The 1,153,433-nt window shown below is 44.2% G+C and overlaps 4 protein-coding genes across 8 annotated transcripts; 1 reads left to right on the top strand and 3 right to left on the bottom strand.

The window, feature by feature from the left end:
- Positions 1-13,890: 13,890 nt before the first annotated feature.
- On the bottom strand, positions 13,891-75,096 carry MSL2 (MSL complex subunit 2). 3 transcript variants are annotated; one of them, XM_029615562.1, is made up of 3 exons: positions 74,727-75,095; positions 74,489-74,593; positions 13,891-16,952 (listed from the first exon to the last, which is right to left on the bottom strand). In XM_029615562.1, the coding sequence occupies exons 1-3, from the start codon at positions 74,806-74,808 to the stop codon at positions 15,358-15,360; spliced, it is 1,782 nt and encodes a 593-aa protein (XP_029471422.1). In that variant the 5' UTR covers positions 74,809-75,095; the 3' UTR covers positions 13,891-15,357. The 3 variants fall into 3 exon arrangements, with proteins under 3 accessions (XP_029471422.1, XP_029471423.1, XP_029471424.1); XM_029615563.1 differs by having other exon boundaries at positions 74,489-75,096; XM_029615564.1 differs by lacking the exons at positions 74,489-74,593; positions 74,727-75,095 and adding an exon at positions 45,758-45,951.
- Positions 75,097-107,602: 32,506 nt separating this feature from the next.
- On the top strand, positions 107,603-286,920 carry PCCB (propionyl-CoA carboxylase subunit beta). 2 transcript variants are annotated; one of them, XM_029616355.1, is made up of 15 exons: positions 107,604-107,841; positions 128,946-129,065; positions 145,282-145,350; positions 154,913-154,969; positions 162,417-162,530; positions 172,091-172,201; positions 187,636-187,744; positions 205,691-205,811; positions 223,151-223,232; positions 230,649-230,772; positions 239,610-239,717; positions 240,944-241,044; positions 265,676-265,774; positions 283,322-283,421; positions 285,723-286,920. In XM_029616355.1, exons 1-15 carry the CDS (start codon positions 107,644-107,646, stop codon positions 285,842-285,844), a joined length of 1,635 nt encoding a protein of 544 aa, XP_029472215.1. In that variant the 5' UTR covers positions 107,604-107,643; the 3' UTR covers positions 285,845-286,920. The 2 variants fall into 2 exon arrangements, with proteins under 2 accessions (XP_029472216.1, XP_029472215.1); XM_029616356.1 differs by lacking the exons at positions 265,676-265,774; positions 283,322-283,421; positions 285,723-286,920 and adding an exon at positions 257,876-258,712 and having other exon boundaries at positions 107,603-107,841.
- Positions 286,921-314,805: 27,885 nt separating this feature from the next.
- On the bottom strand, positions 314,806-1,130,460 carry STAG1 (stromal antigen 1). Of its 2 annotated transcripts, XM_029617274.1 has the most exons (32): positions 1,130,346-1,130,460; positions 1,077,020-1,077,184; positions 1,027,722-1,027,818; positions 996,292-996,368; positions 977,343-977,547; positions 951,327-951,478; positions 927,434-927,507; positions 880,877-881,000; positions 833,651-833,749; positions 816,127-816,206; positions 787,341-787,448; positions 772,664-772,778; positions 709,825-709,942; positions 669,935-670,038; positions 657,790-657,882; positions 657,586-657,675; positions 620,666-620,869; positions 597,766-597,836; positions 550,984-551,071; positions 522,310-522,399; positions 481,273-481,365; positions 461,042-461,216; positions 440,420-440,559; positions 440,045-440,146; positions 428,448-428,596; positions 393,832-393,960; positions 386,874-387,079; positions 386,062-386,233; positions 385,656-385,766; positions 379,265-379,379; positions 378,581-378,661; positions 314,806-320,605 (listed from the first exon to the last, which is right to left on the bottom strand). In XM_029617274.1, the coding sequence occupies exons 2-32, from the start codon at positions 1,077,038-1,077,040 to the stop codon at positions 320,582-320,584; spliced, it is 3,507 nt and encodes a 1,168-aa protein (XP_029473134.1). In that variant the 5' UTR covers positions 1,077,041-1,077,184; positions 1,130,346-1,130,460; the 3' UTR covers positions 314,806-320,581. The 2 variants fall into 2 exon arrangements, with proteins under 2 accessions (XP_029473134.1, XP_029473133.1); XM_029617273.1 differs by lacking the exons at positions 620,666-620,869; positions 1,130,346-1,130,460 and having other exon boundaries at positions 1,077,020-1,077,171.
- Positions 370,229-372,587, bottom strand: LOC115099545 (t-SNARE domain-containing protein 1-like). The gene is made up of 2 exons (XM_029617275.1): positions 371,142-372,587; positions 370,229-371,019 (listed from the first exon to the last, which is right to left on the bottom strand). The coding sequence occupies exons 1-2, from the start codon at positions 371,515-371,517 to the stop codon at positions 370,979-370,981; spliced, it is 417 nt and encodes a 138-aa protein (XP_029473135.1). The 5' UTR covers positions 371,518-372,587; the 3' UTR covers positions 370,229-370,978.
- Positions 1,130,461-1,153,433: the final 22,973 nt, after the last annotated feature.

Raw genomic sequence — 1,153,433 nt, 5'->3', positions numbered from 1 at the left:
TTTCTACCTTTATTTATTTATGTTATGAAAGTGGACCCCTGTTTCGAGGTAGTCAGCTACCGTCGAAGGGCGAAGCTGCTGGACAGGAGGAAGTTGAATGAAGACTTCACCCTGGAAGCACACAACCCCCCCAGGAGGAGCCTGTAGGGATCCGGCCGCTGGGACTTAGGAGACTCCTCTGAAGACTGACGAAAGGTCTGGATGCAGGCGCCTCCTGCAGGTCGTGGGTTCCAGTCGGCTGGCGCCTCCAGCAGGTCATAGCAGTCTGAGGACGGAGTCGTAGAAGAGTCCAAAGCCGGTCCGGGGGTTCGGTACACAGACGAGGTCAAAATCCAGTCCAGGGTCTAAGCAGGAGAATGGTCCAAAGCCGTACCAGGATCTAGCCAGGAGAAGGGTCCAACGCCGTACCAGGATCAAGCCAGGAGAAGACACTTCCACCAGTCCAGAAGTCAGAAGCCAAGAATCAATCCACGGAGCAGGGAAGCAGAGCAGGACGAAAAACCAGGAACAGAGAACACAGGAGCAAACTCAGGCAGGAACCTCAATACCAAGGCAAGGTCTGAGAACCAGACCTTGCCTTAAATACAAGATGTTGGAGGCAGAGTTTCTGGGAGGACCATGACAGTTTCCTGTCATGGCCCCTTTAAGAACTGTCTTCAGCCACGTGCGCGGCCCTAGAGGAAGTGATGGGGGCAGAGCCAAACCCCGAGGAGCCAGTCGGCCAGAACAGATGCGGCAGTGGCCGCAGGCGAGCGACAGAAGGGCAACCTGCCCCGCAGGAGCCCCGACCGACTCCCAAGCCCCAGGTACTTATTTTCCCTGCACCCGCCGGCCCGGTCTAAGCTGTGGTCCGCCATGACCGGCGGCCATGACACCCGGCCCCGGTCGCGGCTTGCCGCGGCTGGCTGTGCTAACAATTTATTTATTTAAGGCTTTTCTTTACCGACATTCGTCAGGGACATCATGCCGGTTTACATCAAACAAGGGAGAGGCTGAGAGGTAAAAAGCAGTTACATTAAAACAAGGAGCATAAACTGTGACTTGTGGAAGTAATATGCGTACAGGCAAAGCAAATAGGCATAAGTAAGAGGATATCAGATTAAATAAACAAATAACATAACATGAATTAGTATCAGGGAACTTTTTACAAATAATGCAGCATGGTCTTAGAAGACAACGATCAGCGGTATTTGGGTGAAAAGAGAAGGGAGTACGATAATTTTGTGGAACTTGGCTGGAGTGGCGGGGGGAGGGAAGGTGGGCAGGAGGTACTGGCTGGGGAAAGTAGACGGGGGAAGTGATGAGCGGGAGGGTGGTATGGCAGATTAAAACATGCTTCCTTGAATAGCCATGTTTTGAACTTTTTTCTGAATTTCTGTGCACATTGCTCAAGTCTGAGTTCAGGTGGCATGGAGTTCCAGGCGTAAGGACCCGCGATGGATATGACGCAGTTTTGGTGGAGAGGAGGTGCAGTTGTTTTGGAGAGGGGGTGTGGAGAGTGCCTTTATATGATGACCTGGTAGGTCTATTGGATGTGTGGAAGTATATGCGGTCTTTCATCCAGGGCAGGTTCTGGTTGTGAAGTGTTTTATGAATGATGGTGAGTGCTTTGAAAGTTATACGGTGGTGGATGGGGAGCCAATGTAGTTCTTTGAGAATGGGTGTGATGTGGTCGAATTTGTGTGAGTTGGTAAGTAGCCTGGCTGTTGCGTTTTGAAGGAGTTGTAGGGGTTTAATGGAGGCTTTAGGTAGACCAAGTAGGAGTGAGTTACAATAGTCTATTTTGGAAAGAATAGTAGCTTGCAGTACTGTCCGGAAGTCGCTAAGGTGGAGTAGAGGTCTGAGCTTTTTTAATGTGTTGAATTTGAAGTAACAATCTTTCATTGTTGAGCCAATGAATTTTAAGAGGTTGAGGCGATTATCGATTATGTCACCTAGGTCTCGTGCAAGCTGTGAGAAGGAGTAATTTTGGACGGGGAGGGGGATACTGATGTTGTGGTGAGTGGTGATATTATGAGGAGTTCGGTTTTGGAGGAGTTGAGGGCTAGGTTGAGGCTGGTGAGGAGGTTGTTTATAGATGCAGATGCGTTTTACCATCTTTTAAGTGCGGAGTCTAGAGAGTCTGTGATGGGGATGAGTATTTGTAAGTCATCCACATAGAGATAGTGAGGGAGGTCCAGGTTGAAGAGGAGTTGGCATAGGGGAAGAAGGTATATATTGAAGAGGGTCGAGGAAAGGGAGGATCCTTGGGGTACATGTCTGTGGAGGTGGATGGGTTTAGATTCGTGGTCATCAATTTTCACTTTGTAGAGTTTGTTGAGGTATGACTTGAACCAAAGGAGGGGGATGTCAGAGATACCAATTTCCTGGAGGCGTGTTAGGAGTATGCTGTGGTTTACCGTATCAAAAGCTGCAGAGAAGTCTAGTAGAGCCAGTAGGTATGAGTGACCTTTGTCGAATCCTTGGGTCTGTATAGGGGTCAGTATTCTGTACCCAAGTCGGGAGGGGTCTTCAAACAATGGTCCCAAAAAGGGATTTGGCACTATGGGCAACTGGTAGAGAGCACAAAGATATCATCTTTTGCTGATATACAATGCAAAGTTGATCTTCCAAACTCGGAACACTTTCGTTATCTTCAGCTTCATCATTGCCTTACCAGCTCGTCTTTTTGGAAACATGTAGCATGAGAAAGATCAGACTTTAAAGACATGTGCTTTTGCCATACTGTAGTTAAGGGATCGATTTCCAGGATATACAATTGGCTCTTGCCCAAGCAAACATTACGCTACAAGCATCAGTTAAGTTAGGAGGCTGACTGGGAACTAAGTGGTCAGAGAAACAATGGATGATCGGTTATAATGCTATTGCAAAAAGTTCAGTATCAGCTAATATTGTGGAAATAAAATTCTATATCGGTGGTATCTTATCCTGGACAAGTTAAGTAAGATGTATCCTGGCCACTCAAATCAGTGTTGGCGAATGTGCAGCATGATAGGTACATTCTATCATGTATGATGGTCATGCCCGAGGATCGTACCCTTCTGGAGGTAGATAGCTGCAGTAATCCTTAGGTTAACAGGATTAAAACTTGCCTTGGATTCTGAGATATTCCTTCTCTCTATTTCCCAAAGCTTGGGTTCCTGCTATAAAGCTCCTGATTAATCATAGTTTGAATGGGGCATGTCAGGAAATAGCAGCCCACTGGAAACAGAAGAGAGCCCCTATTAAATCACTATTTCTCCGTCGATTATGGAAGGTACATCAGTGGTCCAATATGACAGCTATCCAGAAGGATACGGTAGCTCTCCATATCCAAGTTTAGGAACCTTTCCTACGCTGGTATAAATACCTGTAAAGGGGATTAATCTTTTTTGTGATTAACTTTTTATTGCAAGTAAATCCACAACATAATTAACCAATACAACCACCATTCTTTAAAACCCAAGTCTTATAGGGTTCAACTGGTAACCGTAAAGCAGTTGCTACTCATAACATGCAAACATGAAACATGTACCAGCAGAAAGTGTAGCATGTGCAAACAGATACCTAGACAACGGTGTTCTGAATATGGTACCTCAATGCTTCGAACCCTCATAGTATATCCCACCCTCTATATACCCAGCCCACCCCTCCCCTCTTGTCAAATGTTACTAATCCATAGTTGGAGGCAATCCATTGTTGGTATGCATGCCACGTTTTGTGGAATTTTGCTAAGGTATTTCTTCTTGAAGATGTCAAATATTCCATGTAATAAATCCACTTCAGTCTCTGGAGTACCTCTGATAAAGAAGGCACTCTTGATTCCTTCCATCTTTTAGCAATTTCACCTCAGACTGCATGAGCAAGAGCTTGTAGTAAATGTCTGTGTGCAGTGGATACATTGGCTTCTGGAACATGCAATATAACTTCCTTTGGATTGAAAGGAATAGGTACTTGCAACAAGTCTTGGAGCCACTTTTCTGCTTGTGTCCATAAACATTTTATGGCTGGACAGGTCCACCACATATGGTAAAAGTCACCTTCCTGTCCACATTTCCTCCAGCATAATGCATCCCTTCTAATCCCCATCTTTTTCAGCTTATGTGGTGTGAAGTACCATCAAAATAACATTTTGTAACTGTTCTCTACCATAGATGCCGCTATAGAGCTTCAACTTATCACAGAAAAGCATACACCCCATTCATCTTCCGAAAGCTGCATCCCCAAATCTATTTCCCATGCCCTGACATGTTGCACAGGAGGAGTCACGGCCATGTTAAGTATAGCATAAATTTTGGATATGACCCCCTTTACTAAGTGAGCTTATCACAATAACCTTCCAGAAGTGTCTTTCCTTTAAGCATATCTGAATGCATTGCTTTAGAGCAGATAATGGCACAATTGTAGATATGCAAACTGATCTGAGGTACCTAGCTGATATGCAGTTTGCACCTCTGCAAAGGATTTCACCCCCTGATCAAACCAAAACTGACCAAGTGTCAGTATCCCCTTTTTGGCCCATTCGTGAAAAACTTTCCCATCTCGCCCTACGGGAAAGTTCTCGCAGCCCCGTATCCTGGTGGAATAAAAATATTTATGGTCTCCCACTAATTGCTTCCGCCAGCGCTGCCAAATAGTCAGTGTGGTGGCCGTGCAGGGGGACTTGTATCCTAACTCAATTGGAGGATGACCACTCCCCCAGAACCAATCATCATATGATATAGGGAAGGCAATATCTCTCTCTGAGCCCATTGTTTAACCTCCTTGCGGTTGTGAAAGTCTACAACTGTCCGTAGTTGAGAAGTGACGTAATATTTTAAAAGATTGGGAACCCCTAAGCCACCGCCAATTTTATTTTGACATAACACCGCACGCGCCACCCTTGGGGGTCTCCTCTTCCAAATCAATGAGAAAACTTTAACCTGTAGTCTTTTCAGATATTGAGACAGCACTATGCACAGTAGTGTTTGAAAAAGATAAGCTATCCTTGGGAGGAAAGTCATCTTAATGGCCGCAATTCTGCCTAGCCAGGTGAGTGTCAGCCTATTCCAAGTCTGCAAGTCCCTCTCCAGATTTTTAATCAGCGGGAGATAATTTAAGTTAAATAAATCCTTATTTCACCGTTTGCTTTGCCCAGTGAAAGGGGAATTTCTGTTTTAATTGAGAAATCATGTGGGATGGAAGAAAAATCGGCAAAATCTCGGACTTTTCTTTATTGACCTTGAAGCCAGACACTTTCCCGAAGGCTTCTAGTAACGATATTAACCCTTGCAGAGAGCGTTTGGGGTCCGCTAAAGTAAATAGTACATCATCAGCATATAGTGTTAATTTATAAATGCTATCTTTAATAGTGATCCCTTGTACATTATCATCAGACCTGATTTTCACTGCCAGGGGTTCCAAGAAGAGTGCAAACAGCAAGGGTGAAAGGGGGCACCCTTGTCGCATACCCCACTGTACCTCAAAATTAGCCAAATAACCCCCATTTACTTTTATGCAAGCAGTGGGACTTCTGTATAGTTCTTGGACCCAGGTTAGAAATCCCCCTCCAAGCCCAACTTTCTGTAGTACACAAAACAAAAAAGGCCAATTAACCCGGTCAAATGCCTTCTCGGCGTCTACTCCAAAAAGTATGAATGGGATGGTATTCATTTTAGCATAGTGTATATTTACCACTTTTCTGATATTATCCCCCACCATTCTGCCTGGCATGAAGAACATGCCATGCTGGGTCAGACCAAGGGTCCATCAAGCCCAGCATCCTGTTTCCAACAGAGGCCAAACCAGGCCACAAGAACCTGGCAATTACCCAAACACCTAGAAGATCCCATGCTACTGATGCAATTAATAGCAGTGGCTATTCCCTAAGTAAACTTGATTAATAGCAGTTAATGGACTTCTCTTCCAAGAACTTATCCAAACCTTTTTTGAACCCAGCTACACTAAGTGCACTAACCACATCCTCTGGCAACAAATTCCAGAGCTTTATTGTGCGTTGAGTGAAAAAGAATTTTCTCCGATTAGTCTTAAATGTGCTACTTGCTAACTTCATGGAATGCCCCCTAGTCCTTCTATTATTCGAAAGTGTAAATAACAGAGTCACATCTACTCGTTCAAGACCTCTCATGATCTTAAAGACCTCTATTATATCCCCCCTCAGCCGTCTCTTCTCCAAGCTGAAAAGCCCTAACCTCTTCAGCCTTTCCTTATAGGGGAGCTGTTCCATCCCCTTTATCATTTTGGTTGCCCTTCTCTGTACCTTCTCCATTGCAACTATATCTTTTTTGAGATACGGCGACCAGAATTGTACACAGTATTCAAGGTGTGGTCTCACCATGGAGTGATATAGAGGCATTATGACATTTTCCGTTTTATTAACCATTCCCTTCCTAATAATTCCTAACATTCTATTTGCTTTTTTGACTGCTGCAGCACACTGAGCCGACGATTTCAATGTATTATCTACTATGACGCCTAGATCTCTTTCTTGGGTGGTAGCTCCTAATATGGAACCTAACATCGTGTAACTACAGCAAGGGTTATTTTTCCCTATATGCAACACCTTGTACTTGTCCACATTAAATTTCATCTGCCATTTGGATGCCCAATCTTCCAGTCTTGCAAGGTCCTCCTGTAATGTATCACAGTCTGCTTGTGATTTAACTACTCTGAATAATTTTGTATCATCCGCAAATTTGATAACGTCACTCGTCGTATTCCTTTCCAGATCATTGATATATATATTGAAAAGCACCGGTCCAAGTACAGATCCCTGAGGCACTCCACTGTTTACCCTTTTCCACTGAGAAAATTGACCATTTAGTCCTACTCTCTGTTTTCTGTCTTTTAACCAGTTTGTAATCCACGAAAGGACATCGCCTCCTAGCCCGCTTGATCATCATGAACTAACACTGGAATTACAAATTTCAATCTGTTGGCCAGAATTTTCGCTAGCAATTTCAGATCGATGTTGATAAGTGATATGGGTCTATATGAACTGCATAACAGTGGATCTTTCCCAGGTTTTGGCAGTATAGTAATACCAGCCACATTCACCACTGGTAATATGTGACCCCCTGTATCCAAATGGTTAAACATATTAACAAAGGGACCCACCAATTCTTCCTTGAATTTTTTTTAAAGAAGAGAGGAGTATATTTATCTATTCCCAGCGCTTTTCCCGGCTTCAATTCAGAGATAGCCGCTAAGACCTCCGCTCATGTGATAGGCTGACTAACTCCCTCCAACAAAGATTCCTCTAAACTTGGAAGCTGAATCTCTTCCAAGTACTTCTGGATGTCCGCCTCAGAGGCGCTATCCTCCCTTGAGTACAGGGCAGCGAAGAACTGATTAAACTGGATTCTGATCCCCCCCCCCCCCCCTGTTACTAGTGTCCCATCAGGTGCTTTAATCTTAGTAATTTGAGATTGTGCCGTTCGAGATTTCAAAGTGTGAGCCAGGAGTTTTCCCACTCGATTTTCGTGCTCATAATAAGTTTGTCTGGCTAGATCTAACTGGTGCACCCTCTCATCAGCGTCTACCTTTGTAGCTGATATCTGATTTCCCCCAGTTCCGTCAGAAGACTCCTTGTGGGAGTTTGTTTATGGGCTTTTTCCACTTTTGCCTGTCTGTCTCTCAGGAGGAAAGTTCGTCTAAGTTTTTCTTTCTTTTTGTATGATGCTAAGGCTATAATTTTCCCCGAAGGACAGCTTTAAGGCAATCCCACAATAACACTGGTGTAATCCCTTCAGAATTATTAGTGGTTAGATATTCTCGAATCGCTGTTCGAATTTCCAGTTCTACCCCCCATCCTTAATTAAGGAGTCATTCATCCTCCAGAATCAGCGCCCGTTATCAGATCCAGCACTATGAAAAGACCATCATATAGGTGCATGATCAGACCATGAAATATTTTCGATGCTAGCATCAGAAGTTATCCCCAGAGATTTATCAATAAAGAAATAATCAATTCTGGAGTACATATCATGAGCTTTGGAGTAGTAGGAATAATCCCGCCCTCTAGGTTGCTGCTCCCGCCAAATATCTACTACCTGCCATTTAGTAATAAACAGTTGCAGTGTGCGGCGGTCCACATTAGAATAATGCCCCCTTACTTTTGAACAGTCAACCTGAGGATTACAAACCAAATTAAAATCCCCACCAACTATCAACTTTCCACAATTAAACAGGAGCAATTGATCATCCATTCGCTGTAGCATTTCTCTTTGTAGCGTGTTGGGATTATAAACATTCACCAAAGTATATAAAATCTGATTTATATATATATGGACACTATGATAAATCTGCCCTCTAAGTCTTTGTAAACCGAATCTACTTGGACCATAAGATCCCTGGAAATTAAAATCCCCACTCCAGGGTATTTAGACTTAGGCGTACTAGCTGCCAGAAATGCCAGTGGGAAACAAGCATTGCGCAATAAGCCTTCATGCCACTTACGGAGACGAGTCTCCTGAATAAACAGAATATTAGCCTTTAATGTAAGCGCTTCTTTAAACAGGCTGTGACATTTTGCTGGATGATTAAGGCCCTTAACATTCATAGAAACTATTTTAACAGACATCATTATTGGACTACCCCTCCCGTTTCTGCCCTGATGCATTTATCATACAAGCTCCCCTCTGCTTTCTCCATGAGCCTATCCCAGATACTATATATTATTCAACATAGCATCCAATAACCTGCTCTCCGCAAGTTGCCGTTAACCTCCAAACATTCCCCCTCAACCAACCCTGCCCTTCCCCTTGCAATACCACCCGCCGTACCATCGGCGAGAAATCCCCTGTGGTGAAAATGAGATCCCCCTCCCTCTCCCATCTCTAGTTGCACAAACAAGATAAAACATAGAACAAATAAAACAGCAGGTATAGATATTATGATAGAATTCAACCGGATGTGCAAATGTTAATCCTAGGGTAAAGATACCCCCAAAGTAGCACCAGAGATCCCAGCAAAACCAGACAAAAGTCATAAGTGGTCATGAGTGACTATCAGAGAAAGAAACAATGATCACCAAAGTCCTTCATCCTGTAGCAGGTGGACCCTCCACGCCGTCCTGGTCCCATTGTATCCATTAGATTTACGTTGTAGTCTGGATCCTGTTGTCCCCTTTCGTTGCCATCTTGGACGATCCGCTGCTGTAGGTTTTTGTACACCGCTCTCAGCCTCAGAAGAACCAGGCCCTCGCCTGCCATCACCGTGGCCGCTTCGGACCCATCTTGATGAAGTGCGTGCAGCCCTCCTTGGTAAAAGCTAACCCGGTTGGGTACACCCATCTGTATCGCAAGTTTTCTCGTCGAAGAAGCACTGTCACAGGCTGGAAGTCTTCTTTTTTGCAATGTAGCCACCGCCAAATCATTATATATGGTAACGTTCTGGCCTTCCCAAGAGATGGTGCCCATCTTGCAAGCTTGCTGCATGATGGCCTCTTTCATGCGGTAGCTGTGTATACACGCAATAATGTCTCTTGGTGTGTTCATTCTGGTGGCTCGGAGCGCTCTATGTGCCCGGTCCAAAACAATTTCACCCTCTACAAAGTCATGCTGTTCCGACCATTCATTTAGCACTGACCTGCAGATTTTTTTGCACTACCAGCACAACATCCGCATACTCCTCCGTTTCAAGTATGCCCCGGACTCTGATGTTAGCGCACCGCGATCGGTTCTCAAGGTCTTCCATTTTAATGAGAATCTCTTTGTTGGTCTTTTGTAGTGCTGTGAGGTCTTGACGAGGGCGTGAGGCTTCCACCACCTGCCCCTCAACAATATTTTCCACGTCCTCAACCCTCCGTCCGAAATCACCAAGCTCGGACCGAAACTCTGTCAGTGCCTCTTGCATATCCGTTTTGATGGATTTGATATCTTTTTGGATTTCCATAAACCATTGCTTAAAATCATCTTTGGTGGGTTCCGATATCGCTCCCTGCTGTCTTGTCTCCAGTCTTGCATTTGCGGTGCTTTTTGCCCCTGCATCTGGTTGCAGTGATTCGACCGCCATTTCACAGGGCCGCAAATCGTGAACCTCCTGGTTCGTATGAAAAAGTTTTTAAATCCATTGATTTCTTCCTGGGGTGCATCCTGGAGGTTTCAGCCAGCCCCTGATGCTTTCCAGAAGGTATCAGCTGGCCCCTGATGCTTTCCAGAAGAAAAAATTAGCCCCGGTTATACCGATAAAGCTTACTTTAGGAGGAATGAGAGAGCAGCTATCGCCTCAAGCGACCATGCTGTAGGGATGACGCCACTTTCCCTCCAAAAGGGGATTAATCTTAGTAGGAACTGGGGTGTGACAACATTCTATATTTGTTTATAGTAAACTTACATTAACCATCGTGGTCTTAATCGATGTAATATTATATATCCATCTACACTATCATTCTTAGTATAATTTCTGCTTTGGGTAGGGCTGGAGGGGTAAGTGGGGAAATTCAATTCTGTGTATTATTATTTCGTATAATTTTATTTATTATTTTGGAGAAAAAACAATTGTTGGCAATGCTGATTAATATTTATTTATTTAAAATCTTTTCTATACCGTCGTTAAGCTAGATGCCGTCACAACGGTTAACAATAAGGCACATAAATTAATACTAACTGTATTAAAATTATAACAACTAAACAGGTGCCATTAAGTTACGGTAACAGTTTCGTAAAAATACTAATTTTTGGGTGTGATAAATCATGTCCATTCCTATCTGTATCAGTTTTAAAATATATTAATGAATGTATCTTATCCTTTGTTGGTGAGCAAAAATAAAAATAAAACACACACCTATTGATTAAGGTGATGTGTGTGGGTGTTCTACTAACCGCATCCTACATTTCTCTGGATTCTACTCTCCATTCTCTTTTTGATATGCTTGTTTAAATAGCCATGTTTTTAAACTTTTCCTGAAGGTTTTAATGTCTCTTTGTAATCTGATTTCTAAAGGCATGGTGTTCCATAGTTTAGGTCGATATGTTTGTCGGTATGTTTGTACAGCAGTATTTTGATACTATTTCTATTTTATTGTGCCTTGTTCTGAAAATGAATTGATTCAATAAAAAGTAAATATAAATAGGCAAAAAAAAATACTATCAATGAAGGCAGCAAAACTCTACAGCTCTATAAAAAAGAAAATTCAGAATACAGGCTTTCAGCTAAAAAAAAAAAAAAAATCCTTTTAGAATGAAGTTAACTTCCAAAACAAATATGTGAAAAAAAATCTTTAAAAGGGAAGTTAAAAACTTGGGATCTCCTTTTGATTTTCAACAGAAAGATTATGAATACTTTATATGGATGTTTTTTTTTTTACTTTCACAATTCAATAATTAACTGAAGCCCTTTTTTAATTACAACGGCCCCCTCTTTATAACATACAGAAAGCCAGCAAATTCTTCACAAAGTGAGTTTGTAACAGCAGAGTTTGAAGAAATACTCTGTAAGAATTACTGGAAAAGGGTAAACCTTAGGTGGTCTGATTTTTTTTTTTAATATGACATTAGAAAAGGCTAGTTTAATCTATTTTCAAGCAAACATCTCAGCAGTACTCACTGAAAACAGCAAAGCTGGCCAATTTGACACTTTCCAACAAATACTGCTGAGATGCACAGCCAATAATAGCATAAACAGGCCTCTTAGCTTACCGTGCATCACAGGTCCATTCATCAGATGTCTCAGTTTTTGATTGATAGGACTTTAGTTTGTTGCAGCCAGGACTGAAATAAAAATAATTAAGAGAGACGACTGTATCAGTGGATCAACTACATTTTTTACAGGTAGTGTGGAACAAGAAACATTCACATGTTCAGGTTTAAACAAAACTGCCAGAGTTAAAAACGGTGAAGCCATTTTTTTTGGTCAACAGGCAAAAAATCACATTTGCATATTGAAAGAAAACACAGATAAGATAATCATCATTGAAAAATATAAAAACATTTTTTTAAAAATCAGGTCATTGGGAGTTGCAAATAAAGACAAGAATACTAGGAAGCATTTTCCACCATTTACTCTCATTATCAAAAATATTTGTTAACTCTTCTTGCAAAAAAAAAAAAAAAAAAAGAAAAAAAAAAAGGAATAGAAGTACAGACTGGACGCATACATTACATTTTTTCTTCTTCCTATGGCTTTGACCCCCTTGCTCACTCCCCCCTCCCCCGAACAATAATAAACTATCTGACCATATTCACAGAAAATAACACCAAGGTATACTACAAAACAGAAGGAGGTGTCATCGCATCTGTATCTGCACATTCAATCTGCCCTTTTATTCCTGGAGTGCAATCACTGTACACTTTATTCCAGGTGTGCAATCACTATACATGCTATGTGCCAAATCAAACCATGCAGTCTATCCCAGAGCCATGTGCCAGGGCACTGTTTGCTGCACTGGCTAAATCCACTGACTTGTGGCATAGTGACAATTATGATTTTCCATTTTGACAATTGTCAATTGGTATATGGAACAAATAGGGATAGATTCATATTATGTGCCCAATTCCGTATCTAATTTTGTTTCTTGGCAGCATTCATCAGAAACAGATAAATCGAATAACTTGATCTGTTTCAGGTGAACAAGACCAAAATACAATGCTGACATGTGAACTTGCAAATAGCATGACTCATGACCCATTACTGACAAATGAGGATATTGTTTACTATTTATGCAGAAAACATATGTGCCAAAGTTATCCATACAAGCAAAAAATGGTGCTGGCTGGTAAAAGTGCAGTCCATCAAAAGTTCATGGGCTGATACTGGATAGTAAGGGTACTGTGTTTGCAACATGTGCCTTTTCCTATAGCTCACAACAGTGGCAATTTTTCAGCAACAAAAAAATGGATACTAAAAGAAACTTTAAAAGTTTTAAGTAAAGTTATTCTTTAGATATTTGTTAAAAAAAAAAAGTACTATTCAGAGTTAATTTACCAATGCCAAATTCCAAGACCTTTAAATGAAATGTGGAATACTCAACCAATGCCTTGTACTGTCATGGTCTTTTCCTTATCCTATACCACCCAAAATTACTGAAGAGGTGATGGCCATGCAATTCATCTAATCAGCTTTCTCTTCTTTATTCCCCCAGTGATATCAAGAGACAAAGTATTTTTAGTATCCCAGCTTTTTGCATGCCTTGAATTTTTTTAATTGCAAACAATGAAATTTGATACCACTAGAAGGATCAAGAAGATGAGAGAGCCGATTATACAATAAAGCATTCATCACATATAGAAACCTTCAACATTCTACACTGATAGTAAGAAAAAGCTCAGCAAAAATGTAACCAGTAAATGGAGTTTGGGCAAAATATTTATTTTTCAATGTGCTGAAGTATGACTGGGGTTTTTTTTTAGAGAAGCAAGCATTAACTTGTTTTCTAATTTAACCTCCATTTTTTGTGTACTATGTGTTTTTTTTTTTTATTACTGACAAGTGTTTAAACCAGTGAAAAAAAACCCTCTAAAAAGTCATGTTTACAGAAATACGGCAGTGGTCGGCCTGTATGGGAGATTCATTTGCTGTGCTGCTATCAGTGTCAAGACATGTCATCTCATGTAAAATGTAACGATATAACTGGTACAATAAGCACCATGTCCAATAGGATGTGGTTATAACATTTAGGGAAACTGTTGAAAACTTCCATAGAACATCAAAAACTATACAGTGGCAACCAAACATCTGTGGTATCCAGAAGAAAGGCCAGGACATGAACATAACATTTTATCCATTGCTTCCTTGCAACATTCAATACAAATGCTGCATTTCTAGATAGAAGACATCATGAGTGGCACCTATTCATTTTTGAAGAACCATGCTCACATGTTTAGCTGCACAAACCAGAATGAACTCATTCATAATGTTAATAAATTACTGTAAAACAAAGGCAAAGCTAATGATGGTTCATTCTCTACAAACTCTGGTATACTACAGTTTATTTTATGAGATATTTTACCAAACTCAGTTCTCATCTCTATGAAAGCATTTAAAAGCTGTTAAAAGAGAACTGTACTCATCATAAAATATGCAGTACTTCACAAGAACAATTGGCAAGTAGTAATTTCACTTTATAAAAAAAAATAAATAAAAATAGGACTATTTCCATAATTTGTGAAAGTGTTTGTGCAAGAGGCAGCTACAGTGGGACAAATTACATTACACTAGAATCTAACGGGTCCATATTGACGATATCAAAATAATGCACACCAACAAATTAGATATCATTATGTGCAAGGTAATTTGTGACAAACCAATTTAGCTGCTGCCAGAAAATCTGAGGAGCAAAAGAAGGAAAGGACATTGTATCCAAACCAGCACGGGTTTTACATTTTATGTAGGGTGTACTACTGCTAGTCTTCTGTATTTGCACTTACACATCACAGTTTTCTTTTAGTTTGGGATCATTAAATTACACACACAGGGATAGCACTGTTGCCAGCTTCCTGTGCTTGTACATAATCTGTATAATAAGCACTATTCCTTTTCTAATATCTCAGCTATTTTAATTGTTTGCTTGTTGTCTTATTACCCGTGTTTCAAGGTGAAGGAAGGAGGCATATTGGGACATAAATTAAGACTACAAAATATAAAAACAGATACCAACATTTCAAAACAAAAAAGTCATCACACAACCAAAAAAAAGGAAATTAATGAAGTAAAATGTACACGGGGGACCCCAAGATTTAATTAAAAGATCTTGAGTGATAGCAGCTTTAAATATTAGCATCCAGTAGATAGATTTCTGATCCTTCACTTGAATAAGCAAGTCAGTTTGGATAGATGGGTTGGTTTGTTTGCTTCATACGCTAGATGTTGCTAAATTTTCATGATCAGAAATAGTAATGGGTCAGTATACAGATAATTCTGCAATGGCCTTGACTGGGATGCTACATTTTAAACAAGAAAAAAATATATCTATTTTTTTTTCAGCAATGCTGACTCCAAGTAAACATTTTGATTCTAAAGATGGTATTCGGCACAACCTTCGTGAAATGACAAAGTGGGTACCACTTCTATACAATCAGTGCTGAAACTTTGATTCTACACAAAGCATGACTGGAACAATGAGGTTGACTTTTTTTTCTTGCCAAAGAACATTTTGTATAAATCAGTTGCATCTGTATTTAAATCCCATTCTACCCCCTCCCTCCAAATTATGAGGCCAAAAACTTAAGGACATACAGTTTTAGGGTGACGCCTTGGTAACCAGCAAACTATATTATCCCAATACTAACACATAACTTAGCAGTGAACACACTTGATACAAGTGATCTATATGCAGGAGCTCCGGCAAGTTAAACAAACAAAAACAGAACCATAGCTGCCTTAGAACTGTAGCTACTTTTCCCATTCTTCTTAGGACAAAGAAGAAATTAGGTGACTGAATTAACAGTCATATCTCATGTCTATAGCTTCATCCAGATTTTTATCCTCATGTGTACTGGCAGCTAAAAATGTTGCTACTGGTGACCCTGTTACATTAATTACACTGGCACTCGTGCTGGCATTGCGAACAGCAATGCTGGTCACGTTAATGCCCAAAGTCAGTCTAGTCTGCTCCAAGGCCTTTTCTGGCACAGCAAAAGCCTCCAGCTTCTTCTCCCCATTTGCCATGTATGAGTTTTGGCAACCACGGCATATACAATCCAAGCAAGCTTTCCTGTTGGAGTAGCAAGGGCAGCGCTGGCCACGACACGTAAGAACACTTGGATTTTGGGTTGCGCGTCCACATTTACACCCTTTTTTTTCTTGAGTTTTTTTGTATACAGTTTTCGTTGGGCTTCCTGGCATCACATTATTGCTAGGAATTTTTTCCTTTGTTTTGTCTTTTTTCATTGTGCCCGGTTTGGCTTTAGGGTGAGATTTCTTGGCCCCATGCTCAGGGTTCTTTTTCATGCTTTTACTAGTGAGAAGAACAGTTTTGCTAATTTTGGGAGTGGTGCCACCATTAGATACAGTAGCTATGGGCTGTAAAGAAATTTTGTTTTCCCGTTTCACCATAATGGGAGCAGATGCCCCCAACGTTGGACTACGGATGATACTGGAAATTGGGAGAGGCTGCACCTTTTCACTATCGCTTTCTGAGCGAGACCGCTTACGGTTTAATTTCACCACCTTAGGAGTTACTGCCATACAGGAGATCCCATGAGGCAAAGCATGAGTATTGGTCATAAAAATACTGTGGCTGATTGGCTGCGGACAAAGTTCTGTAAAGGGTCCATTAGATGCATTAGCTTCAAGGCTGGGCTTCAAACCAGAATCGCAGGCTTCTGTATTTGAAACACTTTCTAAACTCCGGAGTACTTCCTCAACACTAAGCAAGAGAGAATCACCAGGTTTGATATCATCACTGAAACTGCAGATATCCAGGCTTGCGGTGCACAAGTCAGCATTAGAATCTGGGTTGCAGACAGGCTGAAGATGGCTAGAAATGACCTCTGTTTTTGTATCATCTCCAGTGCTACATACATCAATTGGATTGGAGCTCCCAGGGGAAGGGATATTTACAGCAAGTTCTTCAACCAAAAGCCCATTACACTTGGGCAATCCATTAATCACAGAACAACCAATATCAATGTTATGTGTGCTTTCGGATATCTGAGATAAGCTCACTTCATATTCAGTATGTTCTGAGGTGGAAGGTAATGGGGAATGTGGCAAACACAATGGTCGGGCTGTATTTGAGGTTTTGTCTGGGTCTTCATCAAGAGGTGATCTATCCGTTAGCAAAGCCAATATGTCTGCAGAACTGTCCACTGCATCCAGGATGTCCTGTGCTAATGGAGTCTGAGTGATGTACTCATATAACTTTTTATGACAGCTCACTAGAATGTTTAACTGCTTATTTTCTTCAAACTGATCATAGTCCTTGCACCAGCTGCAGGATGGTTTCATCATCATCTTTTTACCTTTACAGGTTTTACAAACATAATGTTGACAGGTAGAGTTCGTGGGAGCAATTGGATCTTGTAGTAAATTTCCTAGAGGGGAAAGGAAAAAAAAGTAAAACACAAACAACGTTAATACACAGAACTGAATCCAAAGTACTCTATTTAAATAAGTGTGAAAACATAATACACATTCTAATTAGTGACAAGCTGCATAAGATACTATACCCATAAACAGAAAATTTGACTTAAGAATGGAAAAGAAAATTACTAGAGAAGATAAAGAAAATGATGCTCTTTTTTTTTTATACTTTGGGCACATTATAAGGGTAATTTTAAAAATCAATTCTGTTTTAACTATGGAATTTATTTTTTTTTATGCCCTCCGTGTGTGTGTGTAGATGTGCATGCATAGGGCTTCCATGCTCCTACTTTTACCCAGAGTAAAGGGAGGCATTCCTGGGGGCAGGGCTTGAAACTATGGGCACACTCATGAATTTTCAAAAGTATGGGCATCATTTTTGTCAAGAGACTTGCCCACACAAATTAGCAGGTACAAATGTGCGGGTACATTTCCTGGGGTAATTTTCAAAGTGAAAGTATGCACATACTTCACTTTGAAAATGAGTACAAAGTTCAGAGGTAAAAAGTATCTGAAGACTTTGCACGTGTGCAGTCTTAAAATACACCCATACATTAAAGGAATGCTCAGTTAAGATTTCCAGCAGTCTAACTGAAAAACAGGATTCAAATTCTATGGATACTTATTCTGAGTTAACTGACAATCACAGATTCTTTAAAAATATTACTGTAAATTAACACTAATCATCATAGGAGGCTGTGATTTTGGAAACCAAGCCTTTTAAAATATTAATTTTCATATTTTTATGCAGTATTGCAATAGCAGAAACAAATGGTATATTTAATATGAATGCACGTGCGCCCACATACGCTAGAGTTTTAAATCTGCACAAGTGCGTGCGTTTGAATTAAAATATTTATTTATTTATTTATTGAGTTTTATATACCGTCATTCGGTAAAGCCATCATAACAGTTTACAAAATTTAAATTGTAACTCTTTTAACAGTTGTGCAAAAGTTTTTCCTCCTTCCACTTCCCCTCCTCTTCAGCTTCTTCCCACCCCCCAAGCCTGACTTCCCAACTCCCCTCTCTAACTTACAACATCACCACCTCTTCCCCTCAGCTCTCTCTTCTATGGGGCAGAGAGCAGCCACAGCCAGTGGCTGCTATCTTCTGGCCCTCAGCAGCACAGCGGCTTCTAGTGAGTCAGAAACAGGCACCAGATGCCAATTTTTAGACACATGTGAATTGTTCACAGAGTGCCCTATTGGTGGCAAGTCCAACAGTTTGGTGCATTGGCGAGTGGTGGTGAAGACGAATGGATTAAAGTGACCTTTCAAATATTTTTTGCCATTGGATATCCAACCTCTTCCCTGCAACCCGCCTCCGATAATCGTTCTTGTTCAGAGGGTTTTTTTTCTCTTGTAATGATTCTCCTAGTTTGCCATGCTTGTCCCCAATCCTCCGTTGCTTTTTATTTTCTTCTTCTGTCTGCATTGCCTGGCTTTGGAACTTTGGCCCTCAGTCAGTGCAAGCAAAAAAAAAAGGCAGGGGGGGGGTGGGGTAGGGGCCCTTTTCTTTGGGTTAGAGTCCCATCTGGGCTGCCCTGTATCCTCCTCTTTTGGTTCTTTCACTAAATTGGTATATTGTGTCTCCTGTCAGGGTTCAGGAGTGATCCCACTATTTGGTTTTAGAGTCCCATCTGGAATGTGGACTGGTATCTGAGGAGACCAAGCAGTGTTTCCCAGGCCAGAGACACAAATTCAGACTGTCTCCAGCCTTAAAATGTAAACGAACTTATTTGTACAATCAACACAACAAACTCGAGACTGCCTACCTTAGCAGTATTCAGGAACATACAGTGGTTGTAGACTGCCTTGCTTCTGGACAGTATACACCCACTCCCTTCTGCTTTGGACAGAGCGCTTTACAAGAGTTGCCTTCCTCCTAGAGGCATAGGGGCCTCCTGAACACAGCTGGGCTTACCCTCTTATGCTCCCCAGCTGGTCCCCCTCTCTCAGGACTCTCCCTGCCCCAGTAGGGTCCTGCCCAGAGATCTTGCCCTCTGTGAGATTTAAGATGGACCAGGCCCCATGCCTGTTCCCACACAGGTTTAAAGGGGAAAACAGGATCACCACTTGGACCACACTACACAGCAGTCCAAGTGTCATTATTCCCCCCCAGATCCCATCCAAGAAAGTACCCCAAATCCCATTTTGTTTCATCTGGCTTCCCACCAACGAGACTTGAGGATGGGGACATAGTATCATGCTCACCCCCACACATTAGGATTACTTCAGACAAGTGTTAGTACCACCCACTGCAGTCCTCGCCCAGTGCATGCCCCCAGTCCTTCAACTGAATCCATCTGTAGCTCTGGGTTCCACTTCTACCCTAGTGGGTCTCCTTGGATTGGTTGTGGTAATTGCAGTGAATACTCTTCACTCATCTCTGCATTGACTTGTGCCTCCTCTGCATTGTCATGATCAGCGCCTTCTGGCAACTCCCTTGCAGCTCTCACTGACTCGCCATCACTGCCATGCATTAGCTCCTCTGTAACCCCTCTTGCTGGAATATTTACACTTCCATTCTCCAGACTCTCCAGGGCACTTCTTTCTGGGTTTTCCATGGTAGCACCTCCATCTGGCTTCTCTTTATTCCCTCTCTCTAGGGATTCCATGGCCACTGTGGCTTCTTCACTTGACCCCCTTGGCAGCACCTCTTGCCAGCCACTTGGTACTGCCCCCTTCTGAGCAGTCTATGTTGCCATCTTCAGGGCTCTCTGTGACATCACTCTCAAGGGTCTCCGTCATCCCTTTCTCTGGGTTTCCCACAGGAGCTGTTTCTTGGCTCCCGGCAGTGTCGGGGCACCCCTATGGGGTCTTCCTTGGGACCTCCTGTAGTGCCAATCTCAGGCCTCACTTCAGGCAGGCTCGCAGTTTTTCTCAACTCACTCACCATCATAGAGTTCTCTCTGGCAATTTGCTTTAACTCTGCCTCCCATTGGGACATCTCTCTGGCAATCTCCTTTAATTCAGCAACCAGCTGCTGCCCATGTAATTCTGTCTCTCTTTCTCTGGGCATCTAAGGCATCTGGGAGTGGCTTCGCTGGGCTCAGGTTCTCCCTCTCGCCTAGCTCTTGGGACTGGAGAACCCACCCTACACAGCAGTCCATGGCTACTCTTCTTTTCAGCCCACCGGTTTCTCTTTTTTTTTGCCTACACTGCAGTATACCCACTGGATCCAAATCAAGGTTTTGATAATACTGCCAGGCTTCTAAGCTCTCTGGCTTCTGTACTTGCTGAGTTTCATTTTCACTCTGGGTGATACCCTGGATCCAGCCATAGTGCACAATTGTTTGTCTTGTTTTTTCCTTTAAAAGTAAAAAAAAAAAAAAAAGAATACCCTGCCTTACTGGCGCTAACTACACCATGTAGCACAATGTTTAACTCGAGACAGGGCTTTCTCCCCTTAGTCTGGCAGGCCACACACAAACTTCCACTTCACAGTGGGGATTTTTCTGTGCCAAGCTTTAGAAAAAAAAAATCCCCGACCTGACACCATATATGGGAAACCGAGCTGAGTTTCCCAGGCTGCAGACACAACTTCAGACTGACGACAGCCTTAAAAATGCAAACAAACTTTTATTTGTACAATAAGCACAACATAACTCTTGACTGCCTACCTTAGCAGTATTCAGGAACATTGGAGAAATTACTTACCTGATAATTTCGTTTTCCTTAGTGTAGACAGATGGACTCAGGACCAATGGGCATAGTGTACTCCTGATAGCAGTAGGAGATGGATCAGATTTCAATCTGACATCAGCCCTAGTACATATACCCCTGCAGGAAGTGCAGCTCTTCAGTATTCTCTTCGAAAAGCATTGTGGATATATGTGTGACTGACTAATTTGAATAACTTGTGTAACTTCATAACTTGAATAACTTGATTAACTTTATAACTTGGTTAAATTGATTAACTTGAATCGGTTGAATTGGCTATAGCTGGGGACCGCCAGTGCCCTCAACCGGGAAACGTCGACACCCGGTAGGGTGGGTGCCTTAGATGAAGGAAAGCATGGCTTACCCTTGATTCCCTTGCTCTCGGAGTTGTCCCCCGAGGCTTTCATGAGTAACGGCAGCCATGGGTGGGATGCTGAGTCCATCAGTCTACATTAAGGAAAATGAAATTATCAGGTAAGTAATTTCTCCATTTCCTAGTGTGTAGCAGATGGACTCAGGACCAATGGGATGTATAAAAACTACTCCCGAACTGGGTGGGAGGCTGCCCGTGACCCACTTAGTAGTGCCCTTGCGAATGCTGTGTCCTCCCGAGCCTGAACATTCAGGCGGTAAAACCTGGAAAAGGTGTGGATGGAGGACCATGTCGCCGCCCTGCAGATCTCGAAGGGTGACCGCTTCTTGGTTTCTGCCCAGGACACTGCCTGGGCCCTAGCAGAATGGGCCTTGATTTGTAGAGGCAGCGTCTTGCCTGCTTCTACGTAAGCCGCCTTGATGACTTCCTTGATCCAGCGGGCTACGGTTGCTCGTGAGGCCGCTTCCCCTTGCTTCTTCCCGCTGTGAAGGATGAACAGGTGGTCTGTCTTTCATATTGATTCTGACATTTCCAGATATCTGGCCAGGAGTCTGCCGATGTTGAGGTGGCGTAGACTTTTGGCCTCTTCTGAATTCTTATGTTCATCTGGCGATGGTAGCGAGATGGTTTGGTTAAGGTGGAAGTGAGACACCACTTTGGGGAGGAACGAAGGAACCGTGCACAACTGGATGGTTCCAGGGGTGAGCCTGAGAAACAGCTCACGACAGGACAGTGCTTGTAGCTCGGATATATGACGTGCTGAGCAGACTGCCAGCAGGAAGGCTGTCTTCAATGTTAACAGTCGGAGAGCCAGGCCTCGGAGAGGTCTGAATGAGGCTCCTGCTAAGAAATTCAGGACCCGGTTGAGGTTCCAAAGAGGTACTGGCCACTTTAGGGGTGGACAGATGTGTTTAACCCCTTTCAGGAAGCGGGAGACATCCAGGTGAGAGGCTATGCTGCCGCCCTCGTTCTTGGCGCTGTAGCATGATAATGCGGTCACCTGTACCTTGATGGAGTTGAGGGACAATCCCTTCTGAAGGCCGTTCTGTAGGAATTCCAAACTGCGAGGATTTTGACTGAGCGAGGTATGATGTTGTGGTCCTCGCACCAGGTTTCAAATACTCTCCACACCCTTATGTATGTTAGAGATGTGGAGAACTTGCGTGCTCAGAGTAGGGTGTCAATTACAACTCCCGAGTGTCCGTTCTTTCTCAGGCGAGCCCTCTCAATGGCCAAACTGTAAAAGAGAATCGAGCTGGATCCTCGTGGCGGATCGGTCCCTGTTGGAGCAGGTCTCTGTGTGGAGGTAGTGGCAGGGGAATTCCTGTCAGTAATCTCCGCATGTCTGTGTACCATGGTCTTCTTGGCCAGTCCGGGACCACAAGAAGCACCTGTCCCCTGTGTAGGCTTATCTTGTGAATGACTGCACCTAGTAGGGGCCATGGTGGGAAGGCGTATAGCAGAGTCTCCTGTGGCCGTGTCTGAACCAGGGTATTGATGCCTTGGGACTGAGGTTCCCGTCTGCGGCTGAAGTAACTGGGTACTTGAGCGTTGGACCGGTTTGCCAGAAGGTCCATGGTTGGTGTTCCCCAACGGTTCACTATCAGTTGGAATGCTGTGGTCGACAGCTTCCATTCCCCTGGGTCTAGACTTTCTCTGCTGAGGTAATCCGCCGTGATGTTGTCTTTCCCGGCGATGTGGATGGCAGAGATCTCCTGGAGGTTCCCTTCTGCCCACGACATTAGGGGGGTCTATTTCCAGGGACACCTGTTGGCTGCTGGTTCCTCCCTGACGGTTGATGTATGCCACTGTAGTAGCATTGTCTGACATTACCCTGATCGCTTTGTCTCGGAGTCTGTGATCGAACTGCAGGCAGGCTAGTCTGACTGCTCTAGCTTCTAGGCGATTGATGTTCCACCCTGATTCTTCTGCTTTCCACTGCTCTTGGGCAGTTAGCTCTTCGCAGTGTGCTCCCCATCCTCGTAGGCTGGCATCCGTGGTGAGTAGGATCCAGGTCGATGAGGAGAGTCTTGTTCCCTGGCTCAGGTGGCCGTCTTGTAGCCACCACCGTAGTTGGGTTTGAACTCTGCCCGGGAGCGGTAGACGTACAGTGTAGTTCTGAGACAATGGGCTCCATTGCGATAGGAGTGAGGGCTGTAGGGACCTCATATGAGCTCATGCCCATGGTACTACTTCCAGAGTGGATGCCATGAGACCGAGGACTTGTAGGTAATCCCATGCTGTGGGGCGATGTTCTCCCAGCAGGGTTCGTAACTGGTTCGTCAGTTTTAATTTCCTCGCCGTTGTCAGGATGACCTTGTCTTCCCTGGTGTCGACTCGGACTCCTAAGTATTCGAGGGTCTGTGAGGGTTGCAGACAGCTCTTGTTTGTGTTGACCACCCATCCGAGACTCTCCAGCAGGGTCTGGACTCTGCTGGTTGCCCGGCGACTTTCCTCTGGGGATTTCGCCCTGATCAACCAATCGTCTAGGTAAGGATGTACGAGGATTCCCTCCTTCCTCAGTGCTGCCGCCACCACCACTATTATCTTGGTGAACGACCGGGGTGCTGTGGCTAACCCAAAGGGTAAGGTCCGGAACTGGCAGTGACGGTCCAGGATTTTGAAGCGAAGGAAGCGCTGATGTTCTTGATGGATCGGAATGTGTAGGTAGGCTTCCGACAGATCCAGGGATGTGAGGAATTCTCCCGGTTGTATTGCCCTTATTACAGAGCGTAGGGTTTCCATGTGGAAGCGGGGGATCCTCAGGTGGCGGTTTACTGACTTGAGGTCCAGGATGGGCCTGAACGTTCCCTCTTTCTTGGGGACGATAAAATAGATGGAATAGTGTCCAGTATTTATTTTTTGCATAGGCACTGGGGTTATGGTCTCTAGGGCCAGTAATCTGGTCAGAGTCGCCTCCACTGCCACCCTCTTGTAGTGGTCATGGCAGGGGGATTCCACGAACTTGTCCGCAGGAAGTCCGGGTAGTACCCCTCTCAAATAATGGTTAGTACCCACTTGTCTGAAGTTATCTCGACCCATCTTTGGTAGAAGAGGGCAAGTTCGCCCCCTATGGCTTCTTCCTTTGGACAGGACGGCTGAATCTCATTGTGGGGTGTGGCTGGTGCCGGGGCCTGAGCTGGTTCCCCTTTTGTTGTGCTTGTTCCGAAAGGACTGGTTCCTGCCTGCGGGACGAGGCGCGTGATAAGGGTTTCTGTATGGATTGAAGCGCTGCGAACCTCTACCCCTGGAGGCTCGGGGGAAGGGTCGTTGGTGTTTCTTATTCTTGTCCTCCGGTAGTCACGGCAATGGGGATTCGCCCCATTTGTCAGCCAGTTTCTTTAGTTCGCTGCCGAACAGGAGAGATCCCTTGAAGGGTATCCTTGTGAGTTGCATTTTGGAAGATGCGTCGGCCGACCAGCTTCAGAGCCAGAGTTGCCTCCTGGCTGCCACAGCTGATGACACTGCTCTAGCCGCATGCGCACCAGATCGGAAGCGGCATCCGCAAGGAATGAGACTGCTGGTTCCATGACTTCCCCAGGGGTGTTGCTCCTGGTCTGTAATAGGCAGGCACGTGTCACCACGGTGCAGCAGGCTGCTATTTGTAGGGACATAGCGGCGACATCAAAGGACTGTTTAAGGATGGATTCCAGACGTCGGTCATGAGCATCTTTAAGCGCTGCACCTCCCTCCACTGGGATGGTGGTGCGCTTTGAGACCGCGCAGACCATGGCATCCACTTTTGGGCATGTCAGAAGGTCTTTGGCTGCCGGATCCAGGGGGTACATGGCTACCATAGCCCGTCCCCCTTTGAATGAGGACTCTGGAGCACTCCATTCCAGGTCAATTAGTTGCTGGACGGCTTGTAACAGAGGGAAATGGCGGGAAATCTGACGGAGTCCCTCTAGCAGGGGATTCGTCTTAGGTTCCCCTGAAGCGCTTATGCCCGGGATAGCGAGCTCCTTCAGGCTGTGGGTGACCAGGTCTGGGAGTTCGTCCTTGGTGAAGAAGCGTCTCATGGTCCGATGAGGCTCTGTCCCCGGGAGGAGTTCCTCCTCCTCTAGGGGCTCTGATTCCTCTTCAGAGTTGTCCGTGTGCCCATAGATGGGAATACTGGGCGATGGAAACGTGTATCTGGGCCTAGGGGGGCCTGGGACATGGAGGTCTTCTGGTGGAGGCCGAGGCTGATTTGCCGGAGGCTCCGTCTGCATGTGGACGAAGGTGTGTAGGCCTTTGAAGAATTCCACCCATGAGATGGATGCTTGGTCCAAGCTAGGGGGCCTGAGTCCCTGGGGGTTCCCGTTTGAGGGGGAGTCCCGCTGGAATTTGCTAGGTCCGGGGTACTCATTGAGGAGCTAGTACTCGGCCCTGGGTGGAACTGGCCCTGGGCTGGATCTCCCAGGGCTTCCTCGCACAGGACGCACAGGGCATTGGCCTCTTCGTTTTGGGCGGCTCTGATATGGCATGCTGGGCAGAGGCCTTGATCTCCGTTTCCGGTGGTGCCATGTATATCGGTGCGTAAATCTTTATGTGCTTAAGTGTGAAGACGTGCATGTGGATTGTGTGCGCCTAAGCCATAGATATGCACCCAGCCCAGTGAACGCGTGCTGCACGATTATGTTATGCACCCGGCGCTTGTGCGTGTAACTTTGTGCGTACGGCTCTTGTGCGTGTAACTTGTGCGCACATGTAATTTAGTGCGCCTAGCGAGCCTTGTGCGTCCGGGTCAAATGGGGCCAAAATGGCGACGGCGACCACGCGGGCAATATAGCGACCACTTCGGAGGGTCTCCATGTGGGAGGGACCCTTGATTCTAACCGGGGCCTAGCCCTGCTAGGGCGGATCAACCTGGTGGCACTGGTCCTGGCCAGCGACCTGTGCAGCTCCTCGAACCTTGGAGACCAGAGTCATAGGAGAAGATTTCTACCTTACCTTGTCTTTGGCGTTTCCCGGTTTCGTTCCGGGCGGTCTCCGGCTGCAGGGGGAGCGGGTAAATATCTTCACCGCCGCGCTCAAGGATGCACCCGCTACCTCTCAGCCGCGCCCAAAGTCGGGGGCTAGGTCCCCGCCGAGGATCGGCCGCCGGACCGAGGCTTACCTCCGAGGGACCACGGAAATCACCTCGGGAATTCTCGACTGGGGGAGGGACCCGAGGGTATCAACGCAGGAGAGCGGGGCTTGTCTGTAGAGTAAGTTTTCTTCTGAATTTAGGGGGGGTTTTTCTCCGTTGAATTTGCTCTAACACTGTGAGAGCATGCAGATAGTCCCTAACTGCTATAGAGACGGAAAATACTGAAGAGCTGCACTTCCTGCAGGGGTATATGTACAAGAGCTGATGTCAGATTGAAATTTGATCCGTCTCCAACTGCTATCAGGAGTACACTATACCCATTGGTCCTGAGTCCATCTGCTACATGCTAGGAAAACAGGGGTTGTAGAATGCCTTGCTTCTGGACAGTATACACTCACTCCCTTCTGCTTTGGACAGAGCGCTTTACAGGAGCAGCTTTCCTCCTTGAGGCATAGAGGGCTCCTGAACTCTGCTGGGCTTACCCTTTTATGCTCCCCAGCTAGTCCCTTTCTCAGGACCTAAGGTGGACCAGGCCCCATGCCTGGTCCCACACAGGTTTAAAGGGGGGAAAACAGGGTCACTGTCACAATATCATAGGAGTTTTGCTGCAGCTATGCATGGGCTACAGATTTGTATTAGCTGCCTTCAGTCATTTTTCTCTATCAGCAATGAAGAAAATCAACCCAGCATAAAAGTCAAACCAGCTGAAATGGATTGTTTTAAATCAACACACAAGAAAAAAGAACTTGTCTCAATTTCCACTTGCTGAACAATATTCACCAAAAAGGAAATATCTACTAAAAAAAACATTCAAATAGGAATGCCACTCACCAAAATATTAAATTTTTAAATATATAACCACATCATCAAGCCTGACAGCGTGCTCCCCGTGTTTTCAAAGCGGGGGCCGCACGGTCTTCTAATCACTTGCGGTCAATTTTTCCATTTTTTATCTACTTTTCTTTAAAGACAATTTTTGCATCTATTCTTGCATGTATAGTCACCGTTTGCAATTCTCAAATCAGCTCAATATATATAATCACTGTTTGCAATTCTCAAATCAGCTCGACAACCGGCCGATGTTTTGCAGAAACAACTGCTTCATCAGGAGCTGCAGTTCGTGAAAATCTATTTCCTTAATGATAGAACATTCCAGGCAAAAATAGCACTTTTCCATGTATTCTCATTCAAATTTTTCTGTCAAATCTGTTCCTATATGGAGACAAAACAATGTCAAATACCATATCTTGTAACTATGCTTGTGTTACTTATCTGGGGTTGACATAGAATCAAACCTTCTAGCAGGACGACCATCGTCTCGAAACCTGTTTAGACAGAAGGAACAGAGACCATCTTTGCATCAGACGTCAGCTTATAAACAAGCCACATCCAATCATAGTAAAGGAACGTCATTGCTCACTATGACTAAATCATCAGGTTTTCTTCACAGAAATACATTCAATTCAAGTTCAGTGTTCAGACCTCTGGGAAATAGAGTGTCTAAACAATGTATCCATCTTTGTTCAGCCTGAATCAATTTTTTGTTCATATTTCCTCCACGCCAGTGTGGTAGAACCTGTTCTAAAACACAAAATCGTAATTCAGCAAATGCATGTCCTTTCTCAAGGCAATGAGTGACTATAGGTGCATTTAAACGCTGTGAAACTAAGCTGGAGCGATGTTCAATCACTCTTGTTTGCAATTGTCGTGTAATTTTTCCCACATAGGTCATTTCACACGGACATTGAATGATGTATACTACTCCCTTTGATTTACATTTAGTATGTTGCTTCAGCTTAATTAAAATTTGTGGATTTTTAAATTGAATCTGAGTAGTCACAAGCATGTTTGCACAAACTGAGCAAGCCCCACAAGCTGCATGTGAGCCAACACTATGTTTCAATGGGTAAACTGTCGAGTCTGAATGTACCAGCTGATCCTTTAAACTTGAGCCTTTCATATATGTGAATCTTGGTCTTAGCTCAAATTCATCATACAGCTGCAGCATGTGCCAGTTTCGATGGATCACGTCTTTAAACACTGACGCCATGGGAGAGAAAGGCACTATACATGTCAACATATCTTCTGCTGTTTTTTCTTTCGGTAAAAACAACCAGTCTAAACAGGTTTCGAGACGATGGTCGTCCTGCTAGAAGGTTTGATTCTATGCCAACCCCAGATAAGTAACACAAGCATGGTTACAAGATATGGTATTTGACATTGTTTTGTCTCCATATAGGAACAGATTTGACAGAAAAATTTGAATGAGAATACATGGAAAAGTGCTATTTTTGCCTGGAATGTTCTATCATTAAGGAAATAGATTTTCACGAACTGCAGCTCCTGATGAAGCAGTTGTTTCTGCGAAACATCGGCCGGTTGTCGAGCTGATTTGAGAATTGCAAACAGTGATTATATGTATTGAGCTGATTTGAGAATTGCAAACGGTGACTATACATGCAAGAATATATGCAAAAATTGTCTTTAGAGAAAAGTAGATAAAAAAAGAAAAATTATGACCGCAAGTGATTAGAAGACCCCGCTTTGAAAACACAGGGAGCACGCTGTCAGGCTTGATGATGCGGTTATATATTTAAAAATTTAATATTCTTGGTGAGTGGCATTCCTATTTGAACGTTCTTTTTAGTAGATATTTCCTTTTTGGTGAATATTGTTTTAAATCAACCCAGCATAAAAGTCAATCCAGCTGAAATGGATTGTTTTAGCTGAAAGTATAAGTCTAAACTAACTAGTTACAGAAGAATTATTGGTTCATGATTCAGGTACTCTAACTCTGCATCATACCTCTTTCTAATTGCAGGGACTGTTTGGTTTTTTTTTGTTTTTTTAAATATTTGTTTCTCTACAGTGGAAAAAACCTCAAATCCATTTCAGATTTTCTTTCCAAATCTTTCCCCATCTTCTCTGTGTCATAGTTGTGAGCCCTTGTGCTATGGTGCAGTTGACACTGCATACTAGGCAAACCTACTAGGCCCAAAATGACAACTAGCAGACACGCCCTACTGTACAGGAGCTCGAGCTTCCTTGCAGTTAAGCCTTTGGGTTCCAGGGGCCAGCAGGGCTTAGACATGTGTCCCTTAAGGAACCATCTGAGATAGTCCATATACAGGCAGTAGTCAGAACAGGCAGCAAGCAGACATTATCTAAGTCCAGCCCTAGGGTCAGAGCAAGGAATGAGCAGATGATATCTAGGTCCAGACCAAGGGTCAGGGCAGGTGGCAATCCAGAAGCAAAGTCAGAATCCAAAGTAGAGGTAAGAACCAGAGAATCAGGCCAAAACAAACAAGAGAAGACACCAAGGAGCTAGGCAGGGTAGAATGGATAAGGCAAGACAAAGGAGACAAGGCTAGGGCACAAACAAGGCAAGACAAGACAGCAGAAGAACGGAGCAGCAAGAAAAGGTACAGGAACAGCGAGGCAAGACACAGGGAATCGGAACATGCACTGAAGAGCAGGAGGACTGTTGCTGAGGCAAGTATCCTGGGTTCCTGCGGGGGTTAAATGGCCCAGAGGGCCTGACATCATCAGAAAGTGACAAGAATGTTTTTCTACCAAGGGGCTCTTTAACCTGGTGAAGGTGCATGTGAGTGCATACAGAAGCAGCAACGTTCATGCCACAAAGCATGACATTAGGGTAGACAGGAGGCATCCTGAGGTTTATCTATGAAATCCTTGGCATACTGCTAAGTTCCTTTCCTTCCTTAAAGTAAACATGCTGTATTCTATGGAGGTAGAAAATATTTATGCTTTAGATATATTACTCTCCTTTTGATGATCCTAGCATGTGATGATTTGTTAGTGAACGTTATTTACAGTCAGCAAGTTTGTTTCTGAAGTGATAAAAAGAATAGATTTTGACTTTAGGTTCCAATGGGAAGGTGCTAAAATTACAAAAAATATCTACATGTCTATCTAAGGAAGGTTTTTCTCTGTGGTGAGATATCATGAAATGTAGATTTATGATACAGAAAGAACAATAGTAAGTAATATTCTTCTTGTTAGGGTTTTTTGGGGTTTTTTTGTTTCTTTGTGCTACTGGTAACATTTCTCCAAAGAACGGGCAGTTCTTGCTGATTTTAAGGTATATTTATGAATACTTCTGATTTATTTCTCTGAAATAATAGCTTTTATCTTGCTAAGAAGTTTAAGCAGTCTGAAAATTCTGATACGTGCAGCCATCTGAGGGGTATTTGACATTTGTGCACAAAGTTGATTTTGAAATCTAGACATGATAGCTTCATAATGGATTCTACTTCATGTTAGTAATTTAGATTGTTGCAATATAGGAGTTTTTAACTATGTAATGGGTTAAATAGTTACCTCTCGGATTGTAGTTGATTTAGCATTGTTAATATAAAGCAAAGATTAAGAGCTTAGCTCTCTGCTATATTCTGGCATTTTTCCCAACTAGCTATTCAGTCTTATTTTCAATATTCAATAAGAAACACGATGACAACTTTCTTTCCCAGTAAATCTGAGTTAATTTTTTAAAATTCATTTTGACTGTTTTCTTGTTTAAAAGAAGGTTTTTCTCCTGTGTGAAATGTGTGACATCATATCCGGTACTTTGCAATCTGGAATTTGTGGGGTTTTTTGTTTCAGTAAATCAGTGTTGAGATTTGTTTAAATAGATGCATTATATATTAGCTGGTAGTCTGAATTAGTAATGGCTCTTTTTCTGATTTATATTGAGGATTTATTTTAAACTGTCAAGAAGTTTAATGTTTTTGATGACACACTGTTTAAAACAGATAGGAAGTGATACATCCAGACAGTTTAGCAACAGTAAAAATTTGCTACCAAGATTTTTTTTTAAGCTCATTCCAGATAAATTCAGCCCTTTTAATTCTTGTTAATGAGCTGGATTTGTCTCCTATCTTTGTGCAGTACATATAGTAATAACATCTACTGTTATTTCTGTTAATCCTTCTTAACTCCTAAGTAACTGGATGTTATCAAGTCTTTGTTAAGCCCAGTGAATTAATGAGTATCGATTTGATCTGCTACTGTTATAGTAATTATACTAGAAAACCCCCATATGTGAGTGATTTTCTGTGTTCATCCTAGATTGAGAGCTGTATCTTGCAGCTATGTTTTCTTCTACTCTTAAAGCACTAGCCATTTTTGTTCAGGGAGTCCCCAACTCCTATAATGTTTCTATTTTTATCAGTGCAGTGACATCCAATCCTTCCCTTCCGTTTTCTGAGTTTTCAGGTTGTGAGCATAACTAAGACCATTCTTCTTGCTAAACCAGTCCCAATGATATTAGACTGTCTTGAGATCTTTTATTATTTCCTTCTCTTCTCCTTTTCTCGTAAAACTACTAGGCCATGACTTTCTTTGTAAGTTCGACTGTACTGTACAGCAGATGTGGTCTGTCTTCACCTTCCTGAGTCTAATCCTGATTTGGGAGCCCCTCTGCTGCTAGACGCACCCTGAGCAATACAGACTTTCACAGAATTGGTCCCTCTAGCCATTCCTCTACTGTCCCTGTCCCCCTGAACTTGATCTTTTGACAGGTCTGGGCTAGGCACAACATTGATGTGGACCTCCTTGTTTTTGCCCCAATCAAAATATCTGTAGTCCGGGCCCTGGAAGGTATTAGACCTGGAATTATAGATCTCTTTACTGTGTGTTTGTTCTCCCATTGTACCAGTCCAAGAGACTGGCATAGATAGAGGTTTGATCAAAATCTCAAAGCCATTCCTTTTATTAAGCACATAATTATACCTGGAACAGGTTGCCTTAAGGTTTATACTGACAACTTCTTGCTTTTTTCTTTTCAAGTCTCTGCCACACATAGTGCAGTTTCTGGTACAGATAGCTGCAAAAAGTGTTAGTATTTTCAAAACACAAAATTCCGCTTTCCTTCTGGTTCCTTGAAGCAGAACCTGCCTTTACTACCCTCAAAAAGGCCCTCATCTCATTACTCACGCTGGAGGATAGTATGCAGCATGATTGTGCAGCAGCTGTCCAAATTATTAAATTTCACTCACATTTCTTTGCAATACTTTGACCTCAGTTACTCGTGCCTGATTCCTGTCTTTACAATCCATTCTAGTGGCCTACTCTTTTTGTTCATCCACTGAGATAATTGAGGCGGCCTGCTTTCCTCCTGGTCTCTCTACTTAAGCAGCAGAGTTCTTTTCTCTCGCACATCCCTATTTTTTGTCACGAGGCCAAGCTGTCATGATTTACATAGATTCTTGTTATGCCTTTTGAGCTATACACAATTTTGATGTCCTCCAGCAGAACCGCATATTTTTTACCTGTTTGGACTCATTAGGAACTTTTCTTTTATTAATATTTGTTGCATATTCTTTTCTATTCTTCACAGGTTGCTCTTGTTACCTACCTTAGTGCCACCTTTGAGACCACAAGCCATATTCACCTGCACAAACATCTGTCCTGTTTACAAACTATCTTCTCCCTTTATAGGTACAGGCCAAGTTTCCCTAAACTGATTTGTTTGCCTTACAGAAAGATGCTGTTGACCAATACATAGTGTGCCTGATTTTAAAAGCCCTACACGCGTCAGGCCTATTTTAAAATGGTACGGCGACACACGTAAAGCCCCGGGACGTGTGTAAGTCCCAGGGCTTTACTAAAGGGGCGGTCCGGGGCCGGGGCCAGAGGCCTCCGACACAGCAGCTATTGCTGCTGTGTCGGAGGATTGCGTGCCAGCAGGGTGCTGGTAGGCGCAAAAGGTAAGACAAAGTTTAGGGGAGGTTAGAGGAGGGTGGGAAGGTCAGGCTAGGGGGAAAGGAAAGTTCCCTCCGAAACCGCTCCGATTTCGAAACGGTCTGGGAGGGAATGGTGGAAGGCAGCACAATTCAGCACATGCAAGGTGCACAATTCTGCACCCCCCTTGCGCGCGCAGACCCCAGATTTTATAACATGCGTGCCTGTACATGTACGCCTGTGCGCAACCTTTTAAATCTACCCCAGTGTGAAGACAAGACTGCACACACTCTTGATGTCCTTTGGTTAGGCATCAATGCACTTTTTGTTGTACCCTGTCCCTCTTGCTATAACTGGCTCGATTTACACTCAAGCCAGAGGGAATTATATATGAAGGTTATGTGGTTATGTATGAAATTTTCTACACTGGTGGTGTTGTACAATATGTTACTTAAAGTTGTAATCACTGTTGCCATTTAACATTTGAAAGCCTTTCAGGCCCTTTTGTGAGACTGCAAATGGCCTATATATCCATGCCAGTAAGATTATTACAGTTCCAATGGGTTTTAACAATTCATGCATAATGACAGTAGAAAAAGTAGGAGATTATTCTCAGGTTTGGTATTAATGGGGATTTGACTGCATTTCCACTGTGCACAAACACCCCAAGTCTCAGAATGTATAGAGTGACTAAATAGGATCTTGAATTAAGCTTGGCAAACTCACATATGATACTTTTCTGAAATGGCCGAATCCTCTCCCACTTGCCCTGACAAGTATAAGAAACATGTCAAACTAGAAACATGGACTTACTTCCTATGAAATCATAATGGGATGGTTTATGTCTACAGTTTCAGGATAAAGTGATCTTACATTTTGCTTCTCAGCTACATCAGCAGTTGAAAAAGAATCATCGCTGAACAGCAGGTCCTGCAGGACTAGCCATTCAACCAGATGTCTATTTATCTCAAAGTATTCCAGTGAAAAGACTGTTTACAGCCTCAGTGGAAGGGTCCCTATCATTTACTTTTGATGAGTCATTCAGCTTTAAAACTATAAGGACTTTATCACTGGGTTCACACCAGTCATTATAAAAATAAATTTGATCTGATTAAGGCAGCTACAGATGAGGCCAGCTTGAGCTCCACCGGAACTGGCCTATCAGAGTCTGATGGTGAGTTGGCCATAAACTTTTTGCTTGCAACTTCAGAGCAATCAAATTTGAAAATCTACTGGGAGGGGTCAATCAGGATCTCACAGTGGCAACATGTATTTCTCTTTATTGAAATCATGGTTGGAAGAAATTATGTGGATGCTTTTCCGCCTCTTCTTCTGGGCTTCCATCTCCTCCATGAGTGTGATTCCAGACAGTAATGGATATGTTTGTCTCACTCAAGCTCTGCAAAAAGAACCAACCTCAATCTATATCTTTATGACTGCATCTGCTTTCATTGCAGTGCCAACAAATCTCACTGCTATGAATAGTTCCCTAATATACCATAGCCATGTTAGCTTTCCATCGACTGGGAGCGTCATTGAGGACTCCCACTCTTTGGACCCTGCTGAATGATATCAGCACATTCATGCTGGTCACAGTCTTAACTACTCTCATGAGGACGATTACCCTCTTTGTTGCTACACTGTTAAGACTTACGATAATGGGTCTTATATTCTCCCACTAGGCTGGATGAAGAACAGGTCCTGCACCATGTATTCCATCAGCAGACCTGAGGTTGTGCTAGTGGACATTTATTACAATTCTACTTCTCCTAACATTTTTCATCAGTCCCGTGATTTCAAGAAGCCTGATGTAAAAGCATTTTGAAAACAGCTAAAAGCTTTTCTTTTTAACTTAGCTTTTAATTAAATCATTGTGTGTTTTTAGTGTTTTCTGTAATATAATTTAAGTTATTTTATGTATATTGATTGTATTTTATGAATATTTTGTAATCCCCCGAACTTACATGGAGGTGGGAGAATATAAAACTATGTTAATTAATTAATTAATTAGTCCTCGATTCCCTAATGGACTCTTCACTCAGCCCATCCAATCACCTGTTCCCCTGACCCCTAACATATCTTCCACTCAGCCAAACTACCCACTAAACCCTCACCCCAAAACATCTTCACACAGCCCACCAGAGCCCTCAAATCTACTGACACACCTGATTAATGCTGGGACCCAATGACACACCCTACTAATGTCCGAAGCCTACTAACACACCTCACTTGCAACCCAGTCACATACCTCAATGAAAACCCTTAACCCATTAATACACTCCACTGACCATCTAACACAATGCATTGGCCTCCCCAAACTTGATACCACACCTCACTGACCTCCCAAACATAGCAATACAACTTACTGATTCCATAAACTTAGTAATTCATCTCACTGATGCCGCAAACACAGTAATATACTCCACTGATACCCCACAGTAATGTACACCACTGACCTGCCAAACTCATCAACACAATCCACACTGTACCCTGAAAACATTAAGCCAATTCAATGCACCCCATCCCACTAATAATCCATCATGTGCCCCTTAACCCATCAGTGCATTCTATTGTTCCCCCAACCCACCAATACATCCCACTGTGTGTCTTCCACACACATACTATTCATTCTCTGAGCCTTTAAAAAAAAAAAAAAAAATCTGTACCAGCTGTTTCTAGTATAGCCAGATGCAAGATTCAATAGAGATGGTGAGTTAATCAAGTCCCCCTGCTGGGCTTATGGTCAGTCTAAACAAATCACTAATACTATCTAGAGAATACATCAATTGATTTAACTAATTGAAAATTAGCTGTTATTTTTAACCATGCTGTTTTTCCTATTATGTATTAAACTTAAAATCCCACCTGTAAGTGAATTTATCTAAATAAAAATAAATTCACAATAATGTACATAAAAATCAAGATACTGTATATGAAAGCAGATACAATATATATGATAAAGAAATACAATAAGAAAATTATAACAAACAATAGTGGCACAATTGCAACATATATAGTAGCCCAATAAATGAGCCCTGCCTCGAACTGTCATAAGTTTTCACTGCTTTTAAGAAATTTCATTAAATTAGGTTCTGCATGTATCATATGGAAGGGTGTTCCAGACAACTGGAATATTTATGTGAATGAACTGTCTCTAGTGACTTTCAATCAAATAACTAAAGGAGACAGAAGGTGAAGTAGACCATGTTGGGAGGAGTGTAGCGTATGAGAAGGTGCACAGAGCATCAAAAGCTTTGAGAGATATACAGGGCATCTGGTGTGAAAGACAGAGAATTTTGAATTTGATCCAGCAAATAATAGATAACTAATATAACCTGCAGAATGGGAGTTAAGTGATCCGATTTCTTTAAGACAAATAAGCATCTTTGCCCTGCAGAGTTGTAATCTTTTAAGCTGTGCAAAGGGAAGACCTAGGAGAGAACTGTAACAGTAGATTTGAGAAATGATAAGCGCATGGATTAGCAATTTCAGATCATAAGAATCGAGAAACTGGCATAAATGATGAAAGTATTGCAAAAAATGGAAAGATTTTTTGATAATACAAGAAATGTAAGCAATCAGATAATTTTCAATCTAATTAGACTCCAAGAGAGATAACCACATTTTTCAAAGAAATGGAGGTACAAAGCATAGTTGGAGAATTGAGCTGGTCAGTATCACGATGAGTAATCCAAATCACCTCTAATGTGGTAGCAGTGACTTTTAATTTATGTTTGTGAAGCCAAGTAGCTACAAGATCAAGACAGTTATTAAAATCTATGAAAATGAGAATTTAATTTTAAAGAATGTGGTAATCTGGATATTGTCAGAGAAGAATGATTACCTGAAGCCACAATCTTAGATCAAGGTTGCTAGAGGCAAAAGAAATATATAGAAAAGGAAAGGAGACAAAACAGACATGTGAGGAACCTGGCAGGACAATGGTCTGGGGATTAAAAAATGATGGCTCCATTCTACTTGAAAAGATCAATAGGTCAAATAATAATGAAATCAAGTCAGCATTAGATTACTGAAGTCAATTTCTTTGAGGTGCCAGAGTAAAGGTTCATGGTCAATGATGTCAAAGTGGGGCACCCAAATAACAATATAGACCAATGGGGTAATGCAATATATGTATATAAGTAATAAAAATAGAGAAAATACCCCAAACAATTTTCAAATTTGCTGATGGAAAATCTCTAAAATTGCTATACAGAGAGATAGTGTTGTACTATCAATTATTTATTGGCAAAATATTCAAAACAATGCTCACATACACAACACACTGTGAATTAAAAATTATTATAAACCTGAACAATAAAATCTCACAAGAAAGTTCAATAGCTAGGTACTTTTTACAAAAATTATGGAATCACTTGATTATATATTATATATATATATGATCCTTTACTAAGGATCTCTCTTAATATGATATTACCAAAAACTAAAGCTTAAATAGTCAACATGTTTTGCATAGTTGAATCAGGATCATTTACATGTACCAGGCCACTGATATTTCTTTCACACTTGTAATTTAAAATCTTAACTACTTAAGCTGTGTTAACTATCACAGCAGAATATAATTAATGGAGCTATCATCATTTGTAAGGAATTTTATCGTATTTCTTCCACTTTTATTTTAATTCTCCTCCAAGGACATCATATCAGAGATAAAGTCTTTCACTGGTCAAGGTCTGGAAGTAAATCTCCTCTGAGATTAAATCTTACATAGAAACATAGAAATGACGGCAGAAGAAGACCAAACGGCCCATCCAGTCTGCCCAGCAAGCTTCGCACTTTTTTTCTCTCATACTTATCTGTTACTCTTGGCTCTTAGTAACCTTTTGGTTCTAGTTCCCTTCCATTAATGTAGAGAGCAGTGTTGGAGCTGCATCTAAGTGAAATATCTAGTTTAATTAGTTAGGGGTAATAACCGCCGCAATAAGCAAGCTACGCCCATGCTTATTTGTTTACCCAGACTATGTAATTCAGTCCTTGTTGGTTGTTGTCTGTATATAGATCCACTTTTCTTCATTCCCCCTGTCGTTGAAGCAGAGAGTTATGCTGGATATGCATTGAAAGGGAAGTATCAAACTTTCTCCCCTGCCATTGAAGGAGAGCGCTATGCTGGATATACATTGAAAGTGAAGTATCAGGCCTATTTGGTTTGGGGTAGTAACTGCCGTAACAAGCAAGCTACTCCCCGCTTTTTGTGAATGCAAATCCTTTTTTCCACATTTCCTCTTGCAGTTGAAGCTTAGAGCAATGTTAGAGTCACATTAACCGTGTGTATGTTTATTAAATAAGGGTATTATCTCCAGGTAGTAGTCGTCATTCCCGCGAGCCACCCACTCTTCATTCACGTCCTCTAGTCTTTATGGATCCACAGTGTTTATCCCACGCCCCTTTGAAGTCCTTCACAGTTCTGGTCTTCACCACTTCCTCCGGAAGGGCATTCCAGGCATCCACCACCCTCTCCGTGAAGAAATACTTCCTGACATTGGTTCTGAGTCTTCCTCCCTGGAGCTTCAAATCGTGACCCCTGGTTCTGCTGATTTTTTTCTGAAGGAAAAGGTTTGTCGTTGTCTTTGGATCATTAAAACCTTTCAAGTATCTGAAAGTCTGTATCATATCACCTCTGCTCCACCTTTCATAAGAACATAAGAAAATGCCATACTGGGTCAGACCAAGGGTCCATCAAGCCCAGCATCCTGTTTCCAACAGTGGCCAATCCAGGCCATAAGAACCTGGCAAGTACCCAAAAACTAAGTCTATTCCATGTTACCATTGCTAATGGCAGTGGCTATTCTCTAAGTGAACTTAATAGCAGGTAATGGACTTCTCCTCCAAGAACTTATCCAATCCTTCTTTAAACACAGCTATACTAACTGCACTAACCACATCCTCTGGCAACAAATTCCAGAGTTTAATTGTGCGTTGAGTAAAAAAGAACTTTCTCCGATTAGTTTTAAATGTGCCCCATGCTAACTTCATGGAGTGCCCCCTAGTCTTTCTACTATCCGAAAGAGTAAATAACAGATTCACATCTACCCGTTCTAGACCTCTCATGATTTTAAACATCTCTATCATATCCCCCCTCAGTCGACTCTTCTCCAAGCTGAAAAGTCCTAACCTCTTTAGTCTTTCCTCATAAGGGAGTTGTTCCATTCCCCTTATCATTTTGGTAGCCCTTCTCTATACCTTCTCCATCGCAATTATATCTTTTTTGAGATGCGGCGACCAGAATTGTACACAGTATTCAAGATGCGGTCTCACCATGGAGCGATAGAGGCATTATGACATTTTCCGTTTTATTCACCATTCCCTTTCTAATAATTCCCAACATTCTGTTTGCTTTTTTGACTGCCGCAGCACACTGAACCGACGATTTCAATGTGTTATCCACTATGACACCTAGATCTCTTTCTTGGGTTGTAGCACCTAACATGGAACCCAACATTGTGTAATTATAGCATGGGTTATTTTTCCCTATATGCATCACCTTGCACGTATCCATATTAAATTTCATCTGTCATTTGGACGCCCAATTTTCCAGTCTCACAAGGTCTTCCTGCAATTTATGACAATCTGCTTGTGATTTAACTACTCTGAACAATTTTGTGTCATCTGCAAATTTGATTATCTCACTCGTCGTATTTCTTTCCAGATCATTTATAAATATATTGAAAAGTAAGGGTCCCAATACAGATCCCTGAGGCACTCCACTGTCCAGTCCCTTCCACTGAGAAAATTGCCCATTTAATCCTACTCTCTGTTTCCTGTCTTTTAGCCAGTTTGCAATCCACGAAAGGACATCGCCACCTATCCCATGACTTTTTACTTTTCCTAGAAGCCTCTCATGAGGAACTTTGTCAAATGCCTTCTGAAAATCCAAGTATACAATATCTACCGGTTCACCTTTATCCACATGTTTATTAACTCCTTCAAAAAAGTGAAGCATATTTGTGAGGCAAGACGTGCCCTGGGTAAAGCCATGCTGACTTTGTTCCATTAAACCATGTCTTTCTATATGTTCTGTGATTTTAATGTTTAGAACACTTTCCACTATTTTTCCTGGCACTGAAGTCAGGCTAACTGGTCTGTAGTTTCCCGGATCGCCCCTGGAACCCTTTTTAAATATTGGGGTTACATTTGCTATCCTCCAGTCTTCAGGTACAATGGATGATTTTAATGATAAGTTACAAATTTTTACTAATAGGTCTGAAATTTCATTTTTTAGTTCCTTCAGAACTCTGGGGTGTATACCATCCGGTCCTGGTGATTTACTACTCTTCAGTTTGTCAATCAGGCCTACCACATCTTCTAGGTTCACCGTGATTTGATTCAGTCCATCTGAATCATTATCCATGAAAACCTTCTCCATTACAGGTACCTCCCCAACATCCTCTTCAGTAAACACCGAAGCAAAGAAATCATTTAATCTTTCCGCGATGGCCTTATCTTCTCTAAGTGCCCCTTTAACCCCTCGATCATCTAATGGTCCAACTGACTCCCTCACAGGCTTTCTGCTTCGGATATATTTAAAAAGGTTTTACTGTGAGTTTTTGCCTCTACAGCCAACTTCTTTTCAAATTCTCTCTTAGCCTGTCTTATCAATGTCTTACATTTAACTTGCCAACGTTTATGCTTTCCTCCAGGGTGTACATATTTAGATTCTTCAATCTCTCCTCATAAGTCATTCGATGAAGACCTTCCACCTTTTTGGTCGCCCTTCTCTGGACCGCCTCCATCTTGTCTCTGTCTCTTTGGAGATATGGTCTCCAGAACTGAACACAGTACTCCAGGTGAGGCCTCACCAAGGACCTGAACAAGGGGATAATTACTTCCCTTTTCTTACTCGATATTCCTCTCATTAGACACTATCACCCCAAAGTCTCTCTTCTGCTCCATGCACATCAGCCTTTCTTCCCCCATCGAATACGGTTCATTTGGATTTCCACTCCCCATATGCATGACTCTGCACTTCTTGGCATTGAATCTCAGCTGCCATATCTTCGACCACTCTTCCAGCTTTCTTAAATCCCATCTCATTCTCTCCACTCCTTCTGGCATGTCCACTCTGTTGCAGATCTTACTCTCTTTCCCTTCCTCCCCAAAGTTCAAATACATTACTTTCTTATTTTTCCCTTATAATTTACTTCCTTTTGATACTTGTTTCATCTGTTTCTTTTTCCTTTTTTAAGCTGTTCTTTTCTCTCTCCTCCCTCCAGTGTTCCTTCATAATGAGGCCTGACAGCAGGGGATTGACCCAGGCTATGGTGGTGATTACTCCATGTGGTTGGTGGCAGGTGTCTGCCCTGGGCTGTGGCAGTAAAGACTCCTTTTTGGCCCAGTAACGGGGTTGATAGGGATCATGGCTTCTCCTCTATGTAGTGTGGCAATTCTACTTGGGCCCAGGCTGGCCAAAGTGAGACTGGGTAGTGGCAGACACCAAAGTTTAAACACCTAGGTGACCCAACGCTTATGACTGTTCCAGCCCTGTATATTTACCAATTTGTAGTTCGTTATTTCCAAATATTTGATATGCCACCTTTTACCAAAATGGTCTCAAAGCAGATTACAATCAAACAAGGATAGACAGGTATATAAGTGACTTATTTAAGGCTCATGGGTGGATGTCATTTAATCATTTGATACAGAGACATTACTACCTAATTGAATACCATTCCTCTATCCAGCCATATTTGCTCCTTTATCATAACATGGTCTATGGCAATTATCAATGTCCACATTTTTCTCAGACAAATGCAGGAAAAGGAAGTCAGCCAATTCCTGTCCAGTTGTATTTTTTACATTCTTATATCCAGTAAAGTATTCCTTTATCTGATAACTGCCTGATTTTTCATCTACCTGTTCTTTGTGGCTCGTATCTGATATACAGTTCAAAATTATTGAACAGTATTTTGCATTTCTGCAGCATTGTTTCGCCATTAGATTATTTCAATCTGTAACATTTTCTCGCAGCAGTGATCTGCTGTTTCTTATGAGACAAACTGATGAAGTTGTTTCATCATCATACTGTTATTTTTCCAAATAACTCCTCGAGACCTAGAAAATGTAATTTGTGCAATACAGCAACATTCACTTCTCTAACTTGATTAAAAGTAGACTTCCTAACTTAACTGCACAGCAATCAATAGGCAGTGAGTTTGTTAGATCTAATACATATTTTGTTCTTTAATAACATACAAAAATGTATAATTGTCTAAGAGAGATGCACAAAACTGTCACTTCCTTGCATCTTTTTATAAAAGAAAATTCAACAACAGAGAAGACGCTTGTCTGCTAATAAAGCATTCTGCTTTTGCAGCAAATTGACTTGAGTCCTAGAACCTACCTGGCTTTGGAAGATTCAAATGACTAGACACACGTCAAATACACTAAAATCCCACGAAACTTCAAGGAATCATTTTTTCTCCCTCAGATACATGGGTAGAGATTGAACTTAGATTGAAACCAAACAAACACTATTGATCAAGACCTTCAGAATGCTATAAGTTGTGAAAGGCAACATTAGAAAGGCTTATCAATATTATGCAATATTTAGCTGAACATAATGTGGCCTAAAGAGATCTTCGCATTGTCTGTTTACATCTATTAACGGTAATGTTTCATGAGGAATATTTATTATTTTAGTTACTGACTCTGTCATCAATTGTTTCATTTGCAGATATAGCTTAAGTGAAACCAAGAGATGAGCTGTTTAAAGATAGCCAAGACTGCAAAAATGAACTACACTGAAATGATCCTGTTTCTATTAGGCACAAAATGTACTTAAATCTTTTGAGAAGTAAAACACACTGAGCAAGGTGTGTGCTGATTTGAGATAACTTGGGAGCTATTCTTGGCCAATATGAAGAAATCAGTTTATAGCACTAAAGAATGCACATCAGTTTACAAAGAAGAAAAAGCCAGTGCAGATTAATGCACTCCAGAAAAATCTGTGCACACGTGTTAGACACAAGGGAACAGAGAGATCAGGGCAAATGTAATTATACTTGTTAATTTCCTTTCCTTGCGTCCTACTATATCAGTCCAGATAAGTGGGTTTTACTCTGCTTCTCAACTGATGGACAGGAAAGACATACTTTTTTCTCCATGACATCACTGGTTAAAGGGAGGTGAGGACTGGGCCCTGCTAGTAACCTTCTGTCAAATCATGGAATGAAACCCTAAACCAATTTTACCTTTATCCTTAACAGAAGACAGGTACCTCTAACAGTATACCCTAGGCAGGAGGAGAAAGTGAGGAGGATGCAGACAAACAACACAAAGTGGGTCCAGCAGCCTCCCTAAGGAGAAGACAAGAATCCCCATGCTTCCCAAAAGATAGGCAAGAAGAGAGAAAGATAAATACATATGTGCAGCTGCTGTGTTCTTATGTTGGACCTGGACTGGTATAGCAGGACTCAAGGAAAGGAAATTAATGGGTATGATTAAACTTTTCCTTCCTTATCATCCTGCTAGATCAGTCCAGACAAATGGGAATTACTCAAGCTTAGATTAGTCCAGGTGGGAGGAAGACAGGGCTTTTCTAAGAACACCTGCCCCAAATAAAGCATCTGCCTTGGCTTGTACGTCCAGTCTGTAGTGTTTAACATAAGAATAAAAGGATGACCAGATATCCTCTGGAGCCACTACAAAGGATTCTGCCCATAATGATGCTTGGCCCCTTGTGGAATGAGCATGGAGTACCTTCAGTGACTGTCACCCCTTCAGCAAGTATGCCAATGCAATCATGTCCTTGATCCATCTGGTCAAAGTAGCTTTGAGCTGCTTTGCCCTTATGGGAGCCGCTGAACAGTACAAATAGCCTGTCCTTTTTCCAAAAGGGGTTCGTCAACTTCAGATATCTGAAAAGTATGTGTCGGACATCTAAAAGATGGAACCTGCTCTCTTTACCATGACATTGGCTCCTCTGGAAGACTGGCAGTAAGATAAACAAATTCAAATGAAAGGGCAACATCACTTTTGGAAGAAAGGTTGGAGCTAGCTGAAAGGTAACTGCTTCAGTAGTGAACACCAGGAAGCAAGATAAGGCCTGTAATTCCAAAATACAGCTGGTGGAACAGATGGCCACAAGAAAAAAATGTCTTCATGGAAAGATCCTTTAGAGAAACCTGTTTCACAGGCTCAAAGGGTGAACTTACTAATGCACTGAGGACCAAATTAAGGTCCCTCTGAGGAACAAGGACTGAAATGGAGGATGGATACACTTGACTCCTTGAAAGAAACAGACTACATCTGGATGCGCAGTCAAAGAGCAACCTTTGACTTGACCTTTGCAGTAGGAAATGGCTACAACCTGCAACTTTATAGAACTGAAATCTAGCACCTTGTCTAGGTCTCTCTGAAGGCCAAGACAGCTGAAATGTCTACCTTATATTTATCTATTTATTGCATTTATAGTCCATTAATGCTGAGGCCTGCAGCATGAAAATAAAATCTTAAATTTTGCAGTGTTTTATTACAAGAACAAAGATATTAGACAAGCCTTCTTCCATCCATTTCTCCCAATTTTGTTCTTGTTGTAATAAACACTGATAAATTCCTGGGAAAAATAAAATAAAAACTGAAAACAGATCCCTACCTATAGGAAGAAACTGACAGAATCTCACAAAAACTCAGAGAGGCACAATACCCATATATATGCCAAGGGAAATTGAGTTCTTATGGGCTCCTTGCATAGTTGAAACAACTAAAAGAGGAGTACCCATTCCTACATAAGCAAGCCCTCTCAAGGACTAGGCTGTTAGACAAAATGGAGATAACAGACCATGTTTATTTATTTATTTATTTGGATTTTTTTTATATACCGAAGTATAGCGTTCTGCCTTCACTCCGGTTTACAAGATAACAACATAATACATACATATAACTTAGAACCTTATTTAACATTCAAAACATAGAACCTTATTTAACATATTCATTGAAAATTTATATGAATAAGATATTCCTTAAAAGAGCTAGTAAATCAATTCTTGTTTGAATAGCTAAAGAGGGAGCCCAGCTAGCAGTCTTACTAGGTGCACATACCAAGGTCTTCTTGGTCAATCCGGAGCTACTAGCATCACTATGGATGGTGGTTCTCTATCCTTTTCACAATCCTGCTTATAAGGGGCCAAGGCAAGAAGACAAAGATGCCTTTCCTTTAGCCATGGAAGAATCAAAGAATTTATTCTGCTGGAGCTCCATTCCTTTCAATGATGAGGAAGCCTTCGTGATCCATAAATAGGCTAGAAATGAAGGCTATCAGGGCAGCCTTAGTACAGTTTCACTGACTAAACAAACTGTTAACTTTGAAATTCCTGCAGATTGCCATCAGTTCCATAAAGAGAATACCTCCACTATTCCAGGATAGAGAATATTTCTGCAGAGAAAAGTCAACGCTGACAATTTCAACCCCCTTCCTTCTTCCTTTTTACTGGACAATAACATCTACCTACAAAATTTGTTCGCTAATTGATATTTAAATTTCCCAATGCATCTTCCTAAGAGTTGTTGGCTAAATGTTGTTCAGACATTCTAAATCTAGGCATGAGGTGAGTAAATGTAACACAAAAAATAAGCCCAGCTTCCAAAAACCGTGAGTACGCGTACACAACAATAAGATAAGGTTTTTGGATCAATTTTTCAAACTTTTACACGCCATATATGAAAAACACAATTGTTCTAAGATCAAAATTTTTCAAAATTTTTGTAGGACCGCTACCAAAGGGATCTGTATAGCAATCAGACCCAGCATAGGAGAGGTCACTTTACCTTATTATTAATGTCAAAATTTTCCGAAAATTATATTGCCGTGAAAAATTGATCCAAAAACCTTATCTTATTGTTGTGTGAGTAAATGTAAGACATACTCTCCCCATCTTAGATAGATTTTTTTTTTTTTTTTTTTTAAATGATGGTGAAATTGGGCCATACCTGCTAATTTCCCTTCCTTGAGTCCAGCTAGACCAGTCCAGACATGAGGAAAGGCTTCTCCCACCAGCAGATGGAGGCAAAGAGCAGGAGTTATTCCTGACCATCTCCTTAACTGTCAAATCCAATGGCCCCTGCAGAACACAGACACAGGATGAAGGTAGCAAGGGGGTTTATTAGAAATTTAAATACATATGGTTCCTTTCTTATAGCACTGCATGTAACATAAAAAGGTTTTCACAATAAAGGATAAGGCTTGCATCTAATCCAGTGAAACAATCCATATCATTTCACAGTGATTCCTTCTAGCGACAATGTAAACACAGTTTAAGACAAGAATTCACAATATAGTTCCATATAAATATTTACCAACTCACAAAAGGAAGAACTAATGTGTCTCCTCCGGGATCCCACACTCTGGTTTGGCCACTGTGCTATCTAAATGCTGGGAGCACAAGTGAGGTGTCTCAGCAGTTCTTTTGAGTCCCCTGAGGACCAATCTGGATCCTCAGGGATGGGGCCATGCAGGAGGCTCTCTCTTTCAGCCATCCAGTGGCTCTATAAGCAAAACCCTGACCCCAAACTGGATCCTGGTTCAAAACCAGTAAATAGACTTTCCCCAGATGACCTATATAGTCCGGTGCAGCTAGGGATTCCCCAGTAGCTTCCTGCCCAAGCCAGAACCTGGATCTCACCAACAATGTAAGAGATAAAAGAGAAGAGAAAAAAAAAATATTTTTTTCTTTTTTGTCAACCTCTCAAAACAGTCAACTCAAAAAAGGAAAATAGAATCGAGACTAACAATTCTGCTTTTCCTCCATAAGAACATAAGAAAATGCCATACTGAGTCAGACCAAGGGTCCATCAAGCCCAGCATCCTGTTTCCAACAGTGGCCAATCCAGGCCATAAGAACCTGGCAAGTACCCAAAAACTAAGTCTATTCCATGTTACCATTGCTAATGGCAGTGGCTATTCTCTAAGTGAACTTAATAGCAGGTAATGGACTTCTCCTCCAAGAACTTATCCAATCCTTTTTTAAACACAGCTACACTAACTGCACTAACCACATCCTCTGGCAACAAATTCCAGAGTTTAATTGTGCATTGAGTAAAAAAGAACTTTCTCCGATTAGTTTTAAAGGTGCCCCATGCTAACTTCATGGAGTGCCCCCTAGTCTTTCTATTACTCTTACTCCAGCTCTGTATAATGTTTGCTCTTTTTTTTGGGGGGGGGGGGGGGGGGGGGCGGTCTTCCACTATCTCTCTCAACTTTTTTTGGACTGGTCTGGCTGGACTCAGGGAAAGGAAATTAGCAGGTATGGCCTAATTTCACCTTCCTTATCTTCCCCCAGACCATTGCAGACATTGGAAATGTACCAAAGCAGTACCTATCCCAGCGAGATCTGCTTTAAAAATGCTTGCTCCAAATACTGTGTCTTCCTTTGACTGTAGGCTTAATCTATGTTTGGAAAATGAACGCAGGAAGGACCAAGTTGCTACCCTACAGATATCTGTTGGGGATAACTATTTGTATTTTCCCCATGACACTGCCTGTGCTCATGTGAAACGTGCTTTTAGACCTTTAATCACCTCCTTTGATATGTAAGTTGAGGGTCTCACTCCCTTAATACAGTGAGGTACTGACGCTTTTTGAAAGTACAGAGAAGGGCAACCAAAATGATAAAGGGGATGGAACAGCTCCCCTATGAGGAAAGGCTGAAGAGGTTAGGGCTTTTCAGCTTGGAGAAGAGATGGCTGAGGGGGGATATGATGGAGGTCTTTAAGATCATGAGAGGTCTTGAATGAGTAGATGTGAATCGGTTATTTACACTTTCGAATAACAGAAGGACTAGGGAGCATTCCATGAAGTTAGCAAGTAGCACATTTAAGACTAATCGGAGAAAATTCTTTTTCACTCAACGCACAATTAAGCTCTGGAATTTGTTGCCAGAGGATGTGGTTAGTACATTTAGTGTAGCTGGGTTCAAAAAAGGTTTGGATAAGTTCTTGGAGGAGAAGTCCATTAACTGCTATTAATCAAGTTTACTTAGGGAATAGCCACTGCTATTAATTGCATCAGTAGCATGGGATCTTCTTGGTGTTTGGGTAATTGCCAGGTTCTTGTGGCCTGGTTTGGCCTCTGTTGGAAACAGGATGCTGGGCTTGATGGACCCTTGGTCTGACCCAGCATGGCAATTTTTTATGTTCTTATGTAGCCTACCCTTTGTGGGAGCCCATGAATGGCACAAATAGCTTGTCGGACTTTTGGAATAGATGTGCGACTTTTAGGTACCTGAACTATGCTCTCCAGATGTTGAGTAACTGCAGTCCCTTTCTACTTCTCTCGCCTTCCAGTGCCTAGAAGGCTGGTAAGGAAATTGCCCAATTCAGGTGGAAGCCCACTACAACTTTTGTTCGGAAAGAAGACACTGGCTGGATTGTTACCTTGTCCTTCGAGATTACCAAGTATAGCTCGCTTCAGACAAGTGCCTGTAGTTCTGAAATTTGTTTTGCCGAACAGATGACTACCTAAAGTGCTATTTTCTTGGTGAGATCTTTGAGTGTTGCCCCTTACGTTTGAATGGGGCTGCAGTCATTGCTTTAAGAACTAAGTTCAAGTCCTAAATCAGAATCACCGGTTTCCGCAGAAGGTCCATATGCTTTATTCCTCTGAGATAAATGTGCCACATCTGTGTGTGAGACTATTGAATAGCCTCCAATCCTTTCCCTATAACAGGTTAAAGTCACCACCTGTACACCTTCATTGAGTTAAGGGCCAGGCCCATCTCCAATCCCTCTTGCATGAAATCCAGAACGTTGCACAACTGAACTTTGAGGGGCAACAAACCTCTCTCTTGGCATCAGGCTTTAAACATCCTCCAAACTTTTTTTTAAATTTTTTATTTATGCATTTCAGTATAATAACAAACCATAATCTATAATGAATATAGATAATCTTACAGAATGAAATCAAATAAGATTAATAGTTTAATTGTTGTTATCTAATATTCATAAGCAATATTTAATGAGGAAACATCTCATGAAGTTATTCGTATTAAGAGCAATATCAGAGGAAATTGAACAATTGAAATAATGAGTATTAACAAGTATTTTCCTATTTTGCCTCTAGTTCTACAGTCTCACTCTCTTGGGGACTTGAATCTAAGAATACACGTAATTGTGATACTTCATAGAAAATAAACTTCTGTTGTTGAAAGGTTATTTCGCACTTACACGGGAATTTTAACAGCATTTTACCCCCTTTTGTTTCAACTTCTGATCTTAAACTTAGAAACTTTTTCCTTTTATCTTGAGATTGCCTTGATAAGTCGGGGTATATCCAGATTCTACCTCCATGAAATGGAAGTAATCTATTTCTCATGTACCGGTAGGACTTAAAAACTACATCCCTGTCTGTTGCAAATGAAAAAGACACATGTAGAACAGATCTGTTTGTAATAACTGTATCAACAGTTGATTCAATTACTCCTGTTAGATTTAAAGAGTTCTGCTCTTCACTGTTAACATGTATAGGTGACCCCTTAGGCATTACATAATAAATCTTAGACACTGTTGGAATAATAGACTGGGGAATTTTTAAGATTTCTACAAGATATTCTTTGAACATATCTTACGGTGATACCAAATCGTGTTTTGGAAAATTCATTATGCTAAGATTTAGATATTTAAATGAATTCTCCAAGACTTCTAATTTTTTATCATAAATTATCTCTGCACAGGTGAACTTCTGTTGCCAAACTTCCAAATTATCAAGTCTCTTCTCTATTTGATGAACTTTTACGTCCGTGTTGGACATGGAGGTTTCAATATTCCTAAAATCGATGGTTTGAATCCATTGTTATCTTCATAAGATTTAATACTGATAACTCCAAGGCTTTTATGGCATCCCACAGTGTGTCCATAGTTATTTCAACTGGTTTTACCAAATGTAATAGAGAAGTCTCTTGTATTCCTGATTCCATTTTCCCCAGTGTGACTGACTTTCCTTCTCCTTTCTCTTGAAAATCATTTTGCAATTTTAGGAAATCCGATGTAATTTGAAGAGGTGGAGGAGGAGTACTTGGGGCACCGGGACTCAAGATAGTTTCGGTCAGGGAGGACGGCAGTTGCTCAATGCCTCCCTCCAGCGACCTGTTGCACCAGTTCTAATCCTGTTATAGGGGCAAAGAAGGTTGGGATCCGAGGCTGAGAAGGCTCAAATATAGGGGATGATGTGGATATCTCCCTGACTTTTGCCTTACGTTTAGTGTGGCATTTTTTTTTTTTTTTTAGAAAATTTGTCAATAACGTGATGGTGCCCACCTTACTAACCCTTACTCAATATAATAGAATGATAACTTCATAAGAGGAGGCTTCTGGGAGAAGGATACAACAATCTCGCAAGTACTCACTTTTAATCTTGAGCCCTTCAGAATATCTCGAGAAATTCACTTGTAGCTCTTTCAAAAGCAGTTTCGCTGGAACAAAGCCGCGCGCCCCTTTGGCATGCGCGGCTTCGGCGACGCAACATCGACGCACCGCAGGGCGTCGAATCTTAAAGCTCAGTAAATCCCGCCTCCTTGACGTCAGATTAGCGGACGTCCTGCTCCACAGCTCTTTCTCAAGTCCCAAAAGGCTCTATCAAGCTCCGAGGAAATTAAATTCAAGGTAATGAGCTCCTCCAACAGTGATCCCTCTCACCTCCACCTCTCCAAACTTTTATATAGATGAGGGATACTGATACCTTCCTGGTCTTCAGCAGATTTGATAACACTACCCCCACCCCCCCCCCCCCCCCCGAGTACCCTTGTTTGTGCAATTTATCCTTTAAATAGCCAGGCTGTAATCAAGAATGGCATAGGCTCTTCCATTACTACCTGTCCCTGGTGTAGCAACCCTTGTACGTGAATGAACCCGGATGTTTCCCCTTGTTGGAGCCGTAGCAGATTTGCTTAACATGCTCTCCCAGTCCAATCCTGGATGGCCCACAATTCTCCTTAGGACCTATCCTACCATGGGTCAGGGCAGGAAGATGTACAGTAGGCAGTCTCATGGTCATGACTGCACTAGTGCATCCACTCCCTTGGACAGTAAACTCCCTCCTGCAACTGTATAAGTTTTTTACCTTTGTATTTTTCTTGGTTACCATCAAAATCCCATTGGAGACATCCCTATCTGCTCATGATTTGATCAAACGCCTCCCTGGCCAGTTCCCATTCTCCAGGGTCTATGGTTTGCCTGCATGTTATCACTTCCGGTATGAGCGCTGCTAAGATACTCTTGAGATGAGCTTCTGCCCATCTCATTAAATACTCTGTTTCTTTTGCTGCCTGCTGCTCTTGGTGCCTTGTCTATTCACATAGGCCACTATCATGGCATTAGCTAAACATTCTCTGATTGCATTTCCTTTTACCCAGGGCTTCAGATATATTAAAGCCAGCCTGATCGCACTGGTTTCCAGTAGGTTTATCAGTTACATAGATTTCCAGGCTGACCATTGACCATGGGCTGCTCGCCCAGCTCCATATGTCCCCCCTAGCCTGTCAGGCTCATTTTTACTGATATCCACTCAAGGGGTTCCAAGCTGACCCCTACTTCTAAGTTGTTCTGTACCAATCACCAAGCCAGGCTCCTTCTGACATCCTTTGTCAATGGGATCCATCTTATTTATTTATTTGTATATACCAACATTCGATCTGAGATATCACATCGGTTTACATTCAGGTACTGTAGGTATTTCCCTATTCCCAGAGGGCTTACAATCTAAGTTTTTGTACCTGAGGCAATGGAGGGTAAAGTGACTTGCCCAAGATCACAAGGAGCGACAGCGGGACTCCTGGTCATAGCCCACTGCTCTAACCACTAGGCTATACCTCCTCCCTCCCCTGGGATGCCTATCTTTGAGAGAAGCACCCTCTGCAAGTGCCACATATGTACTCTTGTCCAAGGCACTGGATCTATGATCACTGCCATTGACCCCCAGCACCCATAGGCTCTCCCACATCTGAGGTGCCCAGGACTTCCTCCACCTTCTTACTTGCTCCTATAAATTGGCAATACTCTCCTTTGGTCATTAAAACTTTCCACAAACCTCACTCCAAGATAGACTAAGGACTGTGTGAGATGAAGGTAGCTTTTGGCCCAGTTTATCACCCAGCTAGGACTTCCAGTGTCTGCACCACCCTTTGTGCTGCTCAATAGCCCTCCTATAACAACTTATACCTGATTAGCCAATCATCCAAATAGGGGTGAAATGCAATTCCCCACTACCATTATTTTGGTGAAGGTCCTTGGTGCCATGTTGAGGCTGAAAGGTAAGAACATGGACTAGTAATGCTCTCCCAGCACTGTGAACCTTAGGAGCTTCTGATGCTGCTCCCTAATGGGAATATGTAAATATGCTTCTGCTAGATGTACGAAGGTTAGAAATTCTCCTTGCCTCACTACCAACATAACAGACTTCAATGTTTCCATCCGCAAGTGTGGTATTCTTAAAGATCTGTTGATGTATTTAAAATTCAAGCACCAGCCAAAAGGTCCCCTTCTTCAGGACCACAAAATAGATTGAATATCTTACCTTATCTGCTTCTAATAGGGGAACTGATTTTATTGCTCACAGCTGCAATAAGTGGTTTATCGTTTCTCTAATGGTTCCCTTCTTGTCCAGGAATTTGCAGGGAGAGACAACGAAGGCTTTTTGGCTCTGGATGGCCAACTTGAGGGCATAACCCTTTTGAACAATGTCTAAGACCCATTGGTCCTGTGTGATATGTATCCACTCCTTGTAAAACAGCTTTAACCACCCCTGTTCCTACTGGTGGAAAGAGGGAAAGGACCCCTAAAGTGCCACTGAGTGTTCCTAGATCCCATAGGACCCCCTGAAGCTTCCTTCACATCCACATCTTTTGCTGCTCTAAAATGGCTGTGCCTTCACAGGCGGTCTCTGCTTCTGGGGCTTATACCCTCTCCCTGGTCTATATTGTCTTACCTCCTTAAACTTGCTCCAGGGAAAGCTTCCTCTAATGGCTCTTTTGGAATTCAAGTCTCCCAGTTCTTTGACTAACTTTTGCAGCTCTTCTCTAAGCGGTAGGCGCTTCTTACAAGAGTTTATTCAATCTCGCTTGGAAGCAGTCTGCTGACCAACTTCTCAGCCTTAGTAGGCACCTGGCCATCATGTTAGTTGCCACCTGATTGGTCGACATTCTGATTAAGTAATATAATTTATGCAATAGTAAGCCGCTCCCAATTTCAACCATACTATTTCTATGGCCCTAGTCTGAGGGTGCTCGGTCTCCTCTTCCAGCTGATCATTGTCCTAGCCACAACACGTGCAGATGGCTGCCTGTAGTAACAGACTTGCCAATTCAAATGACCTCTTTAATAAGGTCTTCACTTTCCTGTCCTGGGGGTCCTTTAATGCTGGCCCCCTTTCTATTGGGATAGTTGTCGTCCTCAAAAACGTTACCATGGGCATGTCCAACCAGAAGAGACTTGCTTTCTTCACTCCATGAAGTAAGCAAGTAGCTCATTTAAAACAAATCGAAGAAAATTAATTTTCACTCAACGCATAGCTAAGCTTTTGATCTGTCTTGTAAACCGAAGTTAACTCAAATGTCGGTATATAAAAGTGAGTGAGTGAATAAATAAATAAATAAATAAATAAATAAATAAATAAATAAGCAAGCTCTAATTCATTGCCAGAGGATGTGGTTACAGCAGTTAATGTAACTGAGTTTAAAAAAGGTTTGGATAAGTTCCTAGAGGAAAAATCCATAAACAATTAATAAGCAATTGTAGCTTGAGATTTATTTAATGTTTGGGTACTTGCCAGGTACTTATGACTTAGATTGGCCACTGCTGGAAACAGGATGCTGGGCTTGATGGATCTTTAGCCTAACCCAGTATGGCAAATCTTATGTTCTTGAAACAGGGATACAGGAGGCTGAAGGGTACAAAAGGTGCCCACAAGACAAGGAACAAGGAGTGCACCAAAGGGAAAGACCAAATAGACAACACCAGAACAAAACTGCACAAAGCATAGGATTTAAGATGGACTGTTGGTAACAAGGATGCTGGGCTTGATGGACCATTGGTCTGCCCCAGTATGGCAACTTATGTTCTTAGCTGTCTCCTCTCCAGGCTGAAGTATCCTAACCTCTTTAATCTTTCCTCTTAGGGGAATTATTCCATCCCCTTTATTGCTTTAGTTGCTCTTCTTTATACCTTTTCTAATTCTGCTTTGTCTGTTTTGAGATGTGATGACTAGAACTGCACACAATACTCAAGATGAGGTTGTATCATGGAGCGATAGAGGCATTATGATATTCTCTGTTTCATTCTCCATTCCTTTCCTAATAATTTCTAGTATTCTATTTGCTTTCTTGACTGCTGCTGCAGACTAAGCAGAAGATTTTAATATGTTAACAATGACACCTAGATCCCTTTCCTGAATGGTGACTCCTAATGTGGAATCTTGCATTGTGTAACTATAATTTGGGTTTCTCTTCCCTAAGTGCATCACTTTGCACTTGTCCATAGTAAAATTTAATTTTCCATTTGCATGGCCTGTCTCCCCAGTTTTGCAAGGTCATCTTGCAATTTTTCACAATCCTCATGTGATTTAGTAATCTTAAATAATTTTTGTGTCATGAGCAAATTTGATCACCTCACTCACTGTTCCCATTTCCAGTGATCCCAGAACAGATCCCTGGGGCACTCTACTATTCACCTTTCTCCACTGGGAAAACTTACCATTTAGCCCTATTCTCTGTTTTCTGTCTTTTCACCAGTTCACAATCCACAATAGGGTACTGCCCCTATCCTATGACTTTTTAATTTCCTAAAACCTCTCTTATGAAGGATTTTGTCAAATGTTTTCTGGAAATCCAGATATACTATATCAGCTGGATCACCTTAATCCACATATTTATCTATTCCCTCAAAAAAATGTAGCAGATTGGTGAGGCAAAACTTCCCTTGGAGAAATCCATGTTTGCTTTGTCCCATTAAACTATGCCTATTTATATGTTCAGCAATTTTGTTTTTTATGATAGAAACTATCATTTTGCATGGCACAGATGTCAGCTGTCTCCATCAAGCTGTGGAAGAGGGAAATCCCTAGCGTAAAGGACTGGTCTAGCAGACAAAAAGGAATATTTCTTCACAGAAAGGTTGGTGAATGCAAGGAACAGCCTCTCAGTGGAGGTTGTGGAGACAAGAACAATATCTGAATTCAAGAAATCATGGGATAAGCACAGATGTCCTCTGACAGAGTGGCAAGGAATGTAAAGCTGAGTAGTTGGTGTCAATGGGTAGGCTAGATAAGCCATGTGGTCTTTTCCTGTCATGTTTTTGTGTTTCTACAAACGAGAAAGATTGATCCTAAACATTCCATCAACAGCTATTTCCTGAGAATATAACTGGAAGACTTTTGACTCAATCAAAACAACAAATAGAAAGAGCAACATTCTATACCCAATGCCTTGCAAAAAAAAAAAGGTCTTCACACCTTTGTAAATTTTTCATATTTTGTCTATAGTAGGAGTTTGTTTCACTGATCTATACAGCATACTCTACTCTTTCATCGTGAAAGAACACATATACAAATATTCCAAAAGTAAATGAGCATAAAAACCAAAAATGTGTCTTGCTTGCCTGTCTTCATATCCCTTGACTCAGAACTTGGTGAAAGCCTCTTTTGCAGCAATAATAGCCATGAGTCATTTAAAATAGGATTCTACCAATTTTGCACAGTAGACTGGTACAGGATTTGTCCATTGTTCTTGGTAAAATAATTCAAGCTCTCATCTGTGGATTGTAGCCTTCCAGTCTTGCCATAGAGTTTTGTGGGTTTTTTGTGAATAATTTTTATTCCAATGAATAACCATGGAATACATAAATTCACTATGTAGCCAATTATGCATGCTGTCATGGATTTTCTATTGAATTCAGGCCTGGGGTTTGACTAGGCCACTCAAGGATGTTCACTTTTCTTCTTGCTGGAAAACATGTATTTGCAAGAAACTGGCTGAACCAAGGTGTTTTTATGCCATTATCTATTACATTAAGAACATAAGAAATGCCATGCTGAGTCAGACCAAAGTCTATTGAGCCCAGCATCCTATCTCCCAAAATGGCAGGTCCAGATCACAAGTACCCAGCAGTTCCCAATAGATGATTTCTTTTTATTATAACTCACTTCCAGGGATAAGTACTGGATTTCCCAAATCTACCTGCCTAATAACTCTTTATGAACATTTCCTTCAGGAACCTGCCCAATCCTCTTTTGAACCCCACTACATTAGTTGCCTTGACGACATCCTGTCAACAGATTCTATAACTTTACTATGCACTGTGTAAAAAAAAAAACACTTCCTATGATTTGTTTTAAATCTACCGGTTGCAAGATTCATGGAGTGTCCCTGTGACAGAGTATATAGACAGAGTCTCCTGCTTGCCTTAAAGGACTGGTTGCAGCTGTCTGGACTGTCCTTCTTAAGAAACATCCTAGTAAGGGATTACGGGCTGAGGGAATTTCCCTTCAAGGGAATAAGGCAGGTCCCAGGGTGTCCACAGAAGCAAAGTCCAGCCTAGGACACATTATCTTTGAATGCTGTATGAACCCTGTCTGTTATTTGGTTAAATAATTAAAGTGGTTTAGAAAGCCAGCCAGAGTCCTGGCTCCCTTTTCTTGTGAGACAAGTATCGAGCCTTGACTGTTCGACAGGCCACACATATGGTGCCAGTTCAGGGATTTCCAAACTGAGAACAGGCTGGAGACCTAAACCCTTAGGGGGGGGGAAAGAAGAGTGAAATTTTTCTTTCCTTTATTTCTGGGGTCTGGCTGTAGGAACAGCCAGAATTTTGTACATCTGGCCAAGGGGGCTAGCCCTGCCTGCATAGTCAGGGCCTAACAAGTTAGTAAGTGCCGAACAGGCAGGATTTCTTTTCTTTCCTTTCTCTGCTCTAGGATGGAGGCCCATTTTCCCCTCCCCGACTCCAGGAAAGTAAACCGGAAATTTTTTTGCTTCTCTCTCTCTCTTTTCTTATTGCTATACCTTTTGAATTGAAATTAAACAAATACTCAAAGCCCTGGTCGCAAGGCAACTACAAACAGTGGCAGAGAACCTAACCACCCAGCAGCAGGCATTGCTAGAACAATTTAGCCAGCAAAAGCAGGCAATGACCCAAATAGCACAGATGGTAATACTGGTCATAACCAAGCCGTCTTCACTGCCACCAATGATGCTCAAAATGACCAAAGGAAAAGACCTGGATTCTTTCTTGAGAAATAAAAAAATGTTCGACTGGTGGCTTGACCAGAAAATACCTCAACTATTTATCTAGGTAACCTGCTTATATCAGCAGTCAAGCTGCCTTCCAAGCCATCAACCTGGATGGTAGAGCCAGCTATGAGGTAGTTAAAGTGGCAATCCTCAAAAGAGTGGGAGTTACCCCAGAGGCAACGATTCAGGAGCAGGAGCCTCTGACCCAGTGAGACTCTTCGGAACCTCCTCCACAGATTAAAGGATCTCAAGTGGAGATGGCTGCAACTGGAAGGAAAATCTGGCGCAGAAGTAGCCTATGTTCTCCTCCAGGAACAATTCATAAAGGCCTTATACCCACCTATGCAATGGCGGATATGCCAACACTCCAAAATCACTTTGGAGTCTGCCATAAAAATTGCTGACGCTTATTACCAAGCACAGTTAGTAGTGGACCATTCTACTTGTCAGGGGCTGAGGTTTCGAACTCCTAAAGTCAAAACTCAGTGGCAGAACTCAGATTGAGACCACATTAAACTTTGTTTGAGAACCTGAATCTTAACAAGATTTCCCCATGAACAATTAAACTCACTACCTCCCATAGCAGAATGCTCACCATCGCTGCCCCGAGCCTGTGGAATGACTTGCCTAATGCGATTAGGGCAGAAACTGATTTCCTTTGTTTCAGGAAAAATGTTGAAAACCCATTTGTTTTCCATAGCATTTATCAGATAGTCTTTTTTTTTTAACTGCTGTTATATTTTAATGATATGTTGTGATGATCTTATTTGATGCATTGTTGATTTTTCTTGAATGTTGTGTTAATGCTGTTCTGTCATTGTTTTGTTTTAATTATGAATGTACTGATATAATCTGCTGAAAACTGCAGATCAGCGGAATGCAAGCGTATTAAATAAGTAAATAAACAATAGGATGCCAACACTTTCAAAACAACAATGTGCAAAAACCACTGATATTTGAAAACACTCAAGACAGGTTTGCCAACCAACTTAAGATTGCAGACAGATATTAAGAAATTTAAAACAGACTTAAAGACGTGGCTTTTTACATGTGCATATACAGAGGCATGACAAATAAACCAGCAAGTTCTATATTGTAAACTTTTAGCTTATTGATCTTATTATTTTATGATTTTATATTTTACTTTAAGGATGTAATAATGTTTTATTGTTTTAGAATAATTCAATGTTACCAACATTTTATGGTATTAATTTGTTATTAATTGTATTCATGACACTATTGTATTTTCATTTTAATTGTACACCGTTGTGATGGTCTTATGACTGATGTAACGGTATAGAAAACCTAAATAAACTATAAACAGGTCTGCAGAAAATATAGAGGTGGGACTCTGAACTGATCTGTAGGACTCAAGAAAAGAAAATAAGCAGGTAAGAATCAATTTTTCCTCTTATTGTCCCCCAAATCTAACCAGATGCATGGGAAGAACCCAAGTCTCCCTACAATAGGTGGGACCCTAACAGACCCACTCACAGCACACTTGCCCTAAACTGTTCCAAATCTGAAGCCTGAAAATCAAGACGATAATGCTTAGTAAAAGTGTGCAACAAAGACCAGTCACTCTACAAGTCTCTCGAGGGGACACCAAATGACACTCAACCCAAGATACTGTCTGAGCTCTAGTCAAATGAACTCAAAGACAACGAGTACCTCCATGCCCTTGGAAATGTACGGCAAGGTAATCGCCTCCTTAATCCATCTAGCAATATAAGCCTTCAAGGCCTTCTGTCCCTTATTCGGCCTGCTAAATACAAAAAGATGATCCAGCCATCGAAAGGGATTAGTCACTTTCAAATATCTTAACAGAGCCCTACGTATGTCCAATACATGCAAGTCCTCATCCAGAACCCCTGAGCTTGAGGAGGATCTCCTAATAGCAGGCAATTCAACTGACTGACCACTATGAAAAGATGAAAACACTTTCAGTAGAAAAAATGGAATTGTACAGACGGAAATCCCCATTATCATGCAGAAAAGGCTCCCTGCATGATAATGTGGCAATTCTGAAGTCTGTCTAGTCAAACATATCGCCACCAAAAATATCATTTCAACGAAGGGCCTTCAGAGATGCTCTTCTGGTCAGTTCAAATGGCGATTTGCACAACACTTTCAATACCATGTTGAGATTCCAGGCGGACATCGACATGCACACTGGAAGCCGTAAATGCTTTACCCCTTTCAGGAAGCTATGTCCAGATGGGAGGCTATAGCCGCACCATGTACCTTATCTTCTGTAGCAAGACAAAGCTGCCACCTGAACCTTCAAGGTGTTCAAGGCCAACACCTTTTGTAATCCCTTTTGCAAAAATAAGAGTATCACAGCCACAGAAGCCAGAAATGTGGGAACCCTAGCCTCCTTGTACCAATTCTCAAAGACCTTCCATGCTCAAGCATACGCCAAAGAAGTAGATCTTCTAGCCTGCAACAAGGTAATAATGACTTCATCTGAATAACCTTTGAGTCTCAACCTCCTCCATTGAAGAACAGGCTATAAGAAAAAAGTGATTCGCCTGATCCAAGACAATTGGACCCTGATTGAACAGCTCGGGAATGTGCCCCTGATGAACTGTCCGATGCCAGACACACCAGACCTGCAAAACACAGATGCCTGGGTCACTACAGCGCCACCAGCATCAGACCTCAATGTTTCTCTATCCATCTGATTATCCTGCTTATCAATGGCCAGAGAGTAAAAACAAATAGGTGAATCCTTAAGAGGCCACGGCCGAGCTAATATATCCAGGCCTTCGGGAGCCTGACTTCCTTCTTCAACTGAAGAATATCGGAATCTTTGCTTTGCAAGAAGTGGACATCAAGTCCACCTGAGGGAACTGCCACCTGAACTGGATACAGGAAAAAGCATCTTCGACTAGTTCCCATTCCCTGGAGTCCAGTCTGTGCCAGCTTAGATAATCTGCCTGCACATTCTCTACCTTAGCCAAATGGGACGCCGACAAAGCTTCTAGATACTGCTCAGCTCCCTAAAGCAACAAGCTTGCCTCCAAGGCCACCGCTGTGCTTCTGGTTCCCCTCTTACTTGTTGATATACACAACCACCGTCACATTGTCCAACATCACTCTCACCACCTTGTTCCTGGGCAAGGGGAGAAAACAGTATAACACCCATCTACTCGCCCAATCTCCAAGCAACTGATGGACCAGAAGGCCTCCACCCCGGACCATGGCCATGTGCCATTTGACTATAACAAATCACCCCCTATCCCTGCAGACTGACATCTGTCGTCATAATAATACAATCCGGAATCTCCAAACGAACACCCTGAGACAGACTGCTCTGAGAAAGCCACCACGATAAACTTAACCTGGCCTTGCTCCGCAGTGGAAGGGACACACTATACTCCTGAGACTGAGGAATCCAACAGGAAAGTTGGGCCCTCTGAAGTGGTCTCATATGCACCATCATCTAGGGAACAAGATCCAAAGTAGAGGGCATGAGCCTAAAACCTGCAGATAATCCCAAGCCTTGGGAACACTCATGTTCAATAATCTCTGAACCTACTCCTGAAGCTTCAGGCGCCTCTCCCCCTTTAGGAAAACTTTACCTACACCAGTCTCGAAATGGGCCCCCAGATAATGCAGAGTTTGAGAGGGGATCAACTTGCTCTTGGCAAAACTGATCACCCAACCTAAGCTCTGTAGTCAGTCAATCACTTGAGAACAGCTCGATGACAATTCTCTGTGGACTGCGCCCAGATCAACCAGTTGTCCAAGTATGAGTACACCAAAATTCCTTCTACACAATGCTGCCACCATCACCACCATTACTTTCGTTAATGTGTGTGGGGCATTAGCCAAACCAAAGGAAAGCACCTGAAATTGGAAATCCTTGCCTAACACCGCAAACTTGAGATAGCTGTAGTGATCCGCATGGATTGGGACATGCAGGTAAGTCTCTGAAAGATCAAACAAGGCCAGAAACTCCCCTCACCTGACCACTGTGATCATAGACCAAAGAGTTTCCTTACGCAAGTGTGACATCGTCAAACAGGCGTTCACCCTTTTTAAATCCAATATGAGCCGGAATGGCCCCCTCCTTCTTAGGGCCATAAAATAGATAGAATAGCGAGGGTAGACTGAACTGCCTCTTCCTTGGATCGAAACGTACAAGAAAGACCAGAAAGACCTTGTATACTGGCTGAGCTAATTCTAATGTGTACCTTTCTCTTATTGCTGACAGCTCCTACTTGTTTGTCGTTTCTTTGGTTCACTCTTTGAAAAAAAGCAGACAGGTGCCCCTAGGTGGGTACCACCAAAGAATGGACCAATCAGATCTCATTGTGCATTCTTGGGACTATCAGCCCTTGAGCCAGAAGTATCCAGCGAATTTCTCCTACCCCTCAAAAAGCGAGACTTGCCCAAGAACCAGTGCTGCATCAATGAACACTTTCCGGTCTGAAAACGCCTGGCCTCTCGAAACTTCTTCCTATTAGGAAATTTTCTTCAGAAAATCTTAAAAAACAGTTGCTCAAACAGAAAGGAAAGATATACTTCCCTGACAGGAGTTCTGCAGCAAAATCCAAAGGGAGAAGAGCATATCTGAGGGAAGCAGCCCTCTCTGGTTACCAGAATCCTTTGACTGCCGGGCACAAGCTACCAGAAAGGGACCAATGACCCCACCTCCCCTTCGCTCTACACCACCAGGGGATAGCTCTCCTGGGCCTAACATACCGGGAGCAATTTCCTCTTTTAAGATGTCTGACCACAAGTCAGACACCCTTACCATCTGCTGAAGACAGCAAATAATGGGAGACTGCAAGTAGCATACTAACTTATATACCGAGTACTGCAGTCAACCATTTGTTTTCTGCCTCCATCTTCCAGTAGGGGAAAATAACCAATGTGTCTCGACTGATCTGAAAACACTATAAGGAAACATTTATTAGGAAGGAACTATCCCCAAGAAATTTGAAGAACTATAAGAAAAAGTACAACATATGCCTGGAAACATGGGGATTGACATTGACAACACTATCCAATTGGACAAGTCATTTTGACAACACTAGCTGGACAAGCCAACATAGAAGTAGAAATACTTCCACATCTTCAATACCCCATGGTTCTGGGATGGGACTCTCCCCACTTCGAGACTCTTTGAGGTTAGCTCATGACCCGTTGCTCTAGATCAGACTCTACACATCCTTACAACCAGGAATGAACAGACCAAGGAGACAACAAAGAAAGAAACTCCCAGTGTTTAGAGAATGGTATAAAGAATACCTCGGCAGAAGGATAACACAAGATTAACTCAGTCAGATCTTTTAATGGAGGAAGATTTCTCAAGGTGACCCAGCATACAAAAGGAGGAAGTCCAGGGAACAGAAATCTTCAGTATATTATTCAAATAAACTTGAATTGTATTTCAAAAGAACTGAAGGACATAGAAAAATTAAATGAATAATTTGCCTATTTCCATGTCTTCCTTGGCACTGTGAATGGGAGGAATATGTAGAGGAGGATGAAAAAACAACAATATTTAAATACTTCTGTTCAGTGTTCACTGTGGAAGGGCCTGAGCAGGACCACATAAACACAAATAAGATTAGAAACAATCTATAACTCAATCGATTTTCAGAACATTGTGTTCGTGCGGAGCTAACTAAACAAAGTATATAAGGTGAAGAGGCCGGATGGGATACATTCGAGGGTATTGAGGGAACTTAAGAGAGGTTCTGGCAGCTCCACTGACTTTTTCAATGCTTTTTTAGCATTGGAAGTGGTTTCAGAAGTTTGAAGAGAGGCAGATGTAGTGCCTATTCATAAAAGTAGAAGGAGGCGGGCTGGAGAACTATAGGCCATTTCGTCTGACCTCTGTGATGAGCAAATTAATGCAATCACTGCTAAAAAAGGATAGCACAGCTTATGGAATGCAATGGATTGCAAGATCCAAAGCAGCATGGATTTACTAAAGATAGATCTTGTCAAACAAATCTGATCAATGTCTTTATGTGACCAGAGAGTTGGCTCAAGGGAAAGCACTAGATGTAGTGTACTTAGATTTCAGTAAGGCCTTTGACATGATTTCACACAGGAGGACTTAAATAAATTGAGTACCCTTAATATTGAACCTAAAACAACCAACTGGGTTAGAAAATGGGTGCGTGGAAGGTGACAAAGGGTGGTAATAAATGGAATTTACTCTGAGAAGGGGGACATTACTAATGGTATGTTTCACTCCTGAAACCAGTTCTTTTCAACATTTTTGTGAGTGACATAGTGGAAGGATTGTTGGGAAAGGTTTGTCTTTTTGTCAATGATACCAAAATCTGCAACAGGGCAGACAGCCAGGAAGATGTGGAAAACATGAGTAGGGATCTAGAGAAGCTCAAGGAATGGTCTAGAGACTGACAGCTAAGATTTAATGCTAAAAAATGCAGAGTAATACATCTGGGCTGCAAAAGCACAAGGGAGAGGTACAGTATTGGAGGCAACATGCTTCTAAGCACAAAAGAGGTGTGGGATTTGGGTGTGATTGTATTTGATGATCTTAAAGTGGCTAAATAGGTGGTTAAAGCATCAGCAAAAACCAGAAAGATGCTTGGCTGCGTACGGAGAGGAATGGTCAGCAGAAAAGGGGAGGTGATAATGCCCTGTATAGGCCCTTGGTGAGACCTCATTTGGAAGTGTACAGTTCTAAAGACCGTACCTTTAAAAAGAGTCGGTCCAGAGGGTGCCTACTAAATGAATTGGGGTAGATCCAAAGATCTAAAAATGTACACCCTAGAGGAAAGGCGAGATAGGGGAGATATGATAGAGACATTTAAATATCTCAAAGGTTTCTGTGGAAAGAAGGCTCTAGCAGAATGGGTCATGGGATGAGGGTGTAATCTTAGGAAACATTTCTTTACAGAGGGTAATGGATGCATGGAAAGGCTTCCCAGTAGAGGTTGTGGAGGCAAAAACAGTATCTGATTTCAAAAAAATGCAGGGGATTTCTGAGGGAGTGATGGGAATTGTAAGGCTAGATAAATTAGACAGATGGGCAAACGAGATGGGCCATATGTTCTTTTTCTGCCATCATATTTCCATGTTTTTATGAGCAATTATTTTATCCCTCATTCATTTAGCAGCCCAACTGGATCCCTCACAGGCTTTTTGCTTCAAATGTTGTTTTTACTTCTATTGCAAGCTTCTTTTCAAATTCTCTCATAGCCTACTTACTTTCTTTACACTTAACTTACATCTTACTACCCTTAACAGGAGGCAAGGGTAGTTTGCACAGAGTGGCAACTACTACCATGAGAAACTTTCTGGGCAGACTGCATGGGCCATTTGGTCTTTATCTGCTGTCATTACTATGTTGCCATCTTTTGCCAGGGCTTACGCTCTTCCCTATTTTCCTCATTTGGGTTGGCTTTCCATTTTTTTAATAATGCAGTTTTAGCTTTAATTTGCTCTTTCACTTCACTATTAAACCATGCTGGCAGGTTTTTTTCCTTCAAGCTTTTTTAAGCTTAAATAAATTTCATCATTTTATCTCATTCTCCCTTTTTATTGTTAAATGCTATCATAGTAGTTTTCCTTAGTATTTGCCCTCCAGGATTACGTCAAATTTAAATTACATTATGATCACTGTTGCCATGCAAATGCAGCACCTTTATCTAATATAGTTTTCCCTCTCGTTGATTCCATGTCCATCTGCTGCAGGAAGAGGTTACTGATTGCATTTAGGAAGTTTCCCTCCTTTACATGTCCTGATATGACATTTACCCAATGAATACTTGGGTAATTGGCGTCTCCCTTTATTACTGTATTGCCCATTTTACTAGTCAATCCAATCTGGCCAGGTGGGTGGTAATAAATCCACACCACAATACTCTTCCCTTTTAAACTTGGAATTTCTATCAAGAAGGATTCCAGAGTGGTCTGTTTCTCGGAAAACTTTTACCATGCTTGGCTCTTTGCCATCCTTAAAATTGGTGGAGGGGTGACACTATATTTTATCTGCCTTGTCATTTCAATATAATTTGTACACTGGTATCACAGTGTCCCACTGTTTATCCTCCTTCCACCAGTCTCCGAGATGTCTATTATGTCTATAACTTCCTTCAGTGCCATACATACTATCTACCCAGTCTTATTTTTCATACTTCTGCCATTCGCATACAGACATTTTAAAGTAGGTTTATTTGTATCTCTATTTTTATACATAACCACAATCTGTTTATTATCAGATGATACAAACAGCTTGGAGTCATTTTTATCTGTATGCTCTGTATTTAAATACACCTGAGCTTTAATAGCTTCTATGACCACCTCTCTCTATCAGGAGATTCTAACTTACTTGGTTTGCCAAAATCCTTTGAAGATAGCTCCTTGCAAACCATACACTGCTGAGCAACTGTCAAGCTTCTCCCCATGTTTAAGTTTAAAAGCTATTCTATCTTCTTTTTAAAAGTTAACTCCAGCAGCCAAGTTGCACTCTGATTAAGGTGCAGAGGATCCCATTGTAATAGGCTCCCCTTCCTCAAAATTTTCCCCAGTTCCTAACAAATTTAAAACCCTCCTCCTTGCACAATCGTCTTATCCAAGCATTGAGATTTTGGAGCTCAGCCTGCCTCTGGGGTCTTGCACATGGAACAGGGAGTATTTCTGAGAATGCAACCCTGGAGGTTCTGGATTTCAGTTTCCTACCATATAGGGTCATTCATCAAAATGATTTAGGCCCTAACGCCCACAATAATGCCATAACACATGCATTATCGCATCACGCATGCAAATTAGGAAAATGTATTCAAAGGGGAGGAGTTAAGGGAGTTGGAGCAGGATCTCTGAAAAAGAGGGTCATTAACGCAGCATGTGATAGCGTAACACATGTTATTGCATGGTTTTAACGCTGGAAATAACTACACGTATTTTCCTGGTATTAAGCTGCGTGATATGCTCGAAATGGAATTCATGATATATATCGTGAATTCCATTTCGGGCATTTTCAGGGGAAGAGGGGAGGCGCAGAGAGAGAGAGAGACTCTAGGGTGGCACACATAATTGTCATCTCTATATACCATTATAGGAGCGTATTCTACTAACTCGAGGTGAAGTTTTGGTGGTAGCCTAGCGTTTTGGGGCCAGTTTTACATGCACAGTCAGATGCCACGAACAGCACAGTACACATCAGTGAAGATTTGATGTGATTTTGAGTGAGGAAAGTCACACAAAGATGAGATTTCTACAATGTTCTCTTGCCCTAGCTTGATGTACTCTCTACCAGGGTATTATCAAGCCGAGAGAACAGTGTAGAAATCTCATCTTTGTCAGCTATCTACTTTCCTAATGATTCAATCACCCAATCCTAACCCTTACTTCCTGTTCACAGACCCCTAGAAACACATCCTCGGTGCAAGAGTATAAAGCATCACTTGGAGGGCAGGTCCTAGCTACAGGATCACTTCCTGACACATCAAGGTGATGGTTTCTGCCAGATGAACTTTCTCCTCCAAAGCAGCACAAGGGCTGCTAGACTGAAGTTGGGACAGCTCTATTATGTCCCTAAAGGTATCGTCGATATACCTCTGTCTGCTTCAGCTCTTCCAGGTCTCCTACTCTGGCCCTCAGAGATCGGAGTCGTTCTTGAACAGCTCTTTGCACCCAGTGCTCACATACAACCTCTCACCAACAGGAAGATAATCATTTATGTGACACTTGGTGCAAAGACTGGCTAGCCCTCATCTCACTGTATTTGTGTTGCTAAAAACCAAAAAAATAAAACCACACAGATTGAGGAATAAGAATATTTCAACTTAAGAGCTGTTAAATGTGACAATGGTTTTATAAATTTATCAAACATTTTTTAAATCTATGCTTTTAAATTTGATTACTGTTAGTTGGTGAATAACCAGTAATGGGACTAAAATTAGTTAATCACTAAAATCAGGGTTTGCAAACTGTTATTCTAAATCCCTGACTTTTATTTTACAAATTTTCCTCCTAGTGAGGTTAATAATTTATATAACAAAAAAAATTATACTCGAATGGGTGGGAGGGTAGGAATCAAACCAGTAACAAATCACCCAGGATCCAATACTCTCATCTTCTCAGATGAAGTAAGTGACCTTTGCAAACTCACAATTCTAATGATGGCAAAAAAATAAAAAATACTAACCTTTATTAGCTCACGGAATTAATCAAGTTTATTTCCGTAGTACACATATAATACTTACACTGGCAAACAAATACTAACTAGAATGCAACAAAATATACACATAGTTCAGCAACTGCCATTTAACACCTTACAAATCTAACTGACATCTTTGGCCTAATAAAATGTTTTCATATATCACCATGAAAAAGTTCCATAATGATTTCCCAGTTGCCCCAAGAGTGCTAATATAGGTATAGTAGTTATGAGAACAAGAGGCAACTCTTAGATACAAAAATTACATTTTGTTAATTTTCCTAGAAGCAAATACATAACACCTCATGAGATGGTAAAAAAAAAAATGTCACTGAGATTTTGAAGATATTGACTCAAAATATGCCTCCTGTATATAAAGTATATTACGTAAATTCTAAAAAGAAAAAAAAAAAAAAAAAAAGATTAACTGTCTCTCAAGAGGGAGACTGACATATTGGTTTCATCCGAAAGGTTAGATGCTTCTGCTCTATTGGAAAATTCCCAAGATGATATTACTGCTAGGGAAACTCTGACAGTTACTTTCGCCTGGAAATGGACTGTGATTTGTGTTGAAACTTTTCTTCAGACATAGATTATCCTCCTTTTTAGAAGGAAAAGTGATTTTTCCAAGTATACACAGCTGCAGAGAAAATCCTTTTTACAATTAAAATCCCAGATTTTAGGCCTGAGTGCTGCTTCTTTTCTAAAATTTCCCTGCAAGTACGTAATAGTATATCAAGGCAAGAAGCTTATTTTTTATGATTCTGTGCAATTAAAAAGGTTCCTTCATGATAAAGGCAATGCAGTATAGAAATCTGAGTTCTGTTTGTTAATTTTGAAGGACTAGCTGAACTTAGAAGGTATGTTTGCCTTATCATCTGTCTCTCCAATTATGGACCTTTGTTTTCTCTTATGTAATTAGTCCCTCATATTGGTTTCCTTGTTTGTTTTGCTTCTCATAAGAAAAGTTTGTATGAACTGCAATATTTTGTTGTACTTTTGTTAAAATTCAATAAATACATAGTTGAAAAAAGAACATGAGGCGTCTCATCCAAATCATAATAATAATTAAAACATAGGAAATGCATACCTTATGACCTAGAGTTTAAGAAGTAATCTTAATCGCCCCTGTCAGATGATGATTATCCGCTGACCAAGTTTCTACTTCACAGAATTCTTGCACAGTCAAGATGATTATTCTTCAATTGTAAAACATTCCAGTTTGAATTTTAACAGTCTTTGGTGCTTATGAGCACTTAAATGTTTACTGCTCCATACATGTGCTAATAGCGAGTTATTAGTAAAAAGCTAGCAGCTGAATGCTATCATTGCTGGTAACAAGACAGGAGAAACTGTTGAGTTTTCTAACACCAACCATCAAGGATCCCACTTCTAGTCAGTGGTGGTAGGGATGTTTGCTGGTTTTGCCGCCTGACTCTTAGCCCTGTCTTGGTGATTCTTTCTGACAATGAGAATATAACTCTCTTGAAGTGAATAAGTAAGCATATTTTGGCAGTCCCTGAAGAAAGGAATGAGGGTCATGCATATTCTAATACAACTGCTTAAGGATCTTTAAAAAAAACCAAAAACACACACATACAGGATTTTTATGCAATGTTACTCAAATAGAAAGGGCTTCAAAATTCAAAATTATTAATTGGTGAATAAAATTGATTACATTCCCAGTCAACAATTAACTTTCTGCTGGAAACTATGCTAAGATGTGAATTTAGGTGCTTTGGCCTTTTATGCACATTGTAGAGGGAAGGAAATGCTAGAAAAACACATTCAGGCCGATACAGAAAAACATGTGGGAGAGCGGGCGACAGGCCACTCTCCTGGGCGCGCGATTCAGGAGGGTGATCTATGCAAATTAGGGCCCGCGGTAAAAGGAGGCACTAGGGACACTAGCGCGTCCCTAGCGCCTCCTTTTTGACAGGAGGCGGGCTGTCAGCGGGTTTGACAGCCGACGCTCAAGTCTATTCCGGCGTCTGTTCTCAAACCTGCTGACAGCCACGGGTTCGGAAAACGGACACCGCATAACTGAGCATCTGTCTTCCGACCCGCAGGTCGATTTTAAATTTTTTTTTTTTTTTTTACTTTTGGGCCTCCACTTAATATCGCTATGATGTTAAGTCGGAGGGTGTACAGAAAAGAAGTTTTTTCTGCTTTTCTGTACACTTCCCCAGTGCCGGACGAAATTAACGCCAGCCTTTGGGCAGGTGTTAATTTCTGAAAGTAAAATCTGCGGCTTGGCTGCACGTTTTACTTTCTGTATCGCGCGGGAATAACTAATAGGGCTATCAACATGCATTTGCATGTTGCAGGCGCTATTAGTTTCGGGGGGGGGGGGGGGGGGGTGGACGCGCATTTGACGCGCTATTACTTTTTCGAAGCGCTATTACCTCTTTTTCAATGCGCTATTACAGTAAAGCTAGCGCGTCGAAAACATGCGTCCAAACGTGGGCTAACAGTGCACTCCACCGGAGCACACTGTACTGTATCGGCCTGAAAGTTAGCAAAACTTTTTTTTTGTTGGTGTTGTCAAGGTTACTGAGAATGCTGTTTACATGCACGGGTGGGTTGCTGCATTCAAAATACCACCCCTGTCACCTTGACAACTTCAGAAAGGAATCACTTCAACAGCTACTGCATCCCTACAATGGCTCTCCATTCACCATGCAGTGTATCAAGATTTTTCAAAGCGATACTGCGGTTCCTTCTCTGTAACAAAGCTATACGTTCTTATACAGAATTAATATATAATCAAACATTTTATGTAGATTTAATTTGGAGGAAATGACTGTCAAATACAGTGAACAGATGGCATCAGTGAGCACAATAAATTTAAAGAGTTTTTCACTAAAGCAAGGTAAGTGGCACTTTGTTAAGATGGGTTTCGTTATTTGCTGGAAGTCCTATTATTTCAACTAAATACATAGTAACCCATATTAACGATAGTGCAGGTTATCGTGCTTTAGTCAATCAGCTCCTTAATGAGGGCAAGACTTAAAATCTGTAAGAATGGTCAATAGTTTGGAAGCTGTGCTTCACTGAAAAATAAAGTGTTAAGTCATGATACTGAGACATAAAAACGTATTAGCCACTTATCAATTAGGAAGACAAGAAACAGCACCTACAAAATAGGAAATAAACTTAGGGGTAATCATCCTGAATGACCTGCATCAATGTAATAAAGCATCAGAGAATGATCATACTAGACTTATTTTCTCATCATGTAAAAAGACATTTTGCAAGGGATTATGGTCCCAATTTACTACAACTTTGTTTCTGTCTGTCTCTATGGGGAAACAGTTTAGTAAATCCAACCCCAAGCATTAAGCTAAGTGTAAGACTACAGGAATAGAACATATTGGAGCAGGGCTTCCCAAACGTTTAGCCAATGTGACCCCATTTTACCACTTGAAAATTCACATGACCCCCAGAGGCCAACCAAAACAAATTGGCAGGGGTGCAGTCCCCCTCCAAACAAACAATCATGCTTCCTCACTTTCTCCTGCACTTCATTTGATCCCCTCTCAACCTCTACTCCGTCCATCAGCTTCAGCAGGCCTCCTCTCTCAACCCATGCCCTCCAGCCCTTTTCTCATTCCCTCAGCTGATCCTCTCTTACCCCAAGCCCAAGTTATAACTCCCAAAGGATCCTTCTCATCTCAAACCCCAGGGGCAACATTTTCTCCTGGGTAAATTCAGTGGTGAATGAGAAGAGAGGAGCAGTGGCAATCTCCACTGACCCATGCACACTGAGCCTTCCCCTCGTGGTTGGTCCAGAGACCAACAGTGATCTGCAAGCGGCAGCAGCATTACTAATGGAAGTCAACATGGGGCCTTTGGGCTATCCGCAAGTTTTTGGGCCCTGCAGCAGCTCTGATCCTTCCTTTTGCAGGTTGTCCTGTTACCACAGAAACTCATGCAAAGAATAGTGCACTGCAGGGCCTGTGAGCACATGCTAGCTCACAAGTTCCATGCTGATTTCCACTAATAATGCTGCTGCTGGCATCTGAAGAGGACTGCTATTTGAGGCACTTGTGATCCCAGCTGAACGTTGTATGACCCCCATCTAGGGAAATCCTGTACTACAATCCAGTTCCCATTATCATTAAAAAGTGAGTGTAACCTTTTCACCAAATAAGTTAGCATTAGAAGAGAGGCATAGAAATGTAAACATCTCTCTCTTTTTTTTCTACATAGAAATCTTTGAAATTGTATATAAAAATTGTAAATTAAACCATATTTGTACCTGAACTTTAAAAATGTATGGAAAAGCAGATGGCTGGAACACTAGAGGACCATAAAGAGCAGTTCAGAAAGCAAATTCAAAGAGCAGTGATCTGCTCTTTGAATTTGCAGCACTGACAGGGCTTTCATACATTCACAGAAACAATCAGGGTGGGGAAATGGTACATTTCTTAGAATGTGCCACAGGCTGATTTGGCTACACTTTCCAGACAGGGACAAAAGTAGATGAACGATACCTTACTTATACTATGTTAACTGAGGATAACTGGGTAGTCCCAAATGGTCCACCATCTGCCAACATCTACTAGCTAGCTACATAAAAATTCGACAAAAACTGTACATTGAAGTCTGTTTGTATTTTTTTTAAAACTAGCAATACTTCATTTTTTTTAGAATTTAGAAATTTTAGCATTTGAGAGATAATTTCCCTTTATCAAGTTTAATGATTTAAAAAAGATTTTAAAAAATGTTATTTCAAGGATAAAATTCTCAAATCACACTTGTAAGCAGGGGTGGAATTTTATGTATTTATTTATTTTTTTTAGAAAAATAAACTTTAGACATGAGAGAACATAGGTTTAAAAAAATGTATCTAATATTTTTTGCTTATTTTTCTTTGGCTTTCCCCTTCCCCTCCCTTCTGCAATCCAGTGGCTGCTTACTCCCAGCCCAGCCACTACTCTCTCCCAGCTTAGGCCATCAATGTTATTTCCAGCTTCGCCTCATCTTAACTTGTGATGCTTTCTGCAGCAGATAGCCATTGCTATCTTTTCCAGTCCGGGGGGCCTCCACTGCTTTTCCTAGCCTGACTTGTACTTCAGTTGTGATTTTCACTGTTTCTTTCCACCCCAGCAGTCCATGCTTTTTTTTTTTTTTTCCCAGCCCAGGAATGCCACTGCTCTTTCTGGCCGGAAAAGCACTGCTCTCCTTTCCCCAGCCCTGGCTCTTCCTGCAGACAAGTCACAAACTTTTAGGTGCCCAGGCGCCTGTTTTTTCTATTCAGCCCTGCTTGTAAAAACATATTTGTCCAGAATCATGAAGAATTTCTCATATACTGTGACTACGGTAAAACATCTCACAGAAGAATGCCCCAGTATATAAAGTCTATCAGGGAAACCATACACACACATACAAGCCTTAATCAAGACCTATAAGTTTTTAAATATGCATGCAGGTGACATGTGGCTAGCAGGTTATTGTTAACTCTACAATTGAAAATGACAAAGGCAGGTGGCACCTTATAGGACTAAACAATGTATTGAGGCATGAGCTTCTTGCCACCCATCTCTGTCATTTTTGCTATACCAAACTAACACAGGTACACCTCTTAAGATTTCTATGATTAAAGTTGTTGGGCACACACATTAGATTTATGTCTTAGTCTTAAAGGACCAGAGCCCTGTTCTGAAACAAAAGCAGATACCTAACAATCTTACAGCTGAAACAGAATATACCTAATTACAGAGTCTTACTAATTTATCAATTAAACATAAGAAAGTCATACAGATGGTTGAAGGATACCATTGTAAATAAATAGCTCACCTTCTCTAGCCTTTTCATCATATTTTCTTGCCTGTCAATGCTCACACAAACTGTTACTAGATGGAGATGGGTCTCAAATCTATTTCACATTCATATCTTTAGAGTACACATTTTTTTTACTATCAAGTAAAACATATGACTTTAAAAAAAAAATAAGGATATGGAAATGCCACAAAATATTTAACACCCAAACAGAATAAAAATATCTCTCTTAATAATCAAAGCATAAAGTCCAGCTCATAGACAAGTTAAATGAAGGATTAGGTCCCTACTTTTTAGAAAAAAATAATGTCAACAACAAGGATTTCTGCTTCTTTGCCAGTGTTGAATTTTATTTTTAACCAGCGGAGATACATTAATAAATAAATAATCCAGTCACCTAAATCCAGCTAGGGATCTTTTATCCTATTTTTGCACTTCAATTACCTTCCTGGGAAAAAAATTATTAAGTTTCATGCTGGTGTTATGTAAAAATGTGAAAAAAGTATTAATTAGGACTGGTAATGCATTATACAACTATGAGACAAAATCTAAACTCACAGAATTTAGCAAAAACAGATCTTCAAATTTCTTACCCATTACAAAAGTGGGTTTTCAGAAAAACACTTAAGTTTATATTTATTTTATCTGCTTTTAGTTTTATGTTTCCTGCTTTGTCCTGGAATCAAGAAAGTTGCTTTTGGACTTGGTTAGGTATCTTACTAAATCTGCAGTTCAAACAACTGTAGTATCAATTAAGAAGCTCATTTAAAAGTTAATTACAGAGCTAGGTAGAAGGGTAACTGTAAATATCAAACAAGCTGGGTGATCTAAAGTAATATTAATTTCTGTATTTCAAGATTTCACTCCAATGTGGAAAACATTGCCCATACACATTCCTACAATTTTTAAAAATATACAGAAGCTACCCTTAAGAAAAAAGTACAAATCAAAAATTCCAATTATTCTAAATCTTGTATAAAGACTAAAGTCACAAATATATAGTTTGACAACTCCCCAACACTTTCCAGAATGGTGAACGGACTTAGAATGTTGGTCTGATCACTTCAAGTCTTCTTGCAGGGAAAAGAAATGAAAACCCCAGAGATATTTATTTTTGCCCATGGCTATAGGAATCAATAAGCTTCCCCAGCAAAACAGTACAAAAAAAACAGAGGTGTCAACATAAGCTTCAAAATCAGAGAAACACTTGAATAAAACAAAATTAATTTAGGACCTGTTGTACGAAAGGGTGTTCCTGATTTTGTATCTGTAGCTAAAAATGCTTAGTTCAGAACAGAAGACCCTGAGGATGCCATCAACAATCTGCCAAAATATACGTAGTTGAAGAGTGGGATGGTTAAGTCTAAGGAGGCGTATAAAGGGTGACAGGCCAACAGTATTTTGGGCTTTATAACGGATGAGAACCATTATTAACCATTTCACAAGAACTATTAACTAAATAGATATCAATATCCACATAAATGCGAGAGAATAAAAACTAAACAATCTCACCGCAAACACAGCACGAGAGTGATTGTCTGAAGTAAGGCAAGAGCTTGTTGATTTCTGTGAAAGACTGCGGGTCCCCAGAATCGTAGTTCAGCACCAGGCGGCTCGCTGAAATGTAAAGAGCGGTGGCATTCACCGGGTTCATTGCAGACACTCAGAAATCGATAACTCCAGGTTAAAAACAAAGTTAGTTTACTAATTTTTTAAACCACGGAAAAGGCGTTGAAAGGAACTTCCTTACAATAACATAAACTGCAAATGCATAGGTTAGGCCTGGCCCGAAGGCCAAGTGTAAACCAACCGGATGTTGTACTCCAACACATGGATCAGCAGGCAATTAGTCCAAGACCAGGGTTGCCAAGTAGGCGGCTTTCCCGCCAAATTGGGCTGCCTTTTAACTGTATAGGCGGTTTGTATTTCTGCAGCAGATTTTCCACTGTACTGTCGCCGACAATAAACCACGACTCTTCCCCTGTTTGCTTCCACATTCAGCTCCGGCCGACACCGTGGAAAGGCGGAGGGGGTGGTGCTCCACGCATGCGCACCGACACGGAGACGTCACAAGCTGCCTGCCGGCGAGAGCCTGCTGGAACCCAACCACTACTTCCGGTCCCGCAGTGACTAATAATTTGCGCATGAGCTTTGGGGGCTTTTGCTGCTCCTATCTTAGGCTCAGCAGGTCGTAGTTATTCCTGGCTCTAGAGAGCGAGGAAGGCTTATGTTGGAACTACGATGTGCTTAGACAACATAACTTGAATGTGAGAAGAAATATATAACCATCTGTATTGCAGATAGTATTGTTTTTTATTGTATGACTATACTGTCTCATGTTGTGAATGGACACACCGCGCTGCTGAAACGCTGTAGAGGAGGGAAGGGAAGGGGTGAGGCGACTAGGCAGTTCGAGCATGGACGGCCCGAGGTGTAAGTGAAAGGCTGGGGACGTATACGTAGCTGAGAGAGTAGGGTGGATCGGGTGCTGCTCCTGAGTGGCGGGTCCTGGAGTGAACCGGTGCTCGGTTCTCGTGTTTACAGCGATGCCAAGAACAAATCTCTGTAAGCGATGGGCTGTTGGCCTGTGGTTGCCATGGAAACGTGAAGTCCAGGCATGCATTTTTATGGCTCTTGAGTCCAGAGGCACTGAAGCACAGGTGTAATGGGGGCAGGGGATTGCTCCCAAAATGCCTCGATCAGGGATGGTCAACCTGTGGCTTTTTAGTTCTCAATATAGGGCGCTTGCCGTCTTGGCTCTATCAACGGCAGCATTTCAGAGGACAGGAGAGAAGAGGCTGCAGAAGGGAGCACAGTATTACATAGCTGAGAAGTGCATTTTATGTATATAATCATGTAAACTGCTCTGAACACAAAGTTGTGTGAAAGTTGTATACAAGTTTTTTTAAAATAAAATAAATAAAACTTCCCCTCCCCCCCCACACACACACCCTAGTGCCGTTTCCTTCATACCTGCTGCAGAATTCATAGCATATAACCTGGGGGGGGGGGGGGCCCAGAAATTTATTTATTTATTTATTTATTTAAATTCTTTTAATATACCGATGCTCAAGACCAGGTCTTATTGTACCGTTTTACAGTAAACAAGGGGTAACCAGTTAACAGAGCAAACAACAACAAAACAAAAGTTACATTATAACAGGGAATGTAGAACTAGGCTGTTAGAGAGAAAATAGGTTAAACAAATTCTAACAAATTTTAAAAGTTAAGTTAAACAAATTCTAACTGGAGGGAAGGGCAAAAGGAGGAGAGGGTGCTTACAGGATAAGAATTATGTACGATTTTATCTAGTATATATGCAAAATTAAGCATATTTACAAATTTACATAGAGAATATGAAATTAAGCAAATTATAAGATAGTGCAATTGGTTGGGCAACAGTTCCTTTGAGTTGCGGTAATGGATGCATCCGTGAGGTAAGAGACTGTGTGGGTGACCCAGAGGCTTTTTTTTTTAGGGGTAGGCTTGGGCGAACAGCCCAAGTTTTTTAATTTTTTTCTGAACATGATATGGCAATGTTCCTGGCGGAGATCTGGCGGGAGGGAGTTCCAGTGAAGCGGTCCAGCAGTTGATAGTGCCCGTTTTTCTATAGAGTTGTGACAAATGGATTTTTTGGGGGGAACTTGGAGGGAATCTCTATATGCAGAAATAAGGTGTCAGACACCAATTAATATTGCTAACTTCAGGGAGATTAGGAGGAGATAACATTTCCCCCCTCCTCACATCCTCCCAGCATTCATCCCCTTCTTTAACTCTCCCCCATTCACCTTACTCCCCCCATTAGTATTCACACGCTCTTGCATGGTCCCCTCCCCCAAGTATTCACATTCGATATTCAGCACTTCTCACTGTCCTCTCACAAGCATTTACCACCACTCCACCCTTCACTCCTTTTCAGTATTAACTCCCTTTCCCTTGCCATAAATTATTCTGACCTGAACTCCAGGTTATTCCATCCCCCTCCCCCCCCAGCGGAATTCAAAGTCCTGGTAGTGATCTGCTGGGCTTGGGGCACTGTCCAGCTCCTCCCCTCGGGAAAGCAAAACAGAACTCTATACTCCAGACAGCAGATAGAGTGGGGAGACTGGAGCAGGGAGCTAACTGGCTCATATATAACAATAAAAATCATAAAACAATATAAATTCATTTTCATACATTATCCTGTCCAAATGCCTCCTGGAAAAGCAATGCCTGCAATCCTTTTCTAAACATCTTAACATCTACCTCGTTAAGCAATTGAAGCGATAATGCATTCCAACCACTAGAAGCCACATAAGAAAAAGCTCTAGCTCTTGTGAGTTGTAATTTATACTCTTTATAAAGTTGTGAGAGAAGGCCAGGATAAAGGGTTGCATGACCACCATGCGAAGGGGGATTGTGGGGCATAAAGGAAGGGGCATAAAAGGAAGAACAAGAGAGCTAGGGATGAGGGGAAAAGAGGTTGGAAAGAACTGGGGGAAAGGAAGTAGAAGAGATGCAAGAACGCCAGAGTTGGATGGTGAGTGTGTGTGTGAGAGAAAGAAAGTCAGAGATAGTGATGGAGTGAAAGTCAGAGTGGTGTTTGGGATTGGGTGGAGCAGAGGTGGTGATAAAGGTGTGTGTGAAACAGAGCCAGAGGTGATGAAATGTGTGTATTAGTGTGTGGTGGGAGGATGGCTGACAGAGTCCTAGGTGATGAAGGGAGAGGTGGAGGGTTACAGAGCCAGAAATATAGATGGGTGGGAGAGAAGAGAATGAGAACCAAAGGTGCGATGGGGATGGAGTGACAAAAGTGTTAGAAAAGGTGATTGCAGAGAGTGGGAGTGTGAGAGCCAGAAGGAGTGATGGCAAAGGGTTTTTAGACAGATCCAGAGAGGGTACTGTATGGGGAAGAGTCAGAGAGGAGAATAGGAATAGAGGGAAAATTAGAGCAGGATGAGAAAGAGGTGTGGGGACTTAGAGATTCTGGTGCTAGGCAGAGAGTATGGGAGGAGACTGTGGAAGGAAGATAGAAGACAAAGGGGTGTGGCATCTTGGGACGTAAAAGGAGTCAAAAGGATACTGCTTGGGCAGAGTATGGGATGGGGTAAAATAACAAGGGGTGGAAGGTATTATGTTGGACTGCTATCCTCTCTCATTGTTCTTGTGTAGGGTGAGGAATGAGAGGTGGGAAAAGGTTGGACTGAGAGGTAGGCTGGTGGGAACAGGCTGGGAGAATTAAGGAGAGAGACTGGTGGGAGAACAGAGAGATTGGTAGAGACATGATGGGATTTGGAGAGATTATAGGGACAGGATGGAAGGGATACTGGTAGGGACAGATTAGGGGATGGACAGAAAGAGGGACTAGTGGTAGAATTGAAATGGGGTGAAAGGATTTGAGGATTGAAAGAGACTATTGAATTGGATTGAGAGAAATTTGATAGAGATTGGTAGAGATAAGATGGGATTTGGAAGGGAGCAAGATTGGTGAGAATAGGGTGAGGGAATTGAGAGACTGATGGGAGGACTGGTAGGATAGGATGGAAGTGAGAGACTGATTGGAGTATTGAGAGGGACTGGTAGGGACAGGATGGGATTGAGAGAGACTGGTGGGGACAGTGTGGGGGAATTGAGAGAGAGACACTACTGAGACTGGATTGAGTGAGACTGATGGGAGAGACTGAGAGCAGCTGGTGGAACAGGGTGAGATTGAGAGAGAATGGTGAGAGGAATGAGATTGCTAGACACGGTATGGGATTGAGGGAGGGAAGGGTGGGAAACTAAGACAAAGAGAGAGACCAGTGGGAAATCTGAGAGATGATGGTTTGGAACAGGAAAGGAGCTGGAGAGAGAGTAAGAACATAAAAAGTTGCCATATTGGCTCAGACCAAGGGTCTATCAAGACCAGCATCCTATTTCCAACAATGGACAATCCAGGTTGCAAGGACCTTGCAAGGACCCAAACATTAAGTAGATCCCATGCTACTAATGCCAGTAACAGCAGTGGCTATTCCCTAAATCAAATTTGATTAATAGCAGTTAATGGACTTCTCCAGGAACTTATCCAAACCTTTTTTAAACCCAGCTACACTAACTGCCCTAACCACATATTCTGGCAACAAATTTGAGAACTTAATTGTGCATTGAGTGAAAAAAATTTTTCTACGATTTGTTTTAAATGTGCTACTTGCTAACTTCATGGAGTGCCCCCTAGTTCTTCTATTATCCGAAAGAGTAAAAACCAATTTACATTTACCCATTCTAATCCTCTCATGATTTATGAACCTCTATCATATCCTCAGCCATCTCTTCTCCAAGCTGAATAGCCCTAACCTCTTTAGCCTTTCTTCATAGGGAAGCTGTTCCATCCCCTTTATCATTTTGGTCCCCCTTTCTCTGTACCTTCTCCAGTACAACTATATCTTTTTGAGATACGGTGACCAGAAGGTGCGGTCTCACCATGGAGCAATACAGAAACATTATGACATTTTCCATTTTATTCACCTTTCCCCTCCTAATAATTCCTAACATTCTGTTTGCTTTTTTGACCACTGCAACACACTGAGCAGAAGATTTCAATGTATTATCCACTATGATGCCTAGATCTTTTACCTGGAACTTTTACCTGGTGGAAGCTTCTAATATGGACCTTGACATTGCAGAATGAAAATACAAACAAAAAACAAACTTTGAAATGTTTGTATGCTAATGCCAGAAGTCTAAGAAGTAAGATGGGAGAATTAGAATGTATAGCAGTGAATGATGACATAGACTTAATTGGTATCTCAGAGACATGGTGGAAAGAGGATAACCAATGGGACAGTGCTATACCAGGGTACAAATTATATCGCAATGACAGAGAGGAGCACTCGGGCGGAGGTGTGGCGCTTTATGTCCGGGATGGCATAGAGTCCAACAGGATAAACATCCTGCATGAGACTAAATACAAAATTGAATCTTTATGGGTAGAAATCCCTTGTGTGTCAGGGAAGACTATAGTGATAGGGGTATACTACCGTCCACCTGGTCAAGATGGTGAGACGGACAGTGAAATGCTAAGAGAAATTAGGGAAGCTAACCAAATTGGTAGTGCAGTAATAATGGGAGACTTCAATTACCCCAATATAGACTGGGTAAATGTATCATCGGGTCACGCTAAAGAGATAATGTTCCTGGATGGAATAAATGATAGCTTTATGGAGGCAATTGGTTCAGGAACCGACGAGAGAGGGAGCAATTTTAGATCTAATTCTCAGTGGGCGCACAGAGACTTGGTGAGAGAGGTAACGGTGGTGGGGCCTCTTGGCAATAGTGATCATAATATGATCAAATTTGATTAATGACTGGAAAAGGAACAGTGTGCAAATCCAAGGCTCTTGTGCTAAACTTTCAAAAGGGAAACTTTGATAAAATGAGAAAAATTGTTAGAAAAAAACTGAAAGGAGGCAGCTACAAAAGTAAAAAATGTCCAAGAGGCGTGGTCATTGTTAAAAAATACCATTCTAGAAGCACAGTCCAGATGTATTCCACACATTAAGAAAGGTGGAAAGAGGCAAAACGATTACCGGCATGCTTAAAAGGGGAGGTGAAAGAAGCTATTTTAGCCAAAGATCTTCATTCAAACGTTGGAAGAAGGATCCAACAGAAGAAAATAGGATCAAGCATAAACATTGGGCAAGTTAAATGTAAGACATTGATAAGACAGGCTAAGAGAGAATTTGAAAAGAAGTTGGCTGTAGAGGCAAAAACTCACAGTAAAAACTTTTAAAATATATCCGAAGCAGAAAGCCTGTGAGGGAGTCAGTTGGACCGTTAGATGATCGAGGGGGTTAAAGGGCACTTAGAGAAGATAAGGCCATCGCGGAAAGATTAAATGATTTCTTTGCTTTGGTGTTACTGAAGGGGATGTTGGGGAGGTACCCGTAATGGAGAAGGTTTTCATGGGTAATGATTCAGATGGACTGAATCAAATCACGGTGAACCTAGAAGATGTGGTAGGCCTGATTGACAAACTGAAGAGTAGTAAATCACCAGGACCGGATGGTATACACCCCAGAGTTCTGAAGGAACTAAAAAATGAAATTTCAGACCTATTAGTAAAAAATTTGTAACTTATCATTAAAATCATCCATTGTACCTGAAGACTGGAGGATAGCAAATGTAACCCCAATATTTAAAAAGGGTTCCAGGGGCGATCCGGGAAACTACAGACCAGTTAGCCTGACTTCAGTGCCAGGAAAAATAGTGGAAAGTGTTCTAAACATTAAAATCACAGAACATATAGAAAGACATGGTTTAATGGAACAAAGTCAGCATGGCTTTACCCAGGGCAAGTCTTGCCTCACAAATATGCTTCACTTTTTTGAAGGAGTTAATAAACATGTGGATAAAGATGAACCAGTAGATATAGTATACTTGGATTTTCAGAAGGCGTTTGACAAAGTTCCTCATGAGAGGCTTCTAGGAAAAGTAAAAAGTCATGGGATAGGTGGCGATGTCCTTTCGTGGATTGCAAACTGGCTAAAAGACAGGAAACAGAGAGTAGGATTAAATGGGCAATTTTCTCAGTGAAGGGAGTGGGACAGTGGAGTGCCTCAGGGATACTGTATTGGGACCCTTACTTTTCAATATATTTATAAATCATCTGGAAAGAAATACGATGAGTGAGATAATCAAATTTGCAGATGACACAAAATTGTTCAGAGTAGTTAAATCACAAGCAGATTGTGATAAATTGCAGGAAGACCTTGTGAGACTGGAAAATTGGGCATCCAAATGGCAGATGAAATTTAATGTGTATAAGTGCAAGGTGATGCATATAGGGAAAAATAACCCATGCTATAATTACACAATGTTGGGTTCCATATTAGGTGCTACAACCCAAGAAAGAGATCTAGGTGTCCTAGTGGATAACACATTGAAATCATCGGTACAGTGTGCTGCGGCAGTCAAAAAAGCAAACAGAATGTTGGGAATTATTAGAAAGGGAATGGTGAATAAAACAGAAAATGTCATAATGCCTCTGTATCGCTCCATGGTGAGACCGCACCTTGAATACTGTGTACAATTATGGTCGCCACATCTCAAAAAAGATATAATTGCGATGGAGAAGGTACAGAGAAAGGCTACCAAAATGATAAGGGGAATGGAACAACTCCCCTATGAGTAAAGACTAAAGAGGTTAGGACTTTTCAGCTTGGAGAAGAGACGACTGAGGGGGGATATGATAGAGGTGTTTAAAATCATGAGAGGTCTAGATCGGGTAGATGTGAATCGGTTATTTACTCTTTCGGAAAGTAGAAAGACTAGGGGGCACTCCATGAAGTTAGCATGGAGCACATTTAAAACTAATCGGAGAAAGTTCTTTTTTACTCAACGCACAATTAAACTCTGGAATTTGTTGCCAGAGGATGTGGTTAGTGCAGTTAGTATAGCTGTGTTTAAAAAAGGATTGGATAAGTTCTTGGAGGAGAAGTCCATTACCTGCTATTAAGTTCACTTAGAGAATAGCCACTGCCATTAGCAATGGTAACATGGACTATACTTTTTTTGGGTACTTGCCAGGTTCTTATGGCCTGGATTGGCCACTGTTGGAAACAGGATGCTGGGCTTGATGGACCCTTGGTCTGACCCAGTATGGCATTTTCTTATGTTCTTATGTTCTTATTGTGTAACTACAGCATGGGTTATTTTTCCCAATATACATCACCTTGCACTTGTCCACATTAAATTTCATCTGCCATTTGGATGCCCAACCTTCCAGTCTCGCAAGATCCTCCTGCAATTTATCATAATTCGCATGTGATTTAAATACTCTGAATAATTTTCTGTCATCTGCAGATTTAATCACCTCACTCGTCATATCCCTTTCCAGATCATTTATAAATATATTGAAAACCATTGGTCCAAGTACAGATCCCTGAGGCACTCCAGTATTTACTTTTTTCCACTGAGAAAACTGACCATTTAATTCTACTCTCTGTTTCTGTCTTTTAACCAGTTTATAATCCACAAAAGGACATCGCCTCCTATCCCATGACTTTTAGTTTTCTTAGAAGCCTCTCATGAGGGACTTTGTCAAACACCTTCTGAAAATCCAAATACACTACATCTACAGGTTCACCTTTATGCACATGTTTATTAAACCCTTCTAATAATTGTTGCATATTTATGAGGCAAGACTTCCCTTGGGTAAATCCATGCTGGCTGTGTTCCATTAGGCCATGTCTTTCTATAAAGTTCTGTGATTTTGATCTTTAGAATAGATTACACTATTTTTCCTGGCACTGAAGTCAGGCTCACGGGTCTCTAGTTTCCCAGATCATTCCTGGAATCCTTTTTAAATATTGGGCTTACATTGGCCACCCTCCAGTCTTCAGGTACAGTGGATGATTTTAATGATATGTTACAAATTTTAAATAAGAGATCTGAAATTTCATTTTCTAGTTCTTTTAGAACCCTGGGTTTCATACCATCCAGTCCAGGTAATTTTCTACTCTTTTATCAGTCTGGCCTACTATATCTTCCAGGTTCACTGTGATTTGGTTCAATTCATCTGAAACATTACCCTTGAAAACCATCTCTGGAATCAGTATCTCCCTAACATCCTCATTAGTAAACACAGAAGAAAATAATTCATTTAGCCTTTCTGTGATGGCCTTATCTTCCCTAAGAGCCCCTTTAACCCCTTGATGTTCTAATAGTTCAACCAAAGCCCTTGCAGGTTTCCTTCTTTGGATATATTTTAAAAAGTTTTAATATGAGTTTTTGCCTCTACGGCCAACTTCTTTTCAAATTCTCTCTTAGCCTTTATTATCAATGTTTTACACTTAACTTGAAAATGTTTATGCGTTTTCCTGTTTTCTTCAGATAGAGCCTTCTTCCAATTTTTTTAATGATCTTTTTTTGACTAAAATCTCTTCTTTCACCTCACCTTTTAACCATGCAGGTAATCGTTTGGCCTTTCTTCCGCCTTTCTTAATGTGTGGCATACATCTGGACTGCACTTCTAAGATGGTATTTTTAAACAATGGCCAGGCCTGTTGTACATTTTTAACCTTTGCAGCTACACCTTTCAGTTTTTTCTATTTTCCTCATTTTATCAAAGTTTCCCTTTTGAAAATTAGTGTTAGATCTGTAGATTTACATATTGCCCCCTTTCCATTCATTAGTTCAAATTGGATCTTGTTATGATCACTATTGCCAGGTGACCCCCTCCACTGTTATCTCTCTCACCAAATCTTGTGTTCCACTAAGAATTAGATCTAAAATAGCTCCCTCTCTCATCGGTTCCTGAACCAATTGCTCCATAAAGCAATCATTTATTCCATCCAGGAACTTTACGTCACTAGCATGTCCTGATGTTACATTTACCCAGGTCAATATTGGGGTAATTGAAATCTCCCACTATTACTGCACTGCCAAATTGGTTAGGTTCCCTGATTTCTCTTAGTATTTCATCATCCATCTCATCATTTTGGCCAGGTGGGCGGCAGTATACGTCTATCACTACACTCTTACCCATGTAGATTCTACTGTGCATTTAGTCTCTTGTATGATCTTTATCCTGTTGGACTCTATGCCCTCCCGAACATAAAGCACCACTCCCCACCAAGTTGATCCTCTCGATCATTGTGGTATAATTTCTACTTTGATATAGCACTGTTCCATCGGCTATCCTCCTTCCACCAAGTCTCTGAGATGCCAATTATGTCTATCTCATCATTCACTGCTATACACTCTAACTCTCCCATCTAACTTCTTAGACTTCTGGCATTGGCATACAGACATTTCAAAGTGTGTTTTTTATTTATATTAATAACCTGCTTTTCAGTTGATAGGGATAATTTGGAATCCTTTAGTTGAGGTGATTCTTTTAGACACATGGACTACTTTTACTTTAATTGGAACCTCTCTGTTGGGATGCCCTAACTCCCCTGTTTCATTAGTATTCTTTGAAGACACCTCCTCTGAACCATGCACTGCTGAGCAACTGTCGGCTTTCCCCCTTGTTCTAGTTTAAAAGCTGCTCTATCTCCTTTTTTAAAGTTAGTTCCAGAAGCCTGGTTCCACTCTAATTAAGTTGGAGTCCGTCCTTTTGGAAAATACTCCCCCTTCCCCAAAAGGTTGTCTAGTTCCTTACAAAACTGAATCCCTGCACCATCGTCTCATCCATGCATTGAGACTCTGGAGCTCTGTCTGCCTCTGGGGACCTGCAAGTGGAACAGGGAGCATTTCAGAAAATACCACCCTGGAGGTTCTGGATTTCAGTTTTCCACTTAAAATCTTACATTTGGCTTCCAAAACCTCCCTCCCACATTTTTCTATGTTGTTGTTGCCATATGTACCACGATAGCCAGCTCTTCCCCAGCACTGTCTAAAATCCTAAGTGATTCGTGAGGTCCTTCACCTTCGCACCAGGCAGGTAAGTTACCAGGCGGTCCTCTCATCCACCAGCCACCCACCTATCTACATTTCTAATAATCGAAATACCAACTATGATGGCCAACCTAACCCTTCCCTCCTGGGCAGTAGCCCTGGGAGATTCGTCCTCAGTGCAAGAAGGCAATGCATCACCTGGAGAGTAGGTCCTTGCTACAAGATCACTTCCTGCTACACCAAGGTGATGCTATCTGACCAGGAGACCTTCCTGATCCAAGGCAGCACCAGGGCTGCCAGGCTAGAGTTAGGACTTTGCTATTGTGTTCCTGAAGGTCTCATCTATATACCTCTCTGTCTGCCTTAGCTCCTCCAGGTCTGCCTCTCTAGCCTCTAGAGATCAGACTCATTCTCTGAGAGTCAGGAGCTCTTTGCACAGGTGCACACATACAACCTCTTACCAGCAAGTAAAAAATCATACATGTGACACTCGATGCAAAAGACTGGAAGGCCCCCCTCTTGCTGCTGGACTGCTGCCTTCATCTTAATGTTATTGAGTTCCTAGTTAAGTTTAGGTTGCTATGGGAATAGGAAAGTGTACAATTAGAGTCCTTTAAATTTATAGGTGTATTCACTATTAATCTGGTTGTGACTTACAAGGGGATGAATAAAGTTTCAATAAGAGCTGTTGCAATATTGTGATATAGATAAAAGCCTGATTGATTTTTAATGAGAAAGTGTCTCTTGTCTATAAATTAAAGGATGAACTAGGGGTGGGTTGGAGGGAAGGATGGAAAGAAGAAGCTAGAATTAACTCCCTCTGGCTTGCTTATTATCTCAGATGCACACAAAGTCTAAAGAATGTACCCCACTATTTCACCTCTCTCCAAACTTTTTAATTCCTAAGATTTCCCAAAGCAATACTTATCAATCCTCTTTAGACACCAGCAAGATGATCCTCTCTCAATGCTCCCACTGGATTGAGAGGTTTGAGTTAAGTGCATGCTTCCAGTCCTCTTCTACTGCAAGTGGTGCGCGGCCTCTGGAAGCTAGTGCTGTGGAGTTTGAAGCCTGGATCACTCGCTCTGACCTCTGGAGTCCACTCCTGGGGGCTGCTGGGAACAGTCTGCAGATGAGCCTTCCAGTCCTCTTCTAATGCAAGGGGTGCAGGGCCTCTGGAAGCTGGGGGCCTTGGAGTTCAAAAGCCTGGCTTGCTCGTTCTGACCTCTGGAGTCCTCTCCTGGAAGCTGCTGGGAACAGTATGCAGATGAAACTTCCAGGAACAGGATGGGATGGACTGAATGACAGAGAAACTGGTGGGGACAGGATGGGGATACTGACAGAGAAATTACTGGACATGAGGGGAAAGGGGGTCTCCTTGTTGGTACAAACTCCCAGTCTCTTGAAAATGCGAAGCTGTTTGGTACTGTGCCATTCTGGTTTCTTCGTTCTTGGTGCATAAAAGTTTGGTCACCTGTGAAACAGAGAAAAAAATTACATTTATCTCTCTGGTTATTTGAGAAGTTTTGTGAATTCTGATAAACGTCCTTTTCCCCTCCTTAAATCCTGGAATTTTTACAGCTTATACTAATTTTTCCCTTCCTTAAACCACTACTGGTGGTATTGTGTCTGCATTTCTGTTTGTTCTATCTGGAATGAAAATATTGAAAACACTGGTCCTGCACGCTTTTGAGGCTTTAATTAGGTTTTATTTTTCCTCTTTTCTGATTCTGAGGCAACATTGCTTTCTATTGCCAGTCAATAGATCAAGGAATAAAGACACAAACTCTGCCTTTTAACTTCCACCTTACTGTATCTCTTCTCTTTGGCCAGTTTTCTTAATAAATAAAATTCTTAATCTCTTTTGTGCTATTTCTTTTGATTCACTGTAAGCTCTACAGAGAAGGGACTGTCTCGTGTTTTTTTTGTAAGTCTTTGCATCAAGTAGCACTATAGAAGTGAAAAGTAGTAGGAGGAGGATCAACCAGTAAAAATGCAAACTCTGCTTCTACAGTGCTTACCACTATCCTTGACTTTACAATTTCCACCTGCTCTAACTGAAAGTTAATACAAAAAAATCCACAATCCGTGGACAAAGGTAGGGGGGAGGGGTTTAGATAGGGCCGGGGGGGGGGGGGGGGGGGTTAGGTAGAGGAAGGGAGGGGAAGGTGAGGGGAGGGCGAAAGAGAGTTCCCTCCGAGGCCGCTCCGAAATCGGAGCGGCCTCGGAGGGAATGGAGGCAGGCTGCATGGCTCGGCGCGCGCCGGCTGCCCAAAATCGGCAGCCTTGCGCGCGCCGATCCTAGATTTTAGAAGATACACGCGGCTACGCGAGTATCTACTAAAATCCAGCGTACTTTTGTTGGCGACTGGTGCGCCAACAAAAGTACGCGAACGCGCATTTTTTAAAAATCTACCCCAGAATCTACATTCTAGTTAGCAGAATCCCTCACCTCTGTCAAACATGCAGAATGGAAACGGACTTATCTCATATAGAATAAAAGGCCATAAATTATAAACAAGCATGGGGAAAAAAACTGAAACTCCAAGAAGCAGGGAGGAGGAGGAGGTGCGGCAGGAAGGCGGGGCAGGATACAGCATGCCTGCAACATTTATGTCTTGGAATGGTAGTGGCAGTGATTGCCAGGGTTGACGGAAAAGCATCAACAGGAAGTGATGATGAGGAATTTTAAGTACCAGCTCTTACTCTGCATTCTCCTCAAGCACATGAGGCTGTTATAGAAAGCATAGGCTTGGTGACACACTGGTTGAGAACCACTGCATTAGTGAATGCAGCTTAGCTGCCCTGTATACCAACAGTGAAGAGCCCCCTGAAGTGAGACTGGCCTGTCAGCTGACAGTGAAGGGACAATAAGTAAAGAACTGAATACATTAAATGTAAATCCCTGGAGCTGTCAAAGCTCCCTCTATGTATATATTACAGGAGAGGGAGGAGGTAAGAGACTCTTTCTCCTGCTCTGCATTTAGAAGTTTTTAGGGGATCCCAGGTGAGGTGTGGTAATTTAGGGCAGTGCTAGCTTTTTTGCTGCCCTGTGCGAGAAATTACTGTGCATCTCCCCCGATTCATTCAGTATCTGTCCTGGGCCCATGAAATAAAGCCCAGCTCCGACCTGCAATCTATATTTAAAAAACACCCATGGATGGGGAAGGGTATTAGGTACCCTAGGCAAACCTTACAGCCTTACAAACACACCACCACCCCCAACACACACACACTCCCCACCCTTTACGGACACAAACAAATTATGCATTTATAATAAATTTTACATGAAAAAGAACATTCAAAAGTACAGTCTGCTGAGACAAAAATAATACTTACAACATGCATATTATATTTACATGTACTCCTGTGGTGCCAACCAGAAAACTCTGCAAAAAAGACACTTGCAACTCCTATGGAATTAGACTTTTTGTGATGCATACTGGATGTCAGCTTGGCCCTCAGAAAGCCATGAACAAACAGAATTACCATTACAATATAGTAAACCTCCCTACCAAAACAACCCTAACAACTTTATCTATGAAAAAGCAACACTGCACATATTACACCAGGCCCTAGAACACCAATAAAACTCTTATTAGGAAACTAGGCTGCTATAGATCCCTTCACAGAAATTACATGCCAACAAAATACACAGACAAACCCTTACTAAATACGGAATAAAGAGATCAGAAAGTATAAACAAAAACATGATATGAAGAACTGAACTGGAACCCACAACAAGCCAGTCTCTACATGCAGAGCAACAATGGAAAAACATAAACATTACCATTCTTCATAAAAACATTAAATAAAATGAAGACATATAAAACAATCATAACAGTAAAATCATATTCATAAAAGAATACATATTTCAAACAGTTAATGAATAGAACATACAAAATTTCCCAAACACCAATAAAATATTTCAAAACATTTGTTGAGTAAAAAATCCAATAATTAAAAAATGTTCTATTCCCTCCAAAAAAAATGTAATATTTCAAAAGAGCAGAATTATCAAATTACAGCCAATAATTAAAACTAATAAGGATTAAAAATAAATCTCCTGCTCTCCATACCTGTGATCTTCTGATTTCCACTCACCCTGAGATTGTCGTGAATTGGGGAGGTAGAGACACCCAAATTTTAACTTCTCTCTCACACACACACACAATAGCACATTCATTCTCTCACACACATGGCCTCTCACAGGCATATAGGCTCACACAAAGGGTCTCACACAGACATTCACAGGCACATAGACTCTCACACAGACACATATACACACATGCGCAAACACACAGGCTCTCAGACACATACACACACACACACACACACACACTCTCCCCCACACATAAACACTCTCTCACACACACTAGCTCCCACACATAACGCACTCACTCACATGCTCTGTCTCAGGCTCACCTACACATGCATGCTCTCTCTCATGCACAGACATGCACACTTGCTCACACGCTTTCTCAAGTTCACACACATGCACAGTCACTCACATGCTCTCTCTAATTCACACACACATGCAAGCACATTGACTAACTCACTAGCATTCTCTCTCATTTTTTACTCCCTTGGCTGCTGAATAAATAAAAAACAAACGCTTTTACTCGGGCCGATACAGAAATATCCACGGGAGAACCGGCGAGCGGCCGCTCTCCCAGCGTGCGCCCAGGCCACTCTCCTAGGCACGCAATACAGAAAAAAAAATGTAAATGAGGGCCCGCGGTAAAAGAAGGCACTAGTGACACTAGCACGTCCCTAGCACCTCCTTTTTGATAGAAGCTACGGCTGTCAGCGGGTTTGACAGCTGATGCTCATTTTTACCGGCGTTGGTTCTCGAATCCGCTGACAGCCACGGGTTCGGAAAACAGACGCTGGCATAATTGAGCATCCGTCTTCCAACCCGCAGGCCGCGGGCAGATTTTTAAATTTTTTTAATTTTTGGGGCCTCCGACTAAATATCGCTATGATATTAAGTCGGAGGGGGTACAGAAAAGCCGTTTTTTCTGCTTTTCTGTACACTTTCCTGGTGCCGGCCGAAATTAGCACCTGCCTTTGGGCAGGCGTTAATTTCTGAAAGTAAAATGTGCGGCTTGGCTGCACATTTTACTTTCTGAATCGCGCAGGAATAACTAATAGGCCCATCAACATGCATTTGCATGTTGCGGGCGCTATTAGTTTCGGGGAGGGGGGGGGGGTGGCCACGTGTTTTCGACTCGCTATTAACCCTTACTGTATAAGGGGTAAAAATAACGCGTCGAAAACGCGCGGCCAAATGCGGACTAACAGTGCGCTCCATCGGAGCGCACTTTACTGTATCGGCCTGACTGATCTTGAGGGATAAAGGCAGGGCTGCTGTTGATAATCCTGGCGGTGCCCCATAGTATGGGAAGAGGATGGCTGAAACGCCCAGATGCTGTATGTGTGTGTGTGTGTGTGGGGGGGGGGGGGGGGGGGGGGGGGGGTATGGGACCTAATTTTTTTGCTATGGCCGAGCATTAGGAGGGACTGACAGAAGACAGCAGTGCAAGAGATTGGCTGGCTGCCTCCCGCCAGCATAGGCAGAGACAGGCAGAGAGGAAGCTGTAAAAGTGCATCCCGCCGCCGTGGTGCTTTAGAAGGAGAAGCATCTGAGGTGAACAGGCCCAGGTCCTTGCTACCATGATCTTGGTTGGGGAAGAGAGTGGACAAGCAGTCCATGTTGCCATGGTGTTGGTTGGGGAGGGGGAAGGAGAGCGGGAAGCCAGCCCATGCTGCCGATGCTGTTGCTGATGTCTTTGAGCTGTGGCGGGATGAGTTCCACCATGGCCCCGAGGGCCTTCCTGATTTGGGAGGGGAGAGTAGAACTGTGCGCGCGTATGCACACGCAAAAGGCACATGGCCTCTCCGACAGCCAGTGGCGGCTTGCAACCTCTCTCCATGTTCAGCTGCCAGCGGCCCCACAGCCTCTCCTGCTGCCGCCAGCTTACCACCTCTACCAGGTGTGCCACCCCGTGCAAATACACGGTATGCACACCCGGTTGCGCCGGGCCTGGTTAATTTAATCAGATACTATTTTCAAGGTAGGGAAAGAGTGTGGGATCAATCCTGTTTAACCCAATAATATTTTTAAAGATATTTTAAAGATGAGAGGCCCTTGTGCAGTAGCCAACTCTTAATTTTGAAATTTGGGAGAGGTAATTTGGCTGTGACCCAGCTTTTTTTTTTTTTTTTTACTTATCTGACTATATACTTAATATATCCAGTTAACTTTAAAGCTAACTGAGTAACTTTAGACCTGCTCTGCATCACAACCAGACTTACCCAGTTAAACCTTTTAAAATTTAGTATTATATTGGCCAGTCTTCAGTTACTGTAGCTGTTTTTAATGATATATTATAGATTAGTAACCAGCCTACAATTTCCTATTTGATTTCTTTCAGAATTCTGGGGTGAATACCAGCCAGGCCTGGTGATTTGTTATGCTCTTTTTAGTTTGTCAGTTTGCTCTATTAGAACTAGTGATTTTATATTTATTAGTGAACTTAATATACTGTTTTTTCATAAAAATTTGTACCAGAGTATATTCAATTACTCTAAATCATCACCATCAAAGAACATTTCTAGTGCAAATATGCTCCCAACATCCTCATCAGTAAAACCCAAAGCAAAGAATTCATTCAGTTTGTCTGCTATGGTTTTGTCATCCCTAAGTGTCCCTTTTATCCTTTGGTCAGCTAACGGTACAGCTATTTCCTTTACAGGTAATATTGCCAAGTCTGTGGGGCTGTTTTTTTTTAAAACTAAATTAGTATAGCAGTTGTGAATTCTTTGACTGAGGTGAGATTGATGTCACCTGCAAGGAAGAGCTGTTAGCGCTCACCCCGCCAGGAGGGCGAAGTGAGCAATCTGATAGGCTTGGCTCCTGGTGAGGAGAGGTTAGCAATCTGTTAGTGCTCTGCTCCCCCAGAAGGGAGGAGTTGGCAAAGTATTATGCTTTGTTCCTGTAGAAAGAGGAGCCAGCAATCTGTATGATCCTCATGGGGAGTAGGCTATCTGATATGGTCTGATGTGGGTTGGCTCCCACAGAGTGGCAGATGATGATACCGCTCTATTAGTGTAAGGAGTAACACTTAGTAGAAATAGTGAATCCCTGGGCCAATGGCAGATGACAGCGCCCTCAAGTGGAGATCCTGAGAGGGACCACCGGCTAGGCTGGAGTATTGAGACAAACACAGATAGTTCTTTATTAGACTGGAAGTAGAAACACCAGAGGTGGCAGTAGTGAGCTGATGTGCCCGGCAGGGCTGAAGTCCCTCAGATACTGGAATCACGATCTCTGAGTTGCTGAGCTGTAAGGAGAGACTACAGGTAGTGAGTAGACAGGGTATGCTGGGCATATAACCAGTGGTAGATGATACACTCACACTTGTAGATATCTGTAATGTCTTCTTAAGCAACAGAGAGTCTTCAGTATTTAGGAACAGGAGCCGCAGACGAATACTGGTTCCTGTAGGCAGTCTGAAATAGAACTCACAATAACTGTGTATAGGATGGTTTCTGGAATAGAAGAGAGGCTAGGAGAGATTTAGGAACATAGGCCCTCGTGAAGCGACTGCCGGTTTCAATCTGTAAATCTGTAATAGTAATCCATAGGATATAGGTATGCGATATCTTCTGAGGAAGAAGAGAGTCTGAGAAAGGTATTAGGAACATAGGCCCTTGTGGAGCGAGTACCTGGTTCCTATCTGCAATCTGCAATGGTAACTCACGATCTCCGTACCTGCGATAATGTCTTACAGTGAAGGGAGTCTTAGAGATTAGGAACATGGGCCCTCGTGGAGCGAGTACCGGTTCCTGTCTGTAATAGGACTCACTGTGTTCACGTCTGCGATCGCCTCCAGGCAACAGGAGTCTTCTGAGTATTCGGGAACGTAGGCCCTCGAGGGGCGAGTACCGGATCCCGTCCAACAATTTGAAATCAAGAAGAGAGAGAGCGGAACCCCCGAGGAGCGGGTACCCCTAGGTGAGTCTGTAGAGGCAGAGCAGAGGAGAAAGGATTCCCCAAGAGTTGCAAGGAAGGGGTTCCTACCCTTGTCCTTGCTAACTCGAATTGAATTAGCAATCAAAGACCTTTTATGTTGGAAGCGGATGACGTCACTATGGGGGGACGCCCCTGAGGTTTGCGCCCTTGCTGGTACAAAGTCTGGAGCGCGCGTGCACGCGCGCCCTTACGCCATCAGGAACATGGCGGATCCATAGCATCATGCCAGCCCGGGGATTCCAGGAAGAAAATGGCGAAGAGAAGCCGCGGCCACATCTGTCCGTCAGAGCCGAAGGGAGTCGCCACAAGGTAGAGAGGGTGGAGCGAGGGCGAGAATAGGCACGAACGCAACAGAAGCCCTACAGGTTCCCTCCATCAGCGCAACTGGATCTTCGCCTTTATCAGCCCTCATTCCCCTCGGCTTGAGCCTTTGGATGATGGGGCCAGCAGGTCTTAGGAGGGGGATGGTGAGGATTCTTCGATGTAGCAGGGTAGGAGTGGACTGAGGCTAGGCATATCCTGAGACAGGGTGGGACAAATGGCAGACAGCGTTCAGAGAAATCCAGGAGCTAAGCAAATGTCAGTGGAAGGTGAAGTTCAGGAATGTCAGTAAGTAGGCTGTGGTCAGTGGTAGGCAGCATTCAAGGAGGTCCTGGAAGCAAACTGAAGTCAAATACCAGGTATCTGTCCAAAGGGAAGGTGGGACAGATAGGCAGGGCAGAAAGGTGAGAGGCAGAACAGGCAGGCAGACATGGAGATAAGGAACACTGAAGAACTGAAGACGCTGGAACAGGAAAATGAAGACACCAAAGAACTGAAGACACTGGAACAAGAGAACGAAGACACTGAAGAACAAAGACAGGAATGCTGAAGACACAGGAACCGAAGATAGGACACTTAGGCAACACACTACTATAAGGCAGGCAGAGCTGTTGCCGAGGTATGCACATCTGATGTCATCCAGGGATGCTGCGGGGCTTTTCCCAAAGTGGGCCTTTTAAATTAAAATGTGTCACGCACACCTGGGCGGGACCTATCTTTGTATGGATCCTATAGAGCAATATTGTTAATTTAGATCTCAAGATATTGGCCAGGGTGCTAGCTGAAAGGCTGAACACCGTCATCTTCCACTTGGTTCATACGGATCAAGTTGGGTTCATACCAAATCGTATGGCTGCCGGCAATGTCGGCAAGATTCTTGATCTTATATGGTGGGTCAATAGAGAGCATGTTCCTTCTCTGTTGCTATCTATAGATGCTGAAAAAGTGTTCAACAAGGTGCATTGGCCATTTTTATTCAAGATCCTGGAAAAGATGTGCTTTGGGCCTTTCTTTTTGCGATGGCTTGGAAAACTTAATGTGCCCCTATTGCATGTGTGAAGGTCAATGGAAGTTATGGAGGTGGGGAGAGGAACGAGGCAGGGTTGCCCACTGTCTCCATTGTTATTTGCCTTGTTCTTGGAACCCTTTGCTAAAGTGCGATTCTCTTCACAGATTTTTGGGGTGCAAGTGAGGGATTTGCAATACAAATTAACCTTATTCGCCGATGACATTATGTTCACTCTGACTAATTCTAGTGAATCGTTAATTGGTATAGTAGACGAACTGAATAAATTTAGTGCAGTTTCAGGCTTTAAAATCAACTTTGATAAATCTGAAATTTTGAATGTTAATTTATCAGCTTTTGAGGTTCACTCCTTGCAATTGTATTTTCCATTTAAGTGGGCCAAAGCAGCTACCCAATATCTGGGGGTCCATATTAGCCCCTATGTCACAGACTCATATTCCCTGAATTATGAGCCACTACTGAAAGATATCACCAGGGATTTAGAGAGATGGAATAGGGATAGATTTTCATGGTTGGGTCATATAACCATTATTAAAATGAATATTTTGCCACGATTTTTGTCTTTTTTTATCACCTTACCAATTCATTTAACTGCTGCCCTTTTACGTTCCTGGAAGAAAAAGGTGTTTGATTTTATTTGGGTTTGGAGCTGTAAAGAACAATGTTGCATTTCTTTCATAGAGTTGCCAGCTCTGATCTCCCAGACACTGAAGATGCTGGGGGTGCCAGGTGCTGATTCCATATCTCAGCCAAAGAATTCCATTTTAGTTTTTTTGTGAAAAGCATCATGTTGTTTCCCTATTATGAATGCTATTCAAGAATTGATTGCTTTTGAATGGGGCGCCCGGAAGCTAATTTTAAAAGGGGGGATGAGTCTTGGAAGTGCTGTACTCCCTGGATCCAGCGGCGAGAGAGCAGTTGTGCCTTCTGAAAGTGGATGTGCTAGTATGTATTTTCACCAAGCAGATGACTATCCCTGTAGCATTGAAGGATGTGCAGGATAGGAGAATTGAAGCAATCCTTAAGCAGGCCTTTGAGGTGGTCGCAATGAATTTGCAGATACCCTCTTGCTGCTCCCTGGTGGCTCGTTCTTGCTTGCTTCTCTCTCAGGAACTTGATGATTCTGTTTTGAATTCCAGGGCAGTGATGGAACCAGCAGCCGCCTTTTTTTTGCTGTTTGCGGCCTGCAAGCTGGTCCGCAGTTCTGCCAGAGGGGTGGCTTTGGTGATAGTGGCCAGGCATCAGCTATGGCTAAGGAACTGGTCAGCCGATACAATTTCAAAGTCTAATCTTACGAAATTGCCTTTTAAATGATCACTTTTGTTTGGGAGTGAATTGGAAAAAATGGCCAATAAGTGAGGTGAGTCCCAGGTTCCACAATTACCAGAGGATAAAAAGCAGGCACCATGCTCGTTTGGTATGAGAGGTCCTGCTAGGAGTTTCAAACATTTTCGACCCTACAGAGGAGCGGCTTCTCAGAGGGTCAACCTTTGGGTAGGTCTCAGTCCTTCTTTCCAGGCAGCCTAGATGAGGTGCAGAATTGAGCGGTGGTGCCCCCTTGACCCCCTCAATGAGATGTGCCAATCCACACCCAGGAACAAGCGATAGGGGGGGGTCTCCTACCTCTCTTTTTTATCGGAGGTGAGTTAAGATCATGACAAATATTCCATTTATTTCATTGTACCCAAGAAAGAGGGTTCCTTCGCCCCATTCTGGATCTCAAGATAGTCAATCATCATTTACGAGTGACTTGTTTCTGCATGGAAACCTTACGCTCAATGATAATGGCAGTACAGTTGGGGGAGTGTTTTACGTATCTGGAATTGTCAGAGGCGAATCTGCATTTTCCCATCTAGCTGGGCATTAATGATTTTCTGCGTTTCGCTGGTTTGGGGTGACATTATCAGTTTTGCGTGCAACCCTTTGGTTTGGCCACTATGCCCAAAACCTTCTCCAAGGTCATGGTAGTGACGGTAGCGGCAGTGCTGAGAAAGGATGGCATTCTAGTCCACCTGTTCTTCGACAATTGGCTAATTTGGGCCAAGAGCATGAAAGAGAATCTTTAGGCCTCATGCAAGGTGATCTCCTGCTACAGGAACTAAGTTGGGTGGTGAACTTGGCCAAGAGCAATCTGCAGCCAACCCAGACACTGGAGTACCTCAGAGTTCATTTCGATGCAAAGCAACGCAGGGTGTTCCTGCTGGAGATCCACATTCAGAAACTGATGGCACAAGTGCGACTATTGACAGAAACAATACGCGTGATGGTGTGGTCTTATCCTCAGGTGCTCGGGTTGATGGCAGCCAACCTAGAAGTGGTTACATTGGCAAGGGTGCATATGTGTCCTCTTCAGCTTACACTGCTTGCATGTTGGAACCCACAGTCTAAGGACTACTTAATATAGTTTCATTACAGGTGGAGATCAGCATCCAATTGCAGTGGTGGTTGCAAGCGGATCATCCAAGGAAGGGCGTTCCCCTATGAACATCGGACTGGCTAGTACTCATGACGGATGTGAGCCTCCAAGTTCTGGAGCATCAATTGGTTGGAAGCCCCTGCCCTTCGGTTGGCATGCTTGCAATTTGTCGACTGCTTGCAGGGTCAAGCGTCTGAATGATGTCAGACAATGTGACAACAGTGGCTTACATCTATCGCCAGGGAGGAACCAAGAGCCAGCAAGTGTCGCAGGAAATAGCCCAACTCATGGAATGGGTGGAAGTACATCTTCAGGAGATCTCAGCCTCACACATAGCAGGAAAAGACAATGTATGAGCCGACTTTCTCAGCAGACAGAGTCTGGATCCTGGAGAATGGGAATTGTCAAACGAAGCATTCCAGCTCATAGTGGGCCGCTGGGGCCTCCCGTTTTTAGGCTTGCTAGCGACATCACACAAGGCAAAGGTTCCTCACTTCTTCAGTCACAGGAGAGATCTGAAGTCTTGGGCATCGATGCCTTTGTACAAGAGTGGCCAGAAGGCAAGCTTCTATATGCCTTTTCCCTGTGGCCCATGTTGGGCAGAATGAATCGGAGGACTGAGAGATACATGGAATTGGTGCTTCTGGAGGCAGAGCTGTGGAGGCTCCTGGTGGAATCTCCACTCCAATTACCTGCTATGGCAGGGGCTTATTCTTCACGAATATCCAACTCAATTTTGTCTTACAGTATGGCCCTTGAGAACACTTGGTTGCTGAAGCTTGGAAATTCCACTGCTGTGATTCCACCTTGCTACGAATGCAAAAGTTTTCCACTTCCTTAACTTATGTTCGGGTTTGACAAGTAGTTGAGGCTTGGTGTGAGGAACGAGGGGTTATGGATCTCAGATGTCAAGCGGCGTATCATGGGGTATTTGGAGATTTCTAAATCTCTCAGGAAGACAGACCAGCTATTATACTCCACGGTCGGGGTAAACAGGGTGAGCCGGTGTTGCAGACTATAACAGCCCGCTGGATTAAGGAGGTTATCATGACTGTAAATGTGGATGCTGAGCAGCCGTTGCCCAGTCAGGTTAGGGCTCATTCCACTAGGGCTCAGACAGTTTCATGGGCAGAGTTTAGATTGTTGTCTCCTGTTGAGATTTGCCGAGCTGCGACATGGTCCTCCTTTCATTCCTTTTCCAGGCATTACTACCTGGAAGTGCAGACGTGAGAATATGCAGCCTTCGCGCTTGCAGTGTTGATAGGACCACGGGCAGCCTCCCGCCCTGTTCGGGAGTAGATTTGGTACATCCCATTGGTCGTGGATTAACTTGTATTAATGCTAAGAAAGGAGAAATTACTACTTACCTGATAATTTCCTTTTCTTTAATGAAGACAGTTTAAGCCACCTTCCAGCCCTTGGCTGTCAGATGGTGGTGTTATTGTCCTCCTGAGTGGCTGGTTTTCTGGGGATTACTAGTAGGTGTCAGATGCAGTCCCTAGATTAGTGATATTACACTTCTTGTTGAGCTCAGTGTTTTCTTAACTGAGTGCTTGAATGGTTTTGTTAATAGTTATGATCATGTATTGTTTAGTTGTCCACAGCTAGCGTTTGCAGAGAATACTGGTGGGCTGATGTCAGTGCAGGGGTATATATACTGTGATGTCAGCTCTGCTACATCTCCATCTGCTGGTACAGGTTCATAACCCACTGGTCGTAGATTAACTTGTCTTCATTAAAGAAAAGGGAATTATCAGGTAAGTAGTAATTTCTCCTTTGTAATTCCTGATTTTGCCCTTTGAGCACTAACATGAACATACCTGGGAACTCTTCAGATTTGGCCCGGAGACTCCGGAATTCTGAACGAATTGCCTCATCTCAGGACCAACACCTGCAAATTCTGGGTGCCCTGCTGCAGAAGGCCAGAATTAAAAATGGCTGGAGCAGTGCATACCTGAAGGAGGAGGAGTGTTAGCACCATGCTGCAGGAGGACAAGAAGTTTGGGACCGTGCAACAAGATACGAGGAGCATAGCCCCTCACCCATGGGGAACAAGAAAATGCAGACACAGGATGAGCAGCAAACAGCAGTGTCGGGCCGCACACGGAAAATGAAACAAGGACAGAGCGGGCCCAGAAGCTGCAGGAGGAGGAGGAAGTGAAGTGCTAATCCCGCAGGTGTGGGGAAATGAGTATCAAGGTAAGAGAGATTGTGAGTGCATGTATGTGTGGAAGAGGGTGAGAAGTGAATGTGCATATGTGTGTGGAAAAGGGAGAGAAATGAATGCATGAATGTGTGTGGAAAGTGAGGTGTGATTGCATGTGTGTGTGTGGAAAAAGGAGTGAGAGTGCATGTGTGTGGAAGAGGGAGAGAAGTGAATGCATGAATGTGTGCAGAGAGATGTGATTGTGAAGAGGTTCAATTTCGGGACCCCCCCTGAAGTACGAAAGAGCAACTGAACATCTTCCGACTAATCATGCCAGCAGTGAAACGCACAGCCATCTTGAACATACTAATATTTGCAACGCAAATGATACGTAATGCGTAGTGACGCAGTGACATACTAATTTTTAGCGTAACATAACGTAACTCCATTTTGGAATAATACTTTGTATTGTATTAATACGAATGACAATGTAAAATGTCTAACACGTCAATTAAATGACGAAACAATAGTCTGATCTTAAGCTACACCTACTAGAGGACCACGCTAGCTAATGCTTGTTCAGCAATTTGTGAAATGTTTGTTCAGCAAAAACCAGAACGCATGTGTGAAAGATAAGAGTTGTAAAGTGCATAAAAGTTTGCTCCGGAGGGGGCGTGGCATGCAGTTGTACTGAGCCTTTGTCTTAGCTGCATCTTGCTGGCAATAAAAGTCTATCTTTACGGATCAGTTGTCTGGACCTCCTTACTGACTAAAAAGAGACGGTTACATTTGGCGAGCCTCAGCCAGGAGGTGCCGGGGACGCTATTTTAGCCCCCCAGTTGGTCCGGTAGTTTGGTGGCGGAGCGATCCCCCAGACGCACCTGGTGAGTGGCCACCGCTGAGTTCAGCGATCGGGTTTCTGAGGGGACCGTTCCACAGAAATTCTTCTGAGACCTCTGGGCTGGTGATCTGGAAAGAAGGCTTTCGTGACGATCGGAAGAATCCTGCAGGCGAGTATTATGGGAATGATGGAAAAAAAGAAGAATAGCTAAAAGAGTAGCAAATAACCGGTCCATCCGTGAGGGGACCGAGGGGGCTTTGATCACACCCCAAGCGGTGGTTTGGTAGGAATTGCATTCCGAAAACCACGCGCATAAAAAGAGGAAAAAGAAGTAACGCGTACGATAGTGGGAATAGGTTTCTTGTTGTGTGAAAGAGAGTGAATGGCCTCGCAGTTCTAGGCCGGGCTGACCGCGTCCTAGTCGGGGCGATTGTGACCCTTTTGTGTCTGACGGGTACGGACCCCTTACCTATCCGACTTCCCTTCCCTCCTTTGTCTGTGAATTCTATCCTAATGGGAGGGGGCTATTCAACTCCACTAAAAGTTATGACGGAACACTATAGTGAAGTGTTCGATAAACGTAAATGTACTAAGCCCGGAATGGTTCAGCGATGCACCCATAGGTGGCCCGGTTTGTGTGTAAATTGGCCTCCGGAAGGAACTTTCAATTTCCAAACGGCCACAAGGGTCTTGAAAATAGTTGAGAAAGAAGAAAATCCGGGTTGCCCTGAGGATAAGCCATACATAACTGCTTGGATTGCAGTTATCGAGAATCCTCCGAAGTGGGCAAAGAAGTTAGTGGAGGGAGCCGCCCTCGTAATGGTGGCGCAAGTAAACAAAATGGGTGACCGGAAGTCCTCAAACCGGAAAAGAAAGGGAAGGGCGGCCATCTTAGGAATAAAGGACCATGCGTCATCTGCGGCGGCCATGTTTGTAGTGCAAGGGAACACACGGACTCAAGAAAAAAAAGTTAAACCCCTGCCGCCTGCAGTACTGCCTGACGCAGAAGATCTTCTGCCGCCACCCTATGCCCCTAGCTGCCCTCAATCGTATAATGCGCCACCAGATCCCCCAGCTCCCGCCGCTGCCCAAGTTGATCATGAAATAATGCCGATTCCCGAAGTACGGCTTGAAGTGGAAGCGGCGGCGGCAAAAGTTGAGGACGGCGGCGAGTCGTCCGTATCCGGCGGCACTCGCAGTAAAACCCAAGCCGCAAGTTTACAACTACCAATTAGAGAAACAACCACCGTAGTTCCCGTGGTTCCTACTGAAGAAAACGAGTATAATACTACGCAAACTATAAAGTTGTTTACTTACATACCTTTCACTTCCAGCGATCTTTTTAACTGGAAACAGCTCGGCCCCTCTTACGCTGATAATCCAGATCAGATGCTAGATTTTTTACGAGGAATTTTTGCAGCCCATAACCCCAACTGGGCTGACATTCGGCACCTCGCCTCCATCCTTTTTACCACCGAAGAACGCCGACAAATACAATTAAACATGGGAAGGAAACGAACTGGCAAGCTTACGACAACTAAAAGAAGCCTTAATTGAACCACCTGCCTTGGGGTTGCCAGATGTGATGAAACCATTCCATCTATTCGTCGACGAGAAAAAAGGCATGGCCATAGGGGTATTGACTCAAACCTTAGGCTCATGGGAACGACCTGTTGCATATCTGTCAAAAGGAATGGACAATGTGTCAAAAGGATGGCCGGGATGCCTCCGAAGCATTGCTGCTGCATGTCTACTGATACCCGAAGCAGTTAAGCTAACATTTGGACAGATTTTACAAGTAACAACTCCTCATACTATCCAAGGACTGCTAGAGACCCATGGGCCAAAATGGATGACAAATTCACGTCTTGTAAAGTACCAAGCGTTATTATGTGAAACTCCAGAGATTCAAATACAGGACAGTAAAAACTTGAATCCTGCAACTCTACTCCCAACCCCCACTCCAGTTTCTCATGAATGTGGGGAAATTATGGCAACAGTACATTCCAGCCGACCCGACTTACGCGACCAACCCTGGCAAGGAGCATGGACTTTATTCACTGATGGAAGCAGCCAGGTTATAAATGGAGTCAGGGTCGCTGGGTATGCTGTAGTCTCCGAAGACGACATTGTTGAAGCTGAACCCCTGCCCCCAGGGACATCAGCGCAAAAAGCTGAACTAATTGCGCTCACAAGGGCTCTGCAGTTGGCAGAAGGAGAAACTGTAAATATTTATACTGATTCAAAATACGCTTTCCTTACAATCCAAGTGCATGGAGCTTTATACAAGGAACGAGGATTCCTAACTGCGGAAGGGAAACAAATAGCTAATGCATCAGAGATACATCAATTGCTAGACTCTGTATGGGCACCAAAGAAGGTAGCTGTCATGCATTGTAAAGCCCATACAGGGAGAACTGATCCCATCGCCAAAGGAAACCAATGGGCAGATAAGACTGCGAAAGAAGCAGCACGTGTGCAATCACCACATACATCAACTCCCACTTGCCCACTTCTACAGTTCACGAATGAAACCCCCATTTATTCAGCGGAAGAAAATGATTGGGCACAAACCGAACAATTTCATCAGCAGGATGGGTGGTGGATTGTACAAGAAGATAGGGTATGGATACCCGACGCCCTGGCATGGACTGTTGTCAGGGAAGCCCATAATAAAACCCATCTCGGCCGAGATGCATTAGCAACACTGTTGGCAAAAACTTACTACATTAATAGACTCTTTCAACTAACTAAATATGCTGTTAATCAATGTGTTACCTGTGCAAGGAACAATCCCAGAAATGGACCTGGTCCAGCCCCTGGACATATATTGCGAGGAACAACTCCGTTTCAAGTTTGCCAAATCGACTTCACCCACATGACTGCTTCAAAAAGATACAAAGCAATGCTGGTAGCTGTCTGTACTTATACCGGATGGATCGAAGCCATACCCACTCGAACTGAGACTGCCAAGGAAGTAGTAACATTGCTTCTCCACAAAATTTTACCACGATACGGATTACCTCGACAGATAAATTCAGATAATGGACCAGCCTTCACCAGTGAAGTCACGCGACGTCTAAGTCAAATTCTGGGCATCCAATGGCACCTGCACTGCGCCTGGAGACCTCAAAGTAGTGGAGCAGTTGAACGAGCTAACAGGACACTAAAAAATCAGCTCGCTAAATTGTGTCAGGAAACAAAGACTAAATGGCCAGACATCCTGCCATTAGCTCTACTACACGTCCGATGTACCCCACGGAAGTCGGGGTTAACTCCGTATGAAATGATGTACGCAAGGCCTCCACCTCTTCCATCTTTTCCTGAATCGCTGCAAATACAAGGGGAAATGTCTCTCAGTAACCAACTCAAAGGACTATATAACACAGTTATTGCGATTCAAAAATACACCTGTGACACTGAACCATTGGTCCTGCTAAACCCGATTCATCCATACCAGATAGGAAATTCGGTGTGGATAAAAGACTGGGATGAGTCTGATTCCCTCCAGCCCCGATGGAAAGGGCCGTACACTGTATTGCTAACTACTCCAACAGCTGTCAAAGTTTTTGGATGTTCTTCATGGATTCATTGGACACGTCTCAAACCAGCTTCAGCCAACTGGCAGGTTTCCAGGATTGGAGACCACAAATTAAGATTCACCCAAGGCAGGCCCAGTGCTAGTCCTGAGTAAAAAAGTATCAGTAACTACAACTGAATATTAATGTGTCCATTTCTTTCCTTCCTTTCAGAATCCATTACTTATGAATGCAACCATCTATGTCATAAAGCAATGTCACAGATTCCGACTTCCAAGATCTACGTTGCATCCATCTTCTGCATTCACTTAATATTCTTCTGTAACCCGACTACCTCTGTTTTCCTGACCTTGAGCAAGAATTGCACTGAATGTATCAAGCTAATTCGTACTACCACTCAAACTGGATTTCAAGTTGTCTCAACAATCATCCACCAATCTCAACCACCAACTTCCTGTGCCACACTACCTGCTTGCGCCCTGAATACTACTCAAGGCTATCAGTCCTTCCATCGATGTTTAGAAACTGGCAAAGTCATATGTCATACCCCAACCACTCCTAAGTACTACAACATCACCCTCACTGTAGGTCTACCAAAGAGCTACACATCAAGTATTGTCCCAGAAGGAAAAGGCATCTTGTACTACATCAACTCCACTAAGGTTCTTATGGGAAGTGAAACGATTGTCACAATAACGTTCGATGCCTGCGAAGCCATTGATAAACACCCAAATGCACTTCACTGTGGGTCTCAAGCCTGGAGAAATTCCTATGTCTACAATCACAAATACCTCTGCCCATACAACCGGGCAGCTAATCCATCCAGATGGCTGCCATGCGGAGGGGACCTGACATTGTCAGGATGGGCTCTAGTTTGTGATTACACCGGTGGAGGTTACCATGGCTGCCACGGGATAGGACGATTAACTGCAGTAAATGGTAATACAGTATCGATACAATGGCCTCTAAGAAGCGAAGGAATCCCTTGGCAAGATACTTGGGGATTTGGTATCGACGGAACTGGAAAAGACCCCATGACCTACATTACCATCACTCAGCGAAAAGACAAACCTCGTCCAATTATTCACCAGACTACTGTGGTGGGTTATCAATCCTTCTTCGATGAAATATCTCATGCCACTGAGGGATTAAAGAAACATACAATTTCTCAACAAGTAAAAAACCTGTTTGTCAATTTGGCGGAAAACATAGCTCTCTCTCTCGAAGTCAAGAACTGTTTTGTATGTGGAGGAACAGATACAGGAGAGCAATGGCCATGGGAAGCCAAGGAAACCTTCCAATCCGATCTTAACACCTTGAATACCACTGTAACCTATAACCGTAAATCTCATCCATATGAGTGGGCACTACAGACTGATGTTATTGGCAGACTATGTATCTCTCGACAACATTCACGCATCTATACCGTGCCTGTTGGAAATTCTCCATGCACAGGAGTTCTTACTGCCAACCTTACCACCCAGACATGGTGGCAGACTGAAAATTCTACCATGCCAACTCCCATCTGGACTGACTCGACTTTGAACAAGACATGGACAGCTGCAGGTGTTGCTACTACCGTTTTCAATGCTCCAGATGGTTATTATTATGTATGTGGACGAAGAGCTTATGAACAGTTACCAACAAACTGGTATGGAACTTGCTTCTTGGCTACAATTCGGCCAAGCTTCTTCCTACTTCCCATTACTGCTGGAGAAACCTTAGGAGTTCCAGTATACAGTCCCATGAGACCCAACAAACGTCGCAGCACTCCTAAAGTATCCATAGGAGATTGGAAAGATCAAGAGTGGCCTCCTGAACGAATTGTACAATACTATGGTCCGGCCACCTGGGCTGAGGATGGTTCTTATGGATATAGAACACCTATCTATATGCTCAATCGAATTATAAGACTCCAAGCAGTACTGGAACTCCTGACAAATGATTCTGCCTTGGCTCTCAACATCTTAGCCAAGCAAAACACTAAAATTCTAACAGCTGTCTACCAAAACCGATTGGCTTTAGACTACCTCCTAGCCCAGGAAGGTGGTGTATGTGGCAAATTTAATCTTTCTAACTGTTGTTTACAGGTAGATGACAAGAGTAAAATCATTGAGGAGATCACTGATCGAATGATTCGCCTGGCCCATGTACCAGTGCAGACGTGGACTGGAATCCTTGACTGGACAGGGTCTTTGCCCAACTGGCTCACTTCCATTCCTGGCCTTAAAGAACTCCTCTTTCCTCTGATACTTCTTGTTTTTACATGCATTCTGTTTCCTATTTGTCTCCCTCTTATTTTTAGGCATCTCCGATCCATGATTGAACATATTGCTGATCGGCGAGCAGCTGCTCACGTCATGATGATTAATAAGTATGTGTCTGTCTCCACATTTCCTTCATCTGATTCTTCTGACTACGACACTACCAATGATTCAGATACTGATTCTGATAAAGAGTACTTAACTACTAACTTATAAGTCTGAAAAACTCTAACCACTAAGCATTCCCATAATGGAGCCAACGTGTTGTTGGGGTAAGTCGGGCTACAAAGGGGGGTGACACCAATATGGTCCACCCGTCTCAAACCCGTGAAGAAACCAACGACCTAACAACATATTAGGGCTCACATTCAATGTCACTGGTATTAACTCTCATTGTCGTTTCAGTTCCTCTTCAGATATAAAGTGATACTTCTGCCTTCTCTTCAAAGTTGAAGTATCAAAGGGGGGAATGAAGAGGTTCAATTTCGGGACCCCCCCTGAAGTACGAAAGAGCAACTGAACATCTTCCGACTAATCATGCCAGCAGTGAAACGCACAGCCATCTTGAACATACTAATATTTGCAACGCAAATGATACGTAATGCGTAGTGACGCAGTGACATACTAATTTTTAGCGTAACATAACGTAACTCCATTTTGGAATAATACTTTGTATTGTATTAATACGAATGACAATGTAAAATGTCTAACACGTCAATTAAATGACGAAACAATAGTCTGATCTTAAGCTACACCTACTAGAGGACCACGCTAGCTAATGCTTGTTCAGCAATTTGTGAAATGTTTGTTCAGCAAAAACCAGAACGCATGTGTGAAAGATAAGAGTTGTAAAGTGCATAAAAGTTTGCTCCGGAGGGGGCGTGGCATGCAGTTGTACTGAGCCTTTGTCTTAGCTGCATCTTGCTGGCAATAAAAGTCTATCTTTACGGATCAGTTGTCTGGACCTCCTTACTGACTAAAAAGAGACGGTTACAATTGCATGTGTGTGAAGAGTGAGTGTGTGAAAAAGGGAGGAGTGTGCATGTTTGTGGAAAAGGCAGAGGAGTGTGTGTGTGCGAGTGCATGTATGTGTACGTGGATGTGAGTGCATGTATGTGTGTGGATGAGAGAGGTGTGTGAGCATGAGCATGCATGTATGAGTGAACATGTGATTGTGCTAGTGAGTTTGCTGCTATCACCTCCCCCCCCCCCCCCCCCCCCCCCATGCTCAACAGTTTCAGAGTGACATGAAATCAAAAGTTCCCAAGTATGAACACGAAAACTTCCTCCTGGAATAGGGTAATTCCACATCTCTGTAGAGTGGTGGGGCAGAGGGGGAAGAGGCAGAGTGATCTTAAATCTTTCCAGATTTATAACCTAGTCCTTGATACACCTACTGAAAAATCTTTCTTTGGCCTTCAAATTCACTCACTGGTGTGGTAAATCTCATCCTTTGGATGGACCACCCCAGATGTTTCTATATTATGTATGGATGATGCATATGTGAACTGACTTTAATAATAAGAAAAAGTAAAGTATCAAAGAGGATCTGACCACAGGATAGCCTTGTTAAAAACATGCAGACGCCCGCAGATTCTAAACACTACAATTCCCAGCATGCTCTTCCACTTCCGGGAAATTTAAACTCGCTGCGTGCAGCAAGCGTAGATATAATATTTGGCACAAACTTTGTATTTGCCTCGGTCAGAGGCAGGAAAATGATGGCGGCGGTGCGGACTGGTGTTAGGCTGTGGTGGGTTGCGAAGGACAATAGGTCTTTCCGGAAACTGTATTTGCGGCCTGCCCTGCGTTTTTATTCTCTCAGCTCGTTGACTGTGCAAGAACGCATAGAGAGAAAGCGGAAAGCAGCGCTGGTTGGCGGCGGCCAGGCGCGAATAGATGCACAGCACAAGCGGGTGAGTGCGGTTCAGCGTACATTGTGACGTTGCCACCTCCCTCATAATGATGGAGGTGAACTCTGATTGGTGGATACTTTCCTTATGTTCCCGTTCTTGTTTCATTGGTAATAATGGAGAGTTGCACGGAATAGGATTAGAGTTAGGAAACGGCTGTGTGTGGGATCAGAGTTCTGGTATGATTGGGGAAGATTTGTGACGAGTTGGATTAGAGCTGGGGTAGGAGGAAGGCTCTGAGTGCAGGCACGGAACTGTGTTGGGAGCTGGGACGGCCTCTTGGTAGGGCGAACTAAGCGATCGTCTAGGGCACCTCTGGCATGGTCCATTGGAAAAGTCAGCCAGTGGGCCAGGCAGCCGCAGCAGCGCTGGCTGAGTGTGAACCAGGTGCAGGAAAGGCAACTCGGGCAATGCTACTTATAGCGTCAACCCCTTTAAAGCAGCAGATGTTGTAAGGTCATTAACATTAAAATTGCTGCCTGGTTGTGTGCATTTGGGTAAGAATATAGTGATAGGAGTATACTACCGTCCACCTGGACAAAATGGTCAGACAGATGATGAAATCAGGGTGTACCTCATCCATCCCCATGGACTTGCCCACATTCAGTTTTCCTAGCTCTTCTCATACAGTCTCTTCTGTACGAGCTAGGGTGTCTAGCCCATTTCCTTCTACGATCTTATCAACCAGCAATGGTCCTTCTTCAGGGACAACTTTAGTGAACACAGAACTGAAGTATTTGTTTAATATTTCTGCCATTTCCTTGTCTCTCTCTGCACATTGCTCCTAGTCTCCTTTTAATTTCATTATACCATTTCAGGCTTTCCTTCTTTCTCTTATATATATGAAAAATGTTTTGCCATCTCTTGGCCAATCCTTTCTTCTGCTTGACCCTTTTGCTTTTCTGATTTCTTTCTTTGTCTCCCTCAGTTTCACCAGGTATTGATCCCTGTGTTCCTCTTTTTGGGAACCTTATACTTCTTGAACACTGATCTTTTTGCCTTTATTTTTTCAGCCACCTCCTTTGAGAATCAAATCGGTTTCTCTTTCCTTGAGCTTTTGTTTACTTTTCTAACATATAGATTTGTTGCCTTTGTAATAGCTCCTTTTAATTTAGCCCACTGTTATTCCATCCCTCTCACCCATTTTGTCAAAGTCCGTACGTTTGAAATTAAAAACTCGGGTCTTCGTGTGATGACTTTAAGGTCAATAATATTCAGCTAGCCATATCCAGGTGAAATTTATCTGGCAACCTCATCTGCCTGAATGTCTGGTCTAAAGTTACCTGGACAAAGTTGTATAAATAATCTCAGGACTGACATTTACCTGGACAGAGTTTATTTCTCGTTTCTTATATACCGCTCATCACATACGAGACCTGGCCAGAGCGGTTTGCAATAAAATCCAATAAGAACACAATGAATGTATACAAATTCCAAAACAGATAAAAACAAAATACATAACATTCAAATGAAATAAAAAATATACTTTGATCCCAACTATGTATAGTGTACTCAATTTAAGTTTGCCCCAGGCTAAGATGGAAAGAGCCAGGTTTTTACCTAAAGCTAAGGAAATTCTGCTCTACTCACCTCCAATGGAGACGAATTCCACAACTCTGGACCACTAACTGAGAGCATCCTTTTCCTATTTGAGGCTTTACATACATCTCATCTTGATGGAACTCGGGTACTGTTGTCCAGGCAGCACTGCCTAGACCAGTGGTTCTCAGCCAGTGTGTCATCAAGGGGTGTCACCAAAAATTTGACATAGCAAGCCTATGCTTTCTATAATAGCCACATGTGCTTGGTGCTTGAGGAGAATGCAGAGTAAGAGCTGGTACTTAAAATTCCTCATCATCACTTCCTGTTGATGCTTTCCCCTCAACCCTGGCAATCACTGCCACTACCACTCCAAGACATAAATGTTGCAGGCGTGCTGTATCCTGCCCCGCCTTCCCGTCCTACCTCCTCCTCGCCCCCGCTTCTTGGAGTTTCAGTTTTTCTCCGTATGCTTGCTTATAATTTATGGCCTTTTATTCTGTATGAGATAAGAGTCAGTTTCCGTTCTGTATGTTTGACAGAGGTGAGGGATTCTGCTAACTAGAATGTAGATTCTGTGTAGGAACGTAGAGCAGTCTGGCTAGTTTTGTTTTTTCATTAACAGCTTTAGGAAGCAGATAAAAGCAGATAAAAACCTGGCTATTCGAACAGGCTTTTAGCCTGAATAGTTGACCCCGTTTTCCATAGTAGTACAGAGACACTAGGAGAGGAGGGAGAGGAGAGTCTAAGAGGGAAGGAGGGGAGATGGGTGGGTAGATGGATGGGTGGAGGGAAGGGGGGGTACCTGGGAAGATGTGGCAGAATTGTTGGGATTTGAAAGGGTTTAGTTTAATATATTTTTAGTCAGCTAGCTTTTGGTTTTAATGTATTTTAGTCATGTACCATGTTTTGTTTTTAGTATATATGTGTTTGAAGGTTGCTACTGCAACTTCAATCAATGTAAACCGCCTTGAAATGAACTTGAAAGCCGGTATATAAGATTGAATGAATGAATAAATAAATAAATAAATAAATATTTGCAGTCTTGCTTTTTCATAGGTGAGGTAGTTGCTGTTCAAGTCCTGGGTGTTAGTGTTATTGTGGTATGGTTGGTATGCTATATAATTTCTAAATTCCCTTTTAGAGAGTCTTCATGTTATTTTACAAAGTGGCTGGCAGGGAAGGGATTTTGAAGTACTATTACTGAGGGGCTATCAGAATTTGAATATATATTTTTGTATAGTGAGTTGAAGGGGGAATTTTCTAACTCTGTATAAACTCCAGAAGAGGTCAGAACTTTGAGGTTGATAGTGAAATGTATGAGGGTTTATCTGTATTGAAAAACTGTGTGCTGCATATGCATATCAGTCCCAGATTTCTCACTGATGCAGTAAGCAAAAATGAAAATTTTAGTGAAAAAAATATTTAATGATAATTTATAAGCAGTTATTGAAATTAAAGAATGTTATCTTTCTTTTGCATCATTCAATAATAAAATATCAGCAATTTGTGCCCAGGGCATCATTTGCCCTAGAGCTATCCCTGGAAGGGAGTAGGGCTTTAAGTGCAGAGATATAAAAACAGCATTAAAAATTATAAGGGATCTTAGAAGGAGGAGCCTAGGGAAGAATATCAGAAAGAAGCACAGAAAATAGGTTGGCAAGTGAAAGAAAAGATAGCTAAGGAGATAAAGCAAAATGAGGATTTTTTTTTAGGTGTGTCTATGAAAGGAAGGGGAAAGGTGGAATTACAAGACTGAGATGAGCCAGGAAAAATACATGGAAGGGGACAAGGAACCTGATTCTTCCTGTCACTATATACTGAAGAAGGGGTTGTAGGACTACTGGTTTTGTAAAGGGACATTTGGTAGTGGAAAGGAGGCCACATCGTTTACAGAGGTGAATGGAACTAGAAAAACTGAAAATGCACAAAGTTATGGGACCAGATGGGATATATTTTAATACCATGGAAGAGAGGTTCTGGGAGGTCTTTTTAAAGACTTGTTCAATAGGACCCTTAGGACTGGAGAAGGACAGATGTAAATGTGGGAGGAAGTTGGAAATTGCAGGTTGCTTTGGCTGTCTTTGGTGCTAGGAAAATTAATGGAGACACTTCTGAAGGAAAGTCTAGGAAGCATCTTAAATCCAGTGGCTTGCAGGGTAGATGAAGTGTCATGGTAAATGGAGCTTATCCTGAAGAGAGAGAGGTGAATGGTGCAGTGCCTCTTGGATCAGTTCTGGGCCAGTTCTGGTCAATATCTTTGTGTGGGAATTTTATTTTTCCTGTGGATGATATGTGCATCAGAGTGGGAACATGAGGGAATAGATGTTAGGACCAGTGATAGAGAAAAAGCTCAATTCATGGTTGACTACTTGGCAACTAAGTTTCAGTATTAAAAAAAAAAAAATGTAGAGTTATTTATTTGGGATGCAGAGGGATGAGTTAATAATATCCACAGAACAGGAAAGAGACCTTGGGGTAATTTTGTTGGATGACTTTTTTTCTTTGTTATATTGATAAACAAAAGTAATGTCATTCAATAAATGAGTAATGGGGATTTTAAAAAGGAAAAGTGAAAAGTAAAAAGTCATGGGATAGGTGGCGATGTCCTTTCGTGGATTGCAAACTGGCTAAAAGATAGGAAACAGAGAGTAGGATTAAATGGACAATTTTCTCAGTGGAAGAGAGTGGACAGTGGAGTACCTCAGGGATCTGTATTGGGACCCTTACTTTTCAATATATTTATAAATGATCTGGAAAGAAATAAGACGAGTGAGATAATCAAATTTGCAGATGACACAAAATTGTTCAGAGTAGCTAAATCACAAGCAGATTGTGATAAATTGCAGGAAGACCTTGTGAGACTGGAAAATTGGGCATCCAAATGGCAGATGAAATTTAATGTGGATAAGTGCAAGGTGATGCATATAGGGAAAAATAACCCATGCTATAATTACACAATGTTGGGTTCCATATTAGGTGCTACAACCCAAGAAAGAGATATAGGCGTCATAGTGGATAACACATTGAAATCGTCGGTTCAGTGTGCTGCGGCAGTCAAAAAAGCAAACAGAATGTTGGGAATTATTAGAAAGGGAATGGTGAATAAAACGGAAAATGTCATAATGCCTCTGTATTGCTCCATGGTGAGACCGCACCTTGAATGTACAATTCTGGTCGCCGCATCTTAAAAAAGATATAATTGCGATAGAGAAGGTACAGAGAAGGGCTACCAAAATGATAAGGGGAATGGAACAGCTCCCCTATGAGGAAAGACTAAAGAGGTTAGGACTTTTCAGCTTGGAGAAGAGACTACTGAGGGGGGATATGATAGAGGTGTTTAAAATCATGAGAGGTCTAGAACAGGTAGATGTGAATCGGTTATTTACTCTTTCGGATAGTAGAAAGACTAGGGGGCACTCCATGAAGTTAGCATGGGGCACTTTTAAAACTAATCGGAGAAAGTTCTTTTTTTACTCAACGCACAATTAAACTCTGGAATTCGTTGCCAGAGGATGTGGTTAGTGCAGTTAGTATAGCTGTGTTTAAAAAAGGATTGGATAAGTTCTTGGAGGAGAAGTCCATTACCTGCTATTTAGTTCACCTAGAGAATAGCCACTGCCATTAGCAATGGTAACATGGAATAGACTTAGTTTTTGGGTACTTGCCAGGTTCTTGTGGCCTGGATTGGCCACTGTTGGAAACAGGATGCTGGGTTTGATGGACCCTTGGTCTGACCCAGTATGGCATTTTCTTATTTTCTTAAATGAAAAAAGGGCTCATCAAATGGGCTCATCATTTTTCCTTTTTTTAATTTTTTTAAATATGGTACTATTAAGTTATACCATCTCCCCCTTTTTTCCTTAACTGAAGTCTTCCTGTGTTCAGGGCTTAGGAAACTTTTTTTTTGTATGCTTTGCAACCTTATACAAGTTAGTTTGAAGAAGTACAATTATAAGTGCAATTAAAATATATATATATATGCTCATTGGAAAACGCATATCCAGTTCAGGTCAAAGGTAACAAGTGTTACATGTGTAATTATCTCCTCCCAAGTTGTTTCTAGAAGGGCAGAGAGATTCAGATTTTCTGAAGAAATTGCTGTCCTGTGACGCTTTCCCCCTCGTGTCTGTTTAAAGGGAGGAAGGTGAATAAATAGAACCTGGAGATAGGTGGCATAATCTCATGGGGGGGGGGGGAGGGAACAGAATTTGCAGCAAATATTTTTTAACATATCCAATAATGATTTAGAAAATATAGAAAATGTAAGTTCCTTCTATGGATGACATTGTCAAAATTCTCCAATTTATTGTGCAGCAAAAGGTTGTCCCTTTTTGCCTGTTATAAAGATAATCCTAGTTGCACAACTCTGAAGGTGCACTTTTACTTTTCTCAAAATTTTCTTTTCTGAGAAGGTACATAATTTGGTGACCATTCCTAACCAAGAGGACTCAATGTGAGAGACTAGACCAAATCTTAAGAAAAACTATCTCGGGAGTGGCAGAAAGTTTTCAAACCACCAGGTTCCCTGGAACAGGTTTCGCACTTTCAGCGGAATTTCTGGGACCTCGAAGGCTGTATCCTTTGAAGTGCCCCCCCATCTGCAGAGCCAACATCTGGTCATACGATAGCATGGGCAATCCATGTCTCTCCAGAGAGGCTCTCTGCTTCAGTGGAGAGTGATAGAGCTTGTCCTTGGCCTCTTCTCTCTATTCTGTCTGTTTATTCCACCACACTCACCTGGAGCATGTGCCATAGTTGCCTCTTCAGTCTCCATTCTGTGTGAGTGGCTGTGATCAGGTGAGGGGGGGAGGTGCAATCTTTCCACGGATGTTAAGGCTCTGGGATGCTGAAGAATAAGTTGTAGGTTCTTCCCAATCTGCTCACCCATTCCAAAAGTCTCATCCCCACTACTTGTCAGATGAAGAAATTTGTAGGACTTGATGTAGACTGAAGATACCATCAAGCAATCTTTTTTTTTGGCTTTCTATTTGCCCATAGCCTCCTCAATAAAGTAACTGTTAGAAGAAGGAGTGAAAAGAACCTTTCAAAATTTGGGGGGAGCTCTAGTGCTAGTTAGTGTCTGTCTGCCATCTTGACTCCCTTGCCCCAAAACCAATGATATCTAGCAAAACTGTGTGGCAAGGCAGTGGTCAGAGCCAGAGGGATGCTATGATGCTTAGGGAAAGGCATTCATAGTAGAAAAAGAAAAGATTTCATTGTACAGGTTGTTGGTAAGATCTCACCGGAAGCATTGTCCTAATTTGGAGATTGTATCTCTTGAAGGATATAGATAAGAGTAGAGCACTTCAAAGAAAGGTTGCCAGAATGGTCCAGAATCTGCATCAGAAGCCCTATGAAATGAGGCTTAAGAACATAACTATACTATAGAGGAGAGGAGAGACAGAGGAGACATGGTAGAGGAATTCAGGTAGTTAAAAGGGATCAATAGTGCACAAGAAGCAAACCTTTTTCAATGGAAAGAAAGTTCTAGAACAAGAGGATCATTATATGAGGCTCTGATGGGATAGTCTCAAAACAATATCAGGAGACATTTTTACAGAAAGAGTGGCAAATGTGTGCAAGACCCTACTGGAGGGTGGCGTACAGAAATTATGTACAGTGGTGAAGGCTAAAATGGTAACAGACTTAGAAGACAGAGGGGGATCCTTAGTTGCAAAAAGTGATGAGAGAGTGCAAGAATTAGCAGCTGGATCTGTCTGGCAGGTTGCCATTGTAAAACCTCTTGTTTTTACACCTGAACCCTTATTGGGATGCAGAGGCATTTAAAACTTTCTCTACCTTATGGTCTCACAGATTGATTATTTTAAGCTCTTTTTATTGGACTTCCAACTAGGCTTATTAGCAAGTTTCAGTGGTTCTAAAACATGGCAGCAGAAGCTGTTCTGGGGAGCCCACTGTGGAAGAGGGCAATTCCTATGTTCTTTCATTTACACTGGCTGCCTGTTTCACTAAGAATCAAGTTTAAAGTCCTGATCATGACCTTTTGCTGTCTGAGGGATCAAGGCTCAGCTTCTCTTTCAAAGATTTTGAATTAAATATGTTCCAAGTCCAAAATCTGAGGTCCTCCCAAGCGGCTTTCTTTTAAACATGTTGTCCAAAACTTTGTTTAACCTAGTGTAAAGCAAGAGCTTTTTCCACGGCTGCTCCAACTTTATGGACCAGCCTTCCCTGAGAGCACAGATTGGAGACTATCTAATTTTTCAAAAGAAACTAAAACTGTTTTTGTTTCTAGCATGCTGAGGCATGATGACCCTTACCTAAACAATTCAGAATATGTGGGTTGTAAAGACTGATTTGGATTCTGACCATCTAGTCTTAGTTGGAGATTTTCAGATTTTGTTTTTTTTTTCCATTGACGAGCAGGGCTGTGGATGATGTCATCTGACCATGCGCTCAATGCAAAAATACAACAGTATCAATTTTACATCACGCAGTACCTGCATCAGTGCTTGAAGTCCCTGAAGCCCTACCTGGCCTCCACCTCCGGATGCAGGCCCACTGCTGCTGTATTATGACCTGGAGGAGGGGTTGAGGCATCTTTTTTACATACCATCTATGAGGCTTCAAGACATCCGCCCATACTTTGGCAGGGGTGATGGCATGGTTGCGTGCCAGTGCCATTCAGGAGAGTGTACTGGAAAAGCTAGCGGACCTCCCATGCGAGGGCGATAACTTGTTCGGGGACAAAGCTGTGGGAGATGGTCTCCCAGTTAAAGGAGCAAAACGTGGCTGTCCTATTGCTGGCATCTCCAGACCAGCAATCCTTGGGTAGGAAATTCTACCCCAGCTTTTGAAGGAGTTATTACCAATGGTGCCTTTACAGACCATACCCAGTCTAGTGTCCATCAACCTTCCAGCAGCAGCAGCCCTGTCACAGGCCGAGGGGCCAGCGACAACAGAGCCGCTGCAGAACAACCACCCAAAGCCTCAGTCTACCGTGAATAACTACAGTATGTTTTGGATTATTCTTCCCTATATGCATCATTTTATACTTGTCCACATTAAATTTCATTTGCCATTTAGATGTCCAGTCTCCCAGATTTGCAAGGTTGTTTTACAATTCCTCAGAATCATCTTGTAATTGAAGTAGTTAGAACAATTTTATGTCCTCTTCAAATTTGATAACCTCCCTCATCACTCTCTTTTCCAGATAATTTATAAATATAATAAAAGGCACTGGTTTCAGTACAGATCAGCACGCCATCATTTACCTTTATCCATTGAGAGAAATGACCATTCAGTCTGCCTGTTTCCTATCTATTAACCAATTACCAAGCCACAATAGAGGATTGCCTCCTATCCCATGACTTTTTAATTTCCTGTTGAGCCGCTCATGAAGGACTTTGTCAAACACCTTTTGAAAATCCAAATATACTAATATCAACTGGCCCTTCCCTTGCTCACATGTTTTATTAACTGCTTAAAAAAAAAATCCAACAGATTTGAAAGACTATTTCTTTTTCCTAAATTCATGTTGGCTTTGCCCCATTAATCTTAGTCTTTCTAGATGGCAAATGATTTATTTCTTCAGAATAGCTTCTATTATTTTGCCTGGTACTGATATTAAGCTCACTGGTCTGTAGTTTTCCACATCACACCTAGAAAGCTTTTTAAAAATAGGCATTACTTTGGCCACCCTCCAGTCCTCAGGTACCGTGGCTGATTTGAATGAAAAGTTAGATATTAGTAGTAATACTTCTACAGTTTCATTTCTTTAGTACTTTCAGAATTCTGGGATGTATGCCATCTGAACCTGGTGAGTTTTTACTCTTTAGTTGTCAGTTTGCTCTATTACATCTTCCTGCTTCACCATGATTTGCTTCAATTCCCCTGAATAATCGCCCAGATGTGTTTGTGGTACTCCTCTAGTACTGGAGTTGACTACCCCTGATATAGAATGTATTTCTCTCTTTTCTAAAGCTTTTCCAAGCTCTGTTTGCCAACCACTTGCTCTAATTGAGTAAAATTATAGAAAAATATGATCACTCCTAAAAAGTGTTGTACCTGTTTTTAACTTTCTGAAAATTGCTCTTGTGGAACAGAATCAGAGATTACCTTTATTCTGACAGTGTTATCCTACTGGCCTAGCAATACGGTGCTGTACACTGCTAAGGGTTAACTTAGAAACAAATTACGGTAAAATTAGTTCACAAATGAACCTTATGATAGTCAGTGTCTCCTAGGCAGAGACACAGCTACTGACACAGATGTGATTATAGGTAAGATATATTTTTTCTAGTAATACCTCAGAACTTAAAAGGGAGCTATGAAGATGCCTTTGCTATCAAAGGCAAGAGATGGAAAGTCTCTCCCTAGGAGCTCTTAGAAGAGCACCTGGGTCTGCAGTTATGGGACCTTCCCACTTTTCATCTGTGCCAAAACCTGTGTGCTGTTTATGAGCTAGAGTCGGGTCCTGCACCTGCACAGCAGGGAAAATTCCAGCAACTAAGGTCCCTCTGCGGTTTCTGCTTTGCTCAGAACTTAGGGCTGACCTTGGGTCATGAGGTCAGCCCTTCTGAGCCTAGGCACACACACCTGGAAAGTCCCCAGTAACCATGTGATCGCCATGTACCACCATTGTATTGTTGTTCTATATAAGCATTGTGCTAAGTAACATGTCAGACAAACTTGTGTTGTCTCCACATATACATACGTCTGTCCAGCAAATAAAGCCTTACCCTCAGGCTGGGGGAAAATCTCAAAGGGGCCCTCCACACCCTCAATGTGGGTAAAGATTTGTGGTGGTCTGCATTGTAGTACTTTTACCTGAATTAAGAAGCGTTATATCCAGGATTGTGTTTAGGTTGGGGAGGAAAGGTATGCATGGAGATGGCCTGATTTCCCTATAGAATTCTACCTGCATAAAAAGCAGGTGCAAGTGACAGCAAGTTTACTTACTATGAACGGGGTTCCTCTGTCGACAGCAGGATGAATTAGCGATAATATGTGAGGGGACAGTATCAGATGACACTGAATAGACCATTCTCTACTGAGCATGTAGGGGAATCCTCATGCGAGTGCTGCCTTGTGAGAGCCCCCTTGAGTCCATTTCCAGAGCTGAGCTTTCGCTGATTAGTCTACTCTGCAGGAAAAAGTGTGGCTACTAAGCATGGCTAATTCATCCTGCTGTCTATGGAGAACCCAGTTTACGGTAAACAAACTTACTTTCTCCATCAACAAGAAGGGCTGCATTAGCTATGGTTTAAGGGGAGCCCCGATCTGAGGGTTGCCTAGTGGAGCACTTACTGAAACAACACGATGACAACCCTTGCCCCTGTGGAGAGCCGACTACTAATAAAACAGGTACTACAGGACTGCTTGTCCAAATTTGCTGTTATTTCTTGAACAGTTGTTGAGAGGATAGTGGGATGTGAAAGTGTGCATAGATGACAGTCACAGCCTTGCAGATGTCTCTGATAGGGATTGCTTTTAGATGGGTACAGAAGCTGCTGTTGCTTGCACTTGATGAGCTTTGATTTTGCCTGTAATCTGAAGCCCAGCCAGAACATAATCATGTTCCATGTACTCCGTTAGCCAGTTGGACAGAGTCTGCTTCGCTACTGTTTTCCCCCAGTCTGTTTATCCTAAGAGATATCCGATCGAACCCGGTCACAAAATAGAGGTGAAACAACAAAAGTATAATAAAGAATATGCCTCCATAGATTTGTTTTTATTATATGAGTGTTTGACTATGTCCTGCCCCTATCAAGAGGGGAGGGTTATAAATACTTTTAAATAAATACATTATAAATTTATAGACCAGGGGTAGCCAACTCCAGTCCTCGAGAGTCACAAACAGACCAGGTTTTCAAGATATCCACAATCAATAGGCATGAGAGATGTTTGCATACAATGGAGGCAGTGCATGCCAATCTAGCTTGTGCATATTCATTTGGACATCCTGAAAACTAGACCTGTTTGTAGCTCCTGAGGGTTGGTGTTGGCCACCCCTATTATAGACAATCATAATAGGCACTACTGGCCTAATCAGCCTTCAGATTGCCTTATATATAATCATATGGGCATGACTTAGTCCATTTTTTTTTTTTTTTTAAGGATTTTCGATTAAAATATTTGAGTACTTATGCATCACCCTTTCCAGATTAAAAAAAAATCACAAAGAGTGATGTACAAAACTTAACATATAATACAATAACATATTATAAATATATTACATAGAATCCAACATAAAAACCTCACATGAAATCATCACAAAACAAAATTAAAACACTCTTGCCATAGCTTACTATAAACCGCTAGATCTCTTATCTCTTTTCTGACAACTCAGTAATGTCCACAGCTGTTATTCACTGACATGGATCCATGTTTTATTTAGGATCTGCATCAGGGGGGCAAGTGCATTGTTCAGCTCAAAGGTCTGAAAGAGCTAACAGCTCCATAATCTTTTACCATCACTTGACAATGACCACATTTGGGTCTTAGTAACTGGTGTTTCTATATAAAAGAAAATGTAGTATGATTTGACATGACTAATCCAAAATATTAAAAACAATTTGTAAATCTGCATTTTGTCTCACTTAGTCTGTCAGCATCTTTGTTATAAACCTGAACACCATAAGGTGATCTTTACTGTTTATTTATCTATTTTGTTAAATTTATTTTATATTCCACTTTTCAGCACTTCAAAGTGGATTGCATTCAGGGCTCACATTCTAAGTTGGTACCTGAGGCAACAGAAGATAAAGTGACTTGCCCAAGGTCACAAAAAGTGGCAGTGGGATCTGAACCTTGGTATGCGTAGTTCAAAGCTTGCTGCTCTAACTACTAGGCTACTCCTCCACGCCACTGGAAGGAAACGCTGGATGTCTTCAATTTAAAACTAAAGCTAAATAATAGAGTACAATCCTACCTCAAGATTAAGTCCATGTAGGACTATCGTATTTAAATAAAAAATCCAAAATTATCTCTCATGCAGCTGATGCTGGTGCTTATTATTCCTTGGGGGAAGGGGAATATGGTCAATAATGCCCCACTTCAGGCTCTTAAACTCATGTCCTTTATCTAGGCAATATTGCACAATTGGCACAGTTTTTTGTTGTCATGCAACTTCTGTGTTTAACCAATTGTGTTTTAATTTGCCTTTTTGTCCTTCCAATATATATTTTTTGACATGAACAAATTATAAAGTAGATCACAAAGGAGGACATGCAGTTGGTAAAATGATGAAATTGAATAGTCTTATCAGAGCGAGGATCCCACCAACTAACACTAGTGATGGTTTGTGCACAAAACCGCCACATTTTGCTTGACCTTTTAGGTGCTACACTATCAGTAACCAAAATTGCAGGTTAGGAGAATACGACACCAGGGCTTGCAGTTTGCTAACCTTTCTTGTCTACGTGATAGCCACTAGGAATATAACTTTTCATCTCCAGGTACTTCAGCAACACCCAATCTAAAGGCTCAAAAGAATGTTTAATCAGCTGCGCAAGAACTACATTGAGATCCCATGGAAATGCCTGTTTAGTTAGTAGAGTTTTGTGTGCCATAATCTTTGCCTACATTTAGTGACCAGTGGATGAATGGCTGTTCATAGACTTGGAGAAGTCTATGAACTTGAAGAGAGAAGAGGTATCGAAATAGGTCCCTAGCAGGGCAATCTGACATTCACAGATGAGGTTTGGCACCAGATAAAAAGCCTCTAAATGAGTATGATCTCTGGGATGATGGTTTCCTTAAGGAAATCACAACATAACCTCTTTGGGCATGCCTACAAATAAATCACCAAGCACTCAAATTCTATGTTGTTAGGTTGAGATAAAGAAGCTTCATGTGCTGCACCTCCCTCTCTTCCTGGATCAGCAAAGGTGGCCAGGTCCCTTGCAGGACTGTTGAGTTGGATGTTGAACTAGATTTATTTATTTTTATTTATTTATTTAAATGCTTTTAAAATATACCGACATTCATAGGACATATCATGCCGGTTTACAATCAACATTGAAAAAGCGTGAAGAAGAAATTACAAATAACAGGGAGGGGGAAGGGGAGCAGGATTGGAAAAAGGAGAGGATGGGGGCCAGGTGACAGCAAGCGCAGAAGTTGCGGGAAGAAAAAAAAGGTAGTAAAGTGTAAAGAGAGAGAGAAAAAATAGGAACTGTGTTAACAACTGAGATAGTATTTACAAATTTACAAAATTAACATTTCCATACGAGGCATTCACGGGTTTGCAGGTGGGGGGGATAGGGAGGCGGCAGGAGGGGGGTTTAGGTCTGATTGGAGACAGGGTATGCTTGTAAGAACAGCCAGGTTTTGATGCCTTTTTTGAAGTTGGGTAAGGAAGGTTCAAGGCGAAGAGACATGGGTAATGATAAGGGAACCATGATAAGGTTCCCTTATCATGGTTATCATGATAATGATAAGGGAACCTTATCATTATCATGATAACCATGATAAGGTTATGATAATCATTATCATTATCATAACCTTATTATCATGATAATTATCATGATAATGATTATCTTGATAATCATGATAATCATTATCATTATCATAACCTTATTATCATGATAATTATCATGATAATGATTATCTTGATAATCATGATAATCATTATCATTATCATGGTTACCATGATAATGATAAGGGAAGAGACATGGGTAATAGATAAGGGAACCATGCCCATCTTGAAATGTCAGGTTATACTATAAATCTAAACACTCTCTCCATGCCATGTCCTGCCTAATTGAATGCCTTCTCTTTGTACTGTATTTATTTTACCCATTTCCTGTACATTAGTTCATGCATCTGATGAAGAGGACTCTGTCCTTGAAAGCTCATGCTTTAATAAATTGAAAGTGCCACCTGACTCCTGTCATTTTTGCTACACTAGACTAACATGGCTGTCCTTCTGAAGAACGTTCAGTACAGGATTGGAATTTTCTCATCCTACTTTAAAAGGGGTGAAGTTACTACTAGCAGAAGAGGTAAAATTCTTGGGTGTAAAATTGGAGTAAACTTTGCCTTTGGAGAAACAGGTGCCATCTGTAGCAAGTACAGCATTAAAATGAATCATACAGTTGCGGCCTTTTTTGGCTTTGGACTACTGTGTTTTAAAAAATCTTTTGCTGGCTTTTAAAACATGGGGTGGGATCACCGCAATAAAAAAGCCGAATTCAGTGGTGTATGAGTGGGAGGGAACAAAGATTGAATCAAAAATCAGAGCTGCAGTTAACACAAGTAAAAACTTTTAGAAAAATTTGGTTACAAAAAAGATCTTTTACTACAACATTCTGAAGTTGTAGAACGAGCTTCCTGGGGCGCTAAGAGAAGAATGAGATCTTGTGAAATTTCGAAGAGGGCTGAAAACGTGCTGATGAGCAGCAGCAATAATTAAAGTGTATGAAAAGGGCTATACAGCTTGGTCAATAGAAGTAAATAAAGTATATTGAAGGGGCTAAGCTAGGTTGTTAGGTGAGATACACAGCAAATACACTGAATATTTTAAGTATTTTGTGTGCAGATTTTGTTTTGTTATGTTTGTTTCAGATGATGTATATTATAATATTGATATTGCTTTGAACTATTTTTAATTGGGAAGAGTGATTCATAAATGTCTTTAAATAAAGGTGAGCTCTGTGACCCAGAGCCCACTCCCATATCTCCTGCACCTCTTGACAGAGGATCCAGGACCCTGTTCTGCCCTGCTTATTGATGCAAGACATCACTACTTGATTGTTTGAATTGGAATTAATTTTCCTTGTAACAGATGAGCAATCTTTAGGTGTGCTCTGCATAGACTTTGATAAATACACATGTAAAAGTTAAATCCCTGAGCAATGAAATAGTAGAGAGGTAGTATAAAAGTAGGCTACAATATAGATCATTAGTCTTAATATTGTATTATATTCTTTGCAAGACAAAAGCAGTATGAAAAAATTATATAGGAAAATCCCAATATAGACAGAAATATATTAAAGATATATTTGCCTGAATTCTGTCTTAGCATATCACACTAACTAGACTTGTAGGAATACCCAGGGCTGATGAAATTCTAGAATGGATGCCAAAAGTCAAAAAGTATGTCAAAGTTCAACTTAAAGTTTCATTTCTTCCTTCTGGGCTCATAGAAGCTTAGAAACAGAAATGACAGCAGAAAAGGACCAAATGATCACCCAGTCTGCCCAGCAAGCTTATGCCAGTATCTGCTGCACTGTGCATGTTACCCTTATGCTTATCAGTTTCCCAGACTGTAAAAGTCAGGGCCCTCAGATGCTGATTGAATCCAGTTTCCCTTAACCCTTACTGTGAAAGCAGAGAGCAATGTTGGAGCTGCATCAAAAGTATCAGGCTTAGTGATTAAGGGTAGTAAAGGTCACATCATCAAGTTACCTCCATGTTTATTTGTTCCCCAAACTGTAAAAGTGGGGGCCCTTGGTTGCCCTCTGAATCCAAAATCAAATGATTTACAAGAATTCAATTCTATTAACATATATAAGATAAAATTACAATGCAGCCAATTAGGAAAATGTTATGCAAACAAACTAGCTCATTGGTGTGTAAATTGGAGATGTGACCTATTTAATCTACTGTGTCAACAATGCTCTTTGAGACTGCTTCTGAATTGCCTTCCTGGTAATCCTGCACTCGCCTGGGCTATCCCATACTTTAAATAAAGATCTTTCTTTAAGTTGCCAGTATTTACTTTGTAGCCAACAGTAGAACACTGAAAGAGCCTAATGGATTGCTTCAGCTCCAAGAAGTTTATCGAGCAGTTGTTCTCCCTCTTAAGACCACGTATCTACAGTTCACTGTGGATCTGTGTATGCTCTCCATCCCACAGTAGAGGAATCTGTTACCAGGATCATTTGATGCGGAAGAGTCTTCAAAGAGAAGCCTGCTGTGAGGACTGTTGGTTTTAGCCGCCATTGGAGGGACACTTAACATCCATAGTATCCTGATCGGCGATGACAAAGGTTGTTGAAGTTAGTTCCACTGTGATCGAAGTGCCCACTGGAGAGGTCTCGTGTGAAGGAGTGAGAATTGCACCACATGGACCATGGCAATCATGTAACCTAGTATGATGAGCCACGTGGGGTGTGGATTGGTCGCTTAGAATGTACTTTTTCACCAGCTTTAGTAGTTTGGCCTCTGTCTTCCAGCAGGGAGGCCTTCTCCGTAATTGAGTGTTCAAGCCTCAATGAACTGAATTCTCTGAATGGGGATGAAGTTTTATTTGCTGAAGTTGATGACAAATCCTAGTGATTGGAGAAGTTGAATTGGCTGCTCCAGTGAACTTAGCTGATCTGGAAGGACTGGTCACAACCAGTCAACTAGGTAGTAGAATACAGATAATCCCTGATTACAAAGGTGAGCTGCTACTACTGATAAGCACTTTTTGGATACACTTAATGCCGCTGAGAAGCCAAAAGGAAGAACCTTGTACTGATAGTGAACATTGCTGACCCTGAATCTGAGATGCTGCCAATAGGAGGGATGAATGGGGATGTGGGTATAAGCTTCCTTCAGGTCCAATATGCACATCTAGGTTCTTGTCTGTATGAAGGGGAGTATAGTGTGAAGGGAGTTCATCTTGAATTACTCCCTTTTTCAGGTGTCTGAAAACCTCCTGTTCTCTTTGGTATAAGGAAATATCAGGAATAGAATCCCCTGCCCTGCTTAGAGAGTGGAATCAAATCAATCACCCATTGAAATACCAGTTTGTCCACCTTGGATTGAAGTTGACTCGTAGTGTGGGACAATGATGATTATCTGAATGATGGGAGTAAAACAAGCAATATCCAAACTTCACAATTTATTTTTTTTTTTAAATCATTTTTATTGCGGTAACATTTTATATAACATTGACAACAGTAACAATAATTATCCACACTGAATGATATAAATCATAACATAAGTACAATGACACTTGTGTCACTGAAGCATATATGCCAGGAAAAGTTACTTGTATTTTTCCCCTATACCCATCCCACCCATCCCAACACCAGGTCCATGCAGTCGAAAAGGAGATAGAGAAAGAAGAGAGAAGACAAAACAAGGAGAAGAAGTGCAGTTGATAACATAACTCATGTTATAATGGAAGGTATTCTAATACAATGATGGATAAACATAGATATAGTTTTATAGAGAGATAGGAAGGGATATTGCGTGCATAACTAAAGAATATTAATAGAATAATCAACCATATGAAAGGGCTTTATGCTGATGGACACACTCCTACGATGCTCCCCCACCTCAAACTTCACAATTTTGAGGACCCAACAATCTGTGGTTATGTTCCTCCACCTCTGAAGGAATTGCTGAATTCTCCCACTGGGGGAAATAAGGGGAGACCCTTCTTGGTTGTCAAAAACTCAGCCCTGCCTGAGTTGTGCAGCTTTCTGTTTAATGTTTTCTAGGTTACCTCCTGGGTGTGATGAGCTGCTGCTGCTGTTGCTGTTCTTCAAAAGGGGCAATGCTGATAAGATGTCTGTTTATATTGAAAATACGGTTTACACTGCATCGAGGGTTGGTCCATAGGAGATGATAAAGATTGGAGGACCAATTGCTGCTGCTGTTTAATCTTTGAGATGGTCTCCCTGATCTTTTCACTGAACAGGTTGTCCTCTAAATGAGGGATGTCTGCTAGTTTATCATGGACATCTTCTCTTAGCCCACGAGCTCTGAGCCACACCATCCTTCATGCTCCAATAGCAGCAGCTGAACCTCTCGCTGCCATGGCAAAGAACTCATATACAGAGCGAATAAAGTGACATATGCTGCTGCTTCATGGAATGCTTGACAAATTGCCTCATGTTCTTTGCTAAGGGAATCCATTGCTGGTCTTGTCCTAGTAATGCAATCATGCAGACATTGGACCAGAAACAGCTGCTGATTAGCTGTTCAAGGGTTCAGCATAGCACTTTGGAAAAATGTATTTCCAAATGTATCCAGAATGTTTAAGTCCTTCCCAGGAGGAGTATTTGAATAAAATCTAGACTTCTTGGCCTTTTTTAAAGCTAGATTCTGCCTCCACCTTTTGAGGCAGTTGAACCCCCCAAACCCCAGGGACTGCTACATCCTGTACTTCAGGTCCAGTTTTTGTGCTACCAGTGCACATGAAGTAGGGCACTCGCACATTCTCATCTGAAACTCCAAGAGGATTTTGTGATTTGGCAGAGCCACTGCTTTGATGGTGTTTCCAAAACATGCAGGATGTCAAAAACATCTGTTTTGGGGGATACTTGCCTCTCTGTACAGGAATGTTGAGAACATTCCCCAGCTTGTCAAGAAACTCTGAATAAGACAAATCTTCAGTGGGGGTGGGGGATATGAATACTCTGGAAGATCAGGTAGGCAGTTGGAAGATACACCTGTCAATCCATCTGGATACTCAGAATATTGCAAGAACCTTCTCCATGATCCCTGTGGACATCTTGAGAGTGACTGAACAACTTGAGATCCGGTTCCTTTGCTTTCAACTTCTTCAGGCCTCTGGTGAACCTCCTCCTGAAGTTCCTGATACAGCCAACCCTTGCGGGCTAGTGCCCAGGACAGGGAGATTAGATGCTGGAATTCCCACCTGAGCATGGCGCTGAGGCAATGGCGGTTGCAGGGCTTCCTGATTGCCAGTGGATAGAGATGTAAAGAAAGCCTTGAATAATTCCATGATGTGTCTGTTCCAATGTTTTTTTTTCAAGAAGCCACATCTTCCTTGGATACCATAATGAGGTCATCACTTTTGAGAGGTGTGCTCCGAGATCCACGGAGGGGCTCCAGATCGAACTTCCTGAACTTGATCCAATCCCTCTACTCCTGTCAATACCGTAGGGACAGGATCCTGATGTATCAGTGTTGCAGAGTGGTGGTCTCTCCTCTGTGTCACTGAAGCAGATCATGTCTTCATCACATCGGGACAGAAAAGATGGTAGGGTGGCACTGGGATAGTTTTGCTCGAAATGAAGATGGGACCTGCATTCAGTTGTTTCTTGAAGTGGGTGAGCCCTATTTTCGGGTGCTTTTTTTTTTTTTTTTTTTTAGTGATCCTAATGGCTGGTGCTGCTGCATCTACTGCACTGAAATTGACAGTGCTGCATGCTTCATCTTTGCAGATTATACAGATGGTGTTTGTCTCCTTTTTTTTGGAGTCAGCACTGACCATGGCAGCATGTGCATTAACTGTGCTGACAGCTCAGAGGTCTGGTGTCCCAATAGTGCTGAGTGCACAGATTCTGGATGTGTCAATGGCATGCTCGCACCGATAACAGCTGCATCAGTGATGCTTCTAGTGCAAAAGGGCTTTTAGCCTGTGCGGATATTGTTGAGGGAGTCCTGGGAGTGCTTGGTGTATGTTGACTTTTCCATGTTGGCAGAAGCTCAATGCTTTTTGGAGATGCTCGACCCAAAGCCCAATTTGGACAGCTGGGGAGCATCACTCGACTTGCCTCTCCAAGAGCTTGCAGAAGAAGAACTCTGTTGGCCTGGGAGTTTGGCTGTCTTGTATGCCTAGGTTCTTTTGAAAGCTCGGTGACTTTCTTCCACAGTGATAACAATTAGTGGCAATGTGGTAAAACCCAGGCATTGATGATAAAGCTCATGGCATCTGTGATGGACATTCTGCGTCTGCAGATGCAATTTTTGAGTCCAATTATAATGGGCTTTTTGGGCCCTGGCATTCTTCAGTAGATTTTTCCTTAATTTAAATTTTTTGGTAACATTGAAAAGTTCTGTTGTGGGGTTGCCGAGGCAGTGAGGCAAAAGAAAAGGGATAAAATTCCAACACCGAAAAACGTACAAGAAAATGAGAGAGGGGTTAGACGTTCAGACAGCAGTATGAACAAAAAATGACTGAGGGACTCACGAGGCAGCGCCTGCATGGAAAATCCCACACATGCTCAGAGGGCAAAGCTGTACTGAGCTCAGGGAGTGTGGTCTGTTCGGTACCATCAGCTGACATCACCCATTGTGTTTTATGGCAAATTCAGTTCTGCTCGTTGACAGAGAATATGTGTACTTGGTAGCCACAGCACACTGTGTACTTTTTCTTTGAGATTTGGCACAAAGCCTGCAGGTAAAAACATGTGCATGACATTTGTCCCAGTGTGAAGTGTTTGAGAACTATCCCCTCTATATTATAAAAGCAGCGGTAGAGAGGACTAAAAAGAAAACCTGATTTGCTAAGCCAAAACCAATACCAACCAGTTCTAAGCACATTTTTACTATACAAACCACCTATTGGAGACCATTTGTAAAAGGTTAAGCTAGGTGATTACAAATCTAAATAAAATAATACTCTTAGCTTCCAAACTCATGGTGCCATATTCAGTCAGTCATGGCCAGTTCTGCTCGGACTGGAAGCTCAAATAAGCAAAAGAAAATTGATGGGGTTAAGTAAAACAAAAGAACAAGGTGGAAGCAGTGACACTTTATGATGCATAAACGATAATCCACAGAAACTGGATTAATCTCTAAAAAGCAGCTTATCTTTTTTTCTGGGAGGAGGATTTTCACAAATGAGACATCACTGCTAATGTTGGACACTTGCTTTGTAAGCGCTGCCTGATGGCCTCTTTCTGCCTTTGATTCAGGGGAAGCTGACAGCCAGGGAACGTGCGCTGCTGCTGCTGGATCCTGACAGCTTTATGGAATATGACATGTTTGTGGAGCATCGATGTGCAGATTTTGGGATGAATGCTGACCGCAATAAGGTATGTGTATTTCTAGATCCCTAACATTGAATAACATTCTCTGGGAGGCCTTGCCCAAAGGATTTTTGTAATTTCTCACTTTCTGCTCTCTGATTGATTGGTAAACTATACTGCCTGCCAGTCTCTGGGCTGACACTCGCTGCCTCCCACCTGGGACTGGCCGCGTTGCCTCTTATCCTTACTCTAGCCTTAGCCTTTTTCTGCAAGTGAGGAAAGATTTAACAGTATGATGGGGTGTGGAATCTTAATAGCTCAGCTTGCTGAGCCCTGACACTGCTCTGAGAGCTCCATCCATTTCCAAAAAGTATCCGATTATTTTTTGATCTTCTTACAGATACTTCTGACTGTTTTATGTATCACAGAATCCTGGCTCTCTAACTGAGATGTAATTACTGTTAACCAGCTTTATCTTAGTAATTCTTCAGTCATTTCTAAGCCTCATTTAAAACGCCGGGGGGGGGAGGCTTTTGATCCTCTTTAAAGGACCTTCACCCTTCTGCTGATACTTTCTCTGAGGTAATAGCAGCATTAGGCTGACATCTTGTAATAAATACCTCTACCCATAGGTTAGGATGCTATGTTTTCCTTACTTTTATTTGTAATTCATCCCCTATTGCAAGAGTGAAGGAAGTACTCAACCCTGGTCTGATCATGGCCTTCTTTCGTGCACTTTATGCATCCGTTCCAATGCGTCCACTGTGAAACAAGGTAATATGCCGTTTGTTACACGGAAACTATTGTCTGTCACTTTTAAAAAGCAATTAAAATAGTAATGATGGCAGAAAAGGATGAAATGGTCCATCCAGTCTGCCCAACAAGCTTCTTATTGTTGTATCTCCTGCAGTGAGCAGGTTACCCCATATTCAGCCAGATTTTAAATCCCCCCCCCCCCAACCGCACGTAAAAATCCAGCCTTTACGCATTCTGAGCCTATTTTCAAAAAGGGTCGGGCCCGGGGGCGTGTTCGGGGGGATTTAGGGGTTGGGGAGGAGAGGGGGAAGGAAGATTAGGGTAGAGGGTAGGGAAATTTGCTCCCAGTCGCCGTAAGAAACTATCAAAAATCTAACCCCCCCCCCTTGCGAGCGTGCATTACAAAATCCAGCACACATGTGCGCACGGCTCACCAATTTTATAACATGCACGCGCATATTATAAAATCGGCGCATCCATGTGTGCGTGCCAGGTAGTGAGCGCCCATGCACGCGCACCTATTAAAATCTACCTCATTTCTCTTAAGGGTAGCAACTGCTGCTTAGCGCAGTTATCCCCAAGCCTAATGATAATTCATAAAACATTTACTACTAGCAACATTTTTACTGGGTAATGAGCCTTCTTGAAAATTCAGACAGTGATGCTTTGACGTGCTTTGCTTAAGGATTTGTCTGTAGAAGCTGACCTATGTTTTTTCCCTTATGTTTGTGTCTCAGTACCCCAGACCATAAAAGTCAGGGCCTGGGTTGGTTGTCACCTGAATCCAATTCCTCTTTCCCCACCGTCAAAGCAAAGAATTATTGGTTAAGAGTAGTAAGCCCATGCCTTCTGCTAAGGGTAGTAACTGCTACTCCTCGCAGATTACCACCTTGCTTATCAGTTCCCCAAACCATAAAAGTTGGCGCTATCATTGGTTGTTGTCTAAATCCAATTCCCCCTTTCCCCCTGCCATTGAAAAGGAGAGCAGTCTTGTAGTTGCATCAAAAGCATCAAGGTTTTTTGGTTAAGGGTACTAACCACTGCACCAGCAAGTTACCCCCATTCACCCTTTTCTTTATTTCCATCTCTAGCCTTTAGGGATTCATAGTGTTTCACATGCCCCTTTGAATTCTTTGACTGTTTTCTTCTTCACCAACTCCTCCAGAAGGGCATTCCAGGCATCCACCACCCTCTCCGTGAAGAAATATTTCCCAATGTTGATTCAGAGTTGTCCTCCCGGAGTTTCGTTTTGTGACCTCTAGGTCTGCTGTTGCCATCTGAAAAAGTTTGAAGTTCATATATCATTAAAATATTTCAGATCTGTATCTTAATTTTTATTATTTTACATTATATGTATGTAAAGTTGTAAACTGTTGTGAGCTGTTTGGAGGACAGAATGCCAATGGAGCAGGTCCAAATCAGATTTTAATTTAGAATCTTATCGCAACTGCTTAAATTCTTATAGATCTGCCTGCGATTTGGCTAAAAAAAAGCTATTTTTCTACAAAAATCAATTCTGTGGGTAGCAATTGCAGAAAATGATTTTATATTGTTAAGATCACTTCTAACCATTCCGCCGTTAACACCAATGACACTTTCCTGATTTCTTTAGTAAGAGAATTTTGCCATCTTTTTTGAAAAAAAAGTTTTAGACATTAGAAGTAATTTTTGCAGTACTGATCCTCCTCCCATTTCACTTATTGCTCACACTTTTGGGATAATTTTACAGAGATTACCTTGTTAGAAGTTGAAAATATTGTGGCAAAACTTAATCCCATAAACATATTCGTCTGGTTTGTGAAGGTTCTATGTACAGATTTATTGCCATATATAAGCAAGATTATTAATCTTTCTCTAACTGAAGGAGTTTTGCCTATGGAATTTAAAAAAAAACAAAAAAACACCTTGGATTTCTTACTGCAGAAGAATTACTGCTCAATCCTGTTACCAATTTATCCAAGATCATTGAATCTGCAGTATTACGTTCGGACCCGTAACTAGCAGCACTCATCCCTCAGATGTAGCCTGGAAGCCACCAGACAACTTCTTCATGGCACGATGCCACGAGTAAGTTGCCATCTTCCCTCTGCGGGCTGCCTCTAGGCACGTGTACTGCACCACCTCTTAAAGGGCCTGCGGCAGGAACCCGAGCCTTAGGCGTCACCCAATGACTTCATGTAGCTGGGTACTTAAGGCCAAGCCGTGCACTATAGCATCGCCTCAGCAAAGGGTCTCCTGAATCAGATGCGTGTAGTGTGTATTGCTGCTCCTGGTTCATGCGTGCCTTCCTCGTCTCTCCAGCCCTGCCTTTCCTCAGACTGACTTCTGGATCTGACCCCTGCCTGGACCTTTACCGTTCTTGTTTGATGACTGCCCCTGACCATGCTGAGACATTGATCGTTCTTGCTTGCTACCTGCCTCTGACCCTAGCTGGGCCCTGGATCTATACCTCCGCCATGCCACAGTCACTCTCACCTAAGACCTGCCAGCCCCAGAACCCGAAGTCTCAACCCAAGGGGAAAGGGGGTTGGTATAGGTGAAGCTCTGGTTCGGTCTGTCTCCTGTGAAACTCTGCTAGCTGTCGGTGAGGGCCTATGGGGTCTACACCATAGGCTGAGCCAATCTCACCACAGCAGCAAGGGTCCACAGATCTTACAGATTGCCGAGGCCATGGACACAGTGGACCTGACCTTGCTCCAGGCTATACTTGCAAAACTTGAGAAACGGCTCTTTGAGCAAGAGCAGCTTCCATTCCTAGGTTACGTCGTTTCTTGGACCGGCTTCCTTATGGATCCTGCAAAGCAGAAAGCAATCCTAGACTGGGCCCAGCCAGTTGGCCTCCGGGTGCTACGGTGTTTTCTAGGATTCACTATCACCAGTTCATTCCTGGATATTCAACTCTCACAGTGCCACTCGCCTCCTTGACCAGAAAAGATGCAGATATCTGGAATTAGTCCACAGAAGTCATCAGTGCTGTGCAGGCTTTCAAGCAAACCTTCTCTCAAGGATCTTGTTTATGACACCCAGATCCTGATCGCCCCTTAGTCCTGGAGGTAGCTGCCTTTACCCTTGGGGTAAGGGGTATTTTTGGCCAACACAACAACCATGGGAGCCTCCTGCAATGTTCTTTCTTCTCCAGAAAATTCATTTTTTTTCCTTTTTTTTTTTCATTTTATTAAAATTTATTAATCGCTTATCACATACAGGTGTAGGCGATTTACAATAAAAACATGCACAATATAACAAATCAAAAAAACATTCCTCTCTGGCAGAGAGGAATTTGATTGGGGATCGCAAACTCCTTGTGAAATTGGCATTGGAAGATTGGTGGCACCTTCTAGTGGGTGCCAAACATCTGACCATGATCTACACTGACCACTGCTGGAGCGTTATAGAGGCTGAACGGCATCACCAGATATTCGAAGTAGCCGTCACCCGTGTTAAACGCGGTTTTTCATTTATCGCCCTGGCAAATTTGGACCAAGTTGTAGGCTCCTCTAAGGTCCAATTTGGTGAAGATTTTAGCATCCTGAAGTCTGTCGAAGAGTTCAGAAATTAAGGGTAGAGGGTAGCAATCCTTCAGAGTGATCTCGTTCAAGCCACAGCGGGAGACTTGGAGGGTCGGATGAAGCCCTTGGCTAAATTTTCACGAATATATTCCGACATGGCTTGTGTCTCAGTCAAGGACAATGGGTAAATCCTACCCCGAGGCGGCTCTGTGTTGGGTAGCAAATTTATTGTGCGGTCAAAGGAGTGATGTGGGAGTAGGGTGTCCACTGCCTTTTTGGAGAAGACATCCGCATATGAGGAATACTGCGGCGGAAGGCCTGGAAGAGAAACAGGAGTCGTTAGGCAAGGTACAGGTGATACGATCTTCAAGCATTTGATGTAGCAGGAGCTGCCCCATTGAGATAGCTGAAATGTGACCCAGTCAAACTGCGGAGTATAAAGCTTAAGCCACGGCAGTTCCAGCACCACAGGGTGAATAGCTGTATCCAGAATTAGAAATGATATGGTCTCCACGTATAGAGAACCGGTACAGAGTTGGATAGGAGCCGTGGAGCGAGTAACCTCGTCTGGTAAAGGTTCGCCATGAATGGAAGAGAGTGGGGTGCGGATGGTTGGAATATGGAGATGTTCTACAAGTTGCCTCAGAATTAAATTCCCGCCGGCCCCAGAGTCCACTAAAGCCAAAGTGTGAAACTCTTGTGCATCTAGTTTGATGGAGACTGGCAAGCTTAGTGGAGGAGAGGTTGAGGTCAGGCTTAGGAGTAGTCCTCCAGCTGAACTTAGGCCTGGGAGTTTCCTGGACAGACAGGGCATGAGGAAATGGCATGTCTGGATTGGCCACAGTACAAGCAGAGGCCTGATTGTTGACGGCGACGTCTTTCTTTTGGAGATAGCCTACTTCGACCCATCTGCATTCGTTATTCCACATCTTTATTTGGAGTGATGTTGGGCTTGGGAGACTGAGTACATCGAACTCTGGGTGAGCTCGGTGCCATCTTCCTGGATGCTCTTGCCTCTTGAGAACATTCTCGAAGGTGGAGGTCTATGCGACCAGCAAGGTCTATCAAGGAATTCAGAGATTCCGGCAGTTCCCTGGCCGCCAACTCATCCTTGATCTGTGGGCTGAGACCTTCAATGAAGATAGTACATAGGCAGTCTGAATTCCAGTGAAGTTCAGATGAGAGGGTCCTGAACTCAATGACGTAATCGGTCAGAGACCTAGCTCCTTGTTGGAGGTGAAGGAGGGAAGACCCGGATATGTTTTTTCGACCAGGATCGTCAAAGACTGAGTGAAATAAGGTGAGGAAGCCAGGCAAATCTCGAGGAACAGGGTCCGCGCACTCCCAAAGTGGTGACGCCAAGGCCTTACCGCCCAGGAGTGACGGGATATACGTTGTTTTGGTAATCACATCTGGGAAGTATGCTGGTTGTAGGCAAAAGTGCATATTACACTGATTCAGGAAACTCCTGCATATAAGAGGGTCTCCTGAGAAACGTGGAGGTTCCGGCAAGGGCACAGTAGGCCGGTGACTCGGCATGTATGTAGCAGGAGTAGGTTTGGCAGATGTCGAGGCGGAGTCCAATCTAGTACTCAGGTTATCTATGGCTGCTGCCAGTATTTCCAAGAACTTTTGTTCAGAAATTTGTTGTGCCAGGCCAGGAATGGCCTGGAGCGCCAGGACCTCTGCCGGGTCCATGGACTTGACAATTTGTTAGTACTCGTGGGTTAGTGGACCCTTGGCCCAAGGTGAGAGCTGGTACCGCCCACGAGGAGGATCCCCACTGGGCCTCACCGTCGGGAGGCGAGATCAGCAGCAATAGGAGACACAGCCCAGAGAGTACAGAGAGGGATGTGGATACAATTGCCAGGATAGTTCCCCCTAGTGGTGAGGAGCTGGGCAGACCCCTGAGGCATGGGGATGCAAGCTGAGTAAGGAGGAGTGTGGGGAGAGAGCATCTCCAGGGGTGGAGCCACAGAGAGTGTCAGCACGGGAGGTATGACGTAGGCTTACCCGAGGAGCAGGGAAGCCCATGGGTCTCTGGCGATGAAAGAGAGAGAGCTGTCCCGAGGAATGGGGAGCGAGATGAAGTCACAAGGGAACTCAAGGCACTACCCCAAGGAGCGGGGAAGTGCAGCACAGTCACAATATACACTACACGCTGCTCCGAGGAGCGGAGGGCGTGACACAGTCATAAAGAAAGGCAATAGCCCGCAGAGCGGAGTACACCTCCATAGATCTCCTCGAAGCAGAGTAGTGAGGCAATGGCCCGCAGGACAGGGTACACCTCTGGTGGTTTCCACAAAGCAGAGTAATGAGGCAATGGCCCGCAGGATGGGGTACACCTCTGGTGGTTTCCACAAAGCAGAGTAGTGAGGCAGTGGCCCGCAGAGCGGGGTACAACTCCGTAGGTCTCCACGAAGCAAGGTAGGACGGCAGTGGCCCGCAGGGCAGGGTACACTTACGTAGAATCTTCTCATGGAGGGAAGATTCCAGGAGCGATCCCGAAGAGCGGGAAAGCTAGTAGCAAAGTCCAAGGCGCAGGGCCCTCTGAGGAGTGGATAGCCGGAGACAGGAGCAGGGCTCCCGAGGAGCGGGTATCCAAGAGTGTCTTACGCCAGAAGGAACCCAGAAGGAACAGGAACCGATGTCCTTAAAGAGAGCAGCAGGATTCAGCAAGGAAGGAACTTGTTGCTAAGTCGATTATGGCCAGGCCCCGATGGAGCTTAAGAGTCCAGGGCTAGTGATATCATCAAGGGGGAGATGCCCCTGAGGTCCCCGCCCTAGCATCTATAAGAGGGGTCATGTAGCGCGCACATGCACCAAGGGAGGCCCGGAGGAGACATGGCGGTCGGTGGCATCCGCGCTGCCCCGGGAAGTCCAGGAACAGAGCAATGAGCGACGGAAGCGGCTGGCCACGGCCGCGAGTTTTCACATGGGAGAGAGAGAGGCAGAACACACAGTAAGTAATAGCGGTCGCAGCCATCTGCGACTGACCGTCATAACATTAGCTACTTGCTAACTTCATGGAATGCTCCCTAGTCTTATTATCTGAGAGAGTAAATAACCGATTTACATTAACTTGTTCATGTCCTTTCATGATTTTGTAGATTTCTATTGTATCCCCCCTCAGTTGTCTCTTCTTTAAACTGAAGATGCCTAACTTCTTTAGCCTTTCCTCATATGGCAGCCATTCCATGCCCCTTATTTTGCTTGCCCTTCTCTGCACTTCTCTAGTGCAGCTATATCCTTTTTGAGATGCAGTGACCAGAATTGCACACAGTATTCAAGGTGTGGTCTCACCATGGAGAGGCATTATGACATCCTCCGTTTTTTTTATTTGCGATTCCCTTCCTAATAATTCCTAACATTGTTTGCTTTTTTGATCGCCACAGCACACTGAGCCAACAATTTAAATGTATTATCCACTAAGTCGCATAGATCTCTTTCCTGGGTGGTAACTCCTAAGATAGAACCTAACATCGTGTAACTACAGAAGGATTATTTTTCCCTATATGCATCACTTTGCACTTGTTCATGTTAAATTTCATCTGCCATTTGGAAGCCCAATCTTCCAGTCTCGCAAGTTCTCCTGCAATTCATCACAATCTGCTTTAGATTTAACTACTCAGCATAATTTTGTGCCATCCACAAATTTGATCCTCACTTGTCATACCCCTTTCCAGATCATTTATAAATTTATTAAGAAGCATTAGTCCAAGTACAGATCCCTGAAGCACTCTTTACCTTTTTCCAGTGTGAAAACTGACCAAGAAGACTGCGTCTGTGTCCACAAGATATCCATCACTGATGTCTGCTAAAAGTGCCTAAGACCAGATCACTACTTTGATTGCTATGACTGTGGTTGGATGTCACTTAGATCCCAGCAGAACTAGGCTTGGAAGCTAGAGGAGCTCCACAGGTCTATGAAGAGATGGTGCCATTCTTCATGTCAGAACAGGGCCTCCTCGGGCTTCTTCTGTGCTGAGCAAAGGCTCCTCTGGCAGGGTTCCTCCACATATGGTGCCACAGTCTCTGGATCTGCTGTAGCTCCAGTGTCAAGCAAGATGCAGAAGCTCTGGGTGCAAGTGCTGGTTCACTCCCGAGCCTTGCCTTTCTCTCGTGGCTCATTGGCGCCAAAGAAGAAGCACCATTCAGCTCAGCCAGACACTGCAAAAACCATCTGCATTGTGAATGCACTGGTCCTCTGCGCTGTCTATACAGAAACACCATTAATGCCAGTTTTGACCCTTGCCTCAGTGGGCCCTGGAGGCTATTTTTTGCAGGTACCCTCCTCTTTTTTTTTTTTGGTGCCTTTATCACCATTTCATCTCCTCTTTCTGTATTCTAGGCCTTCTAAGGCCCCATCAGTGTCTGCCCAGAGCACCCAGCTCAGGTCCCTCCCAATGAGTCTGGAAAATCCAGAACATATCTACTCTACTGTGCCCTTGATCTCCATGTGACCATTAACATGGGTAGCCCAGGAAGAGGTCTGTACCTGGAATTTGATGTATGCTTCTCAGGCAATGATCTTATATTGGTCTCAGAAGAGGATGTTTTTTTCTCCAAATCCAGTTCATGGACCAGTCCCAGAACTGGTGAAAACTTTTTTTCTTTACCTCTTTGGTGGCCAGTGACAAGGAGAGCACACTTCAGCTTCTCCTGTCCAAGATAACAGATTTGTTCCCTCAAGGGGGAATTCCTCCCTCTTCCACACCATGGGAATTTCCATGAGAAATTCCAGCAATGGAAGCTAGCCACCTCTGTTGGGCAGGCAGTCCCTTTTTGCAGAGGAGTCCAGCCAGCGTTCAGAGGATGAAGCAAGGGGTGTTGGGTTTGTGGCATAGTGTGGACCCTTAGTCGCAGTGGTGATGACTCCTCCCACGGGGAGAGGCCCCGTGGGGAACCACAGCGATAGGCTAGACTCAGAGAGCAGACACTGGAGATGAAAAGCTTTATTGTACTGCTGTAGATAGATGGTAAGTGTGCAGGAAGAAATGGCACTGAAGTCCAGCAAGGTGCCAATACGCTCAGACAGTCTCAGATGTAGAAGTCTCACCCAGATATACAAGGTTGGTGGTGTTCTGCAGAGCGGGATAAGCCGAACCTGGTGGGTGGAAATGGAGAGCTGGATCATAGAGGTACTCACTGAAGAGTAGTGCAGGAATCCTCCTGGTAGATGATGAAGGTGGGACCCGAGGTGCAGGATACTCTGAGCTGGTAGGCCCTCGAGGAGCGAGTACCTGGGAGCGCAGATAATCCTGAAAGAGAAGAGAGACCCCTGAGGAGCGGTTGTCTGAGTTAGTAGAAACCCTGAAGGATAGTTGTTTTGTTTATTTATTTATTTAACATGTTTTGTATACCGTCATTCGGTTTTGCCATCACAACGGTTTATAGGAAAAATATATAAGGAATATATATATATATATATGTGAGAGACCCCCTGAGGAGCAGGTGTCCAGAGCTTCTTCAGGAGCTAGATAACCCGGAGGGTAGCGAGGAGTCTAAGCGTGCAGCTTAGAAGCGATCAGAGTAGCTAAACCGAAGTCCTTGCTCACTCGTTCGTTAGGAGCGGAGAGGAGGCTTAAATTCCTGGAGGTATTGACATCATGTGTTGGGGGGGTGCCCTCGAGGTTCCCGCCATGACCTGTAGATAAGCGAAGGTAGCGCGCATGCCCTAGGAGGCCACGGGAAGGAGCATGGTGGATGGGGATGCCCATGCTGAGTTGGAGACGCCGAGGGTTTCGGCACTCGGCACCAGAGGCAGCCATCGTACCCATGGAAGAGGAGAAGGGCAAAAAAGAGGTGAGACGCAACATGGGGCAAGGCTGACTGGAATATTCCCCGGGAGTTTTCCTTTCTGAGATGACACAGGTCTCACCATCTTCTTCACTGGGGTCATGGATTAGCATCCCGCCACCATTAAGTTTAGAGGAGGAGTCTACAGGAGTCTACAGGAATTTCTTTAGACCCCAATAGAAAACCTCTCATATTCCAGATTCTGGGAAAAATTGTATAAGACCATAGAAGTCAATGTCCAGAGGAACAAGGATTCCTACACAGAAGTCCTTGGCCTATTTTGAATTCTGGAAACCTGAACCAGCAGCGATCTCAGTTCATCATATTCTGTGGTTCAGCCTCTTGCCCCACTGTTGCCAGGAAGCTGGATCTCAAATACAGAGTGAACAGACTTCTCGTTTTGATGTAGCTCAATTGCTCACTAGTCTTGGTAGTAGTCTGCTTTGAAGAGTAAGAAGACCCAGATATTTTCCAACACATCCCCAGGTACAGACCCCACATTGCTGGACAACTTCAGGAAGGAACTGTCCAGAGCTCACTGCTAAGATGCCCTCATTGCAGCTCACAAACTCTATATGGTTCAGTAATTATACAACTGCATTGACAAGCCGAAGCCTCTTGTAGATTCTCTAGACAGAGAGAAGAGGGATATCTCCAGGTTCTCCTGGATACAGAGGTGTGTGAGCGTTGCCATATTCAAACAGTGTATGAATCCTTTGACACGGCAGCAAAATCTTCTACAGGTGCAATTGGGGTGCATTGACGGCCTGATTGAACAAGCAGTCTGCGAGAAGATGTTCATGACAAATTGGGTGCCCCGTATTCTGGGGACAAAATCAGAGAAACTATTGCCCAGATTAAGGAGCAATATGAGGCCATCCAGTGTCTGTCAACAGGGACTAACCATCCTTCTACCTCCAAGTAGAAGGATGGTTACTTCACTTTTTATATAGTCTTTCATTCAGAGATGCCCCTTATACTAATTTCAGTGATATTGCACTACACCTGCTCTGCCACAGCAGCAACTTTCAGCTCAAGAAAGCCCACATGAGAGATGCCAACCTAAGACACCTTAGGAGTCTCAACCTAAACTGGGACTTAATTTTTGATGAGCCCAAATCCTCAGGCCTCCACCCCTCCAGTAAGGGGAAGGATCCAACTGTTTCTTGACAAGTAGAGGAAGATTACCAAGGAACATTGGGTCTTCAAATTTGTGGCGTATGGTTACCATTTGTACTTTTCCTGGCCCCCAGCACTTTACCAACATTTGGCCTTCAATCCAGATCTATCTCAAGGTGGAGTCGCTTCTCAGCCAGCAGACAATATAGTTTGTTCCTCAGGAAGAATGTGGCAGGGGTTTCCATTCTTGCTATTTTCTTATCCCCAAGAAGTCAAGGTAATTGAGACCCATTCTGGATTTATGAAGATTGAACAAGGGCTTGTTATGGGAGAAATTAAAGTTGAATGCTTTCTACACCATCCTATCTTTCATCCAAGCAGGAAACTGGATGTGCGCTCTGGATCTGAAGGATACCTATGCTCACATCCTCATCCATCTGTCTCACTGGAAATACATAGATTTACAGTGGAGAAACACACTACTATTACAAGGTTCTGCTCTTTGACCTCTCAGCAGCCCCGAGGGTCTTCACAAAATTATTGGCAGTGCATCGTTGTCATCAGAGGATATGTTTTCCCTTACCTGCATAACTGGCTGGTGATGAGACTTTCTCAAGTGAGGGTGCTAAACTCCTTGGAGACAATTCAGTGCCTTCAGTCCCTAGGTTTTATAGTCAATTTTGCCAAGTTAAACCTCATTCTGACCCAGAGAATCAAGTTCATCAGGGCTTGGATAGACTCATTAAAGGAGAAAGCATTCCTTCCATTAGAAAGTGTACTCTGCTTACAAACACTAGTTCAGAAGTTGCAGCGAGATCAAGTCCTGGCCCATATAATTTGGTTGTCCTTTGTCACATGGCATTGCATGTAGTCCCCATGACTCACCTGATCATGTGGGCTTTTCAGTGGGGCCCCTGCTCTCAATGGAATCATCTGATTCAGCCCCTGTCTCACTCCATAATAGGTAACCCAGGAGATGAAAGTATCCCTGTATAGATAGCTGGACCTTTTAGTCTTGGAAAGGTAGTATCAGCATCTTTCCTCCTCAAGTGATATTAGTAACAGAAGTGTCTATCAGAGAATGAGGGGATACATGCATGTTCTTCCTGAACTCAGGGAACATGATTGGCAATGGAACTTCTGTTTCAGATCAACCTCTTAGAGCTTCAAGACATCAGACATCTTCTTCAGGGTAAGAGAGTTCTGATCCAAACCGGCAATCAAGTTGCAATGTACTGATTAAATAAGCAAAGTTCACAGGATCCTTGGTCTTCTGTCGGAAATCGCAGCAAAGTTTGGAGTGGCTTCTGTCACAGGTTCTCCCTTCAGGCAACTCACCTTCCTGGAGTCTTCTGGATTGTCTCAGCAGGGTCTTCTGGCCACACAAGTGGTTTCTGGTTTAAGGTGTGGCAAAGAGGTTGTTTGACCTTTAGGGTTGACAATCAATTGATCTTTTTGTAACAGAAAGCAATGGGAAAGTAGAAAACTTGTTCCATTCTTCAAAGCGAATCCAGGTTTACGCCAAACACTTTTCTGCTACAGTGGAATATGCAGGTCTGCTGGATGCATTTCCACCATTTCTGCTGATGGCAAAGATGGTGCAGAAGGTACTCGAGGACTGGGTGCATCTTATCCTCCTTGCCTCAGCTTGGCCCAGGCAGGTGTGGTTCTCCTGTCTCAGAATATCAGTCCACCTGCCAAATCTGCTAGGAACCAATTCAGCACTGTTAACACAGGAGGAGGGCCATCTGTGTCACCCGACCCTTCCCTCCCTCAACTTGACAGTATGGAGGTTGAGCACTCGATAGTTTCCTTGCTGGTGCTCTCCAAGGAAGTCGAGAATATCATCATTTTGGCCAGGAAGCCATCCACTATAAGCGTACAGTTTTAAGTGGAAGTGTTTCTCCTCTTGGTGCCAGATGGGCTCTCTGAACCCTTTTACCTGCACTTCCAAGGATATGCTTCAGTGCATGCGCACTCTCTCTATATCGGGTCTCACTGTGTCATCAGTAAAAGTGCACCTGATTGCTGTAGCCATATACAACCCACATGTGGAAGGTAACTCAATTTCTTTTCATCTTTTAACTTCAACATTTATGAAGGGTTTGTGGCATATAAAACCCTCAGTGTCAAAACCTCTTATGCCATGGGATCTCATTGTCATTTTAGCACAACTGGTAAAGCCTCCGTACGAGCTGTTAGTCTGCCTATTTGAACTTACTTATTGGAAGTTGGTGATCTTAGTCATTATCTCTTTACTTTGAGTTCTTCCACAGCAGAGTGGTGCTCCATACACATTCTAAGTTTCTACCCAAGGTGGTTTCTGCATGCCGCTTGAACCAAGCCATTGTTTGCCTACATTCTTTCCAACACCACATGTGTATAAAGAGAGAAAGTCCTGTTCACTGGACCTGAAAAGGATTCAATGACATCATCTGGCTTATCACTTATTTCTATCCTATGATTCCAAAAGAATGGGTGTGACAATCGCCAAATGTACTCTGTCCAGCTGGGTAGCAGAGTATTATGCATTGTTATGCATTGGCCAGCCTTCAGATTAGACTTTTATCAAGGCTCATCAAGTGACAGCCATGGTTCTTTTAGTTGCTCACCTAAGAGCTATTTCTATTGAGTCAGCTGTATCTTGGTCATCAATACACACCTTTATATTCCACTAGTATGTAAACCAGGGATGGCCAACTCAGGTCCTCAATAGCCATAAACAGGCCTGGTTTTCAGGATAGCCACAATGACTATGCATAGATAAATTTGCATGCACTGCCTTCATTGTATGCAAATCTATCTCGTGCATATTCATTGTGGATATCTTGAAAACCTGACCTGTTTGTGGGTCTCGTGGACCGGAGTTGGCCACCCTGGTCTAGACAGTCTCTAAAGAATTGGCGGTGACTGCGGGCAAGCAGTTTTGCACAGCCTGTTCACAGTAGTCCACTCTCTACGAAGGAGCCATCAAAACAGGCACTGAACTAGTACTTGTTTATCAAATGCTGTGCTACACAACTCTCAACTTGAAACTTCCCCACATGTCATGACTAATTCAGATTTGCTTGCCAACAGAGAAAGCAAGTTTGCTTACCATCAATGGGATTCTCCATAGATCGCAGGATGAATTAGCCATGCTTCATACCTGCCTACCTAGGAAAGCTAATCTCTACGATGGACTGAGGGGCTTATGAGGTATTGCATGTGGTGGAACTCGTGCACATGCTTGGTGATAAAACTTTACTGAGCTAGAGTAATGCTTCTGTTCAGTGCTGTCAAATGATGTCACCCACATGTCATGGCTATTTCATCTTGCTGTCTATGGAAAACCCTGCTTATGGTAAGCAAACTAGCTTTTTTTTTTGTGATTTTTGCTAAATTTGCTTGAACACCTTTTAGACCAATATTCAAAAGATCTTGGTGCCTAGGTTTTCATAAATCAAATTCCCTACCTCTCCCTGAACTTCTAAATTTAGGAGACTTAGAAGTGGGCTTGGCTCGGGGCAGAGCCAGTTTGAGAGACTGAAGTTAGGTACTTTGTACTGATTTTTTGTGCTAGGTTCCTAACTTGGGAAAAGCTACAGCTGTCTTAAGTTTAGGAACCTTAGTTTTAGACACCTAAAGCTAGGCACCTATTTTCTGCCCAAACGTTAGGCATCTAACATCAGTAGAAAATAGGTGCCTAACTAAGTCACTTGGCAATCTTTCAATATCGGGCTCAAATCGTCTTAGGTTTTTGGAAATTCTGTAAGCTTTTTCTTTGTTTCTTAATGTAACTCGCCTTGAGTTACCGATGAAAAGGCATGAGTAAAATAAATAAAATATTGTATATTTTTCATCATCCATAGCATATAGGATGTGTTTAGTCTTCCTTGTTGCAGGCACAGTAGTAATCTGATTTTTTTTTCCCATGTTCTTCAGTTGTCTTAAGAGAAAGTGTTGTCTTTGATTTCATTGTTCTCTTTTCCTCACCATATCAGCACCTTGTTTGGATGATAGACCCAGGAACTAAAATGTCTTGCTCACCAGCTATAGTCAATGCAAGGGTTCCTCTGGACTATTGAGAACAAAGTCAGAGAGAGCCAGAATTGAGCATCGAGTGGAAGCATTAGCACATCCCTTTAGCTCATTTCTCTAAAAAGCATGGAGGTGCAGGGAACACCAAATCATCCAAAGTGGCCAAGCCCAATCTCTTGAAGCCAGAGTGGCAGACCTAGAGTCTGATCTCTGGAGGCCTTCAGGGACATAGCAGTCAAGCAGTCCTTGTGCTGCTTTAGAGGAGCAAGGTCATTTGACGGGAGACCATCACCTTGGTGTGGCAGGAAATGATCCCCATTTTTGTGACTCTGTGAACCTGCTTGTTTTCAATGACAGTTATGTTGTTTACCTATAACAGATATTCTCTGAAGACAGCAGTTTACTAGTTATGCAAAGCTTCCCACCACCTTTTCTGGAGATTTTTTTCCTCCTGTCAAAGTTGTATTATTAGAACTGAGGGGGGCCATGGTACTGCAGCAGTGCAGGAACTGTCACGCACACACAGAAAAGGCCTAATTCTTTCCAGAAAGCCCTGCAATATGTCTTTCTTGGCACTGAATGCTGCCATGTAAGAAAATCAATTACAGGTAAGCAATTTTGTTATTCTAAGGTTGCAGTATTATTTACTAAACTAATATGAGTAATCTAGAGAGCGAGGCTGCTTATCCTTTTGAGTAGTTCCATTTTGCTGTCTTAGCGGTTTAGCTTGTTCACCCCCTATTAAGTTTCTGCTTATATGGCAGTAGTCACCAGAGAGAGAACATTGATTGCCTCATCCAGGACTGTCAGATTGGAAAAGGGTGGGCAAAGTAACCCTTCAGGGGTGTAAATTTTATGTATAATGAATGAAAACCATAATACTGTTAGATAAGAAAAGAAATCTGCCTATTCTCCAGAAAGAAGAAATGGTGATGGTGCCAGGGTGATTCTGTGGAGAGTGCGGCCTGAGCTGAAGTCAAGCCAGACGCACCACAGTGCGGCTTTACACACAGTAACACTTTGATCCCTTTGATCTCTCTTCCGTGTTTCTCACCTCTGACCTTTTCCCTTTTCTGCAGTATCCTGGGGACAGTGTGGTGACCGGTCAGGGGCGAATAAATGGCAGATTGGTCTACATCTTCAGCCAGGTATCTCAATGCACGCTGTGCGCATCTTCAAACTAACCCTATGTTTGTGGGCATATATCTTTTCTTGAAGCAGCCATATCAGGTGATAATTTTTATCCTGGTTTCTTATAGGCAAATCGGCCTTATAAGACCCATCATGCCTGTTCCTCTCCCACCTAATAATAAGTTTTGAACCTCATCTAATGACTCCTCCCACGCCCCCCCTCAACTCACACTATTCTTATGCCCTCAACACCTGACGTGCTTAATCCCTTTTTCTTTCCCTTTCCTACAGGGAAAAATACTGATTCATTTGAACTTTCAGGGAGGACAGAGCACATTGTGGTGTCAACAAGGAATATTTTATGCTAAAAATTTTGCATAGCACTGAATGCTTCACAACGACAATTTTGTGTATCATTGATTAAAAAATGTAGCAATTTATTTTTGGTAAGAATAATTGCTTAAACTTGTTTATTTCCTTTCAGTATTAGGTCCTTTATTCCCTCTCCATCTCAGTTCTGGCTCCTTTTCTTTTATTTGTCTATATTTTTATTCGGTTTTTTTCCCCTGATTATTATTTCCTTTCTTAGGAGACACTTTTCAAAAAGCTACTGAGTGGCAAAGTTGTGCAAGTATCTTTATCCATTTAATTTTAGGCAAATATTGAGCTACAGCTGAGCTAACCCAGATAGACTGTGGCAGAAAATTATCCTAAAAGGCATCTTAACCACAAATAAAATTGCCACTGAGTGGTTCTTTGAAAATTTTCCCCATGTGAGATGAAGAAAAATCTGCCACCCTCAAACTATTGAGTGCTGGGGAGGAGCCAAGATGGCCGACCTGACGGTTAGCAGTTGATGTGGCTCAGTCGAATGTTCCCCCAGAAATCCTACTATGCCGCATTTGGTGAGAAAGCGCCGAGCTAGGGAACGTGATTCAACCTCTGCGTTCCCCATTACTTCAGTTTTGGACCGATGGTGCCCACCTGCTTCGGAGTGATTTTAATCCGGGAGGAAGTTCGCAGCAGGGTGAGCGAGAGCAAGCAGAACTCGCTGCCCTGCAGGAACTGCAGACATCTCTGTCCCCGCCTGTTCTATGGACCCCGGAGAATCCGGCTGAGGCAAGGTTGGTGGAACACTTAGTGGGAAGGAGCAGGATGACAATTTTGGAAAATGTCACCCTGAGCTTAGTGCCACCGAAGAATGGTGGCTTGGAAGCAAACCCCACTGAGATGCTCGCTGGCCCCAGGGAGACTGCAGTCTACGGAGCTACTCATTGACGGGGAAAGTGAACAAGTTGTTATAATGGATCCTCAGGAACGTCTCCTGGTAAGGCCAGAATGTATTACCTTAGAGTTAATATGGGAATCAATTCAGTCTTTAAATAAGAATTTATTACTTTAGATCAACCCATTGGTTAATTCCTATAAGAAAATGGAACGGTGCTTGGATATGGTTGAAAAGAGTGTGGAGGATAACAAAGTTTTATGCCAGTCTATGAAGAAGGAACTACAGGGTCATTCTGGTTTACAACAGAATTTTATTAAAGAAAATCAAGTATTTTCCAACAAATTAGAGTTTCTGGAGAATCAATTACATAGGAGAAATCTTTGTATATTAAATTTTCCTAAAGACCCTTTGGTGGCATCTAAGGATATGTGGAGGAAATATATGGTTCAAGTTCTGAAAATTTCTGAACCGGCTTTACCTATTATTTCTAGGGCCTATTATATTCCTCCTTTTAAGAAGGGTTCTTTAAATCAAGATGGTCTACAAGTTATTTCTCCAGTGTCTCCGGTTATGGAGTAGACACAGGAGGAACTCCTGACACCTTCTACATTGGTTGTTACCTTCTTAATAGAATCAGATAAAGAATGGATAATGAGGCTATATTTTCACCATCGTCATGAGACTTTCCTGGGGCTCAAGATCAGTATTTATCCGGACTTGTCTAGATCGACACAGTTAAAGAGAAGGCAGTTTTGACTTTGAGACCTAAAGTGCTTGAGATAGGAGCGTTCTATTTGCTTAAATTTCCATGCAAATGTGTCATCAGATTTCAAAACAATACTTATGTGTTTTTTACACCTGAGCAGTTATCCACTTTTTTGGTAGACAAAATTCCATCTTTCTGTTCCTAACCCATGAATAGGTGAGTAACCGTATAATGACTGTAAGCTTCTATGACATAACTGTATTTGTCACTGTGTAGTCAGATCGATTTCCTTTAACTCTGGTAATGAGGTTGTGTTTGGTATCCTCCCCTGGTAATGTGGACTTGAATGCAGGAATAATATTTACTGTAAAATTGGTGATTTATTTTTTCCTATTGTTAATTTCATATTCACTGCTGACACGTATTCAAATTATATTTTCTTGAATGTAAAGTGTATAATGCATAAATAAAAAATTAAAAAAAAGAAGTGTATTGAGTGCTCCTCCCTTCCATCTTCACAATACACCTTCCTTGTGGCCTGGGTCACCTACCCCAACATTTCACTGAGGCCTTCTTCAACCTTCTCCTCATCAAACCCAGTCCATACTTTTTTTTCTTAGGCAATGGGCAGGAGGGAGAGTATTTTTTTTTTCTACCGCAGCTATTCCAAATTCAAAATAGGACGTGCCAGCCTACTACCATTTTGAATTGCAGAAGGGTCGGTGGTACCAGAAGACCTCAGGAAGGTCTGGAAGTGGGGAGCTCCTAGGCCACCAAATAGCTGCAAAATGGGGATGGGTAGTGGGGACAGGCCTGGGGAGGAACCAAATTTTCAATTGATGGGTGGTGGTGGTGGGGGTTCTTTTTGGAGGGGTATCAATTTCCTCTTCCTTCTCTGGGTCTCCAGCTGAATCGAAACCAGGGCTTGGCATCCAGGTGTCATTTTAATCTGTCCAGGGATTTTTCCCCAATATATTTTTTCTCCTTCCTGCCATATTCAGCCTGGTCATTGCAATGATGGTCCTTGGCCATGGACCCTGCACCAGGGATCCTTCTGGAATCCAGTAATCATGAGCTCTAAATCCAGCTACTAAGTGTCTCCTGTGAGTGATAACCATAATGGGCTGTTCTCTCCTGCCCTCCCTCATTCTCTTGGGACTGTGATCACTGCCTCCGCAGCATCCCCCACCTGATCCAGGGAGTGGAAGGCCCAACTCTGAATTCAAACTGGGGACCTTCTACATGGTAGCATGCAGCACTGCTACTGAGTCACCAGGCTGGCCTGATGTGGATTTTTATTAGTTGGCTGTGGGGTGTGAGATTTGGAGAACATACCTAGTATAGCACCACCTGATAGAATGATGCTAATCTATCCATGAAGATTATGCACATGAATTTTGGAAATATATTGTATATTACAGATGTGCATAGAAAAAAAATTTTGGTTCAGTTTGTTCATTATTTGTTTGGCTCAGTGATTTATTTCATTTAGTTTGGGCCCAAAAAATTCTTTTTTTTTTCCATGTTATTCATTTTCCATTAAAATCAGTGAGGGAAGCAAGGCATCCTGGTTTGGATTTAAAACTGGGATTTTCTATCCAAGTTTAGTGAAGAAGGACAACATCAACAATAGCAGAAAGAACACTTCAAGAAACCAAGAGTGGCATGAATAGCCCAAGGCACTATAACAGGGCCAAGCAGCCCAAACAGATACATCAGTAACCCAAGGCACTGTGAGAGGAGCAAAGCAACACTAGGAGTGGCAATGACACCCAAAGACTTCAAAAGAGGGGCAAAAGGCACCAACAACAATGGCATGAACAGCCCAAGGCACCAAAAGGCCAACAAAGTAGCACAAACAATGGCCGGATCACCCCAAGGTGACATGAACACCCCAAAACACCATGAGAGGGGCAAAATAGCACTTACAGTGACATACGAGGCAAATGGCACCAATAACGGTGGCATGAAGACCCCAAGGCATCATGGGAAGAATGCAAGGGTGATCTGGCTATGACATCTTTCACCCCATTGATTGCTAAAGTCAATTTGCCTCGGTAGGTGGATGTCCCTTTCCTCCCTCACTACTCCATGCTTATCCTCCTGAAGCTGTGCATGTGGTCAAAATGTATGATCTTCCCTGATAAAAATGTACCTGGTTTTTTTTGGTGGTTTTATGTTGCTCCATGGCAAAGCATCATGATCAATGACCTAAAATCTGAGTAAACATTGAAGAAGTTTCATAGCAACTGTAATGACATGCAAATTGGTTTTCAGTTCTTGGTATATAGGACAAAAGACTGCTTGAACCATCTAGAAGCTGGAAAATGGTGTATGTATTATACCTGGTAAGGGAGAAGGCAGAGCAAATCTCTGGGGGAGTTTTTTGTAGCAGTCCTGCTGCCGTTTCCGTATGGCATCAATGGGGGGGGGGGGGGAGTGACTGGGGAGTGGGTTAGGTTTGAAGATCGGTTTCCCCTTGGCTGTGCCTGTGCTGAAGTGAAAACACTCGCGTACAAGATAGCCCAGCACCAATTCCCCTTCCATGTGGTGGGAGGAAGAAATGTGACATAGAGAAGACTGCTTCCTTGATGCCACTTGAATTCCCAGACCTTGGCTAGTGCAATAGAGGCCCATGGATCATAGGGCTCAGACCTTTTCTTAGATGGCTTGCTTGGGAATGCAGCCCAAAATGAGTAGTATAATCCATTGAAACCTAAATACCAGATAAAGCCGATGGTCAGTAAGTATCATAAGGGAATTTAAAAAGATCTTTGAAGACAACAGAAGCAGAGGCGAAAACACCCCAAGCCATCGAGAGGAGCACAGAGCAGCAGGAGACCTGGTATTAAAACCACAAACAACTGGTGCAGAGCAATGTAGCTAGAAGAATGGGATCTACACTGCCAGGCATAGTATAAGGAGTATAGCCGAAAAAAGAGTGGTATCAAAATTCCAATGTACCAAAAGAAGGGCAAAGGGCACCAACAGTAGTATTAAAACTCCCTAGTATCATGAGGGGCAAAACAGGTGAAACAATGGCATGAACACCCCCAAGGTACTGTAAGAGAGGGGTAAAGCAGTACAAACAGTGGCAGAAGTTTCCCAGGGTACCATAAAAGGGGAAGGAACAGATTTGACAATAACAGTGGCAGAACAACACAGCAGGGCATTGAACCAAGAGAAAGAAAGGTTGGGAGGAAAAGGGTTTTCACCAGCAGCAAGCAGGCATGAATTAGCCATTATGTGTAGGTGCTATCATCTGACAGTGCCAACACAGACCTAGCTCTCAGAGCGTGCATATGCTGCCTCATGAACCCCTTACTCTTTCTAATGCTGAGCTACTGCATGGACATTTCTAGTCTCTCCTGGAAGTTTTCTACTTTTTGGGGCCTACTACTACTATATGGCTTGTTGCTTTAAAATTTTTCTGCCACTACCTTGACAGCCCCTCAAACAATTGAGAATTTAAGGAATAAGTTGTCAAAGAGCATAGAGAAGGCAAAGGTCAAGAAGCCTTTTTTTAAGCGATTTTAAAGCTAGCATCTGTGAACACCAGATGTCCATCACAGATGCACACACTGTCTGCTTTTGCTGTTTTGGCTGTCATCACAACTTCATCTGCTACATAAGAACATAAGAAATTGCCATGCTGGGTCAGACCAAAGGTCCGTCAAGCCCAGCATCCTGTTTCCAACAGAGGCCAAACCAGGCCACAAGAACCTGGCAATTACCCAAACACCAAGAAGATCCCATGCTACTGATGCAATTAATAGCAGTGGCTATTCTTTAAGTCAACTTGATTAATAGCCATTAATGGACTTCTCCTCCAAGAACTTATCCAAACCTTTTTTGAACCCAGCTACACTAACTGCACTAACCACATCCTCTGGCAACAAATTCCAGAGCTTTATTGTGCGTTGAGTGAAAAAGAATTTTCTCCGATTAGTCTTAAATGTGCTACTTGCTAACTTCATGGAATGCCCCCTAGTCCTATTATTCGAAATTGTAAATAACCGATTCACATCTACTCATTCAAGACCTCTCATGGTCTTAAAGACCTCTATCATATCCCCCCTCAGCCGTCTCTTCTCCAAGCTGAACAGCCCTAACCTCTTCAGCCTTTTCTCATAGGGGAGCTGTTCCATCCCCTTTATCATTTTGGTTGTAATCAGATGTTCCCTACAGTGCAGCAGTGCCGTGCATGAAAAGATGGAGGTCCTGAGGGCTCCCAGAGCAATAAATCAAGGTGGGAAGACTTCTCTAAATTCCACAAGCCCTGGAAGGCTCTCCCCCCCACATAGCGCTGGCCTCCAGATCTGCCTCAAATCAGGAGTTGAATGTGGTGCAGAAATCTATGGCACTGAGTGCCAAAGCAGCATGGAAAATATAAAAAGAGCCTTAAATCCCAATAATAGTACAAATGTAATCAGGGAAACAGAATGTCAATATTTCTATAACACAGTCTTTTATTGACTTGTTTCCACATCAGCAAGCCGGACAATGTGCCCTGCATTGCACAGGCCACTCGGACAGCTCATTCATACGAGGAAAACAATGGCAAAGTTTCTGCTCAACATAATTTAAAAAAATTTTTTGGATTGCAATATAAAATCTAATCTGATCCTTGAAGGACAATAGTCCTGCAACATTAAATATCCAAGCCCAACAACGGCCGGTGTTTTGCAATGAGCTTCATCAGGAGCTATGTGTGACTTAATATGAATCATCACGTCATTAGAGTGGACTAATGTCTGTAAAAACATAAACATTACTTGATCAGTATAAATTGAAAACGATAAAGATTAATACTCATCTTATGGTAGACTGATACTGTTCACGCGGACGAGTACGTCTCTCAGCCGAATCACAGCAGAAAACCACAGGGAAAGACGCCGGTTATAAAACGCCAACAAGTCAATCAGCAAGCTGACACTGAGAACACCATGACAAATCAGAGCAGGAAGCTTCAAACGATGTAAGAATGCTGACCTGTCCATCATCCCGCTGACGTAGATAATGATGTAATCCAGAGAATTAAATAGATTCAAAAGGCATACAGCATGATAATTCCATCATCTTTAGAAAAATAGTCTGTAGTGCCATATCAGATGCCTAATTGTCTTGAAAGTCCTCATTTTTAATGGGAGATCTATCCTATAGGCTCCAGAACCTTCACAATAAAACTGGAAAAGGAGAAAAGAAAATAATTATAAATTAAATCTCTACCTCTACTGAAATCAACTTCGAGATTTAAACAAAATGGTGCTTTAGTATTCAATCTATAAATCCATTTTTGTTCTAAATATAACTTGTGGTTAAAATCACCTCCTCACCAACTTGGGTAGTTTGTTGTAAAACACAGAAACAAAGATCATTGAATGTCTGTGCAAACTCGAGACAATGAAGGAACTAAGGTGCATTCAAACGCTGAGTAGAGAGATTAAAACAATGTTCAATAATGCGTGTTTATCTTGCCCCTATCACAAAGTTGTTATCTGTCATCACGGACGGATATAAACTCTATGCTGATGATATACAGTTTTATATCAAGGTGCAAAAGTCTTGGCAGGAAACTGTAGATCTGCTTCAATGCTGTAATGTAAATAGCCTTAATTTTTACAAAATTCCTATCTGCTTTGTAATTCTGTATTTATTTTTATATTATAATGTTATATTAAATGCTATCATCCTAATATTATAAATGTTAAAATCCTATTAATGTTAAAATATATACTATTCTCTTCAGTTCTATGACAAGTTACCATGGTACATTGTAAAATAAGGCATACCTTGCCCTATTCACCCAGTTTTATGCAAACCGATGTGATATCTCGATCGAATGTTAGTATATAAAAGCAAATAAATAAATAAAATAAATAAATCATTGGTTAAAACAAAACAAATTGTCTTTAAATACTAAGAAAACTGAAATACTGTTAATTCATTCTCCCCATACTAAATCCTATCAAGAGGCTATTGTGATTGATAACATCTCATTTCCCATTACTGAGCCCTTGAAGAGTCTGGGAATCTTGCTCGATGCGTCCCTGTCTTTCAAACCACAGGTTAGGGCGGTCATTAAAACTGTTTTTTTCAAGCTTCGATTGATGGCTGGTTTAAGGCACCTTCTTTATGATCACAATTTTTTGACTGTAGTTCATGCTGTAATGTTTCCACATCTAGATTATTGCAACAGTCTATTTGTAAGGTTACCTATGACCACGTTGCAACCTTTGCAACTTCTATTAAATGCTGCTGCCCGGCTGGTTTCTCATACGAAACGGACCGAACATATCTCACCAATTCTTTGTAGATTAAATTGGTTACTGGTGCGTGAACGCATTGAATTTAAAATTGTAATGACTGTGTTTAAGCTTCTTAATTCAGATGGTTCTGATTGGGCAAATGCATTGTTATGCATTTATAAACCAATTAAGCATTTAAGATCCTTTCAATTAAATCTGCTTGATATTCCCTCTGTGTGGCAAGCTCATTTAATATATACAAGAGAGCTATCATTTTCAATTGTTGTCCAGTTTTATGGAATCGTATTCCATGTGACTTGTGCTCCCTGGATAATGTAAAGAAATTCAAGAGGCTGTTGAAAGAGTTTCTGCTCCAGCGTGTCTTTAGTATATTTTAGAATGCATGACCTTGACATATGCTTAGACCTTTTTGTAAGGGCTATTTGAGTCATTTTTTTGTCTGCTTACTCTTCTATAATGTGTTGGCATAATAATGTTGAGATTATGGTTTCTATGAAACTTGATGACTTTTGTTTTTGTTTTGTTTGTCATGTTATTGTTTTAATGATGATATGTATGTACGTTGTAAATCGCCTAGACCTTTGTGGTAGGCGTTTAATAAATTTTAATAAATTAAATAAATGAAATGAAAATTAAATGAAATGTTTACGCTTAGTTTTGCTGATGTAAAATTTGTCACATGGACACCTTATGGCATAGATAACTCCCGAAGACAGACAAGAAGTCTGTTGATGGAGCAACACCGTGATATTCACAGAAACCACATATAAAGTGGTGATATTCATGGACACTTAAACAGAACAATTGCCACACGGTTGATGTTACCCTGTGGCAACTTGTGTACAGTGGAACTGGGAAGAATCAGAATGTACCAACAGATCGTGAAGATTAGCTCCCCATGTGTAATCCAGGGTGGATCTTTAAAGATGTTATGAAGTTGTAAAATGCGCCAGTTGTGCAGAATTTCTGTTTTCACTTTTCAAGCCATTATTGGAATTCTCTGCAGAATTAAAAAAAAAAATTCTATTGTATTTTAACACTGCAATTCTACTTTGCTGCTATAAAATATACATTTAAACAGCCTTCCATTCCTATGCAGAAGCCTCCAAGGTCTCGAGCTGCTGACCCTCCTCACTTCCAATTCACTGCACCTTCATCAGGTTTTTTTCCTTCTCAGCTCCAACAGAATCCATCACACAGCTTAATGATGGCTGCCTGAGACCACGGGATGCTCAACATTTATGTGGGCATTTTTCTTCTGCCTATCTCACTTTGAACAGAAGATATCTTGTCTTTTAATGCATAGTGTTTTAAAGTGGTGAATTATGTATGTGGTCTAAATTTATGGTAATACTCCATTTGTTTTTTATTTTTAGGATTTTACTGTGTTTGGAGGAAGTTTGTCTGGTGCTCATGCTCAGAAGATCTGTAAGGTATCGCTTTCATTGCTCATGTGGACCCTTCCACTTCACTATCTTAATGATGCATATTAAGGCAGTACAGGAACCTCAGGCTTTATCCAGGCAGAATGTAAAGCCCTTACCTCATCCATACTAGATAACAGAACATGTCTGTGAGGCTGTGTATTGGAGGTCTTGCTTCCTGTTATCTTCATTGTCTTAGGAGTCCTGAAAGCTTCATCTTTCAATAGCCTTATACAGATATCATCTCCATCCAGTGACCATGTGTTTCTTTGAATTAATTTTGCTTTCTCTTCTGTTTTCATTCTTATATCTTTTCAGTTTTGCCCTTATATATTTTATTCTTATACTGCTACTGACTGGCAGTACATTTGAGGTAATTATGGAAGCACCTCAGAACTTAGAAAGCATGTTGCCGCTGGCACTCTTGCTTATATATTTGCTTCTTTTCCTCTCTCTCATGTTTGTTTTGATTTGTAATAGATTGGGCTAGGAGAGAGAGAAAATTGTGGTGGGATTACTCGTTAAACAATGCACCACATATATTGCATCTTGTACCCTGTATTTGTGTAGTTTATTGCTGAAAGGCAACATTTGTGTATAACTGATGGTTTTGTGAAATGCAATAAGGACTTTGCTGTATTAATTGCATGTACAATAGAGTCTCTGGGGTATAATATCTCCATAAGGTGCTATGGTTAACTGTATGTAAGGCACTTTAAATATAGACTATACAAAAGGCATTGTGTATCTAGATCTGTAAATCGTGTTAGGTGCAGATTGTATAAAAGGTGTTTCTGGGTCTATAAAGTGATTTCAGATGCAGATGGTAGGAAAATTGTTAAAATCTAATTCCTCTGCATCAACCACAAAAACTAAAGGGGCGGATTTTCAGAGCCCTGCTCGCCTAAATCCGGGCGGATTTAGGCGAGCAGGGCCCTGCGCGCCGGTGCGCCTATGTTCAATAGGCCTACTGGCGTGCACAGACCCCGGGACTCGCGTAAGTCCCGGGGTTTGGCGAGGGGGGCGTGTCGGGGGCGGGCCCGGTCGGCAGCATTTTGGGGGCGGGCCCGGGGGCATGGCCGCACCCTCCGTACCCGCCCCCAGGTCGCGTCCCGGCGCGCGGGGATTTACGTCTCCCTCCGGGAGGTGTAAATCCCCCGACAAAGGTAAGGGGGGGTTTAGACAGGGCCGGGCGGGTGGGTTAGGTAGGGGAAGGGAGGGGAAGGTGAGGGGAGGGCAAAAGAAAGTTCCCTCCGAGGCCGCTCCGATTTCGGAGCGGCCTCGGAGGGAACGGGGGTAGGCTGCGCGGCTCGGCGCGCGCCGGCTATACAGAATCGATAGCCTTGCGCGCGCCGATCCAGGATTTTAGCGGCTACGCGCATATCTACTAAAATCCCGCGTACCTTTGCTTGCGCCTGATGCGCCAGCAAAAGTACACCAATTCGCGCGGTTTGAAAATCTACCCCAAAGTGTATCAACTTGGATCTGAATTTTTCCTAGCACATAGACAGATGGGTTCAGGACCAATGGGTCATACACCTTTACCAGGAGATGGAGACGGAGCAAACTGACGTCACAGTACATATACTCTTGCAGTGACATCAGCCTGCCAGTATTCTCCATCTCTAGCAGATGGTGGATGTGCATTTCCCTACTGGGAATTGCTTTAGATTTTGGAAGAAAAATTAATTCGCCCTGCTCTTCTGAGGTGATTATAAATGGTCCGTTCCCCAGGTGAGAATTCCTGAGGTGATTCCATGGTCCCTCAGATGAGTGACTTGGTCTGGTAGCTGGTTTTTCAGCCGGCATAGACTTAGCTGCTTGGACAGCTGAAAGGCAACAGGTGCAGAAAGCCGAGTGCAGTGGTGACAGCATATGCCCTCTCTCTTCGCACCCGGAGACCATTTCTGTACTCAGCCAGAAAAGGCTGAGCTCAGGTAAGATTAAAAAAATAAAATAAAATATAAATATATATAATATAAATACAGGCGCATAAGAAGGATTTTTATGTAGGGCTTCCTCCTTACCGGTCTGCATGCTCGGCTCGCTATTCTGACGTTCGTCCCAATCCAAGGGAGGTTTAAGGGACATGGGCAGCCTGTGGGTTGAGCAGTCTTTATCGGTTAGGCCCTGCTCTAAGGCTTTCCTCCCATGTGCCGCGTGGTAGGCCGCGGCGGTGTTTTGCACGCTTTTGCCTGTGCGTTTGGCTGCCCGCTTCAGGAGTGTCTGTTCAGGCAGTACATCTGTTTGTACATCTAGGTTGTGCGTCCAGTTTTTGGACACTTAACCTGGACGCCCGCACTGACGCCTGCCTAAGCGGCATCCAGGCTAGATATGTGCTTAAGCCATGTGCTTGGCTTGGGCACGTTACTTGGATGCTTATCTTTGGGACTCCTAGGTTGTGGATGCCTAAACTTTTGCACGCTTAATTTTTAGATGCACATTTAAAAAAAAAAAAAAAAAAAAAGAATGGCACCTGTAGCTAAGAAATCTAAGCACATTTCCCTATGCGCTGCCTGTCATATTCGGGCATCTCAGCCTGGCGTGCCCTCTAGCTTGTGCCAGCACTGTTTGGAGGCTCAGGGAGATTTATCTTCCTCTGATTTTACTAAACCTGATTCTTCCCAGCCTGCTGAGTGCCTGGGAGAAGATGTCAGGAGAAACACCTGATCTTGGAACTCCCTTAACTGGTTTGTCAGCGGGGGAAGGTAGCTCAGTGGACATAGCACAGGTGCCTCCTGGTTTGGATCCTTCTGCCTTTTCTTGGGTAGAATTTTTTTCCAAAGGTTGCAATCCTTTCTTCAGGCGCAGTCCTCAACCCAGCTCAGTCTTGCCAGAGCAGAGCCGCAGCCTGTTACTGCTAAGCGCCAGAACACACCTAGATCAGCAATAGGACTTCCAGATGGGGATCCGGATGCCACGAATGACAAGGCTGATCCGGACTCCCTGGATGATGGGGAAATTCCTCCGGGACTAGAACCGTATAGGACTGTGTTGCAGTTCTTTCATAGAGATGAGATGCTGGCTCTGATTTCCCCGCTCTGAAAATGCTGGAGTGCCTGGGATGGATTCCAATTCTGAACAAAAGAAAAATCCCATTTTGGTCTCCTTGCGTAAAGCCTCTTGTTTTTTCCCTGTCATGGAAGCAATTCAAGAATTGATTGATCTTGAGTGGGGTGTCGCAGAGGCTAATTTCAAAGGGGGCCGGATTTTGGAAGGCCTAAACCCCTTGGATCCAGTGGTGAGAGAGCATTTACAATTTCCAAAGTTGGATGCACTTGTTTGTGCATTCTCCAAATGGGTGACTATCCTCTTAGAGGGAGGAGCGGCCTTGAAGGATGTTCATGATATAAGGATTGAGATCATTCTTAAACGAGCATTTGAATCAGTGGCAATGACGTTGCAGATTGCTTCTTGTTGTTCCCTGGTGGTTTGTTCTTGTTTACTTCTCTCTCAGGAGGTTGATGACTGGAGTGAATTCCAAGGCAGTTATGGAGCCAGCAGCCGCCTTTCTGGCAGAAACGGGCTATGATATGTTCCACACTTTGGCCAGAGGGGTGGCTTTAATAATAGCGGCCCGGAGTCAGTTATCGCTGAGAAATTGGTCGGCTGATGCAACCTCTAAGGCAAACCTTACAAAATTGCCCTTTGAAGGCTTGCTCTTATTTGGAAGCATGTTGGAGAAAATGGTCAGTAAGTGAGGCGAATCTTTGGTTGCCAGAGAATAAGAAGCAGATACCAGCTCTTTTACCATGAGAGGTCGTGCTTGGGGATCCAGGTGTTTTCGATCCTATAGAGGAGCAACCTTCCAGAGGGCTCATCCTTTTGGTAGGCCTCAGTCCTTTCAGCCCAGATTGGGCATGGACTCGGGCGGTGGAGCCTTCCAGTGAAGGTTTGCCGATCCACCCCCGAGAGCAGGAGCTAGGGGGACGTCTTCCTCTCTTTTTTTTTTTTTTTTTTTTAATCAGAGGTGGGTCAAGATCACATCAGATCAGTGGGTCCTGGAGGTGATACGAGAAGGATATGCACTGGAGTTTCGCAGTGTTCCTCAGGACCTGCTCATGGTGTCTCCCTGCCACTCCTTGCAAAAGAAGCAGGCAGTGGGGTCTACTCTGCCAAGGCTCCTCAGTTAGAGGACTGTGGTTTTAGTACCCACATCTCAAGAAAATAAGGGGTGATATTCCATTTATTTCATTGTGCCCAAGAAGGAGGGCTCCTTTCATCCCATCCTGGATCTCAAAAGGGATCAACCATTTGCTGGTGACTCATTTTTCGCATGGAAACTTTGTGCTCAGTGATAATGGCCATGCAGTCGGGGGAATTTCTGACCTCCTTGAATCTGTCTGAGGCGTACCTCCAAATTCCCATCCGATTGGAGCACCAACATTTTCAGTGTTTTGCGGTGTTGGGATACCATTATCAGTTTTAGGCGTTGCCTTTTGGTCTGGCCACCACACTCAGAACTTTTTCCAAGGTTATGGTAGTGGTGGTGGTAGAGTTGAGAGGATGGGATTCTAGATCATCCATATTTGAACAACTGGCTGATTCGGGCCAAGTCTAAGGAAGTGAGCTGCCTGGTGACCCACAAGGTGATCTCCCTGTTGCAAGAGCTCGGTTGGGTGGTGAACCTAGTGAAGAGCAGTCTTCAGCTATCTCAGAAATTGGAGTATCTGGGTGTTCGGTTCGACATGAGGCAGGGCACGGTCTTCTTGCCAGAAGCTTGTATTCAGAAGTTGATGATGCAAGTGTGTTTCTTGATGAACACTATGTGACCAACAGTGTGGGCCTATCTATAGGTACTTGGTTTGATGGTGGCATCCCTGGAAGAGGTGCCGTGAGCGAGGGAACACATGCATCCTCTTCAGCACTCCCTGCTGTCTCATTGGAATCCGCAGTCCTAAGGACTACTCGATTCGGCTCCACCTGCTCATGGTAGTCTGCTCTCACCTCCAGTGGTGGTTGCAAGCGGATCATCTGAGAAAGGGAGTTTCCCTGACATCGCAGGACTGGCTGATACTCATGACAGCTGCAAGTCTCCAGGGTTGGGGAGCTCACTGTCAGGAACTATCTGTGCAAGGGTACTGGAATTTGGAAGTCTCTCTCTGGAATATCAATAGGATGGAAGCCCAGGCGGTCCAGTGGTCAGTGGCAGGCTGCAGCGTCGAGCTGTCTGGGTAATGTTGGACAATGCAATAACAGTGGCTTACATCAATCTGCAGGGAGGAACCAAGAGCCAGCAAGTGTCACAGGAAACAGACTAACTTATGGAATGAGCAGAAGTGCATCTTCAGGAGATCTCGGCCTTGCACATTGCAGGAAAATACAATGTAAGAGCAGACACTCTAGCAGGGAGAGTCTGGACTCAGGAGAATGGGTATTGTTGGACAAGGCGTTTCAGCTGATAGTGGATCTCTGGGGCCTTCCATTCCTAAACTTGCTGGAGGTTTCTCACAGTGCAAAGGTTCCTTGATTCTTTAGTCGCAGGAGAGATCCAAAGGCCTTGAGTATCAATGCTCTCATGCAGGTCTGGCCGGAGGTCAAGCTGCAGTATGCCTTTTCTCCATGGTCTATGTTGGGCAGAATAATTTAGAGAGTTGAAGGCCACAGGGGGATGGTGCTTTTGGTGGCACTGGATTTGCCCAGGAGTCCATGGTATACACATCTACAAAGACTCCTGTAGATTCCCCCCATTGTTTTCTGGCACACAGGAATCTTTTGCAGCAGGGACCTGTCCTTCACAAAGATTTGATTCGGTTTTGTCTTACACTATGGCCTTTAAGAGGGCTCACTTGTTGAAGCGTGGATATTCTACTGCGGTGATTTCCACCTTGCTTCAAGCAAGAAAGTTCTCTACTTCCTTAGCTTATGTATGGGTTTGGTGAGTGTTTGAGGCTTGGTGTGAGGATAAAGAAGTGCTTCCTTGTTCAGTTAGGATCCTGCTCATTTTGCAATTTTTGCAAGATGGATTGAATAAAGGGTTGGCCCTTAATTCCTTGAAGGTGCAGGTAGCAGCTCTTGCCTGTTTCAGGGGCCAGGTGAATGGTGAATCCTTATCGGCTCAACCATATGTGGCTCGTTTCTTGAGGGGAGTGAAACATCTTTGTTCTCCATTGCGGTTACTGGTACCCTTGTGGACTCTTAATCTGATGTTTGATTTCTTGGCAAGCCCTATATTTCAACTGTTGCATAGCCTTTCATTGTGGTTACTGACCTTGAAAACGGTGTTTCTGGTGGCGATATGTTCTGTGCATCAAACTTCTGAGTTGCAGGCCTTGTCTTATTTTACTTTATTTATTTATCTATTTATTTATTTATTTAGATTTTTATGTTCTTCTTTTCACACTTTTTGTTTTCAGCACTTCAAAGCTTGTCGGGAACTGTTCCTTCAGGTGACTCCAGGAGCGATTCAACTGCATACTGTTCCTTCTTTCTTGCCTAAAAAGGTCTCAGATTTTCATTTGAGTCAGTCCATTTCCTTGCCATCTCTGGATAAGAAAAGAGATGCGTAAAAATATTGCCTGTTGTGTCCTTTGGGTATCAAGAGATCTGCCTTGAGGTATCTAGAGATTTTTAAGCCTTTCCGAAAGACGGAGCACCTCTTTGTCCTCCTTGGTGGAGGTAAACAGGGCAAGCCGGCTTCGCGGGCTACAATAGCTCACTGGATTAAGGAGGTAGTCACGGCTGCTTATGTGGCCACTGAAAAGCCATTGCCTACTCAGGTTAGAGCTCAGGCACTGTCATGGGTGGAGGTTAGTTTGTCTCCCATCGACATTTGCCGAGCTGCGACATGGTCCTCCTTTACACACCTTTTCCAGGTATTATCGTCTGGATGTGCAGGCCCGGGAGGACGCAGTCTTTGCACAGGCAGTTTTGACTGGACCGTGGGCAACCTCTCACCCTATTTGGGAGTAGCTTTGGAACATCCCACTGGTCCTGAACCCATCTGTCTATGTGCTGGAAAATGAGAATTTACTACTTACCTGATAATTTCCTTTTCCTTAATATAGACAGATGGGTTCAGCTTTTATGCCGTTGGCTGCCGAATATTTGCGTTATAGTCCTCCTGGGTTCCAGGGGTTACTGATAAGTGTTACTCCAGTCCCTAGTCTACTGTTAATGTATTTCTTGTCTGAACTCGGTGTTTCATATTGGTTGAGTATTGAAATAGTTATCTGTTTTAAATCAAGTTTTTTTGCTAGTCTGTCCACATTTGCTTTTGAAGAGAATACTGGCAGGCTCATGTCACTACAGGAGTATATATATTGTGACAACAGTTTGCTCTGACTCCATCTGCTGGTAGAATTGCATAACCCACTGGTCCTGAACCCAACTGTCTATATTAAGGAAATTATCAGGTAAGTAGTAATTTCTCAGTTCACAAAAAACCTAGCAGAGTGATCACTGGTATCCTCAGTGTCTTTACTCAACTTTTAGTAAGGACTGTGTTTGTTTTCAGATCATGGATCAGGCTGTGATGGTAGGAGCCCCTATAATTGGGCTGAATGACTCAGGAGGGGCCCGGATCCAGGAAGGGGTAGAATCTTTGGCTGGTTATGCTGACATCTTCTTGGTAAGAAGCCTATAAATCCTTTAACAAACTGTCTTCAGTAATCATCAAGTCCATTTTAGACACATGGGAAATCTGAATCTGTAAATTGTGGGTAATGAACACTGTGACCCTGTTGCACTCAGGTCTTGGCTACATATGACGTAGCTGCAAACATCTTCAATATATTTGTGTGGATTTATTGCATACTTTTTATTTCATATACAGTCTTTTCTTTTGAACTCAGAATTACATCTGTGTAGCAGTCACTAAGAAATAATGCACCATTTCTGCATCCTTCCAAAATGGTGTGGAGTCTGCATCAAAAGCCAAGGGGCCGGATTTTATAAATTAGCGCGGGCGCGTACTTTTGTTCGCGCACCAGGCGCGAACAAGAGTACGCGGGATTTTAATAGATACGCGTGCATCCATTAAAATCCGGGGTCGGCGCGCGCAAGGCTGCCCAAAATCGGCAGCCTGCACGCGCCAAGCTGCGCAGCCTGCCTCCGTTCCCTCCGAGGCCGCTCCGAAATCGGAGCGGCCTCGGAGGGAACTTTCCTTCCACACCCCCCCTACCTTTGTTGGCAAAGTTACGCCTGCTGGAAGCAGGCGTAACTTTGCGTGCGCCGGCCGGCTGCCCCGCTCCATGTTCCGGTCCCGGGGGCTGGTCCGGAGGCTGCGGCCACACCCCTGGAATGCCCCTGGGCCGAAACCACGCCCACGGCACCGCCCCCAAAACGCCGCGTCACTCCGGGCACGCCCCCGACACGCCCCTCCATGCAAGCCCAGGGACTTGCGTGCGCTGCCGAGCCTATGCAAAATAGGCTCGGCGCGCGCAGGGGGGGTTTGGGGTAGGTTTTCGGGGGGTACGTGCGTATCTTACGCGTGTACCCCTTTGAAAATCTACCCGCATATGAACAGGACTTAAGGGCCTAAGTATATGTACTCGAGAGGAGAATAGAGATGAGAGTTGTAATAGAGATATTAAAAAACAATCAAAGCTATAAATCAGAAGAGTGAACACTTTATAACAAGCGGTCATGTTATGAGACTCCAAGGGGCTACAACTCTCCAGAAACCAATTGGGTTCGTGGTGGCCTGGTACTGACAGCAAAACCATAAGAGATCTAAGAGGCCAGATATTCAGTCAGCAGTTTTGGTAGGTGTTTGTATTGTTGCAGTGCTTGGTGATGTGACTGGATATTCATATATCCGGGGTGGTACAGAATCACTGAAGAAACAAACAAAAACTGACTTGGATAAGGAGTGATATCCTGCAAGCAGTCAAGCTTTTCTACAGCTGGCAGCTGGGATATTTCCTTGTAGTGTTAACAGGAATAACTGGGCAGATGTATTGGTCTTTTTTTGCAGTCATCAATGATGTCACTGTGTAACCACTGCTTTATCCCTTATTGTCTGAGATAGATGCCACTGCATCAGAAGGACAGGAACCTGCTCTTCATAGTAGGACTACTGAAGTAAATACTATTGCCATATATTTTCTAGTATAATACTGGCTAACATGTTTACAATTTAGTGAAAAACAAATCTTTAATTTTATCTATTTATTTTTTACCAAAATGTGATTGCTAATACTTAGTGGAATTGGTATTGATAGTTTTAGTAGTTTTCTTTCCAGTCTTTTGATCAGTAAAGTCATAAAGAAACTATTTCTCCACTGATGTAATAGTGAGATTTTACCAATAATTGGGAGCTGACAACTCCTCTAGGCTATATGAAGGGCCTGGGATAATGGCACTGGTTGGGCTTTCAAGCTTATACAGCATTCTCTGTTAATGAGCAAAGCTGAATTAGCCATGATATATAAATCGAAATGGACCCGTCTCTCTGAGCTCAGTAAAAGTTTACTGAGCATGCAGAGTGGTTCCTGCACGCACGCTACCATGTGAGCTCCTCAGTTTCATTTTGTCTGAGCTTCTACATGGATATGTGACCAACTCTTGTCATACCTATTGATGAGAGCTTTAAACTAGGATCATCTAGGATGGGTGAAGAAAGGTCTATGGTAAGTCCTCAGATATGTAAAACAAACATTCATACAGAAATTGGGGAAAAAAGGGCAACAAGTGGAAAGCTATGTGCACAAATGCTCATAGCATGGGAAAGAAAGTCCTGGATCTAGAGACAGTCATGGAAGAAACTGTACTGGCTGTCACAGAGTCATGATACACGGAAAATCATGATTGGGATATAGCTCTACTGGGCAGCAATCTATTCAGAAAGGACTGGGAGAAGCAACAGAATTACAAACCTTAAGAGGTAAGGAGGAGTAACTGTGGGTTAATCTGGAAAGAAGGAATGGGACATCTGTTTATTTTGTTGTGATAATGCTATTTGCACTGGAGGTTTATTTAACAGAGATTTAATGGAGGAAATTCAAAAAATTGATAGGGGATTTTACTCTACTGGATGTTGATTGTGACATTCCAACTGTAGCATCTTCTAGAAGCAAGGCGATCCTAGATTCTCTGCAAGGAGACTTGTTTGTCAACTGGTATCAGAACCCAGATGAGAGGGGGCGATGCTGGACCTGGTGCTTATCAGTAAGGACAGTGGTTCTAATCTTGTACTGGATAATCATCTGGGATCCAGTGATCACCAGATGGTGTGATTTAATATTAGAATGCAGGTAGTGAAGATTCATTCAAAGGTGAGGGTCCTAGACTTCAGGAAAACAAACTTTTGTTAAATGAGGGAGTACCTCAAGAAGTAGTTAGCTGAATGAGAAAATCTATGGGAAATAGAAGAGCAGTGGGAAAAACAAAAGATATTATATAAAATGTCTAAATAAAGGCAATTATACTTTTTGTTAGGAAAGTAAATAAAGGAAAGAGAAAAAGAGGCTGCTCGTTGGAATCGTGGACCCTTGGATCAATGTAGAGTTGGCGCAGCCTGCAAAGAGGAGGCCTGCAGGTCCCTACCATTGGCAGGCAGAGTTGGATGAGGCAGAGGCCCAACTGGAGCTTTGCCTATACCAGCCCACGTTCCCCCTGGGTTAAGCCTTTGGGTGCCTGATTTGGCAGGTCTAGGGTGGGGTCATCTGCTGATGGTTGGGAGATCCGTAGAGGTCACTGGGTAGTATAGGTGAATCCAGAAGCAGACTGGGATCAGAGACAGGCGGTGTGCAAGGATTCTCAGGAGTCAGGCAGTGGTCAGTGGCAGGTGGCATTCAAGGAAGTCCAGAAGTCAGGCATAAGTCAATACTGGATATCTGTCCATTGTCTCTGTTATTTTTTGCTGGTTGTAATGTAAACCGAAGTGATAATTAATCTTGTTAATTGAACCTCGGTATATAAAAAGTTATAAATAAATAAATAAATAGGGAAGGCGAGATGGAGAGGCAGGACAGGAGGGCAAGGAGCAGCACAGGCGGCAAGGCACACTGAAGAGATGACCACAGAGACTGACTGACAAGATGAGGGCCACAGGAACTGGAGAACGAAGGTACTGGAAGGCTGGAAACGAAGAGAGGGAACACTGACATGTACTACTCGCAAGTAGGAGGACCTGTGGTTGAAGCACTGGAGGAGCATCCGGAGGGGCCTTTTATAAGACTGAAGAATGTCATCAAAAGGCACCTCTCAGGTCTTTCCTGCCACAGGCCCTTTAAATCTAATGCTGTCAGGCATGCGTATGCCTTAAGAGAAGCCAAGGCCAAGCGGAGCCAGAGATGTCTTGCTGCACTGAGATGTGGCATCCTGTCGCTCTGTAGGGAGAGGCGGCCTGGCAGGGTTGGGAAGCCTTGCAGGGGATTTGGCCCATGGGGTAAGTGCAGCGGTTCATGATAAGAGCCCAAGAACTGCCAGATTTCAGCACTGCTATGGTTTTCCATTTTTTCCCCCTTATTTATTTAAGAGCACTTATTACTTGCCCTTCCTTCATTCAGAGCAGGGTACAAAAATGAACAAATAGATGTTCAGGGTGGGGTACAATATAAAACATATACAGCCAATGGAAAAAGGGGAAGGGCAATGCAGAATCTTAGGGGGGGGGTAAAGAAAGGTAAGCATCAAGGGCATGAGATTGGATGAGTTAAGGGGTTGGGGGGGGGGGGAAGACTGTGCAGCTAGATGCGAAATGGTAGTGCACTGGAAGCGGATGGAGTTTCCTACTTTGTGGATGGTTTTGCAAAGATTGTGGTTCATTCACTGTATGAGCTACCTCACTGCCATCAGAAATGACATGGTGTTAAAGCATATAAGAGTGTGGGAACAATTCTTGAAATGGTCAAAACATCAGCAGTGACTTTTTTTTCTATTAGCCTTAATAATTGCCTACGCCAGTGATTGTTAGTTGTTATCAGTTATGGGGATAAGGGTGGTTCACAGGAGGAAAACATATCATGGTAGGTTGTATTTATGGCTGAATAAGATGGTGATTTTGCCTGTTTTATGTGATGTACCGTGTTTAATAAAAATTCTAATGGAAAAACAAAAAAGGTATCTACAAAAACAAAGGTTCGAGTATCGAGCCAATTGATGCTATGATAGGTAGATTGTGTAATTTGTGAATTTTGGGAACCTTGTAAAATGCAAGTATTTTTAGATAGCTGGGAGTCAAAAATATAATCTACCATCGGGTAAGAAAACCACTTTTTTTCTGCTTGCTTAAGTTATGGGTATTATTTTTCACAGTATGATTGACGTCTCAGTATATATAAAAAATGCAGTATTACTGCCCTCAGATCCGGCAAGGTCTTGGTGCCAAAATGAAGAAGCTGACAGAGTGAGTGTTCATGCCACTTTGTAGTAGATGCTTATACTGTATATATGTTTTTTATCTTTGCTTTTTGTGTAGTGCCCTTACTCTAATAGATATTTACTTTTTTATAGTATACAAAACAATTCCCCTGTCCAGTTTGAGATATTTGAGAGTTTGATTCAGCGATATCAGAGACATAAAGATCCCCTTAATTGAGAAACATTGACCTGTGTTGGGGAATTTTGTTTGAAGAAGTAGTGCATGTCTTTCATTGTATACTAGCTTCTGTGGTTAGATAAATTCATTATTTGCATAAGAAAAAAATAATATAAAAATGGAAATGATGTCTGTCACAATTATAATTCATGGTCCTATGATTATTGATAAGACAAATGAAGGCTTTGTAGTCGGTATGGTCTATTAAGTCACCATTAATATAGTTTTTTGGATAATTAAAGAAACATAGCTAAATGGTGATTGAAGGATTCTATTGTTAACAGATTAAGGAGCACCAGGCTGCTATCCAATCTCTTATCAATGGGAGGAGGTGACCAACTTGCGGCTCCCAGACACAACTACTTATAAGCATACATTCTTTCAGAGATGCCTCTTCTGGTCTTACTAGCATCCTCAATTCACCCCTCCTCTGCAGCAGCAACAGCTTCTTGCCAGAGGACATCCAAGGAGATGACGTCAATCTAAAACCCTGCACCAGCTGTAGGGAAACCTGGGACCAGTTTTTGATGCATCTCAAACCTGACTCCCTGCTGCCTCTGGGGGATGGGAGAAGGTCCCATTACTTCCTCATTCCCAAGAAGTCTGAGAGGTTGAGGCCTATTCTGGATTTACAAAAACTGAACAAACTCCTGATGTGGGGAAGTTCAAGATGAACTCCCTTCACACAATTCTTCCATTCATTCAATCAGGCAATTGGATATGCACCCTGGAGCTCAAGGACATTTATGTACATATCCCAATTCATTATGGAGCAGATTTTCAAAGGGTTACGCGCGTAACCCCGAAAACCTGCTCCTGCGCGCACCGAGCCTATTTTGCATAGGCTCGGCGGCACACCCAAGCCCCGGGACGCGCATATGTTCTGGGGCTTTGAAAAAGGGGTGGGGGGCGTGGTGCCGGTCCGGGGGTGGGACCAAGGCCTCCGGCACAGCGGCTGTGCCGGGGGATGGTGCGCTGATAGCTGGCCGGTGCGCACAAGATACGCCTGCCAGAGGCAGGTATAAATAATTGAAGCAAGGTAGGGGGGAGGATTTAGGTAGGGCTGGGGGATGGGTTAGATAAGGGAAGGTAGGGAGGAGCGGAAGAAAAGTTCCCTCCGAGGCTGCTCCGATTTCAGAGCGGCCTTGGAGGGAACAGGGAAAGCCATCGAGGCTCCCCTAGGGCTCGGCGCGCGCAAGATGCAAAAGTGTGCATTCCCTTGCGCGTGCCGACCCTGGATTTTATAACATGCGCGCGGCAGCGCGTGCATGTTATAAAATCGGGTGTACATTTGTGTGCGCCGGGTAGCGTGCACAAATGTACCCCCCGCGCAGATTTTTTAAATCTGCCCCTATTTACATTGGAGATATATCAGATTCATAGAGGAGGGAACTCATTACCAGTATAAAGTCCTTTTGTTTGGTCTCTGCAGCCCAGAGGATATCCACCAGTTGTCTAGTGGTTACTGCAGTGAGATCAAGTTCTAGCAAGATTAGTCCTTGTCGTCTTGGGACCCATGACAGCAGCGCTTCATGTCATCCCATTTACCCAAATATATATGAGACATACAGTGGGTTCTCCAGCACCAGTGAGATCAGCTGCGATAACCTTTGGCCTACTATGTCAGAGTATCAGCTGGAATGAAGTCAGATTTTTGGTGATGGTTGGGCTCCCCCTGCCGATGCCACCTTATGAAGTGACTCTCTCCACCAATTGCTCCACCAGGGTGTAGGGAGCTCATACAGATATAGTTCAAACCCAAGGAACATAGTATTTAGTAGAGAGTCACCTTCAACCTCTTTGGAGATGCATGCCATTCAGTTCATGTTGAAAACTTTTTCTCAACTTCTAGCAGGAAGGAAAATCTTGATTCAAAATGACAATCATGGTGCCATTTTCTGCATAAAAAACCAGGGGGAACAGGATCTTTTAACTTTGTCAAGAAGCTCTCAAGATCCAAATGTGGGCTATCCACAACATAGCACATCTACATGCCACGTAATGTCCAGGATCCCAAAACACTCTGGTGGACCACTGCAATAGAGTCCTACTTCCTCATGGGTGTTCACTGCATTTGAGGTCAGCCAACAATCAACCTATTTGCTATAGAAAGCAACAAAACATTCAGCTTTGTTCTGTTCTTCCAAGCTGATTCAGCTCAGCTCCTGGCACTTTTTTGTTACACTGGGTTGTGGATCTTCTATATGCCTATCCATTGATCCCGTTAATTGCACAGACAATTCAGAAAGTACTATGGAATCCTGCAATAATGATACTCATCACTCCAGCATGGCCAGGACAAGTATGCTTCCCCTATCTCCTGAGATTGTCCAAACTATGAGGGATTGGGCATGTGCCCGTCCCTCATCACTCAGGAGAATGATAGTCTCTTTCATCTGAATCTGTCTTTTCTAATGCTTATGACATGGATGCTGAACACATGATAGTTTCCTCATTACTTCTTCCTAAAGAAATTGAAGATATCTGATCTCAGCTAGGAAGCCTTCGACAAGGAAGGCTTTCAGCTTTTAAATGTAAGAGATTTTCAATCTAGTGCTGATCTGCATCTCTAGACATATTTACCTGCAGCCCACAAGATCTGCTTTGCTACTTATTTCCCCTTTCTTTGTCTTCCAGTAAAAGTGTACCTTAATGCTATGCAGCATACCATCAACAGTTAGTTAGAAGATGCCCCAATTTCTACTCATCCTTTGGTATCCAAATTTATGAAAGGATTGTGACACTCTAAGACCCAACTTATGAAGCCTCCATTTGAACCTTTGCAGTTATCTTCTTTGAAGTTCTTCATGTGGAATATGGTATTTCCAGTGTCCATCACATCTGCTAGCAAGCCAGTGAACTACAAGCTTTGATGCACTTTATCTCCATCCCTTCTACAGTAGGGTGGCCCTTCGCATTCATCTTTTCCTTCCTAAAGTGGTGTTGGCTTTTCACATAAACCAAGCCATTATTCTTTTTACTTTCTTTCCAAATTCAAATGCTCATGAAGGTGAGAAGGCTCTTCATTCGCTGGATTGTAAGAGGGTCTTGGCCAACTATTTGAAAAGGACTATGCCTCGTTGACAGGCTTCTTAGTTAAGAACATAAGAACATGCCATACTGGGTCAGACCAAGAGTCCATCAAGCCCAGCATCCTGTTTCCAACAGTGGCCAATCCAGGCTGTAAGTACCTGGCAAATACCCAAAAACTAAGTCTATCCCATGCTACCGATGCTAATAGCAGTGTAATAGACTTCTCCAAGAATTTATCCAAATCTTTTTTTAAACCCAGCACTGCACTAACCACATCCCCTGGCAACAAATTTCAGAGTTTGTGCGTTGAGTGAAAAAGAACTTTCTCTGATTAGTTTTAAATGTGCTACTTGCTAACTTCATGGAGTGCCCCCTAGTCCTTCTATTATCCGAAATGGTAAATAACCGATTCACATTTACCCGTTCTAGATCTCTCATGATTTTAAACACCTCTGTCATATCCCCCCTCAGCCGACTCTTCTCCAAGCTGAACAGTCCTAACCTCTTTTGTCTTTCCTCATAGGGGAGCTGTTCCATCCCCTTTATCATTTTGGTCACCCTTCTCTGTACCTTCTCCATCGCAGCTATATCTTTTTTTGAGATGCAATGACCAAAATTGTATGTTGCCTGTGATCCTAATAGACTGGGAGTGGCAGCTGCCAAAAGAACTTTGTTAAATTGGCTAACACTGTATTATATACTGTTATGTGCTAGCTGGTCTACAAATTGTACTATCAAGTGAGAGCCATGGTGACTTCAATGGCACACCTACAGGCTGCCTTGACTAGTGGGATTGAGTTGCTTCTTCAGTAAGTGCTTCATTGTGCAACCCTCAGGTTGGGACTACCTGCATGTTATGGCAAGAGAAAGCAAGTTTGCTTACCTGTAAACAGGGTCCTCTGTAGACAGCAGGATTAATTAGCCATGCTTAATTCCCACTCTCCTCCCTGAGAAACAACTACCTTGCTAAAGCTTGCCAAGTTCTGAAATTGACTAAGAGGCTCACGAGGCAGTGTATACATGGGAACTGCTGTGAATGTTCAATAAACCTTTACTGAGCTTGGAAAGAGAGTTCTATTCAGTGCTGTTGGATGACATCACCTATGTCATATCTTTTTTTCATTCTGCTGTCTATGGAGAACCCTGTTTACAGGTAAGAAAACGTGTCTTTCCTAACATACACTTGTAAATGTTGATCATATACCATAGGACTCCAGTCCCAGAGAAGAGGTGCAGTTAATCTGTTTTTCTGCACTGGAATGGCCAACCTTATATGTGATTATATCCCATTAGCTCCATTGGGTAGTTGAAAAAAGAAACGTCCAAAGTGAAAATCTGGGTAGATAGACTGAACTTATGTAGGAGTGGTCGGACAGTATTTTTCTGAGCTTACTGGGAGGAAACTACATGGAAAGTCACAAAACCTGCTGAAAATTCTTCTAACATTTACTAACTATTGCATTTCAGGAAATCTAATGTTGACTTTTCTGCTTACCGGATACTTGCCCTGCATCTATACGGTTATCAAATTTGGGAGGGTAATTCCTTGTCTGCACTGTGACTAGTTTCTAAATTGAGAAAATGTTTGTTAATATGCTGCTTCTTCTCCATAGCGCAATGTTCTGGCTTCAGGAGTTGTTCCCCAGATCTCACTCATCATGGGCCCTTGTGCAGGTGGAGCTGTCTACTCTCCAGCCCTGACGGATTTCACCTTTATGGTCAAGGTGAGGCTATGGGATCATTTACACCAGTCTCTGTTTACCTGGTTGCTCAGCAGATCATGTTGTGATGCTATTTTGGCGTCGTTCAACCATAAGTACATCTACTAGAGTTACTGTGATATAACCTGTTATTTGCCTTGTCACTCAAGTTCTAGAATTAGAGCCACTGGAACCAATTGGCCTAAGTTCTACATTGCTGCTGTTGTAGAAAGGTTCACTCTTTGGAATATTAAAGCAAGAGAAATGCTGGGGGTATGGGGAAAGGGGTGCTGTGGATTGCTTTGGAACTCAGACATCCAGAAGAGAGTTGGATAGAGATCTAATCAAATATATGCACAAAATTGTAATGAAGGGGGAAGTGCTGTCAATAGGAGATTTTAATTTCCCGAATGTTAATTGGAACATCCCATGTGCAAAATTAGTTAGAGGTAGAGATACTGGACTCCCTTCAAAGGGCTCTCTTCAGCCAAATATTCATGGAACATACAAGGGGGGAGCTCAGTTCTGGATCTGGTGTTTACAAATGTCCAGGTCGGGGGGTAGGTGGCAGTGTCACTTCAGCTCCAATGAGAATCAAATAGTATGGTTTAATATAAGAGCCAAAAGAGGGGATGAATTATACAAAAGTCAAGTTCTGGACTTCAGGTACACCAACTTTGTTAAAATGGTGGTATACCTTAATGAAGGGTTGGCACAGTGTGTTCTTTGTGAATTAGAACAGTAGGCTAAACTAAAAGGAGATATAGTAAGGCCGACCAAACTATAGAAGTGGGTTATGTACACAAATCAGACAGAAAGCAACAGGCTCACTGATGTCACTCCTTATATGCCTCTGTGCTGACACCAGCCTGCCAGTATTGTGTCTCCAGCACTTGGTGGATAAGCTTCCAGCTGGAAGCAAAGGCCTGGTTAAGTCAGGTGAACAGAAATATTCTGGTGCTCAGCTCCTGAGGTGACAGACAAATTCTCCCTCTTCTGATCTGAGCCTGGCTCTAAACCAAAGAGGATGCCTGTGTGGTTGGCAGCTCCTGAGGTGACAGTTTCATGCTCCCTCCCTCAGTGGAGCACTGCCGGAGACCAAAGGGCTACCGATGTGAGTACTTGATTTCCTGTCTCTCCTCCTCCCTCCTCCCTCCCCTTTCCCCAAACCCCTTCTGCTCTACTCTGCTTGAGAATTCAGAGCCAATTCTGGTCTAAAGCCTTGTGCTTCCTCATTCAGTGATATACTCCAGGACCAAGGGGGTTCCAGGGGGATTGATAAAGCTTTTCCACTCTTCCTCTCCTTCCTGCCTTCCTTGCTCTCAGGATATGCTTGCTATTTCCCCTTTAAAGTCCTGAGTCTGTTTCTGGCTGCAGCAATAAAATTAAAAACAATCCCCAGACAAACGGGAATGCTTGGCTATTCAGCAGCCAGAGGTTCATGGAAACTGAAGAGCGGGGTTGCCTTCTGTTTGGGCAGTAGACGAACCCCGATGCTGTTCCTGATTTGGGCAGTGCTTGAGGGGGAGTGATGGCATGGGGGCACTGCAAAGCTCACACTCTGGACCGCATGCAGTCTTAGAACAGAGCCTTTGAAGGTGGGCTCTGAATGCTGCTGGCTGGGGGATGGTACATTGCGGGTAAGTCTTCCCAGCCGTCCAGCAGGGCCTCCGTGACCAGCAGCACTGTTATTTTTTTTCGCCAGACTTCCGGTAGCTGTTGGGGGCACAGGTGACTATTTTGAAATTGCGCAAAAACAGGTGCTGGTCAGCGATTTGGTGCAGTCTGAGGTGTATCCCTTTATTAATTTGTTGGGGATTGCATGTCATTCAATGGCAAGCATGATGGAGGCCCAAGCAGGGACAGATTTAAGATTTTGCCACTACTAGACGCTTTTGGTTCTTTCTCCCCCACCACCTCCTGTAAGGGGCTGTTACAGGGTAATAGAGGACTGTTCTTTGCTGAAAGATTCAGCAGTACTGGAAGGCAGCAAATCTTAGCCAGCTTGCTGCCTCTAAATATTTGCTGCCCTAGGCACAGACATAATGAGTGCTCTGCTTAGTATAAAGTTTGAGGAAAGTAGTAGATATTACCAGGATTGCTGTGACGCTCAGGACCACCGTTGCAGAACGTGTCTGCAGGGTGATCATCGACTGAGGCCATGTTCAGGTGATACTTTCCCGCTGGAGCCCAGGTTTCAGAGTAGGCTCTGGTGTCCAGTTGATGGTGGCGGAGCACCGATGAGGGGTATGGCCCTCCTGCCCTGAGCCCAGAAGGGGGGGGGGGTGGGTTTTAAATACTGAAGTGGTTCCTAAATCCACCATGGTTGCCTGAGCCCAGAGAGGCGCATTTTCAGATTTTGCGGTAGCTTCTACATCCATAAGTGGCCGCCGTTATAACAGGGCAGCTTCATTCCGTATTGGATGCTTCTTCCTGGGTCTGGGCAACAATTTTGCAGGAAATTGCCAAAGTCTGCAAGCCTTTATAAGAGCAAGGTGCAGTTGTTAGATCTGCCTCTGATCCTTAATACTCCTGGATTTGAATGGAGCCCAGGGTAAGGTACGGCCCAGCATGGGGGAGGAAAGGAGGTTACAGCTTCAGAGACTTCTCTATCCCTTAGCTCTGAAGAGCGTGTTGTGGATTCTGTGGTTGCTTTGCAGCGTTCTTGGCTGCTGCAATGCTCCTCCCATAGTCCTGAGGGGCTAAGTTTTTGTTTTCTGCAGTTGCCTTTTGGCCACCATGGCTGCCATAGTACTGGGGTGTGCATTCCTCCATTCCTTGACCCTGAGGGACATGTTTTGGATTCCTCAGTCCCTCTTAGGCTGCCGCAAAAGCAGCGACAGTAGTATAGGATTCTTCTGTGAAGGATAATTCTTCTGGCTCTATGCTGTATTTCAAAGGTTTCTTTTTGCTAAAGGTCTAGGACTATTTTATAAGGGGCAGGGTCCAATTTTAGGTACTACCTGCAATTTTCAGTATTATCGCTCTCTGTTTGATCCCAGAATGTCAAATAATAAGCACAGCGGCACAGGTATTTTTAGGGGATTCCTTTGAGGGCCTTAACAGACTGACACAAGGAATTGGTGAAGAGAGCCCAGAGGAGGGTCAGTGCCCTCCTGAGAATGAGTGTTATGTCTCTTCCATAGAAGAGAGCTGGTCTTCTGCTCTTCCAGTCTCTGCTTTATTTCAGTGTTACTGAGGAATGCAAGGAAAGAATCTCTAGCACCACAGATGTCTGTGTCACGACTGTTCCAATTGCCGAAAGGGTCAAGAACAGGGATCCCTGATGTGCCTGTCTGCACAGAATGCCACCCAATAATGTGCAATCCCTAATTCTGGGTCATCTGCATCCCTGGCTTAGGCTTTTCTGGCTGGTTTTAGAAGATTCCCGGAAAGGGGTGGATATTGCTACCATGGTCTCCTCCTTGGAAAAGGCTAGGCATCTGTAATTTTCAGCTGTTGCACGCTTGTTTAGGTCTGCTAGCAGGTATTGGAACCTCTCTTTTTCCTGGTAGACTCCATTAAGTTTTTTTTTTTAATTTAATAGGTAGATGTTCTCTTGAATGTTTTTATTTGCAAAATCAAAAACAAAAAAATAATTCATATCTACATTGACCAATAAACATCTATGACCTATGAATATAAATATGACACACTCTTGTTATGACATAAGTTGCTCTGAAATAGAATGCAGTCAGCATCCGTGGCAATATGAAGCTTATAGTAAATATTTCTAAAGTAATGTGGTAATATAGCAGATAGGTGAATTTAAGTCTGGTTCCCATTCCAGGAGGCCAGGAAGGGTGAGGTTGCTATTCCATTTACTCCATTTACTTTATTTCCATGATGGTCCTAAAGCAGTGGGGTTCTTCTGTCCCACTTTGGTTTTGATGTGATCAACTTCTTGAAGGTAGCCTGCTTCAAGATGAAAACCTTAAGATCAGTTCTCAGGGTGGTTCACAAAGGGGAGTGCCTGACCACTTTGCATCTAACAGATGTTTGTTTTCATTTTCCAATCTGGAAGGATCACCGGCGTTTTTTCAGATTTGCGGTGTTAGATCACCATTTTCAGTTTCAGGCACAATTCTTTGGGTTAGCGAAAGAACCGAGAATCTTCTCCAAGGTGATGGTGACATTGGCTGCAATAATGCACAAAGAAGGGTTTTGCTGAATACTTCTTTGGATGATTGGCTGATGAGAGCAAAGTCCTTTCAGAATTTCTTTCCACTTCTCAGCAAGTGGTCCGGTTGTTTCTGAGTTTGGAACGGATTGCCATTTTCTTTCCAAAACAAATTTTCAGTTCTCTCATGCACTGGTTTTCTAGGGAGCTGTGTGGCAGTCTTCTGGGCTTACATTCACAAGGTGTTCCTGTGCCAGGGTCTGATTTTTGCTAGTATCCGGATCAATTTGTCTTACAGTTTGGCCCTTTAAAGGGCATGTTTGGTGAGAAATGACTATTCTCAGGCTGGTGAAGCTATACTCCTGATGACTAGAACATTTTCCACTTCCTTGGCCTCTGTGTGTATTGAGATTTTTTGAGTATTGATGTTCTGTATGTTGTGATGCCCCTGGAAAAGCATCAGTCTCTTGATTCTGGATATTTGCAAGAAGGACTTTCTAAGGGATTGGCTCTGAAGGCACTCCTGGAGCAGGGGGTAGACCTCTGTTGCTAGAGAGCATATGCAAGACAGGCTACTGTCTTCTCATCTGGATGTCTCTTGAATTTTGAAAGGTGCTAAGCATGTTAGACTTCACTGTGGATTCCATTTCTTCCTTGGACTGGAAATTAGTTTTGTCTGTCTTGGTGGGATCACAGTTTGCTCCTTTTAAGGATACTTTTTTCTAAACTAATAACTCTGAAGATGTTCTTCCTACTAATTCACATTTTCTTATGGTTTTCAAAGATTGGACCCAACTTTGTATGATTCCTTCCTTTTAACTGAAAGCAGTTTCAGAATCAGTTGTAACCAGCCAAGTTCCTGCTCTTCGTATAGCAGGTCGACAATTCTGGAAGAATGAGCACTGCTTTGATCCCTTGAATATAAGGGTATAAGATTTATGGTCCCTTGTTGCTGTGGTGAGGTTGACTCAACCTATGGAGATAGCCCCATCGGCCTTCACCAAAAGCTGGCAAAGCAACGCAAGGAAGAGACAAGTCAGGAGTTTCACCACCCCTTTTCCCCTTTGGTTGAGCCTTTGGGTTCTGGGGGCCAGCAGGTCTTAGGTTTCAGTCTCTATGGTAGTGGCATAGGCGAAGGGCCAGACTAGGGTCAGAGGCAGACAGCAAAGTAGAAGGGTCAGTGTCCGGGCAAGAGTCAGTAACCAGGTAAGGGTCAAGGGCAGGCAGTGAACAAGAGTGCTCAAAGTCCAGGCTAAGGTCAGATCCAGAAGTCAGTCTGAGGGCATGCTGGAGACAAGGAGAAGGACTGACACAGCAGGACAGGCAGGGAGGCAAGGCTGGACAAGATGAGGCAGGCACAGGATCAGGAACGCAGGAATCAGAAAGCAGCAACTCGCACTACACACTGGATGCAGGCGACCTGTTGCTGAGGCAAGGAAGGAGCGTCCCAGGGGCCCTTAAGTAGGATAGTGACTGGTGACATTATCTAAGAGCACCGTAGCCTTTCTTCATCGCAAGCCCTTGAAATGGAGCCAAGTTGGATGTGCGCACACCTCTGGAAGAGCGGCAGCAGTCCTGGCAGCATCCTACCATACATGAGAACATACGAAATTGCCATACTAGGTCAGACCAAGGGTCTATCAAGCCCAGCATCCTTTTTCCAACAGTGGCCAATCCAGGCCACAAGAACCTGGCAAGTACCCAAAAACTAAGTCTATTCCATGTTACCATTGCTAATGGCAGTGGCTATTCTGTAGGTGAACTTAATAGCAGGTAATGGACTTCTCCTCCAAGAACTTATCCAAACCTTTTTAAACCCAGCTACACTAACTGCACTAATCACATCCCCTGGCAGCAAATTCCAGAGTTTTATTGTGCATTGAGTGAAAAAGAATTTTCTCTGATTAGTTTTAAATGTGCTACTTGCTAACTTCATGGAGTGCCCCCTAGTCTTTCTATTATCCGAAAGAGTAAATAACTGATTCGCATTTACCTGTACTAGACCTCTCGTGATTTTAAAGACCTCAATCATATCCCCCCCTCAGCCATCTCTTCTCCAAGCTGAACAGCCCTAACCTTTTTAGTCTTTCCTCATAGGGGAGCTGTTCCATCTCCTTTATCATTTTGGTCACCCTTCTCTGTACCTTCTCCATCGCAACTAAATCTTTTTTGAGATGTGGCAACCAGAATTGTACACAGTATTCAAGGTGTGGTCTCACCATGGAGCAATACAGAGGCATTATGACATTTTCCATTTTATTCACCGTTCCCTTCCTAATAATTCCTAATATTCTGTTTGCTTTTTTCACTGCCACAGCACACTGAGATGACGATTTCAATGTATTATCCACCATGACGCCTAGATCTCTTTCCTGGGTGGTAGCTCCTAATATGGAACCTAACATTGTATAACTACAACATGGGTTATTTTTCCCTATATGCATCACATTGCAATTATCCACATTAAATTTCATTTGTCATTTGGATGCCCAATTTTCCAGTCTCACAAGGTCCTGAGCTCCAATCAGGATGCACCATTGAGGGGAGGCCCAGCTGTCTGCGGCATCGGGGGTGAGTGCAGTGGCCTGCGGGGACTTCTTGCAGGCCAGCAAACATAACAAAGAGGACATCTTTTACAAAATGTCAAGATCTTTAGCTTTTTTCGGGAGATTTGATCTAATTTTTGTTCTATATAGATGAATGTAGAGAAGTGGGCAGTGGTGCACTGATTTAAAGAGGTACTTACAGAAGTTTATGTGGAGTCTGGTACTCCATTACCGAACTAGATTAGAGGTCATTCCACAAGGGTTCAGTTTTCTTCATGGGCAGAGTTGTAGTTGGTCTGTTCTTGGAGATTTATAGAGCATCATCTTGGTCTATATTGTATCTCTTTCCGGACGTTGCATTCAAGTTGTGAGGTTTCAGAGTCAGTCCTTGCAGCCCCTCAAGTGGTCTTTCAGTACACCAGTCTAGGATGCCTTTACCCTGGATTAGAGCAGAGGACTGCTGTACGCGTATCCTCCAGTTCCACTAGTAGCACAAACTTAAAGCTCAAAGACATGAGGACCATGAGTTTCATAGCCTGCTTATGGCCAAGTTATCTGGTTCCCATTCCTCCAGCAAATGTTCATCAGGGAACCAGTCAGAGGCGAGGACTTCTCATATCTCTTCACTCAGGATCAGGGCAGGTTACACCATCCCAATGTCAAGACCCTGTTGCTCACTGGTTGGATGTTGAGAGGTTGATTTTGCAACCGTGAATTATCTGTTGATGCGTCTTGAATTCTTCTAGCTTCAAGAGAGGATTCCGCTAGAAAATCATATGGATTTAAGTGGGTGATGTTTGCTGTATATTGTGAACAAAAGACCCTAGATCCCTTCTCCTGCTCCACATGAAAACTGCTTAATTACCTTCTACATTTGTCCAAGTCTGGTCTGAGAGCCAACTTTGTAAGAGCTCACCTTAGTGCAATTTGCGCCTAATATCACCATATAGAAGGTAAGCCCATCTCTGTTCAGCCTTTAATTGTCCTGTTTATGCAGAGTCTGCTTCATGTGAATCTGTTGATCAGGCCTTCTGCTGTGTTTTGTGATCTCAGCATGGTTCTGTCACAGTTGATGGAAATTCTCTTTCAACTACTGCACTCCTGTGACCTGAAATACCTGACCTGGAATGTCATGTTTGGTGGTCACTTTGGTGAGTGGGGGACAGTGTCCAGACTCTAGTAACTTATCCCTCTTATACCAAATTTTATCATGATAGAGAGGTCCTACACACCCATCCTATGTTTCTGCCTAAGGTGGTGTTGGATTTCCATTTAACCAGTCAATCATCCTTCCAAATTTTTTCCCAGGTCATATTTTCACTAAGATGAACAAATATTGAACAGTTTGGACTGCAAAAGAGCCTTGACCTTCTATCTGGAGTGGACTGAAGTTTCTTTTGACATAGACTGGGGATTGTCATTGTCAGACTTTATCTAATTGGCTAGCAGATTGCATCTCCTGCTATGACCAGGTGGGACTGAATCTGATGGACCATGTCAAAGCTCTCTATGTCTGAGACATGGCTGTGTTAGTGGCTCACCTGTGATCAGTCCTCATATAGGAGATCTGCAATGCTGTGATGTGGAGTTCTTGCCATTCATTCACATCTCACTTTTGTTTGAACAAGATTGCCGACATGACAATAGTTTTGGCCATTTTGTCCTGTGGAATTTTTTTGAGGTATAAAACCCAACTTTCTCTTTCTCCTAGGGCCCGTTGCTTTTGTTCCAGGCTGCCCTTCATATGTTAAGTATAAAATGGTAGAAAGTCGTCTTGCCAGCAAAATATGTATGTATATAATGTAGTGCCCACTGGCGCTTATTTGTTGTCTCCCATTTTTTACTTTAGGGGCCAGCCTGTAGCTAGGGATTCCCCACACCTGAGGACTGCCATCCTGTTTGTACTTTGAGAAAGCAATTGCTTAAACTGTAACAGCTGTACTCTGAGGACAGCAGGATGTCAGTCCTGCTGTCCCCTGCCCATCTCCCCTTGGAGTGGGTTTCTCTGTTTTTAATGCTAGAATATGAGACTGAAGGGACCCCGCATAGACATATAGCATAGTGGCAAGTGTGGGCATGCTTAGTGAGGCACAGTCAAAGTTTTAGAAACTTTCATATAAGTTTTCTGATTCAGGCTCCATGGGATGATGTCACCCATGCATAAGGACTGACATCCTGCTGCCCTCAAAGAGCACCTGTTGCAGGTAAGCAACTCTACTTTATTGGATTGTAACTGTATCCGAGTACTGATTGATTTATTGTAACTCGCTTGAACTCTTGTTGTTGAAAAGCACGTCCTAAATAAATGATGATGATGAGACCTGACAAAGACCCATAAGACTAGGAGTACAGAATTCTTGGTTTTATTCAAAGGAGTGAGTTTTCCAAGGATTTATCTGGCTAACTTTGGGAGTTAGCTCGATAAATGTATCCTGTCAAAAATCCCTCCTCTTTCCTCTAACTGGTTAAATTTATACAGATAACACCACATAATATACACTAATAGGGATAGAACCAAAAGTGTTACCAGGGCAGAGTTTTCATCTTGACAATTAGAATGGATTTTCAATATTAACCAGCTAAATTTAATATGTTGTCCTTGGCTGCTCAATTGTCAGGCCTAAATCTAGCTGGGCTAAAGTTTTTTGTTGCCACATTGAGAGAGGATGAGTTATTGCTTTCAATCACCAAACAACAATGGCCACTGAAATCTCAACTAGGATTTTTAACATTGCTTTTATCCTTCACCAAACCATCATTCAAAAGCACTGTAAATATGAACATTCATAGATCATGTAGACTAAAGATCCAACAATCCAGTCATAAAACCAACATGTTAGAATCCTTTCTTTTTATCTTAAAAGCTTCATCTGGCATCCAAACTGCTCTGTGTATCAGAAAGAAAATAAGGATTGAGAATGGCAGATGAAATTTAATGTGGACAAGTGCAATGTGATGCATATAGGGAAAAATAACCCATGCTATAGTTACACAATGTTAGGTTCCATATTAGGTGCTGCTACCCAAGAAAGAGATCTTGGCGTCATAGTGGATAACACATTGAAATCGTCGGTTCGGTGTGCTGCGGCAGTCAAAAAAGCAAACAGAATGTTGAGAATTATTAGAAAGGGAATGGTGAATAAAACAGAAATTGTGGCTGCAGCTGATATTACCTACCGGGGCTGCAGCTGATATTACCTACCGGGACCTTTGGAACCTGTTTGCCTCCACTTGCCTTGCGGGACCTGGAAGCCGGGGGAGGAGCCGGGTGAGACGCTTTAAAATCGGCGTTCCCGCTCCTCTACACTCGCTGCAGCTGATATTACCTACCGGGACCTTTGGAACCTGTTTGCCTCCACTTGCCTTGCGGGACCTGGAAGCCGGGGGAGGAGCCGGGTGAGACGCTTTAAAATCGGCGTTCCCGCTCCTCTACACTCGCTGCAGCTGATATTACCTACCGGGACCTTTGGAACCTGTTTGCCTCCACTTGCCTTGCGGGACCTGGAAGCCGGGGGAGGAGCCGGGTGAGACGCTTTAAAATCGGCGTTCCCGCTCCTCTACACTCGCTGCAGCTGATATTACCTACCGGGACCTTTGGAACCTGTTTGCCTCCACTTGCCTTGCGGGACCTGGAAGCCGGGGGAGGGAGCCGGGTGAGACGATATAAAATCTCCGTCTAACCGGCGCACCGCAGCCGCCGGCGCACTGCCAAAGCCGCGCGCGCCTAAGGGGCGCGCGTGGCTTTGCCTGGCTTAGCCTGGCGAACCTGGCCCTGGCAAGGAATCCTTTTTTCATTCCAGCTGCAGCCACAAGAAGCGCTGAAAAGGAACGGTCTCAATTCTTAAGTGTTCATTCACAAAACTCCTGGTAAGACTCTTATTGAATATATATATTTCCTTCATATTGGGTAATTTTGCTATCTCTTTGTAAATGCCACATACAAAGAGAAAAGCAAAACTGAGAGATTATTCGTCTACCCCAGAGAGCTTGACTCAACCCAAAATAGAGGACTGTTTTGCGAGAACTCCTATAATTACCCCAGAAGGGGGTGCCGCTGGAGGGGTTGACAAAGAGCAGGGTCTCCCCACCCAGGCACATGAAATATCACTGACCCCGGGGGCGCCAACAACTCCTGAGCCACCAGCTGGTCCTCGAGTGGGGATTTCACTTGGAGGAGATCCCATACTCAAAATGGATTCTTTATCAACAAGTGATCAGAGAGGAGCAGTTGGTTCAACTAGCTTCTCAGAAAGTTCACAGCTGGGCTCTATGGAACAAAGTGGAATTACATCTCCATTGGAGGGAGGGACTGGTAATATCCAGGAAGGACTCTTGGCTGGAATTTCTGTTATTACTCCTAAAAATTTTACTCTTGGAGAAATAGGAAATATGCTGGTTTCCATGCAGAAATCAATAAACAACATTGTTAATACATTGCAGGAAGTGCTAAATAAGAATGTGGTCCTTCAATCTAAGATTGAAAAAGTTGAAGAATCTGTAAATTCTGTACAACTTAAGGTAGATAAAATGGATAAAATTCAATTGAATTTAATAAAATCTGAAAAATCCCATTTTGAGAGATTAGAAGTATTGGAAAATCAGGTGAAGAAAAACAACTTGAGGATATTGAATTTTCCTAAGACTGCTTTAATAAATCCAACAGATTTATTTAAAAGTTACCTAGTTAATATCCTGAAATACACAAAGGAAGCAATACCAGCTATTGCAAGAATATACTACATCTCTCAAAATGAGGAAATGAAAAAACAAGATAAAGATAACCAACCTGAATTAGATTTGTCAGAACTGCTAGAAAAATCTTTTGAAACCTGTATAAATACTAGAGCTACTCTCATAGTACAATTCTCTTTTACATCTGAGAGAGATTCTTTGATGAGAATATATTTTGGGCACCAAAATGATAAGTTTTACGGACAGGTTATTAGGATCTTTCCGGACATATCATATACAACAAGGGTTAAAAGAAAAGAATTTTTGGCGTTGAGAAGTGAAGCTCAGAATAAGGGAATAAAATTCCTATTAAGGTACCCATGTCAATGTATTGTCATTAGTCAAGGGAACAAGTATATTTTTTCACAGGCAAGCCAGCTAAGACAATACCTGGATACCCAGTCCCTAAGTGCTACCAATGAGTTGGTTTAAAAAATGATATATAGGAGGAAATGAAAATTCTTTGTGTCTTATTTCCTTTTACTATCTGCTCTAAGACTGTTTAAATTTCCAGCTCTTCTTTTGCTTGATTTTAATTTCCTGGATGGATATTCACAGTTTGATTTAAGATTAAGTTGTTAAGTAATTCCTAGATGAATATTTCTTAAGAACTGTGTAATGTATTAATGAGACATGAAATAATAAATAATAAATTAAAAAAAAAAAAAAAAAAAAAAAAAAACGGAAATTGTCATAATGCCTCTGTATCGCTCCATGGTAAGGACCGCACCTTGAATACTGTGTACAATTCTGGTCGCCGCATCTCAAAAATTATATAATTGCGATGGAGAAAGGTACCGAGAAGGGCGACCAAAATGATAAAGGGAATGGAACAGCTCCCCTATGAGGAAAGACTAAAGAGGTTAGGACTGTTCAGCTTGGAGAAGAGACGGTTGAGGAGGGATATGTTGGAGGTGTTTAAAATCATGAGAGGTCTAGAACGGGTAGATGTGAATCGGTTATTTACTCTTTCGGATAATAGACTAGGGGGCACTCCATGAAGTTAGCATGTGGCACATTTAAAACTAATCGGAAAAAGTTCTTTTTCACTCAATGCACAATTAAACTCTGGAATTTGTTGCCAGAGGATGTGGTTAGTGCAGTTAGTATAGCTGTGTTTAAAAAAGGATTGGATAAGTTTTTGGAGGAGAAGTCCATTATCTGCTATTAATTAAGTTGACTTAGATAATAACCATCGCTATTACTAGCAACGGTAACATGGAATAGACTTAGGTTTTGGGTACTTGCCAGGTTCTTATGGCCTGGATTGGCCACTGTTGGAAACAGGATGCTGGGCTTGATGGACCCTTGGTCTGACCCAGTACGGCATGTTCTTATGTTCTAATGTGAAGCTGGTAAAGACATTCTTAAGGATTTGTCCCAAAAATTACCCAGTCATCTTACCTGTTTGGTGGCTTTTTGAATATTGCCCCTTTAGTCTTCATTTTTTTCAGTGAATGGTGCCTTTATCATGTCCATACCACCCTATTTCTATAACAATCTTTCCTTTATGTATCTTTTCTGGTGTTCACGCTATAGTCCTAATTTAAGTGTTGGGTTGCTGCTCTCTTGTGGTGTTTGTGATTTTGGAGTCTGTAGGTGGCAGTATATTGCTTCAAAAATGACGTTTGCTTCTTGAAAGCAGTGGTTCTCAGCCTTTTTTCATTCTGACATGCCTGACAGACAGTGCTCAAAAGTGGGACACACTGCACACTGCATGCTGCAGCTGAACTAAAAAAAATTACTGTTAAAATTGGCACAAAAGAGAGAAGATTCTTCATTTATTTTTACAAGCTGTTATTGAAATTAGTTATTTAAAATTTGTGAAAAAATTAAATTTATCTTTGACTTCATCAAGGAGAAGTGTGGGACTGATATCAGGGTTGCATGGTAGAAAATCTCTTGTGCATCTCACCATTAATCAACATCAAAATATTTTGATCCACCCTGGAGTTTATTTAGAGCAGAATTAGGATGTTTTCCCTTTCAAGCTCACTATACGAAAAATATATATTCAAATTCTGGTATCACCTCTGTATCAGCAACTCAGAATTCCTCCACTGCCAAACCCTTTCTGAAGTAACTCAAAATCCTGCAAAAAAAAGACACTCACTCAGAAGCTATAGAGAGAGATATAAGAAATGTACATTCCCAAAGTTGACATATTCCAATCACTTAGATAGAAAAGGATTTTATGTGGTATGGATATTTTATTTTTCTAATGGGGTGGTCCAGGTCTCTCTCTCTCTCCTTTCCTTTTGTTGGTCTTATCCTAAGTCTATTCATAGCATGAAAGAGTAAAGTAGTGATTAGAGCAATGGGCTATAATCCAGGGTTCAAATCCCATTTTTTTGATCTATATTCCGCTTTTCTTTAACTTCTCTCACATGTGCTCCTTGTGATTTACAGTCTGTTGCATAAAGTGAAAACTCAGAGGCCTATTTCCTAAAGTTTTCTCTCTTTCTGAGTCTATGGGGGAAAAATGCTTAGCAAATATGATCCTTAGATTGTAAGCCATCTGAGGCAGAGACATCCCTCTTGTACCTGGTTATAACTTGCCATATCTTCTGCATGCCTTCTCTGCATCCATCTCTTCATTGATCTTTTAACTCTTTTTTCCTTATTCTATTTCTTCTCTATACACTCATAGGTTGATTTTTTTTTACCTTCTCTTCCTCCCACTCACCCTCCCAGTTTTCAAACGCTCTCTCTTTTTTACCTCTCAGCTTCCTACCAACTTTTTTTTTTTACATTTTTTTATTTATCAACTTTAATAATACATACAAGTAACACTTGCTTTGAAATATAAAGTACAAAAAGAAATAAAATAATTGTTATAACATTGGTAATCATTAGTTTGTACTTTAACTAAATAAAAGAAATACGGGAGAGCCTTTCATCTCCCACACTCACTCCTCTCAGTTAGCCTATTCCCCCTCTATCTCTCACTGCTGCCTCAGCTGCTTCTGTCTTTCAGCCACTTCGTTGTTCCCCATTTCTACGCTCTGTACTCAATCTACCTTCCTCTGACTTGCATTTCCTCTCCGACCCCATCTCCTTTAACTGTCGCTCATCCCGTCTTAGTATCCAGTTTTTTTTTCTTTTACCCTCTCCCCAGCTTCCCAGTCCCCTCTTTCACCTCCTCTCCAGCCCATTTCCTCTCACTTGCGCCACCCTCCCTAACCCTCATCTACCTTCCACTGCCTCTCTCATCTTCTCACCAGCCCTAGCTCCTTTTTGCCACTTATCCCCTCTCTGGCCTCCAGCCCTTTCTTCTGTCTCTTAACCCTTTTTTTCCCCTCCCCATCTCTCCCATTTTCACTTTCTCACCTGTTCCCAGCCCCTGCAGGACCTTTGCAGTTTCACACCATCTCTTCTTTACCTCATCCCACTTTTCTATACTCTCACACCCCCTAGCCCATCTCACATAGCCTTACACAAATTGCCCACTCAAGCATTTAGTGCCCCCTGTCCCCCCTAATCCCCGAGTCCCCATTCCTTCAGCTCCATCCAATCCCGCGTTCCTCTTTCAATACCCCTCCAAAAACCAGCCCCCATTTTAAAACTCATCCTCTCCACATGACAATCGAAGCCATTAGAAAGAGGAAAATGGGGAGTGCCTTGAGCCATCCCCTCTTCATTGCAGCTAGCAATGGTGGTGATTGTGGCCTAGAGAAGGGAAGGGGGGGACCCCTTATTTCCCAGCCAGCTGTTGGGGAGAGAGCAGGATGTAGCATTTTCAGCTTAGGCTTGTGGTGGCACAGGATATGCCAGCAGTGATTGCTGCGGGGATGATGGGGTGGGAAGAGAAGACCAACCTAACTACAACATTTCTAGCTTAGACTGTGATAGTGGACGTTATTGCCAGGGTAGGAGAAAAACAGCAACAGGGGAGCAGTGATCGGCATTTCAAGGACCTGGCTCCCTGTTCTGCCCTCTCCTCAATCCGCAGGCACATGTGGCTGTAATAGAAAACTTAGGATTGCTGTCTGTTTCAAATTTTGGTGACACACCGGTGTTGAGAACTGTTGCTTTAAAGTATTGTCCCCCTGTGATTTCAGGATACTTCGTATTTATTCATCACTGGCCCAGATGTTGTTAAATCTGTCACTAATGAGGATGTTACCCAGGAAGACCTTGGAGGTGCAAAAACTCACACAGCACTGTCAGGTAAGTATTTGTCTGAAATGTGGAAAATAGGTAATACACATAGGAGCCGATGTAATAAGACCTGCAGCAAAACAGGCACTAGTTATGAGTTTGGGTTTTGAATACCACACAAGCTAAAGCTGGCACCTCTGCAGGATTAAAAAAAATTTTTTTCCTAGCATATTCACAGATTTACTCAGGACCGCTGGGTTATGCTTCCCTACCAGCAAATGGAGATGGAGCAAGCTGATGTCACAGTATATACACTCCTGCAGTGACCCCAGCCTGCCGGTATTCTCCGTCTCCAGCAGATGGTGGACGTGCATCTCCCTATGGGGATTGCTTTAGATTTTGGAAGGAGAATTTTTAATTAAGAAGGAAAAGCCCCGCTCTCCTGCAATGATACCAGATGATCCCTCCCTCAGTTGAGAATTTCTGAGGTGATTTCCGTGGTCCCTCAGATGTGTGTTTTGGTCCAGTAGCTGGGTTTCCCGGCTTGGACTTAGCTGATTATACATTTTAAAGGCAGCGGGTGCAGGAGGCCGAGCATGGTAGTGACGGCAGGTGCCCTCTCCCCCACAGCCGGAGATGCTCTGTACTCAGCCGGTAAGTTTAAAAAAAAAAAGAGGATTTTTACCTTAAGAAACAGACAGTTAGAGGGGTTGTTATAATTAGGGGTAGATCTTAAAAACATACGCGCGCATACTTTTGTTCGTGCACCAGGCGCGAACAAAAGTAGACTGGATTTTATAAGATACGCGCGTAGCCGCGTGTATCTTATAAAATCCGGGGTTGGTGCACATTTGTGCAACCTGTGCGCGCCGAGCCCCGCGCGCACTGCCTGTTCCCTCCGAGGCCGCTCCGATTTCGGAGCGGCCTCGGAGGGAACTTTCCTTCGCCCTCCCCCCGGCCCTATCTAAACCCCCCCCTTACCTTTGTTGGCAGATTTACGCCTGCTGAAAGCAGACGTAAATCTGCGCGCGCCAGCAGACTGCTGGCGCGCCATCACCTGACCCAGGGGCTGGTCCGGAGGCCTCGACCACGCCCCCGGGCCAACACCACGCCCCCGACACGCCCCTTTTACGAAGCCCTGGGACTTATGCGCATCCTGGGGCTCTGCGCGCGCCGGTGGCCTATGCAAAATAGGCGCACCGGCGCGCGAGGGCCCTGCGCGCGTAAATCCGGCCGGATTTACGCACGCAGGGCATTTAAAATCCGCCCCTTAGTGAGGTTTGGGTGGACCCTTGGTCACTGGCAGCTGACCACGCCCATGGGGGCAGTCCTGTGAGGGGTCCCAGGTCAGGCTCAATTGAGGACACACAAACACAGAGATTAAATAAAGATCAAACCATGTTGTGTAGCCACCAGAGGTGGCAGTGATGAGTAGTTGAAGTAGCCCGGCTGGGCTAGTATCCCTCAGGCGCTGGAACAGCGACTCCTCCGGTAGTAGTGTTGTAGTGGAAAGAACTGAGAATAATGAGTACAGTGGAATATGAACAAGCCCCAGTATGGAGAACCCCAGGATAGGAAGAGCAGGCCCTCAAGGAGCGAGTACCTGGTCCCTGAGAGCTGAGAGGCTTGTAGGAGATGTACTCACACAGCGGTTCCACGTAGGAGATGGCACCAGGGCTGGAACGGAGGCAGGCCCTCTAGGAGCGAGTACCTGGTTCCAGGGAAAGCTCTGACATGGAGATGGTAGTACTCACTGGTGTTGAAGATAGCGAATCCTTCCAGGTAGAAGAGAAGGTAGGAGCAAGCAGCGAGTCAGGGAACATGGGCCCTCGAGGAGCGAGTACCAGTTTCCTTATAGCGACCTGAAAAGCAAGTGAGGCCCCCGAGGAGCGGATACCCTGTTAGCATTAAGAGTCCAATGAAGATTGGAGGCAGAGTAGCTGGGTACAGAGAGTGAATCCCATCCTTAGAATTCCCCTTGCTAACTCAAAGGCTAGCAAACAGTGTAGGCTTTAAATATCCGGGCAGCGTGACGTCATCACAGGGGGATGCCCCTGAGATTCACGCCAAGTAGGAAATAAGAGCGAGGGCCGTGCGGCGTGCGCGCCCTAAGGAACAAACGGAGCATGGCGGGAGGCAGCGTCCAAGCCAATCCGGGGACGCCGGAAAGGACGGCAGACAGATGCCGCGGTAGCCAGGTGTCTATTAACAGCAAGAGGAGGAGCAAAAGGAGAGAGGTAGGAGGAGTGCAGCCATCGGGAAGGGACGGTTGCAACAGGGGTTTGTAGGACTTCTTCTGGTCTCCATGCTCGGTGCGCTGTTCCGACGTTGTTCCCGCTCCCATGGGTGTTAAGGGAACTGGGCAGTCTGGTAGGTTGAGAACCCTAGTGGGCTAGGCCCCGAAGCTATGCCTTTTGGCTGCGTGCCGCATGGTAGGCTGTGGTGGCCCGTTCACACACTTTTGTGCATCCCTTACTGCCCTCTGCAGGACATCGGTGTTCGCAGTGTGTCACATCTGGGCATTCATTGTGTGCCTGGATCCTTCCATCCTGATGATGGTCTGGTTTTCGCTCTGTCTGGAGGTACACCAGACCTTGGTATTCCCTTGACTGGCTTTTCCACTGGCAATGGCAGTTTAGTGGGCCCCACTCCAGTTCCTTCTGGGTTTGGCCTGGATCCGGCTGCTTTTTCTTGGGTGGAGTTTTTTCAGGATTTGCAAGCCTTTATTTATTTATTTTATTTTATTTAAAAACTTTTCTATACCGTCGTTAAGTTAGATAACCATCACAACCATCCTCAGCTTCACCCAATCCTGTCAGGTCGGACGCTCAGCCGGTAGTCCCTCCCTCTTCCAGTCCTATGGTTAAATGCTGGGGCACACTTTGGTTCACTGTGGGTATTCCCAACAGGAATCCAGATAGCATTGATGATGAGGCAGATCCTGATTCCCTTAAAGATGGGGAAATTTCTCTGGGACTGGAACCTTATTGGTCCATGTTAATGTTCTTTCATAAAAATGAACTGCCGGTCCTGATTTCCTAGACCTTGAAGATTCTGGGTGTTGGTATGGATTCTTTGTCTGAGCTGAAGAAGAATCCCATTTTGGTTTCCTTGCGCAAAACCTCTTTTCTTTTATTTTCCCCCCTGTGATGGATACCATCACAGGGGGGAAAGATCATCAAGTGATTGATCTTGAATGGGAAGTCCCAGAGACAAATTTCAAAGGGGGTCGGATACTGGAAGGCCTGTACCCACTGGATCCAGCTGTGAGAGAGCGTTTGCATTTTCCAAAAGTGGATGCACTGGTCTATGCCATCTGTAGGTGGAAGACTATCCCTGTAGAGAGAGGAATGGCCTTGAGAAATGTGTATGATAGGAGGATTGAGGATATCCTTAAGCAAGCCTTTGAGGCAGTGGCAATAATTTTACAGATAGCTTCCTGTTGCGCCCTTGTGGCACGATCTTGCCTGTGTCTCTCTCAGGAAGTTGATTCTGGAGTGAATTCCAGAGCGGTTATGGAACTCGCTGCTGCCTTTTTAGCAGAGGCGGGCTGCGATTTGTTCCAAACCTTTGCCGGAACCAGGCTTGGAACCATACCGGACCATGTTATGGTTTTTCCACAGATGAATTGCCAGCACTGGTTTCCCAGACCCTGAAGACTCTGGGAGTTCCCAGGACGGACCCTATGTCAGAGCCAAAGAAGAACCCCATTCTGGTGTATCTACGGAAAGCCTCTTTCTATTTCCCAATGCTGGAAGCCATCCAGGAGTGGGACTTGGAATTGGACACCCCAAAAGCCAGCTTTAAAGGAGGCTGGGCATTGGAGGCCCTCTGACCCAAAGGCCAAAGAAAGCCTGTGTTTCCTGAAAGTAGATGCCCTGGTCTGCACCGTTGTGAAGCAAACAACTATCCCAATAGAGGGAGGAGCAGCCTTGAAGGACGATCATGATAGGCGGCTGGAGTCCTTCCTTAAGTAAGCTTTTGATGCAACAGCAATGTGCTGCAGATCATTTCCTGTTGAGTCCTGGTGGCTTGCTCATGTCTACTTCTCTCTCTCTCTAGAGAGGCAGTTAGCTCAGGGCGCATTCCAGAGAGGCGATGGAGCCCGCCCAGCATTTCTAGCGGATGCAAGCTCTTACTTAGTACATACCTCGGCCAGAGGGGTAGCCTCAGTGGTGGCAGCCAGAAGGCACTATGGATGCAAAATTGGTCAGCGGACATGACCTCCAAGGCAAACCTCACAAAGATCCTACTCCCCTTAAAAGAAACCTCACAAAGATCCTTCTCCCCATAAAAGAAACCGTCACAGACACACTAAAAACTTGGAACAAATACCTTCAGAAGATAACACAAACACTATCTCACCTATCCCTCAACCTCAGCCAAAACAAAACCGAAATACTTCACATAAATAACAAGACCATCTCAACTATCAAAGACGACAACTCAGCGACTGCCTCCGCTGACAGAATAACCTCCTCAGCCAGATATCTCGGCGTAATCATAGACAATGAACTCAACATGAAGAAATATATCAACTCAATAAGAGATGGTTTCTTCAAACTACAGATACTCAAAAAAATCAAACCACTTCTCCACACCCCAGACTACAGAACAGTTCTCCAAGCACTACTATTCTCCAAACTCGACTATTGTAACGCACTATTTCTAGGCCTCCCATCCAGTGCTCTCAGGCCACTACAACTCCTCCAAAATGCAGCAGCAAGATCACTCTCAAACACCCAAAGATCTGATCACATCACACCAATCCTCAAAAACCTGCACTGGCTACCCATCCCACACACGATTCAATAAAGAGTGCTAACTCTCATACACAAAGCACTATACACCGAAAAATTCGACTGGCCAAGCCCGGCCCTACACTTTCAAACCACCCAGAGAACACTCCGCTCTACCAACACCGGACTCATCTCAACGCCATCACCAAAAACAGCCCACCTGACCTCAACAAGGAACCGAACACTAACTATAGCAGGTCCAACTCTCTGGAACAGCCTACCACCCCAACTCAGACTCAACCCCACAACCCAATCATTCAAAAAGAACCTGAAAACATGGCTCTTCAAAAAAGCATACCCAACCACCCCCCCACTCAACACCCAACATGCACAGCTAAATTCCCCCCCACCCTCACACACATCTTCCCCCCCTCTTCCCACCCCTTTCTCATAACACCCTCCACAGACCCGCAAAATCGCCTATTGCGTTCAACCCCAACCATATAAGCTTTCTTATTATACCACATACTGAGCTCCAACGCTCTCTATCCACCCCTACTATTTCAGAGAATGACTCGCCACAGACCAATCACGAGGCAGCCACAAAAGTCACCGTATAAAAGTTGTGAATCTCTTTGTAAATAATTACTTATCTCATTGTAAAAAGCTACTATTCACATTGTAAAAAGTTACTAATCTCACTGTAAAAAGCTAAGTTCACTGTACAATGTATAATGATACATAATGTCACAAAGCACAATGAGCTAGCAAAGCTTCAATGCAAATCAGGAAGTCTACACTGATAGACCCCTCAGTTACTCTGCAGACTGTTGTGATATGTACAATGAACATCGCTATAGAAAAATAAATAAATAAAATAAATAAATAAATACAGATGCCCTTTAAGGGATCCAGAAGCGAATTGGAAAAGTTGGCCAGTAAATGGGGTGAATCTCCAATGCTGCAGCTACCAGAAGATAAGAAAAAGATGTCGCAGCACCACTCACCTATGAGGGGTCAGACCAGGGGCTCCCAGAGTTTTTGGCCCATAGAAACTCGCCATTTCAGACGTCTCTAATACTAACAAAAGTTGACTACTGTAACTTCCTCCTCCTTGGCCTACCCAAAGCAACCATCCTCCCAATACAAATGCTGAAAAAATGCAGCCGCACGCATACTCACCAATACACGCAGATCCGAACACATCACAACAATCCTGAAAGAATTACATTGGCTCACCATTGCTGAACGAATTAAATACAAAACATTATCCATTATACATAAAACCTTACATACTGAAAACATGCACTGGCTTAATAATGCCTTAAGTTTGTGGAAATATATCAGACTACCTAGACCACAACATGCTGCCACCTTACACATGCCATCCCACAAAACTGCACTCCTAGCATAGACAAGAGACAGAGCTCTCTCCATTGCAGGACCAGCAATCTGGAACACCATGCCACCTGATCTACGACAGGAATTATGCACAAGAAAATTCAAGCAAAAATTAAAAACATGGCTGTTCATACAAGCCTTCTCTTGAATAACCACCACCTACTTTGATCACTCTCTATGGCTATCTAATTACCCACATTTTTCCAATTTTCTTACCAGATGCTATCCTCCTCAAATGTTATACTATTATTACAATTAAGCAACATAATTGCCAACTAGTTTTGTTCTACAATTTTTCTCCTCTCCTCCTCTCTCTCCATTTGTATGTTATCTAAATGCTACTTCAATTATGCCTTCTCTACCTAGTTTTCCCTTAGCTTTATTTAGTGAACGCTTTGTACCTGCCTCGCTATTTCTCCCTTTTCTCAATTCCCTGTATTTATACACCTTTCCTACCATCTCTAAGTTATTCCCAAATTGTTGTACATATGTTACATTTAACCAACCTAGTTTTCTTCCAGCTGTGTTATCAATCTCTTTGTTCTTTAATTTTTGTCAATTGTAAAGCTCTGTTGCTAAGTTATGTTAAATGGAAACCAATGTGATGTTTTTCGAAATGAATGTCGGTATACAAAACTACTAAATAAAATAAATAAATCTAGACCTTCAGGAAGGTCTCAGTTCTTTCGGAACCATCAACTAAAAAGAGGAACTGGTTCGGGCTCAGGTTCGACCTGAACTCCCCAATGAAGTTTGACTGACCCATCCATGGGACGAAGAGATAGGGAGACAACTATCCCTCTTCTAAAGGTGGTGAGTCGAGATAACGTCTGACAAATGGGTACTGGACATCATATGCGAAGGATACACTCTGGAATTTTGCAGCATCCCTCGGAACATGTTCATGATGTCGTCTTGCCACACCCAGTACAAGAAACTGGCAGTTGAATCTACATTGATAAGTGTTATAAAACCGCTATCTGATGGGAGGAGCAATCAGATAGGAGTTAGCAATCTGTAATATCTCAGATATCGTCTTGCTAAGGAGTTAGCAATATGTAATAAATCTGCTGTTAGACTGCGGAGTTAGCAATTTATTGTGAAAGTTCTGTGTTAGAGCTGGTGTTTAGCAATCTGTTATATCTGTTAAGAATCTGAGATAGTAGAGGAGAATCCCTGGGCTGGTGGCAGATGACCATGCCCCCGGTAGGATATCCCGAGAGGGACCACCGGCTAGGCTTGAGTATGGAGACAGACACACATAGTTCTTTTATTAAACAGTTTTTGGAAACCACCAGAGGTGGCAGTAGTGAGTTGATATGCCCAGCAGGGCTGTAGCCCCTCAGGCACTGGAATCGCGATCCAGGATGACTGAGCTGTTGAGAAACTGTAAAAAGTGAGTAGGTAGTGTAGACAGGATTCATGAACAGAACTAGATGACAAAACTCACATAAGGTCTCAAGGAAGCTCAGGAGCTGGAAAGGTTTAGGCCCTCGAGGAGCGAGTACCTGTTTCCAGGGAAAGCGCTGAGAGAGCGATGGTAACTCACAATTGTTTGTAGCAGCGATAGCTTCCAGGCAGTAGAGAATCTTCAGAATGTCCAGGAACATGGGCGCTCGAGTAGTGAGTACCGGTTCCTATCTGTAATCTGAAAGTAAAGAAAAGAGTGAGGCCCCCGAGGAGCGGGTACCTCTGGTAAGTCCGAGGAGGCAGAGTAGCTTGGAGGAAATGTAGCTGAAGCAATCCCCTTGCTAACTCAGATAGGGAATTAGAGACCTTTAAATATTGGAAGCGGATGACTTCATCTCAGGGGGACGCCCCTGAGGTTCGCGCCATTGCTGGTACTTCAATCAGAGCGTGCGCCCTAGGTCATCAGGCAACATGGCAGATCTGCAACGCTGAGCCTGTCCGGGGAAGCCAGAGGGAGACGGCATGGAGATGCCGCAGCAGCCAGCTGTGCATCAGACCCGGAGGGAGTCTCCGCAGAGGTAAAAAGGGCGGAGTGAGGGTGTCGAGCAGCGACGGACGCAACAATAAGGCTCCTCAGTTTGAGGGCTATAACTCCGGTACCTACACCCCAGGAAAATACAGGGCGTTATTCCATCCATTTTATCGTACCCAATGAGGGGTCCTTTCGCCCCATTCTGGACTTCAAGAGCGGCAATCATCATCTGTGGATGATTCACTTCCGCATGGAAATTCTTTGCTCAGTCATAATGGCCGTACAGCCAGGAGAGTTCTTAACCTCCCTAGACCTCTTGGAGGCCTACCTTCATATTCCAATCCACCAGGACCACCAGCGTGTCCTACGCTTTGCGTACTGGGCCGCCATTACCAGTTCTGGGTGTTGCCCTTCGGCCTGGCAACCTCCCCCAGAACATTCTCCAAAATTATGGTGGTGGTGGCGGCAGCTCTGAGGAAAGAACGGATCCTAGTACACCTTTACCTAGACAACTGGCTGATTCGGGCAAAGTCTTTAGAAGAGAGCCTCCAGGTGACCAGCAAGGTCATCTCCCTGCGTCAGGAACTTGTGAACATGGACAAAAGCAGCCTCAAGCCCTCCCAGTCCTTAGAGTACCTGAGAGTCTGGTTTGACACCAAGCAAGACAGTCTTCCTCCCCGCCTCGAGGATAAAGAAGCTGATGGGCCAAGTGCGCCAGTTGATGCAGACAATGCACCCCAGGGTGTGGAGCTATCTCCAAGTCCCTCTGCCTGATAGCGTCAACCCTAGAGGTAGTGTTGTGGGCGAGGGCACACATGTAGCCACTCCAACGCTCCCTGCTGTCATGTTGGAACCCACTGTCGCAAGACTGCTTGATTCACTTCCACCTACCGATGGAAGTATGTTCTCGGCTCCAGTGGTGGCTACAGGACGTTTACCTAAGCAAGGGTGTAAGCCTGTCCCCACCGAACTGACTAGTTCTCACGATGCCTCTGAGGGTGGGGAGCTCACCGTCAGGAATTGACAACCCAGGGGCGATAGACCAAGGAAGAGGCATGCTGGAACATAAACCACCCGGAAGCCTGAGCTGTTAGATTAGCATGCCTACACAGTCTGCGTGATGTCGGACAATGCAACAACTGTAGCCTACATCAACCACCAGGAAGGAACCAAAAGCCACCAAGTGTCTCTGGTAATAGACCCTCTTATGGAATGAGCAGAGTTAAATCTACAAGGGATCTCTGCCTCCCACATCGCGGGAAAAGACAACAGAGCAGACTTTCTCAGCAGGGAGAGTCTGGATCCAGGAAAATGGGCATTGTCGACCAGAGCCTTCCAGCTCTTGGTAGATCGTTGGGGCTGCCCATTCATCGACCTACTGGCCACATCCACAATGCGAAGGCTCCCGGATTCTTCAGTCGCAGAAGAGATCAGCTCTCCCAAGGAATCGACGCCCTGGTCCAGACCTGGCCAGAGGAGGACTTACTGAATGCCTTCCCTCCGTGGCCTTTGCTGGGCAAGATCATTTGCAAGATCGAGTGCCACAGAGGATTACTCCTGGTGGCCCCGGATTGGCCCAGATGCCCGTGGTTTGCAGGCATGCGGAGGCTTCTGGTGGAAAACCCCCTATACCTCCCTCCGCAGAGGGACCTTCTCCAACAAGATGCGATCCTTCATGAGTATCCAATTCAGTTTTGTCTTATGGTCTGGCCCTTGAGAGGGCTTACCTGACAAAGCATGGATATTTGGTGGCAATAATTGCCAACTTGCTCTTCTCACAGAAGTTCTCAACATCCTTGGCTTATGTGCGGATCTGGAGAATATTTGAGGCCTGGTGCGAGGTACGCGAGCTCTCTCCTCAGTCGATCAAGATCCCCATGATTCTGGAATTCCTTCAGAATGGCCTGAACAAAGGACTGTCCCTCATCCCTCTCTCTCATCCACAAAGCCTTATACAATCCTGAAATGAACTGGTTCAATGAATCCTTCCGTTTACACCAGTCTAATAAGCCCACCAGACTAGCACATCTCGCAACCATGCCTATCCCCTCTCCTAAACTCTATAAACTTACTTCCACAAGAGCCCGTGCACTATCGATAGCCGGGCCGACCCTCTGGAACAAAATGCCTGATGAACTACGGCAAGAAGAATGCCTCAAATCTTTCAAGCGGAAGCTCAAGACCTGGCTCTTTGCTAAAGCATACACTTAACTTATCACTCTACCTCCCCACCTCCCCACTGTCCCCACTCTCCACTCTCCTCCTCTTTTTCCCAATCTACTGTCCCTCTCTCCCCTCCCCTTTTCTCCGCCACCTTCTTTTTCTTTCTCATTGCCCCCCATCTTCCTTCGCTCTCCTCTCTCCTCTTCCCCTCCTCACTTCCTAGCCTGATTAAAATTAACACCGCATAGTTTTTTTCCTTTGTACATATGTATATAATTGCACACTTTGTTTATAATTTTAGTGCAAATCCCCCCATGTTATTTCTCCCCCCTCTCGTTAATGCCTTGTTATCATGTTTTATTGTTCAATGTAAAGCGCCATGCCTTGCGTTTGTTTTGCGTTACAATGTGAACCGATATGATATCCTGGATGAATGTCGGTATATAAAAATTTTAAATAAATAAATAAACTCCTTGAAGGTCCAGGTGGCGGCTCTCTCCTGTTTCAGAGGCGAGGTGAAAGGAGCCCGCCTGTCGACACATCTGGACTTAGCCTGTTTCCTAAAAGGAGTTAAACACCTCCGATCACCCTTAAAGTGGCTGGTCCCCCTATGGAACCTCAATCTAGTATTGCACTTCTTAGCAGGGCCTTTTCCTTTTGGCCGCTGCGTGCCTGTTAACGCTCAAGACTGTATTCTTGGTGGCGATATGCTGGGCTCGTCACATCTCTGAACTACAGGTGCTATCAGGTCGGGAGCTGTTTCTCCGGTTGACTCCAGGAATGTTGCAGCTTCACACCATCCCTTCCTTCTTGCCAAAGGTAGTCTCGGAGTTTCACCTGAACCAGTCCATTTCCTTACCATGCCCAGATGGATGCAAGGGCCCGGAAGACTACCACTTCCAAAGCCACTTAAACGTCAGTAGGCTGTTAGTATGGTATCTAGAACATACAGAACTGGTGTGCAAGTTGGACCGCTTGTTCTTCACTGTGGAAGGAAACAAGGCGAAGCAGCTTCGCGAGCTACCATAGCTCACTGGATCAAGGAAGTGTTCACAGGAGCTTATGTAGAGGCAGGGAAGCCTTTACCCCTTCAGGTTAAAGCTCATTCCACTAGGGCTCAGGCAGTATCCTGGGCGGAAGCTAAGCTACTGTCTCCTGTCAACATCTGCCAAGCAGCAAGGTGGTCTTCCTTGCACACCTTCTCCAGGTTCTATCGCCTGGACGTCCAAACCGGAGAAGATGCAGCCCTTGCAAGGGCGGTGCTAACTAGGCCATGGGCAGCCTCCTGCCCTGTTCAGGAGTAGCTTTTGTACATTCCAGTGGTCCTGAGTCCATCTGGCTACACGCTAGGAAATGGAGAAATTACTTGCCTTATAATTTTGTTTTCTTTAGGGTAGACAGAAGGTCTCAGCATCCCGCCCACGGCTGCCCTTGAACAGTGCCAAGGAATCGCACATGAATCTCGATCCCAAAGAGGTTACAGGTAAGCCATCATCCTATCCCTAGATCTGGGCATCTATAGTATTGCTGGAATTCAGCACTTATGTTTGGTTGAGTATAGTTACGGTCACCAGCTTTAATCAAGTTTTTAATCAAGCTCTTAAATTGTATTCAAATTTTTCAATAGTATGTCCACAATGGCTTTTCAAAAGAATACTGAATGGCTAAAGCCACTGCAAGGGTATAGCTAGGATGACGTCAGCTTTGAAACCTGACTCCTTCATCATCTGCTAGCAGGGGAGCAAATAACCCATTAGTCCTGAGTCCATCTGTCTACACTAAGGAAAATGAAATTATCAGGTAAGTAATTTCTCCAATATATAATAATCTAGGACTAATAAAAATTACAATGCACATAAGAATAAGGTATAATGTAAACAAGGGAAAAATACAATTGTAATAAAAGATAAGATACAAGAAAGTATATGCATAGAGCAAGTAAATCAAAACCAGAAATTATATATATATTTACAATGTAAAACCAAATCTGCCTACTTCTCTGAGGTAGTTCCCATGAATCACAGCAGTTGAACAGGCGGTAACCCATAGAAATCGGAGTACTGGAGTATGGCACATCATTGGATGTCTTGAGTTACTGCCAATACTAAGGCATTAGTCTTGTGAGGTAGTTATATAAGAGCATAAATTGCCATAATGAGACAGACCAAGGGTCCATTAAGCCCAGCATCTTGTTCCAACAGTGGCCAATCCAAGCTACAAGTACTTGGCAAGTACCCAAACACTAAGTAGATCCCATGCTAAGAGCAGTGGCTATTCCCCAAGTCAATTTGATTAATAGCAGTTAATGGACTTCTCTTCAAAGAACTTATCCAAACCTTTTTTATACCCAGCTACACTAATTGCACTAACGACATCCTCTGGCAACAAATTCCAAAGCTTAATTGTGCATTGAGTGAGATAGCATTTTCTCTGATTAGTTTAAATGCGCTACTTGTTAACTTCATGGAGTGCCCCCTAGTCCTTCTATTATCTGAAAGAGTGAATAACCGATTCGCATTTACCCGTACTAGACCTCTCATGATTTTAAAGCCCTCTATCATATCCCCATTCAACAGTCTCTTCTCCAAGCTGAACAGTCCTAACCTCTTTAGCCTTTCCTTATAGAGGGGAGCTGTTCCATCCCCTTTATCATTTTGGTCACCCTTCTCTGTATCTTCTCCAGTGCAGCTATATCTTTTTTGAGATGCAGCGAAAACATGGTAGTCTCACCATGGAGCGATAGAGGCATTATGGCATTTTCTGTTTCATTCACCATTCCATTTATAATAATTCCTAACATTCTGTTTACTTTTTTGACTACAGCAGCACACTGAGCCGATGTTTTCAATGTATTATCCACTATGTTGCTTAGATCTTTTTCCTGGGTGGGAGCTCCTAATATGGAATCTAACATCGGGTAACTACAGCATGGGTTATTTTTCCCTGTATGCCTCACCTTGTACGTGTCCACATTTAAATGTCATCTGCCATTTGGATGCCCAGTCTTACAAGGTTCTCCTACAATTTATCACAATCCACTTGTGATTTAATTACTCTGAATAATTTTATATCATCTGCAAATTTGATTACCTCATTTGTCGTATTCCTTTCCAGATCATTTATAAATATATTGAAAAGCACTGGTCCAAGTACAGATCCCTGAGGCACTCCACTGTTTACCCTTTTCCACTGAGAAAATTGACCATTTAATCCTACTGTCTGTTTCCTGCCTTTTAATCCACAAAAGGACATCTCCTCCTATTCCATGACTTTTTAAAATTTTCTTAGAAGCCTCTCATGAGGGACTTTGTCAGACGCATTCTGAAAATCCAAATATATTACATCTACCTGTTCAACTTTATCCACATGTTTATTAACCCCTTCAAAAAATGAAGCAGGTTGTTGCGTCCATCGGTCTCAGACGGCTTCGACCTCTGTGCCTCACCTTTCTTCCTGAAGATGGCTGCTGCCGCATCTTCATGCTGCTCTCTCCAGCATCCCCGGAACGGCAACGGCAATAACGATGGTGTTCGCCATGATTTTCCTGAGTGCCTCCCAGGGTACACGCGCACACGCCACCCACGTCTTTATCCACGTCATGGCGGGAACCTTGGGGGTGTCCCCTCCGAGTGACGTCATCACATCCTGGTATTTAGCCTGCCCTTAGTTTGCTAACAAACTGAGTTAGAAAGGACTGGACTGCCTCCGGTCTAAGCTGCTCTGCCACTTCCTAGCTGCCGCAGGAAGCTCGCTCTCTGCCCTTTGGGGTAATTCATCACTAACCTGGGTACCCGCTCCTTGGGGGCCCTTATGCTGTCTTTCAGGTACCTATCTGGGATATCGGGTACTCGCTCCTCGAGGGCTTGCTCTCCCTACTCTAGGTGCCTACTACTGAACTACTTCTGCCTGCCAGGATCTTCATCAATACAGCTATCTACTTCAGCGAGTACTAACCCTGTCAGTCTGTCTCACCTTCAGCTTCAGTGCTTGGAGTCTTCATCCGGGACCTTCCTCGGCTACCCTGCGTTGCCTATCATCTACTCGAGTGTGGGACTGGTCTCCTCTGCTGAGGACCCCTGGACTACTTCTACTGGGTTACCTCATTGCTGTCCGCTCCCCGGACAGTACCAGCAAGCTGTATAATAAATACAAATTCTCTTTGTCTGCGTGTATAGAGTCTAGCCTAGTACTGCGGTTCCTCACGGGGCTCCTCCCCGTGTGAGTGGCCATCACCGCAGTTTCCAAGAATCCACTCCAACACCTCAAAACCATAACACAGGTTTGTGAGGCAAGGCTTCCCTTGGGAAAATCTATGTTATGTTCCAGTAAACCATGTTTTTCTATATGCTCTATATGTTCTTTAGAATAGTTTCCACTATTTTTCCTGGCCCTGAAGTCAGGCTCACTGGTCTAGAGTTTCCTGGATCACCCCTGGAGCCCTTTTTAAATATTGGGGTTACAGGCCACCCTCCAATCTTTAGGTACAATGGATGATTTTAATGATAGGTTATAAATTTTAATTAATAGATCTAAAATTTCATTTTTGAGTTTCTTCAGTACCCTGAGATGCATACCATCCGGTCCCGGTGATTTGCTACTCTTTCGTTTGTTAATCTAGCCTACATCTTCCAGATTTAGTTCAGTTCATCTGACTCATCACTCTTGAAATCCATCTCAGGAACCAGTACCTCCCCAACATTAATAAACACAGAAGCAAAGAATTAATGTAATCTTTCTGCAATGGCCTTATCTTCCCTAAGAGCCCCTTTAACCCCTCGGTCATCTGATGGTCCAGCCAACTCCCTTACAGGTTTCTTGCTTCAGATATACTTTAAAAGGTTTTATTATGAGTTTTTGCCTCTTTGGCCAACTTAATTTCAAATTCTCTCTTAACCAACCTTATCAATGTTTTACACTTAACTTGACAATGCTTATGCTTTTTCCTATTTTCTTCAGGTGGATCTTTCTTCCAGTTTTTGAAGGATTTTTTTTGGCTAAAATAGTCTTTTTCAACTCACTTTTAACCATGTCAGTAATCATTTTGCCTTCATTCCACCTTTCTTAATGCATGGAAAACATCTGAACTGCATTTCTAAGATTATATTTTTAAACAATGTCCATGCTTGTTGTATACTTTTAGCCTTTGAAGCTGCACTTTTCAGTTTTTTTCTAATTATTTTCCTTATTTTGAAAATTTAGTATTTAAAGCTGTAGATTTACATATTGTCCCCATTCCAGTCATTAGTTCAAATTTGATCATATGAGCGCTTTTGCCAAGTGGTCCCACCACTGTTACTCCTCTCACCAAATCCTGCATTCCACTAAAAATTAAATCTAAAATATCTCCCTTGTTGGTTCCTGAACAAATTGCTCCATGAAGCAGTCCATCCAGGAACTTAATGTCTCTAGCATGTCCTGATGTTACATTTACCCAGTCAATATTGGGGTAACTGAAATCTAACAAGAAAAGTGCAGACAAACTGAGTTCAAGTCCCAATCGAGAAATTTCAAACACACGGTGTATATAAATCAAATGTGTAGCTTTATTGCGGCAAATCCACTGCGTTCAATTCCAAAAGGTAAAGCTACACATTTGATTTATATACACCGTGTGTTTGAAATTTCTCGATTGGGACTTGAACTCAGTTTGTCTGCACCTTTCTTGTTGGATATTCTTTGGAGTGCAGTGGTTGCTCTCCTTTTTGGTTGGTAACTGAAATCTCCCATTAATACTGCACTGCCAAATTGGTTACCTTCCCTGATTTCTCTTAGCATTTTATCATCTGTCTGATCATTTTGGCCAGGTGGACGGTAGTATAGTCCTGTCACTATACTCTTACCCAACACACATAGGATTTATATGCATTTAGATTCTATTGAGCATTTAGTCTCTTATATGATCTTTATCCTGTTGGACTTTACCCTTCTGGACATAAAGTGCCATACCCCTACCAAGTTGATCCTCCCTATCATTGCAATTTAATTTGTACCCTGATATAGCACTGACCCATGGGTTATCCTCCTTCCACAGGTCTCTGAGGTACCAGTTATGTCAATCTCATCATTCACTGCTATATACTCTAACTCTCCCATCTTACTTCTTAGACTTCTGGCATTGACATACAGACATTTGAAAGTGTGTTTTTTTTGTGTGAATTAACAACCTGCTTTTTAGATGATAGGGATAATTTGGAATTCTTTAACTCAGGTAATTCTTTACTTATAGGCACATGAACTACTTGCTTTTATTGGCACCTCTTGGTTGAGATGCCCTAACTCTACTGTTTCGTTAGTATCTTTCAAAGAGTCATTCCTCCGAACCATGCAATGCTGAGTGACTGTTGGCTTTCCCCCTTGTTCTAGTTTAAAGGCTGTTCTATCTCCTTTTTAAAAGTTAGCATCAGCAGCGTGGTTCCATTCTAGTTAAGATGGAGCCCGTCCTTTCGGACAGAACAGTGAATATCTGTAATTCTAAGTATTTAATATTGTTATCTACTCATTGCAATGGAAAATGAGCACCCTCATCTCTCTTTAATAGATTCTGGAAAAGCCAGTGCTTCAGATTTGTCCTTGTTTAATCTGAGTCCAGAGAAAACCCCAGAATTCCCAAAAATTTCTAACAAATAATCCAGCGACTTAATAGGGTCTGTAAGGAAAACCAATATGCCATCAGCAAAAGCTGCATATTTGAACATTTGTTTTCCCAATCATTTCTCTTTCATCCCATTGGATAATTGAATATAATTTAACAGTGGCTCTAGGCAGGAGAAAAAGCAGGGGCAATGGACAGCCTTGTCTAGTGCCTCAAGCAATTGAAAAGAAGACTGGTTGCAAACAATTAGTTATAAATGAGGTTTGCTGTTGATGATATAAGAGCTTAACAGCATCGAAAGAGAGACCATCCAACCCCATACGGCCTGTTTTGGCCTCTGTTGGAAACAGGATGCTGGGCTTGATGGACCCTTGGTCTGACCCAGTATGGCATGTTCTTATGTACTACTGGTACTGGATACTATTGACACAAAAATTTGGAAAGCATGCTATTGCCCTACATGTTGCTGCCGAAGATCATGCTGCGTCGAGATGGGACCTCTATGGGACGTCTCGCTGCAATGCCCCCGATGCAAAAGGACGTGTGCTGGGAGGGGGTAGTGGGTTTAAAAGGCCGACAATGGCGTCATTGCCCTTTGTCTACGCCCTCCCTCATGTGCCAACATCACTAGGTTGCTGGACCTGAGGAGAAGGAGGGGGAGAACAGGAAACCCTGAAGTGAGTCACTGATGAGGGGGAGAAGGGCCGAGGCCGTGTTAAAGGAGGGCTACTGGGCATTTTGGGCACATACCCTTGTATCACTCACTGCAAAACAAAATTATTTTAATCTTGTGTTGCAATTATAGTGTATGTGTTGCAGCACTATGGTGGATGCAGAATTTTCACAACATCTTATTATTTGTGTGTGTGTTTTTGTATTTTTGCATATTAATGTGAGAAATGAATAGGGAGTAAGTGGCATGAGGTGTTTGGTTCCGGAAGTATTCTTTATTGATTGGAATGATATTAGCATTATTACATTGTTGTAATGTGTTAAACTATCTGCATATGTTTCTAAGAATGTTCAAATACAATATATACATCATTTTCTTTTTTTTGGCAAATAATTCCCTGAGATGTAACATCCAGGGAGTGTTTGTAGCTCTGGTCTGGGTAGCTGGGATAACATATGTCAGTGTCCTGGGATTACCTGTCTGAGATCTTTCTCTCTCCTTCCAGGGGTGGCACATCGAGCCTTTGAGAATGACATCGATGCTTTGCTGAATCTCAGGGAGTTCTTCAATTATCTTCCTCTTAGTAACCAAGATCCGGCACCCATCCGTGAGTGCCATGATCCAAGGTCAGTCAATTGGGGGCTTTAAAGAGCACTTTGAAATCAGATATGAGAAAGGTAACAATGCTAGAAACAATGCTTTAAAGTCAGGAATTGTAAACCGCACTCAGGCAGAGGCTGCAAGCAATGCTCTGAAGTCAGAAACTGTAAATAGAAAGATAGAATGGCTGGCAATTATAGACCGTTGGCTGTACCTAGTTTGTCCAATTTACTTCCTGTTGCAGTGCCATAGATTCCAGTTGATCCTTGGCTTTCCCTTCTTTATAAGTAAGGGGTCCTCTCTTCTTCTCCCAGGTGTTCTTGAATTCTTTTACTAGATCATGAGGGAATGCCAGCAGTTCCTCAGACGCTTATGGCTTAGAGTGAATTATTGTCAAAAGATACTGGCTTAACAGTGAAGTTAGAACATCCAAATAGAAAGGCTGTGATAAAGGCAGAAGTAGCCTAGGTGCATTTAAAAATGAAGCCTACAGAGATAAATGATTCCAAACTGTCCACTTCAACTGTTAGGTAGGTTGTTAATATAATTTTTAAAAAAATGCTTTGAATTGTGTGTATGCAAATGCCAGAAGTCTAAAAAAATAAGATTGAAGAGTTGAAATGTATGGCAGTGAACGAAGATGTAGACATAGAAACATAGAAATGACAGCAGAAAAGGACAAAAGGTCCATCAGTCTGCCCAGCAAGCTTCCCATGGTAGTATCTGCCACGCTGTGCAGGTTACCTCCATGCATCAGTCAGTGCTGCTTGATGTGCTTTGCTTATCGACTTGGCCATAAAAGCAGTCCTGTGTTTTTTTTCCTTAATGTCTGTGCATCAGTACCCCAGACTGTAAAAAAAAAACCAAAAGTCATAGCTCGAGTTGGTTGTCTCTGAATCCGAATTCCTTTTTCACTCCACCCCGACCCACCCCCCCCCCCACTTCAAAGCAGAGAGTGATGTTGCAGTTGTATCAAAAGCCTCAAGGCTCATTGGTGAAGGGTAGTAATCCCATGCCTTCTGTTAAGGGTAGTAACTGCTGCTCTGTGCAGATTACCCCAGTGCTTATCAGTTCCCCACACCGTAAAATTCGGGGCCGTCATTGGTTGCTGTCTGAATCCAAATCCCCTTCCCCCCCACCCCCCTGACCCTTTGAAGCAGAGAGCACTGTTGGAGTTGCATCCAAAGTATCAAGGCTTATTGATTAAAGGTAGTAACTGCCGCACCAGCAAATTACCCCCATGCACGCTTTTTTGTTTCCTTTAGGACTTGGCTGTATAAGCAGTCCTACGCTTTTTACCTTATGTCTGCGAATCAGTCTCCCAGATCATGAAAATCAGGGCCCTCTGTTGTCATCTGAATCCAGTTCCTCTTTTCCCCCTGCCGTCTAAGTGGGGAGCAATGTTGCAGTTGCATTAAATCTCCAAAAAAAATCCCCGCTCTTCGTGAGGTCAAAAATATGTCATAAACACCTTTATTAACCCCACTGATATGACAAATTAATGAAGTAGGATAAGGAAGGTTTCATACTTTTTCTGTGATATGCCTCCTCGGCCTTGTACACAGAGTCTTGTAATTTGTAATCATAAACCAACCTCCATCCTGCCTTAAACATTTTTTAGAAATTTTATGTGAAAAATGTGTGAAAAACAAACGATAAACATTTGCTGAGAGTATTATAAGTGGATAACTACATCAGAGACGCCGAGAGTGTCAGAAGTGATTAACTGTTATTTAGACTCGGCAAGCATCGAAGATCATAAAAATATAACAAAAAATAGAAGAAGATTAAGCTGTCTAGCCAATTTTAAGTGCACATAACACAAAGTTTGTTTTTCACGAATTTTCCACATAAAAATTCTAAAAAATTTTAAGGTAGGATGGAGGTTGGTTTATGATTACAAATTACAAGACTCTGTGTACAAGGCCGAGGAGGCATGTCACAGAAAAAGTATGAAACCTTCCTTATCCTACTTCATTAATTTGTCATATCAGTGGGGTTAATAAAGGTGTTTATGGCAGTTACATTAAAAGCATCAAAGCTTATTGGTTAAGGGGCAGATTTTTAAAATTACGCGCGGGGGGTACATTTGTGCGCACTACCCAGTACGCACAAATGTACACCCGATTTTATAACATGCGCGCGCATGTTATAAAATCCAGGGTCGGCGCACACAAGGGGGTGCACCTTGCACGCCCCGAGCCCTAGGGGAGACCCAATGGCTTTCCCCGTTCCCTCCAAGGCCGCTCCGAAATCGGAGCGGCCTTGGAGGGAACTTTTTTTTTGTCCCACCCCACCTTTCCCTCCCTTCCCCTATCTAACCCACCCCACAGCCCTACCTAAATCCCCCCCTACCTTATTTTGTTGAGTTACGCCTGCCAGCTGTCTGCCGGGCCCCAACACAGGCCGCTCTGTCGGGGCACTCGGCCATGCCCCCGGACCATTGCCACGCCCTGGACACACCCCCAGACCGCGCCCCCACGGCCCCGCCCACACCCCACCCATTTTTGCAAGCCCCAGGACATACGCACGTCCCGGGGCTTGCCTGCACCGCCGAGCCTATGCAAATAGACTCGGCACGCGCAGGGGGGGGGTTTAAGGGTTACACGTGTAACCCTTTTAAAATCCGCCCCTAAGGGTAATAATCTCCATGCCTTCTGCTAAGGGTAATAACCGCTGTACCAGCAAGTTACCCCCCTGCATGCTTATCTGATTTCCGTCCTCTAGCCTTTAGAAATCCACAGTGTTTATCCCATGCAGCTTTGGCTTCCTTGGCTGTTTTCTTTTTCACCATCTCCTCTGGAAGGGCATTCCAGGCCTTCACCACCCTCTCCATGAAGAAATATTTCCTGATGATGGTTCTGATTGTCCCATCTGGAGTTTCATTTCGTGACCCCTAGTTCTATTTTCTTTGCAATGAAAATGTATGAAGTCCATACATCATTGAAACCTTTTAGGTATCTGAAGGTCTGTATCATATCTCCCCTGCACCTCCTCTCTTTCAAGTTATACATATTTAGATACTTCAGCCTCTCCTCACAGGTCTTCTGATATTGACCCCACACCATTTTGGTTGTCCTTCTCTGGACCGCCTCTATCCAGTCTCTATCCTTTTTGAGATAAGGGTTCCAGAACTAAATGCAATACTCCAGGTGAGGCCTCACCAAGGACCTGTACAATGACATAAGAACATAAGAAAATGCCATACTGGGTCAGACCAAGGGTCCATCAAGCCCAGCATCCTGTTTCCAACAGTGGCCAATCCAGGCCATAAGAACCTGGCAAGTACCCAAAAACTAAGTCTATTCCATGTTACCATTGCTAATGGCAGTGGCTATTCTCTAAGTGAATTTAATAGCAGGTAATGGACTTCTCCTCCAAGAACTTATCCAATCCTTTTTTAAACACAGCTATACTAACTGCACTAACCACATCCTCTGGCAACAAATTCCAGAGTTTAATTGTGCATTGAGTAAAAAAGAACTTTCTCCGATTCGTTTTAAATGTGCCCCATGCTAACTTCATGGAGTGCCCCCTAGTCTTTCTACTATCCGAAAGAGTAAATAACCGATTCACATCTACCCGTTCTAGACCTCTCATGATTTTAAACATCTCTATCATATCCCCCCTCAGCCGTCTCTTCTCCAAGCTGAAAAGTCCTAACCTCTTTAGTTTTTCCTCATAGGGGAGCTGTTCCATTCCCCTTATCATTTTGGTCGCCCTTCTCTGTACCTTCTCCATCGCAATTATATCTTTTTTGAGATGCGGCGACCAGAATTGTACATAGTATTCAAGGTGCGGTCTCACCATGGAGCGATACAAAGGCATTATGACATTTTCCGTTTTATTCACCATTTCCTTTCTAATAATTCCCAACATTCTGTTTGCTTTTTTGACTGCCGCAGCACACTGAACCGACAATTTCAATGTGTTATCCACTATGACACCTAGATCTTTTTCTTGGGTTGTAGCACCTAATATGGAACCCAACATTGTGTAATTATAGCATGGGTTATTTTTCCCTATATGTATCACCTTGCACTTATCCACATTAAATTTCATCTGCCATTTGGATGCCCAATTTTCCAGTCTCACAAGGTCTTCCTGGAATTTATCACAATCTGCTTGTGATTTAACTACTCTGAACAATTTTGTGTCATCTGCAAATTTGATTATCTCACTCGTCGTATTCTTTCCAGATCATTTATAAATATATTGAAAAGTAAGGGTCCCAATACAGATCCCTGAGGCACTCTACTGTCCACTCTCTTCCACTGAGAAAATTGTCCATTTAATCCTACTCTCTGTTTCCTGTCTTTTAGCCAGTTTGCAATCCACGAAAGGACATCGCCACCTATCCCATGACTTTTTACTTTTCCTAGAAGCCTCTCATGAGGAACTTTGTCAAACGCCTTCTGAAAATCCAAGTATACTAATCTACCAGTTCACCGGTAGATGTAGTATTCTGGTGGGTAAAAATTCATATGTGTGACACTCTATGCATCACCACCTCTTTTTTTCCTACTGGTTATTCCTCTCTCTATGCTGCCCAGTATTCTTCTGGTTTTAACTATCGCCTTGTCACATTCCTTTGCCTTCTTCACATCCCCAGACACTATCATCCCAAGATCCCTCTCTTGATCCGTGCACATTAGTCTTTTGCCCTCCATCAACATACAGCTCTTTTGGATTACCGCATCCCAGATGTATGACTCTGCACTTCTTGGCATTGATTCCCAGCTGCCAAATCTTCAACTGCTCTTCAAGCTTTCTTAAATCACTTTTCATTCTCTCTACTCCTTTAGACATGTCCATTCTGCTGTAGATCTTACTATCTTCCACAAATAGACAAACTTTACCTTCTGTCTCTTCTGCAATGTTGGCATTTCAGAGACCTGGTAAAAGAAGGATAAACTGTGGTACGAGGGTACTAATTATATTAGAATGATAGGCCAGGTGAAATTGGTGGAGGAGTGGCGCTGTATGTTAAGGATGAAATAGTCAAACAGGATAAAAGTCCTGCAAGATACAAAATGCAGCATGTAATGTCTATGGATAGAAATGCCATAAGCGATGAGGAAGAGTATAGTAATTGAGATATGCTAACATCCGCTAGGCCAAGATGAAGAGAAATAATGAAATGCTAACAGAAATTAGAAAAGCTAACAAATTAGGAAACACATTAATAATGGGAGATTTTAGTTATCCCAATATTGACTGGGTAAATGTCTCATCGAGACATGCTAGAGAGCTTACGTTTCTTGATGTCATAAATGACTGCTTCATGCAGCAGCTGGTCCTGGAACCAGCAAGAGGAAGGGTGCTAATCTAGAATTAATCCTAACTGTGATGCAGTGGTGGTAACAGTGGTGGGGCCGATTGGCAATGCGGATCATAATATTATAAAATTTCATGTAATCTCTGAAAGGAGGACATTAAGGAATACTACAGCAGTAGCATTTAACTTTAAAAAGGGAGACTATGATAAATTGAGAAAACTAGGAAAAAAAAAAGTAAAAGGTGTGGTTACAAAAGTTAAGTTTCCATGTGGCGTGGACACTATTTAAAAACACCAGCTTGGAAGCCCAGACTAGATGTATTCCATGCATTGGAAAGAAGATCAAATGACTGCCAGCATAGTTAAATAGTGAGGTGTGAGCCAAAAGGATGTTCTTCAAAAACTGGACGTTGGATCCAAATGAAAAAAAAAAAAAGTTTAATTACTGGTAAATTAGATGTAAAGCATTAATAAGGCAGGCCAAAAGAGAATTTGAAAAGTAACTTACCAGAGAGGCAAAAACTTGAAATAAAAACATTTTTGTTGCACTTGGCGACCCGCAGTCTTCCATGAGTCGCCGCACTCACCTTGGCGCTCCCTGACGCCAGGGAGGGCTGTTCACGGAGCAGGAGCTCCAAGTGCTGGATTCCTTCAGCTAGCATGACTGCCACTGCAATCTCACCACTTGTAACACGCCGCTTCTCTAGGTGCGTGCGTGCGCTGCCCCTGCCCTTCTTAAAGGACCAGCAGCGTAAAACGGGGCCTGACGCCCTTTGATGACATCATCAGCTCTAGGCCTGTTTAGGCCAGCTCCTGCCTCTAACCCACACCATGAGAGACTCGTCAGGAAATTAAAAAGTCATGGGATAGGATACAATATTCTGTTGTAACTGACTGAAGGACAGGGCCTGTGCAGTCCACTGTGAAAGCTCTTGCACAAGGCAGTAGCTTGGAAGGGACTGTGGCCTGGAGCCAACAGCAGCCGAAGTGGAAAGGAGACCACGGGCTGTGCAGTGAACTCCATCCCACTGGCAGCCAAAGTGGAGAGGAGGCAACCTGATGGAAGACTAAGTGAAGAGGCGGGTCCAGGGCTGCCAGCGGAAGAAGGGAGAGTGAAGTGTGAGATAAGAGCATGTGAGAGAAGGAGCATGAGTGTATGAGAGAGAGGGAACGTGTGTGTAAGCACATGCGAGAGAGGGAGCATTCGTGTGAGCATGAGTATGTATGAGAGAGAGGAGAAAGTTTGTGTAGCCTCCCACATTCACTAATCCACAACATTCTCAGGGTGACTGGGAATCAAAATTTCCCAGGTATGGTGAGTGGTAGTTTTCTTTTTAATCATTATTATTTTTAATTATTGGGTGTTTAATGTGTGTTATGGTTTGAAATATTTTACTGGTATTTGGGGACATTTAAAAAATAATTTGAGTTTTTAATTATTCAATATTTTGTCAGCTGTATTTTTTTTTTTTGTTAATGACAATCATAATAGTAAAACCATATTAATACTGAAAAGAATTACATAGTAATTTCAGCGCAGTGATCTGCCTGTGAATCCACCATATATTAAGGTAGAAAATGAAGAGTTGAAAATTTCCACATATGCTAGGAGTCTAGGGGTTTTGATTGACTCCTAACTATCCTGTATCCAGCAAGTGAAGGCCATGATTAAATTAGGCTTCCATAAACTTTGGACATTGTGGGCTAAAACTGTTGCTGCGACATGACTATTTTCGTGCAGTAGTGCAGGTAATTATACTGGACTATTGCAACTCACTTTATGTTGATTTACCAATGACAACTTTGAAAGCATTACAATTGTTGCAAAACACTGCTGTTAGTTTAATTTTAAGTCGCAGCATCAGAGATTACATCTCACTAGTGTTATTCAACCTCCACTGGCTTCCAGTCAAGTGGAAGACCAATATAAGGTCGCAGTGCTTTTGCAGAAATTACTCTTTCTAGTCACTCTCTCATGGATTTAACTCTGTGCTGAGAGTATACAACCCTATATGATCACTATGATCAGCACAGCGAGGGCAGTTATTCTAACCATATGATAGGCCCAGCCGGTTGACATTAAAGAGCGTGCATTTTCCATAGCTGTGCCAAAAATACCTTATCCCAGGAATTAAAACTGATAGACTGTACTTAAACATTTAAAGGCTTATTGAAAACGTTTCTTTTGAAGCAGGCTGTTATGTGAATTTGCAGTTGGTTCTTCTCTTTGAAGTATATAGGTTATTTTTGGGAACTTTGTTTAATTTTATTTGTGTTATGATGTGATTTACATGATTGTTTGGTTGTTTGCCACCTAAGGCCAAGGTGCAGGTGGGTTATAAATATAAATAAATGATTGAAGTTTTATATTTCTTGATTTTATTATTTTATGAAGAATGGTAGTATTTCTGGTTTTGTGCATACAAAGTCTGGCCTGTGGCAGTTTTCAGTTCATTTTTTGTCTGCCCATTTATATTTATATTTTATGGTCTCTTTATACTGTATTTAGTGATGTTGTGTCTGTGTTCAGTATGTATGACTGAGGTGATGTAGTCTGCTAGCATGTAAGTTCTGTGTAGGCATCTCTAGAAGTCTGGCTTGTTCTGTTTTCCTAATAGGTGTATTGGTATTTTAGGACCTGGTGCAATATTTGCAGTGTTACTTTTTCATAGATAGGATTGTTATTGCTTGAGTGCTGGCTGTTAGTGCTGATTTCGTATGATTTGGAATGGGATTACTGTATTGTAATTATTTACTCTTGGCTTTCTGAGGGTCAAACCCAACACGTGTTATAATTAGCTTAATACTACATGGATATTTTTGCTGGATTTTCTGGTAAATATAATATAGGTTGTAGGTGATATTTTTACTTCAGAAGACTGCATTCTGAATGTTCTTTTTCATGCAAAATCTGTTATTATAAATGCATAACTTTTAATTTTGTGTGTGTTAAGGGCCGGTGGTGGGCAGGGTTGCAGGACTTTAAAGTTTGCCTAGGGCACCTTATACCCTTGCACTGGTCATGGGTTCCAGGAGAGAGGGTATGAAGGCCCGGTGGGAGGGGCAGGGAGTGGAATGTTAGATTTTAAAGTTTAGATCACTGGACTAAGCTGGGCTTTTTTGTAGGTCTGGGCCAGAGATTGAATGAATGGGGAGGAGGGGCTGCAGCACAGTAATTATTTGCACAGGGCTTCAAAAAAGCTAGCACTGGCCTTACTGAAGGTTAGGAGACGAGAGTAGGACTGAATAGTCATTATTTTCAATGGAGAAAGTTAAATAATGGAGTGCCCCAGGCATCTGTATTAGGACTACTGGTTTTTAATATCTTTATAAATGATCTGGAAAAGGGAACGATGAGTGAGGTAATCAAATTCACTAGTGATACAAATTATTCAAAGTTGTCAGATCACTAGTTGATTGTGAGGACCTTGCAAAATTGGGGGATTGGATGTCTAACTGGGAGATGAAATTTAATGTGGACAAGTGCAAAGTGATACATATAGGGAAGAATAATCCAAACTAGGTACATAATGCTGGGTTCTATATTAGGCATCACAAGCCAGGAAAAGGATCTTGGAATAACTGTCTCTCCTTTCCCCCCCCCCCCCCCCTTTTCTGGCCTGCTCCCATCCCCCGGCCCCCTGTTCATTGTAATTTCCTCCTTTAACTGAGTTACTTGTAAACCGGCGTGATGTGCCCCACGAACGTCGGTATATTAAAAGTTGTTAAATAAAATAAATAAATCCTTAGCCCAGTGCACAACAGCAGTCAAAAAAGCATACAGAATGGTATATTACGAAAAGAATGGAAAATAGAGAATATCATAACACGCCATTTTGATCCATGGTACAACTGCTCCTTGAGTATTGTGTGCAGTTTGAGTTGCCCATCTCAAAAAAGATATAGCAGGACTAGAAAAGGTTCAGAGAAGGCTGATCAAAATGATAAAGAGGATGGAACAGCTCCCCTTTTGAAGTGAGGCTAACAGGTTAGGGCTCTTCAGCCATGAGAAGAGATGGCGGAGAGGAGGGGTATGATAGAGGTGTATAAAATCTTGAGTGACTTGGAATGGATAAACAAGGAACAGTTAGTTACCTTTTCAAATAGTACTAGGACTAGGGGACAATCCATGAAGCTAATAGATAGCACATTTAAAAGAAAGCTGAGAAAATATTTTTTCACTCAGCGCACAATTAAATTGTGGAATTTATTGCCAGGAGGATATGGTGAAAACTTAGCTGGGTTTAAAAAGGGTTTGTACAAGTTCCTGTAGGAAAAGTCCATAAACCATTATTAGCCATGTAGATTTGGGAAGGCCACGATACTCCATTTGTGGTCTCACCAATGACTACAACAGAAATATTCACTGAAGACAAGCAGTTTACCAGTCACTCATTTGGGTGACAACATCCTGACATGTCAACATGAACAAGTTTTTCAAATTTTTCCAGGAAATTCCATGGTGAGTGTCAGACACGTTTCTTTCCAGCAACAGTTGTTTTTGCTGTGATTAACCTTCCAGAGATTTTATTTTTTTTGATACATTTGATTTTTTGGTTTAGTGTGACTTTATATTTTCTACCATTTCCCTACAGTCTGTCTTGTTTCTAAGCTTTATTTTTTACATTTTTTTTGCTTCCTTGTCAGCAGGCCTGCTTTTTTCATGGTTTCTGTCAGGCCTCCCATGATGCTCCCCTTTTTATCTTTGGTTGTCTTTACTTTAGGAGGAAAATTGTAATTTTGCTTTTGCATTATCATTTTGATGATGGCAGAGAAGAAGACTGATGGCTTTAACAAATATCCAGTGTCTGGGTATGGATCATGTCTCCCAATGCAGATCTTGAAGAAATCAGTCTGGGTCCACTTAACTGGTGGTGAAGATTTAAAAATGCATAAGGATCATGGAGCTTTGCCAACTGCTGGAAGCAGGGAGTAGCCAAAGGAAATATAGACCCCCCCCCCCTTTGTTGCTGAAGCCGAACGAATAGACCCAGAAATCAAGAAAGATTTTGATCTCCCAGTCTATGTCAAGCATCAGACTTCAAGCATAGAGCTTAGGCAAAATGGCAGCAAGGCCTGTTGAAGAACATACATTGACACTGATCTCTTGTGCATGGTTCCAAGAGGAGAGGAATAAAGGAGCCTCTTCTCTAACCTCTTCAGTGACTGCACATGGGGAAAGTTGTATCTTCCATCCTAGGCACTTTCTTTATTAGGCTGCAGAGATCTAGCTTTTGAATTTTCAGCATCCCTAAAAATAATTGAAGGTCAGCCCTACTGTTGAGTCCCATTGACTCTTCAGATCTGCAATCTTCAAGCAGGAACTTTGAGGCATATAGAGGCAGTTGCTCAGCACATGAAGCGTGCTGAGCAGTTGGAGTCAACAAATTCAACTCAGAGCCTCATATGATCTGCCTACTGTTGCCTCCCCTGTGGTGTTGAGCTTATTAGCACTGACATTTTAGTTTTGAATGTTGAGGACTGGTATTGGTGTTGAGTGCCCGAATTGAAACCGAATGGCCTCTGAGAAGGAAACCTTCCCGGAATTTCTGTGACGTTCAGCTTTGAGGCCTAGTTTTGACCTTCAGCAGTAGAAGGTGATTGACTTGAGAATCAGCGCAGACTGAGATGTCATCACCAGTATACATTGAAAGTGATTCTGAGTAGTTATGGGTCAGAGTTAGGTACCAAACAGGAGTTTTCACCTAACCTCTCTTCAGACACTTCTTCCCCACAGGCAATGAGTAGATTTCCACCTGAAGACCTCTTTTCAGGTTTTGTTCAGGTAATGATCAAGGCTAATCCAAATGAGTTGCAGGTTAAGGGAGAGGCCAGGATGCCCCATTTGGTCTTCTCAGGTACCTGGGTGTCCAAAGATTTATTGGCAGTGCTCATCCATGCTTTCAACCTGTAAGGGCAAAAATGCTCTGGTTTGCCTCGAACCAATGGACTTACCTGGACAAGAGTATGGAGCTTTGCCTATGAGTCATTGGGGTAACACAAATAAATTGAAGCTTTGTTCTCTAGGATCACAAAAGGGATGGCTGGGAGCAAGACTTTGTTCCCAGCAATTTGAGAGCTGTTGAATCGTGTGCGGAGAAGCTGGTGGGAGATTCCATGAAGACTTGGTTAAATGAGTTGTTTGAATATTGGATTGGTTACCAGAAGATTTTGGAACCTGGAATGGACTGGGCTGGAATGGAATGATAGGACTAATGAAAATGGGACTTGTGTATTATTCAAATGTCCTTGGAGTTAAAGGAGGAAGAGTGGCCTATTGGTTAGAATAGTGGGTTGAGAACCAGCGAAGCCAAGGTTCAAATCTCACTTCTCCCACTGACACTCCTTGTGACCTTGGGTGAGTCGCTTTATCTCCTAATGTCTCAGGTACCCACTTAAATTGTAAGTTCTTTGAGGCAGGGATTTATTGTACCTGAATACTTGTTACCGTTACACAGCATACATCAAGTAACGCTCTATATTTACAGATGGTATACAGTTTTATGTCTCTATTAAAGGATCATTCACACAAGCTCTCAGTAAAACTAATTGCCTAGTCACTTTTAAAAAGTGGCTTGACTCTTACAAATCGTTACTGAATTAAGCAAAGAATGAGATTTTATACTTGGCTAGATAGCCATTTTACACTGTTCCTGACAAAATTTCTATTGATAATGTTCAAATCCCAATAGTTAATAAGATTCATAACTTAAGAGTTGTCAAGGACTCTTCTCTGTCTCTTCGTCTGCACATCAATCAGATCATTAGAAATGCTTTCCCTAAACTTCATTTGGTCTGCAGAGTTTGTATCTGAATGAAAAAGACTTAGACTACTATTCATTCACTGGTAATGTCCTCTCTCGACTACTGTAACATCCTCTACTTAGGCTTGCCACAGACAACACTATGTACATTTCAATATGTACAAAATGCCAATGCACGTGGGTGTCTGAGACCTTGATTCGGCAACACATTTCCCCCATTCGGGCCGATACAGTAAGGAGCGGTAGGAAGAGCTGCGTTAGTGCCGGGTGCACCCGCGGTTGCCGCACGCACAGTCCGGCTCACCTACCGCTCGATACCGTATTGAAATGTCATGCAAATGCAAGCTGCGTCCAAGAAGCATCCGTGAAGCGTTAGGCCCGCGCAATCCATTTTACTGTATAGAGCGCTATACAGCACCTATACAGTAACCTGGGTGCGCTGGTACCTGTCATTTCAAATGTCATTTGAAATGACAGGTACCAGGAAGTGGACGGTTCTCCTACGTTCGGGATTGCCAGTCCTCTCTACCCTCCTCCCGAAGCAACGAAAAGCGAAAAAGGAGAAAAGCGAAATGACATGTGAAGTGTAACTTACTTTTCTTGCAGCCCTCCTCCGGAGACGCACCGCGGCTCCCCTGCCTCCCGGGGGCTGCCCCCTGCCTCCCGGGGGCTGCTGGCGGCGAAAGCGGCCCCGCCGGCGAAGATGGATGCCTGCTCGGGCCCTCTGACACGATCGCTCCCGGGAGAATCCTTTACTGAGCTGCGGCCACTTCTCCTGTGTGCATTCAGCCAGGCGGAGGGGAGCCAGTGGCGAAGATGAATGAATGTGCGCCTGTGCGTGCAATTTGGCCGCTCAAGGCGTGACGTTACTACATTTGGCGTCATGCCGTGTGACGTCGGCGTTCGCTAATGCACTGCCTTGAGCGCCGGCGAAGGTGAATGAATGCAATTTGGGCGCCTGGCTGAATGCACGCAGGAGAAGTGGCCGCAGCTCAGTAAAGGATTCTCCCGGGAGCGATCGTGTCAGAGGGCCCGAGCAGGCATCCATCTTCGCCGGCGGGGCCGCTTTCGCCGCCGGCAGCCCCCGGGAGGCAGGGGGCAGCCCCCGGGAGGCAGGGGAGCCGCGGTGCGTCTCCGGAGGAGGGCTGCAAGAAAAGTAAGTTACACTTCACATGTCATTTCGCTTTTCTCCTTTTTCGCTTTTCGTTGCTTAGGGAGGAGGGGAGAGGACTGGGGCTGCCCCGGAGACCAGCACCCATGGACGTGGCCAGGGCAGGTGAGCGAGGGCTGGGGGAAAGTTTGCCGCCTACCCTTACCCCTGCCTCTAACGCAGGGATAAGGGTAGGCGGTAAGTTAGCAGGTTAAACGCGCGGCAAAACTGCAGGTTTAAAAAGCGATAATCGGGGAGCGCGTTACTGTATGGGTGGGAATAGCTAATCCGATCGTTTACATCTCATATACATGCCGCGGGCGGAAAGGGTTACTTGTTGATTTAAAGAGGCGGTAAGGATGGGTTAAAAGGGTTAGTGAATCACGGGTTGGACTAACGCGGCCAAATTGTGAGTAGAAAGCGGGTTAGAAGCAGGGTAACCGCGGCCGCACTTTACTGTATTGACCTGAAAGTTTGGTGGATTAAGTTTAAAATTCTTTTCTTGGTTTTTAAGAGTTTTAATGGCCTAGCACCTTCTTGTTTTAATGCTGCCCTAAAATGATATCAGCTGACGTGCAATTAAGATCATCCTCCTAGTGCATTTTAAATGTACCATCTTTCAGATATATTAGATTAGACGAATCCAGAGAATGTTTGTTTTGTGTGCAGGGAATCCTCTCTCTGGAATGCCCTACTCCTTTTAGTCAAGCTGGAGAGCTCTGTTCTGAAGTTTAGAAAGATGATAAAATCTTATCTTTCTAACCAGGCATACAATCTAAATGGAACAGGAGTAATGTTGCAATTAAGGACCTGAAATGAGGCTGTTAGGAATCAAGGACCTGATTATGAGGTTTAATTTTTATTATATAGACCTTTAATGTGCATTTTAATTTGAGTAAGGCTTGAGGTTCATATTTTCCTTTTGCTATATTGTCAAACATGCAGAATGCAGAGAAAAACTGAAATTCCAAGAAGGGGGGAGGGGAGGAGGAGGAGGAGGTGCGGCAGGAAGGCGGGGCAGGATACAGCATGCCTGCAACATTTCTGGTTTGGATTGGTGGTGGCAGTGATTGCCAGGGTTGAGGGAAAAGCATCAACTGGAAGTAGTGATGAGGAATTTTAAGTATCAGCTCTTACTCTGCATTCTCCTCAAGCAGCAAGCACATGTGGCTGTTATAGAAAGCATAGACTTGCTGGTGACAACCTTTCACCCCTTGGTGACACATTGGCTGAGAACCACTGCCCTAAGGAACAAGAAAAAAAAAACTGCTGAGAGCTACAAATAACTGTAAGGCATCAATAAAATTATACAAAAAAATTAGGGTAGCAAGAACCTTGTTTTCAAAAATATATTTTTTCATCTTTACAACTTGATAATGTCTTTTTAATTACAAGAGTACTGTAATGTACAAATCTGAGGTTGATGTACAAAGCTGTGAATGGTTTTGCAAATACCATTTCATACATTAAAACAGATAGCTCATATAATCACATTTAAAAATTTGTGTGTCCCATTTGCCATCTTAATGTATCTGGTTTTGCAAAAGCAACATTTTTTTACTAAATTGATGCAAAATCTCCTAATTACCACATAAATCACATGAGGTAATTAGCAATTCTGCAGTTGCAAAATTGTATCTGTTGAAGCAGAATTTTGTGTGAAATTTACTACACTTACGGGAATTGTAGTTAATTCTTTTGCAAAAATATCTGTAAATATTTTGTATTTTTTTTCACAAACATTCATGCCATAAAGCATTTCAGTACTAGAAAATGAGCTAGTCCTGCAAGAGAAACTTCCTGTAGTGCAGACTTAAAAAAAAGTTCCCTCACATCTTGGTACATGGGGGCCAGTGTTATTTCAATATATTTATTTATTTGATTTACATTCCACCTTCCAGGCACTTCAAAGCAGATTGCATTCAGGCACAGTAGGTATTTCCCTGACATCCGAGTGCTGATAATCTAAAGGGTATATTTACTAAGCTGCCATAAATGTTTAACACGGCAATATTTTGTGATATTTTCTCTGAAAACCGTGTGCATTTAAATGAGCTGCTTTGCATGCATAAACTTTGCAAAGGCATGCAAAGCAGCTCATTCATAACTCATAATTAATTTTATGTAAATAAAATACCTCGGCTCGCCTCAAACAATGCATACTGTGTTGTTTGCTGAAAAGTTAGCTATAACTCAGAAATTGAAGCTAACTTTTCCCGGAGTTATCAGAATGCTGACACACATGCCGATTTCTCTGGGCTGCTTCTTAAAGGACCAGCGGCGGTGCTGAAGTTCCCCTCTCCGACCATGTCAAAGATTCCCCTACCCCCAGGAGTCGGGGGGAGAACCTCTTCTCTAGAGCAGCCCACCATTAAAGTAAAAAAAAAATTTCTAAGTCGTGCAACGATGCTGCCCCCTGCCCCTTACTCATAGCTCTTCCTTTTCACAGGTCACCATCGCCCCCTTCCGGATCCAAAGACCCCCAGTAGAAAGCAGCCACACACCCCAATCCCCCCAAACTTCCCTAGCCCACTTCTCCCCCCTTGTCATACATGGTGGTCTAGTGGCTCTTGGTGGCCTAGTGGATCTCTGGTTAGTATAGTAGGGCCCAGAGTTTAGGGTGAATTCTGGCTCCCCTAGACCAGTGGTTCCTCAACCCTGTCCGGGAGGGCCCACCAGCCAGTCGGGTTTTCAGGATATCCTCAATGAATATGCATGAGAGAAAATTTGCATGCACTGCCTCCACAACTTGCAAACTTTCTCTCATGCATATTCATTGTGGATATCCTGAAAACCCGACTGGCTGGTGGGCCCCCCAGGACAGGGTTGGGGACCACTGCCCTAGACTATCAGGGACCTACTAGGATACCAGAGAGCTACTAGACTACCAGATGTGGCTGGGAGGAGGGGGAGGGTCAGGGTTTGGGGGGGTGGTTTGCTGCCTTCTGGGGAAATGGGAGGGTGTTTGACCTGTTGTGAAAAGAGAGGGGATTGGGTAGGAGTGAGGTGTGTTACCGATGACTTAGAAATTTTTTTTTTAACAGTTGGACTGCCTCTCGAGTTGGTGGGGGTTCCACCAGATCTCCAGGAGTGCCTTGACACAGCGGGAGGGTGGGTGTGCTTCAGGGCCACTGCTGGCCTTTCCAGAAGATGGCAGCTCCAGGTGAAGGGGGGCCGCCATTGTGTGATTTTTAATTTTTATTGCCCTCCCTCCCCCCCTTTTCCCATAATATTTGTTTTCCTCAGAAGGGGAAAACTGCCACGGGCAGTGGAAAAACACCGCAGGGAGGCCCAGATGGTATTTTTATACAGCCCGTGGTATTTCTTCCCTCCAGAGAAAAATACCACCGCATTGTACCTGATGCAGTGGAAAATGACATCACTTGCCCAAGGTCACAAGCAGAGGCAGTGGGATTTGAATCCTGGCCTCCAAAGTTCACAGCCTGCCGCTTTAACCACCAGGCCATGTGATTGGTCTGTGGAAGCTGAGGATAGAAGTTATCCTCCCTCTACAGCAGAGCCTTGTGAAAGGCTTTGCAAAGCCTCAAAGCTGTGGGCAGGGCACTTAGGGGAGTGTTCTGGAGTGCGGGAGCGAGGTGTCTGAGGTCAGGAACGAGTGGTGGGACTGAACTGGGGGGGATTCTGTTCTCTGTGCTAGGAATGGTTTGATTGTGGGCTGCTTCCTTCTCTTTCCGTTTTGAATGATTAGTGTGGTGTTTTCCTCTCTCTGTGTTTTATGAGTGGTCTCATCATTGTGTGTTATTTTTTTCTGTGCATTTAAGTTCTCATTGTGTCCTATTTAGAAATTATCTTGTGCATTTAATTCCTATTATTTAAAAAATTAGAAAAAAATGTGGTGTTCTGTCACACCCGCAAGATAAGTATACATTCATTGTGTATGAACTTACTGTTTGGAGCTCAGTCTGCTGTGGCAAAGCTGGGTAGGAAGTAAGGCACAAGGGGATAAAGGGACCTGCACAAGGTGACACAGCATCACTGGCAGAGTATAGACAGGAACCCAAATGCTCCTGATTCCCGACAGCCCTCAGCTTTCATAACTATACTTCACGTTTTTAGTGTCCCTTGTTCTTTCCCTCTAAGGTCCTGGCGACTCACTGGCAAATTTAAAATTCTCAGCTTTTACTGTAATTTTTGTTTTTGTTCTGTGGGCAGTGACCGCATGGTTCCAGGGCTGGACACAGTTGTGCCAGTGGAGTCTACAAAAGCCTATGACATGCTGGATATAGTTCATTCGGTAAGTCCCTTGCAGAACCCTCTCAGTTTTCACTTTGTCTACCTTTAAATCGCATAACTTGAATTTACTCTGCATTCTTTTAGAAGTCCACTGGCATGAATTATACTCTGAATGCAAGGAATAAAACAGAAATATTGAACTTCAAGTTGAAGACTTTTAAATTTATAATTTTCAAGAATGGAAAAATCATCTTGGTTAATAGACTTACGACTTTGGAAGTAGATTTTAAGACCTGCGCTCAGGCGCATGTGTGCGCGTTTGCCAGCCCACGCACATGGATGCGGCGATTTTATAACAAACGAGCATGTGTTATAAATCGGCTATATGCGTGTACATATGCGCATTTATGCGCAAATGGTGACTCGAGCACGTAAGTGGGGGGGAGGTTTAGTAGATACGCATGCAGACGCAATTACCTGTTTTCCTAGTTTGTTCCCAGTTCGCCCCAGTAAAGGAGAGGACTTCCTACATCCCCTAGCTAACTTGCCTCCCTTTTACTCTGTTAGCCCGAGTCTTAAAATGCCGCTGACTAGCCTAGTTTTTTTTGTTACATGACTTACACGCCGTCCATAGCAGAAATAAAGTTACGTGGTATGGGAACCTGGTGCGCAATTGTGCACATAAATGCTTACGTGCAGACTTCATGGTGCAGTTCCGGCCCACCCATGCCTTGCCTCTTTGGAGGAAAAAAACTTTTACGGGCTGTCGTGGTCTGTGTCTGAAGTCACTCCCCAAATTGAACATCCGGCCCTGAGCGGTCTTCCACTATGACTCTTTTCCTTCCTGGTAACCTCCGCTGCTATTCCTAGCAGCTCCTTTGGTTCAGCAAGGCCTGGCCTCAGGCCTACTGGTCTCGGTACCAACGGTCCTTAAACCCTGGGACAGCTTGGCTCCCAGTCCCACCAAGTTTCCCCCAGGTAAAACAGAAAGCAACAGTGCAGAATCAGTACGTATCAGTTTCTCTTACCAAGTTCTTTTACCAACAGTCTGTAGTAGGACTGAAAAACTCCCTTTTAGTACAAAGCTACAAACTCAAGCTTTCCCAGCTAGATAACCGCCTTGCTTGGGAGTAGCACAACTCGCCCCAACTCCCCTCAGTTGTGCTGCAAGTTGTGACCTTCCCAAACCAACCAAACATACAGTTTTTAACTTAAGAAAAAAAACATTCCTCTTAACATTTTAAATCCACCCTTCCCAAACTATGTCACTCACTCTGTTTCCATGGCTGATTCTGAGGACTCCTCTGTCAGAGGGTCTATATCCATGTCCTCTTCCTGCTCTGAAGAGCTGGTTTTTTTAGGCCACCTTCACCATTCGGGCACGCCCTCCTCCTCTATTGCCATGGGTTCTGGTGGGTCTGATTCGTTACTGCTTTGCACAGCTGGCTGCTCTGCCTCTTCCCTGGCCCATAGGTCAAGCTATGCCTCCGAAAAGCTGGGAGTTGTAGTTCTTTTTACCCTCTCTAGCACCCTCTGCTGTCTGACTTGGATGTTGGTTCTCCTTTTCTTATCACCATTCCAGTTCTCCTGCTTCAATCAGGGTTGTGCTTCATTACAGCGCGTACCCGCATGGGTTTTAAAATCTGCTGTGCGTGCCGCACCAAGTCATACACATATCTCCCAGCTTTTGTGCATGATGGGGTTTTAAAATCTACCAGTTGGTGAGGAGGGTTTTAAACAAGGTTCATCAGGAAATGTTGACAAAACAGTTGAGGGCTAGACTAGTGTTCTTAAATTTAGCTAAATTTTCAGCCAAAGTTAGGTGGATCAGTTTGTGGCAGAAAATCCCTAACTTTAGGTTCCTAAATTGACCCTTTCTGTTTATTCTCCTATCCTGACGTTCCTACGTTAGATCCCTAGTGTGAAAATCACTGCTAAGTGCCTAACTTGACCTATTTTTTAGGTCCCTAAATTTAGGTGCTTGGGGGGAGGACATTTTCATTTAGGAAGATGAACATGTTTATATCTTTTGAATATCAGTAACTGTAAAGAAGTTTAAGAACCGGGGAGGTATACAGAGGGGCTTGTATTAACAAGTAGATATGCTGAAGCAATAATAAATTGGAAGGCATTTAAAATACCAGATGAAAATTGGAAAACACTGAACTGGTCAAATGACAGTGGGAGGACTGGTGCAGTTCCTAGAAAGGAGCAGATAAGACACACGAAGAAGAAAGAACTTGTAAAGTCCTAGCCTTATCTAATAAAAAGAAAACTATTCTTACCCGATTTTCCTTTTCTTGAGTCCGGCCAAACCAGTTCAGATGCACAGGTTATGCCCACCTACCAGAGAACAACAGAGTTGTTGTCACTCCGTATAGATGCCTATACTGGCCTCAGCCAGCTAGTATCCAATAATAAGAAAAACAAACCCCTATCCCCAAATCAGGGAACTTCTGAGGAAAATAGTAACTGAAAATGAAAATCCTACATTAGATACACCATTACAGTCTAACATATTCTTACCTTATTCTCCTGAAGTAAAGTAGAACTTTTTTTTTTTTTAAATTTGTGTGTTTTTCTATACCGAGATTTGGTACAAGCCTTCACACCGATTTACAGATATAACAACTCTTACATTGAAAGTCATAACAACGTTGTGCATTAACAGATATATTAAGTTAACTTTTAACTTTGCTACTGGTAGCATGGTAACATTTAAGTTTACTAATGGTGGCAAGGTCACATTTAACATTACTGACTATAGGTTAATGATTGAGATTGGTAAAATTTATTATCCAAGTCATTTGGTAAAAAAAGGTTTCTTATCTTGACGTGGAGACCAATGACCTCAACAGAAATGGTATCCATGAAGTACAGAAAGATTTCCAAAATCTAGGAAAGATAAGGCAAACTGCAAAGACTATTGCCTTTTCAGAAGTATTACCTAAGAACATAAGAACATGCCATACTGGGTCAGACCAAGAGTCCATCAAGCCCAGCATCCTGTTTCCAACAGTGGCCAATCCAGGCCATAAGAACCTGGCAAGTACCCGAAGCCTAAGTCTATTCCATGTTACCGTTGCTAGTAATAGCGGTGGTTATTATCTAAGTCAACTTAATTAATAGTAGGTAATGGACTCCTCCTCCAAGAACTTATTCAATCCTTTTTTAAACACAGCTATACTAACTGCACTAACCACATCCTCTGGCAACAAATTCCAGAGTTTAATTGTGCATTGAGTGAAAAAGAACTTTTTCCGATTAGTTTTAAATGTGCCACATGCTAACTTCATGGAGTGCCCCCTAGTCTATTATCCGAAAGAGTAAATAACCGATTCACATCTACCCGTTTTAGACCTCTCATGATTTCAAACACCTCTATCATATCCCCCCCTCAGCCATCTCTTCTCCAAGCTGAAAAGTCCTAACCTCTTTAGTCTTTCCTCATAGGGGAGCTGTTCCATTCCCTTTATCATTTTGGTCGCCCTTCTCTGCACCTTCTCCATCGCAATTATATCTTTTTTGAGATGCAGCGACCAGAATTGTACACAGTATTCAAGGTGCGGTCTCACCATGGAGCGATACAGAGGCAGTATGACATTTTCCGTTTTATTCACCATTCCCTTTCTAATAATTCCCAACATTCTGTTTGCTTTTTTGACTGCCACAGCACACTGAACAGACTATTTCAATGTGTTATCCACTGACGCCTAGATCTCTTTCTTGGGTTGTAGCACCTAATATGGAACCTAACATTGTGTAACTATAGCATGGGTTATTTTTCCCTATATGCATCACTTTGCACTTATCCACATTAAATTTCATCTGCATTTTGATGCCCAATTTTCCAGTCTCGCAAGGTCTTCCTGCAATTTATCACAATCTGCTTGTGATTTAACTACTCTGAACAATTTTGTATCATCTGCAAATTTGATTCTCACTCGTATTTCTTTCCAGATCATTTATAAATATATTGAAAAGTATATGGGTCCCAATACAGATCCCTGAGGCACTCCACTGTCCACTCCCTTCCACTGAGAAAATTGCCCATTTAATCCTACTCTTAGTTTCCTGTCTTTTAGCCAGTTTGCAGTCCACGAAAGGACATTGCCACCTATCCCATGACTTTTTACTTTTCCTAGAAGCTCTCATGAGGAACTTTGTCAAACGCCTTCTGAAAATCCAAGTATACTACATCTACCAGTTCACCTTTATCTACATGTTTATTAACTCCTTCAAAAAAGTGAAGCAGATTTGTGAGGCAAGACTTGCCTTGGGTAAAGCCATGCTGACTTTGTTCCATTAAACCATGTCTTTCTGGAGGAGAGGGGAGCTTGCTCGGACCCCTGAGGCAGAAGGATTGTTCTTACCTTGCTGATAATTTCCTTATCTGCCTTAACTGGCAGACCACTTTTGTGAATTCTGCCCAGGAGGGGTAGGCAGGAGCCTGCCCCGACGAAGCCGAGGGAACCCAGTCAGCTGTTGCCACGTCATCGGAGGAGCCGGAAGGGAGCATAAAAAGCTTTTCTACGGCACGTAGCTGCTGAGGCGCACCTACCAGCCGCGCCATCTAAGCCGCGCATCCAAGGGGCGCGTGGCTTTGGCCGGCTTCAGCTGGATTCGCCTGGGAGCCTCTAGGAACTTTAAAATTTTGCTGATATATCCATAGAAGATGGACTTCTCTTAAAAGATCTGCTGCCTGGCCAAGGTAGGCTAAAATATTCTAATATTATACTCTCCCACTCCTTCACGAGAGAAGTGTAATTGTATTTGTAAGGTCCTCTCTGCTATTTCAGCTCTTAGCTCTATACTCCATATTTATTGAAGCTGAGATGCCTCATACTAAAAGAAAGGCCAAGGTAAGGCCTCCTTCTTCAAGTACACCAAATATGGAGTATGGGCAAAGGACTGTTGCAGAGTGGCTTAATTCCCCCCAGATCACTCCTGTTGAGGGGGCCGCTATAGGAATAGATTTGGAGCAAAATCGAAACCTATTGGCCGAGGACATCTCGTTAAGTCCAGGAGCGCCAGAAATACCAACACCACCTGGTAAAGAAGTGGATTCGCCCCACAGTTTACCAGATACCAACCAGAGTGACTCAGAGAGGAGGGAACGAATTAGTATAGTAATGGAAGGAACAGAAAAAACACCTAATGATGGATTATCTACACCTGAGAATCTTGAGCAATTAAGAGAGCGGAAGGACATTTCCTCCTCTGTGCAGGATAATATTCAAAAAACAGAAAAGATCATTCAAGAAGTGATTGTAAGACCACCAAATATCACCTTGGAAACTGTTTGGAATTTTCTGATAAAAATGGACTCCTCTATTAAAAAACTAACTGAGGTAGTAAAAGAAACTAATAAAGTAGCTAAAGGCAATTCGGATATATTGATGGCTCAGCAAAAACAAATTAAGGAAGTAGAACAACGTTTACTGAAAGTTGAAAAGATACAAGTGTTGCAGATAAAAAGTGAGAATGAGATACAGAGAAAAATGGAGAACTTAGAGAATTACTCACGCATATTAAATCTACGAGTAATTAACTTCCCTATTATTGGAAAGATGAATGCATTAGAATTATTTAGATCTTATATTACTCAAATATTAAATATGCCGGATCAGATTATGCCTACTATAGTAAGGCTTTCTATATTAATTCTTCTTTAAAAAGTAAAGAACTAACGAAAGAAGGGAAAGTTCAGATAATTGAATCTGGGTCATCAATAGATCTAACTGCCCTTATAGAAAAATCCCAAGATGAGCTAGTGATAGAGAAAAGGGGGAATATATTGGTTACATTAGCATTTGTATCAGATAGGGATAACATATTGAAATATTTCTTCAGGAATATGTCAAAAACATTCTATGGATACAAGGTTTGGATTTACCCAGACCTGGTGAAGGCTACTCAGACTAGGAGGAAGAGTTTTTTAGCTCTCAGAAAATATGTTCTTGAAAAAGGTGGACAATTCACACTCCGGTATCCTTGCAAATGTGCTATAAAATTAAATGGTCAAAAATATCAATTTACTGATCCGGAACACCTCAGAGCACTTATGGGGGTTGAGAAGGATGGCAATAAATAATAAATAAGGGGAATTATTCTACAAATTTTCCTTGAGTTAATGTATGTAAAATGATCCTAATTGGATACACTTCTTTCTTTTTACTTGTTTATAATACAGAATATGTTTAAAAGTAAAATTGCAAAATAACTGTATTTCCTATATTATTTTTCTTACATATATCTGTAATTTCAATTGCAAGTTACTGCTTGTATAGTTTGCAAAACTTAATAAACAAAGAATTAAAAAAAAACAAAAAAAACATGTCTTTCTAAATGTTCTGTGATTTTGATGTTTAGAACACTTTCCACTATTTTTCCTGGCACTGAAGTCAGGCTAACTGGTCTGTAGTTTCCCAGATCGCCCCTGGAGCCCTTTTTAAATATTGAGGTTACATTTGCTATCTTCCAGTCTTCAGGTACAATGGATGATTTAATGATAGGTTACAAATTTTTACTAATAGGTCTGAAATTTCATTTTTTAGTTCCTTCAGAACTCTGGGGTGTATACCATCTGGTCCAGGTGATTTACTACTCTTCAGTTTGTCAATCAGGCCTACCACATCTTCTAGGTTCACCGTGATTTGATTCAGTCCATCTGAATCATTACCCATGAAAACCTTCTCCAGTACGGGTACCTCCCCAACATCCTCTTCAGCAAACACCGAAGCAAAGAAATCATTTAATCTTTCTGCCATGGCCTTATCTTCTCTAAGTGCCCCTTTAACCCCTCGATCATCTAAACAAATGCTTAAAGCAAGCAGCTGGTAAAAACTCCTTTTATTAAATACAAACCTATTATATAGTAAGATATATCTTATGAAGAGAACAAGTCACCATACAGTAGAACAGCATCAGTTCTTTCAGAGATAAATTTCTGATACCAGACTTTAAAAAGGGTCCACCCCTCTAATTTCTAAATCATTGACTATTTGTTTTCATTACTTTTTCCAATTGGTTAACATTACTACAACATCCTTTTGAGAGTTTAACATTATAATTCTACCTCATGTATATTTTAATGAAGTTAGGGTTCTAGTAAATCATGTGATTTCTTGTAAAATGAGCCCAGAATGAGAAATGCAACTTAAGAGAAATTAAACTTAAAACTAAGCTCATATCTTTTTGGCCTACATGCTAGCATTTCAGCATATTTGTCATGAGGTGTATATTCACAGGACAGTAATAGCTTCATAGAGACAAACCTTTTCGAAGTACCCCAACAGAGGTATCTTTATTTCTGTGGGTACTGTGGTGATTCATGAAGATGTCTGTATTTCCGTTGGCATGGTTGTATTTCATGGAGGTGCCTGAATTTCTGTAGACATTGCAGTGGTGTATCGATAACTGTATGATTTTGTTTTGGGTTCCTTAGAAGTTTCTGAAAACACTTGTTGTTTTCCAGATCGTGGATGAGAGGGAATTTTTTGAGATTATGCCCAACTATGCTAAGAATATTATTGTTGGCTTTGCCAGGATGAATGGAAGAACCATTGGAATAGTGGGAAACCAACCCAGAGTGGCCTCAGGTATGAATTGAATCTTTTACTTTCTCTTTTTCACTATGAAGCTGTTATTAATGAGATGGGCACTACCGTGATCATAGTGAAACATGGCTTGGAAATGGAAATTGTAAGGTGAGAGTGGTTAACAGACTGCATTCTGGGGGAAAACCAAGTCTTTAGGGAATGCATAGTTTAAAATAAGGTGTCTCTCTAGACACACTATTAAAACAGGGATATTGAAGTATTCAGTTAAAGAGAACGTGGAGGTTGCTCAGGTGGATTTGAATGAGAAGACAGATAATATGCCAATCTTAATCCTATGCAACGTCAGTAGCCTTCCACACCATTGACTGACAATCCTAATAAACAGATTGAGTAATAAGTAAAATATTCCATATTTACCAAAGCAACTGCTGTATATGAATGAGTTGTGAGTGGGATTCAAAGAAATATCTTTAGGATTGGAGAATTGGAGTGTATGGCAGTAGATGAGGATGTGGACATGTGAGCATCTCTGAGACCTGGTGGTGGGAGGATGAACACTGGGATACTGATACCCAGTAGCAAGGTATGTTGTGATGAAAGAGTAGATGGTACTATTGATGAGTGTCATTGTATTTGAAGGACAGCATGGAGTCAAGGTCTGCAAGGACTTGACTTAAAGCATATGGGGTAGACTTAAAGATCTAAACGTATACCCTAGAAGAAAAGGGAGATATGATAGAGACATTTAAATATCTCAAAGGTTTTGTGGAGATTAAGATTTCCCTCTTAATTTGCTCTAGACCCTGGTAATTCTTTTCACAATTTTAAAATAGACAAAGATGAATCTGTTACAATACAAATCCACCAAATTTATTAGGATTGAAATATTTTCATAGAAAAAATATTACATTGGAGAAGACCACACTTCAAACAAGCTTTCAGTGGGCATTCTGAAAATCCAATACATATAATCAGACTTATATAGTTTGTTTCTGCAAAACATGTCAGATTGACCAATCACAGTTTCACTTCTACATTTTACTTCAACAACATATATCTTACTGTTTTTCAAAGGCTGATTTTAACATAGGAACATAATATTTGCTATACTCTGGAAGACCAAAGATCCATCAAGTCCATTATCCTGTTTCCAGTAATGACCAATCTAGGTCATGAGTACCTGGCAGAACATCCAAAGATAATGTGTTCCGCCTAGTATTTGTTTTTTTTTTTTTTTTTTAAATAAGTGGAGCATAAGAATTTTAATTAAATAAAATGGATTCCATGCTGCTTATCCCAGAAATAAGCAGTGGATTTCCCCAAGTCCACCTTAATGGTTTATGGACTTTTCTTCCAGGAACTCAGCTACACTAACAGTTTTTACCACATTCCAGAGCTTAATTAGTTTTGAGTAAAAAATTATTTTCTCCTATTTTCTTTTAATATACTACCTAATTTTGTACTTTTTGAAATCATAAACAACCAATTTGTGATCAACCATTCCACTTTTCATTATTTTACAGACCTTTATTATATGTCCCTTCAGTCGCCTCTTCTTCAAGCTAAAGAGCTCTAACCTCTTTAGCCTTCCCTTATAGGGGAATTGTTCTATTCTCTTTTGTCATGGAGTGTGAGTCCATGGTTGGTATAGCCCAGCATTTGGGAACAGCTAGGCCCACACTGACAGCAGGCAGACAAGCTCAGGCTGGGGTGGAATGAAGTCTTCACCTATACCAGCCTCTTCCCCCACAGGTTGATCTCTTGGCTTCTGAGGCCAGCAAGACTTAGTTGACTACTCAGCAGGAGAGCAGTCAGGGAGAGTTAAAGCACAGCGGAGGTCAGGGCAGGTGGCAATCAGGCAGTGTCTATATCCGGGCTGAGGTCAAGGCAGGCAGCAAGCAACCAGTGTTGGTATCTGGTCTAATATCAGGCAACAGGGAATCAGATCAAGAAGACAGAGGAAGGGCCAGAGAAGAACAGGACCAAGGTGAGGCAAAGGCAAGGAATAGAATAAGGCAAGGTAATAACAAGGATTGGAAAGAGGCAAGGCAAAGACAAATGCAAGGACACATGAACTGAGCAATGAGTACTGTGAAGGCAGGGAGGACCCGTTGCTGAGGTGCTGACAAGATGCAGGGCTGAGGCTTTCAGTGACATCATCATGAGACACCATGAATGCTTTCTTGTTAGGGGGTCCTTTAAGGGACAACGAGTTGCACATGCCAAAGAGATCTGGGACTGAGATCAGATGGTGGCGTCCCACTGCACAGCATCAGCAGCATCCAGAGGCAATAAGTCAGGGCAAGTATTGATTGGTTGTGGCATAGTGACAGCAGTCGGCCCCTTGGCTTAGGCTTATGGGGAAAATGATGGAATTCCTTGGTGAGGCAGGGGGGATTGGATGTTGATGGCTGGTTCCCAGGTGTTCTTCTCTGGCCCAAATCCTTTCCAAAATATTAAATAGTGAGCTTGTCTCTTAATGTTCTTTGCATCCAAAATGGCTTGGACCTCATATTCCATGTCTACTTTAGTGACTAAGTTTGCAGGCTTGGGGACTCGCCGCTAACCCCACAATAGTATCAAAGGCTTCAACAAGGAGACAAACGTGTTATGAGCCCTCAAAGTAGGGGGTAAGCGGAGCTGATAGTTAACTGACCTCACTTGGTGGAGGACTGGGAAGAGACCAATGAAATGTGGAGAGAATTTTACTGCGGGAATTCTTAGGCAGAGATTCTTGATGCTAAGTCAGACCTTTTCTCCTGACTTAAAGTGGGGTGCAGGACATTTTCTTGTCAGCATCCTTTTTATACCTATCAGTTTCTCTAAGGAGAAGATGACAAGTTCTCTTCCAAAGTTCTTCATGTATGAGCAATGTCTGCCACAGGGCAAGGGACAATCAGAGGGACTGGAACGAGGAGCTGTGGTTGCTAACCATACACAATGGTGAAGGGTGAGGACCTGGCTGATTGTCCCACATGATTGTTGTGGCAGAATTCTGCCCATGGTAGCAGGGAGGCCCAGTCATCCTGCCTGTCATTGAGATAGGTCCTCGGGCCTTTAGAATCTGATTGGCCCATTTAGTTTAGCCACTGGATTGAGGACAATAAGCCAATAAGAAATTGAGAATGACACTGAATTTCTGACAGAGATTATTCCAAAATCTAGCCGTGAATCGAACCCCTTTATCGCTGACTGTGTATTCTGGTAGCTCATGAAAGCAAAACAAATTCAGGAAGAAGTGAAGAGCAAGTTCTGGCTCCGTTGTGTTGTGTCCGTCAGTTCTCGACGCCCCCTTTCTGCCCTTCTCACCTCTTTGGCGCCTCTCTTTTCGCCCGCGGGAAGATTGGCTGCCACGGCGTTCCTCTGCTGAGGTCCTCCGGCGTCCCCGGACCAGCTCCACGCTGCTAACCGCCATGTTTCCTGGAGGCCTAGGGGCGCACGCGCAGCATGGCCCCGACTGAAGTACCGGCGATGGCGTGAACCTCGGGGGCATCCCCCGAAGATGAAGTCACCCGCGACGGATATTTAAGGTCTTAGAATTTGCTAACACATCGAGTTAGCAAGGATAAGGAATGACAACAGATTTGGATTCGTTCTATCAAAGGTACTCTGCCTCCTCGGACTAACCAGGGGTATCCGCTCCTCGGGGACCTTGCTCTCTCTCTTACTTTGTAGATTGCAGTCTGGAACCGGTACTCGCTCCTTGAGGGCCCTTGTTCCCGGACTTCTTCGAATTCACTTCTGCCTAGAAGTCAGCATTGCCTACTACATCTGTGAGTTACCATCGCTCTCTCAGAGCTTTCCCTGGAACCAGGTACTCGCTCCTCGAGGGCCTATACATTCCAGCTCCTGGGCTTCTATGAGACATTGTGTGAGTCTTACCATCAGGTTCAGTACATGAACTCTGCTTACCCTGCCTACTCACTATATTTCAGTTTCTCTACAGCTCAGCCTCCAGGGATCGCTGTTCCAGCTTCTGAGGGACTACAGCCCAGCCAGGCATTCCAGCTCACTACTGCCACCTCTGGTGGTTCAGTATACTGTCTAATAAAAGAACTAGTTTGTGTCTGTCTCCATACTCTGAGTCTGACCGGTGGTCCCTCTCGGGGTCTTCCCTGGGGGCGTGGTCATCTGCCACTGGTCCAAGGATCCACTCACAACTCTCCTAAATACTACAGATTGCTAACGCCTCACGGAGAACACATCAGATTGCTAACGCCTATCTGATTGCTCCTCCCATCAGATAGCGGTTTCATTACACGTTGGTAGTCCTGGAATGAGAACAAAGTGGGCCATTTTAGAAAAACTCTACCATGACCCAGATTACTGTACACCATTGGAAGGAGGAAGCTCTGTTATAAAATCCATTGCAATGTGGGACTATGCCTTTCTGAGACCAGTAATGATTATAGGAGCACCCAGGATTGGGAATGGGATGGTTTGTTAGCAGCCAGTTAGGGCAGGACTCTACATATCAATGAATGTCCCTGGTGACTTGAAGCCACCAATAATGCCGGGATAAAAACTCTTTCTTTCGGATGCCTGGATGTCTGGCTAGCCTGGAGTCATAGGCCCAACGAAGAACCATCTGCAGGTGTTTGGGTACCACTGTTTTTCCCAGGCATGCTGTGATAGTGGTAACAGTGAGGATCTTGGCTGGGTCAGTGATGTCTTGTGGACCTTCTTGTGTGTCCAGTACCTCAGAAGAGCACAAGAGGGCATCCGTCTGTTAAAATCTTTCTCAGCTGGGCAATACTTCAACTGAAAGTCAAAGTGATTGAAGACTAGTGACCAATATAGCATGTCTGGAATTCAATCTCTGGACCTGTTGCAGATACTGGAGGTTTTTGAGGTGCATGTTGACTGCGATGGCATGAACAGCTCTTTCCAAGAGGTGTTCCACTCCTCAAGAGCAAGTTTTATGACCAGCATTTTCCGGTCTCCAATAGTGTAATTTCTCAGGGGTTAAATTTCCTTGAGAAGAAAAAGCATGGAGTCAATTTTCCAGTGTCACTTGGTTAATAAACTAAAGCCCAACCACAGTGGATGAAGCATTTAACTCCAAGAAGAAGGACTTCTGGGATTCAGATGCTGTAGCCAGGAAGCATTAAGGAAGGCAGTCTTAAGGTGATTGAAAGCTTGAACCTCTGCTTCAAGCCAGTTCCAGTGTCCGACCCCTTTTTATTAAGAGAGATAAGAGGTGCTGCTATGGTGGAGTAGTTGTGTATAAACTGCTGGTAATAATTAGTGAGTCTCAGAAATCATTTGAGGGTCTTTGGGGCCCACTGATCTAGGCCAGTTCTGAATAGCGGTTAATTTGTCAGGATCCATCTGAAGCCCATGGTTGGGAGACAATGTAGCCTAGGAATGGGAATTCTGTTTGCTCAAATGAGCATTTTTCTAGTTTGGCATATAGCCAATTTTCTCTTAGTCGCTGCAGCACGGTTTTAACATGTTCTTGATGTTGGGGTAGAGAACGGCAGAAAACAAGGATGTCATCTACAAAAAAGAACCCAGCCCTGGCCGGTGAAGTGGATGGTGAATGAAGGCATGTTTAAGATTCTTCTTTACATAATTGGACATAGCCTGAATCTCAGGAACAAACAGGGGATAAACCCAGCCTCAGGGTGGAATTATGCCAGGCAGGAGGTTAATGGCGCAATCATAAGGCCTATGAAGTGGAAGCATCTCCACTTGTTTGCTGAAGATGTCCATATAGGCCACATAGGCTCAAGGAAGCCCCAGCGGAATTGGGATTGTAGCCAGAGCAGCAATTAACAGTGGTAACACTGGTGGAGAAACGTCTGACATCTGGGACCCCATTGTGAAATCTTAAGCTAGTCCCAATCAATAATAGAATTGCACTTTGTTAGCCAGGGTAAATTCCAGAATGATGGAGTTCACTGCTTTGGGCAAGATAAGGAAAATGATCTGTTCCTGGTGCAAAGCTCCAGTCTTCAGCGTCAAGGATATAGTGGTTGTGGTCAAGTTGCCTGGTAGCAGTTCTCCATATACCGGGGAAATTTTTTACTGGGGACACCAGTGGAACCAGCAGATTGTATTTCCACATCAAGGCTTCTTCAATGAAGTTCCTGGCTGCTTCAGAGACCAGGAAGGGCCTCTGTGGCAATCGCTTTGGTTTCAAACTTCAAGAGGACTGGCACCAACATTTGTGGAGATGGAGATGAATGAGGGAGTTTCCCAACTTTTTTGGGTAATGAGTAGCATAGTGTCTGTTACCCGCACAATACAGATATAGATTCAGGCGTCTGCATCTGTTTTTCCTCATCAGAGGGTTTAGTTCCTCTACAGTTGGGACCAAAACAGATTCCCTGGGAGAGGGCACTGGATGTCTTTGAAATTGTGGAACCAATCTCAGCTGCCACAAAGATTAATCTGTCTCAGACTTACTCCTGGAACCTTACGTCAACTTTAATACATAGTGACAAGGTCATCCAGTCCTAGTGGTACTTCCCTTCTGGCCAGCTCATCTTCAATATGGTCATTGAGGCACTGTCAAAAAATAGCCACCAGGCTTTTCCGGTTCCTCCTGAGCTTGGATGTGAGTGTCCTAAACTGGATGGCGTATTCCCCTATGGTCTTGCTTCCCTGCCGCAGGCGAAACAACTCTGCTACTATAGAAGAGGAGCATCCAGGCTCATTGAATACACTGTGGAACTGCGTCAGGAATTCATCCAGATTCCCCATGAGGGGTTTGTTCCTCACCCAGAGAGAGGATGCCCATGCTAAAGCAGGACCAGCTAGTAGTGACAGAATGAAGGTTACCTTGGTATGGTCATACGGGAAGCTTGTTGATTGCAGCTCAAAGTGCATCAGGCACTAGTTTTATAAAGTCTTGACAGGCCTTAGGATCCCCATCATATCTAGGTGGCAGCGCTAGATGCGGCATGGGCACTGGTGTGTGTATCAATGCTGGTGGAAGTAGTGTCAGTGATGTAGGTGCTAGAATCTGGGACTGCAGGGCATCCATGTGTATACCCAAACCTTGAAGCAAGCCTGCTATCTGGTTCAGTTGCTTCTGCTTCCTCTGCGCCTGGTGGTACAAACCAGGGATGGCCTGCGATGAGGGCATGTACACTGAACTCATGGCCTCAGCAATCTGTCATGGAATGTGAGTCCTTGGACTATGGCGAGGTTGATATGGCCCAACACATGGGAACAACTGGGCCCACACTGAAGGCAAGCAGACACATTCGGCTAGAGAGACCTGAAGGCTTCACCTATGCCAGTCTCTTCCCTTGCAGGTTGAGCCCTAGGGTTCTGAGGCAGGCAGGGCTTAAGAGACTACCCAGCAGGAGAGCATCGAAGCATAGCAGAGGTCAGGGCAGGCGGCAGTCAGGCAGTGTTGGTATCCAGGCTGAGGTTGAGGCAGGTGGCAAACAGGCAGTATTAGTAACTAGGCTAAGATCAAGCAACAGAGAATCAGGCCAAGTGGACAGAGGACAAGGAAAGGCCAGAGGAGGACAGGACAAAAGTGAGGCAAAGGCAATGAATAGAATAAGATACATAATGACAAGGACTGGAAAGAGACTGGGCACGGGCAAAGTAAAAGACAAAGGCAATGACTCGGGAACTGACTAATGAGAATGGCAGAGGCAGGAGGACCTATTGCTGAGGTGCTGACAAGCTGCAGGGCTTAGGCTTAAGTACCTGGCTTACAGTAATGTCATCAGGAGGCACTGCAAATGCTTTCCTGCCACAGGACATATAAATGAATGACGAGTTGCACATGTACGCACCTAAAGAGATTGGACCCAAGAAACAATGAGGAAGGCGATCTATGAAAGCCGGGAGGGTAAACAAGAAGAAATAGATGCCAGATGTCCTTAAAACCTTTATTATAGTGGAGATGTTACAAATGCCCGACTGTGGCCGAGTTTCGCCACTTACTAAGTGGCTGCCTCAGGGGCTAAACTAAAGTAAAATAAATTATATAATACATAATTAAAACATGTATAAAATTATTGGTGCAACTTACACAAATATCATACAAAAATTAAAAATTAATAAAACATAACCATTTATGCTCATGATAAACTCCTTATGTCTTCATTTTAGATGTAATCATTTTAAATTTCATCATTTTATATGTTGGTGCATTATGTTTTATTATCATTGATTTTTAACTATTGATGTTTTAATGTGTGTATGATACTCCCTTTTTAAATTTCTTTTTATTGCTTAAGATTACCTTTATATGTCACTATTCTTTATGCTATGTTTGTTGATGTCATCAATTTGTGTGTTGGTGAAGTTATGTTTTATTAATTTTTAATTTTTGTATGATTTTTTTTTTTGTAAGTTGCACCAATAATTTTATACATGTTTTAATTATGTATTATATAATTTATGTTTTACTTTAGTTTAGCCCCTGAGGCAGCCACTTAATAAGTGGCGAAACTCGGCCAGAGTCGGGCATTTGTAACACGTCTCCACTACAATAAAGGTTTTAAGGACATCTGGCATCTATTTCTTCTTCTAAAGAAGAGCCAGGATTGAGATCAGATAGCGGTGTTTGGTGACAGTGAGTCAGGATGAGTGTTGACCAGCCATGACGTAGTAACTGTGGTCAGCTCCATGTTACATCTTTATCCTTTTGGTTGCCCATCTCTGTACCTTTTCTAATTCTGCTATATCTTTTCTGACATGCAATGACAATAATACTCAATGTGGTCGCAACATGAAGTGATACAGAGGCTTTATGATATTCTCTTCATTATTCTCTAATCCTTTTGTAATAATTCCTAGCATTCTATTGCTTTCTTGGCTGCCGCCACAACACACTGAGCAGAGGATTTCAACATTTCATTTGTATCCAGATGGTTGGGTAATTGCTTCATCTTCCTCTATTCTAGGATGCCTGGACATTAACTCTTCTGTAAAGGGAGCACGTTTTGTTCGCTTCTGTGATGCCTTCAACATCCCAATTATTACCTTTGTGGATGTGCCAGGATTTTTGCCAGGTGAGAATAAACATGTCATGATCCTCAAAAAGCTTATTACTGTAAATGTATGCCTACAGCATTTGTCCAGATGGATGTGCAACAGCCTAGAGGTACTTTCTTCCCATATTATTCCAGTTCTAGACTTCTACCAAACTTGATGAGCTGCTTTCCCTAAGCAGCTGAACATTTCCCATGTGATGTGTCTTCAGAGCTTCTGTAATCTAGCCTACAAAATGGTCTCTGTTGATATCATGTCTGCTGAGCAGTTGTAACTTAGGCAGCAAAACAGCACCCACTTATGGTATAATACACAACACTGATAAAACACCTTTTTATGATTTTCTGAGACGTACATGAAAAAATGGTGGAAAGTAATTTAAATGAGGAAAGATATTCAGTGCTACTTAGCTGGATAGTGGCTGAATATGGACCCCAGTACTATTAACATGTGAGATCATCATCATCACCTGTTACAGATTAAGTATTTGTTCTGGCTTCAGTATAGATCAGGGATGGCCAACTCCGGTCCTCAAGAGCCACAAACAGGCCACAATGAATATGCATGAGCTAAATGAAAATCTAGCTCATGCATATTCATTGTGGATATCCTGAAAACCAGAACTATTTGTGGCTCTCGAGGACTGAAGTTGGCCACTCTTGTTATAGATCATCATCTGTCCATTTTTCCTAGGTCTGATTGGATCTCTTTTTTCTATAAGTCAATATGGAAGAGTTTCTTTTGGAAAGCTGTTCAATATTGACATGTTTACATTGTTGTGCTCCAGAATGGTAATTTTTTCATTTAAAAATTCATTTATTCATAAACTTTAAAATAATATTCCAGTTAAGGGCTATATATATTGTTGTGTTTTGCATTAGAAAGGACCTAGTAGTCCTGTTTTAACCAGAAACTAAGCTGGCATAGAGGCTTTTCCCTCCTGGAGTTTCCTCTTGCTACTTTGAGTTTCCAGTCAAATGGAACTGGCCTCTAATAGAGTTGTGTTGACAAGAGCCTTCATTTGCAACTATGTGGAGCTTTTCTGTATTTAATCGTTTTTCTTACTCCCAACTAATCCAGCCATCATGGCAGCAGTCCTCAGCCAGGTGCCATAGACTACCTGTTCTTTCAGAACCAGATAACGTGCATCCCGAGTATATTCATTAGGTTTTGCTGTGGTGGGGTAGCTGGGCATTCTGTGTTCCTGTTTGAAGCTGGGATTCTGACTTGTGCACATGAATTTCAGGCACAGCACAGGAGTATGGTGGAATCATCCGGCATGGAGCAAAACTCTTATTTGCCTTTGCAGAGGCCACGGTGCCAAAGATCACCATCATCACTAGGAAGGTGAGGAGGGAGGTGGCAGGATTTTTAATTGCTATTGACCGAGTCAGCTTGTTTTCCTTCCTTCTAGTAGGATCAGAACCTTCCTCTGCCTCCTGCTCTTGAAAATGTAGAGATAGAATGTAGCCATGACAACCCAAGACAAAGACCCAGTTAAGCAGAGCACAGAGAATAAGCCAATAGACAAGGACAAACACCTTTTGCATAATACATGCAGATCTATCTCATGCATATTCATTATAGATAAACTACAAACCCAACTGGCTGGGTATCCTGGGTTGAGAACCACTGGTTTACAAGGGTTCCAGAAAAAAATCACCAAAGAAGCTTCCATTAGTGCTGCATTTAGCAGCTAGACTTCTTCCAGGACTTGAGCTTTATGGTCATGTCATGCCTGCTACTCTATATAAATTGCATTAAATTACATTATGAAATTGCCAGTTATGGAGGTTAAAACCACTGCTTGATTTCTCTGATTTTCATAGCACACTTTCACTCACAGGGATTATTGTAATTGTCTTTTCTTTTGTCTTTTAGCCAAGTCCTTGAGAGCTCTGCAAACAGTGCAGTGCTGTGTGACATGGATCCTAACTGACACCCCAGTTAGGGGTGCCAGTTAGGATCCATGTACTCTTTGCCTTGCATTGGTTGCTTGTCCTATGGCAGAACACATTTAAAACTTTGATGTTAATCCATCAATTGATTTATAACACTGCCCTTTATGGATTAACTCTATTTTGCAAATTTACAAGCCACCTAGATCATGTAGGGGGCCAATGTAATAAAATGTGTTCAAAAAGCAGAGTAAAATTTTTGCCACAATTTTTCTTAAAAATACATGGTCCCACTTGATGCAATAAACTAATGGTATGCAAATCGAACCAGTGTTAAAAATCCACAGTAAGTCCAAAAAGCACATCAAAACCAAAATTTAACCAAAATGCAGAAAATGGCAGTAAAAAAACAGCACCTACGGGCCGATACAGTACAGTACGCTCCATCGGAGCGCACTGTTAACCTGCCATTGGACCCGCGATTTCCCTTACCCCTTATTCAGTAAGGGGCGGAAAACGCGCGTCCAACCCGCCTAACCTAATAGCGCCCTCAACATGTAAATGCATGTTGATGGCCCTATTAGGTATTCGCGCGCGATTCAGAAAGTAAAATGTGCAGCCAAGCCGCACATTTTACTTTCAGAAATTAGCGCCTACCCAAAGGTAGGCGCTAATTTCTTCCGGCAACGGGAAAGTGCACAGAAAAGCAGTAAAAACTGCTTTTCTGTGCACCCTCCGACTTAATATCATGGCGATATTTAGTCGGAGGTCCCGAAGAGTAAAAAAAAGTTTAAAAAAAAAGAAAAAAAATTTGAAGTAGGCCGGCAGCTGTCGGGTCGAAAACCGGAAGCTCAATTTTGCCGGCATCCGGTTTCCAAGCCCGTGGTTGTCAGCGGGCTCGAGAACCGACGCCTGGAAAATTGAGCGTCTGCTGTCAAACTCGCTGACAGCCGCCGCTCCTGTCAAAAAGGAGGCACTAGGGACGCGCTAGTGTCCCTAGCGCCTCCTTTTGCCCGTTTCTACCGCCGGGCCTCATTTGAATACTGTATCGCGCGCACAGGCGAGCGGGCATGCTCCCGCTCTCCCGTAGACTTTACTGAATCGGCCTGTAAGTTTGAAAAATGCTGCAGCATTCCCTACTGGTTGATAGAAATGACCTAGGTAGACCTGTGGTGCACAGATATCAATTAATTTTCTTGGGCATTCATCCTTTCTGGAAAATAAAAGGCAGCTTCTTCCAGGGCTGTTTTTTCAATGCTATGAGGTATTAGGTGAGCTCTGGACTAGGTGTTGGATTTTTTATTGGTGTAGGAGTTGGTGACTTGTTCAATTGCAGTTGCTGATTGGCATCTTCTTGCCCCTTGTTTTGCTTTTATTGTCTGTTTGTGTTCTTGAGTGAATCTTTAGAATGCATCTGATTATTAGTCTGTGATTGTCTGCCTTTGGTATTGTCCACATTTGTGTTTAGGTTTCTGAAAGAGCAGTGTGAGTGTTTGACTGGGAACGGAATGGAGCGTGACAAGAAGTTGTGAGAGTGAGGGAATAGATGAGTAGGCTAGGTGGTTGAATGGTGACAGAGATAAGTGTGGTGCATGGTTCAGTGGCAGTAGCCAGGGCGAGGAGAGGGAGTGGGAAGAGATTGGCATGCTTGAGGAGGAAAGGGGAGACAGGGAGTAAGAGTTGGTTGGGGAGCATGGGAGCTGGCAGGTGGGCAGAGAAAGGAGCATGTAAAGGATACAGTTAAAAGGGGAAAAAAGAAGACAGGTGGAGGTGCCAGAGTAGGAGGTAGGGAGGGGAGCAAGGCATGGGAGTAGAGATAAGGGATGTAGGGACCCACACCACTCATCCGGGAGTGTCAAGCAGGCGGGAACCAATGGCCAGCAGATGGAGGAGAAGTGGCATCAGTGTGATGTGCGTTTTATTAAGGAAGAGAAAGACCTTTTAGTGTGGCGGGTCTGTGAGAAGCACAGTGCGCTGTTTGGTCAGAAGACATTCTCAGATATCAACAGGAAGATCTGAGAGGGCATTGCCAAGGATGTCAGTAGCCTGTCAGTGATGACAAGAACAGTGGATCAGCTGAAGCATTGCTGACGGGACACCAAGACTACTGTCAAGACAAAGCTGGCACTAATAGTGAGATCCAAGCTCCAGATGAGAAGAGGCCCAGCATGAGATGAACAGCTAATGCAGATGGAGAAGCTGGTCTGGAGACTCTTCAGCTGGATTCTGTATTTTGTGTCCATTCTGGCACTGATACGGATGATGCGCCTGCTGCAGGGTATATATCTTTGGTGGGAAGAGAACTGACGGGACCTGTAGCATGTAATAATTTATCAATACTTGGCACGATATCTATGTTTATTTTTTTTCAGGTGCCCATCAGCCTATGAAGGCAGGGAGGTCTCCCAATGAGGGGCCTGCCACAGCTAGCAAAGCATTCATGTTCCTGGTGGTGCACAGTGATCTGAGAAGAGACAAATGGAGTTAGAAATAATCTCTTTCACACAGCTCTCTTTGCCCCTATCAACTCTACCCCCACTCTGGGTAAAAACCTACCTTCCAAATAGTGTGCTATGACCTTGCAGTGGAACTCATTCCCCCTTGCTGTACTAATCTCCATCTACAGCTAGAGCACAGATATTCTGCTCAGAACCCAGGTCAGGATCCATGTTGTGATCCATGCCGTAGAGCAATATTGTGGAGTGTACAGCACACCATGATATTGGCAACATTCTCTAGTGAATACTGTAGAACACCTTCAGAGGCAGACAAGGCAGCAGAAATGGCTTTTCAAAATGCCAAATGTATGCTCTATGATTGCCCTGGTACTCATGTGTGCCAATGTAACCCCAATATTTAAAAAAGGCTCCAGGGGTGATCCGGGTAACTATAGCCCAGTGAGCCTGACTTCAGTGCCGGGAAAAATAGTGGAAACTATTCTCAGGATCAAAATTGTAGAGCATATAGAAAGACATGGTTTAATGGAACACAGTCAACATGGATTTACCCAAGGGAAGTCTTGCCTAACAAATCTGCTTCATTTTTTTGAAGGGGTTAATAAACATGTGGATAAAGGTGAACCAGTAGATGTAGTGTATTTGGATTTTCAGAAGGCATTTGACAAAGTCCCTCATGAGAGGCTTCTACGAAAACTAAAAAGTCATGGGATAGGAGGCAATGTCCTTTCGTGGATTACAAACTGGTTAAAAGACAGGAAACAGAGAGTAGGATTAAATGATCAATTTTCTCAGTGGAAAAGGGTAAACAGTGGAGTGCCTCAGGGATCTGTACTTGGACCGGTACTTTTCAATATATATATAAATGATCTGGAAAGGAATACGACGAGTGAAGTTATCAAATTTGCGGATGATACAAAATTATTCAGCGTAGTTAAATCACAAGCAGACTGTAATACATTACAGGAGGACCTTGCAAGACTGGAAGATTGGGCATCCAAATGGCAGATGAAATTTAATGTGGACAAGTGCAAGGTGTTGCATATAGGGAAAAATAACCCTTGCTGTAGTTACACGATGTTAGCTTCCATATTAGGAGCTACCACCCAGGAAAAAGATCTAGGCATCACAGTGGATAATACTTTAAAATCCTCAGCTAAGTGTGCTGCAGCAGTCAAAAAAGCAAACAGAATGTTAGGAATTATTAGGAAGGGAATGGTTAACAAAACAGAAAATGTCATAATGTGTCTATATCGCTCCATGGTGAGACCACACCTTGAATACTGTGTACAGTTCTGGTCGCCGCATCTCAAAAAATATATAGTTGCGATGGAGGAAGGTACAGAGAAGGCCAACCAAAATGATAAAGGAGATGGAATAGCTCCCCTATGAAGAAAGGCTGAAGAGGTTAGGGCTGTTCAGCTTGGAGAAGAGATGGCTGAGATAGAGGTCTTTAAGATCATGAGAGATCTTGAACGAGTAGATGTGACTCGGTTATTTACACTTTCGAATAATAGAAGGACTAGGGGGCATTCCATGAAGTTAGCAAGTAGCACATTTAAGATTAATCGGAGAAAATTCTTTTTCACTCAACGCACAATAAAGCTCTGGAATTTGTTGCCAGAGGATGTGGTTAGTGCAGTTAGTGTAGCTGGGTTCAAGAGGGGTTTGGATAAGTTCTTGGAAGAGAAGTCCATTAATGGCTATTAATCAATTATACTTAGGGAATAGATACTGCTATTAATTGCATCAGTAGCATGGGATCTTCTTAGTATTTGGGTACTTGCCAGGTTCTTGTGGCCTGGTTTGGCCTCTGTTGGAAACAGGATACTGGGCTTGATGGACCCTTGGTCTGACCCAGCATGACAATTTCTTATGTTATGTTGTTGTAGCAGACTTCTGCTGCTATAAGTAGAGCAGACAGGGACAGGAGCATCCATGATTTTCAGCCGTAACAAACATCTCCTGCAAGAAATTGGCAATACAACAATCCATTAAGTCGCTGTGTGCCATGCCATGACACCTAATAACAAAATGTTGCTGAATCAAAAAGGGATGTGTGACTTGCTGGTACCCATAGTGGGATAGTACGCACTTTGACACCATGCATCAGAAAGGTGTGTACTCTTACGCTTTTGATATCCACTCCAGAGAAGTTACATTTTAATTTTTTACCTTATGCTTTTGGTTCCCATCCAAGAGAGCTTACGTGTCTAGCAGGACAATATGCACTTTTGAAATTTTGCACAAGACAATGTGTACTATTCCGCTTTTGGTATCCACCCTTGAGAGCCTACATTTTGATTTTTTAGCTTATACTTTGGTTTGACTTCTATTTCAAACTGACCATGCAGCCAGCCTTTTCCATATTTCCCTTTTATGAAATTTCAAGCCAGTGCCAACTGTGCAAGGACAAAGTTATGACTGCATCTGGAAAACTTGGAAACACCACTGAAGATCTTCATATGAGTATTGCACACAATGCAAGGGCATGGAGATGCTTCCTGTTGTGATATGCCATTTCTCTCCCATGTTGGGGTGGGGAGGGGGTGAGAGCAACATGGGTGCAAGCGATTGCAACTATTACATTCAGGGTGCCAGCTATATTGAAAAAAGTGCCCTTCAACTCCTGCCACTCTGTAAACTACTGTGGGTGCTTAATGTACTCCCTAACTAATTCCATCATAGCCCTCAGTACCTGGCTGAAATGCCTTGAAAAAGAACTGATCCTTACTAGCCACCATTATATTCTGGAATGAGCCAGTGGCAAGAAAATGCAACATAGTGAGAAGCTTGACAAAGCTGGAATGGTATATCCATGATCAGTTAGAGGGTCACTGTAATCTCTGATTTCTTCATAGAGCGAAAGGAATTACCCTGGAGAGTAGTTTCTACATCCAGAGCACATCTCTCTCTGCTAACTCTAGCAGGGTTATCTTCAAGCAAAATATCCACTGTCTACATGCCCTTCTGCAAGCAGCTTGAGCTCCTCTCAGAGCTTCCTTTCTTCGTCAGCAATAAAGCATCTTCTTTCTCTCACTTCCCTCTCTCATCTTTATTCTTCGGCATCTGGTGCTCTAATTCTTAGGCTTACCCACAAAATGTGCCAAGTTATTAAAAAAAAAAAAAAGGTATGTAATCCATATTTGCAACAGAGAAGCACCTATGGACAACACCACAGGGACATACAATAGACTAAAATGGCCACCAGTCTTGACTTTTACTCCTGCCATGACACTAGCATTACATTTGCTGCATTAGAAAACGTGCTAAAATGTCTCCCTGCTAATATGGATCTCTGCATTGCCCTGTAATAGCTAAGGCCTTCATTTGCATGCATCTGCGCTAATCATGTGGCAGGATTTTTAGTACAGTTTTTTCGATGCTAAACCCATATTACATACCAGAGTAAAGTTAGCACCAAAAAGCCTGCACTAAAACCTGAGTTAAAACCCATAGACTCAGGGTGGAATATTACATTGGCCCCATAGATCTGCTAACTGAGGCCTGTTGTAAGTACCTTCTCCAAAGCTTGTACATTTAGTTGAACCCCGCAAACAAGCCTTCTTAGATGCAGGCTCAATAGTATGGAACTCTCTCCCAGAATACTTTTGTATGATGTCAGATATATTGCTGTTTAAAAAAAACATTCAAGAGTTACCTTTTCTGGGAGGCATTTGACCTATCAAAACAATTTTCTTCTCCAAGAATATATATTTATTTTAAATATTTGTCAGGCTCCTTCCAAATATTGCTGCTATTTTCTCCTTCTATTCCTTCTGTGCTTCTGGCTGACAGGGAACCTAGAGACAGAGAAGGTCAATTCCAGTATCATATTTTGCCATTCGGTCTAGCATCTGTCCCACATGTCTTAACATTTGGTGGTAGCGCACTTAAGCAAACTGGGGATGCACATATTTTCTTATCTGGATGATTAGCTGGTCAAGAGCGCACTTCTGGTAGGAGCCAAGGAATTAATACAAATGACAATCCAGGTTTTGGAGTTACTGGGATTTGTCAACTGCCCCTAGTTACCTCAGTTGGAGTTTATCAGAACTGTGCTAGAAATGACTCAGGCAAAAGCTATCCTTCCACAGCAAAGGGCTGCCACCTTGATGTCTGCAGCAGAAGAGATACAAATGAGTCAGCAGATGTCAGCATGGGACATGTTGAGGCTGTTGGATCTCATGGTGTCAACTGTATGTCACTTCCATGGCATGCCTCCATATGAGGAGAGCCCATTGGACCCTAAGGTCTTAGTGGCTGCAAGCCACTCAGGACCTATGAGATAGTATTCATGTCACATGGCTGCCCCCTGTCCTGGTGGTGGGACAATTCCTATCTGGTCAAAGGCATCCCTTTCCAAATTTCCATGATCCAAATTGTCCTCACCATGGATGCATCCATCCTAGGCTTCAGAACTCTTGTAGAGGGTCTCTGCACCTAGGGCCTTTGATCCACTTAAGAAACTTTCTATTAGATACATTTTTTGGAGCTCAGTGCAATCCTGTTTGCTTTAAAAGTTTTCAGGGATTGTTTATCCAACAAAAGTTATCCTTGTCCAAACGGACAACCAGATTGCGATGTACCATATCAGCAAGCAGGGGTATGGGCTTGGAACTCCTGTGCCAGGAGGTCATCCAGCAGTGGACTGGACCATCCCTCAGGGGATGGTTCTCGGGGCCACGCACCTAGCAGGCATGGAGAATGTCCTCACTGATAGATTGTCAGTCTTTGGATCTCCACAAGTGGTCCTTGAACCAGGTGATAACAAATCAGATTTTCTGCCACTGTGGCACACCTGCAGTGGATCTGTTTGTTTCCCCTCAGAACAGGAAGGCCCCCACTCTTCCAGAAAGAGAGGACACAGCTAACTAGCCTCAGATGTCTTTGCCCTAGATTGGGGTAGAGGTCTGCTGAAGGCCTATCCTCCAAGTCTGCTAGTTGCAAAAACTATTGAAACTCAAAAGAAGACAGGGAGACTATGATATATTGACTCCTTTTCGCTCGAGACAGATCTAGTTCCTACTTCTCCAGGAGATATCTAATCAGACTGGGAACATCTCAGATCTCATCATAAATGATCAGAGCAGGTTGCACCATCCCAACATTAAGTCCCTATTGCTCACCACTTAGATATTGAGAGGTTGACTTTGCAATCCCTTGAGTTATCAAACAACGTGTTTTGAGTTCTTTTGGCTTCAAGAAAGGATTTCACTATAAAATTGTATTGAAGTGGAGGAGGTTTGCTGTGTGATGTGAACAAAAGACCTTAAATTCTTTCTCCTGCACAATACAAAAACTGCTTGATTACCTCCTGCATTTATCCAAGTCTGGTCTCAAGACCAGCTCCATAAGAGTTCACCTTAGTGCAATTGGTGCCTACCGTCACCATGAAGAAGGTAATCTCATCTTTATACAGACTTTAGTTGTCTAGTTTATGCAGAACCTGCTTCAATTTAAGCCTCCCATCAGGCATCCCATTGTTCTGTCCCAGCTGATGAAAACTCCCTTTAAGCTACTGTGCTCCTGTGACCTGAAGTACCTGACCTTGGAAGGTCATGTTTTTGGTGGCAGTCTGTGAGGCAGGGTCAGTGAGCTCCAGGCTTTAGTAATTGTCCATCTTATACCAGATTTCATCATGATAAGGTGGTCTTAAACACCCATCTTACGTTTCTGCCTAAGGTGGAGTCAGTATCCATTTTAACCAGTCAATCGTCCTTCTGACATTCTTTCCCAGGCCACATTTCTACTAAGGTGAACAAGCATTGTACATTTTTGACTGCAATAGAGCCTTTGCCTTCTACGTGGAGCAGACTGAAGACCATAGAAACTCCACCCAACTCTTTCTTTTGATACAAACAGATTGGGGGTTACTGCTGTCATACAGACTTTATCTAATTGGCTAGCAGATTGCATCTCCTTCTGTTATACTCAAGCGGGAATGAATCCGGGGGCTATTTCAGAGCTCACTTCATCCAAGCCATGGCAGCATCAGTAGCTAAATGGCAATCAGTCCCCATAGAGGAGATCTGCAAGGCTGTGATGTGGAGTCCGCTCCACAAGTTCACATCTAACTACTGTTTGGATAGGGATGGTCGAAGTGACAGTAGGTGTGGCCAGTCTGTTCTGTGGAATTTGTTTGAGGTGTAGAACCCAACTCCTTTCCCTCCTAGTGCCTATTGTTTTAGTTTCAGGCTGCCTCTCATAGGTTAAGTGTACAATGGAAAAAAGGCTTGTTGCCACCAAAAATAATGTTATGCCCTTTGGCACATGTTGTTTCCCCTTTTTTCAATGAAAGCTAGGGATTCTCATTTATGTGAGGCTGCCATCCTGCTTGTTCTTGGAGAAAGTAGAATGTCTTACCTGTAACAGGTTTTCTCTCAGGACAGTAGGATGTCTTGTCTTCACAAAACCCACCCATCTCCCCTTGGAGTTGATTTCTCTGTCTTGTGCTAAAATACAAGATTGAAGAGACTCGTGCGGATGTGTGGCAGCTTGGAGAAGAGACGACTGAGGGGGAGATATGATAGAGGTGTTTAAAATCATGAGAGGTCTAGAATGGGTAAATGTGAATTGGTTATTTACTCTTTCAGATAATTGAAGGACTAGGGGGCACTCCATGAAGTTAGCATGTGGCAAATTTAAAACTAATCGGAGAAAGTTCTTTTTCACTCAACGCACAATTAAACAGTGTGTGCCAGGCTGCATTGGATGATATCACCTATGTGTTAGGACTGACATCCTGCTGTCCTCAGAGAACACCTTTTACATGTAAGCAGCTCTTCTTTACCTGTCACTGAGGTGGGCAGTGAAAACCTAGATTTTTAAAAAGGCATATGGCTGGTTTTTTGGTGGTGTTGATTTCAGCTATTTTAGTTTTGTTTTTGTGTTTTGATGTTAATTATGTTTGCCTATGCTTAGCAATAATGGCTTCCATGATTTTTTTTTTATCATGTTATGTTATATTTTAATTTTGCTTTGTCTATTTGGTTTTGTATTTTATTATATAGTGTTATTTGTTTCTGTTATACTTCATATTGTATTTGGTGTGTGTTAATGCTTTCAGAATTATTTTTTGAATGGATGAGAAAAAAAATTTGAATAAATAAGATAAGGGCTTTCTTGCAATCCAGACTGTGTAAAGCTTGTTTACCATTGTGAACATGCAGCCTGGAAAAAATATTTTAGAATGACTAAACTAAAAATTCAACAGCAACTTAGGTGGAAGAGAGGTCACATGATGCTGTGAATAGAGAGATACATGTTTCTTGCTCTGCTTCCGGGGCCTTCCTGCAATCTACCCCTAAACGGAGTCATCCTTAACCCATAAGACCTGCGATCACCTGTAATAACTACTGTAGGTCAGTGCACCCTACCCGGTAGAAGTTTCTGGGCAGGTCATGTCCACTAGACTTACTAGAAAAGAAAAAGACAAACCAAAGACAGTGGACTCTAAAATGTCGAATGGCGGCAAACAGGGCTGTATCGGGTGCAGTCAATATAGGAGCACTTTTAGAAGCAAATACTGTAGCAGTCGAGAAATCCCTGGACGCGAAACTGGACAGCAAATTTGAGGCAATTTTTGCTAAATTTGATGCTTAGTCGGGCATGATGGAAAATTATATGCAACGCATTAACATATTGGAACAGTGAGTATCGACGTCGAAGATGGTGCCCGTAATCTGGAGGGGTAGGAAGAGAAGTTAAGCAGCTGGAGGTGCTGGAAGCTAAGGTCAAGGACCTTGAGACTCGCTTGTGCCAGAACAATTTGAGATTCATTGGCCTCCCTGAGACTGTGAACAATTCTGAATTAGGTGAGTTTCTGGAAAGATGATTTCCAACCATGCTGTAGCTCCCGGCAAAACTGAGGCTGCTGCAGATAGAATGGGTGTACCGGGTAGGGCCCCAGCAAGAATATCATGAGACACCTCATGTGTGGTCATTGCCTGTCCTTATTTTTGCACAGAAAACAGGGAATACAGCTGATGATAGAGGAACAGAAAGTACTTATATTTCTACTTGGCTAAGCTCACAAGGCTTTGTTGTTGCTATTGTATGCTTGCTAGGCTGCTCAATCTAAATCTGTCTCTTCAGCTTTCAGCACATGGACTGGAAAGTGGCCTAACTATCCTTGTATAGCACTAGCAGGACATTGCATGCTGTGCCCAGAAATTAAACTATGTAACTACATTATAGAGGAGTCTGTGCACCCAGAGCAGTTGCAGTAATCTGGGGGAGAAGATCAGAGTGGGGTAGGTCTTGGTTATGATCCTTTTCAGGACTGTTTTTATATGGGACTTCTGTAAGTGATCAGCTATTATTAATGTTTGTTTATGGTTCGGCTTTAAGACTCATTGAGGATTTGCGTATTTGCTTAGTTAAGTGGGTGGTAATATGCAGGGTGTTTCTTTGACCTATACTATGTGGAGTATAGAATTGGTAGGGAGAAGGGATTTCTGGGGAATAAGAGAAGGGAGGAAGAATTTGGGAGTCTTAAGGAAGGAGAGGAATAGGGGTGCAGGGAGTAATGTCAATCGATGGGACATGGCTGATGGGTTGACAATAGAGGGCTTAATGGCACAATGGGATGTGGGTTTATGAGCAGAGGTTGTCAAACTATTGATGCTTGAAAAATGGGTTATCCTGGGCTTGGGGGGAGGGGGTATCAGACCATGCACCCATATGGATGGAAATCTGCTGGTCTGAAGAACATAGGAGGTGGAGGCAGTGGATGTTTCCAGTATATTTGGCTGGGGACATGGGGTTCCACACTTATTTGGATTGAAAAATGGAAGGTATTTCAAGAACATAATGGGGCGCATTCAGTGGAGCCCTCTCTGTATTGGGAGATGGCCCAAATGGTTTTGTGTGGGGACATCATCATGTTTGTTGATAAATGTCATAGGGATATCAATAGCCGATTATTGAGACTGGAAAAGCGTGTGTGCCGAGATAGACAAATCATGGCTGAAAGGCTCACATCTTGGACTAAAGCTAATTGCATATCTTCATTATCAACTTTCAATTCACTAATTCATCAATGAGTTAAAAAATCATTATTTTACTGTAAGTATCAATTGTTCCTGTGTGGAAGTAAAACCAGCAAGTTACTGGTGTCCATGGTGAAAAGAAAATTTGGTGCTAAGTATATTCCTGCTATATTAGGGGTGACAATAATGTGATATTTAAATCCCGTGAAGGTTTACAAAACGTTTTCTCTGACTATTGCAACCTCTGCTCCAGACAACCAGGAGAAATTAATGCCAGGGATCGGTTCTTTCAAAAAATAGCGCTTCTCAAACTGACAGCTGCTCAATTGGGGGGTCCTTAAATCACCCACTACAACTTCTAGAGATCCAACTAGGCATAGAAAAAGCCTCTTTATATAAGACACCAGACCCAGATGGGTATGGGGATAAGTTTTTCAAAATTCTAATAGATCGGATAGCCAAATTGCTCCAAATTCCCGCCTTACAGAAATACAGCAATTTTCCTTTCATTCTAATAAAGCATTGATAACTATTTTGCCCAAGAAGGATAAAAACACTCTGCAGTCAGAATCTTATAGGCCGATATCCTTGTTAAACTTTGATCTCAAATTATTAGCTCAGGGCTGGATTTTAAGAGGTACGCGCAACCCAGCGCGCACAAATGTACGCCTTATTTTATAACATGCGTGCGCAGCCGCGCGCATGTTATAAAATCCAGGGTCCGCACGTGCAAGGGGGTGCACAATTGTGCAACTTGCGCGCGCCAAGCCGCACGGTCTTCCTCCATTCCCTCCGAGGCCGCACCGAAATCCAAAATGTCCTTCCGCCCTCCCACCTTCCCCTCCCTAACTCGCCCCCCAGCTCTACCTAAACCCCCCTTACCTTTATTTTATAAGTTGCGCCTGCCTCCGGGCAGGAGCAGGTTGCGCGCGCGACAGATGGCCAGCCCGCGATCCCAGGCACAGTGGCAAATGGCCGCTGTGCCTGGAGGCTCCGGCCCCACCCCCGCCCCTTTTTTCAAGCCTGGGAAATACACACGTCCCGGGGCTTGTGCGCGTCTCCGGGCCTATGCAAAATAGGCTTGGCGCGCGCAGGACCAGTTACGCGCATAAATCCACCTGGATTTACGCGCATAAACTTTGAAAACCTGCCCAAAAGATTATTAGCAAAGATCTTTGCAGACTATTTAGCTATTTTTTATTTTTTTTTTTTACCAAAATTGGTTTTAGAATATCAGGTTGGCTTTGTTAGAGGTCGCCACCCAGTTTTAAATGTATGCAAAGTTCTGCTTTCCTTGATGCGGAATAAGTTTCGATGCCGAAAAGGTTTTTGACCGGAAGGCGTGGGACTATTTATTTTTTGTTTTAGATCGCTTTGGTTTCCAGACCCCTGGTTGGATGTAATTCGACTCCTTTATACTGAGCCCAGAGCACAGGTTTGGTGAATGGAATCGTACTAGTGAATTCCTGTTGCAAAGCGAACTGTAGAACCTTTGCTATGAGCTATACAAATCAGTGACCAAATTCATGGTCCTTGATGGGTAAACTTGAATTTAAAATCTCAGTCAGCCTTGCACTTCTCTTAAAGATCTGCTGTCTATAGTTCAATGTTTTGGGTCATTTACAGGTTTCAATTAAATGTCCAGAAATCAGAGGCCTTGGCAGATTTCCCCAAGACATAGGCTTTATGGGGAGCGGACTTTCTGCTTAGGTGGGCCGAGGGCTCTTTTCGTTATTTGGGGATGGAGCTTTCTTATGATCTTTCTATGATCTCAATGTCCTCCTTTTAATGAGAAAGATGAAGGATAACTTTTTGGAATGGAAAGGGCTTCTGCTTTCGATGCTGAGGAGAGTTAATTTATTTGATGATGTAATGGCTGCAATGGTTGTACGTGCTCCAAGTGACCCCTATTTGGTTGTGAAAGCATGATATCGCCGTTTATTTGGTGGGGCAAGTGGGCCCGTATACCAACAATTAGTGGGTAGTTGGCAAGAAGGAGGATTGGGCATCCCCAATATAGAGGGAATATAATGTAGCGTGTGTGTTAAGTACTGGGTGTTTAATTCCTTTCAATTTACTTCTTTGGAGTGGGAAAAGGCTATTATAGCCCCCTTTGAACTGAGCTATGTATTACAAGCTAAGCCATCTGGCTATCAAAAGACATATTTATTTTAAAAAAAATTTTATACCACACAAATTATCCAACGCCACCAAGGTATGCAATGGGGGTGAATGGCTAATATGCACGGACTGGGAAAGCAACCTGGGGGTAATAGTTTCTGGTGAGTAACACCTTCAAAAAAATGAATCAGATTTGTTAGGCAAGACTTCCCTTGGGTAAATCTGAATGCACAGTATCAGAGAGCCTCACCTTTGAGGAAAGTGGGACTGGGGTAGGGGAAGGGCCTCCTTTCCCATAAGAACATAAGAAATTGCCATACTGGGTCAGACCAAGAGTCCATCAAGCCCAGCATCCTGTTTCCCACAGTGGCCAATCCATAGCATTCCTAAAGAACCATCTTTCTCAAACCCCCACCTGGCCCCATCATGTCTCTTTCTCAATCCCCTTAACCTGGTCCCACCAATCTTTCTGCAACTTTTTTCTTCAGCTGCTCAGGCCACAGACACACTGCCTACACTTCTCTCTTTCAAACATTCCCCCATCCTCAGCAGTCTTCTCCCCTTATGTGGACTACCTGCTATTTAATTCTTTATGTCCACCTCTGTGGCCCATGCTGCTCCCACAGCCATAGCCCCCTTAGCATGACTTTCAGGGGAACTGATGCTTGATACAGCTCAGCGTTTACAGCTTTGGGCCCTGCTGCTGCTTCTGCTGCTGCTGTTGTGGTACGTCTGACCATGCTTCTGATGCTACTACACCTGTGGTTGACAACATATCATATTGTTCTCCCCAGCACAGGAAGCACTGTTTCCCACCTGTTTCCTTCACCTGCCACACTGCAGGCTGAAGACCAGGACCCCACAGCCTCACTTGTTGCTTTCTCTGCCTCTGCTCAATGCTGACAGCACAGCTCCTGCACTGCTGCAGATGTGGTTACCTCTGGACCATTTTTGATCTGATCAGGGGTTCTTGCTCAGTGGGCCAGAGGGTTGCTTGTGTAGAATTCAGGCCCACTACACCTTGCACCTCTTCTTTCATGTGGACTCTGGATATGCTGTTGCCTCTCATTGGTCCGTGTAGGCTTTATTCTGACTTCTGTTCTTCTGTTTGCCATGAGGGCTGCAGACCATATCTCCTTTTCTTCTCTTCTGCTGTGGACACGCCTTGTCATCTTCCCTTTAACCATGTGGGCCCCAGACATGCTGCCGCCTCCCTCCTTTGGCTCACACTGGTCACTGATAACAACCTCTTCTCTTCTGCCATGAGCATGGTTCCCTACCTGATGACTCCATTGACAGTGCTGGTGGCTTTTAATGAGGCACATTTTTGTGCTGAAGGAGCCACCAGTTGGCCACCACTCACTATACTGACTGGCTCACCCTTATTCACATGCTTATTTACATCTTCATTTAATTCAAAAAGATTACTAAGATATCACTTCCCTTTGCTAAATCCATGCTTGCTTTTTCTCCTAAAGCCATGTTTATTCATGTGCTCCATAAGTCTGTTCTTTACCACAGCTTCCACCATTTTTACACAACAGTAAATTCTGCCTACCTGATCTCTAGTTTCTGAGTTACCTTATAGCCCTATTTAGAAATAGTTTTTACCTTGGCTACCATCCATCCCTCAAGTGCAGTAAAAGAGTTAAATGATAGATAGATTACCAGCAGCAGGTATGTAAATTACTATGTGAATTCCTTGAGAACTCTGGGGTGAATATCATCTGGTCCCTGTGTTTACCTATTTAGTTTGTCAGTTTTCTCTAATGTCTTCTAGATTCATAATGAGTTACTTTAGTTGCTCTGAATTATCTTTAGATTTGTAACGAGATGATGAGGAGAGATATGTCAGAGGTCTATAAAATCATGAAGAAAGTATGTAGAGAACTACTGTTCACTTCCCAAAGAAAGTATGAGAAGGCAGGTTAAAGCAAACACAAGGCAAGACTTCTTCTCACAGTGCAGAGTTAACCTCTGGAACTCATTGTCACAGGATATTGTAGAGGGAAATATTGTAACTGAGTTCATAAAGGGATAAGTCAAATTTGAGAGATCCATTGTTGAAAATTGATCTTTGGGTTCAAGGCACCTCCAGACACTAAAATGGTTTGGATGCTTGGACAATTGTATTTGCTGCTTGCATCTGCCAGAGATAAGATGTTGATGGTAGATAGACCTTTAGTTTGATCCAGTATTGAATTTCTTCCTTTTTATTTATTTTAATTTGTGACACTCAACTTCAGTAAAACTCTAAGCGACTTAAAACATATTGCATAATACATTCAAAGGGCACTATCAAGAGAGGAGCATGGTGCTCGGTGAGCCAAGAAGAACCATGGCCTGTGCGCATCCTTTAATATCAGTGAACTCTGAAAATGAGAAGGCATTGAGCAAAAATGTTACTCTGCCATCGGTGTTCTAGGCTCTCATTCACCTGGATATTGTAAATTTTGTACATACAAACTTACGCAAAAATAATAGACAGCTCTATGCTGTGAGCAAACTAGCAGGACACCAAACTAGTGCTGAATCATGGGATACTGGGTGAGATGTTGCCCTTTATTCCCCATGGGGTGGTGGTGGTGGTGGTGCTTTTGGACGTGTGTGTCATGGAGGTTGCATATTTGCCCAACCAAGACTTGGAGGTGTTGGCACCATTGTGTGAACGCAACTCAGAAACATTATGCCATCTGCTCTACCTTGGCAGCTTCTACCCTCCCAGCTCTGGTCATGTCCAAGGGTCACTGCATTGAGGAGATCCCAGAAGTTCATCTAGTTTTTGAAGACAAAGTTGAGAATTACAAGAAGACCAAGGAAACAGTACTACTTCTGAAAAAGCTGAAAGCACAGTGTGACATAAAAAAGATCTATTCCTCTCAGCGTATGCTTGCTGGTAAGGGTAAAATGAGGAACTGCTTTGCATTCAGCAGAGTATTGTGCATCATATACAGTGAGGACAGTGGTATCCTCAAGATTTTCAGGAATATTCCAAGCATCACTCTTCTCAGTGTAAACAAACTGAATCTCCTGAGACTGGCTCCTGAAGGACCTGTTGGGCATTTCTTCATCAGGCAGAAAGTGCCTTCCTCAAGTTGGATGACCTATATGACACCTGGCGCAAAGCAGCCACCCAGAAAACTGGCTATAATCTTCCAATGCACAAGATGACAAACACCGACCTTAGAATCCTGAAGAGCCAGGAGATCCAGAAAACTTTGCATGCTCCAAACATGAAGATCAAAGTAACAAACATCCCACTTAAGAACTTATCCGTCATGCTGAAACTGAACTGAGAGCCAAAGCTCTCAGATGCCATGCTATCTTGCATCAAGCTCGGAATCTGAAACTTGTAGCTGTTATTGGAGACAATATAATCTGCGTCAGTCTATTGATACTTTACTTGTAATGTGTGTTATGTATTATTGTCCCAATTGTCTGTATTGCTTTTATTGTTTAAATTTACTAATGGCTTATGAGTGTTTTTTAATGGAAACCGCCTAGAAATGTTGATAGGTGGTTTTATAAATTTTTAATAAATAAATCATATACAACATACCATTAGCTTATCATATAAAATTATTCAACCCCAGTACAACAAAGCAGAATAAAACATAAACAATTGATATAATAAAATCAACACAAAAGAGGTTTTCAATAATAATACTCTATTGAAAGTCTGTAGTCTAAACCAGTGGTTCTCTACCTTTTTCCCATCATGACACCCCTGACAGACCATGCTCACGTGTGACACATTGCTCATTACAATTCACAGCGGACATAAAAAATAAAGGTCCCGTATTATTTTTATTGTTAAGAATGACACAAGGAAAAGATAAGTACTCTGTCTGAACAGAAATTGCATAAATAGTAAACATCTCATACCAAAACACCAATTTCCAGCACTCAAAAACAGTAACCACCTTACCTAAGAAAAGGCAATACTAAAAATATTACACCAGGCCTTAAGACACCAATACATCTCCTATTAGGAAAGTGGAACAAGCCAGGCTATTTTTCAGCCCTACACAGAAACTACACGCCAGCAGTAAACCTCACCTCAGTCACATGTGCAGACTCTCACCTAACAAAGAATAAAGAGATCCTAAAGCGTAACTAAAAACATGCAGGCAAAAACTGAACTGGAAACTGCAACAAGCCAGAGAGACTGTATGCAATGTAACACAGGAAAAAGAGAAACTTCCCCAGTCCGCAAAACAAATCAAGAAATATAAAATTAATAGCAGTAAAACCATAATAAAAAGAACAGATTTCAAAATAGTTGATAAATGGAATATCCAATAATTAAAAACTCATCAAAAATTTCTAGATACCAGTAAAACATTTCAAAATAATAGACACAAAGACCCAATAATGAAAAGTAAGGATAAAATAATGCTTTGCTTTGCATACTTGGGAATGTTTGATATCCAGGTGCACTGAGATTGTTTTGAATTTGCAGGAGGAGGGATGGTTTGCTTGCAACTTTCTCCTCTCTCTCTCACTCTGGCTCTCAGTCACACACATATACAGATGCTCTCTCTCTCACTTACATAGGCTCTCAATCATGCACATATACACATGCTTTTTCTCTCTCATTTATATAGGCTCTTAATCACACTTTTACACACATGATGTCTGTCCTTTCACACACAAGCTTTCAATCACACACATACATGCTGTCTCTTTCTCTCACTTACATACAGACTCTCAATTATATACTCGCATTCCCTCTCACCTACACCGGCTCTCAATCACACACAGACACATATGCTCTCTCTCTTACTTATACACACTGGCTCACATGATCTCTCTCTCACACATACAGGTTCTCAATCATACACTTATAAAATTCATGCTGTCTCTTTCACACACAAAAGATCTCAATCACACAGGCTATCAATCACACACACATACTGTCTTTCACACAAACAGGTTTTCAATCACTCACATACAAGCTGTCTCACACACACACACACACACACACACACACACACACACAATCTCAAATACATATGCTTGCTCACTAACTCACTCTCCCCCACCGAAGTAGTGACAGCAGTAGCCTCCTCCACTTCCAGCCCTTGCAACTTCGAGAAAGGATTCCCATCCACCGCGGGGGCTGATGTTGCTCCTCTTTTGCTCCACGCTGCACTGCTCTTCTTCAGGCCATGCCTCTCTTATTTGGCCCGATGATGCACGCACTAGCATGGTCTCTTCTTCCTGCATGTGCGCGGCCACTGCATACCACTTCCTCTTCCAGGCTGCTGATGCCATTGACTCCAGCTCTTCTGCCACACTCCGCTTTGGCTGTCAGCATTTTAAGCCCGGGCAAGGATGAGTTCCTATTTCGTTGGGGTAGGGGGAGCAGCTGGGTCAGCAGGGAACCGGGAAGTGTGGCAACACACCTGCATGTGCTTGGCAACACACTAGTGTGTTACGACACACCGATTTGAGAACCGCTGATCTAAACAGCACTTTCACAAACATACACTAATTACACAAAATGCCATATTGGAAAAAAAAAACAGGTCTTGCACATTTTTCTTTACATTTTACAAGAGAGGGGAAGGGGATTCATAGTCTAGGACCTACGAATAGCAAGCTTTTTTTCTGTATAAATATCAATCTAGTTTTTGTTAAATTGTGGAATTTTTAAGCATAAACCCTGTGCAGATTGTAAAGCTCTAGAAAGATGGTAAATTTCTAACTTATGTAAATATTAGGGTTCTGTTCCATAAATCACTTTTAGAGATTTATAGTAATATCAGAGTTTTCCCCCTGCCTCCAACATGTAGTGCTGTGATGTGCTGAAGGTGATTGTGGTAGCTCTGAGGTGCTCTGGACTAGCATCAGCTGCTTGCTGGATATTTCTATCCTCTAACTTCCAACTGTGATTTTGTAACATATCCTTATTATCCCAGAAAGCACTGGGTCAGAGATCATGCCAGAAAATAAAATTGGTACCAAAAATCCACTGCTAGAAATTACTTGGCTCTAGATTTTGTTGATTTCATCCTGTTTAAATTCTTTTGTAAGACTTGGGAATGGAGGCTGTTGGTGAAAGGTGACCTGGCTCATGTAAAGTCAGTAAACACAAAGAGAAGGATCGGTAAACTGGGACTTTTATTCAATCTTTGCCCGACTCTGGCCGAGTTTTGCTCCTCTAGGAGCTGCCTCAGGGGCTACTGTATACAAGAAATCCAAGTAGAATGATTCCAATCAATGAAATAACAGGTAATGCATACGGTAGTTTCTTAACAAACACATCTGTTGACTCATCCACGTGCACACTACTTTTGAAATATATTATGGGATATTGATTGTTGAAACTTTTACTGTATTGTAAACTAAGTATAAAAGATATACCGTACTTATTGCATGAATCCACACTGCAGCATGCCGTGGAGTAGAATAATGAATCATTATTCAACAATCAATATCCCATAATATATTTCAAAAGTAGTGTGCACGTGGATGAGTCAACAGATGTGTTTGTTAAGAAACTACCGTATGCATTACCTGTTATTTCATTGATTGGAATCATTCTACTTGGATTTCTTGTATACAGTAGCCCCTGAGGCAACGCCTAGAGGAGCGAAACTCAGCCAGAGTCGGGCAAAGATTGAATAAAAGTCCCAGTTTATCGATCCTTCTCTTTGTGTTTATCGCCGCTAGCCATCTTGGATTGGCTTCTGCTTTTTTTTTGGGGATCATGCAAAGTCAGTCCAGGGGCAGGATAGTTTGGTCTCACCTGTTCAGTCAATCCATGTGTAGGGTAAAGAATGGATCTCAGCACAGTCTGTTTCTCTTATGCAGAGTACTGAGGAGAAGCAATTTCTTCTGAATTTCATTATCTAAATTAGAAGTCATTTTATTGAAAACGCTTTTAGCCTGCGTATATCCAAGGATTCAAAGTGAGTAAAATGTATACATAGACACATTTGAACAATAAAACAAAATTAATGTAAAAACAGAGACTGAAATATTACAACAGCCAACTGCATATCTGATAAAGTACCCCATGAGAGGCTTCTAAGAAAATTAAAAAGTCATGGGATAGGAGGCAATGTACTTTTGTGGTTGGAAACTGGTTAAAATACAGGAAACAGAGATAAGGATTAAATGGTCAGTTTTCTCAGTGGAGAGAGGCAAACAGTGGAGTCCCTCAGGGATCTGTATTTGGACTGGTGCTTTTTAATATATTTATTCACCTGTGAGAGAAGATGTCACCTGAAAGGCACCTTCAAGGAAGAAGATTGTGGCTGGTTGAAAGTGAAATGGGACTTAAAGTGGCTTTATATTACCAGTTAAATTATGCCCTAGTTAGGGTTCTTTCTAAGAAGTTGTTATTTATCTAGATATGGAGTGCTATTTTGATTTAAGGAGGGTCGTTTATATCATGATTTTCTTATATGGAGGAGGTGGGAAGGGTGAACTGTGTACAGCGGTGATGAGATCCAATGACATCATTCCTCAGGGTATTGGCTGAAGAGGTATGGGGAGGAAGGGGAAGAAGTAGGGAAAAGGGTTGGAAGAATAATTCTGTTGCTTATTTTGGATGGGCGGGAAAGTAAAGTTGGGAGCAGTGTTGGGCGAATGGATGCCAGTAGGGAATTGAACTATGGGTTACTTAAAAGGAAGAGATGGTGGTTTTATTCAATGTGTTTTGTTAGGCCAGAAGTATTGGAGAATATCACAATGTTTTGCAAGATGGTAGAATTCAAGGTTTTATCCTGCAATGTCAAGGGACTAAACACTGGTGCTAAGAGGAAACTACTTTTAAAAGATGCAATCCTCATGAAGGTAGATATACTATTTTGTCAGGAAACTCACTTAAAGAAAAAATATGAGAGGTTGATGATTGCAAATCATTTCCCTCAATATTTTGCAGCAGTAACAGCTGCTAAAAAATACAGTAGGGTGGGAATTATTTTCTCTAAAAATGTGATAGTGGATCTATTATCAACTATTAGAGATCAAGAGGGAAAGGTTCTTAACTGTAGAATTCAGAATGCAGAAGGATATATTTACATTGGTGAATGTTTATTGTCCTAATATGGGGCAGGGAGCTTTTTTGGAGACTCTCTCACAATCCTTCAACAGTGGGCAGAGGGAAATATCATAATTGGATGAGATTTTAATCTCACTAAGTAGTTGTATCTAGATAACAGTGGTGGTCATGTAGGTGCCTCTAAATTTAATAGGGCAACGCTGAAAGAGTTTATAGCTGATTGGGGATTGATCGACATATGGCGTCTGCACCCTACAGAACGAAATTATACTTTTTCTCTAAAGCACATCACGTGTACACCAGAATAGATTATTTCTTGATAGATAAATAATTCTGGTAAATAAAGTAGGAGAAGCGGGAATAGAACCAATCACGTGGTCAGATCATTCCTCAATATGACTCTTATTGAATAGGGTAGGGGGGTCAGTGGGTAAGAAATTTTGGAGATTAAACAACTATTTTAGAGGATTCTGAGTTCTGTGATCACTTATGCTTGGAGATTCAGGATTAAGGAAAATGACAATAAGGACATGATCCCAGGGATAGTGTGGGATTGTTGAAGGCTGTAGTGTAGGGGAAGTTACTTTCCAGGGCGTTCTTTCTGAAAAAAGAAAAGAATAGGAGGAGACTGGAACTTATGCAAAAAATTGGCAAATTGGAACTAAAACATAAAAGATTGGCCACTCAGAATATGGCTTTGGAACTTGAAGCATTAAGGTTGGAATTAAGGAATTTAGATATGAGGGAGTCATTTTCTTTCTCTCTCTCTCATCCACTCTCCTTCTCTCCAATCCCAAAAATGGCCAAAATACAATTTGCGACCTTTATCGCAAATTGTGTTACAGCCGTTTTGTGCATATCCCACAGCTCAATGCCAGGAAAAAAGGTGTAGTTATTTCCGGCATTAAAAAATGCTATAGCTTAATGTATGCTGTGAGGCGATAATGCCCCTCATTTTCATTAATCCTGCCCAAACTCTTTTCCGATCCCACCCCTTTCAAAAATTTCATTCGCGCCATGCGGTCCCGCGATTATCACGTGCATTATGGTGTTATCACATGTGTTATGCCGTTATTGGATTTAACGCCATAAACGTATTTTGATTAATGACCCTGTCACGTAGATAAGACTAGAACCAGTCAAACACCTGTCCAGATATCCCAAACTGCTCCAGATCGGACAAAATAATTTGTTGGTCTAAGGTGTCAAATGTAGCTATGATGTAATATATCTGGTCTCCTCATCAAATCCATGATAGATGGTATCTAATATGGACAATAATAAAGTTTTGGTATGTGATGTCTTCTAAAGCTGAATTGCTGAGGATCCAAAATAGTAAATATTTCCAAAAGGTCAATTAGTTGAACATGTGTTACTGTCTCGATGACTTCAGCCAGGAAGGACAATGAGTTTCACAGATGCTTCCTTCAGCACAGAGGGCATTATCCTTCGGTCAAAGACATGGACAATCTAGGTGATACAGGTGCGGATATCATTCTGCAAGATCTTTAACACTGCAGTAGGACATGGATTTCATGGACTGGAAGAGATGTTCATTTTATCTCTGATCTGCATGGTTTCTATGCTTGAAACATAGGAAGACAGCCCACCTATTTTAATATTGTAAGGGATTTAGAATGAGACTAGGAGAATCTTTAGAAAACTTTTGATTATAGATCTGAAACTTTGGTTGTAAAAAATTCAGGTACCTCCTCTCGTGCGGGATCAGCTCAGTAATAAAAACAGTAATAAAAACAGGCTGCTTAGTTAAATACTTAACAGTAGAGAAAAGCACATAGGGACTGAAGCCAGCAATCTGAACTTTTATGTGAATAATCTCTTTGCTGACTCAGCTAGTTTCCTATAGTGCTCTAGCTCAGTTCTATATTTCTGGCAGTCAGATATAAACAGGTCTTGCGCCAGTGACGTTCCAGTCGACGAAGCGCTGACTTTTTTTTATCCTTAAAAGTTAAAGTGAACCAGGGAGCATAATTGGTTTGTTTGAATATAGAGTGTTTTTAAAAAAGCTGATTCTCATCAGCAATACTTAGTAACATCTGAGACAAGTCATTAGTTGCAACAGTTACAATAGTACAACAAAGATCTGGGATCTTGGATTATAAGCATTCATGAAGTTGCTCTTGGTGTAAATGAGCGTGCTTAACATTGACAGGCAAATTCTGCTTAATGTTAGCTGGTTGAGGAGCAGAAAACTTGCATGGGGTTAAATAATGGGCAGACCACAGTAAAGGCTCAACAGAAACTAATGAAGATATACTAGAAAAAAAAAAAGGATCTAGAAAAGTAAGGTCAAGGATATGATCATATTTATGGGCAGAAGTATGACCTGATTGCTGCCATCCAGTCACAAGTAATCTATCTAAAAATGCTTCCCAGTAATTATTCCCTGGTAGCTTTTTAGAGCCCTGCAGCAGTTCCAGTGATTCTGATGTGGATGCACTGCTAACAGCCCCTCATGAATTTTGCTTCTTACAGGCCTATGGAGGCGCCTATGATGTCATGAGCTCCAAGCACTTACGTGGAGATGTTAACTATGCGTGGCCCACAGCTGAGGTCGCCGTCATGGGAGCTAAGGTAATACCATAATGTGGTGTGTGTTATTGGCCTCTTTGAAAAGCCTGGGGTCATGCCTGTGTGCTTCTCTTCACTGTCGCAGTCCAGTGAAATTAGGAGGAAAATCCGCACTCCTTCCCACTGTCAGGCCGATTCAGTAAGCTGCGCGGGAGAGCCGGCGCTCCAAGGCGAGTGCCCGCTCTCCCAACGCGCGCAGTTTATTCTGCTTTTCTGAACACTTTCCCGGTGCCGGCCGAAATTAACTCCTGCCTTTGCCAGGAGTTAATTTCTGAGAGTAAAATGTGTAGCTTGGCTGCACATTTTACTTTCTGTATCGAGCGTGACTAACTAATAGGCTCATCAACATGCATTTGCATGTTGAGCGCGCTATTAGTTTCGGGGGGGGGGGGGGGGGGTTGGCTGCGCGTTTTCCACGCGCTATTACCCCTTACTGTATAAGGGGTAATAATAGCACGTGGAAAACGTGCATCCAAACGGGGGCTAACGGGCATACTGAATTGGCCTGTGTGTTAGCTACTGCTCCAGGTAGTTTACTTGCAATAAACCTTATCTGTGTGCTGCTGTGTCCCATTGGCAGCCACTTGCTGTGAGAGGCATCATGTGCTGGAAGCAATGGCCCTATTCATCTTCTTTGCTCCACACGCATGGGGACTCGAGTCACATTCAGTAACCGTTCCGAATTAATGTTCTAGTGTGCACAGCACAAAAAGCCACAGAAAAAGATACCTCTAGCTGCTAACCATTAGTGGCGAATATACAAATCCTGATGTATCATTTGTTCATCTATTTAAGGTATCAGTAGTATAACCCTCCACCCAAACTAAATTGTTTTACCTCATCCCATGCATGGAGATGTCCTTTATTGATTTATTACCTATCTTTTTGAATAAGTCACCCAAAGCAGGGTACAATCAGATCTGTATCAGCTTAACAATAGAATAAGGTGCACCCTGACGACTGAGATAGTATATAAATCAGCAGTAATGGAAAACTGTAATCCCATCTTTGGGTGGCTGCCTACCAGCAATGGGCCCATAAAAGAATGTATTGTTTTTTTCTGAGCTGGAGCCACTCCCAACTAGCTCTTTCATAGTCTTTCCTTCCCCAGGGCCTGGATTCTTTGTTGGTGAGGGGAAAGATTTATCTTTCGGGGCCCGGAGTGACAGGCTGCTTTTTTGTAACTTCCTTTCTCTGGGTAACTCCTTTACTGATGGGTAATCAGGTGGAATGATAGCACAATTATCAGAATCCTTAGCGCTATAACAGTGTTCAGATTACAATCCTTTTACAATCTGTGCAGGGATCTCTATTACCTGGACTGAGAGACACTCACTTTCCAGGGAGTGGAGGTAGTGAGGCTCCCAGGTGGGCAGGGCATCCTTTGATGGGACAGGAAAACCCCTACAATTTGTCAAAAAATGGCAAAAACGCAGTCTCTGCACAGAGTCCAAATCCTGTCTCCCCAGTAGGAGTTGAAGACTCCACGTGAGTGGTCTGAAAGTGCAGCTGCCCAACTCTGCTTGGGCTCCCCAGGAAGGGTTTGCCTGGATCCTCCAAGCAGGCCTGCAAAAAAACAAGGCAGAAAGAATCCTCCTACACGGCCACCTATACCGAAAACCAAAATCAGTGCCTCCAGACTCTCAGTAGAGAGTAGTAAATAACCTGAGGGGACTGAGCATCCCTGCTCCCTCAAAGGTAGGGACTATATAAGAATGGCGCCTCTCCTAAAATACTAAGTGCCTATCCCTAGTTACAAAGGCGTTCACTAAGGACCATAATGGTAATGATCCGGGGGGGGAGGGGGGTAGCATGACATAACAGTTATGCCTGAAGTTAAAATAACAACTAACTTTCAAATACATACATTTAAACAATAGGAAAAAGGTGCAAGCAGTAAGGAACTGACTAGAGCTAAATCAAGTGACTTTCTTAAGATCATCAAAAAATGCATAAACGTCAAATACATGCACAATCATCTCTGCAAAACCATAGGTTGTAGCAGCATGTTCAAGGCACCCAGAAATTGGTGCCAGGCAGTGTATTGCAGTCAGTTTAGTTTAATGCCTGCTTTCTGGGGTGGAGAAAGTTATGGGTTTAGCATTAAAAACATGGAAGAACTGCCAGCCTTTTACTAGCTTCCTAAAAGTAGGCGTGGTCATTTACCAGATTTTGGGTTAATATACAGTCCTGCTGCTATGTGTCCTTAATGGTGAGTCACTGATTCGTTAGGTTAACTGTCCTACATACAGAATTGGTTATACTGAAAGAGACCTGTTGTCAACCAAGTCTAACCTTATGGTTGCCAAACAGTTACATGACAAGCCAGAGGGTTGGTGAAAAAACACTGCAGCTGTATCCAGTTCTGCAGCAGTGAAAAAAATGTCCTTCTGTATTCTGAAATTTTCCAATTGAATCTGACTCACTGGATTTTCCCTAGAATGTTGCTATAGCATTATACTCACCAGTATCTTTTTCCTGTGAAACTTGGACACTTCAGTTTCGAATTAATATAATTTAAGTACTTCTCTTGGGAAAATCTTCCCACAATTTCACCTCAGATGACAAAAAAATCCATTATAATGGAGGTAGTGAAGTCTGGTGTCCCTTAATATCACAGGATGTTCTCTTGTTTTGTTTTTTTTTATTATTGACAATTTTTCTTAAAGCATACTTAACAGTGTCAACTGATAATATTATAACATGGAGAAATGCTAATTCCAGATACCGTAAATAATAAATCTAATGAAAAGATACAGACAATAGGTACTATACATCCGAAATCTACCTCCCCGATGACTCAGCCCCCCCCCCCCCCACAGTAACCTATCCCCATCTCCCCCTCCTTTCCCACTTTACCCTGCCCTCTCCTCTCCCTGCCCTAACCCCCCCCCCCCCCACCCCTATACATTCCTGGATCCTATTTCAGCAAGGCCTGCCGAGGTGGGAATGACTTTCCATAACCAGCTTATTCCTGAAGGAGCAGCTTTAGTCGAGACCAAATCCTGTGAAATTTAGGAAGTGTATCTCGCCGGACTGCCGTCAGGTTTTCCATTAGGTAGATATGTTTCAATTTTGCGAAGAGCTGCGGACAGGCCGGAATCGTGGAGGACTTCCAGTGAACCGCTACCAACAAACGAGCGGCAGTGATCACATACGTGAACTGTGTCTGCTGCTTCTTCGTAAACGCTTCATACTGGATCCCCAGTAACCAGAGTTCTGCCGATAATGGGACCCGTACCTCTATAACTCTCTCTAGTAGTTCCTGGCAATCCCGCCAAAATATTTGGATCCGCGGGCAGTGCCACCACATATGCATAAAAGATCCTATGTGAGAGCACTGCCGCCAGCATAAAGGAGAACAACCCGGTAACCACCGGGCTATTCTGGCTAGGGAGTAATGCCAGCGATACAGAAGTTTGTACCAGTTCTCCATCATAGCAGCAGAAATTGAGGTCTGTCCTAAATTACGAAAACAATCCTCCCATTTGCTTTGATCCCAAGTAACCGCCAGGTCCTTCTTCCATGCCGCTATATGCGTTGCCACGTGACTGCCCGTACCCACCAATAACTGATAGACCTTGGAGATCGTTTTCCGTAATTTGCCCGCCAATATACAATATCCCTCAAATGGAGATCGCCCTCTTTTTAAATCCAGTTCTGCCCCACTCATAACGATAAAATGCCTCAACTGGGCGTATGCTTAAAAAATCTGCCTTAGGGAGAGCATAAGTTCGCTGCAACTGCTCAAAAGATATTAAGCCAGTTTGCCATACCTGACCCAGGTTAATGAGGCCTCTCGTTTCCCAGTAACGAAATACCAGATTGTACCGCCCTGCATCAAAGGTTCTTAAATGTCAGAAAGGAGTGAGAGCTGAGTACTGCCCGCTCCCCACTAGATTGGATCTCCAGCACTTCCAGATAGTATAAGTACTTTGTAGTGGCGGTGGGAGGGCTTTAATATCCCGAGCAGCAAGTCCCCTCAGCCAGAACATTGTATACAATGGAGGGCCTCCCACTAGAGCCTGCTCTATCGCCACCCATTGTTTTGTGGAGCCTAGATCATGGCAATCAATCAAATGCTTAAGTTGGGACGCGACATAGTAATGTACTAAAAAAGGCAGTCTCACCCCACCCTCCCTCCGGCTGTGGTACAACACCGCCCTGGGGACCCAAGGCGGTCTCCTATTCCAAATAAAGAAAAACATCTCTGTTTGTAGTGGTTTCAGTTCCTGCGTGGGGAGTATGCATGGAAGGGCCTGAAAAAGATAGCCCAGTCTAGGCAGGACATTCATTTTGAGGGTGTGAATCCTCTCAAACCATGAAAGCTGTAAGCGGGTCCACTTCTCCAGGTCTCCGCGCAGGCTGCGCACCAATGGGTGATAATTTAACCGAATTAGCCTTCCAAATCCAGCCTCAAATTGATTCCCAAATATCTTATGGGTCCCTTCGTCCAACAGAAGGGAAACAGCCGTTTCCCCTCTGTTTCCAAGTCCATCCGGTAGATGTACTGTACTTGGATTTTCAGAAGGCGTTTGACAAAGTTCCTCATGAGAGGCTTCTAGGAAAAGTAAAAAGTCATGGGATAGGTGGCGATGTCCTTCCGTGGATTACAAACTGGCTAAAAGACAGGAAACAGAGAGAAGGAAAATTTCTGATTTGTCTGGGTTCACTTGAAATCCAGAGAGGTGCCCATAGGTCTCCAGCTGATTCCACATCCCTTGCAAAGAGGACAAAGGTTGAGTTAATAAGAAAATAATATCATCAGCATATAAGGAAAGTTTATACTGGTGTGGACCAACTGGGATTCCATGCACTACTGAAGCATGTCTGATAGCTGCTGCTAAGGGTTCCAAGCTGAGAGCAAATACAAGTGGGGATAAGGGGCATCCCTGCCGAGTCCCCTGTTTAATTGGGAAGTGCTGTGTATAGCTATTATTATTAATTTTTAGGCAAGCTAAAGGTTCTCTATAGAGTTCCCTAATCCATGTAGAGAAAGAACCCCCCAATCCCATCTTGTCTAGAACCGCAAACAGAAAGGGCCAAAACATGTGATCGAAAACCTTCTCTTCATCTATGGTGAGGAAAACCACTGGCTGCCCTGTTCATTGCAAGCTATAGATCAGATTTATTAGTTTTCAGATATTATCCTCTGTCGTCCGGCCTGGTATAAATCCTGCTTGGTCTGTATGAATTAACTCCTTAATTCTCCCTCTCAGGCGAAAAGCGAAGATTTTGGCCAAGATTTTCAGATCAATATTAATTAACGATATAGGCCTGTAAGAGGCACAATTTGTGGGGTCTTTCCCTGGCTTAGGAAGGGTGGTAATGCCCGCCACATTTCCATAAGGTAACAAGTGCCCCCCCTCTCGAATGTGATTAAACATTTGCGCCAAAGGTCCCCCATACAATGGTCCTATTTTTTTTTTTATAGAAAAGGGGTAAACCCGTCCACTCCCAGTGCCTTTCCAGATTTTAGGTCCTTAATAGCCCAATCAACTTCAAGCTCTGAGATAGGTTTCCCCAATACATTCTGATCACTAGTGGACAGTTTAGGAAGATCTATCCCAGCCAGGTATTCCACACATTAAAAAAGGTGGAAAGAAGGCAAAACACTTACCAGCATGGTTAAAAGGGGAGGTGAAAGAAGCTATTTTAGCCAAAAGATCTTCATTCAAAAATTGGAAGAAGGATCCAACAGAAGAAAATAGGATAATGCATAAGCATTGGCAAGTTAAATGTAAGACATTGATAAAACAGGCTAAGAGAGAATTTGAAAAGAAGTTGGCCGTAGAGGCAAAAACTCACAGTAAAAACTTTTAAAAATATATCCAAAGCAGAAAGCCTGTGAGGGAGTCAGTTGGACCGTTAGATGATCGAGGGGTTAAAGGGGCACTTAGAGAAGATAAGGCTATCACAGAAAGATTAAATGATTTCTTTGCTTCGGTGTTTACTGAAGAGGATGTTGGGGAGGTACCCGTACTGGAGAAGGTTTTCATGGGTAATGATTCAGATGGACTGAACCAAATCATGGTGAACCTAGAAGATGTGGTAGGCCTGATTGACAAACTGAAGAGAAGAAAATCACCTGAACCGGATGGTATACACCCCAGAGTTCTGAAGGAACTAAAAAATGAAATTTCAGACCTATTAGTAAAAATTTGTAACCTATCATTAAAATCATCCATTGTACCTGAAGACTGGAGGATAGCTAATGTAACCCTAATATTTAAAAAGGGCTCCAGGGGCGATCCGGGAAACTACAGACCGGTTAGCCTGACTTCAATGCCAGGAAAAATAGTGGAAAGTGTTCTAAACATCAAAATCACAGAACATATAGAAAGACATGGTTTAATGGAACAAAGTCAGCATGGCTTTACCCAGGGCAAGTCTTGCCTCACAAATCTGCTTCACTTTTTTAAAGGAGTTAATAAACATGTGGATAAAGGTGGACCGGTAGATGTACTGTACTTGGATTTTCAGAAGGCGTTTGACAAAGTTCCTCATGAGAGGCTTCTAGGAAAAGTAAAAAGTCATGGGATAGGTGGCGATGTCCTTCCGTGGATTACAAACTGGCTAAAAGACAGGAAACAGAGAGAAGGATTAAATGGACAATTTTCTCAGTGGAAGGGAGTGGGCAGTGGAGTGCCTCGGATCTATATTGGGACCCTTACTTTTCAATATATTTAAAAATGATCTGGAAAGAAATACGAGTGAGGTAATCAAATTTGCAGATGACACAAAATTGTTCAGAGTAGTTAAATCACAAGCAGGTTGTGATAAATTGCAGGAAGACCTTGTGAGACTGGAAAATTGGGCATCGAAATGGCAGATGAAATTTAATGTGGATAAGTGCAAGGTGATACATATAGGGAAAAATAACCCTTGCTATAGTTACACAATGTTAGGTTCCATATTAGGTGCTACCACCCAAGAAAGAGATCTAGACGTCATAGTGGATAACACATTGAAATCAACGGTTCATTGTGCTGCGGCAGTCAAAAAAGCAAACAGAATATTGGGAATTATTAGAAAGGGAATAGTGAATAAAATGGCAAATGTCATAATGCCTCTGTATCGCTCCATGGTGAGACCGCATCTTGAATACTGTGCACAATTCTGGTCGCTGCATCTCAAAAAAGATATAACTGCGATGGAGAAGGTACAGAGAAGGGCGACAAAAATGATAAAGGGAATGGAACAGCTCCCCTATGAGGAAAGACTAAAGAGGTTAGGATTTTTCAGCTTGGAGAAGAGACGGCTGAGGGGGGATATGATAGAGGTGTTTAAAATCATGAGAGGTCTAGAACGGGTAGATGTGAATCGGTTATTTACTCTTTCAGATAATAGAAAGACTAGGGGGCACTCCATGAAGTTAGCATGGGGCACATTTAAAACTAATCGGAGAAAGTTCTTTTTCACTCAACGCACAATTAAACTCTGGAATTTGTTGCCAGAGGATGTGGTTAGTGCAGTTAGTATAGCTGTGTTTAAAAAAGGATTGGATAAGTTCTTGGAGGAGAAGTCCATTACCTGCTATTAAGTTCACTTAGAGAATAGCCACTGCCATTAGCAATGGTAACATGAAATAGGCTTAGTTTTTGGGTACTTGCCAGGTTCTTATGGCCTGGATTGGCCACTGTTGGAAACAGGATGCTGGGCTTGATGGACCCTTGGTCTGATCCAGTATGGCATGTTCTTATGTTCAGGTTGCCCCATCCTCCGGAGTATAAAGTTCCTCATAGAAAGCTTGAAACCTATTCCTAATGGCCGCTGGGTCGGAAAGCATCTCCCCAGAGCTAGCTTTTGTACGATATATCAATTCCTTAATCCGTTTGGTACGCAACCTATGTGCTAAGAGCCTGCTGTGCTTATCACTGAATTCATAATATTGTTGTTTTAGGAGATCCAATCTATGAGCTATGGCCGCTGTATCTAAAGCTGCTATCTCCTCTCTTTTCTTGCTCAGAATCCCCACCCTTATTGACCCTGGGTTTCGTTTATGTCTGCTTTCCAATCTCTCCAAAGGCCTCCCTTTTCTTATTCATTTGCTTTTTGTGATATGTGCCTAAACCTCTCAAGTGGCCCCGAAGTACCACTTTCATTAATTTATTTATTTGTTCAACGTTTTTGTGTACCGACATTTGTTAATAAAATCACATCGGTTACAATTAAACAGAAATGCAGCTACAGAGGCTTTACAGTAGAACTGATTATGAAACTGGGGAGTGGGAAGAACATTAGCAAGGAGCTACCAAAAGGGGTGAACTGGGGGGGGAGCTATAATTAGGGATGGAAGTTATAAAATACAATATTCTTCTTTAGAAAATATATATATACACATTAATCTTCTTTAACTTATGTACAAGCAATAGATTTGAGTACAAGCGATAAATTTAAGATATTGTCAGAGAGGGCTATAAGATGAGGTAACAAACGTTGTTAAGTTGCTGGCAACATACATAGATATGTTGCTGAGAGGTGAATACGCATTATAACTTAAACAGAGGGCTGTGAATTATGGTACGGAAGGACGTGGGGGGGGGGGGGGGGGGGGAGGAGGAACGTGCCGAAGAGAAGGTCTCAGGGGTAAGCTTGCTTGAACAACCAGGTTTTGAGTTTCTGCTTGGATTTTTTTGGGCAAAGTTCTCAGCGTAAGTTGGTGGGCATGGAGTTCCATAGCGCTGGACCTGCTATGGAAAGTGAGCGTTCCTTGGTCGAGGTGAGATGAGTGAGTCTAGGGGAGGGTGTTTGTAAAGTGGCGTGCGGGTAGGTCTGGTGGAGGAGCGAAACTGTAGGGAGTCGCTGAACCATTACATATTTGGATTGTGGATGGCTTTGTGTATGAGTGAGAGTGTCTTAAAGTGGATCCTGGAGGCTATAGGAAGCCAGTGGAGTTGTTTTAGGATGGGAGTAATATGCTTTTTTTTTCTGGTGCTTGTTAAAATGCATGCTGTGGCATTTTGTAGCAGTTGTAAGGGGTGATGGAGTTTTTGGGAAGGCCTAGTAGTAGGGCATTTGAGTAGTCTAATTTGGACAGGATAAGGGCTTGTAGTACTGATCTGAAGTCGTCTAGGTGCAGAAGGGGCTTTAGGTTTTTTTAGTGTGTGTAGCTTGAAGTAGCAGTCTCTAAGGGTGGACTTAATGAATTTCTTTAAGTTGAATTCTGTGTCAATGGTAACGCCTAGGTCACGTACATGTTGTGAAAAGGAAGGGAGGGAGGGAGGTGTATTGGAGGCTGAGGAGTTGGGACTATGGAGTGGGGGTGCGATGATCATAAGTTCGGTTTTGTTGGTATTTAGAGCTAGATTGAGTTTTGTAAGGAGGTCATTGATGGAGGCAAGGGCCTTATCCCATGTTTTTAGAGCATTGGAGAGGGTGTCATTGATGGGTATGAGGATTTGCACATCATTGGCATATATGAAGTGAGGTAGGCCAAGATCAGAAAGGAGATGGCAGAGGGGCAGGAGGTAAATACTAAAAAGTGTGGAGGATAGTGAGGAGCCTTGTGAAACACCTCGTGTTATGCTGATAGCCCTGGATTCATAATTACCTATTTTAACTTTGAAATGTCTGTCGGTGAGAGAGGATTTAAACCAGAGGAGTGGGATCCCTGAGATTCAAATTTCAGATAGCCTGTCAATAAGGATCTTGTGGCTAATGGTATCGAAGGCTGCGGAAATATCCAGGAGGGCTAATATGAATGTTTGGCCCTTGTCTATGCCTGTGAGGATGTAGTCTGAGAGGGAGGTCAGGAGTGTCTCTGTGCTGAAATATTTTTGGAAGCCATGTTGGGATGGAAAAAGAATGTGGTATTGTTTTAAGTAGTCAGTTAATTGGGTGTTGACAGTCTTTTCAAGAATCTTTGCTAAGAGGGGTAAGTTAGATATGGGGCGGTAGTTGGCTAGATCTAAGGGATCAAGTTTCGGTCTCTTGAGTAAAGGTTTTACAATAGCTTGTTTAAGTGGGTTGGGTACATTTCGAAGGGTCATGGATTTATTAACAATGACAGCTATAGATTGGGATATTGTGTTGGGGATGGAAAGGAGGGTTTTAGTCGGGATCGTTTCTGATGGGTGGGTGGATTGTCTCATTCTTTTTAAAATGGATTCAATTTGTGTGGAAGCAGTGGTCTCAAAGGTGCTAAAGTTGGCATTGGTATTTTTAGAGAAGGTTTTAATGGGTGATATAGAACTGGTGAAGCGAGTTGTGAGGTTAGTAATCTTATCGTGGAAGTTTTGCGCTAGTTCTTCACATTTGTTTTTGGCTTCATCACTAGATATAAAGTTTATTGGTGTTTTGGTTAGATCTGAGATGAATGAAAAAAGGGCTTTGGGATTGAAGTGGAGGTTATGTATCCTTAGGGCATAGAAATCTCACTTAGTTTTAAGTGTGTTTTCACGGTAAGTATGCAGAAGGGTTTTGTACTTTGCTAGTTGAGTTGGGGAAGGGTTTTTGCGCCATAACTTTTCCTGTGCTCTGAGGTTGTGTTTCATGGTTTTTAATTCAGGCGTGTACCATGTTCCCTTGTTTTGATGGTAGCTGCTTGCAAGATTCCTGTAGGGTCTGTTAATAGTATAATATACAGTGCTTTAGAAGTCTTCACACCCTTGTTCATTTTCACATTCTCTGGACTAAAAAATACAAACTAAAATATGTTAAAGTAGGAGTTTGTTTCACTAATCTACACAATATACTCTACACCTTCATCATGAAAAAATTTATGGAAATATTCCAAAAGTAATTGAGTTAAAAATAAAGTCTTCATTGATTAAGTCTTTGCACTGCTTGACTCAGTACTTGGTGGAAGCCCCTTTTGTAGTAGTTAACAGCCATGAGTCATTTAGGATAAGTCTTTATCAACTTTGCACAGGGGATGGTGCAGTTTTGCTATTTCTTCTTGGCAGAAAAGCACAAGCTCTTTCAGGTTGGCTGGGGATTGTCTGTGAACTGCAATCTTCCAGTCTTGTCACAGATTTTCTGTTGTATTTAGGTCTAGGCTTTGACTGGGCCACTCGAAACATCCACTTTTTTCTTGCTGAGCCATTCCATTGTTGCTTTTGTTTTGTGCTTAGGATCATTGTCCTGCTGAAAAATTAATCTTTTCCTCAGTCCCAGGTTGTTATAGGTTCACTGTGTGCATGTGGTAAGATACTAGGCCATTATCCCTCAGGCATCTCCCTGGTAAAATTTGCTACCCAAAGACACAAAATGCCACATTCTCACGTGAATCAGTTCAACTGTAGATTCCAGAAATAAGTTTATTATGTGCTCAGTTATATTTCAGAAAGCATTGCAGCAGAGATGGTTTATAGATATAGCAAAGACAATGGTTATAATAATAGAACACAATACTTTATTTTAATGTTGTTAAAATGGCCCAGGAAAACAGTACAGCTCTATCACGTCTGGAAGTTCGGGAGTCCCTCTCATGTGCCTCTTTGTTAGTTACACCCTTTTCATCTGCACATCTGAAAGCATGTTTGATAGACGTGTGCAATTTCCCAAAACATAGCCCGAGTAAGAAACAGCTTGCTTTCTCTTGTGACTTTCACTCCCTCATGACAGATCCTGTACATCTGTTTACTTCTCCCTTCCTCCCACTTGTTTTACGATCACATGGCTTTTCTTCAGCAGTGGTGCCTCCCATACAGACCATGTTTGTGAAATGACTGTTCAACAGTTTCAAGGTTAACATTTTTTCCACTTTCAGCCTGAGTCCCCTGTAGTTGTTTTAAAGTAATCTTAGACCTCAGAGGGACCTTCCACAGCAGTTTTTTTAACCCACAGCTACTGACTTTGGAGGGGTGGTCTGATTGTGGCATGGTCTTGGTGGTGCCAAAAAGTTCCCACTTTACAATGGTGGACATAAGAATGGCCCAAGGAATATTCAAATACATTGACATTTTCTTAAAACCATTTCACAATCTGTATAAGAACATAAGAAATGCTATGCTGAGTCAGAGCAAGGTCCTTCAAGCCCAGCATCCTGTCTTCAACAGTGGCTTTAGAAGTATCCGACAGATCCCCAATAGTTGATTTATTGCATCTCATTCATTGGAATATCACTGGATTTCCCAAGTCTACCTGGCTAATACCTGCTCATGGACTTTTCCTTCAGGAACTTGTCCAACTCTCTTTTGAACCCCATTATCTTGCAGCAGATTCCATAGTTTGAAAAAATCCTTCCTGCAATTTGTTTTAAAGCTGCTGGTTGCTAGTTTCATGAAGTGAGGTCCTCGTGTTATTTGAAAGGGTAAATAAACTATCCACACTGAACTAATTTGATGGAAGATATGGTTAAATAAAGAAAGAAAGAAAGAGAAAGAAAGAAAGAAAATAAACACCCATTCCACCCCGCTCATGATTTTATAAATCTCAATTATATACCCTCTGTTGTCTATTTTCCAAGCCAAAGAGCCCTAATCTGTTTAATCTTTCTCCATAAAGGAGCTTTTCCATCCCCTTTATGTTGGGGTTTTTTTTTTTAATCCTTCTTGGTACCTTTTCTTTTTTTTTTTTTCATTTAAAGTTTTATTGTATTAAATGTCAAGGATACATAAACACAAAGTGCACGCAGGCACAAAACATTCAACAGCAAAAAGAGAAAGGTATCCAATATTACTTGGTACCTTTTCTATGTCCACTATGTCTAATATGAGAAGGGATGAACAGAACTTCCCAAAACACTCAAAACGCAATTGCACCATGGATCTATACAAAACCATTATGGTATTTTCAGTTTTGTTCTCTATTCCTTTCCAAATATTTCCTAATATTTTATTTGTCTTTTTGACCACCACCACACACTGAGCTGAAGATTTCAAGGACTCTGAGGTCCTTTTCCTGGAAGGTGACTCCTAAAACGAAACCCAACATCATGCACCTGTAGGTGGGATTATTTTTCCATATGTGCATTACTTTGCACTTGTCCACAGTAAGTTTCATATGCCATTTAGATGCTCAGTCTCCTAGTCTTTCTACATTTCCTCACAATCAGATTGGGGGTCATTTGCAAAGGAGTTACGCATGTAAATGTGACATACTATCGTAGCAATTTTCAAAAGCTATTTACTCGAGTAAAGTGCACTTACTTGAGTAAATCCTATGGACAATTCAATGGCATATATTGTAGCAATTTTGAAAAGCCCACTTACTTGAGTAAAGTGTATTTACTCGAGCAAAAACCAGTTTTGCTCGAGTAAATGCTTTTTAAAATCTACCCCATTATTTAAAATCTGTTTTTATTTATTTTTAGAGCATTTATGAATCACTTACAGATTCTGTGACCGCCCTTGATGCTGTCGAGTTATATGGCCTCAATGCCATGGCCACCCTTTGGGCCCATTGCGGTGCATCGCCTCAATGCCATCGCAGTGTGGAGCTGCCCCGATACCATCGCCACCCTCGATGCCATTGAGGTGCAGGGCCACTATGGAGACCGTCGGGCGTGTTGGCCATCGATGCCTTTTGTTGCCGCTTTCGACAATGTCGAGCACCACCATTGAGGCACTGGGATCACCATCGAGTGCCCTAGTCATCCTCGAGGCCATCGACTGCCGGGGCTCTTGAGAGCCTTCAAGAGCCATTGAAGCCCTTGAGTGATAGGGATTTCGGCTTTGAACAGATTCGCCAGGTTCGCCATTTATTCAAGGCACCCTGGTACACTGAGGCATCCAGGCACAGTGGTAGAGTGTCCTAGAGGCTCCTTGGCAGTGTCCCAATGGGACACTGACAGGCATCATGCTGTCCCATCACTGGTCTATGGCTATCAGGCACCAAAGACGCCGATGATCTTGGGGGCCCTGAGCCACTGTGAGCGGGGGCATAGAGTCCCCAATCCGGATTTGTGCACCATTGGTGTTAATGAGCACTAGCGAGACTATCGTTAGCCATAGCCGCTAGCGAGGGACGCCATCGAACTTCCAGCATCAATGTACTCAGATGGATAAGTGAGCTGAGGGGAACAGTCGACTGGGGCTAGCAGTCATCTGTTCTGCTGGGCACTGATGAGGCATGTCAGGGCCATGTCGGTGCTGCAGAGCCTCTGCCTGCAGGTGCCCCCTGGCATCCTAGATACCACCAGTCCATCAGTGCCTTTGGGCATTGGGATCTCTATCGGTGCTGCCCGGCTGTTGAGGTCAGCGCCTGTGGCACTGGAGATGGCACTATATACCGTCAAACTGATCAAGATTCGGTCAAGCTCTGTTGAATCCCTGGGTACAGTGACGTTTGATGCCCTTGATGTGATTAATTGGTGAGTATGAAATCACTATGGGTCCTATGGCACTGTCGGTATTGTGGGCACCAATGGACACGACTGGATGCTGCAGGACATGACCTCAGAGCACCACGAGCACCAGTCACGATGGACTTTGCTGCTGTCGTTCTATGAGGGAAATGGTGAGCCATTCCCGTCACAGTTTCCAGGGGCGTGTCCAGTCTCTTGGAGCTAAAGTTTCTTGCTTTGAGTACATGTCATTTCTATCACACTAGAGATGTCTTTTAATGGTATGTTAACACCAGCCATAATGGGAAAGAGAGGATGAGAGAGAGAACATTGATGAGAGAACCATATTTCCTCAGATTTATCGCATTTAACCTTAAGTTTGGACATTTTCAACCAGTCACAAACCTTATTTAAGCTACTGTTGAAATTAGCAAGAGAATTTGGCAAATTGAGATCACAGCTAGCAACGATCTGTATATCGTCAGTGTAGAAATAATTATCCCAAACTTTGTATCAGGCTGGCAAGAAGGGCCAGATACAGTTAAAAATCATAGGAGATAATATAGAGCCTTGGGGGCACACCACATATCGGGGAACTAGAGGCGGAAGATGTGGAATTCCAGATGACACTAAAGAGTCGAGTCTCTAAAAAAGATTTAAACCGGTCAAGATATTTGTCTTGCACGCAGATATCAAATAGGCAGTTGAGCAGCAGTTGATGATCGACAATATCAAACACTGCGCTAATATCAAGACAGACTAGCAGAGGCATTTAACCCTTATTTAGATACAAACTGAGGTCATTGATGAAAACAGAAAGGACAGTTTCCGTGCAATGTCCTTTCCTGTACCTAGATTGCTTTGGGTGTAATAGTACTGTTTTATATTTAAAAATATATAAATAAATAAATAGAGAGCTGGCAAGTGAAGGAAGCTCGGATATGAGGGCAATAATTATTCAGATAGTCCAAATCTTGATGTGCCTTTTTTTTTTTTTCAAGAACAGTTCAAACAATAGCAGATTTAAGTGATGAGGGCGAGATACAGTTTCAAGACTGGTGTTAATTATGTTGGCCAGAGGGAGCATTAATCCCATCTCAAGATTTCTGACACATTTAAAGGGCAAAGGATCAACAGTAGAGGATATAAGGTTATGTGACCTAATAAATTATTTTATTGAAGGCAGACAGCTTACTAATAGGGATTTTCTCAATATGGGTTGAGGAGGGTAGAACTAAAGGGGTAATTCAGAAATAGAGCTGGACAAGAATCCTACTTTAATTTTACTGACTTTATAAATCAAATGTCAAAAGGAAATCATGGGCAGTGATTCTATTAGAAGGCAAACTCTATACAGATTTAAGGCCGGAGATGCGAGAAACCAGCTGAAAAAGTGCTTAGGCCTGTCTTCTACTTCAGCTAAAGTTGTCTTGATCTAATTTCTTTTAGCTAGCTTAACAGTCAGTAGATAATTTTTAATGTTGCTCTTTAGCATGGTTTTGTCATGAGGCAAATGATCCTTTCCCCTCTTTGTGTTTGAAATACCTTGCTTGCCTCTTGACCAGAGTGGTACCAGGGTAACTTGCTCTTATCAATATGGATGAAATATTGAATGGAGGCAGTTTGATCAAAGGCTGCTCTTAAATTAGTGCTCCATGCGGACATTTTTTCATCGCGAGAGACTGATGAAATCTGGTGGGAAAACTATGGCATCGGCAATCTTATTCCGCTCAAGGTCTTTGGTCTGCTGATTCACCAAATATATTACTTTGGTTGCCGGAATGTCTGTCTACTTGCTGTTTGTCACTGATTAAGCAATCTTACAGGCCTGAGAAACTTCTCAACGATTTTTAATTCACTTCCTGTCTGCTCCTGTTGCATTGATTGTCCTCCCCACCCAATGACATAGGGGGCCTATTCCCCTATTAGACCCGTGTTAATGCCGCTGATTTACCAACTGTATTACTGGGTTGCTATGATGTCTGTCTACTCGCTATGTCGCTGATTAAGCAATCTTAACAGGTGTCAAACTTCTCAAGGATTCTCTCTACACTTCCTGTCTGCTCTCGTTGCATTCATTTCCCTGCCTACTTGATGACCTAGGGCACCCTGCTCTCCTTATTAGACTTGTGCTGGCATGCTCTTTAGACCGGACTTTGGTTGGTGTATTTAAGGATATTTGCAGCTTTATTTCTTATACTTACTGCCTGTTTGCTACTTTTCTGGAATTATGTAGTCTGTGGGTCTGCTTCTAACTCAGTTCCTGTAATTTTAGGAAGTGGCAGGTACTCTGCTAATCCTTCCTGTACAGCATAAATCTGAAATACACAGCTCTCTTTAAAATCACTGGAAAAAGCCCATTTATCTCAGGATTGTAAAGTTTTTGCTATGATTGTTTTGTACAGAATAATTATAAGTATACTTGTGCCCCGTGTGTCTTTCTCCATCAAGATCTTTCTATCTGGTTATCTTTCTTACCTCCTTTTTATTTTTTTCTACCTATCACCCCATCCTAGGATTCCCTTTCTGACACTTTTATTGGATTTTTTTTTTTTCTGATTTTGATTTTTCCCTCCTTTCTCTGCCTCTCCCCATTCCATGCTCATTCCTCCCTCAAACTTCTCCTCCCCGTGACCTCTCAAACTGCCTTCCTGCCTCACATCCTGATTATCTTCACCCTACTTCCATTCCGATTGCCCTAAAATGTTCTGTTCCTTCCCCCATCCCAGAATCCTCTGATTCCTTCCATTTCCTTCTTCTCTTTAGGGCGCTTTTCTTCCTTTTTTTTAATTTACTTTTCTTTTTCTTCTCTTTGCAATGTCCTCTCTTCATTACTCCCTCCTTATCCCATGAAGGATAGGCCTTTTGTGTCTGGCTTATCCTCCTACATGCTGCAGTATGGGTGGTTTTTTTATTCATAATTTTGCCTTGGCTACAGTAAGGATAAAGGTGCAGATGTTCTTGCTTTCCTGGTATAAAGGGGGCTGTTAATGTTTCGCACAGAGTTATATAAGCGAAATATAAACATTGTAAAATAAATATTGATGGGGCAGATAAGCACTGTATTTTGTAGTGCACATGTTAGTGTGCTTTGCTGGGCATTCATGCCAGTACCTCTTAACTGATGAGGCTAATTTTGTTTTAAATTTACAAAATAATTAAAATGCTTTCAGTATGACATGAAGACCTTGTTGAACTGTTTCAGACTGCAGTCTCTCCTCTATTTATTAGCAGACAGTGAAAGAGCTTCCATTCGTGTACAGGTAGAATCGCCCTGTGATGATGATGTGATTCTCACATGTCCTTTCCTTTGGTGCTAGGGTGCTGTCCAAATCATCTTTCGTGGACAAACGAATGAAGAGGCGGCAGAAGTGGAATATGTGGAAAAATTTGCCAATCCCTTCCCTGCAGCGGTGAGAGGTGAGATTTCATTGTTCTAAGTTGTGGTAATCAATTCTATTACATAGGTATTCAGGCAACCATCATAGGGAGGGGTTGGATTCCTGCTCAGCTGCCATCCATGTGACTTATCTATATTAGGCGTCTCTCTCACAGCACAGAAGTATGGGTAGTACATGGAACAAACTCACTGAGAGTTGCAAGGAATCAGAGCTAACAGATGTGGCAGCAGTTGGTGCCAGCCGGCAGAGGAGAGGCTTAGAAGGAAAAAGGAATGGAGAGAATACCTGGGGCAACAGTATGTGTTCAGTGTTTATGGGAAAAATACAGATTTCAGTTTTTCCCTGTTAGGGAGGTTTTATGGGTGTTTTTCTACTGCAAATAGAAGCCCTTGGCATAAGCGAGATCATACAGTTTCTTGAAAGGAATCTGTGGAAGCTGATTGTATCCAAATAAGGTCAAAAGGCACAACACACTGTAGACTACTGCCACAAGTTTATTGGGGTTGGCCGTGGGTGGAGAGGGAAACTAAAGAAGGAACAGGGTAAGTATTGAGTTGTCATTTTATCCAGAGGGGAGGAGAGGACATCTGACTACTTAGTGATCCAAGAGAGAAGAAGAGGTCAAAGGTCTGTGTGATCTTTTTGGAAGGAGTGGAGAGGAGACAGTATGTTTGGCTATAGTTATCCTTGGGGAGAAAAAAAGGAGAGGACAATGAGTTATGAGTTTCTCCAAGGAGAAGCAGGATGGTAGTCCTTACACTTGGGTGGCATCATTAGATGGAGCCTGGCACAAGAAACCTTTGTCAAAGTTTCTAGAAACTTTGACACACTGAGCATGCCCAGCATGCTATATCCATGCAGGATCCCTCGTCAGTCTTTTTCCATGAAGCTGAAGCCTCACAGGTGTGGAGCTCATGCTTTTTTGCTGTGAAAAACAACTCTTCTTTTTTTTTTTCTCTTCTTGCAGGAGTCCCGTAGGGCCCCTCCGTATGTTTTTCAGGTTTTTCTTTCTCGGTATCTGTAAGTTTCCTTGGTAGTTTGCGGTCAATTACTGATGGTATTGCCACCCGGTGACCACTGGGCATAGACTGCTCACTGTATTCTTTTTTTCCATGGCATCATCCAGCTTCCGCTGTTGCCCCCAGTGCCCTCAGACCATGTCCATCCCAGAGCCCTACAAGATCTGTGTCCCGTGTCTGGGGGCATTGCATGATGTCCGTGGCTGTATTCTTTGTGCCCAAATGATCACCAAGGGTTGTCTGGCACGCCTGGACAAAATGGAGAAGCTGTTCGGCACTAAGAAATCTGAACCATTGACATCGGCGTCCGGGACCTCAACTCGGCATAAGGGAGTCTCGGCGACAAGCCCCTCGGTGTCTCCTCTGCTACCGAATCCCAGTCCAGACGTAGGAGCGGGGGACCGAGCGAGCTCCATACCCTCACGGTCCAGATCTGGTTCTTCTCCATCTCCCTCTGCTCTGGGTAAGGACTGGTGTGAGCACCCGGAAAAGTCCAGGAAGCACTGGCATCGGTCTTCATCCTTGAAGACGTCTGACCACGGTAAGGCGCCAACGTCGTCCCTGCCTACGCACAAGGACTGCAACTTGAGGGCCACATTGACTCATTTGGTCCGGACCATGTCAATTTCGGTGGCTCACTTGCATGCGGTACCTGTGCACGAGATATGCAAGGCGGTGACTTGGAGTTCACTCCACACATTCACCTCTCGTTATTGTCTGGACAAAGATGGTCGACGTGACAGTCAGTCGGTCCTCCGTAATCTATTTCAGCCTTAAAAACCCCAACTCTTCCTACCTTGGGCTCTTTCTTTGGGTGCAGGCTTGCTCCCCAGGTTTTGGCAGTTCTATTTGTTGTGCACGTTTAGACCTGTTAAAGGCTGCATCTGTTGGGAGCAGCCTCACGAAACACACCCACCACCTCGTGGAGTTGGGTTTCTTTCAGTTTGATATTTTATTTTCACGAACCCTGTTATAAGGCTGAAGTGGGACCCCACGTTGATAGTGGCATGCTGGGCTGGCTCAATGTGTCAATCAGGTTCTAGAAACCTTGACAAAAGTTTTCCGTGCTGGGCTCCATCTGATGTCACCCATGTGTAAGGACTAACATCCTGCTGTCCTTGGAGAACACCTGTTACAGGTAAGCAACTCTGTTTTATCAAGGTGAAGTCAGTAGATCTGACTTTGCTGTCTTAAGCAATTAGGGTGTCTGAAAAAATAGCAATACTGAATATGATGCCAGTGAGTCTGCTGTATAGAGGACTGTTAATCTGAAATTATTTTTTCTTTTTGGGGTTTAACAGGCTTTGTTGATGACATCATTCAGCCTTCTACTACTCGTTTGCGCATTTGTCGTGACCTGGATATGCTTGCAAGCAAGAAGCAGAAGAACCCCTGGAAAAAGCATGCCAATATCCCTTTGTAGTGCCCCCATCCTTCCTCCCACCCCACCCCCTCTTTAGTGTCTGCCTTGGACAGAAACTGACATTCCCTTGTAATACTTCCACTTCAGCAGAGGCACAGCAGTCTCCTCCTTTTGGCACTGACTACCTCACCTAGATGCAGCATTCTAGTATTGCTCTGTACATGATCCTCTCTTCCCTCGGGAAGCAAATCAGTATCCTCTGTTGTGGCTCTACCAAAGAAGTATAGCACCATTCACCTGCCATGGTTCGTGACAACAATCCCATGAACGGCAGCTAGTTGGGGTAGGTTGTGTGTGATAGTGATGGGAGTTCAGTGTTAGAAAGTTGGGTGTGAGGGGAAAGGGGAGATATGCAAATCAGCTTATAATTGTAATGACATGTACTTTTTTTTTTTTTCCAATTAATTTACTAAGGTACAACTTTTTTGCAAATAATTTACTGCAAAATCTAAGCCATTAAGTTAAGTAAATCAAAGGGGAATCACGAACAGCAATGACCAATAATCGGATAACAGCAGGGTCACATTATTCTTTCTTCTCTTTGGAAGTTTTCATGGTTGGGTACCAGACATGTACTCTCCAGTCCGCCGTCCAAGCAGTGACTGCTTTCATGGCTTCTTCTGAAGAATTACATTATACAGTGGGTTTGAAATTGTGGATGAAATGTACTGTGTGTATTAATATACACAGAAAGTTATTCTTTGCTTCTTTCTACATTATGCTTGTTTTTCATTAGGAATAAGTAAGTCAATGTCATTGCTAATATCATCAAGGTTTAAGCAAAAATGAAAGATTTGATTATAGGAATCGTTCATCTGGGGTCTAACAGCAGCTTGAAGCGTAAGTGTCTTTCCTCCATGGACAAGAAAGAGTGGTACAGGACAAGGTGACTAAATCACATCGTGTCAAAATACATGGGGCACTGATTGCCTTAAGCAAATCATGACATCTCACAGCCCATAATGGGATAAAAGCAGGACTCACTTAGCCTGGTCTTTATGACAGAGTCACTTAGATTGAAATTATTTGTAATTTACCTCAGATACAGAATACTATTAAACACAAGATGGAGTGTGGCTGGAGTTTAAGTTAATACCATTCAAAAGAGCAACCCTCGCTGACTAAGTTTACATGCAGTGTTTCATTTTTAAAAAAAATATATTTATTACTGTGCATCTCCCTAGAAAAATCTAACAGGAATAAGAGACAGGCTCCACAGCCTCAGCTTTCAGAGGCCCTTGTAGCAGAGGAGGACCGGAAGCCTCATCTGCATACATTACTCAGCTGGCCCTGCAAGAGGCCTCTAGAGGTCACTGCGAGTGATCCAGACTTCAGGCTCCATAGCCATAGCTTCCAGAGGCCCCGTACCCTTTGCAGCAGAAGAGGACCAAGACTTCTTACTGTAAATGTACTACAGATTTTAAATAGAAGGAATTTAATTCACAATGAGTCAATAAGATAGTTAACTCTCTATCTTTATTCAGGTTTATGAATCACCTAAAACAATACAGTAGGCGATGTACAAATAAAACGGCATAAAAAATAAATTAGACAGTCACCAACACATAAAAATAAATCCATAGCCGTCAGAACTATCAATAAGGAAGTATTTCGTTCAAAGTCCCAATGGTTAATAGTATGCCTTTTTAAACAGTCATGTTATAAGTAGAATTGTAGTGTTTTGAGATCATTGACAGACAACTATAAAGTAAAACAATAGTCAAAGTACTTTAAATTAGCTTTACATCCCTACTCCTTTAGAAATTTTAACTTATTAAAAAATAACATGAAGATCGAGATAGTGGTCCAGCAGTGAGAGGGAGGCTTACCAGTCTTTTGTACCGAGTGCCACATGTATGATTCCCTGTAAGTACCGGATCAGTCCAGACTCCTGGGTTTATTCATCCGTGCCAGCAGGCGGAGACAGAGAAAGTAAAACTGACACTGCTTTATACGTTGATGCCACCTGCAGTTCCTCAGTATTTCTCTGTCTCCAGCAGTGGTTGACTGATGCTTAAACCTGCAGTTTGGTCCAGTAATTTTCATTTTTTTATTGGTATTTTTTCTGTGGATTCTCATTTGAGCCTTCTTCCCCGGAGTCGGGGTTCCTTGTGAGGGTCCTCTCCCCTGTTTGGTTGAGGCGGGGGGGGGGGGGGGGCTGGGGGTCAGTGACCCTTTTGTACGCCCACTCCCCAAGTCACCGTGAGGTGCACATCCGATGGTCCGGATCCCTCCCTGTCACGTGTGGGCTCACTAAATTTTGTCTTCCTCACTTTCCTCTTGTGCTGAATTGAGCTGGACAGCTCTCTTTAGTGACAGGAGGAGGAAACTTTCAGTGAGGCTGCTTTTAGAGCAGTAAAGTTGTTTTTAAAAAAAAAAAAAAAAAGGGAAACTGAGTTAGCAGCAACAGGTAGGGATGACAGCTTGGGCCGGCTCTCTCTCTCCCCCACCCCTTCCCTGGTGCGGTTTTGGAGGTTTTTTTCAGGGTGTTTGAGATTTTTTGCTACTTTTTTTTCTTTACTTTTGCCTCGGGCCGTCGGCAGTGTGATGGTGAGGGGGATGGCTTGTTGCGCATGCGGGTCGACTCCAGAGCAGCTGAATCACTGCGGTTTGTGTGCTGCATGTATTTCAGGGGGGAGGGTCCCTTGGAGCTCCTGATGCCGGCCAAACGTAGAAGGGGGTGGTCCTGCTCCTTCCCCTGCAGCTCCCAGCACGTCTGGGTCACGTGTGCCATCCTGGTGCGGCAACCGCGGGAATGGCAACCATCTTGGATCCCCCAGCGGTCAGGCCCATTTTTCCAGAGCCTGGAGAGGATCTTCCTCCGGTTCTTTCCCCGGTGCTCCCACGTCCTGTTGAGGGACAGGGGATCCTGGCAGGGCCCCGGGGGGCCCCTTGTTGGCACCGGCCGATAGTGGGCGGGCTCCGGCACCCTTTTCGCCTGAGTTTGTGCTTCTCATGCACAAGGTGTTTTTGGAGCAATATGAGGGGTTTGGACCTCCCGTAGGGGGCCAACACCCTCTGCTTTTACTCCCGGGGCCTGGAGTCTCTCAGGACGGGGAGCTACCCGGCTCGAGCATGGCTCAGAATACGCACGGAGCCTCACAGGGAGCCGCTGCACCCGCTAGAGGGTTATGAGTGCCCACAGTGGTGCCACTGGAAGATTCCGGCTGGGCAGTGACGGCGCTGGCCGGTGCTCATTTGGCGGACCTGAACGCGATGGATACCGACTACAATGATGATTGGATCCTGGGCCTGTGGCAGAGAGAGATGACCCCAAGACCCTACGATTGTTTCGCAAAGAAGAGCTAGCGTCGCTTATTCCTCAGGTTCTGGAGGAGCTGGGGCTTCAGTCTCCTCAGGAGGACACTCGCAAGCATGGTGCGGATCCAGTTTTGCAGGGCATGGGGCATCCTTCTTCCAGGTTCCCGTAGCACGAATCCGCTAAGACGTTGGTGGATCAGGAGTGGAATACGCCAGATGCGGGTCTGAAAGTCAGTAGGGCTATGGCCAAGCTTTATGCTTTGCCAGAACAGACCCTGGAGTTGTTAGCCCTACTGAAAGTGGATGCTGCAGTCTCCGCCATCACAAAGAAGACAACCATTCTGGTTATGGGAGCGACAGCTCTGAAGGATGTCCAGGATCGCAAGCTGGAAATTCATCTCAAAAGGATTTTTGAGGTTTCAGCTTTGAGTCTTTGCGCGGCGATTTGTTCTAGCCTCATGCAGAGAGCATGCTTACGCTGGGTCCAGTGTTCGCAGGAGGAACAGACACATATAAGGGTGGTGAAGCAGCTCAGGCAGACTGGATGGAGGCGGCGATCGTGTTTGTAGCCGATGCACTGTATGATGTGATACGGACATCCTCCCATATTATGGGGGCAGCAGTGTCCGCAAGGCGCCTCCTCTGGCTTCGTAACTGGTCCGCAGGTGTTTCCTCTAAGACCCAGCCGGCATCCTTACCATTCAAGGGTCATCTTCTCTTTGGAGAGGAATTGGATCAGATTGTGAAGCAATTAGCAGACCCTAAGGTGCCTCGCTTGCCAAAGGACAGACCTCGGGGTCGGCGGACTTTTTCTACTCAGCTGCGATTTCGGGACAATCGCTGGTTTTGCCAACCACGCCCCGCGGCGGTGGCGCAGAGGTCCTTTTCGCCTAGAGGGCAGTCTTGGGGGCAGTCCTTTCGAGGAGGACGTAGACCCTTCAGGGCCTCCAGCAACACTGGATCCTCCGGTCCCAAGTCAGCTCAATGAAGGGAGGCAGGTCCACTCCACCGTTCCTTTTATAGGATGGCGACTGGCAGGATTTTACGGGGAGTGGTCCAAGGTCACGCAGGATCAGTGGGTTCTTGGTGTGATAAGGGACGGTTACGCTTTAGAATTTGCTCGACCAGTCCGCGACTTGCTCCTAATCTCCCCCTGCGGCTCGCTGCAGAAGCACAGAGTAGCTCGGGACTGGCCACGGCACCGCAAATCTTTACCAAGATCATGGTGGTTGTTGCGGTGGCGTTGCGACAGCAGGGTGTACTTGTACATCCTTATCTGGACGATTGGCTCATTTGAGCGAAGTTGGAGGCCAGTTGCCATGCAGCAGTACAAGCGGTACTCCGGACCTTGTGGTCGTTAGACTGGGTGGTGAATTTGGCCAAAAGTCACCTGGTTCTGTCCCAGACTCTGGAGTATCTGGGAGTGTTTTTCGACACCAGCAAAGGCAGAGTTTTTCTGACGAATGAGAGAGTGCGCAAGCTACAATCTCAAGTTCAGCATTTCGTGCAGTTGTGTGTTCCCAGGGCTTGGCATATATTACAGGTCCTCTGTTCCATGATTTCCACAGTGGAGCTGGTACCATGGGCCTTTGCTCATATGCATCCCCTCCAGAGAGTACTTCTGGGCCAGTGGAGTCCGGTGTCGGCGAAGTATCACCAACCCATTCCCCTCCCTCTGGAAGCCAAGGACAATCTGTCGTGGTGGCTACACACACCCCACCTCCAGCGGGGGGTTTCCTTGGAAATTCCGGATTGGGTGATTCTCACCACGGATGCAAGTCTCTCCGGTTGGGGAGCAGTTTGTCAGCGTCAAGCGGCTCAGGGTACCTGGTCGACCTGAGAGGCCTCCTGGTCTATCAATCGCTTGGAAGCCAGGGTGGTGCATTTGGCTTTGCTTGCTTTTCAGCCGTTACTTCAGGGACGTTCGGTGTGAGTTCTCTTGGACAATGCGACAACAGTAGCCTACATAAACAGACAAGGCGGCACCAGGAGCCTTGCGGTGTCGCTGGAAATTAGAGATGTGAATCGGAACCAGAATCGGATCCGATTTCAGTTCCGATTTACATCTCTATAGATGTGAATCGGAACCAGAATCGGATCCGATTTCAGTTCCGATTCACATCTCTACTAGAAATTCAGGACTTGATCCTATGGGCAGAACAGCATTTAGTTCAGATATCGGCATCTCATATTGCTGAAGTCGAGAATGTACAAGCCGATTATCTCAGCCACACACTCTTAGATCCAGGAGAATGGGAGTTGTCGGACACAGCAATGCAACTCATTTGCGAGAAATGGGGCTGTCCTCGGGTCGATCTGATGTTGACGCGTCACAATGCAAAGGCTCCTTGGTTCTTCAGCAGACGCAGGGACTACGGCGCCGAGGGCGTAGATGCTCTGGTCCTCCCCTGGCCTCAGGGAATTCTGCTCTATGTATTCCCTCCTTGGCCTCTAGTGGGCAAGATCCCGCGGGGAATAGAGAGACATCCAGGTGAGGTGGTACTAGTGGCCCCGGAGTGGCCTCGTCATCCCTGGTTCATGGATCTGATAAACCTTGCGGTTGAGGGACCGTTACGATTCAGTCATCTTCCAGGTCTATTACATCAGGGTCCCGTATTTTCTGATCAGGCAGATCGCTTTTGTCTAGCAGCATGGCTTTTGAGAGGAAATGTTTAAGGTCGAGAGGATACCCGGAACCGGTGTTACTACTCTCCTTCAATCTCATTGGAAATCCACCTCTGTGTCGTACGTCCGAGTCTGGAAGGTCTTTGAGTCCTGGTGTGTGGAGAAGCAGATTCAGGCCTTGCAAGCTTCCGTGGCACACGTGCTGTCTTTCCTACAGGATGGCTTGGTCAAAGGCCTGGCTTTCAACTCCCTTAGCGTTCAGGTGGCGGCTCTGGCATCTTTGAGAGGAAACCTGGATGGTTACCGTTTAGCCTCTCATCCTGTCGTGGTCTGGTTTATTCAAGGTGTCAAAAATTTACATCCGCCAGTGAGGAGTGTGTGTCCTCCTTGGAATCTCAACCTGGTACTTCAAGGTTTGTGTGAGGCTCCTTTTGAACCTATCCGCAGGGCTACTCTTAAAGATGTCACTTTGAAGGTGGTTTTCTTGATTGCCATTTGCTCTACAAGAGAATCTCAGAGTTGCAAGCCTTGTCTTGTCGTGATCCCTTTCTCAAGATATCGGACAGAGGTGTGTCTTTACAGACAGTTCCATCTTTTCTTCCAAAGGTGGTATCTTCCTTTCATGTTAATCATTCGGTCGAGCTGCCAGTCTTTTCAGATTTGGCAGCTTCTGAGCCGAACGCTCGTGAGCTTAGGTTCTTAGACGTCCGTCGAGCATTGCTTCGCTATCTTAAGGTCACAAATGGATTTCGATGATCTGACCATCTTTTTCTTTTGTGGAGTGGACTGAAGAAGGGGCTTCAAGCTTCCAAAACCAGCATTGCCAGATGGATTAAGGAAGCTATTGGATCTGCTTATATTCTCAAAGGTAAGCCAGTACCGGAGGGCTTGTGGGCTCATTCCATCCAATCCCAATCGGCCTCTTGGGTATCGCCACAAGAAATTTGTAGAGCAGCGACTTGGAAATTGTTGCATACTTTTGCGAGGCATTATCGCTTGGATGTGGCAGATCGGGAGTCTCGGTCTTTTGGTGAAAGCGTGTTACAAGCGGGACTCTCCAGACCCCACCCTGTTTAGGAAGCTTTGGTACATCCCAGGAGTCTGGACTGATCCGGTATGTACAGGGAAAGGAAAATTTGGTTCTTACCTGATAATTTTCGTTCCTGTAGTACCAAGGATCAGGCCAGAGTCCTGGCCGGATATTACGGAGGGTGGAGAGTCGTCCGCTTAACTGTTGTACATTACAAATATCAGAAGTTTTTTGTTATCAAGTTTAGATTCAAATGTTTTTTTATGGTGGTTTGTTTACAATAGCTTTGGTACAGATTAATACTGAGGAACTGCAGGTGGCATCAGGGTACATAAAGCAGTGTCAGTTTTACTTTCTCTGTCTCCACCTGCTGGCACGGACAAATAAACCCAGGAGTCTGGACTGATCCTTGGTACTACAGGAACGAAAATTATCAGGTAAGAACCAAATTTTCCTTTATCTCCCCTCTGATGAGAGATTTTATGTGTGCAGTAGGTGCAAAGAGCTCCTAGCCCACAGAAAGCAAGTCCAATTGCTGGAGGCTAGAGTGGCAGACCTGGAGGAGCTAAGGGAGACAGAGAGGTATATAGAGGAGACCTTCAGTGACATAGTAGAGCAGTCCCACCACCAGTCCGGAAGCCCTGTGCTGCCTTGGAGGAGAAAAGTCACCTTCATCACTTTGGTGAAGCAGGAAGAAATCCTGTAGCTAGGACCTATGCTCAAGGTAATGTATCCTCTTGCACCAAGGATATGTCTCCAGGCACATGTGCTGAGGAGGAAATGGTTAAGACGTTTGATAGATGGGTAACTGGTAGACATGAGGCTTGCTTGGTATCTTTCCTGCCTGATGAGAAAGTGAAGAACCTCATGTGTCACAGATAGGATTTTAGATAGTGCTTGGGTGGAGCCAGCTGTCTTGGTATATGTGGATAAAGACATAGGAAAGAGCTGGAGGGAGGTGCTGAAAGCCAAATTTAGGATTTTAGGTAGAAAGTTTAAATCCAGACTCTTCAGGGTAGCAGTCTCAGAAATGCTTCCTGTCTACCCACAGGACCCCAGAGGCTGGCAAAGCTCCAGCATCTCAATGCATGGATGAGACAATGGTGCAGGGAAGGGAGCTTTAGGATTGTTAGGAAGTGGGCATCATTTTGGGGAAGGAGGGGACCTTTTCCAAAAGGATGGGCTCCATCTTAACCAGAGTGGAACCAGGCTGCTGGCACTTACCTTTAAAAAAGAGAGAGAGAGAGAGAGCAGCTTTTAAGCTAGATGATGGGGAAAGCTGAAATCCCTCAGATGAGGATGGTTCAGAGGATGAATCTTTGAAGGATACTAAGAACAGGAACTTTAGGGCATCCCAATCGAAAGGTTGCAATGAATGCTAAAATGGACCAAGTGCTGTTAAGTAAAGAGCAGACAGCAGACTGATTCCAAATTGTGTGTCAACTGATAAACAGGCTGTTAATACAAACCAAAAACATTCTTTGAAATGACTGTATGCAAATGCTAGAAGTCTAAAAAAAATAAATAAATAAGGGGGGTGGGGGTAGGGTAAATAATGCTAAATCTGCCTACTTGTATGCAGGCCTTGTCCATGAGTAGCTAATTAAGGCAGGCAGCAGGTCCATTTTAGGAGGCTCTATTCCCCAATCTAGTCACATCCCCCCTTCCGTTAGAACTGAAGAGGGAGCAGGGGAAATTCCAGTCTAGCCACAACCTTTACATAACCTCTTGGAGCAAGGTAGTAATTGGTACTGTGATCTGAAGATTTGCAAGGTTCAGACTGCAGCCTTTGATCAGGTTCTATTGTTGTTCCAAAAGTGTTGTGTGGCATCCCACAGAGCAAAGGCAGATATTGAGTCAGCCTTCTGCCTGCTCCCCATTCACCTTATCTGCCGGTTAGGGTTTAGAGAGGAATCTTCTTCCTACTTGATAAGTGCATGCTGATGGACTGCTCCATATCCTGTACCTATTTTGAGGCTTTCAGCACCTTTTTGCAGTGGGTGACAGAGCAGGTGCCAGGCCATAGGAGACTTATCCATACCCTGGATGATTTCTTTTTTTTGTAGGCCCCCTAGGGCTTGGGGTCTGCAAGGAGGTTTTCTCACTTTTCTGTAAGATCACTTAGGATTTGGGCATCCCAGGCACCCACTGTGTTCAGTTCATCTAGTGCTGTGGGTTTTGGGGCATATTTCCAGGGAGCGTGATACTCTGCTTCATGGTCACAATGCTTGAAGTGTTCCCAGTAGTCATTGCTTTATTCATATGGGGCTAGGATCTGGCAAACAGGAGAGTAATACTGTATCCTGATAATATGGAACGCATTTTGGAAGCATCGGTCATGCTAAAAAGCCAATATATGTGAGTATCTGGGCCCTGCGTGGGCCCTACATTTTAAAAGCCAGAAATTACGCTCATATATATGCATGCAGGAGTAAAAAAAAAAAAAAAATAGGGGAGGAAAAGGAGTGGGACATTCCAGGGCTGTATTTGTGCCTGCTTGTCCATGGAGAACATGTGACACAATCCCACCCTTCACCCCTTAACGCTGAGGCTCTGCTAGAGAAAAGAATGAGGAGACTTGTGCAGGGCCAGTGCATGGAAATTCCTGCATATGCTCAGAAGGGCTTCTCGTTCTGAGCTCGCAGGAAGCAAGGCCAGCACTAGCATAGGAGGACATCATCTCCTTTTTATGGCTTTGACCTGCTATCTACCAGGCACATCTCGCTTGGAGTAAGGACAGCAGGCTGTCAGTCCTCGCTTGTGGATGATGACAACAGATAGAGCCCACCATGTCCACTGGGCCGGTGCAGCCCTGGCCATGCCCCCATATCGCATGCAGTGCCCCTCTGTTCATGATCAAGCTAAGACTTGCACAAACCAACCCCAAAGAGAGGTGGGAGGCTTTTGTGAGGACTGATATCCCACTATACTCCAAGAACCCCTCATACAAGTAAGTAACTCTTCTTTCTCTGAGGATAAGCAGGATGGCAGTTCTCACGCATGCTACAGGCTGCTCCATACAAAATAGGGAGAAATGAAACCTCAAACCTGTGCAAACAGGTACAATTATCTTTGGTGGTGACAGGTTATCTTAATGTGGGGTTTTTTTGTAAGATAGTCTGCAACCAAAATAGCAGGTCCTAGGAGAGGTAGAGTTGGGTTCTACACCTCAAAGAGACTCCTTAGGACAGACTGTCCAAAATGGTTGTTGCGTTGGGTGCTCTTGTCAAACCAGTATTGAGATGTGAATGTATGGATAGAACACCACATAATAGCATTGCAGATTTCCTGCCAAAAAGGGGTATCCCATGAGGGCTACTAATGCCATTATAGCTCTCAAAGTGTGAGCTCTGACATGCCCCCCAAGATCCAGGTCTGCCTGGGCATAACAGGAGCAAATGTAATGTACTAAACAAATAGAATTAAAGTTCTTGACCTCAGCAGTTTCAGGCATAATGGCATCAAATGAAATACACTGAATGCACAATCTGAGGGCTTCAGCCCATTTTAGATTACAGTTCCCTTGTAATCTAAAATGCAGCATCTGTTCACCTTTGTAGATGCTGACAGAAATATAGTTAGATTAGGATGTATGTTGGAACAACTATACTGTGAAAAGCTTTGTATAAAGTGGTTAAGTATGTAGGGGCTGGAGCTCACTGATATGATAGTAGAAAAGGATCATATAGACTAGCCCCACACTTGTTCAGCTCTATAATTCCCTACCACTTCTTCAGAGAACCTCTGTTCTTTCCTATGCTTTCTTGAATTCAGAAATTGTCTATCTCCACCCCCCTCCTTGGGGAAGCTGCTTCATGCATTCTCCACCCTTTCTGTAAAGAAATACTTTCTTAGATTACTCCTCACTCTACCTCATTTCACCCTCATCTCAGGACCCCTTCTTTCAGAGTCTCCTTTTTTGTAGAAAGAGACCCATCTCCTATGCATTGATACCTCTGAGATATTTAAATGTCTCTATCATATCTTGCTTTTCCTGTAACATATACATGTTTAGATCTTTAAGTCTATCCCTATACACTTTACAATGAAGACAACTGATCATTTTAGGAGCCACGCGCTAGCCCAATTCCACCCTACATCCTTTTGAAAGTGTGATCTCCAGCACCGGACATAGTGTTCCAAATGAGGTCTCATCATGGACCAACATAGGGGCATATCACCTTTTTTCTACTGACCATTCTTTTCCCCATGGAAGTGAGCATTTTGCCATCACTTTAGCACCTGTTTTACCACCTTGTGCTCATCAGATACAATCACGCTGATACCACTCATGATTCGTGCATAGAATTGCACCTGCGAGTATCTGCAGCCCGCATGCATGACACTGCATTTTTAGCATTAAATCATTACTCTAGACCAGCGATGGCAAACTCCAGTCCTTGAGTGCCACAAGCAGGCCAGGTTTTCAGGATATCCACAATGAATATACATGAGATAGATTTGCATACTCTGGGGTCATTGTATGCAAATCTCTCTCATCCATATTCATTGTGGATATCCTGAAAACCTGGCCTGTTTGTGGTACTCAAGGACTGGAGTTCACCATCACTGCAGTCTAGACCATGCTCCAAGCTTCATTCGATCCCTCCTCTTGTTTTCCATATGTTCTGTATGTCTACCCTATTGCAGATTTTGGTATCATCTGCAAAAAGACAAACCTTTCCCAATAATCTTTCTGCAATATCATTTATGAAAATGTTGAGAAGGATCAATCGATGTGGCACACTGTAGCCTACCGGAGAAGTAATCCTTCTAAATCCCCAGATTCCATCACAAGTTGGTATAAAGCAAACCCTAGTGAATTTTACTATCCACTGCCAGGCCTCTACTTTATTATAACAAATACAAATTAAAAAAAATAAAATCCAAATGAACAGGCCTAAATTAGTATGAATGCACAGAAGCTTATTAGGAGATGCTTGCTAACAATAAACAGAATGTATTTCATAAAGGCAGACAAGATAGATTATCCCATTATTCATTACGACAATCTCAGTGACCCCTATTATCTTCAAAAACCTTATTATTGCCTTTAGTGTATGGTGAGCTCTATTTTAGAATAGGAAAACAATATATACAAATGCCACCCCAAATTAAAGTCCCTCACCCCCCAAGCTGGAACTAGGAATTCCTAGAGGCCCTCTGTCTTTGCCCAGATATCATCCTGATGTCCTCTCATGCAGGTCTCTTTTTCTCCCTCTGTATCCAGTGATGCTGCTGGAACTCTGCATGCTGCAGTCAGTATCCCCATTGCTGTTGATCTTGTCACTAGGGCTGTAAAGCTGTATTGGAGCCTGTTGTTACTGTAGTGGTACAAATCTGTTATTACAGTAACTTAGTACTGTGGTAGTGCCACAAAGTTGGGTGTGTATTTTTCAGCAACTGTCTCTAAGCTGCTCAGAATTTTCTCAGGTCAGCCAGAGGAAGTCTTGCTGTGACATCATAACCAGCACTGTGCATACAGGATACTGTAACTTTTCCAATTTTGCAGAGTTTACACACTAGCAGCTGTTCTTCTGATATTTGGGACTTGATACAGTTCACTTACTAAAATCATAACTTCAGCACTTTAAAAGAGCAATAGGGTTTTTGCAAACTTTATAGTTTATGTCCACTTTTGATCAGTTGCCAGAGAAAAACAGCTGTACTCATAAGTTTACATACCCCTGGCAGAATTTGTAAGATGGGTAGCAAGTTTTAAAACATGAGTAATCAGACAAAACAGGTGTTAGTTTTAATTTGAAACACATTAAAAAATATTATGTATCATAGCATAGCACAATTATTAAACCATAGTAATAAGGGAAATAATAAAATGGTCCTGTTTAAAGGTTTGCATACCCTTGAATGTTTGAACTAATCATATATACTCAAGTTAACATACATAGGTGGAGATGGCAATGAAGAGTAGATAGTCACACCTGTGGCTTGCTTGATTGTTTATACACAGACACTAATTACAGTCAATGAGTTTGTTAGCTCTTGAGAAACCCTTGTGCATTTCATCCAGGGCTGCACGGACTTTGGTGGTTACTGAAGCATGGAGAAAGCAAAAGACTTGTTAAAGGATCTGCAAGTAAAAGTAGTTGAACTTTACAAATCAGGAAAAGGATATACAAAGATATCAAAAGATTTTAAAATGTCAATCAGTACTGTTCAAACTGTGATCAAAAGGTGGAAAACTATGGGTTCTGTTAATATCAAGTTAGACCAAGAAAGATTCAGAAACAACTGCCAGGAACATTTGTCAGGATGCATAGAAAAACCCACAAGCAACTTCTACTGCAGTGCAGGCTTCTCTGAAACAAATTGGTGTGGGTGTTTCAGCATGCACAAGAAGGAGACACAAACAAAAATGGGCTGCATGGTAGAGGTGCCAGAAAAAAAAAGCCATTGCTGTACCAATGCCACAAAACAGGATACTTTCAATACGTCAAAGAGCACCTAGAGAAGCCACAAAACTTCTGGAACAAAATAATTTGGAATAATGAGACCAAAATTTAATTTTATGGTCACAACCGTAAACGCTATGAAGAGAAGCACACCATCCCTATTGTGAAGCATGGAGGTGGATTTCTGCTGGGTGGGGGAGCTCCAGAGGCACAGGGAATGTATTTAAAGTTGATAGTAGGATGAATGTAGCATCTTATCAGAAAATACTGGAAGAGAATTTGCATTCATCAGCCAGGAAGCTGAGCATGGGGTGCACTTGGACTTTAACATGACCATGATCCGAAACATAATTCAAGTCAACCCTTCAGTGGCTGCAGCAGAAGAAAGTGAAGGTTTTGGAGTGGCCATCAGAGTCTCCTGAGCTCAACATCATTGAGCCACTTGGAAGTGAACTCAAACATGCAGTTCATGCCTAAACAACCAAAGAATTTACAGGAATCTGGAGGCTTTTTGCCAAGAGGAATGGGCAGCTTCACCACATGAGAAAATAAAGGGCCTCATTCACAATTATCACAAAAGACTGCAAACCTTCATTGATGCAAAAGGGGGCAATACAGGATATTAAGTACGAAAGGTATGCAAACTTTGGAACAGGACCAATTTCTTATTTCCCTTATTGCTATGATTTGTTTAATGACTGCTATTCTGTGACGCATAATAGTTTATTTTGAAACACATTAACAATAAGATGCATTTTCTCTGATCACTCATTTTCTTAAAATGCTACACATATTACAAATGTCAGGGGTATGTAAACTAATGAGCACAACTGTCTGTCAGGGGTCATTTCCACAGTCTTTAGCTAACTATCCAGTTCAGCATGTTATCTCACTCACCATCTGGTGTAAAAACAAACAAAAAAGAAAACAAAAAAAACCCCTTTTCTTCCCCTTCTCCCTTATTGCACAAAGCAATAAGTACAACAGGAAAAAAAAATCATCTTCAGAGGAAACCAGGATTTCAGCTTAAAGTCAACAGAATTCAAAGAAAGCAAAAAAAACTTTTAATCTACCTTTAAAAAATAATTACTAACTTCTATAATCAGGCCAAAAAATATACTGCCCTTTAAGTATACTGTACTAACTTACATATTCTTTCACTTGGGGCCTTTGAATTCAAAGGAAATAATAACAGAGCTAAGAATATATGAGCACTACACTTCCATGAGAGCTTGGTGTACACATGGCATAGATAAGTGACAGCTTCAACCACAAATGGTAAATGCAAATAAATATCATAAAAACAAGAATATCTTGAGTAACGAAACACAATAATAGGGTATATCATAAATGTAAGAACATTTTGGGCAGTTGGGGAATATCCAAACAATAAATCCCATCAGGATAAAGCAACAGTGACTCTAATTCATAGAGCAATAGTTTACAATTTACCATTTTTTACAGTTTTATTAAATTCTTTGCTTAGGAGCAAAAGTTCTGTAGTAACATTTTGCAGAATTTGGGAAATGTTTTATGTATAGGAATAAAAAGGGGTTTCTAAATATTCAAATATAGGCTGGAGAGTAATGTTCAGAAGTGAAAAACGGATTAAAGGTCTTTTTTTTTTACTCCTGAGATCCTACTAATTTGGAAAAGATAACGGGAATAACAAATAATCAGAGTATCATTTTGCACAAAAGAGAGAGGTTGGGGGGAGCCAAAAGAACATAAGAGCAATTACCTACATAGAACAGCAGCAGTCATGCTTTAGTAGCTGTCAGGTTGAAAGTAGAATCTGGGAAGAAAGGGGCTGCCATTCCAACAGTATGAACTGGAGAATGGGGAAAAAGGGGTAAAGAATGGGAATTATCTTAATACTTTCAGACCGGGTTCCATGACTCACGATATGGAAAGAAAACAAAGGGTTGGGACCAGTAAGAAGCAATTCCAGGTTCATGTTCCTACACTCAAGGATATGAGTTTTCCGTCTTGAGTGAACCCTAACAGGGGGAAAAGGAGCTTCATCTAATTAAGGATTTAATAGGGGTAATCATCACTCTTGCTGGAAAGCAGAGAAAATAGTGGACTAATAATCTGAAAATAGTCTGTTCTACAACACACTGCAAATACCTTGTAACATTTTTTTGGCCATATCAGAGGAATATACTCTGAAACCAGTATACTCATGAGCTACTGCAGAGTCAATATGTAAAGTAGAAAATTTTGCAGCAGTCTCTGAGGAACTGTGTGTGGTCTCAATCAGAAACAGCAGTGGACTCAGCCAATTTTTACACTCTTAATCAAAGCTTCAATGTATGTGTCATTCAGGTATCCCATTAGAGTACCAGTGTATCTGAAGATATTTGCCAACATGTCTCTGGGCAACTCTGCCGTACATGGTTATTCTCAGAGATCAACAGGAAACGTGGATAAAGGTGAACCAGTAGATGTAGTGTATTTGGATTTTCAGAAGGCGTTTGACAAAGTCCCTCATGAGAAGCTTCTAAGAAAACTAAAAAGTCATGGGATAGGAGGCAATGTCCTTTTGTAGATTACAAACTGGTTAAAACACAGGAAACAGAGAGTAGGATTAAATGGACAATTTTCTCAGTGGAAGGGAATGGAGTGCCTCAGGGATCTGTATTGGGACTGGTACTTTTCAATATATTTATAAATGATCTGGAAAGAAATACGACAAGTAAGGTAATCAAATTTGCAGATGATACAAAATTGTTCAGAGTAGTTAAATCACAAGAAGACTGTGATAAATTGCAGGAAGACCTTGTGAGACTGGAAAATTGGGCATCCAAATGGCAGATGAAATTTAATGTGGATAAGTGCAAGGTGATGCATATAGGGAAATAACCTATGCTATAGTTACAAAATGTTAGGTGCCATATTAGGTGCTACAACCCAAGAAAGAGATCTAGGCGTCATAGTGGATAACACATTGAAATTGTCGGTTCAGTGTGCTGCGGCAGTCAAAAAAGCAAACAGAATGTTGGGAATTATTAGAAAGGGAATGGTGAATAAAATGGAAAATGTCATAATGCCTCTGTATTGCTCCATGGTGAGACCACACCTTGAATACTGTGTACAAGTCTGGACGCCACATCTCAAAAAAGATATAATTGCGATGGAGAAGGTGCAGAGAAGGGCTACCAAAATGATAAGGGGAATGGAACAGCTCCCCTATGAGGAAAGACTAAAGAGGTTAGGACTTTTCAGCTTGGAGAAGAGACGGCTGAGGGGGGATATGATAGAGGTGTTTAAAATCATCAGAGGTCTAGATCCGGTTAATGTGAATCACTTATTTACTCTTTCGGATAATAGAAAGACTAGGGGGCACTCCATGAAGTTAGCATGGGGCACATTTAAAACTAATCGGAGAAAGTTCTTTTTCACTCAATGCACAATTAAACTCTGGAATTTGCTGCCAGAGGATGTGGTTAGTGCAGTTAGTATAGCTGTGTTTAAAAAAGGATTGGATAAGTTCTTGGAGGAGAAGTCCATTACCTGCTATTAATTAAGTTGACTTAGAAAATAGCCACTGCTATTACTAGCAACGGTAACATGGGATAGACTTAGGGGCAGATTTTCAAAGGGTTTCGCGCATAACCCCCAAAAAGCTGCCCCTTCCACCCCCTGCGCACGCTGAGCCTATCTTGCATAGGCTCAGCAGCACGCGCAAGCCCCGGTACGCGCGTTAAGTCCCGGGGCTTTCCTGGGGGGGCGTGGTTCCGGCCCAGGGGCGTGTCCGCGGCCTCCAAACCAGCCCCCGGACCAGAACATGGTGCACCAGCAGCCGGCCGGCAGCGTAACTTGTAAAATAAAGGTAGGGGGGTGAATTAGGGCTGGGGGGTAGGTTAGATAGGGGAAGGGAGGGGAAGGTGGCGGGGGGGGGGGGGGCGATTTTGCACAGCCTTGCACGCGCCGATCCTGTATTTTGTTTGCGCCGGGTTGCACAAACAAATCTACTCCCGCGCGCACCTTTTAAAATCTACCCCTTAGTTTTTGGGTACTTGCCAGGTTCTTATGGCCTGGATTGGCCACTGTTGGAAACAGGATGCTGGGCTTGGTCTGACCCAGTATAGGCATGTTCTTATGTTCTTAACACTAACATCAGATCCTCCAGAGGAAGAGTGATAATACTACAATATTGTTTTTTATAAAGAGACATAAACAGACCTATCATGTGAATTGTCAGCAGGATTTATTTCTTCTGGAAACCATACTTGAATAGGATCAGCAACATTTGGGAAATATCAGAACAAATGTATACAAGTTTTTTTTTAAATTATTGGATGCTTATCAGCTGTTTTGACATTTATCATGATTTTAATATTGTGAATGTTTAATAACTATTGATTTTATTGCTTAATGTTTTGAGAGGAATGATATTTCTGTTTTTCTATTGTTGCACTGCATAATATAGATGGGCTTGTAGTTTCCAGTACAGTTTTTGTTGGCATGATTGTATTCTGTATTTGGTGAGGGTTAGTCTGTATTTTAAAGGTCCAGTTCTTGTGTAACTAATTCTTGCTGTGAAAATGATGGTACTTATCACTGGCTTTCACAGCATTATGATTATCTCTTCCTCATTTCTATTTTAAACAGAAGTTTACTGTTTATTAATTTCACTTGAATGCAGATAGTGGCTTTTAATGTTCTTGCAGAAAATATTTTTTTGTTCACATTTTATTGTAATTGCTGGTAGTAGAATAGGCAATTATTTTAAGGGATGGACTTAGCTAATGTTCCCTCTAAGCATTGGGTTGCTCTGAGCATAAAATTGATAGGCTTTTTGCATCAAATAAAGTAGTGCTCACAAGGTAATGTAGGAGGGTGGACTGTGTTCTAGGGCACCTGGCAGCAGCACCTTTTCTGCTGCACCACCAACTTCAGCAGTCAACCTATGTCCCTGCTCCTGTCCACAGGCTCTATTTTGGGTTGTCTTAAGTCCTAATATCTGCTCTTACAACTCTCTGGGATTTAGGAGGATATAATGGGGTGATATTTGAGATGGGTAAATGGTACAACAAACAAAGGTGAATTTTAAAAGCCTGATGCACGCACTAATTCAGGGATGTGTGAATGTCGGGCTCACATGCGCCAAACGCATTTTTAAAGCCACCCGGATATGCATGTAAATGCTGCTGGATGTATATCTTGGAACTTCTCAAAAAGGGGCAGAGCATAGGCGTGGTCTGGGCGAGGTACGGGCAGTACATGGGAATTTTGGGACTTTAACCAGACACGTGCGGGTAAATATTTATGCAATTCGGCGCACGCCAACGCTCCTCTGATGCATAACTTTACATCTGTTATGGATGGTGTGCAAGTAAAAAAAAAATATCGAGCATTTTGTAAGGATTTAAAGGGTCTGGGGTAACTGGCGGGTGTACAGGCTATCAAATGGGGGTGGGGGGGGGGGTTAGGACCTGTTAACTGGGCAAACTAGGAACTGATAAAACTGGCAAATGCATTGAAGCGCATCCCTTTTAAAAACCCCCCCGCGGGATTTGCACGCACAGGCACATGTCCATTTAAAGGTCAGTGCGCATGTGTGCGCAGCCAGGCTACTTTATAACGTGAGCATATACGCACACAAGTTATAACATAACTGCATCCCTGGGCACAGGCTGATGAATGCGTGTACATTTGCGTCCACACAGTGGTTTAAAAGTTACTGTCTTGGTCCTCAGCACCACAGTGGTGAGGACTAAGTTTAATTACAGGCATTCAGTTTTGAGGAGCCCTTAAAGTTGACAGAAAAGCAGAAATTATTGCTTTTCTGTAGTTCCTCTGACTTAATATTATGGCGATATTAAGTCGGAGGAATTGAAAAAAAAGGAGTTGGGGGAAAAACTTTTTTTTTTAAAGTGTGCTGGCGGTCAGGCTAGGAAAAGAGAAGCTTAATTAACGAGCATCCATTTTCCTAACCTGTGGCTGAGCACAGGTTAGGAAAACAAATGCTTGTATAATTGAGCATCTGTTTTCCTAACCCCGTCAGCCACCACTCCTGGGCACCCACTGCCAAGGAAGTGCTAAGGGTGCAAAATTTCCCCCTTAGCGCCTCTTTTTACTGTAGCAGTCCATTTGCATATTGCATCAGGCACCCTGAAGAGGTTGATCGGTGCGTTAGGAGAGTGGGTGCTCAATCATGAGTGCCTGTTTTCTCATGCACCAATATTACATTGGCCTGAAAGTGATTGTCCTTTCCCCCTCTGTTACAGTCCAGCCACACAAGTTTTTCCTGACTCATCCTCCCTTCCTGAGATTAAGCTTCCTCTAACCTTCAAGTCCATAGTGCTCTCTCATTGGCTGCAGGGGTCCCACACAGTCCTGCTGATTCCTGGCCCTTCCCACACACTGCTGCAGTCTGCTGTGCCTAGGTGAGATTTTTTTTTTTTTGTCCAGGTAGGAGGGCCAGACTTCTGGACAAGGTCAGAGAAAGCAGGACTGTCTGGAAGAAAGGATGACATGTGATCTCCCTACAGTTACCATTACCTTTTGTCGCCTCCCAACTCAAGCAATTTCTAGCCCAGTCACTTTAGTGCCCATATTAAAGGCAGTCACTTTATTTCTCACAAACCTCTTGTGATTTAACAACTTTGAATAATTTTGTGTCATCAGCAAATTTTATCACCTTACTTGTTCCCATTTCCAGGTCATTTATAAATATGAGGGTAAGTCAGTAAGTAAGTCACAAATCTCTCTACTAAGGTAATAAAACATATATCTGTAATGTTGTCATATTCCATAGATGGCAGCACCTTAGAAGTGCTTATGTACATAAATAGTCATTTAAACTGTGCATGCACAGGGGCTGTGTACACAAGGAAAATGGCTGCCGTGTTGACAGATTGTACGGTCGAAGAACAACGTGCTGTTGTCCGATTTTTATGGGCTAAGGACTTAGTGGCAAAAGACATTCATAAAGAAATGTATCCAGTATATGGAGATAAATGTCTCTCGTGTAAAGCAATTTATAATTGGACCAATAAATTTGCACAAGGACGTGCCAACGTGAACGACGACACCAGACCTGGTCGACCTGTAGAGATTGCAACAGAGGCAACTGTGATGCAGGTTGAAGAGATGGTTCGCGCTAACCAGAGGGTAACAATTGACAAAGTTGGCAAAGAAATTGGGTATTCTCATGGATTAGCATATTCCTTAGTGCACGATGCATTGAACTGTGGATCAACCAAAGGATACCCTTGTCATTCCATCCTTGGTCCCAGTCCCCACAGACTGCGGAGATAGACCACTGCCCACAAAATCAGAAGGGGGATAAATTGGCCTGAGCATCCAGCCAGTACTGACCCAGGCTTAAAGAATGCTGTGGCTAAATGACCCTGAAGTGGCATGCAGCACAACAGATAAGTGTTTAGGCAACTATACCACAGGTGCCATAGTTGTAAGCATGCAGAACGGTGAAAGTTCATGCCTGGGATATGTGCTCATAAAACCTGCACCCAAAATGGATGCCCAAAACATCTACGTGCATGTATATGTGCCCAACTAGATGCTCAGTAAACCAAGATTCTTAAGCAGGATGCACAGGCATGCGCAGAACGGCCCACAGCATAAAAGCACGCAAAAGCTTCGCGGTCTACCATGTGCTCAAAAATGGAGAAGCATATGAGCGGGGTCTAGGAAATGGCTGCTTAACCCGCCATGCCTGCACTGCCTCCTCAGCTCACGGAACTCCCCAGAGATGTGAGCAGACTAGCCTATGATTTTTTTTTTTTTAAATAAGAAAAACATTCACCTGAGCCCAGCACTCTGTGGCTGAGAGCCAGGAATGGATCCCAGCTATGGTGGGAGAGAGCTAAACCCTCACCACTGAGCCTCTTTCAGCCTGCAACTGCTAATTGCACTTTAGGTCTAGGACACTGAAGGCTACCGGACTGAAGTACTCTATTGAGGGAGGGACTGCATGACATCCCTCAGGAGGCAAGTGGTGCTATAGTCGTTTCGTCCCAAAAGAGTCAAAGTTGGGTGCACAACTAGGCGCACAGGAGCGCGCTGATGCCTGCAGCGAAAAAAGGCACAAAATCACCTCATGGCCTATCGCATGCCAAAGGAAAAAAGCTGGAAGTGGAGCCTAGCCAAACGGTTACTCAACCTGCTGTGCACCTGCACTACCTTATCACCTCACTGAATTCCCCAGAGTCATGAGCGGGACAGGCAAACGCCGCGGTAACAGACCCTTTTTCTCTTGCTTTCCTCTTGCTGCTGTATTTTTTTTTATAAAGCAAGAAATAATTTACCTGAGCTCTGCCTTCCCTGGCTGAGAGCAGAAAAGGGTCCTGGCTATGGGGGGGGCTAAAGCCTTCACTGCCAAGCCTCTCTTAGAAACAGGCCATGGCTATGAAGAGAGCTAAAGCCTTCACTGCTGATCATCTCATGGAAACAGGTTCTGGCTATGGGGGGAGAAGGCTAAACTCTTCATCACTGAGCCTTTCTTGACTTGCAACCACTATAGGAATTTCTGGTTCATGACAGTCAAAGCTATTGGACTGTGGGCAATCTGCTGAGGAAGGGACCACATGGTATCACCTTAGAAGGCAAGTGGTGCTATATAGATGTCTCATCTTTCTATTATCTCCTTTTGATTTGTCGTTCTTTTCTTTTTTTTTTCTCACAGGCAATCTCCCGAAGGGAAATGCATCTCCACTATTTGCTGGAGATGGAGAATACTGGTGGGCTGATGGGGCGGGATTATATGGCTGTGATGTCAGCTTTTGCTCCATCTCCATCTGCTGGCAGAGGTGTATAACCCACTCAGGATTGAACTACCGAACGCTAAGGAATATTGCTTCCTGTACCGGTGACAAAGTATCTTCTTTTAGAAGTAGCTGGATCTGTAGTGGCAGAAGTTGGAGTACAATAGTCCATAATAAAAATAACTGTTTCTTTTACCTTGTCTCCAAAATAAATTGTCACCTGTACAAGGTATGCTGGCTAACTTATCATGAACCTCTTTCTCTTAACCCAGAAGCTTTGAGCCATGCTAACCTTCTGGAGGCTATGGTTATAGCTGAGCATCTGGAAGTTGTGTCAAAGTTGTCATGAACAGATGTTTTCAAATGTTTAGAGCATTCCTCTGCATCCTGAAGATGAGGCTGGAAATTTGCTTGCAAGACAGTTGGAAGAGGTGTGGAGACTTCCCTCATCTTTTCACAGATGTTATATAGATATTGGGTAATTTGAAATTGGTGTGCTGATATCCTGGCTGAAGGTTATTCAGAACCTTACAATCCTTGCCTGGGGAATTATTGTAAATTTTGGATTTTTTAGCTGGTTCCACCACTATGGAGTCATGAGGCAATTGGACCTTATCATGATCTGGGCAGTCTCTGACCATATATTTGAGGTCTATCCTTCTTGCTTACAGGCAATGCAGATAGTGGAGTAGCCCTTATCTTTGACTGTAGACCTTGAAGTGTTTGTGTACTGGAACTGTATGGGGTTATCTTGGAGCCTTGATATACTTCAAGACTCTTGGAAAATCTTCCAGTGCTTCTGGATCATCCTTCAGTTTAAATGGTATGGTGTCTTCCATCTTCTGAATGAATGATGGATAAGATAAATCCTCTGGAGATGTGTTATTTCTAAGTGTCTCTGGATACAGATCTGGAGGCAGCCTGTGGAGTCTGGAGGTGAGAATTCTGCACAAGAACTATAAGAAGATTGGTATTATCATAATCTGAATAGGGGAGCCAGTACTCTAATGCAAAGATGACAGTCTATCCGATTCTTCCTCTGGTAGTCTTTGGAAAGGTTTGATGGAAGACACAGAATCCAATTGCTGTGGTAATCTTTCTTACACAGGCAATATTGATCTAGAAAGGCCATGTCCATCCAACATGTATTTTATCAAAGTCCATCTACAGCTTTTGTACAAAGGTATGACTACTCCTGTTTGGCGGAATTATTAAGGAAGATGTATCAGATTCCGGAACCAAAATGGAGGCGGAATTGGTTTTATTATTTTATTCTTTGACACTGAAGTAGTCAGAGTAGAGCTTCTTTGCTTTGAAATGGTTGGTAGCATGGTCCTCTGAGTTGGAGTGGTTGGCACAGATGTCCTTTGCATTGATGTCAGTGTAGATTCCTTCTGCACTGATGAAGCCGGCTTGCAATTCCTCGAAATATGCTTGTGCCTTTCCCAAAAACATAGTGAAGCCTTGTGTCTTCATTTATAATGAGAAATACCAAATATCAAAAAAGCACCCAAAACAATTTTTGGGGGGATACACTATGTAATCTGATTCACATTCAAAAAACCCCCTTTTTTTGATTATTTTTCATAAGATATTAGAACATTTTATGGGTCACAGTCTGTGAATCTTGTCAATAAACAAGCATTATTCAAGCAGGAGGTCAGCGGGTCTATTGTCTGACCCAAACAAACCTCACTGCTGACAACTGAACAAAATTTTTAAAGAGACGGAGGGCTGGTTTCATATATGAGTTTCGAACCCCAGCCAGGGTGTGCTCAATCTTGTCTATATAATCATGAACCAAAGCCACCACCGTCCGTTCATTTATAATGAAACATTTTAGGCAAAGAAGACTTCTTCCAATAGATTTGGGAAGAAGTAGAAGACTCCTTACTTTGCCATTCTGGGAATTCCAAACATTTATATTTTGAAGGTCCTGGATCACTGTTTGAAAAGGTTGGTTTTACCTCTGGAAAGAAACATCATATACGAGCTTGAGTTGGCAGTATTTAAGAACCCGTGGGGACAACTTGCCACAAGATTTACAGTCTGCTATATCATGTAACAAATCTAAACATTGGAGATATAGGGTATTGTAGGTCTGCTGAAGCTATCTTATGATTACATTTAGAACAGTGTTTAAAGGGTTGCTAGTTGAAGAAAGGATAAAGAGAATTTTTTTCTGAGACTCAAAATGAAACAGAAGAGAACTAAGGAAACAAAAACTGAAAAAATAGAGCAGACTGGCAGGAGAGAGTAAAGCTATGTCCTTTCATGGAATAGAAGAAAAGGAACTGAGAAGACTTGTGTAAAAACTTTCATGCATGCTCAGCAACATTTCCAAGCTTGGAGAGAGCATGTCCACATAAGCGTTGTCGGATTACATCACACATTTGGCTGAGTTATGTCCTGCTTGTTCATGGAAACCTGCAACGGCCTCCTGACCTCACCAGGCAACAGCATGAAAGCTATTTTGACTAAATAGGGTAAGGTGAGTGTGATAAAGAAGTTGCTTGGTGTGAGAAGTAGAGAATCTTGTCAGATTAACAGCTGGTCTTAAATGCAAAAATCCAGAAAAAGGCTCACCTTTTGGCTGTATGTAGAGTCTAAGGAATTGCAAAAAGAAAGAATAGGTAAGAAAATTAAGTCCCAGTAGTCACTGGGATATGGCCAGAACCACAGGGGCAGCACATAACTGTAGGGCTAGAACTGTTCCCAAGAAAATTATATTTCTCAGGTAGCAAAGTAGAAAAGATGCAGAGGCCAATCTCCCAGAATTCTTAAGAGGGAGAATGTGAGGGCATGTACAGGAAACTTCCTCAAACCATCTTAAGGGACTAGCCACAACTGTCTAGCCCCAGTCCTCTTTAACGATCAACCCAGCAAGGGTTTCTGGAAGAAGGGAGGCTCCTCTCACCATACTATAAAGGAGTCATGGCCCAGAAGGGTTAGAGAGGCTCTGGGAAACAGGCAAGAAGCCAGAGTACCATCAGATAACTTATGTTTGATGTTTTTGGAACTGCAAGGAAGGACTGTTGAGGTAAGTAGCCTTTGGAAGCTGTTTATTTTTCCTGTATTTGTAAATAAAATTGTATATAAGAAACAGCCAGAGTGTGCTCCCCCTTAACTCACTAGCTATTTCCCAAGCTACAAATGCCTAAGTTACCACATATGGAGTCAGCTGTGGGATCTCTTGCCTAAACAGGAGGTACAGGCAGAAGCCCACAGCTGCAGCAGAAGAAAAAGAAAGAAACCCTACATAATCTTTTTTTTCCCCCTGGTGTCTTATGCAGCCTAAGTTACAACAGGCCAAGCAGACAGGGTTCAAGCAGTAAGGGCCGGACAGGCCAACAGGTTTTTTGTTTTAACTTTCTTTCCTCTCCTTCCCCAGAGAGATATATAGTATGGATGCAGGAAAGATAGAGCAAATGATTCAGATTCTTGCTACAGGGCAGCAGCAATTGCAGAACATCCTACAAACTCAAACTGACCAGTAGCAGGTGTTACGAGAACAAGTTATGCAGCAATTACTTGGAGAAGGCAGAACCTTTCACAAGGTTGTTGGTGAAGAAAGCACCAGAGAAAGGCCAATGGTCAGGTGAAGCAGAGGTGGTCTTCCAAGTTCTGAAAAAGATGTTATGCTCTGACTGATTGATAAGATTGATAAGTCTGGACTTATCAATCCTGATAAGTCCAGACTTCACTATACTCTTCAATGGTGCAGACTGATGCCTCTGAAATAGGTCTGGGAGCAGTCTTAGTTCAAGAAAAGGATGGCCAAGAACATCCTGTGGCATACATTAGCCAGAAGCTGATGCATGGGAGAGGTATTAATTAACAGTCGAGAAGGAGGACTTGGCAGTCAACTGGGCGTTAGGGGCCTTTGTAGTACTACCTGCCTGGACAGCGATTCAATGGACCACTAACTGCTCCTTTGGATAAACAAAAATGAGTCCAATGTGAGGGTGATGAGATGGTTACTGGCCCTACAGCCCTTAATGTATAAAATATGACATAGGGCAGGAAAGGAAAACACTAATGCGGATTTCCTGCCCAGAGAGGTAACTCAGGGTGAGCACCTGCCTGTACCAAATATGAATGAGCTGAGGGGGAAGGTATGTGAGGGAGTGTATAGGAAACTCTCTCAAATCACCTTAAGGGACTGGCCACAGCTATCTAGCTCGGTCCTCCATAAGGATTGCAAGAGATTCTGGGTGAAGGGAAGCTCCCCTTACCATACTATGAGAAGTCATTGCCCAGAAGGGTTAGAGAGACCCCCCCAGGGAACAGGCAGAAAGCCTGAATACTGCCAGTTGACTTATGTTTGTTGATTTTGGAACTGCAAGGAAGGACTGCTGAGTTAAGCAGCCTTTGGAAGCAGTTTTTCTTGTTTTTGTAAATGAAATTGTATAAAAGGAAACAGCCAGAATCTCCCTCCTTTATCCCATTTGCTGTTTTCCAAACCACAACTGATGAAATTACCAGAGAGGAAACAAGGGAGGAAGAATAAAATAAAGAGACTGCTGAGCGAAATGAAGCCATGGAAGTTAAATTACCCTAAGAAAATAAATGAAGAATAAACTAGGGAGATTTCTGAATTGTTCTGATAACGAGGGATCGGATCTAATTCATGTTCATTCTGTAACTTCTGAGAAAACCTGAATGTGGCTGAAGACGTATAAGAGCCTGCAACAGAAGGATTTGATTTACTCATGTGTCAGAAGTCTTTTACCTCAGGACAGCAAAGTCTATCTGAATGTAAGCTTAAGAACTTTTGAGCTAAAGTGGGTGATGTAGCCGAATTCTGGATTCTCAGTTACAGAGACTAGGGTAGCCTGCCTTATGCCAGTGTAAAACCAGGCTTACAGAAGGACTGTAAATGTTTTAAGGGAATTGTTTGCTTGAATTCCAAAATGTGAATGAACACCTCTGAAAGATGGCTACTTGCAGAACTCTTGGACGGTTTTTAAGGGCCTGCAAGTCTTGAAGATTGCAAGGGAGCTTGTTCCTGGAGGCTCTTTTTAAAAAAATACTGCCTGCCATCAGTGTATATGGAGTGATCCAACATAAGACTATGAACCTTAACTGATTGCTAACCCCATTTGAGAATAGGAACTTCATGAGCTGCATTGCACTGGAAGGCTGTGGAGCCAGATGGCTGTCTGGTTGATGTCCTGCAGAGGTGGCCTGTGAATTGTTATCCTTATCCTGGAGCTGACTTGGAGATTGTCATTTGGTGACCATTACTATTTGATTGGGTGATGTATAGCAACATAGTACATGATGGCAAATAAAGACCAGCTGGCCCATCTAATCTTACCAGTTGTTTTCCTTTCTGGTTTTATCATCACTTTAGATAGATAAGCATAAAAATCTCCATACTTAAACCTGCAGAGGTCTCCCCATCTTTTACCCAACCTCTCAACCCTGAACTTCCACTACCCTCTACATTTGTCCCAAACATGTTCAAATTCTATTTCAGTGCAGTCCCTACAGCCTCTCCCAGTACACCATTTCAGACATTATCGTCTTCCTTTTTGGTTTATTTTATTTATCTTGATACACCGCTTCTTCTAACAATCTAATAACAATCTAATAACCAAGTCCCTTCCCATGTCTTACTATCACATTTTGTAATAGAAACAATCACCAAAAGTAGAGAAGCTCTTGTCCACCCTGTGCTTGTTGATGTTAGGGTTTTAACCACAGCTACGTCTTGCATGATATTCCCAAGCCTTTTTAACAGAGGTTTTTATTCAAAAGCAGTTAGCCAGCTAAACAAATATTTAGGCATGTATCAGACTAAATTATAGCCACTTAAGATAGCCGGCTAGAATTTAGCTGACTAACTTAGGAGTATTCTGGGGGCATTACGGGGAGGAGCTGACTTAGCTGGCTATGTTAACTGGCAAATTCTGATATTCAGAGTTAGCCAGTTAACATGGCCAGCTAAGTCTGGTCAGGCCAAAGAGCTGTCCTAAAGATAGTCATTTAAAAATTAGCTGGGTATATTCCATAGTGTGGCTGCACTTTTGAATATGCCTCTAAAGTTAGCTGAATAAGTTCATCTGGCTAACTTTGCTATCCAGACTGTCTGAATATGGACCTCATAGTAAATGATGGCAGAAAGTCATCTAGTCTGCCTAGCAAGGTTTTTTAGGGTTATAACTGCTGTTCTGTGCATGTCATCCCAGTGCTTTATCACCATTCAAGGGATCATTTGTGCTTATCTCATATCTTTCTGAATTCCAGTAATTTATTTCTTCCCCACCCTATCCATGAAAAAATATTTTCTAACATTAGAAACATAATGAAGCCTTATGACCACACACTGTTCTTTGACTTGCATTCTCTCCTCTGAGTAAGCAGTCAAGAGTAAGGAGGAGCAATTAAACTATATTACTATAATAAGCAGTCCTTAATAATTGAGCTGGGAGTATGTTGATAGCAGTGTGAAACTGATAAAAGGAGTGACTGTGAAAATTAGTAATATCAAGGAAGCCATTTGCCTCTGAAGGGCAAGAAAGGGCAGGGAAAGGAATGACAGGATTAAATTCACACTTATTCAGGTAGTGAGAATCCTTAGGTTAGAGGCTGAAGAATTACAAAACCAAACCTAAAGAGCAGCCACATCTTAGCAAACCAATATTGTAAAGCATATGGAACCTTGTGCTTACAATTATCCTTAGAGCAGTGATACTCAGCCTCCGAGTTGCATTCAAATATCTTTTTCACAACTTACAATAGGGGTTTCATTTTATTCTGTGCTGAAATAAAAATCCATTTTTTTTGTGAAAGAGCTACACTGAGGGCTCTCGAGAGAGACAAATGAGTACGACTGTCCCAGGATGTCACACATTACATATCACACAGCAATAACAGCATACATGTCGCAGCTCAATTTTGAATAGTTTTATTAAAGGAAAGGTGAAGCATCTTTCAAATTGTACAAAAGAAAAAAACCCCCTCATACTGTAAATATACAATTTACAGAATTACTAGCAAAACCAATTAATGAAGGAGACATTCAAGTTATAACCATCCTCTCCCAAAACCTACTGACTTTTAACTGAACTGGAAACTTACTGGTGGTATCTAGATATCTGAAACCTCTGGCTTTGTTAGTCTTTCTATATTGCTAAATTGATTCAGTTTTTACTGCCACACAGAGTTACTGTGAAGCAAAAGGTTTGCCCAACTAATACTCAATGTTACTACTGCCCTCAGAGTTACAAGCATGGTTGCAGTGGTACAGATTTCCCCCATCTCCGCTTCCCATGGAACAATACTGAATAAATTGGAATGGCCCACAGTAAATCAAACACAGATTTGGCAACAATAATTCCTTTTTAGAACTATACAAAGTGAGAAAAAATTTAGGTTCACGTCTAAAAGCCTGCTTAAAGGACAGATATGTTTACAGGGGTTTTCTTCCATTCTTTGTAAAAAGAAATTGTTTAGTGATCTTTGAAACTGTGTATTTTGGAAGCCTCATATTTAACCTGTTCCTCTGGCAATACAAGTTACTGGAAAGATTCGATCTTCAAGTTGCTTATGTGGTGGTTCCAATGCCAAAATAGGTATTTATTAGTTAAAATTACTGTGTGCTTATAATAAAATCGGAAGCTTTCCCACTGTATTTCAGTTATCGCATCTCAGGAATGATCAGATTTTGAAGGTCACCTCAGAAGAAAATTTAAAGGATTGCTCTAGTTATGTGTACCATGCAAAATGTAGAGGACAAATAAAGGCATTGCACAACTCTGAGCATAGGGCTGACTAATCCTGATTAAAAGACATTCAAACTCTTGTATTAATTTCCCCAATCACTGGCAGTTTGATTCAAACTAGGGATGGCAAATTGAATTAAATCTTGCACTGTATGAGCCAGATGGATTAAATAATCAGCCTCAAACTGGAACAGGCTGCAAATCAACTCCTATTTACCCATATTTAGAGATTTGCTGTTATGTTCAATTGCCACTATTTAAATACTTCATATCTACAAATATTTGCATAAATCTTAACCAATCCAAGTAAATTTGGATTCATTCAAAACAGAAAATCAGAACATAGTTTAGCAAAGGATGGGGATGCTGTGGAGACAGTGCTCAGAGCCCCACTGGGGAGTATGTCGCAACTACTATCACACAACAGCAACACCTAATGGCTGGTTAAGAGTGCTTGTGTGGTCCAGAAGGCACCAGTCTCTCAGACAGTACTGTTTGTGACATCTGGGCTAGACAGAAGTTGTGATAGTGGATACAAAAATGGAAATATCCTCGGTAGCTGTGAATGAAGATTTAAGACACCATTACCAGAAACGGGGCAGGCTCTAACTTCGTCTTAAACTCACAAGGAGGAAAAAGCTGGACAAAAAATAAAAAGCTAACAAAAACAAAAAAGTCACTATTAGAACTGGGTCAAAGCAGACTATTTAAAAAAATCTGAGGCAAAAATTAAAAGATCTGAACCTGGATTTGAAGTGGTTTGGCAGAGGTTCATGTATTCTAAAAATCCTTTTTAATCTATACATTGGCCTGATACGGGTTAAAGACGAGACAGAACACCTTGGAGCACATAAAATCAGACTCTTTGACATGCAACTGAATGCTTTGAATTCACTTCCAGGGCATTTCCTCTAATGCTCAGCATCATTTGAAAGCTGAAGCTTTCAAATAATCCGATAGATAAATCATTCTTCAGGAGAGTGAGAAAACCCTAACATTTAAACAGTATTAGCATTTTCTTTAAGAAACTGCAATCACAGGACACACCGTGGCTGAACACTATGTATTAAGATGTATGGTATAACAACCCATTTCTGTTCAGAATACACTCCAAAATGAATGTACTATACAAAAAAATCTGGTAAACCGCTAACAATCCAGATATTGGTACTCCACAAAATATTTGAGAAAAATATGGTTTTCACACCAATTCGTATCTTTTAGAAAAGTTGCAAATCTAATGGTAGCATGTGTGTGCATATCTATACATACATACATACACACACACACACATAGGCCCTCAATTATTAGTAATTTATCACAACAGAAGTGTTTACTGAACTATAATAGCAAATTCTCAATGTGAGAAAATCAAGTCAGGAATACCTTTAGTTGTTAAACTGGCATGTGATCTCAAACTACTACCAAATGGCATTGCTCTGTATTCATTAGCATTGTAGTGATGAGCCCAGTTTACAGGCTTGTCCTCTAAGGTAACACAAAACACAGACTAACTCCAAGAGGATTTGCTGGCTTGTTCTGAACAGCACGTCATTATCTTGGATATTAGGATATCTAATCTATAGTTAAGTTGTGTGTTGTCCTGAAACATCTGAAGATCACGGTTTAATCAACTCAATATATATCATTTTTACTTAATGACCTGTAAGTGGAAGGCTGCTTTAAATGAAAATTGTGTCCTTGTATTCAGTCACAGTAATATTTCATGGCAGACATTAATTAAACCATACTACTGCTGAAACATAGAGAGTACATTTACTTCTAAATATCTTTTTCTTCCCTGGATCCAATATATTTGAACAGAACTAAAGTCTTTCATTTAACTGCAGTGATAGTGCAAGCTTTTCTCATAATGCTGCTCTGCTTTTGGGCCTTAATAGGAAAACTTCCATTCTCCATCAAGCTATGCCCTGTAGCTGGATCTGAACTATACTAGCTTCTCTCATGTTCTGGGGCCGATGCAATAATACCGCGCAGTAAAACAGGCGCTCTTTCCTAACACGCGTACAACTACCTTTCCTGGGCGCCTAATGCAATAATGTAATGAGCTGCCGTGCTAAAATGGACACACTAGGGGAAATTGTGCATCCCTAGTGCTCCATCGGGTGCCCAGGAGATGTGGCCGTGTTTAGGTTAGGAAAACGGACACTCAATGTGAGCGTCAATTTATCCCGCTGCGTCCAGTGAAGACCCAACTTACTGAACATTGCAACTGCTTGAATACAAGTAAATTACAAATTCATACAATTGAACAATAATAGGGAATTTGTTTTTGGAATTTTGGTGCTGCATTTTGTAACAAGTAATGAGGAAATCAGAAAACATTTTTTAAATAAACATGAACAGTTTTTGATTTTCACTCTTCAGTCTATGCATAATTCTTAATCACTGTGAGAAGTAGATCTTCCTCCTACCTAGTATTCGGACGATATTAAGTAGGAGGAATGACAAAAAGCAGTATTTTTGCTTTATATTTGAGCCTTTGATGTGTGGTAGCTCTGTGGCTGGCATTAAATTTGCCGTGTAAAAAGTGCACATCGTGCGCACAGCAAGTTTTGTTTTTTGCATCGGGGGTAATAGCCTCATCCACTTGGCATTTACATATGATGAGGGGTATTAGCTACATGTTTTGGACACGCTAATACCCTTATTGCATTGGGAGTTAGTCTAGTGCATCCAAAACGCGCATTCAATCGCTCAATAAGCTGTGCGCACTTTATTGTATCGGCCCCTCTGCTTGTGAATCCATGACAACATGCACTAGTCCTGCCATGCTGATTTCAGACTACCTGCAATTATGATTTCTGTATTTTTGTGTCAAGAAATGCATTTTCTGGCCTTCATAGTAAATACAAGTACTTGCAGGAAATTACTATTATAAATAGTTGTCTTTTAGTTACAGTGTGGCATTAATACAGGGCAGTTATCTAAAGTATTGGCCCCATTTCCATTTAAATGCACAACACAATAGAGAAGCAAAGCAAGAAATTCCTAAACTATCTGCCATGAAAGTTCAGCAACTTTTAAGAGTGTTCAAATGAGAGAGTAGCAACAGACTCTACAAAAATCCATGTATGTTTCGTTCATACGATATGCCTTAAAACTATGTATGCATTGTATATATATTATCTGAATTAAAAGATGTATATGGTACATATACTGCACATATGCTACATATTTTAAAGGCAAATATGTTTTCTACATGCATAGATAGGTATTTGTAATGAATGTGCTGCATGTTTGCATTTCTGTAGGGAAGAAACTAGCTGTGAAAAATTAATCAAAGTACTGTATTAGATGGCAATAGATTTGCTAAGATTATTACTGTAAAGAACACTAATCTTATTAGGACAATGACATTTTGAATGCAGCCTTCACCAAAAATCTTTTAACATGGAGCTTGGTTTCTAATGTTACTACATATGTGGAGCCGTACTGCTGTAGTGATATCAGAAGCAGAGGCCCCATTATTATAGAATCAGATTAAAAACCTAAAAAGCGCATATGTTTAAACCAGTCACTACCTTCCAGAATATTGTTTACAGTAATATTCTGTGAAGCGGTGATCAATTTCACATCCAAATTAGCTACAAGCCATTAAAAGCTGTATTTTACTTGACTACGATGATATTCAGCTGAGCATAATTTCTCTCTTTAGTTTTTGTGCTTTGAAAACACATTCTTGTCCAGGATTCTACTCCTCACATGCACAGGTAACACTGGAAAATGGATCTGTGAATCCACAGTGAGTACGAGCTGAGGAACTTCACCATCTAAGCACAAACTTATATGCAGCACATACTTCTAACTGGCAAAAAAGAATCACTAATGCACAAAGGTACTGCATGGAAAGGAGACAATTCATATAATACACTTAAAAATTTCTTGATAATAGTATAATGATTCAAATTTTATTTTAATTTCCTTAATTTTAATAGTAAAACTGTATGAGTTGCAAAATTGAGAATCATAGGTTTGTTTTGTTGTCCATGTTTTATCTGCTGGTATAAGTTGGTATAAATGCACAGAACGAGAACCAGTAGAAAATATGATATTGTCCCCCTTTGAATGTGCCTTACAAAATGAGAGTTACACAGTACTCCATTGGAAAAGTGGCTGAACAGACATCGCTGGGATAATATGCCCTCGTTATAAATAAAAATAACACTTCTCTTTGCAGAGTATAAAGTCTTGGGGTTATCAGGTTTTATTTTAACATCTTCCTCAGGCTCGATCTTTTGTTTGGCAGAGATGCACTTGATTATGATTCCAGCCTGGTAAAAAGGTAATGTCTTGCTCTGTCTGCTGATCACAAAGATACCACATCATCCACTGGCTCCAAATCCCTATTCCTCCTCTCTTGTTGCATCCCAGTGCTCAGCATTAGCAAGTCAATGACTGATGGCAAGAATTTTTAATAAAAGACTTAGTATTTGTTTTTTCTTCAAAACATAAAAAGGCAAAAACCATTAAAACTTTTTAAAATTGTACAGCAAAAAAATAAAATGTAAAAATGTCTGTCACTGCTGAATTTGTAGCAGAGATTTTTTTTTTTTATTATTGTTCTTCCTGTTTTTCTCTTATCCTCCAAGCACATGTGCTGAGATGGACAGTTCTCACTTTCTCCCTAACACGCCATCTATCCTGTGGCAGAGGTATAGAGGACGACAGGTGATGCAAGCGTCTGAATGAATTCACCAATATTCCTTTGCTTGATTTATGTGCTTGTCTGCGCCATCACAGCAAGAAGAGCTTGAGAACATAATTGTTTGGTTAAAAAAAAAACAATGAAAAAAAATCACTTCAAAAATGTTTCTTTTTTTTTCTTTTTTTGTTTTTTTACATAAGCTGTCACAGTATATAGGCCATTTAGCTCTAGACAACAGAGTCTCATATTTGTAAAATGGTGCATTCTCCAGACTTCAGAACATTGGCATTCCAAAACCCTGCAAGATACATGAAAAAGAGTTAATGTAAATATATGAGCAATACATAACTTTGGTTCATCCTTTAAAGAACATTGGTATAAAATCTGTGGTTGTCAAACTTTCTGATATTGAGCCTCTTCTGAACTTGAGTACAAGCTTCTGTAACCCCTACTTCATTCAACTCCTTCCTGTGCTATACTGATGAACATTATTTTACTATGAAAAATAATTCAACGTTCTCTAAACACATGATGGGTTAATATGATAAGGCAGGGTACTCTGTGTTCAGATGCTGGTATAGCTTAGAAAGTCACTAAAAGACAGCGTGAAACCCAAGGGAAACTTCAAAGAATATTGTAAGAACTACTTTCTCACATTCCAATATATACTTAATTATGCCATCATAACAGACACTACTGGTGCTGAAAACTTCATTGTCTTATCAATAATCAGGCAAAGTTTGCAATTTTTTCAAAAATTATTTTATAATTGCAGATTATCACAACAAGGTTACCCCCTATTGCAGAAACATTTGTTTTGAAACGCGGACCGTGCCGGGATGGGACGTGTATTCTTTGAGGACAGGTAAGTTTTTAAATGCAATTATAAAATCATTTTTGAAAAAATTAGTAAGTTTGCCAGATGATTATTTATAAGACAATGAAGTTTTCAGCACCGGTAGGGTCTATTATGATGGCATAATTAAGATTATATTGGTATGTGGGAAAGTGGTTCTTATAATAGTTTAGAGAGTCACATTGTCTTTTCTTAGAACTACATATTACACATGGAGGCCACAGCACATCAATGTATCCATGCCATGAACATTCCATAGAGAGGCTAAGATGCCCCACAGAACTGCCTCCATGTAAATGAGTTTTAATTAAGTTTTATCATTTCGGTTTTAACATTTCGTAGGAATCTCTCTGCTGCTTTTATTTCATCACCATGTTTTTCTGTCAAAAAAGAAAAAGTACATTTCTGATACATTTTCACTAGCTCTAAGAGAAAATGTGTGTGCAGGAAACAAAGGACACAATCTAATGTGTAGGGTTTGCTAAAAACTTCTACAATGGAAGATAAAAGTTCATGGCAATTCTGGCTTAATTCCCCCAAGTGCTTGTTCCATGAACAGTGATATTTTTTTCTAGCAATGTATTACCAAAACTTAATGATAGCAAACAAACATTCAATTCAGGCCTTCTTTCAGTGAATGCAAGTCTCATTAGGGAAACTAGCCTCTAAATCAGATAACCATTGTTATGAAGATATGCACAATAAACCCAAAATAAAGAACACAAAATGAATGCTAATTACATATGGTTTTCATCCACATGTTATCACACTGGGCTATTAACCAGTTAGCTTTATCAGAATCTTTGCAATTTTAAATACCACTAAAAAGCAGAAAAGGAGGCTGGGAGAGAGGTTTGCTTCTCTAGGGCTAGGGCTGAGACAATCAGGCTTCTTCCTGGCTTCTGGAAAGGAAAGCTTATTACTTAAGGGCAGGGATTAAGAAAGTTAGGCTCCTTCCTACCTATGAGCAGGAAGATTTGTTTCTTTATGGTGGGAACAAATAGGCTCTCCCCTTACTCAAAACAGGAATTTTGTCTTACCTCTCTCAATTCCAGTTCTATTAGCTCTGCCTTACAGGTCAACAAAATAACATCTCACAATATATGTTCACTCATCATCATGTGACCTGGCACTGCTGCTCTGCTTCTGCTTCCAGATGGGAAAGCTTACAGTGCCTCAAGATTAAAACAACATTAATAGAACACACAATTAGAAATGCCAAGCAATTACAAATCTAGAAACCACTGAAAAAAGGACCAATTATTCCCAGGGTTTGCTGGTCCAGGGTGGTGGGAGAACTAATAGAAGTGGAATTGATGGATAAGCCAAAATTCTTATTTTATATCATTCTTCCTTCACTATGGACCTCAGTCTGAAAGAGAAACAGGATGGTATGAATTACGGTATATGCCTTTCAAAGGCAGCATCTGAATATGTCAATTTTGTAGTGTTTTGAAAATGTGTAAAATGAATTTCATGTTACTGTTTTGTATTTATGTTTCATAAGTACTATGGCTCTCTCTATTAAGAGGCTGATCCTATTCTGTCAGAATGTACTCTCAAACTCTGGAGCTTTTTTATGGATGCTTCTGAAATAAGTTATTTATCCATCTCAAGAGCAGGCTGATGTTGAAGCAGGCAAGCCTTCCTTACCTGCTGCTTAGAACACAAATAATTCCTGTCTTGCATTAAGTCCTTTCTTTCGTCCAAACAAAACGTAAGTGCACTTTAAACATCCAGAAAATATAACCGTTTCCCTATGATTTTTGGTTTAGGACAAGTAGGCAAAATTATCTTTTCGTTTACATGAAAACTAAAATTAGATTTGGAATAAAACTTGGAACAGTTACTAGCACTTTATCTTACAAGAAATCAGTGATTGATTAGTGCTGTTGACCCCCTCTCTCAGACAACAGGGAGTAGGTGGTCTGAGGCACAGCCCCACAGTTTCCCGGGGCAACTTGGGAGAGATTCTGTGGCAAAAATAAGAAAATTCTGAAGCACATTGGCAAATATTTTCATGTTTTATATGTTGTAAAAAGGAAGTAATTTTCTCACTTTGCTTGTGTACATTAATTTTTTTTAACGAGTGAGGAAGAGAGATCTCAAGCATCAGTAGAAAGAGGAGATCTATGGGAAGGGGAGAGAAGGAGAAGACCAGGAATGGGAAAAGGAGAACCAGGAATGGGGAGAGGTGAGAGTTATTAGGGATAGGGGGAGGAGTGTGAGAAGGAAAGATGAGAGAGGACGGGGAGCATGGGAGATGAGGAAGATCAGGCATTTGGGATGGGGAAGAGGAGAGAAGTTCTGGGATTGAGTATGGGGAGAAGGGAGTAAGAGGGGTTGGGGAGTGGGTTCTATGATCTGGGGAGAAGGGAGAGGTAGGAAGGAAGGAAGGGAGATATCAGAATCTGAGAAAAGAATTGAAGATCAAGTGAGAGAGCATCTCAAATGTTCTTATGTTGGGAATGGGATTAGAAAATGTTTCCCTAATATGCTTTGGTCTTGTTCCTCCATGCCTTCTCTAACCTCCTATCCTATCTAGTATCCACACAGGGCTGGCATTAATCCCTTCTCTTTGACACATACAAACACTATCCTTTTCTCTTCTGTCTCACACAGACATATTCCCAGACAATCTTTTCTTCTCTCCCCTCCCAATCATCCCCACTCCTAATCTCTTCAAAATGATCCCTCTTTGCTCTGTCTGCTTCAGACCACCTCCCCACCTCCTGTTCCCTGCAGGCTTCCTGGGAATGGAGGAGCAGTCTGCCTGGGAGGGAAAAGGCTAGAGCAGGAGGCAGAAGGCTGTTCTGTGCTGAGGGTGATATTTTTTCTAGCAATTTATTACTAAAACTTTTTCCCACTTCTGTTTTCCTCTGGTACTCATGGACTACATTTCTATGTCCTTGTTGACTTGTTGGAGGGTGAGGTCACTAGAGGTGCCAATGTTAATATTCACTCATATTGTAAATAGTGCTATAATTTGTCATTTAGGACCATCTGTAGACCTTTCAGCAACAACTGACTTAATGGACACATTTATTGGATCTTTATTATGCCCTTTTGATGAAATATATCATAAATGATGAATCTTTCCTAGATTTCAGTAAATGTTTTACGAGCTGGATAGAATACCACTTCTTTTTTTCCAAGTCATTAGCATTAGATAGCCTAGACTTTGATGCAGAACTGGACCTTCACTATGCAAGTTTGCTGAAAAAGTAAGGAGCTCTGTTAATGAAAGTTCTACAAATCTTGGGAAACATGGCATTATTGACCAATATAGGCTTGTGGTGATGTCTTACATGTCACAGAGTTTTGTCCAAAATATTTGGGATCATCTTCATACAGAAAAAAAGAAGGTTTTTTTTTCAACTTGAAGTGCTTTTTAACACAACCTTATGTTGATTTTTCAGGTCCAGAAAACTCCTGATTGTTGGGGTTAATCCTCTCTTGATCTGTAACAATTGCTTTCATTTGTAACAGTTAAGTGATAGTTAGAAATAAGACATATGTCTTTCTGGGTTGCTTGGCACCTATAAAGAGATGAATGAAACTGATGGAAGTATCTGAAATTCCATCTGGAAACCATTTTGAATGATATTCAGTACCAAATTGTCCCAGAATGGCTTAAAACTGTCTTAAAAAAAAACAAAAACAAAACAAAAAACCCCAAAACACAAAAACAGAACAAAAAGGCCCTGCAGTATTCCTTTTTAAATAATTTCTTTGTTACAGACATTTGCATTTCAAAATCAAAAGCAATAAATAAAATCATCATAAAATTGAAGCATAATCAGCACACAATTTACATAAAATTTAGCAGCTACTACATGAGACATTACCATGTATTTAGAATATCATGTGTTACACCTTTCCCATCAATATTTAAATTTTTGGAAAAAAGGCTTCCATACAAGAAAGTATTTCACAAAATGATTTTGCCCTTAGTAAATCACCTCCTCATATTTTTGTACAGACTTCAACTTGCACATCTGCTGAAAAACATATGGAGGCATTAAAGGGGGCAACTTTCAAACTGTGCCCAGAAGTATAAAATATATGGGTACTTCTTAACTGTAGACTTTATGCCAAATTTCAAAGGGAGAAACTTCCCTTCAAAAATTGACTTGGAAAAAGTACATGTACAGACCTACAACTGTTATTTATCAGGCTGATTCAGTAAAAGTCGCGGGAGAGCGGCCACTCTCCTCCTGTGCGTGCGATTCAGGGGGGAAGAAGATGCAAATTAGGGCCTGCGGTAAAAAGAGGCACTAGGGACACCAGGGCGTCCCTAGCACCTCCTTTTTGACAGGAGCGGCAGCTGTCAGTGAGTTTGACAGCTGACGCTCAATTTTTCCGGCGTCTGTTCTCAAATCCGCTGACAGCAACAGGTTCGGAAAACGGACGCTGGCTAAACTGAGCTTCCATCTTCCGACCCATGGGCCGCCGGCCAATTAAAAATTTTTTTTTTTTAAATTTTTGATTTTTTTTTTTTAATTTTGGGGCCTCCGACTTAATATCGCTTTGGTATTAAATTGGAGGGTGTACAGAAAAGCAGTTTTTTCTGCTTTTCTGTACACTTTCCCGTTGCCGGCAGAAATTAACACCAGCCTTTGGCAGGCGTTAATTTCTGAAAGTAAAATGTGCGGCTTGGCATGTTGTGGGCGCTATTAGTTTCGGGGGGTTGGACGTGTGTTTTCGACGCGCTATTACCCCTTACTGTATAAGGGGTAAAGCTAGCGTGTCGAAAATGCGCGTCCAAACCTGGGCTAACAGTGCACTCCACTGGAGCACACTGTACTGTATCGGCCCGTATATGGGTACATTTTCTGGGTTAAACTGACATGTGTACTTCTGGAACTTCAAAAGTATGCAAATACTAACTCCTCCCAAATTCTAAATCCAGGAACACCTCTCTTATGCATGCAATTTTACGTGCAGGTAGGGCAGACAATTTGGAAAGACCTTATTTCTGTGAGCAAAACACTTTTGTGTGTGGAATGGCTTTGAGAACTGTCCTCCCTGGTTTCCTATTGATTTCAGACTTCTTTTTTTGCTAAAATCAGAGTAGTGCCCAGAGACTTGGGTGCATATTTGTCCTAAATTTTTTTTAATGTATTTGATACAATATACATCTTTCCTTCCTTTTAAATAGTGTTCTTACAAGAATTTAATCTATAATACACAATTTTGTCCTAAAAATAATTAAGTGACATTCTCTAAACATATGGATACATGTTCTATGTGAACTCGTACTTTTGTGACATCCTACTGTCCTGTTGCAGATTTATCCTTTGTAATCTATGTAGAGGATTAATGCACCCATTTAACAAACTTGTAAATTATTGTTTGAGATACCTGTGAGAAGGCAAAAATAATTGATCCAATGATTATAAAAAAATATAGAAAAAAAGGTAAAGCCCTCAGTCTGAACAAACATCATATATGCATACATAAACACACTTAAAACAGCTAAAATCTATTAAAAAAATCTACTAAGTAACAGTATTACCTAATATAAATTCTGAAAATGTCAAACACCAGCTCAAAGAAGCAGTAAAGTGCTGGGTTCTCTTGCAGTTTTTAAAATTAGTTCTTACAGAAAAATTCAAGAAAACAACTGAAATGCTTTCTTAGTAAGAGATCTAGCTACCCTATAGCCAAAATGGCATGGGCCATGGGTGCCACTGCCAGAATTCTGTGAGGCTATTGCTACTGCAGCCCAGAGGGAGAAAAACAACAGGAAAGGAGGGACTGGATTAGGAAGCACAGCAGTCTTAAGAACATAAGAAATTGCCATGCTGGATCAGACCAAGGGTCCATCTAGCCCAGCATCCTGTTTCCAACAGAGGCCAAACCAGGCCACAAGAACATGGCAATTACCCAAACACTAAGATCATCCCATGCTATTGATGCTATTAATAGCAGTGGCTATTCCCTAAGTAAACTTGATTAATAGCTGTTAATAGACTTCTCCTCCAAGAACTTATCCAAACCTTTTTTGAACCCAGCTACACTAACTGCACTAACCACATCCTCTGGCAAGTATTGTGCGTTGAGTGAAAAGCAAAATTGCTTACCTTGTAATAGGTGTTATCCCAGGACAGCAGGATGCTAGTCCTCACATATGGGTGACATCGATATTGGAGCCCTATACGGAAAAACTTATATCAAAGTTTCTATAAACTTTTGACTGGCACAGTGTGCCCACTGAGCATGCCCAGCATGCTATGATATTCTCTGCCACAGGGGTCTCCATTCAGTTGCTTTTGTAGCAATTAGCGTTAGCCAAAAATAAAATAAGAAAACGTAACGGACCCAACTCCGCGGGGTGGCGGGTGGGTTTTGTGAGGACTACATCCTGCTGTCCTGGGATAACACCTATTACAAGGTAAGCAATTTTGCTTTATCCCAGGACAAGCAGGATGCTAGTCCTCACATATGGGTGATTAGCAAGCTAGAGGCTGAGTCATTTTGTAGTGAAGCAACACTGAAGTATTGTTGGTGAAAATGAGGCAGCGAAAATTACAGCAGGTTGGATGTAGAAGGAGTTGGAATTAAACTGAAAACAAGTTCTTTAAGACAGATTGTCCATAGGCTGAATCTTGTCGTCCTTCTTTATCCAGACAGTAATGAGCTGCAAAGGTGTGAATAGAACTCTATGTTGCTGCTTTACATATGTCAAGAATTGGCACTGAGGTTGACTTTGCTCTTACTGAGTGTGCCTTTACTCGCCCTTGGAGAGGAAGGCCTGCTTTTTCATAGCAAAACTGTATGCAATCTGCTAGCCAATTGGATAGAGTATGTTTACCCACTGCTTTACTCTGTTTATTCGGGTCATAAGAAACAAAAAGTTGGTTGGATTTCCTGTGGACTGCAGGGCGGTTTAAGTAAAAAGATAACGCACGTTTACAGTTCAAGGAATTTAAGGCCCGTTCTCTTTGGTGAGAATGAGGTCTTGGAAAGAATGTGGGCAAAACTATGGATTGGTTCAAGTGGAATTCCGTAACTACTTTAGGAAGGAATTTTGGATGTGTACGGAGAACCACTCTGTCATGTAGGAACTTCGTATAAGATGCGTACGTGACAAGTGCTTGTAATTGTAAAAAAAAAAAAAAAAGCTCAAATAAATAAATAATTCACTAACTCTCCTAGCTGAGGTAATGGCTATGAGGAAGATAGTCTTCCATGTGAGAAATTTAAGATCACAGGAATCTATGGGTTCGAAAGGAGAACGCATAAGCCTTGTTAGGACCAGATTCAGGTCCCATTCTGTGACTGGAGGCCGAATTGGTGGCTTAAGTTGAATTAAGCTTCTCATAACCCTACTGACGAGAGGTTGTGTTGAGATTGGTGCATCTCCCATCTTGTTATGGTAAGCAGAGATTGCACTTAAGTCAGTGGTTCTCAACCCTGTCCTGGGGACCCCCCCAGCCAGTCGGGTTTTCATGATATCCACAATGAATATGCATGAGAGAAAATTTGCATGTTATGGAGGCAGTGTATGCAAATTTTCTCTCATGCATATTCATTGTGGATATCATGAAAACCCGACTGGCTGAGGGGGTCCCCAGGACAGGGTTGAGAACCACTGACTTAAGTGTTCCCGTACAGATGAAGTCTGGAGACCAGATTCTGAAAGATGGTATAAATAGTTTAGAAGAGAAGATGTGGAGCAAGTGAAAGGATCAGTATTGTTTTGTTTGCACCACAAGGTGAATCGTTTCCATTTGGAAGAATAATTCTTCCGGGTGGAGGGTTTACGTGAAGCTACAAGCACTTGCGATACATCAGCTGAAAGATTGAAGGGTTGCAGGATCAAACTTTCAACATCCATGCTGTCAGGGATAGGAGGTTGAGAGTGGCGTAACCGACCCTGATCTTGAGTTATGAGAATGGGAGCTATTCCCAGACAAATTGGATCCCTGACTGAGAGGTCTAGAAGTGTGGGAAACCATACTTGTCGAGGCCAATATGGGTCTATGACAGGGGTCGGGAACCCATGGCTCGCAAGCCAGATATGGCTCTTTTGAGGGCTGCATCTGGCTCGCAGACAGTCGCCACACTTTCCCGCTGACCCAGCTGCTCCCCGGTCCTCCTCCGCCCGGGTTTAAAATGCTGTCAGCCCGGGCGGAACGCGGCAGGACAGCTGGAGTCAGCGGCACCGGCGTGCTCTCTTCTTCCCGCCCCCCCCGCGGCCCGGAAGAGGAAGTGGTATCGGGTGCCTGTGCGGCAAGAAGAGGCCATGCTAGTGCGCTCGGCATCGGCCCGAAGAAAAGAAGACTGCAGCGCGGCTCGGAGGAAACTGAAGAGCTTCAACTGCGGCCGATGGGAACTCGCGGCAGCCTCCTCCCCCCAACGCTAACCTCTTCATTTTCAGCCCTCGCGGAGGCGGAGTCCCATCGGCCGCGGTTGAAGCTCTTCAGTTTCCTCTGAGCCGCGCTGCAGTCTTCTTTTCTTCGGGCCGATGCCGAGCACACTAGCGTGGCCTCTTCTTGCTGCGCAGGCACCCGATACTCTCCACTTCCTCTTCCAGGCCGTGGGGGGGGGGGGGGGGGCGTGTGTGTGTGAGAGATTGCATGTATGTGAATGATTGAGAGCCTGTACATGTGAAAGAGAGTATGTCTGTGATTGAGAGCCTGCCTGTGAGAGAGAAAGAGAGAGCATGAATATAAGTTTACCATTGGGAACCTGTATGTGTAAGTTTGTGATTGAAAACCTGTTTGTGTGAAGGAGTATGTGTGTATGATTGAGATCCTTTGTGTGTGAGAGAAATCATGTGTATGTATGATTAAGAGCCTGTGTGTATAAGTAAGAGAGAGATCATGTGTGTCTGTGTGTGATTGAGAGCTGATTTATGTGAGGGAGCATGTGAGTATGTGATTGAGAGCCTGTGTGTAAATGAGAGAAAGAGAGGACATGTTTGTAAGCATGTGAATGAGAGTCTGTGTGACAGAAAAAGACAGCATGTGATTGAAAGCCTGTGTGTGTGTGTAAGCGTGTGTGTAAGCGTGAAAAGATAGATTCGATGTGTGTAAATGTGTAATTAAGAGCCTATATAAGTGAGAGAGAAAAAACATGTGTATATGTGAGTACTGAGAGCATGTGTGTATAGGTGTGTCATTGACAGCCAGTGTGAGAGAGAGCGCTGGTATGTGACAGAGAGGAGAAAGTTCCAAGCAAACCACCCCACCTCCTGCTAATTCAGAACAATCTCAGGACACCTGGATATCAAACGTTCCCAGGTATGCAGAGCAAAAAAATTTTTATCCTTATTATTTTTCATTACTGGATCTTTGTGTCTGCTATTTTGAAATATTTTGTTGGTATCTGGAAATGTTTTATATGAGTTTTTAATTATTTGATATTCCACTCATCAGCTGTTTCAAAATATGTTCTTTTTGTTAGTACAGTTTTACTGCTGATGATTTTATATTTCTTGATTTGTTTTATAAGGATGGGTGATGTTTCTTTTTTCCTTTGTTACACTGCATACAGAGACTCTGGCTTGTTGCAGTTTTTTCTGCATGCTTCTTGTTATGCGTTTTGGTCTCTTTATTCTATGTTAGGTGAGGGACAGCACGTGATTCAGGTGAGGTTTTCTGCTGGCGTGTAGTTTCTGTGTAGGACTCTATAGCAGCCTGACTTGGTCTGTTTTCCTAATAGGAGATGTATTGGTGTCTTAAGGCCTGGTGTAATATTTTCAGAGACTTATTGTACTTTAAAAGTGTGATCTTACATAAAATGCACACATTTACTTGTATTTAGTTTTAAACATATTGTATGGCTCTCATGGAATTACATTTTAAAATATGTGGTGTTTATGGCTCTCTCAGCCAAAAAGGTTCCTGACCCTTGGTCTATGAGAATCATGGACCCCTTGTCCTGTTGTAGCTTCACTAGAGTTTTGGTTATGAACGGTATCAGAGGATACGCGTATAGAAGGCCTGAGTTCCAGTGGCGAGCAAAGGCGTCCCTGGGTAAGTGGTTTGACTGCTTGGACAGGGAACCGTAAGTGCTCACTTTGTAATTCAGTTGTGATGCAAAGAGGTCTATTGTTGGTTGGCCCCAACGTTGAAATATTTTGGTCACCACTTCTGGATCCAGAGACCATTCGTGAGGCTGGAATTGACGGCTGAGGCGATCGGCCACTACATTGTGAACGTCTGCCAGATAAGTGGCCCGGAGAAACATTGAGTGTGCTAGGGCCCAGTCCCAAATCTGTGCAGCTTCTTGACAAAGGAGATACGAGCCCGTACCTCCCTGTTTGTTGATGTACCACATGGCTACTGTGTTGTCCGTTTGGATTAGAACAGTCTTGTGTGACAGGTAGTCCTTGAACGCATGCAGCGCATAACGTATAGCTCAAAGCTCCAGGAAGTTTATCTGAAATGTAGCTTTGAGGTGTGTCCAAGTACCTTGAGTTTGCAGATGACCAATGTGTGCTCCCCAGCCCAAGGTGGATGCAACTGTATGTCATTTGCACAACCGGTTGCAGGAAAGGCAGGCCTTTGAGCAAATTGTCCATGGTTGTCCACCAGAGGAGTGAGGAACGTAATTGCTGAGTTATTTGAATTGGAGAAGACAGTGGGGCTGAATGGCTTGTATCCATTGTGTTTTGAGAAACCATTGCATGAGCCTCATGGCTAATTGGGCCATGGGAGTGACGTGAACTGTAGAGGCCATATGACCGAGAAGAATAAGGCACTGATGAGCCGTTACTTGTGACTGAGCACGTAGGGCATTTGCTAAGGAAACGAGTGTGTGTGCACGGTCTTGTGGAAGAAAAGCTTTTGCTGTCATGGTGTTTAATTCTGCTCCGATGAATTGTAACAGGTGAGATGGTGTGAAGTGGGATTTCTGGTAGTTGATGAGAAATCCCAAGGAATGGAGTAGATTGATTGTGAGCTTGAGAGAGTTGAGAGCTCCTTCTTTCGTTTGGCTTTTGATGAGCCAATCGTCGAGATAAGGAAACACGTGCACTTCCTGTTTGTTTAAGTGGGCCACTGCCAATGCTAGACACTTTGTGAACACGCGGGGTGCTGAGGCAAGGCCGAATGGAAGCACCCTGTACTGGAAATGTTGAGTTCCTTCTAGGAATCGTAGATACTTGCGATGAGGAGGGAATATGGGAATGTGAGCGTAAGCATCTTGAAGATCCAGAGAACAGAGCCAATCTCCTTTTTGAAGTAGAGGTAACATTGTGCCTAATGATACCATTCTGAATTTCTCCTTTTTTAAGAATTTGTTGAGATTTCTGAGGTCTAGGATGGGACGTAGGCCTCCTGTTTTCTTTGGAATGAGGAAATAACAGGAATAGAATCCTCTGCCCTGCTGAGGTTGGGGAACTGGTTCCACGGCCCTGGCTCTCAGAAGGGTGGATAATTCTGTTTGTAAGAGTGTGGACTGATTGTTTACTGTCCAAGACAGAGTGGGTGGAGTGTCGCTTGGTACAGTGAGAAAGTCCAAGTGGTACCCTTGAATGGTGATGGAGAATATCCATTGGTCTGTGGTAATGGGATTCCAATTGTGTTAAAAGAAAGCAATCCGACCTCCTGCCGGTAAGCTTGGGATCGGATTGGAGCAGAGGCTGCTGTTCTCTGCTAGAGTCTCAAAACCCCGAAGTAGATCCCATTTGAGGAGAGGGTTGAGGTCTGGTGGTTCTTGGCTGCCTAGGCTGTGATCTTTGAGGCGGCCTAGCGAGCGTCCACGTGTAGGAGGTGGATAATAACGCCTTTGTCTATAATATGGGCGTTTGGAATCCTTTCTTGGGATTCTTCTGGATGATGGCTGAGATTCTTGAAGTATCGAAGATAGCTGTTTCAGAGTTTCTGTATGTTCCTTTAACAAGGAAACTGCTTCCTTCACCTTATCCCTGAAGAGGTTGTCCCCAAGACAAGGGAGATCAGCTAGTTTCTCTTGTATCTCAGGCCTCAAATCTGAGGCCTTGAGCCATGCCCATCTGCAAGCACTGATACCTGTTGCCGATAGTCGAGATGCTGTTTCAAAACTATCATACGCTGCATGAACCTCGTGTTTACCAGCCTCTAAACCTTTGTGAATTATGTTGGAAACAGGTTCTTGAAGCTGGTCAGGGAGTGATTGAGTGATCTCCTGCATTTGTTTCCATAAATTGCGCTGGTATTGTGTCATGAATAGCTGGTAGGCAGCAATCCTGGAGACCAACATAGATCCTTGAAACATTTTCTTTCCTAGATTATCTAGGAATCTGTTATCCCTTCCCAGTGGAATTGAAGAATGTGTCTTTAATCTCTTGGCCTTTTTTTGTGCCGACTCAACTACCACTGACTGATGAGGCAGTTGAGCCCTCTGGAAACCTGGGATGTGTTGAACCAGGTATGTTGCATCAGTCCTTTTGTTAACAGGAGGAATTGATCCAGGGTGTTCCCATAGCCTATACATCAGTTCCTGAAGAACTTCGTGGACTGGTATGGCTAAGACCTCCTTTGGTGGGTCTACAAACTGTAACACTTCTAGTGTTTTTTGTCTGGCATCTTCTTCTGACTGCAGCTGGAAAGGAATGGTATCCGCCATTTCCTTTATGAAATTAGAAAAAGACAGATCCTCTGGAGGGGATTTTCTGCGTTCCTCCGGGGGAGAAAGCTCAGAGAGGACTTCTTCGTCTGTGGAGACATCGGTATCTGTGTCTGTCCATGTGTCGGGTGTATGGGTTGTTTTGGCTTTCGAAGGCATTGATGGATGAGTCTTAGGCATCGATGGAAATAGTGGAGATTTCGAGAGAATCAGACGGGGAATCCCCGACGGGCCCGGAATGGGATCAGGCATCGGTAATTCCGGAGGAACAACTGGTGTCCTCGGTGGCAACGGTGCTTCCTGAGGTTTTGGAGGAAGAGCATCAATCAGAGCATCCAATTTTGCTTGAATAGGTGCCAAAATGGATAAATCAGGTGTTGGCATCGAAGGAATTTCTGGTGGAACTGATAGTGGCACCGTAATCGGTACCAGAGGTATCGGTGACGTGCCCGGCAATGATATCGGTAAGGGCATCGAAGGAGTCTCCGATGGAGCTGGGAACGGCGGTGTCGGCGTCGATGGAAGAATTAGAGGCATCAGTGGCGATGTCGATGGCGCTGGCCTCGAAGGTTGAGCCGGTCCTGGTATGGCGTCGAGGAGCGCATTCCTGACTGCCTGGCGGATATATCCGTCCAGTTCCGCCCGCATAGCTGGTGAAACCAGAGCAGCTATGGGGGGAGGCAGCGATGGCGATTCCGATTCCTCTGCAGAGCCCTGGGGAGGAACGGTTCCCAACACCGATATCAGTGGGGATTGCCGTGGAGTCGAAGGCCTCATAGAAACCTCTTCCGTCCGAGGTTTCTTAGATGGAGATACGGAATCTTTCGATGGCTGACCGGTTACCGGATTGATGCCGGAACCATGAGGCCTTCGATGCCGATGCTTCTCTTTAACTTTTTCGATGCCCGATGCCGATTTCATCGAAGAAGCTGAGGGGGACGATAAGGATCTATCTCCCGCTTCATCCGGAACTCGTTTTTTAAGGATTACTTTACGAATCATTCCCGCCAGAGACGATTGTGTCGACGTTGATGTTGAAGGGAGCAACTGAAGACGAAATAGTTGCTCCATTTTCTCCATCCGGAGTCGTCGTCCTTTTGGTGTCATCTCGGCGCACTTTTGACAAGATTGGACATCGTGGTCCCCACCGAGATAGAGCACACACTCTAAGTGTGGGTCTGTGATGGACATAGTTCTGCTACAAATAGGGCATTTTTTGAAGCCCATAGCCATGGTTAGTCGGACAGTCGTCGACGACTAGGCTAAGAAAAAACGGCACGGAACCGAAGGCAAAAAAGAAAAAACTTACTGCGATGGAATTTTATGGGAGACCCTTGCGGAAAGAAGTTTTTCTAAGCTTTTTATGAGGTATGGTAAATTTACCACACAGGACTCCAAATTAACCGCGAGGCTAACGGCTCCACGGAAAAAAGAAGACTGAAGGGAGACCCCTGTGGCAGAGAATATCATAATATGCTGGGCATGCTCAGTGGGCACACTGTGCCAGTCAAAAGTTTATAGAAACTTTGTTATAAGTTTTTCCGTATGGGGCTCCAATATCGATGTCACCCATATGTGAGGACTAGCATCCTGCTTGTCCTGGGATAAAAGAATTTTCTCTGATTAGTCTTAAATGTGCTACTTGTTAACTTCATGGAATGCCCCCTAGTCCTTCTATTAGTTGAAAGTGTAAATAACCGAGTCACATCTACTCGTTCAAGACCTCTCATGATCTTAAAGACCTCTATCATATCTCCCCTTAGGTGTCTCTTCTCCAAGCTGAACAGCCCTAACCTCTTCAGCCTTTCCTCATAGGGGAGCTGTTCCATCCCCTTTATCATTTTGGTTGCCCTTCTCTGTACCTTCTCCATCACAACTATATCTTTTTTGAGATGCGGCGACCAGAACTGTACACAGTATTCAAGGTGTGGTCTCACCATGGAGCGATATAGAGGCATTATGACATTTATTTATTTATTTATTTAGATTTTTTCTATACCGGCATTCGTGAAAATGTCACATCAAGCTGGTTTACAATAAACAATGGGGTGATAACCGTAACAGAACGAGATAATATGTACTAAACATACTATAGATGCAGTTACAATAAAACAAGGAGTTGTACATTTTCCGTTGTATTAACCATTCCCTTTCTAATAATTCCTAACATTCTGTTTGCTTTTTTGACTGCTGCAGCACACTGAGCCGACGATTTTAAAGTATTATCCACTATGATGCCTAGATCTTTTTCCTGGGTGGTAGCTCCTAATATGGAACCTAACATTGTGTAACTACAGCAAGGGTTATTTTTCCCTATATGCAACATCTTGCACTTGTCCACATTAAATTTAATCTGCCATTTGGATGCCCAATCTTCCAGTCTTGCAAGGTCCTCCTGTAATGTATCACAGTCTGCTTGTGATTTAACTACTCTGAATAATTTTGTATCATCCGCAAATTTGATAACCTCACTCATTGTATTCCTTTCCAGATCATATATATATATATATATATATATATATATATATATAAATAAATGTTTCCTGTCTTTTATCTTCCTGTCTTTGTTTCCTGTCTTTTATCCACAAAAGGACATCACTTCCTATCCCATGACTTTTTAGTTTTCTTAGAAACCTCTCATAAGGGACTTTGTCAAACACCTTTTGAAAATCCAAATATACTACATCTACCAGTTCACCTTTATCCACGTTTATTAACCCCTTCAGAAAATGAAGCAGATTTGTGAGGCAAAACTTCCTTTGGGTAAATCCATGTTGACTGTATTCCATTAAACCATGTCTTTCTATATGCTCTGTGATTTTGTTCTTTAGAATAGTTTCCACTATTTTTCCCGGCACTGAAGTCAGGCTCACTGGTCTATAGTTTCCGGATTGCCCCTGGAGCCCTTTTTAAATATCGGGGTTACATTGGCTACCCTTTAGTCTTCAGGTACAATGGATGATTTTAATGATAAGTTACAAGTTTTAAATAATAGATCTGAAATTTCATTTTTGAGTTCCTTCATAACCCTGGGATGCCATTTGCCGCTGCCCTGGGGAAGGGAATCCTGGCATACGCAAGTTGCTACTGCTCCATTGGAGCAGTAAGCAACAAAATAAGAAAAATAAAAGGTAAGGGAAAAGGTTTAGGGGATGGGGAGGAGAGAGAGAGGGGAAGGGGAAGGGAGGTTAGGGTAGGGAACTGGGGAAGGCCGTGATGAGTTACCACGCGAAACTTGCATAATTCCTCTCCCCCCCATGCATGAACGGATTACAAAATCCAGAGCACGTGTGCACGGCCCAACAATTTTATAACGTGCGTGCCGGAGTGCACATGTTATAAAATTGGCGCATCCATGTATTAAAATCTACTCCTCTGTGAAGTAACAAATTCCTGCAAAAATACAGAGACATCTAGAGCTTGCCATATCAGAAAATCACAGCACTGGCTCTCAGGACTCAAACAACCATAACCCTATGAAAAAGCAGTAATGCAAATACTACAACAGGCCCTAGAACATTAATATATCGCCTACTGGAGTAGCAGAACAAGTTGGACTACTACAGAGAAATTACATGTTAGCATAAGTACTGCATTTCAGTCACACATAGGCAAACAGTCTCGACCCTTACCTAATATAGAAACGAGAGACTACAAATTAGAAATAGAAACATGCAGACAAAACCGAAATAGAAAGCCTGAGAAACTAGACTATGAACAGTGGAATACTAAGAAAGAGAAAAATACAAAAATAAAAAATATTCTTAAAGATGGCATATTTCAATAGCTAAAATCTAAAAATAAATAAATATATATATATATATATATATTAACCTGTTATTTGATCTTTGTATTTTTCAAATTAGTTGGTCCCAGTTGCTTTTTTCCCACTTTTCCCTTGTTGATCATTTCCTAGTTCATTCTTAGAGTCTCTCTTCTTGTTCTGTTTCTTCTCCTACAGTCTTCTTCCCTACCTCCCTCACACACACACACACACAGGCTCATGCTTTTTCTCACAAACTCCCTCACATACACCAGCTCTCACTCTCATCTGCTCTCCTCCCCAAGCTCTCACTCTCACATTCTTTACACATACACACACACACACAGGCTCTACCATACACACATAAGCTCTCATTTTCACATGCTCTACCACAAACACAAGCTCTCACTCTCATATATACTCCCCCACACACAAGCTCTCACTTTTATTTTGTACACACACATAAGCTCTCACTTTAATATGCTCTATGATACACACACAAGCTCTCATTCTCATATGCTCTAGCGCAGTGGTCCCCAACCTTTTTTGCACCAGGGACCGGCTTCAAGCAAGACCATTTTTCCATGGCCCGGCAGGGCGGGGTAGGGCAGGGGCGGGGCTTTGGTCATATGGGGGCAGGGTTATGGAGGGGGTTGGATTTTAGTGCACACTTATCATTTAATTATGACATTTATAATGTGAATGTGACTCAACTCACCATAGGTTCTCACATGCATGACACAGAGACCCATGATCGTCACGGGGCTAGATGTAAAAGTACAGTTTGCATCCACGGGAACCCCCCTGACCCACAATAATGGATGTAAAGCAGAATTATGACATTCCCCATACAACTCACCCTACAAAAAAGATATTCTGGTTCTGGTGTCATCTCAGTAACAGCAACTCAAACTCCTTCTACTTCCAGGCTCAATAGCCCTACTTATGAAAAGACAGCAGTTTACCACCAATGCATGTCCTCTTGAGAAAACACAACAAATAAGACAGATACAAACGCTTACATGATAGTAAAATATCTCATCTAGGTAACAGACACAGAACCGACCTAACATACTCCCAGGATCTGTAGTAATGCACATAAACTAATCTGCACACAGTTACACCTGTATTATGGAATACACTCAAACAGGAGCAACCCTATCTATGAAAAGGCAACACTACAAATATTAAATCAGGTCCTAAAAACCAATACACCTCTTATTAGGAAAACAGAACTAGCAAGCAGCTATAGATCCCTACACAGAAATAATTGTAAAACTATACTAATAAGCAGAATAAATGTTTCAAAACAGCTATGAACAGAATAACATCCAACAATTAAAAACTCATAAAAACTATTAAACATTCTCCAAACACCAATAAAATATTTCAAAAAAAAGCAGACATCACACAATTAAAATGGCAGTCAAGAAAAATAAACTTAAAAAGCCACCTTTACTTACCCCTTCCAGCAGCTCTCCTACTCCCCTTCCCTGCAGGCCGTGGCACACACCAGAAGCAGCAGTAGAAGCTAAGCTCTATACTTATGGTCCTCTTCCTTAGTGCCCATGTCTCTCTCACACACACACCATACCAGTCATGCCCCCATGACCAGTTTCTGTCTCTCACACACCAATCATCTCCCAGTCTTTGGCACACACACACCAGTCACCTTCCTGAACAGTTTCTCTCATGCCATACACACACAGGCTTCCCACTCCCGTGTTCTACTTACATATATGGGCTTCTCACTCTCATAATCACTTTCTCTGTCTCTCTCTCTCTCACACACACACACACACTCATCAGTCTCTCACTCCCATGCTTGTTCTCTCCACATGCACAGGCTTCTCATTCCCATAATCACTTTCTTTCTCTCTCTCACACACACACTCACCAGTCTCTCACTCCCATGTTCTCTTTCAGATATACAGGCTTCTCACTCCCATGATGTGTCTCACACACACCCAGGTTTCTCACTCCCATGCTCACTCTTCACATGCACAGGCTTCTCATTCCCATAATCATTTTCTTTCTCTCTCTCTCTCACACACACACACCAGTCACCTGATCTCGCTCATGCATACACACACACACAGGCTTCCCACTCCCATGTTCTCTTTCAGATATACAGGCTTCTCCCTCCCATGCTGTGTCTCACACACACACCCAGGTTTCTCACTCCCATGCTCACTCTCCACGTGCACAGGCTTCTCATTCCCTGAATCACATTCTCTCACATTCACACACACCAGTCTTTTCTCTCACACACACCGTCACCTTACCAACCAGTCTCTCTCTCTCATGCATGCAAACTCACCAAGGTTTCTCACTCCCATGCTTTCTTTCACCCCCCCCCCAACACCAGGCTTCTTATGCCCATGCTTTCCCACATACCCAGACTTCTCACTTAAATGCTTTCTCTCTCTCTCATATACACACACACACACACACACACCAGTCACCTCCCTGACTAATGTCTCACACTCTCACACACACATCAGTCATCTCCCTGAGCAATCACTTTCATTGTCTCTCACATACACACACACACATCAGCTCTCAGACCAGTCAATCACACACAGGCTGGCTGCTTCTCTCTCTTTCTCTCACTCACTTCCTCCCCCCCCCCCCGAGCACAAATGGGAGCTGCAGCAGCCCCCGCAGGCCAAGAAAGAAGAATCCCATCGGCCGCGGGAGGCTCATGCTGCTGACTCCTTTCTCGATTACCGGCTGCTTCAATTGCTCGGGGGCCGATGCTGCAGCCGCCGCTGCTACTTTATCACGCGGCATGGCTCTTTCTCCTTCCCGTGCACCGCGTATCACTTCCTGTTCCGGATCACGGGAGGGGGGGGGCAGGCGCGGGAAGAAGAAAAGGCCAGCCGCGGGTGCCACAGCTTCTTCTAGCACCGCTGCCATTCCCACTGGGCTTGAACGTGCTGATAGCCTGGCAGCAACGGCAGCGGGAGAGACCGGGAGCGCGTGACACCTGCCTGTGCTTGGCGGTGCCGCGGACTGGCAAAAAACCCCCACAGCCCGGTCCTGGTGGTTGGGGACCCCTGCTCTAGCATACACGCTCACAAACTCTCACATGCTTTACCACAACAAGCAGCTCTTACTCTCTCAACCCCCCCCAATCTCCCAGTATCATACACACAGATGCACACTCAGGTTCCTATTCTTATACACAAACAGATGCACACCCAGACTCCCATTCTCACCTACAGACAGATGCACACTCATGCTTCCATTTTCACTCACACACACACATTCAAGCTCCCATTCTCACCTGCACACACATGGAGCCTTTTCATTAGGCACCGCAGGGTTGGGATCCCACAAGGCCTTCCTGCTCCAGGTCTCCTCTTCGCCATCACAAGGATGGGATCCTGCGATGGCATTGTAGCTCCGGCCCTCCTCTTTGCCGTCATGGGGATGGGATCCCACAACAGCATTGCAGCTATAATCCTTTTCTTTGCCCTTGCGGGGATGGGATCCCGTGATGGCACTGCAGCTCTGGCCCTATTCCGGGTCAGCCAGCCATGATTGGGTGGGCCATGGCCCATCTAGGCCCACCCATGGCTATGCCACTGCAACCAGCACCAACCAAAAACCTGTCTAAGTTGGCTCACGTGACCATACAGAAGGAAACCAAATCTGTCTGAAAGAAGTTATGAGAATCCTGTTTCACCAGTCTTGAGTTTTGCTAAAGTTTTGCTAAAGTTTTGCTAAAGTTTTGCTACTTGGGGGTATCAGAAAATACATGTCCAAAACATGGTGGGCCTTGAACCAGACAGCCGGATTTAAATGCCCTGCGCGCGCTGGCGCGCCTATTTTGCATAGGCTGCCGGCGCGCGCAGAGCCCCGGGGCTTCGTAAAAGGGGCGTTCCAAAAATGACGCGACGTTTCGGGGGTGTGACGCAACGTTTCGGGGGCGGGGGCGTGGCGCCGGCCCGGGGGCATGGTCGAGGCCTCCGAACCAGCCGCCGGGTCGGGTGATGGCGCGCCAGCAGCCCGCTGGCATGCGCAGATTTACGTCTACTTTCAGCAGGCGTAAATCTGCCAACAAAGGTAAGTGGGGGTTTAGATAGGGCCGGGGGGGTGGGTTAGGTAGGGGAAGGGAGGGGAAGGTGGTGGGGAGGGCGAAGGAAAGTTCCCTCCGAGGCCGCTCCGAAATCGGAGCGGCCTCGGAGGGAACAGGCAGCGCATGCTGGGCTCGGCGCACGCAGGTTGCACAAATGTGCACCCCCTTGGCTGATGCCTTGCTAATGAGACCACAGAGTGACAAACTCTGGGAGCCTCAGACCAGTGTTCTCCCTGGACACAGGCCCACCCCCAAGAATCCAGATTATTATTCATTGTTGGGCTTGAGAAGGGGATGCTGAAAAAGGCCTAATGTTTGATCAACTAAATGGCTGAGGGCTGCTTGGTGGAGCTGGATTTTGAATTGAAATGCTGGTGAAGAAACCTAGCATATCAAACCTAGTGAATAATGGCCTGGTACAAAGTTCAGTATCAATTGCAAATAAACCTGTATCCTACAAAAAACCCCCCAGAATTTCCCCAGGAGTAAAGAGTATACACTCCTCCTTCCCATTTTATGCACATTCTTTTTGCCACTTCTACCCTACCCATATACATTATCTTTTATAACTCCTCTGTAATCTCTCATTTGAATAATTTTAAGATCTCCTCTTATATATGTGCTATCAGAAATTCTCCTCCCTGTGTTACCTTTATACTCATTTGTTAATACCCTACGTATATTTTCTCCCCTTCTCCTGCCCCTTATTTTAACCTGTTCTTCTGTTCAACGCCCTCATATTTAAGCAACCTGTCCTAGGTTATTTATTGTTGCATTAAATATTGTTGTTCCAGTTCCTTGTAAAGCATTTTCGCTGTATTTCCAGTTCTTTGTAAACCGATGTGATGTTCCCAACAAATGTCGGTCTAGAAAAACTTTAAATAAATAAATATCTCCCCTCACACACACACTCCACATTCACACCTTCCAGGTTCCCATACTCTGTGGAACACCATACAGTGAAGGAAAAATAAATACAATAAACTGGTTTAATTGAATATCATACAAGTACCTTTCAAACTTCTTCCAAAAGTGAAAATGATGATAATTAGGGTCTTTTTCCTATTTTTGAGAAGATCCTCTTTTCTCAATAACTCCAATGTAGCTAAATTATCATTTCCACCTTTCACTATCGAGAAGTAAGCAGGTTATCCCCCTTCCAATTTAGGTGAACAATCTTCTTTGCAATTAACGACATACAAAAAAATTTCTATCCCCTAGAAGGAGGCATGCAAGAATGTGGATAAAGACCAAAATGTGAGACCACTCTACTATACATTTCAAAATCTTTTCCAGAAAAGCAAAGATTTGTCACCGATAACACAATTTATGACATAACAAAATTTTCCCACTGTTACATTTGAGACACATCAGAATCGCATAATTTCATTTTAATTCCCCTCTCTGGTGATATACACACAACGGATAATTTTTAACTGCATTTCTCCCATAGATGCAGGAAAAAAAAAAAAAAAAAAAGAGTGCGATAAACAGCCTTAAATGCTATAATGATTTTAGAAACCTCTAAAGGTTCATCAAGGTCAGAAATCCAAACAGCCAATTTATCAAGATGCAGTGTGCTTAAATTATCTTGTAATGAAATGTGCCATATAGTGAGCCTATTATATTTGGGAATAGTATTACATAAGGAGTACTCTGCATCTGTAAAAGTTAAAAAAGCAAGATCTGTAAGGCACAACTATAAACAATAAGGGAACACTTGTACATATACATAAAAACATGAATTATCATGATCTACATTTAATAGCTAAAGGACTATTAAAGTTCCAGAAAGTGTCCTGCTCTACCCAGCTTGTCCCAGGTTAAACTGTTTGATTCCCTCCCACCCTACCCCTCTAGCCACCCACCCCTGGGGTTAGATTTCTAAAATAGACTGACTAAATTAGCATTAGCAACAAGATAAATTAGTAAGTTAATAGCTAAGGAAATACCAATCCAAAAATTTACCAATATGAGAACTATCCAATTCAACTGTTGTGGCGCCTTTATTCTGAGGGAAAGCATCTGGAGACTTGGAGCTTGCCCGATCTGTGCACAGCTCTCTTCTTTGAAAATGGAGCTGACTGAGGTTAAAGCTCAATTAGCTTCAATTACAAGAATTACACCCACATTGCATTACTCAGAAAATAAGTCCCCAACACCAAAGAATAACCAGGAGTCAAGAAAAATAAATACAGTAGACTCAGGTAGGATAACACATGTGTCCCACAGTCACCCATTCTTGACAGATGGGAAGCCAACAAGTATACCCCCCCACTCAATCAGGTCATCAAGTAAATCATTAAAACCAGGATTACGGTGGGCTCTGGTAGAATTAGACCTGTAACAAGGAGACACACACAGTATCAAATGCAACAAGAACATAAAGCCCTCCCTATCTTAATAACTGAAGAAGTTCTAGAGAAAAACATTGAAGTGTTACCAGAAAAGAGAAAATACCAATGCATGCAGAATTTCAAGATCCATAACCAAAAGAAAAAGCTAATTGAGATGGATAACTCTGGCATCAGTGGCACAACTGCAAAAGGAAAGAGTGAAGTGAATAACAAATCTCAACTAAAGTCTCATAAGGAGTACAGGAAAAGCAATAACCTTAAGGAGAGTACCTGGAAAGCTATGACCACAAATGCTCATAGTTTGGGAAATAAAATCCCAGATCTGCAGGCCCTAATGACGGAGGCAGAACTGGACATTGTTGCTATCACAGAGACATGGTTCACAGAATCTCATGATTGGGATACAGCAATACCAGGCTATAACTTGTTAAGGAAGGACAGAGTGGATAGAAAAGGGGGAGGTGTGGCTCTTTATGTCAGAAATAATATCCAAGCATCTGAGCTGCAAGGAAGTTGGGGCAAGGAAGAAGCACTATGGGTCGACCTAAAAAAAGATGATGGAGCATCCATTTATATTGGAGTGGTTTACAGGCCTCCAAACCAAAAGGAAGAGCTGGACAGAGATCTGGTTGAAGACATCCATAAGACAGGTAAGAAGGGGGAAGTGGTGATCGTTGGTGACTTTAATATGCCAGATGTAGACTGGAAAATCCCATCTGCAGAATCTAAAAATAGTAGAGCAATAGTGGATGCCATGCAAGTAACTTTGTTCAAACAAATGGTATTGGAACCCACGAGAGAAGGAACTATACTAGACTTAGTGCTCACTAATGGAGATAATGTCTCTGATGTCAAGGTGGGCGCCCACCTCAGCACCAGTGATCGGTATGGTTTAATATCACTAAAAGAATATGGAAAAGAAGCACAAAGACCAGAGTTTTACAGTTCAAAAACACAGACTTTGAGGAAATGGGGAAGTACCTAGAGGAAGAACTAAATGGATGGGAAAATGAGAGAGATGTGGATCAGCAGTGGACCAATCTAAAAGGAGCAATCACCAAGGCAACTGCTCTATATGTTAGAAATGTAAAGAAAAGCAAAAGAAAAATGAAACCTATCTGGTTCTCAAAGGAGGTGGCTGACAAAATTAAAGCTAAAAGAACAGCATTCAAGAAATATAAAAGATCCCAAAGGGAGGAGCACAAAGAAGAATATTGATTCAACTGAGGGAGACGAAGAAATTAATCAAGTTGGCAAAAAGTCAAGCGGAAGAGAGGATTGCCAAGGAGATAAAAAATGGTGACAAAACATTTTTCAGATACATCAGCGAAAAGAGAAAAGTCCAAAGTGGTATAGTGAAATTGAAAGGTGGAAATGATCAATGTGTGGAGAGAGACGAAGAAATGGCAGAAATATTAAATGAATACTTCAGCTCTGTGTTCACTAAAGAAGACCCTGGAGAAGGACCATCTCTACACAACAAGAAACTGGAGGGAAGTGGAATAGATGAAAATCCTTTTACAGTAGATAATGTATGGGAAGAGCTAAAGAATCTGAAAGTGGACAAAGCCATGGGGCCTGATGGGATTCATCCAAGGATACTGAGGGAGCTCAGAGATGTGCTGGCGGGACCGCTGTGCGACCTGTTCAATAGATCCCTAGAAACGGGAGTGGTGCCGAGTGATTGGAGAAGAGCGGTGGTGGTCCCGCTTCATAAGAGTGGGAACAGAGAGGAGGCCGGTAACTACAGACCGGTTAGCCTCACTTCGGTGGTGGGAAAAGTAATGGAGTCACTGTTGAAAGAGAGAATAGTGAACTATCTACAGTCCGGAGAATTGATGGACCAGAGACAGCATGGATTCACCAGAGGAAGATCCTGTCAGACAAATCTGATTGACTTTTTTGACTGGGTAACCAAGGAATTGGATCAAGGAAGAGCGCTCGATGTCATCTACTTGGATTTCAGCAAAGCTTTTGATACGGTTCCGCACAGGAGACTGGTGAATAAAATGAGAAGCTTAGGAGTGAGTGCCAAGGTGGTGACCTGGATTGAAAACTGGTTGATGGACAGAAGACAATGCGTGATGGTAAATGGAACTTTCTCTGAAGAGAGAGCGGTTTTAAGTGGTGTACCGCAAGGATAGGTGTTGGGACCGGTCCTGTTCAATATCTTTGTGAGCGACATTGTGGACGGGATAGAAGGTAAGGTTTGTCTTTTTGCGGATGACACTAAGATCTGCAACAGAGTGGACACGCCGGAAGGAGTGGAGAGAATGAGACGGGATTTAAGGAAACTGGAAGAGTGGTCGAAGATATGGCAGCTGAGATTCAATGCCAAGAAGTGCAAAGTCATGCATATGGGGAGTGGAAATCCGAATGAACTGAATTCGATGGGGGGGTGGGGGGGGGGAAGGCTTATGTGCACGGAGCAGGAGAGAGACCTTGGGGTGATAGTGTCTAATGATATGAAGTCTGCGAAACAATGCGACAAGGCGATAGCAAAAGCCAGAATAATGCTGGGATGCATAGAGAGAGGAATATCGAGTAAGAAAAGGGAAGTGATTATCCCCTTGTACAGGTCCTTGGTGAGGCCTCATCTGGAGTACTGTGTTCAGTTCTGGAGACCATATCTACAAAGAGACAAGGACAAGATGGAAGCGGTACAGAGAAGGGCGACCAGGAAGGTGGAGGGTCTTCATAGGATGACATACGAGGAGAGATTGAAGAATCTAAATATGTACTCCCTGGAGGAAAGAAGGAGCAGGGGTGATATGATTCAGACTTTCAGATACTTGAAAAACTTTAATGATCCAAAGACAACGACAAACCTTTTCTGTCAGAAAAAAATCAGCAGAACCAGAGGTCACAAGCTAAGGCTCTAGGGAGGAAGACTAAGAACCAATGTCAGGAAGTATTTCTTCACGGAAAGGGTGCCCTTCCGGAGGAAGTGGTGAAGTCTAAAACTGTGAACGACTTCAAAGGGGTGTGGGATAAACACTGTGGATCCATCAAGTCTAGAGGGCATAAATAAAGTGGAGGCAGCAAAACACTGCACGGAGCGGCAGTAGCCACTGCGGCATTCAAACACTGCACGGAGTGGCAGTAGCCACAGAGGCATTCACGGAGCGGGATGCCAGTGGCCAGTAGTTGGTGTTCCACCTTCACGGAGCGGAAGGATGGAGGGCTGCTATCTCCAAAAATAAATAAATAAATAAATAAAAAAAAACAAAAAAATAAAAACAGGGGTGGGTAAGAGTATGGGGCAAGGGGGTGGCCTGCTTGTTACAGCGGTTGCTACCCCTAATTGAGCTGGATGTCACTTGGATGCAGATACGGAGCTACTCTCTAAATTGGTGGTAGGGTGGAGGGGAATTAGGGCTGGAGGGTACTGGAAGCCAATAGTAACAGGTGGGAGAGAGAAAAAGGGAAAAAAAATGGATAAAGTGCGTAGCTTGCTGGGCAGACTTGATGGGCCGTTTGGTCTTCTTCTGCCGTCATTTCTATGTTTCTATGTTACTAATTACCCCAAACAAGTAAGCCCTAAAACAGCCCACCATGAAAAAAAGTGTTTCCCAAACTCCCTGGAAAATCCACATTGCCCACCAAATTTATAAAGGGGGAAACAGTATAATTGCATTGGAGATGCACTGCAAAGCTTCCAACCAAAAACAAGGTTGGATTATCAAAGACTAATTAGATCTTGGGCTGTGGAGGATTTTAATAGGTTTATAGGAGAATATCTAATTTTCAAGCAGCCCCTCAGCATCATATTTATGCCCCCCCCCCCACCGCCGACCATCCAGTCGAATAAATCTTAGTACTTCACCCACATTGTAAAACCGCAGATCCAGTACATTCAAACAGCCTAAATGTTTATTGAGTATCAGTATGTTATAGCATATGCGGGCTGTCTTGGCTTTCCACAAAATAGAAGCAACCATGGAGTGAAAAACTAACTTTTCAAACCAGAACCCATAAGAGAAGCATCTGTAACCTCTAAAGGATCTTGGGAAGAATGACCATTTTAATTAGACATCCTCCCCAAGAGGGACAATGGAAAGAATTTCCATTTAATTAATAAGCAGGAAATAGAATCTAAAGTAGATATATTTAATTTATATATTTCCTTGATCAAACATGATAAAATAATCCCTAAATATTTAATACTAGTCAGTGCCCACTTAAAAGGAAACTCTCTTCACATCTAATCCCATAGTGATATATCTCAGATTTTTCATAGTTAACCTTTAGACCCAAAAATTGTCCAAAAGCCAAAATCACCTGCACTATATCATGAATATTATCTCTGGGAATTCCAACACCCAACATGTCATCAGTAAACAAACTTAATTTTGTTTTAACCTCACATTACCCACTGAAATTCCCCGAAAGCTATCTGAAGATCCCAATTACCAGGTGTACAAAAAAAAAACAACCCCCAAAACAAAAAGCGAAGGAGATATGGGACAATCCTGATGTGACCCCATCCCAAAGCAAAGTGGTATATTTGAGCTTTGGGCTCATTATACAACAATTGGATCCACTAAAGAAAAACCTCCTCAAAATACTTTCTAAGATCCGATGCAAAAAGCCCCAATTGATCCTATCAAAGGCCTTTTCAGCATCCAATCCTATCAAGAGATTGTCCAAATTCCCTTTATCAGCAGATGATAGTCAACAGGGCCTTCAATATTTTGAATTAGAAAATCTGCCTTTTACAAATCCTCAGGCCGATGCAATGTTGGGCACTGAGGTCAGCGCGCCGCTAAACACGTGGTTGGATGTCCGTTTTGGATGTACTAAACTTATGCCCAATGCAATATTGGGATTGTGTCCAAACCAGTGCATCGCTAATAGCGCTCATCACATGTAAATTCCATGTAGATGAGGCTATTATCTATTACTGCCCGATTTAAGAAATTCCCAGGCAGCCAATGCACCCTTTGTAATGCTTCAAACTTAATGCCTGCCCAGGAGCTGGCATTAAGGCTCACTGCGGTCAAGGGCAATGCTCCCATTCCTCTTATTAGTATCGTTGCAATACGAAATAGGAGGAACCACAGAAACAGCATTGTAAAAAAAAAAAAAAAAAAATTCTGACGCCCAATGTACATGCACAATATACACGGTCTAGGCTGTGTATATTGTGCATGTTTTTTGTGCTGGCAGCCGGAGAAAACAGACGCTTGTATTAAGCATCTGTTTCCTAACCCACACCGACAGCCATATCTCCTGGGCGCCTGAAGCAGACAAGGCGCTAGGTACACACTATTTCCCCTAACACCTCCTTTTTTACGTGGTAGCTCATTACCCTAGTGCATCGCGCGACCGGCAGAGGTGGGTGGGCGCATGTTAGGAAAGCGGGCGCTCAGTCATAAGCGCCTGTTTTTCGTGGAACAATATTGCATTGGCCTGTGGAATCAGGCTTAACAAGGGTAGGAATCACTATGTTAAGTCTAGCTGCCTAAACTGCAGATAAAATTTTAATATCCTGATTAAGAGGGGATACTGGATGATATGGTTCTAAAGGGAGTCCCAGGGGGAACTCTGCTTTATGGCAGAAAGAAAAAGTAAACAAGAGATGGCTATAAGATTATAAAAACAGAAGGAAAAGGAAGTGCAAGGCTGCTGGGAAATATAGGGGGTCATTTTCTATCGATATCGCACGCGAAAAGTCCCTTTTCGTGTGCGATGGCTAGACAGGGGCGGAGTCGGGACCGGAAGAGGACGCGGCAGTAACTTCGCTGGCGGCAATAAGGTAAGACCTGTTATCGCCACCGGTGGCGCTATTGGGTGGGAAAGCCAGCAGCGATAACACATAAGAACATAAGAAATTGCCATGCTGGATCAGACCAAGGGTCCATCAAGCCCAGCATCCTGTTTCCAACAGAGGCCAAACCAGGCCACAAGAACCTGGCAATTACCGCAGTGGTGCGATCGCTGCCGGCTTTCGCAGGCCCGCCCCCCATTACCGTGCGATTCAAAGAGCTCTGCGACGTTAGAAAATCCAGGCCATAGTTTGGAGATCCTTGGCACAGAAATAATTAGGATTCAAGTGGCTGCCTTGGAAAGGTGCGTTAATGGGAGACAGCTGAGGCTAATTAATTAAAGACATTTCTTGCATGGAGTCAAGTGTGTCTTTTAAAAGAGAGAATGCTGCCTTACAGCAGATCCACTTTGGAAGTCAGGAGTGAGGGCTCATTCAGACCAGAAGCAGAGATGTCCACAGCTTTTGGTTAGGAACTTTGAATCTGCAAAAGGTACAGTTGGTAAGTAGGTTCTATCTGACTAGGGTCCTTCGTTTTCAGTTTGTATTTTATTTTCCCAGGGAATTTAACAGGGTTTATTACAGCAAGAAAAATATTCTCCTGGAAAAAAGTCACTTTTTCCACTGATTTATCTCGTCTTTGTTGTATTAAACACAAATTCCCAGGAAAACTAAAAAATCGAAGATGAACTTCCCTAAATATAGTCCTAAGGAATTGGGTTGGCCGACAGATGACTATCAGCGTATTTTGCTGGGGTGGTCCTGGTGTCTCTGGACAGAAACTGGAAGCTATAAGTATGACATGAACACTGATTATGGAATAAAGTTGCTTTTTACTGCAAGTGGTTGGCTCTGAACTATGTGTTCCACAGAAATGACAGTAGGTTGTGCACAGCCTAGGCGGCAACCTGTGAGTGCACATATACAACCTCTTACCTGTAGATAGATAATCATACATGTGGAACTATTTATTTATTAAGAGAAATTTCTATGCTGCATATCCACTGGTCTGTGTGGTTTACAATAAAACATTCATAATAACTCACATAAAACAAATATGACACATTAAAACAAAAGACAAATAATAAAATTAAAAATAAAATATCCAGCCAATTGAAACCAGAAACACTGACTTAAAAGCCTATTCATCTCTCAACAGCAGCATTAAAAATTAGGGAAAACTTATTGAAATAAAAAAAAGTTGCAGTGCCTTCTTAAAGCTCGTGCAACATTCAGTTGGAGCTCTCTTGATAAAGAGCTCCATAGGATAGGACCCGCAACAGATAATATCTTCTCTTGGGACTCGGCCAGTCTTATTGCGCACACTGATGGAATAGCCAACAGCCCCATTTGAGAAAATTCAAAGCACTTGTAGAATTATAGACTGGATGGTCCGCATCTGGCTGCTGGATTCCATCTGCATCTTAATTTTTGTTGAGTTAAAGTTTTTAAAACTGTTTAAGGAGAGGGTATTTTTAAACTTAAGTTTTTAAAATGTATTTAGGTGTCTTTTAAATCTAAAGTTTATCATTTGATTATTAGGTGTCTAATATTAAGTTTGTGAATGGCTACCAATAGGACTAAAATTGGTCAAGCACTAAAATCGGGGTTAACTGTACTTTTCTAAATCACTGACTTTAGATTTTCTTCTTAATGGGGGTAATAATCTATATATCAAAAAATGTGACGGGGGCAAGTAGAAGATGGGGCATGAGGGTAGGACTCAAACACTAATGACTACTTGCCCAGGAATCAGTACTCTCAGCTTCTCATATCAAATGATCTTTGCAAATTAACAATTATTAAACTTAAAATTGGAGAAATTACTTACCTGATAATTTTGTTTTCCTTAGTGTAGACAGATGGACACAGGACCAATGGGTATAGTGTGCTCCTGATAGCAGTTGGAGACGGAGTCAGATTTCAATCTGACATATACCCCTGCAGGAAGCTCTGCTCTTCAGTATTCTCTTCGAAAAGCAATTGTGGATATATATGTGACTGAATAACTTGATTAACGTGATTAACGTGAACTGGTTGATGTGGTTATAGCTGGAGACCGCCAGTGCACTCAACCTAGAAACACCGACACCCGGTAGGTATGTGTGTCTTAGAGGGAAGCTTGGCTTACCCGTGTTTGTCTTGCTCTTGGGGATTGTCACCCGAGGTTTCCGTGTTTGTCGGCAGCCGTGGGAGGGATGCTGAGTCCATCTGTCTTCACTAAGGAAAACGAAGTTATCAGGTAAGTAATTTCTCCATTTCCTAGCGTATAGCAGATGGACTCAGGACCAATGGGATGTACAAAAGCTACTCCCAAACCGGGTGGGAGGCTGCCCATGGCCCACTTCGTACTGCCCTTGCGAATGCTGTGTCCTCCCAAGCCTGAACATCCAGGCGGTAGAACCTGGAGAAGGTGTGAATGGAGGACCATGTTGCCACCAGACAGATCTCGGTGGGTGAGAGCATCTTGGTTTCCGCCCAGGACACTGCCTGGGCTCTAGTGGAATGGGCCTTGACTTGTAGAGATGGAGGCTTGCCTGCCTCTACGTAGGCTGCCTGGATAACTTCTTTGATCCAGTGGGCTATGGTTGCCAGTGAGGCCGCTTCCCCTTGTTTCTTCCCGCTGTGAAGGACAAATAGGTGATCCGACTTTCGTACGGATTCCGACCTTTCCAGGTATCGGACTAGGAGTCTGCCGACGTTAAGATGGCGGAGGCGGCGAGATTCTTCCGAGTCCTTATGCTCGTCTGGTGATGGCAGCGAGATGGTTTGGTTTAGATGGAAGTGAGAAACCACTTTTGGGAGGAAGGAGGGGACCGTGCGTAGCTGTATGGATCTCGGTGTGAACCTGAGGAACAGTTCTCGACAGGACAGTGCTTGAAGCTCAGAGATGCGATGGGCCGAATAGACTGCCACTAGAAATGCAGTCTTCAATGTTAGTCGTTGGAGAGACAGATCGCGGGTGGGTCTGAAGGAGGCTCCTGCTAGGAAGTCTAGAACTAGATTGAGATTCCATAAAGGTACCGGCCACTTTAGGGGTGGTCGGATCTGTTTGACCCCTTTCAGGAAGCAGGAGACATCAGGGTGAGAGGCTAGGCTGCCGCCCTCTACCTTGGCTCTGTAGCAGGCCAACGCGGCCACCTGCACCTTGATGGAGTTGAGAGACAACCCCTTCTGTAAGCCGTTCTGCAGGAATTCCAGAATCGTGAGAATTTTGACTGTCCGCGGAAGGATGTCGTGGACAGTCGTTCCGCGGACAGTCCAGGCTTCGAATATTCTCCATATTTGTATGTAGGTTAGAGATGTGGAAAACTTGCATGCTCGGAGCAGAGTGTCAATCACTGCCCCCGAGTATCCGCTCTTCTTCAGGTGTGTCCTCTCAATGGCCAGACCGTAAGAGAGAATCAAGTTGGGTCTTCATGGGGGATCGGGCCTTGTTGAAGCAGATCCCTGTGCGCAGGTAGAGGTAGAGGGTTCCCTGTCAGTAGTCTTCACATGTCTGCGTACCACGGCCTTCTTGGACAGTCCGGGGCCACTAGAAGTTCTGGTCCCCTGTGGTGTTCTATCTTGCAGATGATCCCGCCCAGTAGAGGCCACGGAGGGAAGGCATATAGCAGGATTTCCGTGGCCAGGCCTGGACAAGGGCATCAATCCCTTGGGATTGTGGTTCCCATCTGTGACTGAAAAAGTTGGGAACTTGGGTGTTGGACCTGGTTGCCAGGATGTCCATGGCTGGTTTTCCCCAGCGGTTTACTATCAACTGGAAGGCTGTGGCCGACAGCCTCCATTCCTCTGGCTCTAGACTTTCTCTGCTGAGGTAATCCGCAGTGACGTTGTCTTTTCCCGCGATGTGGGCGGCTGAGATCTCTTTTAGGTGTGATTCCACCCACGCCATTAGGGGGTCTATTTCCAGGTACACCTGTTGGCTTCTGGTTCCTCCCTGGCAGTTGATGTAGGCAACTGTTATGGCGTTGTCTGACATGACTCTGACCGATTCGCCCCAGAGTCTGCGGTTGAACTGTAGGCAGGCTAGCCTGACTGCCCGTGCTTCCCGTCGGTTGATGTTCCATCACGACTCTTCCTTGTCCCATTGCCCCTGGGTGGTGAGTTCCTGGCAGTGGGCTCCCCACCCCCATAGGCTCACATCTGTGGTGAGCAGGATCCAGGTCGGTGGGCATAGCCTTACTCCCTTGCTCAGATGATCTTCTTGTTGCCACCATTGTAGCTGGGTTTGAACTTCCTCCGGGAGCTGGAGGTGAACGGAGTAGTTCTGGGACATCGGATTCCATCGTGACAGTAGGGAACGCTGTAGGGGTCGCATGTGAGCTCTTGCCCATGGAATCACTTCCAGTTTGGATGTCATGAGACCGAGGACTTGGAGGTAGTCCCACACCTTGGGGCGAAGACTGCTTACCAGGTTTCGCAATTGGTTCATCAGTTTTGTTCTCCTTGAAGGAGTCAGAATGACCTTATCTTGTCTGGTGTCAAACCAGACTCCCAGTATTCCAGAGATTGGGAGGGCTGCAGACAGCTCTTGTTTGTGTTGACCACCCACCCGAGGTTCTCCAGTAGAGTTTTGACTCTGGTGGTCGCCTGATGACTTTCCTCTGGGGATTTTGCTATGATCAGCCAATTGTCCAGATATGGGTGTACGAGGATTCCTTCTTTCCTCAGTGTCGCCGCCACTACAACCATGATTTTGGTGAACGTTCGGGGTGCTGTGGCTAGCCTGAAGGGTAGTGCCCGGAACTGGTAGTTCAGGATCGCGAAGCATAAAAACATAAAAATGCTCGTGATAGACTGGGATGTGCAGGTAGGCTTCTGACAGATCCAGGGATGTGAGAAATTCTCCCAGCTGTATCGCCCTTATGACAGAGTGTAGGGTTTCCATGTGGAAGTGAGGACCCTCAGGTGGCAGTTGACGGACTTGAGGTCCAAGATGGGCTGGAACGTACCCTCTTTCTTGGGAACGATAAAATAGATGGAATAGTGCCCAGTATTTTGTTGATGCGTGGGCACCGGCGTTATGGCCTTTAAGTCTAGCAATTTGGTCAGTGTGATTTCCACTGCTGTCCTCTTGGAAAGGTCATGGCAGGGAGATTTCACAAATTTGTCCAGAGGAATGCTGTGGAAGTCCAGATAATATCCCTCTCGAATGATGGTTAGGACCCACTTGTCCAAAGTTATCTCGACCCATCTTTGGTAGAATAGGGCAAGTCTGCCCCCTATGGCTTCTTCCTGTGGATGGATCAGCTGATCTTCATTGTGGGATGTGGCTGGGGCCTGGACCCACGCCGGCTCCCCTTTTGCTGTGTTTGTTCCGAAAGGACTGGCCCCCTGCCTGCAGGGCAAGATGCTTGATATATACTTTTGTACGGTTTGAAGTGCTGTGATCCCCTGCCCTTAGATATTCGGGGGATGGGGTGCTGGCTTCTCTTGTTCTTGTCCTCCGGTAGCCGCAGTACTGGGGATTCACCCCATTTGTCGGCTAACTTCTCCAGTTCGCTTCCGAACAGGAGGGTTCCATTAAAAGGCATTCTTGTGAGTCTTGTTTTGGACCTTGCGTCAACTGACCAGCTTCGGAGCCAGAGTTACCTTCTGGCTGCCACAACGGACGAAATGCCTCTGGCTGCGGTGTGCACCAGGTTGGAGGTTGCATCCGTGAGGAATGATACTGCTGGTTCTAGTGCTTCGACAGGTGTGGTGGCGTTCCTGGTCTTTGATAAGCAGGCGCGTGTCACCAGGGCACAGCAGGCTGCGATCTGTAGTGACATAGCTGATACGTCAAATGACTGTTTGAGGATGGATTCCAGACGTCTGTCCTGGGCATCCTCGAGTGCTGCTCCTCCCTCGACTGGGATGGTAGTGCGCTTTGAGACTGCGCAGACCATGGCGTCCACTTTGGGGAATGCCAGGAGATCTTTGGCAGCGGGGTCCAAGGGGTATAGGGCTGTCAGGGTCTCTCCCCCCTTGAACGTGGCCTCCAGAGCCTCCCATTCCAGGTCAATCAGCTGTTGAACAGCTTGCAGCAAAGGGAAATGGTGGGAGGCCTGACGGAGTCCCTCGAGGAGGGGGTTCGTCTTCGGTTCCCCTGTGGCACTTGTGCCTGGGACAGCGAGCTCTTTCAAGCTGTGAGCCATGAGGTCTGATAGTTCGTCTTTGGCGAAGAACCACCTCATGGTTCGGTAAGGTTCCGTGCCTGGGGGAATTTCCCCCTCCTCCAGGGAGTCTTGATCCTCGTCCGAGGTGTCCGTGTTCCCAATGTTGGGGCTTTTGGGCGGGAGAGACACTTCTATGGGTTTAGAGGGTCCCGGGATGTTAGGGTCCTCTGGGGGAGGCTGTGGCATCCGAGGCGCCGGTTGCATGTGGACAAAAGTATGTAGGCCTTTGAAGAATTCTACCCAGGAGAAAGATGCTGGGTCTAAATTGAGAGGCGCTGCGTCCCCGGGGATCCCCGATTGGAGGAGGCTCTCGCTGGGGGTAGAGAGGTCCGGTGTACTGTCGGTGGATCCGGATCCCAGTACTGGCTGGGGAGGACCTTGACCTGGTTCACCCAGGGCCTCCTCGAACTGAGCCGTGACCTCTTTGTGCTGCGCAGCTCTTATGTGGCATACTGGGCAGAGGACCTGAGCCTTGAGCTTCTTGTCAGGTGGTGCCATGGCTTGTGTGCGTAGAATTGCAGAAACCCCCGGTTTTTGCGTTCAAGTGTACGCCGGGAGGCTTAGTTATGCGCTCCGGCCACACCGAAGTTGTGCGTGTAGTCGGATGCGTGCCCAATAAGATGTGCGTGCCTGCCATGCACACAGATTTAACTTATGCACCCGGCACAGTTGAGCGTGTGGCTGTGCGCCCGGCACCCTTGCGCGCATCGCTGTGCGCACAAGTGATTTGTGCGCCTGGCTCGCCTCTCTGCGCACGGATCGGATCGGCGGACAGGGTAGCGATCAAGGGAAAATGGCGTCAGCGACCATGCGAGCAATATGGCGACCACCTCGGAGGGTCTCCACATGGGAGGACCCTCGTATCGGACAGGGCTTATCAACCTGGTAGCACTGATGCCGGCTGGCGATCTGTGTGGCTATTCGAGCCTCGGAGACCGGAGACTTTTAGGAAGTTTTCTATCTTACCTTGTCTCGGCGTTTCCCGGTCTCGTTCCGGGTGGTCTTCGGCTGTGGGGGGAGAGGCACTCGCTGCCTCTCAGCCGCACCCGTTGCCGGGGAATAAGTCCACGCCGGGAACCGGCTGCCGGACCGAGGCCTACCTCTGAGGGATCGCGGAAATCACCTCAGGAATTCTCAACTGGGGGAGGGACCCATAGGATTCACCGCAGGAGAGCAGGGCTCGTCTGTAGAGGTAAGATTTCTTTTTTGTTTTGGATTTCTTTGGTCAGAATACTCTAACGCTGTGCAAGCGTGTATAGAGTCCCGAACTGCTATGGAGATGGAGAAATACTGAAGAGCAGAGCTTCCTGCAGGGGTATATGTACTAGGGCTGACGTCACATTGAAATCTGACTCCGTCTCCAACTGCTATCAGGAGCACACTATACCCATTGGTCCTGAGTTCATCTGCTACACGCTAGGAAATAAATGTTAATCTTAAACTAGCATACAATATAGACAGTATTAGTTTAACCCTCCAAAAATGTTTTTGCAAGGTTTAACTGTTCTTTCCAAGAACGTCTAGCTTACCACCAGCAGATGAAAGTTCTGCTGTCACCACTCCCTCAGGACTAAAGTTTACTCAGTTCTTGCCTTCCTATGTATGTATAATTCTACAGAAATTATGTCAAACCAAGATACTTCAAAACAATCTTCTCTAAGGGATTTTCCCTGCAAATAGTTTAACAAATGACCCTCTCAGCTAATCTCTCTTCTTGTTTCTGGCAATACTTGCCTTTAACACCTTTTTAGATCAAACACTAGTGACTCTTGAGAGGCTTCTAGGAAAGGTAAAAAGTCATGGGATAGGTGGCGATGTCTTTTCGTGGATTACAAACTGGCTAAAAGACAGGAAACAGAGAGTAGGATTAAATGGACAATTTTCTCAGTGGAAGGGAGTGGGCAGTGGAGTGCCTCAGGGATCTGTACTGGGACCCTTTCTTTTCAATATATTTATAAATGATCTGGAAAGAAATACGATGAGTGAGATAATCAAATTTGCAGATGACAGAAAATTGTTCAGAGTAGTTAAATCACAAGCAGATTTTGATAAATTGCAAGAAGACCTTGTGAGGCTGGAAAATTGGGCATCAAAATGGCAGATGAAATTTAATGTGGACAAGTGCAAGGTGATGCATATAGGGAAAAATAATCCATGCTATAGTTACACAATGTTAGGTTCCATATTAAGTGCTACTACCCAAGAAAGAGATCTAGGCGTCATAGTGGATAACACATTGAAATAGTCGGTTCAGTGTGCTACGGCAGTCAAAAAAGCAAACAGAATGTTGGGAACTATTAGAAAGGGAATGGTGAATAAAATGGAAAATGTCATAATGCCTCTGTATCGCTCCATGGTGAGACCGCACCTTGAATATTGTGTACAATTCTGGTCGCCGCATCTCAAAAAAGATATAATTGCGATGGAGAAGGTACAGGGAAGGGCTACCAAAATGATAAAGGGAATGGAACAGCTCCCCTATGAGGAAAGACTAAAGAGGTTAGGACTTTTCAGCTTGGAGAAGAGACAGCTGAGGGGGGATATGATAGAGGTGTTTAAAATCATGAGAGGTCTAGAACAGGTAGATGCGAATTGGTTTTTTACTCTTTCAGATAATAGAAAGACTAGGGGGCACTCCATGAAGTTAGCATGTGGCACATTTTAAACTAATTGGAGAAAGTTCTTTTTCACTCAACGCACAATTAAACTCTGGAATTTGTTGCTAGAGGATGTGGTTAGTGCAGTTAGTATAGCTGTGTTTAAAAAAGGATTGGATAAGTTCTTGGACGAGAAGTCCATTACCTGCTATTAATTAAGTTGACTTATATAATAACCACCGCTATTACTAGCAACGGTAACATGGAATAGACTTAGTTTTTGGGTACTTGCCAGGTTCTTATGGCCTGGATTGGCCACTGTTGGAAACAGGATGCTGGGCTTGATGGACCCTTGGTCTGACCCAGTATGGCATATTCTTATGCTCTTATGACTATTTGCCCAGGAACCAGTACTCTCACCTTCTCAGATCAAGTGAACTTTACAAATTTACAATTATAAAACTTTTAATCAAATGCTAAACAAACTACCTCACAGAATGAATTTAAGATTTATTTTCCCAGAAAAATATAGTTATAAATTTAAAATTAAATGCTCTCAAAGCTTTTCCAGTATTTATTGTAAATATTTAAATATAGCTTATTTTCTAACAAAATCCTGAACGTCATCTACAAACAATTTCTGATAGGGCTTCAGATGATCAGGTGCATTGTATTTTTAAATATCTTGAGGGTAGTATCTCCAAATGGGTTAGTTTTGCGTATATCATAAGAGGAATTGACCTTTACTTATAAGCTAGGGCATGTTGGATATGATATCAATCTCTCAATTTTACCGCTAGTTCTTTTGATACTTGTATTGTGCCAAAGAGAGCCGCCTCCTGGAGTTTGTAAGGTACAGTAGATATAAGCAACATATCAAGGTGCACTTGGAAGATTTTTTTTAATCAAGCCGGTGGTGCCTACAACAACTGGGACTATTTTGGAATCTTTCTGCCACACTTCTTGCTCTCTGATTACAAGTATTAGTGGATGTTCTCCCTCCATACGTTTTACAGAATAGTTGCTTGGTACTGATACTTCTATTAGCAATGCTGTTCTTGTCTTTTTTTTCGTTTACCACTGTGTCAGGTTTCTAGCATTAAGCTTTTTATTTTCTACAATTCTATCCGAGTCATGATCCCAGTGTTTTGTTAGTACAGCGATGTTATAATGTGTACAGAGTTTCCAGTTAATGAGCTGTGCCACCTTATTGTCTCTCTCTCTCTATAAAAAGTCCTCTGACATCGGCAAGTCACATCCTATTTTACACATTCAGTATTTATCTGTTTTGCTAGATTTTTCTATACTTGCTATAAACCATCTTATCCATAGCCCACTGTCCTGTGATTATCAATCTCTCAATTTTGGGCTTAAGCTCACCTCTTCTTAACTGTTCCTATGTCTAGTTTTGATCTATGTGTGCTTGCTGAAGTAACGCTCTGAATTTCCCGCTTTACTTATTTATTCTTTTGCAATTGGTTTCCCTTTGTTTACTGGTCTAGTTCTTTAAAGAGTTTTCTCTTGTTTTGTAAATTCTGTTGCTTCTTTCTCCAAGTGTGCTGTGGATTCTCATTCATTCATTCTGTTGACTGTTAACAATTAAGGTTGGAGATTGATTGTGGCCATTCACTTTTGTATTTCAGTATTTTTTATTTGGTGCTGTTGATATTGTTAAAAGTTTGCCTAGAAGCCTATGCTGGTAGCTATGTTGTACATATCTATTTCTATAAGATGCCTTCAGCTCTGGGGATGTACAGACTTGGCATACATTTATTCTTATAGATTACCTGGTAGGCATGGAAGACTTTTCTTGTTCTTACATCAGAACTAGATTTAGGCATAGGTATGTGCGCCTTGGGTGCCAAATTCCGAAGGCGCTCAAACACTTGCATTTCCCCTGCCTCTCCCTGATTTTTAGGGGGAGGAGGAGGGAACCCCTTGACCCAAGTCATCTACCTGCGGGTGCCATCGCTTTAAATCTGGCCCAACTTATATCCAATTTTTCAAGATCTTTATGGGGCCAGTTGATGTAATCTAATCATTGCCCTGCAGAAATAAGCTGAAAATATCACCAGTTAAGTAAACCATCAATCATCTTATATCTTTTTAATGCTGTTTTTGTTCACCTGTTAACAGTCCTCTAGCCCAGAAGTATTTTCAACAGGGATAGCTGTCTGTCTTGATAAACTTATAGTAGCTGAATCAATTCCAGACACTGTACAGTTTTTCTCTCTCTAACAGGTATGTGCATCTTTTTAATTACCAGTACTATGTGCTATTGGGGGGGGGGGGGGGGTTCTCATGAGCTTCTTGTTCATTTATTTTTTAAAACTAAGACTGTCTCACATACAGAGTCAAACCTACAAGATACCCTCGATAAGTACTTGGAAGCATGAATAGTTGGTCAATTCTATTCTTTTGAAATGGGATAAACAGTCTCATAAATTGACATGACCCTGCAACTCCTTTTTAATTGCACCCAGAAGAAATTGGACTGATTTCTCATTTCTACTTTTATTTAAATATCCTGGCAATGAGTTCTGGGAGGACTCCAATATCATATTACTTGAACAAATAATTATTTTTGCTGTTACTGCTCTTTAGACTATCAAAACAAAGATGAAGCAGAGGGTCTAGCCTTGTAGACTCTTATGAATCCCTGCCCAATAAACTGCGAGATTAGTGCAGAGAGAACTTTTTTTTTTAGTCAGGGAAAAAAAAAATAGAGCACTCCTGTCAATCTTGAACTACATTATGCAGAGTTGCTGGCATCCAGTGAGCATTCTTGTGTATCATAATCTGCTGCAAATCTTTTTTTAAACAGGTCAACATAGTTGAGTTTAAAATAGTATAGTTTTTGGCAAGTTATGGGGGAGAGGGCAATAACATCCCTGTAAACACATTTGATTTATATTCTGCCTTTTGGCACTTCAAAGCGGATTACATTCAGGTACTGTAGGTATTTCCCTATCCCTAGAGGGCTTACAATCTAAGGGGGTAATTTTCAAAAGGATTTACATGCTTAAAACTGGGTTTTATGCACATATATGCACGTTACATGTGTAAATGGGCTTTTGAAAATTTCTACGATATATGCTATCGTCAATAGATTTTGTGTGTGTAAATGGGCTTTTGATATTTGCTATGATTATATGCTATTTTTACCCATGTAAACCCTATGGAAAATTGACCCCCTAAGTTTGTAACTGAAACAATGGAGGGTAAAATGACTTGCCTAAGGTCACAAGGAATGGCAGTGGGATTTGAACACTGGCTTCCCTAGTTTTCAGCCCACTACACTAACCACTCGATTACTCCTACCTCCTTTATATCAGGGAGATGAGGAAAGAGGAGGCGATTGCTCTTGATCCATCTGCAATATCATATTCAAACTGAGACAGTCTAATGGAATGCATTTTTGTTCCACATTCTGAACACACAAGGTCTCTAGAAGGAAATTTACTTCTCAAAGCTATTTTTGTAGGTTATTTTCTATTTTTCTATCCATAGAATCTTTTAGCCCAGTAGCCACCTCTAACAGGATGGCTATGCGAATAGAGAATCTTGTTAAGAGAGAGTCTACACCAAACACTCTTGACCAAAGATCATTGTTTTCTTCAGGGCCTCTATAAAAGGTTTTTGGAATGTACATATTTTTATTGGGGTATGCCATATTTCTGAGATGAAACCTGAACTAGTAGTATTCATTGACAAGTCATACCCCCTTTTCTTCCACTCTTAGGAAAGGGTAAATTGGTTTCTCCTTATGTTACTGAAGATGATATATATATATATATATTTTTTTTTTAAGTACCCCATTATCTGCTTCAGTAAACAAATGCAACACCTCTGAGTGAGACTGCTTCTCAACATCTAAAAACAATGGCAAGTATAAAATTTCATCCTGTCTTCAGTCGGGGATGGAGGTAAAATCCCTTTTCTCTGATTGGAAGCTGAGCCTTCTGCAGGAGTAGAACGCCTGAAAAAAGCAGGGTTTGCCTGAAATATTTTGTTTGGCAAGTTAAGCATAGACTTGCAAATTAAAAAATTGAGACTTCTCAATAAAATCCTCTGGTTCAGGTGATAAGAGGGGAGGTTCTCTCACATACAAATAAAGCTTTTAAGAGGTGTAACAATACTCTAAAAAATGAGCTACTATTTTCTGCCCTTCTGCTTCTTTACAGATTTTTCCAACCAACCCCTTTCAAATACTGCCAGTAAGAATTAGGTACTCCCTAAATTACAGGCCAAAGCAATACCATGCGCTCAGGCTAGCGCACAGGTTTACCTGCGATTGGATGCACGACCATAACCCCTGTTGCAATAAGGGGATCAGCACATCCAAAACGTGCGTCTAAACCAGGGGGTAAATAATAGCGCTTATCACATGTAAATGCCATGTTGATGAGGTTATTAGCTATTACCCTCCGATGTAAAAAAAAAAACCCAAACAAGAAAAACATGTACACAGCGCACACATGCCAGCCCCAAAGCTGGTGTAAGTTTTGAGGAACCCCACAAGTTGAACTAAAAAGCAGAAAATACTGCTTTTCTGTGATTCCTCTGACAATATCATGGCGATATTAAGTTGGAGGAACAAAAAAAAAACAGCAGCAACATGGAAAAAAAAATATTTTAAAAAAATGTCTTGTCAGTGGGAAAATGGATGCTCAATTTAGGAGCGTCCATTTTCCTAACCCATGGCTGTGCACGGGTCAAGAAAATGAACGATCCTAAAATCGAGCGTCTGTTTTCCTAACCTGCGCACAGCCACTTCCTCCTGGGTGCCAGAATCTAATGAAGCGCTAAGAACACAAAATTTCCCCTAGCGCCTCATTTGTAACGCAGCGGCTCATTTGCCTACTGCATCATGTCCCCAAGAGAGTTGGATGGGCGTGCATTAGGAAGTCAGGGCTCAATTATGCAGGCCCATTTTTCCCCGTGCGGATATTGCATCAGCCTGTTAGACAGTGACTTTCCATGTTTTCTATATATATTAGAAACTTGACACTGGAAGAAGATACACATCAACAGCACCTTCGAACACCTCCCCCACTACATCCTGTAATGGAAACTGTTTGGCTTCACAGCATACAGGTCTCTTACTGTTTTCTTCTCTTTTACTTTTGCCATGCACATAAGGAATGCTGCTTCATTGATGACCTTACTCCCCCCCCTTGACAAAGGTGACCTACCCACATCAAAGGTTTCAAAAATTCTGACAAGAAAAAAAAAACTCGTTTATAGATCAGAACATCAATACGGCAAATTTCTGTTCAGTAGGACATCACTGCTGCTTCCTGTTTAGCTTAGGCCTGGGAAAGCTGGTGGAAGCAATTAGTGAATAATACAGTACAATCGTAGTCCAGAATATGGGTTGACAACCATCAGTAAATTTACTAACAGTAAAGAATGAGTACAGATGTATTTCAGGCCTTCTGTTTCAGTTGAATCTGATCACCAGCAAGCGCAGCACCATAGGGAGCACCATAGGGAGCAACAGCATTCAATAACTGAAATAGAGAGAGAGCTTCAAATGCTGTAAGAAACAATCTGCATTTTCTGAAGATGAGTTTGAAATTGCTGGGTGGATCAGCCTCAGTATGCTTGTAGATGAGAGCTATCCGGTCTGCACGGCAAGTTTCTTAAGCTGGTATCTGCCACACCATGTTTTACTTAAAGGTAGCAGCCCCTGCCTCGTACAGTTATTCGATCAGAGCGAGATACACATCGTTCTGCCATATGTGGTTTTCATTTATTGAGTTTGGCAAGGGGCTCTTTGATTTCACACAGGCCATTTTTCTGGTAGTTTCCCCATGAGCAGTGGATGCAGAGTTGTTTGTGGACTTTCAGGGACAGCGGTGGACATTCAAATACCTAGAAGTTGGTAAGGGTGCACAATAAATAAACCTTTTTGAATGAATGAGAAGTTTGGGAACTGATGGACAGGATGTGAGGCTTCAAAACGTAGATTCAGGAATATTTTTCAGGAATGTATTCAGAGAATATTATTTCATGGAAAGGGTGTAGCATTCAGGAAACTCTCTCCAGGGGCAAGAGGCTAAGACAGGAATGGAGTAGTAGCCCAACAGTCAGCGCAATGGACCTTGAACCAGGAAAGCGAGGGTTCAATACTCATTCAGCGATTGACAAAGGCAAATTTACCTCTCCCTCTGGCAAAATAAAGGTGGTGTACAACCTTGTGCAACTGACCTCAAGAGGACACGAGATAAACATGGATGATTCTTATATTAGAAGTCAGGTCGATACCCTGCAAGCTAAAACTCCCCAGAGGCTGGCCAGGTTGGTGCAACACTTGCTGATGGTGGCGCACTTCCTGAGACCAGAAAGCCGAACCCGAGCTGCAGGCCCACAGAAACTAACTCGAACTGTGGCCATCCCTTCAGGTTTTGAGCCAAGAATTGAGCTATAAAGAGGAAGTGCTGAGAGCTTTAAGGCCATTATGCTCAGGACGGGAATAAGTAGCATCAAAGGGGATCTAGTGCCTATTGGCTGCTTGGTGTTTTTTGTGCCTATTTCGAACTGCTCAGCTTTTTTCCGCGGTGGGTGTTGGTCCAGCATTACGGCGTTGATAATATCATATATTACCCGGATGACTTCTTATTTGTTGGCCCGAGTGAGTTCAAACGCTTTACAGGCCCTCCTGCCTAATTTTCAGGATACGGCATCTGATTTTGGAGTCCCGCAGCAAAGAAGAAGATTGAAGTCCCCTCCACCCAGATTATAGGAAGATAAAGAGGTGAAGTTGCGAGATAAGTTGAATGAAGTGACAGGTGCGAAGAAGCATGACTATCTGAGATTTGCAACACACTGCAGACAGCCTGAATTCCACATTTAGAGATCTCCCTCACAAGACTGGCGCAACAACTGTAAGCACATGCGGGCCTCATCACTTCATTAGGTCATTTGGGTATCCATCCCGGCCGACTTCAATGGGTACCTCCATGGCAGGAGCCTGCACTTTCCAGCAGGGATCTTAATATTCACTTGGATGCCTTCCCAGGATAGAGTTTGCCTGGGTGCATGGCTGCCGCACCAGAGTCGGACATACGAGTGGAGGTACCCACAGCAGAGGAGCCAGGAACCGAAGTCCCTAACCACCTATGAGGATTGGTCGCTGACTACCAGGGACCTCATAAGAGGATCATTAGCCGGTAGCAGATGGTCTGCTGCACCTGGGCCAGATACATGCCCGGGGATAGGAGTAACTCAAATGTTTCATTCCTTGAGTTATTTCCCATACCAGTGGCTCTAGTCCTTTGTAAAACTAAGCTGCAGAATAAGCAAATCATATTCTGGTGCGACAATCAAGTGGTTGCCCTTGTGCTTAACCGTCAATACGGTAAACAAGTCTGCACGTAGCAGAACCGCTTACAGAGGTACTACTCGCCAGTTTATGCAATACCATTAGAGAGCGAAATGTACCAGGGACTAAGAGGGAATTATTTTGTAAACAGGTACCTGCAGCAGAGGAGACAGGAACCGAGGGCCCGGACCATCTGTGGGGGGATTGGTCGCCGACTATCAGAGACTTTATAGAAGGATTCTTAGCAAGTAGCACATGGTCAGCTTACTGCGGGGGCAAGGTAGGGGGCCCGGGTCTCGATGCTATCTTGCTTAGTTATTACGGCTGGCAGCAGAGGGGTGGCTTAGCCTGGTCGGTGGCAACCACCTTACCGGTCTGGATACCAGCCACAGTGGCGAATAACCGGATAGTAAGTACATCTCTTTGACAAACGAAATGGGGCCATACAGAGGCTCAGCGGCTTGTCATCTTGCAGGACTGGCCTTCCTGTTCAAAGTGTGTGGATGGGGAGATCCCACCAAATCCTTCCGGTCGAGGAGATGGTTGGTGGGTTGGTCGACCGGAAGTTGGGGACTAATATGGCTTCCAATAACAAGCAACCTGCTGGGGACCTTATGGGTGCTCTTGCCATTCATCTGTGCTTTTGACTTCAAAACTAACCTCTTGTTTTCCTTCCAGCTGGTCTTTTGGAGCTTTATGCTTGAGTGAGTTGGTTGCGTCCAGCAAGAATGATCCGCGCAACTGGAAGAATAGTGCCCTCCGCTGTAAAAGCACGCTGATCAGTATTTACACAGTGGTATCCCATCCTATGGATGGCGGCATGCCTATGAACCCACTCGCCGTGCTTGTGGGTAGAATCCTATGGCACAGCAAGGACAGAGCACAACCTGTTAAGAGTCAGTGGCTGCACGCTGGCAAAAAGCAAATCACAGTGTGTGTGTTGGCGCCTTCCTCGCAGGTGCTCCCTAGAACCTTATGCTGCAGAACAGATGAAGAGGCTGATACCTTGACGCGATGGTAGAACCCTGGCATGGCTGTGTACTTCACTGACAGAGAATGCCATCTGCCAGCACCCCCTGCCATACCCGACTGCACATGCTGCGCTTCACTGTCACACTAATTCCCAATGGAGTGAATAGGGACAGTGTGATGATGGCGTCTCCTGTACCACTGGGGCTCTGATTATGGCATGGTGGTGGGTAGCGTTCTATGGTATCACCCCCATTGAACCCCCAGTGCTTGATAAAGCTCCAAGAGGCACCATGTATGCCAAGATCATTGGTATCCATGGTGCCTGATAGCCATCGGCCAGCCCTTGAAATTGCATCGGGAACGGTTCATCATTGTTTCTCTCATGGAACAGCAGCAATGAAGTCCATGACGACTGACGGTGCCCATGGTGCTCTGCGTTAGTGTCCTGCGGCATCTGACCGAGTCCAGTTAGCAAGTAGCACATTTAAGACTAATCGGAGAAAATTATTTTTCACTCAATGCTCAGTTAAGCTCTGGAATTTGTTGCCAGAGGATGTGGTTAGTGCAGTTAGTGTAGCTGGGTTCAAAAAAGGTTTGGATAAGTTCTTGGAGAAGTCCATTAACTGTTATTAATCAAGTTTACTTAGGGGCGGATTTTCAGAGCCCTGCTCGCGTAAATCCGCCCAAAACCGGGCGGATTTACGCGAGCAGGGCCCTGCGCGCCGGGAAGCCTATTTTACATAGGCCTCCCGGCGCGCGCAGAGCCCCGGGACTCGCGTACGTCCCGGGGTTCTCGGAGGGGGGCGTGTCGGGGGGCGGGGCCGGAGCGCGCGGCGTTGCGGGGGCGTGTCGGCAGCGTTTTGGGGGCGGGTACGGGGCGTGGCCGCGCCCTCCGTACCCGCCCCCAGGTCGCGGCCCGGCGCGCAGCAGGCCCGCTGGCGCGCGGGGATTTACGTCTCCCTCCGGGAGGCGTAAATCCCCCGACAAAGGTAAGGGGGGGGTGTAGACAGGGCCGGGTGGGTGGGTTAGGTAGGGGAAGGGAGGGTAAGGTGAGGGGAGGGCAAAGGAAAGTTCCCTCCAAGGCTGCTCCGATTTCGGAGCGGCCTTGGAGGGAACGGGGGGAGGCAGCGCGGCTCGGCGCGCGCAGGCTATACAAAATCGATAGCCTTGCGCGCGCCGATCCAGGATTTTAGTGGATACGCGCGGCTCCGCGCGTATCTACTAAAATCCAGCGTACTTTTGCTTGAGTCTGATGCGCAAGCAAAAGTAGGCTGATCGCGCTTCTTTTAAAATCTACCCCTTAGGGAATAGCCACTGCTATTAATTGCATCAGTAGCATGGGATCTTCTTGGTGTTTGGGTAATTGCCAGGTTCTTGTGGCCTGGTTTGGCCTCTGTTGGAAACAGGATGCTGGGTTTGATGGACCCTTGGTCTGACCCAGCATGGCAATTTCTTATGTTCTTATGTCCACTGGTGCCCACTGTGGGCCCATAATGCTCTTGTGCTCACCAACAATGGATCGAATCAATAGCACCAAACAATGTTGCACCAAGGCTTCAATGACCAGTTTGATGGTATATACTGCCATACCCGGTGCCCCAAGCGTCAGCGTAATTCAACAGCCAGGCGGCACTGATAGAGACCCTGGTACCTGAAGCCATTGATGGATCTGTGGAACCGAGGATGCCCCAGGGCGCCTGCAGGCAGAGGCTCTGCAGCCCCAACACACCTCATTGATAACCAAAGAAACCAATGACTGCTGGAGCCATCGACAGTTCTCCCTCGGCTCACCTATACGTCCCAGGGCATCGATACTGCAAGCTCGATGGCGTCCCTTGCCAGCAGCTATGGCTAACAATGGCCTCGACAGCAACCCTAGCGCTCATTAGCATCGATGGTGCATGAAGCTCGGGGCCTCCGATGCCCCCCAATCTCAGTGGCTCAGGGCCCCCGAGTTCATTGGCATCCATGGTGCCTGATAGACATAGGCCAGCGATGGGACAGCACAATGTCTCTCTGTGTCCTGCCTGGACATTGCAAAGGAGCCTCGAGGGCACCAGACTAGTGTGCCTGGATGCCTCTGTGCTCTAGGGTGCCTTGAGTAGATGGTGACTTCGGTGCTTGACAGCACCAAGTTCACCAAAACCCCTCTCACCTGAGGGGTCAGAGGCACTAGAGGACTCTCAGGAGCCCTAGCAGTCAATGGCCCAGAGGGCAACCAGTGCTCAGTGGAGAACCCAGCGCTTCATCAAAGGTACTTGACAATCGTTGAGAGTGGCAACGAATGGCATCACTGGCCAACACAAACCCAATGGCCTCCATGACGGCCCTGCACCTCAATGGCATTGACGGCGTTAATGGTATCGAGGCAGCCATGCACCTCAATGGCACTGAGGGTGGCTCCGATGGTATCGAGGGGGACCATGGTACTTGATGGCAGTCCTGGTCCCCGACACTTGAGGTCAGAGCTACTACTCTGCCACATCAAGGCTCAAGGCCTAAGTACAGAAGGACCAGCTAGTATGCTCGAACTATATACAGTGCTTGCTGGCGCACATAGCCCTTATGGTAGCGAGGGCGGTCAGGCACCTCAATGGCGAGGGAGCCCCAGCACCTCAAAGGCATCAAGGATGACCATGGCGCTCAATGGTAATTCTAGTCCCTGATGAGGTCTTGACATCGACGTGTCAGATCATTTGTGCACTGGTTACAGATATGCACGACAACCGATACTGGGCATGGCACCAAAGGTGCAGCAGCAAGCTGCTTGCCTAGGCTCTGCTCACCCTCTCTCACAAGTAGACTGCACTGCCATCACAGGCAAGCAGGATGGGAAGCTATATCTTCCAGGGCTTCTGCTAGTGGAGACTAATTCCTTTGAATGTGGGGAGGATGAGCTCTCCCCCTCACAGGAATGGCGTGGTCCTTGATCTTTTCATTGTCTGACCCTCCATCAGTGCTGATCGATCGGTGAAACGACATGGAACTCCTGCGGGTAGAGCTCTGGCGAGTCCCCAAACTCAATGGTGTACACGTATCACCCACATACTGCATTATGTCAGTCCTACCAGCACCTGACAAAGGTACAAAAACAGACAGAACAAGGAAAGGACACAGATATGAAACTGCAGGTGCAGTATTTATTTAATAAAGGGATAGTATTAGACTGCCAGGCTAATGAGCGACTATGGCCTGCCTGCTGCTGGCAGACAGTGGAAAGAAGAGGAAAAAAGGAAATAAAATTACCATAAGGTAAAGGAAAGTAAAACAGTTACAGCTCTAGAAAATATCAATTTCAAAAACTGTGAGGAGAGGACAAAGCTGAATATAGTTATACACACTGCTCCCGCGACCACACGGCTCCGCATAAAGAAGAGACTGAGGGACTCTGCCCATGGGACAGGGTGATAACTACAGCTGCACATGCTAAGTAGGGCATGTTTAAAAGTTCTAGAATTTTTGACTACCAACCTGCTTGTCCTCAGAGAATAAAGCCTCTCCCATCATGTAGCCCTAAAGAGACAGCGCAGTGGGGTTCAGAGACCATCAATGGTGTTCTGGCATGCAGATGACAGCTGATGTCTTCCTGTTCTCCATGGGAGTTGGTTCCTGAGGCTGCCATTGGTGGTCCAGCATGGGCCAGGTGGGATTCATGGACTGTTATCAGTGGTCCAATGTGGCAACTGACTGCCAATGTTTCCTATTCTCAAGGGGTGGGCGTGGCCAGGAAACCTGAAGAGAGGCCCAGGTCACATGGGTAAGGGTTCTGTTCATTTCCCATTTGGATAAATCAAGTCCTCGTAGGACACCAATATCATCATGCAAAAAACACAGGCTGCGGCAGTGCTCTTCCTCGCAGACCCTCTGCCTGCGTCGCTGACGTATCATCTTCCTCATGAGTTCCATCTCCTATGGTACTGCTGTCCAGCCCACTGTCATACTTGCTTTGATGAGTTCCTAACTTGCAAGCAGTTCCACCAAGACCTGTTCTGCCATTGTGTCAGCACTGGAGAGTGGTGTTCCTATTGGTGAAAATATTGTGATGTGAAGCCCCACTGCTGACCACAGTGACGCTTGTAGAAATGCCCACAATGATGCCAGGTTTTGCTGGTGCCTTTAGGATATCTGACATGAATGTGTTTGGCCATGTGAAGTGGATCTCAACTGCCTGTCTGCCATCTATTGGAGGAGATGGTGATGGTGGATCCAGAGATGCTGGCTGGTTCTCAGTGGCACGCCCCTCTGCGGTCATCGGTCGACAAGATACCTGGGAAAATAAATTTTAAAAAACCTCTAACATCTCAGAACCAAGTACTATTACATCCTTCTGATCCCTCCCCCTCCAGCCAGCTCTTTTCACCCTGGAGATAAATTTCTTATCATGCTCACCTGCTCCTTCTTCAGTCTCCATGTCTGTCTCGCCAGTATGTATACCAACAAAGTAGTCCTTCTGAAGAGTCCCCTGAACCAGCTCCTCCACCTGTGTCAGCTGCACATCACATGCTGGGCCTCTTCCCATCTGGCACTTGGACCTCTCTATCTGTACCAGCTTTGCCTTGACAGCTGCCCTGGTGTCCTGCCATCGATGCTTCAGTTGGTTCACCATCCAGGTAGTCACTGACAGGCTGCTGACATCCTTGGCGATCCTGTCCCAGATGTTCTTATTGCTCTTCAAGGATGTCTTCCGTCCAAAGAGCACACTGTGCTTCTCATAGACTGCTGCACCAGAATAACTCTCTCTTCCTCCCTGAAGTGCACATAGCATTGATGCTGCTTCTCCTTCAATTGCTAACTGCTGGTTCCTGCCTGCTCATCATAATCTAATGATAACTGGGGATGGGTCCCTACCTCCCTGAATGCTACTCTCATTGCATTCCCCTCTTCCCCCTGCTCTGATTCCTCCACCCATTTTCTTTTCTTCCCTGCTTTACCTGCACTTGCCAATTCATGCATGCCCCTCTCCTCCTATCCCATCTTCCCTCCTTGGCTACACTGAGACTCATTCACCACACTCTTCCTGTCCTCTCTGTCTCTGCTTGCCTGCCTGTCAAGTTCATCCACTCCCTCATTTGCCCCCTTTGTCACGCTCCATTCTCTCTACAGCCACGAACATCAATTCCACTCTTTCAGCAATCTAAACACAAAAGTGGATACACAGACAAATGCAAACTAACAATTAGATGCACTCTAATATTCACTCAAGAGCACAGAAAAAAGAAACAGCAAGGGAAAAACAAGTGCTATTAAAGACATCACTCAGCAATCCAAATTACCAAGAACCACTATTCTTACATAGAAAACCTCCAATGCCTAGGTCCAAAGCTTGCCCAACACTACCCAGTGCTGACAAAATGGCCCTGGAAGAGGCTGCCTTCTACATCCATGCAAGGAAAAGTGTTCATGAAAACAGATGGATATGTATGCATCACCAATTACACCGTAGGTCAGCCTTGTACCAACCTATAGGGAACACTGTAGACCTTTTCTAACTAGTGTTGGATTTTACTGCTGTTTTTACCGCAATTTTTTCATGTCCATTTTAACACCGGCTTTTGAGTGCTTTTTGTGATTATTGTGCATATTTAGCTCCAGCTTGATTTGCATACCATTAGTTTACAGCATCAAGCGGGGCTGCAGGTTTTTAATGCATGCGTTTTTAAAAATTGGCAGTAAAATTTGCTGCCATTTTTGACTTGAGTTTTATTACATCAGCCCCATAGTTGCAGTATTTATCAGGCAGCATGCTGTTTGACATCCATATTTATCCATATTTAATCTCTGTGCGGCTCTACTAATTAGCTGTATAAACTTATCTGACTAAATAGCATTATATATTCAGCGGCACAGTTGCACCACTAAATATACCTTAAGGTTAGCCAGATAAGTTTATTTGGATAATCTTAGGCCAGCTCTACGAGCCAATCAGTTTTAGCCAGATAAGTCATCCAGCTAACTCTGAATATCAAAGTTCGCAGGATAAATTATCCGGCTAACAACTCCTCCCAGTTATGCCCCCAAAATGCCCCTAACGTATCCGGCTAAATTCTAGCGAAATAATAGTAAAGTGCTCACATTTTCATTTAGCTTTAGAATATGGACCTCTCGTTTTTAGGGAGAAAATGATGGCAAGTGGATTTTGCTTTCAGCTGCCTTCACACTGACTACAGCCCAATCCCTTTTCAATAGCTTCTTCTTAGACTGTGTACTGAAAGCAGTGAAACATGGCTCATGTTTTAATCCAGCAAAGAGACAATGGCTCTCCTTCTTAAACAAAAACTGTGAAAATGCTAACAAGAAAAAATACTGCACATCCACGCTGAAGGCAGGGGTGTGGTTTACCTGCAGCTACCTGCAAGAGACAAATAATCAACTGAAGGCAGAAAGGGGAGCAGTAGTCAGGTCACATGAGCAAGAAAAACCTCAAGATCTGTGACTTTCAGGCTGTTGCAATATTGGCATGCGTTAAAGGGGTGCCTATGATTGAGTGTTTGCTTCCTTAATGTGCGCCGATACACTCCTCCGGGGCACCCAATGCTAAATGCAAATGGGCTGATGCAGTAAAAAGGAGGCACTATGGGAAATTGTGCGCCCCTAGCGCCTCCTCGGCAGCGGGCTCCTGGGAGAAGTGGCTGTCAGCAACTTAGGAAAATGGACGTTTAATTTTACAGCATCCGTTTTCCTAACCTGACCACTGGCACACTATTTTTTGGTCAAAACATATATCTCCCTACACGCAAAAAACAATGACTAGGAAAGTAGTTTTTTAAAAATATTTAAAATAGTCAAATTGTTTAAAATTACTGGACAACATAGGGAGTATGGGATGAATTTATAAAGGTATATGGTGAAGGTAAAATTGGAATCATTTATTATAATGGGTTGATTTTCATTTAAGGTGTCTTTGATTACATTAGGATCGGCAATAAAAGTTTGATACATGAGGTGATTGGCGATACAGATTTACTGAATGTTCTCCAGGAGTTTTCAAGTTTGAGTATAAGGTTAATCCCCTGAAGAAACCGAAGGGTGAAACAGGAGCTTCCTGTCGGGACAGCAATTGAAAGGGATGAAAAAATAATTGAGAGGATATGAAATAAAAGAAAAATTTTGTGAAAGATTTTTGTGATGAAATAAAGGGAAAATATTTTGTGAAGAACAAGTTCAGACCTGTATTGAAATTTAGTATGTGTGAAAAACTTCTGTGACAAACAAGCCGAGATACGTGATTGAAAATATGTAATTGGAGGGATATGTTTACATTGTATCTATATCAATTGTAATTAAGTGCATATTATGTATATGATGTTAAGGAGAGGTTTTAGGGTGTATTTATTATATGTTGTTTAGATGAATGAATGAGAGGGTGAATGGTAATTTAGGGTGTGTTATGTATGTTTTTTTTAATGAATATTGTAATAAAGCATTTAAATACATTTAATGTGGAAATACAGGTATATTGTGTATAACACTATTTTTTGGGACATTTCTCATTCTTTAGTTCCTCCGACTTAATATCGCCATGATATTCAGTTGGAAGAAGTACAGAAAAGCAGTATTTTCTGCTTTTCTGTAAACATTTTGGGCTCCTCAAGACTTTACGCCAGTAAAAATGTGCGCATCTGATGCACTTTTTTTTTTTTTGCATGGAAGGGGAATCGATAATAGCCTCATCAACATGCATTTGCATGTGATGAGCACTATTACCTATGCGCGTGATTGGACGTACTAATCCCCGTTTTGCATCTGTTGATATGGAAGCACATCCAATCTCTGGTTAAACTGTGCACTGCAGCCAGCGCACGGTATAGCATCGGCCTGTTTGCTGGTCTGTGAACCTGCAATTCTAGAAGGCATATCCTGAGACTGAGAATAGGGTGGAGAATGACAGCAGGCCGATACAGTAAAAATCGCGGGAGAGCGGGCAAGTGCCCGCTCTCCCGGCGCGCGCACAGGCCAATCTCCTGTGCGCACGATTCAGAAAAAAATTATTCAAATTAGGGCCCGCAGTAAAAAGAGGCGCTAGGAACACTAGCACGTCCCTAGCGCCTCTTTTTTGACAGGAGTGGCGGCTGTCAGCGAGTTTGACAGCCAACACTGAATTTTGCCAGCGTCTGTTCTCAAACCCGCTGACAGCCACGGGTTCAGAAACTGGCAAAATTGAGCGTCCGGTTTTCAACCCGCGAGCTGATTTAAAAAAAAAATTTTTTTAAATTATTTTTAACTTTTGGGACCTCCGACTTAATATCGCCATGATATTAAGTCGGAGTGTGCATAGAAAAGCAGTTTTTACTGCTTTTCTGTGCACTTTCCCAGTCCGGCAGAAATTAACACCTACCTTTCGGTAGGCGCTAATTTCTGAAAGTAAAATGAGCGGCTTGGCTGCACATTTTACTTAGTGAATCGCGCGGGTATAACTAATAGGGCCATCAACATGCATTTGCATGTTGTGGGCGCTATAAGTTTCGGGGGGGTTGGATGCGCATTTTTGACGCGCTATTACCCCTTACTGAATAAGGGGTTAAGCTAGAGCGTTGAAAACGTGCGTCCAAACGCGGGTTAACAGTGCGCTCCGGAGCGAACTGTACTGTATCGGCCTGACGGTGTCACAAAAGGACAGGCTTCCTTTCTCTGCTGGATTATAGCATTGGATTACACTTAACTCTCATGATACAGAGAAACATAGAACATGACAGCAGATAAGGACTGGGAATCCATTTTGTTTGTACAATTTGCTTCCTTTAGTAGTGCCACAGACTATGAATGATTGCAGTTAAAGATCCTCTGTATTTATCCCACATCTTCTTGCATTCTGTTACTGTTCTTGCCTCCATCACCTCCCTTAGGAAGCTGTTCCTTGCTTCCACCACTTTTTGTGAAGAAATCTCATGTTACATCTGTATCTATGTTTTTTCTGCTTTAAGCATAGTTGCTTACCTGTAACAGGTGTTCTCCAAGAACAGCAGGATGTTAGTCCTCACACATGGGTGACATCATTAGATGAAGCCTGGCATGGAAAACTTTGACTGGCACACTGAGCATGCCCAGCATGCTACCAACCACGCATCCCACACAGGGTCCCCTCTTCAGTCTTATAACAGAGTTCGCGAAAAATAAAATAAACCCAACTCTGCGGGGAGGCGGGCGGGTTTCATGAGGACTAACATCCTGCTGTCCTTGGAGAACACCTGTTATAGGTAACCAACTCTGCTTTCTCCAAGGACAAGCAGGATAGTAGTCCTCACACATGGGTGATTAAATAGCCCCAGGCTGCTCCCAATGTCTGCAGCAAAGAACAGGTGCCAACGTGCACAACAATAGATGCAATAAACAGAGGAGCAGGCCTGCACCCAAGGACAGGGTCCAAGGAGGGAGAGTTGGGTTTTCATTGCTGAAAGAGATTATGGAAAATGGACTGTCCAAAATGACTGTCTTGTTGGCTATCCTTATCTAGGCAATAATGTGAGGCGAACGTGTGGAGGGAACTCCAGGTCACCACTCTGCAAATCTCGTGAATGGAGACTGCATGTAAGTGAGCCACTAAGACTGACATAGCTCATACCATCAAGCTGTAAGCCCGCCTGGGCGTAGAAGAAGGAAATACAGTCTGCAAGCCAATGGGATAAGGTCTGCTTGGATACCATGGCCCCCAATCTGTTTTTGTTGAAAGAGACAAAATGATGATTTGATAGAGGGTGAGGCGCCATCCGATCCAAGTAAAAGGCCAGAGCCCTTTTACAATCCAGACTGTGCAGAGTCCGCTCACCCCGATAAGTATGTGGCTTCGGAAAAATGGAAGGCAACACAATGGACTGATTAAGATGGAACTCTGAGACCACCTTAGGAAGGAATTTCGGGTGCATATGCAAAACCACCTTATCAAGGCAAAATTTTGTATAAGGAGGTACGACACCAGAGCTTGCAGTTCACTCACTCTGCACGCAAAAGTAACTGCAACCAGGAAGATACTGTCGGTGATTGCCCGCGAATAACCGGATGACTTACCAGATTGCAGAAGGAAAGAACCCGAAAAAACCACGAGGGACCCTACTCGATGCCGGAGATATCAAAAACTGCAGAAAAAGAAGAAAAATCGCGAGCTCCATGATCAAGAGGCGAAAGTTTTACGGAAAAGAAGAGACTGAAGAGGGACCCCGCATGGACGTGTGACTGGTGGCATGCTGGGCCCAGCTGCATCTGATGATGTCACCCATGTGTGAGGACTACAATCCTGCTTGTCCTTGGAGAATACAATGACTTAGAGGCCTATGCACTACAGGTTAGCACATATATTGAAACAATTTAATGTGCACAAAAAATGGTGTTCAATGAACAACCCGAGGTGTGTAAAAATAGCATATAATTGTAGCAATTTTCAAAAGCCCATTCATATGCTTAAAAGGCACTTACTAACGTAAAACATATTGACAAATCAACAGCATATATTCTATCAATTTTCAAAAACACATTTACATGCATAGAACCCAGTATTAGGCACGAAAATCCTTTTGAAAATTAACCCCTTAGTGTGCATGATAAACAATTACTACCTATTATTGTGTGTGCATTAAAAAAAGAAGTGTGCACATAGGCAAATACCAAAAAATGAGATGCAAATTAAGATAATGAGCAATACTATGATCACCCCATGCACTAAGCCTAGTTTTATTCAGTGTAAGGCCTTCAGACCTCCAGTACCTTTTCCATAGTGGGTATTAAAACATGTCTGCAGTGTCATTATGTTAACATGAAATACAGAAGGGAAATCCTCATTGCTTCCCTCCTGATATGCTCCCTCTGGGCTACCTCTACCAGCTCCTCTAATATACAGAGAAGCTGCCTCTTGGTGGCTACATCTCCTACACCTCCTCCCAATTCCCACAAGGATGAATAAGCACTCTTTAGGGCTATCCTCCATCCTATTCTGATTCTCCAAAATGCAAAAATCAGTCCCTCCCAGGGCTATGCCCTACATTTCTTCTCATCTCATGAAGTATGAAGAAGCCTCTCTTAGGGATGTTCCCCATCTACAAGAATGAATGAATGTATCAGGGAATATCCAAGATCCACCTCACCAGCCACCCTCTGGAATGGCCACTTACTATTCTGGAGGTCCTTTCATTTTTCACTGACAGGAGGGAATGGAGAGTCCTCCTACCAGCATGGTTTCTGAATTCCAAACTGTGCCGCATAGTAGTGTGTCACTAAATATCAAACCATGTAGCATCATTTGGAGTTTAGTGGCCGTACCGGCAGGCAAGCTTTCCATTTCTTCCTGCTGGGGAAGAATGAAAAGACCACTGGAATGTCAAGTGGCCATTCTGGATGGGTGGAAGGTCTGAGTAACTTTGGAGGCAGCTTCTTCATTTTTTGGGGAAAGGGGCAGAAGTGTAACTCCAGAGGGCTGGCAACAGAGGATCAACAGAGGATAGGGGACATCCCTAGAGGAGGCTTTGATGGTATATGGGAGAGGTCCTCCATAATGGTTATGGTCCTTGCACTCTGGGATGGTGAGTGCAAGGGATTTCAGGATGGAGCTCATGCACTTGTGAAAAGGTTCACACTCCATTTAACGTGTAGCTTTCAATGTGGGCATATGTTGCACTTCAATGCCTTAGTGCATTGCGTGCTGGGACCATTTTTTAGTATGCACACTAAAAAAAAAATGTTAGCATACCTTTCAGTGCATAGACCCCCCTAGCCTGCATTAACAGACCTTTACATAAAATTTTAAATGTTTTTAAGTTTGTAGCCCTTAGTGGGATTTAGCAGTTAGGCTTAAGGCTATGTACAGCCATACAAAGCTAGCAAGCAAAAAAGGTACAACTCACCGAATCATCTTCTATTATAGCTGCAGAATCAAAAAAGTCTGGCCTCAGCTCAGCCCGCTCCCGTCTGTTCCTTGAAGGAGGCTGGAAAGAAGACAAATGTTCCAAGATTGACAAAGGAATATTTTATTTGGCAGCATTATTATTTTGAGAGTTTATCAATATGTTATGACCGTGTCACAATAAAGGTTTTAGTGGATTGCTAGCCACCTAAAAGCTCCTTTGTAAAAATTCTCAAGGTTGCTTGTGTGGTCTTACTCTAGGACTGCTCAGGTCACTGGCTGTATTACATATTCATAGCCCTGAGTTATCCTAAATATCAAGCAATGTTCTTTCAAATCTTGCATCCTCCATGACAATTCCATGTCCTCTACAAAAATGAAAAATATGCAGATATTTAAAAATTTGTGTGTGAAAAATTTGTAAGAAAATATTTTAAAAGTGTAAATTGGTAACAGTTGATGTATTTTATTTCTATAGTTTAGTGTATTTATAATAGCGTTAATCTTTAAGAAATAGTGGTGTATATAAATTACCTGCATTTTGGCAAACTTCATGGGTAGATTTTACTATGGAATTTGCAGGGATAATCAAAGCAAAACTATGTGGTTACTTTTGCTTTGATTATTGCATTCCTCCTCCTATGCAGCAACCATACATGCAAAACGGTACAAGTAACCTACTAACCAGATCAATAACCATGGTGTCCTCGAATTCCTCATTCATATCCTCCAGCTGGCCCCGTGATGACATCATCACATCTTCAAAAATTGGTTCAGCATCATCCTCCATCAGGCCACGGCTAAAAAGAGAGGGTAGAAAAGAGAAACTCTCCATGTACTGACTGTTACACAACTTAGCATTATTTTTATCTCTTCAGCTGTACAAATTTATCTTTGCATTATCAAATATACCACCCTTACTGAACAAACTCATAGGTTAGGTTGGTCACTCTGGTCCTCAAGAACCAGAAACAGGCCAGGTTTTCAGGATATTCACAATGCATATGCATGAAATAGATTTGCATTCAATGAATGCAGTTTATGTAAATTATCGCATATTCATTGTGGATATCATGAAAACCAGGCCTGTTTGTGGCTCTTGAATACCAGAGTTAGCCACCCTTGTCATAGGTATTCAGACTGGAGTTTTCCAGTGGCTTCCAACACTAGCTCTTGTGAACTATTAACAGATTTGGACTTTAGGATAATCAAAATATGCAAATTAGCCTGGGTCACAGATCATATGTCTGCAAATACATCTCAAATATTTATTGTGGATATCCTGCTAGTGGCTCATAAAGACTAGTGTAGGGGATCACAACTTTAATGCTAAGATTAGCTATTCAGAACCTGCATATTCCAAAGGGTTAATTAAGTAGTATGATATGGGGGTTTAGAACACAGGGGCACAAACTAGAATAGGGTTTCTCAAACCTGTCCTGGTAACCAGACAGCTGAGTTTTCAGGTTATCCACATTGAACACACATGAAATACATTTGCATATATTGTATGGAAATTTATCTCATGCATATTGATTGTGCCTCTCAGGATACGTCTCGGAAGCCCTGGACTAAAATGTGTGCCTTATATCCACATGGTGTGAAATATGTGAAATACATGGTGTGAAAAATGTGGAAAATACACTGAAGGCTCACAACTTCTTACAATAATATGCACTGCTAATTTCTCTTTACTGGAATACATTTCTCAGTCTCCAAAAACATAAACCAAAGAAAGATTCAGTTATCTCTACCATGGTAGGATGCTGGCAATGACTCTTTGACAGCAACATCTGTACTGAAATCCATCATTTTAGATGATGTAAATGTGCACGTAGTTTTAGCCTCACAAAGTGAAAGTTGCTTATTTATAATAGATGCTCAAGGACAGAAGGATTTAAGTCTCCACAAGTGGGTGACATCAACCAATACAGCCCAGACAAGGGGTTTACTTAAAAGCTTCTAGAAGCGTTTGGCACACTCTACTGAGAATGTGTGTGCTGTCCCGCAACACGGACATTGTACAGGGATATCTTTAGTTCTTAATACAATTCAAAACATATAGGAACCAACTTTGGGAGGATGGGTTCTGTGAGAACTTACATCCTGCTGTCCTCAGAGAACACCTGTTACAGATAATAACATTTGCTTTCTCTGAGGACAAGCAGGATGTTAAGTCTTCATGGAGAGAGGGAAGGGTGAGTGACCTAGCTACAGGCTGCCTCTAAAGAAAGAGGAGGAAAATATACAACCACAATGGGCAGAACTATTTTAGGTAGATATAAGCCATTTTTGTAAATTTGTTTTTTTTAAGAGGGCAGCCTGGAAACAACAAAGAGCCCTGGGGGGATGGAGCTGGAATTCTAAACCTCAGATAGACTCCTTAGGACGGAATGACCAAATCTACTGTTGCGCTGGGATTTTTTTTTTTTTAAAACAATAATGGGAAATGAATGTATGGACTGAACTTCCAGTCAGAGTCTTGCAAATCTCTTCCATGGATGTCGATGTTAGGTGGGCCACTGATGCTGCCATGAGCCAGAATCAGACCTGTGAATGGGCTTAACAGAAAGAAATGCAACCTGCTATCCAAAGGATGTGCTTGGCAATGGCAGTTCCAGGTTTGCTGGAGTCAAAAGAAACAAATATCCATAGTCTTCCGACTTTTTGTAATCCAAATTGTTCAAGGCTTGTTAATCTTTGTGGACATGTGCCCTGGGAAAAAATATTGAAAAGTTGACTGACTGCTTAAGGTGGAAATCAGACATTACCTTAGGCAAGAGAGTTAGGATATGTGCCCAGATCCACCCTAATACACTGTGGATAAGTCACTAGGGCTTGGAGTTCAATGAATATGTACCAAAGTGACTGATACCAAAAATATAATCCCCTGGTCAGTTACTTCAGCTTACAGGAGTCAAATTGCTCAAAGGAAGCTTTCTTCAACTGGTTGAGGTCCCAAGATCAAGAAGGCAGCTAGTTGGGAGGCTTCAATAGAAGCAAGCCTCATATGAAACGGACAACTAAAGGCTGTACGGAAATGGATTTACCTTTCACATGGTGGTGATAAACACTGAGGTGAACCCTAATGGGACTAGTCTTCAGACCAGACTCTGCAAGATGTAGAAAGTATTCAAGAGTTTTTATGTGGAACCGGAGAAAGGGTTTAGGGTCGCTCATACCAGAAGGCAAACCTTCGTCATTTAAACCATAAGATTTCCCTGTGGAATCTTTTTTGGAAGCCAGAAGATTTTGAGATAAATTCTCAGATAAGTTAAGAGAATTCAATGCTAGCCTCTCAATAACCAGGCTATAAGAGCTTGGGACCTAACGTTGGGATGAGATAATGTAGCCTGGATATGAATGATGCGAGTTGGGGAATTCCGGAACTTGTTTGGTTCGATTATCTCCTAGATGAGGAGGGCGGATCTGGAGTGTAGCACACTGGTCCTTAATTTGAGCTTGATCTTATCCCTAAAGAGATTCGCTCTATTGTAGCACATTTGTGAGTCTGTTCTGCACATTTCATCTTGATCTGAAACCCACAATCATGCGCGCCTATGGATGTTAATATCTACTACAGAAACTCTTGATATTGTTCCAAAAACACTGCAGGCCAATTTGACCAAGTGTTTTCCACGCTTCATATCCTTGTCCACTGGTGACTCCAGGGAGATACTCTGACACTCTTATCTTTCAGAATGTTTTGCTTATATTGGCCCATGAAGAACTGGTAAGATGCTATATGGGTATTGAGCAATATTTATTTATTTATTTTTATTTACTTAATTCTTTTATATACCGACCTTCATGACAGGTGTCATATCAAATATTATTGAGCATATGAAAATCCCTCCCCAGGGGCACCAAAGAATGGGTTCTAGACCTCTTGGCATTTTTGAGAATGAATTTGACTACAGTTGACCACTGCTCCCTCTAAGCTGTTCACATGCACACAGAAAAACATAGCCTGCAAAAGAAATCCCAATATTTGCATTAAACTGGCTCATAGTGCACAAATTTGAACTCAACTTACAGAAAGTTACACAAAAAAAAGTTTGCACATCTTCAAAAATTTGAGGAAACATCATAACTGACCAATGAGGCAGTTGCTGATTTTCAAATCTAGGAGCCTTTTAGATACAGAGAAGGGAGTTTCCCAAATTCTCATCTGTCTCTCCTGAAGGATCTCATGACCTGGATTGGCCATTGTTGGAAATAGGATACTGGGCTTGATGAACCTCTGGTCTGACCCAGTATGGCAAATCTTATGGTCTAAGGATTTTATGAATAAACACTATCATGATTTTCTTGGGGATGGGTTCCACAAACTGGTGCATGTCAAAATGTTTTGCTTTGGCCTGGACTCTTTCTCCTTTTGTAAATTAAATGGAATGGTGTCCACCATTCTCTTTACAAAATCAATAAAGAGGAGATCTTTTGGAGGAGCCTGTCTTCTTTTCTGTGGAGAAGAGGGTTCTATTAGCTCTTCTGATTAAAGTAGCCCTCAGATCCAGAGTTGTGCCCCCAGAAATTCTCAGACTCTGAGAAATAATCAAAGATTGGTAGTTTGAGTGTGCATTTGGCTAGAAGGCAAGTCCTCAGTGAGAATATCCTTTGTCTGCTGGTGTCTAGACATCGAACTTTTGTGCCTTGGTGGAAGTTCCTCCCTGATGCACTCGAAAATGGCAACAATGTGATGGTTTCTGATGCTCCTCCAAGCATCGGCTCTATTTTGCCAGATAGAATGAACGCCTCCAGCATGCGTTGGATCTCAGTTTGCAAGGCTATTGACGATGTTGATGTATTGATACTTGCAATTCAATGATCCAGATCTGCTTGGATTCTTCTTTCTAACTCCTCTGCAAAAAACAACTGATGCTAATACCACATGGGAAGGAGGAGGAGTGGTCACATCATTCTGAAACACTTGAGATGATGGCTGGTATCTCAGCCATTCCCCAGATCAATGTGAGAATATGCTGTTCCCTCTGTGGCAGGGCATTGGGGATGTATATCAGCAGAAAATTTCTCCGTTTCAGTGATCGTGCACTGGGCCTTTTGATACTGTTTCTGAAGCCAATAGGCTGGACTTGCTTTTCCCCAAAGAGCTTTTCCATTAGCTATAAATCATGAATAATGTCCTTTGCTGGTCATCATCCCATAGGGGGCGCACCCCAAGACATTGTGCTTATCCTCCAGGCAATTTATTTTAAACATACAGGGATATATTTAGCAAGTTATCCTCTATCCATTAAATCATAACATACCCAGAGAATATATTATTTGTGCAAAAATAATATCTGTATTTTATTTATATCCAATAATTCACATCCTATCTAGACAATTAAAATCTAACTAATCAAAACATACTCATCCATTCACCATTCATACCATTTTTAAAACTACATGGAACATGTAAAACACTGACTCAAAAATCAAGAATTTAAAAAATATTGCTTTTTTACACAAAATACTTATAACATCTTTCATGAATTAATAACTTTTTTTCTCATTTATAAATTATTTTCTAATTATCATGGCTCTATTATTTTATCCACTCCTAATTACAAAGGAGTTTCCCATGAAGTAGCTTAATCCTCTCAATCGCAAATAAGCGTCATATCTTTTATCTGCTCCTTTTATCTGGTCCAACAAAGATCTTTGTTTCACCCCCTCCTCGGGGCTTCCTCAGGGACTAATCACGATAATGCTTTCCACAATGTTCTTTTCCCTACTTGCTCTTAAATAACAAAGTCGTAATCTCATAAATTCAATTCAGTACATCAACGCATCCACTTATAACTGCTTTTTATCACGTTAATCATTTGTTCATAACCTTCATGGTTTCAATGCCATTAATGTCTACTGGAACTGACGTCCTCACCGTCAATAGTCACACGTCATAATGTAATATCCTCCAGGCAAAGCACACATCTGTAATGGGGATCTATTATAGATTTAAGTGTGTCCACCCAAGGTGCACTTATTGAAGATGCTGGCCTTTTTCTCTTTTGGGACATGAGCCAAAAAATAACATAGGCAAAATCAAATGATTTGATTTTAAAGGGAAAACTGACAGATTATTTAAGCACAAGGTAGAAGCTGAAAAAAAAATCAGGAAAACTTGAAAAAATGATGAAAAATCTATCTAGTGAACCTGAACAGAGCAAGATAAGAAACTGTGAAACCCTGTGATGAAAACACTAATTTTTTCAAAAGTTTTCTTCTGAGAAAATGTATGCAACTATTGGGCTCTGCTGAAAATTAAGAACTGAAGGTAGCTCCATATGATATCCATGATATGGGATGGTACACACATCCTCAGTGGAGCACTCCAAAAGCTTCTACAAGCTTTATAGTAAACTTCACTGACTCGGGCTCAATCAGATGATGCCAACTATCTGTGAGGACTTAACATCCAGCTTGCCTTCGAAGAACAAACAATATTCAAACACAAAGTATGCAGATAGGTACCTTCTATTTGAATATTGGCTGGATTTGTGGAGACTATAAGGTAGGTGTAAAGATTGCTAGTTAAGCACTCTATCAAACATTTACACCTAAATATATTTTTTTAAGATGAAGTGATGAAAAGGTTAGTACAGTAATAAGAACATAAGAAATTGCCATGCTGGGTCAGACCAAGGGTCCATCAAGCCCAGCATCCTGTTTCCAACAGAGGCCAAAATCAGGCCACAAGAACCTGGCAATTACCCAAACACTAAGAAGATCCCATGCTACTGATGCAATTAATAGCAGTGGCTATTCCCTAAGTAAAATTGATTAATAGCCATTAATGGACTTCTCCTCCAAGAACTTATCCAAACCTTTTTTGAACCCAGCTACACTAACTGCACTAACCACATCCTCTGGCAACAAATTCCAGAGCTCATGAGATCAGTATTCAAGGATCTAATGGTTACACACAAAATCATTAAACTTGCTGTGGAAAGAATATACATCTGCTAATAGCCCCTATGTACATTCAGTAACAAGATTTTAAGACTTTGATATATGGCACTATAGATGTAATGGGCTTCCATGCTAAAATATGCTTCTTTCTGCATACTTACACCGCATGTCTCACACCAGTTCTGACTTTCATGTAGCTCATTGCTGCTCTGTCTTTTCGAGTTAAGTCTTCCAATTTCTGCTGGCCCAACCATGACATCTGCATCTGAGGACTAACATCAAACTAAAATCAGTTGTGACTTCCTTACACCAGTCTAGATTAGACTTTTCTACAGCATTTCAAGATGAATATGGATACTAATAAGGAATTAATAGTGCAGCAGGCAATGAAAAAGACTAATTTTTTTTTGTTTTACCAACACATGCAGATAATATAACCTGAGCAATCAAACATTGTGTGGCCAAAATCTCGAAGTCAATTTATTACATCAGATAACCCATATACATCCACTGTTGCCCTGTCTCACATTTAAATCCTTTGTCCTCAGGCCTCGCTATCATACATACTTATGTAAGAAGTCTGGTTCAGAACCATGTTCTGACTCTTGTTCCTGAATCTGCTCTGCCATCTGCCTCGGGTTCTCTCGCAGCACAGTGGAGGTGAGTTGAGGAGTCTGTAGGGCACCAGGAGTTTGAATGGTATCATTTCTGGTCATCCACGTGTTATCCATGCTCTCATCTGCAAAAACATAATTCAACTAGGCTAAGTCTTGGGACCTCCTATGCCATTTCTCACCAATGTATGAGGGGAGTGTTACAAGTAATATATGTATTCCCTCCAAACCGGTGATGTGCTTTCTGACTCCACACTATCAATGACCATTCATTTATCTTAAACAGGTCCCAAAATGGTTTGGTTAAGGAGTGAATGAAAGCGAGGAAAACCATGCACAAATGGGAATCACAATTGTAGGGGAAAGGCTGATCATTTTCTCTACCAAATTGTTCCAAACTACTGAGAAACTAAGTCAAATAAGAGATGAATAAGGTATCAGAGTCAAAGCCAGGACAATACTGTGTATTTCTTCAATGAAAACAGATTTGCAGACAAACATCAGAGCCAGCCCAAAGGAATTACTTCTCATCCAGTTCTCAATTACTGTTTGCATCACGTTCCTCATCCACTGAAAATATTCCACTACATTTTCATATTAACATAGTAAATAATGGACAATTTTGGTCTTTATCTGCCATCTAATCTGCTCAGTGCTGTTTAAGGTTCTCCTTGTTTGGTTGAGAACACTGATTTGGATTACAGAGCATAGATAAATCTCCCATGGCTCCAGAAGCTTTTTTCCCACTCCTTTGATTTTTTTTACCTTCAATTCTCTTTTTGTGAAGTGGAGGTCGCCCTTTTTTACTCCTGATGGAAGAGGACTTGCTGCCGCTGCCTCCACTGTTGACAGACATCCTGTCATCCTCACCTCCAGTGACCAGGGAGTTTCTGTAGGAGATGAGTGGCAGCCACACGTCTTCCCTCCTCTCCATCATGTGCTCTGTTAGGAATTTTTCCAGGTATGTGTGCCTGAAAGCAGAAAAGTAGCACAAATGGAACCAAAGGTTCGGCCTTCAATGGCACTTTTTGCTCAGACATTACAAGATTCCAAGAAACCCACACTCAAAAACTACAATTTAGCAAAGATATAACTTTCAAAGGCTATTTTTGAAATTCTTTAACCTGCTCTGTTCCAACATCCTTGCTCCACTAGGAGCAAATGTGTTGGCAAAAATGTCACAAATTGAATCACTTATGCTGGTTTCTGATTGGTATGTGCTGTTTGTGGCATCACAGTCATTATCATCAGATCCAGTATGAAAGACATGGAGAAATTACTACTTATCTGATAATTTCCTGTTCTTTAATGAAGACAAGTTAATCCACACCAGTGGGTTATACATCTCTACCAGCAGATAGAGATGGAGCAAAGCTGACATCACAATTTATATACCCCATGCACCGACATCAGCCCACCAGTATTCTGTGCAATAGTCAACTGTAGACAACTAAACAATACATGATCATAACTATTAAGACAATCATTCAAACAGTTAACAGAAAAACACTGAGATCAGACAAGGAGTGGTAATATTACTAATTTAGGGACTGCATCTGACACTTACCAGTAATCCCCGGAAAAGCAGCAACTCAGGATGACAATAGCACCACCATCCAGCAGCCAAGGGTGGGAAGGTGGATTAACCTGTCTTCATTAAAGAAAAGGAAATTATCAGGTAAGTAGAGTAATTTCTCCTTTCTTAACATTCAGACAGGTTAATCCACACCAGTGGGATGTACCAAAGCTACTCCCGAACAGGGTGGGAGGCTGCCCACAGTCCGATCAACACCGCACACACAAAGGCTACGTCCTCTTGAGATTGCTCATCCAGGCAGTAATGCCTGGAAAAGTGTGTGTAAGGAGGACCATGTCACAGCTCGGCAAAACTCGATGAAAAATAATAATCTATTCTCCGCCTATGATATTGCCTGAGCCCTAGTGGAATGAGCCCTAACCTGACTAGGCAACGGCTGCTCAGCATCCATATACATGGCTGTTGATAAAGCTCCTTAAACCTGCAGGCTATCACAGCCCATGATGCCAGCTCACCCTGCTTAATCCCACCATGAAGTATAAACAGCCAGTCCATCTTCCTGTGAGGTTTAGAAACCTCCAATACTTCATGATATCCGCTTGACACCCAAGGTCCGTAACAGGTGATATTCATCTACATCTCTCTCCCTGTCTACAGTCAGCAGGGAAATTGATTGATTCGAGTAAAAATGTGAAACTGCCTTCAGCAAAAAAAAAAAAAGATGGAACAGTTCGCAGCTGGACCGCCCCCAGAGTCACTTACAGGAATGGTTCCCAGCAAAACAGAATCTGCAGTTTGGAAACTCTTAGCGCAGAACACAGTCTTTCAGTAAGTAAACTCAAGGAGAGGCTATGCAGTGGAAGAAAGGTGGGATCACAGAACCAGATAGACTCCACAAGGGCACCGGCAACCGCAAGGGGGGACAAAGATGCTTCACCCCTTTCAAGAACTGGGCCACAACCAGATGGCTCGACAAGGGTTCACCATTCACATGACCTTGGAAACAGGCAAGCGCCACCACCTGTACTTTCAAGGAATTAAGAGTCAAGCCTTAAACAACCCATCCTGTAAAAAATCCAAACTGAGTGGGATTTTAACCAAATGTGGATGAAACCCTCGTTCCTCACATCAAGGCTCAAACTCTGGTCAAATGTTAACATAGCCCAAGGAATTGAATAACTTTCACGCTCAAAGCAAGGTGGAAATCACAGCAGTGGACTATCCACACTTCAGCAACCGAACCCTCTCAAGGGTCCCACCGTAAGACAAAAATCAAGTCAGATCTTTGAGAAGAATAGGCCCCTGCTGTAGCAGATCCCTGTGGACTGGAAATTGGAGAGGAGATTCCACCAGAAGCCTCTATAGATCTGCATACCACAGCCTCCTGGGCCCATCTGGTGCCACCAGAAGCACCAACTCCGTGTGTTTCTCGAACCTCCAAATCATTGGGAAAAAGCATATAGAAGCTCACTTTCCGGCCACTCCTGCACGAGGGCATCAATGCTCCAAAACTTCAGATCTCTTCTGCGATTGAATAAATGAGGAACCTTCATTTGTGTGAAGTTGCCAGCAAGCCTAGAAAGGGGAGGTCCCAGCAGCCCACTATGAGCTGGAATGCTTCGTTGTACAATTCAAATTTTTCTGGATCCAGACTTTGTCTGCTGAGAAAATTGGCTCTTACATTGTCTTTTCCTGCAATGTGTAAGGCTGAGCTCTCCTGAAGACGTACTTCCGCCCATTCTATGAGGTGAGCTATTTCCTGCAACACTTGCTGGTTCTTGGCTCCTCCCTAGAGATGATATAAGGCACCTTTGTCGCATTGTCCAACATTTGGACCGCTCGACCCTGCAAGCAGTCGACGAATCGCAAGCATGCCAACCAAACGGCATGGGCTTCCAGTCGACTGATGCTCCAGAGATACTCCTCTGTACTCCAGTGCCCCTGCGTTGTCAGCTCTTGACGGTGAGCCCCCCAACCCTGGAGGCTCGCATCTGTTGTGAGTAGTAGCCAGTCCAGTGTTCTCAGGGGAACGCCCTTTGTTAGATGATCTGCTTGCAATCACCACTACAGTTGGATGCTGATCTCCACCAGTAACTGAAGTTGTATCGAGTAGTCGAGACTGTGGACTCCAACATGCAAGCAGTGTGCGCTGAGGAAGATGCGTATGCACCCTTGCCCACAGAACCACCTCTAGGGTGGCTACCATCAACCCGCATACCTATAGATAAGACCACACTGCTAGGTGTATTGTTTCTGCCAATAGTCGCAACTGCACCATCAGTTTCTGAATGCGGATCTCCGGCAGGAACACCCTGTCTTGCTTTGGGTTGAAAACGACCTATGAGATACTTTAGTGTCTGGGATGACTGACTATTGCTCTTGGTCAAGTTCACCACCCAACCTAGGTCCTGAAGCAAGGAGATCACCTTGCACAATGCCTGAAGACTCTTTTATGGCTCTTGGCCTGAATTAGACAATCGTTTAAGTACAGGTGGACCAGAATGCCACCCTTTCTCAACAATGCCACTACTATCACCATAACCTCAGAGAAGGTTCTGGGCACGGTGGCCAAACCTAAGAGTAGCTCTCAAAAAACTGTCGTCACCCCTAAACAGCAAAACGCAGAAAACCGTTGATGCGCCAGCTGGATGCAAATATACAGACAAGCCCCTAACAATCCAGAGACTTAAACTCCTCCAACTGTATTGCCATTATCAGCAGGCATAAGGTTTCCATGTGGGAATGAATCACTTGCAAAAGCCGGTTGACTGCCTTGAGATCCAGGATGGGGTGAAAGGATCCTTCCTTCTCAGGTACAATGAAATAACTGGAATATCGGCCCATATTTTCTTGTGACATGGGCACTGGGATCGTAACCTGCAGGCTTAGGCGTCTTGACAATATACACTCCACTGTGTCTCTTCTGCGGAGAGCTGCAGGAAGACCCATAAAAACGTCCCGAGGAACACTGAGAAACTTCAAAGCATAGTCATCTCTTTTTTTTCTAGAACCCACTGGTCTGACATGATTGCGATCCACCTTCGATAAAGAAGAGAGAGAGGTGACCTCCTATCCCTGTTCCTGGGAATGGGTCGCCACACCCTCACTGAAGGGTTTGGGGCACCTCCACTCAAGCCCATGCCTCATCTGGGTTACCTGGGATGAAGGCAGAGATCTCCCCAAAGGTCGAGCCCTTTGAGAAGCTGCTTTTCTGTAGGGTCGAAAACATTTGAAAACCTTTAGCACGACTTCTCACACTGAACAAGCGAGGCGCCTGCTTTTAATCCTCTGGTAACTGAGGCACCTGGGGCTCACTCCACCTATTGGTCAAATATATATATATTTTATTTAACTCATTCTCAAACCAGAGTGATTCTTTAAAAGGCCATTTCTTAAGATTAGACTTTGAAATTGTATTGGCACCAATTCATCAGTCATAGCTGATGCTCAAATCTGCTTAATTTCCAAGATCAGATGAGATTAGATGCATCCAGGGTGGTATGGCTGTAGGGCACTGCCCTGAAATTCAAACTAGACTCAGTGCTTCCTGAAAGAGAGCAAGCAAGAGCGATCCACCAGGGAGCAGTAAGAGGCCATTTGCAATTCATTGCCACCGCCTCAAGGCTTACTTAAGGACAGCTTCAATTCTCCAGTCCTGCACTTCTTTCATGTCACTCCTCTTTCCACAGGGATAGTTGTCTGCTTGGTGATGGCATACACCAGTGCATCCACTTTTTGAAAGCGCAACTGCTCTCTCTCTGCCAGATCCAGAAGGTACAGCGCTACCCAGGCTCATTCCCCTTTAAAATTAGCTTCTAGGACGCCCCATTCAAGATCAATTCCTGAATAGCATCATCAATGCTTTATGCAATCAATCAAAATGGGATTCTTCTTTGGCTCAGATACTGACTCAGCACCAGGCACCCCAAGCATCTTCAGTGCCTGGGAGATCCGAGCCGGCAACTCATCTCTATGAAAGAAACGCAACATTGATCTATATGGCTCCAATTCCAGAGGAATTTCCCATCTTCCAGGGAGTAAGAGTTGACTTCCTCATCCGTGCCATCTAGTCCCTATCGGCGTGGTCTGCAGCAGGTGTAGATATACTCAGATGCTTACCCGCAGCACCAGGTGTGTGGGGATCCGCAGTTTGCGATCCTCACTTCTTAGGCCTACCATGTGGCGACTGAGCAAAACCTGCGAGCAGGGCCTAGCCAAAAGGCTGCTCAACCCACCAAGGCATTTTGCGGCAGACTTGCGCTTAGAAAAGAATGCACAAGCCGTGGTCCTGTGCCCACTGAGAAGCCTTCCCCTGCTGATGAACCAATTAAAGGAGCTGCAAAACCTCTGACAGTTTGCCCTTTGATCCCATTCCCACATCATGCTGGGAAGGGCGGTCTTAGTAAAAGCAGCTGGAGATAACTCTCCCTGAGCCTCCAAGTAGCGGTGACACAAGTTAGTGGGGGCCACCAAGCTGAGATACCTGCATATGGCAAGCAGCACAAAGGTAAACACCCGCTAACAGCATGCTCCCAAAGTGTCTGACAATTGTGCACCCAGCTGTGCATCCGCACAAGCGAGTGTGGACAGGGCGTACAAAATAAGGTCTGTCTAATAAGCGCACATTATGGAGGCCCAAAATATAGGCGCCCAATATGCGGTCCAGGCAGGCACCCACCTGAGTGCCCACCTAAGCATGCACCCGGGAGTGCAAGCACGAATAGACGTCAGATACTGTGTTGTGGCAGACTTGTGTGTAGAAAGGTGCATGAACCCACTGCGGCCTACCACACGGTGTCTAAGCAAAGCGTGAAAGCGGGGCCTATCCAAAATAATGCTGAACCCACCAAGCTGCCACGACTCCCCAAGCTCCCTCGGAGGTGGGAATGGATGTCGGATTGGCGCTGGAAACCCTCACCCCTTTTCTTCTTTACTTTTTACCTAAGCTCAGCCCGTCTTGACCGAGTATAAAGTTGGTCTCCGGCTGTGGGGGGAAAGGGCAAAAGCCTTCAGTGCCGCCCTCGGCTTCCTGCATCTGCTAGCCTCTCAGCTATTTCTCTCTCTACAGTTAAGTCCACGCCGGAAAACCAGCTATCGGACTGAGGCAGTCTACTGAGGGAGGGATCCGCACATATCACCTCAGGAAAACTCGACTGAGGGAGGGACTATAAAGATATCACCACAGGAGAGCGAGGAAAATTAATTTCCTCCTTTTCTTTTCTTCTTATTTTTTTCTAAAGCAATCCCCAGTAGGAAGATGGACGTCCACCATTTGCTGGAGACAGAGAATACTAGTGGGCTGATGTCGGTGCAGGGATATATATATACACATATATATACACACACACACACCGTGACATCAGCTTTGCTCTGTCTCCATCTGCTGGTAGAGGTGTATAACCCACTGGTGTGGATTAACCTGTCTGAATGCTAAGAAATATAGTTTCCTCTTTCTAGTAAGACAGAAGGGAATCAATTTAATTATATATTATAAAGAAACCTGGATGGTTTATCTTTCATAAGTCTAGAACTTCACAATGAATTTAGAGAATCCTGTAGCTTTTACAGAAGTCTGTGAATGTTCTCTTGAAACAGCTGGAAAAGTGACAAAAAGTATAGAAGGCTTTCTATAAAGCTAAGTCCCAGCCAAACAACCATCAATAATAAAAAAAATACCATTCTTTCTAAAACAATATCGTATCTCATATCCCAATAAAGATGTCTGCTGGGAAGGAAAAAATACCTTTGCAACGAAAGAGAAGTTCAAGTGCACGACAACTGTTTTATATTAGGCATAATTCTCAAATTGTTATGGTCCTGTTTCTGAACTTGGCAATATTGAAAGAATTTAGAGGATAGATTATTCTTCAAGTTCTAGGCAATGACTTGGATTATCAACCACTCCCAATTAGAAAACTACCTTGTGTACTGATCCTAATGGCTGACCACTGCACCGCATTAGAAGGGGAAGTGCTAGAGACTTGTGTAGGATGTGGGCTCAAATTAATTCAAATTGTAAATATTTTTATATGAATGAAGAAACAATTTTTAAAAATTAATTCTCAAAAGCAAGACACCACCACAAAATACCTCCAGGTTCACAGTTTCTTAGAAGTATGTGCACACACATGACAAGGATAGGTTTCAGTTATTATTAGAGGAGTTAAGTGTTGAATTTACACTTACACAGTCTTCTTGTCCTGACGCAAGAGCTTGGAGGAAAACTCACTTAGTACTTCCAGGAAAGCAAGATTTAGAGGTGGGAATTCCAATCCTTTGGGGTTTTGGTATTTAAAGGCAAACTCTATGCCATCCCTGTGGGGAAGGGAAATCAGTTGGTTAACAATACATTTTCTATCAGGGCTGATGCCATCTTCTAACCTACATACAAGTAAAAGTGAACAATGCAAGAACAGTGTGAAACCAATGTGTGAAGGGAGTTCAAAGCATGGATCAGTAACATATCATAAAATATTTAATGTACGAGAACCTATGAAACCTCACATATTCTCTGCTTGTACATAATAATTTGTAGAACAGTCTTCCTTGTGATATAAGATCAGAGTTCAGTTTTAGAAAATTTTGCAAATTAGTGAGATATGGCTGTTCCTGAAAGGGCTGTGATAGATGTTGACTTCTTTAGCTAGCCAAGAGGTGTTCTATGCTTCTTTTGGCAGTTTCAAGCATAAGGTCACAGCTTATGCTTCTCTGATGAGCGGCGGTATATAAATACCAATAAATAAATAAATAAAATACCAATGTCTGCTGTTGATGTCTCTGTTGTATTTTAATTTCATGAATATGAGCAGAATATTAGAAGAATGATGAATCTAGGCCTATGTTTGAACACAGAAAGGTTATGTGATTTGTTTCTCATATAGAGCGGCATGTTTCCATACATAATTATTTTGTGCCCTAATAAAGTGTAATTTCTTCCTTCTTGTTGGTGTTCTTGGTTGGCAGTTGGATCTCAGTTTATTAACTAGTTAAAATACAACTAGAGAACTCCCAATGAAGTGGTGGATAGAATGTCTGACTCAGTGCACTAGTGTTATCAAAGAACACCCATTACAAGTAAGCAATTATGCTTTCATGGATGACAAGCAGAAGGAATGAGTCACACAGGTGACATAGGTTTAGCGTTTTCTTCAAATACAAGTGGGTGAAGACAAGATCTGAGAACATTTTGGGGATGAAAGCTTTGCTGCATTTTTTGTTAGTTTTAATATTTTGTTTTAGAAGCATAAAACAAATGCAACAAGATAGTAAGGGAGACTAGCTAGAAAAATACTAGGAGGTGGTGGGGGGAGGGGGGAGGGTTGTGTTCTAATCTGTAAACAGGCCTTCAGGCCTTGGAGAACAGACAGCTCAAACCTTGAGCACATTAAATCTAGACAATAACAATTGTTGAATATATGGCGTACACTCCAGGTTGTCTAGTGTAGCAAAAATTGACAAAAATTGGCACATTATAAACTAATCAGTTTATTGAGGTGAGAGCTTTCGAGGACAGAGTCCACTTTGTTAGATGCATGAAGAACAGTACAGGCAGTGGGTAATATATATGGTGATTGGGTGGGTGGGGAGGATACAGAACCAAGAGAATGCACTGAATTAGGCAGGCAGGGCATGGAAACGGAGTGTTAATAGTATTATTTATTTATTTATTTTTAATTTTTATATACCGGAATTCCTATATACAATACAAATCAGTCCGGTTTACATGAAACGAAAAGATTGCCCTGGTCTGGGAGGTCAGACCGGGTTTTTTTTTACAAAGAACATTGAACGATAACATATAAAAACATAGAACAATAAAATATAATACATAATACTACAATAATACTATAATACTATATATATATATAATATATATATATATATATATATATATATAGTATTATATAATATATATATATATATATAGTAGACTATATAATATTATATAGTCTACTGACAACTGAAGTAAGTGTGAAAAGACAGAATGATCTAAGAACAGTTAAGTTCATAGATAATTGTAGTGTGCCATGAAGCCATTGTCTCTGTTCAGACCTACGGTGACAATTTTTTTGATGAGTTCCAATTCAGCAGTTTCATGTTGGAATGTTCCTTTGAAGTTCCTTTTCAGGAACTTTAAGGGCAGATAGGGAATACCCTGGAAGGCTGAAATGTTCTCCTCCTGGAGACGGGACTATACACCCTCCAATAAAGCGAGCATGAGGGGTGTTCGGCCACAAGAGACTGCTTTCAAAGCTCAAAATTTTTCTTGTCTACAAAAACCTGAGATTTGTTCTTGTACTTCCTGTAATCTGTAATTTTACTTTACTATTATTTGTTTTTCCTTTCTTTCCTTCCTTTTATTTTAATCATTATTTATATTACTGTGGTAACACATGTAAAATTGTCATGCAAATAAAGTTATCTGAATGTGCCCACTGTCTGGTGCTGCTTATAAGAAACAGAGCGGCCTGCTTGAACAGCCCAATCTGTCTACCCACACACCCAAACCTGCTGAAGTTGTCATTGCCACCTCTGAACTCTTCCTCTATCTTGGTCCTGAACCCGAAGCTAACCTCCCCTCTTTACCTTGCTGCTGCCTGGGAACCAGAGACAGAGACTTGACCAGCACAGGAGGTAAGTGTTGTGTCTGGTCGCAGACAGCTGCGACCAGACACAACACTTACCTCCTGTGCTGGTCACCTCTCTTCTACCCTTTTCCTCCTCCCTGGGAAGGATGGCTGCCTCCTGTGTTGATTGTCAAAATCCTCAGAGTCTCCGACACAGCATGGGCGTCCCCATCCGCCATGTTTCTTCCTGAGGCCTCCAACATCTTGGCAGGAACCTCGGGGGCATCCCCATCGCATGACGTTAGTACCTCCGGGTATTTAAACCTCCGCTCTGCTATAGCCCAACGAGTTAGCAAGGACTTCGGTTTTGCTACTCTGACCGCTTCTAAGCTGCTTGCTTGGATTCCTCACTACCCTCCGGGGTAACTCACTCCTACGGAAGCTCTGGGTATCCGCTCCTCAGGGGCCTCTCACTTCTATCTGCCCTTCGGGGTTCAACTACCTAACCTAAGGACACTTGCTCCTCGGGAGTCCTATCTACTTTCTTCCAGGATTCCTCGGCGCTCCTAGGTACTTGCTCTTCGAGGGCCTATCCTGCACCTCGGGTCCCTCTCTCCATTCTTCTACCAAGGAAGTTACCAGCACTGCCACTCTGTGAGTATCGCTACGCTCCAGCTCTCCTTATTCCACCCTTCAGGTTCGGCTTATCCCGCGCTGCGGAACACTACCCAAGCTTGCTACATCCGGCTGAGACCATCATCTTTAGAGACTGTCTGAGCTTACTGTGATATCGCTGGCCTACAATACTATCCCTTCCTTGAAGCAAGATTCAACTTACATCAGCAGTACAATAAAGCTTTCTTTCCTCAGTGTCTGCTTCCTAGAGTCTAGCCTATTGTTGTGATTCCCCACAGGGCCCCTCCCCATGGGAGGAGTCATCGCCAGTTCGACCAAGAGTCCACAATATGCCACAAACCCAAAAGATTGCTAACTCCATGGACTCGGCTCAGCTCGCGGCCTTGCAGACCATTCCTGGCCTAGCCCAGCGGATCACCAAGCAATAAGAAGAGAGTGTGAATGCTCAGATGAAGGAACAAAGCTGGTGACTGAGGACTGAAGTGCAAGGGAGGGGAAGGTGGGGGGGGGGGGGGGGAGGGAACGGGGAAAGCCAGCTGGTTTCCCCGAGGGCTCGGCACGCGCAAGTTGCACTAGTGTGCACCCCCTTGCGTTTGCCAACCCCGCGCGCGTAACTTTTAAAATCTGCCCCTAAGAATTTTTTAGTTGATGCAGTTTTGTAATTCCACCTGTTGCCATACCGTAAATATGCTACAAGTTTGTATGGTTTAATACATCAGAATAAAATGATTATTGAAAATATAATTTCACTTAGCCTTTATGTGGTCTTTTGAAGACTGGGTTCCTTTTGGGCTTGGGACCTCCCTTGGGTTACTTCGGCTAGTTTTGGGCTACATTGTATCCTACTTTGGGCTACAAACCCTGCTTAAAATCTGGCAACATTGCCTGTACATCTGGCAACATTGCCTGTACATGCTTCATGCATCTGACGAAGTGGATTATGTCCTTGAAAGCTCATGCTTCAAACTGGTTAACATAGAAACATAGAAATGATGGCAGAAGAAGACCAAACGGTCCATCCAGTCTGCCCAACAAGTTTCGCACTTTTTTTTTCTCATACTTATCTGTTACTCTTGGCTCTTAGTAACCTTTTGGTTCTATTTCCCTTCCACCCCCACCATTAATGTAGAGAGCAGTGTTGGAACTGCATCTAAGTGAAATATCTAGCTTAATTAGTTAGGGGTAGTAACTGCCGCAATAAGCAAGCTACACCCATGCTTATTTGTTTACCTAGACTATGTAATTCAATCCTTGTTGGTTGTTGTCTGTATATAGATCCACTTTTCTTCATTCCCTCTGCCGTTGAAGCAGAGAGTTATGCTGGATATGCATTGAAAGTGAATTATCAGACTTTCTCCCCTGCCGTTGAAGCAGAGAGCTATGCTGGCTATTTGTGAAGTATGAGTCTCTCTCCCCTGCCGTTGAAGCAGTTGGTTAATCTATAATGTGCCACGTGATTGTCATTTTCACTCCAGGTTGCAGTCTCACAAATATCTTCTATGGAAGTACTCAATAGAATGGCACCTGTGTTGCCATGGCCCTTTAGAATACCAGAAAATTTACGTGATAAACTTTATTCACAAACACTATTCATATCATATAAATTATATAAACCTTTAGAATTAATTAAAAAAATATTATTATACACATCCAAACACCACATACACAAATTCCCAACAAAGGGCCTTTGTTTCTCCAAATATTCAGCTTTCTCAGGAGGCATCAAAACAAAGTACAATAGCACCAAATAATTTTTCAAAAATACATCAAAACATAATTAAACAATTACAAAATGGCTGATATATAATATATAATCATAAAAGTCACAGTAATGATGCTAACTTCAGAAATATTGCACAGTCAATTTCCAATCTAAAAGAAAACATATAAATATACATACATAGGAGTATAATCAATAAATATATAACCAAAATTGAAATATATGCTTAAAGTAAAAAAAAAAAAATCAGCTTAATAACAAATCTTATTCACCATTTACTGGTGCCTTACACTAAAACTCTGTAGACAAAATCCAAAAATATAATCAATGCAACTAAATAAACCAAATATACTGACCCCAAATATAGCATACAAGATACTCACAGAAAATATAGTGCAGCATATTTCCAGCGCTACACATCATTCCTCAATGGAGTGCAACTGAAATAATGGTGGCAACAGACCAAAGATGCTGTGCATTGCAGACCTTAAGCTTTTTATAACCACTATGGGAAGAAGCCCCACTTTCTCTGACATCAATAACCTATGTTATTGGCCAATGATAGCTAAAAATTGTGATCCCATACAAACCTTCACGGCAATAACCAAGGAGTAATAATATTACACCATTTACCAAAATATTATTCTCCAAACACAACAAAAAAATGGTGTTTTTTTTGTTGTGTTTGGAGAATCCCATACAAACACCGAAGTTAAATGTCACAAATTCAAACAACAGCTGGCAAACACATAGCACCCTGTACAACTCTTAAGACCTATTAAAATACAGGCACCACCGTCCACCCTATAGTTCTTTAATTAATTCTCCAAAACGTGTTTTTTATATATTTTTAAATTTTTAGAAAAACATATTTAAAAAGTAAGTATGAAACACCAGTCTCAAACAGAGGACTGCAGGTCGCCCGTTATTCAAAACCGGAGCAGGAACCCAAATGGCACTTATCTTTCAATTTGAATCCTCAGATTACAGTGTGATCTTGTGGCACTGTAACCTGATTAAACAAAAAATCAAGTAAGGTACACTGTATGGTGCCCCTGAAGTTTTATGAAGCATCACTATACACCTTTCAAATATTTTTTGAATATTCTCTGAATATTTTTTGAAAATATGTAAGTGTGAGCCACACAGTTTAATATAATATATAAAAAAAATTTTTTTAGTATAAAAGAAAAAATTTACAATGAAATAAAAGATTGTTCAGGTGTGGGTTGTTGGATAGGATAGATATTGGGTATACCCCCACTTTTGTGGATAAGTAGTAACCGATTATGAAGAGCCCTAGGCAGCTTACATCAGAACATACATAATATCATCATAAAACAAGTCAATAGAAATGGAAATAAAATAAAGCTGACAATATAAACCTATAGCTAAAATAAAAGTTAATAAAACACAAGTCAAATCATTATAAAATCAAATAAATATGGTCAACCAGTTCTATTCGTTAAGTGATAGTACAATAGGCATCTTAAAATAACAAGGTCTTTAAGACTTTCTTAAAAATTTGACAGCTCATCAGTTGCATTTCTGATACAAGTTAATGCCATATTTCATGTGCTGCAATTGAAAATGCCTGCCGAGTCTGAACATCTGGACTTTACAAATAGAGGGTATTTCTGAAAAGCCAATTGTGTGGATCACAAAGCTCTTTTTGGACTATAGGACTTAAGCAACGTCTTAATCCAAGGAAAAAATGATTGGGCGAGCAATTTGTGTACCAGCAGGACAGATTTAAATTTGATTCTCCATTGGATTGGTAGCCAATGGAAACCAGAAAATAATAATGTGATATGTTCTCAGATTGACGGGCCAGAAATCAGGCAAGCTGCAGCATTCTGTAAAAGATATAATGAATTAAGAGCAGTCTGCTGATATTACGTGTGTTTTAGTGGATACTTGGGTGCTGTGAAGATGACCACGCCCACGGGGAGGAGCCCCGTGAGGAGCCACAGCACTGGGCTAGACTCTTATACACAAAACACCGGAACTGAACTCTTATTATACAGCTTGAAGTAGCCACCAGGTGGCAGTGGGGAGTTGTAGTCCCAGGGACCTCGGCAGAGGGAGCCCTTCTCTCCTAGATGACGTCAGGAGGTTCCACAGCAAGGAGTTACTGTGGGTGAGACAGATGAGAGACTAGAGTACTCACTCGGCGTTCGCTGTTATGGATGCGATTCCACCAGATAGTTGTCGTAAGTACAGGCACTGAGGCAGGGAAAGCAGGCCCTCGAGGAGCGAGGACCTGTTCCCTGAATGGCACCTGAAAATAGAACAGAGGGCCCCCGAGGAGCGGGTACCCAAGTTAGTAGTAGACCCTGAAGGGCAGAAGGAAAGCTTCCTGCAGGCAACAGAGAAGCGGCAGTGTAGCGCAGACAGGAACAGTTCGTGTCCATTCGAGTCTTTGCCAACTCAATGAGCTAGCAATCTTGAGAAGTAGATATACCCGGATTGGCGTGACGTCAGATTAGGGAACGCCCTCGAGGTTCGCACGCGCGCACTCTAGCAGGTACCTGGGAGGACAAATAGCATATGGCTGCACCATAGCCGTTCCAGGGACGCCAGAGAAGTTGGCTTGACGACGCTGCGGTAGCCATCTTGCCCAGGTAAACGGGAGGAGCCGAGATAGGGGTGCAGCAATAAGCAGGGCAAAGCCGAAGACCGACGGACGCAACAGTACCCCCCTTCAAAGGGCGTCCACGCAATGACCTACCAGGTCTAGGTTTTTGCGGATGTAGATGATGGAAATCCTGTAGCATCTTATCCAAAATATTGGACATTGGGGTCCAAGAGTTGTCTTCTGGGCCATAACCATTCCATGACAGGAGGGATTCCCATACTCTGCCTCGTCTTCTTACATCGAGGACTGCGTCAACTTTGTATTCGATGTCTTCCTCTGCATCTACTGGAGTAGAGTCGGGTATCTTGTTGGAAACGTCACTGAGTATCACTGGTTTCAATAGTGAGACATGGAATGCATTTTGGATCTTTAAAGTAGCTGGTAACTTCAGACTGTAGGTGAGGTTGCCCAGTCATCGGAGAATGGGAAATGTTCCAACGAAGCGAGGAGCGAATCGAGCTGAAGGAAGTTTGAGTCTTAAATGTTTTTTTGAAAAGCCAGACCTTGTCACCAGGTTTGAAGTCTGGAGCCTTGCAATGATGAGCAACATATCCTTTCTTGGCCCATATTCCTGCTTTCATAAGCATCTCTTTAGTCTGAGTCCAGAGTTGAATCTGTTGAAAAACAGAGACCATCTCGCTTGTCTCTCTGTGTGTGGTGGAGATACTCCAAGTTCTTATGGTCTGTGAAGACAGTTACTTGATGTTGCGCTCCTTCGAGCCAAGGGCGCCATTCTTCGAATGCCATCTTTAGAGCCAGAAGTTCCTCGTCTCCAACTCCGTAATTTCTCTCGGCAGGGGAAAAGCGACGGGAGAAAAAAGAGCATGGATGTGGGACCTTAGAATCACCAGCCTGGCTTAGTACTGCTCCTATACCAAGGTCTGAGGCGTCGACCTCTACAATGAAAGGTTTTGAGGGGTCTGGATGTCGAAGGCATGGCTTGGTTGCAAGGGCATCCTTCAGCTTTTGGAATGCAGCAATCGCTTCGGGAGACCAATTAGCCACATTGGCACCTTTTCTTGTCATAGCGGTCAGCGGTACGGTGAGTGAGGAGTAATTCTTGATGAAGGTTCTTTAATAGTTGGTGAAACCTAAGAAGCGTCAGAGCCTTTAACCCGGAGGGTTGTGCCCATTTCTTGATACTCTCCAGCTTCTGTGGGTCCATTTGAAAACCTTCTTTGGAGACAATATAGCCTAGGAAAGGCACTGATTCCTTATGAAATTCACATTTAGATAGCTTGGCGTAGAGATGGTTCTCACAAAGCCTCTGTAATACTCTCTTGACATCCTCTTGGTGAGTGGCGATGTCTTGTGAGAAGATTAAGATGTCATCTAAGTAGATAACACATTTATAGAGGAGGTCTCGGAAGATGTTGTTCATTAGATTTTGAAAGACAGCCGGAGCATTGCACAGGCCGAACGGCATCACTAAATACTCGAAGTGGCCGTCTCGAGTGTTGAAGGCCGTCTTCCATTCATCACCAGCTTTAATGCGAAGTAGGTTGTATGCTCCCTTCAGATCCAGTTTTGAAACGATCTGGGCTCCTTGTAGTCTATCAAAAAGTTCTGAAATCAGAGGCAGGAGATAACGGTCCTTAATAGTTATTTCGTTAAGGCCTCTGTAATCTATGCAAGGACGCAATGTACTGTCCTTTTTGCCCACAAAGAAGAAGCCTGCGCCCGCAGGAGACTTGGACGGTCTAATGAAGCCCTTGTTGAGATTCTCCTGAATGTATTCAGACAAGGTTTTGTTCTCGGCCACAGACAAAGGGTACAACTCTGCCCTTGGGTGGCTCCGTATTCGGCTTCAGACGAATGGCGCAGTCATAGGGTCTGTGAGGCAGAAGTATATCTGCAGCGTCTTTTGAAAAGACATCTTGAAAAGATGTGTATTGAGGCGGCAAGCCCGGCATTACTGGGGTGGTAGGCATACAAGGTAATGGCTTAACCTCAGTCAGGCATCGCCTATGGCAGTCTGGACCCCAACTTGACAGTTCCAGAGTGACCCAATCGAATTGAGGCATATGCTGTTGTAGCTACGGTAATCCCAGTACTATGGGGTGCATAGCCTTCTCTAAAACAAAGAAGGAGATGGTCTCCGTATGGAGAGCACCGGTACGTAGACACACTTGTTCGGTACGTAGTGTTACTTCTTCTGGCAAGGGTTCTCCATGGATGGATGAAAGTAGAGGAAGCGACAAGGTGGAAGTGGGGATCCGTAGATTTTCCACTAGTTGCTGAAGAATGAAGTTGCGTCCTGCCCCTGAGTCCACTAGGGCAAGAGTCTAGTACTGTAGAGGACCGCAGATGAGAGATACAGGAAGAGAGAGTGGAGGAGAAGGAGTGGTGAGACCTAGGAAGAGTCCTCCCGCAGGACTCAGGTCTGTCCGTTTCCTGGACATATAGGGCAATTTTGGACAGCATGGCCAGCTTATCCACAGTACATACACAGCCCTAATTTCTTCCACGTTCTTCTCTCTTTAGACGTCAGGTGGCTGCAGCCTAATTGCATCGGTTCCTCTTCGCCGGCTGCTGGGACCGTAGGGGCAGCCCTGGATGCAGTCTTGACTCGGACTTCACTCAGAAAGGGTCTCATGGAAGTCTTGGTTTCATGAACTTTATCTCGAAGCCGGCGATCGATTCTAGTTGCCAGTTTCACCAGTTCAGCCAAGGTTTCAGGCATCTCTCTAGCTGACAATTCATCCTTCAGGCGAGTGTTCAGTCCTTCAAAGAACAGCATCTTTAGGCATCTTGGGTCCCAGAATAATTCAGTGTCTTGAATTCGATAGCGAAGTCAGCTAGGCTCTTGTTCCCTTGCTTTAAGTGAACCAAAGAAGATCCTGCAACAGAATATTGGGCAGGGTCATCAAAAACTGATTTAAACAGTTCAAGGAATCTTTCAATGTTGTGAAGGATCGGATCCTCGTGTTCCCACAGCGAAGATGCCCAGGACAGGGCTCGTCCATCTAGGTATGACAGGATATACATAGTCTTCGCATAAGCTGTGGGAAAGTGTCCAGGTTGTAACACAAAGTGCATGGAGCACTGGTTAATGAAGTCTCTGCATCTCCATACTTCTCCAGAGAAGCGGGTAGGACTGCTAGAGGTACAGTTGTCTTGACCGTCACCTCCGACGGTTCAGCCTCTTTACCTGAGGTGGAAGGGGAGTTCATCTGTTTGTGTAACAAATTAAATGCAGCGGTCAGTCCTTCCAGCGCAGTCTGCTGTTCGGCGATCCACTGGGCCAGGCTTGGAATGGCCTGCAACGCCATGAGCTGAGCCGGATCCATGGAGTTGGCAATCTGTTATTACGAGTGTTTTAGTGGATCCTTGGGTGCTGTGGAGATGACCACGCCCATGGGGAGGAGCCCCCGTGAGGAGCCACAGCACTGGGCTAGACTCATACACAAAACATCGGAATTGAACTCTTATTATACAGCTTGAAGTAGCCACGAGGTGGCAGTGGTGAGTTGTAGTCCTAGGGACCTCGGCAGTGGGAGCCCTTCTCTCCTAGATGACGTCAGGAGGTTCCGCAGCAAGGAGTTACTGTGGATGAGACAGATGAGAGATTAGAGTACTCACTTGGTGTTAGCTGCTATGGATGCAATTCCACCAGATAGTTGTCATAGGTACAGGCACTGAGGCAGGGAGAGCAGGCCCTCGAGGAGCGAGTACCTGTTCCCTGAATGGCACCTGAAAATAGAACAGAGGGCCCCCGAAGAGCGGGTACCCAAGTTAGTAGTAGACCCTGAAGGGCAGAAGGAAAGCTTCCTGCAAGCAGCAGAGAAGCGGCAGAGTAGCGCAGACAGGAACAGTTTGTGTCCATTCGAGTCTTTGCCAACTCAATGAGCTAGCAATCTTGAGAAGTAGGTATACCCAGATTGGCGTGACGTCAGATGAGGGAACGCCCTCGAGGTTTGCGCCATTGGGCGTACTTAGTCGTGGGCTGCGTGCGCACACACTAGCAGGTACCTGGGAGGAGAAATGGCGTACAGCTGCACCATAGCCGTTCCAGGGACGCCAGAGAAGTCGGCTTGACGACACTGCGGTAGCTATCTTGCCCAGGTATGCGGGAGGAGCCGAAATAGGAATGCAACAAGCGGGGCGAAGCCGAAGACCGACGGACGCAACACAGTCTTAGACAATCCAAGGTAATGTTCATGATAGTAGTCCAATACAAAACTATAATTTTAAAAAAAATTTCAAAAAAATTAATGACCATCATATAGCACTGGAATTACAATAAATTTGGGTTTAAAAGTGCATTCAATGTGCTGTAAATTATAATCATCTGTCGTATATGGTAAATATGTAAACTGTGAGTTCACATCTTCTTTTCAAGCTTATTTTCTTTTGCATTTAAAATCCAAACTTCATTATATTAGCATCACTCTATAAACTGCAAAACTGCACTTATCTGTGTGCTCATTGTTCTGGGAGAATGCCACGATGTATGAACCACTGCATCAGTGTTCTTACGTTTTTAAAGATGGAAGACATTGAATGAACTTTTAAACACAAATTTATTGGATCAGTCCAGTGCTATATGATGGTCATTATTACATTTTTTTGAAATTTCTTTTTTAAAAATTGATTTGCTTTCCTCTATCGTATAACATGAGATTATAGTTTTGTACTGGACTTAAGGTATTCTTGCACTTTTTAGGTTTTGTCTCGCGTTACAATAGTCCAGGCTAGGAGTTAACATTGCCTGAAAAAACAGACGAAAATCATAAGGTTGCAACAGGCTCTTCAGTGGACGTAACAGACATAGCTTATAAAAGCCTGACCTAATTACATTGATATTTTGATTTGGGGAAAGGAGATGATGAAACACTTTCGGTTTTTCTCTCATAGTTGAATGGGCGTGACTTAATTACAATTTACTTCATTCTTTAGTACATCGGGGCTTCCTTTTCTTGATATTTTTATTTCATAAGAACATAAGAATATGCCATACTGGGTCAGACCAAGGATCCATCAAGCCCAGCATTCTGTTTCCAACAGTGGCCAATCCAGGCCATAAGAAACTGGCAAGTACCCAAAAACTAAGTCTATTCCATGTTACCATTGCTAATGGCAGTGGCTATTCTCTAAGTGAACTTAATAGCAGATAATGGACTTCTCCTCCAAGAACTTATCCAATCCTTTTTTAAACACAGCTATACTAACTGCACTAACCACATCCTCTGGCAACAAATTCCAGAGTTTAATTGTGCGTTGAGTGAAAAAGAACTTTCTCCGATTAGTTTTAAATGTGCCACATGCTAACTTCATGGAGTGCCCCCCAGTCTTTCTATTATCTGAAAGAGTAAAAAACCGATTCACATCTACCTGTTCTAGACCTCTCATGATTTTAAACACCTCTATCATATCCCCCCTCAGCCGTCTCTTCTCCAGGCTGAAAAGTCCTAACCTCTTTAGTCTTTCCTCATAGGGGAGCTGTTCCATTCCCTTTATCATTTTGGTAGTGTTACGATCATGGCTGCTATGCCGCCTCCTCACCACCAGAGGTCCTCCACGAGCATGTTCTTCTGGCTGGGCCACTCCCTCCTTCCTGTCTACTCTATACCCCAGACTTTCCTTGATAACCCTGTCTAGCAGTTTCATCGGTGCTTCAGCATCGAGCTCGCCTGGGCTCCCTGCTCTAGCCTTCCTTCCTTGCTTACTGTGCGTTTGGTCCCTGGACCTTGCCTTGCGCGGCCTTCGGGCCTTATTCCTTGCCTTGCGCGGCCTTCGGGCCTTATTCCTTGCCTTGCCTTGCGCGGCCTTCGGGCCTTATTCCTTGCCTTGCCTTGCGCGGCCTTCGGGCCTTCTACCTTGCCTTGCACTGTGTGTGCCTTTGGGCCTGCTACCTTGTACTGAGTGTGGCCTACGGGCCTTCTGTGTGTGTGTGGCCTACGGGCCTTCTGTGTGTGTGTGGCCTACGGGCCTTCTGACCTGCCTTGCCCTGCTTACGGTGTGTGGCCTACGGGCCTTCTGTGTGTGGCCTACGGGCCTTCTGACCTGCCTTGCTCTGCCGCCTGCCCTGACCCAGCCTGAACCCAGACACTGCTATCTGTCGCCTGCCCTGACCCAGCCTGGACCCAGACACTGCTACTTGCCGCCTGCCCTGACCCAGCCTGGATCCAGACACTGTTTCTAGCCATTCCTGTCTCTCTCCACCTGGAGCCACCCTTCTGGGTGGTGTTCACGACTCCTGACCGGAGCCCATTCGTAACAGTATGCTGAAGCCATTCACATTGGGAGAGACAGAAAGGACTCAGTATTCAGACGGTGAGTCTCCACGCTTTATTATCTGTACCATTTGTCAAACTCTGAATTATCCTACTTACCTGAACTGTTTAGCTTGTCAGCTCTCGGACAAGGAGCACTGGATATGCAGCAACTGTCACAAAAGAAATGTGTCTGTATACCAAGAATGCCTTAATTGTAATTCTCCCAAACCAGGCTGGTGGAAGTGTCTCTGTCTTCCTTGTCTTTTGCCTCCAGGCAAACCCTGCCCGCGCTGCACAGCTAACGGGCCACCTTCTCCTCAAAAAGATTCAGCCAGTGCTATTACACTCTGCCCTGCTTCTGGCTCAACTAAGAATGTTTTCACCCTGGGCAGTTTACAAACAGAAAATTTTAGCACAACTTTTCACAAAACTTCTCACCAAAAAGCAACTTATACTTCAGGAAAACCAAAAACTTACCTGGTCAAGAAAACTTCTAGGACTTCCGTTCTAGAATCTCAAGCACAAAAACAGATGGAACTAATTAACCCGAGCAGGGCTCTGCTTCCCACAGCTGCTGAACAGCCTGTAACGAGCACCTTCCCTAGACGTCCTAGAACGGCCTGTACCTTCTCTAAACTGCTCCTCCAGAAACAAAATCAGGAGCTTCAGACTTTGGCTCGAGGTATCAAGCCCTTGGCAGTACAATCTGTGTCTTCCATGTGTACTACTTCTAACCTTGCTGCTCTGCCATCCGAGCCTGCTGCATCACCCCGAGAGGGGTCCAAGCCTGCTGCATCGCACCGAGAGGGGTCCAAGCCTGCTGCACTACCCCGAGAAGAGTCTGAGCCTGCTGTTTCGCCCCGAGAGGGGTCCGAGCCTGCTGCACTAACCCGAGAAGAGTCTGAGCCTGCTGTATCACCCCGAGAGGGGTCCAAGCCTGCTGCATTACACCGAGAGGGGTCCAAGCCTACTGTTTCGCCCCAAGAGGGGTCCGACCCTGCTGCACTACCCTGAGAAGAGCCTGAGTCTGCTGTGTCGTCACCGGAGGGGTCCAAACCGGTCCTGCTGCCGTCCCCGGAGGGGTCCAAACCGGTCCTACTGACAGACTTTCTGACTCAGCCATCTGAGTCTGCTGAACCGGTCCTGCTGCCATCCCCGGAGGGGTCCGAACCAGTCCTGCTGCCGTCCCCGGAGGGGTCCAAACCGGTCCTACTGACAGACTTCCTGACTCAGCCATCTGAGTCTGCTGAACCGGTCCTGCTGCCGTCCCCGGAGGGGTCCAAACCGGTCCTACTGACAGACTTTCTGACTCAGCCATCTGAGTCTGCTGAACCGGTCCTGCTGCCGCCCCCGGAGGGGCCCGAACCGGTCCAGCTGCTGCCGCCCCCGGAGGGGCCCGAACCGGTCCAGCTGCTGCCGCCCCTGGAGGGGCCCGAACCAGTCCAGCTGCTGTCGCCCCCAGAGGGGTTTGGAATTACCACTGTGCCCCAGGTGGGGCTCGAGACTGTTTCTCTACCTCAGGAGAGGTTTATACCTGCACAACTGCCACAGGTAGGGCCTGGACTGATTGCACCATCTCAGGAGGGGCCTGGGCCTGCCGCTTTGTTGTTGTTCCTGGAGGGGCCTGTGCCTGCTGCCTTGTTGCCTCGGCAGGGGTTATGGACTATCTTGTTACCCCTGGAGGGGTGTGAGAGGTTTTCGCGGTCCCAGGAGGGGTTTGGGACTACCCTGTCATCACAGAAGGAGTTTGGGGTTACCGCATTGCCTCAGGAGGACTTTGGATCTGTCATCATGCGGTGTTCCCTGCACGGTTGGGATCCCGGATGAGGAGAGGGGCTTGAAGAGGGGGTACTGTTACGATCATGGCAGCTATGCCACCTCCTCACCACCAGAGGTCCTCCACGAGCATGTTCTTCTGGCTGGGCCACTCCCTCCTTCCTGTCTACTCTATACCCCAGACTTTCCTTGATAACCCTTTCTAGCAGTTTCATCGGTGCTTCAGCATCGAGCTCGCCTGGGCTCCCTGCTCTAGCCTTCCTTCCTTGCTTACTGTGCGTTTGGTCCCTGGACCTTGCCTTGCGCGGCCTTCGGGCCTTATTCCTTGCCTTGCCTTGCGCGGCCTTCGGGCCTTATTCATTCCTTGCCTTGCCTTGCGCGGCCTTCAGGCCTTCTACCTTGCCTTGCACTGTGTGTGCCTTTGGGCCTGCTACCTTGTACTGAGTGTGGCCTACAGGCCTTCTGTGTGTGTGTGGCCTACGGGCCTTCTGACCTGCCTTGCCCTGCTTGCTGTGTGTGTGGCCTACGGGCCTTCTGTGTGTGTGTGTGGCCCACGGGCCTTCTGACCTGCCTTGCCCTGCTTACGGTGTGTGGCCTACGGGCCTTCTGTGTGTGTGTGGCCTACGGGCCTTCTGACCTGCCTTGCCCTGCTTACGGTGTGTGGCCTACGGGCCTTCTGTGTGTGTGTGGCCTACGGGCCTTCTGACCTGCCTTGCTCTGCCGCCTGCCCTGACCCAGCCTGAACCCAGACACTGCTATCTGCCGCCTGCCCTGACCCAGCCTGGACCCAGACACTGCTACTTGCCGCCTGCCCTGACCCAGCCTGGACCCAGATACTGCTACTTGCCGCCTGCCTGACCCAGCCTGGATCCAGACACTGTTTCTAGCCATTCCTGTCTCTCTCCACCTGGAGCCACCCTTCTGGGTGGTGTTCACGACTCCTGACCGGAGCCCATTCGTAACAGGTAGCCCTGCTCTGTACCTTCTCCATCGCAATTATATCTTTTTTGAGATGCGGCGACCAGAATTGTACACAATATTCAAGGTGCGGTCTCACCATGGAGCGATACAGAGGCATTATGACATTTTCCGTTTTATTCACCATTCCCTTTCTAATAGTTCCCAACATTCCGTTTGCTTTTTTGACTGCCGCAGCACACTGAACCGACGATTTCAATGTGTTATCCACTATGACGCCTAGATCTCTTTCTTGGGTAGTAGCACCTAATATGGAACCTAACATTGTGTAACTATAGCAAGGGTTATTTTTCCCTATATGCATCACCTTGCACTTGTCCACATTAAATTTCATCTGCCATTTAGATGCCCAATTTTCCAGCCTCACAAGGTCTTCCTGCAATTTATCACAATCTGCTTGTGTTTTAACTACTCTGAACAATTTTGTATCATCTGCAAATTTGATTACCTCACTCGTCGTATTTCTTTCCAGATCATTTATAAATATATTGAAAAGTATGGGTTCCAGTACAGATCCCTGAGGCACTCCACTGCCCACTCCCTTCCACTGAGAAAATTGTCCATTTAATCCTACTCTCTTTTTCCTGTCTTTTAGCCAGTTTTCAATCCACGAAACGACATCGCCACCTATCCCATGACTTTTTACTTTTCCTAGAAGCCTCTCATGAGGAGCTTTGTCAAACGCCTTCTGAAAATCCAAGTATACTACATCTACCGGTTCACCTTTATCCACATGTTTATTAAGTCCTTCAAAAAAGTGAAGCAGATTTGTGAGGCAAGACTTGCCTTGGGTAAAGCCATGCTAACATTGTTCCATTAAACCACGTCTTTCTATATGTTCTGTGATTTTGATGTTTAGAACACTTTCCATTATTTTTCCTGGCACTGAAGTCAGGCTAACCGGTCTGTAATTTCCTGGATCTCCCCTGGAGCCCTTTTTAAATATGGGGGTTACATTAGCTATCTCCAGTCTTCAGGTACAATGGATGATTTTAATGATAGGTTACAAATTTTTACTAATAGGTCCGAAATTTCATTTTTTAGTTCCTTCAGAACTCTGGGGTGTATACCATCCGGTCCAGGTGATTTACTACTCTTCAGTTTATCAATCAGGTCTACCACATCTTTTAGGTTTACCGTGATTTGGTTCAGTCCATCTGAATCATTACCCATGAAAACTTTCTCCAGTACGGGTACCTCCCCAACATCCTCTTCAGTAAACACCGAAGAAAAGAAATTATTTAATCTTTCCGCGATGGCCTTATCTTCTCTAAGTGCCCCTTTAACCCCTCGATCATCTAACGGTCCAACTGACTCCCTCACAGGCTTTCTGCTTCGGATATATTTTATGTTTAAACGTTTTTATTGGGTTTTATGAAGAAAACAGTACTATACAGGAGAGAGTAGACTCAGATCTTCCTCCGCAAAGAACCCAACATGGTACAACTGTTTCCCCCCCCCCTGCACAGAACTCCCACCCCCCCTCCCCCCGAGGGCGTTACAGTAACAATAATAGTAATGGGAAGTCGTATAAGGCGGCCTCAGTTGTACGGTCCACAACAGAGGGGTGATCAGTCATTCAGCACCATGCTCCTGGCTCGGTGTGGTAATTGTTGAAGATACGGACCCCAAATACTAGCAAAACGACGTCAACGGCCAGGGGAACCTCGGGCCTCCAAGCTTTCCATTGTCATCATAGCATGAAGTTGATTTCTCCAAGTCCAAAAAGAGGGAGCTGCCGGAGATCGCCATGTCAGTAGAATTGTCTTCTTTCCCACCAAGCTCGCCTTTTGTAGCAACATGCGATAGCCAGGATCTCTAACCCTAATAGGTGAGACGCAACCAAATAAAAACCACAAGAGGGATATAGGCAGCGCCACATCTATCAGATCTGCTAAATAGTCCGCAATCCGGCGCCAAAACTCTCGTATCCCAGGACACGTCCAAAAACCATGAGACAAGTTGCCCACCACTCCGTGACAACGGACACAAAACGGTGTGGAAGCTACGGTCAGTTGATGGGCTCTCTGGGGAGATATGTAGGCCCGAGTTAAAAACTTGTATTGCATCTCCCTATAATACATGTTGGTAGAGATCCTGGCTATGCGCCGAAAACAAACACGTAAAATAAAACCAGTGAGTTGAAACTCACCATCAGCATGCCAGCGCGTAACCAGGGTAGAGCAGACCTCTACCTGGGCCCGTTGTTGAAGGGCCCTATAGTAGCGTGACAGGGAGGGTGTAGCTGTTACCCCAAAATGAAATATATCATCGAGAGACTTATAAGTGGCTATGTCCTTTGTAGCCTGAGGTAAGGACTTAAGATAGTGATGGGCTTGTAAAAAGGGAAACACATGAGAGGGGCCCAAATCATAAAGAATTTGAAAATCATGAAACTGCATTAACGCCCCCTCTGGTGTCCATAAGTGGCCCAAATAGGTCACCCCCTTGGCTTCCCATATCCAGAACATGGTAGACTGGGAACCCGGCTGAAACTCAACATTGCCCCTAAGGGGCAGGAAATAAGCACAAATGTTGGGAATCTTCAAAAGCCGAGTGAGACGGCTCCAAGATTGTCGGAGCGGCCGAGCGGTCGCCAAATGCTTTATAACAAAAGGGAGACAACACGCTCTGGCCTGCAACACGTAAGCAGGAGTCAGTGGATATAGCAGGGTCCGATCCAAGGACAGGGGAGCATAATGGGAGGTGCCCTGTAACCAATTGCGTAGAATCCGCATATTACAGGCAAGATTATAATGGGCGAGGTCAGGCACCCCCAGCCCACCACCCCCCCAAGCATTTTGTAGCCACCGGAGGGGAAGCCTAGACCGGCCACCCCTCCACAGGAAACGGCGCAGGACTCCCTCTATACGGGCAATGTCTCGTTTATGCAAAAATAACGGTAAGTTCTGCAATAAGTAAAGCCACTTGGGGAGCAGTACCATTTTAAACAAGGCAACTCGTCCCGTTAATGAGAGAGGGAGAGACCTCCATGTGGTAAGCGTGGTTTGGGTGAGATGAAGGAGTCGGGGTACATTAGCATGGTAGACTAAGTCTGGGTTCGAGGGAAGGTATACCCCCAGATAACGAATAGTATCTCCAGCCCATTGGAACGGAAACCCAGCCCCCCAAGTGTCTCTCAATGTGGGCGGATAGGCCAAGGCAAAAGATTTGGCCTCATTAAGCCGAAACCCAGAAAAGGTCCCGAAGGTCCCTAACAACTGTAAGAGTGGCGGCAGGGATGTGCGGGGATGGGTGAGGAAAATAAGTAAGTCGTCTGCAAAGGCCACATATTTAAAAATCCCAGATTCCATATAAAGACCCCGGACCTCCCGAGTGTCATCGATCTTGTGTAGCAGGGGCTCCAATTGCAGCAGGAAGAGGAGAGGAGAAAGCGGGCATCCCTGTCTGGTCCCCCGTTCTACCACAAACTCCTCCGATTGCGAGCCATTAGCCACGATGCGTGCTCGAGGGGCTGTATATAAAAGTTGAATAGCCCGCAAAAAGAAACCCTCAAAACCCATGTGTTGCAAAACATAAAACAAATACCTCCATTCCACCCTGTCGAACGCTTTTCCAGCGTCAAAACTGATAGCAAGGTAAGGGCAGGACATTCGTTGGCTCAGAGTCATAGCCGCTAGGATGTTAGACAAGGCATATCTTTGGCGTACAAAACCCGCCTGATTTTCCCCAACTAAAGAAGACATGCAGGTAGCCAATCTCTCCGCCAAAATCCTAGCCAGTAATTTATGATCATAATTTAACAGGGAGATGGGGCGATACGAGGCAGTCAGTAAGGGGTCCCCTCCAGGCTTGGGTATCAGGATAATATGGGCCAAGTTATCATGGGCAGGAAAGGAGCCCCGACCCACCAACTCTGTAAAAGCCAGCGCTAATGGTTGGGACACAGACTCCCGTAATAATTTAAAGAATTCCGCTGAGAACCCATCGGGGCCTGGGGCCTTGAAAGCCTTAGAACTGTGGATGGCCGCGGAAACTTCTATCTGGGAAATAGGAGCATTAAGCATCTCCTTCTGTGCAAGGGTCAGCTGGGGGAGGGACAAGCCCTCACAAAACCTCTGACAATCACCCGGGCCCCCCCCCTCAGAGGAATACAGCGAGGAGTAAAAATCCCTAAAACTCTTTAAAATAGTGGGGGTATCCCGAACCACCGTCCCAGATGATGTGCGGAGTGCCGGAATATAGCGGCTGCGCCTGGTGGATTTTATTAGATTAGACATCAGTTTTCCTGCCTTATTACTGTACTGATATAATTTGTATTGATAATATAGATAACTTTTCTTCGCACGTTGATGTAGCAGAGCATTGAGAGCGTGCTGGCTAGTCAGATATATAGCCTTGTCTGCCGCCAAATGGGAACGGATCCAAGTGACCCTGGCCCGCCGCGCCTGTGCGCTCAGGTCCAGAATGCGGCGGTCCAGGACCCTACGCCGCTGGGCAGTATAAGATATAATTTCGCCGCGTAAAACCGCTTTAGCGGTATTCCAAAATAAAATGGGTTGAGTTTCATGAATATGGTTATTGGCCACATAATCTTTCCACTTAAGTATGAGAAATTCCTTGAACTTCTCATCCCGGGCTAGGTAATAGGGATAGCGCCAGTGTCGTTGCGACGCGGCGGGGGGCTGAAACCTCACCTCCATCCACACTGGGGCATGGTCTGAAACAACTATGCTCTCAATGCCCGCCTCCTGTATACAATGGAAAGCGTGCGTACTCATAAGGAAATAGTCAAGTCTAGCAAAGGAACCATGTGCCCTCGAGAGATGCGTAAAGTCACGCTCCATCGGGTGCAACGTCCTCCAAACATCAAGGAGTTGTAATTGGGATTCCAACAATGTGGGACCCCTCCCGGCACCCGAATCCCATCCCCGGCTCCGGGAGGCATCCACCTGAGGGTCTCGGACTGTGTTAAAGTCCCCTCCAACAATCAAGATGTCTGATAGATAGGGTAATAGATGCGTAAACAGACCCCTATAAAAACGGGGATCATAGGTATTGGGCGCATAGACATTACAAAATACCACCGTGCAGTTAAACAGGTCTGTGACCAAAATGATATAACGCCCTAGGGGGTCCTTAATTTCCGTGCGGATGGTAATGGGGAGCTGTTTGTGGAATAGAATAGCCACCCCCGCTGATTTGGAGGAGGCCGAGGCATACCGTACCTCTCCCACCCAGGTCCTACGAAGCTTTGCATGCTCGTCATCCGTTAAGTGGGTCTCCTGTAAGAAAGCCACCTCCGCGGATTGTCTTTTAAGCAAGGAGAGCACTTTCGTGCGCTTGATGGGCGAGTGAAGACCGCACACATTCCAAGAGAGTAACTTTGTGGGTTTACTCATGATAGACAACTACAGGTATAGAAACCATAAAGTGTGATATAATTAGAACGGAGAGGGCCCTCCCAGCCGAGGCCCCCCCGTACTGCAACTGGGCGCTCAAGAGCAAGCCAGACACCCTCCCCATCCATAGGCCTCCCTGAGTCAATACAAAAAATACATTCACCTCCATTACACAAAACCCCCACATTTGTACATGGTCGCCCCCGTCCCTCCCCTTCCAAACCCCCCACCCCACTACGACCCTTCCCCGCACCCTCCTCCCTTCCGCCCCCCTACCCTTCCCCCCCCCCGACACCTGTGGTGCCCCAGTTCCCTGTCCCCACGTTCCCACCACCCGTGCCTTCATAAAGAAGGCTAGAGATCCGTAGAGATGTGTACAGGTCCACCCCAGTTGGAAATTAACATGAACAACTCTTAATTGCAAACAACATACAATAAAAGCTAACTCTGCGTCAACCGGACGCCCACTCACAGGTCCACAACCAAAGGAATTGTACACTGTAGGCCTGTAGGACCACAGCCAGCAGTCAGGTGCAGTGTAACCAGACCCCAGAAAAATGCACAAACATACTGCAGACCAGGCCTGGTACAGCAAAAAGTCAGTTTAAAAAAAAAAACTCCTCGATTGTGGACAGTAGAAGCACCACCACTCCATGGGTGTGTTGGATAGCACACGGCCTGCTCCGGGCTCTCTCAAGGCAGCTTGTCAACAAATTGCTGAGCTTGATCCGGAGAGTCAAAGGTGTGCGCAGCGTTGTCGTGCCACAGCCGAAGGCGAGCCGGGTACAGGAGGGAAAACTTTACCCCTCGGTTGTGAAGCGCAGTGCAGAGAGGCGAGAAACGCCGCCGGGCCTCAGAGACTGCAGAGGAGAAGTCCTGGAATATCCGTATAGTTTTGCCTTGATATGTGAGCGGCGATTTATTACGGGACGCCCGCCAGATCTCAGCTTTATGGGCTGAGTTTAAGATTTTAGCGATAATTAAGCGTGGCCGGCCCGGAGCAGCAGGACGGGAGCCTAGCTGGTGTGCTCTCTCTACCACCAATTTCCCGCTGAGCGCAGGCAGCTCTAGGGCCTCCGGTAACCAGGCCTCAAGTAAGGGGCAAAGTGTTGTTTCAGCAATATCTTCTGCAAAGCCCAGGAACCTCAAATTGTCCCGACAGGCACGGTTCTCCAAGTCCTCCACCTTTTGTGTGAGCGCCGTAAGTAGTTTCGCGTGATTCGCCACGTTGCTCGACACTGCCCCGGCGCCATCTTCCACCCCCGACACCCGCGCCTCAAGCTGATCAAGACGGGGCTGCAGTGCCGCAATAGAGTCCCGGACCTCCCCCAGCTCCGCGTGTAGCAAGGACCATTTTTCATCGAGTGCCTCTTTAATACCGGCCTTAATGTCCATGAGAGTTAGGGCCGGGGGGTCCGGGGCCGACTCACCCGCGCCGTTGTCCGCCATTTTAGCTTCGGGAGCCCGCGGTTTGTCTTTTTCTCTCCTCCCTCCTTTGGTGGTCATTACCGGCGAGTGCTTGCACCAGGTGCGGATGGAGGACATGCAATTAAGACCGGGTAAAGCTCAAAAGAAGGACGAAAAGCAATTTTCGCGCTGCGATGGGCCGCGATGGGTGGGGGGGCCTGAGAGCCTGAGGTCCGCACGTCCTCACGGCTCAGCACATCATGTGATCTCCTCGGATATATTTTAAAACGTTTTTACTGTGAGTTTTTGCTTCTAAGGCCAACTTCTTTTCAAATTCTCTCTTAGCCTGTCTTATCAATGTCTTACATTTAATTTGCCAATATTTATGCATTATCCTATTTTCTTCTGTTGGATCCTTCTTCCAATTTTTGAATGAAGATCTTTTGGCTAAAATAGCTTCTTTCACCTCCCCTTTTAACCATGCCGGTAATCGTTTTGCCTGCTTTCCACCTTTCTTAATGTGTGGAATACATCTGGATTGTGCTTCTAGGATGATAATTTTTAACAATGACCATGCCTCTTGCACACTTTTTACTTTTGTAGCTGCTCCTTTCAGTTTTTTTCTAACTATTTTTCTCATTTTATCAAAGTTTCCCTTTTGATAGTTTAGCACGAGAGCCGTGGATTTGCTTACTGTCCCCCTTCCAGTCATTCATTCAAATTTGATCATATTATGATCACTATTGCCAAGCGGCCCCACCACTGTTACCTCTCTCACCAAATCCTGTGCTCCACTAAGAATTAGGTCGAAAATTGCTCCCTCTCTCGTCGGTTCCTGAACAAATTACTCCATAAAGCTATCATTTATTCCATCCAGGAACTTTATCTCTGTAGCGTGTCCCGATGATACTTTTACCCAGTTAATACTGGGGTAATTGAAGTCTCCCATTATTACCGCACTACCAATTTGGTTAGCTTCCCTAATTTCTCTTAGCATTTCACTATCAGTCCCACCATCTTGACCACGTGGACGGTAGTATACTCCTATCACTAAAGTCTTCCCCGACACACAAGGGATTTCTACCCATAAAGATTCAATTGTGCATTTAGTCTCATGCAGGATGTTTATCCTGTTGGACTCTATGCCATCCCGGACATAAAGCGCCTCACCGCCTCCCGGGTGCTCCTCTCTATCATTGCGATATAATTTGTACCCCGGTATAGCACTGTCCCATTGGTTGTCCTCCTTCCACCATGTCTCTGAGATGCAAATAAGTCTATGTCATCATTCACTGCTATATATTCTAATTCTCCCATCCTACTTCTTAGACTTCTGGCATTAGCATACAAACATTTCAAAGTTTGTTTTTCGTTTGTATTTTCATTCTGCTTTTTAATTGATAGGGATAAGTTAGAATTTTTTTAGCTCAGGTGAGTTTTTAGTTACAGGCCCTTGGACTACTTTTCTTATTATTGGAACCTCACTGTCTGGATGACCTAATTCTAATGCATCATTAGTATCCTTTGAAGATACCTCTCTCCGAACCATGCGCTCCTGAGCGACTGTCGGTTTTCCCCTTTGTTCTAGTTTAAAAGCTGCTCTATCTCCTTTTTAAAGGTTAGCGCCAGCAGTCTGGTTCCACCCTGGTTAAGGTGGAGCTCATCCCTTCGGAAGAGACTCCCCCTTCCCCAAAAGGTTCCCCAGTTCCTAACAAAACTGAATCCCTCTTCCTTGCACCATCGTCTCATCCACACATTGAGACTCCGGAGCTCTGCCTGCCTCTGGTGACCTGCGCGTGGAACAGGGAGCATTTCAGAGAATGCTACCCTGGATGTTCTGGATTTAAGTTTTCTACCTAAGAGTCTAAATTTGGCTTCCAGAACCTCCCTCCCACATGTTCCACGACAGCTGGCTCCTCCCCAGCACTGACTAAAATCCTATCTAGGTGACGCGTGAGGTCTGCCACCTTCGCACCTTAAAATGTGGCTTTGAATTTACCATATACAGAAAACCTACCACTAGAAATACTCTGCTCCATTTTTCCAATTGTCATCCTCATCATCTCAAATCTATCTTTTGAGTAATTTCTCCATTTGAGATGTTTGTGCTCTAATTTAAAAGAGTATAAAGCAAGAGAGATGATATATAATTCTGAACAGTACGGTTTGGCCTTCTTATCTTTTGAGAAAACCTATAAGAGAGCCCGGTGAATGAGCCATAATTTACTTTTTCAACCCTCTAGATCACATTTGAAGACAGGTGTTACTTTTATGCTTCTGTATTTTCCTCAAGTATCTCAAATTCACCAAAGTATTAGGAGACATTGGCCCATATCTGAGCTGCACCTTATTTTTGAATCAAGCCCTATGTTTGCTTTTTGTCATGACCATAAAAGATTGCATTGTACATTCTGAATATTGTGAAAGTGGTGGTTCAGAAACAATACAGTGGCTTTGACAGGCTATTTCTGCTGTAACCAATGCTCAATATGTGATCAACCTTTTCTGGATAATGATTTACCCATTTCTAAATCAGATCATTTTATTTTGTGGAAGTTTACAGCCTGCTCTTCTTGTGAGGAAATATATGTCATCTGTTTGCTAAACATTGGAAAAACTAAATTTTCTTTACATGTTCGGATAATTGAACACTGAAGCGTGATTATACGGGGTCGCATTGAAGCTCTGTTGGTAAAACATTGTATAGCTTTAAAAGACTCACTTGAAGATCTCACTTTTGCGGTTACTGAACAACTGGAACAGTGAACCCAAGGGAGGAATTCTGATTTATTACTGCAGAAGGAACAGAGATGTATTTATTATTTTAATACTGTGGAAACTAATGGGTTAAAAAATGAGACTGACTGGTCACTGTTCTGTGGAAGGGAAGAATAGTAAAGCTGGTCTACCAAGTTTGATTATGATGCTTTGTGATTAGCCACTTTGTAGACAAATTGTGCAGAGGATTTGTGCTTGCTGCTAGTTGAACATGTTAAACCGTGCTTTTGACTGGTGCTTTATCTTTTGTGGGGAAATCATTTGTTTGGTAGATTGGTTTTTAAATAGGAGGTTGGTAGAGCGTTGTTATGAGCGTTACACTATTTTTGAGTAACCTTTGCTACATTGAGTGTGTGTTTGTGGTAAGATACGGAACTTTATCAAGATATTTAATTTTATGTCTGAATTATGATTTTGTTTGACTTTGATTTTATATCTTTCAGAGATGTGCTTGCTTAACCCCTGATGAAGGCATTGGATATGCTGAAACATGGATCATGTTGGATTAGGTTAATATTATGTCAGCAATCTCCCATAACATGTTTTGAGAATTAAAATTTAGATAAGACTTTTCAGCAGATTTATACTTTTTTTTTTTAATGTGGTTAACAAGCATGCATTGAATTTTTTCTTTACAAAAAAGGGGTCTGGTAAATGATTTCAAAATTGATGTGTAACACTGATATTGTTTGAAGCTCATTGCAGACAGGAGACAGTGGATTAACATTCTCAGCACCCACTTGTTCTGATACCATTCTCCTATAAAAATAATAAAAATTAGAAAGTGAATTAGAATTTTATTATCCTCTATATATGGATATATATCCCCTGCACCTCATTTTTTGTTGGAGAAAGCAGAATTGCTTACCTGTCACAGGTGTTCTCCCAGGACAGCAGGATGTTAGTCCTCACAGATGGGTGACATCATCAGATGAAGCCTTTTCACTGGACACTTGTCAAAGTTTCTAGAACTTTGACTGGCACACTGAGCATGCCACTAAACCTGTGGCCACACGGAGTCCCCCTTCAGTTTTGTTTTATAGTAAAGTACGAGCGAAAAATAAAATAAGAAAACGAAATCGAACCCAACTCCACGGGGTGGTGGGTGGGTTTTGTGAGGACTACCATCCTGCTGTTCTGGGAGAACACCTGTTACAGGTAAGCAACTCTGCTTTCTCCCAGGACAAGCAGGATGGTAGTCCTCACAGATGGGTGAATAGCAAGCTACAGGCTGCTCCCGAAATAAACTAGGCCAACTAGCATCCAACCATGTGCAACAGGCACAACGACTGGGGTGCTGTTGGCAACAATGGGGCAGACAAACTCACACTGGGCCCAAGGTAGGAAGAGATGGGTTCCTACTTGGGAAACAAATTACGTAGGACAGACTGCCCAAAGACGCTATCTTGTCTACCATTCTGGTCCAGAGAGTAATGGGCTGTGAAGGTGTGGAGGGAGCTCCATGTTGCGGCCCTGCAGATGTCGGCAATAGGCACTGATCGAAAGTGTGCTACTGACGCTGACATGGCCTGTACAGAGTGCGCCTTTACTTATCCCTCGAGTGGAAGGCCTGCTTGCTGGTAGCAGAAAGCAATACAGTCCGCCAACCAGTTAGACAGTCTGCTTGCCCACCGCAACCCCAAGTCTATTCTTATCAAAGAAGAAGAGTTGGGTGGACTGCCTGTGGGCTGTGATGCGGTCTAAATAAAAAGCAAGTGCATGCTTACAGTCCAAGGAATGCAGAGCCCTCTCACCTGGATGAGAGTGTCGTCTTGGAAAAAAGGTGGGCAGTATAATGGACTGATTTAGGTGGAAGTCAGTCACTACTTTCGGCAAAAACTTAGGGTGAGTGCGCAATACCACCTTGTCATGGAGGAACCTTGTGTATGGAGGATAGGTCACGAGGGCCTGCAGCTCATTGGTTCTTCGAGTGGATGTAATAGCCACCAGGAAAAGGACTTTCCAGGTGAGATGTTTTAGCATGCAGGAGTACAGGGGCTCGAACGGAGGCCGCATGAGCCATGCCAGCACAACATCAACGTCCCAGGCCACAACAGGGGGACATAGTGGAGGCTTTAGCTGTAGTAAGACTCTCATGAAGCAGCCTACCAGGGGTTGCGTTGTTACCGGAGCATCCCCATTCCTTGATAGTGAGCCACTATGGCACTCAGGTGCACCCGGACGGAGGTAGTTTGGAGACCAAACTCCGAGAGGTGCAAGAGGTAGTCCAGGAGCTTTGGTGTGGGGCAGAAGGGGTCAAGACCTTCTTGCGTGCACCATGAGGAGAATCTCTTCCACTTTGACCGATAAGACTTCCTCGTAGAAGGCTTCTGTGAAGCTACGAGGACCTGTGAGACATTAGTAGAAAGGTCGAGGGATCGTAGAACTAACCTTTCAACTTCAAGGCCTGTCAAAGGACAGGGACTGGAGGTTCGGATGGCGCAGTTTGCCCTGATCCTGTGTGATGAGGTCAGGGGCTGTGCCCAGGCAAATGGGCTCCTGGACAGAGAGGTTGCGGAGTATGGGAAACCAGACTTGTCACGGCCAGTGTGGGGCTATGAGGATCAATGAGCCTCGGTCCTGTTGTAGCTTCACGAGAGTCTTGCTGATGAGCGGTATCGGAGGGTACGCATATGGTAGATTCATACTCAGGCGAAGGACACCAGCTCAGGTGAAGGCATCCTGAGCTGGTGTCCTTTGGTCCCTGTGTAGGGAGCAGAATTGTTCCACTTTGCGGTTGTGATAGGACGCAAAGAGATCGATGTCTGGCTGACCCCACCGGTGAAAGATCCTGCTGGCTACAGAGGGATGTAGGGACCACCCATGGGGTTGGAAAGTCTGGCTGAAGCGGTCTGCCATCACATTCTCTGTGCCTGCCAGGTAGGTGGCTTGCAGAAGCATGGAATGCGACAGGGCCCAGGCCCAAATCTGCACCGCCTCTTGGCAGAGCAGGTAAGAGCCCATGCCCCCTAGCTTGTTCAGGTACCACATGGCTACCTGGTTGTCCGTTTGGATCAAAATGACCTTGTTGGACAGGCAGTCCTGGAATGCGTATAGGGCATACCGCATCGCTCGGAGTTCCAGGAAATTGATCTGGCAGGACGCTTCGGCTCTGGACCACAGACCTTGAGTTTGCATGCTGTTTGCATGGGCTCCCCAGCCTAGGCTGGAGGCATCTGTAGTCAAGGTCACCTGAGCAGCCGGTGGCTGGAAGGGAAGGCCTTTGCGCAAATTGGTCTCGTGTGTCCACCAAGCGAGGGACTGTCGAAGCTGGTTGGTTATTTGAACAACCACTGAGAGTTCCTGAGTGGCTTGAGTCCACTGGGATCTTAGTGTCCATTGCGTGACTCTCATGGCTAGACGGGCCATTGGGGTAACGTGAACTGTTGATGCCATATGTCCCAACAACTTGAGGAGCAGGTGAGCGGAGGCAGTCTGCTGGCGGCGGACGAAGGTGGACAAGTTGGATAGTATGGTTGTGCGTTCGCTGGGGAGGAATGCTTTTGCCCACTGTGGCGTCGAGATCTGTTCCAATGAAGGAAAGTTGGTGGGATGGGGTCCAATGGGATTTCGGAAAATTTATCAGAAAACCGTGACTGGAGCAGTCATACTGTCAGGTGGAGGGAGTGTAGGGCTCCTTCTATACACGGGCTTTTGAGAAGCCAATTGTCCAGATATGGGAAGACATGGACGCCCCTGCATCGCAACTGAGCTGCTACGACTGCCAAGCACTTGGTGAACACTCGGGGCGCCGAGGCAAGGCCGAATGGTAGTACTCTGTACTGGAAGTGCCGGTGTCCCACTACAAATTGCAGATATTTTCGATGGGGAGGAAACATCACGTTGTGGGCATAAGCGTCTTGTAGATCCAGCGAGCAGAGCCAATCCCCTTGATGAAGAAGTGGGAGCACGGTGCCCAAGGACATCATCCTGAAGCGCGCCTTGCGGAGGAATCTATTTAAAGCCTGAAGATTGAGGATAGGGTGGAGGCCTCCGGTTTTCTTTGGGATAAGAAAATAACGAGAGTAGAACCACTTTTCCCACTGAAAGTTGTCTACGGCTCTGGCTGTCAGTAGGGCCGAGAGTTCTGACTCGAGGAGTGCTGTGTGATCATTCAGGCTCCACGCTGGGGCAGGTGGGAAGTCTGAGGCCACAGTGAGGTAATTTAGGTTGTAACCATGGGTGATGGACAATACCCATTGGTCAGTGGTGATCAGGCACCAATTGAATACTAAGTGACACAGGCGGCTTCCCACCGGTGAATTAGTGGTCAAGGGGTGGGGGGGGGGGGGGGGGAGGGGCTGCTGCTAGATGGATGCCAGTCAAAAACCCACTGCAGGTCCTGCTTGGGGAGCTGGGTGAGGTCTAGGAGCCCTCTCTGTTGACGAGGCTGAGTTCTCTGAGAGTGCCGGATTGTGCAAGGACGGGATGCAGAAGTTTAATACTTCCATGGCTGGTAAAACTGTTTCCTGGTGTCCCTACGCGGGCCTTTACGGGTTGCGGAAGGGGCATCCAAGATGGCAGTGGACAGCTGACGTAAGGTTTCGTGATGGTCCTGAATCTTGTCCCCAAACAGATTTTCTCCTGTACAGGGGAGATCATCCAATTTGTCCTGTACCTCTGGGCGCAGGTCGGAGGCCTTGAGCCAGGCCCAACGGTCTGGCACTAATGCCCGCTGCAGAGTCTCTGGATGCTGTCTCGAAAGAGTCATAGGCCGCTCTGACCTCATGCTTTCCAGCTTCCAAATCTTTTTGGAGGATGGAGGCTAAGCCCTCCTGGAACTGCTGTGGCAGGTTTTCTGAAAATTCCTGGACTTGTTTCCAGAGATTTCTATTGTCTTGGGTCATGTAAAGTTGGTACACTGCTATGTGAGCGATTAACATGGACCCTTGAAAGACCCTGCGGCCTAAGGTGTCTAATGCCTTCTGGCCTTTTCCAGGAGGTGCAGAGGAGTGAGGACGGGTCCTTTTAGCTTTCCTCTGGGCTGATTCCACAACTACAGATTGGTGGGGTAATTAGCTCTTTTGAAACCCCAAGGCTTGCTGTACTAGGAAGGTTGCGTCGGTCTTTTTGTTGACCAGAGGCACTGTACCTGGGTGTTCCCAGAGGCGGTGCACCGGGATTGCCATAACCTCATTTGGGGCATCCACAAACTACAGGACCTCTAACATTTTGTGTCTAGCGTCCTCCTCCGTTAAAAGTTTAAATGGAAAGTTTTCAGATATCTCTCTGACAAAACTGGCAAAGGAGAGGTCTTCTGGAGATGAGCATTGCCTCTCTTCCGGGGGTGAAGGCTTTGAGAGAAGTTCCTCTGAAGCATGTGAGGAATGGTCAGAAGAGGCATCGTCCCATGGATTATATGGGGGCTCTCCTTCACCCACGGATCTCCAGATGGAGGGAGAAAAACCAGACCCAAGGGGACGGGAAGGCGGCACCAATGGAGGGAGCAGCACTGAGGCAGATGGTGCCGGCACAGATGTTAGGGAAGGGCGCAGAGGCACCGACATTCCTGACTGTCCCAGAATGGGTTCTGGCATCGGTGGTGCATCTTCTTCCTCCAAAGAAACCGGAATCTGTATTGATACCAGGGGAGGCATTGATGGTTGGCTTGGTACTAAAGGACCCGATGGATCGGGTTGCGATGGCAGGACACCGATAAGGGTGTCCAGGCGCATGAGGAGCGGTGCCAACATGGAGGGCGCTGGTATGGGAGCTGGCGCCGGTGGCAACTGGAAGCCCCGAAGGGCGTTCAGCACTGCCTGTTGAAGTACATAGTCCAACTCCTCCCTAAAGGCTGGCATGGATAACACAGCACCCAGGGTGGAAGGCAGGCTAGACACCACCGGAGCTTCCACGGGGGTACGTGGAGGTTCGGTGCAGATATCGGTGGAGAACGCCTCGGGGACCCAGGTCCAGAGGAGGATGGGGGCTTCTCTCCCCGGGCCCTCTTCAGAGGTGGCTCTGCCGAGGCCGATACTGCTCTGGTGTTGGTGCTGTCAGTGCCGGTGTCTGTGCTTGCTGCGGTGCTCGGCCTGGTCCTTCTCCGGCGCCGAGGATGACGATGCGGGAGACTTAGAGTGAGTCGATGCTGGCAAAGGTCGTTTTCCTGCTTCTCTTTCCTCCCAGAAGGGCTGCAATGGAGAGGGACTTAGTTCAGATGACCCCCTCAACTTAATGCACCCAGCATTGAAGTTGATGGAGCGTTTTGTTTGGGCCCAAACAAATGCTCCATCTTCTCCAGGCAGGTGCGCCAGCCTTTGGGGGTCATCTGGGCAAAGCTCTGGCACTAGTGTGTGGGTCCATTGTGGACATTGTCCGTGGGCACTCGGGACACTTCCTAAAAACCGTCGCCATTGTTAAAAATAGGCAGTGTGCGGTCGGTGGTCGTCATCACTGTGAGGTGAAAAACGGGAACAGACCATTTGATCACGAAAAACTCACCGAACGTCGGAGGAGTCAAAGCGCGATGGGGGACCCCAGTGATGGGGATATGAAGTAACCCAGCTGCGCCGAAAAAAGAGAGACTGAAGGGGGACCCCGTGTGGCCACAGGGTTAGTGGCATGCTGGGCATGCTCAGTATGCCAGTCAAAGCTCTAGAAATTTTGACAAAAGTGTTCCGTGACACCATCCTGCTTGTCCTGGGAGAAAGAGAGATACCCATGCCAGAAATGAAATTCAAAGTTGATGATTCAGAAGAACAAACAAATCTCAGTGTACCTGGAAATTGTGATAGGGCAAATTGACAAACTAAATAGTAGCAAATCACTTAGATCAGATAGTTTATATCCCAGAGTATTGAAAGAACTGAAAAAAGAAATTGCTGACTTGCTATTAATAATTTGTAAACTATCATTAAAATTGTCAACCTGAAAACAGGAGGGGTGCCAATATAATGTCAATTTCAAAAACAGGATCTCAGGGTGATCCAGGAAACTACAGACCAGTGAGCCCGATGCCTGTGCCAGGCAAAATGGCAGAAACTATCATGAAGAATAAAACTGCTGAACATATAGATAGGCACAGTTTAATGGGACAATGCCAACACTGATTTAGCAAAGGGAAGTCTTGTCTCACCGACCTGCTACATTTTGTTTGAGGGCATAAATAAACATGTGGTTAAAGGTGAGTCAGTTGATAGAGTGCATCTGGATTTCCAGAAAGCATTTGACAAAGTTCCTCATGAGAGACTTCTTAGGAAATTAAAGCCATGCAATAGGAGGCAGTGTCCTATTGTGAACTGCCAACTAGTTAAAAGATAAAAAACTATAATTAGGGCTAAATAGTAAATTTTCCCAATGGAGAAAGTTGAATAGTGCCCCAGGGATTTGTTCTGAGACCACTGCTTTTTAATAAATTTATAAACAACCTGGAAATGGGAACAATGAGTAAGGTTATCAAATTTATGAGTGGCACAAAATTATTCAAAGTTGTTAAATCATAAGAGGATTGTGAGAAATTGCAAGAGGACCTTGCAAAACCAGGAGACTGGGCATGCAAATGGCAAATGAAATTTAATGTGGATAAGTGCAAAGTGATGCCCATTGGAAATAGAAACCCAAATTATAGCTACACATGAGGAGTAACCATTTGGGAAAAAGATGTAGGCATCATTGATAAAACAATGAAATCATCTGCTCAGTGTGCAGCAGCTGCCAAGAAAGCAAATAGAATGCTAGGAATTATTAGGAAATGAATAGAGAATAAAATACAGAATCATAATGTCTATGTATTGCTCCACGGTGCAACGTCATCTTGAATATTCTGCGCAGTTCTGGTCACCGCATCTCAAAAAGGATATAGCAGAATTAGAAAAGATACATAGAAGGGCAACAAAAATGATAAAGGGGATGGAGAGTGCCCCTATGAGGAAATGCTAAAGAGGTTAGTACTCTTCAGCCTGGAGAAGAGATGGCTGAGGGGAGATATGACACAGGTCTATAAAATGAGTGGAAGGTTAATTGGTTTTCCCCTTCAAAGAGTACAAAGTCCAGGGGGACACACAATTAAGTTACTAGGTGATATATTTAAAACTAGTAAGAGAATTTTTTTTTTATTCAATGCATAATTAAGCTCTGGAATTCATTGCCAGGGCATGTGGTGAAAGCTATTAGTGTAGTTGTATTTAAAAAAAAATGTTTGGACAAGTTCCCAGAGGAAACATCCATAAACCATTATTAAGGTGGAGTTGCAAAAATCCTCTTCTTATCCCTGGGATAAACAGCATGTAATCTATCTACACTTTGGGATCCTGCCAGGTACTTGTGACCTGTTTTGGCCACTGATGGAAACAGGATACTGGGCTTGATGGACTTTTGGTCTGACCCAGTATGGCAAATATTATGTACTTATCTATAATGTAATTAATTTAATATGAGGAGAGAGAGAGACATACTGTAGTTGGGGAGAGAAGGTGGATGGCTGATGTTAGTGTGTGAGGCAATAACATGGGGTGGCTTGGTAAAGGGAGATTAGATGGCTGGCTGGCTGACAGAGGAATGATGGGGGAAAGAGCTATGGTGGCAGCAGCGGCCTGTGCAGGCCAAGACATGAGTGCAAGGTCAGTAGCAGTAGTGGCCCATATGATTAGGCAGCTGGGTCCAGTTGGCCTCTGGCATAAAAGTTTGAGAAGCATTGGTCTAAAGTACTGTTGCTCCTTTAGTAAATCATATCCAACTTTCTCTGAGTCTCACACATTTTATTTTAAACTCTGAAACACTCACTTGTGTAATGTGGCCACAGCCTCTCTAGTCTTGATCTGATCCAGACCAAAGGTGAGGGCAAACCTGCGGGCAAGCTCCTTAATGCCACTGACATGGGCAGATGTCCTGTCCAGGTTGGGTCCTTGTTCCTGTACGAGCTCGTTGAATAGCTACAAAGACACAAACCAATGTAATGTTCAGGTAGGTGCTCTTAGAAATACCATTAAACATTCATGTCAAAGAGCAAGCCTGTAACTGTCGCTTCCAATAAGACTAATTTCTGAATAAGTCAAATTTTAAAAATTGTATCATTCTTCTCACTACAAGCATTTATCTTCTCATTTGGTCTCTTATAGTTCTGCTATCCATTTTTCATCATGAAGCTATCATTCATGGCCTTTTCTCATTCCTTATCCAGTTTTCATAGTGTATGTGAGGATCAGTGTGCAGAACTTTTCTCTTGCCAGCAGAGACCCTTAATGGGCCATGTTACATGCTGGTCAGTCCTCCAAGTCATACTTGCTGGTAGCCATGTTCCCTTGCACTGCCACTGGAGAAAAGCCTGCCTCATAGTGAATATTGTGCCTCAGCTTGGGTCTTAGTCGTATTCCTTTTTGTGGCCCTTTTTGTTTTACTCTACTTTGCTCTAGTTTGTTTGGTCCTAGTATTGTAGCCTTCTCTATTTCTGTATTTGTTCTGGCTGTTTGTTCTTGTTCTGTTTAGCTCTGTATTTGGCCTTAGTATTGTGGCCTTCTGGCTTTGTCTTGTTTGTGGTTTCCTGGTACCTATTTGTTTATTCTGTGTCAGTCTTATCTGTCTAGTTTAGTGAACACCCTTTAGTTCCTGTCCTAGTTCCAGCTCAGCCCTGTCTGTCCTGTGGATATCTATTAGGTCTATAATATGTGCATTTTTTGCTAAATCCTGTCAGCCACCAGAATCTGAGGGCTCAACCCAAGGGTAAGGTAAGCTACTCCAGGCATAAGATCCCTGGTACCAGGCCAGTCCTTTTCTGCACAGCTTACTCTTCTCGGGTCCAGCCCTCTCCTGTTCTAGGGGTTAGCAAACACTGGCACCAACACCATCACGTTGGAGTCATTATGCAAAACCAATTCCCTTATCCCTTCCATTCAGTTCTCATCAAGGGAGTTATGTACAGGCATTCTGTTTACTCTTGCCTATGAATCTATTCGGGGTATGTATGTGGGTGGTGGTGGTGGTGGGGTTAATGAATTATCATTAATATTTTTTGTTGGCTTTTCTCCCTAAAAAGCAACTTGCAGTACTGGGCTTTAATCAGTCACAAGATGTCACTGTAAAGGGAAGCTGCTTACCTGCAACCAGTGTTCTCTGAAGATGAGGGAATCCCAATCACACAGAAAGGGTGATGCTATTGTCACTTGGCACTGATATGGACATTTTCCAGGGCTTTCTAGGAAATTCTTAGAAATCCCAGCCCTGCAGGTGGCTTAATGGAAGGCTGAAAATAAGCCAAGCCTTGCATAAACCTAATTAACGATTGTACAGAAATAGACCTTCCTTCTACATACTAAAGAAAAGCACCAATTGCAAAAGAATGTACCTAACAGAATTGATTTTTATAGTCTAGATTCTTAAATAGGTATATGTTTTCAAGAAGTTTTGTGTGGGATAGGGAAAAGGATCTAAGATCTTGCTTTCAAACCAGATGGCAAACTTCCTCCATTTGAAATGATATAACCTTCTAAGGGATTCCTTCTTAGAAGGCAAAGTGCTTGAGATACAGAAATCAGAAAAACCATAAGGGCATTTCAACATCCAAGCTATAAGGGTGAGATATTGGAGAATGAGGTGAAGCAATGTTCCTCCATTCTATATAATCAGGGTTAAAAAAAATTCAAACTAATTTGGTTCCCAGTCCTTTAAGATTTACCCATCAGGGTACCAATCTATGTCAACCAAGAGGGACCTATGAGAATTAGTTCTCTGGCTTTTTCTAGGGTTTAATAAGGTTTTTGCTAGGTGTTAGAGGATACACATACAGAAGTTCCTTTCCACAAAACAGTTTGCATTCCACTTTCCTTTTGGAGCTAAATGATGGTATCTCCCTGTTCTGAGCTGTTGAGAAAAAGATATATCTTGGGATTTCCCCACTGAAAGAGGATGCTGCTCAATACAGCATAACTCAGGGACTGCTCGCAAGAGTTGAGTGGGCAACTCAGCCTGTCTAACAGTGTTTTCAATATCTGCTAGATAAGTGTTTCTCAGCATTGTCCTTATTGAGGCAGCCCAATATCACAGTCTGATAGCTATCCAACTCAGGAGAAGAGATCCAGTTTCTCCTTGCTTGTTAAAGTAAAACATGGCTATCTGGTTGTTAGTTTGAACAAGGACAATTTTTTTAAACCTTTAAAATATAATATATTGCCTTCAACTCAAGACGACTGATATGCAAAAGAGTGGAACCCATTTAAATGTGATCAGTAAAACTGAATGATTCTAAATTAAGAAGGGCATGCCCTTAGTCAGAGTAGAAAGGGAAAGTCAACAAAATTGAGAATCTCTTATCTTCTCCAATATACTGATGCATTCCTGAAATTGCTGAATGGCCCAAATCCATTGGGACTTTACAGGTCACTGGGCTTCTCTCATTCGGAGATATGCCAAAGGTATGAAATGGTCTATTGAGCCCAAAAGTGTCAACCTCCTCAGAATGGGCCAGGCTGTCTGCATTACTTCCTACATTCTATTGTGAAAATAACCGCATAACTTCATAGTGGTGTAATGACAACAACACAATCTCTGATGACCTCGCAGACTATGCCACCTGGAGCTTTGGTATTTGGAAGTGACACGATTGGCAAACAGGGCTGTTGTGGAGGGATCTGTGGCTAATTCCATGATGTTACAGCCATTGTTTTCCCTTTAGTGGAGATGCCGTTGTGCTGCTGTCCAGCTGACCAAAGTTTCTGGGTCAATATGCTACAAGGAAAATCCTCTAATTTTATTGGACTTCTTGCCGTTGGATTCAGATCCTGTCCTGATTATGCATTTTGCAATAATTGGTGCCCAATAGTTTCCTCATGTTAATCTGTTCATGTGCAGGTGCCCTCTAATATTTTCATCATGCCCTAAAAGTCCTTTAGCAATCAGCAAGAGGCAACCTTGCATAGGCTTGTGTAGCTGGAACCTCCTAGACAAAGTCTAGCATGATAATTCAGGCTATATGATGGTTGTTGCATAACTGGATGAGGCAAAAGTATGCTTTCGAAGCAATGGTACCCATTCTGCTCATCCATTGTGGGAAGGGGCTAGAAAATTTGCCCGAAAAATAGTCCAACTAAACCTATGCTGGAATGGTATACTCATTTAAACAGCATCACTGTCATTCGTAACCACTAAGTTGGGGGAGGGCAAGTCAGAATGTGCATCAATCCCTTTTATTTCATCCAGATACGTCACATTCGTGATGGACAGATATGAGCTTTAAAAAACAGATTTGAAGTGGGTTCCAGTTCCAAAGTTGAAAAGGATCACTGAGTTGCCATGACGTTCGTTGTTTGAATGTACAAACAATAAGCATTTGTCTTTTGAGTGTTGCAAGTTGGATAAAAGTGGAATCGAGTACCTGTTTTCAATTGCCAACACATCTAGTACTGAATTGTGTTATAATTGAACATTATTTATTACAGACGCAGATATTGAGCCCTTGAAAACTGATGTAGGTCTGAAACACGGTCCCGTGTCGGGCTTTAGACACGGTGGCTTCTGCATGATTATGGAAATTGGATAATTTGGGCATGCAGATAAGTGTACAATCATAATTTATTTGAATCTTCTATGAATCTTAATTTCATCATGATGTTTTGATTAAAGAAGCTGATTTTATTTGCAAAAAAACTTTAAAAAATAAGAATTTACACGAAAGTGGGGTCACTTGTCGAACATGACTGATAATTATAAAGAAGGCTGAGTCCTAGTTTGATCACTATATGATGAAGCAGAGTATGATGGTCATATAAATCTTTATTGAATTGATGGCATCTTGTGATTGTTAGTGGTATAAGAGGACTTACTTGGTATTTAGATATAGTGATTATCTTAGATGTAGTCATAACTTTTTATGCTCACTGATGTACATAAATGTAACCTTTATCATACTTATGTAAACCAACTGCTAACCCTTGTAATAAATAATTTTCCCAAGATATTCCCATCATACATGGCATATCTGCAGCACTTTCCTACACAAACTCACAGAGGCCTGTGTTCATACACATATGCTTTCTATGTTGTCTCAAAAGCACTGTAGGCCAAGCAAAACAATCTTTTCATAGTAATCACCTTAATTCAAATAGGGAACAATGGACTATGTAGGTCTGCTGGGATGCTGTGTGGGCTTGGAACATAGTATTCTGATTGTTTTTCTTCCCGAACAGTCCAAAGTCTGACACTCATGGCTTGGAGACATCAAGGCATGTTTCTTAGACTTCTTGTTCCTTTGCAGGATGGATTCTGTTACCACAGACTGGAGTGGCAATTGAGCCTGGTCAAATCCTCCAGCTGACTGTACTGTGTGTCTACATTTTTCTAACTGGGAACAGCAAGCGTGAGGTTTCCCAAATACTTCTGCACACATTCTGGAAGAGCGGATGGATAGGCACTGCACCAGTTCCTCAGAGGGATCAATGTATTTGAGGAGACTGAATATTGGTGCCCTTACTTCTTGTACAATCTTCAACTCAACTGGAATGACACCAGCCATTACCTACATAAAATCAGAAAAGGTCTTCATTAGGACACCTGGTCCTTGGGTTGCAAGCGATGGTCAGGAGCATGCTTATTAATGGACTCAAATTCCTCTTTCCTGTATGAGGAAACTCAAAACTGCTCAGAGTCATTCAATAAAAGTAGGTAGTGACATATGGGTTGATGCCAATCCATACGTTGACATGCTTTTGGTGCCAAAGGTCAACTCTTGGGATCAGTCTATGCTTCAAATAGAACTGAGATAATTGATTATGTTGCTCAAAAAGTTCTAAGCCAAAAATATGATAGCCTCAGCAAGTGGACTGATCTGCTCTGCAGCCTTTAGAGGACCGCCAAAAGCCTGAAGCTGGACTTCAAAAGACCATCACAGAGATTGCAAAATTACGGTAACCTTCAGTTGCAGCCTCTTTTGAGATCAGAGCTTTTGGAGCTGTGTGATGGAGACAGGCACTGATGCCTCTGATTGATCCTAGATGCTGTGAATCTTTGCCTCTGTGCTTGAGCACTTGAAGCCAAATGCTTGGCTGCGAGCATGGGGACACATCTATGAAATCTCTTCTTTAATTTCAGCATGGAAGGGGTATATGCTTCCTCCTGCACTTTCATTAAATGGTGCTACTTCATGGTCCTGCTTCAGCTTTACCATTCATTTAGTAGAGCTAGTCTTTCAGGTCTGCAAGATAAGACTACATTCTCATTTTGCAGATCTTGACTGCCATTGAGTAGATTCTATAAAGACTCAAATCAAGATTCTTCCCCAAACTCTCATAACAGTACTGCTGATGATTCGAGATGGATATCATCTGCCTGCATGTTGTAAAACTTAAAGCTGCTGAGCGCCTTCTTGGAAATACTGTAAAAAAAACCCCCAAAAAAACAAACAAAAAAAACCCCCCTGACAAGACAAAATCAATGTTAGGATTCGTGGGTTTTGAGGACCCTTGGCCCAAGGTGGAGGTTGATGTTACCTGTGGGGTAGGGCCCCACAGGTCCTCACCGTCGGGAGGCGAGGTAAGCTGCAGCAGGGACACGACTATAGTTCAATAAAGTGAGAACGTCCTGCGTCACTGCCACGTGATCGCAGGTACCTCCACTGTGAGGCGCCTTGAGGAGCGGGATGGAGAGGCACAGTTCAAGGAGCCACAGTACTTAGGCAGGATTGAAGATACAATGTACCAGAGAAGGAAGCTCCAAGGCAGAGGTGCGTTGGGCAGGCCCCAAGGAGCGGGGAGCGTGGAGACAGGATCTCTGAAGGAGTAATACAGAGACTGTCCTGAGGGGCGGGACAGTGTAGCAACAGAGTCTCTGGTGTGATGACGTAGGGGCTGCCCCGAGGAGCGGGGAAGCGCAGAGTCAAGTCTCTGATGTAGTGACTTAGGCTGCCCCGAGGAACAGGGAGTGTAGAGTAAAGCCACTGTGTAATGACGTAGAGACTGCCCCGAGGAGCGGGGAAGTGTAGAGTCAAAGTCTTTGGTGAAGTGATGTAAAGGCTGCCCCGAGGAGCGGGGAAGTGTAGAGTCAAAGTCTCTGGTGAAGTGACAAAGGCTGCCCTGAGGAGCGGGGAGGCATAGAGTCAAAGTCTCTGGTGCAGTAAAGGCTGCCCTGAGGAACGGGGAAGCATAGAGATGGGATCCCTGAAAGGCAGTGCTGAGGCTACCCCGAGGAGCGGAGAAGCGGGCTGGCAGGATCTCTGGTGAGGAGCGCAGGAGCTACCCCGAGGAGTGGGGAAGCCTGGAGACCAGGTCTCCTGAAGGAAGCACAAGCAGGTCCCCGAGGAGCGGGCACCCGAGCCAGAGTCCAGATCAGCAGGTGGAGATCCAAGGAAGGAACCATGGGTCCGGAAAAACAGGAACAAGCACCAGTGAGGCGAAGGAACTCATTGCCAAGTCAGTTTGCATAGGCCAAAGGAGGTGCTTAAATATTCCAAGGTAATGATGTCATCAGTCGGAACGGCCCAGAGATTCCTGCTATTGGTCTTTTAAATAGAGAACAGATGGCGCGCGCGTGCCTAGGAAGGCCCAGAGTCGGAGCGTGGGCTGACGGCATCTCAGCCGCCATGTGGAGCAAGGAGGACCAGGAGCAGTGTGGCAACAATGGCTGGCCAGAGCCATGAGTTCCCCTGGAGTGGAGGGCCAGGCATGGCAGGATATGAGTTGGGTCGGCCGTGGCCGCCAGGGGCCGACGGTCATAACAATCAAAAGAAGGATTTTTTATTCAGACAACCACCCAAAAAGAAAAAACACAACTGGGAGCTTGACAGGGCTCAAGGTCCAAAGAAAGTCCACAAAAAACCAAAAACCACCCAAAAACAAAATGTGCTGTTAACACTGGGTAGGGAAATAGCAGGGGCACAAAAAGCTTTTCCAAGGCACACTGATGAACAAATGACTAAAGCAAAACAAGTCAATGAAAGTCTAAATTACCAAGGTAACACTACACTTGTAGAATAAAAATCTATACTGCTGTGTAGAAAAAGACAACTTAGGAATGCTACAGATATGCAGGAATATGAGAAATACTATGCATGCCCAGACAAATTTAGAAGAATTTCTTAGAAAGACCTAAAAAAAAAAGTCTAATTGGAAGAAGTATGATCAATACTAAACAATGATGATCTGAGTGATGGGTGATTCTGTTTGTCTTCACAGAAAAGCTTTTTCCTTAGCATAATAATATTCCCAGTCCTCAGAGCCTGAGAAGCTGGAGACTATGCACCCTTCCTAGAGTGTAAATGGAAAGGAAAATTGGTTCTCACCTGCTAATTTTTGTTCCTGGAATACCACAGATCAGTCCAGACTCCTGGGTTTTGCTTCCCTGGCAGCAGATGGAGACAGAGAAGAAAAGTTTTACTGACACTGCTACTTAACCTAGAGTGCCACCTGCAATCCCTCAGTATGACCTGTTCCCAAGCCAAGATGAGAACAACTATAACAACTGAGCACCCCCCCATCCCCCTAATGAGCAGGAGGAAGGCAGAGCCCCAACTCATAACTCTGTGCCCGGAATCTCCAGGAACATGAAATAAAACACCATTGAACCCAACAAACAACTCTGAACCTTGATATTCTAGCCATGATATCCTAACAATATGAGCAGACTTTCTTGAACGGGTGGGGCACTGGTCTGATCTGTGTTATTCCAGGAGTGAAAATTAGCAGTTAGGAACCAATTTTCCTTTCCTGTTCATACCCCAGATCAGTCCAGACTCTTGGGATATAACCAAGCTCCCCTAAACTGGATGGGACAGAGATAGTCCCACTCACAGTACACTCTCTCCAAACCCCAAGGAGTCCGTAGCCTAAACATCCAAGTGGTAATGTTTGGTGAAAGTGTATAATGACTTCCAAATAGCCACCTGACAGATTTCTTGCAGTGATACCAGCTGATACTCAGCCCACGAGGTCACCTGGGACTGAGTCGAATCAGCCCTTAGCCCTTCTGGCACGGGACAACCCTTGCAAATGTATGCTGATGCAATCGCCTCCTTCAACCAATACGTATTCGTAACTTTGGATACTTTGTCCCCCTTCTTGTACCCATTACAGAGAATGGAGAGATAATCCAATCTCCAGAAACTATTAGTCATCTTGAGATACTTCAACAATGCCTGCTGAACATCTAACATGTGAGGCTCCCTCGCATGTGGTGTGGATGAATCCAAATCTGGAAAAGCAGGAAGTTCGACTATCTGGTTAAGATGAAAGGCTGAAAATTTTTTTGGAAGAAATGAGGGTACTGTGCACAATGACACCCCGACTCCATAATCTGCAGAAAAGGATCTCGACAAGACAAAGCCTGAAGTTTCGAAAGTCTCCTAGCCAAACAAATCACCACCAAAAAACACACCTTTAGAGTTCAATCTTTCAGAGTCGCCTTCCTTAGTAGCATCCCCCACAGAACCAAATTAAGATTCCATGAGGGACACAGCAACCACAAGGGAGATCGCAAATGCTTCACCCTCCATTAGGAAACGAACCACATCCGGATGCGAGGCCAGGGAAATTTCCTTCATCTTGCTTCTAAGACAGCCTAAGGCTGCCACCTGCACCCAAAGAGAATTAAAGGCTAACCCTTTAACCAGACCCCTCTGCAGAAAAGACAAGATAGGAAAAACTGAAGCGCAAGTAGGCTGCACACTGTGCTCAACTCAGCAAACCTCAAAACCCCTCTACACCCTATTATGAGTCAACGATGTGGATGGTCTTCTGGCCTGCATCAAATGTGGCAATTACAGCCTCAGGATAACCTTATCTCTTAAGCGTTGCCCTTCAAAAGCCAAGCGACAGACAGAAGCAATCTGCTTGATCCAAACATAATGGATCTTGTTGAAGAAGACCTGGAAGGTGACCTAACAGGTTGTCCATCACCAAACTTACCAGATCTGCGGATCATGACTGATGAGGCCACTCTGATGCCACTAGAATCACTGTGACCACGTGCCTCTCTACCCGCAGTAACACTTTGCCCACTAATGGCCAAGGAGGAAACACAAAAAAGAATCCCCCTTGGCCATGGTAGAACCAGTGCATAGATACCTTCTATTCTGTGCTCTCACCTGCAACTGTAAAACCAAGATGACTTGGCGTTCCGGTTCGATGCCATCAAATCCACGTGGGGAGTTCCCAACTAGATTGAATGAGCCACATCGACTCCTCTGATAGTTCCCATTGTCCTGGATCTAATTTCTGCTGAGAAAGTCTTCTTGTACGTTTTCTACTACAGCTATGCAGAACGCTGCTAGGATCGCTAGGTGCCACTCCGTCCAGAGCATCACCTCCTGTGCTTCCTGAGCAACTCGTTGACTCTTGGTTCCTTTCTGCTGATTGTTATATGTCACCGTATTTACATTGTCTGACAGAACACATACCACATGGCCTTATAACTACGGCAGAAAGTACCTTAAGGCTAAGCATATCGCCCTCATTTCTAATCGATTGACAGACCATAAAGCTTCCTCCGTGGACCACTTGCCATGTGCAACCTGTTCCTGACACACCACTCCCCAGCCAGATAGACTGCCATTGATGGTCACTACTACCCAATCTGGGACGTCCAAGTCCATTCCTCATTCTAGATTGGCTCAACCAAACTACTAGAACCGACTAGACCTGGAATCCTTGAGTGGGAGAGGAATCTGAAATTCTTCCGATAACTGATTCCAATGAGAGAGGAGCGCTCTCTTCAGGGGCCGCATATGAGCAAAAGCCCAAGGAACCAACTCTAGCATCAATGCCATGGATACCAGTATCTGCAGATAATCCCAAACCTTGGGAAGTGAGAGCTGCAAGGTCTGTGAACCTGCTTCTGTAGCCTTACTAGCCTCTCCTTCTTAAGAAACACTTTCCCAATCTGGGTGTTGAAATGAGCTTCCAGGTATTCCAGGAACTGGGGGGATGGTATTAAGGGATTCGTTGCGAGGTTCACCACCCATCCCAAACACCTTAACCTTTTCTAAGACCCTCTGTACAGCCTGATGACAGAGTTCAGACTTTGCTCAAATGAGCCAGTCATCCAAATACAGGTGGATCGGCCCCACTTTCTCCTAAGTGCTGCTGCTGCCATCACCACCATTACTTTGATGAACGCTGCCAACCTGAAAGGAAGGGCACAAAACTGAAAGCTGAAAAAACCTCAGGAGCTTCTGATGCTCCGGCCTGACTGGAATATGCAGATATGCCTCTGTGAAGTCTAAGGATACTAGAAACTCTCCTTTTTGAACCACCGCTATGACAGAACACAGTCTCCATTCAAAAGCGTGGCAACTTGAGAGCTGCATTCACCTTTTTTCAAGTTCAATATCGGTCTGAAAGTTCCCTCCTTTTTTGGTTTCACAAAATAAATGAAATATCTTCCATTTCTTTGTTCCTCTCCGGGAACTGGTACTATTGTTCCCAGACTCTGCAAACGGTCTACCATTTGGGGAACTGCCTCCTTTTTGTCACGGGAAGCGCAGGGGGAGACTATGTAAAACTCTCTTACCAGACGAGCAAATTCTAACACACAGGCATCTCTCTCTAGAACCCATTGGTCTATTGTGATCATGGCCCACTCTGTAAAAAAGGGCTAATTACCCTCCGACAACCGGAAGAGAAGAATGGAACAGTCTCATTTCAGTGAGAAGATTCAGCTCCCCAGGAGCACTGGCCAGAGCTCTCTTGGGTAGGCTTTGTCCACCCTTTCGGGTCACCTGAGGGGGTTGGTCACCCTTGATTGTGGCTCATACCCACCCTTTCGGGTGGGAATGAGCCACAATCAAGGGTGACCAACCCCCTCAACCAGGGGGGATGTCCCCACCAGGTAGCTAACTTCTCCCTGGAAGAACTCTTCAAAACTTTTTTCTTCTAACTTTTTTTTTTTTAAATATATTCCAGACTGCAGGTTTTACATCTTTGTCATCTGCTGGAGACAGAGTAATACTGAGGGACTGCAGGAGGCACTCTAGGTTAAATAGCAGTCTCAGCAAAGTTTTCTTCTCTGTCTCCATTTGCCGGCAGAAAGGCAAAACCCACGATTCTGGACTGATCTGGGGCAACAACAGGAACTTAGGATCTCCTTCATGACAATGCACATAGGCTATCTAGGTGGTTTAAATTATGCTACTGTGGGTTGAAATTGGGATTAAACAGTTGTCAGAATTATTCAATAAGAAGGCATAGCAGACATTAAAGAAGCACCTTCAGGTTTCTCATTACAGAAAATTATGGATGTCAAGTGAGTGTAAATTTAATAAAACTAATCTTTTCACGTAACTGGGTATTAGTTGATCCATAAGTGATTTCCTAGAATGAATCTTACACTGCAGCTGAAAACATAAGCAATCTTTCCAGTCACAAGGCAAACAACTGACACATAAGTATCCTGTTTTATTTTACCTGCTGAAGGCTGAGAATGAGTGTCTTGGCACACTGAATCTTATCGATTTGCCTGGTTTTACTCAGCGTCTCTTTGATTATATCCCCGTAGTCATTATAGTACTGTAAGAAGCAAAATATAAAAATTTACAGGTTTCAAAAACTACCAAGACTACCAAAAATATTTTTTTTAAAATAATCCAGTTAGCATATAAAAGGCATAACATATGCCTTTTCATTTCTGGATCCATCTTACAAACGAAAATATGTAAAGACATGCAAGATTTATGTCTCTAAAAACATTTTAGAGATTATAAATAGTTTAATATAATAGAAAATAAACCAGTTAATCAGTAATTTTAAGTATCATAAAGCACAGAACACAGCACATCATACCTTCATATAGTGCTTGAAGATGTCTGCAGCTGCATGCATGTCCACGATATCATAGATAATCAGTTTGCTAAAGGCTGCCAGAAGATTCCTCCTTTTGTGTAAGGCCTCAATTTTGTTGGCTTCATCCTCTTCATCTCCCTCTAAAGATAGTGGGAGAGTGTTATGGATACAAGATTTCATCTGATCCTTTAAAAATGCTGTACCAGTGATAAAGTAGGTAAAAATGAGACCTTCAGGTTGCCTTTGTATTCCTGGTTTGCAATTTCCAGCTATCAATTGCACAGTTTACTGATTTAAATCACTTTTGAGCATAGTCTGTAACCGCACAGTTGCTCCAGCTACTGCTGATACCATTAAACAATAACTATTATTGTCTAATGACAGCTGCAGAACACACATCCAGAGTCACAGTAATAAGTTGTATAAAAAATGATTTAATCAGTAAACTAAAGGGTTGGACGTTACAAAGCATCAACATGGAGATTATTTGAAGGTTTCATTTTTTGCAGTGACTTCTGTTCCTAGGAGAACAATTTATTTTTATTTTGAAATGAAATTACAAATAAAAAATATACGCAAATACCAGAAGTCTGAACAGTAAGATTAGTGAGTTAGAATGATTGGCATTATTTATTTATTTAATACTTTTTATATGAGGATATAGCCATTACTGGAATTTCAGAGATGTGGTGGAAGGAGGATAACCACAGTGACAGAATATGAATTATACTGATGTGATAGGACAGATCGAATTGGTGGAGGGTAGCACAATACTGTATATAAAAGATGGCATAGAGTTAAGCATGATAGAAATCCTGCAGGAAACAAAATACATAGGGAAATCCTCGTGGATAGAAATCCCATGTGTGATGGGTAAGACTATAGCAGTGGGTGTGTATTATTGACCACCTGGCCAAAATGAAGAAACAGACTGTGAAATGCTAGCTGAAATTAATAATGCAAATAAATTTGGTGACACAATAATAATGGAAGATTTCAATTACCCCAGTATTGAGTGGATCAGTGTCTCATCAAGACCTGTTAGAAAGGTTAAGTTTTAAATGATTTGCTTCGTGGACCAGCTGGTTCTAGAACCGAAAAGATGGGCAGCTTCTTTAGATCTAGTCCTCAGTGGAATGCACGACCTAGTATGATGGTTACAGTGGTGGGGCTGCTAAGCAATAGTTATCATAAAGTATTCAAATTTGACATAACAACTGGAGGAAAGAAATTAAGTAAAACTGCTACATCAGTATATAATTTTAAAAAGGGAAACTATGATAGAATGAAGAAATAGTTACAAAAATCTAAAAGAAGCAGTCACTAGGGTTACAAGCTTGCATGAGGAATGGATGTTTAAAAATAGTTCAAAGTGAATATATGTCTGAAAAATAAGGAATGAAAAAATATCAAGATGAAAAGCCTCAGAATGTTAAGCATATAAATCACAATTATAGTTTCCTAGACACCCCACATTATCTCCACTAAGTAGAACAAAGCCACAGACTTCATAATAGGCTCTACCAGCATTTTTCTGCTTTCATAGCCTTATGAATAATCATTGGTCAGATTTTTTTTTAAATGTTTCTTTTGCAGATAAAATGAATACTTATCTTGTAGATGATATATATTCACAATATGCAGTTCAGGAAACCCAATACAGTTCCATATTTCGATGTGTAATCTACATCAGAGGGACTAAAGTTTAATATCCCATCTCATCTGAAATAAAACCATACATAAAAGTTTTTTGAGATAATGCACCAAAAGACATTAAGAAAGCCAATCTGTCTTACTCACTATTTCAGATCAACGTTCATGCCTATTCTGGTGACTATTTATTTATTTATTTCCCCAAAAATGACATCAAAGAAGCCATCCAGCATATATACAATCTCGTGAATTGTTAAATGCAGAAAAATCCCATAATAATTATTATATTATATCAGCGAATATCAGTCTATTTCTAGGTTTAATCCTTGTGGTGCTACAGTATTTAAATTAAAAATCCCAAACTGCTCTCTGAAATTAAGCTGCTGCTCATGATCACTTCTCTGTGATAAGGGAGATACATGTTCAAGAACTCCCATCGTAAGTCTTGAAAACAGTGTCCAGCCTCAATAATATGAGCCACTAGGGGAGCTTGAAATTTCTTTGTAGCAATACAGCTTTTGTGTTCTGCAAGACGAATTCTTTCTTTTCGCTTTGTTTTGCCGATATAGGTTATTTTGACATGGGCATGTAATGGAATAGACCATGTAAGAGGAATTGCAGTTCGTTGTGCTATATGTTATTTTTCTTCCTGATAGAAGTTCTATCCTTTCTTTCTCTGTAAGAGTTTGACTGCAAAAACTACAAGAGCCACATGCTGTATATGTCCCTGAGAATAGTAATTGCCAGCTTTTTACATGGCTGCAAAAAGGAACTGACCACAAAGTCCTTGACATTTTTGCCCTGTGTATAAGCAAAGGGCAATTTGTAAACATGGGATAGATCTTCAACACTTCCCAATGTCTAAAAATGATTGCTGCTACTGTTGAGAAAGTGTTAGAATGACAGAGTACACAAATTAGTTCTGAGCTAGCTGTCTCCTTATTGTTCAACAGAAACAGAACATAAAAGTTGTATTGCTACAAAGAAATTTCAAACTCCCCTAGTGGCTCATTGTATTGAGGGTAGACACTGTTTTCAAGATGTACGATGGGGGGGTTCTTGAACATATACCTCCCTTACCATGGGGAGGTGATCGTGAACAATGGTTTTATTACAGAGAGAAATATTGGATTTTTAATTTAAATACCATAGCACCAAATGGATTAAACCTAGAAATAGACTGGTATTCACTGATATAATTTTGGGATTTTTCTGCAATTAACAATTCACAAGATTGTATATATGCTGGATGGCTTCTTTGATGTCATTTCTGGTAGAAAAAAAAATATTTTGTTGCCAGAATAGGCATGAACGCCAAACCAAAATAGCGAGTAAGACAGATTGGCTTTCTTAATGTCTTTTGATCTAAAAAACATTTATGTATGGTTTTATTTCAGATGATATGGGATATTAAAATATAATCCACCTGATATAGATTGCATATCAAAACATGGAACTGTATAGGGGTTCCTGAACTGCTTATTGTAAATATATAGCTTCTACAAGATAAGTATATGTTTTATCTGCAAAAGAAAAAAATATATATATATCTGATTAATTATTATTCATAAAGCTATGAAAGAAGAATAATGCTGTTAGAGTCTATTATAAGGTCTGTGGCTTTTTTTGTTCTGCTTAGTGGAGATTATGTGGGATGTCAAAGAGACTATAATTGTGATTTAATTTTCTGAAAGACTTACATCCTTAACATTATTTAAAGATATCATCTTGGAAGCCTAGATATAAAGGATTCCTTGCATTAAAAAAAAAACTGAAGGCATTAAATGACTGCTAGAGTGGTTTAATAGTGACATAAAGGAGGCAGTTAAAGCTAAAAAGGCATTGTTCAAAAAATGGAAAGCAGACCCAAATGAAGAAAATTGGCAAAGGCATAAGTACTGGCAAGTTAGATGTAAAACAATGGTTAAGACAGGCCATGAAAGAATTTGAGAAAAAGTTCACCAGTGAGGCAAACACTAATGATAAAAGCTTTTTCAAATACATATGAAGCAAATAGCCTGTGAGGAAGTCAGCTGGGCTGCTAGATGACTGAGGAGCAAAGGGTTGCTCAGGGAGGACAAGGAAATAGGAGAAAATTTGAATGAATTATTTGCCTTGGTCTTTATGGAAAAGGATGTTGGGAACATACCCACACCTGAATCATTATTCAGTCGTGGAGATTCTGAGCAACGAAAACAAATATCTTTAACAATGGAGAATGTAATAGATCAGATTGACAAACTAAAGAGTAATAAATCACCGGGACTGGATGGCTTCCACCAAAGAGCTCTAAAAGAACTATAACATGAAATCTCTAACCTGTTACTAGTAATTTGTAACATATCATTTAAAACAGCCACAATTTCTGAAGACTGCAAGGTGGGCAATTTTTTTTTTAACTTTTTATTTATGCTGTTTCAAAAAACATGTCTCAAGATAAACTTGAAAAGAAAAATCACAAGCTGATACTGAAAATAAATGATAAAAGGTACAATATCACAAAAAGTTATACATAATTTTCAGCTCATATCTCAAATCTACAATATGACAAGATCCTAAATCTCAATCTACCAAATGTAATAAAATCCAAAAGAAATAAGGAAACATGGCAGCTAGTTCTAGGGGCTACAAATGTGAATACCGATCCAACACAGCAACAGGGGGATCTAAGCTAGCAAATGTATCAGATAAAACGAAGCAAAGCTGACTAGGCTAAACGCCCCCCCCCCCCCCCCAACACACATATATATTCCCACCATGTTTAACCCAACATTTGCAAGGGAACTTAAGGAAAAACTGTGCACTTAATTGCAACACCCTAGGTCTCAACGGAAGAAATTGTTTCTATTTCCTTTGTGTACATATAACATCAGAAAAGGCCATAACCCTACACTGCAAAAAAAAAAAAAAAAAAAAAAAAAAAAAGGAACCTCAGTATCTAAAATATTTTCTGAGAAGCCAGTCTCTATCAGCATCTATTACCAAGGTAACTAATACTGTAGCATATATGGCCAAAGCAGAATTTGTTTCCAATGTTGCAGTGACATCCAAGGGATTATCAAATATAGGAGAAAGTTCTTGATATTTATCAGCATTACTCTTAGGAGGTAGAAGGTAATAAATCCGAGCAATAGGTGGTAGTGCAGCTTTAGGGATCACAATAACTTGCATCGTGTGTCTTCTAAACATATCTTTAGCAGTTACCATAGGAACACATGGAAAATTATAAAATGCCTCAAAGAGTTCTCCAAGTTCTCCACTTCAGGAGACAAAAAAATATTGTCTTTAACCATTCTGTCCTGGAGAGACTTAGTTTGAGAAACATTAATTTGAAGATCAAAAATCTGTTTATCCATTTCAGCTGTACAATTTTCTAATGCAGAAAAAGATGTACCTAATTAGGGCTGTCATCTTTGCACCTCACTGACTCCAGGCAAACAGCCTGGCAAAGTGGATAGTGCAGTCATCAAAGATGTATTAAAAACAATCATTGAAGGAGAATGGCCTACTAGGCTTGCGTGATTCTTCATCTCGTAACAAGTCATGCCTTGTCCAACTACACAGATCAATCCGGAGGAACTGCTTATGGGATGCCGCCTGAACACATGCTTAGACTGTTTCAATCCTGACCACACTATGGAATTACAACTTAAGCAGAACAGGAGTAAGGCTTCCTTGGGCCCATCTATTTTGCTCTCATTTACACTACACGATCCTACAAGAATCCTCGAAAGCTCATGCCTCAATAAACTGACCTGTAGAGTGCCACCCACCTCGTCATTTTTGCTACATTAGACTAACACTGCTATCCCTTTGAAGAACTACAAGACCCTATGTTTGCTAGAGATTATAGGCTAGACCAACATAGATCTCTGCTTCCATCATCAAGATCACTGGACTGCTGTCATACAAGATCCTAACACAGATGGACAGATCTGGCTTTGCCACACTGACTAACTGAGAGGTCACTTGTAATCAAACACTGGACTATTTGGACATGCACACCCTGCCAGAGCCACCACTGTGTAAGGACAATGCTCTCGGTTCACCAATAACTGAAACTGACGCATAGTCTTTACGAACTACCAGTTGAGCACATGGCACTACAGAGACCATAGTGCAGCAGTGAGTGGTTCCTGTGACTAGACAATTATGTCTCCTAGGGGCAGGATATGCATGTGGCAGAGGGCACTCTAGTCGCATGGAATATTCAGATTCTGCGCTAGCCATTCTCTTGGTTTTTGTTCCTGTCTTATCCTTTCTGCTTGTGCAGCTCCTGCCTAAGATGGTACTGAGGAGCATAATAAAAGTTGGTTAATATCTGCTGGCTCCACCTAATTTTCTACATCCTTGATTCAAGGTGTCGAATTGTTGGCAGATGCTTTGATAAAATCTGGCTACTGACATGACCTTGGTTGGCTCCCTGTGCTGTTTCCATACGCTTAAAGGAGAGCTTCAAGCTGAATTTACTTGTACCAGAAACACAGGTACAAAGCACATCACTGCTGGGCTCAAATTGCTTTTGGTGAAATCTCGATACAAAAGCCACACAAAAAGATTACTTGTGTGCAATACTAGTCACCACATCTCAAAAAGATATAGTTGTACTAGAAAAGGTTCAGATAAGGGCAACCAAAATAATAAAGGAGATGGAATGGCTTCCCTATGAAGAAAGGCTAAAAGGGTTAGGGCTGTTCAGCTTGGAGAAAAGATGGCTGAGGGGGGGAGATATAATAGAGTTCTATAAAATCATGAGAGAACAAGAACGGGTAAATGTGAACCATTTACTCTTTCTGATAATACAAGGACATGGGGGCACTCCATGAAGTTAGCAAATGGAGAAATTACTTACCTGATAATTTTGTTTTCCTTAGTGTAGACAGATGGACTCAAGACCAATGGGTATTGTGCTCTTCTGCTAGCAGTTGGGAGATGGAGTCAAATTTCAAAGCTGATGTCACTCTAGATATACCCCTGCAGTAACTTCAGCTCTTCAGTATTCTCTTCGAAAAGCCATTGTGGATATATCTTTGCTTAAATAACTTGATTAAACTTGAGTAAAACTTGAACTGGTTCAACTAATTTCCAAACTGGAGACCGCCAGTGCACTCAACCAATTAACGCCGACACTGGACAAACTGTGGGTGTCTTGAACTAGGAGTAGGCCGCGGCTTACCCGTATTTGCTTAGTCTCGAGGTTTGTTATCCGAGGCTCTCCTTTTCTGGGGCAGCTGTGGGCGGGATGCTGAGTCCATCTGTCTACACTAAGGAAAACAAAATTATCAGGTAAGTAATTTCTCCATTTCCTAGCGTGTAGCCAGATGGACTCAGGACCAATGGGATATACAAAAGCTACTCCCGGACAGGGCAGGAGGCTGCCCGTGGCCCACTTAATACTGCCCATGCGAAGGCCGCGTCTTCCTGGGCCTGAACATCCAGGCGGTAGAACCTGGAGAAGGTGTGTATGGAGGACCATGTCGCCGCCCAACAGATCTTGGCGGGCAACAGCAACTTGGTTTCTGCCCAGGAGACTGCCTGGGCCCTCATAGAATGAGCCTTAACCTGTAGAGGTAAGGGCTTTCCTGCCTCTATGTAGGCTGCCTTGATTACTTCTTTGATCCAGCAGGCTATGGTCACCCGCAAGACCGCTTCTCCTTGTTTCTTCCCACTATGAAGAACGAACAAGCGATCCGTTTTGCGCACTGGTTCCAATCTGTCCAGGTATCGCACCAGGAGTCTGCCGACATTCAGGTGGCGAAGAAGGCATGAGTCTTCCGAGTCCTTATTTTCGTCCGGAGCTGGTAGAGAGATGGTTTGGTTCAAGTGAAACTCGGAAGCCACTTTCGGAAGGAAGGAGGGGACAATGCACAGTTGTATAGTTCCAGATGTGAACCTAAGGAACGGTTCCCGACAGGTTAGAGCCTGTAGTTCAGAGATGCGACGAGCTGAACATATTGCAACCAGGAATGCCGTTTTCAATGTTAAGAGGCGTAGTGACAGACTGCGTGTTGGTTTGAAGGAAGCCCCAGCTAGGAAGTCTAATATTACATTGAGATTCCATAGAGGCACCGGCCACTTTAGGGGTGGTCAGATTATTAAACCCCTTTCAGGAAGCGGGACAAGTCCGGATGGGTTGATAACCGGATACTGTCCACTTCTGCTCTGAAGCAAGCCAGTGCGACTACTTGGACCTTGAGGGAGTTGAGTGACAACCCCTTCTTCATACCGTCCTGTAGGAACTCCAGAATCATGGGAATCTTGGCTGTCCATGGGAGAATTCCGCGGTCCTCACACCAGGCTTCGAATACTCTCCAGATCCGTATGTATGACAGGGATGTGAAGAACTTGCGTGCTCGGAACAGGGTGTCAATCACGGCCTTTGAGTAATCGCACTTCTTCAGGCGAGTCCTCTCAAGAGAGAGAATCGAGCCGGATCTTCGTGGAGAATCGGGCCCCACCAGAGAAGGTCCCTGTGTGGAAGAAGGCACAGAGGGTTCCCCGCAAGGAGTCTTTGCATGTCTGCATACTATGGTAGTCTTGGCCAATCTGGGGCCACTAGTAGAACTAATCCCATATGATGTTCTAATCTTGTGGATGATCCGGCCCAGTAGTGGCCATGGGGGGTGGGGGTGGGGAGGCGTACAGTAAGTCTTCCAAAGGGACAGAGACAGGATGGAGGTGGTCCAGAGAAGGGCGACCAAAAAGGTGGATGGTCTTCATAAAATGACTTATGAGGAGAGATTGAAGAACCTAAATATGTACACCCTAGAGGAGAGAAGGAGCAGGGGTGATATGATATAGACTTTTAGGTACTTGAAAGGTTTTAATGATCCATGGTCAACAACAAACCTTTTCAGTTGGAAAAAAATCAGTAGAACAAGGGGACACGATTTGAAGCTCCAAGGAGGAAGACTCAGAACCAATGTCAGGAAGTATTTCTTCACGGAGAGGGTGGTGGATGCCTGGAATGCCCTTCCGGAGGAAGTGGTGAAGACAAACTGTGAAGGATTTCAAAGGGGCATGGGATAAACACTGTGGATCCATAAAGGCTAGAGGATGGGAATGAAGAGAAGAGCCATGGGGGTGGAGTACTGGAATGGAGGCTACTACCTGATGATTACTACCCTTACTCAATAAACCTTTGCAACTCCAACATTGCTCTCTGCTTCATTAGCAAGGGGAAATGTGGAAAAGGGGATTTGCATTCAGATAACAACCAATAAGGACTGAACTTCACAATCTGGGTAAACAATGAAGCATGGGGGTAGCTTGCTTATTATGGCGGTTACTACCCTAAACCAGTTAAGCCTGATATCACTTTGAATGCATATACAGAGTCGCTCTCTGCTTCTACGGCAGGGGGAAATGTGAAAAACAGGATTTGCATTCAGACAACCACCAAGGACTGAACTTCACAATCTGGGTAAACAAATAAGAGTGGGGGCAGCTTGCTTAATATGGCGGTTACTACTCTAAACCAGGGGACCCCAACCACCGGTCCGCGGACCAGGACCGTTGGGGGTTTTTTGCCAGTTCGCGGCGGCGCCGCCAAGCACCGGCAGGTGTGTCGTGCGCTCCTGGTCTCTCCCGCTGCTGTTGCCGCCGGGCTATCAGCACGTTCAAGCCCAGTGGGAATGGCAGCGGTGCTAGAAGCTGTGGCACCCGCGGCTGGCCTATTCTTCTTCCCGCGCCTGCCCCCCCCCCCATGACCCGGAACAGGAAGTGATATGCGGTGCGCGCGAAGGAGAAAGAGCCGTGCCGCGTGATAAAGTAGCAGCGGCGGCTGCAGCATCGGCCCACGAGCAATTGAAGCAGCTGGTAATCGAGAAAGGAGTCAGCAGCATGAGCCTCCCGCGGCCGATGGGATTCTTCTTTCTTGGCCTGCGGGGGCTGCTGCAGCTACCATTTGTGCTCGGGGGGTGGGGGGGGGGAGGGGGGAGAGGAAGTGAGTGAGAGAAAGAGAGAGAAGCAGCCAGCCAGTGTGTGATTGAGAGAAATTGGTCAGAGAGCTGATGTGTGTGTGTGTATGTTTGTGCGTATGTGAGAGACAATGAAAGTGACTGCTCAGGGAGATGACTGATGTGTATGTTAGAGTGTGAGACATTAGTCAGGGAGGTGACTGATATGTGTGTGTGTGTGTGTGTGTGTGTGTGTGAGAGAGAAAAAGCATGGAAGTGAGAAGTCTGGGTATGTGAGAAAGCATGGGCGTAAGAAGCCTGGTGTTGTGTGTGTGTGGGGGGGTGTGTGTGTGTGAAAGAAAGCATGGGAGTGAGAAACCTGGGTGAGTGTGCATGCATGAAAGAGACTGGTTGGTAAGGTGACGGTGTGTGTGAGAGAAAAAGACTGATGTGTGTGAATGTGAGAGAATGTGATTCAGGGAATGAGAAGCCTGTGCACGTGGAGAGTGAGCATGGAAATGAGAGAGACTGGTGTGTATGTAACAGAGAGAAAGTGATTATGGGAATGAGAAGCCTGTGCATGTGAAGAGAGTGAGCATGGGAGTGAGAAACCTGGGTGTGTGAGAGACACAGCATGGGAGGGAGAATCCTGTATATCTGAAAGAGAACATGGGAGTGGGAAGCCTGTGTGTGTGTGTATGCATGAGAGAGATCCGGTGACTGGTGTGTGTTTGTATGTGTGTGTGAGAGAGAAAGAAAGTGATTATGGGAATGAGAAGCCTGTGTATGTGAAGAGTAAGCATGGGAGTGAGAAATCTGGGTGTGTGTAAGACACAGCATGGGAGGGAGAAGCCTGTATATCTGAAAGAGAACATGGGAGTGGGAAGCCTTTGTGTGTGTGTGTGTGAGAGAGAGAGTGAGAAAGAAAGTGATTATGGGAATGAGAAGCCTGTGCATGTGGAGAGAAGAAGCATGGGAGTGAGAGACTGGTGAGTGTGTGTGTGTGTGAGAGAGAGACAGAGAAAGTGATTATGAGAGTGAGAAGCCCATATATGTAAGTAGAACACGGGAGTGGGAAGCCTGTGTGTATGTATGGCATGAGAGAAACTGTTCAGGAAGGTGACTGGTGTGTGTGTGCCAAAGACTGTTTGGGAGATGATTGGTGTGTGAGAGACAGAAACTGGTCATGGGGGCATGACTGGTATGGTGTGTGTGAGAGACATGGGCACTAAGGAAGAGGACCATAAGTATAGAGCTTAGCTTCTACTGCTGCTTCTGGTGCGTGCCACGGCCTGCATGGAAGGGAAGTAGGAGAGCTGCTGGAGGGGGTAAGTAAAAGGTGGCTTTTTAAGTTTATTTTTCTTGATTGACTGCCATTTTAATTGTCTGATGTCTGCTTTTTTTGAAATATTTTATTGGTGTTTGGAGAATGTTTAATAGTTTTTATGAGTTTTTAATTGTTGGATGTTATTCTGTTCATAGCTGTTTTGAAACATTTATTCTGCTTATTAGTATAGTTTTACAATTATTTCTGTGTGGGGATCTATAGCTGCTTGCTAGTTCTGTTTTCCTAATAAGAGGTGTATTGGTTTTTAGGACCTGATTTAATATTTGTAGTGTTGCCTTTTCATAGATAGGGTTGCTCCTGTTTGAGTGTATTCCATAATACAGGTGTAACTGTGTGCGGATTAGTTTATGTGCATTACTACAGATCCTGGGAGTATGTTAGGTCGGTTCTGTGTCTGTTACCTAGATGAGATATTTTACTAGCATGTAAGCGTTTGTATTGGTCTTATTTGTTGTGTTTTCTCAAGAGGACATGCATTGGTGGTAAACTGCTGTCTTTTCATAAGTAAGGCTATTGAGCCTGGAAGTAGGAGTTTGGAGTTGCTGTTACTGAGATGATACCAGAACATCATTTTTGTAGGGTGAGTTGAATGTCATAGTTCTGCTTTACATCCATTATTGTGGGTCAGGGGGGTTCCCGTGGATGCAAACTGTACTTTTATATCTAGCCCCGTGACGATCATGGGTCAGTGTTTCATGCATGTGAGAACCTATGGTGAGTTGAGTCACATTCACATTATAAATGTCATAATTAGGAGAGGAGAAGGAGTTTGGCTGAGAACAACGCATTCCGGGGGTAAGGGCACTTCCTGGCCCCGACGGCTGCTGCCTAACCACGCCCTCCTTACCTTGTGACGTTGACCGGAGGCTTCTTTAAAATTGAAGAGCTGCTTGCTGAACTTTGAGAGGAGAAGGAGTTTGGCTGAGAACAACGCATTCCGGGGGTAAGGGCACTTCCTGGCCCCGACGGCTGCTGCCTAACCACGCCCTCCTTACCTTGTGACGTTGACCGGAGGCTTCTTTAAAATTGAAGAGCTGCTTGCTGAACTTTGAGAGGAGAAGGAGTTTGGCTGAGAACAACGCATTCCGGGGGTAAGGGAACTTCCTGGCCCCGACGGCTGCTGCCTAACCACGCCCTCCTTACCTTGTGACGTTGACCGGAGGCTTCTTTATCACTTCACTCTACTGCGGCGCATCGCGTCCGCCGGCGCGTTGCCTAAGCCGCGCGCGCCCAAGGGGCGCTCGCGACTTAGTTGCAGACTTTGGTGCTGATTTGACCTTCTTCTCCTCTTCACAAAGGGTCGTTTCGAATATTAAAAGGAGGATACGCGGAGGTAAGCCCACATCCATTATTACCTATTATCATGCCACATACGAAGCGGAAAGGACGCCTGAGGACGGAGTCCTCTACAACCGCCTCAGGTATCCCTGCTCAGTTGAAGATTGAGGGCTTTTTCTCCCCGGTAACAACCTCTACACCTGGAGGGGGGTCCGCTGAGGGGAAAGGCGAGGAACATAGCCTTTCCCCACTGGACAATCAGACATCGTTGAGCCCAGGTGCTCCTGTGACACCCTTACCTCCAAACCCAGGAGAGAACCAGGACTTTCTTCAGAAGAATCAGTTAAGAGATCTGAAGATTCTGAATGTAGAGGGAGGCTCTGGGGAAACAACTGGAGTGTCTTTACATGGACATAAAGACTTGTCGAAAGATCTAGAGAGGAAGGATGAAGCGACTAGTGAAATGCTTTTGATTTCACAGGCTAGTCGAATGGGGTTGGTGAATGTGGATCTCTTACTGCCCAAATTGGATAATTCATAACCCTTGACTCAATATGGCAAGCAATTGTGACCCTAGAAAAATCTGTTTCTATGTTAGCCGGGTCATTGAATAAATCACAAAATGTGGTACAAGAGTTAGAACCTAGGGTAAAAATACAAGAAGAACATACTAAAGATATAGAGAATAAAATATCCGTAATCCAAGAGGTACAAACTACATTTATACAATCTGAAAATATGTTGAAGAGGAGGTTAGAAAATGTAGAAAATAAATTAAGATATTTAAATCTGAGAGTCCTTAACTTCCCAAGTGTGAAGTTAATTTCACCAAAGGAACAGTTTAGAAAATATCTTAAAGATATTCTAATGGTGCCTCAAGGAAATATCTTAGATATATCAAAAATTTATTTTATTCCCTCAAAGAAAAGTGGAGGTGAGATGAGTTTAGGAGATCGTAATGTTAATTTAGAAACAGATCTTACCGCATATTTAGAAACTCCATCTGAGGAGCAATTAGAACAGAGAGGAACATTACTGGTATCTTTTACCCACTCAGCAGATAGAGATTTGGTCCTTACGACCTTTTTGAAAAATCGTGAAAAGTTGTACTACGGACAAAAACTCTGGATGTATCCAGATTTAGTGAAAGATACCCAGGCTCGCAGGAAGATATTTGTGGGACTTGCTAAGGAAGCTAGAGAAATAGGGGCTCAGGTCAATATCAGATACCCCTGTAAATGCTTGATGAGACATAGAGGAAATAGGTATATCTTTTATGATCCTCAGGATATGAAAAACTATTTGGAGAAAAGTAAATTAGAGGCCCAATCACCAATTAAGTCAGGAGAAGTACAAGTAAATTGAGGTTGTTGTTTTCCTCCTTATAAGTCTACCCTATTACCTTGAATTATGTGTTCTTAATAATAGTGAAATAGACCCTTTTTTCTTTCTTTATACGTTTATGAAGCAGTATTACAAGGTTTATTGTATTATTTGCTTACTTTTGGAAATTGTATTTGAATGTGTAAATTCAATTGTATAAACCACTTGCTTCATTTGTAAGATTGAAAAAAATTGATAAATAAAGAATTAAAAAAAAAAAAAAATCAAAGAACTATCAAACCCATAACAAAATTACTGTTAGCAACATTTTTATGGGATGAGCAGCTTTCATGATAATTCAGACAGTGCTTCTTGAACATGCTTTGCTTTCGGACTTGGCCATAGACGCAGTCCTATGCTTTTTCTCTAATGTCTGCATATCAGTACTCCAGACTGTAAAGGTCATTTGTCATCTGAATCCAATTCCCCTTTTTGCACCCATCGTCGACGTGCAGAGCAATGCTGCAGTTACTTCAAAAGTATCAAGGCTAACTGATTAAGGATAGTAATCTCCATGGTTTCTGTTAAGGGTATTAACTGCCGCTTCATATAGATTACTCCCATGAACCCTTTTCTTCATTTCCAACCTCTAGCCTTTAGGGATCTGCAGTGTTTATCCCATGCCCTTTTCAATTTGTTTACAGTTTTCATTCTTACCACCTCTTCTGGAAGGGCATTCCAGGAATCCACCAACCTCTCCGTGAAAAAATATTTCCTGATCTTGGCTCTGTGTCGTCCCCCCTGGAGTTTCATTTCCAATGGAAAAGGTTCAAAATGTCTGCATCATTAAATCTTTGCAGGTATCTGAAGGTCAGTATCATACCTGCTCTGCACCTCCTTTCCTCCTTGGTAAATGTGTTTAGATCCTTCAGCCTCTCCTGATAAGTCTTCAGATACAGACCCCACACCATTTTGGTAGCACTTCTCTGGACTGCCTCCATCTTGTTTCCATCCTTTTATAGATATGGGCTCCAGAACGGAACGCAGTACTCCAGGTGAGGCTTCACCAAGGACCTGTACAAGGGCATTATCACCTTCTTTTTCCTGCTGGTTATTCCTCTTTCTATGCAGTCAAGCATTTTTTGGCTTTAGCTATTGCTTTGGCATCTTCAGATCACCAGACACTATCACCCTAAGGTCCTTCTCCCAGTCTGTGCACATTAGTCTTTCACTCCCCATCACTTACAACTCTTTTGGATTACTGCTCCCAGATGCATGACTGCACTTCTTGGCACTGAATCCCAGCTGCCAAATCTTTGACCACACTCTTCAAGCTTTCTTAAATCACTTTTCATTCCCTCTACTCTTTCGGAAGCATCCACTCTTGCACAACTCAGTATCATCTGTAAGCAGACAAACTTTACCTTCTATCTCTTCCACAATGTCACTTACAAAGATATTGATCAGAGCTTGTCCCAAAACCGATCCTTGAGGCATTCCACTTAACACCATTCTCTCTTCAGAGCAGATTCTATTTACCATTACACGCTGTCTCCTGTCAGTCAACCAGTTTGTAATCTACCCCACTACCATGGCGCCCACTCCAAAGCTTCTCATTTTATATCTGGAGAACTGTGCTCAGTTCTGGAGACCGTATCTCCGAAGAGACAGAGACAGGATGGAGGCGGTCCAGAGAAGGGCGACCAAAAAGGTGGATGGTCTTCATCGAATGATTTATGAGGAGAGATTGAAGAATCTAAATATGTATACCCTGGAGGAAAGGAGGAGCAGGGGTGACATGATACAGACTTTCAGATACTTGAAAGGTTTTAATGATCCAAAGTCAATGACAAACCTTTTCCGTTGGAAAAAATCAGCAGAACCAGTGGTCATGATTTAAAACTCCAGGGAGGAAGACTCAGAACCAATGTCAGGAAGTATTTCTTCACGGAGAGGGTGGTGGATGCCTGGAACGCCCTTCTGGAGGAAGTGAAGACCAAAACTGTGAAGGATTTCAAAGGGGCGTGGGATAAACACTGTGGATTCATAAAGTCTAGAGGATGTGAATGAAGAGAAGAGGCATGGGGGTGGCTTGTGGTAATGACAACTACTACTTGATGATTAATACCCTTATTCAATAAACATACACATGGTTAATGCGATTCCAACATTGCTCTATGATTCAACGGCAAGAGGAAATGTGGAAAAAAGGATTTGCATTCACAAATAAGCGGGGGAGTAGCTTGCTTGTTGCAATTAAGCCTGATGCTTCACTTGAAATACATATCCAGTGCAGCTCACTGCTTCAATGGCAGGGGGGATGAAGAAAAGAGGATTTATATTCAGACATCAACCAACACGGACTGAATTGCACAGGCTGGGTAAACAAATAAGCATGGGAGTAGCTTCCTTATTGCGGCGGCTACTACCCCTAACCAATTAAGCTTGATACTTCACTTTGATGCAGCTCCAGCACTGCTCTCTACATCAATGGCGGGGGTGGAAGGTAATTAGAACCAAAAAGCTACTAATAAGGGCCAAGAGTAACAAATAAGTATGAGAAAAATAAGTGTGAAAGCTTGCTGGGCAGACTGGATGGGCTCTTTGGTCTTCTTCTGCCATCATTTCTATGTTTCTATTCACAAGCCTCCTATGTGGGACTGTTTCAAAAGCTTTGCTGAAATCCAAGTAAATCACATCAAGCGCTCTTCCTTGATCCAATTCTCTAGTCACCCAATCAAAAAAAAATCAATTAGATTTGTCTGACAGGACGTTCCCCCAGTGAATCCATGCTGCCTCAAGGTCCAGCAACTTACTAGATTGTAGACAGTTCAAAATTCTTTTATTTCAAGGATCTATTGAAAAGGTCTTACAGTGGACCCGCCAATACATCTCTGGATTCCCATAGTATCCTGGGATGTACCTCATCCAGCCCCATGACCGGGTCCACTTTCATTTTTTCTAGCTCTTCCGACACATTCTCTTTCATATAAGGAGTTATGTCTACCCCATTCCCATCTACAGTCTTGTAAGCCAGCAATGGACTTTCTCCAGAGTCTTATTAGTGAACACCAAACTGAAGTATTGTTTAATATTTCTGTCATTTCTTTGTCTCTCGCTACACATTGCTCCTTGTCTCCTTTCAATTTCACTATACCACTTTGGGCCTTCCTTCTTTCTCTGATATATCTAAAAACTGTTTTGACATCTCTCTATCTCTTTAGCAATCCTTTCTTCTACTTAACCTTTTGCATTCCTGATTTCTTTTTTCATCTCCCTCAGTTTCACTTCTGTTCCTCTTTTTGGGATCCTTTATACTTCCTTAATGCTGTTCTTTTTACCTTTATGTTCTCAGCCATCTCCTTTAAGAACCAAATCAGGTTCTTATTCCTTTTATTTTTGTAACATATTAGATGTCTTGCCTTTGTAATAGTTTATTTATTTATTTATTTATAACATTTTTATATACCGAGGTTCAATTAACAAGATTAATTATCACTTCGGTTTACATTACAACCAGCAAAAAATAACAGAGACAAAGTCTTGTTTTACAATGAACAGGGTAGAAGTAACCTGGATTAAAACAATGAACAGGGTAGAAGTAACCTGGATAAACATAAAATGGGTGAAGCAAGTATAGAGAATTGGGTCTGTATAATTTGGGCGAAAAGCAGGGAAATTAAATAGGGGAGGACTATGAAGGCCTCAAGCTGGATAGTGTTCCTTTTAATTTAATAATAGTTCCTTTTAATTTGGCCCACTGTTATTCCACCTCGCCCATTTCTCCCAGTCTTTGAGTTCTTCCTCCAGGTACATCCCCATTTTGTCAAAGTCCGTATTTTAAAAATTCAAAACTTGGGTCTTCTTGCGAATTCTCTGTATTTTATTTGTGATATCAAACCATACCATTTGATGATCACTGATGCTCAGGTGGGCACCTGTCTGGAAATTAGAAACATTATCCCCATTAGTGAGCATTAGATAGAGTATCACACTCTCCCTTGTGGGTTCCATTACCATTTATTTGAGAAGATCCCCTTGAAGGGCATCTACTATCTCTCTTGCAGATTCTGCAGAAAGGATACTCCAATCCACATCCAGCAGATTAAAATTCAAGTTAGACTCTTCCACAGAAGAATAAACTTGTATTTCCGTCTCTTTACTGTCTTCTTCTTTCTTCAAAGGAGGCAAATAATAGGTTTTAGAAACTGGTGGAATAGCTTGTGCAGGCACCTTTTTAATATCTCCAGCAGATAGTGCTTAAACATTTCCTTCAGAAATATCAGTGGTAGTGTAGGAAAGTTTATGAAACTAAGATTTTTTTCTCCTTGAATGTTCTCAAGGTTTTCCATTTTGGTTACCAGTGACATTTGCTTTCATATAAGATTCCTGGGCAAGCTTAACATGATCAATGTCAATGTTAAGTAGATATTTGTGACCCAGATTATTTAAATCGACACATTTAGTAACCAAGGGAATTAATCGTGCCATGATGGAACTCCCTAGGTCTTCTATTGCTTCCCTATCAATTCCAGAGTAAACTGATTTGGTCTTAACAGGGGAAGACTCTTAGAAGCTACATGGGAAGACACATCGATACTCTGAGCAGCATGAGAAGCCTGTTCATAACCTCCATTTTCTCTACTCCTAGCCATCAACTCCTCAGAGCCACCGAAGATGTCCAGACTGGTTAGTGCAGCCATATTGTGTCTCCCCATGCTCCCTGTCCAGGGAACCACTGCTTCGATATCATCCAGCTGCAACTCTCTTTGCTGCGGACCAGACATCCAAGCTGCACCGGATCCATAGGAGTACTATCCATTGGGGACAAATACACCAATGAGCCTGGGGGAGATGCGAGTATAACTTCTTCTCCAAATCTCCCTAGCAGCTCTAATCCTGATGGTAAGGAGCTACGAGATGTTCCGGAGGTCTGCAGTGAGTTCCAGACATCGCTTTCTTCTTTCATCCAATTATGGCTGGCAAAAGGCAAATTAAGAAAGAAAAATCTTCAGGCCACAATAAGTGAGCTCACTTCACTGAAAACTACACAGACACCATCTCAAATCCCTGAGCTGGGTTCTATATTAGGACTCACTACCCAGGAAAAGGACCCAGGCATCATAGTGGACAATATGTTGAAATCCTCAGTCCACTATGTGGCGTTGGTCAAAAAAGCAAACAATGTTAGGAATTATTAGGAAAGGAATGAAGAATAAAATACAGAATATCATATCTCTGTACTATGTGCAATTCTGGTCCCACATCTCAAAATAAAGATACAGTGGACTAGTAGAAGGTTCAGAGAAAGTTATGAAAATGACAAAGGGAATGGAACAGTTGCACTACAAGGAAATGACAAAGAGTTTAAGGATCCTTCAGCTTGGAAAAGAGATGGCTGCGGGGAGATATGGTCTATAAAATCTTAAGTGGAGTAGAATGCAAATTAGTTGTTTACTCTTTCAAAAAATAAAAAGATAAGAGGACACACCTTGAAGTTACTAAATAATATGTTTAAAACAAATTGTAAAAAATACTTTTTCACTCAATGAATAACTACGTTCTGGAATTCATTGCCGAATGACGTGGCAAAGGCACTTACCAGCTAGATTTAAAAAACGTTTGGACAAGATCTTGGAAGAAAAGTCCATAAAATGTTATTAACCAGGAAGACTTGAGAAAAGCTACTGCTTATCTCTGGGCATAAGCAATATGGAATCTATTTGGGATCCTGTCAATTACTTGTGACCTGGACTGTAAGAAAAAGGATGTTGGGCTTTATGGTAGGTTCTTAAACCCAGATGGCCATTCCTGAATCACGGCATCCAAGTCTGGAGGAACCCTGCTTTTTGCTTTGACTGAAAAACCTTTCAATTTTCGCATTCCTGCTTATCGCCATTAAATTCATCAGTGGCTTTCCCCGCTTGTGCATAATTTGGTCAAACGCAAACTGGGCAAATTGGGATACAGTCCATTGTTTTGGGATCTAATGGATTGTGGCTGAGAAAGTCTGCCTGAACATTTTCTGCTACCTCTAAGTGTGCTGCTGAAAAAGTCATTAGGTTTCTCTCCACCCAGCACAACACTGGAATTGCTTTCTCTGACACATTTGATAACTCTTCCCCAATTGGTATTTTTAAGGAATATCTTCTGAAGATTTTGCATTTACGTTCATAAGCATTTCTTCCTATCAGCAGGGCTTTTTTTTTTTTTTTTTGAAAGACCATCTCCTGGGGGAAGAGGACATGAATCGAGGGTGTTCAAGATGAAAGTCCTGTGGCAAGTTTGAATATTACACATATTCTGGAAAGATCTACAGATGGGGAGGAGATGTGCATTTATTCAGTCAATACTGGGGTAACTGAAATCACTCACTGTCGACTTTTTCCCATCATCTAGTTTAAAAGCTAGTTTAAATGCAACAAAAGAGATGGTTATTATGACTGGGGATTAAGGATGGGGTGAATACAGGAAAAGGCAGGAAGAAGAGGGTGAGGACATGGGCTAAGGAGGTTAAAGGACACCAGATTGAAGGGATGAGGTAGGAAGTGGAGGAGAAGACAGATAGAAGAACTGGGATTGGGATGGGAGAACTGGAGACAACAGTAAATGTGGGATTGAGATGAGAGTGTGGTAGGAGCGGGGAGAAGATGCAGAAACCCGATGCAATCATCTCTCCCCTCTGTCAACTGCCTAGTGCAATCATCTCTTCTTCCCCACAACTCCAAGGCAATCATCTCCATTCTACCCCCCTCACCTAGCATAGCCATATTTCTCTCCTACCAACTCCCAAACAATCCTCATTTTTAGTGTCCCTCTAGCATGATCCCCTCCCACTGGTAGGAATTGGAGAGCAAGCGCCTCTTACTTGCAACTATGTCATCCTTTCCGAATTTGAACTGTATAGGGCTGGTGGACCTTAAGAATTTATGGGGCTCTGACTGAAATATTGGAAAAACACAGTCCTAATAAATAAATCTGAACAGTATTCAAGAAATTCCATGCCCTATTACACTGGGAGTTATATGTTGTACCTAGACTATGCAAAAGATTCATCTTTGAAGCACATTTCATTTGAAACTGAAAGACAGAACAATAACAAAAATACTTCTCTCAACATACCCATGCTCTGGTTCTCTTCATCTTGGTCTATGAAAACATGATCCATCACAAAGTTGAGGAGCTCTGACTGTAGTCCCAAATCTGGATTGAACACCAAGGGTAGAAGACCCTCTCTGCCTCCTGTAGTTAACTGGTGGCTAAATATCATCAAAAGGTCACAGAGCAACATGAAAGCCTAGAAACAAATTAATATCGACATTTACTCTCAAACATCCAAAGAGCAAAATCCAACTGCCAATTTAAAACTTGATTTGGCTGTCTATATGAATGCAACTAGGTATACAAAAGGTGGGTGGGTGTGTGTGTGTACATGTTTCTAAAATGGCACTAGGACAACAGGACAGTAAGAGGGTAATGAACTAATGCATTCAGTCTCTTTCTCATGAACAACAAGCTTATTAATTTCAACTGGACATTTGTCCCACACTCAAAATTAATTCATAACTTAGCAATTACTATCAGAAATGGCCTAGGAATGAATTAGCATATGTTGAAGAACAGGACTAAGCTACACTAGCAGTGCAGTTAAAGAAGCATAGTAAGCATATCTGCAGGCAACATTAAGAACATGCATAAGAACATGCCATGCTGGGTCAGACCAAGGGTCCATCAAGCCCAGCATCCTGTTTCCAACAATGGCCAATCCAGGCCGTAAGAACCTGGCAAGTACCCAAAAACTAAGGGGTAGATTTTAAAAAAAGAGCGCGATCGCGTACTTTTGTTCGCACAGGAGGCGCAAACAAAAGTACGCTGGATTTTATAAGATACGCGCATAGCCGCGCGTATCTTATAAAATCCTGGATCGGCGCGTGCAAGGCTGCCGATTTTGGGCAGCCTGTGCGCACCGAGCCGCGCAGCCTGCCTCCGTTCCCTCCGAGGCCGCTCCGAAATCGGAGCGGCCTCGGAGGGAACTTTCTTTCGCCCTCCCCTCACCTTCCCCTCCCTTCCCCTACCTAACCCACTCCCCCGGCCCTATCTAAACCCCCCACTTACCTTTGTCCCTCGATTTACGCCTGCTAGAAGCAGACGTAAATCTACGCGCGCCAGCAGACTGCTGGCGCACCGTCATCCGACCCAGGGGCTGGTCCGGAGGCCTCGACCACGCCGGCGCCAGGCCCTGGTCCCGCCCCGAAATGCCATGCCCCGCCCCCAAAACGCTGCATCATTTGGCCCCGCCCCCGACATGCCGCCTTAAAAAAACCCCGGGACTTACGTGCATCCCGGGGCTCTGTGCGCGCCGGCGGCCAATGCAAAATAGGCGTCCCGGCGCGCAAGGGCCCTGCTCGCGTAAATCTGCCCGGATTTACGCGAGCAGGGCATTTAAAATCCGCCCGAGAGTCTATTCTTAAAGTCTCTCTCTGTCTCCCTAAGAGAAGAAATGCATGGTTAAGTCTTCAGTTTCTTTTCTTTCACAATCAATAAAATGCAGTATAGGGCTTCTTTCATACAAACCCAGTAAAATAAAAAAAATATATCTGGTTGTGCATGCACTGCTGAAAAATAATTTTAATGGTATCTACTGAAATGTATAAAGAGTAGGTCAATTTAGTAGATTGATTTGCAGTTTTATGACAAGTTAAATAGTTTTATTTATTTAAAAATATTTATTACTCTCTCCAACTAGAAGTACTGCTTTAATTTTCCAGTCATTAAAAGCATCCTTTTTTTTCTTTTTTTATCCTGGGCGCTCCTTTCTTTAACAGAAAATAGACAGGAAATCTGGGGTATGAACTAAGACATAATCTATGACATAATTTTAACAGATTTTATTTTTCAAATGCTTTGGATTATCAGATTGTTTAGCAATCTACAAGGAGGTCACCCGTGTCTGGAGAAGTTCTTTGCATAGAGTGATTTCAATAAGAGTCTTTTTTTTGCTTGGGACATTTTCTTTTTTAAATGTATTGAGGCGAAGTTAATTATTTGGGAATATTATTTAGTATGTTTGTGCTTTTAATAGTCAGTCTTATTGAGAGTTTGATCATTACGCTTAGGCCACTACCAGACATAGGGGGTAAATTTTAAAAGAGAGCGCGCGCGAACTTTTGTTCGCGCATCAGGCGCGAACAAAAGTACGCTGGATTTTATAAGATACGCGCATAGCTGCGCGTATCTTATAAAATCCGGGGTCAGCGCGCGCAAGGGGGTGCACATTTGTGCAACTTGCGCACGCCGAGCCCTGAGCGCGTTGCCCGTTCCCTCCGAAGCCGCTCCGAAATCGGAGCGGCCTCGGAGGGAACTTTCCTTCCACCCCCCCGCACCTTCCCCTCCCTAACCCACCCTCCCGGCCCTATCTAGACCCCCCCTACCTTTATCAGAAAAGTTACTACTGCCTCCGGGCAGGCCCCGACACAGGCCGCTGTGTCGGGGCACTCGGCCATGCCCCCGGACCGCCCACATGCCCCGAACACACCCCCGATCCAAAACCGCGCCCCCTGGCCACGCCCCTGACCGCCCCTTTTTGCAAGCCCCAGGACTTGCGCGCGCCGCCGAGCCTATGCAAAATATGCGCGTAACCCTTTTAAAATCCGGCCCATAGTGAATTCACTAATACATTAATTAGACACATTAATTAGACATTAATTAGACACATTCCTGCTTCCACAGCAACCTAAAACTTAAGTAGGAACCGAACAAATTTGAGATGAAGGCAGCAGTCCAGCAGCAAAAGGGGGCTTCCCAGTCTTTTGCATTGAGTGTCACATGTATGATTTTTTACCCGCCGGTGAGAAATTGTACATGTGCATGCGATGCAAAGAGTTCTTGGCTCTCAGAGAACGAGTCCGATCTCTGGAGGCTAGAGTGGCAGACCTGGAGGAGCTGAGGCAGACAGAGAGGTATATAGATGAGACCTTCAGGGACATAGTAGCCAAGTCCCAACTTCAGACTGGCAGCCCTGGTGCTACCTTGGAGGAAGAAGGTCTCATGATTGGAGAGCATCAATCTGGTGCAGCAGGAAAGGATCCTGTAGCAAAGACCTGCTCTCCAGGTGGTGCATTGTCCTTTCGCACGGAGATCTCCCCAAGCCCTACTGCCAAGGAGGGAAGGGTTAGGTCGGCCGTCATAGTTAGTGATTCGATTATTAGGAGACAGCTGGGTGGCTGGTGGGCGTGAGGATTGCCTGGTAATATGCCTAACCTGGTGCAAAGGTGGCAGACCTCACGCGTCACCTAGATAGGATTTTAGACAGTGCTGGGGAGGATCCGGCTGTCATGGTACATGTGGGCACCAACGACACGGGAAAATGTGGGAGGGAGGTTCTGGAAGCCAAATTTAGGCTCTTAGGTAGAAAGCTTAAATCCAGAACCTCCAGGGTATCATTCTCTGAAATGCTCCCTGTTCCATGCGCAGGTCCCCAGAGGCAGGCAGAGCTCCTGAGTCTCAATGTGTGGATGAGACGATGGTGCAAGGAAGAGGAATTCAGTTTTGTAAGGAACTGGGGAACCTTTTGGGGAAGGGGGAGTCTCTTCCATAGGGATGGGCTCCACCTTAACCAGGGTAGAACCAGACTGCTGGCGCTAACCTTTAAAAAGGAGATAGAGCAAAGGGGAAAGCCAACAGTCACTCAGCAGTGCATGGTTCGGAGGGAGGTATCTTCAAAGGATACTAATGATGCATTAGAATTAGGGCATCCCAACATAATAAGAAATAAGAATTAGGGCATCCCAATAATAAGAAAAATAGTCCAAGTGCCTGTAACTAAAAACTCACCTGAGCTAAAAAATTCTAACTTATCCCTATCAATTAAAAAGCAGAATGAAAATACAAACAAAAAACAAACAAAGAAATGTTTGTATGCTAATGCCAGAAGTTTAAGAAGAAAGAATGTATAGCAGTGAATTATGACAGACTTAATTGGCATCTCAGACACATGGTGGAAGGAGGACAACTAATGGGACAGTGCTATACCGGGTACAAGTTATATTGCAATGACAGAGAGGAGCACCTGGGAGGCGGTGTGGCACTTTATGTCCGGGATGGCATAGAGTCCAACAGGATAAACACCCTGCATGAGACTAAATGCACAACTGAATATTTATGGGTAGAAATCCCTTGTGAGTTGGGGAAGACTATAGTGATAGGAATATACTACCGTCCATCTGGTCAAGATGGTAAGACGGACAGTGAAATGCTAAGAGAAATTAGGGAAGCTAACCAAATTGGAAGTGCGGTAATAATGGGCGATTTCAATTACCCTAATATTGACTGGGTAAATGTATCATCAGTACATACTAGAAATATAAAGTTCCTGGATGGAATAAATGACATTTTTATGGAGCAATTGGTTCAGGAACAGACAAGAGAGGGATCAATGTTAGATCTAATTCTCAGTGGAGCACAGGATTTGGTGAGAGAGGTAACAGTGGTGGGGCCGCTTGGCAATATGATCAAATTTGAATTAATGACTGGAAGGGGGGCAGTAAGCAAATCCACGGCTCTCGTGCTAAACTTTCATAAGGGAAACTTTGATAAAATAAGAAAAATAGTTAGAAAAAACTGAAAGGAGCAGCTACAAAGGTAAAATGTCTGCAAGAAGCGTGGTCATTGTTAAAAAATACCATCCTAGAAGCACAGTCCAGATTTATTCCATACATTAAGAAAGGTGGAAAGAAGGCAAAACGATTACCGGCAAGGTTAAAAGGGGAAGTGAAAGAAGGTATTTTAGCCAAAAGATCTTCATTCAAAAATTGGAAGAAGGATCCAACAGAAGAAAATAGAATAAAGCATAAACATTGGCAAGTTAAATGTAAGACATTGATAAGACAGGCTAAGAGAGAATTTGAAAAGAAGTTGGCTGTAGAGGCAAAAACTTACAGTAAAAACTTTTAAAAATATATCCGAAGCAGAAAGCCTGTGAAGGAGTCAGCTGGACCGTTAGATGATTGAGGGGTAAAAGGGGCACTTAGAAAAGATAAGGCCATCGCGGAAAGATTAAATGATTTCTTTGCTTCAGTGTTTACAGAAGAGGATGCTGAGGAGGTACCCGTACCGGAGAAGGTTTCCATGGGTAATGATTCAGATGGACTGAACCAAATCACGGTGAACTTAGAAGATGTAGTGAGCCTGACTGACAAACTGAAGAGTTGTAAATTATCTGGACCGGATGGTATACACCCCAGAGTTCTGAAGGAATTAAAAAATGAAATTTCAGACCTATTAGTAAAAATTTGTAATCTATCATTACAATCATCCATTGTACCTGAAGACTGGAGGAGAGCTAATGTAACCCCAATATTTAAAAAGGGCTCCAGGGGTGATCTGGGAAACAACACACCGGTTAGCCTTACTTCAGTGCCAGGCAAAATAGTGGAAAGTGTTCTCAATATCAAAATCACAGAACATATAGAAAGACATGGTTTAATGGAACAAAATCAGCATGGCTTTACCCAAGGCAAGTGTTGCCTCACAAATCTGCTTCACTTTTTTGAAGGAGTTAATAAACATGTGGATAAAGGTGAACCTGTAGATGTAGTGCACTTGGGTTTTCAGAAGGCGTTTGACAAAGTTCCTCATGAGAGGCTTCTAGGAAAAGTAAAGAGTCATGGATTAGGTGGCGTTGTCCTTTCGTGGACTACAAACTGGCTAAAAGCAGGAAACAGAGATTAGGATTAAATGGACAATTTTCTCAGTGGAAGGGAGTGGGCAGTGGAATGCCTCAGGGATCTGTATTGGGACCCTTAGTTATCAATCTACTAGATAAAGGAGCCCTGACCGACGTGCCGCAAATGCGCAGTAGAGCAGCTCTACCGCGCATGCGCGGGTGAGCACGTCGGTCAGAGCTTGCCTGTTAACTAAAATGGCGCTGGGAGGAGCAGTAGCGGCAGCGGCGAGGACCAGTAGCGGCGGCGCGTACAAGGGAGGGAGGGACCTCCCCCCCCCCGGAGATCTTCCGTCTGCGCCATCCGAAGGGGTTGTGAATGAGCTGGGAGGGGATTGAGAGAGGGGGCGTGACTGAGGGGAGGGGGGAGGGAGGAGAGAGTGAGGTGAGAGGGAGAACTGGGGTGGGATGGAGAATAGAGGTGGAAGGGAGAATGAGGGGGAGGGAGGGGGAGGGAGGGGGAGGTGGAAGGGAGAATGAGGGGGAGAGGGAGGGGGAGGTGGAAGGGGAATGAGGGGAGGGGGAGGGAGAACGAGCGGGAAGGAAATGGACCGAAAAATTTTTTTTAATGTAGCCCGTTGTTACGGGCTTAACGGCTAGTATATTTATAAATGATCTGGAAAGAAATACGATGAGTGAGGTAATCAAATTTGCAGATGTTACAAAATTGTTCAGAGTAGTTAAATCACAAGCAGATTGTGATAAATTGCAGGAAGACCTTGTGAGACTGGAAAATTGGGCATCGAAATGGCAGATGAAATTTAATGTGGATAAGTGCAAGGTGATGCATATATGAAAAAATAACCAATGCTATAGTTACACATTGTTAGGTTCCATATTAGGTTACTCCTGGGGGAATTCTGTGCAAAAAAAATTGAAAATTCTGCACATACATTTTCTAAATTCTGCACATTTATTTTTCAAAATAACAATATTTTTTGCAAATTATTCTGCATTTCAGTGCAATGAGTGTCCCTGGCAACTTAGCTCATCTGCCAGCAGTGTCAATTGTTGCTGCTGGCAGATGAGCCAAGCTGGCAGGGACTGCTGCAGTTGTTGCTAACCTCTCCAACCTGAGTATCCCTGCCCACTGTCTCTCTTACATGATTATCAGACATATGCTTTCTCTCACATGCCATCTGTCACACACATGTTCTGTCTCCCCACATACAACTCTCTCTCACACACACACACACACACACTCCCCCCCCCATACAGACTTCCCAGGTAGACACCTACCCACTGGCTCACAACAAACACAAGGGCTCAAACATACACTCTCAGGGCCAGGGCCTCTTCTTTAGCCCCTCTCCCTCCTTTCTCTTTCTCCCTTCTCTTTCTCTGTCCCCGTCTCCTCTGTTCCTCTCCCTTCTCTCTCTCTTCTCCTTCTTGCTTGCTTACCTCGATCTGCCGATGCCGTGCTGCGATGCCCCCACTCTCCATGCGCCACCTGACTTCCCCTCCCTTCTCTCCTCTCCCCCTCTTTCCCCTCTTCTCTTTCCCCCTTCCCTCTGTTCCCCTCCTTCTCTCCTCCTCCTCTTTTTTTCCGCCTTCTTTCCCTCTCCCCTTTGTTCCCCTCCCCTCTTTTTCCGCCTTTTCTCTTCCCCCTTCTCTTTCCCCTTCTCTCTCTTTCCCCCCCGTTCCCCTCCCTTCTCTCTCTCCCTCTTCTCCTCCTTGCTCCTTGAGACGCCGGTGGCGTGCTGCGATGTGATGCCTCCACTCTCCGAGCGCTACCTTACGTCGCTGTTCCAGATTGGCCGCTGTCCGTGCGCGGCATGCTTCCGGGTTTTTTATTTATCCTTCTCCGGCGTGGGAGGAAATCGTGAGGGCAGCGAGGGAGGAAATCGCGAAGGCAACGAGGGAGGAAATTGTGAGGGCAGTGAGGGAGGAAATCTGCATGGCATGCTTCCGGGTTTTTTATTTATCCTTTTCCGGCGTGGGAGAAAATCGCGAGGGCAGCGAGGGAGGAAATCTGCACGGCGGCGTTGAAATCTGCGCAGCGGTAATGAAATCTGCGGGAACTGCGACGAATGAAGAAACCTGCAAGGTGAGGGAGGAATTCTTCAGTAGCGCAGAATTCCCCCAGGAGTATTAAGTGCTACCACCCAAGAAAGAGATCTAGGCGTCATAGTGGATAACACATTGAAATCGTCAGTTCACAGTGTGCTGCGGCAGTCAAAAAAACAAACAGAATGTTGGGAATGATTAGAAAGGGAATGGTGAATAAAACGGAAAGTGTCATAATGCCTCTGTATCGCTCCATGGTGAGACTGCACCTTGAATACTGTGTACAATTCTGGTTGCCGCATCTCAAAAAAGATATAATTGTGATGGAGAAGGTACAGAGAAGGGCAACCAAAATGATAAGGGGAATGGAACAGCTCCCCTATGAGGAAAGACTAAAGAGGTTAGGACTTTTCAGCTTGGAGAAGAGACGGCTGAGGGGGGAATATGATAGAGCTGTTTAAAATCATGAGAGGTCTAGAACAGGTAGATGTGAATTGGTTATTTACTCTTTCAGATAATAGAAAGACTAGGGGGCACTCTATGAAGTTAGCATGTGGCACATTTAAAACTAATCGGAGAAAGTTCTTTTTCACTTAACGCACAATTAAACTCTGGAATTTGTTGCCAGAGGATGTGGTTAGTGCAGTTAGTATAGCTGTGCTTAAAAAAGGATTGGATAAGTTCTTGGAGGAGAAGTCCATTACCTGCTATTAATTAAGTTGACTTAGAAAATAGCCACTGCCATTACTAGCAACAGTAACATGGAATAGACTTAGTTTTTGAGTACTTGCCAGGTTCTCATCGCCTGGAATGGCCACTGTTGGAAACAGGATCCTAGGCTTGATGGACCCTTGGTCTGACCCAGTACGGCATGTTCTTATGTTCACAATGAAGAAAAGCACACCATCTCTATCATGAGGCATGGAGATGGATCCTTGCTGTTTTGGGGGTGTATGAGCTACAGCAGCACAGGGAATTTAGTCAAAATTGAAGGCAGGATGAATGCAGCATCTTATAAAAAAAATATTGGAGGAGAATTTGCTTTTATCAGCCAGGAAGCTGCACATGGGGCACACTTGAACTTTTCAACATGACAATGATCCAAAACATATGACCAAGTCAACTCTTCAGTGGCTGCAGCAGAAGGAAGTGAAGGTATTAGAGTAGCCATCACAGTCTTCTGACCTCAACATTATTGATCCACTTTGGGGAGAACTCAAACATGCAGTTCATGCTAGACAACCAAAGAATTTACAGGATCTGGAGGCTTTTTGCCAAGAGGAATGGGCAGCTTTATCACATGAGAAAATAAAGGGACTCATTCCCAATTATCACAAAAGACTGCAAGCAGTCACTTATGCAAAAAGGGGCAATACATGATATTAAGAACTAAGGGTATGCACATTTATTGCTATGGTTTAATTATTGTGCTATTCTACGATGCATAATAGTTAAATTTGAAACATTAAAAACAGACGTGTTTTGTCTAATCACTCATGTTTTCTTAAATTGCTACATATCTTACAAATTCTGCCAGGGGTATGTAAACTTATGAGCACAACTGTAGTGATCCCCTGGCTAAGAAAATGTTGGGCATCAAATCTCCACCCTGATCCTGCAAATCTGCCCCTGAACACCCGAGACAGAAAAGGCTCTTACCTCCTCCTGCTGTTGTATACTAAATGCTGATACAGGTAACAGAACTAGGTACTTAGTATTAATTTATTCACTTCATACCAGGGTGAAACAGTCAATCCCTGTTAGGAATTCAGTACTGAACAGGGATTGATCCCTTCTATGTCAGTGAAACCAATCCCCATTTGGTACTGAGTTCTGAACAGAGATAGTAGAGTTGTTTAGCTGTAACAAGTGTTCTCAGAGGACAGCACATCACACTACTACATGTCTACATGGGAGCCTCTTCACTATATATTTTAGTTTAGAAACCAACTGTAGAGTGAGTTGGATGGGTTTGTGTGAGGACTAACATCTTGCTGTCCTCTGAAAACACCTGTTACAGCAATGCAACTCTGCTTTTCAGAGGACAAACAGGATGGCAATACTCACACATGGGAAATCTTTTGCCACAGAATGTCCCAAATAAAAAAAAAGGTAAAACCTGAAACAATGCAAGTGGGCAAAAGCTGTTTTTGATGGAAACAAGCCTTTTTTGTATGTTCTGCTTTTTTTTATGGGGACAGCCTGGAACCAAAACAACAAGCCCTAGGAAGGATGCAGTTGGGTTCTATACCTCAAGCAGACTCCCTCAGGACAGCACGGCCAATATTACTGTGGTGTTGGAGGTCTTCATTTAAACAACAGTGTGATGTGAATTTATGAAGAGAACTCTGTATCTTAGCTTTACAGATTTCCTCCATGGAGGCTAATCTTAGGTGGGCTTAGGTATGACCCACCAGACTCAGGCCTGCCTGGGCATAACCCAAGGAGAGGCAATCAGCTAGTCAATTTAAAAGGGCGTGCTTGCCACAGCAATTCCAGGCTTGCTGGTGTCAAAAGAAGCAACTCTATAGATATGTGGCCTGGGAAAGAAAGTTGGAAGGACAATTAACTCGTTAAGATGCAAGTACCTTAGAGGCAGTCATTTAGAAGGCATGTGTAAAACCACCATATTGTGAAAAAATTTGGTATACGATGGATAAGTCACTATGGCCTGGAGGTAATAAATGCTGTGAGTTAAAGTGACCATCACAAAAAATATGACATTCCAGATCAGGTACTTCAGCTCACATAAAAAAAATGCAGGAAGCTTGATGGGAGGCTTGAAATGAAGGAAGCACCACAAGAAATGGACAACTGAAGGCTGCACAGAGATGAGGTTACCTTCTAAATTGTGGTGGAAATTAAAGTGTCATGGTGAAGAAATTAAAAAGCCATGAAATAGAAGGCAATATCCTATTGTGAATTCGGAATTAGTTAAAAAACAAAAACAGAGAATGGGCCTATATGGTCAATTTTCTCAATGGAGAAATGTGAAGAGTGGAGTGTCTCTGGGCTCTGTTCTGGGACCACCGCATTTTAACATATTTAGAAATGACCTGGAAATGTGAATAAGTGAGGTTATCAAATTTGCAGATGAGAGAAAATTATTTAAAATTGTTAAATCTTAAGAGGATTGAGAGACTGGGAATCCAAATAGCAAATGAAATTTAATGTTGACAAGTGCAAAGTGATGCACATAGGAAACAGCAACCCATATTATAGCGACACAATGCAATGTTCCACATTGGGATTCACAACCCAGAAAAATGATCTAGGCATCATCGTGGATAATATGCTGACCTCCTCTGCTTAGGGATTTTTACTAGACTTGGGGAAATGGGGGGAGGGAACTGAGAGGGCCCCTTTTAAGTGTCGACGGCTCCATAATTCCAGGGTTGCCATCGCGTGTTGTATACGAGTCTTTCGCTGCCTTGGTATTTTTCCCCATAGGTTGGGGTATTTTCCTGCAGGGAAAAATACCGCAGGATTTAATAAGCAGTAGGGTAATTCGCAGAGACATTTACCTCAGCTTGGTGAATCCTGTTGCATTTTTCCCCTCGGGGAAAAATAGCATGGCGTAGTGAGTTATTCCTAAATCTGTCTTGGCCAAAAGGTAGGTATAAGAATCATGGCTCCACAACCTCTTGTAAATTTCAGTAAGGTTTTTGCCGCTAGAATAACTGGAAGACACCCATACAGCAGACCATGACCCCAAATCATTGCAAAGGCATCAGAGGCTAGTTTGCCTTGAATTCCCTCTCTGAAGCAGATGTTTAGGGTTAGGGTTAATATTAGAGGAGATGCAAATGGATCTACCACAGATGAACACTACTCATGGTAATATCTGGATTGCTACCTCCTTATTCACAGACCAGTTGGAGTTTCCAGACCTGACTCAGCCTGTCTGTCAGGACACTCACCACCCTACCAGTTATACGGCCTTAACAACCAGTCTCCAGGGGATTGTACCTCCCTGCTTGTTGATTTAGAACATTTCTACTTAGTTGTCTGTTTAGATGAGGAAAACTTTGTTGGCTAACCAATCCCTGAAAGCCTTTGAGTATACAGTATCATCCTTAGCTCTATGAAATTTATCTTCTGAAGCCTTTCCTGAGCAGACTAAAGGCTCTTGGTACAAAGCCCATCTCCAAGGGACCTTCACTCTAGATTGGATGCATCTGTGATTAAGACAATATGCACTGGAGAAATTTGGAAGGGTATTGCCTAGCAGGACAGACAGTCCCTTCAGATGCTGGGTGATGCAGATTCTGTCTTAGAGATCTTGAGAACTGTTGTAATTAGAGGGTTCACTGAGCTCTTCTCATATGAAGATGTGCCAAGAGAATAACATGGACTTTTAATGCTATGAGGCCCATCTTCAACATGTCCCAAGCAGATGTCTGAATCATTCTTATCCTCTCCAAGCGGATAGCAATGTGATAATCCTCTTGCTGGAGGAAGGCTCATGTCTGAATTGTGACTAGCAGACAAATTTCAATTGAGATGATGGGCTCAAGTGAAAATTGAATTGATGAACTCAAGCAAAACCATCCATATATTGGAGTTACTAATTAATTCTAAAGCACCGCCTTGAGATGGACTCTTGACTAACCAATTGTTCAGTTAGGGAAACACATGCAATCCCAATTTGCGCAGATGTGCTGCTATTGCAACCAGACAACTTGTAAATATGTGTAGTGCTCACATCAGACTAAACGGCAGTATATGATACTAAGATGGTTCTTTCCTACTACAAATCTGAGATTTTTTCTGTGACCTGTAAATATTCTATAAGGGTTAAAGCATTCTTTAGATCTAGAGAGCACCGCCAATCCCCTTTTTTGAGAAAGGGAATCAATGTGCCCAGGTAAACCATTTTGAACTTGTTTAAAACCTTCAGATGTCTAGTTTGGAACAAAGTCCTCCCATTTCCTTTGGGTTCAGTAAGTAGCTGGAATAAAATCCCTATCCTCTTCCCTCTGGTGGGAAAGAGGATAGGGATTTTAAGAGGAAGGAGAGCTCCATTTGCATCAATTTATGATGCTGAGACACCACTAAGCAAGTTTTGGTGGGTGATCTGGAGGTACATCTAAATAGGCATAGCCTATACCCTTTTCGAATTATGCTGAGTACTCAAGTGTCCAAAGTTACTCTGGGCCAACAGTTTACATAAAACCTTGGTCTGCTTCCGACAAAGTCTTCTGGCATGGATACTGGTATCTTGGATATGCTGTCTATGATCCAATCAATGCAAAAAAATTAAAGAAGCTCAATCACCGCACAAATGGACAAAAAGAGCAAAATGTGGCAGAAAAAACAAAGTTGAAGAAAAGCAAATGCTAAACTTAAAGTGGCATATAAATCAAATTATTTAAAACCAGATCACAAAAATTATTAAAAATTGTATCAATATGTTTTTTGTGAACTGGTTCATATTTTTGACTTTTTCTCTGTGTATATTATATTTGTTATAATTCAAGTTGCATTGATATATTAAAGTTTTCCATTTTTAAAATTGTATATATTTTTATCTTTTTGTTATGTGAATTGTTTAAGTCAGAAGACATTTTTCTTCATTTTTGTTTTTCCACCTCTTGGCTGGGTTGCTGGTTGGGGGTTTGGGTTCCTCTATTGCCTAAGGTAAACATGAGGACCCTGCTGTTGATTGGACAGAGGGGGCAGAGGAAAACATTTCCTTGGTTGATAGAAATGGCTCCTCTGCACTCCACTTAGGTAAGGGTGGGTCTGGAGCAGCAGTTGAGAAGATCTGGAGTACTGCACAGGGGTCATTAATGTGAACCAACACTTCTTTGACCTTATCTCTGAAGAAATTCTCCTCATTTCAAGGCACATCAATGTCTTTCCTTGACCTCTGTCGGAAGCTCTGAGGCCCACAGCCAGATGAGCATGTGGGTGCCAAAACCCATTGCAGAGACGTTTGATGCTGTCTTGAAAATATCAAAGGTTCATCAGACCATGCGCTTTTCATAATCCATGCCTTTGTCCACCTATTGACGCAAAGTCATCACACTGGTTTTTGAGGAAATTGCACTGCCAACTTTTTTAAGCTCTTTGGAATTTCCCACGTACAGTGTTTTGCAAAAGTATTTAACCCCTTAAAAAATCAGCAGATTTGTATGGATTACAAATAACACTTGCACAGATTGTTATAGACAGCATGTTTATTGCAAGTATGCTCTTAAAGTAAATTTTCAAAGTCACAATTCATTATTTCCCTGCATTTTTTCTAAAATAAAATTAAAAACCGAAAAATGCTGCTTGTATAATTATTCAATCCCAATGCTGTAGAAGCTCCAAGTTTACACAGATGAAAGATACTGGCTTACAATTGGCCTCTACCTGTGATTCATTAAAATACACCAGCTTTTCTGGATAAAAGACCCCCCCAATTCCAATACCATTGGTCAGACTGTGAATCTGAAGGAAAGCTGTGAAAATGCAGACCAAAGAGCATTCTAAGGAAATGAAAGATAAAGTTATAGACATGCACAAGATAGGAGAAGACTACAAAATAATATTCAAGTGTTTGTATATCCCAGTGGGCACTGTTGGATCAATAATGAGGAAATGAAAGCTACATCATACCACCCAGACACTGCAGTGTCAGAACAAGGAGACTTGTGAAGGAAGCCACATAAGAGTCCAACAATCACTTTGAAGGAGCTAGACTTCAGTGGCTGAGACTGGAGTGGAGGGGAACCAGTCAACCATATCAAGAGCTCTGCATACAACTGGCCTGAATGGGAGGGTGGATAAAAAGAAGACATTACTGAAGAAAAACCACACCAGAGCACATCTGAAGTTTGCCAGAGAGCATCAGAGTGATCCAACTAAAATTTGGAATAAGATTTTCTGGTCAGATGAGACAAAAATTGAGTTTTTGGCCAAAATTTAAAACGCTATATGTGGAACAAGTCTAACACTGCCCATTCCTCAGCAAACACCATCCCAACAGTAAAGTATGAAGGTGGCAGTATCAACCTGCTTCAGCAGGATAGTGATCCCAAGCACGAGGCCAAAGCAACACAGGAGTGCTTCAAAAAGAAAAAGGTGAATGTTCTTACAATGGCCAAGTCAAAATCCAGATCTCAATCCAATCGAGAATCTGTGGCACTATTTGAAAATTGCAGTCCATGAGCATCATCCAACCAAGCTGAACAACCTGGAGCAAATCTGTCAGGAAGAATGGGCAAAAATCATGGTGTCCCCTCTTGCCCTGCAACCTGCCCCCCTCTACAGCCATCACTGGTCTGGCCGGCCCGCAGCAGCATCCCACCTGTCTTCAGCTACTGCCAGCCTGGCCTCCAGCGGTAGAAGCCCGCAGCAGCATCCCTCCTGGCCTGCTCTGCCACAGCAGCCTGCTGTGTCCTTCAGCCGTGGAAGGGGCAGGCAGGGTAAGGTGGATGCCACAGTGGCGTTCTGAAAGAGGCATTTTTTTTCGCCTCAAATTTGTGCCACCTGAAGCAGCCGCCTCTCCCTGCCTCATTATAGAACCGCACCTGCCTGTAAGATAATCTCCGAAGATGGCAGAACAGTCTTCACATATGGGTGATATCATCCGATGGAGCCCGGCACAAAAAACCTATGTCAAAGTTTCTAGAACTTTGACTGAACCTCATTGAGCATGCGCTCAGGCATGCATTAAACCACTTGTCCATGCCAGGTCCCCTTAGTCTTGTATCAAAGAATTCAAAATAATAAAAGAGAAAAACCCACATAGTGGAAATCCAACTCCACGGGGTGGTGGGAGGATTTCGTGAAGACTGACATCCTGCTGTCCTCAGAGAACACCTGTTACAGGTAGGCAATTCTCCTTTCTCCGAGGACAAGCAGGATGGCAATCCTTACACATAGGTAAATCCCTAGCTACAGGCTGCCCTCAACATAAAACGGGAGCAACAAAACACCAAACAGTAGACAACGGGCACAACAATAACCAGTTTTGCCTGTAACAGGGGTGGGGGTAGCCTGAATAAAAACAATATGCTTTAGGCAGGAACAGAGTTGGGTTCCACACCTCAAACAAGTTTTTCAAAAGACAGTTTGGACAAACCAGCTCTTATGTTGGCCATTCTTATCCAAACAATAATGTGATGTGAATATGTGCGTATAGAGTCCAACAGGATAAAGATCATACAAGAGACTAAATGATCAGTAAAATCTATATGGGTGGAAATCCCATATGTGTTGGGTAACAGTTTGTGATAGGAGTATACTACCGTCCACCTGGCCAAAATGGTCAGACAGATGATGAAATGCTAAGAGAAATCAGGGAAGCTAACCAATTTGGTAGTGCAGTAATAATGGGATATTTCAATTATCCCAATATTGACTGGGTAAATGTAACATCAGGACATGTTAGAGACAAAGTTCCTGGATTAAATAAACGACTGCTTCATGGAGCGATTGGTTCAGGAACCAACGAGAGAGGAAGCTTTTTTTTTAGACTTAATTCTTAGTGGAACGCAGGATTTGGTGAGAATTAATGGTGTTGGGGCTATTTGGCAATAGTGATCATAACATGATCAAATTTGAACTAATGACTGGAAGGGGGACAATATGTAAATCTACAGCTCTAACACAATTTTCAAAAGGGAAACTTTGATTAAATAAAGAAAATAGTTGGAAAAAAACTGAAAGGTGCAGTTGTAAAGGTTAAAAGTGTACAAAAGGTGTGGACATCCTTTAAAAATACAATCTTAGAAGCACAGTCCAGATGTATTCCACGCATTAAGAAAGGTGGAAGGAAGGCAAAATGATTACTGACATGGTTAAAAGATGAGGTGAAAGAGGCTATTTTAGCCAAAACATCATCCTTCAAAAATTTGAAGGAGGATCCATATGAAGAAAATAGGAAAAAGCATAAGCATTGTCAAGTTAATAGTAAAACATTGATAAGGCAGGCTAAGAGAGAATTTGAAATGAAGTTGGCCATAGAAGCAAAAACTAATATAAACTTTTAAAAATATATCCGAAGTGAAAAACCTGTGACTGAGTCGGTTGGACCGTTAGATAACCGAGGGGTTAAAGGGCTCTTATGGAAGATAAAGCCATTGCAGAAAGACTAATTTCTTTACTAATCAGGATGTGGGAGAGATACAGATTCTGGAGATGGTTTTCAAGGGTGATAAGTCAGATGAACTGAACCAAATCACTGTAAACCTGGAAGATGTAAGTAGGCCAGATTGACAAACTAAAGAGTAGCAAATCACCTGGACCAGATGTTATGCATCCCAGGGTTCTGCAGGGACTCAAAAATGAAATATCAGATCTATTAATTAAAATTTGTAACCTATCATTAAAATCATCCATTGTACCATTGTTAGGACTTTTCAGCTTGGAGAAGAGATGACTGAGGGGGGATATGATAGAGGTGTTTAAAATCATGAGAGGTCTAGAACGGGTAGATGTGAATCGGTTATTTACTCTTTCGGATAGTAGAAAGACTAGGGGGCACTCCATGAAGTTAGCATGGGGCAGATTTAAAACTATTCGGAGAAAGTTCTTTTTTACTCAACGCACAATTAAACTCTGGAATTTGTTGCCAGAGGATGTGGTTAGTGCAGTTAGTATAGCTGTGTTTAAAAAAGGATTGGATAAGTTCTTGGAGGAGAAGTCCATTACCTGCTATTAAGTTCACTTAGAGAATAGCCACTGCCATTAGCAATGGTAACATGGAATAGACTTAGTTTTTGGGTACTTGCCAGGTTCTTATGGCCTGGATTGGCCACTGTTGGAAACAGGATGCTGGGCTTGATGGACCCTTGGTCTGACCCAGTATGGCATTTTCTTATGTTCTTACCTGAAGACTGGAGGGTGGCCAATGTAACCCCAATATTTAATAAGGGCTCCAAGGGCGATCTGGGAAACTATAGACCAGCGAGCCTGACTGCAGTGCTGGGAAAAATAGTGGAAACTATTCTAAAGATCAAAAACACAGAGCTATAGAAAGGCACTGTTTAATGGAACAGTCAGCATGGATTTACCCAAGGGAAGTCTTGGCTCACAAATCTGCTTCATTTTTTTGAAGGGATTAATAAACATATAGATAAAGGTGAAACGGTAGATGTAGTGTATTTGGATTTTCAGAAGGAGTATGACAAAGTAAATACAAGGGAAAATGTCATAATGCCTCTGTATCGCTCCATGGTGAGATTGCACCTTGAGTACTGAGTATAATTCTAGTCACCACATCTCAAAAAATATATAGTTGCACTGGAGAAGGAACAGAGAAGGATGACCAAAATGATAAAGGGGATAGAATAGCTCCCCTATGAGGAAAGGCTAAAGAGATTAGGGCTATTCATCTTGAATAAGAGACGGCTGAGGGGGAATTGATAGAGGTCTTTAAAATCATGAGACGTCTAGAACGGGTAGATGTGAATCGGTTATTTACTCTTTCGGATAATAGAAGGACTAGGGGGCACTTCATGAAGTTATCAAGTAGCACATTCAAAACGAATTGGAGAAAATTATTTTTCACTCAACGCACAATTGAGCTCTGGAGTTTGTTGTCAGAGGATGCGGTTAATGCAGTTAGTATAGCTGGATTTAAAGAAGGTTTGGATAAGTTCATGGAGGAGAAGTCCATTAACTGCCTTTAATCAAACAGGCTTAGGAAATAGCTACTGCTAATACTGGCATCATTTAGCATGGGACCTACTTAGTGTTTGGGTACTTGCTAGGTACTTGTAGCTTGGAGTGACCACTGTTGGAAACAGGATGCTGGGCTTGATGGACCCTTGGTCTGACCCCGTATGGCAATTTCTTATATTCTTATGGAGAGAAATCCACTTTGCAGCTCTACAGATCTTCTCCATGGAGATTGCTCACAAGTGGGCCACCGACGCTGTCATGGCTTGAACAGATTGAGCCTTGACATGACCTCCAAGCTGCAAATCTGCATGGGCATGACAGAAGGAAATACAGGTTGGTAGCCAATTAGAAGGCATCTGTTTGGCAACGGCGATACCCATCTTATTCCTATCAAAAGAAACAAATGTTTGGTGTCTATGGGCTTCTGACTGCTCCAGATAAAAGGCTAAAACTCTTGCAGTTCATACTGTGCAGGGCTTGTTTGCCTTGGTGCAAATTATATGATCCAGATAGAGCAACAAAAGTAGTTTTAATATCTGGTGGAAGTATAATTTGCACATTATTGATAGTCTGGTCCCCCAGTCCTGCCTTGTGCTCAATGTCAAGGGGGATTGATATCCTCTTAATATCGATGCTCTGCCAGTGGTTGAAGCAACTACCAGGCCCCTTGAGTGATGCCTCCAATGCAGATACCGATTTTGTCCAGACTCATGACTCTCGAAGTGTTTTTCTGTGATATTAAGCTTGGAATGATGCCCCACAGAGATTACAGTTGCATAAAGGAGACACCCCTGATGTCATGGTTGGTTCCCAGGAATAGGGTAATTCTATCATGGGAGACCGTAACAGAAGTCAACTTTTGCAGAGGGGGCACGTGTCAAAGCTGCCGGCTTTTCTCTTTCAGGAGCATTGGACTAAACTACTATTTATTTATTTAAACAACTTTTTTATACCGACATTCGAAGGCACATCATATCGGTTTACAAAGAACTAACAGAAATACAGTGAACAGGGCAAAAGGGAGGGGGAGCAAATAACCGTGGATATAGATTAACAGAAAGAATGTAAAAATAGTACAAAAGGGCACTATGGAGAGATACTACTAGTGCACCATGTGGCCACTGAAAAGGAAAGAAAACTTACAAAACACCCAAAAACCTACCTAGATGACAAGAGGAGAAGAAAAAGCATTACATGGCCCTACAAAAAATGATTTCAGGATTTTAAGGAAGCAGATAGTTCTCTAACAGCAGGTGATGCAAAGATACACAACCAGTGGGCTTCAAGCAAAAGATGAGACTGAAAGGGCCCCCACATGAACATCAAATGCTTGACATTTCTAGAAAGTTTGAAATCAAGTTTCTTTGCCAGGCTCCATCTAATATCACCCCCCCCATGTGTGAGGACTGCCATTCTGCTTGCCCTCAGAGAATGGTTGCTTCACATCTCTGAGTGAAGGACATAAATTCATACTAAGAGCAGTATCTATCAACTAATCAAATACTTAGTATATATGGTAGGTCAATAAGAGAAGGTAATAGCCTTCCCTCTCTGAGATTCAGGGACATGTTTTTGGAAACTGGAGGAGAGTATTTAGCATTCCACTTTTTTTAAATAGGACACATGGAGAAATGGAGGGAATAAGAAACTGCCAGTTACATTTTAGTTTTTAAATTTGGGGGGATAGATAGGAAATGGGATGGGGGCTGACTGGGGGCTCACTTCCTACTTTTTTTTTTTTTTTTTTTAATAACTTAGGGGGATTGCTCTTAGTTACTTTTTTTTTTATCTTGGAGGACAGAAAGGAGGGCAATCAAAGCCTATCTTGCTCGAAAAAAACTAGCTTGTGAGGAGAGAGTAGTATTCAAATCTTGGTTTTGTCCAGCTAACTCCAAAAGTTAGCCAGACAAACCCTTTGAGTATCGCCTTCATACTTAATAAAATAAAGTAAACATAGGGCTATAGATAGAAGCATGTGTAAAAAGTGCTGTTCCTGCCTTTCGCTTACCTGTTCTTTCACTGGAGTGTTGACATTTGACAGACACTGTTGGCAGACTGCCAGAAAAGACTTAACTGTCTTTCTCAATATCAGCATATCATCCTGAAAGAAAGAATATGAAGTGATAAACAGTAATGTAAAATTCATAAGACTGACAAAGTAACACTGTTTACCATTAACGAGCAAGTCACATTTAGAACATGTGAGTCTTGTGAGCTCAGAGTGGAGTTTTCTACGCGAAAACCATGGAAGAACACTTTCCAGGCATATGTGGATTTCCAATGCACTTCAGGCATCCCACTTCTCAAATACTGTTTAACCAAAATCACCAGAGAACACAATTCTCAATATGGCAGTTGGAAGCTTATGAGACTCATTATCTGTCAAAGAACACTTGTTATAGGCAAGCAACTTAAGTTTCTCTAGTGACAAGTATGTTAATAACTCACACTGACAGGACTCTCTAGCTAACAAGTGAAAGATATTCCACAATTCCCCAAGAACTAAAAGCATGTTTAACTGCCAGAGGACTCCTATATTGTTTCATATAGCTACTTTTTCTTTTTTTTATCAATAAGGAGTGAAACAAGAGAAAAATTATTTTAAAAAAGGGGTCCCAGGAGGGAAGAGTTTCAGCTCTATGTCTCAAACAGGCATTCGAAGATGGATAATCCAAACCTACAATATTTTTTATTTTATTTATAAAATCTTATAGCCAGCCTCCTCCTATACAATTGTTTGGTGCAGGTAACAGTAAAACACACAGTACATAGTCATTATAACAAATAATTAAAATGTACCTGATTTAAAAATATAAAGATATCATAATAAAACAGTCGTAAAACAAGGAACTGAATTTCCATATGGCTCCCTATAGAAAAGCTTTCTTAACAATAGCATTTTCAAGCCCTTTCTGAAAATTTTTAAAATCTATTTCCAATCTCAGATCTTTTGGGAGGGAATTCCACAACACAGGGGCTGCCTAAGTTATAGCCCTCCTGCAAATGAACTCTGATCTATACTCCCAAGTTAGAGGGAGCACTTAGAGGAGAGGATCATTTTGCTGGTGGCTGAAGAGGATTGGTAAGTACTGCTTTGGAAAATCTTAGAACTTAAAATGTTTTGGGGAGAGGTAAAATATTGAGGTATATTCTTTAGAGTGCGTTTGATAGAAAAAACAAGCCAAACATAAGAAACAGCTTAGAGTTTGTGTGTGTTTGTCTTTCCCTCCCTCCCAACCCAAGAGACATTTTCACATTAAAAATCAATCAGCCATAAATCTAAAACATAGGACCGCCCCAGCAGTTATTAAGAGTTAAATTATCCCATTGCAGGTCACACTACCAGATCAATAGTGAATATACCAATACACTTAAAGGACCCTAATTATTTATATTTTAGGTTTTATTTTAATTGGAATGTAAATGTTTCTGCACTACGGTATATAAAAACTGTACAAATAAAATCAATAAATACATTTCTACTCTTATAGCAACCTAAATTTAACTAGGAGCTCAACAAAATTAAAATGAAGACAGCAGTCTAGCAACAAGAGCTTCTCCATCTTTTGCAGCAAGCATCACATATATGATTTTTTACCCATTGGTGAGAGGTTGTATTTGTGCACCTGGTGCAAAGAGCTCCTGGCTCTCAGAGAAAGAGTCCGATATTGGAGGCTAGAGTGGAAGACCTGGTGTTGCTTAGTCAGACAGAGAAGTATATAGATGAGACCTTCAGGGACATAGTAGCCAAGCCCCAACTCTAGTCTGGCAGCCTTGGTGCTGTCTTGGATGAGGAATTGCCTCCTGGTTGGAGAACATTAACCTGGCATAGCAGGAAATGATGCTGTAGTAAGGATCTGCTCTCCAGGTGATGCATTGTCCTCTCGCACTGAGGGTGTGTTTCCTAGGACTATTGTCCAGGAGGAAAGGATTAGGTCCGCCATCATAGTTGGTGACTCTAGTAGAAATGTCTGTTTGGCTGGTGGACATGAGGATCGCCTGGTAACATGCCTGCCTGATATGAAGGTGGGTGTTGTGGTACATGTGGGCACCAATGACATAGGAAAATGTGGGAGGGAGGCTCTGGAAGCCACATTTAGGCTCTTAGAAAGCTAAAATCCAGAACCTCCAGGGTAGCATTCTCTGAAATGCTCTCTGTTCCATGCATAGGTCCACATTGGCAGGCAGAGCTCCGGAGTCTCAATGCATGGGTGAGACGTGGTGCAAGGAAGGAGGATTCAGTTTTGAAAGGAACTAGGGAGTCTTTTCCGAAGGGACAGGCTCCACCTTAACCAGGGTGGAACCAGGCTACTGGTGCTAACTTTTGAAAAGGAGATAGAGAAGCCTTTAAACTAGAACAAAAGGGAAAACAGACAGTCACTCAGCAGTGCATGGTTTGGAGGGAGGTACCTTTGAAGGATACTAATTAAAGAGGAGAGTTAGAGCATCCCAACAGATAGGATCTAATAAAAGCAAAAGCAATTCATGTGCTTATAAGTAAAGAATCACCTGAGCTAAAAGATTCCAAATTATGCCTCTCAACTGAAAAGTAGGCTGTTAATAGAAACAAAAAACACACTTCGAAATGTCTGTATGCCAATGCCAGAAGTCTAAGAAGATGGGAGAGTTAGCATGTATAGCAATGAATGGTGAGATTTACCTTAATGCCGAGATCCCTGAATTACAGGGCCAATGCACCCCCTCCTCCCTGGGACTGAAACCCTTAACAAAATGTCAAGACTTTTTATGGATGAAGAGGTCGCAGCTTTATTTTTTATCATCAGTATCACAATTCACCACTATACTTGGCACGAGCTGCTATCTACCATCTGACACCAACCATGTCACCGGTGCCGCCTGCTGTCTTCCCCTAGCAAGGCAGCCCGCTTAACTTGGAACCCCCGCTGTGACCTCTGAACAAGGGGGGCCCACCCAAAGCCTATTAACTTGGCCCTGCAGCTCGTGCCCCTACTTACAGCTGCAACTATTTTTTACGCCTATGCAACATGGTAACAATTTCTTGTACAAAACAATAAGAATTGATAAACAAATTAACATATTCAACTATCTGCCATTAACAGTAGTAATGAATCAATTTCTCGCCACGATTAGGATGGGTGGGTGGGAACTTCGTGGTGGTGCAGGGGAAAAGAGGGAAAAGAGGGCAGAGCGGGCTCTTTATTGGGGCGGTGACATCACTGGACCGCGAGCATGCATGCATGCATAGCAGGCTGCTGACATCACCGTCGCCGGCAGGAAATGCACAGACTGCAAGCACGACCCACTGGAATTGACGGCGTGACATTGAGGTTGGGTCTGTGCGTGTCTTATGGTCTTGGCGTTAGGGCGCTGGCCTTCGCGCATGAAGCATGAACCCGGTATTAATTGGCATCTCAAAGACATGGTGGAAGGATGAGAACCAATGGGATATTGCTATACCAGGGTACAAATTATAATGCATTGATAGGGAGGAGTAACTTCGTAGGGGGGGGGTGTGTGTGACAGAGTCCAACAGGAAAAGAATCCAACAAGAGACTAAACGCCCAATAGAATCTTTTAAGGGTAGAAATCCCATGTGTGCTGGGTAAGAGTATAAAATAAGAGTACACTACCATCCACCTGGCCAAAATGATGAGACAGATGATGAAATGGTAAGAGAAATTAGGGATGCTAACCAAATTGGTAGTGCATAATAAGGGGAGATTTCAATTACCTCAATATTGACTGGGTAAATATATCATCATGACATGCTACAGAGAAAAAGTTCCTGGATGGAATAAATGATAGCTTTATGGAGCAACTGGCTCAGGAACCACGAGAGGAGTAGCTATTTTAGATCTAATTCTTAGTGGTGCACAGGACTTGGTGAGAGAGTTAACAGTGGTGGGGGTCACTTGGTAATAGTGATCATAACATAATCAAATTTGAATTAATGATCGGAAGGGGGAAAATAAGTAAATCCATGGCTCTAACACTAAACTCTCAAAACAGAAACTTTGATCAAATGAGAAAAATAGAAAAAAACTGAAAGGTATAGCTACAAGGTTAAGCATGTACAACAGGCATGGACATTGTTTAAAAAAAAAAAAAAAAAAAGCCATCTTAGAAGTCAGTCCAGATGTATTCTATGCATTAAGAAAGGTGGCTAAAAGGTGAGGTGAGAGGCTATTTAAGCCAAAATATCTTCCTTCAAAAACCAGAAGATTGATCCATCTGAAGAAAATGGAAAAGCTTTGGTAAGTTAAATGTTAAACATTGATAAAACAGACTAAAAGAGAATTTGAAAAGAAGTTCGCCATAGAGGTAAAAACTCGTAATAAAAACTTTAAAAAATATATCCGAAGCAGGACGCCTACAAGGGAGTCGACTGGATTATCTATTGAGAGGTTAAAGGGGCACTTAGGGAAGATAAGGCCATGGCGGAGAGACTAAATTAATTCTTTGCTTCGATGTTTACCGAGGAGAATATTGGGGAGATACCCGTTCCGAAGGTGGTTTTCAAGCGTGACAATTCAGATGAACTGACCCAAATTCACAGTGAACCTGGAAGATGTAGTAGGCCAGACTGACAAACTGAAGAGTAGCAAATCACCTGGACTGGATAGTATACAACCCAAAGTTCTGAAAGAACTAAAAAATGAAATCTCAGACCTATTACAAGTAATTTGTAACCTATTATAAAATAATCTGTTGTACCTGAAGACTGAAAGGTGGTCAATGTAACTCCGATATATATAAAGGGCTCTAGAGGTGATCTAGGTCTAGGAAACTACAGACTGGTGAGCCTGACTTCAGTGCCAGGAAAAGTCAGGGAAACTATTATACAGAGTAAAAATCACAGAATATATAGACATAATTTAATGGGACATAATCAGCATGGATTTGCACAAAGGACATCTTGCCGCAAAAATCTGCTACATTTTTTTTTGGGGGTGGTTAATAAAAATGTGGATAAAGGCGAACTAGTAGAGGTGGTGTATTTGGATTTTCAGAAGGCATTTGACAAAGTCCCTCATGAGTGGCTTCAAAGAAAACTAAACAGTCATGAAATAGGAGGAGATCTCCTTTTGTGGATTGCAAACTGATTAAAAGACAGGAAACCGAACAGGATTAAATCATCTGTTTTCACAATGGAAAAATGAAACAGTGGAGTATCTCAGGTATCTGTACATGGATTGTTGGTTTTTAATGAATTTATAAATGATTTGGAAAGGGTACGACGAATGAGGAGATCAAATTTGCAGATGACACAAAATTATTCACAAGCAGATTGAAAAACTGCAGAAGGACCTTGCGAGACTGAAGACTGGGCGTCCATATGGCAGATGAACAATATGGACAAGTGCAAGATAAGGTGATGCATATAGGGAAAAATAAACCATGTCCATTTACACAATGTTAGGTTCCATATTAGGAGTTATCATCGAGGAAAAAGATCTTTGCATCATAGTTGATATTACATTGAAATACATGTGCTGTGGCAGTCAAAAAAGCAAATAAAACTGTAAGGAATTATTAGGAAGGGAATGGCAAATAAAATGGAAGATGCATAATGCCTCTGTATCGCTTCATGGTTAGACTGCACCTTGAATACTGTGGGGTGGATTTTAAATGCCCTGCGCGCGTAAATCCAGGTGGATTTACGCGCGCAGGGCGCTGGCGCGCCTATTTTGCATAGGCCGCCGGCGCGCGCAAGTCCCGGGGTTTTTAAAAGGGGGCGTGGCCGAATGACGGGGTGTTTCGGGGCGTGGCGCGGCGGGCGTGGTTTCGGCCCGGGGGTGTGGCCGCGGCCTCCGGACCAGCCCCCGGGACCGGAACACGGAGTGGGGCAGCCGGCCGATGCGTGCAGATTTACGTCTGCTTTTCGCAGGCGTAAATTGTGGAATAAAGGTAAGGGGGGGGGGTTTAGATAGGGCCGGGGGGTGGGTTAGGTAGGGCGAAGGAAAGTTCCCTCCGAGGCCGCTCCGAAATCGGAGCGGCCTCGGAGGGAACAGGCAGCGCGCGCTGGGCTCGGCGTGCGCAGTTTGCACAAATGTGCACCCCCTTGCGTGCGCCGACCCCGGATTTTATTAGATACGCGCGGCTATGTGCGTATCTTATAAAATCCAGCGTACTTTTGTTTGCGCCTGGTGCGCAAACAAAAATACGCGATCGTGCAATTTTTTAAAATCTACCCTTGTGTGCAATTCTGGTCGCCGCATCTCAAAAAAGATATAGTTGCACTGGAGAAAGTACAGAGAAGGGTGATCAAAATGTTAAAAGGGCATAGAATGGCTCCCCTATGAGAAAAGGCTGAAGAGGCTAGAGCTGTTTAGCTTGACGAGACGGCTGAGGGTGGTTATGATAGAGATCTACAAAATCATAAAAGAACTTGAATGGATAAATATGAAATGGAGAAATTACTTACCTGATAATTTAGTTTTCCTTAGTATAGACAGATGGACTCAGGACCAATGGATATTGTGCTCTTCTGCTAGCAGATGGGAGACTGAGTCAGATTTCAAAGTTGACATCACTCTAGATATACCCTTGCAGTAACCTCAGCTCTTCAGTATTCTCTTCGAAAAGCCATTGTGGATATATCTTTGCTTAAATAACTTGATTAAACTTGAGTAAAACTTGAACTGGTTCAACTAATTTCCTAAACTGGAGTCCGCCAGTGCACTCAACCAATTAACGCCGATACCGGACAAACTGTGGGTGTCCTGAACTAGGGGTAGGCCGCGGCTTACCCATATTTACTTAGTTTTGAGGTTTGCTATCCGAGGTTCTCCTCCTTTTGCGCACCGGTTCCGATCTTTCCAGGTATCGCACCAGGAGTCTGCCGACATTCAGGTGACGAAGAAGGCATGAGTCTTCCGAGTACTTATGTTCATCCGGAGATGGTAGCGAGATGGTTTCGTTCAAGTGAAAAGCAAATGTTGCTTACCTGTAACAGGTGTTCTCACAGGACAGCAGGATGTTAGTCCTCACAAATGGGTGACATCATAGGATGGAGCCCAATCATGGAAACCTTCTGTCAAAGTTTCCAGAACTTTGACTGGCCCCTACTGGGCATGCCCAGCACTAACCCTGCAACCAGCAGGGGTCCCCCTTCAGTCTTATTTGAAAGCTACAGGCAGTGTCGAAAAATAAAATAACAAAACGTTACAAACCCAACACTGCGGGGCGGCAGGCGGGTTTCGTGAGGACTAACATCCTGCTGTCCTGTGAGAACACCTGTTACAGGTAAGCAACACTTGCTTTCTCACAGGACAAGCAGGATGGTAGTCCTCACATATGGGTGAGTAGCGAGCTGAGGATGTCAGAACCTGCACCAAATGTTCCCAAAGGCGTACATTTGGTGCAGGTGTACACAACAACTGGGGTGGAATTTGGGAGAGGGCATCCTGAACCCTACCGGGCAGGCGGAAGGGTGTTGGTACGTCATGTTGAAAACAGGTTATGAAGGACAGACTGGCCGAAGATGGAATCCTGTCTTCCGGCTTTGTCCAAGCAATAGTGGGCTGCAAAGGTGTGGAAGAACTCCAGGTTGCAGCCCTGCAAATGTCAGGAAGCAGCACCGATCGTAGGTGTGCTACTGAAGTCGCCATGGTCCTCACAGAGTGTGCTTTAACACGGTCTTGAAATGGAATTCCCGCTTGCTGATAGCAAAAGAATATGTAGTCCGCCAACCAGGAGGAGAGAGTCTGTTTACCCACAGGCTGCCCCAATTTGATAGGGTGGAAAGAGACGAACAATTGAGTGCTTTCCCTGTGGGCCGCTGTACAGTCTAGGTAAAAAGCTAGAGCCCGTTTACAGTCAAGGGTATGCAGAGCCTGTTCTCCTGGGTTGGCATGGGGCCTGGGAAAAAAGGCCCCATGCCAATATGATGGGATTGGTTTAGATGAAAATCCGAGACTACCTTAGGTAAGTATTTAGCGTGAGTGCGGAGTACTACCCGGTCCTGCAGAAGTTTAGTGTAAGGCAGACAGGTAACTAGGGCCTGCAATTCACTAACTCCGCACGCTTAAGTGATTGCCAAAAGTAAAATCACTTTCCATGTGAGATATAGTTCACAAGAGTGAAGAGGCTCGAATGGTGGTTTCATGAGCTGACCCAGAACTAGATTCCTTACGTCCTCCAGTCCCAAGAAGGGGCTGGAGGACGTAAGGGAGGCTTGATATGGAGCAAGCCTTTTAAAAAGCGTGTTACAAGGGGTTGTACTGATATAGGAATATCCCCAATACCCTTATGGAAGGCGGCTACCGCACTGACATGCATTCTGATGGAAGAGGTCTTTAGACCTGATTCTGACATATGCCAAAGATAGTCCAGAAACTTTGGGATTGGACAGGAAAAGGGGTCAAGGGACTGAGAAGAGCACCATGACGTGAACCTTTTCCATTTGTAAGAGTAAGATTTTCTCGTGGAAGGCTTTCACGAAGCAATCAAGACACGGGAAACTGGATCTGAAAGGTTAAGTGGTTGAAGTATTAAGCTTTCAACATCCATGCCGTCAGGGACAAGGCTTGAAGATTGGGATGGCGTAGGCTCCCGTTGTTTTGAGTGATCAGGAGCGGGTCCTTTCCCAAGGGAATGTGCCTGCGGATGGAGAGATCCTGAAGTATTGGAAACCACACTTGGCGCGGCCAGTGAGGTGCTATCAGGATCATGGTTCCCTTGTCCTGACGCAACTTCACGAGGGTCTTCGAGAGAAGAGGAAGTGGAGGGAATGCATAAAGCAGACCGGTTGCCCATGAGAGGGAGAATGCGTCTCTGGGCTGAGAGTGTTTGCTGCGCATGAGGGAGCAGTAGTTCTCCACTTTGTGGTTCTGAGGGGACACAAAGAGGTCTATCTGAGGACAACCCCATTGTTGGAAGATGGAGTTCGCTACTGAGGGGTTGAGGGACCACTCGTGCGGTTGAAAGATGCGACTCAGCTGCTCTGCCAGCACATTGTCCACTCCTGGCAAGTAGGTGGCCCTGAGGTACATCGAATGGGAGAGGGCTTCCGCCCAAATCTGTGCAGCTTCCTGACATAGAAGGAGCCTGTGCCTCCCTGTTTGTTGATGTATCACTTGGCCACCTGGTTTGTCTGCTGAATTAGGATGACCTGATTGGACAGGCGATCCTGAAAAGTCCTGAGAGCATATCTTATTGCTCGAAGTTCCAGGAAATGTATCTGGTGTTTGGCTTTCTCTGGAGACCAAGAGCCTTGTGTTTGCACTTCGGCTACATGGGCTCCTCACCCGAGGTTGGAAGCGTCGGTGGTGAGAATGATTTGAGGATGCAGAACCTGGAAGGGCAATCCCTGGAGGAGATTGTTCTGATTTTTTCACCAGGCGAGGGACAGACGGAGTGAGTCAGTGATGTGGACAATGGTCGACAGAGGCTGAATAGCTTGAGTCCATTGAGACCTCAGAGTCCAGTGCATGAGCCTCATGGCCAAGCGGGCCATTGGTGTGACATGGACTGAGGACGTCATGTGTCCCAGGACGACGAGAAATTGGCATGCAGTCGCAGCGTGCTGAAACTGCAGTTGGTGAGCAAGAGACACGATGGTGAGTGCTAATTGTCAAGGCAGGAAAGCCTTTGCCTGTAAGGTGTCCAAGTCTGCCCCAATGAACGATAAGGTCTGAGATGGGACTAAGTAGGATTTGTCGTAATTGACGAGAAATCCTAACGAAATTAGAGTGTGTAAGGTTAGATTGAGGGATGACAAAGCATCTTGCTGAGTGGGAGCCCTGATTAACCAGCTGTTTCAGATAGGGGTAGACGTGAACACCTTGTGTCCTGAGGAATGCTGTGACGACTACGAGGCATTTTGTAAAGACTCATGGAGCAGACGCTAGGCCGAATGGAAGCACTCGGTATTGATAGTGCTTGAGGCCCACTAGGAATCTCAGGTATTTGCGATGAGCTGGACTTATCACAATGTGGGTGTATGCGTCCTGGAGGTCCAGAGAGCAGAGCCAGTCTCCTCTTTGTAGAAGAGGTAGAAGCGAGCCCAAGGTGACCATCTTGAACTGTTGTCGCTGGAGGTACTTGTTGAGGGCCTGTAGATCTAGAATAGGACGGACTCCTCCCGATTTTTTGGGGATTAGGAAGTACCGGGAATAGAACCCTAGGCCTTGCTGAGAGTATGGAATGGGTTCTATTGCTTTTGACTGGGGAAGGAGGGAGACCTCTTGATTCAGAAGAACAGAGTGGTCGGATGTTCTCCACTTCTGCAGAGGTGGGGAGTCCGGTGGCAGGGCGAGAAAGTTCAGATGGTAACCCTGAGCAATGATTGCCAATACCCATTGGTTGGTTGTGACTGAATGCCACATGTTTTGAAAGTGGCACAGTCGACCTCCCACTGATATGTGCAACAGAGGAATCTGGCTGCTGCTCTCCAAGTGGAAGCCAAAAACCGGAAGCAGGCCCCGGCTGGGGAGCTGTTTGTGGTTTTTGTTTTCTGGTTTGGCGAGTCTGAGGTTTCTGATAAGGTCTCGTAGGACGGGATCTGGCTGGTGGTGGGTAGGACTTTCTTGGATGGTAGAACGACTTCTTGGAGTCCTTTCTAAAGGGCTGCTTTGAAGAGAAGTCGGAAGGCATCGAAGAGAGCTGTTTTAGGGTCTCATGATGGTCTTTTAGTTCAGCCACCGTCCGTTGGATCTGTTTGTTGAACAGATTATCTCCTACACAGGGCAGGTTGGACAACCGGTCTTGTACTTCTGGGCGAAGGTCAGAAGACTTGAGCCAGGCCCACCGTCTCGCTGGAAATAGCAGCTGCAGACACTCTGGTAGAGGTGTCGAAAATGTCATAAGATGTTCTGATCTCATGCTTGCCTGCCTCAAAACCTTTGCTTACAAGGGTTTGTAGTTGGTCTTGGAATTGCTGAGGCAGGGAGTCTGAGAAGTCCTGTATCTGCTTAAATATGGCCCTGTTATATTGGGTCATATAAAGCTGATAGGCAGCAATACGGGAGATGAGCATGGCCCCTTGGAATACTCGGCGTCAAATGTTGTCCAGGAATTTTGTTCCTTACCAGGAGGGGTAGATGAGTGAGGTTTTGACCTCTTTGCCCTCTTTTGTGCAGACTCTACCACGACCGAGTGGTGATCAAGCTGTGACCTTTGAAAACCTGGGCTGATTGTACTAAATAAGTAGTGTCAGTATTTCTGTGTACTGGAGCAATTGCTCCTGGATTTTCCCAGTTCTTTTTGAGAAGATCAAGAAGAACCTGATGAATGGGAATAGAGGTTATTACCTTGGGGGCATCCAGGAATTGGAGCAACTCCATCATCTGATGCCTATCATCCTGTTCTGTCTGCAATTGAAAAGGAACCAATTCAGCCATTTCCTTCAAAAAATTTATAAATGAGAGGTCCTCTGGAGGAGAACGCTTTCTACTCTCAGTAGGTGAAGGTAAGTCATCGGTGTCTGATGAGGTATCATCACCCCAGGTATCATAAGGGTCAACTCCCTTTCCTCTAGGAAATAGAGGGGGACAGGGTGGTTGGATATCTGAAGGTCCAGGTCTGGGCTCCGAAGGAATCGGAGGAATTATCGGAGGCACAGACGATGGCATCGAAGGCATTGGTACAGGCATCAAGGGCATCGATGGATGGCTCGGGGGTGCCGATGGACGTATCGGCACAGATGGTTGGATTGGTGGCGAGGGACGTATAGGCATCGATGGCTGAGGCATAACTCCGGATGGAGGAATGCGGAACGGTGTTTCTCCTCCCGATAATGCTGTCAATGGGGAGGGCATCGGAGCCATCGGAGACCCGGGATCCATTGATGGAAAAGCAGCCATGAGGGCTTCCATCCTGGATAGCAGCGGTGCCAGCGCTGCTGGAATCGGGTCGATGATTGGTTCCACAGTCGGTGGTGGTGTCAGAGGAACCTGAAGATGTTGCATCGCCTTGTCGATGGCCTCCTGGACCATCCGGTCCAGTTCTTCTCGGAGACCAGGAGCAAGCAGCCCCGGCTCCGGAACTGAAGAAGGAGGCAGAGGCATAGCCGGAGGGACCACCGTTACAGGCGGAGTTGCGGCTCCCGATCCCTGATCGGGTGAGGGTTGCTTCGGAGACCCGGTTGCAGGAATGGTCGGTGCCTTTCCTGGACGGGGTTTTTTCATCAGCGGCTCGGACGATGGCGAGGTCGATGATTTCGCTCCCTCGATGGTCCGAGTCTTACAGTATCGATGGAGATGTTTTTCCCTGCGATCCCCTCGATCCTGAGGGGGAGTAGAGGGTGTCGATGGTGGAGTAGTCGTCGATGCCGGTCGGTCACCGGTCGGTGGTCGATGCTGGCGCGAAGTCGACGGTGCCAGTTCCAACGACGTTGATGCGATGGACAGAGTCAGGGTTTGAGCACAGAAGAGAAGTTCCATCTTCGCCATTCTGGCCTTGCGACCCTTCGGTGTCATTAGGGCACATTTGGTGCAGGTCAAGACATCGTGCTCGCGTCCTAAACACATTACACAGACTTTATGGGGGTCTGTGATAGATATGGTGCGGGTACAGTCCGGGCACCGACGAAACCCCGATGCCATGGCAAAAAATTTAGCCGCGGTACAGTCGATGGCCAGTAGGCCGCGAAGGCCAAACTCTATGGTAATCGACAGGAAACGGGTCAAAACTTACCGGAGTACCGCGGAGTTATAAAAGGTAGAAAAGAGACCCCTGTGGGGCAACTTAACTTTTAGTAATTCCGTGAGGAAAATTCCTGTCAGGAATCTCTTCAGAGCTCCTTTACCGCAAGGCTACGGCTGCACGGAAAAAAGAAGACTGAAGGGGGACCCCTGCTGGCTGCAGGGTTAGTGCCATGCTGGGCATGCCCAGTAGGGGCCAGTCAAAGTTCTGGAAACTTTGACAAATTTTCCGTGATTGGGCTCCATCCTGTGATGTCACCCATATGTGAGAACTACCATCCTGCTTGTCCTGTGAGAACTCAGAAACCACTTTCGGTAGGAAGAAGGGGACAGTGCACAATTGTATGGTTCCAGGCATGAACCTAAGGAACGGCTCCAGACAGGATAGTGCCTGTAGTTCGGAGATGCGACGAGCTGAACATATTGCCACCAGGAATGCCGTTTTCAATGTTAAGAGCTGTAGTGTCAGACTGCGTGTTGGTCTGAAGGAAGCCCCAGCAAGGAAGTCTAATACTAGATTGAGATTCCATAGCGGCACCGGCCATTTTAGGGGGGGTCGGAGATGTTTAACCCCTTTCAGGAAGTGGGACAAGTCCGGATGGGTTGATAGCTGGATACCGTCCACTTCGGCTCTGAAGAAGGCCAATGCAGCTACTTGGACATTGAGGGAGTTGAGTGACAATCCCTTCTTCAAACCGTCCTGTAAAAACTCCACAATCATGGGAATCTTGGCTGTCTGTGGGAGAATCCCGCAGTCCTCACACCAGGCTTCGAATACTCTCCAGATCCATTTGTATGACAGGGATGTGGAGAACTTGCGTGCTCGGAGCAGGGTGTCAATCACGGCCTTCTTCAGGTGAGTCCTCTCAAGGGCCAGACCGTAAGAAAGAATAGAGACGGATCTTCGTGGAGAATCGGGCCCTGCCGGAGAAGGCTCCTGTGTGGAGGTAGGCACAGAGGGTTCCCTGCAAGGAGTCTTTGCATGTCTGTGTACCATGGTCGTCTTGGCCAATCCGGGGCCAGTAATAGAACTAGTCCCCTGTGATGTTCTATCTTGCGAATGACCCTGCCCAGTAGTGGCCATGGGGGGGAAGGCGTACAGTAAGTCTTCCTCTGGCCAAGTCTGGACGAGAGCGTTTATTCCTTGGGATTGTGGCTCTCGTCTGCGGCTGAAGAAACTGGGGACTTGGGCACTGAGATGGGTGGCCAGTAGATCCATGGCTGGTAGGCACCAGTGATTTATTATCAGTTGGAAGGCTGTGGTCAACAGCCTCCATTCTCCCGGGTCCAGGCTCTATCTGCTGAGGAAGTCCGCTGAGACTACGTCTTTTCCTGTGATGTGAAAGGCCAAGATCCCTTGTAGGTTTATCTCTGTCCATGCCATGAGAGGGTCTATCTCCAGAGATACCTGCTGGCTCTTGGTGGCGGTTGATGTAAGCAACTGTTGTGGCGTTGTCAAACATTACTCGAATTGCTTTTCCTCGGAGTCTGTGGCTGAATCACAGGCACGCTAGTCTGACTGCTCGAGCTTCCAGGCGATTTATGTTCCATTCCGCCTCTTCCTTGTTCCATTGTCCCTGGGCTGTCAATTCCTAACAGTGGGCTCCCCACCCTCGCAGGCTCGCATCCGTGGTGAGCAAGATCCAGTTTGGTGAGGATAGGCTTACTCCTCTGCTTAGGTGGTCTTCCTGTAGCCACCATTGGAGCTAAGAATATACCTCTACTGGTAGTTGGAGGCGAACTGAGTAGTCCTGGGACAGTGGGTTCCATCGTGACAGTAAGGAGCAGTCACATATGGGCCCCTTGCCCACGGGACGACATCCAGGGTTGATGCCATGAGGCCGAGACTTGAAGATAGTCCCATACCTTGGGGTGTGCACTGGTCATCAACCGTAATTGTTCCATCAGTTTCCTTCTCCTCGGAGGAGGAAGGAAGACTGTTCCGTTTGGTGTCGAAATGGGCCCCCAGATACTTCAGCGATTGAGAACGCTGCAGACTGCTCTTGCCCGTGTTCACGACCCAACCGAGTTCCTGCAGTAGGCCCTTGACTCTGCTGGTCACCTGCCGGCTCTCTTCCGAAGACTTTGCCCTGGTTAGCCAATTGTCCAGGTAAGGGTGTACCAGGATCCCTTCCTTCCTCAGTGTTGCTGCCACGACCACCATGATTTTGGTGAAAGTTCTGGGGGCGATTGCTAGGTCGAAGGGTAGCGCTTGGAACTAGTAATGACGACCCAATATCGCAAAGCACAGGAAGCGCTGGTGATCCTGATGGACTGGGATGTGAAGGTAGGCTTCGGAAAGGTCCAGGGAGGTTAGAAACTCTCCCGGTTGTACTGCCATTATTACGGAGCGAAGAGTTTCCATGCGGAAGTGTAGAATCCGCAGATCACAATTGACGTTCTTGAGATCCAAGATGGGCCGGAATGATCCTTCCTTCTTGGGAACGATAAAATAGATGGAATAGCGCCCTGTATGGTGTGGGAATCGGAGTTATTGCCTTCAGACTGAGTAGTCTTGTTAGCGTGGTTTCTACTGCAATCTCAGAGTGGGAGTGGCAGGGTGACATCATAAATTTGTCTAGAGGGATGTTGTGGAACTCCAGAGAGTACCCTTCTTGAATGATGTTTAGGACCCATTTGTCCGACGATATCTCGACCCATCTTTGATAGAAGAGGGCAAGTTGACCCCCTATAGCCTCTTCCTGTGGATGGGTCGGCTCATTCTCATTGTGGAGCAAGGCTGAAGTCTGCCCCTGGGCCTGCTCCCCTCTTGGTCTGTCTGTTCCGAAAGAGCTGGGACCTTCCGGAGAGATGAGAGGCCTGGAACTGCGAGTTACTGTAAGGTCTAAAGCGCTGCGATCCTCTGCCCTTGGTTCTTTTGGGAGAGGGACGATGAGGTCTTTTACTCCTATCTTCCGGTAGCCGAGGCACTGGGGATTCGCCCCATTTTCTGGCTAACTTCTCCAATTCGCTTCCGAACAAGAGAGATCTTTTAAAAGGCATTCCTTGAGATTCGCTTTAGATGTTGCGCCCGCAGACCAATTTCGTAGCCATAGTTGTCTTCTGGCTGCCACTACTGAGGCAACGCCTCTGGCTGAGGTGCGCACCAGGTCTGAGCTTGCGTCTATGAGGAAGGCTGCTGCAGGTTCCATCGTCTCACTAGTATACGTTCTGGAGTTATTTGCGTCTTTCGAGAGGAGCAAGCAGGAATGTGCCAGCAGTGCGCAGCAGAAAGCAATCTGCAGTGTCAGGCCTGTTTAAGGGTGGATTCCAATCGTCTGTCCTGAGTGTCCTTCAATGCAACCCTTCCCTCAATGGGAATTGTTCGCTTTGAGATGGCACAGACCATAGTGTCTACTTTCGGGAAACGCAGGCGTTCCTTGGTAGCTGGTTCTAGAGGATATAGGGCTTCCAAGGCCTGACCCCCTTTGAAGCTGGCCTCCGGGGCATCCCATTCCAGGTCAATCAGTTCCTGGATGGCTTCCATTACTGGAAAGTAGCATGAGGCCTTACAAAGGGACACCAAGATGGGGTTCTTCTTTGGTTCCGCCATAGGGTCTGTGCTAGGGATACCCAGCATCTTCAGAGTCTGGGAAACAACGTTGGTAATTCGTCCTTGTGGAAGAAGCGAAGCATGGTTCGGAATGGTTCCATTCCTGGAGGGATTTCTCCTTCTTCCAGGGAGTCACTCATCATCTGAGGTGTCTGGGTCTCTGTTAGGGAAGTTCTTGGTTAGACAAGGTATGTCTCAAGTCATCCGAGCCGGGCCGGGAGGATCTTGTGCTTCCGGCAGGGGTTGAGCCTGGGGCGCAGCATGGGCTGATTGTGCCTGAACAAAGGCTTACAGCCCTTGGAAAAACTCCAACCAGGAGAAGGTCCCTGGGTCCATGCTAATCCCAGGGGGAGTCGGAGTAGGGGCCCCAGAGGTGCCCTTCTGTGGAGAAGCCATCTCTGAGATGCATAGGTCCAGGGAGCTATAGTCAGTAGTTCCTGAACCATCTCCCGACAATAAGGGACCAGGCTTTGGTTCCCCCTGGGCTTCTTCGCAATGTTGACACAGGCAGGACTCCAATTCAAGTACTCGGCTCTTATGTGGCAGGCTGTGCAAAGAGAGTGCCTTCTGGTCTTCTTGGGTGCCAGTGCCATTGTCTCTATGTGTTTGCGCGCATGCAGTTGTAAACGCAACTGTACGTTTAGATATGCGCACGGGTGCGCTGAGTTGTGCGTGCCACTATGTGCGTAGCTGTGTGCGAATCTGTATTGGACGTGCGCAAGTTATACGCATCGGTCGCCCAGCCTGCCCCGCGCGAACCGCCGGTCGAAAAGGGAAGATGGCGCAGACGGCCCCCGCATGTAAGATGGCGGCCCCCCCAAGGGCCTCCACGTGTGCGGACCCTTGCACTGGATTGGGGCCTAGCCCAACCAAGGCTGCTCAACCCAATCGGTGCTCCCTTCTAACCTCGCCGGAGACGGACTTGGAACCGCAATCTGAGGTCTGGAGACCGGAGACCTGAATTTAAAGATTTTTTCTTACCTGGTCTCGCCACTTACCGATCGTGTGTCGGATGGTCTCCAGCTGCGGGGGGGGGGGGGACAGGGAATTGCCTTCACCACCGCGCTCGTTTCTACACCTGCTGCCTTTCAGCCACACTGAGGGTTAAGTTCACGCTGGGAACCGGCTACCTGACCAAGGCACACCTCTGAAGGATATCGGATATCACCTCAGAAATTCTCGACTCGGGGAGGGACCCTTAAGTATCACCGCAGGAGAGCGGGCTCGATCTTCCTTAAGGCAAATTTTGTTTCTTCTTGCTGTAATTCTTAACACTATTCTATAGTGTATGGGATAGTGTCCGCATCTGCTAGGAGACAGAGATACTGAAGAGCTGAGGTTACTGCAGGGGTATATCTAGAGTGACGTCAGCTTTGAAATCTGACTCCATCTCCCATCTGCTAGTAGAGGAGCACAATACCCATTGGTCCTGAGTCCATCAGGCTACAAGCTAAGAAATGGTTATTTTACGCTTTAGGATAATACAAGGACTAGAGGGCACTCAATGAAGTTAGCAAGTAACACATTTAAAACGAATTGGAGACAATTCTTTTTCACTCAATGCACAATTAAGCTCTGGAATTCATTGCAAAAGGATGTGGTTAAAGCAGTTCATGTAGCTGGGTTTAAAAAGGTTTGGATAAGTTCCTGGAGAAGTCCATAAATTGTTAGAAGTCAAAAGGGAATAGCCACTGCTTGTTGCTATCATTAGTAGCATGGGATCTATTTAATGTTTGGGTACTTTGTGACTTGGATTGGATGCTGTTAAAGATGGGATACTGAGCTTGATGGACCCTTGGTCTGACCCAATATGGTTTATTTTATGTTTTATGTTCTTATGAAATTTTTCTTGCCTTGCTCCTTCGGAGCGCAATACAAGAGGAGGTTCATATCTCTGAAATTTGCAAGATACTATACAATGATTTTCCAAATATAGCAATTTGTACAATAGGACTAACAATTTGAAGTGCGATTGACTCTTTACAGACAACCAATGTAAATCCTTCAGAACTGAGGTAAATATGCTTGCAGAATCCCCTCCCATTAATAAATCTAGCAGCAGCATGCTGTATTAATTGAAGAACCCAAAACAATTGCCCTACTACTAGGGCTTGGAGAATTTATCTAAACAAATGTAGTGATAATGCTGCTTTTAAAGGTTTCAATAATTTCAGTTTAAAAAATGCTGATCTGGCAACCATTTTGACAATGGATGCAAGAGAATACCACTGAGAGGCAGTGTCTAGATGACAATAAGATGTGACTGTGTGGATTGAATTTCATGTCACATTCTTGCAAATCTCCTCCGTGGAAGCAGACCAACTGCACCATTGCACAAACACTATGGGCCTACACATTTAAACAAATTACTATGGCTCTGAATGGATAATCAGACAAATATTATAAAGTATGTGGTCCCTTTTCATACTGTATATAAATTAAGAGATAAACATAATTCTTCATATCATGTTCATACAGTCACTACACATAAGATGGATGGTACTAACTGTAGTGATGATGATCTTCAAAGCAAACATGAAATGCATCTCAGAGCAGCTGTTCAGTTTATTTTAATTTATTGATAAACAGATTTACAGAAAGACTATATTCTCTTGGACATTTAAGTAGTCAATTGATTGATTTAATATTTTTAACTTTATAACTCTACAAGCCGTAAAGCCCGTTAAAACGGGCTACATCCCTCTGTCTCTCACCTCCCCCTCATTCTCTCTCCCCTCACTCTTCACCACCCCCCTCCCCCACCCACTCCTCTCCACCCTCCCTCTCCTCTCACTCAGTCCCCCCTCTCCCTCCCTCCCACTCACTCAGTCCCCCTCTCCCTCCCACTCACTCAGTCCCCCTCTCCCTCCCTCCCTCCCTTCACCCACCTCCATTTCCTCCCGGCGCCGTAAGCGCGACTTCCCGCAACCCTCACCCGGCTCCATTAACTCCTCCCGCTCCTGCCGGCAGATCTCGGTGGGGGGGGCGCGGGAGTGACACCCCCCCCCGAGATCTGCCGGCAGATCTCGGGGGGGGGGGGGGGCGCGGGAGTGACACCCCCCCCCGAGATCTGCCGGCAGATCTCGGTGGGGGGGCGCGGGAGTGACACCCCCCCCCCCCCCGAGATCTGCCGGCAGATCTGGGGAGGAGAAGCAGCGGCACCGCGCGCGCGCCGCTGCTTCTCCTCCCGCTCCTGCGGCCCCACCGCCATTTTTTTTTTCTGATCGACATCCTTGCCCGCACATGCGCAGTAGAGCTGCGCTCTACTGCGCATTTGCGGGCCGTCGGTCACAGGCCATTTATAAGGTAGATGGCTTATTTCCATAATACATCATTCAGTAGTTTGATATAAATACGACTCATTTTCCATGTAGGGAGTGTTTGTTGGAAAATAAAGTTAGGGGGGAAAAAACCCTGCCAGGGCATAACAGACAAAACCTGCTACCTAGTTAGTGATGATGCGTTTAACAGCAGCAAGGTCTGACCTATTGGACTCAAATTTGAATTATTATTATTTGAATATACATGTTATTTTAATTGCTTTTAATATTTTAGCTGTATCTTTTTCAACTTTCTTTTATAGCTGAGTTTTATATCTTCTATTGTAAACCGATGTGATGTTTCAACGAACGTCGGTATAAAAAAGCAAATAAATAAATAAATAAAAACAAAAAGCTGAGTGAAATATTTAAGAGTTTGAATCTGATCAGCTTTTTGTTTCTTTTATTTATTCGCTTTTTTATACCGACATTCGCTGTAACATCACATCGGTTTACAAACGCGTGCAGGTTATAAAATCCTGGGTTGGCGCACGCAAGGGGGTGCACAATTGTGCATGCCGAGCCGCCTTCCTCCATTCCCTTCCCCCTAGCCTGACCTTCCCACCCCTTTTTCCCCTAACATCCCCTTTCCCCTAACTTCCCACCCAGCCCTACTCTAAACCCCCCAAAAGTTTTATCCTAACTTTTGCGTCTGCCTCTGGGCAGGAGCAAGTTGTGCACGCCGTCCGATTGCCGGCACGCGATCTCTGACACAGCAGCAAATGGCCGCTGTGCCAGGAGCCGCTGACCCCGCCCCTGCTCCAGACCACCCCCTTTTTGCAAGCCCCGGGACTTTACGTGTGCCGCCGGGCCTTTTGAAAATAGGCCCTATGCGCATAACCTTTTGAAAATCCGGTCCTCTGGTTTCTTGGCAATTCCTGGACTAGATGAAAAAACAGGCAATGGGACTACATAGGAGAAATTAGCATTTCAAAGACTGCTTAAATTACTCTATCAGTTAAAGTAAGAAACTACAACCACAGCAGGAAAAGTATCTGTAAAAACAAGTTTAATTAAACTCATTGATTCTTTTTTAAATCTTAAAATGTGAGTCGGGGGGAGAGGTTCAGCGTTTTCTTTATTACCTGACAGAAGCAGTTTCCGGGGGTAAGTGGTGGCTTGCCCTGACGGTTTGATTTTCCACCTACCGCTTGGATTTCCTGTCTGAGGGGGGCGTTTCCTGGAGGAGGCGGGACCCGGACATTTAAATTTCAGTATTGCTGCCTACAGTCCAGAGTCGGGAGGAGAGGTTCAGCGTTTTCTTTATTACCTGACAGAAGCAGTTTCTGGGGGTAAGCAGTGGCTTGCCCCGACAGTTTGATTTTCCACCTACCGCTTGGATTTCCTGTCTGAGGGAGGCATTTCCTGGAGGAGGTGGGACCCGGACCTGGACATTTAAATTTCAGCATTGCTGCGGCGCACAGCAGAGCCGGCGCAAGGCTAAGCAGGGCTTTGCCGGGCTTCGCTGGGAATTCGCTTGGATGACTGGGACATAAGGTGCAAATTTATTTGCTAGAAATTGCCTTTATTGTGTTTTTTCTCTCTCAGGCCCCATAGAAGTGATAATCATAGGTTTATTGGATTTCTTTGCAGAGGATTATAAATATTAATACTAGTTTCCGTATATATATTTCCTGGGAATGCCACACAAAAAGGAAGGCTAAATTAAGGTCTCCTAGTGAGGTGGTATCAGTAGAAGCTAGACAAAAAACAGTATTGGATTGGTTAGACCCTCAAAATTCCCCAATAGGGCAGACCGCTTTAGGAGAAGCACTAGAACGAGGTGCTTCTCCTCAGGTCAATGAAATATCTTTGAGCCCTGGGGCACCGGCTCCACCATCGCCCCCTGGGAGTGAGGGTCAGGTGGCCCAAGAAAAACCAGGGGTTAGTCAGGAGGATGTATTGAGTCCTTTGGAGATACAAAGAGTAAAAGAAGGTCATCTTAACGATTTGCATGTAATAGAGTATGAATCGTATGAGAATGCATGTTTGAGTTTATTACAAAGCCCAACTGAGTTTCCCATTGAATCAAGTACACCAAAAATGAGTAACTCATCAAAAGATAGACATGAGAATATAGAAGTGGTTATAAAATCTAATACTTTAATGTCTAAACCAAATAACATAACTATGAAAAGTCTATGGAACTGTTTGGTGAAATTAGATTCATCTATAAATAAATTGACTGAGGTAGTAATGAGAACCTCTAATTCCTCAGTAGTAAATGCAGCTGAATTAGAAAAGCAAAAAGAGGTAGTAGATAAAATAGAAAAAAAAATCTCTCAGGTAGAAAAAATTCAAAGTGAACAGATTGTTGAAGGTGAAGATGTAAGTAAAAGATTGGAAAGGTTGGAAAACATGGTAAGATAATTAAATATAAGAGTTAACAATTTTCCAATCATAAAGAAATTAAATCCTATAGAATTATTTAGGAATTATTTATTACAAATAGCAAATGTTGCTTACCTGATGTAACAGGTGTTCTCACAGGACAGCAGGATGTTAGTCCTCACAAATGGGTGACATTGAGGATGGAGCCCAACCACGGAAAACTTCTGTCAAAGTTTCTGGAACTTTGACTGGCCCCTACTGGGCATGCCCAGCATGGCACCAACCCTGCAGCCAGCAGGGGTCCCCCTTCAGTCTTGTTTCAAAGCTACAGGCAGTGCCGAAAAAGAAAATAAGAAAAACGAACCCAACACCGCGGGGTGGCGGGCGGGTTTCGTGAGGACTAACATCCTGCTGTCCTGTGACAACACCTGTTACATCAGGTAAGCAACATTTGCTTTCTCACAGGACAAGCAGGATGGTTGTCCTCACAAATGGGTGAGTACCGAGCTGAGGATGTCCGAACGTGCACCAAAAGTACCCAACGGCGTGCAACAGGCACAACAACTGGGGTGAAGTTTGGTAGAGGACATCCGCACCCCACCAGGTAGGTGGAAGGGTGTTGGTACGTCATGTTGGAAAAAGGTTACGCAAGACAGATTGGCCGAAGATGGAATCCTGTCTTCCAGCTTTGTCCAAACAGTAGTGGGCTGCAAATGTATGGAGAGAACTCCAGGTAGCAGCCCTGCAGATGTCAGGAAGCGGCACCGATCGAAGGTGTGCTACTGAAGTCGCCATGGCCCTCACAGAGTGTGCCTTAACACGGTCTTGGAAAGGGAATGCCAGCTTGCTGATAGCAGAAAGAGATGCAGTCCGCCAACCAGGAGGAAAGAGCCTGCTTACCCACAGGTTGCCCTAACTTGTTAGGATGGAAAGAGACTAATAATTGAGTGCTCTTCCTGTGGGCAACTGTACGGTCTAGATAGAAAGTTAGAGCTCGTTTGCAGTCGAGGGTATGCAGAGTCTGTTCCCCGGAGTTGGAGTGGGGCCTGGGAAAGAAAATAGGTAGTATGATAGATTGATTAATATGAAACTCCGAAACTACCTTAGGTAAGAATTTAGGGTGAGTGCGGAGTACCGCCCGGTCCTGCAGGAGTTTAGTGTAAGGCAGATAGGTAACTAGGGCCTGTAACTCACTAACCCTGCGAGCTGAAGTGATAGCCAAAAGGAAAATCACTTTCTATGTGAGATATTTAAGGTCACAGGAGTGAAGAGGTTCGAAGGGTGGTTTCATAAGGTGACCAAGAACCAGATTAAGGTCCCAAGATGGGGCCGGAGGACTTAAAGGTGGCTTCAAATGGAGTAAGCCTTTAAGAAAGCGTGTTACAAGGGGTTGTATTGAAATAGGGACACCCCCGATACCTTTATGGAAGGCGGCTACCGCACTGACATGCATTCTAATAGAAGAGGTCTTTAGACCTGATTCTGACAAATGCCAAAGATTGTCCAAGAATTTAGGAATTGGACAGGAAAGGGGATCAAGGGACTGAGAAGTGCACCATGATGTGTACCTTTTCCATTTATAGGAGTAAGATTTTCTTGTGGAAGGCTTTCGTGAAGTGATGAGGACACGAGAAACTGAATCCGATAGGTTAAGTGGTTGAAGGACTAACCTTTCAACATCCATGCCGTCAGGGACAAGGCTTGGAGATTGGGATGGAGGAGGCATCCGTCGTTTTGAGTGATCAGATGCGGGTCCTTTCCCAAGGGAATGTGTCTGCGGATGGAGAGATCCTGGAGTATGGGAAACCACACTTGGCGTGGCCAGCGAGGTGCTATCAGGATCATGGTTCCCTTGTCCTGACGTAGCTTCACAAGAGTCTTCGACAGAAGAGGAAGTGGAGGGAATGCATAACGCAGACCGGTTGTCCACGGGAGGGAGAATGCATCCCTGGGCCGAGAGTGCTGAGTCCGAATGAGAGAGCAGTAATTGGCCACTTTGTGGTTCTGAGGGGATGCAAAGAGGTCCATGTGGGGATAACCCCATTTCTGGAAGAGAGAGGTCGCTACCAAGGGATTGAGTGACCATTCGTGTGGTTGGAAGACACGGCTCAGCCGGTCTGCCAAGACATTTTCTACCCCCGGCAAGTAGGTGGCCCTGAGGTACATGGAACGGGAGAGGGCTTCTGCCCAAATCTGCGCAGTTTCCTGACAGAGAAGGAAGGAGCCTGTGCCTCCCTGCTTGTTGATGTACCACATGGCCACCTGGTTGTCTGTCTGAATCAAGATTGTGTGATTTGATAGGCAATCTTGAAAGGCCCGGAGAGCGTATCAGATTGCTCGAAGCTCCAGGAAATTTATCTGGTTTTTGGCTTCCTCTAGAGACCAGAATCCTTGGGTTTGTAAATTGTTTACATGGGCTCCCCAGCCGACATTGGAAGCGTCGGTGGTTAGAATTATTTGAGGATCTGGTGGATGAAAGGGCAAGCCTTGGAGGAGGTTGGATTTATTTGTCCACCAGGCAAGAGACAGACTGAGTGCATTGGTGATGTGGACAATGGTCGACAGAGGCTGAGTGGCTTGTATCCATTGTGATTTCAGAGTCCATTGCATGACTCTCATGGCCAGACGGGCCATTGGAGCCACATAAACTGAGGAGGCCATGTGTCCCAGCAGAATGAGGAATTGGCGAGCTGTTGCTGTGGGTTGGGACTGCAACTGGCAAGCTAGGGACACAAGGGTTTGAACCCGTTGATGAGGAAGGAAGGCTTTTTCCTGTAAGGTGTCCAAGTCTGCTCCAATGAAGGATAAGGTTTGAGATGGGAGTAAGTAGGATTTCTCGTAGTTGACAAGAAATCCTAGAGAAATTAGAGTTCAAATTGTCAGGGTCAGGGAAGACCGAGCGATTTGCTGGGTTGTGGCCCTGATCAACCAATCGTCCAAGTAGGGGTAGACATGGAAGCCTTCCTTCCTGAGGAACGCTGCAACCACAAGACATTTGGTGAACTCACGGTGCGGATGCTAGACCAAATGGGAGCACTCGGTATTGATAGTGGTTTTGGCCTACTAGAAAACGGAGGTATTTGCGATGAGACTGAGCTATCGCAATGTGGGTATAAGCGTCTTTGAGGTCTAGAGAGCAGAGCCAGTCCTCTCTTTGCAGCAGAGGGAGAAGCGAGCCCAGGGTTACCATCTTGAACTTTTCTCTGTGAAGGTACTTGTTGAGGGCCCGTAGGTCCAGGATTGGTCGAAGTCCTCCTGACTTTTTTGGGATCAGAAAGTACCTGGAATAGAACCCTAGTCCTTGTTGCGAGAGAGGAACGGGTTCTATAGCATTGGACTGGAGGAGAAGGGAAACTTCCTGCTCTAGAAGAACAGAGTGGTTGGTAAGTCTCCACGCTTGCAGAGGTGGAGAGTCCGCAGGAAGAGTTAGGAAGTTGAGATGGTAACCCTATGCAATTATCGCTAGCACCCATTGATCTGTGGTGATAAGATGCCATTTTTCTGTAAAGTGGCTTAGTCGGCCTCCCACTGGTATGTTTGTTAGAGGGATTAGGCATCTGCTCTCTAAGTGAAAGTGAAAACCCCGACGCAGGGCCTGGTTGCGGAGCTGTTGTGGGCTTTTGCTTTCGAGGTTGGCGAGGCTGAGGCTTTTGATACGGCCTTGTTGACCTGGACTTGGTGTGTGGGGGATAATACTTCCGTGGACGGAAGAATGACTTTTTAGGTTCCCTCTTAAATGGTTGTTTAGAAGGGAAGTCAGAAGGAATCGATGAGAGCTGTTTAAGGGTCTCGTGATGATCCTTTAATTCAGCAACTATTTGGTGAATTTGCTCACCAAACAAATTATCCCCTAAACAGGGCAGGTCGGAGAGCCTGTCCTGAACCTCCGGGCGAAGGTCGGAAGACTTAAGCCAAGCCCAGCGTCTTGCTGAGATGGCTGTAGCAGACAGTCTAGTGGAAGCATCGAAGATGTCATAAGATGTTCTTATCTCATGCTTTCCAGCTTCAAATCCTTTAAGTACGAGGGTTTGAAGGTGTTGTTGGAATTGTTCTGGTAAGGTATCTGAAAATTCTTGTAGCTGCTTAAAAATGACCCTGTTGTATTGGGTCATATACAGCTGGTAAGAAGCTATCCTGGAAATGAGCATGGCCCCTTGGTATACTTTTCTGCCTATACTATCTAGGAACTTGTTCTCCTTAGTAGGAGGTATGGATGAGTATGGCTTTATTCTTTTAGCTTTCTTTTGAGCTGACTCTACCACAACAGAGTGGTGGTCTAGCTGAGGTTTTTGAAAGCCAGGTGCTGACTGTACAAGGTAAGTAGAGTCAGCTTTTTTGTTTACTGGGGCAACAGATCCAGGAGTTTCCCAATTCTTTTTTAGAAGGTCCAGAAAAACCTGATGAATTGGAATGGAAGTGATGACTTTTGGGGCATCCAGAAATTGGAGTAACTCCATCATTTGGTGTCTGTCATCTTGCTCAGACTGAAGCTGAAAAGGGACTAATTCCGACATTTCCTTCACAAAATTGGTGAAAGAGAGGTCCTCGGGGGGGGGGGAAGAACGCTTTCTGCTTTCAGCAGGAGAGGGTGGTGAAGGTAAATCATCGGTATCTGAGGAAGTATCATCACCCCAGGTGTCATAAGGGTCAGATTGCTGACCTGTAGGACCGCGAGGGGGTTGGATACCTGAAGGTCCCGATTGAGGCTCGGAGAAACCCGAGGGAATCACCGGGGGCATCGAAAATACCCTTGGAGGCATCGGTGCCGGCATCGAAGGCATCGATGGAGCCGATGTGCGTATCGCCCCGGAGGAATGTATCGGTGGCGAGGGACGACACGGCATCGATGGAACTACTTCCGAAGGAGGAATTCGATACGGTGTTTCTGCTCCAGATGAAGTTGGCATCGGGGAGCGCACCGGTGCTGTCGGTGACCCGGGTATCACCGGTGGAAGGGCGGTCATGAGTGCTTCCATCCGGGCGAGCAGCGGTGCCAGCGCTGCCAGAATCGGGTCGGTGACTGGTTCCACTCTCGGTGGCGGATTCGGTGCCGAAGGAATCTGGAACCGTTGCATTGCTTTGTCGATGGCCTCCTGGACCAGCCGGTCCAGTTCTTCCCGGAGACCTGGGGTAACAATATCCGGCTCCGGGAAAGAGGGAGGCTGAGCCGGAGGGACCACCGTCACCGGTGGAATCGCGGCTCCCAAACCCCGATTGGGTGAGGGTTGCCTCAATGTCTCAGAAACAGAAGTGGACGGTGCCGCTTCTGATCGAGACTTCTTCGGTGGAGGCTCGGAAGGTACTGAGGTCGATGACTTCGATTCCTCAACGGTCCGAGACTTGCGATGTCGATGACGATGCTTTTCCCTCCGATCCCCACGATCCTCGGGGGAAGGGACGGGAGTCTATGGTCGTGGAGACGTCGATGGCATACGGTCACCGGGAGGTTGCCGACGATGGAAGGACTTCGACGGTGCCGGTTCCGAGGACGTCGATGCGATGGACGGCGTCGGAGTGTGAGCATGGAACAGGAGTCCCATCTTCTCCATTCTGGCTTTGCGACCTTTTGGTGTCATAAGAGCACATTTGGTGCAAGTCAGGACATCATGCTCACTCCCTAAACATAATACACAGACTCTATGAGGGTCTGTGATAGACATGGTGCGCGTACAATCTGGGCACCGACGGAACCCAGACGCCATGGCCATTGACCAAAAATTTAGCCGCGGGACGGTCGATGGCCAGCAGGCCGCGAGGGCCGAACTCGACGGAACCGATGAAAAACGGCAAAAAAAAACTTACCGAAGTACCGCAGGCTAAATTTAGATAGAGGGGGGGACCCCTGTGGGGCGAATTTTACTTCAAAGAAGTTCGAGAAGAAATTCCTGTCAGGAATGTGGTAAGAGCTCCTTAACCGCGCGGAAAAAAGAAGACTGAAGGGGGACCCCTGCTGGCTGCAGGGTTGGTGCCGTGCTGGGCATGCCTAGTAGGGGCCAGTCAAAGTTCCAGAAACTTTGACAGAAGTTTTCTGTGGTTGGGCTCCATCCTCGATGTCACCCATTTGTGAGGACAACCATCCTGCTTGTCCTGTGAGAAATTAAAAATACCTGAGAAATGTCTACCAGTTATAGTAAGGGCATTTTACTTAGGGGATAAGAAAAGTGAGGCAGGACAAGAACAAAAGGAATTAAGCGATAAAGTATTGGAGAATGTTAGTAGATCTATAGATATATCAGATTTACTTCAGAAATCTCAAGATGAGTTAGATATAAAAACAAGGGGAACATTGTTGGTTCAATTAGCTTTTTCAACGGATAAAGATAACATCATGAGGTCCTTTTTTTGGAATAGAACAAATACTTTTTATGGCTAGAAGGTCTGGATTTCCCCTGACCTTATCAAAATCACACAGGTTCGTAGGAAAAATTTCCTTCGATATAGGGAGAAAGTACTAGAAAAAGGAGGCTGTTTTAAATTGATGTATCCATGCAAATGCAGTATAAGATTGAATGGTTGTAATTATTTATTTTCAGATCCAATTGATCTTAAAAACCTTCTTGAAAATTAATGACCGGTATAGATAATGTATAAGAGAGGATCTAGATAATGCTTGTTACTCATATGTGGATCGTTCAACTATACCAGAATCTCACTTCTATTTTTCCTTATGATATTAATTGATGATAGGAAGGTGACTGTGTATTATTTTATGTAATTGTTCCTGATTTAATTTGTTACAGTCAATCCTGATAAACTTGTGTTAATTTATTTATTGTAATCATTTGAAACAATAAATAAAGAATTAAAAAAAAAAATCTTAAAATGTGTAGTGTTTTGTATTGATTATCCAGAAGATCCAGGGTAAAATTTAAAGCAGTCTCAAAATGTGATTTTATAAATCACCTAAAAGCAAGTTTGCTTACCGTAAACGGTGTTTCCGTAGATAGCAGGATGAATTAGCCATGCTGTCATGGGATCTGTCAATCAGGTCCGGGAGGCGGAGCTTGTCAAAGCAGAGATTAGATTTTTGCTCTCTGAGTCTGCGCGTGTGTTCCCGCGCAGGAAAGTAACGGAATCTCCTCAGTCTGTGATTAAGCTGTAATGTAGTCGAAGAATCGGCGACTGCCAGGGAGGAGGGTGGGTCAGCATGGCTAATTCATCCTATCTACGGAAACCGTTTACGGTAAGCAAACTTGCTTTTTCCCTTTGATGGCAGGGCTGAATTAGCCATGTTGTCATGGGAGTCCAAAGGTCCCGATCATGTTGTTTATGATTTGCTACTATGCGCTTTCTATCTCGCTCTTATTCACTCTAAACACTCGTTCCTATATGAGGGCCTCAGATACCCTTGGGTCTTGTTTCTCATGTCTTTCGTTCTTTTCAAGCCCTTTGCACCTCATCTTCCTTCCTCTCTCCCTTTAATGCAACCAAGCTCAAGTAATTGAATCGACCGCTTATTGTAACTGTATTGCTATGTAATTTCAATCTGTTTAAGTTGTTACTTAATTTTTATTTTTATTCTATGTTACTTAAAGTTGCTTAGTTGTTTCTTGTTCTATGTAAAGCCCACAGGCAAGTTTTTCTGTTCACTCTAAACTGGTTTGATTTATATCCAATGCAAGAAGATCGGTATATAAAAGCTAAAAATAAATAAAATAAATAAATAAATGGTATATATGGTTGTACGTGATCATTAACAGTGTAGCAGTCACCGTTAAGAGGAGGATAGAGATTGCAGGATTGTGTGCCCTATCTTCGCATCAGTGGCTGCTTGTTGATCAAGGCAGTAGTGCGATGTGAAGGTATGGAGCGATGACCATGTAGCTGCCTTAAAAATGTCTATGGGCTGTACATTTTTAAGCTGTGCCAAGGAGGCCGTCACTGCTCTGACTTGGTGAGCGTTAGGAACAGAATTTAGCTGTACGTTTTGCTTGTGGTAGCAGAACGTGATGCATTGTGCTATCCAGCTGGAGATGGTGCGTTTAGCCACTGATAGACCAGTCGCCTTTGGGTCAAAAGAGACAGTTGAGAAACTCGGGAGTCCGAGTTTGTTCTGTCTTTGTAGTATGCTAAAGCTCTTTTGCAATCTAGTGTATGCAGTAATTTTTCCCTATCATCTGCATGCAGTTTAGGGAAAAAGATGGGTAGTTCTATGGTTTGATTGAGATGAAACTGAGAAACCACTTTTGGTAGGAAGGACGGGTGAGTTCGGAGAACCACCTTCTGGTGATGAAACTGTAAATATGGAGAGTAATGGACCAAGGCCTATAATTCACTGACTCGTCGTGCTGATGTTACTGCCACGAGGAATACCACCTTCCATGTGAGGTATTTAATGTGTGCCGAGTCCATGGGTTCAAACGGGGAAAGCATGAGCTGTTCAAGAACTATGTTGAGGTTCCACGGAACTGGAGGTTTAGAGATCGGAGGACGAAGGTGAGTTAACCCTTTAATGAAACAGGATAGTAAGGGGTGATTGGATATAGGAATATTGTTAACTGGTCTATGATATGTGCCTATGGCACTGAGATGGACTCTAATGGATGATGTTGCTAAACCAGCTGCGTACAGTGTATGAAGATAATCCATGAGCAGCTCAGGTGAGCAGTCCAATGGTGCCTTTGGAAGTGCACCAGGTAGAGTAGAGTTTCTATTTATAGCTATAATATTTCCTCGAGAGTTTCCTGGATTCTAACAAGATGAACTGTGCCGAAGGGGAAACTCCCTGTTCCATTAAAAGGAGCCTTTCAATCTCCACGCTGTCAAGTGAAGCGATGAGTGTAGTGGGTGTAGGAGCGTTCCTTGATCTTGGCAGAGAAGATCTGGACGATTTGGTAATCGAATTGGGTCCGTGATGGACAGTCGGAGAAGGAAACTGTATCAGGCTTAGGAAAGGTCCAGGAGGTTAGGAACTCTCCCGGATGTACTGCCATTGTAACGGAGCGCAGAGGTTCCATGCGGAAGTGTATTATCCGCTGACAACGGTTGACGTTGTTGAGTTTCAGGATGGGCCGGAATGACCCTTTCTTCATGGACGATAAAATAGATGGAATAGCGCCCAGTATTTTGTTGGGGCGCAGGAACCGGAGTTATTGCCTTTAGGCTGAGTAATATTGTTAGAGTGGCTTCCACTGCCAGGCTTTTGATATGGGAGTGGCAGGGTGACCTAATAAATTTGTTCCGAGGAATGCAGTGGGACTCCAGAGAGTAACCTTCTCAAATGATGTATAGCACCCCTTTGCCTGACGTGATCTCGACAAATCTTTGGTAAAAGAAGGAGAGTCGACTTCCTATTTCCTCTTCCCGTGGATGGATCGGCCCCGTCTCCTTGGGGGGGCACGGCTGGAGCCTGCTCCCAGGCCTGTTCCTCTCTTCGTCTGTTGGTGCCGAAAGGACTGGGGCCTTTCGGAAAGACGGGGTGCTTGCGTTGAGACCTCTGCCCCTGGCTCTTCTGGGTGAGGGGCACTGGGATATTTAACTCCTGTCTTCTGGTAGCTGAGGCAATGGTGGTTCACCCCACTTGCTGGCTAACTTTACCATTTCATTTCCGGATAGGAGATCCTTTTAAAAAGGACATTTTCGTGAGATTCGCTTTAGTAGTCGTGTCAGCAGGCCAAATTCACAGCCATAACTGTCTTCTGGCTGCCACTACTGAGGGTACTCAGGCTGAGGTTCGCCCTGGGTCTCAGCTTGCATCAGTCAGGAAAGGCTGCTACAGGTTCCATTGTCACAACAGTATAAGTTCCGGAGTTATTTGACTCTCTCGAGAGGAGTAAGCAAGAACGTGTCACCAGTGTGCAGCAGGAAGCAATATGCAGTATCATTGCTGTTGCGTCAAAGGCCTGCTTAAGGATGGACTTCTGTCTTGAGCGTCCCTGTAATGCCGGCCCTCCCTCTACGGAAATGGTTGTTCGCTTTGAGATAGCGTACACCATGGCATCCGCAGGTGTTCCTTGGCCTCAGGTTCCAGAGGTATAGGGCTTCCAAGGCCCGACCTCCCTTAAAGCTGGCCTCCGGGACATCACAGTCTAGGTCAACCAGTTCCTGGATGGTTACCATCATCGGGAAGTAGCATGAGGATATACGAAGGAACACCGGAATGGGCTTCTTCTTTGGTTCTGCTATAGGTTCCGTGCTTGGAAAACAGAGTCTTCAGAGTCTGGGAAACAAGGGCTGGTAATACATCCTTGTGAGAGAAATGAAGCATGGTTTGGTATGGTTCTAGGTCTGGAGGGATTTCTCCTTCTTCCAGAGAGCCGTCATCAAGCTAATGCAGCCCCTTCTGAGGTATCCGAGTTCCTGCCCGGGAGACTCTTAGTTAGGCGAGGCATTTGAGTAAGGCTGGGAGGGTTTTGTGCTTCCAGCCAGGGATGAACCTGTGTTGCAGCTGGGGCTGATTGAGCCTGTACACAGGCTTGCAGCCAATGGAAAAGACTCTGACCAGGGTCCATTTTAATCCCAGGGGGAGTCGGAGTAGGAGCCCCCGAGGAGCCGTCCTGTGGAGAAGGCCTCTCGGAATTGCATAGGCCTGGGGAGCTATCGAGTAGTAGCTCCAGACCCTCCTTATACCGAGACGGGCCAGGCTTTGGTCTCCCCCCTTGGCTTCTTTACAAGGCCGACACAGGCAGGCCTCTAGTTCAGGCTGTGCAGCACTTATATGGCAGGCTGTGCAAAGAGAGTGCCATCTAGCCTTCTTAGATGCAGGTGCCACTAGATTTATATCTAGGCGCACATGTTTCAATGCGTGCGAGGATTTGTGTGCAGTTGAAGTTATGCGCACGGGAATATTTGTGTGTGCAACAAACTTATAGTTGTGTGCACGTTCCAGTTGAGCGCGCGGCTCCATTGTGTGCGAGGCCTGAGTTGTGAGCACCGCTGCGCGCGCAGGTATGTGCACGATCTATGGGATGCGCACAAGTTATGCACATCGGCCGTCAGCCATCCTGTGCGTACCGCTGAAGGGAAGGGAGATGGCGCCGACGATCCCCGCGTGCAAGATGGCGCCCCCCATGAGGGTCTCCACGTGTGTGGACCATTGCACTGGATCAGGGCCTAGCCTAACCAAGGCTGCTCAACGCGATCGGTGCTCCCTTTCAACTCGCAGGAAGCAGAGTCGGTACAGCGATCTGAGTTCTGGAGACCGGAGACCTGAATGTAAAGTCTCCTTCTTACCTGGATTTGTCGCTTACCACTTGTTCATCGGACAGTCTCCTGCACTTTCCTATGTCATTGGTACCTACATGTATCAAGACAGTCGGCTCCTCTACAGCACTATCTAAATCCTAACTATGGGACATGTGAAGTCCACAACTTAGCATCAAGTAGGCAAGTTATCAAGCGATCCTCATGTCTACCAACCACCCAAGCTATCTACCTTCCCTACTAATCGACTCACCCACTAAAATGGATGTACTAACGTTCCCTCCTGGGCACGTGCCCCTGGAGACATATCCTCTGTGTGAGAGGATACTGCATCACCTTGAAAGCAGATCCTAGCTATAGGTCTGCTTCTTGCCTCACCAAGGTGATGCTCTCCTTACAGATGACCTTTCTCCTCCAATCAGCACAGGGGCTGCCAGATTGGAGGTGGGTCTTCTCTACTATGTCCCTGAAGGTCTCCTTTATATTCTTGTCTCCATTAGCTTCTCAAGGTTTGCCACTCTAGCCTCCAGAGATCAGAATCATTCTCTGAGAGCTAGGAGCTCTTTGTACCTAGTGCACAGATATAACCTTTTACCAGCTGGGAGATAATCATACATGTGGTACTCAGTACAAAAGACTGGAAAGCCTCCCTCTTGCTGCTGGACTATCTGCATCTTAATTTTATCGATTTGCTATCAAGTTTAAATTTCTAAGGGCGTTCTAATTTAAAGTACTTTTAGTCTATTGATTTATTTTGTGTGTGTCTGTCTGTGAATGACCCTCAAAACATTACAATTAATCTACGTTTTTTCTATCTAGTCAATTTACAATAAGGAGTTCTGAGGTGCTTGTGGTGAAAACTGGAGTCTGCTCTCGGGGGCTGCTGAGAACAGTATGCAGATAAGCCTTCCAGTCTTCTTCTGCTACAAGGGGTGTGGGACCTCTGGAAGCTGGAGCTGTGGATCCTGAAGCCTGGATTGGACAGCAGTGATCTCTGGCGTCCTCTCTGGGGGTTGCTGGGAATGGTATATAGACAAGCCTTCCAGTCCAAGATATTTTAGCACTGTGCAGATTCAACTACCACAAACTGATATGGAAATAGGTACTGGACTAATTCCTTTGCCATCTGAATGCTTGGTAGTCTTCCTTCTTTTAAACTGGAGTTCCCCCATATTCTCTTACATACTTGTAAGTCCTGGTACAGAATGTGAATGTATACTGTCACCAACTCATTAAATACACCCAGATACTTGAAGAAACAAAGAAGGGGTGGTTCTGAGTTCTATGATCTGCAAATCAATTGGTATGTATTTGGCAATAATCTTAACAAAATCTGAAAATAAAAGATCCTTGGGAGTGGCAGGGGGATATTTATTCTTTATCTGGGTAGGAGAAGGGACTAAGAGGAAGTCAGAATAATATTTCACTTTGAAACAGAGTTCTTTTGACCTGTAAGGGAACCTAAGATAGCTCCAAGTCACTCTTTCTAAACATAACAGGTATTGCGGAGCTGGCACTGAACTATGAGTTGACTCCTGTTACACAACAATGGGGCAGCAGTAGCATATGGGGTGCTCAAAGTATCAAGTGATGTGCAGCAAGCTAATGCCTGTCGCTCTGCACTTTTCATGTGCTGAGCTACTACCTCTGCTACTTGTCTGAAAAGTTCTAAGATCAAATGAGGCTCAGTGGGAGAACTAATCTATTAAAGGATCTTCTGAAGAGTGCCAAAAGCCTGAAGCTGGACCTGTGAAGACCAAAGTAAGTGCCACGGTTGGGAGATAGCGCTACTTTCCAAATAAATGCTTTAGGTGAGTGTGTGTTTATGAAGCAACCTTCAAAGCACCCATGCTCTCAGATTTGTGTGCCAAAGGGGAATGATAATGATGATACTCTGACATCTGTATGATTTACCCTTGCTGCCATGTTTGAATGGTCAGAGCCCTATACTCACTGTGAGCTGGAAGAGCATGAATTGTCTCGATATCTGGGCCTATTGTAGGCTTCAACACCAAAACAGTTGTTACTTTCTTCAGCAATTTCTTGCTTTCAGCAGTTGTTACAATTCCACAGTTCTTGTCCTTTGGTGCTGGTTCAGTTGACCCAAAATCTTTCTTCAAATCTTTAATATAAGATGCATTGTCATCTTGCAGATCTTGATGGCCTTTGGTAACATCTTTGTACAGATGTTACAAAGGGACATATTGTGATCCTCTTACAGTCATTTAAAGGAGGTCTATGATGATCTGTAATGGACATCTTCTCCCTGCAATCTGAGGAAACAGCTGGCCTTTTCAGATAGTGTGAGAAAAAGCAATGATGCAAAATAACAAAAGAAATTTTTAACAATATAAGCATACAATCTTAGGTTGGAAGAAAAATAATATAAAAGGTGCATGACCTAAGACAGTCAGAGGATATACATGACTGCCTCTAATGCCAATATTTACTCCAAATGTTATCATATTTTATAATGTATAAGATATTTTTTCCATCACTGCAATATCAGCTAATACGGATTTCCAAAGAGGAATAAGTGGTCTGGTTTTCCAATAATACGCAATTGTTATACATGCTGCATGTATGACTTGTATCACCAATTTCCTTTTAGGTAAAGCTATATCAATATCATCCTATTTTTCCAATAAACATGGAGTAGCTGGAAAAGGAATTAAACTACCAATTATATCCTGGGCAATTTTCTGAACATTTCCCCAAAAGGTCTGCACGATCGAGCAATCCCACCACATGTGAAAGTAAGAAGCTGGGTCATTACACATCCTTTCCAGCATAAAGAGCTCGAATTACTGAATCTAGAGGAAAAAACCCTTGCGATTTCTATATAAGCACAGTGACAGGTCCAGAGTAGATTGACACATATCCAGTAACTGGGTCTAACATAAATCTGTGACTAAATATGTTTCTGAATTTGTAGTATAAGTTCTAATCCATCCCTGCGCTATGGTATATTTGGGAGTGCACCTATAGGAAGATGCGGCGTAGTCTGATTGAACATCACAGTCAGTTGAATACTAAGTATTTTTGAATGCCCCAATTCCTCAGTATTATTTAGAAGCCCATCATAAATTTTGCCATTTGCAATGGCCAATTTTGGAGGAGATAGGCCTGCTGTCCTTAATTTTAAAGAACAATTTTGGATATATACTCTAAATACTTGTGTTCCATTTGGATTACATGAAAATTGATTGTTCCTCTCTGTTCTGAAAACAACTTTGATTGGCTAATAATATCTATTCCCCGATTGGCTGTTTTCCAGGTTATGCCAGGCGTTTAAAAAGTAAGCTTGTTGGCGGCGTGTAACCATGTTTTGAATGAAATATGGTCAAATGTAGTGGTGTTACAAATAAGAAGTTATCTTATAAGAATTTATACCTGAAGAAGAAAATCTCTTCAAAATGTGGCCTTAGATTAGATTGGAGTAGATTTGACTTGCTACAAATCATTCAGCTAAGTTTTTTATTTGCATGAACATAACATTAAAAATAAATAAATAAACAAATATATATATATATATATATCTATCTATATCTATATAGATAGATATATATATATAAAAACAGACTATTAGGAGGTTTTGGTGGGATGTTTTGATGATATTAAGACACCTTTAAAAGATAAAAAAAAGAAAGGTAGCCATATATGAAAATAACCCCGTACCTCCATTTTATATATTACTGGGTGCAGATTGATCGTGTCAGAGTGATATAGTTGTAGGATGTTTCCAGCAAGCATTCTTGTTTGTGGAGTTGTTTATATTGGAAAACTCCTACCACTGTTGGTACAATATTGCCCTTTACTGTACCTTGAGCTATTGGTGCCCCTTTTGATGGTACTTTGACACAGTCTTGGTGCCTTGGAGCTCTCTTCCCACTTCTGATGAAGTCTATCCACAAGTTTCATTACAACTAATTAGAAAACTCCAATTTTGGAGCTCAATATAGGCTGCATCGCTTCACCCATTAACTTTAAAGGGAACAAATGGGTGAACAGAATGAATAAACACAATTTTTTTATGTCTGAAATAAACCAAATAAATGTTGGTGCCCTCAAAACAGATGAATGAACCGAAACAAAGTTTTTGCCTCTGCATATCCCTAATAAAGAGGCAAATCCTGCCAGAAGAGCCATAGATTTTCAGGCTTGGAGAAGCAGAAGTACTGAGAAATAGGCGCGCTGTATCATTAAGCTTTTATAAAAATATAAATTTGCTATACTGGGTAAGACCAAAGGTCCATCAATCCGAGTATCCTGTTTCCATCAGTGGTCAATTCAGGTTACAAAAACTTGGTTCCAAAAGTTTGATAGATTCCATGTTGCTTATCCCAGGGATAAGCAGTGCATTTTCCCAAATTCACCTTAATAATAGTTTACGGACTTTTCTTCCAGGACTTGTGCAAACCTTTTTTAAATCCAGCTAAATTAACAGATTTTACCACATCCTCTGGCAACAAATTCCAGCATTTAATTATGCACCGAGTAAAAAAATTATTTTCTCCTACTTGTCTTAAACGTATTATCTAGTAGGGGTGTGCATTCGTTTGCAATGTATTGGTAATCCGCAAATTATATGCCATATTAGTTGTATTCGTGGGGGTTGCGAAACGTATGGCGAACCACCATGAATACAACGTATCACTAACGAATAAACCCCCACCCTCCTGACCCCCCCCAAGACTTGCCAAAAGTCCCTGGTGGTCCAGGTAGGCATGTGACAGGAGCCGACCAATGGCACCGGTAGCTCCTGTGACATAGTAAGGGCAAAGGCTATCGGCGCCATTTTGAATACCGGCAGCCGACAGCCCGAGTGCAGGAGATCGCTCCAGGACCCCCGCTGGACCACCAGGGACTTTTGGCAAGTCTTGGAGGGGTCAGGAGGGTGGGGGGTTGTAGTTAATTAAATTTAAAGGGTTGGAATACGAATACATATGTAACTAATGAACGGATCGGGGTCCCCCGAGAACGGATGCAACTGATTTGGGTCCCGACGAATACAAATACCGAATGGGACGAATCCATCCCTGCTGCACATCCCTATTATCTAGTAACTTTACTGTGTGTCCCATAGTCTTTGTACTTTTTCAAAGAAAGTAAACAACTGATTTGCATTTGCCTGTTCCATTGAACTCATTATTTTATAGATCTCTATCATATCTCCTCTCATCCGTCTTCTCCAAGCTGAAGAGCCCTAACCTTTCTTCAAAGGGGAATTATTTCAACATCTTTATCATTTTGGCTGCACTTCTCCATACATTTTCTAATTCTGCTATAGTTTTTTCTTTATTGATTTTCTTCTCTCCCTCAGTATAGGCTGCAAACTTCCATGCTCTCAAGTAGTTTTATTTTATTTATTTATTATTTTTATATACCGACACTCGATCTGAGATATCACATCGGTTTACATTCAGGTACTGTAGGTATTTCTCTATCCCCAGAGGGCTTACAATCTGAGTTTTCTTTTGTACCTGGGGCAATGGAGGGTAAAGTGACTTGCCTAAGATCACAAGGAGCCAGCGGGACTCGAACAGGGTTCGTAGCCCCTCTTCGAAACCTGGTCTCCTGGTTTGTAGCCCACTGCTCTAACCACTAGGCTATCCCTCCTCCTTTGATAGAGCAAAGATTTTTCCAGATTGTAAAACCACTGTTGGTTTAGTTTTAGACGTTATTGTGAGTGCCGACTGTGACATTTACACCACTGATTAATCTCAAATGGGCAAGACCCAAACCAGCACACCATCATGCCAGTCTCTGTTTTCAACTCATTAGTACAACATGATAATAACTATATATGAAAGATTTTATGGGCAAGTGTGGGCAGCCCACATTTAAGTTTGATCTGTCAAGGAAAATCATGCATGAGCAGGAAAACTATTTTCAACTCATTTCTGAACTGGCAAGAGAAGGAATGGTTCAGCCGTACAATGCTTATCCTTTTCAGATGCGGCTCTATTACCACCACTTATATAGCATAAGTATTCAACCCCTGTGCTGTTTAAGTTCCAAGTTTACACAGATAAAAGATATTGCCCTAACAACTGGCTAAACAATTGACCTCTACCTGTGAATCATCAAAAAAGGTCAGCTTTTCTGGATAAAAGACCCCGTAATTCCAGTACCATTGGTCAGACTGTGAATCTGAAGGAAAGATGTGAAAATGAAGACCAAACAGCATTCTAAGGAAATTAAAGATAAAGTTATAGACATGAATTAGATAGGAAAAGGCTATAAAATAATTTCCAAGGGCTTCAAAATTCCAGTGAGTACTGTTGGATCAATCATGAGGAAGTGGAAGCTACATCATACCACCCAGACACTGCCCTGACAAGGCCGTCCCTCAAAACTCAGCGTCAGAGCAAGAGAGATACTTGTGAGGGAAGCCACAGAGAGGCCAACAATCATTTTGAAAGAGCTACAGAGTTCAGTGGCTGTGGCTGGAGTGGGTTGCACCAGTCAACCATATCAAGAGCTCTGCGTACAACTGGCCTGCATAGGATGGTGGCAAGAAAAAAGCCATTAATGAAAAAAAAAAACATCAAAGCACAACTGGAGTTTGCCAGAAAGCATCAGAGTGACACAGCTAAAATGTGGGACAAGGTTTTGTGGTCAGATGAGACAAAAATGGAGCTTTTGGGCCAAAATTAAAAAAATATATATGTGGCGCAAACCTAACACTGCCCATTCCTCAGCAAACATCATTCCAGTAAATGTATGAGGGTTGACAATGATCCCAAGCACAAGGCCAAAGCATTAAAGGAGTGGTTGAACAACAAAAAGGTGAATATTCTACAATGGCCAAGTCAAAGTCCAGATCTTAAGCCAATCGAGAATCTGGCACTATTTGAAAATTGCAGTCAATAAGAGTCATCCAACCAAACTGAACATCCTAGAGCACATCTGCCAGGAAGAATGAGCAAAACTCACTTCCAAACAGTGTGCAAAGTTGGTAGAAACTTACCCCAACAGATTTAAAACTATTATTGCAGAAAAAGGTGGTTCTACCAAGTACTAGTCTGAAAGGATTGAATACTTATGCAAGCAGCATTTTTCAGTTAATTTTATTTTACAAAAAGTGGAGAAATAATGAATTGTGACTTTGAAAATGTAGTTTAAAAGCATACTGATTTGCAAAGAACATACAGTCTGGAAAAATCCGTGTAAGTGTCATTTGTATCCATACAAATCTGCTGACTTTTTAGGGAGTGGAATTCTTTTAGCAAGCTACTGTATATAGTTGTTTGCTAACGAGGTCTTGTAAAAATAATACACACACCCCAATTACTGTTGATTCAGTTTTTGATAGAATAAAAATTTAAATTAGATTTTATTTAAACAAAATACTGGCATCAGCACTGTCTGCCTGCCCCAATGAACATACTATGCTTTCAGAAAGTTCAGATTTTGTAAAGCAAATATACTAGCACATAAGGCCAATTTAATCTTATGGGGAATCTAGTGGAACCTCAGGAGCATCTACTGTTCTACGGAATTATACTATTTTCTGTCAGGAAATAGGGATTACCTTAGGTCCTATTATAAGAGCTCATGTTAATCTCCATTTGTCAGTACTTATACCAGTCACAAATTCGCCATAATTTGTATTAAGAAATATTCACACTTTCCAGCTTCACCCTGTTTATATTTTGATGACTTGCCCTCTTTTGATTTAATCTGAAGCCCCTTTTATCTTTATGCTGAGCAATATGCATGGGCAACTGCTACCATGGACAATATGTTTACTATAGACTCTTATAAGATAGATGCCCGATTTGATTCTCGGACTGTTCCCCTTGTTTCTATTTTCTGTTTAATTCTATATTTTGCTATTGTGATTTATTATCTGTCAAGTGAACACATTTAGTTTGTTAGGGAATTTCAAAACCTTAATAAACAAAGCTTAAAAGAAAAGTCAGTCTTAGAGGGCTTTCATTTTCAAGTGAATTCACTGCATTCCACAAAACTTGCACCTGTTATACAAGAATCCACATTACTCACTCAGAGCAACAGTACATCTCCTTATAAATGATGCAGGCAGAAATCAAGAAACAGATGTGTACCTTACTTACTTTGGAAGGAGAGCCTTCAGTGATTTTCACCAATTGCCAGAGAATAGAGAAATGGGAACACTGCAGGGCCTGTACAACTATCTGAAACAAGAAAAGTCAGAAAGAAGATTTAATGCAGCAGTAACTACCTAAATCTACTTTCTGAAATAAAAGGATGGCTGTGTGTAAAATTGCTTATAAATGGTTAGTAGAAAAAACAATATATATATCCATTCATTATAGTCATAGACCAGACTTTATTGCATTATTTTATTTATTTATTTAGATTTATAGTCTGCTTTTCACACTTTTTTTTTCAGCAGTTCAAAGCGGATTACATTCAGGTAGTGTAGGTATTTCCCTATGCCCAGAGGGCCTATAATCTAAGTTTGTACCTGAGGCAATGGAGGGTAAAGTGACTTGCCCAAGGTCACAAGGAGCAACAGTGGGACTTGAACCCTGGTCTCCTGGTTCATAGCCCACTGCTCTAAGCACTAGGCTACTCCTCCAAATCAGCCCTCAAAAAAACAAAAGTGAAAGCTCTTCTCAACAAAAAGTGAAATGGCAATTTCAGCTAAAGCCCAAGAAATATATGATCCCAAGCTAGAAGATCCAATTTGTATCAAAATAGCAACTGAGGAGCAGTGGCTCCTCAGCTGTGGCACCAGCTCCTGTAACCACTCTGGCACATGCTATAATTGAGTATAGGGGTACCAATGCCACTCCTCTGGATTCCCACAAATACCATTTCCTGATTAGCACTTATCTAAGTCTGCTTCTTCTGGGTTCATGTTTCTGGTATTCAATATACCACATAATTTCAGCAATTTAAGTAGTTTATAATAATACATATATAATCCAATAAAAAGAATACAGACAACATTAAACTAGTAATAATAAAAAATATAAAACTACATAAAATCAAATAAATGAAATGAGAATTAAAAGAAAACAATTAAACATTAAATACCTGAGGAAACTGTAAGATCAAATAAATACAAGAAATAAAAAAAATAGTTAAGCAATAAATGCCTGAGAAAATAACCTTCTTCAAATAGTCCAATGCTACCCGAGCATATACAGAAATGCATTCTACAACAGTGGAGCATGGTAAGTTAAAGACATCTGTCAAGTTGATGCTAATTGGACCTCTGAAGGAGAAGGAAGCCTTAAGAGGCCTGGGGGGGGGGGGGGGGGCAGGGTGTGCCAGAACAAAGATACCTCTATGGGCAGTGGCATAACTACAACTCTGCTAGCTTTCTTCAATCTGGTGGTTTTACCCACACAACACTATATAGTCTCATGGCTAACTTGATGGGAAAGGGTCATCAAATTAAAAAAAATATGAAAAATTCCACCTCCCCCCACAAAATCCCTCGCTGTATATCCACAATAAATTTGGGTTCCTGATTATGGAGACATCTAGACCTGCAAAAGTATCCACGTCATGTCTATGCATTCTAATATAGTGAGCTAGCAAACCACCTCGTCCCATGAGAGATATAAGATGACTCATTGCAAAGTCATTCTCCAAGTTCAACAATAAAGGACAGACAGAAGATAAAATATTATCAATATCCTTAACCATCCAAACCTCTAGAAGTCTACATGTGGATGTTTCTACAGTTAGGGAAAAGCAGCAGAAGAGGTCTGGAAGGCTCATCTGCATAACGTTCCCAGCAGCCCCTGAAGAGGACGCCAGAGGTCACAGCCAGTGAGCCAGGCCTCGAACTCCACAGCCCCAACTTCCACAGGCCCAGCACCCCTTGCAGCAGAAGAGGACCACAAGATTTATCTGCATACCATTCTCAGCAGCCACCAGGAAAGGACTCCAGATGTCACAGAGAGTGATCCACAGCCCCAGCTTCCAGAGCTCACAGTGAGCAATTCAAGCTTCGAACTGCACAGCCCCAGCTTCTAGAGCTCACAGTGAGCAATCCAGGTTTCGAACTGCACAGCCCCAGCTTCCAGAGGTCAGAGCCAGCAATCCAAGTTTCAAACTCTACAGCTCCAGCTTCCAGAGGTCTGCACCCTTTGCAGCAGAAGAGGACCTCAAGGTTCATCTACATACTGTTCCCAGCAGCCCCCAGAGAGGACTCCAGAGGTCACAGCCAGCAATCCAGGCTTCAAACTCCACAGCCCCAGCTTCCAGAGGTCCTGTACCCCTTGCAGCAGCAGATGACTGCAAAGCTCATCTGCAAACCACTCCTAGCGGCCCAAAGAGGACTCCAGAGGTCACAGATAGTGATTCAGGCTTCAAATTCCACTGCCCTAGCTTCCAGAGATTCTGAACCCTTGCAGCAAAAGAGGACCAGAATGCTCATCTGCATATTGTTCCCAGTAGTCCCCAGAAGAGAACAAGAGATCACAGAGAGCAATCCAGGCTTCGAACTCCACAGCCCCAGCTTCCAAAGGCCTCACACCTCTTGCAGCAGAAAAGGACCACAAGCATGCGCCTAATGGCGCGTGCACATCAAACTTCCTTATTATACTCTATCCATTTACATTGCTATTCCTTATCTGTTTACTAGACCTTATCTGTTTTTATTTAATTTTATATGTTTTGATTTTACATGGTTATTGTTTTTGGTAGGAGCAATTTGCTGTTGATTTTATACATAAGAAATCTAATTCAAAACAAGAGTCAATAAGTTGGCTAACGAGGAAGATATATGTAGATTAAATGTAGTATTTTGAGGGTCACTGCCAGATAAATATAAAATAAATCCATAGACTTTTAGGTTAGCTCTACATCCCTGCTCCCTTAAAACTTTTATATTGATATCAAAACAACACAATTATAATGCAGGAAGGAATCCAGCAGCGAGAGGAAGGCTTTCCAGTTTTTTGCACATGTATGATTATCTCCCAGCTGGCTAGAGGTCGTACGTGTGCGCTAATTGCAAAGAGCTCCAAGCCCTCAGAGAACGAGTCAGTCTCTGGAGGCTAGAGTAGTAAACCTGAAGGAGCTAAGGGAAACAAAGAACTATATAGAGGAGACCTTCAGGGACAGAGTAGAAAAGTCCCACCTCCAATCTGACAGCCCCTGTGCTGCTTTGGAGAAGAAAGGTCACTGGAAGGAGAGCATCAGCTTCATGAGGCAGGAAGCAATCCTGTAGCTAGGGCCTGCCTTCAAGATGATGTAGTCCTCTCTCTCAGAGGATAGGTCTCCAGGGGCACATGCCCAGGAGGGAAGGGTTAAGACTGCCATTATAGTTAGAGATTAAATTATTAGGAAGATTGATAGCAGGGTGGCTGGTGGACATGAGGATCGCCTGGTAACTTGCCTGCCTGGTGCAAAGGTGGCGGATCTCACGCATCACATAGATAGGATTTTAGATAGCGATGGGGAAAATATAACAGTCACTAGAAGCGCATGGTTTGGAATGATTTATCTTTAAAAGATACTAAGAAAACAAGGAAAATAGGGCATCCCAGTAGAGAGTTTGCAATAAATGCCAAAATGGACCAGGTGCCTTTAAGTAAAGTGCAGAAAGATTCCAGATTACCCCATCAACTGATGAGCAGGTTGTTACTACAAACTAAAACATACTTTAAAATGTATGCATACAAATGCTAGAAGTCTAGAAAATAAGATAGAAGAGTTAGAGTATATAGCACTGGTTGCAGAGGTAGATATAACTGGCATCACAGAGACCTGGTAGGAGGATAACCAATGGGACACTGTGATACCAGGGTACAAATTATATCGAAATGATAGGATGAATCAAACTGGTGGAGATGTGGCATTATATGTTAAAGAGAGAATTAAGTCAAACAGAATAAAAGTTCTGCAGGAAACAAAAAATGTTGAATCTTTATGGATAGAAATTACAGGTGAAAACGGGAATAAAATAGTAGTGGGGGCGTATTACCGTCCACCTGGCCAGAATGAACTAACAGACAATGAAATGCTAAAATAAATTAGGGAAGCTAACAAAAACAGGAACACAGTAATAATGGGTGATTTCAATCATCCTAGTATTGACTGGGTGAATGTTACATCAGGACATTCTATAGAAGTAAAGTTCCTAGATGAAATAAACGACTGCTTCATGGAGCAGCTGGTAGAAGAACCAACATGAGGGGAATATTTTAGACCTAGGCCTTGGTGGAACACAGGATTTGGTGCAAAAGGTATCAGTGTTGGAGCCACTTGGCAATAGTGATTACAACATTATCAAATCTGACTTAACTGGAGGAAGCGCAAAAAAAGAAATCTACTATGAAAGCATTTCACTTTCAGAAAGGTGAATATGATAAAATGAGGAAAATGGTTAGGAAAAAAACTGAAAGGAGCAACTGCAAAGTTTTAAGAGTTTAGCAAAGGCATGGATATTGTTAAAAATACCATCTTGGAAGCCCAGAACAGATGTTTCCCAGGTGGAAATGATCAATGTGTGGAAATGATCAATGTGTGGAGAGAGACGAAGAAATGGCAGAAATATTCAATGAATACTTCAGCTCTGTGTTCACTAAAGAAGACCCTGAAGAAGGACCATCTCTACACAACAAGAAACTGGAGGGAAGCAGAACAGAGGAAAATCCATTTACAGTAGATAATGTATGGGAAGAGCTAAAGAATCTGAAAGTGGACAAAGCCATGGGGCCTGATGGGATTCATCCAAGGATACTGAGGGAGCTCAGAGATGTGCTGGCGGGACTGCTGTGCCACCTGTTCAATAGATCCCTAGAAACGGGAGTGGTGCCGAGTGATTGGAGAAGAGCGGTGGTGGTCCCGCTTCACAAGAGTGGGAACAGAGAGGAGGCTGGTAACTACAGACCGGTTAGCCTCACTTCGGTGGTGGGAAAAGTAATGGAGTTACTGTTGAAAGAGAGAATAGTGAACTATCTACAGTCGGGAGAATTGATGGACCAGAGGCAGCATGGATTCACCAGAGGAAGATCCTGTCAGACAAATCTGATTGACTTTTTTGACTGGGTAACCAAGGAATTGGATCAAGGAAGAGCGCTCGATGTCATCTACTTGGATTTCAGCAAAGCTTTTGATACGGTTCCGCACAGGAGACTGGTGAATAAAACGAGAAGCTTAGGAGTGAGTGCTGAGGTGGTGACCTGGATTGAAAACTGGTTGACGGACAGAAAATAATGCGTGATGGTAAATGGAACTTTCTCTGAAGAGAGAGAGGTTTTAAGTGGTGTACCACAAGGATCGGTGTTGGGACCGGTCCTGTTCAATATCTTTGTGAGCGACATTGCGGACGGGATAGAAGGTAAGGTTTGTCTTTTTGCGGATGACACTAAGATCTGCAACAGAGTGGACACGCCGGAAGGAGTGGAGAGAATGAGACGGGATTTAAGGAAACTGGAAGAGTGGTCGAAGATATGGCAGCTGAGATTCAATGCCAAGAAGTGCAAAGTCATGCATATGGGGAGTGGAAATCCGAATGAACTGTATTCGATGGGGGGGGGGGGGGGAAGGCTGATGTGCACGGAGCAGGAGAGGGACCTTGGGGTGATAGTGTCTAATGATATGAAGTCTGCGAAACAATGCGACAAGGCGATAGCAAAAGCCAGAAGAATGCTGGGATGCATAGAGAGAGGAATATCGAGTAAGAAAAGGGAAGTGATTATCCCCTTGTACAGATCCTTGGTGAGGCCACACCTGGAGTACTGTGTTCAGTTCTGGAGACCGTATCTACAAAGAGACAAGGACAAGATGGAAGCGGTTCAGAGAAGGGCGACCAGGAAGGTGGAGGGTCTTCACAGGATGACATACGAGGAGAGATTGAAGAATCTAAATATGTACTCCCTGGAGGAAAGGAGGAACAGGGGTGATATGATTCAGACTTTCAGATACTTGAAAAACTTTAATGATCCAAAGACATCAACAAACCTTTTCCGTCAGAAAAAAATCAGCAGAACATAAGAACATGCCATACTGGGTCAGACCAAGGGTCCATCAAGCCCAGCATCCTGTTTCCAACAGTGGCCAATCCAGGCCACAAGAACCTGGCAAGTACCCAAAAACTAAGTCTATTCCATGTAACCATTGCTAATGGCAGTGGCTATTCTCTAAGTGAACTTAATAGCAGCTAATGGACTTCTCCTCCAAGAACTTATCCAATCCTTTTTTAAACACAGCTATACTAACTGCACGAACCACATTCTCTGGCAACAAATTCCAGAGTTTAATTGTGCGTTGAGTAAAAAAGAACTTTCTCCGATTAGTTTTAAATGTGCCCCATGCTAACTTCATGGAGTGCCCCCTAGTCTTTCTACTATCCGAAAGAGTAAATAACCGATTCACATCTACCCGTTCTAGACCTCTCATGATTTTAAACACCTCTATCATATCCCCCCTCAGTCGTCTCTTCTCCAAGCTGAAAAGTCCTAACCTCTTTAGTCTTTCCTCATAGGGGAGTTGTTCCATTCCCTTTATCATTTTGGTAGCCCTTCTCTGTACCTTCTCCATTGCAATTATATCTTTTTTGAGATGCGGCGACCAGAATTGTACACAGTATTCAAGGTGCGGTCTCACCATGGAGCGATACAGAGGCATTATGACATTTTCCATTTTATTCATCATTCCTTTTCTAATAATTCCCAACATTGTTTGCTTTTTTGACTGCCGCAGCACACTGCACCGACGATTTCAATGTGTTATCCACTATGACACCTAGATCTCTTTCTTGGGTTGTAGCACCTAATATGGAACCCAACATTGTGTAATTATAGCATGGGTTATTTTTCCCTATATGCATCATCTTGCACTTATCCACATTAAATTTCATCTGCCATTTGGATGCCCAATTTTCCAGTCTCACAAGGTCTTCCTGCAATTTATCACAATCTGCTTGTGATTTAACTACTCTGAACAATTTTGTGTCATCTGCAAATTTGATTATCTCACTCGTCGTATTTCTTTCCAGATCATTTATAAATATATTGAACAGTAAGGGTCCCAATACAGATCCCTGAGGCACTCCACTGTCCACTCCCTTCCACTGAGAAAATTGCCCATTTAATCCTACTCTCTGTTTCCTGTCTTTTAGCCAGTTTGCAATCCACGAAAGGACATCGCCACCTATCCCATGACTTTTTACTTTTCCTAGAAGCCTCTCATGAGGAACTTTGTCAAACGCCTTCTGAAAATCCAAGTATACTATATCTACCGGTTCACCTTTATCCACATGATTATTAATTCCTTCAAAAAAGTGAAGCAGATTTGTGAGGCAAGACTTGCCCTGGGTAAAGCCATGCTGACTTTGTTCCATTAAACCATGTCTTTCTATATGTTCTGTGATTTTGATGTTTAGAACACTTTCCACTATTTTTCCTGGCACTGAAGTCAGGCTAACCGGTCTGTAGTTTCCCGGATCGCCCCTGGAGCCCTTTTTAAATATTGGGGTTACATTTGCTATCCTCCAGTCTTCAGGTACAATGGATGATTTTAATGATAAGTTACAAATTTTTACTAATAGGTCTGAAATTTCATTTTTTAGTTCCTTCAGAACTCTGGGGTGTATACCATCCGGTCCAGGTGATTTACTACTCTTCAGTTTGTCAATCAGGCCTACCACATCTTCTAGGTTCACTGTGATTTGATTCAGTCCATCTGAATCATTACCCATGAAAACCTTCTCCATTACGGGTACCTCCCCAACATCCTCTTCAGTAAACACCGAAGCAAAGAAATCATTTAATCTTTCCGCGATGGCCTTATCTTCTCTAAGTGCCCCTTTAACCCCTCGATCATCTAACGGTCCAACTGACTCCCTCACAGGCTTTCTGCTTCGGATATATTTAAAAAAGTTTTTACTGTGAGTTTTTGCCTCTACAGCCAACTTCTTTCCAAATTCTCTCTTAGCCTGTCTTATCAATGTCTTACATTTAACTTGCCAATGTTTATGCTTTATCCTATTTTCTTCTGTTGGATCCTTCTTCCAATTTTTGAATGAAGATCTTTTGGCTAAAATAGCTTCTTTCACCTCCCCTTTTAACCATGCCGGTAATCGTTTTGCCTTCTTTCCACCTTTCTTAATGTGTGGAATACATCTGGACTGTGCTTCTAGAATGGTATTTTTTAACAATGACCACGCCTCTTGGACATTTTTTACTTTTGTAGCTGCTCCTTTCAGTTTTTTTCTAACAATTTTTCTCATTTTATCAAAGTTTCCCTTTTGAAAGTTTAGCACGAGAGCCTTGGATTTGCACACTGTTCCTTTTCCAGTCATTAAATCAAATTTGATCATATTATGATCACTTTTGCCAAGCGGCCCCACCACCGTTACCTCTCTCACCAAGTCCTGTGCTCCACTGAGAATTAGATCTAAAATTGCTCCCTCTCTCGTCGGTTCCTGAACCAATTGCTCCATAAAGCTATCATTTATTCCATCCAGGAACGTTATCTCTCTAGCGTGACCTGATGATACATTTACCCAGTCTATATTGGGGTAATTGAAGTCTACTATATAAGAACAGTTAATTATTAAAGTGCAACGAGCTACACTTGTCTCACAAAACAGACGTCGCAAAGGTTACAATTTTTTGGATTTTTTGTGCATAGAATTTATCTAGAACTGTGGACCATCATACCACCCTTGGTTGTTTGGACAGTAAGTCACATTTTCAACCTCACAGGGTCATGTTTAATCATCGGTCCATTAAATGTCTTTTTTTTAAATTGTTTCAAAATGCTGCTTTATTTAAATGTTTTCTTTATTACTTTTTTTCTTCTTTTTTCTTATTGTAAAATCTTGTGTATTTAAGACGGAATTTCCTTACTTGCGCGGAGCGCCGCTGCGCTTCCGACCTTTATCTCCTGCGCTGCTGCGCTTTTGTCTCCAGCGCTGCCGTGCTTTGTAGGCGAAAATGCTCCTCTTCCGATTAAATGCGCTCACACGATTTAGAGCTCCTGCAGTCCGACGTACGTTTCGTGATTGCGCTGCTTCAGGGACTGATCGGAAAGTTATAGAATCTAAGCTTGAAAAAGTGCAAGGTTAATTCCCGCCAAAATAGTTTCAGTGTTTAAATGCTTCTGTCAAATTCATACGGTATTTAATACCTATGGAGATAACAATAGAAATAGTACCACACATATATTTTTGCACAATGACTTCTTAACAAAAGAATGCACTTTTCCCAATGGATTACCGTTTCATCTTACCGCATTCAGCCACCTAGTCCTCTTGTCGGCGTTCTGCTGAATTGCCGCGAGATCTGGCATGATTTTATAGAATCACCCTACTGCACCTGTGTGTTTGATTTTACAGGTGAGTGGATTCACATAAAGTGAATCCACTCAATCTCTTTATTGAGGCCACCAGGGGTCACTGTGCGTAATTGGAAAATCCAACGTTGTTCACGTTGGCGTAATTTCTTAACTCGATCTCCCTTTCTCCAGTGTGGATGAATGACTTCTAAAATTGTCCATTTGATATCTGAAAAGTTGTGGTTGCAATCTCTAAAATGTGTAACTAAGGGTTCCTCCAACCGGCCCGTATTGAGACAACATTTATGTTCCGTTAATCTAATTCTGAACGGACGTTTAGTCATGCCCACGTAGATAAGTGGGCATGGACAGATGATGGCATATACTACAAAAGAGGATCTGGACCGGTCCATTCAAGTTTCTATGAACCGGTGAACATAGAGGACCCCATTACAGAATGTGCAAATTGCGCCCATTGCGCTTTAAAATCACCACAGACAACTATAACTTTACCCTCAGGTCAGACTGTGTGTCTGCCTCAAACATCATGCAGATCCTCTTTTGTGAATTCCCTCACCTGTAAAATCAAACACACAGGTGCAGTAGGGTGATTCTATAAAATCATGCCAGATCTCGCGGCAATTCAGCAGAACGCCGACAAGAGGACTAGGCGGCTGAATGCGGTAAGATGAAATGGTAATCCATTGGGAAAAGTGCATTCTTTTGTTAAGAAGTCATTGTGCAAAAATATATGTGTGGTACTATTTCTATTGTTATCTCCATAGGTATTAAATACCGTATGAATTTGACAGAAGCATTTAAACACTGAAACTATTTTGGCGGGAATTAACCTTGCACTTTTTCAAGCTTAGATTCTATAACTTTCCGATCAGTCCCTGAAGCAGCGCAATCGCGAAACGTACGCAGGAGCTCTAAATCTTGTGAGCGCATTTAATCGGAAGAGGAGCATTTTCGCCTACAAAGCACGGCAGCGCTGGAGACAAAAGCGCAGCAGCGCAGGAGATAAAGGTCGAAAGCGCAGCGGCGCTCCGCACAAGTAAGGAAATTCCGTCTTAAATACACAAGATTTTACAATAAGAAAAAAGAAGAAAAAAAGTAATAAAGAAAACATTTAAATAAAGCAGCATTTTGAAACAATTTAAAAAAAAGACATTTAATGGACCGATGATTAAACATGACCCTGTGAGGTTGAAAATGTGACTTACTGTCCAAACAACCAAGGGTGGTATGATGGTCCACAGTTCTAGATAAATTCTATGCACAAAAAATCCAAAAAATTGTAACCTTTGCGACGTCTGTTTTGTGAGGTAATTGAAGTCTCCCATTATTACTGCACTACCAATTTGGTTAGCTTCCCTAATTTCTCTTAGCTTTTAACTGTCCATCTCACCATCTTGACCAGGTGGACGGTAGTATACCCCTATCACTGTAGTCTTCCCTGACACACAAGGGATTTCTACCCATAAAGATTCAATTTTGTATTTAGTCTCATGCAGGATGTTTATCCTGTTGGACTCTATGCCATCCCGGACATAAAGCGCCACACCTCCTCCCGACTGCTCCTCTCTGTCATTGCGATATAATTTGAACCCCGGTATAGCACTGTCCCATTGGTTATCCTCTTTCCACCATGTCTCTGAGATGCCAATTAAGTCTATGTCATCATTTACTGCTATACATTCTAATTCTCCCATCTTACGTCTTAGACTTCTGGCATTAGCATACAAACATTTCAAAGTTTGATTTTTGTTTGTATTTTCATTCTGCTTTTTAATTGAAAGGGATGTTAGAATTTTTTAGGTCAGGTGAGTTTTTAGTTACAGGCACTTGGACTACTTTTCTAATTATTGGAACCTCACTGTTGGGATGCCAGAGGTCACGAGCTGAGGCTCCAGGGAGGAAGACTAAGAACCAATATCAGGAAGTATTTCTTCACGGAAAGGGTGGTGGATGCCTGGAATGCCCTTCCGGAGGAAGTGGTGAAGTCTAAAACTGTGAACGACTTCAAAGGGGCATGGGATAAACACTGTGGATCCATCAAGTCTAGAGGGCGTGAATAAAGTGGAGACATTCAAACACTGCACAGAGCGGCAGTAGCCACAGCGGCATTCAAACACTGCACGGAGCGGCAGTAGCCACAGAGGCGTTCATGGAGCGGGATGCCAGTGGCCAGTAGTTGGTGTTCCACCTTCACGGAGTGGAAGGATGGAGGGCTGCTATTTCCAAAAAACAAAACAAAACAAAAAATAAAAACAGGGGTGGGTAAGAGTATGGGGCAAGGGGGTGGCCTGCTTGTTGCAGCGGTTGCTACCCCCAATTGAGCTGGATGTCACTTGGATGCAGATTCAAAGCTGCTCTCTAAATTGGGTGGAGGGGAATTAGGGCTGGAGGGTACTGGAAGCCAATAGTAACAGGTGGGAGAGAGAAAAAGGGAAAAAAAATGGATAAAGTGCGTAGCTTGCTGGGCAGACTTGATGGGCCATTTGGTCTTCTTCTGCCATCATTTCTATGTTTCTATGTTTCATTAGAAAAGGTGGAAAGAAGGCTAAACGACTACCAGCATGGTTGAAAGATGAGGTGAGAGAGGGGATATAATAGCTAAAAGAACATCTTTCAAAAAATGGAAAAGGGATCCAAATGAAGAAAACAGCAAACAGCATAAGCACTGGCAAGTTAGATGTAAAACACTGAAAGGAAAGCAAAGGACAGGGCGGATCCAAGATGGCCACCGGATGAGAAGTTGTGAGTGAGCGTCCTCGTTTAACTGAAAAGTAACATTTTCCTGCAAAAAATTTTACTTTGATTATGGGAAGGAAGTGCAAGCCGAGGACTCCTTACCCCGCAGAGCCTTTGGCGAGTGCTCCGACCGGCCCGATGGACACCCATGTCACACGCAGCGCCAGAGTAGCGGGAGACCAGCCGTTGCAGAGTGGGGGAAGGGAATGTGAGCTCCCCTCTTTGCCAGGCTCAATATCACCTTTGAGTCCCGCAGAGAGGACTCCACCACTTAATCCAGCTGCCGGGAGTGACGCACTATATCCAGGGGAAGAAACCTGCGACCAAAGTGTGCAGGATATTTTCTCTGCGAGGTCTGGAGCAGTGCCGACGGCAGCAACTAGCCCCTTTGAAGTGCTGGGGCAAGGCAGTGATGAAAGAGGAGCTTCAGAAGGAGAAGCTTCAGTAGTTGCTGTTTCTTTCTCCACGATAGAAATACCATCAATGGTAAGACCGCTTATTTTTTCCTTTGAAACACTGTGGGAAGCCATAAATGAGATGAGAACTAATATATTACAACAGTTAACACCAGTAACGGAACAAGTAAGAAGGCATGAAAAGAAATTGGAAGTGTTTGAGAAGTCAAACGTGGATTTGGAACAACAGACTGCTACTATTCGGACTGAGATAAAAATGATTCAGCAAATGCAATCAATGATGAAGGATAATAAGACTATTGTTCAAAGATAGAAAATCTAGAGAATTATGCAAAAAATCGAAATTTAAGATATATAAACTTTCCTCAATTACCAATGAGATCTCCGAGGGAAGTTTTTAATAAATATATGTTTGAAATATTAAAAATTTCAGAAGATCAAATTTCATCAATCATGAAGATATTTTATTTATTGAAGTCTAGAGCAGAAGCAGTAAATCAAGGAGCAGAGTTGGAGACTTTGGCACCTATGAATGATCATCCTCTTAATATAACTGCAATTTTGGAAACATCTGATACAGAAATGGCTATTCCTGCAACTCTGATAGTGATTTTTGCCTCAGAGATAGATAGGGAAAGGTTATTAAGATTGAGTATAAAATATAGGAATGAAAGATTTCTTGGACTTTTAGCTAGAGCCTTCCCTGATCTTTCCAGTGAGACACAGAAGAGGAGGAAAGCATTCCTACTTTTGAGACCTCAGGTTTTACTAATTGGGGCGAGATATTTCCTTAAATTTCCATGCAAATGCGTGGTCAAATATTTACAAAATACTTATGTTTTCTTTGATCCACCCCAGTTAACTCAATTCTTAGTGGGAAATATTCCTGTAACAGCCGAAGCACCTCGTGTAGAGGCTCCTAGTCCCTCATAAGTAATAGTGTCACTGTTATTATCTGGATATATCTTTATATAGTCTTGTACTATTTTTCCTTTAGGTTGGTAAAGATCCACCCCCCCTATGTTGTGGATCTCAAAAGAAGAGATACTATAAATGATTTTCTTTGGGTTATTGTTCAATGATGTTGTGTATAAATACAGTATCTGTATTGATTGAATGGTATTCTCTTTTTCTGTACAAGATTTTGTTCTTGAAATTATTGTAAATTGCATAAATATAAAATAAAAAAAAAAGAAAGGAAGGCAAAGATAATTTGAAAAGAAACTTGCCATGGAAGCAAAAACTCATAACTTTTTCAGGTACATTTGAGGTAAAAAGCCTGCAAGGGAGTCATTTGGGCCATTAGATGATCAAGGGGGTAAAAGGGGCACTTATGGATGACAAAGCCATAGTAGACAGACTAGATGAATTCTTTGCTTTGGTATTCACGGAGGAAGATGCCAGAAATGATAATCAAAGTTGATGATTCAGAGGAACTGAAACAAATCTCACTAAACCTGGAAGATGTGCTAGGGCAAACTGACAAACTAAAGAGTAGTATATTAACTAGACCAGATGGTATACATCCCAGAGTGCTGAGAGAACTGAGAAATGAAATTTCAGACCTGCTATTGGAAATCTGTAAACTATCATTAATATTTTCTATGATATTGAAGACTGGAGGGTTCCCAACGTAACGCCAATTTTTAAAAATGGATCAAGGGGTGATCCAGGAAATTACAGAACAGTGAGTCTGAAGTCTGTGCCAGGCAAAATGGTAGAAACTATCATAAAGAACAAAATGCTGAACATATAGAAAAGCATAGTTTAATGGAACAAAGCCAACATGGATTTAGCCAAGGGAAGTCTTGCCTCAGAAATTTGCTACTTTTTTGAGGGCGTAAATAAACATGTGGATAAAGGTGAGCCAGTCAATATAATGTATATGGATTTCCAGAAAGCATCTGACAAAGTCTCTCATGACAGACTTCTTAGGAAATTAAAAAGTCATGGGATAGGGGGCAGTATCATACTGTGGATTGCCAACTGGTTAAAAGAGAGAAAACAGAGAATAGGGCTAAATGGTAAATTTCCCAATGGAAAAAGGTGAATAGTGGAGTGCCCTAGGGATCTGTTCTGGGACCACTGCTTTTGAATATATTTATAAATGACCTGGAAACGGGAAGAGAGGTGATGAAATTTGCAGATGACACAATTATTCAAAGTTGTTAAATCACAAGAGGATTGTAAAAATTGCAAGAGGAGATTGCAAAACTGGGAGACTGGGCATGCAAATGGCAAATGAAATTTAATGCGGACAAGTGCACTTAGGGAAGAGTAACCCAAATTACAGCTACATAATGCAAGGTTCCACATTAGTAGTTACTACTCAGGAAAAGGATCTAGGTGCCATCGTTGAAAATAAGTTGAAATCTTCTGCTCAGTGTGCAGCAGCAGGCAAAAAAGCAAACAGAATGCTAGGGATTATTAGGAAAGAAATGGAGAATAAAACAGAATATCATAATGCCTTTGTATGTAGTTGTGTTTAAAAAAAGGTTTGGCAAGTTCCTGGAGAAATTCATTAACCATTAAGGCAGAGTTGCAGAAATCCACTGCTTATTCTAGGGATAAGCTATTTGGAATCTATCTACCCTTTGGGATCCCACCAGGTACTTGTGACCTAGCTTGGCCACTGTTGTAAACAGGATATTGGGCTTAATGAACCTTTGGTCTAACCCAATATGGCAAGTCTTATGTTCTTTGCAAAGGAGTAATGCGAAGGGGCAAACCCTGTAGACCCTCACTGACAGCTGACGAAAGCTTGCTGGCAAGAGACCAGTCTAGGGCTTGATCTGACCAGCTCCTTTCCCTGCAGGTTGAGACTTTGGGTTTCGGGGCCCAGCAGGACTTAAGCGATGGTCTCTTAGAGGATTGTGAAGATGGAGGTCCAAGGCCAGGCAAAGGTCAGAGGTAGGTGGCAGCAAGGATGGTCAATGTCCAGGCACGGGGTCAGCGGCATGCAGCAACAAGGATGGTCAATGTCCAGGCACGGGGTCAGCGGCATGCAGCAACAAGAATGGTCAGAGTTCAGGTAAGGGGTCAGTGGCAGGCAGCAAACAAAAGTAGTCAGTGTTCAGGCGTCAAATTCAGTGTCAGTCCGAAGAGCAAACAAGGAAGAGACAGAAGGGACTGCACAGGAGGGCAGATAGGCTGGAGAGATGAGTCAAGGCTAGGCAAGGCAGGGCAGGCTAGAGTGACGAGGCAAGGCTGTACAAGACAGAACAGGCTGGATGTAGGATACAGGAACGCTGGCAACACATTACCAAAAGGTAGGAGGACCTGTTGCTGAGGCTAAGTGGGAAGGCCCAAGGAGCCCTTATATAAGGCTGAGGCTGCTGAGTTCATCAGTGAATGCCATGGGCCTACAAATTACGGGAGATCGGCATGCGCATCTAAACAGGACAGGAAGAGGAGCAGACATGGCAGTGTTCCATGCTGCAAGGGTGAGGCCTTGCTGTCAGCAGCGTCCCGGCTGTGGCACACTGCTGCTTACATCGGGGGTAAGTGTGGCAGCTTGTAGGGGTGATGGGAACTGAGGAACTGGCCTAGATGAAGAGACAGGCCTCAGCAGGGGCAGAGCCATTGAAGAAGTCTGTGCATGTGTCAGGGTATCCATATGGACTGCAAGTCTCTCTAAGAGTCCATTGACTTGATCCAGAACTCCCTGTTGCTCCTGGAGTCACTGGGCCAGGCCCAGAATGGCTTGGAGCAAAGTCAGGGAAGGCTGGAGAGACAAGGCAAGGTTGGATGCAGGATACAGGAGCGCGGACAACATGCTCTGCCAAAACATAGGAGGACCTGCTGCTGAGGTGAAGTGGGAAGACCTGAGGAGCCCTTATATAGGTCACTGCAGGTCCTTCAAATAAATGGGAGATTGGCATATGTGCAAGCGCATCTAAGGAGGATAGGAGGAGCAGACATCTCAGTGTTCCTTGCCTCAAAGGTGAGGCCTTGCTGTCAGTGGCATCCCGGCTGTGCTGGCATCAAGAGTAACTGTGGCGACTTGTGGTGACGACTGGTGAGCCACCAAATGTAACAGCTCTCTACAGAAAACAGCAGACATTTATGTCCAAGCAAGAAAACTGACTGTAGGTCTGTAGAATATATATCAATCGTGAAATTGGCAATAAAATGTTTGGTTTTTTTAAACATAAACCAGATCATCATCTGTATACAAGGACATTTTATACTGTCTCTCCCATGGAAGGGAACAGTAATATTTTCTCATATCTTATATTAGTCTAAGGCTCTAAAGTCAATGAAAATACAAGGGAGCATGGGAACTCTTTGTCTAGTGCCCCCTTATAAGGGGAATGTCTTGGAATTTAGACCATTTGTTTTGACTCTGGTAAATGGTTTATTATATAGCAATCTTTTCCACTTAATGAACTTTGTGTCAAAAAAGAGTAACAAAACCTCTTACAAAATCTCCAACTGAATCAAGATTAAGTCTTTTAGACATCAAATGCTACTATCCAAAATGAGCATGAGACATTATCCACCACCTCCAGCATATTACAAAGTTTACAGATTATTTTAATACAGGTAACTCCTTTTCAGAAGAAAACCTGATTTACTCAGATATACTAAAGTGTGCAACACCATTGCCAATCTGTCAGCAAGAACCCTTTGCTGGAATTTAAGGATCTATACTACAAAAAATTATATGGTAAGAACCACATTGCAGATTACCTTTCCCTTTTTCCAAGGTTAAGCATTGGATCAGGGACTGTCCAATGATCAAAAGCAAAGTTATCTACATATTTTGTTTGTCATCTGTCATCAAGCTTTATCCATCAAATATGTAGAAATGTGACATTGTTTACATTGGAAAAAGGAGGGAAAGAGGGGTACTGAGGCACAACAGAAAATGCAACAGGTCTTTCAGTCATCAAATATCAGGATTTGTTAGCTAAAAAGTCCTTTGGTAAATTGTAGATCTCAAATGGCTGTCCATCCAAACCTGGTGATTTTCCAGACCCTAGAAGAGAACAAATATTTTCTTCTACTGTGATTGGGCTTTCCAGTCTGTGTCCTCCTTAGATAGCTGTTTTATCAGGTAAGACAATATACCCAAGGTAATCTGTGCTAGCTTTAAATTGCTACAGAACACGGAAGAAACACCTAAAATCTATTATTAATACAGGGGCCGATGCAAAAAAAAAAAAAAGCGATGAAAGTGGGCACTGAGTGTTCAGTGCCTGCTTTCCTAATGCACCCCCAAGCACCTCTCCTGGGGATGCCATGTAATATTTAAATTAGGGATCATGTTGTCAAGGATGCGCTAGGGTCGCTTGTGCGCCCCTAGTGCCTCCTTGACAGCGGGAGCCCGGGAGTGCTGGGCTGTCCACCGGTTTAGAAAACGGATGCTGAATTTATCAGCGTCCGTTTTCTTAATCGGCGCACAGCCACGGGTTCGGGAAATGGAAGCTGGTTAACTGAGCGTCCGTTTCCCGATCCTGAGTGCTGGCACTTAAAAAAAATTTTTTTTTTTAATTTTGTTACTCCAACTTAATATCACTACAATATTAAGTCAGAGGATGTATAGAAAAGCAGTATTTTCTGCTTTTCTGTACAACTTTTGGGAATGTTCAGAAATTAACGCCTGCTCTGGGCAGGCGTTAATTTCTGAGAGAAAAAATGTGCAGAACAGCGATGTTGCCATTCAATTGCACAAAGCCCTTTCAAACTGATAAAGATACAGTTTCTTCTGAAAATTGGGGGGGGGGGGGGGGGGGTGTCAGCATTTTCCTCCACCTAACAGATTTGTTTGTTGTTCTAAGGAATCTCGCTGTCTAAAGACTTGATAACTTACCATGCTGCGGTCGGCTTTCCCCAGCCGACCCGCGGCATACAGCGCTTGACCCCGCCATTATAAATCACTGTTCTCATATGTAAGAGCCCGCTCTGTGCCCTATAAGATTTGATAACTCCTTTTATGCCGCCGTCGGGTTTCCTTTGCTGACCCGCAGCAACAATTGCTTGTCTTTGCCACTATAATCACCTTCCTAAATGGAAGAGCTCGCTCAGCGTCTCTATTTATAAGCCGGTGTACACCTTTATTTTGGTTCCATTTTACATATTTACAGTATTGTTTATCATATACAGTCATCTCTAAAGTTTGTTTGCACTGAAAGGTTCCCATATGTAAGATTTGCACAGTGTTTGGTCCCTCTGACGCAGCCCTGATGCGAAACACGCCACGCCGGGGTCCTTGTTCCTACACTACTAACCACAACTTCCTTGATTTATGTGTACCACTGATGTGACTGTATCTACAATAAAGACTTTTCATGTTAAGACGTATTGACCAGTGATTTATATTTGCCACACTTTAACTATGTTGCATTTGCCCTATAATGTGTGTGCTATTTACTCCGCCTTTCCTGTGCCATTATATTTGTAACCATTTATAGTTGTAGAACTCCATTGTATAGTAGGGATGTGTGTTCATTTTGGACGAATTAGGAATTTTTTTGGGTTAGCACGCGCTAACTCCCTATTAGTGTGCGCTAACGTTTAAATGTTAGCGCGCGATAATGGGAGCTAGCGCGCATTAATCGAAAATTTCGGGTTTCCCGAAAAAAAAAAGCCCGAACAGCGGGAAAAACGATAGGTTCGGACTTCGCACATCTCTATTGTATAGTCATGTATTAAGGGATACAAAAACTTGATGAAACTGCTCATGTATTTTAGACTTTATCAATAAAAAATTGTTTTAATGTGAATATCCAAAATTTGTGCTTTTTCCCTATTGGTTTTCTTGACATAAGAAGATAAGAAATTGCCATACTGGGTCAGTCCAAGAGTCCATCAAGCCAAGCTGCGAGTTCCAGTGGGCAAACAGACCTTTTCCTCCTAATTGACTGTCTGTACTCTTTTTCCTACCAACAAGCAGGCATTTCACTACAACACCTTGTGTAACCACACTCTGTTAGGACCGTACCAGCCTCAATAGCTCACCTTCGGCCGGTGCTGCTTGTATATATTTGTAAGGCTGCAACCTGGAGCTCTCTCCATACCTTCGCAGCCCATTATTGCTTAGGTAAGACTAGGCGGCATGCTTCCATGTTTGGCCAGTCCGTCGACTCATCTTCTTTTCAGTTTAACCACCCAACATCCTTCCACCAACCCGTTAAGGGTTTCAGGATGCCCTCCTTACCAAATTCCACCCTTCGTTGCACCTTTTGCACATCTTTGGGTGCATTTGGTGCACTCTCGGGCATCCTAAGCTCGGTACTCACCCATATGTGAGGACTACCATCCTACTTTTCTTGTGAGAAAGCAGAGTTGCTTACCTGTAACAGATGTTCTCACAGATCAGCAGGATGTTAGTCCTCACGAAACCCACCCGCCACCCCGCAGAGTTGGGTCTACATACGTTTTATTATTTTAGTTTCGCTTGCGCTTTTTACTATAAGATGAGACTGAGGGGAGACACCTGTGGTCACAGGGATAATTGTAGGCTGAGCATGCTCAATGTGCCAGTGTCAGTCAAAGCTTTATAGAAACTTTGACAGAAAAGTTTTCCGTAACAGGGCTCCATCCACTGACGTCACCCATATGTGAGGACTACCATCCTGCTTGTCCTGTGAGAATAGCAGTAGCTACTCCCTAAGTCAACTTGATTAATAGCATTTAATGGACTTCTCCTCCAAGAACTTATCCAAACCTTTTTTAAACTCAGCTATACTAACTGCACTAACCACATCCTCTGGCAACAAATTCCAGAGCTTAATTGTGCATTGACTGAAAAAGAATTTTCTCCGATGTTTTAAATGTGCTACTTGCTAACTTCATGGAGTAAAGTGAGTGACTCCTCTGGTTATCAATCCCTGTGCTTGGCCTTACTTACTAGATGGAGACCAGCAGCCTATTCCTTCAGGAGCAATTTCACCTAGACCTGGGCTTTCAGGTCTACCATCTGTTGGAGACAGAGAAATACTAGAGTGCTGCAGGCTGCATTAGTTCCTATATAGAGTAGTGTCAGCTATCTATTTGTTCTGTCTCCATCTGCTGGTAAGGGAGCATAATCCATGTATCTGGTAGACAAAAAAATAAATAAATATTCCTCCCTCAATCATCTCTGCTCTTCTCCAAATGAAAATCTCATTGGAGCCCTAAAACCTGCAAACCACTGGATACACAAGTGATACATAAAAGTTTAGAAAACAAACACAGATAAATTCCCTTAAAGTTTTTAGCAATTCAAACCCATAGGCACATGTTATGAGTCAATATACCAAAGATGAATAAGGATAGCAAACAGCACATTTTCAGCCCAATTTACTTTCTCAGTGTTTGTGAAAAATTGCAATCCTTCATATTCCACTCTGCAAATTATTTAACTGCTTTCTTACATTAATCAAATTGAAGCTTCTTTTTAATATTTCCACTGAGAAATTGGAGAAGAGAGCTACCATTACTAAGTTGTAAAGCAATAACTTTCTTCTGGTCAGCTCCACTCTTTTTTTTTTTTACAATTTAGGATTCCTGTGAGTAAAATCTTCAGGGTGGCTGCTGCTGGGGAAACAAAAGCAGGAAAACTATGTTGCCTTTGCACAATTACAGGCTTAACACGCGATCGGACATGTGCCCATAATTTCCGATTCAAAATGGGGGTGTTTCCATAACGTGCGTCCAATAGAGCACGCAGCTAATAGCGCTTATCACATGTAAATTCATGTTAATACGGCTATTTGCTATGTCCCCGATGCAAAAAAAATGTGTGCCCAATGCACACATTTTTACCCTAAAAAATTTAATATCTGCCCTGAGCAGGCGTTGTTTTGAGGAGCCCAAAAAGTTAACAGACATGCAGAAAATACTGCTTTTCTTACATCTTCCGATGTAATATTGTGGCGATATTAAATCAGAGGAACAGAAAAAGCAGAACATAAAAAAAAAAAAGGTTTGCTGACAGTCATGTTACTAAAAGGGATGCTCAATTAACAAGTGTCCATTTTCCTAACCTGTGGCTGTGTACAGGTTAGGAAAAGGGATGCTCATAAAATTGAGCATCCCTTTTCCTAACCTGCTGACAGCCACCTCTCCTGGGCACCCGCTGCTGAGGAGGCGCTAGGGGCACACAATTTCCCTTGGTGCCTCCTTTTTACCATAGCAGTCCATTTGCATATTGCATCGGATGCCCTGGAGAGGTCATTCGGCGCACGTTAGGAGAGCAGGCGCTCAATCATGAGCACCCTTTTTCCGTGCGCCGATATTCACTGGCTTGTTTGTGAATTAGGTACAGTGTGACCCCGAAACAGACTTAAGCCTAGATGCCACAAATAATTCTATAAACGAACACTCAGGGGCACCCACAACTCAAATATTGCACCTTCTCAACCTGCTTTCAAACCATCTATTTTTAACACATCATACTCTAATAGTCTTAACATTTTTTGATCACTACTCAAGTTTTTTTAGGTTGTTCTCCAGAGTGCTAAATGTTTCCGAATCAGCCTTTCCAACGCTTTTTTAAATTGTGTTCAATTAAGGATAAAAGCCTCAGGACTGATGTATCTCCATATGTTTTCTGGCATACCTTGATAACCTCTACACCATCAGCTTTAAATTGTTCTCCAGGACTTCCCCCCTCTAGAGGGGGCAGCAGAGATAAGCAAGTTTGCTTACCGTAAACGGTGTTTCCATAGATAGCAGGATGAATTAGCCATGCTGTCATGGGAACTGTCAGTTAGGCTCGGGAGGCGGAGCTTCTAAAGATGATGTCAGAGCTGTGCTCTGAGGCTGCGCGTGGGTTCCCGCGCTGGAATAACGACTCTCCTCAGTCTGTGATATAGCAAGCGGTATCGTGTAAAGTAGTCGACTGACAGGGAGGCGGGTGGGTCAGCATGGCTAATTCATCCTATCTATGGAAACACCGTTTACGGTAAGCAAACTTGCTTTTTCCCGTCGATAGCAGGCTGAATTAGCCCTGCTGTCATGGGAGTTCAAAGCTCCCTATCACGCCATATGTATAATTGTGTCCAGTAAGCGTGATCTAACTATATGTCTGTCGACTTTGTTGTTTTGTGTCCAGACATCTGTAGGACTGATCGTCCCAGTTTAGCGTCTTCAGTCGCTTGTTGGTCTAGGCAGTAATGGGCAGCAAAAGTATGAAGAGATGCCCATGTGGCTGCTTTGCAAATGTCCAGGAGAGGAACTTGTGAAAGACAGGCCAAAGATGTTGCAATAGCTCGTGTTTGATGAGCTTTAGGTCGAGTAGGCAAGTTGATATCTTGTTTCGTATGACAGAATTGAATACATTGGGCTATCCAGCTGGCAATGGTTCGTTTAGCCACTGGTCGACCTGGAGCGTTTGGATTAAAGGAAAGAAATAGTTGCGATGGACGAGTCGGTGACTGTGTTTTCAATGTGTATAGTGCTAGCGCACGTTTACAGTCCAATGTGTGGAGAAGTTTTTCATGTTCAGAAGCATGGGGCTCTGGATAGAAAGTTGGTAGGTCTATTGATTGATTAAGGTGAAAGGGTGTCACCACTTTTGGTAGAAAGGAGGGGTGTGGTCGAAGTACCACCTTGTGTTGGTAGAATTGGGAGATATGGTGAGTAGTGCACTAGAGCCTCTAGTTCGCTGACTCTACGTGCCGACGTGATGGCCACTAAGAAGACAACCTTCCATGTAAGGTATTTCGGGTGGGCTGTATGCAGTGGCTCGAATGGTGATTTCATGAGCTGTTCCAGAACAACGTTCAAGTTCCACTGCACTGGAAGTTTCGTAACCGGTGGGCGTAAGTGGTTGAGACCTTTCAGAAACCTGGATATCATTGGGTGTAGTGAGATGGATTGACCATTGTACGGTCTATGTCTTGCAGCTATGGCACTGAGGTGAACTCGTACTGAAGTGGTAGCCAGCCCTGACTGATAAAGTGTGTGTAGGTAATCCAGAAGGCGTGATGGGGGGCAAGACAGTGGGTCGAGGCATTCTGTAGTGCACCAGAGTGCATATCGTTGCCATTTGAATTGGTAATTGCGGCGCGTAGATGTTTTACGTGCTGCCAGAATTATCTTTTGTACTGTCAGGGAAATTCCTTGTTCTGATAGTAAGATCCGTTCAGTCTCCACACCGTGAGATGTAGTGAGTCGTGATGTGGATGAAGTAAGGCTCTTTGATCTTGTGATAGCAGGTCCACTCGTGATGGAAGTCTGAGTGGTGGTTCGATGGACATTTGGAGCAGATGCGTGTACCAATGTTGACGAGGCCACGCCGGTGCTATAAGGATCATTTGTGTTGCATCCAGCATACACTTTTGTAGTGTACGTGTGATCAGAGGAATTGGAGGAAATGCATACAGTAGTGGTTCTGTCCATTGGAGGAGAAACGCATCCTGTGTTTGACGGAGGCGACTGGGCCATACCGAGCAGAATCTGTTCACTTTTCGATTGTGTTCGGTCGCAAACAGGTCGATCGAGGGATATCCCCATCTCTCGAAAATTGAGTCTGCTACCTCCTGGTGTAGCGACCATTTGTGTGGATGAAAGACTTGGCTTAGTTTGTCTGCTTGAGTGTTGGCTATTCCTGGAATGTAGGTGGCCTGCAGGTGAATGGAGTGTTGACACGCCCAGTCCCAAGTCCGTAGTGCCTCGTTGCATAGGGGCCAGGATCCAGTCCCACCTTGTTTGTTGATGTAAAACATTGCTACCTGATTGTCCGTGTAAACCATCACCCTGTGTCCTTTTAGGTAGGGTAGGAATGTACGAAGAGCATAACGTATCGCTCTGAGTTCCAGAAGATTGATTTGAAAGGTTTGTTCCACCGGAGACCATAGGCCTTGAGTCTGCAGATGGTCCAAGTGAGCCCCCCAACCCTTTCGGGAAGCGTCCATGGTGAGGACTGCATTGTGTGGAAGTAGGGTAAATGGTGCTCTGATTGTTAAGGTACTGCGTTTGAGCCACCAGCTGAGTTGATTGATCATAGATGTGGTCAGGGTGATTTTCCATGACAGCGGTTGTGAGTGTTGCTTCCATTGTCGGCGTAAGTGCCATTGAAGCATACGCATGTGGAGACGAGTGTTGCAGACTGAATGTATGGAAGCCGCCATGTGCCCCAGGGCGACAAGGACCTGTCGGGCTGAAGGTCTGTGGACAGCCTGTAAGTTGCGAAATATTTTCCTCATCGTGATTCTTCTGTCTTGGGGAAGAAACACTCTGTTCTTGGTAGTGTCCAGTATTGCTCCAATGAATTGGATTATCTGAGTTGGCTGGAAATGGGACTTCTGATGATTGACTTGAAGTCCTAGACTGTGGAGACAAAGAATCGTGTCTGAAAGGTTCTGATGTAAGGTGGTCGGATCTGATGCCACCAACAACCAATCGTCTAGATAAGGGAATATTATGATTTTCCGTTGCCGGAGGTGTGCCACCACCACTGCCATGCATTTGGTAAATACTCTGGGTGCTGTCGAGAGTCCGAAGGGTAGCACCTTGTATTGAAAGTGGTTGCTGTTGGCTTGAAAAGACAGGTACTGCCATGAAGAGGGGTGCATTGGAATATGAGTGTAGGCATCCTTGAGGTCTATGCTGCACATCCAGGCGTTGTGTTGGATTAGAGGCAAGACTGATTTCAGAGATATCATCTTGAACTTTTCTTTGACTATAAATTTGTTGAGTTCTCGGAGATCCAGGATTGGTCGTAAGTCTCCGGATTTCTTTGGAATGAGGAAGTATGGGGAGTAAAATCCTGTATTCCATGAAGCCCCTGAGAGGGGTTGAATTGCCTGTTGTTGGAGCAATGTGGTTAACTCCTTCTCTATCTGTATTGTATTTGATCGGTGTTCCATGGTGGGTGGATGTGGTAGGGGAGGAAGAATGTGAAAGGGGATTTTGTATCCCTGGGTTACAATTTGCAAGACCCATTGATCTGTTGTGATAGATGCCCACTGATGAGAATGGGAGGAAATCCCTCCTGCAATTATCTGTAGTGGTGGCGGCCGAGGTATCACTAAAAAGACTGCGTTGTCTTTGGTGTTGTTGATTGTTGTTGTTGTCTTGGTGGCCGAGGTCGACCACGACGAGGCTGGTTCTGGTTGTTGGACTGGCGGTTTGGCGGTTGGTATGGTGGCGCCCTGTAAGATGCATACGGTCTAAATGGTCTGCGTTGAAAGGTTTGTCTACGATATTGGGGATAAAACCTCCTTCCCGTGGTATAACCCTGCGGGGCGGTAAGTGACTGTACTGCCACAGATTGTTCCTTAAGCTAAGCCACCGTCTCTTGCAGTTTTTCTCCGAAGAGGTTATCTCCTCGGCAGGGGAGATTTGCTAGTTTGTTGTGTACGTCTTCTCTAATTGAACTGGCTCTGAGCCATGCCAGCCTACGTGCTGCCACTGAACTAGCTGAAAGTCGTGAGGCTGTATTAAACCCTTCATATACTGTGCGGAGGAGCTGTCGAATGGCTTCCTCCATTTCCTGTAGTGGCGTAATGTCTGTGAAATTTTGTTCAGTTTTGAGACGTTGTACGCAATCATACAAGTATTGGGCTAAATAGAATTGGTGATGACTAATGCGAGCTTCCAGCATGGAACCTTGATAAGCTCGCTTAGCGAAGTCGTCCAGCGTTCGTAAATCTTTTACTGGTGGAGATGTAGAATGGAGTTTATTCTTCCTGGCCTTTCCCATTGCTGATTCCACTACCAGTGATGCATGTGGAAGTTGTGGGGTCGAATAATATTGAGATTTTTGCATTTTGTATTTCAAATCAATTTTCCTTGATACTGGTGGTAAAGTAAAAGGAGTGTCCCATGATTTTTCTAGTAATGCGTCTAGAACTGCATGCGGTGGAAGAGCAGTTGGTTCAGTTGGAATATCAAAGATTTTTAATAGATCCAACGTATCCGCTCGTGGATCAGGCACCTTTTGAATAGGAATGTTTAAGGCTTTCCCCATTTTTCCAGGAATTTGGGATAAGTTAAGTCCTCCGGTGGGGAATACGGTTCCTGTGGTCCTTCTTCCGGTTCAGAGGGATAGCCGGTGGAGGAATCAGGTGAAGGGTTGGTAAAGTGAGAATGATGGACACTCAGAGGTGTATATTGTGGATCACCTATAGCATCCAATGGTGGTACTTTGGTCGTCACTGTAGGAGATGGCACAGTGGGAGCGGGAACGGTAGGTGGTGGTGTTGCTATGTCTCTCGCATGTCGAGGGCTATGTGATTCTGATGCAGCACTAATCGAAGGTGTCGGTGAAGCGGGCATGTGGTATGAAGTTTGCATAGCTTCATAAAAGCCTGCTAACGCTATAGACAACGTCTTGAAAGCGTTCTTTGTTTGTGGAGGCATTTTTGATTTAGCGTGAGTTCTGCCCGTTGGTGTCTGCACCTGCGCTTTAAGGATTTCTGAATCAGGTTGAGGTACGATCAAATGGGAGCTGCGTGTTTCTATAGGCAGTCTTCGTTTTTTAGTTAAAGGCTCTTGTAGTGAGCCATGTTCTGAGTGTCGAACGGATGTCTGAGATAAGTCCGAATAAACTCGGTCTGATGAAGTAGATGAAGAACGTGTGGACAGTATCTCTGATAGGTCTTCTTCTGAGGCCGAGAGTTGCAAGGAGTGTGAGCGAGGCGCAGAACGTATAATTGTCGGTTGCGGCCCTTGTGATACAAATAGTTGTATCGCTGCTTGTTAAATATCCTCTCTTTTACTTGTGTACTCACCCAGTTATCCCCTCCCCTGTTCTTTGTAATTTCCTTTTCCTTTCCTTCTCAGTTTTTTGTAAACCGACATGATGTGTCCTACAAATGCCGGTATAAAAAAGTTTTTAAATAAATAAATAAATAAATTGTGAGGAAGGTGGGGCGTTCAGCGTCATTTTTTGCACTGGGGTTGCATGATGTTCCAACGCTGACGTGCGTATGGTTGTTTGTGTCCGGATTTCGGACCGTGGAGGCCTCGATTGCTGTGTGGCGCTTCGTATCTCGGTGTGTTTACCTGGATTGCGAGGTCTTTTATGAGAAGTTATGGCGCTTTTTTGTGTTGCAGCATGTTGTATTGTAGGTTGCGGCGCATCTTTTGGCGCATGCGTCGCGTCGTGCGGCGAATGCGTCGTGTCGTGCGTCGCTCCGTGTTTTTGTGGATGGGTTGCGCCATGCGTCGAATGTATATGTGCCGCGCCGTGTGTCGATCGCGGGGTCGGCGCCGATCGAGTCGTCTCCTCGTGTGCCCGCTTCGGTCACTGCTTCGATTGCGGCGTCGCGCCGTGCGCTGCTTCGTGCGTTGGCGTCGATGCCGGCGTTGACTCTTCCCGTTCAGGTACGTGAGAGGGGGATAGTGTTTGTCCCGCTCTATCTCTATGTCTGGAGGGCGGACGATCGCGATGTCTACGCTCCTCACGTCTTCGGGGTTTTATTCTTTGGAGAGCATCCCGTTCCGTCGAACCCCCACGGCGTTTCTGTGGGGGGTTAGGTATACTAGGGCCCGGAGAGGATCTAGTATCCGATAATTGAGAGGAACTTTCTTGGAGCTTTTTTAAAGTTTCCATTCTCTCTGCCCGAATTCTTTGAGCCCTTGGGGACATCCGTCCGCATGAGGGGCAATTTTTTATATCGTGGTTGGGCCCCAAACATCGATAACAGCAGGTATGGGTGTCTGTGATGGACATAACCTTACCGCAGCGGCAAGGTTTAAAGCCCGATGGTCGGGGTCCGTCCTTTTTACCTCTTTCTGCTATTTATGACGTTTTTGTAATCTGTTCTCTGTAATCTGGTGAAGTCGCTGAGGAGGTCCGAAGCTCCGCGTGCGATCCCGCGCGTGGAAAAACAGACTGAGGAGAGTCGTTATTCCAGCACGGGAACCCACGCGCAGCCTCAGAGCACAGCTCTGACATCATCTTTAGAAGCTCCGCCTCCTGAGCCTAACAGACAGTTTCCATGACAGCAGGGCTAATTCAGCCTGCTATCGACGGGAAAAGCAGCTATGACTCATTTCAGATGGAGTTATCTGACTTCCTGTCAAATTTTTCCAATTTTTGCAGGGTCTCAGAATGGGCTGACTTTCTTGGATGATTGAAAAAAGCACCACATCAAAGAATTTAAGCCAGGAGGAAACAAAAATAATGCAAACTTGCTATGGAGCTCCAGTACACATTTCCTGTGTTAGCACCACATTACATATCTTTACTGGAGAATTTCATTTATTTGATTTATATTCCACCTTTCAGCACTTCAAAGCAGATTACATTCAGGCACTACAATTTATTGAACCACTTGCAACTTTGAAATGTTAACATTTCTTGTGTAAAATGTAATCAAATTTTTAATATCCACAAAGTAGACAGCATCTGGTTTCACGTTATCATGCAGTATGTATATACATCTACAATATTTATACCTGTTCTGGCATGGCTCCGTGCTCAATGCCTGTCCTCAGCAATCTGTAGCAGTTACCAAATAGATCCCATTTTGTGAGATCATGCGCACTATAAATAAGAGGAAGAAAAAAATATTATCAAACTGAGAAACAAATGTTAGAAAACACTAGTTTGCTATAAAGATGTGGATCTCACAAGTTTTTATACTCATCTTGTACCTTTATATGCATCTTGTGACTATATATACACATCATAACTGCACTGAAAAATACAGAAATATATATAACAAAGTCTCCAATCAAAGAAAATCTGCAAGTAAAAGTTGTGGGGCGGATTTTAAATGCCCTGCGCGCCTATTTTGCATAGGCCGCCGGCGCGCGCAGAGCCCCGGGACGCGCGTAAGTCCTGGGGCTTTGTAAAAGGGGCGGGGAGGGGGCGTGTCGGGGCGTTCCCGAAATGACGCGGCGTTTCGGGGGCGGGCCCGGGGGTGTGGCGCCGGCCCAGGGGCATGGTTGAGGCCTCCGGACCAGCCCCAGGGTCGGGTGACAGCGCCTGGTGCGCGAACAAAAGTACGCAATCGCGCAAATTTTTTAAATCTATCCCTATGTGTTTATTAATATGATCTATTGGTTTGGTAGAAACAAACATATAGCCCAATCGAATAGTAGACAGGAAAAAGTAGACTGTGCGAATCCTGTGTAATGCAAAACAATAAAGCATGCATAGGTGCCTCTAGCAATATACAATGCCAAGGCACCAAAGAATGGGAAAGGCACAGAAAATACACACATTAAAAAATAAAAGCTAGATCCCATACATTTAATAACTCCCAGTGGTTACAGCAATGGGCTGAGAATCTGGAAAGCCAGGGCTCAAATCTCACTACCGCTCCTTGTGACCTTGGGCAAATCATTTTACCTTCCCATTGCCTCAGGTACAAACTTACAGGGTCATTTATGAAAGTGCTTTATGGCGTTAACGGCCATGATAACGCCTTAATGCCCATATATTTATTGCAACAAGCAGCACAAATGCAAATTAGGCAAATTTATTCAAAGGGACGGGGGATTGGGAAGGGGTTTAAGCAGGATTAATGAAAATGAGGGGCATAAACGCACCGTGCAATAGCGTAATGCACACTATCGAATGCTTTTAACGCTAGAAATAACTATACCTAGATGATAACAGATGCCACAAGTTCACCAGTAACTCATGTTATGGGGGCACCTCAAGTTATTTTTAGACCCAACCTATCTTCTTTACTAGGAAGCACTTAGTGGGATTGCTCCAAACCTCATGTCTTTGTGAAGAAGGCAAATTCGGCTGTTTGACCACTGAGCTCTGGACATGCTGGTGTCTTTTGCCAAGGCAACGTACTTGAAAAATAACTCATCTGGGACGGGCCCAGCTGTGCTGAGTCAAGAATACATGCATTTGCTTGTAGCCCTTACAATAGGCAGCCCAGGTAGCCTGGGCTATAGATGCATGCAAGAAATCTCTAGTGGTCGGAGCCCAATCTTTACTCCAGAACCACCGAACAAGCCAATCCAAACTAAATCACCATAACTTTTTATATCATCCAGCAATTATAGCTCTTAATGCATCCAGCAAGCAGTATATCCAGTTCTTAGGATTTTTAAGCAAGACTCTCATCAACCTTTTCTTGATCAAGTTCACATATCTCCATGTTACTGCACCTCACTTAGCAAATACCATGTATTTCATTCTTTCTGCATCTGCTTATATTTGGCCCGATCTAGCCCCAACTGCTCAATGCTATCCATTGTCTAATACTATATTATATTTAATATAATTCTAATTTATTGTAACGTTACCTAATGTTCTATATTCCTAACGTTTTATTCAAAGTTTATTCAATGTTTCATGTTCTATGTAACGCTTTCATGCGAGGTTGTTTCACTGTAAACTGGTTTGATTTGTATCCCATGCAAGAAGATCGGTATATAAAAATAAAAAAAGAATAAATAAATAAATAAATTCTGTGCAAAATAATTTAAAATTCTGCGCACAAAAACTTAAAATTCTGCAAACTTTATATTGGTCAAAATAACACAATTTACATGACAGTCTTTAATTACATTTTAAATTAATACAGAAAAAAAATTATTAAAGATGCAGAATTTTAAATATTCTGAGCAGAATTTCCCTAGAAATTCACTGTAAGAGTGTCCCTTCCACTCGCTCTCTCTACTCCCCTGGCCACTTTGCCCTCTCAGGCCCCAACTCCTCCACCTGCCAGTATCTCTCCCCTCCACCTCTAGGATCAACCCCTTCCACTCTATTCCCAGAGTTTGACCCCATTCTCAGTACTGCCCCTCGCACAGGCTCCCTGTCCCTCCCTCTCTCACACACATACACACATCCTCATACAGGCTCCCTCATTCTCTCGCACACACACACATCCCCTCATACAGGGCCCTGTTTCTTGCATACACACCCATACAAGCTCCCTTTCTCTCTCACACATACATCCTCACATGGGCTACCTATGTCTCTCTCATGCACCTGTTCACACAAGCTGTGTCTCACACATACACAATCCCTTCACACAGGCTAACACCCTCACATACACACGAGCTCCCAATCTCTCACACACAAACACACTCCTTCACAATCTCCTCATATAGGCTCCCTCTCTCTGAAACACACACTCAAGCATCCCCTCCTCTCTCTTACCTCCCATGCTCTCTCTCCCCTCCCCTACACCCCCTCCCCTCATATAGGCTCCCTCTCTCTGAAACCCACACTCAAGCATTTCCCCTCCACTCTTTTATCTCCCATGCTCTCTCTCACACACACACATTCTCTCTCAACGGGGCCTTCCATCTTTGCCGCGAGCGAAGCACACTCCGTTCGCAGCACACGGGGGCCTTCCATCTTTGCCGCGAGTGGAGCACACTCCGTTCGTGGCACACGGAGGCCTTCTATCTTCGCCGCAAATGACGCACCAGGGCCTTCATCTTCACCGCGAATGGAGCGTGTCCTGCGGCACACAAGCTCCGTTCATAGCATGCAGGGATCTCCTCTGCTATTTTCTGCATGGGGGGGGGGGGGGGGGGGGAGAATTCTGCGCAAATTCTGCGCTCCACAATAGTGCAGAATTCTCCCAGAACTAAATCCTCCATATGTGGTCCAGGACTAGAGTTCCTGTTTCTTCGCTGCGGGTGTCTGTTTGTAAAATAAAACTCAACTCTCAAGATACAAACAGTTGATTGAAGTGCCAAAAATTATTATTCTAGGAAAATTCTTGACACAAGGTTTGACATAAAATCCCTTTTAACAATAAAAATTTTGACAGCTCCTGGAGATAAGTGTCAGTTAAGAGTTTATCCAGATGGAAACAGTCTGCCATTATGTTACTAACAACAATAGAGAAACTACGTGGCAAATTCCCTCAGATAAGTGAAAAATTACTGATTCCAAATATAACGTTAACATCTCAATGGGAGGTTTTCAATATTTTATCTCAAACTGAAATTCAAAATATAATTAGGAAATTAAATCAGTCATGCTGGCTCCTAAACAACATCCAGATAGACCACTGAAAGTTATCCAGTAGGATATAATGCCATATATGATTAACATAGTAAACCTGTCGTTAACAAAAGCAAACCTCCCAGCTCAATTAAAAAGGGCCATAGTTAAACCCATTCTGAAAGTGCCTAATTTGGAACCATTATGGACCCATTTCCTCATTGTCATTTTTGGCTAAAATATTTGAAAAAGCAATTCACAAACAGCTCTCAGTATTTAGAAGAGAATGCACTTTTAAACCCAAATCAACATGGTTTCAGAAAAAAAACATAGTACAGAGACCCCACTGCTTTCTATAACAGACAAAATTTTTAGAGGCTTTGATTATTATCAGTCATAAATACTAGTTTTCTTTTTTTTTAAAGATATTTTGGCAGTCTTCGATACAATCATCGGATATTGTTGACACATTTAGCAGAGATGGGTATCAAAGATAAGATGTATACCTGGTTTAAATCCTTCCTTATTGATAGACAATATATGGAAACCGCTGATAATGGGAATTCCAATTGGATATAAAAAAAGGAAGTACTTCGGGATTGTCACTTTCAGCCACATTATTAATGTGTAATTATCCCCCCTATGTAAACTGTCAAATGGTTTGGGTCTAAGTTTAAAATTTTTGCTGATGATTTACAGGTGTGTTTTTTTTTTCCAGTTAAGAATTCTTGGCCCTCCACTTTGGAGGAATTAGAGATATATTTGCAGGCAATTAAAAAATAGAGGCATCATAATAGACTTTCCTCGAACGTATCTAAAACGAAGATTATGTACTTAATTAGATGTTCACTTAATTCTATTTGCCGAAGTTTGAGTTTGAGGGGCAGGTAATTCCAATTGACCAAGCTGGCCATGATTTGGGTGAATTCCACAATGAAAAGTTAAACATGTAGGCACATGTACAGAAACTAGTGAAATCTGGTTACTATAAACAGTTTTAAGATGACAAACCATTTTTAGAACCTAATGATTTTCAGTTAGTCCTACAAACACTTGTTTTTTCAGGAATAGATTTCTGCAATTCCTTACTTTTGAGAGTGCCTGCAAAAAACATTAGATCTTTATAATTACTCCAAAACTCTGCAGCGAGGGTACTATCTGGAATAGGTAATTATGACCCATACCCTTGTATTACACAATTTACACTGGCTTCCTCTTGAGGCCCAAATTCATTATAAAGTCTTAATGATACTACATATGATTTATTTTTTATTTTAAAACATTTCTATACCATCGTGCTCCATAGATTGCAGTGGTATACAAAATATACATGCATAATAAAAATAGATTGTGTATAAGATTATTCATAAGGTTGATTTGAGGCGGTTGGACACACATTTGCATGTTTATACACCCAAACGTTGCCTAAGATCTAATCAAGGCTTATTATTGGTCCCCATGATCAACAAGCATAACTGAGAGAAGTCCGTGGGAGGGCTATATCGGTTGCTGACCCGATTTTATGGAACAATCTGCCACAGCAGTTGTAACTGACAGAAGTAGTAAAGGTTTTTAAGAAAGAACTAAGAACTTGGTTATTTAAAAAGCCTTCAAGGAAGACATGCAGAAATAAATAGTATCCATAAAAGACAAGATGCAGAAGGGCTTGTACGGATTTCAATGTAGTTGAAATAACGACCACACTAGGAAGTGTGAAAGCCAGGAGTGCTGGCAATGGGATAATACTGTTTTATATTTTATACCTTTAATGACTGTAATGTAATGATATTTTTTTGTTTGAGCTATGGATGTTACATTGTGAGCTACACAATCATTGGAGTGTGCGACCAACAAATATTTCTAAATATCACGAGAGATGAAATCTGCCACACCATTATGAACTCCAGGGATGCAGCGCACTCTCACTGTTGTATTGATACATAGGCTAGTAAGCATCACCTTTCTTAACTCGATTCTAGGGCACCTAACAAAATGTTTAAGACATGCATTCTAGCCTGATTGCACCAAAAAACTATCTGCTTATTCCGCAACCGGCTACACCACACAATCAGGGGGACTAGGATGGGAAATAATTCAAGGAATGTAATATTGCGAGTTATCCCCGATTCCACGAAGGTTACAAATCAGGTACGGCGCACCATGGACCCTGACAATAGACCCCAAATCCCCAGTCCCTAAAGCAGAGTATAGGTCCAGGTCCCAGCTGGATACTAGGGGCTCCTGCTAGATATGCTGATGAATTCATCAAGAAAGGTTACCCATATCACTATGTAGTCCATCATGGACCTCAATATCCTGATAAAGTGATATGGTTTACTGATGCCAATTGTTGCTGTGGCTAGCCTTCTCAGAAAAATCCTCCCCATTGGAACCCTCTGCAAGCAAAATTCAAAGTACCAACCATGGATTGTAAGCTGTGAAGTGTGAGTTTCTTGGCCTGCAAGGCTAGATATAGAATTATTCTCAGGTTCTGTAATTTGTCATCTGGCAGTCTGGACATCATTTATGATAGATGGGCCTTTTGTTTTCTCATGTGCCAGAAGTATACCAATGTTTCTGGCGATGGTCTGGAACTTTTGCAATAAGTGGGTATAAGAATTGGACTCCCTCGGCCCCACCAACAGAAAATCAGAGGTAATGCATATTATTGGACGCTCGCACTAATCCCAGTACCCTTCATATGTATTTTACCTCTAGTTTTTTTCTGTCTTTCTACTTCCTGGCTACTATAGCCCCCAAGTTCATTCTCCTTGTTATATGTAACTTTGCTTCGGCGTTCTTGTTTGGTTAACTAGTTAATCCCCAAGTTCCATGTAAACCGGTCTGATATGAATCCCTTCATAGAAATATGTTAAATAAATAAAATAAATATTACTCAGACCAGCCCGCTGTGCGGTGACCCAGTGTAAAAAGGAACTAAACAGCTCAAAGTGGGCATAGGACACAGAGCAACCCCATGAGCATGTACTAGTCAAAATAACACTGGTCATGAAATTTAAAAACCAACAAACCGTGTGGGTGCACCATAAAAGCCTGAATGAGGACTCAATGTAATTTTTTGCCATTAAACACTCTTTCTGCTCTCCCGCAGCAAGGCTATGGCACTCTCGAACGATCCCTATTGGACCAAGCACTCCTCTGGTGGTAAAGTGATCATTTACTGATGCCCCACCAGTTTGATTTTGTATTAGCATACCAATGAGCCTCTATGAACAGTAAGGCAGATTCTTTGTCCCAAAAGTAAGGGGAAAAATCAGAAACTCCTATCATGATCCTCCAACTGGAGAACTTCACCTTCAGAACCAGGAATTCTGATCTGATGGAGGCACTATGTGGAAACCTGCCTCAAGATGAGTTTGCACAGACTCAGCTGCAGGAACTGGAAAAGGGAGAAAAGGATACTGTAGAAAGCCAGTGAAGAACCTTCCTTTATAGAAAAAAATCAACTATATACCCGAGGGCGCATCATGTTTGGAAGTCCTTCAAAGCTGCCATGATTCCCCATTGTCAGTTCATCCTGGTTGCCACAAAATTAAAGAACTAGTTGCCCGTGAAATTCAGATGGAGCTGAGATGTAAAAGAGCATGTCACCTCTTGTGAAGTATGCGACTGGAACAATGTACCACATCATTGTTCTAATGGATTATTTTTGCCATTGCCAGTATTGTCAAGATCGTGGAAATGGGTATCAATGGACTTCATTACTGATCTATCACCTTCACAAAAGAAGACCATGATTCTGGTGGTGGTGGACTCATTTACCAAGATGGCCCATTTAATAGCCACTATGGGTCTTACCTCTTCTCGTGAAACAGGAAATCCGCCAGTTAGTTCAAGAAGTAGTGCATCTGCATGGTCTGCCATTGCAAATTGTCTCCAACTAAGGCTCCCAGTTTGTTGTACACTTCTGGAAATCCAACTCCATTTGCCAACAGCCTATCATCTACAATCCGACAGGCAGACAGAACAGCTAAATCAGACTAGAGTAGTATCTCCACTACTTCTGTAATTTTCATCAAATTGGGCACAGTTACTACCTATGGGAGAATTTGCATATAAAAAAAACTCTCAGCATTCAGCAACTAAAGCCACCCCAATCTTCACAAGCTATGGTATCCACTCTCAGGAGAGGCTCAGTAGTCCAGGGTCCTTGTGGCGGCACAGTGGGTAAATGCCTTAACAGAAATACACATATAAATCCAATATGAATAGGAATGGGCTAAAGAATCAATGAAGAAATTTGTGGCTAGGCGATGCCAGAAGCCCTACAGTTCATGGTAGGGGGCAAGATCTGAATTTCCACAAATCACGTAAGGAAAGAGACTCAAGTAAGCTTGAGCAGAAGTTTATGGGTCCATTCCTAATTAAGAGCAAATAAATTCAGTGGTATTCAAGCTTCAGCTTCCAGCCAATTTGCATATTCAAGTAGTGTTCCATGTGGCCCTTCTGAAACATTATAGATCTAATCCATACCCAGAAAAACGGTCCCCTCCTCCAGTGCCAGTCACCATGAAAGTGTACCAAGAATTCACTGCCTGCCAAATTCTGGATGCCAGGTTTATCAGAGGACGCTTACATTTGGTGGACTGGACAAGGTACAACCTTGAGGACCATAGCTGGGAACCAGTCCAGAATGTCCAAGCCAAAGAACCTGTGGCCAAACTTTACCAGGAACATACAGAAAAACCAAGATTGAGCACCCCAGGAGAGAAGGAAGAGTCTACAGGGAGGAGGGATTATTCTATCAAGAGCAGCGGGGATCAAACCTTCAACCCCAGGTGTTCAAGGCTAGGGGACCATATAGTGGAGCCACACAGACTCAATCACCATACTAAGCAAAGCAAAATTAAGGAGACCTGCCTCTGGAAGCTCTCTACTGGACCAACATTATGGTGTCCCCCAAATAGACGGCAGTATATAAGGAGCTTTAGTCCGACACAACTTTGCTGATCCAATAGTCCACACAAAGTTCACTCTATGATATCTTGTTGCCTGGCAGTGTTCCTGCATTTCCTGTTTACACTCCTGGACCTAAGCTACACTTCTACTTCCTGTTTCAGTCCTGGTCTTGGGTCTCTTCTGGCTCATGCTTTTGTCCGGGAAGTCCTGGCAGTCACCTGCACCCAAGAGCTCAACTCACAGGAAATGCAACTGCTTCAGGCAGAAAACAGCGGCTCAGGACCACCCAGCTCTCCAAGGATTGCCCTGCTTAGACATTGTACCAATTCTCTGACCCAAACACAGCAGACCGTGACATGGAAGAGCTAGAGAGAGGACGTCTGAATGAAGCAAGCTGCCCTGGTTTTGTGAAATTATGATTAGAAGACGCTGTACACAGGTTAGATCTCTTATGAACAAGTAAAGTAGAAGAGGGAACCATGTTTATCTGGGCCAGAAGAGGGCTATCAAAATCATAGCTCCTCGACCTTTCTTTAGTTTTAGCAAGGTTTTGACTATTAGTGGTAAGGGAGGAAAGGCGTAAAGTAGGTGTTTTCCCCAATGAATGGAGAAAGCTTCCAAAGCTAGACTGCATGGGGCCCTCCTTCTGGAAGCATAATGTTTCCTGTTCCCCAGCAGAGGAAGATGTGATTTGCTACTTGGTACTTCAGTAACCATTCATGAGGGAAGACACGGCTAAACTTGTCTGCTATCATATTCTCTTTGTCTGGAAAATACATGGATTGAAGTACAGATGTACAGTTAATTGTCCAATCTCAGATTTTGACAGCTTCCAAACTTGGTGAGGTTGGGGGAGGGTCCAATATGTGGTAGCAGTGCATCTACATAAATTAGCCAGTTGAACTTACTGGCTGAATAACCATAAGAACATAAGAAATTGCCATACTGGGTTAGACCAAGGGTCCATCAAGCTCAGCATCCTGTTTCCAGCAGTGGCCAATCTAGTCTACAAGTACCTGGCAAGTACCCAAATACTAAGTACATCCTGTGCTACCGCTGCCAGCAATAGCAGTGGCTATTCCCCAAGTCAACCCGATAAATAGCAGTCAAAGGACCTCTCTTCCAAGAACCTATCCAAACCTTTCTTAAACCCAGCTACACTAACTGCACTAAGCACATCCTCTGGCAACAAATTCCAGAGCTTAATTGTGCGTTGAGAGAAAGAATTTTCTCTGATTAGTTTTAAATGTGCTACTTTATAACTTCATGGAGTCCCCCCTAGTCCTTCTATTATCTGAAAGAGTAAATAACAGATTCACAACTATCCGTTCTAGACCTCTCATGATTTTAAAGACCTCTATCACATCTCCCCTCAGTCACCTCTTCTCCAAGCTGAACAGCCCTAACCTCTTTAGCCTTTCCTCATAGGGGAGCTGTTCCATCCCCTTTATCATTTTGATTGCCCTTCTCTGTACCTTTCTCCAGTGCAAATATATCTTTTTGAGAGGCGGTGACCAGAAATGTACACCGTAATCAAGTTGCAATCTCACCATGGAGCGATGCAGAGGCATTATGACATTTTCCGTTTTATTCACCATTCCCTTCCTAATAAGTCCAAACATTGTTTGATTTTTTGACTGCCGCAGCACACAGCCGACGTTTTCAATGTAATATCCACTATGATGTGTAGAACATTTTCCTGGGTGATAACTCCTAATATGGAACCTAACTGTGTAACTACAGCATGGGTTATTTTTCCCTATAAGCAATACCTTGCACTTGTCCACATTAAATTTCATCTGCCATTTGGATGCCCAATCTTTCAGTCTCACAAGGTCCGCCTGCAATTTATCACAATCCGCTTGTGATTTAACTACTCTGAATAATTTTGTATCATCTGCCAACAAAGCCCTCCTAACTATCCCCTCAGTAAAAACTGCAAAACTAACACAAGTCAGAGAAAGAGCACTATCATTGGCTGGGCCGATTCTATGGAACACCATGCCCACAGAGGTAAGATTACAGAGAGATTTCAAGACATTCAAAAAGAGCTTAAAGACATGGCTCTTTAGAGAAGCCTTTTCTCAAAGAGAGCGAGAAAGAGAGAAACGCTGAAAGCTGTACACACAAAATCTTTATACAGCACTAGCACATTATATGTATGTACGTCATGGTTTGTTTACTACACCCTTAATTGAAATGTATAAAATAAGTCTTTATTGTAGTCACAGGTCAGATTAAACAACACTGAACATATAGCCTTTATTATGAAACTATGTTACCGAGCTTATAAGGCACCACCCTACTATTAGGAACAGAAACATGTACAATTTACTATATGTTCCTCTATGTAAACCGTTGTGACGGTATTATACTGAACGACGGTATAGAAAAGATTTTAAATAAATTAAATAAATCATCTGCAAACTTGCTAACCTCAGTCGTCGTATTCCTTTCCATATCATTTATAAATATATTGAAAAGCACCGGTCCAAGTACAGATTCCTGAGGCACTCTATGGTTTACCATTTTCCACTGAGAAAAATGACCATTTAATCCTACTCTCTGTTTCCTGTTTTTTAACCAGTTTGTAATCCACAAAATGACATCGCCTCCTACAGTTTTCTTAGAAGGCTCTCATGAGGGACTTTGTCAAAGGCCTTCTGAAAATCCAAATACACCTCATTTAACAGTTCACCTTTCTCCACATGTTTATTAACCCCTTCAAAAAAAATGAAGCAGATTTGTGAGGCAAGCCTTCCCTTGGGTTAATCCATGCTGTGTTCCATTAAACCATGTCTTTCTATATGCTCTGTGATTTTGATATTTAGAATAGTTTCCAATATTTTTCCCAGCACTGAAGTCAGACTCCCTGGTCTATAGTTCCCCATTTCGCCCCTGGAGCCCTTTTTAAATATTGGGGTTATATATTGGCTACCCTCCAATCTTCAGGTACAATGGATAATTTTAATGATAGGTTACAAATTTTAATTAACAGCTATGAAATTTAATTTTTTGAATTCCTTCAGAACCCTGGGATGCATCCCATCCCGTCCAGGTTATTTGCTACTCTTTAGTTGGTCAAGCTTGCTTACTACATCTTCCAGGTTCACAGTGATTTGGTTCAGTTCATCTGACTCATCACCCTTGAAAACCATCTCCGGAACCGGTATCTCTCCAAAATGCTCATTAGTAAACACAGAAGCAAAGAATTCATTTAGTCTTTCTGCAACCGCCTTATCTTTCCTAAAAGCCCCTTTAACCCCTCGGTTATCTAATGGTCAAACAGACTCCCTCACAGGTTTCTTGCTTCAGATATATTTACAAAAGTTTTTATTATGCGTTTTTGCCTCTACGGCCAACTTAATTTCAAATTCTGCCTTAGCCTGCCTTATCAATGTTTTACACTTAATTTGACAATGCTTATGCTTTTTCCTATTTTCTTCAGATGGATCTTTCTTCAAATTTTTGAAGGATTTTTTTTGGCTAAAATACCCTCTTTCACCTCACCTTTTAACCATGCCGGTAATTGTTTTGCCTTCCTTCCACCTTTAATATGTGGAATACATCTGGACTGTGTTTCTAAGATTGTATTTTTAAACAATGTCCTTGCCTGTTGTATACTTTTATCCTTTGCAGCTGCACCTTTCAGTTATTTTCTAATTATTTTCCTCATTTTATTAAAGTTTCCCTTTTGAAACTTTAGTGATAGAGCTGTGGATTTACATAGTCCCCCTTCCAGTCATTAGTTCAAAATTGATCATTTATTTATTTTTATTTATTTTGTGTTTTTCTATACCGGCATTCGCGAAAGGTTTCACATCATGCCGGTTTACAATTAACAAAGGGGTGTACGAAGAATAAACAGTAACAAAACAGGTGCGTAACGAAGAACATTTCAGTTACAATAAATATTGTAGTTACAATAAAACAGGGAAATACACAACTGGGAGCAGTGAAAAGTCGATAGGAAATTAACAGAAGGAACAAATTTACAAATTTATGGTATTTACTAAGTAATTGAATATCGCCATGATGATGTTTATCATGTTAAGGTAAGGTCATGTTATGACCATTATTGCCAAACGGCCCCACCACTGTTACCTCTCTCACCAAATCCTAAGTTCCGCTAAGAATTAAATCTAAAATAACTCCCACTCTTGTTGGTTGCTGAATCAATTGCTCCATGAAGCAGTTGTTTATTGCATCCAGGAACTTTAGGTCTCTAACATGTCCTGATGTTCTATTTACCCAGTCAATATTGGGGTAATTGAAATCTCCTATTATTACTGCACTGCCAAATTGGTTAGCTTCCCTGATTTCTCTCAGCATTTCATCATCTGTTTGACCATTTTGGCCAGGTGGACGGTAGTATACTTCTATCACTATACTCTTACCCAACATACATGGGATTTCTACCCATATAGATTCTACTGAGCATTTAGTCTCTTGTATGATCTTTATCCTTTTGGACTCTCTACCCTCCCGGACATAAAGTGCCACACCCCCACCAAGTTGATCCTACCTATTATTGCAATATAATTTGTACCCTGATATAGCACTGTCCTATTGGTTACCTCCTTCCACAAGGTCTCTCAGATGCCAATTGTGTCTCTCTCATCATTTACCGCAATATATGCTAACTCTCCTATTTTACTTCTTAGACTTCTGGCATTGGTATACACACATTTCAAAGTGCATTTTTTGTTTCATTTAACAACCTGCTTTTCAGTTGATAGGTATATTTGGAATTCTTTAGCTCAGGTGATTCTTAACTTTTAGGAACATGTTTGCTTTTATTGGAACCTCTCTGTTGGGATGCTCTGTTTCATTAGTATCCTTCAAAGATACCTCCCTCTGAACCATGCACTCTCCTTAGTGACTGTCTGCTTTCCCCCTTGTTCTAGTTTAAAAGCTGCTCTATCTCCTTTTTAAAAGTTATCGCCAGCAGCCTGGTTCCACTCTGGTTAAGGTGGAGCTCATCCTTTTGTAAAAGTCTCCTTCCACAAAAGGTTCCCCAGTTCCTTACAAAACTGAATCCCTCTTCCCTGCACCATCATCTCATCCATGCATTGAAACTCCGGAGCTCTGCCTGCTTCTGTGGACCTGCACGTGGAATAGGGAACATTTCAGAGAATGCCACCCAGGAGGTTCTGGATTTCACCTACCTAAAATCCTAAATTTGGCTTACATAACATCTCTCCCACATTTTCCTATGTCTTTGGTGCTCACATGTTCCACGACTGCCGGCTCCTCCCCAGCACTGTCTATAATCCTATCTAGGTGACACGTGAGGTCCGCCCCTTCACATCAGGCAGGCAAGTTACCAGGCAGCCCTCACGTTCACCAGCCACCCTACTATCTACATTTCTAATAATCGAATCACCAACTATGATGGCAGACCTAACCCTTCCCTCCTGGGCAATAACCTTGGGAGACTTGTACTCCTTGCGAGAGGACAACGCATCACCTGGAGAGCAGGTCCTTGCTACAGGATCACTTCCTGCTACACCAGGGTGATGTTCTCCAACTGGGAGACCTTTCTGATCCAAGGCAGCACTGGGGCTGCCAGACTGGATTTGGGACTTGGCTACTATGTCCCTTAAGCTCTTGTCAATGTACCTCTCTGCATGCCTCAGCTCATCCAGGTCAGCTATTCCAGCCTCCAGATATCAGAATTTTCTCTGAAGGCCAGGAGCCTGTTGCACCGGGTGCACACATACAATTTCTCACCACTGGGTAAAAAATCATACATGTAACAATGCAAAAGACTGGAAAGCCCCCCTCTTGCTGCTGGACTGCTGTCTTCATCTTAATTTTGTTGAGTTCCTTGTTAAGTTTAGGTTACCTAAGGGAGTTCAAATTAAAGTACTTCAAATTCACAGGTGTTTTTACTAATAAATCTGCTAGTGTCCTATAAAGGGATGATTAAACTCTCAATAAGAGCCAGTGCAATAGTAGGATTTAGATAAGAGCCTGATTGATTTTTAATGAGAAAATATCTCTTGCCTAAAAATTAAGGGTTGAGCTAGGGGTGGGGGTATGTGGGAAAGACAGTCACTAGAATTAACTCCCTCTGGCTTGATTATCTCAGAAATACACAAATTCTAAAGAATATATCCTACTTTACCTCTTTCCAAACTTTAAAGATTTCCTAAAGCCATACTTACCAATCCCCATCAACCACCATTAAGTTGATCTTCACTTAAAGGATTGAAAGATTTGAGAGTCACACACCTAATGGTGCATGCTTCCGGTCTTCTACTGCAAAGGTTGTGGAGCCTCTGGAAGCTGGGACTGTGGAGTTCAAAGCCTGAATTGCTCACTGTGACCTCTGGAGTCCTCTCCTGGGAGATGCTGGGAACAGTATGCAAATGAGCCTTCCGGTCCTCTTCTATTGCAAAGGGTGCAGGGCCTCTGGAAGCTGGGGCTGTGGAGTTCAAAGCCTGGATCGCTCGCTGTGACCTCTGGAGTCCTCTCCCGGGAGATGTTGGGAGTAGTATACAGATAAGCCTTCCGGTCCTCTTCTACTGCCAATTGTCAATTTAGCTGAATAAGTGTACCTGGCTAACCCTAGATCTGCTTTCATGGAGTCCTATTTGGCTAACAACTCAACTGCACCCCAAAACGACTCCAGGTTATTCAGATAAGATTTATCTGTTTAATTACTTAGCTGGATAACCAGAGGGGTTCAGCTCTGTTCACAAAAACGTGCGCATATTACATGGGCCTATAAATTGGGAGAAAAATTTACTCACAATGAGAATTCCTCAGGAATATACATCTTACACATATAAGCTTATATAGCATTAAATCTTAGAGACATCTGATTTACTGCATCCTTAATAAAAGAAACACTGGTATGCATCCAGACAAGAGAAAAAATAATACATTATAGCAAAGTAACAATGGCTTCAGAAAGACACTGTCATCAGTATCTTCTCTCAAGTTTTTGGTTTTTTTTTTTTACAAAAAAAGATTGTGGGTATTATTCTTGTATTCATACTTTCATATTCATATAAGTATGGAAACACTGATGATTCAATGATGTTTTTTTTGCCTCTATTTCTAAATGTTTTTAACCATATTAAAGAAATTCCTGTAAATGTTCTTTGAAAACATTTGAAATAATTTGTCATGTTTGTGCAATAAGTGAATAAGAGAATAGAGTGCAAAGATTAAAAGGGATTACTGTAAATTGATAAAGCTCATGCTTCATTTACACATTGGTTGAAAAATGCATTTAGCTAAATATAGTATATTCAGTAGTAACAAGCAGACTTGGGGGCAGATTTTATAAATCTGCGCACACGCGTACTTTTGTTCGTGCACCAGGCGCGAACAAGAGTACGCGGGATTTTAATAGATACGCGCGTAGCCGTGCGTATCCATTAAAATCCGGGGTCGGCGCGCGCAAGGCTGCCCAAAATTGGCAGCCTGCGCATGCCGAGCTGCGCAGCCTGCCTCCGTTCCCTCCGAGGCCGCTCCGAAATCGGCGCGGCCTCAGAGGGAACTTTCCTTCCACCCCCTGCATCTTCCCTTCCCCTACCTAAACTCTCCCCCCCTAACTTTGCGCACGCCGGGCCGGCTGCCGCGCTCCATGTTCCGGTCTGGGGGCTGGTCCGGAGGCCGCGGCCACGCCCCCAGGCCGAAACCACGTCCGCTGCGCCGCCCTCGAAATGCCGCGTCACTTGCGACATGCCCCCGAAACGACACGCCCATCCATGCAAGCCCCAGGACTTACGTGTGTCCCGGGGCTTGCGCGCGCCGCCGAGCCTATGCAAAATAGGCTCGGCACGCGCAGGGGGGGGGGTTGGGGTAGGTTTTGGGGGGGGGTACGCGCGTATCTTACGCGCGTACCCCTTGGGTTGTAGAAAGACTAGTGAGAAACATTATGATGACATTATCTTTTGTTTCTTTATTTAGCAATCTTTCATAAACCATACAGAATGACACAAAGTACTTTTTAGATATTTTCAATGTTGAGGTCCAGTAAAAGAAGAGTCAATGGATGAGTAACTTCCATTGAGAAGTCTGACAAGTCTCAAGCGGTCATTGACAGTCGATGAGAGCTTCAGCATGTATTAGTGATTATAATAAAGAAATGTGCATATTAAAGAAGAGAAACTTTTTAAAGTATTGGTTACTAAACATTTTAGTTTGTAAAGTGTCATCTTTACAAATTATCCTTTAATTTTTTTAAATAAGCAATCCCCTGAAAGTGAAATTTATTCTTACTTCCTAATTTCCTTTCCTTGAGTCTGTGCCAGACCAATCCAGAAAAGTAGGCTATACTTGCTTACCAGCAGATGGAGGCAGAGATTAACTGGTTTGCAGATGTCACCCTATATAGAGTCCTGTACTTACCCCAGTCTGCCAGTTGTGACGGTAGTCATTTGGGGGTTGCCTCAGGATCGACCAAACTCATGTCTGGATACGCAAATCTATTTATTAGGTTTATATTCCGCTTCGAAGAGGATTGCATTCAGGTACTATATGTATTTCCCTTTCCCCAGAGGGCTTACAATCCAGGCCAATGACAGTGAGAGCAGAAAAGCTTGCCGTCTTCTTATGCCTTCCCTTCGAGCTGAGACCTCAGGTGCTGGTGAGGCATGAGAAAGAGAGATAGCAAGGAGCTGGAAGCTTGTAGCAGAGCGAGGAGCAAAAGCACACCAGGAATCCAGGAACCGGAAGGAGATTAGGCAGGAATGCTGAAGGTAGAAACCAGAGATAAATAAGTCTTCTGGATTCAGGTAACAATGACAGAGCCAGATGAGGACAAGGATGTTGGACCAAGCTCTGGCAACTGATTGAGGAAAGGTCAGAGTATAAATACATAAGTAAGCTGGAAACAAGATGGCTGCTGGGGGGGAAGTGAGGGGCACAGAGCTGGAAGAACTGGATAGATAGTTCAAATAGCTCACAGTGCCACATGCAGGCCAGTGGTGAAATTTGCAATGGATCGACAAAGAACCTTCCAGTTCAGAGATGGCCTTTTGCATTGCTTTGCAAGAAATCTCTTTAAAAGATGAGGTGCATGAAGGTGGTCATAAGAATCAACTCAAGATCTTTCATCGGGATCATACCCTTTCCAGTGGCCTGAGAACTGTGTTATGGGACAAGTTCAGAATCTCCTCAATCTCGAATTCAGGCTAGTCATCAACCAGAATCAGGTCCAGAGATGTTCCTTGCCTATTGTAAGGATCTGGTGTAGTAAGTTTCAAATGTTGATGGTATCTTAAGAGAGTTGGGAAGCTGAAGATTCATGATTATTGGATTGATTTTCTCAACAAGATATGGTCCTATTTACTTGGCAAATATCACAAAGGATGTAGAAATAATGCAAAGCACACCAAATTCAATTAGAAATAAAGGAGTGTGTTGCAATCAGTTCAATGGTCTGGCAATTCAGACGACCACTACTTTTTCAATACGGAGGAGTACTGAAAAATACTGCAGACTGTTAAATAATTGTCATGTATTAAACTTTGAACATTATTCAAACACAATTAGTGGTCATTGTATGAATTGCCAGACCACTGAACTGTTTGCAGCACACTCCTTTATCCCTATTTACTTGGTGCCAAGTTTAGCACAGGGGTGCCTCAGACATGGATTCTTTTTAGAAAGCGAAACCTTATCATTGACCTGAAACTGGGGTTTACATATACGAGGACTGTCAGTGAATTTATTTTGCTAGGTCATGATTCTCTCCAAATTATTACAAACCTGCACCAATTTTTTTGGGTGTATAGCACCAAATTGTCAGCTGCAGTAATTTCAGTACCTGGAGTGGAAGGAGGTAGACAAACAGGATATTGGCTATAGACTGAAGAATGGAGAAACTCCCACAGATTCATCATCATGACTGTTGGGCACAAACTCAGTCCAAGGGAGCAATCTGGCCCAGTCATTCTGAGTAACTGCTCAAGATCTTGGTTGATCCTCTCCATAAGACCATTAGTCTGGGGATGGTATCCTTATGAAAAATGTAAACTGATATTTAACCTTTACAAAAGGACCTCCAGAATCTGGAGACCTTTATCCGATATAATAATGGTCAGGATTCCATATAAAACGGACCTCTTCCCTAACAAAGACTACAGGCCAACTACGGTGCTGAAGGCAACTTAGAGATGGGAAAAAAGTGTGCCATTCAGGAAAAATCAGAAGGCCCATGATGAAGTATGCAGAAAGGTGAGTCCATGGTGCAGAAGGAATCAAAGTTGGGTGCAATTCACCCAACTGTTTGGCAAGAGGGACCTTGGTTCTAGCATATACTGAACAAGCCAAGATCTGAGTCATTCAAAGGAAGGCCACCAGAAAAAACTGCAAATCAGTTCAGAAATTATCTGAATCCCTGGGGATCCAGAGTTTAAAGTCATGCCTCCATTTGAGAATGTCTAGACAGCAAGTATCTGGAATGGAAGTATGCCTGATGGGAACCCCTATAGGATGTTCCTGGACCAAGACTCCAGGTGTATTTTCTCCATCAAATCACTCAACTTTTGCGCAATGATCCTCGAGGCTGGTATAATGGGGCCTTTGTTGCAAGGTACCGAAGTCTCCTCAGAGGAACACTGCTGTGACAATAGATCAGCTTTAACATTCTTCAAGCCAGGGCAATAGGAGTTAAACTGAAAATGAGAGAATATGGCCCACTGGTCTTGCCAGGGGTTCAGGTTTATTACAGCCTCAATATAAAGTACATTTTTATAATCCATAAGGATTATAATCAGAAAGATGGCTCCTTCCATCTGGTGTCTCCACTATTCCAAAACCTGCTTAATGCCATGGAGTTCTTTGTTTCCCACATCATAGCTGTGTTCTACACAAGAGAACTTTCAGGAAAGGTAACCACATAGGTCGAGCCAAGTATCGGTATCCAATATTTTTTTATATCACCTGCACTAACCTCTGAGGCATCTATTTCTAAAACAAAAGACTTGGCTGGATCTGGATAACTCAGTACTGGGGCAATGCAAAGAGTTGCTTTAGTTCTTCAAAGACCCCATGATCATAGGAGTTCCAAGAATTCTTTGGTATTGTCTTACATTTAAGGGCCAAAACTTTGGAGACGTTTTCAATGAAACATAGATGATAGTTTGCAAAGCCCAGGAAACAGAGCGCCTTGAGACGCAAAGTTACTGGCCAATTAATAATGCAGTTATTTTATCCAGGTCCATCACAAAACCTCGAGCTGAGATTACATATCCCAAGAAGTGGACTTAAAATCTGTTCAAACACACACTTCTCAAACTTGACAAAAACAAGAAAGGAACTCTATTACATGCTGCCCATGAATGGCCAGGTCTGGGGAGAAGATAACACGATGTCATCAAGGTAGAGCACTACATAATTTATTTATAAAATTTATAACCTGCTGTTCTGCCATTCACAGCAAGCAAGAGAATACATACATAACCACCATCGATCATAAAACATATATATATATTGTTTAGCTGAGCTCAACCCACTTCCCCACCCCCTGACCAGTCAACCCACATAAATCCAGAAACCCAGGGAAAAACAGGAAATAGCAGTCCCATTAATCTATCTTGAAGGCCAAGGAAAACAGATGTGTTTTAAGAGTCTTTCTTAAATCTTAGCAAATCATTTTCCCTTCTTAAAGTCTCAGGAAGATCATTCAGGAGATTTGGTTCTGCTACTGTAAAAGTTTGATGTGAAGTTTCCAAGCAAAACTGCTTAAGAGATCGAACTTCCAGTAGCCCCATATTGGATGATCGAAGATCGTGAGATGGTTGGTAGTGACATATCTTAGAAGCAAGACATTTCGGGACAAGAACATGGATAACTTTAAAAATCAATACCAAGACCTTGAATCAGACCTTCCAAGACAGGCAGTGCAGATTGATCAGAACTAGGGAGATGTGATCGTATATGGAACCTCATGAAATTTAACAGAATGCCGAATTTTGGACAAGTTGGAAGGACTTCAAAGTTACCTTTGGAAGGCCCAAAAAAAGAGAATTATAATAGTCCAAGTAGGTCAAGTCATTGAGTGACCAGACAAAAATCAGAGGTCTGTAGGAATGGTTTCAAAGACCATAAAAGCCGAATTTTAAAAACAATTTCTGAACAGAGACTGCATGTAAGGCCAGAATGAAAGAGGTATATACCAATATGCCTAAATCTCTCACCTGAGATTTCAAAGGAGAGAGAAAGGTCTCAAAAGACGTGTTATGGGACCGCGGTAGCGGACCCATCTCTGGTGGTATACGTGTACCACTGGGCGACGACGCAACTGAAGAGGAGCTCCAGCAAGCGCCGAGGCATCCGAGTGCAGGCTGGTGATGATAGACCTTGACCACTACCGCACCTGTACGCAGTAGAGAGACCAAGACAACGCAATGTTTGGTCTCATGAGTGGTCCTCCGACTACTCCTAGCCCTTTCGGACCTGCCGCATGGAGCAGCAACTGCGACAGGGCGAATGGTGGTTGAAGGATGAAGACATCAGATGAAGATGAATGGAAAGAACAACATTCAGGATACGTGAGGGCTTCACAGACTAGGTTGCTTGGAGTATTAAAAGGATGACTCCAGGTACGTGAGGACTTCACGAAGAGTCACAAGGTCACCCATCCTGAACAGGTACTGCCATGGCATGCGCCCTACACAACCGATGAGAGCTGGTCGCGGACCACGCCGGTCGGCGTGCCCTACACGGCTGGTTGCGGACCACGTAAATGGTCTCCCCAAACAGGTAGAGAAAAGAGAGAGATCCAACGATGACTCAGACGAGGCCTGAACCGGAGCATGCCTTGCATGGCCAGTGAAGACAAGGCAAGGGAATGCCAAGGTGCAGGTTAGGAAAGTCCATTGTGGAGGAGGACGAAAGGATGAGACAACATCTGAAGACAAATACAGTCTGGATGCGTGAAGACGTGAGACCAAGGACAATGAAGAGACATGGAATTCCAACAAAGAACAAAAGCCTAGAGAAGCTGGATGGCAGAGAAGTCCTGGGGGGACTGGCTCCTTGCGAAGGCAAGGTTGAAGTGAAGACTGGACCTTTTTATAGGCAGAAGAGGCAGATCCAAAGATGACATCACGAGTGGACCTCCTCCCTCGCTGTTCTTTTAAATGCTGCAGAGCGCGCCCCCTAGAAGGAGGGGGAAGGACCCTGGACAGTGCCCAGGCTGCAACGCTGAGTGAGGCCCGATGCTGAAGGCAACTTTCCTAGCTGCAGGAGGAGGAGGAAAAACGGCTCCTTGCCTTCTCCCCAAGCAGAGGACAGGTAGGGTCTGTGGCCTCCGGGCCACATAGGCATGCTGAAGCACGGCTCCTGACGCATGAAGGACCCTTTGGTGGCCTCTGTGCTGTGATGAACATCACAGCGCGGCTCCTGCCACGAGAGGAGACGCAAGTGTGGCCTCCGGGACGCAAGGGAGATGGAAGCACGGCTCCTGCCGCGCAGGAAGCACGTCAGCAGTCTCCGGACCGCTTGCAGGGAAGAAGCGTGGCTCCTGCTGCGTGATGAAATGCTGACGGCCTCCGGGCATAACAAGAGTGCAGCGTGGCTCCTGCCGCAGCACTAGGAGAAGGGAGAGAAGAACAAAAGAAGGTGGAGAAGCGGTCTGTGGCACCTGCCAGTGGCCGAATCGCAACATGATTGACAAAGGCTTGGAATAATGCAGGAGTGTTACAAAGACAGTCCCAAACAGCAAAACAGGAGACGGTCTAAGGAGAAATATGCTAAATACCTTCTGAGGCACGTCTAACCGCTACAACAAAGAGCCTAAACTTAATATCATATTGACTGACCAAGATAACTGTACATGTCTCTATAATAAGCCCCTGATGCAGCCCATATCATAGGCGAAACTCAGCCAGATTCAAGCACTTTGGATTACAAACACCTTGTTGGCTTCATTGGAATTAACACTATTCTTTATTTGGACTCTGAAATAAATGTTATTTAATAACTAAGACGACTGGTCTACACTTTTTTACTGGCTATCGGAGGGTTAACAAAGGACAATACTGTATACTTGTAGTGATCATCCCTAGTATTGAAGGCACTCTTTCAGTCTTGGAGGAGAAGTCCATTAACTGCTATTGATCAAGTTTACTTAGGGAATAGCCACTGCTATTAATTGCATAAGTAGCATGGGATCTTCTTAGTGTTTGGGTAATTGCTAGGTTCTTGTGGCCTGGTTTGGCCTCTGTTGGAAACAGGATGCTGGGCTTGATGGACCCTTGGTCTGACCCAGCATGGCAATTTCTTATGTTCTTATGTCCTGTCAGAGCCAAATGAGGTTATATGTTCCCCTCACCCTGCAGGTCCAGCTTGTTAAAAATCTGGGCACCTTGAAATCTCACTAAGAGTTCACATATTAGAAGCAGGGGATAACTATCCTTAACTGTGCTCTTATTGGGGCTCTGTTAATCAATACAGGGTCTAAGAGATCCATCTTTCTTTTCTGTAAAGGAGAATCCTGCACTGGCAGGAGACCTTGATTACCAAATGAAACCTCAAGATAGATTTTCCTGAATATATTCAGACATGGCCTTAATTTCTGGTCCTGAAAAGGGGTATGCCTAGCCATGTGGTGTCATGGTTCCAGGAAGTAGTTCAATGGCGCAATCATACTCCTGATGCCTAGAGAGCATGTCTACTTGCCTTTTGCTGAAAATATCTGCAAAAGCATGGAACTGCATTGAAATGCCCAAGGGTATTTCCACTCTTGAGGGCACAAAGATGGAAACTATAGATCCTGGTTCTGGAAGACAGGAAGAGAAGCAATTAGGAGACCAAGAGACATCTATTCCAAATTCCAATCAATGAGCGGATTATTTAATAGAAGCCATGGTAACCCTAGGAACAATGTACAGGAAAGCAATTTGAGGACCCAGATAAAAATGATTTCAGAATGCCCTGTACCCAACTATTTGATTCAGAACCATTGTGACCCACTGCGTCTATCTTGGTTTAAGTGCCGACCATCAATGGCGATAACAGAGGAAGAACAAAATTCAGGCTAATGAACTTGCCTACTGCCCCGGAGTTGATGAGGTTGAGGGTCTCCACAGATCCTGAAGGCCAATGCAAGCAGACGGAGATGCTGGGCCACATGATTAAAAGGATCATCAACAAAGTCCAAAGGAATCTGCTCCTGCGAGGCCGACCATGAACGTTGACCAGACCCCGGTTTATGTGGACAATTTCTGACCAACTGTCCAAGGCCAGCACAACAAAATGAAAGCCCCAGCCTCTTCCTGCATTTTTCTCCTTTTGGGAAAGGTGACTGCCAATATGGTCCAGTTCCATAGGTTCCTTGAGTGGTGTAACAGGTTGGCCTGCAGGCCTGCGTGGTTCATAGGGCTTGTGGCAAAATGCTGGAGCTCAGATTGTCATTCTTGGATACATGCTTCCAAGCGCTGAGACAAGATGATCAAGTCATTCAAGTCTAAAGACAGCTATACGCTGATCATCTCATCCTTGATCTGATTTGGTAATCCATTCCAGAAGGCTGCAACAAGGACCTCATTATGGCAGCCCCTCTTTGCTGCTATCATGCAGAATTCTACAGCATACTGCCCCAAAGCATAGGTCTTTTGCTTCATGCAGAGAAGGGAGATAGAGTCTGAAATCAAGCAGCTTGGGTCAAAATTGTGTTTAAACTTTGTGATAAAAGCATTGCAGTCCAAAATCAAGGGGTCCTGTTTTTCCCAGATTGGGGAGACCCAGGCAAAAGTGATGATATGTATGCCTCTCTTGACTTATGATCAGAAAAACGAGAGGTCTACAGAGTAAAGACTACAGAGCACTGATTCTGAAATCCCCAGCAGGATTTTGGATCTCCAGAAAGTTTAGAAGGATTTTCCAGGTGGGGTTCCCTTAAGCAGACGATCCACAGCTTTAGGAGGTATAGGGTAAGAGGAAGATCTTGCTGCAACTGTGCTTCAGAGGCCTCAGGGTGGAGATTTAGATCAAAAGCATTAACTTAGCCCTGCAGGCTTACCAAACATTGGTTCTGCTCTCCCAAGAGCTTACCCTGGGTTGCCAAACACACAGCTATTTCAGCAGGATCCACATTGGCCAGAGACTGATGTTCAAGTGACAATTCCTGTAAGTTTCCCCTGTAATAAGAAACAGTAACTACCTGTACCTAAAAGAATTAAGTGCCATCCCTGTTTGTAGACCTTCCTGCAACGAAGATAAAATTAACCACTGAAATCTTCCAGAGGTATAGCCCTTTCTGCACACCTAGATTCCAAAACTCTCCATACTCTCACATAAAGCTAGTGGGGTGGACCTCTTGCAGGCCAGCAAAAGCATGGATACCACCTGTAGGATAGCCAAGTGAAATCTTTCTAGGCTGGAGCAGGAATCACACTGAATCCAGCTTTTCTTCATGCAATTTCAACTTTTATTAATGTAATCAGCAAACAACATAACAGTAGACTGCCTAACTTTGGAGTGTACTCAACACAAACTTCCCAGAGAGGGTCAGGAGCTCCTGCTCCTGGAGGTGTGAGGCCTCCTGTTCCTAGGTGGGTCCCTCTTCTTATCCTGCACAGCAGGATTCTGGCTAAAGAACACATTCTTTCTTTGGTGCTTAAGGTGGACCAGGTCTCTAGCCTGGTCCCGTACAGGTTAAGAGAGGAAGAAGAGCCACTCCCTTACACCACTCTATCAGGGTAACCATTCTTCACTAGATGCATCCTCTCAATGACCAGGCTTTAAGACAAAATGGAGCTGGATTCTTGCATATGACTGGATCTGTACCAGAAGGTCCCTACTCTGCAGCAACCTCAGGGGCTTTCCCGCCTTAATTCTCAGTCAGTCTGCAAGTCAAAGGCATCTGGGTCAATCTGGTGTTATCAGAATTACTAGATTTTGAACTGTGGCTATCTTCTGCAGAACTCACCTCACAAAGGCCATGGAGGGAAGACCATATTGAAGACTGCAGGGAAGCCATAGATGCATTAATGTATCCCTTGCCACCTTCTGCTCTTCTGAGGCTGTAGAACCAGGCTACCTTGGCATTCCTCTCCATCGCTATTAGGTCCATAATGGGTTTCCCTTCACATGGCCAGAATTAGGGAGGTTTCCTTTGACCACTCCCATTTTCCTAGATCCAGGGTATGCCAGTTCAAGAAATATGCTTTAACATTCTTCACTTCTATGTGTGTTGTCAGTGGCACCTATATGGTTGGTCTGCCCAAAGGATGAGAAGATTACCTTCTTTGGCCACCTGAGAACTCCTTGTTCTACCCTGGTAATTCACATATATCACAGCTGTTGTATTGTCTGGCAGGATTCGCACTGCCTAGCCTAGTACTAAATGCACATGCTTTTGCAAGACATCTCTAAAGGCTTGTGATGGATCAACTGGCCTCCTGAGGATGCCATATCATCTGTGCCACCTGTCCTTCAAAGCGGACTTCCAAACCAAAGAGTCTGGTATCAATTGTTATAACCCAAGCCGAGATCTACAAATTCACCCCAGTTTCTTCATATCGAGTCACCAGACAAGGCTGTTCTATGTCTGCACTGAAAGCAGAAACATCAAGACATATACCCGAGATTGAGGTGACCATAGAAATAGGAGAAATTTCTGCTGGGATCACATGTGCACTCTTGCCCAAGACACCAAATCAAGTATGGATGTCACTCAGCCCAAAACTTGCAGATTGTCTCATACCCTGGGGCTCTGGCAGACATAAAGCCACACATCTGATCTTGAATCTTGCAAATTCTCTCGTCATACATACTTGACCATTCTTCATTTCAAAGCAGGCCCCCAGATACTCCAAAGAATGAGTGCGCTCTAGCTTGATCTTTCTGAAATTTACCACCTAGCCCAGCTCTTGCATGAGCTCTATTGCCCTGGCAATGGAAGACCTGCTCTCCTCTCTTGCCTCTGCCTGGATGAGCCAATCATTAAGGTAAGGATGAACTAGTAAACCCTCTTGGTGTAAAGCCACCACCACTACAGCCATCAACTTCAGAAAGCTCTGGGAGCTGTGGCCAGCCCAAATGGCAACATTCTGAACTCGTGGTATCTTTGATATATTACATCATAGTAACACTTTATTGCGGATGGGTTTAGTGGTTGTTTCTCTTCTTGTTTGTTACATCTATTCAGAAAGTGACAGAAACAATACATGTCCACCATCATGTCTAAGTCTTGCAATGACCAGGTTTCTGATAGCATGTCTGGCTGGACCAGTCACAAACAATTTAATGCAAAGTTGGAAAATGTCAAGAACTGTTTGCAATCATGTCTTATGCTTTGTTTGACTGCTGCTACGTGTCCATCAGTGTTCATGTCAAAAAAGGATGTAATGAATTTGCATATTTTTTTCAAGGTAAGATTTAAAAAATTCTTGATAATTTCCCCCCTGATCTCCATCAAAGGATTTCACTGCACAACCAATCTGCGCTATCCTGTTCCAGCTTTGAACTAATAAGCTCAACGGAGGTTGAGGCATTGATCAGGAAACTTAATCCAGCAAATCATATACTTGACCCATCCTAGTTAAAAATGTAAAGACTGTACCGAACATCATTGTTAAATCTATAGCAGTCATCATTAATTTGTCACTTGAAGATGGGATATTCCCTGAAAAATTAAAATCTGCAATGGTTCACCCTATCCCTAAATCCATTACCTTGGATGATAAATCTTTAAATAATTATAGTCTCACCTCAAACCTTCCATTTTTAGCTAAGATCCTGGAGAAGGTGGTCCACAGACAACTTTCAGATTATCTCGACCAACACAATATTCTTTACCCAGCTCAATATGTTTTTTGGAAATCTCATAGCACTGAAACTTTATTATTAGCTTTAATGGACACCATTCTCAAAGGAATGGACACAGGTCAATCCTTTTTATTAGTTATGTTAAGACATCTCAGCAGTCTTTGATACTGTTAATCATCACATTCTTTTAGATAGATTATCCAAGATTGGACTAACAGATAAAACCTTGAGTTGATTTACTTCATACTTATCCAATTGTGCCTTTATAGTTAAAATTGGCCAGGCAATTTCTGATAAGATGAACTTAGTTTCTGGAGTCCCCCCCCAAAGATCATCCCTCTTGGCAACTCTGTTTAATCAATACTTACTGCCATTATGCAAATTACTTGCTGGTCTTGAGATAACTCATTACATCTATGCAGATGATGTTCAATTACTTATTCCAGTAAAGAACACAACTGAAGCGGCCCTCAAATTAATAGATGTGTATCTATCATTTGTACCTTAACTATGTCACATGCAATTAAAACTCAATCACCAAAAAAACTGAAATATTATTACTTAAGAGTAAGATTAACATTAACTATCCAATGACCTATAACACTGAATCATCTAACATGACCATCAACGTGGCTCATGACCTTGGGGTAATCTTAGACACTGAATAGTGTATGGAAAACAATATAAACATGATAATCAAAGCTGATTACTATAAGCTACACATATTAAAAAAAAAACTGAAACCACTAATCAACCCTAACTATTTCAGGACAGTTTTGCAGACAATTTTTTCAAATCCTAACTACTGCAATGCCTTACTTCTTGGCTTACCCAACACTATGTTAGGACTCCCTCCAGCTACTCTACAACTCAGCAGCAAGACTATTGACAGGTGCTAGAAAATTTGACCATATTACTCCATCTCTCATTGATCTACACTGGTTACCCGTCAAAAACAGAATTGAGTATAAGGTCCTTTGTTTAATTCATCGATCAATATTCAACGAACACATGGAGTGGATAAATGCGACCTTACATCTTTACACTTCACAGAGAAACCTTAGAACAACTAATAAAGGTTTACTTTCTATCCCATCAGAAAAGATAGCACATTTGAACAAAGTGAGAGATAGAGCCCTAACGATTGCTGGTCCAGCACTCTGGAATTTATTACCGACTGAGCTAAAGTTAGAAGCAAATTTCCATAAATTTAAAAAAGAGCTTAAAACATGGCTGTTTAAACAGGCATTTAGTAATGAAGTCCCAGCATAAAATATGAGCAGCAAGGAAGAAATTAATGCATATTATTTACTGTTATTTTATGTTATGATGTATTAAATTCTTTTATTTCATTATTAGCTTATTTTAGTTCATTTTATGTAGTTTTGATAATTGCTCTTATGATTTAATGATGTTTATGATTATTATTTTAAATGATTTAAATGCAAATTTTTATATTTTAATTTATTTGGTTGTAAACTGGTATGACTGATACACAGAATATCAGTCTATAAAATGATATAAATAAAATAAATAAATACCCACAAACCACAGCAATTTCAAACTGTCCTTCTTGATGGAGATGTGAAGGTAGGCTTCCATTAGATCCAGGGAAGTTAAGAACTCTCCCTGCCTCACCACTATCATGACCAACCTCATTCAGAATCAAGGAACCCTCAATGCCCTGTTAACATGCTAAAAATTTAAGATGGCTCAGAAGATAGCCTCTTTCTTGGGAACCACAAAAACTGAATACTTTAATTGTTCCATTCCAAATCTGGACCTGAAACCACCACTCCCAACTAACAAAACATTACAGAGTTATTTGGTTTGCCTCTGGGGTGACAGGGAGGACACCAACAAAGCATTTGAAATTGGGAAAATTCCAAGGTGTTGCTGTCTCTGACAATACCCAGGACCCACTGGTCTGAAGTAACTTGGACCCTTCTCCATTAAAACAATGTTAGCTGATCACCTATGTGAACTTCTAGATGGGTTCCCAAACCTTTACTGGGAACTGAGACCCATCCTTTCTGCCCCTCTTTAATTATTTGATTTATATTCCACTTTTCAGACACTTCAAAGTGGATTACATTAAGGTACTGTAGGTTCTTCCCTGCTCATAATCTAAGGGCCCAGATTTACTAAGCCATGATAAAGTAATATTATGAGTTAAACAGTATGTAACATGCATTAAATGCTGTTTATCGTGCAATAACAAGGTTTCTTCCCCCTATGGAAACAAGCTGCTTTGCATGCATAAAATTCCCTAATTCATGCAAAGCAGCTTATGCATAGGCAAAACTATGCAAATAAAATAACACGGTTGACTTAGAGAAAAAAGTTATTCCTGTTATTTTATCACATTTGAGGGAGCTGTAGATATTTTCCCGAGGGAGCATTGGGAGCTAATGCAAGTTCCTGATGCTCCCCCAGGAAAATTAAAGGAACATTGGTCCGAAAAATGGCCCTCCTCAAAATAAGAAAAATCCTTGGCATCTAAGATCCCCCTCCCCAAACCACAAGGGTCCATTTATTTTTGGAGTCTGGAGTAGGGGAATCAGACACCAGGGATTTAATTATATTTGGAAGGGGGGGTAGGGATGGGCCGGGGAAGAGGGACTATATCAAAGGGGCCATTTTTGGGGCTTAAGAGAAAGGGGTGGGAAGGGGAGCAGGCTTTCACTATGCATTTGACCTTTTTATTTTTTTACATTATTGGGGGGTGGGGGGGGGCGGCTCAACAGGGGGCAACAGCTCACCATTCAACTTCGGCGTGATTTTTCTAATTTGGAGGCAGACGTTTGGGCCGATGGCCTTTTAAGCAATGGCAGCCCTGTCTGATGTGGGCTCCCATCACCCGGGAAAGGGATTAAAACAGCATGATTTTTTGTTGCGCGTTTGTGCCACGATAAAAAAAAAAAAAAATTCACAGCTCAGTATAGCTGTGATAGTTTGTTGGGGAGGGGCCAGATGATATGGGGATGGCCCCCCCCCATTATATCTGGCCCCCATACAATAAACTACCATGGCTTAATAAATCTCCCTTTCAGTTTGTACTTAAGGAAAAGGAAAGTGAAGTGACTTCCCAAGGTCACAAAGAGCAGCAGTGGCATTTGAACCATGGTTTACAGCCCACTGTTCTAACCACTAGACTCCTCCAATCTTATCCTCTTGTAAGGATTACCATCTACAAAAAGGCTGGCTTTGCTGTGACACTGAAGTCTTACCAGGGTGATATCTCTTCAATGCCCTGAAGTGGGTTTAACTTGGAGAAATTTGAAACAAACCCTTAGCCTCATCCTTTGGCCGAATTGGACTCCCCAAGTTCTTGATCAACTTCTTCAGGTCCTCCCCAAAATGGAGCTTGACCTTAAAAGAAGTTTGGCAAGGTGTGCCTTCAAGACTCAGATCATTGCCCAGTTCCCTCAACCACAGGAACATTGGGAAACAAGCAGTCATTATTGTAGCCACGTTCCTCATTGATGCCTGGACCAGGTCATAAGAAGCGTCTGCCAAAACTGCTGTGTCCACTTAAAGATGCATTGCCTTCTCTAGGCTCATACATGTTCTAGCCACATAAGACACTACAGAGTGTCACGAATCTGGCTGCTGGACAGCCCCCCTGCCAGCAGGGGCCCTCACTGGGCCATGCTTAGAGCTATCGCCTTGAAGGCTGCATGATGGAGTAAGGTCAGACCTATAATAACCTCCCTCACAGTATACTCCCCGCCTCAGTGTGGAATCTCCTCTCTGTCTTTGGCTACCTGTTCTTGTGCATTTGCCTGTGAAACCTTGCCCTGGATCTGTGTCTTGTCCTGCCTACGTCCTTTCTGTGATCTCCTTTGTCTGTTTCCTTGCTATGCTTCTGTCCTGTACCCCGTGGGCCTCCCAATGGCCCTCCTGTTTCCCGTGGGCCTCCCAATGGCCCTTGCCTTGTGTATCTTGTTTGCGGTTATTCCTTGCTCTGCCCTTGCACTGTGTCTTATCCAGCCCTCCCAGTGTATGTTCCCTGCCCTGTCTCTTATCTATTTGTCTTCACTCTCTTGCCCTTGCGCTCCCTGTTCTGGTGAGTATACTGTTCCTGACCCAGTGCATCACCTACAGAAGACCTGCCCGAGAAGTCCTGCTGGCCACCAGATCCTACGAGCTCAACCCAAGGGGAGAGGTGGCTGATTAGGCAGAAGATCCACACTGGTCCTGCCTGCTCCTGACTCCTGCTTGGGAGCATCCCCAAATCGACTAGCCCGGCTATGACAGATTGAGATCAGAGACCTCAAATGATTCTTTGAACAATTGGATTTTATGATCCTGAGGTGTGTTTAAGGTTGTACCTGCTTCCAAGGGGATAATAATCTTCCCAGGGATCATATACATTAGTGTACCCATCTGAGGCACCCTCAGTTTCTCCTTTTCCTTCCCCCCTGCAGAATATAAATTATTGCCATTGCTTTTTCAAATTTCAATCTCTATTCAGGAGAATCCCTTTCCACGGCTATCAATATGTTGATAGAATGTTGCAGAGAAATGACCCTTGTAGGCTTCTTTATGCCTGCCATAATTGGATCTCCCAACAAATGTTTACCTTCAACTTGCTCTTGGGTAATACCCAAAGCAACCAGAGCAATAAGGATCAAGGAGGGCAAATCCTCTCTTAAACAGACGCACTGTCAAATTTTTCTCCTCTATACTCAAAGAAATGTCGCTTTCCTCCAGACTCTCCCCAGTGTCACACCCTGTTGTCCCTCCTTTAGGGACAATATTGAAGTCCCCATAAGAAAAGACTTTTCCTCCTCCAAATTCCATTCTGTTTCCCAATGTCAGCTCTGCTTCTTTGGAACTGTCAGGCTTCCATCTCCCTGGGAAGTACTAGTGTAAAGGGATTAATTAGCATGAGTCTGACTACCCTTTGGTAAACTCAGTTTCTCATATACAGATACCCTCAGAGCAACTGTGAGAATATACAGAAGTATGTCCCTGTCCTCATGTTAAAGATTTACTTTGGAGGAAGGAGAGGAGCAAAGATCTGCTGAAGCGGGGTGAGGTTCCCGGCCCTGCGTTACCCTCCTCCATCCAGCTGACGTCATTTACCTGCACCTTTACCGCTATAAAATTGACGCTGCTGCGGCACTGAAAGCGAGGAAGGAGAGGAGTAAAGACCTGCTGAAGCGGGGTGAGGTTCCCGGCCCTGCGTTACCCTCCTCCATCCAGCTGACGTCATTTACCTGCACCTTTACCGCTATAAAATTGACGCTGCTGCGGCACTGAAAGCGAGGAAGGAGAGGAGCAAAGACCTGCTGAAGCGGGGTGAGGTTCCCAGCCCTGCGTTACCCTCCTCCATCCAGCTGACGTCATTTACCTGCACCTTTACCGCTATAAAATTGACGCTGCTGCGGCACTGAAAGCGAGGAAGGAGAGGAGCAAAGACCTGCTGAAGCGGGGTGAGGTTCCCGGCCCTGCGTTACCCTCCTCCATCCAGCTGACGTCATTTACCTGCACCTTTACCGCTATAAAATTGACGCTGCTGCGGCGCGTAGCGTCCGCCGGCGCGACGTCTAAGCCGCGCGCCGTCAAAGGGGCGCGCAACTTATTTCCGACTTACTTTCGACGGCTGGAGATGGAATATAAATAATACTTCAATTTTGTTTGGTGCTGGACTCTCTGGACCTCCCAGAGGACCAAGGAAACTGTCGGAAGGAATTTGGTGTGGTAGGAACTTTTTATATATTGTCTACTCTATAATGCCACATACAAAACGTAAGGGGCGTTTGCGCACGGACTCCTCTGTACCTGTGCAACCTAGCCTTACGCAGCAAGCAATAGAAGGCTTCTTCACACCGCTTGCAATTTCAACACCGGGAGCTAAGTCCGATGAGGGTAAAGGTTTAGAGCAAAACCTAACCCTCCTGGACATTCAGACTTCTTTAAGCCCCGGAGCACCCCAAGTTCCCTTGCGTCCAACCCCGGGACCCCTTCCAATTTCAGATTATGGGAATCAGCTATCAGTCTGTAAACCCATCATCTCAGAGGAGGAAATGGAAGGTGGACTGGCAGGGGTAAATTTAACATCTGGGCAAGGTGATAAAAACCTGGTTACGGAAATCTCAAAGATTTCAGAGGTATCCCAGGAAGGAGGGATGTTACTACACCTCAATATTCAGAAAATAGTACAGCCAGAAGTGATTACCCTGGATTCGATTTGGAAAGCTTTAATGACTCTTGAAAATTCAATAACATCCTTAACTAAATCTATAAATGTGTCCCAATGTAAAATGAATGTAATTGAACCTGTGGTAAATACACATGAAATTAAGATCAATGAGATTTCTGCACAATTAACGTCTATGAAAGATGTTCAAATCAATTTGATTAAATCAGATGACCAAATGAAAAGAAATTATGAAAAGATTGAAAATAAGATGAGATATCTAAATTTGAGGATATTAAACTTCCCAAGTGCGAAACTAATCGCGCCTAAAGAACAATTCAAAAAATATTTGATGAATGTCTTATTAATAACACAGGACAAAATGCCAGATATCTCAAAAATCTACTTTCTACCTAATATAGGAATCAGAAATGAACCTAGATTATTAGAAGTAAATTTGGAAACAGATTTGACTGCTTTTTTGGAAACACCCTCTGAGGAGCAAATCGAGTTCAGAGGCACATTATTAGTGTCCTTTGTGAATGAAAGGGATAGAGACATGATTTTCAAAACTTTTTTACAAAACCGTGATAAAACATTCTTCGGTCAAAAGATATGGATCTATCCCGATCTCACAAAGGATACTCAAACTAGAAGGAAAAAATTTGTAGAGATGTTACCAGAAGCTAAGGCTTTGGGAATCCAGATAGTTATCAAATATCCATGTAAGTGTACATTTAAGTATAAGGACAATAATTATGTCTATTTTGAACCCACACACTTAAGAGCATTTTTAGATAAATGTAAGATTGAGGTAGGTAACATCTAATCCAATTAGATTGAGGTACAATATAAAGAGAAATTGAAAAATTCCTTGTTAAATTTAGAAATTACCTGATTTATTTGCTCTGTAGAAATTCTAAGGGTCCTTGTTGCTTCTTAAAAGAATATAGCAGAAGAATGGTTTGTACTGAGATGTAATAATTTCATGTTACAACTATTTTGGATGTTTGTAATGATTTGAAAATGAATAAATAAATAATAATAAAAAAAAAAAAAAAAGATTTACTTTATCTCTAGCACAGCTGAAGCCAGACAAGTCTCTGAGGTTAAATGTTAACATAGCCCTGACACAATTAACAATAGGTTCTTGCTGAGGAGTCGTCCCAATGAGAACATTCAGTGTGATATGTGGCAAAGTATAGTCTTGTGGGTTGCAGGAGGGTAGATGCCCCCTCCCTGAAACACTCAAAAGCTACACAGCATAAAATAAAATACTGACTCAGACAAGGCAGAGAGAGAGAGAGAGAGAGGGAAGAAAGAAGACAGATGGCCAGACATCTCAGACTATATTACGTAAGGGATGCGATATTTTGCATTATAATTATTATTATTATTCATACTATATAAATATAAAGACAGTGGAAAGGGGGGCATCTAGGGGGCCATAACCCCCCCCCCCCAAAAAAAAAATTTCTGCCTGCAACAGCAAGCTGGCTCAGGCTGCAATTCTCTCTGCTCTCCCCTAGTTTTCACTCTAAGCTAAATATTCTAAATCATCAAATACTTCTAGATTGATTATCAGAAATTGGTCTAGCTGGCAATACTCTACAATGGTTCACATCATTTCTTAACAGGAGCTACCAAGTCTCATTCAATAATAACGTATCAAAGAAAATTGACCTCAAAACTGGAGTACCACATGGATCTGCATTATCTGCCACTCTCTTTAATATTTACCTTTTACCAATCTGCCAACTACTAGATGATCTTCAAATAACATACTACCTCTATGCAGATGATATACAACTTCTTATTCCTATAAAAAAATCCATTGATGAAACATACAAAGATACTTCCATGATTCTTGATGCACTAAAACAACTCCTTTCAAATTTAAAACTAATAATCAATATTGATAAAACTGAATTAATCATCATGAACAAAAAACCCAACTTAATTCCACCACCTCAATTCACCACTAACAATCAAATCAACTTTATTTCCCCTGTCAATCACGCCAGAAATCTTGGAATTATCATGGATAGGAACCTATACTACAATATACACATAACAACTAAAATCAAAAAAGGATATCATAAGCTCCTAGTTCTCAGATGTTTAAAACCTTTTTTAAATTCAATGGACTTCAGAACTGTCTTGCAACTTATAATTTTCTCAACAATAGACTATTGTAATTCTCTTCTGATTGGCCTTCCATCAACAAGCATCAAACCTCTGCAGATTCTTCAGAATTCAGCAGCTAAAATTTTAACAGGAACAAAAAAATATGTTCACATCACCCCAATACTAATGTCGCTTCATTGGCTTCCTATTAAATCTCGAATAGATTATAAGATCCTGATCATCACTCACAAATTAATACATGCTGATCATCATAAACATACTAGTTTGAAAATCACTCCACAAATTACCAGAACAAATCTTCGATCTAACAACACTTCTTGTCTAAAAATTCCTCCCATTAAAGATGCTAGACTATCAACTACTAGAAACAGAGCATTCTCCATTGCTTCCCCCAAAAAATGGAACTCTCTACCGCCTTATTTAAGAACTCAATCTAACATCAAAAAGTTCAAGAAGGACCTAAAAACTTTCCTCTTTCATACCGTCTACATCAATGATCATCCTTAACAACAATTCATCTACAATCAATTCAACCATTCAAACCCAAACAAGAAAAAAACAGTAACTACAACTGACATCAACCTTAAGTATTACAATTTCAGAAATTTAATATGAAGCCCTCCTTTAAGATGAATTAATACTATTTTTGTTACTTTCCTTTTTACATCTTTCCCTTCTCCCCCTCTTTCATCCCACCATCCTCCTCTACCTATCATTTCACTATTGTTATTGTTTTCTTCTTTTGCAACTATGTATAATTTATCTGATTGTTGTTTTGATTCTGTAAACCGAATGACAGTATATAAAAACGAATAAATAAATAAGCTGAGTGCTTGCGTGGCTGCACAGCACTTCTCTGAAGTAGTTGCTCACACCCCACCTTATATGGCACAGGATTGACCCTGGTGAGAGCGCAAAAAGCAATGGATCCCGTTCTTTGGCCATCGCTGAATTCTTTCCATCCGTGCTGATACTAAGAAGAGATTCAAAACCTGCTGGGGCACTTTTAGTAGGCTGATCTAGCAATGCCCAAGTCAGCCTATGCAAGTGCTGCTGATACATTTTTTTATTTTTTTTTGATTAATAGTTTTTATTGCTGATAATGACAGGTGATAACATGGAAAACATATACAAACAAATCAGCATATTTTTCTATTATACAGCAATAGATAATACACCATAAGATAAGAAAACTCCAGAATGTTCCCCCCCCTCCCCCAGTGCCTGCACAGATGAAAAGGAGCAGCCAGCAGCAACAACAAAAGGATGGGCTCCAATGCTGTGTGAGAATGCTTGCTTTCTGTCCCCTATGGGCCGAAATATAATATTGGGCCAGGCTGGGTCCCCTACCCTTGATGCCATCCATGCTGCCCCCGGGATTGCAATATAGAGAGGCAATATGCCAGGTAAATAAAAAATAATTTGAGCCACTGGGCTGGCTCACAGTTATATACTGCAGGGAAAGATGGGGGAGGGATGAAGCAACAAATCCCGCCCCTTCCTCCACACATCTTTTAACATTTCAACCTCCCTCTTCTATAGTCAGCAGCAGGATAGCAGTGACTGACAGCAGTGCTTCCAATATACTCTTCCTTCTGCAGCGAGAGCCTCTTACTCCCGCTTAATTCAAATTCGGGCAGATACAGTTCCGGCGCGCGCACAGGGCACTCTCCTGTGTGCGCGATTCTGTATTTAAATGAGGCCCGGCGGTAAAAACAGGCAAAAGGAGGCGCTAGGGACACTAGCACGTCCCTAGCGCCTCCTTTTGGACCGGAGCGGCGGCTGTCAGCGGGTTTGACAGCCACGGGCTCAGAAACCGGACGCCGGCAAAATTGAGCGTCCGGTTTTCGACTTTCCCAGTGCCCGAAGAAATTAGCGCCTACCTTTGGGTAGGCGCTAATTTCTGAAAGCAAAATGTGCAGCTTGGCTGCACATTTTGTTTTCTGAATCACGCGGGAATACCTAATAGGGCCATCAACATGCATTTGCATGTTGAGGGAGCTATTAGGTTCGGGGGATTGGACGTGCGTTTCGGCCCCTTACTGAATAAGGGATAACGCTAGCACGTCGAAAACTCGCATCCAATGGTGGGTTAACAGTGTGCTCCATCGGAGCGCACTGTACTTTATCAGCCCGATTGCAATCAGTTAGGGAAAGGGGAAAGACAGGAAAGCAGATGCTGGGGAAGACTGACAAGGGATAAGAATGGAAAAGAAGGAATGATACAGATGAGGGATCTTGGGTGGGGGGGGTAAAGGCGTGAGGGGACTGTGACAGGGAGAGTGAAGGAAGTGGGTGAGGGGATTATGGGGGGTGGGAGTGAAGTTGGCGAGGGGATCGAGTGAAGGAGGGGATTGTAGGGAGGTAGGATCGAGGTGAGTGTGGGGGGATTGCTCTCTTTCTTCTCCATCCTGCCACCCCCCTATCCCTTCTCCCACAACAAAAACAACCAAGATTCAGCAGGCCCAACATAGTTCCATACTAAGTTGGGGCCACAGAGCCTTTGTTGTTTTTCTTGAGGCAGATCTCTCTTCCTGGCTACCAGACCTCTTTTCTTTCTTTCCTGCTTCCCCTTCAGCCTCCTTCTTTCTCTTCAGAAAAAGCAAATGTTTCTTACCTGTAACAGGTGTTATCATAGGACAGCAGGATGTTAGTCTTCACATATGGGTGACATCATCAGGATGGAGCCCAATCACGGAAAACTTCTATCAAAGTTTCCAGAACTTTGACTGGCCCCTATTGGCATGCCCAGCATGGCACTAACCCTGCAGCCAGCAGGGGTCCCCCTTCAGTCTTATTTGATAGCTACAGGAAGTGCCGAAAAAATAAAACAACAAAACGTTACGAACCCAACACCGTGGGGTGGCGGGCGGGTTTCGTGAAGACTAACATCCTGCTGTCCTGTGAGAACACCTGTTACAGGTAAGCAACATTTGCTTTCTCACAGGACAAGCAGGATGGTAGTCTTCACATATGGGTGAGTACCGAGCTGAGGATGTCCAAACATGCACCAAATGTACCCAACGGCATGCAACAGGCACAAGAACTGGGGTGGAATTTGGTGAAGGGCATCCTGAACCCCACCGGTCAGGTGGAAGGGTGTAGGTACGTCACGTTGGAAATAAGTGACGCAGGACAGACTGACCGAAGATGGAATCTAGTCTTCCGGCTTTGTCCAAGCAACAGTGGGCTGCGAAAGTATGGAGAGAACTCCAGGTGGCAGCCCTGCAAATGTCAGGAAGCGGCACCGATTGCAGGTGTGCTACTGAAGTCACCATGGCCCTCACAGAGTGCGCTTTAACACGGTCTTGAAAAGGAATGCCTGCTTGCTGATAGCAAAAAGAGATGCAGTCTGCCAACCAGGAGGAGAGAGTCTGCTTACCCACAGGTTGCCCTAATTTGTTGGGATGGAAAGATACGAACAACTGAGTGCTCTTCCTGTGGGCAACTGTACAGTCCAGATAGAAAGCTAGAGCCCGTTTACAGTCAAGAGTATGCAGAGCCTGTTCCCCTGGATTGGAATGGGGCCTGGGAAAGAAGGTAGGTAGTATGGATTGATTAATGTGAAACTCCGAAACTACCTTAGGTAAAAACTTGGGGTGAGTGTGGAGTACCACCCGGTCCTGCAGGAGTTTAGTGTACAGCGGATAGGTAACTAGGGCCTGTAACTCACTAACCCTGCAAGCTGAAGTGATAGCCAAAAGGAAAAATCACTTTCCAGGTGAGATAACGTAGATCACAGGAATGGAGAGGCTCGAATGGTGATTTCATGAGCCGACCGACAACCAGATTAAGGTCCCAAGAAGGGGCCAGAGGGCGTAAAGGTGGCTTGATATTTATTTAAGCCTTTTTTAAGCGAATTTTATTTATCGAGCAAGCCCTTCAAAAAGCGTGTTACAAGGGGTTGTACCGATATAGGAACATCCCCGACACCTTTATGGAAGGCGGCTATCGCACTGACATGCATTCTGATGGAAGAGGTCTTTAGACCTGATTCTGACAAATGCCAGAATAGTCCAAAAACCTTGGAATTGGACAGGAAAAGGGATCAAGGGACAGCGAGGTGCACCATGATGTGTACCTTTTCCATTAATAGGAATAAGATTTTCTTGTGGAAGGCTTCCGTGAAGCAATCAGGACACGAGAAACCGAATCTGAAAGGTTAAGTGGTTGAAGGATTACCCTTTCAACATCCATGCAGTCAGAGACAAGGCCTGAAGGTTGGGATGGGGTAGGCATCCGTTGTTTTGAGTGATCAGATGCGGGTCCGTTCCCAAGGGAATGTGCCTGCGGATGGAGAGATCCTGAAGTATGGGAAACCATACTTGGCGTGGCCAGTGAGGTGCTATCAGGATCATGGTTCCCTTGTCCTGACGTAGCTTCTCGAGAGTCTTCGAGAGAAGAGGAAGTGGAGGGAACGCATAGAGCAGACCGGTTGCCCACGAGAGGGAGAATGCATCTCTGGGCGGAGAGTGCTCGCTTCGAATGAGGGAGCAGAAATTGTCAACTTTGTGGTTCTGAGGGGACGCAAAGAGGTCTGTCTGGGGGTATCCCCATTGTCGGAAGATTGAAGTCGCTACCGAGAGGTTGAGAGACCAGTCGTGTGGTTGCAAGACGCGACTCAGTTTGTCTGCCAATACATTGTCCACTCCCAGCAAGTAGGTGGCCCTGAGGTACATCGAGTGGTAGAGCGCTTCCGCCCAAATCTGCGCAGCTTCCTGACACAGAAGGAAGGAGCCTGTGCCTCCCTGCTTGTTGATGTACCACGTGGCCACCTGGTTGTCTGTCTGAATCAGGATGACGTGATTTGATAGGCGTTCCTGAAAGGCCCTGAGAGCATATCGCATTGCTCGAAGTTCCAGGAAGTTTATTTGATGTTTGGCTTCCCCTGGAGACCAAAACCCTTGTGTCTGCAGATTGTCCACGAGGGCTCCCCACCCGAGGTTGGAAGCGTCGGTGGTGAGAATGAGTTGAGGATCTGGCACTTGAAAGGGTAGTCCCTGGAGGAGATTGTTCTGATCTTTCCACCAGGCAAGAGACAGACGGAGTGAGTCGGTGATGTGGACAATGGTCGACAGAGGCTGAACAGCTTGAATCCATTGTAACCTCAGAGTCCAATGCATGAGTCTCATGGCCAAGCGGGCCATTGGTGTGACATGGACTGAGGATGCCATGTGTCCCAGAAGGACGAGGAATTGGAGAGCTGTTGCTGTATGTTGAGACTGCAACTAGTGAGCGAGAGACACGAGTGTTAGCGCTTGTTGTTGAGGTAGAAAGGCTTTTGCCTGCAAGGTGTCCAAGTCTGCTCCAATGAAAGACAAGGTTTGAGATGGGATTAAATAGGATTTTCCGTAATTGACGAGAAACCCTAGCGAAATTAGAGTGTGTAGGGTGAAATTGAGGGACGACCGAGCGGCTTGCTGGGTTGGAGCTCTGATTAACCAGTCGTCCAGATAGGGGTAGACGTGAACACCTTCTTTCCTGAGGAAAGCTGCGACAACCACAAGGCATTTGGTGAAGGCTCGTGGTGCAGACGCTAGGCTGAACGGAAGCACTCGGTATTGATAGTGCTTGGGGCCTACTAAAAACCTGAGGTATTTGCGATGAGTTGGAGTTATCGCAATGTATGTGTATGCGTCCTGGAGATCTAGAGAGCAGAGCCAGTCTCCTCTTTGTAGAAGAGGTAGAAGCGACTCCAAGGTTACCATCTTGAACTTTTCCCGCTGGAGGTACTTGTTGAGAGCACGTAGGTCCAGAATTGGACGAACTCCCCCGGATATTTTGGGGATCAGAAAGTACCGGGAATAGAACCCTAGGCCTTGCTGCGAGAGTGGGACTGGTTCTATTGCTTTTAACTGGAGAAGGAGGGAAACCTGATCCAGAAGGATAGAGTGGTCGGATGTTCCCCCACATCCGCAGAGGTGGTGAGTCCAGTGGCAGAGCGAGAAAGTTCAGGTGGTAACCCTGAGCAATGATTGCTAGCATCCATTGGTCGGTTGTGATTGATTGCCACCTGTTGTGAAAGTGTTGTGAAAGTGGCATAATCGACCTCCCACTGGTATGCTTGGCAGAGGAATAAGCCTGCTGCTCTCCAAGTGGAAGTCAAAAACCTGAAGCAGGCCCCGGCTGGGGAGCTGCTTGTGATTTTTGCTTTCGAGCTTGGTGAGGCTGAGGCTTTTGGTAAGGCCTCGTAGTTCAGGACCTTGCTGGTGGAGGATAAGCCTTCCTCGGATGGTAGAACGACTTCTTAGAGTCCTTTCTGAAGGGCTGTCTTAAGGAGAAGTCGGAAGGTATTGATGAAAGCTGTTTAAGGGTCTCATGATGCTCCTTTAATTCAGCCACCATTCACTGGATCTGTTCACCGAACAGATTGTCTCCTACACATGGTAGGTCAGATAGCCGGTCTTGTACTTCTGGGCGAAGGTCAGAAGATTTGAGCCAGGCCCATCGTCTTGCCGAAAATAGCAGCTGCAGACACTCTAGTAGAGGTGTCGAAGATATCATAAGATGTCCTAATCATGTTTTCCTGCCTCAAAACCCTTGTTTACAAGGGTTTGAAACTGGTCTTGGAATTGTTCAGGCAGGGTTTCAGAGAAGTCCTGTATCTGCTTGAAGATGACCCTATTATATTGGGTCATATAAAGTTGGTAAGCCGCAATTCGGGAGATGAGCATGGCCCCTTGGAACACTCGACCAATATTGTCTAGGAATTTCTGTTCCTTAACAGGTGGGGTAGATGAGTGAGGCTTCGACCTTTTTGCCTTCTTTTGAGCCGACTCTACCACAACTGGGTGGTGGTTGAGCTGAGATTTTTGAAAGCCAGGGGCTGACTGTACTAAATAGGTAGTGTCAGCCTTTCTGTGTACTGGAGCAATGGATCCAGGGTTCTCCCAGTTCTTTTTGAGGAGGTCAAGAACAACTTATTCACCCCCTGTATATTTATACTCCTACTCCTTTAACAATAACAATAACCATATACTTTTCCCTTGAACCATAGTTAACCTTGTTACTTAGATGTTACTGTTCCTCTCGTTTCTCTCCTCCTACTTGTTGGGGTCTCCTTCCGACCCCCAGTTACTCTTAACTTCCCATCTCCCCCCCCCCCCCCCCCCCGTTATTTGTAATTTCCACCTTTTTGTTATCATGTAAACTGACATGATGTGTATTTTAATGTCGGTATAGAAAAACTGTTAAATAAATAAAAAATAAATAAACTTGATGAATGGGAATAGAAGTGATCACTTTGGGGGGCATCCAGGAATTGGAGCAACTCCAACATCTGGTGCCTATCATCCTGTTCCGTCTGAAGTTGAAAGGGGACCAACTCAGACATTTCCTTCACAAAATTAATGAAAGAAAGGTCCTTTGGAGGAGAACGCTTTCTACTTTCAGAAGGAGAAGGAGGAGAAGGTAAGCCGATGGACGTATCAGCACCGATGGATGAAATGGTGGCGAGGGACGAATTGGCATCGATGGCTGAGGTAGAACTCCCAATGTAGGAATGCAGAACGATGTTTCTCCTCCCGATGAAGTTGTCAACGGGGAGGGCACCAGAGCCATCGGAGACCCAGGAACCACCGGTGGAAGGGGGGACATGAGCGCCTCCATCCGGGATAGTAGTGGTGCCAGCGCTGCTGCAATCGGGTCGGTGACTGGTTCCACCCTCGGTGCCGGTGTCTGTGCCGGAGGAACCTGGAGCCATTGCATCGCCTTGTCGATGGCCTCTTGAACCAGCCAGTCCAGTTCTTCTCGGAGACCTGGAGCAAGCAGCCCCGGCTTCGGAACAGAAGAGGGAGGCAGAGGCACAGTCGGAGGGACCAACTTTACAGGCGGAATCGCGACTCCCAAACCCCAATCGGGTGAGGGTGGCCTCGGTGACCCGGTCGCAGGAATGGTCAGTGCCTTTCCTGGATGGGGCTTCTTCAAAGGCAGCTTGGACGGTGGCAAGGTCGATGATTTTCTCCCTCGACGGTCCGAGTCCTACGATGTCGATGTTTCTCCCTGCGATCCCCTCGATCCTGAGGGGGAGTAGCGGGCGGCGATGGCCGTAAAGACGTCGATGGCGGACGGTCACCAGACGTGGACGATGCTGGCGCGAAGACGACGATGCCGGTTCCGATGACGTCGATGCGATGGACGGCATCGGGGTCTGAGCACGAAAGAGGAGTTCCATCTTCTCCATTCTGGCTTTGCGACCTTTTGGTGTCATGAGGGCACATTTGGTGCAAGTCAGGACATCATGCTCACGGCCTAAACACATTACACAGATTCCATGAGGGTCTGTGATAGACATGGTGCGAGTACAGTCCGGGCACAGACGGAACCCCGACACCATGGCCATAGAAAAAAATCGAGCCGCGGTACAGTCGACGGCCAGTAGGCTGCGAGGGCCTAACTCGACGGTAGATGGTCAAAAAACTTACCGGAGTACCGCGACCTGAGAAATGTTAGAGGAGGGACCCCTGTGAGGCAATTTAAGTTTAATTAATTCCGTGAGAAAAATTCCTGTCAGGAATCTCTTCAGAGCTCCTAAACCGCGAGGCTACTGCTGCGCGGAAAAAAAGAAGACTGAAGGTGGACCCCTGCTGGCTGCAGGGTTAGTGCCATGCTGGGCATGCCCAGTAGGGGCCAGTCAAAGTTCTGGAAACTCTGATAGAAGTTTTCCATGATTGGGCTCCATCCTGATGATGTCACCCATATGTGAGGACTACCATCCTGCTTGTCCTGTGAGAATCACCTATATTCCCATCATCCTTCAGCATCCCACCTCTCCCCATTCCCACTCTCTCCCCTATCTCCTCCATTCTTCAGTACCCTACATTTCTCCCCCATGCCCTTCTCCCTCTTCAGTACCCAACATCCTTCCCCCACTACCTCATGCTCTCACCCATTTTTCCCAAACCCCTCCTCTCTTCTTGTTCGCATCCACTTCCTCTTGCTCTCTTGTCCCTGTTCCCTTCTCCCACCTGCCCACACACCTACCATCTCCCAGAAGGAAAAGCCGAAGGCTCAGCAGCCCCAACATAATACTATATTATATTATGTGGGTGCCATCAAGCCTCTCATCTTTTTTTATGGGGCATGTTATGTAAAGTAACAGCCCTCACTCCCCACAAGAATAATGATTGTGGCCTGGCTTAGTCAATGAAGAACTGCATGTCTGTTTCTAGTGTTCCAGTGTAGCACTGCATGCAAAATCTGGCTTCTTGAGGTTACCATTCTAGTTTTTGTCTGCATATTTCTGTTTTTAATTGTGATCATTTATTTTGCATTTGTTGAGATTCATTTTGCATGTGTGACAAATTTAGAGTATTTTGCTAGCATTTAGTTTCTGTGTAGGGGTCTGCAGCAGATTTCCCAACAGAAGGTGTATTGGTGTTCTAGGGCCTGGTGTAATATTTGCAATGATGCCTAATCATAGGTAGAGTTGCTGCTTTTGGAGTCTTGTGAGCTACTGCTGCTGTAGTATGGTAGGTTTGCTGCATATGTGCTCAGTGGTTTTTTTTTTCCCAGGATTTTGTATTTCACAATGTGCCTGATAAGAGGAAATTTGTATTTCTGTTCTCTCTCTCCATATATAGTACAGAATCATCACTTCGTGCTGGTATTTCTATTGCTAATGCTGTTTTTGTAGTTTTCTTTTACTACTATGTCTGGTTTTCTAGCAACAAGCATTTAATAAGTCTGGGAATAAATTATACTCTATGATTTATGTGAAGAATATAATGTAAGACATAATGACTGACTGTAAATGTAATTCGAAAAAACTTGCCGTGGGAATGTGGGTGGAGCTTGGTTGCCCCCCCGCCCACATCCAAAAAGGATTCTGCTACCTCTATCATTCCTTCTGGAATTATTTTCATAACCTAACTCATATAATCAATATTCATTATTATCCTGGGATCTGCTATTCTAGCCTGTGTGTGAGTCTAGTGTACAGTGTATAAGAGTGAAGTGTACCGAGGCCTATCAGAGAGGGAAATACAGGATTCGGGTCCCTTCCTGTTTAGGTGCATTTACCATGTCCACAAACGGCATTACACGGAAAAGCTAGGAAGAGAAAAAGTATCCAAATCAGCATTCTTCTTTAAGCAGAAAGACTGATGTAACAAAAGCATAAATCCTGGGGTAAAAGAAGAGGCAAAGGGAAGCATAGGCTCACATAGGGAGACTGCAGACCCAGACAATGCCCCTGAATCAAATCTAGCAGCATGATCTGTGCCTCTTCTAAGACAGCAGGTAACAAAACAGGAAGCCCCATTTCTAAAATGTCCATGGGCCCATGTGTTTCCAAAATGGTCACCATTCCAGCAATGGCTGAATTTCTGCTACTGGGAACTCTTCTAAGTCTAACCTTGAGTGCAGTCTGTCTCTGCAGAGCAGCCAAATCCTGTCCTTTGGCACCCTATTTCTCCTCTGAATAAGAGTGGCAATGATCGCTGGTGACTGCCAACATTGTGGTGCAGATCACGCGCTGCACAAGATCCAGCATGCTTTATGCACCAGGCTAGAGCTGATATAACTGCTCCTTCTTGGCCTGAACTCACCACCTTTGTGGAGGCAACCAGCCAAACCAGAATAGGCTCCCCACCAGCTGCTTGATCCTCTTGCTGCTGCTTCAACTAACTTTTCTCATTTTTTTTTTAAACTTTATTGAGAGGCTGCCCCAGATGCCAGAGGAGGGAGGATAGTAGAAGAAGAGAAAGTAGAAAAGGGGGGAGGAGGTGGAGGGAAGCAAAGAAGAGATTTAATGGAAGCCAGCCCCCTCTGTTCAGAGGATACTGTCTCTTTATCTGGGAACCCCCTGGTACAAATTTCCAATTTACCTGAAGAGAAGCAGCTCTAGAAATGTTGCCCCCAAGAGTCCAAAAATCTGTCAGGCCCAAGACTTAATTCCAGAAGCATGGGTATGCTACCGTACCATCTGCTGGAAGTAGAGAATACTGGCAGGCTGAGGTAAGCATGGGATCCTACATAGGATGACATCAAACCAGCTGCTCGCTGCCTCTATCTCCTGGGTAGGGGAGTATAACCCACTTATCCAGACTAGCTTGGTGGGATGAAGAAGCAGCAGGCATTTTTGCCCAAATATGGACCTGTAGAGTTTATTTTTAAAAAGTACCTTAGTAGTTTTTTGTACTTATTTACATATTTTAATTAAAAAGAAAAATTTTTATACTGATATTATATAGTTACTAGTCCTTTGTGTTTACATACCATCACTCCCTATTGTTACTTTCCAGAAAGGTACTAATACTTAAGAATGTTATAGCATGACTATAAACTACATCTGATTTTCAGCCTGTTTCACATAACTATGCCAAACCACTCGGCTCTGACAAGCAAAACGTACTTATGGAAGCAAGTCAGTCTCTTGAGGGTAGACAGCACATTGTATATGTCATCATCATCTGCTTCTTCTCCCTAGGAAGAAAAAAACAGATCACATTTAACATACTGCCTTCAAACCCCCCACCCCTTCCCGTTTATCCTATCATTGAAATATCTTTTATTATTCACTTATATTTTCTGGTAATATCTTTTGCTCATTCTATTCTGAACTGAGGAAGAGTATTCATTATTGAAAACTAGTCAAAAATGTATTATTAGTTCAATAAAGTATCACCTTATATATTTTTGGTTTGGTTTTTTTGTTTGTTAACCCTTCTGTGTATTCAAGTGGACTAACATGGTAGCCACACTACATGGGCTGTGACTTCCACTGTAATTTCCTAAAAGGAGGAGAGGGTTGTAGATGCCAGAGGAAGGGGAGAGGAATGAAGTGTGGGAGGTGAAGGTGACCTGTATTCATTTTTGTAGTAGTGTTGCTACCATGTTAGAAGGGTTATGTGAGCATAGTGACTTTGGTGAAAGATAAGTCGTGCAGCTGAATTTAAGACAGACTGAAGTGGAGAGAGATGGCATGTTGGGAGACCTCCGAGGAGCAGGTTGCAATAGTCTAAGCGGGAGGAGATGAGGGTTCTAGTAGTGTGTTCAGAAAGGTCGTATTTTGGCAATGTTATAAATTCTAATTGTTAGCCCACACATGTTGACAGAAAAATATAAGTACTGGAACAGTTGATACTGCCAACTTCATAGCTGATATTTAATTTCCAAGAAATCAAAAGTTGCTTACCAGTAACAGGTGTTTTCTGAGGACAGCAGGATATAAGTCCTCAGAGCTGGGTGATGTTATTCGACAGAACCAGTGTACAGTGATACAGTCTTCCAGCTGTCTCAACTGAACCTGTGTTCACCATCCCACATCACAGCCGTTGTGTAGGACCCCTTTCAGTTCTTTAGTTAGCTAAACATGAATGAAAACCAATTCCTGAGAGACATAGGTTGATCCGGTGAGGACCTACATCCTGAACACCTGTTATAAGTAATCAACTTTGATTTCTCTGAAAACAGTTAACAGTGCCAACTGGCAAAAATATTTTTGTTGGCAATAGGCTTTTTTTTTTTTTACAATTTTTTAAATGTATTTTCATATTTTATTATTTTACCAAAGGCAACCTAGGAATACAAATAGGCCCTTGGGGGGGCCTGGTGTTGGATTCTAACACTCAAATAAACCTTCCAAGACTGTCTTTACTCAAACAGGGATGGGATGTGAATGTGTGAACTGAACTCCACATTGCAGCTTTGCAGATATCTTCTATAGAGGCTGATGTTAGGTAGGCTACCACTGCTGCCAAGGTTTTAACACTACAAGTCATCTCATGCTCTTCCAAAGTGAAGCCTGCCCAGGCATAACAGAAATAAAAATGCAATCTATAGAACAACTAGGCAACCCCAGGTTGGACTTTCTGCTTCAGGAAGACAACTAAGGTTCTTTTGCAATCCAAACTGTGCTAGGCTTGTTCACCTTTCTGGACATATAACTTAAAGAAGAATATTGGAAGGATGATTGAATAGTTAAGGTGGAAGTCTGGCACTATCTTAGGTAGGAATTTGGGATAGATGGAGAGAACTACTCTATTTTAGATAAACTTGGCATAATGTGGATAGTTTACTAGTGCCTGGAACAAATCGATCGTGCCCTGAAATGACCACCAAAAACATGACATTCTAAGAGTCCCATGGTTCAAAAGGAGCTTGCATCAACTGGGCCAATATCTCATTAAGATCCCAAGATATAGCAATAGGCTTGAATGAAAGTTTTAAAAGAAGTAAGCCTCACATGAGCCTGACACTAAAGCTGTAAAGAGATGGGTTTATCTTCTACATGATAATTGACACACACCAATTGCACTAGGATGAATCCTCTTGAGACTGGACTCAGAGATGTAGAAGGTATTCAAGCAGTTTTTGTGTGGAGTGGAAGAAAGAACCTAAGATCTTTCCGTCACTTCAGAAATCAAAAGTCTTCCACTTGAGGTCTGATTGGATACCTGATTGCCTTTCTGGACTAGGATAATTTTGTTGGCCAAGTGATCTCTAAAAGCCTTTAGGAACACCTTTAGCTCCAGGAAATTTATTTGGTGAAGCATTTCTTGAGTGGAGCCCCTCTACATGTGCTTCTGAGCCCATGTTGAACATGTCCATGGTTAGAACAATTTGAATAGGAGGAATTTGGTAGGGTATTTCTTTTGAGATTTGCCTAGGGCAGAGAACTCTTGAGCTACTAGGTGACCCTGCTGCTTTCTCTTAGATCTTGACTGGCTTGTAGCCACTGGGATTATAGAGTCCATTGGGCTTGTCTCAAGGGAAGAGTGTTACATATACTATTGGCACTATAAGGCCCAACATTCTCAACATGGCCCAGTGCTAATATATGCTGCCTCTTTTATATCTTCCACTGCATACATCAGGATGATGATATTTTATTGTAGAAGAAAGACTTTTGCACTAGTCATGTCTAACAGAACTCCTCTGAATTCCAACTGAGATGAAAGATTCAGAATGGATTTGGGGTAATATATGACAAAACCTAGCAATTCCAATACCCGGATGGTTTTGCTCATTCACTCTTTCACATCTGAGATGTGCTCTTGACCAACTAATCATCTAGACAGGAAAACATGTATACCCCAGTTTGCAAAGTTGTACTATCACAACCATTAGACATTTTGGGAATATTCATGAAGCTGATGCTAGGCAGAAGGGCAGTACATGATACTGGATTTATTTCACTATAATAAATCTGAGATACTTCCTGCGGCTTGGAAGTATCACTATATGGGTAAAGTAGTGTGGCTGCTGTTAGTTCACTTGAACACATGGGAATAAAGGCTAACAAAAAAAAATCCTATACCTTTTTAATGGGCTAAGAATATATTTTGTTACTAGCTTTTGGGAGCTAATACGCCTTTTCTTCATTGTAAGCATTCGCTAAGTCCAGGAATAATAGCCAATCTTTTTGAAGGAAAAGAATTAAGGTGCCCAGGAAAACCATCTTGAACTTTTATCTTACAAGGAATTTGTTCAAGGCCTTAGGGTCTAGGTAGGATGAGATGGAATCCTCCTGTTTTCTTTGCAATCAAATACTTGTAATAAAATCCCCACCCACTCTCCCCTAGTGAACAAGTATACATAAACCTGGCAAGGGATTCTAAAATAGACACTGGAAAACTGGCTATGTACTCTTGGATTCAGTCAAAACTCCATCCCTGGTTTTGATTGGGAAGCTGCCTGACTCGGGAGTCCTCTGTTGTCTTGGATGAGAGCAAGACCCCTGTTGGGTATGATAAGATCCCTGTTACCAGGGATGAGAGAGTGGAGGATAACACCCCTTCAAAGGATAGAAGTGTCTCCTCGATGCTTCACTTGAATACCTCCTAAAGTGTGGCCACAGAGACAATCTGAAGCATAGAACATGGATCTAATTCAATAAACAGCTTCTTCATCTCCAAAGAGATAACGTCCCCTGCAGGGTACATCAGCAATCAGATCTTAGGATTGAAGTTCGCAGCCATGAGATCCTACAGAGGCTCTCAATGACATCTTGAAATCATCATAGGTTGATCCAACCAAGTTTTTTTTTCGCACTCCTTACACTTGTTCACTAATGATATCAGGTTATGTGATTTCTCTTCAGAGAGAAGTTGTGATAACTTCTTGACATTTTGCAGAATATTATGCAAGTACTGGCCCATGAAGAGCTGGTAAGATGCTATGCCAAAATTAAGCACAAACCTCAACCCGTTCACCAATGTATTCCAGCGTACCTTACTTGTGCACACACAAACACGAAACAATAGTATCGCTGGTCAAAGATTCATATAAATCAATCCAGCCAAGTATATGTAGGCCCCTCACTCTGAGGGTCTGTCAAAGCATACAGACTCCTAGATAGGTATGGGGCCACCTTGCTTTAATAATAAATCATTTTTGAACTTTTTTGAAAATTTTTTGCCTTTTTTCTAAAATGTCAAGCAGATTAGACAATGGTCAAACACCACCGCTTTTTATAGCATGGGAAATTCAAAAAGATACGAGAGGAACCGTCAATACTCATCTGTTCCCATATTTTGGTTGGTCTCCCTCTCCCCGACACGCGCGTGTTTCGAACCCAAAGTTCTGCCTCAGGGGGATCTCCTTCTGTATCTGTTAGAGAACGATTTGCCCAGCTTCAAAATCGCGATCTGCCTTCTTCGTCTTACTTCTTATCATTTCTCGGCGTCTTTTGAAGTGACTTAATGTTTGCAGCGGCCGCGTCCCGCCGCCCTTATATTTGAATGGCATCCCGCTGAAAGTGAGACTCTTATAGCCTGGACCGGAACTTACGTCAGCACAAACAGTTTCCCTTCACGTCCACGGTGCCTTGTCCATCTATACGATCCTCAAAGAGTATTCCCATTCAATCACAACACGTATTCACAATTCTTAGTGTTATGGCTCCACAGAGCAGTTACTTGTATAGCACAACGGGCGTTAATTCTACTCAATCCTCATCTCAAAATTAGAGATCAAGTCTGGCATGCAACTCAGAGTCCTCTGTCACGTCCGCTTATGACGTCGCCGGGTATTGTCTCCAGAGTCCATAGTCTTCCAAGTGTTAGTCATTATCAGGTTTATCCTAAATCACCGGGCCAGGTCAGTTGCCCTTCTGTTTCAAATGCAGTGGTTTAATAGCCCTCCTTCATTCGGGGTATAGGCTTCAAGAATTCTAGCTGCACGAAATATTTAGAAAGCACACCAGAATTTTACAATCACTGTAAACTGCACATCCTTTTAGAGGAATTTTACAATCACTGTAAACTGCACATCCTTTTAGAGAACTGGCATAGAAAATCAGTAGAGAGCCGGCGGGCACTAAATCAAGGAATACCAGTTTATCTTTTCATTCAAACCCGCCGGATCTATTGTGTTTGAGCCAGTAGATCCAAAACTGTTCCCGCATGTTTAAGCGGGCTTGAATGTCCCCCACCTCGTGGGCCACAACGCACTTGTTCCACAACTAGCCATTGTAGATCTACAAACTTGTGTTGAGCATTAATACAGTGCTGTACCAATGGCGCCGTGATTTTCCCAGTTTTAATACAACTTCTATGCTCTATGAGCCTGGTTCTGATCTTCCGTTTAGTCCGGCCATATACAGCAAATTACATGGGCACTGTATCACATATATGACTTTCTCTGATTCACAATCTGTGAGAGTATTCAATTTCAGGACCTTATCTGAATTGGGTACTTGCCACTGGCTACCTTTCCAAGCCAGGGTGCACATATCGCAGTGGCCACACTCTCGGTGGCCACCTGTTAGCAGGGGTGAACTGGTAGATGTAAAGGTGGATTTTACCACCATATCTCTAATATTTTGACCCCTGAAAAATGCGAATCTAGGTCCTGTGTGAAAAATCGAATGTAAAGTCAATATATGCCAGTGTGACTTGATAATGTTCATGACTATATTTGCTTGTTTGCAATGTTGAAGAGTGCATGTGAGCTTCTGTGAGAAAGGACGTTGTTGATACTGTAGTAATAAAGGCCTATTTGCATATAGCGCCCTCTTGTAGGCTTTCTTCACAATTGTATTAGGGTAACCCCGCTGGGCAAATCTCGCTATTAAATCAGGTGCTTGTACCTTAAACTCAGCTGTTGATGAACAAATACGCCGTAACCGCAAAAACTGAGAAATAGGAAGTCCATTCTTCAAGCCCAAAGGGTGATCACTTGAATATCTTAGATAGTTATTTCAATCTATTTTCTTCCTATATAAGGTAGTTTTTATGCGGTCCTCATCACGTTGGATCAAAATGTCCAAAAAAGCAATGGATTGTTGGTCTATATGTGCTGTAAATTGCAAATTGTTGTCAATTGTATTAATCCATGCTAAAAACAATTGCAATTTCGTTTCCGATGCCCCCCAGATGAAAAATATATCATCTATATACCTCTTATAAATAATGATGTATTGAAACCAGTGTGATTTATACAATTTCTCAACTTCGAACTCCACCATGTATAAATTGGCAATGTCAGGAGCTACTGTAGCCCCCATTGCCACCCCTTTTATTTGAAGGTACATTGTGTCATCGAATTTGAAAAAATTTTTGAACACTACTAATTCTAAGAGACCAAGGAGGAAACCTGAAGGAACCGAATGAGGACGGGGGCGAGACTGAAAGATCCTCTTCAACAAATCAAATGCTTCCCGTTGTGGGACGTTGGTATATAGAGCAGTCACGTCAAGGGTAACCAACCAATATTCTTCCGGTAAGTCAGAAACTTCTTCCAGAATTCGGAGCATATGCGATGTATCTTGCAAAAATGAACAAGCCTCTTTGACGTACGGCTTCAGGAAGAAATCAAGGTACATAGACAAGGGTTCTAAAATAGAGCCTTTACTGGACACTATAGGGCGTCCGGGGGGAGACCTAACATCCTTATGGACTTTAGGGAGGGTGTATAGTATTGGAATCACCGGTTGTTGGACCCTCAATGCCCGGGCTTCTCTGGAGGTCACATATCCTTCTTGCAGACCTTTTTCAACCAGTTCATCAATGGTCTGCTGTATCTCATCGGTTGGATCACTTGTTAGAACTTGATAATACTCCCTTTGTTCTAATTGTCGCAGTATCTCCAAAACAATCTTCTGTATTTTGGATCACAGTGGCCCCACCTTTGTCCGCAGGTTTTACTATAATGTGGGGATTGGCTGCAAGTTGTTTGATGGCATGATAATGATTGTATGACCAATCTGATGCTCTAGAGTAGCCACCCATTTGGCCCCGCTCTTTTAACTGACCTACATCTCTTAAAACTAACTGCATAAAGGTAGCAATGGCGGGATCGATGGGGCCCGGCGGTATCCACGTGGATCGGGGAGTTATTACAGAATGATCCAAAGACACTTGATCTTTAAAAAACAGTTGCAATTGCAATCTTCTAAAGAAGCGGTGTAGGTCAATCCTAGTTTTAAAAGAATTGTATTTGCAGAAAGGAATATAGGATAATCCCTTATCTAGCGCCTCTAGTGTCGTCTCAGATAGCTCCACTTGCGAGATATTTATTACTCCCGTATCTTGTGGTTGTGATGTCCTCCTTAAAAATCCTGTTGATTGCGATACTGCGATCGTGTTGTTGGACCTTGCCAATTGGACGATCTCGTCCCCCTGCGTCCTCTGTACGGTCTTTGGTAATTGGACTCTTTGTTTGTGCCTAAAAAAGGAGCTGGGTGAGTTGTAGTGGACTTTTTCCTTTCCTCTTCACTCCCACTGTGACTCGAATCATCCGACGAGTCTTGGAACGTGACGTGAGGGCGCCTTCTAGTTTCTTTTTTATTCCTCCAAAAATAGATGTTATCGCTTTTGTAGTCTGTTTCGTCTCTCCGGAACTTTTGAATCTTAAACTGCTTTAACTGATTTTTAATTTGTGCTATGTCCTGTTCTAATTTAGTCGGAGATGCTTCCACTGTTTCCAAATCTATAGTGTTCAAAAATTTTTTCAAATTCGATGACACAATGTACCTTCAAATAAAAGGGGTGGCAATGGGGGCTACAGTAGCTCCTGACATTGCCAATTTATACATGGTGGAGTTCGAAGTTGAGAAATTGTATAAATCACACTGGTTTCAATACATCATTATTTATAAGAGGTATATAGATGATATATTTTTCATCTGGGGGGCATCGGAAACGAAATTGCAATTGTTTTTAGCATGGATTAATACAATTGACAACAATTTGCAATTTACAGCACATATAGACCAACAATCCATTGCTTTTTTGGACATTTTGATCCAACGTGATGAGGACCGCATAAAAACTACCTTATATAGGAAGAAAATAGATTGAAATAACTATCTAAGATATTCAAGTGATCACCCTTTGGGCTTGAAGAATGGACTTCCTATTTCTCAGTTTTTGCGGTTACGGCGTATTTGTTCATCAACAGCTGAGTTTAAGGTACAAGCACCTGATTTAATAGCGAGATTTGCCCAGCGGGGTTACCCTAATACAATTGTGAAGAAAGCCTACAAGAGGGCGCTATATGCAAATAGGCCTTTATTACTACAGTATCAACAACGTCCTTTCTCACAGAAGCTCACATGCACTCTTCAACATTGCAAACAAGCAAATATAGTCATGAACATTATCAAGTCACACTGGCATATATTGACTTTACATTCGATTTTTCACACAGGACCTAGATTCGCATTTTTCAGGGGTCAAAATATTAGAGATATGGTGGTAAAATCCACCTTTACATCTACCAGTTCACCCCTGCTAACAGGTGGCCACCGAGAGTGTGGCCACTGCGATATGTGCACCCTGGCTTGGAAAGGTAGCCAGTGGCAAGTACCCAATTCAGATAAGGTCCTGAAATTGAATACTCTCACAGATTGTGAATCAGAGAAAGTCATATATGTGATACAGTGCCCATGTAATTTGCTGTATATTGGCCGGACTAAACGGAAGATCAGAACCAGGCTCATAGAGCATAGAAGTTGTATTAAAACTGGGAAAATCACGGCGCCATTGGTACAGCACTGTATTAATGCTCAACACAAGTTTGTAGATCTACAATGGCTAGTTGTGGAACAAGTGCGTTGTGGCCCACGAGGTGGGGACATTCAAGCCCGCTTAAACATGCGGGAACAGTTTTGGATCTACTGGCTCAACACAATAGATCCGGCGGGTTTGAATGAAAAGATAAACTGGTATTCCTTGATTTAGTGCCCGCCGGCTCTCTACTGATTTTCTATGCCAGTTCTCTAAAAGGATGTGCAGTTTACAGTGATTGTAAAATTCCTCTAAAAGGATGTGCAGTTTACAGTGATTGTAAAATTCTGGTGTGCTTTCTAAATATTTCGTGCAGCTAGAATTCTTGAAGCCTATACCCGAATGAAGGAGGGCTATTAAACCACTGCATTTGAAACAGAAGGGCAACTGACCTGGCCCGGTGATTTAGGATAAACCTGATAATGACTAACACTTGGAAGACTATGGACTCTGGAGACAATACCCGGCGACGTCATAAGCGGACGTGACAGAGGACTCTGAGTTGCATGCCAGACTTGATCTCTAATTTTGAGATGAGGATTGAGTAGAATTAACGCCCGTTGTGCTATACAAGTAACTGCTCTGTGGAGCCATAACACTAAGAATTGTGAATACGTGTTGTGATTGAATGGGAATACTCTTTGAGGATCGTATAGATGGACAAGGCACCGTGGACGTGAAGGGAAACTGTTTGTGCTGACGTAAGTTCCGGTCCAGGCTATAAGAGTCTCACTTTCAGCGGGATGCCATTCAAATATAAGGGCGGCGGGACGCGGCCGCTGCAAACATTAAGTCACTTCAAAAGATGCCGAGAAATGATAAGAAGTAAGACGAAGAAGGCAGATCGCGATTTTGAAGCTGGGCAAATCGTTCTCTAACAGATACAGAAGGAGATCCCCCTGAGGCAGAACTTTGGGTTCGAAACACGCGCGTGTCGGGGAGAGGGAGACCAACCAAAATATGGGAACAGATGAGTATTGACGGTTCCTCTCGTATCTTTTTGAATTTCCCATGCTATAAAAAGCGGTGGATGTTGACCATTGTCTAATCTGCTTGACATTTTAGAAAAAAGGCAAAAAATTTTCAAAAAAGTTCAAAAATGATTTATTATTAAAGCAAGGTGGCCCCATACCTATCTAGGAGTCTGTATGCTTTGACAGACCCTCAGAGTGAGGGGCCTACATATACTTGGCTGGATTGATTTATATGAATCTTTGACCAGCGATACTATTGTTTCGTGTTTGTGTATGCCAAAATTAAGAACAGCATTCTAATAAACCTTTCTCCCAAGCGTGTCCAGTGTGTGAATGTCCTCCTCAGGGGGCGTCAAGGAATGAGTCCTGGACTTTTGTTATTTGGGAGCTGATTCAACAGATTGATAAGAAATTGTCAAATCCTGGAGCCTTCTGGTTTCTGTATATCAAGTCTGCCTTCCTGTTCACATGGGGAACATATGGGGGCCTCCCACATTTTTATCTGTATATCCCTCTGGATATCATGGATGGGCACTACCATGCTATTCTTCAGGGGAACAAGAACGGGAAGATTTCAACACCTTTTCCCTGGGCTCCTCCTCCTCCTCTACCTGAAAAGGAATATCCCCAGATATTCTCTTAATATTGGAGAAGGCGAGGACCTCTGGTGGGGACTTTCTCTTTTCCTGTGGACGAGAGGAGTCTAATACAGTGTTCCTTATAATTTTTTGAGAGTTGTGTGCATAAAATGTTTTCATGTGCACAAAATGTTTTCATGTGCAATGTAGTATATAAATTTGTGCACTGAGAACTTTGAAACATCATTCCATTTTTCTTTTCTTGTGCATACTATGTTTTCCTGCATGTGCTTGTTTCACGTCCTGTGTGTGTGTGTGCACACATATTCACAGCTTACAGGAGGACACTGGTCTGAGGGGAGACCTGCTGGATAAGTTCCTGAAGGAAAAGTCCATAAACTGTTATTAGCCAGGTATAGTTGGGAAAGCAAATGCTTATCCATGGGAGTGATACTCAAGAAATAGATCAACTACTGGGGATCTGATGGGTACTTGTGACCTAAACTAGCCACTGTCAGAGACAGAATGCTGGGTTCAATGGACTGGTCTGACACAGCACAGCACTTCTGTTGACGCCTCCTGATCACGGTAGTTCTCAGATATATAACTGTACTACCTCATATTCCGATTCCCACCTCTGGGCACACCTGTCCTGCAGTCAAGACCCCTGAGAGGCCCTCAACTGGCTGAGGGTTCACGACCTCAATGTATTCCGAAGTTTTGGGCAGTTTCCTCTCCCAATGGACTGTAAATACTCACTGAGATGGATTACACAGATGCCAATATTCTCTAGGCACCAGTATCAATGGAATTGCCACTGTTGCTCCAACAGTTTCTAGACTAGGTTGGATGATGTCTTTAGTACTGATGCAATAATGTAAGACAAAAGGAGGCCCACTGCCTTCTGAATCTCTTTAGTTCCTCCTCAAAGACTGCCAATGTTAAGACAGTATGGGATGCAGGAAGTGAGGTCATACAATATATTCCTAGCTTACCTGAGGTGCATCAGTTATTGAGACCTGGGCCCTTGAAGGCTGTTGCAATCCCCCAGAAAACCTATTGAGAGTGAGCATCCCTCGCTGTCAGGGTGCTAGGGAGCACAGGGGAAGCTAGGAAGGGCGTGTGGCTACAACCAGTAACTTTTACTTTCGACATCGAGCGCTGACTGGGTTCAATGTCGATGCTGCTTCATTTTTGCTTGATGCTCTTAGTATACTTTGATGTCTACGCCAATGATGCAGAATTATTTTGTTTTTCTTGAGTGAAGCTAGACAATGGCCTATCTCCATGGTCCATATTATTTACTGTATTTATCCACTGCTGTTCCAACAGTCACAGTGATTTACAATACATTCATAATTAAAACACAGCTTATATAAAACAATCATTAATACCTAATAAAAAAAAAAATCTTTCAAAGTAACTAAACATGCTTCAATATGATCACAAAACTTGAGTAGAATATTAAAAATTATAAAACAAACACCTAAAATAAACTACATACTAGGGATGAGCATTCACTTTCAAGTTATGGGGTAGATTTTCAAAGGGGTACGCGTGTAAGATACGCGCGTACCCCCCGAAAACCTACCCCAAACCCCCCCTGCGTGTGCCGAGCCTATTTTGCATAGGCTCGGCGGCACACGCAAGCCCCGGGATGCGCGTAAGTCCCAGGCTTTGCAAAGGGGGCATGTTGGGTGGGTGGCACGAATTTTGGGGCAGAGCGGGAGGCTTGTCGGGGGCGTGACGCCGGCCCGGGGGCATGGTCGGGGCCTCCGGACCAGCCCCCGGGTCGGGTGATGGCGTGCCAGCAGCCTGCTGGTGCGCGCAGATTTATGCCTGCTTTTGGCAGGCGTAAATCTGCCAACAAAGGTGGGGGGGGGTTAGATAGGGCCGGGGGGGGGGGCAGTTAGGTAGGGGAAGGGAGGGGAAGGTGGGGGGACGCGGAAGGAAAGTTCCCTCCGAGGCCGCTCCGATTTCAGAGCGGCCTCGGAGGGAACGGAGGCAGGCTGCGCAGCTCGGCGCGTGCAGGCTGCCGATTTTGCGCAGCCTTGCGCGCGCCGACCCCGGATTTTATAAGATGCGCGTATCTTATAAAATCTGGTGTACTTTTGTTCACACTGGTGGCGCGAACAAAAGTACGCACGCGCGTATGTTTGAAGATCTATCTCTATGTGCGTAACTAGTGGACTTTATAGTACACATGTAAAAATGGATAATGCGCGCAAAACTCAAGTTATTAATAGTACATGTATACTATCTGCTATAAATAATGAAATGAATAAAACAAATGCACATGCCTTAAATATACTTAAACTTAAAATACAAATAAAATGTCTTGATTTTCATGATCCACTTGAATTTAGTTTCTTCAAATGCGTATCTGTAAAGACATGTCTTTAGCATCTTTTTAAATATCTTCATATCTGATATTAAGCATAACTGTTCAGGCATTGTATTCCAAACCTCAATGAAGTGGGATGAGTCCTCAAAGTTGAAGCAACTCCTTGTACAGCTCCTGGGCCATTTGATGCAAATGCCTTGGATGACAATGAATTGGTCTTATCTTTCCCAAAGAGTTTATGCATAGCTCTAGGTAGAAGGCAGCACCTCTGGGAGTCATCTTCATATATGTAGAAGATCCCTAGATATTTTGGTTATCTCAGGCAGTGCACATATCTATGACAGACGATGCAGTTGTACCAGAGGCACTACTTGAAGCTAGTGGTCCTCTTCTCTTTTAAGGACATTGGCTGAAAGATAGCCATAGTGAAATAATATGATTCAATTTTAAACAAAATTGGACCAGTACCACCCAATGCACAGATATAGATGCACACAGTGGCTGCACAGAAAAAAGTAATAAAATTTAGAAAGCCTAACAAAAAAACTTAATATGAATTAGGTGAACAAAGAGGTCCCCATTAAGAAATGTATGTGACTTGATGGTAAAATTAATTTTCTCAGAGCAAAAACACAACTGTTGGCTCCATAGCAAAAAATGATCTGAAAGGGATCCCGTGTGATAGCTTGATGGCATGATTAGACTCAATTGAGCCAGCTGAAAGCTCCAGAAGCTTTTAAGACACCGTACTGACCCAGCTCTGTCAAATGAAATCATCAAGCTGTGAGCAATTCAACATCCTGCTTGTCCTTGGGAGAACTCAGTGTTGCTTACCTGTAACAGGTGTTCAAGAACATCAAATGGAGTTCAGCATGGAAATTTGATTTCAAAGTTTCTAGAAACATTGGGCATGCTCTATTGGGCATGTTTAACATACGAGATGGTCCCTTCAGGCTTTGCTTAGCTTAATTTTGGAGAAACCGACACCAACAGGAGGTGGGCATGTTTTGTGAAGAACTGCCATCCTGCTGTCTTCGGAGAACAACTATTACAGGTAAGCAACACTGCTCTCCGAGGACAAGAAGGATGGCAGCCCTCACACATGGAGAGTGCCTAGCTACAGGCTGCTTTAAATGAAAGAAGTGGAAAAACTGAACAGTTCCAGTGGCAAAATCTGTTTTGGTAGTAATAGGCAAAAAGAGCGCTGAATGGGTCCTATAAATCAAAATAAATAAACAAAAGGCACCTCTTTTATATTATTCAATGTGGCTAGACACGTTGGTAGTAATAGGACATTTTTAACTTTCTTACTTTTTATAGGACCAATCTGGATCCACAATAATGAGCCCTATGAGAGATACAGTTGCGTTCTACACTTCAAAGCAACTCCTCAGAACAGACAGGCCAAACCTACTGTCATGTCGGTAGTCCCTGTCCAAGAAATAGTGTGATGTGAATGCGTGAAGAAAAATCCACATCACAGACTTACAAATTTCCTCCATGGAGGTTTATCTTAGGTGGGCTACTTACACCACCATGGCTCTAAAACTATGAGACTTGATATGGCCCATCTGGACATAACATAAGGAGATGCAATCTGCTAACCAATTTGAGAGGGTGCTTGGCAAAGCTGAGTGAACGAAAATGCCATAATGCCTCTATTGCTTCATGGTGAGTCTGCACCTTGAATACTGTGTACAATTTTGGTCGCCGCTTCTCAGAATAGATATAGTTGCGATGGAGAAGGTACAAAGAAGGGCAACCAAAATGATAAAGGGGATGGAATAGCTCCCCTATGAGGAAAGACTAAAGAGGTTAGGACTGTTCAGCTTGGAGATTAGATGGCTGAGGGGGAATATGATAGAGGTCTTTAAAATCATGAGAGGTCTAGAACAGGTAAATGTGAATCTGTTATTTACTCTTTTGGATAATAGAAGGACTAGGGGGCACTCCATGAAGTTAGCATGTAGCACATTTAAAACTAATAGGAGAAAGTTCTTTATCACTCAATGCACAATTGAACTCTGGAATTTGTTGCCAGAGGATATGGTTAGTGCAGTTGGGTTTAAAAGAGGTTTGGATAATCGAGTTGACTTAGAAAATAGCCACTGCTATTACTAGCATCAGTAGCATGGGATATACTTAGTTCTTGGGTATTTGCCAGGTACTTGTAGCTTGGATTGGCCACTGTTGGAAACAGGATGCTGGGCTTGATCGACCCTTGGTCTGACCCAGTATGGCATGTTCTTATGTTCTTAACTTTCTAAGGGCTTCAAGTATGCTCCAGATAGAAGGCCAAGGTTCTCTTACAGTTCAAACTGAGTAGTGCTTGTTCACCCCTGTGGACATGTCACCCGGAAAGAAGGTTGGAAAGACAATGGACTGGTTAAGGTAGAAGTAAGGTAGAAGTATGACACTATCTAGGGCAGGAACTTACGATGTGCATGCAGAACCTCCCTATGGTGAAAAAAGTGGTGTAAGATGGATAATTCACTAGGGCCTGAAGCTCACAGACTCTAACCACCACCAAAAATATGATCTTCTAGATTAGGTACTTAAGCTCACAGGAGGACTAGATGCTCGAAGGGAACTTTCATCAGATAGGTCAGTACCACACTGAGGACCTATGAAACAGGAGGTAGCTTGATGGGAGCCTTCAAATGAAGCAAGCACAATATGAATTAGACAGCCAATGGTTGTAACACAATGAGTCTACTTTCTATATGGTGGAGGTAGGCGCAAATAGCACTAAGGTACACACTGAGTTAGTTTTTGTTGCGTCCGGTCGCAGACGGTTGCGACTGCTCTGCCTCACCTCTTCTACTTTTTTCCTCCTCCCTGGGAAGGATGGCTGCTTCTGGTGCTGATTGCCGAAACCCTCGGCGTCTCCGGCACAGCATGGGCGTCCCCGTCCACCATGCTTCTTCCTGAGGCCTCCTAGGCGCGCGCGCACGCCACCTACGCTTTTGAATACGTCATGGCAGGAACCTCGGGGGCGTCCCCACCACATGACATCAGTACCTCCGGGTATTTAAACCTCCGTTCCGCTATAGCCCAACGAGTTAGCAAGGACTTCGGTTTTGCTACTCTGACCGCTTCTAAGCTGCTCGCTAGGATTCCTCTCTACCCTCCTGGGTAACTCGCTCCAACGGAAGCTCTGGATACCCGCTCCTCGGGGGCCTCTCGCTTCTATCTGTCCTTCGGGGTTCAACTACCTAACCAGGACACCCGCTCTTCGGGGGTCCTATCTACTTTCTTCCAGGATTCTTCGGTGCTCCGAGGTACTCGCTCCTCGAGGGCCTATCCTGCTCCTCTGACCTCGAATCCCTCTCTTCATTCTTCTACCAAAGACATTATCAGCACTGCCACTATGTGAGTATCGCTACGCTCCAGCTCTCCTTATTCCACCCTTCAGGTTTGGGCTTATCCCGCGCTGCGGAACACTACCCAACCTTGCTACATCCGGGTGAGACCATCATCTATAGAGACTGTCTGAGCTTTCTGTGATATCGCTGGCCTACAATACTATCCCTTTCTTGAAGCAAGATTCAACTTACATCAGCAGTACAATAAAGCTTTCTTTCCTCAGTGTCTGCTTACTAGAGTCTAGCCGATCGTTGTGGCTCCCCATGGGGCCCCTCCCCGTGGGAGGAGTCATCGCCACTGCGACCAAGAGTCCACAATATGCCACAAACCCAACAGTTTTGAGCCCTGACTCCAAGAGATGTAGAAGGCAATCAAGCAGTTTTTGTATGAAGCAAGAAAAAGTGTCTAGGGCCTTCTACTCACATCAAAAGGCAAACATCCTCCATTTTGATCCATCAGATCTCCTTGTGGAGTCCTTCCTGGAAGCCAGAACACCACAAGACACATTCTCAGAGAGGTTCAGTGGATGCAAAACTACACTTTCAACATTCAGGCTGCAAGGGCCAGGGATTTGCTGTTGGAATGGTGCAACAAACCCAGATCTTGAGGAGATCCTGATGGACATCTCCCATAAGAGCAGGAATCAAATCTGTCTTGGCCAAAAAGGAGCTATGAGAATCATAGTTATCCAGTCTCTTCTGAGTTTCAACAAGGTCTTTCCAATCAGAAGAACTGGAGGGGACCAAGAAGGCATTCTGAACAGATGTGCTTGCTTGGAGCTCTTGCTTGCTGCAAGGTTTCTCTTTGCCTAACATGTTTTCCTTTCATGGATCCATGGTAAAATGACAAGGGAAGCTGAAGGGGAGTCCCTCTCCTCACCATCAGCCATCTCACCTGCGACAGATGGCTATGCCCAAGTTGCTGTAGAGTTCTTCATCATTGTTGATGGCGGCTTCTGTTGCTGGGTATATTGAGGGAGCCATTCGTCAGCTGGGATAGGATGCTGAGGTGTCCCCTAAGCCCCAATCACAGATCTCTTCCTGCTCCTCCATCAGTGCGGTGTAATATGGATCTCGTTGGAACTGACCTGGATGGACCCACTAGGGGGCCATAGATGCAGAGTATGGCAGCAGAACAACTCAGGGTTTTGCAGTTACATCGGCAGTGGTCGGTCTCTGTGGAAGCTCCCCCTGCTGATAAGAGCTTCTCTGAAAGATTTGTCACCATGCCTGCCTCTCAGAGCTCACCGATGCTTCTACCACCGGTAATATCTAGTGTCAAACCATCTCTCATTACTTTGGACAGCATTTGGTCACACCTTTCATCTATATGGAAGAATCTTTAGTCTTCTTAACTGTTTATAATAACATACTTTTTCGTATTCAATTGCAAGAGGCCGCTATTTCTTCTCATACAAAGGAAATCCAGGATCTTAAGTTGGCCACTGATAATTTTTCCAAGGTCCAAGCTGTCTTACTTCAGGACAGGATGGTAGACTCTCAGAGGATTGAGAACTTGGAAGATTGTGTCAGGGCACTGAATTTTTGCATTGCTAATTTTCTGATCGTTCCTATGATCTCTCCTTCAGAACTATTCAAATCGTATGTGTGTGAGGTTCTAGGAATTTCAAATTAAATTTCTCCTACTATTCTTAAGACATATTACCTTCCCACAAGAGCCAATTTTACCATTAGTAATCCAAGTCGATTGGGTGCAACAGGTCCTGGGGATTTGGATCTCTCTGCACTCTTGGAATTAATAGTGGTGGATGAATAAAATAGGGCTACTTTACAGCTTTCAATTACAGACCGTGATTTGGTTCTTAAACAATTTTTCATGCAGCTCAATTGCCTTTTATGGGTTTTAAAGTTTGGGTTATTTCCTGATTTTTCTAGCATGACCCAAGTGAGCAGGAAAACATTTCTGGCTATGTGCAATGAAGCAATTGGTTTGGGCACATATTTTGTACTGCGATTTCCATGCAAATGTTTAATTTTCCTTACCTAAGAAAGATATGTATTTTTGGAGCCTTCTCAGCTCCAGTTTTTCTTAGATTCTAGGATGTCTAGTGGTGGAGAACCTACTGCTGTTTCTTGAATGGGGGTTGGCAAAGGATGGGCGTATTATCCACATGTTAGTGTAGATGGAGATGTCTTCTTGGAAGAGTTTTCCTTTTGTATTGTTTTTGGTCTTTTCCTCTCTTATTTTGGGAATGCTTTAGCCAGCATTGCTAACTGTACTTTTTCCTTTGTATTATTCACTATTTGACATTTTCATTGCATATATAGCTTATTTTTCTTCACTAGTTAAGCTTGTATGTTATTTTGAAAATACAAATAAAGAGTTAAAAAAAAGAAGAACTGGAAGATTATGTGTACAGTAAATCTCAATCGCAATCTTGGGCGAAGATATCCAAGATTAGTTGCCTCAAGTGTCTTATGGAGCAGATAGAGCAGGACCTTCCTCTTCAGAGGGGATACAAATAGATCTACCACAGGTGTACCCTACTCACGGAATAGCTGTTTTGCTACACTCCTGTTCAGGACCATTCACGGGGTTTGGGATCCAGCTCAGTCTATCCATCAGGATATTCTTCACACCTGCCAGACCATTCTCTGAGTGAGCCCAGACCCACAACTGGACAATCTTCTGACTCAGGAGGTACAATTCCTTCCTCCCTGCCTGTTGATGTAAAACACTGCCACTTGAACATCCTTTTATACGAGAATAACAGTTGGCCAACTGATCTCTGAAACCTATTAGAGCATACTGAACTACCCTTAGATCTAGGAAGTTTATCTTATAAAGCTTTTCCTGAGCTAGCCAAAGCCCTTGGTGCAGAGATCCTCTACATAAGCTCTCCACACCAGTTTAGTGGTCAGAACAATTTGAATCTGAGGCTCCGGGAGACAAACGGATCAGCCACCAAGACAAAAGAATCCTTCAGAGGCTGGGTGATGCAGATGCTGTTGTGTAGACCCTACGTGGCCTGATCCTATTGAGATTTGAAGGTCCACTAGTCTCTTCTTATATGAAGAAATGCCAAGGAAGTAACATGGACTGAAAGGCATGATGTCCAGCAACCTCATCATATGCTATGCTGATGCCTGACTCATTCTTGTCCTGTCTATTGCAGATAGCAATGTGATAAACCTCCCTTGTGGTAAGAAGGCTCCTATCCAAGTCAGGCCTAGCAGAGTGCCTGTAAATTCTAATTGAAATGACTGGCTCAAGTGAGACTTTGGGTAATTGATTATGAATCCTACCTAGTAACTTCAACATGTGTATGGTTTTCTTCATTGATTTTATGGCACCTCCTTGAGATGCATTCTTGACAGGGTAGGGGATCACATGTATCCATAATTGCGAAGATACATCGCCACCACTGCAAGACATTTTGAGAAAATACATAGGGAAGATGCTAGGCTGAAATGCAGTACATGATATTGGAGGCTATGAACCCCTACTACAAAATCTGAGATATTTTCTGTGACCTGGGAATATCTTTATATGGATTATAAACCTCCTTGAGGTCTAGTGAATATAGCCCACCTCCTTTTTCCAACAACAGTATTGATGTGCCCAGAAAACCATCTTGAACGTTTCCTTTTTCAGAAACTTGTTCAACACCCTTAGGACTAGGATGAGATGAGAGCCCTATTATTTTGGAATCAGGAAGAATACTGGTCCTCTTTTCCTTTGTAGATTAGGTTCAACCACTTGGGTTTTTAATAGGGAGGATAACTTCATTTGAAGTAGCTCCTGATGCTGAGATACTACTCAAATGGGTCTTGGTGGGTGATCTGACAGGATGTTAAATAAGTGTCACCTGTACCCTTTCCATATTATGCCCTTAGATCTAGGACAGGACAGTCTCCATGGGTTTTTTTTTTTTGCATCAGGAAGTACTTGGAGTAAAATCCATGCCCTCTTTCCCTTAGTGTAACAGGTTTGACCACATTGGTCTTTAAGAGTGTGGACAGCTCCAACTGGTGCACATCCTGATGTGGAGATTTCCCACAATTGGGTGTGAAGGCTGACTCAGCAGAACTGCCAATAGATGTAATCTGTACCCATGACTGAAGTTATAACGGACCAATAGTTTACATAAAACCTCAGCTGCCTCTGACAAGAAGGTCCTGTGTCATGGGTACTAGGATGTTGGTAATACTATCCATGATCCAGTCAAAACCTCATACCAGGTTTTGATTGGGATGTTGGCTGTGGCTTTGGGGTCCTCTGCTTTCGAGGATAAGCACAAGGATCCTGCTGTTGATGGGACTGAAGGAAGTTGCTATATACTCCCTTCTTTACCTTATTCAGGAAATATTGGCCCATGAAAAGCTGATAGGATACTTTAAAGGCAATTAAGCATGTCTTCCTAGAAAACCTAAGAATGTCAAGAGATAAGAATGGTTCCTGGACTGCTTGTCTTTCTTTAGAGTAGATTCAATCAACACAGATTAGTGTGACATCTCTAATTCAGGAGTCTTCTGGACACAATATATCACATCTATCTTCTTATTCAATGGAGCCACAGACAGGGAACGTTTTCACATCATCTGTACCTTCTGAAGGATCTCATGAACTACAGCTGCCACAATTTCCTTAGGGGGCTCCACAAACTGGCAGATATCCAGCATCATGGTTATGGCTTCATCTTTTCCCTCAAAAGTAAAGGAGATGGCTTGAGTCATTCTCTGAATAAAGCCAGCATAAGGTGAGGTCCTCAGAACGGAGATTTTCTCCTTTTCTACAGAGAAGGGTCAGGGGGAAGACCTGTCAATTTCTCTTAACCAGAGAAATCCTCAGAACCATAATATCATCCAAGGATACTCAGATCCTAAGCCAGACTGGCCACTGTTGGAAACAGAATGCTGGGCTTGATGAACCCTTGGTCTGACCCAGTATGGCATGTTCTTATATTCTTACTAATATATCAGAGTCATGGACCAGAATCTTACCTGGTTAGCAGACAAGACCTCAGAGAGGGGAGCACTGTCTGTTGGAGCCTTACACACCAATTAACTTCATCTTGGCAAAGATTCCTCCCTCGATGGAACAGAAATAGTCAACAATGCGGTTGACACACTCAGATTCCCCTCTAGAAACCAACATCAGTACCAATCCAACAGGTGGCAAGGAGGATGCCAGAATTAGCTGGTCTTCTGTCTGTACTGAATCGATGGTGTCAATGTCAGAGCACCAATGCTCTGAAGTTTTTAGTACAAGGCCTGCTGGATTTTCCTATTCAGCTTCTACTCAAAGACTGCTGATGCAAAGACAGCATGGAAGGAGGCATCATGGCCATGTCTTGCTGGGATACCAGAGATGTATCAATAGCTGACACCAGAATGTTTAGAGACACTTGTAATTCCTGGGACTACACTGAGGAACTCTTCACTACAGAAGCACTTGTGGGGATTCAAGGCAGCGCCCAGAATATCCCTTCGCCCAGCACTGTTCATTGAATGAGACTATTGATGGGAATTATTAGAAAGGGAATGATGAATAAAACAGAAAATGTCATAATGCCTCTGTATCGCTCCATGGTGAGACCGCACCTTGAATACTGTGTACAATTCTGGTCACCACATCTCAAAAAAGATATAGTTGTGATGGAGAAGGTACAGAGAAGGGCGACCAAAATGATAAGTGGAATGGAACAGCTCCCCTATGAGGAAAGACTAAAGAGGTTAGGACTTTTCAGCTTGGAGAAGAGACAGCTGAGGGGGGATATGATAGAGGTGTTTAAAATCATGAGAGGTCTAGAACACGTAGATGTGAATTGGTTATTTAGTCTTTCAGATAATAGAAAGTCTAGGGGGCACTCCATGAAGTTAGCATGTGGCACATTTAAAACTAATCTGAGAAAGTTCTTTTTCACTCAATGCACAATTAAACTCTGGAATTTGTTTCCAGAGGATGTGGTTAGTGCAGTTAGTGTAGCTGTGTTTAAAAAAGGACTAGATACGTTTTTGGAGGAGAGGTCCATTACCTGCTATTAATTAAGTTGACTTAGAAAATAGCCACTGCTATTACTAGCAACAGTAACATGGAATAGACTTAGTTTTTGGGTACTTGCCAGGTTCTTAAGGCCTGGATTGGCTACTGTTGGAAACAAGATGCTGGGCTTGATGGACCCTTGTTCTGACCCAGTATGGCATGTTCTTATGTTCTTGGCCTTTACCCAGTGAACACTGATTCTTCTTGATACTAGATCCAAAGAGGTCAAACCCTTTGCATTACTCAGGTGGGAAGGAATAGATGGTGATCTATCCTCCTGTTCCTTCTTGGTGTGAGATTTTGAGGGGGTCTGATGCTCTTCTGGGTCCTTTATTGTAGATGCCTCCAATGCAGATACCAAAGAGCCAGATTTATGCATCTCAAAGTGCTGTTCATAAAATCAAGCTGGAATTGATGCCCCCTAAGAGATATAACTGCATAAAAGGGGCTCCCCCTGATGTCATGGTTAGCATCCAGGCAGAGAACATATCTATCATGGGGATCATGACAGATATGACCCTCTTGCACAAGGTCATAGACCACAAAACGAGTGCAGCAAAGTCAAATGACTCAATGACAAACTGCAATCATTGCAGCCTCTATGCACCAACGTCAGTGCACCACAGGCTTCCAAAATAGAAAAAGCTTACAAACTGCCAAAAAGCCTACCTAGGTCGACTAGAGGGAATAAAAACAGACTGTGGGACCCTGCAAAATAATGAATCCTGTACTTTTAGGAAACTGAAGGATCCTTCACAGCAGGAAAGAAAGATCTGTGACATGTGGGCTCTGTGGAAAAGATGAGACCAAAGCGGCTACTGTGTGGACGCATGACAGGATGACATACTGCAAAAGCCTAGGAGGGCATGCTCAAAATTCTAGAAAATCTGAAATCAAATTTCCATGCCTGGCTCTATCCGATGTCATCACCCATGTGTGAAGACGTCTCTCATCCTGCTTGTCCTCGAAGAAAAGATCAAACATCAACTTTCCAAAAGAAAACATTCCTAATGGCTGTGAAAGGGGGACACACCTCCTGCAGCAGGTCTTCCACAGAATGGCTGAACCTGTCAACAATTTCATCAATCAACTGGCTGTGGGCGATGTCCACTCTGTTCTGGATGGTGTACTCTTCACTGCACAGGATACTGTATGTTTTGCTGCAGGCTTCCAGCACATCTGATTCTGTGTGCTTCTCTACCACAAACTTTATCTGCTTTAACAAGCCATCCAGGTGCTGAAGAAAAGAAGAAAATGTCACAGTTGATAGCTACAATCTCAACCACATACTCCTTAAAAAAAAAAAAAGTTTAAAAGAAGCTTTTGGTGAAAACAATGCCTGCTATAGAAAGCAAAACTGAAAAAAATCTTTCAGGAACTATGTCTTGGAAAATCATCCTAAATAATCTTTACTGTAAAAGAAGCATTTGTTGCAAAAGCTTCAGTCCTAGTTACTGTCCTACCTGTACATCCTTCATATGTATTCATAGTTCAATTACCCTAAAGAAGAAGCTCCTCTCAGAAAGAGAGCCTACTTTATGGGACATGCACCCATGTCTACGTGTATGTGTGGCTCGGAACCCCCACCCCTACCCTCAAGTGACCCTCACATGTCCTGAAAACATATGTCTAGGAAACCAAACAAAAGTATAATGACCTCATGAGCTCTTTCTTTCACAAATATGGCTAAAAAAATACTTTAAGGAAACTGAATTATGAATACTTATGAAAGATTCCTGAATCAACAGTAGCTACGGTTGAAGCATTGTTGATTTGCACTAATGCTCATAAGACTCGTGCATTTTGTGGGGGGTTTTTTTTTAATTTTTTAGTTTTCAAATTTTCACATTTATTACATGGAATATTTCAAAAGAAATTCGTTACATATACAATAGAAAGCCCATATATAACATCTCTGAAGTGAAAAAAAATCTAGTAAATATGTACCTTAATATAGGAATTTTAGAGGCAAGAGAAAATAGAGCGAATAAACAGACAATTTACATATACTTAAATTAGATAGGAGAGTTACTCTATTCCTTATTAAGTTGATCACACATCAGGAGTTTCATTAGGATGACCCAGCAAGAAATCCTTCAATTGCTTAGGATCGAAAAACACAATTATTTCCCTGATATCTAACACAACCTTTGCAGGGAAATTTTAAGACAAATCGTGCTCCCATACTGGTAACCCTTTCTTTCATAACAAGAAATTCCTTCCTGCGTTGCTGCATTATTTTAGTAACATCGGGATTTATCCAAAGCTTTGCCCCATAAAATAGGGCTTGTCTATTTCTCAGAAACATTTTTAATACATAATTTCTATCAGATATAAATGCAAATGATATTAGCATGGCTTTCCTTTCCTTTATTTCCATTTCTATTGATAATTCTAATATTTCGGATATGTCCATAGAAGGTATGTTCTCTCCCTCAACCTGACGACCCGTTTGTGGAAGGTAGTATGCTCTAGTACACACCGGTAAAGCTAACTCTGGTATCTTCAGTATTTCTTTCATATATGTTTTAAACAGTTCAACAGGTGAAATCATCCTGACCACTGGAAAGTTTATCACTCGTAGATTCAACATCCTCAGGTTATTCTCAAGTTTCTCTGTTCTTTTTTCCATAATCATTTCTGACTTTATAAAGTTTTGCTGTAAAGACTCCATTTTTTGTAAACGTTCCTCATGGCCTTGTACTTTCACCTCCAACCATATTATTATTCTCCCTAGTTTGATTTTTAACTTCAGTTATTGATTGTGCATTTGATTTCAAAGCCATATCAATGGCTTTTAAGGCATACCATACCTTCCCCAGCGTTATGTCCTCAGGTTGCCCAAGACTAACATTAACTTCTATGGGTTCCTGTGGGGTCTCACCCTGTTCTCCTGGTGTTGCCACACGCTGTATGTTACCTGGGATAATATTACTTATTTCGGTCAGAACATCTCCTCCAGGACTCATCTCCAGCAACCCGTGAGTTCCTCCTCCTCTCGGGACGGCTGCTCCATGCTCACCTGTCCCGGGGCTCTCCTGCTCCACCCTCGAAGACTCCGGATGTAAACCGCTTCGAACCGGTTCAGGCGGGGACACATCGCTCTGTGCTGGAGGCACCAGCCGGATCGGCTCGCCAGGGTTCAAGGTGTCGTCTAGGGTCGGGGGGGAATGCGTTCACTCGACCGGCATCCCCCCAGCGACCAGCCCCTCTGGCGTACCGGTAACTCCTGTCAGGAAGCCCTCTATGTGCAGCTGGGAAGGGTCCAACACCGGAGAGCTGGTCATTGCTCCCCGGATTTTCCCTTTTCGCTTGGTATGGGGCATTTCCCGTCAATAGCAGGGCTGAATTAGCCATGCTGTTATGGGATCTGTCAATCAGGCCCGGGAGGCGGAGCTTGTCAAAGCAGAGAACAGAGCTTTGCTCTCTGCGGCTGCGCGTGTGTTCCCGCGCAGGAAAGTAACGGAATCTCCTCAGTGTTTTTTCCGCGAGCGGGATCGCACGCGGAGCTGATTTCTCCTCAGTTTAAAAATAGAATGAAAATGTCAAAACCGGGGTTCAAACCCTGTCAATGTGGGAAAAGAATGTCGGTCACGGACGGACACGACCGATGTTATCAATGTCTCGGACCACATCACAATAGAGAGAATTGTGAGTTTTGCTCTAAGATGTCACCTAGAGCATTAAAACAAAGGGCCTATAGGCTTCAGGAACTTTTTGCCTCATGAGATCCGTAGGAGGCTCATTCATCGCCTGGCCCGCTAACTTCATCGGCTCCATCGAAAAAGAAAACTTTGCCGTCTGATCCTAAGTCCTCCACTCTAGGAGGTAAGGGGAAAGCAAAAAATCAAAGGCCAGTGGGTTCTCGAAAATCCCCAGTGCCTATAGAGCCGCAACATACCTCATCGGAGGATGAACCCTCCGCGCCGAAGACTTCTGCGCCTATGGCACCGTCTGCGCAGACTCCCATATCGGTGCCGAGGACGGAGTCTGCGCGCAACCTACAGCTTCCGGCGCACATGGTGCAGAAGAAACCATCGCGCGGATCAGTTACGCGCACGGCGCCAGAGAAACCTGCGCGTATGGCGCCGGAGAAACTTGCGCGTACGGCGCCGACTAAGAAACTTATGCGCACGGCGCCGAACACATCGGCGCCGATAACCCATGTGCACGCCGCATAAAAAATATATGCGCATAAATCTACAACTGCGCATAAATCTGCTTCCGCGCGCAGATATACAAGTGTGCATAAGTCGACCGTCGCGCATACGCGCATACCCGCGCATAACTCTACATCTGTGCGTAAGCACATATCCGCACATAGATCTAACTCAGCGCATAGATCAAAATCTGCGCGTGAAAACCATAATTATTCAATCAGAAGATTAACAACGAGCTTGAAGCGGAAACGATACCCTTCACACAGCTCTGCTCCAGACACTGAAACCACGGATACTGATACATCATCTGATGACTATCACAAGTATTCAAGTCACTCCCACCGTAATAAATTACCAAAGAGGAGTGCTACATGGGAGATAAGTCCTTCAACTTCTAAATCATCTTGTAAACCTACTGACTGCTCAAAAAGAGAAATAGTACAAATTCTTTCCTCTAACACCTCTTCAGATTCGGAAGATTTAAGGAATACTTCAGTCAATAGACTACACAAAGATAGGGAAGTTCCTACAACTTCACCTCAAACAAGTATCAAACAACAACAAGACAGTCGTATGGTAATGCCATCTCATACAAGAGAAGCATTTTTTCAACTGTCTCAATCTTTAGCAGGGTTTTACGAGACGCTTCAATCATCATTCAAAATGACTAATATTACTGATGACAATGCTACGAAACAAAGCACAGTCTAATCAAGAGCAGTCGGCAGAACCACCGACATCTCCCATGATAAACCAACCAGCCTCGCCAACTCATATCCATGAGACATCTTTAGATTCTCCTTCAATACAAACATCCCCAGCATCATCGATGGGAGGTCTCTCAGATCTGCAGGACCACATACAGGAGCCATATTCCCCTCCTGAAGACCTTACATACCCAAAATTCCTAGAAAAAATGGGTACCATTCTACATCTAGAAGTCCAAAAAGAAACAGACCCTAGGGCAGAAACCCTCGGTCTTCTAAAGATTTTTGATACTCAGGTGGAACCAACTTCTCTTCCACCACAAAATATCCTGCATTCAGTCTTACAAAAATCCTGGGAGACCCCTTATACAATAGCAGCCATTTCCAGGAAAACAGACATAAAATTTTGTGTGAAGAAAACATCACTATACACTCTCCCACAATTGCCTCATGCATCAATTGTAGTAGAGTCGGCGATGCAAAAGTTCAAGAAAACAAAGTTGCATACAACTTTCCCACCGGGGAAAGATAACAAATATTTAGATGAGTTTGGCAGGAAAATATACCATAACTCAATGTTAACTGCACGAATTATGCAACATCAGTTCTACATGGTACAATACCTCTATGAGTGCATGCAAGCTATGAAAGGTATACATTCTTCCATTGCGGAACATATACCTCAGCCTCTTCATGACATGGAAGAGTGTTCTTGACACCTCTTGAGGTCAATCTACGAAGCACATGAAACATCATCCAGGGCATCTGCAACAGCCATTGCAGCCCGCAGACTAGCATGGTTACGTTCCAGTTCGATACGTGAAGACTTACACGTGAAACTAACAAACCTCCCATGTACAGGAGATAACCTGTTCGGAGAGAAATTCCAGGACGCAGTAAGTAAATTAAAAGACGAAGCTCTAGCAGTACAATCGCTAACATCAAATCCTATTTACTCGACTACACGTCGTTATCTGGGATTTACTCGAAGGCAACCATATGCCAGAACACCCTATAGATCTTATCAATCTTTTCGTACGCAGTCATACCCTGCCTACCAGCGTCCTGCTCCACTAAACAATACCTCAAATCAACGAAGAGGTAAACCACGTAACCAGAGACAGCAGGCACAACAGCAGACTACTGAAGCAAAAGCGACGTCATCTTTTTAGTTACTCAGCCACCACCACAACATCAAGCTCCTCCAGGCAGAATTCGTGCTTGCCTGAAAGCCTGGGAAAGAATAACATCGGATCAATGGGTTCTGGAGATAGTACGACAAGGCTACCAACTCCAATTTGTAACAAAACCCATATTGCCTCATCTTTCCACACTCAAGATTTACAATTCCCATCCACAACTGGGGGAGGAAATTGCTTTACTTCGCAAACAAGCAATTCAACAAATCCACCCACACTCCAATTTAGCAGCATTTTATTCCCCGTACTTCCTCATACCCAAGAAGTCGGGGGGCCTTCGACCCATACTAGACCTAAGGGAGTTGAACAAATTTCTCACCAAGGAGAAATTCAAAATGGTATCGTTGAAGTCAATTCTTCCACTCATTCAAACCAACGATTGGATGTGCTCCATCGACCTGAAGGATGCTTACACACACATCCCAATCCATCCATCCTCGTGGCGTTACCTGTGCTTTCACTACAGACATCAACACTACCAGTACAAAGTTCTTCCCTTTGGGCTATCTGCTGCACCCAGGGTATTCACCAAATGCATGATAGTGGTGGTGGCTCATCTCAGGAAACAAGGTATAACCATCTTTCCATATCTGGACGATTGGCTCATAATAGCCTCCACTCCAAACGTCTTACGGGATCACCTCCATCGGATGATACACTGTTTACAAGAACTAGGGTTAGTGATCAACTTTCAGAAATCACACCTACAACCAACTCAACAGTTGCAGTTCATAGGCGCATGCTTGGATACTACGTGCAACAGAGCATACCTTCCAGTCGACAGAATATCACATTTCCGTCAACTTCTACACACCTTGAAACATACTCAGAGGCCGTCAAGCAAGACGAGTCTTGGTAATTCTGGGCCACATGGCAGCGGCGAACTTCACGGTTCCCAATACCAGGTTACACATGAGACGCCTACAATGGGGTCTAAAGCGCCAATGGAAACAGCATTCACAACCATTGACGCAGAGGGTATCGCTGACCGCAGAAATGAAAAAAGATATAGCATGGTGGCTCCTAGATTCCACCCTGTCCAAAGGAGCGTTGTTCAGCCCCCCATCTCACAATGCAGTCCTAACCACAGATGCGTCTTGCAAGGGATGGGGTGCTCACCTCGAGATTTACGAAACCCAAGGGTTATGGTCACCCTCAGAACAGAATCTACAAATAAATCTATTGGAACTGAGAGCGATTCGCAATGCATTGCGAGTCTTCCAAGACCACCTGAAGGGACGCAGGGTCATGGTCTACACAGACAACCAAGTAGCGATGTTTTACATCAACAAACAAGGAGGGTCGGGCTCATGGTCCCTCTGCAAAGAGACCCTGGCAATCTTCGAACACGCTCACAAGAATTGCATACATCTCCAAGCAACTTACCTACCGGGAGTTGCAAACACAAGAGCGGACAGGCTAAGCCGCATCTTTCATCCACATGAATGGACACTCAATACAGACATAGTACAGGACATATTTCTGCAGTGGGGGAACACCTTCCATAGATCTCTTTGCAACAGAGATCAATTCTCATGTTCCCAAATTCTGCTCGATAAGACCAAGCCAATTCAGGATCGCTCAAGATGCCTTCCTCATTCCGTGGACGACAGGCCTTCTTGTACGCCTTTCCTCCCATACCTCTCATAACAAGAACAATTCAGAAGTGGATAGCGGACAAAGCTCAACTGATACTCATAGCCCCGGCATGGCCGAGGCAACCATGGTACAGTTTCCTACTTCGACTATCCATCAAGGATCCAATTCTATTACCGAATCGTCAAGATCTTCTCAGTCAAGATCAAGGAACACTACTACACTCCCTACATTCATCTCTACACTTGACAGCTTGGAGATTGAAAGGCTCCTTCTGACAGAACAAGGAGTTTCCACTTCAGCACAATTCATTTTGTTACAATCAAGGAAACTCTCAACCAGGAAAAATTATAGCTATAAATGGAAACGCTACTCTGCCTGGTGCACTTCCAACGGTGTACCACCATTGGACTGCTCCCCGGAACTGCTCATTGATTATCTTCATACACTATATGTAGCTGGTCTAGCAACATCATCCATCAGAGTTCACCTCAGCGCCATAGGCGCCTATCATAGACCAATCTATGACATTCCTATATCCAATCACCCATTACTGACTCGTTTCATGAAGGGTTTAACACACATTCTTCCTCCGATATCCAACCCTCCAGGTCCATGGAACCTCAACATAGTTCTGGAACTGCTCATGCTTTATCCCTTTGAACCCATGGACTCGGCACACATTAAATACCTCACCTGGAAGGTGGTATTCCTGATTGCAGTAACTTCAGCACGAAGAGTTAGTGAGTTACAAGCTCTGGTCCATTATCCTCCGTTCTTGCAATTTCATCAACAGAAGATAGTTCTACGAACTCACCCATCCTTCCTACCGAAAGTAGTTACCCCATTCCATCTCAATCAGACAATGGAATTACCAATATTTTTCCCTAAACCTCATGCAAATGATAGGGAAAAACTACTGCACACACTGGATTGTAAAAGAGCTTTAACACACTACAAAGAAAGAACGAACTTGGACTCCCGTGTTTCTCAACTCTTTGTCTCCTTCAACCCGAAGGCACCTGGATTACCAGTGGCTAAACGCACCATCTCCAGTTGGATAGCGCAGTGCATAAAATTCTGCTATGAAACAAAATTTACATTTACAGTCTACTCCTAAAGCTCACCAAGTTAGAGCAGCAGCAACCTCCTTAGCACACTTGAACGAGGTGCAACCCATAGACATTTGCAAGGCAGCTACATGGTCATCACTGCATACCTTCACATCTCATTACTGCCTTGACCAGCAAGCAGCCACTGATGCGAAGATAGGGCAAGCAATACTGCAATCTCTATCCTCCAACAAACGGTGACTGCCACACTGTCAAAGATCACGTCCAAACACTTATATCACTACTGACGTGATCAAGAGCTTGGGACTCCCATAACAGCATAGCTAATTCAGCCCTGCTATCGACGGGAAAAAGCAAGTTTGCTTACCGTAAACGATGTTTCCGTAGATAGCAGGATGAATTAGCCATGCTGACCCACCCTCCTCCCTGGCAGTCACCAAGTCTTCGATTACAATACAGCTTAATCACAGACTGAGGAGATTCCGTTACTTTCCTGCGCGGGAACACACGCGCAGCCGCAGAGAGCAAAGCTCTGTTCTCTGCTTTGACAAGCTCCGCCTCCCGGGCCTGATTGACAGATCCCATAACAGCATGGCTAATTCATCCTGCTATCTACGGAAACATCGTTTACGGTAAGCAAACTAGCTTTTTTCCGTAGGTAAATTTGAGAGAAGAAAAGCACCGCGCAGAAGCTCACTTCCCGAAAGTCCTATCTGGCGGCCATCTTGCCCCATGTACCTTTCGCATTTTGTGTTTTATGGAGGGCATGGGAGTAGGACAAATTTGTAAACTAAATGAGGAACTGGTTGAGCAACAGTAAACAGAGAATGGCAGTCAAAAGAGTCCACTCTGGTATAGGATAAGCTCCCAGTGGGATACCCTAAGGCTTCAATGCTATGACCAGTCCTTTCTTATATCTTTATTAGCAACACTATAGAGAGATATGAAGTATAAATGGAGAAATTACTACTTACTTGATAATTTTATTTTCCTTAATACAAACAGGTAAATCCAAAACCAGTGGGTTATGCACCTCTACCAGCAGATGGAAACGGAGCAAAGCTGACATCACAGTATATATACACCCCTGCAGTGACATCAGCCTGCCAGTATTCTCCACAAAAGCGAACTGTGGACAAACAAACAAAATATGAATATTGACAGATAACCATTCCAGCACTCAGCCAACAGGAAAACACTGAGCTCAGAAAAATTGTGTAATAACACTAATCTAGGGACTGGACTGACACTTACCAATACTCCCTGGAACACTCACAGCCATGCAGGATGACCATAGCACAACTGTTCAGCAGCCAAGGTGGGGGGGGGGGGGGGGGGGAAAGCTGGATTCATCTGTCTGTACTAAGGAAAAGGAAATTATCAGGTAAGTAGTAATCTCTCCTTTCACAGTGTACAGACAAGTGAATCCAAAACCAGTGGGATGTACCAAAGATACTTCCGAACAGGGCGGGTGTTACGTTCTATGTGTTTAGAATTAGTTAGTGGGCCCTTGGGCCGTTGCAAGAGCTGACTCCACCCACAGGGAGGAGCCCTGTGGGGACTCACCACAGCAGGCGGGGTCTCAGCAGTGGACACCAGAGGCAGTAGTTTTATTATACAGCAAGATAACCCGAGGAGTGGGTTAATAGGCTCAGTCCAGAGTAGCTGACTTGAAAGCTGGTTTCTCCGGTAGTGGCCCACAGTGCAGGGTAAGCTGGAGAATACTTCCTCTAGATGAAGCTTGTGTAGGTTGTCCCAGTAGTGGTCCGCAGCGCGGGGTAACCCAGGGAATACCTTCTCTCGTAGAGACTTGTGCAAGCTGTCACCGGTAGTGGTCCGCAGTGCGGGGTAAACCGGAGGCTGGTGGTAGACGTTTGCCCAAGACAGTGTGGATCCAGTAGCGGTCCGCAGAGCGGGGTAACCCAAGAATCCACACAGAGAAGAAGGAGGAAGTTGTAAAGCAGCTCCAGTATTCACTCTGATCAGAGTAGCCAGCTGTAGTCGAGGTACAGGAGCACTAAAGGGTCTGTGGAAACAGGAAGAGACTCACTGGGTTAGTGAAGTGAGGCAAGTAGAGATGGCCCTCCAAGGAGCAGATAGCCCTGAGTGTGGCAAGGCCCCCGAGGAGCGGGTACCTAGATCACTCAGACAGGAGTACAGGAACAGCGAAGTGAAGTCCCAGTATGGCGGAATTGAGCACGTAGGCAGTGATGTCATGCGGTGGGGACGCCCCTGATGTTCCTGCCATGACGTGGTTAAGATGGGGGCAGGCATGTGTGCGCATGCCCTAGGTCACCCCAGAAGTAAGATGGCTGCCGGGAGTGCCAGCGTCGTCCCAGGAACGCCATGGAGGGCGGCATGCAGAAGCCGAGGCGGCCATCCTCCCCAGACTTGGAGCTGCAGGGCAAAAAGAGGTGAGCAGTAAAGGTCGCAGCCGTCTGCAACAGACGGGCGCAACAGCGGGAGACTGCCCATGGTCCACACAAACTGCATGTGCAAAGGCTGTGTCCTTCCGGGTCTGTACATCCAAGCGATAATGCATGGAAAAAATGTATAAAGAGGACCATAATCGCAGCTCGGCAAATGTCAATGTGAGACAGCAGAATTGCTTACCTGTAACAGGTGTTCTTCTAGGACAGCAGGATGTTAGTCCTCACATGTGGGTGACATCATCAGATGTATCCCCCGCATGGAAAACTTTTGTCAAAGTTTCTAGAAACCCAACATCGTGGGGAGGCGGGCAGGATTCCTGAGCACTAACATCCTGCTGTCCTAAGAGAGCACCTGTTACAGGTAAGCAACTGTGCTTTCTCCTAGGACAAGCAGGAAGGTAGTCCTCACATGTGGGTGATTACAGAGCTCCAGACTATCCCCCCAGTGATCAGAGGGACCCATAGTAGCAGAAGAAGGTGCCAACTGCAGCGTTGTGGGAAAACGGGGACAATCTGGCCCCACAGAGAGCACATGAGAACAGTTGGGTTTAAGACAGGAACAGATTGCAGAGGACAGACTGGCCAAAAGCGCTGTCCTGGTGACTATCCCTGTCGAGGCAGTAGTGAGCCACGAATGTATGATGTGAATACCAGGTCACAGCTCTGCAGATTTTGGCGATAGGAACCGCATGCAGAGTCACTGACGTCACCAAAGCCTGCACAGAGTGAGACTTCACCCTGCTGGCCAGCTGGAGGCCTACCTGCTCATAGCAGAAGGCAATGCAATCTGCTAGACAGTTGGATAGGGTTTGTTTCCCCACTGTTAGTATTAAAGGACACAAAGAGCTGGGTGGACTGTCTGTGTCTCGCCGTATGGTCCAAGTAGAAAGCGAGTGCACGCTTGCAGTCCAGGGTGTGAAGAACATGTTCCCCCGGGTGAGAATGAGGCCATGGGAAGAATGTGGGAAGGATAATTGACTGGTTGATGTGGAAAGCAGTCAACACCTTCGGCAGAAATTTTGGATGTGTGCGCAGCACTACATGATCATGGAAGAATTTTGTGTAGGGAGCATATGTAACCAGAGCCTGGATCTCGCTGACCCTGCGAGCGGAAGTGATCGCCACCAGGAACATAACTTTCCAGGTGAGGAACTTCAGGTCACAGGATTTGAGAGGCTCGAATGGATGTTGCATGAGCCTCGCTTGGACAACACTGAGATCCCATGGGGTTGCCAGTGGGCGAAGCGGGGGCTTCAGTTGAACTAGGCCCTGCATGAAACGCCCGAGTGGCTGGAGTGAGATGGGCGCCCCAGTGAAACCCTGGTTGTAGGCGCTGAGGGGTACTCTGATCGAGCTGGTTTGGAGGCCAGACTCGGACAGGTGCCACAGATAATCCAGCAGACAGGGGAGCAGGCAGGAGAAAGGGTCCAGTCCATGGCCCCCACACCAGGTGGAGAAACACTTCCGCTTCAAGCTGTGAGATCTCCGCGTGGAAGGTTTCGGGATTCAACCAAAACCCTGGAAACACCATCCGAGAGCTGCAGGAGCTGGAGGATCATGCGCTCAACATCCATGCCATGAGGGCCAGGGCCCAGAGGTTCGGGTGGCCCAGGGCACCCTGGTTCTGCATAGGAGGTCGGGAGCTGTCCCCAGCGGAACCAGTGCGCTCATGCCAGGTCCTGGAGCAGAGGAAACCATACCTGCCTTGGCCAGGAGGGTGCCACCAGGATCATGGTCCCCCCGTCCTCTTGCAGCTTCGTCAGAGTCCTCAAGAGAAGTGGAATAGGAGGGTATGCGAACATGAGACCTTGTCCCCAATGAAGGTAGAACGCGTTGCAGGCCGGACGGTCCTTCCCTGGAATCAAGGCGCAGAATATGCTCACCTTGTGATTGAGAGAAGAGGCGAACAGGTCCATGTCCGGAGTGCCCCAGCGACAGAATAGGTTGGCTCCTACCACCGGGTTCAGGGATCACTCGTGTGGCCGGAAGGACCGGCTGAGGTGGTCTGCCAGCGTGTTCAGGTGGCTTGGCAGGTATGTGGCCCGGCAGGTACATCCCCCTGAAAAGGGCCCAATCCCAGACCTATATTGCTTCCTGACAAAGGGAAGGAGCCCATGTGCCCTGCTTGTTGATGTACCACATTGCCACCTGGTTGTCCGTTCTGATGAGGATGACCTTGGTGGACAGCCTGTCCTGGAAGGCCCACAAGGCGTACTGGATCGCCCGCAGCTCCAGAAATTTTGTCTGGCAGCGGGACTTGGCCACAGTCCAGAGGTCCTGGGTATGCAGGCCATTCGTGTGGGCCCCCCAGCCCTGAGGCGAGGCATCGGTGGTGAGGGTCACCTGGGGTGGCGCGGGTTGAAAAGGGAGTCCGAGTTCTAGATTGGACAGGGCCTCCCACCAGGTTAGGGAGAGACAGAGAGTGTCCGAGACCATCACCGGCACTTCCAGACTCTGGAATGCCTGATGCCACTGGGACTGCAAGGCCCACTGCAGGTCCCTCATGTGGAGACGGGCCAAGGGGGTCATGTGGACAGAGGCCGCCATATGGCCCAGCAGGTGGGCCGGTACATTCTTCTTGTTGCGAACAAGGGTAGCTAGGGAGTAGAGATGTGCTTCGTTTTTTTCTACCGGGTCGTTTTTTGACTCTGATACTTTGTGGTAAAATTCGGGTTTTCTCGTTTAGTTTTTTTGAAAAACGAAATGAGGAAACCCGAAACCAGGCCAAAAAACGAAGCGGGAAACGAAGCTTAAAAAACCCCCACCCCAAGCATTTAAAATAATTTTCGTACATACATACAAACTCCCCCCACCATCCCGATCCCTCCCCAAGACTTATGAACATCCCTGGTGGTCCAGCGGGGTCCCGGGTGCCATTTGTTCCTCCGTGCCCATGTACGCCATTGCCAGCCTTGCTCAAAATGGTGCCGAATAGCCTCTGAACTACCATGTCACAGGGGCTACCGGCGCCATTGGTCAGCCCCTGTCACATGGCCATCGGCGCCATCTTGTGCTCCTATCATGTGACAGGAGCTGACCAATGGCGCCGAAAGCCCCTGTGACATAGTATGGGCAAAGGCTATCGGCGCCATTTTGATTACTGGCAGCCGACAACGAAATCGCTCCTGGACCCCCGCTGGACCCCCAGGGATTATTGGCAAGCCTTGGGGGGGTCAGGAGCCAATAGCCTTTGCCCATACTATGTCACAGGGGCTTTTGGCGCCATTGGTCGGTTCTCCTACCATGTGACAGGGGCTGACCAATGGCGCTGGTAGCCCCTGTGACAAGGTAGTTCAGAGGCTATTCGGCACCATTTTGAGCAAGGCTAGCAATGGCGCACATGGGCACGGAGGAACAAATGGCACCCGGGACCCCGCTGGACCACCAGGGATGTTCGTAAGTCTTGGGGAGGGATCGGGATGGGGTGGGGGGGTTGTATTATAGTAAATCTAAATGTTTGGGGTGGTTTTTAATTAAAAAAAAAAAAAGTGCCCCTCTCCCCATGCAAACCCGAAAAACGAGATTTCCCCGAAGTTCGGGGAAAATCCTTTTCAGGTTTCGGGGCCCCCGAACCACTACGAATTAGGCAATTTCATTGTAATTGCCTAATTCGTGATAAACGACTGCACATCTCTACTAGGGAGGAGAAGGTGACCGCTCGATCCTTGGGCAAGAAAACCTTTGCTTGTGCCGTATATCCAACCTGGCACCGATGAAGTCCAGCTGTGGAGACGGATCGAGGTGTGACTTGGGGAAGTTGATAACGAATCCCAAGGTCTGTAAGGTCTGAACCATCAAGGCCAGCGCACTCAGGGCCCCGGAGTGTGAGTCGCTCTGGATCAGCCATTCATCCAGGTATGGAAAGACATGGCCTGAGCAACGCCTGAGGTAGGCAGCCACCACCACCAAGCATTTCATGAAGACGCGTGGGGCTGAAGCCAGCCCAAAGGGCAGCACTTTGTTTTGAAAATGTGCCATTCCCACCACAAAGCAGAGATATTTCCTGTGGTTTGGGACAATTGCAATATGGGCATAAGCCTCTTTCAAGTTGAGGGAGCACAGCCAGTCTTCCTCTTCGGAGGAGAGGGATCAGCTTGCCCAGAGAGACCATCTTGAATTTTTCTCTTACGAGAAATGGTTCAACACCCTGAGGTTGAGAATGGGGCGCAAACCACCATTCCTCTTCTGGATGAGGAACTACCTCAAGTAGAAACCGTGGCCCCACTGCTCGCGGGGAACTGGTTCTACCATGTCCGCCGCTAGAAGGGCGGAAAGTTCCGTTTGAAGGATGACCTGATGGGCGGCTGCACGCCATGATAGACTGATGGAGGGGGACAAGGCATTGCTGGCACATCCTCGGAGGGATCGCAAGGAGGTATGGCGCCCAGCACAATTGGGTTCCCACAAGGCCGCACTGCTTGCATACACAGATGAGCATGTGTGAATGAGCGTACAAATGGATGCCCCTAACCAACTGGATGTCTAACCAGGCACCCAACCAAGTACCCAAAAATGTGCACAATTGGACACACACCTGGATGCATTCGCACAATCCAACGGAACTGGAGAGCAGCCTAATGCGCAGGAAAATAACGCGTGAAACGCCACCGTGGCCTATCATGCGGTGAACAAGGAAAAAGCCTGAGAGCGGGGCCTAGCCAAAAGGACACTCAACCCGTCAGGCTGACCACATCCCCCAAACTCCAATGGAGGCAGGAACGAACGTCAGATCGGCATGCCGAGCAGAGTTCGAAGGAGAGAGGAACCCTTACAAAACCTCACTCTCTGATTATTATTACTATTTTTTTTATTCTTTACCTGAGCTCATCCAGACCCGCCTGAGAACAGAATCTGTCTTTGGTTCAGGAGGGGGGGAGGGAGGGAGGGCATATACATTCACTGCCATGCTCGGCTTCCTGCACCTGCTGCCTTTCAGCTGTTTTTTTTTTTTTTTTTAAACAGCTAAGTCCACGCCAGCTGAAAACCATCTATCGAACCAAGGCACTCATCTAAGGGAGGGATCCAAGGATATCACCTCAGGAATTCTCAACTGAGGAAGGGGCCATATGGTATCACCACAGGAGAGATGGGCAAATTAAATTTCCTTCTTCTTTTCTCCATCTAAAACAAAGCAATTCCCAGTGGAAAGAAGCATGTTCACCATCTACTGGTGATGGAGAATACTGGGCTGAAGTCACTGCAGGTGTACATATACTGTGATGTCAGCTTTGCCCCATCTCCATCTGCTGGTAGAGGTGCATAACCCACTGGTTTTGGATTCACCTGTCTGTACGCTAAGAAAATACTCGTTTGCAGATAATATTAAGAATAAAAAAGAACAGACGTGAAAAATTGAAAGGGGACTTAAGGAAGCTGGACAAATTTTCAAGGCTTGGGAAATTAGCTTTAATACTAAAGTACGTAAAATTGCATTGAGCCACAAAAATCCACTAGCTACATATTTAAAAAGATAAGAACTGGAAGCTGTTAAATAAAGATATCTAGGGGTAATCACCTCAGAGGACCTGAAGATAGCCAATTAATATTTAAAAAAAAAAAAAGCAACTGGAAAAGATAACAGTATAAGTAGAAGAGCAACAACAAAAGGAGGTAAGAATGCCCTTGTATGTCAGTAGTGAGACCTCAGCTTGAATATTCTGTACAGTTCTAGAAGCCATACCTACAAGTAAGGGCATTATGAGGATGGAAACAGTTCAAGAAAGGCCTGTAATACAAACCCTATATAAAAATGTTTAATACTCGCAACATGTTTTATTATTCTAACCAAACAAACCTGGCTAAATCGGCAATATCACAATATTTAATAGCAAAAAGAGTGGTCAAATAATATAGCTTCCAATGTAAAAATAAGCAATATTCACAAAATATCAAATCTTTAATTATAGTTTAATAATATAAATATTAGATGCATGACAATAAAAGTGCACAGAATATACCTGTTCTATGAAGTCTATGGGAATGTATAATCCAGCTTTACTGTAATTTAATATTTCATGTTGACTTTTGTTTGTGTGTTTTAAGATTATTTCTATATACCTGTACTACAATGTATTTGCATTAGGTGGTATATAAACATTTTTAAATAAAATTAAAAAAAATACACATGCACAATACACTATATGCATCAATATCTTTAAAAATAGACTATCCTCAGGGGAAATTTTGTCCTTTTTCAATTTTAAAGAGTAGGTCAAAAGGTCTGCTACTGCAAAGTAAACATCTTGCACAGTTCTCTAGAAAAATATCCCAAGTATGTCTGACATCAAAGATCTATTATTCCAAAGGCAAAACTGCATCTATGCCAGAACAAACACCAAATCACAAAATATTCAGTAGGGAAAGATTATCCAATCAACAAAACTTGAGCTTGGAATTCTCTTCAGCAGCTGCTGGGTGTTCCTGACATGCTTTACCTGTACCAGGCTTCCTCAGGGGATCTTTTACAAGTCACTGCCACATTCAAAAGTATCAATGTATTAAACATTTAATACATAAACACATTAAACACCTTATTAAATATACACAAAAATGAAACCAAACTCTTACCACTAATAAAGCATAACTCTACAACGGGGAACATGATCACGCTCAGCACTCCAACCAATATATACAACATATCTGAGAACTTTCCTGATTTTGCTCAGACTCCAGAATTCTAAAGGAATTGCTAGTTCTCCATGTCAACACTGAAAAACTCTGGGTGCAGGAGCAAGTCCCGGAAGGAAAAGTCAGCTGTGCTGCAAGGATGGAAGGAGCAGCATTAGGCCACTGTGGATGAAGTGAGGGAGGAGAGCCATTGAGCTGCCTAACTGGAAAAAGGAGGACTCAAAGCCCCACAAGCTGGAGGAAGGAGGGGCACAATCAGGCAGGAAGAAGCCTAGGCCTCGCATGGCAGGAAGTAGAAGATCCTCTGGGCTAGTTTGAAGAGCCTGAGCCACCCTACAGCAGAAGGGAGCAGATCTGTCAGCCCAGGGACTTGGAGGAGGCAGCAGCGACAGCTGTCACTGGTGGGTGCTGAGTGAGAGAGAAGAATAAGTGAATGTGTATGTGTATAGGAGAGAAGTGAGTGTGTACAGGCATGCATGGGTGTGTATGTGGAAGAGGGGAAGAAGTGAATGACCATGTTTATGAAAGTGTGTATGTGAGAATGTATGTGTATGAGAGAATGAGCGTGAACATGAGCGTGTTAGTGTGTGTGTTCATGAGAGTTTGTGCGCATGCTGCCATCAACCTACCCCCCACTACTCCGCAACAATATCAGGATGGGTGGGTGGAAATCAGAAATTCCCCAATGTGTCTATATATATTCAAAATGTTATCACATCCTAAACCAATCCGAAGATTTAAATATTGTTTCCATCCAACAGATCACTGGAAATTATCCCTTCTACTCAATGATTAAATTACCACACAATCCATGGAAATAAATCAACATTTATCATTCATTTAAAAAAAAAAAAAAAAGCCCATTCAACCTTTGTTTGTAATTTAAGATTTTTATTAATAGTATACCAATGCACAATGTAGTAATAGACAATTTTCACAGAGCGACTTGCCCCAAGGGAAAAATACCCCCCCCCCCCCCACCCATCTCCAAACCCTCCTCTCATCCACCCCCACCTTCCATTCTAGACAGAGTCTTTACAGCAAGAAGAAAAAAATAGTAATAGTAATAAACTAATAAGGTTGATAGTATTATAAATTAAAGGTGCAATTAATAAAGGTAGTGCACATCAAACATTAGAAATCACTCAGATACCATCTAACCCTCACTCAAATTGGGTGGCTGGCTTGCCAAAGTTGAATGGATATCCATATCGCATTCAATTTGGGACTGAATTTTGTTTCAAGGCAGTCCGTTTTCCCATATAGTGTATAGTTTTTAAGCAGAGGGTACAGTGGTCCTTTTTCAGAAGGCAGCCAAGGCACACCTTGCTGCAATAATTATCTGTAGAATTAGACGTTGGAGGGTCATCGGCACAGTAGCTACAGGTAGGTTGAATAAAAAAATGTCTGGAACTTTGAGAAGAACAATTTGGGTAATGCCCTTGATCAGACTAATAACCTGATCCCAATATAGTTGGCCAAGAGAATACTGCCACCAGATGTGAAAAAAGGTGCCTACTGCATTATATTGTTGCTAACAATTCCCACCAACATTGGAGAACATTTTCTGCAGATGCTGTGGAATCAGATACCAGTGGGGAAGCAATTTATACCCATTCTCTACAAGGGAGGATGAGAGGAAACTATGCTTAATAATCAAATACACAAAGATCCCAATCCCCACTCATCTAAACTTTTACCCAAGTCGTCCTCCCACACCTCAATATGATGGGGTTTAGAGGTTAAACCTCCACTGAAAAAAAGCATGTAAAGTTTAGAAATTATCCTTTTAAGATTATCTGATTTTGTGCAGTAATTCTCAAACAATGATTTCTCTTTAAGGAGCTCCATTTTGACCCTTGGAGCATTTATGTAATGGATTAGTTGTAGATATGAGAATTTGTCTTGAGGAGGATTATGGTACTTTTTCATAACCATGTGGAAGTCCAGTGCTTTATGAAAGCCCCAAACCTATTCAAGTTTACAAAGACCCAGCTTCTCCCACCTCTGAAATATCTTAGAATCTATCCCCAGAAGAAATTCAGTGTTAAACCTAATGGGGGTTCTTAGAAAATATCCCCTCAAGCCCATTAGACTGTTCTTCCAAGTATCCCAAAGTTTCAAGGTCAAGCAAGTAAGAGGGGACATGGATGGTTTAGTTATCCGAAAACTTGCAGGGATCCACATTAGTTCCTTTAGAGGTGTTGTCCCCATCACCTGTTAAATCTGGGGCCACTGTTTCCCTTCTACACTTTTGTGCCAATCTACACTATTGATTTTAGCTGAAGATATTTTTCTGGAAAGACTTCAGTACCTTTTCAGATATGAGAATGGGCAGGGTCTGAAAAATGTAACAAACATGGTAAAATACTCATCTTCACCACTGCCACTATACCTAGTCATGACAAAGCCAAATTCTCCCATTTGTCCAAGTCTGTAGCGAGAGCTGAAAAGAGGAAAAATGAATCCTAAAAAGTTCTCTCAACTCTGCCCCTATGTGAATGCCCAGGTATTTCAATTTGTTCTGGCTCACTTGAAGGGAAATTGGCAATGCAAATTCTGAATGTCCTCAGAGAGAGTGAAATTAAGAATCTCTGATTTGTCCATATTAATTTTAAAGCCTCAAACTATCCCGAACAATTCTATTTTAATCACTAGTGTGTGCAAGGAGCTATCAGGTTAGGCTAATGTAAATAAGATGTCAGCAAAGAGTATTATTTTAAAATGTTCATTCCCCACTGGGATATTTTTTATATCCAAATTCCCCCTAATTTTCTCAGCAAATGATTCTATGCTAAAGGAAAATAGCAGAAAAAATAATGGGCACCCCTGTCTTGCTCCCTGTCTTACCTAGAAGATACTAGAGTATGTCCCATTTATCTTAATGTAAGCCTCTAGAACAGTGGTTCTCAACCTTTTTTCTGTCGGGACATACGTGACAGATGGTTCTCACATGTGTGACACTGAACACATGACCATTATAGGGCTAAATGTAAAAGTACAGTTTGCATCCACAGGAACCCCCCGACCCACAATTATGGATGTAAAGCAGAATTACGACATTCCCCGTACAACTCACCTTACAAAAAATATATTCTGGTTCTAGTGTCATCTCAGTAACAGCAACACAAACTCCAACTACCAGGCTTAATAAACTGTTGGCTTATGAAAACCCAACAGTTTATCACTAATGCATGTCCTCTTGAGAAAATACAACAAATAAGACTGATACAAATGCTTATATGCTAGTAAAACACCTCACCTCTGTCAAATACACAGAACCAACCTAACATACTCCCAGGATCTGCAGTAATGCACATAAACTAATCCACACACAGTTACACTTGTATTATGGAATGCACTCAAACAGTAACAACCCTAACTATGAAAAGGCGACACTACAAACATTAAATCAGGCCTAAACACCAATACACCTCCTATTAGGAAAACAGAACTAACCAAACAGCTATAGATCACAACACAGAAATAACTTTACTAATAAGCAGAATAAATGTTTCATAACTATGAACAGAATATCCAACAATTAAAAACTCATAAAAATTATTTAAAATTCTCCAAACACCAATAAAATATTTCAAATCAGCAAACACATCACATAATATTCAGTAATTAAAATGTAGTCAATCAAGAAAAATAAACTTAAATAGCCACCTTTACTAACCCCCTCCAGCAGCTCTCCTATTCCTCTTCCATGCAGGCCAGTAGCACACACCAGAAGCAGCAATAATAGCTGAAGCACTGTACTCATGGTCCTCTTCCTTAGTGCCCATGACCAGTCTCTGTCTCTCACACACCAATCTCTCTCTTACACACACACCAGTCACCTACCCAGTCTCTCATGCACACACACACACACAGGCTTCTCACTCCTATGCTGTGTCTCTCACACACCCATGTTTCTCACTCCTATGCTAGCCCCCTCCACATGCACAGGCTTCTCATTCCCACAATCACTTTCTCTCTCTCTCTCACACACACACTCCAGTCATCTCCCTGACCAGTCACTTCCATTGTCTCTCCTATATACACACACATCACCTCTCTGACCAGTTTCTCTCAATCACACACATAGAAACATAGAAATGACGGCAGAAGAAGACCAAACGGCCCATCCAGTCTGCCCAGCAAGCTTTCGCACTTTTTTTTCTTTCACATACTTATCTGTTTCTCTTGGCTCTTAGTAACCTTTTTTTTTTTAATTCTATTTCCCTTCCACCCCCGCCATTAATGTAGAGAGCAGTGTTGGACCTACATCTAAGTGAAATAGCTTAATTTAGTTAGGGGTATTAACCACCGCAATAAGCAAGCTACACCCATGCTTATCTGTTTATTCAGGATATGTAATTCAGTCCTTGTTGATTGTTGCCTGAATATAGATCCACCTTTCTTCATCCCCCCCTGCCGCTGAAGCAGAGAGCCATGCTGGCTATGCATTGAAAGTGAAGTATCAGTCTTGCTCCCCTCTCTCCCCCACATGCTCTCTCTCACACACTTTACACAGATGATCTCAATCAAATGCTCTCACTTACACACAGGCTCTAAGTCACAGTTACACATGCATACTCTCAATCACACATACATGCTCTCACTTACAGACAGGCAGGCTGGCTATCTCTCTCTCATTTCCTGACCCCCCCCCGAGCACAAATGGTAGCTGCAGCAGCCTCCTCCTCTAGACCCCGCAGGCCAAGAAAGAAGAATCCCATCGGCCAAGGGAGGCTAATTCTGCTGTCTGCTATGCCTATTTTCTGGCTGCTTCTGATTTTGCTCCAGGCCCACGCTACTGCTCGGGGCTGCTGCTGCCGCCGCTACTTTTTCATGCAGTATGGCTCTTTCTTCTTCCCACGCACCCCACTGCACATCATAAGAACATGCCATACTAGGTCAGACCAAGGGTCCATGAAGCCTAGCATCCTGTCTCCAATAGTGGCCAATCCAGGCCATAAAAACCTGGCAAGTAACCAAAAAATCACTTCCTGTTCCAGGCCAGGGTGGGGGCAGGTGCGGGAAGAAGAAAAGGCCCAACCGCAGTTGCCAGCCTCCACTAACACTGCTGCCGTTCCCATCCAGGCTAGCCTGCCTCTCGCTCGGTGAAGGAAGAGGGGGAAGAGCAGTGGTAGACCGGTAGCAAGCGACACACCTGCCCCTGCTTGGTGACACACTGGTGTGTTGCGATACACCGGTTGAGAAGCGCTGATCTAACATAACTCTTTGCTTAATTTGAATCTTAGTTAGTCATTGTGAGGCCAGCCTCTACATATTATAACGCCTTTTGTCGTTGTTGTATCTTTGCTTCTATGGTTGCTAGTGAATTAATTGTAAATTTTATGTGTTTTTATTGTACCTTGCCCAGTACCTTTTGATGAAGGAAGCAATAAATCTCTTTATATAAATAAATAATAACTAGATTAATCATTCTGCTATATTTATTGCAGAATAATGAGCCATGGCAAAAAGAGGTGGGGGGGGGGGGGGTGAAACTGTGCAGCCAGCCGCAATGTGGTGGCGCATTTTTGCCCACAGCGGTTGTGGCCGGGCTACATACTTTCGCACCTATAGCGCCACTGGAAAAGGTGGCATTATTTTCCTGCAGTGCCAGCAATAATGTGGAAAGCAAAATTGCTTACCTGTAATAGGTTTTATCCCAGGACAGCAGGATGTAGTCCTCACATATGGGTGACGTCACTGACGGAGTCCTATCACGGAAACCTTTCTGTCAAAGTTTCTAAAAAGCTTTGACTGGCACAGAGTGCACTGAGCATGCCCAGCATGCCATGATCCCTGTGTCCACAGGGGTCTCCCTTCAGTCTCGTTTGTAGCAAAAAGTGCGAGCGAAAAATAAAATAAAATAAGAAATGTATGCGGACCCAACCCTGTGGGGTGGTGGGTGGGTTTTGTGAGGACTACATCCTGCTGTCCTGGGATAACACCTATTACAGGTAAGCAATTTTGCTTTATTTCCAGGACAAGTAGGATGGTAGTCCTCACATATGAATGATTAGCAAGCTACAGGCTGACTCGTATTACAACAGGCCAATAGCAGACAACTCGCGCGGAGGCACAATAATTGGGGTGCTATTGGCAATGATGAGGCAGCCTGACATCACAGCAGGTGGTTGTGGAAGGAGTTGGGGATCATAGTGGAAGAAAGCTTTTCAAGACAGGTTGGCCAAAGGCAGAGTGTCTTGACAGACTTTCACTGATAAGTAGTAGGGGGGCTGCGAATGTGTGAAGATAGCTCCATGTCGCAGCCTAGCAGATGTCGGCAATTGGTACTGAACGATAGTGTGGTACTGATGTTGTCATGGCCTTTATAGAATGTGCCTGCACTCACCCCTAGAGAGGAAGGCCTGGTGCATCATAGGAGAATTCGATACAGTCTGCTAGTCAGTTGGAGTCTGTTTGCCCACTGGAACTCCCAGCTTGTCTTTTGTCAAAGAAGGAAAGAGTTAGGTGTAATTCCTATGGAGTGTAGTGCGGTTTAGATAGAATGCAAGTGCATTCTTACAGTCCAAGGAGTGGAAAACCCTCTCGCCCTGGTGAGAGAGAGGCGTTGAGAAAAAGTGGGCAGAGTATATTCTGAGTAAGGTGAGATGCTGCGTCTACTTTAAGAAGAATATGAGAGTGATTACGTAGGACCACTCGGTCACGGAGGAACGCAGGATCGGGTGAGTATGCAACAAGGTGTGTAACTCACTGACCCTGTTGGCAGAAGTGATGACTACAAGGGAAAGAAGTTTCCATGCTAGACTGTTAAGTGATAGGAATGTAAAGGCTCGAATGGGGAACCTATGAGTCTTGTAAGCACCAAATATAGGCCCCATTCCATAACCAGGGAACATAGAGGTGGCTTAATCTGTGGATAACCCATGGTAAGCTGACTCAGAAGGGGTTGAACCGTTAATCGGGCATCCCCACTCCCCAAGTGGTACGCCAAATTGGAACAGAGGTGTACCCATGCGGAGGATGTCTGAGGAGCAGAATCCTAGGGAGTAAAAGAAAAGGAGTGGCGTAGAAAAAAGGGTAATACCCTTTGGTATGCGCCATATGGTAAATCATGCCATTTTCAATGGTAAGATTTATGTGTGGAAGGCTGTTGTGACGCCACCAGTCCCTGAAAACATCAGTGAGTCTGTAATATGAGACTGACCTGTGAGAAGGCGAACTGGTTACTGGTGTTATAGATTGAGAAGTATGGGAAAGCATACTAGTCTCGGCCAGGACGTGGGTCTTAGAACAGTGAACCCCGTCCCAGTGCAGCATAATAAGAGTGCTGGCTATGAGAGGCGTCGAAAGAGACACATATAAGAGGCCTTTGTTGCAGCAAAGGCGTCCATGGGAACGCATTTCGAGACATGTGTAGGGAGTAGAATTTGTCCACCGTATGGTTCGATTCGGACGCAGAGGGCAAGGTCGGTTTACTTCAGCGCTAGAAGATTTTTCTCGCTAGACGTAGTCAGAGACCATTCGAGAGGATGGAAACATCTATGGAGAAGGTCTGCTAGTGCGTTCAGTAAATCTGTTAGATAAATGGCCCGGGGATGCATGGAGTGTGCAAGGGCCAAAGGCTAGAGCTGCGCAGCTTCCTAGCAGAGCAGCTAAGAGGTTGTGCATGTTTGTGTGTTGGAAATACCACATTGCCACTATGCTGACTGTCTGTATGCACAAAGGTTTGTTGCAGAGGCAGTATTGTAAGGCATAAAGGCATAACTCATGGCTCGAAGCTCCAGGAAGTTGATGTGAAACTCTGCATGGAGCAGATAGACGCATATTGGGTTGGGAAGATGTGGATTTGAACTCGTCAACCCTAAGTAAATGCGACCATAAGCAGGGCCAGCCGAGGATTTGGTTCTAAATCAGTAATATGGATCAGGGATGAAAGCGGTTGAACAGCTTAGACCCACTGATAATTGAAAATTCCACTGAATCTTACTCATAGAGAATCTGGATATATGAGTAAAGTGGACAATGAAAAAATCCTGCAGCCCAGCAATGAAAGAATTGAGGGGCTGAGGTTATGTTGCATGCGTGCAGAGTTGTGTAGGAATTTGCTGAATGTCTGCGCGGTTGTTGGACAGGAAGTTCGTTGCAACTGTAGCGTCCAGAACTGTTCTATATGGGATTTATGGCAGTTAAACAGCAATTTCAGGTAGTAGACTTATAGTGAGTCATGGAGAAGGTAGAGCTCCTTGCTTGGATTGACTGTTGGGCAGTTGTCCATGTAAGGAAAAGCGTGAAAGGAAAATTGGTTCTTACCTGCTAATTTTCGTTCCTGTAGTAACATCTGTCTCCAGCTGTCCTGGACTGATCCCGGTACGTACAGGGAATGTTTTACTCCATAGAGAAACAGCAGTCACTACTAGTGATTTAATGAAATACCCAAGTTGCCGAAGCTTGAGCAACCAGCAGAACTTGGGATTGAAAGATTGTTGACTCACTATGAAGCACATAGAAAAACTAGAGGAGAGAGGCAACCCATTTACTGCGGTAAGGAAAGCATGGTGACGAGAGACACCATTTTACCTGTCCCTTCTGGAAAAAGTTGACATTTCTGAGGTCCAAGATGGGTGGAGACCATCTGCTTTCTGTTGAAAGAAAGAATAACGAGATTAAAACTCCCCCCCACCCCACGCGCTTTGTAACGTCCGGGGGACTGTATCCTGAACCTTGGTACTAAGTGGGGTGGCCGCTCTGATATCTGGCAAGTTGAGAGACCAGGAGGTGTCCAACTGGCGGGGCTGATGTAATCTGGATATCAGCTAATCTCCCACAGGAGCATGAGCGGTAAAAGTCTTACCTGCATCTCTGTCTGCTGTGCAAGAAACATCGAGAGCTGTCGCCAGGTCTCAAGGTGGACTTGCAATTGAGGCAGTGTTTGCTGGATCTTGTGTCAGCAGATCAGCTAATGCATCTGGGACTTCGGGCCTTAATTAGGAACCAGAAGCCATAGTATTATAGAGTATGGAGTCCCGTTGCTGACAACAGGAGGATATCTCGATGCAATCCCAGATTATTGGTAGAGAGGTTCTCTTGGTATTGTGTCAAATATAGCTTGCAGTAGCGATATGTGACACTAATACGGTTCTTGGAAGATAGTATGACCTAGAACCTTTCGAAACCATGTGGCCCGATTTAGCGACCAGGTCTCGATGGGATTGTTGCTGAAGCGTAATTAGAGTACTTACCGTCCTTCGTGGTGGATCGCAGAAGGAAGAGTCGGTGAAGATCGCCTCCTCCGTGGATTTCAGGAGGCATCGAGGACAGCCTGTAGGACGTAAATGTCTGACTCAACTCTGTAATCTGGTATGTTAGCGCAGGTACAGAGGAGACAGGCTAGGCGTGTCTGGCACCTCCACATTATTTTGTGGTGGCTCAGAACCCCGCACTGGTGTCGGTGGGGAATGCCTCGGCGCCTCAGGAGCAGAGGAGCACATGACTCATGAACCTGGGCCCGCTTCGCAACTGGCTCGATGTACCCTGACGCCAGTGCGGAATCCCTCGGAGCTCGGCCCGGTCATTCTCCAGCACAGAGGACTGCCATCACTGTGCAGAACAGTGGAGGTGGCAGTAGCAATGTTGCTCAGCCCGGTCATTCTCCAGCACCGAGTAGGATAGCACCAATGTTCTGGATTGTGTCGGTGGCGGACAGTCACCATGCTGGCGATGATTATTGCCACAGTACTCGGCCCGGTCTTTCCCCAGCGCAGAGGTGGATGCCCTCACTGTCTTGGATAGCGAGTGGTGACGGACTGTCAGCATGTCTGCATTGCTCCTGGCACTATGTAGTGCCATAGGATGATACGGGGCTTTAGTTAAGAACCCAAATTATGGAGCACTGTGTTTAGTCGAGGGCATTGCGTTTAGGTGCTATGTCAGTATTGACAGTATCGATGGCGGCATTAAAAGCAGCCTCGAGGGTATCGTCGAAAACATCGATGGCCCGGGCAGAGCAACAATAACCGTGACGGAGGCATCGACGAAATGGACCCAGGCGTCGATGCATTGTTGGCCCCGGACGTTGATGGAATCGACCCAGGCATCGATGGCATCAATGGAATCGATGTGGGCATCGATGGAATTCAAGGAGAAATTAGTGCCATGGATGTGAACATCGATGGCACTGAAAAAAATCTATGCGGGGATCGATGGCATTGATGGAGCGAAAGGAGGGGGGGGGGCAATCGACGGCATCAATAGAGGCAAGATGGCATGGATGGAGGTACAGACGGTATTGATGGGGGCATCGACTGCAGAAAGATAGCAAGGGAATCGATGGAGGCATGGATGTAACAGCGGCCCTGGCGGCAACGGTAACCATGGATGTCCCTATCCCACTAGCCCTAATAACCTGGTGGAGGGTTGCAGGAGGACACTCCCAGGCTTTGTGGGGCTAAGGATGAAAACAAAGGGAGAGGGAAGGCCGCAATTCGGTTGGTAGGCAGGGGAAACAGTTACTGAGGTGACAGGAACCGACCGAAAACCAAGCACTGTACTCACCGAGCGTCGATTAAATGTACGCGAAGGGAGACCCGTGTAGGGAAAAATTATTTGTGAAGTAAAACTTCAAGTGTTTCCATGAGGAAAAGTTGTGAGAAATTTCTCTCAGAGATCCTGAAGCGATGCTAACTGCAGCACGGAAAAAAAGAGACTGAAGGGAGACCCCTGTGGACACAGGGATCATGGCATGCTGGACATGCTCAGTGCACTCAGTGTGCCAGTCAAAGCTTTTTAGAAACTTTGACAGAAAGATTTCCATGATAGGGCTCCGTCAGTGACGTCATCCATATGTGAGGACTATCATCCTGCTTGTCCTGGGATAAAACATCATCATCTACAGCGCTGTCGGGCCATAAATCTGCCCACACGCCTCCCCTTCCCCTCATTTCAGTAATACCGCACGTGAGAAGGCCTTAATGCACTAATGCCGCATCACATTCTGATAAATGACCCTGTAAATCAGTAAATAAAATTACATGAAATAAACTACAGAAACTAAGTAAATCATTCAAAGTTCCAAGGTCAGCTGCAATAAAAAAGAAACAGTATAAGAAGCAGCTTGCTCCCATATACTTCTCAATTTTTGGGGAAGGAATATGGAAAAAAGATTTGAAGAACTGGCCAAGCACATATAAGATCAAGCTGTCCCTCAAATATCATGGGCTAAGATTTGAAGGTCAAAATCAAAATTTTGAATTTCATGAGGGAAGTTACTGGAATTCAATGACGACCCTTCAAAATGAGACATGTTGGCCTCCACCTAGCACCAGATACAAGCATGTAGCCAAATTCTAAATCAACTAGTTTCTTTATTTGGTGTTGCAGTAGCCCTCTATAAGGAAAATTACAGTACTTGAGGGCATGGATTATTGAGGCAAACGTTGCCTGTTTAAAAAAGGGATGGACTTGACAGAGATTTCTAAGTGTTGCAAAGGCACACCGGCACATAGACAATCTGTGAGTCAAAGGTCAAACTTGAATTAAAATTAACCTCAAGACTATATATGTGATTTTTTAAAAATAAACTGGAACCATTAATTACTATAGATATATTATGATCTAGACTATTAAGCTTTTTAACCCATAATGCCTCAGATTGGTGGGATTTAATCTTTATTTATTTGAAGCCATCCCATCAGACAACCTGGAGGCATTGGTTTAAATTATCAATGTATTTAGTTGTTTAAGACTCCAGCATTATAAAGTTGTAAGTCATCTGCTAAATTAAGATGTTTTAATTGAAATGATTTAATCAATTTCATTGGAAACAGGATTCAACCCTGAGGAACTCCAAACAGGAGAGGCTAGTCAGAAGATAGCTACTTGCCCAATGCAACTCTGTAGATCAGGGTTTCATCATCTTTTCAAGCCCAAGGCCTACCTACATTGACAAAATTGCTGCGTGGCCCACCAGACTCCATACAGCAGGCAGTATAGAAATGAAGAGGAATTCTATGGCCAAAAGAAGTGCTAAGGAAGCACCGAAAGTTCCACCAGTCTCTCTTCCATATTTTAAGACAAAGTAAGAGAGAGAGGACAGAGACACTTACATGAACCTGTCAGCTACCTCTATATACAAGTGCAGGAGAAGGGAGAAGTTAGTATGGTAGGGCAGCCGGCTCAGTTAGTCTATTCTGTAGAAAGCAGGGCCCAGGTCATTAATTACCACATTCTGAGGTATATGCTGTAACTAAGAAATGGAGGTATGCATGATTACACATGTTCTTAGAAAGGAGCCCTTACATATGTAAGACCCATTGCTGGTGACGCCTGTTGCTGTGAGTGCTGAGAGCAGAGCCCAGGTTTGGCCTGTATCTGAGCAATAAACAGTGGCTCTTCTGTGGCATATCTGATCAGGTCAAAGGCACAATGGTTTGGAAGCACAGCTATAGTTGACCTTCCAATAAAGCATGGAATCAATGCAATGCACTGCCTTCCACTCTCAACATTTCTAAATGTCAGCATAATGGAGTGGTTGACAAAGTGAAACAATGCTGACAAACCAAGAGCAGCCAAGATTGTAAAGGATTGTACAAAGGTGATGATTCAGAGATTAATTTATGAACACTTGATATTCTGCCTTTTCCCAAAGTTGGTCTCAAGGTGGATTACAATGAGCCACAGCAGCCAGAGCCATAAGAGCTATTTTTGTTCTATGCTTGGGGTTGAACCCTGCTAGAAAATTATCTAAGAAGTCAGACTCATCTAAAACGGCCTTTCTAAGAATGGTAAATTTGATACAAGTATATAGTAGGTTTTTTTTTTTAAACTTGTCTCTGTCCAGGGAGGGTTTCTTTAAAAGTGAGGCAACGAATGCCTTTTTCAAAAGGCTGGGAAAAAAAAAGACCTTCCTGCAAAGAGGTGTTTTAATATTAAACTGATTCAGTCAGATCCTCTTTGGCAGATTTGATAAACTAGGGGGACAAGGGTCTAGTGTGCACGTGGGATTAATTTTCTGCAGATACACAAAAGACTTGCTACAGCTCACCTCTCAAAAAGGTTCATAATTTAAAACTCCTTTCCTTTGTTGGTTCAATAAAATAAAGGAATATCTATATTTCCACTAATTTCTAAAGCATACTTCTAATAGCCCTTCAGAAAGAAGTAGCAGGGTTTAAAAGCAACCTAAAAAAGATGAGTTTTTAGGCGGGACTTGAATATGGACAGAGAAAGGGGAGCACGATGCACCCAATCATAATGTTACTCTAAGCAAATGGTGCCACAAGGAGTTGGTGATAGAGAATGGCACCGATAAGAGCAGTGTGCCCAATGCTGACAATCTATTGTGAGTTAAAGGCTCTGGGGAACATTTTGTACTGTTTTTCTGTCTGTATCCATGCAGACTTACAAATGGAACCTTTGACTAAATTCTGTAAAAGATGATGCAACATAAAAGTGCAGTACTTGTGAAACTGTAGTATAATATTACACTTATAGACCACCTTCCACAAAAAAATTCAAAGTAGAACTGTTTACAACAATAAAAGTACAGTAAGTAAATGTATCATAAAGCAAAATTGCTTACCTTGTAATAGGTGTTATCCCAGGACAGCAGGATGTAGTCCTCACATATGGGTGATGTCACTGACGGAGCCCTATAGCGGGAAAACTTTCTGTCAAAGTTTCTAGAAACTTTTGACTGGCCCTGTGAGGCCACTGAGCATGCCCAGCATGCCATGATATTCTCTGCCACAGGGGTCTCTCTCTAGTCTCGTATGTAGCAATAAGCTTTAGCCAAAAATAGAATAATAAAAGGTAACATATCCAACTCCGCGGGGTGGCGGGTGGGTTTCGTGAGGACTACATCCTGCTGTCCTGGGATAACACCTATTACAAGGTAAGCAATTTTGCTTTATCCCAGGACAAGCAGGATGCTAATTCTCACATATGGGTGATTAGCAAGCTAGAGGCTGAGTCATTTTGTAGTGAAGCAACAGTGAAGTATTGTTGTTGAAAATGAGACAGCCGAAGATCACAGCAGGTTGGATGTAGAAGGAGTTGGGATTATGCTGGAAACAAGTTCTTTAAGACAGATTGTCCATAGGCTGAATCTTGTCATCCCTCTTTGTCTAAACAATAATGGGCAGCAAAGGTGTGAAGACAACTCCATGTTGCTGCTTTACATATGTCAAGGATTGGCACTGAACGATAGTGTGCTACTGAGGTTGACATTGCCCTTACTGAATGTGCCTTTACTCGCCCTTGGAGAGGAAGGCCTGCTTTTTCATAGCAAAACTGTATGCAATCTGCTAACCAGTTGGATACAGTATGTTTACCTAATGCTTTTCCTGGTTTGTTTGGATCATAAGATAGAAAGAGTTGAGTGGATGTCCTGTGGACTGCAGTGCGGTCTAAGTAGAATGCCAATGCACGCTTACAGTCCAAGGTATGCAAAGTCCGTTCTCCTTGGTGAGAATGGGGCCTTGGAAAGAATGTGGGTAAAACTATGGATTGGTTCAAGTGGAATTCCGTAACTACTTTGGGAAGGAATTTTGGATGTGTACGGAGAACCACTCTGTCATGTAGGAATTTTGTATAGGGTGAGTACGTGACAAGTGCTTGCAGCTCCCTAACCCTTCTAGCTGATGTAATGGCTATGAGGAAGATAGTCTTCCATGTGAGAAATTTTACATCACAGGAATTCATGGGTTCGAAAGGAGAAAGCATGAGTCTTGTTAAGACCAGATTCAGGTCCCATTCTATGACTGGTGGCCGAATTGGTGGTTTAAGTTGCGTTAAACCTCTTATAAACCTGCTGGCAAGCGGTTGTATGGATATTGGTGCATCTCCCATCTTGTTATGGTAAGCTGAAATTGCACTTAAATGTACTCTTACAGATGAAGTCTGGAGACCAGAGTTTGAAAGATGGTATAAGTTGTCTAACAGAGAAGTTGTGGAGCAGGAGAAAGGGTCAATACTCTTTTGGCTGCAAAGTAAACCTTTTCCATTTTGAAGAACAGTTCTTTCGTGTTGAAGGTTTACGTGAAGCTATAAGCACTTGAGATACATTGGTTGAAAGTTTGAGTGGTTGTAGAATCAAGCTTTCAACATCCATGCTGTCAGGGATAGGGATTGAAGGTTTGGATGGCGCAACCGACCCTGATCCTGAGTTATGAGAGTGGGTGCTGTGCCCAGGCAAATGGGTTCTCTGATCGAGAGGTCTAGAAGTGTGGGAAACCATACTTGTCGAGGCCAATACGGGGCTATGAGTATCATGGACCCCTTGTCCTGTTGCAGCTTCACTAGAGTTTTGGTTATGAGCGGTATCGGAGGATATGCGTATAGAAGGCCTGAGGTCCAAGGGCAAGCAAAGGCGTCCTTGGTTAGCTGGTTTTTCTGTTTGTGTAGAGAACAGAATCTGTCCACTTTGTGATTCAGTTGTGACGCAAAGAGGTCTATTGTTGGTTGCCCCCAACGCTGAAAAATCCTGGTTGCTATTAAGGGATCCAGGGACCACTCGTGTGGTTGGAACTGATGACTGAGTCGATCTGCCACTACGTTGTGAATGCCTGCCAGATAAGTGGCCCGGAGGAACATTGAGTGTGTTAGGACCCAGTTCCAAAGCTGTGCAGCTTCTTGACAAAGGAGATACGAGCCCGTACCTCCCTGTTTGTTGAAGTACCACATGGCTACTGTGTTGTCCGTTTGGATTAGAACCGTCTTGTGTGAAAGGCAGTCTTTGAACGCATGAAGCGCATAACCTATAGCTCGAAGTTCCAGGAAATTGATTTGAAATGTTGCTTTGAGTTTTGTCCAACCAAGTACCTTGGGTTTGGAGATTGTTTACGTGAGCTCCCCAACCCAAGGTGGATGCATCTGTAGTTAAAGTTAACTGTGGGACTTGTTGTTGGAAGGAAAGGCCCTTGCGCAAATTGTCCTTGTTCGCCCACCAAAGTAGAGATGAACGTAGTTGGTGGGTTACTTGAACTGGAGAGCACAGTGGTTGAATGGCTTGGATCCACTGTGATCCTAAAGTCCATTGGGTTACTCTCATGGCGAGCCTTGCCATAGGAGTGACATGAACTGTGGAGGCCATATGGCCTAGTAAGGTTAGAAACTGATGAGCTGTTGCTTGTTTCTTTGAGTGAATCGAGTTTGCCAGTAGGGAAAATGTTTCTGCCCGATCTCCGGGTAGAAAAGCCTTTGAGATGATGGTGTTCAATTTTGCTCCGATGAATTGAAGCAGGTGAGATGGAATGAGATGAGACTTTTGATAATTGATGAGAAAGCCCATGGAGTGTAGTAGAGTAATTGTTCGACTGAGAGAAGTTAGAGCTTCTTGTTGAGATTGACTTCTGATGAGCCGGTCGTCTAAATAGGGAAAGACATGGACACTTTCCTTGTGCAAGTGTGCTGCTATTACTGCTAGACATTTTGCGAATACTCTGGGAGCAGAGGCAAGTCCGAATGGTAGTACTCTATACTGGAAGTGTAGATGACCCACCATGAAGCGCAAATACTTACGATGAGGAGGGAATATTGGTATGTGAGCGTAAGCGTCTTGAAGATCCAGAGAACAAAGCCAATCTCCTGTTTGAAGAAGTGGGAGTATGGTGCCTAGAGATACCATCCTGAACTTTTCTTTTTTCAGAAACTTATTGAGATTTCTGAGGTCTAGGATGGGGCGTAGGCCTCCGGTTTTCTTTGAAATGAGGAAATAACAGGAATAGAATCCTCTGTCCTGCTAAGTCCGGGGCACTGGCTCTGCAGCCCTGGCTTTCAGAAGGGTGGATAATTCTACTTGCAATTGTAGTATGTGATTTTCGCTGAGAGAGAGAGGTCTCGGAGGAGAATCTGTTGGAATTGAGAGGAAATTGAGTTGGTAACCTCGAGATATTATTGCAAGAACCCATTGGTCGGTTGTTACTGAACCCAATGGTTGTAAAAGGAGGATACTCGTCCTCCTACCAGAAGCTCTGGATAAGGATTGGAGAGATGGCTGTGTTCCCTGGAAATGGCCTCAAAAGCCAGCAGCCGGACCAGTCTGTGGTGGAGGTTGAGGCCTGGATGGTCTAGGTTGTCTGGGCTGAGACCTTTGTTGTGGTCTAGAAGACCTGCTTCTAGATGTAGGGGGGTAATATCGCCTCTGTCTATAGAAAGATCTTCTAGAATCCTTCCTTTGAGGCCTACGAGGTGGCTGTGAAGGTGGATCTTGCGGGATCAATGATAATTGTCTTAGGGTCTCTGTATGCTTTTTTAACTGAGCAACTGCATCCTGTACCTTAGATCCGAACAGATTGTGACCAATACATGGGAGATCTACGAGCTTATCTTGGACTTTAGGCCTGAGGTCCGAGGCTTTAAGCCATGCCCAACATCTGGCACTGATACCAGATGCAGCCACTCTGGAAGCCGTCTCAAAACTATCATAGGCCGCACGGACCTCGTGTTTGCCTGCTTCTAGCCCTTTATGAATGATCATTTGGGCTGCTTCCTGATGCTGTGATGGAAGTGATGGAATAAAGTCCTGCATTTGTTTCCACAAATCCCTTTGGTACTGGGTCATGTACAGTTGATATGAAGATATCCTGGAATTTAACATGGCCCCTTGATAGACTTTGCGTCCCAGGGAATCCAAAAATCTATGATCTTTCCCTGGGGGATTTGAGGAATGTGGTCAAATTCTCTTGGACTTCTTTTGGGCAGATTCTACCACAACTGACTAGTGAGGAAGCTGTGATTTTTGGTAGCCAGGAGCAGACTGCACCAAATATGTAGTGTCCATTCTTTTGTTAACAGCTGGCACTGAGCATGGATATTCCCAAATCCGCTGTTGTAATTGCAAAAGTACTTCATGGATTGATATGGCTACCACTTGTTTTGGAGGGTCTACAAATTGAAGAACCTCCAATGTCTGTTGCCTTACATCCTACTCTGTAAGGTGAATGGAATGGTGTCAGCTATGTAAGACATTATTCTTTATTTTGTCATTGTAATTGTTGAAATGTGAACCGAAGGGATCAGTAACTTTGTTACCTGAACTGCGGTATATAAAACTGTTAAATAAATAAATAAATAAATTTCCTGGATAAAGGTTGTGAAAGAGAAATCTTCTGGTGGAGATTTCTTCCTTGGATCAGGTGGGGAAGGATCTGACATGAATCCTTCTGAAAAAGTATCTGAGTGGGTGTCACTCCAGGTATCATTTGGATCCTGTTCTGGAGAGATTGTGAAAGTTCTAGGCGGTCTAGGAATTCCTGAGGGACCTGGTTGTGGATCTTCCAAGGGTGAATCCTCCAAGTGTGGTATCACAGATTTGGAAGGGAGAGCACCAATCACCTCATCGAATCTTTTCATCAGAAGTTGGTAGAGTGCCATTTCTGGACGTCCCGGGTCCCCGGAAGTAAATGGCATCGATGGTGACCGTGGTGGAATAGACAATGGCGTCTGTATCTTCGGTGGTCTTGCTGGAATCACCTTAACTGGAACCGTAGAAGGTGACAGTTAAGGTGGTATCGGTGGAATCACTGGCATCGGTAAGGGTACCGGCATTGGTTCAATAACCGGCATCGGTGAATGCACCGGATCGGTGATTGCACCAGCATCGGTGAAGTCGCCGGAATAGGTGTTTGTTCTTTTAGGGCCTGGAGCACCACTAGTCTGATAAAATCGGACAATTCCTGCGATACAGTCGGTGAAGTCAGAGCGACTGTACGCGGTGGTGGTATAGGCTTCAGCGCCGACGGTAGCGGAGTTTCCTGACTTTTATGCCGTTTAGCGGTCGGTTCCCCCGGGGAGAGGGACATCACTGGAGTCGATGTATGTCGATGCTAGTGTCGATGTTTTGTTCGATGCTCGATGACTGACCTTATCGATGCCATCGACGGGTGATCACCCGATCCTTCTAGGCGACCTTTTTTCAATAAAACTCGTATTGTAACACCCACCGGAGACGACTTCGTTGATGTTGAAGGAGAAGGAAGGAGCTGAAGGTGGAAGAGATGTTCCATCTTCTCCTGATGAAGTTTTCTTCCTTTAGGAGTCATCTCTGCACATTGAGGGCAGGATGAAACATTGTGTTTGTCTCCTAAACAGACAACACACTCGCGGTGTGGATCTGTTATAGACATCGTTCCATTGCAAACTGGACATTTTTTGAAACCGGAAGCCATTTTCTGTCCACAGCCGTCGATGAAAATGGGAAAAACAGGAATGAGAAAGTTTTTACTAAAAGTAAAAACGAGACTAAGTTTACTCACCGGCCGGTGGAAAACAGAGGGATTCCCTATAAGAGAATATTTCTTGAGAAATCGATGACTTTCCAGTCAGATATAATGTGAGAAAAACTCACAAGGCTCCTGATCCGCAATGCTTACAGCAGCACGGAAAAACGAAGACTAGAGAGAGACCCCTGTGGCAGATAATATCATGGCATGCTGGGCATGCTCAGTGGCCTCACAGGGCCAGTCAAAAGTTTCTAGAAACTTTGACAGAAAGTTTTCCCGTAATAGGGCTCCATCAGTGATGTCACCCATATGTGATAACTACATCCTGCTTGTCCTGGGATAATAACCTATCAATACACCAATAAAATATATTAACAGACTTGAGACATAACAGATCAATCCCATTCTCACTAGGAAGGACAAGCTACTAATATAAACAAACAAAAAAATGATAAAAGGAGACCCAATTACTCCCAATTTGTTGCCTGTGGCATGCAACATGGAAGATCTGGGTTCAATTCCTGAGCTCAGGAGCCCTGGGAGGGAGTTATACCTAGCAGCCACACTTAGGGTCCATGATTGAAGAGTTTCAGAAAGTGCCCTGGCATGTAGCCCTTGGCTGAGCATGGTCACTTGAATGATTTGGCAAAGTAAGTTGAGAAGGGGATATATCCCAGATAGTTGTGAATAAAGTTTCTTGACACCATAAGTACTACAAATTTTGTTTCTGATTGGCCTGAAAATCCTAGAAGCAAGAGGAAACTGCTAGGCCTGCCCTCTTAAAAAAAAAAAAATCTATGGCATGGATTTCAATGAAATTAGATGACAGATTCAAATTTCATTAGGAAGGAACCACAGACATACAGATATGATGATTGAGATCAATTTCCTTATAGGAAACTAGGTTAAAAAGATCCTGAGCCTGACAGTTTATCCTACTAGAAAGTCCTTCATAATTCACGATTTTGTGATTACCTTCTCCATCCTGCCGGTGCTGTAGATTTCTAGGTCGAAATACTGAGGGATCTGCAGCAGGTTTGCCACCTTCTCCGCATCTGCAGAATACTGGTTGAAAAAATAAAGGAGAGTGAAGAATGGGGTAAGATCTCGCTCTATGGAAATGTAGCTCACTGATTTGCACAGTCCACTTTAATAGAAATGGAAGGGGGGAAGCCTTACCTTTGACAACAACATGGGAAGTGCAATAATGAAATGTTCAGTCAGTTTATTTTTATCATCTATCTGAGTTTTTCTTTCTTTGGCGGTTAGTACCTATAAAATAAAGGTCAAACCAGATATTATTCAAAAGATAAGCAGCATAACAAAGTGAAGTTGCTTACCTGTAACAGTGGTTCTCTGATGGGACAGCAGGATGACTGTTCTCACATGTGTGTTACATCATCCGATGGAGCCCTACACGAAACTTTGATTTCAAAACTTCTAGAAGCTTTGAGCCTAATCACCTTCCTCTGAGGTTTTAGAGCCCTCCAGATGGAAGGTGCTGGATTATCTGAATTTGAAGAAGAGATTGCCTTTACAGACTTATGCACGACATCAGTTAGTATCTAGAAATATGCATAGAAAAAATGTACTAGGAAAAACTTCAAAGAAGATAGGAAAGGAACCAGGGTCTGTGGCAGACCTCGCTTCCTGAGTGACCAGTAAATAAAAGGTGATCTTCCAGATCAGATATTATGGGGTAGATTTTCAAAAAGCGCGCCTTAGCGTACTTTTGTTGGCGCATCAGGCGCCAACAAAAGTACGCTGGATTTTAGCTAAAATCCTGGATTGGCGCGCGCAAGGCTGCCGATTTCGTGTAGCCGGCGCGCGCCGAGCCGCGCAGCCTGCCGCCGTTCCCTCCAAGGCCGCTCCAAAATCGGAGCGGCCTCGGAGGGAACGTGCTTTCGCCCTCCCCTCACCTTCCCCTCCCTTCCTCTATCTAACCCACCCCCCCGGCCCTATCTAGACCCCCCCTACCTTTGTCGGGGGATTTACGCCTCCTGGAGGGAGAAGTAAATCCCCGCGTGCCAGCGGGCCTCTAGCGCGCCGAGACGGGACCTGGGGGCGGTTCCGGAAGGCGCGGCCACGCCCCCGTGCCGAAACCCCGCCCTCGAAACGCCGCGCCGATCTGACACGCCCCCCGACATGACCTGACACGCCCCCCTCGAAAAACCCCGGGACTTACGCGAGTCCCGGGGCTCTGCGCGCGCCGGTAGGCCTATGGAACATAGGCGCACAAGGCCCTGCTCGCGTAAATCCGAGCAGATTTACGCGAGCAGGGCTCTTAAAATCCGCCCCTATGCTAACAGTGCAGAGGCTCGAAAGAACTTCTTATCACTGGGAAAAAACACCTTGTTGAGATCCATGACACAGCAGAAGGCTCAGCAGTGAGCTCCGACAGAAGCTCACCCAATATAAATCATAACTAAGCTGTTCTTTGACAGCCTTACCTACCATGTGGTGGGGGGAAAAACACCAATTTCACCAAGTGAAATTAAATCTCATCCAACAGACTTGAAAATTCAGAAGGCATTTTAAACAGGGTTCTGGTGAAACAGGGAAAAGGTTCTAGGACACTTCCTTGAAGCCATGTCATGACCTTTTCTTTCCACACTAAGGCTTCCCTCCTGAAATCCCTTTTTGATGCCAGAGGATTGGAGATATATTACCAGACAGATTATGGAGCTGCAGGGATAGAGAAGCAGCCCTAAACTGCATAGATCAACAATGGGCAATTCCCCAATGTTACTAAACCCCTGTTTAAATCAATAGAGAGCTATGAGGAGCTTAACTGCCTAGTTTTTCTCAGTATACATAGGGCCATGTAAAACTCTAGTCTAGCGTAAGGATATTCTAAGGCGTAAATCCAGAAACCTCTATGTTAAGAAATGGCAACCATATTGCCAGAGGATTTTGCACCTGTGGAAATCTGATCTCCACCCCTGACCAGGGATCACTGATGGTTCTAGTCCAGCAGGACAGACTCCTTGCCCACTTGGCATAGGACTTTGAACCCTATTGCTAAAGACAGCCTTGTTCTTCTTTAAAACAACCTCCTGTTACATGAGGTAGAATTAAAATCTGCATTGACCAGGACCAATTTATCGGTCAAATGAACCCTCACAAACCTTAGGTTAACACTGTCCTCCATTGCAGGATGACAGTGAAATTCTCTAAGTGACCTCCAAATCAACGATGCATGCAGCCATGATTACAATAAGTTATACGAGACAGAGTAAATCAGCCACCAGGAGAGTGATTGGGAAGATCAAATAGGGATACTAATGCTCTTGATAAACAGAGTACCTTGGATACTCTCATGGCTGAATGCTGCAATTATTATTTAAGATGTGGAGTGGATGGAACCATCCATCTCTTAGGCATCAGCATACAATCTAAGTGTGACACTGACTTGTCTGGAATGGACACAAAGCAACATGCTCATGTTTTTCAAGGCAGGTTTTTGAAATGTACTCCCCTTATACGGGAGACCTTTTCTGCTTCTTGGGAATTAATCTGCTACCAATACTGCAAGATGCCAGACCTTGCATGTCTTGCGATATCTGGCCTGAGAGCCTGCATGAAATAGGGTTTTGAATTTTTCTGACCCTAGATGGGTCTTTGAATCCAGCAGCAGAGAGAGGATGGTTAAGTGAGAAAGCAGCTAGCCAGAAGTAAATTTGGCAAGAGAAAGGACAGGAACAGTATCTCCTTCTCTGAGAAGAAAATAAGGTGCTGAGGGGAAAACATTCTAAGGTTTCCCTTAGCAGGCCTTAAATAATGCACTTACATTCAGGATGCTATAACATTTATTTATATAAATTTCTATTATGCTGATCCTCAAATCTCAGCAGAGTACAAAAATTATATAAAATAAAAATGGATAAATAACTTAATATTAAGAAGCACTAGCAATTAAGGAGCAAAAGCTACTGGAAATCTGAACGGGAAGAGGCGGAAGGAAATCACATCAGTCATGGAAGGCCAGGGTAAACAAATAAGACTTTAGCAGCTTCCTAAAATGAAGCAGGTCCTTTTCTGCTCCAATTTCCAGTGGAAGACTATTCCATAGAGCTGGGCCTGCAAAAGAAAAAAATGTGCTTGCAAGACTTCACAACTCAACTTTTTCAGGGGCATATATGCAACCGGACTTCATTTCCCTACCTATGATGTGAGTTGTTTGATATCATAGGCGACCCTAAGAAGCTGCAAAACCATTTTTTAGAGAGTGATTGGAAGGAGAATCAAATGGAGATACTACTGCTCTTGATAACCAGAGTACCATGGATACTCTGGTTTTAGCTAAAACGCTCACTATCCCCCCCTTCCCTTATACTAGGGAGGTAACACAGCAGAGGTATCAGGATCTAGGCAATGAACCCCTGATTCAGTAAGCCCTATACTCTCTATCAGGTCCAATCCAGTAACGAGTGGTAGGAAGAGCTGCGTTAGTGCCCGGCGCACCCGCAGTTGCCGCACGCACAGTCCAGCTCACCTACCGCTCGAACCTGTATGTAAATAGCTTGCAAATGCAAGCTGCGTCTAAGAAGCGTCCGTGAAGCGTTAGGCCCACGCAACCCATTTTACTGTATAGAGCGCCATACAGCGCCTATACAGTAACCTGGGTGCGCGGGCCTAACGCTTCACGGACACGCTGGTATCTGTCATTTCAAATGACAGGTACCAGGAAGTGGACAGTTCTCCGACGCTCGGGATTGTCAGCCCTCTCTCCCCTCCTCCCGAAGCAAGCAACTAAAGCGGAAAAAAGCGAAAAAAGAAAAAAGCAAGAGAGAGGGGAGAGAGGACGGGCAATCCTATGCTTGGGATTGCCAGTCCTCCCTCCCCTCCTCTTGAAGCAAGGCGCGAAAAGCAGCCTTGCTTCGGGAGGAGGGGAGAGAGGACTGGCAGTGTAAAGCGACGAAGCAACTTACTTTTTTTGCAGCCCCCCTCCGGAGACGGACATCGGCGAGGACGACCGCGGCTCCCCTGCCTTCAGCTGCCCGCGAAGATGGACGCATCGCACGGGCGAAAGCGGCCCCTGTGCGTGCAATTGGGCCGCTCAAGACGTGACGTCACATGCCGTGACGCCAAACATCGTGACATCACGCCTTGAGCGGCCCAATTGCACAAACAGGGGCCACTTTCGCCCGTGCAGGCATCCATCTTCGCCGGCAGCTGGAGGTAGGGGAGCCGCGGTCGTCCTCGCCGATGTCCGTCGCGCGTTACTGGATGGTAGGGAATAGCTAATTCGATCGTTAACATATAATATACATGCCGCGGGCGGAAGGGGTTACCCGGGGATTTAAGGACGCGGTAAGAGTAGGTTAAAGGGGATTGTGGATCGCAGGAAGGGCTAACGCGGCCAGAAAGTGAGTAGAAAGCGGGTTAGGAGCAGGGTAAACACGGCCGCACTTTACTAGATTGACCTCAATATAAGAGTGAGCAACAGCCATTGATGGATGAAGAGATCAAAGTGAGGGCCCCCCTTCATTATAGTGCTCTACTGGCTGTAGAACAAGCAGCTGGTGACCTTAGCACTACATCAACCATCACAAAGCTCACCAGCATCAGGAACAAAATTGATAGTGACCTAGCAGACACTGGTTTTCCACTCCCTAGCTCCATACAGGAGACCTGAAAGGAGCTGCTCTGATCCTATGGCAGTGTCATCATCAGGCATAGACCCCATAGAGATCAACCAGCCTGGGATAGGATAACCCCCAGATGCTCCCCAGTGACAGGAAACCCAGGTCACAAGCTGACATAGGAGGGATCCTTTGGAGGCCTTTCCTTTCCTTATGGGAGAAGTAAACAGGACTCCAATCCTGACCTCTACTTTCTCAAAACCCATCCAAACTGGATGATCCAACCAAGAATGGGCAGGAATTCACTCATCTAGAGCAGCGCTTCTCAACTGGTGTGTTGCAACACACCGGTGTGTTGCGACACACTAATGTGTCGCCAAGCACCAGCTGGTGTGTCACTACTTCCGGTGTCCCACAGCCCCAGTTATACTTCCCTTTACCTTTTTCCTGCCCCCGCGGGCCAATGGGAAACTTCCTCCCTTCTTCCTGCCCCCGCAGGGAAATTGGAAGCCTCCATTATTCCTGCCCCCGTGGGCCAATCGGAAGCCTCCTCCCTTCTTCCTGCCAGCGGGAAGAGGAAGCCTCTGATTGGCCGAAGGGGCAGGAAGAAGGGGGGCATCTCATAGCTCGCGGATGGGGTGGTTTGAGGGGGGCTGGGAGGAGTGACAGTGTCCAGACCCGTAGCGTCGAAGAAGCCCGACCCTGTGGCCACCAGGGGCTGGAAGTGCTGAAATTAAACACAGCGGCGAGCCACAAAGAAAAAAGGCCACCCTCGTCAGGAACCACAATAGAGTAGGGATTCCCCAAAGTGGCAGTGAGTTGCAAGCACAAAGAGTCCGGTTGCTCCAGGGATTCTCCCCCCGATGCAACAGTGAGCGCAGCAGAACCGCATTTAAAGTAAAAGTGGCACTCAGCCATGCTGATTACAGATGGGGCAACTGGAGCTCCCAGCGGCCATAAAAGCAGGCAGATGGGGGGGCTGCGGGAGCCTAGGGATATCCTGACAGGCAGAAGAAAGGCTTGAGTGCTGTGGCATATTTTTCTAAAATAAATGTTTGCTGCTTCAGTGTAGCTGAGAAGGCAGTGGCAGCACTGGGAAATCTGCCACTGCGAAATTGAAGGGGAACACAGCATTGGGGCTCTAAGCAAAGTGAGTGAGAGAGTCAGAGATTGGGCAGGGAGGTGACTGGGGTGTGTGTGAGAGACAGAGACTGGTCGTAGGGTTTAAATGGGGTGGGGGTGTGTGTGTGTGTGTGAATGACTTGTGGGCCCTAAAGAAGAGGACCATGAGGACAGAGCTTCAGCAGCTGCTGCTGCTCGTGGTATGTGCTTTCAAGGGAAAGGAGTAGGAGAGTTACTGGAGAGGATAAGTAAAGGTGGCATTTTAAGTTTTTCTTTCTTGATGGACTGCCTTTTTAATTATTGAGTATTATGTGATGTGTCTGCTGTTTTGGAAATATTTTATTGATATTTGGACAATTTTAATAATTTTTACGAGTTTTAATTGTTTGACCATATTCTGTTCATCAGCTGTTTTGAAACATTTATAAATATAGTTTTACAGTTATTTCTGTGTGGGGATCTATAGCAGCTTGGCTTGTTTTGTTTTCCTAATAGGAGGTGTATTAGTGTTTAGGACCTGATTTAATATTTGTAGTGTTGCCTTTTCATAGATAGGGTTGTTATGTGTTCCATAATGCAGGTATAACTTTGTGCGGATCAGTTTCTGTGCATTATTGCAGATCCTGGGACTGTTTCTCCATTTACATTTCTCCAGGTTTGCACTGCATGCAGAGTGGCTTTTTTTGGTTTTCCATTCATTTGTCTCCATATTTATAATGTGTGTTCTTTCTGTACTTGGTGAAGGTAGGTTCTGTGTGTGTGTGCCCGAGGTGAGGTATTTTACTAGCATGTAGGCAATTGTATCAATCCTATTTGTTGTGTTTTCTCAATAGGATATGCATTAGTGGTAAATTATTGCCTTTTCATAAGAGGGGCTAATGTGCCTGGTAGTAAAGGGAGTTTGTTTTGCTTTTACTAAGTTGTCATCAGAACCAGAATATCTTTTTTTTTGCATGGTGACTTCTATGGGTAATGCCTAATTCTGCGCTGCATCCATTGTTAGGGGTCAAAGGGGTTCCCATGGATGCAGAGTGTATGTTTACATATAGCCCTGTGACAGTCATATGTTCAGTGTGTCATGCGTGTGAGAACCATTTGTCAGGTGTGTCCCGGCCGAAAAAAGGTTGAGAACCACTGATCTAGAGGGCTCGGCTGAAGATTGGCCAACTTATCCAAGAGATGTCTCGTGCACCAGCATTCAAAATCCTTTGGAACTCAGTAGTATATAGCATCTGACAATGATTGTCAATGTCGCAGCAGCACTCAAGGTAAGTGTGATATCTGCATCACTTTGCATCAGTATAGCTGTGCCTGAAGTTGAAATCGTTGGCACAAGTGTGACAGACATTGCAGTGCCTGGCAATGGTTCATAGTCGGCTCTGCTACTTTTGCCCATGCTGCGGCATTTATCATTGCCCATGTTCATTTATTTAAAAATGTATTTACCGCAAATCAATTTTTAAGTGGTGAACAGTAAATACATTCACAAAATCCATTATAAAATTTATAAAAGCAAACTAAAAACAAACATTAAAATATCAAAATGCATTCCATTCCCTAATCACTTACCCATTATCTAGCACATCTTATTAATTTTGTTGCACACATTTCCTTAATAATCTATTTTAAGCTTAAAATTCAAACATCCATTGTCTTGATTTTTATCTTTTTATCAGGGCCCTGAATAAAATCTATATCATTTGGAAAAGGCCAAAGAAAACAACCAATCTTTCAACATTTACCTAAATTTTAGGTAGGAAGACTGGTCTTTCAGAAAACTAGGCAAGCCATTCCAGAATTTTGGACCTTGCAAATAGAAGAGTCTCTCTTGGGACTCATCCAACCTCATCAGTTTGAAAGAAGGGACATTCAATAGACTGACTCGCAGATCTCAAGGTCCTGATTGGACAATACAGCTTCAATGCAGCATTAAAGCTCACAGGCACCAAGCCATTCAGAGCCTTAAACATTAACATTACAATCTTAAAGACCCTCCACTTTATAAGTAACCAGTGGAGTTTCTTTGAAAAGGGGATAATATGCTCACAGATTGGTATCTCAGCTACTATTCTAGCTGCTATATTCTGAATAGCTTGTAAAGCTTTATAGCTGTCTGAGGAAGGCCAAGATAAAGGGGATTACAGTAATCAGGAGATGTTAATACTAACGAGCGTATCACGGTCTTTAGATCCAAATCATTTAAGAATGGATGCAATCTTTGTAGAATTTGTAGTTTGAAATGGGCCCCTGTCACTGCCTTAGCAATGTGTGCCTTCATGAATAAGGTAGAATCCATGATAACCCCAAGATTCCACACTTCTGTTACTATAGGAATCACAGTCCTCTCTACCATCAAGACTTTTGGGAATGTCAGGGTCAGGATATCTTGACAAAGAATTTCTGTCTTCGCCATGTTTAGTAGCAACTTATTGTTCATCAGCCAACCCTTCAATATAGTCAAACATTCCACTGTTCTTTCTAGAGAACAATCAATGGACTCCTTTATAGGTACATAAAACTGTAAATCTTAAGTAAAAAGACAATAGCCCATATCAAAGCTAGAAAGGATATGGCAAATTGGGGAGACGAATATATTTAATAGGGAGGCTGACAAAGCCAACCCCGGTGGAATCCCTGTTTTTAATTGAAAGCAGCCTGAATTTTTTCCTTGAATGACTATAAATTGAGAGCGATCCTCCAAAAAAAAGAAGAGAACCACTTCAGAACATTACTACCGATCCCAATATCACTCAAATGCTTGATCAAAATGGAGTGATCAACAGTATCAAATGCTGTGGTCAAATCCAGCAACACATGGAAAAAAAAGCCTATTCTAGAGTCAAACCCCTGTCTAAAAATAACAAATTGTGATAATAATAGCTTCCAGTATTATAGTTTGCACAGAAGCCATATTGGTAATCACTGAGCACGTGATGAATATCCAGAAAATCTTGCAATTGTGTTGACACAACCTTTTCTACTAACTTAGCTAAAAAGGTAAATTGGGAGATGGGTCGGTAGTTGTTTACATCATTTGGATCTAATGTAGTTTTCTTTAATTTAGGCCTTACCATTGCACTTTTTAAAGATTTGGGCAAGAATACTTCCTGTAGAAAGCAATTAATTGCTTTACTCAAAAACATGGCACCTCAGCTCGAAGACACCTAAACAAGACATTTGAGCAATTATTCAGAGGAAAGGTTTCAAATTTTTGATCAATTCCTGTACCTCAGTTTGGCCTACGAATTCAAATGACTCCCAAAGTATCTCAGGCTCATTTTGCTCTGTGAAAACATTAGATGAGAAAAGAGCAGTGAGTTTTCAATTTTTTCTCTAAAACAAACAAAAAAAAGCATCCAAATGTTTGTGGACTTAATTCAGTCTGAGTAATTTGGTTAGTAGGATTTGATGTTAAAGATTTTACTATGTGAAATAATTCTTGTGGTTGATTTGGAGCACTTTGAATCTGGGATGAAATGCTGCAGAAGCGACCACAGTTGACTCCGCTGTTGATCATGGGGATGTTCTCTGATAGTGCTGATGCCCAGCTCCCATTCTGTATTTTACCTGCATTGATTCCATTAGTGGCTGACGTCCGGTGCAGATTGATGGCATAGACTGTGCTCAATGGAGCCATGAGCTGATGGCAATTAGCACTGCTCAATGGTACCTGGAGCTAGTGGCACTTGGTGGCATACAACAGTGCTTAGCATTGATGGTGCTCAGTGGTGTCTAGTGCCAATCATGCTCAATGACACCAGGTGCTGCTCAGCACCAATAGCACTCAGCAATACTCTGTGCCGCCCTGAACCAATGACACTCGATGGCACCCCAGCGGTGCTTGGCACACAAGACTCAGACAATGCTTCTGACCCCAATGGTGCTTGACAGGGTCCAGCACTAATAGTGCTCATTGTGTCAGATGCACTTCATGGTGCTTGGCGCTAACTGTGCTAATTGCCCCCTGGTACTCTGTGTGCATGACACTTGACGGTGCTGACAGCACATACAGCGCTCAGTGCAGACAGCTCCTGGCTCCATGGTACCTGGTGCCAATGGCTCCCACCATCACTGGGCTCTATGGCGCCCCACAGCGACAGTACTCGATGATGGCCCAGTATCAATACCCTTCAGTGCGAGAGTACTTGGATGTGCACAGGTATCCAATGCTTTCAGTGCATGACACCACTGGTGCATCAGTAGTGCTGAGTGCCCATACTCAGGCTCTCCCCCACTCCTCCTTTGGAGCCTGCCCCTACCAAAACATGCTAGCAGGCAGGAGGGAAGGCCATGCCATTCAGGAAATCAGAGGTGATAAATTATCTTATGCCCATGGAGACTAGTGTGGTTTCCTAGGACTGTGTAGGGTGATGAGCTTATAGGAGGAGAGCTCATCGACCTAGTTTTGAACCTAGAGCACTGGCCCAGGGGGAATCAATCCTAGATACTTTGATGCCATCATAGCCCCTTGGTCAGATTAAATTTTCTTGCCTGGAACACTAATCTGATGATGGTGGAAGCCATGCAGGAGGGGTGGGCTGCCAAGACAAGTTCCTGAACCCAGGTTGAGTCTAGCCCAACTACCCAGGAGGAGACCGTTTAAGACAAGAGGAGGACACGAAGGTTGAGAAAAAATAAGCCTCTACAGAAAAAGTGTAAAATAAAATAAAATAAACAAACTTACCTAAGGGAGGAACAAACCTCCAGGGCCATGCAAGAAAAAGGATTCTGCAGCTACATAAATATTCACTGCAGTAGCTGTGAGAAGGAGCAAAGAACCGTTATTTGCAGACTCTGTGGGGGGGGGGGGGGGGGGGGGGGAGAGAGAGAGAGAAGGGGGAAGAGATTGAAAGCCCCTGCCTGGGAGGCAAAAGGTGATTCAGAGAGCATGCTCAAAACTTCTAGAAGTTTTGAAGTCAAAGTTCCGTGATGGACGCCATTGAATGATGTAATCCACATGTGAGAACTGCCATCCTGCTTGTCCTCAGAGATTTGTTATAACATCCTTGTACTTATATATCAGATTGGCACAACCATTGCCAAATGACAACTTTTGATTATTATTTCCATAGTTGGGAGATAAACAGCCCTTCATAAAAAGTACCCACTACATATTATCTAAGCAATGCTAATTTCAAGCACTACAACAGAAGATTATCACAGTGCTCCTGTGCTAGTGTTTTAATCTGGTTTGAACATAAGAATGAAAAACTCATTACCACTCTTCCCCATGACTAGTGATTTGGCATACAAACAGGAGGGGCTGCAGCATGTTGCTTTCTAACTCTTTTCTGCTGGCTGGATGAGTCTCTGAAAGATTTATTTATTTATTACAGTTCAGTATTGTCATAAACAATGTATTACCAGCAGTCAGAGACGAGAGGGACAAAGATTTTTAGAAAACAACTGAAGACTCTGTTTTTTTTTAAATGAAATATAAATAATGTCAAAGACAAAAGGAGAAAAGATCCTGAAGGAATGAAGTTCTGTAGTCTGGGTACCAAAAGAAACAAGACCAGGAGGCTGGAAGTTAGGGTCTACTCTGCAAATAGGATTTATAAGCCTGACAGTCCAAACCAAGAATACTTGCAGGAGGCTAAATTAAGACAATAGTGACTGGTGAAATTGTGGACAGAGCTCCATGTTTCAGTCTTGCAGAAGTGTTCTAAAGAAATAGTTTGTAAATTAATATTGCTAAGATCTTGCCAGGATGGGCCTTGAAATGCTCTTTAGGCCAGATCTGCCAGAAATAACAATGAGAAATCCAACCCACTACCTAATTAGAAATAGCATTTGTAAAGAGACAAAAGTTAGAAAGGTTTCCCATGTGCTTTAGTCTGCTCCAGATAAGTAGTGACAGCTCTTTTGCTACACAGTGAGAGAAAAGTAGCCTCTCCTTTATGCTTATGCGGAAAGAATGTTGGAAAGACAATTGTTTGATTAAGATGGACAGTAATCATCACCTTAAGCAGGAATTTGTATATGTGCACAGCGCAGATTTGCATGCACTGCTTCCATTATACACAAATCTATCTCATGCATATTCATTGTGGATAGAAAACAAAGGCCTGTCTGTGGCTCTTGAGGACTGGAGTTGACCACCACTCCTCTTTAGGATTATGGGAGCAATTTTAAAAAACTGGAGGGGGGTGGGGGAGTTTGCAGGTCTGCAGGTATACCTGCAAGCTCATTTTCAAAAGAGGTTCCCTCTGAAAATGTGGAGACAGTGAGGAACACAGGTACTTTTGTATCTGTTTTGAAATGAAATCCCTGCATACACTGCTTCACTGCCCTGCTGGTTTTTGGGGGTTTTTTTTACTGGAATTTTGCCACATTGCCAGGATAGCTAGGGATCATATGACCAAATACTGATGAAAATTAGTGAGCAAATATATTTTCATGTAATTGTTTATTTCTGCTGCACAGAAAAACAGATTTAAAATGGGGAAAAAGTACTAATATTTAATGAGTTTTCTGCCCATTCCCCTCACTCTCCCCCCCAAAAAATTGTCTTACTAAACTCAATATATAAAAATGGGGATACCAAATGTGTTTCTTACTAAATTGATCATTATTCATTGTTTTGATGAGGATTTAAGGTTAATGCACAAACTTACCCTCTTGCCAGTCCCCCTGCCTACTGGGGGATGTGCTTCAGCAGCCTGCCGTATTGTACACACCATCAGTTCTATAAGAGCACTTTCCTGCCGATCAGACATCACTGAGGACAAGAGAGAGAGCAAAAGACACACACACGTATTTGGTCAAAAATTTGTTAGAGATTCTAACCAGTAAGATGTGAATGGATAGCAACATTAGTAAAAGCAAATTGGCTTACCGTAAACAGTATTTTCCATAGATAGCATGATAAATTAGCCATGCTCTCTGGGTGATGTCCTCTGGCGGCACAGGGTGGAGCTTTCTCTCCTAAATTGCAGAACTTTGCTTTCCTCACATGTGCGGCTGATCCAGCACGTTTCTGTCTGTCTTTCTCCTCAGTTGGTAGTAAAGCCACATTAGTGTAAGGATGGAGAGGCTGTCCAGGGAGGAGGGCGGGGGTCGAATGGCTAATTCATCCTGATATCTACGGAAAACACCATTTATGGTAAGTAAACGCTTTTTTCCCCATTAATAAGCAGACTGAATTAGCCATGTTCTCTGGGAAGCCCTAGCTTTGAACTGCTGCTGCTGCTAGATTTATTAAAAATCAAATCATATTTACAGATCATATTTCCACTTTTTGCATATAAAATTTGGTGTTTTATTTCGATGACAACCTGTACCATCCTGTGTATCACCTTAAGTTCTAGCGATGTGATGAAAAACTGCTGACCCCACTAAACTGTCTGAAGCAGATTGTTGGTCAAGACAATAAGTGGGATGTGAAGGTATGAATTGATGACAACATAGCCGCTCTATAAATGTCTTGTATAGGTATATTTTAAAGATGCACTATAGTCACTGCAGTTGTTTGCACTTGATGTGCTTTAACAGAACCCTCCAGCTGAGTGGAGTGTGCAAAATTGAATGCACTGTGTTATCCAATTTGATAATGTTCGCTTTAATACTGGTGCACCTAGTGCATTTGGATTAAAAGAGACAAAATTGGGATGAACGCCTGCCCGCTTGGGTTCTTTTCTTGTAATATGCTAAAGCTATCTTACAATCCAAGGACTATAACAACTTCTCTCTGTCATTCTTGTGTGGTTTCAGAAAAAACGTGGACAGCATGACAGCCTGGTTTACATGAAAGGTAGATACAATTTTCGGTAAAAATGCAGATGCATCCGCAGGTAACCTTGTCATGATGAAACTGCAAGTACAGAGAATAGTGCACTAGTGCCTGAAGCTCACTAACTCACCCTGTTGAGGTCATTTTAATCAGAAACAGTACTTTCCAAGTTAAGTGTTTTAGAGAGTTTCCAGAGGTTCAAACGGCAGAAACATGAGCTTGTCTAACACCTTGTTTATGTCTCAAAGACCAGAGGCTTGTGGACTGGCAGCTGAAGCCGTATATGACCTTTCATAAAAAGATGCACCAGTGGGTGAACTGAAATGGAAACATTATCCATTGTATGATGTGCAACTATCGCACTTAAATGTACTCGAATAGACAAGGTTGCTAGACCTGTTGTGGATAGCAAATGCAGATATTCCAAATAACTCGGGAGTGCAAGTGAACGGATAAATATCCCTAGACTCACACCACTGGAGCTATCTTTGCAATTTAAAGGCATAGTTCCTCCGTGTTGATGGCTTTTTAGCTGACACCAGAATGTTTTGAATTTGTTGTAGTAGCCGGAAGTGGTCTAATACTGTCCTCTCAATCTCCATGCCATCAGCTACACAAAGGAATTCATGGGATGTATCAAAGTTCCCCTGTCATGCATTAGCAGCTCTGCATTGTTTCCCAAGGAAACTAATGGATGAATGGTAAGCTGCATTAGACAGGCATACTGATTCAGCCACACTGGAGCAATGAGAATCAGATCTGCTCCATCTCTGATGCATTTTTGTACTGTTCGAACTATTAATGGTATCGGAGAGTATGCGTAGAACAGGACTCCTATCCATGGAATGAGGAAGGCATCCTGCATTTTTCTCACTGGGCTTGGGTAGTTGGACAGAACCTGTGCGGTTTCCTGTTGTGCTCTGTCATGAATAGGTCTATGCATGGCATGACCCACTCACTGAAGAGATAATGTGTTACTCCCTGATCAAGCAACCACTCATGAGGGTGAAAGATTTTGCTTCTAGTCAGCTTCCATGTTCTCCATCCCTAGCAGGTAAGTCGCCTGGAGGGTGATGGAGCATGTTCCTGCCCACTCCAGAATCTGCACTACTGCCTTCCATAATGCCCTGGAACTGGACCCTCCTTCCTTGTTTATGTAAAACTTGGCCACTTCATCATCCGTAAGTATTATCACACATTTTCCTAGAAGATGTGCTGCAAATGTGTGAATTGCATTTTTTATTGCTCTTAGTTTCAAGAAGTTGATCTGGTAGGTGCTCGCTGTCTGAGACCTCAAAGCCCTAGGTTTTGAGATGGCGCAAGTGAATTCCCCAGCCCCACATTGAGGCATCTGTAGTTAGGATTGGTTGATGCAGAGAACTCTGAAATGGATCTCCTGTATTTAAGCTGACAGAGTTAGCCATCAAGCTATGTCCACCTTCATGATTCAAGTTATGGTCACTCATCTGGACATAAGTTGCTTGCATTGAGACCAATGGGCTTTCAGTCCCCATTGCAAGCTGTGCATGTGCAGGCGAGTCTGTGGTACAACGTGAATCACTGCTGCTATACGCCCTAATAACCAGAAGTCGGTGTGCAGTGGAATGTGTCTGCTGCCATAGTTGTAGAACTAATGAGCGTTGCACTTGGGCTCTTTTGCTAGGTAGAAAGGCTTTGCAGATGGTTGTATTTATCATTGCTCCATGAACTGCAGAACCTGAGCTGGGGACAGGTTGTGCTTCTCATAGTTTATGATAAAATCCAGGATTTCGAGGCAGAGAATTGCTTCAGCAAGGTGCACTTGAAGATCTTCAGATTTTGGGGCTACAATTAACCAATCGTCCAGATAAGGGAAAATCCTTAATCCATTCTTGCACAAGTCGGCCATAGCTACTGCAAGTCATTCTGTAAAAATTCTCAGGACAAATGAGACCCCCAAAGGGGAGAACCTTGTACTGGTAGTATTGAGCATTTATCTGAAAACAGAGGTAGCGCCAAAAGAACTGGAAGATTGGGATGTGCATATAAGCATTCTTCAGATCCAGGGAGCACATCCAATTGTTGGATTGAAGGAAGGGTAAATGGATTTGAGGGATGACATCTTGAACTTTTCCCTGCGGAGAACTTGAGTGAACGAAGGCCCAAAATTGGATAGACACCCCCGATTTTCTTTGCAACGAGAAGTATGGGGAATAATAACTGCTGTTGCGCTGAGTTTGCAGTAGTGCGTGTAACGCTCTCTGATGAAGTAAAGATTGTGTCTCCTGTTGCAGAAGTGGAGCTTGGGCAGGGTCCCAAGATGGCACTGCAAGGTGTGAGGCTGTGGGGGGGCGTTTGAAATTCAGCTTGTAGCCATGGAGAATTATATTTAGTACCTATTGGTCTGAAGTTATGGCCTTCTAAGACTGGCTCAAGTGTGACAGTCTGTCCCCCACTGGCAAAGATAGCTGTGACTGGACTTCATTCAAAAACCATGCTGCGATTTTGTGATGGTCTTTGCTGCTGCTTTTGCATCCACTGATTCCTAGAATGACCCTCTGCTGCGACTTTTGCCCCTGTTGTCTGGGAGGTTGGTACGGTGGTGGTCTATAAGCATGACATGGTCTGTAGGGATGTCTTTGGTACAATGTTTTTTTGTACTGAGAATAGTACCTTTTGGTAGAGCTCTGCTGTTCTGTTGCCCATTATTTGTTACTCCCTCTCTTTAAGCTTGTCGCCAAATAGGTTCTCTCTTTGTCAGGGCAAGTCCGCCAACTTCTCATGGACGTCTTCCCTGATAGCACTGGCTTGGAGCCAGGCCGTCCTACGAGCTGCAATTGATGCTGATGTGCATGCTGAGGTATCAAAGGCCTCATAAGGTACATATCAGGTGTTGCAGCCCCTCTTCAAGATCAATCAAGGGATGAAGCGATATCTGGTTACTTGCAGCTGCCCTAATAAAGGGCTTTAAGCTGCAATTGATGCTGATGTGCATGCTGAGGTATCAAAGGCCTCATAAGGTACATATCAGGTGTTGCAGCCCCTCTTCAAGATCAATCAAGGGATGAAGCGATATCTGGTTACTTGCAGCTGCCCTAATGAAGGGCTTCAAGCTTTGAATACATTCATATAGGTATTGTGTTATAAAAAACTGATGTTGCTGAATCTTTGAGTTCAGCATGAAGCTCTGGAAGACACTGCAGCCAAACTCATCAAGAATTCCATTATCCTTCCCGGGCGGCGATTTGGAATCAAGTCTGGATTTTTTGGACTTCTTCATGGCAGACTACATAACCACCGAGGCCTGCGGGAGCTGTACCATCCTGTAATCGATTAATTTTCACATATGAAATTTAAGATCTGTTTTATGAGAGATTAGCACTCCTGAGAAAGGGGGTTCCCATGATTTGTCCATCACTATGTCCAATACCGTATGTGAAGGTAAGGCTTTTGGTTCCACCGGTACGTCAAATATCTTTAGAACGCCCATCACCTTGGATCTGGGATCCAAAATCTTTATGATTTCCACCTTGAGTACTGAATCCTACAGCCCCTCTTCAAGATCAATCAAGGGATGAAGCGATATCTGGTTACTTGCAGCTGCCCTAATGAAGGGCTTCAAGCTTTGAACACATTCATATAGGTATTGTGTTATAAAAAACTGATGTTGCTGAATCTTTGAGTTCAGCATGAAGCTCTGGAAGACACTGCAGCCAAACTCATCAAGAATTCTATTATCCTTCCCGGGCGGCGATTTGGAATCAAGTCTGGATTTTTTGGACTTCTTCATGGCAGACTACATAACCACCGAGGCCTGCGGGAGCTGTACCATCCTGTAATCGATTAATTTTCACATATGAAATTTAAGATCTGTTTTATGAGAGATTAGCACTCCTGAGAAAGGGGGTTCCCATGATTTGTCCATGACTATGTCCAATACCGTATGTGAAGGTAAGGCTTTTGGTTCCACCGGTACGTCAAATATCTTTAGAACGCCCATCACCTTGGATCTGGGATCCAAAATCTTTATGATTTCCACCTTGAGTACTGAATCCTACATCAAATTTTCCAGCGAAGAAGAGGGCTCTGGTGGATCCTCAGGGGGATCAGATGGAATCCCTGTAGAACTACCTGGAAAGGACAGAAGAATCTTGTGGATCTTCTGGATCTGGTGAAAATAGAGGACTAGGATCCTCACCTTGATCTGGCAGATCAGTGTCTTCCTCTACTGGAGACTAAGGATGATCCCACCATGGAGAGAGTTTGTCCTCTGAAGGGCTGAGTGGTTGTTGAAACTGGGGACAACGTTCAGACTCCAGGGAAGGAAAAAAATGTTTTCAAGATGGTCATGATTTGATCCATGGCCTGCGAGGCTGCTCTACCATGTGCAGTAGACTATCCCACCTTCCGTGAAGTGATCATCTCTGCAGTCTGTCGTTTTGGGAGGTAGATTTCCTATCAATGCTCCTTGGCAGGGCTACTGCTGCCAGAAATAAAAGAAGAGTCTGGGGCCTTATGATGTCTTGACGTCACCAGCTCCAGATGTGAAGACTTATGTCTCAATTAGAGGTTCCTACAAATGGGGAGATTGGTTATTTCCTTGTGACAGATGAAATATCTGAATATATTCTCTGAGAGGAAGTGGAATATTCTCCCGAGAGAATGTCCTTGGGCGAGGACCTCTACTCCTCCTGATCCAAGGAACTAGAGCCATACAGCTCCTCTGGAAGAAAAACTATCTGAAGGTCTGCCCAGGTTTCCTTAGGCACGCCTGATGAACGTTTTGTGAAGTGCTCTTTGGTAGCCTTATAAGTGGCATATTTAGGTGGCCCAGATTTCGTGGTGCTCTGCTGATATCCTGAATACATTTTAGTTGTCGACCGTCGTGAATAGTGTCTGTGCTCCATGTGACTTTTGTGCTGAGAGCCTCGATGAGTGGTCATGCGACTTCTGCTTCGACTGAGTCGCCTGAGTCGAGTGCATCGTAGTGTGTGGTTAATGCATTGAGTACTGTACTGCATCTGATGCATTGAGGCATCCTTCGATTTCGCGTCATGCTTCAGTTGCACCGCCCACTGTGGCATCATATATGCAACAGGACCACATTTAGATGACGCAGCTGGCCCAGACTTGGGCGCTAATTTTCTTGTCATTTGGGTGTCGCTAAGTTTAGCATGGAGCACACTGGGTTCTTTCCCCATCTGGCTCTTTTTGATCCCTTGGCCTGCAGAAGTTTCAATGAGCCCAATCGATGACACACTTTTCCTGGCTGGCGTGCTGAGTCTTGGGGCCTGAAGACTGTGTGGAAAGGCCATCCGTCGGAGGTAGGAATGGGGCATATGAATTAGACAAATCCCTCATTCTCTCTTAGCTTTGTAATTTTTACTGCTCTCCTTCTCTGCGCATGCGGAGACATACTACCGCAGTCTCGGTAAGTGCTCAGGCCTCAGGCACAAGTAACAATAATAATGCCCGTCAGTGAGGGACATAACCTTGCTGCATTGGCAGTATTTGAAGCTGGGTGCTTTCCTGGATATAGTAGCACTGAAAAGTGCTGTTTTGAGTTCTCCTAGAGAGTGAAGAAGAGAAAGAGGAGAAAAACTCTGGAGAGAAACTTTCTACACGACTGTTTAGCTGCATGGAAAAAAGAAACTGAGGAGAAAGACAAACGTGCGGGAACAGCCGTGTATGCACAGAGAGTAAAGCCCTGCAATTTAGGAGAGAAAGCTCTGCCCCATGCTGCCCAGGGCGTCACCCAGAGAGCATGGTTAATTCAGCCTGCTTTTAGATGGAAAAAAATATTCATCTTTACGATGAACATATATACCCACCAATTAATACAAATACATCTCCATTCGTTAATATTTTTTTTTTAAACTTGTTCTACAATCCCTTGACAGATATGGTAATACATATTATCTGTATCAGGGCCCTCCTGTCTTCACAAATGCAGGAGAGAACCAAAAATTCTGAGAAAGGAAAATTCAGAGTGTAATTCAATGTTATGGTGCACCTATCCGCATTTTAAACGACTGTTGTTTTGGGAGGTGGATTACCTTAAATCTTAAAAACTATAGAAATATATCAAGTATTTCTAAATACTGATCTTTCTGAAGAGAACATAAACAGAACACTGTCTGCATACAACTGCATAGCAATCCTTTATATTCCAGGTTAGTTCCAAAGGCACTGCTCAAAAGGTTCAACAGCTCTGGCAAACAGTTGAGAATAATATAGGAACCTGTCAAACTTCATTCTAATCTGAACTCATTTTATGCCCACTGATTTGAAAGGAAATTGTAAACCTAGAGGTCGTGAGTGAAGACAAAATGTAAGGAAGCATTTTTTCACAGAAAGGGCAGTAGATACCTAGAATGCCCTTCTGGAGGAGGAGAAAAAATGACAATGGAAATAAAAAATAGTGGGATAAACTCCAAGGATCCCAGGAGACAGAGGATGGTAAACAAACCACTGGGTAACCTATACAAGGTGGCAGTTCAGCTCATAAAAGCAGCGGTATAACTAGTCTGCGCTTCCAGGAATGTACTGAGGCAAGTTGAACAGAATGGCGTTTACAACTCTAAACAGTCCACCAACTGCTGGAGACTGAGAATACTGGCAGGCTGGGGTCACTGCAGGATTATATATACTGTGACATCAGCTTGCTCCATTTCCATCTGCTGGCAGGGGAGCATAAACCCATTGGTCCTGAATCCATCTGTCTACATGCTAAGAAATGTACAATTAAGCTCTGGAATTCATTGCTGGGGGATGAGGTAAAGGCAGCTGGTGTAGCTGGGATTAAGAAATGTTTGGACATTTCGTTGAAGAAAAGGGCCATAAACTTAATAACCAGATACACTTGGGAGAAGCCACTACTTATCTCTGGGTGTTAGCAGCATGGGTGCCATCTACTATTTGGGATCCTGCCAGGAACTTGAGGCTTTGATTGACCACTGCTGGAAACAATATACTGGACTTGAAGGACTCTCAGTCTGACCCAATATGGCGATTCCTATGTTATATACATGTACTGTTGTTGACAAACACATCTTAGCAGTTCTAGAAACCTCTTTGCAGAGACAAATGTCTGACTGACAAAAAAATTTTCAGACAGCAGTCCAGTGAGAAGACGGAATTATTTGAGACTTCTCATAATGAAGAATAAATCCCAGGGCAAGAAGGGTGAGGGAACTGTTTGTGATGTGGATGTTTTGGCATCTTTGAAGGACCTGCCCAATATTAGCCAGTCATCTAAGTAGGGAAAACCATAAGATACTGTCTTTCCTTAAATGAGCTGCTACCATTGCTAGACATTTTGTAAAACCTCTTGGGGCTGCTGAGATACTGAAGGGTAAGACTTTATACTAGTGCATCTGAGATTTTCTGTGTGTATAGGCATTCATGAGATCCAAGATAGTCAACCAATCGTTAGTTCTAGAAGTTGAAGCATGGTTTATAGGTTATTCATTTTGAATATTTCATGCTTCAAGAAATGCTCAATTCCCTCAAAACAAGGTTCACCTGTCCTCGAGAATGAGGAAGTAATCTGATTAAAAAACATGGTTCACTCTGCTTCTGGAACCAATTCTCTTGCATGAGAAGATAGGAGAGATTAATTCTTGCCTTACCAGCAGTATTTGATCTTTGGGTGAAAGGTTCTTGAAATTTAATTTGTAACCCCTTTGGATGATACTGAGTACCCAATGATCAGTGTTGATATGATTCCACTGATGATTAAAACTGCAGGCTTACTCCTGCTGAAGACAATTGAAGAAAAGAACCTGTGTCTGCTTTTGCACTGACTGATGGACTAACTTTGTTTATGGTCTGTCTCTAGCATGCTACCTTGCTGGTGGTTGAGGTTGTTGCTGAGACTAGAATTGCTTACTCTGGTAAGGATATGATGTGTAAAGCCTAGTGGCATAGTAAAAAGGGTGGTATCTACTGTCATACTGTTTGATTACATGTAGCTGTGGTCAAAATTTGAATAATTGTACATTGCTCCTTTATTATGTTTACTGTTTCATTTACTTTATCTCCAAAGAAATTATTTTGCAAGCATGGAACATCCTCTAACTTCTCATGGACATCTTCCCAAGGCTCCAGGGTCTTGAGCTATGCTAATCTTCAGGTAGCTATAGTAATAGCAGATGCTCTTGCTGAGGTTATCTAATGTATCATATATCCAGAGAACACTGTTTTAAATGATTTGAAAGATGATTAATGTTGCAAGTTTTATTACACAGAAAGCAAAAAAGAAAACTCAGGATGTTACTAAATTAGCAAGAAGTTATAATCTATCTCGCATCAGCCACCCGGTCTGCTCCATCATACACGATACATGTAACAAACAAATATATTTCCTTTTCGGAGAAAACTAGTGAGACAAGCGTGGTCTTCCATCAATGTTTATTGAATCAATGAAGAGACCCTGAGTGAAATGTTAATTTGAGTTGATAATGTAATTGCGGTGCTCCTGATGAAGCTTTAAGCGAAACAACGTCCGCTGTCGGACAAAGATCATAATTAGTGGAACCACAATGGGCAAAGATTACAATTAATGGAACCAAATTTTATTTGCAAAGTAAAAAAGCCTAAAATGATATATTTGTTTATTACATGTATCACATATGATGGAGCAGACCGAGTGGCCCGTATATTACAGGGCATGCCATCAGGCTTGCTGATGCGAAATAGATTAAAAAATCAAAAGTTATATAGTTAACGCAAGACAGAATTGCTGATTTAGTAACATCCTGAGTTTCCTTTTTTGTTTTCTGTGCCATTTAATGTGAAAATTCTTGGCTCTTTGATAGTGGATATAAAGTTTTATTACACAATGGCAAAGAATATCAAAACTATTTAAAAAATATTTCAAAACATAAAATTGGTACAACACATTTATCAATTGCCCTAATAATCATTCCTCATTCACACTGCTTCTAAACTATCTGTATTGTTATGCATTTATAACATGTATAGATATCAACATTAAACATTGTCAAAATATATACAAAGTGCTTGTAATGAAACAATGCCACCCTTGCAATAGAGCTAGACTTCAAGAAAGATACTTTGTGAATTGCAAATGAGTCAAATGCAAGATATCTTCATTAAAAAGGGAATACAGCTGAATCTCCATTCACAAGAATGGACACATTGTAATTGTTTCACAGGACAATTGATCCAATGTTTCTGTAGTCTCTGCTCTACTTCTGAAATATCCTGTATTCTCTGTCCCTACAAAGGCCTGTTTCGCTGTCCAGTCTTTCTCAGGGGAAAATATTGTTCATAACTATTCATGCGTTGATAGCATGGACTGTATTTAGTGAAGAGGACTCTCTCGCTTATTGTTGATTCTACTTTATATGTCGCTTTGTCAATCCAGTGTCTCAAGAGTTCAACTGTTGTTAACAGCTTGCTAAATGCAGCATAATCATCTGTGAATTTCCACTGTCTTTTTAGGGTGTTGGAAAACTTTTCAAGTCTCTCTGCTGGAACTGTATTTGAAGCTTCACTTTTCTCTGATTCCACAATTCCAGCACCCACTTCAGACCTAGTGGGAGAACTTACTAAATTATACAAAAGATGCACCAGAACTATTTATTTATTTTATTTATTTTTAATTTTTATATACCGAGGTTCTTGTATCAGATACAAATCACTCCGGTTTACATAAAACAGTGAGATGCCCAAAAGGGAGGGGCTTTACATATAACTATAAAACAAAGTACAAATTGAACATGGCATAGAATAGTTACAAGAAAAACTTTTGAACTCAATATCATATTATAGTAACAAATAAAACAATAGGTATCATAGTATTGAAAAATAAAGTAAAACAATAAAGCATAGTATGTACAATAAAGTGTATATTAAATACGATAAAGTATGAATAAGCGCAGACCTCTAGGTATGATTTGTTGCTTAACATACTAAATGGAGTATGTTAAGCAACAAATCATACCTAGAGGTCTACATATCAACAAGGAACCACTGATGGTTACGGAACGGTTAGACTTCTACGATGCCGACTAGCGATCCGGCAGCGTTATTCCCATGGATAACAAGAGACTCAACACCACAGTAGACTTTACTAAAGATAAGTGCATTGATATCTTTTGCACAAAGAATCTCAAAATTACCCAGAGTGATTGATTATAAAGCCCTAGCGCTTAAACAGGGTTTACTTAAATAATCCAATAAGCCTGAAGTGCTATATGATGGTCACTCTATAAAGACTCTGTCCTTTTCATAGTAACAAGATCGTAGTATATTGAATATTTAAGAGTTTCATGTTACTTTGGGTCATTTTTTATTTACCTGTAGGAACTGTATTTGGAGCATTCTTCTGCTTCTGAGACAGAAAACTGGAATTTTGCTTATAGGTCAGGTCAAGTGACAGATAGAATTCTCCCTGAACTTCTGAAATATGTTGTCTAGCTATTGTGTAATCTGAAATTGATGTGCCGAAATCCTGCTTTGTAGCATGGTTGCTTGGTAAGACCTTTTGCCCATTGTGTCTAGCAGACTACATTATTTGCCAGGAAGGACATTAGAAAACATCTTTGATGTCTTAGTCTTTCGAAATGCCGCTTTCATGTCTACCAAATCATGGGATAGCTGAACCTTATGACCTAGACAATCTCAAATTTTGTTTTTCAAGTCCACTCTCTTGGTAACAGGAGGAACACACAGAGTGGTATTTCAGATTTTCAGCTGAAAATTATTTAGGGTCTTGTGCAGTGATACAGCTGAAGGATATTTTAGTACATTAATACATTATGGCATACCTGAGAGTACTTCTATCTGCTCAGCATCTTCTTTATTGAAAATTGGATGGAATATGCCATCTTCTGTATTAATGCTAGGTAGGGGAGATCTTCTGGTGCAGTATTACTTCTCCAACTCTCTGGGTATGGATTCTCTGGGATTCTAGGAGAGTCCAGAATGGCTTGAACAGATAAAGTCTCATGAATCAGAGTCTGAATCTTTAAATATGGAATGGGGAAGTAGAATGTGTCTGTGAAAACTGAGGCTCTTCTTTCTCTCCCCATGGCATTTCAAAGAGTTCAATCTGCGAATAATGAAGCATTTCTGAAACTTTTTCCAAAACTAGGATTTACTCTCTTGATGGTAGTGGCACATAATGGATTATGAAATCATGCCACATCCTTTGCACAAATGTGGTACTGTCTTTACCTGGTAGGAAAGTCATGGAAGCGGTATTAGATTTTGGAACTAGAATCAATGGAGACTTTTCTGAGGACATTGGCACCAATTTCCATGCTTTCCTCTTGTTGGCACTGACAAAGAAGGCACTGACTTCTGCATCAATGGATGGCGTAAACTTCGGTGCTGGTGAAACATAAGCCTCGATATCCGATGGTGCCAAGAATTGACTAAGGATTTATGTGTCCTGTCATGGACTATTACTTATCCTGGTGGGAATAATTTGAGGAAGAAGTCTCCTTGCTTTGGCATCTGGGTGACTCAGGCCCTCTCAAAGTTGAGGTTTTGATTCCCTCACAGGAAGAGGCCTCAGAGAAAAAAGTTTTACTTGCCTATACTTTAGTGCTCTCTGTGACATTTTGACAAGTCTCACAATTTGTAATATCATGCAACGGCTGAAGACATTGTAAGCAAATGTTGTGGAGATCAGCGTTAGCTATATTATGACTACACTTTTTATACAAATTAAATGGAGCTTTCCCCAACATGGCTAGCTCAAAAATTTAATTTGTGAATTGTTAAGTGAGAGACATGTGGAGAAAAAACATTTATAATCAGCTATGGGATTGCTTTCTATGAAGAATTACCATATTCCCCTTTGGATTGTATAGTGAGAATTAAAAGGTTCAAGAAAACTCATTTCTATTTTTGTCTTGTGAAGCTTCTCAGTTGGTGAGGTCAAAGGATTGTCAGCAGAGCCCAGATAGTATGTAACACTGAACTATCAGAATCTACTTTAAGATGGAATTCCTTATCTATGGAGGATGGGACTTCTGGGGTACAAAGAAAATACAGTTGAGTCACTATCTGAGCATTCAGTAGCGATGAAACCACAGAACAATGCTATATGAATGTTCTATTGCTTGCTGATATCTACTAGACAATTATGAAAAAATGTCCCTCTTCATCTTGGGTCCCTACCAATTTAGGAAACCAAGAAAGGAGGAATATTTGTCTATTCCATCAGTTCTGCTATATTAGTTTGTGTCAGTTCGTACTAGTGAGTTGTGACCTCCTTCCAGAAATGAAAGCTGAGTACACAATTTTTCTGTAATATCATTGACAGCACTTATTGATGGTGTAACTAACAGAAATCCAATATTGCATTGTCAAAGCACTGCAACAAAAAACAACTATAAGAAACCAATCGGAACACTAAACTTCCAACATCTTGAGAGAGATATCCTCTTACCATAAAACAACTTGCTCTTGTGAATGAGAACCACAAAACAAAGGGCAGGAAGAAATATCACTACAGGTTGAACAAAGGCTTGTCCTCTTATATAAAGGCCCAACATCTTGAGATGGCGCTGGACTGGTGTAGCAGGACTCACGGAAAGGTAATTAACATACAAAAATTCCTCCTTCCATTTTGTCCTGCTACACCAGTCCAGGTCAGTCCATAACAATGGGAAGTAAAAGAGCCTAACTAATTAGGGAGGGAGGAGTTAAGAGCCATCTGAAGTAATGCCACTCCATAAGAGGTGTCCTTTGCCAAGACATCTAGCCTGTAATGTCTAGCAAAGGAATATAAGGTGCCGACTTGCAAATGACTGCAGGGGAAAACGTCACTGTCTCTGCCTAAGAGGAAGACTGCACTTTGGTGGAATGAGTATGGACTAGCTCCAGAGCTTTCCGGCACCTGAGCAAATACACTGAAGAGATCGCATCCTTGATCCATCTGGCCAAAATTGCCTTGGATGCCACCCTCCCTCTTACATGGCTTTACAAACACTGTTTTAAAAAAATGGTCTGATCTATGGAAGGAATTCTTTGCCTCTAAATCGATAAACAGTTGATGAAGATCAAATAACCTCAAAGATTTTTTGGCACCTTAGCACTTCTCCATAGAAAATGCTGGAAGTACCACTGACTGGTTAACATGGAAATCAGATAAGACTTTCAGCAAAATCAAAGAAACTGGACAAAAGATCACCAAATCAGACAATTTCTCGAGGAAGTGGTCTCTACAGTACAAACTTTGAATCTCTGAAATGCAGCGAGCTGAACAGATGACCAAGAAAATCAACTTTAAGGAAAAGTCCTTAAATGAAGCATGCTTCAGAGGCTCAAAAGGAGGTGATACTAAGGCAGAACCAGGCTGAGACCCCACTGTGGGACAAAGGGATAAAATGAAGGCTTTAATTTTTTAACATCCTGAAAACACCAGGATGGGCTACAATCAAAACTTCACCAACCTTGCCAGGGGGAGATCCTATAATCTGAACATAAAAATTAAAAAAAACTCACCAGCTGCGATAGAGCAGGACTTCTATTTCTCTGACCTATTTGAGAAGTTTAGGAATAACCAATGCCGAGTAACCCTTTTTTCTCAAATGCACCTCTCAAGAGTCAGACCATATGACAATATGGAGTTGGATCATCCGTGAGAACTGGATCCTGCATCAAGAGTCCCTGAGACACTGGGAAATGCAGAGGGTGCCAGACTTGAAGCCTCTTTGGATCCACTTATCACAGCGTTCCGAGGCCAATTTGGAGCTATTAGAACCACCAGACTGCTTTCCATTTTGATGTGGCACAGAACTCTGCCAATTAAGGGCCAAGGGAAAAACATAAAAGAGCTCTTCTGCCATCCAAGGCTGAATTACAGCATCTATGTCTTCTGTGCTGACTGAAGAGTCAAGGAACCATTGCATTTCTGTGAGATGCCATGAAATCCATCTGAGGGACACACCACTTGACAAAAGGCTCTCTCGCTAATCTCCCATTCTCCTGGATCCAGAAGGTTCCTGCTCTGGAAATCGTCCTAAACGTTATCCTGTTCTACAATGTAAGCTGCCAATAAGCACTGCAGGTGCTGCTCCGCTGAAGGGAAAAGATCCGTCTCCTCCATCACCCCCAGCTTCTGATGCCCCTTTGCTTGCTTGTTGACGTATACTACTGATGTGGCATTGTCGAACAACACTCCAACTGCATTTACCTGTAGCAAGGGAAAGAACCAAATCAGGACCATGTTATAACCCTGGTTTCCAGGCGGTTTATGGTCCATGCAGCCTCCTCTGGCGCCCAACACCTCTGGGCCTCCTGATCTAGAAAGTGAGCTCCCCAGCTGGACAGATTTGCATCTGTTGCAACCAGCACCCTGGAGGGAAGCTCCAGGCTCATACCGTGTAATAGATTCTGAAGAACTGACTACCAGGGAAGACTGACTCTCACTGATTAAGGCAAGGCAATATGGACCTCATAATCCTGAGACTGAGGAGACCAGTGAGAAAGCAGAGAGGAAAAAGTAGCCTCATGTAAGCCCTGGCTCATGGGACCACATCCAGAGAGATAGCCATGGACCCGAGTAGCTGTAGATAATCTTAAACTCTCAGAGCAGAAAAAGACATGACTTGAGCAATTAGTTTGTTTGTTCTTTCCAATGTCAACCCACTTGGGTACCAAAGCATGCTCCCAGATACTCTAGGGACTGAGAAGGGAGAAACTTGCTCTTTGTGTAATTGATAACCAACCCAAGCCTTTTAAGATCTGGGCGGAATCCCAAACCCCCTCCTGATAGGATTTGGCCATTATCACATTTGATCACATAACACCTTCTTTCATTTCACTGCACTGGTTACCAGCGCAATCTAGAATTTATTAGAAAGTCCTGACTTTAATATTTAAAATTATTCATTCAAATGATACTGGCCTGATTGGTGCAGCATAACATCTATACACTCCGCAACGAGTATTAAGATCTCAAAAGAAAGGTCTTTTGGTTGTTCCAACATTACGGAGTGTACACTTGACACGAGTAAGAGACTGTTTTCCATAGCATATAACCTTGTCTAAGAGAGAGAGGGAGTGAGAGAATTTATTGAGTTATGAACAACAATACTAATGTTGAGAGCTATATCTAGGTTGGAAGCAAGAAGGATTAAATGCGACGACTTGTGTTGTACTGACTACCATGCATTAGTTTATGTATATCAACTTTTTTTTTTTTTTCATTAGTTTGTTTTATTTTTTATTTTATATATTTTATATTTATTTTAATATTATATTATTTGTAAACCATTTTGAACTTGACATGGAATGACGGCATATAAAATGTTTAGATAAATAAACCGACTAATTGTCCAAATAGGGATGAAAAACTCCTCCTTGATGTAAACAGACTGCTATGACTACCATAACTTTTATGAATGTCTTCAAAGACGATCCCAAGTTGAATGGGAATGCATAGAACTGGAAGAACTACTGTATGTCGCAAAAGTGAAGGTATCTCTGATCTTCCCTTCTGATGGGAATATGAAAGCAAGTCTCTGATAGGTCTAGAGAGGACATGGACTCCCCTTTTGAATTGCCATTAACACTGAGCAGAGTTTCCATCTGGAAATGGGGATCTAGAGATTGCTGCTCACTCTCATTTGAGATTGAGAATGGGCCTGTAAGAGCCATCCTTCTTGGGAATCACAAGAAAGATAGAATAGCGGTCTTGGCCTTGTTTGGCTGGAGGAACTGACACTTTGGCCTTCAACAACTGAAGGCAAATAAGGGTTTCGGTCAAACTGCAGGGAGATACCATAAAAATATAAGAAAGAGATATGACAAAGTCCAGGGCACATCTGAGTTGGAGTATATCCAGAACCCACCAATCCGAAGTTATCCGAGACCACTCTTGGTAAAAAGCCTGCAGGCACCCGCCTACTGGGAAAGACAAGGAGTGGACTCACTGCTCTTCACTGATTAGACTGGAAGGTTCCTGAAGAGTCAATGGCCTCTGGTTTAAACCTTTGGAATCTTCAAAAGGAGTAGCTCCTGCCTCTAGCAACTTGTGAGCTCCTAGAGTAAGACCCAGTAAATTTTCCCGGTTTATAGCATTGAGAGTCCCGCAGCTGACCATGACCTTGACCAGGTCTCAAAAATGAGCGGCTCTTATCCTCAGGAAACTTCTGAGGCTTGGGGTCCCTAAATTCTTTACCAACTGTTCCAGATCATCCCTGAAGAGTAGTCTTCCCATCAACGGGAGCTTGCTCAAGCAAGACAAACCAAGAATCAGCCACCTAGTTGCAAAGCCAGAGAAGTCTTCTGGCAGTAACAGTTGAAGCCACTGACAGAGGAAATTCTCAGAAGATCATAAAGGGCAGCCACCAAAAAGGTTGTTTCTGATTCCATTCCAGCTGCCTCCACACTCTCTGGGGAGCTCTTGATTCCAGCGCAAGAGCCCCCGAACCATGAGACTGCCACTAAATCAAAACCTGGACAACTAAGGCCAAAGAAATAAAAACATGCTTTAAGGGAGCTCAATTTTCCTATTTTGTAGATCCTTAAGGGAAGTACTTCTCCACAAGAAAAGTAGTGTGTTTAATCACCACAGTAACCAGTGCATCTACCCGAGGAAGCTGGAGCAAACATTGCACCGCATCAGGACAAAGGGGGTACAAATTAGAAAAATTCATAACCCCTTGAAGACCGATCTCTGGAAACTCCCACTCTGTGAGAACCATGTCCCTTTATCTCGGGGTGCAAAGGAAAGCCCTTGGTGGACTTATGGACTTCCCTTGATGAGGAGGTTCCAAACAGGGGCCTCTTCCTTCTTTGAGTCCTCAATCCAGAGACAAATGGCCAACTGATCAATCAAGGTAGCAATCTCTTCTCTCCTGAACAGACAACAGTGTCATCCTCTCTCAGGGGGCAGCTTTCCTTCCTCCAAAGGAGCACCACTAAGAGAGTGTGGCTCCTCTGGATCTCCTCTCAGTCTACCAGCAGGGGCTCCACCACTCCCTTAGGATACTTCCTAGGCACTAAAATTCCCCAAAGGGGTCGCAGCCATTCCTGTGGGAGGACACTTCTTGCCAGGCTTCTGAATGGTGGAGAACACCTGTTGAAGAAAACAAAAGAATTCAGGACTAAATTCCTGAACATCTGGAACCAGACCCTAGGGACCCAGATTTGCAACTGGAACCAAGTTCAAGGGCAGGTTCAAATCAGAATTGGTGCTAACAGGTTAGGGGGACTCCAGACAGTCTGCAGAAGGAGAAGACAAGATGGTAGCCACTCTGGCCAAATCAGACTCCTCTGCTCAAACACATGCAAAGCAGAGAAATCTCGAGGCTGAGTGGCGATAGAAAGAGGGCACAGCAGCAGTCGCAATCCAAACGCTCCAACAGCCAAAGAGAAACTAAAAACTGCTCCTGGTAAGCACTTAGGCCACGGTTGCAATGCCCATCGTACAAAATTCAACCTGGAGTGCTTTCTCTGTGTCTAGGCCCAGGACTTGCCATGAAGAGCCATGCTGAGCACTCTGATCATAGACTTGACCATCTAATTTTTTTTCACGGCCTCCAGGCAGCACATGGACAGGGGATGGGGGGTTACAGAGGAATCTCACTTAAGGCTGGAAGTTCTCCCCTAATTTTTTTATACCTCTAGATGACTAGCAGAGTTGCTTACCTGTAACAGGTGTTCTCATTGGACAGCAGGATGTTAGTCCTCACATATGGGTGACATCATCAGGATGGAGCCCAATCACGGATCACTTTTGTCAAAGTTTCTAGAACTTTGACTGGCACCTACTGGGCATGCCCAGCATGGCACTAACCCTGCATCCAGCAGGGGTCCCCCTTCAGTCTTGTGTATAGCAAGAAGTACGTGCGAAAAATAAAATAAATCGCAAGCGAACCCAACTCCGCAAGGTGGCGGGCATGTTTTGTGAGGACTAACATCCTGCTGTCCTGTGAGAATACCTGTTACAGGTAAGCAACTCTGCTTTCTCACAGGACAAGCAGGATGGTAGTCCTCACATATGGGTGGGTAGCGAGCTGAGGATGCTCGAGCAATGCACTAAATGCACCCAAAGACATGCAACAGGCACAACAACAGGGGTGAATTTGGGTAGGAGGGCATCCTGAAAACCCTGAATGGGTTGCTGGTAGGATGTTGGGTAGTTAAGCTGAGAATAAGTTTCATAGGATAGACTGGCCAAAAATGGAATCTTGCCAGCCAGCCTTATCCAAGCAATAATGGGCTGCGAAGGTATGGAGAGAGCTCCAGGTCGCAGCCTTACATATATCAAGGGTACAGCTACATCCTTGCCCTTCTAGATATTTCAGCGGCATTTGACACCATATGCCACAACCATCTCCTCACCTGTCTAAAAGACATCGGCATCTCTGGCTTAGCCCTCCTTTGGTTCTCTTCCTACCTCTCCAACAGAAAATATTTTGTGAAAATAGGTAATGTCATCTCCGCCCCCTATCCCCTCCTTCATGGAGTCCCTCAGGGTTCCTCCCTCTCCTCCACCCTCTTCAATATTTATCTAATCCCACTCTGCCAACTCCTCTCAGATCTCAAGCTAAAATTCTTTCTATATGCCGACGATGTTCAAATCGTCATACCAATCCACACCTCCATATCTGATGCTTTAGCTCACTGAAGGACCTGCCTCAAATCCATCAACTCCCTCCTTACTAATCTTCACCTCGCCCTTAACACTAAAAAAACCGAACTGCTATTTATCTCTCACCACTCCACCCCTAAACCATCCTTTGCTATCGACCCAGCCTTCAAGCTCATCACCACACAACCGTTTGTAAGAGACCTTGGAGTTCTCCTTGCCCAACAGCTAAACCTAAAAAAACACATCAACTCCATCCTTAAAGAAGGATTCTTCAAACTTAATGTGCTTAAAAAACTTAATCTGGTACAATATTATGAAGAAAATATTATAGATCCCCCCTCATTAGTACATCATCATTACACACTAGGAATCAATCACAATAAATAAAATGCAATTACAAATTGCTACAATGTCAAATTTTTCACATCAATTATATAATTCCATTAGACACATAGCATAATATTCTTCAAAATTTTTATTGATATTGCACTTAATCCGTATATATAATCTGAATACAATAAGCATTTCAATCAAGATGGAGAATTTCACATGTCATATAATTATAACACATGCAATAATATTGAAAACTTATACACATGCATGAAATCCTTATATCTTAATACCCCTTTTTCTTAAATATCCCAAAACCACATTCACACTCATTCATACGCCTAAAATCCAAACCCACCCATAAAATCCAATTCACAATCCAATATTCATTGGGTTATACATCACATATATCACTGTATTTTATCCCCAGAATTACAATACTGTTGAATTATGCTTAAATTTATGATGCACAATTTTTACATTGTATTATGTGCGTTTTGCTTCACTAATATGTTTATACATATATCACTCCAAAAATTACTATGAGTTAATTCCACTTCCATGATGTTTTGTCACCCTATTCCAGCGAAGTTCACCCCCAACCGTGTTCACAGGTGGGTTTGGATTTTAGGCGTATGAATGAGTGTGAATGTGGTTTTGGGATATTTAAGAAATAGGGGTATTTAAGATATAAGGATTTCATGCATGTGTATAAGTTTTCAATATTATTGCATGTGTTATAAATATATGACATGTCCACAGTCATAGGATGGATGAAATTCTCCATCTTGATTGAAATGCTTATTGTATTCAGATTATATATACGGGTTAAGTGCAATATCAATAAAAATTTTGAAGAATATTATGCTATGTGTCTAATGGAATTATATAATTGATGTGAAAAATTTGACATTGTAGCAATTTGTAATTGCATTTTATTTATTGTGATTGCTTAAAAATCTTAAGCCATTACTACATTCCCATGATTTCCAGACAGTGATCCAAACCACTCTATCATCGAAACTGGATTACTGCAACGCACTCTTCTTAGGACTCCTGTACTCCACCATAAGACCCCTACAAATGCTCCAAAATGCCATGGCAAGAATCATAACAAATATCCGCAGAACAGACCACATAACTCCTGTTCTCAAAGACCTGCACTGGCTCCCCATCCCCTCCCGTATTCTTTACAAAACCCTCACAATCACCCATAAAGTTATTTACTCCCACCACTCCAACTGGCTCGACCACCCTTTCACCGCCACTCACCCGGATCGTCCCACCAGAACAATTAACAAAGGAACACTTAATGTGCCCTCCCTTAAAATAGCACACCTATCCACCACAAGAGAACGTGCCATCACAATCGCCGGCCCTTCACATTGGAACTCCCTGCCCTCAACACTCCGTCTTGAATCCTGTCACTTCAAATTCAGAAAAAAACTAAAAACTTGGTTGTTCAAACAGGCATTTCCTGACTAAACTATCCTCCTTCAGCAATCTGCCCCCCCTTAAACTGTATCCCGCCGCCTTCGCTAATACTTTTATCATCTGTGACTATTTGCACTCTTGTACATATTGTAAATAATAACATACAATTATGATATTGTCGAGCATGATAAATACCAACATTTACTATATTGGAACCTCGCAACTGTTGCGCTGTTTTTCTATGCTTTCTTTGAGTGTACCCTCCCCACTATATTGTTTCCCCTGTTAATTGTACTTTCCAAGCATTTGTTATGATGTAAACCGATGTGATGTACACACTAACACCGGTATAGAAAAGGTTTTAAATAAATAAATAAACAACATTGTCCATGCCCGCCAAGTAGGTCGCTCTGAGGTACACTGAGTGGGAAAGAGCCCACGGCCATATCTGTGCAGCTTCCTGACAGAAGGTAGGAGCCTGTTCCTCCTTGTTTGTTGATGTACCACATCGCCACCTGGTTGTCAGTCTGAATCAAGACGGCCTTGTTTGAGAGGCAATCCTGAAAGACTGAGGGCATATTTGATCGCCCGAAGCTCCAGGAAATTTATCTGATGTTTGGCTTCCTCTGGAGACCAGGTTCCCTGAGTCTGGAGGCCGTCGACATGAGTACCCCAACCTAGGTTGGAGACGTCCGTTGTCAGGATAATTTGAGGTTCTGGAACTTGAAAGGGAAGGCCTTGAAGATTGGAGAGGCGCATCCACCAGGACAGCGACATGCGGAGCTGCTTGGTAACATGGACAATGCAGGACATTGAATAAGCCTGAACCCACTGGGAATTTAGAGTCCATTGCATGACTCTCATGGTGAGGCGTGCCATTGGAGTGACATGTACAGAGGATGCCATATGACCCAGCAAAAATGAGGAAATGACGAGCTGTCGTGTAATATCAATCCTGGAGGCACTGTGCTAGGGACATGAGAGTACGAGCTCGATCCTGAGGGAGGAATACTTTCGTCTGCACAGTGTCCAGGTCGACTCCAATGAAGGGTTTGAGATGGAACTAGGCTGGACTTGGAATAGATGATCAGAAACCCGAGAGACAGCAATGAATGGAGAGTTAGACGAAAAGAAGCTAGTGCGTCCTTTTGAGTTGGAGCCCTTATCAGCCAATCGTCGAGACAAGGGTAGACATGGACGCCCTGACACCTCAGGTAGACTGCGACCACTACAAGGCACTTGGTAAAGACTCAAGATGCGGATGCTAGGTCGAAGGACAGTACCCGGTACTGGAAGTGCTGGGGGTCGACTAGGAATCGAAGGAATTTGCAGTGCGATGGAGTGATCGAGATGTGTATGTACGCGTCTTGAAGATCCAGAGAGCAAAGCCAATCTCCTCTTTGCAGAAGAGGAAGTAGAGAGCCCAAGGTTACTATCCTGAACTTTTCCTTCTGTAGATACTTGTTTAAGGCCTGCAGGTCCAGGATTGGACGAATGCCTCCTGACTTTTCTGGAATGAGGAAATACCGGGAATAGAATCCCTACCCCTGCTGGGAGAGGGGCACCGGTTCTATCGCCCAGGATTTCAGGAGGGTTGAAACCTCCTCCTCCAGAAGAAAGGAGTGGTTGGACAATCCCCACGTCGGCCGAGGTGGGGAGTCTGCTGGTACAGACAGGAAGTTGAGGTGGTAACCTTGAGTCAGTACAGCAAGTACCCACTGATCTGAAGTGATCATGTGCCATATGTTGGTGAAGTGGCACAACAGACCGCCGGATACGGATGGTAGAGAAGGTTGCTTATGCTCTCCAGCGAGGAGTCAAAATCCAGCAGCTGGGCCTGGTGGAGGAGCTGGCTGAGTTTTCTGAGGCCTGGATTGTCTGGCCTGACCTTTCTGGTAAGGTCTGGAGGGGCGACCTCGAGTAGCAGGAGGATACTATCTCTGTGGCTTGAAGGATGGCCGCTTAGTGTCTCTTCGGAATGTCCTTTTAGAGGTGGTCAGAAAATCAGAAGGCACAGACGAAAGCTGGCATAGCGTCTCGTGGTGGTCTTTGAGCTGTGCTATAGTCTCCTGGATTTTGCCCCCGAAGAGATTATATCCAGCGCAGGGCAGGTCAGCCAACTGGTCCTGTACTTCTGGTCTTAAGTCAGAGGACTTCAGCCAGGCCCATCTTCATGACTAATCCCCGCTGCAGACACCCTAGAAGCAGTGTAAAAAATGTCATAGGCAGCACGGACCTCATGCTTGCCAGCATCTAGACCCTTCTGAGCCAGGGTATTGAGTTGATCCTGAAGCTGGTCAGGTAAAGACTCATAAAATTCTTGGATCTTTTAAATAGGTCCCTGTTATACTGGGTCATGTATAACTGATAGGAAGCAATGCAAGAAATAAGCATTGAGCCATGGAAAACACGACAGCCAAATGCATCCAGGGACCCCTGTTCCTTCCCTGGAGGTATGAAGAATGAGGCTTAGAACATCGTGCCTTTTTCTGGGCTGATTCTACAACCACAGAATGGTGGTCCAGCTGTGGTTTTTGGAAACCAAGGGCTGTCTCTGTACCAGGTAGGTGGCATCTGTTTTTCGATTAACCGATGGTACAGATCCTGGATGCTCCAAATTCCTCTTCAACAAGTCCAGGAGGACTTCATGAACAGGTATGGACATGATCTCCTTGGGTGCATCTACGAATTGGAGCACTTCCAGTATCTTGTGTCTGGAGTCTTCTTCAGTCTGAAGTTAGAATGGTATGGATTCAGACATTTCCTTTATAAAATTAATAAAGGACAGGTCCTTTGGAGGAGAACGTCTTCTCTCCTCAGGGGGAGATGGCTCTGAAGGATGTTCTAAGCCTCATTCTTCATACCTCCAGGAAACCTGGGAAGAATCATCGGTCCAAGGATCGTAAGGCTGATCGCCTGCTCCCATAGGATCTCCAGAGGGAAGTAATGGTGCCATTCCTGAAGGATCAGGTCTAGGCACCAACGGCATCAGAGGAGGCACCGACAGCATCGGAGGAGGCACCGACAGCATCGATGGAGGCACTGATTGAGGACGATGCGGTATCAGTGACATTGATGGGCGAGTCGGTGGCAAGATCAAAGACGGCCGCGGGCATAGGTTCCAGCCTTGGTGCTTCCTCATCGTCTGGTGACAAAGGAATCAGGGTGGAAGGGGTTGGACATACTGGTATCTTCTGTTCCACCGGTGGAAGGGCACCGATCAACGCATCCAGCCTGAGTAGTAGTGCGAGCGCCATGGGAATCGGGTCGGCGACTGGAGCTGGCATCGGAGCAAAGAACAGAACAGCAAAGAACAGAGCGAAGTGGAAGTGGCAACTGAGCCCTTTTGTAGGGCTAAGGAGGCAACTCTCTGGGAGGAGCTTGCAGGTGGAGCCAGAGGGACCAGTCCCTACTGGCCCTTTAAATCTGGTGAGAAATCACGGGTCCACCCCTAAGGAGAAGCTGGGCAGGACCCTGGACAGTGGCCTCCCGTGGCTCCGACCGTGGGAGGAAGTGTAAAAGTACCCCCCTCAAAGGGGGTCCCCTCCCCTCCTTCGGGCCTCTTGGATCATCCGATCACATGCCTCGCGGAAGCCTGGGGCGTGGAACCCCAGTTCCGGAGTAGGAGGCAGCACTAGCATAGCCGGAGGGTCCACTGGTGAAAGTGGAGTCGCAGCTCCCTGCACCAATGAAGGTGGGGAATGCCTCAGTGACCCAGTCGCAGAGGAGGATGGGGCCTTCTCTGGACGGGATTTCTTTGTCAGTGGCTCTGTCGACGCCAATGCTGAGGGCTTGCCTGGATCAGCGGACTGAGCCTTCCGATGACCGTGTTGACACTTTTCACGATGTTCTCCTTGGTCCTTCTCCAGAGCTGAAGAGGAATAAGTTGATGCCTTTGGAGTAGTTGGTGCTGGGTGGACAGCACCGGTGTCTCGCTGCTGGCGAGAGGTCGATGGCACCGGCTCAGACGATGTCGAAGTGCTCGATGGAGTCTGTGGCTTTGCCTGAAAAAGAAACTCCTTCTCTGAGCGGGCCTTACGGCCCTTTGGTGTCATTTGGGTACATTTGGTGCAAGTTAAGACATCATGGTTCGACCCCAAACACAACACACAGACCCTATGCGGGTCTGAGATGGACATTGTCCCAGGACAATCAGGGCACCGATGGAAACCAGACGCTATGGCTTCGACAAAAATTTAGCCACTGTGCGGTCAATGGCCGGTAGGCCCCAAAGGAAAAACTCGACAGGAATCGACCGCAAATGAGGGTAAAGCCTTACCTTATGACCACGGAATCGATAGGGGGACCCCTATGGGGTAGAATATTTTTTAAATTTTAGAAATAAGTTCCATGAGGAAAATCCCTGCTGGAATGGGGACACAAACCACTGGTATGGCCTGACATGGACTGGTGTAGCAGGCTGAAATGAAAGGTGAAATTACTTTTTACCTGATTTCTTTTCAACAAAATGTCTTCAAAGTCTCATCTTAACAAGGATAAAAGATCAGAACCAAGCCTTGGGAGAAGTCACAGACTAGACTGTATTAGAGCAGTGGTCCCCAACTTTTCTGCACCAGGGACCGGCTTCAAGCAAGACCATTTTTCCATGGCCCAGCAGGGCGGGGTGGGGGTTGGATTTTAGTACACACTTATTTAATTATGACATTTATAATGTGAATGTGGCTCAACTCACCATAGGTTCTCACATGCATGACACACTGACCCATGATCGTCACGGGGCTAGATGTAAAAGTACAGTTTGCATCCACGGGAACCCCCCTGACCCACAATAATGGATGTAAAGCAGAATTATGACATTCCCCATACAACTCACCCTACAAAAAAGATATTCTAGTTCTGGTGTCATCTTAGTAACAGCAACTCAAACTCCTTCTACTTCCAGGCTCAATAGCCCTATTTATGAAAAGACAGTTTACCACCAATGCATGTCCTCTTGAGAAAACAAAACAAATAAGACAGATACAAACGTTTACATGCTAGTAAAATATCTCATCTAGGTAACAGACACAGAACCGACCTAATATACTCCCAGGATCTGTAGTAATGCACATAAACTAATCTGCACACAGTTACACCTGTATTATGGAATACACTCAAACAGGAGCAACCCTATCTAAGAAAAGGCAACACTACAAATATTAAATCAGGTGCTAAAAACCAATACACCTCTTATTAGGAAAACAGAACTAGCAAGCAGCTATAGATCCACACACAGAAATAATTGTAAAACTATACTAATAAGCAGAATAAATGTTTCAAAACAGCTATGAACAGAATAACATCCAACAATTAAAAACTCATAAAAACTATTAAACATTCTCCAAACACCAATAAAATTTCAAAAAAGCAGACATCGCACAATTAAAATGGCAGTCAAGAAAAATAAACTTAAAAAGCTGCCTTTACTTACCCCTTCCAGCAGCTCTCCTACTTCCCTTCCCTGCAGGCCGTGGCTCACACCAGAAGCAGCAGTAGAAGCTAAGCTCTATACTTATGGTCCTCTTCCTTAGTGCCCATGTCTCTCACACACACACACACCCCCCATACCAGTCATGCCCCCATGACCAGTTTCTGTGTCTCACACACCAATCATCTCCCAAACAGTCTTTGGCACACACACACCAGTCACCTTCCTGAACAGTTTCTCTCATGCCATACACACACAGGCTTCCCACTCCCGTGTTCTGCTTACATATATGGGCTTCTCACTCATAATCACTTTCTCTGTCTCTCTCTCTCACACACACACACACACTCACCAGTCTCTCACTCCCATGCTTGTTCTCTCCACATGCACAGGCTTCTCATTCCCATAATCACTTTCTTTCTCTCTCACACACACCCCAGTCACCTGATCTCGCTCATGCATACACACACACCCAAGCTTCCCACTCCCATGTTCTCTTTCAGATATACAGGCTTCTCCCTCCCATGCTGTGTCTCACACACACCCAGGTTTCTCACTCCCATGCTCACTCTCTTTACATGCACAGGCTTCTCATTCCCATAATCACTTTCTTTCTGTTACACACACACCAGTCTCTCTCATTTCCATGCTCACTCTCCACGTGCACAGGCTTCTCATTCCCTGAATCACATTCTCTCACATTCACACACACCAGTCTTTTTCTCTCACACACACTGTCACCTTACCAACCAGTCTCTCTCTCTCATGGCATGCACACTCACCCAGGTTTCTCACTCCCATGCTTTCTTTCACCCCCCCCCCCCCAACACCAGGCTTCTTACGCCCATGCTTTCTCACATACCCAGACTTCTCACTTCCATGCTTTTTCTCTCTCTCACACACACACATCAGTCACCTCCCTGACTAATGTCTCACACACACATCAGTCATCTCCCTGAGCAATCACTTTCATTGTCTTTCATATACACACACATCAGCTCTCTGACCAGTCAATCACACACAGGCTGGCTGCTTCTCTCTCTTTCTCTCACTCACTTCCTCTCCCCCCCACCCCCCGAGCACAAATGGGAGCTGCAGCAGCCCCCGCAGGCCAAGAAAGCAGAATCCCATCAGCCGCGGGAGGCTCATGCTGCTGACTTCTTTCTCGATTACCGGCTGCTTCAATTGCTCGGGGGCCGATGCTGCAGCCGCCGCTGCTACTTTATCACGCGGCACGGCTCTTTCTCCTTCCCGCGCACCGCGTATCACTTCCTGTTCCGGATCACGGGGAGGGGGGGGGGGGGGGGCAGGCGCGGGAAGAAGAAAAGGCCAGCCGCGGGTGCCACAGCTTCTTCTAGCACCGCTGCCGTTCCCACTGGGCTTGAACGTGCTGAGAGCCCGGCAGCAACGGCAGCGGGAGAGACCGGGAGCGCGCGACACACCTGCCTGTGCTTGGTGGCGCCGCGGACCGGCAAAAAACCCCCACGGCCCGGTCCCAGTCCGCGGACCGGTGGTTGGGGACCCCTGTATTAGAGGAAAGGAAATTACCAGGTAAGAAGTTATTTCACCTTTCTCTGCATCCAGGACAGTCTTTATGAATTAAATGAACCAAAAGGTACTCACAGGGTGGGATGCTGCCCCCAGTCCACTGCAATACCGCTGAGATAAAGGAAGCCTCCTTCCACAAGTGGACATCCTAGAGAATGTTTGCAAGGATGACCATGTTGCCACTCTACAAATCTCTGAAGGAGACACCAGCTGGAACTCTGCTAATGAGGTAGCCTGTGCTCTTGTAGAATGAGCCCAAATCTGCTTTGGAAGAGGAACCCCTGCCAAAGCAGAACCTACCCTTTCCTTCATGCCACCATAAAGCACATACAGGTGATCTGCCCTATGGAACTCAGTCACCTTGAGATATCACAAAAGATGATGCCACACATCAAAAGAACAGAGACGCGCATACTCCTCCACCTTCTGCTACCTATCCAATGAAGGCAAGGAAATATACTGATTCAGGTGAAAGCTGGATATCACCTTTGGAAGGAAGGAAGGAACAGTACGAAGCTGCACCTTTATCTGGAGAGTCAGGAAAGGCTCCCTGCAAGACAGGGCCTGCAAATCTGATATACTCCACGCAGAACAAATAGCTACAAGGAACACAGTTTTAAGAGTCGGCAATTTTTATGGATACACCCTTGAGAGGAGAAAACTGCTCCCTTGCTAGAAATGACAAGACCAAGTTCAGATTCCAAAGGAGAATGGAAATACAATGAGTGGGATGAATATGGTTAACTCCTCTCAAGTACTGAGTCAGATCCGATTGAGAAGGCAGATTCTGACCCTGCACACTGCCTCTATAATAAAGAGTGCTGCAATCTGTACCTTCAAGGTATTAAGAGCCAAACCCTTAGAAAGGTCCTTTTGCAGAAATTCAAGAATTAGCTGCATGGAAGCCTGAAACGGCCCACAGTCTCAGCTGGAACACCAAGCTTCAAAATCTCACTAGACCCGCACATAAGCTAAGGAAATGGAAAGTTTCCTTACTCTCAACAGCGTTTTCACTTCCACCATGTAATAACCTTTCTTCACCAAACACACCATTTTAACGGCCAAACCATAATATAGAATCGAGTTGTATTTTCGTGACCCATCGGACCCTGGCACAGTAACTTCTCTAGACTCGACAAGCAAAGAGGACTGTTGCACAACAGATGCCTCAGATCCATATACCATGGCCTCCTTGGCCAATCCAGGGCCATCAAAAACAACAAGAGCCAGATGTTGCACAATCCCCTGAAGTAACCTATCATGGGTCACTCCTACCATAAGGCATCAATACTGGATGACCACAGATCCCGTCTGTAACTGAAAAAAGGAGAACACATTGGCGTTCTCGCCAGACCCCATTAAATCCAGAAAAGTTAGACCCCTTTTGGTGATAATGAGGTCGAAGGCCTTGAATGACAGACATTCTCCTGGATCCAAGTTGTGACAACCAAGATAATTGTCCTGCATTGTCCATCCTCGCAATGTGCAATGCTGACAAGAACTGCAGATACTGTTCTGCCCAAGAAGAAGATGATTCATATCCAAGGAAGCTTGTTGATGATGTGTTCCTCCTTGATGATTTATAAACACCGTCATTCAGAGCTGTTTAGCCTGAGAGAAAGAAACCACCATCGCCATGGACCAGCGTTTGCCAATTTGAGGCAAGACCGCCATACAGAGCTGTTTAGCTCAAGGAAACCAGCACGCCATTGAATAGTGTTTGCCTACCTGAGGCAGGAAATAACTAAATTCAGGCCATTGAGAAGAGTCTGAGGAACTTGAGAGCGTTTCCCAAAGAACAGACAAACTCCCCTGAGGAAGAAAGGACATCTTTTCGAAACACAGCTGCGTTGGGAGATAAGTTTCATATTATCAATATTTAATCATTATGGCGTCTATTATGGATATTCTTTAATTGAAAAATGTTTTTACCCTTACGGGGTTTACAAGATAAATTTATTGAGAATACCTTTTTGACAAAAATCCATAGCAAACAAATGGCGTTTTGATTACAAACATTTTATAAAAAAAGTAAAAAAATCAAAAAGCCAATATTGGCATTATATAGTGAATATTTCTATCATTATTTAAAAAATTGGTTCAGACAAAGAAGATACACGAATAAAGGGATTGGGAGGGAGGTAAGTTTATGATTACACTACAGAAATGAAGCAAGGCCGAGGAAGGCATGCATTCAAATGTATGAAACTTACCTTTTTCCATTCCATATCATTTTTTAATTAAAATAAACAAAAATTAATATAATAAAATTTAACACAGGAGGGTGAGATTAATATTGGGATACATATATATATTGTTTGGTCTCACTTTAGCGGAGATTGGGAGAATCGATTTATAAACACTGTCAGACAGTACATTTACTGCCCACCTAAGCAAGTGGGTTGTGAAAGTCAGAAGTGCCAACCAAATTGCCCGAGCTTCTAGATGGTTGATGGACTAGGATGCTTCCTCTGAAGTCCATTTCCCTTGAGCTCCTGGCAGTGAACCCCCATATCCCAACAGACTTACATCTGTGGTTATTTTTGTCCAGACAGGGGATATCAAATCCATGTCCCAATCCAGATGTTTGTGATCTAGCTACCACTGTAAGTTCTGCCTGACTGACACTGGCAAAGACAACTGAAGTGAGTAGCCCTGGGCCTAAAGACTCCACTGTGAAAGCAAGATCGCCTGAAAAGGGTGCCTATGGCCTCTCACCCATGGAACAACCTCCAGTAGCTGCCAAGGAACCCAAGGTATGAAGACAGTACCACACTTTCCGACATCTGGCTGACCTGAGATGCCTAACCTGCTTCCAATACTTCTGGATCCTTTGTTCAATCAAGGAATTTAACTATAAGGTTCCAAACAATTCAGATGAAAAATCCACTTCTGTTTCCTCTGTATTAATAATTTGTCTCTCTTCCCTCCACTTGGATTCCTTTAGATATGATCAAATTCAAAGTAGATGAATATTTTCAAATTGTTTTTGTACTACAGGGTGGCCCATGGAAAAGTAGCCTGCCTTCAATGCATTAGTATTGAGGCGGGCTACTTTTCCATGGGCCACCCTATATTAATTTACGTATGTGGTGAAGGTTCTTTTGTCAGTCTGGATTTTTCAATTTCCTTCATTTGCCTTTATACATTTGATTTATTTACAATTATAAGGCATGTCTCATACATGGCACAGTGCTTTCAGTTACACTACTGAACATGTTCATAACAAGAACCTTCATTGCCAAATTCTACGTTGGCATGCCCTCCATCACAAAGAACTGTTTTTGCATTATATAAGCAATTGATGTGTACTGAATTACATAATAATACCGTTATAGAGTATTGTAAGCAAGAGAACATTTCTCGCAGTTTGCATATATTTTAAGGTACCCAGACTATGTATTGATGAGTCTTTTGTGGAAACCTGGAATTCTATCTTAAATGTTTGCTTCATCATATGGTGTTAATCAGAGAGACCACCAAGCAGTTAGGCAATCGATTTGATGAAGAACTGTCAACTTTAAAATTAGAAACAGGCATTGAATTGTTTGACAACAATTAAAGATCTGAAAAAAGTCCATTGACAGATTTCTTGCAGAACTTAAGAGAAAAAAAAGTGGATAAATTTACTGAAATGATAATGTTTACAGAAAGAGCTCCATATACCCTTGGAGCACCATGGATCGTTCAAAGATTCCATGCATTATAGCCTTTGCTTCTTCATCTGATGATTCCTCAGAGGCAGAAGATCTCTCTCAATCAGGTTCTTCATCTCCATCTGGTTTAGAATTACCTCCCTTAAACAAAAGGGGTCAATCCAATTGAAGAGCAAGGAAACCTGGCCCCACCAACAAGATCTGGACTCGATCAGCTACATGCAACAACCACATTAATTGGAACCAGTAATTATCAATCTGTCTGATCGTGTTTTCACAACAGATGAAACTGCAATACTGTCCAGAGAGTTTTCTTTTGTTCCTATAACATTTTATGGCTCATTTCAATTTCGGGTGAACTTTGAGAGATTTATCTATTTAATAAAATAGCTTTTTTTTAAATCTATCTCCATGTAAAATGTCTTCCATTTCATTGGTCAAAAATCCATCTCATTGTCTATTAGACCTTTTTTTACAGATTAATTAGATCCTATTTAAAAAAAAATTTGTGTTGAAGGACAAAGTGAAATTAGAATCATCACACATGAGATTTTCTGACATTCTTTTTCAATCAGAGCAGTCAGCTCTTAAGAATTTACAGTAAAACTGCACAATTATCATTAAGCCAGTTGATAAAGAGAGCAGTATCATGGTACAAAATTGCATTGACTACATCAGAGAGATATACACACAACTTAGCAATTATCAGTGTTATAAGGTTTTACGTTCAGATCCCACCAAATCTTTGCAGACTATAAGAAGTACAACCCAAAGAGCTAGAAGCTTGTTTCCTCACTACCCAAGGGGCCGATGCAATACAGTGCACTCAGCTGAACGCACTGCATAACTCGCAGTCTGACGCGGGATAAATAGGCGCTAATCCACTCCCTAATGCAATAGGGGATTCGCACCTATTTAATGCATGTCCGATGCGGAGTGAATGAGATAGCGCTCATCACACGCAAATCACATGCATCACATGCAAACTCAGTGGCCGTTTTCATTACTGGCAGACAGGCAGGTTATGAAAACCGAGGCAGAGTTTATCGGCGTCGGTCATCATAACTGGCAGCCATGGCGGCTCACATTAGCAAGAAGGCGCTAATGTCGCACAAGCAACCCTAGCGCCTCCTTCCTAGCACGACCCCCTAATTTACATATTGCATGGCGCCCCCCCTTGCGGGTGCCATGCATGAGTTAAAGCGGGCACTGAAAAGTCAGCGCCTGCTTTCCGCAAACATTATTGCATTGGCCCCCAAGAGTTGAATTCTTTGAACTTGAAAAATCCATGGAGTACCTACTATTTATGTTACCAAAAGTACATAAAAATGCTGAGCATCCTCCTGGCCTACATATTTCATCCAATGGTTATCCATTTATGTGGATGTTTTCTGAAAACCACTTGTTTCTGAAATTCCTTCTTATATAAAAGATATTACTCATGCTTTGAGCATTTTGGACGATATTACAGGACCGGTTTCAGATCTAACTTTGGTTACCATGGACGTAAATTCTTTGGACACTTGTATTGCACAAACAGATTTATTTTTATTTATTTATTTGCAGTTTTTATATACCGACATTTGTTTAGTAACCTCACATCGGTTCACAATTAACAGAAACATTGCAGCTGTGCCAACTAGAACGAACATGTGCAACCTGCTTCTGGAATACTGAAAGGTATTGTCACAGCAAGCATGTCCTCATATTTTGACTACTAGTTTATTGACTCAACTAGCCTCTTTGTATTTGATGGCCCCTTCTCTAGCAATCTTATGTTAGATTTTTGAAGATGTTTGGGTTTTACATTTGCTAGTTACATTTCCCTTTGAAGAAGATGCACTGATGATATCTTTCTGCTTTGGCTTGGTACAGAATAAGAATTATTTTTTTTGTTTCATCAATCATTAACTCTTGTGATTCACATATTCAATTTTCTATGGAGTATATTTCAATAGCTATACCCTTTTTAGATGTAAGTATACAAAAAGCTGAAAATGGGACTTTTGCTACATCACTCTTTCAAAAGTCTACAGATTGTAACTCTCTCCTCTATTTATCCAGTTTCCATCATATACATCTGATAGAAAATGTACCATATACACAAGTATCAAGGCATTTAAACACCATTCTCATTTACATTTATTTGAATTTATAAACCGCCTAACACTGTGAGGTCTAGGCAGTGAGAACAAGTTTATGTTCATAATATAGTGGAACAAATAAACATGAGACCATAAAATTGATAAAACATAAAGCAATCAAAATAAATAAGCTAAAAATTTTCAAGTTAACAAATGAATTAGTACAAAGGTGATATTCATTTGGTTACATAAGTAAAGCTTTTAAGAGAGCCATGTTTACTAACAAAGAATTACTGTTATCAGGAACCAGTGACAAGTTCACTATTGATATGGTTAATACGTCGTTTATATCTTGTTCCCAAATTATCAAGAAACATTGTCTTTTGTTGCAATTACATTCTTCTTTTGTATATAAAAAAAAAATCTGATTTTAATTTTACTAGATCTAGAATTCTTACAGGAGATGCATCAAATGGTGGTAGTGCTCTAGCATGCTTTATATTGCAGCGATGGTCAAGATGGTGAGACGGACAGTGAAATGCTAAGAGAAATTAGGGAAGCTAACCAAATTGCTAGTGCAATAATAATGGGAGACTTCAATTACCCCAATATTGACTGGGTAAATGTATCATCGGGTCACGCTAGAGAGATAACGTTCCTGGATGGAATAAATGATAGCTTTATGGAGCAATTGGTTCAGGAACAGACTAGAGAGGGAGCAATTTTAGATCTAATTCTCAGTGGCACACAGGACTTGGTGAGAGAGGTAACGGTGGTGGGGCCGCTTGGCAAAAGTGATCATAATATGATCAAATTTGATTTAATGACTGGAAGAGGAACAGTGTGCAAATCCAAGGCTCTCGTGCTAAACTTTCAAAAGGGAAACTTTGATAAAATGAGAAAAATTGTTAGAAAAAAACTGAAAGGAGCAGCTACAAAAGTAAAAAATGTCCAAGAGGCGTGGTCATTGTTAAAAAATACCATTCTAGAAGCACAATCCAGATGTATTCCACACAAAGGTGGAAAGAAGGCAAAACAATTACCGGCATGGTTAAAAGGGGAGGTGAAAGAAGCTATTTTAGCCAAAAGATCTTCATTCAAAAATTGGAAGAAAGATCCAACAGAAGAAAATAGGATAAAGCATAAACGTTGGCAAGTTAAAATTTGCAGATGACACAAAATTGTTCAGAGTAGTTAAAACACAAGCAGATTGTGATACATTGCAGGAAGACCTTGTGAGACTGGAAAATTGGGCATCCAAATGGCAGATGAAATTTAATGTGGATAAGTGCAAGGTGATGCATATAGGGAAAAATAACCCATGCTATAATTACACAATGTTGGGTTCCATATTAGGTGCTACAACCCAAGAAAGAGATCTAGGCGTCATAGTGGATAACACATTGAAATCGTCGGTTCAGTGTGCTGCGGCAGTCAAAAAAGCAAACAGAATGTTGGGAATTATTAGAAAGGGAATGGTGAATAAAACGGAAAATGTCATAATGTCTCTGTATCGCTCCATGGTGAGACCGCACCTTGAATACTGTGTACAATTCTGGTTGTCGCATCTCAAAAAAGATATAATTGCGATGGAGAAGGTACAGAGAAGGGCTACCAAAATGATAAGGGGAATGGAACAACTCCCCTATGAGGAAAGACTAAAGAGGTTAGGACTTTTCAGCTTGGAGAAGAGACGACTGAGGGGGGATATGATAGAGATGTTTAAAATCATGAGAGGTCTAGAACGGGTAGATGTGAATCGGTTATTTACTCTTTCGGATAGTAGAAAGACTAGCGGGCACTCCATGAAGTTAGCATGGGGCACATTTAAAACTAATCGGAAAAAGTTCTTTTTTACTCAACGCACAATTAAACTCTGGAATTTGTTGCCAGAGGATGTGGTTAGTGCAGTTAGTATAGCTGTGTTTAAAAAAGGATTGGATAAGTTCTTGGAGGAGAAGTCCATTACCTGCTATTAAGTTCGCTTAGAGAATAGCCACTGCCATTAGCAATGGTAACATGGAATAGACTTAGTTTTTGGGTACTTGCCAGGTTCTTATGGCCTGGATTGGCCACTGTTGGAAACAGGATGCTGGGCTTGATGGACCCTTGGTCTGACCCAGTATGGCATTTTCTTATGTTCTTATATTGCTTAATATATGCAATATTTTGCATCTGCCTGCCCACGCTCCCTCCCCTATTACAATGACCTTCTCTGAATGCGATTTTCCTGCATGAATAATGCAAATGCATGCAAAGATGGTCATGCATACGCAAATATTTAATCATGGCCAACTGAGAAGGTGGTCAGCTGCGAAAAAATACAAACCACCTCTTGGAAAAGCATTAAATGTGAGGCAGGAGGCCTGGGACCCTAATGCATGACAAAAGACTCCCGTCTCACATTTAAAGTTGTGGCAAAAAATAAAAAAAAAAAACATCCTGGCAAAGAGGGGAGGTTGAGCAGGGATCAGTGGGAGTCATAGCCACTTCAAGTGATGGCTCCAGATTTGAGACGGGGGTCAGCACTCACCCCCCCCCCCCCCACTCAACCTCCCCTCTTTCCCGGGATTTTTTTTTTGGGGTCAACAGCTCTTTAAGGCAATGGCAGCCCCAAGTTCACGGGACCACCAACACGTTAAAGGGCGGCTCACTGTGTTCTTTTATCTTGTGGCGAAAAGAACGTGCCATACAGTCACAATGTTTTCGGGGGAGGCGCCCCACTATCACAGTAACATCCCTCCCCGATATTGGGATTCTTCCTGCAAAAAAAAAAAACCAAAACCAAAAACATCGTGGCTTATAGCATTCAGGGGTAAGGGAGTTTGTGTCTCCTTTAACTTTACTCGTTGTGACGTTGCATACCAAATTCTTTCATCTGAGCCCTTCCATAGACATTTTAAGTGTGGGAAATGCTGTGTTCAGTTACTTTAAAAATAAAAGAATGTGGTAATCCATCAGATCAATGTATATTTCTTTTGCAGCATTTTACAACTTGTGCTTCAAACTTATCTATGCAATTAAATGCTCGTGATGATTACTGTACTGAGTATCCAATGGGAATGAAGTCCTTGATTTAAAGAGGGTTTTGTGCAGGGACACCCATTGGAAGTTCTTCTTTTTTGTTTGCACTGCTCCGATTGGTTGGTTTCACATGTCAATCTCAAGGTTAAAAGCTCCCGCTTTTCTGGTAAGGATGGCTCCATTTTGTGAAAAACGCCGTGAGTGAATGACTCACTAGAAAGAGCTCAATTCACAGACAAGTATGTTATCTTGAAATGCATTTCTTCTGCAAGTTTAATATTAAGAATTGGAGTAATTTTCTCTCATTTGTTTAGAATTGCAGCTCGAGCCCCTGACGAAGTTGCTACAACGAAACATGCACTGTGTCGGGTGTACCGGGCAGGACCTTTAAATTTACTGCTGCCTACATGGCAACTCAGGCAGGACATTCAATCTGCTGCTGCCATTACATTGCTGCATGATTAAGATACGTGTCTTTTTTTCTGTGGCTGTGAAACGCTATGCATTAAGCGATAAGGAAAAAGTATTATGTATTCAGTAACAAGGAAATAAAGAATTGAAGAAAAAGGAAAAACATTTGAAAAAGAGTGGAAAATCATTTAAAACGGGTTGAGTTCCTCCTATAATAAGAACTTTAACAAGACAACCTTACACAAATAAGGAAATAGTGAGCAGTTCACTTTATTTCAGGACTATATATCCTCAGTAGTGAACGCTATTAAACATGTTCTAATAAGTGCGTTTGCTCACCTATGAGCGTTTGTCTTAGGCAAAAAAGTATATATTATAATATATTTTTTTCACATACTACGTGGTTGATTCATTTTGAATGATTACTGTATATAGGCAAAACTAAGATTTCTGTGAATTTGCATAACTGAGCATAAAAGCTGTTTAGAAACTAAAAAAATCCACTGATTGTATCTCATCATATTAAAATTTATTTTAAAACTTTAAGATATTGTGACAACTGATCACATCAAAAGGAATCTGAGAGGAAGGGATAGAGAAACTTAATACAGAGGGAACAGAAGTGGATTTTTCATCTGAATTATTTGGTTCCTTACGGTTTAAATTCCTTGATTCCATAATCTGACTTTTTTTTTTCTTTTTAAATAAATTCATATAACATCAGGACATTATATCCATTTTAATTTATATGAAAAGTTGATCATCATGTTCAAAGGCACATAATCAGAGGACCAGAGTCAATCATATCCCTGTTGAGTTATATATGATTTTTGCATCTGTTCATGTGAAATGTTCTGACCAAATATGTTTTCAAAAATGTCATACATCAAATGAATAGGCTTTTTTTTCCACTTATTTTGCTCTGAGAGATCAGTAATTACAGTTTGAAGAAAAAAATTGGATTATTTTAGTTTTTCATTAATCAATTGCTTGGTCAGTTCATCACATTACTATTGAGTTTTAAACAATCTGTGCAACTGCTTGTGTGCGAGTGACGTTCTGAATTAAGTTATCAGTTGAGAGCAGAGTTCTACAAAAAGAATATAAGATCATCATATATTGTCATGCTGGGTCAGACCAAGGGTCCATCAAGCCCAGCATCTTGTTTCCAACATAGGCCAAACCAGGCCACAAGAACCTGGCAAGTACCCAAATACCAAGAAGATCCCATGCTACTGATGCAATTAATAGCAGTGGCTATTCCCTAAGTAAACTTGATTAATAGCAGTTAATGGGCTTCTCCTCCAAGAACTTATCCAAACCTTTTCTGAACCCAGCTACACTAACTGCACCAACCACATCCTCTGGCAACAAATTCCAGAGCTTAATTGTGTGTTGAGTGAAAAAGAAGTTTCTCCGATTAGTCTTAAATGTGCTACTTGCTAACTTCATGGAATGCCCCCTAGTTCTTCTATTATCCAAAAGTGTAAATAACCGATTCACATCTACTCGGTTCAAGACCTCTCATTATCTTAAAGACCTCTATCATATCCCATCTCAGCCGTCTTTTCTCGAAGCTGAACAGCCCTAACCTCTTCAGCCTTTCCTCATAGTAACACGGAATATCTAAGAACTCAGGGCAGCATGTTTTAAGCAAATGGAAACTTTAAATGTACTAGAGCATTTGTTTTATTTTTCACTGTTTTTGCTCTTTCTTGTATTTGCAGTTTTAGCATTGAAGCAGCTTTTTGTGAAATGTGGGATACAACCTTTTGGCTTTCAGTTTTGTATGATATCTTTCTTAGGCCATTGTGGAAAAGGCCTCAGTAGAATTGTTTAATAAAGTGTCTTGTGGAGGATTTTTGACCTATGATCAAAAAAGACATGCTTTAATGACAGTTTTGCTGCAGCATATCATTTGAGGTTTTTTCCTCCCATTTTGGCAGAATATTTTCAAATTGTTGTTTCTGCACTATTAAAGCATGTGGTGAAGATTCTTTTGTCTGGATTTTTTAAATTTCCTTCAAGCAACTTATTTCTATGCATTCAAGTGGACTAATATAGCAATGACACTACTTTCTTTAAAATGTAAGGCTTGGACATAACTGTAAAACATGTTTTAAGACAAATACATAAACACAAAAATAAAATTTGCAGCTTCAATAAACAAAACACTTATGAAAATGTACAAACATGTGCTCCAGTACACCCAAACAAAACATGTCAGAGCTGTGGCTACCATAAACCAAATTAGGTGAAAGGAAATCAAAATCATGTGTTAAAAAGAATAATGAATACCTTCTTCCCCTTGGATTGGTTCTTCCACCAGCAGTTCTGTCATACATTCCCAGTCTTTCAACAATTCTTGAGAGCTCTCCCACAAGCTATCCACCAAATAAGCTGCATGTTCGTGCAACTAGAAAACAATACAATATAAATAGGGTTAAAAATGATATATCCCAACAGGTTTTTTCAGGCTTTTTGTTCTTTTCTAGACTAGGCCCTCCTAAAACACATCTGCAGGAATAAGCCCAGGAAGGACTACAACAGAACCTTGTTTCTTATTTGTAGCTAATACATCACTTTACTTTAATCAACTTGAAAGCCTAATAGAGAATAGTAATAAGCCCTGAAGATGTGTAATACTAAAATATAGAACTAGGAATCCTTATTATGAGAAAATTACATTATATTAAAATGTCTATAATTTTCAAGGTTAGTTCAGATGACAAAGCAGAAACTAAAGCCCTGTTGGGCCTTTGGAAGGTGGATCTGTAATGGCCAAGCAAGGGGGAAAACTAATTTTTTCCCCATAAGGGGTGTTCTCTATAAACAGGATAATCAGCTATATAAGTGGATGACGACATCCAGTGGTGCCAATGAAGAGGGCTTCTAGCAAAGTTCAGAAAAGCCTAGAAAACTTATTTGAGTATGAATGCCAGCTTCTCTGTACTCGTGCCCACGCATCCCCTCCATCTTTGTCTTTTATACAAACTTCAGAAAACTAACCCTATAGGGAAGGCAGGCGGGTTTGAATTGCTAATTATCCTAATAAGACAGGCCTTGATTTTTCCCTACCATTTATTACTATAATACCATCTATCTTGGCATACCATCTATCGCTGCCAAGGCACTTCAGCCGCTGCACAGTTAATCTCTGGTGGTAACATGAGATACTACATTTCACCAATCTTACTTAACCTCCACTGGCTACCTGTACAGTGAAAGATCAAATATAAAACAGTTGTCCTAGTTCATAAATTTCTAGCCCAGGATACTCTCTCCTGGACTGCCTTGCTTTTGGATTTATAATCCTGCCAGGATGCTATGATCCCCGCAAAAAAAAGGGTCTTTTGGATATCAAGTCAGTGCAACAGGCTAGATTGGTTCATATAAAGGAATGGGCCTTTTCAGTTGCCACCTCGACCCTCTGGAATGCCTTACCCCAGGAGCTATGAATGTTGGACTGCCACAAAACAATCAAAAAGATGGCAAAAACATTTTCTTTAGCAGGCATTTTTACAAACTAATTACTTCCATGCTCAGAATATGAAGCTGAACTCCAGTTATGTGAATTTCCATGTTTGTTCTTTTATCTGTTTCAATATGTTTATATTTTATGTATGTTTGCTTATATGCTACCTAGGTGGCATATAAATAAATATCACCATATATCACTGGTAAGCAACTTAATTTTCTCTGTCAACAAGCAGAGTGTGCTTTTTCCTACTGGTTTCTTCCTACTTCAGGTGCCAAGCTGGTCTAAGAGTTAGGACTCCAATCTTGAACTCTGAAGCCAGTTCAAACCCCCATTAGGGTCTTGACCCTGACAAATTCGTGTGTGAATTTGTGCGAACGAAGTTATGTGAAATATGGTTGCCACATGACCTAGTATCAGAATCTGCTGATATTGATTTGATTGAGAATGGAGAAATTACTTACCTGATAATTTCATTTTCCTTAGTATAGACCAGTGATGGCCAACCTTTTGCGCTCAGTGGGTCAAAATTCATTTAAAAAATGAGCATAACTCGGGTGGTGTGTCACTTCTAGAAAAATCCATAATTTTGCGATATTTGTAGCTCTAATATTAATAACAAAACGTTATAATTTTAATATATGTTCTGTATTTATTAATAAAGCAAAAACAAATAATTCTTTACCTTACCTGCTTAGTGACTTTTTTGTTGCTGAATTTCATTGGCTAAATCTTCAATTAAAACACTCTCTCCCCCTCCAAACCCCCCCCCCCACAAACTCTTACTCCCCTGGATTTTCTCATACACACTCATGCTCTCACACTCACTGGCTCCCTCACATATATACACATACACACACACACACACTGAACCCCAGGCAGGCTCCCATTCATTTTCACACCACTCCCGCTCCATCCTCCAGGCAGGCACCAATTCATTCTCACACAGGCACCCATGCATTCACACACATACACCCCCATGCAGAGTCCCATTCATTCACATGCACACACTAAAGGCAGACCCCCCTCTCCTTTGCCAGCAACCTCAGAACCTCTCTCATTCCTCTGCTGCCACTGTCATTGCTGCCGCATGGCTATTGGGGAGGTGCCGATTGCTGCTACTGACACTGAAGCCCATTCTGCTGCCTCCTCTGTGCAGGCCCCGTGGGCTTCCACTTCCTCCATGCTGATCTCGTACATTGTGAGATCCGCATAGAGAAAGTGCTATTCTTGCACATTCCCAAAGATTACATGTGCCAATCACTAAAAAGTAATTTATTTTGTTTTTTACCTTTGCTGTCTGATCTTCATTTTCTAAAGAGTGGGTGGCTCGCCAGAATGACGGCTACTGCCTGGAGACAATACCCTTATTCAATAAACATACACATGGTTACTGTGACTCCAACATCGCTCTAAGCTACAACAGCAAGAGGAAATGTGGAAAAAAGGATTCGCACTCACAAAGTGGGGAGTAGCTGGCTTGTTACGGCGGTTACTACCCCAAACCAAATAAGCCTGATACTTCACTTTCAATGCATATCCAGCATAGCTCTCTGCTTCAACGGCAGGGGAGAAGAAAAACTGATACTTCACGCATATCCAGCATAGCTCTCTGCTTCAACGGCAGGGGAGAAGAAAAACTGATACTTCACGCATATCCAGCATAGCTCCCTGCTTCAACGGCAGGGGAGAAGAAAAACTGATACTTCACGCATATCCAGCATAGCTCCCTGCTTCAACGGCAGGGGAGAAGAAAAACTGATACTTCACTCATATCCAGCATAGCTCTCTGCTTCAACGGCAGGGGAGAAGAAAAACTGATACTTCACGCATATCCAGCATAGCTCTCTGCTTCAACGGCAGGGGAGAAGAAAAACGGATACTTCACGCATATCCAGCATAGCTCTCTGCTTCAACGGCAGGGGAGAAGAAAAACTGATACTTCACGCATATCCAGCATAGCTCTCTGCTTCAACAGCAGGGGAGAAGAAAAAAGGATTCGCACTCACAAAGCGGGGAGTAGCTGGCTTGTTACGGCGGTTACTACCCCAAACCAAATAAGCCTGATACTTCACTTTCAATGCATATCCTGCTTCAACGGCAGGGGAGAAGAAAAACTGATACTACACGCATATCCAGCATAGCTCCCTGCTTCAACGGCAGGGGAGAAGAAAAACAACCAATAAGGGCTGAATAACACAGTCTGGGTAAAACAAATAAGCATGGGTGTAGCTTGCTTATTGCGGCGGTTACTTCCCCTACTACCCATAACTAATCAAGCTTGATATTTCACTTGGTTGCAGCTCCATCACTGCTCTCTACATTAATGGTGGGGGTGGAAGGGAAATAGAACCAAAGAGCTAAGAGAAACAGATAAGTATGAGAAAAAAAAATGTGAAGCTTGCTGGGCAGACTGGATGGGCCGTTTGGTCTTCTTCTGCCGTCGTTTCTATGTTTCTATAATTGGTTGGTCACAGGCTTTTTTTCCCCACCTTCCCTTTCTTATTTTTTCCCACCTTCCCTTTCTTATTTTTTTTTGCCAATTCCTTTTATATTGTCTTTTTTTCTGTTTCTTTTCTCTCCATCTTCTTCCCTCAAACACACAGGGTCTCATTCTCACATGCATTTCTCTCTCTCACACACACACAGGCTCTCACTGTCACATGCTCTCTCTCATACAATCATTCATACACACAGTCTCTCACTGGAACATGCTGTCTGACTCTCACACACACAGGCTCTCTCTCTCTCTCCCCCACATGCTGTCTTGCTCAAGCACAGGCTCTCACTGTCACATGCTCTTTCTCTCATACAATCATTCATACACACAGGCTCTCACTGTCACATGCTGTCTGACTCTCACACACCCAGGCTCTCTCTCTCTCTCCCACATGCTGTCTTGCTCAAGCACAGGCTCTCACTGTCACATGCTCTCTCTCATACAATCATTCATACACACAGTCTCTCACTGGCACATGCTGTCTGATTCTCACACACACAGGCTCTCTCTCACTCCCACATGCTGTCGTGCTCAAGCACAGGCTCTCACTGGCACATGTTCTCTCTCATACAATCATTCATACACACAGGCTCTCACTGTCACATGCTGTCTGACTCTCACACACCCAGGCTCTCTCTCTCTCCCACATGCTGTCTTGCTAAGCACATGCTGTCTCTGCAAACATTCAGGTCCTCACTCTCACACACAATCTCTCAACTCATCTCATACACGCACACACACACACCCTCAGACCCCTCAGCCTCTCTCTCACCTCTGGGCCTCCTCTTCGCGGGTCGCCGCAGGATGGGCTCTGCGGCAGCTCTGCTACCAGGCCTCTTCCTCTTCTCGGGCCGCTGCGACTTGGGATTCGCGGCTGCACGTAAACGCAAGCGCTGCTCCTCTTCTGCACGCGCTGATGCTCCTCTTCCTTCCTGCCCACACGGCTCCGGCAACGTTTACTTCCGGGGCCGCACAGGCAGGAAGGAGGAGGAGCATCAGCTCGTTTAAACGCAATCTTTTTCTTCAGGCCGCGGCCCTGCCTATCTGCCTGTCGCTGCGCCCGGGGGCATTGGGGGGTGGAGGGGTCCGGAGGGTGGGGGGATACTAAAAAACTAGTTTTAAAGGCTCGGCGCAGCCGATTAGAAAAAGAAATTCCCGATAGTCCACGAAACGCTGCGCGTGTCAGCAAAAAGTCTCGGCGTGTCATAGGTTAGCCATCACTGGTATAGACAGATGGACTCAGGACCAATGGGTATAGTGTACTCCTGATAGCAGTTGGAGACGGATCAGATTTCAATCTGATGTCAGCCCTAGTACATATACCCCTGCAGGAAGTACATCTCTCCAATATTCTCCTCGAAAAGCAATTGTGGATATATGCATGACTGAATAGTTTGAATAACTTGGTTAACTTGATTAACTTTATAACTTGATTAACTTGATTAATTTGAACTGGTTGAATTGGTTATAGCTGGAGACTGCCAGTGCCCTCAACCGAGAAACATCGAAACCCAGTAGGATGGGTGTCCTAGTTGGAGAAAAGCATGGCTTACCCATAAATCACTCGCTATCGGGGATGTCACTCGAGAATTCCATGAACGGCAGCCGTGGGTGGGATGCTGAGTCCATCTGTCTTCACTAAGGAAAACTAAATTATCAGGTAAGTAATTTCTCCATTTCCTAGCGTGTAGCAGCTGGACTCAGGACCAATGGGATGTATAAAAGCTACTCCCGAACGGGGTGGGAGGCAGCCAGCCCGTGGCCCACTTAGTACTGCCCTTGCAAATGCTGTGTCCTCTCGAGCCTGAACATCCAGGCAGGAGAAGGTGTGTATGGAGGACCATGTCGCCGCCCGACAGATCTCGGCGGGTGACAGCATCTTGGCGTCCACCCAGAACACTGCCTGGGCTCTAGTGGAATGGGCCTTGACTTGTAACGGCGGTGGCTTGCCTGCTTCTACGTTGGCCGCCTTGATGACTTCTTTGATCCAGCGGGCTATAATTACTCGCGAGGCCGCTTCCCCTTGCTTCTTCCCCACTGTGAAGGACGAATAGATGGTCCGTCTTTCATACGGATTCCGACCTTTCCAGGTATCAGAATAGGAGTCTGCCAACATTGAGGTGGTGAGACTGCGAGATTCTTCCGAATTCTTATGCTCATCTGGTGATGGTAGCGAGATGGTTTGGTTAAGATGGAAGTGAGAAACCACTTTGGGGAGGAAGGACGGGACTGTGCGTAACTGGATGGTTCCCAGGATGAGTCTGAGGAACGGCTCCCGGCAGGACAGTGCTTGTAGCTCGGAGATACGACGGGGCGAACAGACTGCCACCAGGAAGGCTGTCTTCAATGTTAATAGTCGGAGAGACAGGCCACGAAGAGGTCTGAAGGAGGCTCCTGCTAAGAAATCTAGGACCAGGTTGAGGTTCCAAAGAGGCACTGGCCACTTTAGGGGTGGGTCTGATCTGCTTGACTCCTTTCAGAAAGCAGGAGACATCTGGGTGAGAGGCTAGGCTGCTGCTCTCACTCTTGGTTCCGTAGCATGACAATGCGGCCACCTGTACCTTGATGGAGTTGAGAAACAATCCCTTCTGTAGTCCGTTCTGCAGGAATTCCAAAATCGCAGGAATTTTGACTGAGTGTGGCATGATGTCGCGGTCCTAACACCAGGCTTCGAATACTCTCCAAATCCTTATGTATGTTAGGGATGTGGAGAACTTGCGTGCTTGGAGCAGGGTGTCAATTACTGCCCCCGAGTATCCGCTCTTCCTCAGGCGAGTCCTCTCAATGGCCAGGCCGTAAGAGAGAATCGAGCTGGATCCTCGTGGTGGATCAGCCCTTGTTGGAGAAGGTCTCTGTGTGGCGGTAGCGGGAGGGGGCTCCCTGTCAGTAGCCTTTGTATGTCTGTGTACCACGATCTTCTTGGCCAGTCCAGGGCCACTATTTATTTTATTTATTTATTTAAGGAATTTTATATACCACGGCTCGTTAGCAAACATCACCTCGGTTTACAATGAACATTAAATTAGCAACAAGCTTTACAATCCAACAGATATAAGTAATGCTATATAGCTGATAACATAGAACTTACAATAATTGAAATAAATCAAATTAGAAATTAGCTAGGGGTATAAGACTGGCGGATCAACTTAATAGTACATTATTAACAATACAGATATTTTCAGATCAGAATTAGATGGGAGATAATTACAATATTAATCATATTGCAGGTAAATAGGACACCATAGTGTGTTTAGTGTAATTAATAGTAACTGATTGGAATGAGAAGATAGTATTATATAAATGTCATGTTAAATTTTAGTTTGAAGAGAAAGGTTCACAAATTGTAGGCTTGTTTGAACACCACAGGGGACCAGTACTAGAAGTACTGGTCCCCTGTGGTGTTCTATCTTGTGGATTATTGCGCCCAATAGGGGCCACGGTGGAAAGGCGTATAAGAGAGTTTCCTGTGGCCAGGTCTGTACCAGGGCATTGATTCCTTAGGACTGAGGTTTCCGCCTGTGGCTGAAGAAGCGGGGCACTTGGGCGTTGGGCCGGTTTGCCAGGAGGTCCATAGTTGGTGTTCCCCAACAGTTTACTATCAATTGGAATGCTGTGGTTGACAGCTTCCATTCTCCTGGGTCTAGACTTTCTCTGCTGAGTTAATCCGAAGCGACGTTGTCTTTCCCCTCGATGTGGACAGCCGAGATCTCTTGAAGGTTCGCTTCTGCCCATGACATTAGGGGGTCTATTTCCAGAGACACCTTTTGGCTTCTGGTTCCTCCCTGATGGTTGATGTAGGCCACTGTTGTGGCGTTGTCAGACATTACTCTGACTGATTTGTCTCGGAGTCTGTGACCGAACCATAAGCAGGCTAGTCTGACTGCCCGGGCTTCTAGGCGATTGATGTTCCATTCCGACTCTTCTTTGTTCCATTGCCCCTGGGTGGTTAACTCCTGGCAGTGTGCTCCCCATCCTCGTAGGCTGGCGTCCGTGGTGAGCAGGATCCAGTTTGGTGAGGATAGTCTCACTCCCTGGCTCAGATGGCCTTCTTGTAGCCACCATCGTAGTTGGGTCTGAACTTTGTCCGGGAGCTGAAGACGTACGGTGTAGTTCTGGGACAGCGGATTCCATCGTGATAGTAGTGAGCACTGTAGGGGTCTCATGTGAGCTCTTGCCATTGGCACTACTTCCAGAGTGGATGCCATGAGGCCGAGGACTTGGAAGTAGTCCCATGCTGTGGGACGAAGCTCGCTCAACAGGGTTCACAACTGGATCATTAGTTTTGATCTCCTTGTCAGTGTCAGGATGACCTTGTCTTGTTTGGCATCTAGCCCGACTCCCAAGTATTCTAGAGATTGGGAGGGCTGCAGACAGCTCTTGTTTGTGTTGACCACCCACCTGAGGCTCTCCAGTAGAGTTTTGACTCTGTTGGTCGCCTGGTGACTTTCCTCTGGGGATTTCGCTCTGATCAGCCAATAGTCTAGATAAGGGTGTACGAGGATTCCTTCCTTCCTCAGTGTTGCTGCCAGTACCTCCATGATTCTTGGTGAACGTCCGGGGTGCTGTGGCTAACCCGAATGGTAGTGCCCGGAACTGGTAGTGATGGTCCAGGATCGTGAAACGTAGAAAACGCTGATGCTCTTGATGGATCGGAATGTGTAGTTAGGCTTCCGACAGATCCAGGGATGTAAGGAACTCTCCCGGTTGAATCGCCCTTACTACCAAGCGTAGGGTTTCCATGCGGAAGCGAGGGATCTTCAGGTGGTGGTTGACCAACTTGGGGTCCAGGATGGGATAATGTCCAGTATTTATTTGTTGTGCGGGCACCGGTGTTATAGTCTCTAAGGCTAGCAATCTGGTCAGGGTAGCTTCCACTGCCATTCTCTTGGAAGGGCCGTGGCAGGGGGATTCCACAAACTTGTCTGGAGGAAGGTGGTGGAAATCCAGATAATATCCCTCTCGAATGATGGCTAGGACCTACTTGTCCGAAGATATTTCGACCCATCTTTGGTAGAATAGGGCAAGTCTGCCCCCTATGGCATCTTCCTTTGGATGGGTTGGCTGATTTTCATTGTGGGGTGCGGCTGGGGCCTGGGCCCGAGCCGGCTCCCTTTTGTTGTGCTTGTTCCGAAAGGACTGGATCCTGCCTGCGGGGCGAGCCACTTAATATGTGCTTCTGTATGGGTTGAAGCGCTGTGATGCTCTGCCCCTGGAAGTTCGGGGGAAGGGTTGCTGAGTTTTCTTATTCCTGTCCTCTAGTAGCCGCGGCAGCGGGGTTTTGCCCTATTTGTTGGCTAGTTTCTCTAGTTTGCTTCGGAACAGGAGGGTTCCTTGAAGGGCATCCTTGTGAGTCTCGTTTTGGAAGATGCGTCGGCCAACCAGCTTCGGAGCCAGAGTTATCTTCTGGCTGCCACGGTTGATGACACTCCTCTAGCTGCGGAGCGCACAAGATCAGAAGCGGCATCCGTGAGGAATGATACTGCTGGTTCCAGAGCTTCCCCAGGAGTGTTGTTCCTGGTCTGTGATAAGCAGGCGCGTGTCACCATGGCACATCAGGCCGCGATCTGTAGAGACATAGCGGAGACGTCAAAAGAGGATGGACTCTAGCCGTCTGTCTTGAGCATCCTTGAGTGCTGCTCCTCCCTCAACTGGGATTTATTTATTTATTTATTGATAATTTTTAAATACCAACATTCTTGTATAATATACAAATCGTACTGGTTTACATTAAAACAGGAGATGCAGGAAAAAAAGTTACCTTTGTCAAATACATTTAACATTATGAAAATTGTTAACAAGGGATAACAACTATGAAAAAAGAGACAGATAAACAAAAGTGGAAGAAACATAGAAGTTAAAAAGAAAAAAAAACTAAAAAAGGTAGCACCAAGGGTTGCACGAAGGGGTGCATTGGTGCACGAAGGGGTACACAAAGGGGAGTGCCCCTTTGTCGCGCCCCTTCGGCGCGAGACGCCAGGTGGAAAGGCGCCGTTTACCGGCTCGACGCTGGGCTGATGACATCACAAGGGGGCGGGTCTCATGCTCACTGTTTTTCTTTATAGCGATCTCCATTCACATTTTAAAGCTGATTTTTTTTTTTTTGAGCTTTTCTCTTCAGTGAAGCATCTCAAAAGTGCCCAGTGCTGGTGGGCAGGCCCCTCCGCCTCGGTGCCAGGTGGAATGGCGCCGTTTACTGGCTCGACGCTGGGCTGATGACATCACAAGGGGGCGGGTCTCATGCTCACTGTTTTTCTTTATAGCGATCTCCATTCACATTTTAAAGCTGATTTTTTTTTTTTTGAGCTTTTCTCTTCAGTGAAGCATCTCAAAAGTGCCCAGTGCTGGTGGGCAGGCCCCTCCGCCTCGGTGCCAGGTGGAATGGCGCCGTTTACTGGCTCGACGCTGGGCTGGATGACATCACAAGGGGGTGGGTCTCATGCTCACTGTTAGTAGTAGGGATAGTAGTGCGTGACCGCGCAGACCATGGCATCCACTTTCGGATATGCCAGGAGATGTTTGGTAGCTGGGTCCAGAGGGTACATGGCTGCCAGGGCACGCCCCCCTTTGAACGTAGTCTCCGGGCATCCCATTCCATGTCAATTAGCTACTGGACGGCTTGTAATAGTGGGAAATGACGGGAGGTCTGACGGAGTCCCTCTAGTAGGGGATTCGTCTTAGGTTCCCCCGAGGCACTTGTGCCCAGGATAGCGAGTTCTTTCAAGCTGTGTGTGACCAGGTCTGGAAGCTCGTCCTTGGTGAAGAAGCGCCTCATGGTTCGGTGGGGCTCTATCCCCGGGAGTTCCCCTTCCTCCCAGGGTTCTGATTCCTCATCTGATGTCCGTGTCCCCAAAGGTGGGGCCTTCTGGGTGGCGGAATCACTTCTCTGGGCATAGAGGGTCCCGGGATGTTGACGTCCTCTGACAAAGGTTGTGGCCGTATTATCGGAGGCCCTGGTTGCATGTGGACGAAGGCATGCAGGCCTTTGAAGAATTCCACCCAGGAGATAGATGCTGGGTCTAAGTTAAGAGGCGCTGTTGTCCCTGGGGAGCCCCGTTTGAGGGAGGGTCCCGCTGGGAGACGCTAGGTCTGGCATACTGTTTGAGAAGCTGGATCCCGGTAGCGGCTGGGGATGGCCATGGGCTGGATCCCCCAGGGCCTCCTCGCACTGTATACACAGGACCGTGGCCTCTTCATGCTGTGCAGCTCTAATGTGGCATGCTGGGCAAAGGCCCTGAGCCTTGAGCTTCTTTTCCGGTGGTGCCATGGCTTGTGCGCATAAAATAAAGGGCCCGGGTGGCTTAGTTATGCACTCTGGTGTGAAGTTGTGCACGTAGGATTGGTACGCGCTCAGGGAGATGTGCGCGCTGTTGTGCGCACAGATCGAAGTTATGCGCCTGGCACAGTAAGCGCGTGGCTATGCGTGTTGCTTGTGCGCACAGTACTTGGGCGCGCGACGTTGTGCGCACAGCTCACCTCTGTGCGCATGGATCAGGGAGGTGAATAAATCAAAATGGTGACGGCGACCACGCGGACAATATGGCAACCATCTCGGAGGGCCTCCATGTGGGAGGACCCTTGGATCCGACCGGGGTCTAGTCCTGCTCGGGCAGATCAACCCGGTGGCACTGGTCCCGGCTGGCGACATGTGTGACCCCTCGAGCTTTGGAGACCGGAGACTTTTAAATAGATTTCTACCTTACCTTGTCTCGGCGCTTCCCGGTCTCGTTACAGGCGGTCTCTGGCTGCGGGGGGAGAGGGAAAATACCTTCACCGCTGCGCTTGAAATTGCACCCGCTGCCTCTCAGTCTCACCCGATGTCGGGGGCTAGGTCCCCGCCGAGGGTCGGCCGCTGGACCGAAGTTTACCTCCGAGGGATCACGGAAATCACCTCGGGAATTCTCAACTGGGGGAGGGATCCAATGGGTGTCACTGCAGGACAGCGGGGCTCATCTGTAGAGGTAAGATTTCTTCTTATTTTGGTTTTCTTTGCTAAATTACTCTAACGCTGTGCTAGCGTGCACAGAGTCCCGAACTGCTATGGAGACGGAAAATACTGAAGAGCTGCACTTCCTGCAGGGGTATATGTACTAGGGCTGACGTCAGATTGAATTCTGATCCATCTCCAACTGCTATCAGGAGTAAACTATACCCATTGGTCCTGAGTCCATCTGCTACACGCTAGGAAATTGAGCATATTAATTGCAGACTGTTCATTCTTTGAACCGATAGGAAAGCTTTCTCTGTCTCTGTATCGAGACATGCTCCTATGAACTCCAAATTTTGAGAAGGACCAAGTTGGGATATCTTATAGTTGATGACAAACCTTAATGCATACTGTCAAATCAGAATAAAGTTTGGCTTCTTTACGGGATGTGCTTGATATTAACCAGTCGTGTAAATATGGAAACACTAGGATGTTTTCCTTTATCAGATGAGCTGCAACTACTGCTAGACATTTTGTGAGCCACTTGGAGCTACTGACATACCTAAAGGAAGGACCTTGTATTGATAATTGTCCCTTTCATCTAGACCACGAAGTTCAGATATTTCCAGTGGTCTAGATGAAAGGGAATATGAATATAAACAACCCAAAGAACCAACATGGTCAACTAGTCATTCAATGCTAAAAAAGGAAGAATGGTTCATCTTGAATTTTTCTCATTTGAGAAACATGTTCAATGATCTCAGGTCCAGGATGGGGTGGAAGCTCTGGACTTTTTCAGAATAGGGAAGTATGGGACATTCCATGTCAATTGGATCAATTTAGAAAATCTTCCATGCTCAAACTCCTTCAAATTGAATACAATTTTATGCGGATGTTCACTAGGGACGCCACCTTTGTCCACAGGCTTCACTACGATATCCCTTCGCAGTTGCAATTGTTTAAGGGCTAGAGATTCTTGACGAGTGTTGCATGGCGCTGCCGTGCAACCGCATGACCGGCTCAGCTTACCAGCATGGGCGGATCTGCAGTCGGGCAACAAGGCATCCGGGACATTCCCTCCAGCACGATCTCTGACGTCACTGAATGCAGGCATGAGCAACCCTCCAGACACTCGCCCCGCCTCTTAAAGGGGTCAGGGACCAGGAAGTGACCCAGCCCCAGGAAGTGACATTAGTGTCAGCTTCCTTTAAAGCCTGGGACCTGCCTGCTGGTCTTTGCCTTGCAACAGGTCTTCCTGACTAGATGTGTCTCCGCCTTGGTTGTGATTTGGACTGCCTGACTCTGCCTGCCTGCCTCTGACCCGGATTGCTTATTACCAGAATGGGGTTAGGTTTAGTATTAAGCTTCCTCACTATTAGAGGATTGTTCATCAAGCTACCTTTCTTATGTTTTTAAGTTTGTTTCTTATTATATATTTGGATTTTATGAATGTAATTTTGAATGTCGCCTTGACCTTTGTGTTAAGCAAATACATTTTTAATAAATGTAAAATGTACATCCTGTCAAGCTGGAGCTTTGTGCCTTACTAAACTTCTAATTGTTACTGCGACTTCTGAGGATTTGGAGGATGTAACAAATTGTCAAACTGACCATGAAATGTTTGGAGCATTTATCTGCTTTTTGGAAGCTTGTTTCGAACATTCATTGGGAGGTTAGGAGGAAGTGAGGTGGAGTCATTTTCTGCAGAATGTTGTACAGCTGAAATTGATGGTCAGATAGCCTGCTCTGCAGCATGGCTACATGAAATAACTTATTTTCCAGGAGCCTGTAGCCTTTACCAGGAGAACTGCTGGAATGCATTTTTGGCCTTGTGAGTACCAATTTAATAACTAGTGAATCAAGATGAATATGTAATTTTTTAGTAGCCCAGACAATCCTTAACTCTATACTAAAGATCCACCCTTCTTGCCATGGGAGGCACAGAAAGAGGCACAGCCTATAATTTTGATTTAAGATCTTTTAAAGCATTATGTAACTTAATAGTAGAGGGTTGTTTTGGAGCCTTGATATTGCAAGTGTTACTTACCTGTAACAGGTGTTCTCACAGGACAGCAGGATGTTAGTTCTCACATATGGGTGACATCATCAGGATGGAGCCCAATCACGGAAAACTTCTGTCAAAGTTTCCAGAACTTTGACTGGCCCCTACTGGGCATGCCCAGCATGGCACTAACCCTGCAGCCAGCAGGGGTCCCCCTTCAGTCTTATTTAATAGCTACAGGCAGTGCCGAAAAAATAAAACAACAAAATGTTACGAACTCAACACCATGGGGCGGCGGGCGGGTTTCGTGAGGACTAACATCCTACTGCCCTGTGACAACACCTGTTACAGGTAAGCAACACTTGCTTTCTCACAGGACAAGCAGGATGGTAGTCCTCACATATGGGTGAGTACCGAGCTGAAGATGTCCGAACGTGCACCAAATGTACCCAACAGCGTGCATCAGGCACAACAACTGGGGTGGAATTTGGTAGAAGGCATCCTGAACCCCACCGGGCAGGCGGAAGGGTGTTGGTATGTCACGTTGGAAATAGGTTACGCAGGACAGATTGGCCGAAGATGGAATCCTGTCTTCCGGCTTTGTCCAAGCAATAGTGGGCTATGAAAGTGTGGAGAGAGCTCCAGGTGGCAGCCCTGCAAATGTCAGGAAGCGGCACCGATTACAGGTGTGCTACTGAAGTCGCCATGGCCCTCACAGAGTTTGTTTTAACACAGTCTTGGAAAGGAATGCTTGCTTGCTGATAGCAAAAAGATATGCAGTCCGCCAACCAGGAGGAGAGAGTCTGCTTACCCACAGGTTGCCCTAATTTGTTGGGATGGAAAGAGACGAGTAACTGAGTGCTCTTCCTGTGGGCAACTGTACGGTCTAGGTAAAATGCTAGAGCCCGTTTACAGTCGAGGGTATGCAGAGCCTGTTCCCCTGGGTTGGATTGGGGCCTGGGAAAGAAGATGGGTAGTATGATGGATTGATTAATGTAAAACTCCGAAACTACCTTAGGCAAAAACTTAGGGTGAGTGCGAAGTACCGCCCGGTCCTGCAGGAGTTTAGTGTAAGGCGGATAGGTAACTAGGGCCTGTAACTCACTAACCCTGCGAGCTGAAGTGATAGCCAAAAGGAAAATCACTTTCCATGTGAGATATTTTAGGTCACAGGAGTGAAGAGGTTCGAACGGTGGTTTCATGAGCCGCCCGAGAACCAGATTAAGGTCCCAGGAAGGGGCCGGAGGACGTAAAGGTGGCTTGATATGGAGCAAGTCTTTAAGAAAACGTGTTACGAGGGGTTGTACCGATATAGGGACATCCCCGACACCTTTATGGAAGGCGCTACTGCACTGACATGCATTCTGATTGAAGAGGTTTTTAAACCTGACTCAGACAAATGCCAGAGATAGTCCAAAAACCTTGGGATTGGACAGGAAGATGGATCAAGGGACTGCGCAGTGCACCATGATGTGTACCTTTTCCATTTATAGGAGTAAGATTTCTTTGTGGAAGGCTTTCGCGAAGCAATCAGGACACGAGAAACAGAGTCTGAAAGGTTAAGTGGCTGAAGGATTAGCCTTTCAACATCCATGCCGTGAGGGACAAGGCCTGAAGATTGGGATGGCGTAGACATCCGTCGTTCTGAGTGATCAGAAGTGGGTCCTTTCCCAAGGGAATGTGCCTGTGGATGGAGAGATCCTGGAGTATTGGAAACCACACTTGGCGTGGCCAGTGAGCTGCTATCAGGATCATGGATCCCTTGTCCTGACGGAGCTTCATGAGAGTCTTCGAGAGAAGAGGAAGTGGAGGGAATGCATAAAGCAGACCGGTTGTCCACGAGAGGGAGAATGCATCTCTGGGCTGAGAGCACTCGCTCCAAATGAGGGAGCAGTAATTGTCTACTTTGTGGTTCTGAGGGGACACAAAGAGGTCTATTTGGGGATAACCCCATTGCTGGAAGAGAGAGGTCGCTACCGAGGGATTGAGAGACCACTCGTGCGGTTGGAAGACACGGTCTGCCAAGATTTTGTGCACTCCCGGCAAGTAGATGGCCCTGAGGTACATCGAGTGGGATAGCGCTTCCGCCCAAATCTGTGCAGCTTCCTGACACAGAAGGAAGGAACCTGTGCCTCCCTGTTTGTTGATGTACCACATGGCCACCTGATTGTCCTTCTGAATTAGGATGACATGACTTGATAGGTAATCCTGAAAAGCTCTGAGAGCATATCGCATTGCTCGAAGCTCCAGGAAATTTATCTGGTGTTTGGCTTCCTCTGGAGACCAAGATCCTTGTGTCTGTAGATCGTTCACATGAGCTCCCCAGCAGAGGTTGGAAGCATCGGTGGTGAGAATGAGTTGAGGATCTGGTAGATGAAAGGGCAGTCCCTGGAGGAGATTGTTCTAATCTTTCCACCAGTCGAGAGACAGACAGAGTGCGTCGGTGATGTGGACAATGGTTGACAGAGGCTGAGTCGCTTGAATCCATTGTGACCTCAGAGTCCAATGCATGACTCTCATGGCCAGGCGGGCCATTGGAGTGAGATGGACTGAGGACGCCATGTGTCCGAGAAGGACAAGGAATTGCCGCGCCATTGCTGTATACTGAGACTGCAACTGGTGAGTGAGACACACGAAGGTTTGCACTCATTGAGGTAGAAAGGCTTTTGCCTGTAAGGAGTCCAAGTCTGCCCCAATGAAAGACAAGGTTTGAGATGGGGCTAAATAGGATTTCTCGTAATTGACGAGAAATCCTAGAGAGATTAGAGTGTGTAGGGTCAAATCCAGGGATGACCGAGCGGCTTGCTGGGATGGGGCCCTGATTAACCAGTCGTCTAAATAGGGGTAGACGTGAACACTTTCTTTCCTGAGAAAAGCTGCGACAACTACGAGACATTTGGTAAAGACTCGTGGTGCCAATGCTAGGCCGAATGGAAGCACCCGGTATTGATAGTGCCTTGGGCCTACTAAAAACCGGAGGTATTTGCAATAAGCTGGAGCTATCGCGATGTGGGTGTATGCGTCCTGGAGGTCCAGAGAGCAGAGCCAGTCTCCTCTTTGTAGAAGAGGTAGAAGCGAGCCCAAGGTTACCATTTTGAACTTTTCCCGTTGGAGGTACTTCTTGAGAGCATGTAGGTCCAGAATTGGACGAAGCCCCCCGGATTTTTTGGGGATAAAAAGTACCGGGAATAGAACCCTAGGACTTGTTGTGAAAGAGGAATGGGTTCTATTGCTCTTAACTGGAAAAGAAGGGAAACCTCCTGCTCCAGAAGGACAGAGTGGTCGGTTACTCCCCACGCTTGTAGAGGTGGAGGAGTCTGGTGGAACAGCAAGAAAATTCAGATGGTAACCCTGAGCAATGATTGCCAGCACCCAATGGTCGGTTGTGATTGATTGCCATATTCCATGAAAGTGGCATAATTGGCCTCCTACTGGTATGCCTGGCAGAGGGATCAGGCTGCTGCTCTCCAAGTGAAAGTCAAAAACCTGAGGCAGGCCCCGGCTGGGGAGCTGCTTGTGGCTTTTGCTTCCGGGGCTGGCGAGGCTGAGATTCTTGATAAGGCCTCGTAACTCGGGACCTTGTTGGTGAGGGATAGTACTTCCTTGGACGGAAGAATGACTTCTTGGAGTCCTTCTTGAAGGGCTGTCTAGAAGGGAAGTCAGAAGGCATTGATGAGAGCTGTTTGAGGGTCTCATGATGGTCCTTTAACTCAGCCACAATTTGCTGAATTTGTTCACCGAATAGATTATCTCCTATACCGGGCAGGTCAGAAAGCCTGTCTTGTACTTCTGACCTTCGCCCAGAAGACTTGAGCCAGGCCCAGCGTCTTGCCGAAATGGCAGTTGCAGACACTCTAGTGGAGGTGTCGAAGATATCGTAAGCTGTTCGTATCTCATGCTTCCCTGCCTCAAAGCCCTTGTTGACAAGGGTTTGAAGATGTTCTTGGAATTGGTCAGGCAGGGTTTCAGAGAAGTCCTGTATTTGCTTGAAAATGACACTATTGTATTGGGTCATGTACAGCTGGTAAGAAGCAATTCTGGAGATGAGCATGGCCCCTTGGAACACTCGTCAACCAATATTGTCTAGGAACTTGTGTTCCTTGACAGGAGGGGTAGAGGAGTGTGGCTTCGTCCTTTTCGATTTCTTTTGAGCTGATTCTACCACAACTGAGTGGTGGTCAAGCTGAGATTTTTGAAAGCCCAGGGCTGACTGTACTAGATAAGTAGTGTCAGCTTTTCTGTGTACTGGGGCAATAGATACAGGATTTTCCCAGTTCTTTTTGAGGAGGTCAAGAAGAACTTGATGAATGGGAATAGAAGTGATGACTTTAGGGGCATCCAGGAATTGGAGAAGCTCCATCATCTGGTGCCTATCATCATCTTGCTCCGTCTGAAGCTGAAAAGGGACCAATTCCGACATTTCCTTCACAAAGTTAATGAAAGAGTGGTCCTCTGGAGGATAACACTTTCTACTTTCAGTAGGAGGTAAAGGTAAATCATCGGTGTCTGTGGAAGTATCATCACCCCAGGTGTCATAAGGATCAGCAGGCTGACCTGTAGGACGAGAAGGGGGTTGGATACCCAAAGGGCCCGGCTGAGGTTTCGAGAAAATCGAAGGAATTGCTGGGGGCACAGCGGATGCCCTGGGGGGCATCAGTGTCGGCATCGAAGACATCGATGGCACTGATGTGTGTATCGCCCCCGATGAATGAATCGGTAGTGAGGGACGACATGGCATCGATGGCTGAGGCAGTAGCCCTGAAGGAGGAATGCGGAACGGTGTTTCTCCTCCCGATGAAGCTGTCATCGGTGAGCACACTGGAGCCATCGGAGACCCGGGAATCACCGGTGGAAGGGCTGTCATGAGCGCCTCCATCCGGGATAGCAGCGGTGCCAGCGCTGCTGGAATCGGGTCGATGACCGGTTCCACTCTTGGTGCCGGTGTCAGAGGGACCTGGAGTCATTGCATCGCCTTGTCGATGGCCTCCTGCACCAGCCGGTCCAGTTATTCCCGGAGACCTGGGGCAATCAGCTCCGGCTCCGTGACGGAAGAGGGAGGCTGAGGCAGAGTCGGAGGGACAACCTTTACAGGCGGAATTGCGACTCCCAAACCCCGATCGGGTGAGGGTGGCCTCGATGTCCCGGTCGCAGGAGTGGTCGGTGCCGCTCCTGGACGGGGCTTCTTCGACGGTGGCGAGGTCGATGATTTCGCTCCCTCGACGGTCCGAGACTTACGATGCCAATGGCGATGCTTCTCCCTACGATCCCGCGATCCTGAGGGGGAGAAATGGGAGTCAATGGCCGTGAAGACGTCAATGGCTGGTGGTCACAGGACGGTTGTCGATGGTGGTGCGACTTCAATGGTGCCGGTTCTGATGACGTCAATGCGATGGATGGCGTCAGGGTGTGAGCACGAAAAAGGAGTCCCATCTTCTCCATTCTGGCCTTGCGACCTTTCGGTGTCATAAGTGCACATTTGGTGCAAGTCAGGACATCATGCTCATGGCCTAAACACATTACACAGACTCCATGAGGATCTGTGATAGGCATGGTACGAGTACAGTCCGGGCACCGACGAAAACCCGACGCCAGGGCCATAGAAAAATCGAGCCACGGTACGGTCGATGGCCAGTAGGCCGCAAGGGCCAAACTCGACGGTAATTGATGAAAAACGGTGAAAAACGTACTGGAGTACCGCGGCTTGAAAAAAGTTAGAGGAGGGACCCCTGTGGGGCGAAGTAATTTTAATTAAGTCCGTGAGGAAAATTCCTGACAGGAATCTCTTCAGAGCTCCTAAACCGCGAGGCTACTGCTGCGCGGAAAAAAGAAGACTAAAGGGGGACCCCTGCTGGCTGCAGGGTTAGTGCCATGCTGGGCATGCCCAGTAGGGGCCAGTCAAAGTTCTGGAAACTTTGACAGAAGTTTTCCGTGATTGGGCTCCATCCTGATGATGTCACCCATATGTGAGGACTACCATCCTGCTTGTCCTGTGAGAAATTTCAGTACCCCAAGATATTTTCAGATGTTTAGCTCTTCCTGCAAAGAGAATGTGATTGATTCAGCCATCCTTTGTTTAAAAGCTGGCTATGAAAAATCTTCCTGTTTCTGGGTAAGGCTAAGGTCGCAAAACCTGGAGATTCTAGGATGGAACATTTCAAAATAGATTTATTTATCAACTTTTCTATACCGTCGTTCAGACATGCCATCACAATGGTTTACAATTTAAAAGTAAAAATACAGGATTACATAACATTAAAGAAGTCAGGCTTAGTAATAATAAATAAGAGGATAAAAAGGTACAAAAAACACAAGCATAAAGCACATTAATAAAATTTAAAATTTAGTGTTAATAGATAAAGGATAAAATACGAAGATTCTAGCATAAAAGCACATAAAAGTAAAATAGAATAAATTAAACAGAAAATGGTAGTGAAAGGATCAAAGAAAAAAACGATGTGTGCTTTTTTGGGCTACCTTTTTCACATTCCTTGTAAGCTATGCTACAAAAGAATCTACATCCAATTCCAATAAGTGAAACTGAGAGCTTAATTTAGGCAGCGAGGAAGGTGGTCTACCCCTTTCCTCCACATGCCTTTTATAAGGCAACACTGGAGACAGTAATTCTTGTGATTTTTCTAAAATTGGTGAAGGCTCTTTCTATATAGATGGCATTTCCTTAATATAGTGTTTGACAAAGTCATGTCAAATTCTCTGCATGAAGGCCTGACTATATCAGGTGGAAAAGTATATAAAGAAGCGTCAGTTTAACACAAAAATGAACGGTGAATGTTTTTCCTTAGAGTCTGAAGTTGATCTCCCTTGTGCAGAAGTACTTGGTCATATTTCTGATCATACAGATTTTTTACTTTTTTTCTGCGCTATCGAATTCTTTACTCTTTTTGGCACTGATGAATGGAAATCCCATAGTGGAATGGTTCTGCGCCATTGAACTCAAAGGATAGCATAGAGATCTTCAGTGCTGGCGACTTCCTTTCTGAGGGAACAGAATTGCACTCGAATTCATAGCCCCTACAGCTGTGCCCTCTTTATCTCCTCCACTTTTGAAGTGGAGGAGATAAAGAGATAAAGAGCTCATAGTGTGGTGCTTTAGTGACATGGACCTATATTTCTCTTTTGTATAAAGTTAAAAAAAAAACCCCATAGATAGGACTTATAACTGAAAAATACAAAACTAAAGAGTAGCAAATCACCCGGACCTGATGGTATGTACCCCAGGGATCTGAAGGAACCCAAAAATGAAATTTCAGATCTATTAGTTAAAATTTGTAACCTATCATTAAAATCATCCATTGTACCTGAAGACTGGTGGGTGGCCAATGTAACCCCAATATTTAAAAAGGGCTCCAGGGGCGATCCGAGCAACTACAGACCAGTGAGCCTGACTCCAGTGCCAGGAAAAATAGTGGACTATTCTCAAGATCAAAATCGTACAGCATATAGAAAGACATGGTTTAATGAAACACAGACAACATGGAATTACCCAAGGGAAGTCTTGCCTAACAAATCTGCTTCATTTTTTTGAAGGGGTTAATAAACATGTGGATAAAGTTGAACTGGTAGATGTAGTGTATTTGGATTTTCAGAAGGCGTTTGACAAAGTCCCTCATGAGAGGCTTCTAAGAAAACTAAAAAATCATGGGATAGGAGGCGATGTCCTTTCATGGATTACAAACTGGCTAAAAGACAGGAAACAGAGAGTAGGATTAAATGGTTAATTTTCTCAGTGGAAAAGGGTAAACAGTGGAGAGCCTCAGGGACCTGTACTTGGACCAGTGCTTTTTAATATATATATAAATGATCTGGAAAGGAATACGACAAGTGAAGTTATCAAATTTGCAGATGATACAAAATTATTCAGAGTAGTTAAATCACAAGCAGATTGAGATACATTACAGGAGGACCTTGCAAGACTGGAATATTGGGCATTCAAATGGCAGATGAAATTTAATGTGGACAAGTGCAAGGTGTTGCATATAGGGAAAAATAACCCTTGCTATAGTTACATGATGTTAGGTTCCATATTAGGAGATACCACCCAGGAAAAAGATCTAGGCATCATAGTGGATAATACTTTAAAATCGTCAGCTCAGTGTGCTGCAGCAATCAAAAAAGCAAACAGAATGTTAGGAATTATTAGGAAGGGAATAGTTAATAAAACGGAAAATGTCATAATGCCTCTGGTATCGCTCCATGGTGAGACCGCACCTTGAATACTGTATACAATTCTGGTCACCGCATCTCAAAAAAGATATAGTTGCGATGGAGAAGGTACAGAGAAGGGCCTCCAAAATGATAAAGGGATGAACAGCTCCCCAATGAGGAAAGGCTGAAGAGGTTAGGGCTGTTCAGCTTGGAGAAGAGACTGCTGAGGGGGGATATGATAGAGGTTTTTAAGATCATGAGAGGTCTTGAATAAGTAGATGTGAATCGGTTATTTACACTTTTGAATAATAGAAGGACTAGGGGGCATTCCATGAAGTTAGCAAGCAGCACGTTTAAGACTAACTGGAGAAAATTCTTTTTCACTCAACGCACAATTAAGCTCTGGAATTTGTTGCCAGAGGATGTGGTTAGTGCAGTTAGTGTAGCTGAGTTCAAAGAAAATTTGGATAAGTTTTTGGTGGAGAAATCCATTAACTATTAATCAAGTTTACTTAGGGAATAGCCACTGATATTAATTGCATCAGTAGCATGGGATCTTCATAGTGTTTGGGTAATTGCCAGGTTCTTGTGGCCTGGTTTGGCCTGTGTTGGAAACAGGATGCTGGGCTTGATGGACCTTTGGTCTGACCCAGCATGGCAATTTCTTATGTTCTTATGTAAGACAGGAAACAGAGGGTAGGATTAAATGTTCAATTTTCTCAGTGGAAAAGGGTAAACAGTGGAGTGCCTCAGGGATCTGTACTTGGACTGGTGCTTTTCAATATATTTATAAATGATCTGGAAAGGAATATGAGTGAGAATCAAATTTTCAGACAATACAAAATTTTTCAGAGTGTTTAAATCCCAAGCAGATTGTGATAAATTGCAGGACCACCTTGAGAGACTGGAAAATTGGGCATCCAAATGGCAAATGAAATTTAATGTGGACAAGTGCAAGGTTCTGCCGGATCTCAAAAAACATATAGTTGAGATGGAGAAGGTACAAAGAAGGGCGACCAAAATGATAAAGGAGATGGAACAACTCTCTTATGAGGAAAGGCAGAAGAGGTTCGGGCTGTTCAAGCTTGGAGAAGAGACGGATGAGGGGGGATATGATAGAGGTCTTTAAAATCATGAGAGATCTAGAATGGGTAAATGTGAATTAGTTATTTACTCTTTTGGATAATAAATGGACTGGGGGGCACTCCATGAAGTTAGCATGTAGCACATTTAAAACTAATCTGAGAAAATTCTTTTTCACTCAACGGACAATTAAGCTCTGGAATTTGTTACCAGGAGATGTGGTTAGAGCAGTTAGTGTAGCTGGCTTTAAAAAAAGGTTTGGATAAATTCTTGGAGAAGTCCATTAACTGCTATTAATCAATTTGTCTTAAAGAATAGCCACTGTAATTACTGGCATCAATAGCATGGAATCTACTTAGTTTTTTTTGGTACTTGCCAGGTATTTGTAGCCTGGATTGGCCACTGTTGAAAACAGGATGCTGGGCTTGATGGACCCTTGGTCTGACCCAGTATGGCAATTTCTTATGTTATGTTCTTACCGCCTCCCCCACCAGTCCCAGTTGGGTCCGCATATGTCTTGATATCTATCAGACTGATTTCTTAAAGAGAAAGTAAGTTTCTCTATATCGGCAACATCTAACACCTTGTATTCCCAACAAGAAATAGAGGGAGAGCCTTTCCATTCATACGCCGGTGTCAGACTGGCAGCATGTAAAAGAGCCCCATCAACTTTCTGCGCTTTGCATGTACCATTGGTTGGACCATTTCACCATCAGAAAAAGTGCCAGGTCCACCCGTACCCCCTGGCCACATATAGTGGAAATGGAATCAGCCACCCGTCTCCAAATAAACTGGACCTCTGGGCATTTCCATCACATATGATAAAAGGTGCTATGAAAGCCACAGCCCCACTAACACTCCGAACTGAGATTACTAAAATTTGCATAGAAGACTGGACTACTACACAATCTTTTTAACAATTTATATTGCAACTCCTGCCCTTTATAACAAATAGTAATTTGTCTAAATCTCTTCCAATTAGTCTTCCAGACCCTATCATCCAACTCTACCCCCAAACATTATTCCATAGCTGAATAAATCCTGGTGTGGTACTTTTCACGCATAAAGCAGCCCAAATGGACTTGTAGAGTATAGCTATAAGATGTTCTAGTTTCTGACTACAACTCAGAGACCCTTCCACTCCCCTCATCTTCAACTTCTGGGGACCCCCTAATAATGTTGGAGACCACTTTACGTAAACAAAAAAATAACCATCTAAGAATAGATGGTTTGCCAAATTTCTCCACCAAATCTGTAAATGATTTAACACTGCCCTCACCAGCTAGTTGTACCAGAAAACATAGTCCCCCTACCGATGCCTCCACATCTGTGCTGGGGAAAACATATGTAGAGATAAATGAGGGTTGCGGATCAGAGAGGTGAGGGATGACCATTCCAACCTCTGTGGACAGCGCAAAAGAAGAACTGCTTCCCATGTTCTAAGCATATGTGTAAATATGGAATTCCCCAGAACTGCCCACCTGTAGGAACTGGACGTATTCAGCATATGTAACAAGGAGGCCAAGCTACACCCCTTTGCTCCCCCCTTCTTCCGAAAGCCAGGCATGTGCTGCATCAATCCCCAGCCATACCCCTAAGATAAAGTCTACAAGCCCAGTAGTATCATAAAAAGTTAGGAAGCCATAGTCCTCCTGACTCCCTAGACTTAACCAAATCATTATACTTCAACCTAGGCGGTTTCCCCTGCCAAACCAAACATAGAGACATCCTCTCAAATTCTGCAGCACCCGCATGGAACATTGCATGGGAGATGCATAAGGATAAATCAACCTGGGAAATAACGCCATCTTAATCAAATTAACCCTCCCCGGTTAGAAATCAAGAGCGTAGACCACGGATGCAAATCAGCCTCTATTTTTTTGATAATGGAAGCATGATTGTCTCGATATAGGCTAGAATACTCCTGCGATATCCAAATACCAAAAACCTGTCACTGCCCTCCGTTCAGGCCCTAAAAACATGAATTCAGATTTATGGAAATTTATTACATAGCCTGAGAGCTCACCAATCCTTTCAATGAATGCCATTAGTGCTGGTAGGGAACAGATCAGGTGGGTCACATACACCAAAGCGTTATCCGCATATAATGATATATTTTGTGTGTCACACCATGACAGGTCACCCCTGCAATCTCCGGGGATCATCTAATCTCCTGTGCCAATGGCTCCAGTTCTAAATCAAGAAGTAGGGGGGAAAGAGGGCACCCCTGCCTGGCATCCCTCTCTATATCAAAGCTAGTTGACATCACTCCACTGGCCACAACTCTCGCCTTGGGATTACTATATAACGCACGTATCCAAGAGAGAAAACCTTGAAGTCCAAACTGTTCTAAGGTCAGGAACATATATGGCCATGAGATTATCGAATGCTTTATCTGCATCCAGAGAAATCACCATCCCCAAAACCTGCTTCTGGCCCACTCGGAGCAACACAAACAACCTCCTCATATTGTTTGTAGAGCTCCTCCGTTTAATAAACCTCATTTGATTGGAATGAACAAGCTCAGATAGGACCTCCTCAAGACAGGCCTGCAGGATCTTGGCCAAAATCTTCATATCAACATTTAACAATGAAATTGGGCAGTATGTAGAGCAGTCTAAGGGATCCCTATCAGCCTTATATATCAACATTATAAGTGCTTCAGTAAGGGAACCCACCCTAGCCCATGGAAAACAAAGATAGTTTAAAAGTTCCCCCAATGTCAGGACTAATTCCTCTGCAAAGGTCTTGTAAAACTCCAAAGGGTACCCATCCAGACCAGGACTCCCCCCCCCCCCTTAACACCTTTAGAGCTCGGGTCACCTCCATTAAGGAAATGTCATCTTCTAACCACCATGCATCCTCCCCAGAAACCTGTAACAGTCCCAAGAGAGCCAAAACTGCCTCCTTATTTGTTCAGGCCTTGCCTTATAAAACCCCCCAAAATGAGAGGAAAATAACCCACACATCTCAGTCAGCAAATGCTTAATGTGCCCTTGGCCAAGCTGGATCCCATATATTAAAGAGCCCGGTTTGGCCAGCCGTATAGCTTTAGCCAACAAAGAACCATGCCATGCTCATAGCATCTCTGTCTCGTATACTTCATAGATTTTTCGATGGTATCAGTCTAACTCCTTCAGCCGGTCCCTGAGCAGACAGTTTATGATACGTTACAGGAGAGCAATCAACCTTATGTCTACTTTCCAATAGCTTAATCTAATTTTCCAGTTCCGCCCTCTCTACCTTCCTCTGTTTATTAAAATGACAAGCATAGGAGATAATATGTCCACGCCGCACCGCTTTTAGAGATTCCCATCTGAGAGATGGATTAAAATCCTCCGGGGGTTGTGAACCTCAAACTCCTCTATAATTTTCCACACTTCATCCCTAAAGTCAGCTTTACCCAAAAAGGACGTATTTGATCGCCATCTGCTAAGACGTCTGTCCCCACATAATGGAAAGGAAAAAGATAGCATGATTGTCAAATAGAATGAACCCCAAAATATCAGATTTGATACCTGAGCCCCCTTTACCCCGACTACAAAGAAAAAAAAATCAATTTGGCTATATGTAAGAAATCTGGGAGAGAAGCATGTATAATCTCTGAAGCCTGGATTCAAAGCTCTCCAAACATCTACTACATCCAAGGATTGCAGAAAATCACAAAGTCCCTTACCATTATCATTTGGTGTCTTATGGGAACCCAACCTATCCATAGTTGGGCATTCCAATCTCCTCCCATACAGACCCTGCCCGTTGCAAAGCCAGCCAAGGTATCTCGCAGCTTACTATAAAAAGAGGCCTGACTCGCATTTTGGTCCATACATACATTGACTAGGCTAAGCGCTGTCTCATACAGACTGAATTCCAATATCACAAAGTGACCATCAGGGTCACAGTATGAGCATTGTACCTGCAGTGGAAGGCTTTTTTGGATTAACACACAGGCTCCCCTGGATTTAGATGAAAAAGAAGTAGCATACACCTGCCCAACCCATGCCCTTTCTAATTTTTCATGTTCATTGGCCACCAAGTGAGTCTTCTTGTAGAAATGTAATATTAGCTCCCTTTTGACGCAAAATCTGCAGGATCCTAATTCTCTTTACTGGGGATGAAATCCCTCTCATGTTTATTGAAATTATTTTAACTTCAGCCATAATAGACAGAGATGAAAATAACCTTATCGAAGAATATCTGCAAGTGACCCACACCCATGAATCCCTCGATATCCCTCCTAAACACACAAAAAGCTGCCCAAATGTCTTCCAGTAAAGATGGAAAAACCCCACCCATTCCCCAGTACTCCCTCAACTACCCAACTTGACCAAACCCCAAACCCTTCCAACTACCCCATCTAACCAGCCCTGATCCCTCCCCACCCCCACCTCCCAATTTCAAAATCCACTGTGACTGAAAAACATAAAAAATTAAGGCTTTGGTGCTGAAAAGCAAGTACAACTGAAAAAACACTCTGACACACAATAAGTCCAGAACATAAATGATCAGCCAGTCGGCATATATTGAAACTCCATTTAGCACCCATGAGGGAGAAAAAAGGCCCTCTGGAATGCCATACCACATGAAAGCCACAACAAACCAAAAAAAAACCCAACATGAATACAATTAATAAAGCACTTAAAGTCCACATATTAAAAATTAAACAAAATAAGTCCAGGACGTGGTCCCCTGTTGCTGCCACGAAATCCAAAAACACAACGCAAAAGCTCAGTAGAGCCAACGAGGAAAAAGTCTCAAACTCTAAGGTCTGTAACATAAATGCTATCGGGCTTTAAGACCACATCTGCACACATGAGTGTGCAGATGTGGTCTCCAAAGGAACCACCTTGGCACTCACTCCTAAGCTTCTCCAAAGGAACCACCTTTGGAGAAGGATCTCCAAAGGAACCACCTTGGCACTCACTCCTAAGCTTCTCAATTTATTCACAAGCCTCCTGTGCGGGATCATATCAAAAGCTTTGCTGAAATCCAAGTAGATGACATCGAGCGCTCTTCCTCGATCTAATTCCCTAGTCACCCAGTCAAAAAGTCAATCAGATTTGTCTGACAGGACCCTCCCCCCTGGTGAACCCATGCTGCCTCTGGTCCAGCAATTCTTCTGACTTTTCACTATTCTTTCTTTCAGCAGCGACTCCATTACTTTTCCCACCACAGAGGTGAGGCTAACACGGCGTGTAGTTTCCAGCCTCCTCTCTGCTCCCACTCTTGTGAAGCTGGACCACCACCACTCTTCTCCAATCACTCGGCACCACTCCCGTTTCTAGGGATCTATTGAACAGGTCATGCAGCGGACCTGCCAGCACATCTCTGAGCTCCCTCAGTATCCTGGGATGAACTTCATCAGGTCCCATGGCTTTGTCCACTTTTAGTTTTCCTAGCTCTTCCCATTCATTCTCTTCTGTAAACGGAGTTATATCTACTCCATTCCCCTCCAGTTTCTTGTTAACTAGCGACGGTCCTTCTCCAGGGTCCTCTTTAGTGAACACCGAACTGAAGTATTTGTTTAAGGGTGAAGAGTTCTGACTGAAGTATTGCCTGCTGGACAGATGAACCACACGATGGACATGGGGGAGAGTTCTCTGGAAGCTGTCTGAAATTGAACCGGTACCCCTGATGGACTATTGTAAGGACCCATTGGTCCGAAATGATGGTCCTCCAGTGATGGGTGAAGCCGCTAAGCCTGCCTCCTAGTGGGGGATCCAGTGCTGGGGTTATGTTTTGCTGACTCGTGCTCCCTTGCTGCCAGTCAAAAGCCCATGGACCCTGGAGAAGGACCGTCGCTTGCTGCAGCCCTGGCTGAGGTCTGGGTGCCCGTTGTTAATGGGGGCGGCCTCTGGAGCTAGTAAGTGGTGTGCAAGCTCGAGAGGCTGGCGGATAGTACTTCCGCTGCCTGTAGAAGGACTTCCTGGAGCTTGGCCTAGAACAGGGGTCGGGAACCTTTTTGGCTAAGAGAGCCATGAACGCCACATATTTTAAAATGTAATTCCTTGAGAGCCATACTAACTACAACCCCCTACTCTCCTCACGCCCCCAAGACCTACCAAATTAATTTACTACAACCCCCCATCCTCCTAAACCCCCACCCCCCCCAAGACCTGCCAAAAATACCTGGTGATCCAGCGGGTGTCCAGGGCTCGCAGACAAATCTTTAATAAAAAAGTAAAAATCTAACAAAACCCCCCACCCTCCTGACACCCCCTCCAAGACCTCCAAAATTAATTTACTACAACCCCCATCCTCCTGTCCCCCCCAAGACCTGCCAAAAGTCCCTGGTGGTCCAGCGGGGGTCCGGGAGCGATCTCCTGGACTTGGGCTGTCTGCTGCCAGTAGTCAAAATGGCGCCGACGGCCCTTTGCCCTCACTATGTCACTGGGGTCGACCAATGGCGGCGGTAGACCCTGTGACATAGTAAGGGCAAAGGGCCATCGACGCCATTTTGATTACTGGCAGACGACGGCCCTTTGCCCTTACTATGTCACAGGGGCTACCGCCGCCATTGGTCGACCCCAGTGACATAGTGAGGGCAAAGGGCCGTCGGCGCCATTTTGACTACTGGCAGCCGACAGCCCAAGTCCAGGAGATCGCTCCTGGACCACTCCTGGACCCCCGCTGGACCACCAGGGACTTTTGGCAGGTCTTGGGGGGGGGGGTGTCAGGAGGGTGGGGGTTGTAGTAAATTAATTTTGGAGGTCTTGGGGGGCATCAGGAGGGTGGGGGATTTTGTTAGATTTTTACTTGCACACCACTGGCAGCAAGGGAGCACAGGACTTGGTGAGAGAGGTAACGGTGGTGGGGCCACTTGGCAGTAGTGATCATAATATGATCAAATTTGATTTAATGACTGGAAAAGGAACAGTGTGCAAATCCAAGGCTCTCGTGCTAAACTTTCAAAAGGGAAACTTTGATAAAATGAGAAAAATTGTTAGAAAAAAACTGAAAGGAGCAGCTACAAAAGTAAAAAATGTCCAAGAGGCGTGGTCATTGTTAAAAAATACCATTCTAGAAGCACAGTCCAGATGTATTCCACACATTAAGAAAGGTGGAAAGAAGGCAAAACGATTACCGGCATGGTTAAAAGGGGAGGTGAAAGAAGCTATTTTAGCCAAAAGATCTTCATTCAAAAATTGGAAGAAGGATCCAACAGAAGAAAATAGGATAAAGCATAAACATTGGCAAGTTAAATGTAAGACATTGATAAGACAGGCTAAGAGAGAATTTGAAAAGAAGTTGGCTGTAGAGGCAAAAACTCACAGTAAAATTTTTTTTAAATATATCCGAAACAGAAAGCCTGTGAGGGAGTCAGTTGGACCGTTAGATGATCGAGGGGTTAAAGGGGCACTTAGAGAAGATAAGGCCATCGCGGAAAGATTAAATGATTTCTTTGCTTCGGTGTTTACTGAAGAGGATGTTGGGGAGGTACCCGTAATGGAGAAGGTTTTCATGGGTAATGATTCAGATGGACTGAATCAAATCACGGTGAACCTAGAAGATGTGGTAGGCCTGATTGACAAACTGAAGAGTAGTAATCACCTGGACCGGATGGTATACACCCCAGAGTTCTGAAGGAACTAAAAAATGAAATTTCAGACCTATTAGTAAAAATTTGTAACTTATCATTAAAATCATCCATTGTACCTGAAGACTGGAGGATAGCAAATGTAACCCCCAATATTTAAAAAGGGCTCCAGGGGCGATCCGGGAAACTACAGACCGGTTAGCCTGACTTCAGTGCCAGGAAAAATAGTGGAAAGTGTTCTAAACATCAAAATCACAGAACATATAGAAAGACATGGTTTAATGGAACAAAGTCAGCATGGCTTTACCCAGGGCAAGTCTTGCCTCACAAATCTGCTTCACTTTTTTGAAGGAGTTAATAAACATGTGGATAAAGGTGAACCGGTAGATATAGTATACTTGGATTTTCAGAAGGCGTTTGACAAAGTTCCTCATGAGAGGCTTCTAGGAAAAGTAAAAAGTCATGGGATAGGTGGCGATGTCCTTTCGTGGATTGCAAACTGGCTAAAAGACAGGAAACAGAGAGTAGGATTAAATGGGCAATTTTCTCAGTGGAAGGGAGTGGACAGTGGAGTGCCTCAGGGATCTGTATTGGGACCCTTACTGTTCAATATATTTATAAATGATCTGGAAAGAAATACGACGAGTGAGATAATCAAATTTGCAGATGACACAAAATTGTGCAGAGTAGTTAAATCACAAGCAGATTGTGATAAATTGCAGGAAGACCTTGTGAGACTGGAAAATTGGGAATCCAAATGGCAGATGAAATTTAATGTGGATAAGTGCAAGGTGATGCATATAGGGAAAAATAACCCATGCTATAATTACACAATGTTGGGTTCCATATTAGGTGCTACAACCCAAGAAAGATCTAGGTGTCATAGTGGATAACACATTGAAATCGTCGGTTCAGTGTGCTGCGGCAGTCAAAAAAGCAAACAGAATGTTGGGAATTATTAGAAAAGGAATGATGAATAAAACGGAAAATGTCATAATGCCTCTGTATCGCTCCATGGTGAGACCGCACCTTGAATACTGTGTACAATTCTGGTCGCCACATCTCAAAAAAGATATAATTGCGATGGAGAAGGTACAGAGAAGGGCTACCAAAATGATAAGGGGAATGGAACAACTCCCCTATGAGGAAAGACTAAAGAGGTTAGGACTTTTCAGTTTGGAGAAGAGACGACTGAGGGGGGATATGATAGAGGTGTTTAAAATCATGAGTGGTCTAGAACGGGTAGATGTGAATCGGTTATTTACTCTTTCGGATAGTAGAAGGACTAGGGGACACTCCATGAAGTTAGCATGGGGCACATTTAAAACTAATCGGAGAAAGTTCTTTTTTACTCAACGCACAATTAAACTCTGGAATTTGTTGCCAGAGAATGTGGTTCGTGCAGTTAGTATAGCTGTGTTTAAAAAAGGATTGGATAAGTTCTTGGAGGAGAAGTCCATTAACTGCTATTAAGTTCACTTAGAGAATAGCCACTGCCATTAGCAATGGTTACATGGAATAGACTTAGTTTTTGGGTACTTGCCAGGTTCTTATGGCCTGGATTGGCCACTGTTGGAAACAGGATGCTGGGCTTGATGGACCCTTGGTCTGACCCAGTATGGCATTTTCTTATGTTCTTATGTTCTTACTTTTTTATTAAAGATTTGTCTGCGAGCCAGATGCAGCCATCAAAAGAGCCATATCTGGCTCCCGAGCCATAGGTTCCTGACCCCTGGCCTAGTAGATTTCCTGGCCTAGAAAAGTGCATCTAAAGAGTTAGCTGAGAGCTAATGGAAGGTTTTGTGGTGGTCTATCAATTGGGCCACCGCATCCCGGACCTTATCTCCCAAGAGGATATCAGCTGTGCATGGGAGGTCCGCCAGCTTCTCCTGCACCTCTGGGTGGAGGTCAGAAGCCCGGAGCCAGGCCATTCTGTGGGTGCCTATGCCCACGGCAGCTACTTGGGCCTTGGCCTCAAACACATCGTAGGTGGATCTCACCTCGTGTTTGCCAGCTTCCAAGCCTTGCAGGACAATAGCCGAGAACGACTCCTGATGTTGTTGTGGCAGGCCCTCTGTGACATCTTGGACCCGCTTCCAGAGGTTCCGGTTGTATTGAATCATATACAACTGGTAGGCGACAATACAGGCGGATAAGCATAGCATCCTGAAAAATCTTTCTGCCCAAGGCATCCAGCTCCCTTTGTTCTCTCCCGGGAAGCGCAGAAGCATGGGTGTGGGAACATTTAGCCTTTTTGAGGGCAGACTCCACAACCACCAACTGGTGAGGAGGTGCCACCGTTCGAACCCCAAAGCCTGCTGTACCAGATAGGTGGCATCTGCCTTCCTATTGACCAGAGAGATCGAGACCGGATGTTCCCACATCCGAAGGAGAAGGTCCTTAAAGATGTCGTGGATGGGAACTGACACGATGTCCTTGGGAATGTCGACAAACTGGAGCACCTCCAGCATCTTATGCAGCACATCTTCCTCCGTAAGAAGTTGGAAGGGGATAGCCTTGGCCCTAACAAACCCCGCAAAGAAGAGATCCTCCGGTGGGAGGGGAGCTATGCCTTTCCTTTGGCGGGGAAGGCTCGGAGAGGCGGGTCGTCCGAAAACTTAGTGGAAGACTCAGAGGAATAGTCACCCCACAGGTCATAAGGTCCTTCCTCCTCACTGAGGCCACTGTGGGATCGCTGCGGGTGATGCTGGTGGAGGATCCTAGCCCCAGGTCCCGAAGGCTTCGGAGGCACTGAGGGCCCACGTGAAACAACGGTTCCCCGGTAACGGGGGAACTGAGGGTCGTGGGAGGCCAGAGGGTCCAAGCAAAGTTTCCGGGAACCAAGGCCTCGGGAACACGGCACTGACAGAGTCTTTCTCCCTGGAGGACTCCATGATAGGGATCGCTCCCAAGTGGGGCATTGGTGGCCACTGGGAAACCGAAGGTCCCTTGGGCACCGGTTGTGTCGGGAGGGCTCTAAGAAGAATGTCCAGACGCTCGAGCAGAGGTGCTAGGATAGAAGATGCTCCAGAGAGCACTGAGCACTGCGGTCTGCACCCTGTGGTCCAACTCCTCCTGAACATTCAGTGAGGCTAGGACTGAGGATGGGGGAAGAGGCGTCACCAGCTCTTCCTTGGTCCTCTGAGGTGGCACGGTGTCTGGCACAGATGTCAGTGGGGAATACCTGGGACTCCCGGGTACATCGAAGGATGGGGCCTCCGAGGACGGGGTTGCTTCGGTTGCGGTAAACGGCTGACGGTACCATACCAGAACCGGAGCCGCATGCCAACAGCAACCGGTGTCGACGCTCGCGGGATCTCCCATGCTGCTCGGCCTGGTCTCTCCCTAGGGCCGAGGAGGCGGAGGATCCCGATGTCCTGGAAACCGGTGAGATCATGGAGGATAGATCACATTCCCTTGATCCTTCGAAGAAAAGAGGAGTGGCGAGGGGGAGCGAATTGAGGGGCTTCCCACATCCATCCACGGTCGAAGACTACGACGCGAGCGTGGATGGAGCGGATTTTCTAGGACCGAAAAGCTTCTCCATCTTGTCAAGGCGCACATGATGGCCTTTGGGGGACATCTGGTCACACAGCTGACACCCTCGGAAATCGTGCGAAGCCCCCAGGCAGAGGATGCAGACCTCATTTGGATCCGTGATGGACATGGTCCGCGGGCACTGAGGGCACAAACAAAAGCTGGACACCATAGAAACAATGCCCGGCATGCAGTTGATGACCGGCGGTCACCAAAAAGCGAGGTGCCAGGAATCGACCACAAAGAAGTATGAAAAGAATAAAAAAGGAAGAGAGATTTTGAACCTACCACACCAAGGGGGCACAGACCGCGAAGGGAGACCCAGCAATGGAAACTGAGAAAAATACACTTTCGCGCAAGAAAACAAGAAAAAGCAGATCTCCACGAACCACAAGGCAACTGCACCGCGGAGAGACTGAAGGGGGACCTTGCGTGGTCGCGTGGATAGTGGCATGCTGGTCAAAGCTTCTAGAAACTTTGACAAATGTTTTCTGTGCCGGATTCCAACGGATGTCTCCCACATGTGAGGACTACTACCCTGCTTGTCCTAGGAGAATCTTGTATTTCCAGGAGCATCGCGACACCCAGAACACCAATCCTCAATACTGTCAGAGGCCAAGGAAGTAGAAAACTACTAGTCAGCAGGAGTACAGCCAGCATGGCCTGAGAATAGCTGTTCCTCAAAAAGCATGCCGTTTAAAGATTCAAATCAGAAAACAAATCAACCTGGATATTAGCGAAACATCAGACCCTGGGATAGGAACATTTTGTGAGGTGGAAGGCCAGAAAACCAGTGGGTGAGAGGACAGAAAATTGGTGTTGGAAAGAAAATGACAAATACTTGTCTAGAACTGAGAAAAAAGAGCAATATTTGGAAAGCTATTTACACTAATGCTCATAAGCAGGAAAATAAAGTCCTGGATCTAGAGGCATGTATGGAAAAAGCTGATTTAGATATAGTGGCTGTCACAAAGACATGAAACACAGGAAACCATGACTGGGATATAGTTATACCGGATTTCAATCTATTCAGGAAGGACCAGGTAGGAAGGAAGGGAGGAGGCATGGCATTATATATTAAAAAAAAACATTGAAGCAACAGTATTTTGGGGTTTACAAGGTAAGGAGGTCGTACCATGGTTTAATCTGGAAAGGAAAGGAACATCTATTTACAGTGGTGTAATTATACAGATCTCCATCACAGACACAAGAAATGGAGAGAGATTTCATGGAGGATATTCACAAAATTGCTATGTAAAAGGGGGGGGGGGGGGGAGGGTTGCTATTGCTAGGGAATGGAGAAATTACTTACCTGATAATTTTGTTTTCCTTAGTGTAGACAGATGGACTCAGAACCACTGGGTATAGTGTACTCCTGATAGCAGATGGGAGACAGAGTCAGATTTCAAAGCTGACGTCAGCCTACATATATCCATGCAGGAAGCTTAGCTCTTCAGTATTCTCCTCGAAAAGCAATTGTGGATATATGTGCGCTCTAATAACTTGATTAACTTGATTAATTAGGACTGGTTAAACTGATTTCCAAATTGGAGACCGCCAGTGCACTCAACCGAATAACGCCGACACCCGGAAACTAGGGTGTCGAAGTAGGGGTAATTCCTGGCTTACCCATGCTTGTCTTGCTCTCGGTGTTTGTCACTAGGTTTCCCAGGTTCCGGGGCAGCCAGGGTGGGATGCTGAGTCCATCTGTCTACACTAGGGAAAACAAAATTATCACGTAAGTAATTTCTCCATTTCCTAGTGTGTAGCAGATGGACCCAGGACCAATGGGATGTACAAAAGCTACTACCGAACAGGGTAGGAGGCTGCCCATGGCCCACTTAGTACTGCCCTCGCAAAGGTTGTGTCCTCCAGGGCCTGGACATCCAGACGATAGAACCTGGAGAAGGTGTGTATGGAGGACCACGTCGTCGCCCAACAGATCTCAGCGGGCGACATCATCTTGGTTTCCGCCCAGGACACTGCCTGGGCCCTTGTTGAATGGGCCTTGACTTGCAGAGGTGGAGACTTCCCTGCCTCTACGTAGGCCGTCTTGATTACTTCTTTGATCCAGCGGGCTATGGTTGCCCGCGAGGCCGCTTCCCCCAGTTTCTTCCCACTGTGAAGGACGAATAGTTGGTCCATTTTTCGCACAGATTCCGATCTTTCTGGGTATCGGACTAGGAGTCTGCCGATGTTAAGATGGCGAAGGCAGCGTGAGTCTTCTGCGTCCTTATGTTTGTCTGGAGATGATAGTGAGACGGTTTGGTTTAGATGAAATTGAGAAACCACTTTTGGTAGGAAGGAGGGGACAGTGCGTAGCTGAATGGCTCCTGGTGTGAACCTGAGGAATGGTTCCTGACAGGATAGCGCTTGAAGCTCGGAGATGAGGCAGGCTGAACATATTGCCACTATGAATTGCAGTCTTCAAGGTCAGAAGCTGTAGTGACAGACCGCGTGTTGGTCTGAAGGAAGTTCCTGCGAGGAAGTCTAGTACTATTTTGAGATTCCAGGGGTACCGGCCACTTTAGGGGTGGTCGGATTTGTTTGACCCCTCAAAGGAAACGGGAAACATCTGGATGGGTTGATAGGCTGATGCCGTCCACTTTGGATCTAAAGCAGGCCAGCGCGGCCACATGAACCTTGAGGGAGTTGAGAAACAATCTTCTTCAAGCTGTCCTGCAGAAATTCCAGGATCATAGGGATTTTGACTGTCCACGGGAGGATTTCGCGGTCCTCACACCCAGCTTCGAATACACTCCATATTCATATGTAAGCTAGTGATGTGGAGAACTTGCATGCTCGAAGCAAGGTGTCAATCACAGCCTTAGAGTATCCGCTTTTCTTCAGGCGAGTCCTCTCAAGGGCCAGACTGTAAGAGAGAATAGAGTTGGATCTACGTGGAGGATCGGTCCTTGCCGGAGAAGGTCCCTGTGTGGAGGTAGTCACAGAGGGTTCCCCGCAAGAAGTCTTCGCATGTCTGCGTACCATGGCCTTCTTGGCCAGTCCGGGGCCACTAGAAGAACTCTTTGCCGCCAGCAACGCCGAGCGTGAAAACGGAAGCAGGTCCCCGGAGCTACAGATAGGAGCTGGGAGAGAGGCCCGCGCAGCCGGCGCTCGAGCCCATCGGGGTAAGGCCTGTAACTCTCGCCCTACCTCAGTGGGCCCCGCACCGGCCACGTGGGAACAGTTACCTACCTTCTCCTCTTCTACCTCGGATTCGCCACGGCCAGATTCAGTCACCGATCCGCCTATAGACGCCGATCCAAACGTGCCTGGCCCTCCTCCAGCCCAGCGGCAGACGGACACCGCCCCAGTCGCGCCAGTGACGTCACCGAGACGCGACCCCGACTAATTTAAAGAGCTGGCTGGTCTCCAGGCGTCGCGCGCCGAAGGTGCGCGACAAAGGGGCCCGCCCTTTTGTGCGCCCCTTCGTGCAGCACCTGAGGAAAGCCCTGACCTCATCTCACACCCGACTCTGCGATTTTCCTCCGGGAACCATCCACATCGCCTCAGACTGCAATCTGCTACATCGCTTAGCACAAGACAGCGGCAACAATCTCAAAATCCTAAACCTCCCGCACAAGAACACGTCTACACCAACCAACCAAGAGGTAGCTACAACAGCAGCACTCAATCCAGGCCTGCGCAAACGGCACCAGCGTCCCACCGGGGTAAGGCCTCTTCACTTTTCCTCCTCCTTCTTTACCTCTCTCATCTCGTCTCTCTACCCAGAGAGAGGCCAAGATCTCAAATCCCCAGCATATCAAACTCGGCCAAGCCTCACATCATCCATACCATCCTCAGCTGCTAGTCTCTTGGTATCTACAACAAGCTTTCACATAACCAACAATGCTCAACCGCCCACCCACCTACAAATCCCTCATCCCAATCATGATTTCCCCCACCACACAGTTTCTAGGTCTCACCCTATTCACCATCATCCTATTTAACGCCCAATCGCTTACCAATAAAACACAAATACTCAACGACATACTGCAGGACACAACCCCAGACTTTTGCGCCATAACAGAAACATGGCTCAAATCTTCTGACATCGCCCTAATCAACCAACTTCCAACACAGACTTATGACTTTTTCTCTATCCCCAGACAAAAAAAAAAAAAAGAGGAGGGGGTATCTTCTTAGCCGCCAAAAAATCCCTGAGATTCACACACTACCCTATCAACACAGCTACCAAACTAGAACTAGGATTGTTCAAATCAGAATATCTCCAAATCCTTCTAATCTATGCCCCTCCAGGCCTGCTAGAGTCAGACGCCTCCCCTATTCTCGAAATTATAACTTTGCACCTAAACCTTGACGCCCCTGCTATAATCTTGGGCGACTTCAACTTACATGTTGACAAAGTCTCCCTTTCAACAAACTGTGAAGCCTTCCTCACCGCAATGTCAGCGATAGGTTTCAAACAACAAATCAACAAACCTACTCACAAAGCAGGCCACACGCTGGACCTCTTTTTTACAAACTCCGGTATTTTGCAAACAAAACAACCAGATTGTAAACAAGTCCCATGGTCAGACCATGCTCTAATCTCAACCAGCTTTTCTCTGCCACGACCAGACTCCAATCTCAACTCAAGACCTTCTTTCCTCTACAGGAAACCTTGCAACTCGGAACACCTCAGCAAACTTCTAGCCCCAGATCTACCACACATAGATATTACTACACCCAACTCTGCCATCCAATCCTGGTCCAAAATAACCAAATCAGTAGCAAACACACTTTGCCCGCTGACAACCAAAAAACAGACTTTAAATGCATGCAAGAGACAACCCTGGTTTAATGATGAACTGCGAAATCTCAAACACCTACTTCGGCAGAAAGAAAAAAAATGGCGCAAAGCCCCTTCACCAGCCTCAATCTCGGATTACAAACGCGCACTCCCCCTATACAAGAACATGACACAGAAAACCAAAAGAGACTACTATGCCCTCAAGATTCACCACCTCATCTTTGACTCAAAAGCTCTATTTGCCTTCATTTCCAGTCTCACGAAAGCTATCACACCAGATATCCCAACCGAACTATCCCAGACTAAAGCAGACGAACTGGCTCTACATTTCAACAAAAAAATCTCTGACCTCCTCCATCAGCTGATACCTAACACTAGCTCACCCGATAACTCATATCTTCCCCCAAACAAAGACATTCAGCTTATCGCATTCGAACCTATCACCATCACAGAGATACAATCGATGTTGAAGAAAATGAAACCTTCATCACACCCTTTTGATCAAATCCCTTCCAAAATGCTTCTGCTCATCCCTGATACTATATCAAAAACCCTAGCTGAAATCATAAACTGTTCCCTGTCCCAGGGTATCTACCCAGATAACCTAAAAACAGCCTCAATCAAACCCCTCCTAAAAAAACCGAATCTAAATGCATGCGATCCTAACAACTTTCGCCCCATTTCCAACCTCCCATTCATAGCCAAAGTTATGGAAAGACTGGTGAACATGCAACTATCCAACTACTTGGAGGACCACAGTATTCTGTCTCCAAATCAATATGGTTTTCACAAAGCCGCAAGCACAGAATCGCTTCTCCTCTCACTAACAGACCTCCTCCTCTCCGGAATTGATAAAGGCCAAGCATTTTTATTAATCCTCCTCGACTTCTCGGCGGCCTTTAATACCGTCAACCACCACCTCCTTCTAAAACAGCTCGCAAACATAGGAGTGACAGGTGCTACATTAACTTGGTTTAAAACCTTCCTGGAGAACAGAGGATATAGGGTCAAAATTCATAACACAGAATCCCAATATCACCCTTCCACCCGAGGGGTACCGCAAGGTTCATCGCTTTCACCCACGCTTTTTAATGTCTACCTGCTCCCACTTTGTCAACTGCTCACAAAACTAAACCTGAAACACTTCCTCTACGCTGACTACGTTCAGATTGTGATCCCTATAAAAGAATCCATCACGAAAACAATGGAATACTGGGATAGTTGCTTATTAGAAATCAAACACCTCCTCACCAGCCTAAACGTAGTCCTCAATGCTTCGAAAACAGAATACCTGCTTATATCACCGGAAAACAACAACACACATTCAAAGCCACAGCCCTCCTTCAAACCGCCCACATAAGAGACCTAGGAGCCATCTTAGACAACCGTCTTAACCTCAAACCATTCATTAACCAAACCACCAAAGATTGCTTCCACAAATTACATATTCTGAAAAGAATAAAGCCGCTCTTCCACGCTCAGGACTTTAGAACAATCTTGCAAGCAATAATCTTCTCCAAACTAGATTATTGCAACTCACTACTACTAGGCCTCCCAGACTCATATACCAAGCCACTACAAATGGTACAGAACACAGCAGCCAGAATCCTTACAAACTCCAGGAAAATCGACCATATCTCCCCAATCCTCAAAGACCTTCATTGGTTACCGATTCACTACAGAATCATCTATAAATCCATCACTATCATCTACAAGGCAATCCACCACCACACTCAGCTCGACCTACAAATCCCCTTTAAAAAACACACATCCACCAGACCCATCAGGGAATCCTACAAAGAATCACTATAGGTTCCACATGCCAAAACCTACCAACATAAATCTCTCAGTCTCAGAGCTTTCTACTCAGCAGGTCCACCTCTATGGAACTCTATCCCACCTGACTTGAGACAAGAACCCTGCACACTAACATTTAGGAAAAGACTAAAAACTTGGCTTTTTAAAAAAGCATTCCCAGGCCTAGATTAAAACCTCCACCCAACAGCACAAACTCTTACTCAAAAACTGGATTGAAATAAGAAACCACCAACCTCACACTCATACTCAGCTCCATATTATCATGCTACACAACTGTTTCATATAGATTCATTCTTGCTATACAACTATGCAATTGTCGGCAATGTAAAGATTTCACTGTTCAGTTATATCCCCCCTTTTCCAGATCCAAGTTAACTCCCCCTGTTTTATTGTAACTTTCTCACTTCCAATCTATTGTTTACTGTGTTTGAAGTTTGAATTTGGAATATTGATTACCATGTTACCCTCTGCTTTACACACATTGTTAATTGTAAACCGGGTTGATGTGATTCTTGTCATGAAATTTGGCACAAAAAATAAATAAATAAATAAAATAAATAAGTACTAGTCCCCTGTGATGTTCTATCTTGCGGATGATCCTGCCCAGTAGTGGCCATGGGGGAAAGGCGTACAGCAGGTCTTCCTGAGGCCAGGTTTGGACAAGGGCATCTATTCCCGGGATTGTGGCTCTCGTCTGCGGCTGAAGAAATTGGAAACGTGGGCGTTGGACCAGGTTGCCAGGAGATCCATGGCTGGGGTTCCCCAGGGGTTTACTATCAACTGGAAGGCTGTGGACAACAGTGACCATTCCCCTGGGTCTAGACTCTCTCTGCTGAGGTAGTCTCTTCCCGTGATGTGTCTCTTCCCGTGATGTGGGCAGCTAAGATCCCTTGCAGGTTTGTTTCTGCCCACGCCATAAGGGGGGGTCTATCTCCAGGGACAAACTGTTGACTTCTGGTTCCTCCCTGGCAACTGTTGTGGCATTGTCCGACATGACTGACAGACTCACCCCAGAGTCTGTGGATGAATCGCAGACAGGCTAGTCTGACTGCTCGGTGTTACGACTGTCACTGCCTGATGTCTCCACTCCGCCCTCCTTACCTCTTTGGCGACTCCTCTCGCAGTTGATTGACGTCTGGCTGCCGCGGCGTCTGCCTCCAATCCTCTCCGGCGATCCCGGTCCGACTTGGGCGCTGCATCCCGCCATGTTGTTCAGCTGCCATAGGGCGCGCGCACCGAGCGGCCCTGCTTCTTATTTCTTCTTTGGCGTGAACCGCAGGGGCGTCCCCCTGTAATGACGTCACGCATACCGGATACAAAAGCCTACTCTGTTTGCTAGCTAATCGAGTTAGCAAGGGGGATTCCTTACGGATGGGATTCGCTCTCCGTACCTAGCTACTCTGCCTCTCCTTATTGGACTTACTCTATCGGGGTACCTGCTCCTTGGGGGTCTCTCTCTTTTCTTTCAGGTCACTGTCTGGAACCAGAATCGCTCCTCGAGGGCCCATGTTCCCGGACTCGCTGCCTGAGCTCACTTCTGCTTGGAAGAATCCGCTGCCTACACCATCAGTGAGTTACCATCTATATTCTCTCAGAGCTGTTCCCTGGAACCAGGTACTCGCTCCTCGAGGGCTGCCTCTATTCCAGCTTCTGTGTTACCTTCCGGGAGAAACTGCTGTGTGCGTAATCGACCAACGAGGCTCCATACCAGAACCCTGTGTATGCTCTACTGTACTATCTCAGTTTCCCTCCACTACAGCACAGCTATTGAGGGATCGCTGTTCCAGTGTCCTGAGGGACTACAAGCCCAGCAGGGCTTCATCTCTACTCACTACTGCCACCTCTGGTGGCTTCTCAACTCTATTTAATAAAAGATAATTCTGTGTTGTGTGCCCTAAAGCTGAGCCTGACCTGTGGCCCCTCATAGGACTTCCCCCTATGGGCGTGGTCATCTGCCACAGTGTCCAAAGGTCCACCCAAAACCTTACTAACAACACCACTCAGGCTGCCAGTTGGTTTATGTTTCATCCCACCTCTTTCTTGTTCCATTGTCCCTGCGCCATCAGTTCCTGACAGTGTGCTCCCCACCCTCGCAGACTCGCATCCGTGGTGAGTAAGATCCAGTCCAGTGGGGATAGTCTTATTCCCTTGCTCAGTTGGTCTTCCTGTAACCACCACTGGAGCTGGGTCCGAACCTCTGCTGGTAGTTGGAGATGAAAGGAGTAGTTCTGGGACGTCGGATTCCATCGTGACAGTAGGGAACATTGTAGTGGGCGCATGTGGGCCCTTGCCCATGGAACAGAGTTGATGTCATGAGACCGAGGATTTGGAGGTAGTCCCATACCTTGGGGCGAGCATAGTTCAATAGTTTTTGCAGCTGATCCATCAGTTTCCTTCTCCTTAGAGGGGGAAGGACAACCTTGTCTTGCTTGGTGTCGAACCGGACTCCCAGGTACTCTAGCGATTGGGAGGGATGCAGGCAGCTCTTGGCTGTGTTGAAAACCCACCCAAGATTCTGCAGCAGATTCTTGACTCTGGTGGTCGCTTGGTGACTTTCCTCTGGAGATTTTGCCCTGATAAGCCAATCGTCCCAATAAGAATGTATGAGGATTCCTTCTTTCCTCAGTGTTACCGCCACTACCACCATGATTTTGGTGAAGGTCCGAGGGGCGGTGGTTAGTCCGAAGGGTAGCGCCCGGAACTGGTAATGATGGTCCAGTATCGCAAAACATAGGAAGCGCTGATGGTCTTGATGGACTGGAATGTGGAGATAGGCTTTGGATAGATCCAGTGAGGTCAGGAATTCTCCCGGCTGAACTGCCCTTATGACTGAGTACAGGATTTCCATGCGGAAGTGTGGTACCCTCAGGTAACGATTGACTGACTTGAGGTCCAGGATGGGCCGGAACGTTTGTTCCTTCTTGGGAACGATAAAATAGATGGAATAGTGACCAGTATTTTGTTGGTGCGTGGGCACCGGAGTTATTGCCTTTAGGCTGAGTAGTTTCGTCTGTGTGGTTTCCACTGCCGTCCTCTTGGAGAGGACGTGGCACGGTGATCTCACAAATTTGTCTGAAGGGATTCTGTGGAAGTCCAGATCGTATCCCTCTCGAATCATGGTTAGGACCCACTTGTCCGACGTTATCACAACCCATCTTTGGTAGAAGAGGGTAAGTCTGCCCCCTATGACTTCTTCCGGTGGATGTGTCTGTTGATTCTCATTATGGGGTGCAGCCAGGGCCTATCACTGAGTTGCTCCCCTCTTGTTGTGTCTGTTCCGAAAGGACTGAGCCCTGCTTGCAGGGCGAGGTGCTTAGTAGTGTGCGTTTTTGTATGGTCTAAATCGCTGAGTTCCTCTGCCCTTGGTTCTTCGGGGGGAGAAGTGCTGGTTTCTTTTGTTCCTGTCCTCCGGTAGGCGAGGTACTGGAGATTCGCCCCATTTGTTGGCTAGCTTCTCCAATTCGCTTCCGAACAAGAGAGATCCCTTAAAGGGCATCCTGTGAGGTTCGCTTTGGATGTCGCGTCAGCTGACCAGTTTCGTAGCCATAGATGTCTTCTGGCTGCCACTGCTGAGGCGACATTCCTGGCAGAGGTGCGCACTAGGTCTGAGGTCACATCCGTGAGGAATGATACCGCAGGTTCCATTGTCTCAACAGACGTGGTTGCGTCTCTGGAGAGGAGCAAGCAAGAACGTGCCACCAAGGCACAGAAGAAAGTGATCTGAAGAGTCATTGCTGCTACATCAAAGGACTTAAGAACATAAGAACATGCCATACTGGGTCAGACCAAGGGTCCATCAAGCCCAGCATCCTGTTTCCAACAGTGGCCAATCCAAGCCATAAAAACCTGGGCATCCTTTAGTGCCGCTCCTCTCTCGATGGGAACGATCGTGTGCTTGGAGGTTGCTCAGACCATGGCGTCCACCTTTGGGAACCGCAGGAGTTGCTTAGCTGCGGGTTCCAAGGGATATAGGGCTTCTAGGGCCCGTCCTCCTTTGAAGCTGGCCTCTGTGGCATTCCATTCCAGGTCAATCAGTTGCTGTACCATCTGCAACATTGGAAAATAGCATGAGGCCTGGCGGAGGGAGACCAAGATGGGGTTTTATCTTTGATTCCGCTGTGGTGTCCGTGCCTGGAATGTCCAGCATCTTCAGGGTCTGGGACACGAGAGCTGGTAACTAGTCTTTGAAGAAGAATCGCAGCATGGTTTGGTACGGTTCCATCCCTGGGGGGATTTCTCCTTCCTCCGGGGAGTCAGCCTCATCCTCAGAGGTGTCTGTATCCCCGGTAGTGAGGCTCTTGCTTAGGAAGGGCACGTCTCGATGGGCCCGAGAGATGCTTGGAACATCTTGCGTTTCTGGTGGCGACTGGGACTGGGTCGCAGTCTGTACTGAGTGTGCCTGGACAAAGGTTTGAAGCCCTTTGACGAATTCCACCCAGGAAAAAGTCCCTGGGTCCATGTTGATTCCAGGGAGCGTTATAGTGGAGGCCGGAGGTGTCTTCCTGTGTAGGAGCAGAGTTGGAGATACAGAGGTCCGGGGTACTATCATTAGTGGATCCAGATCCCTCTACTGGCTGTGAGGGACCTTGCTTTGGTTCCCCCTGGGCCTCTTCGCACTGCTGGCATAGGGAGGAGGCCACTTCTGGTTGCGCAGCTCTCAGGTGGCAGGCTGGGCAGAGGGCTTGTCCCTTGGCCTTCTTGGCAGGCGGTGCCATGGTTTGTGCTTGTGCTGAGCTTCAAAACTCGTCTGTGTGCGTAGGAATGTGCACCAGGAGGTTTGGTTGAGCGCTCCGGGTGCGCCGAAGATGTGCATGCGGAATGCCTGAAGAAGTGCGCACAGTTGTGCCCTCGGTGATATTTGTGTGCTCGTGCTGTTTATGAGCGTCGCTGTGCGCACAGCACAGGTGTGCGAGCCGCTGTGCGCACAAGTCGGTTGTGCGCATGGCTCAGTTGAGCGGGCAATACGGCGGTCAAGGAGGGGAAATGGTGCAGATGACCATGCAGACAAGATGGTGCCCGCCCCCCCCCCCCCCCCCCCCGAGGGTCTCCATGTGTGTGGACCCTCGCACCGGATTGGGGTCTAGCCCAGACGGGGCTGCTCAACCCAATGTAATAGACGCCGGAAGGGACGATCTGTGTGGCAAATCGAGCCTCGGAGACCGGAGACTTTATGTTACGACTGTCGCTGCCCGACATCTCCACTCCGCCCTCCCACGGTTGATGGATGTCTGGCTGCCGCGGCGTCTGCCTGCTGTCCTCCTTATTGGACTTACTCTTTCGGGGTACCCGCTCCTTGGGGGCCTCTCTCTTTTCTTTCAGGTCGCTGTCTGGAACTGGTACTCGCTCCTCGAGGGTCCATGTTCCCGGGCTCGCTGCCTGAGCTCACTTCTGCTTGGAAGAAACCGCTGCCTACACCATCAGTGAGTTACCATCTAGACTCTCTCAAAGCTGTTCCCTGGAACCAGGTACTCGCTCCTCGAGGGTCTGCCTCTATTCCAGCTTCTGTGTTACCTTCCGGGAGAAACTGCTATGTGAGTATTCAACCAACGAGGCTCCATACCAGAACCCTGTGTATGCTCCACTGTACCCACTATCTCAGTTTCTCTCCACTACAGCACAGCTATTGAGGGATCACGGTTCCAGTGTCCTGAGGGTCTACAAGCCCAGCCGGGCTTCATCTCTACTCACTACTGCCACCTCTGGTGGCTTCTTAACTCTGTTAATAAAAGATAATTCTGTGTTGTGTGTCCTAAAGCTGAGCTAGACCTTTGGCCCCTCATGGGACTTCCCCCTATGGTCAGCTGCCACACTGTCCAAGGGTCCACCCAAAACCTTACAAACAATAACACTTCAAGAGAGGTTTCTACCTTACCTGGTCTCAGCGTTTCCCGGTCCCGTGACGGGCGGTCTCTGGCTGTGGGCGGAGAGGGAATTACCTTCATTTCTGCGCTCGATTCTGCATCCGCTACCTCTAAGCCACCTTGGGGGCTTAGTCCACGCCGGAAGCCAGCTACTGGACCAAGGCTTGCCTCTGAGGGATCTTGGAAATCACCTCAGGAATTCTCGACTGGGGGAGGGGCCCTTAGTTATCACTGCAGGAGAGTGGGTCTCGTCTTGTAGAGTTAAGTTTTCTTACTTCTTTGTTTTAAAATTTCTAACACTAATCTAGTGAGTGTAATGTCCCTATCTGCTTAGGAGACAGAGAAATACTGGAGAGGTAAGCTTCCTGCATGGGTATATGTAGGCTGACATCAGCTTTGAAATCTGACTCAGTCTCCCATCTGTTATTAGGAGTACACTATACCCATTGGTCCTGAGTCCATCTGCTACACGCTAGGAAATTTCAATCTGTCAGATACTGATTGGAACATCCTGGCTGCAGAGTTTCCTAGAAGCAGGGAGATCCTGGAGTAAAAACATATTTCCTTGCAGAGGTGGTGGTGAATGCATGGAACCCCCTCCCAGTGGAGGTGGTGGAGGCAAACCAGTACCTGAATTCAAGAAAGCATGGGATAAATACAAGAGATCACTAAGGGAGTGATGGGATTTATAAAGCTAAATTAATTGGGCAGATGAACAGACTAGATGGTCCATACGGTCTATTTCTGCTGTCATTTTTCACTTTTTCAATGATTTCACGGTTCTGTCTACTAGGACTCCAAGGTCCTTTTCTTGGGTGATGACTCCTAACACAGAGCCAAGCAAAATAGTAATTAGGACTATTTTTCCTGAAGTGCATTACTTTTCACTTGTCCACATTAAATTGCATCTGTCATTTAGAAGCCTAGTTTCACAAGGTCCTTCTGTAGTTCTTCACAATCCCTTGCTGTTTTAATGACTTGAAAATTTTGTCATTAGAAATGTGGTCATCTTTTCTCCAGATCATTTATGAATATGCTAAATAGCACAGGTCAATACAGTCTCCTGGGGCACTCCACTAACCACCTTTCTCCATTTGGAAAACTGACCATTAAGGCCTACTTTCTGGTTCCTATCTTTTATAGTTACCAATTCATAATAGGACAATGCCTCCTATCTCATGACCTCAATTTCCTGAGGAGTGTCTCATAAAAGACTTTGTCAAATACCTTCTGAAAATCCACACACACTACATCAACCGGCTAACCTTTATCCATATATTTAGTTACACCCACAGAAAAATCTAGTAAATTGGTAAGGCAAGACTTCCCTTTGTAAAACCCATGTTGACTCTCCCTCATTAAACCATGTCTATTTATGTGATCAGTAATTCTGTTTTAAAGAATAGCTTTGACCATGCTGCCAGGCACTGATGTCAGGCTCAATGGTATATAATTTCCCAGATCATCTCTAGAGCCCTTTTTAAAAACTGGCATCACATTGGCCACCCTCCAATCTTCAGGTACCATGCTTGTTTTAAATGATAGGTTGCAACTTACCAGAAATGGGTGTGCTATTTCAATTTATTTCTTTCAGAACTCTGGGGCAACTACTATCTGGTCCACGTGATTTGTTATTCTTTAATCTGTCAATTGAGTTGTTACATCCTTCAGTCGCACAGTGATTCCATCTAGTTGTTCAGAGTCATCACAATTAAAAATATGTTTCCATTCAGGGTATAACCCAGATATCCTCCCTCAGTAAAGACAAAGACAAAAATTCATTTAATTTTTCTTCTATTTCCTTGCTTCTCTGACTCCTTTTACCCCTCAGTCATCTAATGGCCCAACTGAATCCCTTCACAGGCTTTTTGCTTCAAGTGTACTCGAAAATGTTTTTACTACTTGATTTTACCTCTATGGCAAGCTTCTTTTAAAATCCTCTCTCTGCTTGCTGAATAACTTTTTTACATTAAGCTTGCCTGTGCTTATGTTTGTCCCTATTTTCCTCATTTGGGTCTACTTTCCATTTTTTGAATGATGTCCTTTTGACTTTCCTGCCTCTTTTCCCTCACTATTAAACCATGCTAGCAGTCATTTAGTTTTCCTTTGAACTTTTCAAAAGCACGGAATACATTTTGTCTGGGCCTCAAGGGTGGCATTTTGAAACAGTATCCATAGCTCCTGCAATTTTTTTTTTAACCTTAGTCTTACTTCTTTCAGTTTTATTCTAACAAATTTCCTCCTTTTTTTTCATCGTCTTCCTTTTAATAGTTAAATGCTAATGTAGTAATTTTCCTTGGTATTCACTCTCCAGTGATTATGTCAAATTTTATTACATTAAGATCACTGTTACCAAACAGATCTATTGCCTTCATCTATTGCAAAAGGTCCTAGGTTCCACTCAGAATTACAATAGGTTCCATGACCAACTGCTACATGAAGCTGTCATTGATGCATCTAGGAACATATAATTCCCTTGCAAGTCCTGATATAACATTTACCCAATCAATCATTTGGACAGCTGAAGTCTCCCAATTTTACTAAGAAGTCTAATATCTGTTAGCATTTTGCAGTCTTTTCCTCATCCTGGTCAGGTGAGCATTAATATATACCCATGACTATACTCTTACCCTTGGAATTTTAACCATAAGGATTCCAGAGTGCAGTTTTGTTTCTGTAAAACTTTTATCCTGCTTAACTCTATGCCATCCTTATCATATATTGCCACCCCCTCCACCAAGTTTTACTATCCTGTCATGTCAATATAATTTGTTCATTGGTACCACAGTGTCCCATTGGTTATCCACCTTCTACCAGATATCTGGGATGTTTGTTGTCTATATCTTCCTTTAGGGCCATACATTCTTTACTCTCCAGTCCTTTTTTTCATACTTCTTCACCACCCCACCAAACCAGTCTAGATAGGTAGGATATAACAAAGCTATCTCTCAGATTGGGTGGGGAAACTGCCAATCCTACCCTCAGAAATGCCTGAGCCATGGCAGCGTCCATTCTAGCCCGAACACACAGATGGTAATTCTTCATGAATGAATACAAGTAGCTGCCCAAGTAGCTGCCCTGAAATTTTCCAATGGAGAAACTAGATGAAGCTCTGTCCATGAAGAGACTTGAGCTCAGGCTGAATGAGCCCTAAAGAAAAAGCCTTTTACTGAGGTGATGGCTTCCTTAATCCATGAGCTATCATAGCTTTAGAAGTTGCCTCCCCTTCCTTCATCCACTGAAAAGACAAACAAATGGACCAATATTATAAAGGAATTAGTCATTTTCAAATATTGCAGAAGAACCTTGCAGACATCCAATCAGTGAAGCTCTGCAAACTACTCCACCAAGGAATTCTCCTTGAAGGAAGGAAGGAAAATAGTCTTGTTGAGATGAAATCATGAGAACACCATAGTCAAAAAGGATGGTACTCTGTGGATCAATACTGCAACTTCTGAGAACATAAAAAAATACTCTACAGAAAAGAGTCTGCAGCTTCAATATCCAACTCACCAAGCACATTGCTACTAGAACATAAATGCCTTCAAAGCTAGATCTTACAGAAATGCCACCTTGACAGACTCAAAGGGAATACTATTTAAGACTCATAGAACCATATTCAGAACTCATGAGGGAATCCTGCTTGGAGGATGAATGAGCTTTACTCCTCTTAAGAAACACAAGATATCTGGAAAAGCTACCAGTGACAAACTCTGAAGAAAGCACTTGTAGCAGGCAAAAAAGACTCAACATGTAACGATATTATTAGGAACTAACAATTTATCAAGGCCCTCCTGCCAAAAAAGGCTAAGACAGTAGCCACCAAAGTATTCCAATTGAAATCACCTATTTGAGCACTGAGCCTCAAAATTCTCCACACCCTAACAATCTAGGGAGGTGGATTCCTTGGGGACATGCAAAAGAATGGGTTCCACTTTGTCAGAATAATCTCTGAGCAGTCCTTTTTCCTGCTGCTCAAGAACCTGTATATCTTGGCATTCCTTTTCTGTTTCTATCATATCCAGAATAGGCCTTTCTCACTGGCAAATATCAAGGAGCAAACCAGTTTAAAAACTTCCCATTCTTCTGGCTCCAGGGTGTAATGCCTAAAAAAAATTCTCTTTGATAATCTCTCTCTCTGCTACATAAACTGCTGAATGCACCTTGTCCTGAGAATGAAAAAGCCCACTTCCTTGGCAAACTGAGAACTGGCTCATTTCTACACACTTGATAGATCGATTGGCCTCCAGAGGACTCTATGCTCTCTGAGCTGCCCAATTTTGATGGGGCATTCCCAATCTGAAGATGCTAGCATCAGCTGCAACTGTTATCCAAAAGACATGATCTCCGAATCTACCCTTACCATCACGATTTCTCATATTCATCCACCAGACCAAGTTGGTCCCAGTTTTGCTAAACGTGGAAGCCTATTGGAGCAGGAATACCACTGAAACAGGAGACATTTCTGCAATGGCTAGCTTTATGCTGATGATATCCAGTTCTTTTTTCCTCTCAAAGACTTCTGGGCGCACACAAATATTTTTTCTTTCCTGTCTCACCACTATCAAGATGTGGCTTAATCAAAACAAATTAGCACCTAATATCACAAAGACCGAAATCATCATACTATCCTGCTTTCCGGTTCCTAATATCCCAAGATATATTATTTTTGATAATCAGATTACCACCTCTCTCATAACCCAGGAGTTATCATCGACCTTGTTTTGTCCATGCAAAACTACATTAAAATGGATTACCCAATCCGCTTTCCATTAATTATGTCTTCTTCGAAATCTAAAACCCCTTCTGAATCTCACTGATTTCCATACAATTCTACAATCCCTTCTATTCTCAGGAACTGATTACTGTTCTTTTGATTGGCTTACCAGCCTACTACATTCACCCCCTCCAAATCATACAGAATTCATCATCCAGACTTCTCACTGGAACCCCAAATCACAATCATATTACCCCTGTCCCTGAATCGCTTCATTGGCTTTCAGTCTCATTCACCATTCAATATAAGCTTGCTACAATCATACACACTGTCATCCACAACATTCGATCTCCATGGATTGCTGCCATTTTGAAAATCCACACTCCTGTTAGGACTCTGAGATCCTCCAGCCAGGGTCTTATAGATGTTCCCTCTCCTAGAATAACTCACCTTGAAGAGGGAAGAGAAAGAACAAATTATATCACAGTGACAGAGAGGAGCATCTTGGTGGCAGGGTGGCGCTTTATGTCCAGGATGGCATACAGTCCAACAGGATAAAGATCCTGCATGAGACTAAATGTACAATCGAATCTTTATGGGTAGAAATCCCTTATGTGTTTAGGAAGAGAATAGTGATAGGAGTATAATAATGTCCACCTGGCCAAAATGGTGAGATGGACAGTGAAATGCTAAGAGAAATTAGGGAAACTAACCAAACTGGTAGTGCAGTAATAATGGGAGAGTTCAATTACCCCAATACTGATTGGGTAAGTGAAACATCAGGGCATGCTAGAAAGAAAGTTCCTGGATGGAATAAAAGACAGCTTTATGGAGCCGACAAGAGAGGGAGCCATTTTAGATCTAATTCTCAGTGGAGAGCAGGATTTGGTGAAAGAGGTAACTGTGGTGGGGCCACTTGGCAATAGTGATCATAATATGATCACATTTGAATTAATGACTGGAAGGGGACAGTATATTTATTTAGAATTTTTATATACCGACATTCTCGATACAAATATCGAATCAAATCGGTTTATATATATATATATAAATATTTATATATATAAATGTATATATATATATATATATATATATATATATATATATGTATATAAATCCACAGCTCTAGTCCTAAACTTTCAAAAGGGAAATTTTGATAAAATGAGAAAAATAATTAGAAAAAAACTGAAAGGTGCAGTTACAAAGGTAAAGAGAGTGCAATAGGCGTGGACACTTAAAAAAATACCATCCTAAAAGCACAGACCAGATATATTCCATGCATCAAGAAAGGTTGAAGGAAGGCACAACGATTACCACCAGCATGGTTAAAAGGTGAGGTGAAAGACACTATTTCAGCCAAAAGATCTTCATTTAAAAATTGGAAGAAGGATCCATCAGAAGCAAATAGGATAAAGCAGGGGTCGGGAACCTTTTTGGCTAAGAGAGCCATGAACGCCACATATTTTAAAATGTAATTCCTTGAGAGCCATACTAACTACAACCCCCTACTCTCCTCACGCCCCCAAGACCTACCAAATTAATTTACTACAACCCCCCATCCTCCTAAACCCCCACCCCCCCCAAGACCTGCCAAAAATACCTGGTGATCCAGCGGGTGTCCAGGGCTCGCAGACAAATCTTTAATAAAAAAGTAAAAATCTAACAAAACCCCCACCCTCCTGACACCCCCCCAAGACCTCCAAAATTAATTTACTACAACCCCCATCCTCCTGTCCCCCCCAAGACCTGCCAAAAGTCCCTGGTGGTCCAGCGGGGGTCCGGGAGCGATCTCCTGGAATTGGGCTGTCTGCTGCCAGTAGTCAAAATGGCGCCGACGGCCCTTTGCCCTCACTATGTCACTGGGGTCGACCAATGGCGGCGGTAGACCCTGTGACATAGTAAGGGCAAAGGGCCATCGACGCCATTTTGATTACTGGCAGCCGACGGCCCTTTGCCCTTACTATGTCACAGGGGCTACCGCCGCCATTGGTTCACCCCAGTGACATAGTAAGGGCAAAGGGCCATCGACGCCATTTTGACTACTGGCAGCCGACAGCCCAAGTCCAGGAGATCGCTCCTGGACCACTCCTGGACCCCCGCTGGACCACCAGGGACTTTTGGCAGGTCTTGGGGGGGGGGGGGGTCAGGAGGGTGGGGGTTGTAGTAAATTAATTTTGGAGGTCTTGGGGGGCATCAGGAGGGTGGGGGATTTTGTTAGATTTTTACTTGCACACCACTGGCAGCAAGGGAGCACAGGACTTGGTGAGAGAGGTAACGGTGGTGGGGCCACTTGGCAGTAGTGATCATAATATGATCAAATTTGATTTAATGACTGGAAAAGGAACAGTGTGCAAATCCAAGGCTCTCGTGCTAAACTTTCAAAAGGGAAACTTTGATAAAATGAGAAAAATTGTTAGAAAAAAACTGAAAGGAGCAGCTACAAAAGTAAAAAATGTCCAAGAGGCGTGGTCATTGTTAAAAAATACCATTCTAGAAGCACAGTCCAGATGTATTCCACACATTAAGAAAGGTGGAAAGAAGGCAAAACGATTACCGGCATGGTTAAAAGGGGAGGTGAAAGAAGCTATTTTAGCCAAAAGATCTTCATTCAAAAATTGGAAGAAGGATCCAACAGAAGAAAATAGGATAAAGCATAAACATTGGCAAGTTAAATGTAAGACATTGATAAGACAGGCTAAGAGAGAATTTGAAAAGAAGTTGGCTGTAGAGGCAAAAACTCACAGTAAAATTTTTTTTAAATATATCCGAAACAGAAAGCCTGTGAGGGAGTCAGTTGGACCGTTAGATGATCGAGGGGTTAAAGGGGCACTTAGAGAAGATAAGGCCATCGCGGAAAGATTAAATGATTTCTTTGCTTCGGTGTTTACTGAAGAGGATGTTGGGGAGGTACCCGTAATGGAGAAGGTTTTCATGGGTAATGATTCAGATGGACTGAATCAAATCACGGTGAACCTAGAAGATGTGGTAGGCCTGATTGACAAACTGAAGAGTAGTAAATCACCTGGACCGGATGGTATACACCCCAGAGTTCTGAAGGAACTAAAAAATGAAATTTCAGACCTATTAGTAAAAATTTGTAACTTATCATTAAAATCATCCATTGTACCTGAAGACTGGAGGATAGCAAATGTAACCCCAATATTTAAAAAGGGCTCCAGGGGCGATCCGGGAAACTACAGACCGGTTAGCCTGACTTCAGTGCCAGGAAAAATAGTGGAAAGTGTTCTAAACATCAAAATCACAGAACATATAGAAAGACATGGTTTAATGGAACAAAGTCAGCATGGCTTTACCCAGGGCAAGTCTTGCCTCACAAATCTGCTTCACTTTTTTGAAGGAGTTAATAAACATGTGGATAAAGGTGAACCGGTAGATATAGTATACTTGGATTTTCAGAAGGCGTTTGACAAAGTTCCTCATGAGAGGCTTCTAGGAAAAGTAAAAAGTCATGGGATAGGTGGCGATGTCCTTTCGTGGATTGCAAACTGGCTAAAAGACAGGAAACAGAGAGTAGGATTAAATGGGCAATTTTCTCAGTGGAAGGGAGTGGACAGTGGAGTGCCTCAGGGATCTGTATTGGGACCCTTACTGTTCAATATATTTATAAATGATCTGGAAAGAAATACGACGAGTGAGATAATCAAATTTGCAGATGACACAAAATTGTGCAGAGTAGTTAAATCACAAGCAGATTGTGATAAATTGCAGGAAGACCTTGTGAGACTGGAAAATTGGGAATCCAAATGGCAGATGAAATTTAATGTGGATAAGTGCAAGGTGATGCATATAGGGAAAAATAACCCATGCTATAATTACACAATGTTGGGTTCCATATTAGGTGCTACAACCCAAGAAAGATCTAGGTGTCATAGTGGATAACACATTGAAATCGTCGGTTCAGTGTGCTGCGGCAGTCAAAAAAGCAAACAGAATGTTGGGAATTATTAGAAAAGGAATGATGAATAAAACGGAAAATGTCATAATGCCTCTGTATCGCTCCATGGTGAGACCGTACCTTGAATACTGTGTACAATTCTGGTCGCCACATCTCAAAAAAGATATAATTGCGATGGAGAAGGTACAGAGAAGGGCTACCAAAATGATAAGGGGAATGGAACAACTCCCCTATGAGGAAAGACTAAAGAGGTTAGGACTTTTCAGTTTGGAGAAGAGACGACTGAGGGGGGATATGATAGAGGTGTTTAAAATCATGAGTGGTCTAGAACGGGTAGATGTGAATCTGTTATTTACTCTTTCGGATAGTAGAAGGACTAGGGGACACTCCAAGAAGTTAGCATGGGGCACATTTAAAACTAATCGGAGAAAGTTCTTTTTTACTCAACGCACAATTAAACTCTGGAATTTGTTGCCAGAGAATGTGGTTCGTGCAGTTAGTATAGCTGTGTTTAAAAAAGGATTGGATAAGTTCTTGGAGGAGAAGTCCATTACCTGCTATTAAGTTCACTTAGAGAATAGCCACTGCCATTAGCAATGGTTACATGGAATAGACTTAGTTTTTGGGTACTTGCCAGGTTCTTATGGCCTGGATTGGCCACTGTTGGAAACAGGATGCTGGGCTTGATGGACCCTTGGTCTGACCCAGTATGGCATTTTCTTATGTTCTTACTTTTTTATTAAAGATTTGTCTGCGAGCCAGATGCAGCCATCAAAAGAGCCATACCTGGCTCCCGAGCCATAGGTTCCTGACCCCTGGGATAAAGCATAAGCACTGGCAAGTTAAATGTAAGACATTGATAAGACAAGCTAAGAGAAAATTTGAAAACAAGTTGGCCATAGAGGCAAAAACTCACAATAAAAACTTTTAAAAATATGTCCAAAGCAGAAAGCCTGCAAGGGAGTCAGTTAGACCAATAGATGATCAAGGGGTTAAAGGGGCACTTAGGGAAGATAAGGCCATCATGGAAAGATTAAATGGTTTCTTTGCTTCAGTGTTTACTGAAGAGGATATTGGAGAGATACCGGTTCCAGAGAAGGTTTTCATGGGTGATAATTCAGAACTGAACCAAATCACGGTGAACCTGGAAGTTGAGGTAGGCCTGATTGACAAACTGAAGAGTAGTAATTCACTTGGACCGGATAGTACACACCCCAGGGTTCGGAAAGCACTAGAAAATGAAATTTCAGACCTATTAGTAAAAATTTGTAACCTATCATTAAAATCATCCGATGTACCTGAAGATTGGAAGATGGTATAACCCCTATATTTAAAAGGGGATCTAGGGGTGATCTGGAAAACTACAGACCGGTGAATCTGACTGCAGTGCCGGGAAAAATCATGGAAACTGTTATAAAGAATAAAACCACAAAACATTTTGATAGACATGGTTTTATGGGACACAGCCAGCATGGATTTACCCAAGGGAAGTCTTGCTTCACAAATCTCCAACAGTTTTTTGAAGGGGTGAATAAATGTGGACCAGTAGATGTAGTGTATTTGTCGAACGCCTCCTGAAAATCCAAAGTCCCACATGAGAGGCTTCTAAGAAAACTAGAAAGTCATGAGATAGGAGGTGATGTCCTTTTGTGGATTGCAAGCTGGTTAAAACAGGAAACAGAGAGTAGGATTAAATGGTCAGTTTTCACAGTGGAAAAAGGTAAACAGTGGAGTACCTCAAGGATCGGTACTTGGACCGGTACTTTTTAATATAATTATAAATGATCTGGAAAGGAGTACAATGAGAGATGATCAAATTTTGTAGATGACACAAAATTATGTAGAGTAGTTAAATCTCAAGCGATTTGTGATGAATTACAGGAGGACCTTGTGAGACTGGAAGATTGGGCTTCCAAACGGCAGATGAAATTTAACGTGGACAAGTGCAAAGTGATGCATATAGGGAAAAATAACCCTTGTTGTAGTTACATAATGTTAGGTTCTACCATCCAGGAAACAGATCTAGGTGTTATAGAGGATAATACATTGAAATCATTGGCCCAGTGTGCTGTGGCGATCAAAAAAGCAAACAATTTTAGGAATTATTAAGGAGGGAATGGAGAATAAAACGGAGGATGTCATAATGCCTTCGTATTGCTCCATGGTGAGACTGCACCTTGAATACTGTGTGCAGCTCTGGTCACCGCATCTCAAAAAGAATATAGCTGCACTGGAGGAAGTGCAGAGAAGGGTGACCAAAATGATAAGGGGCATGGAACGGCTGCACTATGAGGAAAGGTTAAAGAAGTTAGGCCTGTTCAGTTTGGAAAACAGACGACTGAGGGGGGATATGATAGAAGTCTACAAAATCATGAAAGGTCTAGAACAAGTTAATGTAAATCAGTTATTTACTCTCTCAGATAATAGAAGGACCAGGGGGCACTCCGTGAAGTTAGCAAGTAGCTCATTTAAAACAAATTGAAGAAAATTATTTTTCACACAGCACATAGTTAAGCTCTGGAATTCAATGCCAGAGGATGTGGTTACAGCAGTTGGTGTAACTGGCTTTAAAAAAGGTTTGATAAGTTCCTAGAAGATAAATTCATATTCTATGAAGGTAATTAATGAGCAATAGTAGCTTGTGATCTAATGTTTGGGTACTTGCCAGGTACGTGTGACTTGGATTAGCCACTGTCGGAAACAGGATACTGGGCTTGATGGACCCTTGGTCTGACCTAATATGGCATATCTTATGTTCTCCGCCAGACCCCTCCTCTGGAACACCCTCCCCACAGGAATTAAGAACTCTCTGTGAAAGAAGATTTTTAAAAAATGCTCTCAAAACAAACATTTTATGAAAGCCATTTTGGAATCAGCTTAACGACACTTCTTCCTCTTCTCCTAGCCACTAATTTGATTATGTTGATAATTTTATTATATTCATCACTTTTGTTTTATATATATATGTGTTTCCTGTTTTAAAGTATTATGATTGTTCCACTGTACCCTGTCCTGAATATAGGAAGGGCGGGCAACAAATGTTTTAAAATAAATAAATAAAGTGTGTGCCCTTGCCCAGGTCACCAGATCTAGGGCCATTGTCATCAGGCCTAAGCCCCATTCACTAGGATTCTGATCTATCAAACCAAGCACTTGATCATACATCTACCAAAACTTTTCCATCATTCACACCACACCCTCCTCCCAGATACTCTTAAGGACTAAGTGGGCTCCAGCTTGCTCTTTGCAAATTTTGCCACCAAACAGAGATCTTGCAAGAGTTCTTCATTCTGGCAGTTGAGACACAACAATATTTCAGTTTGGTGTTTACTAAAGATGATGATGGAGAGACTGCTGCTGGTTGACAAGACCACAAATGGGGATGGGATACAGAAAATTCCATTTACAGAAAAGAATGTATGGGAAGAGACAGCAAAGAGGTCAAGGGTATGGGGCCAGATGACATACATCCCAGGATACTAAGGTAGCTCAAGAGATATGTTGGCAGGTCAGTTGAAGGATCTGTTCCCTGGAACAGGGAGTGGTGCCATGGGATTGGAGAAGAGCGGTGGTGATCCCACTTCACAAGAGTGGTAGCAGAGAGGAGGCTGGAAACTACAGGCCTGTTAGCCTCACTTTAGTGGTAGAAAAATTAATGGAGACACTGCTGAAGGAAAGGATAGTGATTTATCTACAATCCAGTGGGTTGCTGGACCTGAGACAGTATGGATTCACCAGGGGAAGGTCCTGCCAGACAAATCTGATTGATTTTTTTTGATTCGGTGACTAAAGAATTGAATCGACAAAGAGAGCTTGGTATTATCTACTTGGATTTCAGCAAAGCTTTTGATATGGACCCACATAGGAGGCTAATGAACAAAATAAGAAGCTTGGGAGTGAGTGCCAAGGTGGTGGCATGGATTATAACTGATAGGAGACAGCATGTAAAGGTAAATGGAACCTACTCTGAAGAGAGAACTGCGTTAAGTGAAGTCCCACAGGGATCGGTGGTGGGACTGGTTCTGTTCACTATCTTTGTAAGTGGCACTGCGGAAGGGACAGATGTTAAAATTTGTCTATTTGCAGATAATACTAAGTTCGACAACAGAGTGGCCATGCCTGAAGGAGAAGAGAGAATGAAAAGTGATTTAACAAAGCTTAAAGAGTGGTCAAAGATTTGGCAACTGGGATTCAATGCCAAGAAATGCAGAGTCATGCATCTGGGGTGTGGAAATCCAAAAGCCCTTTATGTGATAGGGGTTGAAAGACTAGTGTGCATGGATCAAGAGAGGGATCTTGGAGTAATAGTATCTGGTGATCTCAAGATAGTGAAGCAATGTGACAAGGTGATAGCTAAAGTCAGAAGAATGCTGGGCTGCATAGAGAGAGTTATAGTCAGTAAGAAAAAGGTGGTGATAATACCCCTGAAGATGTCCTTGGTGAGGCCTCACCTGGAGTACTGTGTTCAGTTCTGGAGTCCATATCTCAAAACGGTTGGAGACAAGATGGAGAAGATTCAGAGAAGGTTGACCAAAATGGTGTGGGGTCTGTATTGGAAGACTTATGAGGAGAGGCTGAAGGATCTGAATATGTACACCCTGGAAGAGACTAGGTGCAGGGGAGATATGATAGAGACCTTCAGAAACCTAAAAGCTTTTAATGATGCATACACTTTGAACCTTTTCTGTTGGAAAGAAAACAATACAACTAGAGGTCACGAAATGAAACTCCAGGGGGGACGGCTCAGAACCAACATCAGGAAATAATTTTTCACAGAGAGGGTGGAGGATGTCTGTAATGCCCTCTGGAGAAGGCGGTGAAGACAAAAATAGTCAGAGAATTCAAAGGGGCATGGGAAAAACACTGTGGATGCTTAAAGGCTATATGACCAACATGAAGAAATGTGTGCAGGGGGGTAAGTTGCTGATGTGGCAGTTACTACCCTCAGCAAAAGGAATGGGGATTTCTACCCTTAACCAAGAAGCCTTGATGCTTTTAATGCAACTGCAATATTGCTCCCCATTTGACGGCAAGGAAGGAAAAGGAGAATTGGATTCAGAAAACAACCAAGGGTCCAGACTTCTACACAGTCATAATAGAAAAAGCATAGGACTGCTTCTAAGGCCCAGACCTAAACAACTGAAGAGAGCATGCAGGGGGGTTAGTTGCTGGTACGGCAGTTACTACCCTTGGCAGAAGGCATGGAGATTACTATCCTTAACCAATAAGGCTTGATGCTTTTAATGCAACTGCAACATTGCTCTCCACTTCGACGGCAGGGGGAAAAGGAGAACATGATTCAGACAAACAAGAGGGCCCCAACTTCTATGGGTACTGACATTCAGGCATATGGGAAAAAGCAGAAGACTGCTTCCATAGCAAAGTCCATAAGCAACGCACGTCAAGCAGCAACATCTGAATTTTCAAGAAAGCTCATCACCCAGTATAAAATGTCACAAGCTGAAATTTTTATGGGTTATCATAAAGCTTGGGATAACTGCACGGAGTGGCAGTTACTACCCTTAAGAGAAACATAGGGTAGTCTGCATGGAGTGGAAGTTGCTACCTAGGGAAGCCTGCCTGGCAGACTGGTGGACCATGTAATCTTTTTCTGCCATCATTACTATGTATATGTTACTATGACTTCACCTGAATCAGCCAATCAACCAGAAAAGGATGCCCAAAACCCCTTCGGTACAATGCTGCCACCAGCACATCATCAACTTTCAGGAATTACTGAATCTGCAGCCAAGGTGAATAGCAATGCCTAGAATGGAAGTGAAGCCATAGAACTGTAAATTGCAGATAAGAAATTGAAAAAGGCTTCAGCCAAATCCAGGTATGTTAACATCTCTCCCTGTTTCATCATCATGATGGATCACAGGGTTCCCCTGTCTAGCACTGAGAAACCCTCAATAGCTGGTTGACATACTTCAGATTCAAGATAGGCAGGAAGGCACCTTCTTTTCTTGAGAGCCACAAAGTAAATCTAATATCTTTCTTGGCCTAGCTCCAACTCTAGTACTGAAATCAGCACTCCTACCTGATAAGGTGCTACAGGATGACCTAACATAACTGTCTCTCATGACATCCAGAATCCACCTCCGGTATGGGAGGTGGGCCCACCTCCGGTAAACCAAGCACAGGTGACCATATATCTGAACATCCAGAGACAAGACTCTTCAACTTTCATTGGGAGCTATGGTTGCTATCCATAGAGATCCCATCTCTTCCACTCCTTTTGTCTCCTTGAAAGGCCTGAGGCCTATGAAATGGTCTATTTCATTGCAATATAGAGGAAGCTTTCCCAAGATCATACTGCTTCGATTCCCTGAAGCAAGTCCCAGCTGGTGAAGAATGGAAGAAGTCTTTAGGTCTAACCTCCAGATGTCTGGAGGGCAGACTCTCCAAGTCCTTGACCAAATTCTCCAAATCCTCCACAAATAGTGTTTTCCTCTTAACTTGAATTTTGGCTAGACCAATGCTTCCTAAACTTTTATCCGTGATCTCATTTTAGCTTCTAAAAATTCTCAAGACCTCAGATAAACAAATTAGTGGGGGATAGGGAGTTGTAGAGAAGATAAAAAGGAGGAGACATGTCCAATGGTTCTCACATGAGACTGGAATTACAAAACCTAATCTACACAAATTAGAACACGTTTGGTGAAAAACTTGTCTTAAGCACGACCGAGAAATATACTGTCCTGCTTTAAATGGCTATAGAGAGCTAATCAAAGCCCAAAACAGCTTTCTTCTTTAAATCTATCCAAGCTGCTGGAAATGACTCACGTCAGCTACTTTATACAGACAAAAAACTAACAATATACCTAGCTCTAGTGTTTCCATATTCTCCTGAACCGCACAACCCTGAAGCTTTTGCATCTCATTATTTTTTACCAGAAGACATAGCTACTGTAGTTCTCTAACTCCAGTTTCCTTCATATTCTGAAGCTCCACAACTCCATTTTGATAGGTTTCTTTGATTTTTCATCTACTTTCTATTGCTTTAAGGAGTTGAGTACATGCAACATCAAAGATAGTATATAATTCAGTGAATGCTGATAGCTGTGGTTAAGAAAAGGGGGTCGAATGCGGTTCTCTATAGTTCCATCCACTTCGGTCTCCAAGAACATACTTGTGAAATGCATGGCAAGTTCTTTCAATCACTAAGGAACTCTATTAGAGAAAGATGACATAATAGTTTTAAATTGAGGGGGGGGGGGGGGTGTTCTCTCATTATGGTTTTGTGTGCCTGCATTCTTTTTTTCTCTGATGCAATTTTTCTGAAGTTTTCTATACACAGCTCCTGTGTATAGGCTCTTAAATCAGCCATTGTTATGTAATGATTGGGCTCTGATGCTCCCTCAGAAGCTGTGAATGCTATGTTCATGGCATTTCCCAGCTCCATCTAGCCCAAGAAGCAGAAGCCAAGCTTACAAATCAAGCCCTGGTCTCTTGCACAGTACTACCCAGCACTGCTGTTGAGTCATTATGCCAGCCTGATTACTCCTAATTTTCTTTTTAAAAGATTTAGTACTTATGAACATCTGTTGTTAGGATCCTGTTACCTACGTATTTCCAATCTAATTTTTTGTTAAACATTACTGTATAGGGAGCAATATCTTATTTAAACAAATAGGCATTAATGTTGCTAAATAAAGTAAGGGAATTATTTACAAAGAAAATGGGACGCAAAGGGTGATTTCCATGTGTACTATTTCAAAACCAGTCATTTGCATTATCCAGAGTGGAACAAACATGGAAAGGCACTTTTAAGATTCTCTACATTTCACCTTAAGATTTTCTGCTGGAACAAATCTTCATAACCAGAAATCCCCATATCCTCACCTCACTTTCTAGAAAGAAAAGCACCAGCATGCGAATGAGATTGCCATTGGGACTGTTTCGTCCTCTGCTTTTTGCCAATGCTTCCTCTGCTTGTGGATCGTGCCTACTGAACAATCTGAAATAGAGAAATGTTTTGTCAGCTTCTTATTCAGAACAGATTTATTTGCTGACAGAGAAACCAGACATGGGCCCACAAAATAAAAAGGTAAGCCATCTATAATATCTGTGAGGAAGTAAAAAAGAGAAATAGATGTCTGATGTCCGTCAATTAAAATTTATTTTAAAGGAAACAATAAAACACTTTAAAAAGCCGACTCAGGCAGAGTTTCGCTCCTGTCTTGGAGCTGCTTCAGGGGCTTAATGTGCTTTACATGGATTATACTGTTCAGCTTGAGGGAATAGGATGGCACTTTTTCCTCAATCAGATTTGCAGAGTCATTGGATGCAATGTCTAGGAACAGCTGATATTAGAATAAGAACATGAATCAGCATGGATCATAATGTACAGCTTAATGAAGTAGGATGAAACTTTTTGCTCTGACAGTTTTACAGTATTGGATGAGCTGTACAACATGAGGTGATATATTTTTTCAATAAAACCGGTTATTGAAAAAATATATCACCTCATGTTGTACAGAAAGAGCAAAAAGTTTCATCCTACTTCATTAAGCTGTACATTATGATCCATGCTGATTCATGTTCTTATTCTAATATCAGCTGTTCCTAGATATTGCATCCAAGGACTCTGCAAATCTGAGGAAAAAGTGCCAACCTAGTCCCTCAAGTCCCTGAAGCAACTCCAAGACAGGAGCGAAGCTCGGCTTGAGTCGGGCTTTTTAAAGTGTTTTATTGTCTCCTTCGAAATAAATTTTAATTGACAGACGTCAGGCATCTATTTCTTAGAGAAACCAGACATGACATTGTCATTCCTCTGATATAATGCTATTAAAAAAAACCCAGAGAAATAGTCAATAGTGCTCTGGACCTAAACGGCATACAAGATTTGGTGTAAACAAAAAAACACAGACCCCATACATGAAAATAATGAGGAGCATGTAATGATGAATGATCAGCATATCTTGAAATACAGATAACCCACACCAAGAAAAGTGTTGCGGGACAGTCATAAAAAACCCCCCCAAAACTAAAAAAAGGTCATCACCACCACACAGAAAACCAAATCTGTGGACATGAACAAAATAAATGCCACTAGCTGTATTACATTCCTGTGGGTTTTAGAATTTTACACCTGCTGACCTCCCTCCAATCCCTTGTGTGAGAGCACCATTTTTGCACATACTGTGAAGGAAAGCCCTAGCTACTAGCAAGACAGACAGTTTGTGCCACTAGTAAGCTGCTAACTCTGCTTGGTAGGTTGGCACTGTGTTTGCTAAGCAATGAGGTGGACTCAGTCTGAACTTGACTGAGTGTATGTGACAGACATAAACTCAGTTTTTACTATGGTACCGGGGAGTGGTACAATATCAAAATGTATTCTGCCATCAAAAACTCCAGTAGTTACTTCTAATTCCATCAGGCCACAATGAGCAAACGGAAAAGGAGGAAATGGCAGGGGCAGAAGATTTCTGTCATTCTGCCTAGCTGCCCTGTTTCTGATTCTATACTTGGGGGTCTTGCTTCCATGCTCCCGATATAACAACAAGATCCCCTAGGTGGTATATCTCTGATGCACCACCTTGAGGTTCTTGCTGCCACTCTGCCTTGCTGCTATAGTCCTTATGCTAAGCCTTGGGGGTCTGACACTTACTTTACTGCCATATCCCAGACACTATACCACTGATGGTGAACTCCAGTCCTAGAGTGCAGCGAACAGGCCAGGTTTTTAGAATGTACACAATGAATATGCATGAAAAAAATGTGCATGCACTACTTCCATTGTATGCAAATCTATCTCATGCATATTCATTGTGGATATCCTGAAAACCTGGCTTGTTTGTGGCACTTGAAGACTGGAGTTTGCCCATCACTGCTGTATACCTTGGAGTGTTTTTGCCACTGTGGGTGTCTGATTTGCACCTCTCATGGTGTCTTGGGTTCCTCATGCCATTCTTTGTGCTGCTTTATCCCTCTATCAGTGCCTTGGGGTTTTTCCTATCGTGTTTGCTATTTTATCCCTTCATGGTGCCTTAGGATGGTCATACCATGCTTGGTGCCACTTTGCCCCTCTCATACTGCCTTTGGGATTCAGGCCACTATTCATGGTGATCTCTTTTGAAGTCTTGGGGTATTCTTCCCGCTGTTGCTGGGTTTCTCTCATGATAACTTGGAGAGTTCCTGCCACTGCTGGTAACTTTTTGCCCCTTTCAGGTGTCAAGCTATTCATGCCATTTTTGGTGCCATAGTCTTAGTGCCTTGTAGTTCTCTTCCCCTTTCTGAGAATGTCTACCTACATGTTTCATTAGAATTAGAAACAAACTTCTCTGACTTTAATGAAAAAGGAAAAAAATGAATGGAATGAACAAACATTTTTTTCATTTGGAACAAGCCAAACGAATGGAGGCAACCTACAAAATGAATAAATGAACCAAAATGAAAATTTTGCCTCTGCACATTCTAGTACACAGTACTCCAAATGAGGTCTCACCAAAAACCCTCTTAGTAGAACATTTTTGCATGTTTTCTTTACGTCTATACTGAAAAGAAGTGGTTCCTTTACTAAACCCTATGGTTCATTTTGCCTTCACCAGAATGGGCTCCATTTACAACCATTTTCTACCACTCAACCAATTTCTCACCCAGTTAATAGCTTCCCAACTTAACCTCATATTGTTCAGCTTGCCTTCTAGTCTTCTATATAGAACAATACCAAAAGCCTTACTTAAATACAAATAGGCAATGTCTACTAGCCCTGATTCATGACATTTGTCACTTATATAGTAACATAATTGATGGGAGATAAAAATCAAAATGGCAAATCCAGTTTTCCCAGTTGAGATTCATCCTCTTTTCGTAGATGTGCACATAAAATTCCCAAACTCAACCCAGCACTAACTCCCTTCTTGGGTTTTCCACCTGATCTCTCAACCCTCTTCTCATATCTGTCCTAAAAATGGCCAAGTCATCATAGTGTTGATCTCCCCAATGCTTTCTTTGAGTCCTGAAGTCATTCTACTGTTCTTTTTGGGTTGAAACTGCAGTCCCATGTAGATTACCCTCATGCTTTCTTGGAGCCCTGAAGTGATTATGTCATTGCTATTTGTGGACTGTAATTGCCTCTTTGTGTAGATTACCCCATGCTTTTTTGGAACCCTGATGCACTTTTACTACTACTGTTTTGGGTTGTAGCTCTTGTTCAGTGCAGGTTATCCCAAAGCACTTCATTAAAGAAATCATTCATGTCTGTCTGGCAGGACCTTTTCTTTGTTAAACAATGCTGGTTTGGCATCCTATACTCTGTTTCAAGATGCAACACTTTTTTCTTAATAGCATTTCAATAGTTTTTCCCTCTAATGACATTACACTAGTGGTTTTTAACCCAGTCCTCAGACACAACCAGCCAGACTGGTTTTAAATATATTCATAATGAACATGCCTGAGATAGATTTACATATAATAGAGGCAGTACATACAAATCTATCTCATGCATATTCACTGTGAATATCCTTCAAACCAAACTAGCTGGGTGTGCCCAACATAAGAAATCTTTGAGAGATCAAACATTCTGACTGCTTTCTCTGTCCACTCCAATTTCACTTCATCTCTCCTACACTTCACAACAGGAGAAAGGAAAATGGGGGGAGCAAAAGGAGGTTTCCTTCAGGTTGCTTGGGAAAGGAGGAGCTGAACAAGAGCAGAGAGAGAGAGCAGAGAATGAAGCAGGAAGATACCCTACAGATTTTTTCAAAATATTGAATTAAAAGGTGTGAAAGCTGTGAGAAATGTTGATTTTGTGGCAGACTGTAAAATATGTAGCACCAAGTTAATTATGTGATTTCTCCCATGGACACTGCTTATAATGTATCATATGCGGGTTATTTTTATCCTGGGATATAGCCATTCATAGGTAACTGTTTTTACATTTTGTGCTGTAATAATCATTTTTGTTCAGTTTCTGTGGGTTTGGATGGAATGGAAATGTGTGCCTTTTCCAACAGAATATCTGACATTAAAAAAAAAAAATAGAAAAGCCAGTTCTAGATTAGTACTCTATGTGAAGCTTGATCAAAGAACTCCTGCAGTAAAATCTGTAGGCATAGGATTGCAATCATCTGACTATACTTTGAATTTAATACACTGATTTAACAGGGCAGTTTAATGATTATTGTCCTCCAAAAGCAGTACTAGGCCTTAACTAGTGCTTTTAGCAGTGACTTTACCAGGATGAATGATTTTATAGGTGGCCTGATTACCAACAGGGCCAATGCAATAAGTGCGTTCAGTTGAATGCACGTTTTACCTGCACTTGAATGCACATTTTGTGCATGAAAAAATTACTGCTCATGCAGGAATTTTTACCTGCACAAAAATGTGCATTTAGAACAATATATCCTGCTTATTGTCCTTGCATGGAAATCCCAAGCAAATTAAAGCATTAAGCAGTACTCCCCGATGCAGAAAAATACACTTGACCTAAACCAGGTTCTCTTAGCGCCGGACACTTTACTCCTGATCAAAGATGGAATTACATTTCTAGTGGTGGTGTTGGAAAGTCTCACCCCCAGTGCACTAATGTTGAGATTACTACCTGATAATTTCCTTTTCCTTAGTGTAGACAGATGGACTCAGAACGAATGGGATAGTATCCGCGTGCTAGCAGTTGGAGACGGATCTGACGTCAGCACGGGGTATATATATCCCCACAGGAAGCGCAGCAACTCAGTAATCTTCCTTGCAAAAGTGTTATGGATGTGTGTACTGACGCTCAGTGAAAAGTGAAACAGGATTCCCCTGACCGATTGATAGTAGCTGGAGACCGCCAGCATTCACAACCGGAAGGCGTTGACACCTGGTAGAGTGTACGCTCTTATGGAAATAGATGACATGGCTTACCTTGAATCGGTGAAACCCATGTACATAGGCAGCTGGGCGGGATGCTCAGGCCATCTGTCTACACTAAGGAAAAGGAGATTATCAGGTAGTAATCTCAACATTTCCTGGCGTGTAGCCAGATAGACTCAGAACGAATGGGATGTACAAAAGCTTTACTCCCAGCCTGGGCGGGAGACTGCCGGAGGACCATGTAGTACCGCCCTCGCAAATGCTGAGTCCTCCCTAGCCTGGACATCCATGGAGGGAGGACCACGTCGCCGCTTTACATATTTCTGCAGGCGACAGCATCCTGGATTCCGCCCAGAATGCCGCTTGTGCTCTGGTAGAATGAGCCTTGACCTGTAGAGGCGGAGACTTCCCAGCCTCTACATAAGCTGCTCTGATAACTTCTTTAATCCAGCGGGCGATGGTGGGCCGCGAGGCCGCTTCACCTTGCTTCCTCCCGCTGTGCAGGACGAACAGATGGTCCGTCTTTCGTAGTTCTTGTGTCACTTCCAGATATCTGGGCAGCAATCTGCCAATGTCGAGATGGCGTAATAAACGCCCTTCTTCAGATTTCTTCAAACCCGCCGTGGTAGGCAAGGATATGGTTTGGTTAAGATGAAACTGTGAAACCACTTTAGGTAGAAAGGAGGGAACCGTACGAAGATGGATAGCCTCAGGAGTGATTCTGAGAAAGGGATCACGGCAGGACAGTGCTTGTAGCTCTGAGATGCGGCGTGCCGAACATACCGCCAATAGGAACACCATCTTCAAGGTTAGAGAATGAAGAGACAGTCCCCGAAGGGGTCTGAAGGTGGATCCCGCGAGGAAATCCAAAACAAGATTGAGGTTCCATAAGGGCACAGGCCACTTTAGTGGCGGACGAATATGCTTGACACCTTGCAGGAAGCGAGAAACATCTGGGTGCTTGGCGATGGTCTTGCCATCCCTCCTGGGACCATAGCAAGACAGCGCAGCCACCTGAACTTTGATGGAGCTGAGGGAGAGACCCTTCTGAAGTCCATCCTGCAGGAAATCCAACACAATAGGGATTGTGGTCGCATGTGGATTGGTGCCGTGAGTGTCGCACCATGCCTCAAATATTCTCCAGATCCTTACGTAGGTGAGGGACATGGAAAACTTACGAGCTCGGAGGAGTGTATCTATCACGGGCTCCGAGTAACCTCTTTTCTTCAGTCTAGCCCTCTCAATGGCCAGACTGTAAGAGAGAATTGAGCTGGATCCTCGTGGAGGATGGGACCTTGACGTAGAAGGTCCCGGAGAGGAGGCAGGGGAAGAGGCTCCCCTGCCAGTAGTCTTCTCATGTCTGCGTACCAGGGTCTTCTTGGCCAGTCTGGTGCCACTAGAAGAACTAGGCCCCGGTGTTTCTGAATCTTGTGGATGATGGCACCCAGCAGAGGCCATGGAGGAAAGGCGTATAGCAGAGTCCCTGGAGGCCACGGCTGGACCAGGGCATCGATTCCGTGTGAGAACGGATCGCGCTTGCGGCTGAAGTATCTGGGTACTTGAGCATTGGACTTGTCCGCCAGTAAGTCCATGTCCGGAATCCCCCAGTGATCCACAATCATCTGGAAGGCTGTGGGTGACAGCTGCCACTCTCCCGGATTTAGGCTTTCTCTGCTGAGGAAGTCTGCTGTGGTATTGTCCTTCCCGGCAATGTGGACGGCGGAGATGTCTTGAAGATTCACCTCTGCCCAAGCCATCAGTGGGGCGATCTCCAGAGATACTTGTCGGCTTCTGGTTCTGCCCTGACGGTTGATGTATGCCACCGTGGTGGCGTTGTCGGACATCATTCTGACTGCTCTGTTCTTCAGTCTGTGAGCAAATCGAAGGCATGCCAATCGGACTGCCCGGGCCTCTAGACGGTTGATGTTCCACGCTGACTCTTCTCTGTTCCACCGCCCTTGTGCGGTGAGTTCTTCGCAGTGTGCTCCCCAGCCGCTCAGGCTGGCATCTGTGGTGAGCAAAGTCCACGTGGGTGAAGACATCTTCGACCCCCTGCTCAAGTGGTTGGACTGCAACCACCACCGCAACTGGGTCCGTACTCTGGCTGGCAGATGCAGGTGCGTGGAATAGTTCCGTAGGCGGGGGCTCCAGCGAAAGAGCAGGGAGTGTTGTAGAGGTCTCATATGGGCCCTCACCCAAGGTACCACTTCCAGGGTGGATGCCATGAGACCAAGAACCTGCAGATAATCCCAGGCTATGGGCCGACTGGCTCCCATCAAATACTGGATACGCTGCTGAAGTTTCAACTTTCTCTTGGAAGTGAGACTGACAGTGTCGAACTGTACTCCCAGGTATTCCAGTGACTGGGAAGGCTGTAGGCAGCTCTTGCTGAGGTTGATTACCCAGCCCAAGCTTTCCAGAAGGGTGATTACTCTGTCGGTTGTCCGAAGGCTCTCCTCTCGAGATTTCACCCTGATCAGCCAGTCGTCTAGGTAGGGATGGATCAGAATTCCTTCCCGCCTGAGTGCCGCTGCTACCACTACGACCACCTTGGTGAATGTCCGTGGTGACGTGGCCAACCCGAAGGGCAGAGCCCGAAACTGGAAGTGGCGTCCTAGAACCTTGAAGCGTAGGTAGCGCTGATGATCCGGATGGATCCGGATATGCAGGTATGCCTCTGACAGGTCTAATGCCGTGAGAAATTCTCCTGGCTGTACTGCAGCCTTGACGGAGCGCAGAGTCTCCATGCGAAACCTCGGTACCCGTAAGTATCGATTGACTGACTTGAGGTCCAGCACAGGCCGAAAGGTGCCCCCTTTCTTGGGTACCATGAAATAAATGGAATAGTGTCCAGAATTCACTTCCCAGGCAGGTACTGGGATGATGGCTTTCAGGGACATGAGCCTCGCCAGGGTAGCTTCCAATGCTGCCTTCTTGTGTATGGGACATGAAGATTCCACAAACTTGTCCGGAGGGAGATGATGAAAGTCCAGATAATATCCCTCCCGGATAATGGCGAGGACCCACTGGTCCGACGTGATCTCGACCCATCTGGGGTAGAAGAGGGTTAACCTGCCCACTATGGCTCCGTTCCCCAGATGAATCGGCGGATTCTCATTGAGAGGCGCGGCCGGGACCCGGGCCTGGGCCTGCTCCCCTCTTGCACTGCTTGGTCCGAAAGGACTGATTCCTGGCCTGAGGACGTGGTGCCTGGTAGCGACCCCTGTAAGGAACAAAGCGCTGTGAACTCCTGCCCCTGGAGGGCCTTGGAAAGGCGCGCTGGCCCCTTCTGAACCGATCTTCCGGCAGTCTAGGCACTGGAGAGGCACCCCATGTACTGGCCAGTTTATCAAGGTCGCTGCCAAATAGGAAAGAGCCCTTAAAGGGCAATCTGGTGAGGCGTGTCTTTGAAGGCGCATCAGCTGACCATCTCCGGATCCAGAGCTGCCTCCTGGCGGCTACGGAGGATGAAATCCCCTTAGCTGTTGTCCGGACCAGGTCTGATGTAGCATCTGTGAGGAACGAAAGAGCTGACTCCATGTCTGCTGCTGGAGCGTTGTTCCTAACCTGTGACAAACAGGCACGCGTCACCACTGTGCAGCAGGTCGCGATCCGCAAAGATAGAGCTGCCACCTCAAAGGTCTGTTTCAGAATGGCGTCCAGTCGCCGGTCATGAGGCTCCTTGAGGGCCATCCCCCCTTCAACTGGAATGGTAGTGCGCTTGACCACAGCGCTAATCAAGGCGTCCAGCTGAGGGCACGCCAGCAGGTCCTGGATAGCCGGTGCCAATGGGTACATGCCCGTCAGGGCCCGGCCCCCTTTAAAGGAAGCCGCTGGTGCCGCCCATTCTAAATCTATCAGTTGTTGTGCTGCTTGCAAGAATGGAAAATGGCGGGCTGTAGGACGAAGACCTTCCAGCAGGGGGTTCTGCGCAGAGGGTACCGTAGCGCTGGGACCTGTAATATCCAACTCCGCCAGACACTGAGACACCAGGTCGGAGAGATCCTCCTTAGGGAAGAACCGCCTCATGGTTCTATAGGGCTCAATCCCTGGGGGAAGGTCCCCCTCGTCCGGGAGTTCGGACTCGTTCGGTGAAACCTCCTGGTCCGATTGATCTGGACTGTCCAGCGGCGGGAGGTCCCGCTCACGATAAGGGCGTGAGGGTCCAGGAACAGGATCCGCAGGAGCCGCCACCGCAGCGGCAGCCGCAGCAGCCGCCGCAGTCGCAGCCACCACGGGAACCGCAGAAACAGCAGGAATAACAGGAACAGTAGGAACCGCAGGGCCTGGACGGGAAGCCGTTTGCATCTGTACAACGGCATGAATCCCCTTAAAGAGATCCACCCAGGAAATTGAAGCAGCCTCTAATCACCGGGGTACGAGATCCCCCGGGATTCCCAATTGGTCGAGACTGCCCACTAAATCCGGGGTAGCCCCTGGGGAACTGTCAGCAAATCGTGGCTGAGACTGGGCCTGGCCCCAGGGTCCCACAGCCTCCTCACATTGGGCACATAGGGAGTCTGGCTCTTCACTGTGCGTGGCTCTAAGCTGGCATGCAGAGCAGAGGCCAAGGGCTTTAATGCCTGAGGCAGGCGGCGCCGCTGCTGAAGACGCTGATGCGTTCTGTTCCATTGAAAGAGAAGCGGCAATAATATATGCTTAATATAACAGGCGCGCAATAATAATAATATGCGGCAGCAATAGGCGCTTAATACAACAGGCGCACACGAATAATAATATGCGGCAGCAATAGGCGCTTAATACAACAGGCGTGCAATAATAATAATATGCCTTGGAAAAAATTGCCTTAACGAAAAAATTGAATGGTATACTCTTATTTAGATTCTCTTTAATGGATTGCCCGTCCCGATTTCTCTCCTCTCCAAGATGGTGGACAGTGACGTCATTACCCTTTTATGGATAGGTTGGGATACACTCTTGTTTCAACACTTTCAAATGGCCTCTCACCACGTCATTTCCCTTCTATGGGTTGTCTAATTTTCAAAATGGCACACGTAGAAGGATGTTCTATGGATATCCCCAGCCGATGTTTTTTCAAAATGGCTGTCGGCAACGTCATTTCCCTTTTATGGACAGCCCCTGTCCAAAAATGGCTCTGAATATGACGTATATGCCCATATTTGGATACACTTACAGGTTTGGCGCCTTTTTTTGCTCTCTTAAAGGTCAGCGTCTCTAGAGTCTCTCGCTGCCGATAGTTCACTCACGGTCAGCGATTGACTACGCTCCAACAAGGTAATAATATATATGGGCACAAGGTACCCCCTTTTTTAAAAAAATTTCAACTTTGGTGTCCTTCATTATTCATTGTTTCATTCGCAGAATTATACAGAGACGCTTTTCAGCGCAGCTATTTAAGTCAGTACGTTGCATACAGTAAGTGTTCTTTCAATTTACACTGTCATCTTGCTTCCGTGGTGGGATTTAGTGCGCACCGGTCTCTTGTACTTTCTTTATCCGCAGTAATGTCAAGCATCTCCAGGCAGCGATAGAAGAAGGTAACAGCGGTACCCGACCCCCTGAGGAAGGAGGTTTCCTCCGAAACACGACGTGTGGAACAAAGTCGGACTTCACCTCTTTACCACCTATACCATCAGCACTGCGATTTTGATGCCGGACATTGAATTAAAAGTTGCAAGTTAAGTACAACTTTTCAGTACAATCTGAGATTTCAGGTGCATCGGGACAGCTATACACTATATAGTGTCCTTCATAAACACAGCTCATTGGGACCAATGATTATAAATAAAGCAAAGCTTGCGCTACAATAAGCTTTTATTAGCCTAGCTACTGGGCATTTAATATATGAGGCCCCGGTGAGCTTCCCACCTCTCATTCATTTCGGGAATGATTTATTAATTGTTGATATCAATTATTTCCTGGTAATTGGGGATTCATTTATTTGTGTATTGATAGAATAATAATATGCGGCAGCAATAGGCGCTTAATACAGCAGGCGCACAATAATAATAATATGCGGCAGCAATATGCGCTTAATACAACAGGCGCACAAAAAGAATAATATGTTCTCAGCACTAGGCGGTCATGAAAACAGCTCAATTGTATGTAATATGCTCTCAGCAATATGCAGCCAACAATACACGCTTAAAAGGCTTTCAATAAGCGCTCAGCAATAAGCGATTAGCAATACACGCTCAATGGTATTCAATAGGCTCTCAGCAATATGCAGTTATCAATACACGCTCAATGGCCTTCAATAGGCTTTCAGCATTAAGCGTTTAGCAATATACGCTCAATGGCATTCAGTAGGCTCTCAGCAATATGCGGTTTAGCAATATACGCTCAATGGCATTCAATAGGCTCTCAGCAATAGGCGGTCAGCAATACAAGCTCAGTGGCATACAATATGCTCTTAGCCAATATGCTCTTAGCAATAAGGCAATATACGCACAAGGAGAAATAGAGCCGCGCCTATTACGGGCGCTCAATACCTGAACAAGGCCCACAAAATGGCGCCCTCCACGGCGTGCCACGCCGCCGATCCTCTGTTCCTCGGAGACCAGAAATAAGAGATGTATGCCTTACCTGATCCTCGGCGCTTCCCGGCTGGAACCCGGGCAGTCTCCGGCTGCGGGGGGAGAGGGCAAGTACCTTCACCGCCGCGTTTGAGGATATGCACCCGCTGCCTCGTCCACGCCGGGACCGAGGCACCTCGAAAGCCTCACCCGAACCTCGCCCGGGGGCTGTGTCCCTGCCGCGATTCGGCCACCGGACCGAGGACTTACACCTCCGGGGGGATCACGGAAATCACCCCGGGAAACTCTACTGGGGGAGGGACCTTAGGGTATCACCACAGGAGTGCAGGGCTCGATGCTGTAGAAGTTTTAGAAAGTAGAAAAAGAAAAGAAAAAGTAGATTTGGAAAACACGCTCAGCAAGCGTGCAGGCTCTCCAAACTGCTTTGGAGACGGAAATTACTGAGTTGCTGCGCTTCCTGTGGGGATATATATACCCCGTGCTGACGTCAGATCCGTCTCCAACTGCTAGCACGCGGATACTATCCCATTCGTTCTGAGTCCATCTGGCTACACGCCAGGAAAAGAAACATTTTTTAAATTCTATTTTGCAGTTGCTGTGTATGCAGTAGACAGCAGAGGAAAGTGATCTGACAGCAAGCTGCAAAGCCTGGGAAAAGAACAGAAGGCGAGCAGGGCAGAAACACTGGGATGGAAGGAAGACAAACAAGACCTGAAGAAGGGATGGAAGGGTGAGAGAAGTGAAGTGAAGCAGTTCCCAGGAACTCTGCTCAGCAGGTGTCAGTGATTCATTGAAATAATGTGGTCAGTAACAAGAGGACAACATTTGAAAAAAGAAAAGAAACAAGAAATTCAAGGCAATTGACAAGTTGTTAGCTCAGAAAGCAGCATCCCAAGGTGCCGCTAATTCCTGTCTGCATGCATTCCATGCTTGAGTGGCTGAAACTCTGCTTTGTGCCCACTACTCACGAGTTAAAATGCACGTACAGTCTGTGATTTTTACCAGGTATTCTCGGATTTTAACTTCCAATGCATTAGCAGAGTATTGGCTTACTGCATTGGGAATTAAATACAGTTCCTTGTTTGTGTGTTAGGAAACTGAGCGCTGAATTTCACACTCAGCTTTCTGCATTGGCCTGCAAGTGAGCACATTTGTGTTTAAATTAAAACCTCTGGATAAATCACTTTCCATTCTTTTTTTGCTATTTAAGATAATATATTAAAGTGACTGCCTATGGACAATGATGTGGTTTTTTTCAAGTGTCTGCATGATTATTTCTTTAATTGGATTCTCTATATTGGGGAGAAAGGGGATTAGACAGTTTACCTTTTACTTTCGTTTGGTTGGTGATGACCCTGCTATTTACCAGGTATCTTTTCAAGATATCTGGTTAAGTAGCACATTATCCGACCACACAGGGCCAGATATCCGTCTATATGCAGCTGGATAACTTTAGGATGGGGAGGGGTAGGGGACAACATTTCTTCCTTGTGGATGGTTGGGGAAAGAGGGGAGGCAGGCAGATCTTGTTTTGAATGTAAAAGCGGGATGAGGGCTTGCCCTACAATACCAGGCAATTTGCTACATCTTTAAAAAGGTTTGGGGGACACAGGGTTAGGATCCCTCGCTCCCAGCTACAATTTAGCTGGATAAGTGAATAAACATGCCGCATTAGCTATTTAGACTGATAACTTGTTAGTTATCAGTCTAAATAGCTTTTGAATATTAACCTCTATGTAATTTGTTTAAGGTAAAATAGAAGCAGAGGACAGCTCTAATCTCAGTTCTGTTAATCTAAGGATTTTCAATTTACTGTTCCTGTTTTAGAGTCACAAGATATTGCTTCCTTTTTCTAGATTCAGCTGTAGTTAACTTAAGCAGAACTTTGCAAGCAATCTCAACAGTTACCGTATTTTTCACTCCATAAGACGCACCTGACCATAAGACGCACCTAGGATTCAGAGGGGGAAAATTTAAAAAAAAAAAAATTGTGCTAAACCGGCTCTGCGTCTGGGCGTCTTATGGAGCAAATTAGGGGAGTGCATAGCTTTTTTTTTTCTCCCCATTTTGTTTTCGGGTCTGGGGAGGGCCATTTCGGTCCACTCCCCAGATCAGAAAACTTTTCTTTCTCTGGGAACCCCCCCCCCCATCCCAACCCTTTAAATTAATAACCTCCACCCCCCTGACCCCCCAAGACCTGCCGAATTAATTTCCTGCAACCCCCCACCCTCCTGACCCCCCCAAGACCTGCCGAATTAATTTCCTGCAACCCCCCACCCTCCTGACCCCCCCAAGACCTGCCAAACGTCCCTGGTGGTCCGGGAACGATCTCCTGGGCGTGAGCCGTCGGCTGCCAGTAAACAAAATGGCGCCGACGGCCCTATGCCCTCACTATGTCACTGAGACCGACCGCTGCTATTGGTCGGTCTCAGTGACATAGTGAGGGCATAGGGCCGTCGGCGCCATTTTGTTTACTGGCAGCCGACGGCCCTATGCCCTCACTATGTCACTGAGACCGACCAATAGCAGCGGTCGGTCTCAGTGACATAGTGTGGGCATAGGGCCGTCGGCTGCCAGTAAACAAAATGGCGCCGACGGCCCTATGCCCTCACTATGTCACTGAGACCGACCAATAGCAGCGGTCGGTCTCAGTGACATAGTGTGGGCATAGGGCCGTCGGCTGCCAGTAAACAAAATGGCGCCGACGGCCCTATGCCCTCACTATGTCACTGAGACCGACCAATAGCAGCGGTCGGTCTCAGTGACATAGTGAGGGCATAGGGCCGTTTACTGGCAGCCGACGGCCCACACCCAGGAGATCATTCCCGGACACCCGCTGGACCACCAGGGACGTTTGGCAGGTCAGGAGGGTGGGGGGTTGCAGGAAATTAATTTGTCAGGAGGGTGGGGGGTTGTAGGAAATTAAGTCGGCAGGTCTTGGGGGAGTCGGGGGGTGTTAGATTTTTGTTTGTTTGTTTTTTTTATATTCGCTCCATAAGACGCACATACATTTTCCCCCCACCTTTGGGGGAAAAAAAGTGCGTCTTATGGAGCGAAAAATACGGTAAATCAATTTTCATTGTAAGGAAATAAATCAAAATAGTGTTTTGAAAGAAAGTACAAAGATATTTTAAAATTACTTTATGTAGCCAAGTGCTGAAAACCTGACATTACTGGATGATCCAGAAACGGATACTTACTTTTTGTGCAGAAACTCTCCTGCTGCTACAGCAACAGGCCGATGTGCAGAATATACTAAATGGTAAACGTTTTCACAATCTTCATTAGATAGGGCCTCTTCACTTCCACTGTAAAAGTCAGAAAGCAATTCCTGAACTAAAATAGCTTACTTCAAGTTCTTCAACTATGTTGACATGCAATTATTTTTATACAGATTTACTAATACATTAAAAAAAACAAACAAGCGAACTTTAGGAAAACATCTTAATAAAAATGTGGAGGAACCTTGCTTATTGTAAACAGGGCTCTCTGTAGACAGCAGGATGCATTAGCCAAGACACGTGTAGGACGTCATCAGACAGTGCTAAATGGACTCCTTGTCTCATAGCTCACAGAGCTTTTGCTCTACTGAACATGTGCAGGAGTTCCTGTGCAGGTGCTGCCTCATGTGCCCTTCAGTTGATCATAGAGCTTTGTAGTAGACTCTCCTGGGAAAAGGGTGGGTATTAAGCATGGTTATTTCATCCTGCTGTCTACAGAGAACACCATTTATGGGTAAGCCAACACCACTTGCATAAGAAGCTTGGTGTGAGTGAGGAACACCAATCTATTGTGGAAAAACTACACGTACAGTGAGTATTGTACTAATGCTTGAAGCCCAATGACTCTTCTAGCCAATGAAATGTCAACTAGGAATAATACTTTCCATGTGAGAAACTTCATGAAGTCAACTCCAACAATTCATAAGGAGGCTTCATGAGCTGCACCAAAACCACATTGAGATCCCATGGCACTAGAGAATTGGCTACCAGGGGCCTCAAATGCCATGAGCCTTTCATGAAGTTTGATACCAAAGAATGAATAGATATTTGCCATCTACTTGAACATGGTAAGCTACGTTGGCACTGAGGTGTACTTTGACTGATGACATAATGAGCCCCAAGGAGAGCGAGAATAAGTACTGTAGCAACTACCTTTAATCACAGGGGGAATGGTCCAGGGATTTCCCTTGACACCAAGAAATTGTTTCCATTCAAAGATTTTCAGGCAGAAACCAAAATGTCCTCAACCTCTTTAGTAAGCAATAGCAAATGACTACCAAGCGCTCAAATCCATGCTGTCACGTTGAGAGAGGAAAGGTTCAAAATATTGGATCAGATCCCAGAGGGATTGAAGGTCTGATTGACAATTAGATGAGATACGAGAACCACACTTATCATGGCCTCGCTGGTGCAATGTGTATCAAGTGTGTCCGGTCAGGGAGTACTTTTTGCACTGTTCTTGTTAAGAGCAGAAGTTTTGAATGTGTGAAGTAGCTCTGCATCCAATTTGAGCAGAAAAGCATTCAGAGTGAATCTTAACTTACTTCGTAGAATGGTGCAGAAACTTTCTACTTTGTCTCCGATGTGAACAAATCAATTGAATGCTCCCAAAGATTGAATAACCTGTCTGTCACTGCTTGATGCAGACACTGCTTGTGAGGGCAGAATACTCAGCTGAGGTGATCCACCAAACTGCTGAAGATTCTGGAAAGTTAAGTTGTATCACAGGGTGCAAGCCCTTCAGTTGTGTGGGATTGGTGCTTCTTGGCTAGCGAACCAGCTGGGTCCTCACTGACAGTAGGCAGACAGGCTCAGAATGGGACAGGGTCTAGGTTTCACCTTTACCAGCCTCTTCCCCCCACAGGTTAAGCCCTTGGTTTCCGAGGTTGGCAGGACTTAAGCAAGGGTCCCATGGAGAACAGTCAAGCGGCATAGTAACCAGGCCAAGGTCGGGGCAGGCGAAGGGCAGTGGTCAAGGTCCAAAGGCAGTCAAAGAGAGGTAGGGCAGACAAGAAGTGGGATTGGAACAAGGCACGGAGCAGGACTGGAACAAGGCAAGGCATGGAGCTGGACTGGAACAACATGAACTACAGGCAACTAGGCACAGCAGGAGGACCTGTTGCTGAGGTGCAGTTAACTGCAGAACAGAGGCTTAAATATCTGGCTTCAATGTCGACATCAGGAGACTCTGCGATGACTTTCCTGCCAGGGTTGCGCGCACGCATATATAAGGGGAGCTGGCGTCAGCATCAAGGTGTCAGTGTCCTGCATTGCAGCATTGGAAATCTGGGGAGAATACTGGCAACGTCCCTGCAGCAGAGACCTTGCTGCGTCTTGGCGTGAATGAGGCCAGTCATAAGATGGCCCTGCAATCGGCGAAACATTTCAGGTCACAAAGCCAGGCTTTGTGGTTGCAAGCCCACTCTCAAATTCTCTGGGATACTTGGCAGAGGGTCAATGACCCTGTGCCTCCTAGTTTGTTGATGTAGACCATTGCTACTTGATTGTTGGTTTGGATTACAATTTTTTTTTTTTACCTCCAAAGGAGATGTGAAAAAGCTGCTAAGGCATGTCTGATCACCCGAAGTTCCAGAAGATTGATTTAAAACAGTCCTTCCACTGATGACCAAGTTCCATGGATTTGGAAAGGACCAGTATACATACCCCCTCCCCGTGGTGGATGCATCCATTGCCAGTGTCATCTGATGGGGCAGAAGCTGAAAGGGAGCCCCCACCTCAAGGATGTTTAGGTCTAGCTATCTGTTAACTGACCTCTTCATTTCTGCCATAACCCCACAGGGGATGATAGAGGCCATAACTGAGTGCAAAGGCTTAATTTAATTTTAATTCTTTTCTTACAAAATAAATCAGGCCCTTTTATATAATCCTCATGTGAAGGCAGACTAAGGGAGTAACCTAAGCCATATAACTGAGGACAGCTAACATTTACCTCACTGGAACTTAGCCCTTCTTTATTAATTGTTGGAAGAAGGATCTGAGATAGTGTGCTTGCTCCACCAGGAGAAAGGATCTCTCTTATAGAAAGTCTATCGATGCTCTTATTAATTTAATTCTTTGGGATGGGCCAAATTTTGATTTTTTGAAACTCACTATGAATCTGACCGACCGAAGAAAATGGATCATCTTCTTCAGGAAATAAAAAGACCTTTGCTGAGGAAGATCCTGTAAATAGCTAGTTGTCCTGGTAGAGGAACACACAGGTACTCTGACAATGAAGATGTGTTACCACTACCAGGCATTTGGTGAAGACCCTTGAAGCTGCCTGTAGTGGGCTATAAACACTTAATACCAGTAGCTTAAAGAAAGATCTTTATTTAGATATAGGATTATCCCAGAACATTGTGTTACCAGTAAGGCTATTCAGAAATAATCTTTCAGAACATTAATATAATAAATAGGTTACCACCTCCAATTTACAAACCAATGAGCTAGTTTGTTTGCATAACATTTTCCTAATTGGCTAGCATTATAATTTAATGTCATATATGTTAATAGGATTAAATCATGTCATTTCTTGTAATTTGAAACCAGAAGGCAGGAACAAAGCTTAAGGTTGACCCCTTGGCATACTTTTTGACTTTTGACATATATTCTAGCCTTTCAGCAAATTCTGAATTTTTGGCAAACCTGGATAGATTTTACAAGTTAGATCAGTTCAATTTCACAGTGCAGTAACAGATTCATAGGAAAACCTTTTCAAAGCACCTCTACATTTCCCTTTTTGTCATATTTAGTATGACGCCAAACCTCAGGGGTTCTAAAATTCATAATTTTCGTCTTTTATCCCTTGTATTAATTCTTTGTTTACATTTCCTTTGTCATGCGACCTTAGTTTTTGCATTTTTTTTTTTTTTTTTTACAGTCAACCATTATTTACTGCCAACTGCTGCAGAGTTCTTTCAGAGCTGTTTCTGTCTACGTACTGTCAAGTTTTGCTGCAGGTCAGCTTGCTAAATCTTTTGCATCTGAACAAAATATTTTTTTGGTCTTTTTCTATTAGTAATTCATTTCTTTCGATTATTTCAGCCACTAACTTGATCTGTCTTTATTTCAGTGATATCTTCCCTTAGTCTCTTTGGGATCAGTGTGGCGTGAAAGCTGTGTGTTGTACTCGTTTTCTTCTGCGCATCCCATTTCCTATATGGCTGCATATCCGCTGTGTTCTTTATTGGACTTTATTCTTTTTAAAAGCTCGCTCCACTCAATAGTACTCCATTTGTAATAATAAACATTTTTCATGTTGTTGACTGACTGGCACACATTTTTTCTTATATATTTATTTATTTAAAAACTTTTATATACCGGTATTAGTATGCATACATCATACCGGTTTACAATGTAACTTTAAAGGCAGAAATTACAATGAACAGGGAGGGCGTTTGTTTGCATTTTCTTCCAGCCCTTTGGACCCCTTTACTGTTCCATGATGTCTTCACTGTTATTATTCGTATTGTGTGCCTTTGCTTCCTAAATTTATACATTGCCTGTGGGCCCCCGTCCCCGATTCTCTTTCAGTTCCTTATCAAACCATTTGATCTTAAGCTGTGCTTTTATCTTTGACTATAAATCCCTTTAACAACTATATTGAGGTATTTATTCATTTTTCCATTCCATTTTAATAAATTTAACTATTCACATTTCATCTTTCAAGGTTTGTCCAAATATCTATATATGCACAGGACTGTTTGCATTATTAATTTCTTGGTGTTTTTCATGTTTACGTATGAATTTGTATGAGACTGCTTTTTCTACTTTTTGCCTTTGAAATCTGTAATGTCAGTATTGTGGAATTATTTGCTCTCCTGTCTTTTGTTTTATTTTCAGTATTGATTTTCTCTATACCTGACAGTTATTTGTTTTAGGCCCTACTGAAGTCCATTTGGCTTGCACTAATTTTTCCATGTGTGTCCTTTTTTATTCCCATATGGTCCCTTATTTTGAATATGAATCTTTTTTGTATTTTAATTTAAATCTACTTTGACCTTTCGCTGAAGTATGCTCAATTGTTTTGTCATATTTTTGGTCTATCCTGATGAACTTTTATTTCTGTTTCTTGTTTACAGATCTGGTCCCTCCCAACGCAGTCAAGTGAAACACAGTCTATGTTGGGGGACCATGAACATGATTCAATAAGACGTTATCTACTGTTATTGAATAAAATACATCTTTGAACAGCTATTTTAGTCTTGTGGACCTTGATCTTTTCCCCAGACACTATTATAGTTACATATTTAGTATGACATGACGACTGATTTAAATGATAAATATAAAAAGGTTCTTGGGAATAAATGCCATGTCTTGGGTTATAGGAAACATGGACATTAAGAATCATTTACAACTTTGAAGTTTTGAATTCAAAGTAGGGCAGTAAATGGCTAATTGCCTTTTGTTTTTAGTTCATGTATAATAAATCATTAGATTAATGGAATTAATGTGGGAAATGGATAGGCTTCCAAAACAACTTTTCTGAGGGCCACTACTGGTCAAGGCAAGCCAGTAATATAACATTCTAGCTAATTCTAAAAGACCAATGCAGAGGTTAGCTAGACGGTGAAAAACAAACACAGGCCAACTGGCCCATTAAAATTCGGCAGTTCCTCCTTAGCAGATCTAAACAAATTTTCTAACACTTACCATGCCACCACACAATATCATTTCACTTATATATACTCTTAAACAATTTACAATACGCCCATATTCAATTCAAACAGAATCTTCCATAAAATCAGAGATCCTTCAATTTTTGTCCTGTTATTCATGTCCATCCTCTCAAGTGAGGAAACTTCTTGCTGAGGCTCTTATCAGTTTTTGTTGCCTATTGTCAGCCTGAAGACCTTTGCAGCACCAGCCACACAGAATTTATATTGCAATAGAGGTTTTATTAGGAACATAAACATAACACTTCCTGACTTATGCACTGCAGGTAAATTTAAAGGGATGGTCCAAGAAAACAAAGAGGTAGGCGATCTATGATACCATCAGGTGAGCACAAGAGGAATAGATGCCTTAATCTTTTTCAATACTTTATTGGTGCAGAGACGTTTCAAGTAAATTGCCCGACTCAGGCCGAGTTTCGCAGCTTTGTAGCCGCTGCCTCAGGGGCTCCAAAATTCAAATCACTGATACTGTATGATCCACTCTGATTAAATAATATGCCAGTGATGGCATACTATTTAATCAGAGTGGATCATACAAATGGGATAAAGCTAACTTCCAGTCCAGGTATCAGTCTGGGTCTTTGAACTGAAGATTTTTTTCCCCTAACAGTTCACACGATTAGAGACAAGACTTCCAAACTTCACAGTACAGTAAGTTATTAACACATAACACCAGCAAGAACTCATGGGCCTTCTCAAGCCTTCTAAATGCTGGGGCGTCTGAGGGGTGTTTGGGGGGGAGGTGGGGGGGGGGGGGAGTTGGTTGAGGATGTATCTGGATTGGAGTGTGTGTGCTCGGGGGATAACAGGGCAGCAATATGGGTATTAAGCACAAAGCTCCCTAAAATCTTATTCCAAAAGGTGCCCAACAGCCTAGTATACTTGCCTAGCAGGGCATTAGATAAGATCCTTGTCTCATTTGCTTTCTTGAGTACTGATTCCAACACAACCAACTGGTGTGGTAGCTGCACCACCACAAGCCGTGGGGTTTGCTGAATTCTGTACTTAAGGCCCAGCTCCTGGCTACCAGTGGAAAGGATGCAGGATTTTCCCACAATTTTTGTAAATGCCACAGGATTGGCTGGAGACTTCAAGATACACAGAAAACCTCAGCACAGGGATCTTTATCCTTACTCATGCTGACTCCTGCAGCCTTTCCCAACTGATCTAGAAAGTTGGAATTAGAGGTGGTGAAGAATATTCCAGAGGATCAGGAAGGGGGGTCAGAGGACATTCATGTTAAACCTTCCTCTGATTCAAGAGGCAAAGGAATATAGATACAGGACATAGAAACATGATGGCAGAAAAAGGTGTTATGGCCTATCTAGTCTGCCCATCTGCCCAACTAATTTAGATTTACATACTGTAGTAAAGTTATGACAACAGAAAACAACCAAATAGTTCACCCAGTCTGCCCAGTAAGCTTCTTATGGTAGTAACTGCCGCTCAGAACAAGATACCCAATGTTTCTGTCAAGGGTAATACCTGCAGCTCCGTGCAAGTTATCCCCAAGCCTTGTGTTTAGGGTAGTAATATTAACAATTAAAACCAAGCAACTGTCAAACCCAGACAAAATTACTGCTAGCAACATTTTTACAAGGTGAGCAGCCTTCCTGATAATTCATACAATGATGCTGCTTGAACATGCTTTGATTTTGAACTTGGCCGTAGAAGCAGACCTGTACTTTTCCCCTAAATGTCTGCACACCAGTATACTGGACAGTAAAAGTCAGGGCCCAGTGTTGGCTGTCGTCAGAATCCAATGCCCTCGCACCCCCTTCCAAAGAGGAGAGCGATATTACAGTTGCATCAAAATCATGTAAGCTAATTGGTTAAGGGTAGTAATCCCTATGCCTTCCGTTAGGGATAGCAGCTGCTGCTCCATGCTGATTACCACCCCATGCACCCTTTAGGGATACACAGTTGTTTATCCATTCTCTTTTTTAATTTGTTTACTGTTTTCATCTTCATCAACCTCTTATGGGAGGGCATTCAAAGGCATCCACTACCTTCTCCATGAAGAAAATCTCCTGATGTTGGTTCTGAGTTGTCCACCCTGACGTTTCATATGGTGACCCCTAGTTCTACTGCTTTTCTATGGAAAATGTTTGAGGAACATGCATCATAAAAACCTTTCAGGTATCTGAAGATCTGCATCATATCTCTTCTCCTCCTCCTCTCTTCCAAGGTATATATATTCAGATCCTCCAGCCTTTCCTCCTAAGTCTTCTGATATAGATCCTACACAATTTTGGTCACCCTTCTCTGGACCACCTCTGTCCTGTCTCTATCCTCTTTGAGATATAGTCTCCAGAACTAAACAGTACTCCAGGTGAGTCATTAATGACCTCTACAAGGGTATTATCACTTCCTTTTTCTTACTGGTTATTCCTGTCTATGCAGCCCCGCGTTCTTCTGGCTTTAGCTATTGCTTTTTCACATTGCTTTGCCACCTTCAGATCGCCAGACACTATCACCCTAAGGTCCCTCTCCCAGTCCGTGCACATTAGTTTTTCACCCTGCATCACATACAGCTCTTTTGGATTATCACAACCCAGGTGCATGACTCGGCACTTCTTGGCTGCCAAGTCTTTGCCCACTCTTCAAGCTTTCTAAAATCACTTTTAATTTTCTCCACTCATTCAGGCGTGTCCACTCTGTTGCAGATATTTGCAAATAGACAAACTTTACCTTCTATCCCTCACGCAATGTTGCTCACATAGATATTGAATAGAACCAGCCCTAAAACCGATCTCTGTGGCACTCCACTTAACACTGTTCTCTCTTCAGAGTAGGTTCCATTTACCATTATATGTTGTCTCCTGTCAGTCATCCAGTTTGTAATCCGCTCCACCTTGGCGCAGAGTCTCAAGTGTGTCATTTATTCTTGGGCCTCTAATGTGGGACCGTATCAAAAGCTTTGCTGAAATCCAAGTAAATCACATCGAGCACTTTTCCTTGATACAATTCTCTAGTCAAATAATAAAAAAAATCAATCACATTTGTCTGATAGGACCTTCCCCTGGTGAATCCATGCTGCCTGGGGTCCAGCAACCCATTGGAATGTAGTGTTTACAATCCTTTCCTTCGGCAGCATTTCCATTAATTTTTCTACCACCAGGTTGAGGCTAACCAGCCTGTAATTTCCAGCCTCCTTTTTGCTTTCACTCGTAACACGGGACCACAACAGTTCTCCAGTCACACTGCATCACTGCAGTTTCCAGGGTTCTATTAAACAGGTCTTTTGACAGACCCACCTGCACACCTCTGAGCTCCCTCAGTATCCTAGGATGTACCTCATCTAGACCCATGGCCTTGTCCACTTTCAGTTTTTCCAACTCTTCCAATAAATTCTCTTCTGTAAATGGAGTTTTGTCTACTCCACCCCCATATTTGGTCTTCTCAACCAACAATGGTCCTTTATCGAACTGAAGTATTTGTTTCATATTTCTGCTGTTTGTCTCTCTCCACATATTGCTCATCACATTTCAATTTCACTATACCATGTCAGCCTCTCTTCTTTCTCTAATATATTTAAAAAATATTTTGTCACCTGGCTTTACCTCTGTCAATCCTTTCTTCCGCTTAACCTTTTGCATTCCTGATTTCTTTCTTCGTCTCCCGCAGTTTCATCAAGTATTCTTCCCTGTGTTCCTCTTTTTGAGATCCTTTATACTTCTTGAATGCAGTTCTTTATGCCTTTATTTCAGCCACCTCCTTTGAGAACTACGTCGGTTTCTTTTTCCTCTTACTTTTGTTTACTTTTCTAACAGATCTGTTGCCTTAGTAATAACTCTTAATTTGGTGCACTGTTTACCTCACTCTTTTTCTCCCAATCTTCTACTTCTTCATCCAAGAACATCCCCATTTTGACAAAGTGCATATTTTTGAAAATCAAAACTTGGGTCTTCATGTAACTTCTCTGTATCTTATTTATGATATCAAACCATACCAGACTGATGATCACTGGTACTCAGGTGAGCACCTATGCAGACAGAGACATTATCTCCATTTGTGAGCACTAGGTCTAGTATTACATACTCCCTCATGGGTTCCATTACCATTTCTTTGAACAGAGCCCTTTGAAGGACATCCACTATTTCTCTACTTCATGTAGATTCCACAGAAGGGATACTCCAATCCACATATGACAGATTAAAATCAATAATAAGCAACACTTCTCCATTCTCTCTCACCTTTTGGATGTCTTCGACCAGATCTCCGTCCAGTTCTTCTGTCTGAATTGGAAGCCTGTAGATCACACTGATGTAAATGGAAGCACCATCTTTTTTTTTTTTTAGGACAATCCATCATTCTTCCCTACCCCACATCCCTTGCATTTCAGTTGCTTGGATAACATTTTTGACATAAAAAGCTACTTCTCCCCCTTTCCTATCCTCTCTGTACTTTGTTAAGTTATTGCCTGGGATGGCTGTATCCCAATCATGAGACTTAGTAAATCATGTTTGTAACAGTAACCATATCCACCTCAGCTTCCACCATTAGGGTCTGCAGGTCAGATTTTTGTTCAATTCTGTTTTATTCATTTTTCATCAACACCACAATGTAAACCACATAAGATTTACACTATCAGCATATTCAAATGGCAACTATTTATACACAGTAAAGCAAACCACTAAAATTCCTCCCCATATCCCCCACAAACCCACCTCAGTGCCCTCTTCCCCTCCCCCTCTATTCATCAGTTATTACCAAAGCACAAGCTTCCAAAATCAAAATCCAATAATTAGGGTCCATATATTTAAGCAGATCTTTAAAAGTCATTCAAAATTTGGCTATGAGTTTTATGTGGAAGTTTGGAAATAAATGGAAACCAGATATCCAAAATAATTTTCTTCTTCCTAGGATTGATCACTTTACAAGACATTTGTTCCATAATTAGAAAGTGATGCATTTTATTTCTCCAAAAAGTAACTGACGGAGCTTCTGATTGTCTCCAGACATACAATATAGATTGTCATGCCAGTAACAGAACTTTTCTTATTTATGTCCTCTGAGTGGAGGTATAATGTGATGAAAAACAAATATACAAATAAGGCAGATTTTGCATTGAATTCCGCTTGTGTAGTAATCCAACCTATAAAGGAATATACTTTCTGCCAAAATGATTATCTTGCGGTAAAACCGAAAGGAGTATCTTAGTGTTCCAGCTGTTGCAGAACATTTTATACATATATCTGAATCAAAATATATACCAAAAAAGTTTGGCATTGCAAAATAAAAGCTCTGTTCAAAAACTTGAATTGTGTTTCCCATAGTTGTATGTTGTTCGAAATCTTAGGTATAAGCGCATATGTTTTGGTTTTTTTTAAATGAAATTTTGATGAAAAAAAATCTGATCGCTCCCTGGCCCCTCGCTGGACCACCAGTCTTTGGGTGAGCTTTATATTTAATGAAGTTTGAAGGGTTGGGCTAGTTTTTTTTTGTTTTACAAAATTTTGACAAAAAACTGCACAACTATGGTACGCTATGCGTGTATAAGTTGAGCCAGCTTTTTGGGCTTTTTTTCTGGCATAAATTTCTCGACTTATACAAACGTAAATACTGTAACAACCGCAGCTTCCATCTTGACACCTGATCCATAGTGATTAGGATCTTCCTCATATTCATAACTTGCAGGAGTTGTGTCTCAGAGCTCCAACAAACTCTAGTTCAGATGTCGGGCTAAAGAGGAAATTGGGGTAATTGAAGACAAACCCAAGTATGTACTCGTCTTTGATGTGCTCTTAAACAGGTAATCATGCCGAGAAGGATATACACATGGACCTCCAGTTTGTGTAGGTGTGCCACCACTATCATGGAAAACCTTTTGGTGAAAACACGAGGGGCTGATACTAAGCCAAAGGGCAGTATACGATACTGGAGATGAAGGATTCCCACAACAAATAAGTGATATTTCGGGTAAAAGGGGAATCTCTCTATATGGATGTAAGCATCCCTGAGAGTGAGAAAACATAGCTAGTCACAGTTATGAAGAAAAAGAATAAACGTGCCCAGGGAAACCATCTTGAAATTTTTATTTTTTAGACATTTGTTCAAGGTTCTTAGGCTATGATGAGGTGCAGTTTCCCCATTTTCTTTGGAATCAGGAAATATGTGCAGCAGAATCACCAACCTCTTTCCCCTTGTTGAATGAGTTCAACTACTCTGGTCTCTAAGAGGGAGGAGAGTGCTTTTTGAAGCATTTTTGATGGGGCAAGTGACCTTCAAGAAGGGGTCAGAGGCTGATTTGGCAGGAGACCAAATTAAATTTGTACCTCCTTCTAATGATACTGAGGACCCACACATCCAAAGTTAAACTTGGACAGTGGTTTATGTAAAATCTCAGCCTGTCTCCAACAGGAATGGCCTGCAACACTGATACAGGGACAAAGGCTACTGTCTCAGTGATCCAGTCAAAACTCTGTCCCAGGAGTTGATTGGCTACTGGCATTGGCTTGGGGGTCCAATGCTGCCTTGAATGGATATGAGGGGTTTGTTGCATCCGGGACTGAGGGGGGCAGAGGATAGCACTTCCTCAGTTGGGAAAAGTGTCTCTTCTGCCCCATCTTCAGATACCTACTGGAAAAGGAGTAGGTACAGCCAGAAGTAGCAATGGAGAGCTGTAGCAGAGTTCACGGATCTGTGCCACTGCTGCCTTTATCTGCAAAGAGATTATTTCCAGAATCTGATACATTCATTGTCTTTTCTGGACTTCTGGTTGGAGGTCTGAGGCCCATAGCCAAGCAAGTCTGCCGGCACCAATCCTCATGGCAGAGACTATGCTATTTTGAAAACATCAGAAGTTGAGTGCAGGAACCCAGAGACAGGAGGAACAGAGTCTCAATGCATGGATTAAATCATGTTGCAGGGAATTTTTAGTTTTATGAACTGGGCAACGTTTTGGGGAAGGGGGGGTTTATTCTGAAAAATAGGTTCTAGCTTAACTAAGGGGGAACCAGGCTGCTGGTGCAAACCTTTAACAAGGAGATAGAGAAACATTTAAATTAGAACAAGCAGTAAAAGCAGACAATCGCTCAGCAGTGCATGGTTCAGGTGGACAAAACTTTGAAGGATGCTAAAGAAACAGGGGAACACAAGAAAAGTTCAGAAAATATCTTTGTGGTAAAATTTTAAATTATTACTTTCTGTGAAGACTTCTGAAATACCATATAACATCACAAACACTGTATAGATTACAATTAATGGCTGTTAAGTTTTATACATAATTAGATGGCTAATGGTATTATGCATAAATGTAAGAAAGTTATGACATCTGGCCACTAGAGGGAATGGATAAAGAAGTTGCCCAGAGTTAGAAATTTCCGAGTGCAAAGTTACTAACTTGTAATGGTGGTTCTCCATAGAAAGGACAAAATTAGTCACATGAGTGATATAATCCAGTAGTGCCGGCTAGGATGTGCTCTCTCAGAGCTCAAAAAGGAAAACCATTCTAAGCATGCAAGAGAGCTATGCACTTCGGCCCCATGAAAGACTCTTAAGTCTCTTCACCAGCTATACTTCATCTCTAAAAGGAGGATGGTGGGATTGTGTGGCTGATTTGTCCTATTTATGAAGAACCCCCATTACAATTAAGCAACTTTGCTTTCCCTGTGGACAAACAGGACAAAATGCAACCACGTATTTACACTGATGTGGTCTATAGGCCTCAAATTGAAGAGCTGGACAGAGATCTGATTAAAAGACATCCAGAAGATTGGAAAAAAGGGTGACGCTGTTCTTTGGCTATTTTAATCTGCTGGATATGGACTGGAGTATAGGTTCTGCAGAATCTAAAATAAGTAGAGAGAGAGAGAGAGAGTGGATGCTCTTCAAGAGACTCTGCTGAAACAAATGGTAATAGAACCCAAGAGGGAAGGTGAGATACTTGATCTAGTGCTCACAAATGAGGATAATGTCTCCAAAGTCCGGGTAACTACTCACCTGATACCAGTGATCATCAGATGGTATGGTTTTATATAGCTAATAGGATACAGAAGTCACATGAACATCCAAAGTTTGAATTCCAAAAATTCGGACTTTGTCAAAATGGGGGCATAACTGGAGGAAGAACAAGATGACTGGGAGAAAATGGATGAAGTGGAACAACAGTGGGACCTATTAAAAGGAACTACTATAAAGGCAATAAATCTGTTAGAAAAGTAAACAAATCTAAGAGGTAAGAGAAGCCAATCTGGTTCTCAAAGGAGATGGCTGAAAAAAACAAAGGCAAAAAAAACCAAACAACAGCTTTCAAGAAGTAAAGAGGAAGACAGAGATGAATACCTGGTAAAAGTGAGGGAGACTAAGAAAGCAATTAGTAAAGCAAAATATCAAATGGAAGAAAGGACAGCAAATAGAGAAAAGAGGTGACAAAACATTTTTCAGAAATATCAAAGAAAGGAGGAAGGCCAAAGTTGGTATAGAGAAACTGAAAGGTGACAATGAACAATGTGTGGGGAAAGATAAAGAAATAGTACAATAATTGATACTTCAGTTTGCTGTTCACTAAAAATGATCCTGGAGATAGACCGTTGCTGGTTGGCAAGATCATGGATGGAAGTGGGGTAGATGCAACCCCATTTACAGAAGAGAATGTACGGGAGGAGCTAGGAAAAGAAAGTGGACAATACCATGGGGGATGGATGAGGTACATCCCAGGATGCTAAGGGAGCTCAGAGATATACTGGTGGGTCCACAGAAAGATTTGTTAAATAGATCACTGGAAAGGGAGTTGTGCCACAGGATTGGAGAAGAGCAGTTGTGGTCCCAATTTACAAGAGTGGTAACAGAGAAGAAGTTGGAAACTATAGGCTGGGTCAGCCTCACCTCGATGGTGGAAAAATTAATGGAAACTCTGCAGAAGGAAAAAATAGTAAACTATCTCCAGTCTAGTGGGTTGCTAGACCCAAAACAACATGGATTCACTAAGAGAAGGTCTGGTCAGACAAATCTGATTAATTTTTTTTGATAGGATGATAAGAGAACTGGATCAAGGAAGAGCACTCAATGTGATTTACTTGGATTTCAGCAAAGCTTTTGATAACATCCCACACAATATTTGTGAATAAAATGAGAAGTTTGGGAGTGGTTGCCAAGGTGGTGGAATGCATTACAAACTGGTTGGCTGACAGGAGATAGCGTGTAATGGTAAATGGAACCTACTCTGAAGAGAGAACAGTGTTAAGTGGGGTGCCACAAGAATCTGTTTTAGGACTGGTTCTGTTCAATATTTTTGTGAGCGACACTGAGAAAGGGATGGAAGGTAAAGGTTAACTATTTGCAGATCATATTAATATCTGCAACAGAGTGGACACACCTGAAGGAAAAGAGAATGAAAAGTGATTTAAGACATCTTGAAGAGTGATCAAAAATTTGGCAAATGGGATTAAATGCCAAGAAGTACAGAAAAAAAGGGAATTGGATTCAGACGACAGCTAAGCTGAACCCTGATTTTTATGGGCTGGATTACTGATATGTAGAGATAGCAGAGTTGCTGAACTATAACTGGTGTTCTCCGAAGAAAGCAGCCCTCCAAGGACAGAGGTCTTCACACATGGGTGACATCATCAGAGGGAGCTCAGACACAGAAAACTTATGTGAAGGTTTCTAGAACTTTGACTTGGCACACTGAGCATGCCCAGCATGCCTTACAGCACGTATCCATGCAGGGTCCCTATCCAGTCTTATAACATAGAATTCTACAAAAAAAAAAAAGAGAAACCCAACTCTGCAGGGTGGCAGGCGGGTTTCATGACGACTAACATTCTGCTGTCGTCAGAGAACACCTGTTACAGGTAAACAACTCTGCTTTCTCAGAGGACAAGCAGGATGGTAGTCCTCACATATGAGTGAATCCCTAGCTACAGGCTGCTCCCCAACACAAAAGGGGACCAACAGACACCAAAACCAGGCAACAACGGTACTGTTGGTAACAGAGGGGGTGACGGCCTGAACCCAAGCAATAGGCCTTAGCTGGGAGAGAGTTGGGTTCTACAATTCAAACACATTCCAAAGTACAGGCTAGACAAATCTTCTTTCGCAACAGCCATCTCAATCCAGACTATAGAGAAATGTTAATGTGTGGAGAGAACTCCACGTTGCAGCCTCGCAGATCTCCTCCATGGGTACTACTCGCAAGTAGGCTACCGATGCTGCCAAGGGTCTGACAGAATGAGCTTTGACATGACCCCCAAGATGCAGTCTCGTCTGGGTATACCAGAAGGCGATGCAATCTGCTAGTCAATTTGATAGTGTCTGTTTGGCAACCAGGGCTGATTCCGGGTAAATATCGGCCCGGGGATTTTCCATCCAGACCGGCCCAGGAGATACCCCATGGTCTGCCGAGCGTGGCTCTGTTGCGGTCGCGCTCGGCAGACCACATGACTACAGCGACTGGCCCACTGGGAGATGTCTGATCCCCTGATAAGCCAATCCGCCCCTGTTGGCAACTGCAATGCCCAACCTATTCCTATCAAAAGAAACAAAAAGTTGAGTGGATTATCTATGGGATTCTGTCTGCTCCAGATAGAAGGCTAAGGCTCGCTTGCAGTCCAAACTGTGCAGTACTCGTTCGCCTAGGTGTGAATGGGGCCTGGGAAAGAATGTTGGCAGGATGATGGACTGGTTAAGATAGTGTTATTATTTAGGAGAGTTGTGGGTGGATCCTTGGGCCAGTGGCAGATGACCACGCCCCCGGGGGAAGATCCCGAGAAGGACTACCGGTCAGGCTCAGAGTTAGGAGATAGACACACACTAGTTCTTTTATTATACAGTATACTGAACCACCAGAGGTGGCAGTAGTGAGCTGGAATGCCTGGCTGGGCTGTAGTCCCTCAGATACTGGAACAGCGATCCCTGGAAGCTGAACTGTAGAGAAACTGAAATATAGTGAGTAGATAGGGTATGCAGAGTTCATGGACAGAACCTGATGGTAACACTCACATAATGTCTCATAGAAGCCCAGGAGCTGGAATGAAGTAAGCCCTTGAGGAGCGAGTACCTGGTTCCAGGGAAAGCTCTGAGAGAGCGATGGTAACTCACAGATGTAGTAGGCAGCGATGACTTCCAGGCAGAAGTGAATTCCGAAGAAGTCCGGGAACGAGGGCCCTCGAGGAGCGAGTACCGGTTCCAGACTGCAACCTATAAAGTAAGAGAGAGAGCGAGGCCCCCGAGGAGCGGGTATCCCTGGTAAGTCCGAGGAGGCAGAGTAGCTTGGAAAGTTGTAGCGAGTCTGTTGCCATTCATTGCTAACTCGAGTTGTTAGCAATTCAGAGACCTTTAAATATCTGAAGCGGATGACGTCATCTCAGGGGGACGCCCCTGAGTTTCGCGCCACTTCAGAATTTGAGGCGGGGCCGCGCCGCACGCATGCCCCTAGGCATCAGGTCAATATGGCGGATTGCAGCGTCGGGCTGGTCTGGGGATGCCAGACGAGGTTGAAAGAGAGACGCCGTGACAGCCAGCCTTCCATCAACCCCGGAGGGAGTCGCCAATGCAGTAAGGTGGGCAGAGTGGAGACGTTGGGCAGCGATGGTCGCAACAGATAGAAGTCAGTCACCACCTTAAGCAGGAACTTAGGGTGCATGCGTAGACCACCCTATCATGATAAAACTTGGTGTAAGGTGGATAAGTCACTAAGGCTTGGAGCTCGCTGACGTGACAGCCAGCAAAAATATGACCTTCCAGGTCAGGTTCTTCAGGTCACAGGGTCTGAAAAGGAGCTTTCATCAGCTGAGCTAACTCCACGTTAAGGACCCAAGACACAGCAGGAGGCCTTAGGGGAGGCTTCAACTGAAGCAGGCCCTGCTATAGGCTATACAGAGAAGGGCGTACCATCTACACCATGCTGGTATGCACCAATTGCACTGAGATGAACTCTATCAGAGTTGGCTTTTAGGCCAGTTTCCAATAGATTCAGAAGGTAATCAAGCAGTTTTTGTGTGGCGCAGGAGAATGGATCTAGGGCTTTCTGCTCACACCTCCTCCACTTCAGACCATGGACTTTCTAGTGGAAGGCTTTATAGAAGTCACCAGGACCCAAGACACATCCTCTGAGAGACTGAGTGGTTGCAAGATTAACCACTCAACATCCAGGCTGTGAGCGACAGGGCCCGGAAGTTGGGATGCTGCAACCTGCCTTGATCTTGCGCAATGAGATCTGGGGAAATCCCCAGACTGATTGGTCTCTGGATGGACAACTCCCATAGGAGTTGAAACCAGACCTGTCTTGGCCAGTAAGAGGCTAATGAGGATCATAGTCCCCTTGTCCTCGCATAGCTTCAATAACGTCTTCACCACTAAGGGAATTGGAGGATAAATGTACAGAAGACCCTTGCCCCAGTGACTGGCAAGGGCATCCAAGGCTGATTGCAGTCTGACCTGTACAAGGAGCAGAACTGAGGCAACTTCCTGTTGCAAGGGGACGTGAATAGATCTACGTCCAGGCTCCTCCAGAGGCGGAACATCTTATTCACAATGCCCCTGGTCCAGGGACCAATCGTGAAGCTTGAAGGCACAACGCAGTCTGATCACTACCACGTTCTCCATCCCATCCAGGTATATGGTCCTGAGAACCATCTCATGGGAGATGGCCCATGACCAGATCTGGACCGCTTCTTGACACAGGAGGTATGAGCCCGCGACTCCCTGCTTGACATCGCTACTTGGTTGTCAGTTTGGATCAGGACAACTTTGATGGACAGCAGATCTCTGAAAGTTCAAAGCAGATACCTGATTACCAGGAACGTATTTGACAACAGCTTTGCTGAGTAGACCAGAGATCCTGGGTGCTGAGTCCATCAACAGGAGCTTCCCAGCCCAGGGTGGATGCATCCGTGGTTAGGACAATTTGGGTACGAGGGTTCCAAAAAGAGATCCCCTGTTCCAGATTTGAAAGTACCCACAACCAGGGCAAGTCCCAGAGGGTTGAGGTAATTCGGATGCAATCCTGGAGGTTCTGAGTGTCCTGATGCCACTGTGACTTCAGGGTCCATTGGGCTCTGCGATTGTGTAATTGTGCCAAGGGAGTGACATGGACAGTTGCGGCCATATGGCCCAACAGCCTCAACATGTGCCAGGCTGAAACCTATTGCCTCTGCTGAATCTTTTTCATGATGGTCATCAAATTAACGGCCCTTTGACGAAGCCGAAAGGCCTTTGCCTGAGCAGTGTCTAGCAGAGCTGCAATGACGTCCAATTGAGGTGACGGGCTGAGATAGAGTTTGTTATCAGCTACCTGAAGTCCTAACTACTCCAACACCCGGATGTTCAAGTGCATGTACCAGATGGCCCCTGCCTGAGATGTGCTTTTGACCAGCCAATTGTCCAGATAAGGGAAAACATGCACCCCCAGCTTGCAGAGTATGCCCTGTCACCAAGGCCAGACATTTTATGAAGACTCGCGGGCTGACACTAGTCCGAATGGCAAAACCCGGTACTGGAAATGCTGTTTTCCCACCACAAATCGGAGATTCCTCCTTTGACTGGGGAACATCTCGATGTGAGTGTGTCTACAGATCGAGGGAGCAAAGCCAGTCCCCATTTTGCAAAAGGGGGATCAAAGTGCCCAGGGAAAGCATCTTGAAATTTTATTTTTTGAGAAACTTATTCAAGGTCCTTAGGTCTAAAATGGAATGCAGTCTTCCTATTTTCTTTGGAATCAGTAAGTACCTGGAGTAAAATCCCCACCCTCTTTGCCTGGTGGGACAGACTCCACCTCTCTGGCTGTTAAGAGAGAGATCTGTTAGCAGTACCTCCTGACGTGTTACCGCCCCCCAAAACGGGATCGGAGAGCAATTTGCTAGGACACTCAATAGGTTCACTTTGTACCTTGATGCACAATGGAAGGAACCCACTGGTCCGAAGTTAAACTGGGCCACTGCTTCGCGAAGAACTGCAGTCTGCCTCCGATCGGAAGGTCCAATGTCTTGGGTATGGGCGACTGGCCTACTCTTTCTACAACCCAGGCAAAACCCTGTCCCTGGAGTTGACTGAAGCGCTTGCTGAGCCCTGGGGCTCTCTGCTGCTGGGACGGCCATGGGAGCCCTGATGCTATTCACGGAAGTGAGGGGATGAAGGATAGTTTGTCCTCTGGCAAAAAAAAGATTTTCTCTACCCTGATCTCGCTGACTTATAACAGGGGGGGGGACAGGTCCAGAGTGCTCGTGGAGAGCTATTGGAGGGTTTCATGGTGGTCCCAGAGCTGGGCCACCACGTCCTTCACCCAATCTCTAAAGAGATTCTCCCCAGTACACAACACGTCAGCAAGTTGTTCATGTATGTCCGGTCAGAGATCTGAGGCTGCAGCCATGCTATTTTGTGGGCGTCGATTCCCACTGCAGAGACTCTCGATGTCATCTCGAAAACATCGTAGGTCACTTGGACCGTGTTTTCCACACTCCAGGCTCTTATGCACTAGCAACATAAGAGTGTCCTGCTGAGGCAGCTGCTCGACCACCTCCTGCACCTGCTGCCAGATTTCCGGGTACTGGCTCATTCAGAGCTGATAGGAAGCTAGGCGGGCTATGAATATGGCCCCCTGAAACACTTTTCTCCCATGAGTGTCCATCGCTCTGCGATCCTTCCCTGGGGGTGCCCAGGAATGAGTCCAAGAAAGCTAGGTTCTCTTGAGAACAGATTCGACCACCACCAACTGGTGGGGCAGCTGACACTTATCGAATCTGGCAGCTTTCTGGAAAAGGCAGACCCCATCTCTGCTGGCCTGGGCAGAACCTCCTCCTCCAAGGAACTGGCAATGGGCACTGTATTGGTAAGAGAAGGCTGCAGTGTCCCGAAGAGTACCAATGCCATCCCGAGAACAGACTCCAGCTGGGTCAATAGCGCATCGATGAATACACTGAGCTTGTCCAGCAGCGGTTCCAGGACAGACAGTAGAGACTCTGATTCCATTGGTGCCACAGGACCGATGCCCTGCATTGCCCATTCCACTGCCAAATGGACTCCCTGCTCCAGTTTCTTCTCAAATGTTGATGATGCCAACACTACCTGGTAGGAAGGAGGGATATCCAGATCCTCTTTGTGCCCAAAGTAGATTTGGTGACTGGCATCAGGACCGGTGGAGACTGTCGTGGACCCCCGGCACCAATGGCCCTCTTCACCGCAGGGTCACTTTGGGTGCATCACAGCATGCACCAGTGTATCCCTGTGCCCAGCACCATGCATCAATGGGGACTGGTGATGATGCTTCTTCGGCATCCCTCGATGCTCGACCCGGTCCTTCACTGGTGCCAAGGCCAATGATGAGGAACCAGACGACCTCTGCCTGGAGGAGACAGACAATGGTCAGTCTCTAGCGCTGCTATCCGCCAGTGGTACCGATGGTCCTGCCGATGTCAATGGTCTGGTGGACTCCCTGCTCCAGCTTCTTCTCAAACGTTGATGATGTCAACACCAACTGGGAGGAAGGAGGAGTGTCCAGATCCTCTTTGGACCCACAAGGTGGACTGGTGACTGGCATCAGGTTCGGTCCATCGATTTAGATAGCTTGGTCTTCTTCGACCTGAAGAATTATTCCAACTTGATAAGCCAAAGACTACATTCCTTCGGAGTCATTTGTGTGCATAAATGGCACCCCCAGACGTCATGAGATGCCCCCAGGAAGAAAACACATGACTCATGGGGGTCTGTAATGGACATGGTCCTTGGACACAAAGGCCAACACCGGAAACAAGATGTGGCTATGTCAGGATGAAATAAAAGGGATGCAAAATCAAAATCGATGGCAGCGGGCATCTATGACCGGCAGGCACCGAAGCACCGCCGCTGTGGGGGAATCAACTGCGAAAGGAAACTTACTGATAAATGACGAAAACCTTGACTAGGAACATTATCAGGGATGGCCCAAGAGGGACCTGGTGTAGAAACATCGATAAAACCACAAAAGAAGCGAAAGAGAAAGTTTTCAAAAAAAGGCCATAAAGGCAAAGATTAGAGCTCACTAACCACGATTCTACACCTCCGTGGAAAAAGAGACTGGAGAGAGACCTTGTGTGGACGCGTGGTATAGGGCATGATCAGTGTGCAAGTCAAAGTTCTAGAAATGTTGACATACGTTTTCCATGTCGCGGCTCCATCTGATGTCAACCATGTGAGGACTACTAGCCTGCTTGTCCTCAGAGAATGGGGGAAAAGGACTACCTTCTATGACCAAGTTCAAAAGCAAAGCACATTCAATTAGCATTGCCTGAATGATCAAGAAGGCTGCTTATACTGTGGAGTGGCAGTTACTGCCCTTAACAGAAACACTAACCTGCACGGAGCAGCAGTTACTACTATAACAAACTTGCTGGGCAGATAGAGAAAGACCAAATGGTCTTTACTATATTACTATTTTACTTTGAAATCCTCTGCTCTATGTGCGGCAGTGGTCAAAAAAGCAAACAAAGTTAGGAATTATTTGGTAAGGAATGGAGAATAAAACAGAGAATGTCTCGGTATCGCTCCATAATGAGTGTGCACCTAGAATAATGTGGGCAATTCTGGTTGCCATGTCTCAAAAAAGATAAAGTTTAATTGGACAGTATAGAGAAGAGTGACCAAAATGATAAAGGGGATGGAACAGTTCCCCCAAGGAGAAAGGCTAAAGAAGTTAGAGAGGTTCATCTTGGAGAAGGGATGGCTAAGGGGGGATAAGACTGAGGTCTATAAAACATGCGTGGAATAGAACGGGTAAAAATAAATACTTTATTTACTCTTTCAAAAAATACAAAGACTAGGGGACATTCCATGAAGTTAATTAAGTACCATATTTAGAATAAATTGGAGAAAATTCTCTCTCATGCAATGTACAATTAGATTCTGGAAATTCATTGCCAGGTGGCAAAGGCAATTTACGTAGCTGGGTTTAAGAAAGGTTTGGACATGTTCCTGAAAGCGAAGTACATAAACTGTTATTTAACCAGTTGGGGCTGGGGAAAGCCACTATTTATCCCATGGTGTTAGTAGCATTGGATCTACCTACTGCTTGGGATCTTACCAGCTTATGACCTAGATTGGCTACTGTTGGAAACAGGATACTGAGCTTGATGGACCCTTGGTCTGACCCAGTATGGCATTTCTTGTGTTCTTATGAATGGACCATGTGTTTTCTACACTCCATTCCCTTGTGCACCAGTGAATAGAGGGCATCTTGCTGCTTTTGAGGAAGCTGCTTGGCCACCCCCTGCATTTGCTTCAATAGGTCTCACAAGCCCATAAAGAGCTGATAGGAGGCTATGTGGGTATTTAGCATACCTCACTGAAAAAAAATCTTCCTTCCAAGAGTGTGCAGGGTCTTAGGCTCCCTCCCCCAGGGCACTGATCAGTGTCCCACTCAAAGTTTCTAGAAACTTTGACATAAGTTTTCTGTGCCGGGCTCCATCCAATGATGTCACCCATGCGCGAGGAATACCATCCTGCCTGTCCTAGGAGAATTAATTCTGTGTCTCTTGCAAGTGGATTCTACAGATTGGTGAGGTAGCTGAAGTTTTTCAATTCTGGGGGCCTTCTTGATAAGATACATTGTGTCTGCCTTCTTATTCATGGAAAACAGAGAAGAGGTTCTCCTAAATTCTCAATTGTAACACCTGACGGATTTCATGAACTGGAACTGCCATAACCTTTTTGGGGGGCCCCACAAACTGGAGGATGTCCATTATCTTGGTTCTGGTTTCATCCTCTGTTAATGTACACAAAATGTACTTCACCATTCTCTGAAAAGGAAAAAAAATTAGTAAAGGAGAAGTTCTCAGGAGGGAACATTTTCCCTCTGGAGGAAGAAAGGGGTTGGAGGGGAGACCAATCAATCCCGCCTCTTCAGAAGCATTGTCTGATCTATACCCATACCCTTAGGAGCGTTCATAGTCAGACACCAACCAACTGGTAGGCTTGTGGTAGTGAATATGCTGATTGTGCTCAATCCGTACACAAAGCCTCAGGGAGGGGCACATTTGTCTGCTTAGTCCTGGATCCCAGGGAAGTTTGGCACCCAGGAAAGCTTCCTCTCTTGATGGGCAGGAGATCACCATTGGAGCAGCTTTGGGATAGATGTCAGTGTTGGTACAAGCTGCCGGGCCGGGAAGATGGAGATGTTTATTTTGGCTTGCATCAGTACCCAATGCCGGAGCACCAAAGCCTCACAAAGCCTTGTCCAATGCCTGTGAATCTTCTTTTCCAACTTCTCCTAGAAGACAGCCAATGCTAGCACTGACTGGGAAGCAGGAATGGCAGTTCTTCCTGGGAACTAATAGGCATATCATGGCAGACACCTGGAATTTCAGAGACTGGTACAGTTCCCAGGCCATTAAAGAGTATGAGGTCTCCTCTCCATGGGTCCACTTCAGGGGGTTCATGGTTGCAGCCTGACCATCTCCACTTCTGGCATCGCACATAAATGAAAACTGATGCCAGTCCTTATCAGGGACCTACTGGTGTCACCTCAGGAGCTCAAGCGGTGTTTGAAAATTCTTCCTTTAATTTTTTACCCTAGGCAATCCCCAGAAGGAAAGCGCATGTTCATCATCTGCTGCAGACAGAATACTGGTAGGCTGATGTCAGGGCAGGATTATATGTCAATGACATCAGGTTTTACTCAGTCTCCATCTGCTGGTAGAGGTGCATAACCCACTTGTGTGGACTGACCTGCCTGAACACAGAGGAATATCTGTTTGTATCTACATCTGATCTACTACAATGGAACTCGCTCTTGGCCAAATTAGCATGCAGTGAAATAAATATATTCTTGGAACAGAGTAACTTATCTATTGGGAACAGTTAAGGATAAGATTCTGGTCACAGGAAATGGAGGTGCTGTTTATAATACATATATATACACACACACACACACACACGTACTGTTGTCAACATTTTTTGGAATACTTCTTGGGGTTAAGGTGGTTTATTTATACCTCTTTTTTTTTTTAATTTTTTATTTTCAAGTTTCAAAATAACATATTTCACTTTTACATGTATACCAAAATCAGGAAAACAGAGTTGTAAAATTCTTCCATAATTTTTTTATAATTAACAACTTCTTAATTCCCTTTCCATGTTACAAAACTAACAAAGGAGTCCTAGTTAAACAAACAATAAAGCAAATAAATTTTTACCTAATGAATGTGAGTAAAGCAGAATACTTAATTAATTCCAATTGCGTTTTAGGACTCAGTTTCCTCCCCTTGATTACGTCTAGTTTCAAGGAACCTCTCAAGATGTTCCGGGTCATAATATACGAATCTTTCTCCTCCTACCCAAGTTAAACACTTACACGGAAATCTTACAATTGCCTGTATGCCAAATGTTCTAGCCTGATTTACCAATGATAGGAATTTTTTTCTTCTTAGTTGGGTTTCTTTGGCAAGGTCTGGATAAATCCAGACCTTTTGACCAAGGTATAAAGAGGCTCTTTTCACAAGAAATAATTTCAAAATTTTATCCCTTTCAGAGGAAAGGTTAAATTTAACCATTAAGGTACCTCTTTTTTCCACCTGCGAACTTGAGGAGGTTTCTATTAAATCTGTTACATTTAACGATATATCACCCATTCCTTGATCTATATTTCCCTCAGTTTTCCAACTGATGAAATAAGTATTTAATATTGAGGGAAGACTCTCTGGGGCTTATAACTACCTCCTGAAAGTAATTCCTCAATTGTTCTCTGGGAGATATCATTTTGCACTTAGGAAAATTAACAATTCTTAAATTGGTATATCTTATGGAGTTTTCAATACTTTCAACCTTCCTAGACAAATTCATTTCTCCCTGTATAATGGATGACTGAACATTCTTTATTTGTTTTATATCCTCCTCAATTTTTTCCAAAGATCCCACATGACTTGTAACTATAGGATTCAAATTAAATAATACAGCTTGCATATCTTTTATGCTAGTATTCAAATTTGAAATATTAGATTGCAATACCATTACTGCCTGCCATATCATATCCATTGTTACTTTAGGTGGATTTTCAATAGTTGTAAAAGATAAAGAACTCTGTATATTTACCAAAGGGGGTTCCTGTCTACTTTGATTCACTAAGGGAGAGGTAGAATCTGTTCCTCTAGAAGGGAAAACCCTCTTCACTATGTCTCACCTCTTTTTCCTTAGCTGCCATACTTAACCCATGTTCTCCCTCAATCGGGCTCAAAAGCTCCGACATTTCTTGTCCGGGATCAGAGCCTAGACCCATGGTGGTTGCAGCCAACCGAGGTGGAGTGGGTGTTATTGGAGCCCCCGGACTTAGGCTAACTTCTCCCAGAAGAAAGGAGCCTTGCTTCTTGTCTCCTTCTTCAGCGGGACACTCAGGGGAATTTACTTCTGCTGGTGTGAGAAAACCTGTACTGGTTGTCTGCATTAGGGAAGGTTTCACAGGGGTTGAGGCTTCCTGCCTAACCTTTCCTTTTCTTTTTGTATGTGGCATTATTTTTAAGGTAATAATGCAATTTAAACAACCATACGGAATTACCACAGTACTCACATTACTTTCATATATTACACCTAGAAAGGGAAAACGGACCAAAGGGGTTGGGCCAGCCTCCCAGCCTCAGCTGGCCTAAGCCGGACCAAGCCGCGTGCCCCTTCGGAGCGCGCGGCTTAGGCAGCGCGCCAGCGGCGGCGGTGCGCCGTCTGCCCTCCGGTTTTATCGGCAGACACTGGCCGATGACGTCACTGGGACTCCTCCCCCCGCCGAACATCCCAGCTGGAATCGGGTTGTTCTGGGGTCTCTCACCTCCGGGTTAGCGGGTAAGTCAGTCTCTCAGTGCTGGGGCAACTCCAGGGTCCCACTCTCTCCTCTCTGCTCGGACTCCCGGTCTCTCAGCGTCTGCCCTCCGGTTTTATCGGCAGACACTGGCCGATGACGTCACTGGGACTCCTCCCCCCGCCGAACCTCCCAGCTGGAATCGGGTTGTTCTGGGGTCTCTCACCTCCGGGTTAGCGGGTAAGTCAGTCTCTCAGTGCTGGGGCAACTCCAGGGTCCCAACTCTCTCCTCTCTGCTCAGACTCCCCATTTATACCTCTTCTATCTCTTGATGTTGTGGTGTTCTATTACTGTTTGGTCTTGTAGCAGTATAGTTTTCCACTCTCCTCAGTCCCTCAGGTTCTAAATGTTCTCTAAACATTTCTTCAGACTCAGAAGTAGTATTCAAAAAAACTAACTAGAGAGAATTTAAGGGAATTTAGGCCACAGAATAATATCAGAAAAATGTAGCAGGGCTACTAAAAAACAAATCCACATCCAATGTTCCTGGCAAATGAATAAAAACTGAGGGGAGCTGTGGGACCATGGAAACATGAGAAATGCTGCACATGACCAGTAAAGGCTTTTAGGGTTTTACAGAAGGTTCTAGAAAATCTGCTTGCTTGGTACCAAACATGGTCAAATGACCCACTTTTATGTGTAGACAAATTTGCTCACCATCCGGTAACATTTCAGCTTCTTAAGCTGTTTTGCAGACCCTGCAAGTGTGTTAGCATTCTTCTGAACTTCTTCCATTCTCTCAGTGTTACAAAGGTGTAGCTTCCAAAACTGAACACTACTCTAGTTTGGCATTTCTTAATGTCCTGTGTAAGGACATTACCTCATTTTTACTAGTGGTCATATCTCATTTTGCATCCAAGTATACTGTTTACTTTCCTCCTTGCTGTTACGAAAACTCACTGAATCTTCAGATCCTTGGAGATCATTACTCCTAGATTCTTTTTGTCTTTGGCAGTAGCCAGTTCTTGCCCATCGAATTAAATCAGAATTTCCCAAATTTTTATCCATGACTCCATTTTAGCTTTTGGAAATTTACATTATCCCAAGCTGATAGAAACAGCAGGTCGTGGGGGGAGGGGCTGTGTGTGCAGTATCCCACTCCAAAATTCTCACTTCAATTTTAACCTCCAGTTGATTCCCTCTCTCGATCTTACCCTCTTTTCCAGCTGATCCTCCAGGCTCATATCTTTTTTTTCCACTCTCAGGTTCATTGTCCTCTGTCACCCTCCTTCAGACACTTCCCTCCTCCAGGCTCATCCCTTCTTCAGGTTCACCAATCCCCCTAAACCTATCCCTTCATTATCACCCTCCCCAAAGCTCATCCTTCTCTCTTACCCCCTCTGGTTAATCCCTTTCTTTTACCCTTCCTAAAGTCTCAACAACCCCAGGCTCATCCCTTTACATTCACCAACTGCTTTCCCCAGACTCATCCAAACACACTTGTCTCATTCTCTCTTACCATCCCCCAGGCTTACCCACCCTCTAAGCTCAGCCTCTCTCTCACATACCTTCAAACTCATTCTGTCACCCTCTCTCTACCTCATGCCCACCAAGTTCATTCCTTTTCTGTCATTCCTCAGGTTCACTCTTCTGTTGTCTTCCCCACCACAACTGGCCCCTGATTTCCTTCCCCTTTTAACTCTCCCTTCGCCCTTATTAAAAATCTTAATGAGGCTAAAAAGCATAGATGGAAAGAGGAAGAGAATAGGAGTGTCTTAGGCAATCTATCCCTTTCATCTCCTCTGCAACCATTATTAGTGCCAGTTGCAATGACTTTGGCAGGGCAGAAGGAAGTAGGCCCAGTCGGTAGCAGCAGTGATCATGGCTGATGACAGTTCTTGCTGGTAGGAGTGTAGGCCTATAGAATTTATGGTCCTTGCGGATGATGGTGATTGCTGTGAAGATGAGGTGAAGCAGACCCAAAACATTTCTTTCTAGGCTGTTGGGGGCAGTGATCACCCTGAAGGCAGTGGGAGAAAGTCCAAAACATTTCTTACTGGGATGGTGGTTGTGGTGGTGGGTAGTAGTGATCAGAGGAGATTGGAGAGGGGAAATCAGCAATGGTGAGCAATGACAATAAGGCACTTGATCCCTGCTCACACAAGGGGAGACAGTAATAGAGAGCAACTAACTTCCTGCTCTATGCTCTCCTCAGCAAGCAGGCACATGTAGCTGTTAGTAAAGGTGGCCTTAGTTGGCCATATGATGCTAGCTGTCTGTGTGCTGTTTTTTTGCCTTGTCAATGGTGCTTGTGACTCCATATAAGGATTTTGTGACTACACTTGGGGTGTTTGGGAACTACTGTACTAATTAGTTTCTTCTACACTGTTACCAATCACTTATTTGCAATTTTATATTAAGAAGACAAAGCCAACATTGATGCATCAGATCATACTAGCGTTATACTTCATTTGAGTCATGTAAACAAGATCTTAGTAATACATATTCATATTTTTCCTCCAGAAAACTAATTTTTACATTTAAATGATCCCCAAGCCCTAAATGGTATTACTTTACTGACTTATGGTGGGTGGAAAGAAAGAATACTCACTGAAGTATTAAAGTGACCAATCGGATAGCTTCTACAGCAACATCATATTCTTTATCCAGGGTCATTGATACAATGCGATCCTGCAAAGGAATTTCAATAAAATTAAACAAGCTAACATGCCCTTCCAAATGAAGATGAAACAATATTAGGATAAATGCTGGCCAAAGCAAACGAAATAATGTAATGCTAAAGATGATTGAGACCACTACCCACATGGATAGCCACATAGTTTTAAATCTCCTTCAATACAAAGTTTAAAGCAATCCCAGAGAAATGAAAAAATATATAGCTGAATCTTCCAGTGGCTAAATTATATTCAAAGTTGAAGAGATAGGTACTCCCTTAAGGATTTAAAGTAAAAGCTGAGAACAATCAGCAGCTGCATCAGAAAGGGCGAAATTAATATAACCACTCTTACACGTGCACACTAGAGGCCTTTGCTCAGGTGTCCTGCTCAAGAGATTGACTGAAGCTGCAGTTGTCAGCACAGTAAGGAGAGAAAGCAAGAGAGCAGAAAGCAGGAAGTGGCATCACTGCTAGTTCTGACAAACAGCAAGCAGTAATAAGTAGCTAGTAAAATAAGAACTGCAGACTGCGAACTCAAGACAAAGATATATCAATATGTGGAGGAAAGAAACAGGTCACACTCAGTAAATAGAGCAGACCTTAGCAATCACAGAATAAACCCACAAGGAATACAAAGTAAACTCTTAGCATGGTAAGAATACTATGGTATTGATAAATAAAGAGCAACATGAGAAAACAAATTAATGTGTACAGAGAAATATACATGGAATTGTGCCTGTCCCAGAGAAGATATTACTTTCATGAAAGCAATATCTATCTATAATCTATGTAAAAAGAATGCCCTCAAAAAATAAACACATGGAAAGTAACTTTACAGTGCTACAAGCAGAGGCAGAAACAAAAATTTTACTAAGATATGTTGGGGGTGGGAAGATGAGGAGAGGGAAGCGGGGGATGGAAGGGTGCTATAGGCTTGCCTTGCAAAACAATGGCATGATCCCCCTAAGCTCCTCACTCCCTTTCCCTCAGACAATTAAATTTAACAGCATCTAACAATCTTAGAATATATGCTTGCATAGATCACTCAAAATAAGCAGTAGCCTGCAGCTCTGAATCTGAAGCTCCAGGATTAACAGTAACATAAGTGCCAGCTCTGGGACAGGGCTTCCCAAACTTTTAGCAAAATGTGATCCCCATGTTAGCACTTGAAATACACATGACCCCACAGAATGACCAAAACAAATCATTACAGATATGATTCCTTTTCAATCACTTCATTCTCATTCTCACTGCAGTCCAATTAATCATCTCTATCAACCACCACCCCCCGCAGAGGACATTCTCCAGTCATCTGCCCCTCTAGAGGATCTGCTCTTTCAAACTCTTCCCCCTCCAGCTGATTCCGCTCATTACCTCTCTCACCCCTTCAGCCTCCAGCTGATCCTCTTACCCCAAGCCATTCTTATAACCCTAACTGATCTTTTTTCATCCCTTCCCTCTTACCCCATTTCCATTTCCTCCCCACTCATCTTCCATTCCCTATCACCTCCCAGCCTCACCTCATTTCTATCCCTTTTCTTACAGCCCCCAACTGATACCTTCTTACACCCTCCAGTAATTTTCATTCATCCTCACATCGTCCATAGCCAATACCTGTTCAGCTGATCCAACCCTCAAACCTCACCTGCATCCAATCTCATCCTTACAGCCCCATCTCTAAACATAGTCTTGGTTCAGGGCCAGCAGCAACATTTTCCTTAGGGCATCAGGCCAAAGGTGGATGACAACAGGTGAGAAGAGGGAGCAGGCTGATAACAGGGGCAATATTTTTTTCTTGGGTAGGTTCAATGATTGGGAAGGAGAGAGGAGCAATCTCCACAGGCCCATACACATACAACCTTTCCCTCATGGCTGGTCCTGAGCCCAATGGTGATCTGCAAGCGGTGGTGCATTAGTAATGGAAGTCAACAGGGGGCCTAATGAGCCAGTACAAGTTCACAGGCCCTGCAGTGGCTCCAATCCCTCTTCACTGCTATCACAGAAACTGATGTGCCTTTAAGTGCATGCTGGATCACAGGCCCCACCATGTCTTCCACTACTTATGCTATTGCTTCTAGTACCTGTAGAGCACTATCATTTGAGGCATTTGTGACCCCATTTGGAGTCCTGATCCACAGATCAGCGATGGACAACTGGGCTTGTGGAAGCTGTCACAAGTCCCTAGCCTGTTTAGAATATGAGCTCTCTTCACCATGAGATCGTTTAAGGGAGTTCTTGGCATGTGTCAGAACATCCCTGCTCCCAGGGTTGAGCACCAATGAGATTGATGCTAATGCTTCTTCGGTTTCCCTCGATGCCCAGCATAGGATCTTCTTGATGCCGGTGTCAAAGAGGCAGAACCCGATGCTGCCTTCCATTGTGAAGTGTCAGACAAATGTCTGTTTCCAGATTCCCTATTGGCCAGTAGCGCCAAGGGAACTGACAATCCTCCCGATGCAAATGCTCCCTCCAAGATGCAGCTCAGAGATCCTTCGGAATCAATGGATAGGTCCTTCTTGTGCCAAAAATGCTTTTCTATGAGGTCCATTTGGGAGTAGTATCCTTTCTGGGTCATTGTCACACATTTACTACACCCCTGCACATATTGCAATGCCCCCATGCATAGGATATATCTATCATTGGGGTATGAGATAACCATAGTCCTTGAACACTAAAGGAATTGCTGGAATTTGCTTGTTATGGTTGGCTGAAATAAAATGGAGGAACAGCTGTTTTGCAGACTGTGGAAGTCGGGAAACATGAGTCGTTATAACTGATACAACTTATTAAGAGCCCCTGAAGAAGCAAGACAAGAAACGTGAGCCGCGTCGGGCGTAGTTGTTTCTTTTTCTCCGGTGTTCCGGTCCTAAGTTTAAAGACATCAGCTGCAAACATTGTTTAAGATAAGTACTTCGTATAAACAAAAACGTCTTTTAAGATAAGTACTTTCCACAAATGCAAAAATCAAAGAAAAAAAAGTAAAAAATGAAAAATAAGAAATTGAACCTAACAACCAATGACCAATGATTAGAACCACTCCACACATAAGTTTATTCAAAATATGTGGTATCAGTTTCGTGCATTGAAGCACTGAATATTGTGTATGAGGTCTGGTTGAATGGTCTGTTCTACCTGAATATGGTAGATTCTTCCAATACAAACCTAGTGTTTTGTGAGTGGTGTGATTAGGTGTTACACGAAGGTGAAGCAGTTTTTTGTGATACATATGAAATAAAATGGAAGCATAATTAAACTCAATTGGCGGTGGTGATTCAAAACCAGCAGGCATGGATGGCACATCACTATGGAACCAAGTACAGAATAAAATGAAATCCTTACTTCAGCAGATTGTTAATGGGCAGGGATAATATATTTCATTGTTTCTGTATGGCAAGTGAATCCTAAGGCAGTCAAATCTTTTAATGAAGTGTCATACAATATACTTGATGTTATTTTTCAATAATTGGGTATTATTGTTAGCTCTTTTTTTTTAAATTCTTTATTTATTCATTTTTTAACATAAACAAAAATCATATTTGCTTATACAGAAATACAGTGTGTACTTAATCAGAACAACAATATATATATATTTTTCCTTATCTCCATTTTAAAGGAAAACAACAATCTAGTCTCCATCCAGGCATAATTAAGCTTTACAAAAATGGTGAAAAGAAAAAAAAAATTGTAATCAGTTATCTTAACCATTTTTCCTTGTTAAGATCCACTCCCAGCAGATAATAAACATTTATCAAGGGGGGGGGGGGAGGAATACATGTAATCTTTTAAAGAGGTTCCTATAAAGTAATATTATGCATTATTGGTGCACGTAACAGTAGCATCATTTTTACTGTATAAGTATGTTCAATTTCCTCGCTTCTATGAACTCTTTTAACTGATCTACTACGAAAAATACATAGCGCTCATTCCCTTTCGTAAGAAAACATTTACAAGGAAATAATATCTTCACACTATAGCCCAGACCTCTAGCTTCTTGTCTGAGGTTTAAAAAACCCCGAAGTCTAGTTGGGTAGCTGGAGCTAAGTCAGGAAAAACCTTGACTGCTGCTTCATGAAAAACCACAGGATATTTCCCAAAATATTTTTTCATAACGAAACTTATATCTTTAACAGATATAAAAGATACTAGAAGTGTTCCTCTACTTATTACGTCCAGTGTCGAGTCTTCCAGAAAGCCTGTCAAGTTTCCACCAAAGGAAGCGTTAGGGGCATTCCCTGGACGTGTTGAAGTAGGAAGGAAAAAACAAGTATTTATAGATGGTAAATTCGCCTCATCAATATCCAACTTTTCCAGAAAAAACTTCTTAAGGGTAGTGTAGGGTATTTCCCCCACTACCTTGGGAAAATTGATAAAACGCAAATTCAAATGTCTGGATTTGTTTTCAATAAATTCCATTCGCCGAGATAATATTTGGCTATCTTTAATTGCAGCTATTTTATATTGTGAAAACTGTTTCCCTTCCTTTTCCAAAGTAATTACTTTCTCTTTCAACCCATCCACTTGAGATTGTAAAGCAGCAGTTTTTTGAGCGCTCTGAACATTTGAGGTATCCATTTTTCCATCTAGAGAGTTTATAGCGGAGGCCATCCCGTCCATAAAATCCCAGAGGGAGTCTAAAGTTACCTGGCAGGTCGCGCTGGAATGGCAATCAGCTCCTTCCTCGTGGTGATCTCCACAGGAACACTTTCTCCCAGATCGACTCTGGAATCTGTTGCTCCTTCCATTCTCTCTCTCCGATTTTCCACCGGGCTTGAGGTGTAAATCCCCGGTAATTCACCTTGATGACTTTCTGAAGTAGCTTCTGGGTTCGAGTTGGCTGCGATACTTGCCGTATCTCCATTCCTCATCTCCTCCGTTAGCCCCTGCACAGGCAATACCCTCTGTTCCGGGCTTAGAGACACCTCCCCCGCCGACGTGAACGGCCCCTCCTCGCCTTCACGTTCATCGGGCTCCTCAGTTCTCTGGTGCAACGCTGCTGGACACAAAAAGCCGGTAATCTGTCTGGATAGAAGTGGATGGGGTTAGTTCGGACGGGTAAGTCCGAACTTTTCCCTTCCTCTTAGCAGGCATTTTTTTAGGAAATAAGAATTCAAAAACGCCGGAGAGCTCCCGCTTAGGTCTGAATGCGTGCGGCCATCTTGGTTCCGCCCCTCCTCAGAGCATTATTGTTAGTTTTAATCTTATGTATATTTTACTGTGAACCACTTGATATATTTGCCTGAGCTGGAGAACCAACATGGAGAAAGGCAACTGACCCAGAATCCTCTGCTATCTTAGCCTGACTTGGCTTTATGAACTTCAGGTGACTTATTGAGCCTGACCTAGAGGAATTCTAAAGATACCTGGACAGCAGTTGAAGCTGGCGCTATACTGTGATGCCTAATTATAGGGTCACAAAGAGAAGGCAATGGAAGGAACTTCAGGCTATACAGTCACTATTGAGGCACTATTCTCAGGAGCATCTGTAAATACAACCTCAGATATGTTAATTGTCCTGACCAGCAAGATTCTAACAGAACAAAGGACTATCTAAAGAGTGATGGTAAATGGGCCCCATATTGGAGAAATACTCAGGGTTAGCTTAGGGATCTTATCATGCTGGTGACATGACAACCAATGTAAATTATTCTCTGGGTAGTCACGCACTTCTAGAATTTTCTAGCCTAGTACTATATTGTATAAATGAAGGATCAATTCATATACACGATGAGATGCTGGTAGTCAGTTTGTTAAAGACATGGCATCAGCATCTCCCAAGAATACTTATATTGTTCAATAAAAAAATTATACTTTCTAAAATATCTAAGTGTTCTTGTATCCCTGAATATATAAGCATCATAAAGAATGGCATGGTGCTTAACATTTTGGCGCCCAAACAGGGGCTTGATAGCTGCGGCTACCTATTGTGGAGTCTTGCATCTGAATCTGCTGGACAGACTCAGATCGAACACTGGTACTCAGACATTAATTGGCTCTCATCCGAAGGATGTTTTGCTTATTGCATAGTAATTCCCAGGAACAGAAGATTTCTGGATGATTGTTTATTGAAAAAGTTATACCTGGAAGACAGAAGAGAATTCCCTCCACTGCAGTAGGGGATGACAGATCTGTTTGTAAGTATTTAATAATCAACTTGTAAGTATAATTTTCTAGTTAGCAAGTAAAAGATTTTCTTTGGCCAATTGTAAATATAAGTGCACTATTTATTTTGATCTACTTTGGGGATGCCAATTTGTAGATTGTTTGGTATACTTAATGAAAAAACTTATTAAGAGTGATTTTGGTTTATTTGTCTGTATATTTGTTAATACATTTATACTGGAAAAACAATAAAAAGATGTTTAAAAACAGCAACAGTTAGTCCTTGGTTTTAAGTCCTTGCCATGCTTGCAGGGATGTGGGATTATTAGAGGAACATAAAAAGTTTTTGGAAAAGTGTAGTTTGAAATCTGGTTTTCTATTTATGCCTGATTTCTGCCATGGTTTAATGTACTGCAGTGAAAGGGGTCTAATTACAATTGTCATGGAAGTTTTAGAACTTGAAAGGGCACTGGGAGCTGGAGAGTTAACTGTGTTGGCAGGTAAAGAGAAGGTGGGAGGTATGTAAAGCTCCAGGTGATTCGTATGCGCAGTTGAACACAGTGGGGAGAACTGGTTTACATGATTTGCTTTTGTTTGAAAGGTATAACAGACTGAGGAGGAATTAAAGTTATGGAGAAATGTTATAGAAAGTGAATTTAATTTAGTAGATTCTTTCAGAAAGGTTGGTCCATTCAGCTTTCTCTGGATGGCTAACAGTGAATTTGTCAAAAAATAAACGTGCACTACCTCTGATATACACATATGCTACTCAATTAACTCAGAGGAACTAGGCAAAATATTATGCCCACATTTTATTGTATAGATAATTTTTAACAAACGTATTACATCACCATTACTATGCGACCACATTACCTGCTTATATCTAAAATCAACGAAACACATTACCCTACATTCTCGCCACTCATACCAGCCATACCACATATCTCCTAAATTCTAATCACATACTTATTGCCAAAATAACAGCCTTGATGAAATCTCAACACATTTCTAATCCCTATGCTAAGCACAATGATATAATAAATCACAAAACATCATAGCATATAATGACAACTTACAGTTAATTCAATTACTCCATAATATATAATGTAGATAAATTCAAATGCATATATAATTATACAGTTAACCCAGTTGCTCCAACGAGAGCCTCGTTTCTCCCTCACAAGAGGGCTTCTTCAGGGAATTACCAATAATGGATTAATCTCTCATAATGCGGTATAATGGTTCATATCAATCATGGATCAGCAATAGGTTGGGAATATTATTAATGATGGATTTATTTATTTATTTATTTTTGGTTTTTTTATATACCGATCTTCTTGCATTGGATGCAAATCAAACCGGTTTACAGTAAAACAATTCAACTTGCCAAGTAGCATTACATGGAACTAAGAACATGGAACAATATAATAGTGCTTACGAGCATTACATTCAACTTGCCAAGTAGCTTTAAATGGAACAAAGAACAAGGAACAATATAATAGTTCTTACGAGCATTACATAGAGTACTAGTAACAAATTAAACATTTGAACCTTTAGAGACCATTAGTGACAATTCTTATAGTGAATTTGATTAGATGTGCCTTAAATGATAAGAACGGAAAACAAGGGGAAAAGATTGATTGGGATTTTAGGTATGGATGTTAGGTATGGTATTGATTGATTGGTATTGATTGGGAAAAGATTGATTGATTTAGGTATGCATGTTAGGTATGGATGTTAGGTATGGATGTTAGGAAAACAAGGGGAAAAGATTGATTGGGATTTTAGGTATGGATGTTAGGTAGAATTTTGATTGGGATTTTAGGTATGGATGTTAGGTAGAATTTACTCGGTTAGTATGAAAAATGTTATAAGGTTTGTTAGTGTGAGCATTAGATTGTTTAGGACTCTGCAGGAGATGGTCAGTCTGTTCGGAGAGTTAGGAAATCTCGCAGGTATTTTTACAGATGTTGAGTGAACATAGGGTAATATCAGGAAGATAATGTTTTGGTTTAGGCAGTGGTGATATTAAGAGCGTTGTATTAGAGGCAGACTGACAGTGGTTAATGTCAAATTATTCATCTGTTATAGATACGGGTCCATACAGGCTTCTTCAGTAGCTATGGATGGGTTTTGACTTAAGCCACAGCATGAATAAAATTGTTTACATCAAAGATAAGATGTTCCAGTTATGATATTGTATTTCCCCAAAGGCAAGATGTCATGGTTATGAGTTTCACATGATTAAGAAGATACTAGCTGGTATTGCCTGTATTAATGGTGGTGGTTTATAATGATAGTATTATATGGTATAGGTAAATGAGATAATTGTGTGTATGATGATTGGTATGATATTTATTGTCATTTATAGATATCAGTACTATGGAACAGACCACATACAGCACAAAAGTATATTGATGAAAATCCATTGCTGATCCCAGATTGATATGAAGAGATATCTTTTCCACATGAGAAGATAATCGCACATTAATGACAACCTATTGCTGATCCATGATTGATATGAACCATTATACCGCATTATGAGAGATTAATCCATGATTGGTAATTCCCTGAAGAAGCCCTCTTGTGAGGGAGAAACGAGGCTCTCGTTGGAGCAACTGGTTTAACTGTATAATTATATATGCATTTGAATTTATCTATATTATATATTATGGAGTAATTGAATTAACTGTAAGTTGTCATTATATGCTATGATGGTTATGTGATTTATTATATCATTGTGCTTAGCATAGGGATTAGAAATGTGTTGAGATTTCATCAAGGCTGTTATTATGGCAATAAGTATGTGATTAGATTTTAGGAGATATGTGGTATGGATGGTATGAGTGGCGTGAATGTAGGGTAATGTATGCATGTCATTGATTTTAGATATAAGCAGGTAATGTGGTCGCATAGTAATGGTGATGTAATACGTTTGTTAAAAATTATCTATATAATAAAATGTGGGCATAATATTTTGCCTAGTTCCTCTGAGTTAATTGAGTAGCGTAACAGTGAATTTGGACAGAAACTAATAAGGTATGGTCTCTTTAAACGATGGGTAAATAAATATTTGCATGTGAGATATATATTGAAGGTAAATGGCTTTGTGGCTCTCTTGTCCCTTTTCTATGCATATAATATTATGTATGGGTCCTGAATCAGACTGGCATGCCTGGTAGATATCTGTGTGTAATGCAATACTATAGATACTGTTTATTTAGGGAAGGAACCTGTATGGCAGAATGATTTGACACATGCAGTTAATTTCTGAGTGCCTTGCTCTTTCTAATTGTTTAAACATAGATCTGATAGAGATGAGAGAAGCTTCCTTTTTTACTTTTCTGATTACTTTTCTAATCTTCTGCTTGTGGTTTTTTTTTGTTTAATGGATTACAAAATCATGAATAGAATAGAATAGGATTTCACTGTCTATGTCTTCCCATATGATTAGATTTAATAGATGAATCAGCCTGGTATGTTATCTCTGTTTGACCAAGCATTAAGAAAACCACAAAGGTTAGATAACGTAGGCTGTGGTTGTCATTTATACTGATTTGTTTGTTAGAGAAGAGAGTAAAAGAGCTAAGGATTTAACTAAACTCCAAACTAAATTATATTCTAGGCAGATGGAGGAGTTGAATAAATAAAAAGAGGGAAAGAAATGTAAAGTTTTTCTAGACAGAAGAGCTGTTAACTATCTGGGACAACCGGGGTTACTAGGGTTTCAGATGATGTTGCATTGGGAACCAGTGGAGGTGATGCTTGGTATCCCCAGAATCAATTAATAGGTACAGTAATTATACCTGGAGGGAATAATTGCCCGTGGAAGGGAGATGGTAAGAGGTAGAAGGAGAATGGCAGAGGTGTTTGATAGCCGTTCACAAAGAGCTGGTTTTGATCCTGACAGGAGAACAGGTATAGAATGCTGGTATTGTAGGAAATTTGGACATTTTGCAAATGAATGTAGAGCAAATCCTGAACGAAAGCCCTCATATAATAGATCTAGTGGTAGAGACAGACAAGGAGGATTTCCCCATTGGGATGCTGCAAATGAGATTCAGAGATATAGAGCAGGGAATGGTTATACACAATGACTTCAGGGAGTGGTGCAAATTAGGGCAGGAGCAGAAGAACCCATGTTGACAGAATATATATCAATAAGTAATCTTGCACTTTTTTATTAGACTCTGGGGCAACTACTTCAGTGCTAACTACACTTCCAAAAGGAGTTCAATTGTCAGATGAAACCATACAAACTATAGGATTTGAAGGACAGAATAAGCTGGTACAGAGAGCAGCTAAAACTAGTATACAGTTACAAGGAAAACAAGTGATAAGTCAGTTTTTGTATGCCCCATATTGTCCAGTAACTGTTAGGCAGGGATTTGTTACAAGCCCTGAAAATAGAGCTTTCTTTTGCACCAATCTCCAAAGTAGTGCATTCAGCCAGACAGTTTAGTAATTTAACACACAAACAGGAACAGTTTCCACAAGTGCCTGTTTCAGTATGGGCAACTGAACAGGACCCTTTTGGCAAGGTGCAGAGTATAGATTCAGTGGAAATTCAATTAAAGCCAGGATCAACTGGTCCTATGCAACAATATCCCTTAGCCAGAGAAGCACAGGAAGGTATTAAACCAGAAATTGCATCACTTCTTAAACATGGTATAATAGAATCTAGTGGTTCACCTTACAACACTCCCTTGTTCCCAGTCTTGAAACCTTCAGGGAAGTGGCGATTAGTGCAAGACTTACGTGCACTAAATGAACTGGTACTAGCAGAATACCCTAATGTTACAAATCCAGCTATTATTCTCCAAATGGAACCACTGGGTAAGTAGTATACAATCTTAGATTTGGCTAATACATAATACTGTGTGCCTTTGGCTGTGCAAAGTAGGGAATTAACAGTTTTTTAGTATAACAAACAAAGTTATCAATCCCACACGGTTTTGTAGAAAGCCCTTCTATCTTTTCTAAAATCTTGTCCCAAAACCTTCAAGACAGTTCACACCCTACTCCTAGCTGGTGTATCTTTGATTCAGTATGTAGACTATCTGTTAATTACAGCATTTACACCATCTGTTTCCATGCACACTACAGAGTTACTTTTATAAACATTAGCACAGAAAGGATAACTATAAAAGACTCAGAAATTATACAGGATCTGGTAGAGTCAGTACTGAATGCACCTAGTTTGGCTCTTGTTAATTTAAGTTGTGAGATTGATCTCTGGGTATATTATAGTTCTGACGGATGGGCAGTGACTGCTGCTCAGCATGATAATATAACCCCCATTGCTTATTTCTCAGGCACTTTCAGTATGATAGAACAGGGGTTTTCAAATTTTGAATTACAAAACACTAATATAAACCATTCCTCAGACATCTTAATAGACTCATTCAAGGTTTAAGGATTTAAAAAATGAACTGAAGGAGATCTCCTCTTAGAGTGGTTGAAGTGAGTTCTGATATGGCAATGTGTAAGAGAAGACATTAGACTAAGAATATGAGTTATTTAATTAAACAGATACCAGAAAAATGTTATCTACATATAATCAGGGCTAAAGAAAATGTTTTTTTTCATATTATCACCTTAGGAAATGGAACAAAAGGGATTTTAAATATGCAGATGGACAGCAGCTCTCACACCACAACTTGTGGTAGTGCCTCCTAGTGGCATAACAATAAAGACAAGAAAGTAGCTTCATAACTGCTATTTGCGGAATTAAGGCATATCAGAATGTTTAGTTTCAATGAAGCTGTAATTTCACTTTAACCATTACCTTAATTTTGTTGTATGTCAGATTTTATATTTTTCCAGGTTGCAAACATAAAGCCTTTTCTGCCAAGTGAGCTGTAATGCTTGAAGATTACATTTTGTCCCAATTAGATTTTTTTCATTTTTAAATAGATCTATTTTAATTGACTTTTGTTTTATTTTGAATCTATCCAAACACTTTTTGGTCTAATTTTTGAGCTCAAATATGTGTTAATTGTTATTTCTCTTTATGTCGGGCTGATACAGTAAACAATGCGGGACAGCGGACGAGCGCCCGCTCTCCCAGCGCGCGCACAGGCCACTCTCCTGTGCGCTCAATTCAGTAACTTAATATATTTAAATTAAGGCCCGCGGTAAAAAGAGGCACTAGGGACATTAGCACGTCCCAGCACCTCTTTTTTGACGGAAGCAGCGGCTGTCAGCGAGTTTGACAGCTGACGCTCAATTTTGCCGTCATGTGTTCTCAAACCCGCTGACAGCCACGGGTTCGGAAACCGGACACCGGCAAAATTGAGCGTCAGGTTTTCAAAATTTTTTCCTTTTTATATATTGCTATCTTATCTATATGGGAAGGAAAAGAAAGGTTAAAACTTGGACTTCTTCACCGTAGTTACCGGTTGTGAGGGAACCTATGAACTCTCATGTTGCAAGAGGGGTATGTAACCCTGTTAGAGGACCTATCCCTGAAATATCTTTTTCATCTGGATCCACAGACAGTAAAGGGCCACAGCAGCAACTCTTAACCTTGATGGAAGACCCAAACACCATAACCTTTTTTTTTTTTTTTTTTTTTTTTTTAAACTTTTGGGGCCTCCAACTTAATATCGCCATGATATTAAGTCGGAGGATGCACAGAAAAGCAGATTTTACTGCTTTTCTGTGCACTTCCCCAGCGCCGGCAGAAATTAACACCTACTAATATATATATATATATATATAGTTTTGAGACCCACAAGGAGAGTGTATTAAGGAGTTCTCATGGACCTAAGATCACAGTAGTACATTTTCTCACTGAGAGAGCTGGGTGATTTTTTGGAGAATTTTGACCAGCTCCCAACGGTAGGGTAACCTCCAGCTCCCGCTCTAATGGACTGGATTGCAGATGTTTGGCCTACAACCAGTTAACAGTGAGATTAAATAATTAAGTTTTTGTGAGAAGATGGTTCACCATTATGTTACAGAAGAAAGTTGTTTTGTTTTTTTTTAAGGGATTTTTCATCTCCTAGCCTTTGCCAATTGAGAAGTTCCTTATCTTCTATGGAGAAGGGTTTATGGACACTGCTTCAGAGATAGTGAAGTGAAGAGTAGAAAAGAGAAGGAATTGGGTACTGGGTATTATAATTCCTTTGATAATGTGTGAGTTTCTCCATGTGGAGAAACTCACACAGCAGACTTAGATGTTGTTCAGCAATAATAGATTTGATTTGATTTAAAGAAAACAATCCATGCAAGAATGGGAAACAACATCATTATCAAAGGAATTATAATACCCAGTACCCAATTCCTTCTCTTTTCTACTCTTCACTTCACTATCTCTGAAGCAGTGTCCATAAACCCTTCTCCATAGAAGATAAGGAACTTCTCAATTGGCAAAGGCTAGGAGATGAAAAATCCCTTAAAAAAAAACAAAACAACTTTCTTCTGTAACATAATGGTGAACCATCTTCTCACAAAAACTTAATTATTTAATCTCACTGTTAACTTGTGGGTGTATTTCTGCTATTAGTATTATGTGGACAACGATAGGCTGTTTGAGAATATGCACCCAAGCATCATGAGTGAAAAAGGCTGTGATCCTCCTCTCCACTGGTTGAAACCTGATGCCCAGGGCTAAAAGCCTAGATGCATGTAAAAAAAGAGGACTGGGAAGCTAAGAATGGCCCTGAATTGCTTACCTGCAAATAGGTGTTATCCCAGGACAGCAAGATGTAGTCCTCACATATGGGTGACATCACTGGACGGAGCCCTATGATGGAAAACTTTGTCAAAGTTTCTAGAAACTTTTGACTGGCACACTGAGCCCACTGAGCCCACTGAGCACGCCCAGCATGTCATGATCCCTCGAGCCACAGGGGTCTCCCTTCAGTCTTGTTTGTAGCAATTAGCGTTAGCAAAAAATAAAATAATAAAACTTGTCGGACCCAAATCCGCAGGGTGGTGGGTGGGTTTCGTGAGGACTACATCCTGCTGTCATGGGATAACACCTATTACAGGTAAGCAAATTTGCTTTATCCCAGGACAAGCAGGATGATAATACTCACATATAAGAACATAAGAAAATGCCATACTGGGTCAGACCGAGGGTCCATCAAGCCCAGCATCCTGTTCACTGGTGAAATTGAACAAGAATGCTCCCACAGCCTATGCTGGAGATCAACGAAGACTTCATGCACTGGTATGGCAAGTACTTCTTTAGGAGGATCTACAAATTGTAGAACCTCCAGAGTTTTTTGTCTCAATTACCAACTGGAAAGGAATTGTATCAATTACCAACTGGAAAGGAATTGTATCTGACATGTCTTTCACGAAACTGGAGAAGGAGAGGTCCTCGGGTGGTGACTTCCTTCTTTCTTCTGGTGGACATGGATCTGATAATAAATCTTCTGAGGATGTATCCGTGTCCACATCCTCCCATGTGTCTGATAAAATACGCCATGGAGGAGTGGAGTGAGGGATGAAAAACAGCATCGAAGAATGGGAAGGTATCGATGGCTTTGTTGGTGGCATCGATGGAGGTTGATGCGGTATCGATGGCACCTGAGTAATCGGGCGCCTCAGTTGAGAAATACCCGATGGTCCCAGTATTGTCTCAGGCATCAGTGAATTATCTGAGGCATCATCCTCCCGAGGATCAGTGTGTCTTCGGTTCTGATGGTAGCGGTGCCATTGGCAGGGCATCGAGTCTAGCGAGTAGCGGTGTGAACACCAATAGATCCGGTATCGGCATTGGTGCTGGCATCGGCACCGATGGATGAAGGTCTCGCAGAGATTCTCTTAATGCCTGGCGGATGAATCTGTCCAGTTCCTCCCTTATAGCTGGTGAGGTCAGAGCAGCTATAGGGGGTGGCAGAGAAGGCAGAACTGGCTCTTCCACAGGTCCCTGTGGTAGTTCAGAATTCAGCACAGATATCAGTGGGGATCGCCTTGGAGTAAGAGGCACCGAGGGCAGCGATGGCTCTTCTACTTGAATCCTCTTCGGTGGAGGCTCGGTAGGTATTGAAGCCGCTCCGAGAATCGAACCGACATCGGGGGTAGAAGTCTGACAGTGTCTGTGCCAATGCTTTTCACGATGTTCAGTGCTTTTCTTTTTGAGCCCAGAGGTCGATTTAATCGATGACCGAGATGAAGTCAGGGAGGGTTGGTGACCGCTGCCATCAGGATGCCGCTTGGTCTTAATTACTAACTTTTTAGTCGCTCCTGCCGGTGACGACTGTGTCGATGTTGACGTCAATGGAAGTAGCTGAATATGAAAAAAGCTTTCCATCTTCTCCAGACGGGCCCGTCTGCTTTTGGCCGTCATCTCGGCACATTGTGGGCATGTGGCAACTCTATGTCTTTTGCCCAAATACAGGACACACTCAACATGAGGGTTGGTGATGGACATGGTGCAAGGGCAATTTGGGCATTTTTAAACACCGTTGTCATTTTGAAGGCTGGACAGCTGTCGACTGCTTTCTGAGAAGAAAATTTGGAACGGTATCAACCGTGACAAAAAATTTACTCACGATCGATGGTAAAATGGGAGACCCCTATGAAGGGGATTAATTTTGGGAATTTTTTTAACTTTTTCCGTGAGGAAAAAATGTGTGAGGTATTACACAGGGCTCCTTCACCACGAGGCTAATTGTAGCGAGGAAAAAAAGAAGGCTGAAGGGAGACCCCTGTGGCTCGAGGGAACATGGCATGCTGTGCATGCTCAGTGTGCCAGTCAAATGTTTCTAGAAACTTTGACAGAATGTTTTCCATGATAGGGTTCCATCCAGTGACGTCACCCATATGTGAGGACTATCATCCTGTTTGTCCTGGGATAATGACAAATGTGCAAGAATTCCATTTAAAAATTCTTGTCCATTCCTAAAATTATGGGACGCCACTATGTCTGATTTACTGAGCATTGCAAATGAAAGCAGTGCAAATGAAAGCAGTGCAAATGAAAGCAGCAGTTTCATGAAACTATCCAAATTCTGAACACCAAATAGAAATGGAGATTATGGCAATAACTATAATCTGGACTCCTTTAGATCACTTAAATACAAAAATCAAATCCTATCTCTTTATTTACTATTCCACATACTGTATGAGGATAAGATCACTCAACTGCTCAATATCATTACTTATATCTTACCTTTTTTTTTTTTTTTTTACCAAAAATATTTACCCTGGGAGTGGAATGTCCAAAGAGACTTACGGGCCGATACAGTACAGTGCGCTCCGATGGAGCACACTGTTAGCCGGCATTTGGACGCACGTTTTGGACGCGCTAGCTTTACCCGCTCTCCCGCGCTTTTACTGTATCAGCCCGTTAAATAGTTAACTAATATAGGTATATGCAGTGTAATAGATTTCATTAAAAAGGGTTCTTATTTAAAAAGGGCCTAAAAACAGGTTGGGAGCTTTATCCATATCAATTTTCTAGTCCTTCACATGAAGCACTTTCTTCTAACTTATGAAACTAAACTCTTTAGACCTTTAAATGTATGAACTATCATTTAGAAGAAACTGGTTGACAGAGTTCTTTGCTCCAAAATATATTTGCTACTGAATACTAATCCCAAATCAGGCAAATTCATATTTAAAAAAAAAAAATGGGACGCCGACATGGGGAGATTTGTCTCTGATTCACAATGGTTTATCATCTGGAATAATATGAATAAGATTTCTGTATGCATAACATATACTGAAACAATATAAAACTCTGCAATAATCATATCACACTGACAATTGTAAATAAGGATGGCCAGATACACTGGACTAGTATCAAAGACTACATTAAAAAGGACCTTCAAACATATCTAATGGGATTGTCCTAGAATTAATTTTAGCATATCACTCCAAATTGTTGTATAACATTACTAGATTTAAGTAACCATTGGATTGCTCTATTACTTTTAGGATGCCATTTCAACCCTAAGCACATTATACTTAAAAATAGCTTAGTAAAGTATTTACTACTGGTGGACAGGATGCTAATTACCTCAAAATGAAATGTATTAGACCTCATCTTACAAAATTGGTTTCCAAAGTGTGGCACATTTTGGATCTAGAATGAGTGTCCTCCTCGATGAAAATGAGTTACATATTTTTTACACTGTCTGGTCACACCTTTCTGAACTATGTTAAGTAACACAATATTGCTAATCAAGTTTTGCTTTAAAGTGATTAATTTTAAATCACTATATCCATGAGCTCGTTTATCTTCTCCTTAACACTGTTATATATTTGCACAAAGTTTTACTCTTCCTGTTTTTATATTCAATAAAATCAATATCTGAAAAAGAAGCAAGTTACTTATAAACAAAATGGAGCATGTTAACAACTATACTCCTGTTTCTGTGTTATCACCTTTAATTTTTACCTTGAATCTGTTGGTGAAAAGCTCCAGTTTTGGGAACAGCTCTCTATTGGTGTATAGACTCTGCAAAGCTTTGAGACATTTCAACCTCACTTCACCTTGCTGAACAAAAAGAAAACAAGCTAAAATTAGCCAGCAGCGTAATACACTGTTGTTACAAAGATATGGCTATAGCAATTTGTTTTACATATTAAATTGATGTAAAAGATACAGGAAGCATACTATCACATATCATTTTTGCTCAACCTTTACTGGCCAAAGGCACTGAATAAAAATGATATACATTTCTAAACTGTGAAAGCTGTTAGGTTGGACAAGTTTCTGCAATAAAAGTCCACAAACCATGGTTAAGGTGAACTTGGGGAGATCCATTGCTTATGCCTAGGATAAGCAGTATGGATTCCATTGACCTTTTGGGATACTGCCAAGTACTGTGACCTGGACTGGTCACTTGGCTATCTGATAGCCTTTTAGTCTGACTTAGTATGACAAATTTTATGATTTTATGTTTTTAACCTACAGACAGGGACTTGGATTACGCTTCCATCAATGATACAATTGATTTTTCACCCTTGTTTCTATTGTTATAACCTTTCACTAAGTAAATGCTCAGATAACTTTGCTTGTATTATCTGAATGCATAGCTTAGTCTGTTCTGACAAAGTAGTCACCACTATACAATTAAAGTAACTGAAGGACTAGAATTCTACAATTATATAATTAAAATGTATCATTATTATATATTTGGAATGGATTTTATATAGTTTGTGGTAGAAAACCTTAATTTATAAAAACTACTCTTCATTTGTTTTCTGCTACAACACTCCAGAACGATTGGGCTTAATCCCTCATCCAGTCTTTTATCCTGTGATATCACTACTACGTATGTGTGGTGCAGTGACAGTTAAACCCAGCATTCTCTGCCTCTAGTTGATGGAAGAAATACTGATTGAGCAGCAGCAGTATTATATATCTTATTGATCTGGCCTATGATTTGAATTGGAAAGAAACAGAAAAAGGACCATTTTATCTGAGACATTCAAATTGACTGGGCCAAGCAACAATTTTGTATTTATTTATTTATTTTACAGAGTAGCAACCAAGAAATTGATTATGATGATATTCCCATCAGAGATCATGGTTAAGCAACTTAAGGGTATATATCTAAGGCATGAATTTTTTTTTCTGCCATGTACCACCTATAATTTTTACAGAATAGTAAACCAAAATTTGGATATGCTCCCATTCCCAAAGGGTTTTTTTTTTGGTTGAGCCAGTAGATATATGTATATGTAAGGGAAAAGAGGAAGAGGATCCTCTAAGAATCTTTTAAATCTTCATTATTTTTTCATTTCTTGGTAGTAGTAGAACAAATAGCTCCCTTGAACAACAAAAGGTAATGTTAAAGGACATTCAAACAGCAACTTTCAAGCTGCTTAAAATAATTTTAGCCTTCATCTTAGAGTTCATAGGGCCGTTTTAACCCCTCCATAAGCCAGTACTTTATCAAAGTTATGCTCTCTGCAGCAGCAATACATCAGCTGTAGCAAGCAGAACAACGTGCATTGCAAAAGAAAAATCTGCTCTGCATTAAATTGCAGCAAATAAAGTATGGAGTATGTAAAACTATGGTATTTAGGGCCTTGAACAAGCTCTAAAGTAATAAAGAGAACAGTTATCTCAAAATACTACCAAATGGCATAAAGCTCCTTCAGCTGGGATTCACTATCATTAGAGGCACCAACATATGGACTCATTTTGAAGGAAATAGCTAAATGCCTATTAAAATTCTCAGTTGGCAGAAATGCAAATCTGTTATCCATCTGGGGACAAATGCCATTGCTAGAAACAGCACCTAAGTAATACAGAGATGTCCAGACTCTGGAGAAGCAACCTGGGTATATGACAAAGATCACTGCCTTTTCAGAAGCGTTGCTTCTTTACAGAAAGGGAAGGAAAAGACTAAACCAATAGACAACTTCAATATGTGGCTCAAAACCTGGTGAAAAGGAGGATTTGGATATATTGGGGGATGGGGCCATGTATGGAACAGTAAAATGACTAAGATAAAGAGGGCCTACATCTGTCTGTGGCAGGGAAAATGAACCTAAGAGAAACTCAGAGCATCTCTCATCAAGCATTTAAACTAGAGCAGTGGTTTCTCAACCTTTTCCCCATCATGACACACCTGACAGACCACGCCCACATGTGTGACACACTGCTCATTACAATTCACAGCGGAAATAAAAAATAAAGGCCCAGTATTATTTTTATTGTTAAGAATGACACAAGGGAAAGATACATATACTGTCTGATAGAAATTGCATAAATAGTAAAATCCCACAACAAAACAGCACCAATTTCCAGTACTCAAACAGTAAACACCTTACTTAAGAAAAACTTAAGAAAAGGCAACACTGAAAATATTACACCAGGCCTTAAGACATCTTAATACACCTCCTATTAGGAAAACGGAACAAGCCAGGCTACTATAGAGCCCTACACAGAAACTACACGCCAGCAGAAAACCTCATGTGAATCTCATGTGCTGACCCTCACCTAACAAAGAATAGAGACCAAAACGCATAACTAGAAGCATGCAGACAAAAACCTGAATTGGAAACTGCAACAAGTCAAAAAGTCAAGGAAAAAGAGAAACATCACTAGTCCTTATAAAACAAATCAAGAAATATAAAATCAATAGCAGCAAAACCATACTAACAAAAAGAACAGATTATTTTGAAACAGCTGATGAATGGAATATCCAATAATTAAAGACTCTCATCAAAAATTTCTAGATTCCAATAAAATATTTCAAAATAGCAGACACAAAGGCCCAATAATGAAAAATAAGGATACAAAAAATGTTTTGCTCTGCATACTTGGGAACATTTGATATCCAGGTGCCCTGAGATTGTTTTGAATTAGCAGGAGGTGGGATGGTTTGCTTGCAACTTTCTCCTCTCTCTCACACTGGCTCTTAATTGCTCACATATATACGTTTTTCTCTCTCACTTACATAGGCTCTTAATTACACATTTACACACACATGCTGTCTGTCTTTTCACACTTACACATACAGGCTTTCAATCGCACACATACATGCTGTCTTTTTCTCTCACAGACTCATTCACATGTTTACACACATGCTCTCTTTCTCTCATTTACACACATGTCCTCGATCACTCTGACAGCTAGCTGAAGACCTGCCTGGGTGTAGCAGAAGGTGATCCAATCTGCCAGCCAGTTCGAAAGGGTTTGCTTACCCACCATTGCACCAAGCCTGTTGGAGTCAAAAGACACGAAGAGCCGGGTGGACTGCCGGTGACTCGTTGGGCGATCTAGGTAGAAAGCTAGCGCCTATTTACAATCCACGGTGTGGAGAGCATGTTCCCCAGGGTGGGAATGTGGCCTCGGAAAGAAGGTAGGTAAAACAATCGACTGATTTGATGTGAAAATCAGTCACCACCTTGGGCAGGAACTTAGGATGCGTACGCAGGACCTCACAGTTGTGGAAGAACTTAATGTACGGTGCATACATAACCAGGGCCTGAAGCTCACAGACTGCGAGTGGAAGTGATTGCCACCAGGAACATGACTTTCCAGGAGAAGAACTTCAGATCACAGGACTGCAGAGGCTCAAAGGGAGGCTCAAAGGGAGGCTGCATCAGTCTCGCTAAGACAACGTCAAGGACCCAGGATGCTGCTGATGGCCGAAGAAAGGGCTTAATTTCGAGAAGACCCCGCATGAAACGGCCAATGAGGGGTTGGACTGAAACGGGCGTTCCAGCAACACCTTGGTGATACGCGCTGACAGCACTGAGGTGAACCCTGACAGAATTGGTCTGGAGCCCAGACTCAGACAAGTACCACAGGTAGTCCAGCAGCCAGGGGGGAGAGGGCAGGAGAAAGGGTCCAACCTCCGCCCCTGTACCAGATGGAAAAACATTTCCACTTTGAGGTGTAGGGCTTCCTGGTCGAAGGTTTCTGGGATTCGATCAGGACCCAGGAAACAGTTAAAGAGCTGTAAGGGCTGGAGGAACAGGCGCTCAACATCCAAGCTGTGAGGGCCAGTGCCCAGAGGTTTGGGTGGCACAGGATACCTTGGTTTTGTGATATGAGGTCGGGTGCCGTCCCCAGAGGAATGGCGCACGTACAGACAGGTCCTGGAGGAGTGGAAACCAAACCTGCCGAGGCCAGGAGAGTGCCAAAAGAATCATGGTCGCCCCCATCCTCCTGAAGCTTCAACAGAACCTTCGAGAGGAGCGGGAGAGGTGGGTACGCACACAGGAGGCCCTGCCCCCAGCGAAGGGAGAAGGATTCACAGGCTGGATGGCCATTCTCCACTACTAGGGAGCAGAACCTGCTTACCTTGTGGTTGAGACGGGATGCGAACAGGTCCACATCTGGCGTCCCCCAGCGGCGGAAGAGGCCGGTCGCTATCGCCGGTCCACTCTTGATGCTGAAAGGATCAATTAGATGGTCCGCAAGTATGTTGAGGTGACCTGGCAGATAGGTCATCCACAGATACATCCCTTGGGAGAGGGCCCATTTCCAGACCTGCACTGCCTCTTGGCAGACGAGGAGCGAGCCCGTGCCGCCCTGCTTGTTGATGTACCACATCGTGACCTGGTTGTCCGTCTGAACTAGAACTACCTTAGATGACAACTGATCCTGGAATGCCCACAAGGTGTACCTTATTGCCCGAAGCTCCAGAAAGTTTATCTGGCAACGTGCTTTGGTGGTGGTCCAAAGGCCTTGGGTGGGTAGGCTGTTTGTGTGGGCTCCCCACCCCTGAGAAGCATCGATGGTGAGGGTCACTTGGGGCGACGAAGGCTAGAAGGGAAGCCTGCATTCTAGATTGGGGGGAGAGCTTCCCATCAGGTCAGAGATAGCCTGAGAGAGTCCATGACTATGATCGGAGCCTCCAGATCCTGAGATGCCTGCCGCCATTGGGACCGCAAGGCCCACTGAGGGCTCCTCAGGTGGAGGCGGGCTAAGGGAGTCACATGGATGGAGGCTGCCATGTGGCCCAGCAGATGGAGCAGGGTACGGGCTGGCATCCTCCTGCTGTTGGGGATGAAGGTGGTCAGTGAGGCGAGGGCAATCGCCTGTCCTTGGGCAGGAAAGCCTTTGCTTGTGACATGTCCAACCTGGTGTCTATGAAGTTTAAGCTGCAGGTACGGACAGATGTGGGACTTGGGGGGAGTTGATAAACCCCACCGTCTATAGGGTCTGAACTGTCAGGGCCAGAGCTTGCATGGCTCTGGAGCGGGAGTTGCTCCTGAACAGCCAGTCATCCAGATATAGGAACATGTGGATCGAGGTACGCCTGAGGTAGGCAGCCACCACCGTCAAGCATTTGGTGAAGATGCGGGGCGCTGATGCCAGCCCAAAGGGCAGTACTCTGTATTGAAAATGTGAATTCCTCACCAGGAAGCGGAGGTACTTCCTGTGGTTGGGGAATGCCTCCATCAGGTAGAGGGAGCAAAGCCAGTCTCTTCTTCGGAGAAGGATCAGCATGCCCAGAGAGATCATCTTGAATTTTTCTCTTACAAGAAATTTGTTCAGCACCCTGAGGTCAAGAACGGGATGAAAAAATACCTCGAGTAGAACCCTTGGCCCAGTTGTTCGCCAGGGACCGGATCCACTGCGCCCACTGCGAGGAGGGCAGAGTGTTTGTTTTGAAGAATGGCCAAATGGGAGGATGAACCCCACGATAGACATGGGGGAGGGGTCTCTGGGAACTGGCTGAAGCGTAGACGATACCCCTGGTGGGCGATGGAGAAGACCCAGCACTCAGATATGATCCCTTCCCAGCGCTGGGCGAAGCTGAGGAGCCTGCCACCGACTGGGGGATCGGGCGACAGGGGAGCTGACAGCTGACTTAAGCTCCCTCGCTGCCAGTCAAAAACCCATGGCCGGGGCTTGCTGGGACGCCGGATGGGAATTTGGATAACGTATTAATTAGAGATAATACTCTAATACATACTGACTTGGAAAATTTAGAGAATTTGGTAAGAGCAAAAAATTTAAGGTTGGTAAATTTTCCAATGACCAGATTATTGTCCCCTAGAGAGATGTTGATAAAATATCTAAAAGAGATCTTAATGTATGAAGAGAGTGATATACCAGCTTTCTCTAAGATACATTACTTCCTGTCTAGATCCGATATAAGAGCTAGGATAAATGAGGAAAGTAGTATGGGAATTTCGACATTCTTAGAAGAATCGATAGATGTCATAAATAAAAGAGCAACTCTCTTTGTGTCCTTTATGGCTGAGAGAGATAAGGAATGTGTATTGGAGAAATTTTTCAGAAATAAAGACCTGCAATTTTGTGGTAAAAAGATTTATATGTTCCCAGATGTTTCTAGACCTACGCAGGTCCGCAGGAAACAGTTCTTGGCACTGAAAAGTAAAGTCCTGGAAATTGGAGCAACGTTTTATTTGAGATATCCTTCTAGATGTTTTTTAAATTTTCAGGGCCAAAAATTCAGTTTCAATGAACCATTACAGCTAGAGAATTTCTTGAAAGATAAGTCAAGTTCTAATTGTAACCAAGAATCGATACTTGGAGAAGCAATAGAAGTTAAGATAGATGATGTCCCTTTAACTTGGGAAAGTTTTCTGAACATTTATGTAATGTTATTATTTGAAATAATTTGTTTTCCCAAGTTAAGATTATATATAGAAATGTGAATTAAACATATTTTGTGTTTTATGTAATATTTTGGAAAATTAATAAAGAAATAATTGAAAAAAAAAAACAAACCCATGGCCGGGGCTTGCTGGGACGCCGGATGGGGTCTAGGGGCCCACTGCTGCCGGGGGTGACCCCTGGAACTGGTCCGGGGCATGCGAGTTCAAGCGGCCAGAGGGTAATATTTCCTGTGCCGGTAAAAGGACTAATGAGAGCCTTGCCTGGAGGATTTTCTGGCTGAGGATGGCCCTTTTGAGGGACATAAGAAATTGCCATGCTGGGTTAGACCAAGGGTCCATCAAGCCCAGCATCCTGCTTCCAACAGAGGCCAAACCAGGCCACAAGAACCTGGATAGCTGCTGGAGGGTATCATGGTGGTCCTTCAGCTGCTCCATCGCATCCCCGAACAGATTCTCACCTGTATAGGGGAGATCAGCGAGTCTATCCTGGACCTCCAGCCAGAGGCCCGAGGTCCTGAGCCAAGCCATCTGTCTGGCGCCAATGCCCACTGAAGCTAAGCGGGCTGCAGTTTTAAAAACATTGTAGGTGGAATGCACCTCGTGTTTCCCTCCTTATAGACCCAGCGAGGCAATGGCAGCAAGCGCTTCCTGCTGCTGCTAGGGAAGGCCCTCTGCAAAATCCTGGACTCGCTTCCAGAGATTGCGGTTGTATTGAGTCATATAAAGTTGGTAAGCCACAATGCGGGCAACCAGCATAGCGCCTTGGAAGATTTTCCTTCCTATGGCGTCGAGTTCCCTATGCTCACGTCCCAGAGGGGTGGAGGCATGGGTGCAGGAACGATGGGATTTTTTTTTTTTAAGGCGGACTCCACTACCACCAACTGGTCGGGGAGCTGCCTCCTCTCAAACTCCAGGGCCTGTTGCCCCAAGTAAGTGGCATCAGCCTTCCTGTTATCTAGGGAGGCAGACATGGGATGCTCCCACATACAGAGGAGAAGTTCCTTAAAAATATCATGGATCGGAACTGCCATGATCTCCTTAGGAGCATCAATGAACTGAAGGACTTCCAGCATCTTGTGACGGGCAGCCTCCTCTGTGAGGAGCTGAAAGGGGATGGCCTTAGCCATAGCCCTGACAAACCCTGCAAACGGCAGGTCCTCAGGCAGCGACCAGCTCTGCTCCCTGGGGGGGCGGGGGAGGGGGGGGAGAGGCTCCGAGAGGGTCGTTGAAGGAGTCTGTTGAGTCATCACCCCAAGGGTCATAGGGACACTCTTCCTCACTTGGGCCAAGGCGCCAAGGGCAAAGGCCATGAGGAGCATCAACCCTGAGCTCAAAGGGCATCAGAGGGCAACGGGGGCACAGATAGATTCCCCAGCATCGAGGGGGATCATCGGCCATGGCAAGCCGGAGGGGTCTGGTAGCGGCTCAGAGAACCGTGGGTGAGGGAGCCCAGTCCCAGTGACCTCATCCTTCTTGGAGGACCAGAAGATCGGGATCGCACCAATGGAGGGCATCGGTGGCTGGCAGGGCATCGAAGACCACTCAGGCACTGGTTGTATCAGTAGGGTGCCGAGAAGGATGTCTAGACGCTCTAGCACGGGTGCCAACATCGATGGCGGAGGCTTGGGTACTGGTGGTGCCAGCAGCTCAACACTCTGCAGTGCTTTGAGCACTGCCAATTGTACCCTGTGGTCCAAGTCCTCCTGGAAGTCCTGAGTGGCCAGAACTGATGGAGGGGGGACGAGGCATCGCCGACTCATACTCGGGTCCCCGAAGTGGCACAGCGCTCTGCACCGGTATCGGTGGGGAATGCCTCGGGATACCGGAGGCAACGGAGGATGGGTCTCCGGTGGCTGGTGCCGCTTTGATGGCAGCTTGGCGACTGCCAATGCAGCTCCGGAACCGAAACAGTGCCGGGATGGTGATCAGTGCTGGTGCTTGCGGGATTGCTTCTGATGCACAGCCCGGTCTTTAACCCAGTGCTGAGGAGGTCGATGACACTGAGGTCTGGGAGAAGGGAGAGACCACTGAGGATCGATCTCCCTCTCCCCAGTCCTTGGGGGTGATTACTAGAGGGATTGCAAAAGGAAGAGATGGAGACTGCTCCCCGCAATCCTTGGGTGTTGAAGAAACTGATGCAGGTGTGGAGGATTTCGGGGTCTCAAAAAGTTTCTCCATTTTGTCAAGGCTCGCCCAACGCCCCTTGGGTATCATCTGATCACACAGATGGCTCCCGTAGACATCGTGCGAGACCCCAGGCAGAAGATGCAAACCTCATGCGGATCCGTGATGGACATGGTCTGCAGGATCCGTGATGGACATGGTCTGCAGGCATTGGGGGCACCAACGAAAACCGGTCGACATCATGAAAAAGACCCGGCGTATGGTCGATGGCAGATGGACACCTGGGGGGTGGGGGTGGTGGAAAGTAGGGAATCGACAACAAAATCGACGAAAGGGTTGAAAAAGGATCTACTGTGCCGGGAGAGCACCAACCGTGAAGGGGGACCCAACGAGGATTTGAAAAGCAACTAGAAAAAAATCGTGGAAAAGAATCAAAAACGTCTAGCTCCACGGACCGCGAGGCAACTGCACCGCAGAAAAGCAGAGACTGACAGGGGACCTCGCATGGATGCGCAGATAGTAGCAGGTTGGGCATGCTCAGTATGCTGGCCAAAGTTTCTATAAACTTTGACAAACGTTTTCTGTGCTGGGCTCCATTAGATGATGTCACCCACATGTGAGAACTACCATCCTGCTTGTCCTAGGAGAAAAATCTTTGCTTTTCCAAGAATTTTCAGCACACGTGCCAGCCAGACAGATTACACCATACTATTCCCAACTTTTCCAGAAGGCGACTAAGTTGCTACACAACACCCTGCAAAGTATTTATTTATTTATTTATTTAACTTCTTTTACTATACCGACACTCAAGACCAGGTCTTATCGTACCGGTTTACATTAGAACAAGGGGAAAAACCAATTAACGTATAAGTGGAAAAGAGAAGTTACATTAAAACAGGGAGAGTAAAAACATGGATGTCGGAAGATAGGACAGAATTAAGTAATTGAACAATAAGTTAACAAAATTACAAACTATAAATTAACATAAAACAATAAATTAATAATACAGAAACATGGATTATATAAGTATGTATATTTTATTCAGGAGACAGCAAGTTTATCCACATACTGAATGAAGTGAATAAAAAGTACAGAGAGCTGGAGCTGGGAAGTCTTGAGCACAGTCATACTATGCCACACCGCAGAGGGAGTGCAACTGCAAAACATTTATCTGTTTATGGCAAACTGGATTTCCTGGAAAAGAATGCTTAATATGTTTTAAAAACATTCTTAATGAATTGAACTGTTACTGGCTGGGTTTACTGTGTATTAGTTTTAAGGTTACTGTTTATCTGCAAATATTAAGAATTGGACTTTGGGTTCACTTTGTGAGTAAATTTAAGTTAGTATTTGTTAACCAGTATTAAACATTGTGTGAGTTTAGAGATAATAGGTTTTCAGCTAATTTTGTAAGAACATAACATAAGCTATACTGGGTCAGACCAAGGGTCCATCAAGCCTGCATCCTGTTTCCAACAGCGGCCAACCCAAATCACAAGTTCCTGGCAAGTACCAACACATTAAATCTCAAGCGACTATTGCTTATTATCTAAAAGCAGTTTATGGATTTTTCCTCTAGGAACTTATCCAACATTTTTTTTAACCCAGTTATACTAACTGCCATAATCACAGTCTGGCAATGAATTCCAGAGCTTAACTAGATTCTGAGTGAAAAAGAATTATCTTCCATTTGTTTTAAATGAGGTACTTGCTAACTATTGTCCTATTATCTAAGAAAGTAAATAACTCATTTACATTAACCTGTTCAAATCCTTTCATGATATTGTAGACCTCTATCATATCCCACCCTCAGTTGTCTTCTCCAAACTGAACAGCCCTAACTTCTTTAGCCTTTCCTCACAGGGGAGCAATTCCATGCCTCTTATTTTGGTTACCCTTATCTACATTTTCTCCAGGGCAACTATATCTTATTTGAGATGAGGCAACCAGAATTACACACAGTATGCAAGGTGCGAACTCACCATTTATTTATTTATTTGCCGAGTTTTATATAGTCGTTCGGTTTCGCCATCACAACGGTTTACAAAAGTTTCGATGTTTAACAGTTTCCAAAGATTCATGTGATTGTCAACATAAAATTGTAGGCTTTTTAAAAGTAGATTGTATTTCAAACTATGTGGTTTCAGTTATGTATGCATTATGTGCTTGCATTAGTTCCACATGGTTTGCATAGGGCCAGTAGGAGTGAAGTGGAAGCCATGGACCCCAGTACCTGAAGGCAATCCCAGGCCGTGGGGAGCAAGAAAATGACACACTTGATACATAAGTTTGAGCGCCCGAGCATCCGCAGGAACAACTTGCTCCCAGGAATTTCAGAACCTGGGAGGGTTGGAGATTGCTCTTGGAAACGTTGGATATCCCCCCGCGGGAAGCCGCCGACCTGAAGAGAGGAGGGATAGAGGAGGGATGAACCAGAGCTGAACCCGAGCCCGGTCCCAGCGGAGATCAGCCACCAGCCCCACCAAAACCTTTGGAAAAGTGCGTGGCGCAGAGGCGAATCCGAACGGAAGAGCCCAAAAGTGGAAGTGTTGCCCTAGTATGTGGAACCGGTGAGACTTCTAATGGGCGCGGTGTAAAGGAATGTGCAGGAAGCTTCCATGAAGTCGAGTGAGACCAGATAATCGCCTGAGCGAACCGCCGCCATCCTCCCCGCCAGGGTCTGCAACCTGAGGGCCCAGCTGCCTCTCTTGAGGTCCAAGATTGGATGTAGGGGACCGTCCTCTTTTTTATTTATATATATATTTTTTTCTATTGGACGTGATGAAGTAGATAGCATGCTGGCCGGCTCCTGGTTCCCCCACCAGGGCCGGGACTATAATTCCAAGCTCTTGCAACCTGACAAGAGTCTGGCAGACCGCTGAACACTTACATTTTTCATACGGAGAGATTATGCGGAACTCTGGGAAATCCTGAGCAGAATCTAGAGGTATCCTTCGACTATCACCTCGACGCCCCACGAATCCGACATTTTTTTGACCCACTCCTCGAGAAACAGGGACCGATGGCCACTGAGGCTGGGAACGGGAGAATGGGGAATGAGGGCTTATTAACTGAAATGAGGGCTTTGCAGCCGAGTGCTACGGAGTACCCTCGTGGAAGGGCATGAAACAGAACTTAAGGAAAAAAGACTTAGATTGTTTCGGATGGGTCTCCGGCAGCCCATGATCATGATCGTTCCGAAGGATTTGATAAGCTGATCAAGGCCCTCACCAAAGAGCAAGTTGCCCTTAAGGGGAAGAGTGCCCAACTGCGAATTACAGGAGGACTCTGCCGAACAATTGTGGCACCAGAGGAAACCCCTGAAACCATTGCCTTGGCCAGGACTTGAAGCAAATTTATAGGGCCTCCGCCCCATATGCCACTACTGCCGCCAGTCATCCATCCTGCTCCGCCTCTGCAGACAGGAGGTCCTGGGTGCTGAGCAATTGTAGAGCCCACCTAGGACTTGCCCGCTGTATGAGACCTCCGCAGATAGTCGCCCGGACCCCTAAACCCAGGACTTAGAGGTGTCTGAGTTACAGCTTTCTGTGTCATCGCCCCCACCATTGGGATGGTGGAGTGCCTGGAGACTATGGAGATGGAAACGTCCACCTTGGAAAGTTAAAGCATCACTGGGCAATGACCAGGGAGAGAATAGAGCGTGCCCCTTGCTTTACCCACGTGGAGTCCCACCTTGGGAGTCTCACAGTTCCAGAGGAGCAGCTGCCGGTGCATAGCGTGGGACTGGAACGTACGTGTAGGATCCCAAGTCCCGCCAGGACCAGGTCCACGTTGGCTGCAAGGGAGGGCATAGCAGAATCCTCCGGTGACACCAGCACGTCCAACAGAAAAAGAATGAGCCGGTCCAGCTCTTTCCTGTGTAGCAATGGAGTACATGTGGGCCATCCCCTTTTGGGGAGGCCCTGGGAGCAATACAGAGTCTGGATCAGGGTGCAGCTGGTGTGTGCGTGTAGGGGGGGGGGAGCCTGCCCAGAACTCCCAGCACCAGCCTGACTCCACCGGAAGCCTGGCCACCCGGAATAGCAGGGCGCTGTGAAGCAGATCCTCGAGGGAGTTTGGCTGGGGGAGGGATCATCCTCTTCCTGCAGGCTAGCTAAATAGGAAGGGTATTAAAGTGTCAAACTGTTGAGAAACGATGTATAAACATCCCGAGGAGGGAGGAGGGGAAAGAATAGAGAACCCCTCCGGCGAAGGAACGGGGCTTAGGGCCAGTGGGAAAACATTAAAAACGAGCTCTTTTTATACTTCTCCCTGCCCTGAATGAGAGAGAAACCTCCCCCCAAAATGGCCGCCATTCCTGTGGTTTTTCGGACAGGGAACGGCCTAGCCACTCGCTGAAAAGGCCGACCTCGAGCCGTAGGACTCTGCGCTGCCACGGAGGAAGCCTCCCCTAGCAGCCGATAACCGAAGGAGAGCCCGTCGTGGGAGAGCCGCAAACAGGCTCCCCGCAGGCTAGGCAGGCAGAGAACAATGCATCAGATCAAAGGAAACTGCCGCGGTGACGATCAGCTGAGCCGGCCTGCAGAGGGAAGCGCATGCAGGCTAAAAACCCTGTATGTAAGCCCTGAAGAAAAAGGCAGAGAAAAAAGGACCCGCTGAGGCTGGCAAGGTAATTTTTTTTTTTTAAACAGTTGCAGGGGAATTAGTCTTCCCTGCAGAGGAAGCCGAGATTGCTCAGGGTCAGGGAGATTGCTGCTAGTTTCTGAGCAGTTGCAGGGGAAAGAATCTTCCCTGCTGGGAGACCAGAGTTAATAGCTGCTCCAGGTCAGTTTGGCTGCTAGGTTTTGAGCACTTGCAGGGGAATAAACTTCCCTGCTGGGGGACCCAAGGTTATTAGCTGCTCAGGGTCAGTGTAATTGCTGTTTGATTTTTGAGCAGTTGCAGGGGAATTAAGCCTCCCTGGTGGGGGACCCGAGGTATGTGCTTCTCAGGGTCAGTGCAGCTAGAAAGGGGGAGTGACTGGACCACCAGTATCGCCCCAAACAGCAAATAGGTCACCGGGAAAAGGAGCCTAGGCTGAATAATCAAGGGGCAAGCCCCCCTAGGCTCCCAGCAGAGCGAGGAGATAGGGCTGTCTCCATTACTGACAGAGCATATAATCTTTTTTTTTTTTTTTTTTTTTTTTTTTTTTTTTAAGTTATAGAGAATACTTGCTTGATCTTGTAAAAAATCTGAGAAGAAAACCCCAAAGGGAAATAGAGAAACTGAGGAAGAAGGGAACCGCAGGTTCTACCGTCTGAATCTGCTGGAGACAGAGAAATATTGAAGGGATGCAGGATAGGCTCTGGCCTGATATAGGATACCCTTTCAGTTTTTCTCTGTCTCCATCTGCTGGACAGGAGGCTCGACCCACTGTCTGGACTGATCCGGGTACGTACAGGGAAAGTTATTTTTATTTTCAGTTCTTGATTTTTGATCATAAGCAATATTGTAAGTATTAATAACATTATAATCTTTACCTTATTTTCCTAGACAAGGATTCTTGCAATTGTTTTCCTAGACAGACTGTATAAATTAGATAAGATGCTGAACTACAAGGTTATATAACATTTCTGAACAGATACAAAGCCAGTTTACATTCCATCTAATTGCAAGCCATAGATAACCTAACCTACTTAGCATGTATGCTGAGAGCAAATTGCTAAATGTTCATTCAGATCATTTGTTTATAACAGAAAACCAATGTTAGAGATTTTGGCAAATATATAATCTAGTTTAGGGGTGGATGAAACAAGTGTAGAAATCCTATAAATAGTATTGCTATCAGAAAAATCACCTGAGAGAGATAGTGTTATACTGGTGCTGTGTATACCTTTCTCTCCAAGGTATACCTTATATTATTATGTAGCATTTTTAATAAACAAAGTTTGTTTTTCTACAGCTATTGGCTTTAAGCATCTATTTTCAGAGAACTACAACAAAACAAGAGTCCAGGCTGAGATTGATACCAGTAATCGTCTGAGGGTAGGAATGCGGTAGCTAGGGCAAGGCTGGAGAGATGAAGGCAGACTGGGTAAGGCTGAAGAAACACAGCAACTCAAACTACCAAGCTAGGTAGCCGACCTGTTGCTGAGGCAATGCAGTGTTGCACCGCCAGGTTTTAAATACACGGTCGTGTAATGTCATTGAAGTGCTCCTGGGAGAGCTGTTCCACTGCAGGGCCTTCATAGGGCTGGTGTGTACCGTGCATGCCTAGAGGAAGGCCCCGACAGTGATGGTGTCCTGAGTGTGTGGGAGCACTGGTGGGGATAAACCACGATCCAGCAAACATAACACTTAGTGTCTTCATTCCAGTTATCAAGTCAAATTGGATCATGTTATGTTCACTATTGTCAAGTGCCCTTAATATCTCACACCAAATCATGCGTTTCACTATGGATTATGTCTAAAATAGTACAAGAACTGAGTGGGTACTATCATCTAGAAATTTTACTTTCATAGCATGTCCTTATGTGACATTTATCCAGTCAAATCACCCATTATTACTGTGTTGCTAATTTTCTTAGCTTCCCTAATTCCTGTTAGCATTTCATCTGTTTTTTTTGTTCATTCTGGCAGGTGGATGGTAGTACATCCCCCACTGCTGTTGTATTCCCCATCTCACATGGGATTTCTATTCATAAAGATTCTACGGTGCATTTTTTGTCTTGCAGAATCTATCCCATTGATGGCGAACTCCAGTCCTTGAGTGCCACAAACAGGCCAGGTTTTCAGGACTTCCACAATGAATATGCATGAGAGAGATTTTCTGGCATGTAGCCAGATGGACTCAGGACCAATGGGTTATATGCTCCCCTGCTAGCAGATGGAGACGGAGTCAGGTTTCAAAGCGGATATCACCTTAGATATACCCCTGAAGTGACCTCAGTATCTCTCCGTCTCCTAAGAGGAGAGAAGGAATTTATGTGTGAAGATCTAATATATATGAGGTTGAGTTTTTTAAAAATGTTATTGTTGTAATATGAAATTGTAGGACAATATTGTAATATATTTGTTAGTGTGAGTGATTTTAAATTGTGAAAGAGTGGATATATGTGTGTTGATGTATTAAGCTTGTGATTATAGTGGGATGATATGAATATTGTATTTTAAGATTTTGTAATAAACATTTAAATTGTTATACAGGTATATTTATTTACGATTTTTATATACCGATGTTCATTTAAAAAAGATATCACATTGGTTTACAATAAGGTACAATAGGTAATTCACTATCCCCTAAAAGGGCTTACAATCTAAAATTTTTGTACCTGAGGCTAAGAGATTACAAAAATAAAATCATCAAAATCAAAGTTCTTAACAATTAAGCAAAAGGTATAACAAGGAGCATATTAAACAAATAACACAAAGGGTGCACAAAGGGGAGTGCCCCTTTGTCGCACCCCTTCGGTGCACGGCGCCTGCTGGCTTGGCGCCTTTCAAACTGCCCGAATCCGTTTGCGATGATGTCAGGGGAGGGGGTGGGTCTCAGAATCATGGCTTTCCCCACAGAAATCTCTCCTCAGTTTCAAAGGCAGTTTTTTCAATTTTTTTTGTCTTTTTACCTTGGATGTTAGCTGTTACAATATGAATAGATTTGCTACATTTTTTTATATGCTAGCTTCTTTACTATGCAGAATGGGAATGAAACCATAGACATCCTGCAACAGGAGAAAACAGAAGATGGGGAATGCTTCAACAATGTGAGGTAGGAGGGGAACAGGGGAATAAAAGGAATAGTTGGGAATGTGGCAGCTAACAGAACTGTATTTAATGTGCATGATTTTTATATATATACACACACACAATGTTATAACAAAAATAAATTAGAGGAAATATGACTGTTATAACACAGGAGACAAAACTGAAAACCAAAGTCCCTAGAAGTATATTAAGATATCAGCAATTAAGGGATCCATAATGGCAGCATAGCAGATGGCTGCATGAAGAGAGAGCTCCTGATACCTTAGCTAGTATCTGTAATTAATAAGTGCAATATATGGCTAAAGACCCACCAAAGTGGCCCTTACCCATGATTTAGTCTGACCAAAGTATCAGACCTAAGAGAGCTAGCAGAAAAGTGGCTTTACAAAAATCAGTAACCCAAGAGGAGGCCAGGTCTTATGAAGAGTAGCTGAGTGAGTTGGGCATCTCAGGCAATATGCTGGAAGCAATAAAAGAGATAGGCAAAACCTGTACCCAGTTAAAAACAAGCCTGGAAACACAGCTAAAATTTGTCGTGGCAGAAATTTCAACTTGGTGACTACAGTTGCTGAAATCTCCGTCAAGCTGGACAGGATTTAGGAGAGTGGAGGAGATGGAAACAGTAGTAAACTCTTCCAGCTGACGCATAGAAAAACTGAAGATGATTACACAACAGCTACAAGAGCGACAGGATGAGCAGGAAAATACAAGTCAACGGAATAATATCTGATTAGTTAGCTTACCCGAAGGGACTGAAGGAGTGGACCCGGTCAGCTTCTTTGTCAAATGGTTACCACAGGCATTTCAGCTACAGGTAACCAAGTAGGTCCTGAAAATAGAGCACATAAGGCCCTTACGCCTAGGGCTGCAGGCAAGGTTCGACTTTGTGCAGTGCTGGTGAGGCTCCACAACTTCAGTTATAAAGCCAGAATTATGGAGGCATCGCGCAGTATGTCAGAGCTACAACACAAAGGCCAATGCATCTATATTTTTCAGGATTTTTCTGCAGAACTCCAGAGATGACGCCAAGGTTTCCTTGAGGCAAAGCAATTGCTGCGAGTCTAAAGTTCAGTATGCAATGCTCTATCTAATGCACATTTGCCATGACGGAATTACATTTTTTGAAAATACTAAAGATGCAGTAACGTATGCTAGGGAGCTGCAGGAACCATTTGCCAAGACTTTGTGTTGGATAACAGGCCTGTGAGGTTCCAGCAGGCAAATCAGATGATTTTGGGGGACTGGGAACTGACTAAGCAGCAAGCTGGGTGAGGGACTGATAGCTTTGGGGGGTATGGGTTGTTTTGCAGGATGAGACTCATTTCAGGGCAGCAGGCTGGGAGCAAGGGACACAGAGACATTGTTCAAGACATTAGGGCAGCTGGTGCAACACAGCATGGCACAACATGGCAGAGGAGGAGGAATATCTGCCACGAGTACAGTCAATGGCATTCTGCAGCCATCAAGAGGCAACTTATGAGGCCAATGGAGCAGGCATAAGGGGACTCTCGGTTGATTCAGCATGGTAGTCTAGAGGGGTCCCACTATCCCTTGTGATAAACCAGAGGCAGAAGTGCTCCTGTCTGGATTGCAGCCATGTTGCCATGGGTGGAATACAACCACAGTGAAGACAGGGAGTGGCTTCGGGAGGTCAGGGCTCTGGACAGTATATTTTCTGAACAGACATTGCATGATAACCTTGATTATGATGAAGAGGCTCTTGTTCAAAGTAGGAAGGGAGGTTTGGCAAGATAGGTGGGGGGCAGTGGAGGAATCTGGTCACTAGGGGGGAGATGATAGTGGGTTCTGATAGGGGAGAGGTGGTAATGGAGGTGGGGGGAGCAGACTGCAGCAGGCCACAAACCTCAGGTTTTCCTCCATCTGATGGCCTTGATCGCTAAAAGGGTTGGTTGGAAAGAAGAGTGGGGGGAACTCTGGAAATGAAGGGGCAATAGGAAGGGAGGAGGTTTACCATTATTTCCAAAAGGGGAGGTGGAGAAACAGCTTGGGATTGGTTTAGGATTTGATTGACATGATTAGTTTGGGTGTTTCACTTTAGTAGGCTGAGATTAAACAAAAGGAAAAAAAAAAAGAGCAGAACATATGATCTATATTTTTTATGATGCAATGCACTATGGAATCTCTCCTGGAGGGAGGCAACGAGTGAGCAAGAGATTTATTTGGTTACTCAAAGATGTCTATTTTATAAGTGAACATCATCACTTTTAATGTGCGGGGTTAGTCTCCCAGGTTAAGAGGAAGAGATTGTATACATATCTGAAAAAGCAACATGTACGTATAGCTATGTTGCAGGAGACGCATCTCACAGACAGAGAACACAGTAAGTTGCAGAGGGATTGGGTAAGTCAGCTAGGGTTTACTTTGTACATGTCCCACAGGCCTGCATTTTAATACACAAGGCACTTCCACTGGTTAATCATAAGACTGTCAGACCTAGAGGGCATATTGTGTTCATGGATTGTATCCTTTATGGCAGAGAAATAATCTCGGCAAATATATATGGTCCCAATAAAGGGCAAAATGGTTTTTACAGGAGTTTGGTGGCAGGTCTTTCTTTCTTTTTTTTTTGACACAGAAGGATATCATAGCCGGAGAAGACTGGAACGCACGCTTGAATCCCCAGCTGGATTGGTCATTTCAGGTATCCAGTTAATTAGGACAAACAGCGTAGCTACAGCTTATTGCGAGGCAGTTGAGGCTACAAAACATATGGTGTCAGCAGTACCCTACAGGGCAAAACTACACCTGTTTCTTTCCTACACATAACACAGTCGCACTGATTTCTCTCTTTGCTCTGCCTGGCTTTTTTCACTTTTTGGGGCGGCTATTTTGCTGTTGACTATGTCAGATCATAAACCAGTTCAACTTCCTTTTTTCTACAGGGGCAGTAGAGGTGGGGAATAGAGCATGGAGGCTAAATCTCTCCTTTCTAGGCAGGGACGATTTGTCATATTTAGTGGACTCTACACTGCAGGACTTTAAGGAACATTATGAGATAGGGAATATAGTCTCATCTTAGTTTGCAAGACAATGAAGGCAGTCCTGAGTGGTAAAATAACTGGAAATGGCAGTTATCTAAAGAGGCAAAGATCTAAGAGGGAGACTTCCATATTGAGGAAGATAGGGGAGTTAGAAACATAACTCAAAGCCAGGTGTATTTAAAAGGAACGTCAGCGGTATAGAACTCTCCTGAGTGCTAATCAGATAGACCAGGTGGGAAAGCCACATTACTACGCAAAACAGAAAATATATGAACATGGTAATAAAACAGGGGCATTTCTGGCTAGAAAAACGCGGTTGGTTAACACGATAATTAGGGTTCATACCGCCACAGAAGCACTCACATATCAAATGGTGGGCATAAATTACGCCTTTGCAAATTTTTTCAAAGACCTATATTCTCGGGAGAACGGGATGTCGTCGTAACTCTGCTAAATAAATATTTTGTGCATCTGCCATGTGTCACAGAAATACAAAATGCTAGGCTAGTGGAAGCCCATCACAATGGACAAGATCCAGGCAGTGGTTAAAGCGTTACCCAATGGGAAATGTCTGGCACTGGTTGGCTATCATCTGAACGTCTATAAAATATTCCAACCTCGGATAGACCCATAACTATGCAAAACTTTCTAACATCTTCTCCTGCCTCCCCCCCCCCCCCCCTGTGTTTGCATAAATTAACACAATGCCACTATAGTAGTGCTTCCAAGGATGTTCTGGACCCTGGCTCATAACGGCAACATTGCTGTTAAATGTGGATATAAAAATATTGGCTAAAGTGCTCCAAATTAGGCTGGAAAATGTGTTATTAGACCTTATCCTTCTGGACCAAATGGGATTTGTCAAGAGGAGGCAGTCCTTGTCTAATACGTGTCAAGTCTGATATTTTACTAGTGGTTAAGACTTTGAACCGATTGATGGCAATAGTCTTTCTGGATATGGAGAAGGCTTTAGACTGTTTGAGGTGGAGCCACCAATATAGCCATGGCTCTCACTTGATGAGCCTTCACTGAATCTGTGATCTGGAGACCAGCCAGGGCATAACAATGCACAATATAGTCTGCTAGCCAGTTGAACAAAGTGCACTTGGCAACTGCTAATCTATGCCCATGCAGTTAGCATCATAAGCGATGAATCTAAGGCCTGGCAATGTGAGCGCGTTCTCTTTCAGTAGTAAGCTAAGACCCTTTTGCAGTCCAGTGAATAAAGGGCCTTTTCTCCTTATGTGCACGGCTTTGGAAAGATCAAGAGTAACATGATGGCTTGATTTATATGAAAAGCTGATACCGCTTCTGGTAGAAAGTTGGGATAGGTGCAGAGTTCAACCCTATCGTGGAAGAACTGTATATATGGAGAGTAATGCACCAATCCTTGAAGCTCCTTACTCTTCCCAGCAGACATGATCGCAACAAGGAATAAAACTTTCCATAAAAGAAACTTCAAAAAAGCTAACTCCAACAGATCAAAGAGCGGCTTCATAAGTTGGGTCAGTACCACATTAAGATCCCATGGCACTGGTAGCTTGGCTACCAGAGGTTTCATATGTCATAAGCCTTTCATGAATTTTTGACACCAAAGGGTGAATGGATATCTGTTTTCATTCCACTTGAATATGGTAGGCCACTATGGCACTGAGATGCAATCTTGACTGAAGAGAACTGAGACCAAAGAGGAAAAAGAATAAGTACTAAAGCAGTTCCCATGGTTCGCAAGGGAATGGGTACAGGAATCTCTATTAACATCAGGATGAAAACAATTCCATTTAAAGTTGTAAGCCCTTTTGGCAGATACCAAAATGTTTTCAACTTCCTTGGGCAGGGATAGGAAAGCAATTAGTGAGCGCAAAGCATCCATTCAATTTGAGAAAGAAGAAGTTTGGATGTGTGATGCAGTACGACCTGGCCAGGGGCAGAAACAGCCGGGACACAGAAAAGCAGAAGCTGGCAGTACCAAATCTAGCCACCGGAGGGTGCTGAGGAAGGTAGCAAAGACTACACTTCCCAGGTTCCCTGAACAGACACCTGACCCCTGGCTGGAGAGTGAGCAGGAACAGGTGGAGGAAATTGGGACTGATCCTTATGACTCAGCAGAGTCTATGGAAGCTGAGGAAGAGGCGTGCCGCCATGGTGGAGCTGGCCACAAAAGCCCGGCTCCTCAGAGTCTCTGGAGGAGGAGATGGAGGTAAGCTGGGGAGAGGAAAGCTCCAGCTGTTCCTCTATGGAGGTGGAATAACCAGGAGGTTGGGGGATGGTAAATCCTGGGTTTATACAAGGATGTTTAAGAGAGGTTGGAAGGAAATTATGGTTTGAATGCTGTTTAACTTTGAGCTTGCTAAAGAGAACCTAAGCAGTTAGGCTTGGGGTTTGTAAGATCAACCAGGCATTGTTGCAGGGCTGCAGGACTACATTAAACCCTTTTTGTGATAAAGCCCTTTTTTCCTGTGTACTGTTTGGGAGTGCCAGGACTAGGCCTGGCACTCTGACTAGATGTTGGAGGAGTCCCTAGCAGTGCTGTGCATGAGCTGTACAAGTGGACAGGACCTGGTATATAAGCCGAGCCGGAGGCCTGAAGCCCAGCAAAGCCCCACAGCGTGCGGAGCGGAGGGGCGTGATCGTGACAGATGATACAAATGGCCCTCTTTTTTAAATCAATAAGATGGGATCGGCCCTTAGAGGAACTGATAACCAGATGAGGTCCGAGAATTACATTTCCTTGGGATGTGCTGGAGCAATAAGTATTAAAGAGTCTGGTTCTTGAGCACTTTCTGCACCATTCTGCCTATTAGTGGAAGTGGTGGAAAAGCATACTGAAGATTTGCATTTCAGTAGAAATGCATCTGGAGTGGACCTGAATTTCCTTGGAAGAATGGAGCAAAATCTTATCGCTGGCAGCCACCACTTACTCTCTGTGCTCGGCGTGCTTTTCCTTGCCCCACCCCGCCCACACACCTTTTGCCCCTCCCACTTGTTAACCTTTATATCCTCGTTAATTAACACACTGAAACAGTTATTGGTATCAAAAAGGCTGCAGCTTTATTTCTTTTAACATATTAACTAACTTCCTGGGGCTACCCGAGCCGGCGTGCTGTCCATGACTGCCCGCCGTAACCGAGGCAGGCGTCCTTTAGCCGTGGGCCCCCGCCGAGTCCCCGCTCCCAGGCGGGGTTCCCGCCATTGGCGCGTTCTGCGCCCCCACGTTTTTGCGCCTCCCCCGGCGCTGACCGGCTCCCACGCCGTCCGGTGATGCCGCCGGCACCACTTCCAATATATCCCCCCAGCCCGGGTAACCGCCTAACACCCGCCACCAAGCTGCGACAATCACCCCAACATTGCACATATTTGTTTTCACTAAATGACAAGTAAGTATTCTATTACCCTTGCTCCTAGCATGTCATTCTTCCTTGCCCTTCTTTGGGGAGGGTGGGTGGGTATCGGCCAGCTGCCCGCAAGAAAAAAGGGCAGGCTTGCTCCCAACGTGGCCCTTTAACAGGGGCGCCGCGTCACCAGCTGGCACCGCTGTCGCCAGCCGATGACGCGGCGCCCCTGAGTGGGACGCATCATCAGTGGCGCCCGTGTCGCCGCCGATGACCCGCCCCACTCTCGCCCTCCTCGCTCCATTCATCCCGCGCCCAGCTCTCCCCTCCCCCCGACGGCCGCCGCACATCGCGGGTGGCGCACCGTTACAAGGGTGGGCTCCGGCCAGTCGGCTCGGGCCCCCCTATTAACGCTGGCAGCCACCACTTACTCTCTCTGCTCGGCGTGCTTTTCCTTGCCCCACCCCGCCCACACACCTTTTGCCCCTCCCACTTGTTAACCTTTATATCCTCGTTAATTGACAACACACTGAAACAGTTATTGGTATCAAAAAGGCCGCAGCTTTATTTCTTTTAACATATTAATCAACTTCCTGGGGCTACCCGAGCCGGCGTGCTGTCCATGACTGCCCGCAGTAACCGAGCCAGGCGTCCTTTAGCCGTGGGCCCCCGCCGAGTCCCCTCTCCCAGGCGGGGGTCCCGCCATTGGCGCGTTCTGCGCCCCCACCTTTTTGCGCCTCCCCCGGCGCTGACCAGCTCCCACGCCGTCCGGTGATGCCGCCGGCACCACTTCCAATATATCCCCCCGGCCCGGGTAACCGCCAAAACACGAGGTAGGGGTAACCCTTGCCTCGTGTCCCCCCACTTAGTTAATTAGCTGTGGCCTGTACCTTCCTTGCGTACCCTGCTTCTATGGCATCCTGCAATGCATTATTAAATATATCATATCCTATATCAGACAAATGCACCCCATCCTCTCTGAATAATCCCGGGCACCTGTCCTCTGCCCATTGGTGTCTGATCTGGTGTAGCCCTCGTTTACTTGTCCACAGCTCCATTTGTCTGTTAATTTTCTTTCTGCCTCTATTCCATAATTTGGAGTCTTTCCACTTGGGCCTTAGTATAATTTCAGACCATACCACAGTGGTCTCCGGGTACAGTGTCGCTATGATGTTTAAATCGCTTTTTACCTTGTTGATCAAGCTCTTGCATGTTACTGCACTCAAGTCATTGCCCCCCAGGTGTATGATCATTACATCTGGAGCCGCCCTGGAGTCTTTCAGGCGCCGTAACAAGGGCAATAACTGATTCCATCACATGCCGGGCTTTCCTGTCCATGAAACGACCCACCCTTGCGTTGCCAATCCCAGGTGCTGTCCGTAGGGTCGCCCGATTGCTTGCTTGGCCGCCCAACGAATGTACGAGTGACCGATAATCCATGCTATTCGGTGCACTCGTTGCTGCTCTGCAAAATATAATCAGAAGATTGGTTAGCAGATGTAGCAGACACTCTGTCCAACCGCACATATGCATTGACTGCATTCGATCTCCATCTTCCTATTCTCTTTATCGTGTCTTTTCCTAAACCGGCCTGTGCTACGCTTGTGGCTGCTCCAATTCTGAACGAATGCGAGCTGAACTTAGTCGCGTCCCACTTTAGCTTGTTTACTGCCACTTTCAGGACTGCTGTAAATTGGAATCTTGTTAAGGGAGAGCCGTCGCTATGAATCAACAAGTGTTTTCCTCCTTCTGGTCGTACCGCCAAATATTCTCTTGCATTTGCAATCGGGCATGTATTACAACCCACTACCCGTTTAAGCCATAACATAGTACCTCTCGCCTGCTGATCAGTCTTAGACCTGTGTATTTTGATGCTTAGGGCCACCTCTGTGCACTCGACGTTCTTGCGCAGCAATCCGCCATATCCATAGTCTTTCTTGATGCGGGCCACCAATTCGCTGACTCTTAGGGCTCCGAAGAAAGCCAATGAAAATGTGACTCTAAATAACCTGGTCTCGTACAAAGATGAGCAAACCTCTGCCAAGGTCACCCATAACATCTTCAACATGTAGTGTGTAATAGGATGTCTCCCGTCTCTGGTCGTGCCGATTTTTCTTGCCCATCCTGTCAGCATCTTCTTTATAATGAAATATTTTGTGGGGTCGCCCCACCCACGTGCCTTAAAAAAGAAAGCTGTTCCAGCTAGCCGCTTGATGACGGCATTTCTGGATACTCCGCTTTCTTTTGAAGTGTCTATGAATTTGACTATGAGTTCCTCTGCGGCTGGTCCTAGTCTCCATCCATTTTTCTCCAAGAAGCTGGTCACCTCCTCGAAACCTTGACAATATGACACCCAGGTTGACGGCGCTACCGATCCGCGGAGTAGCTCTCTCGTTGTTGCAGACCAATTTTCCATAATCGTGCCGGCATTGCGGTTGCTGTTGCCTCTGCTGTGGGTACCTGCTTATGAAATAAATGCCATTTAGCATGAGATAAAGCATCAGCCGCGCCATTCAAGACCCCTGGGACGTGTCTAGCTCTAAGGGTTATGTTGTGACGTAATGCCTCTAAGACTATCTCCCTCAGCAGGTTGACTACCATCTGGCATTTTGCCGATTGAGCATTCAGAACGTGAACAACCGCTTGGTTGTCGCACCAGAAAATAATGTGTCTATTTTTGAGTTTCTTGCTCCACAATACTAACGTCACCCATATGGGGAAAAGCTCCAAGAAGGTTATGTTCTTCGTTATACCCTTCTCTTTCCATTCCTCCGGCCACGGTTCGGCACACCATGCCCCTTGACATAGTGCTCCAAAAGCCCAACCGCCTGAAGCATCCATTTGTATGTTCAAGTCTTTACTCGACATTGGTGGGTCTTGTATGACTGCCACACCGTTGAAATTTTTGAGGAAGGAATTCCATACTCCAAAGTCCGCTCGTATCTCTTTCGATACCCAAAGATAATGGTGCGGTCTCTTTATCCCTACTGTAGTCAACCTTCGCATGAACGCTCTGCCCATGGGAATCACCCTGCAGGCGAAGTTCAAGGTTCCCAAGATAGCTTGCGCGACTTGGAGCGTTATTTTCTTTGCTGTGATCGTTTGTTGTAAAATGTTGCGCAGCTTGTCTAGCTTTTCCTCCGGTAATCTAGCCATCATTCTTTCGGAATCTAACTATTCCCAAAAATGATTTGATTGTTGTTGGACCCTCTGTTTTGTTGCAAGCCAGTGGAACTCTGAATTCCTCCGCCACCCTCTGGAAGTTGGCTAGCAGGCCGCCGCATGTGTGAGAATCTTGTGGGCCCACGAATAGAAAATCATCCAAGTAATGGATAATATTTTTGGATTCCGTCCTTCTTGCTACGACCCAATGCAGAAATGAGCTGAATAGCAGACTGAACATCCCATGGGCATGCATTTGTCGAAGTAGTAGTGATTGTTGAACGTAAATCCCAACAGCGGGAAGCTGTCCGGGTGTACTGGAAGCAACCTGAATGCGGACTCTATGTCTGCTTTTGCCATCAGGGCCCCCCTTCCGCATGTCCGTAACAGTGCCACCGCCATATCAAATGATGCGTACTGCACGGAACATTCCTCCTGGGGGAGATGATCGTTTACTGATTGGCCCGGTGGGAATGACAAATTCTGTATAAGCCGGAACTTTCCTTTTTCTTTCTTGGGAATTACTGCTAATGGTGATATGAACATGTGCTGGTATGGTTGTTGTGTGAATGGACCTGCTATCCTTCCGAGCGCTAACTCAGTTTCCAACTTCTCGTGGACTATGTCTTCGTGTCTTGTTGTTGATGGAGCATTGACTGTATTTATTCTTTGTATCTGTCCCTGAAAAGGGATGACGAACCCTTCCTTGAACCCTTGCCTTATCTTGTCTGCTTTTTCTTTGTTCGGGTATATGTCTAGCCATGGTTTCATAGCCTCCAGTTGAACTGGTGAAGGAGCTTTTTCGAACTGCAAATTCTCAGTTTGGTTTCGCCTTACTCCCGTCCGTTGCCCGTTTTGGGCATTTTATCATTGGGTATGGCACTGCGCAATTAGTGCAAATGTGTTTAAATTTGCAATTTTGAAATGAGCATACGGATTTGTTGAATTGCCAACAGGTGTTATCGTGAGCCGCTGCCTGTCTTGCGCTCCTTGCTCTCATTCCTTGGTCTGATGACTTGCGCGTCATGTGCTCTATCCACAGGCTGACATCCTGCGTTCCCCAAGTCATGTACTGGTTCTCCTCCATCTTATCCCGGAACTTCTCGTCATAGTTCAACCATGACCAGCCCTCGTGCTGTTGGAATACTCTGATATTGACCGCGTAGGTCAGCATGGGTCCGTATTGCGAAGTATCCTTCCGCCCGACGACACTGGTCATATATAAGAATGCCTTCGTCCAGTTGATTATATTCTTGGGTATTCTGATTTCCTTATCTTTGGTTGTTGTTGAGTCTTTCGACTTCTTTCGCTCATCTGGTTTTCGTCGCCCGTGCAGGATACTAAAGATGTCAATATACTTTCTCCTGCATATTTTCTCTCTCAACTGCTTGGGGACTTCCTCCCAGAGCTCCGATAATGTTGTGAGTGCCGGTGGCCCCCTTGTCTCCTTATCTATTGTTTTATTAGGTGCGTGCTGTTCGCTATCTGAACCAGAGTCTGAAGATGATGTGCCTGTGGAACTATCGGAGCTGGTGCTTGCCCTGCGCTTCGCCTTGTGCTTCTTTTTGGTGACATGGCTGCTTTCTGTCCCCATGTGCCCCAACCCGGAAGGCATCGGCTTTTGCCCGTTGTCTCCTTCTTTGTCCCCGCACTCACCCGCACTGCCCTACTCATTCTGCGCCTGCTGTGCTGCTTGACTAGTCGATGGTTGTTCCTCATCACGTCAATGTTCTTGCGCCCCTCTCCGTACGGTCTACCCGTCTGTCCCTTCGGCATCCAAGGCCTGTGCTGTTGTGTCCGCTCTTACTTCATTGCTATACGTATTTCTGACGGGCCAAGGTTCTTGTTCCCCTTCTTGATACTGTGATGGCCCAAGCGGCGGCGCCGACCAGGGTCCCCACGAAGACCGGAATTGGTGGCTGGTCATTTCACCCTGTGGGCCCTCCCATGGTCGTCTCATCGGACCCCAGCTGTGGTAAGGGCCCTTATCGCCCCAGCCCCATCTTGATCTGTCACTCCATACTGTGCCGTCCTGATTCTGCCACCAGTGATCCGTTTGATTGCCGTATCCCCATTGCTCCCGTGGCCGTGGCTCGTTGTTCTGGAAGTTCGGGTAACCCATTCTGTATGTGTGCCATTCTTCGTCCCTTCTGTTGGCGTGGCAAGTGTCCTCGGGCACCCTGGTGTCCTGCCCGCGGCTCGTTCGCATTCCTGCTGTCGCGAGTGTTCTCTCCGGTCACCTCCTCTCTCACTGGTTCCACTGCTTCCAATTCTGTTGATTCCTCCATTTCTGTCACTTGCTGCTCCCCTCTTCTCTGATCCGGCAACCTAATGGTGCCCCTTCTTCCTCTGCTGCCTGCTCCTCTTGTTCTCTTTACACCGCGCGGTCTCGTAGGTGCGGTTTCGGGGGTCGCCCTCCCTTTGCCATTGACTTTCACACCGCTGCTGAGGATCTGGTCACCATCTGTTTTCGGCCTGCTGTCTTGGCCCTCTGCGAAGCTCTTGCTGTTCTGCGGGGTGACATGCTGCCTATGATTGCCGCAAGAAATCAGTGGATTGTTACTCGCCCTCCATACCATTGATCTGCTGCTAAACATAACATTTAATATCACATTCTGAAACCCGCCTGCAATTGCGACCGGCAACCTCCCCTTTTTTTTCTAACTTGTGCTTATTAGGTACAATGGGTGCCGTCTCGTGCATATCAGGCACAATGGGCGCCGTCCCTATCTAACAGTGGACCACACAGCTGTATCATTAATCTTGCTGTGCTCGGGCCTTCCCCCTCCCCCCTTTTGCCCTCTCTCTTTTTTTTTTGTTTTGTTTTGTTTTTGCGGCCTCCTAATCTTGTTTCCCATGCATTCCTCTACATCCCTCTTATCTGCCTCCCAACCCCCGAGGGATGGGAGGCAGATAACCCTTTTAAAATCCAGCCCTAAGTGTATTCCATGCATTTTTCAGTTTTATTTTGTTGTATTTATTATGCATTGTTTACTTATTTATTAATTTTTATATACCGATGTTTCATGAGAACATATCAAATCGGTTTACATTAGTTAACAAATATTCATATTTCCAAAATGAAAAGAGGAAAATACAAAGTTTCATAATAGACTAATAACAAATAAATAGTAAACTAATCATAAAATTTAAACAGGGAAAGAAGAACAGTAAGAGCTTTATGTATTTTGTATTAATTTTTTTCAAAAATGTTTATATTGTTTTGCTAATATTGTAATCCATCCAGTACATAGAAACACTTTAAGTAAGGCATCTCCCATTGCTTGAAGCTCCAACAAGTATGCTCCCTATCTCTTGATGAATGCATCTATTGCCAACTTCACCTGATGCGGAAACAGATGAAAACGAACTCCCATTTCCAAAACATTTCAGTCCAGCCACCAGTAAAGTGTCCTCTTCATTTTCTGTAAAACATTCACCAGGGGTCAACAAGGGCTGAGATAACTGGCCCAACTGTAGGACATGTATATGGAGGTAGGTTAGAGAAACCACAAGAAGCACCACTGTCTTGTGGCCCAGGTGAACTAAAACTTCTCTGGCTGCTGCCCTTCCATCTGCATCAACCAATAAGTGATCTGAGGCAGCATGCTCGATCTGTCAGAAAAATGTTCTCTCCTCCAGAGTTTATCCATACCACAATGAACTTAATTTTCTGGGAAGGAATCAGGTTTATGGTAAAACCCAGTGATTAAAGAAGGTGCATTGTCTTCTGCAGACAGTTCAACACCCTTCCCAGGAAACTCCCATTACTAGCTAGTCATCCAAATAAAAGAAAATACAAATGCCCTGATGACGAAGCTGTGCTGCAACTACTGCTAGGCATTTGGTGAAGACCCTCAGTGCTATGAAACCCCAAAAGGAAGTCCCGTCTATCTGCGATGAGATGATTCCACCACAAACGGTAGATAGTGTGGTAGAAATAATGAGTTTGCAGGCATACGAGTCCTTCAGATCCAGAGCATACATCAAATCTATCACCTGAAGGAACAGCAGGATTATGTGGAGGAAGTTTATTTTGAATTCCTTCCGTAAGACTCTTGTTCAGGCTTAATAAAGCAGATGGGCCTCAACTTCCTTCCAGCCCTTTTTTCCTTTGGGATATGGAATTAGTAAGTCACATTGGTTGGGAGGGGCAGGTTCTATCACCCACTGTGTGAAAAGCAACTCCACCTTCAAGCGGAGCTGAGAAGAGTGAAACCGATCTAGATTGAATGTTGAACAATGAGGTAACACGAGAAGCTCGAAAAGCTCGAAAAGCACAAGCGGTGATCAGATTCCTCAAACTTGTGCACCCATACATCTTTGGTGATTGTGTGTCACTCCTCCAGGTACAGGCAAATCCACCCCCTACTGCAGAGGCCAAGCTCTAGATGTTGATGCTGGTCAAAAACTGGGCCTGGGTTTACATTGGACCTGTTCTGTCACTTTCGGCTGACATCTCTCATGCTACCGTCTGAGAAAGAAGTTGTTGCTATGGAAGCACAGGTGGAGTATGATACCACTAGAATGGATGGAAAGGGCATCTCTGGAAATAGAAGCACTTAAAAGCAAAGTAGGGATTCCACAATGATGAATGCTGCTCAAAGCCCATTGATGGAGACAGGATTGCCATTTATTGCTCACTGCTTTGGGTGACTGCTTCCCTGAGTTTTTCTCTGAAGAGATGATCTCTGAAGAGTTTGTCTCTGAAGAGATGATCTCCAGTGCAGGAAATATCTGCATCACCACGCAGATTACCACCCTTTATGGGTAGAAATCCCTTGTGTGTTGGGGAAGACTATTGTGATAGGAGTATACTACCGTCCACCTGTCAAGATGATGAGACGGACAGTGAAATGCTAAGAGAAATTAGGGAAGCTAATCAAATTGGTAGTGTGGTAATAATGGGAGATTTCGATTACTCCAATACTCACTGGGTAAATGTATCATCGGGACATGCTAGAGAGATAAAGTTCCTGGATGGAATAAATGACAGCTTTATGGAGCAATTTGTTCAGGAACAGACAACAGAGGGAGCAATTTTAGATCTAATTCTCAGTGAAGCACAGGATTTGGTGAAAGAGGTAACAGTGGTGTGGCTTCTTGGCAACAGTGATTATAATATGATCAAATTTGAATTTATTTATTTATTTACGGATTTTTTTATTTTTTTTTATATACCGGGGCACATAAGTAACATCACCTCGGTTTACATTCAAACATTAATTCAGCATAGTGCTTTACAATATAACATTATAACTGAAAGAGTACAAAACCATGTATAACTTTGTATAAAGAAAATAAATATCAAAATATGAGTGTCTGTGGAAATAAACTAGAAAGCAAAGAATAGGACTCAGTTCAAGAATAGTAGGCTTTTTTGTATAACCAGGTTTTTAAGTTTTGTTTAAATTTTTTGTGGCAAAATTCCTGGCGTAATTCCAATGGCATGGTGTTCCATATTGTGGATCCAGCAATGATGAACGTTCTTTTGTAGTAGAAAGATTAGTCAGATTGGGTGCAGGGATCTTCAGTTTAGCTAAATGCTGGAATCTGGTTGGGCGGATTGATGTTTTGAATTGTAGGTGATCGGTGAACCAGTGCATATCTCTGTTGTGAATGGCTTTATGTATAAGAGTCATGGATTTATATATTATTCTGGATGCCACAGGTAGCCAGTGTAATGATTGAAGTGCTGGAGTGATGTGCTCGTGGCGGCTTGTGTCTGTGATGATGCGGGCAGCTGCGTTTTGTAATGACTGGAAGGGGGACAGTAAGCAAATCCATGGCTCTCGTGCTAAAGTTTCAAAAGGGAAACTTTGATAAAATGAGAAAAATAGTTAGAAAAAACTGAAAGGAGCAGCTACAAAGGTAAAAAGTGTGCAAGAGGCATGGTCATTGTTAAAAAAAAAAAAAATACCATCCTAGATGCACAGTCCAGATGTATTCCACACATTAAGAAAGGTGGAAAGGCGGCAAAATGATCACCGGCATGGTTAAAAGGGGAGGTGAAAGAAGCTATTTTAGAAAAAAGATCTTCATTCAAAAATTGGAAGAAGGATCCAACAGAAGAAAATAGGATAATGCATAAGCGTTGGAAGTTAAATGTAAGACATTGATAAGACAGGCTAAGAGAGAATTTGAAAAGAAGCTGGCCGTAGAGGCAAAAACTCACAGTAAAAACTTTTAAAAATATATCCAAAGCAGAAAGCCTGTGAGGGAGTAAGTTGGACCGTTAGATGATTGAGGGGTTAAAGGGGCAATTGGAGAAGACAAGGCCATCGTGGAAAGATTAAATGATTTCTTTGCTTCAGTGTTTACTGAAGAGGATGTTGGGGAGGTACCCGTACTGGAGAAGGTTTTGATGGGTAATGATTCAGATGGACTGAACCAAATCACGGTGAACCTAGAAGATGTGGTAGGCCTGATTGACAAACTGAAGAGTAGTAAATCACCTGGACTGGATGGTATACACCCCAGGGTTCTGAAGGAACTAAAACATGAAATTTCAGACCTATTAGTAAAAATTTGTAACCTGTCATTAAAATCATCCATTGTACCTGAAGACTGGAGGGTGGCTAATGTAACCCCAATATTTAAAAAGGGTGCCGGGGCAATCCGGGAAACTACAGACCAGTTAGCCTGACATTGTGTGAGTGTTACCATCAGGTTCAGTACATGAACTCTGCACAGGCCTCTACGGAGCTTTGTAGAACTTCAAGAAATATATGGGCTCCATAAACAAGAATTCTATGCATACCTACAGGCAAGGCATTACGTCCCGAACATTTGGAGTTCAACTGCCCGAAACTTTGTGGGGCAGGCTGGAGGATGTTCTCCTCATAGGGAGTCGGAGTGGCTACTCTTGCTCCACCTTTTCTAGGACTTTGAAGGGTCTGACAGACCGCTCCGCATTGCAGGCCATACAGAACAAGTGGGTCCAGCATGCCAACGTCTCTGATAGATATTGCATACAGTTTTGTTGAGTGTTATAAGGCAACAGAAAACGTTATCCTCCGTGAGCTGGGGTTTAAAGTCTGGCATTGTATGTATATTTCCCAAGTTCGATAGTACGCTGCAAAGCTTTGTGCCTCTGATGTATGTATAAAGTGTCAGACCTTCCAGGGGCACATACCTTCATAGCTTATGGGAGTGGGACAAGCTGGTTTTATTTTGGGGAAAGGTATTAGACAGACAGACAGACAGATATTGCAAACTCAAATACCCATGGACCTGAAATTATGTCTGTTATGCATCCCCCCGGCTTCTGTCACACATTTCTCAGACTATGATCACCAGTTCTTGCATAAAGCTCTGCTGATTGCACTGCAAACAATAACGTCCCTGTGGATTAAACAACACTGCCCTACAGGCATTGGCACGCCCGACTGGAGACTCTACTTCAGCATGAACTTATGACAGCACATACTCAGACGAAGGAAGCACGGATGGCTTGTCTTACAACGTGGCATAAATTCTGGTGGTCCCTCTCAGCTTCCAAGAGAGACTTACTAACAGGAGTTACAAATAACCAATGCCGGGACTCTGCTGGGAGTTCAGTGGCTTCGAAGGTGTAATGGAGAGTCTTATCTTCTTATTTCCTGCTGTAGAAGGGGGGGGGATGGGGATTCAGTTTTTCAGTTTTAGTTTTGTGTTTAGGTTTTTCATGCTTTCATGTTTAAGTTCAGATGTTATAACTTTGAAAAATTCAATAAAGAAATGAATAAAAAAAAAAGATTCTGCGTAATAGCAGTGGCTATTCCCTAAGTCAACTTGATTAATAGCAATTAAAGGACTTCTCCAAGAACTTATCCAAACCGATTAGTTTTAAATGTGCCTCTTGCTAACTTCATGGAGTGCCCCACTAGTCTTCTATTATGCGAAAAAGTAAGTAACCGATTCACATTTAGCCATTCTAGACTTCTCATTATTTTAAACACCTCTATCATATCCTCCCCCCTCAGCCATCTCTTCTCCAAGCTGAATAGCCCTAACCTCTTTAGCCTTTCCCCTTAATCATTTTGGTCGCCCTTCTCTGTACTTCCTTCAGTGAAACTGTATCTTTTTGAGATGCACTGACCAGAATTGTACACAATACTGAAGGTGCGGTCTCACCATGGAGTGATATAGAGACATAATGCCATTTTCCGTTTTATTTACCATTCCATTCCTAATAATTCCTAACATTCTGTTTGTTTTTTTTAAACTGCCACAGCACACTGTGCCTACGATTTCAATGTATTATCCACTATGATGCCTAGATCTTTTATACTGGATGGTAGCTCCTAATATGGAACCTAACTGTGTAACTACAACATGGGTTATTTTCCCCTATAGGCATCACCTTGCACTTGTCCACATTAAATTTCATCTGCCATTTGGATCTTCCAGTCTCATAAGGTCCTCCTACAATTTATCACAATCCACTTGTGATTTAACTACTCTGAATGATTTTGTATCATCTGCAAATTTGATTACCTCACTCGTCGTATTCCTTTCTAGATTATTTATAAATACATTGAAAAACACCAGTCCAAGTATTGATCCCTGAGGCACTCTACTGTTTACCCTTCTCCACTGAGAAAATTGACCATTTAATCCTACTCTGCTTCTTAACCAGTTTGTAATCCAAGAAATGAGATTGCATCCTATCCCATGACTTTTCAGTTTTTGTAGAAGCCTCTCATGAGGGACTTTGTCATACACCTTCAGAAAATCCAAATACACTACATCTACTGGTTCACCTTTATCCATGCGTTTATTAACCCCTTTAAAAAAATGAAGCAGATGTATGAGGCAAGACTTCCCTTGGGTAAATCCATGTTGTGCTCCATTAAACTATATGCTTTGTGATTTTGATCTTTAGAATAGTTTCCATTATTTTTCCCAGCACTGAAGTCAGGCTCACTGTTCTATGGTTTCCCAGAATGCCCCTGGAGTCCTTTTTAAATGTTGGGGTTATATTTGCCGCCCTCCAAGTCTTCAGGTACAATTGATGATTTTAATGATAATTCACAAAATTTAACTAACAGATCTGAAATTTCATTTTTTAATTCCTTCAGAACCCTGGGGTGCATACCATCTGGTCCAGGTGATTTGCTACTCTTTAATTTGTCAATCTGGCCTACTACATCTTACAGATTCACAATAATTTGGTTCAGGTCATCTGACTTACGCCCCTTAAAAATCATATCCTGAACCGGTATTTCCCTAACATCCTCATTAATAAACACAGAAGCAAAGAATTCATTTAGTCTTTTTGTAAATCCTTGTCTTCCCCTAAGAACCCTTTAATCCCTCGGTCACCTAATGGTTCAACCGACTACCTTACAAATAGTTTTTCTTTTTTAATTTTTTTTTTAAAGGCCCACTTTTTGAGCTGTGTCTTGATTCTCTGTTTGTGATTCTTTGACATTATACATTGTATTTGTGTGTCGTGTGTTATTTATGTTGCATTGTGTATCTTTAGCAAAGATAATGAATGGTTATGAAAGTGCAGTTACCTATTGGAAGAAAAACAGAATTATATTATATTTACAGCAGAGTTTGAAGGGAAAAAACTGTGCTACCTTGGCATTTAGTATGACATAGTAGTGCAGATAAGAAATAAATATCAGCATCTAAAATAAATTATAGAAAGAAAAAGCCTGAGTAAGGAGTGAAATAGTCATTATGCTGAAGTTTCATGAGCAAAACATATTAAAGAATGTGTTCTGGACTACAGTATGCCAAAAGGTAATTAAGTCAAGTTGGAGAAAGTCATTTTAAATTCAGCCCATGAACCTGCAAGAAAATGAGATGAGTTTTTTTCTTTTTTTGGGGGGGGGGGGGGGGGGGGTGACTTTTATTCATCAATTAAAGTTAGAATATGATTAATGGCTTTACGGCTTAATCCATAAAAGAGTAGTGTGCTGCAGTGGCTTGTAACTGTTTAAACTGGTGATCTGCTTCAAAATTGTGAATATCACTTTTTATGGGAGAATTTTTTTCCCAGAAGGCAAGAACAGTTGGAAGCATCAAGAAGTGCTCTCCAGATCTACAAAGTTTTGTTTTTCTTTCCCATGGATACATTTTGTTATTGACTTTTATAAAATTTCGTGTGAATTGCTTTTATCCTTCCTTTTCTCCCACCTTCCCCTTTTGGGGTTTAAGTTAAGTATTATCATTTTATGTCTAAAGTCTGTAAGAATGAGCACTTGTGTAGCTTCTGAAATATCCTTTTATGTTGTCTACTGTCCCATAGCATAGTGGGAAAAATAAACATAGGGGTTTATACATTACGCAGCCACTCTTTTGGCTAAGATAAGAAAACAGCAATATTTATAATGGAGGGGACATTTACGCTGCTGCTATGTGCAAGACATTATTGCAGTTTGAGAACTTTGTTACGCTCAACATTGGGCTTTGTTCATCCCATATCAAGTAATAACCCATAAGAGTATTATCCACAAACATCTGTGTTGGTGATGGGAGTGCATTGGTTTTTCAACAACTTCGCAGATATAAAAATAAACATATCATTTGTCCTGCAAGAACAGACCAGCAAACCTGTGGCAAGAAACATTATACCCTTATGAGACAGATGGCACATTCATCCCTTCATTGTATGGACAAGGAGTGTTCAGAATTTACAATATCTGCCATTATTACATCTTCTTACTCCAAGGGGGCGGTCCTAATTGAAAATTGTTTGCTTTTGTTTCATGAGACAATATGTTTACCCTATAATACCAGAGTATGACGAAACACTTTTCTTCTGTTTTTTTGTTACTATGCACCTAGCTAATGACTAGTTAAATATACACATTTGTTTGGAGATATTGCCATTTAGATGCTCACATAGTAATGATAAAGACTTGTTCTAGTGTAATTTCATGAATCCTCAGTTCTTCCTTGTGTTGCTGGTTGGATGGAATACACTTTCTGCATGTCTAGACAATACCCAGATTTTTTTTCATATCAAATAGAGTTGTATGCCACAAGAAGTAATTATTTACCTGATAATTTCCTTTTCTTTAGTACAGACAGGTGGATCCATAACTAGTGGGTTATTCACCTCTATCAGCAGAAGGAGACGGGGCAAAGCAGACATTACGGTATATATACCCCTGCACTGACATCATACTGCCAGTATTCTCTGCAAAAACAACTGTGCAGAAACTAACAAAAAAATTATTGATTATTTAACAACTCTAGTACTCAGTCAATAGAAAACCATGGAGCTCAGACAAGCAGTGCAATAACACTAGTCTAGGAATGACACCAGTACTCCTTGGAGCACACAGCCATGCAAGAGGACCCTAGCACAACCTTTTGACAGCCAAGGGTGGGAAGTTGGATCCACCTGTCAGAAGTAAAGAAAAAGAAATTATCAGGTAAGTAATAATTTCTCCTCTCTTAGCGTTCAGACAGGTGAATCCAGAACCAATGGGATGTACCAAATCTACTCCCGAACAGGGCAGGAGGATGCCCACGTTCCAGTCAAAACAGCACATGTGAAGGCTACGTCCTCCCAGGCCTACATATCCAGGTGATAATGCCTAGAAAAGGTGTATAAAGAGAAACATGTCATAGCTTGGCAAATGTTGATGGGAGACAATTTAACCTCTGCACATGACACTACCTATGCCCTAGTAGAATGAGCCCTAACCTGACTAGGCAATGGCTGCTCAGTATCCACATACGCGGCCATGACTACCTCCTTAATTCAGAGGGCCGGCTCACCCTGTTTACCTCCACCATGGAGAACAAACAGGTGATCCATCTTCCTAAGAGATATAGAAAACTCCAAATATCTCAAGATATGCCTCGACATCCAAGGGCCATAACAGGTGTTATTTCCCCCGCATCTCTTTCTCTTTCCAGAGATGGCACGGAAATGGACCGATTCAAGTGAAAATCGAGACCACTTTTGGCAAAAAGAAAGGAACAGTATGCAGCTATATCGCCCCCAGAGCCACTCGTAGAAATGGCTCCCGGCAAGACAAGGCCTGCAGTTCGTATACTCGACGCACAGAACAAATTGCTACAAGAACCATAGTTTTTAAGGACAGTAACCACAAGGAAAGGTTACGCATTGGTTGAAAAGTATGGCCACTAAAAAAATCCACAAGGGCACTGGTAACCGCAAGGGAGGGCAAAGATGCTTCACTCCTTTCAAGAAACAAGTCACATCTGGATGAGGCGACAAAGATCCATTCACCTGACCCTGGAAACAGGCAACAACTAGCACCTATACCTTTAATGAATCAAGGGTCAACCCTTAACTCAATCCATTCTGCAAACATTCCAAAACAAGCGGGATCTTAACCAAATGAGGAAGAACCCCTCAATTTTCATACCAAGCCTCAAACTCGCCAAACCCGCACATCGGCTAAGGAAATAGAGAAATTTCTCGCTCGGTGCAAGGTGGAAATCACCACAGTAGAATATCCATGCTTTGGCAACCAAGCGCGCTAAAGGGCCGTACCGCAAGACAAAATAGAGTCTGATCTTTGTGAAGAACAGGCCCCTGCCATAGCCGATCCCTGTGTACCAGAAACCGGAGGAGAGAGTCCACCAGGAGCCTTTCGGAAATCTGCATACCACAGTCCCCTGGGCCAATCCGGTGCCACCAGAAGCACCATCCCCCTGGTAACTCTCGATCTTCCAAATCATTCTGCGCAACATGGACCATGGGGGAAAAGCATACAGCACCTTGCCCTCTGGCTATTCCAGCACAAGGGCATTGATGCCCAACGACTTTGGATCTCTCCTGCAACTGAAGAAACGAGGAACCTTCGCATTGTGAGAAATCACCAGCAGGTCCAGAAACAAAAGATCCCAGTGATCCACTATTAGCTTAAAGGCCTCATTTGACAATTCCCATTCTTCTGGATCCAGACTGTCTGCTGAGAAAGTCTGCTCTCACATTGTCTTTTCCTGCAATGTGTGAGGCTGAGATCTCCTGAAGATGCACTTCCACCCATTCTATAAGTTGAACTATCTCCTGCGACACTTGCTGGCTCTTGGTTCCTCCCTGCTGATTGATGTGGGCCACTGTTGTTGCATTGTCCAACATTATCCAGACTGCTCAACCCTGCAATGAGTTCCTGAACTGCAAGCATGCCAACCAGACCAAATGGCTTCCAGCCAATTCATGTTCCAGAGAGACTCTTCTGCACTCCAGTGCCCTTGCACTGTCAGCTCTGACAGTGAGGTCCCCAACCCTGGAGGCTCACATCTATCATGAATATTAGCCAGTTTGGTGATCTTAGGGAAACCCCCCTCTTAGATGATCTGCTTTTAATCACCACTACCGGTGAAATCAGACCTCCATCATTAGGTGAAGCTGAATCAAATTGTCCTGAGACTGTGGGATCCAATGAGAGAGCAGAGAGCACTGAAGAGGATGCATATGCGCCCTTGCCCATGGCACCACCTCCACGGTCCCCATCAATCCGAGCACCTGTAGACAGGACCACACTGTTGAGAGTATTGTGTTTGTCAACAGATGTACCTGAACCATCAGCAGGAACATCCTAACCTGTTTTGTGCCGAATCAAACACAGAGATACACTAGCGACTGTGATGGCCGAAGATTGCTCTTGGACCGCCCCCTTGGAGTAAGAAGGTGTAATAATGGCAGATATTGTAAATTCTGAACACTCCTTGTCTATACAATGAAGGGATGAATGTGCCATCTCTACCCGACCTAGCTCCTGCAACAAGGAGATCACCTTGCACGAAACCCGAAGGCTCTCCTCCCGACTCTTGGTCCAAACCAGCCAGTAAAGGGTGTACCAGGATCCCATCCTCTCTCAATTCCGCCGCCACCACCACCAAAACTTTGGAAAAATTTCTGGGCAGGGTGGCCAAACTAAAAGGTAGCGCTCAAAACTGATGATCCCCCAAAACTGTGAAACGCAGAAATCGTTGATGGTCTAGCTGGATGGGAATATGCAGGTATGCTTCAGACAAATCCCAAGGAATCAGAAACTCCAACTGTACTGTTACTATCAGTAAGCGCAAGGTTTCCATACGAAAACGAGTCACATGCAAATGGCAGTTGACCCCCTTGACATCCACGATGGGGCGCAAAGAGCACTGGCTTCTTGGGCATGATGAAATAAATGGAATATTAGCCCATATTTACTTGAGACGTGGGCCCTGGAACCACAGCCCATAGACTGAGGAGTTTTGATAATGCACACTCCACTGCTTGTCTTCTGCATAGAGTTGCAGGCAGACACCATGAATACGTCTTTAGGAGCGCTGCAAAATTCCAGTGCATAGCCATCTCATGTCGCCTCCAGAACCCACTTGTCTGATGTGATTTCGACCTACCTCTGATAAAAGAGAGAGACGACCCCCTATCTCCTGTTCCCAGGGGTGGGTCAGCACACCTTCATTGGGAGGCTTCACTATCCAAGCCTGCACCCCATCTGGACTGCCGGGGAAGAATGACCTGAAACCTACACAAAGGTCGAGCTGTCTGAAAGTCCACTCTTCTGTAGGGTTGAAAATGTTTGGATCCCCCCTTCATGCTAAAGAAGTGCGGCATTTTGTTTCTTATCCTCTGGCAACTGAAGAACCAGGAACACACCCAACTTATTGACCAATTTTTTCAGATTACTCTCAAGAGTGAGCCTTTAAAGGGCAACTTCATAAGGTTAGACTTGGAGATTGAACCAGCCAACCAATTTCTCAGCCATAACTGAAGCCTGGCTGCTATTACTGAAGTCACACCTCTGGCTGAAGTGTGAACTAAATTGCAACCCGCATCTGCCACAAAGGCAGCTGCTGGTTCCTTCACTGCTCTGGAATTCACACCACATTTAATCGAATTCCTAAGAGAGAAGTAAACAAGAGCGAGCCACTAGGGAACAAGAAGCTATCTGCAAATTCATTGTCATTGCTTCAAAGGCATGCTTAATGATAGCCTCAATTCTCCTATCCTGTGCATCCTTCAAGGCCACTCCCCTTTCTACGAAAATAGTTGTTTGCTTGGTAACGGCACACAAAAGTGCATCCACTTTGGGAAAGCGCAATTTGCTCTCTCGCAGCTGGATCCAGTGGTTACAGTCCTTGCAAGACTCACCCCCCTTTGAATTAGCTTCTGGGGTGCCCCATTCAAGATCAATCAATTCTTGAATGGCCTCCATAATAGGGACATCAATTGGCTGGAAGCCATTCGGTCCGGTTGGCATGCTTGCAGTTCAGGAACTCATGGGATCTTTATTTGGCTCAGACATGGATTCAGGCCCCAGGTACTTCCAGCATCTTCAATATCTGGGAAATCAGAGCTGGTAACTCATCTCTCTGAAAGAACCACAACATAGTTTTATATGCCTCAAATCCCAGAGGAATTTCCCCATCCTCCAGGAGTAAGGATAGACTTCATCTATGACATCTGGGTCCCTATTGGGAACACCGGCAGCATATCTAGGCATCATCTGATGCTTACCCGCAGCACTAGGTGGGCAGGATTTTGAGGCCTGTGACCCTGACCTGTTAAGATGGGCCAGGACCAAGGACTTCACCTGAATAAAGGATTGCAGCGCTTGAAAAAAATTCTATCGAAGAAAAGGCAGAGGGATCTATGCTAAAAGCAGGGGTCATCTGTCCTGTGCCCACTGATGAACCAGTTAGGGGAGCTCCAAAGAAAGGCGACCCTTCTGGCAGCTCTTTTCCCAGTCCCACATCAGGCTGGGATGGACAGGCCTTAGTAAAATCAGACAAAGGTAATTCCTCCTGAGCCTCCAAGCAGCGCTGACACAAGTTAGAGGGAACACACCAGGCTGAGATGCCCAAATATGACAAGCAGTACAGTGGATAAGGCGCTTAGGTTTATTTGCTATAGGCGCCATCAGTCTGTCAGCACACTAACAGGCATCTGAGAAGTGTGCGACCAACTGTATTCATACTGTAAAACAATAGGGGCCCATAAATTAGGTGTTCAACACTGTGCCTCAATGAGCATCCAAAACCTGAGCGCCCACGAGGCCGCTCAGATTGTGCACATAGATAAGCACGTGTGTGAACACCCAGACAGATGTCCCTATCCAACTGGACATCCAACTAGTCGCACAAACTGGGTGCCCAACTGGGACACAGCCAGACGCACTACCACAAACAGATGGAACTGAAGATGGCAGCCTAACGGGCAGGAAAAACACGCAACACACCCCCGTGGCCTAATACGCAGCGAACAAGAAAAGCCTAAGAGTGAGACCTAGCCAAAAAACTGCTCAACACACCAGTCTGCCCATGTCCACTAAGCTCCCCCAGAGGTGGGAATGTATGTCTGATGGGCATGCCGAGCACAGAGACTTGAGGGAGGAGGAATCCCTACAAAACTCCCCTCCTAATCCACTTTTTTATTATTATTTTTTTTAATTCCTTACCTGAGCTCAGCCCGTCCTGGCCAAGTACAGAGTCTGTAGGCTGCTGAGGGAGACCGTTGCAAAAGCGATCCCTACCTGACAGCTCCCGAGGATCGCTGCTCTCACCGCTGGACTCCGCTCGCCGTCCTCCGTTCGCCAAACTCCGCAGGGGCCTTCCCGAGGCTGCCCCATCCTCTCGCCCAGTGACACCGGCACCTAGGGAGCCTATCGAGGCTACCCCCGAACTCGCTGTTCTGCAGTTCTGCTGCCTCTCTGCCCTCACCTAAGGCCGCGGAAAGGCCTCTCGCTACAACTTCAACTCTCTCGGCGAAAAGGACAACCCCCTGACCTCAAAGGAGGGGCTGGGTGAGTGCTTTTAAATCTACACACTCCCCAGGCGCCGCGCGCCGTGCGCCGCAGGAGCGCAGTCAAAGGAGCAAGCCCCTTTGCGCGCCCCTTCGCGCAGCCCATTCAGCAAAACCCACATCCCCCTCTTAAACCAACTTCCTACAACAATTTACAAATGAAATAGATTACCATGGAATACAAAACCCAACCATCTAAGAAACATCTTCCACCACAAATGAAGCCTAATTCTTCGAAACCAATGTACAAAGTAAAACATCCAAACAAAAACAACATATATATCCAATTATCAAATTATATGCTCCTCTCTTTCATACTTATCAATACACGCTCTATAATGAAAAAAATCCACCTATTCAATGACTTCCTCATAGAACGCAAATCTGATTTCATTGCAATCACTGAAACCTGGCTCAAAAACACAGACTCTGTAATAATAAATCAAATATCCAACCAAGATTACATTACCTCCTCAATCCCCAGAAAAAACAAAAAAGGTGGTGGATTAATGCTCATCTCTAAAAAAAAACAAAAACAAAAAAAAAACAAACCTTTAATTAACACTTCGTCCATCTAACTTTCCCCCACCTTTTGAAATAGCTTTATTTGATTCTCCAAAACTTCAAATATGCCTCATCTACTGTCCTTCAGGAACACTCGATAAAAACTGCTCCCCCCTTATTGAATATCTAATGAACAACATCTCTCTCAACAAACCCATCATCATCCTTGGCGACTTCAACATTCATTTCAACGTATCCTCCCACTCAAAAACCTGTCAAACCATTATTGATGCACTATCAACTCTAAATCTAGAACAAATAATTCAATCTCCAACACATAAAGCTGGTCACATCATTGATCTCATCTTTATTAATACTGAAATTTGGAATTCAATCTCAACTCACATCACTGAAATTCCCTGGTCTGACCACCACCTCATCCAAACTAACCTTCATACCAACATCAACCTAAAACCTACTCAACTCACCCCAATTATAATTTCTTACCGTCCACCTTTCAACAATGAACTTTTACAAAAAAATCTACAAAGTGAATTAAATAACATCAATCTATCCAGCTCTGAGAACGCTACCTCATCATGGCTACTCATCACTAAACAAGTTGCAGACAACATTAACCCCTTTTTCGACAGCAGGACCAGCCATCTGGAACAACCTCCCCACAGAACTCAGATTGGAACCTTGCCTACTAACATTTAAGAAAAAACTCAAAACTTGGCTGTTCCTCCAAGCCTTCCCTGATCCCTCGGATATTCATTAGATGAATAACCCGCTCATGAGTAATGGAACTTCGCTCCTCCTCTAAGTACCTCATTTGCCAGTTATCCCCTCTAATAATTTGACTAGCACTAGACCAAATTCTGCCATGACTCTCTTGTATGTAATTTAATACCCTCTTCGGGCCTTTTTCTTCCAGCTGAATCAGCTTCCAAGTTTTACGGTCCTTGTTATATGTAACTTTTGTTTCTTCTGATTACAATAAGTTGTTCCTTATGTTACAGTTATCTTTCCCCTGTTCGATGTAAACCGACCTGATATGGTATTCAACCTTGAAGATCGGTATAGAAAAATGTTAAATAAATAAATAAATCATTACAAAATCTAAACAACAACCCAAACATAACAATCAATGGTATAACGAAAACATCAGAACTGCCAAACGCATACTTCGGAAAAAAGAAAGAGAATGGAGAAAAAACAAAAACTCTACCACTCTAAATAATTACAGGTCTAACGTAGCGCAATATAAAAATATCATCAATAACGCGAAAAAGGAATTCTTCTCCAAAAAAATCTCCAAATATTACCATAATCCTAGAATGTTATTCACAATAGTTCAGAAACTTACCAAAACCACCCAAGAACCATCATGCACCAAACATGGAAGCGATGATTTTGCAGATTTCTTCAATGACAAAATTTCTCTTCTAATCCATTCCAAATTAACCAACAACATCCAAGACACCAACCTCAACAAGACAACCTCATCATGGTCAAACTTTGACACTACCTCCACCATTGAAATTCAATCAATAATAAACAAAATGAACCCAGCCAGCCACCCACTAGACGCCATCCCGATATCAACCCTCAAATTAATCGAACCTACCATATCAAAAACTATCACCAAAATTGTCAACCTTTCACTAAACGAAGGCAACTACCCCAAATGCCTCAAATCCGCCATCGTCAAACCAATACTTAAGAAAAACAACCTTGATCCTGAAAACTACCGTCCCATTTCAAATCTATCTTTCCTAGCAAAAACAATTGAAAAAGTTGTTCACACTCAACTAGATGACTACCTGGAGACAAACAACATCCTTTCTCCATCCAATATGGTTTTAGAAAAAACCTAAACACAGAATCGCTCATCTCTTTAAATGACATTATCCTAAGAGGCTTTGACAAACAAGAAAAATTCCTACTCATTCTTCTCGACCTGTCAGCTGCCTTTGACACAGTGAACCACAAACTACTATTAGAACAACTATCCCAGATTGGTTTAACTGGCAATACTCTTAGTTGGTTTTCTTCCTATCTGACCGTACCTACCAAGTCTCAGTCAATAGCAACCTATCAAAATCAATCAACCTCAACACCGGCATCCCTCAAGGATCAGCTTTATCAGCCACCCTTTTCAACGTTTACCTTCTCCCCATCTGCCAACTGATAAAAGAATACAAGATCACACACTTCCTCTATGCTGACGACATTCAGCTCCTCATCCCCATACACAACTCAATTGATGACACATACAAGAAAACCTCTGAACTACTGATCTCAATCAAAAACCAACTAAACTCCCTCAAACTCATAATCAACTTTGACAAAACTGAAATATTACTCATGGACAAAAAACCTAATCCATCTCTGACACCCCTGATAATTCCTGGCAAACATACCATAACTATACTCCCTACAATTTATACTAGAAACCTTGGAATTACCATTGATAATGAGCTTTCTTACAAGAACCACATCACAAACAAAACCAAGGAAGGTTACCACAGATTCCTTACCCTAAGACACCTAAAACCATTCCTCAACCCCCACGATTTCAGAACTGTACTCCAACTCCTTATCTTCTCCACCTTTGACTACTGCAACTCCTTACTAATTGGATTACCTCTCTCAGCCCTCAAACCACTCCAAATCTTACAAAACTTAGCTGCCAGAATCCTAACTGGTACAAAAAGAAGCGAACACATCACACCAATTCTGACAGCACTTCACTGGCTACCCATCAACGCACGGATTGCATACAAATCAATGACCATTATCCACAAAATCCTAAATAATGATAATCAAGGTCTTAACTCACTAAACATAATCCCTCAAAAGCCTGCAAGAAACCTACGATCCAATAACTCTGGCTACCTAAACATTCCCCCTGTCAAGGATGCTCATCTGGCAACCACAAGAGAAAGAGCCTTCTCAATTGCCTCACCCAAAATGTGGAATACCCTACCTAAATTCTTACGAATTCAACACGACCTAAAAACATTCAAAAAGGACTTAAAAACAATATTGTTCCGCAAATTCCTCACTGACTTTCAACCATCTAATCATACCGACTTTCAACTGAACTCCCAATTGCTTACCCCATAATTCACCCCTATTCCCACTTCCCCTCCCCATCTATCCTAATATTATCTCATTCTGGACTCGATATCCATCTCGCTAATTCTGTTCAATGGTTCAAATGTCTCTATACTACTACACATTTGTTAAGAATCTGTTTACTGTTCTTACTAATGCTCAGTTACAAAATATTGTACACTGTTGTAAACCGTTATGATGGCTCAACCGAATAACGGTATATAAAACTCATCAAATAAATACATTTTTTTATTATTATTATTTTTAATTCCTTACCTGAGCTCAGCCCGTCCCGGCCAAGTACAGAGTCTGTAGGCTGCTGAGGGAGAGGGTATATACCTTCACAGACGTGCTCGGCTTCCTGCACCTGTTTGCCTTTTAACTGTTTTGTTTTTGTTTGTTTTTTTAAACACCTAAGTCCATGCTGACTGAAAACCAGCTACCAGACCAAGGCATTCATCTGAGGGAGGGATCCAAAGATATCGCCTCAGGAATTCTTGACTGAGGGAGGGACGATAAGATACCACCACAGGGGAGTAAGGCAAATAAATGTTTTTCATCTTTTCTCCTTTCAAAACTCTAAGTAATCCCCAGTAGGGAGGATGCACATTCACCATCTGCTGAAGATGGAAAATACCGGCAGGCTGATGTCAGTGCAGGAGTATATATACCATGACATCAGCTTTTCTCCATCTCCACGTGCTAGTCGAGGTGCATAGCCCACTGGTTCCGGATCCACCTGTCTCTGGTTCATAACTCACTTCTCTAACCACTAGGCTACTCATTTGCTCCTTGTGAATTGTACAAAATTATTTTTAAATGTTTATTTTAAATTACATATAGCATTTTCTCAGTTCTTATACAGTGGGTGACATTTGTATACTCACCCTATCATGAAGAGTCCATCCCACATACTTTAAGTAACTGTCATTAAGGAATGCATCACTGTACATTTTCATCCACACCCCAATTTCTTCAATACAAATAGCTCTAATCTCAGCAATAGCATCCCTGGAAAATAAACAGAACATTAATTTAACATAGTTACCATTTGATCTTCTTTACTTACTAAAAGATGCAAAAAATCTCATACACGGAGGATATTTGGAAAGAAGCAACACAGAAAAAAATTTGCATCGGCATACTTTGTGCCATTTGTCACGCCAATGAAATTTGCACATGCAGATGTGTGAAATGGTACCGGTTATGTTCCTGTTAAAAATGTAGCTAGGTTCTGTTTCTTGTTGTGCATGAATTCATGTAGGACGGGGTTAAGGCCTTAATTTTTTCTCTTTTCAGATACTTCGGAGGAAGAGATGGGGCCCCAGCCTATTATCCCGCACCCCCCCACCATGGACCGTCCCCCCCATGATCCTTCCCGTCCCAGTTCCCCCCCCCCCCAAATGTCTCCTGCTCCCCATGCTAACCCGCCCACCCCCATTTTGGAGCGCTTATCTGTAATTTTGCCTGTCCCCAGGAATAACCCCCCCCCCCCCCCCCCAAATTTCCGCCCCAACTCTCTCCTGCCCCGCCCGCCCCGCCTGCCATGGGAGATGAGAAGGACAGAGTCATTGACGTTGTCGGCCCTGCTTCTCCGGAGCTGTCCAGGGCTGGAGATCGGCCGGAGAACAGCATTGAGGGGCGCCTGGACTCAAGGCTGTACCTCCTGGTGCAGATTCTCCAGCCGCATGGACACCCTGGAGGGAATGGCAGCGCGGGCGGTGACGCTCCTGCACGACCTGCGTCATGGCCAGCAGGAGGTGGTTGAGCTCCTGCGAGCAATCACAGGAACTCAGTCACTGCTGGTCTTAGCGCGGGCTCCTGCAGGACCGCCACCGCCTGCGGATCGTCAATGACGGCGCTCCTCTTCCTCCTCCATGGCATGCTCCATCCCCTTTTTTCCCAGCGCCCACCCCCCCATTACCCCCCCCCCCCCCCATGTAAATACTTTTTTGTATATAGTTGAATTTTATTTTGTATATTTTATTTTGAAAATATATTTTGAAAATGTATTTTGAAAATGTATTTTATTTTGAAAATATTTTTTTGAAAATATATTAAAGTTGGTTCGTTTTCTTTCAACAATTGTTTGCATGCGACTTATGTGTTGGTACTGCGGCCATAATCAAATGACTGCCAAGGTTGAGGAGAACATGCAGAGCATACTGGCGGGAAAGAAAGGGAAAATTAACTGGAAGAGGAGCACATGGAATACAAAGGGAAACTGAGCTGAAACAGAAGAGGAGAAAAGAAAATTATTCCTTACCTGCTAATTTTCGTTCCTGTAGTACTTAGGATCAGTCCAGACCGTGGGTTATGTCCCCCGTCCAGCAGATGGAGTCAGAGCAAACTTCCAGGGGTGCTGACATATAAGCCTGTGCACCCCCTAGGGATCCTCAGTATCGAGAATATCAAAGCCTAGAGCCAGAAATACTGGACAGGAAAGTAGGAAGGATCAAGCGCCAGACAAATTGTAACCACAGAACACAAATAACCAATGCAACTTGCAATGCGAACTGTGAAAGAACTAAGTAACAACACAAACATCAGGATGTAGAAATATGAGAGACAGAGGGTAAAAAACGTACACGAGCAGGCGTCTGACCAGCACTTAGCAACCACGGGCGGGCGTCTGGACTGATCCTAAGTACTACAGGAACGAAAATTAGCAGGTAAGGAATAATTTTCTTTTCCCTGTACGTACTAGGATCAGTCCAGACCGTGGGATGTACCAAAGCTTCCCTAAACCGGGTGGGTCCCTGAAGACCCTGCTCGAAGAACCCTGTCTCCAAAGGAACCCGAATCACCTACCGGTAGTTGCAACCGGTAATGCTTCGAGAAGGTATGCAGCGACTTCCATGTCGCCGCGCGACAGATTTCCTGAATGGGAACATGCTGAGACTCTGCCCGGGACGTGGCCAGGGCACGCAACGAATGAGCCCGGACTCCCTCCGGGGGCGCCTTCCCGGCACCGATGTAGGCCGAGGAAACCGCATCCTTGAGCCAACGTGCGATAGTCGTCTTAGACGCTTGCCGTCCTTTCTTATTGCCGGACCAAAGCACAAAGAGATGGTCGGAAGCCCGGAACTCATTGGTCACTTCCAAGTAGTGCAGCAGAGAGCGCTTCACATCGAGACGCCGGAGGGCCTGAGGCGCATCCGACGGGAAGGCCGGCAACTCCACCCACTGGTTCAAGTGGAAGGACGACACCACTTTAGGTAGGAAAGAAGGCACCGTACGAATAGAAACTCCCGAATCCGTGAAGCGTAGGAACGGTTCCCGGCACGAGAGCGCCTGAAGCTCGGAGATGCGTCTCGCCGAGGCTATGGCGACCAGGAACACCGTCTTAAGTGTGACATCTTTGAGGGAGGCCTGCCGCAGTGGTTCGTAGGGAGCCTGTCCAAGGAGGCGGAGAACCAGGTTGAGATTCCAGGAGGGATAGGGATGCCGCACCGGCGGCCGCAGGTGTTTGACTCCCTTGAGGAAGCGCGAGACGTCCGGATGAGACGAAAGGTCAGGTTGCCCCGTGGTACGAGCCAGAGAGGCTAGAGCCGAGACTTGCACACGCAGGGAGTTGTAGGAGAGACCCTTCTCCAAGCCCTCCTGGAGAAAGGCTAGGACCTGACGGAGCGAAGGTGTGGTCGCGGATGCTCCGTGCCCGGCACACCAGATCTCAAACACCTTCCAGACCCGTACATAGGCGACTGAAGTGGAGGTCTTACGCGCCTTGAGCAGCGTGTCTACCACGGTTACTGTGTATCCTTTGCGCAGGAGACTCTGCCTCTCAAAAGCCAAGCCGCGAGACAAAAGTGTTCCGCCTGGTCCGAAAATACCGGACCCTGATGGAGCAGCCGCGGGAGGTGTGACAATCGTAGAGGTCCGTCCACTACCAAGTTGAGGAGATCCGCAAACCACGGACGCCGCGGCCACTCTGGCGCCACCAGGATGACCTGCCCTGGATGATCCTCTATCTTCCGCACCACCTTGCCCACCAGAGGCCACGGAGGAAAGACGTACAGCCGAAGACGAGGGGGCCAAGGTAGAACCAGGGCGTCCACTCCTTCCGCCCCGTGGTCCCTTCTGCGACTGTAGAACCGCGGGGCCTTTGTATTGCAAGCCGTCGCCATGAGATCCATGGCGGGCGTTCCCCAGCGCCGAGTGATGAGCGACATTGCCTCGTCGGAGAGAGCCCATTCCCCTGGGTCCAGCGTCTGCCGACTCAGGTAGTCTGCCTGAATATTGTCCACACCTGCGATGTGGGAGGCCGCTAGGCGGTCGAGGAACTGCTCCGCCCAGGCCATGAGACGGGCCGCTTCGACGGCCACACCCGGGCTCTTGGTGCCTCCCTGACGGTTGATGTAGGCTACCGTGGTCGCATTGTCCGAGAGAACGCGGACCGCCCGCTGTCGGATGAGGGGCAGGAATTGAATGAGAGCCAACCGGACTGCCCTGGTCTCCAGGCGGTTGATCGACCAGGCCTTCTGTTCCTGTGTCCACTGCCCCTGTGCCGAGCTTCGGAGACACACGGCCCCCCAGCCGGTCAAACTGGCATCGGTAGTGACCACGATCCACTCCGGCGACTCCAGGGGGCACCCCTGTGCCAAGTTCCTGGGGTCCAGCCACCAACGAAGGCTGAGTCTGGCCGCCGGCGGAAGGGGTAGGATCGCCTGATAGTCCTGCGAGACCGGTTTCCACCTCGAGAGTAGCACCATCTGCAGGGGCCTCAGGTGTGCAAAGGCCCACGGCACTAGGTTGATGGCGAAAGCCATCGATCCCAGGATCTGCAGATAATCCCTCGCTGTTGGAACTGGGAGAGCGGCAAAGTTGCAAATTTGCTCTCTGAGCATCTGGGCCTTGTCCGGCCGCAAGAAGACCTTGCCTTGAGCGGTGTCGAAGCGCGCGCCCAGGAAGTCCAACTGCTGCGACGGAAGGAGACTGCTCTTGCCGAAGTTGACTACCCAGCCGAGAGACTGCAGAAAACCGACCACCCTGTCGACTGCTTGCCGCCCTTGAGAGAAGGTCTTCGCTCGGATGAGCCAGTCGTCCAGGTATGGATGTACTAAAATCCCCTCTCTTCGGAGCGCGGCCGCCACAACCACCATTATCTTGGTGAACGTCCTGGGCGCCGTTGCCAACCCGAAAGGGAGGGCCTGGAACTGGAAGTGTTGATCCAGTATCTTGAAGCGGAGGAGCCGGTGATGGACCGGGTGGATCGGAATGTGTAAGTAAGCCTCCGTCAGATCCAGGGAGGCCAGAAACTCCCCCTGATGAACCGCCGCGATGACTGACCGAAGAGTTTCCATACGGAACCGGGGTATCCGGAGGGCCTTGTTGACTTCCTTGAGGTCTAAGATGGGACGAAAGGATCCATCTTTCTTGGGCACCACGAAGTAAATGGAATAATGACCCGAGCCCACTTCTCCGGAGGGGACGGGTGAGATGGCCCCCAGGGCTAGGAGACGGTGCAGTGTGCTTTGTACTCCCACTCGCTTGTGACTCGCCCCGCAGGGTGAGAAGACGAATCTTTCTTTGGGGGGATACCGCAAATCCAAAGCGTAGCCTTGCCTTAGAATGTCTAGGACCCATTGGTCCGTGGTGATGTTGGCCCACTCCTCGTAAAACCAGGCTAGTCGTCCTCCGATCCTCGGGAGGGGGGAGTGAGCCGGCCTGACATCATTGGGTAGACTTGCCGGAGGGGCCCGGAACCGAGGAGTCCCTGGGTGGTCTGCGGCCCCGAAAGGACCGAGTCCATGACTGAGACCTGTTCGAGGGATTTCTCGGCCCCTGAGACCTGGAACCCCGAAATCGCCGTTGAGAGCGGGACCGATTCCTGGAGAAGGAAGTAGACGGACGATACGACCGCTGGCGGTCCTCGGGCAACCTGTGTACGGAATTTTCCCCCAGGGATTTGATGATCTGGTCAAGATCCTCACCGAAGAGGAACCTACCCTTGAAAGGTAGAGACCCTAGGCTGGATTTGGACGAAGCGTCCGCCGCCCAATTACGAAGCCACAGCAGGCGCCTGGCGGAAACAGCCGAAACCATGGTCCTTGCCAGGACTCGCAGTAAATCGTGGAGGGCATCAGCCCCGTAGGCAATGACGGCCTCCAGCCGGTCCGCTTGCGCCGCTTCTTCCGGTGGTAGTTGCTGTGAAGTCAGGAGCTGCTGCACCCACCGAAGTCCGGCTCGCTGGGTAAGGGAGCCACAGATAGCAGCACGGACCCCCAGCGCCGAGACCTCGAAAATCTTTTTGAGGCAGACTTCCAGCTTTCTGTCCTGTACATCCCGGAGGGCCGTTCCCCCTGTCACGGGAATTGTGGTCCTCTTCGTGACGGCAGAGACTGCCGAGTCGACCTTGGGTACTTTAAGCAGATCCAAGAAGTCGCCGGGAAGAGGGTAGAGTTTGTCCATTGCTCTGCCCACTCTGAGAGAGGCCTCCGGCGTGTCCCACTCCCGCACCAAAAGATGGAGGAACGACTCATGAATCGGGAACGTTCGCGCCAGAGGACGTAAGCCCGCCAGGACCGGGTCCCCTTTTGAACTAGCGGAGGCTACGGAGGGGGCTGGGGGCCCCGGCGGTTCGACGGGCGGATCGAGATCCAATTCCTGGAGGACGTGTGGGATGAGGTCCGACAGCTCCTCCTTACGGAAGATCCGGAGCACCCGTGGGTCGTCACACTCCAGGTGCGCTGCCAGGAGCGAGTCATCGTCAGCCGTGGAGGCCGGATCGTTCCCAGGGTCCTGCGTTGGATCCACTCCGCTGGGTGGGAGAGCCAGGAGCGTCTTATGGCCACCCCCAGATGGCGCTGGATTGGCCCCCCCCCCATAAGTCGGGGAATCTTCGCGGGCGTGGGGTTCGCTGGAGCACCCCCTGGGGATCCCCCCGCCGGCTGCAGGCTTTGGAGGTACGCCTGGTGCATCAAAAGGACAAAATCCGCCGTAAACCCCCCTGCCGGTGGAGGGCCTGCGAGCGAGAGGTCCGTGGAGGGGCCCGCAGCGATGGAGGGGGACGATGGCGCTGGTATCGGCCTGAAACGCGGCGAAAAACCATGTGGGGACTCCTCCGCCTCCGAATCAGCCGCGCTCTCCAGCTCTAAGATGGCCGCCGCTCCCGCCAAAGAAGGGGGCGGGGCCTTTCCCCTGGAGCCGCGGCGATCGGAGCATGCCGCGAAAAAGTCGGGGAAGCCGATCCGGTCTCTCCCCCGGGGAGGCCAACCCCGGAGGACCCGTCTCGCGATCCGCCCTGCCCCGGGTCGGGGCCGGGAGACCCCTTAGAGCGCTGCATGGCGCGCGGCCGGAACGAAGATTCCCCTCAGCGACCGCCCCTAGGCCGGAGCTGAGCACTGCGCGCCGCGGGAGGAGCGAGCTCGTCCGCCCAGGCTCAACCAGGCCCCCTCCCCGTAGGAGCAGCAGGGGAATGAGACTTCCCTGCTGCCGCGGCCCCGGGGAATGAAACGTCGCGGGGCCGAGGGGGAGGGAGTGCGAATCGCGGCGCGCCAGAGGGGAGAGGCTGGCCCCACCAGCATCCACCTAAGCCGTCCGACGGCGATCCTGTAAAAAAAATTCCACACAAACTCACCGCCGGAAGGGAGGAGAAAAGGGAGAAACAGGTAGGCAAGAAAACATACCCAGTCCCGCTGGCAAGCTGACAAGGACAGGGAGGCCCGGGCAGGGCTCCAGGCTCCCTGAAGTGATAGGAAAAAATTTTTTTCCCCTTTTTTTTTTTTTTTTTTTTAATTTAATAAATTTAGCAGCCCAGGTCCGCTTGATCCAGTCAAAGAAGAAATAGGAGAGAGTAAAAAATGTAGCAAAAGCCACACACTGGGGAAGCAAAGGTTCCCCCACTCACATCTGCTGGAGTCAGAGAGATACTGAGGATCCCTAGGGGGTGCACAGGCTTATATGTCAGCACCCCTGGAAGTTTGCTCTGACTCCATCTGCTGGACGGGGGACATAACCCACAGTCTGGACTGATCCTAGTACGTACAGGGAACATAGAATACGAGAGAAGAACATAGAATACAAGAAAATCTACAGAACACATGAAGATCACATGGAATACAGAGGGACACTCAACCGAAACAGAATTGGAGCACATGGAATACCACGGTACAACTGATCGGACTGGCAGAGGTCGGGCTCATACACCAGTGCATGGAACAGGGATTGTTAGAGCAGGGGTCAGACACAGCTGGATATGACATTGACGTTAGAGCTCAGGTCGGGTGCATACATACACCTGTGTATGGGACAGGGATTGTTACAGCAGGGGTCAGACACAGCTGGATATGACATAGGCGTTAGAGCTGAGGTCGGGTGCATACATACACCTCTGCATAGGACAGTATAGCTTCCCACTCCTAAGTGCTTTGACTTGCTCATATTTATCAAATTAACACACTGCATTCCAGCACGTTACCAAAGACAGTGGAATCTTTCCAATGAGTAAGAATCAACTTCAGAGCTACGACCAGTAGAAAGTACTGCCCATCAATAGAGACTATATAGGTTATAACGTAGAATGATAAAGACTTCTGAAGATTATTACACCCATTGCCAAAACCAGGATAAGGAGGGGGCTTAAGAAAAACATGTGAGACAGAGATCGCACACCCACATTGCAAAACCAACAAGAAACAGCCCCATATATAAATAAATGATTGGATTGCACAGTTCAAGTCACGAATAGGCTCAAACATCTCATAGATGTCTGGAATGCGTGTATAATGTACAGTATATATATATATATATATACACCCACACAAACACACACACATACATACATTCATACATATACACACACCACAAGGGCTTGCCTTTCACCCCCTTATCACTCATGAAGCTTTCACTAGAAGTTGGGTATTTGGCAACCAATCTTTACCCTGAACCCTCACCAATGCATCTTTAATTTGTGGATGTGTCTTTCATCTCCAGAAATGTAGCCCACCTTTCCCCATCTGCCATATAAATCTCCCCAGCGCCATCTTGCAGCATGTGACGTCACGCACGCCCATTCATGCGCTTCGCTGGCTTAAGCACCCAAATTGACGGGCCCCCAAGTCAGCAAAAGCGTATGAACGGGCGTGCGTGACGTCACAGCGCTCGTGCACTACGGGCGTGCGTTCATCAATCTTCGCCGGCGGGGGCTGCTGGAAGCCGCTTTCGCCGCCAGCTGCCCCCAGGAGGGCTGAAAGAAAGAAAAAGCAAGTTTACTTTGCTTATAATTATTCACAATACTTTACATGTCAAGTCGCTTTTCCCCTGCCATGATTCGGGGATTTTAGGTTTTCTTTTGGTTTAATTTGGGATCCACTTCCTGGTACCTGTCATTTCAAATGACATTTGAAATGACAGGTACCAGCGCACCCGGGATACTGTATAGGCGCTGAATATAGTGCCTATACAGTAAAATGGATTGCGCTTCATGGACGCGGGTTGGACGCGGGTTGCATTTGCAAGCAATTTAAATAGAGTATCGAGCGGTATGTGATCCGAACTGTGCATGCGGCAAACGAGGGTGCGCCCGGCACTGCCGCACTCTTTCTAACGCGTCCTTACTGTATCGGCCCAAATGTTGGAAGACCAGGCCAGTCCAATACTGTGGACCTCAGAAGCCACATCTAAACATTCACTTGGAAAGCCCAGCCTCTACATCATATACATCTGGAGACATTTGAGACTTGTTTTATTTTATATCTACGGTTCAGAACTGATAGCAAAGAGGCTGAAGACAATGCTAAGTTTTTCATCTTCTTGCTCGCACATACAGCATCTCTCACTTGAAAAGCAATCCTTAACTTTTTGACTGCCAGGGTGTTTTATCTCCTGTATTGCCTATGTTTCTTTTCAATAACATTTTCAAATTACAGTATGGTAGATCTTATGTTCTTATTCATTTATATTTACCTAGACAAATCACAGATCCATTTTTCAGACGGAACAGTTTTTCATTGGTTAAAAGTTAATATGGCAGCCATGTAACTAACATATATTCATAACCAATATCTAAGGGCCACAGACATAAGGAGAGTAATTTTCAAAGGGACTTCTTAAAGGAAAACTGTTCTGTGCTTAGAAATGGAATTTCACAAAATTGCCCACTCAATATGCAAATGAACTTATGCACGTGTCATGTTTGCATGTGTTTACCTTGATTGGGCGGAGGTTGGGGAGAGGTTTGCACTTATACATACACTTGCATTTCCAAGATATATGCATAAAATTTCCTGAAACATTTCTGCACACAATTTAGCAGGTCTATTGTGCACAGGTAGTTTTGGTGGATATTTTTCAAGAGAAAGTACATGAATATGTATATGCACATACATTCTCTTTAAAAACTGGAGTAATTATGCACATATTTGCCATCTATTTTATGTGGGCTGTTATAAAATTACCCCAAAATAAGAAAAAATTGTGAGTACTTCAGGTCCGTTTGTAGTAAAAATGTATGGGATTTAAAGCCACACCAGTAATGTTCCACTTCAAAAAGGATTATAGGTAACACAAAACCATAGAGAAAAGAACTGTCATCCATTTCTGAAACTCATTAAAATATTACAATTAGAAGATATAATTTGTTCTAAGATATCTTATTGTTCAGATATTTTCATGAGAATAGGCAGTAGCTATCAGACACCCTTAAATCAATCATGCAGTAATATTACTATTTGTCAAACTTCTTTTAGCTCTATAAGTTCAGTAGCTGAATAAAATATTCAAGTATTATTGTACTTATATTTTCTGAAACTACACAATACAAATTTAAAAAATAAATGAATCATCCTCCTTTCCTAAAGCCCCACTTCGAACGGAACAAAATTACAAAAATACAATCTGTACAGTGCAAGGGACATTTAGATAAAAACAGGTATTATTGTTCCTATGTTAGCTCATTTCAGAGGTGCACAGTCAGGGCCTTCTAGGGATTAACCGAATCCCCACGAGAACTGACTTGACGCATAGGGCTAAAACATCAGAAGATATCCAGCTTAAAGCCCTCCAGCAGCAAGAGATAAACCTCATAACCAAATCCTACCACCCTCGACCCAAGCAATAACTTACCAAAGGTTAAGGCCATGACCCCTGGGTCCTTTATTGGGTAGTTATCAAAAGGGCTGGCTTTTGGGGTGTGTGGTATCCCCTCACGATAGTCTGTAGCCAAAGAAATATATCACTATGTCAGGATATGGCCTGCTGGATAGAAGAGTGCCGCTGAGGCCCTGGCCCCTTCTGACACAGCTTGCAGATTTTGACCATCCTCTGCTTCTGAAGTATACTGCTGCCTCTGCAACCCTCCACCTGCAGCCAGGACAGCAGGAAAGCATGAAAGTAGTCGGGCCCTCTCCCTCCAGCATGTGTCAAACATGCTGAATCATACAGGAGGGAGGAAGCTAACAGCAGCAGGGGCAGGTACCACCAGCTATGTTCTCCTAATAAGCTGGCCCAGAATCAGGGGGGAAGGAGAGGAGAGGTGGGGAGTAGTGGAAGGTGAGAGAGAAGAGAGGAGGTAAAGTGAGTCTCTGAAAGCAGAGACTGGTAGATTGAATAAGGGCACAGGGATTAGGTCGGAGAAGTGCTGGGATTGACAACTTAAGCAAAAACGTGGGAAAGCAGAGTTGCTTACCTGTAACAGGGACTCAGTTATGGGGGAGGGAAAGACAGTGAGCTAAAGTGGAATGGATTAAGAGAAGGTATGGAAGATCACTGGGGCAAACTGTCAGAGCTCTGAAGTGGGGGACAGGGTGGGGGACAGGGTGGGGGACAGGGAAGAGGGAGGTTACGAGAAGGGTGGGGGACAGGGAAAAGGGAGGATAGAGAAGGGGGGAGGGGTTATGCGTTCATGCAGAGTAGAAGTTATGCGGTAAGGCTTTCAAGAGCGTTTATTATAGGATGTTGGGGTTCAGGAGGGAATGCTTTCAAGAACAGCCATGTTTTGAGCTGTTTTTTAAAGACTTGCGGTGAGGGTTCGTTTCTGAGCTGTGGGGGGAGGGAGTTCCAGAGGGTAGGGCCAGCTATTGTAATGGCTCGTTTGCGTGTTGTATTGAGGTGAGCATTTTTAAGAGTTGGGATGGAGAGGAGACCTGAGTTGGTGGATCTGAGATTTCTTTGTGTGAAATATGGTTGGATGTTGTTGTTTAGCCAGACCATTCTGTTGTTGTTTATTTTTTTGTGAAGAAGGGTGAGGGTTTTGTACTGGATTCTTTGTGTGATGGGCAGCCAGTGGAGGTCTTTGAGAGTGGGTGTGATGTGGGAGGATTTTCTGTGATTGGTGATAATTCTGGCGGCGGCGTTTTGTAGAACTTGGAGGGGCTTGATGTGGATTTCAGGAAGTCCAAGGAGGAGGGAGTTGCAGTAGTCGAGTTTTGAGAAAATAATTGATTGTAGTACTGATTTCCGAACAGTACTACAATCAATTATTTTCTCAAAACTCGACTACTGCAACTCCCTCCTCCTTGGACTTCCTGAAATCCACATCAAGCCCCTCCAAGTTCTACAAAACGCCGCCGCCAGAATTATCACCAATCACAGAAAATCCTCCCACATCACACCCACTCTCAAAGACCTCCACTGGCTGCCCATCACACAAAGAATCCAGTACAAAACCCTCACCCTTCTTCACAAAAAAATAAACAACAACAGAATGGTCTGGCTAAACAACAACATCCAACCATATTTCACACAAAGAAATCTCAGATCCACCAACTCAGGTCTCCTCTCCATCCCAACTCTTAAAAATGCTCACCTCAATACAACACGCAAACGAGCCATTACAATAGCTGGCCCTACCCTCTGGAACTCCCTCCCCCCACAGCTCAGAAACGAACCCTCACCGCAAGTCTTTAAAAAACAGCTCAAAACATGGCTGTTCTTGAAAGCATTCCCTCCTGAACCCCAACATCCTATAATAAACGCTCTTGAAAGCCTTACCGCATAACTTCTACTCTGCATGAACGCATAACCCCTCCCCCCTTCTCTATCCTCCCTTTTCCCTGTCCCCCACCCTTCTCGTAACCTCCCTCTTCCCTGTCCCCCACCCTACTCATAACCAAGTCATATTGTACATATTGTATATAGGCTATATGCCATTTCTATATACCCACATCTAATATTTAATTTTAATTTTATTCATATGTTACAATGTTCCTTATATTTATTGTTTAATCAACTGTTCTCTTGTTACAATGTAAAATAGGGCAGTTCCGGCTCTATTCAACCTGTTTTCTGGAAACCGATGTGATATCTCGATCGAATGTCGGTATACAAAAGAAATAAATAAAAAATAAATAAATAAAGTGAGGCTACCCCAGTGACTGGCTCAGCCATTCCCTTGGTGCTACTTTTGCACGACAGCAACTTCACTTGAATAAGTTGTATTCCTTGTAGGCTCATGTGCCAAAACCAATCTGCGCAAATCCCAAAGAGGTGGTACGAGTAGAGTGCAAGGTATTCTCCTGAGATCTGCTGATTACGCAAGAGCACTCTCTCCCAAGAGTCTGCAACAACTTATCTCCCTAACAGGCACAGGCTGATCACAGTTCTGATTACAAATGAGAATTCGAGAGAGTCACGTGATGTGGTGAACGGGATCGGACGTCTCTGAACCCGCTCCGGTCGACCAGGCTCCTCTTCTCCTCCACAAGCCGGTAAAATTCGCTTAAAAGACGCCTCTCTGATCCGGAACGATCAGCTTATGTCGATTGCCTCCTTTATGTCCAAGTCGCCCTCACCCATGCCTCCCAAATTGGCGAAACGCGAGAAAGAAAAAAGCAAGGGGCCGGATCCCAAGATGGCGCCCGTGGCGGCTGAAAAGGTGAATGAGGGAGACTTGCTGGCTAATGCGTCGTCACCCCTCACAGTAACTGAAATGAAAGATGCGGTCTTAGCAGCGTTAGACTGCAAACTTACCGGCATATCGGATCAAATCGGGGCCTTAAGAGAAGTGATTACTGACTTTGCTCCGTGACTCAATCAAGTTGAGGAACGAACGTCCACGCTGGAGGATGACATTGTAGGACTGCAGGGGAAAGTGAGTACCCTGGATAAATTGCTCCACGACCAGATTGCAAAGACTGACGATCTCGAGAACCGGGCCCGCAGGTCAAATATAAGGTGCCTGGGTATCCCTGAAACGCTGGAAGAACATTTACTCCGTCCCTCCCTTATAAAATGGCTGCCAGAGGCTTTAGGCCTACCGGAGTTGGAAGGGGTGTTGGACATTGAGAGGGCACATCGAATGGGAGCCAGGGGCTCAGATCAGTCATGAACAAGAGTGGTAATCATGAAAATCTTTAATTTTCACCATAAGCAACTAATGATGCAAGCTGCGAGGAAATGCGGTACGCTGCAGTTCCAGGGAGCAAACATCCGTTTAGCACCGGATTATTCAGCGAGAGTGGCAGCCCTGCGTAGGGCGTTTGCCCCAGTGTGCAGCAAGATAATAGATAAAAATCTGCGTTTCACGATGCAATTCCCAGCCAAGCTCCGTATTAATCACGAAGGTAAATGGCATACATGTGAAACCGTCGAGGAGGCAACGAAATTTCTTGATTCTTTGAACACCAGTTCATGAGCAGCAGCCTTACATAGAGGTGTTATCAACATATGGAGGAGGAGGGAGAGTCCTGGGAAGCCGAGCACTCATGTTTGACTCCAATACCCTGACCTATGTGTCTGGGAGGGTACTTTGTTGTTGGGGATAAGGGGAGAGGGGGGGGGGGAATGGGGGTAGGGCACTGGTATCACACGACATGTATGTTTTTGATTTACCCATTTCTTTTGTCTCTAGGGATTGATGGTGTGTGGGCCTTCTTCATTTGGCAAGTCCTACTAAAGGTTTGGGAGGGTGAGTTAGGCTGGGAGCTTGCCCTTCTGCTTCTTTGCACGATGCCTTGGTTCATGGGTCCAAGTGGCAGTGATGGGTAGTAAATGCAGGATAATTTCCTGGAACGTGGACGGTTTGGGCACCCCTATTAAGAGAAAGAAGGTTTTCCAGCATTTAAAGCGGTTAAAGGTGGGGATAGCCTGCCTTCAGGAAACACACTTAACAGTGGCAGAAAGTAAGAAACTTTGTAGAGAATGGGCCACTGCTTGCTATTTCTCTAAAGCAAAAGGGAAGAAAGGTGGTGTGGCACTATTAGTGAATAAGACTATGCCCTTTACACTTATCAGGGAAATAAAAGACCCTGAAGGTCGGTTCATAATTGTTATAGGCTCGTTAGCGGGTAAAACGGTAACCATTGGTACTCTTTACGCCCCGAATACGCCAGATCCAGTATTTGTTACCAGGGTGGTCAATATATTATTAACTGAAGCGCAGGGTGATATTCTTCTCACTGGTGACTTTAACAGCGTATTTCAAGCTGAATTGGATAAATCCAATATCCCAAAAAGTTTTAAACAAACAACGGATTCAGGGGTTCGCCAATTCTCCACCCGATTAGGACTCTTGGACGTGTGGCGCCTGCTACATCCAGAGGAAAAAGCGTACACACATGTCTCCAGGGCTCATGCTACACTGTCAAGAATAGACTACATACTGCTTTCCAAACCTGTGTTTGATAAGGTAGATACAGCAAATATTGAGTCTATTGTGATTGCAGATCATGCCCCGGTGTGGGTGGATATCTGGCTATCTAACATTAAAGGGGGACAAAAGACGTGGCGTTTCCCTGGGTCTTTGAATGCAGATAAGGATTTCCACACCTACCTGCAAAAGAAGTGGGATGAGTTTGCACAGACTAATGAGCAGCATATGAGCAACCCTGCATTGTTCTGGGAAACTAGCAAGGTAGTTATCAGGGGAGAAGTGATTGCATACTCTATCGCGCAGCGGAAAAAGCTAAATGCCCTTATTTTGCAATTGGACTCTCAACTCCAAGCTGCACAGCGCTTATTAGCACAATCCCCCTCACAGGCTCATAAAGATGCCTATAAAGCATGCCTTCTTGCCCTAAACTCTCATCTTCATCTCCGGGCACAAAAATCGCTAAAGGCCTCTGAACAATTTTTCTTTCAATATGGAAATAAATCTAGTAAAATGTTGGCTCGGGTGGTGGCTATAAAGCGGAGGAAGACTTTTATAGGAGGTCTTAAAAACCATCTTGGCCATTATGTCACTACTTGTAAGGACATCGGTACTGTATTGTGTACGTTTTATGAAAACTTATATACGGAAGACAGAAAGGGGGGACAGGCTGAGGAAGAGGCGTTTTTCCAAGACCTCCAGCTTCCTCAGGTCCCAGTGGATAAGTGGGATTTTCTCAGTAGACCCATCACTGCGGGCGAGGTACGTGGGGTTATCAAGGCAGGGAAGAACCACAAATCTCCTGGGCCTGATGGGTTTACCTTAGAATATTACAAAATTCTTAGCCCCTCGCTGGTGGACCCTCTAGCGGCTTTCTATAACCATGCATGCGAAATAAACCGTTTCCCCCCGCACTTCAATACGGCGTTTATTACTGTACTACCCAAACCAGGGAAAGACGCTACTTTAGCGTCATCATATCGCCCCATATCTCTCCTAAATTGTGACTTGAAATTGTATGCTAGGATCTTGGCACAAAGGATGAACTCAGTTTTGCCCTCTATAATTTCACAGTACCAGGCGGGATTTGTAGGGGGCCGAAATGCGGGTGGACATGTAATCAGACTGCTCTCTGCCATAGAAACATCCCACTATTACAATATTGAATCAATGGCGGTAGGGTTCGACTCAGAAAAGGCTTTTGATAGGGTCCCCTGGGAATACATGTTTTCAGTCCTTCAGCGCTTTGGGTTCCCATACAAGCGATTTCAATTTTATATAAGCAACCAATGTCTCATATTGTAGCAAATGACACCATCTCAGAAGCGTTCTGTATTGCCCGCGGGGTGCAGCAGGGGTGTCCACTGTCCCCTATATTATATATTTTGACCTTGGATCCCCTACTAAAGAAACTGGCAGAATCTCCCATTATTAAGGGTCTTCACTACAAGCATGGGAATTTTAAAGTAGCGGCTTTTGCTGATGACATGTTAGTTTTCCTATGCAATCCCACTGTCTCCCTACCTCATGTCTTACATTTACAAGCTATGTTTGGGGAATTTGCTGGGTTAAAAGTTAATGTGGAAAAATCTGAAGCTTTGGACATATTGGGGACCTTAAAATCCACCTGGTATGGAGCTTTTCCCTTGAAATGGGTAAGCGCTTCTTTAAAGTATTTAGGCATTTATATCCCAGCTTCTCCTAGCCAGTTATATGGGCTAAATGTTCTTCCTTTGAAGCAGAAAATGCTTAAGAATCTTTTGGAATGGCGAAATTTACCATTGTCCCCTTCTGGAAAAATCCTGTTATTAAAAATGATGGAAATTTCGAAATGGTTGTACCTTTTTCATATGCTACCGGTCTGGCTCCGGAAACAGGACATTAAAGACATTAACAGGGGGCTTCAACAATATATCTGGAATGGCAAAAAAGCCCGTATACCTCTAAAAATGTTAATGTTACCTAAAGGTCAGGGGGGACTAAATTGCCCAGATCTAGAGCGCTACAACCAAGCGTGTTTAGCTCGCCATTTACGAGACTGGGTTTGTCACACTACTCTATACTCTCCGCTAGATCATTACACAGCTTGGTTGTCACCTCATGCTCTTGGTGCTGCTCTGCATCTCCCGGATTCCTTCCTTCCCAAATTAATAAGTGGCAGTGTTGTGGTGCGACCTCTGCGCCAGATGTGGAAATCGCTCTGTAAAAAGCTAAAGGTGCCTCAGGGAACGTCAACTTGCTTACCTATTCGAGGATATAAATTATTTCAACCAGGCATGACGCAACTATTATTCCAGTCGTGGTCATCTAAAGGATTGAAAAGTATGCTGCAATTACTTAACCAAGAGGCTGGGCAATTTCAGATCTGCAGTTTCCAAGATATAATGAATAAATATGCTATTCCACAATCTGACTTTTATGGCTATTTACAACTCTGGCATTTCATGTTAGAAGAGCACAAAAAGAACCCGGCGTTCTTCCATGGACACAAAGTGCAGGACTTTTTAATGGGTGAGGATGGGAAACGACTGTCAGCTTCGCAATATTACTCCGCTCTGACGAGGTTGCCTCCGCTGCCGACCTTGGACAGTGTAGTAGCAAAATGGAATAGGATCTTGCCACAGGACATCCTTACTAAAGACTTGCAGGAATGTTTTCTTTACTTACCTCAACTTGTGGCAAATGTCAACCTACGTGATCAGGCCTATAAGTTTTTGCATCAAGCCTTTTACTCCCAGTGTCAAGCTTACTATATGGGACTCACTGAGGACCGGCAATGTACTCGGTGTACCGCCATGCACCCAGACTTCTACCACTGTTTTTGGATTTGTCCTACTGTGCAGGTCTTTTGGATATCTCTGCAGCAGCTAGTTCACTCCATGTGGGGAATTGATCTTTCATTAGACCCCCTCATTTGGTTGTTAGGGTTATCAAGGAAGATTGACTCATTATTTACGGGTCGCCAACAATGTTTTTTCAGGAAGATTATTCTTATTGCACGTGATGCGATTTTGACACAATGGACACAACCGGTACCGGCTTACAATAGGGTGTGGAAGGCCAAATTTCATAAACTGATGCATATGGAGCTCCTGATGGCGAAATCTGTTTCCAAAGAAAAGTATCCGAAAGTCCACCTTATATGGAAGGAGTATATTGCAATTCTGCCAGCAGAGGACTCTGGAGTATTACCGTGATCTGGTCACGCACCATAACCTATGTCCATTATGTACGGGACTTCCTAAATTGGTCTTATATGTAACTGATACATTAGACTTGTTTCCTTACCACTTTCATTTATTTTGATCCTTGTTTCTATCAGATACCAGTGCTTTATGGGTTAGTTGGGGGAAAGTAAGGTAGGGGGGGGATAATGTGGGTTATTATGTATTAGTTTGAAAGAAAAATGGTTGACAGTTGGTCTTCCCGTGTAACAGGTACTAAGGTGGACGGATAACGTTGAGCATATGGTTGACCTACTTGTTTGGACGTTCAATGAGGTGATATGTCTCAACAGCTGTCCACCAGTGTTGTTCATGATGTTTATTTACTGACTGTACCAATAAAGATATTTACACAAATGAGAATTCTATGTTCTTACTTGTCATCCTTCTGAATCAGTTGCCAAGTGCAAAAGCACAGTTCTCACTGCTATGCTGAGTGTCCCTCTAGTTTGTACACTGCAGAAATAAGAAGCCCAGGCTGCTCAGCAGCAGCACCAGCTGCTGCTAGCTATTAGGGCAGCCAAGTGCCACCACAGCAACTACGTCACCTAAAAACTGCAAGTCAGACCAAATTTCCACTTATACTACTCCTGCCCTACTTGTCTCCTGTGGTGGTGGTGGTGACTGGGGTGTCTTCAGGGATAGAAGGAACAGGATTTTTCACACCCAGTCTGGCCTAGGATAAGCAGCAAGGGAGGAGTGTGTGAAGCTTGGGGGGGGGGGGGGGGGGCAGTGGGGAATAGAAGAGGAAGGAGAGTGAGAGAAGACTGCAGGGGATGGCATAATAGGAGGAAAAAGAGGGGAGCTGAGAGGACTGCAGAAAGTATGGAGAAAGAGTGCAGTTCTGGGATGGGGAGGGAAGTAGCAGGGTGAAGAAGCAAAGTAAGAGGGTTTCAAGAAGTGGATGGGGGCTGAGAACAGGACGACGCGCGCACCGAGCCTATTTTGCATAGGCTCGGCGGCGCGCGTAAGTCCCGGGGCTTGCATGGAGGGGCGTGTCGGGGGGCGTGTCGCGAGTGACGCGGCGTTTCAGGGGCGGCGCCGCGGGCATGGTTGAGGCCTCTGGACCAGCCCCCGGGACCAGAACATGGAGCGGGGCAGCCGGCCAGCGCACGCAAAGTTACGCCTGCTTCCAGCAGGCGAAATTTGCTGACAAAGGTAGGGGCGGGGTTTAGATAGGGCCGGGGGGGTGGGTTAGGTAGCGGAAGGGAAGGGAAGGTGCGGGGGGGTGGAAGGAAAGTTCCCTCCAAGGCCGCTCCGATTTCGGAGCGGCCTCAGAGGGAACGGAGGCAGGCTGCGCGGCTCGGCGCGCACAGGCTGCCGATTTTGGGTAGCCTTGCGCGTGCCGACCCCGGATTTTAATGGATACGCGCGGCTACATGCGTATCTATTAAAATCCCACGTACTCTTGTTCGCGCACGTACGAGCTCGTGCAAATTTATAAAATCCGGCCCAGTGAGCGCATTTTTTTTCCTGAGTAGACATTTAAAGGAATTCTAGTTGGCTGGGACTCGGGGGAGATGGGCTATGCCAGAGGCATCATTGTGGAGGTGAAAAAGGGAAGAAGAGATACAGCATGCTAGGAAGGTAGAACAGTAATGTAGGAGATTATAGCAATTTCCAGAGGAACACAGCACGAGAGAAAAAAAAAAAAAGAGGTGTCTGTGAGTTATGGTATAGGAAGTCATTATGGAATACTCGGGAAGGGGGACAGAAAGGGAACAGCAGTGCAGCAGCAGCTGGGGAAGGTGATTGTGTCAATGAAGTGGTGGTGCCAGAGATAGCACTTTTTTTTTCAGGAGGCGGCCCAAGAGGTGGGGGAAGGAAGAATGTTACTCCATCTCCAGAGTTTGAAAGGGAGAGGGATAGAGGGTATGAGAGGGGAAGAGAGGCATAAGTGTGTGAGTAGAAGGGAAGAGGGATAAAAAGGAGAGCGAGGGAAAGGGGCGACAACAAAAGGCAGATGGGAAGGGGTAAAAATAGAAGGAATAATGGAATGGTAAGGTAAAATGTGAATGGAGGCTGGATAGAATAATGGGGACCAACAAAGTAATAAACAAAAAGCAAGATGTGAAATATTAGAGAGATGAGAAAAAGGAGAGTTGAGGCAGGTAAGGATGGGATAGAATAAAACAGGATAAAAGTTTTGTAGGAAAAAAACACTAATTCTTAGACAAATTTCAAGAGCAAAAGAAAAGTACAATATTTGTAATAATTTCTATTCTGCTTATCATAAAATCTACAATGTGTATAAACATTTATTAAACATCATAACACACCCACCTATGTAGACACTTTAAAAACTAAACTAGCACACTCATAGTCATTCATACCCATTACTTATTTAAAAATGTTGAGAAGACCCATACTGAGAGGTAGTCTAATGGGCTTCTGTTAAGAAGTAGCTAAACACCCGGATTTTGGATTCATTTGTTGAATTGAATTAAATATTTAGATCTATGTTAAGAAATTTATGATCTGAATTTATCTTTTGGGAATGTGCAATTTTAGTTTTTGGTAATAAATGAATTGTAATTTATGTACATTGTCTATTCATGTGCAAGATGTTTTTAAATAAGAAATGGGTATGAATGACTGTGAGTGTGCTAGTTTAGTTTTTAAAAGTGTCTACACAGGTGAGTGTGTTATGTTTAATAAATGTTTATACACATTGTGAATTTGTGATCTCTCTGTTGTGTGATATAACTATAAGTAAATCAGGGAGTATTTATAATTGTGACCCTCTGTGTTAATTTATCATAAAATCTAGGCAGTTATACATACATAATTTAAATAAAAACAGCAAATTGGAATCGAAAGCATAGTTGATTGCCTGTAAGAGGTGTTCTCCAAGGACAGTAGGATGTCATACCTCACACAAGTGACATTATCGGATGGAGCCTGCATGGAAAACTTTGACTGAGACTCATTGAGCATGCTCACGCATGCAATCTACCATGTGCCCACGCAAGGTCCCCTCAATTTTATATCATAGAATTCAGAAGAATAATAAAATAAAATACTGAAAAAAATCCACATATTGGAAACCCAACTGCAGGTTGGCAGGCAGGTTTCATGAGGCCTGAGATTCTGCTGTCCTCTGAGAACACCTGTTACAGGTAAGTGACTGCTTTCTCAGAGGACAAGCTGGATGGCAGTGCTCACACATGGGTGAATCCCTAACTATAGGTTGCCCCCCCCCCCCAACATAAAAGGGGTTCAGCAAAAACAAGTGCCAACGGGAACAACAATAGCCCGTTTTGTTGGTAATGAGGAGGGTGGGGGGCAGCCTTAACAAAAATAATGGAGCCTAGGTGAGAATAGAGTTGAGCTCTAAACCTCAAACGAATTCCGTAGGACAGATTGGGTAAACCTGCTGCCGTGTCAGCCATCCCTATCCAAACAATAATGCAATGTGAAGGTGTGGCAAGAACTCATCGCCACATATCTGCAGATCTCCTCCATGAGAACTTCTCACAACTGGACCTCAGAAGCTGCCATGGCTCGAACAGAGTGAGCCTTCCCATGGTCCTCCAAGATACAGTACCGCCTGGGCATAAAGTGATGCAGTTTGCTAACCAATTAGAAAGCAGCTGCTTGCAATGCTGATTCCCAATTTATTCATATCAAAATAAACAAAAAGTTGGATTGACTGAATGGGTTTCTGTCTGCATCAGTTAAAAGGCTAATGCACTTTTGCAGTCCAAACTATTCAGGGCTTGTTTGCTTTGGTGCGAATGGGGCCTGGGAAACAATGTTGGCAGAATGATAGACTGGTTAAGATGGAAGTCCGATACCATTTTAGGCAGGAATTTAGGTTGCATACATAAAACCATCCTTTCATGAAAAAACTTAATGTAAGGTGAAAAAGTCAATAAGGCCTGGAAATTGCTGATCCTGTGTGAAGTGACCACCACCAAATATATGAACGTCCAGATGAGGTACTTCAAGTCACTGGAGTACAGCAGCTCAAAGGGAGCTTTCATCAGGTGTGCTAACACTAAGTTTTAAGTCCCAAAACTTAGGGAAGGATTCAACTGAAGCTGACTCAGCATGAAACAAACAACTAGAGCTGTAGAGAGATGGGCGTACCATCTAAACCATGGTGATACACCACATGGAAAACCTCTCCACTTCATTCTGTAGGACTTTCTAGTGGAAGGCTTTCTGGAAGCCACCAGGACCTGAGACACATCCACTGAAAGATCAAGCAGTTGCAATATCAAGCTCTCAACATCCAGGATGTGGCGACAAGGCCTGGAGGTTGGGATGGAACAACCAGCCCTAATTCTGAGTGATGAGCTCAGTCCATCTGATCAGTTTCTAGATGGACATCTTCCAGAGGAGTGGAAACCAGATCTGTCTCGGCCAATTGGGGGGGGGTTATGAGGATCATAGTTCTTTTGCCTCGCAAAGCTTCAAGGGAGTCTTCACTATAAGTGGAGTGGGAAGATACACATACAGGAAACCTTCATCCCAATGGCAGGTGAAGGCATCTGAGGTTGGTTTGCCGCATCCTGTACAGGAAAGAGAACTGACTAGCCTTCTAGTCCAAGGCGCTGCAAAGAGATCTACATCTAGGCTTTCCCAGAAGTGGAAGATCCAATTCATGATCCCTTGTTCCAGAGAGCATTCATGGAGTTTGAAGGTGCAACTCAGTCTGCCCGTTATTTTTTTATTTTTATTTAAATTTTTTATATCATGTCCTTCCAAATAGCTGTGACAGGTTACACAAAAATATACATAATAAAAGGACATGATAAACTACAATAAACAAAATATTTCCTATATTTGATACAATTGGAATATCAGGGGGAAACAGTGCTAAAACAGAAGTACGGCTGTGGGGCAAATGGCTGAAATTAGACAGATGTTAAAGGCCTGGTTGAACAGGTGGGTTTTCAAGGCACACTTGAACAGTTTTTGATCTGTAATAGAATGAATAGCAAATGGTAGTTTATTACAAAAGGTAGGTCCCGCACATTTGTTGGTTTCAGACAAGCAAGCTGTTTTATGAGAAGGAACATCAAGAATGTTCTGATTGGCAGAACAGAGACTGAAAAACAGAGTGAATCTTTAATACAGAATATAACCAGGGTGATTAAACATTATAAAAAAGAATGTTAATGGTAACAGCAATTTGCAACAGATCCGCCAATAAATGGGAAGCCAATGAAGGGAGGCCAGGATAGGACTAATATGATATTTATTTATTTTATTTTATTTATTTATTTTTAATTTTTATATACCGAAGTTCTAGTAGGGACTACAAATCACTCCGGTTTACATAAAACGAAGAACTGCTCAACAGATAGCGGAGCTTTACATGGAACCGTATAACATATGGAACAGTATAACTGGTATAATATACCAGTTATACTGGTATATTATATACCAGTATATAATATATATATAATATATATATAATATAATATATAGTATATAATATACCAGTATAATGATAGTGTAATCTGGTGCCTATGAGAAGTCATGCTGTGGCATTCTGGCTATTGCATTTTCCATTCCGCTTAGGTACATGGGCCTGAGCACCATCCTGTGGGAGAGAGCCCAAGACCAGATCTGGACCGCTTCCTGACACAGGAGGTACGATCCTGTACCTCCCGCTTGTTGACATACCTCATTGCCATTTGGTTGCTGGTCTGAATCAGAACAATTTTGTTGGACAGACTATCTCTGAAAGCCCAAAGAACATATCTGATCATGTGGGGATCCAGGAAATTGATTTTGCAGAGACCCTGGTGCTGAGTCCATCTACATGAGTTCCCCAGCCCAGGGTGGACGCATCTGTGGTTAGGACAATTTGGTGAGAGGACGTTGGAAGAACACCCCCCTTTCCAAAATCAAAATTTCCCGCCACCAGGACAGTGTCCTGGAGGGATGGTAGAATTCATCCTGGAGGTCCTGAGTGGCTTATCGCCACTGCAAGCTCAAGGTCTTTTGGCATTTTCATATATGCAAATGTGCCAAGGGAGTGCCATGTACTGTAGTGGCCATACAGCCCAACAGCTTCAAAAGGTGCCACTCTGGCAGCTGCTGACTCTGTTGAATCCCCACCATGATAGTCATCAGGGTGATGGCCCATTGCTGGGGAAGGAAGGCCTATGCTTGAGCTGTGTCTAGCAGAACTCCAGTGAAGTCAAATTGTGGTGATGGGCTGACATGGGTCTTGGGATAGTTGACAAAATTCCTAGTGTCTCCATCATCTAGATGGTCCAGTGCATGGAATTGTCGGCCCCCACTCGAAAGGTGCTCTTGATTAGTCAATTGTCCAGATACAGGAAAACGAACTCCCAGTCTGCGAAGGTACACCGCCACCATGGCTAGGCATTTCAGACCACCACATGGGGCTGACGCAAGCCCAAATAGCAGAACATGATACTGGAAGTACTGCTTTCACATTAAGAATCTGAGATACTTCTGGAAGCCTGGGAAGATCTTGATGAGTGTAGGCATTTTTTAGATTCAAGGAGCATAGCCAGTCCCATTTTTCCAAGAAAGGGATCAGTGTACCCAGGGAAACCATCTTGAACTCTTGTTTTGATGAATTTGTTGAAGCCCCTTAGATCTAGGAAGGGACAAAGTCCCCCTGTTTTCTTTGGTATCAGGAAGTACTGGGAGTAAAATCACTGCCCTCTTTACCCTGGTGGAATGGGCTTGACTGCCCTGGCTGAAGAACAGCTCCACTAGTACCACCTCCTGATGTGCTACCGGGTCCTACAATGAGCTCTGGGAATTATTTGGCGGGGTACCCAGTAGGTCCATCACTTCAGGAACAGACAACTTGGCTATGTTCCCTGCAATCCAGTCAAAACCCCATCCCCGGAGTTGACTAAGGCACCAGGGTCAGGGCCACCTCTGGTATGGGGAGGGGGGCTTCCTCCTCTAAGGAACTGGGGACAACCAGATTGACTGGTGGCAGTGAAGGTACCCCGAAGGGCATCGATGCCAACCTGGGAACTGACATCAGCAGGTTATCATAAAATATGTTGAAATTGTTTTACATTAATTAAGAAGATAGAGATACAAATTTCAACTGCCAGGAAAAGCACTGTAGTTAGCTATCAGGCTTAGAGATGTTACTGTTCCTTAGTATATGGAGGTCTGTGGTTAGCTAAATGTCAGAAAGATGTGTGATATCTGCTGCTGGTGATGTGTGCGTGTATATATGTCTATATATAGCTATATCTTTGTTTAAACATATATCTATATAATCTTAAAAAATTATATAAAACACAGAGCAACTTTGCTGAAAAAATTGTATTATAGTATACCATTTAAATATATATGAAAAAGAAAGGAAAATTAGGTTCTTACCTTTGCTAATTTTCGTTCCTGTAGTACCATGGATCAGTCCAGACAGCTGGGTTATGCCTCCCCTCCAGCAGATGGAGTCAGAGAGAAAACTGAAAGCACCCCCTAGATATACTGGTGTGCCACCTGCGATCCCTCAGTATATGTGATATCAAAGCAGAAGTAAGAATCCAGCCATCGCAAATGCTGCCCCCAATAAATTTCCAAAACTTAACTGATTGCATTTCAACTTAGAGGTCAGATCAAACAGTAACCTCCTTGAAAACAGACAAACAAGTAGGACACCAAAGTTGTACAGTCAAACACGAAACAATGACAATTGTACAGTGAAAAAACACTTCATCTGTGGTATATATACAAACTGTAATGTAAAGGATAATAACGAAACACGAGCGGACTCCCAGAAGACCGTGGGCGGGCGTCTGCACTGATCCATGGTACTACAGGAATGAAAATTAGCAAAGGTAAGAACCTAATTTTCCTTTCCCTGTACGTACCAGGATCAGTCCAGACAGCTGGGATGTACCCAAGCCGCCTCAACTGGGGTGGGACCCTGAGAGTCCCGCTCGAATCACGCTGCTGCCAAACGACTGTGTGGACGGACCACTGACATCCAGGCGATAATACCTGGCAAACGTATGCCAAGATTTCCAAGTGGCCGCCCTACATATCTCCTGGGAAGAGACCAATTGATTCTCTGCCCACGAAGTCGCTTGAGAACGCAACGAATGAGCTTTAAGCCCATCAGGAACAGGCTTACCGCAGCCAATGTACGTGGACGCAATAGCTCCCTTTAACCAGCGTGCAATCGTAGCCTTGGACGCCTGAAGACCCTTCTTGGGTCCATTCCACAACACGAAAAGGTGATCCGACTTTCTAAAGTCGTTGGTAACCTCCAAATAGCGCAGAAGAATTCGACGGACGTCCAGACGCCTCAAGTCCTTACCTTGAGAAGACCGCATGTCCTCTGCTGAAAAAGAAGGTAACTCTACCATCTGGTTGACATGAAACGCTGAGACCACCTTAGGTAAGAAGGAGGGTACGGTTCGTAAAGAAACTCCCGAATCAGAAATACGCAAAAACGGTTCTCTGCAAGAAAGAGCCTGAAGCTCCGACACCCGACGAGCCGAGGAAATAGCCACAAGAAATACCGTCTTGAGGGTCAGATCCTTTAACGAAGCCGTCTTAAGAGGCTCAAACGGGGCCACACACAAGCCACGGAGTACCAAGTTCAAGTTCCAGGAAGGACAGGGAAGCCTAAAAGGAGGACGCAAGTTTCTAACACCTCGCAAGAAACGAGCCACATCTGAGTGACACGCAAGGGAGGACCCTTCAACCTGGCCTCTCAAGCATCCCAGAGCCACTACCTGGACTTGAAGTGAATTATACGCCAAATCCTTTTTCAGGCCTTCTTGTAAGAACATGAGGATCTGAGGCACGGTCGAACGTCTAGGCGATATACTTAAACCGGCGCACCAATCATGGAAAACCTTCCAGACTCTGGCATAAGCAAGCGTAGTAGAAGACAGACGTTCCCGAAGTAGAGTAGACACCACCGCATCTGAATAACCTCTCTTCCTTAACTGCTTCCGCTCATAAGCCAAGCCGCCAGACAAAAGTGATCCGCCAGATCGAAAACTACCGGACCTTGACGCAGGAGATTGGGAAGATGACCCAGACGTAGAGGACCGTCCACCGCCAGATTGACGAGATCCGCAAACCACGGGCGACGCGGCCATTCCGGAGTCACGAGAATCACCTGACCTTGATGGGACTCTATGCGTCGTAACACTTTCCCCACCAGGGGCCACGGAGGAAACACATAAAGAAGGATGTGACGGGGCCACGGAAGTACTAGCGCATCCACCCCTTCCAACGCGTGCTCTCTTCTTCGACTGAAGAAACGCGCTGCTTTCGCATTTTTTTGAGTCGCCATTAGGTCCAAGCGCGGACTCCCCCCAACGCCGAGCGATGAGACACATCGCCTCTGTCGAAAGCTCCCATTCTCCTGGATCTAGGTGCTGCCGACTGAGGTAGTCCGCTTGAACGTTGTCCACGCCGGCAATGTGGGAGGCCGCGAGGCGCGACACGTGTCGTTCCGCCCAAGCCATCAACAACGCCGCCTCTGTCGCTACCGCTCGACTTTTTATGCCTCCTTGCCGATTTATGTACGCCACTGTGGTCGCGTTGTCCGACAGAATTCGTACCGGTCGGCCGCTCACCATGGGAAGGAGGCGACGCAAGGCCAGACGTACCGCTCTGGTCTCCAAACGATTTATGGACCAAGTAGACTGGCGCGCTGACCAGGTACCCTGAACAGCTCGGGATTGGCAGACCGCCCCCCAGCCTGAAAGACTGGCATCTGTCGTCACCACCATCCAAGATGGGGGTTCCAGGTCCACTCCCTGTAGCAGGTTGTCTGGAGTTAGCCACCAGGAGAGACTGGAGCGGGCCTCCTCCAGCAAAGGGAGTTCCATCCCGTAATCCTCTGACCTGGGATCCCAACGAGATAGAAGTGCTCTTTGTAAAGGCCGCATATGCGCAAAAGCCCATTGTACCATCTCCATAGTAGATACCATATGACCAATGACCTGTAAATAATCCCAAACTGTGGGAGTCGCAAGAGCCATCAGGCGCCGCACCAGTGTCATGAGATTGAGCATGCATTGACGAGGAAGAAAGACCTTGCCCACCAAGGTATTGAACCGAGCGCCCAAAAACTCCAACTGTTGGGTCGGCTCGAGTCTGCTCTTCGCGAAGTTGACTACCCAACCCAACCAATGAAGTTGACGCACTACCAAGGAGACTGCCCGTTTGCAAGCCGCCTGCGACTTTGTCCGGATGAGCCAATCGTCGAGATAGGGATGCACAAGTACTCCTTGCCGACGGAGAGAAGCCGCGACCACTATGAGAACCTTGGTGAACCCTCGCGGCGCGGTGGCCAGTCCGAAGGGGAGGGCACAAAACTGGTAATGGGACCCTAACACCATGAACCTCAAGTATCTTTGATGACGCTCTCGGATTCCAATGTGGAGATAAGCCTCGGTCAAGTCCAAAGAAGCCAAATATTCTCCCTTGTGGACGGCCGCAATAACAGACCTTAGAGTCTCCATCCGAAAGCGAGGCACGCGTAACGCCTTGTTTACCCCCTTGAGATCCAGAATTGGCCGGAAGGTGCCCTCCTTTTTGGGAACCAGGAAGTAAATGGAATACAGACCCGCCCGGAGCTGGTCCGGCGGGACTGGAGTCACTGCTCCCAGAGCCTGTAGGTGATCGAGCGTTTGAGCTATAGCCAGCTGTTTTTCCCGTGGACCGCACGGCGATATCATAAAAAGATCCCGGAGGGGACGTACAAAATCCAACTCGTAGCCGTACCGAACCACATCAAGGACCCATTGATCCGAAGTTATTTTGACCCATTCCTCCTAAAACCGGGACAGCCGACCTCCGATAACGGGAACGGAGGAATGGGCCTGCGCACCTTCATTGTGCGGGCTTGCTGGTAGCGAAACTTTGTGAGGAGCCTCCTCGTTGAGGCCTCCTGCCCCGAAAGGAAGGAGACCAGGACTGGGTTCTCGTTGCCTGTTGTCTCTGGGGAAAAGCACCACCTCTTCCCGCACGGAAATGCCTTTGACCCCGAAAGCGAGCCCTAGCATTCCCAAACGACCGAGATTGTCGCGGCTTATCCTCCGGCAACTTATATACTTTGTTGTCTCCCAGGTCCTTTATGAGCTGATCTAGCTCCTCGCCAAAGAGCAACTTGCCCTTAAAGGGGAAGGAACCTAATCTCACCTTGGAGGTGGCATCTGCCGACCAACGACGGAGCCACAGCAACCTCCTGGCTGACACCGCCGATGACATAATGCGAGCTGAAGTGCGCAACAAATCATATAAGGCATCCGCTGTATAAGCGACCGCAGATTCCACACAATTAGCCTGCTCTGCCTCACCCGGAGGAAGCTCCTGCGTGGTCAGCAACTGCTGGACCCATCGCAGGTTGGCCCTCTGCACGAGGCTGCTGCACGCCGCTGCCCGGACACCTAGGGCCGCCACATCAAAGATACGCTTCAACAAGATCTCCAGCTTACGGTCCTGGAGATCTTTCAAAGCTATACCACCCGTAACAGGGATAGTCGTATGTTTAACCACAGCCGTGACAGCCGAGTCCACCGCAGGTGTCTTTAGGAGATCCAGGGATTCCTTAGGCAAGGGATATAGCTTTTCCATAGCTCGAGTTACCCTCAGGGAAGACTCTGGCAGCTCCCACTCCTTTGAAACAATCTGTAAAACTTTGTGATGGAATGGGAAAGTCTGAGCGGGTGCCCGAAGTCCAGCCATAGTGATATCCCCTGTAGAAGTGTCAGCGTCCTGGGGGGGCGCTGTCAGCTCAAGCTCCTGTAGGACATGGAGGATAAGGGAGCTTAACTCCTCTTTGCCGAATAAACGGAGCACCTTGGGGTCATCCCCTTCTACGGGCATCTGTTCGTCCGCCGTCAGCAAATCCGAAGGCTCCGGGGGATTCAGAACAGGTTCCGCGTCCCCTGTGCCCTCAGCCCCCCCCCCCCCCCCCCCCCGCGGGCGGGGAACACTGGCTCCGGAGGACCCTACGCCCAACGGCTTCCCCTGGGGCAAGGAAGTTTTAGGGACCTTCGGGGGAGAAGGGACCTCTGCCTCCCAACCAGACTCAGCCTGCAAAAAGGCTTTGTGCATCAGAAGCACAAAATCGGAGGAAAATGGCACAGACCTCTTTAGGTTCTTCTTAATAGATCCTGAGGGAGGAGGGGCTTGAGGGCTTCCCAAATCGGCCGGGGACCGCGGGTTTCGCTCGCCAGGGGAGGGGGGAGGGGAGGTTTCCTCCTCCGATGCCCCCGAGTCTGTCTGCCGCGTGGCCAAGATGGCCGCCGCACTCCTCCCCGAGGGAGGAGGGGCCGGAGAACGGCTGACTAAAGCGCCGCGATGCCGCGGCGAAGAAGGCAGAAAAGAGTCGCTGCGGGCAGCGCTCGGCCCCCGAGAGGGTCCCTCGTCTCCGGGGAGACATCGGGGACAGAGGCCCTCTCGGGAGAGTCACGCCCCCGCTCCTGCACAGGCCACACAGGCCGAAGATCGCGGCAGAGAAAATGGAGCCCCGAGGAGAAAGGCGCCAAAATCGAGGTGAGTGAAACCCCTCACCAGCCCAGCGCGCCGGGTGACGAAGCCACCCCCTCCGGAGTCCGTAGAGGCTCTGGCAGGCCGGGGTGAAAAACAAAAGAGCCCACTGCCTGTTCCCAACAGGGCTGAAGTGGCCCAAATAAAATTTAAAAGGAAACAGGTTTTTTTGTTTTTTTTTAAACCCCCTTCAGGGTTGGGACCCCTGGAATTGGGGGGAGGGTGACCGGCCCACCGGTAAGCTCTCCCCCAGCCTCAAGGACCGTCTAGCCCGGGAACTTTCAGAGGGTAGTGCCCTCTGTGCCTGCCCCACACTGAGCTCAAAACCGCGCTGCGCTCAAACAAACACCGACACAAACAGACAGGATAGAGAGAAAGAAAGAAACCAAGTGATCTTGTCCCTCTATTATAATCTCCCTTTTTTTTTTTTTCCCAGTACTAACAAACTGACCAGGCCAGGACCGCAGGTTATGCCTCTCAATCTGCTGGAGTCAGAGAATATACTGGGGGATCGCAGGTGGCACACCAGTATATCTAGGGGGTGCTTTCAGTTTTCTCTCTGACTCCATCTGCTGGAGGGGAGGCATAACCCAGCTGTCTGGACTGATCCTGGTACGTACAGGGAACTGTTAATTAACCAAAGTTTATAAAGACAAAGTAGTGACACAGATAAGAATTTAAACTTACAAAAAAAGTCATACAAAATACTTTAACAAAAAATTGTACTGTAGCAATGTATCAACATTCAAAATGGTGACACAAAGGAATACATTTAAACATGCACAAAAAGTCATAAAATACTTTTACAAAAAATTATGCTGTAGCAATGTCTCCATATTAAATACATAAATATAATGCTTGAGTGCTTTCAATATTGTAGCTCAATAGTCTTGAGAGCAGCCTCTGAAGTAATCAAATGTTGACTGAGGCAGAAATCAATTGATGAGTTTGATGAGTGTTAAAGCCCCATACATATAAACCCCAAAGGCCTTATGTTTCACCGGTAAGGCTTCCTCAGGGGGGGTATGCAACATCAGGCAAATCTAATGTAAATTCTTATACAAAGCATATTTGTCACTGAAAACCCGAAACAGGACAAAATGTTTAAAAAAGTGTAAACAAGTTCAAAGAATACAATAACTGAGCCTTCCTACTGCTGTCAAAAATGCAGGAACCAAAACAAGGCTACATAAGAGATGTAGAAGTGTCTATGACGCCATAGACGTGCCAGTCATGTAGCTTGAAAGCTGGTACCCTTTCTATAACTGCTTGCTGGAGCTCAGCCATTCATCACTATTGCTTGTATAAACTATAAAAAGTATGAGGATCTGTCATTAGCCAGACTGATCATCGAAGTCTATCTCCCTGTATGTGCTTGCAAAAGAAGGCCCGTCAAAGATAAGCTTTGCTGAGTGCCTCACAGGGAAACCTGCCAGGGGCTAGCTAGCCCTCCTTTGCTGGGCTGGTTAGCAATAATTCTTTTTTCAGATCGGCCAATGTCATGCCAATTTTTTTTAAAACGGCTTCAGGTTGATCTGGAAAGCAATACATAACCCTAATTCTTGGGGGTTTTGCTGTTTCAACTAGGGCCATAAAACTATTTATTATCTAGGGCTGTCTTCACTATTTCTCTCCTACTCTTTAGACCTACACGATGTGAGTCTTTTCACTGGGGTTCAAGCCAGACCTTTTTGGCCAGGCGGAGGTGTGTATTTTCCTTAAGTGTAAACACTGCTGTAATTCTGTTAGATACTATGATGATGTGCTGTGGTTGGGACACACAGGTGGGACACAGATTGATTGTTCAAAACAACTTTACAGATATGTAACAAATAAATGTCCAATAAAGTTGTATAATATCCTTTATATAATCAATGATTTAGCTGGGGACTTTTCACTTGGACTGTGTACTTTCTTCCTCTGTGTAGATGTCCTTTACCTCAACTTCTGGGATTCATGTGACAGAGGTATATAGATGAGACCTTGGGACATAGCAGCCAAATCCCAACTCCAGTCTGCCACCCCTGGTGCTGCTTTTGAGGAGGAAGTTCTCATGATAAGACAGCATCAACCTGGTGCAGCAGGAAATGATCGTGTTTCAAGGACCTGTTCTCCAAGTGGTGTACTGTCCTCTCGCACAAGGATTTCTCTCCCAGGGCTTCTGCCAAGGAGGGAAGGGTTAGGTTGACCATCATAGTTGGTGATTTGATTATTAAGAATGTAGGCAATTGGGTGGCTGCTGGGCGTGAGGATCACCCTACCTTGTGCGAAGGTGGCGGATCTCAAATGTCACCAAGAGAGGATTTTAGACAGTTCTGGGGAGGAGCTAGTAATCATGATACGTGGGCACCAACAACAAAGAAAAATGTGGGAGGGAGGTTCTGGAAGCCAAATTTAGGCTCTTAGGTAGAAAACTGAAATTACGAACTTCCAGGATAGCATTCTCTGAAATGCTCCCTGTTCCATTCACAGGTCCTCAGAGGAAGGCAGAACTACGGAGTCTCAATGTGTGAATGAGACGATGGTGCAAGGAAAAGGGATTCAGTTTTGTAAGGAATTGGGGAACGTTTTGGGAAAGGGGGGAGTCTTTTCCGAAGGGATGGACTCCACCTTAACCAGGGTGGAACCAGGTTGCTGGCTCTAACCTTTAAAAAGGAGAGAGCGGCTTTTAAACAAGAACAAAGGGGAAAGCAAACAGTCACTCAGCAGTGCATGGTTCGGAGGAGGTATCTTCAAAGGATATTAATGAAGCATTAGAGTTAGGGCACCCCAACAGAGAGGTTCCACTAATAATAAAAGTAGTCCAAATGCCTATAATTAAAAACTCACCTCAGCTAAAAGATTCCAATTTATCCCTGTCAACTGAAAAGCAGAATGTAAACACAAACAAAAACACACTTTGAAATGTTTGTATGCTAATGCAGGAAGCATAAGTAGTAAGATGAGAGAATTAGAGTGTATAGCAGTGAATGATGAGACAATTGGCATCTCAGAGACATGGTGGAAAGAGGATAACCAATGGGATAGTGCTATACTGGGGTACAAATTATATCGCAATGACAGAGAGGTGCATCTTGGTGGCGGGGTGGCACTTTATGTCCAGGTTCGCATAGAGTCCAGCAAGTTAAAGATCCTGCATGAGACTAAATGTACAATCAAATCTTTATGGGTAGAAATCCTTTGTGTGCTGAGGAAGAGAATAGTGATAGTAGTATAATACCGTCCACCTGGCCAAAATGGTGAGACAGACAGTGAAATGCTAAGAGAAATTAGGGAAGCTAACCAAACTGGCTGTGCAGTAATAATGGGAGATTTCAATTACCAACTTACACAAAAAGAGTCGGTGGTAAACCACAACAATAAATCTAATAAAAAAATGTGGAAACCAAAATATTTTTATATTAGATTATAGCCTAAGAAGGTGTCAGCAAGCCTGACGTTATATGTCTTTAGCATAGACACTAACCGGTCTTCTCAATCATCCACCTTCATCATCCTTTAATGCTTCAAGAATAATTTTTATAATTTTTTCTTATTATTTAAAATAGTCCTCCATCCATAACATCAAAATGACTCTGACTCTTAACAGTCATGCTATATTATTGCCCTAACCCTAATGTTAGTGTCTATGCTAAAGACATATAACGTCAGGCTTGCTGACACCTTCTTAGGCTATAATCTAAAAATATTTTGGTTTCCACATTTTTTTATTAGATTTCAATTACCCCAATATTGACTGGGTAAGTGAAACATCAGGGCATCCTAGAGAGAGATAAAGTTACTGGATGGCATAAATGACAGTTTTATGGAGCAATTGGTTCAGGAACTGAGGAGAGAGGGAGCAATTATAGATCTAATTCTCAGTGGAGCACAGGGTTTAGTGAGAGAGGTAATGGAGGTGGGACCACTTGGCATTAGAGATCATATGATCAAATTTGAATTAATGACTGGAAGGGGGATAGTATGTAAATCCACAGCTCCAGCACTAAACTTTCAAAAGGGAAACTTTGATAAAATGAGAAAAGCAGAAAAAACTGAAAGGAGCAGCTACAAAGCTTAAAAGTGTGCAAGAGGCATGGACATTGTTAAAAAAAAATAATAATAATAATAATACCATCCTAGCAGCAGAGTCCAGATGGAGTCCACACATTAAGAAAGGTGGAAAGAAGGCAAAATGATCACCGGCATGGTTAAAAGGAAAGGTGAAAGAAGCTATTTTAGCCAAAAGATCTTCATTCAAAAATTGGAAGGAGGATCCAACAGAAGAAAATAGGATAAAGCATAAGCATTGGCAAGTTAAATGTAAGACATTGATAAGACAGGCTAAGAGAGAATTCGAAAAGAAGTTGGCCGTAGAGGCAAAAACTCACAGTAAAATCTTTTTTAAATATACCCGAAGCAGAAAGCTTGCGAGGGAGTCAGTTGGACCGTTAGATGATCGAGGGGTTAAAAGGGCACTTAGAGAAGATATGGCCATCGCGGAAAGATTAAACTATTTCTTTGCTTCAGTGTTTACCGAAGAGGATATTGGGGCGATACCCGTTCCGGGGAAGGTTTTCATGGGTAATGATTCAGATGGACTGAACCAAATCACGATGAACCTAGATGTGGGTAGGTCCGATTGACAAACTGAAGAGTAGTAAATCACCTGGACAGGATGGTATACACCCCAGGGTTCCGAAGGACCTAAAAATGAAATTTCAGATCTATTAGTTAAAATTTGTAACCTATCATTAAAATCATCCATTGTACCTGAAGACTGGAGGGTGGCTAATGTAACTCCAGTATTTAAAAAGGGCTCCAGGGGCGATCCGGGAAACTACAGACCAGTTTGCCTGACTTCAGTGCCGGGAAAAATAGTGGAAACTATACTAAAGATCAAAATCACAGAGCATATAGATAAACATGGTTTAATGGATCACAGTCAGCATGGATTTACCCATGGCAAGTCTTGCTCACAAATCAGCTTCACTTTTTTGAAGGGGTTAATAAATATGTAGATAAAGGAGAACCGGTAGATGTAGTATACTTGGATTTTCAGAAGGCATTTGACAAAGTTCCTCATGAGAGGCTTTCTAAGAAAAGTAAAGAGTCATGGGATAGGTGGCAATGTCCTTTCATGGATTACAAAAAGCTTCAAAATGCCTCTGCCAGAGTACACACCAACACCCGCAGAAAAGACCATATCTCCCCGTTCTTAGAGACCTCCACTGGCTCCCTATCTCCTCTAGAATTCGCAACAAAATTCTCACTATCATACATAAAACACTGGCTCAACGACTCCCTTCACTTCCATGCCTCCACTAGACCCACCAGATCCGCACACAATGGCACACTACACATACCCCTCAGTAAACCCCCCCCCCCCGCCTCACCACCACAAAAGAAAGAGCACTATCTATAGTAGGACCCTCAAACTGGAATGACATGCCATCCGACCTCCGACTAGAACCCCGTCTTCACAAATTAAAAAAAAAACTAAAAACCTGGCTCTTCAAACAAGACTACACTTAACCCATCCCCCTGCTCTTGCCAAACACAAAGCTGCACTTACTGACACTGTAAATTACATATTTATAATATTAAGACGTTATGATATCTATTTTCTCCTTATCCATTTTCACCCCATTAGTTTGCCATGTTCTCCGTTTTATGTACTGCACAATTTTCCATTTTATGTTATTTGCTACTTCACCTGTTACATGTAAACCGATGTGATGTCCTTCGAACACCGGTATAAAAAAAGCCATAAATAAATAAAATACAGGAAACAGAGTAGGATTAAATGGACAGTTTTCTCAGTGGAGGGGAGTGGGCAGTGGAGTGCCTCAGGGATTTGTACTGGGACCCATGCTTTTCAATATATTTATAAATGATCTGGAAAGGAATATGACGAGTGAGGTAATCAAATCTGCAGATGATACAAACTTATTCAGAGTAGTTAAATCACAAACAGATTGTGATAAATTACAGGAGGACCTTGTGAGACTGGAAAATTGGGTATCCAAATGGCAGATTAAATTTAATGTGGCTAAGTGTAAGGTGATGCACATAGAGAAAAATAACCCATGCTGTTCTTACAAGATGTTAGGTTTCATATTAGAAGCTACAATCTAGGAAAGAAATCTAGACATCATAGTCGATGATACTTTGAAATCTTCGGCAAAGTGTGCTGCAGCAGTCAAAAAAGCAAACGGAATGTTAGGAATTATTAGGAAGGGAATGGTGAATAAAATGGAAAATGTCAATGCCTCTATCGCTCCATGGTGAGACTGCACCTTGAGTACTGTGTACAATTCTGGTCGCCGCATCTCAAAAAATATTTAGTTTCAATGGAGAAGGCACAGAGAAGGGCGACCAAAATGATAAAGGGGATGGAACAGCTCCCCTATGAGGAAAGACTAAGGAGGTTAGGGCTGTTCAGCTTGGAGAACAACCGGTTATTTACTCTTTTAGATAATAGAAAGACTAGGGGGCACTACATGAAGTTAGCATGTAGCACATTTAAAATTAATCGGAGAAAGTTCTTTTTCACTCAACGCACAATTAAGTTCTGGAATTTGTTGCCAGGGGAAGTGCAATCAGTGTAGCTGAGTTTAAAAAAGGTTTGAATAAGTTCTTGGGAGGAGAAGTCCATTACCTATTAATCAAGTTGATTTAGATAATAGCCTTTGCTATTACTAGCATCAGTAGCATGGGATAGACTTCGTTTTTGGGTACTTGCCAGGTACTTGTAAGCCTGGATTGCCCACTGTTGGAAACAGGATGCTGGGCTTGATGGAACTTTGGTCTGACCCAGTATGGAAATTTCTTATGTTTTTGTGTTTCTGTTTTTCAATAACATCTGAGAGAACAGAATTCTTTTCCTTCTTGTTGCTAGGAAGCCAGTAAGGAAGTGGGGTAGGCTGAGGCAGAAGCTTCCAGAGCATAAGAAATGGTGAGCAACCTGCAACCCCTTTTAGCTTATCTAGGAGCAAAAGGAAGCAGGCCATCTTCTACTATTTGACTTCCACCAACACCTGTCAGTGCAAGAACAGGAAGTGAAATGCCCTTCTGCACCACTTGTAGAACAAAAGGCTGAGATGGATGAGCCCATTGACACAGAATTAGCAGCTTGGATCTGAGCATGCCACTGAAGCCTATTAGTTTTTATATAGAAGACATGAAAGAAATGCAGTAACAGTGTGCTTCTGTGTTGTAGTAGAAAATACTCCTCAATGTTTTGAAGGTCTGTTCTTTAGAACAGTGGTTCTCAACCAGTGTGTCGCGACACACCGGTGTGTCACCAAGAACACTTAGGTGTGTCGCCACACTTCCCGGTCCCCTGCTGACCCAGCTGCTCCCTGGTCCTCCTCCGCTCGAGCTTAAAATGCTGTCAGCCCGGATGGAACGTGGCAGATCAGGTGGCGTCAGCGGCACCAGCATGGTCTCTTCTCCTCCCCCCCCCACCGCAGCCCAGAAGAGGAAGTGGTGAGCAGCGGGTGCATGCGTGGGAAGAAGAGACCATGCGAGTTTGGTCAGCATCGGCCCGAAGAACAGAAGAGAGACGCGGCCGGAGGAATGAGCAGCGCGGCTCAAAGAATAAAGATGAAGAACGTCAACCCCCGCGGCCCATGGGGCTCCTTTCTCCGTGCGAGTGCTGAAAATGAAGGAGGTTAGGGTTGGGAGGAGGCTGCTGTTGACGCTAGTTCCGGGGAGGGAGGGAAGGAGAGAGTGAATGAGCAAGCAAGCATGTGTGTTTGAGATCCTGTGTGTGTATGTGTGTGAGTGAGATAGCATGTATGTGAATGATTGAGAGCCTGTATATGTGAGAGTATGTCTGTGATTGAGAGCCTGCCTGTGAGAGAGAGCGCATGAATGTAAGTTTACGATTGGGAACCTGTATGTGTAAGTTTGTGATTGAAAACCTGTTTGTGTGAAAGAGTATGTGTGTATGATTAAGATCCTTTGTGTGTGAGAGAGATCATGTGTATGTATGATTAAGAGTCTGTGTGTATATGTAAAAGAGAGAGAGCATGCGTGTCTGTGTGTGATTGAGAGCTGGTTTAGGTGAGGGAGCATGTGAGTATGTGATTGAGAGACTGTGTGTAAATGAGAGAAGGAGAGAGAGCATGTGTGTCTGAGAGCTGGTTTAGGTGAGGGAGCATGTGAGTATGTGATTGAGAGACTGTGTGTAAATGAGAGAAGGAGAGAGAGCATGTGTGTCTGTGTCTGAGAGCTGGTTTAGGTGAGGGAGCATGTGAATATGTGATTGAGAGCCTTTTTGTTCGAATGTAAACCGGTATGATGTCCCTACTAATACCGGTATATAAAAGTTTCTAAATAAATACATACATACATACATACATAAATAAATAAATAAAAAGACAGCATGTATGTGTGTGATTGAAAGCCTGTGTGTGTAAGCCTGAAAAGATAGACAGAATGTGTGTAAATGTGTAATTAAGAGCCTATATAAGTGAGAGAAAAAGCATGTGTATATGTGAGTGACTGAGAGCATGTGTGTATAGGTGTGTAATTGAGAGCCAGTGTGAGAGAGCGCGCTATTATGTGACAGAGAGAGGAGAAAGTTCCAAGCAAACCACCCCTCCTCCCGCTAATTCAAAACAATCTCAGGAGACCTGGATATCAAACGTTCCCAGGAATGCAGAGCAAAAACATTTTTGTATCCTTATTTTTCATTACTGGGTCTTTGTGCTGCTATTTTGAAATATTTTATTGGTATCTAGAAATTTTTTATGAGTTTTTAATTATTGGATATTCCACTCATCAGTGTTTCGAAATAATCTGTTCTTTTTGTTAGTATGGTTTTACTGCTACTGATTTTATATTTCTTGATTTGTTTTATAAGGATGGGTGATGTTTCTTTTTTCCTTTATTACACTGCATACAGAGGCTCTGGCTTGTTGCAGTTTCCAATTCAGTTTTTGTCTGCATGCTTCTAGTTATGCATTTTGGTCTCTTTATTCTTAGTTAGGTGAGGGTCAGCACATGTGATTCAGGTGAGGTTTTCTGCTGGCGTGTAGTTTCTGTGTAGGGCTCTATAGCAGCCTGGCTTGGTCCGTTTTCCTAATAGGAGGTGTATTGGTGTCTTAAGGCCTGGTGTAATATTTTCAGTGTTGCCTTTTCTTAGGTAAGGTGGTTACTCTTAAGTGCTGGAAATTGGTGCTGTTTTGGTGTGGGAAGTTTACTATTTATGTAATTTCTGTTCAGACAGAATACGTATCTTTTCCTTGTGTCATTTTAAACAATAAAAATAATTATCGGACCTTTACTTTTTATTTCCGCCGTGAATTGTAATGAGCAATGTGTCACACATGTGAGCGTGGCCTGTCAGGTGTGTCACGATGGGAAAAAGGTTGAGAACCACTGCTTTAGAAGATATCAAGAGGCTTTGCTTAAAGTAATTTGAGCTGATGTCTCAGAAACAGCTGATTAACATTCTAGAGGAAGAAAATAGGAATGGCTCTGCCACTGATGAAGAAGATGAAGGTGGAGGCAAAACCTAGTGGTTAGAGCAGCAGGCTAAGAACCATTGTATGCTGGTTACGGCGGTTACTACCCCAAACCAAATAAGCCTGATACTTCACTTTCAATGCATATCCTGCTTCAACCGCAGGGGAGAAGAAAAACTGATACTTCACGCATATCCAGCATAGCTCTCTGCTTCAACGGCAGGGGAGAAGAAAAACTGATACTACACGCATATCCAGCATAGCTCCCTGCTTCAACGGCAGGGGAGAAGAAAAACAACCAATAAGGGCTGAATAACACAGTCTGGGTAAAACAAATAAACATGGGTGTAGCTTGCTTATTGCGGCGGTTACTACCCCTACTACCCCTAACTAATCAAGCTTGATATTTCACTTGGTTGCAGCTCCATCACTGCTCTCTACATTCATGGTGGGGGTGGAAGAGAAATAGAACCAAGAGCTAAGAGAAACAGATAAGTATGAGAAAAAAATGTGAAGCTTGCTGGGCAGACTGGATGGGCCGTTTGGTCTTCTTCTGCCGTCATTTCTATGTTTCTATGTTTCTATCTATACTACCAGCATACAATGAACCATATAAAAGGGATTTTCAGTGGCCTAGGTTCAGTTGACATCTGGATCGTGCATCGGTAAAGGCATCCAACTGATGGAGTAGACGATTTGAAAGATTTGGCGGGAGATCGCATCAAGGAGGAAAGTGATTTAAAAACGGAGATGTTTCCACACAGATTTCAAGGGAAGTAATTTTCAACTTCGTTTTTAATAGCGGGTTAGACATCACCCACCGGAACATCCCCTGAGGAAGGACGTGTATCGTCCGAAACATGTACATGTTGGGACATTTATAGTCTGGGACGTGTGATTTACAATATAAAAGAGAGTTAGTTCTCTACAAAAAGTAATTTACAAGATCACACCCAACAGAGTATGAGTGGTGGTGTTGTGGTATTTGGAAATATCAGGGAATACTATTAATCAATTTCTTTAAGAGATATTTGCCGGATGTCATCTATAATTTTGAATATGGAAGAAGATTATTGAAATTTTAATAACACAAATTCACATATATACACACATAAAAAACAGAGGAGGTTGGTGGGTCTATGATTATAATATGCTTGAATAAGGCAGGGTTGCCTACACGGTTATATGAGACCTTTCCAACCCCTCACAAAAACTTTCAAAAATCTTTTACAACATTGAATAAAGGGATTTCCACTTGGCGTGTAGGTTTATTAAATAGCATTAAACAACAAAAATACCTTACAAGTTACAATAATTCAGTATTATAACGATATGAAGTTTCACAGTGAGTGAACCATATGGTTCCCCTTTCGATTATCTTTTGATTATATAACACTGTGCCAGTGGCATTGATAGTTTTGGTTTGTCACAGCAATTTTGAAGCCACAATATGGAACCTTGGAAACATATCTATAGCTTTACCGAAGCTCAAGTTGCAGATGTACTGCAAGAACAGTCCCTTTTATCTGAACCAGGCACAGTCCAAAATGAATCTATTTGGGAAGACAAGTTCGCCTTAATAAAAAATCAATAAGGGCGGACTTACATGGAGCAACGCTCTTTGAGTATGTTAAACTTCAGATAATACCTCGCGGTTTGCGGGTATTAAAGGACCCGATGCTGTTCAATGACGATCCTGAATTTGTTAAAATATGGTATGCTATTTTAAACAAATGTTCTTTAGATTTAATGTTGCACATCATAAGGAGAACAAAAACAAGTATAAAAGAAATCACAGAACAGACTAATACCATGTTGGATCAAATTAAACAGGATCCTTCTATCACAGCATTGGATGATAAAATTAAGGAGTTACAGAATGATTTAGATCAGTTCCGCACCTCCATAAAAAGTGTCAAAATTTCTAAGTTAAAAAGAGACCAAACTGACTATAAAATGGACAGGGTTTACAATTGGATGACCAACAACACGCAGCTTCGGAGAGTGAGATTTACATTTTCATCTGATGAACAATCAAGCGGATCAGATGAGGGAGAAGAAACTACACATTCCAATGAAGCTCAAAAACAAACACGGGGCAATGGCACGAATACAGCTTTTCAGAAACGAGGTACCCGAGGGACGTATCGGGGTAGAGGCAAAAAGTTGAATCAAGGAGAAGATTATGATCCACCTCAAACCAGACAAAAGAAATGACATAAAGAACTGGTGGATGGTGGTGTCACGGCCAATTTACAACAATCAGCTGTAGTTAATTTTTCATCTGTTCCTCTTTCTCCTACGCAAATTGAAGTTCTGAACCAGGGTTTATCTTTTATACCCACAAACATTCAGAATTCAAGAGTAGAGTGTCGATTCAAAAATTCATACGCAAATTAAACCTAAGATTATATTTTTCGGGTGAAAGTGATACCAACAGCGATCCATCCATTGTAAAACCCCGATCAAATTGGCAACCACCTGGACCTATAGATCCACATGTACAAACTTTTCACAGTTTGGTTCTACAAGAATTGTCTGCATATGAAGCTGCCCCCACTACATGATATTTCAACTTATCACGTGCTCATCGAGAAGCTCTTACGAATTTAACGAAGCTGTCTACCATGGTGATTAAACCCACCGATAAAGGGGGAGCAGTAGTAGTTGTTGACAAAGAAACATACATTCAGAAACTTACCAATCATTTACAAGATTCACAATACTATCGACAAATATCAATTGACCTTACAAATCTCATTTCAGAGAAAGTGGAGTCAGTGTTGCAAAGTTCCATGGGGTTAAGCACCAAAGAAAGGGCATTTTTAACAGTATTACATCCTAGGAAATCTGTGATATATTTGGTGCCTAAAATACATAAAGATCTGGCTAATCCGCCCATTAGACCTATAGTGTCTCAAAACGGATGAATTTTAGAACCAGTCGCATCGTTTATAGATAGGGTCTTACAACTGTATGTAGTACAAATACAGTCCTACGTCAAGGACACTTCACACTTTCTGACTTTAATTCAGTCCTTGGTCATCAATCAGGATAATTATACCATGGTCACCATGGATATTAATTCTTTATATACTAATATTTCTCAACATAGAGCTTTACAGACAGTCACACAAATTCTTAACCAACGTAATGCCCCCCATAGAATTTCAAACAAGTTGCTTGTTGAACTAACAGAAATAGTATTGTTTCAAAATTATTCCTGTTTTGGTCAAGAATGTTTTCACCAAATCCACGGAATACCTATGGGGTCACCTTTAGCACCCGCCATTGCCAATCTATATGTGGCAGATTTTGAGGAGAGCCATATAAGATCATCAGAATGGTGGGGGGATATTACTTGTTGGTTGAGATTTATTGATGATATTTTTTTCATCTGGGCTGGGACTGATCATCGCCTTCAAAAGTTTCTTAGATGGATTAACACTGTGGACAGTCATTTGCAATTTACAGCCCAGGTTTCATCAAGGAGCATTACATTCTTGGACGTACAGGTAACAAGATTTGGAAATACTCTGAACACTACAGTATATCGGAAAGACACGGACAGAAATAATTTACTAAGGTTCTCTAGTCACCACGCATACAATTTCAAAACGGGTTTACCGGTGAGTCAATTCTTTAGAATTAGGAGAATATGCTCTACGGATGAGGAATTTGAAGCGCAAGCTAATATTTTGAAGGAAAGATTCAGGGTAAGAGGATACCCGTTCAAAGCCATCCAGAAGGCTTACAAAAGAGCTAAGTTCAGTGACCGTCAACAGCTACTGGTCTATAGATCGAAAAAGGAAATTGATCGCTTGGGGTGCGTCTTACAACAATCCACTGCTACGGGAGCAATCATAGCAGCTATCAAGAAACACTGGCATATACTGGCATTGCACAAAGAATTTGCAGAAATCCCTATGTTTGCTATTTCTATGGGCAGAAATATTCGAGACACGCTGGTGCATGCGCAATTAATGCACGAGAGTTCCACAGAAACTATCGTTAGTCATCAGACATGTGGACACTGTAGTTGGTGTTCTCAGTCTATAGTAGGCAGAGAATGGACAGATCCAGTCACGCAATATAAAGTTTGGCGCAAGAGTAACACCGATTGTAATTCCCATAATGTAATATATGCGATTGTCTGTCCTTGTCCTAAACTGTACATTGGCCGCACCACACGCCCAGTCCGGATTCGATTGAGTGAACACAAATCATGTTATATTACTGCGAAAATGACGGCCCCCATGGTGCAGCATTTAATATCAGCATCGCATGACGTACGGGAACTCAAGTGGACAATACTTGAACAAGTGTCAACCCCGTCGCGGGGCGGTGATTTGATCGCCCGATTGAACCATCGGGAATTGTTTTGGATTTATACTTTAAAGTCCTTCAATCCCAGGGGTATGAATGATGAATTAAATTTGTCTTCAATTTTCGTATAATCTTACTAGACATCTGACAGTTACCTTGGATATTGGTTCTTAGTAAAACTGATTATCAGTCTTCAACTAGGTCCGATATGCACGTTAAATTCACAACAAATTAAAGTTGGTTGGCTTCCATCAAGTCCGGAACAAGTCTGGCACGTACTAGTAGGCGGGGAGTTACAACCCCATAGGTCAGAACTGCGAACATAGTGGTTTCCAATAGGAGGTTATCAAACACAATTTGGATTGGTTACTACCAGCATACAATGAACCATATAAAAGGGATTTTCAGTGGCCTAGGTTCAGTTGACATCTGGATCAGGCATACAACTGATGGAGTAGACGATTTGAAAGATTTGGCGGGAGATCGCGTCAAGCAGGAAAGTGATTTAAAAACGGAGATGTTTCCACACAGATTTCAAGGGAAGTAATTTTCAACTTCGTTTTTAATAGCGGGTTAGACATCACCCGCCAGAACATCCCCTGAGGAAGGACGTGTATCGTCCGAAACATGTACATGTTGGGACATTTATAGTCTGGGACGTGTGATTTACAATATAAAAAAGAGTTAGTTCTCTACAAAAAGTAATTTACAAGATCACACCCAACAGAGTATGAGTGGTGGTGTTGTGGTATTTGGAAATATCAGGGAATACTATTAATCAATTTCTTTAAGAGATATTTGCCGGATGTCATCTATAATTTTGAATATGGAAGAAGATTATTGAAATTTTAATAACACAAATTCACATATATACACACATAAAAAACGGAGGAGGTTGGTGGGTCTATGATTATAATATGCTTGAATAAGGCAGGGTTGCCTACACGGTTATATGAGACCTTTCCAACCCCTCACAAAAAATTTTCAAAAATTTTTACAACATTGAATAAAGGGATTTCCACTTGGCGTGTAGGTTTATTAAATAACATTAAACAAAAATACCTTACAAGTTACAATAATTCAGTATTATAATGATATGAAGTTTCACAGTGAGTGAACCATATGGTTCCCCTTTCGATTATCTTTTAAGAACCAGGAAAGCCAGCATACAAATCTCACTACTGCTATTTGTTACCTTTGGCAAGTGACTTCACCTTCCATTGCCTCAGATACAAACATAGGGGTAGATTTTTAAAAAGTGCGCCTTCGCGTACTTTTGTTGGCGCACCAGGCGCCAACAAAAGTACGCTGGATTTTAGTAGATACGCGCGTAGCCGTGCGTATCTGCTAAAATCCAGGATCGGCGCGCGCAAGGCTGCCGATTTTGTGCAGCCGGCGCGCGCCGAGCCGCGCAGCCTGCCTCCGTTCCCTCCGAGGCCGCTCCAAAATCGGAGCGGCCTCGGAGGGAACTTGCTGTCGCCCTCCCCTCACCTTCCCCTCCCTTCGTCTATCTAACCCACCCCCCCGGCCCTATCTAAAAACCCCCCCCCTACCTTTGTCGAGGGATTTACGCCTCCCGGAGGGAGAAGTAAATCCCCGCGCGCCAGCGGGCCGCTAGCGCGCCGAGACGTGACCTTGGGGCGGTTCCGGAGGGCGCGGCCATGCCCGCGGGCCGAAACCACGCCCCCGGGCCCGCCCCCGAAACGCCGCATCCCGCCCCCCAAACGCCACGCCGATCGGCCCCGCCCCCAACACGCCCCCCCCCCCTCGAAAAACCCCGGGACTTACGTGAGTCCCGGGGCTCTGCGCGCGCCGGCGCGCAAGGCCCTGCTCGCGTAAATCCGGGCGGATTTACGCGAGCAGGGCTCTTAAAATCCGCCCCTTAGGGCTTAATTTACTAAGGTTTTTCTCCCAATTCTGTCTCTATAGGAAAAATGCTTAGTAAATGAAGCTCTTAGATTATAATGGCTCTGGAGACAGAGAAATACCTATAGCACTTGAATATAACTCACCTTGCGCTATCAAGAAAAGGTCTGAACTAAACAAATATATAAACGTTAGTCAGCAAGACAAAGTAGCTACCTCCCTGAAGGAAAGCACTAAAACTAATGGATTAAAGCCTAAAACTGGATCTGTACCTCCTATAGCCTAATAGCCATAAACTCTTGACAACAGTTAATCTCATATACAGTTGGCTGACTGTACTGTCCACTCACCTGACTTCAGACAATTCTGTGTAAAGCCCCATAATTTAAATTTAAGCGATGCATTTTAGATTTTTATTTATTGTATTTTATTGATTTTTGTACTGAATTTGATCTATGTTTTGTAAACTGCTCTTTGTCAAACTTTTTATTTGAGGAGGGCAGTATTTAAACATAACAAGTTGTACCCATAAGCATAAGGTAGACATCACAAAAAGATTACGTCTCTTACCGGTATCTATGAACAAATATACCCTTAAAAATAGAATTCATCATATTTTCAATTTCATCTTGGTTTTCTTGCAGCTGAAAAGAAATAAAAACAATTTTAAAAAATAATTTTGCTGGTAAACCCAAGTACTAATAAACATGGTAGTATAAGTTTAGCAAGATCCTTGAAGTTTTGCTCAAATCCACAAACTGAAATTTGTAAACACACAGATGACAGATACAGGGTTATGGCAACTCTTTCTTTTAAAGGAAAACATCCCTAATGACAAAAAAAAGGAAGTCTTAACTGCTAAAAGTTGAAGATAAATCTTAAATACATCTCATCTTATATAACATGTCATATACATAAATGTCATATACATAAATCACTCCATCTATGATTAAAATCAGTTTAAATTTTAGAAAAGTCAGTGTTCATGTCTAAAACATTTAAATGATTAGCTCAGGAGTGGTCAACTCCAGTCCATAGGATATCCACAATGAACAGACAAAATATATTTACATACAATAGAAAGGAGCAATTAAGTATCTAATTCACAAAAGCATGGAAAACACCTAGGTGCCTGATACCGCCCTAAACCCAGAAAAGGCACTGCAACTGCAACTGTGACAGACCTGAAACGAGCTATGCTGCTTAAATCAGCCCCACAAAATAGCTGATGAGCTGCTGTAAACAGCCCAAATTGATTAATCGCTGCTGCCACTACAAGAGTCCCAGACTGAAGAGCCACAGGCACAAGAGACCCTATCCTGAAGAGAGTCAAGGAAAGCCCAAGCCCTACCTATAGAAAAGAAATGGAGAGAAGAAGAGGAAGACGATGAGGTTAGCTGGCATGAAAGATGGAAGACAGGGAGGAGAGAAGGGAAAGATAATTTAAAACAAAAACCCCAGGTGCAAGCAAAAAAAAAAAAATCTCAAACAGCATAAAAAAAAATCTGAAAACAGATAAACTGAGCAAAAATGCAAAAAATAAATAAAAAGGAATTTCTATTTATTTATTTATATATTTTAGAAGGGTTACAAGGGAAACCATTTGGTTTTTTTTAAGAGTAAGAAAACACAGCTGTCCCAACTGAATCTTAGGAATGCCTTCACTATACAGAGTATGTCTCACGATTTTATGAAAACCCCTTCACACACATACACCATTCATACCATAAATTCTACACATTCATACATGCTCATAATCATGTTACATAGAGCAGCAAATCCCCAGTTATACACCAGATATCAAACAAGTTCTTAATTCACCTTTGACATTTTTTCCCATAGACTAAAATATTCCCATATAAATAGTCTTTTTTCCATATAATTCTCATCTCCTTAGCATTTCCAAAGTAACTTACTGCTGCAATATTGATTTCTAGGCACTAAAAGAAGGCACTTCATAACTGTGCCAATGAGAGTATAATATCTTCTTTGCTAATGTAAGGGAAACAGCTATAATTGTTTTTACCCAACTAGGCATACCAATATCCCTATCAGACAGGCTCAGATACAGCATTTTACCTTCCCTATTGGGCAGATCTTTCCAGTAACTGTTCCAGGAGTGCACATACCAGACTCCAAAAAGCTTGTAACTTAAGGCATTCCATGAACATATGACATAGATCTCCACTGAGATAATTACATTTTAAACACACAGTAGAATCCCATAAATGCATCTTAACTAATTTTGTTCTAGTAATGTGCACATGATGGACTCTTAAATTGGCTGGTAACAGATTACAAAAGACCGCAATAAAAGCATTCACTAAATTGGCCCGATTTTAAAAGGGCTACGCGTGTAAATTTCAGGGGTTACACGCATGGCTGGGCCTTGTGTGCACCATGTGCATTTTACAATGGGCCTGGCCACACACAAAACCCCCATTACGTGCCGAAGTGTCGAGCCCGCTGAAAGGAGCAGCCTTGGGGGTGGGGGGGGGGGCGTGGTCAGGCCGGGACATTGCCCTTAGCCGCTGTCCCAGGAAAGCGCGCGCCGGCAGACGGCCGGCACGCAAAAAGATAGATACTGCTCCTCCGGAGCAGAATTATTAAAATAAAACATTAGGGAAGTTCCCTCCCAGTCCACGCCTTAATTGGAGTGGACTGGCTGATCACGTTGCCATGCGTAGGTTATAAAATTACCCCCAGCCCGCACCCGCGCGAGTCACCGGCCCATGTGCGTGTGGATTTTAAAATCTGGTATGCATGTGTGCAGAGCCATTCAATTTTATAACATCCAGCCTCAGTTCCTCATTCCAATGTTTAATCAACTTTGTTAAATGAGATATTTAGCTGCTTTTTTTTTTTTTTTTTTTTTTTTTTTTTAAATGCCTCACACACACACACACTGATCTCATTAAACTTGGGTGTAGTCTCAATGTTTCTTTGTCATCAGCAAATATGTTACCCACATCACCCTAGAAAATCTCTAAACTATAGTGATGAGCTTGTAAGCATGAAAAAAAGGTTACTAGCTGGTAATTACAACTGTTCTTTCAGCTGTTGAATAGAGTATAGGCTTCCCAACCCAGTGTCAACTAAAAGACTCAGGTAACAGAACCCCTTCTTCACCCACTGATGAAAAATAGAATTGTCAAATCCCATCAGAAAATCCCTGTTTCCCATGAAAAACAAACAGGGACACCTGACAATCTCCATTCTCTCTCTCGCCACCATTTCCATGCTTTCTGCAAGGTAGAAACCCAAAATAGAGAAAAGTATAGGAAACAAACTCTCTCAATATCAAACGGTATGGTTTATATCATCAAACGGTATGGTTTAATATCACAAAAAGGATATGGAAAAGAAGCACACGAACCCGAGTTTTGCAGTTCAAAAACATAGACTTTGATGAAATGGGGAAGTACCTGGAGGAAGAACTAGTAGGCTGGGAGAACGAGAGAGATGTGGAACAACAGTGGACCAAACTAAAAGGAGCAATTACCAAGGCAAATAATCTATATGTTAGAAAAGTAAAGAAAAGCAAAAGAAAAATGACACCTATCTGGTTCTCCAAGGAGGTGGCTGACAAAATAAAAGCTAAAAGAACAGCGTTCAAGAAATATAAAGGATCCCCAAAAGGAGGAGCACAAAAAAGAATATCTGGTAGCACTGAGGGAGACAATGAAAGTAATCAAGATGGCAAAAATTCAAGCGGAAGAAAGGATTGCCAAAGAGATTAAGAGAGGTGACAAAACATTTTTCAGATACATCAGTGAAAGGAGAAAAGTTCAAAGTGGTATAGTGAAATTGAAAGGTGAAAAGGATCAATGTGTGGAGAGAGACGAAAAAATGGCAGAAATATTAAACAAATACTTCAGTTCTGTGTTCACTAAAGAAGACCCTGGAGAAGGATCGTTGCTAGTTAACAAACTAGAGGGGAATGGAGTAGATGTAACTCCATTTACAGTAGAGAATGTATGGGAAGAGCTGAGGAAACTGAAAGTGGACAAAGCCATGGAGCCTGATGAGGTTCATCCCAGGATACTGAGGGAGCTCAGAGATGAGCTGGCGGGTCCGCTGTGTGACCTATTCCATAGATCCCTAGAAACGGGAGTGGTGCCGAGTGATTGGAGAAGAGCGGTGGTGATCCCGCTTCACAAGAGTGGAAACAGAGAAAAGGCTGGTAATTACAGACCAGTTAGCCTCACCTCGGTGGTGGGAAAAGTAATGGAGTCGCTGTTAAAAGAAGGAATAGTGAGCTATCTACAGTCGGAAGAATTGCTGGACCAGAGGCAGCATGGATTCACCAGGGGAAGATCCTGTCAGACAAATCTGATAGAGTTTTTTGACTGGGTATCCAAGGAATTGGATCAAGGAAGAGCGCTCGATGTCATCTACTTGGATTTCAACAAAACTTTTGATATGGTTCCGCACAGGAGACTGGTGAATAAAATAAGAAGCTTAGGAGTGAGTGCCAAGGTGGTAACCTAGATTGCAAACTGGTTGACGGACAGAAGTCAATGTGTGATGGTAAATGGAACTTACTCTGAAGAGAGAGCGGTCTTGAGCGGAGTGCCGCAAGGGTCGGTGTTCAATATCTTTGTGAGCGACATTGCGGACGGGATAGAAGGTAAATTTTGTCTTTTTGCGGATGACACTAAGATCTGCAACAGAGTGGACACGCCGGAAGGAGTGGAGAGAATGAGACTGGATTTAAGGAAACTGGAAGAGTGGTTGAAGATATGGCAGCTGAGATTCAATGCCAAGAAGTGCAGAGTCATGCATATGGGGTGTGGAAATCCGGAAGAACTGTATTCGATGGGGGGAGAAGGGCTGATGTGCACAGGGCAGGAGAGAGACCTTGGGGTGATAGTGTCTAATGATCTGAAGTCGGCGAAACAATGTGACAAGGCGATAGCTAAAGCCAGAAGAATGCTGGGCTGCATAGAGAGAGGAACATCGAGTAAGGAAAGGGAAGTGATTATCCCCTTGTACAGGTCCTTGGTGAGGCCTCACCTGGAGTACTGTGTTCAGTTCTGGAGACCATATCTCCAAAGGGACAGAGACAGGATGGAGGCGGTCCAGAGAAGGGCAACCAAAAAGGTGGAGGGTCTTCATCAAATGACTTATGAGGAGAGATTGAAGAATCTAAATATGTACACCCTTGAGGAAAGGAGGAGTAGGGGTGATATGATACAGACTTTCAGATACTTGAAAGGTTTTAATGATCCAAAGACATCGACAAACCTTTTCTGTTGCAAAAAAATCAGCAGAACCAGGAGTCACGATTTAAAACTCCAGGGAGGAAGACTCAGAACCAATGTCAGGAAGTATTTCTTCACGGAGAGGGTGGTGGATACCTGGAACGCCCTTCTGGAGGAAGTGGTGAAGACCAAAACTGTGAAGGATTTCAAAGGGGCGTGGGATAAATACTGTGGATCCATAAAGTCTAGAGGATGTGAATGAAGGAAGACAAGAGGCATGGGGGTGGCTTGAGGGAATGTTGGCTACTACCTGGAGATGAATATCCTTATTCAATAATGTGACTCCAACATTGCTCTATGCTTCAACGGCAAGAGGAAATGTGGAAAAAAGGATTTGCAACCACATAAAAGCAGGGGAGTAGTTTGCTTGTTACGGTGGTTACTACCCCAAACCAATAAAATACCTGATACTTCACTTTCAATACAAATCCAGCATAGCTCTCTGCTTCAACGGCAGGGGAGGACATTTTTGACAATTCACGCATATCCAGCATAGCCCTCTGCTTCAACGGCAGGGGAGCAAGTCTGATATTTCACTTTCAATGCAAAGCCAGCATAGCTCTCTGCTTCAATGGCAGGGGAGCAAGACTGATACTTCACTTTCAATGCACAGCCAGCATGGCTCTCTGCTTCAACGGCAGGGGGGAATGAAGAAAGGTAGATCTATATTCAGGCAACAATCAACAAGGACTGAATTACATACAGGTCAATACAGTAAAGTGCGGCCGCGGTTACCCTGCTCCTAACCCGCTTTCTACTCACTTTTCGGCCGCGTTAGTCCAACCCGCGATACACTAACCCCTTTAACCTACTCTTAACGCCTCTTTAAATCACCGGGTAACCCCTTCCGCCCGCAGCATGTATATTACATGTAAACGATCGAATTAGCTATTCCTTCCCATACAGTAACGCACGCCCTGACTATCGCTTTTTTACCCTGCCGTTTTGCCGCGCGTTTAACCTGCTAATTTACCGCCTACCCCTACCCCTGCGTTAGAGGCAGGGGTAAGGGTAGACTGCAAACTTTCCCCCAAAAGGAAACCTAAAAACCTAAAATCCCCTCCTCCCGAAGCGACATGTTACCAACTTACTTTTTGTTGCTTTCAGCCCCTTCCCCTTCTCTGCCGTCCTCCAGAGGGGGCAGCCGGCGGCAAAAGCAGCTTGCAGCGGTCCCCCCCCCGCACAGGTCCCGGTTCTCCTGGCTCAGCCCTCATCTGAAGATTGTGAAGTCAGGTAAGAGCCCACTGTTCTGTGCCCTCTCCAGTCACAGCGCAAGCGGAGCGAAGCGAAGCATACTTTCATTGGCTTGAGTACCCGTCAATTTGGGCGCTCAAGCCAATGAAAGCACATGGACGGAAGGGCGTGACGTCACGGCGTGCGTCACGCACGCCCGTCCATGTGCTTTCATTGGCTTGAGCGCCCAAATTGACGGGCGCTCAAGCCAATGAAAGTACGCTTCACTTCGCTTGCGCCGTGACTGAAGAGGGCACAGAACAGTGGGCTCTTACCTGACTTCACAATCTTCAGATGAGGGCTGAGCCAGGAGAACCGGGACCTGCGTGGGGGGGGGACCGCTGCAAGCTGCTTTCGCCGCCGGTTGCCCCCTCCGGATGACAGCAGAGAAGGGAAGGGGCTGAAAGCAACAAAAAGTTTTCATGGGTTAAAGTTTGGATCCACTTCCTGCTGCATGTCTTTTTAAATGTCATTTGAAATGACAGGTACCAGTGCACCCAGGATACTGTATAGGCGCTGTATTAAGCACCTGTACAGTAAAATGGGTTGCGCGGGCTTAATGCGTCACAGACGCTTCTTGGACGCGGCTTGCATTTGCAAGCTATTTAAATACAGTATCGAGCGGTAGGTGAGCAGGACTGTGCGTGCGGCAAACGCGGGTGCGCCCGGCACTAACGCAGCTCTTGTACCGCTCCTTACTGTATCGGCCCGATAGTCTGAATAAACAGATAAGCATGGGTGTAGCTTGCTTATTGTGGTGGTTAATACCCCTAACTAAATTAAGCTATTTCACTTAGATGCAGGTCCAACACTGCTCTCTACATTAATGGTGGGGGTGGAAGGGAAATAGAATAAAAAAAGGTTACTAAGAGCCAAGAGAAGCAGGTAAGTATGTGAGACAAAAAAAGTGCGAAAGCTTGCTGGGCAGACTCGATGGGCCATTTGGTCTTCTTCTGCCATCATTTCTATGTTTCAATATGGCAATGTATTATATATTAATAGGCTTATGCAGCCAAATCCATTCCTCCAAAAATTGCTCATCATCAAATTTATTAAGGAGTGAAACCCAATCTTGAAGTAACGCAGCAGGCAAGCAATACTGTTCAAATGCAGATATGGTACAACTAATCCCCCATGTTTTTCCCCCTCCCATTATTCGATCCTAGCCTGCTTGGTTCTCCAAATAAAAGCAGAAATCTTGGATTGATGTATTTGGATTTCTGAACAACGTACCCATAGGGGAAGCATTTGTAAACAGTACAGTATTTTAGAGGAAGGATGAACATTTTTACCACTACACAGTGAAAAGAGAATCAATTTCTGCAACAAAGATTTCATCTTGTGCAAAGCGCTTACAATATCACGAGGATAAGTATTTCTTATTGAACTTGCAAACCAAATTCCCAAATATTTCATAGCTTCTGAACTCCATTTCAAATGAAGACGTCCACACCATCTTTGTTATTTCAGGGTGTAGAGGAAATGCCTCAGATTAACTATAATTTTTAAGCCCAATAACTTGACATTTATATTATTAATTTCTGGAATGCTTTCTCTGGAGATACATATAAACAAAAGCATATCATCCACAAAATAGGTTAACTGATTTGCTTTCATTTATATGAAATACCCTTAAAGCTAACCATACTATTGGGCAGATACAGTAAAATGCGCGGGAGAGCCAGAGCTCCGAGGCGAGCGCCCGCTCTCCCGACGCGCGCCCAGGCCACTCTCCTGGACGCGCGATTTAGTATTCAAATGAGGGCCCGTCTCCTTATTGGCAGAAGCAGCAGTTGTCAACGGGTTTGACAGCCGACGCTTAATTTTACCAGTGTCCATTGTCGAACCCGCTGACAGCCATGGGTTTGGAAAACGGATACTGGCAAAATTGAGCGTCCGTCTTCCAACCTGCGAGCCACATGCTGATTTTTTCTTTTTTTACGATTTTTTTTTGGGGAGGGGGGGGGACCTCCGACTTAATATCACTATGATATTAAGTCGGAGGGTGTACAGAAAAGCAGTTTTTTTGCTTTTCTGTACACTTTCCCGGTGCCGGCAGGAGTTAATTTCTGAGAGTAAAACGTGCGGCTTGGCTGCACATTTTACTTTCTGGATCGCGCGGGACTAATTAATAGGCTCATCAACATGCATTTGCATGTTGCGGGCACTATTAGTTTTGGGGGGGGGTTTGGCCGCGCGTTTTCCACGTGCTATTACCCCTTACTGTATAAGAGGTAAAAATCACGCGGCCAAACAGGGGCTAACTGTGTACTCGGTTGAGTGCACCATATTGCATCAGCCAAGGACTCAAACTAACACAAATGATGGCATGGGGCAGCCTTGCCTTATTCGCCTCTGCAAAGAAAAACATGCAACAGTGCACCATTAACACATATTTGAGCCAATGAGTGAGAATATAATAGCTGCACCCATCTCAAAAACGAATTTCCAAAATTATATTTCTTTAAAACCCACCATAGATAGGACCACAATCCAGTGGGAGCTCTGAGAAAAGAGGATCACCTTGCTAGTGGCTGAAAGGAATCATTAAGTTTTGATGGGGAATTTTTATTTATTTATTTATTTTTTAAGTGGTGGGGCGAAGTTAACTATTGGGAATATTATTTAGTGTGTTTGTGCTTTTAATAGTCAGTAAGACAGTAAATAAACAAAAGTTAGACTTGAGTGGGTGAGTCACTGTTTTTATGCCTCTTATGACAAGGAAAAGAGGGTATAGCTGTTCTGGTTAATAAAAATCTGCCATTTGAATCTGAGTGGCAAATTAAAGACCCAGAGGAAGGTTTCTCATGGTGACAGGAGTTCTTTTTGGGGTTAAAGTAGTTTTTGCCAATATTTATGCTCCAAATTGCTGCGTCCGGTCTCATATGGCTTCGCCTGACATGCCTCACCTCTATTTTAGCCTTCTCCACCAGCCTCGGGAGAATGGCGTCCATAGTGTCTCCTTGCCGCACCCTCCGGCATCTCCAGAGCGGCATTGGTGCGGCGTCCCACCATGTTGACCTGAGGCCTCCCGAGCACGTCTCATGTCTTAGAGCAGTGTTGGCGCGAACCTCGGGGGTGTCCCCCTTGAGTGACGTCACTGCTTCCGACTACAAAGGTTGCCCATTTGCTGACTCTAGCCGAGTTAACAACAGATTGGATTTGTTCCGGTCTGAAGCTGCTCTGCTGCTTCTGCTGGAAGCTATCTTCACCCTCCGGGGTTCTACTAACTTGGGTACCCGCTCCTCAGGGGCCCTTTGCTTATTTCCAGTTGCCTATCCTGAATCCAGGTACTCACTCCTCAAGGGCCTGTGTGTCTATCCTGGTGCCTGCTACCAATTCTTCTACCTGCTGGAACACTACCTATCAGCTACAGAGACTGAGTACTACTTCTTCCAGTCTGTTCATCTACAGCTCCTCGTTGTCTATCTGCATCAGGCCCTACACCACCATTGTGGAACAGGACTCCTCTGCCGAGGGTCACAGACTATTGCTACCTATCCTCTCTCTCTACTGCTTATTGGGAACTCTAACTACTCAGCTACAAGGGAGTGTGTAATAACATCTGCCAGTCTGTCTCTCCTACAGCGCCTCACCGGATATATGCATCGGGGCTTTATACCCCCATTGTGGGACGGGTCTCCTCCGCCTAGGATCACAGACTGTTGCTATCTAATCAACTCTCTACTGCCACCTCTGGTGAACCATACAAGCTGCATAATAAAGATATATTCTCTGTGTTTGTGCATCTGAGTCTAGCCTGGTGCTACAGTTCCCTATGGGGCTCCTCACCGTGGGAGTCACTATCACTGTTGCCCCTAAGAATCCACCAAACACCTCGATATCATAACACAAATCAGTACTCCCACAATTTCTTTGCTTCCTTGGTAACTAAATTTATTTCATGGGAGCGTTAAACAATTATTTTAGTGGGTTATTTTAATATCACTAACAATCCATTAATATATTGCTAACCTCCTAAAATTCCTAAAAAAAAAAATCTGGTGCATATTGGAATAGGATTTCTATATCAAGAACAACAGCTGGTAGATGTCTCATGCCTTTCTCATATAGAAAACAAAGAATATTCTTACTTCTCTCATGTGCACATATCTTCTTCTTCCAGACATTTGGTTTGGTAGAGTTCAAAAGTGTGAAATTAAAAGGTCCCTTTTTCTGATCACTCTTTGATAGTGATGGATTTGTTCCTTTTTAGAGAACGGAGGGAGGGTTCCTCAATGGAAAATGTCCACGCTATTCTATCATGAAAAATATTTTGTAAACTTTCCCAGAGTACAGTTGGAGGAGTACATGCGGTTTAACTTTATACAAGAGATAGATCCCATTACATAGTGGAATGCTGCTAAAGTGGTATTAAAGGGGATAAATCATTACATATCAGGTGCAAAAACTTTGAAAATGTGCCCTAGAACTTTAAAAAAAAAATTGGTGTATCTTAAACAGTTACACTTACAACAGCTTAGGCAGCATAAAAGTGCAACGGGTAAGGAATTGGATACTCTTCTTCAATTTAAGATAAAGCAAAACTGACTTTCTTTTCCCGTATAATTTATTTTAGTGGGGCAATAAATCTGGAAAATAACTTGCTAATTTGTTAAAAAAAAAGGTTAGAACCAAACCTTTTATTAGGCACAGCAAAAGTATTAAAGGTTTTGAAGCTTTTTTTAAGCAGTTATATACTAAGGAATCACATTTGATTGCAGATCAGCAGATATTTTTCAAGGGTTTAGAGCTTCCACAGGTTTCTTTGCCTCACAAGTCTCGTGAGCTCCTATGGGCCAATACAGTAAAAATCGCGGGAGAGCAGGCAAGCGCCCACTGGACCATCAGGGGCTTTTGGCAAGTCTTGGGGGACCCTCCTGACCCCCACAAGACTTGCCAAAAGTCCAGCGGGGGTCCAGGAGCGACCTCCTGGAAGGGGGTCAGAGGGGATCCTCATCAGAACCTGGTGGTGAGAGAACAAACCAGGACCCCCAGTGGTGCATATGGTACCTGAGGAAGAGGTCCTTGGTCACCTTGGCTGGACTCCACTGCAATGGAACAAAGAAGGCACCAACCACCATGCGGGAGGGGGGCGGGGGGGGAAGATGTTTCTTATAACATATCAGTACAAATTAGTGATATTGGGATGCCTCCTCATGGAAGTAAATTTGGTATTCTGGAAAGGAGTAGTTGGAAGATACCCTCCTTATCCTTAGCTACAAAAGGGATAAAGAAATCCTTCACCAACTCTAATTGGTCGAGGGGCTGATTTGCCCTCTGTCCTGGAATGGGTAGCAGAACATCCTCTTCTGATGCTAAAATGGAAATCCTGTATAACTTCCAGACTGCAAAATTTGGATTGGAAGAAGAATAGATGTGAGGGATACTAGAGAGAAAATTGGATCTAGGGTCTTCAGTGGTAGCTTTTATGCCATGGATTTTGTGGATGTAAGCGCTCTGGTAATTGGTAGGAAGTATCGTATTTCCTTCTGCCCCAAACACGCTGGATAGGCCAGCATACTGCTACAGGATGAGCTAATGATTTAAAGGCTAGAGACTTTGAAGCCTCAGTGATCCAGGGCTCAAAGCACTGACACTGAGGAGGTATGTGCCAATGGTACTTGTAGTGTTGTGCTTTGATGGCACTGATACACCATGCATCAACAGTGCCAGTGATCTTGAGGCTCTATACTTCTTTGGTGCTGGCTGATCTGGCAGCTCCACAGAGTAGTGCCTCTCTTTCTTCAACACATGTTGCTTTTGTTTACTCAATGCTAAGGATTAAGCCTCTTCCACTGATATGAGAGATACTTTGGAGGTGCTCCAATTCAACTTCATTCCCAGGATAGCAGACTTGGCTGCAGCTTCTAAGAGACTTATGCAGTTCCTCCATTTTCTATGCCCTTGTGGAATATGTGAGGAAATCCATCCATAATCAAAACAATTGGCCTGGTTGTGGTCCAGGTCCCAGGCATTGGAAGCACAAGTGATATCCATTGGTAACAGACATTCTCCTTCCGCAAATGCAGCATTTGAACCCACTCACTATTTTATTTATTTAACAGTTTTTCTATAGCGACATTAAAATACACATCATATCGGTTTACATGATAACAAAAGGTGGAAATTACAAATAACAGGGGGGGGGAGGTGGAGAACTAAGAGTAACTGGGGGTCGAAAAAGGACCCCAACGAAAGATAGGAGAGAAAACGAGAGGAACGGTAACTTCTAAGTAACGCAGGTTAAATAGGTTCAAGTGAAAAAGAGTACAAGGTTATTGGCTTTCTTATGGATATTGAAAGGATTTTTTTTTCTTTTTTTTTTTAGAAAGGCAGCACTAAAAAGTGCTGTTTGGGGGCTTCTGAAGTAGGAAGGCAACTTAAGAAGTTATGAACATTTTACTAAAAGATAGAGAGAGATAGCAAATGTTGCTTACCTGTAACAGGTGTTCTCACAGGACAGCTGGATGTTAGTCCTCACATATGGGTGACATCATCAGGATGGAGCCCAATCACGGAAAACTTCTGTCAAAGTTTCCAGAACTTTGAATAGCCCCTACTGGGCATGCCCAGCATGGCACTAACCCTGCAGCCAGCAGGGGTCCCCCTTCAGTCTTATTTGAAAGCTACAGGCAGAGCCGAAAATAAAATAACAACGTTACGAACCCAACACCGCGGGGCGGCGGGCGGGTTTCATGAGGACTAACATCCTGCTGTCCTGTGAGAAAACCTGTTACAGGTAAGCAACATTTGCTTTCTCACAGGACAAGCAGGATGGTAGTCCTCACATATGTCCGAACATGCAGCAAATGTACCCATCGGCGTACAACAGGCACAACAACTGGGATAAAATTTTGTAGAGGGCATCCTGAACCCCACCGGGCAGGCGGAAGGGTGTTGGTACGTCACGTTGGAAATAAGTTACGCAGGACAGACTGGCCGAAGATGGAATCTTGTCTTCCGGCTTTGTCCAAGCAATAGTGGGCTGCGAAAGTGTGGAGAGAACTCCAGGTGGCAGCCCTGCAAATGTCAGGAAGCGGCACCGATCGTAGGTGTGCTACTGAAGTCGCCATGGCCCTCATAGAGTGTGCTTTAACACGGTCTTGAAAAGGAATGCTGCTTGCTGGTAGCAAAGAGATATGCAGTCCGCCAACCAGGAGGAGAGAGTCTGCTTAACCACAGGTTGCCCTAATTTGTTGGGATGGAAAGAGACGAATAACTGAGTGTTCTTCCTGTGGGCAACTGTACGGTCTAGATAGAAAGCTAGAGCCCGTTTACAGTCAAGGGTATGCAGAGCCTGTTCCCCTGGATTGGAATGGGGCCTGGGAAAAAAGGTAGATAGTATGATGGATTGATTAATGTGATACTCCGAAACTACCTTGAGTAAAAACTTAGGGTGAGTGCGGCATACCGCCCGGTCCTGCAGGAGTTTAGTGTAAGGCGGATAGGTAATAGGGCCTGTAACTCACTAACCCTGCGAGCTGAAGTGATAGCTAATAGGAAAATCACTTTCCATGTGAGATATTTTAGGTCACAGGAGTGAAGAGGCTTGAATGGTGGTTTCATGAGCCGACCAAGAACCAGGTTAAGGTCCCAAGAAGGGGCCGAAGGACGTAAAGGTGGCTAGATATGGAGCAAGCCCTGTAAAAATCGTGTTACGAGGGGTTGTACTGATATAGGGACATCCCAGACACCTTTATGGAAGGCGGCTACCGCACTGACATGCATTCTAATGGAAGAGGTTTTTAGACCTGACTCTTACAGATGCCAGAGATAGTCCAAAAACCTTGGGATTGGACAGGAAAAGGGATCAAGGGATTGCGAAGTGCACCATGATGTGTACCTTTTCCATTTATAGGAATAAGATTTTCTTATGGAAGGCTTCCGTGAAGCAATCAGGACACGAGAAACCGAATCTGAAAGGTTAAGTGGTTGAAGGATTAACCTTTCAACATCCATGCCGTCAGGGACAAGGCCTGAAGATTGGGATGGCGTAGGCATCCGTCGTTTTGAGTGATCAGATCAGATGTGGGTCCATTCCCAAGGGAATGTGCCTGTGGATGGAGAGATCCTGGAGTATGGGAAACCACACTTGGCGTGGCCAGTGAGGTGCTATCAGGATCATGGTTCCCTTGTCCTGACGTAGCTTCACAAGAGTCTTCGAAAGAAGAAGAAGTGGCGGGAATGCATAGAGCAGACCGGCTGCCCACGAGGTTGCATCTCTGGGCTAAGAGCGCTCGCTCCGAATGAGGGAGCAGAAATTGTCGACTTTGTGGTTCTGAGGGGATGCAAAGAGGTCTGTCTGGGGATAACCCCATCGTTGGAAGATGAAGTCAGCTACCGAGGGGCTGAGAGACCGCTCATGCGGTTGGAAGACACGACTCAGTTTGTCTTCTAAGACATTGTCCACTCCCGGCATGTAGGTGGCCCTGAGGTACATCGAGTGGGATAAGGATTCCGCCCAAATCTGCGCAGCTTCCTGACAGAGAAGGAAGGAGCCTGTGCCTCCCTGCTTGTTGATGTACCACATGGCCACCTGGTTGTCCGTCTGAATCAGGATGACATGATTTGATAGGCGTTCCTGAAAAGCCCTGAGAGCATATCGCATTGCTCGAAGTTCTAGGAAGTTTATTTGATGTTTGGCTTCCTCTGGAGACCAAGACCCTTGTGTCTGTAGATTGTCCACGTGGGCTCCCCACCCGAGGTTGGAAGCGTCGGTGGTGAGGATGAGTTGAGGATCTGGCACTTGAAAGGGCAGTCCCTGGAGGAGATTGTTCTGATCTTTCCACCAGGCCAGAGACAGACGGAGTGAGTCGGTGATGTGGACAATGGTTGACAGAGGCTAAACAGCTTGAATCCATTGTGACCTCAGAGTCCAATGCATGAGCCTCATGGCCAGGCGGGCCATTGGTGTGACATGGACTGAGGACGCCATGTGTCCTAAAAGGACGAGGAATTGGCGAGCTGTTGCTGTATGCTGAGACTGCAACTGGTGAGCGAGAGACATGAGAGTTAGCGCTCGTTGAGGTAAAAAGGCTTTTGCCTGTAAGGTGTCCAAGTCTGCCCCAATGAACGACAAGGTTTGAGATGGGACTAAATAGGATTTCTCGTAATTGACGAGAAATCCTAGAGAAATTAGAGTGTATAGGGTCAAATTGAGGGACGACCGAGCGGCTTGCTGGGTTGGAGCCCTGATTAACCAGTCGTCGAGACAGGGGTAGACATGAACACCTTCTTTCCTGAGAAAAGCTGCGACAACCACAAGACATTTGGTAAAGACTCGTGGTGCCAATGCTAGGCCAAACGGAAGCACGCGGTATTGATAGTGCTTTGGGCCTACTAAAAACCTGAGGTACTTGCGATGAGATGGAGTTATCGCAATGTGTGTATGTTTCCTGAAGGTCCAGAGAGCAGAGCCAGTCTCCTCTTTGCAGAAGAGGTAGAAGCGAGCCCAAGGTTACCATCTTGAACTTTTCTCGCTGTAGGTACTTGTTGAAAGCCCGTAGGTCCAGAATTGGACGAACTCCCCCGGATTTTTTGGGGATCAAAAAGTATCGGGAATAGAACCCTAGGCCTTACTGCGAGAGAGGGACGGGTTCTATTGCTCTTAACTGGAGAAGAAGGGAAACCTCCTGCTCCAGAAGGACATAATGGTCGGATACTCTCCATGCTTGCAGAGGTGGTGAGTCTGATGGAAGAGCCAGAAAGTTTAGGTGGTAACCCTGAGCAATAATTGCTAGCACCCACTGGTCGGTTGTGATTGATTGCCACATGCCGTGAAAGTGGCACAATCGATCTCCCACCGGTATGCTTGGCAGAGGAATCAGACTGCTGCTCTCCAAATGAAAGTAAAAAAACTGAAGCAGGCCCCGGCTGGGGAGCTGCTTGCAGCTTTTGCTTTTGGGCCTGGCGAGACTGAGGTTTTTGAGAAGGTCTCGTAGTTCGGGACCTTGCTGGTGGAGGATAGTACTTCCTTGGACGGAAGAATGACTTCTTAGAGTCCTTCCTAAAGGTCTGTCTTGAGGGGAAGTCGGAAGGTATCAATGAGAGCTGTTTAAGGGTCTCATGACGGTCCTTTAATTCAGCCACTATTTGCTGGATCTGTTCACCGAACAGATTGTTTCCTACACATGGCAGGTCAGACAGCCTGTCTTGTACTTCTGGGCAAAGGTCAGAAGATTTGAGCCAGGCCCATCGTCTTGCCAAAATGGCAGCTGCAGACACTCTAGTAGAGGTGTCGAAGATATCGTAAGCTGTTCTTATCTCATGCTTTCCTGCCTCAAACAACCCCTTGTTGACAAGGATTTGAAGCTGTTGTTGGAATTGGTCAGGCAGGGTTTCAGAGAAGTCCTGTATCTGCTTGAAAATGACCCTATTGTCTTGGGTCATATACAGCTGGTAAGCAGCAATTCTGGAGATGAGCATGGCCCCTTGGAACACTCGTCGACCAATATTGTCTAGGAACTTGTGTTCCTTAACAGGAGGGTAGATGAGTGAGGCTTCATCCTTTTCGCTTCATTTTGAGCCAATTCCACCACTGAGTGATGGTTGAGCTGAGATTTTTGAAAGCCTAGAGCTGATTGTACTAAATAGGTTGTCTCAGCTTTTCTGTGGACTGGGGCAACGGATCCAGGGTTTTCCCAGTTCTTTTTGAGGAGGTCAAGAAGAACTTGATGAATGGGAATAGAAGTGATCACTTTAGGGGCATCCAGGAATTGGAGGAGCTCCATCATCTGGTGCCTATCATCCTGCTCCGTCTGAAGCTGAAAAGGGACCAACTCCGACATTTCCTTCACAAAATTAATGAAAGAAAGGTCCTCTGGAGGGGAATGCTTTTTACTTTCAGCAGGAGAGGGAGGTGAAGGTAAGTCATCAGTGTCTGTGGAAGTATCATCACCCCAGGTGTCATAAGGATCAGCAGACTGACCTGTAGGACGAGAAGGGGGTTGGATACCCGAAGGCCCCGGCTGAGGCTCCGAGAAAATCGAAGGAATTTCCAGGGGCACCGTGGACAGCCTGGAAGGCATCGGTGCTGGTATCGAAGGCATCGATGGCGCTGATGTGTGTATCGCCCCCGATGAATGGATCGGTGGCGAGGGACAAATTGGCATCGATGGCTGAGGCAGTACTCCTTAAGGAGGATTGCGGAACGGTGTTTCTCCTCCCGATGAAGCTGTCAACGGGGAGCGCACCGGAGCCATCGGAGACCCGGGAATCACCGGTGGAAGGGCGGTCATGAGCGCTTCCATCCGGGATAGCAGCGGTGCCAGCGCTGCTGCAATCGGGTTGGTGACCAGTTCCACTCTCGGTGTCTGTGCCGGAGGAACCTGGAGTCGTTGCATCGCCTTGTTGATGGCCTCCTGGACCAGCCGGTCTATTTCTTCTCGGAGACCTGGAGCAAGCAGCCCCGGCTCCGGAACAGAAGAGGGAGGCAGAGGCACAGTCGGAGGGACCACCTTTACAAGCAGAATCGCGACTCCCAAACCCCGATCGGGTGAGGGTGGCCCCGGTGGCCCGGTCTCAGGAATGGTCAGTGCCTTTCCTGGACGGGGCTTCTTCGATGGTGGCTCGGACGGTGGCGAGGTCGATGATTTCGCTCCCTCAACAGTCCAAGTCCTATGATGTCGATGGCGACGTTTCTCCCTGCGATCCCCTCGATCCTGAGGGGGAGTAGCGGGCGTCGATGGCGGTGAAGAAGTCGATGGCGGACGGTCACCGGACGATGCTGGCGCGACTTCGACGGTTCCGATGACGTCGATGCGATGGACGGCGTCAGGGTCTGAGCACGAAAGAGGAGCTCCATCTTCTCCATTCTGGCTTTGTGACCTTTTGGTGTCATGAGGGCACAATTGGTGCAAGTCAGGACATCATGCTCATGGCCTAAACACATTATACAGTCTCCATGGGGGTCTGTGATAGACATGGTGCGAGTACAGTCCGGGCACAGACGGAACCCCGACGCCATGGCCACAGAAAAAAATCGAGCCGCGGTACGGTCGACGGCCAGTAGGCCGCGAGGGCCTAACTCGACTGTAATCGACGGAAGACGGTCAAAAAACTTACCGGAGTACCGCGGCCTGAGAAAAGTTAGAGGAGGGACCCCTGTGGGGCAATTTAAGTTTAAATAATTCCATGAGGAAAATTCCAGTCAGGAATCTCTTCAGAGCTCCTAAACCGCGAGGCTACTGCTGCGTGGAAAAAAGAAGACTGAAGGGGGACCCCCGCTGGCTGCAGGGTTAGTGCCATGCTGGGCATGCCCAGTAGGGGCCAGTCAAAGTTCTGGAAACTTTGATAGAAGTTTTCCGTGATTGGGCTCCATCCTGATGATGTCACCATTATGTGAGGACTACCATCCTGCTTGTCCTGTGAGAATAAAGTGTCAGAACAGTTGCACAATGAAACTCACAGTGGAAGCAAGGTATAAAGTAAAAACATTGGTACAAACAAAATGGAGGTAATACATATGAACAGACTCAATGTAAGCACAGTATAAATTAATACCATTGGCCTTAACTGAAGGTAAGGCATATGAATCAACAGGAACAGTCTCATTAATGGGAGATCTGTCATCAGTTGATCTCTATAGTAACTCGAGTAGCAGTGGCTTGAGAACAGCTAGGGCAGTGGTTTCCAACCTGGGGTCCACCAGATCAAAGCAGGGCATCCAGGAGCTGTGGGGTAAAAAAAAACAAAACAGCCTGTGTAAAGAAGAGACCCAACAGGCAGGGTCCCATCCAGTGGCAGCCGCGAAAGAGGAGACCTGAGAGGCCGCCGGGCACATCTCACGGGCGGTTGAAGAATGAAGCAGGCCTGTAGGGCCACCGGTGCACCCATCTTGCCGATGACTGAAGAACAAAGCAGGTAGCGGGGCTGCTGGCACATCCATCTCGCTGGTGACTAAAGAATGAAGGAGGCAGCGGAGCCACTAGCACATCCATCTTGCCAGCAGCTGACGCATAAATAAGGCAAGGGGGTCGCCAGCAGCCTGAGTGAGGGGCAGGCCTCGGACCCTCTCTACACCTGCAGACTCCAGAAAAAAGATAAGGAGAGGCCCAGTGACACAGAGGGTATATGAGCATGTGTGTCAGAGAGAGCTTGCATGTGTGTGCGCGAGCGAATGAGGGAGAGATCATGTGTGTTTGAGAAAGAGGGAGCATGTGTGTGTGACAGCATGTATGTATTAGAAAGGGAATGTGTGTGTGAGTATGTGTGTGATAGAGAGCATGTGAATGAGAGCATGTGTTTGTGGGAGAATTTGTGTGTGAAAGAAAGGGAGCATGTGAAGGAGACAGTGGGGCGGATTTTCAGAGCCCTGCTCGCCTAAATCCTCCTAAATCCGGGCGGATTTAGGCGAGCAGGGCCCTGCGCGCCGGTGCGCCTATGTTCAATAGGCCTACCGAGGGGGGCGTGTCGGGAGTGTGTCGAGGGGCGGGCCCGATCCACGCGGCGTTTTCGGGGCAGGCCGTAGCGTTTCGGGGGCGGGCCGGGGCGTGGCCGTGCCCTCTGGACCCGCCCCCAGGTCGCATCCCGGCGCGCTAGCAGCCCGCTGGCGCGCGGGGATTTACGTCTCCCTCCGGGAGGCGTAAATCCCCCGACAAAGGTAAGGGGGGGTTTAGACAGGGCCGGGCGGGTCGGTTAGGTAGGGGAAGGGAGGGGAAGGTGAGGGGAGGGCAAAAGAAAGTTCCCTCTGAGGCCGCTCCGATTTCGAAGCGGCCTCGGAGGGAACGGAGGTAGGCTGCGCGGCTCGACACGCGCCGGCTATACGGAATCGATAGCCTTGCGCGCGCCGATCCCAGATTTTAGCGGCTACGCGCGTATCTACTAAAATCCAGCGTACTTTTGTTTGCGCCTGATGCGCAAACAAAAGTACGCCAAATCGCGCTATTTGAAAATCTACCCCAGTGTGTGTGAGAGCATGTGTGTATGAGAGACTGAAAGTATGTATGTATGTATGAAAGAGAAAGCAAGCTTATGTGTGAGAGCATGTATGTATGAGAGACAACCCTCCTTCCCACCCCTACTAACCACAGCAATCTCAGGGAGACTGGAAATCAAAAGTTCCCAGGTAAAGAGCATGGGGAAATTTTAAATCCTTATTAGTTTTAATTATTGATGTCTGATGTTCTGAAATATTTTGTTTGGGAAATTTTTAAAATAAATTATGAGTTTTAAAGTGAAATATTATTTTTATTAGTTTGGTTTTACTATTATTGATATTTATATTTCTTGACTGTATTTGATGTTTTATGAAGAATAGGCTGTTTTTGTTTTTCCATTGTTGCAATGCCTACAGAGTCTGGCCTCTTGTGGTTTCCAGTTCAGTTTTGTATTTATACTTTATGTCTTTTTATTTTGTATTTGGTGAGGGTCTGTCTGTATTCTGCATGTGTGACTTATGTGAGGAATTCTGCTAACATGAATAAAGGAATCTATAGCAGCTAGACTTATTCTGTTTCCCTAATAGAGGCTCTAAAACACCAATATATCTCCTATTAGTATTTACAGTGAAGCCTTTTCATAGGTAAGGTTCTTACTGTTTTGAGTCTGGCAGTTGTGTGTTATGCTATGGCAGATTTTTTTTTATAGGCTCTGAGTACATTTTTTTGCAGGATTTTGCATTGTACAATATTCCTGGTATTGAAGAGAGTTTATGTTACTGTTTCTGAGGTGACATTAGAATTTGAATATTTTTTTTCAATGGTGAATGGCAAGGGGAAATATACTTGTTCTGCTCTGCGTTCTTTGTTGGGGAAGTTTCTGTCAGTACAGGGTATTGTAGAACATGAGATGCAAGTTTTATATTGGGATTTGTCCCAATCCTATATAGAATTTTTGATTGATGCTCTTGAATAATTTTAGTAGTAGTTTTACTTAGTGTTTGAAACTGGACAGGGATTTTTTTTTTGTTAGAAGGTTCTTCTGTCTAGAGATGCCGCTGAGATGCATGCTCAGCACCTTGCAATAATGGTGCAAATTGATTGCAGGGGTGCTACTTGCTTTATAAGGAGGAGTGCCCTATCTCTGCTTATATAGAAATTGGTAACAGGCAGGTGTGGAAAGAGTCATTTGACCCCTTATCAAGATCAAACAGGGTGATTTCCCTGTCACAAGCGATTTTTTTTTTAAAACAATAATAATTTTCAAACAATCCCATGTTGAGGGATGGGGAATGGGAGGGAAATATGTGCATCAAACCTCTCTCCACATTTCCCTTTTAGTGTTGTGGGCCTGTCTCAAACATCCTTCCTTTGCTCTTCACAATCTCACATTCTCTGTCTTTGATCCATTCCAACCAGTCCCCCTTTCTCCCTCCACTAATCCAGCCCCACCAGCCACTCTTCTCTCACCCTCCACCAGTCTAGCCCTGCCAGTTGCTCACTACACCAAGTCCATCCCCGCCAGTCTTTCTTTCTCTCCCTCCACCAATCAATCTCTACCTAGAAAGACTAGAGGTAGACTAGTCTACCTCTAGCCTTTCCCTTGTATATACCTCCTACCTCTAGCCTTTCCCATGATTTCTCTGTCGTCCCTCCCGTCCCCGTCCCCCCCATTAAGCCTCTCGCAATCCCCTTTTTTCGTTCAGCTCTTAGTGGTACACCCTTTAAATATAACCAGTTATCCAGGCCTCTCTTTTGCTTTTAATTATCTTTACTCAATTGTCTTCTAGCCAATTATTTTATGCTGTCAACACATAGTTCCTCACCCCGCTCTGATCCCTCCTAGTCTTAATACCCCTGTTCCTTGTCCCTGTTTTGATCCCTCTTTAGACATAATCCCCCGGTTCCATCTCCCTTGTAAAGCCTGTTGCTATCCCATGTATAGCCATCCCATGTATAGCCTGTTGCTACAATTATGTTATTTGTTCCGAGTTCCATGTAAAGCTTGTTGCTGCATTATGTTATCTGTAAACCGATGAGATGTTCCCAACAAATGTTGGTATATAAAAATGTTTAAATAAAATAAAATAAATACCACTCTTTCTCCCTCATCAGTCCCCCACCAGTCTCTATCTCCACTATTCTAGCTCCAGTCTATCTTTCTCTCTCCCATCCTGCCCATCACACACTCTATCCTCCTCCATCAGTCCATTCCCCCCAGTCACTCCAGATTCAGCTCTGTGGGTACCTGCAATTACTACATAAGTTACTGAACATTAGTACATTCTTCCACATTTACTGCTGTGCTTTGCAGTATGTATTCTGTTTATATCAGTAAGCATTTAGTAAATTTTATATTATAAATGTCTGGTGTGCATATAATTTATTACATTAATAACTTTTCTAAATATGGTACGTAGTTGCAGGTAAAAATGAAAGAAGCATGTGGGGGTCTGCAAAAATTTTGGAACTTCGAAAGGGGTCCATGCCCCAAAAAAGGCTGGGAACCCCTGAGCTAAAGGAAAAGGAGAGAGACTCTGGCTGTTCCTTAAGTGTAATTTATTTGCAGTGAAAGTAAAGCACAGTGCACAGCAAAACAAAACTTAGGCAGTTTATCTTGAAGTTCAGGTACCTCAAAAAAAAACTAACAAAAAAAACAAACAAAGGGCAGTTCAAAACAAAACAATTTAGGAGGTTCAACTTCAGGCAACTCACAATCTTTAACCATAGGACTTAAACTTTCTGTCCCTCTCCAACCTTAAACACAGCAGGTCTTAGTGTAATGTGGATCTCTGTCTTTTCCCAGGGGCTCGCTTAACCCTTCTAGGCCCTGAGGTCTTATACTCTGGTGAATGGCTCTTCCTTTCACCCATGATTCCCTGTGGGTCTGAACCTAAAGGAAGACTGGGCAAGACTGTTGTGTTCAGTCCCTTAAAGCGGTCTGAGGGAGTTTTCTGTATACTCCCTCACATTCTCTATCATTAGTGCATGCAGCCAGCTAGTCCAAAGCATCACACATTAAGGACCTAACATAGGAGTCATGCTTTCCACTTCATCTCGAAGCACGCATAGCTTTTCTGGAAGTGAGTTCCAGAGAATGGGGCCTGCACCCAAGATGGCACTCTCGCAGGTAACAGATCATTTGATTTCCTGCTTTAACACTGGAGTCCCAATAAAACTAAATAGAAGTGGACTTAGGATTGTACCTTGTGGCACTCCACTGATAAACTTCTAACCTTGGAGTGAACTCTCTTAACCACTACCCTCTGTTACCTAACAACCAGTTTATAAACCAATATTCACCCATTTTCTAGTTTTACTTCATATCCTGCTCCACATATAGATCAGGTACTAAAATTGAACTTCTCTCAAAGATCTCTTTTACCAATCTTCCATCGTTATTCTAGAAGCAAATATTTAGTTGCAAACATTCAGGACAATTAAGGTCCATTCCTCAAATAAAAGACTGCAATGAAAAAATGGCTTTTAAGAGAACTGCAAACATTGAACATTATCTAAGAAAGGCTCTTAGCAATCCTAAAATTTTGCAATTTTAAACATTTTTTGCATCATAAAGCTATCATACTATTTTGTTTTCTTTCAACAAATTTTATAATCACAAAGGCTGTGAACACAACCTTTCAGCATTTGTATTCCTAGTCACGCAAAGAGGAGAAGCCCGATCTAGGGAAAAAAAGAATCCTTCCAGTGTTAACCATTTGTTATCTAGACAATCAAAAAGCAGATTAAGGCCTGTAATGTGTCTTCAATAACAGAGACTGTTTTCAAAGACCCTGGCCTTCAACGTTCCTTCAAATTTTTGAAAGAATGCGTGCACAAATATTTTCTTTTTGTACAATTTTTTTTATAAGCTTAGTTCACATTTGTGCATCACAAGCCAGTATAATGCAAATATCAAGATTTTTATGTGCTATGTTTTGCATTGTGAGCAGGTTTCATGACCTGTGTGCACACGCACATAGCTTAGAGGGAACAGCACTGGTTATCAATTCTACCAAGATAACCAGTATGCAGTTCACTATAAATTACTAACACAAATAGAAAGGGAATTCATCTTCAGCTTACCTCTTTTCGTTTTTGTAGCAGTAACTCCAGCCTTTCGTTGGCACGCTTGCCAATCATTTTGTTGCGCTCTGCTTCATACTGTCTCTGAGTGTTGTCCTGATGAATACTAAGGTTTAAAGCTACATTCACCAAGGCCGTCATAAGCTTCATGGCTATTAATAAGGGAATACAAACATATTAATGTTGGATAGAGGCCTCCCCAGTAGATGGAACTCACAGTGTGCTGAAAGTTTGTATTTCCTCTCATACAGTGCCTAAACAAAAGCATCAGGCAAAATTAAATATTAGCACTTATATCATGACATCTAGCGCATATGTATCTATTGTTGAAGCATTCTCATCAGGCAGCTCACTGTACCAGATTTTGATGTCTGGTAGCTTTTAATAGCTGTCCATTCAGTCTCCCCAAAGTAAAATCATTGAAAATAGAATATAGACATTGCGGCATGGCATGCCAAAGGTTCTTTCAATTTTAATTTTTAAGCTACAAATGTTCCAGTGTCATGAATCATGTTGGCTTAAGTTTTTGTCATAGTTTTGAGCAATCATAAAAAAGACCAAACATTCCCTAATACTCTAGTAAACAAAACAGTCATTACAGACTGCCACACCACAAACTAAGCAGTTTTAGATGACCCAAATATGAAAAAAGCCATAAGGAAAAATAGTTAAAACTCTTATTTCAGATAGTCTCTGGCCAAACACTGTACTACAAAAAATGCCAATCTCACGGTGGATCCAAGCAAACTGTCTCCACAGTGCAAGTCGTTAATTTAACCTGAAGACAAGCTGAATTTCCAATTTCCATCCTATTTTTCAGAAAGGAAACTGAAAATGAAGTCTTCATATTGAATTAACAACGAAATCCTGTTATAGGAATTTTCATTTTTCTGCTATGGTGTACTTGACAGTGCACTTTTAAAATGTTTTAAATACAAATTACTGTGAAGGTGACTATGGAAATTTAGTAGGTTTAATACCTTTAAAAGGACAACAAAAAAAGATGTAAGAACTATATTTTCAAAACCAAATGGATCCCTTCTTCAGATATGATATAGTTGGCAAGACGGAAACCTGGATGAAAATGTTCTACGGCGGTAAGTCACACAAGAGAAATGTTTGAACCGCCTTATTATTTTGGTAGATATTTGGGTTATTAACTGCATGGTAGAAAAACACAGGAGGCAGCCTGGATGTTGGATTAAGTACAGGACTTGAAAATAGCAAAAAAGAAGGTGGCAATGCCCAGAATGGTCTACCAGCAAAGATGGTGGAAGCATTGTAACAGAGTTAAAAAGTATATAGTTGGATATAGAGAGTAGTTATAGGAAAAGAACTGAGAAATTGGATAAGAGAATGGGAATAGGGAGCAGACATTTGGTTAAGTATGAGAATTTATATGCTTATCTACCCGAATGTTTCTGAACTAGATAGGAAGACAACTCCCTAGACTGAGTGGACCAATTGGTTCTGCCATCTACTATATTTACTCTTTATCAGATTTATTTATTTATTTATTTAAAGACTTTTATATACCGGTATTAGTGGGGGACATCATACCTGTTTACATTCGAACACTTAAGCTTGGAAGATACATATTAACAGGGAGATGGAACTGGGAAGGGGATAACAAGTTGCAGTATGGAAATATAGATTAAAACAAGAACAAGAAACCTTAACATAAGGCATGTATAATCACATTGTGAGGGGCATATGGGCTGACAGAGTGGGGGAAAATCTATTCTGGATAGGCTCCTTTAAATCTATTCTGGATAACTCGTTTAAATAACCAAGTTTTTAGAAACTTTTTAAATTTAATCATACACTATCATACAGATAGTGTCAAATGGAGACTTGATTAGCATACATTTTAAAATAATAAGTAGAAGTTTAGCCATTAGAAGTGATAGAATTATGAACTGACTGATAAGAGAACACCTCAACAGGAATGAAAACAGGAGTTAAAGGCTACTATAAAACAAAATACAATGTACTTCATCACTATTTTTTTTTTTAATTTCTTTTTTGGTCCAGCAGTTCCCCCTACTTCTTTGTGCTTCCAATTTGATTGAACTGGATTTTGGTGGGCAACAGCAGCATGAACTTATATTCTCAACTATGCAAGGATATTTCACTTTCCAACTCATTTAACCCTTCAATCAAATATCAAATTTGGCTACTAGGTTTATGTTCTACGACTGACAGTCTCTTCCTTCAAGAGTTTGGAAAGCAAAATTGCTTACCTTGTAATAGGTGTTATCCCAAGACAGCAGGATGTAGTCCTCACATATGGGTGACGTCACTGACAGAGCCCTATCATGGAAAACTTTCTTTCAAAGTTTCTAGAAAATTTTGACTGGCACACTGAGCCCACTGAGCATGCCCAGCATGCCATGATATTCTCAGCCACAGGGGTCTCCCTTCAGTCTCATATGTAGCAATAAGCTTTAGCAAAAATAAAATAATAAAACGTATCGGACCCAACTCCACGAGGTGGCGGGTGGGTTACGTGAGGACTACATCCTGCTGTCCTGGGATAACACCTATTACAAGGTAAGCATATGTCAAGAATTGGCACTGAACGATAGTGTGCTGCTGAGGTTGACATTGCCCTTACTAACAGGTCGATACTGTAACGTGCGGTTGAGGATTTCCCGTCTGTAACGAGCTGGGAGCGCACAATTCGGACGCATAAGGCGATCCAGCGATACAGTCTCCAGTTTCACGCGTCCTTAGCGCTTCTTAAAACAGACGCATAACCCTTTCCGCACGCATGTATATGATATGTAAATGAACGAATTAGCTGTATAATGAAGGAATTAGCTATTCCCCTCCGATACTGTGATGCGCGCTCAGATTATCTCCTTTGTAACCCGCTATTTTGCCGCGTCCTTAACCTGTTAGTTTACCGCCACCCTCTACTTGGTGTTAGTGTGGTGTTAGAAAATTAAAACGGGAATAAAGTGTTAAAAATGGGGGCGATTTCGGCGCTCAAGGCCCCGTCCAGTCTCCGGTGCAGCCCCAGTCCTGTCCCCTCCTCCCGAAGCAAAAAAAAAAAAAAAAAACCCCGAAAAAGTAGCAAGGCTCGGGCCTGCTACGGTAGTCCCTTCTCCCTTCTCCTCTCCTCCCGATTTCGGCGCTCAAGGCGGCCGGGTGGGCGTGCATTCATCCAGGCAGAGGGAGCCGGCGGCGAAAGCGGCCTCCGACTCCCTCTGCCTGGATGAATGCACAGCCCCCGCCGGCAGTGAATGAATGCCCGTGCGATTTCGGAGCTCATGCCTTGAGTGCCGAAATCGCACGGGCATTGTTTCTGTTTATCCCAGTCTAATCGGTTGCCCATTCAGGAGCCAAAGTTATTTTCATTATGACTAGGGTTCAGTGGTCTTTTTCTGATTTTTAAAAAAAAAAAAAAAAGGCTGGAGATCAACTTATTTGTTAGAAAGAGGTTTTCCTATAAAGGAATTTGATGCATGAATGAATGCCCGTGCGATTTCGGCGCTCAAGGCATGAGCGCCGAAATCGCACGGGCATTCATTCACTGCCAGCGGGGGCCGTGCATTCATCCAGGCAGAGGGAGCCGGAGGCCGCTTTCGCCGCCGGCTCCCTCTGCCTGGATGAATGCACGCCCACCCGGCCGCCTTGAGCGCCGAAATCGGGAGGAGAGGAGAAGGGACTATCGTAGCAGGCCCGAGCCTTGCTACTTTTTTGAGTTTTTGGGGTTTTTTTGCCTCGGGAGGAGGAGACAGACTGGGGCTGCACCGGAGACCGGACGGGGCCAGGGCAGGTGAGCGGGGGCTGGGGGAAAGTTTGCCGAGCATCGGGGAACATAACTGTCCACTTCCTGGTACCTGTCATTTCAAATGTCATTTGAAATGACAGATACCAGCGCGGCCGTGAAGCGTTAGGCCCGCGAACCCAGGATACTGTATAGGCGCTCTATACAGTAAAATGGGTTGCGCGGGCCTAACGCTTGCCTAAGGCTTCGCAGCCGCGGCATGCATTTGCATGCAATTAGAAGAGAGTATCGAGCGCTAGGTGAAGAGAACTGTGCGTGCGGGGAACGAGGGTGCGCCTGGCAATGCTGCACTCTTTCTACCGCGGCCTTAGAGTATCGACCTGTAAATGCGCCTTTACTTGCCCCTGGAGAGGAAGGCCTGCTTTTTCATAACAGAATTCTATGCAGTCTACTAGCCAGTTGGAGAGAGTGTGTTTGCCCACTGGATTACCCGGTTTGTTTGAATCAAAAGAAACAAAGAGTTGAGTGGATTTCCTGTGGACTGCAGTGCGGTCTAAGTAATATGCTAGTGTACGTTTACAGTCCAAGGTATGTAAAGTCCTTTCACCTTGGTGAGTGAGGCCTTGGGAAGAACGTGGGCAAAACTATGGATTGGTTCAAGTGGAATTCCGTAACTACCTTGGGGAGGAATTTTGGATGTGTACAGAGAACCATTCTGTCATGTAGGAATTTTGTATAGGGTGAGTACGTGACACGTGCTTGTAATTCACTAACCCTTCTAGCCAATGTAATAGCTATGAGGAAGATAGTCTTCCATGTGAGAAATTTAATATCACAGGAATTCATGGGTTCAAAAGAACGCATGAGCCTTGTTAACACCAGATTAAGGTCCCATTCTGTGACTGGTGGCCGTATTGGTGGTTTAATGTGAGTTAAACCTCTCATAAATCTTCTTACAGGAGGTTGTATGGATATTGGTGCATCTCCCATCTTATTATGGTAAGCCGAGATTGCACTTAAATGTACTCTTACAGATGAGGTCTGGAGACCAAATTCTGAAAGATGGCATAAGTAGTCTAGCAAAAGAGGTGTGGGGCAGGAGAAAGGGTCAATGTCCTTTTGTGTGCACCACAAAGTAAATCTTTTCCATTTCGAAGAATAGGTCTTTTGCGTGGAAGGTTTACATGAAGCTATAAGCACTTGAGAGGCGACAGTTGAAAGATGTGGTTGTAAGATCAAGCTTTCAACATCCATGCTGTCAGAGATAGGGATTAAAGGTTGGGATGGCACAACCGGCCCTGATCTTGAATTATGAGAGTGGGAGCCACACCCAGGCGAATTGGCTCTGCGATTGAGAGGTCGAGATTTATGGGAAACCACATTTGTCGAGGCCAATGTGGGGCTATGAGTATCTTTGACCCCCTTCTCCTGTTGTAGCTTCACTAGAATTTTGATTATGAGCATTATCGAAGGATACACGTATAGAAGACCTGAGTTCCAAGGGCGAGCAAAAGCGTCATTGGCTGGCTGGTGTTTCTGTTTGTGCAGAGAGCAGAACTTGTCCACTTTGTGATTCAGGTGTGATGCAAAGAGGTCTATTGTTGGTTGTCCCCAACGTTGAAAAATCCTGGTTGCTACTAAGGGATCCAGGGACCATTCGTGAGGTTGGAACTGACGACTGAGGCAATCTGCAACTACGTTGTGGATGCCTGCTGTGGCCCGGAGAAACATGGAATGTGTCAGGGCCCAGTCCCAAATCTGTGCTGCTTCTTGACAAAGGAGATACGAGCCCGTACCTCCCTGTTGTTCAGGTACCACATGGCTACTGTATTGTCCGTTTGAATCAGAACAGTCTTGTGTGAAAGGCAGTCCTTGAACGCATGCAGAGTGAAACGTATAGCTCGAAGTTCCAGAAAATTGATTTGAAATGTTGCTTCGAGTTTTGTCCAAGTACCCTGGGTTTGGAGAGTGTTTATGTGAGCTCCCCAATCTAAGGTGGATGCATCTGTAGTTAAAGTTATCTGTGGGACTGGTTGTTGGAAGGGTAGGCCCTTGCGCAAGTTGTCTCTGTTGATCCACCAAAGGAGAGATGAACGTAGCTGGTGGGTTACTTGAATTGGAGACGACAGTGGTTGAATGGCTTGTATCCATTGTGACCTTAATGTCCATTGCGTTATTCTCATGGCTAGTCTTGCCATAGGAGTGAGATGAACTGTGGAGGCCATGTGGCCTACTAAAGTGAGAAACTGATGAGCTGTCGCTTGTTTCTGCGAGTGTAGCGAGTTTGCCAATAGGGAGAGTGTTTCTGCCCGATCCTTGGGTAGGAAAGCTCTTGAAAGGATGGTGTTCAATTCTGCTCCGATGAATTGAAGCACGTGAGACGGGATGAGATGGGACTTTTGGTAATTGATGAGAAACCCCATCGAGTGCAGTAGAGTGATTGTTCGTCTGAGAGAAGCCAGAGCTCCTTGTTGCGATTGACTTCTGATGAGCCAGTCGTCTAGGTAGGGGAAAACGTGTACACTTTCCTTGTATAAGTGTGCTGCTACTACTGCCACAATAATAAAGATTCAGCTATAGGAGGAAGAACTCAATATGAAATGGTGTCTAGCAACCGTCATATATTGCCACAGTGGACTATATGGCTTATATTGTCAAGCCCGTGAACACTGGGCTTGTCTAATCATAGGTTGCAAAGACGGTAGAATGAACTCCTAAACGAGGCTGTATGGCAGGTGCAGGCACTGTGAAAATACTACTAATGCTTGCACTTACCTTATTCCACCAGTGACAGGATAGTGAATTCAGTCCTGAAGTGCAGCATGCACTTCAGGACTGAATTCACTATCCTGTCACTGGTGGCAATATATGACAGTTGCTAGACACCATTTCATATTGAGTTCTTCCTCCTATAGCTGAATCTTTATTATTGTGATTGATTCTTGTTTTCAGCTACTTTTGAGTCACATTTACAGTGCTACTACTGCCAGGCATTTCGTGAACACTCTGGGAGCTGAGGCAAGTCCAAATGGTAGTACTCTGTACTGGAAATGCTGTTGACCCACCAGGAAACGCAGATACTTGCGATGAGGAGAGAATATTGGAATGTGAGCGTAAGCGTCTTGTAGATCCAGAGAACAAAGCCAATCTCCTGTTTGAAGAAGGGGAAGGATGCTGCTGAGAGAAACCATCCTGAACTTTTTTCCTTAGAAATTTGTTGAGATTTCTAGGATGGGACATAGGCCTCCTGATTTCTTTGGAATGAGGAAATAACAGGAGTTGAATCCTCTGCCCTGCTCAGTCCGGGGCACCGGTTCTATGTCTCTGGCTCTCATAAGGGTGGATAATTCTGCTTGCAGATGAATTATGTGATTTTCGTTTTGCGAAAAAGGTTTTGGAGGGGAGTCTCTTGGAGTTGAGAGGATGCAAAGACGGTAGCCTCGTGATATTATTGAGAGTACCCATTGGTCTGTTATCTGTAACCAATGATTGTAGAAGGAGGAAACTCGACCTCCTACTGGCAAATTCGGTTTGGGATTGTGGAGATGGCTTTTGCTCTCTGGTGGTGGCTTCAAAAACTTGCAACCGGTCCCATCTGCGGTGGCGGTTGAGGCCTAGCGATTCTAGGCTGTCTGGGCTGAGATCTTTGCTGTGGGCGAGAAGATCTACCCCTGGATGCAGGTGGATAATACCGTCTCTGCCTAAAGAAAGGTGTTCTGGCTTCTTTCCTTGGTGGACGGCGAGACATTGATGAGGAAGAGTCTTGCGGGACCGACGATAGTTGGCGCAATGTTTCTGTGTGTTCTTTTAGTTGGGCCACTGCATCCTGGACCTTTGACCCAAACAGGTTGTCACCTACGCAGGGTAAATCCACCAGCTTATCCTGTACCTCAAGCCTGAGGTCAGAGGCTTTTAGCCAGGACCAGCAGCTTGCATGGATTCCTGAAGCTGCCACCCTTGAAGATGTTTCGAAGTTGTCGTAGGCAGCCCGGACTTTCCAGCTTCAAGTCCTTTATGTATGATAGCCTGAGCTGCATCCTGGTACTGTTGAGGTAGGGAGTCAGTGAGTTCCTGCATCTGCTTCCATAGATTCCTTTGGTATTGCGTCATATAGAGTTGATAAAATGCTATCTTGGAGTTAAGCATAGCTCCTTGGAATACCTTTCTCCCTAGACAGTCCAGGAATCGATGATCCATCCCTGGTGGAGTAGAGGAATGAAGTCGTACTCTTTTGGATTTCTTTTGAGCCGACTCAACTACTACAGATTGATGCGGTAACTGTGACTTCTGGTAACCAGGAACATGTTGGACAAGATATGTAGTGTCCACTCGTTTATTAATTGGTGGAACAGAACATGGATGTTCCCAAAGCATGTGTTGTAATTCCAAAAGTACTTTGTGGATAGGAATGGCCAGGACCTCGTTTGGTGGATCCACGAATTGTAAGACTTCTAAAGTTTGCTGCCATGTATCCTGCTCAGACACTAAGTTGAAAGGGATTGTGTCTGCCATATCTTTTATGAAATTAGTGAAGGACAAGTCTTCTGGTGGAGACTTTCCTTCCTTCAGGAGGAGATGGCTCAGACATGAAGCTTTCAGATGAGGAATCAGTATTTTTCTCATCCCATGAGTCGTATGGCACTCGTTTGGAAGGAGAAGTAGGAGAAGACCTCGATATAAGTGGTGGAACCGGTGGTCTGAAGAGTCCTGAAGGTCCTGATTGAGGATCATCAAACAGGTCTTGACCAGGAACGTCCCCTATTCCTCTAGGCTTAGTAGGGATAGGTTGCAGTGGGCTGGCACCAACGAGGGATTCGAGTCTATCCATTAGCATTTGAAATATGGAGAATTCTGGTTGCCCTGGAGCCCCAGGCATGGGTACTGGCATCGGTGTTGGTCCTGTTTTTGGGGATGGTATAGGCATGGGCACCGGCATCTTCAATGGTGTCTGCTTTGGCGAGGGCATCGATGGTCGATGCTTCTGGAGCGCTTCTCGCACCGCCTGGCGGATGAATCCGCTCAGTTCCTCCGTAATAGCTGATGCAAGCAGAGCAGCTATACGTGGTGGCGGTGGGGGCATCATCGGTCCTACCACAGGGCCCTGTGGAGGTTCGATGTCCGGCACCTCGATAGAAGGTGAACGCCTCAGTGTCAAAGGCCTCAGTGTTTCTTGTAAGCGAGGCCGCTTGGCTGTCGACTTCTCCGGGGATAACAGAGATTCCGGAATCGAAGGATGTCGATGTTTAGACCGGTGCTCCGAGGTTTTTTCTAGGCCCGATACAGACTTAATCGATGCCGCGGATGGGGTCGGTGATGAGCGATCCCCTGAACCCTCCAGTTACTCCAAAAAACTCATCATGGTATATAGTACAGTCAACCGTTTTGGAGTAGCCGCTTTTCATTTACAAAGTAATAAAGAACATTTCTTGAGGAATATTATTTCACTTTTGGGCTGTGCTCTCATTTTGCATCTCCTTTTGTTGTGTGGATGATTTTTTTTGGAGAGCAACCCTTTCTCCTGCATGTTTGTTGGATTATAACAGTCTCTGATTAAAACAGAATGGGAAGTGGAGGAGGTCTGTCTTTATTATCAAGGTGACAATGCATTTGTTACCCATCCCTGTATTCCAGAAATAGATACGATTACAACAATTAATAAGAATGTCAAGCCTCCCTCTAGTAGGCAAACAGTATCCATGATAGCATCTGTGCACCCTCATCAATGGCTATTTTCCAAAACCATTTCTTTCTCAAGCACAACCCTACATTAAAATTTTATCACATATGCTCTGCATTTTGAGTAGAATTGGAGAATTACTGGAAAATATGATTTTGGTTATACAGGATACACAAGCTTTATTATATGCAAACATTTCTCTAGGGAATACCACCATATTAGCAGCTTAAACTTTGATTTATTTGTTTTGTAGATCACCTCCATTCAATTCATTAGTTTCAGACGAAAAAAATGTATTCATTTAAATCGTTTTCTCTTTCCCATTAAAGTCAATAGGAGAAGCAATGTAGCCCATGTTGACCTTCAAAATTGGGGTTTTGTAATCAATTCTAATGAAACTTGTGCGTATACAACATCAGAAGAGGGAACAGAACTCCAACGCATCAAGACTATGCCAACATGGCACTAAAACTGGCATCAACGTCTTCAAGGACCAACAATAGGATAAACTGCTACCAGTTGCGGCAGGAATTCATCAAGGAATTGGCACATAAGCAAAGCAGCAGCAAGAGTGTCAAGAACAACCCAAGGCATCAAAAGAGGGCACTGTTAACAGCGGCATGAACCTCCGAAGTCAGCATGAGAGGGACAAAGTAGCACGAGTGGCATAAATATCTTAAAGCACCATAAAGGGGGAACAAAACAACAAAAGTGGTAGAAAAAGCCCCAGCCACTGACAGAGGGACAAAGCATAAAGAATGGTATAAAGAGTCCAAGACACTATGACAGGTGCAAAACAGTCACCCACAGTGGGAAGAACACCCCAAGGTATTTCATCTGGGGTATGGCAGCAAGGCAGAGTAGCAGCAAGATTACCAAAGTGTGACATGAGTGGTAGAGCAGCAAGGCAGTGTGGCAGCAAGATGCCCATGTTGTAGAGTATGGGATATCACAGCAAAACCCCTAAGGTATAGCGTCAAGGGCATGGCATCCAGGCAGAGTTGCAGCAGCAAGACCTTCAAGATTATTTCGGTCATCTTACCACTGGCAGGAAAATTCTGGAAAACCCAGCAAAGGCAGATTGATTTTCAAAGAGACACATTTTTCATCAACTCTGGCATCTGCCTTGAACAATGAGGGCTCATGATATCCCCTACCACTGGTAAGAAACCTTCACTGGGCATGTTGGTTGGTGGGTTAGAAAGAATGCTGAGCTACCTTGGCCAGGTCTGGCCAGACTGCAGACTTGTATGCCCAATGCGCTAGCAGATCTGCATCCGTGTCTTCTATGGGCTCTGTTAAGATATCGTGTCACATAAATTTCTGCTGGGGACTGCTTTGTTGGGGTAGGGTGAGGATCTGTTACCAGCAACTTTACCTATGGCTTATGAAGAGAAATGGTTTTGTGGGAGCAATGTGGCTTCGCATATTGAGGTGAGGGAGGAAGTAGTAGCTGACAGGATGCTACTCTCTGGAGTGGCCACTCTTTCCTGTGATACATCACAACTGCATCTCTGCCTCTGACAGTCCAGTTCATGCACCTAGCTGCCAGTATCTCCTTTATGTATGTGAGACGCTGAGACTGATGAGAGACAATCCCTATCATCTCTAGATCACAAACTGTGCTAAGCATATAAGTATTTTTTTTCTATCAGAGGATTCAGTCTCACTTGCACCTGCTGCAAGGAGTCCACAAACTGCAACACTTCTGGCTTCCATTCACTCTTGCTAAAAAAAACCCTCTAACTTTTCCACCAGAATATTTACTATGGGGATGATCCCGCTCAGGATGGTTCTTCTGGAACTCAGATTATCTGACACATCCTTGAAGGGCTTCATGAATTGTATTAGCTGCCTTTTCATTACCCAACCATAGCCCCAGAGGGCAATCCACACTTCTCAGTTTTCAAAGAAATAATGAAGGAGTGTCTGCTGCTCCTCTAGCCTCTGTAGCAGACAGGCGGAATTCAAGCAGATGCTAACATATTGAATTAGATGTTTATGAGGCATTCCATATTCTTCCTGTTTCTTACAGAGATGCTGCCTACCAGTCATGCTTCAATGAAAATTTTATTTATATAGGAACACTTATCAATCTCCTTACAGATTACAATAAATCTCTCAAAGATGTACATCAAACAGAACACTCTGACATCAAACTGGATGAACTATTTAAAGAAACCATTAAACAAAGGGTTAAAAACTAGGACAAATAACGTAGTCCTATAGAGGTGACCCGATGTTGGTTGGCACTGTGACGGATTAGCTGGACGTTTGAGTTCTGAAGCCTTTTATTCATTTTCAGTTGAAATGTGATATTCACTACTCAGACAAGTTCCCAGTTGGACAGAGATAAGGAGTGAATGGGTAGTGCTGAACAGATTATCTACTATATGTCTTCTCTATTACTGAATCTGCTGCTATACAGGGTAAATGGAATTAAATTCCTTACGATACGGGTCCTAGCTGGTAGGATTGGCATATTCTCTCCCAATTTCAAATTCTTATGGCTTGAGCTGGCTTTCACTCCTGCCTTTCTGTGACTAAAAAGACTCAAGTTTAGGGGCAACATTCCCTTTTACTCACTGCTGCTAGTACTACTTATACATTTCACAGGCTAGGTCTGCTTTGCAGCAACACTCAATGTTCACCACCCTCCTCTGCCTTTTCCTCACAATGGCATGATGGAATTTGAAGTGCCAACTGAGGTTTTTATATAACAATAGAATTTGATACTGAACCAGCTCTCACAATACCACGTTAATACTGAATGAGTATGTCAGTCACACACATTCAATCAACTTCACAAACACTGGAAAATCACTGGAAAATCACAGTCTGTTATTCCCATCACAGTTTGGCTTCCGAAAGTTCTTTAATACTGAAACACTCCTAATCTCCCTTTCCGACACCATTCTAAAAAGCCTTGATAAAGGCCAAACATGTATCCTGGCCATGTTAGACATCTCTGCAGCCTTTGATACTGTTAGCCACAATATACTAATCGACCGACTCTCTGACATCGGCATCTCAGGCCAGGCTCTGAGCTGGTTCACTTCCTTTCTGGCAGATCGCCACTTTAAAGTTAAATTTGGCAACTACGAATCAAACCCGTTAAGCTATCCCATGGAGTCCCTCAAGGCTCCTCCCTTTCCCCAACCCTCTTCAATATTTACCTTCTTCCCTTATGCCAACTCCTTGCAGACCTCGGACTCACACACTATGTCTATGCAGATGACGTCCAGGTCCTCATCCCTGTCACCGACTCTGTGACTAACGCCCTCAAAACCTGGGATACATGCCTCAAGTCAATCAACAGCCTCCTCACTAACCTCAGGCTTGCTCTAAACACCTCAAAAACAGAACTACTTTTTATTTCACCTTCCCGCCACATCCCTACTCTCCCTGTCACCTCCAACCCCTTCCCTCTTCATGTCAGGGATCTAGGGGTTACCCTCGATAACCACCTCAATCTCCAAAAACACATTTCTAATATAACAAGGGACTGCTTCTTTAAACTTCACATACTGAAGAAACTAAGACCCCTCCTTCACTTTAGCGACTTCCGAACAGTCCTCCAAGCCACCATATTCACAAAGTTAGACTATTGTAACGCCCTACTCTTGGGTCTACCTTCAACCACAATCAAACCGCTGCAGATGCTACAAAATGCAGCAGCTAGAATCCTCACAAACTCACGCAGATCAGACCACATAACTCCAATACTCAAAGAACTTCACTGGCTTCCAATCCCTGCCAGAATCCAACATAAATGCCTAACAATTATCCATAAAACTCTACATAATAAAGAGATGATTTGGCTAAATGATTCACTCCAATATCACTCCCCCAAGAGACCAACCAGATCCATTTATTTAGGAACTCTGTCAACCCCTTCCTACAAACTCTCACAGCTCGCTTCCACCCGAGAGAGAGCCTTTTCCATAGCAGGACCATCTCTTTGGAACTCAATGCCCCCTGACTTACGTCTAGAACAGAGCACAACAACCTTCAAAAAAAAGTTGAAAACCTGGCTGTTCAAACAGACATTCACCTAATCGTAGCATCCTTGGTCAACATAGCTCTGTATTAAAGTCTGTAATTTACAATGTAACATAATGTAATATACCTTCAGATAATGTTATACAATACTCTACTACTGTACCGTATTATAATGTGGCAGTAATGTAATATAGTTGCTTTCTTTCTCTCTCTCTCAGCGTTAACTCTACTCCTCACTAACTCTGCTTCTCTTCTTCGACATCCCGTTCCTTTTGAATTTCCCTTGTTAGATGTAACTATTATTTTCCTCCTACTGATGTTAATTGTTACCCCTGTTATTATGTAAACCGATGTGATATCCATTTGAACGTCGGTATATAAAAGTTTTAAATAAATAATAATAAAAATAAAAAACAGAGTTCACCTCAGTGCTTAGCAAGTATTGCCAAGTTGCCAAAATTAGTAGATTGCTAGGGCACAAACTCAGTCTCTTTCTGGAGCTAAATGTGCAAAGTGTGTCTCACACAGACAGACACAATCAGTGTATGTGTGGGTTCATTGCTGACCTACTCTTTTGCAAACAGGAAAACTTAGAAAAAGAACCAAGAAGTCTGGAAAAGCTGTGTTTCTCTTCACTTCAGTCTGTTTGCAATTAATCTGAAAGCACTGAACTGAGCTGCATCAGACACACAATAAATCAGTCTTCAATGGCACTATTTCAATCTCACTCCAGTCCTACTCTAACCCCAGTGAACAGACAAAGCATTGCCTCTATGTCACAGCAAGCGAGTGCACTAACTGCAGCACTGAAGATCAGAAAAGCCCTTCGTCAGTGCAAATGCCTTATTATAAAAAGCTTTTATTAAACTCTGAGAGCTTAACGAACAATTTTCTTCTGCAAAATGCAACAGAACAAATGGAGTTTCTTTGAACATGCTCTGACCTTTCACTGGGAGAACATCAACAACACTTGATCCTGACAGCAGCTAGAGGCTAGTTATTTTGGCACTTTGAAAAGAATTGGATACACTAATGCCCACAGTTTTAAGTCCACTGTGGGCATAAGACCCAAGAACGAGCTTTACACTGATTATCTAATACCATCAGTTTTCCCTTTAGGGTTTCTTGAATGGTTCCCTTCAATCTGGGTTGTGATTTCATTCATATGAAGGAATTTGCATGCGATTTTTACATCTGAGTGAGAAATTCTGCTGCCAGTTCTTGCAACCTTGGGCAAGTCACATCACCCTCTGTTGCACCAGGTACAACCTTAGAATATAAGCCCTCTAAGATCGGGGAAATATTACTGAATGCAACTTGCCTTGAGCTACCAAGGAAAAGGCACAAACTAAAACTAAATAAATGCCTTCAATAAATAAATAATTCAAATACCTTAGACATGCATCACCAGGTTTGAGTTATGCAATAGTTGGATAAATCAGTAGTTATCATAGACATCTAACAAGCACTGGCACATGCTGGCGCTACACAAGATTTTCACAGAACCACCATGGGTAGCATATACCCGGGAACAGAAAGTGAAGAAATTGGCAGTTAAATAGGCACTATCAGTGCATACTGCACAAGATACTGTTCAACTACCATTCATGAGAGAGATTTTTTTTTTAAAGCCAAACTATAACCGGGAATGAATGGCAACATTCACCGTCCAAACAAATATACAAATTGAAAATCTTCATTCATAGCTTATGTTATTTTGTGTCTGTGTTACAAAGTATATGTGGTACACATGAAAAGATCAATTAAAACATGACTTATAGAAAACATAACTATCTTGCTATGCATAAAACACATACACCAATGGTTCAATATTGTTTGGATCTTGGACATTTATTTGAGGAGCTAACTTTGTGTGACAGAAGTGAGGTGACCGGCAGGCATGATTAAATTAGAGAACAGTTTTGGATTTTACTTTGGAGACAGTGCAAGGTTTAAACACTGACATGTACTCTGATAGAAGTTTTGAGGCCTAACTGACAGGTGCCAGAGATAGTCCAGAAACTTCGGTGTGGGGCAAGTGAAGGGATCGATGGCCATGGAGGTACACCATCCCATAAACCTGTTCCATTTATAATAATAAGACTGCCAATCTTTTCCTGTCAAAAGAGATGAAGAGTTGCGTGGACTGCCTATGGCCTGCTGTCCACTCCAGGTAGAAGGCAAAGGCTCTCTTGCAGTCCGAACTGTGCAGAGTCCATTCACCCTGGTGCAAATGAGGCTTTAGAAAGAAGGTGGTTAGGACAATTGACTAGTTCAGATGGAAGTCTATTACCAACTTAGGCAGGAACTTGGGGTGGTCCTGCACACACACCTTATCGTGGAAGAACTTCATGTAAGGTGGGTTCAACACCAAAGCTTGATGTTCGCTGACCCTGCGAACTGAGGTGATCACCACTAGGAAGACAACCTTCCAGGTCAAGAACTTTAAGTCACAGGTTCCTTCATAATCTTGGCCAGGACTACGTTCAGGTCCCAGAACACTATGGGGGGCCTCAGGGGAGGTTTCAGCTGAAGCAGACCTTGCATGAAGCACTCCATGATAGGGTGTAACGAGATGGGCACACCATCAACCTCCTGGTTGTAAGCCCCAATAGCACTAAGATCCACCCTGACTTGAGTTGGTTTTTAGGCCGGACACCAAGCAGAGAACCTCTTCCACTTTAGGCTGTAAGACCTTCTAGTAGACAGACTCCTGGACTCTAGCAAGACCTGGGACACCACATCCAAGATGGTCCAAAGGCTGTAAAAATCAGTCTTTCAAGATCCACGCCATGAGGGCTAAGGTTCTGGGGGGCAGGGGGAGGCGGGGTGGGAGGATGCAGCATGCCCCAATCCTGCGCAATAAGGTCTGGGGCAAGATCTTGCAGGAGCGGGAACCAGATCTGTTGTGGCCAATACGGAGCTATGAGGATCATTGTCCCTTGGTCCTGCTGGAGCTTCAGGAGGGTCTTCGACACTAGGGGAAGCGGAGGATACGCATACAGGAGGCCCCTGCCCCAATAGTGCGCAAAGGCGTCCAATGCCAGCACACTGTTCTCCTCCATCAGGGAGTAGAACCAAGCTACCTTCTTGCTGCAGGGGGAGGTGAACAGATCCATGTCTGGGGTTCCCCAAAGATGGAAGATCTGCAACCTCCTGCTTCAGGAACTATTCGTGGGGGCAGAATGAGCGACTCAGGCCATCCACTAGTACATTCTCTGTCCCTGGAAAGTACATGGCATGGAGCAGGATTGCCTTAGACAGAGCCCACGACCAGATCTGAACCGCCTCCTGGCATAGGAGGAACTATCTCATGCCTCCCTATTTGATGAGGTACCAAATTGCCACCTGGTTGTCGGTCCGGATGAGGACCACCTTCTTGGCTAGGTGTCCAAAGTGCATATTTCTTTCAGTCATTTCCTTCACCTCCTAGTGTTAGACGTCACTGTTGTTCCCCTGTAACTTTTGTCCTTTCCCTTGTACTTTTACAAGATTACTCGCCATGTTATATTGTATTTTTGCAATATTATATAGTGTTCATTTGCAAGTTCCTGTACCATTTTACATTGTTTTTCTGCAAGGTACTGTTCCTATATTAGTTTATCTTCTGTCCTTTTTCAGTATTTCCACCGGTTCAAAGTATATCCTCATTGTTTTCACCCTTCTGCTCCACCCCCCCTTCCCAGTTTTTTGTATTTTCCATTCAGTTATATGTAAACCGATATGATGTACCCACGAATATAGATATAGAAAAGCTGTTAAATAAATAAATATTGGATTGCTGGAGCTCCAGGAAGTTTATCTAATGTTGCGCTTCCTGAGTAGACAGACCTCTATATGGGTACCCCACCCAAGGTGGGAGGCATCCGTGGTGAGCACAACCTGAGCAGAGGAGGTCTGGAAGGATCCCCCTGACTCCAAGTTGGATAGGGTCTCCCACCATAACAAGGAGACACAGAGACTGATTAACCCAGATGTGTGCTCGGGGGGGGGGGGGGGGGGGGGCAATGAGCCCTGAGCATGTGCAGACGAGTGAAGGGAGTGATATGGATGGTGGTTGCCATGTGTCCCAACAGCCTCAGCACAAGGTGCTCTGAGACTTGGTGACTCCAAGAGATCGGTCCCACCAAGGCCACTCAGTTGTATGCACAGTCTCATGGTAAAAGCGCCCGAGTCCGCACGGTGTCAAATCTGGCCCCAATGAAGTCCAACTATGGTGACGGGACGAACTGAGACTTCGGATAGTTGACCAAAAAACCCAAGGTCTCCAGTGCCCAAATAATGGAGTGCAGAGACCGCAACGCTGCCTCCTGGGTGGCACTCTTGATGAACCAGTCATCTAGGTAGGGAAAAACCTCCACAGCCTCCCGCAAGTAAGTGCCTACCATCACTAGGCACTTGCTGCAGACGCCAGACTGAATGGCAACACTCTGTAGTGGAAGTGGCTCCCACACACCATGAACTGCAGGCTATTTATTTATTTAACTTTTTTATATACCGACATTTGTTAGAAACGTCACATTGGTTTCCATAAAACAATAATGCAGCCAACAGGGCTTTACAGTGTAACTGATGTTAATACTGGGGAAGGGGGATTAGGGTATAGATAGTATTTCTGCGCCCACAGGTAATTCCTGTGGGCGCAGAAAATTTTGATGTGGACGTAGGCGTCCTTTAGGTCGAGGAAGCATATCCAGTCCCCTCTCCACAGGAGAGATATCAGGGTGTAGAGAAAGACCATTCTGAACTTTTCCCATTTCAGGAATTTATTCAAGGCCCTCAAGTCCAGAATAGGATGGAGGTCCCGTTCTCTTGGGAATCAGGAAATATCTGAAGTAGAAGCCACGCCCTCTTTGCCCTGGGGGGAATGGTTTCAACCACCCTGGCCAATACAATGGCGGAGAGCTCCTCAAAAAGTATTTCTTGATCTGCTGAGAGATCCCAAGCGGGGCACAGGGAACAGTCTGGCAGGACATCCTGGAAATTTAACCTGTACCCTCGAACAATGGATAAGACCCAATGATCCGAGGTGACGGATGGCCAACGGTCCGCAAAGTACAGTAGCCGATCTCAGACCGGAGGGCCTGCCATCAAGGGTACTGGGGAATGGCTTACATTCCCACGCAGCCAAAAGCCAGTGGCAGGGCTTTGCTGGGGTGCCAGCTGAGGCCCATGAACACGTGGTTGCTGAGGGCAAGCTCCTGGGCCAGTCTGTTGAGATCTCACTCTGGCTGCCAGAGGGTAGTACTTCCTCGGATGGTAAAAAGGCCTCCGAGACCCTTGCCGTGAGGAATTCTTGCCTGAAAACACTTGGTTCAAGGTGCTGGAGCGTTTCATGATGATCCTTCAGCTGCACTACTGCCTCAATTCTCTCTGGTGCAGGGCAAATCCTCAAACCATTCCTGAACCTCCGGATGGAAGTCAGAGGCACAAAGCCAAGCCATATGACGGGCACCGATGCCAGTTTCTGCCACCCTCGCCACCATCTCAAAGTCATCATAGGCAGACCAGACCTCATGCTTGTCGCACTTCAAACCCTGCTGGACCACCTTCAGGAAGTTTTCCTGCAGTTGCTGAGGCACGCACTCAACCAGATCCTGGACCTGCTTCCATAAATTCCTGGAATATTGGCTCATATACAGCTGATAGCAGTCAATGCAAGCCACCACCATGGAGCCCTGGAAAACTTTCTCCCTAAGGCGTCCAGGGCTCTATGTTCTCGGCCCAGGGGGAGCAGAGGCATGTGTTTGAGAACTTGCATTTTTGAGGGCAGACTCCACCACCACAGACTGGTGCAGGAGCTGATGCCTCTTAAACCCCTTGGTGGGCTAGACCAGATACACCACCTCGATCTTCCTGTTGACCAGGGCTACCAAGATGGGGTGGTTCTAGAGTTGGACAAACAAGTCTTTAAAAATGTCATGAACTGGGACAGCCACCACACACCTACTTATGTGCATCCACAAAACTAGAGGATCTCCAGCATCTTGTGCCGGGAGTCCTCTTCCTCAGAAGCTGGAACAGGACAGACTTCACCATGGGCCATACAAAGCCCACGAATGTCAGGTCCTCGAGAGGGGATAGACTCCTCTCCTCCAGAGGACACAGCTCAGACGGCAGGTCCTTGAAGTCCTCTGAGGAGGACTCTGACATATCATCCCCCCCATGGGTCGTATGGGGTGTCCTCCTCACTCAGGTCACCTGAGGCACTGGTCGGGAAGCCTGACCCTTGGCCCGAGGCACTGATGGCACAGAGGGCATTGAAAGCTTCAAGGGACCTGGTAGGGGCTCGGGAAATGCTGGCCACAGGGTCGGCCATGTAAACGGAGCCATCAGTCCCGACAGCCCACCCTCGTCCAAGGAATCGGCGATGGGAATGGATACCATTAGGGGCAGCATCGATTGCTCCCTGGGGCATCAAGGGTGTCCAGGGCACCGGCAACAGCTGCATCAATAGTGCACTGAGGAGAAAGTCCAAGCGCTCCAGCAATGGTGCCAGCACCAATGGTACAGGCTCTGGCATTGCTGGTAGCCCCAATGGGGCTGGCAGCTCGATGCCTTGTAGGGCTCGTCTGCCTGCCAAACACACACTAACTCCTCCTCAAATGCTGCCGAATACAGGACAGCCGGAGGAGTAGAAGGCATGAACTGGACTCCCTCGGAACCCCAGGGGAGACTGGTGTCCAACACCATAATCGGTGGGGACCACCTCAGGCCTATGGCTTCAATGGAGGGAGCCACCTCTTCAAGTCAGGGTCACTTCGGGGGCATCTCACTCAATGCCGGTACCTCCCTGAGCCTGGTCTCATGCGAGGACAGAGACCGATGATGGTGCTTCCTCAATTGCTCATGGTGCTCCGTCCGGTCTTTCCCCGGCACCAAGGGAGATGGAGACAACCCAGACCTGGAACGAGAAGAAACTGAAGTAGGCCGGTCCCCAGTTCCCAATTCAACCTAGGGACCCAGTAGAGAAGATAATACGGGACCGGCAGCCACCGGCTCCCCTTTCCCCAAGGGCGTCAATGCCCCCAATGTCAATGTCAAGGGACCGGATGTCCTGGGGCCAAACAGCTTCTCCATTTTGTCAAGGTGTGCACGGTGACCCTTGGGGGTCATCTGGGCACAAAAGTGACACATCCTGACATGTGATGCCCCCAGGCACAAGATACAGACCTCGTGAGGGTCTGTGATGGACATGGTCTGGGGACACCGGCGAAAACCAGACGCCATTTGAAAAAGTAACCGACGAGCAGTCAATTGTCGGCAGTCGCTGGGAACCGGCACTGTCGGGGATCAACCGCACAACACAGAAAATTACTGCGGCGCCCAACTAGGGCTGGGACAACGTTGAGAGACCCAGCACAGGAAAGAACCGAGAAACACACAAACGTGGAAGTTTTCCAGAAAAAACATCTTGAGTTCCACATCTGCGAAACGATAGCTCCACGGAAAAAGAGACTGAAGAGGGACCCTGCGTGGATGCATGGATAATGGCATGCTGGGCATGCTCAGTTTGCCAGACGTTTCTACAAACTTTGTCAAACTTTTTCATGCCAGGCTCCATCTTATGTCACCCACTTGTGAGGACTACTATCCTGCTTGTCCTAGGAGAATATCCCTCTCTGGTTACTAGGATTTAAGGATAAATTTGTCACTAGTTCCAACAGCTGGGGGAACCTCTGCACTGGACTTGGAAGAGAGACATCCTCTTCATAAACTCAGATCAACTCATTGTCACTAAGTGCTACCTGTAAAGCTGAGGAGAAAGCAGAGTTGCTTACCTGTAACAGGTGTTCTCCAAGGTCAGCAGGATGTTAGTCCTCGTACATGGGTGACATCATGAGATAGAGCCCTGACACAGAAAACTTATGTCAGTTTCTAGAACTTTGACTTGCCACACTGAGCATGCCCAGCATGCCCTATGTCACATGTCCATGCAGGGCCCCTCTTCAATCTTATAACAGATTTAGATATAAATCAAAAAATAGGAGAAACCCAACTCCACGGGGTGGAATCGGGTTTCGTGAGGACTAACATCCTGCAGTCCTCTAAGAACATGTGTTATAGGTAAGCAACTCTGCTTTCTCTGAGGACAAGCAGGATGGTAGTCCTCGCATATGGGTGAATCCCTAGCTACAGGTTGTCTCCCAACATAAAAGGGAACAAAAACACCCATCCACGTGCACAATAATGGTGCTGTTGGTAACAAGAGGGGGGGGGGGGGAGAACCTGAATCCAAAACAATGGACCCTAGGCGGAAGAGACTTGGGTTCTACACCTCAGATTCAGAAGGACAGATTGGCCAAACCTACTATAGTGTCGGCCATCCCTATCCAAGCAATAGTGAAATTTGAATGTGTAGAAAGAACTCCATATCACAGCTTTGCAGATCTCCATGGGATCCATCGCCCCGGGCACAGGTAACTGGACAACCCTCCCTACGACCCAGTAAAAACCCCATCCCTGCAGTTGACTGAGGTATTGGCTAAATTTTGGGAGCTCTCTGTTGTCTGGAATGGCTGCGGGAGCCTTGATGCTACTGAGAGAAGTGAGGGGTGGAGGATAGTACTTCCTCTGGTGAAAGAAAGACTTCTTCTGCCCTAATTTTGCCAAACTCCTAGCAGAGGAGGACGGGTCTGGAGTGCTGGAGAGTTATTGGAGGGTTTTCATAGTGATCCCAGAGCTGGGTCACCACATCCCTGACCTTATCTCCAAAAAGATTCTCCCCAGTACACGACACATCAGCGAGATTTTCCTACCTCTGGTTGGAGATCCAAGGCCTGCAGCCATGCCATCCTGTGGGTGCTGATTCCTGCTGCAGAGACCCTTGAAGCCATTTCAAAAGCATCATAGCTCGCTCAGATTTTGTATTTTCCGCACTCTAGGCCCTTATGCACCAGCGACATGAGGGTTTCCTGCTGCTGCTGAAACAATTGCTCGGCCACCTCCTTTACAGACTTCCAGATGTCCCGCAAGAATTGGCTCAGGAGGAGCTGGTAGGAAGCTATGCGAGCTATGAGCATGGCTCCCTGAAAAATCTCTCCCCCAAGAGTGCTCCATTGCTCTGTGATCCTTCCCCGGGGGGTGCCGAGGAATGGGTCAGAGACTGCTTGGCTATCTTGAGAGCAGATTCGACTACTACCAATTGTTGGGGAAGCTGTCACTTATCAAACCTGGGAGCCTTGTGCACGAGTTAAACCCTATTAACCTTCTTATTCACAGGAGGCACCATGAGGAGGTGTTTCCACATCCTCCGCAGTAACTCAAGGATGTGAGCACTGTGACCGCCACAAACTCCTTAGGAAGCTCCATGAACTGGAGGATTTCAAGCATTTTGTGCCTGGCATCCTCTTCTGTCAACTAAAAAGTGATGGCCTCCACAGGCAGAGACCTCTTTCGCTCCTCTGGAGAAGGGTCTGAAGGGAGACCCTCAGAGCCATCAGTGGAGAACTCTGTGGGATCCTCTCCCTGGGTATCATAGGGCCCTCACCCTCACTGACATTGACAGGGGAAGGGTCCCTGGGCACTCAGCCTTCATCCACAGGTGCAGCCACTGGCAGGGCTGGATGCAAGGCTGCAGGTATCGGCATCTCAGCCAGCCTAGGCGGAGCTTCCTCCTCTGAGGTACCAGTCAGTAGGGTGAGGCTGCGGTGCCCCGAAAGGCACAGACATCAACCCGAGAACAGGCATCGGCGCATTACCAACTGGGTCGGTAATGTCCCAATGAGTGCATTAAGTTTCTCCAAGATTGGCTCCAAGACAGACTGTGCCACTGGACCAGTGGCCCATATTGCCAGCATGACTGCCAGCTGTACTCGCCTTTTGAGCTCCTCCTCAAACATCAACAATGCCAACACAGACTGGAAGGAAGGAGGGGTGACCAGGATCAGTGACTGGCATCTGGACCGGTGGAGACAGTGGAGGACCCCCAGCACCAATGGAGAACTGGCACTCCTCGCCACGGGGTCACTTAGGGGCATCACAGCATGAGCTGGTGCATCCCCATACCCGGCACCGTGCATAGACGGAAACTGATGCCAATGCTTCTTTAGCGTCCTTCGATGCTCAATATAGTCTTTCCTCTGTGCAGAGGCAGATGACGAGGAACCTGACATCCTCGGCCTGGAGGAGCCAGACGATAGTCTGTCTCTGGTGATCCTATCAGCTGATGGCATCGACAGTCCCACCAATGTTGATGGCTCAGTTTCCATCAGTGTGGCTCTGTAGTCCTTTGATGCCAATGGCTCGATCTTCAACCCGAAGAGGCTCTCCATTTTGTCAAGACAAAAGAAGACATCCTTTCAAGGTCATATGAGCACATTTGCGGCAACCACGGACATCATGCGATATCCTCAGTCAGAGGGCACATTAATCATGAGGATCAGTGATGGACATGGTCCTCGGGCACAGAGGGTATCACTTAAACCTGGATGTGGCCATGACAGGACGAAATAAACGGGAAGCAAAATCAAAATCAATGGCTGGTGGATAACAAAGCATCATCACTGTGGGGAATTGACCACGAAAGGAAACTTATCAATAAGCGCTGAGAACCCTTACTAGGAATGCTATGGGGAGAACAGAGAGGGACCTGGCAAATGCAGGTGTGAAGAAAATCGCATTAAGCGAAAAAATGAAACGTTTTTCTTAAAAAGGCCACCATGGAAAAAGACACTGAAGACTCAGCATGGACATGTTCAGGGCATGCTGGCATGCTCAGTATGGCAAGTGAAATTTCTAGAAACTGACATTAGATTTCCTTGTCAGGGCGCCATCTGATGATGTCACCCATGTATGAGGACTACCATCCTGCTTGTCCTTGGAAAAACTCAATTGTGGCGGCTGCATCTACTGAGGCAGCGGTTGGCTCTGCTGCAATCCATACAGGTTGCATTAGCATCTTCCATCAAAAGATGCCTTGGATGACGCTAGCTGCGCCTCCTGCCCAAGCCTCATTAGCAGGACTTATTGGATTATGTTCCCTTGCATGCTTCACCAAGTGAAGTCGACTACGCCTTCAAATGCGAGATTTGCACGGAGGACATGGGTACCCTAGTCGGCCCCAGAACTAGAAAGAATAAATTACTCAGTATCATGGGAATCTTTTGCACCATGAAGGGTAATGGGACCAGTGTTAATGAGGCTATCTCCCATCTTAGCATCAATGAGGGGCCCATTCTCGCACAGCCCTGCACAAATGCACAACCTTCTTCAGTTTACAGGGAAATGCTCCAAAGTGGATCCTTCTAGTTTTTGGATGCTCTTGACACCTCATCCAGCGCCATAGGCTTCCATACCCTGCTCAACTCCTAACCTAAGGTGGATCTGAGAACATGCACCACAGAGTGTGTGTGTGGTGGGGGGGGGGGGGGGGGGGGGGGTGAGAGAGAGCCTTCCCATGCTTGAGGTATTAAGCTAGGGAGATTTCCCATCTAGACTTCTTGCTCTGAGAGCCTGTTGATATCTCACTCCAAGACAAGGAGTGGCTCTGCTGCCCAGCTTCACGTGAATTCTTGGGTCTCTTACCCATTAGCACCTTCCTTAGGACCTGCATTTTCCAGGTACAATGCTGCTGTATCCTGGGGGATATCCAGCCACAGCTGTAGCAGTTGGGAATCGAGGCCATGCAGCAATAACAGATGGTTCACATACCCATGATAAACATCCAATGCCCAGAAATACAGGCCTTGAAGTCACTGAGCGTGGTCTTTTCAGCCTTGAATTTTTCTATACTGAATCCTTTTTTTGAAAAAAAGGAAGGAAGAACTTACAAATTCTGTTTGAGTTGCTGCCGAGGCAATGGTAAAACAAGGCCGATAAGCCACTAACAAGGCACAACATTTAAAAATATTGAGAGACAGTAGCTCAGACTAAAAAAGACTAAGGCTCACAAAGCAGCATGTATGAGAACACCCACACATATTCAGTAAAGTTTTTACTGAACTCAGAGCTGGGTCTGTCCTGTCAGATGATGATACCCATATGTAATGGCTAAGTCATGCCTGCTTGTCAACAGAAAAACAATGTCCTTGGCACAATCCAATTCAGACTGAATCTGCTTATCCATGGAGAAACAATATTTCTGGGTTGGGATATGTGCAATATCTGTGGTGCAGATCAAGATTTCAACAGAATTTTAAGTGTCTTCTTTAATGGATGGAGATCTTCCACTGACAAAGATACCTAAATCCTTTTTACTGTTGGCTCTATCAGGCATCACCCAAAAAGTGGAATACATGACAGTCAGACAATATGTATGAGAAAATATGTTCTAGAAAATGTGGAAACCCTTTCTAGCTCACATAACACAATTTTGAGAAACCATCCTATTCAACCTAATCTCAGATTCCTGGCTAGCAGGCCCAGTAAGTAATTTTGATCCTGCTTCAATGTTCACATACAGCAAGTATTATAAATTACAGATGCCCTGCATGGCATGATATAGCTTTTTTCATGCAAGCAATGTGACCAATTTTGGTCTTGTTTTTTTGTATTTGTTGTTTCTTTCAGTTTTTTTAATCCAAAAAAAAAATAAAGTTTCAGTAGAAACAGTTTTTAAAAATGCAATACAATCTAATAAAGAGAATTTATGCTTACTCACCAGCTAGTGTACTGGTATGCCTAAATGCTCGAACTTGGGAATCCGAAAGACCAGTCAACAGAGAAATCACAGTGTCCATCATGTATTCATCATAAATGATGCTGTACTGGCATTGCCTGATCAAAACACCAATGAACTCACAAAAGTTTGATCGAAATTTCTTCCACTGAGGGCCAGGCATAGTAAGGGGGTAATCACCACTATCCTAAAGGCAAAAACATTCATAAAGTACGTATTAGAAAAGGTGCATTAAAGAGAGAATTCTCTTCAGAACTGGATTTCTCTAAAGGCTACCAATTTCTATTTGAAAACTTTTTTAAAAATACAGTCTGCAATTAGAAATTCACCAACTCAGATCTCTTCCTTTTCTTGGGACTGCTTTAAGTCAATAATGGTTGGGTCCTCCAGAAACAAAAGTCTCTTTGGAAAAATGAAACCTGAAGCTTTGCCTTTTGAGAATAACTACTCAGCTAATGGTTAACAAGATTGGAAAGGTGTACTCCATACAGTATACAGAATTATCAAAAACATTCATTACATTGACTATTATATTTACTCCCAGTAATTTTATTTTTTTGTTTTTACATTTATTCAGTTTTGCAAAGGTCATGCATGTGGGTGGGTGGGTAGAAAATGTATGCTGTTAGGCTTTCACACATGCATAGCTTTAAAAAAAATGGTCAAGCACAAAGATATTCCTACAGTACTGTGAAGAATATTTAAAAACTACTTTATTGCTGGATGATTCTGTCAGGAACAAACTGCACTAAAGGATACCTTTCTATGGCTATCCATGTCTAAAACAGGTCACTAATAAATGCATATTAGTTACTTTTTTCACTTATGGATCACTTTTAAGTCAACAGAGAGGGTGTTTTGGGGGTAGGGAGAGTTGTTTGATCTGGTAGTTACTTTTTTTTTTTATTCTTCCAACTCAATTGGAATCATACCTGAGATTCTGGCACCACGAGCCTTCATTCAAAACTATCCAAGGATTTTTCTTCTATAAAAAAAAAAAAATTATATCCTCCCACTGCTCCTAGTATGGACATTACACCAATTGTCCTGAGGTAAAGAATCATGCACCAGGGTTCCTTCCAAAACCCCTTATCATGGGCTCTAAATCCAGTCATCTATTGTCAATCTTAATGAAGACCACAACACCCCTCCTTCAATCCCAAGAGCTTTGAATGCTGCCACTGCATCAGCGGCCTACCCGGGGTGCAAAAGATCGACCTATGGACCCTCTGCATGGCAGTGCACAGCATTGCTACAGAGCTACAGACTTAACCCACCAACTAAGGTTTCAAAGAAGTCTACAATCAAACATTGTGTAATTGTGTGATTGAGAGCCCAAGTGAGAGACAGACATGTAATGGTGTGATTGAGAGCCTGTGTGTGACAAGAGAGGAGAAAGTTGCAAGCAACCCCCTTCCCTCCTAATTTATAACAATCTCAGGGCACCTGGAAATCAAACGTATCCAGGTATGGAGAACAGAGCATTTAATCATTTTTAATTAATGGGTCTTTGTGTCTGCTGTTTTGAAATATTTTATTGGTGTCTAGACATTTTTTTAATACGTTTTTAATTATTGGATATTCCATTCATCAGCTGTTTAGAAATAATCTGTTCTTTTTATTTGTATGGTTTTACTGCATTGATTTTATATTTCTTGCTTTATTTTTATGAGGACTAGTGATTTCTCTTTTTCCTTTGTTGCACTGCATACAGAGACTCTGGCTTGTTGCTATTTCCAGTTCTATGTACACTGTATGGTCTCTTTATTCTTTGTTAGGTGAGGGTCTACATGGGTGATTGAGGTGAGGTATTCTGCTGCATGTAGTTTCTAGGTAGGGCTCTACAGCACACTCTGATAAGCCCAATTAAACCTATATTCCAGAGACCCTCACAGTACAATACCCACAAAATAAGAAATGGTCTACTGGTCATATTTCAAACCACTGTGATATATCCACTTTTGTGAATTCAACTCTTTTCTTGCATATATTTATGTAGGACCGACACTTTTCATGTCTGTGAGCCCACTGAGTGTCGGTCCTACATAAATATATGCAAGAAAAGAGTTGAATTCACAAAAGTGGATATATCACAGTGGTTTGAAATATGACTAGTAGACCATTTCTTATTTTGTTGTGGGTATAGGGCTCTATAGCAGCCTGGCTTATTTCATTTTCCAAATAGAAGTACAGTATTGGAGTTTTAAGGCCTGTTGTAATATTTTCAGTGTTGCCTTTTCTTAGGTAAGATAGCTACTGGAAGTTGGTGCTGTTCTGGTATGGGAGAATTACTATTTATATAATTTATGTTCAGAGAGTACTCTTATTTTTCCCTTGTGTCATTCTTAACAGTAAATGTAATATGGGACTTTTTTTTTTCCCCTGCCATAGATTGTAATGAGCAATGTGTCACATGTGAGTGTTGTCAGGCGTGTCACAATGTGAAAAAGTTTAATAATCACTGAGTTAAGATATTCTCTCTCTTTTCACCTACTTTGTCTATTTTATCTTCAAAACTTTAAAACAGCGCTTCCTTTTGACTTCCCCGATTTAAGATAGATCTTTTACTAATGTTTTCAGTTGAAATTCTAACACAACTGGCTTGCTTGTGCCACTGGAGCAACAGCCCAAAGAAAACTGAAAAAGTCAAGACCTTTTAACATGTCTTGTCAGACCACAACCTTAGCAGTTCATTACAATCTTGCATAAAGAGTAAACATTTAACATTTAAGATATTATTTAGAAGTACAGTATGAGTCTCACAGTACACTACCTGAAGCATCACTCTGGTGTAGTTCCAAAAGTGGAAGACGCAGAACATATAAGTCTCAAAGCACTTTATCAAAAAGATATATGGCCTGAAAAAATCCATTTCAAAGCACAGACAACATGCAACTCATTCACATCAACTAAGCACTCTCAAGCAACTAAGATGCTTAAGGCCTCTTGAGGCACTGACTGAAACAATACTGAATAATCAAACTGCCATTCAAATTAGCACAATGAAGCTCTCTCAGAAGCATAAAGTCATTATAACACACCACATGTATTGTGACTGATGTACAGTGCATTCAAGATACCAAAGAACCAAGGCATTGAAATAGTAATAAGTATTTATCTTCAGAAACTATCTTAATGGCACAGAAGTTCTCGCACATGATGCAAGGTAGTTGTAAGTTTTGAACTGCCGACTCCCAGGTAGCAGACCAGAACTCTGTAGGGAGAACTATTTTACTTGTAAGGACATGGGTAACCTTAAACGGTTACAGAAACCTTCTGTGTTAGTTAGCAGAAAGTTCTCTGCTGGCACAGTCTCCTGAGCTTTCATTACTGGGTCTGAACTAGGCTGCACACAGGTATTGTGAGCTGGACTGGGTCTCATTCCTCAGTTTACCCAAGAAGGGGATACTGTATCTTCTCGAATCCCCTGGTTGTTTCCTAAGTCAGGAAGCACGTTTTATTTCCTGCATTAGAGAACACAGAATAAAAGCATAGCTATTATGTGTTTTATTAGACTGATAGATTGTGCCAGCCCACAGTTCTCAAGACAAACTCCTCTAGCAGCTGTCTCGCCCTGCTCTCCAAACAAGAATGGACACGCGGGCCTCTGGTGGATAGTCCTGCACCGTATTCTCCCGCCCCCGCACAGCCGGCGTGCTGCAAGTGGAGCTTGTCCCGTTCGAAGTGAAGATGAAGGCCCCAGCATACCACAAGGGGAGCGTGTCCCACTCGCGGCGAAGATGAAGGCCCCTGTGAAAATGTGTGTAGAGGGGTGTGTGTGTGTGTGTGTGTGAAAGAGATTACGAGCTGGGGGTGGGGGGGTGAGGGAGAGAGCTTGTGTGAGAGGGCTTGGGGGGTGAGAGAGCATATGTGAGGGTATGTGTGGAAAAGGGAGAGGGGAGGCAGTGAACCAAAGAGAGAGAGGGGGCAGGGAGGGTGCCATCTCATCCCTCGCCTGAGGCAGCAGATTGCCTTGAGCCACCCCTGTTGGGGAGTGATAATCGACAGCCACAACCAGGACCCCACTCTTGTGCCTGTGGTGTGGAGGCATGGGCTACTTTATGGCTCAATGTCCCCATAGAGTCCCTAAGCAATTTGGAACTTGCAGGACCAAATACACTCTCAAAATAACAGGGTCAGGGATAGGGTGGAAAGGATTACTGGTGAGGTACTTGACCATATGCACAGGCAAGACAAAGAGATTGCCTCAAGAACACTGAACTAATGGAGCAAACTCGCGAGATTTGTATTCGAGAAATGGGGGGAAATAGTGGCACTTTTGACTTCTCGATTGGATAAGCTGAACACTGTAGATCTCCCTGCCATAGCTAATCTGGATGAGATAGTACAACATATCTAAAAAGACCTGTGAGCAGTGATATAGGGTCTCCAAGGAAGTCCATCAGAATCAGAGGAGACTACAGCAGAAGTGAGAGTACCCACAGATAATGTAAAGAGCCCACTGCTTATAGTATTGTCTTTCACAAAACAAAGGAAGAAAAGCTGCTGGCAAAAAGGCGAACCACCCTGGAGGGAAGACACCAGCACCAAAGAAGCACTCTCCAATTATGGAGTCACTACGGGACTCCTTTAATAAGTATTACGGTGAAGAGAAAATGAAGTACATTGAAATGGGGTTGGAAAAAGCGTTGTCAGAGTCCTTCTCACTACATGTCAAATGTGCTATAAGGACAGCAGGACCACCTTCGCATCCCTCTAGGTCAGGATGACTAAAGACGACTAACTTGTAAAAAGCACAAAAAAAAAAAAAAAATCAAGTGTTTCATTTTTTATTTTCTTTCCTTTTTTCTCAAAGCGTATGAAGAATGTATGCTGTAGAAGGTAATTGTACTGTTGATTCGCATAATGTAATTGTACTAACTGTTGATTTGCCTCCTCCATGTAAAAGAGTAAGACACTCTTGTCCTACTATTTCTCCACGCCAACATGTAAACCGATGTGATGTACCCCAACAAATGTCGGTATGCAAAAGCAAATAAATAAATAATAAAATTAATGCCTCATAGAATGGGAAGGGGGTGGGGGGAGAGTTACAGGCTTAAATGTGAAAGCCCGTAGAGGGGCGGAAGGCATAATGTAAAGAAATTGAGGGTTTTGAACCACCAAATCCCAGGTGATAGATCTATTTTACTTGTGAGGAACCAGAGAAGCTGTAGTGTTGCTACCTCCCCAGTTAGTGTGTGCTGGGTTATGCCAGACCAGGCTCCCTTTTGGCTATGGTAAAACTCTCCCTGTTCACCCAGCTGTTTTAAAGGGTCAACCAGCAAAAAGTTATCTGCTGGTACAACATTTCCTGAGCTGTCTAAACTAGGCTGCGCTGAGGTACTGTGAGCTGGAGTGGATGTCTCTCCTCAGTTTAGCCAGTAAAGGGATATTGCATCTTCTTGAATCCTCTGGTTGTAAACTGTAAGTCAGGAAACAGTGTTTCTTCCTTTTGTTTTCTGCATTAAAGAACTGAAAGCACGGCTCTTCATATTTTGTTGGACCATGACACAACACAGCGTTCCCTAATGACTCAAATCCAGACATGCTGACTCAGGAAGTTTGCTAGGCATCATGTGATGGTGGAATAGTGCCACTGTACACAGAATTCATGTCAACAAGGTCTATTCTCTACTATCAAAACTCAGATGAAAGAAACAGAAGAGAGCAAATTTCACTACAAACAAAGTGTTGTATGAAAAGGTGCAACAAATTTAAATTTCCAGCTGAGCCACAAGTATTACTTTTTCAAGAACCACACAGATCCGAGGGGCGGTGGCTAGTCCAAAGGGTAGCACCCGGAACTGGTAATGATGGTCCAGTATCGCAAAGCGTACGAAGCGCTGACGGTCTTGATGGACCGGGATGTGGAGATAGGCTTCGGATAGATCCAGTGAAGTCAGGAATTCTCCCGGCTGTACAGCCCTTATGACTGAGCGCAGGGTTGCCATGCGGAAGGGTGGTACCCTCAGGTAACGATTGACTGACTTGAGGTCCAGGATGGGCCAGAACATTCATTCCTTCTTGGGAACGATAAAATAAATGGAATAGTAACCAGTATTTTGTTGGTGCGTGGGCACCGGAGTTATTGCCTTTAGGCTGAGTAGTTTCGTCAGTGTGGTTTCCACTGCTGTCCTCTTGGAGAGGGCGTGGCACGGTGATCTCACAAATTTGTCTGGAGGGATACTGTAGAAGTCCAGATAGTATCCCTCTCGAATGATGGTTAGGACCCACCAGTCTGATGTTATCTCGACCCATCTTTGGTAGAAGAGGGTAAGTCTGTCCCCTATGACTTCTTCCGGTGGATGGGTCTGTTGATTCTCTTTGTGGGGTGCAGCCAGGACCTGTCCCTGAGCCTGCTCCCCCTCTTGTGTCTGTTCCGAAAGGACTGAGCCCTGCCTGCGGGACGAGGTGCTTGGTAGTGTGTCTTCTTGTACGGTCTAAAGCACTGAGCTCATCTGCCCTTGGTTCTTCGGGGGGGGGGGGGGGGGGGGGGGGGGGGGGGAGCACTGGTTTCTTTTGTTCCTGTCCTCTGGTAGGCGAGGTACTGGAGATTCGCCCCATTTGTTGGCTAGCTTTTCCAATTCGCTTCTGAGCAAGAGAGATTTTTTAAAGGGCATCTTCGTGAGGTTCGCTTTGGATGTCGCGTTGGCTGACAAGTTTCGGAGCCATAGATGTCTTCTGGCTGCCACTGCCGAGGCGACGTTCCTGGCAGAGGTGCGCACTAGGTCTGAGGTTGCATCCGTGAGGAATGATACCGCAGGTTCCATTTTCTCAACAGACATGGTTGCATCTCTGGAGAGGAGCAAGCAAGAACGTGCCACCACGGCACAGCAGGAAGCGATCTGAAGAGTCATTGCTGCTACATCAAAGGACTGTAAGGATGGATTCCAGTCATCTGTTCTGGGCATCCTTTAGTGCTGCTCCTCCCTCGACGGGAATGGTCGTGCACTTGGAGGTTGCACAGACCATGGCATCCACCTTTGAGAACCGCAGGAGTTCCTTAGCTGCGGATTCAAAGGGATATAGGGCTTCTACAGCCTGTCCTTTGAAGCTGGCCTCTGGGGCATTCCATTCCAGGTCAATCAGTTGCTCTACCACTTGCAACATTGGAAAATAGCATGAGGCCTGACAGAGGGAGACCAAGACGGGGTTTATCTTTGGTACCACTGTGGTGTCCGTGCCTGGAATGTCCAGCGTCTTCAGGGGCTGGGACACGAGAGCTGGTAACTCGTCTTTGGAGAAGAATCACAGCATGGTTCAGTATGGTTCTATCCCTGGGGGGTTTTCTCCTTCCTCCAGGGAGTCAGCCTCATACTCCGAGGTGTCTGTATCCCTGGTAGGGAGGCTCTTGCTTAGGAAGGGCATGTCTCGATGGGCCCCGAGGTACTTGGAACGTCTTGCGTTTCTGGTTGTGACTGGGACTGGGTCGCAGTCTGTACTGAGTGCACTTGGACAAAGGTTTGTAGCCCTTTGAAGAATTCCACCCAGAAAAAAGTTCCTGGGTCCATGTTGACTCCAGGGGGCATTATAGTGGATGCCCCGGAGGTGTCTTCCTGTATAAGAGCCGAGTTGGAGATACAGAGGTCCGGGGTACTATCATTAGTGGATCCGGATCCCTCTACTGGCTGTGAGGGACCTTGCTTTGGTTCTCCCTGAGCCTCTTCGCACTGCTGGCATAGGGAGGAGGCCACTTCTGGTTGCACAGCTCTCAGGTGGCAGGCTGTGCAGAAGGCTTGTCCCTTGGCCTTCTTGGCAGGTGGTGCCATGGTTTGTGCTCATGGTGAGCTTCAAAACTCATCTGTGCATGTAGGAATACGCACCGGGAGGCTTGCTTGAGCGCTCTGGGTGCGCCGAAGATGTGCGTGCGGGCCACTAATTGTGCGTCTGGCTGAGATGTGCGCGCCGCCATGCGCACGGCAATATTTGTGCGCTCGGGCCATTTATGCGGGCCACTATGCGCCTGGCACAGTTATACGCGTCGCTGTGCGCACAAGTCGGTTGTACGCACGACTCAGTTAAGCAAGCAATATGGCGGTCAAGGGGGAAATGGCATCGACGACCAAGCGGGCAAGATGGCGACCCCTCGGAGGGTCTCCATGAGTGTGGACCCTCACACCGGATCGGGGTCTATCCCAGACAGGGCTGCTCAACCCTATGTAACAGACGCCGGAAGGGCCAATCTGTGGGGCAAATCGAGCCTCGGAGACTAAGAGAGGTTTCTACCTTACCTGGTCTCGGCGTTTCCCGGTCTCGTGCCAGGCAGTCTCCAGCTGCGGGGGGGAGAGGGAATTACCTTCACTGCCTCGCTCAATTCTGCACCCGCTGCCTCTCAGCCCCCCTTCCCCCCCCCCCCCCCCCCCGGGGGGCTAAGTCCACACTGGGAGCCGGCTACCGGACAGAGACTTGCCTCTGAGGGATCTCGGAAATCACCTCAGGAATTCTCGACTGGGGGAGGGACCCTTAAGTATCACCGCAGGATAGCGGGGCTCGTCTTGTAGAGGTAAGTTTTCTTTCTTCTTTGTTTTAAAATTTCTAAAACTATTCTAGTGTGTGTAGTGTCCCTATCTGCTTAGGAGACAGAGAAATACTGAAGAGCTAAGCTTCCTGCACGGGTATATGTAGGCTGACGTCAGCTTTGAAATCTGACTCCATCTCCCATCTGCTATCAGAAGTACACTATACCCACTGGTCCTGAGTCCATATGGCGACATGCTAGGAAATAAGGAATTTTTAATGCTGGTAAGTGCTTGAAATAATTGAGGTAAAATGTTTAAAATTTCACGCATGATGCATAATGGCTGTTGCAAATTACTTAGAAAGCCATTCTAGGGTGCAGTATATGGCATTATTTATCAATAAGAAAACTAGTAGGTCTCAGACCTGCATGCCTTCAGCCCTCCCATGTTAACCTTGTGCCCACCCAAAAACTCAATTCTGGCTACACCACTGGTCCACAGGGGTCCCCCTTCAGTCTCTTTTGTAGCAAAAAAGTACGAGCGAAAAATAAAACGTAAGCAGACCCAACTCCGCGGGGTGGCGGGTGGGTTTCATGAGGACTCATCCTGCTGTCCTGGGAGAACACCTGTTACAGGTAACCAACTCTGCTTTCTCACAGGACACGCAGGATGGTAGTCATCACATATGGGTGATTAGCAAGATACAGGCTGACTCATACTACAACAGGCCAATAGCAGACAACTCGTGCAGCAGGCACAATAATTGGGGTGCTATTGGCAATTATGAGGCAGCCTGAAATCACAGCAGGTGGTTGTGGAAGGAGTTGGGGGATTATACTGGAAGAAAGCTTTTCAAGATAGGATAGCCAAAGGCAGAGTCTTGAAGGACTTCCATATTTAAGCAGTGGAGGGCTGTGAATGTGTGAAGAGAGCTCCACGTTGCAGCCTAGCAGATGTTGGCAATTGGTTCTGAATGATAGTGTGTTACCGATGTTGCCATAGCCCTTACAGAATGTGTCTGTACTCACCCCTGGAGAGGAAGGGCTGCTTCCTCATAGCAGATTTCGATACAGTCTGCTAGTCAGTTGGAGAGAGCTTGTTTGCCCACTAGAACTCGCAGCTTGTCTTTGTCAAGGATGGAAAGAGTTGGGTGGATTTCCTATGGAGTGCTTCTAGGCAGAATGCAAGTGCACGCATACAGTCCAAAGCGTGCAAAACCCTCCCACCCTGGTGAGAGGGGGACTTGGGAAAAAGTGGGCAGACTATAGACTGAGTAAGGTAGGAGGCTGTGTCCACCTTAAGAAGAAATTGAGGGTGAGTACAGAGGACCACTTTGTCACGGAGGAACCTAGTGTCAGTTGAGTGTGCAAGAAGGGCTTGTAAGTCAATGACCCTTTTAGCAGAAGTGATGGCTACAAGGAAAATAATTTTCCATGTTAGAATTTTAAAGTTATAGGAATGCAGAAGCTCGAACGGGAGACACATGAGCCTTGTCAGCATTTCATTTGGGCTCTAGTCCGCAACCGTTGATCGTAGAGGAGGCTTAAGTTGTAGAAAACCCATGATAAGCCGACTCATAAGGGGTTGAGCCATTAACCAGGCATCCCCTACCCCTACTGGTACGCTAAGATGGAACTGAGGCGTACCCATGCAGAAGATGTCTGGGGACCAGAATCCGAAAGGTATCCTAGATAGCCTAATAGAGATGGAGTGGGGCAGAAAAAGAGGTCAATACCTTTTTGTGCACACCATTTGGTAAAACTTGCCCATTTCGAATGGTAAGAGTTACATGTGGAAGATTGTTGTGAAGCTACAAGTACCTGAGAATATTAGTAAGTCCGTGTTATGAGACTGACCTATGGGCAAGCGAATCGGTTATTGGAGTACTGGGTCGAGAAATATGGGGAAGCATATTTGTCGAGGGCAGGACGTGGTTATGAGAATCATTGAAAACCTGTCCTTTTGTAGCATTACCAGAGTTTTGGCTACAGCTGTATCGGAAGAGATGCATATAGGAGGCCTTTGTTGCAGGGGCGAGCAAAGGCGCCCATGGTAATGCATTTCGATGCATGTGTAGGGAGTAGAATCTGTCCACTCGGTGGTTCTATTCGGATGCAAGAGGTTGATGGTTGGTTGACCTCAGCACTATAAGATTTTGCTCGCTACACATGGATTCAGAGACCACTCGCGAGGATGGAGACATTGATTGAGATTGTCTGTTAGTACGTTCGATATGCCTGTTAGATAAGTAGCCCAGAACTGTGCGGCTTCCTGGCAGAGCAGATAAGAGCCTGGGTGGAACGAGACTGCTGGCATTAACCTTTAAAAAGGAGAGAGAGCAGCTTTTAAACTAGAACAAAGGGGAAAATCAACAGTCACTCAGCAGCGCATGGTTCGGAGGGAGGTATCTTCAAAAGATACTAATGATGCATTAGAATTAGGGCATCTTGACAGTGAGGTTTCAACAATAAGAAAAGTAGTCCAAATGCCTGTAACTAAAAACTCACCTGAGCTAAAAAAATTCTAACGTATCCCTATCAATTAAAAAGCATGATGAAAATACAAACAAAAAACAAACTTTGAAATGTTTGTATGCTAATGCCAGAAGTGTAAGAAGTAAGATGGGAGAATTAGAATGTATAGCAGTGAATGACGACATAGGCTTAATTGGCATCTCAGAGACATGGTGGAAGGAGGATAACCAATGGGACAGTGCTATACCGGGGTACAAATTTGTTGCGACCGTCACTGCCCAACGTGTCCACTACGCCCACCTTACCTCTTTGGCGACTCCCTCTTTGCCTGTTGGAAGTTTGGCTGCCGCGGCATCCTCTTGCTGCTCCCCTCCGGCATCCCCGGACTGGCTAGACGCTGCACACCGCCATGTTTCCCAGCAGCCTAAGGGCACGCGCGTCGCCCCGACTCAAGTACCAGCAATGGCGCAAACCTCAGGGCTCATTTTAAGGTCTCAGAAATCACTAACGAATCAAGTTAGCAAGGGCTTTCCCTCCAGGTATCGGCGGATGGGATTCACTCTCCGCATACCTTGCTACTCTGCCTCCTCGGACTTACCAGGGGACCCGCTCCTCGGGGGCCTCGCTTTCTCTTTTGCTTTTCAGATCGCAGTCTGGAACCGGTACTTGCTGCTCGAGGGCCTACGTTCCCCGACTTGCTCCTGAATACCACTTCTGCCTGGAAGTCATAGATTCCTACTACACCAGTGAGTTACCACCTCTCTCACAGAGCTTTCCCTGGAACCAGGTACTCGCTCCTCGAGGGCCTAATTCATTCCAGCTCTTGGGCTGCTTCTAAGAGACTATTGTGTGAATGTTACCATCAAGGTTCTGCTCCTGAACTCTGCATACCCTGCCTACTCACTATATTCAGTTTCTCTACAGCTCAATTATCCAGGATCACTGTTCCAGTATCTGAGGGACTACAGCCCCGCCAGGCACTTTCAGCTCACTACTGCCACCTCTGGTGGTTCAATATACTGTTTAATAAAAGAACTAGTGTGTGTCTGTCTCCATACTCTGAGCCTGACCGGTGGTCCCTCTTGGGATCTTCCCACGGGGGCTTGGTCATCTGCCATCGGCCCAAGGATCCACTCACAAATACCACGAACACTAACAAAATTATACCGCAATGACAAAGAGGAGCACCTGGGAGGTGGTGTGGCGCTTTACATCCGGGATGGCATAGAGTCCAACAGGATAAACATCCTGCATGACACTAAATGCACAATCGAATCTTCCCCCTCTTTCCTCCTCTCCCTCTTCCCCTCCTCCTGAATCCTCTCTCCTCATTCCCTCCTTAATCCCCCCCTCTTCAGTCGAGAGACAGGAGTCTGTGAGAACATAGCTTGGTCCATATGTTGGTTGTGACCTCATGACCCTTCATCATATCTGGCTAGGTCTGAATTCATTCCAGATGTCTCTCAACAGCCCTTCCAACTAAGGTCAGTGTGAGTTCCTTGTATGCCAGAAGTTTCATTTAAGTCAGACAGCAAAGGAGTCTGGGTAAGTTGAGTGAACCAAAGTCCTGAGCCAAAGTCTTCATGTTAGGCTGCCCATATATCATTAGAGGGGTTGGTGACATGTCCATGGCAACAGTAGCTGCTACCCTAAACCAGAAAGTGAGATCCAAATTGTGATGCTGCTCATACCACCATGGCAGAGAGCACTGGGACTGAAAAGTGCAAAGGAATGCAAGGGACAACATTAAAATAGGTCCCACTGAGGACAGAGGTGCTGCAGGTGGTTCCGCACTAAGAAAACTTCTATTAAAGTAAAGCACTAAGGAGAGCAAGCTCACATTTAAGTAGGTGGGCCACAAAAATGGGTTAAACCGGCATGACCACCCTACGAATGTCGGTAAAGAAAAACCTTAAATAAATAATAAATAAATAGATGGGCAAGAATTCGCCCTGGCCTAGAGGCTGCAGGACCATCCCCTCAACATCCAGGCTAAGAGAGACAGGGACCTAATATTGGGATAGCTGAACAGCACAAAATTCTAAGTGATGAGGCTGGGGATTACCCAGCCTAATTGGATTCCTGAAGGATATCTTCAATTGTAGTGAAAACTAAATCTGCGCCTCAGCCAAAAAGGCACCGTGAGAAATATAGTCCCCCGATCTCTAATGAGCTTCAATAAAGTCTTCGTGCCAAGCAGGATCGGAGGACATGCATACAGCAGGCCCTGGCCCCAAAGACAAAGGCATCTGAGGCTAGTTTGGCTTGAGTCCTTTTCCTGGAAAAGAGCAAAATATTCCTGTTCTGAGATGTACACAGACCTACCACAGATATACCCCAGTTATGGAATATCTATTTTGCTAACTCCCACCCCAATTCAGGGATCATTTACGGGATACCAGAAGCTGATTTAATCTGGCTCCAAGGACCATCTCTTGGGAAATGGCCCACCTCTGGACCATCTCCTGATACAGGTAGTGTGATCCTGTTCCTCCCTGTTTGCTGTCACACCGAGAGTCCAAATGGACCGATTGAGTGGAATGCTTTTTTCTAATTAGGATTATCTATGGTCTTTGTTTACTAATTACGTTAGTTTTTTCCATGTGAAGCGGCAGTAATGTTGAATTGTGATTTGTGAAGAGGGAATGGTGTTCCCTATATAAAGTTGATTCAATGTTTTGAAATTTGTATTGCTGTGGGTGACGTTGATTTACGTCACTTCCGAGGAAACGTGAGTACGGGACAATGGTGGTGGCATGGTGTTTTAGTAATCCTTGAAAATACTAGCTTGTCGAGGTAGGTTTTAATACTTTGGTTTTTATATTATTATAGCGTCATGACAGTTTGAATATGTGGGCCGGTTGATGTGGCAAAAAAGAGTTTTTTGCTTTATCGTCAAGAGAAAGCGCAACTGCATTACAAAGTGAAATATGTTCGCCACAGGAACGGCAGTTCTGAAGTATCCAGTTTCTCATAATACCTTCTTATAGATATGTTGCAACATTCGGGCGTCCGAATTCGGCGGCAGTGAATTGAACATGGCAATGTGAGTTGAACTTTAATGGATACAATTTAACAATGAGTATGTTAAGTTGTCTGTACTTGTGGATATGAGGCTGCTGTAGCTGCAGCCTGTGGCTTGAACGCAGGCTGTGAAAGTGTTTAAGAGAAGTGCGTGTAGGGATAGGGTTTGCTCAAGTAAATGGTTGTAGCTTTATAGGGCTTGAACGCAGGATGTGAAGGTGTTTAAGAGAAGTGTGTGTTGGGATAGGGTTTGCTCAAGTTAATGGTTGGAGCTTTATAGGGCCAATTTAGTGTATGAGTTGATTTATTATATTTACTTAAAAAATTTTTTTATTATAAACAATTAATTAAAAATATATTTTTTAATATTGGTGGGAATTATAAGGTTGGAATATTTATATGTGAGTTAAACACATTATGATATAGTATCTATTTAGATCTATAATGGTTTTGTTATTTTTTGCAGTGCATGACTGCAAGTATAATGCTATTAAAATAGTCCCTGAGGAAGCCTCAAGACTACAGAGGCGAAACGAAGATATCTTTTGTCGGACCTATTACAGATGAATTTCAAACTTGTTGAATTCTTATATACGTGATTTTTTGCATATTTGTATTTAAAATATTGAATGTATAATTATACAAACATAAAAGAAACATTTATGCATTAATTTTGCCAAACTTCATGCAATATTTTTAATGTGGTGTATGTGGATGGATGTGCTAGCTTAGTTTTAATTTGTCTATGTAGGGTTAAAAAAACAGGGGGTTTTCTATATTAATAAACATTAACTTTATGTTATATGTCTCTCTATCTTTGTTATATGTTGATATAGTGATATAGGGAGTTGCACTTTAAATTGCCCTTAGTATTGTTATACCTCCCTGTTTGCTGACATAAAACATCACTACTTGATTACTTTGACGACTAACCAATCTCTGAAAGCCATTAGTGTGTACAGAACTGCCCTGAGCTACAGGAAGTTTATCTGATTAAATTTTTCCTGAGCTTACCAAACGGCTTGAGTGCAGAGTTCCTCTACATGGGCTCCCCACTTCAGGTTAGACTGAGGACAACATGGTCTGGAAGAAGTTGGAAACCTATACCTCTGGTCAAATTGGAATGGATCTGCTCCAAGGACAAGAGTCCTTGAGTGGATAAGAGATGACAATGCTGTCTCAAAGATCTTGAGTTGCTTGCACCTACTGAGATCTGAGAGTCCATTGGGTGCTTCTCATATAAAGACATACCAAGAGAGTAACAAGCAACGTTGACATAAGGCCCAACCACTTCAACATGACATATGCTGATGCCTGATTCACTTGAATCCTCTCCATTATGGATATCTGCTGAGAGAGGAAAGCTCTTGCTTGATTCATGTCTCAGTGCTTCTATAAACTCCACTTGAGGGGATGGGCTCAAACGGTGTAGCTGATTAACCCTGATAACTAACACTTGGATGGTTCTGCACATGGATTCTGTGGCACTTGCCTGAGATATGCACTTGACCAGCAAATCATCCAGGAAAAAGAATAATGTGCACACTCAGTTTGTATAGGTATGCTTATACCATGGAGAGACATTTTGTAAGCTACAAGGCAGCACATGATATCGGAAGTAATAATCCCCTGCTACAAATCAAATCTTTTCTGTTATCTGGAAATTAAATGGGTAGAAAGCTTCCTTCAGATTGAGAGAGAATCAGCCAGTCTTTTTTTGAGAAAAGGAATTAAGATATCTAGGAGATCATTATGACCTTGTCTCTTTATGAATTTGTTCAAGACCCTTAAGTTTAGTATGGGATCAGGAAATATTCAGAATAAAATTCCCACCCTCCTTCTCTAGGGCAAACAGGTTCGACTGCATTGATCTCCATGAGGGAGGGGAGTTGCTCCTGATGCTGAGACATTCCCCAAGTAGGGTTTGGTGGGCATCTAATAGGTGTAATCTGTTATAATGGACCAACGGTTTCCATAAAATCTTAAGTCTGCCCCCATACTAGGAGGTCCTCTGGCATGCGTACTGGGGATCTGGGCCATGCTCTTTGTGATCCAGTCAAAACCCCATCCCAGGTTTTCGCTGGTATGTTGGCTGTGACTTGGCAGCCCTCTATTGTCTAGAGCAGGCATAAAGACACAGCTGTTGATAAACTAAGGGAGTGGAGGAAAACACCTCCATGGCTGATAGAAATGTCACCTCAGCCCCATTCTCAGGTATTTCCTAGCTGAAGATGAAGTGTTTGGAGTTGGCATGGAGAGCTGCTGAAGCATTATACAGTATTTTTTGATCTGGCCTATCACTTTAACACTACCTTCAAAGAGAATCTCTCCAGTGCATGGTATGTCAGCAGAAACTCTCAATACCTTGTAGAAAGCAAAGACTGACCTGATCTTGTTTTCTGTCCTGTATCCTCTTGTCCACTAGTGACAGTAAGTCATCATGCTGCTTCTGAGGAAGCTGCTCTGACACTTTCTTCAAATGTCCCAAATATATTGCCCCATGAAGAGCTGATATGATTGATACCTGCAACGTATCCTAACTCCCTGTAAAATCTCTCTCACAGATGTGTCCAAGGTTCTAAAATTTTTCTGCAGGGGTAAAGAGTCATGGGTTATGGTCCTCTAGGTTCTCTTGAGAGTAGATTAGACCAACGCATATTGGTAGGGTAGCTTTTCGAATCCAGAAGCCTTTAGACATGGTATCTCATTCCAATTCAGAAGAGGCGGGGGGGGGGAATTCTCCCATATCCCCATATGTATTTCCTGAAGGATCTTGTGCACTAGGACTGCCACTGTCTCCTTTAGGAGGCTCCACAAACTGGAGTATTCCCCACATCTTGTTCCTAGACTCATTCTCCTCCTACAAAATAAGTGGAAGAATCTTGACCATTCTCTGAATAAATCTAGCAAGAGATTCTCAGGTGGAGACTTTCTCCTTTCCTGCAGAGGAGAGGAGTCAGAGGAAAGACATGTCAATTTGTTCTGAATAGAGTATCTTCAGATCCATAATTATACCCTCAGGAGTAATATAAATTTAAACCCAACCGGTAGGCTGGAGGCGAGGACCCATACACAGCTCAACTACCAGAGACAACCTCAGAGAGGGGGGCACTTGCCTGTTGAGGCCTAGGCCCCAACAAACTACTGCACCTCAGGAAAGGTTCCTTCCCCAATAGGCTGGAGATCACCATCAGTGTGATGGACATCTATGTCATTTCCCCTCCAGGAACAGATATCCATATTAAGCAGCCGAGCAGCTGAAGGGAACTCCAGTATTAGCTGGACATTCATCTGCATCAACACAGATTATCTTGATGCTGGTGCACCAATATTCCGTATTCATCTTGTCCAAGGCCTACTGGATCTTCCTGTCTAGCTCCTCCTTAAAAAATGCTGATGCCAAGGCTGTGGAAAAAGGAGGAATAGTGATCTTCCTGAGATACTTGAAGTATATTAGTGGCCCATACCTGGACCCTTAGACTCTTGCAATTCCTGGGAATGAACTGATGAATGAACACTCTTCACCATGGGACACTTTGGGGGCTTCAAAGTTACAGACATAATATACTCGCTCCAGGAACTGTGCATCAATGGAGACCGATGCTGATATTCTTGGTCTTCACTCATCAGAACTTTTCGATGCCGGAAATGAAAAGGCAGAAATATTCTTCCAGCTTAAAGAAGGTGAGAGACAGACAACCATCTGTCACCCTGGTCTTTCCCAGTGCTCGATGTCAAGGGGGTCTGATGCCCCCTTGATGCCAATATACCACCAGCATCCAATGCAACCCCTGAGACCATCAATGTTGTTGCCACCGATGCAGATACTGATGTGCCAGATTTACAGTTCCCTACGTGCTTTTCCATAAGGTCAAGCCAGGACCTATGCCCCCTAAGGGTCATGTGCATGCAAATTCAACACTCCAAGACATCATGGCAGGCTCTCAGGAACAGGACACATCAATCATAGGGATCTGTGATAGTCATGAACCTGTCACAGAGGCACCTCTTGAAGCCACTGGCAAGCTTCTCCATTTGGGGAACCAAACGAAGCATCAGTGCAGCAAAACGACCGATATGTGGTGAATATACCTAGCTGCGCCTCGCAAATGCCAAAAAAGAATAGAAATCTATAAAACCAATCAAAAGAACCTACCTAGGGAATTAAAAAGAGAAGAATAAGGACTGCAGGGCCCCACCATGAATTATTTCTTCCAGAAAGAATACCAAAGGATCCAGGGACAGCAGGCTAGCAACCTATGAGCTCTACAGAAAAGATGAGTGAAGGAGCCCCCACGTGAATATGGCATTCGGCACATTCCTAATGGGCATGCTTAAAGTTCTACAAAATGAGATAAAAGTTTCATGCCAGGTTCCACCTGATATCACCCACTTGTAAAAACAGACATCCTTATTTATCTTCAGAGAAAGGCTCACATAGAAACAAACTGGAAAATATGAGAAAATGTGGGGTTCAAACTGAAGAAGTCATGTTATCAGCATTAATGATACTTGCTTCAAATGTAGAATATTGAACCTAACATACTATTGTTGAACTTTGTACAATAACATGTTCAAATGAATATATGTCATGTCTAAGACTGTTTGGTTGCATATAGTTTATTTTTTTTTAAAAGTACATTTCCAAAGACAAGTTTAGGATTAGGAGCAATGAACTGAATATAGGCTTCATTAAGGAAAACAGCATCCACTGCTTATTTTAAAGCTATTAAAGTAATACAACAGATCAGTTATATTCTTTATTAATGGCTTTAAAAAATGTGTTTTATTTAACTGGTACGTGTATAAAATCAAAACAAAATAAAAATGGGTGATATACACACACACACAAAAAAAAAGAAATTCTGTGCAACTCAACCCACAATCAACTGGAAGAGATCGATCATATTAGAAGACTTTCTATAAACAGAGTCTAAACTTTTCAAATGCCATCCATCCAAAATGTCTTACCTCATCAAATTCTTCAGTCATTTTTCTGATAATTTCTGCATTTTGCATGTTTCTGAACATTTCAATTCTGACGGTACCTTTGATAGAATGGACAGTTACAGTCAGGTATAAACCATTCCATAACACTGCAGCAGTACAATAGATCAGTTACCAGTATATTCTTGCAAATTAATACAAAGTTGAAACTTTAAATAAACTCTTATGCTAGAATCTTAAATTCTCCTCTCTAAAAACTTTACACATTTATTAAAGTTATGAATCAATTTGATGTGTCATCGTACACAGAAAACTACATGACTATATATTGGATGCATTCAAACAAAGAGTTGAATCAGCAGAAATTAATACTTGTGAGCAGCAGTGTCAATCATCAATGATTCAACCTTAACTAATTGACCATCTTTTATAAACATTTAGAATTCAGTTACTTGAAATGAAATTAATTCTTTCATTCACTCATCCCATGATTTAATTTGTGAGAGACGGAGGAATGCTAATAAAGGATTTTTTAAGGTCCACTTTAGCAAATGAAAATATCAATAAGTAAAAAGGAGGTTGGGGAAAGATGTTTTCTCAAATCCATCCTCCAATAACAGAATAACTGCACAGAAACACGATCAAATTCCATCATGTGTTGGCTCAGAAAATTATTTTAGAACTTTCCTAGGAAGATTCTGAGCATTTGCAAGGGTTTCTTATTCAGCAACAAATCTACAGCTCTCAAGTTTATTGTATAATTTAGCAAAACAACTAACTTGTACATATGAAGTAAGAATATTTCTCAAATGGAAAGGCCGATGAGTGGAATGGATTGGAGAAATTACTTACCTGATAATTTTGTTTTCCTTAGTGTAGACAGGTGGATTCAGGACCAATGGAGTATGTGCGCCCCTGCTAGCAGGTGGCAACGGAATCAGGTTTCAAAGCTGTCGTCACATTAGATATACCCCTGCAGTGACCTCAGCCATTCAGTATTCTATTCAAAAGCCATTGTGGACATACTATTGAAAAACTTGAATAAAATTTGAATACAACTTAACTTGATTAAAAACTGGTGACCGTAATTGTATTCAACCAAACATAAGCGCTGAATCCCAGCATTATTATAAAAGCCCTGATCTAAGGATAGGGCAACTGCTTACCCGTAACCTCTTAGAATTGAGATTCACCCAATGGGCGATTCCTTGGCACCATTCATGGGCATGAAACTGAGTCCCATCTATCTACACTAAGGAAAACAAAATTGTCAGGTAAGTAAATTTCTCCATTTCCTAGCATGTAGCCAGATGGTCTCAGGACCAATGGGATGTACAAAAACTACTCTTGAATGGGGTGGGAGGCTGCCTGCGGTCCAGTTAGCACCACCCTTGCAAAGGGTGCATCCTCTCGGGCCTGGACGTCCAGGCGATAGAACCTGGAGAAGGTGTTCAAGGAGGACCACATCACTGCTCAGCAGATGTCGATGGGAGACAGTAGCTTAGCTTCCATCCAGGATACTACCTGGGCCCTAGTGGAATGAGCTTCAACCTGAAGGGGTAAAGGCTTCCCTGCCTCTATGTTGCGTCCTTCGCTGCTCGATGCCCTCACTCCGCCCTCTCTACCTCTGTGGCGACTCCCTCCGGGTCTGATGGACATTTGCTGCCGCGGCGTCTCCATGCTGTCTCCCTCCGGTGTCCCCGGACCAGCACAACGCTGCAGATCCGCCATGATCCTGATGACGTGGGGCGCGCGGGCTCCCATTGATGTACCAGCAAGGGTGCGAACCTCAGGTGCGTCCCCCAAGATGACGTCATCCGCTTCCAATATAAAAGGTCTCAGTATTCGCTAACTATTTGATTTAGCAAGGAGGATTGATTGCGGGGATTCATCTGGATCCACTTTTCTCTACGCTACTCTGCCCCCTCGGAATTACCAGGGGTACCCGCTCCTCGGGGGCCTCGCTCTCTTTTCTTTATTTCAGATTGCAGACAGGAAATGGTACTCGCTCTTCAAGGGCCCATGTTCCTAAACACTCTGAAGATTCCCTACTGCCTAGAATAGAGCTTTCCAAAGTGTGTGTCGCGACACTTTAGTGTCTCGCCTGCAGTCTGCCGGTGTGTCACGCAAGCCCGGTGCACGTGATGGGGCGGAGCAAGTGGTATACCAAGGAGAGGTCAGGGGAGCCAATGCGGCCGCCGGTGGACCTCATCCCACTGGCGACTGAGTAGAGAAGTATTGCTGTGCTGTGCCGGAGACACACAGCAGGAAGATTGGCAGAGCCGTGGTTGAACTCACGACACCACGGCCCGAAGAAAAAGGACACGTCTAAACGTGCAGGGCTCCTCCTCCTTCCTGTCCACGTGGCCCCGGAAGAAAAATGTTGCTGGAGCCGTGTGGGCAGGAAGGAGGAGGAGCATCATCCACGTGCAGAAGAGGAGCAGCGTTGTTGCAGCGGGCTGAGAAGAGGAGGAGGCCTGGTAGCAGGGCCGCCACTGCGGATTGGCCCAAGAAGATCAGGGCCGCTGCAGAGCATCCTGCAGCGACCCGTGAAGAGGAGGCCCAGAGGTAAGAGAGAGGCTGAGGGCCCATAGAGTGTGTGTATGAGATGAGTTGAGAGATTGTGTGCATGTATGAGATGAGTTGAGAGATTGTGTGTCTGTGTGTGAGAGTGAGTTGAGAGACTGTGTGGGAGTGAGGACCTGAATGTTTGCAGAGACAGCATGTGAGAGCCTGTGTGTGTGTGTGAGAGAGAGAGACAGCATGTGACAGTGAGAGCCTGTGTGTATGAATGATTGTATGAGAGAGAGCATGTGAGAAAGAGCGTGTGTGTGTGTGTGTGTGTGTGTGTGAGTGTGAGAGAGAGAAAGCATGTGAGAATGAGAACCTGACTGTGTGAGGGAAGAAGATAGATGGAGAGAAAAGAAATAGAAAAAAGACACTATGAAAGGAATTGGCAAAAAAATAAGAAAGGGAAGGTGGAACAAAAAAGCCTGTGACCAACAGATTAGAAAACTAAGATCAGACAGCAAAGGTAAAATAAATAAATAAATTACTTTTTACTGATTGGCACATGTAATCTTTGGTAATGTGCAAGAGTAGCACTTTCTCTACGCGGATCTCACAATGTACGAGATCAACATGGAGGAAGTGGAAACCCACGGGGCCTGCACAGAGGAGGCAGCAGAATGGGCTTCAGTGCCAGTAAAAGCAATCAGTGCCTCCCCCAATAGCCATGCGGCATCAGTGACAGTGGCAGCAGAGGAATGACAGAGGCTCTGAGGTTGCTGGCAAAAGAAAGAGAGGGGGTCTGCCTTTAGTGTGTGCACGTGTATGAATGGGAGTCTTCCTGGGGGTGTATGTGTGTGAATGCATGAGTGCCTGCCTGAGGGTGTGTCTGTGTATGAGAATGAATGGGTGTCTTCCTGGGGTTTGTATATGTGAGAATAGGTGCCTGCCTGTGTGTGGTGTATGTGTGTGTGAGAATGAATTGGTGCCTGCCTGGGGGATGGTGAGGGAGTGGTGTGAAAATGAATGGGAGCTTGCCTGGGTGTGTGTGTTTGTGTGTATGTGAGGGGGCCAGAGAGAGTGAGAGCATGTGTGTGTATGAGAAAATCCAGGGGAGTAAGAGTTTGTGTGTGGGGGGGGGGGGGGGTGTGGAGGGGGAGAGAGTGTCTTAGAGCCTGAGAGTGTGTCAGTGTCTGTGAGAGCGAGAGATTATGGTGGTTTTAAGAGCATGAATGTGTATGTATGTGACAGTGTATGTGTGAGTGAGAATGGACATGTGAGTATGTGTGAGAGAGAGAGGATAACCTCCTAATCCTTGACAATATCAGGGTGACTGGAAATCAAGAGCTCCCACGTATGGACAAGCAGGGGCTTTTTAAAATCCTTATTAGTTTTAATTATTGGATGTTATTTGATATATGCGCTGTTTTGAAATATTTTATTGGTGTTTGTAAAAAATGTATATGATTTTAATGAATAGAAATTCTATTTATCAGTAGTTTTAAAATATTCTTTTATTAGTATGGTTTTACTATTATAACTGATGCTTTATGTTTCTTGATTTTATTTGTTTTATGAGGAATGGTGGTTCTGTTTTTTCATTGTTAATACACAGAGTCTGTCCCTTCCTATAAATTCCAGACTTCATTCTCATTGCCACATAGAATTAGTTGAATAAGGCTATCAAATAATTTTATAGTGTGAAACTGGCCAGCTTTTTAAAATTACTCAGAATACCCTTTGGACTTTTTTATTAACACCAAATATTCAAAAGCTTGTTCATCCCATCAAGCTCATATATCTCATTAAAGAGGTAAATTGAATAACACAATAACTTTATTTTATTATTGTTACTCAAATTATAACAATAACATTAATCTTGGAATATTATATATATCAACCTAATAAATGAAGCTTGACCGACGTGCCGCAAATGCGCAGTAGAGAGCAGCTCTACTGCGCATGTGCGGGCAAGCACATCGGTCTCAGCGAGTGTCAGCTGAATATATCAATATGGCGGCGTCGAGCGGTAGCGGCAGCGACTAGGAGCAGCGGCATCGAGCGGCAGCGAGAAACGGCAGCGTCGAGCGGCAGCAGCGGCAGCCAGTAGTGAGGGAGGAGAGAGTGAGAGGGAGGAGAGAGTGAGAGGGAGGGAGGAGAGAGTGAGAGTGAGAGGGAGAAGAGAGTGAGAGGGAGGGACTGAGTGAGAGGGAGGAGAGAGTGTGGGAGGGAAAGAATGTGTGGGAGGGAGAGAGTGTGGGTGAGTGTGTGGGAGGGAGGGAGGTAGGGGTGGGAGAGGTGGGGAAGAGTGAGGGGAGACGGAGAATGAGGGGGAGGTGAGAGACAGAGGGATGTGAGTAAGTGGAAGGGTAAGAAGTTGTGGAGCAGAGAAAAAGGGAGTGGAGGAGGGATGGGATGGGATTGAGAGAGGGTGGGGAGTGACTGAGGGAAGGGGAGGGAGGTGAGAGTGAGAAGGAGGCAGTGGGAGACAGAGGGTGAGTTAGACTGAGTGGAGGGAAGGGGGTGAGTGAACGAGGGGAAGGGGGAGTGAGGGAGAAAAAGTGTAGAAGGGTGCTGTGTTCGAAAATGGACTGAAAAAAAAATTTTAATGTAGCCCGTTTTAACGGGCTTAACAGCTTGTTTAATATAAATGAAAGGTTTTCACAAGATAAGTTGTGTCGTGAAACATTTTATTATGTATATATTTAAGGAAACATACATAAATTGTCGAAATACATTTCATTTGTTTAACCTTTAACCTCTGGTTTGCTAGTAGACTGAATTACTGTGTCACGAAATTATGTTTGTCTAAAAAGTGTCAACAACATGAAAAGTTTGGAACGCTCTGGCCTAGAAGCTATCACAGATACAGACAATTGTGAGTTACCATCGCTCTCCCAGAACTTTCCCTGGAACTAGGTACTTGCTCCTCGAGGGCCTAACCCTTTCCAGCTACTAAGCTTCCTCAAGACCTTATGTGAGTTATCATCTAAGTACTAGCTATGTATACAGCATACCCTGTCTACTTACTATCTATAGTTTCACTACAGCTCAGCAACCCTGGGATCGTGGTTCCAATACCTGAGGGACTTCAGCCCTGCTGGGCATACCAGCTCACTACTGCCACCTCTGGTGGTTCTACTAACCTGCTAATAAAATTATTAGCAGTGTGTCTCCATACACAAGCCTAGCCGGTGGTCCCTCTCAGGATATCCTCCTGGGGGCGCTGTCATCTGCCATCTGCGCAAGGACCCACCATTCTACTACAACTGAGTGCCCTCTTCAAGCACTCCGCTGATAACAGATTGTTATCTACTCCCTCTACAGGAGCCAAGCATATCAGATGGCTACTCTAGCAGATCCATTACAGATTGCTTACTCCGCCCACGGAGCATAACAGTTTGCTAACTCCTCCTTCACAGGAGACGTATTCAACAGATTGCTCACTCCTCCCCTCTAGAGGAGCGATTCATAACAGATTGCCAACTCCTCCTTCCATAGGAGCCCGTTCATAACAGATTGCTACTCCCATCTGCTTGCTCCACCCATCAGCATAGCAGATTTATAACAGATTATAACACTCTACACAAGCTCCCGTGATCACTTCCTTGAATCCAGCAACCTATGGTAGCTCACAAAGCTACTTCGCCTTGTTCCTTCCACAGTGAAAAACAAATAAGCCATCCGTTTTGTGCACCGGTTCTGAACGTTCCAGATACTGTACTAAAAGCCTACTGACGTTTAAGTGGCTTAGGAGGCGGTAGCCTTCCATGTCCTTGCGTCTATCTAGGGACGGTAAGGAAATGAACTGGTTCAGGTGAAACTTTGAGACTACCTTTGGCAAGAAGAAAGGAATAGTACGAAGGTGTAACATTCCTGGAGTAAACCGGAGGAATGGCTCCAAATATAACAGCGCATGTAGTTCAGAGATGTGACAAGCTGAGCATATCGCCACCAAAAATACAGTCTTCAGCATTAACAGGTGTAGACACAATGTGCAGCGGCTGAAAGAAGGACCTCCTAAAATTCCAATACTAGATTGAGGTTCCATGGGGGTACTGGCCACTTTAAGGGTGGCCGGAGGTGTTTAACCCCTTTTAGAAAATGGGCCAAGTTCGGATGCGTCGACAGGAGGGCTCCATTCAACTCGCCCCTGAAACAGGAGAGAGCCGCCACCTAGACCTTCAAGAAGTTGAGGGACAACCTTTTGTTCTAGTCATCCTGTAAAATATCCAGAATCATGGGGGATCTTGGTCTTCCGAGGGGGCACCCCTCGTTCCTCGCACCAGGCCTCAAATATTCTCCAGATCTGCATGTACGTCAAGAACATTGAGAACTTCTGCGCGTGGAGCAAGGTGGCGATTACTGCCGCTGAATATCCACACTTCATCAGGCAAGCCCTCTCAAGGGCCAGACTGTAAGACAAAACAGAGTTCGGTCTTCGTGAAGGATCGGACCTTGTTGGTGAAGGTCCCTGTCTGAATACCATGGATGTCTGCTCCAATCCGGGGCCACCAGAAGGACTAATCCTCTGGGGCGTTAGATCTTGCGAATGACCTTGCCAAGCAGAGGCCACAGAGGGAAGGCATACAGTAAGTCCTCCTCTGGCCAGGTCTGGACAAGGGCATCGATCTCTTGGGAGCGCTACTCTCTTCTGCAACTGAAGAATCTGTGGATCTTCGCATTGTGAGATGTGGCCAGTAGGTCGATGGATGGGAGGCCCCTGTGATCTACTAGGAGCTGGAATGCTCTGGTCAACAACCCCCATTCCCCTGGATCCAGGTACTCCCTGCTGAGAAAGTCCACTCTGATGTTGTCTTTTCCCACGATGTGGGAGGCTGAGATGCCTTGTAGATTTAACTCTACCCATTCCATAAGGGGCACTATTTCCAGACACACGTGGTGGCTTTTGCTTCCTCCATGGTGATTGATGTAGGCTACCATTGTTGCATTGTCTGACATCACATGGATCACCTGGCCCTGGAGTCTGTGGCTGAATTGAAGGCACACTAATTTGACAGTTCGGGGTCCATCACCCTTGGGTTGTCAATTTCTGACAGAGAGCTTCCCACCTTCGGAAGCTCGCATCCATCGTGAGGACTAGCCAGTTCGGTGGGGACAGGCTTACACCCTTGCATAGAGGAACTTCCTGTAGCCACCATTGGAGCTGAGAACATACTTCCATCGGTAGGTGGAGGTGAATCGAGTAGCCTTGAGACAGTGGATTCCAACGTGACAGCAGGGAGTGTTGGAGTGACTGCATGTGTACCCTCGCCCACAGTACTATCTCCAGGTTGAGGACCTGGAGATAGCTCCACACCCTGGGGTACATTGTGTTTGTCAACCAACACACTTAGCACATCAGCTAACTTTATCCTGAGAGGAGAGGATCACCTTGGTGGTGGATGAAAGGAATCAGTAAGTTTTGCTTGGGATTTTTTTTTTTTAAAGTATTGGTGAGAAATAAACTATTGGGGTATATTATTTAGTGTGTTTGTGCTTTAAATAGTCAGTCAGTAAGGCAGCTAATAAGCAGAAGTTAGTATGTATATATTAAAAAAAAATGAAGGTAGGCAGAAGCTAGAAATAAGCTAGGAGCAGTGTTTATCTAAGTAAAAAGGTTGAAAAGTTCAGTTACTCACCTTGAATAGGTGTTAAGGTTGTGTGATTGATTTGATTAGGTACCATCATTTGTTAATCAAAACAGCAGTGAGTCAAACAGGACAACTAACTGTAGTATAAATCTCCAAAGGCATCGTTTTATACTACTTTACCTTAGAAACAAGATATATTGCAAGGGAAGAGCTCAGTAACCCACAAACCAGTAGGAATACTGAGATGAGGATCACCTTGCTGGTGGCTAAAAAAGATCAGTAAGTTTTGCTTGGGAAATTTTTTTTTTTGTTAAGTTTTGGGGAAAAGTAAAATACTGGGTAATATTTAATGTGTTTGTGCTTTAGTCAGTCAGTAAGGCAGCTAATAAGCAGAATAGTTAGTGTGTTTGTATTTCCTAACCCTCCCACCCTCTCCCCAGCATATCCTTTAATTTAGACAGGTGCCACTTTCACACTAAAAAATAAATAAATCAGCCTAACTTTACTTCATGAATTCCCCACACCTTATTGAGAGTTTGATCATTCCCCTATAGGCAACTACCAGACATACAGTAAATACACTAATACATTTAAAGGACCCTAATTAGACACATTCCTACTCCCACAGCAACATCAACTTAACTAGGAACTGAATACATTTGAGATGAAGGCAGCAGACCAGCGGCAAGAGGGGGGCCTTACAGTCTTTTGCATCGAGTGTCACATCTATGATTTTTTTATGCACCAGTGAGAAGTTGTATGTATGCATCCAATGCAAAGAGCTCCTGTCTCTCAGACAACGAGCCCGATCTCTGGAAGCTAGAGTGGCAGACAGAGAGATATATACATGAGACCTTCAGAGACATAGTAGCCAAGTCCCATCTTCAGACTGGCAGCCCTGGTGCTGCCTTGGAGGAAGAAGGTCTCATGATTAGAGAACATCAACCTGGTGCAGCAGAAAAGGATCCTGTAGCAAGGACCTGCTCTCCAGGTGGTGCATTGCCCTCTCACACAGAGTATGTGTCTCCCAGGGCTACTGCCCAGGAGGGAAGGGTTAGGTCAGCCGTCATAGTTGGTGATTCAATTATTAGAAATGTAGACAGCCGGGTGGCTACTGGGCGTGAGGGTCGCCTGCTAACATGCCTACCTGGTGCAAAGGTGGCAAACCTCATGCATCACCTAGATAGGATTTTAGAAAATGCTGGGGAGCAGACGACTGTCTTGGTACATGTGGGCACCAATTACATAGGAAAATGTGGGAGAGAGGTTCTGGAAGCCAAATTTAGTTAGAAAGCTGAAATCAAAAGCCTCCAGGGTAGCATTCTCTGAAATGTTCCCTGTTCCACATGCAAGTCCCCAGAGGCAGGCAGAGTTCCGGAATCTCAATGCATGGATGAGACGATGATGCAAGAAGAGGGATTCCGTTTTGTAAGGAACTGGAGAACATTTTAAGGAACTTGGGAACATTTTGGGGAAGGAGGAGTCTTTTCCGAAGGGATGGGCTCCACCTTAACCAGGGTGGAACCAGGCTGCAGTCGCTAACCTTTAAAAAGGAGATGGAGCAGCTCTTAAACTACAACAAAGGGAAAAGGCAACAGTTGCTTAGGAGCACATGGTTCAGAGGGAGGTATCTTCAAAGGATACTGATAATGCATTAGAATTAGTGCATCCCAAAAGTGCGATCCAATAATAAGAAAAGTAGTCCAAGTGCCTGTAATTAAAAACTCACCTGCGCTAAAAGATTTCAATTTATACCTATCAATTAAAAAGCTGAATGAAAATACAAACAAAAAACACACTTTGAAATGTTTGTATGCTAATGCCAGAAGTCTAAGAAGTAAGATGGGAGAATTAGAATGTATAGCAGTGAATGATGACAGACTTAATTGGCATCTCAGAGATATGGTGGAAGGAGGATAACAAATGGGACAGTGCTTTACTGGGGTACAAATTATATCGCAATGAGAGAGGAGTATCTGGGAGGCAGGGTGGAGCTTTATGTTTGGGATGGCACAGAGTCCAACAGGATAAAGATCTTGCATGAGACTAAATGCACAATCCAATCTTTATAGGAAGAAATCCCTTGTGTGTTACAAAAGAATATAATGATAGGAATATACCACTGTCCACTTGGCCAAGATGGTGAGACGGACAGTGAAATGCTAAGAGAAATTAGGGAAACTAGCCTAATTGTTAGTGCAGTAATAATGGGAGATTTCAGTTACCTCAATCAAAAAATGGGAATACACAAAACAAATATTAATTAGCCTTAATGAAGGTGTCAGCAAGCCTGTCTTATTTCTATCAAAACCATTCTTTTACTGATTTGTTTTTCTGTGCAATAGACCAAGTAGTTCAACATTGGCGGGGAGGTAATCAGGATCTATATCTTTTTCGGCTGGAACAACGTTGGATATATAGACTTAAGACAGTTACCCCTTTTGGTTTAAATACTGAGTTGGACTTACATGTTTTTCTTGGTTAATATGTGATTCAAAATCTAGAAAAGACTTTTTCACTTCCCTCATCTACCTGATGTCATGTTTGTTTGGAAATCCCCATTTGCAGAGAGTGGCGTCTCATTCCCGCTCTCGGCGTAAACAGGATATTTAAAGATACGCCTTCACCAGCCTCAGTTCCTCCATTTACAAGACGGTTGAAATGCCAGTCCAGACGAGAATGGTACCCTTTTACTTAAGATAAGTATTGCTGTATATTATTGATATTCTTGCACATCTCATTGAAATGAGTCTTTTTTTGCTACATTTTTATAGATATGTTGAAAGGCTTGTATAAATGCCCCTGAAGAAGCACAGCTTGTGTGAAACGCGGCCGTGTCGGGCACAAAAAAATTCAAAAAAAGCATATAGAATAAAGTGTGATTGAAGGTGAATGATTGAGAAGACCGGTTGGTTTCGATAGAAATACAACGACAGACTTGCTGACACCTTCATTAAGGCTAATTAATATTTGTTTTATGTGTTCCCATTTTTTGATTGGGATATATACTTTCTTGGGTAACCTTGCCGACTATTTACTATTGTTGAGATTTCAGTTACCCCAATATTGACTGGGTAAATGAATCATCGGGACAAGCTAGAGACATAAAGTTCCTGAATGGAATAAATGACAATTTTATGGAACAACTGGTTCAGGAACCGACGAGAGAGGGAGCAATTTTAGATCTAATTCTCAGTGGAGCACAGGATATGATGAGAGAGGTAAGGGTGGTGGGGCCACTTGGCAATAGTGATCATTTGATGATCAAATTTGAATTAATGACTGGAAGGGGGGACAGTAAGCAAATCCACAGCTCTTGTCCTAAATTTTCAAAAGGGAAATTTTGATAAAATGAGAAAAATAGTTAGAAAAAAACTGAAAGGAGCAGGTACAAAGGTAAAAAGTGTGCAAGAAGTGTGGACATTGTTAAAAAATACCATCCTAGAAGCACAGTCCAGATATATTCCACACATTAAGAACGGTGGAAGGCAGGCAAAATGATTACTGGCATGGTTAAAAGGCGAGGTGAAAGAGGCTATTTTATCCAAAAAAATCTTCATTCAAAAATTGGAAGGGTCCAACAGAAGAAAATAAGATAAAGCATAAGCGTTGGCAAGTTAAATGTAAGACATTGATAAGACATGCTAAGACAGAATTTGAAAAGAAGTTGGCCGTAGACACAAAAACTCACAGTAAAACTTTAAATATATCCGAAGTAGAAAGCCTGGAGGGAGTTAGTTAGACCATTAGATAATCGAGGGGATAAAGGGGCACTTAAAGAAGATACGGCCATAGTGGAAAGATTAAACAATTTCTTTGCTTTGCTGTTTAGTGAAGAGAATGTTGGGGAGATACCCGTTCCGGAGAAGGTTTTCATGAGTAATAATTCAGATGGACTGAACCAAATCATGAGCGCTGCTCCTCCCTCCACTGGGATAGTAGTGTGCTTCGGGACCGCGCAGACCATGGCATCCACTTTTGAACACACCAGAAGGTCTTTGGCCGCCGGGTCCAGGGGGTACATGGCTGCCATAGCTTGTCCCCCTTTGAATGTGGACTCTGGGGCACTCCATTCCAGGTCAATTAGCTGCTGGACGGCTTGTAACAGAGAGAAATGGCGGGAGGTCTGGCGGAGGCCCTCTAGCAGGGGATTCATCTTAGGCTCCCCCGAAGCACTAGCACCCGGGATAGCGAGCTCCTTCAGGCTGTGGGTGACCAGGTCTGGGAGCTCGCCCTTGGTGAAGAAGCGTCTCATGGTTCGGTGAGGCTCTGTCCCCGGGGGGAGGTCCCCCTCTTCTAGGGGCTCTGCTTCCTCTTCAGAGTTGTCTGTGTCCCCATAGATGGGGCTTCTGGGCAGTGGAAACATTTGTCTAGGCCTCAAGGGGCCTGGGGAATAAAGATCTTCTGGTGGAGGCTGTGGCTGTTTAGCCGGAGGCTCCGAGTGCATGTGAACGAAGGTGTGTAGCCCTTTGAAGAATTCCACCCATGAGATAGACGCTGGGTCCAAGCTAAGGGACTTTGAGTCCCTGGGAATCCCCGTTTGAGGGGGTGTCCCGCTGGAATTTGCGGGGTCCGGGGTACTCACCGAGGAGCTAGTACTCTGCTCCAGGTGGGACTGGGCCTGGACTGGATCTCCCAGGGCCTCCTCGCACTGAGCGTACAGGGCGTTGGCCTCTTCGCTTTGTGCGGCTCTGATATGGCATGCTGGGCAGAGGCCTTGAGCCTTGATCTCCGTTTCCGGTGGTGCCATGGTTATAGGCGCGTAAACCCTTATGCACTCTGGCGCGTCTAAGATGTGCGTGCGGGTTGTGCGCATAGGTGTGCGCCCAAATCGCAGGTATGCGCTCAGCCCAGTAGGCACGCGATGCACGTATATCTTATGCGCACTGCCCTTGTGCGTGTAACTTTATGCGCACATGTATTTTGTGCGCCTAACTAGCCTTGTGTGCCCGGATCGAGACGGTGGACAGAGCAGCGAATAGGGCCAAGATGGAGACGGCAACCACGTGGGTAATATGACGACCACCTCGGAGGGTCTCCACGTGGGAACACCCTTGGAACTAACTAGGGCCTGGCCCTGCTAGGGCTGATTAACCCGGCAGCACTGGTCCTAGCCGGCAACCTGTGCGACTCCTCGACCCTCGGAGACCGGAGGTTATGCTGAAGATTTCTACCTTACCTTTGTCTTCGGCGCTTCCCGGTTTCGTTCCGGGCGGTCTCCGGCTGCGGTGGGAGAGGGCAAATACCTTCACCGCCGCACTCGAGGGTGCACCCACTGCCTCTCAGCCGCACCCGAGATCGGGGCTAGGTCCTCGCCGCGAATCGGCTACTGGGCAATGCTTACCTCCTAGGGACCACGGAAATCACCTCGGGAATTCTCAACTGGGGGAGGGACCCGAGGGTATCACCGCAGGAGAGCGGGGCTAGTCTTTAGAGGTAGGTTTTCTTCTGATGTGGGGTTTTCTCCGTTGAATTTGTTCTAACGCTGTGAGAGTGTGCAGATAGTCCCTAACTGCTATGGAGACGGACAATACTGAAGAGCTGCACTTCCTGCAGGGGTATATGTACTAGGGGCTGAAGTCACATTGAAATCTGATCCGTCTCCAACTGCTATCAGGAGTATACTATACCCATTGGTCTTGAGTCCATCTGCTACACTAAGGAAAAATCTCACAAAGCTCCTAATCGTGAGGCAAACTGCAGCGAGGAAAAAAAGAGACTGAAGGGAGACCCCTGTGGACACAGAGATCATGGCATGCTGGGCATGCTCAGTGTGCCAGTCAAAGTTTATAGAAACTTGGACAAGAATGTTCTGTAACAGGGCTCCGCGTGATGACGTACCCATATGTGAGGACTACCATCCTGCTTGTTCTGGGAGAAACATTGTATCTGCAGATTTGCAAGCTAATTTTCAAAGAGAAATTACCCAGCTGGGAAATGCAGTCATTTTGTATCCAAGTACTTTGCATCTGTTTTGAAGCAGATGCAGAGTATGAGCGTGAAAATACACTTGGGATTTTAAAATCAAATCCCCACGTGTACTTTCCCTCCGCTGACTCAACCCTGACCATTTTATCCACAAGTGTGGAGGGGGCAGATTTTCATACATGGGGAAAACCTGTTTAGCCATGTAAAATGTTTTTAAAAGTATCCTCACTTTAAATTGTATGTGTAAACATTGGCAAATAGCATTGCTATATTCAGTTACATCTTTCTGTATGCATACCTAAAAACATTATACGTTACTTTTGGAATTTATTTTTTTTTATGTGGGGTAGAGCAGTGTTCATTTATAACATTCCTTCTCTTATCTCCTTGAAGTGAGCACTGTGAACTCAGGTTGTCTGGCATGCATTCACACTCTGCTTTAGCTCTCTCCATTCCTCACTACAGCTTCAAACTGGCACCAATTTGGGAGAGAGATGTCAAATCACAACAAGAAATACGCCCTACAGCTACTTCAGCACCTCTGGTTCCACCACAACTTAACTTCCTGCTAGATTCCATTTGAATTTAGCAACATCGGTATCCATTGAATGCTTGTACACTTATTTGGTAGTTAAATGCCAAATGAAAATCAAAACCAAAAGCACACTAAATGCAAATTTTTGCATCCTTGGTTTTCACAAGACATCTCAAACTTCTGAAAGGGGTACAATAATCATGAAAGGCTACGAAAGCAAAGTTGCTTACTTTTAACAGGTTCTCTTCTCCAGAACAATTAACCAGACAAGTGGGTGATATTACCAGCTAGCACATCTCTCTCTCAGCTCCAAAACTGAAAAAAGTGTGAGAATGAACTGTTGTCCCTGTACAAGCCAAGACAGTTCTTCCCTAGCTGAGCTTCAGTTTCAGGAGGTGGGTGGGATTGTGTGGTTAACTATTCTGCTGTCAACAGAGTACACCTGTTACAGGAAAGCAACTTAACTTTCTCTATGGACAGGCAGAAACAAATAGCCAAAGACGTGGGGACTTCCCAACTTAGGATAGCATAAAACATTTTCCCTTCCCCTTCTTTTCTTTTTATGTAACCCATGAGAGAAAAAAGTTGAAGCCATTAAAATAAGATCAGCTGGGCCAAATCTGCTATCACTGTGTGATTCCTCTTCTAACAAGTAGTGCTTTGTAAAAGAGTGCATGGTGGACTATGTAGCAGCTTTACAAAATTATTGTACTGATGTTTGGCTTAAATGAGCTACTGAAGAAGCAGGTGCCATTAACTGACATGCTGTGATTTGCCTTGAAAGATGAATCTTTGCTTCACCATAGCAAAAAGATATGCATTGAGACAAAAAGGAAGATAAATGGAGAAATTACTTACCTGATAATTTTGTTTTCCTTACTGTAGACAGAAGGTGTCAGGACCAATGGGTTATGCTCCCCTGCCAGCAGATTGAGACTGAGTCAGATTTCAAAGCTGACATCACCCTAGAAACACCCCTGCAGTGACCTCAGCCCTTCAGTATTCTCTTCAAAAGCCACTATGGACATACTATTGAAAAAACTTCATTTAAAAATGAATACACGTAACTATACTCAACCAATCAAACACTGAACCCCCAGTAAAAATATAGATGCCCTGATCTAGGGACTGGATGACGGCTTACCCGTAATCCCTTGGAATCGATATCCACTCCACGGGTGACTCTTTGGCACCATTCTTGAGCAGCCATGGGCGGGATGCTGAGTCCCATCTGTCTACACTAAGGAAAATGAAATTATCAGGTAAGTAATTTCTCCATTTCCTAGCATGCAGCCAGATGGGAAGTATCATTTCTCCATTTCCTAGTGTGCATGGTCAGCCCATGGTCCAGTTAACACCGCCCTTGTAAAGGCTTAATCCTCTCGGGCTTGTACATCCAAGAAATAGAACCTGGAGAAGGTGTGCAAGGAGGACTACATTGCCGCTCAGCAGGTATCGAAGGGAGACAGCAGTCTAGCTTCTGCCCATGAGACCACCTGAGACCTAGTGGATTGAGCTTTAACCTGAGAAGCTAATGGCTTTCCTGCTTCCACAAAGGTTCCCGTACCCACCTCCTTAACCCAGACAGCTATGGTAGCCCGCGAAGCTGGTTCACCCTGCCTCCTTCCACCGTCAAGGAGAAACAGGCAGTCCGTCTTTCGGACTGATTCTGAAGCTTCCAGATACCGCACCAAACGTCTGACATTCAAATGACGGAAGAGGCGCTATTCTTCCGTGTCCTTGTGCTTATCTAGGGATGGCAACGAAATGGAATGATTCAAAAGAAACTCCGAGACTACCTTGGGCAAGAAAGATGGAACAGTTTTAGTTTAGTTTAGTTTATTGTATTTCTATACCGTCGCATCAGACGTGCCTTCACAACGGTTTACAGTGTATAAAACATGTAATAAATACAGTACATTTATAAATAGTAATAACTAACTCTGTTAAAAGTATGAAATAAGTTAGTTATTAAAGGCAGTAAAAGTAAAATAGGTCAAATAAAATATAAAATTAAACACAAATACTCAAAAACAGAACAAACTTCAGACAAACCATGTAAAAAAAACTCAGCCCAGTGTGGGAAATATAAGCTTTGCCAGCAAGCCATTTCATCAGGGTTTAAACACTAACTTCCCTTCTCCCTGACCTTTGCCTGAATAAAAGCATCACTTGTGCTTAAGCCTCTCTGCCTAGGAAAGGATACCTGACTGTCATGTATTTCTCTGGCTTATAATTAATCCTGATTGCCTGAAATAAGGGCTGGGTGTTCCCTAGTCAGAGGCAGGACAAAGTCAGGAGGTATAGATTTCAGCAGCCAATGAAATGATCCGTATACACCCCCTGAACCAAGCCAATGGTGTAATGACTCGTCTGTTGCTATGGGGAAAGTAGCCAATCATGTAATGACACATCATCTGCCTTTGTATGAATGTACAATAAAAGAGGACTCTGAGGAGTGCTAAGCCCTTCTCTCTTCCTGCCTGCCATGAAAGCTGCCTGATGCGTATTCATTGCCTCCATATTCTACATCCCAGTGATATAACTTACTCCGATCTTCCTTATTTGGTGTTGGATGTTAAAAGCTCATATTCGGTAAAAGCACATTTAAATAGCCAAGTCTTGAGGTCAGTTTTAAATTGGTTTTTTTCGGTACATAACCTCAAGGATGATGGTAAGGAGTTCCACAATTTTGCTCCAGCGACAGACAGTACGCGTTCCCTCACTTGTGTAAGCCTTGCCGATTTAATTTTGGGAATTGATAACAAGCTCTTATTAGCGATCTCAGGTCTCTCTGAGGTATGTGCAGGCGTAGAGATGTATTCAGCCATTCCGTTCGCTCCCCATGTACAACAGTACGAAGCAGTTACACTCCTGGAGTCATCCGGAGGAACAGTTCCCGACACAATGCCAGTAGTTCAGAGATGCGATGTGCCAAGCATATAGCCACCAGGAACACCGTTTTCAAGGTTAATAAACCCAAAGAAAGACTGTACCAGTGGTCGAAAGCAGGTCGATTATTAGGAATGTAGACAGCTGGGTGGCTGGTGGGCAAGAGGATCGCCTGGTAACATGCCTACCTGGTGTGAAGGTGGCAGACCTCACGTGTGACCTAGACAGGATTTTAGACAACTGCTGGGGAGGAGCCGGCTGTCGTGGTACATGTGGGCACCAACGACATAGGAAAATGTGGGAGGGAGGTTCTGGAAGCCAAATTTAGGCTCTTAGGTAGAAAGCTTAAATCCAGAACCTCCAGGGTAGTATTCTCTGAAATGCTCCCTGTTCCACACTCAGGTCCCCAGAATCAGGCTGAGCTCCGGAGTCTCAATGCGTGGATGAGACAATGGTGCAAGGAAGAGGAATTCAGTTTTCTAAGGAACTGGGGAACCTTTTGGGGAAGGGGGGGGGGCGGGGGAAGTCTCTTCCGAAGGGATGGGCTCCACCTTAACCACAGTGGAACCAGACTGCTGGTGCTAACCTTTAAAAAGGAGAAAGAGCAGCTTTTAAACTAGAACAAAGGGGAAAGCAGACAGTCGCTCAGCAGCGCATGGTTCGGAGGGAGCTATCTTAAAAGGATACTAATGATGCAGTAGAATTAGGGCATCTCCACAGTGAGGTTCCAATAATAAGAAAAGTAGATCAATAATAAGAAAAGTGCCTGTAACTAAAAACTCACCTGAGCTAAAAAATTCTAACTTATCCCTATCAATTAAAAAGCAGAATGAAAATACAAACAAAAAACAAACTAAGAAATGTTTGTATGCTCATGCCAGAAGTTTAAGAAGTAAGATGGGAAAATCAGAATGTACAGCAGTGAATGATGACAGACTTAATTGGCATATCAGAGACATGGTAGAATGAGGATAACCAATGGGACAGTGCTATACTGGGGTACAAATTATATCGCAATAACAGAAAGGAGCACCTAGGAGGCGGTGTGGCGCTTTATGTCTGGGATGGCATAGAGTCCAAAAGGATAAACATCCTGCATGAGACTAAATGTACAATCAAATCTTTATGGGTAGAAATCTCTTGTGTGTTGGGTAAGAGTATAGTGATAGGAGTATACTACCGTCCACCTAGTCAAGATGATGAGACGGACAGTGAAATGCTAAGAGAAATTAGAGAAGCTAACCAAATTGGTAGTGTGGTAATAATGGGAGATTCCAATTACCCCAATATTGAGTGGGTAAATGTATCAGAGACATGTTAGAGAGAGAAAGTTCCTGGATGGAATAAATGACAGCTTTATGGAGCAATTGGTTCAGGAACAGACAAGAGGGAGCAATTTTAGATCTAATTCTCAGTAGAGAACAGGATTTGGTGAGAGAGGTAACGGTGGTGGGGCCGCTTGGCAATAGTGATAATTTGATGATCAAATTTGAATTAATGACTGGAAAGGGGACAGTAAGCAAATCCACGGCTCTCGTGCTAAACTTTCAAAAGGTAAACTTTGATAAAATAAGAAAAATAGTTAGAAAATAACTGAAAGGAGCAGCTACAAAGGTAAAAAGTGTGCAAGAGGCCTGGTCATAGTTAAAAAATACCATCCTAGAAGCACAGTCCAGATGTATTCCACACATTAAGAAAGGTGGAAAGAAAGCAAAATGATCACCAGCATGGTTAAAAAGGGAGGTGAAAGAAGCTATTTTAGCCAAAAGATCTTCATTCAAAAATTGGAAGAAGGAACCAACAGAAGAAAATAGAATAAAGCATAAGCGTTGGCAAGTTAAATGTAAGACATTGATAAGTCAGGCTAAGAGAGAATTTGAAAAGAAGTTGGCCGTAGAGGCAAAAACTCACAGTAAAATCTTTTTTTAAATATATCCGAAGCAGAAAGCCTGTGAGGGAGTCAGTTGGATCACTAGATGATCGAGGGGTTAAAGGGGCAATTAGAGAAAATAAGGCCATCGTGGAAAGATTAAATGATTTTTTTTGCTTCAGTGTTTACTGAAGAGGATGTTGGGGAGATACCGGTATCGGAGAAGGTTTTTATGGGTAATGATTCAGATTGACTGAACCAAAACATGGTGAACCTAGAAGATGTGGTAGGCCTGATTGACAATCTGAAGAGTAGTAAATCACCTAGACCGGATGGTATACACCCCAGGGTTCTAAAGGAACTCAAAAATGAAATTTCAGACCTATTAGTAAAAATTTATAACCTATCATTAAAATCATCCATTGTACCTGAAGACTGCAGGGTGGCTAATGTAATCTCAATATTTAAAAAGGGCTCCAGGGGCGATCCGGGAAACTATAGACTGGTTAGCCTGACCTTCAGTGCCAGGCAAAATAGTGGAAAGTGTTCTAAATATCAAAATCACAGCTCTACCCTAAGAGAATGCTATTTCAAGCTGCATATTCTAAAAAAAAATTAAAGCCCCTTCTGCACCTAAATGATTTCAGAGCAGTTCTACAGTCCCTCATCCTGTCCAAATTAGACTACTCTAATGCCTTACTCTTGGGGCTTCCCAAAAACACCATTGCCCCGCTGCAATTACTACAAAATGCTGCTGCGTGTATACTCACTGGTACCCGCAGAAAAGAGCATATTACCCCCATCCTCCGACAGCTTCACTGGCTCCCCGTCACCTCCAGAATGCACTTTAAAATACTCTCACTCATACACAAAGCCATCCACAACCCCAATTTGCACCGGTTCAACAACTCTCTACAGTTTCGTTCCTCTTCTAGACCCACTAGAACACAATATCTAGCAACTCTACTCACACCCTCCCCTAAACTTACTCACCACACTTCTACGAAAGATCGCTCACTCTCTACTGCAGGTCCAGCCCTATAGAACCCCATGCCTACTGATTTGTGCCAAGAGCTTTATCCAAAGAAGTTTAAGCAAAAACTTAAAACTTGGTTGTTTAGGCAAGCATTCCTCTGACTCTCACGCTTCCATTCAGTTCTCTTTTCCTCCCCTTCCTTCCTTTTTTTTTTTTTTTTTTTTAAATTATTTATTTATTAATTTTCAATAAATCATATAACATAAGTTATAGGAATCACAAAATCAAAGTGGCTATACAATAAATTCTAAACTCCTTGCAAAGAAGAAGGAGACAATTTTTTAAAACATAATTGTTATATAGTATCCACTTAATTTCTTTTCAAAACAACAGTGAGAGATTGCATGATATCAGAAATTGGAGAGAATATCAGGAAAAATATTTCCAGATCTATCCGCAACCACTCAAGCAAGGCGGAAAGCTTTTTTAGAATTCCGCCAAGAGGTTATAGCAATTGGTTTTTCCTTTGCCCTGAAGTTTCCATGTAAATGTTTGATCAAGAAATTAGATGAAATATATATTTTCTTTACTCCAGACCACTTAAAAAGTTTCTTAGAACAAAAAAAAAACTGACTACCTCATCTCCTTTGCCAAAGGTTTAAAAGAAAATAAGTAATTATGCAGTTTAGTATTGTTTATTTATAGAAAAAATTATTTTTCCTGATATTCCTCCCCTTCCTTTTACCATCCATTGCTAAGCTCTAAGAATTCTGATTGTATGTAAAATATTATTCCTCGATAGTTACAGGTTATCTTCTTTTCCTGCAAACAGCTCCCCCCTTCCTCATATTTTACTTCTCCTTTTATCTCTTTTTCATTCCTTATGATACCATATAGTTCGGACTCTTATTTGTAACTATTTTCATAACCTCCTTTATCATTACATATTTTATTTCCCTCCTTACCTCTACACGCCAGTCTCCTTTTTCCCTCTTTTTATTTCTTGTCCCAGTCTCCTATACTTATTTTGTATTTATCTTTGTTATTTGTATTTAAACTCCAGTTCTTCCCAATATCTATTATTTAGTATATGTAGCTTCTGAATATAATGTATATAAATTTGTAAATTCTCTCCTGTTCTAACACTGTTTAGTTTGTATATGTAGTTTTCCCTCTCCCCAGTTTTAAATGAGTTTCACTGTAAAGCTCCTATGCTGCAGTTACTGTTATCTGGAAACCAATGTGATGCTTCTAACGAATGTCTGTATACAAAAATGTTAAATAAATAAATACAATATAGAAAGGCACGGTTTAATGGAACAAAGTCAGCACGGCTTTTCCCAAGGCAAGTCTTGTCTCACAAATCTGCTTCACTTTTTTTTGAAGGAGTTAATAAACATGTAGATAAAAGTGAACCGGTAGATGTAGTATATTTGGATTTTCAGAAGGCATTTGACAAAGTTCCTAATGAGAGGCTTCTAGGAAAATTAAAAAGTCATGGGATAGGTGGTGATGTCCTTTCGTGGATTACAAACTGGCTAAAAGACAGGAAACAGAGTAGAATTAAATGGAGAAATTACTTACCTGATAATTTCGTTTTCCTTAGTGTAGACAGATGGACTCAGGACCAATGGGTATAGTGTACTCCTGCTAGCAGTTGGAGACGGATCAGATTTCAATCTGACGTCAGCCCCTAGTACATATACCCCTGCAGGAAGTGCAGCTCTTCAGTATTCTCCTCGAAAAGCCTTGTGGATATATGTGTGACTGACTGATTAATTTAATAATTTGGTTAACTTGGATAACTTCATAACTTGGTTAAATGTTAAACTTGATTAACTTGAGCTGGTTGATTGACTATAGCTGGAGACTGCCAGTGTACTCAACCGGAAAGCGTCGACACCCGGAAGGGTGGATGCCCTAGGTAAATGAAAAACATGGCTTACCCTTGAACATTTGAGGGCCCTGCGTGACTGCAGCCAAGGGTGGGATGCTGAGTCCATCTGTCTACACTAAGGAAAACGAAATTATCAGGTTAGTAATTTCTCCATTTCCTAGCGTGTAGCAGATGGACTCAGGACCAATGGGATGTATAAAAGCTACTCCCGATCCGGGTGGGAGGCTGCCCGGGACCCACTTAGTATTGCCCTTGCAAATGCTGTGTCCTTCCGAGCCTTAACATGCAGACGGTAGAATCTGGAGAAGGTATGGATGGAGGACCATGTAGCCGCCCTGTAGATCTCGGCAGGTGACAGCATTCTAGTTTCTGCCCATGATACTGCCTGGGCTCTAGTAGAATGGGCCTTGACCTGTAGAGGTGGTGGCTTGCCAGCTTCTACGTAGGCCGCCTTGATGACTTCCTTGATCCAGCGGGCGATGGTTGCCCGTGAGGCCGCTTCCCCTTGTCTCTTTCCGCTATGAAGGACGAACAGGTGGTCCGTTTTTCATACGGGCTCGGACATTTCCAGGTATCTGGATAGGAGTCTGCCGATGTTGAGGTGGCGGAGACTACGGGCTTCTTCCGAATTCTTCCGGCCATCCGTCGTTGGTAGCGAGATGGTCTGGTTAAGGTGGAAGTGCGAGACCACTTTGGGGAGGAAGGAGGGGACCGTGCATAGTTGGATGGACCCCGGTGTGAGCCTGAGGAACGGCTCACGGTAGGACAGTGCTTGTAGTTCCGAAATGCGGCGGGCTGAACACACCGCCAGCAAAAACACAGTCTTCAAGGTTACCAGGCCTCGTAGGGGTCTGAAGGCGGTTCCCGCTAGGAAGTCCAAAACGAGATTGAGATTCCACACAGAGTTACCGGCCACTTTAGTGGTGGGCGAATGTGTTTGACTCCTTTCAGGAAGCGTGACACGTCCGGGTGAGAGGCTATGCTGTCGCCCTTGGAGCTGTAGGTTGACAGGGCAGCCACCTGTACCTTGATGGAGTTGAGGGACAGGCCCTTCTGTAGTCCGTTCTGTAAGAATTCCAGGATCACGGGAACTGTGAATGAGCGTGGTTTGATGTTGTGATCTTCGCACCAGGCTTCAAATACTCTCCAGATTCTTATGTACGTTAGTGATGTGGAGAACTTGCGTGCTCGGAGGAGGGTGTCAATTACCGCCCCTGAGTACCGGTTCTTTCTCAGGCGAGCCCTCTCGATGGCCAGACCGTAAGAGAGAATTGAGCTGGGTCCTCGTGGAGGATTGGACCTTGTTGTAGTAGTTCCCTGTGTGGGGGCAGGGGTAGGGGGTTCCCTGCCAGCAGTCTTCTCATGTCTGCGTACCAGGGTCTTCTTGGCCAGTCCGGAGCCACCAGAAGAACTAGTCCCTTGTGTAGGTGTATCTTGTGAATGATTGCGCCCACTAGGGGCCACGGCGGGAAGGCGTATAGTAGAGTCCCCGGGGGCCAGGGCTGTACCAGGGCATCGATCCCTTGGGACTGCGGTTCCCGCCTGCGGCTGAAGTATCTGGATACTTGGGTGTTGGATCTGTTTGCCAGAAGGTCCATGTCTGGTGTCCCCCACCGATCCACTATTATCTTGAAGGCTGTGGGTGACAGCCTCCATTCTCCTGGGTCTAGACTTTCCCTGCTGAGGAAGTCTGCCGTAATGTTGTCTTTCCCGGAGATGTGGACGGCGGAGATCTCCTGGAGGTTTGCTTCCGCCCACGCCATCAGGGAGTCTATTTCTAGGGACACCTGTTGGCTTCTGGTTCCCCCCTGCCGGTTGATGTAGGCCACTGTCGTGGCATTGTCCGACATTACTCTGGCCGCTTTGTTTCGAAGTCTGTGGACAAACCGCATGCAGGCTAGTCTGACTGCTCGCGCTTCTAGGCGGTTGATGTTCCACCCGCCTCTTCTGCATTCCACTGCCCTTGGGTGGTTAGTTCCTCGCAGTGTGCTCCCCATCCTCAGACTGGCATCTGTGGTGAGTAGAGTCCAGGTTGGGGAGGATAGTTTTGATCCCCAGCTCATGTGGCTGGCCTGCAGCCACCACCGTAGCTGGGTCCGATTTCTGCCCGGGAGTGATAGCCGTACGGTGTAGTTCTGGAACCGTGGGCTCCACCGTGATAGGAGTGAGCGCTGAGGGGCCTCATGTGAGCTCACGCCCATGGCACAACTTCCAGTGTGGATGCCATCAGCCCGAGAACTTGGAGGTAATCCCATGCTGTGGGACGAGGATCGTCCAGCAAGGTTTGTAGCCGGTTCCACAATTTTGATCTCCTTGTGGGGGTCAGGCTGACCTTGTCCTCTTTGGTGTCGAATCAGACTCCTAGGTATTCCAGTGACTGTGAGGGCTGTAGGGAACTTTTGTTTGTGTTGACTACCCATCTAAGGCTTTCCAGTAGAGTTATGACTCTGCTGGTTGCTTGACGGCTTTCCTCCGGTGACTTTGCTCTGATCAGCCAATCGTCCAGGTAGGGGTGAACAAGGATTCCTTCCTTCCTCCATGTTGCCGCCTCCACCACTATTACCTTGGTGAACGTCCGGGGTGCTGTGGCTAACCCGAAGGGTAGTGCCCGGAACTAGTAGTGACGGTTCAGGACTTTGAAGCGTAGGTAGCACTGATGTTCCTGATGAATGGGGATGTGCAGGTAGGCTTCCGAAAGATCCAGGGATGTGAGAAACTCTCCTGGTTGTATCGCCCTTATAACGGATCGAGGGTTTCCATTCGCAAGCGAGGGATCCTGAGGTGGCGGTTGACCGACTTGAGATCCAGGATGGGCCTGAATGTTCCCTCTTTCTTGGGAACAATAAAATAAATGGAATAATGGCCAGTATTTATTTCCTGTGGAGGTACAGGGGTTATGGCCTCGAGTGCCAGTAGCCTGGACAGTGTAGCTTCCACTGCTGCCCTCTTGGAGGGGTCGTGGCAGGGGGACTCCACGTACTTGTCCGGAGGGGTTCGTAGGAAATCCAGGTAGTACCCCTCCCGAATGATGGCTAGGACCCACTTGTCCAAGGTTATCTCGACCCATCTGTGGTAGAATAGGGCTAATCTGCCCCCTATGGCTTCTTCCCTTGGATGGGTCGGCTGAATCTCATTGTGGGGTGCGGCTGGGGCCCGTACCCGAGCTGGCTCCCCTCTTGTTGTGCTTGGTCCGAAAGGACTGGTTCCTGCCCGTAGGGCAGGGTGCTTGATAGTTGTTCCTGTAAGGATTGAAGCGCTGCGAACTTCTGCCCCTGGAGGACCTGGAGAAGGGACACTAATTTATCTTTGTCTTATCTTCCGGCAGTCGCAGCAATGGGGACTCGCCCCATTTGTCAGCCAGTTTCTCTAGTTCGCTGCCGAACAGGAGGGATCCTTTGAAGGGCATCCTTGTGAGGCGCATTTTGGAAGATGCGTTGGCCGACCAGCTTCGGAGCCAGAGTTGTCTCCTGGCAGCCACCGCAGAGGACAATCCTCTGGCCGCTGTGCGCACTAGGTCGGAGGCAGCATCCGCTAGGAATGATACCGCTGGTTCCATGTCTTCTCCCGAGGTGTTGTTCCTGGTTTGTGATAGGCAGGCACGTGTCACCACGGTACAGCAGGCCGCAATTTGCAGAGACCTAGCAGCGACGTCAAATGATTGTTTGAGGATGGACTCCAGACGTCTGTCATGTGCATCTTTGAGCGCAGCTCCTCCCTCCACTGAGATAGTGGTGCACCTAGAGACCATGCAGACCATAGCATCCACTCTTGGGAATGCAAGTAAGTCTATGCGCACACAAGTGCTTTGTGCGCCTGGCTCAGAGATGTGCGCTCGGAGGCGAACGGCACAGCGAGTAGGCCAAGATGGTGACGGCGAGCATACGGGCAATGTGGCGACCCCAAGGAGCGTCTCCACGTGGGTAGACTCTTGGAATAGCCGGGGCCTGGCCCTGCTAGGGCTGATCAACCCGGCGGCACTGGTCCCAGTCGGTGACCTGTGCTCGTCCTCTACCCTCGGAGACCGGATTAGAGTAGAAGATTTCTACCTTACCTTGTCTTCGGCGCTTCCCGGTTTCGTCCCGTGCGGTCTCCGGCTGTGGGAGGAGAGGGCAAATACCTTCACCGTCGCACTCGAGGGTGCACCCGGTGCCTCTCAGCCGCGCCCAAAGGATCGGGGCTAGGTCCTTGCCGCGATTCGGCCGCTGGACCGAGGCTCACCTCTGAGGGACCACGGAAATCACCTCGGGAATCTCAACTGGGGGAGGGACCCGAGGGTATCACCGCAGGAGAGTGGGGCTAGTCTTCAGGTAGGTTTTCTTCTTTCAATTTTGGGTTTTCTTTAAATTTGATCTAACGCTTGAGAGCATGCAGATAGTCCCTAACTGCTATGGAGACGGAAAATACCAAAGAGCTGCACTTCCTGCAGGGGTATATGTACTAGGGGCTGACGTCAGATTGAAATCTGATCCGTCTCCAACTGCTATCAGGAGTACACTATACCCATTGGTCCTGAGTCCATCTGCCACACGCTAGGAAATGGACAATTTTCTCAGTGGAAGGGAGTGGCAGTGGAGTGCCTCAGGGATCTGTATTGGGACCCGTACTTTTCAATATATTTATAAATGATCTGGAAAGAAATATGACAAGCGAGGTAATCAAATCTGCAGATGATACAAAATTGTTCAGAGTAGTTAAATCACAAGCAGATTGTGATAAATTGCAGGAAGAGCTTCTGAGACTGGAAAATTGGGCGATGAAATTTAATGTAGGTAAGTGCAAGGTGATGCATTTAGGGAAAAATAACCCATGCTATAGTTACACAATGTTAGGTTCCATATTAGGAGCTACCACCCAAGAAAGATCTAGGCATCATAGTGGATAACACATTGAAATCATCAGTTCAGTGTGCTGCGGCAGTCAAAAAAGCAAACAATGTTGGGAATTATTAGAAAGGGAAAGGTGAATAAAACAGAAATGTCATAATGCCTCTGTACCGCTCCATGGTGAGACTGCACCTTGAATACTGTGTACAATTCTGGTCACCGCATCTCAAAAAAGATATAGTTGCAATGGAGAAGGTACAGAGAAGAGCGACCAAAATGATAAAGGGAATGGATCAGCTCCCCTATGAGGAAAGACTAAAGTGGTTAGGACTTTTTAGCTTGGAGAAGAGACAGCTGAGGGGGGATATGATAGAGGTGTTTAAAATCTGGATAACAGAAAGACTCGGGGGCACTCCACGAAGTTAGCATGTGGCATATTTAAAACTAATCTGAGAAAGCTCTCTCTCATGCATTGCACAATTAAACTCTGGAATTTGTTGCCAGAGGATGTGGTTAGTGCAGTTAGTGTAGCTGTGTTTTAAAAAAGGATTGAATAAGTTCTTGGAGGAGAAGTCCATTACCTGCTATAATTAAGTTGACTTAGAAAATAGCCACTGATATTACTAGCAGCAGTAGCATGAAATACTTAGTTTTTGGGTACTTGGCAACTTCTTATGGCCTGGATTGGCCACTGTTGGAAACAGGGTGCTGGGCTTGATGGACCCTTGGTCTGACCCAGTATGGCATGTTCTTATGTTCTTAGGGATACCCTTGGTGAGGCGAGGCATGCCTCGAGGTCTGCCAGTAGGACTAGGAGAGAGAGGGCTTACTGGCTGAGGTTCCGTCCAGACAGAGGCAAGTGACTGCGCCTGTATGAAGGCTTGAAGGCCCTGGAAAAATTCCACCCAAGAGAAGGCAGCCAAGTCCATGCCTAGCCCAGGAGGTACTGGGGCAGGTGCCATTGAATTTCCCTCTCCAATGGATAACACAATCAGTCCTGGGGGTACTCAGATCAGAGGTACTTCCAGTTAAGGCTGAGGCTAAACCATCCTCTGAATGGGAGGAGCCGGACTCAGCAAAGTCCAGCTCTCCCTGGGCTTCCTCACAGTGCTGAGATAAGTTGGAATCCAGGTCAGACTGTGAAGCTCAAATATGACTAAATAAAAAATGTTAAATAAATAAAATAAATAAATAAAATGCTAAATAAATAAAAAAGAACAATAATAAATAAATAAATAATGAATAGATAATAAATAAATAATAAATGAATAAATAAAATAAATAAATAATAAAATAGATAAAAATAAATAATAATGTTAAACAAATAAAAAATGTTAAATAAATAAAATAAATAAATAAATAAAATGACAAGCAGCAGAAAGAGAAAGGCACTTATGTTTCTTGGCTGCCGAAGCCATTGGCAGCAGTAACTGTGTGTTCTGTCGGCTCACGCTTAAAATTTTATGTGCACAGATTTAGGGCACCTAAGCGGGATGCAGCAAAGCACACACACAGCCCATGCGCCCGGCTTTGCCTGTATTCTGCACTTAGTAGGTTGTGTGTTTATGTACGTGTGCAATGTTCTGCGCACTGCACGTACCGACGTTCTATGCAGGGTAATATGGCACACAAACATGCATGCAAGATGGTGCCACCACAGCCTAAAGCAGGGCCTAGCCCACCAGGGGCCGCTCAACCTGCTCGGATGCCCACTTTCCCTTACCCCAACAGGATCGGCAACATGTTGGTACAGCAAACCAAGCAAGGAGACCGGAAGAAGTCTTACCAAAACTTACCTGGGCTCAGCACTTACTGGCTGGCTGCTGTGAGAGAGGGCTTTGGCCGTCACTGCCACACTCGGCTTCCTGCACCCACTGTCTTTCAGTTGCTTAAGCAGCAAAGTCCATGCCGGGAGCCAGCTACTGGACCAAGGCATACCTCTGATGGATCTCGGAAATCGCCTCAGGAATTCTCAACTGAGGGAGGGACCACTAGGTATCACCGCAGGAAAGCAGGGCTCAGTTTTTTTCTCCAATTTAAATGTAGAATTCCTCCTTCCAAAAAGTCCACTTAGGGAAAGGTACATCCACCATGTGCTGAAGACTAAGAAATACTGAAGGGCTGAAGTCACCGCATGGGTGTATCTAGGGTTGTCTGGTGATCAATCACAGATGTATACGTGGCATTTCTTAAAGCAATTCACCACTCCTTAGTCTTATAACAAATGGAGGCCATGACGTACTCAAACCATGGCTGTCACCATTTGTTAAAGTAACTAGAAATGCCACGTATACATCCGTGTTTGATCACCCGACAAAATACCAATTAATTTAGAAACAGATTGCATCGAGCCACCATTGAAGCACACAGTCTGTTTATTCACCTTGACTCTACCTCATGAGCCTGACGCAGCCCAATGTTAGGGCAAAACTCGGCCCGAGTCGGGCAAGGGCATTTAAATTTGGAGTTTTGCACTATCCACTTTCCCCGACCCAGCGCTCATTCCCTTTCAATCATCTTACCCCAAAAGCAGCTTCAGTCCTTCCTCCAGCCTAAAGAGGCCAATTCAATCATTACAACTCCTTCCTCAGGCTATGCAGCCTGCTGCCTCCACATCCTTCCCTCTGGCCAAGAATGGACAGCTGGGAAAAGGCCTTAGCAAAGGCATGATTCAGTGCCCAATGTTTTTCTTTATTCTGTTTTTTTTTATAGTCAGGCTTACAGCTCAGCAGCCAGGAAGAGAGCAAGGGAAGAACCGCCCACTTGATCAGTTGTTCCAGGCTGAGTGGCAATGAAAGAAAGGGGGTAGCCCTTGCAACAATCAGCTGTGCTAGACTGCAGTAGTAATAATTAAACAAAACAAAAATTGCATCAGCTGTTTCCTATCAGTCAGAAACAGCAGCATTGTTCAGGCCAGTTGTTCCAAGCTGCATCACTGATAGTTGGGTCCTGGCAGGAATAGGAAATATCACAGGAGTGGAGGGAACTAAATACCCTTCAGGGCTCCACAGCCTCTCCATCTCCATTCACCAGGAGAGAAAAAAAAAGCTGCCGGTAGTGGATATCAGCAAGTACTAGCACGAAAAAATACCCTGGAAGAAGACAATTGGGCCGATTCAGTAAAGTCCACGGGAGAGCGGATGAACGCCCGCTCTCCCGGTGCGCGCACAGGCCACTCGCCTATGCACGCGATTCTGTATTTAAATTAGGTGGTGCGGTAGAAACGGGCAAAAGGAGGCGCTAGGGACACTAGCGTGTCCCTAGCGCCTCCTTTTGACTCGGAGCGGTGGCTGTCAGCGGGTTTGACAGCCGACGCTCAGTTTTGCCGGCGTCTGTTCTCGAGCCCACTGACAGCCACGGGCTCGGAAACCAGACGCCGGCAAAATTGAGCGTCCGGTTTTCGGCCCGACAGCCACCGGCCCATTTTAAATTTTTTTTTTTTTTTTTTTAAACTCTTCGGGACCTCAGACTTAATATCGCCATGATATTAAGTCGGAGGGTGCATAGAAAAGCAGTTTTTACTGCTTTTCTGTGCACTTTCCCGGTGCCGGCAGAAACTAGCGCCTACCTTTGGGTAGGCGCTAATTTCTGAAAGTAAAATGTGCGGCTTAGCTGCACATTTTACTTTCTGTATCGCGCGGGCATACCTAATAGGGCGCTATTAGGTGCCGTGGGTTGGACGCGCGTTTTCCGCCCCTTACTGAATAAAGGGTAAGGGAAAACGCGCGTCCAAGGGCAGGTTAAGAGTGCGCTCCGTCAGAGCGCACTGTACTCTCTGTACTATGCGCTCTCAAACTCGCTCTTCCTCACCCTAATCCCACGTTTCCCATTTGAGATCCACAGACTCCCTGTGTCCTTTGCAAGCCCTTGGTACCACATCCTCTTCCTCTCTCCCTTTTATTCAACCTAGCCCTAGTACTTGAATTGACCGCTTGTATAAATGTTTTGCTATGTGATTTCAATCTGTTTAAATTATTTAAGTTTGTTTAAATTATTATTTAAGTTTTAAATTGTTACCTAAGTTGCACACTATGTTACTTAAAGATTTGCTTAGTTGTATCTTGTTCTTTGTAAAGCCCACCGGCAAGTTCTTATTGTTCATTGTAAACCAGTTTGATTTGTATTCAATGCAAGAAGATCGGTATATAAAAGCTAAAAATAAATAAATAAATAAATACTGTATCGGCCTGAATGTGAGTTGAAGTTATTTTACTGGAGCCAATAATATTTGTTTCAATTATGAGAGACAGAAATAAATATCAGTTACAACAATCTTTTAAAAATATTTTTCATAGAGTGGGCCCAACAACTAAATGAAGAGTGTATGAAATTGGGCTAACCTAGCCTATTCCACATTTTTAGCATAATTGTATTTAAACAATGCATAACTGGAATAATTTGTTTTTAAATTACATGTTCACAGTTCCATACCTTTACATCCTGAGCACTGGATAAAGAAGTTGATTAAATCCAGAAGCGCAATGTCTCTGTCTTGTTTATAAGATTCAATCCAGTCATCAACTACAGACTATTCAGGGGGAGGGGGGAAAAAAAGCATGACATAATCAAATATACTTGCAAACAAAAATCAGTTTTGCACGACATCTATTAACTTGAACAGTTTATTCATCACTTCCTGTAGAATATGATTTATTCAAGTGTGCCCATAACTTGTAACGCACATTTAGCCCCTGCCAGCTTGTGAATCAGTTTAAGTGACAGTCATAGAACATCTATTTAAAAATAAATAAATAAATACTGTGCCTCACCGTGTCCCAACGTCATGACATCTGCATGAGACACATCACGTAAGGGGAAATGTAATTAGTCATCCTTGAATATCTGCTGACTGGATCCTATCGCCCATCCAGTCCCACACCTTGCAGCCTGAGTCATCATGTACAGACTAAGAGATGCAATAGATATTCATACATCCACTTTAGAAATAAAATCTGTAGTGAGTAAACTAAACCTAGCAACTCATCCTATAGGCCAGTGGTTCTCAACCGGTGTGTCGCCAAGCACCTGCCGGTGCATCACGGCTCCCGGTGTTCCACTGCCCCACTTGTGCTTCCCTTCTCCCCAGGGGCAGGGCTGAAGAATGGAGAGACGCTGCGTGCCACCGCTGGAGGCCAGGCCGGCAGGGCTGAAGAATGAAGAGACGCTGTGCACTGCTGCCGGCGACTGAAGAGCAGAGAGACCTGCGCGCCGACGCCAGCGGGGCCGAAGAAATGAAGAGACGCTCGCAGACGCCAGTGGGGCCGAAGAATGAAGAGATGCTGTGCGCCGCCGGCAGCGGCTGAAGAGTGGAGATACCTGCGCGCCACCGGCGGTGGGGCCGAAGAACGAAGAGACGCTGTGCGCCGCTGCCGGCGGCTGAAGAGCGGAGAGACCCTGCGCACCGTGGGAGGCAGCTGGAGAGAAGTTGCACACCGCGGGAGGTTAGGCTAGAGGCAGCTGAGAAGTGGAGGCCAGGCTTATTGGGCCAAACAATGAGAAGAGGCTCCATGTGAGCCTGTGTGCGTGTGGTAGAATGGGTGCCAGGGTGCATGAGTGAGAGCTTCTGTACCTGTGGTAGAATGGGTGCCTGGGTGCGTGAGTGATAGCTTTTGTGTGTGTGTGTTAGAATGGGTGCCTGGGTGCGTGAGTGGCAGGTATGTGGTTGTAAGTGACAGAGCATGTGTGTGACAGAGAGACTGGTCAGGGAGGTGACTGTTGTGTGTGTGTGAGGAAGAGATAACAGTTAGGGAGGTTACTGGTCTGTGTGAGAGAGAGACTGGTTGTGGGCCCTAAGGAAGAGGACTGTGAGGACAGAGCTTCAGCAGCCACTGCTGCTTCTGGTGAGAGCTATTGGTCTGCAAGGGAAAGGAGTAGGAGAGTTGCTGGAGAGGATAAGTAAAGGCAGCTTTTTAAGTTTATTTTTCTTGATTGACTGCCATTTTAATTATTGGGTATTATGTGACATGTCTGCTGTTTTGAAATATTTTGATATTTAGACAATTTTTATTAATTTTTATGAGTTTTTAATTGTTGGATGTCATTCTGTTCATCAGCTGTTTTGTAACATTTATTAGTATAGTTTTACAATTATTTCTAAGTGGGTATCTATAGCAGCTTGGCTTGCTCTGTTTTCCCAATAGGAGGTGTATTAGTGTTTAGGGCCTGGTTAAATAATTGTAGTGGTAAATTACTGTCTTTTCATAAGGAGGGGTATTGTGCTTGCCAGTAAAGAGAGTTTGTTTTGCTTTTACTGAGATGTCATCAGATCCAGAATATCTTTTTTTGTATGGTGAGCTGTACGGGTAATGCCCTAGTTCTGCTCTGCACCCATTTTTGGGGGTCGACGTGGTTCCTGAGGATGCAGAATGTATATTTACATTTTGTCCCGTGACTGTCACATGTTCAGTATGTCACGCACTTCAGAACCATCTGTCAGGTGTGTCCTGGCCGAAAAATGGTTGAGAACCACTGCTATAGACTTACTTTCCTTCAAAAGCTTGAAACTAATAGACGATTTAATAGTCCCAAGCATAACTTCAATCACCAATTTATCCTTCAGCAAATGTTATATACCATTTTAAAATGTGCAGCTGTCACACCAGCCTTGAAACCTAACAAAAAAGAAATAAATGACCTAAACAACTACAGACCAGTATCAAATTTACCAGCTTTAGCCAAAATCATTGAAAAAACAGTCCTGCAGCAACTTTTAGACCATTTAGATTCTTACAACTTATTTCCGTCCAACATGGCTTTAGGAAAATTTATAGGACAGAAACTCTACTACTATCGTTGCAAGAGACAGTTCTCAGAGGTTTTGACTTCGGCTATGCCTATCTTCTGGTCTTGCTGGATCTGTCAGCTGCCTTTGACACAATAGACCACAATATTATGATTACTAGGTTAAAGGAAATAGGTATAGACAGCATAGTGCTACAATGGTTTTCATCTTTTCTAACTGCATGTTCATTTAAAGTCAGAATCTAAGGATATGCATCTGATTCATTTCGATTAGAAACTGGATTACCTCAAGTCAGCACTTTCTGCCATGCTGTCAATATACATATACATGCGGCCACTCATCTATCATCAAGTATGAGTATCAATTATATTGTCTATGCAGACGATATCCAATTTCTAATCCCAATTGAAAAATCCATAGATCACTCCTTAAAATTATTGGAAATGTATTTCTCCAGCATCAATTCCTTCAACCAATGAAATTAGTACTAAATTCGGACAAAACAGAAATCATTCTTTTGAATAGAAAAATCTCAGTTGTACTTCCTACACTAATAGCATATCTGAACGATCAAACAAAAATAGAGCTCTCTGAATACGGACGTGACTTAGGAATCATTATAGACATTAAATTTTCAAAGAAAACACACAAACTGGAGAAATTACTTACCTGATAATTTCGTTTTCCTTAGTGTAGACAGATGGACTCAGGACCAATGGGTATAGTGTACTCCTGATAGCAGTTGGAGACGGATCAGATTTCAATCTGACGTCAGCCCCTAGTACATATACTCCTGCAGGAGGTGCAGCTCTTCAGTATTCTCCTCGAAAAGCATTGTGGATATATGTATGACTGAATAATTTGAATAACTTGATTAACTTTATAACTTGGATAACAATTAATTTGCACTGGTTGAATTGGTTATAGCTGGAGACCACCAGTGCCCTCAACTGAGAAACGTCGACACCCAGTAGGATGGATGTCCTAGCTGAAGGAAAGCATGGCTTACCCATGAATCACTCGCTCTCAGGCATGTCACCCGAGAATTCCATGAGTAACGGGCAGCCGTGGGTGGGATGCTGAGTCCATCTGTCTACACGAAGGAAAACGAAATTATCAGGTAAGTAATTTCTCCATTTCCTAGCGTGTAGCAGATGGACTCAGGACCAATGGGATTTATAAAAGCTACTCCCAAACCGGGTGGGAGGCTGCCCGTGACCCACTTAATACTACCCTTGCAAATGCTGTGTCCTCCCGAGCCTGAACATCCAAGCAGTAAAACCTGGAGAAGGTGTGGATGGAGGACCATGTCGCCGTCCTGCAGATCTCAGCGGGTGACAGCATCTTGGTTTCTGCCCAGGACACTGCCTGGGCTCTAGTAGAATGGGCCTTGACTTGTAAAGGCATAGCTTACCTGCTTCTACGTAGGCCACCTTGATGACTTCTTTGATCCAGCGGGCTATGGTTGCTCGCGAGGCCGCTTCCCGCTGTGAAGGATGAATAGATAGTTCGTCTTTTGTACGGATTCTGACCTTTCCAGGTATCGGACTAGGAGTCTGCCGACGTTGAGATGGCGAACACTTCGAGCCTCTTCCGAATTCTTATGCTCATCTGGCGATGGTAGCGAGATGGTTTGGTTGAGATGGAAGTGAGAACTTTGGGAAGGAACGACGGAACTGTGCATAACTGGATGGTTCTCAGGGTGAGTCTGAGGAATGGCTCCCAGCAGGACAGTGCTTGTAGCTCATATATTCGAAGGGCCGAATAGACTGAAGACAGCCTTCCTGCTGGCAATGTTAATAGTCGGAGAGACAGGCCACGGAGAAGTCTGAAGGAGGTTCCTGCTAGGAAATCTAGGACCAGGTTGAGGTTCCAAAGAGGCACCGGCCACTTTAGGGGTGGTCAGATCTGCTTGACTCCTTTCAGAAAGCGGGAGACATCCAGGTGAGAAGCTATCCTGCCGCTCTCGCTCTTGGTTCCGTAGCATGACAATGCAGCCACCTGTACCTTGATGGAGTTGAGAGACAATCCCTTCTGTAAGCCATTCTGCATGAATTCCAAAATCGCAGGAATTTTGCCTGAGGGTGGAATGATGTCGCGGTCCTCGCACCAGGCTTCAAATACTCTCCAAATCCTTATGTATGTTAGGGATCTGGAGAACTTGCGTGCTCAGAGTAGGGTGTCAATTACTGCCTCCGAGTATCCGCTCTTCCTTAGGTGAATCCTCTCAATGGCCAGACCGTAAGAGAATAGAGTTGGATCCTCGTGGAGGATCGGTCCCTGATGGAGCAGGTCTCTGTGTGGAGGTAGCAGAAGGGGGTTCCCTGTCAGCAGTCTTCACATGTCTGCGTACCACGGTCTTCTTGGCCAGTCCGGGGCCACTAGAAGTACTGATCCGCTGTGGTGTTCTATCTTGTGGATGATTGTGCCCAATAGGGGTCATGGCGGGAAGGCGTATAAGAGTCTCCTGTGGCCAGGTCTGTACCAGGGTATCGACTCCCTGGGACTGGGGCTCCAGCCTGCAGCTGAAGAAACTGGGCACTTGGACGTTGGACCGGTTTGCAAGGAGGTCCATGGTTGGTGTTCCCCAACTGTTTACTATGAATTGGAATGCTGTGGTCAACAGCCTCCATTCTCCTGAGTCTAGACTTTCTCTGCTAGGTAATCCGCAGCGACGTTGTCTTTCCCGGTGATGTGGACGGCTGAGATCTCTTGAAGATTCGCTTCGCCCATGACATTAGGAGGTCTATTTCCAGAGACACCTGTTGGCTTCCGGTTCCTCCCTGATGGTTGATGTAGGCCACTGTTGTGGCGTTGTCAGACATTAATCTGACCGCTTTGTCTCGTTGTCTGTGACCAAACTGTAGGCAGGCTAGTCTGACTGCTCAGGCTTCTAGGCAATTTATGTTCCATCCCAACTCTTTTGTTCCATTGCCCTTGGGCGGTTAGCTCCTGGCAGTGTGCTCCCCCCATCCTCTTAGGCTGGCATCCGTTGTGAGCAGGATCCAGGTTGGTGAGGATAGTCTCGTTCCCTGGCTCTGATGGCCTTCTTGTAGCCACCATCGTAGTTGGGCCCGAACTCTGTCCGGGAGCTGAAGCCATACGGTGTAGATCTGGGACAATGGTTTCCATCATGATAGTACTGAACGTTGTAGGGGTCTCATGTGAGCTCATGCACATGGCACTACTTCCAGTGTGGATGCCATGAGGCCGAGGACTTGTAGGTAGTCCCATGCTGTGGGGCGAAGTTCGTTCAACAGGGTTTGTAACTGGGTCATCAGTTTTGATCTCCTTGTCGGTGTCAGGAAGACCTTGTCTTGTTTGGTGTGGAACCAGACTCCCAAGTATTCTAGAGATTGGGAGGGCTGCAGGCAGCTCTTGTTTATGTTGACCACCCACCCGAGGCTCTCCAGTAGAGTTTTTACTCTGTTGGTTGTCTGGTGGCTTTCCTCTGGGGATTTCACCCTGATCAGCCAATTGTCTAGATAAGGGTGCAACCAGATTCTTTCCATCCTCAGTGTTGCTGCCACCACCACTATGATCTTTGTGAATATCCAGCAATGGCTAAGCCGAATGGTAGTGCCCGGAACTGGTAGTGACGGTCCAGGATTGAAAAGCGTAGAAAACACTGATGCTCTTGATGGATCGGAATGTGTAGGTAAGCTTCTGACAGATTCAGGGATGTAAGGAACTCTCCAAGTTGTATCGCCCTTATTACCGAGCGTAGGGTTTCCATGCGAAAGCGAGGAATCTTCAGGTGAGGGTTGATCACCTTGAGGTCGAGGATGGGTCGGAACGTTACTCCTTTCTTGGGGACGATAAAATAGATGGAATAATGTCCAGTATTTATTTGTTGTGGAGGCACCGGAGTTATAGTCTCTAAGGCTAGCAATCTGGTCAGTGTAGCTTCCACTGCCATCCTCTTGGAAGGGTCGTGGCAGGGGGATTCCACAAACTTGTCCGGAGGGAGGTGGTGGAAATCCAGGTAATATCCCTCTCGAATGATGGATAGGACCCACTTGTCCTAAGTTCTCGACCCATCTTTGGTAGAATAGGGCAAGTCTGCCCCCTATGGCTTCTTCCTTTGGATGGATCAGCTGGTTTTCATTGTGGGGTGCGGCTGGGGCCTGGGCCCGAGCCGGCTCCCCTTTTGTTGTGCTTGTTACGAAAGGACTGGCTTTGGCCTGCGGGGCGGGCCACTTGATATCTGCTTCTCTATGGGTTGAAGCACTGTGACCCTCTGCCCCTGGAGGTTCGGAGGAAGGATCGCTGGTTTCTCTTATTCCTGTCCTCCGGTAGCCGCAGCAGTGGGGACTCGCCCCATTTGTTGGCTAGTTTCTCTAGTTCACTTCCGAACAGGAGTGTTCCCTTGAAAAGCATCCTTGTGAGTCTAGTTTTGGAGGATGCGTCAGCCGACCAGTTTCGGAGCCAGAGTTGTCTTCTGGCTGCCACGGCGGATGACACTCCTCTAGCTGAGGTGCACACCAGATCAGAAGCGGCGTCCGCAAGGAATGATACTGCTGGTTCTAGGGCCTCCCCAGGAGTGTTGTTCCTGGTCTGTGATAAGCAGGCGCGTGTCACCACAGCACAGCAGGCCGCAATCTGTGAAGACATAGCGGAGACGTCAAAGGACTGTTTGAGGATAGATTCCAGACGTCTGTCTTGAGCATCCTTGAGTGCTGCTCCTCCCTCCACCGGGATAGTAGTACGCTTCGTGACCACGCAGACCATGGCATCCACTTTCGGACATGCCAGGAGATCTTTGGTGGCTGGGTCCAGAGGTTACATGGCTGCCAGAGCCCGCCCCCCTTTGAACGTAGTTTTCGGGGCATCCCATTCCAGGTCAATTAGTTGTTGGACGGCTTGTAATAGTGGGAAACGACAGGAGGTCTGATGGAGTCCCTCTAGTAGGGGTTCGTCTAAGGTTCCCCTGAGGCACTTGTGCCTGGGATAGCAAGCTCTTTTAAGCTGTGTGTGACCAGGTCTGGAAGCTCGTCCTTGGTGAAGAAGCATCTCATGGTTCGGTTGGGCTCTGACCCCAGAGGGAGTTTCCCTTCCTCCAGGGGTTCTGAATCCTCATCAGAGTTGTCCGTGTCTCCGAACGTGGAGCTTCTGGGCGGTGGGATCACTTCCCTGGGCATAGAGGGTCCTGGGATGTTGAGGTCCTCTAGTGGAGCTTGTGGCCGTATTATAAGAGGCCCTGGTTGCATGGGAACAAAGGTATGCAGACCTTTGAAGAATTCCACCCAGGAGATAGATGATGGGTCTAGGCTAAGGGGCGCCGTGTCCCTGGGGAGCCCCGTTTGAGGGGAGGTCCGCTGTGCAATGCAAGGTCTGGCGTACTGTTTATTTATTTATTTATGTATTTGTTTTTAGCTTTTATATACCGATCTTCTTGCATTGGATACAAATCAAACCGGTTTACAATGAACAGTAAGAACTTGCCGGTGGGCTTTACAAAGAACAAGATACAACTAAGCAAAACTTTAAGTAACATAGTGTGCAACTTAGGTAATAATTTAAAACAAATAATAATTTAAACAAAACTTACGTATTAATTTAAACAGATTGAAATCACATAGCAAAACATTTATACAAGCGGTCAATTCAAGTACTTGGGCTAGGTTGAATAAAAGGGAGAGAGGAAGAGGATGTGGTACCAAGGGCTTGCAAAGGACAGAAGGGAGTCTGTGGATCTCAAATGGGAAACGTGGGATAAGGGTGAGGAAGAGCGAGTTTGAGAGCGCATAGTGTCAAGTCAAACTGTTAGGGAGAATGGGCTGGGGGAGAAATAAGGTGAGAATATGATTGGTTAATATGCGGGATCTGGCAACTCTAGTTTGAATAACCAAGTTTTGAGTTTTTTCTTGAAAGAAATTTGGCAGGGGTCCTGTCGGAGGTCAGGTGGGAGAGTGTTCCATTGCTTAGGACCTGCTGTGGATAGGGCTCTGTTCCTTAGAGATGTTTTAGCTTGAGGAATGGAAAGAGTGCCTTGGTATGCACTTCTAATCGGTCTGGAGGAGTTGTTAGGGTGAAGCTGGAAGGTGAGCTCAATAGGTGCTAAGTTGTGTAGGGTTTTGTGCATGGTGGTCAGAACTTTGTAGAGGATTCTATATTTAATAGGGAGCCAGTGGAGGTTGTAGAGGATTGGCGTGATGTGATCCCTCTTTTTTGAGTTCATTAGGATCCTGACTGCTGAGTTCAGTAACATCTGGAGAGGCTTGATGGTGACAGCAGGGAGACCAAGCAGCAACGAATTGCAGTAATCGACTTTTGTGAGGATAATTGCTTGCAGAACTAGGCGAAAATCATATGCGTGCAGAAGAGGTTTTAGCTTTTTCAGCACTTGTAATTTGAAAAAGCACTCCTTAGCCGTATGGTTGACAAATCTTTTGAGGTTCAGCTTGTTGTCCAAAAGCACGCCTAGGTCTCTTACATGTGATGTGTTTTTGAGGTTGTCTGGAGTGGTTGCGGGGGAGTTAGGGAGAGAGTGTTTTTCGTCCTGTGATTGGTTGTTTTACTAGTGAAGAGGTTTTCATCTTGGGAGATGATGAGGAATTCAGTCTTGTCTTTAATGATGACTAGGTTAAGCTTAGCGAGGAGGGAGCTTATTTCCTGAAAGCAGTTGTTCCAGAAGTTAAGGGATTTTTGTAAGGACTTCTTAATAGGGATGACGATTTGAACATCATCCGCGTATATGTAATGCTTGATTTTCAACTTGGTAAGGAGGAGGCAGAGAGGAAGAAGGTATATGTTGAAGAGTGTTGGTGAAAGGGAAGAACCTTGCGGGACTCCCAGATTAGATCTGATGGGATGGGATTGTTTGTTATTGATTTTTACCTTGAATGTTCTGTTGCTGAGAAATGAACGGAACCAAGCGAGAGCAGTGCCTGAGATACCAATGTCCCCGAGCCTGTCTAGGAGGATTGAATGGTTGACTGTATCAAAGGCTGCAGAGAGATCCAGAAGAATGAGTAGGTGGGATTGACTTTTGTCCATGTTCAGGATGATGGAGTCGGTAAGAGAGATCAGGAGGGATTCCGTGTTTCGGGATTTACGAAAACCATACTGTGATGGTGCTAGGATCTTGTGTTCCTCTAGGAATTCTGTGAGTTGTTTATTAACTATTTTCTCCATTATCTTGGCGATGAGGGGTAGATTAGCTATCGGGCAGAAGTTAGCTGTATCTGATGTTGATAAATTGGGTTTTTTTTTAGGAGCGGTTTCAAGATGGCCTGTTTTAATGAATCGGGAACTAGACCTTGGGTAAACGAGCAGTTGATGATTTCTGCAATGGGTTTTGCAATGATGTTTGGTATTGAGATGAGGAGGTTCGAAGGGATGGAGTCTAGAGGATGGGAGGAGGGTTTAAGTTTCTTAAAGATATTTTCCACTTCGAGAGATGAGGTGGTCTCGAATGACTCTAATCTTGCGAACTGTTGAAGAGATGATGCCAACGGAGGGGTTATAGTGGGGTAGGGGGTGGCGAGTGGTTTGGTGAGATTGATAATTTTGTTTTCAAAGAAGTTGGCTAGTTCTATGGCTTTAGAGAGAGCTTGGTCATCTGGAATGGATGGTGGAGAAGGTTTGGTGAGAGCTGAGACATAGGAGAAGAGGGCTTTGGAATCGAAGATGAAATGATGTATTTTTTTTGCGAAGAAATCTTTCTTTGTTTTGAAGATGATGTTCCTGTAGTTGTTGAGGGTGGATTTGTAGCTTGCTAGCGTCATGGGGGTAGGATTTCTGCGCCAAATATGTTCCTTGTTTCTAAGGAGTAGTTTGATAGCCTTCAATTCAGGAGTGAACCAAGGTTTTCCGTTATCTTGGGCCTTGAGGAGTACCTTGGTAGTTAGGGGGCAGGTTTGGTCTGCGACTTTGTTGGTGATAGAGTGCCAGGAGTCGATGGCTGTATTAACATCTGAGAGGCGTAGCTGTGGCATTACTGTTCGAGAGGTTGGAACCCGGTACCAGCTGAGGAGGGCCATGAGTTGGATCCCCTAGGGCCGTGGCCTCCTCATGCTGTGCAGCTCTAATGTGGCATGCTGGGCAAAGACCCTGAGCCTTGAGTTTCTTTTCCGGTGGTGCCATGGTTTGTGCGCGTAAAATACAGTTATGCGCTCCGGTGCATCGAAGTTCTGCGCGTAGGTTTGGTGCGCACTCAGGGAGATGTGCGCGCTGTTCTGCGCACAGATCGAAGTTATGCGCCCGGCACAGTAAGCACGTGGCTATGCGCGTCGCTTGTGCGTACGATACTTGGGCGCGCGATATTGTGCACACAAGGTATTTGTGCGCATGGATCAGAACGGCGGACAGGGCGGCGAACAGATCAAAATGGTGACGGCAACCACGCGGACAATATGGCAACCACCTCGGAGGGTCTCCACGTGGGAGGACCCTCAAATCTGACTGGGGTCTAGCCCTGCTAGGGCAGATCAACCCGGTGGCACTGGTCCCGGCTGGCGACCTGTGCGACTCCTCAAGCTTCGGAGACCGGAGACTTTTAAATAGATTTCTATCTTACCTTGCCTCAGCGCTTCCCGGACTCGTTCCGGGCGGTCTCCGGCTGTGGGGGGAGAGAGAAAATACCTTCACCTCCGCGCTCGAAGTTGCACCCGCTGCCTCTCAGCTTCACCAGATGTCGGGGGCTAGGTCCCCGCCGAGGGTCGGCCACCGGACTGAGGCTTACCTCTGAGGGATTGCAGAAATCACCTCGGGAATTTTCAACTGGAGGAGGGACCCAATGGGTGTCACCGCAGGAGAGCGGGGCTCGTCTGTAGAGGTAAGATTTCTTCTTATTTTGGTTTTCCTTTGGTAAAATTACTCAAACGCTGTGCGAGCGTGCATAAGAACATAAGAAATTGCCATGCTATGTCAGACCAAGGGTCCATCAAGCCCAGCATCCTGTTTCCAACAGAGGCCAAACCAGGCCACAAGAACCTGGCAATTACCCAAACACTAAGAAGATCCCATGCCACTGATGCAATTAATAGCAGTGGCTATTCCCATCTGATTAATAGCCGTTAATGGACTTCTCCTCCAAAAACTTATCCAAACCTTTTTTGAACACAGCTACACTAACTGCACTAACCACATCCTCTGGCAACAAATTCCAGAGCTTTATTGTGCATTGAGTCTTAAATGTGCTACTTGCTAACTTTATGAAATGCCCCCTAGTCCTTCTATTATTCGAAAGTGTAAATAACTGATTCACATCTACTCGTTCAAGACCTCTCATGATCTTAAAAACCTTTATCATATCCCCCCTCAGCTGTCTCTTCTCCAAGCTGAACAGCCCTAACCTCTTCAGCCTTTCCTCATAGGGGAGCTGTTCCATCCCCTTTATCATTTTGGTTGCCCTTCTCTGTACCTTCTCCATCGCAACTATATCTTTTTTTGAGATGCGGCGACCAGAATTGTACACAGTATTCCAGGTGTGGTCTCACCATGGAGCGATATAGAGGCATTATGACATTTTCTGTTTTATTAACCATTCCCTTCCTAATAATTCCTAACATTCTGTTTGCTTTTTTGACAGCTGCAGCACACTGAGCCGACGATTTTAAAATAGCATTCACTATGATGCCTAGATCTTTTTCCTGGGTGGTAGCTACTAACATGGAACCTAACATCGTGTAACTACAGCAAGGGTTATTTTTCCCTATATGCAACACCTTGCACTTGTCCACATTAAATTTCATCTGCCATTTGGATGCCCAATCTTCCAGTCTTGCAAGTTCCTCCTGTAATGTATCACAATCCGCTTGTGATTTAACTACTCTGAATAATTTTGTATCATCCGCAAATTTGATAACCTCACTCGTCGTATTCCTTTCCAGATCATTTATATATATATTGAAAAGCACCAGTCCAAGTACAGATCCCTGAGGCACTCCACTGTTTACCCTTTGCCATTGAGAAAATTGACCATTTAATCCTATTCTTTGTTTCCTGTCTTTTAACTAGTTTATAATCCACGAAAGGACATAGCCACCTATCCCATGACTTTTTAGTTTTGTTAGAAGCCTCTCATGAGGGACTTTGTCAAACGCCTTCTGAAAATCCAAATACACTACATCTACCGGTTCACCTTTATCCACATGTTTATTAACCCCTTCAAAAAAATGAAGCAGATTTGTTAGGCAAGACTTCCCTTGGATAAATCCATGTTGACTGTGTTCCATTAAACCATGTCTTTCTATATGTTCTACGATTTTGATCTTGAGAATAGTTTCCACTATTTTTCCCGGCACTGAAGTCAGGCTCACTGGTCTATAGTTACCCGGATCGCCCCTGGAGCCTTTTTTAAATATTGGGGTTACATTGGCTACCCTCCAGTCTTCAGGTACAATGGATGATTTTAATGATAGGTTACAAATTTTAACTAATAGATCAGAAATTTCATTTTTTAGTTCCTTCAGTACCCTAGGATACATACCATCCGGTCCAGGTGATTTGCTACTCTTTAGTTTGTCAATCTGGCCCACTACATCTTCCAGGTTCACAGTGATTTCATTCAGTTCATCTGACTCATCACCCCTGAAAACCATCTCCAGAACTGGTATCTCCCCAACATCCTCATTAGTAAACACAGAAGCAAAGAATTTATTTAATCTTTCTGCAATGGTATACATAGAGTCCCTAACTGCTAGGGAGACGGAAAATACTGAAGAGCTGCACTTCCTGCAGGGGTATATGTACTAGGGCTGACGTCAGATTGAAATCTGATCCGTCTCCAACTGCTATCAGGAGTACACAAAACCCATTGGTCCTGAGTCCATCTGTTACATGCTAGGAAATTAATATTAAAGAATGGTTATTACAAATTGAACATCTTAAAAGACTAAAGCCACTATTACATCAAGAGGTCAGGAAGAGTTCGATCTCCATAGCCGGACCAAAACTCTGGAACACTATGCCGGTCGAGCTAAGATTAGAACCAGATATCAAGATCTTTAAAAAGGCTCTAAAAACATGACAGTTAAAGGTTAGTAGCTAAATATTGTAATAGCGACTGATTTTAATTTTGTATATTAAGTAACATTTTATTTTAATTTTAGTTTAGGTATGATATTGATTCTATGGTACATATTTGTAATTTTAATTTGCTGTGAACCACCAATATTGTTTCCCAGATTGACGGTATACAAAAAAATAAATAGCAGCAGCAAGCTGGGTATGGAAATGGTAAAGTGGAGGGCAAAGGCAACTGGATTCTTACTAGTTTATTTTAAGAACATAAGAAAATGCCATACTGGGTCAGACCAAGGGTCCATCAAGCCCAGCATCCTGTTTCCAACAGTGGCCAATCCAGGCCATAAGAACCTGTTTCAATCGAGTTTCAAGCCAGGGTGTAACAGCCTAATTTCAAATGCTGAGAGTATATTGTGCATACTTTGTAGCTTGTTATTTCCAATACTCCTTTTAAGAAAAGCAGGAGGAAAAAATGGTACCAAATACACCACAACTTTCATTCAATGCATTGAACTTGAGTTCTGACAATCTGTTTACTTCAGAAATTCTGATCAATGACATACGTAACTTCTGAAGTAAACAATGCTAGATACCAGCCCCTCAAAATGCAAAACTCACTATACATTGTTGTAAGCTGCTTACTAACCCAGTCCTGGAGGTAATACCTGATCATCTAGTTTTCAAAGTTTCTAATAGATAAAACTGTTTGCACACATTGGAGCGCTAGTATATGTAAAGCTTTCATGCATATTCATTATGGCTATCCGGAAAATACATTTGTTAGCTGTGCCTCTGAGTGGGTTTATTCTATTCTAAGCCACTCAAATTTATAATTAAAAACTGTACTACTGGACTCTTTATAATTCAACTGTATTACTGGACTATGTAGTCACCTCCCAACCACCTAAACTGGTGGGATGATCAAATGATCATAAAAACACCTTAAAATAATGCTGAAGGATAATCCCCCAGCACCATGTAATCAATTCCAGGGGGGATGACCAATCTATAGCTTATTGGTGTACTTATTTTTCATTTTTAACAAGTGAAAAATAAGTGATTTAAAATGTTTTTGTAGCTTAACTTAGATAAAACAAGGATAGAAGACAAGGTGACAGTGATTTCCATTTACAATAGTAGTGCCTCATAAGAATGACCCTGTGTGCTTATCCCATGGTTTTTTAATTCTATTATTGATTTTGACACGCATTGGAAGGCTTTTCTAGACAGACACAACCCTCTCTAAGAAATATTTCCTAACATTACAATGGGAATAGACTCAAGAATAAAATTAAAAATATTTCTTCCATGGCTAAATCTGACATCTGGAAGCTGAGAGAATTACAGGTGGACCAGTGCCTCTGTGGGCACTTATAAACTTTTTTCCAAACCCACTGAGACAACTAAGCCAGCGTACAACCATAAAAAGCAACTATACAATTCCATCAGATATGCACTGGTGATGTATAAATGCTAAAAAATGAAATTAAAATGAAATAAATATGACAAACTTACAAATACAGAACAAAAAGGAGAGACTTAAAATGAGGAATGCTATAATCTTAGAACTTCCTTCTCCAATGACTGTAGAAGGCAGAAGGAAAAGGGAAGCAATCTATAGAAAGAACAGCTATACATTTTTTACAATCTCCCTTTCTAAAGGGAACTAGATGTCACTCCCTAAGTTCCACAGTGCAGAGTTTCCAAAGAAAATTGCCAGCTCAGGGTGTTAAGAGATTTAGATACAAACCAAGTCAAATGATTTAAAAATATATAAAACCTAGAATACAAAACAAGCAAAAACATGGTGAAAATTAGCATTTGGTGCAGTTATTTGTACACATAGTAAAAACAAAGAGGTCTATATTCAGACAGTCCAGATAGCAAAGTTAGCCGGATAAACGTATCAGATAACTTTGGAGGCATATGCAACAGTACAGCCACACTACTGAACACAGCCAGCTATCTTAGGGGCCGATGCAATACGGTGCACTCAGCCGAGCGCACTGTATAACCCACAGTCAGACGCGGGATAACTAGGCGCTAATCCACCCCCTAATGCAATAGGGGGATTAGCGCTTATTTAACGCGCGTCTGACGCGGAGTGAATGAGCTAGTGCTCATCACACGCAAATGCATGTGAATGAGCCTATTACTCATTCACTCCGCATGCAAAAAGATAACTGTGCATGTCAGACGCACATTTATCGCTCAGCTATTAACGGCTGCCTGGAGCAGGCGTTAAACGCTGAGCGCAGGTAAAAAGTACAGAAAAGCAGGAAAAACTGCTCTTCTGTACTTCTTTTTTAAATTAAAAAAAAATTAAATAACTTGGCAGACCGCCAAGTTATGAAGATCGACGCTGGTAAACTCGGCGTCAGTTTTCATAACCAGCCGTCTGCAGTAATGAAAATGGCCGCTAATAAACTCTGTTTTCATTACTGGCAGACAAGCAGGTTATGAAAACAAAGGCAGAGTTCACTGGCATCGGTCTTCATAACTGGCAGCCAAGGTGGGTCATGTTAGCAAGGAGGCGCTATGGTCGCGCAAGCGACCCTAGCGCGACCCCCTAATTTACATACCAAGCGGGGGGCATGGCGCCCACCACTTGTGGGCGCCATGCGTGCGTTAAGAAAGCGGGCGCTGAAAAGTCAGCGCCCGCTTTCCGCAAACATTATTGCATCCGCCCCTTAATTCTTAGCCAGCTCTTTGACTCAACCTGACTTAGCTGGCTAAGTCATCCGGCTAAATCTGAATACTGGAGTTAGCCAGTTAATTTACAGGCCAATACAGTACAGTGCTTGCTTATTCAGTAAGGGGTAATAGCGTGTCCAAAACGCGCGTCCAACCCCCCCAAACCTAATAGCGCCCGCAACATGCAAATGCATGTTGATGGCCCTATTAGGTATTCCCGCACGATACAGAAAGTAAAATGTGCAGCCAAGCCGCACATTTTACTTTCAGAAATTAGCGCCTACCCAAAAGGTAGGCGCTAATTTCTCCGGGCACCGGGAAAGTGCACAGAAAAGCAGTAAAAACTGCTCTTCTGTGCACCCTCTGACTTAATATCATGGCGATATTAAGTCGGAGGTCCCGAAAGTTTTAAAAAAAAAAAGTGAAAAAACAATAGGAAAAAAAAAATTGAAATAGGCCCACGGCTCGAAAACCGGAGGCTCAATTTTGCCGGTGTCCAGTTTCCGAACCATGGCTGTTCTGCAGGCTCGAGAACAGACACCGGCAAAATTGAGTGTCGGCTGTCAAACCCGCTGACAGCCGCCGCTCCTGTCAAAAAAAGAGGTGCTAGGGACGCGCTAGTGTCCCTAGCGCCTCTGTTTACCGCCGGCCCTAATTTTAATAAATTAAAATACTGTATCGCGCGCACAGGAGAGTGGCCTGTGTGGTCGCCTGCTCTCCCGCGATTTTACTGTATTGGCCCATTAGCCGGCTAATAACTCCTCCCAGTTACGCCCCTGGACCACTCCTAACTTATCCAGCTAAATTATAGCCTCCTAACTTATTAGCCGGCTACAATGTAGCCACATAAAGGCTGAATATAGCCGGGTAAGCCATTTAGATGGATAACAATTACATTAGCCACCTAAATGGCCTTGGAATATGGACCTCAAAGTGATTTAGAGCAGTGGTTCTCAACCAGTGTGTCGCCAAGAACACACAGGTGTGTCGCCACACTTCCCAGTCCCCCGCTGACCCAGCTGCTCCCCGGTCCTCCTCCGCCCGGGCTTAAAATGCTGTCAGCCCGGGCGGAACGCGGCAGGACAGCTGGAGTCAGCGGTATAGGCATGGTCTCTTCTTTGCACCCCCGCGGCCCGGAAGAGGAAGTGGTGAGCATCGGGTGCGTGCGCGGAAAGAAGAGACCATGCTAGTGTGGTCAGAATCGGCCCGAAGAACAGAAGAGAGGCGCAGTCTGAAGAATGTGCAGCGCAGCTCGGAGGAAAATGAAGAAGAGCGTCAACCCCCGTGGCCAATGGGACTCCTCCTCCGCGAGGGATGAAAATGAAAGAGGTTAGGGTTGGGAGGAGGCTGCTGTTGACGCTAGTTCTTGGGGGGAGGGAGAGAGAGTGAATGAGCAAGCAAGCATGTGTGTTTGAGATCCTGTGTGTGTGAGTGAGATAACATGTATGTTGTGATTGAGAGCCTGCCTGTGAGAGAGAGAGCATGAATGTAAGTTTACGATTGGGAACCTGTATCTGTAAGTTTGTGATTGAAAACCTGTTTGTGTGAAAGAGTATGTGTCTATGATTGAGATCCTTTGTGTGTGAGAGAGATCATGTGTATGCATGATTAAGAGCCTGTGTGTATAAGTAAGAGAGAGAGCATGTGTGTCTGTGATTGAGAGCTGGTTTAGGTGAGGGAGCATGTGAGTATGTGATTGAGAGCCTGTGTGTAAACGAGAGAGAGCATGTTTGTAAGCATGTGAATGAGTCTGTGTGAGAGAAAAAGACAGCATGTATGTGTGTGATTGAAAGCCTGTGTGAGTAAGTGTGAAAAGATAGACAGCATATGTGTAAATGTGTAATTAAGAGCCTATATAAGTGAGAGAAAAAGCATGTGTATATGTGAGTGACTGAGAGCATGTGGGTAACAGGTGTGTAATTGAGAGCCAGTGAGAGAGAGAGCGCTGGTATGTGACAGAGAGAGGAGAAAGTTCCAAGCAAACCACCCCTCCTCCTGCTAATTCAAAACAATCTCAGGACACCTGGATGTCAAACGTTTCCAGGTATGCAGAGCAAAAAAATGTTTGTATCCTTATTTTTCATTACTGGGTCTTTGTGTCTGCTATTTTGAAATATTTTATTGGTATCTAGAAATTTTTTATGAGTTTTTAATTATTGGATATTCCACTCATCAGCTGTTTTGAAATAATCTGTTCTTTTTATTAGTATGGTTTTACTGCTACTGATTTTATATTTCTTGATTTGTTTTATAAGGATGGGTGATGTTTCTTTTTTCCTTTATTACACTGCATACAGAGACTCTGGCTTGTTGCAGTTTCCAATTCAGTTTTGTTTTTTTTGCATGCTTCTAGTTATGCGTTTTGGTCTCTTTATTCTTTGTTAGGTGAGGGTCAGCACGTGACTCAGGTGAGGTTTTCTGCTGGCGTGTAGTTTATGTAGGGCTCTATAGCAGTCTGACTTGGTCCGTTTTCCTAATAGGAAGTGTATTGGTGTCTTAAGGCCTGGTGTAATATTTCAGTGTTGCCTTTTCTTAGGTAAGGTGGTTACTGTTTAAGTGCTAGAAATTGGTGCTGTTTTGGTTAGGATGTTTACTATTTATGCAAATTCTGTTCAGACAGAATATGTATCTTTTCCTCGTGTCATTTTAAACAATAAAAATAATTACCGGACCTTTACTTTTTATTTCCGCCGTAAATTGTAATGAGTAGTGTGTCACACATGTGAGCGTGGCCTGTCAGGTGTGTCACGATGGGAAAAAGGTTGAGAACCACTGATTTAGAGCACTGTGGTTCTATATATGGCTGTCCAGATCTATGAAAGAGCTTATGAATACCCCTCCCTACTAGATCTGTAGTGCAGGTGGCTGGGCAACGCTGTCTCAAAGTCAATCCTGAGGGGGCATATTTTAACTTTCCCATTCACAAATGAATGGCCAATTGTTGGGGCAGCACTAGCATGTGCTGCTATCTCTGAGATGGGAAGGAAAAGAACAGCTCTGGCCACTGCTGCTGAGATAATTTGTAAAAGAGACAGGGGCTGATCATAGAGCCATAGCATTGCCACTGCTGCTATTTAGACCAAAAGAGAAGGAGGAAGAGTGGGACAACTAGCCTACGGAGCAGTGTTCCTGATGGACATCCTGGGGGAGGATGACAACAGGGCTAGTTGTAACACAGAGCAACACCACTGCTCCTGAGACAATTGGAAGGAGGAGAAGAGTAGGGCTGATTACAGTTGAAGAACACTGCTGCTACAATCATGGCAGAATGGTAAGGAGAGATATGGAAGAGCAGTGCAGACTGCAGTCTGAGTACACAGATGCTGCGGAGACTGCATGTGGTGAAGGAGAAAGGAAGAGTGGAGCTACTACTATTGTGGAGACCACAAGAGAGGAGAATGGAAATGAGGCTAATCGCAGCCCAAGAATTAAACTGTGTACTTTGCTTTAAATATTTCAAAATGTATACCAAATCTTGATAATTTTTATGAAATTAGGCCCCCAGAGTTTCATTTAGTAACTCCTAGTTCTATTGTTTGCTTTTCAACAGAAAATGGTTAAGGATTGTGCATCATTAAAATCTTTCAGGTATCTAAAGATCTGCATATCTTCGCTTACCTCCACTCTTCCAGAGTTAACATATTTAGATCATTCTGCTTCTCATTACATCTTCTGATACAGTCCCCACATTTTGATCGCCCTTCTCTCGACCTCCTCTGTCCTGTCTCTATCCTTTTTGATCTCCAGAACTGAACACAGTACTCTAAGTAAGGCCTTACCAAGGACCAGTACAAGGGAATGATCACCTTTTTCTAGTTATTCCTTTCTCTATGCAGTCCAACATTCTTCTGGCTTTAGCTATTGCCTTGTAACAATGTTTCACCACCTTCAGATTGCCAAGACACTTACCCCAGGGTCCCTCTCCCATTCCATTCACATTAGTCTTTCACCCCAGATGCATGACTCCACACCATGTGGCAAGGAAACCCAGCTGCCAAGTCTTCAACCACTCTTCAAGTCTTCTTAAATCACTTTTCATACTCTACTCCTGCAGGTGTCTCCAACTCTTTGCAGATCTTTTTACTTCTATCCTTTGCGCAATGTCACTCACAGATATTGAACAGACACAGTCCCAAAACCAATCCCTGCAGCACTCCACAACACTATTCTCTCTTCAGAGTAGTTCTATTTACCATAACATACTGTCTCCTATCAGTCAACCAGTTTGTAATCCACTCCACTACCTTGACAATCTCCCAAGCTTCTCATTTTATTCACAAGTGTCCTATGCGGACTGTATCAAAATGAGAAATTACTACTTACCTGATAATTTCCTTTCCTTTCCTTTAGGACAGTCAGATGAATCCAGAGCAAATGGGTTATGTACTCCTACCAGCAGATGGAGACGGAGCAAGCTGACATCATAGTACATATACCTCTACAGTGACCTCGGCCTGCCAAAGCAATTGTGGACAGACTAGTCAAAAACCATGATTAAAAACAACCAACCATGTCAATACTCAACAAAAGACAACACTGAGCTCTAATAGGAACCTAATAACACTAGTCTAGGGACTGGAGTAACATTTACCAGTAAACCCTGAAACATGTAGGCACACAGGAGGAAAAATATGCAACTACACAGTGGTCAAGGGAGGGAAGCTGGATTCATGTGCCTGTCCTAAAGAAAAGGAAATTATCAGGTAAATAGTAATTTCTCATTTCTTAGCATCCAGTCAGATGAATCCAAAAAAAGTGGGATATACCCAAGCTACTCCTGAATAAGGTAGGAGGCTGTCCGCAGTCCAGACAAAACCACTTGCGCAAAGGCAGTATCCTCCCAGGCCTGAACATCCAGGCAGTAATACCTAGAAAAGGTGTGGAAGGACAACGTCACAGCTCGGCAAATGTTGACAGCAGATAATTTCACTTCTGCCTGAGCCTGGGTGGAATGAGCCCGAACCTGACTAGGCAACGGCTTCCCAGCATCCACATATGCAACGGCGACTATCTCCTTAATCCAGCGAGCTATGGTAGCCAGTGAGGCAGGTTCTCCCTATCTAGTACCACCATGAAGAACAAACAGGCAATCCGACTTCCACAAAGATTCATTAACATCCAGATAGCTGACAATATGTCTCTTGACATCCTGGGTCGCAACAGACGATACTCCTCTGCATCTCTTGCTTTATCCAGAGACGGCAGGGAGATGGTCTGATTCAAGTGAACCCAGTGACTACCTTCAGTAAAAAAGAAGGAATAGTGTGCAGCTGTACTGCCCCTGGAGTCACCTGGAGAAATGGCTCCCAGCAAGACTAGGCCTGCAATTCGGAAACCCTGCAAACAAATTGCCACTAGGAACACAGTTTTCAAGGTCAGCAACTACAAGGACAAAGTACATAGCGGTCTAAACGCAGGGCCTGCCAAAACATCCAGGGCCAAATTAAGACTCCACAGGGGCACCAGAAACTGTAAAGGAGGACAAAGATGTTTCACTTCTTTCAGAAAACATGCCGCATCAGGGTGAGGCCAAAAATGATCCACCATTTACCTGACCACTAAAACAGGCAAGAACTACTACTTTAAGGAATTAAGAAAGAATCCTTTATTCAAGCCATCCTGCAAAAATTCCAATAAGAGCAGAATCTTGACCAAGGAAGGAAGAGCACCTCAATCCTCGCACCAGGCCTCCAACACTCGCCAAACTTGCACATAGGCCAAGAAAGTAGAGAACTTTCGAGCCCTTAGCAAGGTGAAAATTACTGCTGCAAAATATCCATGTTTTAGCAAGCAAGCCCTTTCAAGGGCCATACCGTAAGACAAAAATGAGTTGGATCTTCGTAAAGGACAGGTCCATGTTAAAACAGGTTTTCCGGAAGTCAAAGAGGTAAATCCACCAGGAGCCTCTGCAGATCTGCAAACCATGGTCTCCTGGGCCAATCTGGAGCAACCAAGAGCACTAGCCCCCTTTGGCCTTCAATCCTGTGAATCAATCTTCCCAACATGGGCCATGGAGGAAAAGATTACAGCAACTTGTCTTCCGGCCACTCCTGCACTAGGGCATCGATCCCCAATGACTTCGGATCCGTTCTGCAGCTAAATTATCATGGAACCTTCGCGTTGTGCAGAGTCGCCAACAGGTCCAGGAACAGGAAAACCCAACAATCCCGAATCAGCCGAAATGTCTTATTTTACAACACCCACTCTCCTAGGTCAAGACTCTCTCTGATGACAAAAGCTGCTCTGACGTTGTCTTTGCCTGCAAAGTGCAAGGCTGAAATCATCTGGAGATGCACTTCCGCCCATTCCATAAGTAGATCTATTTCCAGTGACACCTGCTGGTTCTTGGTACCTCCCTGCCGATTGATGTAAGCCACGGTCGTTACATTGTCCGACATTATTGGGACTGACTGACTTTGCAGCCTGTTGCTAAATTGCAAACAGGACAACCGGACGGCTCTGGCTTCCAGCCAATCGATGTTCTAGAGAGAATCTTCTGCACTCCAATGCCCTTGCGCCATCAGCTCCTGACAGTGAGCTCCCCAACCTCAGAGGCTCGCATTCATTGTCAGCACCAGCCAGTCTGGTGCGGACACAAACTCCCTTCCCATAGATGATCCGCCTGCAGCCACCACTGCAGTTTGGAGGATACCTTCATCGGCAGGAGGAGCCAAATTGAATAATCCTGAGACTGCGGATTCCACCGAGACAGCAGGGAGCGCTGAAGAGGATGCATATGCGCCCTCGTCCACAGCATCACTTTCAAGGTCATTACCATCAAGCCAAGAACCTGCAGGTAAGACCATACAGTTGGGCACAGAGTGTCCAACATATGGACTTGAGCTAGCAACTTCCGAATTCAAGCTTCCAGTAGGATCACCTTGCCCTGCTGCATGACGAACCGAACCCCAAGGTATTCCAGTGACTGAATAGGCTGAAGGCTACTCTTGGCTAATTTCACCACCCAGCCAAGCTCCTGCAACAGGGAAATCACCTTGGGAGTTACCAGGCAGCTCTCTTCCAGCAACTTGGCATAAATCAGCCAGTCATCCAAATACGGGTGCACCAGGATTCCATCCTCTCTCAATGCTGCCGCAGCTACCACCATTACTTTGGAAAAGGTCCTGGGAGTGGTGGCCAGAGCAAAGGGCAGTGCCCAAAACTGAAAGTGGCATCCCAAAACTGCAAACCACAGGAAGCACTGATGCTATAGTCTGATGGGAATATTAAGATATGCCTCGGACAGATCCAAGGTGGTCAGGAACTCCAACTGCACAGCCATTATTAGCTAGTGCAAAGCTTCCATGCAAAAATGCTTCACTTCCAGATGGTTGACGCCTTTGAGATCCAGGATTGGACAAAAGAAGCCCTCCTTTGGCACAACAAAATAAATGTTGAGATTACTTACCTGATAATCTCGTTTTCCTTAGTGTAGACAGATGGACTCAGAACAAGTGGGTATAGTGTGCTCGTGCTAGCAGTTGGAGACGGATCTGACGTCAGCACAGGTACATATACCCCCACAGGAAGTGAAGCACTTCAGTAATCTTCCTTGCAAAAGCTGTTATGGATATATGTGTACTGACGATCAATGAAATAGTGGAACAGGATTCCCCTGACCGATTGACAGTAGCTGGAGACCGCCAGCATTCCCAACCGGAAGGCGTCGACACCTGGCAGGGTGGACGAACTCATGTAAGAAGTGATAAGGCTTACCTTAAATCGGTGAAACCAATGTATACTGGCAGCTGGGCGGGATGCTGAGTCCATCTGTCTACACTAAGGAAAACGAGATTATCAGGTAAGTAATCTCAACATTTCCTGTCGTGTAGCCAGATAGACTCAGAATAAGTGGGATGTACAAAAGCTTTACTCCCGGACTGGGCGGGAAACTGCCTGAGGACCGTGTAAGACTGCCCTCGCAAATGCTGTGTCTTCCCTGGCCTGGACATCCAGACGGTAAAACCTGGAGAAGGTATGGAGGGAGGACCACTTCGCCGCTTTACATATTTCTGCAGGCGACAGCATCCTAGATTCCGCCCAAGATGCTGCTTGGGCTCTGGTAGAATGAGCCTTGACTTGTAGAGGCGGTGACTTCCCGGCCTCTACGTAGGCCGCTCTGATGACTTCTTTAATCCAGCGGGCAATGGTGGGCCGAGAGGCCGCTTCTCCTTGTTTCTTTCCGCTGTGAAGGACGAACAGATGGTCAGTCTTTTGTACTGTTTCTGTCATGTCCAGATATCTGGGCAGCAATCTGCCGATGTCGAGATGGCGTAGCAAACGCCCTTCTTCTGATTTCTTCAAACCTGCCGTGGTTGGCAAGGATATGGTCTGGTTGAGGTGAAATTGTGAGACTACCTTAGGCAAGAAGGATGGAACCGTGCGAAGATGTATAGCCTCCGGAGTGATCCTGAGAAAGGGATCACGGCAAGCCAGTGCTTGTAGTTCCGAAATGCGGCGTGCTGAACATACAGCCAGCAGAAACACCATCTTCAAACTTAGAGAATGGAGAGACAGGCCCCGAAGGGGTCTGAAGGTGGATCCCGCGAGGAAATCCAAAACTAGGTTGAGGTTCCACAGGGGCACTGGCCACTTCAGTGGCGGACGAATGTGCTTGACTCCTTTCAGGAAGCGAGAAACATCTGGGTGCTTGGCAATGGTCTTGCCATCCCTCCTGGGACCGTAGCAAGACAGCGCAGCCACCTGAACCTTGATGGAGCTTAGGGAGACACCCTTCTGAAGCCCATCCTGTAGAAAATCCAGAACAATAGGAATTGTGGTCGCATGTGGATTGGTGCCATAAGTGTCGCACCAGGCTTCAAATACTCTCCAGATCCTTATATAGATGAGGGATGTGAAAAATTTGCGGGCTCGGAGGAGTGTATCTATCACGGGCTCCGAGTAACCTCTTTTCTTCAGTCTAGCCCTCTCAATGGCCAGACCGTAAGAGAGAATTGAGCCGGATCCTCGTGGAGGATGGGACCTTGACGAAGCAGGTCCCTGAGAGGAGGCAGGGGAAGGGGCTCCCCTGCCAGTAGTCTTCTCATGTCCGCGTACCAGGGTCTTCTTGGCCAGTCTGGTGCCACTAGAAGAACTAGGCCCCGGTGCTTCTGAATCTTGTGGATGATGGCACCCAGCAGAGGCCACGGAGGAAAAGCGTATAGCATAGTCCCTGGAGGCCATGGCTGAACCAGGGCGTCGATCCCATGTGAGAACGGATCTCGCTTGCGGCTGAAGTATCTGGGTACTTGAGCATTGGACTTGTCCGCTAGTAAGTCCATGTCCGGAATCCCCCAGTGATCCACAATCATCTGGAAGGCTGTGGGTGACAGCTGCCATTCCCCCGGATTTAGGCTTTCTCTGCTGAGGAAGTCTGCCGTGGTGTTGTCCTTCCCTGCAATGTGGACGGCGGAGATGTCCTGAAGATTCGCCTCTGCCCAAGCCATCAGCGGGGCTATCTCTAGAGATACCTGTCGGCTTCTGGTTCTGCCCTGATGGTTGATGTATGCCACCGTGGTGGCGTTGTCGGACATCACTCTGACTGCTCGGTTCCGCAGTCTGTGAGCAAATTGCAGGCAGGCTAACCGTACTGCTCGTGCCTCTAGACGGTTGATGTTCCACCCTGACTCTTCTCTGTTCCACCGCCCTTGTGCGGTGAGTTCTTCGCAGTGTGCTCCCCAGCTCAGGCTGGCATCTGTGGTGAGCAGAGTCCACGTGGGGGAGGACATCTTCGACCCCCTGCTCGTGTGGTTGGACTGCAATCACCACCGTAACTGGGTCCGCACTCTGGCTGGCAGAGGTAGGTGCGTGGAATAATTCCGGAAGCGGGGGCTCCAGCGAGAGAGCAGGGAGCGTTGTAGAGGTCTCATGTGGGCCCTTGCCCAGGGCACCACTTCCAGGGTGGAGGCCATGAGGCCGAGAACCTGCAGATAGTCCCAAGCTATGGGCCGGCTGGCTCCCATCAAAGACCGGAGACGCGTCTGAAGTTTTAACCTTCTCTTGGTAGTGAGACTGACTTTGTCTGCCTGGGTGTCGAACTGGACTCCCAGGTATTCCAGTGATTAGGAAGGCTGTAGGCAACTCTTGTTGAGGTTGACTACCCATCCCAGGCTTTCCAGAAGGGCGATCACTCTGTCGGTTGCCCAATAGCTCTCCTCTCGTGATTTCGCCCTGATCAGCCAATGGTCTAGGTAAGGATGGACCAGGATTCCTTCCCGTCTGAGCGCCGCTGCTACCACCACGACCACCTTGGTGAAGGTCCGAGGTGCCGTGGCGAGCCCGAAGAGCAAAGCCCGGAATTGGAAGTGGCGTCCCAGAACCTTGAAGCGTAGATAGCGCTGATGATCCGGATGGATCGGAATATGCAGGTAAGCTTCTGACAAGTCTACGGCCATGACCCTTAAGTATCGGTTGACTGACTTGAGGTCCAGTACGGGCCAGAAAGTACCCTCTTTCTTGGGTACCATGAAATAAATGGAATAGTGCCCAGAATTCATCTCCCATGCAGGTACTGGGATGATGGCTTTCAAGGACAGGAGCCTTGCCAGGGTAGCTTCCAATGCTGCCTTCTTGTGTATTGGACACGAAGATTCCACAAACCTGTCCGGAGGGGTGTGATGGAAATCCAGATAATAACCCTCTCGGATGATGGCGAGGACCCACTGGTCCGACGTGATCTCGACCCATCTGGGGTAGAAGAGGGTTAACCTGCCCCCTATGGCTCCGTCCCCCAGATGGATTGGCTGATTCTCATTGGGAAGCGCGGCCGGGCCCTGAACCCGAGGCGGCTCCTCTCTTCTGCTGCTTGGTCCGAAAGGACTGGTTCCTGGCCTGAGGACGAGGTGCCTGGTAGCGACCCCTATAGGGAATGAAGCGTTGGGAGCTTCTGCCTCTGGATGGCCTTGGAAAGGCGCGCTGGTTCCTTTTGAACCTGTCTTCCGGTAGTCGAGGTATTGGAGAGGCACCCCATGTGCTGGCCAGTTTATCGAGGTCGCTGCCGAACAGGAGAGAACCCCTAAAGGGTATTCTGGTGAGGCGTGTCTTCGAAGGAGCATCGGCTGACCAATTCCGTATCCAGAGCTGCCTCCTGGCAGCTACAGAGGATGAGACCCCCCCCTTTGCTGTCGTACGGACTAGGTCGGATGCGGCATCCGTGAGGAACGAGAGAGCTGACTCCATGTCAGCTGCCGGAGCATTGTTCCTGACCTGTGACAAACAGGAACGCGTCACCACTGTGCAGCAGGTTGCGATCCGCAAAGATAGAGCTGCCACCTCAAAGGTCTGTTTCAGGATGGCGTCCAGTCGCCAGTCATGAGGCTCCTTGAGGGCCGCCCCCCCTCCACGGGAATGGTAGTGCGCTTGACCACCGCGATAACCAAGGCGTCCACCTGAGGGCACGCCAGCATCTCCTTGATTGCCGGATCTAGGGGGTACATGCCCATCAGGGCCCGACCCCTTTGAATGAGGCCGCTGGTGCAGCCCATTCCAGGTCTATCAGTTGCTGTGCGGCTTGCAAGAAGGGAAAATGGCGGGTTGTAGGACGAAGACCCTCCAGCAGAGGGTTCTGTGTAGATGGCACCGTAGTGCTGGGGCCTGTAATAGTCAACTCCACCAGACACTGAGATACTAGGTCGGAGAGATCTTCCTTGGGAAAGAACCTCCTCATGGTTCGATATGGCTCCCTGAGGGAAGTTCCCCCTCATCGGAGGGTTCGGATTCGTCCTCTGAAACATCAGGGTCCACCTGAACCGGACTGCCCGGAGGCGGGTGTGCTTGCCCACGATAAGGGCGCGAAGGTCCAGGGGCAGGATCCGCTGGAGCAGCAACAGCAGCAGCAGCATGGCCTGGACGGGAAGCTGATTGCATCTGTACAAAGGCATGGATCCCCTTTAAAGAGATCCACCCAGGAAATGGAAGCAGTCTCTAGTCGTCGGGGTACTAGGTCCCCCGGGATCCCAGGTTGGTCGAGACTGCCCGCTAGATCCGGGGTGGCCCCTGGGGAACTGTCAGCAAACCTCGGTTGAGACTGATCCTGGCCCGAGGCTCCCACTGCCTCCTCACATTGGGCCCAAAGGGAGCCACACTCCTCGCTGTGCGTGGCTCTGAGCTGGCATGCTGAGCAGAGGCCGAGAGCTTTCACACCGGAATCAGGAGGCGCCACCGCCGGAGACGCCGGGGCATTCGAATGTTCCATTGCGCGCTGAATAATATGCGCTAAATACAATATGCGCTAAATACAATATGCGCTAAATACAATATGCGCTCAATAATATGCGCTCAATAATATGCGCTCAATAATATGCGCTCAATAATATGCGCTCAATAATATGCGGTCAGCAATATACGCTCATTACAATATGCGCTCAATAATAAGCGGCAGCTATATACGCTCATTACAATAAGCGCTCAATAATACGCGGTCAGCAATATACGCTCAATACAATATATGCTCAATAATATGCGGTCAGCAATATACGCTCAATACAATATATGCTCAATAATGTGCGGTCAGTAATATACGCTCATTACAATATGCGCTCAATACGATACAGGCGCCTATCATGGGCGCTCAATACCTTAAACAAGGCCGAGAAAATGGCGACCTCCATGGCGTGCCGCATACAGGCAACGCCGACGATCCTCGTACCTCAGAGACCCAAAAGTAAGAGATATACGCCTTACCTGATCCTCGGTGCTTCCCGGCTGGAACCCGGGCGGTCTCCGGCTGCGGGGGGAGAGGGGAAATACCTTCACCGCCGCGCTTGAGGAAATGCACCTGCGCCTCTCAGCCCGACCCAAGCCCTTCTCGCTCAGGGGCTAGGTCCCTGCCGCGATTCGGCCACCGGACCGAGGGATCGCGGAAATCACCCCGAGAAACTCAACTGGGGGAGGGACCAGAGGGTATCACCGCAGGAGTGCGGGGCTCGATGTTCCTGTAGAAATTTAGTAAGTAGAAAGTAGAAAATAGAAAGTAGATTGGAAACACACTCAGCGAGCGTGCAGGCTCTCCAAACTGCTTTGGAGACGGAAATTACTGAAGTGCTTCACTTCCTGTGGGGGTATATGTACCAATGCTCACGTCAGATCCGTCTCCAACTGCTAGCACGAGCACACTATACCCACTTGTTCTGAGTCCATCTGGCTACACGACAGGAAATAAATATTGCCCAGTATTTTCTTGAGATGTGGGCACTGGGACCACAGGCCCTCAGATTAAGGAGCCCTGTCAACGTAACCTCCACTGCCTGCTTCTTCTGCAGAGAGTGACAGGGAGACACCATGAACACTTCCCGAGGAATACTGCAAAACTCCACCACATATCTTTCTCATATCACCTCCAGCACCCACTGAACCAATGTGATCTCGACCCACCTCTGATAAAAGAGAGAGAGAGAGAGAGAGAGAGACAAGCCCTATCGCTTGTTCCTGGAGGTGGGTCGGCAAACTTGACTGGGAGGGTCCACCACCCTCCCAGTCAAGTTCTCGTCTGGGCTGTTGGGGACTAAAGGACTGAGACCTACCGAAGGGCTGAGTTGTCTGGAAGGTTGCTCCTCTATAGGGTCAAAAACACTGGTATCCCTCTGGCATGACCTCTCATGATATGCACCTGTCTCATCTTCCGGCAAACAAGGAACCAGCGATTCGCCTCACTTACTGGCCAGTTTCTCCACTTCATTGCCAAACAAGAGTGAGCCATGAAAAGGTAATTTGGTGAGATTAGCCTTGGAGGTTGCAGCCACTGACCAATTCCTCAACCACAACTGGCACCTGGCCGCCACAATCAAAGCCACCCCTCTGGGAAAGTGCAGACCAAATCACAACCCTCATCAGCCAAAAAGGCAGCAGCTGGTTCCATAACTAACCTGGGATTTAATCCAGAGTCATGAACCTCCTGGGAAAAAAGCAAACAAGAGCGAACCACTAAGGAACAAGAAGCAATCTTCAGGACACTGCCACAGCTTAAGGATAGTCTCAATCTTTCTTCAAGGCTGCTCCTCCTTCCAAGGGAATAGTGGTCTGCTTGGAGATTGTACACACCACTGCATCTACCTTCATAAAACATAAGCGCTCTCCCATCACCGGGTCCAGAGGGTACAGGCCTTCCAAAATCTGACCCACATTGAAATTAGCCTCTGGGGCACCCCACTCAAGATCGATCAATGAACATAAGAACATAAGAAAATGCCATACTGGGTCAGACCAAGGGTCCATCAAGCCCAGCATCCTGTTTCCAACAGTGGACAATCCAGGCTACAAGTACCTGGCAAGTACCCAAAACTCCACGATACTGATGCTAGTAATAGCAGTGGCTATTGTCTAAGTCAACTTAATAGCAGGTAATGGACTTCTCTTCCAAGAACTTATTTATCCAATCCTTTTTTAAACCCAGCTCAATGACTGCACTAACCACATCCCTTGGCAACAAATTCCAGCATTTAATTGTACATTGTGTGAAAAAAAATTTTCTCAGATTAGTTTTAAATATGCTACATGCTAATTTCATAGAGTGCACCCTAGTCCTTCTGTTGTCCGAAAGAGTAAATAACTGATTCACATTTACCCGTTCTAGACCTCTCATGATTTGAAAGACCTCTATCATATATCCCCCCCCTCAGCCATCTCTTCTCCAAGCTGAACAGCCCTAACCACTTTAGTCTTTCCTCATGGGGGAGCTGTTCCATCCCCTTTATCATTTTGGTCGCCCTTCTCTGTACCTTCTCCATCGCAACAATATCTTTTTTGAGATGCGGCGACCAGAATTGTACACTGTATTCAAGGTGCGGTCTCACCATGGAGTGATATAGAGGCATTATGACATTTTCCGTTTTATTCACCATTCCCTTTCTAATAATTCCCAACATTCTGTTTGCTTTTTTGACTGCCACAACACACTGAACTGACGATTTCAATGTATTATCCCACTATAACACCTAGATCTCTTTCTTGGGTGGTAGCTCCTAATATGGAACCTAACATTGTGTAACTATAGCATGGGTTATTTTTCCCTATATGCATCACCTTGCACTTATGCACATTAAATTTCATCTGCCATTTGGATGCCCAATTTCCAGTCTCACAAGGTCTTCCTGCAATTTATCACAATCTGCTTGTGATTTAACTACTCTGAACAATTTTGTATCATCTGCAAATCTGATTACCTCACGCATCACATTTCTTTCCGGATCATTTATAAATATATTGAAAAGTAAGGATCCCAATACAGATCCCTGAGACACTCCACTGCCCACTCTCTTCCACTGAGAAAATTGTCCATTTAATCCTACTCTGTTTCCTGTCTTTTAGCCAGTTTGTAATCCACGAAAGGATATTGCCACCTATCCCATGACTTTTTACTTTTCCTAGAAGCCTCTCATGAGGAACTGTGTCAAATGCTGTTTCTTTCAGTTTTTTTCTATTTTTCTCATTTTATCAAAGTTTCCCTTTTGAAACTTTACCGCTAGAGCCATAGATTTACTTACTGTCACCCTTTCTGTCATTAATTCAAATTTGATCATATTACGATCACTATTGCCAAGCGGACCCACCACTGTTACCTCTCTCTCCAAATCCTCTGCTCCACTAAAAATTAGATCTAAAATTGCTCCCTCCCTCGTCAGTTCCAGAACCAATTGCTCCATAAAACTGTCATTTATTCCCTCCAAGAACTTTCTCTCTCTAGCATGTCCTGATGTTATATTTACCCACTCAGTATTGGGTTAATTGAAATCTGTAAACAAAAAAGGGGAACTGAACTTTAATTCAAAATGTTACCTATAGTGACGGTGTCAGCAAGCCAGACATTGTGATTCAATCCCAAATCCAACCGGACCTCTAATCATTCACCATCACTTAAACTATTTTATTATTTTTGTATGAAACTATTTATGTGCTTTTTTCTTTTTCTTTAAAAATTAGTCATTAAAGACTTATATAATTCACTCCATAAATGACGTGAAGACAGGAAGTAGCTGGCATTCTCTCAAAGTAGTGTATACAAAAACGCCCAACACGACCGATGTTTCGCTTATTAAAGCTTCCTCAGGGGCATCTAGATGGATATCAACATGGGAGTGTTTTGCCTAAAAATTTAAAGAAACAGTCTTAGCAACTTTCAATGAGGTAAAGTAAAGAACAGTACTTATCTGACCGCCATAGGTTACCGATTCAAAATGGACCTGACGTCTCAAACATTCTTCTGCGTCGCAGGACAGCGTCGTGAAGGACAGCTATTGAAACTAGAACAACGCTGGATATATCGACTGGGGACCGTGAGTCCGGCAGGTTTAAATGCTGATCTGGAATTACATCCTTTTTTAGGATAGAAAAATTGTTCTCATACATCTACAATGCTTTATCATTCCCAGGATTCAGTGCTTGATTACTAATCAATTAACAAACAAAAAAAATTTTTTGACACATGACACGTCATCTTTATGACGTCACATCTGTTGTATATTTAATAGGACGTAAACGTTAGCCTCGTTTCCTCCCTGCGACGCAGAAGAATGTTTGAGACGTCAGGTCCATTTTGAATCGGTAACCTATGGCGGTCAGATAAGTACTGTTCTTTACTTTACCTCATTGAAAGTTGCTAAGACTGTTTCTTTAAATTTTTAGGCAAAACACTCCCATGTTGATATCCATCTAGATGCCCCTGAGGAAGCTTTAATAAGCGAAACATCGGCCGTGTTGGGCGTTTTTGTATACAATACTTTGAGAGAATGCCAGCTACTTCCTGTCTTCACGTCATTTATGGAGTGAATTATATAAGTCTTTAATGACTAATTTTTAAAGAAAAAGAAAAAAGCACATAAAAAATAGTTTCATACAAAAATAATAAAATAGTTTAAGTGATGGTGAATGATTAGAGGTCCGGTTGGATTCGGGATTGAATCACAATGTCTGGCTTGCTGACACCGTCACTATAGGTAACATTTTGAATTAAAGTTCAGTTCCCCTTTTTTGTTTACAGTTCTCCTATGGGGTTACTGTGTTGACTCTCCTTGATATATTTTTGTGGTTAATTGAAATCTCCCATTATTTACTGCACTACCAATTTGGTTAGCTTCCTTAATTTCTCTTAGCATTTCACTGTCCGTCTCACCATCTTGGTCAGGTGGACGGTAGTATACTCCTATTACTATACTTTTCCCTAACACACAAGAGATTTCTACCCATAAAGATTCGATTGTGCATTTAGTCGCACACAGGATCTTTATCCTGTTGGACTCTATGCCATCCCGGACATAAAGCACCACCCTGCCTCCCAGATGATCCTCTGTCATTGCGATATAATTTGTACGCCAGTATAGCACTGTCCCATTGGTTATCCTCCTTCCACCATGTCTCTGAAATGCCAATTAAGTCTATGTCATCATTCACTGCTATACATTCTAATTCTTTCATCTACTTCTTAGACTTCTTGCATTAACAGACAAACATTTCAAAGTTTTGTTTTTTGTTTGTATTTTCATTCTGCTTTCTAATTGATAGGGATAAATTGAAACCTTTTAACTCAGGTGAGTTTTTATTTATTTATTTATTTAAGTTTTTTTATATACCAACATTCAAGACGATAGTCCCATCATGCAGGTTCACAAGAAACAGGGGTGCAATTAAAATAAACTTTACAATTTGAACAATAGTGCAGAAAAGCAGTTACATGTAACAGGGAAACAATAACTTGGAGTAAGGAGGAAAATGAAGATCAGATAATTATATATATATAATTTTTGATACAGGCACTTAGATTACTTTTCTTATTAATGGAACTCACTGTTGTGATGCCCTAATTCTAATGCATCATTAATATCCTTTGAAGATACCTCCCTCCGAACCTTGCACTGCTGAGCGACTGTCGGCTTTCCCCTTTGTTCTAGTTTAAAAGCTGTTGTATCTCCTTTTTAAAGGTTAGCACCAGCAGCTTGGTTCCACCCTGGTTAAGAATGGAGCCCATCCCTTTGGAAAAGACTTCCCCTTCCCCAAAAGGTTCCCCAGTTCCTTACAAAAATGAATCCCTCTTCCTTGCACTATCATCTCATCCACGCATTGAGATACCGGAGCTCTGCTTGCCTTTGGGGACCTGCGCGTGGAACAGGGAGCATTTCAGAGAATGCTACCCTGGAGGTTCTGGATTTCAGCTTTCTACCTAAAAGCCTAAATTTCACTTCCAGAACCTTCCTCCTACATTTTCCTATATCGCTGATGCCCACATATACCAAGACAGCCGCTCCTCCCCCAGCACTGTCTAGAATCCTATCTAGGTGAAGCATGAGGTCAATTCTTGAATGGCTTCCGACACAGGGGGGAAAAAAAAAAAAAAAAAGAGGCTTTACGCAAGAAAACCAAAATAGGATTTTTCCTTGGCTCAGAAACAGGATCAGCCCCAGGAACTCCAAGCATAGTCAAGGTCTGGGAAATCAAGGCTGGCAGTTCATCTCTGTGAAAGAACCACAATATAGCTCTATAAGGTTCCAATCCAGGTAGGATTTTCCCATCCTCAAGAGAGGAAGGATTGGTATCATCTGTGACGTCCAGATCGCCAGCCGGAGGAGCTGCTGTCGCTTGGGGATAACTCTGGCACGGAGCCCAAGGTCCAGGTAAGGTGCTCACCTCTACCTCTGCACTAGGAGCATGAGACGGAACAGAGGACTGCACCTGAGGAGAAGATTGTAACTCCTGGAAAAATTGTTGATATATGTGCTTAATTAGGTGCCCAAAAAGATGTGTATCCAATAGTTATACGAGCCCACCTAGGTGCTCAACAATGCGCCTAGAAGGTTATGCACCCAATATTTATGCGCCCACACCTAGGCGATCACCCAGGCGGCCAATAGGAAGATGCACAAAAAAGAACACACACAGTGCCAGATGTGTGATGACATAAGCGCGCCACCACTAAGTGGCGCTTAATGTGGGCGCTCAAAGGATAAGGCTTTACTGTATGCCCAAAAACTTGAGTGCACAGAGAGAGACACATACTGAACCAATAAGCCTGTAGAGGATAGCCTAATAAAGCGCATGAAAAGCCATTGCAGCCAAGCACAAAGCACGCAGCAAAAGCCTCGAAGTGGGGCCTAGCCTAGAGAGACTGCTCAACCCACCAGGCTCCCTCATCCCGCGATCTCCCATGGAGCGGGATTAACATTGGAGCGGGAAGAAAGTCTGAACAGCACGCAGAGCATGGAGACTGGAGGGAGCAGGAAGCCCTGTAAGTAAACTTCCCGCTAAGTCTCTGTAGAGTGTTTTTTGTTTGTTTTTTTTAAACTTACCAGAGCTCAGCCTTAACTGGAAAACTAGAAACCAGGCCAAGGCACACCTCTGAGTGACGACAGAAATCACCTCAGGAAATCTCAGCTGGGGGAGGGCCATTTGGTATCACCGTAGGAGAGCAAGGCGGTAATTTTCTTCCTTAATTCTCCTTAAAATTGAAGCAATCCTTAGTGGGGAAAATATACATCCACCACCTGCTGGAGAAGAGAATACTGTCGGGCTGAGGTCACGACAGGGGTATATGTACTGTGACATCAGTTTGCTCAGTCTCCATCTGCTGGTAGGAGTGCATAGCCCACTTGTTTTGGATGCATCTGACTGGACGCTAAGAAAACTTTGCTGAAATCTAAGTAAATCACATTGTGCACTCTTCACTGATCCTATTCTCTAGTCACCCAATCAAAAGTCTATCAAATTTGTCTGACAGGTCCTTCCCCTGGTGAATCCATGCTGCCTCAGGTCCAGCAATCCAGTTACACAGTTCACTACCTTCAACAAGAGTCTCCACTATTTTTCCCACCACCAAGGTGAGGCTAATCAGCCTCTAATTTCCAGCCTCCTCTCTACCACCATTCTTGTGAATCAGGACCACCACCACCACTTCTTCAATCACGTGGCATCACTCCCGTTTCCAGGGATCTATTAAATAGGTCTTTCAGCAGTCCCGCCAGCACCATCTCTGAGCTTCCTTAGTATCCTGGGATGTACCTCATCCGGCCCCATGGCCTTGTCCACTTTCAGTTTTCCTAGCTCTTTTCATACATTCTCTTCTCTAAACGGAGTTTCATCTATCCCACCTCCATCTACAGTCTTGTCAACCAGTAATATTCCTTTTCTAGAGTCTTCTTACTGAATACCGAACTAAAGTATTTAATATTTCTGCCATTTTCCATCTCTCTTCATACAATGTTCCTTGTCAACGTTCAATTTCACTATGGAAAGGAAACAGTAGGACTAAATTCTCAGTTTTCTCAGCAGAGAAGGGTAAACAGTGGAGTGCCTCAGGGATCTGTACTGGGACCAGTGCTTTATAATATATTTATAAATGAAATGGAAAGGGAACAAGCAAAGTGATGAAATCTGCAAACACGAAAAAATTATTCCAAATTGTTAAATCACAGATTGATGATAGGTTCCAAATTAGGAGTTATCACCTAGGAAAAGGACCTGGGAATCCTGGTGGACAATAATTTGAAATCCTCTGTTCAGTGGTAGTCACAAAAGCAATGTGAATGTTAAGCATTAATGGGAAAGGAATGGAGAATAAAACATGGAATTCATAATGCCTCTGGTATCACTCTATGATAAGGTCACAGCTACAGTACTGTGTGCAGTTCTGGGTGTCGCATCTAAAAAAAAAGATATAGCTTAACTGAAAAAGGTATAGAGAAGGTGACCAAAAAGATAAAGGGGATGGAAAAATTCCCCTACACGGAAAGGCTAAAGAGGTTAGGGCTTTTCAGCTTGGAAAGAGATGGCTGAAAGGGGAATATGATAGAGATCTACAAAATCATGAGTGGAATAGAATAGGTAAATATAAATTGGTTATTTATTCTTTCAAAAACACAAAGAATAAGGGGCATGCCTTGAAGTTTGCAAGTATCACATTCAAAACAAAATCAGAGAAACTTCTCTCTCACTTAACACAATCTCTAGAATTCATTACCAGAGGATATGGTTAAGGCAGTTATTATAGATGGCTTTAGAAAAGGTTTGGAGAAGTTCTTGGAGAAGTCAAACTTATTAACCAAGTAAACATAAGAAATAGTCACTGCTTATCACTGCACGATAGCAGCATGGGATCTACTTACCGAATGGTATCTTGCCAAGTACTTGTGACCTGGATTGGTCACTGTTGGAAACATGATACAGGCTTGATTGATCTGCAGTCTGACCCAGAATGGCAAATTTTTATATTCTTACGTACCTTCACCAAGAGGATAAACTCTCATGTGTCAAGGTCAGGTCCACCCCAATATGGAAAATGGCCCTGAAGGGGATCCTTCTCACTGCTTAGGTGTTCTTCTGAACAGCTGTTTATACACTTCACTCAACCCCTGAGCTGAGATGGATATGGGTACCAGAGCTTTGAGGGAGAGGGAGAAATTTGGGAGAAAACTCCTTCCCAACAGGCTTGCGGGAGTATGAAGATGTGGAGTCCCAGCACAACTGATGCATCTGATGATGCCAGGAGCATAAAGATGATTCGCTCCATAAACTGGAGCAGCACTACTGCCCATCCTCACAATTTTTAGGGTCTTACCCTAAAGAGCCTTCCACCTTCCAGGCACAGCATTGTTGCACCTGTGGGGATATCTGGCCACCACTGAGGCATACAGTAGAGTCATAATCCAAGCTCCAATGGTGATAATGGACAGCGTGGGCATCTGACATGCAGCACCCACAGCTGCAGGCCTTAGACCCACGAACTGTAGGCCTTTTAGCCTTGAATTTTTCCATTTTTTTTTTTTTTTATTAGAACTCTAAAGTTCTACTGAGAAAGCAAAATTGCTTACCTTGTAATAGGTGTTATCCCAGGACAGCAGGATGTAGTCCTCACATATGGGTGACGTCATTGATGAAGCCCTACTGTGGAAAACTTTGTCAAAGTTTCTAGAAACTTTTGACTGGCACTCTGAGCATGCCCAGCATGCCATGATATTCTCAGGCACAGGGGTCTCCCTTCAGTCTCGTATGTAGCAAAAAATAAAATAAAACATATCTGATCCAACTCCCCAGGGTGGCGGGTGGGTTTCGTGAGGACCACATCCTGCTGTCCTGGGATAACACCTATTACAAGGTAAGCAATTTTGCTTTATCCCAGGACAAGCAGGATGCTAGTCCTCACATATGGGTGATTAGCAAGCTAGAGGCCGAGTCATTTTGTAGTGAAGCAACATTGCAGTATTGGTGGTAAAAATGAGGCAGCCAAAAATCACAGCAGGTTGGATGTAGAAGGAGTTGGGATTATGCTGGAAACAAGTTCTTTAAGACAGAGATTGTCCGTAGGCTGAATCTTGTCCAACCAGTAATGAGCTGCAAAGGTGTGAAGAGAACTCCATGTTGCTGCTTTACACATGTCAAGAATTGGCACTGAACGATAGTGTGCTACTGAGGTTGACATTGCTCTTACTGAATGCGCCTTTACTCGCCCTTGGAGAGGAAGGACTGCTTTTTCATAGCAGAACTCTATGCAATCTGCTAGCCAGTTGGAGAGAGTGTGTTTGCCCACTAAATTACCCGGTTTGTTTGGATCAAAAGAAACAAAGAGTTGAGTGGATTTCCTGTGGACTGCAGTGCGGTCTAAGTAATATGCTAGTGCACGTTTACAGTCCAAGGTATGTAAGGCCCGTTCCCCTTGGTGAGAATGAGGTCTTGGAAAGAATGTGGGCAAAACTATGGATTGGTTCAAGTGGAATTCCGTAACTACTTTGGGGAGGAATTTTGGATGTGTACGGAGAACCACTCTGTCATGTAGGAATTTTGTATAAGGTGAGTATGTGACAAGTGCTTGTAACTCACTAACCCTTCTAGCAGATGTAATAGCTATGAGGAAGATAGTCTTCCATGTGAGAAATTTAAGATCACAGGAAGTCATGGGTTCAAAAGGAGAATGCATGAGCCTTGTTAAGACCAGATTCAGGTCCCATTCTGTGATAGGTGGACGAATTGGTGGTTTAAGATAAGTTCAACCTCTCATAAACCTGCTGACAAGAGGTTGTATGGATATTGGTGCATCTCCCATCTTGTTATGGTAAACTGAGATTGCACTTAAGTGTACTCTTACAGATGAGGTCTGGAGACCAGAGTCTGAAAGATGACATAAATAATCTAGCAGAGAAGGTGTGGGGCAGGAGAAAGGGTCTATGTTCTTTTGCGCGCACCACAAAGTAAACCTTTTCCATTTTGAAGAATATTTCTTTCGTGTTGAAGGTTTACGTGAAGCTATAAGCACTTGAGAGACATTGGTTGAAAGATTGAGTGGTTGTAAGATCAAGCTTTCAACATCCATGCTGTCAGGGATAGGGACTGAAGGTTGGGATGGTGCAACCGACCCTGATCCTGAGTTATGACAGTGGGAGCTACACCCAGGCAAATTGGTTCTCTGATCGAGAGGTCTAGAAGTATGGGAAACCATACTTGTTGAGGCCAATATGGGGCTATGAGTAACATGGACCCCTTGTCCTGTTGTAGCTTCACTAGAGTTTTGGTTATGAGCGGTATTGGAGGATACACGTATAGAAGGCCTGAGTTCCAAGGGTGAGCAAAGGCGTCCTTGGCTGGCTGGTGTTTCTGCCTGTGCAGAGAGCAGAATCTGTCCACTCTGTGATTCAGGTGTGATGCAAAGAGGTCTACTGTTGGTTGTCCCCAATGCTGGAATATCCTGGTCGCTAGTAAGGGATCCAGGGACCACTCGTGTGGTTGGAACTGACGACTGAGGCGATCTGCAACTACGTTGTGGATGCCTGCTAGATAAGTTGCCCGGAGAAATATGGAATGTGTCAGGGCCCAGTCCCAAATCTGTGCGGCTTCTTAACAAAGGAGATACGAGCCCGTAGCTCCCTGTTTGTTCAGGTACCACATGGCTACTGTATTGTCTGTTTGAATCAGAACAGTCCTGTGTGAAAGGCAGTCCTTGAACGCATGCAGAGCATAACGTATAGCTCGAAGTTCCAGGAAATTGATTTGAAATGTTGCTTCGAGTTTTGTCCAAGTACCCTGGGTTTGGAGATTGTCTATGTGAGCTCCCCAACCTAAGGTGGATGCATCTGTAGTTAAAGTTATCTGTGGGACTGGTTGCTGGAAGGGTAGGCCCTTGCACAAGTTGTCTCTGTTGATCCACCAAAGGCGAGAAGAACGTAGTTGGTGGGTTACTTGAATTGGAGTAGACAGTGGTTGAATGGCTTGGATCCATTGTGACCTTAATGTCCATTGGGTTATTCTCATGGCTAGTCTTGCCATAGGAGTGACATGAACTGTGGAGGCCATGTGGCCTAGTAAAGTGAGAAACTGATGAGCTGTCGCTTGTTTCTGCGAGTGTAGCAAGTTTTCCAATAGGGAGAGTGTTTCTGCCCGATCCTCGGGTAGGAAAGCTCTTGAAAGGATGTGTTCAATTCTGCTCCGATGAATTGAAGCAGATTAGATGGTATGAGATGGGACTTTTGGTAATTGATGAGAAACCCCATCGAGTGAAGCAGAGTAATTGTTTGGCTGAGAGAAGCCAGAGCTCCTTGTTGAGATTGACTTCTGATGAGCCAGTCGTCCAGATAGGAGAAAACTTGAACACTTTCCTTGTATAAGTGTGCTGCTGCTACTGCCAGGCATTTCGTGATCACTGTGGGAGCTGAGGAAAGTCCGAATGGTAGTACTCTGTACTGGAAATGTTGATGACCCACCAGGAAGCACAGATACTTGCGATGAGGAGGGAATATTGGAATGTGAGCGTAAGCGACTTGTAGATCCAGAGAACAAAGCCAATCTCCTGTTTGAAGAAGGGGAAGCATGGTGCCTAGAGAAACCATCCTGAACTTTTCTTTCTTTAGAAATTTGTTGAGATATCTGAGGTCTGGGATGGGACGTAGGCCTCCGGTTTTCTTTGGAATGAGGAAATAACGGGAGTAGAATCCTCTGCCCTGCTGAGTCTGGGGCACCGGTTCTACAGCTCTGGCTCTCAGAAGGGTGGATAATTCTGCTTGTAGATGAATTATGTGAGTTTCGTGTAACAAAAGAGGCTTTGGAGGAGAGTCTCTTGGAGTTGAGAGGAAATTGAGTTGGTAACCTCGAGATATTATTGAGAGTACCCATTGGTCTGTTACCTGTAACCAATGGTTCTAGAAGGAGGAAACTCGGCCTCCTACTGGCAGGTTCGGTTTTGGATTGTAGAGATGGCTTTGGTCTCTGGTGGTGGCCTGAAAAACCTGCAGCCGGTCCAGTCTGCGGTGGTGGAGGCGGCCTTGCGGCTCTAGGTTGTCTGGGTTGAGATCTTTGCTGCGGACGAGAAGATCTACCCCTGGTTGCTGGTGGAGAATATCGTCTCTGCCTGTAGAAAGGTTTTCTAGTGTCTTTCCTTGGTGGACGGCAAGACATTGATGAAGAGGAGTCTTGCGGAACTGACAACAGTTGGCACAATTTCTCCCTGTGTTCCTTTAGTTGGGCCACTGTATCTTGAACTTTCGACCCAAAGAGGTTGTCACCTACGCAGGGCAGATCCACCAGCTTCTCTTGTACCTCAGGCCTAAGGTCAGAGGCTTTTAACCATGCCCAGCGACGTGCACTGATTCCTGAGGCTGCCACCCTTGAAGTTGTTTCGAAGTTGTCGTAGGCAGCTCGGACTTCGTGCTTTCCAGCTTCCAGTCCTTTGTGTATTATAGCCTGAGCTGCCTCCTGGTACTGTTGAGGTAGGGAGTTGGAAAGTTCCTGCATCTGCTTCCACAGATTCCTTTGGTATTGCGTCATATAAAGTTGATAGGACATTATCCTTGAGTTGCATATAGCTCCTTGGAATACTTTTCTCCCCAAAGAGTCTAGGAATCTATGGTCTTTTCCAGGTGGAGTGGAGGAGTGAGGTCGTACTCTTTTTGACTTCTTTTGAGCCGACTCAATCACAACAGATTGATGTGGTAACTGTGACTTCTGGTAACCAGGAACATGTTGAACAAGATAGGTGGAGTCCACTCTTATAAATAGGTGGAACAGAGCATGGATTTTCCCAGAGTCTATGTTGCAACTCCAGAAGTACCTCATGGACAGGAATGGCCAGGACCTCTTTTGGGGCATCCATGAACTGTAAGACTTCTAAAGTCTGCTGTCTTGTGTCTTCCTCAGACACTAAGTTGAATGGCATTGTGTCTGCCATGTTCTTTATGAAATTGGTGAAGGACAAGTCCTCTGGTGGATATTTCTTCCTGTCTTCCGGAGGAGAAGGGTCAGACATGAAGCTTTCCGACGAAGAATCAGTATGCTTGTCTTCCCATGAGTCTTATGGTGCTCCCCTGGAAGGAGAAGTGGGAGAAGATCTCGGTGGAAGAGATGGAATCAGTGGTCGAAAGAGTCCTGAAGGCCCTGGCTGAGGATCCTATGTGAGGACTAGCATCCTGCTTGTCCTGGGATAAGCTGAGGAGGCAGCATCAAAATCACTGATGTGCAAAATTACAAATTGGAGGCAAAATGCAAAAGGTCAAAAATAGTCTGTGAAACACGACCACGTGTTAACTCAAAGGAAAAAAGATTGAGGTGCTCATGAAGAAGCGTTCATGCATGGGAACACCCATGCATGCTCAGAAAAAACTTTCTGAGCACCAGAGGCCATGTTGATCCAGTAGGATTACATCACCCATGAGATATGGTTGATTTCTCTGTCGATAAGCAGGAATATACTTTTACATGATCACTAAGCAGTCATAAGTAAAATATATGATCTCACTCCTTTGACTGTTTCCTGTTAGATTTCACAATACTTATCCGTTTCTAAAGAAGTGTACCCATTTTAACAAAATAGGCATAGTGAAATACATATAATTCTCCCTATACATGAAATAAAGATCACGAAACTGACTACTTGATCATGACTGATGCAATGACTGCAAACAGAAATGTATTGGAATGAGCTGACTGTATTGTGTAAACTAGAGCGAGAACATGTGGGTCTGTCAGTTCTAGAAAGAAGAGGATAATATTCAAAGGATTTGTCTGGATAACTTTAGGATTTAACCTGACAAACCTCAAAGTTTACATTTTTCCCCACTCCATAGCTAAATTTTGTCTGGGCAAATCACTGCTCACCTAACATTTACCTAGGTAAAAACACATAATGCTGGGGCAATCCTAAGGTATAGTTCTATTGATACAGCTATTTATCTGGCCAAGTTACTGAAGTAAATCTGGCCAGATAAATAGCTGTATCAAATTCAGCTATGTGAAAGTCATGCATATATAAATGGTATCATGAAATACTACTACCGATGTCAAAACACAAGAAACAAACGTTCACCTTAGTAGTTATGGATATTTGCACACACAATCATTTACCAAAAGACAGTCTTTGAATAGAAAAAAAATAAGCTTTTTTAATTATTTTGTTGCAAATAAAATGTCTAAATATTACTTTAAAGTTTATAATGATTGAAGAATCTAAAATGTTCAGGATCAATGAGGATCCAAGATACTTTCATGGTGAGAATACAGCAAACTTTAAAGCTTCGTTCTGGTTTTTCATCTGATGTATACTGTATATTTAATCTATACTGTATATTTACCATATATTACGATTACAAATGCTATTTACTGTTTACCACTCTTACTACCATATTGTTTACAATGATCACAAATGCTATTTAACTGTTTATTCCTATTACCACCTCCATTTAATCATGCTGTTACTCCTCCCCTACTGCTTCTATTACTATTACTACCATACTGTTTACCATGACCACAAATATTATTTAAATGTTTAACTTTTACAATCATCATTTAATCATGTTACTGTTACTCCTCACTTTACTACCTCTAGTGCTCTCTGAACCAAACAAAAGGAAATGCTTAACTTCATGCACCTTGTAAGTTATGCACCTTATAAGTTATTTGTAAGTTATACATAAACTAATGTGAAATTATATGTAATCCAATATGAAGTTATATGTAAACCGATGTGATATGCAAATTGAACACAGGTATATAAAAATAAATAAATAAATAAAATAAAATAAATGTCCAAAAAGAATCAAGCAATGGATCCCATCAGCACAAGAAGCTAAGTATGGATGTAACCTGCACAGAGCAACAGTTACTACCCTTTGGCCTGGAAGTAACCAGCATGGAACAGCAGTTAGTACCTTACACAACTTGCTGGGCTGACTGGATGGACCATTCTGGTCTTTATCTACTTCATTTATTATGTTACTATGGATCACCAGTAATCCTGATCATTTTCTATTCTTTATTCATAAGCAGTTTTGGAAGCATATTTGGATTTTTTTTCCCATGGATAGCAGCACTGAATTAACCATGCTATCTGGGACATCCCTCTGGGTAACCTTGAGGTGGAGCTTCTGTAAAACGTTACACAGCTTTGCCCTGTATGGCTGCATGCAACGTCCCGTGAGGTTCAGCGCCCTCTACATCCTCAGTCTGTCTCTTCCGTGCTGCCGATCACATGTGGAGCTCCTTCTCTCTCAGCATTCTACAAAAAAGGAAGAACTTAAAAGCACTTTTCAGTGCTACCACGGGGCCGAGACTGTCTGGCTTTAAATATTGGCCACAATTATTGCTACATCTGCCTGGCCCTAGATCACGACCAATCATCCTGCCGCGACTGCAGTAGGATGTTTCCCCGGGCCCAGTGATAGCAAGCCGAAAAATTTGGCCAGATTCTGGGAGGACTACGGGGGCTCTTATGCCCCGCCATCGGAGTCCCATTCCTCACCGGGGCCCAGCACAGCCCGGTCGGAGAAAAAGAAACTGGTCTCCTCCCTGGGGCCTCAAGGTAAGGCCAAGAGGGTCAATACCCCCATGGCCAAAGACTCCAGCCCCCGGGCTTGCCTTCCGGGCCAAGAGTCCCTCTGCATTGACACCAAGGGAGCGGGACCGCCATCTGCCTGACGTGACGCAGAGGATGACGCAGAACCCAAACACGTCAACCATACCTGGACACCAATGCCGACGCACAGCCGCCCCACACATGCATCAGATCATCCACGTACAGACGCACGACGCAGTGCATGACGCACCGATGCTCAGATGTGGGACCAACTGGATCAGACTCATGCCCAACCTGCTCCACGTCAAAGACTCCGCAAAGCACCATTCGCACAAACACCAGCGTGGCAAGCATGCAAAAGGCAGAGCGGCTTTATCGGACTACCCCAACTCCGAACCTTCCTCAGCCTCCTCCTTGAAGGTGTATTCTGACATCTGCTCCAAACAGAGGAGATCACCACAGCTGCAGGAGCCATCAGTAGACTGCACCCCATCTCTCACCAGCCCCAGGGCCCGGATTCAGATATCCCATTGGCTGCCATCCCAGGCCCTCCATGCCCCCCAACCAAAGGGGGAGGCAAACCTCCATAACCTGCTCCAAGGCCCAGCAAATATGCTTCAGCAGAACAGGCCATCTCCCAGATTTCGGCAGTACTCTCGTGGCTTTTCACCTCCCTGGACCCTGATGACCATGCTTCACCTCTGGCCTGTCCATCGTCAGGGGAGGTCCATCCCGAGGAACATAAGAAATTGCTGGGTCAGACCAAGGGTCCATCAAGCCCAGCATCCTGTTTCCAACAGGGACCAAACCAGGCCACATGAACCTGGCAAGTACCCAAACACCAAGAAGATCCCTTGCTACTGATGCAATTAATAGCAGTGGTTATTACCTAAGTAAACTTGATTAATAACAGTTAATGCACTTCTCCTCCAAGAACGTATCCAAACCTTTTTTGAACCCAGCTACACTAACTGCACTAACCACATCCTCTGGCAACAAATTCCAGAGCTTAATTGTGTGTTGAGTGAAAAAGAATTTTCTCTGCTGTCTTAAATGTGCTACTTGCTAACTTCATGCAATGCCACCTAGTCCTTCTATTATCCGAAAGTGTAAATAACCGATTCACATCTACTCATTCAAGGCCTCTCATGACCTTAAAGACCTCTATCATATCCCCCCTCAGCCGTCTCTTCTCAAAGCTAAACAGCCCTAACCTCTTCAGCCTTTCCTCATAGGGGAGCTGTTCCAGCCCCTTTATCATTTTGGTTGCCCTTCTCTGTAAGACACGCAGCCGGCCAAAGGGAGGCCATTGAAGCAAAAACGTTCTCCTTCCCCTCGCTTCTCCCCCTAGCACAGCGCACCCTCACAGGGTTCGCCATCCTCATCACCAGGGTCTTCCACTGGACCCCCCTCCAACCCATCTGAAGAGCTGCCTGAACCCTTGTCTCTGCAGAGGACTTCTCTTATTCAAAGTTTGTCGAAAAGGTGGGTCTGCGGCTCAATGAGACCAAGAAGGTCCCGGACCCCAGGGCAGAAGTTATGGGCATCCTCAAGTTCTTCCAGGTACCTGCTGAGCCCACAGCGCTTCCCTTGCACAATGTCCTCGACTCAGCGCTAGAGAAATCTTAGCAGTCCCCTTTTCCCATCCTGCTGAACTGGCGGAAAACAGACCTGAATTTCCGAAGAGACAGTCTCCTTTCTATTCCTCTCCGCAACTCCCGCATGCTTCCATTGTGGTGGAATCGGCCATGACGCATGCGAAGACAAGACTGCACTCTAGTGCGTCACCAGGAAAGGATAACCGCTACCTGGATGAGTTTGGTAGACAGGCCTTCCCGTCCACCATGCTGGGTGTGAAAATACACCAATTTTACATCACCAAGTACCTCTATGAGTGCCTCCAGTCCCTGAAGTCTTTCTTTGGTGCTGATCTATCAACAGGAGGACTCCTACAACCGATTCTAGACATGGAAGAAGGATTACACATTCTCCTGCAGACAATCTATGAGTCCTTCGAAACTTCATAAATTGCATCCACCTCAGCCATAGCAGCCCGCCGCCTGGCTTGGCTACAGGTCAGCGCAATCAGGGATGACATTAAAGAGAAATTGGCGAACCTCCCTTGCAAGGGCCACAACCTCTTCGGGGACAAGTTGTGCGAGACTCTCTCCCCTCCTTAAGGAACAGAATGCGACAGTCCTATCATTAACCTCCCCAGCAGAGCCTTCCACCACTGCAAAGCATTACTACTTTGTGTACCTCAAGCCCAGCTTCCAGAGGTGACCGATCCACTCCTACCAACCGTTTAGAGGGCCAACATACCAGCTACCGTGCCAACCCCCTCAGCAAACCCAGCAGCAGGGGCAGAACCAGGGGCCAACATCAGCAAAGCCAACCATCCACACCCAACCCCAAGCAAGGTTTTGGAGTCAGGAGGGGCCACTACCATCAACACCAGTCGGCTCTTCAAATCTTCACTCTTCTTGACCACATGGCAGCATCCATCTATGTGGTTCCTCACATCAGACTTCACATGTGCCACTTGCAGTGGGGTCTAAAGGCGCAGTGGACTCAGTATTGACATCCAGTCATGCTCAATCCGCCTGACTCGCTCCATGCGCAAAGACAAAGTGGTGGCTGCGCCCACGATCTTTCACAATGGGTTCACCTTTCCAACCGCCTTCCCACAAGGTCATCCTAACCACAGACACTTCATGGAAGGGGGGTGGGCTCACATCGAACATCTGCGGACACAGAGCCTGTGGTCCCCATTGGAGAGGACTCTTGGAGCTTCAGGCGATCCAAAACATCCTGTGCAGCTTTGTGAATCATGTTCAGGGGAAGATAGTCGTGGGCCACATGGACAATCAGGTGGCCATGTTGAACATCAACAAAGAAGGAGGGTTCAGTTCTTGGAAACTCTGCAAAGAGGCAATAGCCATTCTGGAGTGGGCTGCTCAACACTCCATCAGCCTACAGGCCACCTATCTCCTGGGGATAGCGAACACCCGTGTGGACTGCCTAAGCAGAATTTTCGACCCTCACGAGTAGTTGTTGAACCAGAGAGTAGCGGACCAAGTTTTCACACAGTGGGTGGTTCCAATCATGGATCTCTTTGTGACGGAGTGCAACAGGAAAGTACGCAAGTTCTGCTCCTTGTTTCCGAGCCCCCTCAGATCGGCACCAGATGCCTTCCTCAGCTTGTGGATGAGGGGGGGGGGGGGTTCTCTTCTATGCCTACACTCCCATCTCACTGCTGGCCTACACTGGGCAGAAAGGCATGGAGGATATCACTGACTTGATCCTGATTGCCCCACCCATCCAATTCTGTTACTCTAAGCGTTCCCACTCGCTCTCACCGGAGTTAAAGCACATCAGGTCAGGACAGTAGCCACATCAGTCGCCCACCTAAGCAACATTCCACTAGTGGATATCTGCAAGGCCGCCATGTGGTCTTCGTTGCACATTTTCACTGCCCATTACTGTTTTGACTAGCAGACGTCAGTGGACGCAGTGCTGGGAAACGCAGTGTTGACATCCTTCACGCGAGAGAAGCCCTCAGGGCTGTCCACGATTATCAGGTTGGGCTCGCAGTGGGATCTCTCTTCACGGGCAGCAGCACACGAGTTGGGCGAAGCACAACCCAGGAGCTGGGGACTCCCAAACAATATGGCTAATTCAGCCCTGATATTGATGGGAAAAAGAAAGTTTGCTTACCGTAAACAGTGTTTCCATAGATAGCAGGATGAATCAGCCATGCGTATCCACCTCCCTCCCTGGACAGAAGGCATTTAGCAATGAAGAGGTGGGGGGAGGGGGAGTGTTGCATTCAAATCTGTTATGTTATGTTACAGACTGAGGATGTATAGGGCACTGAACCGTGCAGGAAGTTGCATGCAGCCACACAGAGTAAAGCTCTGTAACTGCTACAGAAGCTCCGCCTCGAGGCCGCCCGGAGGAATGTCCCAGACAGCATGGCTAATTCATCCTGCTAGCTTCACAAACACCATTTATGGTAAGCAAACTTGCTTTTACTTGCAAAGGAATATTTTAAAAAAGTTTCTCTTTAAAGACTGTCATTTTGGTAAATGATTAAATTATATGCAGACATTGTCTGTAACCAAGGAGGAGTATTTCCTGTATTTTGACAACAGTAGCACTATTTTATGATAACATTTTTATATGTATGATATTAACATATTGATGATGACCCTCCTGAGTTTGGTATTACCTTTCTTTGATGGTATGGACTTTTCAAGCGTCTATTTCTTCAGAAATATAGCAGGCCTAAAACTGCCACAGTAAGTTTCTTCAGATATACTCAGCAGTACTTTTATCTGGATAAATGCTACTAAATATCTAGATAAAGTTACCAAGATAATTTAGTCACTCAGCAGGTTTTTGAATTATGGATCACTATAAGGATACTGAAATTAATTAACCAATGCACAGATTAAAAAAGCAGATTAGTTTCTTGCATCAGTAAATAAATTGACTCCATAGTGATAAACTAAAAAAAATGAAAAAAGCAGGCATCTTTAGGTTTTTGTTTTTTTGGGGGGGGCGGTTTCTTACCTGCATAGCACTTTTGCCCATTTTCACTACTTCAAATAATGTGACTGGATCCCCTTCACCATTCTGCTGAGGGTGGCCATTAGCTCTCCCCCGTCCTGCTCCTCTGGCACCTGGCTCAGTGCGACTCTTCTCACCTGGTGACTTCCGGGGCTTCTTATTGGCAGACTAAGCATGGAAATAACAAGCAGAATTTAAAGGAATCATAAATAAAGACTAATTCAAAGTACAGACTATAGATAGGGACCTTTGTTTTCAGTTATTTTATTCTGCCTGGGAATTTCAATGTTAGAATAAAAAGAATCCATGAAAAAATGACTTTTACACTGATTTTTCTCCTCTGCATTTCCATGACTGTTTTGTTATACCACTGAAATTACCAGGCAGAGTAAACTAAAAATTGAACACAAAGGTCCTTAATTATGGAGAAATAATTGTCTGATTAAACAAGAGACTATGAAAAGGAGCTTTGTGCAGCCTATCAATTGCTTTTCCATTAATTCAACAGTTTAGACCAGTGTTTCCCAATCGATGTGCTGCAGCACACTAGAGGACCTTGGCTGAAGTGCAAGTGTGCCACAGCTGCAGTCTCATTTCCTGTTTCCCTCCTGGCCTCAAAGATGTCCTCCCACCAGCAGGGGGCGTGGGTCAGTAGCATTTATTGGCAGCTGTTCCTGCTTTCCCTCTGCTGGCTCTCCCCTGCATCAGAAACTGCACAGGGCTCTGGAGACTTGAGAGTTGCTGGCCCTGTGCAGTTCATATTGCAGAGGGAAGCTGGCAAAGAAGGAAGCAGCAGCACTTTGTAAACCTGCTCTCCGACTTTTGCTGTTCAAGAATTGGGGGTGGAGTGAAAGGGACAAATTAATGTGCCACAGGGTGTGGGGGGGAGAGAGAAGAGAAGCTGGTGATGCCAGGGGTTTGAAGAGAAGGGTGGAGGGAGAGGGAAGATGATTCAAGGAGGTGGGCAGGAAAGGTGGAAGGAGAGGGATGGTGATGATGCCAGGGAATGAGGTTGAAGAAAGGTGATGCCAGGGGGTAGAGGGAACAGGAAGAGAAGGTGATGCCAGGGGTGGGAGAGATGGAAGATTAATGTCAGTGGGGTGGAGTAGTAGAGAAGGAAGGTGATGATGCTAGGGAGTGAGGGAGAGGAACGATAATGCCACGAAGTGAGGAAGAGAGCAAGAGATGCCAAGGGGTGAAGAGAAAGGGAAGAGGTAGTGATTAACATGGGGAGTGGAGGGAGAAGGAAGAGAAAGTGATGTCAGGGGATAGAAAGACAGGGAAATTGATGCCTAGGGTAAGGGAAAGGGGTAGAGGAAGAGGTAAGGAGATGGTGCCAGGGGACGGACAGAGAGGGATGGAGGCACAGGGAAGGTGATGATACAAAGGGGTGAGGGGCAGAGGTAGGGGCAGAGGTAGAGGGAGAGGGAAGGATATGTCAGGGGGAGATGGAAGGTGATAACGGGGGAATGAAGGGAGAGGGAAGGTGGTGGAAGGTGGTGATGATGCCAGGGGGAAGGGGGAGAGGCATAGAGGGAGTGGGAAGGTGATGATGAGGCAATGATGGGGGAAGAGGTGATGGGAGAGTAAGGTGGTGATCAGGGTGGAGTGAGAGAGAAGGTGATGTTGCCAGGGGATGGAGGGAGAGAGAGAGAGAGAGAGAGAGAAGGGAAGGTGGTGATGATTCCATGGGTGAGGAAATGGAGAGGTGATGCCAGAGAGCGAGGGGGAGAGAGAAGGATGATAATACGAGGGAGAAGAAAGAGATGGTGGGAGAGGGAAGATGATGATGATGATGATGATGCCAGGGGCGTGGGGGGATAGGGAAGGAAAGATGATGATGCCAGAAGAGAGGCATGATTATGGGGGAAGGGAGAAGGTGATGATGCCGGGGAGGGGGGGGGGGGGTAGAGAAGAAAAGAGAATGTGATGATGGGGAAGTGGATAGTGTGCCCAACAAAATGGCCCCTGTGCCAGATGAACCCTGAAACAAAAACAATTTAGACCATGGGGATAAACCTCCAAAAGCAAAGTTCAAGACCATAAAAACTTTAGATTCCAGCTCTTACAATTTTATCTTTTTCAGTCTGAAGCGCCATGTCATTACAATCCTCTTTTCACACATAATATAAAGCCTAACCTTTTTAGCCTGCAAAAGTTGAGGAAAAAAAATAAGGGGGTTGATCCAGACTGGTAAGAAAATTAACAGAAAAAGAATTAAAGAAAACAACTGTATCTTGCTTATACAAGATCGGGAAGCATAAATGGCCTACTTTTCAGTGGTCATACACACTGACCCCTTGGTGAAAGCAAAAACAGTAACAGAATCCAAAACATGGGATAAGCAAAAGGTCACAACTCCCAGTACACACATCACTTACAAGCATGCCTCACTCTCAAATGTGCCAGCACTACAATGTTTTGGGGTTTGTTTTTTTTTAAAGCCCTATGGGCCGGCTGACTGACTTCACAATATATAAGATTAGTCCAGCTAGTCTGCAAGTTATGAAAACACTTGCAGTGTTAACACTTGAAAGCAAGTGGCATGCTAGTCAGCCAAAGGAAGAAAACATAGGTTTGCTTACCTATACAGGCACTCTCCATAGACTGCAGGTTGAACTAGCCATGACACAAGTGACATCATCCGATAGCACCAAACAGACCCATCTCTCTAAGTTCAGTACAAGTTTACAGAGCATGTACAATGGTTCTTGCATGTGCTGCCTCATGAGCCCCGCAGTCAAGTACAGAGCTTAGCAAACTTTAGAAAGGTAGTTGACACTAGGGAGGAGGGAGAGAGGGAAATAAGCATGGCTAATTCATTCTGATGTCTATGGGGAACCCTATTTACTGGTAAGAAAATTTGCTTTCTCTATCAATAAGCAGGACTGAATTAGCCATGACATGTTGGGAGTGCCAAGTTGAGGGCTGCACAGTGGAGCAATTGAAAAAAATCAACCTGGCCCCACCTGTGAAGAGTGGACAACTGATGAACAGGTAGTGTAAAACTGCTTATCTAAAACTGTCATCTTTCAACATGCTGTCCAGGCAATACTGGAATGTGACAGTGTGTACAGATAACCAAGTTGCAGCATTGCAAATGTCTTCAAATGAGGCGGATGTGCCACTTAAGTCTCCATGGTTCTCACTTGATGAACCTTGACAGAGTTTGACCTGTAGAGCAGCTTGCATATAATAGTATGCGATATAGTCTGCTAGTCAATTTGACAAAGTTCTTTTGAAAACTGCTACTCCTAGTCTATTAGGATCAAAGGAAACAAAACGGAGAAGCCTTTCAAGGAGGCTAAGACCTTTTCAAATAGTTGGCCAAGGCCCTCTGACAATCCAATAAATGAGTCTTCTCGCTTTCATGAACATGCAGACTTAGAAAAAAATGAGGCCAATGGATTGATGTGAAAACGTAGATATCAATTTAGGAAAGAATTTAGGGTGAGTGTGGAGGATTACCCTACTATAGAACTGGAGATAAGGCAAGTAGTGCACCAAAGCTTATATCTCGTTAACCCGTCAGACATGATGGCCACTAGAAACAATAGCTTCCACGTGCATAACTTCAAAGGAGCAGACTTCAAGTTGGGTGAAAACAACATTAAGATCTCAAAGTACTGGAGGCTTGGAGATGGGTGTAGAGTAGGGATGTGAATCGTTTTCCATATCGTCTTAACGATAGAAATCGTGTGGCAGGGCAAGAAAATCGTCTTAGGCACGATTATTTCATTGAAAAATCGTTAAAAATCGTTTTTTCCGATTAGTGCGCACTAACTCGAGTTAGTGCCCACTAACTCCCCGTTAGTGCGCACTAACTCGAGTTAGTGCGCACTAACTCAAAATGATACAAATAGACACTTTCCAGGTCACTGAAGGTCAGTTAGGAATGAATATGTGTTACTATTGGCTGGCAGCCCTCTTATCTATTGATGTTACCACTGAGGTGATGGTTGGGGGGATGGGAAATGGAACTGGAAACTCACGAACAGCAACAGAAAATGAAACAAAGTGTTCACACTTCCCAGGTCAGTAAAGGTCACTTAGCAATGAATATATGTATTCCTATTGGCTGGCTGTGCTCTTATCTATTGATGTTACCAAGGTTCCACTGAGGTAATGGCATTGGTTGGGGGGATGTGAAATGGAAACAGTTGGAAGCTTGACAAAAAAAGTAATGTGATGATCAGCACTTCTTTGTTTATTATTTTTGTTAGCAGGCACCTGAAATGCTAGTGCATGTTGAATTTGCCAATCACTGTGCATTTTAGAAAGGTGGTCCTGGCTGGAACTGTACACAGTTCAAATATATGTAATTGATTGTTGGTAAGTGTATTTTTTAAGTAGCCACACTGGCACCAGTATGTTTACTTATCCTCTTACTTAACTCACTAGCTCAGCTTTGTAAGAAGGGCTTCTCTGCTTGTGTGTTGCTTTTCTTTGCTGTGAGGAGAGCAGAAACATCAGATCTGTATTCAATCTACTACAGTCATCTCTTATATTAACCTACTCAATTTTTTTTAAATGATTTGTTATATCACTGAATTAATAATTCATTATTATTAGGTGGTGGTGAATGTCTGGACCCCCACTGGGCTTTTGGCAAGTCTTGTGGGGGTCAGGAGGCCCCCCCAAGGTGGCCAAAAGTCCCTGGGGGTCCAGCGGGGGTCTGGGAGCGATCTCCTGTCACAAATCGTTTTTTTCGTAAGGAAAATGGCGCCGGCCATAGCAGGGTGGGTTTTAGGGTTGCTTTAGCGTGCCGGTTTCCCCGCCCTCCCCCCCACTGGACCCCAGGTAATATAAGGCACTTTGGGGGGGTTCGGGAGGGTGGGGGATTTATTTTCAAGGGTCAGGGTGTTGTGATCTTCCTGCACACAGTGCCCTAACCCTGGCAGGAGGGTGGGGGATTTATTTTCAAGGGTCGGGGTGTTGTGATCTTCCTGCACACAGTGCCCTAACCCTGGCAGGAGGGTGGGGGATTTATTTTAAAGGGTCGGGGTGTGTTTTAGGTTTGCTTTAGCGTGCCGGTTTCCCCGCCCTGCCCCCCACTGGACCCCAGGTAATATAAGGCACTTTGGGGGGGTTCGGGAGGGTGGGGGATTTATTTTCAAGGGTCAGGGTGTTGTGATCTTCCTGCACACAGTGCCCTAACCCTGGCAGGAGGGTGGGGGATTTATTTTCAAGGGTCGGGGTGTTGTGATCTTCCTGCACACAGTGCCCTAACCCTGGCAGGAGGGTGGGGGATTTATTTTCAAGGGTCGGGGTGTTGTGATCTTCCTGCACACAGTGCCCTAACCCTGGCAGGAGGGTGGGGGATTTATTTTTAAGGGTCGGGGTGTGTTTTAGGTTTGCTTTAGCGTGCCGGTTTCCCCGCCCTGCCCCCCACTGGACCCCAGGTAATATAAGGCACTTTGGGGGGGTTCGGGAGGGTGGGGGATTTATTTTCAAGGGTCGGGGTGGGTTTTAGGGTTGCTTTAGCGTGCCGGTTTCCCCGCCCTGCCCCCCATTGGACCCCAGGTAATTTAAGGCACTTTGGGGGGGTTCGGGAGGGTGGGGGATTTATTTTCAAGGGTCGGGGTGGGTTTTAGGGTTGCTTTAGCGTGCCGGTTTCCCCGCCCTGCCCCCCATTGGACCCCAGGTAATTTAAGGCACTTTGGGGGGGTTCGGGAGGGTGGGGGATTTATTTTCAAGGGTCAGGGTGTTGTGATCTTCCTGCACACAGTGCCCTAACCCTGGCACCAGGGGTGTTGTGATCTTCCTGCACCCAGTGCCCTAACCCTGGCACCAGGGGTGTTGTGATCTTCCTGCACACACAGTGCCCTAACCCTGGCACCAGGGGTGTTGTGATCTTCCTGCACACAGTGCCTGACCCTGACTCCTCCCCTCCCCCATGTCCCAGCCAGTGAATAGTGTGTGGGTGAGTGGTGGGGGGGGGGGGAGGGATGGGAAGGGAGAGACAGCCCCTGCATTCAGGGGCTGTCTCTCCCTTCCTATCCCTCCCAGGGAGTGGGGCTGGCTCTCCCTTCCCATCCCTCACAGGGAGTGGGGCTGCTTGCCCCTTCACCTCCCCCCACCCCCTCCCCTTCCCCTTCTCTCTCCCATATACCAGCAGTGGGGGATGTGAAGGGTGGGATACTTCAGCCCTTTCCAGTCTGAGCTTCTGAACTTACTTTTTTTCATCTTCTTTTTTATTTTCTCATTGTAGATGGATCATGATAGGGAGTCAGCCCAACCGTCCTCCTCAAAGGCCGATCGTGATGCTAGGTCCCGGAAGCCACGGTTCACACAGGCAGATGTGGACCTCCTAGCCCGGCTACTCCTCCTGGATGAGGAGCATCTCTACACCCCCTCAGGCAGCAGGCCTAACCTTCAAAGGGAGTCTGCAGCCTGGGTGGCTCTCCAGGAGGAGTTCTGCCGGAGAGCCTCTTACCCGCGTGAGATCGAAGATCTCAAGAAGAAAGGTGAGAGATAATGTTAGTGGTGTATTATATTTATTTATATTTATTTATCATTTTGAAATGATGTGATTTGTATTTGGGAATTTTGAATGCCACATTAAAAGATAGCTAATTTTTTTTTATTACTAAATGTTATATATTGCATAAAAAAATAACCTAGCAGGGCATGTTGTGTTTGTAAGTAATTTATTAATCAATTAATGTTATTCTATTTCCTTTCTACCTCTAATTCTCAGGTCGGCATCTGAGACTTCACGAGGGTGATTGGCTTGAGGAGGTCCGCCTGACTTTAGCGCGTCCTTCGCCTGGTAGGCTGTTTGAGAATACTCCACAAGTACACAAATATTATTCAATTAATTGTAATGGAATTTGTGTTTAATATTGTTTGTGTCAGTTCCAATTCCTTTTTTTTAAATTTTAACTGTTGTTCTGTGAAATTTGATCTGTGTCTTCGTACAGAACCACACACCAGCAGGGACGAGGCAGGGCTTCCTGGGCCCAGTAGCTGTCAGCAGAGGAGGACGGAGCAAACCGTCACTGGTGGGCCAGGTATTATATTATTAGATAATTGAGCCCTGACCATTGACCAACATGCTGCAAATGTGAATGGGGGATAAATGTGAGACTGAGGGAAGGGGGTATTAGTCACTGTGAGAGGGGAGGGAGGCAGTGGGAGAAAGAGGATGAGTGAGGAAGAAGAACTGTAGAAGAGTGCCATGTTAAAAAATGAACTGAAAAACATTTTTTTTTAATGTAGCACGTGTGTACGGGCTTAATGGCTTGTATTTTGGCCCACAGGGCCAGTATGTATGTTGTAGTACTAGTAGTAGTAGTTTGTCTAGTATCTGTCTGAGGCAGAAAATCAAAATTATTGTTTGTGATCAGTCAGTTATATAGGGTGGGATAGATGTATGTTATGTTATATATTTATATAATATTATCTCTAATTATCTAGAATGATATCCCTCCACTCTCCCTCTCCGAGGTTGTAGACTATAAACTCATTTTTCCAAAACCCTACAATTTAGTAAACTAAGGGGTTGAATGTATTTTAATATTGTAAACTTGCTGGTGCGTACAATACTGGTTTGTGGCCCTCGAGGACCATAACTGCCCACCCCTGTTCTATATCTTATGTAGAATTTTTTACATTTCTTTACAGGGCAAGAAGAGGCAGCCACAGCCACCAGTGCCACTGCCAGTGCCCAAAGGATGGAGGCAGCCACAGCCGGGCCCAGCAGCACCAGCACCAGCACTGCTGCTTTACTCCTTGCAGGATCTCCTCCAAGCTGCGTATGTACTGCACATGCGCAGTTTGGCATGCTGAAGGAGCTCCTGCAGGGAGTAAACAGCATCAGGGCAGATGTCAAGGATGTGCAGAGGAGGCTGTCAGCCATGGAGGAGGCCTTTCAGGAGCTGAGGGCACAGGTATCTCCTCCTCATGAGATGCCTCGTGAGGAGGAGATGCCACTGCCCTCTGCTCCAGAGCAGGATCCTCCTCTCGGGTTGCCATTCTCCTCTCCACATCCTTGAGTACTGGGTGCTAAAACACAATTTTTTTTTGGTATGTTGTCATTGTAAAGTTATATTTTTATAACAGTGTTATTTAATTTCGTTATAGTTTTGTAGTTAATAAAATGTTTTAAATTTGAGAAATATTAGTGGACTCAATTATTAAAATTATTATAAATTGGGATTTATAGTCAACAGATTTTCTAACATGCACACAGCAATAAAATTACCAGTGTTATCAATTAGTCTTTCAGTTTCCAATCCAGTCCATCTGCAACTCATCAAGATCAGCCTCAGCTTCCCCCATTTCTCCCAGACCACGACCTAGTCATGATTTGACTGTTAAGACTTCTTATACTATCACTTACTCCAGATAAAGAGTGAGAATAAATATAAAGCTGCCAAATCTACACATACAGTAAATCTCTTATAAAATAGCGACTAACATACATAAATGTTGGCCTCCACTTGGGAACACCTAGACCATCCCTTTTTTCACACGTGTAGATTTACTCATGTTGTACTATATAAAGAAGTATATGCTATTTATGTAAACACGTAAATGCTGTTTTTTATTAATGCAACTTGAAAATTCAACTTAACATGTATCTGCTCCGCAGGGAGAAATAATTAAATCTCGGCCAGAGAAACCTTTTACTGACCACAGGGAGGTTAGGTAACTCATGACACAACTGGAGATGGTTTTGATTTAGGCACTAACTTACGTGGTCAGGCTTTATTTAGAGAGTGAGACAAATTGGTCCCTACAAACCAGGGTTTTCCAAATAAATAACCACTCACTCAGCAGGATTTTATGCATGATGTAAATTTGCATATACTGAGTCCCCATGATATGCAAATGTATTTCATGCATAATTCTTTGTGGATATTCTAAAAATCCAACTGGCTGTGGAATCCCCAGGACCGGTTTGGTAAGCTGAGCTATAAACTGTCTCAGCCTGAAAAATAAACCATGCCCCTATCACAGTATGATATACATTAACTGCTTAGAGAGACTATGGTCAAAACTCAAAAGTACTTTAACTGCCTGTTTTCTAACAGCTGCTAAATAAGCGCACACAGTTGATAGACACAAACTTAGGTTTCTTTCTTGCACATACAAAGTCCTTATTCATCAAGCTGACAAGATAGATGATAACAGCACAGCAGACACCTGAGGTGAAGAGGCAGGGGCAGTTCTATCATGAGGCACTGGCAGTGCTTCTGCTGAATGCTCCATCCTGCTGTGTTCCCAAATGACCTTGCATCCCCATCCTAGACAAGAGACTCACTCCTCCTCCCAGTCACAGCGAATTTTCACATTATGAAGCAGCGGAAGGTTGATTTTGATGAAAACCAATTCCTCTACTAAGTCTGGATTCAAACGTGCACGGAGTGGACTCACAATATTCCCTGTCAATGAAAATACTCGTTCACTTTGCACACTGGTGGGTGGGCAGGAAAGAAAGTGTTGTGCTACTCTGGTAAGATAAGGCCACATTGAAGCTTTTTCTGCCCAATATCTCAGGGGATCTGACTCCATGCTCTCAACTGGCTCAGAGAGAAAATTATTCACATGAATTTCTGCAACCTTCTCTTGCAGGTGCTGCTGGTTAGCAGCCCCACCACTCTGAAATGTGACAAATTTTGCTCTTGCTATTGAAATAGGACCAGTTTCATGAAATTTGGGAGGAGAATGGGTTGTCATCATGGGAGGGAAGCAGCTGGTGGAACTGGAAGCAGCTGAGCAGGATGGAGTGGGAGGAGTTGAAATCTTTTTAACCATTTCAATCAACTTATTTGTCCAGGATGCAAGAGTATTGCACTTGAGAGCAACATTGCCTTTCACACGTGGGTCACACATAGTAGCTAAGATATAGCTATCCTTCTCCATTAGAGGTTTCAACCTTTTCTGTACTTGCTCTTTTAAGCATCTCACAAGCTGCAACACTTCCTTCGACAAATCTGTCTGATGCAGATATTCCTGTAATACCTGCTCCAGATCATATATTACAGGAATGATATCACCTAACGTGGCTGTAGCTGCACTCAGTGCATCAGTATATACTTTGAAAGGCTTGAGGACATGCACCATCTGTGCAATGTTTGTCCAGTCCTGACATCCAAGTGGATTTTCCAATCCAATTTCAGATTCCATTGCCAAATCATGCAGAGGTGTCTGTTGTTCAGACAACCTCTCCAACATAAGATAGGTGGAATTCCATCTGGTAGGCACATCCTGTACGAGGTTATGCAATGGTGCCCTAACTGCTTTTTGTTTTTCTCTGAGTTCCTTCCCACTTTTCACACTGCGATTGAAATGCCCAGTTATTTTGCGGCACTTTTCAATCAACCGCTTCAGGGCTTGACGACTAGTACCTTGCACTTCCTTGGCACCTAGCCCCAACGCATCCCTCACTACCAGGTGCAGTGTATGTGCAAAGCATCGGATGCCTTTGAATCCACCATCCTCCAGAGCCTTAATCATATTGGCAGCATTGTCAGTAATGATATATCCATTTAAACATTCCATATCACTGCTTCTAAGTAGCCCTTTCCATCCTTCCATCATCCCCTGAATTGTCTGTAAGATATTTGCAGAAGTATGTCTCTGGTCTAGCACTTGAGCATGCAGTAAAGCCCACCGGTATCCTGGAGAAAGCTTTTTGGAGCTGCTGGTGCTACTGCCACTGCTTGTGCTTGTGCTGTCAGTTAATGCCTCATCCAGCTGCCACCAATGTGCTGTTAGAGACAAATATGCATGTGTTGCATTCTTACTAGTCCAAAGATCAGTGGTGAGATGTATGCTCCTTCCCTTTGCCCTTGCCATCACAATCTGCATTTCAGCACGACATTGTGAGTACAGGGAAGGAATCACCTGACGGGTAAATGTAGTTCTTGAAGGAATTTTGTAGTCAGGGGCTAAAAGATGGATCAGCTTCTTAAATCCACTATTCTCTACAATCTGCAGTGGCTGATCATCCTCAGCAATCATTACAGCAATTTGTCGTGTCACCACTTTGGATACTACTTGCTTCCTAGTCTGTGAAATTGAAGAAGGACACCACCCCATCTGCTCAACAGTAGCTTGCCGCAGCTGCCGGGGAAGAGGAGAAGAAGAAGACTGCTTCTGCTTCACATACACACAATCTTCTGAAGTAATTTCCTTCTGTGGCTTCCCTGCAGCTTCTTCTGCAAGCAACAGTGCTTTATGTTCTCTTTCAAGGTGATATTTCATGTTGGTGGTAGTAAGATGTCCAATAGTTCTTCCACGGCTCACCATCCTTTTACAATGGATACATTGAGCACATCTCCAATCATCCGTAACATTAAAATGATTCCAAACCTTAGATGTTTTTCTACTGTCCCTTACTCTAGGCTGGACATTTCTTGTCAGTGTTGTCATCAGAGTAGGAGTAGTAGTACTAGGAGTAGAAGTAGCAGAAGTTGTTCTTGTAGTAACCTGCAAAAGTTCAACTGGTTTAGGACTAGAGAGGATACTACTGGCGCTGACAGTGGTTTTTTTTGACAATCGGACTACCATCATCTGATTCATCATCACTACTATCACTGTCATTGGCGGTGTTTTTCTCCTCATCCTGATTATCATCATTGTCATCCTCCTCCTCAGACTCAGAGTCCTCTGATTCTCTATTCAGCACTTTCTGTAGCACTTCATCCATCAATAAACTTTGCTGCTGCCGCACAGATTTCACTTTCACCTTTCCAAATTTTGCTCCTTCCTTGTCCTGCAAGTTACCTTGCTCCTTTACATTCGCTGAAGTAGAAGGGGTATCATCAAATCGCAGTTTTTTCCTACTGACTGGAATTTTCTTTCCAGTAGCACTCTTCTTCTTACCAGCAAACATTTTAAAACGTTATGGCTGCAAGTCCAGTCCAGTACCAACAAGTAAGCTGGCACAGCAGTGTACTGAGCAGCACCTAATAGATAAGATATATAGAAGGGTTAAATACAGTTAGTGAGTGACTTCGTTAGTCAGTGACAGGTCACTGTGTGATTAGTAATCTGACTAGTGGCTCACTGGCGTGGCTAGTAGCCACTAGCCAGCCACTAGCCAATAGCCATTGACACTAGGCTACCCCATAATATTATATTTACTTATACTTGCACTACTAACACAAACAATTTATTTATAAATTTAAGGCTCACGTGCATTTGCAAGTCCAGGACCAACACAGGGGTAGTGGCTGGCTAGTGTAAGACAACACACTAGTTTACTAGTAAATTGGGGGAAGGGGGAGGGGAAAGGGAGGGCGAGAAAACCGGCAGACTAAAGCAACCCTAAAAACCCACCCCGACCCTTTAAAATAAATCCCCCACCCTCCCGAACCCCCCAAAGTGCCTTATATTACCAGGGGTCCAGTGGGGGGGAGGGCAGGGAAACCGGCAGACTAAAGCAACCCTAAAACCCACCCCGACCCTTTAAAATAAATCCCCCACCCTCCCGAACCCCCACAAAGTGCCTTATATTACCTGGGGTCCAGTGGGGGGGGGAGGGCAGGGAAACCGGCACACTAAAGCAACCCTAAAACCCACCCCGACCCTTTAAAATAAATCCCCCACCCTCCCGAACCCCCCCAAAGTGCCTTATATTACCTGGGGTCCAGTGGGGGGGAGGGCAGGGAAACCAGCACACTAAAGCAACCCTAAAACCCACCATGACCCTTTAAAATAAATCCCCCACCCTCCCGAACCCCCCCAAAGTGCCTTATATTACCTGGGGTCCAGTGGGGGGGAGGGCAGGGAAACCGGCACACTAAAGCAACCCTAAAACCCACCCCGACCCTTTAAAATAAATCCCCCACCCTCCCGAACCCCCCCAAAGTGCCTTATATTACCTGGGGTCCAGTGGGGGGGAGGGCAGGGAAACCGGCACACTAAAGCAACCCTAAAACCCACCCCGACCCTTTAAAATAAATCCCCCACCCTCCCGAACCCCCCCAAAGTGCCTTATATTACCTGGGGTCCAGTGGGGGGGAGGGCAGGGAAACCGGCACACTAAAGCAACCCTAAAACCCACCCCGACCCTTTAAAATAAATCCCCCACCCTCCCGAACCCCCCCCAAAGTGCCTTATATTACCTGGGGTCCAGTGGGGGGGAGGGCAGGGAAACCGGCACACTAAAGCAACCCTAAAACCCACCCCGACCCTTTAAAATAAATCCCCCACCCTCCCGAACACCCCAAAGTGCCTTATATTACCAGGGGTCCAGTGGGGGGGAGGGCAGGGAAACCGGCAGACTAAAGCAACCCTAAAACCCACCCCGACCCTTTAAAATAAATCCCCCACCCTCCCGAACCCCCACAAAGTGCCTTATATTACCTGGGGTCCAGTGGGGGGGGAGGGCAGGGAAACCGGCACACTAAAGCAACCCTAAAACCCACCCCGACCCTTTAAAATAAATCCCCCACCCTCCCGAACCCCCCCCCCCAAAGTGCCTTATATTACCTGGGGTCCAGTGGGGGGGAGGGCAGGGAAACCGGCACACTAAAGCAACCCTAAAACCCACCCCGACCCTTTAAAATAAATCCCCCACCCTCCCGAACCCCCCCAAAGTGCCTTATATTACCTGGGGTCCAGTGGGGGGGAGGGCAGGGAAACCAGCACACTAAAGCAACCCTAAAACCCACCATGACCCTTTAAAATAAATCCCCCACCCTCCCGAACCCCCCCCAAAGTGCCTTATATTACCTGGGGTCCAGTGGGGGGGGAGGGCAGGGAAACAGGCACACTAAAGCAACCCTAAAACCCACCCCGACCCTTTAAAATAAATCCCCCACCCTCCCGAACCCCCCCCCAAAGTGCCTTATATTACCTGGGGTCCAGTGGGGGGGAGGGCAGGGAAACCGGCACACTAAAGCAACCCTAAAACCCACCCCGACCCTTTAAAATAAATCCCCCACCCTCCTGAACCCCCCCAAAGTGCCTTATATTACCTGGGGTCCAGTGGGGGGGAGGGCAGGGAAACCAGCACACTAAAGCAACCCTAAAACCCACCATGACCCTTTAAAATAAATCCCCCACCCTCCCGAACCCCCCCAAAGTGCCTTATATTACCTGGGGTCCAGTGGGGGGGAGGGCAGGGAAACCGGCACACTAAAGCAACCCTAAAACCCACCCCGACCCTTTAAAATAAATCCCCCACCCTCCCGAACCCCCCCAAAGTGCCTTATATTACCAGGGGTCCAGTGGGGGGGAGGGCAGGGAAACCGGCAGACTAAAGCAACCCTAAAACCCACCCCGACCCTTTAAAATAAATCCCCCACCCTCCCGAACCCCCACAAAGTGCCTTATATTACCTGGGGTCCAGTGGGGGGGGAGGGCAGGGAAACCGGCACACTAAAGCAACCCTAAAACCCACCCCGACCCTTTAAAATAAATCCCCCACCCTCCCGAACCCCCCCAAAGTGCCTTATATTACCTGGGGTCCAGTGGGGGGGAGGGCAGGGAAACCAGCACACTAAAGCAACCCTAAAACCCACCATGACCCTTTAAAATAAATCCCCCACCCTCCTGATTTTTAAAATCATTTAAAAAAAATTGAGTAGGTTAATATAAGAGATGACTGTAGTAGATTGAATAAAGATCTGATGTTTCTGCTCTCCTCACACCAAACAAAAGCAACACACAAGCAGAGAAGCCCTTCTTACAAAGCTGAGCTAGTGAGTTAAGTAGGAGGAAAAGTAAACATACTGGTGCCAGTGTGGCTACTTAAAAAATACACTTACCAAGTTACCAACAATGATTACATATATTTGAACTGTGTACAGTTCCAGCCAGGACCACCTTTCTAAAATGCACTGTGATTGGCAAATTTCACGTGCCTGCTAACAAAAATAATAAACAAACAAGTTCTAGTCACGTGACCTTGGTAACATCAATAGATAAGAGCACAGCCAGCCAATAGGAATACATATTCATTCCTAAGTGACCTTTACTGACCTGGGAAGTGTGAACACTTTGTTTCATTTTCTGTTGGTGTTCATGAGTTTCCAGTTCCATTTCCCATCCCCCCAACCATCACCTCAGTGGTAACATCAATAGATAAGAGGGCAGCCAGCCAATAGGAACACATATTCATTCCTAACTGACCTTCAGTGACCTGGAAAGTGTTTATTTGTATCATTTTCAGTTAGTGCGCACTAACGGGGAGTTAGTGCGCACTAACGGGGAGTTAGTGCGCACTAACTCCCGTTAGTGCGCACTAACACGATTTAACGATTTTTAACGATAAATCGTTAGAATTTCTATTGTATTGTGTTCTATAACGATTTAAGACGATATTAACATTATCGGACGATAATTTTAATCGTTGAAAAACGATTCACATCCCTAGTGTAGAGTGCCACAATCCTTTTGTAAATTTGGATATGAAAGAATTAATAGAATTAGAGCACCTTCCACTAGTTGATGGTATGCTGCAATGGCACTAAGGTGCACTTTCACTGAATACATGCAGAGTCCCAACAAAGAAAGGGAAAACAAGTAGCAAAGCAGATCCCCTTTGAGTAACAAGTGAACAAGTTCAGAAAATCAGATTTGCACCAGGCCAAAAATCTCTTCCATTTGTAAGCCTTCCTGGTTAAGATCAAGATATCTTCCACTTCTTTATGAAGGAGGAGGGAAGAAACTACCATGTGTTCAGCATCCTTGCCATGAGGGCTAGTGAGAACATATTCAGATGGCAGAGATGTCCTTCATCTGAGGATATTTGGAAAACCGCAGAAAGGAACCACAGATAAAGAAAATGGTCTTGGCCATGCTGAAGCAATGAGAATCATTCACACAAAATCTTGAATAATTTTTGGACTGTCTTTGCAATTAAAAAAATTGGAGGGGGAGTGGAGAGAGTGGGACTGAGTGCTGGAGGTGGCTCTCCCTTTTCCTACCTTGCGCTGCTAAAAGATTTCTTCGTTCTTGATTTTGCCTGGTGAAGGAGAGATTCGGGCTGGGGGCGGAACCCGGAAGTGACATCACCGGGAGGCACCCCGAGGCCCGATAAAGAGCTGCGTCCTGTGACACAAATTCGGGAGTGGAGAGAGTGGGACTGAGTGCTGGAGGTGGCTCTCCCTTTTCCTACCTTGCGCTGCTAAAAGATTTCTTCGTTCTTGATTTTGCCTGGTGAAGGAGAGATTCGGGCTGGGGGCGGAACCCGGAAGTGACATCACCGGGAGGCACCCCGAGGCCCGATAAAGAGCTGCGTCCTGTGACACAAAGTCGGGAGTGGAGAGAGTGGGACTGAGTGCTGGAGGTGGCTCTCCCTTTTCCTACCTTGCGCTGCTAAAAGATTTCTTCGTTCTTGATTTTGCCTGGTGAAGGAGAGATTCGGGCTGGGGGCGGAACCCGGAAGTGACATCACCGGGAGGCACCCCGAGGCCCGATAAAGAGCTGCCGAAGCCGCCCCTGTAGGAGAAAATAATATGGGAAGGAAACGTAAATCTAAAAATTATACCTTTTCTCCTACATCTCCGGTGTCAAAAAGAGTAGGACCAACGGACTCGCACATTATAAGGGTGGGTGAGTCCACTGTAGGGGGAATAATAGAAGTGGTTACAAATACAGGAACCACTTCTACCCCCAAGTCCTCACAACATCCAACAGAATATCCTATTGAGCCTGCTGTTATTCAGGATTTAAATGATTCCAGGACTGAGAACATGGTTAGGAATACCACAGTACCCTGTCCAAGGGCTTTGGAATTTGATGTAGCAGTGGAAGAAAAAGTAGTGGAACCAGAGAGTGTTTCACTGTTAGATTTGTGGAGATTGATCTCGAACTTGGATAAAAAGTTTACAGGGGCGATGTCTAGAGTACATGTTTTCTCGGAAGAATCAAGGAAAAAATTGGAGGATCTAGACATCAGAACTGAAAAAACTGAATTATCCTTGGCGAGTTTAAATCCAATAGTTAAGAATATTCAAGCGACTAATGTGACTTTCATAAAAGACAACCTAGCACTACATACTAGATTGGAAACAATGGAAAATGACATGAGATCTCACAATTTGCGAACATTGAACTTTCCAAAATCTAGATTGATGTCGGAGGTTGAATTATTCAGGAAGTATATATTGGAAATCCTTTCCTATGATTCTCAGAACATACCTATTATTTCTAAATTGTATTTGCCTTTAAGGAAAATTAATCAGGTAGCTGAAGGAGGTGTTGATGCACTAGAGAGTCCGGGTGTATCAACCTTCCTTGAGGATTCTTTAGATAATATTGAAACTCGTGCCACCTTGCTTGTCACCTTCTCATTAAAAAAAGATAAAGATGTGTTTTTCAATAAATATTTTCAGAATAAAAATTTAATTTCTGTGGGCAGAAGATTCAGATCTTCCCCGACGTTTCCCGTGTAACGCAAGCAAGGAGGAAACAGTTTCTATTATTAAAGCAGGCTGTATTAGATATAGGGGCAACCTTTTTCCTGAAATTCCCATGTAAATGTCAAATTACGTATTAATCTAATAAGTTTGTTTTTTTTGATCCTTTACAATTGCAACGTTTTATTGGGGATAAAAGTTAAGGTGAGTTTGTGGGATTAGAAAGCTGGATGTAGAATAAATGATTGACAGGGATACACTCAGTCCCTTACATCTCCCCCTCCCCTAGATGTGGGCTAGATCTCCCCACCCCTTTTTCCCTCCTGCTCCATCACCCACTCCCCGTTTTTTGTAATTTCCTCCTTTCTCAAGTTTATTGTAAACCGGCGTGATGTGCTCGCACGAACACCGGTATATTAAAAGCTGTTAAATAAATAAAATAAATATAATTTTTTGAAGATATGTATTAAAAGATAATTACTTTTGTATTCTGTATTCATGATTATATCATTGGATGTAAATGTTATAATTTAAAAAAATTGCAAAAAAAAAAATAAATTGGAGAATAAGCACAAATATGCATGCCAGCATTGCAGAAAAGCATCAATAGCTATGCTAAACCTATTTGGAAGCATGGAACAAACTTCCCAACTTTTTTTTTCTCTCTCTATAGCATACAAGTCTATTTTTGGCTGACCCCAAAGATCAGACTGTTTACCCTCTTGCTGATCCAACTACCACTCGTGAGGAAGGAGAACTCATGATTTCAGAAACTTCTGCCCTATATCATCCCTCCCTTTTCTTTCCAAAATAATTGAATCACTGGTCTTAAACAACTCACCAATTACCTCAATGACCAATCCATACTGAACCAATACCAGTTTGGTTTCAGATCCCCATCACAGCACTGAGACCCCGCTAATATCCAGCATTGATGTAATGCATTGGGGGATTTGACTCAGGAACCTTGTGTCCTGATCTTCGTAAATCTTTCTGCTGCCTTTGATACTATCAACCATGACATTCTTCTTTCTCGCCTCGTTAACATTGGCCTGACTAGTACAGTACACTCCTGGTTCAAATCCTACTTACAAGACCGTTCACAACAAATACATACTCCTACCTCTTCATGGTTCCCAATTAATACTAGTGTTTCTCAAGGCTCAGCAGTCTCAGTCATCTTGTTTAATATATCTATTCACTGGGACCCTCCTCGGGGTAAGAGACCCCTAACGAAGCAGACGCTCGGGGTAAGAAGCCCCCTCCGAAAGCACCGCACCGCCCATCGACCTGCACCGCCGCACGGACCACCCGGCCCGACGCAGACCACGTTCCCTCCAGCACCACTGGCCTATCCGAGGCCAGACCCAGCACAGACGACTTCCGCCCGAGATGACTGGAAGGCCCTTTAAATCGAGGCCTAACCAAGTTTGTAGGTCAAGATGATTTGGGTAGAGATTTTGAGAAAAGATCATCTGTTGATATCAGTAAATTGAAGGATTTGCTTTCTACTCTTCCAGAACTGCGAGAGAATGAGGATTTTAATAGCTATTTTGATGAGTGGGTTTCTCATTTGAGTTCTTCTATTGACAGGGTTGCACCCCTGAAGCACTTTGTGATTTCTCGATCCAACATGAGAGTATTCCATCCTTGGAATACTCCCGTAGTAGTTTTAGCCCGGCAACAACTGCGTAAACATGAACGAAAATGGGTTAAACATCCTTCTCGTGAGACTGCCTCAGCTTATCGTATATCTTTGAAAAAGTATCAGCAGGATACTTTAGTAGCCAAGAAGGATTATTACTCGAAGAAGATAAATGAAATGGGCTATAATCCTAAAGTCTTATTTTCTTTGGTTCATAGGTTAACTGCCCAGAGAAATTCAGAAGCCAGTGCATTATCTTCTCTCTCAGCAGATATGTTTGCTAATTTATTTTTCAGCTAAATTAGATAATTTGCTTTTACTTTTTAAGGATGTGGGTTCTTGGTATCTTGATATGTCTTCAAGCAGTTTATCCTCGTGGTCTGAATTTGAACTGGCAACTTCTGTAGAAGTTGCAAATACCATTAGAAATCTTAACAATACGATGTGTCCTATTTTGAACATCTCCACTTTAACCTTTAAAGAAATTTTCGAATTTATGAAAGCTTCAATTGTGCATGTGGTAAATTATTCGCTCAGTTCTGGGATTATGCCTATTGCGTTAAAATCTGCCGTGGTTAAGCCATTATTAAAAAGTTCTTCTTTAGATCCTAGTAACCTAGCCAATTATAGACCTATGTCATCGCTTCCTCTTGTAGCTAAGGTAATTGAAGGCATTGTTCTAGTTCAACTGACTGATTTTTTGGAGAAGAATGAAATTTTGAGTCCTCACCAATTTGGTTTTCGCCGAGGACTCAGTACTGAATTACTCTTGATATCATTAGTTGATTCTATTAAGCGAAATCTTGATAATGGGCAACAGTTTATTTTAGTTTCACTTGATATCACTTCCGCTTTTGATTCCATCGATCATCAAATCTTGTCATTCCATCTGCGGGAATGTGGCATTTCAGGAACAGTGTTTGCTTGGTTTGAGAGCTATCTTTCAGATCGCTCAAGTCTTCAAATTTAACAATTCACGCTCCTCTGCGCAACAAATGAGATCGGGAGTACCACAGGGCTCTGCCCTTTCGGCGATGTTGTTCAATGTTTATCTTGCCCCTATAGCCAAGTTGTTGTCCATCATCTCCGAGGGATTTAAGATCTACGCAGATGATATTCACTTCTATATAAAAGTCCAGAATTCTTGGTCTTCTACAGTTGATTTACTATCGCTATGTATGAATACTATTAATCGTTGGCTGAAACAGAATAAGCTATTAAATACTAGCAAGACTTCTATGCTTCTAATCCATAGACCTCATTCCATACCTTTACATGAAACTGTTACAATAGATGGTTTTCCATTCTCTCTTCTCAACCCTATCAAGAGCTTGGGTATTGTGCTCGATTCCACTCTATCATTTAAGCCCCAGATAAGATCACTTATTAGGTTTCTTTAAACTCCGACTTCTGGTAGGTTTACGACATTTGTTGTATGATTCAGATTTCTTGATGGTTGTCCGGGCCATAATATTTCCACACATCGATTATTGTAATAGCCTATATATTGGCTTACCCAAGATTGCAAGTCACTCGATCCAACTTATCTTGAATTCAGCTGCTAGAGTTGTTTCTTCTTCTAAACGTTTTGATAGGATTTCTCCCGTGTTATGTAGACTCAATTGGCTACCTGTTCATGAGCGCATAATATTCAAGATAGGTATGATAGTGTTTAAACTGCTTGCCTCTGAATCAACTGTCTAGTTTAATGCGCTCTTATGAATCTATAATCCTGTTAGATCCCTAAGATCCTCACAATTGAACTTATTGGAGATCCCCTCAGTTCGAGAGGCACGACTCTTTAATACTAGAGAAACTTCCTTTTCTATAGCGGCTCTAGTCCAATGGAATCTCATCCCTTTTGAAATCCGTGCGTTGGAAGATGTTAGAAAATTTAAGATAATTACTCGTGTCAATCTCCGCCAAGATGAGACCAGAAAATATTTAATCACAAGATTTATAAATGAAATGGCATTTGTGAATATAACATGAAATTAGCCTCATTGATTTGTAAGATTTTGGCGTTTTCACAAATATTTTTCTGTCGGATTTGAAGTGATATTATTCCTATCCGCTAAGCCACAAGACTTAAGCTTACACTTTAAGCAAATATTTAAAAGTCTTCAAAGGTAGAAAGTTCCCGAGAACAAGTAAGCAGTCCTATTTCTGAAACAAAATATTTTAGAGATATTGAAGGACACAAAATTTGGTGAGCTTAGGGATATGGTGAAGAGTACATAACATTTTACAATAAAATGAATTAAATAAAGTATTGAATAAAAATTCCAAAAAAATTGTATAAAATAAAGCGAATGGGAGGGAAGTAAGTTAATGATTATATTGCAAATAACGAGGCAAGGCCGCGAAGGCATGCGTCTAAGTATATGAAACTTACCTCATCCCGCATCTAATTATTTTTAAATTTTCTCAAATACGCTGTTAGTTTACAAAAACAAAAAATAGGGTGACATTATTACATTTTTTGGACACAAGAGAAAATTTAAGATGGCATTTAAGAGTTATTTGCTTACTCGCGCATTTAATATTGTATAACACAATGTGAATGTCTTTAATATGTTTAAGTGAACTCATGGAGTGTTGCTTGTTGAATCTCCCTGTTAGATCTACCATAAGGAATGTCACTCAGTGAATCTCCTTGAAGGGATAAGTCTCTAATGTCAGATTTTTGTTAACTTGATATGGTTTCTATGAAACCTTACACATTTGATTGTGTTATTTGTGTTTTTGTTTTTATTATTATGTATGTTTATTATGTATATCGCCTAGGCCTTCTAGTGTTAGGCGATCAATACATTTTATTATTTTATTTATTTAACACTTTTCTATACCGACCTTCATGGTTGATGACCATATCAGATCGGTTTACATCGAATTGGGGAACTGTAACAAAAAATCATTTGAACAGGAAGAGCAAAGTTACATTCAACAAGGATAGTAAACTTGGAAGCGTAGACCGCTGGAAAAAAAGGCCTAGGGAGGCAATAAATAAAGAGTATAAACAATAGATGAATCAGAAGTAGTTAAATTAAGTCCTTAAAGGTAGTACATAGAGCCATTGTTCATGAAGTTGTACGGTTGTCTAGTGTGCATCAATGAATGAAATGAAATGAGGCACTCACCACTGGCGCCGTGCGACAAAGGGGCCTGCCCTTTAGAGCGCCCTTTTGAGCAGCACACTTGGAGCAACCACCCTGCCTATCTTACACGCCCGAACCCGCCGCGGGCGCACCCGTGCGATCGGCACTGACCCACCGAGGTCAGGGTGCCTAGCCTCCGAACGACCTGTCCAGTGAGAGAGCTCGGCCTACCTCTGAAGTCTAACAACTACACCAACGCCTACCTGCCGCAAGTGACCCCCCACTGAACTGATAGCACCACGAGGAGCATCATACCTGGACTTAAAATTAGGCCCAGACCACCGGCATCGTGCACATGGCACACAACTTAGCATAGACCCACCTCTCACCGCACTTTCCTCCACCCAACACACCCCTAACCTCCCCTTAAACATACTCGCAATCTATTCCTCCCGCTCCCCTCTCTTTCATTGCCATATTCATACATCGAAGATTATTCAAACAGTGCACAACTCAATGCAAGAAGAGAATGCTAAGACACACTCATAACAACAATTTCCTATCCAAATTAACCAAACCCATATTCAACTATGGCAGCCCACACCATCCCGATCATCAAACGCAGAACATCCAAAAACACACCTCTTCTCATCAACACGCCCACAGCACATAGAAAATCCCTCATTCCTATCACAATCGCCCCCTCACACAGCTCCTCAGCCTTACCACTCTCTCCATCATCTTATTCAACTCTCAATCCCTAGGGAAAAAAGCCCCCATCCTCAACGACCTCCTCCTAGACTATAAACCTGATCTATGTGCAATCACTGAAACCTGGTTAAAACACTCTGACACAGTCTTCCTCAACCAACTCCCTACCCACTCCTACGACATCCACTCAATTCCTAGGCCAAAGAAAAAAGGTGGGGGGGATCCTGCTTGCCATAAAAAAAGCATCTTAACATAAAACCTATATGCATCGATCCCCCACCCAGTCTGGAAATTGGTCTTTTCAAGTCCCGAGAATTACAAATTTGCCTAATATACGCCCCTCCAAACTTCCTGGAGCAAAATCCCTCTCCTCTCATCGAATACATCACAGTCAATCTAAACACTGATGCCCCCACTATCATCCTAGATGACTTTAACCTGCACATAGATGACACCAATCCCTCCACCTCCTGCGAAACCCTACTTAATGCCCTCAATGCGCTAGGATTCCAATAAATCATTAACACTCCCACACACAAAGCCGGACACTCCCTCGACCTAATATTCACCAACTCCCCCATCCACGCATCCCAACTCCCATCCTGCACACCTCTGCCATGGTCTGACCACTACCCTCATAAAAACACACTTACACAAAACTCCCCCACCACAACCCCTTCAACTCGTGACAAAAACATACAATTCAGGAAACCTTGCAAGAAAGAGGACCTCACAGCTGCTCTAACTAACTCCCTACACAACCTAGACCTTACCAACCCTAACCTAGCCCTGGCCTCCTGGAACAACATCACCACAAACATTGCCAACACACTCTGCCCTCTCACTTCCAAGGAAATCAACCACGCACAACATACAAAAAATCCCTGGTACACCCCTCTCCTAAAAAACCTTAAACTTGACCTTAGACTTCTTGAACGAAAATGGCGCAAGAACCCCTCACCTGCCCACCTCGCCCTATACAGGTCCGCCCTGCAAACCTACAGAATAACAATCCTCAAAACTAAACACGACGACTATGCAGCAAAAATTCATGACTACCAATTTAACCCCAATGCCCTATTTGCCTTAATCACAGAACTCACCAAAACCAAACCCCCCAATAACCTAGACATCGATCCCAAAAGCAAATGCGAAGAACTCGCACAATTCTTCCATAACAAAATAAAGCACATCCTGCTGCGCTTCTCAACCCCTTGCCCCCTAACCTTCACTATACATTGCAACAATAACCCAAAGATGGACACACTAGACACTACCTCTGCTCTAGAAATTGAAACCATACTAAAAAAACTCAAGCCATCCTCACACCCCCTTGACACTATACCCAACAAAGCACTGCTAGACATCCCAGATATCCTTGCCAAACCCTTAGCACAAATAATCAACTGCTCACTCACCTCTGGCATAGTTCCCGATCCCCTAAAACTTGCAGTAGTCAAACCCATCCTAAAAAAATCTAACCTTGACACCTCAGACCTTGCTAACTACAGACAGATATCCAACCTCCCCCTCCTCGCTAAAGTCATAGAAAAAATGGTCAACGCCCAACTCACAACTTACCTCGAAACCCACAACATACTTTCACCCAGCCAATTCGGATTCCGTAAATTCCTGAGCACAGAAACCCTACAGCTTTCCTTTACAGACACCTTGTTAAAAGGAATGGACCATGGCCGCTCTTACATACTAGCCCTTCTTGACATCTCTGCTGCCTTTGATACCGTCAACCATGACACCCTAATAAGACACCTTTCTGAAATCGGTATCACTGGGTCAGCCCTCCTCTGGTTTACCTCCTACCTTAAGGATAGGCGCTACGTGGTCAAAATTGAAAACGCCGAATCCACACCCACCCTACTCACCCAAGGGGTCCCCCAAGGATCCGTACTCTCATCCACACTATTTAACATCCTCCTCCTCCCCATCTGCCAACTACTCACCAACCTGGAGCTCCCACATTTCCTCTAACCAGACTATGTCCAAATTCTCATTCCTGTCCAAGAATAACTAGACAAAACCATAATAACATGGGAGAACTATCCTTTCCTTCAGCAGTTTCCTTTAATTTTCCCACCAAAGTGAGGCTAACCAGCCTGTAGTTTCTGGCCTCCTATTTGCTACCACTCTTGTGAAGCGGGACTACAATTGCTCTTCTTCAATCCCACAGCATCACTCCAATTTCCAAGGATCTACTGAAAACGGTCCTTCAGTGGATCCACCAGCACATCTCTGAGCTGTCAGCATCCAGGGATGTATCATCCAGCCCCATGGCCTTGCCCACTTTCAGTTTGCCTAGCTCCTCCTATACAATCTCTTCTGTAAACAGAGTTCTGTCTACTCCATCCCCATCTATGGTCTTCTTAACCAGCAACTGTCCTTCTCCAGGGTCTTCTTTAATGAATACCAAAGTGAAGTATTTGTTTTAATATTTCTGCCATTTCTTTTTTACACTCTACACAATGCTCTCTCTCATTTCTCAATTTCACTATACGATTTCTGAACTCTTTTCTTTCACTGATATTTCTAAAAATTGTTTTGTCTCCTCCCGTCACCTCTTTGGTCATCCTTTCTTCCGCTTGACCTTTTGCTTTCCTTATTTCTTTCTGTGACTCCCTCAGTTTTACAGATATCCTTCCCTATGTTTCTTTATTTTGGATCCTTTATACTTCTTGAATGCTATTCTTTTTGCCTTTATTTTTTCAGCCACCTCTTTAGAGAGCCAAATAGGTTTCTTTTTCTAACATATAGATTTGTTGCAATACCTCCTTTTAACTTGGTCCACTTGGTCACCCATTTTCTCCCACTCTTCCAGTTCTTCCTCCAGGTACTTCCCCTTTTTGACAAAGTCTGTATATCTGAAATTCAACACTTGGGTGTTCGTGTGATTTCTCTGTATCCTATCTGCAAAATCGAACCACACCGTCTGATAATCACTGGTGCTCAAGTGAACCCCTATCCAAACAGAGACATTATCACCATTAGTGAACACCAGATTGAGTAGCACACCTTTCCTCATGGGTTCCATTACCATTTGTTTGAGCAGAGCCCCTTTGAAGAGTATCCACATCAGAACTTCTCAGATTTCGCAGAAGGGATACTCCAGTCCACATCCAGCAGATTAAAATCTCCAACAAGCAGCACTTCGCCCTTCTTTCACACCATTTGGATGTCTTCAATGAGTTCTCTGTCCAGTTCTTCTGTTTGAGATGGTGGCCTATAGATCATACCAGTAAAAATGGAAGCACCATCTTTTTTTTTTTTTTGGATGGTCCACAATGCTTCCTCTCTACACTACATCCCTTGCAATTCAATTTTGATATTTTTTAAAAAGCTACTCCTCCCCCTTTTCTGTCCTTCCATAGCAAGTTATAGCCTGGGATTACCATATCCCAATCATGGGAATCAGTGAACCATGTTTCCATAACAGCAACAATGTCCAAGTCTGCCTCCACCTTTAGGACCTGCAGGTCTGGAGTTTGGTTGCCCAGTTTACGAGCATTTGAGTCATACCTTGCCAGCTGCTCTTTGATTTCACCTTTTCTGTTTAAGATCATGCCATACTGGGTCAGACCAAGCGTCCATCAAGCCCAGCATCCTGTCTCCAACAGTGGCCAATCCAGGCCATAAGAGCCTCGCAAGTTCCCAAAAACTAAATCTATCCCATGTTACTCTTGCTAGTAATAGCAGTGGCTATTTTCTAAGTCAACTTAATTAATAGCAGGTAATGGACTTCTCCAAGAACTTATCCAATCCTTTTTTAAACACAGCTATACTAACTGCACTAACCACATCCTCTGGCAACAAATTCCAGAGTTTAATTGTGCGCTGAGTGAAAAAGGAACTCTCTCAGATTAATTTTAAAAGTGCCACATGCTAACTTCATAGAGTGCCCCCTAGTCTATTATCTGAAAGAGTAAATCACCGATTCGCATCTGCCCGTTCTAGACCTCTCATGATTTTAAACTCCTCTATCATATCCCCGCCCCCCCTCAGCAGTCTCTTCTCTAAGCTGAAAAGTCCTAACCTCTTTAGTCTTTCCTCATAGGGGAGCTAGCTGTTCCATTCCCCTTATTTTGGATGCCCTTCTCTGTACCTTCTCCATCGCAATTATATCTTTTTTGAGATGCAGCGACCAGAATTGTACACAGTATTCAAGGTGCGGTCTCACCATGGAGCGATAGAGGCATTATGACATTTTCCGTTTTATTCACCATTCCCTTTCTAATAATTCCCAACATTGCTTTTTGGACCGCCGCAGCACACTGAGCCAATAACCTCAAGGGAGGCCTAAGATGCTTCACTCCCTTCCAAAAAAAATAGACCACATCAGGTTGGGACAAGGAATCACCATTCACCGAACTCAAGAAACAGGAAAGAGGCACAACCTGCACCTTCAAATAATTATAGGCCAATCCTTTATTCAACCCATCCTGCAAAAAATTCAGAATGAGCGGGATATTAACTGAATGAGAAAGAACACAACACTTCTCACACCAGGTCTCAAATACTCTCCAAACCCACACATAGGCTAAGAAAGTGGAGAACTTCTGAGCATAGAATAAGGTAGAAATCACCACTGAAGAATACCCACGCTTCAACAGATGAGCCCTCTCAAGGGCCAAACGGTAAGACAGAACAGAGTCAGATTTTTATGAAGAACTGGACCCTGTTGTAAAAGATCCCAGCGGGCAGGAAGCCGAAGATGGGTCTCCACAAGGAGTCTTCGCCTAACTAAAAAAACTTTAGACTGGTTTGAATCTTATTTGAGGAATAGATCATATGAATTGACGCCTGGGATATCAGAGTCTGAATCAATTTCATTATCCTCTGGGGTACCGCAAGGTTCTTTGCTATCCGCAACGCTTTTTAATATTTATATGTTGCCTTTATGCAAATGGCTTGCTGGTTTAGGAATAACATATTACATATATGCAGACGATGTTCAAATCCTGCTTCCAATATTTGGCTCTCTTGACAATTCGCTTAAATTATTGGATATATCTCTCTCCTCTATTCAACAGTAATTAGCCCATATGAAACCACTAAATCAACAAAAGAACGGGAATTTTGCTAATAAGTAAGAAACTTGATTATAGGATGATAACGAATTACAATAATATTCAGCCTAAGTATTCCATAGTTAATAAAGCCAGGGATTTAGGGATTATTCTTGATAGTGAACTTAATTTGAAGATTAAAGACAGTTTTTTTAAACTTCAAATTTTAAAGAAATTAAAACCAGGAGTACTAGCCCCCTGTGGTCTTCAATTTTGCGAATCATCCTGCCTAGCAATGGCCACAGAGGAAAGGCGTAAAGCAATGTCTTGCAGCCTGACCTATACAAGAGCATCCATGCCCAGACACCACGGATCTCTCCTGTAACTGTAGAATCGAGGAACTTTCGCACTGCGTGAAGTCGCCAGCAGGTCTAGGAATGGAAGGCCCCAGCAATCCACAATCAGCTGAAATGCCTCAGCAAACAACACTCATTCTCCTGGTTCCAGACACTCTCTGCTGAGAAAGAATTCCAGGCGATTTATGTTCCAGCAGGACTCCTCAGCATTCCAACGCCCTTGGGCCATCAGCCCCTGACTATGCAACTCGTATCTGGCTTAAGTACCAACCTGGTGGGGAAGGACAAGGAAACTCCTTCTCTCACATGACCTTCTGTAACCACCACTAGAGGCAAGAGCAGACTTCCATCGGCAAGTTGAGCCAAACCGAACAGTCCTGAGACTGAGGGTTCCAATGAGACAGTAGCACGTGCTGAAGACTATGCATATGTGCCCTTGCCCATGGCACCACTTCCAAGGTTTTCGCCATCAAGCCGAGCCTCTGTAAATAGAACCACACCATTGGGCGATTTGTGTTCACCAACTGATGCACCTGAGACATCGATTTCTGAATTCAAACGTCCGGCAGGAAACCCTAGTCCTGTCCTGTGTCAAACTGAACCCCCAGATACTCCAATGACTGGGATAGCTAAAGACTACTCTTGACCAGGTTTACCTGCAACAAGGAGATTACTGTTATGGTTAATGGTGTTTGGGTGGATCCTTGGACACTGTGGCAGCTGACCACACCTACAGGGGGCAGTCCCATGAGGGACCACAGTGTCAGGCTAGACGCCGAACAGACAAACACAGATTTGAATCTTATATTAAACAGTTTGAGTGACCACCAGAGGTGGCAGTAGTGAGTAGTGGTTGTAGGGCCCAGCTGGGCGTGTCTCACACAGAATGCTGGAACAGCGGATCCTCTGCAAGGCAGTGCTGCAGTGGAAAGAGAGAGTTATGAGCACACAATAAGATTAACATTCAGAGTCCCAATGTAGAAATACAGGGAGAGCAGGCCCTCGAGGAGAGAGTACCTGATCCCTTAGAGCAGAGAGACTCGTTAGCGTTGTACTCACTTAGCAGTAACAGAGGTCTGGCACTGGAGCAGAGAGCAGGCCCTCGAGGAAAGAGTACCCGATTCCAGTGAAGCAGTACTGTGGAGAGAGATGGTTTCTGTACTCACTGATGGTAACTAAGGGGTAGATTTTCAAATAGCGCGAATTGGCCTACTTTTGCTGGCGCATCAGGCGCAAGCAAAAGTAAGCTGGATTTTAGTAGATACGCGAGGAGCCGCACGCATCTGCTAAAAACATGGATCGGCGCGCGCAAGGCTATTGATTTTGTATAGCCGGTGCGCGCCGAGCCGCACAGCCTACCCCCGTTCCCTCCCCTCACCTTCCCCTCCCTTCCCCAACCTAACCCACCCACCCGGCCCTGTCTAAGCCCCCCCCCCCTTACCTTTGTCGGGGGATTTACGCCTCCCTCCGGGAGGCGTAAATCCCTGCGCGCCAGCGGGCCTCTTGCGCGCCGGGACGCGACCTGGGGGCGGGTACGGAGGGCGCGGCCACGCCCCCGGACCACCCCGGGCCGTAGCCACGCCCCCGTACCCGCCCCCAAAACGCTGCCGACACGCCCCCTAAACGCCGCAACGACCGGGCCTGCCCCCGACACGCCCCCCTCGGAGAACCCCGGGACTTACGCGAGTCCCAGGGCTCTGCGCACGCCGGTAGGCCTATGTAAAATAGGCTCACCGGCGCGCAGGGCCCTGCTCGCCTAAATCCGCCCAGATTTGGGCGGATTTAGGCGAGCAGGGCTCTGAAAATCCGCCCCTAAGTTAGTTCTTCCAAGTAGAAGGGTAGAGGTTGCAGACAGCGACTCAGGGAACATGGGCCCTCGAGGAGCGAGTACTGGTTTCCTGATAGCACCTGAAAGAAGCAAAGAGGCCCCCGAGGAGCGGGTACCCCGTTAGAGACCCTGAAGGGTAGAAAGAGTTCCAGATAGAGCTGGAGTGGCAGAGTAGCTTAGGAACGGAGAGCGAATCCCATCCGAACGAATCCTGTTGCTAACTCAACGAGCTAGCAAATACTGTAGGCAGATATACCCGGAAGTCATGACATCACAACAGGGTGACGCCCCTGAGGTTCGTGCCAACGTAGAGTTAAAGATGACGGCGGTGTGCACGCACCTAGAAGTACCTTGAAAGAGAATGGTGGGAGGCAGTACCAAAGCCGGTTCGGGGACACCGGGGAGAACGACAAGCAGATGCCGCCGCGGCCATCAGTCCAAGGTGAGCGGGAGGAGCCGAAAATAGAGAGAGGTAGGCAGGGCAAAGCTGAAGACCGATGGATGCAACAATTACCTTGAGCGTCAACAGGTCAACAGGTCCAGTACTTTGGAACTCACTGCCTGAACATATTCGTCTAACTTCTAGTCGTACAGAATTCAAGAAACTACTAAAAACCCATCTTTTTACTCAGGCTTACAATATATATTAAGTTTACCATAACATATATTCCTTTGTATTTTACGTCTATTTTATGATTTTAATATGATTGCATATGTTTATGATCTATTTTGTCAATGTATTGTTAGTATAATATTATTTGTGTATGTATTAATATGTAAACCGCCTAGACGGATAGTTCCCTACCCATTGTGCGGTATATAAGAACTGTAAATAAATAAATAAATAAATTCCTGAGACCTGGCTCGAATCAGCCAGTCATCCAAGTTGGGTGCACCAGGATCTCTTCCTTTCTCAAGGCTGCCGCTACCACCACCATAACCTTGGAAAACCTTCTGGGGGGGTGGCTAGACCAAAGGGCAGCACCCAAAACTGATAATGGTGCACTAATAACGCAAAACATAGAAAACGCTTGGGATATCTGAGTCTGAATCAATTTCATTATCCTCTGGGGTACCGCAAGGTTCTTTGCTATCCGCAACGCTTTTTAATATTTATATGTTGCCTTTATGCAAATGGCTTGCTGGTTTAGGATTAACATATTACATATATGCAGACGATGTTCAAATCCTGCTTCCAATATTTGGCTCTCTTGACAATTCGCTTAAATTATTGGATATATCTCTCTCCTCTATTCAACAGTTATTAGCCCATATGAAACCACTAAATCAACAAAAGAACGGGAATTTTGCTAATAACTAAGAAACTTCATTATAGGATGATAACGAATTACAATAATATTCAGCCTAAGTATTCCATAGTTAACGAAGCCAGGGATTTAGGGGCTATTCTTGATAGTGAACTTAATTTGAAGATTAAAGACAGTTTTTTTAAACTTCAAATTTTAAAGAAATTAAAACCATACCTGCATTTCAATGATTTTAAAATGGTGTTACAATGTAGAGATGACTTACCTGATAATCTCGTTTTCCTTAGTGTATGCAGATGGACTCAAAACAAGTGGGTATAGTGTGCTCGTGCTAGCAGTTGGAGACTGATCTGATGTCAGCACGGGTACATATACCCCCGCAGGAAGTGCAGCAATTCAGTAATCTTCCTTGCAAAAGCTTTATGGATATATGTGTAACTGACCGATCGATTAAATGAACAGGATTACCCTGACCGATTGATAGTAACTGGAGACCGCCAGTGTTCTCAACCGGAAGGCGTCGACACCCGGCAGGGTGGATGCCCTATCATAAGAAAACATGGCTTACCATGAGTCGGTGAATCCCCATGTATGCCGGCAGCCGGGCGGGATGCTGAGTCCATCTGCATACACTAAGGAAAACGAGATTATCAGGTAAGTAATCTCTACATTTCCTAGCGTGTAGCAGATGGACTCAAAACAAGTGGGATGTACAAAAGCTACTCCCGGACTGGGTGGGAGGCTGCCCGAGGTCCGTTTAGGATTGCCCTCGCAAATGCTGTGTCCTCCCTGGCCTGGACGTCCAGACGGTAGAATCTGGAGAAGGTATGGAGGGAGGACCACGTTGCCGCTTTACATATTTCTGCAGGTGACAGCATCCTAGTTTCTGCCCAGGAGGCCGCTTGCGCCCTGGTAGAGTGAGCCTTGACATGTAGACGTGGTGGTTTTCCCGCTTCTACGTAGGCCGCCTTGATAACTTCTTTGATCCAGCGGGCGATGGTTGCCCGTGAGGCCGTTTCCCCTTGCTTCTTCCCGCTGTGAAGGATGAACAGGTGGTCCGTCTTTCGTACTGCTTCTGACATTTCCAGGTATCTGGACAGCAGCCTGCAGATGTCAAGATGGCGTAGTATTCGGCCTTCTTCTGACTTCCTCAAACCTTCCGTGGTAGGCAAGGATATGGTTTGGTTGAGATGGAAGTGTGAGACTACTTTGGGTATGAAGGAAGGAACCGTGCGAAGATGGATAGCCTCTGGAGTGATTCTGAGAAACGGATCACGGCAGGACAGCGCTTGTAGCTCTGAGATGCGGCTTGCTGAGCATACGGCCAGCAGGAACACCATCTTCAAGGTTAACAAACGGAGGGACAGGCCTCGAAGGGGTCTGAAGGAGGGTCCCGCTAGAAATTCCAAAACTAGGTTGAGGTTCCACAGGGGCACTGGCCACTTCAGTGGCGGGCGAATGTGTTTGACTCCTTTCAGGAAACGTGAAACGTCTGGGTGTGTGGCGATGCTGTTGCAGTCACTCCGGGGACCGTAGCAGGATAGCGCTGCCACTTGAACCTTGATGGAATTGAAGGACAGACCCTTCTGAAGTCCATCTTGCAGGAAATCCAAAATGATAGGGATCTTAGCGGCATGTGGATTGGTGCCGTGAGTTTCGCACCAGGCTTCAAAGACTCTCCAGATCCTTATATATGTCAGTGATGTGGAGAACTTGCACGCTCGGAGGAGTGTATCTATTACCGGCCCCGAGTATCCTCTTTTCTTCAGTCTAGCCCTCTCAATGGCCAGACCCGTAAGAGAGAATTGAGCTGGATCCTCGTGGAGGATGGGACCTTGCCGCAGCAGGTCCCTGTGTGGAGGCAGGGGAAATGGATTCCCTGCCAGTAGTCTTCTCATGTCTGCGTACCAGGGTCTTCTTGGCCAGTTCGGGGCCACTAGAAGAACTAGGCCTCTGTGTTGCTGAATCTTGTGTATAATGGTGCCCAGCAGGGGCCATGGAGGAAAGGCATATAGCAGGATCCCCTGAGGCCATAGCTGTACCAGGGCATCGATCCCCTGGGATAGAGGATCCCGGCTGCGGCTGAAATATCTGGGTACTTGAGCGTTGGACCTGTCCGCTAATAGGTCCATGCCCGGCGTCCCCACTGATCCACAATCATCTAGAAAACTGTGGGTGACAGCTGCCATTCCCCCGGATTTAGGCTTTCTCTGCTGAGGAAGTCTGCCGTGGTGTTGTCCTTCCCGGCGATGTGGACGGCGGAGATGTCCTGGAGATTTGCTTCTGCCCAAGTCATCAGGGGAGGCTATTTCTAGGGATACTTGTCGGCTTCTGGTTCCGTCTTGTCGGTTGATGTATGCCACTGTAGTGGCGTTGTCCGACATCACTCTGACCGCTCTGTTTCGAAGTCTGTGGGCAAATCGCAGGCATGCTATCCTGACTGCCCGTGCCTCTAGTCGGTTGATGTTCCACCCCGACTCTTCTCTGTTCCACCGCCCTTGGGCGGTGAGTTCTTCGCAGTGTGCTCCCCATCTGTTCAGGCTGGCATCTGTAGTGAGCAGGGTCCAGGTTGGGGAGGACATTCTTGACCCCCGGCTCATGTGGCCGGGCTGCAACCACCACCGTATCTGAATCCGCACTCTGGCTGGTACAGGTAGGTGTACGGTGTAGTTCTGTGATCGTGGGCTCCACCGAGATAGGAGGGCGCGTTGTAACGGTCTCATATGCGTCCGCGCCCATGGTATCACCTCCAGAGTGGATGCCATAAGGCCAAGGACCTGTAGGTAATCCCAAGCTGTGGGCCAGGTGGCGCTCAGCAGGGCCTGCAGACGATTCCGGAGCTTTGACCTCCTCTTGGATGTCAGACTGACCTTGTCTTCCTGGGTGTCGAATCGGTCTCCTAGGTATTCCAGTGACTGAGAAGGCTGTAGGGAACTATTGTTCAAGTTTACTACCCATCCTAGGCTTTCCAGAAGAGCTATAACTCTGTTGGTTGCCTGGTGGCTCTCCTCCGGTGATTTTGCCCTGATCAGCCAATCGTCCAGGTAGGGATGAACGAGGATTCCTTCCTTCCGGAGGGATGCCGCCACTACTACTATGACCTTGGTAAAGGTCCGCGGCGCGGTGGCTAACCCGAAGGGTAAAGCTCGGAACTGGAAGTGTTGGTTCAGGACTTTGAAGCGTAAGTAGCGCTGGTGATCCCGATGGATTGGGATATGCAAGTAGGCTTCTGACAGATCTAGGGATGTGAGAAACTCCCCTGGCTGTACTGAATTTTTGACAGACCGCAGAGTTTCCATGCGAAAGCTGGGGACCCGAAGGTGTCGGTTGACTGACTTGAGGTCCAGGACGGGCCTGGAAGTGCCCTCCTTCTTGAGCACTATGAAATAAATGGAATAATGCCCAGAATTTATCTCCCCTGCAGGCACTGGGATTATGGCTTTTAGGGATAGGAGCCTCCGCAAGGTAACTTCTAGTGCCGCCCTCTTGAGGGGTGAATAAGGAGATTCCACAAACTTGTCCGGTGGGAGCCGAAGAAAGTCCAGGTAATACCCTTCTCGGATGATGGCGAGGACCCACTGGTCCGAGGTGATCTCGACCCACCTGCAGTAGAAGAGGGTTAGCCTGCCCCCTATGGCTGCTACCCCCGGATGGGTCGGCTGATTGTCATTGTGGGGTACGGCCGGGACCCGAACCCGAGCCGGTTCCCCTCTTGTGCTTAGTCCGAAAGGACTGGTTCCTGGCCCGAGAACGAGGTGCTTGGTAGCGAGTCCTGTAAGGGTTGAAGCGCTGAGAGTTTCGGCCTCTAGATGGTCTAGGAAAAGGGCGCTGGCTCCTCCTTGACCTGTCTTCTGGTAGACGGGGCAATGGAGAGGCGCCCCATTTATTGGCCAGTTTCTCGAGGTCGCTGCCGAACAGGAGGGATCCCTTAAAAGGCATTCTCGTGAGACGTGTCTTGGAGGAGGAGTCGGCCGACCAATTACGTAGCCAGAGCTGTCTCCTGGCTGCCACTGAGGATGACACTCCCTTGGCTGCCGTACGGACTAGGTCGGAGGCTGCGTCAGTGAGGAACGAGAGAGCTGATTCCATCTCTTCTCCCGGCGTGTTGTTCCTAGCCTGTGATAAACAGGAACGCGTCACCACGGTGTAGCAGGTCGCAATTCGTAGGGACATGGCTGCTACCTCAAAGGCTTGTTTCAGAATGGCGTCCATGCGCCGGTCATGTGTATCCTTGAGGGCCGTCTCCCCTTCCACCAGAATGGTGGTGCGCTTCACAATTGCGCTATCTATGGCGTCTACCTGGGGGCACGCCAGCAGCTCCTTGGTTGCCGGGTCTAAGAGGTACATGCCAGCCAAGGCCCGACCCCCTTTGAATGAGGCCTCCGGCTTATTCCATTCCAGATCGATTAGCTGTTGTGCTGCTTGTAGGAGGGGAAAATGGTGAGTTGTTTGGCGCAGGCCCTCTAACAGGGGGTTCATTCTAGGTTCCCCTGGGGCGTCATGGCCCGGGAGAGCCAGTTCCGACAGGCATTGAGCGATCAGGCCTGGGAGATCCTCTTTCAGAAAGAAGTGCCTCATGGTCCGATATGGTTCAATCCCCGAGGGAAGTTCTCCCTCCTCGGGGGGTTCGTCGTCTTCCTCAGGGCAATCTGAATCCTCATATAAGTGGGGGTTCCGGGCGGCGAGTGGCGCCCGGAACCCCCACTTATATGGCCTTGAGGGTCCAGGGGCCGAGTCATCCGGTACGTATGGACCCGTTCGGGGTGCAGCCTGCATTGTGACAAAGGCATGAATCCCCTTGAATAATTGCACCCAGGAGAGCGAAGCAGGATCTGGCCTTAGGGGCACCAGGTCTCTCGGGTTCCCTGGCTGCTCACTGCTGCCTGCTAGGTCCGGGGTGTTCCCTGAAGAACCGGCAAGTACGCTGGGCTGCGACCGGCCCTGGCCTGGAACTCCCAGGGCCTCTTCACATTGGGCACATAGGGAGTCTGCTTCCTCGCTCTGTGTGGCTCTGAGGTTGCATGCAGAGCAGAGGCTTATGCCTGATTCTGGAGGTGCCGGCTCCGCTGACGCATGGGCTCTCGTACGCTCCATCTCGTCTGTTAACTCAGCTGGAGTCTGCGCTTTGTAATATGCGTGAAAGATGTGCGCCTATCAATATGCGCTTATCCACGTGCGCGAATCCACGTGCGCGTATCAACGGGCGCCTATCAACATGCGCTTAGCAACGGGCGCCTATCAACATGCGCTTAGCAACGGGCGCCTATCAACGTGCGCTTAGCAACGGGCGCCTATCAACGTGCGCTTAGCAACGGGCGCCTATTGCGCGGTGACGAACCAGGGCAGAAGGCGACGGCGAGCAGGCAGGCAAAATGGCGACCCCCTTGGCGGGTTGCCACGTAGGCAGACTCTGCTACTCCTCACTTCCTCGGAGACCACAAGTAAAGATGTATGTCTTACCTTGTCTTGGGCGCTTCCCGGCTGCGGGGGGAGAGGGTGATTACCGTCACCGCCGCGCTCGAGGAGGTGCACCCGCTGCCTCTAGGCCGCGCCCAAACTCGTCTCGCTCGGGGGCCAAGTCCACGCCGGGACGAGGCTGCCTCTATGCCGCGCCCGAGCCCTTCTCACTCGGGGGCTAGGTCCCTGCCACGAGTCGGCCACCGGACCGAGGCTCTTACCTCCGAGGGACCACGGAAATCGCCTTGGGGAAACTCAACTGGGGGAGGGACCAAATGGTATCACCGCAGGAGTGTGGGGCTCGTCTTCAGGTAGGTTTCTTCTATGAATTTAGTCGTTAGAATTTGGAAAAACGCTCAGCGAGCATGAGGTAGCTCCAAACTGCTTTGGAGACGGAAATTACTGAATTGCTGCACTTCCTGCGGGGGTATATGTACCCGTGCTGACGTCAGATCCGTCTCCAACTGCTAGCACGAGCACACTATACCCACTTGTTTTGAGTCCATCTGCTACACGCTAGGAAAACTTTGATTTTCTCAAAACTGGATTACTGTAATACCCTCCTGCTGGGCCTCCCGTTAGCCTCTATCAGACCCTTACAGCTTCTTCAAAATGCAGCCATGAGTTTTAACTGGTAGAAAGAAGTACGATCACATCACACCTGTTTTAAAAGATTTGCACTGGTTGTCTATCTTCTATCGAATCCAATTCAAAGTTTTATCATTAATCCATATATCCTTACTTAATAGTGTGGAATGGTTTAGCGCCGCACTTCACTTCTGCACTTCAATTCCACAACGGAATTTGCGTTATGCTAATAAAGGTCTACTGACAATTCTGTCTCCCAGGTTAGCCCATTTAAATTGTGTTAGAGAGAGAGCTTTGTCACTTGCTGGACCTAAATTATGAAACAAATTACCAACTGATCTAAGGCTTGAGGGTAATTTTCAGACGTTTAAGAAGAACTTAAAAACTTGGTTATTTCGGCAGGCTTTTGGTGAGCAAATATGAAATACTGAAGTTCCAAGGGTTATTAGGAGGTTTCCTCTGCCTCTTCTCCCTCTTATTTTGCTTGTTTTTATTTTTTTCCTTCTGTTGTAATGTGATTTATTTTACTGTGGTATATTTTATGTTTTATCTTATGAAGATATATATTTTAATTGTGATTGATAATTTATGAGGATATATATTTTAAATGGGATTACTTATGTATTTTTTAAATTTTGTGAACCAGTATATAAAAATAAATATATATATAGAAAGGCAGCAACAGGTTCCATAACCACTCTGGAATTCCCTCCAGAATCAATCGCCTGAAAGAGAAGCAGACAAGATATCGCCACTAGGGAGCAAAAGGAAACGATATGTAAAGTCATTGCCACTGCCTCAAAGGCTTGCTTAAGGATAGCCTTAATTCTCCTATCATGCACATCCTTCAAGGCCGCTCCTCCCTCCACGGGGATAGTCATCAACTTAGACACGGTACATACCAGTGCATCCACTTTGGGAAAATGCAAATACTCTCGCACAGCGGATTCAGGGGGTACGGGCCTTCAAACATTTGATCTGCTTTAAAATTTGTCTGAGGCATCCCATTCAAGATCAATCAATTCCTGAATGGCCTCCACCACAGGGAAAAAAAAAACAGGAGGCTTTACGCTAGGAAATCAGAATGGGATTCTTTTTTGGCTCTGATATGGCATCCGTACCAGGAATATTCAACTCCTTCAAAGTCTGGGAAATCAGGGCCAACAGTTCATCTCAATGAAAGAACCACAACATGGTGCGATACAATTCCAGATCCGGAGAGATTTTCCCATCTTCTAAAGAATCAGGATCTGCCTCATCATCAGGGCCATCTGAGTTCCTGTCAGGAATACCTGCAGGGAGCCAAGGTGAGCCCCATTGCTTTAGTAAAGGACTGGAAAAGGGAGGAGCCACCGGCTGAGGGTGACAGGACTGGGTGAAGTGGAGGACTATGCCTGAATAAAAGCATGTAAGCCATGAAAAAATTCCACTCAATAAAAGGCAACAGAGTCCAAACCAATTCCAGAAGGAACTGGAGCAGGGTCCACAGAACTACCCTCTCCGGTGGAAGAGTTAGTCAAGGGAGAACCAAGGTTTGGCATCCCTCCAGTCAAAAACATAACCAACCTATCATCAGAATGGGAGGAGCCAGGATTAGCAAAATCTAAGGAAGACAACTCACCCTGAGCGTCAGAACAGCGCTGACATGTTAAAAGACAAGTCAGGCTGAGAAGCCATAATATGACAGGCAACACAAAGAGAAAGGCACTTAGGCTTCTTGTTTACTGGTGCCATCACAGCAATAAATGTGGGTCTGAACGGCTCTTGCACAAAAATTAAGTGTCTGAGAGATAAGTGCAGCAAGGCACGCGCACAACTTGTGTGCCAAGTAATGCGTTTGAAACAGTGCAAAACTTGTACATGCAAAAGGCGCACCTAAAACTGAGGGCACAATGTGTGCGCACAGCTGACGCACTGCACACACCAATGACATGTAGAGGGCAGCAAAACACACAAAGGAGCACACGAAAACGCTGCGGCCTACCACTCGGCATGCAAGCACAAAGCTTCAGCGGGGCCTACCTGACCGGGGCTGCTCAACCCACTAGGCTGCCCAGTTCCCCAACCCCCATGGGAGCAGGAACGAATGTCGGGACAGCATGCCGAGCACAAAGACCAGAGGGAATCCTAAAAACCCCTCAGTCTCTGTATCTGAAGGTAAAACCTTGATTTTTTTTTTTTTTAACCTTATCTGAGCTCAGCGCTTACCGGCTGAGTACAGTCGGTCTCCAGCTGTGGGGAAGAGGACATCTGCCATCACCACCATGCTCAACCTCCTGCACCCACTGCCCTTTCAGCTGAACGAGCAGTTAAGTCCACTCCAGAAAACCCAGCTACCAGACCAAGGCACACCTTTGAGGGACCACGGAAATTACCTCAGGAATTCTCAACTGGGGGAGGGACCTTTTGCTTTCACCGCAGGAGAGAGCGCAGTTGCTTACCTGTAACAGGTGTTTCCCTAGGACAGCAGGATGTTAGTCCTCACATGTGGGTATCATCCAATAGAGCCCGGCACAGAAAACTTTCGTGAAACTTTGACTGGCAGACTGAGCATTCCCAGCCTACCACTATCCACGCAAGGTCCCCTTCAGTCTCGTTACATAGCAAAATATGAGCGACAAAAAACAAACCGAAGGTGAACCCAACCTCATGGGGTGGCGGACAGGATTCCTGAGGATGACATCCTGCTGTCCTAGGAAAACACCTGTTACAGGTAAACAACTGCGCTTTCTCCTAGGACAAGCAGGTTGGTAGTCCTCACATGTGGGTGATTACAGAGCTCCAGACTGCCCCATTCGACCAAAGAGACCCACAGTAGCCGAACAAGGTGCCAACGAGAACACCACAACGGCGGCACTGTGAAAAAGACAGGGGTGGTCTGGTCCCACAGAGAGCACGATGAGAGACAGTTGGGTTCAGGACTGGAAGAGACTGCGCAGGACAAACTGTCCAAAAGCACTGTCCTGGCGACTATCCCTGTCAAGGCAGTAGTGAGCCACGAATGTGTGGAGGGAACTCTAGGTCGCGGCCCTATAAATTTCAGCGACAGGTTCCGCACGCAGATGGGCCACTGACACCATCATAGCCCGCACAGATTGAGCTTTCACCCTGCCAACCAGCTGAAGGCCTGCCTATTCAAGCAGAAGGCAATGCAATCCGCTAGCCAGTTCGACAAGGGTCTGCTTCCCTACTGCAGCACCCAGACTATTGGGGTCAAAAGACACAAATAGCTGGGTGGACTGCCTATGGGCAGTACGATCCAAGTAGAAAGTGAACGCCCGCTTGCAGTTCAGGGTGTGGAGAGCACGTTCCCCTGGGTGGGAATGAGGCCATGGGAAGAACATGAGAATGATGGTGGACTGGATCATGTGAAAAGCAGTCACCACCTTGGGCAGAAATTTTGGATGTGTACACAGCACCACACGATCGTGGAAGAATTTCATATAGGGAGCACACGTGACCAAGGCAGTATATACCAAAGTAAAAAAGTTGAATAGTTCAGCTCAGTTACTCACCTTGGAAAGGTGTTGAGGTAGTGTGATTAGGTTTGAATAGGGAACAACATTTGTTAATCAAGGGAGCAGTGAGTCACTCAGGCTGACTAACTAAAGTTAGACTGTTTGTAATTCCCAACCCTCCCACCCCTCGCCCACCCACCCCAAGCTCATCCCTTAATTTATAGGCAGGTGCCACTTGCACAAAAAAAAAAACAAAAACCCATCAACAAAAACTTTATTGAGAATTCGATCAGACCCCAGTAGGCCACTACCAGACATATAGTGAATTCACTAATACATTTAAAGGAACTTAGACACATTCCTACTCCCATAGCAACCTAAAACCTAACTAGGAACTGATCAAAATTGAGATGAAGGCAGCAGTCCAGCAGCAAGAGGGGGGCTTCCCAGTCTTTTGCATCGAGTGTCACATGTATGATTTTTTACCCACCGGTGAGAAGTTGTACATGTGCATGCGATGCAAAGAGCTCCTGGCTCTCAGAGAACGAGTCCGATCTCTGGAGGCTAGAGTGGCAGACCTGGAGGAGCTGAGGGAGACAGAGAGGTATATAGATGAGACCTTCAGGAACATAGTAGTCCAGTCCCAACTTCAGACTGGCAGCCCTGGTGCTGCCTTGGAGGAAGAAGGTCTCATAATGGGAGAGCACCAACCAGGTGTAGCAGGAAAGGATCCTGTAGCAAGGACCTGCTCTCTAGGTGATGCATTGTCCTTTCGCACTGAGGATATCTCCCCAAGGCCTACTGCCCAGGAGGGAAGGGTTAGGTCGGCCGTCATAGTTGGTGATTCGATTATTAGGAATGTAGATAGCTGGGTGGCGGGTGGGCGTGAGGATCGCCTGGTAACATGCCTACCTGGTGCGAAGGTGGCGGACCTCACGCGTCACCTAGATAGGATTTTAGACAGTGCTGGGGAGGAGCCGGCTGTCGTGGTACACGTGGGCACCAACGACATAGGAAAATGTGGGAGGGAGGTTCTGGAAGCCAAATTTAGGCTCTTAGGTAGAAAGATTAAATTCAGAACCTCCAGGGTAGCATTCTCTGAAATGCTCCCTGTTCCACGCGCAGGTCACCAGAGGCAGGCAGAGCTCCGGAGTCTCAATGCGTGGATGAGACGATGGTGCAAGGAAGAGGGATTCCGTTTTGTTAGGAACTGGGGAACCTTTTGGGGAAGGGGGAGTCTCTTCTGAAGGGATGGGCTCCACCTTAACCAGGGTGGAACCAGACTGCTGGCGCTAACCTTTAAAAAGGAGATAGAGCAGCTTTTAAACTAGAACAAAGGGGAAAGCCGACAGTCGCTCAGCAGCGCATGGTTCGGAGAGATGTATCAAGCAATCATGGTTCGGAGAGATGTATCAAGCAATCAAGCCCACGTCCCTCCCCAACTGCACAAAGGTCCCGTGGTCAGATCACTGCCTCATAACAACTTCATTCTCAATAAAAGATACTAGCCCGGCTTGCATTCCTTCGCCCTCCTTCACATACAGGAAAACTTGCTCACCAGAAGATCTCAATAATCAATTATCACCACACCTCTACCACCTGGACCTCACTGACCCGAACTCAGCGCTTCGAACATGGAATACAATTACGGAAACTATAGCTAACAAGCTATGCCCCCCTATAACAAAAAAACCACACACCAATTCCTCCAAAGACAGCCCTGGTTCTCCTCAGAATTAAGGAAACTCAAACTCCAACTAAGACAAAATGAGGCTAAATGGCGCAAAAACCCAGGAACCAATACCCTCTCAATCTACAAATCAATTCTTCATCAATACAAAGCAAGCACCCTAAGATCCAAGAGGGACTTCTACGCTTCTAAGATACACGACCTTGTCTTCGATGCCAAAGCACTCTTCAGCTATGTAGCCAACCTCACGCAATTAAACCAGACAGAGATTGCACATGACCAAGCTCAATCGAAAGCTGAAGAATTAGCACTATTCTTCAGCAACAAAATCAGCAATCTTCTATCTCAGCTCCCCACCAAAGCCACTGCATCACTAACCACTCCTCAATCCGCAATCAACAATACCCGATTAGAAGAACTTGATCCAACTTCAGCCATTGAGATCCAAGGAATTCTAAGGAAAATGAAACCTTCCTCTCACCCCTCGGATCACATCCCAGCTAAACTACTTTTATCAATTCCAGACTCTATCTCCAAAATCCTGGCAGACATCATAAATTGCTCCATCACACAAGGACTCTACCCAGAAAACCTCAAACTGGCCTCACTCAAACCCCTACTCAAAAAACCAAATCTCGACCCCAACGATCCCAACAACTATAGACCGATCGCTAACCTCCCCTTCATAGCCAAGATTATGGAAAAATTGGTAAACTCACGACTCTCAAACTACATTGAAGACAACAACCTCCTATTCCCATCACAATACGGATTCCGCAAAACCTTAAGTACGGAAGCACTCCTCATCTCCATGACAGATCACATCATCCTAGGCCTTGACAAAGGACAAGCCTTCCTTCTGATCCTACTGGACCTGTCGTCAGCATTTGACACCGTCAACCACTCCCTTCTCATCAACCAACTAATAGCCATAGGTATCTCAGGCACTGCCCTCTCGTGGTTCAGAACCTTCCTCAGCAATAGAGGATACAAGGTTAAGATTCATAACAAAGAATCCTCACTCTACCCCGCGTCAGTAGGAGTCCCTCAGGGCTCATCCCTATCTCCTACCTTATTTAACATATACCTATTACCCTTATGCCAACTTCTCACTGACCTCAAGCTCAAACATTTCCTCTACGCGGATGATATCCAGGTCCTGATCCCCATCAAGGAGTCACTCGCGAAAACACTGTCTCATTGGGAAACATGCCTCCAAAATATCAAACAGCTTCTCACAAGCCTCAACCTGGTACTAAATTCATCCAAAACGGAATTACTACTCATCACACCAGAGAACAGCTCCTGCACCCCCACTCATCCAGCCATACCAAAAACTACACAAGTGAGAGACCTAGGAGTTCAAATTGACAATCACCTGAACCTGAAAGCCACCATCAACAAAACCACCAAAGACTGCTTTTATAAACTCCAAGTACTGAAAAGAATAAGACCTCTGTTCCATACTCATGACTTTAGAACAATCCTACAATCAATCATCTTCGCAAAGCTGGACTATTGTAACACCATCTTGCTTGGTCTCCCCTCTCTACACACCAAACCACTGCAAATGGTTCAAAATGCCTGTGCCCGTATACTCACTAATACCAGGAGAAGAGACCATATAACCCCTATCCTAATGGGCCTCCACTGGCTACCCATCCACTTCAGAATAATATACAAGGCCATTCTCACCATATACAAACACATTCATCAACTAGCCCCAATTGACCTTCATTTCCCCCTCCGATTACACACTTCAACAAGACCGACAAGAGATGCTTACAAAGGATCACTTCAAGTCCCCCCAGCCAAAACTACCAGACACATTACGCTAAGAAATCGGGCCTTCTCCACAGCCGGTCCTACCTTATGGAACTCTATCCCCCCAGATCTTAGAATGGAACCCAGCCTCTCAACCTTCAAGAAAAGACTCAAGACCTGGCTGTTCAGGCAGGCTTTTCCTAACTCCAATATCATTAACTCCTAACAATCATCACATCACCATCAACATCACCATTAGCTACCTCTTACAATGTAATTATATGTAATTAGCTGGTTTTTCCTTTTTCCTTTTCCTTCTCATTCCAAGTTCAATTTTCCTTGTTACATGTAACTGCTATTTCCGCACTATTGTTCAAGTTTAAGTTTATTTTGCACTCCTGTTTCATGTGAACCAGCATGATGGGACTATTGTCTTGAATGTTGGTATATAAAAAACTTAAATAAAAATAAAAAAAAAAAAAAGAGGGATTCCGTTTTGTTAGGAACTGGGGAACCTTTTGGGGAAGGGGGAGTCTCTTCTGAAGGGATGGGCTCCACCTTAACCAGGGTGGAACCAGACTGCTGGCGCTAACCTTTAAAAAGGAGATAGAGCAGCTTTTAAACTAGAACAAAGGGGAAAGCCGACAGTCGCTCAGCAGCGCATGGTTCGGAGAGATGTATCTTTAAAGGATACTAATGGTGCATTAGAATTAGGGCATCCCGACAGTGAGGTTCCAATAATTAGAAAAGTAGTCCAAGTGCCTGTAACTAAAAACTCACCTGAGCTAAAAAATTCTAACTTATCCCTATCAATTAAAAAGCAGAATAAAAATACAAACAAAAAACAAACTTTAAAATGTTTGTATGCTAATGCCAGAAGTCTAAGAAGTAAGATGGGAGAATTAGAATGTATAGCAGATGTGGGAAATATGCGCTTGCCAGCAAGCCATTTCATCAGGGTTAAACACTAACTTCCCTTCTCCCTGACATTTGCCTGAATAAAAGCATCACTTGTGCTTAAGCCTCTCTGCCTAGGAAAGGATACCTGACTGTCATGTATTTCTCTGGCTTATAATTATTCCTGATAGCCTGAAAGAGGGGCTGGGTGTTCCCTAGTCAGAGGCAGGACAAAGTCAGGAGGTATAGATTTCAGCAGCCAAAGAAATGATCCGTGCACACCCCCTGAGCCAAAGCCAATAGTGTAAGGACTCGTCTGTTGCTATGGGAAAGTAGCCAATCATGTAATGACACATCATCTGCCTTTGTATGAATGTACAATAAAAGGAAGAGCCTCGTGAGGGCTCACCCCTTGCCTTCTCTCTTCCTGCCTGCGATGAAAGCTGCCTCAAGTGTGTTCCTTGCCTCCATACTCCACAGTAAATGATGACAGACTTAATTGGCATCTCAGAGACATGGTGGAAAGAGGATAACCAATGGGACAGTGCTATACCGGGGTACAAATTATATCGCAATGACAGAGAGGAGCAGTCGGGAGGAGGTGTGGCGCTTTATGTCCGGGATGGCATAGAGTCCAACAGGATAAACATCCTGCATGAGACTAAATACAAAATTGAATCTTTATGGGTAGAAATCCCTTGTGTACCAGGGAAGACTACAGTGATAGGGGTATACTACCGTCCACCTGGTCAAGATGGTGAGATGGACAGTGAAATGCTAAGAGAAATTAGGCAAGCTAACCATATTGGTAGTGCAGTAATAATGGGAGACTTCAATTACCCCAATATAGACTGGGTAAATGTATCATCGGGTCACGCTAGAGAGATAACGTTCCTGGATGGAATAAATGATAGCTTTATGGAGCAATTGGTTCAGGAACCGACGAGAGAGGGAGCAATTTTAGATCTAATTCTCAGTGGAGCACAGGACTTGGTGAGAGAGGTAACGGTGGTGGGGCCGCTTGGCAATAGTGATCATAATATGATCAAATTTGATTTAATGACTGGAAAAGGAACAGTGTGCAAATCCAAGGCTTTCGTGCTAAACTTTCAAAAGGGAAACTTTGATAAAATGAGAAAAATTGTTAGAAAAAAACTGAAAGGAGCAGCTACAAAAGTAAAAAATGTCCAAGAGGCGTAGGTCATTGTTAAAAAATACCATTCTAGAAGCACAGTCCAGATGTATTCCACACATTAAGAAAGGTGGAAAGAAGGCAAAACGATTACCGGCATGGTTAAAAGGGGAGGTGAAAGAAGCTATTTTAGCCAAAAGATCTTCATTCAAAAATTGGAAGAAGGATCCAACAGAAGAAAATAGGATAAAGCATAAACATTGGCAAGTTAAATGTAAGACATTGATAAGACAGGCTAAGAGAGAATTTGAAAAGAAGTTGACTGTAGAGGCAAAAACTCACAGTAAAAACTTTTTAAATATATCCGAAGCAGAAAGCCTGTGAGGGAGTCAGTTGGACCATTAGATGATCGAGGGGTTAAAGAGGCACTTAGAGAAGATAAGGTCATCGCGGAAAGATTAAATGATTTCTTTGCTTCGGTGTTTACTGAAGAGGATGTTGGGGAGGTACCCGTAATGGAGAAGGTTTTCATGGGTAATGATTCAGATGGACTGAATCAAATCACGGTGAACCTAGAAGATGTGGTAGGCCTGATTGACAAACTGAAGAGTAGTAAATCACCTGGACCGGATGGTATACACCCCAGAGTTCTGAAGGAACTAAAAAATGAAATTTCAGACCTATTAGTAAAAATTTGTAACTTATCATTAAAATCATCCATTGTACCTGAAGACTGGAGGATAGCAAATGTAACCCCAATATTTAAAAAGGGCTCCAGGGGCGATCCGGGAAACTACAGACCGGTTAGCCTGACTTCAGTGCCAGGAAAAATAGTGGAAAGTGTTCTAAACATCAAAATCACAGAACATATAGAAAGACATGGTTTAATGGAACAAAGTCAGCATGGCTTTACCCAGGGCAAGTCTTGCCTCACAAATCTGCTTCACTTTTTTGAAGGAGTTAATAAACATGTGGATAAAGGTGAACCGGTAGATATAGTATACTTGGATTTTCAGAAGGCGTTTGACAAAGTTCCTCATGAGAGGCTTCTAGGAAAAGTAAAAAGTCATGGGATAGGTGGCGATGTCCTTTCGTGGATTGCAAACTGGCTAAAAGACAGGAAACAGAGAGTAGGATTAAATGGGCAATTTTCTCAGTGGAAGGGAGTGGACAGTGGAGTGCCTCAGGGATCTGTATTGGGACCCTTACTTTTCAATATATTTATAAATGATCTGGAAAGAAATACGACGAGTGAGATAATCAAGTTTGCAGATGACACAAAATTGTTCAGTGTAATTAAATCACAAGCAGATTGTGATAAATTGCAGGAAGACCTTGTGAGACTGGAAAATTGGGCATCCAAATGGCAGATGAAATTTAATGTGGATAAGTGCAAGGTGATGCATATAGGGAAAAATAACCCATGCTATAATTACACGATGTTGGGTTCCATATTAGGTGCTACAACCCAAGAAAGAGATCTAGGTGTCATAGTGGATAACACATTGAAATCGTCGGTTCAGTGTGCTGCGGCAGTCAAAAAAGCAAACAGAATGTTGGGAATTATTAGAAAAGGAATGATGAATAAAACGGAAAATGTCATAATGCCTCTGTATCGCTCCATGGTGAGACCGCACCTTGAATACTGTGTACAATTCTGGTCGCCGCATCTCAAAAAAGATAAAATTGCGATGGAGAAGGTACAGAGAAGGGCTACCAAAATGATAAGGGGAATGGAACAACTCCCCTATGAGGAAAGACTAAAGAGGTTAGGACTTTTCAGCTTGGAGAAGAGACAACTGAGGGGGGATATGATAGAGGTGTTTAAAATCATGAGAGGTCTAGAACGGGTAGATGTGAATCGGTTATTTACTCTTTCGGATAGTAGAAAGACTAGGGGACACTCCATGAAGTTAGCATGGGGCACATTTAAAACTAATCGGAGAAAGTTCTTTTTTACTCAACGCACAATTAAACTCTGGAATTTGTTGCCAGAGAATGTGGTTCGTGTAGTTAGTATAGCTGTGTTTAAAAAAGGATTGGATAAGTTCTTGGAGGAGAAGTCCATTACCTGCTACTAAGTTCACTTAGAGAATAGCCACTGCCATTAGCAATGGTTACATGGAATAGACTTAGTTTTTGGGTACTTGCCAGGTTCTTATGGCCTGGATTGGCCACTGTTGGAAACAGGATGCTGGGCTTGATGGACCCTTGGTCTGACCCAGTATGGCATTTTCTTATGTTCTAATGTTCTTAAGGCCTGAACCTCACTGACCCTGCGAGCGGAAGTAATCACCACCAGGAACATGACTTTCCAGGTGAGAAACTTCAGGTCACAGGACTTGAGAGGCTTGAACGGATGCCGCATTAGGACAACTCTGAGATCCCACAGTGTTGCTGGCAGTCGAAGCGGGGGCTTCAGCATGAAGTGTCCAACCAGTGGCTGGACTGAAACAGGTGCACCGGCAACACGCTGGTGTTGCCGGTGCGCCTGAAGTGTATGCTGACTGAGCTGGTTTGGAGGCCAGACTCAGATAGGTGCCAGAGGTAATCCAGCAGGCAGGGCAGCGGACAGGAGAAAGAGTCCAGTCCATGACCACACCACCAGATGGAGAAACGCTTCCACTTCAAGGTGTAAGATTTCCGGGTGGAAGGTTTCCGGAACTCAATCAAGACCCTGGAGATACCCTCCGAGAGCTGCTAGGGCTGGAGGATCATGCGCTCAACATCCATGCAGTGAGGGCTAGGGCCCGGAGGTTCAGGTGGCACAGGGTGCCCTGGTTCTGTGATATGAGGTCGGGAGCCATCCCTAGCGGGACTAGTGCACCCACTGACAGGTCTTTGAGCAGAGGAAACCACACCTGCCTTGGCCAGGAGGGTGCCACAAGGATCATAGTCCCCCCCGTCATCTTGCAGTTTCATCAGATTCCTCGAGAGGAGTGGGATAGGGGGTACGCGTAATTGAAACCCTGTCCCCAGTGAAGGGAGAAAGCATCACAGACCGGATGGTCCTTTCCCGGAATCAGGAAACAGAACATGTCCACCTTGTGATTGTGGGGAGAGGCGAACAAGTCCAGGTCTGGCGTGCACCAGCGACGGAACAAGTTGGCAGCTACCGCAGGGTTCAGGGACCACTCGTGTGGCTGGAAGGACCGACTGAGGCGATCTGCCAATGTGTTCAGATGACCCGGCAGGCAAGTGGCCCGCAGATACATCCCTCTGGAAAGGACACAATCCCAGACCAGTATTGTTTCCTGGCAGAGAAGGAAGGAGCCCATGCCGCCCTCCTTGTTGATGTACCACATCGCACCTGGTTGTCCCTTCTGATGAGGATGACCTTGGAGTACAGCCTATCCTGGAAGACCCAAAAGGCATACCGGATCGCCCGAAGCTCCAGGAAGTTTATCTGGCAGCAGACTTCGGCCGCAGTCCAAAGGCCCTAGGTATGTAGGCGGTCCGTGTGGGCCCCCCACCCCTGAGGTGAGGCATCTGTGGTGAGGGTCAACTGGGGCGGTGCAGGCTGAAATGGGAGCCAGGTTTCCAGACTGGGAAGAGCCTCCCACCAGATCAAGGAGAGGCGGAGAGGGTCTGTGACCGTCACCGGCGCCTCCAAATCCTGGGATGCCTGTCACCACTAGGACCGCAAATCTCACTGAGGGTCCCTCATGCAAAAGGTAGGCCAAGGGGGTCACGTGGACTGAAGCCGCTGTGTGGCCCAGCAAGCGAAGCAGCAGACGGACCGGCACCCTCTTTCTGTTGCAAACTAGGGTGGCCAGCAAGGAGAGGGCAACTGCCCAATCCTTGGGCAGAAAAGCCTTTGCTTGAGCCGTGTCCAACCTGGCGCCGATAAAGTCTAGCAGACTGAGATGGACTTGGGGAAGTTGATGACGAATCCCAATGTCTGCAAGGCCCGAACCATCAGGGCCAGTGCGTTCAAGGCCCCAGAGTGGGAGTCGCTCCAGATCAGCCAATCGTCAGGTATGGAAAGACATGGACCGAGTGACACCTGAGGTAGGCAGCCACTAACACCAAGCATTTTGTGAAGACGCGTGGGGCTGATGCCAGCCCAAAGGGCAGCATTTTGTACTGAATATGTGCTGTCCCCACCAGAAAGCAGAGGTACTTCCTGTGGTTGGGGGCAATTGCAATATGGGGCGTAAGCCTCCTTTAAGTTGAGGGAGCAGAGCCAGTTTCCTCTTTGGAGAAGTGGGATCAGCATGCCCAGAGAGACCATTTTGAATCTCTCTTATGAGAAATCTGTTTAATGCCCTGAGGTCGCGAACAGGGCGCAAGCCGCCATTCCTCCTTGGAATGAGAAAGTACCTCGAGTAGAAGCCGTGACCCCATTTGCTCGCAAGGGACCGGTTCCACTGTGCCCACCACTAAAAAGGCAGAGAGTTCCGATTGAAGGACGACTTGATGGGCGGGCAAGCCCCATGATGGACATGGGGGAGCAGTCTCTGGGAGCATTCTGAAATTAGGCGGTAACTCTGGCAGACAATGGAGAGGATCCAACAGTCCAAGATGATCGCTTCCCAGCAGCAGAAGAAGGAAAGGAGCATGCCACCAACTTGTGCCTACGCCCCTGGTGGCTAGGCAGGCTTCAGTTTCAAACACGTCCGTAGGTAGACCTGACCTCATGTCTACCCGCCTCAAGCCCCAGCGTGGCAATGGCTGCAAGAGACTCCTGCTGTTGCAGGGGGAGGCCCTGCGCAAAATCTTGAACCTGTTTCCACAGATTGCAGTTGTATTGGGTCATGTATAGCTGGTAGGCCGCAATGCGGGCAACCAGCATAGCCCCCTGGGACATCTTCCTTCCTATGCCATCGGGCTCCCTGTGTTCGTGCCCTGGAGAGGCAGAAGCGTGTGTCAGGGAGTGTCTGGCCTTCTTAAGCATGGACTCTACCACCGCTGACTGGTGGGGTAGGTGCCATCGTTCAAAGCCCACAGCCTGATGCACCAGATAAGTCGCAACAGCCTTCCTGTTAACCAGGGACACCAACACCAAGTGTTCCCACATACGGAGCAGGAGCTCCTTAAAGATGTCGTGGACCAGCACCGCCACAATCTCCTTAGGAGCATTGATGAACTGGAGGACCTCCAGCATCTTCTGACAGGTATCCTCCTCCAAACAGGTTGTGGAAGGGGATGGCCAATGCCATAGCCCTTACGAAGCTGGCAAACGACAGGTCTTCCGGTGGAGAGAGATACAGTTCCTCTGGAGGGGAAGGCTCCGAGAGGGGGTTGTCAGAGAACTCAGAAGATGAGTCCGAGGAGACATCACCCCACAGGTCATAAGGACCCTCCTCCTCACTGGGGCTCGGGTGCAGAGGGTGGGGGTCGGGAGGGGGCGTGGGCCTAGGCCCCAAGGGCACTGGCGGCATTGATGTAACCCCCCACATCGAGGGGGGCATCGGCCGCAGTATGCCGGGAGGAACCGGCAGCAGCCTGGGGAACCATGGGCAAGGGCGCCCAGTCCCCAAGGCCTCATCCTCCTCAGAGGACCCAGGAATCGGGATCGTTCTGGTGGAGGGCATTGGTGGCCGAGCAGGCATCAAAGGCCTCTCGGGCACGGGTTGTGTCGGTAGGACGCCAAGGACGTCCAGACACGCCAGCACGGGTGCGAGCATCGATGGCAGAGGCTTGGGTACTGGTCTGGGGCCAGTGGCGCTGGCAGCTCGACGCTCTGTAGCGCTCTGAGCACCAACAATTGCACCCTGCGGTCCATCTCCTCCTGAAAGTCCTGGGTGGTTAGGACTAATGGAGGGGGACGAGGCATCGCCGGCACATCCTCAGAAGGATCACGAGAAGGCACGGCGCCCAGCACAGCTGCCAGTGGGGAATGCCTTGGGCTACCAGGGGCTCCAAAGGATGGGGCCCTCCAGTGGCTGGTGCCGCTTCGATGGTGGCTTGGCAGCTGCCGATGCCGCTCCAGAACCGGAACCGTGGCGAGACGGTGACTGGTGTCTATGCTTCCTGGATTTCCAGCGCTCAGCCTGGTCGGCACAGAGGAAGATGAGGACCCTGAGGTTAGGGGGAGGGGAGAGACCACCAAGGATCGATCTCCTCCCTGATCCTTTGAGATACTGGATAGCGGGACCACCAGGGGAAGAGACGGGGACGGTTCCCTGCGGTCCTTCGGCGTTGAGGATACTGAAGCCAAAGTAGAGGATTTTGGAAAGCCAAGAGCTTCTCCATTTTGTCCAGGCACGCTCGACGTCCTTTGAGAGTCATTTGGTCACAGAAACACCACCCCCGTCATCGCGCGAGGCCCCCAGGCAGAGGATACACACCTCATGCGGATCCGTGATGGACATAGTCCATGGACTCTGGGGGCACCATCGAAAAAAGAGGCCAGCACGCAGTCAATGACTTGACTGGCACCGCAGTGCAGAAGTCTGGAATAGACTACAAGGAGCGAAGGCAAAAACCAAGGGTATCTACCAAGCAGAGGAACCAAATGCGAAGGGGGACCAGACGCAGAAAAAACCCTGAAAAAGTATGAAAACGATTTCAAGGAGTTGGAGCTCCACCACCACAAGGCTACTGTTCTGTGGAAAAGAAGAGACTGAAGGGGGACCTTGCGTGGACGTGCGGATAGCAGCAGGCTGGGCATGCTCAGCCTGCCAGTCAAAGTTTCTAGAAACTTTGACAAAAGTTTTCTGTGCCGGGCTCCATTAGATGATGTCACCCACATGTGAGGACTACTATCCTTGTCCTAGGAGAACGGGGCTTTCTTTTCCTTAAGTCAAATTTAAAATTTCTCCTTCCAAAAAACTCAAAGCGATCCCCATAGAGAGATGCACGTCCACCATCTGCTGGAGACAAAGAATACTGGCAGGCTGGGGTCACTGCACGAGTATATATACTGTGATGTCAGCTTGCTCCATCTGCTGGCAGGGGAACATAACCACTGGTCCATCTGTCTACACGCTAGGAAATATAACATTCATTTAACAAAGTTTTTGCCCTTGAATGGCAAGAAGCTTTTACAGAGTACAAAAGCATATAGTTAATCAAAAAACAATTAGGATGCAACAGAGTTAGAACAGGGTTTAGACAGGTTTAAAAATTATTTTTTTTTAAAAATGCACATACTGGAGGTCTGCCCGGGCGGCCCCTTTTTCGCTTCCCTTTGACATCAGGCTCTTCAAGCTCAATGCTAACATCTTGACGTGCAATAGTCGTAGTAGTTGTAGTAGATTCATTTGTGGAATCCCTAAAAGTACAGATTAAAACAAAAACTCATAAATATGGCATACTATGAAAACGTGTATTCAAAGCAGAAAAGCCACCTACTCATGCAATTTTGGACACTTAAGTAAACAAAACAATCTTCTACTCCACAAAAGAACCAAACCAGCTAATTTAAGTTTCTTAATTGCTTCCCTAATTCAAGAGAACTTTCTGAAACAATGAACAATAAACAAAATTAATTCATACTCTTCTTAACAATTAATCCTAGATCAACCACAGCACAAAAAAAGCAATGTTGCTTACCTATAACAGGTATTTTCTGGGCAGCAGTACAAACTAGCCACACTGACATCAACTGACAGTGCTGTAGCTAAGAAAAGTTTAAAGCCTATCTGAGCATGCACAGGAATTCCCACTTTTGGAGAGGAGAGTGTTATTGTGTGGTTGGTTTGTCCTGCTGTCCACAGAGAAAACCAGATAGAGGTAAGCAAGTTTGTATTCTTCATGGACATGGAAGCCAAATCCATCCACACAAATGAAGACTCCTAAGCTGAGGGTTACAAATAAGTATTTCTCTTTTTTATTTTTATTGCAATCTAAGAGGATGCAGGAAGTTAAAGCTCTATTTAAAGAATTTTTTTTAATTACTCCTTGGCCAAAACTACTGTCTCTGTGAAAGTAATTGCTATTAAGAATATCACCTTCCAAATTGAATATCTGAGATGGGTTGTAGCTAATGGTTCAAAATGAGACATTACCTTTTTCAGAGCAACAGCAAGATCTCATTTTATAAGAGCAATGATGGCTAACTTCAGTCCTCGAGTGCCATAAAGGGCCAGGGTTTCATGATATCCACAATGAATATGCATGAGAGATTTGCATACAATGGAGGCAGTGCATGCATCTCTCATATGCATATTCGTTGTACATATCCTGAAAACCTGGCCTGTTTGTGGCACTCAAGGTCTGGAGTTCGCCATCACTGTGTTAGAAGGTCTTTTATCAGAGAACAGAAGTTAAAAAAAAAAGTCTTTTATAAATCTTTATGCAATAGGATGATGAGATACTGGCTGAATGTGGCAGAACGGGGGTTTTGCATGTTTTGTAGTTAATTGTTCTGCCCATGATACTTTTCCCCAGAGAGCTCATTCCCTCTGTGCTGGCCTATGGGTGGTATTTGACCTCTGCACTGTGGTTCAAAGGTTTGGTATGCTGAACTGCATACACATCCCAGAATCCCTGAGGACATGTAGGGCTGAAACACTCTGCAATGCCATTGGGCAGAAATCCATTACTAGTCAGAAGGCCATTGGTGAAAAAGCTATATTTTGTGCATCAATTGGCCCTGCAGACACAGAAAATAGCCCTGAAAGTGTTGGAACTTTCAAGTCGCAGCTGGAAGTACAGAGGTAGCAAATCTCTGTGCTGAATTAGAACATAAGAACATGCCATACTGGGTCAGACCAAGGGTCCATCAAGCCCAGCATCCTGTCTCCAACAGTGGCCAATCCAGGACATAAGAACCTGGCAAGTTCCCAAAAACTAAGTCTATCCCATGTTACTCTTGCTAGTAATAGCAGGGGCTATTTTCTAAGTCAACTTAATTAATAGCAGGTAATGGACTTCTCCAAGAACTTATCCAATCCTTTTTTAAACCTAGCTATACTAACTGCACTAACCACATCCCATGGCAACAAATTCCAGAGTTTAATTGTGCGTTGAGTGAAAAAGAACTTTCTCCGATTAGTTTTAAATGTGCCACATGCTAACTTCATGGAGTGCCCCCAAGACCTTCTATTATCCAAAAGAGTAAATAACCGATTCACATTTACCCATTCTAGACCTCTCATGATTTTAAACACCTCTATCATATCCCCCCCCTTAGCAGTCTTCTCCAAGCTGAACAGTCCTAACCTCTTTAGTCGTTCCTCAAAGGGGAGCTGTTCCACCCCGTTTATCATTTTGGTCGCCCTTCTCTGTATCTTCTCCATCGCAACTATATCTTTTTTGAGATGCGATGACCAGAATTGTACACAGTATTCAAGGTGCGGTCTCACCATGGAGCGATAGAGACATTATGACATTTTCCATTTTATACACCATTCCCTTTCTAATAATTCCTTTTTCCAGACCTCCCCAGGACTAGCTAAGTAATGAAAAGAATTTAGATAACTTTGGCAGTATAGTCCTGTTCTACCTCCTTCTTATTGCAGTTTAAATCTTTTTTTCTGTTCATTGTTGCTACTTTTTGTTAATAAACAGTTTTTAGTTCTGTCTGTCAGACTGTTTAATGATCCCAGTATTGTGTTTATTTGGTCTTTAGGTGTTTGTCTAGGAACTGTTGACCCTCAGGTTGTGTGGAATTTCAGTATCCCTAGAAACCACCAGGGGAACTTGCCCAGAGGTAAGCAGGAACCCAGTTGGTGGGTAGGAGGTTGCTAGTGTAAGAGCACATTTGCAAGTGCAGGCAAGCCTGTGCAGTGCTTGGTAGGGCTCTCGAAATGGCCACAAGGTTACCCTGTGTGGGTGTTAGGGGAGTCACAGATATTATGTATCACTGAGTATCCAAAACAGCACGATAAGCTGCTATCACACTTACATGTACACTCACCAAATTAGACTTATTTTTATTGGAATTTGATGATTGCTTAACGTAAATGAACTAAGCAATGTTCACACTATGCCATATATATTTCAATGGATTAAAACAAAATTACTTCATCTAAAGACATCTAAGTGACAGGCCAGACAGTATCTAAATCTAGTTTATAAATAAACCAGCTTATAAAGAAAGGCTTTTAATAGGATATTAAATGACTTGAAACAATCACAAGCACATCTCTTCTGGAAAAGAAATTCCACAATGTTGGGGCTGCCAAAGTAAAGGCACATCATCTTTGAGGGGATGTCCAGCATGCCTCTCTGGGAGGACTTAAGCAAGGGTTAGGCTGATATTCTCAAAATGGCATTAGACCAAGGACAAGCAATGGAGTTGTGAATTTTATATTCGATGCATTGTGGAACTAAGTCCATGAGAGTCAGGATGATATGTTTTTTATGATTCAGTTCCAATATTAATCGTGCTGCGGAATTTAAGAGTAACCATAATAGTTTCAATGTAGAGGCAGGAAGGCCCTGATATATAGCATTTTAATAGTCCATTAAAGGCAAAATAGATGCATGTACTACGGTATAAAAATCCGACCTAATAAATATTTTAGTATGGAAACCATACATAACTTATCAAAACCAAATCTAATAACAGATTTAATATAGGGATGGAAGATGTGGTGATTGCAACTTCCTTATATTAAGGAACTAATTATACTTTTAACTTATGCTTGTTCCTGTTACGTTAATCTTTCTTTCCACGCTGCTCCTTGTTATCCCCCTCCCGGTTCACTTTCCTTGTTAACATGTATTTTCAAGCCTTTTGTTCAAATGTAAACTGGTATGATGTCCCCACTAATACCGGTATATAAAAGTTTCGAAAGAAAGAAAGAAAGAAAGAAAGAAAAAAAGAAAGAAAGAAAAAAGAAAGAAAGAAAGAAAGAAAAAAAGAAAAAGAAAAAAAGAAAAAAGAAAGAAAGAAAGAAAGAAAGAAAGATGAGACTGGGGCCTAGCCAAACCCTGAGGCTTTTGATACTTTTCCTAATAGGAAAGGTGATGCCATCCAGTGGCGTAGCCACGGGTGGACAATTGCCCACACAATTTGGACCCAGGCCCACCCAACTGGAAGAGAAGCGCCGGAACGGCAAGGCCGTCACGGGATCCCATCCCCATGATGGCAAAGAGGAAGACCCAGGCCCGGCACGACCAAGTGTGCCATTCCGTGCATTTGCACGGTAACGGAGTAGCACACATGGAGAATTGGTGGGCCGGCAGCAGGAGGAGAGGCTGCGGGTCGGTGGCTGTATATGCTCCGCCGGTGACCACACGGCTTTCTCCTGCTGCCATAGAGCCCACCGATCTTCCTGCTTGGGGGGGGGGGGAGGGGGAGCGGAAGCACCACGCATATCTTCCGCTCCCTCCCCCCCCCCCCCAAGCAGGAAGATCGGTGGGCCATACAGCCCGAAGATAGCAGGAGGCCGGCAGCAGCAGGAGAGGCCAACTGATCTTCCCGCTTTTGGGGGGGGGGGGGGGGGGGGGAGCTGTGCGCGGGCTTGAATGTGTGTGTATGTGTGAGTGAGAATGGGAGCCTGGATGTGCATCTATGTGTGCATAAGAATGAGAGCCTGGGGAGGGGTAAGAAAGTGAGAGCTTGTGTGTGTCTGCAGAGAGTGTGAGCTTGTGTGTGTGGGGGGAGAATATTTATTTATTTATTTTTTTATATACTGACCTTCTTGTAAAAAATTACAAATCAGACCGGTTTACAATGAACAAAAAACAATGCAAAAGAGCGTTACATGGAACATTGCGAGAGAACGAATAATTGAATAGGAAACCGGGGCTACGAACTTGCCCATTGTAAAAGGAACAATACTCTACCTAGTTAATAACATTAATAAATACATAAAAAGTTAGTTACATCCGAACAGTCATTGATCAGTACTTAATAATTTGCAGTTAACAGGAATCGTCTAGGGTATGGCTGGAGGGTAAGCTGGATGGAGAGCAGAGATTATGATTCTGGGAATGCTAGTTTGAAGAGCCAAGTTTTCCGTTTTTTCTTGAATGACAGATGACATGGGTCTTGTCGGAGGTCTGGCAGGAGAGCATTCCATTGAGAGGGGCCTGCTATGGAGAGGGCTCGTTTTCTAAAGGATGTTTTTGCTGGGGGAATATGAAGCCTACCTTTATAGGCTCCTCTGATTGGTCTGTTGGAGTTGTGAGGACGAAGCTGGCTGGTAAGTTCGATAGGAGAGAGGTTGTTTAAGGATTTGTGGATTATAGTAAGGACTTTATAGAGAATTCTGTATTTGATGGGAAGCCAGTGTAGATTGCAAAGGATAGGAGAGATGTGATCTCTTTTTTTTGTGTTTGTCAAAATCCTGGCCGCTGAGTTCTGCAACATCTGTAGAGGTTTGATGGTGTTTGCTGGAAGGCCGAAGAGCAGAGAGTTGCAGTAATCGATTTTTGAGAAGAGTATAGATTGAAGTGCCAGACGGAAATCGTGGAAATGTAAGAGGGGTTTCAATTTTTTTAGAACTTGTAGTTTGAAAAAGCATTCCTTGGTGGTGGTGTTAACATATTTTTTGAAGTTGAGACGGTTGTCCAAGAGAACGCCTAAATCTCTTACGTGGGGCGAGTGATTAAGGTTAGGGGGAGGCGACAATAATGGAGCATTGAGTAGAGGGTTGTTGTCATCTTGGGAGATTATGAGGATTTCTGTTTTGTTTGAGTTGAGGACAAGATTGAGGCTGGAGAGGAGAGTGTTAATTGATTGGAAGCAGCTATTCCAGAAGCTTAGGTTTGCTATAGTGATTCGGTAATCGGTAGAAGAATTTGTATATCGTCCACATAGAGATAGTGTGTAAGCTTTAGCTTAGAGAGAAGGTGGCAGAGAGGTAGGAGGTAAATGTTGAAGAGGGTAGTTAGAGATGACCGTAGTTAGAGATGACCGGGTGAGATTCTTTATTGTTAATTTTGACCTTGAAGGCTCTGTTGCAAAGGAAAGATTTGAACCAGTTGAGAGCCGTGCCAGAGATAATTTTGGAAATGAGAGGTAAGTTGGCAATAGGACAGAAGTTTGCAGGGTCATCTGTTGGCAGTTTGGGTTTTTTTAGTAGAGGTTTTAGGATGGCCAGCTTTAAAGTGTCAGGAACTAGTCCTTGAGTTAAGGAGCAGTTGATAATTTCTGCAATAGGTTTAGCAATGATGTTTGGGATGGAAATGAGGAGGTTTGATGGGATGGTGTCTAAGGGGTGGGAAGAAGGTTTGAGTTTCTTTAGGATGTTTTCTATCTCCAGTGAAGAAGTTGTTTCTAAGACTGTGAGAGTTGCGGATCGGTGAGGGGAAGAAGTGAGGGGGGGCAGGGGAGCTGGGTTGGATGAAGAAAGAGGGTTGATTAGATTAATGATTTTGTTCTCGAAGTAATTTGCAAGTTCTATTGCTTTACTGTAAGCTTGGTTGTCTGGAAAATTGGTGGAGTAGGTTTGGTGAGGGCTGAGACGTACGAGAAGAGAGCTTTGGTGTCAAAAATGAAGTGGTGGATTTTTTTGGCGAAGAAATCTTTCTTTGTTTTGTGAATGGTGTTTCTGTAGGCGTTTAGTGATGCTTTGTAAGCTGCTAGAGTGGTAGAGGAGGGGTTTTTTCGCCATCTGTGTTCATTATTTCTGAGCTCTTGTTTGAGGGACTTTAATTCAGGTGTGAACCACAGTTTTCTGTTGTCTGAAGAAGGGTGATGCGCTTTTGTGGTGAGAGGGCATGTTACTTCTGCTACTTTGTTGGTTATTTTGAACCAGGACGAGGTGGCCGCAGTAGCGTTTGGGAGGTCCAGTTGTGTTAGTTCCTTAGAGAGATGGTTACCTAGAAGGTCCGTAGAGCAGGGTTTTCTGAATTGTATTGTGTTTTAGGGAAGGTGAGAGGAGGAAGGTTTAAAGTCTCTAGGGTGGTAGTGATGATCTGATGGTCCGACCAAGGGACTGAAGAACATGTGGGATTGGAAGAGAGAGAGAAACCTTCATTAATGAAGATTAGGTCCAATGTGTGGCCTGCTTTGTGAGTAGGGGTGTTGACGATCTGTTTGAATCCCATGTAGCTAAGGGAGGAAAGAAGAGTATCACAAATGGCTGAGTGCGGTGAGATGTCCACAAGTAAGTTAAAGTCTCCCATTATAATTGCAGGAGTGTCAGGTATGAGATGTTTTGTGATGTATTCGATGAGGGGAGAGGGGTCAGATTCAATTATTCCTGGCAGGGCATAGATAAGGCAAATTTGAAGGTGGGTGGATTTGAAAAAGGCACATTCTAGATTGGAAACTGAGGTGGAGTGTTGCAGAGTTAGTCTAAAGCCTTTTTTTGCTGCTAGAAGCAGGCTGCCTCCTCTTTTTTTGAGTCTTGGGATTGAGAAAATGTCAGATTTGCGTGGTAAGTTGATTGGTTAGAACAGTGTCCGTCTGCTTTAGCCAAGTTTCTGTGATTGCACAGATATCTGGATTAGAGTCAAGGAGGTAGTCATTAAGGATGTGGGATTTTTTTGAGAGAGATTGGGCATTAAACAGAGTTAAGGAGAATAAAGACAGGCCCAGTAGCTGTGTGATGGGTGAGATCATGATTGGAATAAGTCTTTTTTGGTGGAGGGTGTGGTAAAATGAGAGATTGGGTTGAGTTCTGGAGAGGTTCCTGATAATGGGGATGTAGAAGGTACTCTTCATTTGTGGGGATATAGACACGAGTAGGAGGGAGAGTGGCATGGTCGATCTGCAAGGAAGACAACAGATGAAGGCCGTTGGAGGAGGAAAGGTGTGAGGAGGAAAGCACCAAATTTAGAGTGAGGGGCAGCCCTGCAGGGCTGCACGAAGGGGCGCACAAAGGGGCCTGCCCCTTTGACGCGCTCCTTCGGCGCGCGGCGCCAGGCTTGAGCTTAGATTTAAATCCCTTCAAGGGTGGCCGCTGATTGGCTGTCCGGGAGGGAGAGACCACGTGGACTGGCTGGTCCCGGTGTGGGCTGTCTGCGTCGGGCCTCGCAGTCTCGGTCAGAGGCGGACGGGAGGGCGGCTGAAGAGTGCTTCGCGGTCGGCGCCTGGACAGCTGCGGTTAAGAGTGGATTTTTAGGGCCTTACCCCAGCGGGTCTGGGCGCTGAAAGCGTAGGCCTACCTTCGCACTCTGTTCTTCCACGGAAAGGATATATGAGAGTGAGAGCTTGAGTGTGTGAGGGAGTCTGAGAGAAAGCGTGTGTGTGTGTTTGTGTGGAAGGGAAGAAGGCAGTAGAAGAGAGACACTGAAAAGAAATTAGGAAATGAGCGACAAGGGAAAACTAGGAAAGAGAGACCAGGACCAACTGATTAGAAAAATACAGACAACAAAGATTAAAAAAAAAAAAAATTATTTTGAGATGTTAGCAATTTAAATATGACAAAACAACAAAAAGAGCCAGGTCTCGCGGCGATTCTTCTTAGAAACGTCCGCAAGAAGGAGGTTACTTAACCCTTATGAAGCTGCACCCTTGCAGCGAAATACCAGCCGCTGTCGGGATTTGAGACAGATACACTTTACAGTTGGGACAGACGGATTACTTATTCAACATCTCTACAGGCTTTCGAGCTGTTGTGCACAGATCACAAGCATAAATATACAGGCTTCACAGCCGTTTCGGACGGATTATAAATAGATCTTTATTCCATTATTGTTTGAACATTTACAGGCTACACAGCCGGTAAGAGCCGCAGATGATTATCAGACCGGACGGTTCAACTCTGCATGATTGAACACGTCTCCAGGCTTGCAGATGCGGCGTCTTACAAGATATTGTATATTTATTTATATACGCATTGTTATATCCCTTGGATTTGTTTGACATTGAAAGAGAGAATAGTGAACTATCTACAGTCCGGAGAATTGCTGGACCAGAGGCAGCATGGATTCACCAGGGGAAGATCCTGTCAGACAAATCTGATTGAATTTTTTGACTGGGTAACCAAGGAATTGGATCGAGGAAGAGCGCTCGATGTCATCTACTTAGATTTCAGCAAAGCTTTTGATACGGTTCCGCATAGGAGACTGGTGAATAAAACGAGAAGCTTAGGAGTGAGTGCCGAGGTGGTGACCTGGATTGCAAACTGGTTGATGACATTGATTGAGCCAACTTGAATAATTAATGAGGTGGTGCCTTTTGCTCATTTATTATTACTATAGCAATTTAAATATGCCATCTTTGGGAATGTGCATTTCTTATATTTTTGTATTTTGCTCTTTCTTCAGTATTCCATTGTTCAGAGACTAGTTTCTCAGGCTTTCTATTTTGGTTTTATCTGCAGGTTTCTGTTTCTAATTTGTAGTCTCTTATTTCTATATTAGGTAAGGGTCGGTCTCTGTTTTGCCTGTGTGTGACTGAAATGCGGTATTTCTGCTAGCGTGTAGTTTCTCTGTAGTAGTCCGGCTTGTTCTGTTACTCCAGTAGATGTATTAATGTTCTAGGGCTTGGTGTAGTATTTGCACTGCTGCTTTTCCATAAGGTTGCTGTTATTTGAATCCTGAGAGTCAATGCTGTGACTGTATGATATGGCAAGGTTCTAGAAGTCTCTCTTTGCAGGAGTTCGTGTTACTTCACAAAATAGCAGTGGAGGGATAATTTTTGCTGAGGTGGCACCAGAATTTGAATTTTGTTTTTCATGTTAGTTGTAATGTGAATTGTCCTAGCTCTGCTCCTGTTCTGATGATTAATTATATTTTATTGTAGTTATGTGATGGTAAATGGAACTCTCTCTGAAGAGAGAGCGGTTTTAAGTGGTGTACCACAAGGATCGGTGTTGGGACCGGTCCTGTTCAATATCTTTGTGAGCGACATTGCGGACGGGATAGAAGGTAAGATTTGTCTTTTTGCGGACGACACTAAGATCTGCAACAGAGTGGACACGCCGGAAGGAGTGGAGAGAATGAGACGGGATTTAAGGAAACTGGAAGAGTGGTCGAAGATATGGCAGCTGAGATTCAATACCAAGAAATCCAAATGAACTTTATTCGATATGGGGGGGGGGGGGAAGGCTGATGTGCACGGAGCAGGAGAGGGACCTAGGGGTTATAATGTCTAATGATATGAAGTCTGCGAAACAATGCGACCAGGCGATAGCAAAAGCCAGAAGAATGCTGGGCTGCATAGAGAGAGGAATATCGAGTAAGAAAAGGGAAGTGATTATCCCCTTATACAGGTCCTTGGTAAGGCCTCACCTGGAGTACTGTGTTCAGTTCTGGAGACCATATCTACAAAGAGACAGAGACAAGATGGAAGCGGTACAGAGAAGAGCGACCAGAAAGGTGGAGGGTCTTCATCGGATGTCATACGAAGAGAGATTGAAGAATCTAAATATGTACACCCTGGAGGAAAGGAGGAGCAGGGGTGATATGATTCAGACCTTCAGATACTTGAAAAACTTTAACGATCCAAAGACAACGACAAACCTTTTCAGTCAGAAAAAAATCAGCAGAACCAGAGGTCACGAGCTGAGGCTCCAGGGAGGAAGACTAAGAACCAATGTCAGGAAATATTTCAAGGAGAGAGTGGTGGATGCCTGGAATGCACTTCCGGAGGAAGTGGTGAAGTCCAAAACTGTGAAGGACTTCAAAGGGGCATGGAATAAACACTGTGGATCCATCAGGTCTAGAGGAAGTGTATAAAGAGGAGGCGGCAAAACACTGCACGGAGCGGCAGTAGCCACAGAGGCATTCACGGAGCGGGATGCCAGTGGCCAGTGGTTGGTGTTCCACCTTCACGGAGCGGAAGGATGGAGGGCTGCCATCTCCAAAAACAAAACAGGGGTGGGCAAGAGTATGTAAAATTAAGGAAGAGTTCATAAGCTATAGGTATTACCAATTATTAGGCTTATTCAATATTTGTTGCTAGATAATGTGGCTTTCAATGCATACTTCACTTTCAATACATATCCAGCATAGCTCTCTGCTTCAACGGCAGGGGAGAATTAAAACAACCAATAACGGCTGAATAACATAGTCTGGGTAAACAAATAAGTATGGGTGTAGCTTGCTTATTGCGGCGGTTACTACCCCTAACTAATCAAGCTTGATATTTCACTTGGATGCAGCTCCATCACTGCTCTCTGCATTAATGGTGGGGGTGAAAGAGAAATAGAACCAAAGGTTACTAGGAGCCAAGAAAAACAGATAAGTATGAGAAAAAAAAGATGTGTGAAGCTTGCTGGGCAGTCTGGACGGGCCGATTGGTCTTCTTCTGCAGTCGTTTCTATGTTTCTATAATATGCTAGATAAACCCGATAATTTGTTAATGCAATCTGTATTTTGTCTTTTTTCCATATTCTCTCTTTTTATTTTTAGGTCTTTCTTTATCTGTCTTAAGTCATTATTATACCATGGATTTTGTTTTTTCAATTCGTAGATTGTTTTAGTTTTTAGAGGATTTATTTTTTCTGTGATTTCTTTCGACATTCTATACCATTCTTCTACGGATTCTTGTGCTGTTTAAAGCTTTAGCTTGGGTAAGTATTCTACTATTTCTTTCTGCAATCTTTCTACACTGAATTGAGGTCTATATTGAAATTCCAATTTCTTTTTTGCATTCATCGGACAATGAAATTTAAATGAACTGTTTACATGTATCAAATAATGGTCTGACCACGGGACTGGGTCAATTGCACAATTTACTGCAGGGGAGAATTTTGAATTTAAAAAAATTAGATCTAATACATTTCCTTTTTTATGTGTAGCACTCGTTTCGAGACGCTCCAAGCCTATTGCTTGAAGTGCCTCGATCAGCGTACTACATGCTGGGGAAAGTGGACAATTATTCATATGTAAATTAAAATCTCCTAGTTAAACAACTGGCTTATTCGGGTTCAACACTAATAATAGATATTCAATTATAGGGGATATATTAAATTCTAGTAAGCCCGGGGGACAATACACAATACCTATCTGTAAATTAATGGATTCAAAAATCGCTATTTCATGTTTTTCCGGTGGATCTGTTAATTTATCCAACTATGTTTTAATTGAATATTCTTTGTTTGATTTCTGTAAACCGTTATGATGGCTGCACCGAATGATGATATATAAAACTGAACAAATAAATAAATAAAATAAATGATTGGGGAATGTGTATATACACATCTGATATCCAGAGCACACATCCAATCCCCCCAGAAGAATAAAAGTAAGGATCATATGGAGTAAGTTCATCTTCAATTTCTCTCAAGAGGTTGTTCAATCTTTGTAAATCCAGAATGGGTCTCAATCCTCCCATTCTCTTGGGAATGAAGAAATATCAGGAGTAGAATTCTTGGCTACAATTCTGTAAAGGTACCAAATCAATTACCTTCTGCAGAAGGAGCAACAGCCACATCCAGGTGTAGCTGGGCAGAATAATCTGGGTCTGAATAGAAGGCTGAAAATCAGTGGGTTGGAGGGAGACGAATAAACAAACAGTAGCCACACTTCATAATTTTTAGGACATTCTGGTCCTTCTTGATCTTCCACCACCACTTTTGGAGATGAGGAACTGGGTTTGAGCGCCATCAAAAATCAGGACCCAGCTTCAACTGTCTGCTGCAGAATCTTGGCTTGACACCTTTCCCCCTGAAGCCCCCTAGCAAAAAGCTGCTGCAGAGCAGGAAGGACCCCAATGTTAGTAAAAGCGAAAACTATTTCTGAAAGATTAGATGCTCGTAAACGAAAAACTGACATCTGGCCAGAAGTGGCTGATCTCCCCCTTCATCTGATGACTGTAACATGACTTGATACTCCTTAATTTAAGCCACCATTCTCCTTGACTTTGTCTTGAAATAGTCTCCAATACAGGGGACATCTTCAAGATTATCAGGAAATCTTCAAAGCAAGCTATTAGCTCGTAACCACACCAGTCTTTGTGCCCCAATAGCTGCCACTGAAGTTCTGGCCATAGTATCAAATCTTGAACTTCTGCTTCCTCCATCAAGGGCTTCAGCTTCTTAATACATTCATGTATTCATTGTACCATATACAACTTATAGGCCGCAATCCAGCACTTAATATGGAACTCAAACAGGACTTTCCCAGGAGGCATATTAGAGTACTCCTAAGACCTCTTGGTGCACTTAAGAGCTGACACTACTAACATGGAGAGGTAAGAAAACATGCCTACTCCAAAATCAGGAGCAGTTTAAACCCTGTATTTCATCTCAAGAATACGGGCCCACAAAAGGACACAAGGTGGGAGGCTACCACAGCCTTGGTCTGGAGTTCCTGACACAGCCTGTGTATTTATATTAGATCAACCAGGTCATTATTCTTAGTTTGTGTATATATCTGTTGATCTGATTATGGTTTAGTTTTAGATTTTGTAATTTTATTTTGGATTTTATGGATGTATTTATATTGTATCATCACTTGGGTAACGTGCTATACAGGTGGATTAGGAAGTTTTAATAAATGAAATGAATTGCTATCAAGTCCACTGGCAGTTATAGGAATTGCAAAAGCACAAAGACTTCTGTCCTAAGGTCAGTCTTCTTTCTTTGCTATCTTCTCCAGGAACTTAGAATAGTAAAGATTTTCAGGAAACATACACAAGGAAATCATATAAGGGATCCAACAGAGAGAATTCTGACTACAGAACCTTCATCTGCTTGTGGTAAATTGAACTACCTGGGAAAGAACACTTAAGAATTTTTTTATTTATTTTTTAAAGATTTTAAAAGGTTAAACTATTACTGGGTATATATAGTGGGGCGGATTTTAAATGCCCTGCGCGCATAAATCCGGGCGGATTTACGCGCGCAGGGCCCTCGCACGCCGGTGCGCCTATTTTGCATAGGCCACCAGCACGCGCAGAGCCCCGGGACACGCGTAAGTCCCGGGGATTTTTTAAAGGGGCGGGAGGGGGCGTGTCGGGGGACATGGCCGAATGACGCAGCGTTTCGGGGGCATGACGCGGCGTTTTGGGGGCGGCGACGCGGGCGTGGTTTCGGCCCGGGGGTGTTCCGGGGACGTGGCCGCAGCCTCCGGACCAGCCCCCGGGACCGGAACACGGAGCGGGGTAGCCGGCCGACGTGCGCAGATTTACGTCTGCTTTTCGCAGGCGTAAATCGTGGAATAAAGGTAAGGGGGGGTTTAGATAGGGCCGTGGGGGTGGGTTAGGTAGGGGAAGGTGGGGGGAGGGCGGAGGGAACAGGCAGCACGCGTTGGGCTCGGCGCGCACAGGTTGCACAAATGTGCACCCCCTTGCACGCGCCGACCCCGGATTTTATAAGATACGCGCGGCTACGTGCGTATCTTATAAAATCCAGCGTACTTTTGTTTGCGCCTGGTGCGCAAACAAAAGTACGCGATCGTGCAATTTTTTAAAATCTACCCTAGTATGTGTGTTTATTTCTAAGGCTAGTAAGTCTATAAGTTGTTTATACGTCTAAAGAATTGTGTGTCTAAGGATAATAGACTTCGGATTAATTTTGTGAGGTAGCATAGGTTAATATGTGCTTTAAGTATTAGAATTGTGAATTTATAAAGGTTATTCACTTGATCTGAAAAGGCGAGTGTACTGAATCTTAGGCAATTAGTCACTAGTTTTGATTCCCACCCACTCCAGTCACTTTTTTGTTATATCTCCTGGGGGAATTCTGCGCACAAAAACTGAAAATTCTGCGTACAAAAACTGAAAATTCTGCGCACAAAAACTGAAAATTCTGCAAAATTCTGCAAACTTTATATTGGTCAAAATAATACAATTTACATGACAGTCTTTAAGTAATTACATTTTAAGTTATTACAGAAAAAAGTTATTAAAGTTGCAGAATTTTAAATATTTTGAGTAGAATTTCCCTAGAAATTCACTGTAAGAATGTTCCTTCCACATACACACACCCTCATACAGGCTCCCTCACTCTCTCACGCACACATCCCCCTCATACAAGGCCCTCTTCTCTTGCATACACACCCACACAAGCTCCCTTTCTCTTTCATACATACATCCTCACACAGGCTACCATGTCTCTCTCTCACGCAGCCCTTCACACAGGCTCTGTCTCACACACAATCCCTTCACACAGGCTAGCACCCTCACATACACACTATCCCTTTTTCATACACACGAGCTCCCAATCTCTCTCACACATACACACTCCTTCACAATCTCCTCATAAAGGCTCCCTCTCTCTGAAAAACACACTCAAGCATCCCCCCCCCCACCCTCTCTTACCTCCCATGCTCTCTCTCACACCCTGCTTCTCTCTGTCACCCTCCCCTCATATAGGCTCCCTCTCTGAAACCCACACTCAAGCATCCCCCCACTCCCACTCTTACCAAGCTGTCTCTCACCCTCCCCCATACCACCTCTCCTCTCTCACACACACATTCTCTCACCGGTATCCCCCTCCCCTCTCTCTCATCTCCCATGCTCTCTCTCACACCCTCCTGCTCTCTCTCACCCTCCCCACCCCCCCCCCCCTTACCAACCATGCTCTCTGTCACCCCTCCCCTCTCTCACACACACATTCTCTCTCACCTGCATGCGGGCCGCGCTCCATTCCCGGCAAAGATGAAGGCCCAGGCGCACCGTTCGCAGCGAAAACAGACGCGCCGGGCCTCCATCTTCGCCGCAAACTGAGCACATCCCGCAGCACACGGGGGCCTTACCTTTTCGCCGTGCCTTCATCTTCACCGCGAACAGAGCGAGTGCCGCGGGACACGCTCCATTCGCGGCATGCTGGGGTCTCTTCTGCTATTTTCTGCGCAGATTCTGCGTTACGCAGTAGCGCAGAATTCCCCCAGGAGTATTATATAGTTTCCCCACCCCAGGTAGGAGGAAAATCTTCAAAATGAGTCAATTAGTGATTTAACACACACAATTAACTATAATTGATTGACTAATTTTAGTCTTGTTGCTGGTCATTCACAAACATACATAAATCACCAATTTTAAAGCCTTAGATTTAAATAACTAAAATTCCTTAAATTGAGAGGTAAACCTACTCCTTAATTTTTAAAACTACAATAAAATGAAGATGCAGACAAAAGTCCAGCAGTGAGTTGCAGGGTATCTAGTTTTTTGCACTGAGTGTTACCTGTATAATTATCTACCTGTTGGTGAGAAATTGTATGTGGACACCTGGTGCAAAGAGCTCCTGGCTCTCAGAGAATGAGTCCAAACTCTGGAGGGTCAGAGTGGCAGATCTGGTGGAGCTGAGGCAGGCAGAGAGGTATATAGATGAGACGTTCAGGGACATAGTAGAGAGGTCGCAACTCCAGTCAAGCAGCCCTTGTCCTGCTTTGGAGATGCAAGATCACCTGGCAGGCAAGCATCACACTTTGGTGTGACAGGAAGTGATCCTGTAGCTAGGACCTGCCCTCTATGATGCAGTATCCTCTCACACAAAGGATGTTTTTCCAGGGCCATGTGTCCAGAAGGGAAGGGTTAGGATGACAGTTATACTAAGAATTCAATCATTAGGAACAGATAGTTGGATAGCCAGTGCACATGGGGATCGCTTGGTAACTTGTCTGCCTGGTGGGAAGGTAGCAGACCTCACACACCACCTAGAAAATATTTTAGTACTAGGGAGGAGCCAACCATCATAATCCTTGTGAGTACCAATGACATAGGAAGGTCCTGGAGGCTAAATTTAGGCTCTAAGGTAGGAAACCCAGAAACTCCAGGGTTGCATACTCAGAAATGATGACCATTTCACTCACAGGACCCAGAGGCAGGCTAAGCTCCATGGTCTCAAAATATGGATGAGACTATGGTACAGGGAAGAGGCTCCCCTTCACCAGAGCAGAACCAGGCTGCTACCAGTAACAGAGCAGCTTTTAAACTAGGCCATGGACTAAAGCAGACAGTTGCTCAAAAGCACATGGTTTGGAAGAATGTATCTTCTAAAGATACTTACAAAACAAGGATGTTAGAATATCCCAATAGAGAGGTTGTGATTAAGGCTAAGTAGCCAAGATGAATATAGACAGAGGGGACCCAGATATAAATGACTAAACTACCTCTATCAGCTGCTAACAAGCAGAAATAAAAATACAAATTTAAAAAAAAACATGCTTCAAAATGTCTGCATGAGATTGCCAGAAGTCTGAATGGTAAGACTGTATAATGCCATACATTCTAAACTCAAAGATAAAGACAAATATTTCAAAGACGTGATGGAAGGAGGATAAATGATTGGATACCGATATCAAGGTTTAAATAATATCAATGTGATATGATAGAATGAATTTATGGAGAGTACATGTAAAAGATAGCAGAATGTCAAGTATGATAAAATTCCTGCAGGAAACAAAATGCACTACGGAATTCTTATGAATAGAAATTCCTTGTGTGATGGGTAACAGTATATCAATGTGTGTATACTACTGGTTACCTAGCCAAAATAAAGAAACAATGTGAAATGCTAACAAATTAAAAAAAAATACATTTGGCAACACAACAGTGTGAGATTTCAATTACCCTGGAATTGACTAGTTCAATGTCTCATCGTGATATGCTAGACGTATTACATGTCTAGCATATCACGCTCTGATATGCTCTGATGTTTAATGTTTCTCTCCAAATGTTTCTTCGAACGTTTCGTATGGTCTTATGCTCTTAGGTTCAATGTTTAATGTAACGCCAGCCCGCAACAGTTCTGTTTTACTGTAAACCGGTGTGATCTGTATATTTTACAGGAATGTCGGTATATAAGAATTCAAAATAAATAAATAATAAATGTGTAGATGCCATAAGTGACTGTTTTGTGGAGCAGCTGGAAACAGAAACAACACTAGGGGTAGCAACTTTAGATCTAGTCCTCGGTGGAATGCAAGACCTGTTACAAGGGGTTACTGCAGTGGAGCTGCTAAGCAATAGATCAGACTGCAATCAAATTTGACAATCACTGGATGAAGGATATTAAGTAAAACTACAACAGAAACAACTAAGAAGGGAGACTGACAAAATGAGAAAATTAGTTAAAAAAAAAGTTAATTGCAAGGGTAAAAGTTTGCATGAGGCATGGACATTGTTTAAAATACAATTTTGAAAGCCTAGATAAAATGTATTTCATGCATTTTGACAGAAGACCATATGACTGCCAGGATGGTTTAATGGTGAGATAAAGGAGGCAGTTAAGCTAAAAGGCATCTTTAAAAAATGGGAAGCAGAACCAAATGAAGAAAACAAGGAGCATAGCACTGACAAGTTAGATGTAAAACAGTAGTTAGACAAAGTCAAGAGACTTAAAAGAAGTTTGTCAGTGAGGCAAAAACTAATAAAAACGTTTTCAAGTACATTCAAAGCAAAAAACCCATCAGGGAGTCAATTCGGCCACTAGATGACCAAGGGGCAAAAGGGGTACTCAAGAACAAGGAAATAGCAGAAAAGCTGAAATGAATTTTTTGTGTCTATCTTTATAGAGGATGATGTGAACATATCCATACCTGAAATATTATTTAATGGTGGAGATTCTAAGCAACTAAAATGTATCTGACACAATGAGAAATTACTACTTACCTGATAATTTCCTTTTCTTTAGGACAGTCGAATCCAGAACAAGTGGGTTTAAGCTCCCCTACCACCAGATGGAGACAGAGCAAACAGACGTCACAGTAATTAACCCCCTCTAGAGACATCAGCCTGCTAGTATTCACTTCAAAAGCAACTGTGGACAGACTAGTAAAAACTTGATTAAAAACGGATAACCATTTCAATACTCAACCAACAAGCAACGCTGAGCTCAAGACAAGAATGTAATAACGATGGACTAGGGACTGGACTAACACTTACCAGTAATCCCTGTAACCACACAGGACTAGAATACAATTATATAGCAGCCAATGGAGGGAAGCTGGATTTATCTGACTGTCTTAACGAAAGGGAAATTATCAGGTAAGTAGAAATTTCTCATTTCTTAATGTCCAGTCAGTAGAATCCAGAACAAGTGGGAAGTATGATCTGGAAAGAAATACGACGAGTGAGATAATCAAATTTGCAGATGACACAAAATTGTTCAGAGTAGTTAAAGCACAAGCAGATTGTGATAATCAAATTTGCAGATGACACAAAATTGTTCAGAGTAGTTAAAGCACAAGCAGATTGTGATAAATTGCAGGAAGACCTTGTGAGGCTGGAAAGTTGGGCATCCAAATGGCAGATGAAATTTAATGTGGATAAGTGCAAGGTAATGCATATAGGGAAAAATAACCCATGCTATAATTACACAATGTTAGGTTCCATATTAGGTGCTACAACCCAAGAAAGAGATCTAGGTGTCATAGTGGATAACACATTGAAATCGTCGGTTCAGTGTGCTGCGGCAGTCAAAAAAGCAAACAGAATGTTGGGAATTATTAGAAAGGGAATGGTGAATAAAACGGAAAATGTAATAATGCCTCTGTATCGCTCCATGGTGAGACCGCACCTTGAATACTGTGTACAGTTCTGGTCGCCGCATCTCAAAAAAGATATAATTGAGATGGAGAAGGTACAGAGAAGGGCTACCAAAATGATAAGGGGAATGGAACAGCTTCCCTACGAGGAAAGACTAAAGAGGTTAGGACTTTTCAGCTTGGAGAAGAGACGACTGAGGAGGGATATGATAGAGGTGTTTAAAATCATGAGAGGTCTAGAACGGGTAGATGTGAATCGGTTATTTACTCTTTTGGATAGTAGAAAGACTAGGGGGCACTCCATGAAGTTAGCATGGGGCACATTTAAAACTAATCAGAGAAAGTTCTTTTTTACTCAACGCACAATTAAACTCTGGAATTTGTTACCAGGGGATGTGGTCAGTGCAGTTAGTATAGCTGTGTTTAAAAAAGGATTGGATAAGTTCTTGGAGGAGAAGTCCATTACCTGCTATTAAGTTCACTTAGAGAATAGCCACTGCCATTAGCAATGGTTACATGGAATAGACTTAGTTTTTGGGTACTTGCCAGGTTCCTATGACCTGGATTGGCCACTGTTGGAAACAGGATGCTGGGCTTGATGGACCCTTGGTCTGACCCAGTATGGCATTTTCTTATGTTCTTATGTTCTTACCCAAGCTACTCCCTCAGAGGGCAGGAGGCTGCCCATGGTCCAGTCAAAACCACACGTGCAAAGGCCACGTCCTCCCAGGCCTGCACATCCAAATGATAATACCTGGAAAAGGTGTGTAAGGACATAGTCACAGCTCGGCAAATGTTGATGGGAGACAACAATCTAACTTCTACCCATGACACTGCCTAGGCCTTAATGGAATGAACCCTAACCTGACTAGGTAACTGCTTCCTGCATCCACGTATACAGCCGTAACTACCTCCTTAATCCAGCGAGCAAATGAAGGCCACGAGGCTGGCTCTCCCTGTCTAGTACCACCATGAAGAACAGGGTTCAATAAACTTGACATATCTGACAATGTGCCTCCTGATATCCAAGGTTCACAACAAACTATACTCCTCTACATCTCACTCTCTGTCCAAGGACAGCAGGGAGATGGACAGATTCCAGTGAAACTCAGTGACCACCTTCGGTAAAAAGGAGAGAATATGCAGCTGTACTGCCCCTGGGGTCACCTGAAGAAATAGTTTCCAGCAACTCAGGACCTGCAGTTCAAAAACTCTATGCGCAAAACACATTGCCACCAGAAATAGTGTCTTCAAGGTCAACAACCTCAAGGAGAGAGCATGAAGCGGTCTAAACATAGACCCTGCCAAGTCATCCAATACCAAATTAAGAGTCCTCAAGGACACCAGAAACCACAAGGAAGGCTGAACATGTTCACACCTCTCAGAAAATGGGCCACATCAGGATGATCTGACAAGGATCCACCATTTACCTGACCCCTAAAACAGGAGAGCACTGCTACCTGTACACCTTCAAGGAATTGAGAGCCAAGCCTTTATGCAAGCCATCCTGCAAAAATTCCAAAATGAGCGGAACCTTGACCAAGTAAGGAAGAGTACCTCGATCCTCAAACCAGGCTTCAAAAACCCTCCAGACCCGCACAATAGGCCAAGGAAGTGGAAAACTTTCCTGCTCTTAGTAAGGTGGAAATCACTGCCGCAGAATAGCCACGTTCCAGCAAGCGAGCCCTCTCAAGGGACAAACCATAAGACAAAAATCGATTTGGATTTTCATGAAGAACAGGTACCTGTGTGCTGGAAGTCAAAGAGGCGAGTCCACCAGGAGCCTCTGCAGATCTGCATACCAATGTCTCCTGGGCCAATCTGGAGCGACCAAGAGCACCATCTCTCTGTGGTGCTCAATCGTTCAAATCAATCTGCCCAACACGGGCTATGGAGGAAAGGCAAACAGCAACTAGTCCTCCGGGCACTCCTGTACTAGGGCATCAATCCACAAGGGCTTCAGATCTCGAGACCGAAAAAGCGCGGAACCTTCGCAATGCAAAAGGTCAGCAACAGGTCTAAGAACAGAAGACCCCAGCAATCCCAAATCAGTTGAAACGCCTCATCTTATAATGCCCCTGCTCTTATGCTGTCTTTGCCTGCAAAGTGCCAGGCAGAGATTATCTGGAGATGCACTTTTGCCCATTCCATAAGTTGATCTATTTCCTGCGACACTCGCTGGCTCTGGGTACCTCCCTGCTGACTGATGTAAGCCATCATCGTAGTATTGTCCGACATTATGCGGACTGTTCGACCCTGCAGCCTGTCACTAAACCGTAAACACGTCAACCGGACTGCTTTGGCTTCCAGGTGATTGATGTTCCAGAGAGGAGACTCTGCATTCCAGTGGCCTTGCACTGTCAGCTCCTGGCAGTGAGCTCCCCAACCAAAGAGGCTCACATCCGTCATTAGCACTAGCCACTCCAGAGGGATCAGGGAAATTCCCTTCCTTAGATGTTCCGCGTGCAGCCACCACTGCAGTTGGGAGGAAACCACCATCAGCAGGTGAAGCCGAATCGAATAATCTTGAGACTGTGGGTTCCACTGAGACAGCAGGCAATGCTAAAGAGGATGCGTATGTGCCCTCACCCACGGTACCACTTCCAGGGTTGCCATTAAGCCAAGTACTTGCAGATAAGACCATATGGTCAGGTACAGAGTGCTAATCAGCAGACGGAGCTGCGCTAGCAATTTATGAATTCAAGCGTCCGACAGGAACACCTTGCCCTGCTTTGTGTCGAAACTAACCCTGCATAGTCCAGTGTCTGAGTAGGATGAAGACTGCTTTTGGCTAGGTTCACCACCCAGCCAAGTTCCTGCAGCATGGAAATCACTTTGTGAGTCACCAGGTGGCACTCTTCCGGCAACTTGGCTCAGATCAGCCAGTTGTCCAAATATGGGTGTACTAGGATTTCACCCTTCCTCAGTTCTGCTGCAACTATCAGCATTACCTCGGAGAAGGTTGTTGGCACAGTAACAAAACCAAAGGGCAGCGCCTGCAACTGAAAATGGCACCCCAGAACTGCAAACCGCAGAAAGCATTGTGTTCGGGTTGGGTGGGAATGTGAAGGTACGCTTTTGATAGATCCAGGGAGGTCAGAAATTCCACCCAACTGCATAGCCATTATCAATGAGCATAAAGTTTCCATGTGAAAATGTTTCACCCGCAGATGACTGTTGACACCTTTGAGATCCAGGATGGGATGAAAGGAGTCTGCCTCCTTTGGCACGATGAAATAAATGGAATATCGCCCCATATTTTCCTGAGTCAGGAACTGGGACCACAGCCCTCAGACTGAGGATCCCTGTCATCATACTTTCCACTGCCTGATTCATTTTTTTTTTAATTTGTATTTTATTGCATTTTACATTTTAACAGCATTAAACATGCTACAGAAAAAAGGACAAATGGTTTCTTATTTACCACACAGAAGCCTGTATCTCCTCAAAATTATGAAAATCAATCATAGAGAGGAAATAATTTATTTATTATCAAGTGGGAAGTTGCACAGAGACCACATCAAATGATTACAGGGAAGTGCTAGACAAACGGCTGATACTGTTTGTGGCCCATTGTGTGGTGAGAGACAGTGGATTACATACAATTTGCACTAAGTTCTGATGACGTTGTTCTCTTGGTAAAAATTGGGTATATTTATTCTTAATTATTTAAACATATAGTAAGTAATTAAACAAAGATAAGAAATTATTTATCTATTTATCCTAAGGTACATAGGAAATCGGAAGATCCAAAATTCAGCAGAGTGCTTATAAGGAAATACATACCAAAATCAAAAAGCATAGAGGGGAGTTAGATACTCATACGTTTTATATACTGCTTAAGTCTAATACCCTCAGGAGGTTGAAGAGAATCCAGAAAAGTACCGTTTGCTGCCGTTTCCACCTCATGGGCAGCTGCTCCCAAGAACGCCATCCGTTCTGGTAGCTTGTCCGGACCGGCTGTGTCGGAGCATGCTGTGGGGGAGGGGATAATCAGGTGCTCCAGGGATTAAAGAT

This window comes from Rhinatrema bivittatum, chromosome 9 (genome assembly GCF_901001135.1).
Source record: "Rhinatrema bivittatum chromosome 9, aRhiBiv1.1, whole genome shotgun sequence".
In the NCBI taxonomy this organism is placed as follows: domain Eukaryota; kingdom Metazoa; phylum Chordata; class Amphibia; order Gymnophiona; family Rhinatrematidae; genus Rhinatrema; species Rhinatrema bivittatum.
Note: the sequence above shows the minus strand (reverse complement) of the source record. Positions and strands in the feature narration are given on the sequence as shown.

What these genes read in the sequence shown, in the direction of transcription:
- PCCB (XM_029616355.1), top strand. Translation starts at nt 107,644, where the DNA reads ATGATGGCGGCGGTGCGGACTGGTGTTAGGCTGTGGTGGGTTGCGAAG. An exon ending in ATTTCACCTTTATGGTCAAG is followed by an intron (nt 172,202 to 187,635) that starts GTGAGGCTATGG and finishes CTGTGATTTCAG; the next exon opens with GATACTTCGTATTTATTCAT. An exon ending in CTTCCCTGCAGCGGTGAGAG is followed by an intron (nt 283,422 to 285,722) that starts GTGAGATTTCAT and finishes GGGGTTTAACAG; the next exon opens with GCTTTGTTGATGACATCATT.
- MSL2 (XM_029615562.1), bottom strand. Translation starts at nt 74,808, where the DNA reads ATGTGTTGGAGTACAACATCCGGTTGGTTTACACTTGGCCTTCGGGCC. An exon ending in CATTTGCAGTTTATGTTATT is followed by an intron (nt 74,594 to 74,726) that starts GTAAGGAAGTTC and finishes TTTACATTTCAG; the next exon opens with CGAGCCGCCTGGTGCTGAAC. An exon ending in ACTCTCGTGCTGTGTTTGCG is followed by an intron (nt 16,953 to 74,488) that starts GTGAGATTGTTT and finishes TTTCCCCTCTAG; the next exon opens with GAAATTTACTACAAGATCCA.
- STAG1 (XM_029617274.1), bottom strand. Translation starts at nt 1,077,040, where the DNA reads ATGGGCAAAAGTGCTATGCAG. An exon ending in GCATACCAGTACACTAGCTG is followed by an intron (nt 951,479 to 977,342) that starts GTGAGTAAGCAT and finishes CCTTATTAATAG; the next exon opens with CCATGAAGCTTATGACGGCC. An exon ending in CTATAATAGAAGATGATTCG is followed by an intron (nt 320,606 to 378,580) that starts GTGAGTTGTACC and finishes TGTATCTTGCAG; the next exon opens with GGTTTTGGAATGCCAATGTT.
- LOC115099545 (XM_029617275.1), bottom strand. Translation starts at nt 371,517, where the DNA reads ATGCTATGTGCACTTCAGGGAGGAAGAGAGAGTTATTCTGGTGCAGCA. An exon ending in GGAGACTGAAGAAGGAGCAG is followed by an intron (nt 371,020 to 371,141) that starts GTGAGCATGATA and finishes TTATTTTCCCAG; the next exon opens with GTATCTTGTCGACCGATGAC.